Source organism: Anabrus simplex, chromosome 4 (genome assembly GCF_040414725.1).
Source record: "Anabrus simplex isolate iqAnaSimp1 chromosome 4, ASM4041472v1, whole genome shotgun sequence".
NCBI lineage: Eukaryota > Metazoa > Arthropoda > Insecta > Orthoptera > Tettigoniidae > Anabrus > Anabrus simplex.
In genome coordinates, this window is record NC_090268.1 from 324,922,280 (window position 1) to 326,075,712 (window position 1,153,433).

Below are 1,153,433 nucleotides of genomic sequence, written 5' to 3' on the forward strand. Positions count from 1 at the left end.
TGTGGGCCGAGACCCACTCCGCATCCGCCAACCTGTGGTATTATCTCATAGACTGACTGGCGTGTATCTTATCTACGGTTTCTGTACTACTACTAGATGATGTTCCACTCCATACCCGTCAGCACATGTTTTTCCAACATGACGGAGCACCCCGCACGTTACCAACGCCTTACGTCGTCATTTGGATGCTATCCATCCGCGCGCCGTATGGATGTTTGGGCCCTATCGTCTGGCCGGCAATGAGCCCCGATCTAAACCCCTGAGGTTACTCCTTTTGACGGTGCATAAAATTGAAGGTGTATCGCAGAGAAATGGAAACCGTGCAAGAGCTCCGGGGACGTGTCTCGGAAGCTGCTCAGGACATCAGTCAAAAGCACGATGTCAAGAGAATTTTCTCCAAAGGTGTCTTCTTTCTTTCTTTCTTTCTTTCTTTCTTTCTTTCTTTCTTTCTTTCTTAATCTGCTTACCATCCATGGTTGGTTTTTCCCTCGGACTCAGCGAGAGATCCCACCTCTACCGCCTCAAGGGTACAGTAGTGTCCTGGAGCGTGAGACAATGGGTCGGAGGATACAACTTGGGAGAATTACCAGTACCTCGCCCAGGCGGCCTCACTTGCTATGCCGAACAGGGACCTTTGTGGGGGATGGGAAGATTGGAAAGGATAGGCCTTATGTTAGATTCCATCCCGGCGTTTGCCTGGAGAGAAGTGGGGAAACCACGGAAAACCACTTCCAGGATGGCTGAGGTGGGAATTGAACCCGGGCCTCTGGGGGTGGCAGCTAATCACACTAACCTCTACACCACAGAGGCGGACTCCAAAGGTGCCGAGAATATATATTTCGAAGACCTGATGTAACAATGTGCACCAATTCCCTCGGCCAGTCTGGTCGAATGTCACTCTCTAAAATGTACACAAATGCTTTACCGTTGTGACTTCATGTTATCTATTAATAAGGTAATCTATGCTTGGAGTTTTACGCGACCATTATTTTTGTGATCATAAGCCACGGGACCTCAATTATTATGTGAAATCCGACCCATAGAACGTGACATTTCCTTTCGTAAAGCCCACATGCATTAGCTGGGAATCAAACTCTGATTCACTTGGGGAGAAGCGAGCTGCGATGCCACTGGGATTGTTTATATTACCAAATACCAAACCAAACCCCATGGCACTACAGCCCTTGAAGGGCCTTGGCCTACCAAGCGACCGCTGCTCAGCACGAAGGCCTGCAGATTAGGAAGTGTCGTGTGGTCAGCACGACGATTCCTCTCAGCCGTTATTCTTGGCCTTCTAGACTTTGGTCGCTATCTCATCGTCAGATAGCTTCTTAATTGTAATCACGTAGGCTGAGTGGACCTCGAACCAGCCCTCAGGTTCAGGTAAAAGTCCCTGACCTGGCCGAGAATCGAACCCGGGGCCTCCGGATAAGAGGGAGGCACGCTACCCCTACACCACGGGGCCGGCTGTTTATATTAGAGTCCTTTTTATCCCGTTTTTCCTGCGGGGTCAGGGGTTGTACTAGATTTGGCAGATTTCTATGGCCGTGTCTTATTGTGTGCTGCGTGCAAGTGTTGAAGACGACAGAAATACCCAGTCCTCAAGTCGTAGGAATGCACTTGATAATGTAATAATCCCTGGCCCGAACGGGAATCGAACCGGGGCCTCAAGGACGGAAGGCTAGTACTCTAATCATTCAGCTGTGCAGCTGGTCGCTGGACAGTTATGTTCTCATTATGGTACGATTTATTTACGGGCTGGTCAACCAGCACTAATGCTGTCCAACTCAAACTTCCTTGTTCGCAGCTGGCCTCCGTTTTATATCCCTGCTGATAAAGTACTGGAATCTTCGCTATGCGGCTAGAGAAGGAACATTCTCGTTTCGTCTTTCAGAAGATCCACGGGAAAACTAGACGAAAACAGAATGCAAGGAGAGGCTGGCCAAGCCCCCAGGCCGGCTGGGAAGTCTCTGGCCTGACTCACCCATCCCTTCCAGGAAATTCCGAAGGGGGCTACGGCTGGGCTTTACACTCTCACGAGCACGTCACATTATATGAAGACAAAGTGCCCTTTCCGACGTACTGACTCAATATTTTCTAAACATGTGGTTTTGCGCTCAGTACTGATCCCCGTTCGGTCTTTACTTCTCGAGAAACCATTGTATACTATACTCTTTCAGATAGCTGGCTGAAACATCTTAGGGATGCCCAGAATATGAAAACGGTTCTTAAATTCCTAATAATGGTATAGGTTTTAAGTCTTACTAACTACTTGCATGGTTTCCGGATACGCCGAGTTGTCGTAGTTTTCTCCCGCAGGAGTCGGTGAATATACCGACATGGAGTTGGCATATCTGAGTACTCTAATATATTCTGTTACAATTATCAGATTTATTTCTATAACTAGCAAACGGCCGTAGCCGTGTTGAAACACCGGATCCCGTGAGATCTCCGAAGTTAAGCAACATTGGGCGTGGTCAGGAGTTGGATGGTTGCCACGCTCTGTTGGTGGAGGGTAAGGGAATGGAGGAGCGGAAAGGAACTGGCCACCTATACCGCACGTAAACCCCGGCTCAGGGATACCTCTGCGGAGGTTCGGACCTGCCTTCGGGCAGAATAACCCTTAAAAAATTTCTAGAACTTACGATTGTAAACCATGTGATTATAATCAGCTACGTCACTACGTCAGGATTGGACGATGTGTACGTCATTGGGTCAAGTGGCCGTTCAAATAAAGCTTTCTCATTGGCTACTCCTCTCTCGCCTATCCACAGCCCTTGACCTCGAGCCTGTGCTGAGTCACATCCCTCCACCTCACTTAAGACGGAAGCAAGCTCTACTAAGGGAAGCTAAGAAAATATTTGTATCACCCTGTTTGCCACTGCACCAGGAATTCTGCCATCCGTCACAGCAGCGATTGCAATCAAGAAGACCAGTAAATGTCACTGCGAGGCAACTCATTGCGGATGGATTTGACCTAACTGAAAGCTGGAAGCATGAGTGGTCAACAAAAACATTGGGAACAAGTGCCCACCATCTTGATCCCACAAAGAAGCCAAACGGTTTTGACCTACCGAGGAACCTCTGGTGCCGTATCAACAGGTTAAGGACTGGACATGGCTGTTGCAATTATTTCAGGTACAAGTGGGGTTGAATCAGTTCACCAATGTGTTATTGTAACCTGGAAGAACAGACGATTGAGCACCTGGTCCAACGCTGTCTTCTTCATGCGTACCCTGGCACTCCTGATGATTTGTTCGCTCTCACACCTGGTTTATCTGAATGGCTGAGAAGGATGGACTTTAAAGTTTGATTTTGCCTTATATATATTGTATAAAATCACCGTACGATTAAATTAAATAAATAAGTACGAAGAGAGTTGGGAGTAATACAGAACCTAGATTATTTAATATGTGCAACTGATCCTAATTTAAGTAGTGACCTGGTAGCCACATTTGTGAAAATGAGGACATATGCTCGTATAAACATTTTAAACAAACTTGAGTAAAGATGCGGTCTAGGAAGCCAAGAATAACGGCGGAGAGAATTCGTCGTGCTGACCACACGACACCTCGTAATCTGTAGGCCTTCGGGCTGAGCAGCGGTCGCTTGGTAGGCTAAGGCCCTTCAAGGGCTGTAGTGCCATGGGGTTTGGTTTGGTTTGGTTTGAGTAAAGATGAAAAAATGGAAGCAAACGAGTCAACGTTATGGAGGTGAAACTTAAATAGATAAAGAAAATGAAGAAACTTACCATTAAGGTAAGATTCACTTTATCATAATAGAAGTGTTTATCCGTTCTTTCGTTCGCTTGCTTGTTTATCGGTCATATTTATTGCTCAGATTTGTTTACCTCAGATTACTTTATTGGATTTCAGTAGCGTAATGTGGCCACTCAAATCCTATTAGCAATAACCACGGTCTTGTGACACGGATTAGCTCTTGTATTGTACACTATTGTGTTCGTTATCTACTATTTACAAAGTCAGTTTGAGCAGGTATAGGGGACACACGAGCTAATATTTGTTTGGTTAAAACATATCCACAGCCACAGCCTGTTTCCAGTCATTCGAACGGGTCAGGAATAGAATGAATGAAGCCCCTATCTCGCGGCGAGGATGGGAAATGTGGCGGCTGCCGAAGCCTGTTGCACTCCTCGGGGGCAATAATTAATGAATGTCAGATGTAATGAAATGATATTGGAGAGAGTTGCTGGAATTAAAGATGACAGGGGAAAGCTGGATTACCTGGAGAAAAACCTGTCCCGCCTCCACTTTGTCCAGCACAAATCTCACATGGAGTGACCGGTATTTGAACCACGGAACCCAACGGTGAGAGGCCAGTGCGCTACCACCTGAGCAACGGAGGCGCTCGGTTAAAACATATCGCAATCACTAAATTCCTTTGGAAAGTGCTCCCGCGATAAGAGAGCAGGTATCTGTGTGACGTCACGCCCGAATAACCAATGACCGTAAGCCAGCCGTTTTGGGTAACCTTACATCCTTACTACAACCCACAAATACCATCGCGTGAAGGTGATGAAACGGTATTCGTAAACGAGTGCAGATCTGGAAACGAGAGAACGAAGTGAAGAATTAAGTACTTAATCAATATCTTCGTTATATAACAACGGAAATCAAGCAGGTGAGAGGCTGCACTCGTTTTCAGTACGAGTTCATTGAAAGCGTATCTTGGCATCAATTACATTTATTCTGTAAATAATGGACAATGAAAAAAATCTTGTACAGCGAACGGAGAGAGAGCCAGGGTTGACGTGCAAGTATTTTGAACAAGCGCCATCCTCTCTCCACAGCAGGTGTCTGCAAGATCCCGTGCAGCTGCGGCCAGGTATACATAGGCACTACCAAACGCAGCATCGCCACACGACTGAAGGAGCATAACAGACATAGCCGGCTGGGACAGACAGATAGATCATCAGTCGCCGAACACTCGCTGCTAGCAGGCCATGACATACAGTACAGCAACACCGAAGTACTGCCAACTACTGTGTCATATCAAGCCCGGTTACAGAAGGAAGCCATTGAAATCCTGAAGCACACCAACAGCTTCAACTGTAAGGAGGAATCTGAACGGCTAAACGAAGCCTGGTTTCCAGTCTTGAAAGCTCTAAATCCTGAAGGACACGATAGCCGCAGCAAACCAGAAGGAAGCAACGGGTGATCAGCTGCCTGTCTCCGCCAAGGCAGGTCAATGTACACCAGGCTCCCTAACGCTTCAACCATTGGCCGAAGAACAGCCAATCAGCGACCGCCCCCCACCATGGTGGCCATTAGGCGAGCACCGTACCGTATCAAATACTTTAATATGACAATACGGGACAGCTTGCTGTTTTCAGCGAGAAAGTCGATAGTACCGCCTCTGTGGTGTAGTGGTTAGCGTGATTAGCTGCCACCCCCAGAGGTCCGGGTTCGATTCCCGGCTCTACCACGAAATTTGAAAAGTGGTACGAGGGCTGGAACGGGGTCCACTCAGCCTCGCGAGGTCAACTGAGTAGAGGTGGGTTCGATTCCCACCTCAGCCATCCTGGAAGTGGTTTTCCGTGGTTTCCCACTTCTCCTCCAGGCGAATGCCGGGATGGTACCTAACTTAAGGCCACGGCCGCTTCCTTCCCTCTTCCTTGCCTATCCCCTCCAATCTTCCCATCCCTCCACTAGGCCCCTGTTCAGCATAGCAGGTGAGGCCGCCTGGGCGAAGTACTGGTCATACTCCCCAGTTGTATCCCCCGACCAAGAGTCTGAAGCTCCAGGACACTGCCCTTGAGGCGGTAGAGGTGGGATCCCTCGCTAAGTCCGAGGGATAAACCGACCCTGGAGGGTAAACAGATGATGATGATGATGATGAAGTCGATAGTGCTGCTACCTACACAGCTTGGTGTGTCCAACTCTTCAACAACATATTGCTATCTGTACGATTCTTGACGCACGGCCGTGTTGTTTATAATGTATCAGTGTTTGTCACTAAATAATCTTACATTGCAGTTATATTCCTAGAAAAGTGTTATGCGCTGAACAAATTACCCAGCAAGATAATGGGCAAGAGAACTGATAAGGACCGCAAGTATTAAAAAAAGTAATGACCTCGCATCTGTGTTGAGGTTACATTCTATGCTCCTTATATTAAGAAAATCAATCAAATACTCTACTGAAATGTTAGTGGGACCTAAAACCAATAATATTAAGAAATATGGAACTCTAGTATACTCAAACTTGAGGGTCCACATTGTTAAACAGTACCATAAATTTCACAATCGGAAACTTGTGGGCCTGTAGCGTAATGGTTATCGTGGTAGTCTTGAAATTGAAAATTGAAGGACATGAGTTTCAAATCCAGTCACCTTTTTTTACTGTAAGAAAATAATAATGATACATTTTTTACGTCCCACTAAGTACTTTTACGGACACGCAGAGGTGCCGGAATATAGTCCCGCAGGAATTCTGTGTTGGACCTCTTCCATTTCCCTTCTGATTAGTGTTAATAGATGATGGCTGGCCAGTTGTACTTCCTCTTAAAATAATCATCACCACGGAATGGTCAGCGTACTGGCCTTCGGTTCAGAGGGCGCTGGTACAATTCCCGGCTGAGTCGGATATTTTAATCGCGTCTGTTAATTCCTGTAGATCGAGGGCTACGGATTTTGTGTTTCGTATTCATACTCATCTTCAAGTATATACAACACATCATACAGAAAACCACAAAAAAACGCGATAGTGAGTACGGTATATATCCCTCCACATATGATTGCTGTTAGGAAAGGTATCCGGCCGGAAAACTAGGCTAAGTCCATACAAAATCCTGCGCTAGGTAATTGAGAAAAGGCTAAAAAGGAGAGAGTAGTTGTTAAATATTTCCCCCAGAGGCTGGGTGGATCCTCAAACAAATTCTGCTTTATAATTTTTAAGACAGCGAAAGGCACGGCTGACATAATGCTCGTTTGGAGGTTTATAAAGGAGGCATTTCATATATTATTATTATTATTATTATTATTATTATTATTATTATTATTATTATTATTATTATTATTATTATTATTACTAATATTATTCAATTATTTTAACAAAAACATTTCCAATGTGTGTAGTGCATTCCTCTCCCGTTGGTCTTGACTGTAGCATAGACAAGTATGCAGTTCACACCAACACGCTAGATGTCACCACCGTCGCTGTTCGCACTCCACTCAATGCTGTTGAGATAGAGCTGTCCGGTATTGCTGTATTAAAGTATTTGACCGTATCCTGCACTATATAAAGAGGTGGAAGCCCCACATCGCCTCTCCAAGTCGAGAATCGATCTACGCTGTTTTTACTACGTCTAGGGAACATAACATCTCTATCTTCGTACCCTAGCCGTGCCAATAAAACATAATCAGGCCAGACACCAAACTGGAAGTCGGCCTCCCTCCACCATGCCCAACTGTGTACTTCCAGGCGTAGATCGCTCCTTCACTGACGCTGCCTTATTCGGATATTTCAAAAACAAAGGCGTTCCAGTAACAAACCTAAGTAGAATACTGGTGGATTTCGCACCCACCGACCGAGTCCTGATCCAACTCGCCACAGAAGAAGCCGTCCAAAGAGCCATAAGATGGGGCATCTACATCAACGGAAAACCTCACTACGCAGAGCCATGCCCATCTTACATGGAAAATGACTTCGAACTGAACCCGGGAGCCAAGCCACCCCAACAAATCCAGCCACCATCACCACGACCCCCACCTCCATATACCCCTCCACGTCACCCGCTGACCTATCCACACACTACTACCACTACCACCATCACCACCACCATTGCTACCACCCCCATTCACCCCTCCATCAACATTCCCATAACCACCACAGTAATGACACACTCCTCACCTATAATGATGTCCCCTCAACCCTCCACACAGCCTAGTCCAGTAAACCCACAGACCGAAGAAGAAGACGCCACCAGCATTACCATGGAAACAAGAAGAGAGACACCACCACCAGCTCCCGAGTCCAACGAAGCAACTCCACCGCCGCCGCCACCACCACCACCACCAGCGCCTCAGCCCAACGCCAGCTGCGTCATTGGAGGAATCAACCCGGCCATCCCCTCGGAAATCATAACGCAGGAATTACGACGATCAGGACTCGACCTAAAGAAAGCAGCTAGGATCCACAACGCAGCCGGGCCCACCTACATGGTGCGGCTCCTTCTCCACCAACCCGAAGAAGCACAAAGGCTCATACAGCAGGGGATCCAGCTCTTCGAAAAACAACACCGGGTGGAACCATCTCGCTCCAATCCCCAACCACCCACCCGCCCTAAACCTAACCCATCACGGAACCCTCCCCGCCTCCCCCACCAACCCAACCCACCTAATAACTCTAACCTTCTCCTATTACTACTCACCTCCCTCGTCAGTATCACCTTCTTCTATCAACAAACCATCCACCTTCTCCTATCAAACAACCCCACGAGTTATTAAAATCTTTGTATCTTGTAATTAAAGTCAAAACTGTATTGTAATCAACTAAAATTTGGAAACCAATTGTAATAACCAACCTATGTAACAAGAACCAATAAAAAGCACAAGAGCAGATACTGCACTCTTAGCCAAGAAGCCAATCCGCCACATCACTAAATTAGAAAGCACCCCCTCTTTTCATCCAACCCATTAAATCCCCAAACCCCGCCAAATATCCTGGCCAGAGAGAAGGCGTTACCTTCTAGTTGGCCCTCCCCTTCCCTTCGGGAAGGGGAATGGAAACATCCCCCTTGGTCCTTGGTCCCTCCTAGTCCCTGCCCCTCCCTGGTAGTGCAATGTTTTAATTGTCTCCAACTGCACCACACCGCTGCGACACGCACCAATTCCACCAGGTGCAATAGGTGCGGCGGATCCCACCGCCACACCGACTGCAAGGAACCACGTGACCAGGCGAGGTGTGCAAACTGTGAGGGGAAGCACGCAGCATCGTTTCCTGGGTGCCCCTACATCAAGAGGGCCATAAGATCCCACTACAGGCACTCCAGGCACTTACATCAGCCAAGCCCTCCACCACCACATTTCAATCATTTCACTTCCCCGCCGCTCTTACCTTCTCCCCCTCAAACCAGCCAGAACTCTTCTGCCCTACTCCAACTTCTCCTCGACCTACTCTATCCTCATCTTTCACTACAAGTCCCAGCCATGCCTTCCCGACAAATACTGGTTCACTAACCCATCCCGCCAAGTAAACTCGTCTTGCTAATCCTTCCTCCTTAGTAAATCTGCCTCTCTCTCTTGTCTCCACGTAAACATAACACCATTACCATCAAACCTTGCCAACTAGCACTAGCTATTAGATTACTATCAGAAAAGCGAAGAGGGGATTTTCACTTCTGACATGGCGGACTTGTTCCGTCATAGACAGATCGATTTTTCCCCCGCTAGTGTACGTGCTGGTGCTGATGTGTGTTAACGCAAATCATTGATACAGATGAGTAGAGTGGCCTAGTGTCGCCACGGGACTCCCATCTACGAGAACACACACACACAAAAATAAAACAGCATTTCATTCCACTGAGAGCTTCGCTGCTATCGAAGTCAGTCGGAACCCTTGACAATGCCGAATGCAGTCTTCGGCGAAACGTCGGGACATTCATTCGCTCCTGGACCACGGCCTACAAGCCCGGAAAACGCTGATATGAAAGCCTCAGTATCTACATGAGAGGTTAACTGTCAACCCCACCACAAATTTTCTAGACCGAGAGGAAACAATACACCTGATGTCCAGCCACGGTAAAAAGGAGCGGTGTGACGGAAATGTCCTGTAAGATTTGCAAAAGAACGCAATTGAGCCAGGTGATAATTTCACAACAGATCTGAACTAACGTCAAAAATACAGAGTGGAGGTCAGGCAAACAAGGCAAAGCTCGAACAATAGTAGAAAGTATAACCCTAGCCCACATGAACAGGGGAACAATCGAATTCAGTACGACAGTTAAGTTTGTAGTTCAACAAGATGTATATTTTTGTAGGTACTGAGCTGTCATGTTCCTATAGTTCAGTATCGCGCAGAGCGATTGAATCCGTAATCTGAGACGTGCGAAGCGTGAGAGTTTACTAGTCTGTAGCTGACTTGTTGACGAATGACGCTGAGCCTTATGAGACTGTTGGTTTTATACTTTAGCTTTCAGGTTACAATCACGTGTCAGTCCATTGGAAAACAATCTTACATGTTTTGACAAGATGGGTTGGTGACGTATAGTTCAGCAATATTGCAACACACTTGTGAAATATTGAAGTAAGTCGTGAGTGCCACCAAATCTGAACAACACATATTTTCTCAGGAAAGGAGGGTAAGCTTGTTATTGTCAAAATTTGTTATTCTCAAGAATCCCATGTTTCTTGGAGAGTGCTTCCTAAGTGAAATAGTATGAAGCAATATAATTTTACTTCCTTGTGAAGCGACCAAGTATGGTCTTAGCTAGTGGCTTATAATATGTATATATTTAAAATTCCAAGTTCTGGACTGTGAAAGTCCTGAACTCGACACTAGTTGTCGGGATACATAACTCGAGGAATCACAACTGACCAGCCAATGAGGAGAAGCGTCATGTTATATACCCTGTGGGATTGGTTGAGGCCAAGAAAAACCAAAATGAAAAATATGCTGGAGGGAGAGAACCGAGTTGATAAATTTAGCCGCGCAGAACAGGAAAAGGCACTCCTTAATCCTTAGTCGTATCGTATTCGATATCCGTATGTTATTCGCATTCGTAGTCTTATCGACGTTAGAATTCTTAGTACTATCAGTATTAGCATCATTCTTCGGACAGTCTTGTTCTCAGATTTTCAGACTCTTGCACTTGTGAATCGGCAAGCGAGTTCGTGTTACGTTGGACTTTTCACTTGTACACTCTACTTATTTACTGGTGATGTTCGTATTTACAGAGAGATGCGTTGAGACGCTGTTACATTGTGTTAATATTTAGATATCACTTTACCTCGTGCCAGAGAGATGTTTAGGCACTCTGAACCTCACGTACGGGTAACGCAGTCGGCTGAACTTGTAATAAAATAATAATCAGAGAAACAGTCATTCTTAATCAGAGTTATCATTTCACAGTCGAGTCCATCAGAACATGTGCGACAATGGAAGGCTGTTATCCACCGCATAAAGTGACAAAACGTGTGCTTGACCGACGTCGAGGTCCAAATTGTGTCCCGGAAATACAGAACAGTGTTAATCGGCAGTGCGGGAATGTTCTGTCGGGCGACCGCGGCGCGAACGAACGGGTAGACCCATGAACCGTGAGCAGAGGGAGAGATAGACAATGTTATCACCTAAATTTAATACAGTACATATTCTAGGATGCTATAGTAGCCACACAAACTCAGGAGCTCAGTTACACATAGCTCATAAGGTGACCATAATTTTGTAGTGTCATTAAGCTACCGACGAGACATTATTGCACGAGGAAACCAGGAGACGCAGCCGACCCAGGACAAGGGCACGACAATGGAGAACAGCAACTGGACCAAAGGGAATACGGAACTGATATCTGGACATCCTACGCCCATTACAATGACGGCTTAAACAGGATGGGGCCGTCCGATCCAAAGCAAGGAGGGACCTGAAGACTGAGTAGCAAATATACTATTTTAATTATGTAGCACTTTACGTAGATATTTAGATGGATTTGTAAACAGTAGTTTTAGTTTGTGGAATTTTGTATTTCTAAGAGGCAATCGCCAGTAACGTAAGAGTAAAAGCTAGAATTGACCCATTTCATCTAATTTCATCTTGTTTTGTGTGTGAACTTAACGTAAGAATGCATGTCATTTAAAAATAAATGTAAATAAGGGTCAAATCAATGTGGATAATTACGTTTCATTCAGTGATCGTTTTTCCTTTCTTAATAAATTCGCAGAAAAGCCTCAAATATAATGTCAGGTCTAGTGCAACCTAGTAGAATGCATGCTTTGAAACGAATGAGGACATGCATGGATATGTGTGATTTTTCTCCGAATGCTAGAGAATAAAAGTGACTGTTACGTGCATGTTGTCAGTTCTTTTATCCTAATCAAGAGTATAATCATCGAGAAAAGTCAAAGTGTTAAATTAAGTCGGTGAGATATGTTCGGCCGTTAAATGTGTGTTGATAAGTGTTAAAATTCGTCATAAAGGACTGAACGAAGTATTTAGATGTAAATTCCGGGAATAGGTCCTGTTATCATAGGAAGAGTTCATAGTTACAGGGCATCGTATTAATAGAATGGTCTAACTAAACGTGGAAAGAGTCTTCATTGTAATGACACGATAGTCATGTGGAATCTGATTGTAAGGATGAAGGTACCAGAAGGCATAGGAATCTTCGAGATAAACAAATTAATGTGCCGACAGGCCTTGGGAGAGTAATAGTAAGATTGAGAAGTGTAATTCCTCAAGTTATAGAGATTAGGGAGCGTGTGTGATCTCCCAGTGTGTAAATGCCGCCAGGGCTAGTGTGGTCGGGCGAAGTGAATCTTATAATTATTGTACCGGGCGGTACACCTCTACGCCGCAAATTTAAATCTCCCGCCAATAAATCCTCCTCTACCGGAGAAAATGTGAACTTTTAGAACTGTATTAATTCATGAGTTTTCTCAGAAGAGGTCTCTACTATAAATTTTGGGATTACAAAGTTGTCTATACTGTGTGGATATCAACGTGTTTTGTTTTCTATGGATTAAGAAGTGTGGACATTCGCTAACAGAAGTCTCTATCCAAAAAACTATGATCATGCACCCTGGTGCGAAGTGAACGAACTTTGATTGAAGAAATTTTGTATTTATAAGTTTTGGCCTTTACTAAATTTTGTTCTTTCATTTGTGGGTTGGCAATATTAAGCTTTCTTTCCGCCCGTTTTGAACTTAGCCAATCAGTAATTTCCGTAATTAATTTTCCACCTATCAGAGGTTTCTTCATCGAATTTCCATGTGTAACTCTTAGCTACCCAATAAAGTTGAGTGGGTGTGTCTTTATTATTCATGAAAGGTCTCGAATCTTCCAACGAGGGTATAAAACTGCTGATTTTCTCGGCTCTTCGCCACTTCAACAACATCTAGCTTAGTGTATGGAAGTATAGCAGGGGGCGGGTTGCGCCTCTTCCTTCCAGCAGCAGCTCTTCAGCAAAGGTATTGGCCTTTTAACATCATTATTTCTTTCTTGCTCAGCAGTTTAACCCCGGGGAAGGTTCGAAACCTTTTCAAAGTATTTTACCTGTTCAAAAATGTAACTTAGTGCCGGCTTATGTAAACGTTTTCTTATTACTGTAACTGTAAATCGTGGATAGAGAGTGCCTTACCCTCTCGAGCTCCCCTTCAATTTGGATTTGAGGTGACTAGGTTTTCATAACCGATTTTCTTCTCTTCATTAATGTGTTAAATTATTTTTCTTATACGAGTCACCTCTATAGTATGGGAATAGCCCCATGTGTATCGGCTTAGCGCCACTTAGGTTTTAACAAGCTTTCATGTAGGAGTGCAAGTACTCGCCTCCATTCAGCTTTGTATTTTGGGCCATTAACTTAACCCGTTTTGTTTTCCTTCCTGCGAAGGCCCAGTAGATTGGGTACGAGGTACCCCTTTTCCATTATAAGTTGTGCCGTGATGGCAGTTTAGTGTAATAATCTGTTATTGCCTTTAATAGGCTTGGACAATTGAGAGCTGGTCTACTCTTTCTGGTATTTTGAAAGGTGCCTCTAGGAGGCTTGACATTACGAGGTTGGAGCAAGTGCTCCATGTAATTAGGGGTTTTCTGCCCTTTGGTAATTTGTGGTTGTGAGCTGAGAGCTCAGGAATTGTTAAACTTTGGGGCTCGTAGCCCAGAATTCGTTAAGACCCCTTAACTTGTACTTTCGTTTGTAAAGTTGCATTGTACCTGATTTTTCTTTGTTATTTCACCTAGTGAAAATTGTTAAATCTTGTCATCAGTTGAAAATATAACCTTTATTTAAATTTTAAGTTAATATTTCGGACTTGTAGTTAGACCCATTCCAGTCCGCACATTCTTTCACCTCTGCTGATCCACCAAAACACGGTCAGAAGTGGTAGCAGGGCGTGGTTGAATGGGTCTCAATTTAGCCCCTTTTGACGGCTAAACATCGCTTTTGTTTTGAACTCTAACAGTTTTCTCTGTCGCTGGAATTTTCTTCCTTATTTTCTAAATTTGTCAATCTTTTGTCATCATGTCCGGCCCTCGCGATGTCCTCCATCCCGGCTATTTGCGCAAGGAGGAATTAATTTAAGAATTAACTATTAGAAATGTTCAATCTGGAGGCACGGTTGCGGCCGATACCACCAAGCTTAAAGATTCGCTTGATCTGCCGATTAGTATACCCATCTTCGGGGAAAAAGATATTGATGACGCTCTCTCCACGATCACGGATAATGCTACTGAGCTAGCATCAGCAGTTAGTTTTTTTGAAGGGGGTGATCCATCACCTAATCAACTTAAACGTGTACAAGCAAGATTGTTCCACTTTTACAATAGGGTTACTGATCTATTGTCTCTGAAGTTAAATGACATTCAAGGGAAGGAGGCTACTGCTGTTCTCGAAAACCTTTCTAAATTGTCCAGTAAGGTTAGCCTATTGTTAACTGGGGCAGTACCCCGAAAACCGACCAACCCACTCTGGTAAACGTAGTTAGCCTGGAGCATTCTCGCACGGGGAAGAAAGTAGGAAATCTGTAGGAGTGCAACAAACATCTGCCCCATTAGAAACTGAGTCCGGTCGTCGCACATCCATTCCATCCTTTGTGTTGAATAATGCACCCTCTGAAACAGCTTCTACACCCCATAGGCCGTTACCTACTATGTCACCCGGGTTCAGTATTTTGCCTCATCCATTAGCAATGCTGCTCAGGGGTATTTCTAAGATTTCGGTTAACACCACCAGTGATGTTATTTCATTCCTAAGGTTTTTAGTTGAGTTCCAAGATCACGCTCTTGTATTTTCTCTTTCTCCGTGTCAAATTTTGCAGATTATTTATCCCTATTCCATTGGTGTTCTCTCTGACAAAATAGTAAGAGCCATTGCTGATCAATCCTCTACAGAAGACTTCCACGCGCATCTATTAGCAAACTTAATTCCAGCTAGTGCAAGGTCATCTCTAATTCAGAAGTTCTATTAGCGTGTACAGCGTCTGGATGAAAACCTTGCCGACATCATCCAAGACATTAAATTCTACACAAGGGTATTTGCTCTACATTTCCCTGAAGATCAAATTGTACAGGCTATTATGGAAGGCATTTCTCCATCTTACAGGTCATACTTGTGATTTGCGTAGCGTCCGCAATCTATTGCCGAATTAGAAGCTATGGCTGCTTCCGCCGAGGGAGTTAGATATGCTGACACACTACACGTGGCGAGGGAGCCCCCTCCTTCTTTAAGTAATCTTCGGCCTCCACCTCGCCGAACCCTCACTCCCCGCAAATGTTATGCTTGTGGGTCTGCAGACCATCTCCGCAACAAGTGCCCTTTGATCAAATCCAACGGGGCAAAGAATGAGCAGGGTCATCTCGAGGCTGCTTTAAATGCGGCGCCTTTTCCCATATTGCCAAGAATTGCCCAAATTCTAATAGCACGCCCTCCTGCTCAACTTCGGGCGCAACTTCCACCAATAATCAAAAGTGACTAGTGGCATCGGTTGAGTCGGCGTGCCCAACTTCCTCAGGCTCAGCCCCGGTTAAATCCGACCAAATCTCTGGAAAAACTCCGTCTTCTAATTTATCTTTTGAAGGTCTCAAAGAATGTCTTAGGATTGCGGAGGATACCCCTGCTCCGGTACCATTTCTCAAAATTGAATTGAATAATGAGCCGGTAGCAGTTCTATTAGATTCTGGCAGTGTGTGTTCCATTATTTCGGCTGAATGGTATTCCAAATTAAAATCTGTTTGTAAATTTTCTGATTTTTGTTCGTCTTCGGTTCAATGCATTTCGGCCAACACTTCCCCGTTAGAAATTTTAGGTTTTCTGTATGCCAAAATTAGAATTGCTGAATTTACTTGGAAAGTTATACTGTTTGTGGCTAAGCACTTGTCTTGCCCCATTATATTGGGAGCGGATTTCATGTCTCACACCGGTCTAGTGCTCGACATTCAGAGCAAGTCGTGCACCGTCAAATTTGATAGTAATTTCAAAATCCCCTTACTTAAATGTAATTCTGTATCATGTTCATCTGTGTCGCCTACCCAGGATGAGATGTTGTTAGACCTTAGACATCTACCTGAGGAGCAGGCTGAGAGTATTCGTAAGTTGTGTCAGTCGTTTCCAGAAGTTTTCTCCAATACTCTTGGTGTTACTGCACCGTATTGAATATAAGATTGAAGTTACGGATTCGATCCCTGTTCGATTTCCTCCTTATAGGTTATCTCCACCTAAAATGAAGGCTCTGAAAGAGATCATAGTTCAGATGTTGAAAGATGGTATAATTCGGCCCTCTAAGTCGGCGTATTCATCGCCTATTTTCCTTGTTCCGAAACCCCAAGGTGGCTTCAGACCTGTGATTGATTATAGGGCTCTCAATCAGAAGGTGGTGTTACAATCTGTGCCCCTTCCCGACCTTCACTCTTGCTTTTCATAGTTTCGGAAAGCTAAGTTCTTCACCATCTTAGATCTCAATCAGGCTTATAATCAGATACCTCTGGCTGAAGAATCTAAACATCTTACAGCGTTTGCCACGCATTGGAATTTGTATGAGTACAACCGCGTGCCTTTCGGTCTCCCTACGGGAGCAGCTGTGCTTACAAGACTGCTAGACAGGGTCTTCTCAGACATCAAATTCGATTACTTATACCATTATCTTGATGATGTTGTCGTATTTTCTGAGACCTTTGAAGAACATCTAGATCATCTGAAAGAGGTCCTGAGTCGCCTTCGTAAGGCAGGGCTAACGGTTAAGCTGTCCAAAGTTGCTTCCGCTAAGCCTTCCATATCATTTCTAGGGCATATTGTGTCGCCCGATGGTGTCGCTGTAGATCATTCTAGAACACAGGCCATTCATAATTTCAAACCTCCTAAGAACATCAAAGGAATTGCCAGATTCATTGGTATGGTGAATTTTTTCAGGAAATTTATTCCTAACTTCGCTAATAGAGCGGCACCCTTGAACTTACTTCGTCGGAAAGGTGTCAAATTTGAGTGGGGACCTTCTCAACAAGCCGCTTTCGAAGATCTCAAATTAGCTCTGTGTAATGCCCCTGTTTTTGCTATGCCTGATTTTTCGAAGAAATTCATTGTCCAAGCCGACGCGTCGTCGTCGGCGGTGGCTGCAGTCCTTCTTCAAGAGGCTGAACTAAGGAGGTGACCCATCACCTATGCGTCTAGAACTTTATCGGCTCAAGAAGCCAAGTATTTAATTTATGAACTTGAAGGTTTGGAAGTCTTATTTGCTCTAGAAAAATTCCGTCTCTATCTGAAACATGTCAAGTTCGACTTGGAGATAGATAACCAAGCCTTAAGTTGGGTCTTAGGTAGGCCGCATCGCACTGGTCGCATATCCCGCTGGGCCATCAGGTTTTCTGCCTTCCAATTTGATGTTAGGCATACTAGAGGAACTGAAAATGTTGTGGCAGATGGACTAAGCCGTATGTTTTTCAATGATGTAGAGACCTCTGAACAATTTTAATTTCGTGTGGCTATTTCTAGCCGAGTGCAGCCCTTGTAAGGCAGACCCTCCGATGAGGGTGGGCGGCATCTGCCATGTGTAGGTAACTGCGTGTTATTGTGATGGAGGATAGTGTTATGTGTGGTGTGTGAGTTGCAGGGATGTTGGGGACAGCACAAACACCCAGCCCCCGGGCCACTGGAATTAACCAATTACGGTTAAAATCCCCGACCCGGCCGGGAATCGAACCCGGGACCCTCTGAACCGAAGGCCAGTACGCTGACCATTCAGCCAACGAGTCGGACACCTCTGAACAGAAAGACAGGTCTTCACTTCCCGAGTCCATACATCCTGGTGTAAATGCCATTTTAACGGATGCTCCAATGTTATTTAGGGATATTGAAAAATATCAACGTGAAGATCCGACGCTGGCCCCTATCATGGAAACCCTTTCTTCTGGGGAACACGTCGTCCCTTATGTATTGAGGAATGGTGTTTTATGTTGCCCGTCGAGGCTTGATCAGAAGATGAAAGTTGTGGTTCCAGCTGTTCTTGTGCCTATGATCTTCAAGTACTACTTTGAAACCCCATTAGGGGGGCATTTGGCATCTTCAAAACTCGAGAAAAGATCAGAGAAATGTTCATTTTGAAAGGTATGGACGGTGAAATCCGTGAGTTGGTAAAGGCTTGTAAATCTTGCTTGCTTAGTAAACCCACCATGTCCACTAAGCTAGGTCTTCTCTCCTCCCATCAAGCGTCGCGCCCCATGGAACGCCTCTATATCGACTATGTAGGGCCCTTCCCCCAATCAAAGGGGAACGCCAACAAATTCATCCTTGTGTGTGTGATGGTTTCACAAGATTTTCCTAGTTGTGCCCGACTAAGCCTGCTACCGTTCAGCCCACCATTTCTTGTTTAAATTCCATCTTTGCTTCTTTTGGTCCGTGTCAATATATCGTTTCTGATAATACTAAAGCCTTTACCTCCAATCTCTTCCGTAAATTTTGTTTTGATCTATCCATCTCACATGTAACAACTTCTGCATACTATCCTCAATCATCTCTTACCGAACGGGTCAATCGTAATCTGAGGTCGGCTCTTATTGCCTACCATCATGATGATCATTCCAGGTGGGACACGTCCTTGCATTGGTTAGCTTTCGCTCTGAATTCGGCGGTTCACGAATCTCATAAGTTTTCTCCAGCTTCCTTGATGTTTAAGTTTGTTCCCAACACGCCGCTCTCTAACCTTTGGACTCTTAGTGATATTCTACCTGAGACAATAGATCCAGATAATATTGGAGATCTTTGGAAGAAGGCTAAGACCAACCTTGAATTTCTCATGAAAAGGTTAGGTAAAGATATGATCGTGGACGGACCAATTTAAAGGTAGGAGACCAAGTGATGGTCAAAAACTTTGCTCCCGCGGGCAAGCTTGCCCCCAGATTTCATGGGCCGTGCACCGTTTTGGATTTCTTAAACCCGGTGACATTATTAGTAAGCAATCCAGCCACTGAGAGGATCTTTAGGGTTCACCTGTCTCAGGTGAAACCTGTGTAATGCAATTGTTAACTTGCCATCTGTGTCTTGCAATGGTGTAAAGGTTATATTTTCTATTAATGTTAGGCCTTCTGCCCTTTGTTTTATCATATGCTCTGCATGAATATGTAAAACCTTCTCCTAGGGTCACTCTGCTGTCGCTTCCTTGCGGCCATTACCATGCTCCCGTCTCCTGCTAAACCATACCAGTATCTTTAACAAAAAATTCCACGCCGCTGGCCCCTCTGCCTCACCGACAAGATTGTACCCTAAAATCATCATTATAGACTGTTATGCCTTTCAGCGTTCAAATCATATGTCAACAAAAGTCTGCCGCCGAGATCTTATTGTTTCAGTGTCCCCGCGGCCGTGCGGCGCCGTACCGCCACCGACGTGGGGTACGGGCCCACTCCACTCCAGTGACGTCAATCTGTGTACGGCGCGCCGGAGTCCATCTCCCGGCAATGGCTGATGTGCGGCGCACCAACCGCCAGCTTATCCAGGGACTGTAAACAACTTCGCACCTGCGGCGTGCTTCACCACGACTACCCCTCTCATAGTGCGGGAGAGAGGTATCTCAGGGTACTTGAGGTGTCCGGGCGACCTCCACTGGACATCGACAGCGGCGGCTGGTCTGGCCGTCAGAATTATCAACATGTACCTTGCTGGTTACGGCAACGAAGAAACTCTAAAGCTGGTGTTTAAACAATTTCCACAAATCTACTTCAAAGAAAACTGTGAAAATTTTCCTTTTGGTAACGTCTTCAAAATTCTTCTGCAAATCAATTTCAACCATTAATACTTCTTCCATGAATCTTTAACAAATCTATTGACAAGGAATCAGAAATTTTTGATTAATTTTTGATACAACACAAAAAACTTCTTCTGTGTCACCCCTTGGAAGGACACTTGGGGGGGGGGGGAGGTCTGTACCGGGCGGTACACCTCTACGCCGCAAATTTAAATCTTCCGCCAATAAATCCTCCTCTACCGGAGAAACTGTGAACTTTTAGAACTGCATTAATTCATGAGTTTTCGTAGAAGAGGTCTCTACTATAAATTTTGGGATTACAAAGTTGTCTATACTGTGTGGATTTCAACGTGTTTTGTTTTCATGGATCAAGAAGTGTGGACATTCGCTAACAGATGTCTCTTCCCAAAAAACTATTATCATGCACCCTGGTGCGAAGTGAAGGAACTTTGGTTGAAGAAATTTTGTATTTATAAGTTTTGGCCTTAAATAAATTTTGTTTCTTCATTTGTGTGTTGGCAATATTAAGCTTTCTTTCCGCCCGTTTTGAACTTAGCCAATCAGTAATTTCCGTAATTAATTTTCCACCTATCAGAGATTTCTTCATCGAATTTCCATGTGTAACTCTTAGCTACCCAATAAAGTTGAGTGGGTGTGTCTTTATTATCCATGAAAGGTCTCGAATCTTCCAACGAGGGCATACAAACTGCTGATTTTCTCGGCTCTTCGCCACTTCAACAACATCTAGCTTAGTGTATGGAAGTATAGCAGGGGGCGGGTTGCGCCTCTTCCTTCCAGCAGCAGCTCTTCAGCAAAGATAATGGCCTTTTAACATAATTATTTCTTTCTTGCTCAGCAGTTTAACCCCCGGGGAAGGTTCGAAACCTTTTCAAAGTATCCTACCTGTTCAAAAATGTAACTTAGTGCCGGCTTATGTGCACATTTTCTTATTACTGTAACTGTAAATCGTGGATAGAGAGTGCCTTACCCTCTCGAGCTCCCCTTCAATTTGGATTTGAGGTGACTAGGTTTTCATAACCGATTTTCTTCTCTTCATTAATGTGTTAAATTATTTTTCTTATACGAGTCACCTCTATAGTATGGGAATAGCCCCATGTGTATCGGCTTAGCGCCACTTAGGTTTTAACAAGTTTTCATGTAGGAGTGCAAGTACTCGCCTCCATTCAGCTTTGTATTTTGGGCCATTAACTCAACCCGTTTTGTTTCCCTTCCTGCGAAGGCCCAGTAGATTGGGTACGAGGTACCCCTGTTCCATTATAAGTTGTGCCTTGATGGCAGTTTAGTGTAATAATCTGTTATTGCCTTTAAGAGGCTTGGACAATTGCGAGCGGGTCAGCTCTTTCTGGTATTTTGATAGGTGCCTCTAGGAGGCTTGACATTACGAGGTGGGAGCAAGTGCTCCATGTAATTAGGGGTTTTCTGCCCTTTGGTAATTTGTGGTTGTGAGCTGAGAGCTCAGAAATTGTTAAACTTTGGGGCTCGTAGCCCAGAATTTGTAAAGACCCCTTAACTTGTGCTTTCGTTTGTAAAGTTGCATTGTACCTGATTTTTCTTTGTTATTTCACCTAGTGAAAATTGTTAAATCTTGTTATCAGTTGAAAATATAACCTTTATTTAAATTTTAAATTAATCTTTCGGACTTGTAGTTAGACCCATTCCAGCCCGCACCTTCGTTCACCTCTGCTGATCCACCAAAACACGGTAACAATTATAAAATGAAGTGTTTGTCTGTCTGTGTGTCTGTGTGTCTGTGTGCGATGCGCAGCAAAATCTACAGCACGCAGAGATGTAAAATTTTGAACATAGGTAGATGGAAAGGGGCCCGAATGCACTTCGAAGCCGGAATTTTCATTCTCGCTTTCGTTGGTGAGTTATGAACGAAAACCCATCAGAAAACGTGCATTGGGAATATGACATTCCAACGTGCTGTCACCAAGATTAAATGCATAGAGTTACTGTCGCTACACAACACACATAAGATAGGTAGAGAACACAATATTCATGGACCCATTTTACGTCCAGGGCGTAGGAAACCGTTTTTAGTCTTATATGGTGTGAGGGCATGTGACGCTGTTGATGGTGATTTGTCCGTCGGATCGGGACGTAAAGTCTCGAGCTATTCGAGAGGAGATTGTTATGTGCCGGTGCCGTGTTTCATCCTCGTCGTTCTTACAATCATATATAATGTAATTCGTTTCATCTCATTAACACATCTGATTAGGTTGACGTCATGAAAGTCATCCGGTCGTAAAAATTCGCTACGAAGATTCATTTCACTTCATATCCAAACCCCGTAGAGAAAGGGGAACAGGGTTGGACACTTATACATTTAGAGGAAACATATATGACACAAGATAGACGATAATAATAAACAAGTAATAATACATATAACAGTCAGGATGCCATTGTAAGTCCGTGGAATAGGAAGCCATTTGAATTCAATCCATGATGTCTGTCTGTCTGTCTGTCTGTCTGTCTGTCTGTCTGTCTGTCTGTCTGTCTGTCTGTCTGTCTGTCTCTCTGTCTGTGTTCATGTGTGCGATGCCCAGCCAAATCCACGGCAAACAAAGATCTAAAATGTTTGTCACAGGTGGGCACAGATTTTCACCTAAGACGCATGGCTGTGTCTGAGAGCAATTTTTGCACCAAGACATGAAGCTGTCAACATCAACAAGCAACACTCACAAGAATTATCCGGTTTCCTATAAATTGAAAAGTCTATCGACACGACATGTCATGCAGATGAGGCTGTCAACTACACGACAGAGATTTTGAACAATTTGGAGTCACCTGGAGTACCCTCAAACATCTTGGGGTGGACGATTGTGGCACCGATTATCCTTCTCAGAAATATGAATCCTTCCTTCTGCAATGAACAAGGCTCTGAAACTGATGACGAATATTATTGAAGCCACCATCATGATTGAGCATGCCGCGGGCAAAGTAGTATTCCTCGGACTGTAAGTCCATTGACTAGGAAGCCATTTTCGGCCCGCGACACGCGGAGCCATCAGCCCGTAATATTCGGAAGTGTTTGTGTGTATGTATGCGAAGCCCAGTCAAATCTACGACACACAGAGATCTGAAATTTTGACATAGGACAATCGCTTAAAGTTGTAGGACTCCATCTTCGAAAACGGTGCTTTTGCCATTGTAAACTGTACGTGGATTGTCATGTATTTAATTTGTGTTGTAAATAATGTGTGTCTGTGGTAAATTGAAATCCACGTGAGGGATGATATAAGTGATTTGATAATGTTGTTTGTGCATAAGGAATTAATTAGTGCGATTCATTTTACCAAGCGTTAGTGTTAGTGTTAGTCATCCCCTAAATATTTATATAGAGGTCGGATAGGATTTCACCACAATGTTTTGTGGGCATGAAATTTAGCTACAAGCACAATTTTGGTTTCGCTTCAACATTAAGAAATTTAAATTCAAGATTGTAAACGGGAATCTTCGTGTTAATTATGTATAGGACTTTGGACGATCATGTAGCCTACGCAATGGGTTTTACAATTATTGAGTCAAGGAATGTTTAATTTGTTGTGGTTTATTTTGCCTTACTATTTGTTTGCTTATTTTGAATAAATTAGGATATGTTTTTAATCAACTGTTGCCCATTATTCAGTAGATAGATTCACCCATCATACAATGTCTGTTTATCGAAATATTTGTTCCCAAAATCTGTAACTCTACAAGTATACCTCGCTGTACGTGAACATATCTTCGCAGCAGCATCTCCAGTGTTTTTTGATCGGCCGCGTGGCTTCACATCTCTAATATAACAGCTACCGCCGACCTGAAACAGCATATAGGGCGACTCCTAGTTGAAAGTTAGCTTTCCCGATACTTAAACCATGACTATCACCACCACTACCACCGCAACGACTTCCGCCCTCACCCTTTCCTCCCACCCTATGACAACTATTACGTCTTCCCATCCTACACCACTTATGTCCACATCTGTATCCGTGCCACAAACTTTTCATCAGATCAGTCATTTTAGTAGCGACTTGAGATTCATTATCGAAGCAACGGATATGACACGATGGTGTGTTATGTTGGAACTAATCATTTTCAGGGATTGCAGAATTTGAGAAACGGTAGTGATGTTGTTGGTGTTGTTGAGGGGGGTCCAAAGTATAGCGATTATTTTATTTGAACGTCATGATAGCTGTCAGTCCATAGAGTTCGTGACGGACGATTGTGTTGTGTTGTTGTTGGCTTCCACGGCACAAATGTAGGTTCATGTGATATGGGGTCATGCTTGTGGAGCACTGGGGTGCAGTAGTCCATCCACCTTAGAGTTGGGTGAGGTGCATTACGACACTTGAGTCTCATACACCTAAAATCATATCGAAGGAGGTGCCTGAATTAGCCCGAGGGATAACCGTAGGCGTTATAAGCGATTTGCCAAGTGTTGTTTTATTTTGCGTTGTGTATAAAGTTATGCAGATTATGGGATTTAAGATTAGGATTATACAAGGTGGATAGAGAGATAGATACTGTAGATAGATAGATAGATAGATAAAAGCCTTTATTTTCTGTGGCGAAGTTAGGGCTCATGGCCCTTTCTTACACTTAATCACAGACATCTTATTACTTATTAATACAAAGACACTGATAAAATTAAAATACTATGAACTACAAATGACACTAATGTTTATTACAAAAATATGAATATATACACACAAAGAAAAAAGAAAGGATAAGGAACTGCCTGCATAATACAGATATGAAAAAATACTCATTTCAATACACAACGAAATACAAACATAAAAATACTAGTAAATAAAAATATTCAGTGAAATTTAACTAATTGTATCCTTGCAATACTAGATCTAAGTTAAATACTGTAGTTACTACTCGCTATGTTTACTTCTATTGGGTAAATACAGTACGGAAGTTTTTAATTTAATTAAATTATCATTTTATGCCAATATTTTATTTTACTGCACAATAATCTCATAACATCATTTTCACACGCAATCACTCGTTCCACTCATACAGGTACCTTGCTGGAAGCATATAACAAGGAACTGCTGGTAAGAGGTTTTAAATATACTTCTCGATGCAGCATCCTTCATGTCTTTGGGAAGAGCATTCCACCATCCCGAAGCGGTTATAGTAAATGATCGATGGTATGTGGTTGAATCTATTACAGAACTATTTAAAATAGTTGCCATTGATATTTTCAGGGTCCGCACTTATAGACATGATACTGTATAGGCTTTTGAACTTATGCCGTGTCAAGAAAATAAGGTGAAATTCTTTATGATTCGCAGAGAACTGTGCTCTGCGTCATCAGAAGAAAATCTTGACTGTCCACGAGAAAGGCTTGAGTCCGCCTTGTCAATACACCTTATGATAGAAAACTATTTATTTTACCATACATGTTTCGGGAAATCATCCATTCCCTTCATCAGTGATGTAATTTCAAAGAATGTCAGACAAGTCGATATGGGGATCAAACAACCATATTAACCTATTACGGTTAATTTTATCAACAGCGCTATGTGGTTGTTCGGTGGACAGGTATTGCTAGGAGGGATACTGAGCGCGTGTCATGGAGATGTAAAGAACCAAGGTGACGAACATTGCTGGAGGGATAAGCAGGGATGTCTTCCGAAAGTATTTGGTACACTTGAGTACTCGAATGTAGTTTACGCCTGTCGTCTAGTCGTAACCAAGATAATTGTTTATAGCAGGGAGAAATTCGTGCATCATACCGTAAATCCATAGCATACCTAAGACATGCATACTGAGTGCGGTATAGTTTCAAGCTTAATTCATAGTCAAGAAATAGGAAATAATAATGACTGACCAAGTAGTAATGTTTGTGATCGAGGGAATATATTTCTGAACCTTTTTAAGGGTTGCAAGCCACAATACACCTTTCTACAGATGTTCTTAATATGCACTGACCAGTTTAAGTTTCTGTTATAATAACTCCAAACTTATGGGAAGAATGCAATTTTGTTTTAAAATGTGAAGATTCTTTGATGTACCGATGATAATAGCTTCCATTTTATGGGGGGGTTTATTTTAAGGTTGTTTCTATTTGCATAGTCGTTAATTAGCTTAAGGTCAGCATTTATATTACATATTCCTTGTTGTATACTATTAGTTCTAGTGTGGTAATAAATTTGCAGATCATCGGCATAAAGATAGGTGCTTTGAGGCAGAAACAGGTTCCAAGAAGGACATTCCAGGAATATTTAATGAACAAGGGGAGTGTGTATGTGAGGATCTTCAAAAGGCAGAAGTATTCAGTCAGCAGTACGTAAAGACTGTTGGTTACAAGGAAAATGTCCAGATAGAGGAGGTGACTAATGCTAAAGAAGTATTACAATTTATATATGATAACAATGATATTTACAACAAGATACAAAAGTTAAAAAATTTGAAGGAACTATACCAAATGAATGGAGAGTTGCTATAGTAGCCCCTGTGTATAAAGGAAAGGGTGATAGACATAAAGCTGAAAATTACAGGCCAGTAAGTTTGACATGCATTGTATGTAAGCTTTGGGAAGGCATTCTTTCTGATTATATTAGACATGTTTGTGAAATTAATAACTGGTTCGATAGAAGGCAATTCGGTTTTAGGAAAGGTTATTCCACTGAAGCTCAACTTGTAGGATTCCAGCAAGATATAGCAGATATCTTGGATTCTGGAGGTCAAATGGACTGTATCGCGATTGACCTGTCTAAAGCATTTGATAGGGTGGATAATGGGAGACTACTGGCAAAAATGAATGCAATTGGACTAGACAAAAGAGTGACTGAATGGGTTGCTATATTTCTAGAAAACAGATCTCCGAGAATTAGAGTAGGCAAAGCTTTATCTGACCCTGTAATAATTAAGAGGGGAATTACTCAAGGCAGTATTATTGGACCTTTATGTTTTCTTATATATATAAATGATATGAGTAAAGGAGTGGAATCGGAGGTAAGGCTTTTTGCGGATGATGTTATTCTCTATAGAGTGATAAATAAGTTACAAGATTGTGAGCAAGTGCAACGTGACCTCGAAAATGTTGTGAGATGGACAGCAGGCAATGGTATGTTGATAAACGGGGTTAAAAGTCAGGTTGTGAGTTTCACAAATAGGAAAAGTCCTCTCAGTTTTAATTACTGCGTTGATGGAGTGAAAGTTCCTTTTGGGGATCATTGTAAGTATCTGGGTGTTAATATAAGGATAGATCTTCATAGGGGTAATCACATAAATTCGATTGTAAATAAAGGATACAGATCTCTGTCTCTGCACATGGTTATGAGGGTGTTTAGGGGTTGTAGTAAGGATGTAAAGGAGAGGGCATATAAGTCTCTGGTAAGACCCCAACTAGAGTATGGTTCCAGTGTATGGGACCCTCATCATGAAAAATTTATTCAAGAACTGGAAAGAATCCAAAGAAAAGCTGCTCGATTTGTTCTGTTTCTGACAAAAGAATAGCGTTACAAAAATGTTGCAAAGTTTAGGCTGGGAAGAACTGGGAGAAAGAAGACGAGCTGCTCGATTGAGTGGTATGTTCCGAGCTGTCAGCGGAGAAATGGCGTGGAATGACATTAGTAGACGAATACGTTTTAGGGGCGTCTTTAAAAGTAGGAGAGATCACAATATGAAGATAAAGTTGCAATTCAAGAGGACAAATTGGGGCAAATATTCATTTATAGGAAGGGGAGTTAGAGATTGAAATACCTTACCAAGGGGGATGTTCAATAAATTTCCAATTCATTGAAATCATTTAAGGAAAGACTAGGCAAACAACAGAGAGGAATCTGCTAGCTGGGCGACTGCCTAAATGCAGATCAGTATTGATTGATTGATTGATTGATTGATTGATTGATTGATTGAAAGCTGGTACTTGCAGTACTTAATTGACCTAGTGATATCATTTATATATAAAGTGAATAGGATAGGGCCCAGGACTAACCTTTGTGGGACACCAACATTTTTTGTTCACCACGTTGATTTATTATTATTTGCAACCGCATCATGCCGGCGGTTTGTGAGGTAAGAATAGAAAACTTCCAGCACTTTCTGGCTAATGTGTTTAGGACTTTAATTTGGGAATGACTGTATCAAACGCGCTATTGAAATCTAAAAGAGTAAGTATTATCACTCGTTTGTTGTCCATTGCCTATCTAATATCATCTGTCATTTTCAGCCGAGCTTTGTTTTTTCTTAAAGCCTGGTTGGTAAGAGTCGAGTAAAGCATATTTATGCAAGTACGGAGGGTTTTGCTCATGAACCAGGCGTTCCAGCACTTTGGACAGGGGTGGTAGGATAGAAACTGGTCGGTAATCTGAAGGAATACTGGGTCCATGCTTTTTTTCGGAATTGCGATGACGAGGTCATCTTTCCACGCCATAGAGAAAATTCATACGGTTAAACAGTAGTTAACAATGTGTGCTACGATCGGCAGAACGGCGCCGATGATATATTCGTAGAAAGACAGAGGTACGCCATAGTGTCCAGCAGCATTTGATCTGAGAGAATACATAATTCGTTTTATACCAACCTCTTTAAACACAAATATATTTTGAATTGCATAGAAGAAACATTATTATTATTATTATTATTATTATTATTATTATTATTATTATTATTATTATTATTATTATTATTATTATTATTATTATTATTATTATTATTATTATTTCTTAATTATGCCCATTTACAGAGCGCGCTGGAACTTGTTAGCTTGATGATGGTTTTCCTTTCTTCTTCTCCTCCCAAAATCTCTTCATGAACTCGCTGTGCAGTTTCTTGCGTTCTTCGGTCCATTGTTTCCCTGTGGTTCTTTTAGACTTTTCCGTGAACGTGTGCTTTGCAACCAGATTCCCAAAAGTCTTGCGCTCCCTGATGATATCTTCTGTGATATTCATTTCTTTAAGTCCTGCTTTATTTCTTCTAACCAGCTTATTTTGACCTTCTTTGAATTAATTATACCAAGCGGTTTTTGCATATCTAGTGTCGTCTATTCTACAGATGTGGCCATAGAATTTCAATACTCTCCTGCGTACGGTATTGGTGAACTTGTCGTTAGCTTTGTACAAATCTACAGTTTTCCTTTTGATCCATATAATATTTACATGAACGGGACCATATATTTTCCTAAGAATTTTTCGTTCTTGTTTTTCATTTTCATCAATTTTAGAGTGGCCTCCTAGAGATGTGGTTTCTGAGGCATACAAGGCTTCCGGAAGTACAACAGTCTTGTAATGCCGAAGTTTTGCATTTCGTGACATCACTCTTGTATCGTATTATTATTATTATTATTATTATTATTATTATTATTATTATTATTATTATTATTATTATTATTATTATTTGCTGTTACAGTGGATTCAGCTGATGTGAAGAGTAAATTTAAGTCATAAAGGGATACATTCGGCGCCTGCTTTAATAACTTATGACCTATACTCAACTTGGCACACTGGGGCGAAACGCTGGCAACCAGGAATGAGTTAGCTGGAAAATGTATAATGTCCAATAACGGACCATTTATATTGGTATTATAAATGTACTCATTCGGGATAAATATTTCAGGTTCCCTATGGGGATCAACATCAGTATCATCTATACACTTCGTTCGTAATTGTTTCTTGATTATTAGTATTATAATGTAAACCTGCTGAGTGACATCATGAAATAAATAAATGGTACTGGTAATTACGGTAATGTATTCTGCTTTCTAGCTGCGGTGAAGAAAACTTAGAGCTTAAACAATATTAGATCAATATTTTTCATCAAGGGAATGTATCTGGTAAACATGTACAAACATTAACAAAACTGTAATCAAACTGTTAGGGAGTTTAAAGAAAACATTTATCCGGGATAGATAAAATATTGTTGTTGATTAGGATTATGAGATTACTTCATTTATTAATTTATTAAATTCAGTGGAACTGTTATTTAGAGAATTAACTTAAAACCAAGCGACTAAGTTGAAAATGTGTTCTGGAAATCTTAGTTTTATTTGCTGGGAAATTTCAACTTATTAACGTAGCGATTAAGGAGACATGTCCGATTGCAAGAGATTTGTGAGCGTTTGTTGTTGTTGTTGTTGTTTTGATTTGTTGAGCATCAGATGTGCTGGGGATTTATTAATGTGGAAACCTTGGTCATCAACTATTGTAACGTAATTGTGTTTAGTCTTCAGCTTAGAAGTTTGGATGGTCTTGGGTCATCAACCTCTGTGACTTAGATTAGGGCTGTCTGCCAGTATAGTACCATTTTTCTTGCGGTCATCACCCACAAGGACTTTAACGTAAATCACGAAGCTAGATGTCGGTCCATGGCATAGTTGTACGTCACATCGATTCAATTAAGGGTCCATGAACTACAACCACTGTGTGGCACATACCGATTGGACAGCCTTAATTATACCAACAGTCCAGAGCTCGTATTACGAGGACTAGATCATCACGAATCGTTATGGTGGTACATGTAGTCTCACATGGAAACCAATTTTATGGATCTCCAGATTTCATTTATTTCATTGTTAAATTAAGACAGTGGTTTCTACCAAGAATACCCATCAGGCAATTGAGTTAAGGTCTCCAAATCCAGCGTTTCTCATCAACTAGAAAGCGGCTGGAATTGCTAAGATTTCTGGGGATATACTAAAGGCAATGGGTTGGGATATAGTACCATGTCTGAAGTACTTATTTGATTATTGTTTGCATGAAGGAACTATACCAAATAAATGGAGAGTTGTTATAGTAGCCCCTGTATGTAAAGGAAAGGGTGAAAGACATAAAGCTGAAAATTACAGGTCAATCAGTTTGACATGCATTGCATGTAAGCTTTGGGAAAGCATTTTTTCTGATTATATTACACATGTTTGCGAAATTAATAACAGGTTTGACAGAAGGCAGTTCGGGTTTAGGAAAGGTTATTCCACTGAATCTCATCTTGTAGGATTCCAGCAAGGTATAGCAGATATCCTGCATTCAGGTCAAATGGAAAGTATTGCGATTGACCTATCTAACGCATTTGATAAGGGTACATCATGGGAGACTACTGGCAAAAATGAGTGCTCTTGGACTAGAAAAGGGTGACTGAATGGGTGGCTATATTTCTGGAAAATAGAACTCAGAGAATTAGAGTAGGTGAAGCTTTATCTGACCCTGTAATAATTAAGAGGACATTTCTTTCTATCTCCTTTCTTATGATGCCTGTTTCCTAATCAACTGGTATGTCCCCTTCTTTTCAGATCTTACGAAAGAGTCTGTAGATCCAATGTTTTCCAGAAATGCTCATAACCTTGACCATTTCTCCATTAATTTCATCAGCATCAGCTGATTGTCCGATTTTGATGTATTTCCAGGCATATTTCACATCATTCCATATTAAATCTGAACCGTTGTCAGAGGCAGACTTATGTGAGATAATACATTATTAAAAAATTTCATCACTTCCAATTTGGCTAGTAAAACGTCTTTGTCTACGCAGTCAAAGGCATTTGTAAGGTCAAGAAGAATAAGAATAGCCTTTTGTCTGTTATCCATTGCTAGCTGAAATCATTAGTTATTTTTACTAATGCTGTGTGTGTACTGTAATTTGATATAAACTCTGATTGATATTTGTAGATTAAGTTATGTTGTAAAAGATAGTCTGTCATTTGTTTGTGTACCAGTATCTCTAGTACCTTTCCTAGTACAGTGAGGATACTAACAGGGCAGTAATCATAGAGGGTTATGGGGGTACTATTTTTCAGCAAGGGTTGGATGATGGCATTTTTCCAGTTCTCAGGAAAGATTCCCGTCATAAGAGATGTGTTAAAATTATGCCTTCTTGTAGGAAGAATGATGTCTAGAATTTTTCCTATAAGGGACAGGTTTATTCCGTCGTGTTCAGTAGACCCTGATTTTATGTCATTGATGGTGGTCTTTACATCACCTGGAGTCACATGAGAGAAGTAGAATGTTTCTCCGACATACATTCCCTTTGAAGTTATTCTGTCAATAGTGGATCTTTTGGAATTTCCGTTCATCTGGACGGTTCTTGAGCTGAAATAATCATTCAGATCATCCAAAGGTACATTACAATCACTATCCTTTGTCTTTGTTTTATTCAGACCCGTATCGGGGAGAGTTTTCCACACACCAGCAGAGTTATGTGTATTTAAAATTTTGTACGAGTAACGTACTTTAGCCTTTCTTATCATCTGCCTTATTTTATTTCGGAGTCTATTATTTTTTTAAATTGTCCTCTGCTGGAATTTTCACATAGTAATTATAGGCGAGTCTCTGTCTTTCATTTGATATTGCATTTCTTGATTGAGCCAAAGGTTAGAGGGTCGCTTTAGACGAGTTGTACATAATGGGGCATGTCTGTTGTATAAAGTTAAGAGTAGTTCGTTAAAATGAGATACTTTGTTATCAATGTCCTTTATAGACCGAATTATGTGCCATGGTGTGCTCAGAGCGTCCTCAATGCGGGCTTCTTTGTTCAAATGTTTGAAATCCCTGTATGTGATTACTGATTATCTTAGGCTTGTATTTTGGACACTTCAAAGAGTATGCAGCATAAATCATACCATGGTGGGAAAGGACTGGCACAGGCATCTGTCCATGAGACAATACAGGGTCATTATTGTTTACAATGATTAGGTCGAGGAGTATGTGTGAGGTTGCATCATGGTGTGTGGGTTGTAAGGCCAAATTGTCATATGAATGGATTCAAACATGCACATTAGTCGATCAGTTTCAGTAATTTCACTTGTCAGGTCAGTGTTGAAGTCTCCTATTGACATCACATGTTCATACCTGGATATTAAATCCTGTAGCGTTTCCTCTAGAACCGTGATGTTTCCAGTCTTCGGTGGGTGTTAAACTACACCAAGTAAACATTCGTACCAAAAACTTAAATTTCTACAAACAAGAACTCTGGTCTGTGACAGTATTCACTTGGCGATTTAAATATTGCCTTATATTTCAAATCCTCACAAATGAATATTCTGATTCCACCTCCAGGCTTTCTTGTTGTATCCACAAAAATGCACACAAAATGCTGTCAACTTGCGTACACGGATTTATTTACAATTATTTACAAATTAAATGCACACAACCTTAATCAGTACCACACACAAAACACTTCACTCCAAGAACATCAACAAGCCACCATTTTAACAATTGCCTATCACAGCACCTGAAGGTTGTAACCTAAAAACATAGTTGAAACAGTTGACTACCGACTGGCTAGATCGGCACGTCAGCCTATCCAAAACACGCGTTCACCAGTGAAACTCCTATTAAACAATAACTCGTCATTACCATCAAGACCACCTCCTTATATACGTTCCTGGCCAGGCTTCTAGTAAGATACATTACCAAAATACCTTCTCAAAAATTCTCGAGCGCCTAAACACATGGTTATAATGTACAGAATCGTCTACCATGATCTAATGCCATCCTGGAAGTTACAGTATGTTTCATAATTCTGCAGTGGATTATACAACATATACAGGTAATAATAAATTATATAAAAATATTTACAGGTATTTACATTAACTGAACTCATATAAATATTAATGTACAGCACATGTTTCATGATATAACCTCAAAAACAACGCGATCGTATCGTAATAATAACTAGATGTAACACTTCATAGCCATACATTACAAGTAATAATAATCAATAATCATAATCATATAATAATAATAATAATAATAATAATAATAATAATAACAATAATAATAATAATAATAATAATAATAATAATAATAATAATAATAATAATAATAATAATAATAATTCGAGCTCGATACTTGCATTATTTTTTTTGCTAGTTGCTTTACGTCGCACCGACACAGATAGGTCTTATGGCGACGATGGGATAGGAAAGGCCTACGAGTTGGAAGGAAGCGGCCGTGGCCTTAATTAAGGTACAGCCCCAGCATTTGCCTGGTGTGAAAATGGGAAACCACGGAAAACCATCTTCAGGGCTGCGGACAGTGGGGCTCGAACCCACGATCTCCCGGATGCAAGCGCCTCTACGCGCACAGCTAACTCGCCCGGTACATGCATTATTTACCCATGGGTGAGAGAATATCATTTTCAAGTTACATCTGTTTATCACACTTGCGTCAACTTGAAAACATTTCCACCATTTGTCACACGTCGACTTTGCCTGCTTCGTAGATGTATCTTTATTCTTCATCAATGTCGCTGGATGTGTTCTCCTCCTCTTGACCAGCTTGTGCCATGCCAGGAGTCGGGGTTGCCTCGCTGCCAGCCTCTTCCTTGATAGTCGATGCGTTCTCCTCACGATGACCAGATGGTGCTGTGTCATTAGTAGCCTCTCCTCCAGGCTTACTCTATATGCGCAGCGGTTGGGTGACTCGCCGCACCTCCAAGGTGTGGACCTTGACAGGAGGGTTGGTCTTTAGCAAGTAGACCCCATGACCCAGCTGTTTATCCACCTCGATGGGACGAACCCATTTAGGTGCGAGACCTGGATGAAACACTCCAATCATATTACTGACTGTGTGGTAACGTCAAAGTACTTGTTGGCCTGGTAGGGAAATCTGGGTCTCTTCGACATCTTGAGCTTTGGCCTGGGTAAGGGATCTCTTCTGGGCCAACGCTTGCTTCTCCTTGCTGTTCTGCTGCTGCCGCCACTCTGCCAGGGAAACAGCTGCATTATCTTGACTCGAAGTGGGTTTGGACGAATCTCCGAATCCCCGGTGCCATATAGCTGTCGACCAAGGAACAGTTCCGCTGGGGAATAGCCGGTGACACGGTTGATGTGTCATCGCAGGGCAAAGAGTGACTACGGTATCTGACGGTCCCACAGTCGATGTTCTTTGTCTATCAGGTGGAACCGTAGCATCCTTTTCAGCTCCTGGTTCCGTCGTTCTATTGGATTGGCCATTGGGTTGTAGATAGGGGTGGTCCAGTGCACCACGCCCCATCCTGTCATCATATGCTGCCACTTCTTTGACGTGAACTAACTCCCGTTGTCTGACAGAATGAACCGAGGATAACCGTAGCGGCTGAATACTTCGTCTTGTAACAGGCTGGTGATTCGTCCTGTCGTGGCTTCAGGTATCGGAAAAGCCTGAAATCATCTTGTGACGAGGTCGGTGATTACTAAAAGTCCTGTTTTACCCATGGTGTCCTAGGGAAAGGACCCATCAAGTCCAGGTCTCTGACCTCCCACAGACGTTATGGCCGTCTTCCTCGTTGGCTGGAATCTGCCTTGCTGTTGCTCGCCTTGGTGCAGGCACAGATATAGCACCCCTTCACGTAGTCCAGGATGTCTTTCCACATGTTGACCCAGAAAAATCTTCATCGGATAGACTAATATGTCTCTTCAACTGCTGGATGTATGGCTTCAGTGCTCTCAAGGAAATTCTCGAGGATGTCCGTCGTGTGGTATGTGGGAATTACCATTACTGCAGGCGTGTCGGAGAGGTGCGACCTTTACATCAAGAGTCCTCCGTCAACCCGGATGTTCTTGTAGCACATCTTGAATTTCCTCGGGATTAGTCAACTATCGGCGTTCTTTCTCCTAATCCACTGCATCATGGTCCAACAGGGCTTGTCTTGTTCCTGCCACTGTTTGATTACTCCCAGATCAAGTTCCTTCTTGATGGGCATAAGGACGGGTTCCTTAGGCCCACTCTGGTGTTTTTTGTGGGAACTCTCTCTCAACAATCGTGCTCCTAGATTCAGGTTCCATTACCGGGTGCCTAGATAAGCTGCCTGCTCCTATGTTCATCGGTTCTGGGACTGGACACACACCGGAATCAAATTCTGCGATTAACAAGGCCCATCGCATCAATTTAGATTTTGAGCCAGAGACGGAGTTCAACCATTTGAGAGCGGCGTTATTGGTGTAGAGCTGAAACTTCCTTCCCTCCAAGTCTGTTCTGTATGTTGGGTATTCAGCCTAAAGGCTGGTTTGATCCTCTACAGCTCCACCAACAGCATTTATAGATAGCCTAGGTGTCACAGAAGAGGCATACTAGGGAAATGAGGAATGAGGCAGTTTCCCGTTGCTTCCCTCACCGAGTCAGAAGTTGCTATTATCAGTCTGCCAAGCCCACTGATATGCATGCACAAATCGACCCTATGAGCAATATTTTCACACCATTCATAACAGGGACTGGCTGCATAAAGAACGGTGTTACTAGAATCGCTCATACCTCGGTCACTTTCATATTGTCAAAGCCAAGGATGAGACTGAGACAGGTCAATGTAAGTAACAAATTTATTCTAGCCCATACCAGAAGACATAGTGCACTGTAAACACTACATCCTGCCAGCAAAGGCATTTCCTCCAAGTAGCCTCTGAATTTGCCCATGGCCCACAGCAAGGCTAAGGCTTCCTTCTCGGCAGTGCAGTAGCGTTGTTCGGTGGGAGATAGCTTCCTGCTTGCATACTCGATGATGTCCCTTCCACCGTCACTCCTCTCCTGGAATAACACTGCTCCTAAGCCGGAGCCGCTGGGTCCGTCTGCAGGCACATCTTCCGTTGAGGGTCGGGATGGGCTAGACCGGGAGCATAGCATATCGCAGCCTTAATGCCTTGGAATGCTGCCTCTTCCTTGCTGGTCCATCAGAACGGGCGGTTGTTATGGAGTAAATCGGGTGCGTGGTATTACAATCTCTTCAAACTGTGGCACGAAGCTGCTATACCATCCACACAAGCCAAGAAACTGACGTAGTTGTCGCTTGGTCCGCAGGAGTTCAGTTTCTTCGATAGCTCGATTCTTGTCCGGTTGCCTTTCTAAGACTTCAAATCTTAGGACATGGCCAACATATTCTATGCGGGACTGAACGAAGTGGCACTTCTCCACTTGGCAAGTCAGTCCATGAATCTTCTGTTGTTCCTGCACCCTCCTCAGATGTACACGATGTTCTTGAATATTCTTGCTGTGAATTAAAATGTCGTCGAGATACACTTGGCAAAAATCTCCAACATATCCTGATAATTCCTTATCCATCAGTCGCATGGAGGTGACATGGGCATTCTTCAATCCAAAGGGTATTACTGCAAACTGGTACAATCCTCTCGGTGTCATGAAGGCGGTCAGTGGTCTAGAACTTTCCCTCGACCTCAACTTGCCAGTATCCGGAGTTGAGATCCAGCGTGCTGAAAATCCTAGACCCACTTACTTGTTTCAGCGAGCCTTTCAGGTCAGGAATGTGGTAGGCATCACTAACGGTCTTCTCACTCAACCTGGAGAAGTTCACACATAGTCGATACTCCCCATTCTTCTTCTTTGGTAGGAGGATAGGTGAAGCCCAACAGGAGGTAGAGGATTCGATGAGACCTTGCCCTTTCATCTCTTGAACCTTCTGGATGACGAAGTTCCGTTTATCCAGGTTGATTGGATGTGGACGTTGCTTGATGGGTGAGGAAGTGCTGCATTCAATGATGAGCATTACCGTGGTAGTCCGTACTATTTTATTGGTGATAACTTCCGGAAAGTCCTCTAAGGTGTGTCTCAGCACCTCTTCTTCAATCGGTCGAAGATGTGTTAACTGGATATCTCCCAGGTTTACGTAGACTTCTGTATCCTTGTAAGTCCGGAGATTTCCATCGTGCCAGGCGACCCTCAAACGTCTGTCTTTTCCCAAAAAGACCTCATGAGCTGAATAGTCTAGGATTACCTTGTATTTCACCAGCAAGTCATGACCTAATATGATGTCAGGTGTCAGGTTCTGAATCACTACACCGTCAATTACAATAGCCATACTCATACATTTAGTGGTTAGGCTAGTCTGTCCTTGGATGGAATAGGTTACCCCGTCCGCTGCTCCTACTACCCTTCCGAGATGGTGAGACTTCATAGGCGGTAGTAATCTGGCAACATTCCCGTATAATACCAATATAAATGGTCTGTTATTGGACATTATAAATTTTCTGTTAACTTAGCACACTGGGGTGAAACGCTGGCAACCAGGCATGAGTTAGCTGGAAAATTTATAATGTCCAATAACGGCACAACAACGAACTGTACCAACAATTGGAGAGTATTACAACGTCTATGAGGAAGAGGAGATTGAACTTCTACGGTCATGTCATGAGAATGGACAATCATAGGCTCACCTCCAGAATCTTCCACACCATCTCTAGAGGGAAAGCGACTAACGCCAAGTGGGCAAACACGTCAGAAAAGACCTTCAAGAATTGGACATTGCTCCCAGTGAAATTTATGACAGGAATAGGTACAGAACGTTGATCAGAACATCAAATTCTCTCCAGTCACTAACAGAAAAAAACCGCACGTCCGGGAGGAGGTGTGAAATGGATTCAGGAGCGGAAAGACATTCACAGTGCAAGAATGAAGGAGTACTGGTCAAAGAAGAAAGCTGCTAGAGATAAGAACCACGTGGTCCATAGCAGGCCCAAACGGAACCAAAAAAAACCGGACCATTTATATTGATATTATACATTTACTTATTCGGGACAAATATTTCAGGTTCCATATGGGAATCAACATCTATATCAACAATCCCGTTGACGAATGAATGGCTTGCTTGGCTGTCGAGTATGGCTGAAAAATTCTCATTGCCAATCGTTAAGACGATAGCTGGGCGGGGTTGGCCTGTTCTACTCACAATCTGACCAATCCCTCTCCTACTTGACCAGGGTTGCTCGTCTGTCAGGTCTTGAGGCGCATTCCTGATCCTGCTCCCATCCACCCTCAATCCAGAATGGGCCAGATCTAGTTTTCTGACCTCAGGGACTGCGCACTTATTCTTCAGGTGTCCTGCTCTTCCACATTGGTAGCACTTCCTAACTGCGCTGGGCTCTTCCGAAGCTTTGCCCTTGTTGTCCTACTCTAGCTGGGCGATGATTCTGCGTAGATTATCAAATGATCTGCATTGTAATATTATCACTAGGGGTCAAATCTTATCGTGGAGTAGCTCTGTGATATCTGGTAAGATCTCGTTTTTGCTTCCTTCTGGGTGCAGATGCTTGAAGAGTTGGTACTTCTGTAGGACGAAGGCGCTAGCTCTCATGCCAGTGAGTTGTGCCTCAGTCAGTAGCTTCCGTTTCATTCACCCCTTCGGTATTAAACCTCTTGAAGTTTGTCCAGTTTACATTTGAACCCTTCAAGTTGTTCCACCAAGTGGCGGCTTGCCCCTTTAATCGCGGTGTGATGAGTTGTTTAAAGTTAAAAACGTCATTATGTTCCGTATTGAATTTAGATCACAATGTTAAAGTTTGCGTAAAAGTTTCAACAGTGTGATGAGTTGCGCGATGATGTCCTCTGATAAATTAGTCTTTCCAAATAGGTTGACCGATCCATCAACGAAGCTAGTAGGGTTCTCCTCCAGTCACCCGTGGTAATCTGGAAGGCTCTCTATAATCACCTTCGGGTCTAGGTGTGCCTTATCGCAGGTCAGGTTTGAGGGGGTTAGAGGTGTGGTGTTATGTCCTGTTTGAGTTAACCTATTTTCTACTGCGTGAAGGATGTTTTCCCTTATATTACGCATATTTCCCTTGATTGCCGAAAACCAGTTTTCTAACTTTCCCTCCACAGCAGAAACACGGCTCCCAAGTTTTCCCTCGACAACAGATATACGGTTTTCAAAATTTCCCTCGATGTTAGAAATCCTCCTCTCAACCTGTTGCTTTATGCCGAAACCTGGATTTCCACCTCCTCCTTGAGGTTCAAGATATCCCCTTCCAGCTGGCTTACTCTACTGTTGATCTGGTTACCCTGTCCCAGTTTTGACCTGATGTCCGATATCTGCTGCGTTAATCGATTGGTGACGTCGCTAATTTGCGATGAAATTTTGTCATCTACGGTTGAAATATTCGATTCTAGGCCCTGTTCAATTTTGTAAACCTGCGTGTACCCTTGTGATATTTGTTCGGTTAAAACTGAGTTAGCTTGAGAAATTTCGCCTGAAAGTTTGTCGTTTATGTGTGAAATGTTTTCATTTACTTTTGAAATTTGATGAGCAAGTTTACCATTCTGTTCAGTTAAGGTGGAATTAACTCGTGAATCAACGTCTGAGATTTTATCATTCAGTGCCTGCATCATGGTCATTAAGTTAGAACATATTTAGGGAATATTTACCTCATCTTCCAATGTTTCGTCGGTATCTTCGTTGACTTTGATGAAAAACTTTTTGGGATTTTCTCCTTTTTTTCACGAGATCTTCCCGTAGCCGTACGTGCCCGGCTAGGCTTCTAGAAAGATACATTACCAAAATACTTTCTCGTAAATTCTCGAGGGCCTAACAACATCGTTATAATGTACAGAATCTTCTACCATCATCTAGTGCCATTCTGGAAGTTACAGTGTGTTTCACAATTCTGTAGCGGATTATACATCATATACAGGTAATAATAAATAATATAATATTAATTTACAGGTATTTATATTAACTGAACTCATATAAATATTTATGTACAGCACATGTTTCATAACATAACCTCACAGCCAACGTGATCGTATCATAATAATATTCATAATAATAATAATAATCATAATACAAATACTAACTGGATGTAACACTTCATAGCCATACATTACAAGTAATAATAATAATAATAATAACAATAATAATAATAATAATAATAATAATAATAATAATAATAATCGTAAAACAATAATAATAATTCAAGCTCGATACTTGCATTATTTACCCACGGGTGAGAGAGAATTGTTTTCAAGTTATAACTGTTTATCACACTTGCATCAAAGTGTATCCACTCATTTTAATTAATGCTGAACGGATAGGCTGATGCAGCCATGACTCTGAAATCATTATAGCATGCAGATTGCAGGTTGAAAATATTTTGGAGAATTCTGAAAAATGTGGGACAATGTTCTGTATATTGACATGTGCTATTTGTAGGGAAATATGGTAGGGCACAAGAATGTCTTTGAGATGGTTAGCGGTATTCTGCGAGGGGTTGGCATGACGGGATAATGACCTGCCTGGGGCAGTAGTGAAAGGAGGCTCAAATTAGAGACATTTGTTTCCTGGTTGCCTAATTCTGCCAACTTGAAAGTTAAATTATGACAAGTGATAGTAAAAAGTATCTACTACAACTATAAGATTAGTACCTAAATCAAAACTACAACTATGTGGAAAATTATAAAGTTAACTTAAGTGAACTAAAATAACTATGGCGGTCCTTATATCGCAGAGAGTCTATTCATGACTGGTGAATATTTTTCATATCTGAACGATTAGTTACGGCTATTTTAAGGTTCCCTTGTTCTAAATATATGATCCCATCTCTAGACGAAACGTTCTAGATGGCAAATTTTGTGACTGCGTCCTGAAGAAGCCGGAGTCTTGCTGGAGTTGAGTCCTTGTGTGTGGTTTTACTGGAGTCCTTAAGTCTCTTTCTTGTTTGTGAATATAACGTTTCTCTTGCGGTATGATACAAACTTGACAATTATAGATCACGGATGCCCGTCCTGGTTTTCCCTAACCCTGTGAGACCCATCAATGTTATCCACAGAAGAACTGACCCCGATTTCTTTCGCAATGTCAAGAACTATATTGTCAGTATTCTCGTCCGCAGTTTCAGGTATATCGAACACACGTAGTCGTTCCCTTCTTTGATACTGTTTCAAACAGTCAGTTTTCTCCTGCAGTTCAGTTTTTAAATCACTGATTGTTTTGTTCTGCTCCTCCATAGCCCTCCTACGTTGTTCAGTTACACTCATATTAAAATTAATATTTGCTCAAAAACGGACTTTGTTACCTGGTCCTGGATGAGGTTGGCAAGCGTGCCAAGATTCTCCTTGCTGATCAGTGCTTCCTGCACAGCCTGCTTAACTATGGCTTCTATTGGCACTTGCTTCACCTTGTGTGGCATTAATAAAATTTTGCTTTTTGCTTTCGCTAATCACTTCACTAACACTCACTTGGAACTACTGGACTAGTAGAGATGATGTAATACACTCTGAGCTGTGGATTGATACTGTCCCCGTTTTTAACCATCAAGGTAATTTGCCCCAGACTAGTCAGCCGATCCCAGGCGTGCTCAGTCCGAAATATGACAAAAATAATGCCCTAAATATACATACACCCTGGATCTTGATGGGAACATATAACTAAATACGGACACGGTGAGGTCAATTAAGAATTGCAAATAAAGCAAGGCGAAGCATGACGTCGGTTTTGGAGGAAAATCTGTTTATTAAAATAAACAACATAAATATTAAAAATATAGCACAGTATCAAATAATCAGATTTACATGACTCAGATTGTTTTGTTTTTTTCAGTTGGATAAAGTCCATTTCGAGAATCAGAACATATAACAAATTTACAGTGTATGCCGACACACATACTGAACATATCAAACAATATTTGAAGTTGACGCTTTTAACTGTAGATGAGTACGTTCCCCATTTCTGCACACTTGACATTGCAGTGGTGTCCCTAACCTTAAGAAAAAGACGTGATCTAATGCGAAAAAAGGGTGGGGAGAACTAACCTAACTGTACAATATATAACACGCCGAGTGGTAAAACATCTTACGCACAAAATATACCTCTCGAGCCATGAACAATCTCATGAGCATAACAAACAATGCGGATAGGAGCCACACAAACCAAAACATGTAAATGGCAATATATACATTCAAAGAAACAAAACATGATATCATATTTTCCAGGGTTCACCAAGGAAAGCATGCGGCATTCACGCAACTCGCATCCACTTAAAGCCTCAACGAAAATGAAAGGAAACATAATTAGACGTTAAGCAACCCTTCCTATTCAACACAGGTTCCTGAAAAATAATTACATGACACAAAAACAATAAAAAATGACAGAATAGGTTTTACCTTTCAACACCTATTTCAACGTTGTAGCCTGGAAGAGATGACATGACACAAACATTCCTCAGCGCGGTTATATCATAAAAGAAAATTCGAACAAACATCGCGATATAAAACTCTCGTCAACTACAACAACCGCAGATACATGGACAGAAACAATAAAATCAAGAAATATAGGCCGCTGAAATAAAACTCTCCTCGGTAGACAAACGTATCATCCTCACCAACACATGTCGGAATGACTCAAAGTGGAGATCGACGTCTCCCAAAATAAAGCAGCAATACCCAAACCACAGGGTCCAACCCTTTACACACGCTGCTCAACAGTCAACCCGAGGCAAGTCACACAATCAAGAAAATTCAGGCCCTTCAGATGAGGAACGCGTCCTCTTACTCAAAATCACACAAATAATATCTCGTGTCCTAAAGTTGCGTAAAACTGAAGAAATATGAAGGACGTTGTCTAACATTCGCTCGCATGAAAAGAAACAAGACCGCGCTGGTCATAAGTCAAAGGAGTCGCGCTCAAAGTAAACATGAATAATATAAGTGGCCAACTCTGTAATAAATATGTTAAACTGAAACTAAGAAATTCCCACATTGACAATCGATCATGTCTGAACATCGGAAAGTTGCTGAAATATCTCAATCCAACATCGCGAGAAACTCGTATAGATAATAATAATAATAATAATAATAATAATAATAATAATAATATTATTATTATTATTATTATTATTATTATTATTATTATTATTATTATTTATTTATTTATTTATTTAGCGTATGGCTAACACATCACATTATAGATACAATAATAATAAATAATACCTACAATTTGAAGTATTTACAGGTTCAAATTATTTACATATTCAACACACAAGGGTGAGAGCAGAAAAAAGTCTCTTGGGCTTCCCTGGTAGGCAGTGAGAGGACACTGCTCCACAATGTGCCGAACTGTTTGCTTCACAGCACCACAACTGCACGCTGCCGAATTACGTATTCCCCATTTATGGAGGGAGTCGCCACATCTGTACGCTGTTGTTTCACGTCCGTAGGTTTAACCTCAAAGTGCCCTACACGTGACCCCTGGGTGGTGCTAAGAAAGCAACAACATTGGCAGCCAGACAATCCTTGGGATCTCCTGGCTTAAAACATATCACAATGGCAAGACTTCAAGGAAACGGTCCTTATAAGGACCAACAACAATATAGGAACCTAGGTCGAAGTATTCAAATAATGCAGATCAACATAGAAGGGCTAAGCAGATCAAAGTGTCAGTTTTATCAAGATTATCTCTGGAAAACAATATTGATGTAATTGCTTTGCAGGAAACTCACGTAGCAAACGAAGACCAATTGCGTACCAGAGGTAAAATACCAGATTATGAACTTCTAGGTGCAACATTCCATCATGCATGTGGAAGTGTAACATATATACGAAATACAGTAGAGAATGCTTCCCTGATCTCTACAAGCACAAGAGATGTCCATTCCATTGTAATCAAGATAGGAGATGTTACAGTCATCAATATCTATAAACCTCCTGTTACCATCTGGCCAGCACATGTCATTCAACCACACCCTCACCCAACTGTCTATCTAGGTGATTTTAACAGTCACCATGAGCAATGGGGATATTCTGTGACTGATTCCAATGGAGACGCTTTGACTTCGTGGGCTGAGGAGCACAATTTCCATCTTCTTTATGACTCTAAAGATCGGCGTACTTTCAGATCAGCTGCTTGGAGGAGAGAGTATAATCCTGATTTATGCTATGTGTCTACCGACTGCAACACTATTCCTCTACCAACCATGCGAAGAGTTCTCCCTGATTTTCCCCATAGCCAACATCGACCAGTTGTAGTGAAAATTGGAATTAAAGTTCCAATAGTATCCTCAATTCCTCATCCACGCTGGAACTTTCAGAGAGCAAATTGGATTGGCTATGCTGAACACCTTGATAAGTGCCTAGGATGGATTCCACCTGTAAAAGACGACTATCAGAGATTTATTGGTGCTATGAAAAGCACAGCAAAGAAGTTTACACCTAGAGGCTACCGAAAGGAATATATCCCTGTTTGGAATGAAAACAGTGATGTTCTCTACCAAGAGTTCCTTACAACTGGTGACCCGTGCATAGCAGATGAATTACTCCACAGTCTGGATGCTGCCCGCAGGCAGAAATGGACAGAAACGGTTGAAATCCTTGACTTCAAACGCTCAAGTCGAAAAGCATGGTCCATTCTAAGAAAGCTAGGAGGGGGCTGTCGGATAGATCGAATTAGTTCTCCAGTAACTCCGGATATGGTTGCAGCACAGATTGTGAACAATTCACAAGCTCCAGAAGATCGGGATCATACTACACGGTTAAAACGTGAACTGAAAACATTGAGGGCAACCATTCCAGAAGAGAGTACTTATTCCAAGCCATTCACTCCACAATATATATCAAATGCCTTACTAGGTATGAAGTCAGGCAAAACCAGTGGGTTTGATGGCATTCACCCTGAATTTCTGTTACACTGTGGAAAATATTCTAGAATATGGCTTGCTAAATTCTGCTCTGACATCCTGCAGAGAGGGTCTATCCCTCGGCTTATGAAACGGACGAAGATCATTGCTATCCTAAAACCAGGAAAATCTAACGATCAACCCAAAAATTACCGTCCAATTGCTCTTCTGAGCATAGTATACAAACTTCTGGAAAGGCTAATCTATAACAGAATTAGTTCCATTTTTCAAAATTTGCCTGTTGATCAGGCAGGGTTCCAACCAAACCGCTGCTGTACAGATCAGGTTTTGTCACTAACAACATTTATTGAGCCAGGCTTTCAAAAACAACTGAAAACCTCTGTGGCATTTATTGATTTGACTGCAGCTTATGACACTGTGTGGAAACAAGGAATTATCTGCAAACTATTACGTGTTTTGACATGTAAGAAGATAATAATAATAATAAATTAATAATAATACATTTTTACAGAAATTTTATTCTAATATTTGGAACTCGAAATACGAAGCAGCGTTCGTGGAACACGTGAACAAATTACTAATTTACGACCTAGATATACAAAATAGTCGTGAAGATGAAGTTAACAACTTCGTGGATCCACACTCCACCGTCTTACACACTTTCATTCACACATCATGCAATAAATCCCAGAAAACGTGACGGCATGTTTCCGTACACTTTGAGCTCCCATTAATAATGCTTTACTCTAGTCCTTCCTGACTTTAATTTGAATCCTTATTTACAATTACAATTAAGGTCCAAGACGTACACTGCGTCTCAAACATCAAAGCAAACAAATCAAAATATTATATCAGGCTAAAATAAGAAACTGACTCGTAAAGAAATGACGCTAACCATTCAGCTAAAAAAAATCAGAATAAAATGTAAGAAAGCAAGCTGCGACCTCATGCAAACAATTTATATTTACATTAACAAGCTTCCTATCATTTACTTTAAATGGGACGTAGTCCTTCCAAGCAAAGCTACATCTACAGAAATTAAATATCAAACTAACCTATCCCCTTTTGCAACATTAAACACGTTCACACTCACATAATTACATTAAAACACTGTACTCATCTGTAATGTTGACTAATGGCCGTTCGTCCTCAGGAGATAGCCGACCCTACCTTGCTTTTAGCCCGCCATATCGATGATAATGCTGCCTTCAGAAAAGACTTGGATCAGTCCTTTTGTCTCCATCGAGGGGTAGAAAGGTGATGCCGTACTTTCCGTTCCTGCTTTTGCTTCAGGATGTCGTCTAAAACATCCCCTCGTTCACGATGTAGAAACTAGGTCAAGATCAACCGGCCGGTTACGAGAATACTACAGCCGAGGTAAATTCCACTGACCATGAAACCAGTTCCCATTCAGAAGCGGAACCGCTTCTCTTATCTACTCCCGTAACTAGCTCAAATATTTCCCATTTATAAAAGGCTGGACTGAAAATTTGTTAAAGTTTACGCCCTCGGAAAACTATTACACAGACAGGCTACTATGCGTCTTGAAATGATTAAATAGAACTGTTCTCTCCCTTTGGTAATCGTAAGTTAAATGCCATTCTCCCAGTATTAGAAAACATGAGTATATCAAATGCAGGCTGAGCGTCTTCCAACAAAATATTACAAGTCCCCAGACGATCACTCGCGTAAATAAAAAAACTTCTTCTTACGATGTTACCTGCACAGAATCTTGCCGAATTATAGGGTAACTAACTGACGCGGTCATCGTTTTTATTAACTCGTCCTCGAAGACGCCGTCGAATCCCCGATTGGGGCCACATCTCCCCTAGACCAATGCCTCGCCATATCGACGGTGGCTCTATCGTATCATTGGCTCGACGCATCGCGTACCCGACGCTCACTTCAAACATTTCTTATAAGCGACCCTAGCCTCTCACCCGGGCATCCGAAATGCTGTTCGTTGGAATTCTATTGTTCCCTTGTTCGGCTTTGTGTGCGTCATGTCGAAATTCCACCTTCCAAACTTAGCTGGGGAGCAAACAAATCCGAGCTCCAAGCTCCCTAGAGGAATTGCGACATATGCTGCTGAATGTAGATGTTTCCTGCCAGTTGCTAGCACTTAATAAAAATGGAATATTCTCTCTACATTCGAATAAATGACTGATTAATTAAATGAGCACTTCAATAAGTCTCAATACTAAGAACACGACGAAGATCCGGTGCGGTGGATTTGGTCAAAACTAGCAAAGACTGCCAGGAACTGGACCCGGGCCTCTTACACAGATAACACACAGGTAACAGATGCAGAGAAATAAAAATATAACAGGAATAAGGCCAAGAACATAAATTTATTACGAAGAGAAAATCAAGAAGTTCGCATAGGTGAAACAAGGGGGCCAATCAAATAGATAATACTAACCATATGTGGCCCATAATCAAAATACACAAGGTTCACTGTTTATCGCACCTTCCCACTCGCTTACCTTGATAAAAGACGTGATGAAAAGTTAGGTACAAGGGCTTGGCATCTGCCATCATTAAATGAAGAACATACATTCAAGTGGGAACAAAGTATTTCTTTTATGCACATCAGGTCTAAACAACCATAAGTTTAGGGAGAAGCAGCACATTATCGTAACATTCTCCCTTGCAATTCATAAGGTAAGGCATAACGCTCTCAACAATAAAAATCCACGTCCCCCGAGAATACAAGATCATTGAGTAAAAGAGCTTAAAACAAGACAAGAGGGAAGGGTGCACCGAGCCCATAAAATTAAAGCGAAGAGAAAATGGGAGGTTACCATGGTTTCACGTCAAATAAAATGAAATGGAAAGGCGACCCATAAAAATAAAACATATTAAACTAGAAAATAGGTAAGAAAGCCAATGACGGCAATGTGAAACGAACAATAAAGAAGTAAATTAGACACAAAAGGTATCACGGATCCACCACGGGTCAGAACCACCCACGCTCACACAGAGACCATAGAGGTTAGGTCACCGAATAAAGGGATGTATAGGAGCGTCAACACACAGCACATAACAAAATAAACAACCGCTCTCGAGCTCAAACAAACAATGCGAACCAGAAAGTGGTCCATCTTAGAGAGACGGAGTGTTTCCAACACCAATACACACAGAAACAGGCTAATAGCGTTGTTAGCTTGCATTCATACCACGCCAATATGGTAGATATGAAATATACAGAACACGCTATAAAATAATAGAACATGAGCTCAAGCGGTATGTTAAAGAAGCGACATGAGTGAAAGGTCTCGGACGGCACACAGCAAACAATCTCATATACACACATGAATCCGTGTCACCTTCTGTCCTCAAAACAAACTTAGCGGACCGATAAGGAAAATACCGAAAGAAGTGTGTAAAAGCAAACTTAACACACAAATAAATTCGAAACACATGTAATGAGAGAAACCTTTCTAACCCAACCATAGTGAGCACAGAACAAAGCAATAATAAAACCAAGAAAAGATTAAAGAAAAATAAATACCTCAGATTCTCAATAGGTCGAGATATGTACAAAGATATCTTGAATTTGTTAAAATATCTTTTATACGCTACAAAGGCATCTTGGAAATCTAATGCTTCCATCTTCTCAAGTCAAAACTCCCCACGCAACCAACCAGAAAGATAACCCAACAAGGCGGGGTATAAAATAAATGCTTTGGCCTATGCTAACGCATGAGTTGCCATCTACCGGAATAAGGAAAGATTACGTAGTGGTAACAACACGGGATGGGGAAGAGTAACAGTTCATAATAGATACAAGAGTTCGCTAGGAACGTGAAGTCTTCAGAACACGCAAACGTACCATAAAATGATATGGTCCGGTTGAGCTGGGACACTACAAAAATTCATCTGCTAAATTCACGTCCGCCACGAGCCTCGTATTCTGCATCTATGAAATGTCCGCCGTATCACCCGACCATTGTTATCTCGTTTCGGTGTTTTCCAAATACGTTTGTTCCTCATCCCCTGATGTTTCATTCCATGCTTGTCTCAGTGTCATACTATGTGTACACCTGTTATGTGACCCCCTCTCAGACTTATTCTGATAGTGCCACCAGCTTCCGATTTGAATGCTAGCGCTGTACCGTGTACGGTTAGCCATCAGTTGACGAACGAACATACCACTTACACATCTAGTAGTAAAGTCTAAATTCGAACTTTCATTCTTGGAGAAATCTTCCTTGTGAACAGTCCAGTTTTTCTTCTGAAGATGCAGAGCAAAGTTCTCTGTGAAAGTACAAAATTCCATCTTATTTTCTTGACACGGCATAGGCCCAAAAAGTCTATATATTATGTTTATAAGTACGGGCCGTGAGAGCATGAATGGTAATATTTCGATAATACCTCTAAAAACAATGTGTGTGTCAAAAACTTAACACTTAAAATTTATATTGCAGCTCCTTCTGTACTCTTCGTCTGTTGAAAATGCCTCCAAAATTGCTAACAACTTCCTAGCCGGGTTGCGATTAAGCTCTCCATTACATTTTGTGGCTGCTTGTTTACATACAAAACTTAAATACATGCAGCCGACCTTGATTAGTGAATGGATGTGATCTTGCCTTTCTTTCTCACAGAACATGTGAGCCAGTTTTGTTGCAAGTCACTCCTTTATTATCCTATAAACCAAAAAAACAAATCAGATCCACAACATAAGAAAATAACAATCAAAGTGATTCTGGTATTCAAGAAACCCCACGGTAAATCTGTTACTATTTCTAGTTTAAAGTCTTGTTAGTTTGGTCATGCTGAGAACAGCCTATGTAACAAAGACAAATGTGCAGCGATATTTTAATGGCTTAATTGGTCATTCTGCCAAATTCCATTGTAATCACTGCCTTTGCTACACTATGTTCCATTAAAAACTGAAAGAAGAAATAACTTTTTGAGTAGATGGATATTTTTTTATGACAGAATGACTATTGCCATTATTTTCTGATGTCTTAATTCCTTATACTACCAAGTTTAATTGCAGTCAGTCTAGTCAATCTCTAACAGTATCAATGAAAACTCAATCAACTTTTAATGTATGGGAAGATATTTATTTCACAAACTCAAGCAATATACCCACAAACATTTCTTGATAAATTAATGAATATTTCAGACATTTTGTTATCACTATTGGGAGTGCTATTTTTTACGCATATACATTTCAGAACCCAAATAAATTTATTCATACAAAATGTCTTCAGTATTTGGCTTATTGTGCGGAATGATATCCTGCCTAGTCTAAAATATAAATGCATCTTAACAGGTACTTAATAAATGGACAATATAAATATGCCCATTACATATTATATATAGATTAATCTTATCATAAGAAAATCAATGATGTAAGTTGTCTGAAAACATTTACGTTGCTATTCTTTGTGTAAGTAACGAAGTCTAAAAGGACCAACAACTTAATGAGTCACTTCTATATAACAGTGTCCCTAACGACCAATAACAAACACTTGCATATAATTAAAACTCCAACAAAACAGTTAACACATATTCCAGTCGAGGAATGTTCCTGAAAATTGTCACCATATCATAGTTACCAACACTTCATAGTAAAATTCTAACCACTTACACAATGTGTGAAGCACCTTTCAACAGTTGTGAACCTTATTTGGGTGCGCAAAAGTTATCGTGGTTGAAGTACAGAGTTGTGCATTCTAAAAACATTTATACACTGTTGCTGTCACGATCTACAAAAACAATATAATTTAAGGTGATATTCCGCAACACATGCACTTTGGTTGCCGTACGTGTTCAAACGGCTGACTATGCCTACCACACTTAGACTATCGTCCTTGGCCCGGTAACGGATAGTGGCTTCGAATATACCTCCTCCTGGTATAGTCCGTATTATCAGAAGGTAATCATGGATACCTTTATCCTTGGTAGCATTATGTAGATGTTGCAATGGTACTTGTAGTTGTGCATCTTGTATGGCTGCTAATGTTAGTGGTTCACACTGACGGAAGTTCTGAAGCATTTCATTCAAGTGCTTAACCAGAAAGTCAGCTGATCTGTAACAAGAGAACAAGAAAATGATCAATTCTCCCAATTGCAAGAGATTCACAGATGTCAACCAGTGTAATTATTATTATTTTTTCTGTAGAGGGTTAAAAGAAATTAAGCATTTGTAGAGGTAACCGAAAGCCGACCCCGTGGTCTAGAAGTAGCGAAACTACCTCTGACCCGGAAGCCCTGGGTCCGTTTTTAGTCAGGTCTTGGATTTTCACCTGGATTTGAAGGCTGGTTCGAGGTCCACTCACGCCGACAGGAGAACTATCGAGGACCAATGTGAAAGTGAGATAGTAACCCCAAACGAGAAAGCCGATAATAACAACAGAGAGGATTCATCACTCTGACCGCGCATCACTCTGTAATCCTCATTTCTTTGGGCACACCAGTGATCACTTGTGGTTACGTTTGTCTTTTCTTATTTTAGAAATAACAAGAAAAACAAAAATCAGGTCCTATATAGAAAGATCAGAACACGAATAGGATAAACACAAAGCCAGATCTTCAAATAAATGAGATCTCCTCTCATAAATCATCGACGAGCTCGACACAACTCAATGAGTGTTGATGCTCGTCCTTCTGATGACCTCCTCAGGGGCTGAGAAGAACTGAGACTGATTATGGGAAAGCTGATCTATGTGAAGATGGCATTGTATGAAGATGTGAGATTGTCCTTTTGTCTTTACTTGTTTGTCCTCACCTCCTCTTCCTGTCGCTCCCACTTCCCATACTACCCTTCCATTGTATTTATCCTGTTATGTGCTCCTTTTCATGCTAACATTTTCCATTATGATTTATATAGTACATCATAATTAAGAATATTTACTGCAAACTTCTCAGGTCAAGAAAATACTTTACCGAGCAAGTGGCTACATGATTTGCCTCACGTAGCTGTCAGCTTGTATTTGGGAGTTAGTGGGTTCGAGCCCTACTGTCGGCAGACCTGAGGATGGTTTTCCGTTGTTTTCTATTTTCACACCAGGCATATGCTGGAGCTGTACTCCAATTGCAGCCATGGTCGCATCTTTCTCACTCCTAGCCCTTCCTCTCCCTTCGCCGTCATAAGTACTATCTGTGTTGGTGCGTTGAAAGAAAAAGTAACCCAGTTGTGGCAATCTCTGCCTTGAAGACAAACTGTAAATTCTACAAGAAAATTTTTCAAAAGATAAAATAATACTTAGTGTAAATGGTAAAATACTGTCCGACTCACTGGCTGAATGGTCAGCGTTGAAGCCTTCAGTCCAGAGGTTTCTGGGTTCGATTCCCGGCCGGGTCAGGGATTTTAATCCCGCCTGATTAATTCTTCTGACCCAGGGACTGGGTTTTTGTGTTTGTACCAACACTTTCCTCTTCATATTCAGATAACACACTACACCACCAACCATCACAGAAACATGCAATAGTGATAACATCCTTCCATATAGGATTGGCGTCAAGAAGGGCAATCCGGCCTTAAAACAGGGCCAAATCCACGTGTGACACAGTTCGCACCCACAACCCTACAGATGTGGGAAAAGCGCTAGTATTAGAAGAAGAAGAAGTAAATGGTGGAATGGAATTTGTGATAAAATCTCCAAACACTGAAGACCTCTGGCATAGTAAGGTAAAAGGGGTCGCTGAAATTACATTTCTAAGTCCCAGTTTGAAATAACGTTCCTGTATATCCTTTGCTCTCAGCATTAGTGGGAATCACGTTTTGGGGTCCGCCGTGTTATGTTTTCTGATCATCACGCCAATCTATATCTATAAAATGAGAATTTTGTCTGTACATTGCTCAGAATTTAAAAAGGATGGCATTTTTGTATCAGTCGTGTCCACAGTAACAAGGACATGCACTTTTTACTTTTCCGTAATTTCTGTCTGTCTGTCTGTCTGTCTGTCTGTCTGTCTGTCTGTCTGTCTGTCTGTCTGTCTGTCTGTCTGTCTGTCTGTCTGTCTGTCTGTCTGTCTGTCTGTCTGTATTATGTAGGTATGTACACGCATCACGAGAAAACGGCTGAAGAGAATTTAATAAAAATCGGTATGCAATGTCGGGGAATAAGTCGCTATAATCTAGGCCATAAATAATTTGATTCACACTGAGTGAAATGGTAATTTATGGGAAGGCCTAACATTTAATTCTCAAATATTCATGTTATTAATGGTCGGAACTTAACGAAAATCGGTAGGTGAAGTTGGAGAATATGTCGCTACAATCTAGGCCATAAATAATTGTATTCACGCTGAGAAAAAACTAGTTTAGGGGAAGGCCTAAAATGGAATTCCCAAATATTTGTGTTATTAGTGGTCCTATCTTAATGAAAATCGGTATGCAAAGTCGGAGAATAAGTCGCTATAATTTCGGCCATAAATCATTTTATTCACACTGAGTGAAATGCTAGTTTAGGGGAAGGCCTGAAAATTAATTCCCAAATAATTATATTATTAGTGGTCGTATCGATAAATACTACATAACTAAAGTTATGTAAGTTAGTATTAAATTCCCGATCATTTACGTCTTATACATTGTTACCGTACTGGCTATGATCACAGAGATATTAATGAATTTGAATTTTTGCTACTAAGTCCATATCAGCCCTCAGTCACGAGAAAATGGGTAAACAGGATTTGATCGGTATGTGAAGTCGGAGAATAAGGAACTACAGTCTACGCTATAAATAATTTTATAAGACGCCCTAATATCACAGAGTCTAAAGAAAACTAAATGTGAAAGCCTACAATAGAGAAAGCTCATAAAATTTATCAACAATAACATTACATTGACCATTGTTTGTTGTGATGTGCTTTGTGCTTTCTGTTACCACTCATCTCCGATAGATAGGGTTCAGCTCCGTGGGTGAATGGTTAGCGTGCTGGCCGTTGGCCACAGGGGTCCCGGGTTCGATTACCGGCAGGGTCGGGAAATTTAACCATAATTGGTTAATTCCGCTGGCACTGGGGCTGGGTGTATGTGTTGTCTTCATCATCATTTCATCCTCATCACGACTCGCGGGTAGCCTACGGGCATCAAATCAAAAGACCTGCACCTGGCGAGCCAAACTTGTCCTTGGGCACTCCTGGCACTAAAAGCCATAAGCCATTTCATTTCATTTCATTTCCGATAGATAGGATTACTGCCTTATCTCGCACCGACACAGATAGGTCTTGTGGCAACGAGGGGATAGGAAAGGGCTAGGAGTGTGAAGGAAGCGGCCTTGGCCTTAATTAAGATACAGCCCCAGCATTTTCCTGGTGTGAAAATGGGAAAGCACGGAATACCATCTTCAGGGCTGCCGACATTGGGGTTCGAATCCACTATCTTTGGGATCCAAGCTGGGATCACAACTGCGCGCCCCTAACCACACGGTCAACTCGCTCGGTCGTATCGAGTGTAACAGTCTGCCTGAATATTGGTGGAAAGTAGCTGGGGACTTAGATAACTTTCTTCTTTAGTATGCCATTCCTCTGGTTCATAAATTTTCTGATACTACTGGTACATAACACACTGGTTCATCATAGCATTCGAGCTGTCCAATCCTCACTCTGAAGCACTGATTGGAATGAGCAGTGTGCATATTGAACGGAATAATGGCAGATGAGTGTTCACGGATGTCTGCGGCCTGGTCATTCCAGTTCTAGAACTTTGGACTGTTAGATCGGCATCGTAGTACTATTTGTTAAAAGTGAGATGTGCGGTTTCTCATTTGATTGAGTATTTTATATGATAACATTGCCTTTAATCGCCACTTTCCTACTGACGTTTCTGTAATGACCTATGTTGACTTCAGTTAGGAAAGCCACAAAGTCAGTCTTTCTGAGAATCCCGTAGCGAAGCACGGGTACGTCAGCTAGTTGGACATAAGGTTGATGGGCATGCGACCAAAAGAAAGGCCGACAGCGCTTCTACCTGGCTGAGAGACCTCCGCACGCTCGGCTTGCTGGTGTTCCCTACACTCTGCGGTCATTCAGCTCCACTCATACCGAACTTTTCCTGTATCGGTCTGGGTACACTTCCTCAATTTCGACTTGGGTGAATCGGTCACTGTGATGTGATGTTATGCTAATTTTTAATTAGTTGATTGTGCACCCGAAATTGTGCCCCCCCCCCCCACAGTCCGAAACGCCTGTACCAGCCAGCACACTTATTACCGTTGATACATCAGTAGTTTTTTTTATCGCATGAAGGCTCTTATTGAATTTCGTTACGCCAATTTATTTTGTCTGCATCTCTACCAGGAGATCATTTATAAGACGCAATTACGTCAAAAGTAAACAAACTCTCTCCCTCTCTATCTCTCTTTCTCTCCCTCCTCTCCTGTATACTATAAATATTTTCTTCCTGGACTAATTTATTACGGTCGTTACTTGATCCAGCCTTAGCCTAATTTTACGGCTATATGTCATTTCTGACGCCAACCCCATATAGAGGGATGAAAACTATCCGCTATTACGTGTTTCTGCGATAGTTGGTCGTCTAGTATTTTGTGTATAGATGGAGAGAATTGTATTAAGAGGAACACAAATTTCCAGTCCCCGAGCCATAATAATTTACTTTTTAGTTCTTATTTTCAATTTGCTTTATATCGCACCGACGCAGATAGGTTTTATAGAAAAGGGCTAGGAAGGAGAAGGAAGCAGCCATGGTTTTAATTTAAGGTACAGCTTACACATTTAGCTGGAGTAAAAAATGGGAAACCATCGGGCGAGTTGGCCATGCGGTTAGGGGCGCGCGGCTGTGAGCTTGCATACGGGATATAGTGGGTTCGAATCCCACTGTCGGCAGCCCTGAAGATAGTTTTCCGTGGTTTCCTATTTTCACACTAGGCAAATGCTGAGGCTGTACCTTCATTAAGGCCACGGCCGCTTCCTTCCAACTCCTGGGCCTTTCCTATCCCTTCGTCGCCATAAGACCTGTATGTGTCGATGCGACGCAAAACCACTAGCAAAAAAATAGGAAACCACAGAAAATCATTTTCAGGGCTGCTGACAGTGGGGTTCGAACTCACTATCTCCAGAATGCAAGCTCACAGCAACGTAACCGAAACCACGCGGCCATTTGCTCGGTCAGAAGAATTAACCACACGCAGCTAAAATCCCCAGCCCGACCGGAAATCGAATCCAGGGCCCCCAAGGCCAAAGGCCAGAACACTAAACATTCAGCCAAACAGCGGGTTTTCTATGTTGGTAATAGAAAAGCAACGCAAAACCATTTCCCTACAGACCACGAAGGCCTTTAGAAGAGTAGGATCCGTAACTTTGGTACTTTGTGAGATAGAGTGGTTAGCTCATTTTTGGTGTAGGCGGAGTGAATCTCAGGGCCAAGTGCCGCTCCAGAAGTGGAAATCTAGTTTCTTACATTTTTCGGCTTCCTAACGAGGAATCAAACCCACGTCCTTCTGGGTGCAGCGAAAACGCCTTTACCGTTTTGGCTAGGCAGCCCCTTATGTCAGTAATACAGGTATATATTAAATTACTCCTATATTATTATAATCGACTACACTTGAAAAAACTACACTGTACACAATATCACAAAATTATTGAAATGGTGGGACGCTATAATACACAGGACTGTCTTAAACTTAAACTTTTCAAAATAGATAACTTCTGAATTATCCTCATGAGGATAAATGAACCCGTTTTGGCAGAGCTGCAAGATGAGTATCACATCTTTCATGCCGAAACCAACATGGTAATGTATATAGCAGAAGCGATGTACCATAAAAATGCTACATTAAAACAAATTTCTGTCACTTTAAACTGCAAGGCCCCGAAATCGAAGCGAGAATCCTACAACAATAACTCATTATCCTACGCATTTGGATATCCCTGTTTCATGTGAAGCGGGGTTCAAATGCACTATATATGAAGATGTAACACGACGTAATATGCTCTGTCTCGCCACCACCTTATGGTTTCGACTAGCGATAAAAGAAAAATGACTAATGTTAACTGAGAAGTTAAAATACAAGTTCTTTTTGCACCATGCACAACATATAATCATTCTATTACTACAATACACTTTTCTCCACACTGATTTTGCTTTGCTTTCAGGCATTATTTCACAGGAACTACAATACAAACCCGGGAAGTCATATTGTTGTAGGCTATATTTGCTTACAAACCAGGAATATTTTATCACATTCTGGAACCTTCGGGATGAAAACTGATAGAAAGGTGGCATTTTCAGGATGCTGTCTCAGTGGGAAACCTCTCCATAAATGTTCTCATCTGATGGTAAAACATTTCCACTGTCGGAAAGTTAAAAAAATCTTATCCAGTGGTAGGAAGTTTTCGTGGTAGCAGGAGGAATCTACAGCAACTCTACGGTCTTATCTGGAGGAATATTTTCGTGCCACTGTATGAAATCCAGGAATCGAAAACTAGGGCACAATTGTCTTCAGAGAAGGGGAGGAAGTCTTCCGTAAATCTTTGTTTCAACTTCTCTTTCCATATTACCGGCGTGTGTGGCAGTAACAATAATGATATTGGTTTATAATAATCTTTTTAGAAAGTATAGGACCAACCTTTCCTTTTTCTGAAGCACAATCAATAGTTTAGGAAATACAGATCCGTCTAGGCTCTCACTGTGGGCATTATAGTGTAGCCTACGAATCTGTTAATGCAGTGACTATTTGGGCTACTTTAGAAGTATCTCTTTCCCCAACAAAAGAGAGTCCGTTTTGATCGCATTTCGCACTCAAATCCGTTGAGGTCTGAGCTGAAGCGGAGGGAGTGTAACGGATGAATTGCTCTCCAGAAGCTTCAAGAAATCTCCCTGTAGCCTTATCCTTTTCTACTTAATCATGACGACGGAAGCGAGATACGAAATTCGTAATTTTCCTGCTATTGATTTTATGTTCTTTTCCTTGGATCGACTTATCCGAGCATAATCATGATGCACAAAAAATGCGTTTTCGCTGCTGAGTTCTCATGAAAATGCCAAGACCTACTGTCATGTCTTCATAACCAATACTTTTGTTCTTTTAGAATCCTCAAAGCGAGAATAGAGTGCTTTTATAAATTTAATATTTTACATTATAGATGACTCAGCAGCATTAAATACACAAATAACGTTGTCACGTTTCTGCGGACGTGTGATAACGAAAGTAGCTTCTTGCGTGTTCATTCAACCGGAAATCCACAGCGTTCATCTGGTAATCACTACTATGCATTAATATATATATTTCTTTTTTTGCTAGTTGCCTTACGTCGCACCGACACAGATATGTCTTATGGCGACGATGGGACAGGAAGGGGCTAGGAGAGGGAAGGAAGCGGCCGTGACCTTAATTAAGGTACAGCCCCAGCATTTGCCTGGTGTGAAAATGGGAAACCACGGAAAACCATTTTCAGGGCTGCCGACAGTGGGGCTCGAACCTACTATCTCCCGAATACTGGATACTGGCCGCACTTAAGCGACTGCAGCTATCGAGCTCGGTGTATTAATATTTTAATGGACTCGCAACGTAATAAGAACTAGAGGATTTGCAGCGTGATTGACTTGTGTCACAAGGTTCTGGCCTGGAACTCACACACGAACCCGCAATATCAGCTGCGATCGCAGAATTGGCTTTATGGTCGCTATCAATGAACTCATTTTCATTGGCTTACTCATGTACATTGAAAAATGGCCCATCAATTATGTCAACTCCTGAGTAATTACTTACAAGCGGGTTCTGTCACATATTTAGCCTATTTCCTTCTCTTTCGAGATTATATTTCGGTAGAAGTAACACTTTTTCATGGAAATACCTCAACACAAACCCAACTATATTAACAGGATTTAGAACCTCTCGCTCACGAACAGGGGAACATATTCTGACTCCCCTGTCGATTTCTAAACTACCATCACAATTTGCGTTACAAATTCGTTCACAGTTAACTGACAGTCAATAAATAGCCGACCTTTATGTCAACACACTTAGATTCCTAACCGGCCTGGCTGATCTCTTACACTCTCCCTGTTCCCCGCCCGACCTTCAGGTAAGCAGACAGGGGCGTCCAGTAAAGCCAATAACTTGAAGTGTTATTTTTCTGTAATTTAAATTGGAGATTTCGCAAGGTATTTCGGGCCTTGGACTTTAAACTAGCAGGTTTTATTTTAATATGGTTTTATTATAGTGCATAGCTTCTGCCACTGGAATTTCTTACTAGGTTTCAGCACAACAGGTGTGATACTTCCCTCCTCTAGACTGAACTTGAGGTCTTTTAGATAGTGGCTTGCAACTGTCGATTTTACAAATATGGTACACTACGAGCGCCATTCTTTAAAACAGAGATGCACAAAACGTGGCGTTGAGCGCAAGAGCACCTGCCACTTCGAGCTCACGCCTCCACCAGTCCCCTCCGTTGTAGCTGTCCACTGCCCCCTCGGCTAGGTCACTAGCCCACACTCCCAAATTAACCCTTAAATGCACACCATTGCATACGTGCAAAGGAAGTTTACTTTCTTGCTATGCATCCTCTTAGATAGTGTGAACTCGTGTCCTCATCCCCATGTGGCGCAGCTCTTTCAAGGCACACCCCCAATGGAGGTGAGCTGCATGTACCATTTCAACCACATACCAGCTCTCCTGCCATTCTTAAATTTCTCACAATACCGAAAATCGAACCCGGGTCTCCGAGAACGACAGCTAATAGTGTTAACCGTTACGCTAGGGGGGCGTACCTCTTAGATAGTTGAACATTATTATTTTAATTCTCTTTGTAAATGTGTGCGTTACTCCTCCTTTGAAGATAAACTAGCTAGCCTATTGTAACATTAATAAACTTTTTGTTTCAAGACTTTTCACGGTAATCAACTAGAGTGAAGTGTAAAGGCAAATGTCAGCACTGAAATGTCGTTTATCTCAGCGCAGTCGTATTTGTTGGACATACCGCCATCTTGACCCACGACGACTTGGCTATTAACATGGACATTCTATGGTTTTCGATTTGGACAGTTATTAGTAGGATGTGTACCTGATCTTGTTATATTTTGTTATGTTTATTATATTTTATTATGAAAGTTTACGTTTGTTAAATAGTCTGTTGACAGTGCAAGTGAAATTTGCTCAGTGTAGCTGTATCTTGTGCTTCGTGAATAAATAAAATTTCCCAAGACTGAAGTGTGGTAGAAGCCCTATAGTTACTTGTATATGCAAAGCATTCGAAACTCATTATATTTTTAAACTTTAAACTGATAAATCTTGTTTATATAACATTTTAAAATAATCTACATTACTATTAGAATGGCAAAAAATTTGAAAGAAGTAATAAATTGCGCATTTAAGAGTTAAAAACCCCTGGTACCACATTCAGTCACCACTTACACAGACAGGGGATACCGTGGATGTATTTTACTGCCCCCACACACAGGGAGAATGCAGATGATGGAACATGAGTATAAATTGTCTACAGTTTTAAGGATAAGAAACCTGGGTGATTTTGTATGGAACAGTGTTAGTGGGTAACCATCAAAACGTAAACGTTTAGAAGACCTTGATATGAAGAGTTTCCTACAATATTTTAACTAAAAATAAAGAAGGCGAAAGAAGTTATCACCGAATCAATTAATACCGATGAAGTTATTCTGTACCTTTTTGTTGCATTGGATTATCTATACTTTTCTATTTTTCATGCATGCTCTGCCCTTCATTAGTTCGAATAATCGGGAATTTACTGTACCGTGTGGGTGTCGTCTAGTAGGTCTCCAATAATATCTCAAAAGAGGATACAACGCACTTTAAATAAATAAATAATTAAATAAATACATAAATTCATAAACAAATAAATTAAAACATCACCTTAGCACCAGTGGACTGTCTTTTTCCACAGGTTCACTCTGCTGACAGGTACACCAGTGAGCATCTATGCCAGCTAATGGACAAGTGCGGTCGACGGGTAGTTGAAGAAAGAGACTGATGCCCCGTGGAGGATTTTCAGCAGATAACACTTCGTTCGAACGACGGCGTATCGCTGCTTGATTGAGGAGTTCCTCTGGATGAAGAAGATCTGCTAGGGTTTCGTGCAGGTCAAACGGTGTGGTAAGACGCTCGGTATTGCGTTGAACGTTAGCCACAGCTGCCGTGTACCGTTCGCGGAACCAGGCAGGAAAAACAAAAAACAGAAGAGGTTGTCGCTCCTCCATGCGCCCTTGATATGTCTCACGAATACCACCCCATCGGATACCGTGATCACTCATCACTATCAGCACAGTATTTTCTAAAACTTCCCACTTTTTCATGTCCGTCAGGAACTTGACATATAGATCATCTCCTAAACCAGCATAGTTCAAAAAATCATGAGTTAGGCTTGCTCCCCAGAACAGAGCAAAAGACGGCACTGACGCTAAAGAATGAACGAACTTACGAATATATTCAAGAAGAACTTCAGCTGTCAATCTCGAACCAATGCACAGTTTCGCATTTAAATGCTTCGAATTACCAAGTTTATCTTCGGCATGTTTAATGTATGGTCTCACGTAGTAGTCTGTTGGTTGCTTTACAAAACCAACCTTTTGATAATGAAACATTCCCATCCAAGGAGAGTCTTCACCGAAACCAGTTCTGTATCCAGCCTCACTAAAATTTTTCCATATAAAAGAGCAGTAGTCAAACGAAGATTTGTCCTTGGGCCAACACGAGTCCCGTAGTTCCTTTTCACTGAGACCCGCTAGAACTGGGACTAGATTCGGGAAAGTATTGTCACCAACTTTATTGTAGCCTAACATCTCGATGGCTCCCAGCTGTCGTAGCTGATGGAGAGTATGTGGCATCTGTCGGTGGAAGTTGAGACGTGATACAGCGTCGATACCTAACATGAGCACGCTTGGTCGATCTTCTGTATCTACCTCATTTGTCGACACAGCTTCTTCACAACGTTTTTCCACCTCCGGCTTCGGAATGATAAAGGCATGATAATCCTTATATATTTCTTCATCATTCACTCTGCATTCTACTTTTATGAATTCCTCCTTTATCTCCATGTCACGATGAAAAGGGATACAGTAATTCGCCAGTCTGAAACAGAAAGATTCACAGAATTTTTGTTAGTAAGCGTCAGTCTAAATACGCAGAGGAAATAGATAGCAAAGTTTCTGAAAAAGGAAGGACAAAATTATAATGAATGTAAATTTATTCATGTTTTATTTTAGAAGACCTTACATCTATTAGAATGCATTTGAGCTCGTAAAGAACAGTTAAGATCTGCGTCAAGTCAAATATTTCTAGTTTTATAAAACTTTGTGATCTTGATATTGAACGGTGACAGCCCGAATGTACGTGTAATTGAAGCGTTGCCTAGGTAAACAGAGCTGTCATTGAAAGCAACCAATGAGCTTTTTGTTCCAACTTGCCCTCCCTTGCCCTCTGGTCTACCAATTCCAGTCGGCTCTGCTACACACATGCCTTCGCGCATCTGTCAAAACCACAAAGTTAGGCTACTGTAGTTGTCATATTCATAGATAAAATACTACAGTGGTATAGGGAGATAGAGAAATCATGCTTCCTACTACAGAGTCACTTTCTTTAAAGGTCACGTAGGAATAATACGCAACGAGAAAATTGACCTATTTACCAAAGAGGGAACCATGGAAGGAACCATCTATGGCTTCCTGTTATCACGCGTATATTTCTTTCCTATCTTAAAGCAATGACCTCACCAGACATTGAGAGATGAATGCGCTACCACGCAACAACAGATGAGGAAAACTATGCAGCAAATAAGCCTACAGGTGCGTCCACACCAATAAGTTTTCGTTAACTTTGTTAACAAACGTTGTTAATAAACAATGTTCATGGACATCTTTGAATGTTAATAACAAAAGTAGCGTGTTCATTAACTTTTCGAACATGTTGATAAACAAAATATCTTTAACTTTTGTGAATGAAACTTTTCATCAACTTTTCGTGTTTTCGTTGACATTTCGGTTCGCACATGCGCAAGGACGCAATTAGAGGACGCAAATTCGTAGCGTGGAATACGATGATTTCTTATTTCTTCTAAAAACTGACTATCACATCGCAAGCGAAGTTCTAATATACAGTATTTTTAGCTGTGTTCTAATGTAGTTTCATTTCCAGCTTCGCTCCTCGCTGAATAATCTAACCTTTCATAATCACCGAAATCATCGAAATATTATCCTAATTAGGTTAAATGCTATTTCCTTTACGTCGCACCGACACAGATAGGTATTGTGGCGACGATGGGACAGGAAAGGACTAGGAATAGAAAGGAAGCGGCCGTGGCCTTAATGAAGGTACAGCCCCAGCATTTGCCTGTTGTGATAATGGGAAACCACGGAAAACCATCTTCAGGGCTGCCGGCAGTGGGATTCGAACCCACTACCTCCCGGATGCGAGCTCACAGGTGCGCGCCACTAACCGCACGGCCAACTCGCCCAGTAACTAGGTTAAATGAAGGTTTTCTTTATGTCGTACCGTTACCAATTCCTTCAGATAGTTGTATAAATCTTCAAACTCCTCAGGCACAATAACTGAAATGCATTTGAAGCCACTATTCTAGTAAATTTTATTTTGCTATAAATCTGCTTCGAAGTGCTAACGAAGTAATGCAAGTGAATTTACAACTGGTGTGTTGGTATTTGTTAGATGATTTACTGTATTTTTTCTGAATAGATCAGCTGAATCCTCCCAATTCCAGGTTAAACACTCCTTCTACCACAGCTATCCAAATATCCTGATATTTGTTAAGACTCCAGATTTCCTTTGAAAAAACTGGAGTTATGACGCCTGAGCGCCGCAATACCACGACATTTCTTGATACCAAATAAGGAAAAAACCAAAACGTTCAATTCACTTTAAGTATCTTAGACAGATCGTTTCCTTTAATGCATCACAAGAAGAAGTCCTGAAATATCCGGCCAAACGCATGCCTACATCAAAATCCGCAGCTGCCGCATGGGAGTAATCAACACGTTGCAAAATGGGTACAATTGATTATATTGCAGTAAAAAATAACCGGGTATGATTATGTCAAGAAGCCTTCTATGAAGCTGAGTCTGGCAGTGTTTGCACTTACTAGTGTCAGGCTCTTCACTTTCATCTTTCCTTTCTGATCCCCTGGTATATTTTCAACAAGACTGGGCCACAGCCCCTACCGCTCTTAATATCATAGACACTTAACAAAGTTTTTAATGACTGGATAATTAGTAATGGCCCCCTTGTTCTGCCGACCTAACTACCGTGATTATTATATTTTGGGAACCCTAAAGGGAAATGATTTCAGAAATAATCCCCGTACTATAGAGCCGAAAGGAATGCAGCTGCTTTGATGCTTGTTGGGGGAGATGCTTTAAGTGTAAAAATATGTATGATGCCATGCAGTGAATCACAGATGTTCCATGCCTAGTCGTCGATCTAATTATGAATGTGCCAATACCAGAGCATTTGGAGTTTTAGAGGGAAAATCATTAACGAGAAAACAGGTTAGGAGTACTCACTATGATCATTCTGAAGTGATTGGTATTATTTCCGTGTGTATGATGTCTTTCGTAAGCTTATCTCAGTAATTATTGGGTCGCTGGAGCCACCTAAACTCGGTTTGATTTTCGCTGGAGGCTTAAATCTGGATGCCCTTTGTGACTTCACACGATTTTTAAGATGAAAATCTCAACCCAGAATCGACATGAATTCGAACCTTCGGGAAGCCAGTAACAAAGCTACTGAGTTAATACCGGCCGCCCCCCCCCCCGCCCCTTGTGTATTATTTCAGTAACAAATTTATTATAGGAGACAGAGGTTTCCCTTTGGATTATGCCAAGGGGATTTTCTGTATTTCATTCTGTTGGTCAAAAAGCGTCCATTATCAATATTCATGACCCTGTGTTGCAATGTTTTTCGGACTTTTCCGGGTGCTGATTAGTGACAACTATGAATCTGAATTTCTTCAGTTACAGAATTAAAGATGCGCACTGGTAGGTTTAGGAATTCATTGAGAAAAATATGTGTAATCCTGATGATGAGTGTCAATGTGGTCTTGTGTTGAAAACAGTCATTAAAACTCGGTCGAAGAAGGGAGCTTTGTCTTTTAATTTGTACTGTTTATGATCGACTGTAAGTGATGATAACGAAGATGATTCTCAACTTTGCTCGGTGAAGAGTTATGTTCGCAGGTCGAACATGTGGGTTTTTTCTAAAATACTTTTCGGTCGATACAGTAATACTATTCCGTGGATTATAACTTTGGAAACGTGGTTTATATCGAATGTAACCATTCTTCTTTACGGAAATTATGGACGTTATAATCGTAAGTTATATGTCTACGCTTGTGTGAATACTGTAATTCAAAAATATGTTGAGAAAAACATTTTCCGAAGTAACTTGCAAAGAACCTTCAGGCCAAATATGTGAATAGATATAACAGTAATGCTGCAAATAATGTGTTATGGTCTTCAACTTCTTCTACTATAACTGTATAACCATATTTCGTGTCCTTGTTACGCTTAGTCCCTGTGGTAGCCTTGATAATTTTCAGGAAGCTAATAAGAAAATGCATCTGAACACCCAGGGGTAAGGGCAGGGGAATGCGAAAAATTGGAACTTGGCAGCAAATCATCTGCTTTGGAAAGTAATGTCAGCTTTCTTGTATGTTTTTCCTTCGGATTTATGCGGTGCCCGTTACATTAGGCTGTTACTTTGTATAGCACATTTTATAATGCACATTTGAAATTGTCCATTGCGTAGCTTTTTCTTTACGTCGCGCCGACTCAGAGAGGTCTCTTGGCGACGATAGGAACCTACCTTTCCACTACAAATCAACATTTATGAACTAACTTCATCTATGTTATTGATGCTTTATGACACTGCCGTTTATTTATATTCTTTTCCACTTCCTGGTGTGAATATGAAAAACCACGCTTCGAACCGCGTAGCCAATTCGCTCAGTGTACTTCGTAATTATTCAGAATGACATTTCACGGTAGTGATGTTTTGTATTTTTCCTTTGGTTTACTTAACATGATTTACTGATACATTTTGGTAAAAATTGTTTTTAACTTAAGCTAGTTGTAGGTTTATGAAGGGGAAGGGGGGGCAAGATGGGGACGCTAAGGAAAAAGTAGTTCAGGTGCGTTATACATGTTGATAATATGTTCATAAATCGTTCCATTTTGTTGCGTCACTATCTGGTTCTCATTGTGCACTAAAATAGTTTTTGAAAAGTTAAACACAAAATCTCCGCACACAAAAAATCGTGCATACTACCAATACCCCGTCTTGCCCCATATGTGGGGTTTCTTTGTCTCCATGGTGCTGCCACTGGCCTGGAAACTTGCATTCTTCAGTAAAAATTATACTAAAATTTGAATCTATTCCTATAACCTTCAATTACTAATATCAACGTAAATATTACACCATAATAAACCATCATAAGGCTCGTAGTTGGCATAATGAGCAAGAATACAATTTAAATTCATTTTTATGGTAAAAATATATGGATTTTTAAATGACCGATTTTTTCGTGTGACCTCCTGAGAGGCCGTGTGCAGGTCTTTAAAGTCGACTCCCGTGGGCGACCTGCGCGTCAGGATGAGAGATGGAATGGATGAAGATGAATGAAACTGGGCAAGGGTGTCGAAGGAAGTAGCCGTGGACTGTCAGAAGGTACCGTCCCAGCATTTGACTGGTGTTGAAAATGGGAAGCCACGGAAAACAATTTCATTGACGCCCGATGGTGAGGCTCGAACCCACGCGTCTACCGAGTCAGCAGAGAGCTTGGCCCCATGACCTATCGCTGCGCTTTAGCCAGCATAGCCACTGCTGTCGGTAATGACTGATTTAGAACCCCACTACCCTTTGCACTCAGTATTTGGTCCCTTGGCCTATACCAGGGGGCATAATTTATAAAAATGAAATATGAATAGAAATTATATAAGTACCTATAGAGGAAATACTATTGATTCTAAAGGGCAAGATTAGGACTGGGGCAAGATGGGGACTACGACAAGATGGGGACTGGGGCAAGACGGGGACGTCCCCATCTTGCCCCAAATGTTATACTGAGACTAATGGAATAAAACTATCTTCATTTATTTATGAATTTCCTCCACAAGCTCAATATATATATACATTAAGGTACAGTCTAATGGATAGTGTTCAAGAACAAAATGTATTTCAATTCCCGCTTACCTCATCAAAGTCCAAAGGATACATATGTATAAGATCACAGGGGTTAGAAACAGTAAAAAGGCCACTCCAAGCATCCAGACAGCTCACACTGACTAGAAGTCGTACAAACTGTGTAACCTTCATCTGCCCTTCAAGATATTTCCATCTTCAGGCCAGTGGCAGCACCATGGAGACAAGGAAACCCCCACCCCGTCTTGCCCCGTGTCCCCATCTTGCCCCCCTTTCCCCTAAGTACGTCGAACACGTGTTCGTGTTTTTATTTTACTTCGACGATACATTATTATTTCGTGGTGTTTAACCTTGGAAACGCGGTTTATTTTGAATATCACTGTTTTTCCTTTCGGATATTATTAACGTTACCAGCGTTAATTATTTTTTTCTATAATTTACGCTCATCGCTCTCCGTTAATACCACAGTAGACAGCAAAATTACGCCATGTTGAATTCTACATTACGGTCTGATGCAATGTAGCTGGTCTTGGTTGTACTGTGCCGCATGGCAAAGAAACTGGAAGATCTACTACTGTATTTAATTTCGTCGGGTTAACACGAAATGTATCTCCAAAGACCTTTTTACCGAAGTGCCGAATTGACTTTCTTCTGCCAATCAAGAATCTGCTTTCTTCCAATTAGGAGGTACCATACTGGAATCCTTTATTAGTCCTATTACGGTATTAAGCCATTTTCCCCCTACTTTTTCACTATAAGTCAACATTTTGCGTGATGCTGTCACATTGGCTGATGGGATTAAACATCAACAAGACTTAAGACTTTTACAGATGAATTAGGCAAACAAAAAATTTTAATAGAAGGCCGTCAAGAAATGAGAAACACGATGGAAGAACCTTTTGAATCACAAGGTTATAGAATTGCTAATGGGATACCTGACCAAATAGTTAAGAATCAATGTCTCCAATTTGGAACAGAATTTATAGTGAATTTAAAAATAATAGATTCTACGTTTGATTTTCAAGCAATACCACCAATAATATTGCAACTCTCACCTATAAAACAACAAACAAAATTTATAAAAAGAATAAATGCCCATGTCCATACCAATGAAAAGCATTTTCTAACATGAACAAAGAAAGTAGTGGATACATATTGGGATCTCCTTGAACACATAATAAACAAATTAAATAAAAGTACATACATACATATATATATTATCATTATAGACCGTCATGCCTTTCAGTGTTCAGTCTGCAAGCCTCTGTGTATTTACTAAACGCTTCCACAATCCTCTATTTGCAACTTGTGCTGTAGCCTCATTTAGTTCTATACCTGTTATCTTTAAATCATTAGAAACTGAGTCTAACCATCATCTTCGTGATGTTAAAAAATTTATTAGGGGACTTTAATTCCCAATTAGGAAGGAAAAAAGTATAGAGATATAATTGGAAAATGGGCTCCACATAAATTTACAAACAAGAAAGGCCATCGACTTGTTGAGCTTTGCAGAAAGCATAACCTTATATCTAAATCTACATATTTCAAAAGGAAACCAAACAAGCTTAAAACTTGGAAGCATCCTGACTGGAGAAAAGGGGAATGGCAGCTAGACCCTGTTTGTATGGATGTATGAATGTTTGTATTGTACCGGGAAATGATTGTGGGGCTAGAGCATGGGAAGGATCTCAGGTAGTGTTCGGTTGATTTTGGAGCAGGTACAGAGACCGATAGTATCGCAGGGCGAATAATAGATTGTAAATTTTTTTGATAGAGTTTATTAACAATATCCACAGAAATATCACCCTGCAATTGGAATTGCAAACTCAAATTTCTAGCTAATATTTGTCAAAAAGTGCAAAATAAAAGATTTATGTTACGATCTTCTACAGTTCATCTGATTTAAATACAAACACAAAATAACACTTAGCACCCTAAATATTATCCAGTACATCACTTATGGTGCTGACCTACAGTCTTTCTAATTTTTAGAACATAAAATGAACACACACTGCCATGAAAAATTTGATAAATTAAATAAAATATTTGATCACTTGTTGTATGCCTCTGCAGTTCGTTTGAATTGAAAAATGATATTAATGGAGCACTTGTAAATCCTAAAGTTCATCTAGGTAAAATGAATTCAATTAATTAATGACTTTGAAAATACCTTTATAGTTTAAAAGCAAAATATGAATTTCTTTTAAATGATGATAAGTTACGAGTTGATATTCACACGAAGCACTTGTTAGAGCACTGTAATGAAATAAGTGCTTTGTAAAAAAGTCAGTCAGTTGTGATTACTCACTCAGAATACGAGAAGATCTGCTTACAAGTGTTGGAGTTGTGCTGTACGGCAACTTGGTGTCTGGAACATTCCGCATGCGGCCGAGGCTCGAACTCAGCACTGGCGGCGTTCAGTGAAGATACCACGTCAATCTCCCTCGTCGACGTCCTTCGATGGGTACCATAACTGAAGAAATCACTTCAATTCCTCGTTGGAAGCGACGTTCTATGTAGCAGGATCTCGTAGCACTTTGCCAAGATTTCCGTTGTTCTTGGAGGTAATGTCGGAACACGGAAAGTTCAATTGGCACTATTGAACTCACAACTATCACGGATATTAATACTACACACCGACATAAGATGTAATGCACAGTTCTATTCTTATATTAATTTTACGTTGTTGAATTGGAATTCACAGTCCATACTACGGAAAACACACAGTTCATGGGTTTGAGATTTAACACAGTTCATAATTGGCACTAATTACATCTGAGATTCGACTGTAAAGTAATTAGCACAGTCCATAAGCACTTGAAAAATGTGATTTATAAGAGTCTCTGCCACCGTCTCTGAAATAACATTATTCACAGATTAAGGCGATTTTATGGCTGGATTTACACCACACTAGTTTGTGCTACTTAATATAGTCATAAAAACTCCTTAATGTTCACTGGGTTTCTCACAGTGGTGATCGAAAGATCGAGAAAGTGCACAAGAAAAATAGTTACTTCTAGCCCTGTTATGGGACGAATATCGAGTGAAATAATGTCGTATACAGTTCACTGTTATATTATCGTAGGAGAAATAAGTCTTAGATTGGCTGAAATGGTCTTAAATTAGGGTTTCGGTTCACCACACGCAATGACTTAGAATATTATCACAGTTCAGAGTTACGTGAAACTGGTAAAGTTCGCGATGTCGTATACTGATCAGTAAAATATTGGACACTTCAATTCTCACTTCCAATTATAGCATCACTCGGTTAATAAATTTACAAGTATCATATTACGAAAATTCAGTCGGAGAAATATCTAGAATATTTCCGTCGTCGCGGTGCGGCAGATACTTTACGTACGACGTTGTTGTATTATTTTAACAGCGTTCTAGTGTTGCCACGACTATGTCCTCGCGAATCGCGACGGAGCATACTGTCCTTACGGCACACTTACTGCACACACTGTACACTGCACACTGTACTCTCTGCACACTCCGGTTAGGGCCTTGGCCCAGTGACTTATTTATACGAGTCTTGCGAGAAGCGCTCGGAATCAGGTGATGAAGGGGCGAGAATTCTTTCCCAAATTTAAATTATCATATTTCGAAAACGACTGGACGGATTGACTTCAAATTTGCAGGGTTTTACTTCCAGAATATTAGCTACAATTCAGCGTTGGTCTCGTGTGATCGGTCTAGGCGTTAAAAAGTTCATGAAAATAATCGAGAAAATTCCGAAGGGGAGGTAAGCTACAGGCAGCGGTGACGTCACTTGACCTTGCTCGACTTGCGTTCTCCCTCGTGCTGCGCAGTGAAACGAGAACATTCTCTCGCACAGATGTTCATGCATCGGAACTTCATCGTATGCTCATAAAATAAAATTTATAACTCGTATGTGCCAGGGCCTATGCCTTCCTGGTACAGTATGTATGCATCCATAAGAAAATTTATAATATAAAAGTATTAAGAGGAATAGATACTGGTACTGATCACTACATTGTCAAAATTAAACTTAAATTCACACCACTAAAGAAGAAGAATATCAAAACTAATAAAGTAATGAGGAATTATGACCCACACCAGTTAATAAAAAAGGACAAATAAAAGGAAGTCACGCACACCCTTGAAGAATTGATCGCAGTTCTCAAAAAAACAAGGTGAAAATTTAGCTCCATTGAACCCTCGTAAAAAAAAGCCTGGTGGACGACAGAATGTGATGAAATTCATAAAGGGAGACATCAGGCATGGTTAAAGTTCCAAGCCCGTAAATCAGAAGGAAATACTATAAACGTAAGAAATATCAGGAAGAAATTTTTGCAAAATATTAGAAAAATTACGAGAGAATTTTACAAGGATAGAATAAACTCCATTGAAGTTACTTAACACCAATTCTAGAGACTATTATAACATTTTTGGAAGACAACTATAGAAATTTGCTCCTCCCACATTAATGTTAAAAGATGAAAATAGAAAAATGACACATAACAGTAGTAAAAATGCTAAGATTATGGCAAAAGCATTCAGTAAGCTTTTGAACTGTGAAGAACCTAAGGAACTCTAAGATTATGGCAAAAGCATTCAGTAAGCTTTTGAACTGTGAAGAACCTAAGGAACTATTACAAAGTAACACAAATACTCCAATGAAAACCAAATTTAATAACACAGACCCTCCAACATTTCAAGAATTTTGAAAAAGCACTAAAAGAACTTAAAAATTATAAGCCATGCTGGGAAGACCAGGTTTTTGTATAGATGTGGAAATATTCAAGTAATACGGTTCAGATTTCCTTACACATGGCTTTAACAAGAATTTGGATCACTGAACATTTCCAGAACATTGGACAACAGACTTACTACACCCTCTTCATAAAAAAGTAATCCGGATAATCTTGGATGGCACATACAAGATTTTCCCAAGATCTTATATGGAAGATTAAATATCAACTAGAAAAAGAGTTAGAAGATTACCAAGGAGGCTATAGACACTGGAGAAGTTGTGCTGAACAGATCATCACTCCAAAATTAATAATGGTATACTACAGAAAACAAAACAAGCCTATACTTAGTAATAACATTTGTTGACTTTAAAAAGGCATATGATTGTATACATAGACCTTCAATGATAAAAATTTTATGGAATTTTGGATTCCATCCACAATTAATTAAACGTATAGAACTTACTTTAACTAATACCATATCAAAAGTAAAGTTCAGAGGAGAGATTTCTGAACCATTTTTGATAAAAACAGGTTTAAGACAATGATACTGTTTGTCTCCATTACTAATTAATTGTGTATTAGAATTTATAATAAGGGACTGGTACAAAGTCAACCCAAAGAATATAAGAAGCCCAAAACAAAATTTAAGTTTAAATTGTTTAGGATTTGCTGATCACCTTGCTCTATTGTCCAACAATATTCAGGAAACTCAAAACCAATTTAAATCTCTACAGGAAATAGTGCAACAAGTAGGTCTTACAATATCCTTTGAAAAAACTGAGATCATATTTTCACATCCCCCATTGGTAAATAAAATAACAATTGATGGGCAAGGAATCATAACTTATAATCTTAATGAGAAACCAGCTTGGCATAACATAATTAATAAATTAAACAAAGCAAATGATATCACCAAGACTACATACAATTAAAAAAGCTTATTGATAACAGCAATATTCAAGACATTATAAAACACTCTGACAGCCAGAAATAACTTATACTAGTGAAACCATTTTTAAAACTACTAACAGAGCTGAAACAAGCAAAATTCTTAAGACACAAAGAAGAATGATTAGGACATGCATAAATAAACAGTATCAAGTTAATGGACAATGAAGAATAGCATCAAATAAAACATTTTTAAGGAAACTGAACCAGTCATCACCATCACCATAAACCATCTCCCGTTTCCCTGTCCTGTCCTTGTACCATTCCTCTTCCATCAACTTGTCCCAATCATGACCGCTCAGTAGTATATCATAACTAAATCTATCCATTTCCTTTGTGACCTTCCCACAGGTCATCTTCCTTCTACTTTTTCTGTCAAATTCCTTCCTTGCAGTTCTGTTTACTGGTATCCTCTTCATGTGACCAAACCACTTCAGTCTTGATACCTGAATCTTATTGAGGAGAGAATCATCTATTCCTACTTCTTCTCTAATTTTCTCATTCATAATAATTTCTTTTCTGGTTTTCTTGATCATAGTGCATAGGAATTTCATTTCAGCTGCCTGAAGTTTGGAATTATCTCTATTGGTCAGTGTTGTGGTTTCGAGACTGTATGTAAGAATTGGTGTATAATAGGACTTGTACAATGTCATTTTTGTTTTCATGGGTATTTGCTTATCCCACAGCAGGTGTCTTACCTTGTGGTAAAATTGTGTTGCCTTATTGATTCGATTATTCACCTCATGTTTTGCTAGGTTGTCATTTGATAGAATGCTATCCAAGTATTTGAAAACTGGAACGCTGTCCAGTTGAGCTTCATTTAACATGAATATTGGTTCTGCTCCTTCCCCATACACTCTCATCACCACCGTCTTGGTCTTACTGATGTTTAAACCATATTTCTTAAACTCCTCATTCCAACTTTGCATTCTCTCTCCCAATTACTCTTCTGAGTCACTCCAGATCGCAACATCATCTGCAAATGTGAAGGCTTTGATATATCCATGTTCTTTCCTTTTAATAATTTCATTACTACATCCCTCACAATAATAAACAGAACAGATGACAATGAGCTGCCCTGCTGCACTCCTCTCTTTGTTTCAAACCAGTCTGACAAACCACATCCTACTTGAATACAACTTCTATTACCACTATATAAACATTTTCACTTTGTCTATGAGGCTGTCTCGCACTTGGAGTTCTTTCATGCATTGCCAAATTCTTTCCCTTGGTACACTGTCATATGCTTTCTCAATGTCCAAAAATATTATAAATAAAGGCTTGTTATTCTCCCAGTATTTTTCCATTAGCATCCTAATTGCAAATATAAGGTCTGTAGTTGACCTTGCTGGTCTGAAACCATACTGCTCTTCTTCCAAAATTGGTTCAGCAATATCTCTGATTCTGCTCTCTATTATTTTTCCAATATTTTCAGGACATGAGACAGTAGTGTGATACCACGATAATTAGTACATTTTCGTCGGCTTTCTTTCTTGAACAGAGGTACAATGATGCCCATTTTCCAGTCCTCAGGAATAGTATTTTCCTTCCATATCTTGTGAAGCAGTCTGTAGAGCCATTGGATTCCTGGAATTCCTGCTGCTTTCAGCATTTCTGCACTTAGTTCATCTATGCCCACTGCCTTTCCTTTCTTCATACTCTTGAGTGCATTTTCAACCTCAAGCCATGCAATTGGTGGTTCAGTTGTAGTTCCTCAACTTAGCTCTCCTCTATCCGTTGTTATGTTTCCTGTATCTCCATTCAGCAGCTTTTTGAAATAGATCTTGAGTTCTTGTTTAATTTCTCCCTCTTCTTGTGCCAGAGTTCCATCATCATGTTCTATTGCTTTTATGGTCTCTTGATCCCTTTGCTTGTTTTTCACCACTCTGTATAGCAATTTTCTCTATTGTCCTCTTCCAATTTGTCTGTAAACTCATTCTATTTCTTCTCTTTTTCTTCCCTTACAATGTTCTTTAAGGGGAGTACGTACTGCCTATGCTGACAATGGCTTTTTCTCCATTTTTAGGTACGCTCAGGTAAAAGGTCCTTTGTCCTACAGATTTGAAACTTTATAGAGTTATTGTATGAACTTCGTTCTTTACAGTACTGTCCTTAGTTTTAGCATTAGATGCGTGGTTATTTTTTGGGATTTTTTTTCCGAATTTAAAAAATGTTCATGGAAAATTTGAGTAATAATAATAATATTTTCTTGTCTCATATATTAACATATCTAAAATAAACTGGTATCTTTACAGAGAGACGGTATGGAAGTATCACTGATAATTATTTCAGATTTCAACCTTTTATAGTTTTTTGAGTGAACGTACCTATATAAAGAAAAAAACCAAAAACAGAGAAAATTAACAGTAAAATTTAGCTTATATAAATATTACTTGAGATTTAGTCTAGAATCCTCCTGCTGCATATTCCTCATTCTCCTTATCCTCCAGACTCTTTTTTATTGCTCTCCTAGATTTCCTTATCTTGGCTTCAGCTATAAACAGCTTTTTATCCTCCATTTTGATCTGACGAACATCAAAAGCTTGATACGCACTGAGCTGGCTGGATCCCCAGCTGTTCTAGTACCTTTATTCTGCCTACATTTCCCATATTAAATGATAAAACAGAATAATGTACTCCTAATTTTAAGGTTATATATCCAACAAAAATATTTTTACGTACACGGCTCCAAATAACACTGTTAAAAGACTCGTTAACATTTTGGGTTTTCCCATGCAAACATTTCTTCAATAAATCAGGATGGGCAAGATCTTTATAAATGGGCTTAATAAGAAGCATCACTTCTTCAGGAAGTCCATGGTGTTTGTAGGCTTCCTTGTCTTCATTATACGGGCACCAAAAACCACGCCAAGCAACTTAGTAACTCGAAATAATAAGCTAACATAAAAACCTTGAAGAAAAATCTAATATTGCTATAACTAGAAGTTGGATTAAAAAGATTATCTGTAAAAAATTTATGAAGTTGGATTAAACGTATTCAGATCCCAGATATTATCTGTACATCATACGGTATAATTATGTCTTGGAAAACTTCAAGTCAGTTTGTTCTCTTTTTCTGTTTAATCTTGGGCAAGTTTCGATACTGATGCCGTTTGTGCTATTTTGGATATTTCTGTTGCTGTGGGCAACTTTTCTTCATAAGATTTAAGCCCCAACACAGTCTATGCGGTTCACTAATGTACATGCATTTCCTAGAAAGTTATCAAAGTTATCAGCCTGCAGTCAGAGTAGGGCGTGGTATTTGTAAATGGGAGGGGCCATGGAATATCCAAATTATGGGCACTTTTAACGCGATTTCGCTGAAATAAAAACGAGTGCTCTATTGCACACATACCAAAGAATACTAAAATATATTAAGATGAAATTCGCAATTTTTTTTTGAAAAATTGAGGTACGTACTCCCCTTAAAGCAAGTTTCTTGTTCCTGCATACTCCTTGAAGTCTTTGTATTTCTTGTTCATTTCGTTCTTGTCCCTGTTTTTGTTTTTCCTTGTCCAGTGCCTTCTTTATTTGGTTTCTTTCACCGCTGTTTTCACTCTATCATTCCACCATGGTGTCTCCTTTTTTCTTTTGATAGAACTTGTAACTCCACATAGGTTTTGGCTTCTTCTTGCAAATAACCTCACTCCATGTGGGTGGGGTTAACTTCCAATTAGTAACCAGGGGAACCTGATGCCTAGAGAGCGCTTCCCCAGGTGGTGGATAGGGGGCCCCTACAGTATGTAGGGTTGGTGAAATAACCAATACAACCTGCAGACCAACAGGTAGCCCAATTCCTGGGGGTTTTGAAATACTGAGACACCCTCTCTCCAGGGGTCATAAATATGGAAGGTCCTTGCCCTGGGTTAAGGATGAAGACCTCAACGGCATCTCAACGGAGATGGCGGAAGAGGCAACCCATCATTCTGGGGTGTACAGATGGAACCTACTGCCTTTTAGAACGAGGAAGGCATCCTCAAAGGCTAAGCAAGTAAACCCTGAAAGAAAATCCTCTTATGCGTTAGGCCTAGCAAGTCAGCAGGAGAGTACTTAGTACAGTCGCTTTCAATAAAGAAAAAACTGAACCAGTATTGAGCACAAATGGACAAAAACGTGGATCATTCTCTGGACACCTTATCAGAACACTTGACACCAGAAATAGCAGAAGAATAATTGAAAAATTATGGAATAGCAATACCAAGTTTAAGTGGATCACAGATATTAAGGAGGACATTAACGAACTACAAATAACAATAGACGATCTCAAAAAAAAAACATAAAAATAAGATCCTTCAAGACACACACACACCAGGCTACACACCAAGATCAATACAAGGTGTAACGGGAGTGTATATTCAACAAAACAAAGGAAGGCAGCATCTGTCAGAATGAAACAATATTGGACTGATAGGAAATCAAGAAATCCTTTGTATAATTGACTAGAGTGGTACAATATAGGCCATAAAATGTAATAAATAAATAAATAAATAAATAAATAAATAAATAAATAAATAAATAAATAAATAAATAAATAAATAAATAAATAAATAAATAAATAAATAAATAAATAAATAAATATTATTATTATTATTATTATTATTATTATTATTATTATTATTATTATTATTATTATTATTATTATTATTATTATTATTATTATTATTATTATTATTATTATTATTATTATTGTACCGGAAGGTACACCTCTACGCCGCACATTTAAATCTTGCGCCTAAAAGAACTCCTGTACTGGAAGAACTGTGAACTTGAAACTAGACCTACTTAAACCTTTACTCAGAAGATGTCACTACAGAAATCTGATGAAATTTTGTTATTTTGAAGTTTCCTGAACTGACTGGATTTTTACTTGTTTTGTTTGCCCTTCATCAAGAACTTTGGACATTCTTCCATAGATGTCGCTACAAAGCTATGACCATGCACCCCGGTGTGAAGTGAATGAACTTTTGACTTAAAGAAGTTTTGTATTCATAAGTTTTTTTAACTAATTGATGTTCCTTTATTATTGGGTTGGCAATATTTATCTTTTCTTTCCACCAGTTTTAAATCCAGCCAATCCCAAATTTCTGTAATTAATTTTCAACCTATCACTGCCTTCTTCGATTTGGAGTGTAACCTTTCAAACTGACCAATAAATTGAGAGGGTGTGGCTGGTTTATTCGTGAAAGGTCTCGAACTTTCCCCAAGGGTTTATAAACTGCGTATTTTCTCGTCTCTTGGCCAATTGATCGTCACCTAAACTAGTGTGTGTGTCAAGCAGGAGGCGGGAGGCGCCTCTTTCAACAGGCAGCAGTACACCGTCAGGGTAATTGCCACTTTACATCTTTATTTCTTGCTAGCTCTGCAGTTTAACCCGAGGGAGAGGTCCACTTTAACTATGTAACCTACTTTTCTGGAAATGTAACTTCTCCCGGCTTATGTAATAACTTCAGAAAATCTTTAACTGTAAATCGGGGATAGAGAGTGATGTAGCCTCTCGAGCTCCTCTTCATATTGGTTTGAGGTGACTATGTTTCGTAACTGGTTTTCTTCCTTTCCTTAAAGTCTTAATTTATTCTTATACGAGTCACCTCCATAGTTTGGGACTATCCCCTATTTCATCGGCCTAGTGCCCTTTAGGTTTTAAGAATTCGTACCTAGAAGCACAAGTATTCGCCTCCTTTCATTTTGTGTTCGGGCCATTTATTTAACTGTTATTTCTTTTTTACACGAAGGCCCTAGAGGTTGGGTACGAGATACCCCTGTTTCAATTTGTAAGTTGGGCTATGGAAGGCCAAAAGGTGTAAGATATTTTTTGGTGTTGCCTTGAGTAGGCTTGAGAACTGAGAGCACGTTAGCTCTTTTTCAAGTGTTGTAAAAGTGCTTCTTGGAGGCCTGAGATTGTCATTGTTGGGGCAAGTGCGCCATGTATTGCGGGATTTCTGCCCTTTGAATAAATGTGTGCTCTTTGTAAATTTGAACTGGGAACTCAAAAATTGTAAACCTAGGGGCTTGTAGCCCAAGAGAGTTAATGTTCTGAAATCTTGGATTTTCCTAAGTCTTGTTTCTAAATTGCTTTATCATTGTTATCTCACTAAGTGAAAAGTTGTTAAATTTGTTGTTTTTCAAAAATACAACCTTCGGTTAAGTTTTTAAATTCTTTTCTTGACATTGTAGTTAGACCCATTCACCCCGGCACCTTCTTTCACCTCTGCGTTCCATGGGTAACCCCGGAACAATTATTATTAATAATAATCATCGTCTTATTGTACTGCAAACAAATCAACCAACCAATTCCATGGGGCTACAGTCTTGATAGGGCTTGGCTTACCAAGCGAGTGTTGCTTGCCATAACACCTGCAGATTACACGAATCCTCTCGGCTATTATTCTTGGCTTTCTAGACCGGGGCCGCTATCTCACTGTGTGATCAATCCCAAATTGTAATCACGTAGGCTGAGTAGACCTCGAACCAGCCATCAGATCCAGATAATGCACCCGACAGGGGCATGATCCAAGGACCTGTGGTTAATACTGGTCTTTGAAAGTACAGACGCAATGTTCTTTGAGGGAATAAAACCGAAACTAATTAATATCCATAACATTAAAACAGGTAAAATGAGTCTTTTAAATTTATTCTACAGGATTTCATTATTTGCGATCTATTGCGCAATACCTTCCTTTGTGTAGCGGGCGCCCGCAGCCGAAGTCAAGCCCATCTAGACCCGGATGGGGCTGCAATCGGCGGTTCACCATGACGTAACTCGAGAGAAGACATCCCTTCCTCACGACTAAGAGAATGAGGGGAAGTAAACTTTTTCGAAACGAAATATAGGAGCCATCTTTAATTAAGACTAGCCAACTTAACTATCTACGATATAAAAATTAATGAAATCCGAATTCTGGAGTCGTCTTCCGATTTAAAAGAGATAACTATAATTGGGACATTTATTTAGAGTGTCTAATATCCTCTTACTCGATAACGTTCAGATGGAGAAAGAATACTGTGTTGTTTCTGTGTGGAAAAGTACCAAGGACCATCTGTTTAGTGTCATCACGCCTCCTTGACACGAGAGTTCACACCAGCATGGAAGGGGAAGCAAGATAAACTTTAATTAATTGCAGGAGATCCTACGAAGAATAATCGTACGGAGATGTCTCAATCACATCAGGTGAATACTGGTCACCTGATGGTCGTACTATTTGACCTCTAGTGGGCCGTGGACAGGTCATATGCAGATCTGGAGTAGGAGAAACAGCCTCCTTGTAAAAAGCACTGCCGAGGGCGAAGCAGGTCATTCGGGACTCTCAGCTTACCAAGGGCGGAGCTATGTTTAGTTAAGCTTCCAATGATCCTTTGTTTATGTGACTTTAAACTTAAATTTCAAGTGAAATAGTGTAATTCATGTAAATATTGCATAGATTTGATGTGCATGACGCCAGCGATTAAACCCAAAAAACTGTGACGTGTCGCGAACACTCAATACGATTCGTATTATTATTATTATTATTATTATTATTATTATTATTATTATTATTATTATTATGACGGCACTACTGTGTCGGGTAGTAACAAAGGTAGAGTGGCTAATCTAATAGGTTTGCATGCGGTAGAAGATTTACTTAGTTTATTTTGGGAGACTTGTGGTCAGTTAATGCGTCAGGAGACTAGTATTTTAGTAAATCCAGGGTAATTCAAGCTAGGCTGTAGTTGATCCAGTATCAATAAATGCATGACTGGAAAGTAATATAGGTATGCTACGTGAGGTCCCAGAGTCACGAAATAATTAGCTAGGGAGTGTTACAATTTAAGCTGGATTATTTGATCAGGTTTATCATAATTTACTTACTATTTAATTGAGTTAATTACCGTGTGAATATTTAATTCAGCTAATTACCGTGTGAATATTTAATTGAGTTAATTACCGTGTGAATATTTAATTCAGTTAATTACCGTGTGGAAATTTAATTGAGTTAATTACCGTGTGGATATTTGATTGAGTTAATTACCGTATGAGTATTTAATGAGGTTAATCACTGTGTGAATATTTAAGTAGAAGTGAATTACAGTGTGAACATTTGATTGAGCTCATTAGCGTGTGAATACTTAATTCATTATTGTATTACCGTGTGACGATTTAATTAGAAATTAATTATGTGTTAATCACAAATTGATTAGGGTTTAATTATGAATTAATTGCCACTAGGTTATTTAATTACATCGTAATTACGAGGAAGTTCGGTGTGATCACTCAGTATGACCTAATTACCAGGTAAATCACGTAGGAAGGTAGCGTAATGATAAAACCAATAATAATAATAATAATAATAATAATAATAATTGTGATGATGGTAAACATGCAAATATTGGTATCATAAAAACCGGTGTCGTGTTGTAAGATAGGTGAGCTATTTGAAATCATGATTGGGCCATGAAAAATATATGTGTTGAATCGAGGTGATTTATTTGAAGCCGATGCAATTTGATTAATGAGGGATAAGCCTCAGTTTATTGTGAATGTACTTCGGGAAGAGGTAGTTTGTTTAAGGAAATGGCTTGTTATGCCTGTGAAGGGCAAGGCTATTGACCGACCTGTGTGGGGGCGGAAACGCTGGACCTTGCATCCAGACGTGTTTCTTGTGTGTGTCCACCTCTACAGGAGGGGGCTTGAGAGAAGAAACGAAGGCTTGTAGGAATCGGCTAGTAATGGGAAATATTCAACACGCCAGAATGAAGTACTCGCTAATAAATGACACGGTGATTGGTACTAGTATTTGTTAGATTCCTATTGTTACTCATTTGAATATAATTTAGCTAGGGATTTCAGTGTCATATTTTCATCCCAAGGGTCGTCAGTTCAGTTCCCTACGCCGGCATCGGTATTCCACAATGCTAAACTGAAGAATGGGGGGCCTCACGTGTTCATTGTATATAGTATGTGATTCTCAATGTTGTTTTATAACATGTTGTGACTAAAATTAGCGTCGGCGATGGTTCTACCCATCGGCGTGGCGAATTGTATTACAGTGAGGGTCGGTTCAAACCCGGTTGTTTGTTCCACACTTGTATAATTTCTTCCTTGGTATTTCGTAGGGAAATAATTGTGTGCTTTTAGAATAGGGATCGCTCAGACTTGTTGCATGAATGTCAATTTCATTTGTCAATAATGTCATATAGCCTCGGTGTTGATGGTAAATGTTTCTGTTCGTATCACGTCATGGCAAATCGCTTTGCGATAAACAATACTCGGATCTATCACACACGACTACAAGTCGATAATAAACCACAACAATTGTTAATAATTAATGTAATTCATTTGTGAATATAGATGCGTCATTCCCATCGTCATCAAGGTCTAATAAACCGCTTGTATTCATTTAAACTTTAATTTCATTGTGTTCTCATTGTAGTTAAGTATGTCCCGTTTCTCCTACCCTGTATGCCATTAAGGCAATGTTAGATAAGCGTCTATTTTATTATATTTTCAACCCGTTAACGCCCTGTAGATATTTTTCCGGAGCCTTTTCTGGGTAGGGGCGGGTACAATAAAATCCCTGACCTGACCGGAAATTGAATCCGAGGCCTATTGGTAATAGGCAGGAACGCTAGCTTTAAAGCGTGGTATTGCAGGAAGTGTGAATTTATACCTACCTTACGTGGTCATCGACGTCCCAAGAGTAGTGCTGCATGCTGCCCACCACCCGCCAGAATGGTGTGTAACAGCATTTCAACTCATCCACCGATGTTACATTGTAGTCTGGAAGAACATCCTCCACCACGTAAATGGAACTCAGGTTGGATGCTACAAGTTGACGTCCCTTGGCTTGACACTTTATAGGCTTTGGATGTTCTACGTATTTGCGGACTGCTGGGTCGAAAGGATCAAGAGCGGGAATTCTGCATCCCAGAGTATCCACCAGGAAGCCACGAGTTACATTTGGGATAATGTTTTCAGGAACTGTGGAGAAATAACACAATGAACTTGCATGACAACGCTCGGAGTTATATTATCTACATAATAATAATAATAATAATAATAATAATAATAATAATAATAATAATAATAATAATACATACATACATACATACATACATACATACATACATACATCAATACAAGTAATAAACCTGAGGAAATACTTTCATTGGCGGACAGATGACATTATTCTACATACAGATGTGGTTAAAGCAGATCTAATATACACCCCTTTGAATTTACATGAATGACACGTAAATACAAAAGACACGGATATCCTGCACAGGGAAAAGATAGAGAGATGGGCTAGTAAATAACTTCATGGAAGATACTACAACCAGATCAATGACGAGAGCATTGACAAACAACTTTAAAATTCATGGCTGTCTAGGGAAGAATTATTTCCAGAAACTGAGGGATTCGGTTCTACGACATTTCATACCACTTGACTGGCTGATTACCTGCAAACTGTCAACTAATGACTTTAAAATATTTAGGAGAGGACATTCCGCACCACTTGAAAGATTGGGAAGTAAAATCGATATCCTAATTAATGTATTCATTTGTACACTGACTGACAGTGACAATGCAACACCAAGGAGGAGTGGTTCGAAAGGGATGAAAGTTGGGGAAAAAACAGAGACGACACGGATGAATAATTGATGTTTATTTCAAACCGATATGCAGGTAACACAATGCGCACGGCATCGACTCAGTAGGATGTAGGACCACCGCGAGCGGCGATGCACGCAGAAACACGTCGAGGTACAGAGTCAATAAGAGTGCGGATGGTGTCCTGAGGGATGGTTCTCCATTCTCTGTCAACCATTTGCCACAGTTGGTCGTCCGTACGAGGCTGGGGCAGAGTTTGCAAACGGCGTCCAATGAGATCCCACACGTGTTCGATTGGTGAGAGATCCGGAGAGTACGCTGGCCACGGAAGCATCTGTACACCTCGTAGAGCCTGTTGGGAGATGCGAGCAGTGTGTGGGTGGGCATTATCCTGCTGAAACAGAGAAACAGAGCATTGGGCAGCCCCTGAAGGTACGGGAGTGCCACCGGCCGCAGCACATGCTGCACGTAGCGGTGGGCATTTAACGTGCCTTGAATACGCACTAGAGGTAACGTGGAATCATACGCAATAGCGCCCCAAACCATGATGCCGCGTTGTCTAGCGGTAGGGCGCTCCACAGTTACTGCCGGATTTGACCTTTCTCCACGCCGACGCCACACTCGTCTGCGGTGACTATCACTGACAGAACAGAAGCGTGACTCATCGGAGAACACGACGTTCCGCCATTCCCTCATCCTCATCCAAGTCGCTCTAGCCCGGCACCATGCCAGGCGTGCACGTCTATGCTGTGGAGTCAATGGTAGTCTTCTGAGCGGACGCCGAGAGTGCAGGCCTCCTTCAACCAATCGACGGGAAATTGTTCTGGTCGATATTGCACATGCTGAAGAATGGCGGTTGACGTGGCGTGCGGGGCTGCCACCGCTTGGCGGCGGATGCGCCGATCCTCGCGTGCTGACGTCACTCGGGCTGCGCCTGGACCCCTCGCACGTGCCACATGTCCCTGCGCCAACCATCTTCGCCACAGGCGCTGCACCGTGGACACATCCCTATGGGTATCGGCTGCGATTTGACGAAGCGACCAACCTGCCCTTCTCAGCCCGATCACCATACCCCTCGTAAAGTCGTCTGTCTGCTGGAAATGCCTCCGTTGACGGCGGCCTGGCATTCTTAGCTATACACGTGTCCTGTGGCACACGACAACACGTTCTACAATGACTGTCGGCTGAGAAATCACGGTACGAATTGGGCCATTCGCCAACGCCGTGTCCCATTTATCGTTCGCTACGTGCGCAGCACAGCGGCGCATTTCACATCATGAGCATACCTCAGTGACGTCAGTCTACCCTGCAATTGGCATAAAGTTCTGACCACTCCTTCTTGGTGTTGCATTTGCTCTGTCAGTCAGTGTATATCCATTGTCCACTAATGCCGCAGAAGCCTCCGCACGGTGTGACCACTACTGATGTTGACCTTCCGTCGGACAGAAGTGTTAATTCTTATCTCGTATTCGTCATTAGCTACGTCCACCTTTTAGTATATGTCTTTTTACGAGAGTTTAATCCTGATGTAAACAAATAGGCGGAGCACGTCGCCTTTGCACGTGGACATAGACGCAGTTGATTGGAGAAGCAACCGTCGCACTCACTCGACTGTATGCGAGCTCGAGGAAAAGTAGTACGTCGCATTAATTTTATTTTTAATTTATTACATTTAGAGAGTATGGAAGAGTACGTAATCAAATTAAAATATGGTTGTCATATGTACCGGTATACATATGTTTTTTTAAATATAAAATAGTTATTAAATAACGAGAAATGAAGGCACAAGGCGTGGTGTAATACAGGAAGTCTACGCGTAGCGGGGGAAAGTCTCAAGCTGTACAGCGTGGAGATAAGGTGTTGCATCTTGCAGCAGCAGTCGGTGTCAGTATTCATAGTGAGAGAAATGGAGCAAGAGGCAGGACCATCGCGTGTAGTGAATCACTAAAGAGGAAAAACGCTCAGAAGTGACCATAGGCAGTGCAGTGTGAATGTGTTCAATAAACTAAGTGAATAGAATCCAGGTTTAGTCGTTTATTCAGAAGTTCAGATCTTCGCATTGTTATTGTATGCGATGCGCAACCCTGTACGTCCGAACACGAGACGTTGACGGGGTGGAGGTCGGTACTACACGCTCAGCGAATCAAAACTCTTTCTTTGGCGGAGGCATGGACATACCATGTTTACATCAGGATTAAACTCTCGTGAAAGGGCATATAGTTTCCTGTTTCCGCGTGACCTTCAATCCCATAACGGCCAGTTCATCAAAATATATTATTTTACTTACTTGATACTGAAATAATGCAATAGTTTATAAATATTGCAGACGGCCATAGCCGTGTTGAAACACCGGATCCCGTGAGATCTCCGAAGTTAAGCAACATTGGGCGTGGTCGAGAAGTGGATGGGTAACCACGTGCTGTTGGTGGGGGTAAGGGAATGGAGGAGCGGAAAGGAACTGGCCACCCTACCGTACGTAAACTCCGGTTCAGGTACACCTCTGCGGAGGTTCGGACATGCCTTCGGGCAGAACACACCCTTACCTTTATAAATATTCACAAAAATAGTACTATTATCCATATTTATGCTCGCCAGGCACATTGCGCCCGAACAATGTATATTTCTATTGTATTGTTTTGTTTCAGGATTTATACAAAAAAGATGATTTTCTTATGATTATATTTTTACATAAACATAAATGATAAGGATAAGTAATGTTTAAAGGGCAATTATTAAAATAATATAGAAGTTTTCTTCAGCAAATGTTATAAATTACTTTTGTTTCTGATTTCTAAAGTGTGTCTGTAAGGCTCATTACGCCCACTGGCGTGGAAAGGAATTCCAATTTGACATCAAGTGGTACGAATTGTCCTGACGTAAATATTTGAGGATTACGGGAAAACCGTTGGCAGGTAAATAACGATCTAGATGGCACGAAATGTCCTCAAAAATCAAGTGGTACGACTGTTCGTGGTACGAAATGTCCGGACACCGAGGAATTCAATTAAGCGATCCGAGATAAAGTGCTCTCAATGAAGACTTGGTGTCCGGACATTTCGTACCACGGACAATCCGTACCACTTGATTTTTGAGGACATTTCGTACCACCTAGGTCGTTATCTACCTCCGAACGGTTTTCCTGTAGTCCCCAAATATTTACGCCAGGACAATCCGTACCATTTGATGTCAAATTGGAATTCCATTTCCACGCCAGCGGGTGTAATGAGCCCGACAGGTACACTTTAGAAATCAGAAACAAAAATAATTTACAACATTTACTAAAGAAAACTTTGTTATTGTTTCAATAATTTCCCTTTAAACTCTACTTATCACTTATGTTTACATAAATATTATCATAAAAAATTAATTCTAAGCATAAATCCTGAAAAAAATAATACAATAGAAATATACATAGTGATCAGGCGCAATGTGATTGACGAGCATAAGGATGGATAGTATTACTATTATTGTGAATATTTATAAACAATCACATTATTTCATTATCAAATAGGCCTTGTGTTGTTGTTGTTGTTGTTTGAGTCATCAGTCCATAGACTGGTTTGATGCAGCTCTCCATGCCACCCTATCCTGTGCTAACCTTTTCATTTCTATGTAACTATTGCATCCTACATCTGAGCTAATCTGATTGTTATATTCATACCTTGGTCTACCCCTACCGTTCTTACCACCTACACTTCCTTCAAAAGCCAACTGAACAAGTCCTCGGTGTCTTAAGATGTGTCCTATCATTCTATCTCTTCTTCTCGTCAAATTTAGCCAAATCGATCTCCTCTCGCCAATTCGATTCAGTATCTCTTCATTTGTGATTCAATCTATCCATCTCACCTTCAGCATTATTCTGTAACACCACATTTCAAAAGCTTCTATTCTCTTTCTTTCTGAGCTAGTTATCGTCCATGTTTCACTTCCATACAACGCCACGCTCCACACGAAAGTCTTCAAAACATCTTTCTAATTCCTATATCAATGTTTGAAGTGAGCAAATTTCTTTTCTTAAGAAAGCTCTTCCTTGCTTGTGCTAATCTGCCTTTCATGTCCTCCTTACTTCTGCCATCGTTAGTTATTTTACTACCCAAGTAAAAATATTCATCTACTTCCTTTAAGACTTCACTTCCTAATTTAATATTTCCTGCATCACCTGCCTTTGTTCGACTGCACTCCATTACTTTTGTTTTGGACTTATTTATTTTCATCTTGTACTCCGTACCCAAGACTTCATCCATACCATTTAGCAGCTTCTCGAGATCTTGTGCAGTCTCAGATAAAATAACAATATCATCGGCAAATCTCAAGGTTTTGATTTCCTCTCCTTGGATTGTGATTCCCTTTCCAAATTCCTCTCTGATTTCCTTTACTGCCTGTTCTATGTAAACGCTGAAAAGGAGGGGGGACAAACTGCAGCTTGCCTCACTCCTTTCTGGATTGCTGCTTCTTTTTCAAAGCCCTCGATTCTTATCACTGCAGACTGATTTTTATACAGATTGTAGATAATTCTTCGTTCTCGGTATCTAATCCCAATCATCTTCAGAATCTCAAATAGCTTGGGTACAATCAAGATTCTCGAATGTCTTTTCTGGATCTAAGAACTCCATGTACGTGGGTTTGCCCTTCTTAATTTCGATCCTCTTAAGATCAGACGTAAAGTCAGGATTGCTTCACGTGTTCCTACATTTCTTCTGAAGCCAAATTGATCTTCTCCCAAGTCAGCTTTAACATGTCTTTCCATTCTTCTGTAAATAATACATGTTAAAATTTTGCAGGCGTGAGATACTAAAGTAATGTTGCGGTAGTTTTCACACTTGTCAGCACCGGCTTTCTTGGAAATAGGTATAACAACATTCTACGGAAAATCGGATGGCACTTTTCCTGTCTCATACATCTTACACACTAGATGGAATAACCTTGCCATGCTGGTTTCTCCTAAGGCAGTCAGTAATTCAGAGGGAATGTCATCAATTCCTGGTGCCTTGTTCCTACTTAGGTCTCTCACAGCTCTGTCAAACTCTGACCTCAAAATTGGGATCTCCCATTTCATCAGCATCAACAGCCTCTTCTTGTTCCGGAACGAAATCATCTACGTCTTTGCCTTGATTCAACTGTTAGATACGTTCCTGCCATCTTTCTGCTTTGTCTTCTTTCCATAGAAGTGGCTTTCACCTGAGCTCTTAATATTCATACACCTATATTTCCTTTCTCCAGAGGTTTCCTTCATTTTCCTGTAACAGCATCTACCTTTCCTAGGACCATACAACTTTCAACATCCTTGCACTTCTCCTTCAGCCATTGTTTGTTAGCTATCTTGCACTTTCTATACACTTCATTCTTTAATCGCCTGTATTCTGTTCTGCTCTCTTCATTTCTTGCATTCTTGTATTTTCGTCGTTCATCAATTAGGCCTCGTATCTCCTGAGTTATCCACTGATTCTTAGTTGATCTTTCCTTCCTTCCTTTCTAACATTTCTTCAGTAGCCCTACTGACTTCATTTTTTATGACTCTCCACTCTTCCTCTATTGTGTTTCCTTCAGCCTTTTCATTTAGTCCTTGTGCAACATGTTCCTTGAAACAATCCCTCACACTCTTTTCTTTCAACTTGTCTAGATCCCATCTTTTTGCATTCTTTCCTTTCTTCAATTTCTTCAACTTCAGATGGCATTTCATGACCAACAATTTGTGGTCAGAGTCCACGTCTGCTCCTGGGAAAGTTTTGCAATCCAACACTTGGTTTCTGAATTTCTGCCTTATCATAATGAAGTCTATTTGATACCTTCCAGTGTCTCCGGTTCTCGTCCACGTATACAGCCGTCGTTTGTGGTGTTTGAACCAAGTATTGGCAAGGACTTAATTATGATCAGCGCAGAATTTAACCTGCCGACTTCCTCTTTCGTTCCTTTGTCCCAATCCAAATTCTCCTACTGTACTACCTTCTCTTCCTTGGCCTACCACTGCATTCCAGTCTCCCATCACAATTAGATTCTCGTCACCTTTTACATATTGTATTAAATCTTCTATCTCCTCGTATATTCTTTCGATTTCTTCATCATCCGCTGAACTAGTAGGCATATAGACCTGCACTATTGTGGTGGGCATTGGTTTGGTGTCTATTTTGACGACAATAATTCTACCACTATGCTGGTCGTAGTAGCTTACCCGCTGCCCTATTTTCTTATTCATTATTAAACCAACTCCTGCATTTCCCCTGTTTGATTTTGTGCTGATAATTCGGTAGTCGCCTGACCAAAAATCTTGTTCTTCCTGCCAACGTACTTCACTTATACCAACTACATCTAACTTCAGCCTATCCATCTCCCTTTTCAGATTCTCTAACCTACCACAACGATTCAAACTTCTAACATTCCACGCTCCGACTCGCAGAATGTCAGTATCCATCTTCCTGATGATCGCCCCCTCTCGTGTAGTCCCCACCCGGAGATCCGAATGGGGGACTAGTTTACCTCCGGAATATTTTACCCGGGAGGAAGCCATCATCAGTACATCATTCATACAGAGAGAGCTGCATATCCTCGGGAGTTAGTTACAGCTGTAGTTTCCCGTTGCTTTCAGCCGTGTAGCAATATCAACACAGCTAAGCCATGTTGAGTATTATTACAAGGCCGTATCAGTCAATCATCTAGACTGCCGCCCTTGCAACTATCGAAAGTCTACTACCCCCCTTTCGATGAACCATTCGTTAGTCTGGTCTTTCAACAGATACCCATCCGATATGGTTGCACCTGCGGCTCGGCTATCTGCATCATTGGGACACGCAAGCCTCCCCACCGCGGCAAGGTCACATGGTTCGCAGAGGAGGCAAGTAGGCCTAATAAGTGAAATAAAAGGTTCAGATGAACTGGCAGATGTGGGCTTGAAGGTCACGCGGAAACAAGAAACTACTAAAAGGTGGAAGTAGCTAGGTCCTCGCGAATGAAGAATACGAGATAAGAATTAATACGTATGCCAAGCAGATCAGTTGCGCCCGACGGAAGATTAACATCAGTAGTGGTCACACCGTGTGGAGGCTTCTGCGCCAGTAGTGGACAATGGATATACAAATGAATATATTCATTAGGATATCGCTTTTACTTTGCAATACCTCCCACTCTTTCGAGTGGTACGGAATGTCCCCTCCTAAATATTTTAAAGTCATTAGCTGACACTTCGCAGGTAATCAGCCGGCCATTTGGTACGAAATGTCCGGAGGTACGAGAAGTCCTAGAACCCGAAGACTTAGGCCGCTATTAGCCGAGGGCGACTAGTGACGCAACTAGGTGCGCCACTAGTTATCAGAGGATTTGTGGTGCAACTTGTGAATAATTGCTCAATTCACATCGGGGGAATAGTCACTAGAGAGAAAGAAAGAATGGTGTCCTATGATGAACTTCTTCTCCTTGCTCTTCTATTAAAAATGAAAAGCCGAAGGGTTAGGAAAATGCGAAAACATCCTATATCTGTTTCTCGACTGGCTAGAGGATTATATATACATTGTTTAACGATCTAACTGCGGGTTACAGTAAATTTTTCAATTGTCGCATGCCGAAATCGTCATTTACTAAATGATAGGCTACATAAAATAAGATACAACAGGAAACGACACAGGACTAAACAAGCATTTCCCAGCAGAAGAAAAATTGGTCCCCACACTGAGATAAGTCGTGCCGTAGTCGTTACTATGTTTCTCATAATAAATATTTTACAATTATCCGTAATTATGAAAAATCTTTTTATTCGAATTTATCACAAATTATTTCAGTTAATCATTACTAACTGACTCATTATCTCCTTTGATGAGGTTGACGTCAGGAAGGGCACCCGGTCGTAAAAACTAGCTGCGAATATTAATCTCACTTCATACCCGACCCGAAGAGCAACGAGACAACGGCTGGACGTACATGCGTTATTAAAGGTGACATAGTTGTTGCGCGCTAACTAATCCTTTCTAATGAAATATATTTAAAGTAATTCTACTTAGAAAAACATGAATGTTATTTAATATAAAATTATTTCTGTAAAAATATTGACTTTATGATGAAAATAATTTTAGTAACTAGTAGTAAATAAAGTAGATAAAAACAAACAACTTATGTCTACTGTAAAACTTTCATTCATGTTAAATATTGTCTCTTATAAAATACTGAGAAAGCCCTTGTGTCGATAGTCTTAAATATTGTTTAACTTCAGGTCTACAAAACGTTCTTCTCTCTTCAGTTTACCCAATCCATCTGATTTATAATTCAGCTATAAGTCACTAATATAGCAAGACAAAGAAACAGGGGTATAAATTTAAATGATATAGATTTTTTTATAAATATACACATTCCTATATTGAATAGTACAAGTAGTATAAAAATTACCTAGAACATTCTTCTCGCTCAGGGGTTTTTCTTCGAATTCCGGAATGATTTTCTTTCAAATGTTCTTCCAAGAATTCCGATTCTTCTACTTTGAGTAAGTTTCAATGCTGGAATCTCAAATGGCCAGTTTTCTTTCAACCTCAAAAATTAATTCTTCAGTATTTATTCGACTTTCTTTCTTATTCTTTATTTCTTCCTTTTTACTTTTTACAGTCTGCTTTACATCGCACCGGCACAGATAGGTCTTATGGCGACGATAGGATAGGAAAAGGTTAGGCGTGGGAAGGAAGCGTCAGGGCTGCCGACAGTGGGGTCGAACCAACTACCTCCCGAATGCAAGCAAATAGTGACGTGATACAAACCGCATAGCCGCTTGCTCGATCAGTATTCGACCTTCAAGTAGTTCTATCATCTCCTTCATTTGCTGTGCTAATTTATTTGATGTTTCCACGTTCATTAAAAGAACTATCATAATATGGTAATGCACATGAACGAGTAAAATATTCACTCTACCACCAACAAGCTAATGAAATATGTGGGTGGAGAACACAACCTCGAGTGATGTCCCATATGCGCGCGCAGGTACATCGGGCGACTAGTTGCACCACTAGTCGCCAACGGCTAAAATAGGTTACATTTGCTGCAATGCCTCATCACTAGAGCTCGGATTTCCATGCACTATCAAATCTCAAAATATGCATTCATTCATGCACTATCATATGGCAAAACATGCACAATAAACTGGAAAATATGCAGTATTAAAATTCAGTTCCTTTTGAAACATGAACAAAAACTACCCTAATTTCTCCAAATTGTCTTATTTAAGCTCATCCGTTTATCATTCAGCACATACTTCAGCACAGAAAATTATCTTTTTACGTCACGAGAAGTGATAGATGCATAATTCAATGAAGACATTTGGACAAAGTGAGGTCAAATTGTACGTCTTTTGCATTTTCACCACAATACGTCTTTTATAAGCTTGACGAATTCAAAATCAGAATTTGAACGAATTAGTTTGTTCAACTAATCTCTATCTGCGGCAGCTGCTTCTCCATGCGATGATTGCAGACACATTTGAATGTCATCAATAAGTGGTAACGATTGCTTGCTGCGATAACACAGACGTGTGACGATTGAGAGTTCCGGGTAGGACATTCCAGGATAACAACGGTGGAGGGTTCAATGAAAAACCAGAATTTGTAAGCTGCTATCCCAGTAACGCACCGCCACGGAAGTGCGATACAAGGTTTCTTTTGTTCGTCTAACAGACGAAAAATGAGCCGTCAATGATTAATGCACAATTTACGGTTCAATTTATAGCAATGTACAACTGTAAACCTGGGACACCTTATTCCTAAGAATTAGATTTCGACGTGGGGCCTTCCGACTTACTTCATTGTTTACTCAAGCAACAGATAAGAAAGTGTTTGGTTAATTGCATTATACTGTAGGACCTGTACCGTATGTAGGCTACTAACTATGGTTGTCACATAGGATGCCAGGAATACATTTTCTCCGTCTCTCAGTAATAGACATACTGTAGCCTACAACGTGAAAAGTTGTCCCAAATTCTGCAAACTTACATTCAGAAAATGCACTATGATGCAAGTTAACAATATATATGCGTCAAAGTCAGAATAAAAGTCATATTATGCAATATTAAACGTCCAAATATACGCTATTAAATCCCAAATCTTCCAAATATGTATTATGCATGAATTTTCTCCGAAAACTGCCAAAACATGCAATCATGCACGGAAAAAGAACGGTTATTTGGAATTGTTAAGCCGTAAAACGAATATTTGCAAAGTTTGAGAGGTGTAGCTAGCTTATTTAAAAACATACATTTGCATGGAAATCCGGGCTCTACTCATCACGCATTTGAGCAACTACGAGTCGCCAGAGCAGTTGCCAGTTCAGATAACGGCCGGCGACTAGTTGCTCAGCTGCGCTACTAGTCACCCGCGCCTAATAGCGGCCTATAGGAAACACATCCTTAAAAGATCCCACTTTTAAGAATGACGAGTGCAGGAAACGCAACAGCAGCCCGGAAACCATTGAGCACGTCATCAGTAACTGCAGATTACTAGCGCCGACACCATACACTGACAGACATAAAGATATAGCCAAAGTTATACATAAAGAAAGTGCCCTGACCCGATCTTTGATGCAGAAAAGAGTACCTTGCTAGAAATACTCTCCTCAAAGTGTACTGGAAAATGAGAATTTAAATACTACTGCGATCGAACGATACAAACAGATAAAACAGCTCCGCACAATAGACCAGCCATAAAGTTAATAAATAGAAAGAATCGACACACATATCCTATTGACATCGCTACCCCGAATGACCAGAATATGAAACACAAATACAGAGAGAAGGTCGACAAATATACTCCTTTGACTATGGAAGTAGCAAGTATCTGGACACGAGACAGAGTGACAATTTCTCCTTTTCTCCTTTCTCCTACTGGTCTCACAACAAAATCATTTACAGAAAACTTGAAGATTCTACAGCTCACCATCTAAACTCACAACGTGGTACAAAAGGCTGCAATTCTGAAGACCTGCAACATCGTCGGAACATTCCTGAATGCTCAATACGGACCATAAATAGAAAAAGCTGGAACCCCTGTAACGAAGAGAATAATGAAGGTATATTTTTCTTATATGCAAAATATCGAAATACGAGCTATATTACAACTATAAAGCTGAGAATAATAATAATAATAATAATAATAATAATAATAATTATTATTATTATTATTATTATTATTATTATTATTACATACATACATACATACATACATACATACATACATACATACTGAAACCGTATAGTGTCCTGTACAGCTCACTGACAGCGTCTGCATCTTTCTATCCCATTAAAATCACTTCATAAATCGTGTTATTTGTAGCATGTTGGGCAAAAGGAACATCCCCGGGACTCGATCGGCGTGTGGTCAGAACCGGACCCGCAAAAGATAGCAAAAGATAGCCCGGCAAACAATGGAAAGGTGTGGCTGAGACCGAGTCCCGCGAAAAAAGCGCTCTCAAGTGTAAGGCAAAGTAGGAGATAAGAGGTGACGCAACGAACAGTCTAATACTCCAAGAGGTATGGCCTATTTTACAGGGTTCCACACTAACAGAAGAAACTTCCTGTTTTTCCTGCATGTTTCACGTGTGCCAACGTCGAATTTTGGTGCGCAAAATTATGTGATATTTTGATCCAGACATAGGTAAAATATGTGAGGCACATCTATGAATAGAGCTGAATTTTCTGTGTATTTCAGACTGAAAATACGGAGTACTTTATTCAGGGACGAATTGAGGTCACCAGTTGTCCAGCTGAAATGTATTACTAACACGTGTGAATGTAGCGCGTCTCCATAATTAAAAGCGGGAGCTTGATTACTTAAGAACTGCCGATCGAATTGCGATCACACTTGGCTCGGATGAAAGAGGGAGTCGAGGTCTACAGTACTCATCCTTTATATGTCTTGAGCTCCAGTTATTAACGGTTACTACTTTTAAAGACGAAGTTAGTGCCCGTCGCGATCGCAAACTTTATAACCTTGTGAACTGTGTGTTAGGAGCTCGAACAATAGCCAAGCGAGCCTAGGCAAGTGTCTCAGTTCTGTGCATTTTTTTTTTTTTTGCTAGGGGCTTTACGTCGCACCGACACACGTAGGTCTTATGGCGACGATGCATAAATTATGTAGGCCGCTAGAAACATGTTTATAAATGAACAACAGGAGTCGGCTATGATCAATGCCGGCATAAATTAGTACGCGCTATCAGTAAATTAGTGGTATCCAATTCGGGGCAGTAACATTCGGCGGTAGAATAGCGTCGACAGGGACAATCCGCTGTTCGGAGTCACGGTTTCTGAAGCCTTGTAGGTCACACTACTCACTGTGTTAATGTGTGCCGCCCTTGATTAGAGTGACCTGCCTACGTAAGAGAAACTCCTACGTAAATTCTGTGTATGTGTCGTTGTAAACAAAGGGAACGTGTGACGAGTGCTGGAGCTGATACCAATTTGTAGCAGATTTGTAGCAGTTGAACGAGGCAATCAGGATGATGGACTGTCACAGACCAGGTTCGAATGCTGATACTCTCGTCTTCAGCGTTGAGAGGATGGACGAGTAGAACTCTGGCATTGGTTTCCCGTGGAAGGAAAAACGACCACCAAAAAGATGAGTTAATGCCATGTTATTTCTTAGCACTATAAAATATAACCGAAGTGATAGAATGTAGGACTTTCTTTGTTAATACATAAATGCTGTAAATAATGCATGTTCTAATATGGAATTTGAGTTTTCTTTTGTCATGTTAACGTAAAATTAAGAGAGCTTACTCTTCGGACAAACCTTTTCTTTCTTCCTGATAAGTTATTCGTGAGAAGTAGTTTATTGTTAGTAATTAGTAATATTCTCGCAAGCATGAGAAACAAGGATATAATAGTATTTTGAGTTCCCCTAAGGTGGGTTGGAAACAGTAATGAGTGATGAATGAGGGATACCATGTCCAGGAAGTTGCTATTAATGTACAATTTGGATGTAGAGAATAACCGGGGAGCCCACGGGTCATTTATATAATGCATGCTTAGCTCATACATACGGTACTATTAAGGCATGGACATCAAGAGTGAAGAGTTCTGACTAAGGAGATACAAAATTGTGTTATTTAGGTCAATTATGTTAGGCACAATGTTCAAATTTATCTTGATTGTTGATTTTTACCAGAATCTGCAGTGCAGTGATACCGGGTTCTTGGAGGAGTGGTCAGAATTTTTACGGTGAGTGAAGAGAAATATGGGTTAAGAAAGTAATAATGGTCGCCCTGTGCCCAAGGAACTAGGATACGCGATATGAGAAATAATGGGAAGGCCGGCCGCCCAAAAGAGTCTACGATGGTATGTGAAATGAGGAATTCGGATGTTATAACGTCTCAAGATATTCTACGTGACGAATGAGAGGATGGGAAGCAGGTGAGTATTACCAGGTGGCTCACGAACGCCGTACTTTCTACTTATAAATGTCCCGCATGCATAAGTGATGAGTGGGGTGTCTACCAACTGATTTTCACAGGCGTACTACTGCCAGAGGGCAGTTTACGTCAAATATGAAGAGATAAGAATTAGATTGTCGCTCGCAGCATGTTACTCAGCGCTACTGGTCAAATGCATCCCTTGCATTAGTAAACCTCGTTTTCCAACCGCATAGTTCTAGACTGGTGTGTGGTACAGCCGCACTATATTTACTGTCTGCATATCGAAAATGGCTAGTGTGTTCAGCAGCGACGAATGCACAGACATTATGTTAATCTGGACAACCCGATCGGAATGCAGCCGAAGCTCTAAACAGACGTATGCCTTCTACACAAGTATTTCACCGAACAGTATCGTTTTTGTTTCATACAAGCAAATCTTTTATCGAGTGGAATGTCTACACATGTATAAATTAACAAGTTATTAAATTTCCTTTTCTGCATCTTTGGCGTGTTTACAAACAGTAGCGGCGAGAAGGGACAGTCGCCCCCATCTCGCCACTTTGTGGAGTAAACATTACATATCCACTTTAGCCAGCTGGAACTAGGAATTATGTTTAAAAGAAACGATATCTGTACAAGCCTTTGTGTCTTATCTGCTAATTCTTTCCTTTATTTTCTTTAATTATTAACATAATTTTTGGCGGAAATAAGCACCAAATGCCGTTCGTCGCGGCTAATCGATTTGTATAATACTATGGCAAGTAGTGGAGACTTTGCATGTGCTGTAAGGAAGGGTAGTAGGGTAGATATTTGTTTGCCAAGGTCGTGGACACTGAGTTATAATTCACCCGCATGCCGCACGCATTCGTCAGTCTTGGCAGCCTCTTCAGTGTCTGTTAGTTCCTTAGTATGTATTAAAATACTAAATGACTTTTAACTGCATGATCATGCAGTACTTCTACTTAATTGTACCGGCTGAGCTAGTCGTGGAGTTAGGGGCGCGCAGCTGTGAGCTCGCACCCGGGAGTTAGTGGTTTCGAATCCCACTGTCGGCAGCCCTGAAGATGGTTTTCCGTGGTTTCCCATTTTTACACCAGGCAAATGCTGGGTGTGTACCTTAATTAATGACACGGCCGCTTCCTTCCCATTCCTAGGCCTTTCCCGTCCCATCGTCGCCATAAGACCTATCTGTGTCGGTGCGACGTAAAGCAAAATAGTAGTTTTTTTTTACAATTGGTTTTACGTCGCATCGACACTGATAGGAATTATGGCTAAGATGAGACAGGGAAGGGCTACGCGTGGAAAGGAAGCGTCCATGGCCTTAATTAAGGTACAGCCGCAGCACTTGGCTGGTGTGAAAATGGGAAACCACGTATAACCATCTTCAGGGCTGCCGACAGTGGGATTCGAAACCACTATCTCCCGGGTGCAAGCTCACAGCTGCGCGCCCCTAACCCCACGGCCAGCTAGTCCGGTACAATTAAATAGAAGTACGGCATGATTATGCAATTGAAAATAATTTAGTATTTGAATACGCACTAAGAAACTAACAGACACTGAAGAGACTGCCAGATTGACGAATGCGCGGGGCAAGCGGGTGAATTATACCCCAGTGTCCACGACCTTGGCAAACAAATATGTACCCTACTACCCTTCCTCACAGCACATGCAAAGCCTCCACTACTTGCCATAGTATTATACAAATCGATTGGCCACCCAAGATTGGCCGCCACGAACGGCATTTTGTGCGTAATTCCGTCAATGATTATGTTAATAATAATTGAAGAAAAGAATTAGCAGATAAGACAACAAGGCCTGTACAAATAGCTGTTTTTAAATAATTCCTAGTTCCAGCTGGCTAAAGTGGAATAAAAATGTAATGTTTACTCCACAAAGTGGGGAAGGGGGCAACTGTTCCTCCTCGCCCCACCGCTTGATCACCGCTACTCTGTGTGGATACTCCAAAGATTCAGAAAAGATCATTTAATAACTTATTAATGTATACAGGTGCAGACAATCTTCTCTATAAAAACATGTTTGTATGAAACAAAAACTAAACATATTATTATAGCTTCAAAGGTGAGAAAATTAAAGTCATACTTGGATCTACCAGAACGTTTCCTTCTATAACTACTCATAATAGATATGTTCAAAAACATAAAAACATGTTCCTTATGGTGCAGGCAGTGATGAACATGTCTCGCAGTGTCTGCATGGACACGTCTCAACATTTCAGGTGTCACTGCTGCACAGGCGTCACGAATTCGTTGCTTTAATTGTTCAGCATTTTCTGGCTCAGTTTCGTATACTTTCAATTTGATATATCCCCATAGAAAAAAGTCCAGAGGAGTGAGATCAGGCGACCGTGGTGGCCACTGCCCGGGTCCACCACAACCTATCGGCCGTTCAGGATATCGTGCATCCAGATGTTCCCTCACGGCTCGACAGTAGTGAGGTGGTGCACCATCATGCTGAAACCAATTTTGCAGTACTAGCTGCAGGTTTTCTAGAGACAATTTGGTCTCTAAAAGTTGCAGATAACGCCTACCAGTGAGCCTCCGGGCTATAAAAACAGGCCCAATGATGTAGTCTCCCAGAATACCGCACCACACATTAAGTTGCATATGCCGTGTTCGAACCCAGTGGGGGTTTGCTGGGGCCCAATAATGGAGATTGTGAGTGTTGACGATGGAATCATTCGAAAAGTAACATTCATCGCTCCACAGGATATTCCTGATAAAATGTGGATCTTGCTGTGATGCCGCCGCCATTCTTCTGCAATATGTTACCCTGCGATCAAAATCATCTCCATATAGTTGCTGATGTAGGTGCGCCTTGTATGGGTGCCATTTTCTCTCCTTCAGGATCCTTTGTATTGACGCTCGGGAAACTCCTAGCTCGTCCTCAGCAAGTCTTTGCCCTAAGTAACATTAAACATGTGCACGTTTGTAACAATGATAATTTGTATATTATTTTTTATTATTATTATTATTATTATTATTATTATTATTATTATTATTATTATTATTATTATTATTATTATTATTATTATTATTATTATTATTATTATTATTATTATTATTATATCACCAGAGTAAGGTGAAGTTCAACTTATCGTGTGAAGGATTGCGTTCAAAGTATTGTAGTACATTCTGCACAACGCCAGCATTATCGCAGACGGGTCTGTCGCTGCTCCTACGTACCTTGAACGATCCATGAGTTCTTAACTGCAACTCTGTTCGGCGAAATACGTGTATAGAAGGCAGACGTCTGTTTGGAAGCTGCTGTGCATACCGTCTGCGAGCTTCGGCTGCATTCCGACTAGATTCTCCGTAGATCAAAATGATGTCTATGTATTCCTCGTTGCTGAATACACTAGCCATTGTCGATATGCAGACAGTAAATATAGTGCGGCTGTACCACACACCAGTCTAGAACTATGCGGTTGGAAAACGCGGTTTACTAATGCAAGGGGTGCATTTGACCAGTAGCGCTGAGTGACATGCTGCGAGCGACAATCCAGTTCTTATCTCTTCATACTTTGACGTAAACTGCCCGCTGGCAGTAGTACGCTGTGAAAATCAGTTGGTAGACACCCCACTCATCACTTATGCATGCGGGACATTTATAAGTAGAAAGTACGGCGTACCTGGTATTTATTGAGATCTCTGCGGTGATATGAAACAAACGGGATAAATAAATGAGTTGGGGCGATAATAAGTGTATCTTTGGAGGAGAACTACCCGCTGTAATTATGAAGGGTTAGGGCCCTTGCAGCCATTGAATGGGAATGACCGTCCCACTGACCGAGTCACGCACAATAGAAGAGAAACTATTCCTTACGTCCTTTCTTCCCCATGTGGGGAACGGGTGCCGTATCATTGTCGTTTAAGACCGTGGACCCCCTGAATTTCACACTGTGTTTTTCTTTCCTTTTTCAATAGTTCGCTCTGAGAACACTTGTGTTAAATGATAATATAATGATAATTTAGATGGTAGTTAATAGATAATTATATATCCCCCACATACAGGTGTACAAGGCAACGGATAGCTAGGGATTTTCAGATATGTATCTCTCAGTCAAAAGGAGCCCGGTTCGAACCCAGACCAGGATGAGTTGGCCTGCACAAGCTTGCATTAAGCTTTCGCCGGGGGGAGAAGAAAGTGATATCCATGTTTTTCTTACGGCAATTGCCCCATTTATACATAAGTTGTACATATGATTTTATTCAGTGTATTGTTTTACTTCCTTGAGTTCAAACAGAACCGATGTTGATCGTTGTCTGTCTTAGTGTCAGGGTTACGGGGAGTTTTGCTCATTGTTGTGTGTTTTTCTATTGTAAATATTTCTCTCATGTGTTAATTATGCAGCGTAGGGACCGGTAAAATACGTGCTAAGAATAGAGTGTATTATTCAGGGGACATCTCAAATGATACGGTGGTGATCCACTCAAAGAAAGTAAATTGAGGATTGAAAGATAGATGATGTTAAATTGCCAGACTCAGTTATACTTCATTGCCAAATGAAGCTGTGCTGTGTGAAATAATTGAACGCCCTTCAGGCGAGTCAATTTAATATGCGTAGTTCTTTACTTCTTTCCTCCGTGCGTGGAGATATTATTGTGATAGAGTTCTTTATTTTCCTTATGTCAAAATTCAGGAATAAATTGTTATTCGTAACTCCAATACATGATACTTGTCATTTCTAGCAGTGATAAGCCAGTATCCATGTGAGTTTCACAAAAATAGGAAAAATCCTCTCTGTTTTAATTACTGCGTTGGTGGGATGAAAGTTCCTTTTGGGGATCACGGTAAGTATCTAGGTGTTATTATAAGGAAAGAACTTCATTGTGATGATCACATAATGCGATTGTAAATAAAGGGTACAGATCTCTGCACATGGTTATGAGGGTGTTTAGGGGTTGTAGTAAGGATGTAAAGGAGAGGGCATATAAGTCTCTGGTAAGACCCCAACTAGAGTATGGTTCCAGTGTGTGGGACCCTCACCAGGATTACTTGATTCATGAACTGGAAAACATCCTAAGAAAATCAGTTCGATTTGTTCTGGGTGATTTCCGACAAAAATGTAGCGTTACAAAAATGTTGCAACGTTTGGGCTGGGAAGACTTGGGAGAAAAAAGACGAGCTGCTCGACTAAGTGGTATGTTCCGAGCTGCCAGCGGAGAGATTGCATGGAATGACATTAGTAGACGAATAAGTTTGAGTGGTGTCTTTAAAAGTAGGAAAGATCACAATATGAAGATAAAGTAGGAATTCAAGAGGACAAATTGGGGCAAATATTCGTTTATAGGAAGGGGAATTATTTCCTATTTCTTTGAAATCATTTAAGAAAAGGCTAGGAAACAACAGATAGGGAATATGCCACCGGGGCGACTGCCCTAAATGCAGATCACTATTGATTGATTGATTGATTGATTGATTGATTGATTGATTGATTGAACCCAGAAATTCTAATTTCACATTAGGTAAGATTCCATATTAAGTTTTTCTCTCGAACGGTACCACCTCCAAATGCTCCAGTATGCCAAGGCTAGCACAGAAAGTGGTAGGAGGGCGGTTCGAAGCCCGTGTTGGCAATTTGGACCCCTCTTCGATATAGTCTCATCCGTGGTTGTTCGTCAGATTATGCTGACGCATTATTACGCTTGGGTCTCCCATAGAAGCCCCGTAAGGGTGTAGTACATACATACACTGACTGACAGAGCAAATGCAACACCAAGGAGGAGTGGTTCGAAAGGGATAAAAGTTGGGGAAAAAACAGAGACGGCACGGACGAATAATTGATGTTTATTTCAAACCGATATGCAGGTTACACAATGCGCACGGCATCGACTCAGTAGGATGTAGGACCACCGCGAGCGGCGATGCACGCAGAAACACGTCGAGGTACAGAGTCAATAAGAGTGCGGATGGTGTCCTGAGGGATGGTTCTCCATTCTCTGTCAACCATTTGCCACAGTTGGTCGTCCGTACGAGGCTGGGGCAGAGTTTGCAAACGGCGTCCAATGAGATCCCACACGTGTTCGATTGGTGACAGATCCGGAGAGTACGCTGGCCACGGAAGCATCTGTACACCTCGTAGAGCCTGTTGGGAGATGCGAGCAGTGTGTGGGCGGGCATTATCCTGCTGAAACAGAGCATTGGGCAGCCCCTGAAGGTACGGGAGTGCCACCGGCCGCAGCACATGCTGCACGTAGCGGTGGGCATTTAACGTGCCTTGAATACGCACTAGAGGTGACGTGGAATCATACGCAATAGCGCCCCAAACCATGATGCCGCGTTGTCTAGCGGTAGGGCGCTCCACAGTTACTGCCGGATTTGACCTTTCTCCACGCCGACGCCACACTCGTCTGCGGTGACTATCACTGACAGAACAGAAGCGTGACTCATCGGAGAACACGACGTTCCGCCATTCCCTCATCCTCATCCAAGTCGCTCTAGCCCGGCACCATGCCAGGCGTGCACGTCTATGCTGTGGAGTCAATGGTAGTCTTCTGAGCGGACGCCGGGAGTGCAGGCCTCCTTCAACCAATCGACGGGAAATTGTTCTGGTCGATATTGGAACGGCCAGGGTGTCTTGCACATGCTGAAGAATGGCGAATGACGTGGCGTGCGGGGCTGCCACCGCTTGGCGGCGGATGCGCCGATCCTCGCGTGCTGACGTCACTCGGGCTGCGCCTGGACCCCTCGCACGTGCCACATGTCCCTGCGCCAACCATCTTCGCCACAGGCGCTGCATCGTGGACACATCCCTATGGGTATCGGCTGCGATTTGACGAAGCGACCAACCTGCCCTTCTCAGCCCGATCACCATACCCCTCGTAAAGTCGTCTGTCTGCTGGAAATGCCTCCGTTGACGGCGGCCTGGCATTCTTAGCTATACACGTGTCCTGTGGCACACGACAACACGTTCTACAATGACTGTCGGCTGAGAAATCACGGTACGAAGTGGACCATTCGCCAACGCCGTGTCCCATTTATCGTTCGCTACGTGCGCAGCACAGCGGCGCATTTCACATCATGAGCATACCTCAGCGACGTCAGTCTACCCTGCAATTGGCATAAAGTTTTGACCACTCCTTCTTGGTGTTGCATTTGCTCTGTTAGTCAGTGTACATACATACATACATACATACATACATACATACATACATACATACATACATACACATGCATACAAACATCCGTACGTACGTACATACATACATACTTTTTTTTTTGCTTTACGTCGCACCGACACAGATATGTCTTATGGCGACGATGGGGTAGGGAAGGCCTAGGAATTGGAAAGAAGCGGCCGTGGCCTTAATTAAGGTACAGCCCCAGCATTTGCCTGGTGTGAAAATGGGAAACCACGGAAAACCCTCTTCAGGGCTGCCGACAGTGGGGCTCGAACCCACTATCTCCCGATTACTGGATACTGGCCGCACTTAGGCGACTGCAGCTATCGAGCTCATACATACATACATACATACATACATACATACATACATACATCTTCATTATATACTGCTATGCCTTTCTGTTCCCCTCATTTCGAAAACTATCCTCCCATTGTTCCAACCTGTTTTCACAGCAGTCATTCTGGCTACTTTCATGTCGGTTACTCCTAAATTAAGAATGGCATATCCTGAGACCAACCAGCTTTCACTCCCGTACTGCAATACAGAACCGACGCACAGAGCAGCGATCATATGGAAGTAGTGAACAAAAATCAAAACTCAGTTTTCTTCATGTGTTTATTGTCTGTGAAGGCGCTCACTGCCCAATTAGACCTGTTTGCAGTTATTGAACTTTACAACTGTAAATATATAGAAAATATGCTCTCTTCCGAGAGTCCTGTATCATACTTTACAAGACTCATGTAAACATAAGTAATAACACTGAAAATATGTTGAAAATTCATTTAAGTCATCAAGGTACAGATCACAAAGTTTCTTTATACGAGTCTTCAAGTCAGATTCTTCCCTTAAAACCAACTCCGGCGATTCTTTCTTTCTTTCTTTCTTTCTTTCTTTCTTTCTTTCTATCTTTCTTTCTTTCTTTCTAATAGTTCTACAGTACGATGTTGATCCTGGATGACCGTTGCACCACAGAACCGTTCCCGATATTACGTCAATCAATTGATTAGGGATGAAGGCAATCAAAACCATGTATTAATTCGTATATTCCTACTCCGAACCATTGAATTTCTGTTTGTAAATACTGTGACCTCCACTGCCGTCAAATCCCCATTTACAGATCAATCTGGCTATTACATCCTGTTCTACATTCAACTATTTGGAAATGCTTTCAGCAGTTTTATACAAAATTTCTTGTAGGTCTACCTGTGCAGACGTTTCGGTGACTGAAATATATTGGAGCAGAAGTTATTTCTTTGCTTGCCTTACACTGTATAGGCTAGGGAAACAGTCTGCATGAATGCTGTTGACGACCAACCTCAAAGTGGCATATTGCTTTTCGGAAGGATCGAGATATACAAATAAGAATAAGGCTTGCTTATCGGATAGGCATTTCGACTGTTCTGTATCTCTTGGTGTGTTTTCTTTCGCTGCTGTTTGTTTAGCAGTAATTTCTCGTAAGAAACTATGAAGGGGAAAATGGCTGTTGTTTTGAGGTGCAGGAATATGAGAAAGCGTTTCTGAACTTATTCTACGCTTATTAGAAATCCAAGGTTTCGGTAACATTCGCTAATGACTTTCTTCGTGGCGGGAATGAAGGTTAGCTCATGGTAAAACATTACTCCAAGTTATCTTTATTCCGTTATAGGCTGTAGTGATTCCACTCCTAATTTGTACGAATATCTAACATGATTTTTGTTACGAGTAAGACACATCGACACGCACTTGGGTATGTTTAAGGTCCATTGCATTACCTTGTCTAGATCAATTCTAAGTTGAGAACAGTCTGTAATCGAGTGAATTGGCTTAAATATTTTAAAATCATAGGCATACAGTACGTTATGAGAGTACCTAATCCTTTCAGTCAGGTCATTTAGAAAAGCTGAAACTAGCAATGGTCCGAGGTTTGAACCCTGTGGAGTTCCAGAACTAACAATATTCTCATGAGAGAATAATTGCTGATAAGTTGCATAATGTTTCCTGACCCTCAAGGTTGTGCTGAAAAAATTAAGCAATGGGGTGAGTAGTAAGGTCAATAGTGGTTCATACACAGCGAGAGCGATTTCAATTTTACTGAATTAAGCATTTTCCCCTGGGCTCAATGACAATATGATATGAAAACTCATATATACATAAAATTATAAAAGTCCAGTAATATTGAGCTTTGGCAAGTACCCCCCCCCCTCTTAATTATTACAGGATCAGATAATGCTTCGCCTACTCTAATTTTCTGAGTTCTATTTTCTAGAAATTTAGCCACCCATTTAACCACTCTTTTGTCTAGTTCAATAGCCCTCATTTTTGTCAATAGTCTCCCATGATCTACCCATTCAAAGGCCTTGTATATGTCAATAGCGATACAGACCATTCGACCTCCTAAGATATGTGCTACATCAGCGTCATTGCAGACCTAACAGGACACACTTTCTCATAGGTGTATGCGGGGAAATAGAAGAACACCAAAACCAGAACCAGGTATATGACCTCTTCAAAAACTGCACAGCATACCCGAGAATTTAAACCACACACATTGTTAATAAATGATGAAAATGGCTATCTCATCGGAGATAAAAAGGAAGCTGTAGAAAGGTGGAAACAATACTGCAAAAAAGTATATTCTAAAGAAAATAACACATTAAATCAGGAAATAATGAAACAACCCCAATCGGAACCTGATATTTTGTTCAGTGAAATAGAGAATGCAATGAAACATTTGAAGAATAACAAATCCCCAGTTATCGATGGTGTTTTTAGGCGAAATGCTTAAACAGATTGGAGAGGAAGGCATCCTCGTATTGAACGCATTATACAACAAGGTTTGGAGAACAGGGGAGCGGCCAAAAGACTGGTCAAGTTCTATCTTAATTCCCCTGGCCAAGAAAGGGTCCGTTAGGGATTGCTCTAACTACCGAACCATAGCAATTGTATCCCAAGCAAGCAAAGTCCTACTACACATACTGAATCAACGCTTGAACCCTGTCTTACAACTTCAGATATCCGTGGAACAAGCAGGTATTGTGGAAGGTAAAGGTACACGAGAATAAATTCTGAAAATGAGGCAAATAATTGAAGAATGTCGTGAGTTTTATGTTCCTGTTTTTATCTGCTTTGTAGATTACAAAAAGGCTTTTGACTGTGTTGAGTGGGGCAAACTATGGAAAGTATTAGATGGATTCGGTGTTCCAGCACATCTCATATCACTGCTATAAGGCCTTTATTACAGTAACTTGGCGACCGTAAAGGTGGATGTTGATACCTCGGACTTTTTCAGTGTATCCAAAGGCGTAAGACAAGGCTGCGTATTGTCTCCCCAGCTATACAATATCTATGCCGAGCACATCATGTGGAGAGCGCTTGATGGTTGATCTGGTGGTATTTCAATTGCTGGAGGAAAAATCAACAACTTGCGTTTTGCTGACGACACCACACTCATTGCCAGTAGTGAAAATGAGCTTGCAGATTTACTTGCAAGAGTAAAGGATGCAAGTCTCATTTACGGATTAGAAATCAATTTGAAGAAGACCAAACTCATGATCATTGATCGTGGAAATCAAGTGCACCTTACAGGTCGATTAATAATTTCGTGTGGCTATTTCTAGCCGAGTGCAGCCCTCGTAAGGCAGACCCTCCGATGAGGGTGGGCGGCATCTGCCATGTGTAGGTAACTGCTTGTTATTGTGGTGGAGGATAGTGTTATGTGTGGTGTGTGAGTTGCAGGGATGTTGGAAACTGCACAAACACCCAGCCCTCGGGCCATTGGAATTAACCAATGAAGGTTAAAATCCCCGACCCGGCCGGGAATCGAACCCGGAACCCTCTGAACCGAAGGCCAGTACGTTGACCATTCAGCCAACGAGTCGGACACAGGTCGATTAAAGGGACTGGAGTTGGTTAATGATCTTGTATACCTTGGGTCATTTAAAAGTGACACAGGAAATAGCGAGAAAGAGATAAAGAGTCGTATCATCCTGGGTCTTGCAGCCATGTGCAAACTACTTAAGACCTGGCAGAACAGGGCAATATTCAAAATCACGAAGATTCGATTGGTTGAAGCACTAGTATTTTTCCGTGTTCTTTTACGGTTGTGAGACATGGACCGTCAAGGCTAAGGACAAAGACCTACCGAGCTCGATAGCTGCAGTCGCTTAAGTGCGGCCAGTATCCAGTATTCGGGAGATAGTAGGTTCGAGCCCCACTGTCGACAGCCCTGAAGATGGTTTTCCGTGCTTTCCCATTTTCACACCAGGCAAATGCTGGGGCTGTACCTTAGTTAAGGCCACGGCCGCTTCCTTCCCACTCCTAGCCCTTTCCTGTCCCATCGTCGCCTTAAGACCTATCTGTGTCGGTGCGACGTAAAGCAACTAGCAAAAGAAAAAGGACAAAGACCACATCGATGCCTTTGATATGTGGTGTTGGATAAGAATGCTACGTGTAGCGTGGACAAAAGGAGAACGAGTGAGTCCATCATTAAAGAGTTAAAGATAGTTAAAAGTCTCTCTACACGTGTCAGTGAAAGAATACTTCAGTTACTTGGATATATATTAAGGAGAGATGGAGACAACCTGGAGAAGACTATCATAGAAGGCAGAAGACCATGTGGAAGGACAGCAAACAGGTGTCTAGACATGGCTAGGAAGATAACTGGCCTTCCTCTTCAGAACGTCCTAAGAAAAGCTGAAGATCGAGTTGGATGGCGACACTTTGTGAAGCATTAACTCTCTAGAGACAAAACAATGGGTCACGACACTCAGCAATGACTGATGATGATCTGCTGGAATCCTACAAGCGGAGCATCACTGGAAAAACATCTCCTAAACCCGAATTGCTTTCTATCTAACCAGTTAGTAATTTCGCAGAGGAGTTCAACATAATCAGAAAGAATGTTTTCCCAGAGCTAACAAATAACACATGTCAAGCTGTCTGGCCTGTAATTATCCGTCTAATGATTACCACCCTTTCCGTAGAACCCCGGGCCTACTATTGTAACTATCCATTCATTTAGTATCGTTCCTTCATGCAAACATTAATCAAACGAGTATTTCCGATATGACACTATATTCCAACTCATTGTCTTTAGTACATCCCCAGAAATAATGTCCGTCCCAGCTTCTTTTATAGCTTTTAACGTTTGTATTTTTTTGTAAATGCCTTGATTATCATAGATAAATTTCAGTAATTCTCCAGTATTAGTTGCCTCTTCTACCTGAACATTATACTTATACCCAAGTATTTTTAGCTTCTGCCTTCTGTATGTTCTCACATATATACTCACCTTGTTCATTAATGAACCCTGGATTGTCTTATCCGTAACCTGTTTTTGTCTTAATGTACCCATACATATCCTATCATTGTTCCCTAAAATGGATATGGCTGCCAATTACAGTAGGCTATGTATGCAATCATGTTATTCTTATCTGACATTTTTGCTAAATACGATTTCCTAGAGTCTGCCTCTGTGGTGTAGTGGTTAGCGTGATTAGCTGCCACCCCCGGAGGCCCGGGTTCGATTCCCGGCTCTGCCACGAAATTTGGAATGGTACGAGGGCTGGAACGGGGTCCACTCAGCCTCGGGAGGTCAACTGAGTAGAGTTGTGTTCGATTCCCACCTCAGCCATCCTGGAAGTGGTTTTCCGTGGTTTCCCACTTCTCCTCCAGGCAAATGCCGGGATGGTACCTAACTTAAGGCCACGGCCGCTTCCTTCCCTCTTCCTTGCCTATCCCTTCCAATCTTCCCATCCCTCCACAAGGCCCCTGTTCAGCATAGGAGGTGAGGCCGCCTGGGCGATGTACTGGCCATACTCCCCAGTTGTATCCCCCGACCAAGAGTCTGAAGCTCCAGGACACTGCCCTTGAGGCGGTAGAGGTGGGATCCCTTGCTCAGTCCGAGGGAAAAACCGAACCTGGAGGGTAAACAGATGATGATGATGATGATGATGACAATTTCCTAGAAATGCCTTCAATCTCTTCTTACTAACGCAACCATTCATAACTATTTCTTCTATCCTGCACTCCCTTCTTAACCGTTTCACAGGCTGTGGGAAGTATACTTATCGCCTAAGCATTTATTTCCCTGTGTCCATGGAAAGTTTTCTTACCTCCTCTAGTTTATTTTATTGTGTCCATGGGAAGTTTCCTTCCCACCTATGAAGCTGCCTGACATCTACTGGCATTATTGGAACTAGAAGCGGCAATGAAGGGGAAGTGACTGGCATCTACTGGTACTTATTTGAACTAGATAAGAAGTGATTTACTTTGAAATTGAATTTGTTGTGACGGTAGTGACATGTCATTGTTGTGGTAAAAGCTCTTGAAACAAAGTAAATACTGTTTGTTTTTTAAATAGAACTTACAGTGAAATAATGGGTGGAGTTGACCATTTCGATCAACTTGTTGGACGATCACTAAAGTGGTGGCATAGAATTTTGTTCTTTCTTATTGACTTAGTAATAGGCAATGCTTACATACTGTGGAAGACGAACAGACGGGAGAACACTTGAAAATGAAAATCCACGGCCTGTTTCCAGTCATTCGACCGGGTCAGGAATGGAATGAATGAAGCCCTCACCTAGCGGCGAGGATAGGAATTGTGCCGGCTGCCATAGCCTGTCGCACTCCTTTGGGGCGATGATAAATGACTGATGGATGAAATGAAATGATATTGGAAAGTGTTGTTGGAATGAAAGATGACATGGAAAACCGGAGTACCCGGAGAAAACCTGTTCCGCCTCCGGAGTGACGGGGATTTGCACCACGGAACCCAGCGGCGAGAGGCCGGCGCGCTGCCGCCTGAGCCACGGACGCTCCACGGGAGAACACTTATCAAGACCAAATCAATTTTCGCCTGAGTCTTGCTGGGTTTTCGTCACGTAAACCGAAAGGACGCCCTGTAAGTTTCCTAGGTAATAAGAAAAAAGTGCCTGATGACATGCGACTGCAACTTAGAGACGCTGTTATTTATGCTCCACTAAAGAGAAGAAGATATGTTACCTATGATATTTATTTCATTCTGTGTGGATCCATGTCTTAGGAAGCTTCATAGAAAGTTTTCAGTGTCGTAAGAGAATTGTAATTTTCTTCTTTTGTTTTTGTAACAGAATGTATTAGACCCTTACACAATCTGTGAAATATTTGCCTATTATACAATTTTCAATTTATTTTAGCAACCTTTGAATAAAATAAGCTATTACTTGTGTGTGATTCAAAATGGGCCATGGGAAGAATACTTCCCACTATATTATTGAGGTACCAAAAATAAAAAAGCGTGTTTGAAATTGTTACTCTCTACTTATTTTCCCATTCCAGGCCAGAAAATAAAAATAAATAAAAATATGTTGCACTCCACTTAAAAAGTCCTGTGAAAGGAACCATGTCTTTCTTATCAACCATGGTCTTATGGTGACGATGGGATAGGAAAGGGGTAGGAGCGGGGGGAAGGAAGTGTCCGTGGCCTTAATTAAGGTACATCCCCAGCATTTGCCTGGTGTGAAAATGTAAAACCACGGAAAACCATGTTTAGGGCTGCCGACAGTGGGGTTCGAATCCACTATTTCCCTAATGCAAGCTCACAGCTGCGCGCCGCTAACCGCACAGCCACTTGCCCGGAATTATTATTATTATTATGATTATTATTATTATTATTATTATTATTATTATTATTATTATTATTATTATTATTATTATTATTAGCGAGGGACTCCTTGGAAACAACTTGGCGAACGAAATGGAATTCGATGGGGAGCTATCAATATTAATGGGGCTTATGGAAGAAAGAAGGTAGAACTTGCTGAGTCAGCAAAGAGGATGCATCTGGATGTGCTAGGAGTAAGTGATATTCGGGTAAGGGGAGATAAGGAGGAAGAGATAGGAGATTATAAAGTGTACTTGACGGGTGTTAGAAAGGGAAGGGCAGAGTCTGGGGTAGGGCTCTTTATCAGGAATACCATTGCACGCAACATAGTTTCTGTTAGGCACGTAAGTGAGCGAATGATGTGGGTAGATTTGTCAGTGGGAGGAATTAGGACAAGAATTGTGTCCGTGTATTCACCATGTGAGGGTACAGATGACGATGAAGTTGACAAGTTTTATGAAGCATTGAGTGACATCGTGGTCAGGGTCAACAGCAAGGATAGAATAGTGCTAATGGGCGATTTCAATGCGAGAGTTGGGAATAGAACTGAAGGATACGAAAGGGTGATTGGTAAATGTGGGGAAGATATGGAAGCTAATGGGAATGGGAAGCGTTTGCTAGACTTCTGTGCTAGTATGGGTTTAGCTGTTACGAATACATTCTTCAAGCATAAGGCTATTCACCGCTACACATGGGAGGCTAGGGGTACCAGATCCATAATAGACTATATCTTAACAGACTTTGAATTCAGGAAATCTGTTAGGAATGTACGAGTTTTTCGGGGATTTTTCGATGATACAGACCATTATCTGATCTGTAGTGAACTAAGTATCTCTAGGCCTAGGGTAGAGAAAGTGAAATCTGTCTGCAAACGAATAAGGGTAGAAAATCTCCAGGACGAGGAAATTAGACAGAAGTACATGGATATGATTAGTGAGAAGTTTCGAACAGTAGACAGTAAGCAGGTTCAGGATATAGAAAGTGAATGGGTGGCATACAGGGATGCCGTAGTAGAAACAGCAAGGGAATGCCTAGGAACAACTGTGTGTAAAGATGGGAAAAGGCGAACATCTTGGTGGAATGATGAAGTGAGAGCAGCCTGTAAACGTAAAAAGAAGGCTTATCAGAAATGGCTCCAAACAAGGGCCGAGGCAGACAGGGATTTGTACGTAGATGAAAGAAACAGAGCGAAACAAATAGTTGTTGAATCCAAAAAGAAGTCATGGGAAGATTTTGGTAATAACCTGGAAAGGCTAGGTCAAGCAGCAGGGAAATCTTTCTGGACAGTAATAAAGAATCTTAGGAAGGGAGGGAAAAAGGAAATGAACAGTGTTTTGAGTAATTCAGGTGAACTCATAACAGATCCCAGGGAATCACTGGAGAGGTGGAGGGAATATTTTGAACATCCTCTCAATGTAAAAGGAAATCATCATGGTGGTGTTGCAAATAGTCAAGCTCATGGGGAGGAGGAAAATGATGTTGGTGAAATTATGCTTGAGGAAGTGGAAAGGATAGTAAATAAACTCCATTGTCATAAGGCAGCAGGAATAGATGAAATTAGACCTGAAATGGTTAAGTATAGTGGGAAGGCAGGGATGAAATGGCTTCATAGAGTAGTCAAATTAGCGTGGAGTGTTGGTAAGGTACCTTCAGATTGGACAAAAGCAGTAATTGCACCTATCTATAAGCAAGGGAACAGGAAGGATTGTAACAACTATCGAGGTATCTCATTGATTAGTATACCAGGCAAAGTATTCACAGGCATCTTGGAAGGGAGGGTGCGATCAGTCGTTGAGAGGAAGTTGGATGAAAACCAGTGTGGTTTCAGACCACAGAGAGGCTGTCAGGATCAGATTTTCAGTTTGCGCCAGGTAATTGAAAAATGCTACGAGAGGAATAGGCAGTTGTGTTTATGTTTCGTAGATCTAGAGAAAGCATATGACAGGGTACCGAGGGAAAAGATGTTCGCTATACTGGGGGACTATGGAATTAAAGGTAGATTATTAAAATCAATCAAAGGCATTTATGTTGACAATTGGGCTTCAGTGAGAATTGATGGTAGAATGAGTTCTTGGTTCAGGGTACTTACAGGAGTTAGACAAGGCTGTAATCTTTCACCTTTGCTGTTTGTAGTTTACATGGATCATATGCTGAAAGGTATAAAATGGCAGGGAGGGATTCAGTTAGGTGGAAATGTAGTAAGCAGCCTGGCCTATGCTGACGACTTGGTCTTAATGGCAGACTGTGCCGAAAGCCTGCAATCTAACATCTTGGAACTTGAAAATAGGTGCAATGAGTATGGTATGAAAATTAGCCTCTCGAAGACTAAATTGATGTCTGTAGGTAAGAAATCCAACAGAATTGAATGTCAGATTGGTGATACAAAGCTAGAACAGGTCGATAATTTCAAGTATTTAGGCTGTGTGTTTTCCCAGGATGGTAATATAGTAAGTGAGATTGAATCAAGGTGTAGTAAAGCTAATGCAGTGAGCTCGCAGTTGCGATCAGCAGTATTCTGTAAGAAGGAAGTCAGCTCCCAGACGAAACTATCTTTACATCAGTCTGTTTTCAGACCAACTTTGCTTTATGGGAGCGAAAGCTGGGTGGACTCAGGATATCTTATTCATAAGTTAGAAGTAACAGACATGAAAGTAGCAAGAATGATTGCTGGTACAAACAGGTGGGAACAATGGCAGGAGGGAACTCGGAATGAGGAGATAAAGGCTAATTTAGGAATGAACTCGATGGATGAAGCTGTACGCATAAACCGGCTTCGGTGGTGGGGTCATGTGAGGCGAATGGAGGAGGATAGGTTACCTAGGAGAATAATGGACTCTGTTATGGAGGGTAAGAGAAGTAGAGGGAGACCAAGACGACGATGGTTAGACTCTGTTTCTAACGATTTAAAGATAAGAGGTATAGAACTAAATGAAGCCACAACACTAGTTGCAAATCGAGGATTGTGGCGACGTTTAGTAAATTCCCAGAGGCTTGCAGACTGAACGCTGAAAGGCATAACAGTCTATAATGATAATGTATGTATGTATTATTATTATTATTATTATTATTATTATTATTATTATTATTATTATTATTATTATTATTATTTGTGCCAGTCCCGCAGTCTGGCGGTAGCGAGCCTGTCTCTAATCTGGAGTTCAGAGGTTCAATTCCCGGCTAGGTCAGAGATTTTTATCTGGATCTGAGGGCTCAGTCTACGTGATAACTACCGAGGAGCTGTCAACTGATAAGATAGTGGACCCGGTCTTGAAAGTCGAGAATAATTGCCGAAGGGATTCGTAATGCTGACCACGCCATCAAGCTGAGCATCAGGTTTGTAATGCCATGGGATGATGACGATGATGATGATGATGATTGTTATTACTATAATGCTCCTTGGCTGAATGGTCAGCATAATGCTCTTCGGTTCATAGGGTCCCGGGTACGATTCCCGTTCGGGTCGGAGATTTTATACTGTCCTCAATATCCCTGCAACTCACACACCACTGTCCTCCAATACAATAACATTCACTTTTCCATAAACGGCAGATGCAGCCCACACTCGTACGAGGGTCTGCCTTACAAGGCCTGCAACAGGCTAGAAATAGCCACATTAAATTATTGTAATGCCCATTATAATTATTCTTATTTCTTCGAATGAGCCAACTATTGACTACGAAAGTTAATCAAAATGGTTTTCAGCTAACAAGGGTTTCACTTTCTTAAGAGCCTTCTTCCTAGCCCATATCTCCTTCATTTTATGGCTTTGTAGTTGTTTAGCTGTTTCTGATCTCTTTGGTCTTTGCCCTTTCTTATTTTTAACGTGTGAGTCTTCCTTTAACATTTTCCGGAAAGTTTTTCTGTCCTGGATATGGGAATCAGAGATGTTGAAAGTTTGAACATCTTGTTTAACTTGCTTGTACCACAGTGATGTTTTCTTGCAGGAGCTGGCTCTGTGGATGACGTTGGTCAGTCTTGACTCATTCATTCTCTCAAGGTGTCGATAGAATTGGAGGCGTCTCTTGATGATGGTGTCCATTAGAGGTTCTTGCTTTAGGTATAGATCATCGTTGGGCCTGAGGTACCTTTCTCCATTTATGATCCTTGAGCCTAAGATCTATCTCAAGATAGTTATTTCCCTGATCTTTATTTTCTGTATTATTATTATTATTATTATTATTATTATTATACCGAGTGAGTTGGCCATGCGGTTAGGGTCGCGCAGCTGTGATAGTGGGTTCGAATCCCACTGAAGATTCTGCGGTTTCCCCATTTTCATACCAGGCAAATGCTGGGGCTCTACTTTAGTTAAGGCCACGGCCACTTCTTTCCACTCCTAGCCATTTCCTACCCCAACGTCGCCGTATGACTTATCTGTGACGGTGCGACGTAAACTAAACTTTATTATTATTATTATTATTATTATTATTATTATTATTATTATTATTATTATTATTATTATTATTATTATTATTATTATTATTATTATTATTATTATTGCGTTCCCGCCGTCTAAGGACCACGTTACAATTTCAATTCTTCCTCCTTAGTTGTTCTTTCCTTTTCTTCCAGTATTCTTTCATTGTTTCAATGTGCTTCTTTTTCCTGTCTTCAGTCCACTTTGTGTCTGTTTTCTTTTCCTTCCTCCCTTGGAATCCTTCCATTTCTAAGACTTTCTTCCTAAAAATCTTTCTTTCCAATAATTCCTCTTCTCGTATGTTGTTCCTTTCCTGATCTTACTTGATTTCTTGAATCCAGGTGGTGGTTCATTTCTTTTCTCACAGGTACTTGAAGATTCGTTTAGTTAGTCTATTGTCATACATCCTATGAATGTGTCCAAGAAATAGCAATCTCCTTTTTCTTATTCTTTCTGATATGTTTTCTATGTTCTGGTAAATTTCATTGTTACTTCTTAATTTCCAAAACTCCGCAATTCTTAGAGGACCTAATATTTCCCTTATAATTCTTCTTTCTAATATTTCTAATGTATCAAGCTTGTAGTTCAGTGCTAGACATTCGCTGGCATAAAGGCATTCTGGTTTCTATACTGTGTTGTAGTACTTTATTTTAAGTTTTGTTGACAAGCACTTTTTGTTGTAAGTATGCTTAGTCATACCTATTACTATTATTATTATTATTATTATTATTATTATTATTATTATTATTATTATTATTATTATTATTGTGATCAGTAAATCCTGCAATAACGTGTTCCTCTGTGCTGTTCTGGATTTATTTTTGTAGAGAATGACCAGCCACAAACTTAAGAACCACGGTACCATAAAAAGACCATTTTTCTTGAAACGTGTTTGAAATGCGGATGTTATTTCTTTTAAAGCAGTTTCCAAAATTCGTTCGAGTAAAGTTTCTGCTAGTAGAAAAGGGCATTGTATCTCTGAGGGCCACATGCAAAGTGCGGGTTATCCGATGTCCAGCAATATTCCACATTTCCTCGAAGACAAGTTAAAATGTATTTGCGGGTCGTCAGTTGGATCACATTGGCTTAATTTGATTACCCAGCTATTTCCACTGACTCGTGGACTAATTTGCTCAGTAAACAAAGCTCTAACTAGAATAATATACAAGAACTACATGTCGTTTGTCTTGGAGTGCTGACAAACAGACTTATTATTCCGAGAAGTCTCGGGGTCACAGAGGTTACGGACTGTTAAGGCGCGATGCACTTGCTACGGACTATTGATCAGGTCATTATCAAACGAAAGGGCAAAAGGAAAATTAGTAGATAAACTGTAAATATCTGCTCCACTTCTTCATCTTCTTGTAGATTCACCAGCAACAGCATTTTCTTTCATTTTATCAGGTAACGCAATTGTTTGTCCTCTTTATAGCTCCGTTATGGGTATGATTACCGCCAGGCCCAGCCCAAACTAATTTCTTACAACGACGAGCTGGCCGTGCGGTTAGGATCACGCATCTGTGAGCTTGCTTTCAGGAGATAGTATGTTCGAATACCACTGTCGGCAGCCCTGAAGATGGTGTTCCACGGTTTCCCATTTTCACACCAGGAAAATGCTGGGATCCGCCTTTGTGGTGTAGTGGTTAGTGTGATTAGCTACCACCCCCGGAGGCCCGGGTTCGATTACCGTCTCTGCCACGAAATTTGAAAAGTGGCACGAGGGCTAGAACGGGGTCCAATCAGCCTCGGGAGGTCAACTGAGTAGAGGTGGGTTCGATTCCCACCTCAGCCATCCTGGAAGTGGTTTTCCGTGGTTTCCCACTTCTCCTCCAGGCAAATGCCGGGATGGTACCTAACTTAAGACCACGGCCGCTTCCTTCCCTCTTCCTTGCCTATCCCTTCCTATCTTCCCATCCCCCTGCAAGGCCCCTGTTCAGCATAGCAGGTGAGGCCGCCTGGGTGAGATACTGGTCATCCTCCCCAGTTGTATCCCCGACCCAGAATCTGAAGCTCCAGGACACTGCCCTTGAGGCGGTAGAGGTGGGATCTCTCACTGAGTCCGAGGGAATCAGTCCACCAGCTAACGAGGGAACACGATAAGTTTCATTAAACATTCTGGCGTTTACTCAGTTTTCGATTGATCCAGTAGGTTTTCATTAGCTTGCTCTGTCGAGCGAGGCGTTCTTCCGACCACTTTGCTCCACTTGTCCAATTCACATCCCGGAAAGTCCCAAAAGTCACGATGTTTGTTCTGTAAAGGTCTCGTTAGTATGCGTCTTCTGGTCGTAGGCCCATTTCTTCGAGGCCTTTCTTGACGTTGTTATATGCGAATAATCCCATTAAGACTGAGGCGTCCATTTACCTTCCTTTGAGCCCATATTCCTTTTTACTGTGGGCTTCTTTTCTGTCTTCAGGCAAGTTTGTTCCGGTCTTCTTCTTTTATCCTTCCTCTTGGTAAACTTGCCATTTATGAATTTTGGATCTGAAGATTACCGTGTTTTGGACATCTACTGGTGTAATTCCTGCCTGTTTCAAATCGGTTTTTATTTCGCCAGTCCATTTCATTGTGTCTGTTGTAACCTTACTCCTATTTTCATAGAATTCCGCTATTTGTTTGGTAAGTGTGTTTGGATGCATTCGTTCAATATGACCATAGAATCTTAACCTGCGTTTTGTAATATCACTGAATATTTGCGCATTGTTTGATTTCCTGTCTGCCTCTAAGTTGGTATTACCCGTTGGTGAGTTTCGGGCCTAGAATTTTTCTTATGATTTTGAGTTCCTTTTTCTCAATGTTTTCAATGTCTGCTTTCCCGTTCGAAATTAGCGTCTCTGATCCATAAATACATTCTGGTTTAATGACTGTATTGTAATGTCTCAGTTTTGTATGCTTGGAGATACACTTTCGCCCGGAAGGATGTGGGTGCGAATCCCCATCAGGAAGTCGTAAAATGTAAGAAACGAGATTTCCACTTTCGGAGGTGCATATGGACCTGAGGTTCACTCAGCCTACACCAAAAATGAGTACCAGGTTAATTCCTGGGGGCAAAGGCGGCCGGGAGTAGAGCTAACCACTCTACCCCATCACGTGCCGAGGTTAATAATGGTGGAGGCCTTTACCTTCCACTCCTCCAAGAGCCTTCATGGCCTGTATGGAGGTGACTTTTCTTTGCTTTTTGCTTTTGGAGATACATTTTTGTTATAGATATTTTGGGTTAGTAGATGTGCAGTTCTCTGTGGTGTAGTGGTTAGCGTGATTAGCTGCCACACCCGGAGGCCCGGGTTCGATTCCCGGCTCTGCCACGAAATTTGAAAAGTGGTATGAGGGCTGGAACGGGGTCCACTCAGCCTCGGGCGGTCAACTGAGTAGAGGTGGGTTCGATTCCCACCTCAGCCATCCTGGAAGTGGTTTTCCGTGGTTTCCCACTTCTCCTCCAGGCGAATGCCGGGATGGTCCCTAACATAATGCCACGGCCGCTTCCTTCCCTCTTCCTTGCCTATCCCTTCCAATCTTCCCATCCCTCCACAAGGCCCCTGTTCAGCATAGCAGGTGAGGCCGCCTGGGCGAGGTACTGGTCATTCTCCCCAGTTGTATCCCAGACCAAGAGTCTGAAGCTCCAGGACACTGCCCTTGAGGCGGTAGAGGTGGGATCCCTCGCTGTGTCCGAGGGAATAGCCGACCCTGGAGGGTAAACAGATAATGATGATGAGATGTGCAGTTTCCATCTTTTGGCACCTAATTTCACTGGTTTTTGTTTCGAGTCCATTTTTCTGAACTGTTTCACCAAGGTACTCGTTTAATTTTTCCATATTTTGTTTCTATGAATTTCGGTGCATGTTTGTTGCAGGTCATGTGTTCTGTCTTTTCAAAAGATATCTGAAGGCCGACTTTTTCCGCAATTTCTTTCAGGAGTTCAATCTGATTTTGGGCTGTTGAAATGACTCGGGTTAGTATTGCTAGGTCATCCGCAAATGCTAAGCAATCTATCGCTAGTCTTCCTCTGCCTAAAGTGATTTTTTGGTGAATTTTGAGGACCAATTTCTGTTTGAGCCATTCTTGTATCACTTTTTTCAGGACGCAGTTGAAGAGTAAGGGCGAGGGTCCATCTCCTTGTCTTACTCCAGTTTTGATTTCGAATGGATCTGAGGTTTCCCCATGAATTTAATCTTGGACTTCGTGTCTGGCAGTGTCTGTTTTATGATTAAAAGATTGTTCATGTCTAAACCTTCTTCTTTCAATATTTGAAAGAGTGATTTGCGATCCACTGAATCATAGGCTTTTTTTGAAATGAATGAATGTGCAAAAGAATTTTTTGCTACAAATCATCTGATGTCTTAGGATTAGATTTAGATTCAAGAGTTGCTCTGGACAGGATCAGCCTAGTCTGAATCTTGCCGGATATTTATTTAATTATTTATTTATTTATTAAACGATGAACATAACAGGCTTTCGCCCAATTACAATGTTCACAATATACAGTACAGTACCATTAATAATTAGACTACGAAACAATAACTGAAAAAGCAAGACAATACAAAGAATACAATGAACTACCCAAACGGGACAAAGTTGGAAATACAATAAAAAATATCTAGTTACTACAATAATAATTATTTTACAGTGGTGCCTAACACAAAGTAACATATTCAGTTATACAGTTAAATTATACAGTCTTAGTCTTAAAACGAGCACGAAATAAACATGACATATTATGCAAAATAATATTCTAAAAAGAGAAATAAATTGTTAAATTTATAGCTCATTTAGAAACTGTGGATTCAAATAGAAGAAGAGAAATAAAAGAACAATTATAAGAATGAAATGAGAAATGTACAGAAAACGTAGATTGTATTCAACAGTATGTGCATTATAGGAAAGTATCACACGCCAGCTCAAAGTTGATTTGATTCATGAAAAAGATATACAAATTTTATGTATTTCATTTCTTATAAACTTTCAGAATTATATTAAGAGGAGAATTCTTATGGGCTTCTGTGTGGTATTTCTTAATGTAAAATAAATTCTTGAACCTACCAGACTTCCGATGAACGTAAAATGGTATACTTCCCAGTAACTATTCATCATTAATTTTACTAATCAATATTTTATATAAAAATAACATCATGCACTTTTTAGGTCTTTGTTCCAAAGTTTTAACACCAAAGTGTGATAACATTGTGGAGTAGGACAGAAATGTCGGGTACTCGTGTGACTCTTTCCAGTACACATACTTCAAGAACTGCTTTGATACTCTATCAATTAATTTGGTGTACTTAGTGTCTGAAGGACTCCAGATAATATAACTGCATTCTAGTTTCGGTCTTACTAATGAGTTGTATAAAATAAATAATGTTGTACGTTGAAAATTTAACGATTTTCGAAATATGAAACCCAAATTCCTATAAGCTTTATTAACTATATATTCAATATGACTTCCACATTTCAAGTAAAAAATGAAATGAATACCTATATCCATCTTTTGTTTGACTTCTTTCAAGACGGAACTGTTGATGTAATAAGTATACCCGATGTGCTGGCGACATCTTGCCAAAGATATTTTAACACATTTATTTACATTGAATGGTAATTTATTTTCTTTACTCCACAATGATATAGCATTTAGATCATTTTGTAAATTCTTACAGTCATCAGTGGTTTTAATTGAAGAAAATACTTTCAGAACATTGGCAAAGAGTAATAATACTTCATACTTAGACACGACATCTACAAATTCAATAACATAAATTAGAAACAGTAAAGGTCCTAGATTTGAGCCCTGAGGTACACCTGATTTGTCTATAAAATTGTGAGATGAACATCATTTATAACACACACATTGTTTCTGTTAACTAGGTAAGATCTTATCAAAGAGTAAAAGCCCTGAGAGAAATTCAAGTAATCGATTTTCTTCAAAAGTATATCAATCTTGAAAGTCAGTAAATACAACATAAACTTGGCCACTCTCATCCCAATGCTCTGAAGTATACTCTGAAAATTGGATTAAATTCGTGGTGGTAGTACGCATCGGTATGAAACCATGTTGACGAATAGAAATAATAGGTTTTACATGATTAATTATACATTCAAAAAGAATACTTTCAAATAGCTTTGCAGGAGTTGACAATATAGTTACTATCTATTACTGATTAAGCTAAGGTCACCAATTTTGGGAATAGGAGTAATTTTCGAATATTTCCAAGCATCAGCAAAAATCGAAGACCTAACAATCATATTGAACAGTATTGCCAATGGATACAGTAACTGTTCTTTTCATCCCTACAAAATAAACGGAGGAATACCATCTGGTTCTGATTCGTCGGCTTGAGTTTCGTTATTGCTTTCTCGATATCATAGTTAGTTATTCTACTCAAGACAAGCAAACCCAACTGTGCGTTTGAGTTACCTTATGAACAAAACGAATTGTATGATGCAGTATTTTCTGAGTACACTTTAGAAAAATATTTTGCATTAAACTTTAAAATACTTTCATTACTATTGAATTCTTCTTCTTCTTCTCAATATGTTTACATTCCAGGGTTGGTTTTCCCCTCGGACTCAGCGAGGGATCCCACCTGTACCGCCTCAAGGCCAATGTCCTGGAGCTTCAGACTCTGGGTAGGGGTACACCTGGGGGAGGACCAGTACCTCTACCAGGCCGCCTCGCCTGCTATCCTGAACGGGGGCCTTGTGAGGGGATGGGAAGACTGGAAGGGATGGACAAGGAAGAGGGAAGGAAACGGCCGTGGCCTTAAGTTAGGTACCATCCCGGTATTTGCCTGGAGGAGAAGTGGGAAATCACGGAAAACCACTTCGAGGATGGCTGAGGAGGGAATCGAACCCCCTCTACTCAGTTGACCTCCCCGTTCCAGCCCTCGTACCACTTTTCAAATTTCGTGGCAGAGCCGGGAATCGAACCCGAGCCTCCGGGGTGGCAGCTAATCACACTAACCACTACAACACAGAGGCGGGCATTATTATTATTATTATTATTATTATTATTATTATTATTATTATTATTATTATTATTATTATTATTATTATTATTATTATTATTATTATTGATCGTGTAGCCCATCACCTGGTATAGCAACCTTTTCGAGATCACCAAGTGCCTGAAGCACTCATCGACAGAGTCAAAAGTCTGTATTCATTAGCGATGTGCAGTAGGATTACCTGAGAGCTTTTACGTATGCGTGGTGTACGCCTAGCACAAAGTTAAACAGACCTGCGGCCTGCATGTCTGTGAGGATGGGGCCCTACCTAGCATGAACATTACTGATAAGGGCGGCACACATACCCAGGCCCCGAGACATCGGAATTAACCAATGGCCCGGCCGGGAATCAAACCCGGGACCCCCTACACCAAGGCCAGCACGCTAACCATTTACCCATGGAGCCGGACTGTACGCTGAGAACCAAGTACCTGGACAGTGCCCATCATCTGATTCTATCGAAATGAAAGGAACTGTTTTACCGAAGATAGACAACTCTGATATTTAAAGTCTCGTTCACTGGAAGAAGGCGAGGATAAACTCAGTATTGGTGAGATAGAAAGAGGTCCTGGAGTCTTTTGCGACAAACGAATGCCAACACACTTGAAGCGAAAAATATGTTCTTTCACTATTTGGTACTGTCCGGTTCCATGGCAAAATGGTAAGCATGCTGGCCTTTGGTTGAAGGGGCCCCGGGTTCGATTCCCGGTCGGTTCAGGGATTTTAATTTTCATTAGTTAATTCCTATGGCTTGAGGGCTGGGTGTTTGTGACGTTTTCAGCATTAGATTTCATCTTACGTAGGGCCCCATCCTCACAGACGCGCAAGTCACCTATACGGCGTCAAATAGAAAGACCTGCAGCAGGCCTCTCCGCAAGCCACACACCATTACAAATTACTTTTTGGTACTCAGTGCTGGGCTGTCACCATTTGTGCAGAACACTCCCTGTGCATCATAAAAATGAGGATACGTCGGTAGATGATGGAGAATGACTACATTAGGAACGACACTATAAATATCAGTCTATGTATTAGCGTGCCGGTAAACGTTCAGAAGGTTCGTGAAAACAGATTTCACTGGAAGGACATAATCACGGTTGCAAAGGCAGATGAGGAGGGAACAAGACTGTGTGAATGACCCAGAGATGTCTGTGAATCAAGATATGAAAACAGTCATTCTACGGCCCGATGATGCAGTTGACAGTGTTAAGTGGCGCAAGGAGATCAACAAAGTGGACCCTATACAAACGGGAAAACGCTAATCAGATTATTATTATTATTATTATTATTATTATTATTATTATTATTATTATTATTATTATTTTGCTAGCGGCTTTACGTCGCACCGACACAGACAGGTCTTATGGCGACGATGGGATAGGAAAGGCCTAGGAGTTGGAAGGAAGCGGCCGTGGCCTTAATTAAGGCACAGCCCCAGCATTTGCCTGGTGTGAAAATGGGAAACCACGGAAAACCATATTCAGGGCTGCCGACATTGGGATTCGAACCCATTATCTCTCGGATGCAAGCTCACAGCTACGTGCCCCTAACCGCACGGCCAACTCGCCCGATATTATTATTATTATTATTATTATTATTATTATTATTATTATTATTATTATTATTATTATTATTATTATTATTGTACCGGGCGGTACACCTCCACGCCGCTAATTTAAAATTTGCGCCAGTTGAAACTCCCCTGCTGGAGGAAGTCTGAACTTTATCTACGCTATTAATTCTCTACTTTCTCAGAAGATGTCACCACGTGGAAAATTTTGAGTTTTTGAACTGTGTCATTTTTGACGTGTTTTTGTTTCGCTTGAAGTAAGAAGTGTGAACTTTCTCTTCTAGAGGACACTACTGAAGATCAACAATAGTGCACCCTTGTGCGGAGTCAAAGAACTATTTTGTTGGAGAAATTTTTATTTCAAATGTTTGTTCCTTGCTAAATTTCTTTCAGTCATTGGTTAAGTTGGCAATATTAACCCCTTCTTTCCCCTTGTTTTAAATCTAGCCTATCCCGAATTTCTTAAATTAATTTTCCACCAATTATGCGTTTCTTCTTAGTATTGTGTAGGGGGTTTATGGATGAACCAATAAAATCCTCGTGGGAGGGTGTTCTCATTCCCCTAACGCCTAGAAACTTCCGCGAGAGTATATAAACTGCTGATTTTAGGGTCTCCGGGCCACTTCTGTTCCATCTTTCAGTGTATAAAGTACATGGCAGGAGGCGGGAAGCGCCTCTTTCCTCGGCAGCGGTCAACAACAAGGTAATGGCCAATTAATAACTTCTTTCTTGGCTAGCTCAGCAGTTTAACTCCCGGGGCGGGTTCTAAGCGTTCCACCATGTAACCTTTTCCTAAATGTAACTACTCATTTCATATATTCTCTTTTAAAGCTACATACTGGGATAGAGAGTGCTCACCCTCTCGAGCTCCCACTCATATGGTTTTGAGGTGAACTTATTTTTCTCAACCTATTCTTCGTTAACGTAAAACAAATTGTTCTCTTCTTAAGTCACCTCTTTAGTATGGGATTAGCCCTTGTATTAACGGCCTAGTGCCAAGTAGGTCTTAATCAAAGTGTATTAGGAGTGCAAGTTCGCCTCCTCTCAATTTGTTATTTTAGAGGTCATTTAATTAACCTTCTTTTCATTTAATAGACCTCAGTAGATTGGGTATTTTACCCCCTGGGTTTAGGTCCGTTGAGGACAACTTGAAGGTGGAGTTTGGTGTGGCCTGGGAGAGGCTTAAATTTGAGAGCAAGTGGCTCTTTTGAAAATTGAGTGTTGTACGCCTCGTGGAGGCTTTTCTGTGTAATTTGGAGCAAGGGCTCCTAGGCATGAATGGGGTTTTCTGCCCCTCTGTTGAAACTTGTGTTTGGGGTAAAATTGGGCTGATTGCCCTAGCATTGTGTAGTCAGGGCGCGAAGCCCAACTCCTGTAAATATTGTAACTACCCTTTGGACTTGCTACTTTGTACCTGCCATGCTTGTTATTTCTTTGTTTTAAAAAAGAAAATATAACCTTGTTAAATTTTAAATTAATTTTACTTTAGTAGCTTGAGACCCGTTCACCACCCCGCACCTTCTTTCACGCATAACTACCACAAAAACTCGGTAACAAGTGGTAGCAGAGCGTGGTTGAATGGGTCTCAATTTAGCCCCTTTTGACGGCTAAACATTGGTTTGTTCCGAAACCTAACCATTTTTTCAGTTGCTGGAATTTTTGAGTTTTTCAAAATTGTTCTGTCATCATGCCCGGCCCTCGCGATGTTCTCCATCTTAACTATTTGCGCAAGGAGGAGTTGATTTACGAATTGACTATTAGAAATGTGCAATCTGGAGGCACGGTTGCAGTAGACACAAATAAGCTTAGAGAGTCCCTTGATTTGCCCATTTCCATCCCCAATTTGGGAGAGAAAGAAATTGACGACTCTCTTTCCACGATCACGGAGAATATTACTGGGCTAGCATCTGTAGTTAGTTTTTTTGATGAAAATGACCCTTCTCCTAATCAAATTAAGCGTGTGCAAGCTAGGCTATATCACTTTTCAAATAGAGTTAACGATCTGTTGTCTCTAAAGTTGAATGACGTTCAGAAGAAGGAAGCTAGTACGCTGCTTGAAAATATGTCTGAATTATCTAGCAAGGTCACTCAATTGTTAACTGGGGAAGTTCCTCCCAAATCTGATCAACCCACCATAGTGAATGTAGGTAGTGAGGAAGAACCTCCTAAGGGAGAAGTAAATAGGAAAACCATCGCCGCTCAAACTATCTCTGCCCCATTGGACAACGAATCTGAACGCCGTGCATCGTTGAGTAACATCCGTTCTGAATTAACTTCCTTGCCATTGAAACCTTTACCTACTATGTCACCCGGGTTTAGCAGCTTGCCTCATCCATTGGCAATGCTGCTCAGAGGTATCTCTAAGTTTTCGGTTAATACCACCAGTGAAGTAATTTCATTTTTAAGATTTCTTGTTGAATTTCAAGATCATGCCCTTGTGTTTTCTCTTTCTCCATGTCAAATTTTGCAAATCATCTATCCTTATGCAATTGGTATTCTTTCTGACAAAATAGTAAGAGCCATAGCCGAACAGTCATCGATTGAAGATTTTCATGCACACTTGCTTGCAAATTTTATTCCCGCCCGCGCGAGGTCATCTCTGATTCAGAAGTACTATTATCGTGTACAGCGCTTGGATGAGAACTTGGCTGATTTCATACAAGACATTAAGTTTTATACTAGGGTGTTTGCCCTTCATTTTCCTGAAGATCAGATTGTACAGGCTATTGTAGAAGGCATTTCACCATCTTATAGGTCATATTTGTGTTTCGCGGCGTGCCCTCAAACTTTCTCTGAACTTGAAGCGTTGGCCGTCTCAGCGGAAGGAGTTAGGTATGCCGATTCTTTGCGTGTGGCAAAAGAACCCCCTCCTTCGTTTAGTAATACTCGGCCTCCACCTCGCCGACCAGTCACACCCCGTAAATGTTATGCTTGCGGGTCGCCTGACCATCTTCGCAATAAATGTCCATTGGTCAAAACTAGTAGGGCAAATAATGGAGCTGGTTCAGCACAAGGCTGTTTTAAATGTGGGGCTTTCTCACATATCGCCAAGAATTGCCCAAACTCGATTAGCACCCCCTCCTGCTCAACTTCTGGTGCAAATTCTACCTATGCCAATAATAAAAAGTGACTAGTGGCTTCGGCTGAGTCGACTAATCCATCTTCCCGAGACTCAGCCCCCAGTAAACAGGTTGTAAATTCAGGGAACGAGCAATTTTCAAATTCATCTTTTGAAGGTCCCAAAGAGTGTCTTAGGATTGCGGCGGATTCCCCCGCACCGGTTCCTTTTCTTAAGATTGAGTTAAATAACGAGCCTATAACAGCTCTCTTAGATTCAGGCAGTGTTTGTTCGATTATTTCGGCTGAATGGTATTCTAAATTGAAGTCTGTTTGTAAACTACCTGACTATGTCTCATCTCCTGTTCAATATGTTTCGGCTAATTCATCCCCATTAGAAATTCTAGGTTCCTTATTGGTCAAAATTCGTATTTTTAAATTCACATGGAAAGTTAAATTGTTTGTGGCCAAGCTCTTGTCTTGCCCCATTATATTGGGAGCGGACTTTATTTCTCACACTGGTCTTGTGCTCGATCTTCAGAGTAGGTCTTGCACTTTCAAATTTGCCTCTAATTGTAATATCCCTCTATTAAAGTGTAATTCTGCATCATGTTCTTCTATTTCGCCTACCCAGGATGAGATGTTGTTAGACCTTAGACATCTACCTGAGGAGCAGGCTGATAGTATTCGTAAGCTGTGTCAGTCGTTTCCAGAGGTGTTTTCTGATACTCTTGGTGTTACTGACCTGATCGAATACAAAATTGAGGTCACTGATTCGATTCCTGTCCGTTTTCCACCGTATAGGCTATCTCCACCTAAAATGAAGGCTCTGAAAGAAATTATCGATCAGATGTTGAAGGATGGTATTATTAGGCCCTCTAAGTCGGCGTATTCTTCGCCTATTTTTCTAGTTCCGAAACCCCAAGGAGGCTTCAGGCCTGTCATTGATTATAGGGCTCTCAATCGGAAGGTGGTGTTACAATCTGTGCCACTTCCCGACCTTCATTCTTGTTTTTCATGGTTTCGTAAGGCCAAGTTCTTTACTATCTTGGACTTGAATCAGGCCTACAATCAAATTCCCCTTGCCGAAGAGCCTAAACATCTTACAGCGTTTGCCACGGACTGGAACTTATACGAATACAACCGCGTGCCTTTCGGGCTCCCCACGGGAGCAGCTGTACTCACTAGGCTACTAGATAGGGTCTTCTCCGACATCAAATTTGAGTACTTATATCACTACTTGGACGATGTCGTCGTATTTTCAGAGACTTTTGAAGAACATCTAGATCATCTGCGAGAAGTTCTCGATCGCCTTCGTAAGGCTGGGTTAACTGTTAAGTTGTCCAAGGTTGCCTTCGCTAAGCCCTCTATGTCTTTCCTAGGGCATATTGTGTCACCTGATGGTGTAGCCGTCGATCATTCTAGAACACAGGCCAACCGTGATTTTAAACCTTCCAAGGACATTAAAGGTATCGCCAGGTTCATTGGTATGGTGAATTTCTTCAGGAAGTTTATTCCTAACTTCGCTAATAGAGCGGCGCCCTTAAACCTTCTTCGTAGGAAAGGCATCAAATTTGAGTGGGGACCTTCTCAACAAGCCGCTTTCGAAGACCTTAAATTAGCTCTTTTCAATGCCCCTGTACTTGCTATGCCTGATTTCTCGAAGAAATTCATTGTCCAAACCGACGCATCGTCGTCAGCAGTAGCTGCAGTCCTTCTTCAAGAGACTGAACTAGGGAGGCGACCCATCGCCTATGCGTCTAGGACATTGTCGGCTCAAGAAGCCAAGTATTCCATCTATGAGCACGAAGGTTTGGCAGTCTTATTCGCCTTAGAGAAGTTCCGTCTCTATCTAGAACATGTCAAATTCGACCTGGAGACAGATAATCAAGCCTTAAGCTGGGTCTTAGGTAGGCCGCGTCGTACTGGTCGTATAGCCCGCTGGGCCATTCGTATTTCTGCCTTCCAGTTTGATGTTAGACATATCAGAGGTACCGAAAATATTGTCGCTGATGGACTCAGCCGTATGTTTTCAAACGACGTTGAGAACCATGAACCGGTCGACAGTTCATCACCTCCCGAGTCCACACCATCTGATGTTAATGCCATCCTAACAGATGCTCCCATGCTCTTTAGGGATATCGAGAAATACCAACGTGAAGATCCGACGCTGGCTCCGATAATGGAAACCCTTTCTTCTGGGGAACATGTTGTCCCTTATGTTCTGAGGAATGGTGTTCTATGTTGCCCTTCGAGGCATGATAAGATGATGAAAGTTGTTGTTCCAGCGGTTCTTGTACCTATGTTCTTCAAGTATTATCATGAGACCCCATTAGGAGGGCATCTGGGTATCTTTAAAACTCGTGAAAAGATTCGTGAAATGTTCATCTGGAAAGGTATGGACGGTGAAATCCGTGAACTAGTAAAGGCTTGTAAATCCTGTTTGCTTAGTAAACCGACCATGTCCACCAAGGTAGGCCTCTTGTCTTCTCAGCAAGCGTCGCGCCCCATGGAACGCCTGTATATTGATTATGTAGGACCCTTCCCCCAGTCAAAGGGTAATGCCAACAAGTTCATCCTTGTGTGTGTAGATGGTTTTACCAGATTTTCTTGGTTATTTCCGACTAAGCTGGCTACCGCTCAGTCCACCATTACTTGCCTAAATTCTATTTTTGCTTCTTTTGGTCCGTGCCAATATATTGTATCTGATAATGCTAAGGCTTTTACATCTAATTTATTTCGTAAATTCTGTTTTGACTTATCCATCTCTCATGTAACTACTTCTGCTTATTACCCTCAACCATCTCTGGCTGAACGGGTTAATCGTAATCTCAGGTCCGCACTTATTGCCTATCATCATGAAGATCATTCCAGGTGGGACACGTCCCTGCATTGGTTAGCTTTTGCTTTGAATTCGGCGGTTCATGAATCACATAAATTTACTCCAGCTTCTTTGATGTTCAAATTTGTTCCCAACACGCCGCTCTCTAACCTCTGGTCTCTGAGTGACATTCTACCCGAGACAATAGATCCGGATAATATTAAAGATCTTTGGAAGAAGGCTAAAGCCAATCTTAAGGTATCTCATGAAAAGGTTAGGGAAAGGTATGATCGTGGACGGAGACCCACCACTTTGAAGGCAGGTGACCAGGTGATGGTCAAGGACTTTGTTCCCGCGTGCAAGCTTGCCCCCAGATTTCATGGGCCATGCATTATTCTTGATTTCCTTACGCCGGTTACGTTGTTAGTAAGCAATCCAGCCACCGAGAGGATATTTAGGGTTCACCTGTCTCAGGTGAAACCGGTGTAATTTCTGTGTTAACTTGCTTCATAATATTTTGAAAGGAATATGAAGGTTATATATTTTTTTTTTTTGAGTTTCACTTTTAAGGCTTTCTGCCCCTTCTATAATATTTTGTCTTATATGTAAGCTTTTGTAAAACCTTCCCCGATCCGTTAAACTGCCATTTTGTCCTTACCATGGCCATTACCACGCTCCCGTCTCCTGCTATACACACTGTGGCGTGATTATATTAAATGCCATGGATACCTGCACGCCGCTGACACCTCAACCTCTTCACCAAGCCTGTGCCCTCAAAAAGATGATGGTCCAACACAATTCTGCCGCCTAGCTTTAATGTTTCAGTGCCCCCGCAGCCGCGCGGCGCCGTGCAGCAACTGGGGCAGAGGACGGGCCCCCTCTTCTCCAGCGAGGACGTCAGGTGCACGGCGAGCCGGAGCTCTCCTCCCGGCCAAGGCTGATGCGCGGCGCACGACCTGCTACTTGCCCGCAGCCTGTATATGTTCACCGCGGGCGCGGCGTGTTTCAACACCTCTGCTCCCCTCATAGTGCGGGCGAGCGGTATCTCAGGGTACTTGAGGGGTCCGAGCGGCCTCCCTTTGGACGCAAGCTGCAACGGCCGGTCTGGCCATTCAACCTAATCAACATCAACTACATGGACAGTTACGATAAGCAATGACTACTCTTGGGAATTCTACAGCAATATTTGGCGGCAATTGCAAAATTTTCTTCACCTCTAAGTATTAAAAGTTTATCTTCAGAAATCCAGCTTCTACAAATATAAAGACTTTACTTCACCTGCAACAACAAAATTTTGAAACTGAATCAAACCAAATTAAGAAAATCTTATAAATGCTTCTGCAATCAATCTTAATATCCACAGCATAACTTGGACCTTGTTTCAAACAGATTTCATGTGACACCCCTGGAGGTACTTTTGGGGGGGGGGGGAGGTCTGTACCGGGCGGTACACCTCCACGCCGCTAATTTAAAATTTGCGCCAGTTGAAACTCCCCTGCTGGAGGAAGTCTGAACTTTATCTACGCTATTAATTCTCTACTTTCTCAGAAGATGTCACCACGTGGAAAATTTTGAGTTTTTGAACTGTGTCATTTTTGACGTGTTTTTGTTTCGCTTGAAGTAAGAAGTGTGAACTTTCTCTTCTAGAGGACACTACTGAAGATCAACAATAGTGCACCCTTGTGCGGAGTCAAAGAACTATTTTGTTGGAGAAATTTTTATTTCAAATGTTTGTTCCTTGCTAAATTTCTTTCAGTCATTGGTTAAGTTGGCAATATTAACCCCTTCTTTCCCCTTGTTTTAAATCTAGCCTATCCCGAATTTCTTAAATTAATTTTCCACCAATTATGCGTTTCTTCTTAGTATTGTGTAGGGGGTTTATGGATGAACCAATAAAATCCTCGTGGGAGGGTGTTCTCATTCCCCTAACGCCTAGAAACTTCCGCGAGAGTATATAAACTGCTGATTTTAGGGTCTCCGGGCCACTTCTGTTCCATCTTTCAGTGTATAAAGTACATGGCAGGAGGCGGGAAGCGCCTCTTTCCTCGGCAGCGGTCAACAACAAGGTAATGGCCAATTAATAACTTCTTTCTTGGCTAGCTCAGCAGTTTAACTCCCGGGGCGGGTTCTAAGCGTTCCACCATGTAACCTTTTCCTAAATGTAACTACTCATTTCATATATTCTCTTTTAAAGCTACATACTGGGATAGAGAGTGCTCACCCTCTCGAGCTCCCACTCATATTGTTTTGAGGTGAACTTATTTTTTTCAACCTATTCTTCGTTAACGTAAAACAAATTGTTCTCTTCTTAAGTCACCTCTTTAGTATGGGATTAGCCCTTGTATTAACGGCCTAGTGCCAAGTAGGTCTTAATCAAAGTGTATTAGGAGTGCAAGTTCGCCTCCTCTCAATTTGTTATTTTAGAGGTCATTTAATTAACCTTCTTTTCATTTAATAGACCTCAGTAGATTGGGTATTTTACCCCCTGGGTTTAGGTCCGTTGAGGACAACTTGAAGGTGGAGTTTGGTGTGGCCTGGGAGAGGCTTAAATTTGAGAGCAAGTGGCTCTTTTGAAAACTGAGTGTTGTACGCCTCGTGGAGGCTTTTCTGTGTAATTTGGAGCAAGGACTCCTAGGCATGAATGGGGTTTTCTGCCCCTCTGTTGAAACTTGTGTTTGGGGTAAAATTGGGCTGATTGCCCTAGCATTGTGTAGTCAGGGCGCGAAGCCCAACTCCTGTAAATATTGTAACTACCCTTTGGACTTGCTACTTTGTACCTGCCATGCTTGTTATTTCTTTGTTTTAAAAAAGAAAATATAACCTTGTTAAATTTTAAATTAATTTTACTTTAGTAGCTTGAGACCCGTTCACCACCCCGCACCTTCTTTCACGCATAACTACCACAAAAACTCGGTAACAATTATTATTATTATTATTATTATTATTATTATTATTATTATTATTATTATTATTATTATTATTATTATTAGAGCTGCGTCTGTTCATCAGTGGTAGAGTGTCGGCCTCCGGATCCCAAGATGACGGTTTCAAAACCGGCAGAGGTAGTCGGGTTTTGAAGGGCGGGAAAAAGTCCATTCGACACTCCATGTCGTACGATTCGGCATGTAAAAGATCTCTGGTTATTCATATGGTATTTACCCCACAACATTCATTAACACTCAGCCATACACGCCCAGGAGAGATTCGGTTTAATCTGCTGCACACGGTAGCTGGAACCATATTATTACTACTTCTAGATAAAGATTTACATTAAAATAAATAATAAAATAGTCCAGACATGTCGATACTGCTAAGTTCTGGAGTATTGCCACATCAAGTGGTTGTTATAATCATAGGAAAGACATTAAAAGGGTATTACAAGCTGTGCCTTCCGTAATAGCTACTTCTGACATCAGTCCATTTTACTGTACAGTATATTACAGCTTCAGTATGCCACTGTGCCGGCCTTCTCTTTTTTAATTCTCTTTTTTCTATAGCTTCCTGTGCAGCATTGATATTCCAGGAAGAGCTCTTAGTATGACCCAGTTACTGCATGTTATGGCTACTCGTGACTATCCGTCCACCTCCCATACTCTGGTAACACTCGATACTCCATTGTCCACCACAACTTAACCTCTTAATTTGAGGCGGATCTTACCCAATAAAGAATTGTTCATACTTAAGGAAAGGTTACGTCTTTCTTTTAACCAATTATATCATAGTAGTGAATTGGGTTATTTCAGGAAGTCGTTGGGTACAATTTATATCGTCTACCTGTAGCTACATATTTAATATTAACCTGATACTTGGTTTTTACATCGGGCAGGTCAAATAAGAGCCTGTAATGGGTTAGTTTAATTTGTGTCTGTTTGCCTATAACAGCATCGCAGGAGAATGCATTTCTGGATTTTCATGAAATTTCGTATTAAAGTTTAGGATAAGGGCGTCCGGTTCTTTGGCTGAATGGCCAGCTTTCGGTCCAGAGTGCCCCAGGTTCGATTCCTGACCGAGTCGGGAATTTTAGCTTTGGTTAATTTCTCTAATTCGAGGATTGTGTCTTTTTTGTGTGTGCGTTCGTCTCTATACCTATCTTCCATTACATATAACACATAGAAGTGCAAACCATCACGGAAACACGCAACAGTGAATACTTCCCCCTCCACCAGCGTTGGCGCCAGAAAAGGCATCCACCCGTAAAACTGGACTAAATACATTCAAAGTGCTGATGTCTGAGAAAAGGCCAGGAAGAAGTTTAGGATAACGGCAAGTAGGATCTTAGCTATAATTCGTTCAAAAATTTCCGCAGGGGGTTGGGCGGGAAATTTATTTCCAATATTGTCTGCGAACTTTTCGGTTCTGTATCTTTTACCGATTAAGTGTCCGCTTCCGTAGTATAACGGGTAGCTCGATTAACTGCTGCCCTCGAACTTCCTGGTACTGTCAGAAATTTAAGATCGTCAGGAAGGCTGGTATGTGATTAAATAGGTACAAGCTGCCCACCTCCATTAGGGGGTTTGGGGGGGGGGTGCCAGAAAAGAGCTGCACCACCTCAGGATGAGGACACGAATTTACCTTACTCATACATTGGGAAAGCTGGCCGCGTGGTGTAGGGGTAGCGTGCCTGCCTCATACTCGGAGGGCCCGGGTTCGATTCCCGGGCAGTTCGAGAATTTTTACCTGGATCTGAGGGCTGGATCGAGGTCCACTAAACCTACGTGATCAGAATTGAGGAGATATTTGACGGTGAGATAGCGGCCCCGGTCTAGAAAGCCAAGAATAACGGCCGAGAGGATTCGTCGTGCTGACCACATGACACCTCGTAATCTGCAGGCCTTCGGACTGAGCAGCGGTCGCTTGGCATGTCAAGGCCCTTCAGGGCTGTAGGTGCCATGGGATTCATTATAAAGTGGGAAATATCAGTGCCTGACGTGTGAAAGTTTCCGATGATCAACTTAATGGCGAGTGTCTACGGAAATCCTCCTGGCAGCGTTTAAATGCTTTGTGCATCGTTCTGCAGTCTACTTGTTGAATATTAACCTGATATTTGGCGTTTAAACTGAAAGTCAGAGAGGAAATCAAGAGCAGCAATAATGCAAACATAAGATGAAACTGCGAAGGACCGTAGAGAGCCAGCGAGTACGATACAACAAGCCTGTGATAACCACATGTCCACTTAAGTTTACGTGCTTTAGAATTTTAGGAACAGCTTGATGGGTCATTAAAAATGTAATCAAGCAGCTAGTAGTACGGTAAATAAAGAAGAGACAGCTATGACATGGGAGCAAACTCTACAATGCCAATTTCAATCAGTTGATTTTCTCCTCAGATTTGTATCCACCCATCCCCAGAGGTGGGATAGGTTTTCCGGACCTGGTACACACAGTGTTAAGTGTTAAGTGTGCAATTTTAGCGCTTAGTTATATACAGATACTCCCATAAATATTCGGTCACTCCGATTTTTCACACACTTTTATTGGGTAGTTATTCTTACAGTATAATTATAACCTGTGCCTTTACTGGCGGGACCTAGTGTTTACAGTGCACTATGTCTTCTTTTATGGGCTAGAGCAATCTTGTTACTTTCATTGATCTGTCTCAGCTTTATCCTTGGCTTTGACAAAATGAAAGTGACTGAGGTATCATGAAATACTCCTCAGACATCATCTGGGAACACCTATCGAAGGATAACCTAGCTACACTAGAAATAATGAATGCCATGTATGATGCTAGTAATGCCATTCCTTCTGCAGCCAGTCCCTGCTATGAATGGTGTGAAAATATTGCTCATAGGGTCGGTTGGTGCATGCATTTCAGTGGACATGGCAGACCGATATGTAATAGCAACTTCTGGCCCGGCGAGGAAAGCAACGGGAAACTACCTCACTCCTCATTTCCCTAGTGCGCCTCTTCAGTGATGCCTAGGCCATCTATGACAGCTGATGGCGGAGCTGTTGAGGATCCAACCAGCCTTCGGGCTGAGGACTAAACATACATACATACATAATTATAACGTATAAAACAACGCATCATGTAGGAAAACTAAGTTGAACCAACTTTGAGTTATCATAAAGTCAACCAGTAAATGATCACTCCAATAATTGCAGGCGAAGGCTGACTCTAACCCCGCAATACATTCTGTACTTAGCAGGTTGCTAAGCGACTATCACGTTCATTAATATTCTAATGTGTGTTACTTTCATCCTTAGTAATGTCACTGCATGCAGCCATGTTTGATTACTACCTGTCAAGCCAGAGAGTATACACTTCCTCTGATCATGGAAGAATACCATTCCCTGTTAGATACTCTGATTTCCTAACCTTTCCCAGCTTCCAAATATATTCAACAGATGGCAGAGCGTTACATGCTACTAAGAGGAAAAATGTCTACGTACAAACAGACCCCATCATGACATACTCCTCAGACACCATCTGGGAACACCTATCGAAGGATAACCTAGCTACACTAGAAATAATGAATGTCATGTCATAATTTATAAGCACACATCAAGTGTCAACATCTACAATACAATATACGTCCTACAACACAAAGTGCAGAAAGAAGCTTTCACGCTAAAAACACAAAAATATGTTGAAATCAAGTATTATAATACATATTGACATTTGACGAAATCAAATACAGTAACATAAAACTAAAGGAAGCACGTCGCTAAAACAACAACTTATCTACATTTATATACAAAATGAAAGTGACTGAGGTATTGCACCCATCGGATGAGTCTGATTGGCAACATTTTAATAATTGTATTTGTTAATAAATAGTAATAGCCAGCGTTCTTAAACAAAGGGACAGCATTGGAAATTTCTGGTAGCTAGCTCGTGAGAATGAAGCCTTGATAAGAAGCCACGCTTCACTCTCTGCTAAAAATAAATTATTGGGACACCTGTTATTACATCATCTTTTGGAACTGCGTAGTTAGAGTGGAAAAGTACTGGCAGGAGTGACTGAGATGGAGAATCATGGTTCTAAATACCCGAATCCCCTTATTTTGGAATGAACTCGTCCATATAGATGAACAGCGGAGTATGTGCTCCAATCAGATTGCTGCATTTAAATAATTTCAAAATTAGCGCGACCAAATGAGATGTGGCTTGTAATTAATCCCTGTCAGTATTTAAGGAAGATTATATCAAGAGGAGATGTCAGTAATTATTGTAGTAATTCTGAACTAACTTATTGGTTTGTGGCAAATGGATTGGAATATTGTGTATCCAGATGTTTGTTATCACCGGCAGTGGGAACCCCTTGCCAGCGTGGAGAGTGGTTTATCAGCGCGGCAGAAAATATAGTCCAACTAACGCCTACTGTATTGTAAAAGAAATTACGAACAATTTTAGAGTCACGATGCATCATGGCAGTAACAAGAATTGATGCAATTTGTGTGTACAAGGCATTTTATGTTTTTAGCAACTTTATTTTGGAGCTACCCAGCATTCCTTTGGTTGGGATTTTTAGTGGCAAGAATTAGTGTTCCTACGCCGATTAGTGCGCCAACATCCCCCTAGTAGTGGCTTCTCACGAGTCAGTCATCATCAAGAGTCTTGTGGGGGTCAGACGTGTCTTAACTTTGCTCCGTATTCAAGTACAAAGGTACAGAATTGTGTGTATTTATTACTACAGTGGAGGTGGAAATACGCTTTATAAACAGTAGTTGGGCTGTTAAGGTATTTAAAACCACCCAAGTGAGTGGAGTATTAAATTGACAGATTTTACGAATGTTCAGTCTATGCAGGGCGAAGACGAAACTTTGAATTATGCAGTAGTGCATCTTAGGTGACGCAGTTAGAGTGTGTAGCCCGCAGAGCAACCCAAACAGTTTAAAATATATGTGTAAGCCGTAAATGGTGGAGAACAATTAGCCTGCTACCGCGGAGCTGTTAGTATGTTTGAAACATTTGAGCGGAGGAAATACTCTCCCTCTCTATAAGTATTTAGGTCGTGTGGGGGTGGACACTTTCTCCCCCAGCTGGGGCTTTACAAAGGAAACCGTTAAGCCCGTGAATGACTTCGCTTCGTGAGAAGCAGCAGTGTGTTAAAGCAGACTATGTAAAATCCGGCCTAAGTTCCCAAATATCTGAGTACTGCGTATGTGTGTATATATGTGTTACAGTGTAATGTCTAGTTTTAAAACAAGTTATCGTGTTTAATATTATGAGTAGGAAATAAGCATTGTTAAGTGTGTCAAGCAAAAGTGGAAAGTAGTAATATAAGCCAATGCCGGATACAGCAAGAATGGTCAATGATGTTAACATGTTGGTCATGAATCTGTAAGACAACATGGCTGCCTTTAGTCCTGGCGATCCCGAAGTGCCCTCAATGTGAGTACACAATCTCATGTTTGATTTAAAATCTAAAGCTTTCCTTTGATAGTGGTATCTTTATTTAGATAGGTATGCGAGTGACGATGATGTAATTATAAACCCGAGTACACAGCCAGAAAATTAGGATAATTCTGTTTATGAGTAGTGTAAATATTATTGTTATTATTATTATTAGTCGTGCGTGTACTATTTTGATCTGTATTGACCAAGTTATATTTTCGAGGCAATTATAATGAGTGATTCGCCTATACCTGCACTTTTATTATTATTATTAGTAGCATTCTCAGTATTTTATTTAGGCGGAATTTTATTTGTTTCACGCAAGCACAGTTACCGTAATGGAGGAGTGATGAAGTCAATTAATGAAAAAAAAAACATATATATATATATATATATAATCAATAGTTACTGTCGAAAATTCTGTTGGGACGACAGTAACACTGATACATCAACATATTGGTTGCTATGGCAAGTAACGCGGTTAGACGGTTGAGTGAACAATGTTAAATAAAAGGATTTATTTTTGGCTCAGGTAAATCAAGGTGTTGTCAAATAATAAGAACGATATTGAGCAACGGTAATTTATTTGAGATGTTTGAAGGTCCGTAGTTGAGAGGATATGGTAACACATGAGGTTATTTACCTGAAGATAATTATGGAGAACAAAGAGTATGGCGAACATATTCTAAATAAAAATGGAAATATAAGTATCAGCGTGATAGCTGAGAGGTAATAAAATTCGTGCAAAATAAGAAATGATGATGACGTCGTAAATGAATAAATGTGAGGAAATAAATAAGCCAGTTAAAGAAGGTATACGAGTTAGAAGGACCAGAAGATACATGTAAATGGTTTAGCCGTGAGACAATATCGTTCTATTCAGAGAAAGTTATAGTACGCATTTAAATGATATTTTAAAGTTAGGTTGGTAACATGGATCACGCAACTGGACTGGTGTGGATGCTTGCCAGTAGGAACTATTTTATTGGTTTTAACAGATGATTATTATTATTATTAATATTAAATATATTTTATTACTTTATTTGCCTCGTATTAGCCATCAATTTAGGTACATTCTTTTATTGTCTGTGCATTGTCTATGCATTTTATTCTGAAGAAACCACAGTGACATTTGCAATGGGTCATGGCTATATTTCAGCGAATTATAATATGTTGAGACGCTGAAATAAGCCAAAAGTGTGGTGTGTGCTGATGGCAAGGTTCATATATGTATATATTAGTGGAACTTTAGGTATTAGGTTAGGATTTCTGGCTGCGTTATCTCGCTTGGTGTACATATTAGCATAAATTAGGGTATGTTTATTTAAATTAGGAGAGTCTGTCTTTTCTAGATTAATTTTACGATATCTAAGTAAGGGTCACTCGCATATATCGAAAGTAAAGCTTTAGATTTGTGTGCAACAACAACCAAGGTCCATTATGTGAGTTAAAGTTACTGAATTCTCAGGTTAAAGCTATTATTGTTTATTGCACCTGGAAGGAAGATATTGAAGTTATGGGAACTCAGTAACAGTTTTGATAAGAGAAATATTATTATTATTATTATTATTATTAATATTGGTGAACTCTATTATGAGAATTTCATGGTTATGCCTTTACACAGTGGATTAGGTATTTCATTGAATTATGGCAAATATGGTTTTATAGAAAAAGAAAAACAATAAGCACTGTTAAGTAAGATTATTTTCCAATGGTGTTATTCATGGCAAATGAATGTTCTAAGATAAATGACATAAACACATTATAACTTATCAGGATGGTGGATCAAGAATACTGTAATTACAGGTCATGTTAAGATATTATTATTTATTATTATTATTATTATTATTAATATTGGATATTATTATTTAACATTTTACCAATGAATTTCACAAGCAATTAGGGAGTCTTGATGAGTACCATGTTAATCACTTGTGTCAGTCAATTATGGATTTATTAATTAATTAAATATTAATATTTTATATTTTTTTATTTTATTCAATTTGTCTACGATTTGGTTAACAACAGTATTGGATTTTGGTAGGCGAATATTACTTCTTTAGGATTTTTTTATGATATCCAACATAGAAATAACATTCATTAAATGATATTATTATTATCGTTTCAATTATTATTATTATTATTATTATTATTATTATTATTATTACAATATTATTATTATTATCATCTCGATGCATTGTAAATTCATTAATATCACTAGATTGGAGGATTTGAGTCACAAGACAATGATTTCCAGTGGTTAGTTAAGCAGTTAATTATATGATTAATAAATTTGAGTGCAATAAAATTAGTAAATTAATTAATTATTATATTATGGTAACTTCTGGTATGTTTGTTTGCAAACTTATTTCACATATTTGAGAGATTAGTAGTGACAATTTCTAGATTTGATCTGCGCAGAATCGTCGTATTATTTCAATTATTATTATTATTATTATTATTATTATTATTATTATTACTATTGTATTACATTTTAGGTTGTTTTTCCAAACTACAGATATGCATTTGGGATACACTGTGGAGACTTTCCTGTATTCTTTTAATTGGTTTACAATGTAATTCAGTGATATCAAAACAATTTTATTAATTAGTTAATCGATACTTTATTTTTTTATATCTATATAAAACAATTTTATCTATTATAATTATTTTGACTGATGGCACGTAGTTTCTTTTTTGATGAATAACTTGAATTGTCTATACAAAAAATTTATTCATATCAATATTAATATTATTATATTATTATTCCAGGTAGCACATCTAAAAGTATTTTTCTTCTTCCAATCTTTGTCCATTTCACTGTCCTTTTCAATGCCAGGAGAGGTTATGCATTCCACATAAAGTTAATTTTAGATAATATACAGAAAGTCTCTTCAAAATTCGACATGATCATTTCACCACAAAAGAGCAAAATAATGGCCTTTAAGGGGAAGGACCCTATCCCGAGTAAAATCTGTTTAGATAATAAAATTTTGGAAAGAGTCAACGAATTCAATTATCTGGGATACAATTTATCTTACCAAGGAGAAATTGATATCTCTGCAAAAATAACCAAATTTACCAGAACAACAGGAATCATAAATCATATCATGAAGCCATCTCTTGTCCAGAAACACACTCGCTTACGTCTTTATAACACTTTAGCCAGACCAACCCTTTGCTACGGCAGTGAGGCATGGACAATAAGAACTCAAGACATTTCCAGAATTACAGCACGTGAAATGACATTCATGCGCAGAACAGCAGGCTATACGAAATGGGATCGTATAAGAAATGAAGATGTGCTTAAGGGACTGAATGTGAAATCAGTAATCAATTACATCTATGATTACCAAGAAAACTGGAAACGTCATGTTCAAAGGATGGAATCTGGAAGACTACCAAAGGAGATCCTACGCTATCAGCCAAGAGGACAGAGATCTATAGGACGTCCAATGAAGCGATGGAAAGAAAATGCAAGACCGTAACGGGCCACATGGCCCAGTACTTGGAAGGATGATGATGATGATTATGACATAACCTCTCCTGCCCAAAGGCCAACCTCACCTTCCCGAGATGAAAACCTGTTCCCAGCCCTGTTGACAAGAGTCACGGCGGTATAACCGTTACATCCATTATGGAGGAAATGCTGTGATTTCAGCTAGTCCATTAGCTGAGAGGTGGCAGCCCCACCAATGGTCTTACTTCCTTCAGGCTAGCAACCCGTCGGAAGGACATTTGACTGCTTTCAAGTCTTGCAAAAAGTAAAATGCAAGACCGTAACGGGTCACATGGCCCAATACTTGGAAGGAAGATGATGATGATTATTATTATTATTATTATGATTATTATTGTCATCACTAAATGTTCTCATGAGTATATTGTTATTAAATTGATCCACCTGGTTTATAAACAACATTATCCTAGTAAATAATGTATAGTTACACAGACATATAATTGGATGCACAAATATGGGAAACATCATTTAAAACAAAATTTTATGGAAAATTATAAATATTATTCTTTAGGGATTAATGAGGTAGTCATGTGTGTCATTATTGAGAATTCGTGTACAGTCTTATAAGGTAATAATGTAACAGTAACAAAACTTATTTTACATTTTAAAAAAAAATTTATTCACTTTTCTCTTTTGATTTATCAATAAAATTTTATATACATATTTAAACTCAAATCAGTCTGAGTCATAAGTCATTGTAGTCAATAGTTTTACCGAATGCACTATCCCTATGCATCCTGATTCGACGACAGGGACTGATCGCGCCTGAGAAGAGGACCTCACCATCTTCGGTAAGTATATTTTTTTTTTGGGCAGCCGAGGCAACGTTGACATCTAATCTACACCGAAGGAGCTCTGCAAGGGTGCAGTATCATGACATACTCCTCAGACATCATCTGGGAACACCTATCGAAGGATAACCTAGCTACACTAGAAATAATGAATGCCATGTATGATGCTAGTAATGCCATTCCTTCTGCAGCCAGTCCCTGCTATGAATGGTGTGAAAATATTGCTCATAGGGTCGGTTGGTGCATGCATTTCAGTGCATTTTTTATGGTCAATTCAGTCTTAGCGTAAACTATAAGCTTTGTGTCTATATCGACGAAGTCCCGCACTAAACACCGGACAACTACCTGATTTCAACATAAGTGTTCATATTACTTCAAGAAATTCATACTATTATACCACCAGTAGACGAACACAGCTGATCATATAACATAGTCGCATATACAACACGCCGCAAGAATTAATCTGTACTTCAAAATGTTTTATTCATCTAGCCATAAGTTTTAATGTGGAACAGTGGATACTTCACAATTCAAGAATATGGTATATTCAACATATATCACCTGTGCACATAATAGTAGTGCAAAGTTTTAACTCTCATACCGATTAACGTAGACGAAGATAAGACGAAAAACTTTTGATAACGTTTTTATCCATACTATGTGATACCTTCATAATTTAAGAAAACGTATTTTAACATACATCATTCATGTACATATAGTAATGTTAACTTTTTCATTATTATATCAGTTATTGTAGACGATTATTTAAACTAGAACAGTTGTAATGACTATGTTTTCACCCATACCATGTGACATTCTTATTGTGATGTTTTAATTGTATGTTATGATTGTCAGCTGAAGATGACCTTCACAAGGTCGAAACCGGTACTGTAGAACAATAATATATAAATATATGTATTGATTAGGTGGAAGCTTCAAACCTTCATATTTATGAATGCCATGTATCATAAAAAACGTCCACCAGATGGAAGCCGATGGTATCAACCAAATCGTGAGCTATATAAACACCAAGAAAATCTCATAGATGCCATCAGAAGAAGGCGACTGGCTTTTTACGGACACCTACCCAGAATGGACTCAAATAGGTTATCCCATAGGATCTTTAAGGCTGCTAACAAGGGTAAAGCTACTGGATTCGTGTGGATGAAGCAAGTGGAGAAGGACCTTTCGGAATTCCATATAAATCAAAACGACATAACTGATCGGAGTAACTATCATACAACTCTTAAAACTAAATCCTTTGTAACATCCCTCACAGAAGTTACCCACAGACCAAAAGACGAGACCAGGAAATGGTCTGAGGAGCGTAAGATTGAATTTAGCCGGAAAATGAAGGACTACTGGGCCATCAGGAAAGCTCGAGGTACCAACAAGGAAACAGCTGCCAAACCAACCGCTAAGAACACCAATTGTGGCAAACAACGACGATGACATCAAGAAACAGCTAAAACACAAGCACCGTGGTCCATAGATGGCTCTTACGAAATTTAAAAAAAAACGTCCTGACAAAAAAGGCTCCTTCGTGAATAGCCTATGATCTCGCAACACAAACGTTCTGTATAGAAGAGCCGCAATTACAAATGCCATTACTTTCTACGACAAAATACCAAGCTTTATATCAAGACCTCCAGGATAAAAAATGCGAATATATGGATAGATTTTTACCCAAGCAGACGGCATGATGACGTCAGAATCGATAAATTCTGAGTACGAACTGCGGGATACCATAACACGCTTCTTATTAAATGAAAACCATAAAACCATTGGAAAGGACAGTCGAAACAATGTGACTACGACAGGCATATCAAGACCAGTTATCTGACCTATTTTTAATGGCACGGGTCCTCTAGTACCTTATTTTAAAAAATAAGCACCATGTCTCTTTACAAATCCTAAAGGAATTAGTCATTCCTTTACCTGCATTGAATAGATGGATATCGTATGGTCTAAAGAAAGGTCTGTTGCATGTCTTTCTAGTTGACACCCAAGGGCGACCTACGCGCGCGCGCGCGCGTGTGTGTGTGTGTGTGTGTGATACTCAGGTAAGGAGAGGGAGTAAACTGGTGTCGGCACACAGCCTACTCCTGTCGAAAAACAGCAAGGGGTCTGTTCCAAGCTTCATTGAATTACCGCTTCTGGCACTGGATTTCGATCCAGGAACGTTGAGCACTGGAAGAAAGTGAAGTAAGCTACTCAGCCGATAGTCAGCTCAAATCGCGTTTGTTTGTCTTCAGTCGTATTTAATCCGTCCACTTCAGAATAGGCACAATGATAACAGATAACACTTATTTCAATAAACATTGTGTAACATTTTTTTAAACATCCGTGAATGCACGTTCTTAAATCTGACACTGTGATATGAGTGGCTTTAGGCTGTCGTGATCGAAGCGGCCATATTAAAGTGCAGGTTAGTAAGGTCAATCGATCCTTGCGACAGTAAACAACAGAGGAAGAGGAAAAAGTTCGACTTATGGAAGATCAAAATGATCGGCGCAAGAGATTGAAAGGACATGTCTTAATTCTAGAGGCAATAATACCAACTTTTTTCCCCGGTATCGAAAAATGAGGAAATTAAATCACCGATGTTAAAAATATGATCTTTTGCTACCATGTTTTTTCTTCATTCCCACCTAGATATACCTGTTCCCTTCAAAAAGCTGCAGGTTGTTCTTATTGGGTCTTCTTGGATTTTTGCTCTCTCTTCACCTGGCAATCCTAGAGTGGAGAGTCGGATTCTACCCAGCGCTTCGCATTCGAAAAGTATGTGTTCAGCTGATTGCTCTGCTTTGTTGCATTTCCTACATATGTTGTCTCTTATTACTCCAATTCTATGTAGGTGATATTTTTTTCAGATGGCAGTGTCCTGTCAACAGTCCTACTAACCATCTTATATTTTCTCGGCTGAGTTTCAACAGTTCTTTAGTATGCTTCTTGTTTGGTCCTTTTATCAGTTCCTTTGCAAGCCTGCACCCTGGAGTATTTTTCCAGATTTCCATTTGTTTCTTTTGTACCCATTTTCCTATGTAGTGTCGGGCTTGTCCATAGCAAATTCCAAATACAGGTTCTGGGCCTACAAAATGTGTTTCGGCCTCTTTCCTGGACAGTTTATCTGCCTTTTCATTTCCTTCTATACTGCACGCCCTGGTACTCATTTTAGTTTGAAAATATTGTACAATCAATGAGATACCTCGATATTTGTTGCAATCCTTCCTGTTCCCTTGCATATAGATAGGTGCAATTACTGCCTTTGTCCAATCTGAAAGTACACCTTACCAACACTCCGTGCTAATCTTATTATTCTATGAAGCCACTTCATCCCTGCCTTCCCAATATACTTCACCATTTCAGATCTAATTTCAACTGTTCCTGCTGCTGTATGACAATGGAGTTTATTTACCATCCTTTCCACTTCCCCAAGTGTAATTTCACCAACACATTTTCCTCCTCCCCATGAGCTTGGTTGTTCGCGACTCCACGATGAAGATTTCCTTTTACGTTGAGAAGATTTCCAAAATATTCCATCTAACTGTCCAGTGATTCCTTGGGATCTATTATGAGTTCACCCGAATTACCCAAAACACTGTTCAGTTCCTTTTTCCCTCCCTTCCTACGATTCTTTATTACTGTCCAGAAAGGTTTCCCTGCTACTTGACCTAGCATTTCCAGGTTATTACCAAAATCTTCTTTTTGGATTCAACAACTATTTGTTTCGCTCTGTTTCTTTCACCTATGTACAATTCTCTGCCTGCATCAGACCTTGTTTGGAGCCATTTCTGATAAGCCTTCTTTTTACGTTTACAAGCTGCTCTCACTTCATCATTCCACCAAGATGTTCGCTTTTTCCCATCTTTATACATAGTTGTTCCTGGGCATTCCCTTGCTGTTGCTACTACTGCACCTCTGTATAGTACCCATTCTCTTTCTGTATCCTGAACCTGCATACTGTTCACTATTCGGAACTTCTCACTAATCATATCCATGTACTTCTGTCTAATTTCCTCGTCTTGGAGATTTTCTATACCCTTGTTCGTTTGCAGATAGATTTCACGTTCTCTATCCTAGGCCTAGAGATACTTACAGTAGTTCACTACAGATCAGATAGTGGTCTGTTTAATCAAAAAATCTCCGAAAAACCCGTACATTCCTAACAGATTTCCTGATTTCGAAGTCGGTTGTGATATAGTCTATTATGGATCTGGTACCCCTAGCCTCCCATGTGTAGCAGTGAATAGCCTTATGCTTGAAGAATGTATTCGTAATTGCTAAACTCATATTAGCACGGAAATCCAGCAGACGCTTCCCATTCCTATCTTCCCCACGTTTGCCAATCACTCTTTCGTATCCTCCAGTTCTATTTCCAACTCTCACATTGAAATCGCCCATCAGCACTATCCTATACTTGCTTTTGACCCTGACTACGTTATCACTCAATGCTTCATAAAACTTATCAACTTCATCCTCATTTGCACCCTCATATGGTGAATATACTGAGACAATTCTCGTCCTAATTCCTCCACCTGCCAAATCTACCCACATCATTCGTTCGTTTATGTGCCTAACAGAAACTATGTTGCGTGCAATAGTATCCCTGATGAACATCCCTACCCCAAACTCTGCCCTTCCCTATTTAACACCCGTCCAGTACACTTTATAATCTCATATCTCTTCCTCGTTATCTCCCCTTACCAGCATATCACTTAATCCTAGCACATCCAGGTGCATCCTCTTTGCTGATTCACTCAGTTCTAAAATAAGACCAAATCATACGTGATGCACAGGTCGCATCCACGACCCGACAGGTGTGGGGAAAGCGGTAGAAGAATATCATGTAGCGTTTATGACAAGTCCGGCCCCTTGGCTGTTAGTAACGTTTAGAAGTAGGTACTTGGTGTCGCACAAATTGTATGAGTAGAAAGACATAAACTGTGGGAATCCTTTTCATTTCGAGAAGACTTTGCTCCGCGCCTCAGGAGATTACGACTGTTCTAACAATGATGACTGGAACTAAGAAAAACTTGACCGTTTCTCTGTTGATTAAGTAGCCTACTCCCCTTCGTCACTAGATGGGTCACTATGTATCATTGAATATTCTACAAGAAATGCCAACTGCGATTTTGAGATATTCACTCCAAATAGTTCAAAATCATCTGAATAACCGACAAGTTGTTTGAATAAATAGTATCCATCGGGAAGCGGGGGGGGGGGGGTTTGCTCAAAAATTAATAAATATTGCAACAACTTAAAAAATTCCAATGACAATTAAATGCATGTTTTATTGTCCTTATTGATTAATCAGTAGGCTATTTACCTATGGCCTCACCATCTGGGCAACCCCAACATTTATCACTCTCTCCTCTCCAATGAACTCCGTACCGTACGCCATGCCCTCCGAATCCCATTCCGTTTTCATACCTCGACTTATATACCTTTCCCTTCCCTAAACTCGTCTCCTGTGTCCTAACCCAATTCCAACGTGCCTTCTGTCGAGCCCTCAAACGAGATATCTCCCTTAACCAACTCCTAAGTGCTCCTAAGAGATCCACATCCCCCCTTCCCCACACTTTATGCAAATTCCTCTATAGCTTTACTGGTCCCTTCCCCCACCTAAGGTGATACTTAACTGTGATCTGTGACGGAACGCCCTGCACCCTATTATCCTCCCATGACACACACACACACACACAAATAAGAATGGAATTGGACAATATGATCCGCAATAACAATTGTTATGGAAAACCTTATATATAAATAATGTAAATAGACACTTAAAACCTAATATGCATTGTGTATGACATCTTGATAAAACTTAAATTGTAAATATCCCAAACTATGAATAAAAAATAAAAATACAGAATAAAAGAAAAAAGAACAAATACGATTAGCCTATAAGCCAAACCCCTTCTAATTTCTACATATACGTTACCCAACTCATGAATCCCTCGCTCCAGATTTAATCCACCTGAATCTTCTGGCGAGACAGGTGTTACCTTCTAGGTGGCCCACCTCCCCCTTCAGGGAAGGAATGAAAACTTACTTAAAAACTAAAACTGAATCTTTGTGGTTTCCCTAGTATTAGTATTTATTGAACAAAACAGGCCTTCGCCCCATACAGTGTTCAACATCTTAATAAGCATGAGCAAAATGTATAAATTCCCTCCTTTAAAAGCAATGACAGAGTAACCATATAGTATTAGAAACAAAAGACCTACGGTCAACTCACTGCCGGAGAGCCGTTGGCCTTTGGACAAAATCTACCTTTATAAACAATGATAAGTGTTTCCCTAGTATTAGGATAGCTATCCTAGGGGGATTATAATAAATTTCTGATTACGCCATCTTAGCTCTACGTTGAATTACAGAATAGATAAGCTCATCACAGGTGGGGGCAGAGGGGTTTAGTCGGAAGAAATGTAATAGAATAATAAAATCAAGTGCAGAGGAAGAAGTAAGCCGGAAACAGTGTTGTGGCGGAGGAGAGGGGGTAATATGGAGATAATTAAAGAAGGTTAAAGGAACGGAAAAGAATAAGAAGAAACATACAATTATTAAGTAACAGGCACACATAGATGATGGACATATGACACACTGAGTGTACCATCCCGTAATGAGGAGAGTGCTAATTTGGAAGAACCCGAATTGAAACAGGGACAGTGAAGGACAGGGAGGGAACTACGTACCCATATTAATATAGGCCATGGAAGCATCAATATATATCATATGTAGTAATGTGAATGTCGCATCAGGAGCGTGACAGTTTCCAGATATTATCAGAACGCCATGACGTCAGTCACACTGACCTAGAGAGCAGAATGAAAAAGAACGACACGCCAAGCATAATGGTTGTGAGCGAGCTTTATCATCATAAAATTGTCAGAATCAAAGTTCATCATCCATATGCCAATAGTCAATTGCTTTAAATGTGTGTGTAGTTAAGAAATAATCCCCTATTTTCCAAATTCCATTTAGTGAAATCATTGACGATCAGTTTCTCATTCCTTGTATAAGTGTGTACCAATGTACAATAAAAGAAAGCCAGGGGCAATCTACAGAATATAGAATACCTATATTTTACTATGTAAAAGGAAAACTATAGTCTACCATAAAACACGGGTAAAAAAGCTCTTCAAGGGATCGCGTATGAAGTAGAAGACAAGCCACTGTGCGTACAGTATAATAGATATAGTACAAAGTTTCAGGACTGATGATGCCATCAAACTAAAATCGTCTCCAAAAACTCACGTTTCCGTACATTACTCCGCTGCATCCTGATTAGCTCACTGCTTAGTGGTTGGCTTCCCACCCAGAAGGCCGAGGTTCGAATCTTGGTGGATCCTGGGTCGAGATTTTCATATCAAGTATCACGTGACGTGAGGAAGGTCTTAAACCCCGGCCGAAACCAAAATGAGCCTGAGAGGCTCCACAGACCCCATAAGTAACTGGAGCAAGCTGAAGAAAGTTTTTCCGATCCCGTATCAAGAAATGAGACTAAGGGGCATACATACATACATACATACATACATACATACATACATACATACATACATACATACATACATACATACATACATACATACTTTACTCCACTGTATCCTTTCACGATGTAGTTGTGGCGAGTGAATCACGATTCTTTATTATTGCTCTTAAAATGGTAATTACAGCTTAAGGCATTCAAACAGTCATTTTTTTTTTTCAATTTTGTATGCCCAGATAATTCAGTAATATGTTGGAAAAAATATTGCTGTTTTACCACAAATTATATTTTCAAGAACCTTTTTCCTTAAAACTCAGACACTATCTAATATAAATTCTCGAAATGTTTTGAGTGCGTTTGGGCATATTTTACCTACAATATGATGTGAAATCACTTCCTTGTATTGGAAAGTTCTTCAAATAAAAAACAAAATTTTTTCAAAAGATTCTGAAAAAATCAACACATTGTTTTTACACTACATTAAAAATATTTATTAAGCAATGTACTTGTCTGTTGTTGAAATGTTGTTGTACAGTAAAAGAAAGCCAGGGGTAATATGTAGAATATAGAATACCTACATTTTACTATGTAAAAAAACGCGTGTTAAGCTTACGACACTACCTGTAGACATGTGATTTCCTCCACACTACACCTGTGGTGATTTGCGATACTTTACCGATGTTTATTGAGAATTTCATGTCCCCCCGACTCTTTGGAGTCTTAGCAGAGAGCAGAGAATGTGATTTCTCAGTATTACGTTCAAGAAAGTTGAATACCTCAGGGATTTGTCATACTGTTCGCTATCGCCATCAACGGTATAGTTGCCGCTGCTGGGGCTGCAGTTGTAATATGAACGTTGCTCGAAGTGGACTTGCCACAATGTGCATAGCCGCACGGTAGAAGAGATTCTGAATCGAATTGATGAGAGAAGATCAATTTGATTAAATTCGACGAAATGAAGAGCTAGAATGATAGGACACATCTTAAGACGCCCAGGAGTTGTTCAGTTGGTGAGGGAAGTGTAGGCGATAAGAACGGAAGGGGTAGACCAAAGTATGAACATGACAAGCAGATTAGAGCAGATGTAGGATGTACTGTAGTAGCTGAGTAGAAATGAAAAGGTTAGCACAGGATAGGGTTGCATGGAGACGCTGTATCAAACCAGTCTATAGACTGATGGCTCAAAACAATAACAACATATCATTTTAATGTTTGTGTCCATTGAATTTGTTCAGAGAAGATGATCACCTAGTTGCACTTTTAAAAAATAATCACAACCACCACCACTGTGTTAAAGTATTGAATTATTGAATAAGATAACTGATTTAAAGTACGTAGACTAAGTTGTAATATATATAAGAAATGTATTGCAGCCAATGGCCAATTTAATACGTGCATAGAGATTTAACACTTATTTGCAAGTATACCTTCGCTCTTCACTGCAAAACCCAGAGAATGTGTCCTGTCTTTGCTTGTACCACATCGTGTGATGTCTACCACACTTTTCTCCACACAGCAAGCAGTTGCACTCTAGGTCCGGCTAATGGTATTTCTTTTTTGCTGTACACTATATGGTGAAAACCATGCACCGAATATCTCGTTACTACATATCGTAGATCGTACAGTGCTTTAGTCCAGTCAGAAGAGAGCATCGCATCAGTGGCACAAAATACAGCCCATATCTCTTCTCATTCAGTTTCCATTTTTGTCAGTAGTGTATCATATCCTGGCGTAACGGGCAGCAGTATATTTTGTCTCGGGTCTTCTAGAAATATGGTTCTCTAGCTAGGACATATACTAGACGGAATGGTGTGTACTTTGAAAGGCATAACGCTCTCTTGAGATAGATTTTATCCTTTCCAGATCTGCCAGTTGTTTTCTCTTGAGGTGTATCCATTCATTTTCTAATCCATAAGATGCGATTGATGTTTTTTACATGGAACAATTGGATTGCTATCTTTACGGACAATTAGTGAATTTATTTTATGTTACTCATCGCATCCACTGCAGCGTTCGGTGTCTTATCACCTAAGCTGTAAAAATGTTTTTCCGGCATCTGCAAAGTTATCCCGAGGTACTTGAAATCAATTACCGACGGAAAAAGTATGTCTTTGTAGTATATCTTTCCCCATTTCCCACTTTTCCTGAATGTCAGCATAATTGCCTTGTCCTCGTTCAAGCATAATTCATTATCTTCAGCCCAGTCTATATACCAACTTGCAGACTTTGATACCGTTTCTACTATATTCGCTGTGTCGACGTTTAACAGCAGGGCACTTAGAGCGTTTTCCTGGAGTGCGCCACGAGTTTATTATATCGGCTTGGACTTTGAGAGGATGTCACTAATCTCCACATAATTCCACTTGGAGAATATTCCGTATTATTCTGCTCTTCGCCTATCAATTTCTCCAGTTTTCAGTAGGACTGTTCTGTTTATTGTGTCAAAAAGCCTTGCTGTAGTCGATGAATACTGCGTAAAGTTTTCCACTTGGTGATGCTAAAGCTTTCTCTATTTCCGTCTCAAGACACTGGATAGCTAGTGTGGTGGATCTACCCCTCCGGAATCGAAATTCGTCATCGGGTATCTGCATTGCTACATCGTCTCTCAGCCGTTCAGCTTTGATAGAATTTTGAAGAGCGCACATTCAAACGGCTATTCCTCTGTAGGCGCTCGGGTCACTGGCGTCTCCTTTTTCCTTGTAAAGCATTTTCAATTGTAGATCTCTTCCAGCTGTCCGGTGCATCTCCACGTCGAATGCACTGATTTAAAAGAGAGACTATTATATTTTTAAAGACGGGAGCCATACTTTTAAAGTGTTTTTTATAGGTTAGATCAGGACCACATGCATTGTTACTCTTTGTATTGTTTATCATCGTCTCTTCTTCTGTGAACAATGTTGGATGTTCTATCCCTGATGGGCGGGTTTCCCTGTCTTGAAGAACATACGATACATGCTCCTTCAATATCTCCATTGGGATACTCCTTGGGAATCGGGATTGTCTCGGATTTAACGCCCTGCAGGGGTTCTGCTCTGCTTCTTCTACAAGTTTTCTTTCTTCATTCTCTTGGTAAGATGTCCTTGCTGCGTTTAAGATGCCCTTGTATTATCTCCTTTTCTAGTTGTAAGCTTGAAGGTTCTCTATTGAGGAATCTCTTTAGACCTGATGTAGAGTTGTTAGGGCCACATTGCGGGCTATGGTGCAGACTTCACTTTTGCCTGTCTTTTATCTCTTTTATGTTATTTATTTAATTTTACCCAGAATATTCTAGGTTTTCTAAATAACACAGAATAACACACAGTGGTTTGATTATGAAAGGTGATAAATCAGATTAGTCTTAAACGATAGTATAGGTAATAATTAATCATGTTAAATGACATGAACGCCATACAAATGATTTCGAAGAATCGAGACGGAGTATTTGATTATTGAAACAACTGTCTCATCTTGTAGATTTCTCGGCAGTTAATATTTTTGTCGTCATGTCACGAAAGATTTTGCAATTGTTCCCCTCGCGCCAAAGAATACTCCAGTTACAGTAATTTTTCGAAGGTTATATGACTCGAGGAAGAAAGGGATGGTTGGATTATAAATATTATTTTTCTCATTGTTCACGTCAGTCGACTGAGAGGCTGAAGATTCAAAGCATACCATTGGATCAATCATTTCTACTTCGTTCATCCGCCTATCAGTCACTATAATATCAATCCTGCGAGTGCTACATCAATCGGCCTTGTAGCGGACTTCTTCGTACACTTCCAGATTTTTGAGACGAAGAGCATTAGCGATCATGTTTCTGATTATATTATGAAGTTTGATTCTAAGTGGTTCTCCTTGAGGTAAGGTATATATTTTCTATATTGATCACAGCAACTTATTAAACTTAATCTTGTAATAAAGAAATGAAACTAAATAAACTATATATTGTCTGCTACTTCCAGACAAGTTAAATATTGGCCATGAATCCCCACAGCATCGCAGAAATTGAATCACTGATATAGAACTTCCCAAAATTTCATTACTAGTCAAGTTAACGACCAAGACAAACTTGAATCTTAGTCAATAATGTCGCTGCCCCAATTTATAACCACATCAGTAATTGCGGAACAAATTATGCTATTACCATTTTAAAGGACCCCTTTATGAGACCGACGAATAAAGTGTTTGCTCGCCACAAGTTTGCAACACGAATACAGCAATCGAATGAGTCATTTTACGAAATACATTGAGGTATTGAATCAACTAAGCAAAGAAACCTTTAAAGCAGTAACTGCTGAGAGAAACAGAGACGAGTCTGTCCGAGACGCTTTAATCAGTGGTTTACACGAGTCGTTTAAACGCCAAAGACTCGTTGAAAGTATAAATCTCTCGCTAAATTATGCCTTCAGTCAGGCACGGGCATTAGAACTAGCTCAGCAACAATAATATTTTTACCAGACTCATACACCAACAACATCAAATTCCATGTCAGAAGTTGAGGAACCTGAGGGCGTATGGGCAGCTATTACCGTGCGTTGCTACTTTACTGGTTTTAGCAAACACGCAAGAACCGTCTGTCCTGCTCGGGACGCTGTGTGCAGAGGATGCGGCAACAAATGGCCATTACCAAAAGGTATGTCGGCAGCGCTCTGCTAAGAAACGAACAGGTATTACTTCTTCTATTCGACCTGTTCTTCTATGCATAGCAAGTGCAACTACTGGCTTACTTAGGGCAATTGTATCGTTTTCTCTACGCGGAGACCTTATCTCGACCTTAACTGACACAGGGAGCACATCAAGTTCTGTCTGTGAAACTCTTGTACGTAATCTTCAATTCTCTGTTTTATGGAGCACCGGTATGGAAGTTTCTATGGCTTCCGGCAACCTACGATCACCTTGCAGTGGAATATGCCATGTAAATCTAATACTACAAGGACATACTTATGAAACTGTCATTCAAAATATCCTACCTAACATCTGTTCAGATATTATCAATCACAATATTCTAAACCAACATTCCAGCGCAGGGCCTCTCAGGGTGCATGTACTGTGCACGGTGCAAAAGACGACTTCGCTTGGTTGACCAGAGTGCAGACCCCCACTCCTCGATTTGGAGAAATAGCGTTGTATCTCTCTTTCCCCACGCCTGTCTCGCTCGCTACCCCTATCTCCCTCTTCCTCACTTGCTCCGTAGCGTTCCAAATCCGAGCCGAGTTGGGCCGAGCTTAGCCGAGTAGCCCAGACGAAGCGTTGGTCCGAGCCGAGCCGAGCCGAGCGGGACCGATGCACAGTGCACGGAGCTCTTGCCCCTCGATATGCACGTGTGAGATTTTGGGCGTTTGAGAGGCCCTGTTCTAGCGTTAGCATTCAATTTGGTGGTTACGACGACCTATTCGTTATTTGTATTTCAGCTCCTCCACTTAAGGAACCCGCTTTCCTATTTCAGAATAAAATACCAAATCAGAAACCCATTTCTATTAAACATCGACGTCATACTGATTCAGGTGCCAAGTTCTTTCTTTTCGTTCTGGCCATCTGAGGACCACGTTAATTCGTATCGGCTTCGTTTCTTCTGGTCTTTCTCCATGACCACTATTCTTTCATTGTCATACTTTGCAATCTGCGCTCTTCTGTCCATGATGATTTTGTTCTGGGGCTAGTTCTGTTGTGAAAATCTGTGCAAGCTTGAATTTTTTAAATTTAAAAATCACTCTCTTGTATATCTCTGGTTCCTGTATTCCCATTTCTTCGAGGTCCCTTTGTACCTTTTGGACGCAGTGTACTTTGGGTCTCTTGTCCACAAGAGACTGATTTGCAGTGTTAACCTCCCCTGGCCCATACTCAGGATGATTCCGAAGAATACGCTCCTTCTTTTCCGTATGACGTACGAGATTTTCTCCTTCTTGGTATACAGTTCTTGGTTCGCTCGCCTCCTAAATGCTGGGGCTGTACCTTAATTAAGGCCACGACCGCTTCCCTCCCATTCCTAGCCCTTCCCTTTCCCATCGTCGCTCTGCTTGTTCTATATTATGTGCATGTACTTCAACACAAGTTCTCAGCCAAGGCCAAATCTCAGCTCGCTGTTTTTTTTTTATCCATTCTGATAACCAAATACAATATAGACGATCCTTTAACCTCAAAAATGTCGCGCGCGGTCGCGCGATGTTCTTCGATAAACAAAACACAATAGATCATGCCACTATTCGGTAACCAGAACTACAGGATCCAGGAAGTATGGGCATAATATACAGCATTGCCACATCTCCAGTGAATACTTACTGTATCAATGAGTGTGCTCTATAAGTACTGCCTATGAAATGTAAACTCATATAAGTGAATACTTATTATAAGTGATCCGTTATTACTTGAGGGTTTCACTGTATAAGTCTGACTATGAATTCGGCCCTTTAAGATGCGATGGTGTAATGGAAATTGTCAGGGTTGAAGTAATTATCAATGTGTATGTATGTTGGGTATTCAGCCCATAGGCTGGTTTGATCCTCCACAGTTCCCCCAACAGCTGTCATAGATAGCCTAGGCGTCACTGAAGAGGCATACTAGGGAAATGAGGAGTGAGGTAATTTCCCGTTGCTTTCCTCACCAAGCCAGAAGTTGCTTTAGATATCAGTCTGCCAAGCCCACTGAAATGCATGCACCAACCGACCCTCGGAGAGACAGTTTCACACCATTCATACCACGGACTGGCTGCATACGGAATGGTATTACTAGCATCACACATACCTCGGTCACTTTCATATTGTCAAAGCCAAGGATGAGACTGAGACATGTCGATGAAAGTAACACATTTATTCTAGCCCATACCAGAAGACATAGCGCACTGTAAACATTAAATCTCGCCAGCAAAGGCATCAATACTTCAGAAAATAAGAATGACGTGTATTCCTCCGTAAACTCAAATCATACAGCAGTGAGTGAATTGTGATTGAAAATATTCCGTACAAAACGTCATAATTAGTACTTATAACGCAAATGAGGATTTATGAAAATATATTTTGTATAATCGATATGAGGAACGCTGTTACTGTTGGTTCCATTGGCGGTTGGTTGGCCACACTGCAGGAAGAGCAACCCACCGCTCCCCGCAGGCCCGCTGCAAGGACGCGAGGAAACGTGAGCAAGCAGCCCTTTATTCTTTCCTGAGCGAGCGTTAATGGGAGATCGTACCTTGTATTCTGACAATGTTAAAATTTTTCTCATTTAGGTACATTTATCTCAAGAACTATGCATGATAAGGAAGTAAAAAAATTAGTGGCTGATAGAGCATGATTGTCTCTTCCAAACGCCATTTTTGTAGCTAGATTGTTTTTATAAAGTGTTTTTAGAAATAATTTCGTAAGTTATTAACAAATCTATATTTTTGAAATTAATTAAGTGATAATTTCCAAACTATTTTACTGAAGTTCTTAAAAAAAATTAGTACATGATCTTGTGCTTATCCTTTGTAAAACGTATAATTTTCATTGTTCTAAGATAGTTCCTGAGAAATTGGTAATTATCAAATAATTAAATTGAAAAAATGGATTTTTTAATATCTTACGAAGTGATTTCTAAAAACCAAGCTATGCAAACTATTCAGGTACAATAATGGTATTTGAAAGAGACAATAATAATGTTATTTGCTTTACGTCCCACTAACTACTTTTTTAAGGTCTTCGGATACGCCTAGGTGCCGGAATTTAGTCCCGCAGGAGTTCTTTTACGTGCCAGTAAATCTACCGACACGGGGCTGTCGTATTTGAGCACCTTCAAATACCACCGGACTGAGCCAGGATCGAACCTGCCAAGTTGGGGTTAGAAGGCCAGCGCCTTAACCGTCTGAGCCACTCAGCCCGGCTGAAAGAGACAATCATGCTCTATCAGCCACTAAAAGTTTACTGTTTCATCATGCACAGTTCTTGAGATAAATGTACCTAAATGAGACAAATTTAACATTGTCAGTATACAAGGTACAATCTCCCCTTAAGAATGGATATTGGTGAGCACTTCTTTGAAGAGGGTGAAGTATCATCGTGAGTATCATGCTGAGAGGAAGAAATGACAAGGGATGTCTACAGGAACCTTAAAGAAAATTCCAGTCGATAGGGCGGTCAATTAGACTGGCAGGTTTCTGAATTCTAGTAGTATAAGTTTATAGTTTTGTTTTATTATTTGAACTTACTCATTCAACCATATTCCTCACTTCAGTTTTTTAGAGAGAGAGAAAAGGTCCTCGGTTCTTGATGCATGTTTAAAAATTGCATTGTACCTGTTCAGAATTCATTCAGATAAATTTATTTTAAAAGAAGTTTATCCCAGTCTCCCTATTATCTGATCAGTTATACCATTTGTTTGTATTACGTAAGATGAATCACAACAATAGCCCTCATCCAAAGCCATTTTAGGTAACTCTCCGAAGGAAACGTTATCTGACAAGTAGGTAGAAAACCAAGCGTCCCATTGGGGTACCTGTACCCTTACGATCCCAACCAAAACGTAAAAGAACGCAGCTTATGGTGCGCGTGGTTCTATCTGACGCAGGCAGTGTTTCCCAACACCCTACAAACTTAAAACATGGCATGTGGGTAGTTTTCGCTGTAGACAATGTAGAATGTTAAAAACTAATTATTAATCAGGGGAGGGGGTGAGGGCTAACCAAAGTAGAAAATGGCCCCCGAAATGACATCAGCCTGCAAGGCAGATCCTCGTCAGTAGCGGCGAGTGGGAACTAGAAATGAGGGGGGAAATATTCAAACAACAAAAAAAGTACCGGGAGTCCGTGATATAGTGGGTGGGGGGTGGGGGGGCAACAAAATTGAAAGGAAAGTTACAAAATGGTAAGATTTTGATGCTTTCTGAACGAATTTCGACAGAGTAATAAACGCTGACAGTTTACCTACAGTAGTTAACCGCAGTAATAATAGGTGTTGGGTTTTTGGTTGTTTTTTTTTCTTTCAGATTTTGATTCAATACTACAGTAACAGTTTCACCAAAGGGAACAATTGCACATGCATTAGGCATACTAATAAATAGAAGTATGGCGTGATTATACAATAAAAACATTTAGTATCTGACTACACACTAAGAAAGTAAGATGCTGGATAGAACCACACAGATAAACTGCCTGAGTGAGACTGCCAGACTGAAGAATGCGCGCGCCAAGCGGGTGAATCATACCTCATTGTCCATTGGCAAAAATATACTCCTGCTTCCCTTCCTCACAGCACATGCTAGAAGTGCGATTACCATCCGATGGCACGAACCTGCGCGAAGCCCCGAGCGTGGAGGGGAAAGTAGGGGGAGGAAGTTAGTAGAGGGGTTGACTACTGCTGAGCTATTGGGAGCGAATTGAAGCCTTATCACCCTACTCGTTCACATACGAAACTCATATTGTGCGCAAAGATTGTGCTGTGGCGCTGTACGAATTAGTTAACTGCGTTGAATGAATTTTGTGCATATTCTCGTTGAGTAATTTTTGTAAATAATTAAAGAAATTAAATAAGACAACAGCGCTTGTATACATTGTTTTCTCTCATTCCTAGTTTGAGGTGGCTAAAATGGAACAACATTTTTTCTCCACAAAGAGGGGGAGGGGGCAACTTAAAGAGGAGCTAGGGCTCTCAAATTCGCATTGTGGTTTGGCGACCACAGGTTCCCTAGTTGAGTCAGATATTGCTTCCACTTACATGTGCCAGGTACCTTGATTTTATTTTTCATATCTGGCGTCCCTTGGTGAACACTTTTTCTTTTCCGACCCCGACGGTATTAGGTTTGCAAGGCCAAGGGCATGTGTCCTGTTTGCACCCTTCGTGGATCTTTCCTTTCCCTCTGCGATGCCTTCATTTTTCGGAGTGTCAGACCTTTTCCATTTTCCTTCTGATTAGTATTAATAGAAGATGGTTGTCTAGATGTACTTCTTAAAGCAATAATCACCACCACAACCACCTCACATCCAGACGCAGAGGTTGCCTATAGGCGTCAAATAGAAATAGTCAGGTATTGTCTCGGACACTCTTGGCACTAGAATGCATACGCTTATTTGAATAAATAAATAAATAAATAAATACATACATAAATAAATAAATAAATAAATAAATAAATAAATAAATAAAGCTTACCTGGTACGAAGCGACTCGGTACTGGGCCGTGATAATCCATCTCGTTGGTCACATTGAGGGTGTAGAGGACCACTCCTGCTATCAGCAAGGGCAGCCACAGAAGCCAGCGACCTCCTTGAGGCTTCTTGTCGGCCACCGCCTCGGGCAGCAGCCCCATCTGAAGAAGAAAAAAAAAACATGCATGTTATATCATAATGTTTTATTCTGATTTAAAATTTTAAAATTTTTGCTGAAGGCACACTATCTGAAGAAATTGAGATCCATGGAGCAATCAGTTACGGCAATGTCCCATCTCTCCTTACGTTTAACAAAGAAGAGGCCATAATGAATGAGGCACTGGGGTTACTACGTACAGAAAGAGTCTGCATCAACGAGGAGCACATCATCAACATTTTGACCCTTCCAACTAAGAACATCGTATCTGCATAAAGTAAGTTGTTGAGGAGCGCAGTTTAAAGTTTTGAAAATTACCAACAAATCAGAGAGTTTTTCAATATTAACGTTATGGAATGCATTTACTGCCTAGTTTATTTTGCCCCATGAAGGGTGTTGTAATGTATTAAATAACTTTTTACATGTAGTTAGGATATTACTGAATTTAGAGTTATCCAACGAAAAACATCGCATGTGAAGTTACGATATTCTTCATTGGAGATGTGTGAAAAACTAACTGCATACGTCAAGTTACGATGTTTGGACATTTTAATCCAATAATGACCACCAACTTCAAATTATTATTTTTTAAGTTAAATTTTATTTTTACTCCTTAAAATGAGCTGAAAGGAAGAAGTGATTGAACTTTACTCTCTTGAGATTATTGCCTGTGAAAATGGAGTCAGATATGTATTTCAAAATACAATAATTTACAAGTTAGCGATTTGGAGGTATAAGGGTATTTTTAACAAATTATTACCGGTAGTTGTTATTTTTACCTTTCCAAATTTGTTATTGTTTGGAAAATACAAATATAAAAACCTAACCAATTGAACTGTGAGACCACTTCCTTTTATCAGCCTTTGTTAGTCACTTATTGTGCCGGATTCAGTTGGTTCGGCTACAACAGTTTTCAGATTTTTGCAGAAATGTTCGTACATATCTGGAGTGAGATTATGTGCACATAAAGACAGCAGGTTGTTGTTCTTTTCCGGAGCTACTGGCAACAGTTACTTATAAGAATTACCGACTTCCAAAGTGTGAATTGATTCCTGTCTTCCTCGTCGTTTTTGGCTAAACTTCCTCATTCCTACTCTAATAGGAGGCTTTTAGCTGTTGCTGGTAAAAACTACTTGCACGATCTCCTTCGAGTCTGGATTATTTTGCATATTCAATCAATACTGATCCGCAATTAGGGCAGTCGCCCAGGTGGCAGATTCCCTATCTGTTGTTTTCCTAGCCTCTTCTTAAATGATTTCAAAGAAATTGGAAATTTATTGAACATAAGTTATTCCAATCTCTAATTCCCCTTCCTATAAATGAATATTTGCCCCAATTTGTCCTCTTGAATTCCAACTTTATCTTCATATTGTGATCTTTCCTTTTAAAGACGTCACTCAAACTTACTCGTCTACTGATGTCATTCCTCGTCATCTCTCCGCTGACAGCTCGGAACATACCACTTTGCCACTCTTTTACTTACAGCCCTCGTAAATTCTTCGACTCCGTTAAAATGACCGAGCGATTTGGCAGTGCGTTTGGGGTCGCGCAGGTGTGAGTTTGCATTTGGGAGATAGTGGGTTCGAATCCCACTGTCGACAGCCCTGAAGATGGTTTTCCGTTGTTTTCCCATTTCACGCCACGCAAATGCTGGGGCTGTACCTCAGTTAAGGTAACGACCGCTATCTTCCCATTTCTAGGCCTTTCCTATCCCATTGTCGCCATAAGACCTATCTGTGTCGGTGGTGGTGGTGATTATTGTTTTAAGAGGAAGTACAACTAGGCAACCATCCTCTAATTAACACTAATCAAACGGAAAAATGGAAGGGACTCGACACTTCGAAAAATGAAGATATCGGCCAAAGGAAGACAAGGGGCGCGAAGGGCGTGAAAATGAAAGACTCCCTAGCCCTCGCAAACTTAATAGCGTCGGGGTCGGAAAAGAATAAGAGTTGACCAAGAGAGGTCGGATAGGATAGATGAAAGTGAGGAGCCTGGCACAAGTAAGTGGAAGCAATGCCAGGACTCACCTAAGGGCCACGTGGTCGCCGACCCACGCTCCAAAGTTCAGAGCCCCTGGGGCCCCTTTTAGTCGCCTCTTACGACAGGCAGGGAATGCCGTGGGTGTTATTCTACCACCCCCACCTACAGGGGACCTATTTGTGTCGGTGCGACGTAAAGCAAATAGCAAAAAAAAACTATACCATCGTCACCATAAGACCTAGATTATCAGTGATGGTGCGATATAAGGCGAATTGTAACATTTGTTACAATGCGGGAGTCATCGTTATAATGTTTGACGCTTGCCTTAGTGCGCGGCAACGTAGTAATCCTGCTAACTTGATTAAATAACTGAGGAATTCCAGCCGCACAAGCACACAAACACTAAACAACCTACTAAACCACTTATCAAACACAATAGTTGCATACTGTTGCAACAACTTCACACAGTGTGCTTTGATAGCGAATTCCATTGATCCATTCCCCATTTAATAGCTCGACCAGGCCAGGCAAACGTCTTGTTCAACACTTAGTGAAGTAAGATGCGATGCAGCATTCCAAATTAGATGCAGTTTATCCTACCATTTACCAATTTACCGCCAATGAGTACCAAAGCACTTTTCGCAAGTCTCTTTAATGGGAAAATTCGCAGTTTACTTAAGACTCCTTTCATTACATACGTTAGATGGTTGCAGTTAATCTTATACCAATGCACTGCCAGTAAATACCACAGAATGTAGCCTATCGCATTTCTTTTCAATGCAGAAATCGCAGTTTACTTCAAGTACCGGTACTTCTTTCATTACGTAAGATGATGACTGTAAATTACGACTGATACAGTGATATGGAAGCATGAAGGTAATTATTATACACAGTAAAACTTCGATAAATTGAAACTCGATAAAAGGAAAATCTCCGAAATCCGATTTTTTTTTCAATTTTGCTTCACGTCGCACCAACACAGATAGGTCTAATGGCCATAGAGTTAGTAAATAATACACTAGAGGTAGCTGTGGCGCTGCAGTCGCGTGCGAAGTTGAACGAGCGCCCTGTTTGACAAAAGCTGGATTGTTTGGCACTGTCACTACAGGCGTTTCTCGATTAATTGAGGTCTTAAACTTCTCTTAAGGAAAATGTCAGTCTCCTGGGCAGCTTATTGCTGCACAGGGAGGTTCATAAAGGGCAATGGCGTATCATTCCGCAGGTATGTTTATTTGAAATTCATTTTCGTGCGAATATGTGACACTTACGGTCATTTGGTTTGGCCTACTTGCGCTGACCTCGCGGTTTCTTTCCCTGTCAACGTGAATGAGATTCTTTGAACTTTACCATGAAGACGGAAATTAATGTTTTAGGAGCTATAAGGGAAGGCATTTTCTTTCACTGAATGGCCATGTCTTTGAAAGCAAATACAGGCCTATGTATACATCGTGCTGGCAGATCATACATGCATGATCCTAATAGGTTAACAAAGATAATTTTGTTTCGTAACCAGTAAGTTGATACACTATTACTCTTCGTTATAATCAGAAAGTAATGTTGATTTCGCAACATATTTCTTACAGCGCTGATTATATTGACAGGTATAATAATTGGCTCCTCATGGCCATGATTACTCAGTGTTTAGAGGTTAACCTGATATATTTCTTTTCATTTCTTGCAATGCTACTGATGTGCATGATGCCGAGCGAGTAGCTGTGAACTTGGATTCGGGAGATAGTGGTTCGAACTCCACTGTCAGAAGCCCTGTGGATGATCTTCCGTGGTTTCCCGTTTTCACAACAGGCAAATGCTGGGGCTGTACCTCCATTAAGGCCACGGCCACTTCCTTCCCACTCCTAGCCCTTTCCTATTGCATTTTCTCCATAAGACTTATCTGTGTCCGTGCGACGTAATGCAAATTGTAAACAAACAAAATATTATTGTGAAGATTTTTTTCAACCCTGTTCAATCATATCATTTACCACTCTCACTTTCATTAAAGGAAGTTATTTTACAACTTAAAATCTTAGAGCAAATCAAACATTTCACGAAAAGCCAAATAAAGAACTCCATAATAGACTGAATAAGGATGTAAAGGAGAGGGCATATTAGTCTCTGGTAAGACGCCAACTAGAGTATGGTTCCAGTGTATGGGACTCTCGCCAGGATTACCTGACTCAAGAATGGACAAAATCGAAAGAAAAGCAGCTCGATTTGTTCTGGGTGATTTCCGACAAAAGAGTAGCGTTACAGTAATGTTCCAAAGTTTGGGCTGGGAAGAATTGGGAGAAAGAAGACCAGCTGCTCGACTAAGTTGTATGTTCCGAGTTGTCAGCGGAGAGATGGCGTGGAATGGCATTAGTAGACGAATACATTTGAGTGGCGTCTTTGAAAGTAGGAAAGATCACAATATGAAGATAAAGTTGGAATTCAAGAGGATAAATTGGGGCAAATATTCATTTATAGGAAGGGAAGTTAGGGATTGAAATAACTTACCAAGGACCGAGCTCGATAGCTGCAGTCGCTTAACTGCGGCCAGTATCCAGTATTATTTCATGCCTTCATTTGTGGCGAAGTTAAGGCTCACGGCCCTCTCTTACACTTAACCACATATCTAATAAACTTTATAAAACAGAATATGAAATAATATAACAAAATATAAATCCTAACCTCATTCATTCTTCCATTCATACTGCCATTCATACAAGCTGGTTATACATTTAATAGGTAATTTCGGCAAGACCGCTTAAAAGAAGCTAAGGAAGTGCAATTCCTAACACTAACTGGAAGGGAATTCCATAGCCTTGCACCAGACACTTGAAAGGAGCGGTTAAATGAAGATGAGCGATGCACAGGAATTGAGAGTATCGTAGTCGATGGTGTGTCGTGTTCATGAGAGGAGGAGAGTAAATTAAACTTTGAGGATAAATACTGGGGTTTAGATTCATTCAGCAGACGAAATACGAGAGTAGCAACGTGAAGATGTCGTAGTTTATCGATTTTTAATAAGGAGAGAAGTTCATAATAGGAGGAGATATGAGTTGAAAATTTAATTGAAAATATAAACCTAATGCATGAGTTAATTGCCCTCTGTAATTTTAGTGTCTGTTCCATGGTGGTATCTATCATTACAATATCACAATAATTAATTATGGGAAATATGAGGGCCTGGATAAGTTTAATTTTCAAGCTTAGTGGAAGAAGTGATTGGCGAGTTTTGAGAGGGTGAAGTGACGAGTGAATTTTCCTACAGATGCTTGTTATGTGCTCACTCCAATCTAGTGTGTCACTTATGTTAATTCCAAGATTTTTTTACCGACTTCTGAAATGGTATAGCTACACCACAAAGCAAAAGTGAAGGCAATAATTTCTTATTAAGGATATTTAACTGCCTTTGTTGCCCTATTATAATAGCTTGTGTCTTTTTAGGATTAATTAATCAAATGTTTTTATTAGAATAGGAGCTAATCAGATTTAAAATGGAATTCATCTGATGAATTCCAAACTCAATATCAATAGCTTTACACTGAGAATATATTTGTAGATCATCTGCATATAAATGATACTTACAGTTACTGAACTGAGAAGATATATCATTGATATATAGAGTAAACAGAAGAGGTCCAAGCACGGATTCCTGTGGGGCACCTGTTTGCTTCGTCTACCAGTCTGTGGTAATGCCGTTTATGACAACACGTTGTCGCCGATTGGAGAGGTACGAAGCAAAGAGCTGAATAGCAGAGGGACTCAGATTAAATCTTTGAAGTTTTGCTAATAATATGTCAATATTTACTGTGTCAAACGCACTACTGAAGTCAAGTAAAATAAGTATAGTCACTTTCCGCTCATCTATAGCTCGTCTAATGTCGTCTGTAATTCTTAGTAGTGCCGTCCCTGTGCTGTGTCCTTTCTTGAAATCAGATTGGAAGGGGTCACGCAGAGAATATTTTTCCAGATATTGTTCAAGTTGGCTATAGATCAATTCTTCAAGAGCTTTAGACAGTGCTGAAAGAATGCATACAGGACGAAAGTCGGATGCTACATTAGCTGGCGACCTTTTTGGAACTGGGACAACTTGTGCATCTTTCCCCTTTGTCGGAAAATAACTACGAGAGAGGCATGCATTAAATAAGTCAGTAATAACCGGCAATATTATATCCATAATGTTAGTAATAAAGAAAATAGGGATTTCATCAGCCCCTGTTGCATGAGATTTAATTGAAATCAGTACTCGTCTCACTTCAGACTCTGAAACAGTTCGAAATTCGAAATATGGGCGATCAGATGATTGTTGTCGTATTATAGACTTGATGGTGGCCTGCACTATATCGTGTTCAGGAGTAAAAACATATGTTGAAAAGTATCTAATAATCTCGTCAACCGGTATTTCTGGTTTAGCATGGTTCGCAGGAGGCCTTCCAATACCTCATGAACGAAGTTGTCGCCAAGTACTACCAGCGTTTATATTATTGGATAGACGCCGGAAAGTAATCGAATTTCTTATTGCGGATAATTTGTTTAATTCGATTTCGCAGTACACGGTATTGTTCAAATGTGTCAGCTGATAAATTTCGTTTGTAACGTCTATATAACGAATCACGCTGAGCCATCAAAGATTTAATTTCAGTTGTCAGCCACGGACAGGGCGGCAGTGTTACTTTCACACAGCGCTTAGGAGCATGCTTATTGTAAAGTCCATGAATATGAGAATTAATATTTTCCAGTTTTTCATCTATGTCATTCATTAGTATTATGTCACCCCAAGGACATTGGCATGCATCTTCTTTTAGGTGATAGAAATCTATATTTTTAAAGTCCCTAAAAGTCACGTATTTCGACCTATATTTAGAAACTCTTAGCGAATACGCTAAGTATATAAGGTCATGAGTTGATATTTCAGGAACAGGTATTTGACTGTGTTTAAGAACCTTGTGTGGATTATTGGTTATCATGAGATCAATTAGTGTATCGGAAGAGACGGTGGAAGTATGAACGTGGTTAGTTGGTTCCGAGGGCAATATTGTCATGTCACAGGAGAGAAAAATATTTCGAAAAAGTATTGTTTCACTAGTCCGAGTTAACAAATTTGTATTAAAGTCGCCTAGTATAATCACGTGTTCATAAGATGGTAAATGTCTCATTAAATCGTCCTCTAACTCAACAATGCCCCCTGCATTTGGAGGCCTATATACAACCCCAATGAGTACTTTACCCAGCCTAACGTCAATCACAGAGCTAAGGAAAATTATTAAATCCCTTAAGGACCAAAAAGCACCCGGGCCAGATGGAGTTCAAAACAAAATTCTCAACGAACTCCCGATCTGTGTCATAGCACACCTTGTTGAAATACAGTATATAACGCTGCTTTGAGGCTAGGCTACTTCCCTGACAAATGGAAGATCGCAAAAATTATTACGCTACCAAAACCCAATAAAATCCCCTCAAATCTCAATAACTATAGGCCAATCAGCTTACTAGACAGCCTAGGCAAGATACTAGAGAAACTCATCCTACATCGACTACTTGCCACAGACACCATTAAGACCGCCATTCCTAACGAACAATTTGACATCAGGCAAAATCACTCCACGACACAACAACTCATCAGATTGGTCAATATGATTACAAAATCATTAAATCATCATCGTGCTAGACCAGTGGTCTATCTAGACATTGCAGAAGCCTTTGACCATGTATGGATTGATGGACTACTAATCAAGCTCAAAAACCTCCAAATAGATCCGATCTATTGGAAAATCATAGACAGTTATCTTACCAACTGAAGATTCTTATGTAAATGTCAACGGTCGACAATCAACATCTAGACCAATCCTGGCTGGAGTGCCACAAGGTAGCATACTAGGCCCGCTCCTATACTTGCTATTTATTCATGATATCCCGCAAACGGAGGGGACCGAAATCGCCATGTATGCAGATGACACACTTATCACGGCGGATTCGTTCAAAGTTCAAGTCGCTGTCAGCAAAATTCAAGTAGCGATTAACAACCTCGTAACCTGGCTAGAAAAATGGCGAATAAAAGTCAACCCTCAAAAGACCACTGCAGTTCTGCACAGTATCATCTGGCACCACAAGCCCACCAGTTTTGTTCACATTTACAACACCCAAGTCCCATGGTCCCCTGAAGCTAAATACCTGGGGGTCATCCTAGATGCAAGACTCAAATTTCGCTGCCACATCAATAACGTGCTGGTGAATGGCAGAAAAGCTACACATAGCATCTATAATCTTCTATCCCGTAGATCCAAACTATCAGTCTCCAATACGTTACTGCTATTCAAAGCTCTCATAAAAACCACCATGTTATATGCAGCCCCAGTTTGGGGTACAGCAAGGGACTGTTACATCAACAGGTTACAGATCCATCAGAACAAGCTCCTCCGCATAATCGATAACTCCCCTATGTACACAAAAAGCATAGATCTAATGAAGAAGTATAACATCTGCACGATAAAGGAAGAAATAATAAACATGGCCAAACGCTTCTACGGCGCAAAACCAAAGACAGATAACCCGCTAGTCAATGAGCTACATAACATGGACGAAAATGTTTTCTACAAGAAAAAAATCCCAAAACGCTAATCTATATATATAAAATAAGAGTTTTGTCTGTACATTGCTCGGAATTTGAAAAGAATAGTATTTCTGTATCGGCCATGTCCATAGTAACAAGAAAATGTACTTTTTACTTTTCCGTAATTTCTGTCTGTCTGTCTATTTGTTTGTATGTATGTACACGCATCACGAGAAAACGGCTGAAGAGAATTTTATGAAAATCGGTATGTAAAGTCGGGGGATGAGCCGCTACAATCTAGGCTATAAATAATTTTAATCACGCCGAGTGAAATGGTAGTTTAGGGGAAGGCCTTAAATTTAATTCTCGAATATTTATATTATTAGCGGTCCTATAGATAAAAACTATATAACTAAAGTTATATAGAATTAAATTTCCAATCAATTATGTCTTATACATTTTTACCGTACCGGCTCTGATAACACAGATATTAATGAATTTGTAGTTTTGTTGCTAAGTCCATATCAACGCCTAGCCACGAGAAAAGGGGTTAACAGAATTTAATGAAAACCGCTATATAGTGTCGGGAATAAGAAACTACAGTCTAGGCTGTAAATAATTTTATTCGCCCGAGATGAAATGGTAGTTTAGGGGAAGGCGCCTAAAATTAATTTTTTTAATACCGGTACTTATGTTATTGGTGCTATCGAAAAGTACTGCATAACAAAAGTTATAGACAATACAATTTCCGATCATTTATGTTTCATTCAGTTTTACTGTACCGACTATGAGTGGTGTTTCAGAAGGCTTACAATATCGAAAACGCATAACACTGATCAACAATAACTTTACATTGACCAATGTTTGTTACTAATCAACAATAACTTTACATTGACCATTGTTTGTTGTGATGTTCTTCGTTTCTTATGGTCCCGCTCAACTCCGATAGATGGGATTACTACTGCGTACCGAGTATAACAGCACCGACTGAACGTTGGCGGGAAATAGCTGGGGAGTTGGAAAACTTTCTTCTTTAGCATGTCATTCCTCTGGTTCATGTAGCCTCCGTGGCTCAGACGGCAGCGCATCGGCCTCTCACAGCTGGTAACCGTGGTTCAAATCCCGGTCACTCCATGTGAGATTTGTGCTGGACAAAGCGGAGGCGGGACATGTTTTTCTCCGAGTACTCCGGTTTTCCCTGTCATCTTTCATTCTAGCAACACTATCCATTCTCATTTCATAGCATCTATCAGTCATTAATGTATCACTGGGAGTGGCGACCCCATCGTACTAACAGCCTATATATCTGCTTCATTCAATACATCCCTGACCCGGTCAATTACTGGAAAACAGGTTGTAGGTTTTCATTTTCATTTTCCTCTGGTTCACACATTTTCTGATACTGCAGGTACGTAACACACTGGTTCATCATAGTATTCCAGTTATTCGATCCTTACTCTGACGCGCTGTTTTGAATGAGCTGTATGCACACTTGCGACAGAGGATCACTTAGTAGTAGTAGTAGTAGTAGTAGTAGTAGTAGTATGACCTGGTCTAGAATTACTATTTAACCCTGACAGTAACACGTCTATAAATATCGCTTTAGTTACACCACACGTTTCGAAGAGTCACTCAAAGCCTATTATTTAAAGCTACATTAAAGTTACCAGATGGAATGAACAAGGAATAGAGGTGATGGAGGGGATAACTCTCCCCTCCTTATGAGGAATAGATGGCATTCATTCGCACAACACGTCAGAAAAACGTATGGTGTTACTGTCAGGGTTAAGCCTATTTCAAATTATAGCACCACAATTCACTAAATAACTCAAAAGTCAACCCTGAAAAGAGCTGTTTCTCAAGAAAAGCTTCTTCCTCTTCACTTTTATTAAATTCTACATTCATTTAATTCCAAATTAGCAGTGAAGAGGGGGCTTCTCCTCTGGCTTGGAGGAAAAAATTGCCTCCAAATCAGATAGGTTTTTCCGTTGCCATTGTAGTGAATTGAGATTTTTCGACTCATCGGGTACTCTTCGGAAACAGATTAGTAAAAAGACATAGTTTTTGCCCTGGGACTCTCCACTAATCGCCTTCCCCCCACTCCCCCACCCCCCCACCCCCGCACCGCATAAAAAAGACGAAGAGTGTTCACAGATCAGAACTGTCTGCGACTTGGTAATTCCAGCATAGTACTGTTCGTTAAAAGTGAGAAAGTGTGTGGTCTTTCATATGATGGAGTATTTCATATGAAAGTATTGCTTTTAATCGCGCCATTCCTACTGACGTCATTGCAATGACCTATGTTCATTTCAGTTGGAAAAAACACTAAGGCAGTCTTTCTGAGGTTGTATAATGGCTGGTGGAGAGAGAGTGTCTGCCATTATAATGACAACTCCCCAACCTGGTGGTGACTGATGGTAGACAAGCGGGCCTGTCATTACAATGAAAATTCCCTAACACAGTCTTCATATGAGAAAAGACGTTTGGCGACTTCCCCGTCGCGTTTCTAGGGTAACATTAAGAGCTATGCAATTTAATACAATCTTGCTCACAACGTGTATACTACCTAGCCTTGAATTCCGTGTACAATGTAGAATTCCGTAGCGAAGCACGGGTACATCAGCTAGTACTACAATAAGAATAGCATAGTACACACTACCTCAGTACTAGACTGCCCTAAGCTTTACACCACCTCAAAATACTGACTCAATAACCAGGTACACACACTAACTTACTAAGGTACCCATATATTATCGCCTAACTAATTTTGTTAATAAATGAAACCCCCACCTGGCATTGCCAGACGCTAAGAGTATACTGTACATACTGTAAATACAACTTGTGTAAATACTGTACATACAAAATGTACATACTGCTATTTAGTGATTCAAGCTGGATATAAAGTTTTGTATAAACTACATCACCAACCATATCACAGATATGTATACATGTAGCACTGTCGTTACAAATACTGCATGCACCAAAAACAACGAACTTAACATAAGCACGTATTTGCACCCTCCAACGAGCCCTTCACTCTCACTACCATAATCAAAGGTCGGTCGCCCAAGTATCTCAGGAAACTACAAACAACAACAACAAAAAACACAACACTTACTCAAACAAACGTACATATAGCCCTAGATGTGCTTGCTACTAAATATTAATAATTAAACGTTATGTTAGCAAACTAGCACATAAAGCAAGCTGAACAATAAGCTGCAAAACACCAACTTGCACCAAGCAATCTTACCACCCCTTGGTCTGGGACATAGGACCTTGTAGGTCGGAGGTCCCACCTTTCAAATTCCACTGGCGCCGCCCGCTGGAGGGTAGCAACACGAGTTCAGTTCAGTTAACAGTGTCTATAATAATTTCAACAAACATAAATTCAGGAACAGGATTTGTAGTAGTGGTAGAAGTTTTTACCACTGTACTCCTGAGATTAAGCTTACAAAACAATGCAACACCACCTCCACGCCTGCTCATCCTATCACAGGGATGGCGAACCTATGCCACGCGTGTCACTAGGTGACACGCGAACACGATTTCGGTGGCACGCCACATGAACATAATTGTTTTATATACGTCTTGTACTGCAGACAATACATATCTTACAGTACAGTGTTTCACGAGTAAAAAATATCGAAAATCTAAATACTAGTTCCATTTGGACGTGCAATATAGCAACACTGCTACACTGATAGGTCCGAAAGTCAAGTGAGGTAGTGTTTTCTGGTGGTTTTGTATACGGATATCACAAACATGTTTTCGGTGCCGAAAAGAACAGAAACTTAACAAAGGTGGTGACCGTACTTTTCAAGACCTCTGACAAGGGAATTTGGACAGATAGAAAGATGTGTTTCCTGTGTTTGAAAACAATTGTATCCCCCACATTTAATGTAAAGCTCAATTTCGAGACTAATCATTCAAATGTTTGTTCCATTTCAAATGAAGAAAGAAGCCAGTTCGTTTCACAAAATATCAGACATTACACAAAACTAACTAGTTCTTTTGTATCATCTTTCCGGCCAAGGAATAATATCAGTGCGGCTGTTTCCATCTGTCTCACTGCATAGTACAGCATGCATGGGAAACCGATTTCTCAAGGTGAGTTGTTGAGAGAAACTTTCTTATTGACGTCCGACACATTTGAAAACTTCCCTAACAACTAATAATTAACAGAATTACAGGAATGTCAGCCAGCTGAACTTTTGTCGAGGGTAGAATAATTTAAAAAAAATGAGTGTAGAAGTTTCCGAGCAATTGAAAGCTAATTTGGATAACTCCCACAAGTATGTTTTGATGAAAGCATGAATGTGACCTTACCAGCAAGGATAGCTGTGATGAAGAAGAAATTAGTTTAATTGTTGAGTATACAAACTACAACATGGAAAGATAATGCTAATGGAGGAAGAAGTGAAGTCCATTCGCAATATTACTATTTTTGATTTTTATACCTAATAATTTTTTTTTAACAATTTGCTTTACGTAGCACCGACACAGATAGGTCTTACGGCGATGATGGGACTGGAAGGGACTAGGAGTGGGAAGGAAGCGGCCGTGGCCTTAATTGAGGTACAGCCCCACAGAACATGCAATCAAATGTATTTACAAGATATATCTGTAATAAATAAATGAATCAGTAAATAAATAAATTAATTAATTAACATATGAAACATAATGGGTAATTTAGAAAGGAAGTCGCCGGGGGGGGGGGGGGCGGGGGGGATGTTGTAGGTTGTAGACTTTCCTTAATGGAAAACAAGTGGCACAGTAGACATTTGAGAATAATAAACCAGACTTAAAATGGCACACTAGTTGGAAAAGGTTCGCCATCCCTGTCCTATCAGATCGATGAATACGATACCCTTGTATTTCAACCATACTGGAAGGAATTGAACTACATAGCCAACTCTCACTTACAGCAATTATATGAAATAAACTGTTTTCAAATATAGCTTTCAGTTCATCATGGTGAGCTACAATAGACTGACTGTTAACATAAGCACACAACAAAGCGCGTGGAAATGCTTTCACTTCCGTTTCTAAAATACTACGAACAGATAGAACTGAAGAGAGAATCTGGGAAGAGAGAGAGGTAAGAGGAGTAAAACTAGAAATCGGTGCCAAAGAGAAAGGAGGGTTGGTGGCTGTGTCCAAGTCTATGCTCGCAATAGAAGTGAATGACATTGTTATACTTAAATCCTCAGGCAGAAGTTGAGAATAAACAGATAGCGGCTTACCTCGACATAGCATAAAATATAACTTCCAGCTGATTCACACAAACACACACGCTTACTAACCATAACTAACTTCAAACATGGAATTGGCCTAGTATACATTAGCAATAACAAGAACACAATCATAATTATTTCCTAGTGCTAATTTCGCCTAACCGTCTAATCAAAGAATTTAATTCTGCAGGAGTGTTTAAATGCATCTTCTTTCCATCGGCTGTGAGGACGATAATCGTGCCATTTTGCGTATAGGTGTTACAAATTCCAAATATATCACGTGCCTTGCGGAACATCTCCTTCCTTGTAGCTGTCAGAGATTCAGTAATAAGAACTTTAGTGCCTTTTAGCAGCCGCTTAGCGCGCCACAATCTATCTCGTTGCTGATATCTAAGAAATTTTATGATAATTTCCCTGTTTCCTGATGTCACCACATCAGCAGTCGATCTCTGTTGTCGCCCTAATCTGTGACATCGATCAATGCACTCAATATTCAGGTCAATCTGCAGTTTATCTCTGATGGTATCCAAGGCCTTGCTGTACACATCTTCATCAGCAGTCTCATTAACACCATGCAACAGGAGACAATTGCGTCTGCTGTATTGGGCCGCTTCATCTGACAATGCTTCTTGTACCTCAAGACGCTGTTCAATTTCACTTATACTTCTCTTCAAAACGGATATTTCCGCTGAAATAGATTCTCGAAAGTCACGGAAGTCACGTTCAAGCACACGTAACAACTCTTTGGGATTAGTGGCATTGTTAGTAGTAGCAGTTAGAGCTTCCTCCAGGCGCCCTTGGAATTGAGACATACGTCTTTCAAATTCACTAATCTTCTCATTCACAGCTTTGAGGGTCATGTTTGATGCACTAAAAATGAAATATATATTTATAAATCTAGTGGATCCCACTCACGGTAAATATGTATGATATATTTTGATATTCGGTAGGCGAATTACGGAGCACTTTCACACACGTTCAACTACAGGCGCCATATTGAACACTGTATTCGGGAGATAGTAGGTTCGAACCCCACTGTCGGCAGCCCTGAAGGTGGTTTTCCGTGGTTTCGCATTTTCACACTAGGCAAATGCTGGGGCTGTACCTTAATTAAGGCCACGGCCGCTTCCTTCCCACTCCTAGCCCTTTCCTGTCCCATCGTCGCCACAAGACCTATCTGTGTCGGTGCGACGTAAAGCGACTTGCCAAAAAAAAAAAAAAAAAAAAAAAAAAACTTACCAAGGGAAACGTTCAATAAATTTGAAATTTCTTTGAAATCATTTAAGAAAATGCTAGGATTTAAACAACAGATAGGGAATCTGCCACCTGGGCGACTACCCTAAATGCAGATCAAGATTGATTGATTGATTGATTGATTGGTTGATTGATTGATTGATTGATTGATTGATTGATTGATTGATTGATTGATTGATTGATTGATTGATTGATTGATTGATTGATTGATTGATTGATTGATTGATTGATTGATTGATTGATTGATTGATTGATTGATTGATTGATTGATTGAAACCACAAACGAGTGTTATATTTCCATTTTAATCACGTTTAGGAAACAGTGATAATAATGATGATGGTAATAATAATAATAATAATAATAATAATAATAATAATAATAATATCAAGAAAGATCTTAAAGAACTGGGCCTACAAGCAGAAGATGCACAAGACCGAAATCTTTTCAGAGCAGCCATCAATACTTTTGGGACTTTCCGGGACGAAAAACGGGCAGCTGGTGCTAAACGGACAGAAGAACGTCGTGTTAAACACAGTGAGCTAATGAAGACGATGTGGAACAAGCGAAAAATGAACAAATGCCAGATTGTAAAGTGATGCTTATCGTGGTCCCTAGTTGGCCGGTTTGCGAAGTTGAATGAAGGAATGAATGAATGAATGAATGAATGAATGAATAATAATATTGACTTTACGTCTCACTAATTACTTTTACCATTTTCGGACCAAGCTCGATAGCTGCAGTCGCTTAATTGCGGACATTGTCCACTAATCGGGAGATACTGGGTTCGAACCCCACTGTTGGCAGCCCTGAAGATGGTTTTCCGTGGTTTCCCATTTTCACACCAGGCAAATGCTAGGGCTGTACCTTAATTAAGGCCATGGCCACTTCCTTCCCACTCCTAGCTCCTTCCTGTCCTATCGTCGCCATAAGACCTATCTGTGTCGGTGCGACATAAAGCAACTAGCAAAAAACAATTATTGGTTTCACCTCAGACGAAAGTCAGTCTACTGAAAAGGTGTGGAAATCTTTAGGAATAAATGGAAGAGAGGGGTAGGCCTAGGTCGTGTGCTCTATTTCTAATCGGTTTGATTCTAGTAGGAGACTTTGTGCCTTTTCAGATACTGTACAGGTACATATAACTAAGTGCATCAGAAATAATGTTCACGACAAAAGACAAGTCTATTACAATAACGAAGCTGTGGACTTTAAATTCTATCGACAGGTTTTTGAAATGGATAACTGCCATAAATTTGCAGGTTTGAAAGTTTGCCACAAGCTAACGTCTGGGCATACCATTTCATCGCATGAACGTGAGACTTGCTTTTCAGTTATTTAGTAATTCTGCTGCAAATGGCATAAAGTCTTTTAGACAGGTAAACTCGGAAGGATATGAAAACAGCGAACTTACAGAAACGTTCACTAGGGAATTAAACATCTTAATAGATGTATTAAATACTTCTACAGAAGCAGGCGCCCTTTATAAAGATTCAATAGGTCACCAAACCTTAATAAAATGGAGAGGTAACCTGAGCGGGAAGAATAATACTTTTGCTTCAGAAAGAACTCTTGAATCCCTAAGAGTAGCAATTGAGAGCACCATATGGGTGACCGTGTATTTATGGAGCAATGGATTCCGATATGTGCTCACGGCCAAATTTAATCAAGATCCTCTAGATCGGCACTTTGATATTCTACGCTTATTAAGTTGTGACGACCACCTTTCAACAATAGATTTTCTGAATTTACACACGTTGCAGTCTATTTATATCCCAACCAAACTTGCCCTATCATCGGGTATAGCTGAGACGGGCAACACGTACCCAACGGCATTCAAACAGTTCGGAAAACGTTTGATCTCCCTGGCCACTCACTGGCCTAGCAAGGGTCGATTTAAGGCGGCAGTGGGCTTTAAACCGGAAGTTTCTCGTTCCCCTTCAGAAATCCTTACAGCTCTGTTGCCAATGCACCTCTTGTTAAATAGACGCCAGTCTCTTTTTTTCAGCTCAGACAATTCGCACTTGCTTTGTTCGCTGTTTAAAAGTTTTGGATTATTTCTTTGCTTCGTTAATTCATATTTGTGAAGTGTATTGCTTTTCACTGACCTTCATGCAGTAATGTGGAGGCCGTGGGAACCACGCCTGGAAATTATCACATCAGAAAATCCTGAATTAAATCTGCCAGTGCACGCAAACGATCCTCAACCGAGCACCAGTAGCATTGATATTCCACCGAGTAGTACTGGTTCCGTGCCCGCGAGTGACACTCAGCCGGTTAGCAGTGGTTCCGTGCCCGCGAGTGATATTCAACCGAGTAGCAGTGGTTCCGCGCCCGCGAGTGATACTCAGCCGGGTATAGTCCTGACGCTGAACGTATAACCATGCGGCATCTTCTGATAACAAAACTTGGCCCACACTGGTAATAATGAGGGTTGTCAGTCTGCCCGCCCTAGTGATAATGAGGGACTTGTCAGTCGGTTTCTTTCCTCTGGACACAAAGGGCGCGTGTCGTTTAAAAGGCAAGTGAGTGCTGTCAAGAGCAAGGTTGTCATATTTTGCGTCCATTATTTAAACATGTTAACATTTAATTTATCCTAAAGTCAAAATATAAATTTAAAAAGCTGATCATGTACCACAGCACAAACCAATATCGCAGAATAATTTGTTTCGTGCTTAACCCGTGCGGTGGTCGCAGATGTTAGAAGAAAGAAAGAAAGAAAGAAAGAAAAAGAGGAAGAAGGAATTGGCAAATAAACTCGACAAAGAACTCTCAAATAGCCGCAAATGATCATACAAATAGGTCTCTAAAAATACTGTCCGGCTCCATGGCTAAATGGTTAGCCTGCTGGCCTTTGGTCACAGGGGTCCCGGGTTCGATTCCCGGCAGGGTCGGGAATTTTAACCTTAATTGATTAATTTCACTGGCACGGGGGCTGGGTGTATGTGTCAACTTCATCCTCATCACGACGCGCAGGTCGCATACGGGAGTCAAATCAAAAGACCTGCATCTGGCGTGCCAAGCTTGTCCTCGGACACTCCCAGCACTAAAAGCCATACATACGCCTTTCATTTTTTTCATTTCCTAAAATACTAAACTTAAATTGTTACCAAAGTAGGCCGATTAAAATATTAATTTAATGCTGCTAATATCAGTGTCTCGCTTTCAGTAAAGAAAGGAAAAGTACAATACTTTTTTACAATTTGTTTTACGTCGCACCGACACAGATAGGTGTTATGGCGACGATGGGCTAGTAAAGGCCTACGAGTGGGAAGGAAGTGCCCGTGGCCTTAATTAAGGTACTTCCCCAACATGGGCATGGTGTGAAAATGGGAAACCACGGAAAACCATCTTCACAGCTGCCGATAGTGGAGCTTGAACCCACTATCTGCCGGCTGCAAGCTCACAGCTGCGCGCCCCTAACCGCACGGCCAACTAGCCCGGCGAAGGAAAAGTAAAATCACGAATTAGGGACTTGGATTATAATAATAATAATAATAATAATAATAATAATAATAATAATAATAATAATAATATAATTATAATAATAATAATAATAATAATAATAATAATAATAATAATAATAATAATAATAATAATAATAATAAATATCGGAGTATATAGTTCGGACATAAAATAGCCAAGCAAACTTAGCTATATTTAAAAATAAATTGCAGTATTTATTTACCTTACCTCTATTCGTCGTCCTCGTCATTGTCTGCTAGGTGTATTACAAATCTATCTTGGTTGCTATCCGTGTTGTGTACTTCCCTTCTGTCTTAATGGTGCTTCGAACACAAGCAGACCACCTCTCAGGACCGATCGTTCCAGCTCCTTCACGAAGAAGTTGACACACACTAGCACTCAAAGTTGACGTAACATTATTTTTCCTAACATACGCCTTCAGTTGAGACCAGATAATTTCTATGGGGTTTAAAATACAGTGATATGGAGGGAGTCGCATAACTTCGTGCCCATATGAGGCTGCGATCTCTTCTACAGCGTACCTTTTACTGGTATTGGCTGATTTGATTTCCTGCAATATAACTGCCTTGATGGGTATAGGTTTTGGCACGGAAGAGTTATTGTACTCCATAAACTTAATAATGTCCTTAATATTAGTGTTCATGGAAGGAAACCTAATCAGCTGCCGCGAATGACAGCTTGCGTTGTCCATCACGATTACACATTTTCGGTCACGTAGTAGGTTCTCTAGAAGATGAGACCTAAACCAGTTTTCGAAAATTTGAGCTGTCATTTCGTCATGGCTATCAGCTTTGCAGTCTCCAATGTTTATAGTCGACAAATAAAGGCAATTCTCAACCCAGTCCTCACTGCCTCCGGCATGCAGTACCATAATACGCTTGCCTCGCGATGTTGATGCTTTCAATGTGCAATTACAAGTTCCACCATCCCACCCTTTCTTCACATGTCATGAGTATCGTACCAAGTTTCATCTAGATAGACAACTCTGCACCCTCGGAATGCAACTTCCGGAGACGGTCTATGAATTTATATCGCCAAGCTACTATTCTAGCAGATTCCATTACAATCTGTTTCTTCCTCAGAATACGGAAACAAAACCCAAGTTTTATCAACAGTTGTCGTAGAGTAGTTTTTCATAAGGAAAGCCACACCCATTTTCAAATGTTTTAACAGTTCCTGTACGATTGGTGGCTTACGTTTAGTAAAGAATGTATATACCTCGCGTCTCACCAAGTCACAGCAAAAAATCATCAATTTTATCAAAGATAACCCTATTATTACCACACTTTTTCGGAGTTGTAGGCCCCCTTTTTACTATTTTGCTTAAAATTTTCCTGTTAAGTTTCTATATTTTAGCTGTCTCCGAAATATAACGCTTGCGTACGTTGTTCTTCATTTAGGAATTAATGTTAGTCTGTAAATGAAGGGTATCATTGGATAAAGCCGGCTATAATTGCGAATACTGCTCCTATGGATAGAACACAATGGAAGTGAGCAACAACGTAATATGTGTCATGTAAAATAATGTCAATTGAGGAATTAGCTAATACAACTCCTGTTAATCCGCCAATAGTAAAGTGGAATACAAAACCTAACACCCAAAGTAAGGCCGGGCTATAAGTTAATTGAGTTCCATGTAGGGTGGCAAGTCAGCTATAAATTTTTATTCCTGTAGGAACAGCAATAATCATAGTGGCAGAAGTAAAATAGGCCTGTGTGTCTACGTCTATTCCTACAGTAAATATGTGATGTGCTCATACTACAAAACCTAAAAGACCAATTGCTATTATAGCATAAATTATACCTAAAGTACCGAAGGCCTCCTTTTTTCCTCTTTCCTGACTAATAATATGAGAGACCATCCCAAACCCAGGAAGAATTAAAATATACACTTCAGGGTGTCCGAAGAATCAAAAAAAGGTGTTGATAAAGAATAGGATCCCCAGCACCAGCGGGATCAAAACATGAGGTATTTAAGTTTCGATCAGTAAGTAGTATGGTGATAGCTCCTGCTACAGGTAGAGAAAGGAGGAGAAGTAAACCGGTAATTGCTACGGCTCATAAAATAAGGGTTTTTGATCTAGTGATATCCCAGGAGCTCGTATATTGATAGTTGTGTTAATATATAAAATGTATAAAAGATAGGAGTAATCACTTTATAGGAATTATCTGAGGAATAAAGAAATATTAACGTTTTTAATTATTTTAGTTTGACATACTGATGTTTTAAATTAACGAATTTCTTCATCAAAATTAGGTGTTAATTACTATAAAATGATTTAAGAGACTAGTACTTACTTTCAGTCATCTGATTATGAGTTTATTATATTATTAATTCATTTAATAAATGAGTTAATACTAATTCTTTCAATTACAATAGGCATGAATCTATGGTTCGCCCCACAGATTTCTGAGCATGGACCTTAAAATAGGCCGGGTCGGTTTTTAAAAAACTTGTTTGGTTTAATCGACCTGGGCTTGGATCAACTTTTACCACTAAAGCTGGGACGGTTCAAGAGTGAAGAACATCAGCGGCAGTAACTAATATTCGGATAGGTGTATTTATAGGGAGGATAGTTCGCTTATCTACATCTAATAATCGAAAACCGTTTGCAGGTATTTCGTTATAAGGGAGTATATATGAGTTAAATTCATATGGAGTGGTAAAGATAAGTCAAACATTGCAGTTCTCAGGGGAAGCATTTTTTAATAATTCACTCGTCCCAGGGAATAACAAGATAAGTCAAGAATTAAAGTTATCAGGATAAGCATTCTTTAATAATTCACTCATCCCAGGGAATAACAAGATAAGTCAAAAATTAAAGTTCTCAGGGGAAGCAATTTTTGTTTGTTTTTAAACAATACGAAATCACCGATTCATCAAATGTTTAACAATCAAGGAAATATTTAGACACCTAATCGATACCTTTATTTGCCTCTGACAAGTTTATAAAATCATTAAGTTTTTTTTTTTTTGCTATGGGCTTTACGTCGCACCGACACAGATAGGTCTTATGGCGACGATGGGATAGGAAAGGCCTAGGAGTTGGAAGGAAGCGGCCGTGGCCTTAATTAAGGTACAGCCCCAGCATTTGCCTGGAAAATCATTAATAGTAGGCCTACATGTTTCGATTGCTTTGCAGTCATCATCAGCTATATTCACGTAAGCTTAGGTGTAAATAAGATAAAAGTATGCACAATATATGTTCTCGTATTAGCCTTGATAACTTCAATCAATCAATCAATCAATCAATCAATCAATCAATCAATCAATCAATCAATCAATCAATCAATCAATCAACCAATCAATCAATCAATCAATCACTTTTGATCTGCATTTAGGGTAGTCGCCCAGGTGGCAGATTCCCTATCCGTTGTTTAAATCCTAGCCTTTTCTTAAATGATCGCAAAGAAATTGGAAAATTATTGAACATCTCCCTTGGTAAGTTATTCTAATTCCTAACTCCCCTTCCTAAAAACGAATATTTGCCCCAATTTGTCCTCTCGAATTCCAACTTTATCTTCATATTGTGATCTTTCCTACTTTTATATACGCCACTCAAACTTATTCGTCTACTAATGTTATTTCACGCCATCTCTCCACTGACAGCTCGGAACATACCACTTAATCGAGCAGCTCGTCTCCTTTCTCCCAAGTCTTCCCAGCCCAAACTTTGGAACATTTTTGTAACGCTACTCTTTTGTCGGAATCACCCAGAACAAATCGAGCTGCTTTTCTTTGGATTTTTTCCAACTTTTCCTATTTGTGAAACTCACAACCTGACTTTTAACCCCGTTTTTCATCATACCATTGCCCACCGTCCATCTCACAACACTATCGAGGTCACCCTGCAGCCGCTCACAATCTTGTAACTTATTTATTACTCTGTACATAATAACACCATCTGCGAAAATCCTTATCTCTGATTCCACTTTTTGTACATATCTTAGATATATAAAAGAAAACAGAAAGGTCCAATAATACTACCTTAAGGAATTCCCCTCTTAATTATTACAGAGACAGATAAAGCTTCACCTACTCTAATTCTCTGAGTTCTATTTTCTAGAAATATAGCCACCCATTCAGTCACTCTTTTGTCTAATCCAATTGCACTCATTTTTGCCAGTAGTCTCCCATGATCTACTCTATCAAATGCCTTAGATAGGTCAATCGCTATACATTCCATTTGACCTCCTAAATTCAGGATATCTGCTATATATCTTGCTGGAATCCTACAAGTTGAGCTTCAGTGGAATAACCTTTCCTAAACCCAAACTGCCTTCTATCAAACCAAGGTACCCAATTCCCCAGGTATATAGAATCGACTCTTCGCGATTCCAGTCGCAACGCATCACTACTTCTTTACATTTGTCTGTATACATGTTTTCCTTTATTTATATGTACACAAGTAAACCTGTAACTACGGGATAAATGCTGTTTAGGCTGAATTCGATTTACTACCTTTCCTCATTTGTTCCATTTTTTATCGGTTGGCAATACTGGGGAAGCGAAAGCCGAAGCGACTCACTTCTCCTTCCCCTGTCCCTGCTCCCTCAAGTCAGCGAGCAATAAAACTTCCGTGTACATTAAAATGAGCAGTAATTTGCTAAACTATCATATTTGATCACGACTAGCTTTATCACACGCCTTGAACAATTGTCAACAATAGGATGAGCAGAAGTGGCCTGTTGGCCGTGATCGTGAAGACATCAAGCCTTTAATGGCCTGTAACCGTGGTTCACTGATTCGAGACTCATTGGCGGAAAAAGCTTCATCATCAGAATGTTGGCCGGCTGGGCAGGACCCCCTGCGGGTGGGGAACGCACATGTAGAATACAACCGCGGTAACCCCTGCCTGTCGTAAGAGGCGACAAAAGGGGCCCAAGGGGCTCTAAACTTGGGAGTGTGGATTGGCGACCACGAGGCCCTTAGCTGAGTCCTGGCATTGCTTCCACTTACTTGTGCCAGGCTCCTCACTTTCGTCTATCCTGTCCGACCTCCCTTGGTCAACTCTTGTTCTTTTCCGACCCCGACGGTATTAGAGCATTCGAGGCCATGGAAGTCTTTCATTTTCACGCCCTTCGCGGCCCTTGCCTTTCTTCGTCCGTCATTTCATTTTTCGAAGTGACGGATCACTTCGTTTTTCTTCTTTTCTCTCTCTCTCTCTCTCTCTCTCTCTCTACCCCTCTGTGGGTGGGGTGCGCAGACGAATAATACACCTGTGGTATCCCCTGCCTGTCGTGAGAGGCGATTATAAGGGGCGACCAAGGGATGATTGTATTAGAACCAAGAATCTACCTTTGATTAGTACCATCACACGGGGAACACCATGGGTCTCTTTTACTTGCGAGTAGTACCACTCTGTTAGGTACTCAATAGTTTTGTGATTACCGAGCTCGATAGCTGCAGTCGCTTAAGTGCGGCCAGTATCCAGTATTCGGGAGATAGTAGGTTCGAACCCCACTGTCGGCAGCCCTGAAAATGGTTTTCCGTCGTTTCCCATTTTCACACCAGGCAAATGCTGGGGCTGTACCTTAATTAAGGCCACGGCCGCTTCCTTCCCACTCCTAGCCCTTTCCTGTCCCAACGTCGCCGTAAGACCTATCTGTGTCGGTGCGACGTAAAACAACTAGCGAAACGATAGTTTTGTGATTCGTAGCAGTCAAGCGGGGTTCACTGTGGGTTTCCAATACCCGTGAGTCGTATCCATGTGAGCAACACCGCAGGTCTGGGTGTAGCCTGTGAGTTGTACCCGTGCGAGCGACACCGTGGGTCTGCGTTACCTGTGATTAGTACCCACTATGTGAGGAACACCACGGGAATCCGGCGCCCGTGATTAGTACACCTAGGTGAGGAACCTCATCGGTTTGCGTTGGCTGTGAGTGGTGCCATTGTGTGAGAAACACCATAGGTCTGCGTTACCTTTACGACGTACAATACTTGTGAGTAGTACTTTAATGATTGGAACACCGTGAGTTTACGCTACCTTTGATTAGTACCGCAGCTTCAGAAATATCATGGTTCTCCTTTACTAGCGATAAGTGCCATTATGCGCGATCGTTGACATAGATATTGACCCATTCACACAAGCATCATCGATTCAGGATTGGGCTTTCGAAGCAGTCCCTTGGTCAGTGATATTGTTTCTGGGAATGTGAGGCATTGCGCCTCTTATCCACTGATTGTTTCAAATTCATATTCATCAATTCATTCCTCATCATCACGTTTTGAATTCGGGTCAGTGGATGAATTTTGCACTTTTAAAATGTAATCCCATTTCGTCTCATTTCGTACCATAGGGGCCGATGACTTACATGTTAGGCCCCTCTAAACAACAATCATCATCATCATCGGCTGGGTAGGAGAGGTGATGATATAGAATTTACAATCATTAGATTGCGTGCCATAAAGTTTGGGTTAAATTCCAAACCTCTCCGCGGAGTTCATATGGACTGAATACTTATGACGCTGCTGATGATTCGTTCGTCCAATGGTGACCTTAGTATTTGAACAAACACCTTAGTGTTATTCGACAGAAGTATACTACGTGCTGACATCGGAATTCTTTCTCTCCCTACATCATCATCGTCATAATCTCAGATGCGCAGGTAACCCACAGACGACAGATAGAAAGACCTGCACCAGGCGAACCGAACATGTCCTAAGACACTCCCGGTGATGATTATTGTTTTAAGAGGAAGTACAACTAGGCAACCATCCTCTATTAACACTAATCAGAGAGAACAAGTGGAAGGGATCCGACATTTCGAAAAATGAAGGTATCGTCCAAAGGAAGACTAGGGACACGAAGGGCGTGAAAATGAAAGACTCCCTAGGCCTCGAGCGTTCTAATACAGTCGCGCTCGGAAAAGAACAAGAGTTGAACAATTCACCCGAACAACATTGTATCCAACAAAAACGTAAATTCTACAGGGGGACAAAAACAGTTTAATGCTTAACTACTATTATTTTTGAACATAAACTGTATACATAAGTTAACACATCATTGAACAATGCAATGTGAAGTTGTCAACACAGTATGGTAAATTTATAACATGATTATTGGCAACATTAAAATTTTCCAGCAGGAATAACGTTGTATATGGCTAGTTACAACATTGTTATTCTGAAGTACACTCACAACATTATCTGAAATCCCCTCAACAAAACAGAACATAGCAGTTAAAATAAACAGAATATCTAGATACAGTAATATCAAATTTTCACAGAAATCTTGTGTATCATTATCATTGAAAAATTTGTTGCAATGCGCTATAACCTGTAAAGTCAGATAGTTATGATTAAATACCACCAAAAAAACTCTTACACACCGGGGTCTAAAACATTATTCATTTAGAAAGTTTTGGTAGTAACCTATCTTTTTAGCAGGAATATACTGACACATGTCCAACAGATTCTGGGGTTTTTTTTTTTTTTTGTTTTTTTTTTTTTTTTGTTTTTTTTTTTCCACTCTTGCTTGGTAAAGGTGTTCTGTATCAAACCAGAAAAGCTGAAATGTTCATTGGTGGCAAATGTACTTTTCTAATTCCTCTTGTCTTCTTTGCCAAGCATTGTTATACCCAAGGTTGTAAAATATTACCTTTTCTTCCTCTAAGTGTAGTGGGATCATCGGACGATATTTGAAGTCATGCATATTCTGTTATTTTGAATGACCCCTTGCTTAAGCTGGTATCCAGTATGGTAAGATCACTGAAATCTCCACTTTCTATCATGCAAACTAGAAAACCATATTTTTTGACATTTGCAATGACAGGTACCCAGTTGAATGGCTCAGACACAGGGAAGGAACTTTTGTTCCTCTCTATCATGGCAAGAAACTGTGCCCTGTGACAAGGAAATTTTGATCCACTGCAGTAAATTATTTGCAGACGATCAGATTCTGGTACAGAGCAATCATTCGCCTGTTATTATTCTGACCAATGCAACGATCAGATCAGACTATGAAATTACGAATTTCACCAGCTTTAAGTGGCTTGAAGTGTGTAGTAACATATTTCAGTATGCAAGAAGATATTTCTGCTGATCCCCTTCTGGCAATACTTTCATGCCAGAAATATTATGGATTGCTAAGTTGTAGCACGAGTACTGACGTTGATAGAACACAGAAGAATGGTGTAATTGTGGACAGAATAGCACTTGCTGAAGATCCACACACAAGGCCACAACATTTTTCTTGGTTTTTCTATTATCAGATCAGCTGCAAGTGTTTTGTATGCTACTTTAGTCCTAGTGTGGTGAATTGTAATTTCAGTTTCAGTTTGTTTACATTCTTCTTCAGATGAGGCTGCAGTCATCTCAACGAACAATCTGTCACAGTATGAACAGGAATTGGCCCTAGGAATTACAAATTTCAATTGAAATCACTTTTAAATGTGTCTCTATAAGTGCTTTCAGTGACATTAACATTAGGATATTCCTCCCGGAAAAGCTCGTACATTTTCCGCACATTCAGTTGTGGACCTAGGAAACAATTTAAACTCTTATGCCTGAAGCAGTGACTTTCCTATTTTGGAAATGATGCAATATGTCTTTTTTTAAGTTTTTGTCACAATCAGGCATTCTGTTTGGCCTGATGGAATGCTTTCCTCTTTTGTCCTGTAAAGCCAAGTTGGCTTTCACTTTTTCAATCAAGATTTGCACTCTACGAGGTGTAATACTATATAAATTGCACAAAGTCTTCTGACAAACCTGTACCCTACCATTTTTCAGAGGTAAGTAGGAAGTGGCAACGAGATACTTCTTCTGGTGTAGTCCGTATCTTTACTTCCCCTACTTCAATGCACTGGTGAGCCAAAAATGTCGTTTGGTTATCATAATCAAGCCCGTAGAACGTCTGGAACAACTTAATTTTACTATTCGTATGTACATTTCCGCACGAAAACTTACAGTGGCCAACTTTTTCCTGAAAATAAAAAACAAACTCCATTAAATCAGAATAAATTAGGCCTACATTTAGCATATTAAAACTCATTTGTTGTTTGTGTACTTGGGGCCAATTGTTTGGATCATGAATATGAAATCATACAATCCGTACTTTTTCAACAACAGCTACATAACCTAAACATGTTAATGTGCCTATATTTCAAAATAGAATTGCTCTATAGTCAAAATATTGTCCCAGAAATGCATCAGGTTTATATATGAAATGGGTTCGAAATATTTTACATAGGTAACTTCAATACTGACCGATCAGTTAATACACTTTTAGCATTATATGGATCGGTATCAGTTACAACGCTGTTCTACTTACCCCGCTTGGTGGTAGTTTCCGAAGAATAGATTGCTTATTTTTCGAAATATATGGGCATCCGCTGTCCTTCAGTGCCTTTCATCTGTTATCTTTCCAATTAACAAGATTAACTTTCCATCGTTTACCTTTATTTAGTCTTTTTTGATAACTGTTTGTTAGCGACACAACAACAGAGTCAGCCATATTGCTTGTAGTTACAACGTTGTTCTACTAAACGGTATTTGAAATATTCATCATGGTACAAACTGCTATTTCCTGCAAGAACAAAGTTTCCCATATAGAACGTTATTCCATCTTTAACTCACTTTCAACGAAACTGCTGGTTACAACGTCTTTTGGGAGAATGATTCAGTTGGCCAAGGGAGGTAGGATAAGATAGATGAAAGTGAGAAGCCTGGCACAAGTAAGTGGAAGCAATGCCAGGACACAGCTCAGGGCCCCGTGATCGCCAAACCACGCTCCCAAGTTAAGAGCCCCTGGGGCCCCTTTTAGTCGCCTATTACGACAGGCAGGAATCACCGTGGATGTTATTCTACCGCCCCCGCCCACAGTGGGAAGAGTACCATGGTAAAAGATGTTATCTGTGCTGAGGGATTATGGGATCAAGTGTAGATTATTAAAATCAATGCAAGACATTTATGTTGAAAATTTAATGGGCTGCAGTGAGAATTGATGGTAAAATGAGTTCTTGGTTTAAGCTACTTACAGGGGTTAGACATGGCTGTAACTTTCACCTTTGCTGTTTATAGATTACATAGATCGTCTACCGAAAAGTGTAAATTGGAAGGGAGGGATTCAGTTAGGTGGAAATGTAGTAAGCAGTTTGGCCTATGCTGACGACTTGGTCTTAATGACAGATTGGGCTGGAAGCTTGCAGTGTAATATCTTTGAACTTGAAAATAGCTGCAATGAGTATGATACGAAAATTACCCTTTCCAGGTCTTAACTAATGTAAGTAGGTAAGAAACCTAAGAGAACTGAATGTCACGTTGGGAATACAAAACTGGAACAAGTAGATCATTTCAGATATTTAGGACGTGTATTCTCCCAGGATAGTACTGTAAGTGAGATCTAATCTAGATGCAACAAAGGTAATGCAGTGAGCTGGCAGTAGCGATCAACAGTATTCTGTAAGAAAAACGTCATCTTCCAGACGAAACTATATTTATGCGGTCTGACTTCAGACCAGCTTTGCTGTACGGGATTGAAAACTGGGATGACTCAAGAAATCGTATTCATAAGTTACATGTAACAGACATGAAAGTAATGAGAAGGATCACTAATACAAACAAGTGGGAACAATGGCAGGAGGTTACTCTGAATGATGAAATAAAGGCTACGTTAGGAATGAGCTCCATTGTTGAAGCGATACGCATAAACCATCTACGGTAGAGGGTCATGCGGTGAGAATGGAGGAGGACAAGTTACCTAGGAGAGTTATGGAAGGTAAGAAAAGTAGAGGGAGACCACACGACGATGGTTATAGTCAGTTTCTGATGACTTAAAGACAAGAAGTACGGAACTACGAAGCTACAGAGATAGTTAAGAAGAGAAGATTGTGGAGGCGTGTAGTAAATTCACACAGGCTTGCAGACTGAACTCTCAAAGCTTTTAAATGTATGTATGTACCGGGGGAGTTGGCCGTGCAGTTAGGGGCGCGCAGGTGCGATCTTGCTTCAGGGAGATAGTGAGTTCGAACCCCACTGTCATCAGCCCTAAAGATGGTTTTCCGTGGTTTCCCATGTTCACATCAAGCAAATGCTGGGGCTGTATCTTAATTAAGACCAAGATAGCTTCATTCCCACTCGTAGACCTTTCCTATCCCACGTGTCGGTGTGACGTAAAGCCAATTGTAAAAAAAAATACATGTATGTATGTATTTATGTATTGAACCGTATCAAGCAGCGACCGCAGGACTGAATTTTTCATGCATTATGTGTATTAAAGATACTTCCCAAGGTGCGAACTGTTAGGCTTCAGCGGGGACAGCCTCGTTTTTTCTCTGCGTAGCAGACAAAGTCAGCGAGAGCTAATAGGGAAAGGCAGCGTGAACGAGAAAGAGAAGGTACAGGAGAGATGCGCTACAATTTCTAACCGGTGAAATACTCTAATCACCCGTTGAACAGAAAATTTGAGCAGATACGGGGCTGACAGTATCACGGAGAAATGTGATATATCGATTATTTTGCTGATTTATGCGAATATTATTTGATTGAAAGTTAAGAAGTAAATTATAGTGTACTATCGAACCATAAAATGCAGTAATCAAAGGTGTGAGAGCAATGTGCGAGCCATTTGAAAGACCGTGGGAAATAGCTATCTCGCTGCAGAATGGAAAATATTTGTATCTCTGGGGTTCCTCCGAGGCTGGTGGAGTGGGTGAGTCTTTATAAGCCCTGCGAGCCAAGCATACTTTGTCTGGCACATTCCATCGATTGCAAGGCGAACGCCTAACCTCATCCGCTACGCTGCACTGCTAGAAACGTGCTGGTAGTACGACGAGAGCAGAGAACATACGCCATCCGGTTCGGTGTTTAAGACATTAATTACCTCTCTGTTGCCTAGTTTTATGCACTGATTCCCCTCTTTGTTATACCTGGTCATGAGGGATGACACATTAACATAGTTACATGATAAAAGGACGTTGCTGCATGATTTCAAGGCGTCATGTTTGGCGAACGGATGATATAACATTTCGCTAGGGTTCAGAATCGTGTGCAAACTGTGCTCACTGAACATTAGTACCATACAGTACGTCTGCAAGGGAATAGCACCCCTATAACCATTTGCACGTTAGTTGGGCTGCAGCAAACGATATTGGAAGGGACTGCTAAATTACACTGTATATAGGTGAATGCCGGCCATTGGCGAAAGAACGAATCCAGTATCGACGCACTCGCCATGATTAGAGTTAATCGAATTAATTGCCGATAATCGGTTAAGGGAGTAAAGAAAAATATGCAGGACGATATACTGTTTACGACATGTTAAATGTGTGTTTTTCCTTGTGAGGTGCGTTTGGTTGAGGGGAGTCTCCAGCTGTGTTGAATGGTTTAAAGGGCCAACGGGAAGACTTTAGCGTGACATTGTCCTGCAAGTCGTCAGAAGGGAATCTGGGTTACTGAACCATACAGGTGCTTGTATAATTGAAAGATATGTCATAACTATAAGATTCATTGCTTGAACCGAAGACAAAGCCCAGTTAACCAGCCGCGAGATCGAGAGTGCAAGGGTTCGTGACCTGTGCATCTTTTCTCAAGATGATGCTATTTCCCATATGTGTATTTTTATTTCAGGTGTTGGTATGTATTTGATGTTGAGTTCGGTAATTTCCATGTCACTTATGTTTTGCTTTTGTGTTGTATTTGTATGGGAGCGACCATAACATTTAGAATCTGTGTCTTTTGGGGGGTTATAGGGACGGCCCCATAGCCAGAGTGTATTTATTTGTGTATGTAATTTGTCATGCCATATAAGCCGAGAGCATTTCTTTTGGTTGCGAAAAAAATATTCCTTTTTCTTCTCCCTCTCAAATTTCCCATACACCCTGTTCTCCCGACCGAAGTTGATAAGACTTATTTGTCATCCGCGTTCGTATGGCAACGTATCTCAGTTTCCAAGAAACAGGAATTAATATGTTAATGACCGAGTTGGTGTGATCCCTTGCTATTTCGACATGATTTGTACAGTATTTACAATTATTTTATTAATTGGGTTTGATTTGTCTTAGAATAAACCCTTACTTCGGAGCTTCCGCGTTACATTAAAAGCGGCACATCGATTTTTCGCCGCAGATCTCAAACCACAATTTTGAATTATGTTTCACGTGAAAACAAGTACTACCATCATTGCCGGCTAACTCATTACGGTGACGATTGAACAATATTTCCACGCTAGCGATGCATACCGTTGATGGACTTCAAGTTCAGTTTGTGAATATCTTCATTATTATAGCTCATGTCGTAAAATTCTTTCAGAAGTAACATATTGAAAATTGACATTTCTAAATTAATATTTACGGAAATACTTGTAAGATTGTGAGAAATGGAATAATTAGCCTATGAATATTTCAGTCACTATTCCTCGTACAGAAAAATGCATGAAATATTAAAGTTCGGAAATTATATTTTATTCATAATGTACCCGACAGGGACATGAACCAAGGACTAGGGATCAAGTGGATGCGCATTTCTTTGTCTAGGAGCGAGTTCGCGGAATCTCGAAGCGTGGAACACCAAGCGATAGGCTAGGAAGTATTTCCTCCAATCAGAGCTAGAGAATCCCTGGACGGAAAGAAGGGAGAATTTATCCCCACCACAAGTCGTTGGTGAGTGGGAGATGGAAACATTTTAGGATCGCAATCTAGGAACCATCTTTAAAACAGCTTGGCCAACTTCGTTTTCTGTATTAAAGGAATTACCGATTTTAATAATACTGCACTGTACAACGACTCAAAACAGCTGTTCGTGATTTGTGAATTTATTTAGAGTGCGTGACGTCTTTTATTGTGATAATCTTCTGTTAAAAGAAGGAATATATGATTACACAACACTGGAAAGTTACAGAGGCCATAAGTTAAATATCTTGGCACCCACTTGACAAGGGGAATCCCGTGAGAGCGCTAAAAATTGAGTAGAGCTTTTTATTCATTACTGTGAATTCTGCGGTCAGATTTCGTCCGGGCGAATCTTAACCATATTATAAAATCACTAGTTACTTGATTATCGCACTATTGCGCCTCTAATACACCGAGAATAGGGTGTATGGGAAATTTGAGAGAGGGAAACTTCACAGATGGTATGAGGTGTGGGAAGCGTCACCCCTGGGCAGTCTCCATTTTTTTTTCGTGAGAAACAGATGTGTGACCATCTCGAGTAACAGTTTCTTTTGTATGTGAACTTTTATTTTAAAGGATAGTGGCAATGTCTTAAACAATTGGTGTATGAGAAGTTATATCGGTGATATACGTGGATGCACATTCGGGTTATTTGGTCGTAATTCAGGGCAAGAACTTGAACTGAGATTATTATCATCATCATTCCGGTCAACACTTAAAACAAAGAAAGGACTATTAGAACCCTAATAATAACAAATACCGTGAGCGGAGACACAGACGTTACTACTAAACTAATGTGGGCGTTTAAGTAATAACCCCTTATTAGTATTTCTGATCCCGTGACCTGGGATCAAAAATCGGGCCGTAAAGTGCGCATTTGTAGCATACGTACGTAACGGCCCTAACTGTGTGTGTTGTGCATTGTAGACCATTTTGGAGTTTCACCCTAGGAGTTCCAGTACGGACCTGGTCATTAATGCAGTCTACATGGAAGCTATGAAGCAGTAAATCGTCCAATGGATGTCCCGTAATTATCCGAGGTGTCCGGAGGATGAGGCTGAGCAAATTTATTTTACTAGCATGACTCGTATTAGAACGGAATATCCGTTTAAATTTCATTAGTCTGTAAATAATAATTGATAGGGTTTCTATCCTTTAATATGTAAATATGCTGATTAAGGGCACAATGCTCAATTAATAACAAGTCTGAGTGAATTAGATTTTGTAAATATGGTAAATTTGATTTTTTTATTTATTTATTCTTCATTTTTCAATTGGGTATTTTTCTCGGGTTTGTTCTTACATAGTTTGACTTTATGTAGAATGGTTAGTGCTAGTAGTGTTATTTGGAATGGTTTTCTTATGTTTTCTTATGTTGATTGGTACTCAACCAGTTGTATCATATGCATGCGAGTAATATTCTGATGTAGTCTAGTCGTCGGATGGAAGGAGTGCCGGAGAGAACCGTCGTGAGATTCGAACCATGTCCTCCCATGGAGCTAGGCGAGAGGCGGAGATTTTAAAGTCGTTCATGAATTAGATAAATAGATGTGTGTTTGTTGAGAAGGTAGTAGTGTCATCCTAAGAGTTTAGTAGAATCTTTGATGGAAGTATTTTTAATTGCCAATTATCTGGTAGTGAAATTTTGTGTCAGTGCACAGGGAGAAATGTAACATAGCGATACAGCAGAGATTTGAAGCCGGGACTCTGAGTTGGGAAGATTGAACACCCGCTATGAAATGGAATGCGAGATGGAATGTCTCAGTGAACCAATTTAACGGGCTGAGTTTGTAAGCAACGATAATATGAAAGCCGTGTAGGCAGATTAAAAATATATTTGTGAATGAAGTATATGAGCCCCAGTTGGTAATGGAGAGATTTGAATATGTGTGTCGTCTGCCAGACTTCAGGAGCCCTACATTTGTGTGCCAGGGACACGCCCACAAGAGGGACCCCTGCAGAAGGGAGAGTGAGCAATGATTTTTTGTGAGGCGAAACATAGCCAGGGTTGTTAAGATTTGGGTCCCGTTTCCTCCAGACATGCGATTTATGTGTTTGTGTGATTCGTTAAGAAGGTTAGCCTTGATCAGAGAGAGACTCAATGAGTTAGTGTAATGAAGCCATTTTTGACTGAATATGATAGTTGGGGTTTTCAGTGCCCATCTGTGGAGTCCAGTGATCACTTTTTCGAACCTCGCACCGTGGAGATCCGTGTTCATTTGTATCTATAGTATTATGTTACGTTTAATTGTGGTGAGTGTATTTTATGTTGATTTGTCAACACAGGTTTCAATCCTGGGGTTAATTATATGCATGCTGGGTTCGATTCCGAGCCAGAGCATATCATGTTGAAATACTCTGTGTGTTTAGTACGTGTTACTTTAAATGGGTTTATTATTTTGTTTATCAGGTTAGATCTAGATTAGGCTTCACTCAGACTTGTAAGTTATGTAAATATACTCCAGTATTAATTGGGGGGGGGGGGGTAATTTGAGTGGATTTTATTTGCTTGTTATTCCGTATGTGCGATATCATGATAAAGGTTTTCTCCTGTGTGTACTTCGTCTCGTTCTCAAAGCAAATTGAAACAATCTTCAACATGTTAGCTGCAAAAATTGTCATTATTCATGTATATTCAACATGGTTATTTTGCATCAGATCTCACAATCGTCAGGAGGATAACAAACTCTTTGTTTTTAATATTTATAAATGTTTTTCTCATTCGATGTTACCGGGTGAGTTGACCGTGCGGTTAGGAGCGCGCAGCTGTGAACTTGCATCCGGGAGATAGCGGGTTCGAATCCCACTGTCGGCAGCCCTGAAAATGGTTTTCCGTGGTTTCCCATTTTCACATCAGGCAAATTCTGGGGCTGTACTTAATTAAGGCCACGACCTCTTCCTTCCCATTCCTAGACCTTTCCTATCCCATCGTCGCCATAAGACCTATCTGTGTCGGTGCAACATAAAGCAAAATAGCAAAAAAATAGCATTCCATGTTAGTTTTATGACACCCGTATTATCCTACCCTTCATGCCACTCATTCTTATATATTTATTATGCCCACTTAATTTTATAACCCAGTTAACGACCCTGTAGATTCATCGCCAGAGACCCAATGGGTAGGGGGCGGGTGCAATAATATTTCGAAATTCGTACGTTTACGTTTTTCAAAAATAATGTAGAAAGTGGAACTTTTTTTTTTTTTTTGCTATTTGCTTTACGTCGCACCGACACAGATATGTCTTACGGCGACGATGGGATAGGAAAGGGCTAGGAATTGGAAGGAAGCGGCCGTGGCCTTAATTAAGGTACAGCCCCGGCATTTGCCTGGTGTGAAAATGGGAAACCACGGAAAACCATCTTCAGGGCTGCCGACAGTGGGGCTCGAACCCACTATCTCCCGATTACTGGATACTGGCCGCACTTAAGCGACTGCAGCTATCGAGCTCGGTAAAGTGGAACTTATACGACACTGTATTTACTTACCAGACTCATCTTCCACCAACATAAAAAATATACCATCCAAAACACTTTTCAATGCACGTAAAACAGTTACACTGCGTCGAGTGGGCGAGTCAATACATCCAACAACTGATTCTTGAATTATGTTGATTTTTCATGTACGACAAATGAACGGTGAGTCTTGGATTCGGCATAATGCGCTCGTCATATTATTGTAATTAAAATTAAAGAATTCTTCGCAGAATGAAATAAAGTGTTTCACATTGTCGTTTCGAAATTCTGGCTTCATCGCAACTCACACCTAAAAACTAACTTTCGATCCTCTTAACGTAAATAACTAGCATTTGTTTTGTTCAGTTTCTCGAGACAGCTAATATCAACGGAGTATTTTATAATTCTTGCTCTGGTTACCTTTATTTTATTTCAAAATGTTCGTTTACAGGTTCATGACCAAGAGAACCGAATACAAGAAAACTTGATTATGAGGAAGTTAATAGTCTGAAAGACGTACATTACTATGTTACTAAGACGTGAAGGAACAGTGCATTTTTAAGGTCCATAACTATGGTTTCTAAATACGAGGGTTGTAAATAATGTAATGTCAATATTGACAGAACGCAATAGTTAATTAAAACTATCAAGTACAATTGTATTACGTTCCTTCAATGTAGTCGCCCGCAAAGTATTTTGCCAAATGTCGGGAAGCTGCTGGGGAACGTTGGCAAGGCGTTCTCTGTTATTGGAAGTAACGGAGCGCCCTACTACGCGGAGTACAGATGCCACCTCAGGAAGTCGGCGGCCTCGGAGCGATTCCTTCAACTTCGGAAACAGGTCGAAGTCACAAGAACTCATGTCTGGTGAGTACCTCCCAATGCCACCTTTGCAATAAGAGCTTGACTCCCTGACCCATCGTGCAACTGTCCTGTAGGATAATACATTCTCGCCACAGGCTTCACGTAATACTCGATAACATTCTGATGCATTTTTAACACGGGCAATCTCGATTTTAATCCACGAACGCTGATCAGCGTTTGAAAACATTCTTCAGAGCGGTGAAATCGACACTCTTCACTTCAACGCCACACAGCAACAACACTCCATGCCCGTCATATGCACACTGCACACCGACAACAGCGCTACCTGACAGCTCCCATGTCCTATTTGTGTATGTCTGATCTCCTGAGAGTGTCTGGTATAACCTCTTAGTGCAAATGAAACAACGGACATCATAAAGTTTTTGGTGAGGCCGAACCTTTCGGTGAAATCAGCAAAGAATTTGGGATAGTCCTTCTCGCTCCTATCATTAAACCTGTAAACGCATGTCCTCATAACGAGGTGATGGAGCTCGTTTTAGACACCCCTCTGACCCCCCCCCCCAAAAAAATATACCACTTTTAACCATACATCTCACCTGCCGGTTTTACATTTCTGGCAGTACCGGGAATTGAACTTGGGTATACGAGGATGACAGCTAACAGCGGCAACCGTTACGCTACAGACGTGGACATTAAACCAAAGACAGTCATGGATTCGACATATTTTTCTCGGAAATATTTAATACCAAATTCGTAGATAAGTCTCTTTTCTGAGTCAACTTCTTCAGGTTGACTCTAGCAGGTCTCATATCTGATGGTGGGGTCTGTAATATATCCATGTGGCTGAAGGCGATGCTGTCAGCCATCGGCAGAGAGGCCATGTACCTTTTCATACACTTTAAACCCTTTCTCCCTCAATGCGTTAGAGGTGGATGATCTAGCTGTATGATGACGAGAGTTCTGTAGAAGTTCACCATGTGGACAGGCTCCCTGAACTACGCCACTGTATTCTTCTTCTTCTCCACTTTAATCCAGAGGTTGATGTGTTTGCAGATTTCTTCTTTCTAATGCCAGTCTCCTCACTTCACTGTATTGTCTTCCTGCCTTGATCTCCGCCTCGCATCACATTCTTCCATGTTAATGATGAAAATATTTCTTAGCAAACAAAGGAGGGGTCCCCACACAACGAATAACGTAAATTTAAGCAACTTCCTCGATTGTGCCGAAAGGAGGGCCTAAGGCCCCGGAAAGGTTTCAAATTGCGAGTCTCGGATAGAACTATCAAACTTTAAAAAAATGAAATTTCGAAAATCACTTCCGGCCTATATCTGAGGTTAAGCAACATTGGGCGTGGTCAAGATTTGGATGGGTTGCCACGCGCTGTTGGTGGGGGGTAAGGGAATGGAGGAGCGAAAAGGAATTGGCCACCCTACCGTACGTATAAACTCCGGCTTAGGCACACCTCTGCGGAGGTTCGGACCTGCGTTCGGGCTGAATACACCTTTACCTTGCCTTACTTTCGACCTAAATGCATTTCCGGACAAACAACCTAAAACCGCTTGTTTCTTTACGCGTTTTCTTTTTTATTCAAATCCTAGCCAAATTTAACTTACATAATTCTTTCTGTAATGTGTTGCTTGGTGCAATGCCCTCAGGCGGTTGATTTTTTGAGAAAATGTCCACACCGAATTTAGTTATAAGGGCTTAAGTGAAACTCTGAAACTCTGCATTGACTTGCATTAGCCCTCGTAGTGATAGAGAGAAAGCAAACTGTTAATCTAATCGACCGGATAACGATGATTAAGAAAAGTATTGTAATTTTAGGAATAAATAAAGAGTATAATCTATTACGTCCGCCTCTGTGGTGTAGTGGTTAGCGTGATTAGCTGCCACCCCCGGAGGCCCGGGTTCGATTCCCGGCTCTGCCACGAAATTTGAAAAGTGGTACGAGGGCTGGAACGGGGTCCACTCAGCCTCGGGAGGTCAACTGAGTAGAGGTGGATTCGATTCCCACCTCAGCCATCCTGGAAGTGGTTTTCCGTGGTTTCCCACTTCTCCTCCAGGCGAATGCCGGGATGGTACCTAACTTAAGGCCACGGCCGCTTCCTTCCCTCTTCCTTGCCTATCCCTTCCAATCTTCCCATCCCTCCACAAGGCCCCTGTTCAGCATAGCAGGTGAGGCCGCCTGGGCGAGGTACTGGTCATACTCCCCAGTTGTATCCCCGACCAAGAGTCTGAAGCTCCAGGACACTGCCCTTGAGGCGGTAGAGGTGGGATCCCTCGCTAAGTCCGAGGGAAAAACCGAACCTGGAGGGTAAACAGATGATGATGATGATGATGATGATAATCTATTACACAATTATATTTTCCTAAAATTCGTAGCTCATATCCCTAGGATGTTTTCAACATTGAGTTGCTTGCCTGAAAGGCTAGAACTGTGGACTTTCTTCCTCCAGTAAGGTCGTGACCCATCTTGATCACTGCTGTAGTTGACCAACCATACCATTCCTCCTTTTCGGACACATAATAAAGTGTTCCATAGCGAAGTACACAACCAGTCTATCCCTGAACTCCAATACCGATTATGGAAAAAACAATTCAGCCGTCTTCCCATGATGTCGTAAAACAAACACACAGACAAAAAATGTACTGATCCCACGTACGTCCGACTTTTGAACACCTAATCATAGAAAAAAATAGGAAATAATAATAATAATAATAATAATAATAATAATAATAATAATAATAATAATAATAATAATAATAATAATAATAATAATAATAATAATAATAATAATAATCCTACAAATACGCAAAACCAGACAAACTGTCATTACTTTTGTAGATTTCAAGAAAGCATATGACTCTATAGACCGTCAAACACTTTTCAATACTCTAGAAGAATTTCAAGTTGATAAAAAAAACCCGGCATTAATCAGACAACATTAACTGGCACTAATTCAAAAGTTAAATTCCTACGAGATATATCTCAGCTTTTTACTATTAACACCGGGGTCCGTCAAGGAGACGAATTATCTCCGTTTCTGTTCTGTTCTGTTATTTGCTTTACGTTCCACTAACTACTTTTACGATTTTCAGAGACGCCGATGTGCCAGAATTTTGTCCCGCAGGAGTTCTTTTACGTGCCACTAAATCTACCGACACGATGCTGACGTATTTGAGCACCTTCAAATACCACCGGACTGAGCTAGGATCGGACCTGCCATGTTGGGGTCAGAAGGCCAGTGCCTCAACCGTCTGAGCCACTCAGCCCGGCACTTGGGAAAGTTATCAGGACCTGGGAAAAGAATAACACTTGGCAGACTACTCAAAGATAGAATTCACTTGCACTGTCTGGCCTCTGTGGATGACATAGCAATCCTTTCCAATAACAGGCAAGAAGCAATTCATTCCATTGAAAAATTACAAGAAATTGCCATCAAAACGGGACTTCAAATCTCGTATGAGAAAACTCAATACATGGAAGGAGCTTCACGATATGTAGATGGACAACCTATGATAACTAAATTCGGAAAATATTTCAGGTGAACCATTTCAGATATTTAGGAGAAATTATTCAGCCCTCTGGTTTAAACCGTGAAACAAATAAATAAAGAATTTCCAAGTTACAGAAAGCTTACAGGATCACTTGGAACAGGTACAACAAAAAATCAATATCTCGGAAAGCAAAACTTAGACACTATAATACATTAATCAAACCTGAAGCGTTATATGCTTCAGAAAATTTAATCATTGGTGGCGGGTCTGTAATCAAAGACACAGAAAAACAGGAAAGGAAAATTTTAAGAAAAATGTTTGGGCCAGTTTGTATAGAGAGAATATGGAGGAAGAAAACATCCCAGGAAATATATTGTCATTCTGAAGAAATATCTCACACTTTTCGGAAAAGATGACTGAAATTTTATATACACATTATCAGAATGAATAGTAACAGACTAACTAAAAGAATTCTCAACCTGGCCCTTTCATCTAAAATGAAGAAGAGCCCGGCTTCGTGAAATTGAAACAAATCTCCAGGAAATCATCATCTCGGAAGATATTATACAGGCCAGATATAAATTCAGAACCAAAATCGACAATCACCAGTTTGAAGACAAACTTGGACAGAAGAAGGAAGGAAGAAGCTCAGCGAGAGGATGAAGAGATTTTGGGAGGAGAAGAAGACCAACACATCAGCTAAACTGGTTCAATCGAGCTCCTAAGTAGGGCATAACTATGTAAATAATAATAAAAATACCTGGCGAGTTAGCCGTGCGGTTAGCGTAGCGCAGCTGTGAGTTCGCATCGTCGCCATAAGACCTATCTGTGTCGGTGTGATGTAAAGCAATTAGAAAATAATAATAATAATAATAATAATAATAATAATAATAATAATAATAATAATAATAATAATAATAATCGATATTGACCCGTTGGTAACTACAAGGACTACATACAAGCAGAAAATCAATACACATAACTTCATACTCAAGAACCGAACAGAAAGGAATCTGAAACTCAAGAACGCATGGACGCAAGAAAGAAGACAAGCCCAAAGTGAAAAGATGAGGAAGTTTTGGGAAGATAAGAAGGATAAGAAGAACAAGAAAATCAGTGCTAAGTAATGGTTTTACGTGCACCTTAGAGGGCGAAACGAAATACATATAGGCCTATTCATAACTTACTTCCCCATAACTACATTTCCGGTTTTCGCAGAAGGCGACGTGCCGGAACTTTGTCCCGCAGGAGTTCTCTTACGTGTCAGTAAATCTTCCGACACAAGGCTGACTCATTTGAGCCCTTCAAATTCTACCGGACCAAGCCAGAATCGAACCTGTCAAGTTCGGCTCAAAAGGCAACCGCTCTGCCGTCCGAGCTACACAGTTGGACATAAGAAAGGAAATATGAGGAAAAAGTTCGAAGGATATAGACTAAGGATGATGAACCTATTACACGCAAGTGGCACGCCGCACAACACACTAAAATATTTCAACGTTACATGTAATAAATAGGTCGAAAATCTCGCAACATAGCATATTTCAACATTACGCTTTAATAAAGTCACAATTAATTCTTTGGCCATATGTTTTTAGAAATGTTATTAAGTTAAAACAGAAACATATTTATTACTAAAATTTACCTGTTAAAAGAATCTAATGTCCGCCTCGGTGGTGTAGTGGTTAGTGTGATTAGCTTCCACCCCCGGAGGCCCAGGTTCGATTCCCGGCTCTGCTACAAAATTTGAAAAGTGGTACGAGGGCTGGAACGGGGTCCACTCAGCGTCGGGAGGTCAACTGAGTAGAGGTGGGTTCGATTCCCACCTCAGCCATCCTGGAAGTGGTTTTCCGTGGTTTCCCACTTCTCCTCCAGGTAAATGCCGGGATGGTACCTAACTTAAGGCGAAGGCCGCTTCTTCCCTCTTCCTTGCCTATCCTTTAATCTTCACATCCACCCGCAAGGCCCCTGTTCATCATAGCAGGCGAGGCTGCCTGGGCGAGGTACTGGTCTTCTCCCCACTTGTATCACCCACCCAATGTCTCACGCTCCGCGACACTGCCCTTGAGGCGGTAGAGGTGGGATCCCTCGCTGCGTCCGAGGGAAAAACCAAACCTGGAGGGTAAGCAGATTAAGAAAGAATGAAGGAAAGAAAGAAAAGAATGTAAGTTTTAGTGATGTTTGCAAAACAAAACCATGACACATTTAGTCGAATGAATTTACGTAATGCAATCTAATACTTAAACGAAGTCAAATGAGGGCGTTTCATGATGATGTGAAGACAATAGACAAAAAAATGTAATAAACAAGACCTTAACCGACACGCTAGTCTAGGTTTTGCTTTCCTGGTATAGACAATATAACAAATGTATTTGTATGGATTATTAGGAATTAGATATTTAAACTCACCGAATTTCTTGCACAGATTTGAAAACAATACGCTTCCAACAATGTAGCGTAGCGAGTGCCCGCCGTTCACTCTATGACTCTATTATAGCTTGGAGAGAATGCTACGTAGCCTACACTGCACTTGAAGTGCTCCCCCACTACGCTACAACTGCACAGCACTAAACTTTATCTACAATGCTATGAAAGCTATCCTCACGAGTTTGGTATTTTCCTTGACACCTGTAATTATCAGATTACTTAAGGACCAGCCAATGAAACATCCGCTTTATAAGTTTTCGGCTAAAAAGTCTGGCATACCAGAGGTTCTCAAACTAGGAGTGTAGTTTGGTGACCACAGGTCCTCTAGCTGAGTCTGAAACAACTTTAAACTTACTTGTCCTAGGCTCCATACTTTCATATTAACTGTATAAGTTGCCTTGATCTATTACGATCCGATTCCTTGGCTGAATGATCAGCGTAGTGGCCTAGGATTCCATTCCCGACCGCGCCGAAGATTTTATCCCCACTTCGTTTTCTACCTCGAGCGCTCGGTATTTTTGATCGTCTGAATACACCTTTTCAGTTATATACAACACATCACACTATCAATCACCACAGATAGTGAATAAAGTCTTCCACAAAGGATTGGTCAAGCCGTAAAAATTGGGTTCAATCCACACTAGCACCGAACCCTCAGATAATTGAGAAAAGGGCCAGAAAAGAAGGACTTATGTTCTTTCCCGACCCCGATGGTACAGTATTACGTTTGCGAGGCTAGAGTCTTTCTCTGGTGCTTTGTCGTCCTTCCTTTTACATCACCGATACCGACATCCCTAGAAAGGTGGGAGCTCACCCGTTTTTTTCTCTGGTTAGTGTTAAGAGATCTCCTCTGTGCATCAGTGGTGGAGTGTCGACCTCCGCGGGTTCATACTCGGCAATGGGTGTCGGTTTTTCAAGGATACAAGAAAAGTCAATTCAACACTCCATGTCGTACGATGCTGGCAAGTAAAAGGTCTCTAGCGACACATTTGGTGTTCACTTGGCAAAATTAATGTTAACTTAGCTATAGGTAGCCCAGCACAGATTCGGTTTCTCTCCCACCTTGTACAGTAAATTGGAACGTCGAGATTGACACACAGATCAAATCTAAATTTCTGACAAACGGTAACTGAGGCCATATCATTATTATTATTATTATTATTATTATTATTATTATTATTATTATTATTATTATTATTATTATTATTATTATTATTATTATTTCCCTTTATATGAATGAACACGAAGGCCATTGGCGCTTCCTGCTCAGTTTCAGCCATTTCCCATTCCATCGTCGTCAACAGAAATCTATCTGAGTTAGTGCGAGGTTAAACCACAATAATAATAATAATAATAATAATAATAATAATAATAATAATAATAATAATAATAATAATAATAATAATAATAATAATACTGATGATGATGATGCTTGTTTTAAGGGCCTAACATCGAAGGTCATCGGCCCGATAATAATAATAATAATAATAATAATAATAATAATAATAATAATAATAATAATAATGTAATTGCTTCTACGGTTTTTCGGAGACGTAGGGATGCCAGAAATCTGTCCCGCAGGAGTTATTTTACGAGCCGGTAAATCTTACGACAGGGGCTGGTGTTTTTGAGCACCTTAACATACCAACGGTCTGAGCCAGATCGAACCTGTCAATATGGAGTTAGAAGGCCAGCGCTCTATACTAAAGAGGTCGAAAATAAAGATTACAGATATCTTCATACTCCAAAAATCGTAAAAGTAGTTACTGGGACATAAAGCCAAAGACATTATCAATCTCTTCAAGAATATATAAGAGTATTTAGGGATTATAGTAGGATATAAAGGAGAGAGTATATAAGTCTCTTTTATGACCCCAATTAGAGTATGATTGCAGTTTATGGGACGCACACCAGGATTACTTGATACGAGAATCGGAAAAGATCGAAAGAAAAGCGGCACGTTTTGTTCGGGGTGACTTCCGACAAAAGAATACTGTTACGAACATGTTGCAAACTTTGGCCTGGGAAGACTTAGGAGTAAGGAGACGAGCTGCTCGACTAAGTGGGATGATCCGAGCTGTCAGTAAAGAAATATTGTGGAATGATATTAGTAGGCGTATAAGCTTGAGTGAAGTTTAGATGGGGAAGATCATAATATGAAGACAAAATTGGAATTCAAGAGGACATAATGGGGCAAATATTCATTTATAGGAAGAGGAATTTGGGAATGGAATAATTTATCAAAAGATATAATCTATCAATTTCTTTCTCCAAAATCATTTAAGAAAATACTAGAAAAACCGTTGATAGGTAATTTGCCTCATGGGCAATAGTCCTAAAAGCAGTTCAATGATAATTGATTGATTGAGTGATTAATTAATTAATTTATTTATTTATTTATTTATTTATTTATTTATTTATTTATTTATTTATTTATTTATTTATTTATTTATTTATAGAATCCGTGAAGATTTTCAGGGAGAGTGTGGATTACTTCGGGAGAAAACCACATGCATTATTCATTAACGATTAATACTCGCATTTCTGAGTGTCAAAAGTATTAGATGCACAGGTAAATAATGTAACAAGACTTAACGTGGTCCTAGATGGTCCCAACGAATAATAATAATAATAATAATAATAATAATAATAATAATAATAATAATAATAATAATAATAATAACAGACAAGCCAATTTCGACGTTTCGTTTTGCTCAATCCGATGGCAGAACACAGAAATGTGTTGGGCGACCTATGGCTGAGTGTTTAATTAATTTTGTCAGTTAAACACCACGTGTGTCAGCAGAGGTCTCATGCCGAAATGATACGGCATGGAGTACCGAGTGGACTTATTATCTGTACTTCAAGAACCCAATTACCTCTGTTGGGTTTCAGACCGAGATCTTGGAATCTGGATGCCGACCAATGATCCTCAGAGGGAGCTCTTCCTCAGTAGTGATTAGCCTAGCAGAAAATGATAATGTTACTTGCTTTACGTCTCACTAACTACTTTTACGGGTTTCGGATACGCCGAGGTGCCGGAATTTAGTCTTTTACATGCCTGTTAATCTGTCGACACGAGGCTGACGTATTTGAACACCTTCAAATACCACCGGGCTGAGCAAGGATCGAACCTGCCAAGTTCGAGGTCAGAAGGGCAGCGCCTCAACCGTCTGAGCCACTCAGACCGGCAACAAACCTCTAATTCGATTTTTCATTCACGATTTTTATAACAGTTCGTTATTCTGTCACGAATACAAAAAACATGCATTGTTTTAGGTGCCTCATTTGGTTCCGATTGTTTAGGTTTGACTACTTCCTAGATCTGAGGTATTCTTTCTTTTCATCTCTCGACATTTTTTCCGAATATTTTGTTTCTTCTTAGCCACGTTGCTTTCTATCCCAATTTGCGTGTTTTTGTAAAGGAGGATGACAAAATCACAAGCCTAGTGTCTTCCATTTCCTTCAACACGAAACGTTGGTACAAGGAAGCTTCCATACGAAAACATTCAGTTCACATAACCACTGCCCGCGGAAATTTCACTTTCCACATTTATATTACTTACAAAGTTGTTACGACCCCCGCTTATACTGTCTCACCAAATGTGATGTAAATCAGGCTAAAACTAACAGACAGAAACATTCAATTCGCAAGCATCAGATTCATCCATAATTCAATCAGTGAAGCTTCAAACCCTGTTAAGAGTAGATATAAGATCATCTGTCAACGCTTTATCTTCACATTGCGATCATCAAACTATTATCTGTAAATACATGTCGTACTGAATGATTATTTATCACCAATGTTTGCTCCTGGCAGATTATCAGAATGCATTCGGATTAAATTATGATAAGCTATAGTATGTCTCAATATCTTCTGATAAAAAGGTATTTCAATCCTTATCTTGTTCCAAGAAGTAAAAAGTGTCAAGCTTTTTCTGTAGGAATCTTATATCATTATAAGCAGGTGAAAATAAGTCTGTTATCACAAGGGTATGTTCTATCCTTGTATACGTCCCAAGCAAAGTGTACGCGGGGATCGTAGGTAGCATCCTATACTAGGTGGTAGTGATGATTATTGTTTTAGGAGGAGGTACAACTATTCACCCATTCTCTATTAACACTAAACAGAGGAAGGGGGGGGGGAATGAAGTGATCCGACACTTCAAAAAATCAAGGTATCGGCCAAAAAAAGACACGGAACAAAGGGCGTGAAAATAAAAGACTTCATAGTTCTCAAATGCTCTAATACCGTCGGGGTCTGAAAAGAACAAGAGTTGATCAAGGAAGGTCAGATAGGATAGATGAAAGTGAGAAGCCTGGAACAAGTAAGTAGTAGGGGCCGATGACCTTCGATGTTAGGCCCCTTTAAACAACAAGAATCAGCATCTCAGTAAGTAAAAGCAATGCTAGGACTCAGTTAAAAGCCCGGTGGTGGCCAACCCCTTCCTATGGTAAAAATAACCCTAAGTTGCGTCCTATGTTTACCTCCTGGATACATAGTCGTTCTCTAGAAATAAGAAGAAGAAGAAGAAGAAGAAGAAGAAGAATGTCATTGGCTTTACATCTCACTAACCACTTTTACGGTTTTCGGACACACCGAGTTGCCGGAATTTAGTCCCATATGAGATCTTTTACGTACCAGTAAATCTACCGACACGAGGCTTCAGGTACCACCGGACTGAGCCAAGATCGAAGCTGCCACGTTGGGGTCAGAAGCCCAGCGCCTCAACCGTCTGAACCACTCAGCGCGGTCTCTAGAATTAATTGTATTCATGTATTTGCTTCTTTCCCGTGGTGTAGGGGTAGCGTGCCTGCCTCTTACCCGGAGGACCCGGGTTCGATTCGCGGCCAGGTCAGGGATTTTTACCTAGACCTGAGGGCTGGTTAGAGTTGCACTCAGCCTACGTGATTAGAATTGAGGAGCTAACTGACGGTGAGATAGCGGCCCCGGTCTAGAAAGCCAAGAATAACGGCCGAGAGGGTTCGTCGTGCTGACCACACGACACCTCACAATCTGCAGGCCTTCGGGGACTGAGCAGCGGTCGCTTGGTAGGCCAAGGCCCTTTAAGGGCTGTAGTGCCAAGGGGGTGGAGGGGGCGGGAATTTGCTTCTTTAGATATTATTTAAAAGATATCGCGGACCACCGCATTTAGTTTCCATCCGGCTCGGTGATAGTGGGGCATCCGAGGTCACGGGAGTCTTTCATTTCCACCTCCCTTCATGGCACCCTTTCGTCATATTACATTTCATTGCGTTTTCCTCCTCATTTCTCTAACATAATATTTAACCTGATCCAGACACTACAAGACATCGAGTCAGATGCATACTATATATTATCATCGAGAAGTTTACAGAGCGGAGTGGCTGCGCGTTATGCGCTACGGCTATGGAGCCAAGCTCTGCATTTGGAAGACGAGTGGGTTCGAACCCCACCGACGGCTGTCCTGGGAATGGTTTCCCATTTTCACTTCCAAGCAAATGCCGAGACATTTCCAGTTCATAAGCCACAGCCACCTTCTTATCCAGTTTCATTCACCACCATTCATTTTACATTAGTGGCGTATACTGAGGGCTACCGAGGCTATCGGTGAAGCCCAAACCTCAAACGAAGACGATGGAAATCTAAAGCACATTATAATGTTAACATCTGACACATTGTTCCATTTGCAAAACTTCAAAGCAATGCGAAAACACGTCGCACGTATTTCTGACAGCAAGGCATCAGAGAAAGATATTGCAGCCCAGACTCTGCGTCCTTCTCCCCTCGACCCACCTCTCACGGCTGGCTGATGTATGCTCGATTGGTGCGGGGACCGGAGCGATCAGATCGCCACTGCTAACTATAACAGCCATGCGTTCCACATGGTACTTCATCACCTTATATACTCATAGATAACAGAGTGCTGACATTTCACTCCCGTTACTTCTACATCCTTGTAGGAAGACACTACAGGGCTGCTGTTATAAGAATAATATAGTTTTCTTTTTATAGGTAGATCTGCTAAAATGAAATGCAATCTCAAGTGTAGTGTTCTCTTTTGTTGGTTGGAATCGAACTCGTGATCATGGGTCGGACACCATCACTGATCTCCCGAGGAAGGTAATAAACCAGTGAACGATACGTACGACCTCTGGTAATGCTGTAATATTCAAAATTTGTATTTAATAATAATAATAATAATAATAATAATAATAATAATAATAATAATAATAATAATGGTACGTGGCATCTGTATATGTTTGGTGGTGACCTAATGAGGATGAAATGAACGGCGAAGACGTCAAACACCCAGTCCCCAACTCAGGGGAATTAACAGTACGAGGGGTTGATTCAGAGAACTGAACCTGGGCCATTGGACCAAAGGCCAGCATTCTATCCATTTAGCCACAAAGCATGACTTTAATTTGTTAAACCATAGGCTACCATGTCCACTGATCAGCTGTTGAGTATTGACAGTAGCAGAGGCCAGGACAGTAGCTTCTGAAACAGCCTTGACAACGCAGCAGGCTACTCCGTTGGCTATTGGCTGCAGCTCAAAACTCTTAAAAGGCTTGACATTCACTAAACCAACCATCGAAAAAGGGTAACCTAAGTCTAGTGGTAGCCCACATCTTGGACTCAGCATTCTACATAGAGCAGGCAGTAAAGTAAATCAAAGAGGAATTTGGAAAGGGAATCACAATCCAAGGAGAGGAAATCAAAACCCTGAAATTTGCCGATGATAGTGTTGTTTTGTCTGAGACTGCAGAAGATATCGAGAAGAAGTCCAAAATAAAAGTAGAGAAGGCATGTGATGCAGGTAATATTAGATTAGGAAAGTGTTCCGAAATGTCTTCCTAATTCCTGTATCAATGTTCGAAGTGAGCAAATTTCTTTTCTTAAGAAAGCGTTTCCTTGCTTATGCTAGTATGCATTTTATGTCTTCCTTACTTCTGCCATTGTTAGTTATTTTACTACCCAAGTAACAATATTCATCTATTTCCTTTAAGACTTAATTTCCTTAGGAGAAACAGTCGACGCCATCCATACATGAATCGATATCGTTCAAGAATTGAATACCATTTCTGGCGAGACGTAGTGCACTAATCTTCTAGTGCGAGCTAGAACAAACTTGTTACTTTCATTGGACTGTCTCAGTCTTACCCTTGCATTTCACGGTATGAAAGTGAGTGAGGTATGAGCGAAGCTAGTAATGCCATTCCTTATGCAGCCAGTCACTGTTTTGAATGGTGTGAAATGTTGCTTACACGGTCGGTTGGTGCGTGTATATCAGTGGGTTTGGCAGACTGATGTGTAATAGCAACTTCTGGCTCGACGAGAAAAGCAACGGGAAACTATCTCACTCCTTATCCGTGGATATTGTAAATATTAACTACAGTATATAACACCCAAGGTATTGAAACGGATAGATTTGTTAATATAATACAATAGTGGCCGGTTTCTGGTACACCACAGTTACCTGTGAGTTACCTAAAAGCGCTTGTAACTTAAACTGTGCTTTTAACTTTAATGAGTTTCCGGAAACTTAAATCCAGATTTATAAGCCCTGGTAATAAACAGTATAGTTATCGTCGGGTTTAGTATCTCTCGACATCCAATAGATGTCTCTACGCGAATGTTTTAGGGTTATTTTGGTGATATCTAGTTACTTTTACGAGCAGAAGTTTTCTACAAAAAAAAAAAAAAGGTTGGCAAATATGTACACAGTCATCTCAATCAGTCTGATTCGGCATGTCATAATCTCTCATAATATGAAAATATGTACAATCTAACGATGCAAAAATTAGGTATATATTATTTCTCCTTCTTACTTATTCACAGTATGCAGACATCGTCTTAAATTTCACCTTGATCGTTGTCGTCAGTAAAATTATAAAAATACACCGCAATAACCAAGAAGTTAACGTAAACTACAGCTCCCTGCAAGATTTTTAATTAAAGAAGTCCAGATGTTTTATGTTTATTAGGAGTCTGAGACCTCACGTCACTGGTTAAAGAATATAATAGCATTAAAATAATCAATGAAAAATCGATATTTATTATTCAGCAGGTTTATAATAAATACATACCGGTACCTATGATATTTATTATTTAGTACAAATGTAAATATTAATGGTAAATACTCCATAATTTCAGATTGGGTGTTCACTAACTGCTGGTGGGACTCATGATTCAAAGCCTGACGAAAGAGATCTTAACATTACGTCTACACTGAAGGATCAATTAGAGAGTGATGAAAATCCGTTTGACTCCAGTTCTATTTTATTTGACGATTCATTTCCCGTATTGGAAGATATATCTACAGTAGAGGCGTCATGCTTCGAGGAGATTGTAACCTCTAAACAGCTGGGCCAGATGACACCATACAAGTGGAATCAGTGACTAAAGCCAAGTGATAACATGGAAGTAAACGTACTAACGAAATATTGTCGAGTCCAGCACACCCAAGCACGTTAAAACTACAATGAATGACTGTAAATATATTATAACCAGTTCATTATCACTTTCGAATGTTTACGAAACTAATACAAGACCTTGTACGAAACGGTATGGAGTGGCGCCACATAGCACTATTTGTTGGAATCAGTTCTAACATAGAGGTAACTACAGCACTAGCTGCAGTTACCAGTCGTTGCGGAGATAACTGAAAAAGCCGATAACTGTTGTTTCGGAAACTCATTTTAAACGTATCACCATGTTAAGTCACTGATAACTACGCATCTACAGATAACTGTCATTCCAGAAACCGGCCATAGGCCTGATACCTGGCATCAGACCCCCACAGTCGCAGGTTTATGAGGGATTTTCTCTTACGACAGCTACCGACGTATTGAACTTTGTTCCTTCCATTAATTGCGGGCAGGAGTCATTTGGGCTTAGGTCATATTTACGGCTTCATGGTCACAAGGCTCTTTACATATATCACAATTTTCCCATACCACTGTCAAGAGTCACTTAACGGCAAGCAAAAATAAGAGTATACCTGAGTGAACATTAACAAACTTCATTATCCGCATCCGCGAATTGTTTATCCGCGGGTATTGTAAATATTATCAGCAAAATTATCCACACTGCCATACAGTTTGCATCAGGCAAGACAGTAACTTGGCGCATATCTGCGGATCCCGCATCCGTGCAGGGCTCTAACTACAGATCCGACTCGTTGGCCGAACGGTCAGCGTACTGGCCTTCGGTTCAGAGGGTCCCGGGTTCGATTCCCGGCCGGGTCGGGGATTTTAACCTTAATTGGTTAATTCCAATGGCACGGGGGCTGGGTGTATATGTTGTCTTCATCATCATTTCATCCTCATCACGACGCGCAGGTCGCCTACGGGAGTCACATAGAAAGACCTGCACTTGGCGAGCCGAACCCGTCCTGGGATATCCCGGCACTAAAAGCCATACGACATTTCATACCCTCACACAGTGTAGCCATCTGGCAAGTATCTATGTACTGTAACTGTTTTACACGCGTTGAAAAAGATTTTTGATGATAAGCTTCTTTCTTTCTTTCTTGTTGGTAAAGGTTAGTGGAGTAAATAACAGGAGTAGGCCCTATCGTGAAGATCTACTTTCCATATTATTTAAAGGTCATACACGTGATATTCGACATAGTAGACTATGAATTAAAAATATTTTCCGAAGCGTTATGAAGTGTCTTATTCTAATTCAAGGTAAATCACACAGTTTGTTGAATATGTTTCATATTTGCACTGAATAAAGTGTCAGTGACGTCTTAATGTTACTGTTAATCTTGGTGCCAGCTCCATGGTATAACGTGTTTCCCTCTTACCTAGAAACACCGGGTTCATTTCCAGGATCGAACAATGATTCCAATGTCGAACTAAGGATTGGAACGGGGTTCCCTGTTCCTCGTGATTTCAACTGAGGAGTTGTTGATATGAGAGGCAGTTGACACCCTAACGCAAGCAAAACTGCAGGGAAAGTCGTCACACCGAGTGACACTCCAATATCTGTACGCCGGCTGGACAGTATTCGTACTGGAAGCCAAGTCCTTTAATATTAATGATCAAAAATAAAGGATTAAGGTAAAATAACCATATAACCAACCCTTACATTTTCATTATCAGTCCTTACATGTGAAGTGAAGAGAGATATGTCGGCAATTCTATTCTACCCTGTCATCTTCGTTACCAATTAGCATTATAGCTAGCATGTAATGATGAACTGTAGAAAAGCAACGACACTGATTAATGATTCTGAGGATTCACGTATAAATAATTAAAGATCGTGAATTTCTTGAAGGTGACTGAGTTTCCTTAAGAGCCATTTAGAAAACTGTCCAATGCTGTCCCATTACAAAGCAAAATGATTGAGTCATAAGGGAGATATATGGGTAATTGTTTCTTCGGTATACCTGCTGTAAATAAATTACAAGTACAGGTATTTCCAGCATTTAAGCATGTTTTACCACAAACAATTCAATTTTGTCAGGCTTGGATCGGTTATATCGTGAGATAGTAGAATTTCTATCCCGGACGTGAGCGAATAATAATAATAATAATAATAATAATAATAATAATAATAATAATAATAATAATAATGTAACAGCACAGGTCTATCTCTGGTGTGATATGGTGTTTACAGTGCGCTGCATTTTCTCATTATGGCTAGAGAACAATAATTCCGAATAATAATTTCTTCCACTGTTTATTGCATCCCTTATTTCTGAATGCCGAGCTCAGTAGTGCAGACAGTTAATCGTGATGATGATGATGATGATTATGCTTGTTGTTTAAAGGGGCCTGAAACAGTAAATCGTTGCTCTTCTGTTCACAGGATAGTGGTTTCGATTCACTCAAGACGTAAGGTCTCCATCCGACGGACGAATCACTATCAACATTCCATATGAGCACTACCGAAAGGTTTGGAATTGAACCCAGGCTTTTGACACACAAATTGTATACTAGCACCTCTCCTTCCTACCCTGCCGGCCAACAGTCAGATGGTGAACATTTTTTTCGACCAGCGGGACTCGAACCTTGTAACCTTGGTACCAGACCATAAAGACTTAACGATCACGGCTACCAGGCGGGCTTTGGTACGGGGCACTGTTGATACGTTAGGGGCCGTGGGCTTAATTGATGTACAGCCCCAGCACTTTTCTGCTGTAATAATGAGAAATCACGGAAAACCATCTGCAAAGCCGTCAATGTTGGAATTCAAACCCACGATCTCCCGAATTTAAGCTCACAGCACAAGACTCGAATCACGTGACCAACTCGCTCGTTTATCATAATCATCTTTATCAAATGACTCTACATTTTCTGTTCTTCAGCGTATCTCCTCCTATATTTCTGTCTTCTCTGTTTTACATTCTGTAAACAATTTCTTCTTTGTCCCTCATCTCAGAACATTTTTTTTAAATATATAAACCCAAACACAGGCGTTTATAGCAAATGGAGGTACGTGTCTCCCCTAGTGCACTGTCACTGCATTGTGCTTCGAATTAGGCTTGCAGTGGCGTCTCAACGGTGCACTAGCATCCGGCGTCTTCAGCCCGCTGCCAAACTGCAGCGAAACACTGGTAAGTTTACGATTTAAAAGCCAAAAAATCTTGAATACTTATATCATTTCTTCATTACCTTCACTTTTTCTTACACTCTTGTTGCAAGGTGAAAACAATTCCGTTCTCAATGGTGTGATGGAGTTTTTGAGAACCGCGGATGTACTCTTGAAGAATGTGAACGATTTGGTTTTTTACGCTGACAATTTATATTGTTGTATATGTATGCTGTGAGTGTTCCTTGTACATGGAAGATGACCAAATGTTGTTCCAACAAAGGTCAATTAAATAAATTTAAAAAAGAATACGCTGGCCAATCGTCTTTAGTAGATGGAACACCTCTGGAACATACAGCTTCAAACTAATTCTGAATAGCTTTGGTATTTATGTATTTTCAACGCTTCGGTGTTGTTCTTCGGAAACAGTGTGGTTTGTGTGCGATAATTACTGCGTTAATAGGGCCGACGTCATGGCTGTATCTGAGCAGAACTCATTGACAAAGCTACAGCTCTATGTGCCTAAAGCATGTTCAATAAAACTGTGAAACACTCAAATGAATGGTTATACCTCACGTCATATTATGGTAAAATGACAAGAGCATAAGTAAAAGTAGAGAAGACATTATATTAGTATTCAAGCTCCTTTGTACACTTAAAATATGTGTCTCATACTTCGTATTTACTTCCCTCGTGGGTGGGGGCGGTAGAATAACACCCACGGTATCCCCTACCTGCAGTGAAGGCGACTCAGGGGCTCTGAACTTGGGAGCGTGGGTTGGCGACCACGGGGTCCTTAGCTGAGTTCTGGCATTGCTTGCACTTCCTTGTGCCAGGCTTCTCACTTTCATCTATCCTATCCGACCTCCCTTGGTCAACTCTTGTTCTTTTCCGACCCCGACGCTATAAGGTTTCCGATGGCTAGGGAGTCTTTCATTTTCACGCTCTTCGTGGCCTTTGGCCGATACTTTCATTTTTCAAAATGTCGGATCCCTTCCATTTTCTCTCTGATTAATGTTATATAGAGGATGGTTGCCTAGTTGTACTTCCTCTTAAAACAGTAATCACCACCACCACTTCGTATTTACTCTGAAGCCCGCCTGGTGGCCATGATTGTTAATCCGTCAAGTCTCTATGGCCTGGCACCATGGTTGGCCGGTTTGAGCCCCATTGGTGGGAAGAATTTTCACCATAAGAATGTTGGCAGCAGGGTTAGGAGAGGGTGCAATTTCTAATCACTAGATTGCGTGCCGAAAGCCTAGATTCAGTTCCAACCCTCTCTGCAGTGGCCAGATGAAGTGAAGACATATGGCACTGTTGATGAAGATTCGCTGGTCGGATGGAGACGTTAAGCCTTCAGCAGACCCTTTGGTGCTATTCGACAGAAGTAGGCTATGTGCCAGCAGCGGATTCCACCCTCTCCCTTCCTACTATCACATATGAGACTATCAGCGCAACAGTGTCCGGCTGCATGGCTAAATCGTTAGCGTGCTGGCCTTAGGTCCAAAGGGTCCCGGATTCGATTCCCGGCAGGGTGGAGAATTTTAACCTTCATTGGTTAATTCCGATGACACGAGGGCTGTGTGAGTGACGTCCTCATAATTAGAATAAACATAGGTAGGGCCCCATCCTCATAGACGCCGTAGGCCACCTATAGGGTGCCATCTCGAAAGACCTTCAACAGGCCTCTTAGGAGGCCACATACCATTAATTATTAGCGCAACAGTGGCCTAGCCTACATTTCTGGATAAAGTGTGATCGCAATCCGATGCACAAATATGTTGTTGGACTGCCACATCGTGAATGTTGGCAGCAGACAACTTTGGCCACTGTAGACACTGAGTTAGGCCATAATGGGCTGATATCGTATTTCAACCAAAACTCTTAGTTAGGCTACTATTGCACTGATAGCCTCATCTCATTTACTCCTCTGATGAGGTTGACGTCAGGAAGGGCATCCGGTCGTAAAAAACTAGCTACGAAGATTCATCTCACTTCATACCCCACCCCGTAGAGAAACTTTATGGAGAAAAAGAACATTTTATTCCATTTTAGCTACCTGACTTTTTTAAAAGTTTCGACAGACTGAAGAAACTGAGTTATTTAAACTGATAGAAGTTCCTGATATTCTTGCGCTGGTTTGTTCGTTGGAGCTCTGAACTAGTCATATAAATTTGTTGGTTAGTTTTAGTAACATTTTACCAATAAAATTGTGTATTTATGTGCTTTTAGAACAGGGTTAAATGATGGCATATTCTGCAAATGACCCTAAATGCTGCGTGCCACTTTCCTAACATTAATTCTAAATTATTATAAACATTAATTATAAATTATGTTAGGAAAGTGTCACGCAGCATTTAGGATCTGCCGTCATTTAAACCTGTTCTAAAAGCACAGAAACGCACCATTTTATTGGTAAAATGTTGCTAAAACTAACCAACAAATTTACATGACTAGCTCAGTGCTCCAACGACCAAACCGGCGTAAGAATATCAGGAACTCGTATCAATTAACAGCGGTCAATCACCACTTTTTTTTTTTTTTTTTGCTAGTTGCTTTACGTCGCATCCACACCAGGGGCGTATATAAGGGGGGGGGGCCCAGGGGGCCTGGGCCCCCCCCCCCGAAAAAATGTATAAGCCTTGAAGAACCGGGCCAAAATGATGGGAATTTTCGATCGTTGTTGAGATACCGAGCCAACAGTTAGCAGTTTATGTGCCATACCTGGACGATTTTTGTAACTAACTAAAGAACGCTTTGAATCTCACAAGGAAATAGTTGCATCCTTACAAAACATCCTTCCACAATTGTGTATCGTAACAGATTTCGGTTCACTGGAGGCTGCCTTTAGTTTCTACGAAGGAGATCTGTCACATAAAGAGATTGTGCAAAGTGAGTTTATGTTGTGGAAAGAAAAGTGGAGTCAGGAAAATCCTTCAAATCTTCCCAAAATGGCTGTAAGTTCTCTAGAAAAATGTGACAAGACTTTCTTCCCCAACATTTATACCCTTCTCAAATTACTCGCACTTCTTCCTGTTTCTGTCGCAACCGTAGAAAGAACTTTCTCTAGCCTAAAGAGACTGAAGACTTACTTAAGGAACAACACATCTGAAAGTAGGCTTAACGGGCTTGCTTTACTCTCTATCCACAGAGGCATTATAGTTAGTGATGAAGAAGTTCTTGATAAGTTTGCAAGTGTACCAAGAAACCTGGACTTCGTTTTGTAACCATTGGTGTACTGTGTGTGTGTGTGTGTGTGTGTGTGTGTGTGTGTGTGTGTGTGTGTGTGTGTGTGTATCAGCCCAAATCAATGTTTCCTTTTTCCTTTCTAAAGTGTTTGAAATCGTCTGACCTCTTAAAATTACCTAACCTAACCTTACATCAATCTTGGCCCCCCCCAAAAATATATTCTATATTCGCCACTGATCCACACAGATAGGTCTTATGGCTAGGAGTTGGAAGGAAGCGGCCGTGGCCTTAATTAAGGTACAGCCCCAGCATTTGCCTGGGGTGAAAATGGGAAACCACGGAAAACCAGAATTTTTTTTTGTGTTATCATTTTCATTTTATCGCACCTACGTGCACTCGTTTGTGTAAATTCATTAGAATAGCGCGCTGAGACATTTTCCGGAATATCTACATTTGACTGTTTAGGACTTGTTTAATATTTATGCCGGGCTGAGTGGCTCAGACGGTTAAGGCGCTGGCCTTCTAACCCCAACTTGGCAGGTTCGATCCTGGCTCAGTCCGGTGGTATTTGAAGGTGCTCAAATACGACAGCCCCGTGTCGGTAGATTTACTGGCACGTAAAAGAACTCCTGCTGGACTAAATTCCGGCACCTCGGCGTCTCCGAAGACCTTAAAAAGTAGTTAGTGGGACGTAAAGCAAATAACATTATTATTATTATTATTATTATTATTATTATTATTATTATTATTATTATTATTATTATTATTATTATTATTATTATTTATGCACGTTAGTTTTCATTCCGTGTTTCATACTCGCCCTTCCTACTATCATAACTTGTAATAAATTTCATCTCATTAACTCCTCTGATGAGGTTCACGTCAGATTTTCTCTAGACAAATTCTGGAGATCTTGTAATAATACTACAGATAAAGCGACCCTTCTTTCCGGTCGTATCTGTAGTCGGTGGCTTAAAATATTGTCAGCCAATGGCGTGGAATGTACCATTCCAGAATTTTGATTTAAAAACTATGGAAAACTATGACGAAGGCGACTGACAGTGCAATATGAACCCAGTTGTCTCCTGAATCCAGGTCTTTTCTGTTATCCCCCTGTGGGTGGGGGGGCAGTAAAATATATCCACGGTATCCCCTGGCTGTCATAAGAGGTAACTGAACGGGGCCCCAGGGGGTCTTAACTTGGGAGCGTGGGCTGGCGACACGGGGCCCTTAGCTGAGTGCTGGCATTGCTCCAACCTACTTGTCCCAGGTACCTCACTTTCATCTCCCCTGGTTAACTCTTGTTCTTTTCCAATCCCCACGGTATTAGAGCATTCAAGGCCAAGGGAGTCTTTCATTTTCGCGCCCTTCGCGTCCCTTGTCTTTCTTTAGCTGATATCTTCATTTTTCGAGGTGTCGGATCCCTTCAATTTTGTTCTCTCTGATGAGTGTTAATAGAGGAGGGCTACCAAGTTGTACATCCTCTTAAAACAATAAACACCACCACTACCTCTCTACTGTTAATAATTTCATGCATGGTACATCTTATGTCATCACAATCAGTCAGTGAGTGCTTGCAACGAAGCAAATTCTTCCCGTACTATTCACAAGAGCAAGCTGACGCAGCACCCAGGTGTAAACAATGCACAGCAGTTCTTGCTGCGACCGTCCACAATAAGGTCAGTTACATAATCAGAAGCTAGTAGATTATCCTACTATGGAGAGCAATAAGAGTCCTGCATTAATACGGTGATGAAATAGTTTATTAACCCTAAAGTTCATCTCATTTCTGGCATAAAATCAGTTTATCGTATTTTTAGCTTTCTCGTTCATATAACGTCGTAGTTTGGAAGTGATAGCGGCAAAATTGCCAGATTTACAACACACATAATTATATCTTCACCGAGCGAGATGAAGATGTGTGGCTGTTAGCTTGTATTCGGGAGACAGTGGGGATTCAACCCCAGCTCTGAAGATCATTTCCCCTTTTTACACCAGGCAAAAGCTGGGGATGTACCTTAATTAAGGCAACGGTCACTAACCATAAGGCCTCTCTGAGTCGGTACGACGTAAAACAAATAGCAGAATAACATGTATGTATGTTCAGTCATCAGCCCTAAGGCTGGTTGGATCCTCAACAGCTCCACCATCAGCTGTCATAGATGGCCTAGGCATCACTGAAAAGGCGTACTAGGGAAATGAGGAATGAGGTAGTTTCCCGTTGTTTTTCTCATCGAGCCAGAAGTTGCTAGTACATATCAATCTGCCAAGCCCACTGATATGCATACACCAACCGACCCTACGAGCAACACAACATTTTCACACCATTCATAGCAGGGACTGGCTGCATAAGGAATGGCATTACTAGCATCGCTCATACCTCAGTCACTTTCATTTTGTCAAGGCCAGGGGTAAGACAGAGACAGATCAATGAAAGTAACAAAATTGTTCTAGCCTATACCAAAAGACTCAGTGCACTGTAAACACTAGGTCCCGCCAGCAAAGGCATCAGAATAGCATACATCCTCATTATAGACAAGTATGTGTTCAGTCTGCAAGCCTCTGTGATGAACTAAGCGCTTCCACTATTGCCTATTTGCAGCTGGCTCCGTGGTCCCGTTTAGTTCTACGCCTCAAAACATTTACAACTGATCTGTATTTAGGGCTATCGACCAGGAGACAAGATTTCCTATCAATTGTTTACCAAGCCTTTTCTTAAAAAATGTCAAAGAAGTTGGATTTTATCAAATACCTCCCTTAGAATTTATTTTTATTTGATTTACGTCGCACCGACACAGAAAGGTCTTATGGCGACGATGGGACACGAAAGGCCTAGGAATGGGAAGGAAGCGGTACCATTTGCGTGGTGTGAAAATGAGAAACGACGGAAAACCATCTTCAGGGCAGCTGACAGTGGGGTTCGAATCCACAATCTCCCGGATGCAAACTCACAGCTGCGCGACCCTAACCTCACGGCCAAATACAAACTAAACCAAACCCCATGGCACTACAACCCCTGAAGGGCCTTGGCCTACCAAGCGACCGCTGCTCAGCCCGAAGGTCTGCAGATTTGCGAGGTGTCGTGTGGTCAGCACGACGAATCCTCTCGGCCGTTATTCTTGGCTTTCGAGACCGGGGCCGCTATCTCACCGTCAGCCCTCAGGTCAAGGTAAAAATCATTGACCTGGCCGGGAATCGAAACCGGGGCCTCCAGGTAAGAGGCAGGCACGCTACCCCTACACCACGGGGCCGGCGCACGGCCAACTCGCCCGGTGAAAATTATTCCAAACCCTAATTACTCTTCCTATGAACCTCTTACTTCTGTCTAACCAGGGTCGCCTTGGTCTCCCTCTGCTTTTCTTACCCTCCACGGTCAAGTCCATTATTCTCCTAGGTAACCCATTCTCCTACATTCGTCTCACATGGCCCCACTACCGAGATTTGTATGTACAGCTTCATCCACAGAGTTCATTCCTAACTCAGCTTTTATCCTCTCACTTCCTCTCTATCTGTTTTACTAGATTTACTAAATAGAAAAAAATTGAACACCCAAAATCCATCCCCCCTTGCACGCTGTGGTCCCTATTGTAGTCCACTACACTGAAAGGTGTCACTTAGTTCACGGAGTTCAGTGTTAAACACTTTTCTTTCCGGCGCTACAGCGGCAATGTTAAAAAACGAGTCATCTAAAGGAAAATGAATGTAAACTACACGGTCACAAAAGGCTAAATAACAGTGGATTGAATGTTTTATTCCTTGTCCTAAAATAAATATAGTCTATGTCCTCATCATCATCATCATCTGTTTACCCTCCAGGGTCGGCTTTTCCCTCGGACACAGCGAGGGATCCCACCTCTATCGCCTCAAGGGCAGTGTCCTGGAGCTTCAGACCCTTGGTCGTGGATACAACTGGGGAGAATGACCAGTACCTCGCTCAGGCGGCCTCACCTGCTATTCTGAACAGGGGCCTTGTGGAGGGATGGGAAGATTGGAAGGGATAGGGAAGGAAGAGGGAAGGAAGCGGCCGTGGCCTTAAGTTAGGTACCATCCCGGCATTCGCCTAGAGGAGAAGTGGGAAACCACGGAATACCACTTCCAGGATGGCTGAGGTGGGAATCGAACCCACTTCTACTCAGTTGACCTCCCGAGGCCGAGTGGACCCCGTTCCAGCCCTCGTACCACTTAACAAATTTTGTGGCAGAGCCGGGAATCGAACCCGGGCCTCCGGGGGTGGCAGCTAATCACGCTAACCACTACACCACAGAGGCGGACATATAGTCTATGTACGCCTTTTAAATAGGGTACATGTTTTAAAAAAAGAGGACAATTGGATACTTACACTACGTATTTCAGACAAAATTTAATGTTAGTCCATTTGAAACATGCTCAAAATCAAATATTATGACATTACAACAGTATGGCAATGTATCATAAGTTAATTAGCCCATTTGAGAAGCATCAGCGCAATAATTGATAAAGATTGTTGATCGTGAAAATCACAACAATCCACCAACATGATTTTGAAATTGTCGAAATTTGGAGCTCTGCACAGTTTTGAATGCACCCCATATGTCCACATGTTTTCAACACATGTCCATTGCTTCAGTCACGTATAGCCGCAGTGACAGCTGTGATTCGATCAACCATCCTCAGGATGCAATTTCGAATGTTCTCGTGTGGTATGAGTTCCCATTCTACCTGGAGCTCAACCCGAAGTTGAGCCAGTGTGTCAGGGGAACGGATGTCCGGCTCCATGGCTAAATGGTTAGCGTGCTGGCCTTTGGTCACAGAGGTCCCAGTTTCGATTCCCGGCAGGGTCGGGAATTTTAACCTTAATTGGTTAATTTCGCTGGCCCGGGGGCTGGGTGTATGTGTCGTCTTCATCATCATTTCACCCTCATCACGACGCGTAGGTCGCCTACGGGAGTCAAATCAAAGGACCTGCATCTGGCGAGCCGAACTTGTCCTCGGACACTGCCGGCACTAAAAGCCATACGCCATTTCATTTCAGGGGAACGGATTCTAGCATGTCTCCTAAGCATATCCCAGACATGTTCCATCGAGTTTAGGGCAGATTACGAGCTGGTTACACCATCCGCTCAATTCTGACTTCATCCAGGTACACACAGCGGTAACGTGTGGGCGAGCATTGTCATGCATAAGGATAACGTTCTCGCCGATGACACGTACAAAAGGCACCACGTGATCCACTAAATCCCCTCGATGTATCGGTAAGCTGTCAGATTTCCATCTTCGATCAACACAACCTCCGTGCGCGCATCAGTGGTAGATCCCAGTCGTGAGCATCACAGAGCCTCCATTGAACGGTGTCCTTGCAGACAAAGTACAGGGTGAGTAACATTCCCCGAACCTCCTCCATCCGGTGCCCTCAAACAGATTCTGAATTCATCTGTGAACAGCACCGAGCTCCACTGCACCACAATCCAGTTTCGATGGGCGTCGGCGAAGTACATCCAAGAGGTGCTGTGCTCACGTGTAAGCATAGGTCCTATGGCGTGCCACCCGAACTTTAAATCCTCCTTCTTACTGTCCTTTCGCAAATGTTCTCGTGCCCTGTACTTGTTGCAAACGATTTCTGGCTTCCACAGTTGTAGTGTGTGTCGATCGCGAAGAACTTGCATTACGATAAAGCGACCATCGCGCTCGGCAGTGCTTTTCCTATGACCAGAACCGGACCCCCTGGTGTAGATCTTGTCTTCTCTGTACCTTTTAAGAGTTCTGTACACGTTGGAACAAGACGAGCCTATAACGTCTGCTACATAGCGTATTCTAATCACACCCTCCACTAATGCTGGCCCTTGCTGCGTTTTCAGGTCAAAGAACCATTATGATTTGACTTAGAAGCGAGACTAACTGTTGTAGACAAGCCGTAATGACCACAAAAATGAGCGGCATGAGAACTGACAGCAATAGGCATGTATCACGCAAAACTTGTCCGCTAGGCAGCGTAATGGTATTACCCGGTATGCGCTTTCCGCTGCTCGATTGTTTTTCATGAGACTTATATGGAGTATTCCTACATTTGCGATCATCGAAACGAAACGTTTGCTTTAAATGCATTAAAATGGAGTTACCATATTCTGCTAATGTTTTCAACAAGACGGGAAATGGTATAGGTGCAATGACGATTGCGGATTTGGAAGCAGAATTGAAGAAAAGGGGCGAAAAAAATATCCGGAAAAATGCAAGAGTTGATTGAAAGGTACCAGTAAGGAATAAATGCAGCAACTCCTTATTTTAGCGTTTTGTTAAGATTGAATTTTTAAAGTACAAATAGCATTTTGAAAACATTCCTAATACGGTATTTTTTTCTTTTCTTTGCCGGTTATAGGCGTACATAAGGCACGACATTGGTGTGACAGCAGTGCCTGGGGCTACATCCAGTACGACTGAACTTCATTTCCGTGTAGCGCACGAGTTTCAGGATATTGTTTCGGATCATAAGACAAATACCGGTATAAAAATTTCAAATTTGGAAGTAATGTTCAGGAAGTCTGAAAATGATGGTGCTCCAATGTCAAATTATAGGTCACTGTGTGATTCAGGGAACCGTACCGCACACGGTGTTATGGCTGTTTTTCTACTGCTATATCTTCTTGCTCTCGGAGTTATTTTGCAAGGTACCGGTGCCATACCATGACAATATCGAAGGTACAGCGTTCTCCTTAAGTCTTTGTCTTTCTCCTAAAATTATTGAAATAGTTCATATTAACTTTTTAGAATGTACTACCTCATTATAAAATTATTTCTTAATTAGTACTAATTAGTTTACTTACCAGTTTCAGTAATGACATAATCTTCAACTGTAAAATGTTTCGTGCAGACTTTGATATAAGCACATTGCTGTCCGGCCCATCTGACGTATAACTGGCCCCTGTGGCCGGAAGGTTTTGGCAGAGACATGGAGTTATTGCAGGGTATCATAATTTAATAATTTTGGGTTCATTTACAGTTATATCTGTCGACTTTAATGTTTTTGGTGAGATTTTATATTTCGGTTCATTCTGGTAATGATATCTGTTTGATTCCTCCACCACATACACCAATAAATCATTACAAATGAACGACTTGACATCATAACCTAGCTATATTTTCAGGTTCACTCGGCGAAATTTTAACGCCAGGCGTCCACGAGAAAGACTACAAAAACAGTATAATATCCCGTTAGGCCACTCACTGCCAGAAATAGGGAGAATATTATCAATAGTATTTATATCTAGACCATCTTTGCAATCTGAAGGAACAGGTCATTGTTCACATGGTACAAGAAACGTGTCATTCACCGCATCACTTTCTCTGGCACTAGAATTATCATTAGACAATTCATATTCACTCTTCTCACAATCACGGGAAACATATGACAGATTATCAGGGTATAATTCATGTATAATATCACCAGGAGTCAGTCCATTGGTTTTGTTTACCGGCACTGCCATTTTTGTTTACTAGCATTGATGGATACACGGAAGATATTCGAAGGCAAATACAAATGCCACTGACGGACTAAAACGGGCAAAACCAGTACTAAAAGAAGCGGAGATTTTCTACCATTTAGGTACATCAACGATAATCTCGAAATAGTTCCTCAATAACCGTTAGATGGCACCAGAAGACAGACTTGCACCAACACGTATTCATACGTGATCGGCTGCAGAGCACCATGCTTGCAAACACGTATTGATACGTGAGCGGACAGCATTGTGTTAAGAGTCATATTTTTAATTCGTAGGTCCTGCCCACGAATCGCGTGCAACCACTTTTTACGGAAAGCATCTTGCTTAGGAAATTGGTGGTATGAATAGGGTCGACCTTGATTTTGGGACATTGGGACACAGCAATAGTCAGGCATCACAATTTTCTTGTCATCTTTGTTGTCGTAACGATATATTAAATCTTTAATTTCAGCATTTAACTAGGTAACTTCCATTAAAAACACATACAAACAAATGATGATCGACAAGCGCATACCGGGTACTACACGTGAGACATCTATTGGTAGTGTTTCAGTACATCCCTATTAACCTTTGTGGTTATTCTTGTCAAAAAAAAGCGGGAAACAGCAGTACTGGTCTTGTGATTGTCACGATCAGTATTGTTTATTAACTCACCATATGAAGGGGTTAAAGTCAAAGTGGTGTAAGTCAATTTTCGGTAGAAGTTGACTTAGGCACAGAAAGGCGATGTAGAAATAAAAAACTGTTCATAGAAAAAGTGGAGTAAGTCAGAGCTTCACTCATTTCGTCGTTAGATGGCAGCACAAGTTAGACTGGTAATGGATCATCTGTTTTGCTGATAACTGAAGTGGTGTGAGTCAGACTTACACCAGTGTGGTTGTAATTGTTCCGCGGTGTTCATCGAGTGTTGAATGCATGCGTGAATACTCAAAGAAACGATGGATTCTGAAATAAGTTTAAGTGATCCGTTGGATGAGCTGGAGTCCAGTGATGAATGGGAGCGTGAACAAGGAGAAAACACATCAGAAACAGATGATGGTAAGTACTATTCACCTTCTAACCTCTCAGTTACTCACCTACTAACCTATTTTGTTGCAACGTTTTTAGCAAGTACTTACATTAGATTATGCCTTAGGTCCTTTTGGTCTACTATTCCCTGAATAATACACCTTTGTAATCGGTTCGGAAAAAAAAGAAAGGAAAAATGGAGAAAAATGCATGAAGAGTGATGTTTTTAGTGAATTTTCTGTGATTATTGAAAATGGTCGTGTTGAGTATCGTTTTTCACGTAATTTTGAATGCTGAATCGAAGCTTCCCCTGCAGTTTTTATTTCGGTAGTAAGTGTAACAAGATGTTTGTTGTTTCAGAATCAGAAGGAGATGCAGAGGTAGACGGCGGACGCCAGCGCAACCATTCCAGCGAATTTCCTACTGCTGGAACTTCCGAGAATCGAGAAAACGCTCACCCGAGAACGAGGAGAAGACAAAAACACGAAAGTAAAGCTCAAAAGCGAAAGCGAGCACGAAATTCAGGGCTCCCGTACGTGTCCTCTAGAGGAAAAGAAGTGGCCGGTAAGCTGTATCAGAACTTTGATTGTAAATGTAAAAAAAAGTGTGTGGAGAACGTACCTGAAGTGGCGAGGCGAGAAATTTTCGACACCTTTTGGAAGCTAAGCAGTTTTTCTGAACAAAACGTATTTTTATGTGGTTTGATTGTGCAACAGAAACCTAATGTAAGACGCCCACGAAATTCAACGAGAAATGCAAAGTCTGTTTCAAACAGCTTCAGATTCCAAGTCAGAGGCAATAGCGTTACTGTGTGCAAGCGTTTTTTCTTACAAACACTCCAAGTTTCGGATGGGCGAATGACAAGGGCAATACAAAAAGTACGAGAGGGTCAACAACCAGGAAGTGATGGCCGAGGACGCCATCCCCCCAAAAATAAAACACCGGAGGCTGCCATGAATGGTGTGCGTGACCACATAGCATCTTTCCCATCGTATCAATCGCACTACAGTAGATCAGAGAACCCTAACAGGAAATACCTTCCTCCTGACATGAATGTACGTACAATGTATGAACTGTACAAAGAAAAGTGCACGGAAAAAGGTGATATTCCTGTTTCTGAAGCCATCTACCGTCGAACCTTTAGCAATGAGTTCAACTTGCATTTCCACCGGCCTCTTAAAGATACGTGCACCAGATGCGATGTGCTTGACAAGAAGATTGAAGTGTGTGAAGATGAAGACGAATCTACAAAGCTGAAGGCTGAAAAAGAATTACACCTCAGAAATGCCGAAAAGGTGAGAGAGGCTAGAGATCGGGACAAAGTGAAAGCACGGGAAGACGAATCTTTCTATGGTCTGACATTCGACCTCGAAAAGGCTTTGCCATTTCCTGTTTTGACGACGTCCGTGGCTTACTATAAGCGGAATATGTATTGTTATAACCTTGGCTGCCATGAACTTGGAACAGGTTTAGGCTTCATGTTCTGCTGGGATGAAACGATCGCTTCTCGTGGGTCTCAAGAGATTGGTTCCTGTATCGTCAAACATCTTGCAGCAAGAGCGTCATCTGCTAGGCACATAGTGTTGTACAGTGACGCATGCACGGGCCAAAACCGTAATATTAAGTTTTCCTTGTACCTCATGAAGTACATACAGGGCCCTCAAAGCAATGCAGAAATTATCGATCACAAATTTATGGTAAGTGGCCACTCTTTTCTACCCAACGACGCTGAATTTGGATCAATTGAATCGTACGCAAAGAACAAGTCCATTTATACTGCAGACGACTGGTACAGTATCATAATGAAGTGCCGAAGGAACAATCCATTCATGGTGACGAAAATGAGCCGAGAGGATTTCAAATCTGTTGCAAAGTTGGAAAGTTGTATCACGCGACGAAAGAAAAATGAGAACAACATTGCTGTTAATTGGTTGAAAATTCAATGGATACGAATTTTGAAAGATCAACCTTACACTCTCTTCTACAAAGAAACTGTGAATGAGGATATCCCATTTTCTAAACTAAATCTAAAGGCAGCAAAGCCCGGTAGGCGACATTCTCTGGCCAACGTTTCTCAAGATGTTTTGTACCCAAGGGGAAGGCCTGTTACCGAGGCTAAAAAGAAAGATATGCTTGATCTTCTGCCATACATTCCACCAGTGAAACATGAATTCTTCGTTTCCCTGCGAACCACTATTGAAGAAGGTGAGGAGCTTGTAGATGTTGGACCTCTGGAAATTGTGGAAACCACATATCCTGATGAAATAGACTGAATCCGTATTGCCATGTTAAAAACATTAAGACTCCATTCGTGATAAAAAATTAAATTGTTTGTATTATTCTTATACTTTGTGTAATGTTCAATAAAAATGTGTTTGAGAAGTGCAAGTCAACTTTACATCATTTTGTTGATGTCCATAGTGGTGTAAGTCTTTGGTTTTAGGTCATACAGTGGTGTATGTCACAGGCTTTGGTAAGGCACAGTGGTGCAAGTGACTTTGGTTAGTGCGTGAGGTACAACTTTTGAGCAAAAAAAATTTCAAATCAAGCCTAATCCCTAAGTTTGGACCTACGTAGTACCTCTAAAACAATACCATCACAAAAACTTGTCTACTGAATTAACTACAATACCTTTCGCATTATGCTCATTTCCTAAAAACGATGATAAAGTGACTTACACCACTATACCTTTAACCCCTTCATATGTTGCCATATTGTTCTAATGTCATAACATTTTATTTATACAAGGTTTCAAATGGACTAACATTAAATTTAGTCTGAAATAGTTAGTGTTTCGTTTTTCTGTCGGCAAGTGTATTAATAACCCAAAAAATTCAGAAAAAACATTATTCATTTTTTTACAATATGTTTTACATAGCACTGACACAGGTAGGTCTTATGGCGACTATGGATTAGGAAAGGGCTAGGAGTTGGAAGTGACCGTGGCCTCAATTAAGGTACAGACGCAGCATTTACCTGGTGTGAAAATGGGAAACCACGGAAAATCATATTGAGGACTGCCGACAGTAGAGTTCGAACCCGCTATCTCTTGAATGCAAGCTCACAGCTGCGCGCCCCTAAAAGTATGGCCAACTCGCTCGGTATTAAATGTTCCTAACACTGAGTCGAAAGTTTCATCCCTTGAGCTTTTTAAACCAAGTTCATGTTTCAAAAAACTACGGTTTGGGGACAGTTGAGAGGGGCTGCCTAGCCGAGGCGGTAAAGGCGTGCTCGGTTTATCCGAAAGGACGTGGGTTCGATTCTCCGTCTGAGAGTTGAAAAATGTTATATTCGAGATTTCCATCTCTGGACGACACACGGCCCTGGGGTTCACTCAACCTACACTAACAATGAATACGAGGTCAACTCCTGGGGACAAAGGCGGCTGGAAGTAGGGCGAACCACTACATCCCAGTTAGTGCCGAGGTTAAGAATAATAAAACCCATTTATCTTCCACTTCTCGTAAGAGACGAATGGCATCATTCTGAGCAAAATGCTCCTTGAGATTCTGAAGTCGATGGTAGTTTTGGCGACACGGATGGCTTAACTTCAGTTGATTAGGTGTAAAAGATCTTTCTAGGTCGACGCCCCGAACAAAAAAAAAAAAAAAAAAAAAAAAAACTACAGTGGGTAAAATAAGTACTTTTACACATAGAAAGAAATACTTCATGCCCTAGTACATGAATTACTTTTCTTAATGAAGCGTGAAGAACCACCGACGGATAGAAATTATGCAGTGTTTACAACAAAACAAAACGAATATAATTTTCTGTCGTAAAAGTAATATTCATCATCTTCTTCTTAATCTGCTTACCCTCCAGGGTTGGTTTTTCCCTCGGACTCAGCGAGGGATCCCACCTCTACCGCCTCAAGGGCAGTGTCCTGGAGCTTCAAACTCTGGGTCGGGGGATACAACTGGTGAGGATGACCAGTACCTCGCCCAGGCGGCCTCACTTGCTATGCTGAACAGGGGCCTTGCGGGGGGGATGTGAAAATTGGAAGGGATAGACAAGGAAGAGGGAAAGAAGCGGCCATGGCCTTGAGTTAGGTACAGCCCGGCATTTGCCTGGAGGAGAAGTGGGAAACCACGGAAATCCACTTCCAGGATGGCCGAGGTGGGAATCGAACCCACCTCTACTCAGTTGACCTCTCGAGGCTGAGTGGACCCCGTTCCAAACCTCGTACCACTTTTCAAATTTCGTGGCAGAGCCGGAAATCGAACCCGGGCTCTGGAGGTGGCAGCTAATCACACTAACCACTACACCACAGAGGCGGACATGTTGAAACACTGTCCTCAGTCACACACAGTTCGACAATCAGTACTTCGTACGCATTCTCTGGGCATTTATAACTGCTTGAAGCATTCGTGACATGGAGCTTACAAGGTCTGATGTGGTTTCGGCATCAATAATCGACCATTCCTCCTTCAGATGATCAATTAAATCTTTTAACGAGCATGTCCGTTTCCTTGCACTCCGCTCCAATAATGCCCACATTTTCTATGGGATTGAGGTCTGGGGATTGTGGAGGCGTTGGAAGTTGCTCTCAAACATTATACAGCAGCCATTCTTCAGTTATACGAGCCGTATGCTTGGGATCGTTGTCTTATTGAAAAACAAACGAGTCGTCAAGATTTAATTTCGCAGCACTGGCCGGCAAGTTATCACGGAGTATGTTCACATACGCTGTGGCAGTCACATTACCCTCAACAACAACCAGTTCTCCCACCCCACCGTAACAGTTGACAGTTGGTAGGCCTACAATTTTCTTAGGGTCAAATTCTTGATTAGATTTACGTCGACATACCTTCGCCCATCAGATCCAAAAAAGGTTAAACTTGCCCTTATCCGAGAATACAACCTTTTTTCTCCCAGTATTCCATGGGTTTGTAGAGATATGCGCGAGCAAACTCCAGTCTTTTCACCCTATTGCGCTGATTAATGAATGGTTTCTTTCTTGCCATTCTGCCTTTTAAGCCAGCTTCGTGAATGTAATTCCTTATGGTTTGAGGTGTTACTTCTTTGCCTGTTCCGACGTCTTCAGCAAGCATTCGGGTGCTCACGCCCGAGTTCTTGTACGCTTCTTGTACTACATATCGCGACTGTCGAACCGTTAGAGCTCTAGGACCGAGCTCGATAGCTGCAGTCGCTTAATTGCGGCCAGTATCCAGTATTCGGGAGATAGTAGGTTCGAATCCCACTGTCGGCAGCATAGTTTTCCGTGGTTTCCCATTTTTACACCAGGCAAATGCTGGGGCTGTACCTTAATTAAGGCCACGGCCGCTTCCTTCCCACTCCTAGCCCATTCCTGTCCCATCGTCACCATAAGACATATCTGTGTCGGTGCGACGTAAAGCCAATAGCAAAAAAAAAAAGAGCTCTAGGACGTCCACATCTTCGTACATTCGCCATAGATTTTGTTCGTTTGTATTTGTTCGCACGCAACATACTGGACAGTAATATGTGAGAGGTTTAGTTTTTTTAGCAATGTTTTGGTAACTAAATCTCTCTTGCCATAACTGTCTTCAGCTCACACGATCGACATCCCATTCCTGTACACCTGTAGTTCCAGGTACTAATACTCATTGTTAAACTGGATACTCGATTAATGACTTGTTTTCGAGTCGTCAATCGGCGACGTTTACAAAGCATACATGACTTCGATCTAACCTTTCTTGTGTGCCGTTAAACAATACTTCGTCATAAACCACTGTACGTCACAATTACGTCAAAATGTAGTGCATATGTAGTGATAGTATAAATCGCTTACCACTAATTCCCGTTTATGTATCCTTTGAAACTATGTACGATACTTATTTTACCCACTCTTTATAGGCACAGTGCAGATAGATCGAAATGCTATTTACTACTAGCGCTAGCTTGTGGCGCGTTCTGAAACAAGAGGTGAGGCGTAGTGCGTGAGTCTCGGTTCAACATGTGTGACATTCGAACAAGTTGCGGGTTTAAAGCGACTCAGTTCGGGGATCTAAATGAATCATCATGCAATAAAGGAAGAAACATTGTTGTCAGTGGCCACGTGAACGGCATTGAAGAGTTAATTTCGAATGGTTTCGGACATATCACAGGAAAAGTCACCCGACAAACGTCTGTCACTTTGCCGCCTTACATCGTGAAACTTGAGGTAGGCAAGGTGTAGTTTGGTGACAATTTATAAAGTTTATTTAGTAAGGATTACTTAATGCTTGTTTGCTAAGTTGTACGCACTTTTATTTTGTGTTCAGGTTGAACAGAATCGTAATGTCTCTACCAGCGAATGTTCCTGCCCTGCCAGTGCCAGAGGAACTTGCAAACACGTAGCTGCGGTGTGTATTATATAAATAATGAAAGTGTTGTCTCCAAAACAGATCGTCCACAACAATGGGGAAAACCGAGCCCGAAAACAACATCAACAGAAAAATACAGAAAAGGCAAACGCGTAAAAAGTCTTTGGAGACATCTCTTCCCCCCTTCGAATTAACTGAGGATATTTTAAAACACATCCCTTGCAGTCTTCGTAAAATGCTTCGAGCAGAAGCGAGTACTGAAATTGAACAATCGTGCAGGGCCGTAGTCACCTCATTGATAGACAGGCTAGTGAACGATGTGGAGAGAGAAGAATGTGAGGAAATTGTGACACAGCTATTACATTTACAAGTCTCTAACGACGTGCGCTTGCCAGACAAATACACCCTTCACACTGTGAGTGACGATTGTATTTTACCGGCAAAGTGCAGGGTGATACAGATCATAGGCTATAATTAAAATCTCCCTGGACACTATGATAATCGGGAAGCCCTCGATGGTTTCAAGAAAGAAAGATAAGAATATCTACTAGCACGAAAGCACATCGGATCAAAACTTGGTGACATAACTCTGATATTTTAGCTTTCGCATTTGTAACTGAATCTCCAACTGGGGGAGCTGCTTTAAACAATCTTTCTTACGGAAGTGAAATGAAAAATGAAGCAATAGAATGCTATGGAAGTTCATTTGGTGTTCGTGTTATTCGATCTGGGCTAATAATCCAAAAGAAACAACCTTGGATTTGTGGACCTCCAGATGGCATAGTTCTCAAAGGAAATGTAGCTGACAGAGTATTAGAAGTTAAGTGTCCATCTTCCTGTAAAGCTAAACCAATAGTAGATGAGTCAGGAAATGTACGGGTACGTTATCTTTACTTTGACGAGCAAAATTACACACAGTTAAAGACAAGTCATAATTATATCTATATAAATAAAATTGTAGGGGGTCCGCGGCTGGATAGATCTCAACCAAACTTCATATTTAGAGTATACTCATACCGGGGAAGGCTTTTATATGCATATCATTTTAAAATATTTGAACAGACGGGGGTTTTATAGGAAAACCAGAATGGTTTTTCCACCATCACGTCGAAACGGCTGGATAGATCTCAACCAAACTTCATATTTAGAGTATACTCATCCCGGGGAAGGTTTCGATATGCATATCATTTTAAAACCTTTGAATAGACGGGGGGTTTATAGGATAACCAGAATTGTTTTTCCACCATCACGTCGAAACGGCTGGCTAGATTTCAACCAAACTTCATATTTAGAGTATAATCATACCGGGGAAGGTTTCGATATGCATATCATTTTAAAATCTTTGAACAGACGTGGGGTTTATAGGAAAACCACAATGGTTTTTCCACCATCACGTCGAAACGGCTGGATAGATCTCAACCAAACTTCATATTTAGAGTATACTCATACCGGGGAAGGCTTCAATATGCATATTATTTTAAAATCCTTGAATAGACGGGGGTTTATAGGAAAACCAGAATGGTTTTCCTCCATTTTCTCTTATACTACTGAAACTTCGTTTACCGTACGTGAAACGTCTCTTCATTATAAACAACTTTCGTTATGTTCAAAATTTACCTTACTCTTCACATGACGGAGAAATTTACAACTTTCCGCTGGTATCATGCTCTGCATTGAGTGACCGGCAGACCGACAACGAACCTACAGGTTACCATGGCAACGTCTCTCACTGCATGCCAGCAGGGAAGTAACGTATTGCCATTGTCCTCATCATGCTTTTCAATTAGTGGTTGTTCCTTAGGTAGAAGGCAAGAGAGGCGTCAATCGGCCTATCTGCGGGATATTGGCGGAATATCGTTGGATGTTATAACCGCCCTCGAATAGATTAAGTAATAACACCATTAGTCATCTTCTTATTATTTGTTTACCTAGGAATCACTGGACCTAAATTTCTCCTCTGTTAACGCTTTATTATATCCATAACTCACACTAGCATAATTTATTGAGGGGCATTTAATTTTCCAATACATTAACTTGGCATTTACATATTTGTCGTTATCCGGCTGTCCTCAGTTATAATCCATTTTCTATTACTTTCAACTTTCTTAACTGTATTATTTTCTTCCTTAATTACGCCGTATGTACGCAAGTGCTACAAACTACTGGATGTATTTCCACCAAGACTCATATTTAGAATACACCTGTCCTTGATAGGTTTTAGGGCAAATATTGTTTCTAAATCCATGAACTGACTGGGGGTTTATACGAAACCGAAACTGTGATTTTGCACTTCCACAAAATATACACAACCAACGTTAATTTCAGTCTACCTGCCTTGGTAGAAATTAATTTCTAAACCTTTTTTCTCATGTGCATCATTTCGATACGAGGATTAATAAGGGAGATATCATTAACGGACCGTTTTTCTGTACAAGTCCCATCGGACTTAACTCACGAGCGGGTGCGTGTAAAGCGTATTCCTTACAACGTGAAAACTACTGAAGATATTCGAACCAAAATTTATATTTAGCATCCACCTGTCCAAAGGTAGGTTTTAAACGTAAATAACATTTCATGTTTCGGAATGGACTGGCGGTTTATAGGGAACCGAAATGGTGATTTTACTCTTCCACAATATATACAGAACAAGACCAACCTGACTGGAAATCGACCAAACGTGATGGAATTCCACCTCTAAACCTTTTTTTTTTTTCATGTGCATTTTTTCGTATGGAGGATTAATAAGGGAGATATCATGAATGGTCAGTTTTGCAGGTTAAGTCCAGCGGACATAGCCCATAAGGTGTTGTACGTGGAGCAGATTCCTTATCTATATAAATCAAATCGTAACGACTGTGTGCCTCTACACTGACTATTTTGGCGAAATTTTCGTACAGCTTTCCGTTTAAGGGGTAATAATGACCATCTGCATAATTTTTGGTTTAGTTTCCTGAAAGTCCTAATTTTTACCCGCCTCGCCCAAAATCCAGATTGCGGCATAATCTGCCAGAAGGAAAAGAAGATAATTGAAATTTGACAAAATTATACGTTTTAGCCTGTAACGAATGGAAAACATCCAAGATCATTAAATTTTTCACTTTTTATCCCCGAAGAATATCGAAATATGCAGGCAATTTTAATGATGGTGCAGACCTTCGGAAATTCCTATCACATAACAGATTGCACAATCTCCGTTCAATTTGGTCTTATGACTTTCTGCCGTATCTGCATCCCTTTTACGTTTGATTTTTCTCTATTAATCGATGTTAAGTCAATTTGGAATTTTCACGTGCATAATTCATACTTTCGATTACTTATATGAAATACAGAATCATCAAACTCTTCACGAAAATTGGCCCACCCAGTAGCCATATGTGAGCCAAATGCTATGTATGTAGCTGTCATATAATTATCCGAAAAGTAATGTAATGTGAGATAATATTACAAAAACGTTACCCTGTTCCACGTTTCTAACTCAATCTGACCCAAGAATAGATGACATATCATAGGACCAGCCATTTAGGCCACTAAATCCGGCGTGTCTTATGGTATAGTCCTTTGTCGATATGACGTACGTTTAGTAGCAGTTAATCTGTAAATGAAGGTCTTCAATATTGTCAACACGCATATACTTTCGTATGTCGATCTATATATATTCACTGATGTCGATTTGTAGCGATCGAGAAAGGGTGGGTCTGCTATTGTAATCAGTACTCCCCACACCGACTTTGACTGGCAGTATGAAAGGGTTCCTTCTCCAACTCTTGTGTAACTGTCATTAGTAAGGGAGGCCTACAATTGTAATGAATAGTTCACTTCTCGATTTGACTTGCAGAAGGCAAGTGAGCATGCAGTTTTGTTTAAAACTCCCCTACCCGATTGTGTTTGGCAGTAGGCAAGGGTGCCCGCCATTATAAAGAAATGTCCTCATCTAAAATGTGACTGGCATTAGGCATAGTGGCCTGCTATTTTGATGGAAACTCACCAACTTGGTGTGACTGGCAGTAAGCTGGCTGGAAGTAGGAAAATGGGCCTGGCATTATAATGATAACTGCACAACTCAATTTCGAGTGATAGTAGGGTAATTGCCTGCCATTATAATAAAAACACCTCAACTGTAATCTGTATTGAAGTAGGAAAGGGGGCCTGCCATTTTAACGAAAACTCCCCAAATCGATTCTATCCGCGTAGTAGGCAATGGGGCCTGCGATTATAATGTAAACTTCCCAACTCGATTGTGAATGGCAGTAGGCAAGTGAGCCTGCCGTTATATCACAAATCCATAACAAACACTTTACATTGGAAACAACGTACGGACACCTCCCCATGCTCGTTCTCGGATAACGCTAAGAGACATGCAATTTTAAAACAATCTTATTTACTGCATGTACAATATTTACTTCGATATTCGAATACAATGTAGAATACCGTAGCGAAGCACGGGTACATTCGCTAGTATTACATATAAATACAAATACTGATGTGATGTACGTAACTGGCTTGGGAAAATGTGATCTATATGTGTATAGTAAAGCACAACAGTTGACAATACCTATTAATCAGGACAATAAGTATGTCGAGGAATGCCTCACTAAAATGACAAAGTACTATTTCAATAATTACTTGCCAAAAATTAGCGGTATTCCTAATAATAATTAAGTATTTATTTGTCAATTCATTCTTGTTGAACATTGAACAGATGTAAACAAAAATATATAAAACAAGCTGATGGTAGAACAATTCTCAAACTATTCTTCAATTATTGGAGGTTGCGAATTCGTTAACTCGCAACACATTTGCACGTGTGGAAAAAGTTCTGTTGAAAATTTCTGTAATATATTGTATATGTTGATTCTTTGAATATACACCTTTCTACTTACACTCGCAATATTGTAAGTACTCTCAACTCCCTCAGCTGTTAATCTCCCGTCATGTAAGAACGGTGGTGTGACGATTACGACACCGCGGCCAGATATTTTAGTTTTGATGCCAGAAAATCCTTTATCAGCCATGACCTCATCGCCAGGTTGAAGGAAAGTTAATCAACCACTGTAAGTTGTTATGACTGAGTCGTTAGCTCTTCCACCGTAACACTTAGATTTAAAGGCGATCATACCACTAGGCGTGATTGCAATTAAAACTTGTGCAGGTAGTAACCCCTGTATTGAGAATAGAAATACACACTGATCTACTTGGGGAAGCTATTCAACCCTAAATTCCGTGCAGTCAATAATGACTCGACAATTACCGTAATTTGTCTTAAATGCTGGAGGCATTGTTTCTTGAACACTTTCCTTACTAGGTCAGAATAAGAAATATTTCGTACGTAGTGCCAGTTGAATAAACATGGTCGTAAAAGTACGTGAAATTGTTGTCCTGTGAACACCAACTAGCACTCCCAAAGCAGAATAGGACAGTCCAGTTTTCATTTTCACTAGGAAAATCAATAATCTGGTTTCTTTACATAATTTCGAAACGTTACAGTTCGGTAATAAAGCAAGCAGCAAGGCAAAGACGTTGAAGTTCACACCTGTTAAATCACGCATTTGTGTATTGTTCCATATGGAACTGTAGCCTTGGAAACCTGGACCCTTGATGTCTGCATGATCTTCTTCCGTTCCACACATTTTATCATGTTTCGTAATGTCCCCTCCCAGATCGAAATTAAGTGGAATACATTTACGTAGTTTTCATTTATTGAACAAGAATTGAAGTCTGAACAATGAAAATCAGATGCATCTCTTCCAACGGATGCATCCTTGGTTATGTTACTTGGGCAAACTGTACTTGAAAATTTTCCGTCTGATTCTTCCTTTCTTAATCGCTTAAGTCGTCCGTGAAAGCGCTGTAAGCTGGGTCCCGGCGACACATTCCTCTTCTTGTATTCATCCGGAAATATTGTCGGAACATAGGCTGGATTTAGTGGGTGTCCAGATCTTCTGTTTCCACTACATATTCTTGTGTAAGTCGTAGGTTGCCAAAGTGATCCATCAGTCCTAAAAATGAAAACCAAAATGTAATTAAATCGGATCAATTGAACTTATTGCAAACATGTGCAGTACGTATGTGTAGGCCTACTTACTTCGTTCGGTTAACCGGTTGTATCCATCGCCTCCTTCGGTCCACTTCTATCGCTCGTTTTGGAAAACAATAAAATTGTACTTCACTTCCCGTATTTGCGTTGTAAAGTGTTATTGATGAACCTAGGTGCAGTTCCTACCTAATTAGTCGTTTTCAGGAGGTTAGGTAACGCCTGCAGCAGATGTACCAGTACGCAGCATTATGTACACGCCCTGGGATATAAAGTTTATCATGCTCTTATCTAAATTCGAGGGATCCATTCTGGTGAACTCTGGCGCCCATACTACGGACATTTCGGTTAATTATGCTTATTAATTTTATTACGTTTTTGAGTAATTTTATTTATATATTTTTATTTATCAGTAGTCATCAACTTATTACAAAATATACAAATGAAATACTAATAATAATAATATTAATAATAATAAATCGAATACTGACAATAATATCTATAACTTCTACATATAATTCGGGGGTGTGATATATGTACTATCACATAACGCCCCCTTGGTGAATCGATGATATCACATATTATGATTCACCATAAAACAGAACTTCATACATAACCTTATAATGGCATAACTGAACACATAATTTACTGCAATAATGATATATACATTGCGTCTACTGCATTGTATTCGCACACACGAAATACAATTTGTCCAAACAATAATAATAATAATAATATGGCTATATACACACAACTCCGATTGTTTCATATACCATTGAACACAATCCCTTCTTGCTACTGTACACATACATTGAAATTGATAATATATACATCCAAGGTGCAGATCCTATCTCTTATATCTGCGAAGGCTATAGATATTAAATGTCCCAAGAACCTTATTTTCAGCGGTTAGGAGCCTATAAGCACACTTGCCTATTCTACTGTCCACAGTATACGGACCCTGATATAAATGAAAAAACTATACATAAACTTAACATTGGCATCGATAAGCGAGGAATGCGTACCGTAATAAAATCCGAACAAATCTCGAATACCATCTATCTCACACACAAACATTCATACCATCCAGTCACACAAGAATCATACAAGCTTTCATTCGGAACATTCATAACCAAGAAATCCCTCTTTCTGAAATGAGCGGGAATCTCACTACGTTTACTCTTCCACAAAACCATAATTAATGCAAGCAAACAGATCACATACTTATTCACACATTCCACATCGCTATCACTCAGCACGTCATTCAAATCATTCACACAACTCTCAGACTTAAATAAAACATTACACACACGCTTGAATAGACTTTCTTTCATCTCACGCACACTTCCATTCTCACACACGCTCACTCTATCACAGAAATTCTTACCATAATACACTTTGAAATTGCTGTCATTACTACTTAATGACCCAACAATTAATCCATCTTCACCACCTTCCATATCCGCTCCTACTTGCACCACTTTCATGCCAACAACACTGCTACTTTCGACTCTCTTATCAGAAGTTTCATTAATCTTAAAGTCACCATTTTCACACATAATGGACCTAACTTTACTCTCCTCACGTACACTTAAATCAACAAAAACATCCTCATGACGTATACTCCGTGAACACTCTTCACTTACTAAACAACCTTCATCAACTTCACAAAAAACTTCACTTTCAATTTCAGAAACTTCTACAAGATTATCGATCGCAACACCGCTATAACCATCACCACTAGCACAAAGTAAGTCATCCGACACATCTTTCTTACTTTCATCACGCCCCCTATTCTCAAAATCTCCCTGAACACAAAACACATGGTCATACAATAATTCCTCTTTCACGTCTACCTCGTAACTTACCTGTTTCATCGCGTGAATAGGAATTTCGGTATCGGACTGCCTATCTGACCCAACTAAGAAGTCCGATTCCGGTTTAAATTACTTGACGTGGACTGTTCACTATTATCATGTCTCTGCACTTGATCTGGAGGTATTTGATCCGTACGCCCCCTACTTTCTGATTCCCCTAGATTAGGTCTTCTGCTAAAATATTCCTGGTGATTAACTCCCTGATTAGACTGTCTGTTTCCCCTTCCGGAATTACCACCCTGATTCCCTTGCCTAGAATGACTGAAATTCTGATTATTCCTATCTCCCGCTACCTGATTACCTTGTCTCCCATTATCCCCGTAATTTCTACCTTCACTTTGCCTAGTCCTCCCCTGCCCTTCCAAAGCATCAAACCTCTCTAACAGCTGCTCTAGTTCATTGATCGTAACAATATTCTGCATACATGCAGCTAATCCGACCTTCTCAGGAAAATGCCTCAACATCTGGCGGACTGTATCTCTCTCCGATGCTAGACCTTCAATATTCTGGCTGATCAGAACATGCGCCAAGAAATATTCCGTCATAGATACACCTTCCTGAGGTTTATACTTGCCAAATAGCACGCGATCTCTTTCCCTTCCCTGAATAGCTTCACTCCAAAATTTAGAACTAAATTTCTCCCTAAATTCCTCTAAACTCGAAATACCCTGTCTATAAACTTGAAACCAGGATCTCGCTTCTCCAACAAATGCAATATCCAACATCTCATCAACCATACTCCACTCGATCAAACCATCGTCAAGATTCTTGGAAAACCGTTTCTCCACCGTTTTCAAGAATTCCATCGGATTAAACTGCCGACCATTAAACTTGGGTAATTCAGAGTCCTTCGTACAAGATACGTACCTATTACATATGCTGCTACCTAATTGGATTTGACTGATCTCCTGCCTTAATTTCACATGACATGATTTAATTCCTTCTTCCACTACCATTCTGGCATTTCCTTCTACTGACTTGAGGTCATCTTTTACCGACTTAAGGTCTTTCTCCAATTTCTCATTCTTCTCATCTATACGCTTCGCTAAAACGTTCTGATTGGATTTAATTCTATCTATTTCTTCTACTTTATCTTCCACTATTTTTATTCTCTTATCACATTCCTTGCTGTTTTCAACAAATTCTTTCCTAACTACATTAAATCGGCATTCAATTTTCTCAGTCAATTCCAAGCATTGAGCTTCTACCTTATTATTGACTTCCTGAATTTCCCTGCTTTGATGGTCAAATTTCTGGTTTAATTCATCTATTCTACCATTCACAGCACTGCTTAAACTATCAATTTTACTAGACAATTCAACACTCACTAAATTTAACTCCTTACTTTGATTCTCAATCTTACTGGACAATTCCGTACTAACTGAATTTAATTCACTATTAATACTGTATATTTCATTACTTAAAAAACTCAATTCACTCTTCAACTCTTTACTCTGACTATCAATCTTGCTAGACAATTCAACATTATTATTATCGATTTTACCGGACAATTCAACATTATTATTATCGATTTTACTGGTAACAGCATTTAATTCAACACTCACTGAATTTAACTCTTTACTCTGGCTATCAATCTTACTGGACAATTCATTAAATAGTGATTTAATCATACTAAAAGTTAAAGCCTCCCCTTGATCCCCTACATTCTGAATTTGAGACGGGTTACTCGGTTCCTCACCCATCGTTGCAAATTGATCTTTCCTACTATCAGCCATTTTGCTACTCTCACTTAAATTAGATAAACTCAATGTGGTGGAATTCTTTTGCCTTCTCTTCTCCTGATTCTTAGTACCAGCAACTTTCAAAACCTCTCTATTTCTCAATTTTATAATACTCGACTCACTACAACATTTCTTCATACTCCAACATACATATCACGTACATATAAAACACTTCACTGACATAGTTCGCAGAATTCCAACCACACCTGACAAGTGCACCTACGCTTATCAGCCTAACAGATGTACCAATCATTCAGCCACACGTTGGGAAGCCATTTGTAACTTTTTGATGATAATAATAAATAAAATCATGAATAAAAATATATGAATAAAATTACTCAAAAACTTAATAAAATTAATAAGCATAATTAACCGAAATGTCCGTAGTATGGGCGCCAGAGTTCACCAGAATGGATCCCTCGAATTTAGATAAGAGCATGGTAAACTTTATATCCCAGGGCGTGTACATAATGCTGCGTACTGGTACATCTGCTGCAGGCCTTACCTAACCTCCTGAAAACGACTAATTAGGTAGGAACTGCACCTAGGTTTATCAATAACACTGATTCTAAAATAGCTAACTATATTCTGAACAAATTCCGTGCATGAGCACCTCATCAACATACAACATTAGACATATAATACACACATAAAATATTGCTGGAAGACTCCATATTTACAACAACAACAACAATAATAATGAAAATCGTGGGAAAACGAAAGTGAGAACTAAGCTACCATTTGCAGATAGTCCGATGAACAATGTACATGTATGAAGATAAATACCCTTCACTGTCTCTATATCAATTCGACTTACCGATTCTCATAATCGGCAGTTATCACTTCACACAGATACTGTACCTTGTACTACTGTGTTCACATATTTTAACACTTGTAAAGATATATACACACGTCTGTCGATCCTCAACATATAAATTTATGGAAAGTTTGAGATAGCTTTCACCAACATATAATGCTAGGCCGCCACAAGTGCTGCAATACTTAATGCGCAAGCACTCTCCACAAACATAACACGACTACGCTCCACGAACGTTTGAAGTCCATTCCATTGCTGCCGTGTCAATCCAGTACCGTATATCAGCACCACTTCCTTCCCGTACAGTGCCTCAGTTGTAGTTGTAGTTGTAGTTATCTTCCTTCTCGTTCCTTTACAATCACCTCTACAATCACCCTTACAATGTCTCATACAATCTCTCTTACAATGTCCTAATACAATCCTCTGGTTGCCGCCGTATGATCAACCTTTATAGACATCAACATCCCCCTCCTTTCAGATGAGACGTCTGGATTGGTGCTTGCCAGCCAATCATGAGTGATCTCAAATCAAGACCAAGCCCTGAACTACTTCTTCCTCCCAAGACAATAACAAACTCTGGGGAGTTTTCATGAATCACCAAACTTTCCTGGTACAACAACAAGCTTATCTCATCAGGCTGGGATATATACACGAGTAATGGAATTTCCTGACACAAGTACATCACAACAGACACTGGGGTAGCCAGATGACTCATTCAAATTACCAGAGTTATTACAGCAATGTTTTCCCACTGGTGCAAAACAAATTACTCATACCTACATATGTGGATATCTTCCAGCTTACCAATAATAATGTCAAAATATACAAATGAAATACTAATAATAATAATATTAATAATAATAAATCGAATACTGACAATAATATCTATAACTTCTACATATAATTCGGGGGTGTGATATATGTACTATCACAGCGTAAGTATTGGAACATCCGACAACACAACAATTGCGTTTACTTGATCTCCTTTTTTCTTCCATTATCATCGGAGTTAACTACACGCTCAGTCATAACGGAACACCTACTGCGAGTCTGGAATCTGCCTCACGTGTTGTTCTCCGCCCGGCCGCTAGAGCGACACGCACGGTGAGGCCGGGCGGAGAGCAACACGTGAGGCAGATTCCAGACTCGCAGTAGCTGTTCTGTTATGACTGAGAGGCTAGATACTCCGATGATAATGGCAGAGGAAAGGAGATCAAGTAAACGCAATTGTTGTGTTGTCGGATGTTCCAGTACTTACGCAAATACGGGAAGTGAAGTACAATTTTATTGTTTTCCAAAACGAGCGAGAGAAGTGGACCGAAGGAGGCGATGGATACAAGCAGTTAACCGAACGAAGTAAGCGGCCTACACATACATACTGCACATGTTTGCAATAAGTTCAATTGATCCGATTTAATTTAATTTTGGTTTAAATTTTTAGCACTGATGGATCACTTTGGCAACCTACGACTTACAAAGAATATGTAGTGGAAACAGAAGATCTGGACACCCACTAAGTCCAGCCTATGTTCCGACAATATTTCCGGATGAATACAAGAAGAGGAATGTGTCGCCGGGACCCAGCTTACAGCGCTTTCACAGACGACTTAAGCGATTAAGAAAGGAAGAATCAGACGGAAAATTTTCAAGTACAGTTTGCCCAAGTAACATAACCAAGGTTGCATCCGTTGGAAGAGATGCATCTGATTTTCATTGTTCAGACTTCAATTCTTGTTCAATAAATGAAAACGACGTAAATGTATTCCACTTAATTTCGATCTGGGAGGGGACAGTACGAAACATGATAAAATGTGTGGAACGGAAGAAGATCATGCAGACATCAAGGGTCCAGGTTTCCAAGGCTACAGTTCCATAAGGAACAACACACAAATGCGTGATTTAACAGGTGTGAACTTCAACGTCTTTGCCTTGCTGCTTGCTTTATTACCGAACTGTAACGTTTCGAAATTATGTAAAGAAACCAGATTATTGATTTTCCTAATGAAAATGAAAACTGGACTGTCCTATTATGCTTTGGGAGTGCTAGTTGGTGTTCACAGGACAACAATTTCACGTATTTTTACGACCGTGCTAATGCAACTGGCACTGCGTACGAAACATTTCATATTCTGGCCTAGTAAGGAAAGTGTTCAAGAAAAAAACCTCCAGCATTTAAGAGAAATTACGGTAATTGGCGATTTAGGGTTAAACAGCCTCCCCAAGTAGATCAGAGAGTGTATTTCTATTCTCAATACAAGGGTTGCTACACTGCAAAAGTTTTAATTGCAATCACTTCAGTGGTATGATCGCCTTTAAGTCTTAATGTATCCGGGAGATAGTGGGTTCGAATCCCACTGTCGACAGCCCTGAATATGGTTTCCCGTGGTTTCCCATTTTCACACCAGGCAAATGCTGTGGCTGTACCTTAACCAAGGCCATGGCCGCTTCCTTCCAACTCCTAGGCCTTTCCTATCCCATCGTCGCCATAAGACCTATCTGTGTCGGTGCGACGCAAAGCCACTAGCAAAAAAAAAAAAAAAAAAAAACAACTTAATATTACGGTGAAAGAACTAGGGACTTATTCATAACAACCGACAGTGGTTTATTAACTTTCCTTTAACCTGGCGATGAGGTAATGGCTGATAAAGGATTTCCTGGCATCATACCTAACTTATCTGGCCGCGGTGTCGTAATCGTGACACCACCGTTCTTACATGACGCGAGATTAACAGCTGAGGAAGTTGAGAGTCCTTGCAATATTGTGAGTGTTAGAATTCACGTAGAATGGCGTATTCAAAGAATCAAAATATACAATACATTACAGAAATTGCCAACATAAATTTTTCAACACGTGGATGACATCGTGCAAGTGTTGCGTGTTTACGAATTTGCAACCTCCAATAATCAAAGAATAGTTTGAGAATTGTTCTACCATCAGTATACAATACATTACAGAAATTGCCAACATAAATTTTTCAACACGTGGATGACATCGTGCATGTGTTGCGTGTTAACGAATTTGCAACCTCCAATAATCAAAGAATAGTTTGAGAATTGTTCTACCATCAGTTTGTTTTATATATTCTTTGTTTATATTTTGATCTGTTCAACGTTCAACAAGCAAGAATTGACAAATAAATAATAATAATTATTATTAGGAATACCGCTAATTTTTGGCAAGTAATTATTGAAATAGAACTTTTGTTATCTTGGTGAGACATTCCTCGAGATACTTATTGTCCTGATAAATAGGTATCGTCAACTGTTGTGCTTTGCTATTATACCCAGTACATATAGATCACATTTTCCCAAGCCTGTTACGTACATCAGTATTTGTATTTGTGTGTAATACATATGACTTGTCTTTAACTGTATGTTATTTTGCTCGTCAAAGTAAAGATTACGAACTCGCACGTTTCCTGACTCATCTACTATTGGTTTATCTTTACAGGAAGATGGACACTTAACTTCTAACACTCTGTCAGCTACATTTCCTTTGAGAACTATGCCATCTCGAGATCCACAAATCCAAGGTTTTTTCTTGTGGATTATTAGCCCACATCGAATAACACGTACACCAAATAAACTTCCATAGCATTCTACTGCTTCACTTTCCATGTCACTGCTGTAAGAAAGATTGTTCAAAGCAGCTCCCCCAATTGGAGATTCAGTTATAAATGCGAGAGCTAAAATATCAAAGTTATGTCGCCTAGTTTTGATCCGATGCGCTTTAGTGCTAGCAGATATTCCTATGTTTCTTTCTTGAAACCATCGAGAGCTTCCTGTTTGAGATAGTGTCCAGGGAGTTTTAAATTATACTGTATGATCTGTATCAACCTGCACTTTGCTCGTAAAAAACATTTCATCACTCACAGTGCGAAAGGTGTATTTGTTTGGCAAGCGCACGTCTTTAGAGACTTGTAAATGTAATAGCTGTGTCACAATTTCCTCACATACTTCTCTCTCCACATCATTCTCTACCCTGTTTATCAATGAGGTGACTACGGCCCTGCACGATTGTTCGATTTCAGTACTTGCTTCTGCTCGAAGCATTGTACGAAGACTGCAAGGGATGTGTTTTAAAATATTCTCAGTTAATTCGAAGGGGGGAAGAGATGTTTCCAAAGTCTTTTTACCGAACAGTTCTTTTACGCGTTTCTGTTTTCTATATTTTTCTGATGACATTGTTTTCGGGCTCGGTTTTCCCCATTGTTGTGGACGGTCTGTTTTGGAGACAACACTTTCATTATTTATAATAATACACTACCGCAGCTACGTGTTACAAGTTCCTCTGGCGCCGGCAGGACAGGAACATTCGCTGATAGAGACATTACGATTCTGGTCAACCTGAAAACAAAATAAAAATGCGCACAACTTAGCAAACATGCATTAAGTAATCCTTACTAAATAAACTTTATAAATTGTTACCTAACTACACCTTGCCTACCTCAAGGCGGCAAGGTCACAGACGTTTGTCGGGTGACTTTTCCTGTGACGTATCCGAACCCTTCGAAATTAACTCTTCAACGCCGTTCACGTGGCCACCGATAACAAGGTTTCTTCCTTTATCGCATGATGATTCACTTAAATCCCCAAATTGAATCGCTCTAAACCCGCAAATTGTTCGAATGTCACACATGTTGTACCGAGACTCTCGCACTACACCCCACCTCTTGTTTCAGAACGGGCCACTATGTAGCGCTAGTAGTAGCATTTCGATCTATCTGCACGGGCCTATAGCCCGAGCATATGGGATCCGTACCGCTCTGTATCATTTAGTGATGAGCGATACCGTGATTTGTGAGTCACAGCGTGATTTGATATCGTGATTTTCTGATATCAGTGATTTTTAGTCGTGACGTGATCACAATCACCGCATCGTCCGTGCTGCTTGGTGCTTGTTATTTGTAGCTTGTGATCAAGAGAATGCCTTGTTATTGTGACTAGGCTATCTCTGTGTAAACATTTATAAGAAAATCAGCCACCTAAGGGTTTGCATTTAATAAACAGCCTACATCTTGGTTGCATTACAGACACGGTCGTTGCCAATTTACTTCTAGGCGTACAAACATAATAATTTTATTATTTACATTCGTTTTTTGTAGACATGCCGAAGTTCAACCAATATGTCAAGGAAAAAATAGGATCAACATTGGTAACAGTCGTGTTTTATACTGTAACCGATTATTTGGTATGTGCTAGGAAATGAAATTCTACACATTTATCTGGCACAAATGAAAAATATAATGATGAATGACTATTCCCAGCCACCTAATGTAAGGTTAACTATACCAGTGCACCTTTCCCTAGATACCAGTTGTTGTTGTTGTTTGAGTCATCAGTCCATAGACTGGTTTGATGCAGCCTTCCATGCCACCCTATCGTGTGCTAACCTTTTCATTTCTACGTAACTATTGCATCCTACATCTGCTCTAATCTGCTTGTCATATTCATACCTTGGTCTACCCCTACCGTTCTTACCACCTACACTTCCTTCCAAAACCAACTGAACAAGTCCTGGGTGTCTTAAGATGTGTCCTATCATTCTATCTCTTCTTCTCGTCAAATTTAGCCAAATCGATCTCCTCTCGCCAATTCGATTCAGTATCTCTTCATTCGTGATTCGATCTATCCATCTCACCTTCAGCATTCTTCTGTAACACCACATTTCAAAAGCTTCTATTCTCTTTCTTTCTGAGCTAGTTATTGTCCATGTTTCACTTCCATACAATGCCACGCTCCACACGAAAGTCTTCAAAAACATCTTTCTAATTCCTATATCAATGTTTGAAGTGAGCAAATTTCTTTTACCGGCAGTAATTTAGAAAAATATATGGTATGGAAAGGCGTTGACCCAGCTGCGTGAGGGCAATTGGGAAGCTACAATGAGGAGCGGTCTAAGAGGCACGGCAATACACTTGAGGGATGTGACGTGCTGACCACACGGCTATCTCATATCTGCAAGCCTAGAGCTGCGCAGCAGCTGTAAATGAAAGCCAAGACCTTTTGAGGCCTGGAGTGTTCTTGTTCTTAATTAACTTTAGAGTAGTAGTGGTTTAAATGAAATAATTCAAAATTACAAATTTTATTCATTAGCTATTCCCTATCTTAGTCTAATTTTCATCACATTATTGTGTTTTAGACTTCACAAGAGCATGCTGATAGTGCTAGTCACAAAGCAAAATCAACCATGAAAAGTAACACTGGACAGACTCTGCTCACACAAAGTATACCTCCCACAATCCACAGTAGTTTCTATGCTCATATGTTTAGAGCCCTAGTTGCTGAAAATATCCCCTGGAATTCTGTACCGTACATAGTCATGTTTTCAGAGATTTGTTTACAGAAATACACCAACAACACATACTTTCAACATCTACATTAAAGAAAAACTACTTAGATATAGGAGGTAATTTTGCCAGTCACAGAGGATATTTGGGAGTCCTTACATAGGGTTGTATGTGGACAAAAACAACAACTCTGTGGGCAGGTACATTGCTAATCTTATAGTAGGAAAACTGGAACCCAATTGGCATTTACTGCTCTCCTTTGTTCTAAGCAGCTTCAGAAAATAGAGCAAAGCATTGTGTACATCATCAACAAGGGGTTCCAGTTGTTGTATCCTGGGAGTGTTGATGATTATAAAGACCTTCTCCTTGTCTCCAATGCTGCTTCCTACATGATTGCTACTCTACCTCTCGTTAAAACTTTCTACCCTTCTTTAATGTCCATGTTACTTGCATGGCCCATGCCTTGCACAGACTCACAGACATAGTTAGGGCCAAGTTGCCTGCAGTAAATAATCTGATTTCAACAACGCAGAGAGTGTTCTGTAAGCTTCCATCAAGAATAGCCATCTCCTGAGAGAAATTCCACTCTGTTCTTTTCCACCACAGCCGTTGGGGTTCCTCAATGGAAGCTGCCCTGTATTATATCGAACATCTGTGATAGACAATATGCCTTTAACAGACAACTCTGCATGTGTGTCGTATGGGTAAAGATCTGCTAAAGGATTATTCCAGTGTTCAGAGAGACATTGCATATATTCAGGCAAATTTTTCATTTCTTCCAGTCAATCATTACAAAAATAGAAAAAAAAGTAGAGTCTCAAACAGATATATTTTGTAATTGAGGAAGCTGAGAATATTATACAAAGTACTAGGGGTAAAGTAAGGGATAAAATAAAAGACAGGTGGGCTAGTGTATTGCAGAAGAATCTAGGTAATTCAGTGCAGGAAAGGATATATCAGGTAATGGATGGGGAAAAGTAGACCTACCTAGTGAAATTGAACTGAAAAATGCAGGTAAATTTTGCTATGCCCCTCCAACATCTGTGAGTGTAGAGCACATTTTTTCTGCTTTAAAAATTGTTTTAACAGACAAAAGACGCAGCCTGACTGTGGAAAATTAGGAGAAGATTATTGTTATGTGCTGTAAAGCAAACTACGACTGAAAAGTGCAGTAGGAATGTTCCTCACAAATAAATACGCATACCAGTACTACGCATTTAATTTAATTTTAGTACAGTACTGATGAAAATTTTTTGTTTCCTAATCCATAGCTGTTTGTAATAAACGCTTTTTAATTATGCCTTCATTTTGCAACTATTCCTATTAAGAAAGGGTAGCCTATACCACATTACTGTACTTAACGTTAAAAAAAATATCACATTACAGTGTAGGTCTATATTGTCATATTTTAAAGTCGATTTTCTGCCTATTTTTAAAGCATATTTGAAGTGCCTATATTCTCTTTTAAAAACCTATTTTAGGTGCCTAAAACATTTTTTTAGAGTCTAAAATCCCTGGTCTGTATCATCAGATACATGCCGATTGTTGACTACTGCTTTCTGGCAAAGCAAGTGAGAGGTGCTCGCATTCCAAATGTTTATTCAGATTTGAAGTACTTCTTTTTAAGATAATTTCTGTTTGCTCATATTACATATTGTGAAATTTTCATCCACTTCTTTAAAGGACTGCTACAGGTCACTGTTCTTCCTTTTTCTAGAAAACGCCATTTCAGTCAACTTGCTCCTAATACTGAGCTTCAGTGACAATATGCCCCCGGGCATTCCAAAATACAGGAGAAATACATGTTTGTTACTATTCTAGGAGAGTCCCGTGTACCACGATTTTTTTGAACGCGCGCTTAAAAATAATACCACACTGCGAGTCAACTGACAATTTCCTGAAACTGATATTGCAAGCGATGCCGAGCATTATAAGTGTTTCAGTTGTTATCGGGAGGAATGTGCTCAATTCCTACAAATACATTATATACTGAACGATATGTTGACGTCCTTAAAAAATTAAATCAACAAATGTCCATACTGTTGGTGATCATGGCGATGCTGCTTCGTTGAACGCATCGCTTCGCATGGATACCGTTGCGGCAGCACATGTCGTGATATCACGACTGATCACAACATATATCACAGTCACAGTTTAGGTAGCAACATTCTAGTTCTGTATATGGAGTTAAGAGGGCGCACGATGATCACTTGAAGTGAAATCACGACTGATCACAGTGATAGCGTAGAAAGTAACAGTCGTTACTCGTGATTTCTTGATATCAGTGAAAAAATCACAGTTCGTGAAATATCGCCCATCACTAGTATCATTACGTTCCTGTCGGCGCGTGAGCTTATCGAAGTTATATGATCTCGCGGGGTTATAATTTGTGAAGTTCAAGTCTGAGAAGAGTAACGATGACACAGTTTCCTATACGAAATTCTTCTTTCTAAAAATACCAAACCCGGTATTGTTTCAAAACATTCGATAATTTTCGAAATTTAGCACACGTAACTTGTCGTAATCGTTCCAAATCTATAGCGGTGGTAACATTACGCACGGTGTAATGTTGTCTATTCCACATGTACATCACGGGTCGAATTTTCCTTCATTCTCACTTTTCGACCTCCACATACGTTTGTCCCTAAAGGTCATAGAGCAACCGTTTTGGTGCTATTATCTCGCATTCAGAGACAGATTTCTAGTGGTACCCCTAATGAGGGTCCGCATTGACATTTAGACGGTCAAACTGACAGTTTTCAAAAATCCAAATTCAAATTTTTGGGCCATTTTTTGGTGGGTTTTTTTTTTTTTTTTGAACTCGGGGCTGCTTTGTTATGTGAATATACGGTGTCAAATGCTCTATCCTTAGACATTTTAACGACCTTCGTATGTCTCTCGGTTCGGAGTAATTAATCGCAAACGGAATCAGATATCTCGAAATCATCACTTTTGTAAAGTCCCTTGCCGCCCCTTGTATTTAACTTAGGCCCACCGAGTGCCAAATGCTCTCTCATGTCCCATATTTATTTCCAATCAAACGGTAACCAAATCATTCGGATTCCGGAGCTACAAGACCGAACGCGAAAATATGACTTCGTTACACTAAGATTCGAATACAGCAACGGGCAGCCTGATTTTATAGAACTTGCCATTTCAAATGGGGCAACTGGAAAGCCTAAAAACATTCCAAAGAATTCAACAAAAATGTTCACAGTGGGGACTTCCGTTTGACCTAGCAGAAGTCCATTGCCCGCTATTTAAAACAGGGTATATTTTTTAAAATGTGGGCGCTTAGATAATATTTTCAGAGTCATTCTGACGTTTCCACGGAAAAAAAGAGGACGAAAGTGAGATAGACAATATAGCTGCCACGGTGGTATGAACTGCACGCGATAGATTTTTTTTTCACACAAATTTTTCGAACAATTTTTCTAAACACAATTTGTGTATCCCGTCCGAGCACATAATATTCTACTACTTCCAACGTTTCTGATTGTTTGCCATCTAATTTAATCCACGTACGAAAATTTGTGTTTATCTCTGATAGTGAATATAGCATTAAATGAACTCCACCGGTTCACGAATTACGTTCATATTTTGTTGGCAAATCGTTATACTATAAAATGTACCTGTTGTTCAGATAGAAATGGGCTTAAGGGGACCATAACCTTCTTCTTAATCTGTTTACCCTTCATGGTTGGCTTTTCCCTCAGACTCAGCGAGGGATCCCACTCCTACCGCCTCAAGGGCAGTGTCCTGGAGCGTGAGATATTGGGTAGAGGGGTACAACTGGGGAGAATGACCAGTACCTCACCCAGGCGGCCTCACTTGCTATGCTGAACAGGGGCCTTGTGGAGGATGAGAATATTGGAAGGGATAGACAAGGAAGAGGGAAGGGAGCGGCCGTGGCCTTAAGTTAGGTACCATTCCGGCATTTACCTAGAGGAGAAGTGGGAAACCACGGAAAACCACTTCCAGGATGGCTGAGGTGGGAATCGAACCCACCTCTACTCATTTGACCTCCCGAGACTGAGTGGACCCCGTTCCAGTCCTCGTACTACTTTTCAAATTATCTGGCAGAGCCGGAAATCGAACCCGGGCCTCCGGAGGTGGCAGATAATCACACTAACCACTAAAACACAGAAGCGGCCTTGGCCATAACCACGACCCTTTAACATCGTTGGATAAAACAATAACTCTGGCATCAAATATTGATTTTCATAAAAAAATTACCACATGTAGCCTACTTCATTTACGACTATAAACCAATTGGCAGGTTAATTTTCCGTTTCTTTCTTTCTTACTTACTTAATTTGTTTACTCTCCAGGGTTGGTTTTTTCCTCGGACTCAGTGAGGGATCCCACCTCTACCGCCTCAAGGGCAGTGTCCTGGAACGTAAGACATTGGGTCAGAGGATACAACTTGGGAGGATGACCAGTACCTCGCCCAGGCGGCCTCACCTGCTATGGTGAGCAGGGGCCTTATGGGAGGGGATGGGAAGATTGGAAGGGATAGACAAGGGGGAAGGAAGCCGCCGTGGCCTTAAGTTAGGTGCCATCTCGGCATTTGCCTGGAGAAGTGGAAAACCACGGAAAACCACTTCCAGGATGGCTGAGGTGGGAATCGAACCCACCTCTATTCCTTTGACCTCCCGAGGCTGAGTGGACCCCGTTCCAGCCCTCGTACCACTTTTTAAATTTCGTGGCAGAGCCGTGAATCGAACCCCGACCTCCGGGGGTGGCAGCTAATCACACTAACCACTACACCACAGAGGCGGACTAATTTTCAGTTACATTTTGAAAATGTATTTCCGATGGGGATGAAAAATGACTTATGGTGCTGTACAATATAAATGAAATCACCCATGACACTGAAACGAGTTTCTTTTTAGACATGTTATGGGCGAAATTGTTGACGTTCGTAGAGAACTTTGCTCCGCGTCTTCAGAAGAAAATCTCGACTGTTCACGAGGAAGTCTTCTACAATAATGAGAGTTTGAATTTTAGATTAAAGTGTTTCACCTTGTTTTATTGACACGGCATAAGCCCAAAAGCCCATATTGTCATGTCTACACGTACGGGCCGTGAAAGCATCAATGTTAACAACGCTATATTCTCAAGAGTCTGGGAAGCAATCTGATATAATAAACTTATTTACTTTTCAGCAAATATTGTTTTTAAGAATAACCTTCATTTTCGTTTAGATTTTACAATACTTTATTTTTTTGAGCAGAAACTTTTCATCCTACTAGTCGTATATCTTTTTTAGATTGATGCAAAACCTCGAAATATCCTATGCTGAAAATTTCATGTTAATTTTTTCCAAAAAAATTGCACCTTTCATACGAAAAATGTAAATATTGGGAAATAAGGGATATTGTAAAATATGCATATACCTGTACACTTCATTTATTTATTTTTTTATTTATTTCCTGGTCCTTTTCTCAAATATCTGGGGTTAGCATGTGTGTGTGTGTGGGGGGGGGGTTTAAATCCAGTTTTACGAACGGATGCCCTTCTCGACCGCAACTCTATCTATATACCGAGTGGTATACCTGCCCCTATTCACTCAGTTTTATGCAACCCTCAGATTATATCCTAAACTAAAAACATTGACTTTGGCTACTCACAACGCTGTCTCGTCTTACTACGCTTTCTATAATTCGATTATTCGTGTCAATGAAATCAGCGTTAAGGATAAAGTACCGAATGATGGACAATTTCTTTCTTTCTTTCTTTCTTTCTTTCTTTCTTTCTTTCTTTCTTAATCTGCTTACCCTCCAGGGTCGGCATTTCCCTCGGACTCAGCGAGGGATCCCACCTCTACCGCCTCAAGGGCAGTGTCCTGGAGCTTCGGACTCTGGGTCGGGGGATACAACTTGGGAGGATGACCAGTACCTCGCCCAGAAGGCCTCACCTGCTGTGCTGAACAGGAGCCTTGCGGGATGGTGGGAAGATTGGAAGGGATAGATAAAGAAGAGGGAAAGAAACGGCCGTGGTCTTAAGTTAGGTACCATCCCAGCATTTGCCTGGAGGAGAAGTGGGGAAACCACGGAAAACCACTTCCAGGATGGCTGAGGTAGGAATCGAACCCACCTCTACTCAGTTGACCTCCCGAGGCTGAGTGGATCCCGTTCCAGCCCTCGTACCACTTTTCAAATTCCGTGGCAGAGCCGGGAATCGAACTCAGGCCTCCGGGGGTGGCAGCTACTCACACTAATCACTACACCACAGAGGCGGACATGATGGTAAATAATCTTGAAAATTCTGTATCCCAGAAACTTCTTGTACAGAGAATATGATGGCTGAATGACTAGAAGTGATGTTGATATAACGCTAGCAAACGACAGCTCGTGATAGCCGAGAGAGCTTCAAGTTAGAGGAGGAAAGCGGTATTCGTTGGTCGGAGGTTAGAGTCCGATATAGGACGTTTATTTCATTTCGTTGTTAAATGTTCATGTGAGACGCGTTCTTGAAGATAAATCTAAATTATGATCAGTTCTCATATTGCAGGTACTGTGTTATGTTCATGTCTAAGTAGCTCTTAAAAGAGCTATTTGCAATAAAATAAGGTATTACCGACAGAGGTGCAATGGGCATGTGTATAGCCATTCGATTAATGAAGGAAATGTTCAAAATGACCACCTCCTTCATTAATTAATATCTGAGTACGGTAGATGTGAGTCATTTTTCCTTACTGCAACGTATGTGGTGGAACCTGTCTGCACGTTGCTGTAAACATTACTATGTGCTGTTTCTTGTGCCCTACGTATGAAGTCTAGTCGTTCTTCGAGTCGACCGTGCGCAGTTGCTTGGTTGAATGGGTGTGTCATAATGCTGACAATAAGTGCAGTGCGCTTCATTCGTTGTAGCCGTTTGCCATGTAAAAGTCGCATGTTATTATTCCTTTCTAATGTATGCTTTCTTTCTAAAGGTGAAAAGTTACTTTTGAGACTTGAGGACGTTCACCCTCAATAAGTTAAACCTTAACTACGAATGTCTTAACAGTATACAAATGAAAATGAGAATTGTAGCTAGATTCTAGCTATTGAATCCGTCGGAAAAATCACATGCTGGCTGTGATTAGTATCATCTAGCCATTCCAGGCGACGAAGAGTAGGTCTCGTATCGCAGTACTAATGGAATAATCTACACTATCGCTTAGACACTGATCTTGTATATTACAAGTTCTGAACTGGAATGTGCAGACAGGTTTACCTTGCTGCATACACCACAGTATACTAAAGAATTATGTCTCTGTTAAGCCCAGATAGTTGCAACCATTCCCTAGTACTTGGTTAAATGAGTCCAGCATTTTGTTTCAGGTAGTATTCACAATGAGTTTGTCCGTAGTCGGTGCTTACGTGGCGATAATTATTATGTCTGTTTATTATAACTTCCTTAGAAGAACATCTGAGACTTCATAAAAGTAAAGTCTTCGTAAAGGATGCCTAGAAGGGTACGAAATGAAAATTTAAAAGGCGAAACTCAATAAGGTTTCGAACCCTCACTGCTCCATGAAGCTTATCCACGAACATCAAATATGCCTAATTCCGCGCAGTTACTTCCTGGTTGAACGTATAGTTCTTACAACTCTGTATTCACGAGCAGAGCGAAAGTTCTCGCTTCGTAATGCTTCTTATGTGTTTCAGCCTTATGGTCCAGTTTTATGACTTTATTGAACGCTGTAACAGTAGTAATTACATGGCGTAAGATATCCATCTGCTGTACAGCATTTGCGTGCCATAGATTATAAAATACTGTGAAAAACGCGCTTCTATCAATTTCGATGTGATGAGACTATACAAAATGGCGGTGAATTGACATGTTTGTAATTGGTTCTAACCTATCACGTTTTCTACGAAACCGTGACCACCATTTTCTATCATAAAAGAAAATGACCTCTTGAACCAATCAGGTACGCAATTCTCTACCGACAGTTAAAGGAATGGCTATGGTTTGTACAGTACAGTAACATTTCGTCAAAACGACTGGAGTATTGGACTCCGCTCTACATAAAATGGTACAGTGTTTTTTGATATGGGCCTCACGTACTGGCTCTTGTACCATTTTTGCATTGTAATGGGAAGTATATATCGGGCTAACTGTACATAAAATTGCTGTACGATATTGCACAAGATAGGACAAAGAGACATTTAAATCCTAGCTGGTTGCATATGTTCGGGAAAAATAGGAGCAGCTGTACCACCCAGTATATATAGAGAGAGAGAGTTGTGTTCACTATTACGTATTACTGTGGTAGTTGGTAGTATGAAGTGGATAAAGATGTATATTAAGACATCATAAACATCCAGGCCCAGATTAAGAATAATTAACGAAATGCGGCTAAAATCCCTGTCCCTGCCGGGAAACGAACCCAGGGCCCTATGAACCGAAGGCCTGTACAATGACCATTCAGCCAATCAGCCGGATATGTACCTGTATAGCTATGATATTTAAATTCCACGTTCGCCATACAGCATCAGCTTCAAAAGCCCGCGACTTGAAAACTAATTAGAGTTCAAATAGATCGATGTTGGATCTTATAATAGTGACGATATTTTTTCCACTTCTTGGCCTGGAGCCTCTGTTAAGTGCCCCTTAAACGATAATTTGAAAACACCTGCTGATAATAATAATAATCTATGGTCTCAACTACCGTGTGCAGACATTTCAATTTGACGCCATCTGGCTGTCTACTCGTCAATTTCGACGTTCCGTTTTACTCTAGGCACCTGCTAGTGACGTCTGAATGCGATATAAAATATATGGCTTTTATCCATAATTTAGTCATACTGTAAAAATGCTTTCCTTTTTATTGTTGATTAAGTCACTGTGTTATCGGTCCTCAGGCGGTTCAGTGAAACAGGTGATTCTGTGTTTTATTCGACGTGATTCATACTAAATATATTAAATTTATGAAGGTATGTTTGGATTGATAACGAGCAGGAAATTCTAACTACACTCTCCACATCAGGATCTCAGTATGCATGAACACTGCATGACATTACAAACCAACTAAGTGGAACGGCATTTCATGCATGGTTTGTCAGATGTTAAAAATGTATATTGTTACTGATTCCCCGTAAATCAAAAACCCCAAGTAGCATTCAACTATTTTTTTCTTTTGATGCGTATACTTGGGCAAGCTTCTGCACCCTTAGTAAAACAAAATGGCGTATGGCTTTTAGTGCCGGAGTATCCGAGGACATGTTCGGTTCGCCAGATGCAGGTCTTTTGATCTGGCGCCAGTAGGCGACCCACGGGTCGTCATGAGGATGAAATGTTGAAGACAACACATACACCCAGCCCCGTGTCAGCGAAATTAACCAATCATGGTTAAAATTTCCGATTTTGCCGAGAATCGAACCCGGGACCACTGTGACCAAAGGCCAGCACACTAACCATTTAGCCATGGAGCCGGAGTGATTGACAACAGAAGAGGCAGAGAACAACAACAGTCAAGTCAGTCAAGCATAGCAATGTTACTGTAGTAGGACTTTCGTACCAAGAAGGCATGGGAAAATCACGTGAAACTATACCTGAAGAAGCAGAGGAGAGACCCTTCCTTTTCGCTTGCCAGAGACCCACTAACCCACAATAAGGAGCATACTTACTAATATAGAAGAATTAAAACCGAGAGACTATGTAAACGTGCGAAATGCTATCAATTTCTGTATAGCTATTGGCTGGCTGTGATGAAGACAAGCTTCCTATTGTCTCCGATAGAGTTCGCATCATGTCTGACCACACGGCTGCCACATACCATGAAAATGTTTGAAACTGTCCTGGCGCGTGAACATAAAATGCGCTGCTGTTCTGTGTCACTTTTTTTTTGTCACTTTGTGCGAGTGTGAAGTTACGGAAGTAATGGTCCCGCAAGCGGAGCCACACTCCATTCGAGAGGCTCCTTTCTATGGCTGTGGTACATAATATCTGCACGGTTATTGTCACCCCCCAGAACTCTGCTTACGCGGACGAAAAATTCTTTGAGGAATTTTTACTTGAAACAAGTATCATAAGAGGGAAATTTGATGAAGATGCAGTGTTGTTATTTGGGGACTGGAATGCTAGAATAGGAGGACTGTGCCATGTATACAGCAAAGAAGACGAGAAGGCTGGTAGGTATGCGAAGTGCAGATAAAGACAGGAATGGTTATGGATTAAAGCTGTTGGAACTATGTGCCGCAGGTAACTTTTATGTTTTGAATGGTTGGTGGGAAAGGGAGAGGGGTAAGCTGACGTTCATGACAGGACAGGGTAGGAGTGTTCTTGATTTAGTAATGAGTTCAGAAGACTTGTTAGACGAAATCAAAAAGATGGGAGGTGGGCGACTGGGAGAAATCCCATCATGCGCCGGTATAGGTAATGATAGAAAGATGTGAGAGAAAAATGGAGGGTGGGGAGGAAAGGAGGTGTATTGAGAAGGGCAAGAGCTGTACTAAATACAGATGGACAGAGAGGACTAAACACGAACTAGAAGCGCTTATAGGAAAACGAGCTGGGTTTAATTAGGTGTGGGTGGGAAGAGGTCTTAAAAGAAGGTAATATTGACAAGGCGTTAGAATTAATTGAATACCCGATTAAAAGGGTAGCTCAGGCGACTAGATTCGCGAGGAGGAAGAAGAGGGTCGAAGATGGTTGGTATAACAAGGAGTATAAAGAATTAAGAAAACTAGTGATGGAGGCATTAAAGGAATTCAGGAGGAATGGAAGGAGTGATGAAAGAATAGCGTTTTGTATCCTAAGAAAATAATACAAATTGAAAATTGCAGAAAGGAAGAAAATTTGGATGAAAGAACAAGCCGAGTTAATAAATAGAGAGTGTAAGATAAATAAAACGGAAAGGGTATGGTACGGAATAAATTAGCAAGGAAGGGAAAGGTCTGACAAACCGAATATAAATTACGACCAATGGCTAGAATACTTCAAAGAATTATTAGGGAGTGAAGATAAATCGAGTCAGGGGAAGAGGGAAATAGCCTTAGGGAGAAGCATAGAGGCTCGAATTCTTGAACTTGATAAAAGGATTTCAAGAGATGAAGTGATAAGGGTGATAGGTAACCTTAAGAGTAGGACAGCAGGAGGAAGTAATGGTATTAAAGTTTTTTGGAAGGAAATAGGCAAGTACGAACAGATGATAGGGGGTATAGTTAAACTTTTTAACAGGATCTTCGAAGGGGGAAAGTACCGAAATGAGTGGGAAGTTGGGGTAATATGCCCAATTTATAAAAAAGAAAGGTAGTATAAATTTACAAAAGAACTATAGAGGAATTACATTCTTGGACTCGTTGATTAAGGTGTATGCCGGAGTATTAGGAAATAGGTTGAGAGACTGGGCCGAGAGGCAGTCTATTTTGCATGGTGGATTTAGAAGGGGCCGAAGGGTAATAGAGAGTATAACGACCGTTAAGGTGATCCTGGAAAAATACTTGGATAGGGAAGGGGGTAAAGTGTACTTAGCCGCAATAGATTTCGAAAAAGCATTTGATACGGTGAGCAGAAGTGCGTTAATAGAAAAATTAGGCAAGGTGGGGGTGTCAAGGAAGATTATCCAAGCGATCCAAGGTTATATGAGAAGGTATATTGTTATATTAGATTGGAGGAAACTTTAGTGATCAGGCAAATAGAATGTAAGGTGGGGATTAAGCAGGGCTGTAAGCTATCGCCGATATTATTACTCCTGTTTATTAACGACATTCTACAAAGTCACGGAGGAAATAACTGGGCAGCACCGGCAGTAAACGGATTGGAGATAGCAGGTTTAATATTTGGCGATGATGTGATCCTTCCAGCCCTCACAGGGGGTGGCCTGCAGAAAATTATCAACATGGTAGAGGAATTCGCAAGGAAGTGGTCCCTAAAAATTAATGGAAGCAAATCGAAGGTGATGGTGGTGAGTAAGAATAAGAGGAGGAAGAATGAAATGGGTGGTCCAGGGAGAGAAGATTGAAGAATTAAGCAAATTAGAATATTTAGGAGTAATTATAAATAGTAGAGCAGGATGGGAGGACCAAATTAAGAAGGCAAATGGAAGGGGGCTGTAGCTCTTTCGGTGGTCAACAGTCTAGAATCAAAATTCCCCGGTATAAACTACAATTTACAAAGACTGGTGCTAAAGACGTTTGTGCTAAGCAGAGTACTGTATGGAGTGCAATTATGGGTTTAGAGGACAAAAGAGATATGTTAGAGAAGATTTAGTAAAACGGTATTGCAATTACCGCAGTGTACGGCAAATGCCGGTGCTTTACTAATGTGTGGGGAATATATTGAAGGGAACTGCGTTAAAAGGGTACTAAACTATTGTATGAGGCTAAAAGGAGGAGAGACGGGGGAGGGGGGGCTTGCAAGCAGTGTATCAGCAAGAGTTGAAACATATGTATCGGGGTGCTGGCTTACAAAAATTAAAATGTGTTTAGATATGATTGGTATGGGGTATATTTGGAAGATAGTCGGGAAGAGAAAGGGGAATAATAGACATAGAGATATTTTAGGGAGGGTATAGGACATCCAAAGACAGCTTTGGATGGAAGAGTGCAAAGAAAGAAGTTCTCTTAGTCTTTGCAATAGAGTTATACAAGTCACAAGAATAAGCCTTAATAACGTAAATAGATCAGAGAGAAGAGGTTTATTTTGGTGGTTTATGGGGCTGTATAGAAATAAGAGATGGAGACAAGACACGGTGTTTATTATGTGGGAATGCGAACACTGACCTACACTTGGCGTGTTCTCCGAATAGGAGCTTGAATATTGTTCCGTTTTGCCATTTCTTAATTGTAGCCTTGTTTATGTTGTTAGGCTATTTTGTGTCTAATAGTAATTTCAAGTTTGGCTTATTATGTTAGATTTGTACCAATAGCCATGGCGATCAGATCTCCAATAGGGGTTGACCGGGGGCCATTATGCCAATTATGCCGTGGTGACTATTATTACATTCTAATTTATCTTATTCTGCTTGTTAGCTTATATGGTTGTGTTTTATGTAATAATGCTTGGGTTGGAGTTTAATGTGTTCTCTGTAAGGATCGACTGGTTTAAATACTGTACGATCTGGAGGAAATAAATAAATATCCGCACGGTAAGAAGAAAATGACTTAGTCATAATGCACCGACGGTGGCCAGGCTTGTGTAGCGTCTTGTGACGTCATCAGAGCCGCGCCATGTTGGATTTATACCCTGTCTTTCACATTCTGGATAGAAAAGTTTCGATTGATTTTTCTCCGACTTTGCGAGCCGGACGGGTACAATACATACAGGAAAGTTGTATCGTTATTGTTGACTAGCTGCTTTACCTGTCGTTGACGGGTTAATTTGTGTACAATTGCAGTATTAATGCTTCTAGTGGAGGTGAATGGAAACAGAAGTGGCAGAGCTCGTATCAGTTGTAATCGTCGTACTCAAAACTTTACAATGCGCCAAGCTTGGAAAAATCCATCATTGTCGACGATGAGGCCTGTCGTACATCCCATCATAACTACTTAGGAATGATTTACACAATCGGTACGGACACGGTACGCTCACGCCACGGTCACGGTCCGATCACAGACAGTAGATATTCAGATTATAACGATGGTCCGGTCTTGACCACTCAATTGAGATCAGACCGTTGTTGCTGTAACAATGCCAGATGAGTTATCTACGAGAGTTGGCAATTATTGCGATTGCGCTGGATGATAAAGAAGAAGAAATAAATAAAAATGTAAAATGAGGACACGTTGGATACGTTCAAGTTTAATTAATAGGAAAAATGAAGGGGAATTTTATAATCTCTTTTCTCATATGATGGCCGATGAAAGTAAATTTTTACAGTACTTTATAACGAACATTGGTAGCCTACATTTCAAATGATCCTGTCAAAAATTGCTCCCGAACATTACAAAACAAAACAAAACGAACTCTAATGCAGAAACTGGTGTGTGTTTGAGGTAACAGAATATTTCACACTGGAATTAATCTTTAAGGATTATTATGTTTACATTTTCAATGTTTAATTGTTATCACGAACTAATTCAATAATGCAAGAAAAAATTGTTTCTATTTTTTAACAAACAATCCTTCTTCAGTATATTTCTTCATTACCACATTTCGACGTAAGAAACACGAGTGGGAGTTGCGATATTTTGAGGTGGAATTGCTTGTGGTTGCTAGGGTGAAACCTCTAGTTCAGGAGTTACCGGTTGATATAATGAAGTTGAGGTTTAAACCACAGAATACTGAGACAAAGTAGGTGATGGTGCAGGGGCAGTGTATCGTGGTGAGCGCTAATGGATGGATATGTTCTGATTCTGTATTAAATACTTCACGTCCACTTCACTCACTAGTGGAAAACTTTGCTTTTTATGAAATGTTGGTCCACTGGCTCGAAGGATTTTACAGTAGAGGCCATCAAAGAAAAATTATTGTCCATGGGATTAGGTACACTTTCATCTTTCTTTGTCTTCAGTAAATATTCCATTCAGTTTTCTGAAGCACTTCTTTTTTATGCATCCTGCGGTCTTGCTAGTAATTTCCGTTTGCTACTTTTCGTACCTGCTGAGTTGGTTGGGTTTCAGCCTTACTTCAGTTGGTTCAGGTGAATTATGACTGTGTCATCCTGAGTTTCTTCTCCGTCCTCTTTAAATCCCATCTGATTCAGTGCCGGAAACATCATCTTCTACAATAGATGTAACTCGTTCTCTATCTTTCATAAATTCCTGGCCGTCATATTTTCATTTGGGAATTTTTGAAGCAGCCTCGCCGCTTTTTGCTTGCTGTTCGTTAATGTACCATCGGTGTTGACTTCTCAAGGATTCCCATCGCTCCTTGCACTCGGCACCTAAGACAAAATAGAATTTAAAAGTAAACAACAATGTGGTAAAGCTGCACTCATATAATTCTTGTATTATAACTCCACCATTGCCGGCCTCAAGTCCGGGGCCTCATCTCGCAAGTGATGAGGAAGGAGAAGGGGGAGGAGTAACACCTCGATAAAAATTAACCTAGGTTCGTACGGCTCCAGATGGTAGTAAGGGACCCTGCCTAGAGTTACTAGATGAAACCTGGTCAACTGTCTCAAAGGCGGAAGATGAATTTAAGATTCCCAACGGCGAAGAATGTGGAAGATCTGCCTCCAGGACTCACAATCTTGGTTTAATTTTTGTGGTCTTCGGGCCACTACAGAAATTATTTTCTTCAGTCATGGATGTGTGTGATGTCAAACGATTTACCCCAGGTGGACGGGCCACCGTACGCCAGTACGTCAGCAGACATTCGGATTCCGGGGAGTCTGCAACGTTACGCAAAGACAAGTCGTAATGTCTTGGAATCTCATCCAAATTTCAACATAAGACAACCAACGTATTTAGCAACTTTTAATGTAAACTCATTGTTAAAAAATGGAAAACTCTAACGGATACACTAAGGAACCACAACATACTCATAACAGCCATTCAAGAAACAAGATACAATGCAAAGGGAAAGTGGGACCGAGAGTGATGAAAAATGTGCCACACCTTGGAACCTCCTTTATAACTGACAAAAAAATGAATTCACTTCTTGGTGATGATGATGTTGCTGGTTGTTTAAAGGGGCCTAACATCTAAGTCATCGGCCCCTAATGGTACGAAATGAAACGAAATGTAGGCCTACTGACAATTTAAAAGTCCATCAACTGACCAGAATTCAAAATGTGTTGATGGAGAATGAATGGATGAGTATAGATTTAAAATAATCAGCAGATCCAACTCAAAATATTGAAAGTTAAAAATAATTCCATAAACAATCCACTGACTAGAATTCAAAAAGACGACCACGAAACATTATTATGAACTTAATCAGTGGATTCGATCCGCAATGCCCCAATTTCCCAGAAACTATCTTAAAATAATATTATACACCGACAAAGGGCTGCTTCCAAAGCACAATCCTGGATCGATGATGCTTGTTGTCTACGGAGGTCCAAAATCCAGGTTACCGGCCGCTCATAATGGTACTTATCGCTAGTAAAGTACAACCATGGTATTTCTCATGTAACGGTACTAATCACAAGTAACGTAGACTCGCTGTGTTCCACATATTGTGGTACTACTCACAAGTAATGTACGTCATACAAGTAACGCAGACTTATGGTGTTTCTCACATAACGGCACCATTCATAGGCAACGCAAACGCATGGTGTTCCCCATACAGGTGTACTAATCACGGACTCCGGCATTCCCATGGTGTTCCTCACATAGTGGGTCTACTCATAGGCAACGCAGACCCAAGGTGTCAGTCATATAGTGATACTAATCACAGGCAACGCCCAGGTCCGTTGCGTTTCTCACACAATGGTACTAATCACAGGCAACCTAAGCCCGCGGTGTTCCAGATCACGGATACTTTAAACCCCTAGTGAACCATCCACTGTTGCTACTAATCACAAACCTATTGTGTATCTAGCATAGTGGTACTACTCGCAAGTAAAGGCGACCCATGGTGTTCCTCCGTTGACGGTACTAATCACAGGTAATCTAATGGTTCTAATACAATCATCCCTTGGTGGTCCCTTTTAGTCGCCTCATACGACAGGCAGGGGATACCGTCAGTGGATTCTCAATCTGCGTCCCCCACCCACAGGGGGTTGAGAGAGAAAGAGAGAGAAAAGAAGGGATCCGACACTTCGAAAAATGAAGTACCGGACAGAAAAAGACAAGGGCCACGAAGGGCGTGATTTTTCTTTTTTGCTAGTGGTTTTACATTGCACTGACACAGAGAGGTCTTATGGCGACGATGGGATAGGAAAGGCCTAGGAGTTGGAAGGAAGCGGCCGTGACCTTAATTAAGGTACATTTGCCTGGTGTGAAAATATGAAACCACGGAAAACCATATTCAGGGCTGCCGACAGCGGGATTCGAACCAACCATCTCCCGGATGCAAGCTCACAGCCGCGCGCCTCTAACCGCACGGCCAACTCACCCGGCGGGCGTGAAAATGAAAGACTCCTTAGGCCTCCATTGCTCTAATACCGTCGGGGTCGGAAAAGAACAAGTGTTGACTTAGGGAGGTCGGACAGGATAGATGAAATGAGGAGCCTGGCACAAGTAAGTGGAAGCAATTCCAGGACTCAGCTAAGGGCCCCGTGATCACCAACCCACGCTCCCAAGTTAGTTGCCTCTTACGACAGGCAAGGGATACCGTGGGTGTAGTCTTCGTCTGCGTCCCCCACCCATAGGGGGTGAGTTCAATAGATGATATTGATTCCCAATCTGAAAGATTCTCAAGTGTTACATTCAAAAGCATAAACAAAATCTACACTATTATCAATGCACATGCTTTTTTATAAATGAGGATAATAGGAAAACAAAGAAAAAGTGGAGATATTTTGGAATCAACTAGATGAACTTATTCAGGAATTTCCAGATAGAAATAATTTCATCCTTCGTAGAGACTTTAATACACAGATTGGTAAATTAAAAAAAAAAATTGTTGGAGATTATCCTGCCCACAATAGAACAAGTAGAAACGACATCAAGCTAATAGAACTTGGCAAGGCACACAATTTAATTCTTAAATCTACAGCTTTCAAAAAATTACCACGAAAGCAAAAGACATGGGTTTCCCCAAATCCGCATCTAGGGAAATTCCATCTTGATCATGTGGCAATCAAGAAAACCTTTCATAAAGACATCATGAATGTTAAGGTACTCAGGAGTGCCAGTTTGGATTCGGATCACCACCCCTCTAAAATTAAGTTCAAAGTCACCCCAGACGGGAAATGCGAAGTAAAGCAAATTAAGGGTCGGAAGTACAGCACGGAAAATATACTAAATTCGGATGACTTCACAAAAGGAACGGAAACAATTCAGACCCAAAGTTGGGGGAATATCAAGGAAAAGCTACTTACTAAAACTGAACAGATAGCACCTCGAATAAAAATTAGAAAACATGCCTGGTGGTTGCTATAATGTGACGCAATCATTGAAGCAAGAAAACAGGCTTGTCAAAATTGGCAATCACAGAAAACAGACGAAAGCAGACTAAATTTCATTACAATGAGGAAACTGGTAGATACAAATATAAAAGAAGGCACATGAAAACAAAACTCTCCCCCAAACTGATGAAGAATTTACCAAAAACAACAAAACAACTCGAGAAGCTTCTACAGGACTTTCAAGCAAAGTTTATCAAGACGCAAAGCACCCACCCTCCAATTTCGAGGTGTAAATGGGGCCATTCCTCTCAATAACACAGAAAATTGCAAGATACTAGAAGAATACGTTGAGAAACTGTTTAATTGTGAACCAATCCTCCAAAAATTTGAATCAATCCCAAATAAATTAGAAAAGCCAGATTCAGAACCACCGACAACTGAAGACTTACAAAAATCATTTCAGAACTAAGAAACAACAAAGCGTCTGGAGTAAACTAAATAGTGGCTGAATTGTGGAAAAAAATCTGACAAAACACAATTACACCCCTTCAATATGTTTTCGATAAAATCCGGAAAGGGGATGAAATACCCATAGGCATTCTTTACAGGTTTACTGAAATTAATGATATTAACGCCTTAAAATTATACTTTGTCTCGTATGTTCTCCCCATTATTGACTTTTGTTCCCCTATTTGGTCCTCATCTGCTATCACAAACATATCTCAACTAAATAGTATCTTTAACTTTTTCACTTTCATTGTTAAGACTCGCAATCCTGTTTTTAAGAACAAAACTAAATCTGACATTATGAACTACCTGGGTATACTTGACCTGAGAAGCCGTTTACAGTTCTCTGACCTATGTTACCTTCACAAAATAATCAATGGCTACACCAAATGTAATTCTCTTCCAGCGTACTTCCCTATACACGTTCCTCCCCGCCCTACACGCAACCGGCGCACCCATCATGTGTCCCATCCGCGCCTAACCTTACAACAACGCTCTATCTTCCACCGTCTCCCTACACTTGGTAATTCACTACCCGGTACCGACATATTCACACCTTTCTCATCCTTCAAACAAAAAATTAAAAGATTCCTTTGAAGTCCTCTCCAGGTTTTCACTTTCTTCCGTCCCACCAACCCTTGACCTTTCTTCTTCCTAATTTCTGCAACCGACACGTGCCAGTTACCGTTGTCATTGTTGTTACTTAATATTGTTGTTTATACCTTTGTTATCTTTTATACTTATTTAAACTTAATAATAATAATAATAATAATAATAATAATAATTATTATTATTATTATTATTATTATTATTATTATTAGTGTAAAATGGCCCTCCATAGGCTGTATCCAATAATTAAATAAATAAATAAATAAATAAATAAATAAATAAAGAGTGGAAAATTGCTATCATCCACCCTATTCACAAGAAAGCCTTCAAAACAGATCCATTCATTTATAGAGGAATGTCATTGCAGGATGTAGCATACACGATTCTTTCTAAAGTCCTTTTAAACATGGCAGAGCCGCAATTGGACCCACAACTTCGGGAATACCACGGGATTTTAGAAAACAGTACCTCAAAAACATTACGGCATACCGAAAATCAAGGACAGAGACGTACGCAATCTCCTTCATTGATTTCAAAAATGCACATGATTCGATTGATAGTTATCAGTCCTGGAGGAAATGGGTTTGGATAAGAAAACAACTAATATGATAAAAGCGTTATCACAAATACGTTTTCGAAATGATATGAACTTTCGAGCTTATGCCATGTCAAGAAAACAAAGTGAAACTCTTTACGTTTCGCAGAGAATTTTGCTCCGCGTCTTCAGAAGAAAATCTCGACTGTTCACGAGGAAGTCTTCTACAATAATGAAGGTTTAAATTTACGAATATGTTATCGTTGGAGAATCTCGTTCCTCATCAAGTGGCTCGCTAGGATGCTAGCACAGCGCTCCAAACGGGTGCAGATTGGAAAGAGATGGAGTTAGAAATGGCTCTGGAAGTAAGGATAAATTGAAGGAACTTACCAGGAAATTGAATCTAGCAAAGAAGTCACCTAAGGATAACATGATGGCAAGCATAATTGGCAGTCATACAAATGTTAGTGAAAAATGGACGGGTATGTATAGATACTGTGCCGTTTCATTGTTCTGAGAGCAATTACGCGGAGTTGAGCTGCACGTCTTTACCGCTAATGAAATTGAATAGTGCGCATAAGATGTTAAAACATCAAGGAAATATGGAATTGCACGGAACAGTTATGATCAGAATCCTAGTGGCCGTCAGCGAGACAATGTAATGGTCGAAATGTTAACGCCAACATTTATAAAATAAAATTGAATTGAATGCACATTGAAAGAAAAAAGCGCATGCAAGTTAGCTGCAAGAAGAGTGATTCGGAAGGAAATACAGCAAGGTTATAATATCAACTAAAGGAGAAAGAGATATTATACGCTTATACGTGTAAAATACGTATAATTTTAATATTAACAATAAAAGTTCATTGAATACGAAAAGCACGGCAAGTCTCACCTAGCCAAATCATAAGAAGAGGGCATTGAACAGGCCTTGGCTTATAAGAAGAAAGATTCGACTAGAATACATAATTTTAACAAATACAACTAGCAATTACAATTGAGATAAATACGTAAAGCTAAAGCAGACATATTGGTAGTCCCCATAGAATTTAAAAAAACGTAAATATCTATCTAAGCCGATACTTATGACCATTATCATACAAGAAGGCTTTGCATTTGTCAATATGTTTTCATTAATCTTTTCTATGAGTTCGTATTTCCCGATTGCACAAGACACCTACGTCATGGACCTGTAAAGAAGAATACGGGGGAGCTGTCCGGAGGGTGTCCGGACATTTGCGGTCATCACAAAATCACGGACATTTGCGGTCAATGAGATACACTTGTGCCCACTCACAGAAATTCCCCAGTTGTCACAAGACGTTTGCGGTCACTGCAGCAGGGGGTTGGCCTCATTAGTTTAATCTCGGAATATCCCTGCTAACCTGCCTGATCTCCTGCTCGCTCCTTGCAGATCAATATTTTTCTCTCGCGGCATTATTTAGAGGCTGATACCTTCCGACACAAACACAATTTTATATCTAAACTTCCTGGTGCAATTATTGACTGTTGTGTGCTGTAATGGATTTGACAGTAATTACTTATAAGGCAAATGGTAATATGTACAGAAAGTATAGGAAAAGTCAACATGAAATCGTCACCTGGGTGGGTCTGAAGGAGAAGAACAAGTCATGTCATGGTTTTGGTAACATACAAATCTGTATATGATAAATAAATATATTCTGTTTCCTATCCAGCCTCTCTTGGTCAACTCTCGTTCTCTTCCGACCCCCACGGTACGATGTTTGCCAAGCCCAGACAGTCTTACATTTTCACGTCCTTCGTGGCTTTTCCCCAAAAGAGAGTCGGATCTATTCGACTTGTTTTACTGGTTAGTTTTAAGTAGGATGGTGACAACGTTCTCTTTTCTCACAAAAACTGTAATCACCACCAAGAGAAGGTCCCGTGGCTACCACGATATAAACATTCCCGCAGATATACAAGCTCGAATATTTTATATTTAATCTCTGATACAACACAAAGTGAATTTTTATATACCAACATTAGAAGCTAATTTAAAAAATAAGTTTCCTATTTATTTATCGTGGAATAATTAAACGTAGGCCAGGGTAAATGACACTGTTTTATTCCGCACCAGTCCTTCGTTTTTAGAAAAACTAAAGTGAATCTATCGTTAATTAAAATTTATTTATTTATTTATTTATTTATTTATTTATTTATTTATTTATGTATTTATTTATTATTTATTTATTTATTTATTTATTTATTTATTTATTTATTTATTTATTTATTTATTTATTTATTTATTTATTTATTTATTTATTTATGGTAGTCTAACGCCACTTTAACATATTTTTCTGGGAAAATGGGATGGGAAAGAATTAGAAATGCCGGACTCAGTGTCTCACACGGTTGAGGCGCTGGCCTTCTGGCCCCAACTTGGCAGGTTCGATCCTGCCAACCCACGCCTCCAAGTTGTGAGCCCCCGGAGACCCATTTAGTCACATCTTACGACAGGCAGGGGATACCGTGGATGTATTCTTCGTCTGTGTCCCTCACCCACAGGGGGTCAAAACCTCCAAACTCGAGTGCATACAATAATTTGGTCGACAGTAAATGATATGTTTTAAAATGCTGATTAGCATCACACTTTATCCAGGCTTTGGACTGGTACAATGATTGTATTAAAATCATTTTGGCGGGTTTAAAATCAGCTGTAACTAAGCTTCGTCAATTATTTTTGTCAGCTTTAGGTAAGCGTCGTTATAATTTTGTTCCTTTGTACATAGCCTACATACCTATTTACATTAGGAATACCTGAAGCAGCAAGAAGATTATGCAAGATTTTCCATGTAAGAAATTGCTTTTAAGCAGGACTTGATGTCGCTAGTTTCTTTATATTTCTACAGAGTTCTTTCAATCCTGACATCTTTCTTCACATATTTCTTCTTCCTCCTCTTACCTTCAAGAGTGAGCTCCAGTTTCAGGTACATGCAGTTCGTCGCTTCTGCTTCATTCTTTAAACAAACCACCATATTGTCGCATCGAGGACATGGATTTCCAACTAAAGAGTTGACCTTGTGATGCCATCCCTCTACAGTATTTCTTGTTCAATGTCGCTTTTTGTAACAGCTCCACATAGTGATTGGTTTCTCGCTGTTTTCAAGTCATACGTGTGCAAAATAGTCGAAGAAGCCAGTAAGTTTTCTGTAGAAGGAGCACCAGAATGAATCAGCAACCATCCCTCACTGACGTCATCTGGTTTCAAAAATGCCAGAGCAGTGCACATTCGGATGTGGAGACGTATATCTTCGTTCTCCTTGTAGCCGCTCGTCAGGCCAAGTTCCTGTATTTTTCTCCACATACATTGCTTCATGTGAAGGAAAAAAAAAAAAAAACAGCTGCTTAACTCTGCTGACGGAAATACTTCTCGTAGGGCTGATATCGTAGCTGCTTCGAAGTCAGTAGTGATTTTCTTAGGATGTCATTGGGGAACCGCGGCCAAGATAAGGTGAAAGAAACGAATACAAGTTTCTTTCTTTTTGTCAGGCAGGAACGCAAAGACGACTGGATAAACGTTGCTTTCATCACTCCGGCCTTCAAGATCTACGTGAATGGTGTATATCTGGTCGAACTGTTTCCTGCAACTCTCGAACGTGCCATCCATAAAAAAAAAATGCGCATAATGCCTTTTTCTCTACGTTTTTGGCACTAAAAGTGATCTCCAATACCGTCGTCACCTAAAAGAAACGGGCTGCCATTATTCATCCTTAACGCCTCTTTATGCATTGCCGATGCATTGTTCTTTTTAAAGTTTCTTTAGCTGGCATGTCAGTGACAAAGTCGTAGACCCTGTTATGCAGATCACCCAACTCCTGCACGTAAATCTGTGATAGTGGAGCCACTTCTTCTCTTGCTCTCTTCTTTCCCCCTTGAACCTGATTTTTCACTGTGAAGGCTGCTTCTTCAGGTGGTCCACGCTGATGAAAGACAGTATGAAGCATTTCTTCGCCTCTTGTCCTTGGCCGTCCTTTACACTTGTTCTTCTCCTTCAGACACACCCAGGTGACGTTAACAGGTTGACTCTCGCTATACTTTTTTTACATATAACGTTTGTAAAGTGCACAAAGATTTGCCTGATTAGTTACTGTCAACTCCATTACAGCACACAATAGTAAATACAGTACTCACACCAGGAAGTTTCGGTATAGAATGGTGTTTGTGGCTGAAGGAATCAATCTCTAGATAATGCCCGCGAGAGAAAAATGTTTTGCATCCGGGAGATAGTAGGTTCGAATCCCACTATCGGCAGCCCTGAAAATGGTTTTCCGTGGTTTCCCATTTTCACACCAGGCAAATGCTGGGGCTGTACCTTAATTAAGGCCACGGCCGCTTCCTTCCAACTCCTAGGCCTTTCCTATCCCATCGTCGCCATAAGACCTATCTGTGTCGGTGCGACGTAAAGCCCATAGCAAAAAAAAAAAAAAAAAAAAAAAAAAGTTGATCTGCAAGGAGCGAGCAGGTGCTCAGGTAGGTTGGCGGGGATACGCCGAGATTAAGCTGATGAGGCCCATCCCCTGCTGCAGTGAAAGGCAAATGTCCTGTGACAACTGGGGAATTTCTGTGAGTGGGCACAAGTTTATCTCAGTGACCGCAAATGTCCGTGACCTCAATTGTCCGGCAACCGTACGAAGGAAACCCAGTCGATTTGACGGGCAAAGCACAGCTCAGTTCCCGAGGAAATCCCGATGGCTGACAGCGGAACAACGAGGCTGGCCAATGCAACTGATAGCTAAACAGAATTAACGCGATCGCAGCAGGCGGAGAATAAGATAAGTTTCAGAGTAATATCAATTGAATTCCATAGTTTTCATGCATTGTAGATTGTTTGTATTTTGATTAACAGCTAATCACACTAACCACTACATCACAGAGGCAGACGGTAGAATAATTAATTTAGTGCAATACTGACATTAATATGTCAGTAACGAGAGCGATGAATTCATTCTAATTAATTGATTAAACACAATTTGAGATTTAATAAAAACGTAATACTAGTGCAAGCGTTTTTTTTCATTACATGTCATAATACTTAATACTAATTAATTACAATATTATCAGGTCAAGTGGATCCGACTCTTTGGCTAAATGGTCAGCGTTCAGAGGATCCCGGGTTCGATTCCCGGCTGGGTGGGGAATTTTAATCGCGTGTGATTAATTCTTCTGGCTCGGGGACTGAGAATTTGTGTTTATCCCAACACTGTCCTCTTCATATTCAGACAACGCACCACACTACCAACCACCACAGAAATACGCAATAGTAATTATATCCCTCCACATAGGGTTGGCATCAGGAAGGGCATCCGGCCGTAAAACAGGATCACATCCATATGTGCTACACAGTTCGCACTCGCGAGCCACAAGTGTAGGGAAAAGCGGTAGAAGAAAAGTGGCTCAGACGATAGAAGTGCTGGCCTTCTGAGTCCAAGTTGGTGGGTTCGATCCAGGTTCAGTGCGGTGCTATTTGAAGGTGCTCGCTAATATTGCACTTTAATTTTCCTTATTCATTAAGGAATGAGAGGGGCTTCCAAAACAAATAAAAGGCGGCTAGAAGAGGAAACAATTCAAACAATTATAATATAACAAAAATCTTGGTTTGAAATTTACTAATTTCTGGAAGTAATCATGAAGGCTGATGTGTGACCTGGTACGATGGACTGAGTGTAACTGACGAGTATTAGAACATTTATTTTGCAGTATAATTTATCTGAGGTAGAGGCTATGTATGAGTTTTGGTTGAGGGCGTTATAACAATAGGCTATGATATTCCCCCCCCCCCCCCCTGATGGGCATGGTGGTTAAAGGCATCAGGTTGTCTGACACCATGGTTAGCCGGTTCGAGTCTCGTTGGTGGAAACAAAAATCACCATTAGAATGTTGTTCGATAGGAAAGGAGAGGTGGTGGCACTAGACTGAGCGCCAAAATCCTAGTTCTCCGCAATATTCATATGGATTGAGGGTCCGTCGGATAGGGATGTTAAGCCTTGAGCAAACTCCTTGGTGTTATTCGGCAGGAGTAGGCTATGTGCCGACACAAGAACTTCACTTTCTCCTTACCTCATATTCCTCTCTCTCTCTCTCTCTCTCTCTCGCACACACACACACACACACACACACACACACACACACAAAACAACCAACCAAACAAACAAACAAAAACAAATATTGTACAAACATACTGTATATATACTGTATATACAAACATAAACGCAGGTTGCCCTTGGGAGGCAACTAGAAAATCCTACAACAGGCTTCCCCGGAGGCCACACATCATAACAACATGAATGTATACATAACTATGTTATCAACGGAAATGGAAAGACCTTGAATATTGCCTTGTGGGAAGGCAAACAGATAGTTACACCACTTCATTTCCAGTAGGCCTACTCTGATTTATATTTTCAGGATATATACAGCTGAAGGATCGTCATTCGCTTAGGATGACAATTTACCATTACCTGATCTATGAGGTATTGTCTGGCTCCATAGTTAATCGGTTAGCATGCTGGCCTTTGATCCAAGGTGGTGGTAGTGGTAATAAAATGAAATGTCGTATGGCTTTTAGTGCCGGGATATCCCAGGATGGGTTCGGCTCTTCAAGTGCAGGTCTTTCTATTTGACTCCCGTAGGCGACCTGCGCGTCGTGATGAGGATGAAATGATGATGAAGACAAGACATACGCCCAGCCCCCGTGCCATTGGAATTAACCAATTAAGGTTAAAGTCCCCGACCCGGCTGGGAATCGAACCCAGGACCCTCTGAACCGAAGGCCAGTACGCTGACCGTTCAGCCAACGAGTCGGACGGTGGTAGTGGTGATGGTGGTGATCACTGTTTTAAGAGGAAGTACAACTAGGCAACCATCCTCTATTAACACTAATTAGAGGGAAAAAACTGGAGGGCGTCCGACACTTCGAAAAATGAAGGTATCGGTCTAAGAAAGACAAAGGCTACGAAGGGCGTGAAAATGAAAGGTCCCTAGGCCTCACAAACCTAATACAAGTAAGTGGAAGCAATGTGAGGACTCAGCTGAGGGCCCCGTGGTCGCCAACCCACTCTCCCAAGTCAAGAGCCCCTGGGGCCCCTTTTAGTCGCCTGTTACGCCTCTTCTACCGCCCCAACCCATAGAGGATTTTGATACAAGGAGTTTCGAGTTCGATTACTGGCGGGGTCGGGGTATTTAACCTTCATTAATTCCTCTGGCGTATTTGTATTTGTGGCGTCTTCAACATTAGAATGTATCCTCATGGATGCAGAGACCGACTAGAGGGTGTCAGCTCGGAAAACCTGCACCAGGCCTCTCCTGAAAGCTTCTAGCTGGTAGATCCTAAGAATTGGTGAATAGTAAATTCAATGGGAGTAGGCGGAAGGTGTTGGTCAAGTAATAAGGAATGCATCCTAGCATGTTGACAAGGTACCAAGTCAGCATTGATTTACAGTGCAAGGACAATCAAGGAAGAGAAAAATATACCTAGAACTACCGGGACTGCAGAGGTCTGAATTCGCAGCACGAACCGAAGTTCAACAACTTCAAGACGAGTTGTCCTGAGCTACGTTTCTCCAGTGCTCCTTTAGTGCGGGCTGAGTCGCTTAGACCACAGTGCGCTGGCCTTCTGATCCCAACTCAGTGCGGTGATCTCGTGTCGGTAGATATACCGGCACGTAAAAAGAACTCTCGCGAGGGCAAAATTCCGGCACCTCAGTATCTCCGAAAACTTTAAAAGTAGTAACATTAATATTGCTCCAGTCCTGGAAAGTCAATAAGGTCACTTCAAACCGACCCTGCGTACCTCAAGCATTGACACAGATAGGTCTTATGGCGAAGATGGGGTAGGAAGGGACTAGGAGTGGAAAGGAAGTGGCCGTGGCCTTAATAAGGTACAGCCCCGGCTTCTTCCTGGTGTGAAAATGGAAAACCACAGAAAACCATCTTCAGAGCTGCCACAGTACGTCTCAATGAGACTATTATGAGATCGGATGTTAGAACCCCGGCACATAAAGCAACATTTGACGACTTTTTATACGATAATATTTTTTTCAAGTCCCAGGCTGTATATTTTCCAATCCTACGTTCTGATACTAACAGTTCCACGCTCCATCACAACACTTGTTCTCTTCCGACCCAACGGTACTAACTTTACAAGGCCTCGGGCTGTCATTGATCATATCTCTGGTCCTTCACACCGAATTTCGCTGGTTGTCCAAAGGAAGTGTACTTTCCAAATTTTATGAACGTAGAAATGAGTTATTACAAATATTTGCCGCAGAAAAACTTGAGTTTGCTGACCTCATCAGCGATGAAACTTGGTGTTCGAAAGTTTCATGGCTAGCTGAAATTTTTGGACATTTGAATAATATCGATACCAGTATGCAGGGAAAGAAAGAGAACATTCTTAAATCATCTGTCAAACTGAATGGGTTCTTAAGAAGAATTCAACTGTGGAAGTCAAAAGCTGAAAAAGTGATCTTGAAATGCTTCCTCTCACAGCCGATACTGACACTTCTTCCAGTCTGATTTTAGAACATATTTCTGTTTTGGAGAATAAACTGCAAGAATATTTTTCCTCCCCTCAACGTGAACGAATACGACTGGGATCGCGATCACTTTGCCATTACTGCTGAGGATACAGAACATCTGCCATTAAAAGGCAGAAAAAATGGCTGAACTTCAAGCCGATCGAACTTTGAAGCTGAAATTTAGAGAAGAAACACTATTTCAGTTCTCAATTTCAGTGAAAAGAGAGTTCTCAGTGTTATCAGAGCATGCTATATCTATATTAAAGCAGTTTTCAACAACATAATATCTGTGCGAACAAGAATTTTCGGCACTGACCTGCATTAAAAATTAGAAACGCGAGCGACTTTAGACCAAGAATTACGGGTGTGCTTGTCTGACGTCGGAGGTAATTCTTTGCAGGATAGGAACTGTTCAGTAAGTGATTCTTCGTTTAAAAATCGTATGTAGGTTATTAATTGATTTTATATCTGTTGATTCGTACAGTTGAAGTGCAAATTTTTACCATCATGTAATTTTTCCACTAGTTGTTTTTAATATCAGCTGACATAAGCAATCGTATCGTTTGATAAAGGATCTTTGGATATCTCTCTCTCGGCAGCCTCTCCTAACATGGATTTAACTATTTCTTTACAAGCAGGTAAAATCAAAGTTTCTCTGCTGCTGTATGTGACTGCGTATTCCTGGCAATTATTACTGCTAATTTATAGCTACCTACTAACGCTTTTTCTGAAGTTGTAATTATTTTATTCATTGCCTTGACTTCTTTAATTAGAGAAGAGAGTAAACGACTGAAATAAGCTTCATCTTTATTCTCCAAGTAACTGTGTTTCGTTTCCCAGTGCCTCTTTAGTTTGCTTGGAACCATACATTCATTGCTTAATTTTTCGCCACATAAAATACACTCAGGAAATTCACGATTTCCAGATTCAGTAAATGTGAAGAATCCTGATACCTGAGCACAGCACCGGACGATGAACTGCTCAGTTGCGGAAGTAGCTTCTCATTGACACTGGATCCGGATGATTCACTAGTTATGTTTTCATTCTGATGTCCTCCAATGCTGTTTAATCGTTGGCGTTTAATTAAAAACTTATCCATGGGAGACTACTGGCAAAAATGAGTGGACTTGACAAAAGAGTGACTGAATGGGTTGCTCTGTTTCTAGAAAATAGAACTCAGAGAATTAGAGTTGGTGAAGCTTTATCTGTCCCTGTAAAAATTAAGAGGAGAATTCCTCACGGCAGTATTATTGGACCTTTGTGTTTTCTTATATATAACAATTATATGTGTAAAGAAGTTGAATCAGAGATAAGGCTTTTCGCAGATGATGTTATTCTGTACAGAGTAATAAATAAGTTACAAGATTGTGAGCAACTGCAAAATGACCTCGATAATGTTGTGAGATGGACAGTAGGCAATGGTATGATGATAAACGGGGATAAAAGTCAGGTTGTGAGTTTCACAAATAGGAAAAGTCCTCTCAGTTTTAATTACTGCGTTGATGGGGTGAAAGTTCCTCTTGGGGATCATTGTAAATACCTAGGTATTAATATAAGGAAAGATCTTCATTGGGGTAATCACATAAATGGAATTGTAAATAAAGGGTACAGATATCTGCACATGGTTATGAGAGTATTTAGGGGTTGTAGTAAGGATGTAAAGGAGAGAGCATATTTGTCTCTGGTGAGACCCCAACTAGAGTATGGTTCCAGTGTATGGGACCCTCACCAGGATTACTTGGTTCAGGAACTGGAAAAACTCCAAAGAAAAGCAGCTCGATTTGTTCTGGGCGATTTCCGACAAAAGAGTAGCGTTACAAAAATGTTGCAAAGTTTGGGCTGGGAAGACTTGGGAGAAAGGAGACAAGCTGCTCGATTAAGTGGTATGTTCCGAGCTGTCATTGGAGAGATGGCGTAGGAGGACATCAGTAGACGAATAAGTTTGGGTGGTGTCTTTAAAAGTAGGAAAGATCACAATATGAAGATAAAGTTGGAATTCAAGAAGACAAATTGGGGCAAATATTCATTTATAGGAAGGGGAGTTAGGGATTGGAATAACTTACCAAGGGAGATGTTCAATACATTTCCAATTTCTTTGCAATAATTTAAGAAAAGTCTAGGGAAACAACAGATACGGAATCTGCCACCTGGACGACTGCCCTAAATGCAGATCAGTAGTGAATGATTAATTGATTGAACACAATATCTGTACATTTCATTCATTTTCACAATAACGCCAAGCATTGCGACTTATTCAACAGTCAATTGCACTAAGTTGTGTACTACATTTAAACATCTCTCCGTTTCCAACTGAAGTTCTAAACTAACTGCAGTTGAGCGTTGACTGGTTTATTATGTTCCACTAAGGTTCGGGAGTGATCGAGATATTTTTCTACTAACGTTCCAGTGATCCGTGTACCCTCCGCGAGGGTTCTCATTCTTTCGGCACTGAATCCTCTAAAGCAGGCACAGTTACTTCTACGTTGGGGTGTGCCACTATATTCAGCATAAACAGTGCGCCGCGAACGAATAAAGTGTGAGAACCCCTGCACTAAAGTATACTTAAAACGCAAGACTTTATTTCTGGAATCCACCAGCAACTTTCCTCCGTACCGACTTTTGTGAAATGTGATTTAGATAAAAGTCACTTACATGTATGTATATGTGCCAAAACTATTTTTGTTTATTTCAACCATAGTTTGCTTTTTTAACGAAATTAGCATGTTCATATTGCTATTCGCCCATATTCAACCAGCACGCTATCTATCTACAATCCGTCAGCGACTCCTACTCGGCCAATTTTCATGTTGTTTGCTTTCAGTTAATAAGATAAGATAGACTGTTAGATAATCAGCTGTGTAGGAAACGATACGATTGTAGCGGATGGTCTCAATTTATCGAATGGCAACTGGGTAGGTAATGCGAATGACAGGAAGCATGACCAACAAATGGCAAATAAGTTAATCTGGGAAGGAGAGCTGAATCAGAAAGGGATGGAACCACTTAGAGGGAAGAATATTCTGGACGTGGTGTTGGTAAAACCACATGAGCTCTATAGAAAAACTGACGTAATAGATGGTATTAGTGATCACGAAGCAATTTTCATCGCAGTTAAAAATTAATATGAGAGAAAGGCAGGTCGTAAAAGCAGGACCACTAAGAAGTACTATAGGCTGATAAGACAGGCATGAGGGAGTTTCTAAAAGGTAATTATGTTTTCCGGACTCAAAGGGAGTTTCCTCTGGGCTCCACAATATTTTTCGCGCCACAGTCTGACACTAGTGTGCCACGGCACACCCTTTGAGAACCCCTGGTTTAGTGACATCAGTGTAGAGACGTTATTACAACTGAACAGAAATAAAGCATACAGTATACACTACAGTCACTACTCAGGAAGCCGGCTGCGGTTGATTTCAAAAATTATTAACCTGTCCTAAGATGAACCACCTTAGGGTTGTATGTATGTTTAGTCCTCAGTCCGATGGCTGGTTGGATCCTCAACAGTTCCGCCATCAGCTGTCATAGATGACGTAGGCATCACTGAAGAGGCGTACTAGGGAAATGAGGAGTGAGGTAGTTTCCCGTTGCTTTCCTCACCGAGCCAGAAGTTGCTATTACATATCAGTCTGCCAAGCCTACTGAAATGCGTGCACCAACTGACCCTATGAGAAATATTTTCACACCATTCATACCAGGGACTGACTGCAGAAGGAATGGCATTACTAGCATCACTCATACCTCAGTCACTTTCATTTTGTCAAAGCCAAGGATAAAGCTGAGACAGATCAATGAAAGTAACAAAATTGCTCTAGCCCATACCAGAAGACAGTGCACTGTAAACACTAGGTCCCGCCAGCAAAGGCACACCTAGGGTTACCGGTACTAGCTCTTTTTGGACATGTCTACTTTCATACTCTCCCCCTACAACGTACATTGTAGGTAAGGTAGGAACATCACCGAATCACAATATTCTAGCAAAGTCAGCATAGTTACCACCAGCGAGCTATTCTTATACTGCTCATCTCATTGGCTACTGATCATTTTCATTTAAATAGTGAGAAGTCTGTAGATTTAATACAGGAGAAAGGAGTTATTGTTCATAAATACATTCTAGTTGATAAATTTTCAGATCTGAAACATTTCCTAAAAGGAAAGGAGGGTATTAAAGAGTTCAGTGAAGCCGTGTCTAATGAAAAATGAGTGAACTATTACAGTGTTGTTGATATACTATTTTTTTTCCGAATTTCTGAAGAAGTGTGAAGTTCTGTTCTGCTATAACTGCTCACACTGCCTATGTGGTAAGGATTTTCAGTTTACTTAAAGCACAATGCCACCAGATTATCAGTGTATTCAGTGAATAAGTCACTGTTAACTCAGTTCGGTATCAAAGACCTACTCTCCAGTTTTATGAAATTTTCTGAGGGACAAAAAACTACTTAGTAACATTTCAAGTTCCTCAAAATACAACTAATACAAAATATGTAGTTAATATTTAGGATTTCTTTTCCTGTTATTATTATTATTATTATTATTATTATTATTATTATTATTATTATTATTATTATTATTATTATTATTATGGGGGACGCGAGAGAAACCTCCCAGTAGGGTGTATTTGCATGTAATATTGTTATACATCCGGGTGTCTCCTGGGCAACGGACTAGGACTCTTCCTAGACGGCTGATTCTCTTTTCAGAGCCATCCATGACAATAATATCCATAAATATTGAAGGCTTGTCAGCTGCTAAAGAAGAACTCTTGCAAAAACTATGCCAAGATCAGAAATGTGACGTCTTGTGCATTCAGGAAACGCATAGGGATGAATCAGAAACGTCCAAAGATTTTAGGAATGATTTTAGTTGCAGAAAGGCCACATGCGAAATATGGCAGTGCTGTATTTGTAAAGCCAGACCTCCAGATCAGCAGTACTCATCATACTGAAGATAACGACATCGAAATAATCACCGTGGAGCTAAGCAACATAACCATTACATCTGTGTACAAGCCTCCAAATGGAAAGTTCTCTTTCTCACCACCTGCAACTTTTTGGTAATCAAACAAAGTCAATAGTAATCGGTGACTTTAACAGCCGTGTCACGTCTGCGGATATGCTCAAGAAGATGAGAATGGAGAGATCGTCATTTCATGGGCTGAAACTCAGGAGCCTTTCCTTATTCACGACAGTAAGCTTGCCTCTTCCTTCAACAGTGGAAGATGACACCGAGGGTATAACCCAGATCTTCTCTTTGTGAGCAATTGCTTTGTACAGCAATGTTCTAAAGAAATGGGTGTACCAATCCCAAGAACACAACACCGGCCACTAATATGTCACCTCTCTTCATCCATAAAAGCACACGAAGTACGGTTCAGACGGAGATATAACTTTCGAAAGGCTGGCTGGAAAAGGTTTTCCAGTATGTTGGATGAGAGGATAAAAACTGTCTCTCCTATACCCCAAGATTATGACAAATTCATTGACTTCGTGAAATTCTGTTCACGGGCATCAATTCCCAGAGGCTGCAGGACACGCTACCTTCAAGGTATAACTCGTGAAAAAACTGCTCTGCTGCAGGATTACTACAGGCTTCACGAAGAAGACCCATTTAGTGAGCAAACGATTCAAGCAGCACAAAGTGTTCTTTCCTCTATCTCCCAGGCAAAGAAGGAGACATGGATGAAGTTGATGTCTGAAGTCGATATGGGTAGGAGCAGTCAAGAAGCTTGGAGACTTTTAAAACGCTTGAGCAATGATCCTACGCAAGCTAACACACATGCCAATGTGAGTGCAGATCAAATAGCACACCAACTTTTGCTTAATGGAAAACCAAAACTTTCCATGAAAGTAGGGAAGAATCCTATAGTCATAAAACCAGACGAGAGTAATGAATTATCTAAGCATTTCACACTAACTGAACTGGAATTAGCTCTCAGTAAGTGTAAGATTGGGAAGTCAGCAGGACTCGATGACCTTCGAACGGAACAAATATGGAGGAAGGCTAGGGTCATTGCTATTCTAAAACCAGGCAAAGATAAAAATGACCCTAGGAGCTATAGACCAATCTCCTTATTGTGCCATCTTTTCAAGGTTCTGGAGAGACTAATCCTCAATAGGTTGACTGATAAAATAGAACCACTTCTGATTCCACAGCAAGGGAAAAGCTGCACATCGCCGGTGTTGAAATTAAGTCAACACATAGAAGATGGTTTTGAAAGCCGGAAAATCACAGGAGCTGCATTTATAGATCTCTCGGCAGCATATGACACTGTTAATCACCGAATTCTCCTAGGAAAGGTATATAGCATAACCAAGGACTTTCATGTGACTTGTGCCATTAGAAACCTACTTCAAAATCGAAGTTTGTTCGTTGAGTTCCAGGGAGAAAGAAGCAGGTGGAGGATACAGAAGAACGGACTACCTCAGGGAAGTGTGTTGGCACCAATGCTTTTCAATATTTACACAAATGATCAGCCTCTTCCTGCCGGGACGAATAGTTTCATCTATGCTGATGATTGTGTCACCACTTCTCAGGGGGATAACTTCGAGGCGATTGAACAAACATTGTCCAAAGCTCTAGACACTCTCGCTGGCTATTACAAGAAGAATCAACTAACACCAAGCCCAACTAAGACGCAAACCTGTGTTTTCCATCTAAACAACAGAGAAGCTTTCCGAACTCTGAAGGTCACTTGGCAAGGCATAGCATTACAACACAATCCTACCCCGAAGAACCTCGGAGTCACTCTGGATCGTGCCTTAACCTACAGAAAACACTGTTTGAACATCAAGCAGAAAGTGGCTGCTAGAAACAATATTGTGCGGAAGCTAACTGGAACATCTTGCGGAGCACAACCAGACACAGTGAGGACATCTGCCCTTTGGCTCTGTTATTCCGCAGCTGAATACGCATGCCCGGTGTGGTACAAATCTTGCCATGCCAAAGCAGTTGATGAAGCACTCAATGAAACCTGCCGCATTATTACGGGATGTTCGAGACCTACACCTTTGGAAAAAGTGTATTGCCATGCAGGGATAGTACCTAGCGACATCCGCCGTGAAGTGGCAGCCAAGAAAGAAAATGTTGACATCGGTAGCCCACCCTTTGTTTGGATATCAGCCACCACACCAGCGACTAAAGTCTAGGAAAAGCTTCTTGAGAGTAACTGAAACACTTGCAGGAACAGCGCAACAAGCAAGAATTCAAGAATGGCGCGCCAGGAGTCAACATACGAGTATCAGTCAATGGATGACCTCAAAAGAGGAACTCCCTCCTGGCCATGTCACAGATTGGATGAATTGGAGAGCACTGAATAGACTGCGCTCTGGTGTTACGAGGTACAGGGCAAACCAGAAGAAATGGGGTTTCGAAGTGAACAGTACCTTGTGTGTATGTGGGGAAGAGCAGACCACAGCCCATTTGCTGCAATGTAGTTCATGCCCATTCAGCTGTACAACAGAAGACCTGGTTAAAGCGAAGCCAAATGCACTTGATGTTGCAAGGTTTGGGCTCACATTGCTTAATGTGGCTCTTCGTCATTGAAATATTTATTTTATGTTTTTTCCTTATATTTAATTTTAAAATTATGTATGCTTCTGACACGATATATAAATAAATTATTATTATTATTATTATTATTATTATTATTATTATTATTATTATTATTATTATACAAAGATCTATACTGCTAGCAATACCCTCGTCATCAGTAGTAAATCTAGTCATATACCCACCAGCAATGAAAAATGTACTTCTTTTAATTCACCAGTATGGTAATCCTGTGCCTTTGCTGGCGAGATGTAGTGCTTACAGTGCGCTAGGTCTTCTGGTATGGGCTAGATCAATTTGTTACTTTCATTGATGTGTCTCTGTCTTATCCTTGGCTTTGACAATATGAAAGTCACCGAGGTATGAGTGGTGCCAGTGTGCAGTCAGTCTCTGTTATGAATTGTATGAAAATATCGCTCATAAGAGTCGGTTTGTGCTTGCATTTCAGTGGGCTTGGCAGACTGATACTGTATGTAATAGGAACTTCTGGCTCGGTGAGGAAAGGAACGGGGAACTATCTCACTCCTCATTTCCCTAGTATGCCTCTTCAGTGACGCCTAGGCCATCTGTGACAGATGTTGGCGGAGCTGTGGAGGATCAAACCAACCTTCGGACTGAATACCCAACATACACACATACAACACATGGTAACCTACACATTACTACTGTACTTAAAAAAAAAAAGAAAAAGCAAAGTCATCTCCGTACAGGCCATGAACGCCCTTGAAGGGGTGGAAGGTAAAGGCTTTCACTATCCGTAACCTCGGCACTTGATGGGGTAGAGTGGTTAGCTCCTCGCTCGGCCGCCTTTGTCGCCAGGAATTAACCTGGTACTCATTTTTGGTGTAGGCTGAGTGAACCTCAGGGCCATGTGCATACTACTGTACTTGCCAACTTTAATACAGCACGCAACGTAACATATAACAGAGGTCTTCAAATGGCGACCTCTGGTCCGGATCCAGACTCCGATGCCTTTTTTTTCCCCGGATATACGATGACAAGAGTGCGAAAGGGAAAAGAATTGCAGTTAAAACAGTAAATATATTTTAGAGAATTATGCACGACTTATACATCCCCTGGCCTAAAATATTTTGCTCCACAGATGCAGCGAGTCTTATACTTGATTTTAATCTAGTCTGCGGCTTCTTGCTTGCTCCGCACACCAATTCAAAACTAATGGGTTGTTTATACATCGTTGTAAGTTGCAAATTATTTCACATCGTTGCCATAAGACCTGTTTATGTCGCTGAAACGTAAAAGAAATAGCAAAAATAGTTTGAAAATCGCTTTCTAAGGCGTAAAACTATACTTCAAAAGGAATAAAACAAGATATGTTGTAACTTTGCATGATACAGCAAATATATACTATGTAGTGGGGAGAGGGTATGAATTCTTTCCCACAACTCATGATAATCGAAATAAGATAGTTCTACAGCATATACCAAGAACTGTTCATCCAACCAAACAAGAATACAGACACAAGAAATGTTCACTCTAGAGGATCAGACCAACATTCGGGCCGAATTCTGCTCAACGCTCGAGATAGCTCTCAATGGGGATGTTTTAAAATAAACTCGCGCTGTAAACCATAAGTATGTGAACATACGATGGATAATGTGTTCGTAAAATTTTCCAATATTACTTTACTGAAATGAAATGACGTGTGGCCTCCGGAGAGTCCTAGTGTAGGTCTTTTGATTTGATACCCGAAGGCGACCTGCGCGTCGTGATGAGGATGAAATGATGATGATGAAGACACCACATACACCCAGCTCCCGTGCCAGAGAAATTAACCAATGATGGTTAAAATTCTTGACCCTGCCGGGAATCGAACCCGGGACCCCTGTGACCAAAGGCCAGTACGCGAACCATTTAGCCATAGAGTCGGACATTGGTTCTTAGTCCACCGAGCTTGATAGCTGCAGTCGCTTAAGTGCGGCCAGTATCCAGTATTCGGGAGATAATATGTTCGAACCCCACTGTCGGCAGCCCTGAAAATGGTTTTCCGTGGTTTCCCATTTTCACACCAGGCAAATGCTGGGGCTGTACTTTAATTAAGGCCACGGCCGCTTCCTTTCCATTCCTAGCCCTCCCTGTCCCATCGTCGCCATAAGACCTATCTGTGTCGGTGCTACGTAAAGCAACTAGCAGTTTCTTAGTCCCGCTAACTAATTTTCCAGTTTTCGGGGTAACCGACGTGCCAGAATTTAGGCCCGCGAGGAGTTTTTTAACGTACCGGTAAATCTACTGACACGAGGCTGACTTCAAATACCACCGAACTGAGCCGCAATCGAACCCGCAAACTTGAGCTCACGAGGCCAGCGCTCTACCGGCTGAGCTACTCAGCCCGGGAATATTACGTAAACAAAGTAGGCCTAAACACAAAAATTAGAGAGCTCATGATAGTGACAATGTTTTTACACTTGTTCCTTCACTATAACACTAATCTATACTAATATTAAAAAGAGAGAAAGGTTGTGAATCTACATGTGGAGGGTAATCTCCGGAATCGTTCAATGACTTCTGCTTTTACCATTAGGAAACGCGTTTCTTCTAGATTGTTGATACGTTATATTTCTAGCATTCCAGTGGAGCAGGCAGTTTAAAGAAGTAGAGCAGGTCGGAAGAAATGTGCGTCAGCATTCTCTAAAAGTGAATACGCTGCCTGAATTCTGAAAGTCCTGCTAAAAATGAAGCTGTCCAAGTGTACTCAGGCTTCAACTTAAAAGAATTCATATTCATATTATTCTTAACTCTAACAATTTTCCAAGGGAATATGCTGCTCGGTGTTTTGGCGCGTATAGTAAAGGATGAATTGTTAAGGAACAGACATTCAGGATTTAGAAATAAATCTTCTATAATCGTCTTTCTGTCCGTACTTAAATAATAATGTTATTCGTTTTTGCGTCCCAAAGATGTTTTTACGGTTTTCGAAGATGCCGAGATGCCGGAATTTTGTCCCGTAGGGAGTTTTTCACGTGGCATTAAATCTACCGACACGAGGCTGGCGTATTTGAGCACCGTCAAATACCAGCGGACTGAGCCAGGATCGAAACCGCCAAATCGGGGTTAGAGGGCCAGCGCCTCAACCGTCTGAGCTACTCAGCCCAGCTGTCTGTACTTTTTGAATATTAGCCTGATACTTGGTGTCTATACCGGAATTTCGAGTAATTGGTGGAAAGAATTTTGACCATCGGGATGTTGGCCGGTACGGTAGGAGAGGTGGTGGTATAAAATTGGTATAATCACTAAAGGCCGGATTAAATTCCAGACCTCTCCGCAGTGTTCATATGGAGTGAGGGCATATGACGCTGTTGATGGTGATCCATCCGTTGGATGGGGACGTTAAATCTTGAGTGGACCCCTTAGTGCTATTCAACAGAAGTTAGCTATGTGCCGGCACCGAGTTTCACCCTCTCCCTTCCTATTATATCACGTCATTCATTTCATCTCATTAACTCCTCTGAGTTTGACGTCAGGTCGTAAAAACTCGCAACAAAGTTTCATCCCGTCTCATAACCGACCCCGTAGAACACCGAGACAAGGGTTGAACATACATACTTGGACAGTTTAATTTTTGTCTGCTTGTTGCATCATGGGAAAACGGATAGAGATATTTTTATGAAACTTGTTTTACAAAAAAACCAGGATAAGGGTGATTGTGATCTTAGCTGCGAGTGATGATGATGATGATGATGATGATGATGATGATGATGATGATGATGATGATGATGATGCTTGGTGTTTAAAGGGACCGAACATCTAGGTCATTGGCCCCTGATGGTACGAAATGTAATGGCAAATTAAAAGTCCAAAATCCTCCACTGACAAGAATTCAAAACGTGAGGACGAAGAATGAATGGATGGATATGAATTTAAAACAATCAGTGGATCCGACCCGTAATGCGTCACATTCACAGAAACTGACGTAAAACAATAGTATTACTGACCAAGGGACTGCTTCTATAGCATAATACTGAATCGATGATGGTTGTAGTTTACAGGAGTCCAAAATCCAAGTCATCGGCCCCTCACAATGGTACTTATCGCTAGGAAAGTAGAACCATGGTATTTGTCATGTTGCGGTACTAATCAAAAGTAGCGTAGATTCGCGGTATGCCACACATTATGGTACTACTCACAGATAATGAAATGTAACACCTGTAATACAGACCTATGGTGTTTCGCACATTGCGGCGCCATTTAATGGCAACGCAAACCTTTGGTGTTCATCACATACGTGTACTAACCACAGGGACTCGCACTATCCCGTGGTGTTCCTCATATAGTGGGTCCTAATCATAGGCAAGCCAGAACCATGGTGTCGCTCCTAAAGTGGTACTAATCACAGGTACTGTAAAAGCCGGTAGCGCACTCTGTTGTTACTAATCACAAACTTATTTTGTACCTAACATAGTGGTACTACGCGCAAGTAAAAGCGACTCATGGTGTTCCCCGCGCGGTGGTACTTAATCACAAGTAGTTTCGTGGTTCTAATACAATCATCCCTTGGTCGCACCTTTTAGTAGCCTCTTAGGACAGGCAGGGGATACCGTGGGTGTATTCTTCGTCTGCGTCCCCCACCCACAGGGGGTTTAGCTGCAAGTTATTAAAAACAGAATTCAACAGGAAGGATGCTTTTGAAGGAGCGTAGAATATAAACCTCGATATATCGATCTTCCTGTGGGTTTTACAGCAAAACTGCTCATGACAAAATGTATTTAGTTTATGACATACAAACTTTCCTGTTCCATGCCGTTTTCTAGGTAAAACAAAGGAAATATCACTGCCGATCCCGTGAAAGTTGAAGAACCGATAACTAATTCTGTGGGGGTTGCTGTTGGAAATCATCCTGGCAACGTTTAAAGGATTTGTACAACTGCCAGTAGTCTACTTCTTGAATATAAACCTAATATAGAACTTAGCTTCTGTACGAGAAGAAAGAGATCAAATCAAGAGCAGCAATAATGCGAAGAAGATAACACTGCGAAGGGCTAGAGAGAGCCAGGAAGCGTGTACCTCATGACAAGCCGCTCGCATAGGTCTTATGGCGACGATGGGACAGGAAAGGCCTAGGAATGGGAAGGAAGCGGCCGTAGCCTTAATTAAGGTACAGCCCCCAGCATTTGCCTGGTGCGAAAATGGGAAACCACGGAAAACCATCTTTAGGGCTGCCGACAGTGGAGTTCGAACCCACTATCTGCCGGATGCAAGCTCACAGCTGCGCGCTCCTAACCGCACGGCCAAATCTCCCGGTAAAATAATTTTTTTAAAGGACCCCCCCCCCTCAAATAAAATGTAAAACATATAAATAAATAACATAATTTAATTACAGCAGGTAGAAGTAATGCAATAGTCCGCCTCTGTGGTGTAGTGGTTAGTGTGATTAGCTGCCACCCCCGGAGATCCGGGTTCGATTCCCGGCTCTGCTACGAAATTTAAAAGTGGTACGAGGGCTGGAACGGGGTCCACTCAGCCTCGGGAGGTCAACTGAGTAGAGGTGGGTTCGATTCCCACCTCAGCCATCCTGGAAGTGGTTTTCCGTGGTTTCCCACTTCCCCTCCAGGCAAATGCCGGGTTGGTACCTCATTTAAGGCCACGGCCGCTTCTTTCCTTCTTCCTTGTCTATCCCTTCCAATCTTCCCATCCCCCCGCAAGGCCCCTGTTCAGCATAGCAGATGAGGCCGCCTGGGCAAGGCGAGGTACTGGTCATCCTCCCCAGTTGTATCCCCAACCCAGAGTCTGAAGCTCCAGGACACTGCCCTTGAGGCGCTAGAGGTAGAATCCCTTGCTGAGGCGGAAGGAAAAACCCACCCTGGAGGGTAAGCAGATTAAGAAAGAAGAAAGAAAGAAAGAACTAATGCAATATATTGTTAAGTAATATAAACAAAGGGATTATTCGTTATCGCAAGGTTATTAAAAGACAATTTTTAATAGATTTTATTCGACTTCCTCTGCGGTTTAGCAGCTAAGCTGCTGCTGAACCGCCAACCAAGCACCACTTAGATGATTTAATTTAACTTTAATTGGTTTCACTTTTCAGTAATTACAGTACTATACTCTGTATCCGATACCGAAGTCCCGGTTATAAATATGTATTCGTTAGGACACAGAAAACTATAGGAACACAATTTAATTAAAAACTTCAAATAAAGCTTGAAAAACATCAAACCGCGCAAATGATAAACCTATTATTTATTACCTTACGCTAAGAGAGCTCGTTACTACACCAGCTGCTTATTGGCATTGTACATTGTTGTGGAATAAATGTGTTAAAAACTTCACATGTTCAGCAAAATTTGTGCATAATGTGATCTCAGGTGCACTACACATCAAAAAGTATAATTTTCTAACAAAAAATGTACTATTTTGGATTCAATTTTCATTGCTCTAATTGTTTCTTAAATAATTTATTGCAGGTAAGGGCAAGCATTGTTTACAGCTCTGCTGTGTTGCACCCAATCCCTACAATAAACTGCTGCTGCTATAAATGCAAGAAGCCTCCGTGGCTCAGGCGGCAGCACGCCGGCCTCTCACCGCCGAATTCCGTGGTGTGGTTCAAATCCCGGTCACTCCATGTGAGATTTGTGCTGGGCAAAGCGGAGGCGGGACAGGTTTTTCTCCGGGTACTCCGGTTTTCCCTGTCATCTTTCATTCCAAGAACTCTCTCCAATATCATTTCATTTCATTTCGCCTGTCATTCATTAATCTTTGCCCCAGAGGAGTGCGGCAGGCTTCGGCAGCCGGCACAATTGCTATCCTCGCTCCTAGATGGAGCTTATTCCATTCCTAACCCGGTCGAATGACTGGAAACAGGCTGTGGATTTTCATTATAGATGTAAATACGTAGCAATTCCTCTGCGCAAAAATTTTAAAAATACAAACTATTTCGAATGATTTTACAAAACCGTGCTGATTATTTTAGTGCAGTGACATATACTTTTTTAATTTTTTTCTGCGGTGAGACTGCGGGGCCCTTTAAAAAACTGCCCTTCCTCCCCTGCAGGGCCTAACGTTAAGCCCCTGCGCTGAAAGCCGAATGTGCATCTCCGAGTCTTAGAATCTCAAGAAGAACTCGAGGGGTCGACAAATATGTAATTATTTATATACTAAGTTATTATCCTGTAAATGACAGGTACAGCATCTATAACAATATGCACATGCTCTTTGTTCGTAACTAACAATTTGTCAGAACATTGAACTATTACCGCGTTAACAGAGCATTTCGCAAGTCGAGAGCAAAACAGCTGGCTGGTTTAGGAAGACAAGAATTATTTCTACGCAGTGATGGTGTGAAAGTTAAGGGAAGAAGGTAGGGACAATGAAAATAAAATATATATATGGACCAAGCCCAAGGAAATGAACGCCTACGATCCTGATCCGCCTAATCAGTTAGAAGTACAGATTCTAGAATATGTCACGTTGGTCGATGCAGAGGTCATTGAGAGTGCTGAAATTTTACAGAAAGAGTGGTAGGTTGCACGCTCATCTCCTATTCTTATGTTTTTATACTGTTAATTTACCCTTACGTTTGTATATCCCCTTACAGCAGTTTCTTTCATTTTTTAATATTTGGCGCATGGCTTATAGTAGAACCCGTAACAATTCTTAATGTAACAAAAATACACATTGTTTTGATTATTCTTCCTTTCTTAATCCATGTAACAGCCAGAGTTCTTTTTCCTCGGACTCAGCGAGGGATCACACCTCTACATCTTCAAGGAGAAGTGGGAAACCACGGAAAACCACTTCGAGGATGGCTGGAGAGGGAATCGAAACCCTCTACTCATCTGACTTCCCGAAGCTGAATGAACCCCGTTCTATCCCTCGCACCACTTTTCAAATGTCGTGGCAGAGCCGGGAATAGAACCCGGGCCTCTGGGAGTGGCAGCTAATCACACTAACCACTACACCATAGAGGCGGACGTTTTGATTATTATCTTTGTTGTTATTGCCTAGTTATGTAAGTTTGGATTGCGGCAATAAATTGATGTCATGTATATGTGCAGATTCAGAAACAGTTACAAAACTTTCCTGTGGCAAGACGAAGGCAGAAATATTAGTGAAAAACATATTAGCATCTAAAAGTATCAGCGATTTTGTTAATATCCTGAAAGTGTCAGGAATAGGTCTTCATCTGAACTAAAATATCGGAGCTTCAAATTGTAATCAATTTCGGCATGCCATGCAGAGAGTTTCAACCTACTAATGATTAACAGAAGATTGCTACAGTTTCAAAATACTACGAAGAAATAGGGTTTAAGACATAAATGTGCATGAATTTTGATTGAAAATGGCATTTAATAAAAATTATGAAGGCATGAGTTGATCAAAAAAATTGCAATGAAAATTCTTTCGTTTTTTAATTTAAAAATAGTGGCAACCCTAGGTCAGTGGTAATTTATTAACGGACTGTTCACTATTATTACTAACAGTGCATGAATCTAAGTAATTAACTCTGAATTCAACACGGGCGAAGCCGCGGGAACGGCTAGTATTACTGGTATAACAGTTAACACACTCTGGTATTCTCCAAACTTTTCCCCCTTCATCGCTATTAAAAATACTGAAAAACATAGTAATACAAGGAATTCTTGAAATATTATTGATGGGACGTAGTTATAGTAGAAGTGATTAATAATACGGAAGCTTTATCAAATCAATTACAGCATGATTAATAGTATAAAATATTTTATCACAAGAGCTGTGACTAATGCGTTACTTACATTGGTCATTTTCACTATCGGTTACATCTCATAATAGAGCACAATCCACAAATTATTCCATTTTTTTTAACCCGATAAATAAATGGTAATGCCATCACTTGGAGACTGGCGGGTTGGCACTCATTTAGCACTCGCTCTAGGTTATCATGACACGCGCACTCTAGTGAAGCAGTGAGGAACTACCGCCTCCTGCCACAAGCCTTGCTGTACTGATAGCGCTGTCATGATAACAGAGTGCACGCCCTACACTTTCCTACCAACATCCTGACATCTCTTTCGATCGACTAAGCTCTCATCTGTTGCTCAATGTAGCTGCAAACGTGGCGATATTTGGGGACGGCAGCAATGACAAAAGGTAGCGGCGATTACCCCCAACTTTATGGAGAAAACATTAAAATTTGTAGTAGCCGACTGAAAATAGGAATTTAAAAAAAAAGGCCATTTATACAAGCCCTGTTATCTTATCAGCTAATTTAATCCTTCATTTCCTTTAATTATTAACAAAATTATTAACGGAAATACGCACCAAAAGTCGTTCGTCCTGGCTAACCCATTTGTATAGCGCCACAGCAGTAGTGGAGACTTTGTGTGTGCTGTGAGGAAGGGTAGCAGGGGTATATTTCTTTTTTATGCCAAGGGCATGAACAATGAGGTATGTTTAACCCGCTTGCCACACACATTCATAAGTTTGGCAGTCTCTTCAGTGTATTAGTTTCTTGGTGTGTAGTTAAACAGTAAATATTTTTTTAATTGTATAAACACGCCATACTTCTATTTAATAGAAGTTTCTTTGCTGAAGGTAGTGAATCAAAATCTCAAAAAACTATTATTACCGCACTATTGGTAAACTCTCAACCTTTACCTCTCTGTCGAATTTCGCTCAGAGAGCTTCGAAAAACTTACCATATTGTAGCCTTTTTTCTTCCCAGTTTTGATGTGCCCCCCTCGCCCTAACCCGCGCATCCGCTATATCCCGCAATTCCGGGTAAATTTGCTGTCTACAATCTTTTGCCCCTCCTCCCCACTTCTAATTCCCAATCGCCGCTACTGAGAGGGCGTGTGATATTTATTGATCGCATTTAGAAATTTAGATGAGGGAAGAATGGTTTGATATTTTGGCAAATGATTGTAATATTATTTTATTATTAATAGCTGTTAGTCATTGACGAGTTAGGTATGTTTATTTATTTATTTATTTATTTATTTATTTATTTATTTATTTATTTATTTATTTATTTATTTATCATATCATAACGCACAGAAATAAATTGAATTGAACCTTCATTCGACTTTTGTATACCAAACCTGAAATAATAACGAGGTACGAGACGAAAATTTCAAATTTACAGACAGCATCAGTATTGTATTTATATACTGCAGGTGTATGATTATACCAGCTACCTGCCTTCACCCGTTCTAAAGCTTACCTCGTTTTCTTTAAAAGCAAGTAGTCTTTTAGTTTTAAGTGGCTGGTGACATGATCATAGCCACAAGACATCCAGTTTTATGTGGAATCCAAATCATGGGAAATCAAACAATATGAACATCCAAACCATAAGAATGCTATTTATTTATTTATTTATTTATTTTTTATTTATGTATTTATTTATTTATTTATTTATTTGTTTATTTATTTATTTATAGCAGTAAAGGGAAAAGAGGTACATTGCATAAGGTTTACGGATGACATAAAAAGGCATGAATCGGATGCTGAGGATATTGAAGGTGGGTCTGGGAAAAATGAAACAAAAAATCAACGCAAACAACTCTAATGCCATGGTAGATAGCAAAAGAACGACTCCCGAATAAAAAATAGGAAATACACAACTATTGGAAGTAAATAAATTCTGTTACCCTGGAAGCATATTTACCAGTGATGATAAATGTATGAAGGAAGTCAAAAAAAATAATTGCGTTAGCAAAAAAAGGCATTCCAATCCATTAAGTCCCTACTAACAAACAAGACTGAGTATTTTAGGGAGAAATTTGTAAAATGATATGTTTGGTGTGTGCTTATGTATGGAATTGAGACGGATTTATATGTACAAAGAGAGAACGTAGTTCTGGAGGAGAATGATCAAAACATGTTGGACTGATAGCAAAAGAAGTGAAGTGTTGAAGGAGATACACGAAAAAAGATGTCTCATAAGTAACCATTTATAATTAGTGTGGCTATTGATAGCCAGGTTCAGTCCTCCGACGAGGCTTTCATTAATAATAATTTCGTGTGGCTATTTCTAGCCGAGTGCAGCCTTTGTAAGGCAGACCCTCCGATGAGGGTGGGCGGCATATCTACCATGTGTAGGTAACTGCGTGTTATTGTGGTGGAGGATAGTGTTATGTGTAGTGTGTGAGTTGCAGGGATGTTGGGGACAGCACAAACACCCAGCCCCCGGGCCATTGGAATTAACCAATGAAGGTTAAAACCCCCGACCCGGCCGGGAATCGAACCCGGGACCCTCTGAACCGAAGGCCAGTACGCTGACCATTCAGCCAACGAGTCGGACAGAGGGTTTCATTAGAGGCGCCATAATTCAAGCGGTATGGCGCTCCCTCGCGGCCATGCACCAAATCTCAAAGTAGAATATGGACACACCAATTCTGTTGAAGATTTTAACCCTTCGACCGGAATTGGGTTTTGGGCGCTATTTATGAATCGTCTAAACTAGGAACTGCATTGATGTGGGAGGACGAGGACCTGTCGGAACGGAATCGAAACTGAACCCTGTTTAGGGGTGACTAATTTAAGATAACCTTGGGACGCTTATAGCGCAGGCCACGGGTATCGTAGTTAGCCAAAGTGGAGATGAGGGCGTTTGGCTTGTAGATTAGTCCAGAATAGAATTTCCGGAACGTCTTCTTTATTCTGGTGCTATTCTCATCAATCTTAAGGGATTGATGAATGTCCCGCGGATATAAACAAAGGCGTCATCCTGATATCCTGCGCCTTCCACACATCTGACAACAAGTATAACATGTTGCAGGGGATTACATTGAAGGCCTGTAGAGGTATGGTGATTCTCAGTATATATGCATACGATGCCACTGCTCTATTTTCAGCCCTCCCACATATCCCTAATCCGAGTTTCAAGAAATTCTGTTTAGCCGTTTTTCGGTGATATAACGAACAGAAATAAATTGAATTGAACCTTCATTCGATTTTTGTATACCAAACCTGAAATAATAACGAGGTACGAGACGAAAATTTCAAATTTACAGACATCATCAGTATTGTATTTTTACACTGCAGATGTATGATTTATACCAGCTACCTGCCTTCACCCGTTCTAAAGCTTACCTCGTTTTCTTTAAAAGCAAGTAGTCTTTTAGTTTTAAGTGACTGGTGACTTGATCATAGCCACAATACATCCAGTTTTATGTGGAATCCAAATAATGGGAAATCAAACAATATGGACATTCATTTCCAAAAATCTCACATGAATTACCGGGAATCGAACCTCAGCAGTCTTAGTGAGAAGCCAGTGTTAAGCTACTCGTCTATGAAGTATCACGCCTTTTCTGTGTAACTCAGTCGGTAGAGCGTTAGCCTTCTGAGCTCACGTTGACAGGTTCGATCCTTGTTCAGTCCAGTGATATTTAAAGGTGCCCAATTATATCAGCCTCGTGTCGGTAGATTTACTGGCACATAACTCCTGTGGGACAAAATTCCGGCACTTCGGCGTCTCCAAAAACTGTAAAAGTAGTTAATGGAACGAAATAATTTCAACCGCTGGCTTTACTTATCGTATGGCATTTAGTGCCGGGAGTATCCGAGGGCATGTTCGGAACGCCTGGTGTGGTTCTTTCTATTGGGCGACCTTGGGGTCTGAATTTTGAATGATGATGATTATAATGAGGTAGGGAGAGGATGAAACCCGGTGTCGGCACGTAGTCTGCTCCTGTCGAATAACACCGCGGGGACTGCTCAGAGCTTTACGTCCTTATCCGACGGACGAATCACCATCAAGAACGTCATATGCCCTCACTCCATATGAACATTGGAATTGAATCCAGGCTTTTGGCATGTAATCTAGTGATTAGAAATTGTTTACCACCACCTCTCCTACCCTGCCGGCCAATATTCTGATGCCCCCCCCCAACCACCAATGGCACTACAGCCCTTGAAGGGTCTTGGCCTACCAAGCGACTGCTGCTCAGCCCGAAGGCCTGCAAATTACGAGGTGTCGTGTGGTCGGCACTACGAATCCCCTCGGTAGTTATTCTTGGCTTTCTAGACCGGAAAAGGGAACTGAGCCAACGGCACGTGGTGTTCCCAAGCGGTCACCCATCCAAATACTGACCCCGCCCAATGTTGCTTAACTGCGGTGATCGGATGAGAACCGGTGTATTCAACATGGTATGTCCGTTGGCCCAATATTCTGATGGTGAATACTTTTCTCGACCAACGGGACTCGAACCCGTTAACCACGGTGTCAGACCATATAGAACTGACGCCTTAACGGTCATGGCCACCAGGCAGGTTTTCATCCTCTGACACTCTTCCAGTGAGATCCATAGTTTAGTTTTCAGAATTGTCTCTTAGTAACTCAAATGTCTATCTACAGTAAATACTAATGTGGTGAATTATATTACACTATCTTCCCTCAGATTTGTGTGCGCCTCATTCAGTCAGCAGTGATGAGGATTTTATTTTTCCAATCGGTTTAACACATATACGTTTTCGGCGACAATCGGGCAGGTAGAAGAAGCAGCAGTGGTCTTAATATTAAGGTACAAATCCAGCATTTGCCTGGCGTGAAATTGGGGGAAAATAATAGAAAACTACCTTCAGGGCTATCGATGGTGGAGTTCGAACCTGTCATCTCCCGAATGTAAGGTAACAGCTATAGTGCCATTAAACTAGGCCAGATTCACACCAAATGCCGACTCCAAATAACTGGAAAGAAGTCAATAATTCGTCGCTGTTCGGGCAAAAGGTTATATCTCACAATGTTCTTCCTATCCATTAATTTCCTTAAGACTGCTCACGCCTCCGAGCCACATATGAATACGCAATCCATCAGAACAATTTTCTTTGTGTTAATTTTCCTATGCTTACGTGTAAAGGAAAATGAACCTTACGTAACGCACTCTAGAAATGTATGTTTGCACGCGTTATTTACGCACTCTTACAGTATAATGCACTTAAGTTTCATTTTCCTTTACACAGTAGCATACGAAAATGAACACAACGAAAATTGTCAGATGGTAGCATACGAAAATGAACACAACGAAAATTGTCAGATGGATGCACATCCATACGTGGCTGGCGGGCGTGACCAGTCTCAAAGCAAATAATTGATAGGAAGAGCGTTGTGTGATATGACCTTTCGCCCGAACAGCGACGAATTGTCAGGGAACAGATCGAAGAGAGTAATGTATCAAAATACGCACATAAAATCAATCCCGAATTAACAAGAATGAACAAGCAGCACTCTTCAACGACACATTCGACAAGCCTTTGACCATCTAGATCGTCGGACTAAAAGAGAGGCAGGTTGGATATGTCGGGGCACTGCTCACCACTTGAGCCGTTCTGACTGCATGGTACGTCGGTGTTGGACGCAGTGTAAACATGAGGACACGCTAACGCGCCGAAAAGCCTTGGGTGACACCGGCAGACCACCAGGAGGGAGGATCGTTTTATCGTGCGACAGGCTCTAAGCACTCTACAGTCGCAACTGCACACCATCCAGAGACACGTCAAGGTAGTTGGGACACATCTCTGTCCACCAGTACAATATACAGAAGGCTAGCAAAGCAGAACAGGATCTTTTGTCGCGGCGTCTCTTACATCTACCATTATAACCAGAGCATCGCTGAATACGTTTGAACTTCTCCCAGGAACGGGCAGCATGGCTTCCTTGGCCAGGACGGTCTCCACACTCTCACCCATCGGGAATATTTGGGACTAAATTGGACGGCAAATTCGACCAGCGGCAATTACGGCGGATGTGGAGAGTGAGGTGTGCCAGATGTGACAGGACCTATCAGGACAACACTCGACGTTCGTATGGCACCATGACCGATCGTACCGTCGCCTGTCGCCGTGATACGAATGGTCCAACACCGCACTAAATGCACCCTACAAATGTTTGTTATCCTGCAATAAATGTTTGGTGTGGTACAATATTTAAAATTTTCTTTATACTACCATGCCCTGTAGCTGTATTCATTTCCGTATCCCTGCGATGGCTCCTTCATGGTGTGCAATTTGTTTTGTAAATGAGATTACATCGGTAAACGAAAAGTAGCATAGACTAAATACAGGGTATCCCAGGAGGAATGGTCAGTATTCAGGAATATCACAGGAAAGATCATATGAAGCAAAATTCTTCATGTGAATATATGCCCTATTCGGAACGGTTTCCAAGATGAACACGTTTAATATGCATTTGTTTCGGGCTAGTGGCGCACTCGTATGTGTTTTACCACCCAACCTCTTAGACGTTTTATTGTAGTCCAACCTACCTCGTTGCTTTCAACCTCTTTGCTGGGGATGTCTTTCTGCCATTAAACCAACCCGTGGAGCACGCAGTTGTCCGTGATGTGTTGCGAGTGAAGTAGTGCGAGGGACTGAGAGTGAATCAGAGAGAAGCATCGGTTAACTGTGTTTGTACACGCGCTGGATAAAATGCCACACATCTACACTAATGGAGAATTTTCTGATATGGTGTGTATGTTTACAGCTTCTGCGATGGTAGAGCTCCTGATGCTGTCGAAGAATACGTCGGTGCTTTCCGACACTTCAAATTCCTGATCGTAGAGTGTTTACCAGAGCTTTGAGTGAAACAGGTATTCTTCCAAGTTCCCACTTTCCCGCTGAACGTGTAGTTTGACAACCTGTGCAGTGTAGTCTGACTATCAGCACACGGTGACCTTTCTGCACGTATCAGTGTCCCACGAACACTGTGTATGGAGAACAATACATGCGAAAAACTTGTACCCATTTCAAAACGTCAGAGAAGTTAGGTGAATAAGACATACGTACGTGTCACTAATGCAAAAAACACATGAAATGTGTTTTCTCTCGGAAATCATTCGTAATAGGGTATATATCCATATGAAGTATTTTGCTTCAAATGATAATTCCTGTCATATCCCTGAATATTGACCATTCCTCCTGAGACACTCTGTATATATCAGTTATGCCTGATGAATCGACTCTGTTATCACACTAAAAGCGGCTTGCTATTGTGTTGAAATATGAATTACATGGAATTATGTATTAGCTTAGTCACTTGGGATAAGCGAAAGTTCATCTAAAAAAAGTGTGAGTTAAATTAGATTAGAAAATACTACAACTTTAAAAAATACTTCTTTGTGTCTTTTTTTTTGTTATAGGAAACGCATTTAATTCATCCGAATTCCAGGAGCAGGCAACTTCAGTGTAACCGAGTAACGTTTCGTTGAGAGCTACCATAATAGTATTTAATGAAGCTTTAACGTCTGTTGCTCATTGCTTAGGTATACAGTGCGATAAGGTCTATTGTTAGGACTGCGTGCCCTCTTTGAATGGTACCTCTATGAAAACAGAGGTGGGTCTGCCGTGTAGCCTCGTAATCGGCATTCATGACAGGGGTCTTAAGTGACCCACGGACCGGCACGGATAATCCATGGATTTTTATAATAAAAATTACCAGCTCCACGGAATTAACGCATTCGGCCTTAATATTTTTAGATATTTTTCGAAATGTTTTAGAAATGTTACGTGTAAATGTTATGTACTTTACCGATGTCGGAATTTAAACTTCCAAAAACCGGTTTAAACAAATTAATTTAATTTTTACTGATATACTCATTCCTATCCTTTTATTGTATTTACATTGTAAGAAAAGGTAGGAGGGTAGATCTCAGAGAATTAGAGTAGGTGAAGCTTTATCTGACCCTGTAATAATTAAGAAGGGAATTCCTCAAGGCAGTATTATCGGACCTTTATGTTTTCTTATATATATAAATGATATGAGTAAAGGAGTGGAATCGGAGGTAAGGCTTTTTGCGGATGATGTTATTCTCTATAGAGTAATAAATAATTTACAAGATTCTGAGCAACTGCAACGTGACCTCGATAATGTTGTGAGATGGACAGCAGGCAATGGTATATTGATAAACGGGGTTAAAAGTCAGGTTGTGAGTTTCACAAATAGAAAAAGTCCTCTCAGTTTTAATTACTGCGTTGATGGGGTGAAAGTTCCTGTTGGGGATCATTGTAAGTATCTAGGTGTTAATATAAGGAAAGACCATCATTGGGGTAATCACATAAATGGGATTGTAAATAAAGGGTACAGATCTCTGCACATGGTTATGAGGGTGTTTAGGGGTTGTAGTAAGGATGTAAAGGAGAGGGCATATAAGTCTCTGGTAAGACCCCAACTAGAGTATGGTTCCAGTGTATGGGACCCTCACCAGGATTACCTGATTCAAGAATTGGAAAAAATCCAAAGAAAAGCAGCTCGATTTGTTCTGGGCGATTTCCGACAAAAGAGTAGCGTTACAAAAATGTTGCAAAGTTTGGGTTGGGAAGAACTGAGAGAAAGAAGAAGAGCTGCTCGACTAAGTGGTATGTTCCGAGCTGTCAGTGGAGAGATGGCGTGGAATGACATTAGTAGACGTATAAATTTGAGTGGCGTGTATAAAAGTAGGAAAGATCACAATATGAAGATAAAATTGGAATTCAAGAGGACAAACTGGGGCAAATATTCATTTGTAGGAAGAGGAGTTAGGGATTAGATTAACTTACCAAGGGAGACGTTCAATCAATTTCCAATTTCTTTGAAATCATTTAGGAAAAGGCTAGGAAAACAACAGATAGGGATTCTGCCACCTGGGCGACTGCCCTAAATGCAGATCAGTATTGATTGATTGATTGATTGATTGATTGATTGATTGATTGATTGATTGATTGATTGATTGATTGATTGATTGTTTTGCTCAGCTACTACTACTAAAATGTTTTCATTCCTCCCCTGAAGGGGGAGGCAGGCCTCTTAGACGGTGACGCCATCTCTCAGGCCGGGAGATTTGTTACGGTGAAGGAGATGCTCGGAGAAGATGAGGGGATTGGCGGCCGTGGCCTATACTAGGAACTGTCCCGGCATTCGCCTTAGTGCAGAAGAATGGAAAACTACAGAAAACCATTCTCAGGACAGCCGACGGTTGGAGCCAGCCGTGAAGTCCAGCCCTGTCCCGTCACCCGAATGCAGAGGCGTAGAGCCACGGTAGAGCCGTGGCCACCCCTCCTCTGTTCGGTTGGCCGGTCAGAGTGCAGAGCTGTTGGACCACGGACCAGCCGTGGCCACTTGTGGGCCGAGACCCACTCTGCATCTACTGACGTTTTGCTCAAAATCTGCTATGAGTGTAAATGTCTACTCGGTGAAGTGATACAGCGAGGGTCTTGACCGAAAATATTCGTAAGAAATCGCCCGTGGTTTACATGTACAAGGTCATTCATGAAAATGAAGCGTATGCTTTAGATGAAAAAACAAAACTTTAGAATTCTAACAAAATGACAAAATACGTTGTGTGGGTACATACTGTAAGTAAAGGTCTGTACATTTGTAATTGGTATTTCATTTCCATTGAAACATTTTTATAAAAAATATTATTTATTCATTTATTTATATCGTATGGCTACATATTAAATTAGGATTATTCTTCCTAAGTCAGATGTAACCGTTAAAAGTATCAAATTATTTAAACAATATTTCGAGCGAACTGTCAATCTCCTATATGAAACTTACAAAGAAATATATTTCTACGTGTGAAATCGATGTGTCGATCTCCTCGCGAGCTCTCTTGGCCTGCGACATACTGTAGTTTTTTGCACACCAATACTAGCCAGATCAGGAACACACTCGTTCTTCTTTTTTAATCAATTCACTGTTGTTGGTAAGAATTTTTCCACCGCAAGATTGCGCAACTCAACACCACTTCACCAGACCTATTCTCCCCTTTCTTTGTGCACCGGTAACCATTACATAATATCAAACTCGATTACCCTCTGCTGGATGTTGTAAACTCCATCTTACGAATAGATGTGTTCTCCTTGAAAGCACTCATACAAATTTCAACAATGTCTTGCGCTCCCCCTCAAGAGTAAGGATCCACCTTTTTGTCAAAGTGTGACTCAGCATCAGGCTCCGACGAAACGCAACTCATTAGCATTTTACTAATCCGTAAAACAGTCGCGGAAGAACGCAGCATTTTTATACGAATTTCCCTTTCGGACGAACTGCATCTCCAACGAAACGCTTCCTAACCACGCATTTTAAGCATATTTTAATGAAGACTGTTTAATACTGAATACACACATACATACATTCTTCATGATCAAATTGTATGCCCTTTAATACAGGGGTCTTTTTTATGGCTTGCTCCGTGTGTCAGGTGAACACGCACGGAAGGCGATAGCCGGGTGACTAATTTGCCGAAAGATATATTGCTCTGAGTGGTGCTGCGGAGCCTGCTAAAAAAAGACCCTGTATTTTAGGATGGCAAATTTCTATGAAAGAACTAAGCGCCTTCTCAGCCTTATATCTGCTATAATGTGGCCCCTTGTTTCCCCTCGAAACACATCAACCGGGCTGAATGGCTCAGACAGTTACGGTTACGGCTTCCTGAGCCCAAGTTCGTAGGTTCGACTCCGGCTCAGTGCGGTTGCATTTGAAGGCGCTCAAATACAGTACGTCAACCCCGTGTCGACACCAATATATGACCGACAGAGGAGCACCAGGAGCGCACCGGTATCGGTACCCCTCACACCACCTATCTCTCCGGGGATATGTGATACATACAGATAACCAGGACAATAGACTTACCGGCACATAAAAGAACTCCTGCGGGATGGAATTCCGGCAACTTGGCGTCTCCAAAAACCGAAAAAGCAGTTAGTGGGACGTAAAACCAATAACATTATTATTATTATTATTATTATTATTATTATTATTATTATTATTATTATTATTATTAAAATTGAAAAAAATTCTTCCAATCGCCTCTCGTGACCTCGACACTTCAGCTAGTTTATGCGTATTACAGCAAGCACAGAGTTCCTTTTCCCAGCATTTATCTCTTAATTTCGAATGCGTTCCTGCCATTGTTTCCACCTCGCAGAACATCAATCATTCTAGCTACCTGCAGCGTACAAATAAGACATCCTGCGTCCACCCAACTTACACTATCGTACAGCAAAGTCTGTCTAAAAACCAAGCGATGTAAGGAAAGTGTCGTCAGCAAATTCACTCCATTTGACAAGATACCGTTGACTGCTATACTCGGAGTCCTAAGCGGTCCCTTTGATGTTATATATGTTATGAACGCCGCCTACATTACCTACAGGTTCAGGGCGAAAACCGAGATTGAGAGGGGGAAAGAGGACAAGTGTTCACACGGATAGTTTCCTCAGATCTTCGATTGATTTTATCGGAATAACATCAAAGAGGCTACTTACGACTTGAGTTGGGGCCGACTGAAATTCATCGTATTAGCTTTGATACACCTTGATGTTTTTACAGAGGTGGTAGTATGAATCAAAACAAGAAATATTCTGAGAAATGAGCAAATGCCATTGTATCCAAGCTCGATAGCTGCAGTCACTTAAGTGCGGCAAGTATCCACTATTCGGGAAATAGTGGGTTCAAACTCCACTATCGGCAGCCCTGAAGATGGTTTTCCGTCGTTTCCCATTTTCACACGATACAAATGCTGAGGCTGTACCCTAATAAAGGCCACGACCGCATCCTTACCACTCCTAGTTCTTTCCTGTCCCATCGTCGCCATGGAACCTATCTGTGTCTGTACGACGTAAAGAAACTTGTAAAATACTGTCTTTGTTGGAGCTTCATATTACACTATAGTGAGCGAAAGAGTTCTTCAATTGAAAAATGTAGACTTATGTCCAAAAACTTACACCAAACACTATCCATTGGAGGTATATACTACAGTACACCCAAACGACAGCCTACTGATGATAGCTGGAGAGAGTCGACGGATAATTACCCCCAAAGCAAACAAGTATTTCTATAGGCCTACCCTTTGCAGTAAAGGACAATGGTTGCTGGTTTCCACAGTATCAGGAATCACTTGGTTGGAGGTGAAACGCTTACTCCCCGGGCTTTCTTCAGCAAACCAAAGACGTGACTGCTCTAATGGGAGAATTCTTGGCTGTAAGACGGGTGATCCATAAGTCATCACTAAAAATAGAGCTTTCGCAGTGCATTATTTTGGAGCACAAGCGTACTTCGTGAGTTTTCCCGACCAAAACACCTTCTTTGCACAAGAATTGACTCATGTCACCTTGTACTCGTTTGGACGTAACCACTGAACAGGAACATTGCTCCAGTATTTAGGTCCATTTAGCGGACGCTTATTTTAGACTGATCACGTTCTGTCATCATGCAGTGCTGCCACCGATGGCGCATTTAGGTTAAGAGGCATTTTTTTCAGCTCTTGCTGATTTTTTAATTTTAATTTTAATTTTAAACATTTTATCCATAACTCTTGAAAAAAAATAACAGGAACGTAACTCACAAGTAAACGGATATGAATAACGTTAACAAAAATCAGCTCAAATTTAATTAATTTAATAACAACGTCACGTCGTCACAATGCGATCATTGGCACTTTTTCAATGTTGTGCCTTGTCATGTCCTAACCTGAAAAACTTATTGGTATTTTAGAGATCGGGCCAGCTAGGAAGACATCTGGGAGCGCATGCGCACTTTGGACTATCTCGCGTAGCGTATCCCCTCCTAACAGAGCTCCTGCTACAAGGACAGTTCAGTGCATAAGTTTACACTCAGCTGCCGCGCTCTGCTTTCTAATTTCCCGTTGAGTAGTAACTGTGGTTAGTGGTAGTGTGCGTTAGGCTTATCTGTAACAGTATGGAAGGCGTTAAAAGTAGCCTGCATCATAAGGTGCTAAAGAGTCAGACTCGTGCAGCAATCTTGAACATTATAGACTTTATGGAAAGGGAGGCAATGGAAGAAAAGTTCGTGATAGATTGTAAAAGAAAGTGCAGGAAAGAGTAGCAGCAGCTGTTGGAGTGTCAGAAAGTTCTTTGATACGGATTAAGAGCGAAAAACGAAAGAATTAGGAAAATCTATGGATAGTCTGTTTGAAACACCAAACAAAAACCGAATGCGCACAAATAATATTACTGGATAGGACGACTTTGACGAAGGTGCCGTACGTCTTATTGTTAGCAATTTTTATTTAGATGAAAAATGTTTACCTACAGTTTCAAAAATTCGTGCAAAGTTAGGTAAATACTTAAAGTTCAAAGGATCCAATACTAGTGTCAAGCGAATTCTTCGATCATTAGGCTATCATCAGAAAAAACTAACACTAACAAGCGTATCCTAATGGAAAACATGACGTTAAATACAGAAGGTTTGTTTATTAAAAAATGCCCAGTATCGGGTGGAGGGTAGTTCTACATGCTGGCGGTGAAATGGGTTTTAATCGAGAACTGTCTGCTAATCTGGAAGTCTGGCAACAAGAGTGGCGACTACCACGATGACCTGAATAGTGACTTTTTTAAAAAGAGAATGAAAGATATGAAAGATAACTTCCACCTCGCAGTGTTCTCGTAATTGACTACTCGTCATATCACAACAAGGAAGTAGATCGTGCTCCAACCTCCAGCTCACGTAAAGTGACGATGATCTCCTGGTTAGTGAATAGGAACATTCCACACCGTGAGACGATATACCAACGCGACCTTTATGAGCTTATCAAATTGCACAAGCCGGCACACAAAACCTACGTCCTAGATGAACAGTACGGACACTCGGTAATTCGACTACCCCCATATCACCCTGAATTCAAGAGTACTGAAATAATGTGGGCAAAAGTGAAGAACTGGGTAGCTTCTCACAACGTCACCTTCACTATTGACGACGTAGAGAAACTCACTAGACAGAAATTCGCGTCAATATCCGCCGAAGACTGGAACATAAGCGATGGGGAACATTTTGAAGACATTATGGAGTACTTTGCGATCCAGCTGGGAGCTGACGACACGTCATCCGGTGAGGACGACAGAAGTGATGACGGAGGACGCAGTGGAATTGAAGAGATGTAGTGGACATAATAAAACAAGAATGTGCTCATTTTGTGAATAATTAGTGTCATTATTTTATTACTTATTATTTCTAGTGCCATTTAAGTTATCTTCGTGTACATACGTTGTTACTCAGCATATGTAGACCCTTTACGGTGTTTCCTTTTATGAATTATATTTTGTTTCTGTACCTGAGAACAATTATTATATAATTATATATTTCATATCGTTTAGTCACATTTCTTATTTTACAAGAAAGCAACAAAATATTGGCATTAAGGAGCTAAGGACAAACGATCATATAGTCTAACACTGCTTTCTCGCCATAAAGCAAAAGTTATTATTATTATTATTATTATTATTATTATTATTATTATTATTATTATTATTATTATTATTATTTCTTAATCTTCTTACCCTCGAGGGTCGATTTTTCCCTCGGACTCAGCGAGGGATCCCACCTCTACCGCCTCAAGGGTAGTGTCCTGGAGCGTGAGACATTAGGTCGGGTGATACAATTGGGGAGAATGACCAGTACCTCGCCCAGGCGGCCTCACCTGCTATGCTGAACAGGAGCCTTGGTGGGGGATGGTAAGATTGGAAGGGATAGACAAGGAAGAGGGAAGGAAGCAGCCGTGGCCTTAAGTTAGCTAGCATCCCGGCATTTGCCTGGAGGAGAAGTGGGAAACCATGAAAAGCCACTTCCAGGATGGCTGAGATGGGAATCGAACCCACCTCTACTCAGTTGACCTCCCGAGGCTGAGTGGACCCCGTTCCAGCCCTCGTACCACTTTTCAAATTTCGTGGCCGAGCCGGGAATCGAACCCGAGCCTCCGGGGGTGGCAGCTCATCAAGCTAACCACTACACCACGGAGGCGGACATTATTATTATTATTATTATTATTATTATTATTATTATTATTATTATTATTTCGTTTCACCCTCTTTGGGGTATGTTGAATCAATTCTTTCTCTGTGTGTTGTTCTTTTCTTAGTGCCCAGTATTTCTGCATTCTTTCTTATCTTCGTTCCTTCTCGTCTTCCGAGACAAATAGATTTGGCTTTTAATGTACATTTGTTTTGGAACGTTATGTTTTCTTCTTTAGTTATTACTTTAGCTGTTCGATCGAATAGTGAATTTTCTGTAGTTTTTAATTCTACCATATCTTTTTCAGTTTCTATAAACCAGTTCGGTTTTGTTTTGGGTTACGGAAGAAGTCAAGATTTGTTAATTATAGAGTTCATTCTGAGGAGATGACCGTAAAAGTTTATCCTCCTTCTTCGCATAGTTTCTGGGAGTTTTTCAATTTTCTTGTAGCTTATTATTATTATTATTATTATTATTATTATTATTATTATTATTATTATCATCGAGTTGTTTTACTTGACGTGGCTAAGGTTATGAAGCCTGGTGTTATAGCAAACCATATTCTACACTGTACCTCTACAGCGTCGTAAAGTTAATTTTACATCAAATTATAATTTAAAAATAAGGACTACGCAAATTGATACATGGAAACGATTTTGACAGTTACTGTAATAAGAGGTTAAATTATGTTCTAACTCCTTCAATCTATCTGTCATCTGTAACACTTCTAAATGCATTCATTTCGGCTAGGTATGTCTGTAATTTACAGCCGGAAGGGAATTCCGCTAACTGAAAATCTGCGGAGTGTTACATGTCAGTTATAACAAATATTTCGGGTCAACTGTACGTCGCCACAACACTGAGCGAGAAGGGGAAGTCAGCGTTCTCGCTCCCACGGCTCTGCTTTCTCACTCGCACACTTCCTCTCACCGGATGTCTTCCTAGCTGGCCCGATCTCTACGAGGAAACTTGGAGTCCTTCTGCAGCTGGCCAACTTCTGGCTCTCTCAACTGCAGCGTAGGGAGCCAGGAAGGAAGGCACATCTCACTGCTCGCAATCATAAGCTTTGTGACGAGAGACGCCGATAACAGCCATTAGACTAGCCAGTATCAACACTCAGCAATGTCCACTCAGACTACACACAGTATGTAATTCAAATTTTTATTAAAATGAGTGGCAGTCGTAAACCAGCTACTGTCAAACTGAAAGCGGACTCTCCGCGCGGACTGGGGAAGTCACATAGAACGAGGACAAGTCAGGCCGAACCAGTGTGAAAGTCGTAGAAATCAAGTGCGTACCGACTCATTCTTTCTTGAGCCGGTGTTATCATTTTGTTGTTTTAATCAAATGTTCAGCACCCCCTGTGGATGGAGGACGCAGACGAATAATACACACACGGTATCTCCTGCCTGTCGTAAGAGGCGACTAAAAGGGAAGACCAAAGGATGAAATTAGAACCAGGAGACTACTTGTGATCTTTGTAATCGACGTGCCGTGTGTCGTACAGGTGCTCATGACCACGGACTAGATCAATGAATTTCTCACCGAGCTCAATATCCAGCATTCGGGATTTAGTAGGTTCGAACCCCACTGTCGGCAGGACTGAAGATGGCTTTCCGTGGTTTCCCATTTTCACACCAGGCTGTACCTTAATTAAGGCCACGACCTATTCCTACCCATTCCTGGCTCTTTCCTGTCCCATCGTCGCCATAAGACATATCTGTGTCGGTGCGACGTACAACAACTTGTGCAATTAATTTCTCCGTCTCTTCTGGAGACAATGTTCAGTGTTGGCCGCGCGAGCTCTGTGAAAATGTATTACTGTCCACCGGTCCGATGCGAACTAGTCTGGTCTGCTGCAGTAGGCCGTAGGCCGCCTTCTATTTGACCAGGATGATGTAATATCACAGTGTATAGAGTCCGCGCGGACGAAAACAGCCAGTCCGCGCGCACAGTCTGCTTCCTGCTTGACAGAGAAGTTGTTCTCAATACCGGAAACTCGTGAAGACAGATAAGGCAATAAAAGAAAGAAAAATTGTGAGAAAGAGTGTTAAGAATAGAAGTGTTTAAATACATAGCAGCCAGCTTGTACCAGGTCATGTTGCATAACCATGGACATTGTGATTTTAGAAATTCATGCAGGCAATTCATTCTGAGGTAATTAAATAAATGTTTATTTTTCAGAACGGCAGGAAACAACAAAGGCAATTTTTAGTATACTAACAAAGGAAGGGTGGTGCATTTTGTGTTCCATGCTTATTGTATAATGGAACATCGTAATTTGCAAAACCTCATGAGGGATTTAATTACTGAGAAACCGGCCAGTCTCGATTAACTGCGCCACGAAAATTCAGCTGAACATAGGAAAGGTCTGTTATTAAAATCTAGATGGCAAATCATGGAGAGAACATAAAACACTAACATCTCAGTTCGAGACAGAAATTAAAACGTGTTTAAACGAGTCATTGCTGTGGTCAAACAACTTTTCTTACAAGACATATTTTTCAGGGGTCACAACTATGGATTTTGTCAACACATACTGGAAATTGCGAGATGGCTCTAGAGCTAATAGCAGAATTCTATCCTTTTCTAGCTAAACATACAGTATAGAACCTTATGGAAATAAGGAAAAGGGAGAACATCATGTCTTTCTTTTCAAAACGCATAAAGACCATATTAGACTACCTCCATCACAAATATTACATCGATGGCCTAGATTGAATACCTCGTATCTCAAAAAGCTCTTCCTATCCAATATTTCCCTTAAGACTGGTCACGCCTCCCAGCCACATTTGGATATGCAGTCCATCAGAACAATGTTCGTTGGGTTTATTTTCCTATGCAGATGAGTAAAGGAAAATGAACCTTATAAAAATTATACTCTAGGAGTTAGTAAATACGTCACGCACGGTAAGGTTCATTTTCCTTCACACGTCGGCATAGGAATAAAGAACACAACGAACATTGTTCTGATAGACTGCATATCAATGTGTGGCTGGGAGGCGTGACCAGTCTTAAGGGAAATAATGGACAGGAAGAACTTTGTGAGATACGAGGTTTTCATTCTAGGCCATCGACATGGTAGATCAGCTGTCTTTTGTTATAAGGTACTTATCAAACCATAGATTTTTGGTTGAAAGATTTACAGTATCTGTTTCGTCTTAAATTCAGGACGTAAATAAGAGCTGATGGATTCATAAGTATGTTAAGTAAATTTGATTTGGACATTCATTTAAGCAGGAGTCAGTCACATGACAATGCAAGCAATATGGCTGGTACTTACTCTGGTCTCCGAGCTAGAATTAAACAAATCAACCCTGTTGTCGTGTATATTCCGTATTGAAACCGTACAGTGTCCTGTACAGCTCCATGGGAATGATTTGGGCCTTTATACTCCATTAAAATTACTCCTAAAGGTCGCGTCATAGGTAGCAGTATGGGCGAAGGGGATCGAGCGGCGTCCTGCCAGAACGGAACCCGCGAAAAGAGCGCCTGCGAACAAAGGGAGGACAAAGCAACAGCCAAGCCCCCGCGGAAATACGCTCTCAACTCGCAGAGAGAGATAGAAGGGGACGCGATGCTGGAGTAGTCAGATACGCCCCGAGGTGGAGCTTAGCTTCCCGGAGTTCCAAACGAACATAAGGAACTTCCGGTTTTTTATGCACGTGTCACGGGTGCCAACGTCGGACTTTGGCGCGTAAACAATGGAATGATATTTTAATCCAGACACAGGAAAATTATGTGAGACACACCATTGAATAGAGCGAAATTTTCTGCGTTCCCCAGACTAAAAATATGTAATAACTTATGCAGGGGAAGAAATGAGGTCACCAGCTGTCAAGATGTAACATATCGCTAACACATGTGGATACAGCGGCGTCACCCAAGCTAAGAGTCGCGCTCAAAATTGACTCCGCCTCCCGAGGGACGCTAATGAATTAATCAAAGGCGGGAAGCAAATTACATAAAAACTGCTGATCGTAGGTCCAGCACGCTTGGCTCAAATGAAAGAGGAGACAGAGGGCTACAAGATGCAATATTTAAATATCTTCAATTCTTGGTGTGAAAGGAGCTCTGGTTCTTAATGAACCGTGAAGGTTTACACCCCCAAGCTTCCGGCGGGCAAGATGATATAGGCCGAGCAGGCCCTTGCAGAGACAGTTGTTCTTTCACGGGTCGTGAGACGGACACTGCGTCCCGCGGTGCTCCAGTTACAGTCAGAAACCCCTGACCGCGTACAAAGAAGTGTTATTGTGTACAAAAGCTTTTGTGTAGTGAACGGGAGGCCAAACGAGCCTAGGTGTATTGTTTCTGTGCTGCGTGTCAAACTAGTAAAAACCGCGAGCATAATTTTCGAACGAGTATTAGAATTCGGCTGAGAAACTGCCGGTTTAATGAGTCAGTGAAATTCATAATTAGGTATCACCCAAAGTGTTACTTTGAATCAGGGGCTCGAGTCTCGTGAGCCACCCGATTCGTACTGTGAACGCGCTCGTCGTGGTTTGAAAGGCCGTCTTATTCGTGGGGGTAAACTCTGAAATAGAGGACGTGTGACGAGTGTAAAAGTGTTACCCACTTGGATTACTGTAAGATTTCAGCTGTGACGAGTTCCCCAGGATGTCGGACGTGTATGGACCAGGGATGAAGGACTGCACGCCCGCCACCTCCCGAGTGGTCATGGAGTACTAAGAACTTCACCATGGGTCTCCCGTGGGGGGAGAAACAACGGCCACCAAACAGATGAGTGATGTCCAAATTTAATTTCTAAGCATGACATAACCCGGGGATAGGATTAGCGTTCTCTTGTAAATATCAAAATGTTGTAAGTTAATGCATGTCCTATATGGAAATTTTATTGATTTTTATAATGTTGAAGTAAATTCAAGGGGGCTAAATTCCCGGACGACTCATATTTCTTTCTTAATGATTAGCTTATCGTGAGGGTTATATTTTTAGTAATATGTAGAATGTCCTAGCAAATATGGGAACAAGGTTAGGAGAATATTTGAGTTTCCCGTAGGGGAGGTTGGAAAAATGGTGTTGGCAAGCAGGGAAACATGTCGAAATATTGGTAGTCACTGTCCCACGAGGTTGTCAAATATGCCAGGGGAACTCATGGGTCAGTCAGACGATGCATGCCTAGCTTACAGATATAATCAGTGCATGGACTGCAAGAAGGAAGAAGAAATCCCGACCGGGAGAGGTACATATTGTGTGATTTAGATAGGTGTGTGGAACCATATGCAAGTTTCCCGTGATTTTGATTAATTGGCCATAATGGTTTGGAGTGTTTTTTTTTGTTATCTATAGCCGGGGCGAGACCCAGGGCAGGAGTCCCTTAATCTTTGGTCAGAAGGTTTAAATATAAGTGTATTTATATGGTATGAACGAGGAGCCATGAGAGCCATAGGCCCAAGGGAAGAAGATACGCGATATGAGACGTAGTGAGAAGGCCGAATAGGAATTTACGATGAGATGATTGAGAAGTGATCGTGCCCCAGTCTCAGTGATAATAATGAGAAGGGAGTGAATAAAAAGAGTATTTCATGGGAATTCCATAATGATATGAATAAGCAAACGAAGCGAGCCATGGATGTGTGTGTCCCCGAGATGAGAGGGTAGACGTGTGAGCGAGAGAAGAATCAGAACGGCCGTGCGAAGTGAATGACCGCCCTCCCTTCCTTGTTTTTTTTTGTTGTGAATGTCAGGCTCTCGCCCTCGTGACAGAGGGATCCCTTTAAACCATTGTGTTAAGACTAACTTGGAGCCCTGGGTCAACCTCGCGCTCCCCTCGGTTGGTTTAAATGGCCTAGCTAAGAATACTTGTATAATGATAATATCACGGTAACTTCTTTTAAAGGTATTTAATAAATGAGTAGGGATCCCCCAGATATCCGGCGAGATGAGATTGTAGCTATTCTCGGGATCTACAGAAACCCACAGTACCTCTCGGTCGGGAGTCTGCCAGTTCGACTCCGGATTATGGTGGCGCCCTTGGGCGAGCTGCTCCAAGCTTGCGCTGTGGGCCGGAGACAGTGATAACCATGCTGTTTCTTTTCTAGGAATGGTTCTCCTGTGTGCATGAATTGTATATATCCATATATTTTGTGTATGTTTCGTAATTATGTGCACATATTTTTGAGTTCAAACAGAACCTATGTGCACGTTGTGTGGTCTTGGTGATAGATGAGTAGTCCGGGGTTTAGCAAAAATGGTATTTGTGTTTGTTTGTGCATTATGCAAATGTGTCTTTTAATATGATATTATGTAGTGTAGGCCCCGGTTATGTTCGTGCTTAGAACAGCTAGTAATATTTGTGAATAAGGACATCAGGTCATCCCACGGTGTGATAGACAGAATAATGTACAAATTTCATGAACGGTATGAATTAATGAGGAAAAATGAACGATAGCAAGTCGCAAAACCTCAATCATGCCGTTATGCAGACGACGCCCATGGGCGATTCGTATTTTAAAGAGATTATTATTTTCTTTTCCTCCCATATGTGGAGAGTCATTGTATAGAGCGGTGTCAACTTTTTTTTTGTCATTTTGAATAAATTTGTATTCGTAACCCCTATTTTATGATTCTTGTCATTTGTAGCAGTGTTAAGCAGTATCCACTAGGCATTTGAACCCAGAGATCCTACTTTCATATTATAGACATAAGGCTCCATCTTAAGTATTTGTTGTTTTTGTTTTTCTTTGAACGTACCACTTCCCCAAGTGCTCAGGCTGCCGGGCCGGCACAGAAAGTAGGAAGGGGAGCGGTCCGAAGCTCGTTAAGCAATTCGACCCGCTCTTCAATCCAATCTCATCCGTGGGTGTTTACCCCGTTACGTGGAGGCATTCTTATGCGTGGGTCATCCATTCGAAGCCCGGTAGGGTGTATACTTGGCGCCCTTCGTGGCTGGGCATTGTTTATAGTGTACGCTGGAGCATTTTGAGTAAGAGATAGGCCGCCCACAGGAAGGATAGTGTGCTATGATGGAGTCAAATTGCCAGGTTCGTGCCACAATCTGATTACATTTGGTATCGAACGGGTTGGCAGTTATTTGGAATGGAGTACCCGCCACGTAACCGAACGGATGGAGACGTTAAGCACATGTCCGAAGTGCTAAGATTCATAATTATAAATTGGATACTGCAAGGGTTGTTCTGATTGTGTGATACTCAGCAGGACTGTCATGGTCATCGTACGGGTGTGCGTAAGTCACAACTCGTGATGATAACTCACACAAGATCAGCCATGAAAGGGAGCGACGTGAATAAGGAATAGGATAGGAAAATGACAAGGACAGAAAAATCATGTGTCCAGTTTAAGTGGAAATCCGCATGAGTGTCGCTCATTAATTCAAAATGGATACCCGGGACAGACTATGAAGCTGTCATTTCTTTGGGAGACAACGTTATGGTTCTCTCAGTGTGAGGTTAAAACGGCCGGCAAAATTCTTCAAATTTCGCCAGTTACGGGTATCGGCCAAAGATTGTGCGCTGAGGTAACAACATTTGGCAGATATAAGTATGTTTTTCGAGAGGGCTTTAGACGCCGCGGATAGAGCAGGGTACCTCAACCCATGCTCTAATTTTTGCGCAGTGACGGACGCGATGTTGCCAGTTTGAGACGGGTAATTGTCTGCTAACGTCATCTTACCAATCTCAAGGTGATAACATTCATTTGTGACTGGGGTATGCCATGTTTCCGGCATACGTAAAATCGAGCCCACGGTAGGCCGCGCGCGTGACCGGAAAACTTATTCCAGGATAAAAGGGCTAACGTAGAATCAGTATTATTATTGTTATTATTATTGTCAAATGATATGACGAAATTTCCTATACAATGAATTATGACATTAATATGGTAGGGGGCGTGACACAAGCCGTTTGTAGGCCCAGTTTGGATTGATTTGTTGGAATTTCGAGTAAAGTTAGGTCACGCTGAAATTTGTATTAAATATTTAAATGTATCTATGCTTTCTGTCGATCACCGGTGGTCAATTTTCTGCCCACGGGAGATCCGCTTTCTCCAAGATTGAATTTAATATGGACATGGAGGTCATGAGGGATATGATGCGCCAATTATTGGCAGAACGCGAAGAAAAGGCAAAGGAAGACAGGGAACTTTTAAGGGAACAATTAAATCAGCTAGGCAAGCAGGCAGCGGACTTTAAGGCGCAGTTCGAGAAGCAGGGAGAAATTTTAAAAGAACATTTCGAAGAACAATTAGGCAAGCAGGCAGCAGGCTTTAAGGCGCAGTTTGACACGCAGGCAGAGCTTTGCCAGGCTCAGGCGGCTACGAATAAGGCTTCGTTAAACGAGCTCGCAGAGGATATGAGACTAGGTCGTGAACGTAGCGACGAGAACGCCGCGAGGCTGGAGGCAAAGATGACCGAGGCGTTAGAGGGGAAGTTAGAAGACGTCATCCAGCAAATAAAGCAAGTGGAGATTAGGGTGACAAAGAAGATCGACCTGACGGACACCAGGGTAAGCGCGTGCGAGGAAGAGATGGAGAAGGTGAGCACCCGCGTAGAGGATGTTGCAAGAGACATGCATGAGGCCAAGGCGGAAGTCCGAGAACTAAGGACACAGACGACGGAGTCCCTCAACAAAGTGGCGAATGAACTCAGGAACGGCATAGCCCAAGTGCAGGATACCGCGACAACCAAATTTAAGGAGGTCCAGACGCAGATGTACGATGAGGTCGAGAAGCTACGGAAGGAGATGACCGAAGAAATGGGAGTAGGAAGAATCGGTAAAGTTTCTACCGAACATATAGTGAACGCAGATAAGAACAACGGAGCAGAGAAGGTGGCTACTAAAAGGGATACCGAAATAGACGCATCCGAAACCCAATGTGACGTCAAGATAGATGAAACTGACGTACGGCGACCACCAGGCTTGGAGATGAGTGACAAGGCTGGCGGAGTGTACTCAAGAGTGGAAGAGATAATGGAGATAATAGATGACGTCGCGATAAGCCATCTGGAGCCGAGAGAAGAAGTAGAAACTGAATTGGTAAGAGCCGGAACAGCGAGAACGGCTAATGACATAGGAGCGTCAGTTGAAGATACTGGGGAGTCGAACTCAGGACTAGAAGATATGGAGTCACGCGTACATCAGGCAGGGATCGAACCCAAACCAGAAAACTTAGTGGGAAGAGATGCGACCCCAGATGCCGAAAGGAAGTGCGAGATGGAAAGGTCAAAGAATGAAGCCAGGGAGTGTGGCTCGTTAATGGACGTAGCGGTAGCCGTGGAACAGAGTGACACGAACTGCTGGGAGCAGGTAGTGAACTCCGGAGAAGAAAGGAAGACATTGGGTCATCTGGGAGCAGAGCTGAAGGAAGGGGGCGAGCTATCTTTAAGTACCCAGGCCATTGTGAGTGGACAAGAGGCGACAGGCGTATCCCTAGCTTATAATGAAAGAAAGGTCGCTAATGTAAATGTAATGGGAGAAGTAAGTACGAGCGCTAATTCTCGTACGGAGCTAAGTGAACAGGTGATGGAGAACAAACAGTTTCAACCAGCTGGAGAATCGAACTGGGTATCTCAGCCCAGAAGAAGGAAGAAGAATGTATTAGGTCGACGTAAAAGACGATACCGCTACAAGTACGGATGGTTCACTAGACGGAGGAAATTGCTGTCAGGAAGAGAGGAGCGACGCTACGGAAGGACCATGAGATCGCGACCCGTGCAGCGTACCTTACGTAATAATAGATCTCGGAAGAAGGAGGACCGGTGCAGATACGGGAGCGTTAGCGCAGGAAAGAAGAAAGAAAGGAAGAGTTGTGAACCTCATCCTAAGAAATGCAGAGGCAGGGGCATCCAATTAGACCCCCACGTCTCAGATTACGATCCCGGAGGGCGAAGAGAGGATCTACAGGATTAATAGCGAATTGTGGTCGCATGAGAAACTGTATATTATGTAAATAAATTTCACCATAGATGAGGGCGAATTTTTTTTTTCGCCACATATTTTAAGGGGGCACGAATATATTATTGATTATGCATCAGATGAGACCAAGTTGGAATCAGCGGGAGCCCAGGAGGAGTAAAACTGAACATGTGTGAAGACAAAGGTGCAAGATGTCCAGGCATAGGCCGAGAAGAGTCTGACAGCGAGGAATTATTACCATAGTTTACGGAACCCTACGTTGGAACCTAGAGAATGACACTTACAAAGTACAGTCAATGGATGGGAGAACAGAGGCCACTTACAATGCTGCAAATCTCAAACTGTACCACGCACCAGGACAACACCCTGAAGAAGGTCCGGAGGAAGAAGAACCAGGAGAAGCCGAGGATGACGAGGACAACCCGGATCCAATGGAAGAAATGGAAGCCGATGAAGAAGATGATGCCGTGAATCACATTGTTTTGGAAGAAGGGAGCGAGTCCGAGGCATCGACCTGTGAAGATTGTCCAGAATGTTCTGAGAGGACCGGTCTCAGGAACGCTTTAATTAATCTATGCTACCAGATACAACTGGAGAACACAGAGTTGACCGAGAAGGTCCACCAGTTACGCGACCATCACCAATGACTACTTTCCGAGCCAGTTAAAAGGGGAAAGAAAAATCCCGAGTTCGTGATTTTTCTTTGATGAAGTAGGAGGAGAATGAAACCGTACAGTGTCCTGTACAGCTCCATGGGAATGATTTGGGCCTTTATACTCCATTAAAATTACTCCTAAAGGTCGCGTCATAGGTAGCAGTATGGGCGAAGGGGATCGAGCGGCGTCCTGCCAGAACGGAACCCGCGAAAAGAGCGCCTGCGAACAAAGGGAGGACAAAGCAACAGCCAAGCCCCCGCGGAAATACGCTCTCAACTCGCAGAGAGAGATAGAAGGGGACGCGATGCTGGAGTAGTCAGATACGCCCCGAGGTGGAGCTTAGCTTCCCGGAGTTCCAAACGAACATAAGGAACTTCCGGTTTTTTATGCACGTGTCACGGGTGCCAACGTCGGACTTTGGCGCGTAAACAATGGAATGATATTTTAATCCAGACATAGGAAAATTATGTGAGACACACCATTGAATAGAGCGAAATTTTCTGCGTTCCCCAGACTAAAAATATGTAATAACTTATGCAGGGGAAGAAATGAGGTCACCAGCTGTCAAGATGTAACATATCGCTAACACATGTGGATACAGCGGCGTCACCCAAGCTAAGAGTCGCGCTCAAAATTGACTCCGCCTCCCGAGGGACGCTAATGAATTAATCAAAGGCGGGAAGCAAATTACATAAAAACTGCTGATCGTAGGTCCAGCACGCTTGGCTCAAATGAAAGAGGAGACAGAGGGCTACAAGATGCAATATTTAAATATCTTCAATTCTTGGTGTGAAAGGAGCTCTGGTTCTTAATGAACCGTGAAGGTTTACACCCCCAAGCTTCCGGCGGGCAAGATGATATAGGCCGAGCAGGCCCTTGCAGAGACAGTTGTTCTTTCACGGGTCGTGAGACGGACACTGCGTCCCGCGGTGCTCCAGTTACAGTCAGAAACCCCTGACCGCGTACAAAGAAGTGTTATTGTGTACAAAAGCTTTTGTGTAGTGAACGGGAGGCCAAACGAGCCTAGGTGTATTGTTTCTGTGCTGCGTGTCAAACTAGTAAAAACCGCGAGCATAATTTTCGAACGAGTATTAGAATTCGGCTGAGAAACTGCCGGTTTAATGAGTCAGTGAAATTCATAATTAGGTATCACCCAAAGTGTTACTTTGAATCAGGGGCTCGAGTCTCGTGAGCCACCCGATTCTTACTGTGAACGCGCTCGTCGTGGTTTGAAAGGCCGTCTTATTCGTGGGGGTAAACTCTGAAATAGAGGACGTGTGACGAGTGTAAAAGTGTTACCCACTTGGATTACTGTAAGATTTCAGCTGTGACGAGTTCCCCAGGATGTCGGACGTGTATGGACCAGGGATGAAGGACTGCACGCCCGCCACCTCCCGAGTGGTCATGGAGTACTAAGAACTTCACCATGGGTCTCCCGTGGGGGGAGAAACAACGGCCACCAAACAGATGAGTGATGTCCAAATTTAATTTCTAAGCATGACATAACCCGGGGATAGGATTAGCGTTCTCTTGTAAATATCAAAATGTTGTAAGTTAATGCATGTCCTATATGGAAATTTTATTGATTTTTATAATGTTGAAGTAAATTCAAGGGGGCTAAATTCCCGGACGACTCATATTTCTTTCTTAATGATTAGCTTATCGTGAGGGTTATATTTTTAGTAATATGTAGAATGTCCTAGCAAATATGGGAACAAGGTTAGGAGAATATTTGAGTTTCCCGTAGGGGAGGTTGGAAAAATGGTGTTGGCAAGCAGGGAAACATGTCGAAATATTGGTAGTCACTGTCCCACGAGGTTGTCAAATATGCCAGGGGAACTCATGGGTCAGTCAGACGATGCATGCCTAGCTTACAGATATAATCAGTGCATGGACTGCAAGAAGGAAGAAGAAATCCCGACCGGGAGAGGTACATATTGTGTGATTTAGATAGGTGTGTGGAACCATATGCAAGTTTCCCGTGATTTTGATTAATTGGCCATAATGGTTTGGAGTGTTTTTTTTGTTATCTATAGCCGGGGCGAGACCCAGGGCAGGAGTCCCTTAATCTTTGGTCAGAAGGTTTAAATATAAGTGTATTTATATGGTATGAACGAGGAGCCATGAGAGCCATAGGCCCAAGGGAAGAAGATACGCGATATGAGACGTAGTGAGAAGGCCGAATAGGAATTTACGATGAGATGATTGAGAAGTGATCGTGCCCCAGTCTCAGTGATAATAATGAGAAGGGAGTGAATAAAAAGAGTATTTCATGGGAATTCCATAATGATATGAATAAGCAAACGAAGCGAGCCATGGATGTGTGTGTCCCCGAGATGAGAGGGTAGACGTGTGAGCGAGAGAAGAATCAGAACGGCCGTGCGAAGTGAATGACCGCCCTCCCTTCCTTGTTTTTTTTTTGTTGTGAATGTCAGGCTCTCGCCCTCGTGACAGAGGGATCCCTTTAAACCATTGTGTTAAGACTAACTTGGAGCCCTGGGTCAACCTCGCGCTCCCCTCGGTTGGTTTAAATGGCCTAGCTAAGAATACTTGTATAATGATAATATCACGGTAACTTCTTTTAAAGGTATTTAATAAATGAGTAGGGATCCCCCAGATATCCGGCGAGATGAGATTGTAGCTATTCTCGGGATCTACAGAAACCCACAGTACCTCTCGGTCGGGAGTCTGCCAGTTCGACTCCGGATTATGGTGGCGCCCTTGGGCGAGCTGCTCCAAGCTTGCGCTGTGGGCCGGAGACAGTGATAACCATGCTGTTTCTTTTCTAGGAATGGTTCTCCTGTGTGCATGAATTGTATATATCCATATATTTTGTGTATGTTTCGTAATTATGTGCACATATTTTTGAGTTCAAACAGAACCTATGTGCACGTTGTGTGGTCTTGGTGATAGATGAGTAGTCCGGGGTTTAGCAAAAATGGTATTTGTGTTTGTTTGTGCATTATGCAAATGTGTCTTTTAATATGATATTATGTAGTGTAGGCCCCGGTTATGTTCGTGCTTAGAACAGCTAGTAATATTTGTGAATAAGGACATCAGGTCATCCCACGGTGTGATAGACAGAATAATGTACAAATTTCATGAACGGTATGAATTAATGAGGAAAAATGAACGATAGCAAGTCGCAAAACCTCAATCATACCGTTATGCAGACGACGCCCATGGGCGATTCGTATTTTAAAGAGATTATTATTTTCTTTTCCTCCCATATGTGGAGAGTCATTGTATAGAGCGGTGTCAACTTTTTTTTTGTCATTTTGAATAAATTTGTATTCGTAACCCCTATTTTATGATTCTTGTCATTTGTAGCAGTGTTAAGCAGTATCCACTAGGCATTTGAACCCAGAGATCCTACTTTCATATTATAGACATAAGGCTCCATCTTAAGTATTTGTTGTTTTTGTTTTTCTTTGAACGTACCACTTCCCCAAGTGCTCAGGCTGCCGGGCCGGCACAGAAAGTAGGAAGGGGAGCGGTCCGAAGCTCGTTAAGCAATTCGACCCGCTCTTCAATCCAATCTCATCCGTGGGTGTTTACCCCGTTACGTGGAGGCATTCTTATGCGTGGGTCATCCATTCGAAGCCCGGTAGGGTGTAGTATGCAGCACACTTCCGTAACTTAATAGAATCATGTGCAACAAAGTGTTGTCCTCAAGCGATTTCATTCCTCTTTTGTTGCCACAAATCTGCAATTTTTTGTCTGGTTGACTAGGCGTTGAACTATTTTGCAGTCAAAATTAGATAGCTCAATCTCCGTGAAATGGCCTTCAGAAACATGCTAGTCAGGGCATCATTATAGTCTCAATGTTAACAGGACAAAAGTAATATCAGCTTTGGAAGTTATTAAAAATTACGAAATGCAAAAGACTTCACTAAGATGCGAGACAACTGGAATACTGTGCAGTCTACAGAGTACGGAAGTTGCGATAATGATAACTTTTTGATCAGCAAAATTGAAGAGTTTTAATGCTACAGATTAATTGTTGCAATGTATTGATATCGATATTGTTGCAAAGTGTTGATATCGATATTGGGACTGTAATAGACTTGTACAATAATTTACGTGAATATGTTCTGGAAAATCGAAAACGCTGACATCGGAATAAGATATACAAAAGAGCCACAAAAAGGAAAGAAGTCAAGAAAACTGAAAGTGGACGAAACAGACAAATCTGATAATACTTTTGAAGAAAAGATTGATGTTTCGAGTGAATACATTTCTGGTTATTATAGACAGATTGACATCTGAATTCGATAATAGAAAAAGAAATCGTTGAAAGAATTGTATAACAAATTTGAGCTCCTAAGTAATTTGCCTGCCTGCTGTCATTTCTTGATGGATACAGTATTTTTGCATCCATCTCTTGGCACAGGCCAGAGCAAAGTGTAGCTTCCACCGAAGTTCCAGTCTCATCCATGGTTGTGAAAATATGGAAGCTGCTAGGGTATGGGTGGTGCTGAGTAATGACATTCAGAGCACAACCAGTGCGTCTGAGTGTTATGAAAGGTGTTGCTCATAGGGTTAGTCGTGCTACAATAGCACTGCCTGGCCCAGTGAGGAAAGCAATGGCAAACTAACTCACTCCTCGTCTTGCCTACTGTGCCTCATTTTGGTACTATAATTGTTTTTTTGTTGTTTTCCTTTGGTAGTGCTATTTGAGGATCCAACCAGCCTCTGGGCTGATGACCTAACAGACAGACAAGTAATTTGCCTCGACGAGCCAACACTGAACTGTTAAATCGTGCTAGAAAACTGCAAGAGCGTAACAAAGACAACTTAGAAAGTTTTTTGAATGATGAGTTTATTTTAAAGCATAAAATAAAATCAAAGAAATAAAAACATCCACCTTAAGTACATCGTACGCATAGAGCGCTGCTTGAAAACCACCTTCAAGAACCTCTTTCCCAACTTAGAGATTGCATTACGTATATTTTTGTCACCGCTGCAACCATTCGTTCAGCAGAACACTCTTTCTCACTCCTCAAAAGACTTGAGAATTATTTACGATCATACATGTCAGAAAATCGAGTCAACAGTCTAGCCGTCATATCCAAGATTTCCGACGTAAGACAGCACCTAGACTATGCAGATGTAATCGACGAATTTGCAACAAAGAAAGTACGACGTAAAAATGGCGCCCGCTAGTAAATGTGCGTTTTACAAGGTGCGACTGTAGTCGCCACGGCGGCCATAGTCGGACGACTGGGGTCGCCATATAGGCTACGTTGGCGACAGCAGCCGCAAGCGACGGGCACGTGGGGTGTTTTCTTAGACACGACTCCAACCGCCAGAAATGGACGAGAGCACGGGCGATTTCGTTAGTGGCAAGGCTTTCCTTGACATTTTAATGGAAGTAGAAGAAGGAGGCGACCATACATTGTCATTTATGTACAAATCTCATCCCAAACACTGTCTCGTACAGACATATCCTTTTACTGCGGGTGCTTTAAATCGTACCACATTTATGATCGGAAACTAAGTGACAAAGAGCTATGTATATCATGCGAGTGACTGAACACTCCCTCGACTTTTCGTTGCTTCGACATCGTACTCAAAGTCAATAATTAACTGCTACACAACAGATACTTATATATGGCAACCGAGTAAGAGAGCATTAGTGGTTAGTCTGAAGATTTATTGTGTTCGTATGGATATTAGTGATTCTTGGTGACTAAGTTATATGTAACAACGACCGGTGTGTGTGAAAATTGTCACGGGTGAATAAGAAATATCATTTATTTTACGTGAACTAAGTGTGAAACAGTGTTTGAGATCGGAATTTTTGTTTGAGGTTATGTCCAAGAACAAACAAAAGAATCGCGGTAGCAAGGAGATGGCAAGCTTGGAGCAGCAACAGCCACAGCAGCGCAGTGCAGCGGATGGGAATGTGAGGACTCCACCTAACGTAAACAGTCGCTCAGAGGATCTGTCGGCCGCGGTGAATAAAATACTTCGTGAGTCAACATTTTTAGACTCAATTATGGATCGATTAGTAGACAGAGTTATTGACAGGCTGAAGGAAAGTATTGATTTCAATACTAAAGTAATTGAAGACTTAAAACTGGAAATTAATAAACGGGATGAAAGGATCAAGGAACTTCAACAGGAACTTCACAAGATGAAGGCCGATTCCCATGACGAAGTGGAGAATGTTAACCAATACCTAAGGAGAAACAATATTGAAATCCATGGCGCACCAGAACTTCCGAATGAAGACGTTTATAGTGTCGTGACAAATATTGGTAAAGCTATTGGATTTGAATTAAATAAGTGTGATGTAGACATTGCTCATAGAATTCCCTCGGCAAACAAGACACTACCCAGACCCATCATTGTCAAATTTGTGAACAGATGGAAAAACAGGAATTTATGGCAGCAAAGAAGAATGTCCGGCAGATATCATCTGTAGCAGTGGGCTTCAATGCTTCAGATCATATGATTTACATCAATGATCATCTTACACCCAGAGCAAAAGGTCTTCTTAAGAGGGCCAAGGATTTAAGAATGAAAGGTTATAAGTATGTGTGGACACGGGAAGGTAAGATTTTTGTTAGGAAGGATGATAACTCTAATGTGATAAGCATACGAAATATCGAAGATGTTCTTAATCTTGAATCAGCTTGAATTATGACATGGAAATTGTAGAGGCTCAGTTAACAAACTTAGGACAACTTAAGACCAGAGATTGCCATCTGAGAATTTTTTATGCTAACTCGCAAAGTATCCGTAATAAATGGCTAAACTTAACTAGTTTAATTGTAGATGTACAGATGCCAGAAATCATTATTATAGTAGAAACATGGTTATTCCCACAAGATGAGAAATATTATAATCTGAAAGGTTATGAATGTTATTTTTGTTCCAGAACAAAAGATAGAGGGGGAGGGATTGCTATATACATTAAAGAACCCTATAAAGCTAAAATATTAGTTTCGATTAACACTCCTGGTACTCCGTACAATTTTTTATTGGTTAAAGTCAGCGGTCTGGAGAGGGATATTCTTATTTTGGGATGTTATAATCCCCATTTGAAATTTTCCAAAGAGTTTCTTAATGTACTTGAGGATATATGGAATAAATATAGTAATTATATGTGTTTTACTGTAGGAGATTTCAATATTGACAAACTTCAGCCGAGTCTACTAGCGTCTGAACTTAAGAGGTTATGTGAGTGCTATAACCAAAATCCATGTAACAGCAGATTTCCCACCAGGATTACTAACAGTACAGCTAGTCTGTTAGATCATGTTTATGTCAATAAGCTGTACAGGTGCAAACTGTATAATATAATTAATGATTATAGTGATCATAATTTATTAGTCTGCGATATAAATTTGTTATCGAAAGTGAGAACAGAAATTTCATACTTGAAACCAAAAACATGTAATGTGAAGAACATGAATGCTTATATGTCTACCAATCCTCTGATCATCAGTGAAGGTGATAGTTGTGATGTGATAGTAAATAAACTTAACAATTATCTGCAGGAAGCCAATAGTAGCAGTAGGCCTATAAATCAGAATTATAAAGCAAATAATAAGACATTCAAAGGTAGGCAATATTGCCCATGGATGAATGATACACTTTCCAGCCTCATTGATCAAAAGAATAAACTTTACGGTAAAATAAAAAGACAACAACTTAGAGTAAAAATGGGCTGTGATTATGCATCACAGCAATTGATAAATGACTATAAACTATTATGTAATCAGGTAACAAAGCTTAAAAGACAGTTGGAAAATGCATATTTCATAAATAGATTAAGTAATGCCAAAAACAATCCTTGGAAAATTGTCAATGAAATCTTAACATCAAATTTTAACAAAAACAGGAATTTCCAACTCAAAGTTCAAGATAATATTGTGACTTGTCCAGTAGAAATATCAAAATTATTCAATGACCACTTTATTAATATAGGAAAAAAGTTAGCTACCAATACTCCTACCCACAAATCACCTAATATTGGAAATGGGCCAAGTAATTCATTGTTTTTGAAACCTACTAATGACCTTGAAGTTGCGGAAATAATAAAAAAATTAAAAAATAGCAGCTGTAGTGATGTGTATGGTGTTAGTAATAACCTACTTAAGAGTCTAGCTGTGCATTTAATTCCATGCATTACGAAGTTAATCAACAAATCGTTAAGTGAAGGTATTGTTCCATGTGAGTTAAAAATTGCCAAGGTCATTCCTGTGTATAAAGGGTCTGATAAATTCGATCTTAATAACTACAGACCTATATCAGTCCTTCCCATTGTGTCAAAAATCCTAGAGATAGTGGTCAAAGATAGGCTATTAAAATACCTACAATGTAATGACTATTTTTATCCATACCAGTACGGATTTTTGCCTAACTCTAGTACCTACAATGCTGTGGAAGACATTATTATTAAGTTACAGGAGTCCTTCGACTCAGGTATGGTAGCATCAGGCCTTTTTATAGATCTTCAGAAAGCATTTGACACAGTTGACCATAACATTTTATTACTGAAGTTGGAAGCAGCAGGGGTTAGAGGTTTAGCACTTAACTGGTTTACAGATTATCTCAGAGACAGGGTACAGTTCGTTAGTTGTATGGGAGCAGAAAGCACGTTACAGACTATAACAACTGGTGTGCCTCAAGGTTCTGTTCTAGCACCAATATTATTTCTTGTATTTGTCAATGATATTGGTAACTTGCCGCTGTTCGGCAAGTTGTCATTATTTGCTGATGACACAAATATTTTCTACACAGGGAATTGTACATATAATCTTGAAGAAAAGATGCAACATGACATATCTTTAATTCAGACCTGGCTTACTACCAACCGACTAAGAATTAATCATAATAAAACTAATTATATCATATTTCACAAACCATTATGTACATTTCCTCTGGACATCAACTTGAGTTTCTATGACCAAGTGGTACCTCGTGTTCAATCAACCAAATTTCTACGACTTAGCATAGATGAGTCGCTAACTTGGGAGAATCACATCACAATGCTGTGTGATAGAATAACTCCTGCTATTGGTGTACTCAGCCGATTAAAATACAAAGTTTCTCGTGGACTGTTGAAGAGTATTTATCATGCACTAATTGAAAGCCACCTGAATTATATGATTCATATCTGGGCATGTTGCAGTAAAGAACAATTTGAAAAGATCAGTATCTTACAGAAAAGAGCACTGAAAATACTCTTCAACTTACCCACCTTAACACCAACCATACAGGTCTACCAGTATTGTAATGTGCTGTCACTAGATGGTCTTCGTAAAAAAGCTTCAGCTATTATGTTGTATAAATTGAAAAATGGACAAACTCATTCGAACACACTTTGCAACTTGAATTCTGACATACATTCATACAGTACAAGAGGATCTACTAAAATTCACTGTAAATCATTGAAGTCTACTAAGTATGGCACTAATTCTTTATGGCATTTTTCTGTAAAGTTTTTCAATAGCCTTCCTGAGCATATTCGAGAAGCCGCTAACTTACCCATCTTTAAAACCAAGCTTGTTAATTTTCTAAAAGTAAAAATGCCAAGCCTATAGAGTACTGATTTAGTATACTATATCACTGCAGTTCATATTTGGTTTCTATCACTAGGATACCTTAATATTATTTTTATTATTCTTCATTGTACAGTATATTATACTTTTGTCCTAGAAGCTGATGTTCTAAAATCTCATCTTTGTTGCCAAATGTAATTAATATTATAATTATTAATTGTACAGTATATTATATTTTTGTCCTAGAAGCTGATGTTCTCAAATCTCATCTTTGTTGCCAAATGTAATTATTTGTACTGCACCATTATGAGCCTTGGCTCAGGTGCCTCTTTTGAAATAAATAAAATAAAAAAAATATCAACTGTCGCAGCGACTGCGGCCGCCAGCACCAGTGTGCCGCAATCGCCGCGAGTCGCAGACCAAACTCAAACTGAGCATGCGCGGAGGTGGAGACTGCTGTCGCCGTGCGTCTACAATCGGCGTTGCGGCTACAATCGACCCTTGGAAAACGCACCTTAAATTAAATCTCTTTTCCCTGTCTTTTCTCTGGGATATCCCAGTGTTCCCTGCATTAACTTTAGTCCGACATGGTACTTACGAGTGTCGCTCGAATATGTTCATCATACTTTGGAATCATCATCTTGAAAAATATTTTGCACGAACACTTACAATGGCATGTATGTAAGTTGAAAAGAACTTGAAATAAATATATCATAAGAAGTCAAACAAGCTACATCTGATCATAAAGTGCCCATCTGTGAAGTGGGTTAGCAGTAATCCCAGAAACACTACAAGCAACAAAAATGAACTACGTTAAACACAGGAAGCCATTAGTCAATCACTCTTCAAACTAACGCCTTTGTTCATCAGGGACCTTCTGAAACTGGCATGAGTAAGCGTGCCAGTTTCTAAACAGAAACATACGGGCTAGTGTTCTGAAGTTCAGGAATAAGATCCCAAGTCGTGTAGCAAAGAGAAGTGTTGTTCGAATACGTATGCAGGTCAACTATTGTGCATAGAAAGAAGCCCCATTGCGCATTCCTTTCTTTGTAGAAATTTTCTGTGAAAATTTCGCTTTCCTGTCATTATTTTTCCTTAATAGTGAGGTAAAATCCATTTTAATTATGGGCAATCCATAATAATTAGCGCCTCTACGTTGTGTAAATTACATAGGTAGATTTCAAAACGCCGGACATTTTAAAAGGAATATTAAGTTAAGAATATTTTATTGATATAGATTTAATAACTTTGAATTGTATAGACAAGGCGGACTTAGATTTTTAACACTGACTTTCAGTGTTGTATTATTCTACATATCAGTCTCACTCATCATTCTGCTGCGTCCAGTCTTAGACAGAAAGCTTAATTTTGACGTGACAAGCGATTTCCCCGTATACTTTTTGCACGTTTATTCCCCTGTGCTTTCCCTGTTTCTCCAGAAAATGGGTACCCTGGTAAAACACTCGTTGTCTGGCTTGAGTTTGGTGCATTCAATACGCATTTATTATTATTATTATTATTATTATTATTATTATTATTATTATTATTATTATCATTTATTTCGCAATCCGGTTTTTCCCTCGGACTCAGTGAGGGACCCCACCTCTACCGCCTCAAGGGCAGTGTTCTGGAGCGTGAGACTTTGGGTCGGGGGATAAAACTGGGGAGAATATACAGTACCTCACCCAGGAGGCCTCACCTGCTACTGTTGGGAGATCAGAAGAATGCAGATGCCCGGTGAGGCACGGGGCGAAGGGGATTTCACCAGCAGAGCCAGTGACCATAGCAACTCCGCTACTATCCAGGCGACTTTATATTATCTTCTACTGGCAGTTCTTCTCTCTTGTCAGTTGTAATCCAGCGAAATGCAAAGTGTGACTCAATGTCTTCGTATAGCAGATTCGAGCAGATAAGAGCCGATCTGTCTTGGCAGAACAGGAAGTTCGTGCTTGCAGGCCACATTCCTCATTCTTGCATTCTTCTCATCTCTACACAGTATACTGAACAGGGGCCTTGTGGGGGATCGGAAGATTGGAAGAGACAGGCACGGAAGAGGGAAGGAAGTGGCCGTAGCCTTATGTTGGGTACCATCCCGGCATTTGTCTGGAGGAGAAGTGGGAAACCACAGAAAATCACTTCGAGGATGGCTGAGGAGGGAATCGCCCCCCCCCCCTCTACTCAGCTGACCTGCCGAGGTTAAGTGGACCACGTTCCAGCCCTCGTACCACTTTTCAAATTTCGTGGCATAGCCGGGAAGCGAACCCGGGCCTCCGAGAGTGGCAGCTAACCACACTAACCACTACGTCACAAAGGCGGACATGATGATGATGATGATGACGATTATTATTATTATTATTATTATTATTATTATTATTATTATTATTATTATTATTATTATTATTATTATTATTCAGACACGTACGGATGTAAGTAATGTGGTGATACATTCTTTTTGAAATAAGGGACGGAAATATTCTTCTCTGTCTAGGGGCGCGAAGGAGCTAAATTCGCCTCCGACTTCCACCTATTGGCTGTATCGTGAGTTAATAGCAATGCTGCCACGGGTATGTTTGAAACAGCTCTTGTGATTGGGAAAAGGCCATAGAAGAAGCAGAAAAGAATGCTCAATTATTTACACAGTTCCAGTATTTCCAGATGACAGCTAGCTTCATTTACGAATAGATCTTAACTGTTTTTCAATCCCTAAATTTTGAGCAAATTTCTGGAAGTGACTTTCATAAAGATTACTTACGCGACGTTCGCTCGAACTGACGATTCTTAATCTGGACTTACCTACAAAAGAAAAAAGAAAGCATTTTTAGTATGTTTTTGTTGAATTAAGTTTCTATTGAATGAAACTATTTGCATGAATCACTTCACTCTACTGATAATGAGAATGAATATCGGTAGTTCTCCAGAATACAGGGTGTTCTGAAAAAACCAAAAGGGGATGTAGTATGCATCAAAACAAGAAATGAAAGTTCTACAAACAAGGTTCCCAAAATTAATATCCTTTGAAAAATGAGGAAATCCATATAAACATTTTTTCTGGAAAATCAAATTTCATGGACAATTGGTGCACTCACTTATTCACTAGGACTAACTGTTCTTTTTTTAAGGGTCTTAAGCGTACGTTATCCTCTCACTTTCTTCACATTTTGCTAGATAGTCCCATTAAAACAGCGTGGTAGTAAGCAGCCTGCGTGTTAACTAAATGTACCATCTATAAGAGAGCCAAATTTGAGCTCCATCAGTCAAATAGTTTTAAGGTGAAAAAACACAGACAGGCAAACATACAAACTTCGAGATTTATTATTGCACCCTTTTTTTCTTTAATCACGGTTCTCACGGGAACCCTTTGGAATTCCGTGATGATACATAGCCTATGTTATCCGGAATGATATCTTTCAAACGATGAAAATAATTCAAAAATCGGTGGGGTAGTTTCTAAGATAACCCGATACATAGCCACAAACTCACAGTCACTTTTCAGAGTAGATTTATGTCGTCTTTGCGCCTGCGAAAACCGCTATTTGATAATGTACCGGGCGGTACACCTCCACGCCGCTAATTCAAACTTTGCGCCTGTTGAAACTCCTCTGCTGGAGGAAGTCTGAACTGTATCTACTGTATTAATTTTCAAGTTTCTCAGAAGATGTCACTACTTGGAAATTTTGAAGTTTCTGAACTGGGTCGTTTTCGACGTATTTTTGTTTTACCTGTAGTAAGAAGTGTGAACTTTCTCTTCTAGAGGACACTACTGAAGAACTACAAAAGTGCACCCTAGTGCGAAGTGAAAGAACTGTTTTTTGGAGAAATTTTTATTTTAAAAGTTTGTTTCTTGTTAAATTTCTTTCGGTTATTGTTTAAGTTGGCTGTATAACCCTTCCTTTCCCCTTGTTTTGAATTTAGCCAATCCCGAATTTCTTTAATTAAGTTATAACCAATCAGGTGTATCTTCCTCAGAGGGGATATATTGCTTAACCCTAGCCAATAAAGTTTTTGTGGGAGGGTGTTCTCATTCCTCAAACGCCTCGAACTTTCCGCGAGAGTATATAAACTGCTGATTTTAGGGTCTCCGGGCCACTTCAGTACTATCTTTCAGTGTGTAAAGTACATAGCAGGGGGCGGGAAGCGCCTCTTTCTTTGGGCAGCAGTTCAACAACAAGGTAATGGCCGTTTAAGAACTTCTTTTCTCGCTAGCTCAGCAGTTTAACTCTCGGGGCGGGTCCGAAACCTTTCACCATGTAACTTTCCTCTAAAATGTAAAGACACTTAGTTTCAATTCTATCTTTTTAAACTAAAAATTTGGGATAGAGAGTGCTTAACCCTCTTGAACTCCCACGCATATTGTTTTGAGGTGAACTTATTTTTCACAACCGATTCTTCCTTAACGTAATGTAAATTGTTTCTTTCTAAAGTCACCTCTTTAGTATGGGATTAGCCCTTGCATTAGCGGCCTAGAGCCAGTTTAGGTTTTAAACAAATGTATTAGGAGTGCTGCTTGCCTCCTCTCAAATTGGTATTTTTGAGGCCATGTAATTAACCTTTTCTCTCTTAATAGGCCTCAGTAGGTTGGGTATTTTACCCCTGTTTTCGTGTCCGTGGAGGACAACTTGAAAGTGGAGTTTGGTGTGGACTTTGATAGGCTTAAGGTTTGAGAGCGAGTGGCTCTTTCTTGAAAATTGAGGGTTGTATGCCTCGAGGAGGCTTTACTGTGTAATTTTGGAGCAAGTGCTCCTGGGCATGAATGGGGTTTTCTGCCCCTCTGTGAAAACTTATTTTGGAGTAAAGTTGGGCTAATTGCCCAAGAATTGTGAGTTCGGGGCTCGAAGCCCAAATCCTGTAAATACTGTAATTACACTTTTGTTGCCTTGCTCCTCTGTACCTGCCATGCTTGTTATTTCTTAATTTTGAAAAGAAAATATAACCTTGTTAAATTTTATCTTAACTTTAATTTAGTATTTTGAGGCCCGTTCACCCCCGCACCTTCTTTCACCTCTGCAAGTCCACGAAACTCCGTAACAGATAATATTGTGAGATAAATACTGACCCACAGCACATACATTTTGAAGAGCGAGAATTCTTTCACAATACTCGCACAATATTGATCCTTAAATGACAGAACCTTGCCGAGCAAAGTTTCCAGCTGAAATATTTCATATAGCAGTTTTTGCAGGCGCAGCACCGACGATATACAGAGTGCGAAGTGCTATAACGTTGTAAGATTAAGGAATATTTTGTCATTTCCGTATCCTCGAATTTTGGGAAAATTATCTCCTTTCTCATATAATGGGAATATACATTTCTTTAACCACGTTGTTCAACTTGCTGAGAGAGAAAAGGTCGTGAATAATCAAGTTGATGAAATTCATGTAAAAGGAACTGCAAAGCAAAGCAGTCATCTCCGTACAGTCCTGGGACGGGGTGCAGTGGTTAGCTCTACGCCCGGCCGCCTTTGACCCCAGGAATTAAAATTGTACTCATTTTTGATGTAGGGTGAGTGAACCTCGGGGCCATGTTCACCACTGAAAGTGGAAATCTCGTTTTATATTTGATTTATTGACGGGAAATCGAACCCACGTCCTTCCGAGTGAACCGAGGACGCTTTTACCACCTCGAACAGGCAGCTCCTGTAAGAGGAACTGTAGCCTGTGAAAATGAACAACTGTTTGGAGTTGCCGGGAGTAAAACAACATTTTTAGTTCTTTCTATCTTCAGTCATTTCAAAGAGGTAGTAATACTTATTCCGGGTAAATAACTTACTGGGTTAGATTTAACATCCCCCTGTAGATGGGAGCGGTAGGATAACACTCACGGTATCACCTGCCTGTCGTAAGAGGCAACTAAAAGGGCCCCAGGGGCGCTCAACTTGGGAGCGTGGGTTGGCGACCACGGGGCCCTTAGCTGAGTCCTGTCATTGCTTCCACTTACTTGCGTCAGGCTCCTCGCTCTCATCTATCCTATCCGACCTTCCTTGGTTAACTCTTGTTCTTTTCCAACCCCGACGGTATTAGAGCACTCGAGGCCTAGGGATTTTTTCATTTTTACGCCCTTCGTGGCCCTTGTCTTTCATTGGCCGATACCTTCATTTTTGGAAGTGTCGGACCCCTTCTACTTTTTCTCTCTGATTAGTGTTACTGTATATAGGGGAGGTTCTAGCACAAACTGAGAAAATTATTAATGCTATGTTGGGAAAATTGAACAGATTCTGTAAGAAGTTTAGGCATGAAAATTAATAGGAAAAAGACCAAGGCAATGATCATGGGGTCAAAGAAGGACTCAACAGCTAAAATAATACTTTCAGGGGAGGAGATTGAACAAATGTCTAAATTCAAATATTTGGGAAGAATAATCAGAAATGATCTTTATTGCTTGGACGAAGTGAAGACTACAATTGCAATGGCCAAGGAAGCATTTATATATTTAAAAAAAAGGACACTGTTGAGTGGGCCTCTAAATAAGGACCTTAAGAAGAGGTTAGTGAAGTGCTTTGTGTGGAGTGTGGCGCTTTATGGGGCTGAGACTTCGACGTTGAGAAAAGAGAAAGAAAGAAGACTAGAAACGTTTGAAATGTAGATCTGGCGGAAGATGGAGACAATCAGCTGGCAGGAAAAAGTAAGGAATGAGGACGTATTAAAAAGAGTGGGTGAAGGAAGGAGAACGATATTGGAATGCATTCAAAGACGGAAGAAAGATTGGTTAGGCCAGTGTTTGCGACGAAATTGTTATAACCGAAGCATTGGAAGGGAAGATACAAGGAAAACTGAAGAGAGGAAGGAAGAGGTATCAGTTAGTAGACAGTGTAGTAGTGGGAGAATGCCGATTCTAGACCAAATTCAAGGTCATCGAGTCTCCCAGCGCGGGACGGCTGAGGACGGGGGCCGCCATCTTGGGCGTTGGCTGCGGTTTCCCGCGCCGGCGCTATCTTGGGTGTTGGCTGTCGTTTCCCGCGCAGATGTTAGTGCGTTGACGGGGGGCCTACACGGCAGGCGTTGGTTGACGAGTACGAGTTTTACGCCCGGATGACCTTCCTACGTCGTATCCGCTATGGCGGTGTGCTTTGGCGGTGGCTGACCCGGTAAGCTTTGGTAAGACAAGTACTAGTTTTACGCCCGGATGCCCTTCTCGACGTGTTAGACGGGTACTAGTTTTACGCCCGGATGCTCTTCCTACGTCGTGTCCGCTATGGCGGTGTGCGTTGGCGGTGGCTGACTCGGTAAGCTTTGGCAAGACGAGTACTAGTTTTACGCCTGGATGCCCTTCCTTACGTGTTAGACCAGTACTAGTTTTACGTTCGAATGCTCTTCCCACGTCAAGTCCGCTATGATGGTGTGTTGGCAGTGACCTACCTGTTTTATACATGGATAGGTATTTTTTTCTCTGTTATTGTGTTCGAAATTTATGGTAAAGGTATATTGTATTATATTTCATTTTATTTTATATTCTGTTGTCGTGGAAGAACATTGGAAGTGTATTCTTGAGTACCTATTATTACTGAGTTAGTGCAGAATGCAACGAGTAGCGTAAATTATGCAAATGTCTGATAACTGCTCGGCTATTACGCTAATGTTAGAGAAGCATTAACAGATAAAAGCTCAATTTTCTTATCACCTGCTGTCACCTACAGGAAAAGAAAATGACTAATGCCAAACAATACTTAGATTACTATTTGCTGTGTTCACGTTTCTACATTGTTTGGAATAGTAATGCTAAGATAAGAAACAGTACTTTGTGTCCTTGACGCAAGTTAACATGCTGAATATGAAATAGTACTGAGTGGGCAGAGAGAGTGGAAGAGACATGGTTGCTAAAATAAGGTAAGTCTTAAATTTAACATAAAATAAAGGATGTGAGACGTTTTAAATGCTAAGCAGCTTGGGATGTAACTGCTTATAGTAGAAGGAGTATAACAAAACATTAAGCCTGGTAGATCATTGAATGCAGTGGTTTATTGAAACATAACAATAGATATACATAACATGAACGGATGACATTATCGTAAAGTACATTCTGAACAGTCTTTAATCATAGGGTTTGAACTATCCCAGTCATCAGAGTTGTCTTTACCTCTCCAATTGTAGTGTTGATTACAGTACCGGCAAGCAGCAACTTCTGGTACCATTTTCAGGTGAAGTGGTAGCAGGTTCCATGAATATTCTACATCCTTAGAGGCATACGTTGCTACAAAACTAGATGGTAGATAGGGTATTAAATGCTTTGGCATATACCACAAAAACTTATGTTTATTATAGGCATCTATAGCCTCACTTACTAATGTGTTGTTTGCTTGTTGAAAGACGCAGGCCTCACACTGACATGTAGAAGACGGGTCGGAAGGTAGACTTGCGGTGTTACTAAAACTTTGACTGTCTTCTTCCATGGCCGTACAATCGGTGCAGTTCGTGTCTTTTTAAGGACTGATATCTGCATGGTGTATACGTATGTATTTACAGCCGTGTTACAATATTAGATAGAGGATAGTAGGTGATAGCCGTTTCGTGAATAATAAGACAGTAGGCGGTTGTATTTTCAGGAATGTTTTCAGCCGTTTCAAATTCAAGACGAATGTCGACTGGTGACTCTTTCATGGCTTCTTCTAAGTAGGAACAGTCTATGACAACTAAAGGCGCTTTGTTTTTAAACTCCTCTGGAGGAAACAGGGGACGATTTTCTTTCTGATAATACGAAAACTGAAAACTGCAGAACATGGTGTATAGTGGTCCAAATTTGTTTTTTTCAAAATTTAGTTCCATGTTTTCGTAAGGATAGATCATTCCATTCAGATAGAGCCGAAAGTTTCTTAATTGACAATGATCAAATTGTGAAGCATCAGCACTGTGTACAAATTTACGATTAGTCTGAAAACCGAACAGGACGTAAAGAGGTCTTTCTGTGAAGCGGGATGTTTTTACAGACCAACTGTGTTTATCTGTAGTTGGTAGTACCGGATACTCGTGCAGTTCCCAGCTTCGGAAGCGAATCGGTATTGCCATGTCAGTCTCTACTATTTTCAGAATACGTAGTTTTGCTCTATCGGATAAGGTAACATGGGGCACTCGCCATAGAATACGTTGTAGGATAATTTTTGAATCGATAGGTGTTGATGCTGCTTTGAGCACATTGTAATCACTGCGATCGCGAACAAGAATGAGCTCTTGCTTTGCATTGAGTATAATACGCTTATGATCTTCAGCAAATCCAAGAATGTGTTTTAATGGTAACATTCCGGTAAAGGTTCCGTCTGTATTAACCATCCACTCATTTGTAGCTCCCGGACACCATCCTGCCGTACGTAAGGGTTTACTTTCTTCACTTCCGTACGATGGATACTGTTTCATAGCACTTGAAATGCCTACATTTCTTGTACTGTCTACCTGTACTCCGTTAATTTCCAGGCGGGCCTCCGAAAAGAGGAAAGCGAGTGCATTATTGTTTAGAGTTGAGGTGCTTCCACTAGTCCCATCACTCTTTACTATCTGTCCTTCAATGTAAATGTAACTTTCATGGGGTAGGGTGTACACATCTTGTTGATGAATGACCGTGCGAATTTCATCGTTGTTGTTTAATCCAAACGTAAAGGGTTGATAGGAATGAAGCTCACTTCTTACTACGCCCTCTTGCGTTTCCACGGAGCTTACGACGTCTAGAATGTTTTCCATGGGGCTGTAAGGTATAACCTAAATCTTTTAACACTTGTTGATGAGCACGTGTTAGCCTTATGAGTCGTTGCGAACAAGTGAGACGTTTCTTCGGAGCACGCTTTGTTTTGTATCGAGACGTGTAAATACGTTTCATGTTGGCTTGAGATGAAGTTTGTACGTGACGTGCGTGTGAGGGTCTAAATGAACAAGCTGATTGTTTTTATTGACAAGCCGAAGGGTAATGTCACTGATGCGCGTCACAGTTACAGGGTGATAGAGCACTGCTGATGGTTTCTCACGTACGCTATAGCCACCTTCTTTCTCAATAATAAAGTCGTGCAGGGCGTGCGAAGGTTGTTGATTGCTGTACACGTCTGTAATAATATTACAGGTGATAGTCACGTGATGATCGTCTAAGAGTGTTGTAGGGCGGTCAGACTCGTGACGTACGTTCGGTGCTAGTTCTCTTGGAGAAAATCCGAGCAGCGGTCCAATCGAGTCAGGTTGTGTTTTAAAATCGATTTTAAATGATGATTCGATAATACACTTATGAGTTACGTTGCTTGCTGTGAGAGAGAACAGATGCTTTTTAGTAATAAAGCTCTCGAGACTAAACTGTTGAATTAATTTGTTTTCAATGTATTCATAAATATCATCTACTGAATACGTACCCTGCGGTAAGGTTAGTACGTATTCATCATAATAGAATTTGTTTGATCCTTCTCGCACGTTATAGATTTTATTATAACCTTCAAACGATACTAGTCCAAGACTGTAAGGTCGATGTCCAAGTTCAATCGGTGGGTTGAAGTAGATGGTGGTTTCAGGTCCTTGTCCGTGTATAGTAAACGTTCTTGCATTGCCGAACATCACGTAAACACTGATGCACTCGGTCCGATGTTTGAGTTTCATATAGGAACTTTAAACATAATCGACCGCACGTGCGTGTGTGAAATTTTTGTACACGGTTTTTATTGTAAACAATAACTGCACTGCTTCCGAAATAGCGTACGAGCTCTGCTGGAGGAGCTAAGTTTCCGTAACTGTCAAAATACCATACATGTTGACCACGTTTAACGTAAGCAACGTAATGCGTTCCTGGACCGTGACTGTTATCTAAGTTGATGACGGCACTCTCGTTGTAACGTGGATGTGCTGGTAGCAGATTTCGCATAAACACACCGCGGAAGTCACGAATTCCGAGTTGTTTGGCGTACGTAGTTACTTCTTCATGGGTCAGGGCTCGTCGTGGCAGTGCATTCAGTAGGCGTTTTTTGGTGACATGTATATGCCCAGTCCTTTTTTGTATGGCGCCAGCTTCATGTGTACTCCTTTACCACGCAATGCAATCGCCTCCATAGTTTTATTATGGCGTTCACTCTCTTTCAACTGTTGCTTCGCCTCTTCTACGGCTTTAACCGTTCTTGCTACAGCACTAGCTCCACCAAGGAGGGAGCCAAGGGCAGCTAGCCCGGCAAATAATGCCGGTAAAAATCCTCCACGTTTTGGTACGGGAATAATCCGCGCACGCTTGCGAAACAACACTTTACTTCTAGGACTAACTCGTGCTTTTGCTGCTCGCAGTGCCTTAGTAATGGCTATCCGATGATCTTTTTCTCCTCGAAAAGCCTGTCGTGCTGCTTTTACAGCTGCTTGCCATCCTACTGCTTTCGTTTTCTTCTTTTCAACGTCAGGATAACGTTTCTTCACCATCCTGCACACAACTTCTCTCGTCAACGCCTACTAACCAACTGATAGTTACTTCTTGATTTTATTCGTTTATCTATCCTGTTATTGCTAAATACTTAAGGGTTTTTTAGGTTTGAATTCAACGGGGTCAGAATCGCTAACATCTCTTTTTTCCTTGTATAAAGCAAGCCTGTTGTCTAAGTATTGTTTGGTAACAACATCAAAAGGATTTTTTGCATCAGCTGCATCTGTCAGCCTCAGCTTGTTCATGTAAACCATCCCATATTGAATGGTTCCGAGTTTACTCAATGCTAAAGCTAGGTACCGTTTTGTACAGACGTCTTGTTCATTAACAGGATCAGCAACTTGTATTAACCGGTTGTTGTTTGCTGAATAACCATTCTTAGTTAGGATTGGCACTATTCGCTGTAAACTGTTTACTCTATTATCTACATAATCTTTTCTTGCTGCGTCGGTGTCGTTTGTAGGGGAAGCTAATCGTATTACTCGACGTTCTTGCACATCATAGTCATTGTCTTTTGTTTTTACTACAGCATGTGCTACTAGATATGCTTTCGTACATACGTCTTGCGGATTTATACGATCAGCTACGTTCGTGATTCGTTTATTTTGTGCCTCATACTCTCCTTTTATTCGTCTTAAACGATAATAATCTACATATTTTTTAGAAGTGGCATCAGAAGGGTTTACTGGGTCTTGTATGTTCGTTAATCGTTTCTTCTTAAAGTCATAATGTCCGTCTGCTGTGCGCTGTATAGCCCATGTATCAACATAGCGTTTATTGACTGGATCGGTATCTTGACGTGGATCATCTACATGCTGAGATGGTATTACTCTTTTTCTAGAGCGTTGTGTTCGACCGAAAGAGTCCATGGTTTGACTGATGTGAAACGTATAGAGATAACATGCTATATAGTTAGACTATTTCTCTGTTAAAAAGTTTAAGCTACACAACATCGTTTGCATTGATCCAAGAATTGAAGGTATTATTAAAACCAAGCCATTTCACATAAAGTTTATGACCACGACGGCGAAGAACACGCTCCACTAAATAATGGTTAGGATACTTGGTTTTTTGCAGCTCTTCGGCGTAGAATCCTCCCTCGATAGGCTGTCCTGAAAGATCATGAAGTAAATAGGTCACTGGGTAAGTAAGCTTAACCTTGTCGATCTGAAAAATTTCGGTACTCCAGTTTGGCGTGTATCCTTTAGCGAAAACAGACTTGTGTTTGCTGATACGAACAAAATCACCTTTTCGAAAGCGATGACGTTGTGGATCGGCTGTTTTAATAACGTGATGAATAGCATCTAAGCGTGGTGTATTCTTGGTAATAAGACGAGGCTTTGTGCCGATCGTGCGATGAAATGTATCGTTGTACGAAGACACAAGTTGAGGTAAAAGTTCAATCCACCGATAAGAGCCTCGAGCTGTAAATTCTCGCCACATGAGTGTTTTGAGTGTGCGATTAAAGCGTTCTACTACACTTGCTTTAAGATTACTATAGGTAGAATAATGATGAATGCCAAGCGTCTTGAGATAGGAAGAAAACACCTGGTTGTAAAACTCCTTACCCCGATCGGTTTGAAGAAGACGGGGACGACGCTTTGCTAGCTGAATAATACGTTTAAATGCTTCTGTTACTAGAGAAGCGGTCTTTGCACGAACTGGTTCAGCAAAGGCATACTTAGAATATACATCAATAACGGTAAGCAAATACTTGTAGCCATGGTTACTGCCAGCGTAAGGAATCATTTCAACAAGATCCGCTTGCCAGAGTTCATCTTTCCCACGTGTAATGACTCGTCTACGAAGGTAAGTGCGCCGAGCAGGTTTATGCAATTCGTGGGCAATTGCTATTTTTACGCGTGAAGGGGTCTTGCTTTGAGGAGCCATTACACGATAATACCTGCATGACGCAATTCTTCTTCTATTTCTAGAATCTCTGCTTCATGTCCTGTATGACCAGCGTGTTGTGAGGCTTTTAACAATTGCAGACGGCTTACAAGTTCGTTAGGATCATTCCAATACGTTACATCTACATAGGGTAACAGAGACTTGTAAGTAACATCGTAACCACGTGCTGACATGTGACGTGTAGGAAACAGCTTGGAAATAATTTCACGATACTTGAAGCTCTTATTAGCATTTACAGCTTCTGAAGGCTCGTAATTACGCCGGAAGGCTTCTGTAGCAATAAGAATAGATTTATATTTCTGAAGATCTGCATTAGATATGTTCTCTAAGTCATGTATTCGTGAAAACAGGAGGTCGAGGAGACCCTTAGTGGGTTTGTAAGTAACATTTTTTACGACTAGACTGTGATCGTCAATTTTAATGTCTGCATTGCCCATGCGAAAACGATCTTCTTCGTAACGAATGCCATAGGTAGTATCAGTTTTTCTTGTAAAGAGCTTCTCCAAGTAGGGAGCGGTAAGTGGACCGTAGGTGCTTTTAAGAAATTGCTTTAACTGTGCATGATACTCTGGTGTAGACAAGACCTCGGACAAAGAGGGCTGTTGTTGTTGTTGTTGTGTAGGTGTTTCTGCAACAACATCTGTTGGCAAAGACTCCACCTGTTTTAGTCGTGTATCTTGTTGTTGTTTTGACGTAGTAGGTGTTTCTGTAATAGCATCTGTAGGCGAAAACTGAACCCGCTTTACTTGTTTTGGTGGCGTAAAGACATCATCCTCCCCGTCTTCGTCTTCTTCATCCTGCATAGTTTTAACGTAGGATGTTTGTGTAGTAACTGAACTTGTAGTGGGCTTAGACGATGATGTAGATTGAAGAAGCTCTTGCAGTGGTGCACCAAGTTGTGTTTTTAAAAAGAAATCTGTGTCTGCTTGGATACGTTTCAACTCTTTAAATTTACGCCGGATGTTGTTTTGTGCACGTATAATTTGCTGTGTCACCTGCTTGCTAGCTCTTTCCATGGTCACCGAGTAGTGGGAGAATGCCGATTCTAGACCAAATTCAAGGTCATCGAGTCTCCCAGCGCGGGACGGCTGAGGACGGGGGCCGCCATCTTGGGCGTTGGCTGCGGTTTCCCGCGCGGGCGCCATCTTGGGAGATTTAAAAATAGCACGAAAGGCTTCGGCAGGGTGGCTAACGGTTGAAAAATAAATAAATAAGAGGTACGGTAGAGTTCGCTCACGGTGACTAATACTTGATTAAAAATGTGTTGCTGAGCGTGCTTCTGTTCCAAGAGGTATATGTATGTAACGAATAAGTGACCGAGAGACAGTGTTTGAGAAGATATTGTGAGTGGTAGATGTGAGTGTGAAAGCGGCTAAGAATGTAAATAAAATATGGCGAGAACATTAATTGTAGATGTACAAGGGTTTAAGGTGAATGGGAACATGTTTGTACTGAAGGAAGTTGCTGTTATAGATTGTACAACGCTGTGGTGGCCAAGTGTAAGCGGCGTTTCTTTTGAGCCACCCTATCCACTACATATGCAGTCGGAAGAAGATAGAAAACAAACGGCATGGTTAAGGAAACATCTAGGATTGAAATGGGAAGACGGAGATATTCCCTATAAGTTTGTGTCGATGATTATGAAGGCCTACTTTGTTGGTGCTCATGTAATATTTGTGAAAGGAAGTGAGAAAAAGGAATGGCTACGTCCTTATGTACCAGCATCGTGTCAGCTAGTTGATTTACACGATGTGGGATGTCCTTCGCTACAAACGCTCAGTCATAACAGTGATGGTAATAAAAAACGGTCATTACTACATGTATGGAAGCTATTCGACTGGCTGTGTTACAATGCATGCCGGGAAGTAAGTGAAACGGTTAAAAGACAGTGCGGGAGCACAGAACAATGTATTGAGGAAGAACGTGTTGTTGTGTAAAGACGCTTGTTTGTGTGAGGAAAAAAGAATTGTGTGTGCTGCATTTTTGTCTGATGGTTTTGACGGCATAGAGGTTAGTGATACTGAGAAAGCTATCGTGAAATTTTTTGCTTGCAAGAAAAAGCTGCATACGTTTACAGAAAAAGAGTTAAAGTGTTTACCGAAAGCATTTCTTGTGTACGTAGCTGCAAATGCAGTAAAGGACATTTGGGACCGTGTACCGCACGAGTGGAAAGAGGATCCTATACTTTCGGAACTACAGCCCTGCACTCAACATCAACACCATCACGAAGTGACATCGGTGAGGCAGCCTTCTGTGAGACAGTGTCGTACTTGTCAGCTTATAAAACTTTACCACAGAAGCAATAAAAGCGAGTGTAAAGACTATGTAGCATCATACCATGGCTGCGAAGCGAAACAGGACAGCAAGGCAACGTGCAGCGAGGAGGACTTTTGCTGGTCGTGGAATCATTAATACAGTGATTGACAGACTTCCTTTTGAACTACATTTGCCAAATTACCAGTACTGTGGGCCTGGTACGAAGCTCGACCTCCGATTGGCACGGGGTGATCCAGGTATTAATGCTTTGGATGTAGCCTGCAAACAGCACGATTTAGCTTATCGTGCAAGTAAACGGGACAACAACCCAGAACTGCGTCGTGCTGCCGACCAAGAACTGTTGAGAAAAGCACTACAACGTGTGGCATCGAAGGACGCCTCTGCTTTGGAAAAAATAGCGGCTTTAGTGGTAGCGGGTGCAATGAAGGGAAAGTTGATGCTAGGAGCTGGAATAAAACATAGACGTAAGAAGAGAAAAAACCATAAACTTACTTGATGATGTGTTTATAATTTTTGTGGGACCTTGATAACATTGTAAAAAGTGAAAAATAAATGGACTTGTAATAAACTGTTGTGTTTTTATTTTAACTATGGGTTTTTTGGAAGGGAACGGATTAGGACAGTAGGAAATGTTGGTTAAAAGTAAACACAGTATAGATATATTCAGCATGTATTAATCAACAATAATTTCAATGTACAGTATACATAAAATTTTACATAAAGCATGTACAGTATGCATAAAATATTTTATAAAGAATGATTTACACCTGTTGTTAGATAGTTATAGGCTATAAAACGTGTACAGAGCATGTAGAAGCTACTTGTTATAGCCCCACGGTAAACTAGTGAGCCCATCAGCAGACCACTGACGTTTATCGTCTAACATACTAAGAGAATGTTTTACTTGTTCTACAAGAAACACTTCATGGGAACGGGAGAGTATTCGCATCTGAATATGCTGAGTAGCTGTACCTTTATGTAAAACATCGAGGTAGTCGTCAACGCGTAATGTCTTTACCACATTAGACCGCACACCTTTTGCTTTCGTGGTGTCGTTATGCTGTTTTGTTCGATAAGCATACATTTTTGGTGCCAAGCCAACAAACTCTATCATAATATCGACACCGCATTCATCCTTCATAAGTCCTATAACTTTCTTATTTAGTGGTTGAATTTGATAAACATTATCTGATGGATAAGAAGATGTATCAAATTGGTCTGAATGCTGACGCACGACATCATACATGTTGCATTGAGAAATGAAATAGATAAATGAATCCGTATCCGTGTAGAGCAAGGAAATGTTGCCAAAGTGTGGCTTAGCAAAACCATAGTGAAAGTCATACATGACTAATTTGGAAAAATCGAGAATTGTCATGCCTAAGTAGATGGGTTTATTGTACATTATTTCTATTTTGCTCATTTCTACGGTAACAAGATCATTTGATATGACCCGCAGTGATTTAAAATTTGGCTTTGAAATGTACTTCCGAATCCCCCATCCACCTTCCCATGTGTTAAGTAAATGTATGTTTCGATATTTTCGCACATTTTCCATCGATTTACCATAGATACAATTGTTCATAAGTTTAAAGAAATTAGTTTCAAAATTGCTAGTAGCACGTTGTCGGTTGTGAGTGTTTAAATCCATGTACGGTTTTAGCCAAGGGCGCTGTTTGAATGTTACTACCCGATGAATTTTAAGTAACAACAGACCGTACATGAGACATTGCACTAAATTCTGAATGTGTAACACATATCGTTCTTTTGGATATAGTGTTCCCAACAATTTACTCTGTTTTGATGTTTGAGAGGGGGGAATCCTTGGCTCTACACAAAACGGCAAGTCAGCATGTGCATCATGAAGAGTAGAAGGATAGTCCAGATCTACTTCTAAAATATAACCTTGTTCACAGTCATTAACTGCTTTGTGCACATCAAAGTGAGCGATGTCTTTTTCAGACAGCCAACGAAAATCTTTGTAAGGGAGGGGTTGACTCATTGCATGACCATATAAATTATTCACATCATAGTAGGCAAGAAAAGAAACGGGTTTTTCAGGATCATAACTTTCTAGATAGACGTTATTAGCCTTTGCATGTCTTTGATTGAGCGAAACAAATCCTCCTCTTATACCTCTTTCAAAAAACAAAAGCATGTCTACGTCAGTGAAGAGATCTAATTCAACTCCTGTCATCCGTAACATGGCATCCCACGATAATGCTGGGCTTGTAAAGTAATGGGCAGGATCAAGGTAGTAGATAGTCAAACACATGTTTCGAAATTTTTCGAAAACATCAGTAAGTAAGAGGACATCTATTTTGAGATATAAATCCGCATAGGCACCTAGCGACTTCAGGCCAAACGTTTGCCACACGCGACTAGCGTGCTGATAGTCCTCGTTCGATACCGTAGTCTGGTTCAAAATAGAATAGAATTTAGACTGATCGGGTAACTTTGTGTTTTCTAACACTTCCCAGTTATTGACATAATCATAGGGGAAAATCCCCTTTCGGATGCATAGCTGAAACTGTTCTGGATTAGGAAAATACTGCTTTGTATAGATCAGGTCATCGGCATGGAGACCGTTTACAAGTGCATCGAGTGACGAGGACATGAACTTGTAAGAATCTAGGAAACGAATGCATATTTTTCCTATCCAATACGAGAATGAAATAAATCGTTCATGGTTTTGTGGTAGAAGAGAGAATTTGCTCTTATCCAAGTTAGCAAACTCCTGAATAATAAAGTGACTGTCATAGCCTGAAAGATTATGGAAGAAGCAGGGAATGAAGTTGGGTGCACGAAACTGCAAGTTACACACTTGATGGGCTGCTCCTAAGTAACGTCCTGAGAAATGACAGTGATTTCTTACTTTAACATCTGTCGGTAGAAAGGGTTTTTCACAAATGTGACAGTTGGTGGCAAGGTTGAAGTTTTGCAAATCAACTTCGGTAAACACCATAGGTGTTGGTGTGTGTAAATAGGTTTCAATATGCCGAGCTAATGTTTCAAGCTCACTGAGTAGCCATGCTGTGCAATTCGGTCCACGAAATGTTCGAAAATAGGATTGCTTACTATCAAAAGAACAAACAACGTGATAGGCAACACAAAACGGAATGTGATGTTGTACTGCATCAGTATACGAACAAGATGGGTCTGGTGCACATCGCTGGATTGGAACAGTAAAGCATTCAAAATCAGCATAGACGACAAATGGAACGGGAATTTGCTTGTGAATGTTCACAAACTTCATAGTTGCCTTTTCAGCTTCCGGAAGAACAAGTTTCACCGCGGGATGAGTAGCACAATTATTAATGTGTTTGTCGAGTTGTGACTGACTGCTCATATAGTTTAAACACCGATCACACACAAACTTCTTATGTCCGTGTGCGGAAAGTTGTGAACTTACAAGTCGTGAAAGGTTCGTTATTAAACAATAGTGGTTCACGTCGTTGTTCGAGAGGTATAACAGATGAATATGATGGTGCTTCTTTTCTTTTGTTGCATACAGCGGACCTACAACAGTATTGCCTTCAATCCCGTAAACCATGAAAGAAAACTCGGGATTGTTTTTCTCAAAGTGAGAAATATCCGTTATGTTCATAGGAAACGTTGCACCAACAAAATTAAGTGTTTCTATTAGCCGGTTAAAGGTGACCTCATACTGTTTTGGACGGTTCTTATGTGCGCGAACTGGTTGCAAATAGGCTGCTATACACCAAAGGAAGCAAAAGATGTCTGTGTTTTGAATGTTGATTACAGCCTTACGTTTGCTAATGTTAGTAGGTAAAGGAATATAGCTTGAGCCGGAATTGAGTGGATCATACCTGCACATGTTAATAGATAAAAAGTTAATCTTTTCAAGAGCAAGTCCACTCGGGCCGTCTTGAAATTTATCAAATTTAGTAAGCAGTGCTTCTAGGATATGTGTGCAATACCATTGATATATGTTATCAGATTGATAAAGCGCTGTCATTTTAGTATTTAAGTAAAAGGTATTACGTACTTCAACATTCTCTTTGTAAAACACAAAGGTACATGCTAATTCACCATTTACTTTCAATGCAGTGTGGTGGGATAGGTATTCATTTAATTTTGAAAAAAACACAGGAAAACATGAAGTTAAAAAAATTCTCGGATCTAATAGACCGGTTGGATTCGTAATACGACCACTACACACCCGTGTGTTGAAACAGGTGCGAATAGTCTCCCAGGTAGGTGTTGACATGGTTAGTTATACTATCATCCTTAGATAAATTGTTAAAAAGTAACAGTTCTATGTATAGTTATAAACATTAATTTTTGTGGGAGAAAGAACGAAGGGCTTGTATAATATATGCTGAACAGATGTTTATTGTTAATAAGAAATGTTTTGCACAAAAAGACAAACGAACACAAGACTAAGTGCTTAAGGAGCAACTTCAACTAGCACAAAAATATATGTTGAACAGAGGTTTATAAATACAAAGGAAGTTTTGTTAATAAGAAGTTTAAATTAGTAAGATGTTAGGAGCAAATATGATGTTTAATGCAAAAACAATGTATGTTTTGCACAAAAAGACAAACCAACACAAGTCTAAGTGCCTACAGAGCAACTTCAACTAACACAAAAATATATGCTGAACAAGGTTTATAAATACAAATAAAATATTGTTAATAACAATCGTAAATTAGTAAGATGTTAGGAGCAAACATGATGCTTAATGTAACAACAATATATGTTTTGCATAAACACAAGACTAAGTGTCTATACATCAAATTTAGCTAATAGCTCCTTCCGTAAATCTCACAAGGTATGCACCGTTCTGAATACCTAAATATTCAAGAAACAGACTTCGACTGTTCAAGGATTCTATAACACCTTCAGACAGTGTATTGAAGCGCACAGGTAGAAACACAATAAATTCGTCACAGGTGCAGAGAATTCTCTTGCCATAACGTGTTGTTATCTTCTGCAAATGTGTGATAGGGAAGGGCTGATGGAGTGGTAAGTCACGAAGCCGCTTGGTTTCAAGACCAGCTGCTTGCCCTAGAGCATTAATTTCATCTAAAGGATCCATACTATACTATAAAACAAATAAAAAAGAAGTCAATAACTCATGCTTATAAGAAGCATAATTTCCTTAAATTTAAAAGTAAACTATAATCGTACCTGTTAAGGCACACTCGTGGAGATGTTGCTTTGTAGAGTGCAGTAGACACACTGTGAGTGAACACGAAGGCTACTCTGCTTTTATAGCGCTGGTCAAGGATTCCGGTCTATTTTTCATAACACCATTACCGATAATATGCAAAAACACATTATTGTAGTAACTAGGATAGATATGTCACAGCATGTAACTAGAAAATTGTCCCCGCTGTGCATACGTGTAGCGTAGCAGTTGCAACCTGTCAGAACTTACAGGTAACGATGATGACGCCGGGCTGAAAGAATAAAACATGATTTTTAAAATGTTCGAAGATCTAGAGCTGTTAGTCTGTAGTATATTATTTAGAGAGAGATAAAGTATTACCTTGAATTATGTTTTGTACAGGTTGAATAAAGGGACTGCACTCTACACTTGCTCTGTTGTGAAGAAAATAATCTTTGTCAGGAATAAGTGTTACAGACGGATTCTCAAATAATGATATTGTAAATGCAGGACACTGACAAAGTGAACACCAGAAATATGTAGGATGTTCGTAGATGTTGAATAGTGCAACATCGATGTTTGGAAATTTATAGTATTTAATTTGTACTCTGTCAGCATACACTAAATCATCCCATTCGGTGGAAGGTAAGTTTCTGCTAGGATCTGTAGAAGCAAATATTGTGAAATAGCATTTTCTGCAAGTATTTTTGACATTGTATAATTGCGACCATTCATATTCTTCTGAAATTCTTTCGATTTTAAATACTTCTGATTTTACTGATAGTTCTAGTGCTTTCAATGTACTTGGGAAGTAAATTTCACTATTTTGGATTGATGACATCAAGGAAGCCACGGCTCTCAATTTAGAAAGACTTCGGAAAATTGTATACGACAGGAAGAAATGGCGCACTTTGGTCTATGGGGTCACGGAGAGTCGAAAGCGACTAAACGACTAACAACAACAACAACAACAACAATGGAATTTGAATAGCCTGTAACTAGTACTTGGAGTTACAATTAAATATTGTGGTTTGTGCCTCCCTTGTTCATATAATTCGTGATATTTTCTGTTAACTTGAATTGTAACATTAGCGTAATAGCCGAGCAGTTATCAGACATTTGCATAATTTACGCTACTCGTTGCATTCTGCACTAACTCAGTAATAATAGGTACTCAAGAATACACTTCCAATGTTCTTCCACGACAACAGAATATAAAATAAAATGAAATATAATACAATATACCTTTACCATAAATTTCGAACACAATAACAGAGAAAAAAATACCTATCCATGTATAAAACAGGTAGGTCACTGCCAACACACCATCATAGCGGACTTGACGTGGGAAGAGCATTCGAACGTAAAACTAGTACTGGTCTAACACGTAAGGAAGGGCATCCAGGCGTAAAAGTAGTACTCGTCTTGCCAAAGCTTACCGAGTCAGCCACCGCCAACGCACACCGCCATAGCGGACACGACGTAGGAAGAGCATCCGGGCGTAAAACTAGTACCCGTCTAACACGTCGAGAAGGGCATCCGGGCGTAAAACTAGTACTTGTCTTACCAAAGCTTACCGGGTCAGCCACCGCCAAAGCACACCGCCATAGCGGACACGACGTAGGAAGGTCATCCGGGCGTAAAACTCGTACTCGTCAACCAACGCCTGCCGTGTAGGCCCCCCGTCAACGCACTAACATCTGCGCGGGAAACGACAGCCAACACCCAAGATAGCGCCGGCGCGGGAAACCGCAGCCAACGCCCAAGATGGCGGCCCCCGTCCTCAGCCGTCCCGCGCTGGGAGACTCGATGACCTTGAATTTGGTCTAGAATCGGCATTCTCCCACTACTGTAAAGATAAAAAGAAGCTACTGGAAGACAAAGAGAACGGCTGAAGACAGAACAGCGTGGAGAATTCATGCGAAGATCTGCCGATAGGCAGACCACCCATGATGATGATGATGATGATGATGATGATGACTTAGTTGTACTTCCTCTTAAAACAATAATCATCACCACCACCTTAGATTTAACAACAATGTGTAAAGATGTATTACGATAAATTATTTTATGCGGATTGAAAACATTGTGTGTCAGAACTGATGACAAAACAGCGAATCGGGTAATGAACTTCAATCACCATTCAAGTGGAATCATCAATCACCATTGATCTGCATTTAGGACTGCCACCCGGTGGCAAATTCCCTATCATTTGTTTACTTTCAAGATCCAGGAAGTAATTACACATTTCAAATTGAAAATTATTCCATAAAATATTTTGTTCTTTGCGACATTGTGCACGTATTTAAAAATAAACAAGCTCAAAATATCCATGGCTGAGCGTAAGAGAGCCTACATACGAGTTAAGAAAGCCGAGGCGGCCGAGCTCCAAAAACCGCAACCGAGTACATCTAGCTCCCGTCTAGCCTGTAGAAGTAGACACGCTCGAAAACATTCAAGATGTAATCAAAATGATGTAGAAAGTAAGAGATGCGATTTGACAACATTCGCAATAGAAAAGCCCAGGCGAAAGAAAAAAGAAGATACAACGTATTACTAATTGTGTCTGGCTCCGCGGTGTAGGGGGCAACGCGTCCGCCTGTCACCCGTCGGCCCCGGGTTCGATTCCCGGCCGGGTCAGGGGCTTTTAATTGTAAATGATTAATATACCTGGCCTGGGGACTGGGTGTTTGCGTCGTCCTCAACGTTCCTTTCCGCAAATTCAACACTCTACACTTCCGCAATTCCAATTACACGCAGGTGCAAGTAGGGGCAAAAGATCTTTATAGGTCGACGCCCCGAACAAATAGCATTTTTAAAAGGATACTGAAATAATTCAATAATTCAATTCAATAGAAATCCTTGGGACTAGTGTGAGGTGTTCGCTAACGTTGGCTGCGTGAAGCAAACTCCCTCCAATTGTGCCATAATCTGCTCCATCCATCTCTGGTTTGCTGGAACTCTTCCTACTTTCAAGATTATAGTTACTCTTTAAGGAGTCCACATTGGTATCCTACGTTGTATACGATTAATTTTACTGCTAGCGTGTAAATACGGACTAGTTCAACTTGTATTTCCTTCTGGCATTGTGATTGGCTCTCCTACAGAATTCCTAACTACTGGAGTTCACGTCATTTCAACCTTAGTTTTGTCGCCAACTGGTTCAGTTTGACTCGTACTATTCAATAAACTCTATTTCAACTTTTGTTTTTGCTCAATTTAAGAACTCCATCGTCAATAATTAATCCACGCTTCACGCATTGACATATATTTTAAGATCCACTATATCTATATTTTTTTAATTTAACAACCTCATGATTGTTTTAACTTTAGAGACTACCATCGTTCAATGTATTCCACTACAAATACTTGCTGTTAATCTGTACATATTGTTACAATTTCAAGTCTAATGTTATCATTTTACTTTTTATTATGGCATTGTCACTCTTTTAACATTTTTTATCATTTCAGCTCAGGGCCCTGACCTAATCTTTGTAAATTAACGGCTGATGATGTTCGCTATGTCGAACGAATATGTTCCATTATTTAAGACACCTCATGATTATTTTATAATTCAATGAGTAATGTGTTGTATTGAGTAGGTGGTTGTTAATAAAAAGATTTTATAATTTTAATTACAAAAATGTTGCAAAGTTTGGGCTGGGGAGACTTGGTAGAAAGGAGACGAGCTGCTCGACTAAGTGGTATGTTCCGAGCTTGCAGTGGAGAGATGGCGTGGAATGACATTAGTAGAAGAATAAGATTGAGCAGTGTCCTTAAAAAGTACGAAAGATCATGATATGAAGATAAAGTTGGAATTCAAGAGGAAACACTCGTTTTTAGGAAGAGGAGTTAGGGAATGGAATAACATACCAAGGGAGATGTTCAATAAATTTCCAATTTATTTGCAAACATTTAAGAAAAGGCTAGGAAAACAACAGATAGGGAATCTGCCACCTGGGCGACTGCCCTTAATACAGATCACTAGTGATTGATTGATTGATTGATTGATTGATTGATTGATTGATTGATTGATTGATTGATTGATTGATTGATTGATTGATTGATTGATTGATTGATTGATTGATTGATTGATTGATTGATTGATTGATTGATTGATTGATTGATTGATTGATTGAAATCAGTTTCCCCTGCTGGTGAATACTCCTTTCCCGTGTTACAACTGATTTTTCGTTGTAATTTCCTTTGTACAGTAAAAATACCTTTACTTTTTGAGGCTTTTTACAGTCTTTCCTGAATTAGTTTTCTCATTGGCTCACTTGGTAAATCACGTACCGCGATGATGTTATTTTTCGAAACATTACTTGCCTGATCGATTACATTAGCTTCATCGTTTAAAGTAATACCTGAGACAGGAATAACTATATCACTAATAACATTGTCAGCAGGTATGAACGTTCCCGAGATGTGAGGGCTATGAAATTCAGTGTATCTACACTTTCTTCGCAATCAGCGCATGATTTGGATTTACTTTGTCCAATTGGATATCTCCACTAACTGACCGATCGCTGTCCTGAATAAAATCACAGAATACGTTGTTATCAGAAAGTTCAATTACGCTTGCTCATAGTCCTGCAAAACACGCACAGTGTGTAATTGAGCGAAATTGCCTGTATCTAATTGTTCTCGTTATAATGTACCTGGATAAACATTTGGATTTAGGGAAACATCTTCTTCGTCATCACCGTGTAAACATTTGTCAACCAACCTATTTTTGCTAGTTGCTTTACGTCGCACCGGCACAGATACGTCTTATGGCGACGATGGGGCAGGAAAGGGCTAGGAGTAGGAAGAAAGCGGCCGTGGCCTTAATTAAGGTACAGCCCCAGCATTTGCCTGGTGTGAAAATGGGAAACCACGGAAAACCATCTTCAGGACTGCCGACAGTGGGGTTCGAACCTACTATTTCCCGAATACTGGACACTGGCCGCACTTAAGCGACTGCAGCTATCGAGCTCGGTGTCAACCAACCTAGTAAGGTCCAGTCTATCATTGTTGGAATTGGATGCTTTTACTGGCGCCATTCCAACAGCTGAAATAGGAATATTGTAATTACTGCATCTAGCAAATGTCTCCAAATATTTCACAATTAGAAAAAAAATCCTTAAGAAATCAAAGCACAACCATGCCGAGGATTATCCCATCTAAAACTATTCGCAGGCACTTATTATAGTTGCTTACCGTTATCTCTGTATATTTCACATTAGCTCCGTCCGTTTCACCATCTGTAAAATCTTCATAGTTCTTGAGGACATTATTGTCGTAATTATTTTGTCAACAGTGGCGTATACTGAGGGCTACCAAGGCTATCAGTGAAGCCCAAACCTCAACTGAGAATGATGGAAGTCTAAAACACATTATAATGTAGGCATCTGACACATTCTTCCATTTACAATACTTAAAAGCAGTGAGAAGAAACGTCGCGCGTATTTCTGAGAGCAAGGCATCGGAGACTGATTATTGCAGCCAAATACAGCAGAGACAATACGCGACACTTCCGGATTTAGCCTTGTTAAAATGGGAGTCAAGTCGCAAGTGGCGCCTCTAGTGGTGTGACCTGAAAATTCGCGCTAACTCAAATATCAATGGAAATGTATATACGGAAATGGATAAATAAATTACGTCTAGAAAGAAAGTGTTGCTAAAATATTAACTTCAAAGTTGCTAAAGCAATTCTGCATACATGAATAAAGAATTATTAAACAGGTTATTATTTAAAGACTGAAAATAGACATATAATCAAGATGTGAAATGGACTGCTGTGAAAGGGCTTCATCTTTCATTTATGCATTACTTTTTTAGCTTTAGCATACCTGTCTGAACTTTCACGGCTAGATTTGTCTTGTTTCTCATTTAAAAGCATTGTACATCAAATTAGTCAATAAAAATATCGGCACATTCCTTACACACATGATTCAATGAATTTACATTTAAGAGCTGGACAATTTTCCTTTCAACTTGAAGCCTACTAACAGAAAGAAAATCTATAAATTTAGCCGCAAAACATTCAAAATTTCCCTATAAGCAATACTTGTCATTATATTAGGGTAAAGCAAATTTGCATCATCATCACATTTCTTAAATCACCCATATTTTCTGCAGTACTTGACAACGCATTACGGCATTCCAAATGGGGTAACTTGGAACACAACCAGCCACACACATATGCATATGCATTTTTCTGAATTAAATCAAAACCCACAGGTCACACCTGCAACAACACATCGGTATTGAAGGTTAACTGCTGCACTCATACAATAAAATAAATTTATTATATTTTAAGCCAGTTAAAATATGGGTCGCGCATGTCAGAAGTTTAGGAAGTGGACTTCTATAAAAATATCTTTGTAACTATATATATGCAAACACAGTATTTACTTACATTTTCTTGTCACGAGGGAAACGGAAGAAAGGCCGCAAATCCTTCTGCACTTCATAGTTATTGCAGCACATATCGTTCCACTCATATTGATAGGAGGTTTAAAGGAATGACTCGCTACTATTTACTTATGTCAACCTAATGCAAACGCACAAATAACCCCAAAACTTCACAAACAAATACACGTGCTCTTATGACAGAACCAGTAACTCTCAGGTCACTCCGCTAGACAGATCTCTAATCGCTGTCCCTCGATATCTCGCAGAGTGTCGCGTATTGTCTCTACTGTATTTGTTGCAGCCCAGACTCTCGTCCCTCTCCCCTCGCGGCTTGCTGCTGTATATCGGATAGAAGCAGGGACCGGACGGGATAGGTGTGCTAGGCTTCGGTCTGTCAGATCGCCACTGCTATCAACCATGCGTTACTCATCGTATATACTTCCTCACCTCAAACTCTTATAGATAACAGAGTGCTTGTATTTCATTCCCGTTTACTTCTACATCCTTGTAGGAAGACACTGCAGGGATGCTGTTATAGGAGTAATATAGTTTTATTTTTACAGGTAGATATGCTAAAATGTAATGCGATCTTTCAGGTTTAGTGTTCTCTTTTGTTGGTTGGATTAGAACCCGCGATCATGGGTCGGACACAACCGCTGATTTCCCGAGGAAGCAAATTAACCAGTGAACGATGGGTACGACCGCTGTAAAATTGAACATTTTTATTTAATAATAGTAATAATAATAATAATAATAATAATAATAATAATAATAATAATAATAATGGTGCATGGCATCTGTATAGGCTTGTTGGTGTCCTAATGAGGATAAAATGAATGGCGAAGACGTCATAAACACCCGATCCTCAAGCAAGGAGAATTAACAGTATGAGAGGGTTGATTTCTGAAAATTGAACCGGGGCCATCGGACCAAAGGCAAGCATTCTGATCATTTAGCCACAAAGTCGGACTTTAATTTGCTAAACCTTAGGTTACCATTCCCGCTGATCAGGGGTTGAGCATTGGCAGTAGCAGAGGCCAGGGCTGTAGCTTGTGAAGCAGCCTTGACAACACAGCGGGCAGCTCCGTTGGCTGTTGGATGCAGCTCAAAACGCTGAAGGCTTGACGTTCATTAAACCAGCCATCGAAAAGGGGTAACCTAAGTCTAGTGGTAGCCCACGTCTTGATCCCAGCATATGCAGCTGTTTGTCAAGCACACTGATTGTAGCTCAGAACTGTAAACAAGATAAAAATACGTACAACCTCAAACACTGAATGAAGTTTCCTGTTTGGCTTCCGCAACCTTCTTGTAGGTTTGCGATAACAACATTTGGATAATCTTTCATTGGATGTTGTTTATACGGACTTCTCTAAAGCCTTTGATTCAGTTCAACATGATGCTCTACTCACCAAATTGTCAGCATATGGCATAGGAGGAAGTGCTTTGGAGTGGATTAGAAGCTATCTCACTAATAGAGTTTGCGTAGTAAAAGCTGATGGTATTATGTCAAAGCCGTACCATCCTACCTCAGGTGTCCCCCAAGGCTCTTTACTTGGCCCTCTTTTCTTTGTCATATTCATAAATGATATAACATCAGTTATACAACACAGTAATTGCCTTCTCTATGCTGACGATCTAAAGATCTTTAAGGTAATCAATAGTGAGTTGGACTGTAAGTTGTTACAGTCTGACTTAAACCTACTAAGTAACTGGTGTGAAAAGTGGCTGCTTGGTTTGAATACTTCAAAATGCAACGCAATTACATTTTCACGCAAGTTGGAACCAGTAAATTACCCCTACCATTTATGCAATAACCAAATAGCTCGTGTGAATGAAATAAATGATCTTGGTGCGACAGTTTCAAATTGCTACGGTCTTTCCTTCGAAAAACATTTAGACAAGATTTCTAGGAAAGGGTTTAAATTACTTGGCTTTCTGAAAAGGAATTGTGCCGAATTTGTTTCTCCTAGAACTCTAAAAACTTTGTTTTGCACTCTAATCAGGCCATCGTTAGAATACTGTTGCGAGGTGTGGCTGCCTTCTCAGCAGTATTTAATACAAAACTTGGAAAGAGTCCAAATAAGGTTCATGAAATGGATCAGCTACAAGGGTTTGGGTATTTCTCTCTCTTCGTCCGATTACGAGTCTTTTTGTGAGACTATGAGCATGAGGACATTGCACTCACGCCGCAGATGTGCCAATGCCCTCTTTCTTTATAAGTGTCTGACGAACAGAGTGGATTGCTCAACATTGCTGGAGCTGATTCCATTACATGTTCCTCGTCGCAATACTAGGCAAAGGTATATTTTTCATCTGCCTAAAGTGAGAACTGTGGCTCGGGCTAACTCATGGCTTGTGAGGGCACTAACATCACTGAATGAGGTGGGTGAATCAGTGGACCTTTTTCACTCACCCCCGTCTAAAATCAGATATGCCCTAATGACCTCACGAAAGTAAGGCCCTATATGTAAGATATGTAAATATGTAAATGTTACTAGATGTAGTTTAATAATGTCAATTATTTAAGGAGACTGAGTTTTATTTATTTATTTAATTTATTTAAGGTTTTGTAAATATGCATATAAAATGGTCTCTAGATTTAGTTTGAATTTGGTTTTTATTTTAGGAAATTAGTGTTATTTACTTAAGGTGTATTTGCTGTATATTATCTTTTATTGAATCATCTTTAATTGGGGAAATAACCTGTTGATGATAAATAAATCTATCTATCTATCTATCTATCTGTCTATCATTCCACTCCCTAATGTGAGAGTAATCAGAAAGCTAAATTAATTGTTGTAACAATGTGCTAGCAAGACTGCGTTGTGTGTTCATGTTGAGAAAGTTTGACTTATGCTGTTTTGAGTAGTCACGGGAAATTATGCTGTCTCATCACAACAGTATAACTTGAGTTATACTACTTTTCCTGAACAAAAATCAAAACTCCAAACTTGTACTCTTTGAATTAAACCTATTTCCATAGCCACTTTTAATTTTAGACTTATACTGATTTGACTTTTCGAAAGAGCGCATTTTCTTACATAATATAGGTGACATCTCATTTTAGTAATTTTTTGGCGTATACTCTTTTGCCTTAACACTCTAGAATTTTGTTTTACTGGGCGAGTTGGCTGAGCGTTTACGCGCAGCTTTAAGCTTGCATCCGGAAGATAGTGGGTTCGAGCACCACTGTCGGCAGCCCTGAAGATGGTTTTCTGTAGTTTCCCCATTTTCACTCCAGGCAAATGCTGGGGCTGTACCTTAATTACGGCGACGACCGATTCCTCCCCACTGCTAGGCCTTTCCTATCCCATCTCCCCCTGTGGGTGGGGGCGGTAGAATAACACCCACGGTATCCCCTACCTGTCGTAGGAGGCGACTAAAAGGGGCCCCAGGGCTCTGAATTTTGGAGCGTGGGTTGGCGACCACGGGGCCCTTAGCTGAGTCCTGGCATTGCTTCCACTTACTTGTGCCAGGCTCCTGACTTTCATCTATCCTTTCCGACCTCTCTTGGTCAACTCTTGTTCTTTTCCGACCCTGACTTTATTAGGTTTGCGAGGACTAGGGAGTCTTTCATTTTCACGCCCTGCGTGGCCCTTGTCTTTCTATGGCCGATATCTTCATTTTTCGAAGTGTCGATTCCCTTCCATTTTTCCCTCTGATTAGTGTTATATAGAGGATGGTTGCCTAGTTGTACTTCCTCTTAAAACAATAATCACCACCACCACCACCACTCCTATCCCATCGTCGCCATATGACCTCTCTGTATCGGCGCGACGTAAAGCAAGTTATTAAAAAAATGTTTGACAAAAACAGCTTTCCAATAACATATGAAGAAAGAGGCCACAGGTTCAACTTCTGTCCGTATGTGCTGTATACAGGACGAGTCTTTCCTCTAAGGGCACTAGAATAAAGGTGGTAAGGAAGATAAAAAAGTCAAGATGAATAATTACAGAACTAAGTTTTTGGGTTAGTATACCGTGTACGTGTGTGTGCAGCACTGGACATACGCACGGCTTAATAACCCAAAAAGCTTGGTTCGAGTGCTATGATTTTCCGATCTGCGGCCGTAAAAGCCTTAACTGACAAAGCCAAGATGTATAGCCAAGTTCACTTCCGTTTGTGTACAACAACTGAACGGTGCTTAAACAGTTGATCATCCAGGCCTACATCCGATAACGCTATATCAGCTATCAGTCTGTAGCAACACTCATAGCGTACGCACTTTAAAACGTAAACGGTGAACAGTCGCTCTGAACGAGACCATTTCGTACTACACTCACGTTCATAAAAACTAGAACACCTTGAAAGACTAGAGACAGGAAATTCATATTCACAAGACATGTGCAATAGTATGTTCTGAAGAAATAATTAGCATTTGAACCATGTCGGCCCTCAGGTTCAAGGTCCACGTCTCCGCGCACCACCACCGACTGGTAAAATGTGCCTGCGGCTCTCGTTGTCTCTATAAACCGAAGGTAATGGATCAGTGTGACTTTAACAGACGTGCAGGATGCCTCGCAGATGAATGCGAGAACCGTACTGTCAAATGAGTGAGTTTGAAAGAGGGCGCATTATTGGCATGAGAGAACGTGATGCATCCATTCGGGAAATTGCTGCTCGTGTGGGACGAAGTGTGTCGGCAGTGTAACGGGTGTGTACAGAATGGTTCACAGAAAGCCGTAGAATACGACGAGATGGGTCTGGGCGCACCACCCAGAGCACCCCCCGAGAAGATCGACACCTCATCCGACTGGCACTGCAGGACAGATATGCGCCCTCCTCGGCTCTGGCGCAACAGTGGAGCAATGTCACACATCGTACGCTATCAGGAGTGACAGTTCCGTCGCCGTTTATTACGATCTGGGTTACCGACGCGTCGTCGTCTTCTCCGTCTACCTTTGACTAATGTGCATAAACATGCTAGAATGCAATGGTGTATGGAACGACGTCACTGGGGACACGAATGGCAGCAGATAGTGTTTTCTAACGAATCCAGGTTCTGTTTGTTTGAAAATGATGGCCGCATTTTGGTTCGCCGCAGACAGGGGGAGAGGCATCACACTGACTGCATTCGCACAAGACATACAGCGCCAACTCAAGGCCTATGATGTGGGGTGCTATTGGGTACAACCACAAATCACAGTTGGTGAGTGACCAGGGCACTGTAACCAGTTTGACCTACGTGAATGACATCGTGCGACTCGTAGCCATACCCTTTCTGCGCGACACCCCAGACACCATATTTCAGGAGGACAATGCACGAACACATGTTACTGTACGAACACGTGCCTTCTTGTTCTCATAGGATGTCAGAATGTTGCTCTGGCCCGCGCGATCTCCGGACTTTTCGCCAATCGAAAATGTGTGGGATATGGTGAAACGACGGGTGAGGCGCTGTGACCCAATGCCAGCCACCAAAGATGAACTGTAGAACCAGAAGAATGCAGCATGGATGGCTATATCCCAGGACGCCATTCGCGCCGTATACGCATCGATGCCATCACGCATGGAACAAGTTATCAGTGCCAATGGAGGAGCCAGTGCCTACTAGGCAACAGGACACATGCTGAACCTAGGTGACTGAAATGCTAATCGTTTCTGCAGAACATACTAATGAACATGTCCTATGAATATGAACTTCCTCTCTCTAGTCTTTCAGGGTGTTCTGTATTTTATGAACATTACCGCAGACTGTTGTTGAATGCGCGTCGTGTAATAGGGCTGACGCTGGGCCGAGCGAGAAGCAGTGACTTTAATCGGCAGGCTAGAGGTAACGCAACGTGATACGCGTTCTCCTCTTTGATAAACTGTGATTTAAAATAGCTCCCAGTACCTCCCTGCGTTTTGCTACGGAGGAAAAACTCTGTATAACGCGTGAATTTGTGTATGTTCAAGAATCACGTGAAATTGGCAGGGCATACTTTAATAAACTCGGCATATATTTTACAATTGTGTTACTGTATAGGCTTTTGGGCTTATGCGGTGTCAAGAAAATAAGGTGATATTCTTTACGTTTTGCAGAGAACTGTGCTCTGCGTCATCAGAAGAAGAATCTCGACTGCCCACGAGAAAGGCTCCTTAAAGAATGATTTTATGAAATTTGGACGTTATAATAGAAGTGGAAATGGTACGTTAATTCGTCTGTGCCACGTCCGGGGAGCCATCTGGTGACGAATGAACGTACCATTTCCACTTGTATTATAACGTCTAAATTTCAAAAAGTCATTCCTTAAGAAGCCTTTCTCGTGGAAAGTCGAGATTTTTCTTTTGATGACGCAGAGCACGGTCCTCTGCGAAACGTAAAGAATTTCACCTTATTTTCTTGACACGGCATAAGTCCAAAATCCTATACAGTATCATGTCTATAAGTACGGGCCGTGAAAGCATCAATGGCAGCATTACAATTGTGTTACCTTATTAGATGCTAGGCCGATTGGCATTATGATATTGAAAGGAGAATAAGAGGCTAAAAACCGAGCTGAAATGATTCCTTACAGATGTTTTGAAAATGGTCAATTTTATTTCGAAATGTTTGAAACAAGACTTCCTTTACATTCAATTCTAAACATTTTAAGTAATGATAGTGTTTTGATAGACTGAACCCCAACGGAAATAGTTCATTTTTTTGCCTACTCCGTGAACGGCCAGCTTCGCTGACATGGAAATAAGGTTAGCTTGTCATGACGGTGGGGGGTGGGGGGGCAATGGGCATCCGGAAGGGTGGGAAGGAGAGTGCCATCGCTTCATACCCGCTCAAAATTTTCCTTGATACAGATATCTCAATGCCAAGTAATTATAAATAATTATCGTGAAGTGAGTCTTGCAGCTAGCGTTGTTTGGAGCGTAACAGTAAATAGATTTCGGTATTTCAGTCTCCTCCTCGTACTTGTCAGTAAACGGCATTCTTAGTTCAAAGAGATTTTAAAGGCAATACAACCATAACATGGGGAAGGATACTGTAACGGGCTTTCGGCGTAATTAAAACTACAGCACTGAAAATTGCAGTCTTCTTTTTCAACTATCGTTTTTCACCACACGTGTGGGGTCGCGTGTACGAACTGCACCGCACATGTAGATTTGACCCTGTTTTACGGCCGGATGCCCTTCCTGACGTCAACCCTATATGGAGGGATGTAATCACTATTGCATGTTTTTGTGGTGCTTGGTAGGGTGGTGTGTTGTCTGAATATGAAGAGGAGAGTGTTGGGTCAGACACGAATACCCAGTCCCCGAGTTAGGAATGTGCGAGTTTTTCGGGGATTTTTCGATGATACAGACAACTAACTAATCTCTAGGCCTAGGATAGAGAAAGTGAAATCTGTCTGGAAACGAATAAGGGTAGAAAATTCCCTGGACGAGGAAATTAGAGAGAAGTACATGGATAGGATTAGTAAGAAGTTCCGAAAAGTCGACAGTAAGCAGTTTCAAGATATGAAAAAGAGAATTGATGACATACAGGAATGCTGTAGAGGAAACAGCAAAGGAATGTCTAGGAACAACTGTGTGTAAAGATGGGGAAAAGCGAACATCGTGGTTGAATGATGAAGTGAGAGCAGCTTGTAAACGTAAAAAAAGGGCTTATCAGAAATGGCTACAAACAAGGGCTGATGCCGGAAAGGAATTGTGCGTAGATGAAAGAAACAGAGCGAAACAAATAGTTGTTAAATCCAAAAGAAGTCGTGGAAAGATTTTGGTAATAATTTGGAAAGGCTAGGTCAAGCAGCAGGGAAACATTTCTGGACAGTAGTAATGAATCTCAGGAAGGGAGGGAGAAAGGAAATGAACAGTGTTTTCGGTAATTCAGGTGAACTCACAATGAAATCCCATGGAATCACTGGACGAGTGGAGAGAATATTTTGAAAATCTTCTCAACGTAAAAGTAAGTCTTTATAGTGACATCGCGAACAGCCGAGCTCATGGGAAAAGGAAAATGATGTTGGTGAAATTACGCTTGATGAAGTGGAAATGTTTGTAAATAAACTCCATTGTAATACAGCTGCAGTAATAGATGAAATTAGACCTGAAATGGTGAAGTATAATGGGAAGGCAGGGATGAAATGGCTTCATAGATTACGCTAATAAGATTAGCATGGAGTGTTGATAAAATATCTTCAGATTGGATAAAACAGTAATTGCACAAATCTACAAGCAAGGGAACAGGGAGGATTGCAACAACTACTGAGGTATCTCATTGATTAGTATACCAGGCAAAGTATTCGCTGGCGTCTTGGAAGGGAGGGTGCGAACAGTGGTTGAGAGAATGTTGGATGAAAACCAGTGTGGTTGCAGACCACAGAGGGGCTGTCAGGATCAAATTTTCAGTATGCGCCAGGTAATTGAAAAAATTGTACGAGAGGAATAGACAGTTAAGTTTATGTTTCTTAGATTTAGAGAAAGCCTATGACAGGGTACCGCGGGAAGAGATGTTCGCGATTCTGGGGGACTATGGGATTAAGTGTAGATTATTAAAATCAATCAAAGGCATTTATGTTGACAATTGGGCTGCAGAGAGAATTGATGATAGTATGAGTTCTTGGTTGAGGGTTGTTACAGGGGTTAGACAAGGCTGCATCTTTCACCCTTGCTGTTCGTAGTTTACATCGATCATCTGCTGAAATGTATAAAGTGGCAGGGAGGGATTCAGGTAGGTCAGGGATGGCGAACCTATGCCACGCGTGTCATTAGGTGACACGCGAACACGATTTCGGTGGCACACCACATGGACATATTAAAATTTTTATGTACGTTTTGTACTATAGACTATACATATCTCGTGCATCGTATAGTCATAGTGTTTTAGGTTTAAGAAATAAATACCGAAAATCTAAATTCTAGTTCCATTCGAACGTGCATTATGGCAACACTACAACACTGATATGTCCGGAAGTCGCCGACGAGCCATTCGCTCACCCACATCAGTGAATTAGTGAAGTTTGGCTTGTGTGTGGTTGCCAGCATCGCGTAATTATTCTTAGTGAGTAACTGTTTATTGTGAACTTTGTAAGACAAATAGTTGCCACCAAGAAATTATCCCAATTTTGAAATTTGAAGAAACTATCGCACTTTATTTCAAAACCTCATACTGCACAAATGAGCTTTTTATTTTTTTGAGTGGTTAGATATTGATAGTTTAGAAATGGTGTTGACTGAATTTTAAGAAAGCATGTATGGGTGAAAAAGTTTGTACAACTTGATGAAGCATTAGTGAAAATCGAGTGTGCTGTTGATGGTGGATACTCTCTCCAGAAGCCGGAGAACAGTTGAACAGCATCCCACAAAAGTTTCGGCCATGAAGAAACTTGCTACAGCGCTACTTACTTTGTTTGGGTCATCATACGCCTGCAAGCACTGTTTTCTACAATGAACGTTGTGAAGACGTTATGAACCTAACATAAATGACATAGCTACTAAGTATTTTTGCGGTATTGGCAAAATACCACCATGAAACATGCAATCACATATATCTGGTATTTTACAATATAATATATTATGAAACATAATTTGGAATTAGGGATGGAAGTCGGTGGTAGCGGTGGCGAGTGGGGGCGGGGGTTGTACTCATTACAAATGAAAATAACAAGTGGCACAGTAGACAGTTGGGAATAATAATCCAGACCTATAATGGCACACTAGTTGAAAAAGGTTCGCCATCCCTGAGGTAGGTGGAGATGTAGTATGCAGTCTGGCCGATCGGTCGGCTCGTCCGGTTCGTTTGTCTTGGTAACTCTGAATAACTTTGGGCTGATCGCACGGTCCTCGTACCGGCGACGCATCTTTCAAATGTCTGCCTTATCAACTGTCGATGGTAGGTTCTGCGCCTACCATGGTTGTAACGGGTAACGGGGAATCAGGGTTCGATTCCGGAGAGGGAGCCTGAGAAACGGCTATCACATCCAAATAAGGCAGCAGGCGCGCAAATTACCCACTCCCGGCACGGGGAGGTAGTGACGAAAAATAACGATACGGGACTCATCCGAGGCCCCGTAATCGGAATGAGTACACTTTAAATCCTTTAACGAGTATCCATTGGAGGGCAAGTCTGGTGCGAGCAGCCGCGGTAATTCCAGCTCCAATAGCGTATATTAAAGTTGTTGCGGTTAAAAAGCTCGTAGTTGGATTTGTGTCCCACGCTGCCGGTGTCTAACTGGCATGGTTCGTGGGACGTCCTGCCGGTGGTGGCGAGTCGAAAGCGCGCGGCCGCCGTAGTTATCCGCGTGCGGTTCCTGCGCGCCGTAGGCGGACCCGGATGAAATTCTACCGCGGTGCTCTGCGGAAGTTCATTGATGCCCTATGCTCCACTTGGGAGATACAGGAAATAAGTCAAAGTCTATGCTGACGAATTGGTCTTAATGGCAGATTGTGCCGAAAGCTTGCAGTCTAATATCTTGGAACTTGAAAATAAGTGCAATGAATATGGTATGAAATTAGCTTTTCGGAGCAAGAGAACTGAATGTCAGATGGGTGATACAAAGCTGGAACATGTAGATAATTTCAAGTACAGTATTTAGGATGTGTGTTCTTCCAGGATGGTAATAAAGTAAGCAAGATTTAATTAAGGTGCAGTAAAGCTAATACAGTGAGCTCGCAGTTGCGGTCAACTGTATTCTGTAAGAAGGAAGTCAGCTCGCGGACGAAACTATCTTTACATCGGTCTCTTTTCAGACCAACTTTGCTTTACGAAGCGAAAGCTGAGTGGACTCAGGATATCTTATTCATAAGTTAGAATTAACATACATGATTGTAGCGAGGATGATTGTTGGTACAAACAGGTGGGAGCAATGGTAGGAGAGTACTCGGAATGAGGAAGATAAAGGCTAAGTTAGGAATGAACTTGATGGATGAAGCTGTGCACATAAACCGGCTTCGGTGGTGATGTAATGTGAGGCAAATGGAGGAAGATAGGTTACCTAGGAGTATAATGGACTTTGTTATGGAGGGTAAGAGAAGTAGAGGGTGACCAATACGACGACGGTTACAATCAGTTTCTAACGATTAAAAGATAAGAGGTATAGAACTATATGGGGCCACAACACTAGTTGCAAATTGAGGATTGTGGCGACGTTTATTAAAGTCACAGAGGCTTGCAGACTGAACGCTGAAAGGCACAACGGTCTATAATTATGATGTATGTACGTGTGTATGTATTTATAATTTTGTATTTCCTATTCTTGTACGAGTAATTCTATGCCTTTATTAGTTAATAAGTCAGGTACTGAAGATATCAAATAAGTTTATGAGTTTGAAATGCTGAAGGTTTTACATATTGACTATTATATTTTTCCATATCCCTAGGTCTATGACAGCTACAGTAAATCAAATGGCGTGTATAATTATTATTATTATTATTATTATTATTATTATTATTATTATTATTATTATTATTACGGTGATATCTGTGGTAGTTAGAGGTGAAAGAAGGTGCGGGCGGGAATAGGTCTCAACTACAAAATTAAAGTTAATTTAAAACTTTAACAAAGGTTATATTTTCTTTTCAAAATCAACAATTAACAGAGTATAACAGGTACCAAGTAGCAGATCAACAAATTAACAATTTACAGTTTGTTACAAGATTTGGGCTTCGAGCCCCAATTCTAATTCCTGAGTTCTCAGCTCACAACCGCAATTGCTGAAGGGCAGAAAACCCCAAAGTACGAGGAGCACTTGCTCCTAATTACAATGTTAAGAAAAAGAGCAGACCCGCTCTCAATTTTACAAGCCTATCAAAGGCTACAACAAACTTCATTTCTATCTGCCCTAAAGGCACACAAGGAAACAGGGGTAACTAATACCCAATCTACTGGGCCTTCGCAGGAAGGAAAACAAAACGGGTTAAGTAAATGGCCCAAAATACAAAATGAATGGAGGCGATAACTTGCACTCCTACACCAAGTTTGTCTAAAACCTATGTAGCGCTAGGCCGATCATACAGGGGCTAATCCCAAGCTAGGGAGGTGACACGCATGAGAAAACTTTACTACATTAAAGAAGAGAAGAACGGTTATGAAAACGTAGTCACCTCCTTTTTCAAAAATGAAGGGGAGTTCGAGAGGGTGAAGCACTCTCTATCCCCGCTTTACAGATTTGTAATTTATAGATAGACAGAAAGAATTTACATTTTAAAAAGGTAGGTTACATACTAAAGGTTTCGAACCCTCCCCGAGATTTAAACTGCTGAGCTAGCAAGAAATGAAGATGTTAACAGGCCATTACCTTGTAGAAGAACTGCTGCTTGAAGAAAGAGGCGCTTCCCGCCCCCTGCTACATACTCACACACTAAGAAAGATGTCACTGAAGTGGCACCGAGACAAGAAAATCAGCAGTTTATATACCCTCGTGGAACATTCGAGACCTTTCAGGAATGAGTAGACACATCCTTTCGCTTTTATTGGATAACAGCAAAAACTAATACACAAGACGAGGAAGAAACACTTTATTGGTGAAAAATTAATTACATAAATTCCTGATTGGTTACATTCAAAACGGGCGGAAAGAAAGGATTTATATTGCCAACCCATAAACCACAGAACAAAATTTAGTAAAAATAAAACTTAGGAATACAATATTTCTTCAAGAAAGTTCATTCCATTACACCAGAGTGTGTTACCATAGTTTTGGGTAGAGACATCTGTTAGAGATTGTCCACACCTCTTAATCGTTGAAAAACAAAAGGCAAGTAAAAAACACTCAGTGACATCTTCTGAATAACCGTGGAATTAGTTCAGCAGTTAAAGTTCCAAGTTTCTCCAGTAGAGAAGTTTCAATTGGCGCAATATTTGAATTAGCGGCGTGGAGGTGTACCGCCCGGTACAATTATTATTATTATTATTATTATTATTATTATTATTATTATTATTATTATTATTATTATTATTATTATTATTATAACAAACGTGTTTGTAGTAGTAGTCGTCACGTGTCATTCCCCACAGAGAGAATTAGGGGGAAGTTTTCATTCCCCTTCCCTTAGAAGGTTACGCCTTCTCTCTGGCCAGGAGATTTGGCGGATTTGGGGGATTGATGGAGTTGGAAGAAAGGGATGGAGATTTGTATTGCTGAAGGAGTTGGGAGGGGGTATCGACCTCTTGGCTAAGTGTTTTATTGATCTTTTGTGGGTGTAGTCCTGATTGTCTTTGCACGGTGCATAATACGGTCATAACCACTTGGTCATCTGTCCCTTTTACCCAGGACGATAACGAAGAAGATCACCGAAATGAGAATACACATGTAAAGGATCAAGCATTCGAAGAATGAGGTGTGAGGGGGATCATAAAGGAGTAGCGGAGGTGGGGGAGACACTCCTCGGACTCGGATGGTTTAACACTCCCAGGCCAGAAGTAAACAAAATGTGGCCTGCAATCTGCAAAATCCCTAACACTGATGAACAAGAATATAACAGTTAGTTGAGCTGTGTTCTGTCTCTTCTGCTGCTGCAATAATTCTTCAAGAACTAACCCGTCAACGAAAGCCCACGTGGTTGTGATGATCGTTAACACGTCAAGTTTCGCACCGTGATTAGATAAATAGATAGATAGATAGATAGATAGAGAATGGGTGAAACCTGCCTTCGCAGGGCTCCACACGTAGGTCTGTGAAGACCCTTTGTGTCCCTTAAACGGGTTTGCCTAGTCCAGCCCTAGTGCTCCTATAAAGGATACCAGTGCCCGGATGTTGGTATTCCTGATGTCTTCCAGGCTCTCGGTGGTTAGCCGGTTCGAGTCCCGTAGGTCGGAAAAAAAAGTCTCCATCAGAATGATGGCCGACAGGGTAGACGAGGTGGTGGTATACAATTTATAATCAGTAGATTGCGCGCCAAAAGCATGGATTAAATTCCAAACCAGAGAGTATATGGCGCTGCTGATAGTGACTCATCCGTCGGATGGAGACGTTAATCCTTGAGCAGATCCCTTGGTGTTACTCGGCACGACGCAACGTCTAGTAAATAAACCAAATAAGACGAATGTGTCCTATGGCTGGTGTAGGAACTGTCACTTTGGGATGTGTGTAATAGACATTGCCTCAACTATGGAGAAACTTAACCGATAACATTGCACATTATACAGCCAATGATGCAATAATGTTGGAAGATAAATAATTAGACCGAAGTATACGGCTTTTAATTTTAATTTAATGTGGCTATTTCTAGCCGAGTGCAGCCTTTGTTAGGCAGACCCTCCAGTGAGAGTGGACGGCATTCGCCATTTGTAGGTAACTGCGTGTTATTGTGGTGGAGGGTAGCGTTATGTGTGGTGTATGAGTTGCAGAGATGTTGGAGACAGCACAAACACCCAGCCCCCGTGCCACTGGGATTAACCAATGAAGGTTAAAATCCCCGAACCGGCCGGGAATCGAATTCGGGACCCTCTGAATCGAAGGCCAGTACGCTGATCATTCAGCTAACAAGTCGGACAGTATATAGTTATAGCCTGTAATGACACGACACGCTCCAGTTGTCATACTTACAGCACATAATGTATTTATAGTTAATTAATAACGTATCCGTAAGTCGTTGAAAGCGGCACATTAACAACAGTTCTAGTGAACTTCAGTGGGTGCGGGGTGGTAAAGTACATCCACGGTATCTCCTACCTGTCATAAGAAGCAACTGAAAGGAGATGGTGGTGGTAATTTTTGTTTTAAGAGGAAGTACAACTGTGCAACACTTGGAAAAAAGTTCTTCGGGAAGGAAAGGGAAGGGCTACGAAGAGGGTGAAAAGGAAGATTCCCTACGCCTCGCAATGTTAATACTGTCGGGGTCGGAAAATAACATGTATTGACCAAGGGAGGTCGGATAGAAGCCTGACACAAGTGGAAGCAAGAAGAACCGTGGTTAAAGCTCCTCTTGCAACAGGCTGGAGATGCTATGGATGTATTCTACCGCCCCCATCCACCCAAAAGTGTAAGCTTTAAGTGTGCTGTTTTAAGACTTCGGCATGAACGGAAACGTGTTGCGATAAGAAATGAACAGAAAATTAAATTAGGCAGGTGAAAAAATGGGAGGCTGTTATGAAACGTTGCAACAGATTTATGCTGTCAGTAGCTCGACAATATCTGGACTGGGTAAAAGGGAAGCCTTAATTTCAGAAACAGTTGTCCAACATTTCAAAACGCAAAACTATGAAAAGAAAAACGAAGCCAAATACGAGATATTAAACGAAGACCTATGCCTGTGGTTTACCCAGCAACGTGCTAAATAAATGCCGTTATCCGGACAAACTTACGGTTTGTTGAAACATTGCAGTCGAAAACAGTGAATGCATATCAGCCGATACAATGCTCATCAGACTGCGGCGTGTTGTAGCTACTCGCAAGCGTTGCGAAAAGAAAGTTCTCAACAAAATTTCAAATTTTATACATTTTATGAAATAGTACGTCTAGGAAGTTGGAATTCAAGAGGACAAATTGGGCCAAATATTCCTTTGTAACAAAAGGAATTACGGCTTGGAATCATTTATTAAGGGAAATGTTCGAGAAATTTCGAAGTTGTTTGAATTGCGGTGACTCACAACAGCGCTCGCTCACTCTCCCTTGAGGGCGCATTCTACAACCACAAGAGTAGGGCGCAGCACTAACCAAGGAAAGGCAACAAGCTGCCATGGCGGTCGCTAGGCGACTGACTACAACAGCACAACATTAAGTCCCTGCTGGGATTATGTTTAAAAAGTTATCGCGGTAAATATTCGGAACGTTCTTGTATGTACATTCATAGTTCGGAATCGTAAAGCAGTCAAGTTTGTCCACAAAGCATTGTAGTTCTTATCGTGTGTACTTGTCAGTGAGTGTATCATTTCCGACGTGATCCTGTTCGTGACCGGAAACTCAATAACCTCACCACAATAGCAGCCAATATTAGGCCTCCATGCAGCAGCTATGGATGACCTCCAAAAACAACTTGGCTAGTTTCAGGAGCAAAACCGACTCTTACAACAACAGGTACAACACCACCACCACCACCAACAACAACAACAACAACAACAACAACAACTACCTGTTACCTGTTTTCTGGCCATTCAAAACAGCGCTGTGATTCGCCTAGCTAGTCTGTAGCCCAATTTAATATTGCGGAAATTACGCAATATTCCCCAAGTACGCTTACGTAATTTCCCAGCTGGACAGTCGCTACGCAGCCGATAAAGAAGATATCATAAATCCACCCTCTTAAAACTCATACGCCCGCTTGCATAGTGAATTGATTCGGTGTTGCCGTTAAATATTAATGGAGCAAGAGTTCTGTGATCGGAAACCGTCCCAGGTTAAGGCATTTGCGATCTTTTGGAAGTGCTACCCGGGTACAGGACAACCTCCTCAGGCAATTATAGATTCAGCGCCTTGCGTCACACGTACAGGCTATACTGCAAAACCAAGCTGATATCACACGAGATAAATTAGCTGAGTTAGCTGTTAGAAGTATGGGAGTTTCTTCACCGCCCCTCCTAGATAAATTTTCCCTATTAGCTGATAAAAGTATGGAAGTTTCTCTACCGCCTCTCCACGACAATGACCATGCCGTCAATATACCGCCGAATAGTGAAGTAAACCAACTCTCGAAGCGTATAGATGAGCTCTCGCAACAGTTGGCAGCACTGCATGAATCTATTTTCGCTTATCCTCGCTCTCGGGGCCGTTCCAGCCACCCCCACAATAGCCGCGAGCTGTAACCGAGAACTGTCATCGCAGTTGTCTGCTGGTACCACCACCGGTTCAGTAACCAAACTCGTAAATGCGGTAAACCATGCAACGACCAGTCAAACTCCGACGGCAACCAGTAATGGTGGTATATGACTGCCCAACGTGTGGAAACCGTCTCTTCATTATCGACAGGAACAGTAAACATAAATTCCTTATCGGCACGGCCTGTTTTCCACAAAATTTACGGAAGGAACGTCGTCAACCTACTGAGCGAATCATTCGCACGTACGGAACTTTGTCTTTTAGGATGAACTTTGGTCTTCGACAAGATCCTTCCTGGAGGTTCATCGTAGCTGATGTCACAGTTCCGATAATAGAATCAAATTTTCTTGCGTATAATTCATGGTTTCACCAGATTAACTGTGCTTGTACAGGAGAAGAGGTGACTAATACTAAAGAAGTATTAAAATTTACCTATGACAGCAATGACATTTACAGTAAGATACAAAAGTTGAAAACTAGAAAAGCTGCTGGAATTGATAAGGTTTCGGGGGATATACTAAAGACAATGGGTTGGGATATAGTACCATATCTGAAGTACTTGTTTGATTATTGTTTGAATGAAGGAACTTTACCAAATGAATGGAGAGTTGCTATAGTAGCCCGTGTATATAAAGGAAAGTGTGATAGACATAAAGCTGAAAATTACAGGCCAGTCAGTTTGACATGCATTGCATGTAAGCTTTTGGAAAGCATTCTTTCTGATTATATAAGACATGTTTGCGAAATTAATAAATGGTTTGATAGAAGGCAGTTTGGGTTTAGGAAAGGTTCCACTGAAGCCCAACTTGTAGGATTCCAGCAAGATATAGCAGATATCCTGGATTCAGGAGGTAAATAGGACTGTATCGCGATTGACCTGTCTAAGGTATTTGATAGGGTAGACCATGGGAGACTACTGGCAAAAATGAGTGCAAGTGGACTTGCCAAAAGAGCGACTGAATGGGTGGCTCTGTTTCTAGAAAATAGAACTCAGAAAATTAGAGTAGGTGAAGCTTTATCTGTCCCTGTAAAAATTAAGAGGGGAATTCCTCAAGGCAGTATTATTGGACGTTTATGTTTTTATATATATTATATTGTACCAGGAAGGCCTAGGTCCTGGCACATATAAATTAAAAACTTCATTTCCAGCATACAATTCCATTCCGATACGTGAGCAGCGATGTGAAAGAATGTTCTAGTACCTACCACACTTCACGAGCAAGTCAAGCAAGGTCAAGTGACGTCACCGCCGCTTACTGCTTATTTCCCCTACAGATATTTCTAGACGTTTTTCATTAACTTTTTAACGCCTGGGCCGATTAAAATGAGACCAACACTAAACTATAGCTAACATTATAGAAGTAATACCCTGAACATTTCAAGTCAATCCATCCAGTAGTTTTCGAAATATAACGATTTAAAGTTTGGGAAGAATGAACACCCATCCGTCAGCTGATTCATAGCGCCGCCCACCTGGCGTGTATATATATGCCACTGGGCCAAGGCCAGGGAGAGAGCAGTCTGACCTGTGTGGCGAGGAGAGTCTGTCAATGCAGTCTCGTCAGTGAAGAAAGTATGCTCCGTCGCGATTCGCGAGGACGTGGTTATGGCCATGATCGAACGCCGTTGAACTAGTACCGTACGTGAAGTTCCAATACGCCACGATGACGGTAAAATTCTAGACGTTTCCGTAATATAACATTTGTGAAATTATTGACTGAATAAGACCATAATTCGGAGTGAGAATTCAAGTTACTGATATTTTACGGACTGGTACACTTTACTAATTTCGTGTAATTGTGGACTTTGACGATATCTTAAATTATCGTGTGTTGCAAAACGAAAATCATAATTTACGACAATTTTAACCATTCTAGGACATATTCTTTTAAGACAGTATAACAGTGAACTGTGTTTAACCTTATTTTTTAACATTTGCTCCATAACAGGACAAGACTTTGTTATTTTTCCCAGTGAACTTTCTCGATCTTTCGATCAACACTATAATAAACTCAGAGAACATTAAGAACTTTTTATAGTTATATTAAATAATTCAGACTAGTGTTATATAAACGTGACTATAAAATCACCTTAATCTGCCAACAACAATTGTTCAGAGACTGTGATAAAAACTATTGCAAACTACATTTTCAAGTGTTTGAACTGTGCTTATTACTTCGCAGTCATAGTTTCAGACGTAATCAGTGACGATTATGAACTGTGTTTTGTGTCACTAGGACTGTAAATATTAATTTAATATCGTAAAATTAGAGTTAAAACAGAACTGTGTATCACGACAGTGAGTGGTAATAATTTCCGTGATTACTGAATTAAATAGTGCCAATTAAACTTTCCGTGTGCTAATATCACCTCCAAGAGTGACGAAAACCTTGGCGAAGTATTACATCCTGCTACATCGAACATCATTCCTTCAACTATGGTACCCATCGAGGGACGTCGACGTGGTCTCTTCACGGTACATCGCCGAGTTCGAGTCTTCTTCCGCACTCCGCGGAATGTTCCAGACGCAGAGCCTCCAACTTATTTATTTCTGTTCTGAGTGAGTAATTACAAACTGACTGACTTTTACCAAACAGTTAATCTAGTACAGTGATATCAGTGCTTCGTGTGAAAAGAATTCCATAATTTTCTCGTCGTATCAAAGAAGTTCACATTCTGTGATAAATTTATTTCAAAGTTAATAATTTATTCAAATTCACGTTACCTAGATAAACTTTAAGGTTTTCAAGTGCTTTATTATCATTTCTTACAATCCAAACTGAGAGATACTCCACAAGAGTTTAAATATTTTACTCAATTTTTTGATAAATGTGTGTGTTCATTTTTGTGTGATTTAAACCTTAGAAAGACTCTAGGTGCAAAATTGATATCTTATGTTCTCACGAGATTTAGAAAGACTGTAGGATATTAATGTCCCATGAAGGAGTGATATTTATTTTCAAACTGACTTCATGAAGGTCACGATATAAATACTTGATTTTGACAAATATTGATGATAGATTTGAGTTCTACAGTAAGATTTTGATATTAATATCTTTTTATATTACTAATAAATTTTGTAGAAAAACATATAACCATCTATTTTTCGCCCTGCGATTCTATCCTTCTCTGTATCGGTTCCAAAAACACCGTACACTACCTGAGATCCTTCTCATGCCCAAAACCCACTATCATTTCCTGGTACAATATTGATATGTGTAAAGAAGTGGAATCAGAGATAGTGCTTTTTGCGGATGATGTTATTCTGTACAGAGTAATAAATAAGTTACAAGACTCTGAGCAACTGCAAATTGACCTCGATAATGTGAGATGGACAGTAGGCAATGGTATGATGATAAACGGGGTAAAAGTCAGGTCGTGAGTTTCAGGGTGAAACGTCCGTTTGGGGATCATTGTAAAAACCTAGGTATTAATATAAGGAAAGATCTACATTGGGGTAATCACATAAATATGATTGTTAAGAAAGGTTACATATCTCTGCACATGGTTATGAGGGTATTTAGGGCTTGTAGTAAGGATGTAAAGGAGAGAGCATATTTGTCTCCAGTGTATGGTTCCAGTGTATGGGACCCTCACCAGGATTACTTGATTCAGAAACTGGAAAAATCCAAAGAAAAGCAGCTCGATATGTTCTGGGCGATTTCCGACAAAAGAGTAGCGTTACAAAAATGTTGCAAAGTTTGGGCTGGGAAGACTTGGGAGAAAGGAGACGAGCTGCTCGACTAAGTGGTATGTTCCGAGCTGTCAGTTGAGAGATGGCGTGGGAGGACATCAGTAAACGAATAAGTTTGAGTGGCGTCTTTAAAGTAGGATAGATCACAATATGAAGATAAAGTTGGAATTCAAGAGGACAAATTGGGGCAAATATTCGTTTATAGGAAGGGGAGTTAGGGATTGGAATAACTTACCAAGGGAGATGTTCAATAATTTTCCAATTTCTTTGCAATCATTTAAGAAAATGTCAGGAAAACAACAGATAGGGAATCTGTCACCTGGGCGACTGCCATAATGCAGATCAGTAGTGGATGACTGATTGATTGATTGATTGATTGATTGATTGATTGATTGATTGATTGATTGATTGATTGATTGATTGATTGATTGATTGATTGATTGATTGATTGATTGATTGATTGATTGATTGATTGATTGATTGATTGATTGATTGATTGATTGATTGTAACTTGGAACAACCTAGCGTAAAATCACTCAAAGCCACCATCGCTTTTGGCGAGATCTTTCGAGAGTTCCCCGATTCCACGCGCCGATCTGGAAATTCGAGATAAAGTATTCCGCACTACATTTCATGATAACTACACCAGGACCATATCTCTCCTGTGTGTTCGTCACCTCGCTCGAACCAGTCTCCAGATTGCCAAGAAGCGATGCTCCTGGGAGGGATAGCGCTACGCTCAGAAGGGCCATGGGCCACCAAGGAAGCGTGGCGGCTGGCGTCGCTGCGGAGCTTATCGGGCTTTCAATTCACGGACGGTCATCTCCACGATTTCAGCGACCAACTACGCCGATGAAAGATATTTTCTGTTATTGACCTAGTCAGGTCTTAAACCCACATTTCCTTGAACCCGGACGACATCCCGAAGACAGCAACAATAACACCCTCCGGTCTCTTCAGGTTCCAGTTCATGCCATTTGAATTGTGGAATGCAGATCAACCCTTTATGAGATTCATTGATGAAGCACTGGACTAGAATTCACTTCCGCCTATGTAGATGACATACTTGGTTTTTTTTTCAAGAGGCCTGAAGAACACGTTTCTTGTTAGTGGCTTTTCGTCGCACCGACAAGGATAGGTCTTGGGCGACGATGGGATAGGAAAGGCCTAGGAGTTGGAAGGAAGTGGCCGTGGCCTTAATTAAGGTAGAATCCTAGCATTTTCCTGGTGTGAAAATGGGAAACCACGGAAAACCATCTTCAGGACTGCCGACAGTGAGATTCGAACCATCTACCGGATGTAACTTCACAGTCGCACACCCCTAACCACACGGAAAACACGCCCGGTGTGAAGAACACAAACGCTACCTATGTTGCCCTTTCCAACGACTGTGAAACTACAGTATTCTTGTCAACGTTAGTAAGAACGTCTCAGCCTCTAAATGTATTAACTTCTTGGGATACAAAATCCCTGCTGCAGGTTCTCGACAGCTACTACACCGGATCACCGACCTACAAAACTTCCCTATTTTATGAACAGACCGTAACCTCAGACGCTTCTTGGGAATGGTGGATTACTACCGTCGATTCCAATCTTCTGTATCATAATATCAGACGATTTTCAACGCAGCACCATCCAGTCTACACGAATCTCAACACATATCGTTACAAAACTAACCCGTACGCTGGACCGCGTGCGGGTTTTTTTAACTATGTGTTAACCTCAGTACATTTCTAACCAGTCTACTATACGCAAGAAGCGGCGTCTCTATGACGATTGTCTTGTGCGGTTAGATAACTGTTTCATTCCAGTAATTCAGGAACCGAGTTTCCAGACCGTGTGAACGTGAATTTCAAGCGGAGCCTCAAGCAGATGTCTGTGATGGACCGGCCTGGAGACAGCAGTACGAGAGTACCAGCAGCTATGAACGACGTCTGAACGTCTTCATCATGCTTGGCTAAATGTCATAGCCGAATCTGGATGGAGAGAGAAGAAGGTCGCCTAATACGAGCTAAGTGAACGAAAGTTGGAAGCATGTGGTAGGATTAGTGACAGTTACGCAGAAAATAAGCAATTAATTATGTATTAGTAGTTGAGCCCTTTAGCAATTAGAGTAAGACTTGATCATGACGTAGGAGCCCATCAGGCCATTTCTTAAGATAATTTTGAAGTCATTAATGTTTTTAATTTATATAACTTATCATTTAGGGATTCGCACCGTGTATTATATTATTTTAAGGGTGATAAGGGAGTTAGGAGTAACTTAAGGTTGTTTATTTTAGTGTTATATCAGAATATTTCCTATGTCTCGTGACTTAAACTTTTGTTGTAAATAAGGATCATCTAAAGAAAGTTGTTGCTCTTAGATATCGGGAAGGATAGAAAGATTAATGTAACGTAATATCTGCATGCTGCATGATTTATCTGCATGTTTTCACTGTGATTAAAGTCAGTTGAGTAAATTAAAACCATCTTGTAGGCAATGTCATCAACATTTCTGACCAAGTTTCGCACTGCCAAAGAACCTGGGTCTTGAGGGCGTGAAGTTGCACCATATGTGTAGAGCGCTGTGCTTTATGAGGAAATAGCATGGGACGGTACGGTGAATGAAATGAATTAGACCCAGAAGCGGGTCTGGTAACCGAGCCTGATATTTAGAAAGAGAATTGGTTCCTTACTTGTAAGAAGTTGTGTAGAGGCTCATATGTTTGTCGAGATAAGACGGAAGTGAAAATCCTTTGTGTGTTTTCAAAACCAGAAAGGCAGGCGAAGTAAGGTCAGTATTAGGACGTGTTTACGATTTTTTGTGAATCTGTCTTTCACACTCCCGTCGGCCAGGTCATTGGCATAGTTACCGCACCTTACGGGGTGACGGCCATTTTTGAAAACCGCATGCAGTAGCTCGTTCCTTTACTTTTCAGATGAGATTTATTTGTTTGACAGAGATTTTTTCCTTTCCTCTTGCTTGTCCATATTTCTGTGTACAGAATGTGTGATATCTTTGTATACTAGTTGATTTTATGTTTGATCATTAGATTGTCTGGTAACAGTAAAGATTACCCAGAGGATGTGAGTTCACACTCATCCAATTTTAAGTGGAATCGTGCCACAAGTAGCTTCAGTGATTTTTTTGTTTCGGTTGGGTTTCATAGCGTTCATTGTTTTCTGTGTATATGTAAATATGTCCCAGATGCAACGGAACTTTAATGATAAATTTATGTCTCGGTCCAATGGTGTTGTACACCGAAGGACCCATTTACCGGTTCATTAGTTCGTCCATCAGCACTTCGACATCATCTTTTAAAATTTTAAATGTACGCCGTCTTCGGCATTTTGTTTTCGCACCATGAGTGCATAAGATTGTAAGTAACCATTGTTATCATGTGAGATTGATGAATTGACTATGCTTTGGTCAATTAAATAGTTCAAATTTAATTAGTTCCTCATTTTAAAAAATGAACATATTAGTACACATGTCGTATCACACTCCTGCCACAAGGACCCGATACGAGTTCTCTCCAACTGCTGCTAGTTCGGTGTAGTTTCATTTTTGTGGACACGTAACCAGGTGAGTTGCTCAACCTACCATTTTTTCTGTGATTGATCCATTTACTTAAGCCCTAAGGGTATAATATATAAAATAAGAGTTTTGTCTGTACATTGCTCAGAATTGGAAAAGAATGGTATTTCTATATCGGTCATGTCCACAGTAATAAGGAAATGCACCTTTTACTTTTCCGTAATTTCTCTCTGTCTGTGTGTCTGTCTGTCTGTCTGTCTGTCTGTCTGTATGTATGTATGTATGTATGTATGTATGTATGTATGTATGTATGTATGTATGTATGTATGTATGTATGTATGCACACGCATCACGAGAACACAGCCGAGGAGAATTTAATGAAAATCGGTATGTGAAGTTGGGGGATGAGCCACTACAATCTAGGCTATAAATATTTTTATTCACACTGAGTGAAATGGCAGTTTAAGGGATGGCCTAAAATTGAATTCTCAAATACGTATATTATTAGTGGTCGCGTCGATAAATACTGCATAACTAAATTTATATAGAATTAAATGCCCGATTAGTTATGTCATACATTGTTACCGCACCGGCTATAACAACATAGATATTCATGAATTTGTATTTTTGTTGCCAAGTCCATATCAACGCCGAGCCACGAAAAATATCGGTTAACAGAATTTAATCAAAATCGGTATATAGAGTCGGGGGATAATAAACAACAGTCTAAGTTACACACAATTTTATTCGCTCTTGATGAAATTGTAGCTTAGGGGAAGGTGCCTAAAAATAAATGTTAAAATATCTATGTTATTGGTCTTATCGAAAAGTACTACATAACAAAAGTTATAGAGAATACAATTTTCGATCACTTATGTTTTATTCACTTTTACCGTACCGACCATGTTAAGAGTGTTATTTCAGAGTCTGAAGAAAACTAAATGTGAAAGCCTACAATATCAAAAGCGCTAAGCTAAGCTGACTTTACAGTTGTTAAATGTGTTTTCCAGTAGCGGTGTGAACACGCACGGAAATGTGTCGAGGCTTATTTGTTCATGATTTTGTAGCCTAATTTTGTCAAGCTAAACTGATTATTTTAACTCAACCACACATGTGCGTCCTTTTGAAACACAGAAATAATTTCCGTTCGCAGATTAAATCCTACTGCCGATCAACATCGTACTACGAGCTGACCGGTACTACTTCTATGAAGAAGTCTATATAGATAGCAAAGTTTCTGGTCGATCAATTATGAGTTCATGATTGCACCATGACAAAAAAATCTAATCTCGTGATAAAAAAGACTATTGTTCACATTTTACAGTTCTGAATGAAGTTAGCGCGAACGCTCCAAAAGTAATCATCATATAATTCCAGCTATTCGACCCCTACATAGATACGCAGTTTTGAATGAGTACTGTGAACACTAAGGCTGAGGCTCACTTAATAGTAGTAGTAGTAGTAGTAGTAGTAGTAGTAGTAGTAGTAGTAGTATGACCTGGTCTAGAATTACAATTTAGGAGTATTCAATCAATCAATACCGATCTGCATTTAGGGCAGTCGTCCAGGTGGCAGATTCCCTATCTGTTGTTTCTCTTTCTTTTCTTAAGTGATTTCAATGAGATTGGAAATTTATTGAATATCTCCCTTGGAAAGCTATTCCAGTCCCTAATTCCCCTTCCTATAAATGAATATTTGCCCAATTTGTCCCCTTGAAGTCCAACTTTAACTTCACATTGTGATCTTTCCTACTTTTAAAGACGCCATTCAAACTTATTCGTCTACTAATGTCATTCTACGCCATCTCTCCGCTGACAGCTCGGAACATACCACTTAGTCGTGCAGCTCGTCTTCTTTCTCCCATTTCTTCCCAGCCCAAACTTTGCAACATTTTTGTTACGCTACTCTTTTGTGGGAAACCACCCAGAACAAATCGAGCTGCTTTTCTTTGGATTATTTCCAGTTCTTGAATCAAGTAATCCTGGTGAGGGTCCCATACACTGGAACCATACTTTAGTTCGGGTCTTACCAGAGACTTTTATGCTCTCTTCTTTACATCCTTACTATAACCCCTAAATACACTCATAATCATGTGCAGAGATCTGTACCCTTTATTTACAGTCCCATTTACTGTATGTGCTTACCCCAATGAAGATCTTTCCTTATATTAAGACCCAGATACTTACAATGATCCCCAAAAGGAACTTTCACCCCATCAACACAGTAATTAAAACTGAGAGGACTTTCCCTATTTGTGAAACTCACAACCTGACTTTTAACCCCGTTTATCAACATACCAGTGACTGTTGTCCATTTCACAACATTATCGACGTCATGTTGCAATTGCTCACAATCTTGTAACTTATTTATTGCTCTATACAGAATAACATCATCCGCAAAAAGCCTTACATCTGATTTTACTCCTGTACTCGTATCATATATATATATATAAGAAAACAAAGGTCCAATAATACAGCCTTGAGGAATTCCCCTCTTAATCACTATAGGGACAGATACAGCTTCGCCTATTCTAATTCTCTGAGAACTGTTTTCTAGAAATATAGCAATCGATTCAGTCACTCTTTTGTCCAGTCCAATTGCACTCATTTTTGCCAGTAATCGCCCATGATACACTCTCTCAAATGCTTTAGACAGGTCAATCGCGATACAGTCCATTTGACCTCCTGAATTCAAGATACTGCTACATCTTGCTGGAATCCTACAAGTTGAGCTTCAGTGTAATAACCTTTCCTTAAACCGAATTGCCTTCTATCGAAACAATTATTAATTTCGCAAGCATGTCTAATATAGGCCTAATAAGAAAGAAAGCTGGCCTATAATTTTCAGCTATATGTCTATCACCCTTTTATTTATACACAGGGGCTACGATAGCAATTGTCCATTCATTTGGTATAGCTCCTTCAATCAAACAATAATCAAATAAGTAGTTCAGATATGGTACTATATCCCAAATCATTGTCTTTAGTATATCCCCAGAAATCTTTATCATTTCCAGCCGCTTTTCTAGTTTTCAACTTTTGTATCTTATTGTAAATATCATTGTTATCATATGTAAATTTTAATACTTCTTTAGCATTAGTCACCTCCTCTATCAGGACATTATCCTTGTAACCAACAATCTTTAAATACTGCTGTCTGAATACTTCTGTCTTTTGAAGATCCTCACATACACACTCCCCTTACTCATTAATGATTCTTGGAATGGTCTTTTTGGAACCTGTTTCTGATTTAAAGTACCTATACATATTCTTCCATTTTTCACTAAAATGTGTATGATTGCCCATTATGCTTGCCATCATGTTATCCTTAGCTGCCTTCTTTGCTAGATTCAATTTTCTATTAAGTTCCTTCAATTTCTCCTTACTTCCAGAGCCATTTATAAATCTATTGCTTTCCCATCTGCACCTCCTTCTTAGTCTCTTTATTTCTCTATTATAATAAGGTGGGTCTTAACCATTCCAAATGATAGCACCACAATTCACTAAATAACTCAAAATTCAACCCTGAAAATAGCCCTTCCTTAAGAAGAGCTTCTTCTTCTTCACTTTTATTAAATTCTGCATTCATTTTATTCCAAATTAGCAGTGAAGAGGGTTTCTCCGCCTGGTTGGCTGCCTCCAATTCAGATAGTTTTTCCTCCACCAGTGGAGTGAATTGAGATTTTCCGACTTATCGGGTACTCCTAGGAAACAGGTTAGTAAAAGGGCATAGTTTTTGCCCTAGGACTCTCCACTTTTCGACCTCCCCCCATCTCCACGAAAAAGGACGAAGAGTAATCACAGATCACGGCTGTCTGCGGCCTGGTCATTCCAGCTCTGCAACTTTGGACTGTTAGATCTGCAGCGTAGTACTGTTCGTTAAAAGTGATAAAATTTGTTTTTCATTTAATCGAGTGTTTAATATCGTACCGTACCCAGGGGTAGTAACCCTCTAGGACGAAGCCTCCATTCCTGCATAAACATCCGACTAACTCAGGTTTGGGCAGAGAAGTGGGTTGGTTGTCGATGGGCAAGTCTAAAACTCGAAGTTTCTCAATTAATTATAAGTAAATAACAGGAAAATGGAGGTATAATTCGAATGAGAAACAATAATATGGGGTAGGATGAGTTTATTCACAAAATAACCCCGAATCATACTAACATAAAAAGAAAATCAACTAATAAAAATGATAATAACATTATCTCAAAAATTGAAAAGAACTGGACATTAAAACGTTAATTATTCAAATAATTAAATGCAAAAGAAAAGTTCAAACACAACATTAAATACTTGTGAACTTCAAAAATATTCTTCACATGATTGTCCAAAGTTCATGTTCATAATAGTATACGTATGCGTATACAAATGCGTATTCGATTCGCATAGAGTAACACGATGTTAAGTATCACAATGATACCAATTTTAATTTTGGAGAGTTGTTGCAAAGTTAACATGAAAAGAAAATTAAGACGCAATGGGACATGATACGAATTATGAAACATACTAGTGGCATTTCCCTACGCTATATTTACAATGAACACAAATAAGCAAAGTATCTCAAATATATACATCGGATAAAGAAAGGGAAATCTTACACACTACACTGACTCGACGTGAAACGCGGTTCACCAAAAGATCTAGTGAAAACTAGATTGACCACCAACATTCAATCAGCACTCGGGCTGTTCCCCATTAAACCACAAGACAACATATCAAAACAACATTGAAATAGCACAAAACACCATCCTTTAAGAGAAAACATATTATTATCTTTATTAAACATGTGGAAAGCAATGGGAAACATTGCATTCTTCTGCTGCATTTGCGTACCCAAAAGCGCGTTTATCCGTCACATATTTCCTGCTGTACTGTGGGCTGAAAAGAAATGTTAGAACTCAATACTGCACTAAGGCTTAGTTACTGTTCGACACGATTGTATCACGGAAATAACATCTCATTCACGCTGTCTATGTAAACACGGCTGATAAGTAAACCTGTAAGTCGATCTCGTATTTCCTCGACTGCACGGAAACTCACATACAATCGTGCTTCTTACTAGCATGCTACAATAATTTATCACACACATCAGACTCACTGGCCTGGCACCAATTTCCCGTCAATTCTGATTCTCAATATTCTCTCAGAATACAACTGCAGGGCCATATCCACGGCACACCATTCTTCATCAGGCATGCAATCGGCCTGCATAATCAACTTCAAAAATCAGCATGCATTATAACCTCTTATATTTCTTACAATCTCATCAGCCTTTCCCATTAAAAATCCAGGTTCGATTCTCATACAAATCATTGTGCGAAACAGTTTCCAACCTACATTGGAAGACTCCTTTCTCATTCAACGTTGCGATACAGCTCCACACCTGTCAGCTCCTGAAACAACATGCGTCATGCAATCTAACTGTTACTAACTTTCTAAATGACCAAAACTAAATTGAATTTACTCTCAACGTAGCAAGTGTTTAACTCGGAAAGTGGATGATCTTGTCAATCTAACCCTCCTATCTCTAATATACAAGAATATCGAAATAATACTAAGCAAATTATCATGCATAATGACACAACAAAATAAATCCTAACAACTCCCTCATTATCCCATCTAACTAATCGTAAAGTAAAATAAAAATATAGAAATCATGCATTCCTCTTTTATCCGTATTTACAGCATTACAAATGTAAAATAAACACATGCCGTCAGGCAAAATTTACGTTAAAGAAAAATCCCAACACTAAACTTCACTAGTATTTAAACATAATTCATATAACATGCCATCTAATTTAAAAACTTGCGTCTTTTCTTGAACGACTCTCTGGGCATTGGCAACGGCTCATATCCTTGCCATGGTGGTGTCTTACTCCATGTTGATCACTGCTTTAACACATGGAAACAATCTTCTTGATGAAAGTTCATGTTCACTGCAACACAGAAGACTTTAGGTGAATGTCTCTTCACCGCTCGATTTGCACGTGCCGAACAAACCCTTGTTAGCTGTGAACTACCCAACATTACTGACAAGAAAAACACACTTAAAATTAATCAATTGGGTTTTTTTATACAGTTAGAGCGCCTCGCGGTTCGGTAAGTTCTTCGCAAAACGCGACCGACACGAAAATGCAATACAGCTGAGCGTTTCTTCTTCACTTTCCAGTCTGCGGCTATTATTACCGTCTATTTATTTGGGGTAAAACTTTGCGCCATAATGAAATCGGCAATTTAGCACTTCACCAGTTAATCCAGTAAACTTCACGGCTAAAAGCACTGTTTCTCGGTCGTAAGACCATACACTGTTATATATCCATCCACGTGGCAACATTCACGCACAAGTATCAGAGCAATACCGAGCAACGTTCACACCACGTCGGCTCCCACCATCAGAGTGATGCTCTCAAAGCTTGGGACGCTGGAGAAGCTTGGCTAACGCCGTTGTAGGTATGGGATTCCCGTATGTTTAAAAGAGCAACCAATCAGCGTGCTTGCCATTCACAATGACTTATATATTAATTAAGAACACCATAAAACACACTCCAGATGATGTACAAATGACTCAGATTATTCTATAGCCTATTCCTTATTATATTACACTTTCCGACCTGTGGAAAACCGTCAACTAACAGAACCGATTCCTTTATAGCGATATCTTCGACATGCGATTGTCCATGTTGGTCAACCTGGGATATTAATTCCGCGCGATCCAGACTCCATATTTGCCACACCCACGCATTCTAATTGACTGAATGTTCCTCTTGGCCAACATCTTCTACACGTGCCGAGATGTGCTAGCTTCTGGTAACGCTAAGCCTTTCTCACGGTCCCGAGGAAGCATCGCGCAATATCCAGCGACTTTATGTCTCCATGGACTTCCGGTCTCAGCTATCCTGCGATCCACTACTTTTACCATGCCTGACTGAAATTTATTTCAATAAAATGATATAATATGGCAAATAATAATTTGAGTGTCTCTTATGGGCCGTCAGGATACGGCTCAATATGGAAGCATTGCTTTTACTCGCGCCATTCCTACTGACGTCATGCTCATTTCAGTTGGAAAAACCACTACGACAGTCTTTCTGAGGATGTAAACGGGCAGGTGGAAAGGGAGTGTCTGCCATTATAATGAAATTCCCCAACCTGATTGTGGCTGATGTTAGACAAGCGGGCTTACCATTACAATGAAAATTCCCTAACCCAGTCTTCATATGAGAAAAGACGTTTGGTGATTTCCCCGTTGCGTTTCTAGGGTAACGTTTTAAGCTATGCAGTTTAATACAATCTTGCTCACAACGTGTACACTACCTAACCTAGAACTCTGAATACTACGTAGAATTCCGTAGCGAAGCACGGGTACATCACCTAGTTAAAATAATAAATTACAGGTCTGATCTGTTTCGGATTTTTACAGTTATACCACTTCGAATAGTCTTTCTTGGTATTCTTTCCCCCAAAGGTGTAGGTTATCCATAAACATCTTTTGGTTGGACTTTTACGTTCCTACCCAATCTGAGTGTCAATTATTTGTCTGCCTGGCAGCCCTTTGAAGGAAGATCTGCAGGGTTCAGGTGGCCAGAAACATACCTCTATATAAGATGAGGCGAAGTCAGCTCACCGATTTCTTCAATATGGTTGTTGACAAACACAGTACCTATTTTTCTCTTTCTGAATCCACGTCAAAACTGAGGTAGAGTCTGTCCAGGAATACAACTCGACATCTTTGTAGTGAAACCCTTATAGCATTGAAATGCCTAAGCTAGCTTCCACTGTTGTAGCAATTATCTCTAAACGAGGAATGGTGACGGTCTTTTAACGGAGCTGCACTTGATCTGGCGGCAAGGAAGAGCACCTTAATTCCACAGTTAACTTATAGTCATATGAACACTGGCATTGCAAAATATATGCTGGATGACATTCTTCTCATTCTAATGGAAATTAATGGAATTTTCATCTCGTGAATAAATAGACTTGAATATAACGTAACAAATTGATCCTTGATATCAGAACTGACCTCTTCATACCAAGATACACCACTTAACAACAACTCATTGCATAGAAGTACTTGACTAACTGTACCAATTGGATCAAGTATCTTTTGAGCAATAGGAAGAATGGATCTTTTCGTGACTTCAAGCAATACCAAGTTTTGTAACCATTCCAAATTTAACAACAAGGTGTCTGATTCCAAATCCCATTGTAAATCTAACACTGCTGTCTGGCCTACAAGAATGGAAGTGTCATTGTTAGCCTGCCAGCCTCTCAAATTTAATTTTGTTTCCTTCATTACGGTACATGGTGAAAGGGACATCAAAGGTGTAGTGATGTTTGTGGACAATGTCAGCTGTTTCTCTGTACAGCTAGAAAGAATTCCCACAACTAAAACAAAAATAGGGGTAATGTTATGTTGTAGTTGTCGGCTCGAAATTTCCCTCAAGATAGCAGCCTTACGGAAGTTGAACTACTGGGTCTTGTAAAGTCGATCCAACCATGGAGAAAACCAAAACCGAACCAAATCCCATGGCGCAACAGCCCCGAAGGGCCATGGCCTACCAAGCGACCGCTGTTTTTGGGGTCGGCAACCGTGGAAAAATGTAAATGAATTTTCCGAGGAAAGGGGTCATTCTGTAGTGCGCCTACGACCCTACCACTGCCATAGAGTTATTTTGGGTAAGGTTAAAAGCGCTGTGGGAAAGAGAAATCATACATTCAAACTGTCCGGCACCCTAAATTTAAAGGGGCCCATAGACGTGCAATATTATTGCACAACAATCGGGTTTGTGCAATAAATAGAATCGTGTGGAGATAATATTGTTGGTTGTGCAATATATTGTGCAAAGCGGCCACAGACGTTCAATATGCGTGGCAATATATAGTCAGTCCATGCCGGAATTTTGTTTGGTGAACACTCTTTTCTGTATCAGGAAACCGCTTCACTTCCTTTCGGAAGTTTGTAGGTACGTAGAGAACTGATTTTTAAAAATAACTTCTTGTTTGTCGGCGTTCGGATATTTTTCGCGATATTTCTCAATAAGCACCTCGTTCTGTTCACCTTTTTTAACGTGATTTACTGTAATCTTTGCTCTTAACGTCCCATAGAGCCGGAAGGCCATGGTACACTCCGATAAACTCCAAAATAAACTTTTTCAACACCTGTTTGTCTGCCATCACGATACGTTCTCCTCCACTTGTTGATAGCAACTGGCGGGAGGGCGGGATATTGCACAATATTTCCAACACACGGCACAGTATTTTGCGATTTGCGCAATATATTTCAAACTTTTTTGATTTCGTACAATATACTGCACAACCATTCAATATTAAATACACACTATCAATTGTATTGCACAAACCCCGATATTGCGCAATAATATTCCACGTCTATGGGCCCCTTAATGGCAGAGGAACTACAGTACATAAAATGACAAAGGAGGACTGGGATGGCTTGTATTTCACATGCTGAGAAACGTCAAAAGGAAGATTACGAAAGGGACGTCGTGTTGGAGACAGTCGTGGAAGTGAACGTCATGAATCTACAGGATGACAGCGACAGCGATGAATCAAGTGACGAGGATACTTGTAGTGACAGCTCTGATGAAAATTAAGAATACGAGAAGTTCCTGCGCAGTGTTGCCAATTCATCGGCTAGATCCCACTAGATCTGGAGGATTAGTTAGTGGGTGAAAATAAGCGATAGTGGTTAGCAGTTTATTTTTGGCGGGTTGTAACTTATGAACAGCTGGAATATAGTCGGAAATACCTTTGCTATTACATACGATTTTATTTATCAGTATATACTGAACCCGTAAGTTCAAGAGTTCAGTACTAACAACCCTAAATATATCTTAGTACGCGAGACTTTGTACTTTAATGGTAATAAAAGGGAAAGGTTTGCATAATGATGCATCATGGCTTTCTTCCTTATTTTTCTGGAAATAGGAAATACCAGTCTTTCCGATATAATCGTCTGTCTAGCTCATAGTCTCAGGACCATACTATATAGACCTGCAGTAGTCTGTATATACCGGCAGCCGGACCTAACTCTCCAGGCAGCGCAGCGCAGTCTACAGTGTGGAATGATTGCTGAATTTGCATGTTCAGTAACAATTCAGGTTCCATGAGAGCTGACAACTATCCAAATCCCTAACAGTTGCAGTGTGAGTACAATATTACATAGCATAGGTACGAGTTCTGAGAACATGCCAAAACCGAGTTACCTACAGCGTTTTTTAAAGGAACGACCAGAAGTTTAAGGACTGGCTGTTGGAGATACTTGGTGCATTTTTCTCTCTTGTGTTTTTTCTAAGCCTTCATTAATGACCACACTAGTTTCAAAGTTTAAGAGACCTTTGTGCTCTCATGCTGTTTCATCCTCTTAGAAAATTTATACAGAGCGCGCTCTTGGCCGTGTCTCTATTGAGTGACCAGAATGCATCTGGTTTCCGGCAACGAGAGAAGACATTAAAAAACGACAACATGTCGGCGAGACATGCATTCACGGCCACATGGCCTCCAACTTAATCAATAGCCATCCAGGCATTTCAGTTTATTGTTTAACGTGTAAATAGTTTCTATGCATTTTGTTAATCATGTACAATTGCAGTGGCGGCTCGTGAAAAAATCGTCCTACGTGCTACAAAAAACAAGCTAAATACGCTGTTTTAAATCCGCATATTGCCATGATGAACAACGCATACTTCAAACTTGGTAATAATAATAATAATAATAATAATAATAATAATAATAATAATAATAATAATAATAATAATAATAATAATAATAATAATAATAATACAACTTTTCTCACAATTTATAACTCAGAACAAACAAAAACAACTAATTTGGAAGCAGATGAATTCTTCGACAACTGTCTACTATATAAATAATTCATTGGAGAAATATTGTTTTTACTAACCTAATGGCGCAACTTACATCAGTGCAAATAGAATCGTGGGAATATAGATCCCCACTAAGAACACTAATTTAATTTCACTTTATATATACTGCAGTGGATAAATAATTTGATAAATCTTCGTATAAACTTTAGCACTAACACAATGACAGAAAAAACACGCACCAGTAATATAACCGCCAGATTAAAAACCGCACAAAGCAACTGAAAGAGCTGCCAACTGATTCATTGAGACCTCCCCTATTACCAGAGTAAATGCCTGGCTCCATGGCTAAATGGTTAGCGCGCTGGCCTTTGGTCACAGGGATCCCGGGTTCGATTCCCGGCAGGGTCTGGAATTTTAACCATCATTGGGTGTACGTGTTGTCTTCATCATCATTTCATCCTCATCACGACTCGCAGGTCGCCTACAGGCGTCAAATCAAAAGATCTGCATCTGGCGAGTCGAACATGTCCTCGGATACTTCCGGCACTAAAAGCCATACGCTATTTCATTTCACCAGAGTAAATTACATTGTAATGCGGGATAACATTTAGGGTCAGTCAAAGATTCTTTGACTCACCTACGAATTCCTTATTTTTGACACAAAAGGAAGATGGATATTTTAATAAGCATGTGTGAGATAGATTTCCTCCACTTACGCTTAAATTCGAGCCCAGACGATGCTACTCTCTAGTGGCAGATTCGCTTACCACGTTCAACATAAGCACGGCCGACTGGATCCCTCGCTGCGCTCCAAGGAGGTAGCTACAGCGACGCATAAAGTCGGCCGTGAACGCAAGGGTAGCAGGCTTAGAGCATTAATACTATAGAGTGCGCTTAGCGCCACCTCGTCCATGTTGCGGCTTGAAGCCAACATCTCGATCAGCTGACTGGGGGGTAGTTCGAAGCAGAGTCCGAGAGGATATAAGGAAATTGTCGAACAGTGACATTCGAAAAGGCGGCGAAATCGGAATATGATATGTACCCTGCTTAGCTGTTGTGGTTAAGCGTTAATTACAATAAAAACCGTGGACATAAATGCATAATTACGACGAAAATGTTTAAAACCAAAAGAGAGCTACGATAGGATACACCCTCATTATGATCGTTTTTTTTGCAAGTATTACATCCCCGTGAGTAACACTAATTGTTTAATGTTAATTATTTATTATAATGTAAGAGACAAGTAATTTTTTCCAATTACCGCATCATATTGGGATTAATAGCTGAAAGCTAACCTCTGAAAGTTGTCCGTAAGGAAGTGTAGCCTAATTTGAAATATTAATGCGACTGACATCTACAATAAACACTTCATAACTTCCAAAAACAACTTTAAAATACTGTATTTACCGTGCTCGGTATACTTTTGACTGAAATAGGCCTGCTTCAAACCAATGCCCAACAACACAAGATGCAAAGAGTGACACATAGCCTACAGGACCATTATGGAAAGAAAATAACACAAGTATCACACTTAAGTGAACCATACACCACCAACAGATGGCAACAAAAATGAACTCTCCAGGGTAAACGATAAACAGGTACCATAACAAGAAATATTCACTTATCATAAGTTATAAAAATTCACAATACAGTAGGGTCAACTGCATATCAATTGGCACTGGTTGTAGTACCTATTTATGCCTATGAAGCAGGGATCTGTTGTAATATGCTGCTTCAACAACAACATAATAATAATAATAATAATCATCATCATCATCATCATAATAATAATAATAAAAATAATAATAATAAAGGGATACATAAAATGCTACACAGTTAAAATTTCACTCCACTGCCACCTACTAAATTAAGCTTAGTTTAAAGCCCAACATAAACTAATGCACATGCCACATTTGAAGTAGGCCTATAAATAGGAGGTCACATCTGAAGAAAAGAAAACATCCTGCAGCATTCAGTAATGTTGTTCCAAAAATACAGAAACAAGACATGCCAATATAAAAGTAATTTAAGAATGAATTTCTATAAAAATCAACCTGACTCATAGACAGAATGATTAGAGGGAATATGCCTAAAAGTAGAACACTAATACAAATCAGTGAAACTAGCATACCACACCAGCATCCTCTTACATGAGCAACTTGAGTCTATATAAATATTCCAGTCATAGGAAGCATAGAAATCCTCATATAGGCCTACACACTCTAACACGTTTATATAACAAATGCAATAATTATATTATAAAGCAGCCTACCTTATATTACTGGTTCCTGAATAGAACAGTCTTTGTGTGAAAGCTTCGTACCCTCACACTGTGAAGTTTTTCTGTTTCAAGCCGTGCTTTATGGTGTAACCTCACTTTAAAGTATTCCATCAAAACTGCTCGCTTCAGCTGATGAATGTGGCTGTCAAGGGGCGGAGAAGCAAATGTATGCTCCTGAAGTTCATCAAACACTTCTCTCTTAGCATGGTTCAGTACTGTCATTACAAGTACATTTAAAGGGTCCTTCATCCTTGTCATTTTGTGCTGGAATTGTCGCATCATCTTTTCACCTTCCCTGCAGAGGTATATCACATCTGATGATGGGATTGAAAGGCCACCTCTGTTTTTCCTCTTCAGGAGTGCTGAATGTGAAACTGCTGTTTGGAGAACCGCCTTACAAACATCACATTTAACTGCTTTCTGTAATCTTTTCACAACAAAACCTGCTATATATTCCACTACATCCTCAACATACAATGTCAGGTTGGCTGGGTGTGGAATGTAGTCATGATCATGACTAACAAAAAGTACATCAGTACTGTTGGCAGGCAGATGAATAGGATCACCAGTTATTTGACTGCTGTCTCTACAATTCATAATAACAGTAGGGTCAACTGCAGAGCAATTGGCACTGGTTGTAGTACCTATCTGTATATGGAGCAGAAGTCTTTTATATGCTGCTTCAAACTGCCTAGCTGTGGGGTTGTTGTTATGACCACCATGACTCCTAATGGCACTAAAAAATACTTCCAGATGATCCTGACTAAGTTTGTAGGTGAGCAGAAAATGCATCTTCAGCTGTGGCATGTTCAAAATTGAGTCATACACTCCTAAGACAGACTTTAGACACACAATCAAACCTATGAAACCAGTTTTCCTAGAGCACTTCACTAGACAAACACCACCATCCATCTCTTGCAGTGATTGTATATATTCAATAGCCTCCTGAATGTAGGCCCTCGTACTGTGGATATTCTCTGCTTTCAATGGTTTCTGCCATCCCTTTGAACAAAGATTACGGCTGTTCAAGATATCAAATATATTGTTCATGAGCCTAACAAATTTTACAGTCTCCTCACACCCTTGAAACTGAGGAAGATTTAAGTCTCTGTCACAATATGTCATTGCACTTGCAACACTTTCACTGAATGTTTGTGTGGCGAGCTTTACTTTCATGGGTTCCTTCTCCCAGTGAATGTGCCTTTTGGAAAGTTTTGTTCCTAGATGAAGGCCCTCGATACTCTGAAGTTTCTCTAACTCTTCTAAGTACCTCCAATCTATGACATTATCACCCCTGGCAAAAGTTCTCTTAGCTCCTAAAGTATTCCTCACTAATTTTATAGCATGGCAAGCATCTAGAAGAATAAACACTTTAAAATCATTTGAGGGATTTTCAAACCAGTTCACCATATTATTTTCATCAAAAGAAGCTCCCAAACAACGGGCCATGGATAAATTAGAAGCAGCACCATCAAAAGTAAGTGACACTACAATTACATTTAGGTCATTTAAAAATTTAAGGCACTCAATCACTAGATTTGCTCTCTCCGAGCCACTTAAACCGTTAATCAAAAAATAACCCACTGGAATTTTCCAGTGTCCATTTAGTGAGACCACCATAAACACTAAAGCCTCCTTGGCTTCTGGTAAATCCTGATCCTCGATTTCAGTACCACAATTCACATAACCAAGAAATTGTTTTCCATCAAATTCAATGTGCTTCCGGATGCACATTTCATCCATCATCAGTGCACACACTAGGGGCTTTCCACTGATAGCCATCTCCTTCCCTTTTGAAATGAGAGCAGTTGCAGCCTCTGAACTGAATCCTGGCTTACCATCCACCGACTGATACCACTTCCGCAGTGTACTTGGATGGGGCAAACCATGAGGAAATACATCCCTCAAGTAGCTGTATGCACGACTTGAATAGAAATTCAATGTAAGTGCAAAGCAGCGTAGTTCAGGAGGATACTCTGCTCTTGTATCACCATCCTTTGTTCGCATCAGAAGTTGGGCAGCAGCAGGAGAAAGACATTTCTGGAACAATGGAAGTTAAAAGGTGCATTATACTTTTTCACAAGTTAATTTATGGTATTACATTATTTTTGAAATATTTGTTTAACAGAGATTGTGATACAATAAAAACAAATTACAGACTTCTAAAGGCTCCAAATTTTATGTATGTATGTCTGTCTGTTAGGTCATCAACCCAGAGACTGTTTGGATCCTCAAATAGCACCACCAAAGGCTAGCGGATATAGGGAAACCGAAAAAATATTTAAGCTGTTGTTTTCTTACCTCAAGCGTGCAAGCAGCATCTTCAGTTATCATCATTTTCTCCTTCAGATGGTTTACTAAGGCTTTCCCATTCTGCAACTGATTAATAGCTCGCCGATACTTCTGCCTTTCCAATTTCAGCTTCTTATGGGATTTATGAATAACTTCCCTGGCAACCTGCATGAAGGTCTGGGCTTTCCTTGGTGACTTTACCATTTCCTCAGTGTAATCACCAACATAAGATTTTCTGAACACCTTTGTTTTAGGAAGAGACTCATTCTCCTCTTCCTGAGGAACACTGAAAAAATATGAAAATTATAAGGGTCAACAACAAAAATGTATTACCTATGTGTAATATAGTAACCTAATATGCTGCAATAGATGTTGCAGTTGAACAGTATGTTAAATATCTTAAACACAAATATTTCACATAAGGATGACAGGCCACATTCCTGCATAAATCTATGGAAAATAATAAATTTAAAAAAATCTGCTCACACACAACTTGTTGATGCAACAGGATCCACTTGAAGTTTCCTCTTCACAGGAGGTTTTCTCCTCTTCTCAGCTGGTAAAAGGTGGGGTGGAAAATTAAAAATTGTTGGTACTGCATTTGGCTTCAGTTTAACTCCCACACCAAATGCTTCATTATCAAAACATTCCGGTGAAAAATGCTTAGAGCATAATCTTGAATGCTTTCCAGGTATGAAATTCTCTCTTCTTAATGCAACTACCCATTGCTTTTTCCTTGTCTCATCAGCAGGAAAACTGAAATCAATAAAAGCACAGTATTCAAAATTGCTGTAACCGGGAAACTGGAACTGTAACCAATACAATAAACGTACGTATTCTACAGACACCTGACAACAACTGTATGAAACCCCTTACATCATCATCATATTTACGTAAATATTTACTTACCCGTGAAAGGAAATGCCAGATCCTTTTTTGAAGGTCTCCTTGCATCCATACGCTACGCAATAGTGCACCATCGCTTCATTAACAGTAGCTAAAAGTCACTTTTAAGTACGCTGATCACTATTCTCGCCTATAACACAATGTTCAAAACTCTCGCACTACCCACCAGTCAGCTGATTGAGATCCTTGCTTCAAGAATGTGACGTCATCAGCCATCTATTGGATATATGATCGAAGGTAGCAGGAGACATCGAGTAATTCTACCCCCTTGCGGGAGAGGAAGTAACTATAAACGGGATCAGTGAAAGTTGATCCCGGTTTACGGTATACTCCGCCGGCTAGGGGGAGTGTTGCAAGCTTGGCTGCGCCTGCGTATTGCTTCCTTCAGGCTACAGGCAAGGGCTCACTTCACATGAGCACCAGCCTTGTTCCCCGGGAGAGCGGCGCTAGGTGTTCGACAGATCTCGTCCTGATTTTCACAAAACACAAATTCATATCGTACTCAAAACAAAGAAAAGGCACCAGGATAATGGTACTGTACATAAATAATATTCCTTACAGTTCCAAGCTACGTGCTGGAGCCCGGTAGCACGTACTGACCGGCCGCCACTGTACAATTGTAACTTAATAAAAGTTTTATTACGTGTAATATTGGTGAATGACTCGGCCCTATGGTCTTATCACGTGCTTAACCAAACTACAGCCCATTACCAGAGTAATCATCGCTGTTTAGTAATACAACATGTGTGCTACAGCATTCAATTCGTTATTCCAACACATGCAATGAGGCTGAGCAGTTAAGACAAAATCATGCTTCAATGGCATCTTGTTAAGTTTATATAATTCACACACCTGTAACTTGTATAATTTGGAAATGAATGTAAACTCTGATATATTGGCAGCGATATGATTCAATACGTACAGTTTATATTCAACCGTGCCCCATTTCCTATAAATATATAGTAAGTTAGTTTGAAATTCTAGCGGGATTTGGAGAAAATTTGCGAGTTTTTGAAAGCTGGCAACTCTGTTCCCGTGGCCGCGAGTACTTCGTTCTGGAGTAAGCCTAAGGTAAACAAGTAAGATTAGTACATTGTATCATGGAGCAATTCCCTAAACAGCAGCTTTCTGGTATATTTATAATGTAGTTTGTTATAATAGTTAATATCGTATATTAAATTAATCTACAGAACTCAAGTTAGGACGATACTGTATTCGCACTCATGATAAGGTAAGACTTCGACATGTGACATTCTGCGAGTCAGTGGAGGACGCGTTAATTCTGACTCGCCCCACTGTTAGAAGTCCTGAAGATGGTTTTCCTTGACTTCCCATTTTCACAGCAGGCAAATGTTGGGGCAACGGCCGCTTCCTTCCCATTCCTACGCCTTTCCGGTCCCATCGTCGCCATAAGACCTATCTGTGTCGGTGCGACGTAAAGCAAATAACAAAAAGAAAGAAAGAAATCTGACTCGTGACCCGTTATTGTGATGATTGCGTGCGTATTTTTAAATAAATGGAGACCAAGCAAGTGGCTACGTGGTCTCGGCCATGTCGCTGTCAATCATTCGGGAGATGATGAGTCCGAATCCAAACGTCGGCAGCCCTGAATATGGTTTCCCGTGGTTCACAAATTAATTCGAAGCTGTACCTTAATTAAGGTTACGGACGCTTCTTTCACAATTCTGGCCTTCTCTTTCTCCTTGGTCGCCAATAACCTTCAGATGTTTAAAAAATTAGGGCTTGGAATGGAAGAGAAGCAGTTTTGGCCTCAAAGAGACACCGCCCCAGCATTTGTCCGCAGTCAGGACTCGAAATGTACCAGATCACCGTTTCGGTTCGTGAATTTCTGGAAGCTATCCATTCCGTCTCGTAAACATTCTTCGGTGCGGACATTTATGAGATATTCTATTAGTTTCCATTCATTGTGAATTAAATTGATGGAATTACTTACTTCTGCCTTATACAAGGTTCAGAAGTTAATTTTATTCCTTGAATCGTACATACGTATTTCAATACTGACCTTTACTAGTTTTAACATTTCAGTAACGTGCAAAATCTCTCTAGTCATCAACGCAAGTCGCTCTGAATGCCACTCAAGAAAGTCATACGGAGTCCTGTTTCGTAAAAATTACCATTTCAAGGAGAGCAGGCAGTACGATTCAGATCGCGTCCATGAGTGTTTTCCACACTGACCAATTTCGGTTATAGTCATAATCTATGGATAACTTTACTTCAGTTGAAAAAAGAAAATAGCACCTCTACACCTTAATTTTAAGTCTTGGCAGCTTGGCGCGCGCTAATAGGCACAAACATAGCTTCATTAAGCTCTAAATATCTCGCCACAGAAGAGCATTCATCTTCCGGTTTTAACAAATATGAAAATTCAATCCCCAATGCGTATTTTCCCCGCAGCATATATGTTTTTATCTTTCTTTTTTTTTTTTTTTGCTACTTGTTTTACGTCGCACCGACACAGATAGGTCTTACGGCGACGATGGGACAGGGAAGGGCTTGGAGTTGGAAGGAAGCGGCCGTGGCCTTAATTAAGGTACAACCCCAGCATTTGCATGGTGTGAAAATGGGAAACCACGAAAAACCATCTTCAGGGCTGCCGACAGTGTGGTTCGAACCTACTATCTCCCGAATACTGGATACTGGCCGCACTTAAGCGACTGCAGCTGTCGAGCTCGGTTGTTTTTATCTTTAAAGCCAGAACGTATAGATAGTGATGGAAAATATCTGTTGTAAATCGTTCATCTATACACCGTTGTTTTAAAGCGCTTAATATCATCGCTACAGAAACCCTTATATGCCATTCATCTCAAGTAGCCATTCTAGTATCAAGATAACGTTGTATTTCTTTGATAATAGATCTAGTATAGGACATCACAGCGAGTTGGAAGAATTAGTGCATTTAAGTGCGCAAGGTCCAACGTTTAGTGGCAACCCTGTGAGTGGAATGGTCGTTTGCACTCGGAATATCACCCGCCATTAAGAGTAGAAAGTGTACAAGCGACGCCTTACGTAGAAATGAATGGTGCGAATGTGAAAAACATAAAGGAGGAATTTATACTACACAAATGACCAGACTTGGACAAGGCAAATATATCAAAGCCATTTCATACAAAATTCTGCCGTAAATGTTGAACTGTATGTCACACATATTTTATTATGGGAAGATGTAACCGAACATAAATCACTAGATTTTAAAACGCACAGAACACACAATTTGAGAACAGAAAACTGAAACTTTACACAGTTATCAATAAAAGCTTCGCATGTTACACGATAAAGTACAGTTACCTCAGCTGACAAAATGTTGGCAGTATAGTAGTAGGGTAATTGGCAAAGATTCATTGTATGACACGAAATGAAATGGGTATGGCTTTTAGTGCCGGGAGTGTCCAATGATACACTGAAGAAAATGGAAATTGCAACACCCAGAAGGAGTGGTGCTACATTGCTGCAATTGAACATGCAAGACGAGTGTTCGGTTGTTATTCGATAATTACACTTTCAGGTCCCTCTGACCGCAAGTTTGAACAACAATCAATACATAATGTGCCCACCTCGAGCTGCAATACATTGATGAATTCGTCGAGGCATGGAGTCAGTAAGGCCCTGGATCGCTTCCTGAGAAATTGTGGCCCATACTTGCTGCACTGCACGGGTCAGTTGTTCCAGAGTTGTGGGTGGCTGAGGACGGTTGGCCAGTTGTCGACCCATCATGTCCCATACATGCTCAATAGGACTGAGGTCCGGGGATCGGGCAAGCCATTCTAAGGTTGTGATGTCGTGGAGAGCTTCTCTGGAGATGCGTGCAGTGTGAACCCGGGCCTTGTCCTGTTGAAACATCCCATTAGCAATGTTCGCCATCATAGGGACAACCACTGGATTGAGTGCCCTATCAACGTACTGTCGAGCAGTCCTAGTGCCCTCAACAAGCACTAATTGTGATTTCACATTAAAGCCAATAGCTCCCCAGACCATAATGCTTGGCGTTGGCCCTGTGAGCCTCTCGACAATAAGATCTGGGTGGCCCCCCTCCCCGGTACGTCGGCGCACACGATTCCGGCGATCACTGCGGGTAAGACAGAAGCGCGATTCATCACTAAAGACGACCCTATGCCATTCGTCGACCCACGTCGATCTTTCTCGACACCAGGCCAGCCTTACACGTCGCTGTTGTGGGGTCAATGGAACACCTTCTGCAGGGACATAGGCTCATAAGCCAGCTGCACTCAGGCGATTACCAACTGTTTGTTGTGTAACGTGGGGTGTCACAGCTGCTCGAATTTGCGCTGCTGTTGCATGGGGCTCCGTACGGGCCAACCGAATGATGCGGCGATCCTCTCTCACAGTTGTCTGTCGCGCTGGGCCTGTGCCAGTTCTACGAGTGTGGGTACCTTCATTTGACCACTGCTGTCATACACGTTGTACCGTAGATGCCTGTCAGCCAACACGTGCAGCGATAGTCCTTAGCGATAGTCCAGCCTCACACAGCCCAATTATCCAAGCCCTCTCAAACGGCGACAGTTGTTGATAGCGTGCTCTTCTCTGTCGTCGAGGCATGTTTGACGGCGAACACTTCACTGCACAGACTGCAAGTCAACTGCGCTACACCACAGTCCGTATACTGGAGTTGATTCCTCCGCGACCAATCACGTGGGGAGACCTGTAGCAACAATCCAATGGGTCTGAAACTTTGATCGTTTATATACCTACATGGTATCGTTCCATATCTTGAAAATCAACACGAACGACCAATGCCTTCATGGTGTTGCAATTTCCATTTTCTTAAGTGTATGTTCGGCTTGCCAGATGCAGGTCTTTTGACTGGAAGCTCGTAGACGACCTGCACGTCGTGACGAGAATGAAATGATGATGAAGGCAACACATTCACCCAGCACCCGTGCCAGCGAAATTAACCAACGATGGTTAAAATTCCCGATCCTGGCTGGAATCGAACCCGGGACCCCTGAGACCAAAGGCTAGCGTGCTAACCATTTGGCCATGGAGCCGGACATTGTATGACCTAAAATAGGTACATATACAGTACTATCACTTAACGGTATCTCACTGATATTTTTCTGGCTCAAATAAAACATATTCATCTCAAACTTTATAGAGAATTATGAAAATACAGAAGAAACTAACATTTGTGTGGTGTCTATTAGGGAAACTATTTAAAATAGCTTTTCAATACACTTTTTGTGATTGAAAATTTCTTCATTCATACATGTTTCAGGAACAATATGCATTCCCTCCATCAGCGAAGCCAAATCAAAGAATAAAAACAATATAACACTATCTTTTGTTTAGCCCACAATTTAAAGTATTGCATCCTAATTCACTATATCAATGAATAAGCAAACATTGCTGAAATATTATGAAAATTATCATTACATAAAATGTTAATATGTTGATGATGTTGAATGAGAATACCTAAATAAAGTTAAGATCTTTAAGAAAATTTTCTCAAGTCGCTTATTGCAATCGAAGAACCATTCTTGTAGAAACGACTTGTAAGGATATGAAATCTGTCCTCGCCGGTGCGCCAATTCAGATTGCGAAAACGTATTCACTGAAACAAGATCTCGGGAGGTCAGCTGAGTAGAGGTGGGTCCGATTCCCACCTCAGCCATCCTCGAAGTAGTTTTCCGTGGTTTCCCACTTCTCCTCCAGGCAAATGCCGGGATGGTATCTAAGGCCACGGTCACTTCCTTCCCTCTTCCTTGTCTACGCCTTCCGATCTTTCCACCCCCGCCCCCACAAGGCCCCATTTCAGTATAGCAGGTGAGGCCGCCTGGGCGAGGTACGTGTCCTTCTCCCCAGCTGTATCTCCCGATCCAAAGTCTCACGCTCCAGGACACTGCCCTTGAGGCGGTAAAGGTGAGATCCCTCGCTGAGTCCGGGGGCAAAACAAACCCTGGAAGGCACAAGGATTAAGAAAGATAATAATAATAATTACACAGTTCAAAAAATTAGGGGAACATGTTTTTGAATGTATGGCATGCTCCACAAAACAATACCTCGCAACCCGGTATATTACCAACTAAACCTTTATTCTTTACCGTTGAAGTATACAAAAGAACATCGATGGATTCACGTTCATTTTCAGAACAGAAACGGAAATGTCCAAATAGGGGCGAAAACAAAGTGATAACATTCCTCCACAGTTTATCACAGTTGGAGAGCTTCAATGTGGTGTATGTCCTCCACGAGCATTTATCACAGCTTGACACCTACGTGACATGCTCGGTATAATTCGACGGAGGTCACGTTGCGGTATCATCAATGAGTGCCTGTTCGACGTCTTGGAGAGTCTGTGGTGGAACAGTGTTACGGTGAGTGTTGACACATTTAAACAGATATGCACTTTCGAGTGCTTGCAGCAATCACTAAGCATAAACCGACCAAGTTCGACGTAAAGTAAGCAAAGGGACTCAAGAAATACTTGCCGTTGCGCGGAGGAAGAGGACTCAGCAGGGCAATGCGCAGGGAAGGGCGTAAAGTGAGGCAACACCAATATTTAAATGTCGTGTCTAGAATAACCAGATAGCAGTGATCACATCCCAAATCAAGTGGTGATTTCAATTATGAGGCCTTTCCCCAGAGGAACTACCGCGGTAGGGACACGTGGAAAAAGGGGGGGAGGGAAGGAGAACACTCAAGAGAACTCCCACAAGCACAGGTTTCAAAAAATGAATACGTATATTAAAACAACTCTAAGAAATAACAATTGTTTACACCATAAGAATGAGAACTTCGACCATTTGATACACCATTAAAGTAGGAAATTGTACAAATTATCAACAGGTTTTCTCTCCTTTTTTTTAGTGTACGTATCTTAAAGGGGTAATCACCAAACCACAATAGAGCTTGGGGGGGGGGGCGCCAAGCACGAAACCAGAATAAAATTTTATACCAATGTACACGCGAATGCCACAAAGTAGCAAGGAATTATGGAAACAGGAACAAGAAAATTAACATTAGTTAAAAGGAATTTTTCCAGTGCTCACAAAGGCACGTGATAAAAGAACAGGCTATCCCCCTAAAACTAAGGCACACCTTTTTTCTTTTTAAAACAAGTAGACACCAGAATAATCGAAAGGCACACGCCAGATGAAGTGTAAAAATTTAGCAGAGCACCAAGCTACAAATTTATTAATATGTTACTAGAGGTACGAAAGGTAGACGAAAAGAAGGAAAAATCGGGAAAGAGATTCAAGCAGGGAAAGGGGATTGACCAGGATACGATGTCCGCTCCAAACGAGAGAAAAGGTTCCAGTACAACTGTTCAAAACTTGAAGCCCAGCACGCTTCCTCCTTCATATTTCCATCATAAAGTCAAAGTCAATAATTTGGCACCGTGAAATTTCGCAGTGTCCTGAAGGGACGATAGTTCAATATCGAAGCGTTATTCAAGCCCATATGATAAATGAGAGGGCGAAATTAAAATGAATGGTAAATGATTACAGTAAAAGTCTGCTCACCCAACACGTAACGGAGAACCAAGTAAAGTCCAAATGCACTCGGACCAGCCGGTGCAGGGCTTGAGCTCCCACTGCCGATTACAACACCAAGTCACACCTGATCGCCGGACAGGAGAAAGCGGCGAGTATATATACACGGAGCGAAGCGAGCTCGAGAACACACTAGAACTAGGTGACGTCACGGAGATTGCGCGTGGCGGTGTAGCAGATGAAGCAGTGGTGAGACAGCATAGCAAGCAGAAGGTTCATAGAGCAGCGCAATATAGTGTGCACTAAATCAAGACGGAGAAGCAGCCATAAGGTAGGCGAAGTTGAGCTCGTAACATACTCCCACCACCAGGAGAAATCCGAAGGATTGGTGTCCAAGGTTGACGAGACGGCAAATGAGAGCAGAAGATGGTGAAAGCAGTACCGGTGGTCCAAAGCGATACGGACGAAGATGAAGAGTGGCGGAGATCCAACTGCGGCGAAAACGATGACAGGCAAAAAGGCAGAACCGACGAAAACATGAAGATAGTAGAAGCACCAGGTCCCACGAAGTCTGAAGGAAGCGCGGTCTCAGGGCCAGACAGGAAGACGCAGCATCATAGGAAAGAAGAAATAAAGAGAATAAGTCACCAAAAAAATAAGAGGAGAATAAGGGGGAAAAGGACGGGGGGAAAGGAGAGAGCAAGAAAACAAACAGGATGATTTAAATGATCAAACCAAATTATCTAGTGCTCTGCATAACAATATGACAGTAAAAAAAAATTTTCCAATATTTATCAATAATATACCCCAAAGGGATAACAAGACAAAACTTAGTTAAAAGAGGGGGAGGATCAGGCATGAACTTTTCGGCAGTGGGAGAAGAGCTGGGTGAGCAGAGACAAGGGAAAAAAAATTGTTGTTAAGAAATATGAAAGAAGGAGAGTAATGGACAACAACCCAATATCGTAAAACCAAGAAAATACAAAAGAAATAAAAGAACCGATCAATACCCCTCTCCCGCCCCACAGAAAAAAAGGGGAACGTAGGGATTAGGTATGGAAGGGCTTTAGTCGAGAAAAATGAGCCTTTCGGAGATCAGTAGGGGATTCCACAGACTGAAGCTGAACAGTATTGGGCGAGGGAAAAGAAAGAATACGAAAGGGACCCAGCCAACGAGGGGAGAGTTTAGCCGAAATATTCTGAGGTGCAGAGCTAAATGGATGATTTTTAAGAAGAACTAAATCAAACAATTTAAATTTAGAAGGTAAGGCACGAGAATTACACAGATTTTTATGAACTTTACTGGCCTGAAGGAGCTTTTGATAAGCGGAATACAATTGGGAATGATTAAGACGATCGGAGGGTGTATCCAAAAGCGAGGGGAGATCCCACGTAAGGGCAAGGGGGGTATTCAACTCACGGCCAAGAAAGAGTTTAGCCGGTGTACAACCAGTAGAAGAATTGATGGTGGAGTTGAGGGCGAGCACAAAAGAAGGGAGTTCGGTATCCCATGATTTCTGGTTATGGGAGTGAAAAATAGATAGAAATGTTTTAAGGTTACGGTGGTAGCGTTCGACGGTATTTGCCTGAGGATGATAGGGGGAAGTACAAACCTTTTTTATGCCAAGAGAAAAACAAAAATTATAGAACTGTCTAGAGGTGAAAATCGAAGCATTATCAGAAATGAGAACTTTAGGGAGGCCAATGATAGGAAAAATGTAATTGAACAAAAGATTAATAACAATTTGTGAAGAGATATTTCTCAAAGGACGAACAATAAGAAATTTAGAAAACCCATCTAACAGAGTAAAGATGTATGAATTGGACTTAGAGGATTTAACAATAGGCCCAACAATGTCAATGTAATACTTTTCAGACGAGTAAGTGGCGGGAGAAGCGGCATAGGAGCCGTAAGGAAGGTGATTTAACGGTTTATGTTTCTGACAAGAAGGGCAAGATCGAACCCACGAAAAAATGTCTTTACGCATCTGCGGCCAAAAAAATTGGGAGGCAAGGCGAGCGTAGGTCTTAGCTCTCCCAAAGTGGCCGCCGATAGGCGAATCATGAAAATATTGAAATACCATAGACCGGAGAGTGGAAGGAAGAACCAGACGAGGAGTAGCCTTAGGAGTAGGTTTAAAAAGAAGGAGTTGGTGGTGGACCCGAAAAGGGCCAGAATAATCAGGAGAAGTAATTTCTTGGGAAATTTGTTGACAGTAAGGGTCATGCTGTTGATGGTGCAAGCAAGATTGAAAAGAGAGGGGAAAGTTAGTTAAGGAAGAGACGGAAATAACAGAGTTAATAGGAAGGGAATCAAGTTCGGAAGGTTGAAGCTGATGGTCATCAAAGAGACGAGAAAGAGCATCGGCGACAGAGTTATTATAACCGGAAACGAATTTTAAAGAGAACTTGAAACGAGACAGGCGGAGTAACCAACGACCAGTACGACCAATTTTGGGGGCATTATGTAAGAGCCAAGAAAGGGCCTGGTTATCAGTGCTGACAATAAACTCGCGATGGTCGAGATATTCAGAAAAGTGTTCTATTGAGAGAATAAGAGCCAAGGCTTCCTTTTCGTAAGTAGAATACTTTTGTTCAGCAGGGGATAACAGGCGACTAAAGTAGGCCACGGGGAGCGTACGGTCATTAATAGTTTGTTGAAGGACAGCACCAATGGCATTGTCTGAGGCATCGGTAGATAATTCAAAGGTAAAATTAAAATCAGGAATTTGTAAGAGGGGAGCATGAGATAGTTTCGATTTAAGAAGATCAAAGGCCATTTGTTGCTGAGGGGACCAGTGAAATTTGACCCCTTTTCTTTTGAGTTTATTCAATGGATCAGCAATAGATGAAAAATTAGGGATGTATTTGGCATAGAAGCCAACCATTCCCAAAAGGAACGTAAATGTTTCAAGTTCGTAGGAGGGGGTATCTTATTAATGGCAGAGACACGATCAGGATCAACAGCAATGCCATCAGAACTCAATATGTGGCCAAGAAATTTAATCGAAGTTTGGGCGATCAAAACTTTAGAAGGATTAACGGTGAGGCCGACATTGCGAAGACGAGTAAGGACTTCGCGTACATGAGACAAATGTGAATCAAAATCCGGAGAAAAAACTAAGATATCATCAACAAAAGGAAAAAGATACTTATACTTAATGTCAGCAAAAAGGGAGTCAACAAAGCGCTGCATTATTTGGGAGCCAAGATTAAGGCCGAAGGGAACTTTTTAAATTGATAGAGCCCAGTAGGAGTAATGAATGCCGTATACCGAGAACCGAGATCATCTAAGGGAAGTTGATTGTAAGCAGAATTGAGGTCGAAAATTGAAAAAAAATTGGAACCGGAAAAATGTTGGAATGCCGAATTTAATTTAGGCATCGGATAGGAGTCATAAACGATTTTCTCATTAAGCTTCCTATAATCCACAATGAATCTCGCAGAACCATCAGGCTTGGCGACCAAAAAGGCAGGTGAAACATAATCGGAAGATGATGGAATAATAGTATTATCTTTAAGCATTGTTTGAATCAATTGATTTAAAGTGTTCATCCGAGGAGGGCTAAGAAAATAGGGAGAAGAACGGACAGGGGTAGAATCCACTAGATCAATATGTGCAAAAAAATTCTTAACCGTGCCCAAATTAGGGGTAATAACGTCAGAGAACTCAGTGAGCAAAGCTTGAACCTGGTTAGAATGAATAGAGTTAATAGCAGGAAGTAGAGAATGTGAACGAGAGGGAAAATCAGAGATATTAATCAACGGAACAGGCTTGTGTGAAAAGGAAAAAGAAACTTTGGACTGGGCAGAGTCAAGAAGAAGACCAGTATGTGAAAAGAAATCATAACCTAAGATAACCGGGAAGGACAAGTCCTCCACAATCTGAAAAGTGAAAGGCCAAGAAAGGTGCTGGAGTTTAATATGTAACAAGATACTACCCAAAATTTTTAAGGGTTGATTAGAGACTGAAAGACATCGAAGGGGAGATGGAAGATATTGCAGATGAGGATTATTGTGAAGTAAATCGCTATAAAATCGGGAACTAATGAGTGACACTGTCGCCCCAGAATCGAGGAGCGCAACAGAAGGAAAGTTATTAACTGTGAGCATAACATGACAACTCGGGGGTGAGAGAGAAATAGAATTATGAAGGGATTGGGAAGATGGGGATACGGAGGTAAGCTGGGAGGAATGAGGCAGATTTTCCCTATGTGAACGCCTACTGCCTAAGGACGCGGGTGGAAGGCGTTTCCCGAAGGCAAATTAGTACATTGACGGGCAATATGGCCCGGTAATTTACAACGATAACAGGTTATAGGAGGACGGACACTAAGGGTAGGTACGGCAGACAAAGAAGAACGTAAAGGAGGAGCAGGGATCGGTGGGGGAGAGACGGAAGCATAGTAGGAACGATCCCCTAGAGAATGTATCATATGTTGTTGAGCAAGATTGTAGAGTTGAAAAAGGGAAACGGGGGGGGGGGTAAGAACATTAAAAAGCATGCGGAATGATGGAGCGGCATAAAACTGAATAATAGATATCAGTTCGGAAGTATTATATGAAACATTCAAAACGTCACTGTAAGTGATGATAGAGTCCAAATAGTCGTGCGCAGGTTCATTGGGTAGCTGGTGGCGTCTGATGAACTCTGTACTTAGTTTGTAACGGACTTCTAGGGGCAAGAAATAATTGTGTATCGCATGTCTCAATTCATACCAATTTGAAAAATTCGACATATTATCCAACCAAAAGGTGGAGAAAAAACCCGTAGTTTTGGTGGATAAGAGACCAATTAATTGGGGAAAGGAGGCAACTTTTATATTTAAGAACTTACGAACTGAAAACAGCCAAATGGTAAGATTTCGGGGATCTGTTGCGGATAATTGGGGAACTTGTAATAACGACTGCGTAATGATTTGTACATTAAGTGCATTATCAACAGAGGGGGTAGTAGGTACTGGGGGTTGAGAATAAGGAGGGGGCGACGGGGCCATGTGATGTAGTAAAACGGAAGGTTTAGTATCATCGGATTGCAAATGAGGTGTATGGGTTGAGGAAGACGGATATAGGGAAGGAGAAGATGGGGTAGACGAAAAAGAAATTAGATTCGGTACAGGTAATGATAAATTTGGTGTTAGCGGAGAAGATAATACGGAAGAGTCATCCCCTAAAGGGAAATTATCGGAAAAACAAGCCATGAATGAAAGCACACAAAGGAATGAAGCAGTCAAAATAGGAAATACTCTGCTACCATTTTTGTTACGGTGAGTGTTGACACATTTAAACAGATATGCACTTTCGAGTGCTTGCAGCAATCACTAAGCATAAACCGACCAAGTTCGACGTAAAGTAAGCAAAGGGACTCAAGAAATACTTGCCGGTGCGGGGAGGAAGAGGACTCAGCAGGGCAATGCGCAGGGAAGGGCGTAAAGTGAGGCAACACCAATATTTAAATGTCGTGTCTAGAATAACCAGATAGCAGTGATCACATCCCAAATCAAGTGGTGATTTCAATTATGAGGCCTTTCCCCAGAGGAACTACCGCGGTAGGGACACGTGGAAAAAGGGGGGGGGAAGGAGAACACTCAAGAAAACTCCCACAAGCACAGGTTTCAAAAATGAACACGTATATTAAAACAACTCCAAGAAATAACAATTGTTTACACCATAAGAATGAGAACTTCGACCATTGTACAAATTGTACAAATTATCAACAGGTTTTCTCTCCTTTTTTTTAGTGTACGTATCTTAAAGGGGTAATCACCAAACCACAATAGAGCTTGGGGGGGGGGGCGCCAAGCACGAAACCAGAATAAAATTTTATACCAATGTACACGCGAATGCCACAAAGTAGCAAGGAATTATGGAAACAGGAACAAGAAAATTAACATTAGTTAAAAGGAATTTTTCCAGTGCTCACAAAGGCACGTGATAAAAGAACAGGCTATCCCCCTAAAACTAAGGCACACCTTTTTTCTTTTTAAAACAAGTAGACACCAGAATAATCGAAAGGCACACGCCAGATGAAGTGTAAAAATTTAGCAGAGCACCAAGCTACAAATTTATTAATATGTTACTAGAGGTACAAAAGGTAGACGAAAAGAAGGAAAAATCGGGAAAGAGATTCAAGCAGGGAAAGGGGATTGACCAGGATACGATGTCCGCTCCAAACGAGAGAAAAGGTTCCAGTACAACTGTTCAAAACTTGAAGCCCAGCACGCTTCCTCCTTCATATTTCCATCATAAAGTCAAAGTCAATAATTTGGCACCGTGAAATTTCGCAGTGTCCTGAAGGGACGATAGTTCAATATCGAAGCGTTATTCAAGCCCATATGATAAATGAGAGGGCGAAATTAAAATGAATGGTAAATGATTACAGTAAAAGTCTGCTCACCCAACACGTAACGGAGAACCAAGTAAAGTCCAAATGCACTCGGACCAGCCGGTGCAGGGCTTGAGCTCCCACTGCCGATTACAACACCAAGTCACACCTGATCGCCGGACAGGAGAAAGCGGCGAGTATATATACACGGAGCGAAGCGAGCTCGAGAACACACTAGAACTAGGTGACGTCACGGAGATTGCGCGTGGCGGTGTAGCAGATGAAGCAGTGGTGAGACAGCATAGCAAGCAGAAGGTTCATAGAGCAGCGCAATATAGTGTGCACTAAATCAAGACGGAGAAGCAGCCATAAGGTAGGCGAAGTTGAGCTCGTAACAACAGGACGCCCACGAACACTTCTGTCAAGCCTATCCCACACATGCTCGATGAGATTAAGGTATTAAGGTCGGGACTCACTGCTGGCCATTCCATCTCTTGAATGTCCAGTTCTCGCAAGACAGCTCTGGTGATGTGCGCTGTAGCTGTATCTGCTCGATGTATCCCGCAGTGGTAAGGTTACCACGGACAGCGACAAGATCCGTACGGCCATCGATATTGATGCCACCCCATACGATCACAGAACCTTGTCGGAATCGGTCGCCTTCCTGGACAACATTTAGCATGTACTGCTCACCACGGCGTCTCCATACGCGTTGACGTCCATTACGCTGTGTTAGGGGGAATCTGGGCTCGTCTGTGAACAACACAGGTCTTCATTGGCGAAGTTGCCAGTTGACGTTGGTACGGGCAAACCGAAGGCGAGCTGCGCGATGTTGCTGCGGTAAACGGGGCACTCGGACAGGACGTCTGGGTCGTAAGGACACTTCTTTTAACCTGTTCCTTACTGTCTGGTCAGACACCGTGACTCCAGGGACCCTCCTGAGGTCTTGTTACAGTTCTCTGGCAGTTGCTGAACGACGCCGCAACGTACAGATGGTCAGCTATCGGTCATCCTGTGGGGTTGTCATGCGTCCACGACCTTGTCCAACCTCCTTGTAAACTGGGCTTTCTCACTGTAGCGATTCCACAAGCGTTGAATAACTGACGGAGAGACATTGAGATCCACAGCAACACGACGAAAAGTCCATCCTTCCTGGATTAAAGTGACAGCCCTTGCGACTTGAACCTCGTTAATATGTCTCATGGGATGTGCTGGTTTACGCACAACGTGCTCAAATGACCGCAGTAGTCTGTGTACCTCACAACGACACACGGACGCACCGCTATTCACTTTGTTTTGAGGGGTCACCTGACAGTTTAATGCATGGCTAAGCCTACAGATGGAGTATAACTTCGATTTGACATACACTGAGTAGCTAAGGCCTTAGGTATGCTGTACGACCATTTGAACCTCATCTACCAAATTAACGTTCATACACCAGACGTTACAAGACATGTTCCCCTAATTTTTTGAACTGTGCATTATTATTATTATTAGTGTACCGGAGGTACACCCGCCCCGCGCATTTAAATTAAGCGCCTTGGAGAATATCATCTGAAATATAAACCTTGCAACAACTAGTACAAGAAGTTTGAACATTTCTCAAACTTATGTTGTGCCCTCTGGTGTAAGGATGATCTATTAAAATTCTAGATAAATTTTGTGTGTAAAGTTTCCTAAACTGGAATGTTTAGTGTTTGTTTTCGATGTTCAAAAGTTATCAACACTTCTGTCTCTTCCTGTCAACTACAGGCGTTGGCCAATTAGAAATTTTGTACATTTATTCCTTCACCAATGACAAAATTTTGATATTTATTTGATTATCCAATGAGAATTGGGGGTTTATCGGGCCCTTGGCCCAGAGTTTTCTGGAACCTTCCCCTCTGCTATAAAAGCTGGCACTTTTCGGCCCACGTTGTCTTAGTAATCGCTCCAGTCTAGAGTGTGTCCTTAACGAAGGCGGGGGCCAACTCATCTATTTTCGGGAGGCCCACCAGCTCAAGGTAATGGCAGATCTGTAATAGTCTTTCAAGGCTAGCTCGAGGGGAAGGTTTCAAATCTTTAGTAATGTAACTTTAGTTTCTAAGATTTAAATTTCAAACTTTAAATGTCTTAACCGAAATCAGGGAACAGAGAGTGAGGTACCCTCTCGTATTCTCTCTCTGCTTGATTTTGAGATCACTATGATTTTCTAACATTTTCTATCATGTTAGTTCTGTAATTTAAATATTTTTCTCCATCTAGTCACCTCCGTAGTATAGGCTTAGCCTCTGTGACGTCGGGCCAGGAGCCCAAATAGGGTTTTATGCATTTAATGTAAATTTCAAGGCGCGCAAGTGTTCGCCTCCTCACCATTTTGGTTGTTGGGCCAGTAAATTTAACCTTTTGTTTTTTACCAATGGCTTGTAAAATGGGTACTTGTCACCCCTGTTAAACTCTATTTCATTCTTTTCATGTTAAATATACCAGACTGTTGAGCGTATAAGACAGTGAAGTGTAAAGTTATTGAGCAAAGACTCTCTTCCTATTAATGTAAAGGTTGAATGGTGCCTTTGGAAGGCTGTAATGGTATAATGTTTGGAGAGTAGTCTCCTAGATAAATTTGTAGAACAAAGATGTTCTTACTGGTGATGTAAAAGAAATTGATAGATCCGTCTCCTTGACTATTGATTGAAAGGAGCAGTAGTGCTCAGGTAAAAAATTGTAACTGGGAGCTCAGACTTTAAAATTGTTATCTGATTAATTTAGACCAGGGCCTCTCAGGCTGCATGCGCCTGGTGCATGCACTGTGTACGGTGCAAAAGACGACTTCGCTTGGTTGACCAGAGTGCAGACCCCCACTCCTCGATTTGGAGCAATAGCGCTGTCTCTCTCTTTCCCCACGCCTGTCTCGCTCGCTGCCCCTGTCTCCCTCTTCCTCACTTGCTCCTTAGCGCTCCAAATCCGAGCCGAGTTGAGCCGAGCTTAGCCGAGTAGCCCAGAGACGAAGCGTTGGTCCGAGCCGAGCCGAGCCGAGCCGAGTGGGACCGATGCACAGTGCACGGAACTCTTGCGCCTCGATTTGCACGCGTGAGATTTTGGGAGTTTGAGAGGCCCTGATTTAGATCATCTCTAAAAGTGTTATTCAAGCTTACGAGATAACTTTTGTAACTAATTGTTAATTACTTGGCAAAGTATTAAGATTTGAAAAGGAAAAAGTGGAAAGGTTAAGAAAAGAAATAAAATAGCCAATTTTAAAATTTTAATTCAATTTTTCGATTTTCGTATATCCACCCATTCATGCCCGCACCTGCTTTCACCTCCGTGATCCACAGCATCCTCGTAACAATTATTATTGTCTCTTGCGTAGCCGCTCACCTCCGCTAAATGGCATTCCTGCACCAATTGTGCAAGAGCTAATCCAGAAGAAGAGAGATAAGGGCCACGGAGGAGATGAAAATGAGAAATATTCTAGGCACCGGGGTCGGACCCCTGTGGGTGGGGGCGGTAGAATAACACCCACCGTTTCTCCTGCCTGTCATAAGAGGCAACTATAAGGGGCTTCAGGGGCTCTTAACTTGGAAACGTGGGTTGGTGACGACGGGGCCCTGGCATTCTTTCCACTTACTTGTGTCAGGCTCCTCAGTTTGATCTATCCTATCCGACCTCCCTTGGTCAACTCTAGTTCTTTTCAGACCCCGACAGTATTAGGTTTACGAAGCCTAAGGAGTCTTTCATTTTCACGTCTTTCGTGGCCGTTGTCTTTCCTTGGTTGATACCTTCTTTCTTTCGAAGTGTCAGACACTTCCATTCTTTTCCCTCTGATAGTTACCCAGGTGTACTCCCTCGTAGAAAAATAATCACCACAACCACCTCGGGGTTGGAAGAGAACAAGAGTTGACCAACCGGGATCGATTACGAAAGTTGAAAGTGTGCTGCTAGACACAAGTAAAAGTCTCCTTAATGGTAGTTGGAACTGTAGTTTTTAGGGACAAAACAATATGATTATCGGTGAAAAAAAGGAGAATTTCAATCCTTCTAAAATTAACGTGTCTGCAGAGGAAAGGAAAAAGCCATAAAAGGTGGGAGTATAAACGAAAGGTAGCTAGTCAGAAATTCAAGATGAAAGAGAGGATTCCGCCTCTTGTAACTAAAAGTGAGCTAGCCTCATCGACTGAAGAGCATGGTCTACTTTTTAAATCCTTGAATTCTGAGTGAATTCCTCTGGGAGGCTGTGAACAAGATCAAGACCAACGAGTGCCATGATGAAATGGGATTAACCCTGGATTTTGCGCAATTTCCCCTGAAAAGCTCTGGACAAGGTCGAGCCTTATTAATCGAAGAGCACGGTCAAGTGAACCTTTTCCGACTAGCTTGTCAGTTAAAGTTTTGTTTATTACTTTTTGCTGCCTAGTGTGCCACCGGTTATTTTCCTTTAAAATCATCATAACACCCCTCATTTGACTTAATTTAGATACTAGATTGCTTTACATTAAAAACATTCGATTGTATGTTTCATGATTTTATTAAAGAACAAGATATGTTTTACTTTAGCCTAATAAAATGTGTAAAATATATGACCACAGAATTAATTGTGATATAGTGCTTTATTAAAGCGTAATGTTAAAATATGCTACGTTGGTATATTTTCAATCTATTTATTACATGTTAAAAACATTAAGGTCCGCCTCTGTGGTGTAGTGGTTAGTGTGATTAGCTGCCACTTCCGGAGGCCCGGGTTCGATTCCTGGCTCTACCACAAATTTGAAAAGTGGTACGACGGCTGGAACGGGGTCCACTCTGCCTCGGGAGGTCAACGGAGTAGAGGTGGATTTAATTCCCACCTCAGCCATCCTGGAAGTGGTTCCCTGTGGTTTCCCACTTCTCCTCCAGGCAATTGCCGGGATGGTACCCAACTTAAGGCTACGGCCGCTTCCTTCCCTCTTCCTTGTCTATCCCTTCCAATCTTCACATCCCCCACCAAGGACCCTGTTCAGCATAGCAAGTGAGGACGCCTGGGCGAGGTACTGGTCATTCTCCCCAGTTGTATCCCCCAACCAAATGTCGCACGCTCCAGGACACTGCCCTTGAAGCGGTAGAGGTGGGATCCCTCGTTGAGTCCGAGGGAAAAACCAACCCTGGAGGGTAAGCAGATTAATAAAGAAAGAAAGAAAGAAAGAAAGAAAAACATTAAAATATGTTCTTTTTTGCTAGTTGCTTTACGTCACACCGACAAAGATAGGCCTTATGGCGACGATGGGATAGGAAAGGCCTAGGAGTTGGAAGGAAGCGACCATGGCCTTAATTAAGGTACAGTCCCAGCATTTGCCTGGTGTGAAAATAGGAAATCACGGAAAGCAATCTTCAGGGCTGCCGACAGTGGGATTCGAACCCACTATATCTCGGATGCAAGCTCACAGCCGCGTGCCCCTGACCGCATGGCCAACTCGCCCGGTTTAAAATATGTTAATATGTCGTGGGGCATGCCACAGAAGTCGTGTTCACGTGTCGCCTAGAGGCACACGTGTCATAGCTTCGCCATCTCTGGTCTAGTGCATTTAATCCTCGGATTGTGCATGACCTCCGCTGAGAAAATCCGGACTATAGTAGATTATCATTAATCAAAGAGTGTGGAATAGTGCAGAAGTTCCAAAAGAGGGGTCCGCAACAATGTTTTAGGGCAGGGCCTCTCAGGGTGCATACAACAGTGCATTGCGCGGTGCACGGTGCAAAAGACGACTTCGCTTGGTTGACCAGAGTGCAGACCCCCACTCATTGATTTGGAGCAATAGCGCTGTCTTTCTCTTTCCCCACGCCTGTCTCGCTCGCTCCGCCTCTCTCCCTCTTCCTCACTTGCTTCATAGCGCTCCAAATCCGAGCCGAGTTGAGCCGAGCTTAGCCGAGTCGCCCAGAGACGACGCGCTGGTCCGAGCTGAACCGAGTGGGACCGATGCACTGTGCACAGGAACTCTGCGCCTCTGTTTGCACGCGTGAGATTGTGGGCATTTGAGAGGCCATGTTTTAGGGGATCAGCACACATTTATTTTTAAAAATAGAATATACCGTAATTTGTCATTTTTTTAATGTTCAACATTAAACCAAGGGTATTGTACCGGTTACGACCTGTACATGCGTATTTTTTAATAGTTAATTGCATTTAATCATCACGCGTGATACTCCGAGCAAGCCTGGTTTGTTTACATTCAGTGGAACGAGCGAGCGAGTCGAGGACAGCTGTGTGTGTGACGTAGCTGCAGGGGCAAGATAGATCACCCGCCTGACACGCCAAGTGTAGCTAGTCTGACCTGGTATGTTCTGGATTCAAGCGTCACACCTTCACGAACATTAGATTAAGAAAATTTTAAAACTCCTCTAATAATTATGGTAGCGACTTGGGCGACATGTAATTTTGAAGGGAATCACATAAACGTTGCAAAGCGTGAATCTCAAGTAAATCCGTCGAGGGATTCATGAGATATCCAGCTTCAAGGGATCACGCTATATGATGACGTAGAAGCCCCCAAACCGATTATAAGGAGGGCTCACTTTAGCCTGATCAGTCAGTCACAGCCGAGTATTCAGCCTGGCTCTACACGCTGCCGTAGTCGTGAGAAGCTATCTTCGAGTAGTGACAGTCTTCATGCGGAACTTAAACCATCACGGCCATATGGGACTTATCAATTGTGCGCGCGTGAACTCTAAAATTATTCAAAGTCTTTCTAAACATAGACTTGTAATATTTGCGAGTGTTAAGGAACAAGTCTTTCTGAACATTGACTTGTAATTTTCGCCAGTGATGAACTCTAAAATTATTCAAAGTCTTTGTGGACATTGACGTGTAACTTTTGCCAGTGATGAATTCTAAAATCATTCAAAGTCTTTATGGACATTGACTCGTGATTCTCGCCAGTGATTATTCAAAGTCTTTACAGACATTTACTTGTAATTTTCGCCAGTGATGAACTCTAAAATTATTCAAAGTCTTTGTGGATATTGACTTGCAATTTCTGCCAGTGATGAACTCTAAAATTGTTCAAAGTCTTTATGAACATGGACTTGTCATTTTCGCGAGTGTTAAGGAACGAATTCTTTTAAGTCTTTATGGACAGTGACTTGTAATTTCGCCAGTGGTGAGAAACCAATTATTCAAGGTCTTTATGAACTTTGACTTGTAAATTCTGCGAGTGATGAAGAACACATTTTCGAAGTCTTTGTGGACATTGAGTCTATCAGCTACATTGGACTTAGGTGATGAGTGATTACCTGCAACATCGTCAGAGACCATCGGAGATCATCCAGAACATCGAAAGTTCGAGACTTACTCATACACGACCAACCTGGGTGTTCCGGCCTCATCTTAACGGAGTATTTGGCATCTTCCGGAACGTGTTCCAGCCTGTTCGGCCCGGTGAGCTGGAGACCCGGACCATTAAAAGGACGATGTTGAAGACAATCCCTACCTACAATGAGGTGATGTGCAATTTGATATGCATTTCGTGAATAAACTCTTTTTCAATCTGATTAAAATTTTTCTTGTAGATAGGACCCTGCCTCCTGTACCAAGCGCTAGCTAGTGTCCATCCAGTTTCCCCCTGAGAACTATTTCATGCTTACGCTAAAATTAAAATCTTTAAGTCGGGCTCTTTTACTGGTACAGTATTGAACAAACCTAATGACAAGGCAAATACTAGGGCTGTACCTTAATTAAGGCCACGGCCACTACCTTCCCAATCCTAGCTTGTTCCCATCCTTGCGTCACCGAAACCTTCGATGTGTTAGTGCAACGTTAAACCACAAGAAAAGAGAAACAATTGAGCTATTGATTCGGATATTAGATTCTGAAATCACTTTCTAAATCAGAATTACCGTAAACTTCCTGCCGTCCTAGTGAGGGAAACAAATCGCTTCAACAAAGCTACAATGGTTTCCGGACATTTCGTACCACGGACATTCCGCACCACTCGATTTTTAGGACATTTCGTAACCCCTAGGTCGTTATCTACCTGCGAACGATTTTCCCGTGATCCCCAAATATTTACGCCAGTAGAGTCGGGAGGATGCTGAGTTGGCTCACGGTCAGTGATGTCCATAAAGAGGACGGATGAGCTGGGCACATAGCTCGGAATGAGGATCGAATTTCCCCCATGGAACTGCTCCTAGTAGTCACAACTTTTGGAAATCAGTTAAAATATACCGTTAAAATAAGTTTTGGAAATCAGTTCAAATAAGTTTTAAATGTGGTGTAGAGTTCGTACTCAAAATTAGGTTAGGTTTAGTGATTAAGTAGCCTAATGATTTAATCATAAATGCACTTTTTTAGCAGTAGAATAACACCCACGGTATCCTCTGCATGTCGTAAAAGGCGACTAAAAGGGGCCCCCAGGGGCTCTGAACTAATCACCGTGGGTTGACGACCACGGGGCCCTTAGCTGAGTCCTGGCATTGCTTCCACTTACGTGTGCCAGGCTCCTCACGTTTTCTATCCTATCCGACCTACCTTGGTCAACTCTTGTTCTTTACCGACCCCGACGGTATTAGAGCATTCGAGGCCTGGGGAGTCTTTCATTTTCACGCCCTTCGTGGCCCTTGTCTTCCTTCGGCCGATACCTTCATTTTTCGAAATGTAGGTTCCCTTCCATTCTTTTTTCTCTGATTGGTGTTACATAGAGGATGGTTGCCTAGTTATACTTCCTCTTAAAACCATAATCACCACCACCACAACCTTATTCCATGTTTGTTAAAAATACGTTCTAATTAAGAAGTTAAATCATTAAATGGGGATGTAATAATTTCGATAACTGCCGTTAATTGATATTAACATGTAATTTTGATACTTGTTAATATTAAAAAGGACATTCAAATGAAAACGAGTGGCCGATCGTTAACAAATGGAGAAACCTACCCCACCGAACAGGGGCGCAACTAAACCTCGACCCTCTGAGGATCGACATTAATCCTCAGGGGAAAGTTTTGACCGTGGGCCCAACTCGAACATGTCTGAGAATCCGTACCTCTTGATGTCAGATGGGAATCCCAATTCCACGTTCATTACCACATTAACATCCGTAGTGATCTCACTGTGTGGCTTTTAAAATGTCGGAATTGTAACATGGAGTTCAGTACTACGACCAAGGGAGGTTTGTGTGCGCACTTCGAGAGATACGCATAAAGAAAGAAGCGTCAGCCGAAGAACGATACTGTTCCTTGGATTTGTGTGAATCAACAATCGTACAAGTGTTGTGTGTTCATAAAATTAATACGAGATTTGCCTGTCCAAAGCCTGCATAAAGTGTGATGGGAATCAGCAAACATCATATTTGATATTAACGTCGCGGTATTCATTACCGGGATTAAATGAGCAAAACATTTGATATGTTAATTAAAATTCTGTAAAAAGGTGGTTTCATCATGTTCAGCTTTTTTTCTTAGTAATCGATGTCAACCGTCTATATCACCCAACATTATTGCCATGCAAAATTTAACATCAGTGTCATCAGTCTGTTTCGCGAGAAAATATATTTACACTATTTATGCCGACAAAAAATTACAACAAACACCAAAGAGTTGAGCGTTACAGTATTTCTGTTCGGCCCCGGGAACTCGGCAATGGTAAATCGTAGGCCCTAACCGGTCGTGGTGGTGGTGGTGATTTTTGTTTTAAGAGGAAGTATAACTAGATAATCATCCTCTCTGAACAAATTAAGTGTAAAATAAATTTAGAAAAATGAAAATCTACAGCCTGTTATTCAGTCTTTGACCGGGTCAGGGATGTAATGAATGAAACAGATATAGACTATTAGTACAATGGGGTCGACACTCCCAAGGTGATTATTAATGTCTGATAAATGCTATGAAATGATAATGGAGAGTGTTGCTGGAATGAAAGATGACAGGAAAAAGCGGAGTACCCGGAGAAAAACCTGTCCCGCCTCCGCTTTGTCCAGCACAAATCTCACACATGGAGAGACCGGGATTTGAACCACGGTATCCAGCGGTGAGAGGTCGACGCGCTGCCGTCTGAGCCACGGAGGCTAAAAGAAATTTAGAATAAAACAAAAATTATTTATTCAACGAGTGAATTTCGAAATTAAGTACAAAATAAAACAAAAAAAGTATTGCATTAAGCCGAAAAGGTCACTAACGATTCAAAAGGGAACGTGGGTTCTCTGAGTAACAGAACACTTGAAATTTACATACCGTTGATTAATCCACTGCCACACACAAAGCGAATGACAAGATCAGCAGTAGTCAGCAGTAGTGAATTCGGCACCATAAGAACACACTGGAGGGTCTTCCCTGTTTAGTAGATAGGAGTGCGTAGATCGTCCGCGACCTATCCTCAGCCTACACAGTACTATGGCCCTCTTAATTGCTCTCAGCTTGTTGGGAATTCGGATAGCTAGCCCCAACCGCACTCACTATACCCCTATGGTATCTAGGACTTTCTCTCCTACAAATTACTAATATACTGTAAGCGCCTTCGGGACGGAATGCCCTCTCCTAAATATTTTAAAGTCTTTAATTGACACTTCCCCAGCCTCCGTGTCTCAGACGGCAGCACGCCGGCCTCTCACCGCTGGGTTCCGTGGTTCAAATTCCAGTCACTCCATGTGAGATTTGTACTGGACAAAGCGGAGGCGGAGCAGGTTTTTCTCCGGGTACTGCGGTTTCCCTGCCATCTTTTATTCCAGCAACACTCTCCAATATCATTTCATTTCATCTGTCAGTCGTCAATCATTGCCCCAGAGAAGTGTGACAGGCTTCAGCAGCCGGCACAATTCTTATCCTCGCCGCTAGATGGGGACTTCATTAATTCCATTTCTGACCCGGTCAGATGACTGGAAACGGGCTGTGGATTCTCATTTTCATTTCCAATTGACACTTCGCAGGTCAAGTGGCACGAAATATCCGGAATTCAGCTACAGTTACCAGGCATCGTCAAGTCGTTTGCTTGTCAACAAGGGCTGGCTCATTCTGGGATAAGAGTTCTGCTATGTGACGAGAACGAAGAGGCCGGCAGAGTGAAAAGTAAAACACAAGAAGCTGCATTCACAAGGGAGGGGATAATTTATAAAGTGACGAAGTCCATGGAAAAAAGAAGTAACTGCAGTCAGCTTTAACGAGAATTTCAGGAGCAACGGGAGTATCTAAGCGCCTTGTCAGTAAAATTAAAGCTATTAAAGTTGAAAGCATTAATGTTGAAAGAGTGTATAATATGTAGCCTATAAGATGTGAGTGTAAAAGATTAAAACTGGCAGACTTATTGTTCCTCAGTTTATCTATAAACTTCAAAACACTCCTTACGTTCGGAGTTTCAAATCATTTACGCCCAATGTTCTGTTGAAAGCGGCTATTCACATTAGCGTGAACTCTGAGAATCGCATCTTCAAGCTTGAGTGAGAACTGCAATTCTTTTCCGTCTTGTTTGAACGAAGTAGTAGCGATTGGGAATTAGAAGTTGGGGGGGGGGAGGCAGAAATATGCGGGTACAGGCAACAAAATGTACCCGGGTTTGTGGGATATAATGATTGGGGGGGGGGGGGTATGTACATCAAAACTGAAAAGAAAAAGCGACAAAATGGTAAGTTTTTTATGCTCTGAGCGAATTTCGACAGAGCTAAAGGTTGATAGTTTTCCAACTTACGTGCGGTAATAATAGATTTTGGAGATTTCGTTTCAATAATATACAATCAATCAATCAATCAATCAATCAATCAATCAATCAATCAATCAATCAATCAATAAATCAATCAATCAATCGATACTGATCTGCATTTAGGGCAGTCGCCCAGGTGGCAGATTTCCTATTTGTTGCTTTCCTAGCCTTTTCTTAAATGATTTCAAAGAAATTGGAAATTCATTGAACATCTCCCTTGGTAAGTTATTCCAATCCCTAACTCCCCTTCCTATAAATGAATATTTGCCCCAGTTTGTCCTCTTGAATTCCAACTTTAACTTCATATTGTGATCTTTCCTACTTTTATAAACGCCATTCAAACTTATTCGTCTACTAATATCATTCCAAGCCATCTCTCCGCTGACAGCTCGGAACATACCACTTAGTCGAGCAGCTCTTCTTCTTTCTCTCAATTCTTCCCAACCCAAACATTGCAACATTTTTGTAACGCTACTCTTTTGTCGGAAATCACTCAGAACAAATCGAGCTGCTTTTCTTTGGATTTTTTCCAGTTCTTGAATCAGGTAATCCTGGTGAGGGTCCCATACACTGAAACCATACTCTAGTTGGGGTCTTACCAGAGAAGTATATGCCCTCTCCTTTACATCCTTACTACAACCTCTAAACACCCTCATAACCATGTGCAGAGATCGGTACCCTTTATTTACAATCCCATTTATGTGATTACCCCAATGAAGATCTTTCCTTATATTAACACCTAGATACTTACAATGATCCCCAAAAGGAACTTTCACCCCCATCAACGCAGTAATTAAAACTGAGAGGACTTTTCCTATTTGTGAAACTCACAACCTGACTTTTAACCCCGTTTATCAACATACCATTGCCTGCTGTCCATCTCACAACATTTTCGAGGTCACGTTGCATTTGCTCACAATCTTGTAACTTATTTATCACTCTATAGAGAATAACATCATCCGCAAAAAGCCTTACCTCCGATTCCACTCCCTTACTCATATCATTTATATATATAAGAAAATATAAAGGTCCGATAACATTGCCCTGAGGAATTACAGGGTCAGACATAACTTCACCTACTCTAACTCTCTGAGATCTATTTTCTAGAAATATAGCAACCCATTCAGTCACTCTTTTGTCTTGTCCAATTGCACTCATTTTTGCCAGTAGTCTCCCATGATCCACCCTATCAAATGCTTTAGACAGGTCAATCGCGATACAGTCCATTTGACCTCCTGAATCCAAGATATCTGCTATATCTTGCTGGAATCCTACAAGTTGAGCTTCAGTGGAATAATCTTTCCTAAAACCGAATTGCCTTCTATCGAACCAGTTATTAATTTCACAAACATGTCTAATATAATCAGAAAGAATGCCTTCCCAAAGCTTACATACAATGCATGTCAAACTTACTGGCCTGCAATTTTCAGCTTTATGTCTATCACCCTTTCCTTTATACACATGGGCTACTATAGCAACTCTCCATTCATCTGGTATAGCTCCTCCGACCAAACAATAATCAAATAAGTACTTCAGATATGGTACTATATCCCAACCCATTGTCTTTAGTATATCCCCAGAAATCTGATCAATTCCGGCCGCTTTTCTAGTTTTCAACTTTTGTATCTTATTGTAAATGTCATTGTTATCATATGTAAATTTTATTACTTCTTTGGCCTTAGTCTCCTCCTCTATCTCGACATTATCTTTGAAACCAACAATCTTTACATACTGCTGACTGAATACTTCTGCCTTTTGAAGATCTTCACATACACACTCCCCTTGTTCATTAATTATTCCTGGAATGTCCTTCTTGGAACCTGTTTCTGCCTTAAAATACCTATACATACCCTTCCATTTTTCACTAAAATTTGTATGACTGCCAATTATGCTTGCCATCATGTTATCCTTAGCTGCCTTCTTTGCTAGATTCAATTTTCCGTCTTACTAATAAAATGTCCTTATACAGTTGTTTAACTCTTGTATAATTATACAGTGAATAAACCCTTTTACATTTTTCTTACTAATAAACGATGTAAGTTTATACACATTGTATTACTATACAGCACGTATACACTCGTTCCAAGGCGTAGGAATCTCTTCCTGTAGTTCACTGACGTATTTTGCTCGTTGACCGCCTTTATGATCGCTTCTGCTGGTTATCTACGAGCAAAACTTTCCGGAAAGTCGCACAGTGGCACGGCATATCGAAAAGGCAGTTGCAACACTAAGTGAGACAGCTGGAAATTGGCTTATACTGATATCAACATTTCTTCAGCTTGCTTGTGTAATGAACGCCAAAAAGAAATGGAAATGCTTAAGAAAAGATCAATAGCTCCTAACTGGGATAGTACGGAAAAGGTAAGCAATTGTAATTGAATCGGCGAGTTGAAAAGTGTACACATTCCAAAACCCTTACTTTTCAGGAGAAAGGAAAAACTGTTTTGTAGCTTAAAAGAAAGGTTTGATCAAAAAAGTTTCTATTAGGCATTTATACATCATATTTCTGCGTATTCAACTACAAAGTATGGAAATCATATTACGTATGGTTTTCAAGTTATGTCATTTTTTATCTCGAGGAATATGTCCCCTTTTATACGGTAGGTACTCAATTGAGAAAGATCTTTGTAGGGACAGATAGTGTATAATAAACTCGCAAAATCAAAGGTCTATTAAGCTGTAACACATTATTACACAAAAATACGCCCAACCATCATTTCTTTTATGGTTATTCATTGTCATTCCGTCTCTTTAAAGTGTGTTACTTTATGAAGATGTCTAGCTTCCACACTGAGCGAGCTTCCATAACCTCTGAATGGTGTATGTCTTCTATGTTTAAAATATCGTGAAGATCATCAACGTTATCGTCCATTCTTTCAACGTGTGTTCAATGTTAAATGGATAAGTCGAATATTTCACAACGATTATATTACTGTAGACAATAAATGCCACGAAAATAAACTGCTCACTCGTTTCTTTTTTCCGCTACACGCTGCTATACAACGCTTATACAAGGATCCTGGACTGTATAAGCAATTCAGTGAATAATTATAACAGATGTATACACAGGAGGCTTATGCACGGTTTATTAGTAACGAATTTCGCGTAAACGGTGTATAAACCTTGTATAAAAGTTATATACCGTTTATTAGTAAGACGGTAAAACTTTCGCCAAAGGAATCATATTACACATGGATTACCATTAAATAAAAGTACGTCGTGATTATATAATTAAAAACATTTAGTATTAGACTACACACTAAGAAACTAACACAGTATCCAGTATTCGGGAGATAGTAGGTTCGAACCCCACTGTCGGCAGCCCTGAACATTGTTTTCCGTGGTTTCCCATTTTCACACCAGCTGGGGCTGTACCTTAATTTAGGCCACGGCCGCTTCCTCCCTACTCCTAGCCCTTCCCTGTCCCATCGTTGTCATAAGACCTATCTGTGTCGGTGCGACACATAAAGCAAGTAGCAAAAAAAAAAAAAAAAAAGAAAGAAAGAAAGAAAGAAAGAAAGGAAAGAAACTAACAGACACTGACGAATGCGCGCGGCAAGCGGGTGAATCATACCAAGTGTCCATGACCTTGAAAAAAAAACCCTGCTACCCTTCCTCACAACACGTGCAAAGTGTGGCGCTATACAAATCGGTTAGCCGCGACGAACGATATTTTGTTCGTCTTTTTGCTAATCATTTTGTAAATAATTTTAAAAAGGACAGATTTAGCTGATAAGACAACAGGGTAGTAAAAATTGCATTTTTTTATAATTCCTAATTTCAGCCGGCTAAAATGAAATACAAATGTAGTGTTTTCTCCACAAAGTGCTTCCCCCCACCCACACTTCAGCCCCCTTAATCGTTGCAACTCTTTGAACGTACATTCGCAAAACCGACATGTTTAATATGCAATCAGAGAGTTGCTTTGATTAAGAGCGGGAATTTAACGCGTCATTTCAACAGAAAGCATTTCAGATACGATCAACAACTTCCACTTCGCAGCGATGCAAGAAACCGGAAGGTCAAGATAGCATGAGGCGAGTTAACACAGAAAAAAAGGCAACACAAAGCAAAGTCATCTCCGTACAGGGCCTGGGAGGTGTAGAAGGCCAAAACTCCCACCTTTGTAACCTCGACACTTGATTCGGTAGTGGTTACCTCTACGCCCGACCATCTTTGTCTCCTAGAATTAACCTGGTACTCATTTCTTATGTAGGCCGAGTGAAGCTCAGGGCCGTGTACACCCCCGGAAATGGAAACCACGTTTCTTAAATTTTTTGACTTCCTGACGGGGATTCAAACCCATGTTGTTTCGGGTGAGCTGAGGACAAGAATGCACACAGGCATCCTTAAAAGTATCCTGAAATTAAGGTAGGGCAGAAATGTCTTTTATCACCTCAGAAACCGTGAAAGAGTGTCTCGAAAAAATCGTGAAAATTATACAGCTGCCTGCTGCTATAAATGTGTGAAGAGTATATTGTTTTTTATCTTACTAAACTCTAGTAGGAAATGAGTGATGCCTCTGTGTACTCTATGGATCTGGACGAATCTTCAGATAGGACTGACTGCGCTCAGCTGTGGAATGCATTCGTTTATTTAATGGTGTTCGATTTGAAGAATTGTTTAGCTTCATGAAGGCTATTGAACGCAGTCGTGCGGAAGACACATCGGACACTATACGCCATTATGCCCGAGTAAATTAAGACATGGGGAAATATATTATCGGTGGCAACAGATGGTGCTCATAGGCTAGTAATGTTGTGTTTTGTCACTGCATATTTCACCAAACCGTTGAGTAAATCACTCGTATGGCTAATTTTTTACGTGAGAGATCATCATATACGAACTTTTCTGAACCTATATTGAAGAACTAGGTATTTCGGTGGATGTAGAGTAGGTCTCGGTCCACAAGTGGCCACGGCTGGTCCGTGGTCCGACAGCTCCGCACTCCAACCGGCCAACCGAACAGAGGAGGGGTGGCCACGGCTCCACCGTGTTTCTACGAATCTGTATTCGTGAGATGGAGAGGGACTGGTCCCCACCGTCTGCTGTCCTGAGAATGGTTTTCCGTAGTGTTCCATTCTCCTACACTACGGCGAATGCCGGAACAGTTCCATTATAATACAGGCCACGGCCGCCAACCTTCTTACCTTTACCGCACATCTCCTTCCGATACAAATATCCTGACCGGAGAGACGGCGTCACCGTCTAGGAGGCCCGCCTGCCCCTTCATGGGAGGAATGAAAATATTTGAGTAGTGGTATACACATATCTTTCGCAACACAGCAATGTTCGCTGGTTAAGCAGAGAAAACACTCTTTTTAGATGCTTTTTTTACAAGTTGCTTTACGTCGCACCAACTAAGATCTTACGGCGACGATGGGACAGGGCTAGGAGTGGGTAGGAAGCTAGTTGCTTTACGTCGCACCAACGCAGATAGGTCTTACGACGACGATGGGACAGGACAGGGCTAGGAGTGGGTAGGAACCGTCCGTGGCCATAATTAAGGTACAGGTCCAGCATTTGCCTGGTGTGGAAATGGGGAACCACGGAAAACCATCTTCAGAGCTGCTGACAGTGGGGTTCGAACCCACTATCTCCCGAATACTGGATAACGGTCGCACTTAAGCGACTGCAACTATCGAGCTCGGTTTTAGATCCTTTGAAGTGAAAGATGAAATCAGAGGTTTTCTGAACGGCAATTCGTCATCTTTCTCGACAACGAAGAAAACAGTCAGGACATATTTTACTACTTAAGCAATCATACTACAATTTTACAGGAAATTCAGTACATGAACTGCATGATGCTGTATGGTTCTTTCGAGTTAACTTAGATCTCTTTATTCAACACCTGAAGGAAAAAATTAATGTTCCCAAACTTCGTTCGGTATTTCGGTCTGTTGCAAAAATTGCCATATATTTTGTACCATATGAAGGGAGAATTAGATGGACGATTCGTACTGTGACCTTATCGGTCATGTACATATTTATTTATTAATTATTTGGCAGTGAAGGACCTTGGTAAAGCTCCCTCGTACTTGTTACAAAAAGTTGCATTAGGTTGCACATGCTTACACAACCTTTGTAACCTGCTAAACACCACTCCGTCTTAACTAAAAGGATACACAGATAGAGAGAGAGGGAAGAAAATCTCAAGCCAGAAAAATCGATAATGATACCGTCACCCGTTGAAAAAATGGCCGAACACGATGTTGCCAGCTCGCGAATTGCATTATTATGATGAGATTTCGAGACATGCATAATATTTAATATGGGAAACCTCGGGATGTCATATGATTTAATTATAGACATCTGCCAAAATTCCAATTCTTTATAATATATTAACGTGTGGAAGAATACGCAATCGTTGCATTATATAACACGCTAAGCGTCCCTTGTACGCAGCACCTTCATGGAAGACATTGTTGGGGCATTATTTTGATAATTAATTTTGAATAAATGGCCGAACATTTCAGGTTCCGCACATAACCAGACTACTTAAGAATCTGAGTCACGCGTTTGAGTGTATTACCGATGTCATACGACACGTGGAACTATTAATTAAAAAAAGTAGTGGGGACTATCCATTGTCTCTTGCATGGAAGGGGGAAAGTTTATAAAAGGAATCAGATGATGACAACAGTATCCACTTCACGCGAAGGATCCAAAGCAGAACCACGGTTTGATGGTGTTCTGTTCTATTTAGTGTTTCAGACTGTAAATGTACAGTTTATATCTTCGAGAATATTGTAATTGTCTACAAACAATAGTATTTAAAAACAGGTTGAAGTTATGTGATCGCAAGAACGGTATAATTGTAACTTTTTAAGTGATGCAACAAGTATTAATTTCATTATAGTGCTATTAATTGTATTTTTTGTGTTAAAGTGACGCAACAAGTCTTAATCTCATAAAAACTGTTATAAGTGTAGAAGATAACCATTGGAATATGAACGTACTCAGCGGGAGTAGCAACGGACATGAACCCGTGACCAACGTCAACACCATGGAAGCTTAAAAGGAAAGAATGAGGGTCTTACCCGGGACCCGAATCTTGGATTGTTACGACATGATGATAAGTACTAAAATGAAATATTTTTTTAATAAATGCGCGGTTATTCATTATGCAGATCACGTAAATTAGGTTAGACATGTAAATTGCATGTATTTTTTTTTATTAGAAAGAGAACTTGTGAGTGGTCTTCATATTCATTTATGTTCATTTCATGGAATTTATAGTCTACTCCATGGGCTTAAATATATATATAATTAACGTAATGCATGTATTTGACGTGAAAAAAAATATTAGTTAGTTTGAGAGTGCTTAGATAAGGTAAATGAAATAGAAAGTAGATTTGTTTTGGCACTGAGCCAAGCCGTAATTTTGTATATTTATTTACGTGATATCCAAGCTTATTATGATAATGCATGTGATTATGCTTGTAAAAATGGATTATCGATTGTTAACATTAGGATAGCAAGGCACTCTTATTTTCACGTAATTTGCATGATTATATTTGTAGATGGCTGTATTAATTATATGCGTAACTTGTGACATGCCTAGACATCGAACAGACGCCCTCCTATTGAGATTAGCGTTTTCCTTTTATGTGAAATATTTTCCCTTTCTATATATGCGATAAACGTTATGGATATGTTTAAAATCCATATTTGATTTTATTGATTTGATTTTAAAACGTAGGAAAAACCTAGGCTGTATTCTGTAATCGGATGGAATCGAAGCCGGTCATTCTGAGTTGATGGATGTGAATATAAGAAAATGAACACTGGATTGATATTGTATTATAGAATTATGGCAGGACAGTGAATTTATAAGCCAGTGGAGCTTTGGAAATATGATATGAGAATATATAATGAAATAAGATTATTTAACAAATATGTGTTCCAAGGGAAACGATTTGCTTTCACCTTGAGATGTTGAAAGGATATTTCTGCCACACTGGGCCATTATTTGCCCGGGCTTTGACGTCCAGAGATTTACGATGAGGGGAGAGTGAAGAAGGCTTGCCCCTTTTAAAGGATTACTGTATGCTGTATTGTTCGAGCTATTCCACTTAGAATGAAGGCCGTGCGACACCGATTATTGTTTAAAGAGTTCTTTGACTTTTTCATGTATGATCTTATAATAATATTTAACTAACTGGAACGTCAGTATTATCATTTATTTGTCGACCATATGATTAATTAAGAAAGGCAGTTTTATTAGTCCCGTTTGTCGATGCCATCTTGGATATCATCGGTTCGAGTTCTGAGGCAACCATGGATTTTTGTTGTCACATTTTTTTATATACAGCCAATTGCATGTGTATATTGTTATTGTTTATTTTCATACTGTGTACATATTTTCTTTTTTTAAATACATTCTTTTAGTCGTGTTTCACTCTTTATGTGGATATAAAATCGAGTTTTATTTTCGTAATTTTTGTCATTGGATTCATTGGGATGTGAGTTCGATTTCTGGACCCGACATCAGTCATTTTATTTTGATTAGGATTATATCGACTAGCATTCATTTATTCTTTGTTTATTTTTGTAATATAATTAATTTAGCTAGGTGACCACTTCAAGTTATCTTCAATTTATTTTGTTGTATAAGTAATTGCTTCTTCTGATAGTGAAGAAAGTTCGTAATGATAACCGTCGCATTTATAAAGATATTTCTTATTTTTTTTTTGAAAAGTATGTTATACAAATTATGATGTAATATTTATCATCATGTCGGGAAGAAGAAAGAAGTAAAGGAGAAATAAATTTTTTTTGACACTTTACAATTTGTATTTAGTCCGTTGGACATTGCATATTCAACATTGATATACTATAAATATTCAGGATCAACCTTTAATTAATTTGATTTATCAAGGCTCAATAAATAGGTATTTAAATTTTTGTCTGCCTGTCATTTTGCCGAATAACATTGTATCCCAGGTTTCCTTCCGTTCATTTATGCCTTTAAGCTAGTTATGTGTTATTTTCTTTGATCTTCTGCCGCGAACGCACCATGGCCTTGGGAGGTCGGTGGTTTGATTCTATGGAACGGAAGGGTGCAGTAGACCCTTGCACGGTCGGAAGAGCATTTGCTCACCCATCATTCTGATTTTTTTTTGTTCCTTCCTGATGAGGTGGCATTTGACTCTAGACTAAAAAGGTCCCTTTTCATCAGGCGCTTTGGCATATGGTGCTATATGGCGGTATCCCGATTTTTTTTTAGGGATTATCATGCAGTCATTTGGTTCTATGCGGCAAATGGCGTGGGGTGGAAAGGTTGCAGTACAGTGTAACATATTTATCAGGATTTAATGAAACCTTTTTCTATTGGTCCTCTAGGAGAACGGTGTACCGACTCAACTGAACTTCAAGGCAAAATTACGAAAATGGAAATGCTGTAGCTGCAAATGACAGAAGAAAGTTTAATGTCGTTTTGGCTCTCTCTCCTCTGATAGAGGTTCATACTCTAACTTGCATAAATTGACAATGTTGGGGTCTATATGTATGTATGTATGTATGTATGTATGTATGTATGTATGTTCAGTCCACAGCCCGAAGGCTGGTTGGATCATCCATAGCTCCACCATTAGCTGTCATAGATGGCCTAGGCATCAGTGAAGAGGTGTGCTAGGGAAATGACGAGTGAGGTAGCTTCCCGCTGCTTTCTTCACTGAGCCAGACTTTGCTGTTACATATCAGTCTGCCAAACCCGCTGAAACGCATACAGCAACCGACCCTATGAGCAATATTTTCACACTATTCATAGCAGGGACTGGCTGCATAAACAATGGCATTACTAGCATTGCTCATTCCTCAGTCACTTTCATATTGTCAAAGCCAAAGATAAGACTGAGACAAATCAATGAAAGTAACAAAATTGTTCTAGCCTATACCAGAAAACACTAGGTCTCGTCAGCAAAGACACGGGGTCTATATATGTATGTCGTGGAGAACATTTTCAGATCCAGGTTAACTCATGAATACTTAAGGGATTGCTTAACCACTGTTAGAACTTTGTACACTCCAGACTTTGAAAAGATTTCACAAAACGAGAATTGCCATTTTCTCACTGATGAGGTAGGGTGTGTGAATTATATTTTTCAAACGTGCATATTGTAACTTAATTTAAAAGAGTGGAAATACAGTGCTATTTGATACTAATATATACTATACTAGCAAGATACCCGTGCTTCGCTACGGTATTATACTGAAATTTATAATTGAATGTTTATTGTTTTAGATATATAATCCGACGAATTTCGCGATCTGACTCGTTTTCTGCAAGAATCCACCAAAATTCCCGATCTGACTGGTTTTCTATTATTTTACGGCACGTTTCCTCCCATTTTTCAATCTTCCTTTCCAGCAATCGATTTCGTACTTCCCGGGCTAGGCTCAGGTATTCCTCCCGGTCAGATGGGTCCGTAAATCTTTGCCATCTTTTCCTATAATCATTTTTAATACGGATAAAATCCTTCAGGAGATCTGGCATGGTGTCATATTGGGTGCCTTGGCGGCACTGAACCCGCGGCCGGACTGCATTCTTAGTCATTACCCGTCCAGGAGCCGTTTCCAGCGCGGTCCGCACATTTGACGACGGTCCGGAATATTATTATTATTATTATTATTACTATTATGTGTTGCTGGAATGGCTGATGACAGGGAAAACCGGAGTATCCGGACAAAAATCTGTCCCGCCACCGTTTTGTCCAGCACGAATGTCACATGGAGTGACCGGGATTTGAACCACGGAACCCAGCTGTGAGAGGCCGGCGCGCTGCCGCCTGAGCAACGGAGGATCCTTATAAGTACATTAATAACAGCTAAAATCAATTGGTCTCACCTACTTCTACACCCCACCGCCGCTAAGTTTATTTACCGCCACCCCCCAAAAAAAATTTTAATAATAATAATAATAATAATAATAATAATAATAATAATAATAATAATAATAATAATAATAATAATAATAATGTTATTTGCTTTATGTCCCACTAACTACTTTTACGGTCTTCGGAGACGCCGAGGTGCCGGAATTTTTGTCCCGCAGGAGTTCTTTTACGTGCCAGTAAATCTACCGACACGGGGCTGTCGTATTTGAGCACCTTCAAATACCACCGGACTGATCCAGGATCGAACCTGCCAAGTTGGGGTTAGAAGGCCAGAGCCTTAACCGTCTGAGTCACTCAGCCCGGCCCAAAAATTTAAAGAATGCTTGTTTCTTTATGTTTAAGGGAGATTCCAAACACCAATGTTCACGTCTATTACCTTCAGTTTTGAGATATAAGTATCCCAATAAAAATAATTTACTTTCTGCACTTCATATCACAATACTCCCCCCCCCCACCTGAAATTCCCCGCAAAAAATACTTGTTCTTTAATAGTAAAGGATCTTCTTAAATACCAATGATCACGACTCTAACTTCTTCAGTTTTTGATTTATGTGTCCTCATGAAAGGAATTCAACTCCTTTACACTCCCGCCCTCCAAGATGGTTTCCCCACCAAAACGCGCTTTTGTTTGTTTTTAAAGGAGATCCAAATACGAATTTTCACGTCTGTAACAACTTTAGTTTTTATTAGATGTATGTATTCTCATACAATTAAGCCAATTAATTTTTCAATTCTTTCCCCCCCCCCCCCCCTTCATTGGATTTTCCGAGAATACGTGTTTCTTTACTTTTAAAGCAGATTGCAAATATCAAATTTCACGTCTGTAACGTCTTCATTTTTGTGATATCAGTAGCCTAATTAAAAGAATTCAACACCATTTTCAGTCACTTTTACCACCCCCCTCCACCCAAGTGGTATTTCCGAAAACTAAAAACACACCTTTATTTATGTTTAATAGAGATAAAAAATAACTTCACTTCTTTTTTAGATATACTGTAAAAATTCTCATTTTAAAATTTCACCCCTTTTGAGTACCCCTTAAGTGGAGTTTCCAAAAACAAATCACCTATGTTTATTTACATTTACAGGAGATTCCAAATCCCACTTTTTACGTCTGTAACATTTTACGTTTCCAAGATATTCTGTAGATATAGTCTTTCAAAAAATTCACCCCAATTTGTCACTCCTGTTTAATCGCCATTAATTGGATTTCCCAAAAACTAAGAATTACGTGTTTCTTTATTTTTAAAGGAGATCCTATATAAAAATTTTCAGTTCTGTAATATCTTTGGTTTCTGAGATATATGTATCCCCATTAAAGGCATTCAACCCATTTTTCACCCCTTTTACACTCCTCCTATTAGGATTTACAGGAAACAAAAGAAAAACGTGTTCCTTTATTTGTAGAGGAGATTCTAACTACCAAATTTTACATGTGTAAATTTTAAAGTTTTAAGATGTAGACGCACTCATTTTAAAAAAATTCACCCCCCCTTTTCACCCCCCAATATTTGGATTTTCCAAAAACGAAAAAAGTACGTGTTTCTTTACTTTTAAAGTAGATCCAAAATACCAATTTTCAGGTCTGTAATATCTTCAGGTTCTGAAATATAAGTAGCCTCATTAAAGGCATTCAACCCATTTTTCACCCTTTTACACCCTTCCTATTGGGAATTTCCGAAAACAAAAGAATACGTGTTTCTTTATTTTTAAAGGATTCTAAATACCAATTTTTACATCTATAAACTTTAAAAGTTTTGAGATATAGATGCACTCATTTTAAAAAATCACCCCCTTTTTCACCCCCCATTAATTGGATTTTCCACAAACAAAAAATACGTGTTTCTTTATTTTTAAAGGAGATCCCAAACACCAATTTTCAGGTCTGTAATATCTTCAGGTTCTGAAATATAACTGCCTCATTAAAGGCATTCAACCCATTTTTCACCCCTTTTCACTCCTCCTATTGAGATTTTCCGAAAACAAAAAATACGTGTTTCTTTATTCTTAAAGGAGATTCTAAATACCAATTTTTACATCTATAACCTTTAAAAGTTTTGAGATATAGATACACTCATTTTAAAATATTACCCCCCTTTTCACCCCCCCTTAATTGGGTTTTCCAGAAACAAAAAAATAAGTGGTCCTTTATTTTTAAAGGAGATCCCAAACGCCAATTTTCAGGTCTGTAATATCTTCAGTTTCTGAGATATAAGTAGCCTCATTAAAGGCATTCAACCCCTTTTTAACCCCTTTTCACTCCTTCTATTGCGATTTTCCGAAAACAATAAAATACGTGTTTCTTTATTTTTAATGAAGATTCTAAATACCAATTTTTACATCAGCAAACTTTAAAAGTTTCGAGATATAGATTCACTCATTTAAAAAATTCACCCCCTTTTCACCCTCCCATTAATTGGATTTTCCAAAAACAAAAAAATACGTGTTTCTTTATTTTTAAAAGAGATCAAAAGTACCAATTTCGAGGTCTATAATATCTTCATTTTCTGATATATAAGTACCGGTATCCTGATTAAAGGCATTCAACCTATTTTCCCCCATTTTCAACCTTTTTCACTCCTCCTATTGGGATTTTCTGAAAACAAAAAAATACGTGTTTTCTTATTTTTAAAGAAGATTCTAAATACCAATTTTCACATCTATAAACGTTTAAAGTTTTGAGATATAGATACACTCATTTTAAAATTTCACCCCCCCTTTTCACCCCCTTACCGAAGGAATATCCAAAAATCCTTTCTTAGCGAGCACCTACATCATAATGTGAATATATCCCCAAAATTTCATTTCTTTATGTGCAGTAGTTTTGGCTAGGCGATGATGAATCAGTCAGTCAGTCAGTCAGTCAGTCAGGACAAGCTATTTTATATATATAGATTTACTTCTTTTCTGTAATTATTACGCGGAGATGGCTTTGCTGGCGAGATGTAGTGTTTACAGTGCACTATGTCTTCTGGTATGGGCTATATCAAATTTGTTACTTTCATTGACCTGTCTCAGTCTCATCCTTCGCTTTGACAATATGAAAGTGACTGAGGTATGAGTGATGCTAGTAATACCATTGCTTATACAGCCAGTCCCTGTTATGAATGGTGTGAAGATATCGCTCATAGGGTCGGTTGGTGCATGCATTTCAGTGGGCTTGGCAGACTGATATGTAATAGCAGCGGCTGGCTCGGTGAGGAAAGCAACGGGATACTACCTCACTACGCATTTCCCTAGTACGCCTCTTCAGTGACGCCTAGGCTATTTATGACAGCTGTTGGCGGAGCTGCAGAGGATCAAACCAGCCTTCGGGCTGAATACCCAACATACATTATGCGGAGTAACTAGTCGCTGTAAGCAAGAGCAGCACGTCTCATTCAAAATATTTGAACTTCAGAGCCTCCTTTTTCGCATTATTACCGCCTTTACAGTTTTTGTTGTGTTCAGTAGGAATTATGTTTTAATTGTTCGGCATGAAAAAATTATCAAGCTACTTCATATTATTGCTTCTTTTCTTCTATTTCTTTATTTCTCTCTTTATTAATCCGTTTACAGTCCGGGGTTGGTTTTCCTGGAGCGTGAGACTTTTTTTTACAACGTGCTTTACGTCGCACCGACACAGATAGATCTTATGACGACGATGAGATAGGAAAGGCCTAGGAGTGGGGAGGAATCGGCCTTGGCCTTAATTAAGGTACAGCCCCAGCATTTGCCTGGTGTGACAATGAGAAATCACGGAAAACCATCTTCAGGGTTGCCGACAGTGGGGCTCGAACCCACTATCTCCCGGATGTAAACTCACAGCTGCGCGTCCTTAACCGTAAGACTTTGGATCGGAGATAAAACTGGGGCGGAGGACCAGTCATATTGTTGCTAAAATGTAAATAATGAAAAAATTACGTCCTTCAGAATGTAAAAGATTTAAAAGACTCAATCGTTCCACGTTAACTGAGATAATACAATAGTTCATTAAAATGAATACATGTTACGGGTAAAATTAAATTATCACATGTAATCTTGACTGATCGTCGGATGGTAACTAATTTTGTCATTACTGTATTAACTGAATGCAATTCAATGAATGAATGAATGAATGAATCAATCAATCAATCAATCAATTCAATAAATAAATACATAAATACATAAATAAATACATAATAATTAATCAATTCCTTGCTTGGGTCATTGTGCTGATCACAAATTACAACGAAAAATTCCCGCCTTCAATACTTCAAGTAGAAGTTACTATGCAATTGTTTCTTGTCTATTGTTTAAAGTCATTCGAACAATATTGGTACCAACGGCTATCTCATATCGTTCAGATGTAGTTTATCGCTCAGCAAGGGCGCCCATAGGATATTTTGTAGTGGGGGGGGGGGGGCTAGACCTAGGGGTATGTAGTAATTTTAATATTTTGGAAGATGAATGGCGACTTGTATTCCACGGTATCCCGTACCACTTCTACGTAATACCGACTTTTAAATCATATTCTTGAAAGAAAAACACCTGACTACATTAGATTTTTTTCCTTTCCCTGAGAGCTAGGGGTGGGGGGCGTCTCCCCTTTCCCCCGGGTATGGGCGCTCTTGTCGCTCAGTACCATTAGCTACCGTCCTCGGATGCCTGGGTTCGATTCCCGGTACTGCCAGAAATGTAAGAATTGCAAAAGGGCCGGTTTATGGTTAAAATGGTACATGCATCAAACCACCAATGCAGGTGTTCCTTACCACCTCGATATGAGTACATGAGTTTTCTCAAGGTCGACTTGATGCGTCGCTCTAGCTAGCTCCTTATTCAGCTATACGTAGTTCTCCATTGCTCTCACAGATAGCGGCATATGTATACATGGAACAGGGAGTAGCCGTTCTCAGGTTATTGGAACTAGTTCACGAAACAGCAGTTTCGGGTAACAGTGGCTACGGCTTCACCGTGGCTTTACACTCTCCATTCGGGAGGTGGTAGGCTGGTCGCACCGACGGCAGTTCTAACAATGGTTTTCCGTGGTTTTCCATTCTCCTGCACTAAGGCGAATGCGGGGACAGTTCCTTTTATATGCCATGGCCGCTCCCCTTTCACCTCCTCCACACCACAAATTTCCTGGTCTGAGAAAGGGTGTTACCCTCTACTGTAAGAGACCCGCCGTACCCCTTCAGGGCATGGAACTAAACGTTTCGTAGTTACAGAAGTCTGAAAATCATGATTCAACACTAATACTGGAATATTTCCATTGTCGCATTACCTATTACTTACCTGCCTATAAAAATCTTTTTTTGCTGCAGTGGAGCTCTTTTACACGTTATTTGTTGTCAGTTTAAAGTAAATTATAGAACACAAATTATATTTTCTTTCAATTACATCAGTGACGGTGTTATACTTAATAGACTCCTCTATCAATATTAAATTCCCATGTTGAGGATTTTTTAAATTTCTCTTTTGTGTGTATATATATATATATATATACATATATGGAATGTGCCCTCCGGAGAGGAGTGGTGCAGGTCTTTTGATTTGAGGGCCGTAGGCGACCTGCGCGTCGCGATGAGGATGAAATGATGATGAAGACGACACATACACCCAGTCCTCGTGCCAGGGTAATTAATCAATTATGGTTTAAATTCCCGACGCTGCCGGGAATCGAACCCGGGACCTCTGTGACCAAAGGCCAGCACGCTAAGAGCCGGTCTCTCTTTTGAGTGAACAAAAATAAAATAAACCGAGCTCGATAGCTGCAGTTGCTTAAGTGCGGCCAGTATCCAGTATTCGGGAGATAGTGGATTCGAACCCCACTGTCGGCAAACCTGAAGATGGATTTCCGTGATTTCAAAATTTTCACGCCACGCAAATTCTGGGACTGTACCTTAAGTAAGGTCACGTCCGCTTCCTTCCCACTCCTACACCTTTCCGATTCCTTCGTCGCCATGCGACCTATCTGTGTCGGTGCGATGTAAAGCAACTTGTATATTAAAAAAAAAAAAAATACATGAAGTGGTTCTGTGATATTTTCCTTTACTTGAGCGCTGGTATAATTTGCTGTGCTTTGTACTATTTACTATCCAAACTATTGGAAACTGATGTAGGATTAGCAACAGACCAAACATATATTTAATCTCAACTCAATATTTATAAATTAAGAATAACACACTTTTTCACGAAATTTTGTAAGTAGGATGAATATTTGATTGGAAGGTAGGAAGTTCCATGGAACAAATTAGAAAGACAAGTGAGGGCAAACACAAAAGTAAGGCAATTTAATTTGTGTCTTCTCCTTTGAGTCCTAATACTTTTCACACCTCTGTAGTTAATGTTGTCTTCCCACCTCCCACCTTCACCGCACCTCGAATCATCGCAACACATCTCCTAGCCTGAGAGTAGAAGTCATCCTCTAGGAGGCCTGTCGTACGGAAAAATAGACATTAGCAGTAGTACCAGGTTTCGTCGCTGGCTTATCCCTATTGATACGAGCTCACTGCACATGGCAGATGTATCAGCTACCAAATGTGGCCTTATCAACAAATTAGGTAACAGTAAGTTGCAGATTTTTAGCAAAGCTAGCAGAATGCTTTCCACTTTTTTAAATTATATCTGGGATTGTTATCTGTTAACAGATTAGAGGTCAGTTCCATCTCAGCAAGTCTGCCATCGTTAGTTAAAGCATACTCTGCAGTGTTCAGTAAAATCAGCTAGCCTACACGTTCGTGATAACCAGATGAACTATGGCAGGCTAGAGTCGTAGTGGTTATGTTGTTTTAAAAAGCACGGTAACTGTATTCATCAACTGAATTTATCAGTTTCTTTAAAGGAGAAAGCGGACGATATCCAACTCTTGGTGGAATAAAGGTATCTAGTAAACAAACAGAAATACCATGAAAGGTGGGAAAATACGATACTCTGGTGGGGTGATTACTGATTATCGTTTTAAGAGGAGAAACAGGAATAAGGATCCTGGCATAAGTGGGAGCATTACAAGACTCAGCTAGAGGCCCCATAGTCGACAAGCCACGTTCCCAAATTTAGAGACCTGGAAGTGGAAGTTCCACTAAAAAAGCAGTTAGTAAGATCGGAGAAAAAATATTATAAATACGATTTTTCATTTACACATTTGTGCCTTTTTCTGTGAAAGGCTAATAAGAGCGTATTCTACGCATGCATAAATGATGGATATTCAGCCCGAAGGCTGGTTTGATCCTCCACAGATCCGCCAACAGCTACCATAAATAGCCGAGGCGTCACTGAAGAGGCATACTTCGGAAATAAGGAGTGAGGTAGTTTCCCGTTGCTTTCCTAACCGAGCCAGAAGTTGCTGTTAAGTACCAGTCTTCCAATCCCACTGAAATGCATGCACCAAACGACCCTTTGAACGATATTTTCACACCACTTGTAACACGGACTGGCTGCATAAGGAATTGTACCTCATACCTCAGTCACTTTCATATTGTCAAAGCCAAGGATGAGACTGAGACAGGTAAATGAAAGTGACAAATTTATTCTAGCCCATACCAGAAGACACAGTGCACTGTAAATACTACATCTCGCCAGCAAAGGCATTTTCTATGCATATACACTGACTGACAGAGCAAATGCAACACCAAGAAGGAGTGGTCAGAACTTTATGCCAATTGCAGGGTCGACTGACGTCACTGAGGTATGCTCATGATGTGAAATGCGCCGCTGTGCTGCGCACGTAGCGAACGATAAATGGGACACGGCGTTGGCGAATGGCCCACTTCGTACCGTGATTTCTCAGCCGACAGTCATTGTAGAACGTGTTGTCGTGTGCCACAGGACACGTGTATAGCTAAGAATGCCAGGCCGCCGTCAACGGAGGCATTTCCAGCAGACAGACGACTTTACGAGGGGTATGGTGATCGGGATGAGAAGGGCAGGTTGGTCGCTTCGTCAAATCGCAGGCGATACCCATAGGGATGTGTCCACGGTGCAGCACCTGTGGCGAAGATTGTTGGCGCAGGGACATGTGGCACGTGCGAGGGGTCCAGGCGCAGCCCGAGTGACGTCAGCACGCGAGGATCGGCGCATCTGCCGCCAAGCGGTGGCAGTCCCGCACGCCACGTCAACCGCCATTCTTCAGCATGTGCAAGACACCCTGGCTGTTCCAATATCGACCAGAACAATTTCCCGTCGATTGGTTGAAGGAGGCCTGCACTCCCGGCGTCCGCTCAGAACACTACCATTGACTCCACAGCATAGACGTGCACACCTGGCATGGTGCCGGGCTAGAGCGACTTGGATGAGGGAATGGCGGAACGTCGTGTTCTCCGATGAGTCACGCTTCTGTTCTGTCAGTGATAGTCACCGCAGACGAGTGTGGCGTCGGCGTGGAGAAAGGTCAAATCCGGCAGTAACTGTGGAGCGCCCTACCGCTAGACAACGCGGCATCATGGTTTGGAGCGCTATTGCGTATGATTCCACGTCACCTCTAGTGCGTATTCAAGGCACGTTAAATGCCCACCGCTACGTGCAGCATGTGCTGCGGCCGGTGGCACTCCCGTACCTTCAGGGGCTGCCCAATGCTCTGTTTCAGCAGGATAATGCCCGCCCACACACTGCTCGCATCTCCCAACAGGCTCTACGAGGTGTACAGATGCTTCCGTGGCCAGCGTACTCTCCGGATCTCTCACCAATCGAACACGTGTGGGATCTCATTGGACGCCGTTTGCAAACTCTGCCTCAGCCTCGTACGGACGACCAACTGTGGCAAATGGTTGACAGAGAATGGAGAACCATCCCTCAGGACACCATCCGCACTCTTATTGACTCTGTACCTCGACGTGTTTCTGCGTGCATCGCCGCTCGCCGTGGTCCTACATCCTACTGAGTCGATGCCGTGCGCATTGTGTAACCTGCATATCGGTTTGAAATAAACATCAATTATTCGTCCGTGCCGTCTCTGTTTTTTCCCCAACTTTCATCCCTTTCGAACCACTCCTTCTTGGTGTTGCATTTGCTCAGTCAGTGTATTCATAAAAATGTTTACATTTTCGAATTTATTTTTTGATTTACCTGCTGACAGTGCTGCCATCTAACAGCTAAGCGGAACTCTACTGGACGGTTTCTACGGCTGAGGTAATTTTGTTGGGTGGACGTAGAGCAGGGATTTCCATCTGTCCCGAATTTCTCGGGACTTTCCTAAATCTAAGCAATATTTCCCGTGTCCTGCGTGGAAGTCTCTCGGGACGCAGGATGTCCCGAATTCAGTTTGTTGTCCGCGAATTATTTTAAATGTTATACCAAGTATTGGATGTTAATAGATTAACGAGTTCCGTCATTTGTCTAGAGTATTCCGCCATCCAACACCTATATGAAAAAGGTTTCTTCGATTATGAACTTGAAATAGGCAAGTGCTAGAAACTGTACGTAGAATTTATCAGAAATTCAAATTTATTTAAATTTTGATTTAGGCTGTTCTGAATGTGAAAATATTGTTTAAAGAAAATACAAGAAAATAATGTATGTTGGATGCAGCTTACAGAAATAAAAGAATAGAAATAGAAGAGAATGTAAATTATGAACGGAGGAGGATGTAAAATAATAACATCACTGTTAAATGAGAAAAAACTTATTTCATTTATGCGATTGCAGGTACTTTGTAAACTGTAACAATTATAATAAAATAGAATTTTATTTTTGATCATATGAGGGTATTTATAACGTAAAAAGCTGAAACGTCGATGTTTGTGCCTGAAATGTATTGTTATTGATGATGATGATGCTGATGATGATGATGATGCTTCTTGTTTAAAGGGGCCTAGCATCTAGGGCATCGGCCTCGATCTTTGTGCCTGAAATATATTGTTGTTAATGACGATGATGATTGTTGTTTAAAGGGACAGAACATCTAGGTCATCGGTCCCTAATAGTAAGAGGTGAAACGAAATATGGTAATAATTAACATTTTAAATTTACTCACTGACTAGAATTTAAAAGATGATGAAGAAGAAAATTATCATGAATGTAAAACTAATCAGTGGATATAATTCACAATACCTTATGTTCTTATAAAATGATTTCAAAAAGTTTAAAATGTATTAAACTGGAATATATTGAACCCATGACCTTTGTGTCATAAGGAATCAGAGCACTAAAGTCATTACATGAGACCCCATATCAATTACGAGTGAGGATCTTTAACTACATTTTTATCTCTGACCAGGGACGGCACGTGGCGGTACAGGTAGTAGTTTCCATTCTCACGCTAGAGAAATTACGTCACCCACACGTAGAAAGAGAGCCTGGATACAGCGGAATTATTGGATTAATAAAGTACATTTTAAAAAGAATTGTCACGAATCTAGTAAAATAAATGACAGGGAACCGTAAGTGGAAAAATATGGCCCTTAATGATGTAAAAGGTGTACAACTTTGCTTCCGCCGTTTGCCGATGGATGGCGACAACGGTACGTAGCGGTCGAACGAAAAAGATCGCAGACTTCAGGCAGTTAGCTTGGACCTCCGTCAACATAACCCCATTCAAACTTAGTCGATGTGTGTCTGCATCATGACGTTGTTCTCGATTGAGCATGGCAGTGTACGAGCCAAATTCTCGGCATTTGCAGGAGGTGTTACTGTTTTATTTCATTATGAAGAAAACAGCGGCTGAGTCCCATCGAATGTTCTCACGTATATATGGTGAGGACGCTATTGGTGGCAGAACGTGTCGTGAGTGGTTTCAACGCTTCAAGAACGGTGATTTTAACGTCGAAGACCGGTATAGTGGTGGAAGAGAGAAAGTTTTCGAAGATGCAGAATTGGAGACATTGCTGAGTAAAGACTCGCGTCAAACTCAAGAAGAATTGACACGATCAGTGGGAGTGACACAGCAAGCCATTTCAAAACGTCTCAAGACCATGGGCATGATTCAGAAAGAAGGAACTTGGGTCCCGTATGAGTTGAAACCAAGAGACGTTAAACGGGGACAAAAAATGGGTTCATTACGATAACCCTAAACGCAAAAATTCGTGGGGATATCCCGGCCATGCTTCAACGTCGAGGGAAAAACCGAATATTCACGGCTCCAAGATCATGCTCTGCATTTGGTGGGGCCAGCTCGGCGTCGTGTACTATGAGGTGTTAAAACCCGGTGAAACAATCACAGGTGCTCGTTATCGAACGGAATTCACGCGTTTGAGCAGAGCATTGAAAGACAAACGGCCGCAATACAGCGAGAGGCACGATAAAGTGATATTGCAACACGACAACGCTCTACCCCACGTTGCAAAAGAGGTCAAAACATACCTGGGAGTGTTAAAATACGACGTCCTACCCCACCCGCTGTATTCTCCAGACATTGCTACCTTTGATTATCACCTGTTTCGATCAATGGAGCATGGCCTGGCTGACCGACACTTCCGATCTCATGAAGAAGTCACAAATTGGATCGATTCGTGGATCGCTTCAAAAGATGAACAATTTTTTCGACACGGGATTCGAACACTGCCTGAAAGATGGGAGAAAGTCGTGGCCAGCGATGGACACTACTTTTAATGATACATGTGTAACTAATCTGTTTCACTAAAGCCTCCAATTTTGGGGACATAACGGCGGAAGCAAAGTTACACCTTGTAGATTTTAGATCGCGAAATAGCTTCAGAAGGAAATTTGTCAAAAGACGCGCCTGTTCGTTCAACCTCTGTTACATCAACGAAAATATAGTGCCTATCTTATGAGGTAATTTAACAAGTAAATTTGTTAAGAGAATTTCTTAAATGCTTATAAATAATATTAATACTAAATCAGCAATTATGTGTTACAGTGAAACCTGCCTTCAATACATGTTCATGTGATAGGAAAATGTATGTAAAATTCGTGGCGGCAAAGGAAAATGGCATCAGAGTGGGGAGATATATAAAAGAATGGTGCGCCATCTTGAAATTAACCACTATGTCAATTGAATTCAAGGAGGGACCACGCACTTCCAGCGTTCAAAGATTAAGTCCAATAGGGAAGATAGATTTGGCCGAGGTGGCTGTTGTATCATCTCCAAGTGGAGATAGTTTTTTTTTTAGTATCACATCATTTTTATGATGCCGCGATCCTGTAATTGAAGTATAAATAAAATATATATCGTGTTGTAAATTATTGCGTGTGCGGTCGGTCGGTTCGTGAAACGCGTGTGAAGGGTATTCTTTTTTGTTTATGCCATTATTTTCAGGTGAATAGAAAATAAAGGAAAATGTTTGTAAAGCCCTTAGCTGTTGAGATGGCTAAATAAAACGATTGAGAGGCATTGGTGAATCTGTCCGATGGCCGAGGACGTACATCTTAAGGTAGGTGAATTATCACCGTTATAACATGATTCTATTTGTTTCATGATGTCACCGTTCTTTTTTATTGTGTGTGTGTATTTATGACGCAATTTGGTCACCCACTTATTTTTCGTGAAATTTCAGAGAAATATGAAGAAAGGTCATTTGTTTTAGTTCTTGGATAAATCAGGGAAAGTCGCGAAATATCGTGTGAAGTGTTGTAGAATAGTAGATTTGATGGTTGAGAAACGAATATAATGTCTAAAAGTAGAGTGTCATTTCCGTGCGTTTATTTTATGTATTGGTGGTTTGTCAAGTTAAGATATTAATTCATCGTAAAATTCTGTTTGGTGTAATGACAAATATTCATGTAAGAAAAATCCGTGATTATTCATTTCGATAAATTTTTGTTTACAGGGATTATTTCAATGTCCGTTTAAACTGCATAGAATTGTCGAAAAAAATAATAGTAAAAATTTTGTAAGTCAAGTTGTTAAGTCCGGATTGGAAATATTAGGTAAGATATGCGGGGAAAGATGGTTAATTGTCACAGAGTGTTTGAGTAACAGCGATGTGGGTCACCCGAGAGAGCTATTCCATTTTAATGTCGTCGAGATTTATTGCGTTTGAGCAAGTGGTCAAGTATTACGAAATGAGAATTAATGTAGGATTGTGAATCAGGTTGGTGAAAGCCTGTAGTGTTGATGCCGGGGTGTTCAGTGTAGAACCCGAGGAAATATTTTGTGTAATTTTAGTGAAATGGGAATAGGGTCAGACCGTAACTAGGATCCCACGTGAAATCGCAAGACCGTGATGTATAACGAATATTTGAGTGACGTCTTAAATTAATTCTCTTCGCATAACCTATGTGGGTCAAGAATTACATTTTTGCGAATTGCTGGCGAGATCGAGTTTCGTTGTTTCATTTTAATGCCAGTTAAATGACTAGCAGCCATGTGCTTCCTTTCAAGATAAGCGAGGGGAGAGAATTTTGAGTCCCGCTATTTCAACCAGCTGTTATTCAGTCGAGCCAGCTCGCTGTTATAATAAACTAACGGTACATTGTATTTTGTCATCGATGGTAACGTGTTGGAAATCTGATAGCATTCTTTAGAATAGACTCGTTTAATCGAGATTTGAATTTATTATTGAAGCGACGGAAATGAGACAATAATGTTCGGATTTAACCTTTTCCAGGGATGTTAAAATTAGTGAATTGGTAGTAACATTGTTTGACACTGTTCGAGGGATCCACAAAGACTCATTTTAAATGTCACGAAGCGATGTGACATGGAGCTGGTTATTTTTGGCGTTGCGTGTTGTTTGTGCAGATTGTAGTTATTTAATGTTAGGATTATCCAAGCTTATTAATAAATATTAGGTTAACGTAAGCTTATTGTGTGACGTCATGAAATAAATAAACAGTACTGGAAACGAATGTATTCGTGATTCCAGCCTCAACGAAGAAAGTAAACAATAAATAAACAAAATCAAATTATATAATTGAAGTAATTAGGGACCTTTAAAGAAACCATTCGTCCGGGCAGATAGAATTTGTTGTTAGTTAGGATTATGAGATTATTTCAATTTATTAAATTATTAAATTCAGTGAAATCGTATTTGAGAATTAACTTAAAACCAAGTGACTAACTTGAAAATGTATTCTAGAAATCTTCGTTTATTTTGCTGGGAAAATTTAAACTTGTTAACGTGACGATTAAGGGGATATGTCCGATAGCAAAGGACTTCACTGCTCAAGTGTTGTGAAGCGTTGTTGTTGTTGTTATCATTTTGACTTTGATTGGTTGAGCATCAAATGTGCTGGCGATTATTAAAGTGGAAACCTTGGTCATCAACTACTATAACTTAATTGTGTTTAGCCTTCAGCTTAGAAATTTTGATGGGCATAGGGTCATTAACATCAGTGACTTAGATTAGGGCCATCTGGCATTATAGCATCATTTTCCTTGCGGTCATCGTCCACAATTACTTTAACGTAAATTACAAAGTTAGTTGTCGGTCCATGACATAGTTGCAAGTCACATCGATTCAATTAAGGGTCCATGCCGTACAACCACTGTGTAGCACATACCGATTGGACTGCCTTAATTATACCAAGAGTCCAGAGTTCGTGCTACGGGGGCTGGATCATCACGAATCATTATGATTGTACATGCAGTCTCACATGAAAGCCGATTTTAAGGATTTCCAGACTTTCTTTATTTCACTCTTAACTTAAGATAGTGGTTTCTAGTAAGGATGCCCATCAGGCAGTTGAGTTAAGGCCTCGAAAGCCAGTACCTCTCATCACCGTTATAATTGTCATTGTTTATTTGGTTTAAGGAACAAAATGGAGTTCGGTCTGAAATAATATGTGTCCTTTCAACTTCATTTAAAATTTATTTGAATAAACATCAGTTTCTTAGACTTGATTCCTCTCATTTAGTAGACAGATCAAGTTACTGAAACCCGCCTCTTACCTAAGCAAGTGACGAAGAACCCGTAAACGACCCAAGAGACAGATCTCATGCCGATCGCTAATAGGTAAGGAAGGTAGGTATCTTTTATGGACCATAAAGGGTTCAATGTTAAACATTGAAATTAATCATATAACTAATTCAAATTAAAAGTTTAAAAACACATTACAAATATACAAAACCAGACTAAAACAGAACTAATAGAATAAAAAGGCAGTTAACAATGAAAAACATTAAGAATAAATACAAATACAAAAATATGCCACAAAACTTCATGAAACGGATGACGAGGTCTACTGACTGATCGACATCTCATAAAATGAGGGAGATGGTACTCGGAAATTTATTGTTAGCACTATTAACTCGCTATAACATTCCTATGAATAGCGCACGCACGCGCGTGTTTAATAATAATAATAATAATAATAATAATAATAATAATAATAATAATAATAATAATAATAATAATAATAATAATAATAATAATAATAATGTTTGTCCAACCCTTGTCTCGTTTCCCTACGGGGTCGAATATGATGTGAGATGAATCCGTCGTGCCGGGTTTTTATGACCAGATGCCCTTCCTGACGTCAACCTCATCAGAGGAGTTAATAAGATGAAATGAATAACGTGATATATATGATAGTTGGGAGAGAGTTAAACCCGGTACCGGCACATAGCCTACTCCTGTCGAGTAGCACCAAGGGGTCTCCTCAAGGCTTAACGTCCCCATCCGATGGACGAATCACCATCAACAGCGTCATATGCCCTCACTCCATATGAGCAGTGCGGAGAGGTTTGGAATTTAATCCTGGCTTTTGGCACGCAATCTAGTGATTAAAAATTGTATACCACCACCTCCCCTACCCTGCCGGCCAACATTCTGACGGTGAAAATGTTTTCGACCAACGGGACTCGAACCGGCTAACCACGGTGTCAGGCCGTTTAGACTTCAGCGCCTTAACGATCATGGCCACCAGGAGGGCATATACTAATAATAATAATAATAATAATAATAATAATAATAATAATAATAATAATAATAATAATAATAATAATAATAATAATAATGGCTTTACGTCCCACTTTTACGGTTTTCGGAGACGCCGAGGTGCCGAAATTTAGTCCCGCAGGAGTTCTTTAACGTGCCAGTAAAACTACCATCACGAGGCTGTCGTATTTGAGCATCTCCAAATACCATCGGACTGAGCTAGGATCGCACCTGCCAAAGTTGGGGTCGGAAGGCCAGTGCCTCAACCGTCTGACCCACTCAGCCAGGGTGTGGTATTAAGTAAAAATAATGGTGTGTGATTCAAAGTCCCGAATTTTCAGGGTGAAATGTGGTAAGCGTGACGTAGCATGAGCAAAATACCAACGTTTATGATATTTTCTGCTAGTGTTGATGCCTATCGTTCAAGGATCGGCTGGCTATCTTGGGAAACGTGAATCGCGGTGAATCGAACATTCTACCTCTGAACCAGTGAGACATCAAGAAGACCAATGCCTGATACTGAGGAAATCCACCATCAACTATCATTATATAAAGTCTAAGTGTCGCTGAAGAGCCGCACTGTGAGGGCATGAGAAGTTAGGTAGTGTCCCGTTGCTTTCCTCACTGATCCAAAATGCACCGTTGCTTATGAGTCTGCCTAGTCCAGTGAAATTCATACACTAACCTACCGTATGAGCGTCAGTTAAAACACTAATTGACACACGGATTGACTGCAGAGGAAATATAGTGGACGCCAAGCCTTTAGCGGTTTGAACAGCAGCCAATAGCCACCAGTGTTGTCAAGGCTGTTTCACATGCGATTGACCTCTTTGCCACTGATAATATTCAACACCCGATCAGTGGAGATAGTTGCCTAGGGTTTAACAAATTAAAGTACGGCTTTGTGGCTAAAGGGATAGAACGCTTGCCTTTGGTCCGAAGACCACGGTTCGATTCTCGGGATCTTAGCCTCCTCGTATTCTTAATTCCCCTGGTTCAAGGACTGGGTATTTGTGAGGAAACGCCAATGACTTCATTCATTTCCCCCTCATTAGGTCACTGCCAAACCTTTCCAGAGATCATGCGTCAATATTATTACTATTATTATAATAATATTCTTATTAAATTAAAATGTATAATTTTACAACATTACCGGCAGCCGTATCCGTCGTTCACTGGTTTATTAGCTTCCTCGTTAGATCAGCGGTAGAGTGTCTGACGCATAATCAAGGGTTCGATTCCAAACAACAAAAGAAAACACTAAACCTGAAATATTCCATTTCATTTTAGCTGATGTACTAAGGGCCTGTACTACGACTGTCAGATAAACAGCCAGATACGTAGGCTGCAGTTTTGCAAACTAGAAGTTAAATATTTTCTTGCGTACTACCAACGGATTTTAACTACGGTATTGTAATGCGGAAGATGTAGTAACATTTTTATTGGGTTGGTAATAAGGTTACTGAAAATATAGTGAAATTTAGCGCGGTGGTACACGTGTTCCCTTGTGTTTTCGCTTGTTTAGCTCTATTCCTTTTGAAATTGTATTACTATAGTCCAATATCAGACTTTTATTAAGCTATAATGTGGAAGTCCAGGTCAAAAACAGAATTAGGACTGAAATATACACATACGAAGAAATGTTAAAATTAATTAACTGTATAACGAAACTGAAACTGTTATAGAAAATAAATGTAACCTGGACGCAAAAGTTAAGATTCAGGTTATGTATCTTTTTTGTCTAGTACTATTTACGAGGTTGCGCGTTACGTCGAAAGTAAAGTTTATATTCGCAATTAATGCCATTGATGCAGCGTGGGATCATTAATTTTATTATTAATTCAAAAATTGTTTGCTCATTGAATTAGTTAGTTTCTTTCTTTTCAATACAACGTGGGAATAGTAACTGGCAAGCATTTATCTCACTTTAGCGTAAATACTTTTGTAGCAAGTTGTTATGAAGTAAAAGAAATATAACCTCCTTAACATCTTCATTCGACGGACGAATCGCCATGAACAACGTCGTATACCTTTACTCCATATGTGCGTCGCGGATAGATTTGGAATAGAACCCACACTTTTTGACACGCATTTTAATGACTAGGAAATGTGTGCTATCGCCTCTAGTACCCAACCGACTACAATTTACAAGGTAAAAAAATGTTAAACTATTGGGACTCGAACCCACGAAAAAATGCTTATCAGCAAACTTTGCTGCCCTAACGACCACGGCTACCCATGAAGCTTGCGATGAGCTGCGTGTGTACTACTGATATACTCAGTAGCAACAACTTTCTAGCTTGGGAAATCTTTTAGAATTCTGTGATAGCTGGACAGGAAGCATGACATACTTCATAAATATATACATAAATTACATTGTAGCAACTTAATTTCGCACAGCATCATGCAGATGTAGATTAATCTTCATGAGTAGCCATCTTGATTCTTTACGGTAGCGTCCCCGATGAGAGCTAAGTCCCAGATAAGAGCGTTAACAGCCTCTCCAACTTCGGCATAGCTATACTCGAGAATATTTTCCCAGATTGCACATAAACGAAAGTCGTAGTACGCGGTTTCACCCGAACTTCCAGATAAATGTCCAAACTGGCAAATAAATTTATACCGCACTTTTATCTGGCTGTCGTAGTACAGGCCCTTATAAAAATAAAAACCTTAACTTCGCAGTGTCTTTCTACACGGATGTAGAAATATCAGCCCACTGTCATCAATACAATTGCCAGTCAGAGGTGAGGAAGTATATACGATGTTCTATTAACAGATTTCATAACATTGACTGGAAAAACATGCCACTTGCCCGGTCAGTTACCTTACGATTTAATACGATGTAACTCGAGATTTCTCCAGTTCCCACGTAAAACTATTCTCCAAGTAGACAGCTCAGCTCACCATCCTTCTGGTATTTTCATTAATCTGTCTGAGCGGTGATGTTAATCCAATTTATGCTTCACTGCAACAGCGAGGAGCCTTTCTAACTGGGCAACACTGCAAACGCCCGATTGGTCAGCGCTCGGAGGAGTGTCAAGAACAAAACGCTTAAGGATTGAGGTCTACTTATAGCATCGCTCGTACATCTGTCACTTTCGTACTAACAAAGATGGGACTGAGATAGTCACATGAAAGCATGATGAAAGTAACAAATAATATGATCTACGTCATAATAGATTAGTAATAATAATAATAATAATAATAATAATAATAATAATAACAACAACGTGTCCGCCTCTACGGTGTAGTGGTTAGTGTGATTAACTGCCACCCCCTTCCCCGGAGGCCCGGGTTCGATTCCCGGCTCTACCACGAAAATTGGAAAGTGGTACGAACGCTGGAACGGGGTCCACTCAGCCTCGGGAAGTCAACTGAGTAGAGCTGGGTTCGATTACCACCTCAACCATCCTCGAAGTGGTTTTCCGTGATTTCCCACTTCTCCTCCACGACCGCTTCCCTCCCTCTTCCTTGTATATCCCTTCCAATCTTCCCATTCCCCCACAAAGCCCCTGTTCAGCATAGTAGATGAACTCGCCTGGGAGAGGTACTGGTCCTCGTTTCCAGTTGTATCCCCGACCCAAAATCTCACGCTCCAAGACACTGCCCTTGAGGCGGTAGACGTGGGACGAGAGAAAGAAAGAAAGAAAGAAAGAAAGAAAGAAAGAAAGAAAGAAAGAAAGAAAGTATTAGGAATTTAGGAATAATAGTATACTGAGCAAGCTGGCTGTGCGTTTCAGGTCGCGAAGTTGTGAACTCCCACTCAGGAGAATCCCACAGTCGGGAGCTCTGAAGATGGTCTTCCGTGTTTTCCCCATTGTCACACTATGTGCATGCTAGGAATGTGCCTTAATTAAGACCAGGCCGCCATCTCCCCAACTCTAATCCTTTCCCATCCGTGTGTTTCCGAAGGGCCTTCCATGTGTCAGTGCGACGTGACAGCTATTAGAGCTCTCTCTAGCGGATTGACCTGAGAACTGCTGATTCTGTCATAAGAACACGTGTATTTATGTGTGAAGTTTTTGGTGTTATGCGTTTTCAGTGAGATGACATAATTAAATAGTAGCGTGTATCATTCCTTGATATCTCCTCTCAACATGAGGGGAACGGTATGTGCTGTGTTTGGCTGCAGTAACTATGAAGTAGAGAAGAATGCGCAATCTTTCTTCCGTTTCCCTCGTGACAAGAAAATGTAAGTAATAATGTGATTGCATATATATTCTTCTGGTGACAAAAAGATATTTTATAGTCTTTCATAATCTTCTGACCTGCTCGACCCGTATTTTAACGTATATTTACGCATATTTTATTGTATAGTGCAGCATTTAACCTTCAATACCGATGTGTTGTTGTAGGTGTGATCTATGGGTTTAATTTAATTCAGGAAAATACATATGCATATGAGTGTGGCTGGTTGTGTTCCAAGTTACCCCATTCGGAATGCCGTAATGCGTTGTCAAGCACTGAAGAAAATATGGGTGTTTTAAGAAATGTACATATTTTGTTGAAACAATATGATGATGCAAATTTGCTTTACCCTAATGTAATGGCATTATGGCAAGTATTGCTTATAGGGAAAGTTTGAATGTTTTTGAGGCTAAATTTATAGATTTTCTTTCTGTTAGTAGGCTTCAAGTTAAAAGGAAAAATTGTCCAGCTCTTAAATGTAAATTCATTGAATTATGTGTGTAAGGAATGTGCCGATATTTTTGTTGACAAGTGTTTTAATATGATGATACAATGCTTTTAAATGAGAAAAAAGAAAAATCTAGTCGTGAACGTTCAGGCAGGAATTCTAAAGCTAAGAAAGTACTGCATAAATGAAAGATAAAGCCCTTTCACAGCAGTCCATTTCACATCTTGATTATATGTCTAATATCAGTCTTTAAATAACCTGTTAAATAATTCTTCATCAATTTATTCAGAATTGCTTTAGCAACTTTGAAGTATATATCTTAATAACACTTCCTTTCTAGAAGTAATTTATTTATCCATTTCCGTATTGTGACCGTATCGTCACAGTGAATAATTATTTTGAATTATATATTTGGGAAAGAAGTAGGTTGGAAGCTTCCTTTGTGAGGATGCTAGCGGTTGCATCATGTTGCGCAACACGTTTCTCGCCAGAGCGGCGCCTTACACACCCAGATGATGGCTTATAAAATCCCCGAACTGAGCGCATGTGGGGGGAAGCAGGCGAAGAAGAATACAATTTTTGTTGACTCTGCCTCGAAAACAAATGCCGACTCACGGTAGTGCCAACTTGAGGAGGTAATTTTGAAGGTGTTTTCGGTATAATAACGCTGAAAGTAAGCTCAAAGCATACGGCGAAGAAACAGCCGGAATTTTGGATCATCAACAAAATTATAAAACATAGTAAAACGATATCAGTTCCGAAATTACGTTTTAATAATGTTACATAAGAGGCTTTAGCGTCCTGATCCGGGCGGAGAAACAGGGATCCCCTACCCCACTCCTGATTTGATGGGAAAAGTATGATAAAACTACTGATCATTTCGCACTCCGTTTTACATCTTGTATTTCGGAGTAGATGGCCACACAATCTGCAGCATCGCTGAGATTCGTAAGTCTTGTGGATCTGGAAATCTGAAAATTGTGTGTAGGGAGAAGTCTTCCAAGCAACCCCCACTCTAGGGTAGCCCTCATATGCTTGCACTTGTGAGGGTTGACATCAGTCTGCGAGGAGTCTATGGCGTGACCACACGGCCCGTTGGTGGTCTGATTTTCCCTCTCTTTGTACTATAAACTTTCCGTAAACGGGACTGTGAGAAGTATCCTTTCTGTGCGAATCGTCCGTGAAAATCGGAACTGTGTGAGATCGATGTGCGCGTTGATAGTTTGATCGCGACGCAACACGAAAGTACGTGAGTGACGTTGTAATTTCTTACCGCCAACTGTGAAGCTATGAATTGCCGTATATCGGACGTAGAATGCTACTTTTCGATTAGTATCCCGTAGTGGAGACAGAGAGCCAATTAATTGTAGTATATGTTTGAAACTGTGTGAAGGTAGACGCATGAATAGAGGTAGCACGAATAAACAGTGTCCTATCACATAAACAAATTCCAGAAAGGTTTATCGTGCTTCATAACGGCGTAATTTTAGAAGCGCGCAGAACAAAGCGCACAAGACAGAGCGTTATAACAAGTACAAGTAACCTATACCAGGGTAATGCGGAATATTAAACTATTCCGGTAATGAAACTGTGAGCTCGTAATCGCATATGTCAGATTAGGATAGGCTAGCTGAGTCCTGTTCCAGGGTATCAAATACATAACTTTCGTTCTGGTGAGAGGAAAGGAAAACTTGCTTGTGAAGTACGCAGTGGATATATTTGTAAAAACAGTGTAAACAGTGTCATTTCAGTGTTCAAACCCCAACGCCATGAATTATTCCAGAATCATCACGGGACGTCTTGAACCAGTGTCCTCACACTCCGGCATAATGGAGTAAGACCTTCAAGGGAGCCCTTCCATGGGCTCGAATGGCGGACGATGGACGACGGACCAGCACTGTTGAGTACAAAGCTATGATTTTATGATATTAATATTCCCTGTAGATAAATCATATCAGGATGTAGGAATAGCGTAGGATGATTTTATATTGAAAAATTAAAGTAGTACGCGTAGAGTGGTCTGTAGTTTCCTTTTAATTTTAATCATTTGAAGTTGTCTGGGAAGGAAGCAAGTTAGGAATAGAGGATGAATTTCTCTCCCTGTTATGTCAACTGCATGTGCATGGACGTATCTTTGTTTGCTGAGTACTATCGAAGGAAAGGGGTGGGAAAAAGGTAGTGAATTTTGTTCAGGTAAGGAAGGAGCTCTTTCATCTGGAAAAACTATACAAAGGGGAGTCAGGTTGAGATGACGCTAGGATCTTTGCTAAAAGCCTGCGAATAAGAATGATATGGGATAGACGAAGTACTCAATTTTAATGTAAAGTAATAATATTTGCTGCATGATAGTTTTAAGGTTTGGCTGCACCCTCATGTGTGTGAAGAATCAATTCATCGTGCCGAGATGCGAATGTCCCCCAACCAACACTAGCTAGGGCCCTGTTAAAGAAAACTCTATTTGTTCGTGATTGTTTAAATACCTTTTTGTTAGTTCATTTTATATTATTTAAATTAATTAAATTGGTCGGATAATTTTATGCCTATTTTGTGAAGGTAGTATAAATTCATGTAAGGTACACAGTTGTTATTATTATTATTATTATTATTATTATTATTATTATTATTATTATTATTATTATTATTATTATTATCTGAGATTGTAGTAAATTCTAGCTTGCTAGCTTACGGAATTGTGGTAATCCTGCGATGAGGGAAAATATGTTTTGAACCCCGGACCTCCGTTGAGTCGATGAATTATGAAGTGATATAATGGCAGAAATGTTGAGAGAATTTATTTGATATGAATAAGGCCTGGGCTAATTTGAGCATGGTATAAATGCATCAGTTGATTCTGCGTGAATAAAATGACCCATTGAATAGGCATTGTGAACGCCTCAATGTTGGTTTTAAATAGATGAGTGCCCCAGTGTGAGGGAGCAACTGACAGGCAGTATTTTATTACCGTGGACTCGAGAAGGTCGGGCTTGTTTTTCTTTTCTGTTTGTGTAACAGCAGGCCAGCTGAACGAAGGATAAATGCCGCTGCACCGAGGAAGTAAAAATTCTCTAAAACCTTCCGCTCTTATGCTATTAAAATGTTTTATTTTATTTGATTACCACATTCTAAAAAGGCTAGGTTGAATGAATGTAGGGACCTTTAATTCATACACCTGTAGAAGCGATAGATAGGGTGAATTTTCTTTCAGGATACCCAATGTGGGAGAACGGATGGTCTCTTGTTCGTATCTCGGGCACGGTGCGGGAGTAAGACACATAGACGGCGGATGATGGTAAACAAAATGCAGCTACTATTAGTGTAAAATGTGATGATATGTGTTTTTAGGTGTTATAAGAGTGTATATAAGATGGTTTTGATAATTAGTGATTTCTTTAATTTAGACTTCCTGAAAAATCCTTTGATAGTTCGTTTGAGTGGAGGGTTACGACCCTATGATGTACACAGTTAGTCCTCAAATGAGGTGATTTGTAGTAACTAGAATCGTGTTCATTTGATATATCTGGGATAGGTTGTAACTCCGCAGGGTTTGCATATCATTTTATGATTTTTTTGTTAAATTATTTAGATATCGTATGTTTCGTGTTATGTTCGATCTAGGTGGGCACTCAAATGCTAATCTCAGGGTAAATTAGTGTAACTTATTATATTTTAAATATGTAATTTGGGAATTAATCCCGGGAATATTTATATCCGTAAGGTCATAGTTTCTTATTACCTGTAAATAAGTTAGGTTCATTATAATACTGTTTACCGTACTCAACAGGTAAAGTAATCGTGTCCTTAAATTCGAAACCAAGGTTAACAATGAAGATTGTAGGAAATGCAACTCAATTTTCCCCGAGTTGTTTGAAACTATATGTGAACACCCAAGTGATTGATTTGATTATGTGATTGTTCTTGTAGTCTAATATTCAACAGCGTAATTTCAGTAGACCACATAAAGACTCTAATGAAGATGTGGATCTAAAGTTCAGTTGAGTGACAGCACGGACCTGATTGCCCGCCGCTGTAATCTGAATAAAATGTATTTCACTTAAAAGTTGAAAACCAAGGTTGTAGGTTGTAAATATGTTCAACGAGAATTAATTATATGTTTAAGAAAACAAAATCTGTGCCTATTTTTTCCCGACCATCCATAACCTCTTCCGTTCATTTTATGCCTTTAAGTTAGTTGTAAGATAGTTTATATTTATCGCCGCGAACGCTCTGTGCCCTCGAGAAGCCTGGGTTCAGATCTTAGGAACGGGAGAGTAGCAGTGACCTTGCTGGCCGTAAGGGGATTTGTCGGCCCACGTGAGTGGATTAATTATATAAAATCCCGGTGCGGCGATATTGTCATTAGGCCGAAAAGGTCCCTTGACTGTCGTCTTCTATGGAGCATGGTCCCATGTGTTCATGACCCGAGAGGGTTACATTTTTGCCGTTCACATGGTCCCATGAGCTATGGGAGGTGATGGGACAGGTCCCAGTATATACATTTCCATTTATATTTGAACTTAGCGCGAATTTTCGTCTCAACCAGTCAGATAAATCAGCAATAGCTGAGCACGCACTACCGTCGGGTAATGATGTCGTGTTCCTAGATGCTCGAGCTCTTACTCACACTAGACACGAGAGGTCCAGGATTATACGGGAAGCTGTGGAAATACAGAACGTAGAAATCCTAACAATTTCAACAGGGACACTATTTTTATTTCGTCTCGATGTTTCCTAAATTCGTACTTTCCTCATCACCAGATGTTTCATTCCAAGCTTGAGTCAGTGTCATACTTTCATAATGTGTGTACATCTGTTACGTGACCCTCTCTCAGACTGTTTCTGATGGTGCCGTCATCTTCCACTTCGAATGCTAGCGCTGTACCGCGTACGGTGAGCCATCTGGTGACGAATTAACGTAACACTTACACTTCTATTAGTAACGTCTAAATTCAAACTTTCATCCTTGGAGAAGTCTTCCTCGTGAACGGTCGAGATTTCCTTTTGAAACGTTATTTTCTTGACACGGCATAAACCCCAAAAGCCTATATCATGTCTACGAGTACGGGCCGTGAATGTATCAATGGTAAAACTACTTTTATGGTTTTTAGAGATGTTGAAATCCCACAAGAGTTATTTTGTGCGAGAAGGGGTGTGATAATCACATGTTTCTCGCCAAGGCAGCCTTGATCTAAGCCACAGGTGCTCACACTGGCATTCCGTTCCGCAGGTGCCCAGCACTGTAAGTGGGCGGGCAGGCAGGCGATGAGCGTATGCTATTCAACCACAATCACGTTGTGATTACGTCACAAGCCATAAAGGTTGTGTTTCCGCCGTCACTCTCGATCACTGCGGCGATACGCGAGTTCGAAATGGAGGCATAAAATAATTAAAGAAATAGGGTAGAAATCTACGTCATTTTCAATTTACATTGTAAGAAATAAGTTATTTATGTTCATTGCAATTTACGTATTTTGACCGGATGCAATAAAGAGGTCTACTACCTCAAATATTTTTGTAATGTACCTAATGAATTGCAATTTTCACCATTACATTTTAAGAGGTGCTCTAGAAGCATTTCTAATATAATACAAAGTTAAGTTGAATAAGCTGTGGCTTGTGGTTGCTTGGGTTTAAATTATCTGATAAAATCGTCAACAATCCAATCTTATCGGGAATAACATCAGTTAGGTTATTTGACTTGCCTGCCAGCTATCGAGCTGGTCAGACGTGTTTGCTTGCACTCCGCTGTGATATCAAATCTTGTATGTGTTCAAGTTAAATCGGACTGCTCGCCAGTAAACTAGTGTCTGATTAAACTTGCGCTTTAGTGTTCATGTGCATTTGTGTTTAGTGTCATTCGTGTGCATTATTATCACCAGCAATGAATAACCAGTTGCCCGATACAAGCCAGTTAATACACAGTTTTATCAACCTTATTTATGACACCGATTGCAACCAACCAGTACATCAACAGCCGAAATTATCATCACCGATTTTACCTCATGATTTCTCGAAGCATCTACCACAGCAACATTGCTATTCAGAATAATTACATCAAACTACCGAACTCCGTCAGTCCACCGCCAACGTGCACCCTACTTAAGATTCACAGACTGCAAGTAAGCAAATACTCCAGCCACCTAGATTTTATTATGTCCCTCGTGAAACAGTGACTGATGATAGTATACAACAGTGTAATGAAGACATGGAAACTGCTCAGTCAGTTAACACACACGATCAAATAGAACTATTAGCTCATCGAAGTACTCTTTCCCCAATTAATGAGACACCCACCAAACGGCATCGCGTGTCAACATCACCACAGAATAGCACTCGTTATGTTCTCAGTGTTCCTACTCACAATCGCTTTCAACCACGTAGTGATCTTACCAACATAGATGATCAACTCACGATCAAGTAACTCCAACAATTACCGTAAAGATCCCACTAATCTGCTTACGTGGAAATAATAATCATCAGCTACTTGTTGAAGACATACAAAAGATCACCCAGTCCGACCTCCAACAATTACCGAAAAGATCCCACTAATCTGCTTACGTGAAAAGAATAATCATCAGCTACTTGTTCAAGACATACAAAAAATCACCCAATCCGACTTCCATACACAGTTAACCGGCAATGTTGTGAAAGTGTTCACTACCACAACAGACTTTCGAGTGCTGACTGCATATTTCGATACAATTCATACTTATAGAAACTATGCAGATAAAAATAATTTCAGTAATAATAAGAAATGTACCATATTTGTTCATTGATCAAGAGATCTTTGCTGAATTACAAGAGTTCAGATTCCCAGTTCACAAGGTCACTCACTTTTCAAATAAAGATAAGCAACCTGCCCCCCAACTCTACGCAGTTGAACTCTCTGACACTGATGAAGGAAAGGCCATACTTAACCTCACGATGTTGTCTCGCATGTACAATTAAAGTTCAATTACACCATCATAGCAGCGATATTCTTCAATGTACACGTTGCTAAGTTTATGGCCAGTTATCACTACGATGCTTTCGCCGCATCGGTTCTCATCATTACTCCCAATGCGCAGTTCCCAAATCGCTTCACATCACGCCGCTAACTTTAAAGGCTTCTCTGACTATTTAAAATTTAAAGAACGCACTCTTAACAGGCATCGATCAACATCAGCCTCCTGGCGAGTCTCGTACGCCCAACAACAACAACAACAACAACCCCAGCATTACCGGTAACCAAGACATCCTCACTCGCAGCAAAGACTTACGAGGGACGTTCCACCACCCAATAATAATGTACATTTTCCACCTCTCACGTCCACCTGCTTAACAACTAAGTTGCAGCCATGAGATCCTCAACTCCCCCTCAACGACAACGACAGCCTCAACAAGAAATCACAACCGCACCTCCTAACCAATCACCTTCCAGTGACTTCTTCTCTCAGCTTCACAGTCTGCTAAATCAATTATTGTTTCTTATCTCCCACAAATCCGTGAATTTATCCTCTCTTGCATGCCATCTACTCTTCAACACGGAGGAACGTAACTTACAGATAGTTCGTCAATTAAAACTTGCAAACTGGAACGCAAATGGCATTCGTCAAAAGCGCTCAATATTTATTGCTTTCCTTGCAAGATATAATGTTGACGTCGCTTGTTTTACTGAAACTTACCTTCATCCAAATGACAAAACAGCATTAGTTGCCTCAGGTGGAGTTGCCATCTTGATGAGAAAGAGAATTGCTCACTGTAGTATTTATTTACTAGTCTTGCCCGCTCTGGAAACAGTGGGGATTAAACTGAAATGCCATGACATCAATGACCTCCTGTTGATATGTGCCTATAAGCCAACCGGTTAGGAACGCGCAGCTGTGAGCTTGCATCCGGGAGATAGTAGATTCGAACCCCACTTTGAGCAGCCCTGAAGATGGTTTTCGTGGTTTCCCATTATCACGCTAGTCAAATGCTGGGGCTGCACCTTAATGAAGGCCACGGCTACTTCCTTCCCACTCCTAGGCCATTCCTATCCCATCGCCATATTCTGTGTCGGTGCGACGTAAATCACTTTTTTTTAAATTAAATGATAAGCATATTGAACTTCTTCTCAGCCTTATTACTTGGAGATATTAATGCTAAACATATAACATGGGGCTGCAGTGCCAAAAAACCCAAACGGATGCCACCTTCTTGACGCAAGTAGTTCCTATGGAATACAAATCTTAGCACCACCTAAGTATTATTCACATAGTCCACGAGGACAACCAGGTATACTTGACATTGTGTTGGCAAAGAACCTCAACTTTCCCATCCATATGCAAACACAGACTGAACTAACCTCTGATCATTGTTCAGTATTGGTCACATTTCACGCGACCCCATCTACCTCAGTCAAAAATCCACGATTGATCACTGGTCGTATGGATTGGCATAAATTTCAAACGTCACTAGATATCACAATGACTCAGCCTCGTACATTGAAAAACTGTGAAGATATTGACAACGCCGTTCAGGATTTCACGGAGACTAAAATAACCTGCGTGAAATCTTCAATGTTACACAACTCCAAAACTATCACGAAACTCCAGTGATCTCCCACAAAATAGCTTGCGTCTGATAAAAGAGAAACATCGAAATCTACGTCTTTTGCAAAAAGAACGCTGTCTCTGGCAACATAGCAGATTGAGTGCCCTAATACATACCGCCAGAACGGAACTGGACCAATATCGAATTTCTTCATACCAACGATGTTTAGCAAACATTTACCCAGACGACCACACTCTCTGGACAGCAACTAAACAAATCCTCCGAAATCCAACAATCAGGTGATGGTGGTGATTTTTGTTTTAAGAGGAAGTACAACTAGGTAATCATTCCCTCTGAACAAATCAAGTGGAAAAGAAATCTATATATATATATCTTAAGAGTTTTGTCTGTAAATTGCTCAGAATTTGAAAACGATGGTATTTCTATATCGGTCATGTCCATAGTAACAAGGAAATGCACTTTTTACTTTTGCGTAATGTCCGTCTGTCGGTCTGTCTGCATATATGTATGTATGTATGTATGCATGTATGTATGTATGTATGTATGTATGTATGTATGTATGTATGTATGTATGTAGCCTATGTATGTACACCCATCACGAGAAAATGGTTGAATGAAAATCGGTAATGTCGGGGATGAGCCACTACAATCTAGGCTATAAATCATTTTATTTACGCTAAGCAAAATGGTAGTATGGGTGAAGGCCTAAACTTTACTTCTCAAATAGTTATATTATTATTATTATTATTATTAGTGGTCCTATCGACAATACTGCATAACTATCTATCAATCAATCAATCAGTCAATCAATCAATCAATCAATCAATCAATCAATCAATCAATCAATCAATCAATCAATACTGATCTGCAATTAGGGCAGTCGTCCAGGTGGCAGATTCCCTATCTGTTGTTTTCCTAGCCTTTTCTTAAATGATTTCAATAACATTGGAAAATTTTGAACATCTCCCTTGATAAGTTATTCCAATCCCTAAACTTCCCTTCCTATAAACGAATATTTGCCCCAATTTGTCCTCTTGAACTCCAACTTTATCTTCATATTGTGATCTTTCCTACTTTCAAACACACCACTCAAACTTATTCGTCTACTGATGCCCTCCCGCCGGCCCCGTGGTGTAGGGGTAGCGTGCCTGCCTCTTACCTGGAGGCCCCGTGTTCGATTCCCGGCCAGGTCAGGGATTTTTACCTGGACCTGAGGGCTGGTTCGAGGTCCACTCAGCCTAGGTGATTATAATTGAGAAGCTATCTGACAGTGAGATAGCGGCCCCGGTCTAGAAAGCCAAGAATAACGGCCGAGAGGATTCGTTGTGCTGACCACATGACACCTCGTAATCTGCAGGCCTTCGAGCTGAGCAGCGCTCGCCCTTCAAGGGATGTAGTGCCATGGGATTTGGGGTGGTGTGGTTGGGGATGTCCTCCCACGCCATCTCTCCACTGACAGCTCGGAACATACCACTTAGTCGAGCAGCTCGCCTCCTTTCTCCCAACATTTTTGTAACGCTACTCTTTTGTCGGAAATCGCCCAGAACAAATCGAGCTGCTTTTCTTCGGATGTTTTCCAGTTCCTGAATCAAGTAATCCTGGTGAGGGTCCCATAAACTGGAACCATACTCTAGTTGAGGTCTCACCAGAGACAAATATGCTCTCTCCTTTACATTCTTACCAAAACCCCTAAATACCCTCATAATCATGTGCAGAGATCTGTACCCTTTATTTACAATCATATTTATGTGATTACCCCAATGAAGATCTTTCCTTATATTAATACCTAGGTACTTACAATGATGAACTTTCAACCCATCAACGCAGTAATGAAAACTGAGAGGACTTTTCCTGTTTGTGAAACTCACAACCTGACTTTTATCCCGGTTAATCATCATACCATTGCCTACTGTCCATCTCACAATATTATCGAGGTCATTTTGCAGTTGTTCACAACTAAAGTTATACAGAATTATATTTTCGATCATTTATATCTTGTACCTTTTTACAGTACTGGCTATGGTAACAGAGATATTCATGAATTTGTATTTTTGTTGCTAAGTCCTTATAAATGCCGAGCCACGAGAAAATGGATAAACAGAATTTAATAAAAAGTTGTATAAAGTGTCGGAGAATAAGAAACTATAGTCTAAGCCATAAACAATTTTATTCACCCTGGATGAAGTGGTAGTTTAGGGGAAGGCGGCAAAAATTTAATTTTTAAATGCCTATGCTATTGGTCCTATCGAAAAGTACTACATAACAAAAGTTATAGAAAATACAATTTCCGATCATTTATGTTTTATTCAGTTTTACCGTACCGACTATGATAAAAGTGGTATTTCAGAGTCGGCAGGAAACAATGTGAAGGCTCACAAAAAACGAAAGCTGATATAATTGATCAACAATAACATTGCATTGACTATTGTTTGTTGTGATATTCTTTGTCTCATATGCTGCTACTCATCTCCGATAGATGGTATTACTGCTGCGTACCGAGAATAACAGCCTGCCTGAATATTGACGGGAAATAGCTGGGCAGTTAGAAAATTTTCTTCTCAAAACCAGTTTAAAGCCTACGATAATTGCATGTTCAGATAGCGAATACAATAGAAGATTGGAGGACGTGGAAAATGCTTTGTTACGCGTACTCCCGCAATATGAACATGTAATTGTCATGTGCGACTTTAACACAGACACCGGAAACAACAATGCCGAATGTCGGCAGCTTTTAAACATGACTACATCTTGCGATATGAGCATTTTGCAAACACTCCCTACTCACCACACCGCCACGTCACACACGACAATCGATTTAATGATTGTCAAGAATACAGACAAAGTACTACAACACGGACAGACATCTGTACCAGGAATTTCAGCTCATGACCTAATATACATATCCTACTCCTTAAAGACCCGAAAGACAAAACCAAGGACTATTACATTCAGAGATCTCTCTAAAATTGACTACAGTATGTTCACTGAAGACGCACTAGATGTTCCATGGCACCATATACTAACAGTTGACGACATTGACGTTAAAGTAAACATATTTAACGAATATCTGACAGCGCTCTATGATCGACACGCCCCGCCGAAAACAGTACGGGTAACACGAGCCCCAGCACCGTGGCTAAACTTAGAGCTAAAGGAGTTAATGGCAAGACGAGATGCCGCACATAGAAAGTTTAAGCGACAACCGACACAAGACAATTTTGACGCATTTAAACGGCTACGAAATAAAACATCGCAGTCAGTACGCAACGCTAGAATTAGACATGTACATACCCTGCTAAATAAAAATACTAGACCTGCTATGGCTTGGAAAGAACTAAGACACATGGGAATAGGTAAACAAAGAGACGACCATCCTATTGACGTATCCCTCGACTCCCTCAATACATATTTTACCACTCCCGGACATACCACTGACAGAGAAAGGAAACATAGAACACTATACAGCAATTACAACTCCCCTGCACCTGACAGAGAAAAATTCTACTTTTCACATGTGACACCCTCGCAAGTTAAACAAGCCATATCTAGAATAAAATCGAAGTCCAAAGGGATAGACAACATAGAAATAGAACTTATTAAGACAATAATTGACATAATTTTACCTACTATAACTCACATATTTAACCACTCACTAATGACTGGCACGTATCCCTCCTTATGGAAATCTGCCGTTGTCGTCCCGCTCGCTAAAAAATCACCGCCTGAAGACGTAACTGACTATAGACCTGTGAGCATATTATCGGTCCTTTCAAAAGCCCTAGAATTCATTGTACACCAACAAGTCTCCAACTACTTGCAAATACACGATATTCTTGACGAACACCAGTCTGGTTTTCGACGTAACCACAGCACTACTACTGCACTACTTAAGGTTACAGACGACATTCGTAATGCGATGGACAAAAGACAAGTTACCATACTAGCTCTTCTTGATTTCTCTAAAGCTTTCGACTCTGTTGACATAGACATACTACTTTCCAAACTATTTAAACTCCAGTTCTCGACAAACAGTCTTCAGTGGATGAATTCATACCTCCGTGGTCGTCTGCAGTGTGTAAGAAACAACAACAATGAATATTCATCCTGGCGATCCGTAGAGGTTGGTGTTCCACAGGGGTCTGTCCTAGGACCGCTTCTATTTTCTGTCTATATAAATGATATTACGTCGTCGGTAAACAGCTGCAGACACCACATGTACGCTGACGATATACAATTATACTTGCACTGTGAACCGGAAAGACTAACCGACGAAATTAAAAATTTCAATAGAGACTTACAAGAAATCTGTAACTGGACTGACATGCATGGACTTAGATTAAATAACGTAAAATCTCAAGCTATAATAATTTCACATCCTCGGCTTTGTTCAAAAACTATAAGCAAATTCACTTTACCAAAACTTTACCTACAAAATTCACCCATTAATTTCAGTGAATCTGTCAAAGATCTCGGCGTTATGATAGACGAACATCTTTCTTGGAAGCAGCAGGTTACCAGCATCTCCAGGAAAGTATTTGCGACACTCAACTCACTTAGAAGATTCCGCAACATATTTTCTCGAATATTAAAAGAACGCCTTATTTGCACTCTGGTATTGCCTCACTTCGACTACTGTGACGCCGTGTACAACGACCTGACTACTACTCTTAACGACAAACTACAACGCGCGCAAAACGCCTGTGTTCGCTATATATGTGACCTACGTTACTTTGACCATGTTACACCTGCCTACGATGAACTCGGTTGGCTAAAACTCAAACAGCGCCGTAATCTTCATGCTTTATGCCTTCTTCGTCGAATACTCTCCTCATGCTCACCTCCCTACTTGTACAGTCAATTTCACCACCTCTCATCCAATCACAGTTTTGGAACACGGTCAAAATCTGATACACTCTTATCTATTCCACCTCACCGCACCACACGATACACAAACTCATTTGTTATTTCTTCGGCACGACAATGGAATGCACTGCCCGTCTCTGTCAGAGGAGCTTCGCCTGCTAGTTTTAGGCAACTTTGTCACCGCTACCTACTAAGTAATGCTATGGAGATATTGTAGATTTAGCCTCCCTCAAACTAGAGACTTTATATAATCCCACTGTTATTACCAAGGATAATAGAAATTAGCTAATCATGTCATAATTGTGTAAATAATCATCATCATCATCATCTTCATCATTTTCCTATTTTTTCCTTTTTTAATCATAATATTGTATTGTTTAGTAGTTGCAAGATGTTTCAATTGTAAGTGTACTTATTTCAATTTTGCACATGTAAAAACTGTCTTTTCTGGTTAGATGGAAGAGAGGGCCTAATGGCCTTAATCTTGCCAGACAAAATAAATCTATTGTATTGTATTGTATTCGTCTGGTTCATACATTTTCTGATACTGCTGGTATGTAACACACTGGTTCATCATAGTATTCCAACTATTCGATCCCTACACTGGCACGCTGATTGCAATGATCAGTGTGCACACCCTAACGGAATAATGGTAGGGGCTCACTTATGACTTGGTCTAGAATTATAATTTCGGCCTATTCCGAATTATAGTACCATAATTTACAAAATAACTGGAAATTTAATCCTGAAAAGAGCCGTTTTTTAAAAAGAGCTTCACCTTCTTCACTTTTGTTAAATTCTACATTCATTCCAAATACATATTAGCAGCAAAGAAGGGGTTTCTCCACTGCCTTGGAGGAAAAATTTGCCTCCATGTCAGATAGTCTATTTTCCCTCGCCATTGTAGTGAATTGAGACTTTCCGACAAACTGGGTACTCCTTTAAACAGATGAGGAAGAGTGCATAGTTTTTGCCCTGAGACTCTACATTATTCCTCCCCCACCCCCCACCCCCACCGAAATTAAAGAGTTTTACGGCTCACTGCTGTCTACGGCATAGTCATTCCAGCTCTGGAACGTTGGACTGTTAGATCATTTGTTCGAGTATTTCATATGATAGCATTGCTTTTAACTGCGACATTCCTACTGGCGTCACTGTACTGCTCTATGTTGATTTTAGTTGGGAAAACCACTAAGACAGCGTTTCTGATTGTGACTCATGGTAGGCAAGAGGCCCTATCATTACAATGAAAATTCCCTAACCCAGTCTTCACATAGGGAAAGACGTTTGGCGACTTCCCCGTCGCGTTTCTAGGGTGTAACGGTCCAAATTCCGTTACAAATGTTCCTGTGTATTATTATTATTATTATTATTATTATTATTATTATTATTATTATTATTATTATTATTGGGACAGTGACTTTCTTATATGTTTATTTGTACAATTGTTCGTATTGCATTTGTTGTGGTATTTGTATTAATGTAGTGATTTTTGTGTGTTCCCCTTGGCTTCTCTGTTGAACGCACTTTACAGTGGGCTGGAGAGACTGTTGGACTTGTCTTGGCAACTATGGTCGATTGCAGATTTGAACTTGAGCTACTATGTTTCGCTTATCGCGAGTTAGCAATGATCGCCACGCGCTATTGAGTGTCTGAACTTCTTAAGTATTTGATGTAAATATGGCTATTAAATTAGTATTAATTGTCTTCCGTATATGGTTTACAAAATGAGCTACCAGAGAGATGTTGTTTTACCAGCAAACAAACAATTATTATTATTATTATTATTATTATTATTATTATTATTATTATTATTATTATTATTATTATTATTATACCTGTATTATTATTGTTGTTGTTTTATTCAATTCCATAATCTGATTTCGCTATTTATTGATGAATTATCGCTTGTTTCATTTTATTGCATTTATTATATATTATATGTGGATATGTTAGCATTAAGAAAATGTAGTGTGAGAGATTTGCTGCTTTATATAACATATGTATTTATTTTGTGAAACACTTTTAAGACATTGCATTACGTGGTGCAATAATATTGTCTTTTCTGTCGAGTCAAGCTTTATACCCCGCGCGTCATCACCTGCATTTAGTATCATGAGGTAATTTAGGGAGTTCCTAGTCTGCCTAAGGATACTTCAACACAATCTGTAACACTTTGGAGCTAGGCTAGAGTGATGTCATGGACTGTTTTAACAACGACGTGGGTGTAATACCATATGACAATTAGTGTCTATATAAGGAGCAGTCTCCTATAACAGCTAGTCAGTTGGAGGGAGTCTTGGTCGATGGATAGTCATATGGAGAGTGAGGCCACAATTGGTCAGTGAGTCAGTTGGATACAGAGCCGTGCCATCAGGAGTTCTACTGAGATGGTAGTGACATGGATACGTAGTCGACAATGATCAAATGGATTAAATGTGCAGAGTGTGTTCCGTGTATCTGTTTGACCGAGTTCTTGTGTCAGTTCGGTGACAGCCGAATACTGAGTCTTCGTAATGCAGACTAATAATTCAGTGAATTAAGTGCAAAGTGACTGTGCACTGTGATTATATTTTCAAGCCATGCTATAGCTCGTTTGTGAAACTAAAGGGATACGTTATCAAATCAGGTTTGAGATACCTACACCTGATACCAATTCCAAGGAATACGTCAGAATAACTCTCAAAGTGTTCAAGATATTAAGTGAAACAGTGAGGGATGCATTTCTGGTAGAGCTTGTAAATGTCCGGTCAAGAGGATTTCAAATTTAATGCCTAAGAATTTCTGTAAGTTGTAATTTCAGAGTTTCATATTATCATTTAAATTATCGCAGAAAATCTCACCATTTAAATTCAAAATTTAAAGGATAAATTTTGTTTAGTAACAAATAAATTGTTTTATTTTGGTAGATCAGATAATCTCAAATTTTAGTTGGGAAACCAAACGTCGATGTCCTTTTCCCAGGACCTATATGTTATGCTGTCAAAGTAAGCTTATTACCCTACACCCTAGATAAATGCAAGATTCTCATTCTATTATCGTTACATCTGTTTGTAACTGGCGCTCATCACCAATTGTATGTGTAAGTAATCAGGTAAGTACAAGAGAGACCACATAGTCCGACGATTGAGTATTTTATTTTATGTAAATGAAATGTGATTAGAGTAGGTAAAAAGCACAAGGGTAACGTTAAGAGCTATGCAATTTAACCCAATCGTACTCACAACGTGTACACAACCTAACATAGAATTCTGTATACAATGTAGAATTCCGTAACGAAGCACGGGTACATCAGCTAGCAAAATGAAAACTAGAGCTGCAATTGGTGATAACACACTTGGTTTCACGTTTCTAAACCTCGTACGTTCCGAAATACGTGGCTGTTAGAGGATGGCAATGGCGCCACCGCTTCTGACGTAATGCAACTCATGTACTTCTGTGCTCAGAGCAGGGATTGCTTGCACTGGCCTGTAGCCTGCTGTAAACAAACCGATATCAGCTCGGCACGTTCTAGCTTCAGTGCACTAGTGTCTGCTGATCTGGCCTGCTGTCATACTGTACCGTAATTCACGTACGTTTCGGATATTGCTTTCCATATTGACACATTAAACCGTGTTTTCGTGTGGCGTGTAATAATTGCCGTCATCTAGTCGATATGCCGGCCTTCAGTAACGAAGAATACCTGGATATTATTTTAATTTACGGCGAATGTCGCAGAAATGCAACCGCAGCTGTGGCATTGTACGGTGTCCTTCGCCTCGTACCATTGCCAACATCTGCACGAAACTCAGGTAAACAGGAAGCTGGGCTCCCACAAAGCGACAACGTACGAAGTCAGCGACTGGCACTGGAAAGGAAATTGCTGTTCTGGCTGCTGTAGCGCACAATCCTCAGGAGAGTGTCCGACAGATTTCACGAGGTTCTGGAATAAGCCGCAGTAGTGCGAGCAGAATTTTGCAAAGGCATCGGTTTCATCCGTTCCATATCTCACTGCACCAGAAACTGCACGGGACGGACTTTGAATCCTGCATTGTATTCTGTCGTTTTGCACTTCAGCAGTTGCAAGGTAATACAGCATTCCTACGTAACACGTTGTTTATGGACGAAGCTTCATTTACAAATCATGGTCATGTGAATATGCGGAACATGCACTACTGGTCCGAGCAAAATCCCCACTGGATTCGCCAAGTTGCTCATCAACGAAAGTGGAGTGTCAATGTTTGGTGCGGTATCATTGGTAACCGTATTTTAGGTCCCTATTTTTATCAGGGAACATTAAACGGACAGCGATATTCATCATTTCTGCAACACACTCTACCCCTCCTCATGGAGGATGTGGGATTGGAAAAGTCTATCAATGTGGTTCCAGCATGATAGATGATCCGCACATTCTGCACGAGTTTCCAGAGACGTTTTGGATGCGACGTTTTCAAATAGGTGTATAGGACGGGGAGGTCCTGTGCGATGGCCACCTCGGTCCCCAGACTTGACACCATTAGACTTCTTTCTCTGAGGCACAATGAAAGGTACAGTGTATCAAGAACCGCCAACGACAGTAGAGGATATGCAACATCGTATTACTGCGGCGTGTGCGGCAATATCTGTAGAAACACTGCAATCCGTGCAACACTCTCTTGTTACCAGATTCCAAAAGTGTATTGATGCAAACGGAGGACACTTCGAACATCTGTTGAAGTGACACGGTTTCATCGGACAAGATGCTACTGGTGATTTGTGGGTGCATTTTCCATGCCAGATGTACTGCTCAATAATGAAGTTTCTGAGGGCTATAGGCCATTAGTAAATGTGTTTAGAAAAGCGGAACCAAGTGTGTTATTTTGCTAGAATAAACATACACGTTCCATTTAAAAAAGCGCAACTTGGTGTTGGAGGTGTTATTCGTTTTCCTTTGTGGATTGTGCGTGCCTTCTCTTTGTGTGAGCCCCTGGCATGGGTACGTTCCTCGCCAATTCGAATTTTCATATTTAGTTTCATTTCGAAGATATTTGGGGTCGCAGAGTTGGGTGGGACAACCTGTATAGAGATTCTAAATAGGAAAACCTCGCTTGGAATTGAATGCTCATTATTGTTGTACAGAACGCTTCTCCGACCAATAATCATCTATGCTGCTCCAGTTTGGGGAGGAGCTTTCCAACAATCAACTCAACAAACTGCAAATTTTTCAAAATAGAGTGCTCCGCATGATCAGTAACGCTCCTGGTACCTGCGCAACAAGCGACTTCACAACGAAATGGCAATTCTATCTCTTCGAAAATTTATAAAATCGGTAGCCAGAAAATTCTTCAGTTGAACTGATGCAGTCGCAGGCGCTGTGCACTACAACATCGGCGTCAAGTCACGTCGGCCAACCCGCTTAAAACGAATGTTACCACAAGATCTACTTTTCAGTGACTCATCAGACACAGGCGATTCAAATTTAACCTATCAATACATAATTCAAATATGAAGTAATAGCTCTATCCTGTGTGAACTCACGTTCTGCTTTCTTCTCAATGATCAGTGAGTCAAAGGACCCAACATGGCCAACCTCAGAGTGCTTGCCAGTGTCAATTACTTCCGTTCATTTTTTCTTGTTTAATGTGTGTGTGTGATTATTAAGTATCATTTACACTCTGATCTGTGCAGCACAAATGCTGATCGATCAATAAATAAATTAAAAAGAACTTAGGTTATATATTCAGAGACACACCGTACATGAAGACCTACATCTATTTAGTAGATGCTTTTACATTGTTGTTGTACTTTTATCTTGGATAGTAAATATCTATGCCCCAACTCGACACGAAGCTTCCTCGCCATTTAGAGGCTAGCTGTTAAAATCAGACACTTGGTAAGTTTTAAATACTATTTTCAAATTCAGTGAACAGGGAAATTCAAACAACATAACAACACTGTGTCCGCATCTGTGGTGTAGTGGTTAGTGTGATTAGCTGCCACCCCCGAAGGCCCGGGTTCGATTCCCGGCTCTGCCACGAAATTTCAAAAGTGGTACGATGGCTGGAACGGGGTCCACTCAGCCTCCGAAGGTGAACTGAGTAGAGGGGGGGCTCGATTCCCTCCTCAGCCATCCTGAAAGTGGTTTTCCGTGGTTTCCCACTTTTCCTACAGGCAAATACCGGGATCCCTCGCTGAGCAGGTGAGGCCGCCTGGGTGAGGTACTGGTCATCCTCCCACGTTGTATCCCGACCCCAAGTCTCAAGCTAAAGGAGACTGACCTTGAGGCGGTAGAGGTGGGATCCCTCGCTGAGTCCGAGGGGAAAACCAACCCTGGAGAGTAAACATAATAAGAAGAAGAACGACAACACTGTGCAAAATCAAGCAGTAAACTTATTGCATTTTGTAAATACTAGCTGATGTACCCGTGCTTCGCTACGGGATTCTCAGAAAGGTTGTCTTTGTGGTTTTCCTACCTGAAGTTGTCAGCAGGAATGTAGCAATGAAAAGCAATGTTATGGTATAAAATACTTGATCAAATGAAAAACCGCACATTTTCTCACTTTTAACGAACAGTACCACAGTGCCGATCTAACAGTCCAAAATTCCAGTGCTGGAATGACCAGACCGTAGACAGCAGTGAACACTCCTCTGCCATTATTCCGTTAAATATGCACACTGCTCATTTCAATCAGTGCTTCAGAGTAGGGATTGAATAACTCGAATCCTATGATGAACCAGTTTGTTACGTAACAGTAGTATCAGAAAATGTATGAACCAGAGGAACGGCATGCTAAAGAAGAAAGTTATCTAACTCCACAGCTACTTCCCGCCAATATCCTGGCAGGCTGTTATACTCAGTATGACCGGGCGAGTTGGCCGCGCGGTTAGGGGCGCGCAGCTGTGAGCTTGTATCCGGTAGGTAGTGAGTTCGAACCCCACTGTCAACAGCTCTGATGTGATTTTCCGTGGGCTCCCATTTTTACACCAGGCAAATGCTGGGGCTGTAACGTAATTCATGCCAGGCCCGCTTCCTTCCCACTTTTAGCGCTTTCCTATCCCATCGTCGCCATGTGTCCTATCTATGTCGGCTAGACGTAAAGCATTTTTAAATAAACTCTGTATACAGCAGTAATCCCATATATCTGAGATGAGCGGCAACAGAGACACAAAGCACATCACAACAAGATGGCGCCGAATGAGACGGTAGAGTAAAGTTGCTCTTGCCATACCCTGTTTAAATTGTATGTTAATCAGCTGAAAGTGCTAATCCGTGTTAAAAAAGTGATATATTTAAGTGCCTTCTTCTTTAATAAATAATCATCATGTCGGTAAAGGAAGTAGCTAAGAAGATATCGGCTTTCGAAGATAGCATGAAAGACTTTCAAGCTCGCCTAGACTCAGCAGTCAGTGCCGCTAACCGACCGAACGTGCTTCAAGCGCTTGGTGCCGAGTTCCAGGAATTCAAGAAACAGGCCAGCGAAGACATCTCCATGCTTAAAGGGGAGTTGAAGGCTCTTGAAGATCGGCTCCAGAAACAAGACGACGCGTTGGACGAGGCCGAACAGTACAGTCGCCGGAACTGCCTATTATTGCATGGTGTCCCGGAACAGCCGTCCGAGGACGTCTACATTAAAATGCTGGACACACTGAAAAATAAACTTTCGGTTGAACTTTCAATTCTTGATGTGGATCGCTGCCACAGGCTGGGCCGCCGAAATAGAACGTCTGCTGAAGTGGTCTCACAGGGAAATCGGCCTATCATTATAAAGTTCCTACGATACCATGATCGTGATCGAGTGTGGCGTGCAAAGCGAGCTTTGAAGGGCAGTGGGCTCATGCTAACTGAGTCCCTCACAAGTGCGAGAAAACATATACTTAATCAGGCAAGGGATTTATGGGGACTGCAGAAATGCTGGACTCAAGATGGACGCATTTGTGTATTAAGAGAAGATGGAACCAAATCTCAGATATCTACGATGGCACAGTTAAAAAACATTGCAGGGAGTAGGATGAACTCGTGAAATTAAGAGAAAGAAATTATGTGTGTAGTACCGATAATTAATTTATATTTGTGTGTGTGTATGTGTGCTTGTGAAAGTCAGTGAATCTACTCACCAGGTTGCTGGGGTAAGCTTATTTTACATCTTACTTAAGTTTTGTTTTTCATACTGCTTACTTTCATATGATTGTTGACCAATATAACGGTAATACTATTGACCTGCATTCCTCTCCACAGCCCTCACCCTCCCCTTCTCTTTCGTCCCTACCACCTTCAACAGGACTTGTGTTGCAAGAGCAGCTCAGTAGCCACCCGCGATCGTTACATTGTTGTCACCTAAATGGCCAGTCATTATTAGCTCATATAGAAGAGGTTCAGGCTATTTTTGAAGTGAACAATGTACATATTATTGGAATCAGTGAAAGCTGGATGCGTACAGACATGCCGTCCTCGACAGCTAACCTTGACAGATACTCAATATTACGCCATGACCGCATTGACAAAATAGGCGGTGGACTTCTACTTTATTACAGAAATGACCTGAAATGTAAGATAATTTCCACTTCTGACCCACGACTTACACTGCGACCGGAATTTATGTTTGTAGAATTAGACTGCCATAAAAAGATATTGATAGGGATTGTATACAAGCCGCCTAAAATAAGACAGACTGATGATTTTGAAGAGGCATTAGCAAATCTTATCTCGGCATACGATGACATTATAATCATGGGCGACTTTAACACTGACCTTTTGAAGCAGACTAGTGACGCGAACAATCTACTGAATTTATTTATCGCTACAAACATGACAATTTTACCCCTCAACGCTACTAATCATGTTCATTACTCTGACCGCACAAGTCATACCTTAATTGATCTTCTTGTGACAAATCAACCTCAAAAAGTAATTAAGCACGGACAGATCCCTGCTCCTGGCATCTCTTCACATGACCTACTGTACGTGTGTTATTCTACTCGAATACCTAAGTACAAACCACGCTACATTACAATACGGGACTTACGACATATGGACCGGAATAAACTACGCTACGATGCATATAACTTGCCTTGGGATAGTATACGTAATTTTCAGAACATTAACTCTAAAGTAAACAAATTCAATTCACTGGTACTGGAAATATTTGACAAGCACGCACCAAAGAAACAGGTAAGAATCACCCGCCATTCTTCCGCTTGGCTAACGGCCGAGATAAGATCTGCTATGACCAGTCGTGACAAACTGTACAGACAATACAGACAGACGCATGACACAGATGATTTCCAGCAATACAAGATTCTGAGAAACAGAACAAAGCAGTTAATTAGGAATGCTAAATATAAATACTTTCAGGAACTGATGAACAATAACAGCCCGAGACAAAAATGGAATAAATTACGCACGTTAGGTATAGGTAAAGCCGTAGAGCAACATGTGCCAAGCATATCGCTAGATGTTTTAAATGATCATTTCGCACGGCCAAGAATAGCCTCTACCTCCTTCCCAGAAAATTCACTACCCTTGTTACAAGAGCAGCCTGTGTATGAGCAATTCTCTTTTAGAAATTTCAGCTCGAATGAAGTTAAACGTGTGATATACGCTATAACATCTAATGCCACAGGTAATGATGACATTCCTATATCGCTTATTAAGGATATTTTAGGAGCTGTTCTGCCAATACTAACTCATATATTTAACTACTGCCTGACAAACGGAGTTTTCCCAGATGTTTGGAAAGATGCACTAATTAGACCCATCCCGAAGAACTCCAAGTTGGATTCTCCTTCAGATTATCGTCCAGTATCCAAGGTGCTTGAACGTCTAGTTCATACACAAGTTACTGAATACCTTACCAAGCATTCCCTCTTGAATCCCTTTCAATCCGGCTTCAGGAAAGGACATAGCACTGCGACAGCTTTACTACGAGTGACAGATGATATCAGACGTGCAATGGACCAACGGGACGTGACTGTATTGACATTATTAGATCTCAGTAGTGCCTTCGACACTGTTAATCCTCAGTTACTACTGCAGAAACTTCGAGAGCTAAATTTTAACAGTGTATCACTTCGTTTATTTTTATCTTATCTTGAAAATCGCCGGCAACGTGTAACAGTTGGAAATTTGAGTTCAGGATGGCAAAGGAAGACCCTCGGCGTCCCTCAGGGGTCGGTTCTTGGACCACTGTTATTTATCATCCAAATTAATGATATATCAAAAGCTCTTAAATTCTGCAAATTGCAAGTGTACGCGGATGATATACAGATTTACTATCATTCAAAACCGAGTGATATTGATACTGCAATTACTAAAATAAATTCTGACCTTCAACATCTTAGTGACTATGCAAATAAAAACAGTTTATTAATGAATCCAAATAAGACTCAAGTTATTATTATCGGTACCAGTAAAAACCTTTATTCCCTCAAGCGACAGAACATCCCCCCAATAATTTTAAACAATAAAATCATACCCTACTCTACTTCAGTGACCAACTTAGGAATTATCATGACTGAGACTCTAAACTGGACTCAACAGGTGATAAGCACATGCAATAAAGTACATAAAAGCTTATATCCCCTGAAACGGTTCGCTAATATATTCTCTGTTCGACTTAAAGTACAAATAATTCGCTCTCTTATACTACCTATATTTGACTACTGTGACACTGTGTTGACTGGAATAACCTGGGACAGTAACAAGAAACTGGACCGGAGCCTGAACAGCTGCATAAGATATATCTTTAATCTGCGATATGATGCTCATATATCACCTTATTATAAGGAGCTGTCGTGGCTTCGAGTGCACCAGCGCCGTGAACTTCACATGCTATCGCTTCTGCACAAAGTTCTTTCCACTAATACTCCCGACTATCTGTCTTCATCTTTTTCTTACCTCTCGTCCTATCATGAACACAATACAAGATCTGGTTCCTCTCTTGCCATACCTATAAACCGTACTGCTGTGTACAACCGCTCCTTCATAATCTCTGGGTCTAGGTCATGGAATTCGCTACCTGCGAACATTAGAGAAAATCCTTCTCATCGCAAGTTTAAAGTGGCTTGCCGGGAGCATTTGCTGGGTAGATCCCGCTGACTTGCTGGATAATTGTTGAGTGAATGAAGGAATGAATGGGTTGAATGAATGGATTACTGCAGTTACATAATTTAAGTGTACGTTATTTTGTGTATTTTAAAATTAAGGATTCTTTCATTATTATTATTATTATTATTATTATTATTATTATTATTATTATTATTATTATTATTATTATTATTGCTATTAGTATTATTTGTTTTATTTGTATTCGAAATTATAAGTTATGTATATGTGTACTCATCTAGTGGTTAAGTGTAAGAGAGGGCCTTGAGCCCTAACTTCGCCACCAATAAAGGCATTATCTATCTATCTATCTATCTATCTAACAAACAATGGTCAATGTAATGTTATTGTTGATCAATATTATGAGCTTTTTCTATTGTAGGCCTTCACATTCAGTTTTCTTTCGACTCTGTAATATCAGACCGTCTTATAAAATTAATTATAGAGTAGACTGTAGTTCCTTATTCCTCGACTTTACATACCGATTTTCATTAAATTCTGTTTACCCATTAACTCGCAGCGGCGCTGATATGGACTTAGCAACAAAAATCCAAATTCATGAATGTCTCCGTTATCAGCCGGTACAGTAAAAATGTATAAGATATAAATAATCGGAAATATAATAATATATGATTTAGTTAGATACTATTTGTCTAGATGTGGAGCCACTCTCTTCAAATGGGGATGGAAGACATCACCGCAATGTGACTGCGGACAAGGGGAACAGACAGTGGAACACCTTGCATTTGAGTGTCCTTTGCGTAGTTACAGAGGCTCTATTGAGGACTTAAACTGTGTCTCAAACGAAGCTCTTCTCTGGCTATTAAATTTTGATATGGAACTCTAGTTATGAACTTGAGATGGTAGTTGTATATATTGTAAATAATATTGTATTCATCATACGCTAAATAATAAATAATACTATTTGTCAATAGAACCACTACTAACATAAATATTTGAGAATTACATTTTAGGCCTTCCCCTAAACTACCATTTCTCTCAGCGTGAAAAAGAGTATTTATAGCCTAGATTTTAGCGACTTATTTCCGGACTTTACATCATCATCATCATCATCATCTGTTTACCCTCCACGTTCGGTTTTTCCCTCGGACTTAGCGAGGGATCCCACCTCTACCGCCTCAAGGGAAGTGTCCTGGAGCTTCAGACTCTTGGTCGGGGGATACAACTGGGGAGTACGACCAGTACCTCGCCCAGGCGGCCTCACCTGCTATGCTGAACAGGGGCCTTGTGGAGGGATGGGAAGATTGGAAGGGATAGGCAAGGAAGAGGGAAGGAAGCGGCCGTGGCCTTAAGTTAGGAACCATCCCGGCATTCGCCTGGAGGAGAAGTGGGAAACCACGGAAGACCTTTTCCAGGATGGCTGAGGTGGGAATCGAACCCATCTCTACTCAGTTGACCTCCCGAGGCTGAGTGGACCCCGTTCCAGCCCTCGTACCACTTTTCAAATTTCGTGGCAGAGCCGGGAATCGAACTCGGGCCTCCGGGGTTGGCAGCTAATTACGCTAACCACACCACAGAGGCGGACTCCGGACTTTACATACCGATTTAAATTCTCTTCAGCTGTTTTTCCGTGATGCGTGTACATACATATTATATGCATACATATTATATGCATACAGACAGGCAGACAGACAGAAATTACGGAAAATTAAAAAGTGCATTTCCTTGTTACTATAGATACGACCGATACAGAAATACCACCCTTTTTAAATTTTGAGCAATGTACAGACAAGACTCCTATTTTATATGTATATCTAATACTTTTTACGAATGAATAACAGGAATTTTACTTTTTAAGAAGTGGAAATACTGTCTTTGAAATCCAAGGAATTGTAAATCGTAGTTTGTACGCTTAAACCATGTACCTTTGTAAATTGTAAAACAAAAACTATAACGTGTTAATTATCTTTGAGTCCGCCTCTGTGGTGTAGTGATTAGTGAGATTAGCTGCCACCCCCGGAGGCCCGGGTTCAATTCCCGGCTCTGCCACGAAATTTGAAAAGTGGTACGAGGGCTGGAACAGGGTCCACTCAGCCTCGGGAGGTCAACTGAGTAGAGGTGGATTCGATTCCCACCTCAACCATCCTGGAAGTGGTTTTCCGAGGTTTGCCACTTCTCCTCCAGGCAAATGCCGGGATGGTACCTAACTTAAGACCACGGCCGCTTCCTTCCCTCTTCCTTGTCTATCCCTTCCAATCTTCCCATCCCCCACAAGGCCCCTATTCTGCATACCAGGTGAGGCCGCCTAGACGAGGTACTAGTCGTCCTCCCAAGTTGTATCCCCCGACACTGCCCTTGAAGCGGTAGAGGTGGGATCCCTCTCTGAGTCCGAGGGAATCCCCGAACCTGGAGGGTAAACAGATTAAGTAAGTTAGTTATCTTTGAATGTATAGATATAAATACAAATATAAATCAAACAGGAATATCTTACGATTATAGCCTTTCTTTCTTAGATTTCGCTTAGTAGTGGAAGAGAGCTTTGTAATGACATTCCACTATCACCGTTCCCTTCCTACAAAGTGCGTTCGCTCTCTCGCTTCACTGTGACGTACGCTTACTACGTAACCTGCGCGCATTTACGTCACGCCAGCCCGGCCACACTGGGCTAGCCTCAACGGGCGCCCAGCTGAACACCTCTGTTCTAAGCCAATGCATGTGGGAATTTTAAACGAAAAGTCAAATGTCTGTGGTTCGAATTCCACGTAAAACTAAAGATCCCGTGGCTATGTACACTACATCCACAACTGCATTCAGAAGTTGACAGGTTTGAATTCCACAGTCGGAAACTCGATAAATGATTTTCCGTGTTTTCCCAATTTCATACTATGTACATGCTGGGAATGTAACTTAATTGAGACTATGGTCGCTCTCTCCCCAGACCTAATCATTTCCCATTCGTGTGTTGCCGAAACCCTACACGTAAAAGTACAAAGAAAGAAACGGCGTATGACCTTTAGTGCCGGGAGTGTCCGAGGACAAGTTCGGCTCGCCAGGTGCAGGTCTTTTGATTTGACTCTCGTAGGTGATCTGTGCGTCCAGATGGAGATGAAATTATGATGAATAGAATGGCGTATGGCTTTTAGTGCCAGGAGTGTCCGAGGACAAGTTCGGCTCGCCATATGCAGGTCTTTTGATTTGACTCTCGTAGGTGATCTGCGCGTCCAGATGGAGATGAAATTGTGATGAATAGAATGGAGTATGGCTTTTAGTGCCAGGAGTGTCCGAGGACAAGTTCGGCTCGCCAGGTGGAGGTCTTTTGATTTGACTCTCGTACGTGATCTGCGCGTCCAGATGGAGATGAAATTATGAATAGAATGGCGTATGGCTTTTAGTGCCAGGAGTGTCCGAGGACAAGTTTGGCTCGCCATATGCAGGTCTTTTGATTTGACTCCCGTAGGCGACCAGCGCGTCGTGATGAGGATGAAATGATGATGAAGACCACACATACACCCACCCCCGGTCAGCAAAATGATGGTTAAAATTCCCCACCCTGCCGGGAATCGAACCTGGGATCTCCGTAACCGATGGCCAGCACGCTAACCATTTAGCCACGGAGCCGAACTGTAAACCTACAAACATGAATGCTTATCTGCTTGTAACCAATTATTACTGATAAGGATTCGACCAGACAGATTTCAATGAAACATGGGTGAATTATCAATTTAAAACATCCTAATTATAACTTAATAATCATATGGCCTCAGATATATGCCTTCTGAAGTGGTCATTCTACGCGACCTGCCTACAAATTTTGACATTCCAATTGAATCGGTTATTTGAGAAACCACGCATGTCCACTATTACTAGTTTTTGGAAACGTGGAAAAACTGCCTTTCTTCTTTCTTTCTTAATCTGTTTACCCTCCAGGGTTGGTTTTTCCCTCGGACTCAGCGAGGGATCCCACCTCTACCGCCTCAAGGGCAGTGTCCTGGAGCGGGAGGCACTGGGTTGGGGATACAACTGGGGAGGAGGACCAGTGCCTCGCCCAGGCTGTCTCACCTGCTATGCTGAACAGGGGCTTTGTGAGGGGATGAGAAGATTGGAAGGGATAGAATTGGAAGGGATAGACAAGGAAGAGGGAAGGAAGTGGCCGTGGCCTTAAGTTAGGCACTATTCCGGTATTTGCCTGGAGGAGAAGTGGGAAACCACGGAAAACCACTTCCAGGATGGCTGAGGTGGGAATCGAACCCACCTCTACTCATTTGATCTCCACAGGCTGAGTGCACCCCGTTCCAGCCCTCGTACTACGTTTCAAATTTTGTGGTAGAGCCGGGAATCGAACCCGGGCCTCCGGGGTTGGCAGCTAATCACAGTAACCACTACACCACAGAGGCGGACCTTAACAATATCACTTATTACAATTACTCAGAGACATCCTCCCTGTTAACAATATCGAAAAGAGAATGTCTTTTCATGCTTGTCATTCAAGTTCCTAAGATATGTCCTGCCTATTAAAAGTAAACCAGAAGAAAATTTTCAGTGTCCCTCTAAAACTCTTATAATGAGGTGATCATGCATTATTTCCCTATGAAAGATGGGAATAAGTACAATCTTAACATACCGAATGGTACAGCTGCCCCTATTCACTCAGCTTTATGCAACCCGCAGATTATATGCTAAACTAAAAACATTGACCTTGGCTCCTCACAGCGGTATCTAGTCTTACTACGCTTTCTATAATTCGTTTATTCGTGTCAAGAAATCAGTATTAACGAGAAAATACCGAATGATTGTAAATAACCGTGATAATTCTCTATCACAAAAATTTCATGTACAGAGAATATGATGGCTAAATGACTAGAAGTAGTGTTGATATAACACTGGCAAACGACAGCTAGTTATAGCCGAGCGTGCTGGAAGTTAGAGGTGGTGGTGATTATTGTTTTAAGAGGAAGTACAACTTGGCAAACATCCTCTGGAAGTTAGAGGAGGAAAGTGGTGCTCGTTAGTCGGAGGTTTGAGTCCGATAAAGGACGATAATTTTCATTTCGTTGTTAATGTTCCTGTGAGTCGTGGTGTGTGGTGTTTCCTTTTTTGCTTTACATCGCACCGACACAGATAGGTCTCATGGCGATGATGAGATAAGAACGGCCTAGGAGTTGGAAGGAAGCGGCCGTGGCCTTAATTAAGGTTCAACCCCAGCATTTACCTGGCAGTGAAAATGGTAAACCATGGAAAACCATCTTCAGGGCTGTCGACAGTGGGATTCGAACCCACTATCTCCCGGATGCAAGCTCACAGCTGCGTGCGTCTGACCGTACGGCCAACTCGCCCGGTGTATCGTATTGTTGAAGACATTTTTTTACAATTTGTTTTACGTCTCACCGACACAGATAGGTCTTATGGCGACGATAGGATAGGAAAGGTCTAGGAGTGGAATGAAAGCGGCCGTGGCCTTAATTAAAGTACAGCCCCAGTATTTGCTTGGTGTGAAAATGGGAAACCACGGAAAACCATCTTCAGAGCTGCTGACAGCGAGGTTCGAACCCACTATCTCCCGGATGCAAGCTCATAGCTGCGCGCCCCTAACCCCACGGCCAACTCGCCCGGTTGTTGAAGATAAATCTAAATCCTGAACATACTCTGTTATGTGCATTTCTAAGTAGGTCTTAAAAGAGTTATTTGCAGTAAAATAAGCTATTACCGACAGAGGTGCAATAGACTTAGGCATGGCCATTCGAATAATGAAGGAAATGTTCAAAATGACCACTTCCTTCGTTAATGCATATTTGAGTGCGGCAGAGGGGAGTCATTCTTGCTTGCTGCAACGTATGTGGTGGAACCTGCCTGCACCTTACTGTAAAGTGCTGTTTCATGTGGCCTACGTATGAAGTCCATGAACGTGCGCAGTTGGTTGGCAGAATGGCTGTGTAATAATGCTGACAATAAGTGCAGTTCGCTTCATTTGTTGTAGCCGTTCGCCATATAAAAGTCACATATTATTATTCCTTTATGATGTATGCTTTCTTTCTTCTTCTCTAGCTTAATCTGTTTACATTTTTGGGTCGGATATACAACTGGAGAGGAGGACCAGTACCTCGCCCAGACTGCCTCACCTGCTATGCTGAACAGGGACTTTTTGGGCGATGGGAAGATTGGAAGGGATAGACAGGGAAAAGGGAAGGAAGCGGCCGTGGCCTTAAGTTAGGTACCATCCCGGCATTTGCCTGGAGGAGAAGTGGGAAATCCCGGAAAAACACTTCCAGGATGCCTGAGGTGGTAATCGAACCCACGGCTACTCAGTTGACATCCCGAAGCTGAGTGGACCACTTCCAGCCCTCGTACCACTTTTCAAATGTTGTAGCAGAGCCGAGAATCGAACCTGGGCTTCCGGGGGTGGCAGCTAATCACACTAACCACGACAACACAGAGAAGGACACGCTTTCTTTCTAAAGGTGAAAAATGGCTTTTGAGACTTAAAGTTAAACCTTCATAAGTTACATCTGAACTACCAATCCCTTGAAAGTACAAAAATAAAAAGATCGTAGCTAGGTTCGAATTCTCAATCCTTCGGAAAAGTCACATGCTGGCTGCGATTAGCACCATGTAGCCACTCCACACCACGAACAGTACGTATCGAATCTCTGTACTAATGGAATAATCTACGCTATCGCTTTTAGACTGGTCTTGCATGTTACAAGTTCTGAACTCGAATGTGCAGACACGTTTACCTTGTTGCAAACATCACAATGTGCTAAGGAATCATGTCTCCCTTAAGCCCACATTGTTGCAACCATTCCCTACGTGTACAGTATGGACCTATTTTTTCTTTCTTTCTTAATCTGTTTACTCTCCAGGGTTGTTTTTTCCCTCGGACTCTGCCTCAAGTGCAGTGTCCTGGAGCGTGAGACATTGGGTCGGGGGATACAACTGGGTACTATGACCAGTAACTCGCCCAGGTGGTCTCACCTGCTGTGCTGAACAGGGGCCTTGCGGGGGGATGGGAAAATTGGAAGGAATAGACAAGGAAGAGGGAAGGAAGTGGCCGTGGCCTTAAGTTAGGTACCATCCCGGCATTTGCCTGGAGGAGAAGTGGGAAATCCCGGAAAAACACTTCCAGGATGCCTGAGGTGGGAATCGAACCCACCTCTAATCATTTCACCTCCCGAGGCTGAGTGGAGCCCGTTCCAGCCCTCGTGCCACTTTTCAAATTTCGCGGCAGAACCGGGAATCGACCCCGGGCCTCCGGGGTTGGTAGCTAAAAACCCTAACTACTACACCACAGAGGCGGACGTATGTACCTATTACTTGGTTAAATAAGCCCAGCATTATGTTTCAATTGGTATTCACAATGAATTTGTCCGTAGTCAGTGCTTACGCGGCGATAATTATTATGTCTGTTTATTATAACTTCCTTAGAAGAATATCTGAGACTTCAGAAAAATCGAGTCTTCGTAAAGGATGCCTAGAAGGGTCTTCTTATTCTACTTATGCTACTTAATCTGTTTACCCTCCAGGTTCGGTTTTTCCCTCGGACTCAACTAGGGATCCCACCCCTATCGCCTCAAGAGCTCGAGACTTTGGGTCGAGGGATATAACTGGGGAGGAGGACCAGTACCTCGCCCAGCCAACTTCACCTGCTATTTTGAACAGGGGCCTTGTGGAAGGATGTGGAGATTAGAAGGGACAGGCAAGGAACAGGGAAGGAAGCGGCAGTGGCCTTAAGTTAGGTACCATCCCGGCATTTGTTTGGAGGACAAGTGGGAAACCACGGAAGGCCACTTCTAGGATGGCTGAGGTGGGAATTTAACCCAACCCCACTCAGTTGACCTCCCGAGGCTGAGTGGACCCCGTTCCAGCCCTCGTACCACTTTTCAAATTCCGTGGCAGAGCCGGGAATCGAACCCGAGCCTCCGGGGGGTGGCAGCTAATCACGCTAACCACTACACCACAGAGGCGGACGCCTAGAAGAGTACGAAATGAAAATTAAAAAAGGTATGACTCAATATAGTTTCAAACCCTCATTCCTCCATGTAGCTTATCCAGGTACATCTAACATCCCTAATTCCGTACAGCTACTTCCTGCTTGAGCGTCCGGATCTTAAAACTCTGTATTCACTGGGAAAGCGAAAGTTCTCGCTTCGTATAGTTACTGATGTGTTACAGCCTTATGGTCCAGTTTTATGACGTTACTGATCGCTGTAACAGTAGTAATTACATGGCGCGAATTATCACATCTGCTGTACAGCATTTGCGTGCCATAGATTATAACATACTGTGAAAAATGCGTTTCTTTCAATTTCGAAGTGATGAGATTATACAAAATGGCGGTGAATTGACATGTCTGTAATTCGTACTAACCTATCACGTTTTCTATGATACCGTACCACCGTTTTCTATCAAAAGAAAATGGCCTCTTGAACCAACAGGTGCGCAATTCTCTACCGACAGCTAAAGGAGCGGCTATGCTTTGTAAAGTACAGTAACATTTCGTAAAAATGACTGGAGTATTGGACTCCGCTCTACATAAAATGGTACAGTGTTTTTGAGATGGGCCACACTTACTGCCCCTTGTATCGTTTATGCATTGTGCGGGGAAATCTTTATCGGACTAACTGAACATAAAATTGCTGTACGATGTTGCGCAAGATAGGGCTAAGAGGCTTTTAATTTCTAGCTGGGTGCATATGTTTGGGGGAAAAAAACCACCCAGTATTTTCATTAAACCTGTTTTTTTTTTCTTTTCGAAAATGGACATGTGTGCTTTCTCAAATAACCCAAGGTCACTCTAGGAAGGTCTGGACATGCTCCCACAATTCTTTGCGATGGCGGCCGTATGGAGTCTTAAGCATCGTTGTGACGTGGGCCAGCCCGATGTGATAATGTGAAATATATTTCCATTTTTAAAGAAAATGGGGTACTGCGCTACACCAAATTGTCAGAATAAGTCAACTGGCGGGATTAGGGTGTTTTGCTTTCCAGTGATAAGAAATGATGAGCTTCGTGGGTACGGTATAAAATTACAGGCGTGATAAATGGCAACCCGCTTATAATTCCGTCTTGATCAAGGTTAAGTTATTACAATGACATTATTCCTGAAGAATCATATGTTTATATGAACAACAAGTTGTTATACGCGGCTTCGCTCGCGTGAATTTCGTAATTTGATAAAAGTAATCATTTCCTCGTACTGCACTAAGACATTATCTGAAAACCTCTGAAGTATAAAAACTCACTGAAAACTTGAGTTCCTTTTACCCCAGAACCTCTTTGCAAACCACGTTTGTGTTATTGCCCTCTGGGGCTAAGATGACCAGGCTACTGGTAGAGCTAACTCTGGAACATGCGACATAGAACGGTGCACGTGAGAAACAGGTCGAAAACATAAAAATATGTGTTTGTTTATTTTTAAAGAAGATTCCAAATACTTATTTCCACGTCCGTAACATCTTCAGTTTTTTAGATATAAGTATCCCAAAAATAGAATTCAAACCCTTAATCTGTCCTCCCGCAACCCCCACTCCAACCGAAGTGGACTTTTCGAAAACAAAAAATACGTGTTTCTTTATTTTTAAAGGAGATTCCAAATACCAATGTTTACGTCTTTAAACTGTTAAGTTTTTGAGATACAGATATACTCATTTTAAAAATTCATCCCCCTTTTCACCCCTCTTAGCGATGGAATATCCAAACATCCTTCCTTAGTGAGCACCTACACTGTGATACGAATGTATCCCCAAAAACTCATTTCTTTATGTCCAGTAGTTTTGGCTCGGCTATGATGAATCAGTCAGTCAAGTCAGTCAGTCAGTCAGTCAGTCAGTCAGTCAGTCAGTCAGTCAGTCAGTCAGTCAGTCAGGACATGTTATTTTATATATAGAGATTTTTGTATTTGTGGGTTCCATATTTATTTTCTTCTGATATCATTTTGATGAATCACAGTTTGAACGGAAGAGGATAGATGGACAGAAACACTCATGTGGAATTTCATCGCAAAAGCGGTTTTTTTTTTTTTTTTTTTTTTGCCAGTGGCTTTACGTCGCACCGACACCGATAGGTCTTATGGCGACGATGGGATGGGAAAGGCCTAGGAGTTGGAAGGAAGCGGCCGTGGCCTTAATTGAGGTACAGCCCCAGCATGCAAAAGTGTTCCTAATCCACCTAAGTATTTAAAATGTTCTAGGAAAGCTTGCAAATAAATATATATATATTAAAAAAGTAACAAAGTTAATATGGAACTATATAATAATACTATTCACATTTTTTTTTTTGAGTTAACAAAGCAAGGCAGGTCGTTTTGGAACAATTAAAGTAAGGAGCCTGGCACAAGTAGGCTAAGTGAAGAAAGCCCTGGGGTCCATTTTAGTCACCTTTTACGTGACCCAAACATCACAGCCACTTGATCAGTCTTCTTATTCTTCTTTATCATCATCTTCTTCTTCTTCTGATGATGATGATGATGATGATGATGATGATGATTATGGTGATGATATTACCTTGATTGTTTTTCTTGGCAAAAGACAGCTGAAGACTGTAGCCCTACAAATTATAATACCAGTTTTCAAATGATGTTGACAGAAACACAGTGCAGATGTTGGCTTTGTACCATTTTGTAGGGGTGGTAGAATACATCAACGGTATCCCCTACCTGTCGTAAGAGGCGACTAAAAGGGCCCCCAGGGATTTGGAAGCGTGTGTTGGCGAACACGGTGTCCTTAGCTGAGACCTGGTAGCTTGTGCCAGGCTCCTCACTTTTCCTATCCTATCCGATCTCCCTTGGTCAACTCTTGTTCTTTTCCGACCGCGCCGGTATTAAAGCAGTCGAAGCCAAAGGAGTCTTTAATTTTCACGAACTTCATGGTCTTTGTCTTTCTTTGGCCGATACATTCATTTTTCGAATTGTCGGATCACTTCATTTTTTTCTCTCTGATTAGTGTTATATAGAGGATGGTTGCTCAGCTGCACTTCCTATTAAAACAATTATCACCACCACCAGCACTTTGCACTATTTAGCTCCATGGGTTATCCATAAACTAGTTAGAGTAGCTAAGAACATCACTCTTGTTGTGTAGGTTGGTGAAGAGTACTTTTGACTCAGAACCCTAAGAATTTACCATATGAATGGATAACAACAGTCAGCTATCAAGATTTAATGCACTCAACTAAAGGGGCATTCGATATTTGTCAACATGCTGAAGTAACCTTTTAGAGACACAGTACCAGTAACTACTTTCTAAATACAGGAAATACTGAAGGTAATTTACTACAACTGTCGTTAAGTACTTAAGTACTTTAAAGTCCATTATGCGCCTTTGTTAGCGGGACTTGGTGTTTACAGTGCACTATGGCTTCTGGTATGGGCTAGAGCAATTTTGTTACTTTCATTCATCTGTCTCAGCTTTATCCTTGGCTTTGACAAAATGAAAGTGACTGAGGTATGAGTGATGCTAGTAATGCCATTCCTTATGCAGCCAGTCCCTGCCATGAATGGTGTGAAAATGTTGCTCATAGGGTCGGTTTGTGTATGCATTTCAGTGGGCTTGGCAGACTGATATGTGATAGCAACTTCTGGCTCGGTGAGGAAAACAACGGAAAACTACCTCACACCTCATTTCCGTAGAACGCCTCTTCAGTGATGCCTAGACCATCTATGACAGCTGATGGTGGAGCTGTTGAGGATCCAACCAGTCTTCGGGATGAGGGCTAAACACGCAACATACACACAAGTTCAATATTTCATGTACCGGTAATCATAATAAATGGAGGTACCGTACAGATTTCTGTTTCTGTCAATGACGTTAAGTACAGTATTTTGACACATGATATTAATAAGAAACAGAGTAAGACCATTTTTTATAGAATTACAAGAGTATACATGAGCACTTGTGCTGATTCTTGCTTCTCAAAAAATAAAAGGAATGTAGATTCTATTAATTGTCTTCTTATTCAAATAGCTGTGAATGTATTCATGCCATTTACGAGTTATACAGTTATACATGAACAATAGTTACCCAATTAAAAATAGTTATTTATTTGTTTTTATTTCAATTTTTGCTACCTAAATCCTCTAAATTCGAATACACTTGCCTTACGTTCAGTTCACTTAAAGACTCTACATGGCGGCTCCGTAAGTAACATTGGTGTCTTGACCTCCCTAGACTGACCTTGAAATAATCGATTCAACTGTGCTGCTATCTCGCAATGAAAGCAGAATTCTACTGGAATTAGTAAAATCGCTGTTAGTTATTTTGTCGGGTGACTCTGAGTGAGCCACATGCCAACAACAACGCAGATTTGGTGATTTTCTGTTTGCTGATTACCATGAATTTATTCGTACTGAAATAAAGAATGCTGTTACCAGTTACGATTTTTTTAAAATGAGTTGTATTCCGTAATGCGTTTCAGGGCTGATAATTTATCGTCAGGTGGTGAAATGGAGACATTCACCTGTTGCTCTATTTGATGCACAATCGGTCTAAAATAATATGATTTCATTGAAGAGTAGGAGCTATGCGCATTAAGAACTGGTTACATCTATGTTGGTTCAACGATAGGTGTGTGCCGTCTCAGAAATATACAGTTGCTGCTTATCTTCAATAAACCGAGACATTGCCATATCTCTCCCTGTCACAGTCACTTATCTTGGCTATATTTAGAGGAGAGATGAACTGTGCACTCTGTGTAAAGTTATTCATAGTGTTCTACGGAGTGAAACACCGGTTTACTTGAGAGATGACCTTCAGTACCTATCATCCAGAAAAAAATGGGGAATGAACGTTGCTCACGTCCGCAGGATTTACCTCCACATTGCCCTGCACGTGTTCCCCAGGTGGTGCTAAGCGAGCAACAACAAATCGGCAGCCAAACTATCAACAGACGTTGATCTCCTGGCCAAATGGACTCAGAGAGAAGTTGTGCAAATGGTCCTTCTCAGGACCAACCTGCAAAGATACTAGGACCTTCTTTACGAATATGCCAAATAAACATCGAAGGCATATCCAGATCGAAGAGTGAACATCTTTCTAGAATCCTTCTTGAAAACAACATCGATTTAGTGACCATTCAATTAACTCATACTGCGACTGAGGAACAGCTAAGATCGAGAGGAAAAATTCCTGGTTATATCGCCATTGGGGCAACCTACCACCAAACGTATGGGGCAGCAACCTATGCTCGTTCAAATCTACAAGATGTTCGGCTCATTTCAGCAACGGTAACTGACGATGTTCACGTGGTAACTGTCGACATATCGGGCATCAAAGTGGTAAATGTATATAAACCACCATCTGTGGCTTGGTCAAATGAAGTGCTCCTCGCCCAGAATCATCCAGCAATATATGTCGGAGATTTCAATAGTCACCATCCGAACTGGAAATATGATGGTGCAGATGAATGTGGCTCTCAACTAGTCACCTGGGCTGAAGCTAATAATCTACACCTGGTTTTCGATGTGAAAGATAGAGGAACCTTTAAGTCAGCCCGCTGGAAGAGAGAATACAATCCTGATCTTTGCTTTGTCACTGAAAATGTAAACGGTATTGTCCTGCCTACTGCAAGGAAAGTAATGGAAAACTTTCCCCACAGTCAACACAGACCTGTCATGATAACTACAGGAATACAAATACCTTTGGTTAAAAGCACACCTCGACCACGCTGGAATTTCAATAAAGCCAAGTGGGATTGCTTTTCAGAAGATCTCGACAAATGTGTCCGATTCATACCGCCTATTCAGTCTAACTACGAACGTTTTGCTGGACTTATTATCTCAATTGCCAAGAAATATATTCCAAGAGGGCTGCAGAAAGAGTATATCCCTGGATGGAATGAAACTTGTTAGACACTCTATGAGGAGTATTTACAGGGTGGAGATCCTGAAATAGCAAGTGCTCTGTTACAGAGTTTAGATGAATCTCGACAGCAGAAGTGGAACAATACGGTTGAGACTATGGACTTCAAACAGTTCAGCAGAAAAGCCTGGAGTCTTCTCAGGAAACTTACCGGAAGCAGAACCTGCCACAAGAGAAATGGTTGCATCACCCCCAACCTAGTAGCTGAACATATTGTTAAAATGTCACGAGCGCCCTCTGGTAAGAAACATACCGTCCAAGTAAAGAACTTGCTCAAACAACAGAAAAGCAACTTGCAGGACAACTCCATATACTCGGAACCATTTTTACATCTGGAAGTAGATACTGCTATTAAAAGCCTCAAACCTGGTAAAGCTGCTGGCTTTGATGGGATATTTCCTGAGTTTCTGATACATAGTGGTCCAAACACAAGGCTCTGGTTGCCTAAATTCTACTCTAATATCTTATCGTCTGGGCATCTGCCAAATGAATTCCGGGTAAGCAAGATCATTGCAATTCTGAAACCCGGTAAACCGGAAGACCAAGTCGATAGCTACCGACCAATAGCATTGCTGAGTGTTTGCTATAAACTCCTTGAGAGACTTGTGTACAACAGAATTAGTTCGGCCATTAATGAAGTGATCCCAGTAGAGCAAGCTGGATTCAGGCAGAACCGAAGCTGTGTTGACCAGGTGCTAGCACTAACAACTCACAATGAGGCTGGTTTTCAAAGGGGCTCTAAAACATCTGCAGTCTTTGTAGATCTAAAGGCTGCATATGATACTGTGTGGAGGCAAGGGTTGATGTTGAAGCTGCAACGAGTTATCCCTTGCAAAACTGTAACCACACTGATCAACAATATGCTAACCGAAAGGCTCTTCCGTGTTGTCATGTATGATGACATTAGTCGTCTTAGGAAACTAAAAAATGGCCTTCCCCAGGGATCAGTATTGGCACCTCTTCTATTCAATCTCTACATATCAGATATTCCTGAGACAAAATCAGTAAAATTCTCTTATGCAGACACCTAGCCATTGCCATTCAACATCCAGATCTCAGCCATGCCGAGGCCATCCTGATGTCTGACCTGGATACACTTAGCTCTTACTTCCGAAACTGGAGACTACAACCCAGTATAAGACAGAATCTGCTTGCTTCCATCTCCACAACAAGTTGGCTAATACAAAACTCCAAGTACGCTTCAATGGCTCAGTGCTAAAGCACAATCCTAACCCAAAGTATCTCGGGGTAACGCTTGACCGAACCCTATCTTATAGAAAGCATCTTGAAAACCTCGGATCTAAGTTGAGATCACGTAATAATATTCTGTTTAAATTGTGTGGAACTTCATGGGATGCTTCAGCGGACACATTACGACGTACTGCGCTTGGCCTCGTGTATTCTGCAGCTGAATACTGCTCTTCAGTATGGCTTAACAGTTGCCACGTGAAGAAAGTCGATGTACAACTTAACACCACCATGCGTATCATCTCTGGTACTCTGAAGCCTACTGCAACGCACTGGCTGCCAGTCCTGTCCCACATTGCTCCACCAAGCCTGCGACGTTCAAGAGCCCTTGTTCAAGAATATAATAAGATCATGTCCAATCCAACTCTACCTATCCATAGAGATGTTGCAGATCTCTGGAGACAAAGGCTGAAATCCCATAAGCCACCGTTGAAAACAACTAAGAATCTAATGGATGCTGGTTTCAATTTAAAAGAGGAATGGAAAGAGCAATGGATTCGTACAGCTCCGGAGTGGCCAAGCCTCTTTAATCCAAACCACGCCCCAGCTGGTTTCAGCTTGCCAAGAAGAACGTGGACATCACTAAACAGGTTCCGCACAAACTGTGGAAGATCTGCATTCTCCCTTCACCAGTGGGGCTTCAGGGACTCTCCAGCGTGTGATTGTGGTGCTTTAGTCCAGACCATGCATCATATAATGGACGAATGCCCTCTGCGTGCTTATGGTGGAGACCGAAAAGACTTTGCTGATGTCTCAGTATCCCTAGTGCAGTGGATAAACAATTTAGATATTCATGTGTAATTGTTCCCTACTTACCTTGTATTCTTTGCAGGTTTTTATTTTGTATAATATTGTATATACTTGTCCATTCTGTAAATTCCATACGCTTAATAATAATAATCCAGAAAAATCACTAAACATCGCCATTAACTAACTCCCTGCAAAGTTTCTCCACCCATCACACCACTAGTTACAGTGATTCATCCACCTCCGCTACTATCCGCCTATGGAATTCCCTGTCGGCTGAAATTAGAGACATTCCTAGTACACATCTGTTCAAAAGAAGGTGTTGCAAACATTACTTACATATAAGAACACACTGTAATCTATAGAATACATCTAAGATAATATACTTTCATGTAAATATCAACCGAGGAACTAGACGATAAGCTTTTCCAATTAGTCTGTAAGTTACACAATTTTAGTATGTTGTAGCTTTTAACATAAATTAAACAGTGTATTATGGTTGGACATAATAGCAGGTTATATAGCCTGAACCACGCCATATAAAACAAGACGATAATAAATAAATAAATAAATAAATAAATAAATAAATAAATAAATAAATAAATAAATAAATATTTATTTACCGGTAAATAAATACATAAATAAATATTCATTTTTCAATTTTATCATTGAGTATGTGTTGAGGATCTGTTAATTGGTGTCTATACATTTCCAGAGTTTCTAAAATGTTCAATGATCCCTTTTGAATGTGTGTGTAAAACGGTGAGAGAATGTTGTATATTTCACTTCATGACCTGTGCCATGTATATGATTTTCCATGCTTACGTAGCCGAAGTGTCGCCAGATGTTTTTGAAATCTGATGTCAAATCCTTTTCCAGTTTGTCCAATGTAAAAGCATTCACAGTTTTCACATGTGATTTTATATACATCAGTCTGTTTAGGTTTATGAATAGGTATATATTTTAAGGTCATTAATCAGCGAAAGGAAAAAGGAAAATATGACCCTATCGGCAAAAGAAAGTTAAAGACTGCATAAGGCATGAAAAGGAAAGACACTTGAAGTCTTGCAAGCCTTAAAGAGAACAAGAGCTGATCGAGGTAGGTCGGATACCCAAACAAAAGTAAGTGGAAGCAACGTCTGGCTAGCCTAGGGGCACCCACACTGCGAAGATTAGAGACCCTGGATGTTCACCTTTCTTACGAGAGACAGGGGTGCTGTCGGGTGTGTTCTATCATCCCTACCCATTGTCTGTCTACGACAGAAATGGTAACAGTCCAAAAAAATTGTATACTCATTTTCAACGAGTTTAGTGGAATTCGTCACAATTTTTTCGTCATCGTTACAATTGATCACATTCAATTTGTAAAAGAATCATGCCTGCCCCAGGTGATTTACTGATCACAATTTGAATTGGTCCCAATGAATTCCAGACAGAATTAATTAACAATAATTTACTTAGACATGTAGTAAATGTGTTATTTTGTTTTAAGGTTCCTGCCATATTGTGAAACAATGTCCGAAGATTGTCCGCAATGCTTCCTTCCTCCTTATCTCAGGATGTGGACCTAGCAAAACAAGCTATTTAAAAACTATGCCTCCTTACACGCCAGCAAAGTGCAAAATATCTCTCGATCGATGGATTATAGGAGGCATGCTATTCGGAGCAAGAGGCACCCTTCCTGGTCAGATATCAATCTTACTTCAAAATTTGAAAGTTCCATTCTGCGAAATAAAAAAGAAATAAAAAATAAAAACACAGATTTTGAGGGAATCCCTACAGATCATATAAGGCGTGACCAAAACGTTTCCGTTTGAGGACGTTGCTGCAGCGGACATGCAACGCAGCGCGACTCTGATGTGGGTATATTAGCATGGCCATGTAGGCAAAGTGATTAATGTGGCAGTCGTGCCGTGCCGAGGTGCTTGCGTTAAATGCGGCCACGTGAACTATGGCGATGTTATTACCAAATGCGTCCAAACAGAACCAACATGCTGTTCTTCTGTTCTTGGCTTCAAAAGAACAAAAACCGGTGGACATCCATCGGAGAATGAATATTTTGTATGGGGCAACATACCTGTCAAAAACCACCATTGTGGAATGGTGCACCAAGTTCCGTGCGGGTCACGTTTCGACATAAGACGCCGGTCGATCTGGGAGGCCAGCCTCATCCATTACGGACAACAACAAGCGGGAGGTGAATGAGGCGATTAGGGCGATTATTGCATTACTATTTTCTCCCCATGCGATTATCACGCTATCCGTCCGCTCAAAAAGGCCTTGAAAGGTTGATGCTTCCTGTCGGACGAGGATCTGCAGCAGGCGGTTACGGACTTCTTCACGCAGCAGTACATGGTGTTTTACCACAGGTGGATCTTCAGGCTGGTGCGTCGGTGGGATGAGAGTGCCTCAATGCTTACGGCGATTTTGCCTGATTGGCATCCCGATTCAGGACTCTACGGCAGTTGAACGGAAACTTTTTGATCGCCCCTTATACATTTCCATCTGTACCTTAGAACATGATTAACACTCGTCCCCCAGAACGAAAAGACAATAACAGAATTAACCATTATATATTTCCACTTTTTGATGTTTGTCAATTCTATTGAAATTGTAACCTGATACTATTCCGAATTCGAATGGTCATCCTTATTGGACAACGGACGATTTATTTTTCTTTCTTTCTTTCTTTCTTTCTTTCTTTCTTTCTTTCTTTCTTTCTTTCTTTAATCTCTCTCTCTCTCTCTCTCTCTCTCTCTCTCTCTCTCGCTCAGTAATATTGTAGACTGTGCGATAAATATGTATTTCGGAGTCAGCATAGTATTCTCCTTTCTCCTCAGTGAGTGAGTGCCCTGCTTGCAACCATTCGGTATTTCTATCATGGGTTTAGCCAGTGGGGGTGGGTGGGTACTGGGGGTTAGATACCTCCCCCTTCCATGGAATTTTTACAAAATAATAAATAGAAACTGACAATAAACAAATGAAAGTCGACTCAATGGATTGACTCTTTCGAGCATTCAGAGAGTCATAGTGTGAAACGAACAGATCTCTTGGAGTGTATTTTCACAGTAAGCCTCGAAAATTGGATTTTAGATTGTAATCTGAACGTACTATTCGCTGTAACACTGTTGACCTTGATCATATGGTCCTTGTTCTGTATTTTAATGTAAGATTTTGTAGGGTACCGGTACTGTAATCTGAATATCAACATAATTCACTTGTATCAATGTCCTTATAATGACACTCATGCATGCGTGCGACGCACACGCACAAGCACCTTCATTATGTTTTATATGGTCTACTATCATCAGCTTGTAACTGTAACACCCCCACCCAGCCATCGGTTGATCCTGGCTCCGCTACTGATTTCTAGCGACTTCTGTTTACGGCGTCCTCATTAGGTTTGTATGTATCCAATCTCATTACTCCTAGGCCCCTATCCAACAACGCAAGTTAAAGCATTTAAGCTAAGAAAACCGAGATAACAGTTACAGTATTCACCAACAACATTATCTCGGATAACGGTTATTATCTCGGTTTAAAATTTACCGGAGAGGGGTTGGCTGGAAAAACAGGAAATCTAACATGGTAGCTCGTAGACGGCTGGATTATTTAACTTAAAAAGAAAATCACAGCAACGAGAAATATGACCAAGATTACGCAAAACAAACATCCTAGATGGATAGAAAGAACCCACGACATACTTTGTGAGGACTACGATGACACTGATTCTGAAACATGTTCTAGGTTATCTAAAGCATTTTTTTTTTCTATTCGCTTTACGTCGTACCGACACAGGTAGGTCTTATGGCGACGATGGGATAGGAAAGGCCTAGGAGTTGGAAGGAAGCGGCCGTGGCCTTCATTAAAATACAGCCCCATCATTTTCCTAGTGTGAAAATGGAAAACTACGGAAAACCAGCAAAAAGGTGCCGACAGTGGGGTTCGAATCCACTATCTCCCGAATGCATACTACCTTAATTTTTGTGTGAAATATACTTGCACAATGTGTAGGATATTATTTGTTTTCGTACTATATATTATGGTAATGCTTCCTGCCATCGAATTAAATAACAATTCATTCTCTTGGAAAGTCATATTAGGCTACTCTCTTCGTTTCTGGTCAATTGCGGACGTAATTTGTGATAAATTATTTGCAAACCCCGAATGGAATCAACAACTTGTTTACATTTGGATAGTGCCGGCAACACGTAGTCATTTCTTTTCCTCGTCTCAATATGAAAAATTTAAGGTTCAAATTCAGATTGAAACATAAACTTAGTTTTGGTAAGCCGAGATAATACATTCAGGCCCGGTTTCACAGTTTGAGTTTAAGCCGAAGCTTTAGTAAACCACGCACGCCGCTAAAGCAAGGCTTACTCTTTGGCTTAAACACTACGAGTTTCAAAGTAGGGGGACCATGTGCAGCTTTACTAAGCTGAACATCTCCGAAGTAGGTAATGCTTGCGCATGCGCAATGATTCAATTCTCATCTTTGTTTACATCTGTAGCCTATGATTGATTGACTTGTAGGTTATTCATCGTTTATCAGCCAAGATAATTTAGGAAAATGAACGGAAAATGTGATTCAAATAATAGTAATAAAAATAAAGTCTAAAAAAGGTCACTCGCCCGTCCTGCTGACACGTATTACCACTACAGTCTAAAATGGCCATAACTTCTGAACCATTCATGCAAATAATATCCTGACAAGGTCAATGTAATCCTTACAAAATACTGGAGGAGTTCAAACAATTTATTTCGATGAGGAATTCGAGGATAATATCGAAATATTTAATGTTAAGGAGTTATACTTTTTACCGCTGAGTATAGCATAAAATCGCTTCTAGAGGGCAAACGGTTGGAAATAGGTATATACCATCGCGGACTTTTTTGTAGAGGTTTCTATGCTCTACATTTCGTACGCTCACACTTGGGGTTTATCGTTGATGGTTCACGCAGCGTAAGCCAAGAAAGCAAGTGACCGACCGACATTTTTGTCTCTTTTACTGTATATCGGAACACGGAAACTGTATTATTTCACGAGCCTCGAAATATATTCAGAAATATAAGTTATTTAAATGTTCATGTTATTGGTTTTACGTCTCACTAACTATGAATTTGAGCACCTTCACCACAGGACTGAGACAGGATAGAACCTGCCAATTTGGGCCATAAGAAGGCCAACGCTCTACCATCTGAACTGAATACTTAGCTTAAACCTCAGTTTCATACAGCTTAAGCCAGTCACAGATAAGCTCGGCTTATCACTTGCACTCCCCACTGTGAAACTCGTCCAGAGTTTAAGCTCCCGCTTAAGCCCGATCCAAGGCTTAAGGGTATACTGTGAAACCGGGCCTCAGTGGTGAATACAGAAGTGAGCGTTATCCGAGATAATGAAATTATCCGAGTTTTGAAAATCTAAGATAACAGCAAAAGTAACCGACGTTGGTGGACACGGGCTTTAATGATGAACATACTGCGAAAGTACAGTGGAAGTTGTGAAAATACTTCGGGTTTTTAAAGTTGCTAATGCCTGCAGAAATTATGAAAACACCATACGTCATCGTGGAAACGAAGAAGTTAATATTACATCATGAAAGATACAATTTCTGAGCTGATACACAGTGGTATAGGCTATGACGAAATTTCGACGAATTCTGGTAACCCTTTATAACTGTGTCAAAGGAGCTATACCAGATGAATGGAGAGTAGCCCCTGTGTATAAAGGAAAGGGTGATAGACATAAAGCTGAAAATTACAGGCCAGTAAGTTTGACATGCATTGTATGTAAGCTTTGGGAAGGCATTCTTTCTGATTATATTAGACATGTTTGTGAAATTACTAACTGGTTCGATAGAAGGCAATTCGGTTTTAGGAAAGGTTATTCCACTGAAGCTCAACTTGTAGGATTCCAGCAAGATATAGCAGATATCTTGGATTCTGGAGGTCAAATGGACTGTATCGCGATTGACCTGTCTAAAGCATTTGATAGGGTGGATCATGGGAGACTACTGGCAAAAATGAGTGCAATTGGACTAGACAAAAGAGTGACTGAATGGGTTGCTATATTTCTAGAAAATAGATCTCAGAGAGTTAGAGTAGGTGAAGCTTTGTCTGACCCTGTAATAGTTGAGAGGGGAGTTCCTCAGGGCAGTGTTATCGGACCTTTATGTTTTCTTATATATATAAATGATATGAGTAAAGGAGTGGAATCGGAGGTAAGGCTTTTTGCGGATGATGTTATTCTCTATAGAGTGATAAATAAGTTACAAGATTGTGAGCAACTGCAACGTGACCTCGAAAATGTTGTGAGATGGACAGCAGGCAATGGTATGTTGATAAACGGGGCTAAAAGTCAGGTTGTGAGTTTCACAAATAGGAAAAGTCCTCTCAGTTTTAATTACTGCGTTGATGGGGTGAAAGTTCCTTTTGGGGATCATTGTAAGTATCTAGGTGTTAATATAAGGAAAGATCTTCACTGGGGTAATCACATAAATGGGATTGTAAATAAAGGGTACCGATCTCTACACATGGTTATGAGGGTGTTTAGGGGTTGTAGTAAGGATGTAAAGGAGAGTGCATATAAGTCTCTGGTAAGACCCCAACTAGAGTATGGTTCCAGTGTATGGGACCCTCACCAGGATTACCTGATTCAAGAACTGGAAAAAATCCAAAGAAAAGCAGCTCGATTTGTTCTGGGTGATTTCCGACAAAAGAGTAGCGTTACAAAAATTTTGCAATGTTTGGGTTGGGAAGAATTGAGAGAAAGAAGAAGAGCTGCTCGACTAAGTGGTATGTTCCGAGCTGTCAGCGGAGAGATGGCGTGGAATGACATTAGTGGACGAATAGGTTTGAATGGCGTATATAAAAGTAGGAAAGATCACGATATGAAGATAAAGTTGGAATTCAAGAGGACAAACTGGGGCAAATATTAATTTATAGGAAGGGGAGTTAGGGATTGGAATAACTTACCAAGGGAGATGTTCAATAAATTTCCAATTTCTTTGAAATCATTTCGTAAAAGGCTAGGAAAGCAACAGATAGGGAATCTGCCACCTGGGCGACTGCCCTAAATGCAGATCAGTATTGATTGATTGATTGATTGATTGATTGATTGATTGATTGATTGATTGATTGATTGATTGATTGATTGATTGATTGATTGATTGATTGATTGATTGATTGATTGATTGATGAATTGTAAATGTGTGACGAAACGTAACTATTACGAGTTGTATTTCTGTGGAAAAAACGTAATTGTTACCAAATTGCAATTCTGTGCCAAACTGTAGGGAAAGGAAATTGTGGCGAGTTTCCTGTATCCATTTTCAACGTGATGTGTTTATATCAAACTTTCAGTTAGATAAAATGTTTCAAAGCCGATAACGTTGCCCTTCATTCATTTATTTTACCGCTCGATGTCTGATTGACATAAATAGATATAAAGAACTAGCTTATCTTTTGATATCCTCTGCATACCATAGGTCAATGTCACTAAACTATCTGGCAGAAGACAAACACATCTGGGAATCAGCTTAGCAATAATGTATTCTAGTCGCTGAAGCCATCTTATGTACAGTCTCCTCCAAAAGCTTAGTCTAGTCTATACTTAAACTAGGATACCCTATCTTTATATCTTTTTGAGTGAGTGTTGAAGACCAGACATCATTCCTGAAGCTACGTGAATTTTCAAGTGAAAATTTCGGCCAGATTCGACCGAGAATCGAACTTCAACACTTCGGATAGAAAATCAGCAGCTAAGCCGCTACGTTAATCACGCCCACCTCCCCGCCCCGAATCCACGTGGACGAAATTTATTATTTAAAAATGCGTGGTAGAAGCCTCCGTGGCTCAGGCGGCAGCGCGCTGGCCTCACACAGCTGGGTTCCGTAGTTCAAATCCCGGTCACTGCATGTGAGATTTGTGCTGGACAAAGCGGAGGTGTAACAGGGTATTTTTTCAATCAATCAATCAATCAATCAATCAATCAATCAATCAATCAATACTGATCTGCATTTAGGGCAGTCGCCCAGGTGGCAGATTCCCTATCTGTTGTTTTCCTAGCCTTTTCCTAAATGATTTCAAAGAAACTGGAAATTTATTGAACATCTCCCTTGGTACTCCGGGTACTCCGGTTTTCCCTGTCATATTTCATTCCAGCAACACTCTCCAATATCATTTCATTTCATATGTCATGCATTAATCATTGCCCCAGAGGAGTGCGACAGGATTCGGCAGCCGGTTACGTGCCAGATGCGACCGTGACGGATGCGACCCGGCCATTATCGTGCCAATAGCGACCGAGCGGATAAGCATCGTGCCGCGTGCGACCCATCAATCGCTTACAACTGATCTACATTGAGGACTGTCACCAAGTGGCAGATTGCTTATCAGTAGCTAACTTGGTCTTTTTTAAAATAAAGGGTTGACACCGTGGTTAGCAGGTTCGAGTGCCGTTGGTCGAAAGAAAAATATAATAATGTTGCTGGCTTTACGTCCCAGTAACTACTTTTATGGTTTAAGGAGACGCCGAAGTGCCGGAATTTAGTCCCGCAGGACTTATTTTACGTGCCAGTAAATCCACCAACACAAAGCTGACGTATTTGAACACGTTCAAATACCATCGGACTGAGCCAGGATCGAACCTGCCAAGTTCGAGTCGGAAGACTAGCATCTCAACCGTCTGAACCGTCTGAGCCACTTAGCCTGGATTTTTAAAAAATCACCATCAGAATGTTGGCCGGCAATGTAGGAAATTTGGTGGTAGACAGTTTCTAATCACTACATTGCTTGCCAAAAGCCTGGATTCAAATCCAAACCTTTCCGCAGTGTTCAAATGGAGTGAGGGGATATGATGCTGTTGATGGTGATTCGACCGTCGGATGGCGACGTAAAGCATTGAGCAGACCCCTTGGTATTATTCGAGAGAAGTAGGCTACGTGCCGAAACCGGGTTTCATCTCTCCCTACTTCATTATCATAATCCCACATCCAGACGCGCAGGCCGCCTGAGGGCGTCAGGTAGAAAGACCTGCACCAGGCAAGCCGAACACGTCCTCGGACACTCTTGGTATTAATAGGACACGCATGACGTCACACCGACACAGGCAGGTCTTAAGGCGACGATGGGATAGGAAAGGGATAGGAATGGGAAGGAAGCGGCCCTGGTCTTAATTAAAGCACAGCCCCAGCATTTGCCTGGTGTGAAAATTGGAAACCACGGAAAACCATCTTCAGGGCTGCCGACAGTGGGATTCGAACCCACTATCTCCCGGATGCAAGCTCAGGGCCGCGCGCCTCTAACCGCATGGCCAACTCGCCCGGTGGGAAAAGACGTAAACGCATCACCATGTTTCGTATTGTAAAACGAGTTTTCTCCAGAAGTGTTATGTAGAGTAGGGGCAGTAGCTGCTTATACGACTTATTGAAATGGCATTGCACTTCGTTTAGCTTACCTTATCTTGGGTGATGACACAACTTATCAAATGACAATTTGCTTGTCAACGCCGGTCGCATCCGGCACGGTTACAGATTATGCGGTCGCTAGTGGCACGGGTCGCATGCGGCACGGTCGCATCTGGCACGCCACCTCGGCAGCCGGAACAATTCCTATCGTCGCCGCTAGATGAAGGTTTCATTCATTCCATTCCTGACCCAGTTAATGACTGGAAACAGGCTGTGGATTTTCATTTTCAAAAAAACATGGTGTTGGGATGTAAGGCAATTGTGCACTTCTTTCGATGCCTTTTCTTGTATTACACAAACACAGACGGCGGGCGAAATGTTTCGCTGTACAACATTCCTCTATTTCTAGAGAATGTCTAGTCGAGGAGGTAACACCTTTGCAACGGACTTCAGTATTACCTATCCCCCTTCCTGCCGTAAGTGAAATTTTACCGTATTGTGCTAGGTACTGGAAAGTTACAACCTTTTCAGCAGCGCAGACAGTGAATTGTTGGTACTTTTCCGCCAAATTCTTCGTGTACAACCAGTGGAACTAGACGGCGATCTAGATTACGCCTGGATTACATCTCTCCTTTACTGGTGGCGAAATTAGGACTCTTTCTTACATTTAACCCCTATTGCATTATATGACTAAAAACTACAAATATTAAACAATACCACTACAACAACAACAAATACTACTACTACTGAAGAAAATGAAAATCCACAGCCTGTTTCCAGTCATTCGATCGGGTCAAGAATAGATTGAATGGAGATCACATTTAGCGGCGGAGATAGGAATTGTGCCGTCTAACAAAGCCGCTCGCACTCCTCTGAGGCAATGGTTAATGACCTACAGGTGAAATGAAATGATATTGGAGAGTGTTGGTAGAATGAAAGATGACAGGGAAAACCGGAGTACCCGGAGAAAAAAACTGTCTCGCCTCTGCTTTGTCCAGCACAAAAGAATCTCACATGGAGTGACCGGGGTTTGAACCACGGAACCCAGCGGTGAGAGGCCGGCGCGTGCCGCCTGAGACAAGGGAGCTCATAATAATAATAATAATAATAATAATAATAATAATAATAATAATAATAATAATAATAATAATAATAATAATAATAATAATAATAATGCCCGGCTCTGTTTCTAACTGTTCCATGGTATCCCACGGTCGAACCCGACCTGGATGGAGATCAGTCATCACTGATTTGCATTTAGGGCACTCACTCAAGTGACAGACTCACTATGTGCTGTTTACCTAGTCTTTTCTTTTAACCTTCACTGGTTAATTTCGCTGGCTCGAGGTCTTCAGAATTAGATTCATTCTTAACAGGGACTCATCCTCACAGATGCGGAGATTGCTTATGGGAGTCAACTCGAAAGACCTGCACCAGGCCTCTTCGGAGACCATACACCAGTATGTCAGAAACACAGTAATTCTGAAAGTAACCCTAGTACATATTGAGTACAACAATATTTGAACATTCACTCTCGGATTCATACCTCGGCCAACAAGAATCTTCGGCAGTCCAGGTTAAATTTTATAAGGGAAGTCATGTCCCCAAAGTTGTCAGGTGATGGTGATTATTATTTTAAGAGGAAGTACAACTAGACAACCATCCTCTATATAACACTAATTAGAGAGGAAAAAATGGAAGGGATCCGACACTTCTAAAAATGAAGGTACCGGCCATAGAAAGGCAAGGGCCCCGAAGGGCGTGAAAATGAATAACTCCCTAGGCCTCGAATGCTCTAATACCGTCGGGGTCGGAAAAGAGCAAGAGTTGACCAAGGGAGGTCGGATAGGATAGATAAAAGTGAGGAGCCTGGCACAAGTAAGCATAAGCAAAGCCAGGACTCAGCTAATTGTCCCGTGGTTGCCAATCCACGCTCCCAAGTTCAGAGTCCATGTGGCCCCTTTCAGTCGCCTCTTACGACAGGCAGGCGATAACGTGGGTGTTATTCTACCACCCCCACCCACAGGGTGATGGAGCTTGTCATCCGCGACTTCGGGGGTTGCTTTCGTACGTGACCGGTAATTAATTCACATCCGAGAAACAGCGTGGCTTCGAAGATTTTCCGATCATTAGAAGTTTTAGGTCCGCCTCTGTGGTGTACTGGTTAGTGTGATTAGCTGCCACCCCCGGAGGCCCGGGGTCGATTCTCGGCTCGGACACGAAATTTGAAAAGTGGTATGAGGGCTGGAACGGGGTCCACTCAGTCTCGGGAGGTCAAATGAGTAGAGGTGAGTTCGATTCCCACCTCAGCCATCCTCGAAGTGGTTTTCCGTGGTGTCCCACTTCTTCTCCAGAAAATACCGGGATGGTACCTAACTTAAGGCCACGGACGCTTCTTTCCCTCTTCCTTGTCTACCTCTTCCAATCTTCTCATCCCCCCACAAGGCCCCTGTCCAGCATAGCAGGTACTGGGCAAGGTATTGGTCATTCTCCGCAGTTGTATCCTCCGACCCAATGTATCACGCTCCAGGACACTGCCCTTGCGGCGGTAGAGGTAGGATCCCTCTCTGAGTCCGAGGGGAAAAACAACCCTGGAGTGTAAACAGATTAAGAAAGAAGATAGAAGTTTTAGTTTTTCGGTTCTCGTCATATTAGCTCCCAGCATCACTGCAAACCTTTCTTTACTTGTTAACTGTTCCTCAGAAACCGCAAATGCCGTATTGCATAGTAAATGTTGCACAAAATTCGAGTAAAATATTTTTTGGTTCAAGGGAGGAAATGTTTGCTTCGAGAAATCGAAAAATTCGTGTAACCGAATTTCGAGTAATAGAGAAATAAATACACGTGAAGAATTGGACAAATGACCGGGAAATTACAGTTACTTCGAGATACTGAAAGTTGGAGTAATGGAGGTTGGTGGTGATTATTGTTTAAAGAGGAAGTACAACAGCCCAGCCATTCTCTATTAATACTAATCAGAGGGAAAATGGAAGAGGGCTCGTACCTTCGAAGAATGAAGGTATCGGCAAGAGAAGGAGAAGGACAACGAAAGGTGTTTAAATGAAACAATAGCCAGGCCTCGCGAACCTAATACCGTCTGGGTAGGACGAGAACAAGAGTCAACCAAGAGAAGTCGGATAGGAGAGATGAAAGTGAAAAGCATCACACAAGTAAGCGGAAGCACTGCCAGACTCAGCTAGGGTAACCGTGGTCGTCAACCCACGCTCACAAGTTGAGAGCCTAGCCACAACGTTCAGTCGTCTCTTAAGATAGGCAGATTCTACCGCCACCTCCCGCAGGCTGAATATTTAATTCCGTGTGGCCATTTCTAGCGGGGTGCAGTCCTTGTAAGGCAGACCCTCCGATCTGCCATGTGTAGGTAACTGCGTGTTATTGTGGTGGGGGATAGTGTTGTGTATGGTGTGTGAGTTGCAGGGATGTTGGGGACAGCACAAACACCCAGTCCCCGAGCCAAGGGAATTAACCATTTAAGATTAAAATCTCTGACCCGACCGGGAATCGAACCTGATACCCTCTGGACCACAGGCCAGCACGCTAACCATTTAGGCATGGAGTGGGACAGGAACTGTACTGTGGTGATGATTTAATGAGAGGAATTTAAAATTTGAAGGAATGTACTGTAATTTGATTTATCTAAACTGAGAAGAGTTAATGAGTGTAGTTTACGACGGTCTTGCACTTGAAGTGATGCAGACATGGAGCATAAGGTATGCTATTATTTTGCATGTTTACTGCTTTCAGCAATCGTATGTACATCGTATTACCTTACATAATACTGTACGTGGCTAAAGATGTTAGTACTGTTAATTTTAAGAAATAATTAGTTGACACAAGCCATTTGAACCTCATGTTACCAAATGGTAACGCCAGTGGTGGTGAGTTAATTTTTATTTACTGCATGCTTTTATTTATTTTCAGTTGTGTGTTAAAGACATAATTTATATCTTAGAAAATTGTGAGTTGGAAAGGATACCAATAGAGTCTCCTGAAGTGCATAATGGATTTTTTGAGGATTCAGAGGATAAGGTTGGTGGCGGCAGGGACGTAACGAATGTGATACGGCCCCGCCTGCCAAAATTAAAATTCGGGCCCCCTCAAATGAAATGTAAAACCTATGAATAACTAATATGAACGTAATTACAGCAAGTAGATATAACGCAGTCCGCCTCTGTGATGTAGTGGTTAACATAGCTGCCACTCCCGGAGATCAGGGTTCGATTCCCGACTGTGCCACGAAATTTAAAAAAGTGGTACGAGAGCTGGAACGAGGTCCACTCAGCCTCGGGAAGTCAACTGCTTAGAGGGGGGTTCGATTCCCACTTCAGCCATCCTCAAAGTGGTTTTCCGTGGTTTCCCACTTCTCCTCCATGCAAATGTCGGGATGGTAGATAACTTAAAGCCACGGCTGCTTTTTTGCCTCTTCCTTGTCTATCCCTTCCTATCTTCCCATCCCCCCATAAAACCCCTGTTAAGCATAGCAGGTGAGGCCACCTGGGCGAGGTACTGGCCCTGCTCCCCAGTTGTATCCTCTGAACCAATGTCTCTCGCCCCAGGACACTGCCCTTAAGGCGGTAGAGGTGGGATCCCTCGCTGAGTCCGGGGGAGAAACCCAACCCTGGATGGTAAACAGATTACGAAATACAGTAACTGTTTATTAAGAGTATTCAGCCCAAAGGCTGGTTTGATCCTCCACAGTTCCGCCAACAGCTGTCATAGATAGCCTAGGCGACACTGAAGAGGCATACTAGGGAAATAAGCCGTTAGGTAGTTTTGCGCTGCTTTCCTCACCGAGCCAGAAGTTGCTATTACATACAAGTCTGACAAGCCCACTGAAATGCATGCACTAGCCGACCCTATAAACGATATTTTCACGCCACTTATAACAGGGATTGGCTGCGTAAGGAATGGTATTACTAGCATCGCTCATTCCACGGTCACTTTTACATTGTCAAATTCAAGGATGAGACTGAGACAGGTCAATGAAAGTAACACATTTATTCTAGCCCGTACCAGAAGACAAAGCGCACTGTAAACAACACATCTCACCAGCAAAGGCATCAAGAAAGAACTAACGCAATATATTGTTAAATTATATGAACAAACGGATTATTCATTATTGTAAGATTATTTTTAAAACAATGTTTTTATAGGTTTTACTTGTCTGCCTCCGTGGCTTAACGGGTAAGCTGCTGAACTGCCGACTGTACACAACTTACGTATTCGAATTAAACTTACTTACAGAACTATACTCTGTAATCTTTACTGCCTCCTGTAATCTTTACTACCTCCTCTGCGAACCATGTGACCTTGCCGTGGTGGGGAGGCTTGCGTGTCCCAATGATGCAGATAGCCGAGCCGCAGGTGCAACCATATCGGATGGGTATCTGTTGAGAGACCAGACTAACGAATGGTTCATCGAAAGGGGGGTAGCAGCCTTTCGGTAGTTGCAAGGGCGGCAGTCTAGATGATTGACTGATACGGCCTTGTAATAATACTCAACATGGCTTAGCTGTGTTGATACTGCTACACGGCTGAAAGCAACGGGAAACTACAGCCGTAACTAACTCCCGAGGACATGCAGCTCTCTCTGTATGAATGATGTACTCATGATGGCTTCCTCCCGGGTAAAATATTCCGGAGGTAAACTAGTCCCCCATTCGGATCTCCGGGTGGGGACTACACGAGAGGGGGCGATCATCAGGAAGATGGATACTGACATTCTGCGAGTCGGAGCGTGGAATGTTAGAAGTTTGAATCGTTGTGGTAGGTTAGAGAATCTGAAAAGGGAGATGGATAGGCTAAAGTTAGATGTAGTTGGCATAAGTGAAGTACGTTGGCAGGAAGAACAAGATTTTTGGTCAGGCGACTACCGAATTATCAACACAAAATCAAACAGAGGAAATGCAGGAGTTGGTTTAATAATGAATAAGAAAATAGGACAGCGGGTAAGCTACTACGACCAGCATAGTGAAAGAATTATTGTCGTCAAGATAGACACCAAACCAATGCCCACCACAATAGTGCAGGTCTATATGCCTACTAGTTCAGCGGATGATGAAGAAATCGAAAGAATATATGAGGAGATAGAAGATTTAATACAATATGTAAAAGGTGACGAGAATCTAATTGTGATGGGAGACTGGAATGCAGTGGTAGGCCAAGGAAGAGAAGGTAGTACAGTAGGAGAATTTGGATTGGGACAAAGGAACGAAAGAGGAAGTCGGCTGGTTGAATTCTGCACTGATCATAATTTAGTCCTTGCCAATACTTGGTTCAAACACCACAAACGACGGCTGTATACGTGGACGAGACCTGGAGACACTGGAAGGTATCAAATAGACTTCATTATGATTAGGCAGAGATTCAGAAACCAGGTGTTGGATTGCAAAACTTTCCCAGGAGCAGACGTGGACTCTGACCACAACTTGTTGGTCATGAAATGCCATCTGAAGTTGAAGAAATTGAAGAAAGGAAAGAATGCAAAAAGATGGGATCTAGACAAGTTGAAAGAAAAGAGTGTGAGGGATTGTTTCAAGGAACATGTTGCACAAGGACTAAATGAAAAGGCTGAAGGAAAGACTATAGAGGAAGAGTGGAGAGTCATGAAAAATGAAGTCAGTAGGGCTGCTGAAGAAATGTTAGGAAGGAAGAAAAGATCAACTAAGAATCAGTGGATAACTCAGGAGATACTAGACCTGATTGATGAACGACGAAAATACAAGAATGCTAGAAATGAAGAGGGCAGAAAAGAATACAGGCGATTAAAGAATCAAGTGGATAGAAAGTGCAAGATAGCTAAGGAAGAATGGCTGAAGGAGAAGTGCAAGGATGTCGAAGGCTGTATGGTCCTGGGAAAGGTAGATGCTGCATACAGGAAAATCAAGGAAACCTTTGGAGAAAGGAAATCTAGGTGTATGAATATTAAGAGCTCAGATGGAAAACCACTTCTAGGGAAAGAAGGCAGAGCAGAAAGATGGCAGGAGCATATCCAACAGTTGTATCAAGGTAAAGATGTAGATAATTTGGTTCTGGAACATGAAGAGGCTGTTGATGCTGATGAAATGGGAGACCCAATTTTGAGGTCAGAGTTTGACAGAGCTGTGAGTGACCTAAATAGGAACAAGGCACCTGGAATTGATGACATTCCCTCTGAATTACTGACTGCCTTAGGAGAAACCAGCATGGCAAGGTTATTTCATTTAGTGTGCAAGATGTATGAGACAGGAGAAGTCCCATCCGATTTTCAGAAGAATGTTGTTATACCTATTCCCAAGAAAGCCGGTGCTGACAGGTGTGAAAACTACCGCACCATTAGTTTAGTATCTCATGCCTGCAAAATTTTAACACGTATTATTTACAGAAGAATGGAAAAACAAGTTGAAGCTGAGTTGGAAGAAGATCAATTTGGCTTCAGAAGAAATGTAGGAACACGTGAAGCAATCCTGACTTTACGTCTGATCTTAGAGGATCGAATCAAGAAGGACAAGCCCACGTACATGGCATTCGTAGATCTAGAAAAGGCATTCGATAATGTTGATTGGACCAAGCTATTTATGATTCTGAAGATGATGGGGATCAGATACCGAGAACGAAGAATTATCTACAATCTGTATAAAAATCAGTCTGCAGTGATAAGAATCGAGGGATTTGAAAAAGAAGCAGCAATCCAGAAAGGAGTGAGGCAAGGCTGCAGTTTGTCCCCTCTCCTTTTCAATGTTTACATAGAACAGGCAGTAAGGGAAATCAAAGAGAAATTTGGAAAGGGAATCACAGTCCAAGGAGAAGAAATCAAAACCTTGAGATTTGCCGATGATATTGTTATTTTATCTGAGACTGCAGAAGATCTCGAGAAGTTGCTGAATGGTATGGATGAAGTCTTGGGTAAGGAGTACAAGATGAAAATAAATTAGTCCAAAACAAAAGTAATGGAGTGCAGTCGAACGAAGGCAGGTGATGCGGGAAATATTAGATTAGGAAATGAAGTCTTAAAGGAAGTAGATGAATATTGTTACTTGGGTAGTAAAATAACTAACGATGGCAGAAGTAAGGAGGACATAAAATGCAGACTAGCACAAGCAAGGAAGAGCTTTCTTAAGAAAAGAAATTTGCTCACTTCAAACATTGATATCGGAATTAGAAAGATGTTTTTGAAGACGTTCGTGTGGAGCGTGGCATTGTATGGAAGTGAAACATGGACAATAACTGGCTCAGAAAGAAAGAGAATAGAAGCTTTTGAAATGTGGTGTTACAGAAGAATGCTGAAGGTGAGATGGATAGATCGAATCACGAATGAAGAGATACTGAATCGAATTGGTGAGAGGAGATCTATTTGGCTAAATTTGACGAGAAGAAGAGTTAGAATGATAGGACACATCTTAAGACACCCAGGACTTGTTCAGTTGGTTTTTGAAGGAAGTGTAGGGGGTAAGAACGGTAGGGGTAGGCCAAGGTATGAATATGACAAGCAGATTAGAGCAGACGTAGGATGCAATAGTTACGTAGAAATGAAAAGGTTAGCACAGGATAGGGTGGCATGGAGAGCTGCATCAAACCAGTCTATGGACTGATGACTCAAACAACAACATCTTTACTGAAGCCACAGTTACAACAATGTATTAGATTGCAATCCTGAAAAATATACGAACAAAATTTTTAAAAAAAATTCTATTCAAATAAAGTATATAAAATATAGCCATAATATCAAGAAACGTAAAGCATGGGAAGAAATGTGCGAGAAGTTCATATCGGAGTTCTCTAGTAGAACAACATATGAGTAAAACAATGCACGTAAGATTTATTTAACTTATGTATACTACACAACAAAACGTGTATATTTATCATTTCATTACAGCTAGGCATTGCATTTCAATGCAGTACACATGCGACAAGACGTGAATACACAAGGATTTCTCACTAGATTTTGAAGATATTTAGAGTCCTGTATGAGAACAGTTTCAGAGACAGTATTCTAGGTTGCCATTTAAATCTTGTTCATTTGCCAAGATACTGATCCTTTTGTACTGTACCAGGAATGCCTACGGCCTGGTACATTGCATTTTTAATTCGTAATTTATTTACGAGCTGATAGCTCTAGCATTTGGAGGCAGCATGTCGAGCGAACATTCGAGACTCAGCTGCTCGCTGTGAGAGCGAGAGAGACAGTGGTACGTCACAGGCAGAGAACCGGCTGGGTGACGTAATCGCCACGTGCTGCAGACTCACCCGTCTAGAATGTACTAGAACAATTTTGATATATACTAAACGCCGTTAACTATGAAAATATGAAGTACACCAGCGTGAAGCTCATATTTTAAAAGTAAAGTGGCCAAAATTAGAAGGAAATCCACCTACTAGTTTCCGAGATATTAAGGTGGAAAAGAAACACTTTTTTTTTTCGCTTGAAGCAGAGAGCCAGCCAGCTTTCAGTATAAAAGAGCCTCGCCTCGAGGGAAGAAGACATCTTCGGAAATAGCTTCAAAGCCCAAAACGAGGCTGATGAGCTAAAAAGCTCACGGTACTGGTCCCGCCGGTACCAATGAGAGGGTCCTGCTGCAGGCAGTTGCAATCCACAGCTCGACGATGTCAGATTCTACTGTCGCCGTGTCGCGTTACGCGAAGTTGTTCGTCGAAATTATGAGATTTCTGCCGTGCTAAAAGACTTAGAAAAATTCGCCGTGTACTAAGACGATACTTACAAATTTTCTGCTGTGTTGCGGACTTGTAAAAATTCGGTGTACATTAAGTTGAACTCTGTTATTCTCAAATACAGTGTTACGGACTTGGAAAAAGACTTCGTGTGATGATTTGAACTCTATTATTATCGGTGCATCTCCGAACTTGATACAATTTCTGCATGTGTTTAACATTGAACTGTGGCTTCTCATAACTCATAATTTTGATAATCAGAAACTCAGTAATTATCATAGCCGAAAGGGAACATTTTCTCACATATGACTAGTGTTTGAACAGTGATAGCAAACAAGTCAGTAAACCTTAAGGACTTTTATGTCATTTTCAGGAAATACCTACTTAAGTGAAGTTAAATAACATTGAAAACTTCCTTTTATGTTGGTGATAGCTAGAGACATTTAAACACATCATGTGTATACAGGACATGGACTGGACTTACACTCACCATTTCCATAAACTTTGAACTTTAAGTTTCGCTCCGAACTCGATACAACGAGTTCTGAATGTCAAGAATATTGTGTTCTAGTGTAAATATCCTGCATTATATGAACCTTGTCTTTAAAAACTCACGTTATTTAAGGTGAATATTTAAAAACTGTGGATACTTCGAACTGTGACATGTGTTTCAAACGCTTCAGACTGTGCTTTAATTCATTTTAAAAGCCATAACTATTTCTAATAATGAGCATTGCTTTGAAAGATAACGGACTGTGTTTCAAAGTGCACATTACAAATTGTGATTCAAAATTCACGTGATTCTAAGTGTAATTATGAATGCTATGTATTCTTGACCTGCGAATATTCAATTAACCACACAGTGCTATATTTTTACACTCACGATCCAGTGTCGTGATTCTAAGTGCAATTATGAATGCTATTTATTCTTGACCTGCGAATATTCAATTAACCAGACAGTGCTATATTTTTACACTCACGATCCAGTGTCAATTGAACTTTCTCGTGTGTCCACAACATTATACGACACCAGAAATCTTGACCGAGTGTTAAGCCTCATATCAACTCAACACCTGACTCGACGCGGGACATAGTGCGACGTTGGAGGCGGTACGTGGTTCGACGAGAGATGTAATACATGGTACAGCGAGGGAAATGGAACGTGGTACGACGTTGGAGATGGTACTTGGTTCGACGTGGTGCTGACAACATCGTTGGAGTTCCAGTTCCAGCCTACAAAAACTCTCAGGTGATATGCGAGCATTTGGCATTTTAAACTGGTAAAAGCAAGTGATTACTTTAAAAACTATTGCACTAGACAATCATTGACTTAATGAAGAGGCACTTTTTCAAATCATTCTTTTAAAGTGCTACGTTAACCACAAGTTACAAGTGCAAATTGATGAAAATTCATTTTCGTGTAATAATTAATTTAATAATTTAAACAGACTTTAGGCTTCATATGAGAATGATTTATGAAAACAAGTGTTTATTTCTGAACATTCTAAAGACTTATGAAACCACGTTCAACGTATGCAATTCATGATGAAATAAGTTTAATTTTCAACTTCCTTTATAGCAGAGAATTTTCTGAATTTCAATTTTGAGTTGACTACACATGAAATAATACATTTTCAAGTAATTTCTCAGTTTAATGCGATATAAGAAGAAGGTTATTTTTGCGCCTACATTTATAAATAAATTTTCATTAGCAAAATAGCATCTATTATTTCGCCCTGTGAACTCCTTTCTCTGTACCGGCTCCTAAGAATCGTTTACTACCTGAGACCTTTCCCATGCTCAATAGCCCAACAACTTTTCCTGGTACAGTACTTGAAAAGTAGTCAGCAAGTTTTGAAGACTATTTTACACACTATCATAACATGCTATGGACATCCTGAAGTACTGTAGTTTAAAAATGTTGTTTCATTGTAAAGAGTAGAAAACTGTCCACAATTTTACACGAGTCTGAATCGTTGGATGTTTCCAGTATCTACGTTTATGCCTACGTCGTCTTCGTCTTCTCCTAATTAGCAAAGCAACTGGGATTCATCCGAATCCATCTTGCAAGACACTGAGAAGTGTTCAGGCGCGCTACAACATGCGTAGGCAGCGCGACTACAAGAAGCGCTCTGCCGCGCCGGAGAAATGAGTCGAAGCGCTAAAAACGTCAGTGTGAAAGAATCCTATGGTGTGCAATTCAATGAGCAGGGATAGGTTTATTCAAGAATGCGTTATTTACATTACGCGGATAATATTGCACTCGATGAGCTGCATAAAATCGGGAAGGTGAGACCAGTTATTAGTTCGCTGAAGACCGCTTATGTCACTCATTTCAAGTGAGAACAGCACTTATTTTGACGAATGATGATTCGAGTACTTTGGACACCACGGGTGCAAGCAGTGCATCAGAAACACATTTGATTCCGTAAAGTATGATGTTTGAACACGAAATATGGGTGTTTTGTGGACTTCGAAATTTATATGGGTAAAATTCCAATGTAGATGATGAGGCAAAGTGTAAAAAAGGCAGTTGCTCCTATGTTACATATGATAAATAACCCCACACCCCGCCCAAAGTTTAATTTAGCCATGACGGTTTTAGTTTTGACAAACTTTGTACTGTATTACCTCCTCTATAACAGACTTTAAGGAGTAGGACTGTGGTGGCACAGGCACAATCAGGCAACACTGCATTTCAAAAGACTGTCCTGAAAAGAATGCAGAGGCTATAAGAAATGATTTCACTTTCTACAATAACAATGAAGTGTTGGTAGATAATTGGGTGGACAATGCTATCTCAACAGTAGCCTCATCGGTGCATGACGTGAAACGAGTAACATCAGCCAACTGCTATTCTCGATCTGAGAAAAAAGTAATCAAAGTCAACCACCCTAATATCATCACAAAGTTTAACAAATAGATGGGGGAACCAACCAGATGGATGCTAATGTTGGAACTATCGTGTTGGAATTAGGGGCAGGAAGTGGTGGTGTCCAATATTCAACTGAATGATAGACATGGGAGTACAGAATGCTTGGACCTTCGTGAAAGCGACTGGATCTGACATTCCACATCTGGACTTTGAATGAAGGTTATATGGAGATGTGATAAAGAATTCTCCACCAGCGTGAGACGCACTCTGTACAGAAAAAGCGATGTTGGGTTATGTGTGACGTGCTTTGCGGCTTATCATACCGGTTAAAGTGTAAAGAAACATAGGAAGGACAATAAAAAGGCAAATGTTTGAAAACAGACAGAAGAATGTACATTTTGGTCAATTATAGTACGCGAAACTCTTAGTGTTACTTAGGCTCCCTAGTGTTGAATCGGTAGATCTCGCTTATCTTCGAGATTCGTATTGGCAACCGTTGACACACAAACTATGAATCGCCGTGAGACATCTGGTGTACACTTTACGGTGGTGATTATTGTTTTAAGAGGAAGTACAACTAGGCAACCATCCTCTATATAACACTAATCAGAGGGAAAATTGGAAGGAATCCGACACTTCGAAAAATGAAGACATCGACCAAAGGAAGACAAGGGCCACGAAGGGCGTGAAAATGAAAGACTCCCTAGCCCTCGCAAAACTAATAGCATCGGGGTCGGAAAAGAACAAGAGTTGACCAAGAGAGGTCGGATACGATAGATGAAAGTGTGGAGACTGGCACAAGTAAGTGGAAGCAATGCCAGGACTCAGCTAAGGGCCCCGTGGCCGCCAACCCACGCTCCAAAGTTCAGAGCCCCTGGGGCCCCTTTTAGTCGCCTCTTACGACAGGCAGGGGATACCGTGGGTGTTATTCTACCGCCCCCACCCACAGGGGGAGTACACTTTACGTACTATTACTGTTGTTGTTTACAGAGCAAAGCAAAAATATAGAATTCATGCTAGGAACAAGATTCGCATCGGGTAATGTTATATAATGTTGTATAATGTGTGTGTGACACAGTTGTTGGCTTAAGATAATAAAGGTTTAGAAAATTCATATCGATCGATCATACTACCGATTCAATTCAGATTTCATTTCCATTCACTTGGCAGTATTACCGGAACCGGGGTAGCTGCCCCGTTACTCCTCACCCCGTGAAACCAAGTATCACTGAAAGTTTCGCGGATTATACCTTGAAGATCGGAGATTTGTACTCGTTCAGGACTAGCGTGACCACATTGTCGCTGCACCGGCGAAACCTCGTATTCCACAATGGTCTTCCTATCCATCATTCTCCTTAGGACTGGTCAAGCCTCCCAGCCGCATATAGATATTAAGTCCATCAGAACAATTCTTCGTTGTGTTCGTTTTCCTATGCTGATGAGTAAACGAAAATGAACCTTAAATGCAGTATACAGAACTGTAGGAGTGCGTAAACACGTCGTGGGAACATACAACAGTACGGTACAGTAAGGTTCATTTTCCTTCACACACTGGCGTACGAAAATGAACACAACAAAATTTGTTCTGATGGACTGTATATCCATACGTGGCTGGGAGGCGTGGCCAGTCTTAAGGGAAATAATGAACAGGAAGAACATTGTGGGATACAAGGTTTTTCCGGTGCACTGGTCACTGGTCATATCTAAGCAACTAATGAGTGTTCAGTTGTTAGTGCGATTAAGTAGCAAGAAGAAAGTTTACAATTATTTAACCTTAAATAAACTAGAAAAAATATTTCTTGAAAGAAAAATAATTCCGTCCCTAATCAGTTAATACCTATGGGCAACGGTAGCCAAGTATAAGGTTGGCCACTCTGTCTTAATTATCAGTTATACCCGTAGTATTGTAATAAGCATGGTTGGTAGATGCAGAGTGAGTCTCGGCCCTCAAGTGGCCACGCTTGGTCCGTGGCCCAACAGCTCTGCACTCTGACCGACCAACCGAGCAGAGGAGGGGTGGCCATGGCTCTACCGTGGCTCTACGCCTCTCCATTCGGGAGATGGGACAGGGCTGGACCTCATGGCTGGCCCCAACCGTCGGCTGTCCTGAGCATGGTTTTCCGTGCTTTTCCATTCTCCTGCATTAAGGCGAATGACGGGACAGTTCCTAGTATAGGCCACGGCCGCTAACTCCCTCACCTTCTCCGTGCATCTTCACCGTAACAAATCTCCCGGCCTGAGAGACGGCGTCATCGTCTAAGAGGCCCGCTTCCCCCTTCAGGGGAGGAATGGAAACATTTTAGGAGTAGTAGCAGTAATAGTAGTAGTAAGAAGCATTCTGACAGTTAGGGCTGCAGAGAGGAGCATTGCACGCTGTTGCCACATTCCTGCATTCCGTTCCGTAATACTGAGAATACGGAAAGGTGAAGCCTTTGCCTTCCACACCTCCAGGGTGCTTCATTGACTGAACGGAGATAGATTTCCTTTTGTCACTATTTCTAAGGTATTGCAACCAGGCGAATTGGCCGTGCGTTTAGAGGCGCGCAGCTGTGTACTGTGAGATAGTGTGTTCGAAACCCCCTTTCGGCAGCCCTGAAGATAGTTTTCCGTGTTTTCTCATTTTCACGCCAGGAAAATGCTGGGGTTGTACCTTAATTAATGCCACAGCCCCTTCCTACCCACTCCTAGCCCTTTCCTATCCCATCGTCGCCATAAGACCAGTCTCCACCGGTGCGACGTAAAGCAACTTGTAGAAAAAGTGGTATTACAGAGAGTTTCCTAGCCGGTGTGTAATGAAGCGACTGATTCACTTTGAAGGACGTGGATTCGAATCTCCGTCAAGGAGTCGATAAATCTAGAAAATGGAGTTTCCCTTCAGTACAGGCACATGTTCTTGGGACTCACTCAGCCTGTAATTTACCGGAAAATAAGTTTATTTTGGTCATTCATTTAAGAGATTTGTTTGATGGATCCCTCCATTTCATCCTTTCCACCAGCGTTAATCCCTTCATTTCTACGACTCTAATCTGTTTGGCATATTCATGTCTTGGCCTCCCTCTACCGATCTTGCTCCCTAAACGTTCCTGAAAAAATAACTGAACAACTCCTGGATGTCTCAAGAAATGCCCAATCAATCTATATCTTCTTCCGAACAAACTTTCGCCAAATCGTTTTAACTTTATTGCATCCATTTCTGATTCGATTTTCCCATCTCACCTTTAGCGTTCTTCTGCGACACCACATTTCCAAAATTTCCTTATGAGCCAGTTATTGTCCGTACAGACAGTACTACGCTCCACGCGAAAGTCTTCTGAAACATCTTTCTGAAACGCGTATCTTACGTTGGAAGTGAGCAAATTTATTTTATTGTTTGAGATAATTTAGAATTATGTCTTCTTTCCGTCTGTCATCGGAGCGTATTCTACGACCCAGGTAACAATATGCTCTTTTTCCTTCAGGACTGATATTTGCATATTTACACGCTGATTCCTGAGGGCTGGGGGTAGAAGTAACCGCTCTAGTCTCATTTGGTGCACGAATGTAGTGGAAGTCTTTACGTTACACTCCTCCATGGACATACATTGCCAATAACGGAAATGGTTTAATTTCTTTCTACATAGATCGGTGCATATAGGAAAGGAAGGCGTCATGCAACCGAGAAAGACATCAGCGCGAGTGGCTTATGAGAAATCCTCTCTCTGTAAATTTTTTGAAGATATTTGTTAATAATAATGTAATTGACTTTACGTCCTATTAACTACTTATTCGGTTTTCGGAGATGCCAAGGTGCCGGAAGTTTATCCCACAGGAGTTCTTTTACGTGCCAGTAAATCTACCGACACGAGGCTGATGTATTTGAGCACCTTCAAATACCACCGGACTGAGCCAGGATCAAACCTGCCAAGTTGGGGTCAGAAGGCCAGCGCCTCAACCGTCTGAGTCACTCAGCCCGGCAAAGAAGAAGAAGAAGAAGAAGACATTTGTTAGAAACCCCAGGCTCTTAGGATGCTGGTAGCAGAATGCCCGAGTTGGCAGCAGACGAAGCTAAGATACACCAGGAATCCGACGTATAACCATAGTAACGCCTGGAAACATCAGACAGGCAACCCTGTCAGCCAGTAAGCTGTACGAAGAATCCTAGGAACTATGAAGTCCTAGACGACGGATGCATCCCTAGCTGGGCGGTAGAGGTTTCCGGTATGCTTCTGTTACCGCGTGAAAATATTGTATATTCATGCGGTATCTTGCTATTGAAAGCAGCTCAGTTGATTAAATAAAGAACTCTTCTATTAACGCTTATCACAAGGAAACTGTAAGAGATCCGATAATTCATATTCATATTTTCTTCTTGTTGGTATTTCTGTGTTGTTTGTGTCAAATAATTTGTAAAAGCCACCTATAATTGGAGTGTGTCTGTTGGTGGCACATTGAATAAATAAATAAATAAATAAATAAATAAATAAATAAATAAATAAAGGTATCGGCAAGAGAAAGAGAAGGGTTACTAAGGGCGTGAACATGAAAGACTCCTTAGGCTTAGCTGAGGGAGGTCGGAAGAGAACAAGAGTTGACCAAGGGAGGCCAGACAGGAAGGATGAAAGTGAAGAGTCTGAAAGAAATAAGTGGAAGCAATGCCGGACTCAGCTTGGGGAACTGCGGTCACCAGCCTACGATCCTTAGTTCAGAGTCCCTGGTCACCTTTTACGACAGACAGGGATTACCGAGGATATATTCTACCACTCCATCCACAGGGGGCGGGGGGGCTAGTACTTGGCATAGTGAATCATCCTTAGGACCCCCATAGGCCTACACGTGCAGCTTCACCTTCCGATCGACCTGAGCAGCTGTTGAAGACTAAAGTAAACTCGTGTCCTCATCCTGAGGTGGTGCAGCTCTTTTCAGGCACACCCGCATTGGAGGTGAGCTGCATGTACCATTTCAAGCACATACCAGCCCTTCTGCCAGTTTTAAATTCCTGGCAGTACCGGGAATCGAACCCGGGCCCCGAGGACGGCAGCTAATAACACTAACCGTTACGCTACGGAGGCGGACTGTTGAAGACTGAGGCACAAGACTGTGACTGAGGTGTATGGAGTGGCCGGTCTGCCAATCGTTTGGACTGTTGGACTGTGAGAATTCCGTCAGTTCAAACTGCAGAATGTGGCGCCTGACAGGCGGAACGGACGTGTATGGGGAAATCACGACCGACTGACAGATGAAGTGCTCAGTCAGTCTGTCTAGTCTCCCCGTGGATAGTGAAACATTATCTCTGCCCCGCATTGCAGTATGACCACTTGATCAAAACTCTTTTTATCTGAATTTACTGAAGGTTTAAATATCCTCTTTCGTTGAGGAAAATACAAAGTAAAGAATAGTTTCATCGTAGTTTCATCCATACATCAATAATTGAGTAGGTAGTTTGATCCATATGTCGATAATTGTGGTTGCGACTGTGGGTACACTTGTACCTCTTACAATCAATTTAAATAGGTGTAGTTATTCCGCTTCAACCACCCTTTCCTCCACACTCTGCGTCGTTTCCGTGCTCTCTTCTTTACGATGCTTGCAAATCACTGCATATGCAATCAACTCATCCACTAATGACATTTTCCCCATGAAAAATTTGTATACAAATACTCAACCAGATTGCAGGACGGACGGATCTGTTGTTTGTGTGTGTGGCGAGGAACTGGGGCAAGAAAAACTCTCTGTTCGGCCTGTCAATTCAGACTAAAGATGGAACTGTACGCCCTTGCGAGTGACGAAAACGCGTTTCTTTGCGTAGATGATTCAGTTCATTCATTCATTCATTCATTCCTTTTTTGCTAGGGGCTTTACGTCGCACCGACACTGATAGGTCTTATGGCGACGATGGGATAGGAAAGGCCTAGGAGTTGGAAGGAAGCGGCCGTGTCCTTAATTAAGGTACAGCCCCAGCATTTGCCTGGTGTGAAAATGGGAAACTACGGAAAACCATTTTCAGGGCTGCCGATAGTGGGATTCGAACCTACTATCTCCCGGATGCAAGCTCACAGCCGCGCGCCTCTACGCGCACGGCCAACTCGCCCGGCAGTTCATTCTTTATTGATAGCCATTATCTGAGTTATTTACATACAGTAGCTAGTGTAATCTTATTTTCATTATTTTAGGTACAAAGTAATATGTAGTCTTTATTTTTATTGAACTTCCCATACAGAAAAGAACCCTATTTTACATGGTATGTTAGGGTTATAGATGAACAAATCAAAATACCGTATTTACGCGAATAATCCCCGCGCCCTAACTTTAGGCAGGCTTATTTTGAAAAAAAGAAATGCCAAATTTGACGCGAAAAACCGCATCCCAATTTCGTGCCTCATTTTTTTAAATGTGCGGGTATTATTCGCGTAAATATTTACGCGAATAATACCCGCCAGCGAATAATCCCGCACCCTGAATTTAGGAAGGCTGATTTTGAAAAAAAATGCCAACATTGACGCAAATAAAACCCGCACCCCAATTTCGTGCCTCTTTTTTTTTAATGTGCGGGTATTATTCGCGTAAATACGGGTATTTACGCGAATAATACCCGCCACCGAATAATCTCGCACCCTAAATTTAGGGAGGCTGATTTTGAAAAAAAAATGCCAACATTGACGCAAATAAAACCCGCACCCCAATTTCGTGCCCATTTTTTTTTTTTATGTGCGGGTATTATTCGCGTAAATACGGTATACATTATTTGCACAGTATTATCATGAAAGCTTACTGAAATTGTGATGAATGAACGTGTGAAAATGTGAATAACAACACTGTCTTTTTTACATGCCGACATCATAGAGTACCGGATGGACTTTTCCTCACCCTTCAAAATTCCGACTACCTCCCCCGGGTTCGAACCCACGATTTTGGGATCCGGAGGCCGACACTCTACCACTGATACATATAGGGAACTATAATGGCATATACGAAAAATGTGGTCTAGTGAATAACTTACTTGTTGTAGGATTACTTCTTAAATTTCATGAATACTGTATTCAGTTAAGTGAAAAAAAACAAACAAACCCGTGAGGCAACAGCTCATTAGGGCCTTGGTCAGCTAAGACAACTGCTGCCCAGCCAGATAGCCTGTGGACATGAGACTGCGCGTGATCAGCGTAACTACAGTTCCTTCGTTGGTCTCATGAGGATCCAGAATTAAAATCTCTGGACACCCTAATATCGTCAGATTCAGAAGAGGATGGGAGTTGAGGAAGGGAGGTCATGTACGAATCTAATTAATGGTGTGTGGCCAATTGATGACGTATGGCGGTGCAGCTCTTTACACCTGCGAGTCTGTGAGGATGGGGCCCTACCTGTGATGAATTCTAATGATGGAGACGGCACATACACCGAAACATCAGAATTAACAAATGAAGGTTAAAGTCCCCGACCCGGCCGGGAATCGAACCAGAGACCCTCTGGACCAAAAGTCAGCACGCTGACAATTTAGTCATGGAACCGGACATGATACGAACGATGAAAGTGGGAAGTCTGGTACGAGTAAGTGGATGCATTCCACCTACATGGTAAGCCCCCTTGTACGACAGTCAGGGGATGCCGTGGATGCATTCTACAGCCCCTATTCACAGACGGGAGGAGAGAAAAGAAACGCTCTGCTAAAATGAAGTTGTCTTTTTCTGTTTTCTTATAGGCTACCTTTCGCTGGCGAGATGTAACGTTTACATTCCACTATGTCTTCTGGTATGGGCTAGAGCAATTTTGTTACTTTCATTGATCTGTCACAGTCTTATCCTTGATTTTGACAATGTGAAAGTGACTGAGGTATGAGCGATGCTAGTAATGCCATTCTTTAATCAGCCAGTCCCTGTTATGAATGGTATGAAAATGTTGCTCATAGGGTCCGTTGGTGTATGCATTCCATTGGGCTTGACGGACTGATATGTAATAGCAACTTCTGACTCAGTGAGAAAAGCAACGGGAAACTACCTCACTCCTCATTTCCCTAGTACGCTTCTTCAGTGACGCCTAGGGTAGCTACGACAGCTAATGGTGGATCTGTTGAGGATCAAACCAGCCTTCGGGCTGAGAATTGAACATACATATACATGTGTTTCCTTAGTGGCTCTTCGCTCACTTCCGTTGCAGAATGAGAGACTCATACTGTCACTTAAATCTATTTCTTATCAACTTCTTAGAGAAAACAGAAACATTTTTAAAGGAATTCAAGACGATGGATTATCTACAGTACAGGTTTCTTATATCCTAGTCTCCTGACCCTGGATGGTCTCTGCCAGATCAGTTGCATTATTTATTGGAGAGCGAAGATTTTTATCTTATGACGCAATGGACGGATGACAGATCGCTAGTCTACTTTGTTGATAGAGCTGGTAGCTAGCCGCTCTGGTTAGTCTTGTGTGTATTTCTGCATCAGTAACATCTCAGCTGTTTCTCGCTACGCAGCGCCTACATCGACGTCAAACTGTAAGTCACCATATCCGTATCTACACTAATATTATACGGAAAGTTTCTGAGTTTGTTTCTATGTGGAAGGTAATCTCGCGAACCGATTTTATCTCGGCAATTCTTTCACCACTGGAAAATGTTTTTTTTGCAGATTGTTGTAGATCAGAAAGTTAGTCGGTCCGGCTGCTTGACTGAATGGTCAGCGCAGTGGCGGGTTCGATTCCCGGCCGGGTCGAGGATTTTAACCTCGTTTAGTTCATTCCTTCTGCCGGAGGGGTGGTTGTTTATGTCCGTGTTATCATACATCTTCATTTACACACAGTTCATCACACTACAAACCACCTCACCAGTGGCGTATACTAAGGGCTACCAAGGCTCTCGGCGAAGCCCAAACATCAAATGAGACAATGGAAATCTTAAAGCATCTGACAAATTGTTCCATTTACAAAATTTGAAAGCAATGAGAGAAAAAACGTTGCTCGTAATTCTGAGTGCAAGGCATCGGAGACCGACATTGCAGTCCTGGCGGTACGTCCCTCTCCCCTCGACTCACCTCGAGCGGCTTGCTGCTGTATGTCAGATAGGGGAAGGGACCGAGGGGATAGGTGTGTACAGCTTCGGTCCGTCAGATCGCCACTGGCAACCACGCTGGGAGAGCAACCATACGTTCCTTATCACTAGAAATGAGAATTATAGGCACTAAAAACAGTTAAAATAGGCAGGTATGTAGGCTCTTAAATTAGCCAAAATAGGCATGTAAATAAACACTAATGTGTAAAACAGGCAACAAAATAGACGTGAAAAAATTACTTATAATTTAATAACACACTCAATTACTATAAAAGGAATTTACAACAAGCAACTTTTTAAATGTTTTACGGTAATAGTCTTGTTTTTCTGTCATGCAGAATATTTTTGTACTCAGAGAAAGATCTCTTAACATCATATGAAGTGACTGGACAAAATTCCAATGAAGCCACTTCATCTGGTTTTAGTTTGATTGTTTCATCTACCTCACATCGTAGCACCCTGGCAACTTTTACCATCGCTTTATATTTTGGATTGCGCTGCAGGACCCTATCGAACTTCTCGCTGACAACGGCTACCTTCCCAGAGGTCCAGCGAAAATTCTCCTGACTTCTTCCATAATCCTAACTGACTCCACCAGGGGCACGCCCCTCTTCTCCAACTCGGTTATTGTTCCCGGCAGCTTGTTGAAGTTTAAAAGATGCTCCAGTTTATTAGCTCCGAACATGTCCGACTCGTTGGCTGAACGGTCAGCGTACTGGCCTTCGGTTCAGAGGGTCCCGGGTTCGATTCCCGGCCGGGTCGGGGATTTTAACCTTAATTGGTTAATTCCAATGGCACGGGGGCTGGGTGTACGTGCTGTCTTCATTATCATTTCATCCTCATCACGACGCGCAGGTCACCTACGGGTGTCGAATAGAAAGACCTGCACCTGGCGAGCCGAACTTGTCTTTGGACACTCCCGGCACTAAAAGCCATACGCCATTTCATTTCATTTCATTTCAGCTCCGAACATTGCAGTGCATAGGTCTGAAAAAAATGGCTGTTGGTCGTTGTTCACAGTGGAGTGGCAGAAAGGCTGTGTTGATACGGCTCTCTGTACTCGTGTCAGATGCATCGCAGTATTTCTATGTTGATCTATATACCATACTTTTTCACATTTGATCTGAAAAATAATAAAATTGACTTAAAATACAATGTTCCTACACCTTAATTTTTTGAGCTAATTCGAAATAATTCTTAGTATAAATACATCATGCATTTGTTTCATAATAAGAAGTAGAAGACTATTAGAGATGATGTTTCGGGACTACAAAACTTTAAAGTAGGAACAAGAGAATTCGAAATTTACATGGAAATATGTCCTTAAAGATTTTTCAGTTATAATTTGGCAGTATCGTGTCGAGTTCACCGGGTGAAAAAAATAAATAAAAATGACGTGAAACCATACCTGAGTAGCGTAGAGGAGAGATCCTTGCTTTATGCTTATCAGGGACCTACCGAGCTGCCCCTAGCTGTATTCTTACTTATATAGAAGAATTAAAACGGAGGCACTATAAAACTCAGATTTATGAACATTTTATTTGTTTCTATTCGCCGTCTTTGGTCAGCCGGGTCAGCTGTCATGAAGACCGTTTTCTCTTGCCTGCAATAGATCCTGCATCATGTGTGCTCACAAGACTGCCACCCTCGTTGAAAATTAGAAAACTGCATAGTTTGAATTGTCGTGGCATTCGCTCATAACCTTACTTCTTGTCTTAATTTGGTAAGACTGTAGGGGACGCTAGAGGCTTGTTCGCCACCTCGCGACCCTAACCTGAGGCTTACAACCCCCCTCCCCCCCCCAAAAAAAAACTCTCTTTGCTTGCTCCCCAGTACGACGGTTACTAACCGGGCCTCACCAATCTCGACCAACGGTGTTTTCACTGGCCTAGTCTTGTAAGGGTAGCCTTGGCGGCCCTGTAAAACACGCTGTGACATCGTCCGAGCCGTGCCATGTTGTATGTGTAGCCTCCTAGCCGCACCGCATTGCTATGTTTCACGAAGGCTTAGCGGAAGCGTAACAGAGTTCACTAGAGCATACACATAGTGGTGGCGAAAGTTACTCTCGATTTTTAAAAAAGGCATTTCAGTTGTAAATCTCTATTTTCACAGGAAATGAATCACAGTTCAAAGTGCCGGTATCGATGTATCGATTTATAATTTTCATCCACTCTGTGACAAGAGACCATCGGCGATCAATAATAAATGATTATTTACATTTTAGCAATATAATTTATTTAAAGTTCACGACTAATACAGCATTGCAACAGAACAACTTGGCACAATACATAAATTAATAGGCATATATCTGCTACAATGAAATGCGATTGTAGTTGTCAGTCACAAAAATGACAAAAGGAATAAACGAACTTACCTCCTTACAGCAAGCTTGGCAGAAGACTACCCTTCCATCCGTAGTGAAATTGGGATCCTCTGTGATTCACTGCTTCAGCCAGTAGGATTTCGACAATTTTTCTCTGGGCATTGTCGCAGACATACTTCTTCTTCATAATAAATCACGACATGTTCTGAAGATAAAGCGTACGCGTACAACAGTTCGCATCGAGAAGGAGGTATAGGGCATATGGGTTGTGCAACATAGTTCGACGTTGATTCGTTCTTGCATATGTCTTAGGAGGTTGGAGGGGTTGAAGTCTTCGAGGTCAAATTGTTCCTTGTTTCTCCTGATGGAAATTTCCCAAGAACTATTTCTGGTGACTTCCGAGAATTCCCATTTTTGTTCATGGGGTAAACAGACATTGAGAAATGAGAAGACAATTCTGTCGAGCACACTAGCTGCAATGTAATGCACTGGAAGGAAATAGGCTTCTTATAAATACAGTCAAAAGGCATCAAATAGACAATTATACTCCAAATAGGCACAAACCCCTGAAATAGGCATTTATAGGCACAATAATACCAATGAAATCTACAGTCACTCCCATAAATATTCGGCCACTGATAAAATCGGCGAAAAAGTGATGACAATAACGCGCCCATAAGCCGAATGTGAAACCAGATGTGTCCAAGTTATGAAAATGCATTAGGTTGCTTAGGCCGAAGAGGAATCACGGAACATTGATGTACAGTTTGCTGTAAAAGAAAGGACATTGCGCACATGGGTGAAATAAGACGCCTCAAATATATTCGGTCACCCGGAAAGGCCGGGATTGCCGTTGTGTTCATTTACAGAGACAGGGCAGATAGCGTTGCAAAACGTTCAGTTCAGGAGTGCGGTGCCACGAGATACGTCGTGCAGAAATCATTTGCTGCAGTGTTGCGGAATGGTATTAAACGGGATGCAAAAGACAACACAGTACCACTTTTGAAGAACGCCAGCTCGTGATATTCCATCGTGCTCGAGGTAAATCGCATAGAAAGATATCGCAGATGCTTAACATAACTAGAACAACAATTGGAGATATAATAAGAGGATGCAAAAATTAAGACAATTGATTCAATTCCCCAGACAGGCAGACCAAGAAGGCTGACACAACGAGAGGAGCGGTTGTGCTTCAGAATGGAAAACGAAATCCGAAAATTAGTGCTCTGAAACTGGCAGCAGCTGTTTTAGAGGAGTGTGGAAAGAAAGTGGGTACTGATACCGTGCGAAGAGCACCGCGAAGGAATGAGTTCGTTCGGAGAAGAGCAAGGAGGAAACCATACATTAGTGCAGTAAATAAAAACAAGCGGCTAGAGTTCGCAAAAACCTTCGTACGCAAACCCAGTGCTTGGTGGGAGGATGCGTTATTTGTTGATGAGTCAAAGTTCAACGTCTTCGGGTCCGATGGAAAGCAATTTGTGTGGCGGAAACGTCACGTGGAACTGAGAACAAGCAATTTACAAGCAACGGTAAAAAAAATTGTGGAGGAAGAGCAATCGTGTAGGGATGTGTAGCATCGAACGGGGTTGGTGCACTGAGTTTCATTGAAGATACTTTGACAAAACAGGGGGTATTTGGCTATCCTCAAAAACAATTTGCGACAATTTGCGGAACAACTTGGTATACAGTGTACTTTCAAGTTCTACCAAGATATCGTACTCAAGCACAAGTCGTAACTTGTCAGGGAGTGGCTGTTATACAACTGCCCGAAGGTCTTGAAACTCCACCACAATCACCCGACCTGAACCCCATCGAGAAGGTATGGAGTCGAATGAAGGCAGCTCTGCAATTGCGGTGGCCAAGTTCCTTCAGAGACTTGAAGAGGAGACTGCTACAAGAATGGGCGTCATTAAGCTCTGATTATATCAAGAAAGTTATCGCCAGTATGCCGAATCGACTGGAATAGGTCCTAAAACATCAAGGTGGACCTACAAAGTACTGAATGTGTAACAATGTTGTGAATTATGCAAGTTTATGTTGCTTTTTGTATAGTGGCCGAATATTTTTGAGGTGGCACTGGAATTATTGCTTTTATTTAATGTACGACAGAGGGCGTACTAATGACTGTCAGAAGATTTTGAATTACATCACAATGTTTGTAGAACGTGTAACTATGTTTTCCTACATGTTTCGCTGTATTAAACGTTATCTTTATTGTGTAAGAATAACTACCCAATAAAAGTGTGTGAAAAATCAGACTGACCGAATATTTATGGGAGTAACTGTAGCTAAAAAGACCCTAAAACGGATTTATAACTCAAAAGCCTACATTTCTGAACAAAGGAATAAACTAGGCAAATAGGCAAGTTCGCATCTCTACTTATCACATATACTTCCTCACCCCATACTTCTGACTTAATAATATGGATAACAGAGTGCTAGTATTTCATTTCTACTCCCGTCTACTTCTACATCCTTGTAAGAAGACACTGCAGTGTCTGCTGTTATAGGAGTAGTATAATTTTCTTTATATACGTAGATCTGCTAGAATGAAATGTAATCTTTCAGGTTCAGTATTCTCTTTTGTTCTTTGGAATCGAACCCGTGATCATTGGTCGGACACCACTATGATTTACCGAGAAAGCTAATAAACTAGTGAACGACGTGTAGGTCTGCTTGTAACGCTGTAAAATTCCACATATTCATTTAATAATAATAATAATAATAATAATAATAATAATAATAATAATAATAATAATACCGAGCTCGATAGCTGCAGTCGCCAAGTGCGGCCAGTATCCAGTATTCGGGAGATTGTGGGTTCGAACCATACTGTCGACAGCCCTGAAGGTGGTTTTCCGTGGTTCCCCATTTTCACACCAGTCAAATGCTGGGGCTGTACCTTAATTAAGGCCTCGGCCGCTTCCTTCCCAGTCCTAGCACTTTCCTGTCCCATCGTCGCAATAAGACCTATCTGTGTCGGTGCGACGTTAAGCCAATAATAATAATAATAATAATAATAATAATAATAATAATAATAATAATAATAATAATAATAATAATAATAATAATAATGTGGTGCATAGCCTCTGGAAAGGCTTGGTGGTGACCCAATGAAGATGTCATAAACCCCAGTTCCGAAGCGATGGGAATTAAAGGTACGAGGAGGTTGATTCCGAGAATTGAACCGGGGCCATCGGGCCAAAGGCAAAAATTCTATTCATTTAGCCATAAAGAAGGACTTTGATTCGTTAAACCCGCAGCTACCATTTCCGCTGATCAGGTGTTGAGTATTGGCAGTGACAGAAGCCAGTGCAGTAAGTTTTGAAACAGTATCGACAGCACAGCAAGCCACTTCGGTGGCTCAAAACACTTGCGGCTTGAAGTTCACTAAACCAACTATCGGAAAGGAGTAACCTAAGTCTAGTGGTATCCCACGTCTTGACGCAGCATGCGCAACTGCACCTCAGAAACCTGCAATAGTGATTGCATCTCTCCACAGAGGGTTGGCGTCAGGAAAGGAAATCGGCCGTAAAACTGAACTAAATCCGGAAGTGCTGACCCCAGGTACATCGGAAAAGACCAGGAAGAAGAAGATAGACAGTATGTCAGCTGAGAAGTTCACTTCAAGGACATCGCGAACCTTTTAAAACCTTGAAAAGATCCAAAGGAAAGCAGTACGATTTGTTCAGGATGATTTCAGTGCTGGCAACCGTAAGGACGTGCCCCCAGGGGCATTCCTCCGTCTTTATTTTATTTTTTACAAGTTGCTTTACGTCGCGCCGACACAGATAGGTCTTATGGCGACAATAGATTAGGAAAGGTCTAGGAATGGAAAGGAAGCGGCCGAGGCCTTAATTAATGTACAGACCCAGCATTTTCCTAGGGTGAAAATGGTAAACCATAGAAAACAATATTCAGGGCTACCGACAGTGGGTTCGAACCCACTATCTACCGAATGCAAGCTCACAGCCGCGCGCCCCTAATCGCACGACCTCTTCCGTCTTTGATAACTGTAAGAACGAAGGGACGGATATTATATTGGCAGGAAATGTAGCCTCTAATGTGGCTTTTAAGACTAAATGAATGGTAAATAAGTTAATGTAATTCATGGCCAGCACTGGCAATAGCCTATTTGAGCAACAAAATGTACAACATACTGCCTGCAAAGTTCAGCAAACAATGTGTACAATGCACCTGTTCGTCTATTTCTGCCGCTGCCACGTCTAGCTTATGCACTCTTGTCTATTTCATTACGGGCGCTTCCTCCTGCACCCAGAGTTCCCTTTCTTTGGCTTGACCTAAGCAACAATAATTTCTGCACAAACATGTATTTACATTCATTTCCTTTTAATGATGTTCTTCAACTGTGTCAGAATTTATTTGGCTCATGGTCAGCCGTAGATCCAGAATATTTCGGGTTCAATTACCGGTCAGACTGGAAATTATAGCAGCGTCTGATTATTTCTCTGAATCGGGGACTAGGCGTGTGTGTTTGTTCCGTAGAATCCTCAGACGCTCAAAACATCACCAATTACCACAGAAACTCAAAATAGAAGTTCTGCTGATTTGTCGTCATAGTGACATTATGCGAAATAAACGTTTGTATCCTCATTTTTTACGACCTCTAACCCACTTATGTACAGTGATTAGTCTGATTTCGCATTAATTATTTTTGTTTCGTTTTGTTTGTTTGTTTGTTTGTTTGTTGGTGTGTTATAGCCTACTGGGTTCGAATACCACGGTCCGCAGCCCTGAAGATGGTATTCCGTGGTTTCCCATTTTCACACCAGTCAAATGCTGGGGCTGTACCTTAATGAAAGCCACGGCCGCTTCCTTCCCACTCCTAGGCCATTCCTATCCCATCGTCGCCATAAGACCTATCTGTGTCGGTGCGACGTAAAGCAAATAGCAAAAAAAAAAAAAAAAAAAAAAAGAAAGAAAGAAAGAAAAAGAAAAAATTAAATGCTAGAAACTAAAAAAATTGTTCAATTTTTTATACATGTATGTTTGGGCTATTTTACTATTCGCTCTGTGCAAATGCGGTTTTAATTTCACATCAGTATTATCCAAATACGTTATCTATTTATCAGAACTAACTCAAATAAATTTTCTAAATATGCAAATCACAATGCGAAACTTCTGATTTTAAAATGCTACAAATCACCACCCTGCACATAGGGTTGGCGTCGGGAAGGGCATTCGGCCGTAAAACATGTGTGTCGCTCCTCACACCCGCGACTCCAGCAGTGTGGCGACGGCTCCCTGAGCGATGATCGCTCGGCTCGTGGGTCGATGAAGAACATACTGTAGCAAATAGTGAACTGCAGGATACATGAACACCGACATTTCGAACGCGTATGTCCAGCAGCAGCAGAAAACACATTTTACTACATCATTGATTATTTTATCAGACATATTTCGACATGCTCAAGTGCACGGGCGGGGTGATGATGATGTCGAGTGGCCTCCGGAGAGGCCTGGTACAAGTCATACTACAGTATTAAAATATTCTATTACAATGAATTAAGTCCCTAATAATAATAATAATAATAATCAACAATAACATTAGAATGGGCAGCAATGATCGACTGGTGTTGATTGAGTGTGCTCACTCCACGGCCGACTTGATTATGAAAGAGAAGTAGCCATGTAAGCTACAACTCACCAAAACAGCTGCAACCAGTTAATATAAAAATGTATATACAGTGCAGGAAACAAATATTTACACGTAAGTCATAACCATTCTTCTCCATGATAAAGATCAATAATGTTATGAAAACCTGAGAACTGCATGTCTGGTAAATATTGTCCTAAATCACTGATGACAGAAAAATATATACTTGTTCAATACACTTCTCTTTCTCCCCTTCCGTAGAATGAAAATGAAAACCTACAACCTGTTTTCCAGTCATTGACCGGGTCAGGAATGTAATGAATGAAACATATATAGGCTGTTATTACAATGGGGTCGCCACTCCCAAGGTGATTTATTAATGAGTGATAAATGCTATGAAATGATAAAGGAGAGTGTTACTGGAATGAAAGATGACAGGGAAAACCGGAGTACCCGTAGAAAAACCTGTCCCGCCTCCGCTTTGTCCAGCACAAATCTCACATGGAGTCACCGGGATTTGAACCACGGTATCCAGCGGTGAGAGGCCGACGCGCTGCCGTCTGAGCTACGGAGGCTCCCCTTCCGTAGAATATTCATGTCAAATTCTGGAACTGGCGTAACACTTCACAATTAACTTCACTAAGTCCATTTCATGGCTCTGTGCAAATTCTTGATCAAGTAAATGGTCCTTTATGCTATAAAACAAGGTTCCATTCACTGATCTCAACATCCTACAGAGGGACTTCCGATAAACTTCTTTGCCCCTTGGTACAAATTTCTGAGTGCACTTTTAGTTATTAACCAATAAACACGCGTCGTCGATAAGCTCTTATTTTAAATTTAAAATACAGTGTTAACATCCAACAATGAATTAAGTCTTTTAGTGTATAACTCAGCTCAGTTCTTGTCGAGTTGCTAGTGGTAGCAGTCGCGTTATTTTTGAATTAACATGTCAGTGTCGTAATGGACAGCGTAAATGCATTTTTGATAATAAGTTGTAAGCAGAATATAATGTTTTAAAGTCCACCGAAAGTTAAAACCGTGTGCGGTTCACCTTATGCTATAATAACCTTTCTTTGGTCCACAACGGGAAAGGGAATATAGAAAAAAACATAACCAGAGAAAAGCATAAAAGGGCAGTAAGTATCTCCTCGAGTCCGCCTCTGTGGTGTAGTGGTTAGCGTGATTAGCTGCCACCCCCGGAGGTCCGGGTTCGATTCCCGGCTCTGCCACGAAATTTGAAAAGTGGTACGAGGGCTGGAACGGGGTCCACTCAGCCTCGGGAGGTCAACTGAGTAGAGATGGGTTCGATTCCCACCTCAGCCATCCTGGAAGTGGTTTTCCGTGGTTTCCCACTTCTCCTCCAGGCGAATGCCGGGATGGTACCTAACTTAAGGCCACGGCCGCTTCCTTCCCTCTTCCTTGCCTATCCCTTCCAATCTTCCCATCCCTCCACAAGGCCCCTGTTCAGCATAGCAGGTGAGGCCGCCTGGGCGATGTACTGGTCATACTCCCCAGTTGTATCCCCCGACCAAGAGTCTGAAGCTCCAGGACACTGCCCTTGAGGCGGTAGAGGTGGGATCCCTCGCTAAGTCCGAGGGAAAAACCGAACCTGGAGGGTAAACAGATGATGATGATGATGAAGTATCTCCTCGTCCAACACTATCAACTCATGTTTCAAATGTACAAAGGCAAATGACAGTCACCAAACTTGTGCTACAAAAGAAGTAATATTTGTTTATCATTCTGTAATACATGACTTGAAAAGTGCACATCATGATTAGTTATGTTATTTGAACCCAATTTTTCTGCTGCTCGCACGAATACTGAAGCAATGGTAACTAACGTAATCTCTCCCTTAACTTTTCTGAAAAATTGGTAGGCCTAGCTATGCCAACTATTAAATGTTTTACCAGATCTCATAACATCGACATAAAAGTTCTTCCAATTACCATAATATATTTTAATCTGAATGATGGAGTGCGAGTTAAACTTTTATATACCAGGCGAGTTGGCCGTGCGCGTAGAGGCGCGTGGCTGTGAGCTTACATCCGGGAGATAGTAGGTTCGAATCCCACTATCGGCAGCCCTGAAGATGGTTTTCCGTGGTTTCCTATTTTCACACCAGGCAAATGCTGGGGCTGTACCTTAATTAAGGCCACGGCCACTTCCTTCCAATTCCTAGGCCTTTCCTATCCCATCGTCGCCATAAGACCTATCTGTGTCGGTGCGACGTAAAGCCCCTAGCAAAAAAAATAAAAAAATATATATATTTTGAAGAAGTGACAGCTGAAACTTTAGACATTCTTAGTCATTTTCTTTTGATTATTGTTTTACAATTTTCCTTACGTCGTACCGACAATGGGATAGAAAAGGAATAGGAGTGGGAAGAAAGCGACCGTGGTGAATGATGGTTAAAATTCCCGACCCCGCCAGGAATCGAACCCGGGATTCCTGTGACCAAAGGCCAGCACACTAACCATTTAGGCATGGAGTGTCTTTGGGAGTAATGAGTAAAGGTCTTTTCACGACTTACAAGTAACATTTCTCATTGTACGGGTATGTATTGGAGCATTGCTCCGGACGCCACACATTAATCTATTGTCGTGGAAATTACACATGTGAGAACGATGAGAAAAGAAACAATAAGCTTTTCAGTACATGCGATTCATTCTATTTTAAAGATTTATTTTATACAGACAGCAAGGCTAGATGAAGGTCTCTTTCGTAGAGGATGAATTGTAGGCATCCATTTACAAGCAGCCATCCTGTCATTATAATGAAAATAATAAAGAAAATGAACAACGAAATGTACAATACTATATTTTAATAGGAAGTAGATAGGGAGCAGCGGCTTACTGTGTCATCACGCGTGGGTGAAGTACACAGAGAAAACTGCAACATTTTCAGGCTGCAGCTTTCGTGAGTGGAGAATAGAATAAGAATGGTGGAGACCATTGTTGAAAAGAAGCCGCGCGTGTTAAGTCAAATACAGTAGAGACAATACACGACACTGAGCGAGATATCGAGGGACAGCTATTGGAGCTCTCTCTAGCGAGTAGACCTGAAAACTACTGATTCTGTCATAAGAGAACGTGTACTTTTGTGTGAAGATTTTGGTGTTATTTATGCGTTTTCAGTGAGTTGACATAATTAAATAGTAGCGTGTGTCATTTCTTGATATCTCCTCTGAACATGAGGGGAAAGGTATATGTTGTGTTTGGCTGCAGTAACTATGAAGTAGAGAAGAACGCGCGGTCGTTCTTCAGGTTCCCTCGTGACAAGAAAATGTAAGTAATATTGTGTTGGCATATATATTCTTCCAGTGACAGAGATCTTTATAGTACTTCATGATCTTCTGACCTGCTCGACCCAACCTTTAACTGGCTTAAAATGTAATACGCATATTTTATTGTATAGTGCAGCAGTTAACCTTCAATACCGATGTGTTGTTGTAGGTGTGATCTGTGGGTTTTGAAATGTCACATAAGTGATTTGGATAAGGTGTACAAGAAAGAAGGGACGTTACGCTTATAATTATAAGAATTATAAGATCTGTTCAGATCATTTCCAGGCCAGCGACTTTAAAAATCCTCGACTATACAGCCAAGGGTATATTACATTTTTACTCTAATTGTACGTAAATATTCCGCAAAGCATCACTATCGGCAACATTTTCATACTTTTCTTTCTTTTATCCCTCTTCTCAGATTAGTAAACTCGTTTCCTCATCCCGAGGTGGTGCAGCTCTTTTCAGGCACACCCCCATTGGAGGTGAGCTGCATGTACCATTTGAACCACATACCAGCCCTCCTGTCATTCTCAAAATTCTGGCAGTACCGAGAATCGAACCCGGGTCCCCGAGGACGGCACCTAATAACACTAACCGTTACGCTACGGAGATTAAAGCCGGGACTTTATAGATTTTCTTTCTGTTAGTATGCTTCATGTTATGAGGAAAATTGTCCAGCTATTAAATGTTAATTCATTGCATCATATGTGTAAGGAATGTGTCGATATTTTTATTGACAAGTGTCTTAATGTGATGATACAATGTTTTTAAATGAGAAAAAAGACAAACCCAACCGTAAGAGTTCAGGCAGGAATGCTAAAGCTAAAAAAGTAATGCATAAATGAAAGATCAAGCCATTTCACATCTTGTTTATATGTCTAATTGCAGTCTTTGAATAATAACCTTTTAAATAATTCTTCATTCATTTATCCAGAATTGCTTTAGCAACTTCGAAGTTAATATCTCAATAACAGTTTCTTTCTATACGTAATTTATTTATCCATTTCCGTATATACATTTCCATTGATATTTGAATTTAGCGCGATTTTTTCAGGTCAAGTCACTAGGAGCGCCACCGACGAATTGTCTCCCATTTTAGCAAGGCTAAATCCGTAAGTGTCGCGTATTGTCTCTCCTGTATTTGGTTAAGTAAAGATAGGAGGGAGAGTGGGGGTAGATAGGCGAGACAAGAAAATATAAAAATGACCGGTCGTCTTGCCGCCGGGTACCTTCCGTATACCTAAGCACCAGCTGATACCCAACTTCGGAATCTCTAAGCGCAAGAATCTGAGAAGAAGAGGATAATTGAAGTAATTTTAACTGTGAAACAATTATCGAGTATGGTTTTGTGGAGCCGGGTATGAATACGGATGGCGAAACAAATATTTCTTGACAAGAAAGAAAATAATTTGCAGCAACAACCACACCACTCAAAACGAGACGAATGGAATGCTAGGACACGACACGAGTAACGGTTCACGACGAAGAAGTAATAGAATTTCCATCTACTTAAACATTAATTCCATATTTTTATTGTTTTAACAAATAAACTAACACTAACATTGTAACTACAGAGCGACTATCGTGATAAAAGCTGCTCGCACTGGCAAATCTGCACTCCGACCGGCCAAGCGAGCGGAGGACAGCCACGGCTCTACCGTGGCTCTACACTGCATTCGTGGGACGAAGAGGGACTGGTGCATACTGTCGGCTGTCCAGAGAATGGTTTTCCGTGGTTTTCCATTCTCCTGCTCTAAAGCCGCGTATACACTTGAGCATTCGCCCCGAATGAGCATGTGTTTGCCCAGTTTTGCTCAGATGAGTACAGGGCGAACCGAATGGATCCGCATGCCTCAGCCCGATCCCGATCTGAATGTTGTCGGTACCTCAAAGTGAGCACGTGCTCTGTTCGTGCTCAGTGTGGACGAGTGGGGTAGCCCGAACAGTATGAGCCGACTGCTTCCGCCTATGCATATACGATCTCGCTCGTGCAAGTGAAATGAAGCAAGAGTGTGAAAGTAATTTCAAGTTGAAATGGAATTGTCCCAGGATAATTCTCTTATCCCCCTGGGGCACTACCACCAGTATCCCGTTTTGTGGAACCCCAAGGACGAGTTTTATTACAAAACCTTAAAGTCATCTCTCTTCATACAGTTTCCTTTGCTACCACCGCTTTCTCCTTTTTGTTTTCAAGGAATGCAATAAATACATATAACAATAACTGGCGACGATCAATTTTCGATTCACCATTGTAGCCTCAGGTCAGGCAAAACACTATACTAAACCTAAACACAGGCGGTGTTCTCGGTCCGAACACAGTGGAAACTTGCTCAACAGATTGGCATGCGGGTCGTGCTTGTGCGCTCCCGCATCGGCAACGCATGCTCATTCGGGGCGAATGCTCAAGTGTATACGCGGCTTAACAGCGAATAAGAACCAAGTGACCGATCATTTTATTCACTCCCATCAGATCCATCATCGTCGTTGCGCGTGTAAAGACCGCTATGTGACGATGTTGTCGGACCCGCATATGATAGTATCCATATCATTTTGAACCTTAGACCATAGCGTATAGAAGAGGAAGTGTGCTCACTTCACCAGTTTCAATAGATCTACCGCAAAGCGGAGTAGACTACATCACAGACACAGATTTTTATCTTGAGTCTGATTAATAGGTAAAGTTCTGTACTAACTTATTCGAGTAAATTTTAATATGTTTTGAACGTTTTCTGCTGAAATCATAAGCCGATAGGCAGTATTCCTTAGATTTCTGCAGTGTACTTGAGTTTCAAAATCACAAAATGTGTACATTTTAATCCAATAATTTAATGTTTTCTAAATTGTAGTATTTCAATTTAAAATAATTTAAACATGACCTGTAGTTAGCTGCTATAAATGATGATGTTTCTGCTAGTGGATGCGGTAATATTTTAACACTGCCTAAGAGAGCACGATCAGTGCGTCTGATTATGAAAAGTGTTCCTCATAGGGCTAGTCATGATGCAATAGCACTCTCTGGCCCATTGAGGAAAGTAATGGCAAAGTAACTCACTCCTGTTGCCATTGATGCTTTCACGGCCCGTACTTATAGACATGATACTGTATAGGCTTTTGGGCTTATGCCGTGTAAAGAAAATAAGGTGAAATTCTTTACGTTTCGCAGAGAATCCATACAGTATCATGTCTATCTCACTTCTCATCTTGCCTAGTATGTCTCATTTTGGCGCCGCCATCGGTTGTTGCGGTTTTCCTATAACTACATAACCATTGGTGGTGTTATTTGAGGATCCAGCTGGCTTTTGGGCTGATGACCGGACAGACAGACAGACAGACAGACAGACAGACAGACAGACAGACAGACAGACAGACAGACAGACAGACAGACAGACAGACAGACAGACAGACAGACAGACAGACAGACGGACTGTGTCGAAGTTATATAGTGAAAACCTTAGAATTTCACTTCTTCAGGGGTCATGATGATGGCTTTGTTTACCTTGCCAATTTTATGATGTTGTAAACTTTATTGCACAGTAATTTGATTCATTTGGAAATGCAGTGCTCGAAGTAGAGGTGGGCACTATCGACTGAAAACCGCTATCGACTAGTCGGGCGATAGTCCCTTCGAACTATCGACTAAATAGGCGAATGTTTTCAGTCGAACAAAAGTATTCATTACTTCCTGTCGAGAAGACTGAACAGTCGAATGATTTCAGTCGAATGAAAGTATTCATATAACGCAAGTAGTCAGTCCATGAAAAATATTCGAATGTTTCCAGTTGAAAATCTCCGTATCAAAAGTGGAGAGTCGTACTTTTACGAATTCGACTCATTTTAACGCAATTTACATATAATTAGAAATCACTTGTACAGACACCCATTAAAATCCGTTTTACGCACTCGTTCGTACACGGGGTTAATAGACAGAGAGATGCCCTTAATACGAACCAACATCATACGAATGGCCTTTCTTGGTGCTAAATGGACAGTGAAACGTAGAAAGACGACGATGAGGCTCTATTCCCGAACAATGCTAACAATAATAATATGTAAAATGCGTTGCTGTAGTACACAATCAAGATATACTGTATATGAGAACAGTCAAACACAACACTACCGTATTTTCTAGATTATTATTATAGTTATTCAGATTATTATTATTATTATTATTATTATTATAGTTATGCCTTATGTATGAATAGGGTTTAACGTAATTAACATAAACAAATATGCAACGAAATAAAGAGCATATAAACGACAAGAGAAAATCGCTATATATCGTAGGTACATATGAAGTTAACATAATTATATATTACATATCCGAAGTGACCATAAACCGATAGTTCCATTCGCTTCCATGTCGCTGTGACTTGAGCGCGACTGAATTCAGTCGACTTGTTTTTTAAAGTAGTTGACTATTACGATAGTTTAAACTATCGACTAGTTCGATAGTTATCAGTCGATAGTGCCCATCTCTAGCTCGAAGTTTTCCATTCAACGATTTCAGACGTTAAGTTATATGTCACGCGTGATTACACGTTAAGTCACTGCTCTTCATCTAATTCCTATAAACGTATGCACTGTACGCCAATGTCCGAGACACAGTGACACTAAACTCAGATCAGGTTCGATATTTGTCCTATAGGAGGCATTTGTCCTGTCGGTCAGTTTGACAACATCGCTTGTAAGGTCGATGAAGTATAAACAGCAGGTGTAAACATGGCAGAATTACTCATTCCTGTCTCTAACAGCATTCGAATTTCGAATCGTGACATTGCTGCAAGATGGATGGCGACAAGCGGATGTCGCCGTTCATTACAGTTCAGAGTTTCCTTGTTCTCTTCCCTTGAGGAAAATGTTACGCATATGAGGCTGTATGTACTTCATGCAGATAGTATAGGCCTACTGGAATAATATGGAAATATACCGAAATAAAAACTGTTTAGTTTTACGCACTCATAATATTTACTGGACTTAAACGAATAATTCCAAGAAAAAGAGGCAGCTCGTTTATTTATTTATTTCCCTAATCGGGCTGTTTATTTGTGATTTGATTACCTGTTCTTTACTAAAAATTACTTTCTGGTATCAAAGCAGAACCAGACCGAAAGACAATCGAATCCTAGGCTTCTTGCTGGGCAATACCTCGTTGGGTTATTTCCTCACCACACAGCATTATAAAATTCGGTTGTACACTTATAATCAGTTTCACGCGAGGAATAGCCTTCATTTTTTTCCAAGAGAATGGTCACTGTCTTTCCTTATTCCTTTCTTTGGACCAGGTCTTTTGCGCTGGATAGCATCTTCCCTGACAGATAAGTTTAGATGAAGAACTGATTTGTTCTTCAACATATTATCATGAATTGATACCATACTGGTAAATTGCAAATCGCATGTTGTGACATTAAGTGGAGTGAATCTGAATTATAGAAATGTTTTGTATCCTCGGCTGGTTAAATTCAGGCTCCTAAGCTTAGATGGCTGGAAATGTTTTGCACAAAACCTATTGTTTTTCAGTTTCTCAGGGATATATTTTTAGAAAAAAATGTCTAAATCCGCCCTTTGGCTTAAGCGAACTCACTGAACACAACTGTAATACTGGAATACAAAGTAATAGAACACTAGATAATCAAAGCTTATGGATTAATATAAAAGTGAAGCTAAAATTATTTCTAATAGGAATAATTTAAGTCTAAAGGACATCATCACGTGCGTTTCTTTATCTCGCGGAAACGTGAAAAATGACACACTTCCATGCTGCCATTGACACTCCTTACAAAAATATACCGAACAAAGTTTTACAGCTTTACGACTCATCATAAACATTTAAAACACCTGCTAGTAATCACACGGACAGCAATAATTCTTCTGAGCACCAAACTGTTGTTTCAGCTTAGATCGCTTGGTCCGGTAGCAGCTGTCGCCTGTTTTAGTGAGGAGTGTCTGGTATCGGTGTTTATCGCATTTGGTCAGAGTGATGTCTCCAGAGTTTGGAAACGTTCAGGGAGACACAGGCAGTTTCTGATCGATACCGGACGGATGCCCACGCAAAACAACTCGCTGGGAGGATCAATATTTATTTTCAGCATGTCGTAGGCACACTGCTACTGTCATCTCGCTCTGCCAGGATCTTCGGAGGGCCTTCGGAGTGAATGTGGCAGATCAAGCATTGTGAAATCGGCTGCGCGACGGAAGACATATAAGAACACCAGTGCGAAAAGCTCCTCTTAAAACCCCCACAGAATAGCTCGTGTGAGACAGGCAACAAACCCATAGCCCATGGTATCAGGAAGAGTGGAAGCGTATGCTCTTCTCTGATGGGGTCACCGCAAGCTTGCACCCATATAACAGGAGCGTTAAGGCCACCACACACAGAAAGCTAGGCTAAGCTAAGCTAAGCTACGCGGTGTTGTGAAAAATATCGCTCCCAATGCATTTAAGTGCGGTGACACACACAGGCCATTATGCTAAGCTAAGCTAAGCTAAGCTAAGCTAGACAGATCGCTAGGCAGGTGATTTTCTTGGCTGTAGCTGGCCTGGCGCATGCGCTTTTCATTTCTGAGCAGTTGGTCTGGCGGGCTGTCGTGTGTATTTAGTCGTGTCGTGTGAGTCTCTTCTGGTATAGTACTTCGATATTTTAATGTAATGGGTAACAGGCCAAAAGAAGAACGACTAATTGAGGAAGTGAAAAGGTATCCCTGCCTTTATGACACGTCATCAAATTACTACAGAGACTTGATAAGAAAGGAAAACTGTTGGCAGGAAATAAGTACAGTACTTCTAATTGATTGTAAGTATGCTATCATTTATAAATTAACTATATAATCACAATGTTGTCAGTTCTAGTTGTTCTAGTTTTTTTCACATGGCTTTACGCACATTATTTACATTTTAGCAGATACAGTTGAAGCGCTGTTCTGCATTTCTATGCCATATTCTTATATATATCAACAGTTACCGAGAACGTGAAAGGTAAAATAATAGCATATATTGTTTTAGGTAAACAACTTAAAAACTTATGAAAAAGACTGAGAGGCTGTTTTAGCGAGGAACTAAAGAGACGAAAAGAGAGTAAAAGTGGACAGGAAGGGAAAAATGAAGAGATTCCACAAACAAATGGAATTCCTTCTGCCTTATATTTCTACAAGAAGGTGAGCTGTCATTTTAACGCAGTATGGGTACAGTACTTTTGCATCCATCTCTTGGCACAGGCCAGAGCAAAGTGTAGCTTCCACCGAAGTCCCAGTCTCACTCATGGCTGTGACAATATGGAAGCTGCTGGAGTATGGGTGGTTCTGATTAATGACATTCAGAGCACAACCAGTGTGTCTGTTGTGTTATGAAAGGTGTTGCTCATAGGGTTAGCTGTGCTGCAATAGCACTGTCTGGCCCAGTGAGGAAAGCAATGGCAAACTACCTCACTCCTCATCTTGCCTAGTACGCCTCATTTTGGTACTGCCATTGGTTTTTGTGGTTTCCCAATAACTGCATAGCCTTTGGTGGTGCTGTTTGAGGATCCAACCAGCCTCTGGGCTGTTGACCTAACAGACAGACAGACATGACTAACATATTTTTTAAAATGTTAAAAATCGATGAAGTTATAAGTGAATTTACATGTTGAGTATATTATAATTTAAAACGCATGTCATTCATTCTACGCTATAAGACAATAAGAACGTCTGGATTTCTTATGTTTTGCAGCTAAGACAACATTTCACTAATGAAATGAACAACATGAATAATTGCATTTGAAGCACAAGGACCAGGAGAGTTCAATATGTTCACTTTCCATAAACAGATCCCCATGTGTAATTTCTTAATATACATTTGGATGTGTATAAAGTGGAGTGGTACATGGCAGTTTGTCACTCAAGCCACGTGATTCAATCGTTCCTGTGTCATCAACTAGATCAGAGATAAGATGGACGGGCCATCAACAACGTGTAAAACTTGTTAATGACGTTATTCGCTGCGTGTTAGATAACATTTTAGAGGAAGTTGAGGATGAGGTGACCAAAGTTAGGAGAAAAAGAGAATGGGATCGAAAATGGATTACCAGAAGGAATAATCTCGGGGCAAGTACAATTATCTTTAAAGAATTAGTCGAGGAGGATCGACAGGAATATATATTATCCTTGCGAATGTCAGAAGTAACATTTAATGAGTTACTGCATAAAGTTGAACCAATGATACAAAAGACAGATACCATCATGCGTAGTGCTTTATAAGCAGAGCTGAAACTGCATATCGTGCTGTACATGCTCGCGACTGGAAATAATGTCCGAAGCCTTCATCATTTCTTCAGAGTTTCCAAAGCCAGTATATCTTTAATGATTCCGGAAGTATATGAAGCTATATATATACTGCTCTGAAAACTTTCATATTAGTAAGGAATATAATATAATATAATATAATATAATATAATATAATATAATATAATATAATATAATATAATATAATATAATATAATATAATATAATATAATATAATATAATATAATATAATATAATATAATATAATATAATATAATATAATATAATATAATATAATATTGAGCCGTATCCTACCGGCCCATAATAATAATTGGAATATTATTTGACCAAATATGTGAAATATTATTTAGAAAAGTTACAGTCTAACATGTTAAAGCATCGTACCCTAAGATAGTTGATACCGGATGTTGAGCAAGACAGTGGTTCGCTGGATGTTGCTTCATATTTCCGTATGACCGTGAGAAAGATAGCGTACCCAAGCGTTGGCAAGGATCGACACGTGTATTAGATGCTGACCAAGCAAGATATTTCAGCCAATGGGAACTTAAGGATTTGGCAAACCTGGAGGCCACACCGCGCCAAATATTAATTCCAGGATGACCAACGTGCTCTGTGGATAAAGTCAGTTTCTGTAAGAGATCGGTTTTCCACAGTTTCTGAAGTCAGATATATTTGGAAATGTATTATAAAAATTGGTGGAAGAAATTTGCTAGTGTTTGAACTGTGTTTTGTAAATATATTACAATAAGTATTATGTCATCATACATGACGAACTCTCTGATTGGTGGTAGGTTCAGACACACGGGAACCCCAGCATTATTGGCGTCACCGAAGCCTCCTCAGTAACCCTAGCTCTGGAGAGCGTCATTCGGTAGTAAAAATTTGAGCAGTACGGATGTACCAACTCTGTATTCCGTGGTAAAGATTTGCACAGTGCGGATGTATTAACTCTGTGGCTGGTGATCGTGATTAACGTGGTATCATTCCTGTAATAGTAACTGGTTATCATTGATACTGTAAATTGTGCAGTCGCAATATTTACTGTATTTGAGTAAATGAAATAGTACAATTTTGGCAGAGTTTACTTTCAATTGATAAAGACGGTGTTCAGTGACCGCTGAGTAACAAGTGTAGTGGAAACGTGCTATTGTTTCACTATTTCGCGACGGGCGCGTATTCGCGTGGAACTTCCGTACCGTACCGTGGGCTGCTTTAAAAACTGTATTTTTACCCTTTTAGTGAAGTGTGTTATATATATGTGAATCAGTGTGTTAGCTGATCTGGTAAAAGAAAGGGTATTGCGGCTCGCAGCATTAAGCAGCGAAGAGATTATCAATAATAGTCTTCTGTGTTCCAGTGAATTATTTTCCAGCAAGATAATGGATACGCCTGTAGAGGAAGGAAGTGCATTCCCACATGTTAATGCTGTGATTAACATGGAGTAGACCCATAAAGTAGTGGCGATGTAAGCTGCTATCCTGGTTTCCCGAGAGTCATGTAAAGTAAGACGCATGTATTATTTACGGCATGTTATGTAAGTTATGTTAAGGTACTAGGGCAGTGTAGATAGAATTTTAATTTTCATTTAAAGTAAGCCTGACGGCATGTGTTTGTTTAATTTTGTTACTATGATAGATTTGGATACGAGATTAATGCATGTTTATTTTATTTTCATTTTGCTTTATGAGTAGATGTTTGGGAAAATGAGGGATTGATAGGATCAGTTATTGTTGTAAATATAGTACTTAGCGTAGGATATTCCGAGTTTTCCTTAAATATATGCTAGAAGGGCTAGATCGACAGGTTCATTTTTATATTACGTCAAACACGTATCAATTCATTTTATTTCGGTTATTCAGAGAGACAGGTATAGCTATTTTGCATGAGGCATGGTTTTACAGAAGCTGCCAGAAGGAGCTGCAGAACGTCGTTGTTGAAATAAGATCTTTGAAGTTAAGTTGGATTCTGTTTGCCTGATGGTCTGCCAAGGACTCGAACTGCGTCTCATTATGTGGAAAGGCCAGTGGGATTCATGAGGAATAATGAGATAATAATTGCATGCTGAATTATAATGTATTGGTGCAGGCTGATGGTATGCCTGACAAGATAAAGAGTATTGTGCAGATGTGTGTGCCTGCCTAGTGTCTTCTGAGTATATTGTGATCAGAATGGACAGTGTTAATTCCAGACTATTGAGTCTGATGTTGTTAAATGGCCCAAGCATGCCAAGAAGCAATGGATATACGTGAGTTTCCGTATAGTTGATGATGGGCGTTATCTCATGGCAAGCTGATCCCTGGCCTGTGTTATCGGTATGTGTGAAAGAGACAGTATTTCCTTGTGGCGGCCTCGGGAGACAAAATCCAATCTTTAGCATAGTGGAGTTCCACATTTCTTTACAGCTCGTAATCTACCCGGAAGTACATGACGGATGACCGCGTTGTTGAGCGCTCAAACGCAGCAGAAGGAGGCAATGTTGCCCATTGCTTTCTTCATGATATCAAGGATTATTTATATGTTTTTCCCTTACAGGATGGTTTTACATTATTATTTATGATTGTATACCTTGTCTCGTTGTTTTTAAAGGGAACAGCCCGAGTGCTGAAGTATCGTTGGTTTATCTAGTTCTGTCTAGATCTTTTGTAGTGAACCGGGATTCACATTAGAAGCAGTGTAGCATTTAAGACTTTACTCGATATCCGATGTATATATATGTTTAGTTTGATTATTTGAATTGTTGTATATAGTGTAGGATTTGCCCCTAGTATTTTGCATACTTACATAGCGTCCGGTGCGTCTTAATTATTTTTATTTCCGTCGTAATTTTTCTTATAATGTAACTTTTATTTTACGGAAATAGTTTGACGACTCTCGGGATTAACTTAACTTTGAAACCGTATCGTTGGGATGCGATAGTGTGAAACTCCATACGGAAATACCACATGGCAGTGTTTGCGTACACTTGTTGCCGTACAACATAAACATTGGACTATAAGAAGAAACTCAGTCTTGATTTATATAAATGTTCTTTGTTGAACTTGTTTCTTTAATGTCAAATTTGTACAATCATTCAATTAACGTTTTTAATTTCAACTTATTTCTATACTTTGAGTTTATTTTTTCTGCAAATTATTATTATTTTTCTTGATTCAATTATTTTCTTGTGATATGATCGGGGATATTTATTAATAAATCCATCTTACCCCCTATGATTGTTTCTCGTTCGTGTTATACCTCCATTTCCTGTTATTGATTGCTATTTTAGTGTAGAACTTCGACTTTTATCCTGACCCAATCGACAACCAACCCACACTCTGCCCAACCCTGAGTTAGTCGGATGTTCATACAGGAATGGAGGCATCGTCCTAGAGGGTATTTACCCCTGGGTACGGTACAATATAATATAATATAATATAATATAATATAATATAATATAATATAATATAATATAATATAATATAATATAATATAATATAATATAATATATAAGCAATTGTTTAGCAAAACGACTATTATCAAAGGTTTATTGCTTTTAAATTTCAGTGAATACACATCAAAAACCTATCACCATAATTAGTATTGTTTCAATTCTGCAGTGACTTAAATGCTTCTGTCCATCTAGCCATTGTTCTCAGCAATTAGAATGAATGATCAAAAGAAAAAAGGAACTCTCAACGATGATCAGCTCCGTAGCTTTACCCACAACTTATGAACTTGACTAAATTGCGCCTGTTCGCACGTGGTAAGTTGCAAGTACAGTGCTCCCCCACTACTCCGATGGGTGCGCGCGCAGCTGGTGAGAAGTCTATTTGAAAGGAAAAATAGACTGGATTCTATTCCACCTGACTAAATTGTTACTTAATCGTTTACTTACCACTTACCACTAAAAGTAACAGTTCACACGCTGCAAGTCACTTAAAATTAAGTTAAAAATTTAGTTACCACTAAATTACTGTCCGCGTGTATACAGGCCATTACACTTAACCAGTGGAATACGTACATTACATAATAAAGGCATTAAAATATTGAATAAATGAAAAAATAGACCGAGACAAATTACTAGCTTACTTGCTATCCTACTGCGCATAAAATATTATAATACACAATTTAAATGAATATTTTGCTTCCTAAGTACAATAATATAATACCTACGAAGAGATTAAAATACAATGAATTACAATAATAATAATAATAATAATAATAATAATAATAATAAACCTACTATTTACAATAAATTTGTCTAATTCCAAAAATGTCTTACACTGACGAATGTTACATTTTTATGTTATTACTATGGCGAAAAATATTACAAAATGGGGATCGGGATAAGGATATAACTATGCAGGAAACCTCAGCTGAGCACTCTGTAACACTAGAGAAGAAGAAGTAAACTGTCGCAGTAGGAACTCGTCTCATGGAGATATTTTGAGCGCCTACTTTTAAATCTTCCGTGGTTTGATATCACTTTGACCTCCTGCGGAAGGAAGTTCCATTCACTGCAAGATAGAGCTAATCAATCGATTAAGAAGAAAAGACTGCTATTCCACGGACACATTTTCAGGATGTCAGGTGACTGACTAACAAAGATAATATGAAATTTCTTTAAACCAAAGTTAACAAGGTCGAGGTGGTTCCAGAATTGTGAAAAGGAACTGAGGTGGATCGGTATCCCAGAAGGTAAAATTAATAGCAGGGTCAGATTTAGACAGATGGTAAAGAGGTACCAAGAAAAGCACAAGAAGGCGGTGGCTGATCGGCTCAAAAAATACTGGGAGGATGTTAAAACCCAGGAGAAAGTGCGTAAAGATCTGTATTGCATCATTTTTAATACTTATAAAAGGAGCACAGTTAATATTAATTGATTAAACACGAAAGCCATAAAAATAAGAATTTAAATTTAAGTCACAGAGTAAGAGTTTGACCGTTTTCATACCAGTCACAGCGGATTGAGTGACAAGGCCAAAGCCAGAAAAAAAAAATGCACAAAGTAGAACTTGCTTTCCATATTTTATAGAAATACTGTAACAGAACCCAACTTTGAATTAAATTTTAAATTATATTTGTACACCTCTACGACGCAAGTTCAAATCTTGCGCCAATTGAAACTCCTCTACAGGAGAAGCTCTGAACTTTAAAAACGGAATCAACTCTACTGATTATCAGAAGATGTCACTGTGTGTTTTTGATTTGCTTTTGTTTTTCATTGATCAATAAGTGTGGACATTCTCTAACAGATGTCTCTACCAAAAACTATGATAACGCACTCTGGTGTAAAGGAATGAACCTTCTTGGAGCAATGTTGTATTCACAAGTTTTGTCTTTACTAATTTTGTTCTGTGGTTTGTGGGTTGGCAATATTAATCCTTTTCTTCCGCCTGTTTTGAATTTAGCCAATCAGTAATTTCTGTAATTAATTTTCCTCCAATCATAGCTTTCTTCTTCGAATTTCCATGTGTAACTCTTAGTCAACCAATAAAAATTGAGTGGGTGTGTCTACTCATTCCTGATAGGTCTCGAATTTTCCACGAGGGTATAAAACTGCTGATTTTCTTGTCTCCGGACCACTCTTATAACATCTTGCTCAGTGTGTGAATATGTAGCAGGGGGCGGGAAGCGCCTCGTTCTTCAGGCAGCCGTTCTTCAACAAGGTAATGGCCTTTTAACATCTGTTTTCTTGCTAGCTCAGTAGTTTAACTCTCGGGGAAGGTTCGAAATCTTTAATATGTAACCTATATCTTTAAATATGTGAGCCTTTTCTACCCTTGTAAAAACTTCACATAACTTGAACTGTAATTCGGGGATAGAGAGTGCTTTACCCTCTCGAGCTCCCCTTCATTTTCGGAATTCGAGGTGACTAAGTTTTCGTAACCGTTTTTCTCTTCCTTCTTAAAGTGTTAAATTTATTTTGCAGACTAGTCACCTCCATTGCTTGGGATTAGCCCCTGTGTATCGGCCTAGCGCCACTTAGGTTTTAAAATGTGTATTTAGGAGTGCAAGTTCACGCCTCCAGTCCACTTAACCTGGTTTTTTTTTCTTTCTTCATGCGAAGGCCCTGTAGGTTGGGTACAAATACCCCTGTTTCTTTGTAAGTGTGCCTTGAGGGCAGTTAGAAGTAAAGTTTGTTGTGGCCTTTGATAGGCTTGTAAAATTGAGAGTAGGTCAGCTCTTTCTGGTATTTTGGAAGGTGCCTCGAGGAGGCTTGACATTACTAAGCGGGAGCAAGAGCTCCATGCAATTAAGGGTTTTTTGCCCTTTGGTATTTTGTGGTTGTGAGCTGAGAGCTCAAGGATTGATGAATGTGGGCCCGTAGCCCAGAATTTGTAAAGACCCCTTAACTGGTGCTTTGTTTGTAAAGTTGCATTGTACCTGATTTTCTTTGTTTCACCTAGTGGAAATTGTTAATTGTTAAAATTGTTATCAGTTGAAAATATAACCTTTATTTAAATTTTAAATTCATCTTTCGGACTTATACTTAGACCCATTCCCGCCCGCACCTTCTTTCACCTCTGACTTCCACGGATAACTCCGTAACAATATTAATTTTAATTTTATTTTATTGAAATTTTTAAATTCTGAGAACAATAACTTTGAAACCGTAACATATGGAGGATATTTAAAATAAAACTTTAACCCTCTACTGCCCAGTGTAACATTGATGTCACATACCATATTTTTCTTATTTTCATATTATGTATGCTGTTATTCCATCTTGGATCAACGTGACTTTGAAGTCACATTATGGCTACGCTTATTTCAAGTTCCTAAGTAACAGGAGAGTAAATATTTCCCACTAAATGTCAGCTATTTTGGGAGCCCGCACATGTGTTTATTCTAGTACGGTGTTCTCCTAGTTTGATGTTTGATTGTTCGATATTTTTATCACTAATGTGAGAAATAACATTTTATAAAGCAAAGATAAGTTTTATAAAGTATGTTTGTGAATTTTATAACTTGAAAGTTAGTTTTGCCCAATTTAACGATTAAGTTTGCTTTGTGACCTGAAAGTCACATTGGACAATGGTGAACTATAACCTCTATTTTCCTGCAGACTGATGGATCCCAATCGTTTCTACGATAAAAGGCACAGACACTGCCGTCAATATGAGGGAAATTAATGGATATAGTTTCGAAGATTCTCTTATCCGACTCCGATGATGAATTCGATTTTTGAACACTAACTGAAAATATAATTATTCCCGAAAGAGAAGGTGAAGATGGAGACAATGACAGCGTGTAAGCAGAGACCAGTGTTGAAGCAGAAACTGAGAATTCAATCAATATTGATTAAAAAAGCTGAACCAAGTTGTGTCAGTGCACTGCCATCACATACGGCGAGTGGAGGAAAGAATACTGTTTGGAAGAAGGTTAGCATACGCAGGGCAAATTCTGTATTGGCATGGAAAGATTAGTTACAACCTGGACCTAAAATACTTGATGTCCCAATAAATTATTTAAGAAAATTAATGGACAATAATATTCTCGAATCAAGAGTGGGACAAACAAGTTTATATTCTGCTGAACAGAATCCAGCGAAACCAATGAGTGCGAAAAAAATGAAATCAAATAAGTTTTTTGGGTGTTGTCTACACAGGTCAATTTAGGGGTTGCCAAGTTCCCATACGTATTGGAAAACAAACTAGATTCACAGTTGTTGCTGACACAATGAATAGGAACAGGTGGGAAACCATAAAATCAAGACTTCACTTCAATGATAACACAAAGCTTTGCAGCCTTATTTTACTGAACAAATATTGCCGTTTGTCATACATATAAAAATTTGTCTCAACAGTAACATTTGAAACAATGAAAAAAAAAAAAAAAAAAAAAGAAACTATATTTTCATGTGATGTGAATGTAGTTGTCATAATTTTAAGAGAATGCTGGCAACTCTGAACTTGTCATTACATTAGAGGCAAGCTTTCTGGCAATACAGAGCATATTCTCCTATCGAACGGTAAACAATGAAGCTGTGGTTTTATTTGACGATAGCCACACCCTAGATCGGCTTCCGGTAATTGAGAACCTCCTCGTCGCCGGAAATCGTCTGTCAGAGATAGGTTACATTAATTTCGCGATCAGAATGTATAACTGAGTAGAGATTGCGTGCGAACAGCCTGGATTCAATATTCCAAAACTCTCCAAAGTTTTCATATGGAGTAAAATGAAATGGCGTATGGGTTTTAGTTCCGGGAGTGTCCGAGGATAAGTTCGGCTCGCCAGATGCAGGTCTTTTGATTTGACTCCCGTAGGCGACCTGCGCGTTGTGATGAGGATGAAATGATGATGAAGACGACACATACACCCAGCCCCCGTGCCAGTGAAATTAACCAATAAAGGTTAAAATTCCCGACCTTGCCGGGAATCGAATCCGGGACCCCTGTGACCAAAGTCCAGCACGCTAACCATTTAGCCATCGAACCGGACACCACCACTTGAGTGAATGGAGAACAACATAAATTTATGTTCTAAGGCAGGGATGGCGAACCTTTTCCAACTAGTGTGCCATGTTAAGTCTGGTTTATTATTCTCAACTATTGCCTGTGCCACTTGTTTTCCAATAAGGAATGTCTACAACCTACAACCCCCCCCCCCCGCGCGCGTGATTTCCTTTCTAAATTCCCGATTGTTTCATAATATGTTATTTATTTATTTATTTATTTATTTATTTATTTATTTATTTATTTATTTATTTATTTATTTATTCATTTATTTATTTAGTTATTATACATATATCTTGTATGTACATTTGATTGCATGTTCCGTTGGGCTGTACCTCAGTTATGGCCACGGCGGTTTCCTTCCCACACGTAAGCCTTTCCTATCCCATCGTCGCCACAAGACCTATGTGTCGTTGCGACGTAAAACAAATTGTAAACAATAATTATTAGATATAAAAATCAAAAGTACTAATGTTGCGAATGGACTTCACTTTCTCCATTAGCTTCATTATCTTTCCATGTTACCGTAGTTTGTATGCTCATCAATTAAACTAATTTCTCCCTCATCACATTTCCATAAGGAAATCTGAAAAAATCAGTTAACCTTGCTTGTAAGGTCACATTCATGCTTTCATCAAAACATACTGCATACATGTGGGAGTTATCCAAATTAGCTTTCAACTGGTCTGAAACTTCTTCACTCATTTTTATTATTCTATCCTTGACAGCAGTTGAGCTGGCTGGCATTCCTTTAATTCTGTTAATTATTAGTTGTTTGTTAGGGAAGTTTTCAAATAATGTGTCGGACGTCAATAAGAAAGTTTCTTTCAACAATTCACCGTCAGAAATCGTTTTCCCATGCATGCTGTACTATGCAGTGAGACAGATGGAAACAGCCGCACTGATATTATTCCTTGGCCGGAAAGATGACACAAAAGAACTAGTTTGTTTTGTGTAATGTTCGATATTTTGTGAAACGAACTCTCGTCTTTCTTCTTTTGAAATGGAACAAACATTTGAATGACCAGTCTCGAAATTGCGCTTTACATTAAATGTGGGGGATACAATAATTGTTTTCCAACACAGGCAACACATCTTTCTATCAGTCCGAATTCCCTTGTCCAGAGTTCTTGAAAAATACGGTCACCACCTTTGCTAAGTGTCTGTTCTTTTCGGCACCGAAAATATGTTTGCGATATTCGTATACAAAACCACCATAAAACGACACTATCTCACTTGACTTTCGGACCTATCAGTGTAGCAGCGTCGCCATATTGCACGTATTTAGATTTTCGATATGTATTTCTTACACGTGAAACACTGTAAGATATGTATTGTCTGTAGTACAAGACGTATATATAAAATATTATGTTCTTGTGGCGAGCCACCGAAATCGTGTTCGCGTGTCACCTCGTGGCATAGTTTCGCCATCTCTGTTCTAAGGCATGATTTAATTGACACATTTCACTTTTGTCTGTTTTATAACTATGTCAGTAAGTTATCATAACGTGCACAAAAAGTACAAATAGTGTACACCTTTTCCTCTCTCAGAATCCTCGCGTTTCTGCATTTCAATTACACCGACAGTAGTTATCCACAGCTGTTACCGTCTTATAAAGTAACCAAGGAGCAAGCACTATAGTTGCCCGAATGTAGTGAAATATAATGGTCATTGTAGGACAAGGAAGGCTGGGCTTTGCCAAAGCTGAATTTTGGCCCAAGGGTACATCATCATCATACACACATGGGTAGGGATTTTGACTGTATAAATGTAATTGTCCGTCACCAAAGCCCAGCAGTGAAGGATTCACCCTGTCTGCAGCTGGAGGATATATGATCGAGTGCATCAACTTTGATTATTGTAATCAGTGTTTAAAATTGCCATTAATAACTGTTTGTGGTCACTTACAGTGCATCCATACCGATTACGGCCTTAATGTCTGATAATCGGTCAACTTCGTGAGTTCGAATGCTAAACAATGATTAGGACTGAAACTTCAAAATGGCGGCAAGGTTTGTAAACGACGATTTTGAAGACGAGTTACTGTATCCACAATATCCCGAATATACTGATAATCGGGGATACAATATGGTGATATTCGAAAGAGGTAATCCTTTTGAAGAAATGAGTGAGAATAAATTCATGGGAAGGCTCCGTTTCTCGAAACTAAACCCCGCATAGCCTTACTTCTAAATTGAAGTTTCGCAAAACAAATGAGCATTGCCTTTCCTCTGTTGCCAGCGCGCTACGCCCGCGAGAACAGCTGATGCAATACGACCGCGGTAAACAGCCCTTGCAAAATGTAATACCGTACTCAGAAAAACTAATGAATATGGATTGAAAACAAATTCACAAAAACTACACTTACTAACAACATCTGACACTAAAAGAGAATACATTATTAAGAATAAAAGAGAATGAGGAAATAACACATCACTCACTGCTAATGGCTGGCATAGGAAGGAGGTTACGGTCTATAAAGGGAACACACTACTGATCTTACAGTCACTGGAACCCTCCAACAATATGAAAAAACACACTAATTACTGAAGGAAAATGCAAAAGATCGCGAACCGTACCGAATAGCATACACGCTGAGCGAGATAGGTTAACCACGTGGTGAATGTAAATATTAGAGTTGGCAACTGAGTTTCGAGATCGTGCTCTGCCGATATAAATCGATATGAATGACAGCTTGGGATTGGTTGGATGTCTATGCTTCAGCGCATAACCACCAGACAGAGCCAAAATCTGCCAAAACGTCAATTTAGAAGTAGAGCCGTACGAAGTGTAACTGTGTTATGTTTCCTGCAACAAATTCGCTATCAACTGGATGGTGGCGTGCCAGATGCGACCCGTGCCACTAGCGACCGCATAATCTGTAACCGTGCCGGATGCGACCGGCGTTGACAGGATGCGACCGGCGTTGACAAGCAAATTGTCATTTGATAAGTTGTGTCATCACCCAAGATAAGGTAAGCTAAACGAAGTGCAATGTAATTTCAAAAAGTCTTATAAGCAGCTACTGCCCCTACTTTACATGGTGGCGTGCCAGATGCGACCGTGCCGCATGCGATCCGTGCCACTAGCGACCGCATAATCTGTAACCGTGCCGGATGCGACCGGCGTTGACAGACAAATTGTCATTTGATAAGTTGTGTCATCACCCAAGATAAGGTAAGCTAAACGAAGTGCAATGCCATTTCAATAAGTCCTATAAGCAGCTACTGCCCCTACTCTACCTAACACTTCTGGAGAAAACTCGTTTTACAATACGAAACATGGTGATGCGTTTACGTCTTTTCCCACCGGGCGAGTTGGCCATGCGGTTAGAGGCGCGCGGCCCTGAGCTTGCATCCGGGAGATAGTGGGTTCGAATCCCACTGTCGGCAGCCCTGAAGATGGTTTTCCGTGGTTTCCAATTTTCACACCAGGCAAATGCTGGGGCTGTACTTTAATTAAGACCAGGGCCGCTTCCTTCCCATTCCTATCACTTTCCTATCCCATCGTCGCCTTAAGACCTGCCTGTGTCGGTGTGACGTCATGCGTGTCCTATTAATACCAAGAGTGTCCGAGGACGTGTTCGGCTTGCCTGGTGCAGGTCTTTCTACCTGACGCCCTCAGGCGGCCTGCGCGTCTGGATGTGGGATTATGATAATGAAGTAGGGTGAGATGAAACCCGATTTCGGCACGTAGCCTACTCCTCCCGAATAATACCAAGGGGTCTGCTCAATGCTTTACGTCGCCATCCGACGGTCGAATCACCATCAACAGCATCATATCCCCTCACTCCATTTGAACACTGAGAAAAGGTTTGAATTTGAATCCCGGCTTTTGGCATGCAATCTAGTGATTAGAAACTGTCTACCACCAACTTTCCTACCCTGCCGGCCAACATTCTGATGGTGAAATTTTTTTTCATCCAGGCTAAGTGGCTCAGACGGTTGAGATGCTGGTCTTCCGACTCCAGCTTGGCAGGTTCGATCCTGGCTCAGTCCGGTAGTATTTGAACATGCTGAAATACGCCAGCTTTCTGTCGGTGGATTTACTGGCACGTAAAATAAGTCCTGCGGGACTAAATTCCGGCACCTCGGCGTCTCCTTAAACCATAAAAGTAGTTACTGGGACGTAAAGCCAGCAACATTATTATATTTTTCTTTCGAACAATGGCACTCGAACCTGCTAACAACGGTGTCAGACCTTTATTTTAGAAAATACCAAGTTAGCTACTTATAAGCAACCTGCCACTTGGTGACAGCCCTTAATGCTGATCAATTGTAAGTGATTGATGGGTCGCATGCGGCACGGTGCTTATCCGCTCGGTCGCAATTGGCACGATAATGACCGGATCGCATCCGGCACGGTCGCATCTGGCACGTAACCCTTTACATAGCACTTCTGGGGGAAACTCGTTTTACAACACGAAATATGGTGATGCATTTACGTCTTTTCCCACCGGGCGAGTTGGCCATGCGGTTAGATGCGCGCGGCTGTGAGCTTGCATCCGGGAGATAGTGGGTTCGAATCCCACTGTCGGCAGCCCTGATGATGGTTTTCCGTGGTTTCCCATTTTCACACCAGGAAAATGCTGGGGCTGTACCTTAATTAATGCCACGGCCGCTTCCCTCCAATTCCTAGGCCTTTCCTATCCCATCGTCGCCATAAGACCTATCTGTGTCGGTGAGACGTAAAGCCATTAGCAAAATAAATGGTATTTTCCTCAAATATCTCCATATATGGAGCTGCGCCTCCATGTCTGGGAGAAGGTACCAAGCAGGTTAGGTCAGTGCGTTGCCGGACGACTAGTTACAGCTACTTCGGTAGGCTGCTGGGTTCGAATATCCCGTCGGCCATCCTCGAAAATTATTTCTCGTGGTTTCCCATTTTTCATCTCCAGGAAAATGGGCGTGGTATTTCATTTCGTAAATTCCACAAATATTGGCCGGGAATCAAACCCGGACTGCATTGATTAGAAGCGAGCAGTGATGCCACTGGGCTCGTTTCTATTACTCCCCACTCTATCCGGTTCTTACTGCGGGTCAGGGTGTGAAGCAGATTTGGCATTCTTTTACGGCTGGATGCTTTTCTTGACGCCAACCATTAGAGGAGAAATGCTACGTGTTAATGTGGTGGTGGTGGTGGTGGTGGTGGTGGTGGTGGTGGTGGTGGTGGTGGTGGTGGTGATTATTGTTTTAAGAGGAAGTGCAACTAGGTGACCATCCTTTATTTAACACTAATCAGGGAGAAAAATGGAAGGAATCCGACACTGCGAAAAAGGAAGATATCAGCGAAAGAAAGACAAGAGCCACGAAGGGCGTGAAAACGAACGACTCTCTAGGCCTAGAAAGTTCTAATCCCGTCGGGGTTGGAATAGAACAAGATTTGACCAAGGAAAGTCGGATAGGATAGATGAAAATGAGGAGCCAGGCACAAGTAAGTGGAAGCAGTGCTAGGACTCAACTCAGTGCCCCGTGGTCACTAACCCACGCTCCCAAGTTGAGAGTCCCTTACGACACGCAGGGAATACCATGGGTGTAATTCTACCGCCCCCCTCCACAGGGGAATGTGGAGTTAGATAACTTTCTTCTTTAGCATGACCTTCCTCTGGTTCATCGATTTTCTGGTACTACTGGTACGTAACATACTGGTTTATCATAGTACTCCACGCATTTGATTCCTTCTCTGTGGCACTGATGGAATGAGCAGTGTACACACTTAAAGGAATAATAGCAGAGGATTGTTCACGGCTGTCTGCGGCCTGGTCATTCCAGGTCGGGAACTTTGGACTGTTAGATCGGCAGCATAGTACTGTTAAAAATGAGAAAATGTGCGGTTTTCTATTTTATCGAGTATTTCATAATTATGATAGCATTGCTTGTAACTGAGACATTTCTGTTGACTTCATTGTAATGACCTATGATGATTTCAGTTGGCAAAACGACAAAGACAGTCTTTCTGATGATGTAAAAAGACAGTTAGAGAGTGAGTGCCTGCCATTATCATCAACTGCCCAACTCCACTGATTGGCAGTAGGCAAGTGGGCCTACCATCATAATGAAAACTTACCAAGAGGACCTGCCATTATAATTTCCTAACCAAGTCTTCACATGCGAAAATACGTATGGTGACTTGCCCGTCGCTTTTCTGAGTAACTTTAAGAGCTATGCAGTTTAATATAATCTTATTCACAACGTGTAGAGTATTTAACCTAGAATTCTGAATACAATGTAGAATTCCGTAGCAAAGCACGGGTACATTAGCTAGTCATATCTAAATTTGTATCAGAATCTAATTACGCTGTACCGGGGACTCCGAAATTAAGTTTGAATCCCTTTCAGAAAACAATCGATAATGTTTGGTAACAAAACACACGAGTAGCGTTGCGAAAATATTGCAGATCTTGGGCTAGGAAGACTTAGAAGTAAGAAGACGAGCTGCTCGACTAAGCGGGATGTTCCGAGCTGTCAGTGGTGAGATGGCGTAGAATGACATTAGTAGACTAATAAGTTTGAGTGGTGTTTTTAAAAGTAGGAGAGATCACAATATGAAGATAAAGTTAGAACTCAAGACGACATATTGCGGCAAATATTCGTTTATAGGACGAGGAGTTAGGGACTGGAATAATTTACCAAGGGAGATGTTCAATAAATTTCCTACGGGCGAGTTGGTCGTGCGGTTAGGAGCGCGCAGCTGTGAGCTGGCATGCGGGAGAAAGTGGGTTCGAATCCCACTGTCGGCAGCCCTGAAGATGGTTTTCCGTGGTTTCCCATTTTCACATCGATGTGTACTTTAATTACGGACAAGGCCGCTTCCTTCCCACTCTTAGCCCTCCTATCCCATCGTCGCCTATAATATATATAATTTGGTGTGGCTATTTCTAGCCGAGTGCAGCCCTTGTGAGGCAGACCCTCCGATGAGGGTGGGCGGCATCTGCCATATGTAGGGAACTGCGTGTTATTGTGGTGGAGGATAGTGTAATGTGTGGTGTGTGAGTTGCAGGGATGTTGGGGACAGCACAAACACCCAGCCCCCGGGCCATTGGAATTAACCAATGAAGGTTAAAATCCCCGACCCGGCCGGGAATCGACCCGGGACCCTCTGAACAGAAGGCCAGTATGCTGACCATTCAGCCAACGAGTCGGACATCGTCGCCTTAAGACCTGTCTGTGTCGGTGCGACGTTATACCACAAGCAAAAAAAGAAGATCCTAATTCTCTGAAATTATTTACGACTTAGTCCTACTTACTTATCGTGTCCTATTAGTGCCGGGAGTGTCCGAGGACGTTTTCGGCTTGCCTGGTGCAGGTCTTTCTACCTGACGCACATGGGAGGCCTGCGCGTCTGGATGTGAGATTATGATAATGAGGTAGGGAAAGATGAAACCCGGTGTCGGCACGTACCCTACTCCTCTCGAATAATACCAAGGGGTCTGCTCAATGCTTTACGTCCCTATCCGACGGCCGAATCACCATCAACAGCATCATATTCCCTCACTTCATTTGAACACTGCGAAGAGGTTTAGATTTGAATCCAGGCTTTTGGTACGCAATCTAGTGATTACAAATTGTATACACCAACTTTCCTACCCTGCCGGCCTACTGTCGGATTTTTTATTAGGGACACTCGAGTTTAGGCTTTAATTACAAACGAACCAATAGGCCTATTGCAATGCGAGTTATACCAATATTTTCCTTGTTTAATTCTACATTGGCGTATATAAGACACATTGTTTTCGACTTTCATTAAATATTTTTTATTTGTGGTTGTAATAAATATTGCCCGGGTTTTTGGCTTCTTCTCTAGGAAGCGCTCACTTAGGAATATATACAAGGAAAACTACTTGTCTGATGGTAATGAAATTTTTATATGTTATAACCACATGTATTTGTAGTGTAATACTCAAGTTACAATTTTTTCAATCATCCCGAAAAAAGTTCTTATCATTTTTCTAAAGCAACTCTTTCTCAGCCCAGGATAAACGTACAACAGCAAAGTTGGGCTTGTTTTGAAGCACTCAGTCATGGTTATCAGAAACTACAACAACTGTAACCGTACAGTTTGGTACCGAATTTATGAAGAGTAATATTGAAAGGAGGTTTTGTGTACGCCGGACCGTGCGATTAACAGCAGGCCGGGTGGTGAAAACGGGCGCAGTGTTGCCGCGTTCAGTAGTAATCACGCGCGCAACGAACACAGTACACTCGCCCCGGGCAATTGTGGAACAGAATGCCCATGACCTTGGTTTATCCGCAAGCTATTTTCAGTTGTCCTATGTTCTGCATGTTGGCCACGTCACTTCAAGATGCCTCCAAGACCACCGTTATCAGAGGGTGAACTTGCAATGATTTTGAGTGCTATTTGTTTCTTTCAATGTGAGGGGGAAAAAGTAGGGGACAAGAGGTTCCCTGTGTACAAGAAGGTGGCAGATTGTCTTGGATTATCGCTGTCGTCAGTGAAGAGAGTAGGAGCCTCTTCAAAGGAGAATGATGGAAATACGTCATCCAGGTCAAGAAAGAAGCAGTGTGTGAGACCGGGGCGTCCGAAAATCCATCTAGATGATTTTACTTTGGGCACAATACGAAGAAATATGCACGATTTTTATATGAATAAGATATTTCCCACAATTAAAAGCCTCCGCATGAAACTGTTAGAAAATATGCCGGATTTTCCCGATATGTCAATTTCTACGCTTTTGAAAGTAGTTCGAAGCTTGGGATTCCGATTCAAAAAACTAAACAGGAAACCAGTGCTAATGGAACCTGTGACAGTTGCTGCATCCCGACACACCTACCTTAGACGAATTAGAGACTTAAGAGCACAGGGCTACAAGATCTTCTTTACAGACGAGACGTGGTGCGGACAGAACCATACTATGAAATATGGGTGGCAAGAAAACGTGATTGAAGCTTTAGAAAACAACTTTGACAACTATAATCTGTACAGAGGGTACATTCAGCAAATTTATGGATGGCGTGGAGGGTTCAAAACACCGTCTGGGGCTGGGAAACGCATCATAATTTTACACATCGGAAGTGAAGAAGGATTTCTTGACGGTGCAGAACTTTGTTTTATTGGCAAGAAAGGCAGTGGTGATTACCACAATGAGATGAACTCGACTCATTATGAAGAATGGTTCACGAAAGTCCTGAGTTTATTGCCTCAAAAGTCGGCTGCCGTTATAAATCAAGCTCCATATCATACGATGGTCGATCCTTCATCTAAAAACCCGAACATGTCATGGCTGAAACCTGAAATTATATCCTGGATAACATCAAAGAATATTTCACTACCACCTGGAGTTGACGATTATAACAAATTAACGAAATCAGAGCTGATTGTCCTTGCCAGGCCTTATTTTCAAACACCGGTAAAGAAGCTGGAACAACTGACTAAACGACTTCGACCAGATGTACAGCTTGTTTGGTTACCAGTGGCCCATTGCGAGCTTAATACAATCGAGCTCATTTGGGCTTACGTAAAAGGGAAAGTAGCAAAAACAAATATGGCTAACACATTAGAAAATGGTAGAGGTATGGAAGCAATTAACGCTTTATGCCGAGAAGCCTTACGTACCGTCACCCCTGAACTCTGGAAACAATGCATTAAACACGCTAAGAAAATTGAAGACCACTACTGGGAAAAAGATGGACTGTCTGAAAACGTCCCTTATTTCGAGCCAGTCATAATCAACATGAATGACAGCAGCACCGATTCATCGGAATACAGTGATTTTTCAGACGAAGAAAATTGATAGAATTAAATATTGTAAATATATGTAAATAATAATGCAAATAACTCTTGTAAAAATTGTACAGTGTGATATTTCTAAATAAGTCAACCATTTTTAGACCTGCCTTTGAAGGTCCAAAGCCCTTATGAGAAAAGGTGATGGGAAGTGGAATTTATAAGAGGAAAAATTAAAGGTTGAAAGTAAACGAAAAGCTGTGTTCGTTGCGCGCGTGATTACTACTGAACGCGGCAACACTGCGCCCGATTTCCCCACCCGGCCTGCTGTTAATCACACGGTTCGGCGTACACAAAACCTCCTTTCAATATTACTCTTCATAAATTCTGTACCAAACTGTACGGTTACAGTTGTTGTAGTTTCTGATAACCATGACTGAGTGCTTCAAAACAAGCCCATGTTTGCTGTTGTACGTTTATCCTGGGCTGAGAAAGAGTTGCTTTAGAAAAATGATAAGAACTTTTTTCGGGGTGGTTGAAAAAAATTGCAACTGGAGTATTACACTACAAATACATGTGGTTATAACATATAAAAATTTCATTACCATCAGACAATTAGTTTTCCTTGTATATATTCCTAAGTGAGCGCTTCCTAGAGAAGAAGCCGAAAACCCGGGCAATATTTATTATAACCACAAATAAAAAATATTTAATGCACATCGAAAACAATGTGTCTTATATACGCTAATGTAGAATTAAACAAGGAAAACATCGGTATAACTCGCATTGCAATAGGCCTATTGGTTCGTTTGTAATTAAAGCCTAAACTCGAGTGTCCATAATAAAAAATCCGACAGTACATTCTCATGGTGAATTTTTTTTTTCATCCGGGCTAAGTGGCTCGACGGCTCAGACGGTTGAGATGCTGGTCTTCCGACTCCAACTTGGCATGTTCGATTATGACTCAGTCTGGTGGTATTTGAAGGCGCTCAAATACGTTAGCTTTGTGTCGGTGGATTTACTGGCACGTAAAATAAGTCCTGCGGGACTAAGCTCCGGCACCTCGGCGTCTCCTTTAACCATAAAAGGAATTACATTATCATATTTATCTTTCGACCAACGGCACTCGAACCTGCTAACAACGGTGTCAGACCTTTATTTTAGAAAAGACCAAGTTAGCTACTGATAAGCAATCTGCCACTTGGTGACAGCCCTTAATGCAGATCAATTGTAAGTGATTGATGGGTCGCATGCGGCACGGTGCATATCCGCTCGGTCGCTATTGGCACGATAATGGCCGGGTCGCATTCGGCACGGTCGCATCTGGCACGTAACCAACTGGATATTCCAACGCAAAGAAATGATCCTGCTTCTCCAGTAAATAGACTACTGGCTGCTTTGAGATATTAGGCAACAGGTGCATTTAATATTATAATAGGAGACACTGCTGGAATATATAGATCAACTGCAGCCAGAATTATTTATGACGTAAGTAACTTTGTAGCCTTTTTCAGCAACAAATAGCCTATGTCTTACATAGTGGTCATTGGTCGCTTTCAAATGAAATACCGACGTTTGTTAAAAAGAGAAATGCGCGCGAATGTGCGATGTTTATTGACAGCTGTATATTGATTGTAAATCTCTCGTTCTCGCGTGCTATGTTCGTGTTCGTTCACATCAGTGTAGACGATTCTGGAGACTACTGTCGGCTTTTTTATTATGGACACTCGAGTTTAGGCTTTAATTACAAACGAACCATTAGGCATATTGCAATGCGAGTTATACCAATATTTTCCTTGTTTAATTCTACATTATCGTATATAAGACAGATGGTTTTCGACATTCATTAAATATTTGTTATTTATGGTTGTAATAAATATTGCCCGGGTTTTTTGGCTTCTTCTCTAGGAAGCGCTCACTTAGGAATATATACTAGGAAAACTACTTGTTTGATGGTAATTACATTTTTATATGTTATAACCACATGTATTTGTAGTGTAATACTCAAGTTACAATTTTCTTCAACCACCCCGAAAAGAGTTGTTATCATTTTTCTAAAGCAACTCTTTCTCAGCCCAGGATAAACGTACAGCAACAAACTTGGGCTTGTTTTGAAGCACTCAGTCATGGTTATCAGAAACTACAACAACTGTAACCGTACAGTGTGGTACCGAATTTATGAAGAGTAATATTCAAGGGAGGTTTTATGCACGCCGGACCGCGCGATTTACTGCAGGCCGGGTGGTGAGATCGGGCGCAGTGTTGCCGCGTTCAGTAGTAATCACGCGCGCAACGAACACAGCTCTTCGTTTACTTTCAACTTTTACTTTCAACTTGCAATGATATTGAGTGCTATTTGTTTCTTTCAATGTGAGGGGGAAAAAGCAGGGGACAAGAGGTTCCCTGTGTACTAGAAGGTGGCAGATTGCCTTGGATTATCGCTGTCGTCAGTGAAGAGAGTAGGAGCCGCTCCGAAGGAGAATGATGGAAATACGTCATCCAGGTCAAGAAAGGAGTAGTGTGTGAGACCGGTGCGTCCGAAAATCCATCTCGATGATTTTACTTTGGGCACAATACGAAGAAATATGCACGATTTTTATATGAATAAGATATTTCCCACAATTAAAAGCCTCCGCATGAAACTGTTAGAAAATATGGCGGATTTTCCTGATATGTCAATGTCTACGCTAGTAGTCGCTAGGTTTGGAGTCTATTTTAGTAATTTAATGACAGAATTTCCAAGATAGCGACTAGTGACTTCATTTGGAGACAATTCCGGCGAATTTTAATTTATTACTTGTAAACATTGCATTGCGCTTCGCAAAATCGCACGGCGCGTGATGCGAAATATTAATCTGCTAAGTAATGGTATCTAACAAAGGGGGCATTCCGTACTCGTCATCACCAATTTCGCGCAAATTTGTAGAACATGCAGGGCTTGGCTAGAAGTGAAAGTACCTGAAGTGGGAACACCAGATGGCCAAGCGTATAGAAAATAAAAATAAAAATGTTGACGCGGCTCTCGCACTGTATAGGCCCCTTACTTTAGTGCACACGTCGAGCGGTAGTTAACGTAGCGATAAGAGCTCGGACTAGTAATTCGATGGTTGTGGGTTCAACTCCCCGTGTGGAGTAACATGTTACGTTACGCGTGGTTCGCTTCTAAACTTTGCGATGAGAGAGAATGCTTTATGAATATCATTCAAGTATGTTTTGATATGGAGACGTTGGGACAACGATGTGGTTGTAAAAATGCGGCATTTATAACTTGTGCTAGATGCAGAAATAATTATTGTTTCCCCTGCTTCTACGATAAATATCATCCTGACACATGTAACTTAAATAATCGAATGTCAATGAATAAAGTTTTGAATTTTCATGTACAAAGTCTTTTCGCACGCGCTTTAATTACAATCGCTTGTTGAAAGGTCTGACAATGAATACCCAATGTTTTTACCTTTCCTATGCCTTTTGCGGATAAATAAATAAAATTAATTATTCACCTCTTTGCTTAATTGGAAAATGAATGATATCAAAGTTGGGAGGAAAAAAGTCTCCACACTGGGAGTCAAACTCACGACCATCGAATTACTAGTACGAGCTCTTACCGCTACGCCAACTACTGCTCGACGTGCGCACTAACGTAAGTGGCTTATACAGTGCGAGAGCCGCGTCAACATTTTTATTTTTATTTTCTATACGCTTGGCCATCTGGAGTTCCCACTTCGGGTACTTTCATTTCTAGACAAGCCCTGCATGTTCTATAAATTTGAGCGAAATCGGTGGTGACGAGTAGGGAATGCTCCCTTGTAAGTGCATGACTGATTCACACATGCGGAGCATGAATTCATACTATTTTCAGAAGGCTTATCAGAGGCCGATCAACTCACACACATACTTCCTGTGAGGGAATAGAGATGTGTAGTTTTTAGCCTTGTAGCCTCGTATAAGCAAGTCGGGCTTTGAGACAATAAGTGTTATAATATACCATAGTACTCCTGTATTGCACAAGACATGTAGAATAAACCGTTTTGACCAATTTTATCTCCTGATTTTTCTGATTTTCATATCAAAATCTCCTGATTTTTGGTTCTGTGAAATTGGCAGGTATGTAGGTGACAATAATGCAGATATAATTTAGGAACAGAAAAGGTTGCTTTTTCATTAATGTTCAGACTATAAATGTGACAGCAATTTACTTGGAAGGAACGCTGTAGGCAGTTGGTTCGGTTCTGTGCACGATAGCACTAATTTTTTAGAACTTCAGCAAGTGAGCGAATTTATTAAATACGCCGCTAACTCAACACTATTAAGTAATCAGTAATTACGATTGGTGTACCGCAGTCTTTTTAAACAAAGGTTACAATTTAAACTGATATTAAGTAATCAACAATTAGCAGTTCATTAATTGAGATAGATGCACTCGGCCAATAACGTAACTAGATGAGGAAAATGTTACTTCTTCCGTTATTTTGTAAATAAGTAAATTCTTTCACTGTCATGCACTGAGTCTTGACTGAAGCTTTTCTCTAAGGTGAAAACTGCTTCACCGTATTGATGAACCTAAGGAACATCAAACCAATTCCGTCCTGTTCTTGTGAACTTCGAATTTGTAGGAAATAAATTAATTTATCTGCGTTGGAAGATCTGGTTGCAGTAGTGGGATCTTTCCTTCTCGTATGTTGATTTCCACTTGAAGGGTGCAGATCTTGAGGTCCAATTTCGGGTGACCTTTCGGAAGCGTCATCCTGATCCTGTGCTGTCACTGACGGGCTTCCCGTTGGATTTTTTCTCCCTACAGCAAATCGATTACGTTAACCGGATTCAAAAACCGTGATGCTGGAAATACGAGACCACCTTACACAACGCTGGTGGAAAAAGTAAGTCTATATTATAATAATATTATGAAGAGGAAAAATTTGTATGTTTGTTTGTAACGGGTAAACTCAAAAACTACTGAACCGATTTTAAAAATTTCTTCTCCTATAGAAAGCTACATTGCCAATGAGTAACATGGGCTGTATTTTATTTACAAAACAATTCGAGGTGGGGGGCACGGGGGGGGGGCAGATATAAAAATAATAGGCTAATATAGGCAAAATATCGAATTTGTCGTATAAGGACGAGACAAAGTTCAATTTAACCCTCTTGACGCAAAGAACAAAACTAGGTAAGCCATACGGGCCCGAAAACCATGTTTTAAGGCCCTAAAACCAACCGTTACGGAGATAATTGGCACCACACTACCCCTGCTCTAGGAATCGAATAGAAGAAATGAACTGTCGTAACCATGGCAACGTCAGATCCAGGATTCTAGAGCAGCGAGATTATGTATGTACGTTTGGGCATAGCTGCCAACCAAAATTGATACAAATAAGACTTAATATCTGGAAAAAATATCCTGTTGTGTAAGGCACTCATAGGACTCCTTTGGGCGGGGATGGAAAGGGGGTGAAGTATAAAAATCTTACTACATATAAAAATGGATGTATGTGTGTTTGTGTGTAAATGACACATCTCCTCCTAAATTACTGGAGCAATGTCAACCAAACTTGGTACACGTATTATTTACTATCGAGAGACGAGCACTGTGGGGGTAAGCCATCCCTAACGCCCTTAAGGGAGGGGGGTCAGGGGGATAGTTATAAAAATAATCGAGAATACTGTCGAATTCATAGTTTTCGGGGTCGCTGAGTTGATAAGTAATACTCCAGAATTTTTTAAAGTCCAAGTTCAGCCCCCTTTTAGGTGGGGAGCGAAGGTGGGGGGTGAGATATATAAATAATTAAAAATAGTTTCGAATCCATAGATTTCAGGGTCTCTGAGATGAATAGTAATACTCCGGATTTTATGCAAGTCCAAGTGGGGGGCGAAGGGGGTGAGATATAAAAATAATCGAAAAACTATATATAAAAATCTTATCTTCTTCTTCTTGCTATATAAAAATGGATGTATGTGTGTGCATGGGTGTGTGTGGGTGCGTAAATGACACATCTCCTCCCAAACCACTGGAGCAATTTCACCAAACTTGGTACACTTATCAATTAGTATCAGGAGACAAACCACGTGGGGGTAAGACACCCCTAGCACCTTTATGGGTAGGGGGCGAGGGGGGGTGGTATAAAAAATCTAGAGTATTATCGAATCCATAGTTTTCGTGGTCGCTGAAATGAATAGTGACACTCCTAAGTTTTTAAAGTTCATGTTCAACCCTCTTTGGGGTGTGGGTGAGGGGGGAGTGAGTTATAAAAATAATCGAAAACAGTGTCGAATCTACAGTTTTCGGGGTCACTGAGGTGAATGGTGACAATCCTGATTTTTTATCTCTTAGGGGTAGGGGGGCGAGAGGGGGACAGTCTCATTGACAGTTGAAATCCTGTACATCGTATCTATAGTGCGACGGCTAAATACATACAGTTATCACTTATTAATTTTTGACAGGATCAAATACTTCCCAGTCGATTCGAGCTTCCATAAGGACGAAGTTTTACTCGAAAATTAAATAATCTAAAACTTGAAATCAAAGACATCTAAATAATTCTAAAACTACATAACAGACGGTAACATATCAATCTACAACTCAAAAATGAATTCTATAAAAATTCACATCACACATAACTAACTGGTAATGCAAATCTTAAAGGTAAATATTCAGAAACTATCCGGGCAACGCCGGGTATTACAGCTAGTCATTTATAAAGTGAAAAATGCAACCATATCATTACAAATATTCAACTTATTTTGGCTTTCCTTAATTGTGAAATGGCTAGTTTTTTCCCCTGCGAGGAAGTGCACAATATATACTAAATGACTTGAACTTCCAGCGGTCCTGTAACTCTTTATTAGTAGTACCATTATCTCCATATAAACGTATCTTAACAGGTAGAACAAGACGGTGTTTCACGGGAGCTCAATTAGTAGGACACTTGCACAATATTGGTAATCGGTGAAATTAAATTACAATTCCCTTCTGAGAACTTAAAGAAATGTTATATGAATGCCAAAGTTGTGACTAAAGGGGGTACTTATTTCCCCTCGTACATTATCATTGTATGTGCTACAAAGGGGACTTAACCTAAGGATGATAACTCACAATCTTAATATATCTCGGCAATATTCCGCAACCCAATCTCAAACAATGAAGACGAAACTCTGGTAATTTCACTATTGAAAAAGTCTACTAAAGAGCTTGAATACTTATGTTTATAGGCTAATCGCAATCGGTGAAGCTCTTCCTGGGACTTAATCTTTGAAGCCATATACAATATATAGAGTAAAGTTATGATCATATTAAGAATAACTCACTGCGATTCATTTGGAGCATTTTCCCTAATTTATAAACGCTGACACATAGATGGCATGGATTGCTGGACTCCCATCTTTCCAGTCCGATCACATTTACTAATACCAACAGGTCTCCTTTCCTTAACTTCCATGATTCTACAGTTTCCTCACCACTCGTGACAATTTTATTCCTCGAAGACTCAGAATTCAAATTTTCTCTCCCTTGGTTGATGATCTACTTCTTAAGTCACTTAAACATCCTCTTAATACAGTCTAATTCTACAACTTGCAGTTTCGAAGTTAAACTGAGAAAACAATAACTCCCGATATGATAGACGCACACACACCTCTGTTGACTAAAGCAATGATTTAATTTAGTACCTGAATACGTTTATCTTCTGTAACAACTAGATTAGGTTTACGTAATTAGATAATGATTCAATTTTCTTGAAAGAGATCTGTGGAGGCTAGAATCAATTATACTTAAAGATAAATATTTACATCATCACTAATGAAGAAGATGGCACGATTCCTGGTAATGCAAGGGCAATAAACCAGCTGGTGATGAGATAACCAACGCCTTTAGCAAAGTTAATAACAAACTCTTGAATTAATTCCTTCAGTAGTAATATCCTGCATAACGACGGCTACTATATCCTCATGAATTACAACATTATATGCATTACTAAGCTACTATGAGCTATTTGTGTTGAGTAACTTGAGTAATTAAACTGACCTTGAAAAACAACAAGGGGCAATTTTAATAAACAAGGTAAGATTGGCGATGGTGACAAATAGACTATGATATAATAATAATAATAATAATAATAATAATAATAATAATAATAATAATAATAATAATAATAATAATAATAATAATAAATAACACCGGGCGAGTTGGCCGTGCGGTTAGGGGCGCGCAGCTGTGAGTTTGCATCCGGGAGATAGTGGGTTCGAACCCCACTGTCGGCAGCTCTGAAGATGGTTTTCCGCGGTTTCCTATTTTCACACCAGGCAAATGCTGGGGCTGTACCTTAATTAAGGCCACGGCCGCTTCCTTTCCATTCCTAGACCTTTCCTATCCCATCGTCGCCATACGATCTAACTGTGTCAGTGCGACGTAAAGCAATAGCAAATAATAATAATAATAATAATAATAATAATAATAATAATAATAATAATAATAATAATAATAATAATAATCCCTCTCCTACTGGTACAGTGCTGGCCTGCTGACTCCAGGTTGGCGCGTTCGATCGTGGCTCATTTCGATGATACGTGAAGGTACACAAATACACCAGGCTCGTGTTAGTAAATTAGCGGACACGTAAAGGAACTCCTATTGAGCAAAATTCCGGTACCTCGGCGCCTCAGAAAACCGCAAAAGTAGTTACTGGAACGTAAAACGAATAACACTAATAATCCCTGCTCAGTGAACTGCATACGTGGGGTCGCAGTGGGAAGGCTTATGTGTCCCATTGAAGCAGGCAGCCCAACCGTAGATGCAACCATACCGGATGGGTGGGTATCTGGCGAGATATCTATGTTTCTTAGGAAGCGGGTAGCAGCCTTTCGGAAGTTGTAAGCGTAGAAGTCTTGTCTGAAATGACCTTCAATATTATTCTGTTACAGGGACTTAAAACCCCTAACAGAGACTACCACAAAAACAACCCACCTTCGATCCTTTGAGATGTGGTGTTTCTGACGCCTCCTCAGAACATCATGGGTTGACAGAATACGTAACACTGAAGTACTCCAGCGCCTGAACAAAGAGCCAGAGGTCATGCACAACATCAGAAAGAAGACATTTGAATACTTTAGCCTTATCATTCCAAATGATAAATATAGACCCCTTCAGCTTATCTTACAAGGTAAAATCTAAGGAAGCAGAAATGGGGAAGAAGGAGAATAAGTTGGCTACGGAACCTACGAGAATGGTATGGGCTCAGTACTCGAGTTACTGAGAACGAGATCGCCCTGATGACAGCCGACATCCGATGAAGATATGGTACAAGAAGAAGAAGAAGAAGAACGCTTAACAAAGTTGATACTGTTGCACACTGAAAACAACGGGTAACTACAGTCGTAACTCCCAAGAAGATGCAGCTCCCTCTATATTATGCTGGTAGTTGCCTCTCGCGTAAAATATTTCGAATGTACAATAGTTCGCCATTGATCTTCGGCCAGAGACTACACACATGAAGGGGCTATCATTAAGAATAATAATCTTTCTTTTCTTTCTTTCTTTCTTTCTTATTCTCTTTACCCTCCAGGATTGGCTTTTTCCCTCGGACTCAGCAAGGGATCCAGCCCCTACCGCCTCAAGGGCAGTGTCCTGGAGCGTGGGACTTTGGGTCGGGGAGATACAGCTAGGGAGGAGAACCAGTACCTCTCCCAGGTGGCCTCGCCTGATATGTTGAACAGGGGCTTTGTGGGGGGATGGGAAGATTGGAAGTGGTAGACACGGAAAAGGGAAGGAAGTGGCAGTGGACCATCTCGGCATTTGCCTGGAGGAGAAGTGGGAAGCCATGGAAAACCACTTCCAGGATGCTGACGTGGGAATAGAACCCCCTCTACTAATTTGATCTCCCGAGGCTGAGTGGACTCCGTTCCAGCCCTCGTACAATTTTTCAAATTTCGTGGCAGAGCCGGGAATCGAACCTGGGCCTCCGTAGCTAATCAGGCTAACCACTACATCACAGAGACATCCATCTCTTGGCACAGGCCAGAGCAAAATGTAACTTCCACTGAAATCCCAGTCTCGTCCATGGCTGTGACAATATGGAAGCTGCTGGGGTATGGGTGGTGCTGAGCAATGGCATTCAGACTACAACCAAAGTGTCTGAGTATCATGAAAGGTATTGCTCATAGGGTTAATTGTGCTACCCAGTGAGAAAAGCAATGGCAAACTATCTCACTCTTCGTCTTGCCTATTACGTCTCATTTTGGTACTGCCATTGATTTTTTTTGTTTTCCTATACCTTTCGTCCGAGAGCTGACTTCCTTCCTACATCAATACTGTTGATAGCAACTGCGAGCTCAATGCATTAGCTTTACTGCTATTTGAGGATCCAACCAGCCTCTGGGCTGATGACCTAACAGACAAACATACCAACGAAAGCGGAATTCTACTGGAACGTATACTGTGACTCAGTAACTGGCCTATGCAGTCGGCCATGGCGGAGATAACTTAATACTGTCGGGTGATAATAAGTGCGCCACAGAGATCTTTGACGTGCCAACAAGGACAACATCGGCTACCTCAGCCAGGATCAAACCTGCAAACTTGAGATCACGTTGGAAATTCTAACACTGATCCGAGACAGCTTTCATTAGAAAGATGAGTACTGACATTCTGCGCGTCTGAGCGTGGGTGGGTTACTACGGAATTATTAACACAAACATCAAACAGAGGAAATGCACGAGTTGGTAATGCAGGGACGGATGACATACAATGACCAGAATAGTGAACGGAGAGTCGTCAAGATAGAGCTTTGATAAAATGCCCGATATCTCGAAAACAGTTGGTCTTAGCTGAAATTGCTTAAGTGGTGGTTCGATCAGCTTTTAGTATCGGGAATACATGTGCGAAATTTTGGGAACGTAGGAACAAGTATGCATCGAGGGTGGGCCAAATTGCCGAAATTTAGATAGAAAAGCAAATATCTCGAAAACGGTGGAGCTTAAAGTAAAACTGACAAATATCGACCCCCCCCCCCTCCTACGACGATCAGCCTCATTTCCTTTCGCAGTTATATTCTCACACCCCGAAGGTTAAGTCGCTAGGACCAAAGGTGAGTCAAGTTGCCAAATTTGGATAAAAATGCAAATATCTCGAAAACGGTTGGTGTTAAAGCAAAAAAGGAGAGATCTTTCTCCAACTTGTTAATACCCCCACATGAGTATTGACGAACACAATAAGTCAGGTTAAAAACCGGAAGGGTCAACGGTTCGATTCGTTATTTAGGCCTTTTGACATTTCCACTGTTTTCAGCCTCAGAATGTATCGATAAGTTATAAAGTGATTGATATATTGTGTTCCAATTTGGATTTGTCAAAATTCGGGGTTTAAATGGGCAATAAATCGAGAAAAAAAAGGAGTACATGTTTTACCCTACCCGAGTACTGTAGGCAGCCATCTTGGAAATCAAAATAGCGGCTGGTCACGTGATCCTCCTCCTGACTTACATCTGACCTACTAAGCCGAGCCAATTCGTATCACAACAGAACAGATGTACAAAAATATTCGGACACTCGTTATTTAATACTGTCATTGTCATGGACTCAGACGAGCCCGCGTGGTGGCCATGATAGCGTGTGGAGTGTATATGGTGCGACACCGAGGTTAGCCGGTTCGATTCCCGTTGGTGGTATCAGAGTAATGGTCGGCAGGGTAGGAGTGGTGGTGGTATACAATTTCTAATCACCAGACTGCAAGCTAAAAGCTTGGATTAAATTCCAAACCTCTCATCAGTGTGCATATGGATGGACGGCGTATGACGCTGACCGTCAGATGGTGACATAAAGCCCTGAGCAGAACCCTTGGTGCTATTCAAAAGGAGTAGGTTATGTGCCGGCACCGAATTTCACCCTCTCCCTTCATACTATCATATATCACGTCATTCACTTCATGTAATTAACTCCTCTAGTGAGGTTGACTTCAGGAAGGGCATCCGGTCGTACAACTCGCTACGCCCCAATAGAGAAACGGGGCAAGGACTGGACGTTCATACATTGTCATATACTCAAATAAATTTTGTAAATACAATAAACATTTAATATATTGACTAGTACTCATGATGAATGTAAATTACTGAACATTTGCTGCAATCATCGACATCTGAAAATTATAACCGTAATTTCCAGACGACATTATTTTCATCGATACGTGTCCAAATAAAGTTCACTTTAACACTTCCAAATTTTATAACTCGTTGCGGTTACGGTACACATTCACGCTATCTCCAGTTCACTTGTAGGCGCCGTGATATACACTGACTGACAGTGACAATGCAACACCAAGGAGGAGTGGTTCGAAAGGGATGAAAGTTGGGGAAAAAACAGAGAGGGCACGGACGAATAATTGATGTTTATTTCAAACCGATATGCAGGTTACACAATGCGCACGGCATCGACTCAGTAGGATGTAGGACCACCGCGAGCGGCGATGCACGCAGAAACACGTCGAGGTACAGAGTCAATAAGAGTGCGGATGGTGTCCTGAGGGATGGTTCTCCATTCTCTGTCAACCATTTGCCACAGTTGGTCGTCCGTACGAGGCTGGGGCAGAGTTTGCAAACGGCGTCCAATGAGATCCCACACGTGTTCGATTGGTGAGAGATCCGGAGAGTACGCTGGCCACGGAAGCATCTGTACACCTCGTAGAGCCTGTTGGGAGATGCGAGCAGTGTGTGGGCGGGCATTATCCTGCTGAACCAGAGCATTGGGCAGCCCCTGAAGGTACGGGAGTGCCACCGGCCGCAGCACATGCTGCACGTAGCGGTGGGCATTTAACGTGCCTTGAATACGCACTAGAGGTGACGTGGAATCATACGCAATAGCGCCCCAAACCATGATGCCGCGTTGTCTAGCGGTAGGGCGCTCCACAGTTACTGCCGGATTTGACCTTTCTCCACGCCGACGCCACACTCGCCTGCGGTGACTATCACTGACAGAACAGAAGCGTGACTCATCGGAGAACACGACGTTCCGCCATTCCCACATCCAAGTCGCTCTAGCCCGGCACCATGCCAGGCGTGCACGTCTATGCTGTGGAGTCAATGGTAGTCTTCTGAGCGAACGCCGGGAGTGCAGGCCTCCTTCAACCAATCGACGGGAAATTGTTCTGGTCGATATTGGAACAGCCAGGGTGTCTTGCACATGCTGAAGAATGGCGGTTGACGTGGCGTGCGGGCTGCCACCGCTTGGCGGCGGATGCGCCGATCCTCGCGTGCTGACGTCACTCGGGCTGCGCCTGGACCCCTCACACGTGCCACATGTCCCTGCGCCAACCATCTTCGCCACAGGCGCTGCACCGTGGACACATCCCTATGGGTATCGGCTGCGATTTGACGAAGCGACCAACCTGCCCTTCTCAGCCCGATCGCCATACCCCTCGTAAAGTCGTCTGTCTGCTGGAAATGCCTCCGTGGACGGCGGCCTGGCATTCTTAGCTATACACGTGTCCTGTGGCACACGACAACACGTTCTACAATGACTGTCGGCTGAGAAATCACGGTACGAAGTGGGCCATTCGCCAACGCCGTGTCCCATTTATCGTTCGCTACGTGCGCAGCACAGCGGCGCATTTCACATCATGAGCATACCTCAGTGACGTCAGTCTACCCTGCAATTGGCATAAAGTTCTGACCACTCCTTCTTGGTGTTGCATTTGCTCTGTCAGTCAGTGTATTAGTAGACCTGGGATTTTAAGGCAAATGCCTATTTCGTTCCTTACGAAATAACATGATTTTTAAAAATATGTTGACGTTTTATTATAAATCTCTTACATTAATAGAGTTTTATAGTGCCCTAAAATGCCTATTTGGACCTTTAAAGCCTATTTTACTATTTCGGTGCCTAAAATTGCCTATTTTCTACATTTAAAATAAAATTACATTTCTGTAATTTTATTTTCTACCTTTAAAATAAAATTACATTTCTGTAATTTTTACAATCACACAATGGACATCCCTGGAACGAGCAGAACAGCAGAGGGTGGGTTTTTCACAGAAACGTGCTCTTCCCAGACAACTGTCACCAAAGGAATGCTGAGTGAAGGGTGGAGGCGGAGGATTAGCTCAGAAGAACAACGAGCAGGTAGTAAAGGACGTACTGTGTCGAGTGACGGGGTGAGGGGGAGGATTATCTAGGAAGAACAAGAAGCGGGTAGTAAGAAGGGACATACTGTGTCAAGTCGCCAGTGAAAGAACATCTGTTTAAGTGAATATAGTTCATCATGCCTAAAACGAAATCATCTAAGAGTGCGCTTATACAACAATGGCTTGTACAATTTCCAGGGATGATTTTCTGCCAGTACTGCAATAAACAGGCATGTGCATATATCTTAAATTTCATATTAATCTAAAACTAAGGCTTTGATATTGGCTCCTCTAATTGTAGAGACCTAGTCCAGGCGACCTGGGTTTGATTTCCAGTACCGGTGTTGTCCCAGCATCGTGAGGACAACTGAAAAGCTACAGTGGGCAGGGGTCACGGAGGCAAGGCAATACGGCTGAGGGATGTATCTTGCTGACCACACGCCACCCAATATCTCCAGGCCATGAGCTGGGCAGCAACCGTTATTGAAAGCCAAGGCCCTTCGGGGGCTGTAGTGTTCTTGTTCTTAATTAACTTTAGAGTAATAATGGCTTAATTTAAATAGTTTAAAATTACAAATTATGTTCAATAGCTCACCTTTTCTATTCCTCATCTTAGTCTCTAACTGACATCACTTTATTGTGTTTTAGATTTCACATGAGAAAAAATGCCACCTTCAGCAGCATGCAGATACTGCCAGTCACAAAGCGAAAGCAGCCATGAAAAGTAACATTAGACAGACTCTGCTCACACAAACTATATCTCCTACAACCCATAATGGTTTCTATGCTGATATGTGTAGAGTCCTAGTTGCAGCAAATATCCCCTGGAATGCTGTGCATCATCCGGTTTTCAGAGATTTTTTTACAGAAATACACCAAGCAGCACATCCCATCAGCATCTACATTATAGAAAAACTACCTACTTGGATATTTGTTACAATGAGGTAATTTTGTCAATCAGGGAGGATATTGGGGAGTCTTGCATATGATTGTGTGTGGACGAAACCACCGACTCTGTGGGCAGGTACATTGCTAACCATATAGTAGGAAAACTGGAACCCAATCAGGCATCTACCGTTCACCTTCTTTGCTCTAAACAGCTTGAGAAAGTCAATAGTCAAAGCATTGCATACTTCATCAACAAGGGGTTGCAATTGTTGTATCCTGGGAGTGTCGATTCTAAAGTCCTTCTCCTTGTCTCCAATGCTGCTTTTTACATGATTGCCACTGCGCCTCTCCTCAAAACTTTCTATCCTTCTTTAATTCATGTTACTTGCATGGCCCATGCCTTGCATTGACGCGCAGAAACAGTTAGGGCCGAGTTTCTTGCAGTAAATACTCTCATTTCAACAATGAAGAAAGTGTTCTGTAAGGCTCCATCAAGAATAGCCATCTTTCGAGAGAAACTACCCTCTATTCCCCCTCCATCACAGCCAATCATCACCCGTTGGGGTTCCTGGATGGAAGCTGCCATGTATTATGCAGAACATCTTGAGGAAATTATGACTGTGATAGACACTTGCCTTTAACGGACAACTCTGCGTGGTGTCGTCTGTCAAGGAGCTGTTAAATGATTGTTCCAGTGTTCAGAGAGACATTGCGTATATTCAGGCAAATTTTTCATTTCTTCCAGTCACCATTACAAAAATGGAGGAAAACGGAAACAGTCTCAAACAGCAATTTTACGTAATTGAGGAAGCTGAGAATAACATACAAAGTGCTAGGGGCAAGGTAGGAGATAAAATGAGACAAGTGGTCTAGTGTACTGCAGAAGAACCCAGGTTATTCAGTGCTGAAAAGGGTTCATCAGGTAATGGATGGGGAAAAGGTAGACTTATCAAGTGAAATTGAACTGAAAAATGTAGGTAAATTTTCCTATGCCTCTCTAACATCTGGGAGTGTGGAGCGCTCTTTTTCTGCTTTCAAAATGATTTTAACAGACAAAAGACACAGCCTGACTGTGGAAAATTTGGAGAAGATTATTGTTATGTACTTTAAAGCAAACTACGAATGAAAGTACTGTAGGAATGTTCCTCAAAAATGTTCGGCTCCATGGCTAAGTGGTTAGCGTGCTGGCCTTTTGGCCACAGGGGTCCCGGGTTCGATTCCCGGCAGGGTCGGGAATTTTAACCTTAATTGGTTAATTTCGCTGGAACTGGGGCTGGGTGTATGTGCCGTCTTCATCATCATTTCATCCTCATCACGCCTACGGGCGTCAAATCAAAAGACCTGCCCCTGGCTAGCTGAACTTCTCCTCGGACACTCCCGGCACTAAAAGCCATACGCCATTTCATTTAATTTCCTCACAAATAATAAACACGTACTCCATTCGCGTTTACACCGCTATTGGACGCCTACAGTGCTGTAATTGTGTACAGTGATTTTAGTATTAAGGTTTTAGATCAGTACTGATAATGATATATCATATAATCCATAACTTTTTTGACACATGACTCTTTTAGTATATATTGTTTTTGATAAATGTCTTTTTTATTCTGTCTTAATTTTGCAGTTATTTCGGTTAATAATAGGGATACCACGTTTGTTAAAATAAAAAAAGTATCACGTTACAGTTTAAGTGTATATTGTAATATTTTAAAGTCTATTTCGTGCCTATCCAAACATTTTTAAAACATATTTTATTTGCCTATTTCCTCTTTTAAAAGCCTATTTACTTGTTTTAAAAGCCTATTTTAGGCGCCTAAAACTAATTTTTTAGAGTAGGTCCAGATATAAGATATGTTCATTAGGGTACAAGGAAGGAGTAGAGGTGCGAAAATACTAGGTTTTTGTACTATTACCTGCCATATAGAACCCTGAAAAGGACGCTGTATAGGACTGGAAGAGCACATGGCGACCATGTTCACTTGGTGACGGACGGGTGATGACGTCATAGGGTGTTAGAGACAGGGAATTAATATCCGAAAACTAGGTCCGAATTTTCGCTACTGCGCATGCGCACCTGATTTAATTATGTAACATTTCTTTGTGAACAAGAAAAATGATCGTGACGTCATATGACGTCACCCCCTGTACCCCGTACAGCACATGTGGAGCCGCCAACCCTTCCTCGTGGCAGGCAGGGGGCGTAACTCCCGCGGTTCTTATGAGCTTGGGCTCATCTAAATATACACATACGCGTGGCTCGTAAGGGATTATTGAAAGAAATGCCTAACAATGGTGAATAAACATTGTGCAATTTGGAAGTACAAAATAATGTAATCCTATGATTTACTTTCGTCGTCAATAAACAGGTAGTCTAAGTATTGGCGTTAGGGGTTGAAGGCAGTCGCCAAGTGGTTCGTTCGTTAGGTTGGTACTTCTCATGCGCATGTGTAAATCGACGATGGCGGAGCGGTTAGCTGCAGCAATTACCACGTGGTCGTGATAGTTGTGTCATTACTGTCATTTCCAGTTATCATATTTATTTAATTAATGGCTCGTATAAGCACATTGCGCGCTATTATCTAGTTAACTAAGTACTGAATGATTTGTACATTCAAGGTGGTTTTATGTGCTTTTTACGTGTTTAATTGCATATCACAGTGAGACGAATCTAACCTCGAGTGCTTTCAACTTAATGCTGGCTTGTTTCGTGGACGAAGCCGGCAGTAGCCTACGTGCAATGGATACCTAAATAACCTTCTGTGAGTACCATTTGAACACACTACTTCCTATTCTTGCTACTGTGTGAACTTGCAATGTAATGTAGCCTCCGTTTTCTGTGTGGGTAATAACACTTTTTTGGGTGGGCGGTGGGTCACTGGCAAAGCATAAGGGAAGGATTTCTCCTCATCTCCGCATCACGTATCGTTTCATACCGTTCGTACACGCGTTTCGGATTCCTAAAAATGCACCCGCGTTAGTAAATTGGGAATCGTAAATTGCCCCCTACTGATCGGGCGCTCAAGCGGTATCGAAGCGATCTCGGATGTTTTCTTCCTTTGTTATTAAATTCCAGTATTTTAATCGTTCGTTGTGATTTATATGGTGACTTTATATCATCAGTATGCATTATGTGATGTGAAGTGCTCATTTTCTGCTGTAACCCGTGGGATGCTTAGTTGGTGTTTGTATGCCCATTTAAATGTCAGATGTTGCTTCGTGACGTCATAGTTTCATCATGGCTGACCTGCCACAGATTGCAGGGATGAACTATGACGTCATCAACATGGCTACCGTGGCATGAGAGTCGCAGCTCTAGCCACATATTGGCATTTAATAATTACGTACAATTTGCAAAAAAAAAAAATCGTAATTTTCGCATCTAAGTTCCTTCTTTGGACATGGTAGAATTCGCCCTTTGGGTTAAAACATTTCTGGGACCCGAATTGGAGATAGCGTGAATGTGTCCCGGACCCAAGATTCTTTCCCATTCTTTGAGAAGTCCCTTTTTCAGTTCTTTTGATTTTGAAGGTCTAGATTGAACCTCGCCGTAAAGTTCAGCCCACACATGTTCGATAGGGTTCATATCAGGACTTTGTGGTGGAGGAGCACTTTACGGCTATTGTAGAGCAGATACATCTAAACAATATGAGAGTTATGCTTGGCGTCCTTGTCGTGATAGAACATGAACTTCTTAGCAATTCCAAAATTTTCTGAACGTGTTCGAAAATGTTGGTAAGCTCGTGATCTCAGCCTGAAGTGGTGGAGCTTTCTTCAGGCACATCCCAAATGGAGATGAGCTTCATCTACCATTTCAACCATATAGGCGTACCAGTCCTTCTGCCACTCTTAAGTTTCTGGCAGTACCAGGAACCGAACCCGGGCCATCGAGGACGGTAGGTAATAGTGCTAACAGTTACGTTACGGAGGCGGACGTAAATTTTGATGAAGAATGTTTAGGTATCCTTTCATTTTCGATACTTCTTCAATAAACACGAGCTCATTCACACCCGAAGCTTTCACAGTCCCGATCAAATTGTTGGTTTCCCAGCAAAATCTTTTGTTTACCTTCGAAGCGAAGCGAAAACAAGTTATTTCATTCCTCTCCTCAAACGAGGAGGGGCGGGCCATCAGCTCAACTAAGGAGCTCTTAGGCCTTATAGAGGAAAGAAGTGGTGGAGAAGTTATAATCTAGGGGGTGTGTGTCGTATACACCAGTGGAGGAAAAGAGTGAATGAATCTGGCGTAAGGGCACCATCATAACAAGCCGGGACCCAGGGCGAAGCCCCCGAAGCACCCCGCGCAGGCAAACCCCTACGAACAGCAGGGGACGAGGCGATAATTGGTTTTATTTAAGACAGATGTAGCTCGGGCGCGCATTACAGAAAGTGAGATATATTTACAGAGATGTACATAAGCGTATTACATAAATGGTGCTGGTAGAAATTGGGTGTAAGGTGGAGGGTAGTATTGTGAGAGATGGTAGGAAATGGTGGCGGTAATGTTGGTAATGGAAGTGGCAAGAAGGCGGAGAAGGTCTAGGGTCGGGAGGGGCGGTATGAAGAAGTTAGGTTGTGGAGCGGGTAGGGGAACCGCTTGTGGTGGTGGCGAGGGTGGCGGGGCGGGCGGCGGACTACGAGAAGAGGTAAGAGGAGGGGAACGTGCGGGGCGGGGTGGGGAGCGAGAAGGTTCCACGCGATATTTTCGCCCGCGAAAACGGACGCCGGTGGTGATTAGATGGTCGACGTCGGCTGCAGAGGAGAGTTGGAGACGAACCATGAAGGTCGGGCCGCTGGAGTTGAAGATGCGATGCGTAGCGCTCGACGGGCGGGGACGCCTGCTAAGTTCAGTTCAGCCAGGATGTCTTGCTCGGTGAAGGCGGGGTCCAGGCCACGGACAACACAGCTCGGTGACGAAAGCCGGTGGTGAGCTGGTACGGAGGAGTCTTCAGTGTTGGGAGAGAGTGGCGGAGCTGCGACGGTGGCATCGGTGAAGTGAGCAGGGGGCGGCTGTGAATGAGCAGGTAGGGAGATAACGGGTGCAGACATGATAGAAAAGGGGTGACTGGACGTAACAGTGCAGGTGGAAGTAGACGGAGCAGAATGTACAGAAGTGGTGATGGTGGTGGTAGTAGTAAACGTGGAGGTGGAGTGAATAACGATGGGAGGGATGGTAGGAGAGATGGGGAAGTCAGGAAGGGAAATCATTTGCCGTAGTAGATGCTCCGGAGTAGGGACTGCAGTATAGTCAGCATATAGAGACGTATACCGTTTTCGATGATGCCGAGCGGTGGGCCTGGAAAGCGGAAGAAGGCGACGACGTCTGGAGAAGGTTGTCCTGATAGGCCATCCTGGAGGCGAAGAACCGCTTCAACAAAGGTTCCGCTGCGGCGAATTTCATCACGGATGGAGGTGGGAGAATAAGAGGTGTCCACGCCCTTGATTAGGCACGAGTACATAGTGGAGAGGGGAGGCGACAGCCAACTAGGCGTCTGCCGGTTTGATTTTCCTTGGGCCGACTGGGTAACAGCAGAGATGAGCGCCACCCAGCCGAAAAAAGCGTGGACATGCGATGTTCGAAGAGGGATGTTTACCTTCGAAATGTTTTGCGACATCAATTGTCCACGCCTGTTCCTCTCGCAAATGTAGGGCTTCTTTCGTGCGATTCTAGCCGGCTTTTTTTCAGTGGCGAATTTCCCATACATGCGATTGATGTGTTACATCCCTTGTATTTTCAACGAAAAATAAACATTCACTTTTCAAATTCTAATGGAAGTTATTTGTTATCGACACTCAGAGAGGGATGACACGAGCTTGGCTGGGTAGTGACTGCTACTAATTATCAAACTACTCCAGAGATGGCAGCACGAGCATTGGACCCTTGTTGTTTGTTGTCTTTCGTGGGGTTGGGATGCAGAACGAACAACCACATCCGTAAGAGGGCGGTGCAAGGTAGAATCCTGTAACTTATCACGTGTGGCTGGGATTTATTTGCTATTTCGTGAAATACTGGAGTTCTTGCTTCTGACTGGTTCTTTTCTTGTGCTATAAATGATGATATAGGACATATGTATGTTGTAATATAAATGATTCAGTTTCGTGTGCTTATAGTGTAAATATCAAACAAATAAAATGCGATTTTAAAATTACATCACACCGATTGGAGAGTAGTTCAGCAGGCAGGGATGTAGGAACGCCAGGGTCAAGTGTTTCTACCGCGCAATCCGATTCTCCATTTACTCGTAGTAGACTTTTGGAGAAAAGCATAATTATAAATGAAGGACAACCGCGTCCAACTTTGAATGTAACTACATAACTTAAGTAGTGTGTTCGTCATTTCAACAGAAATATTTAAAAAACAGACCATTGGATTAGTGGATCTAAGATCTTAAGTAAACTTTTCTGTTAGCCTTGTTCGTTGTTTTCTCTTGAAAAGTGTGTTTGGAATGACGGTCTGTTTGCGTTGGTGTTTGCAATTTTTTCCCCCGTTACATCCCTTAAACCAGAAGTCAGGAGTCGCCACTGCTTTTTTCATTGTCCTCCGAATTGTTTGGGCAGGAATTCTCTTACCAGTGGCTGACTGAATTTCGAAAGCTACCGTTATTCTTTATTTATCTCGCAGTCATCGATTCCCCTCTGTCTATGAGGACTTTGGGATGGTCAGTGTGTTGTTTCAGCTCTGTCCTGTATTCATATTGCTGTTTCAATAAAAGCTTTGTCAATACTAAGCTCACTGACATGTTACTGGAACTCTGTACTTCAAGGGCACTACACTCCAGGGCTGCACAAAGCAGGATGAAAAACAATGTCCAAATAATTCTGTTGTGTTAAGAAACTGTCATTTTTCATATATGTTTATATACTATGCATCATACATACATACATACATACATACATACATCAACATTATAGAACGTTATGCCTTTCAGCGTTCAGCCTGAAAGCCTCCGTGAATTAACTAAATGTCGCCACAATCCTTTATTCGCAACTAGTGCCTGTGGCCTCATTTAGTTATATACCTCTTATCTTTCAATCGCTAGAAACTGAGTCTAACCATCGTCGTCTTGGTCTCTACTTCTCTTACCCTCCATAACAGAGTCCATTATTCTCCTAGGTAACCTACCCTCCTCCATTCGCCTCACATGACCCCACCACCGAAGCCGGTTTATGCGTACAGCTTCATCCATCGAGTTCATTCCTAAATTAGCCTTTACCGCATCATTTCAATTACTCTCTGCCATTGTTCCCACCTGTTTGTACCAGCAATCATTTCTCGCTATTTCCATGCCTGTTACTTCTAACTTATAAATAAGATATCCTGACTCCACCAAGCTTTCGCTCCTGTAAAGGAAATGTAGTCTGAAAACAGACCGATATAAAGATAGCTTCGTCCGGGAGCTGACTTCCTTCTTACAGAATACTGTTGATCGCAACTGCGAGCTCACTGCATTAGCTTTACTGCACCTTGATTCAATCTCACTTAGTATATTACCATCCTAGATACTTTAAATTATCAACCTGTTCCAGCTTTGTATAACCCATCTGACATTTTTGGTTTTCTTGCCTACTGACATCAATTTAGTCTTCGAAAGGCTAATTTTCATACCATACTCATCGCACCTATTTTCAGGTTGAAAGATATTAGACTGCAGGCTTTCGGCACAATCTGCCATTAAGAGCAAGTCGTGAGCATAGGCCAGACTGCTTACTGCATTTCAACCTAACTGAATCCCTCCCTGCCACTTTATACCTTTCAGCAGATGATCCTTGTAAACTACGAACAACAAAGGTGGAAGATTACATACTTGTCTAACCCCTGTAAGTACTCTGAACTAAGAACTCATTCTACCATCAATTCTCACCGCAGCCTAATTGTCTACATAAATGCCTTTGATTGATTTTAATAATCTAACCTAGATCCCATAGTCCCCAGTATGGTAAAAATCTTTTCCCTCGGTACACTGTCATATGCTTGCTCTACATCTACGAAACATAAACACAACTGTCTATTCCTCTCGTTGCATTTTTCAATTACCTGGCGCATACTGACAATCTGATCCTGACAGCCCCTCTGTGATCTGAAATCACACTCGTTTTCATCCAACTTTCTCTCAACCACTGATCGCACCCTCCCTTCCAACAACATGCCAGTGAATACTTTGCCTGGTACACTAATCAATGAGAAACCTCAATAGTTGTTGCAATTACTTCCTGTTTCCTTGCTTATAGATAGGTGCAATTACTGCTTTTGTTCAATCTGAAGGTATTTTAACAGCACTCCATGCTAATCTTATTACCGTAACCTATGAAGCCACTTTATCTCTGCCTCCCACTATACTTCACCATTTCTGGTCTAATTTAATCTATTCCTGCTGCATTTGACAATGGAGTTTATTTACCATCCTTTCCACTTCCTCAAGCGTAATTTCACCAACATCATTTTCCTCCTCCCCATGAGCTCCGTTGTTCACGACACCACCATGATGATTTCCTTTTACGTTGAGAAGAGTTTTAAAATATTCCCTCCACCTGTCCAGTGATTCCCTGGAATCTATTTTGAGTTCACCTGAATTACCCAAAACACTGTTCATTTACTTTTTCCCCTCCCTTCCTTTTTTTTATTACTGTCCCGAAAGTTTTCCCTGCTGGTGACCTAGCCTTTCCAGGTTATTACCAAAATCTTCCCACGACTTCTTTTTGAACCAACAACTATTTGTTTCGTTCTGTTTTTTTTTTCATTCTGTCTGCATCAGCCCTTGTTTGGAGCTATTTCTGATAAGCCTTCTTTTTACGTTTGCAAGCTGCTCTCATTTCATATTCCCCAAGGTGTTCTCTTTTTCCTATCTTGACACACAGTTATTCCTAGGCATTCCCTTGCTGTTGCTACTACAGCATCCCTGTATGCCACCTATTCTCTTTCTATATCTATATCCTGAATCTGCTTAGTGTTCACTGTTCGGAACTTCTCACTAATTATATCGTTGTGTTTCTGTCTAATTTTCTCGTCCTGGAGATTTTCTACTCTTATTCGTTTGCAGACAGATTTCACTTTCTCTATCCTAGGCTTAGAGATACTTACTTCACTGCAGATCAGATAGTGGTCTGTTTCATCAAAAAATCCCCGAAAAACCCGTACATTCCTAACAGATTTCCTGAATTCGTTGTCGGTTAAGATATAGTCTATTTATGGATCTGGTACCCCCAGCCTCCCATGTGTGAACGATGGGACAGGGAAGGGCTAGGAGTGGGAAGCGGCCGTGGCCTTAATTAAGGTACAGCCCCAGCATTTGCCTGGTGTGAAAATGGGAAACCACAGAAAACCATTTTCAGGGCTGCCGACAGTGGGGCTCGAACCTACTATCTCCCAAATACTGGATACAGTGAACAGCCTAATGCTTGAAGAATGTAATCGTAACTGCTAAACCCATACTAGCAGCTTCACATTCCTACTAGTTAGTTTCCATATCTTCCCTACATTTACCAATCACTCTTTCGTATCCTTCAGTTCGATTTCCAACTCTTGCATTGAAATCGCCCATTAGCACTATCCTATCTTTGATGTGTTTATTTTTTTGCTAGTTGCTTAACGTCGCACCGACACAGATAAGGCTTATGGCGACGATGGGACAGGGAAGGGCTAGGAGTGGGAAGGAAGCGGCCGTGGCCTTAATTAAGGTACAGCCCCAGCATTTGCCTGGTGTGAAAATGGGAAACCACAGAAAACCATTTTCAGGGCTGCCGACAGTGGGGCTCGAACCTACTATCTCCCAAATACTGGATACAGGCCGCACTTAAGCGATTGCAGCTATCGAGCTCTGTATATCTTTGATGTTGACCCTGACTGCGATGTCACTCAATTCTTCTTAAAACTTGTCAATTTCATCCTCATCTGCATCCTCTTCCAACTGCCAAATCTACCCATGTCATTCACTCGTTTACGTGCGTAACAGAAACGGTGTTGCGTGCAATAGTATTCCTTATGAACTGCCCTAACCCAGACTGCCCTTGCCTTTTATCACCCGTCAAGTAGACTTTATAATCTTCTATCTTTTCGTCATAATCTATCCTTACCTGAATATCCGGATGCATCCTCTTTGCTGACTCAGCCAGTCCTATTTTCTTTCTTCCATAAGCCCCATTAATATTGATAGCTCCCCATCGAATTCCATTTCGTTCGCCAAGTTGTTTCCAAAGAGTCCCTCGCCTGTCAAGTGGGAGTGGGACTCCGTTACTCCCATAGGTCCGAGGCTTTTAAAATGTTCTGAGCTCGGTAAATTACTGAAGCAGGATACTACCCCACTTACACATAGTCCAAATGAGGATCTCTCCTCTAACGGGTTAGGGACCACCGGCGGATTGTATAGCCCTAGCCGCCTGAGCACAAGGAGGGCCATGACTCAGAATATGTCCGAGATACCCACTCCCATTCCGTAGCAACTGGTATCCCGAGTCTCAGAACCACTTTCTAGGCCACTCAGCCGTTGTCCCTCGTTCACGAACTAGGACGTGACTATAGTAACCCACACCATGAGCCATGTTTGTATATTATATTTAAAATAATAAAACCGAGTGAGTTGTACGTGCGGTTAGGGTCGTATAGCTGTGAGCTTGCATTCGGAATGTAGTGGGTTCGAACCCTACTGTTGGCCTCCTTGAAGATGGTTTTCCGTGGTTTCTCATTTTCAGACCAGGCTGTGCCTTAACGCATGGCCGCTTCCTTTCCACTCCTGGCCCATTCCTATCTCATCGTTGCCATACGACCTATCGGTGTCGGTACGACGTAAAGCGAAGAAATGTAAAATAACGAGAAGTTTTACCTGAATTAAGGTACATACAGTCCCAGCATTTGCCTGGTGTGAAAATGGGGAAACCATGGGAAACCATATTTAGGGCTGCCGGCAGTGGGGTTTGAACCCTCTATCTCCCAAATGCAAGCTCACAGCTGCGCGCCCCTAGCCGACGGCCAACTCGCTCGATAATAATAATAATAATAATAATAATAATAATAATAATAATAATAATAATAATAATAATAATAATAAAGTAAACTCGTGTCCTCGTCCTGAGATGGTGCAGCTCTTTTTCAGTCACACTCCCAATGGAAGTGAGTAGCACGTACCATTTTAACCACATACCAGCCCTTCTCCCATTCTTTCTGACTACTGGGAATCGGAGCCGGGCCCCCAAGAACGGCAGATAATAATGCTAACCGTTACGCTACCGAATAATAATAATAATAATAATAATAATAATAATAATAATAATAATAATAATAATAATAATAATAATAATAATAATCGTATGGCGTCAGCAACCGTGTTCAGGCATTTTAATATCAAGCCGTGTAGATTGCCTGTGCGTCAATTTGGGCGTTCTATTTTATTGTTTCAGATTGTATATTAAACTAGATCTCTGTTTGGCGATCTATAGTTGAGTTTTAATACTGTCAGGTAAACACCAAATCTGTTGCCGGACATCCCTTACATGTCGATATCTCACTATATGGTGTGTCGAATGAACTTTTTCCGCCCTTCCAAGCTCCGAGTACCTCTGTCGGAATGGAACCCGTAACCTTGGGCTCCAGGAGGCCGACACTTTACCATAGATCTATAGAGGAAGCTGGTATGAAAATGCGAAACCACGTAAAACTATTTTCAGGGCTGGTGATGGTGGGGTTCAAACCCAGTATCCCCCGTATGCAAGTTTACAACTGGACGATTCATATCTTAGCTAACAAGCTCAATCTGCCAGGTGTAGTTTAGACAGAATATACCTACTGAAGCCGTGCAGCTACCAATGGAGCCTTTATCCGTGAGACCGGAAGAGGTGAACGTCATCATCTCTTGCGAAGGGAGATTATTTTACCGATAAAGAAATCAGCATCCTACTGTGTCATAGATAAGCGCGTTACGTCCTTCATTTCATCAATAGCAGCGATTCAGTTTTCAGTTTTCTTTACAAAGTTCTTGTATAACTTTAGGATCATCTTTATGGTGAAAAGTAAATCGTCAGTCGGCAGTTTGAAGGGAAGATGATCGTAAAGGTGCTGGGGTGAGTCTCCTACGGCTGTGTGTTTGCTTATTCCCACTACTGAGGTGCTTACAGTTCTATAAATATGCTTAATATTATTTCATCGGTTCTGCGTTTCTTATCCCTTTCACGTACAATTATTTTGATTGAAAATACGCCAGGGTAAGCGATTACCGTAATTATTTGCAAGTTAAGTTATTAACTTGGCAACTAACAATATTTGATTTATATTTTATGTTCCTATCTTTTCCATAAGTCATTTTTTAAATACCTGTTCAAATTCCGAGAGACCGGAATCGCTGTCGCTTTATTTATGTCTTTCTTTCTTTCTTTCTTTTCTTTCTTTCCTCGTTATGTCCAATTTAAAGAGCGCGTTTGAACTTGTTAGCTCCTTCTTCTTCTTATTCTTCTTCTTCTTCCTAAAATCTCTTCATAAATTCGCTGCGGTGTTTTCTCCATTCATTCATCACACTCTACTATGACTGCGCTACGCGATGGTTCATTTGACCACTGATTTCAGGGGGCTTTTTAGCTTTTTCTACGAATCTTCAATTTGCCACCATAATTCCAGACTTTAAATTTTTTATGGCATCGTCTGTAGCGTTTATTTCCTGTAAATCCTGCTTAATTTCTTCCAACCATTTTAGCTTGACCTTCGTTGAATTAATTTTTAGTTAATGGTTTTTAGCCCATGTATTACTGTCCATTCTACAGATGTGACCATAGAATTTCCAGTGTCTCCTACATACAGCATCAGTAAATTTATATGTTGCTATGTACAGGTCTAGTCCACCTCTGCGGTGTAGTGGTTAGTGTGATTAGCTGCCAGCCCCGGAGGCGCGGGTTCGATTCCCGGTTCTGTCACGAAATTTGAAAAGTGGTACGAGGGCTGGAACGGGGTTCCCTCAGCCTCGGGAGGTCAACTGAGTGGAGGACGGTTCGATTCCGTCCTCAGCCATCCTGGAAGTGGTTTTCCATGCTTTCCCACTTCTCCAGGCAAATGTCGGGATAGTACCTAACTTAAGGCCACGGCCCCTTCTTTCCCTCTTCCTTGTCTATCTCTTCCATCCTTCTCATCGCCCACAAGGCCCCTGTTCAGCATAACAGGTGAGGCCGCCTGGGCGAGGTACTGGTCATTCTCCTCCGTTGTATCCCCGACCCAGAGTCTGAAGCTCCAGGACACTGCCCTTGAGGCGGTAGAGGTGGGATCCCTCTCTGAGTCCGAGGGAAAAATCGACCCCGGAGAGTAAACAGATGAAGAAGAAGATGAAGTGTACAGGTCTGTAGTTTTTATTTTAATCCATATGCCATTTACATGAATGGGACCATATGTTTTACAAAGGATTTTTCATTCTTGCTTCGCAATTTCATCAATTTTAGAGTTGCCTCCTAGAGATGTAGTTTCTGAGGCATAAATGCTTCCGGTAAAATAACTGTCCTGTAATTTATTTATTTATATTTATTTATTTTATACCTTTGTATGTGGTAAAGTTACGTTTCACGGCTCTCTCTTACACTTCACCAAAATAATTGGAATAATTTGAAACATAATTTGAAAGTTAATAAGACTGGATACCGTATCTATAAATTACCTAAATTAATGAAATAAAATAGTATTATAATAGTTATTTTGTGTTAATGATTAATATTATCTATCAACATTACCTAACAATAGCTCTAAATCATACTTGCTCTCATTCACTGTAACATTCAAACAAGCTGTTCACGTATTTAAGAGGAAATCTCAAACAAGACCGTTTAAATGTGACCAGTGAAGTGCTATTATAGAGACAGGGAGAGTGTTCCATAGCCTTGCCCTACACACCAAGAAGGAGCGGCTGTGTACAGATGAGTATCATAAGGGTAGAAATATTATGTCTATAGATAGAGGAGAGGAAGTTAAAATTTGTGGGTAGGTATTCTGGTGTAAATTCGTTCAGAAGTCCAAATATTTGTGTCGCAGTATGTGGGCTTCTTAGTTTATCGATTTTCAGCCAGGATAGCTTCTCATAATAAGGGGAGATATGTGTCCTATAGTCCAAGGAAAATATAAATCTTATGCAAGAGTTTAAAAATAATGTTATTGACTTTACGTCCCACTCACTACTTGTTCGGTTTCCGGAGACGCCGAGGTGGTGGAATTTAGTCCCGCAGGAGTTCTTTTACGTGCCTGTAAATCTACCGACACGAGGCTGACCTATTTGAGTACCTTCAAATACCACCGGACTGAGCCATGATCGAACCTGCCAAGTTGGGGTCAGAAGGTTAGCGCCTCAACCGTCTGAGCCACTCAGCCCGGCTTGTGCAAGAGTTTATACAACGTGTTCTAAAAAATTCGGGCATTAATCGGAATGTGGATAATAGCTATTTGTTTTACGTCGCACCGACATAGATAGATTTTATGGCGACGATGGGACAGGAAAGGCCTAGGACTGGAAAGGAAGCGGCCTTAATTAAGGTACAGCCCCAGTATTTGCCTGGTTTGAAAGTGGGGAACCACGGAAAACCATTTTCAGGACTGCCGACAGTGGGTTTCGAGCTCACTATCTCCCGGATGCAAGGTCACAGCTGTGCGACCCTAACCGCACGGCCAACTCGCCCGGTGTGGATAATAGCCTACACCCCAAGACAATACAAAATGTCACTGTGAGCGCACGTTCTATGGGCAATCGATTACGAGCTATAGACATTCCAAAGTTGCAAGCTACATGAATTATTATTTAGCCATGGACAATATGTAGCTTTCTCAAGTGGTCGAAGATCCATAGACGTTAACGTTCTCATTTACAACTACACTGAATGTGGTTCAAAGGGAATTTCATATAGCTGTTATAGCTAGCCGAGGCGATAAAGGCGTGCTCGGTTTCCCCGGAAGGACGTGGGTTAGATTCCCCGTCAGAAAGTCGAAAAATTTAAGAAACGAGATTTCTACTTCCGGAGGTGCGCATGGCCCTGAGGTTCACTTAGCCTACACCAAAAATGAGTACCAGGTTAATTCCTGGGGGCAAACGCGGCCGAACATAGAGCTAACCATTCCACCCCATCAAGTGCCGATGGTACAGATAGTGGATTGCCTTTACGGAGTCTTTGCGGAAATAACTTTGTGAGGCATGCAAGCATGCAGAAGATATAGGAACGAGGTACTTTGCCACCGCTTTCTTCACAGGACCAGAAAGCGCTGTTGCAGCAAAAGTAGCTCTATGAGTAGCGCCTCTGCCTTCGTGATATACAGGCCGTACTGTAGCTCTAATGACGTCACGTTTTGGGTGGGACTTGGAGGCGATACACATCCGCTCCGCTTGAATAACACACTCGTTTGAATTACTTAAGAAACTGTTAACACCTTATAAAACCAAAAAACTGTTCATAAATATTTGTTAGTTCTGACATACAATGCATATCCTTCCCCGTAACGTTCTATTTCTCCCGTATATCCGTTCGTTTCCGTGAGTACAGGCTAACATTTTCAGACATATTCTTGCGATTTCTATCAATTTTCTAGTCAACTGGAACATTCACGTCATACACACAGATAGAAAACAAGCAATTACCAATACAATATACTACAAATGTAAATTATTTCTGTACCACCAATTTATTACCTACAAGAAAGATTACGAGTAAGCTAACCTCCAACAATAACAAAACATTTACTGCCACTGTCATGAAATTAAGTTATTGTTTAAAAAATGTAGATTTTTAAACAGCAAATAGTGCCTATACAATTATTTTTATCTTCAATTTTCATGGAATAACCCTGTTCTATTGCCTATGATATGAAAATTGATGGGGAAAATCTCAGCAGTGTTATTTCATAATACATGTCTACCTAAAATGGTACAATGCATAAATTGAACTTGAATTTTCAAATACACCGAATTCAAATAAGCCGTAAGTATGATTACATAAAAATATATCCAATGTTACCCATGTTTTTGACATAATAAGCAATTTTAACTCACCATCTGTACGAGACACTCTTATTTCCCTCAGAATTTAGTCTTCAGGAAAGTGGTTGATACATACAACTGTGTGGTGATTAACTCTTAATTTTCCCGAGGAATAGCCTTCTTCGATAGCCTCTTTCTTCATCAGAAGGAAACACAAATACTGGAGTGTTCTCTCATCGTTTATAATTTGGCTGTGCAGCCAGGCACACAGCAACCCTTAGCATGGTGATTTCTCTCACTGATAACCTTAATTTAATTATATATACATTGTGGTTGATAATAAAACGCTGAATGCACTAACTCAATTCATTTTACACTATGGATATAATATCACACAAATAAACTACAAAATTAAAACACTGCAGAGCGATAATCTTATCCTATAGCCTCACATGAATATATGCTCGAGGACTTTTCAGTTAATTATGCAGTCGATAATGACTCAGTCTGATATATATCTGAGTAAACATGCGGCCAACGTTAAACATTTCAATAAAACAGCGAAGAATTCGCATGTAACTCAACTAACTCACGTGCTAAACTTTCCCCCTAACGATCAGTTGTTCGCTTTCCCGCGCTTGCTACAATACGGCCTGTACTGCACGAAGGCAGTGGTAGCGTCTTTTAAAACAGTCAGAGGCACAGTCGCTCTCGGAACACCACCCATTCCTCAGCAGCTTCACCCCCGGTATTCCCTGCCTGTCATAAGAGGCGACTTAAAGGAATCCGGGTAAGAGGCAGGCACGCTACCCCTACACCACGGGGCCGACTCGCTGATAAAATAAAAGCTGATATAATAATAACGATGCGAGATATCGATTTATTTTTTCAAATGATTTATCAGTAGTCTATTGTCAACCGTCTTATGCTCTATATCCTACCCGATTCACGTTGTTTCTGAACACCCTGTCACTGCCTTCTGATGTCCAGGCCGTACTATAACGAGCGCGGGAAAGCAATCAGCTGATCGTTAGGGGGGAAGTTTAGCACATGAGTTAGTAGAGTTAAACATAGATTTTCGCAGTTTTATTGAATTTTTTAACGATAGCCGCGTGTTCACTCAGATATATGTGAGAATGAGTCGTCATCGACTGCATTATTAAGTGGAAAGTCGTTAATTAGTGAAGAAAACTTAGTATGTGCGTGTATTTATGTGAATCTATAGGTTAAGAAGATCGTTCTTCAGTGTTTTAATTTTTTAGTTTATTTATGCACAGTTATATTTATAGTGTAAAATTAATTCTGTGTTTTATTATTAACCACGAATTGTATATACTTGAATTAAGATGATCAGTGAGGGAAATCACCATGCCTAAGAGTTGCTGTGTGCCTGGCTGCAAAGCCAATTATAAACAAGGAGAGTACACTCCGGTATTAGTGTTTCCTTCTGATGAAGAACGAGTTAAGTTATGGAAGAAGGCTATTCCCAGGGGGAATTTAATAGTTAATCACAACACAGTTGTGTGTATTAAACAATTTCCTAAAAATCACATCCTGAGAGAAATAAGAGTGTCCCGTCCAGATGGTGAGTTAATTTTTTTTATTATGCCATAAACATGGGTAACATTAAGTAGGCCCTATATTTTTATATAATCAGACCTACGGCTTATCTGAATTCGGTGTATTTGAAAATGCAAGTCTTATTTATGAGTATCACCGAGCTCGATAGCTGCAGTCGCTTAACTGCGGCCAGTATCCAGTATTCGGGGGACAGTGGGTTCGAACCCCACTGTTGGCAGCCCTGAAGATGGTTTTCCGTGGTTTCCCATTTTCACGCCAGGCAAATGCTGGGGCTCTACCTTAATTAAGGCCACGGCCGCTTCCTTCCCATTCCTATACCTTTCCTCTCCCATCGTCACCGTAAGACCTATCTGTGTCGGTGCGACGAAAAGCAAATAACAAAAAATAATTTTAAAAAATAAATGAATTATGAGTATCAAACAGCAGTGTGATTACATTACATTACGAAGGCAGTGACCCTGTATTAGTGTATTGATTTTTTAAATTTTAATTGTAATCATAAAAGGATAACACATTTTGGTTAGTTCAGGGCCTACTATTTAAACATTCGATGCCATCGATGAGAGAAACAATACCATAAAAGAATTAGAATCCTTTTTCTACTACTTTACCCACATTTGTGATGTCGCGAGTGCGAACTGTGTAGCACATATAGATCTGGCCTTGTTTTACGGCCGGATGCCCTTCCTCTATGTTGAAGGATATACTGTATTTATACTGCGTGTTTCTGTGATAGTTGCTAGTATGATCTGCGGTGAGAATATGAAGAGGAATCTGTTGGGACAATTACAAACCCTCAGTCCCTGAGCCATAGAAATTAATCATACACAGTTAAAATCTCCGGCTTGGCCTGGAATTGAACCCGGGACCTTCTGAACCAAACACTAGTTCTCTGACCATTCAGCCAAGGAGCCAGACATCCAAGATTCTATTCAGAGCTGTACTGACTCGTCCACATAACGCAGGACTCTCAACTAGGGAGCGTGGGTTGGCGACCACGGTACCCTTAGCTGAGTCCTGACATTTTTTCCACGTATTTGTACCAGGCTCCTCACTTTTACCTATCCAATCTGACCTTCATCGGTTAACTCTTGTTCTTTTCCGACCCCGACGGTATTAGGTATCGAGGCCTAGGGATTCTTTTATTTTCACGCCCTTCTTGGCACTTTTGGCCGATACCCTCACTTGTAGAAATATCAGATACCTTCCATTTTTTCCTCTCTGATTAGTGTCATACATAGGACGGTTGCCGAGTTGTACCTTGCGTTAAAACAATAATCACCGAGCTCGATAGCTGCAGTCGCTTAAGTGCGGCCAGTATCCAGTATTCGGGAGATAGTAGGTTCGAACCCTACTGTCGGCACCCCTGAAGATGGTTTTCCGTGGTTTCCCATTCTCACACCAGGCAAGTGCTGGGGCTGTACCTTAATTAAGGCCACGGTCACTTCCTTCCAAGTCCTAGCCCTTTCCTGTCCTATCGTCGCCATAAGAACTATCTGTGTCGGTGCGACGTAAAGCCATAGCAAAAAAAAAAAAACAATAATCACGTAACGGGTGTGTATAAAGTGTATTTGCTATAAAAAGTTACATATTTTAACGTTCTGTTATTGTCCAGTCAATGTTTTCCGTTTTACTTTACGTCGCAAGTGTGGCGAGTCTTTGTAAACACATACCGTAGTACGCACCGCAGAAGGTTTATATAAAATGGCATATGGCCTCCAGAGAGGAATGTTACAAGTCGTTCGAAGTTACGTCTACAGGCGACCTGTGTTCCTATGAGGATGCGACCCTACTTATGATTAATTTTAATGATGAAGGCGGCACACACACCCAGTCCCGAGTCAGAGGAATTAAGGTTAAAATCCCCGACCCGGCCGGGTATCGAATCTGGGAACCGTCGGACTAAAGACCAGCAGCTAACCATTTAGCCATGGAGCCGGACACTGTACACGGGTGATCGTTAAACAACCATGGCACTAGCGTTAAATAACCTTTTCGAATGCTTGTTATGATTTACCTACTACTCTGACCTTCGTCAAGTTGTGTGGTGTTTTTCACAACAGATCGCTTGCCCTTGCGACTGGAGTGACTCACAGCATACAGAAGCAAGCCGCTGCGCTGCTACGTACTATTTCATACCTTTACAACGCCCCCCCCCCCCACAGTACCTACTACAGTACATTATATCAGAAAAATAAAAAAGATGTTTACACGCATACATCTATATAAATAAAATTGTAGGGGGTCCGCTGTCTGTAATATCTTTTGTTTTGCCAACTTTCCAGATATTTATCCGTTTTAGGTCAACTCAAGACCGAATCGGTGGTTTTTACGTTTCGTGTCTGTTTGTCTGTTTGTCTGTTCCACCATCACGTCGAAACGGCTGGATAGATCTCAACCAAACTTCATATTTAGAGTATACTCATCCCGGGGAAGGTTTCGATATGCATATCATTTTAAAATCTTTGAATACACGGGGGGTTTATAGGAAAACCATAATGGTTTTCCTCCATTTTCTCTTATACTATTGATTTTCTGTAAACTTCGTTTACCGTACGTGAAACGTCTCTTCATTATAAACAACTTTCGTTATGTTCATAATTTACCTTACTCTTCACATGACGGAGAAATTTACAATTTTCCGCTGGTATCATGCTCTGCATTGAGTGACCGACAGACCGACAACGAACCTACAGGTTACCATGAAACGTCTCTGACTGCATGCCAGCAGGGAAGTAACTTATTACCATTTTCCTCATCATGCTTTTAAATTCGTGGTTGTTCCTTGGGTAGGAGGCAAGAGAGGCATCAATCGGCCTATCTGCGGGATATTGGCGGAATATCGTTGGATGTTATAACCGCCCTCGAATAGATTAAGTAATAACACCATTAGTCATCTTCTTATTATTTGTTTACCTAGGAATCACTGGACCTAAATTTCTTCTCTGTTACCGCTTTATTATATCCATAACTCACACTAGCATAATTTATTGAGGGGCATTTGATTTTCCAATACATTAACTTGGCATTTACATATTTGTCGTTATCCGGCTGTCCTCAGTTATAATCCATTTTCTATTACTTTCAACTTTCTTAACTGTATTATTTTCTTCCTTAATTACGCCGTATGTACGCGAGTGCTACAAACTACTGGATGTATTTCCACCAAGACTCATATTTAGAATACACCTGTCCTTGATAGGTTTTAGGGCAAATATTGTTTCTAAATCCCTGAAATGACTGGGGGTTTATACGAAACCGAAACAGTGATTTTGCACTTCCACAAAATATACACAACCAACGTTAATTTAAATCTACCTGCCTTGGTAGAAATTAATTTCTAAACCTTTTTTCTCATGTGCATCATTTCGATACGAGGATTAATAAGGGAGATATCATTAACGGACCGTATTTCTGTACAAGTCCCATCGGACTTAACTCACGAGCGGGCGCGTGTAAAGCGTATTCCTTACAACTTGAGAACTACTGAAGACATTCGAACAAAATTTTATATTTAGCATCCACCTGTCCAAAGGTAGGTTTTAAACGTAAATAACATTTCATGTTCCGGAATGGACTGGCGGTTTATAGGGAACCGAAATGGTGATTTTACTCTTCCACAATATATACAGAACAAGGCCAACCTGACTGGAAATCGACCAAACGTGATGGAATTCCACCTCTAAACCTTTTTTTTCATGTGCATTGTTTCGTCAGGAGGATTAATAAGGGAGATATCATGAATGGTCAGTTTTGCAGGTTAAGTCCAGCGGACATAGCCCAAAAGGTGTTTTACATGGAGCAGATTCCTTATCTATATAAATCAAATCGTAACGACTGTGTGCCTCTACACTGACTATTTTGGCGAAATTTTCGTACAGCTTTCCGTTTAAGGGGTAATAATGACCATCTGCATAATTTTTGGTTTAGTTTCCTGAAAGTCCTAATTTTTACCCGCCTCGCCCAAAATCCAGATTGCGGCATAATCTGCCAGAAGGAAAAGAAGATAATTGAAATTTGACAAAATTATACGTTTTAGCCTGTAACGAACGGAAAACATCCAAGATCATTAAATTTTTCACTTTTTATCCCCGAAGAATATCGAAATATGCAGGCAATTTTAATTATGGTGCAGACCTTCGGAAATTCCTATCACATAACAGATTGCACAATCTCCGTTCAATTTGGAATGATCTACAACCTTGGTCTTATGACTTTTTGCCGTATCTGTATCCCTTTTACGTTTGATTTTTCTCTATTAATCGATATTAAGTCAATTTGGAATTTTCACGTGCATAATTCATACTTTCGATTACTTATATGAAATACAGAATCATCAAACTCTTCACGAAAATTGGCCCACCCAGTAGCCATATGTGAGCCAAATGCTATGTATATAGCTGTCACATAATTATCCGAAAAGTAATGTAATGTGAGATAATCTTACACAACCTTTACCCTGTTCCACGTTTCTAACTCAATCTGACCCAAGAATAGATGACATATCAGAGGACCAGCCATTTAGGCCACTAAATCCGGCGTGTCTTATGGTATAATCCTTTGTCGATATGACGTACGTTTAGTAGCAGTTAATCTGTAAATGAAGGTCTTCAATATTGTAAACACGCATATACTTTCGTATGTCGATCTATATATATTTACTGATGTCGATTTGTAGCGATCGAGAAAGGGTGGGTCTGCTATTGTAATCAGTACTCCCCACACCGACTTTGACTGGCAGTATGAAAGGGTTCCTTCTCCAACTCCTGTGTAACTGTCATTAGTAAGGAAGGCCTGCAAATGTAATGAATAGTTCACTTCTCGATTTGACTTGCAGAAGGCAAGTGAGCATGCCGTTTTGTTTAAAACTCCCCTACCCGATTGTGTTTGGCAGTAGGCAAGGGTGCCCGCCATTATAAAGAAATGTCCTCATCTAAAATGTGACTGGCATTAGGCATAGTGGCCTGCTATTTTGATGGAAACTAACCAACTTGGTGTGACTGGCAGTAAGCTGGCTGGAAGTAGGAAAATGGGCCTGGCATTATAATGATAACTGCACAACTCAATTTCGAGTGATAGTAAGGTAATTGCCTGCCATTATAATAACAACTCCTCAACTGTAATCTGTCTGGAAGTAGGAAAGGGGGGGCTGCCATTTTAACGAAAACTCCCCAAATCGATTCTGTCCGCGTAGTAGGCAATGGGGCCTGCAATTATAATGTAAACTTCCCAACTCGATTGTAAATGGCAGTAGGCAAGTGAGCCTGCCGTTATATCACAAATCCATAACAAACACTTTACATTGGAAACGACGTACGGGGACCTCCCCATGCTCTTTCTCGGATAACGCTAAGAGACATGCAATTTTAAAACAATCTTATTTACTGCATGTACACTATTTACTTCGATATTCGAATACAATGTAGAATACCGTAGCGAAGCACGCGTACATTCGCTAGTTGTAAATACAGTAAGTATCATTCTCTCCTATCCCGTTTAATCGTAGTACATCATTCCCTTTCATTCTCTGTTACAAATGTGACTTAATGCAATCCATATTTTCATCTTCCTGGCATTTTTCCCATTTTATTGGGGTCAGGGACTTGGCACAGTTTTATGAAGGTATGCCCTTCCTGACGCAAACCTTATATGGAAAGATGTATTCACTATTGAGTGTTCCTGTGGTGGTTAATAGTTTGACTTTAATATTCTTATTCTTCTACCGCTCTTCCCACATCTGTGAGGTCACGGGTGGGAACTGTGTCACACTTGTGATTAGGCCCTGTTTTACGACCGGATGCCCTTCCTGATGCCTACCCTACATGAAGAGATATAATCACTATTGCGTGTTTCTATGGTGGTTGGTAGTGTAGTGTGTTGTCTGAATATGAAGAGGCAAGTGTTGGGACGGATACAAACACGCAGGTCAAAAGAATTAATCAGAAGCGATAAAAATCCCCGATCCAGCCGGAAATCGAATTCGGGACCCTCTGAACCGAAGGTCTCAACGCTGACCATTCAGCCAATGAGCCGGACAGCAGTTTGATTTTAATAATAATATAGACGAAACAGTTTATTGCGTCATAGCTTTTAACGACGTGTAGGATATAATGGCTAAATCTAACGGTCCCTTCTAAATCCAGTATAAACACTGTATTCAAAAGATCGCTTAGTACGACGTCGCTTATTACGACACCGTATAAAACGACGTATTTTGATCAAATTTTCGAAGAAATGTATCGGCTATAACATCCAATGTTGATTTTTGTTTGTTAAGTCAAATACAGTAGAGACAATACGCGATACTCTGCGAGATATCGAGGGATAGCTATTACAGCTCTGTCTAGCGGATTGACCTGAGAACTACTGATTCTGTCATAAAAGCACGTGTATTTGTGTGTGAAGTTTTTGGGGGTCATTTATGCGTTTTCAGTGAGTTGACATAATTAAATAGTAGCGTGTGCCATTCCTTGATATCTCCTCTCAACATGAGGGGAAAGGTATGTGCTGTGTTGGCTGCAGTAACTATGAAGTAGAGAAGAATGCGCGGTCTTTCTTCCGTTTCCCTCATGACAAGAAAATGTAAGTAATATTGTGTTTGCATATACAGTATATTCTTCCAGTGACAAAGATATTTTTATAGTACTTCATAATCTTCTGACCTGCTCGACCCATATTTTAACTGGCTTAAAATATAATACCCCATTTGGAACGCCGTAATACGTTGTCAAGCACTGAAGAAAATGTGGGTGATTTAAGAAATGTACATATTTTGCTGAAACAATATGATGATGCAAATTTGCTTTAACCTAATGTAATGGCATTATGGCAAGTATTGCTTATAGAAAAAGTTTGAATGTTTTTGAGGCTAAATTTATAGATTGTCTTTCTGTTAGTAGGCTTCAAGTTAAAAGGAAAAATTGCCCAGCTGTTACATATATATTCATTGAATCATGTGTGTGTAAGGAATGTGCCGATATTTTTGTTGACAAGTGTTTATGATGATACAATGCTTTTAAATGAGGGAAAAAAAAGAGAAATCTATCTGTGAACGTTCAGACAGGAATTCTGAAAAAAAAAAGCAAAGCAAAATGAAAGATCAAGCCCTTTCACAGCAGTCCATTTCACATCTTTATTATTTCTCTAATTTTAGTCTTGAAATAATACCCTGTTAAATAATTCTTCATTCATTTATCCAGAATTGCTTTAGCAACTTTGAAGTTAATATCTTAGTAACACTTTCTTTCGAGACGTAATTTATTTATCCATTTCCATATATACATTTCCATTGATATTTGAATTTAGCGCGAATTTTCAGGTCAAGCCACTAGGAGCGCCACTTGCGACTTGTCTCCCATTTTAACAAGGCTAAATTTCAAACCAGTCTGCCTGTTAAATGCTCAAGGCAAGATCGCTGTGGAGATGTCGCGAAATAAAAGAAAAGTGTTTAATATTGAAGACAAGTCACACTATATGGCGATTAGAAAATTGGGAAACAAATGTCAGGAACTGTCACACTGTCACAATTTACAAGGACAGAGAGAAAATACAGCCTCTTTTTGAAGAAAATTCATTCAAATTCAAGCGTGTCAGAATATCTGAGCACAAAGATACCGGTATTGAAGAATATTTACTTACAAGGTTTAAGCAGAAGAAAAAAACATCAATCAAGGTCTCCAGTTACGGCAGTCGCTCGGGTGGCAGATACCCTATCTGTGGTTTACTTAGTCTTTCCTTAAGTAAATATTGTGCTATCAATGGACATATTCTTTAAGCCAAAGGCAATGAAATTTCCTCGCAGTCATATTCCACAAATACTACACTGCACATACAGTACTTATTGCAGTTACGTTTTTTCGAAGTTTTAACTTAAATCTGTTAATTTACCAGTGTGCAGTCTAAAACTTACAGATATGACATTTTTAGCGCCAAAACAAAAAAACAAAAAAAAACCGGTTCTTGTGACTATCGGCCGTTGATTGGCGGTCCCTCCGGAGTCGTTATAACCGATGTCGACAGTAATAATAATAATAATAATAATAATAATAATAATAATAATAATAATAATAATAATAATTTCGTGTGGCTATTTCTAGCCGAGTGCAGCCCTTGTAAGGCAGACCCTCCGATGAGGGTGGGCGGCATCTGCCATGTGAGGTAACTGCGTGTAATTGTGGTGGAGGATAGTGTTATGTGTGGTGTGTGAGTTGCAGGGATGTTGGGGACAGCACAAACACCCAGCCCCCGGGCCATTGGAATTAACCAATGAAGGTTAAAATCCCCGACCCGGCCGGGAATCGAACCTGGGACCCTCTGAACCGAGGGCTAGTACGCTGACCATTCAGCCAACGAGTCGGACATAATAATAATAATAATAATAATAATAATAATAATAATAATAATAATAATAATAATAATAATTACCGAGCTCGATAGCTGCAGTCGCTTAAGTGCGGCCAGTATCCAGTATTCGGGAGATAGTAGGTTCGAACCCCACTGTCGGCAGCACTGAAACTGGTTTTCCGTGGTTTCCCATTTTCACACCAGGCAAATGCTGGGGCTGTACCTTAATCAAGGCCGCGGCCGCTTCCTTCCCACTCCTAGCCCTTTCCTGTCCCATCGTCGCCGTAAGACGTATCTGTGTCGGTGCGACGTAAAACAACTAGCATAATAATAATAATAATAATAATAATAATAATAATAATAATAATAATAATAATAATAATAATAACTGTTACGGGGATACTGTGGTTTACAGGGGTGAAAGAAGGTGCGGGCATGAATGGGTCTATATACGAATATCGAAAGATTGATTTAAAACTTTAAAATAGGTAGTTGTAATTCTTTCCTTTGCATTTCCTTTTTTTTTTCCTTTTCAGATCTTAAAAATTTACACTCTGCTGAGCAAATAACAGGAACGAAGCTAGCTCGTAATCTTGCGTGACAAAATTGGAAAAAACAACTATTTACAACATGAGTGTGAAGCTCCCAATTTACGAACTTCACATGAGTACAACTGCTCCCTTTTAACCAACAGTCAAGGAGACAGATCTCCAAATTCCTTTTACACCACTAGGAGACAGAGTATCCAAAATATGCAATATTACAAGAGCACCTTTGCTGCACCAAATTATCTAGGAGACTACTCTCCAAACATTATACAATTCCAGCCTTCCAAAGGCACCATTCAATATTTACATTAATAAGGAGAGCGTCTTTGCTCTGTAAATTTACACTTAGGAATCTATTTCCAGGCCTATCAAAGGCACAACCTATAATTAACAAAATTTCACCGTCTTAACTGCTCAACAGTCTGATGTCTTTAGCATGAAAAGAATGACATAGATTTTAACAGGGGTAACACTTGCCATTCTACCATGTCATTTAAAAAAAAGAGGTTAAATTTCTGGCCGAAAAACCAAAATGGTAAGGAGGTGAACTCTTGCACCCCTAGAAATTTGCATTAAATACATAAAACCCTATTTGGGCTCATGGCCCGACGTTACAGAGGCTAAGCCTATACTACAGAGGTGACTAGATGGAGAAAAATAGGTAAGTTACAGAAATTACAAGATAGAAAAAGGTTACAAAATCATTGTCACCTCACAATCAAGTTGAGAGGGTAGCTCACTCTCTATTCCCTGATTTCGGCTAAGTTCTTTCGGGTAGTTTCAAATTTACATTTAGAGTTTAAATTTACATCTTAGAAAAATAAAGTTACATTACTAAAGATTTGAAAGCTTCCCCTCGAGCTAGCTTTGAAAGACTATCAGATTTTAACTGGATCTGCCATTACCTTGAGCTGGCGGACCTCCCGCAGATGGACGAGGCGCCCCCACCTCGCTTATGAACACACACTAGACGTAGACGGGAGCGATCACAAAGACATCCTTGTTCGAAAATGTGCCAGCTTTTATAGTAGAGGGAAAAGTTCCAGAAAACGCTGGGCTAAGGCCCGACACACCCCCAATTCTTATTGGATAATCAAATAAATACCAGAAAATTTTGATTGGTAAAAAATAAATGTACAAAATTTTTCATTCTCTAACATCTTAAGTTGGCGGGAAGAGATAGAAGGGTTGTAAGTCTTAGCACACCGAAAACAAAGAATAAACAATTCAGTTTAGGAAACCTTAACATACCAAATTAGTCTAGAATGTTAATAGTTCATCTTCACACCAGAGGGCACAACCTAAGTTTATAGGAGCGACATCTGTTGTGAAATGTTCAAACTTCTTGTAATAGACGTTCCAAACTTTACTTTAGAGCGGGCCTTATCTAAGGCGCTTAATTTAAATGAACGGGGCGGGTGTACCTCCGGTACAATAACAATAACAATAATAATAATAATAATAATAATAATAATAATAATAATAATAATAATAATAATAATAATAATAATAATAATGTATGGCCCTCGGAAAGACCTGAGACTGGTCTTTCGAGTAGATGCCCTATAGGCGACCTGCGTATCTGTGAGGATGGGACCTACCTAAGACGATTTGAAAATGGTGCTAACACCCAGCCCCCGAGCCAGAAGAATTAACTCGTGGAAACTGAAATCCCCAACCCAAGCGGGAAATGAACCTGGGAATACTTTGACCAAAGACCAACATGCGAACCATTTAGCCATGGAACCGGTCGTGTGAAGCGTTGTGTGTATATGAAGGTAAGTGTATTCAGACGAACACAAAATCCCAGTCCCCGAACCAGAGGAATTAACTATACGCAATGAAAATCCTCGGGCTGGCCGAGAATCGAACATGGAGCCCCCTGAACTGAAGACCAGTACGCTGACCATTCACACAAGAGGGGACTAGTACTATTTATATTATGGCATAAATTCGAGCTCCATTGTGTTGGCGTCTTACTGGGAGGCGTTAGCTTCGATTCCCGGTCCGTCCACGGCGTTTAATCCTGAACTTGAGAGCTGGAACGAAGTTCGAACAGCTTCGTGAGTTCAAATGAGAAGCTGTTTCATACGAGAGGTAGCGGACCCAGTATTGAAAATTAAATAATAGGCTGAATATTTCGTAACACTGACCACGTAACACTTAAATACCTACAGGATTTAAGGCTGCTAGTGGCTTTACGTCGCATAGGTCTTATGGCGACGATGGGATATGGGAAGGCGTAGGAATGAGAAGGAAGCGGCCGTGACCTTAATTAAGATACAGCCCCAGAATTTGCCTGGTGTAAAAATGGGAAACCACGGAAAACCATCTTCAGGGCTGCCGACAGTGGGGTTCGAACCCACTATCTCCCGGATGCGAGCGTACATCAGTGCAAACCATCAAGCATATCGTACAGAAATGCCCTCTACATATCTATCCTGGGTCCTTGGAAGATCTTCATGCAGCCAATGCAGAAGCAATTGAACGGATTAAATATCTACCAATCTATATTTAAAGTTATTTTTCTTTTGGTCCCAGTACTGTAAATTGAATATATTGCACACACTCTTTCATTCTTATTGTCTTGTATGCATCAATATGCAGCCAATATTGGCCCAATTTCTTACAATGACGGTGCGGTAACGATCGCGCAGCTGTGAGCTTGCATGCGGGAGGTAGTAGGTTCGAACCCCACTGTCGGCAGCCGTGAAGATGGTTTCCCATTGTATTCCATTTTCACACCAGGAAAATGCTGCGGATGTACCTTAATTAAGACCACGGCCGATTCCTTCCCACGTCCAGGCCTTTCCTATCACATCGTCGCCGTAAGACCTATCTGTGTCGGTGTGACGTAAAACAAATACCAATAATAAAAGAAGTTCGGCGTGATTATACAATTAAAAAGTCATTTATTATTTGACTACACACTAACATTTTTTTTTCATGTTGCTTTACGTCGCACCGATACAGATAGGTCTTATGGCGACGATGGGACAGGAAAGGGCTGGGAATGGGAAAGAAGCGGCCGTGGCCTTAATTAAAGTACAGCTTGGTGTGAGAATGGGAAACCACGGAAAATCATTTTCAGGGCTGCCGACAGTGGGGTTCGAACCAACTATCTCACGAATACTGGGTAGTGGCCGCACTTAAGCGACTGCAGCTATCGATCTTTGTCACTAACAACAAAGTAACAGACACATTTACAGGGTGAGACTGCCAGAATGACGAATGCGCGCGGCAAGAGGGTGTCCTGCCTGCGTAACACGTGTAGGAAGGAATTAGCTGAAAAACAATAGGGATTGAACAAATTGATATTTTTTTAAAAAGAATCTTGTTTCATGCAATTTTTTTATATAACTCAAGATCTTCAGTCTGTGGAAACTTAAAATAAGTCAGATGGCTAAAATGGAATAACATTTTTTTCTTTTTTTCGCCACAAAGTTAGAGAGGGTGCGACTCCCCCCACTTCGCTACTGATTTTAACTGTCTATAGCCTGATACATGTTCATCTCCGTGAGAATGGACTCATTGGTACGAAGTGCTGTCGAAGGGATGTGACGCATTTCCAGTACCACGTGCTAAGTTAATTGAGCAAGTAAGTTTACTACCACAGCAGGAGTAAGAATAGCAATAATAAGTGGCTTCTTTATTTGCCTTTTTTTTTTGATCCCCGGGTATCAGATTATGTCCTTAAAGAGCTGAAGCCTGTTTTATACCCCAACAGATGATTGCTAATAATAATTAACTATACTCACTCACCGTAAAAGTTATCTGAAATGTTTCTCGTAAGCATGCCTCTTCAATGCATGTGTCATGAAATTAGCATCTAGTAGCACTCAGGGAGAGATGAAATGTGCAGTAAAACAGGAAATACCGATATCGCAAACAATGTTAACCCCCTAAAGCGTACATGTAACGCCAAAACAAGTGATATAAAAGCCATATCAGTAGTGATATTTGCATTCCTAGCTTAGGTTACTTCATGGTTTATTGACAATATCGGCTTCATTTCATACCGAGGGCTGTACTTCATGTATTGTCGATAATTTCAAGCCCATTACAGGAATTTTAGAGTCATGTTGAGCAGTTCGGATGGTAGAACGCTGGCCTTCTGAACTCAAATGGTGGCTTCGATCTCAGCTCAGTCCGGTGGTATCTGAAGGTACTCAGATACGCCAGCTGCATGTCGGTAGATTCACCGGCACGTCAAAGAACTCTTGCGGGAGAAAACTGCGGCAACTCGACGTATCCGAAAACCATATAAGTAGTTAGTGAGACTTAAAACCTATAACATTATTAGGAATTTAAGAACAGTTTTCACATTCTGGGCATCCATAAGATGTTTCAGCCAGCTATCTGAAAGTGTATACACTGGCTTAGCAAATGTCATGGAATAGTCACCTAATAGCGTGTGGGGCCTCCTCTGGCCCTGCGAACTGCAGAGAGACGCCGTGCAAGTGAGTCAACAAGTCCCTGGTAGTACTCTAGACGCAGCTGACACCGAATCGTTTGCAGAGCTGGTCTGTTCGTGGGTGCAGGATCCATGGCACGCAGCCTGCGTTCCAGGACGTCTCAGATATGCTCGATAGTGTTCATATCGGGGCTCCTGGGTTGGCATGACAGTCGTTGGACCTCCGCTGCATGTTCCTCGAACCATTCCCGGGCGACGTGGGAGCGTTGTGGCGGCGCGTTATCTTCTTAAAACACCGCAGAACCGTCTGGGCGGTGGAAGGCCAAAAATGGGTGGAAATGGTCTCCGAGGAGATCAACATACCGCGTACCATTCAAAGTCTCTTCCAGAACAACTAGGAGGCCCATTCCATACCAGGAAAATGCACCCCAGACTGTAACAGAGACACCAGCGCCCTGGACCACACCTTCGAGGCAGGCGGGATCCATCGCTTCATGTGGTCTGCGCCATACACGGTGCCTCCCATCGGCATGGTGCAGTTGAAATCGTGATTCGTCCGACCATATCACGTTACGCCATTGTTCCAGTGTCCATCCCTGGTGACTGGCGACAAATGCGCGTCGTTGTACCAGATGACGTTGGGTTAACAGTGGCACCCGGGTGTGGCGCCGGCTCCCATACCCCATAGAACCCATGTTCTTACGGATTGTCCACTGGGAGACGTGTCTAGCACGTCCTGTGTTGAATTGAGCCGTGATTTGTTGCACGGTTGCCCGTCTGTCACTATTGACAATCCGTCTCAGATGTTGCCGGTCACGGTCATCGAGGATGGCTGGACGGCCGGTCGTTCGTCTGTTGTGGACCGTGACACTGTAACTTTGATGATAATAAATAAATAAAATCATGAATAAATATATATAAATAAAATTACTCAAAAACTTAATAAAATTAATAAGCATAATTAACCGAAATGTCCGTAGTTTGGGCGCCAGAGTTCACCAGAATGGATCCCTCGAATTTAGATAAGAGCATGATAAACTTTATATCCCAGGGCGTGTACATAATGCTGCGTACTGGTACATCTGCTGCAGGCCTTACCTAACCTCCTGAAAACGACTAATTAGGTAGGAACTGCACCTAGGTTTATCAATAACACTGATTCTAAAATAGCTAACTATATTCTGAACAAATTCCGTGCATGAGCACTTCATCAACATACAACATTATACATATAATACACACATAAAATATTGCTGGAAGATTACATATTTACAACAACAATAATGAAAATCGTGGGAAAACGAAAGCGAGAACTAAGCTACCATTTGTAGATAGTCCGATGAACAACGTATATGTATGAAGATAAATACCCTTCACTGTCTCTATATCAATTCGACTTACCGATTCTCATAATCGGCAGTTATCACATCACACAGATACTGTACCTTGTACTACTGTGTTCACATATTTTAACACTTGTTGTAAAGATATATACACACGTCTGTCGATCCTCAACATATAAATATGTAAACTCTGAGATAGCTTTCACCAACATATAATGCTAGGCCGCCACAAGTGCTACAATACTTAATGCGCAAGCACTCTCCACAATCAGCCACTTACCACGAACATAACAAGACTACGCTCCCCGAACGTTTGAAGTCCAGTCTATTGCAGCCTTGTCACTCCAGTATCGTGTATCAGCACCACTTCCTTCCCGTACAGTCCGTCAGTTGTAGTTCTCTTAGGCAGTGTCACTTGTTGTAGTTATCTTCCTTCTCGTTCCTTTACAATCACTTTTCCAATTACCCTTACAATGTCCTCGGTTGCCGCCGTATGATCAACCTTTATAGACATCAACATCCCCCTCCTCTCAGATGATACGTCTGGATTGGTGCTTGCCAGCCAATCATGGGTGGTCCTCAAGTCAAGACCAAGCCCTGAACTACTTCTTCCTCCCAAGACAATAACAAACTCTGGGGTATATTCCATGAGTCACCAAATTTTCCTAATACAACAACAAGCTCATCTCATTAGGCTGGGATATATACATGACTCATGAATTTCCCGACACAAGTACATCACAACAAACACTGGGGTAGCCATATAGCTAATTCAAATTACCAGAGTTATTAAAGCAATGTTTTCCCACTCGTGCAAAACAAATTATACCTACATATGTGGATATCTTCCAGCTTACCAGTATAAATGGCAAAATATACAAATGAAATAATAATAATAAAAATCGAATACTGACAATAATATCTCTAACTTCTACATATAATTCTGGGGTGTGATATATGTACTATCACAACACCCGCATTCAACCATTCACGATACACCCTGGACACGGTTGATCCTGTGAAGCCTTAATCCCGCACCACTTCCGAAATCGCACTTCCCATCCGTCGGGCACCGACCACCATACCCCGTTCGAACGGTGTCAGCTCACGACGACGTCCCATGTTACACCTGTCACATGCACAGACACTGCTCACAAGGTCTCCTATACAACTGCCGTTGGCACAGGAGGCGTGTGGTGCGCAGACAACACAGCTGCGCATCAGTGCTCCGCTATTCCGTGACATTTGCTCAGTCAGTATAGTATACAATGGTTTTTCGAGAAATAAAGACCGATCGAGGTTCAGTACTGAGCGCAAAACCACATGCTTAAAAAATATTGAGTCAGTACGTCGGAAAGGGCACTTTGTCCTTATATAATGTGACGTGCTCGAGAGAGCATAAAGCGCAACCGTAGCCCCCTTCGGAATTTCCTGGAAGGGGTGAGTGAGTCAGGCCGGAGACTTCCCAGCCAGCCTGAGGGCTTGGCCAGCCTCTCCTTGTATTCCTGTCGTCTCAAACCTCACGAGTCCCAAAACTCACGAATTTCAGGAACAGGATTGGTAAGAACGGGTTTCTCTACCTGGGTCAGCGATAGGATAATGGAATGCTTTCAAGAATCGAATAACTTCCATCCGATTGTTTAAATAATCGAATGAGTTTCAAATATCATTCAGTTATATCGCACATAATAATCGGATGCGTCATGATTACTTTTTTACGGTTTAAGTGTGTCGGATAGACAGTCAACTGAAATAAGCGAGTAGATGAACTCTTACGAAAAATTGAAACACGCCATTTTTTCCAAATGAAACTCAAAATGTTGAAACTAAATGAGTAAATTAACTGACTTGATCTTTAATATATCTAACTAAAATTCCTTATTCGAGTAAATACCGCCTTCTGGCCGCATAATGGAACTACGTTGCAGTACTACCAACTGGCACTTTCTTTGTAGAGTAGAACGCAGCCGGGAAGGCGGTTTGAAAAGGGTTGAGCAGTAACATTCGCGCTCTTTGTAGTATGACGTGTTTTCCGCTGAGCCAATACAATCATTTCAGTAAGAGGTGCCTGTTTATGCGGGTCACGAGTGAATGTTTCGAGTTTTATTTGTGAATATCATAATCAACGAATTTAGGGAACTATTTGCGTGTGTACGATAGATCCAGGAAGAGCAAACAGACAAGTATTCCGTCGACAGGCGAGGGAAATAATATTTAGAGTGTATTTGTATTTTGTAAGCATGTAGCAGCAGGCGTTCATAAGTGGAGAAGGTGAGGAACGCCACGTTGCCACGCTTCATAAGAAGACAGCACTTGCGTGTGGTATCGGACTGCGAACAGTACAGAGGATAAAACAAGCTACGGAAATTTAAATAAAGCAGTGTTCAGGTCGCCAGGGAAGAACCCTAAGAGGAAAAAGCCAGTGACGGACCTCGATGATTTCAATAAAAATGTTCTGCGTACAACAATATTTGATAAAAACGGCGAATATCCTACGGCACTGAAACTGGTCCGTCCATTACCTTCCTTAATATCTCGAAAATTTTCCTCAACACTTTCTTGGGGTTTGATGTTAAATAATTTTGACTTTCAGAAAATATTTAAGCGCACGAAAAATATAGGTCATCGATTTGGAATTCAAGATATAACTGGATGAAGAAAGGTTTACACATTCATGCTGTTATGCTCTCTGCACTTCGCCTTCATTTCTCTCAACTTCCATTTACCTTCTTTAATATCTCGAAAATTTCCCTCAACACTTTCTCGGGATTTAATGTTAAAAATTAATTTGGACTTTTAGGAAACTTTTAAGCCCACGAAAAATATAGGTAATCGCTTTGGAATTAAAGATATAACTGGATGAAAAAATGCTTACACATTCATGCTGTTATGCTCTCTGCAATTCGCCTTCATTTCTCTTAACTTCCATTTACCTTCTTTAATATCTAGAAAATTTCCCTCAACACTTTCTCGGAGTTTGATATTAAAAGTTAATTTGGACTTTCAGGAAACTTTTAAGCCCACAAAAAATACAGGTCATCACTTTGGAATTCAAGATATAACTGGATGAAAAAATGTTTACACATTCATGCTGTTATGAGTAGCCAAACTGGCATCACCGCGCCTCAAAATTCTGTCTCTCTCTGCGCAACGAAACCGCCTTCCGGGCTGCGGGCAATATACCTACTTTTATTTTATGTCGTCCGGTTGCATGCATAAATTGTTAACATGCTGGCCTTAGGTCCAAGGGGTCCAGGAAGTCCTGGGTTCGATTTCCAGTCGGGTCGGGGATTTTAACTTTTATTAGTTAATTCCTACGGCTCGGGGACTGGGTTTCGTGCCGTCTTCAGCATTAGACTTCATCTTAGTTAGGGCCATATCCTTACGGACGTGCAGGTCGCCAATACAGCGTCAACTCTAAAGACCTGCACCAGACCTCCCCGGAGGCCACACGTCATTATTATAAATTTATGTGAAATGTAAAGAATGCATAATATTAGCTTTAAGACAACAGCAAAATATTGCAATAATAGCAATAATAATACACTGACTGACAGAGCAAATGCAACACCAAGAAGGTGTGGTCAGAACTTTATGCCAATTGCAGGGTAGACTGACGTCACTGAGGTATGCTCATGATGTGAAATGCGCCGCTGTGCTGCGCACGTAGCGAACGATAAATTCGCGTTGGCGAATGGCCCACTTCGTACCGTGATTTCTCAGCCGACAGTCATTGTAGAACGTGTTGTCGTGTGCCACAGGACACGTGTATAGCTAAGAATGCCAGGCCGCCGTCAACGGAGGCATTTCCAGCAGACAGACGACTTTACGAGAGGTATGGTGATCGGGCTGAGAAGGGCAGGTTGGTCGCTTCGTCAAATCGCAGCCGATACCCATAGGGATGTGTCCACGGTGCAGCGCCTGTGGCGAAGATGGTTGGCGCAGGGACATGTGGCACGTGCGAGGGGTCCAGGCGCGGCCCGAGTGACGTCAGCACGCGAGGATCGGCGCATCCGCCGCCAAGCGGTGGCAGCCCCGCACGCCACGTCAGCCGCCATTCTTCAGCATGTGCAAGACACCCTGGCTGTTCCAATATCGACCAGAACAATTTCCCGTCGATTGGTTGAAGGAGGCCTGCACTCCCGGCGCCCGCTCAGAAGACTACCATTGACTCCACAGCATAGACGTGCACGCCTGGCATGGTGCCGGGCTAGAGCTACTTGGATGAGGGAATGGCGGAACGTCGTGTTCTCCGATGTGTCACGCTTCTGTTCTGTCAGTGATAGTCACCGCAGACGAGTGTGGTGTCGGCGTGGAGAAAGGTCAAATCCGGCAGTAACTGTGGAGCGCCCTACCGCTAGACAACGCGGCATCATGGTTTGGGGCGCTATTGCGTATGATTCCACGTCACCTCTAGTGCGTATTCAAGGCACGTTAAATGCCCACCGCTACGTGTAGCATGTGCTGCGGCCGGTGGCACTCCCGTACCTTCAGGGGCTGCCCAATGCTCTGTTTCAGCAGGATAATGCCCGCCCACACACTGCTCGGATCTCCCAACAGGCTCTACGGGGTGTACAGATGCTTCCGTGGCCAGCGTACTCTCCGGATCTCTCACCAATCGAACACGTGTGGGATCTCATTGGACGCCGTTTGCAAACTCTGCCCCAGCCTCGTACGGACGACCAACTGTGGCAAATGGTTGACAGAGAATGGAGAACCATCCCTCAGGACACCATCCGCACTCTTATTGACTCTGTACCTCGACGTGTTTCTGCGTGCATCGCCGCTCGCGGTGGTCCTACATCCTACTGAGTCGATGCCGTGCGCATTGTGTAACCTGCATATCGGTTTGAAATAAACATCAATTATTCGTCCGTGCCGTCTCTGTTTTTTCCCCAACTTTCATCCCTTTCGAACCACTCCTTCTTGGTGTTGCATTTGCTCTGTCTGTCAGTCAGTGTAATAATAATAATAATAATAATAATAATAATAATAATAATAATAATGCAACTCGGTCTCTTTCTTTAACCAGCCATTATTTTTCCCTTGGGGTGGCAGAATGACATCCGCAGTATCCCCTGTCTGTCGTAAAGGGAAACGTGAGTCACCGCGCACCTCATCCCTCCTGGGGTCACCTCAAGCACCTGCTGTCAGGAGTCGTGAATTTTGAGACTCATTAGAATGCTTACTTTAGCTACCCGTTTGTAATCGTGAGTTTTGATACTATTTGTAACTAATTTTATCCCGTGAGTTTTGAAACTCGTGAGTTTGAGACGTAACCCTTGTATTGTGTTTTCGTCTAGTTTTCCCGTGGATCTTCTGAAAGACGAAACGAGAATGTTCCTTCTCAAGCCGCAAAACGAAGATTCCAGTACTTTATCAGCAGGGATATAAAAAGGAGGCCACCTGCGAACAAGGGAGTTGGAGTTGGACAGCATTCGTGCTGGTTGACCAGCCCGTAAATAAATCGTACCATAATGAGAACATAACTGTCCAGCTGCACAGCTGAATGGTTAGAGTAGTGGCCTTCCGTCCTTGAGGCCCCGGGTACGATTCCCGTTCGGGCCAGGGATTATTACATTAACACGTGCATTCCTACGACTTGAGGACTGGGTATTTCTCCCGTCTTCAATACTTGCACGCAGCACACAATAAGACACGGCCATAAAAATCTGCCAAATCTCGCAAAACCCCTGACCCCGCAGGAAAAACGGGATAACAATGGAGTGTAATATAAACAGCCGGCCCCGTGGTGTAGGGGTAGCGTGCCTGCCTCTTACCCGGAGGCCCCAGGTTCGATTCCCATCCAGGTCAGGGATTTTTTACCTGGACTTGAGGGCTGGTTCGAGGTCCACTCAGCCTACGTAATTACAATTAAGGAGCTATCTGACGGTGAGATAGCGGCCCCGGTCTAGAAAGCCAAGAGTAACGGCTGAGAGGAATCGTCGTGCTGACCACACGACACTTCGTAATCTGCAGCCCTTCGTGCTGAGCAGCGGTCGCTTGGTAGGCCAAGGCCCTTCAAGGGCTGTAGTGCCATGGGGTTTGGTTTGGTTTTTTGTAATATAAACAATCCCAGTGGCATCGCAGCTCGCTTCTCCCCAAGTGAATCAGAGTTTGATTCCCAGCTAATGCATGTGGGCTTTACGAAAGGAAATGTCACGTCCTATGGGTTGGATTCCACATAAAAATTGAGGTCCCGTGGCTTATGATCACAAAAATAAGGGTCACGTAAAATTCCAAGCATAGATTACCTTATTAATAGATAACATGAAATCACAACGGTAAAGCTTTTGTGTCCATTTTAGGAAGTAACATTCGACCAGACTGGTCGTGGAAATTGGTGCACATTGTTACAGCAAGTCTTCGAAATATACATTCTCGACACCTTTGGAGAAAATTCTCTTGAACATCGTGCTTTTGACTGATGTCCTGAGCAGCATTCGAGGCACGTTCCCGGAGCTCGTGCACGGTTTCCATTTCTCTGCGATACACCTTAAATTTTATGCACCCACAAAAGAAGTAACCTCAGGGGTTTAGATCGGGGCTCATTGCCGGCCAGACGATAGAGCCCAAACGTCCATACGGCGCGCGGATAGATAGCATCCAAGTGACGACGTAAGGCGTTGCTAATGTGCGGGGTGCTCCGTCATGTTGGAAGAACATGTGCCGACGGGTATGGAGTGGAACATCATAGTAGTTGTTACAGAAACCGTAGATAAGGTACACGCCAGTCAGTCTATAAGATAATACCACAGGTCGGCGGATGCGGAGTGGGTCTCAGCCCACAAGTGGCCACGGCTGGTCTGTGGTCCGAGAGCTCTGCTCTTCACCGGCCAACCGAGCTGAGGACGAGGAGGGGTGCCACGGCTCTGCCGTGGCTCTAGGCTTCTGTATTCGGGAGACGGAAAGGAGCTGGTCCCCACTGTCAGCTGTCCTGAGAATGATTTTCCGTGGTTTTCCATTCTCCTGCACTAAAGCGATTGCCGGGGCAGTTCCTACTATAGGCCACGGCTGCTAACCCTCTTCTCACCTTCTCCGATACAAATCTCCTGGCCTGAGAGACGGCGTCATCGTCTAGGAGACCCGCCTACCGCCCCCCTCCCTTTCGGGGAGGATTGGATACATTTATTAGTAGCCTATGACAATGCTTCCCAACATACCGAACCAAACTTCAAGGGAAGTCATAACTGAAATATTGTGAGTTTTGCCAAAAAAAAAAAAAAAAAAAAAAAAGTATAGAATGTTTAGTTTTAAAAACTCCCTCACTTCTTCCCCTTTCAAATCAGTTTTTCTCTAACCCCATTTTTAAAGCTCGCAATTCCGGATTTAAAGTGTAGTGGTGTGGTGTTTATAGATAAAGTCCCCGCTCCTTTCTCTGACGTTTTCAAACATTACCTAAAACATTTTCAGCTCTCTGCCTTTTATAAAATGTCCCTTGTGGCAGCAGAGTTCCTATCAGATTCACCTGAAATTTTCAGAGAATATTTCAATATGTACAGGAATTAAGAACATTTCTGTGTTTTACTAACAGTTGATTTTTACCTAAAATAGATTTTTAAAATACTTCATGAATAAAAAAAAAATTGAAAAATTATACCTCCAATAGTTTACATCTGACTGCAAAACCCAGAGTTGTTAATAAATATATGGCTATTTTTGACAAGTTTGCCAAATTATAGGCCAAAGAAATGAAAACTGCCGCAAATAGAATTTTCCACTCAACGTATAAAAATTATTTGTTAATAACTTTGAACAAATTGATCAATCAATTCCAATTTTTTTGTGATGGTATGTCTGTATCTTATTAATATGTGCTTGTGCTTTAAATTTGGTTGCGATAAGTGGTAGATTGTTGAAGTTCCAAATTTCATTTATGACCCCTTAATGAAAAACCCGACGGTGGGAACGCCTCACAGCATGGGGAGTGTTCTCCAACCACATTCGTGTAGTGAAAATTGAAGCTGCCACTCTTCCTAAAAGAGGCCTCATCTGTTAACAAAATATGATTCACGAAGTCTTCGGGTTGGCGATCGAACCATTCACAGAAGGTCATGCGCGGTGCATAATCTCTTTCCGATGGTTCTAGGACATTTCGTACCAGTTAATGCCCTTAAAATATTTAGAAGAGGACATTCCGTACCACATAGAGTGGAAAATATTGCAGAGTAAAAACGATATCCTACAGTATGTATTCTTTTGTATATCCATTGTCCACTACTGGCGTAGAAGTCTCCGCACGGTGTGACCACTACTGAATACCGATGCATACCTGACAACCCTTCCGATTTACCCGGAAACTTTTCGGTTTTTAACTCGTCTTCCGATTTTCCGATTTATTTTTTACTTCTTCCGAGTTTTGACTAATATAACCTCTAGTACCGCCAATACTCTTCACCTTCGATAAAGGATAAATTCTTACGTACTTGTGTAATTTACGAAACCTTATTTTCAAGCGTATTTATTTGTTGCTTTATTTCGTGAGTGTTTCGTCCGTCGCCTCCGTGTATCGTGTTTCCCGCACACCACAACAGCGTGCGCGCTTTATGCAGCTGGGGTTTCGGGGCGGCAATCGTCCTGCAAGCAAGAGGCTAGCGCGCGCTAGCGACTCAGTTAATCGGGACGAAAGAACGAGTTTATTGTGCTGTTCGCGCGCTGTTGACATCTTTTCTGTGCGCAGTTTCGTCGGAGTGGTAGGCCACGTGTTTTTCCCCCTCTCTGCCAAAGTCGTTTGTTAATAATGTATGGGACATATTGAATTGTTTTGCATGTGGTAGTTTCGCGTATTTAAGTGCATAATTTTAATGAATTGAATGCTTTTAAGGGGGTTCTTCTCGGTACAGTTTCTGGCATTTTCTTTTCTCGTTATGGCCAAAAATATAACAAACGTTATCTCCAAGTGTTCAGAGATACCTATAAATTTCCGTTCATTTTACCGTCTAAGGCAGGGATGGCGAACGTATGCCACGCGTGTCATTAGGTGACACGCGAACACGATTTCGGTGGCACACCACATGACCATCTTAACATTTTTATGTACGTTTTGTACTCTAGACTATACATATCTCATCCATCGTATAGTCATAGTGTTTCAGGTTTAAGAAATAAATACCGAATATCTAAATTCTAGTTCCGTTCGAACGTGCATTATGGCAACACTACAACACCCAGAGGTCCTGAAGTCAAGTGAAATAAATGTCAGATGCAGCCGACGAGCCATTCGTTCACCCATATCAAGTAAATTAGTGAAATTTGGCTTGTGTGTGGTTGCCAGCATCGCGTAGTTTTTCGTAGTGAGTAACTGTTTATTGTTGTGAATTTTGTAAGACAAATAGTTGCCAAGAAATGATCCCAATATTGAGATATGGAGAAAGAATCGCACTTTATTTCCAAACCTCATATTGCACAAATGACTTTTTTTTTGAATGGTTAGATATTGGCAGTTTAGAAATGGAGTTGACTGAATTTTAAGAAAGCATGTATGGGTGAAAATTTCGTACAATTTGATGAAGCATTAGTGAAAATCGGGTGTGCTGTGGATGGTGAATACTCTCTCCAGAAGCCGGAGAACTTAATACTTGAACAGTGGAACAGTCTCCCACAAAAGTTTTTGGCCATGAAGAAACTTGCTACAGCTCTACTTACTTTGTTTGGGTCATCATACTCCTGCAAGCAGATATTTTCTACAATGAACGTTGTGAACACAAGTTATGAACCTAACATAAATGACAAAGCTACTAACTATTTTTGCGGTATTCGCAAAATACGACCATGAAACATGCAATCACATGTATTTGGTATTTTACAATATATATATATGTAATATATTATGAAACACAATTTGGAATTAGGGATGGAAGTCGGTGGTAGCGGTGGTTAGTAGGGGTAGAGGTTGTATCCATTACAAACGAAAATAACAAGTGGCACAGTAAACAGTTGAGAATAATAATCCAGACCTAAAATGGCACACTAGTTGGAAAAGGTTCGCCATCCCTGGTCTAAGGGAAACTACCGTATTTTTCGCGTAATTAACGCCCTTGCATAATTTACGCATCCCAATAATTTTGGGTCCAAAGTAGAGAAAAAGAAATGTTCACGTATTTGAAGCACCCACAACTTGGAACATCCATCAATCAGCTCCGGTTGCGTTTCGAAATAAAGGTGTCAACTACTCAAGTAGCAGGCTTCCTATCGCGAAGCAGGCATTCCACACACAGGGCAACTTGCTGTTATTAGCCGTCAGGAAATTCCACTGCACTATACTAGACTTAACTAGAGTTGGCGTCTGACAGGTAAGGTTGGAGGGAGGAGCACTGCACGTGCCATTTCACGATGTTGCCACATTCCAGCATCCCTTTCGACATGCTCTTACCTCTCGCTTCCGGCTCACTTGTTCCCTCCTTCATTCTGACCGCTGTGATCTGTTGTAGACTATCTGGCCAGGCGGTGTCGTCCCATTTGCGATCACTCTTATACAAACAATCAGGTTCTTATCAGTGACAGTGAGAGGTTTGGCAACTCCCAGAAACTCCCTGAAGTTTTATCTCCATGGCAATCGCAGTCGCCCCACCCTCGTTTCCATGGCAACCACACAGCCACTCCCTTTATCCCGCCTCGGCAGGCAGTAAACGGACCTCCCTCTAAGAAATGTCAGACACCAACTCTTATTATTAGCAGTATAGTTTTAGGAGTGTTTCGGGTACGGGACATTCCAGTAATACTGCATCATACAAACTCGCGGTGATCATTTACGTCGAAACATACGGGAATAGAGCAGCGGGCAGCAAGTATTCAGTGTCCAAATGAAACGTGCGCTGCCGCGGTAACAGAAGTGCACTTTAAGCGGCCAACAAGTCTCCCAAAGCATTTCGCGGACCAAAAAGCGGCAAGTTTCTGCAAGTAGAGGATTATCTGCTTAAATATATGATTTTGTTGCGCAATGTTGGATAAGCCGTTTCTCACGAAATGCTGTGTTTTAAAGAATCAGAAATAGCCGCGGCACGTGGAATCAGTGTCTCGGATATGAAGGTTAGCCGAGGCTTGATTAATTTTCTGAAGAGAAATGAACTTTCTCTTCGACGAAGAACAACATTATGCCAAAAAATGATTATTGATTTCAACCATTGTCATCGCTTTGTGATTGAGAAGCGTGAAATGAAGGAATATTTGATCTCCCTTTATAGGAACCGCACTTCAGGCGCCAATCAGTTTCCGTACGCCACAAAGTCGAACAATCGATAAGAAAGGAACATATAGTGTTATCGTACGCGCTATCGGAAGCCAAAAACAACGATGTACTGCAATGCTTGCTGATGGCAGAAAGCTTACACCTTACATTGTTCTAAAACGAAAAAGAATGCCTAAAGCAACATTTCCGCGAGTGATCCACGTTCGTATTCAACAGAAAGGGTGGATGTACACGTCACTCGTACAAGATTGGATACGAACGGTTTGGGGCAATGTTGCAGGGTCCCTTCTTCGATGCCCGGCTCCTCTCGTGTTGGATAATTTTCTTTTTTTTTTTTTCGGTATGCCATTTAGGTCGTATTTTCAGCTCGTAATGAGAAGAATATTTTCTAGTGTCGGTACTTCAAACCCACGTGTCTAACTTACCTGATGTACCCTATTTGACTTTTCAGAAAAAATCTCACGCCGAAATTTTACGCTGTGTGACGATAATCGCAAATGAGTTGAACCAATTGTCTTTATATTATATTTCATGTATCTTTTAAACGTATATGAATTATAAATCATTTGTAAAGATATGAATTTATTGAATAATTTATGCATCCGCAGTTTTCGCCTGTATTTTTCGTCAAAAAACTGCGTTAATTACGCGAGAAAATATGGTATTATGGATTTTGTTGTGTGTGTCGGTGTGACATAAATATTAGTATTCGTATGTAAGTGTCATAAATGAGAGTGATTAGGTACATTTTCTTGTGACCATTTTTATGTTTTCTTAGTTTAAGATTTTAAATTTAATGATAAATTCGCATTGTAACTGTAGATATGTATGCCTTTTATCCTGACCTATTTTCACGTAGACTGTGGTGAAATATACGTGATGAAATCCAAGAATTAAAAAATCTTCCTATTTTTGGGTTCCAAAAGTTGGCAGGTATGCTGATGCAGGGTTGCCACCGGGCAGAAAATCTTCGTACTAAATTTTCCCGTGAAAAGGTACTAGATACTGAAAAAGAGTACTAAATCATTTTTTTACAATGGAGTAGGATTTATTCATAAAGGCAGTATAGAAAAAAGTATACTTATCAAAATACACTGTTATTAAATGAGAAAATCGTAATTATCAGAACTTATCGGATTTGATATCTATGATGGGAAGCAGCAATGTTGCAGTTTCAATACCCACTATCCTAACACTTCTAGTTCCAAGCTGACTACCAGATGAGAGTCATTTATTTATGTTTAGAATATGAACACTATGAATAGAGCACACACACACACACACACACACACACACACACACATACATATATATCATGTTGTCTTCATACACTACCCAAAAGTTGGCTATCTTTTAGAATATATTAACATGTATTTCACACTTTGCTCTTCTCTTAATCTTTGAAAATATTGCCAAAGCAATAAACTGTTTTGAAATGTGAACATTTTGGGCAGACGAGTGCTTTAGAAGGAGCCCATTCGCATACGCTACAGAATAGTAGTTTATTTCTCAATCTGGTCTTATTAACAGAAAAGGCAGGAAAAAATACTGTTCTATTTCAGCAAAAGAATGTGGTAAACAGAGCAATGCCTTCAAAAAAATTGTCAAATTTGAAAAGATGTAGTCGGCTACAGGATTTTTCAGTTCGATTAAAGAGTTCTAAAATTCCATAAATTCTTAGTTCTCTTTCAGCGATTCTGTGGACTTGTGTTAAGAAGGAAACCATACTTTCCAGTATCGACTCAGTTAAATGTAACTTAAAAGCCGTTCCAGTCTGTCGAACACACAAGTTCAATATAAATAGGGCCTATTGTTTAATAGCGTGTTGTTTTGCAGGTATGTTATAGTGTAATATTTATATTGAGCCTGTGTGTTCGAGAGACTGAACAGCTTTTTTAGTTTCTGTGGACTTTGCCACCCACCATTTCCTATCTAACTTCATAACCACTTTCTGTAATTACATTAGGGAAATATATAGCTAATGGGATTATATTGATGAAACTGCCATCTCTTTTGCAGTTTTCTATTTCGACATGTAGAGATTTCTTAAAATAGGATCACTAAAAACTACCCTCTAAAAAAACTTTTTCACAGAATTCAACATGGAAAGATAGACACTTGGCTCTGAAACTTCTTATCAGTTTCTTTCTTGTTCTTCTGCTGCAATGGAAGAACTTTTACTCTACCTCCATAAAAAGTACTAGATTTCCATAAAAAGAACTAACGTACTAAAAATAGCCACGAAGTACTAGATCTAGTACTAACGTACTAATCCTCTCCCCGCCGAAAAAAGACGAAGAGTGTTCACGAATCACGGCTGTCTGCGGCTTGGTCATTCCAGCTCTGGAACTGTGGTCTGTTAGATAGGCAGTGTAGTCCTGTTCGTTAAAAGTGAGAAAATGCGTGGTGTTTCATTTGATCGAGTATTTCATATGAAAGCATTGCTGTTAATCGCGTCATTCCTACTGACGTCATTGTAATGTATGTCCATTGCAGTTGGGAAAACCACTAAGACAGTCTTTCTGAGGATGTAAAACGTCAGGTGGGAGAGCGAGTGTCTACCATTATAATTAAAACTCCCCAACCTGATTGTGGCTGATGGTAGGCATGCGGGTCTACCATTACAGTGAAAATTCCCTAACTCAGTCTTCATATGAGAAAAGATGTTTGGAGACTTCCCCGTCGCGTTTCTAGGGTAACGTTAAGAGCTATGCTATTTAATACAATCCTGCTCACAACGTGTACAGTAGAATTCCGTATGCAATGTAGAATTCCGTAGCGAAGCACGGGTGCATCAGCTAGTAATAATATAAGTCCGTAACTCAAAATTTTGATTTCCGATATTTTACTTTTGAATAGGTCCGACTCATTGGCTGAATGGTCAACGTTGAGGCCTTCGGATCAAGGGTCCCGGGTTCGATTCTCGGCCAGGTCAGAGGTTTTAATCGCGTAGCATTAATTCTTCTGACCCGGGGACTGGGTGTTTTTGTTTGTTCCAACACTTTCCTCTCCATATTCAGACAACACACTATACTACCAACCACCACAGAAACAGGCAATAGTGATTACATCCCTCCATGTAGGGTTGGCGTCAGGAAAGGCATGCGGCCGTAAAACAGGGCCAAATCCATATGTGCGACACAGTTCGCGTCCGCGACCCCACAGGTGTGGGACAAGCTATAGCAGAAGAAGAAGATTTAACTCTTGAATAGCTTGCTGCATTGTGTCAATACTGTCTTGACAAACAGTGCCCCAGGACAAAACTCGTGCAGCAATCTCCACAGGACTCTGCGAGACAACCAACAGCATTGGAAGAGGAGCAATTAATGCATCGAGTCCGGAAAACAACTCCCTTCTTCAGGGCGGCGGATAACAAACCATTTGACCACCGTCTCCGCCTATCCGAGATCCTAAATTAAACTAATTTCTCAAAACTTTCCGTCGGGCGTAACTGGTCTGATTGGCACACGTGTTTCATTCTTATCTCATATTCATCATTCACGGGGGCCTAGCTACTTCCACCTTTTGGTAGTTTCCTGTTTCCGCGTGACCTTCAAACACATATCGGCCATTTCATCAGAATATTTTATTTTACTTGATAATAGAATAATGTAGTACATAGTTTATAAATATTCAAAATAATAGTAATATTATTCATCCTTGTGCTCGTCAGGCACTTTGCGCCCGAACACGATGTGTATTTCTATTTTATTGTTTTGTTTCAGGTTTTATACCTCAAAAATCTGCTTTCTTAGGAAAATATTTACGTAATCATAAGTCATAAGTATAGTTTAAAGGGCAATAATATTAAAATAATATACAGTAGAATATTTTCTTCAGCAAATGTAAATTATTTTAGTTTCTGATTTCTAAAGTGTGTCTGCAAGGCTCATTACGCCCTCTGGCGTGGCAATGGAATTCCAGTTTGATATCAAGTGGTACTGAATGTCCTGTGGTAAATATCTGAAGATTACAGGGAAACCGTTGGCAGGTAGATAACGATATAGGTGGTTCGAACTGTCCTCAAAAATTAAGTTGTACGGAATGTCTGTGGTACGAAATGTCCGGATACCCTCTCAGATAGGTGCTGAACAAACTGCAGATAGTACGGATGCTGCTGGTCATCCCGTTATTTTCGTAGGACGGTCAACTCACTAGAACGGATGAAATGAAGTGCTGAAAATTCGAGGGCCGGACTGCTGATGTGATGATGAGGTTCGAACTTTCCTTCTCCTGAATGCAAGCTTACAGCTCCGCGGCCCATACCACGCGACCTACTCGCTCAGTTGTCAGCCTATGTAGATCAAATATTAAATATAATAACCTTCGTAAAGAAACCAATCACCCCGGATTTATGATGATAGGCCTTGTAAGATTGCCTTGACCGAGCTGAGGTTTGGGTTACATAACTATCAACTTTCATTCGGGAGATAGTTCGTTCGAACCCCACTGTCGGCAGTCCTGAGAAATTTTTCCCGTGGTTTCCCATTTTCACAACAGACAGATGCTGGGTTTGTACCCTAATTAAGGTCAAGGTCGCTTCCTTCCAACTTCTAGCCCTTTCCTATCCCTTCTTCGCTATAAGTCCTATCTGTATCGCTGCGACGTAAAGCAAATTGTGAAAATAAGATTTGCCTTGAAGATGACATTAGTTGCTTTTTCTCGTGATGTAGGCCTATGTGGCGTTTAACCTAGGCCCTTCCGGCCGCCTCCCTGCTAGCTCGCTCGCAAATTATATACTGTAAAGGGTATTTTTTATCTTAATACTACTATTTATTTTAATAAGGATCACGTGGTTAATCTCAAAAAAGGTTTATAATGTTAAGGTAGATTTTTTTACTGGAAACTATAACAAAGACGTCTATTTACGGCTACATTTTACTGACAGGTTTATACCGTTACGGGCCTTTTCGTAGATGTTTTTACTCAACAATTTCCCCCTCTCCACCCCCTACGCACTTGGTGTCTAGTTTATTCAGCGTAAGGCAATGAAGGAGCTCAGATGGCCGCTTCTCTTTGCCTCTTTGACTTCCTTCACTATAATTGCCCTTGCTCAGCTCCCTTTTATCACAGATTATTGTTCATACAGCTAATCTTCCTCGGCAAATGCTCTATACAGCGGTGAAAACCATCAAAATCCGTTCCATGGTTCTCGTATTAGCCTGTATAAACACACACATTTTTGTGATAATATTAATGGCGTGTGGTCTCCGAAGGGACCTGGAGCAGGTCCTTCGAGTTAACACGGTATAGGTGACCTACGTGTCTGTGAGGTGGGGCCCTACCTAAGATGAAATTTAATGTTGAAGACGTTACAAACACCCAGCCCTAGAACCATAGGAATTAACTAATGAAAGTTAAAATGCCCAACCAGACCGGGAATCGAACCTGGGACCCCTTGAAATAAACGTCAGCACGCTAACCATTTAGCCATGGAGCCGGACATTTTTGTGACAAGTATAGATATAATCAACTCTTATTATTAAACAATTCTTCAATTTTAATTATTTTACTCATGCAACTGAATTTGATTGAAGGTTCGGATTCCAGGTAAAATTGAATATTCCTAGATTTACGGCGTATAATTAACAATCGCGTAAAATCTCCTTAATACTGGTTGTTTCTTTTCCTTATCTATAGAAGATTCCAAGACCTCAGTAAAACAGATATTTCCGTTACTTTCGCCTGTTTTACTGTTCTGTTTGTCAACTAATTACGTAGAGCAGGTGTCATTTGACGGTTAATTTCTCTCCTATTGTCAACTGGATATCTGGTGACGTGAAGGAAACAACTCTAAGAGGTTCGTCATTGTGTGCAAGCGCGGCGTGATGTCAGGTCATTTTAGTCGCCGCTGCAATCTGTGTCGTAAAGGGAATATTTTATCGAATTTATACTGAACCACAACTCGTAAAGGAAGTCGTAAAAGTAAATTACCTTAAGATGATCACCTATCAAATCAAAGCAGGTTGTTAGTCATTATTTTCAAGCTCGGGCAGTGTACATCAGTATAGCGACAATTTGGTGAGTTAATTTGTGTAATCTACTGTACTTTATAAGCATGAAAATAGTATTTAGATCAAATAATGCTTACACAGCTCGGTATTTAGGAAACTCTGTCGTATCACAAAGTTTACACAAGGAATAATTTATAATACCGCCTACTCAATACAATTTATTCCACTAGTTTATGGTCAAATACACATAGAAAATACCAGAATTTTAAAGGTACTTGTTTCGCCCACTTTTTATTGGGAATCATCAGCCTCGTTCAATCTTAAAGCACACACTGGTCTGAGGAATCTTAACAAATAACATAAAACGTATTGATGAACACTTAATGGTATTGATACTGTGGTTGCGTAATAATACATACATACATACATACATACATTATCATTATAGACTGTTATGCCTTTCAGCGTTCAGTCTGCAAGCCTCTGTGAATTTACTAAACGTCGCCACAATCCTCGATTTGTAACCCGTGTTGTGGCCTCATTTAGTTCTATACCTCTTATCTTTAAATCGTTAGAAACCGGGTCAAACCATCGTCGTCTTGGTCTACCTCTACTTCTCTGCTTCATGAATCGACCGAGCTCAGAACAGTTTAAGCAAGCCTCGGACCTATGGGAGTAACGGAGTCCCACTCCCATTTGACAGGCGAGGGACTCCTTGAGTAATAATTACAGCACAAAAATATTGAATAAAATAAGTACACATACTAAAATCACTTTGAAAAATTAAAACGTTCGTCTAAAAGTAATTGTGTCACATTGTATTATAAAAATAATCCATGTCTGACACTGAAATGGATCTTCTTGATAAAAAGCTTGAACAATATACTGTATATCACGCCTGGGGAACAGATTATCAAAACCAAGGCTTCACAGGATAAGAACAGTACAGTTAAAAGATACGGTATATGATGAGGTTGAAGACTATTATTTAAAATTAGTATGAAAATACGTAGTCGAATTGGAGGCGGTATGGATTAAGACGTCTTGGAATGTTGGATAAAATTCGTAGTATGATGAGAAGCGCTAGTAAACATTGAAGCATTGATCGAAACGAACGAACTCCAAACAGACTAAAGCTGCAGATACATTAGGACATACGTTACATCTGGCGAATGAAATGACTACATTGTTTACTACGGACATCCACATCTACATGGGGCATTTCTGGTTAAACGAAATTGTCATTTACACCTACCATCCTCTCTTATTGAATAATTTTAGCAGCATTTTCGACCAAAACTTTAATGTGATACATATTGTTCAAGCTTTTTATCAAGAAGATCCATTTCGGTGTCAGACATGGATTATTTTTACAATACAATGTGACGCAATTACTTTTAGACGAACGTTTTAATTTTTCAAAGTGATTTTAGTATGTGTAGTTATTTTATTCAATATTTTTGTGCTGTAATTACTACGCAACCACAGTATCAATACCATTAAGTGTTCATCAATACGTTTTATGTAATTTCTTACGATTCCTCAGACCAGTGTGTGTGTTTTAAGAGTGAACGAGGCTGATGATTCCCAATAAAAAGTAAGAGAAACATGTACCTTTACAATTCTGGTAATTTCTATGTGTATTTGACCACACAATAGTGGAATAAATTGTATTGAATAGGTGGTATTATAAATTACTCCTTGTGTAAACTTTGTGATTAGCTATTTTTAATACGGAATAATGACGAGAATAACGGTTTGTAATAATCAGAGTATACTAGATATGAAAGTTTTGAGAAATTAGTTTAATTTAGGATCTCGGATAGGCGGATACGGTGGTCAAATGGTTTGTTATCCGCCGCGCTGAAGAAGGGAGTTGGTATCCGGGCTCGATGCATTAATTGCTCCTCTTCCAATACTGTTGGTTGTCTCGTAGAGTCCTGTGGAGATTGCTGCACGAGTTTTGTCCTGGGGCACTGTTTGTCAAGACAGTATTGACACAATGCAGCAAGCTATTCAAGAGTTAAATCTTCTTCTTCTGCTATAGCTTGTCCCACACCTGTGGGGTCGCAGACGCGAACTGTGTCGCACATATGGATTTGGCCCTGTTTTACGGCCGCATGCCTTTCCTGACGCCGACCCTATATGGAGGGATGTAATCACTATTGCCTGTTTCTGTGGTGGTTGGTAGTGTAGTGTGTTGTCTGAATATGGAGAGGAAAGTGTTGGAACAAACATAAACACCCAGTCCCCGGGTCAGAAGAATTAATCCTACGCGATTAAAACCTCTGACCCGGCCGGGAATCGAACCCGGGACCCTCTGAACCGAAGGCCTCAACGTTGACCATTCAGCCAATGAGTCGGACGTATTCAAAAGTAAAATATCGGAAATCAAAATTTTGAGTTACGGACTTATATTATTACTAGCTGATGCACCCGTGCTTCGCTACGGAATTCTACATTGCATACGGAATTCTACTGTACACGTTGTGAGCAAGATTGTATTAAATAGCATAGCTCTTAACGTTACCCTAGAAACGCGACGGGGAAGTCTCCAAACATCTTTTCTCATATGAAGACTGAGTTAGGGAATTTTCACTGTAATGGTAGACCCGCATGCCTACCATCAGTCACAATCAGGTTGTGGAGTTTTCATTATAATGGTGACATTCACTCTCCCACCTGACTTTTTACATCCTCAGAAAGACTGTCTTAGTGGTTTTCCCAACTGCAATGGACATACATTACAATGACGTCAGTAGGAATGACGCGATTAACAGCAATGCTTTCATATGAAATACTCGGTCAAATGAAACACCACGCATTTTGTCACTTTTAACGAACAGGACTACACTGCCGATCTAACAGACCACAGTTCCAGAGCTGGAATGACCAAGCCGCAGACAGCCGTGATTCGTGAACACTTCGTCTTTTTTCGGCGGGGAGAGGTTCGAATAGTTGAGATTCCCAGGGCAAATCTATGCCCTTTTACTAATCTGTTTCCTAGGAGTACCCGATGAGTCGGAAAATATCAATTCACTACACTGACGGAGGAAAAATCTATCTGACTTGGAGGCAAATTTTTCCTCCAAGCCAGAGGAGAAATCCCCTCTTCACTGATAATCTGGAATAAAATGAAGGTAGATTTTAATAAAAGTGAAGTGGAAGAAGCTTTTCTTAAGAAACGGCTCTTTTCAGGGTTGAATGTTATGTTATTTAGTGAATTGTGGTGCTAAAATTTGGAATAGGTCTAAATTGTTATTCTAGACCAGGTCATACTACTACTACTACTACTACTACTAATACTAAGTCAGCCTCTGCCTTAAGTATGCACACTGCTCATTCAAAACAGCGCGTCAGAGTAGGGATCGAATAACTGACATACCGTACTATGAAGAAACGGTGTGTTACGTACCAGCTGTATCAGAAAATATATGAACCAGAGGAATGGCATACTAAAGAAGAAAGTGTTCTAACTCCCCGTTTATTTACCGCCAATATTCAGTCAGGCTTTATACTCGGTACGCAGCAGTAATCCCGTCTTTCGGAGGTGAGGGGCAGCATAAGAGACAAATAACACCACAACAAACAATGGTCAATGTATTGTTATTATTGATCAATGTTATGCGCCTTCGGTATTGTAGGCCTTCACATTTAGTTTTCTTCCGACTCTGAAATACCACTCATCATAGTCGGTACAGTAAAACTGAATGAAACAAAAATGATCGGAAATTGTATTCTCTGTAACTTTTGTTATCTAGTAATTTGCGATAGGACCAAAAACACGGGTATTTAAAAATTAAATTTTTGGCGCCTTCCCTATAACTACAATTTCATCCAGGGTGAATAAAATTGTTTATAACTTAGATTGTTGTTTCTTATTCCCCGACTCTATATACCGATTTTCATTAAATTCTGTTAACCCATTTTCTCGTGGCTTGGCGTCAATAAGGACTTAGCAACAAAAATACAAATTCATGAATATCTGTGTTATCATAGCCGGTACGGTAAAAATGTATACGACATAAATGGTCGGAAATTCAATTCTATACAACTTTGGTTATGTAGTATTTATCGATACGACCACTGATAATATAAATATTTGAGAACTAAATTTTAGGCCTTCCCCTAAACTACCATTTCATTCAGCGTTATTAAAATTATTCATAGCCTAGATTGTAGTGGCTCATTCTCCGACTTTGTACACCAGTTTTCAATGAGATAGGACCACTAATGACGTAAACATTTAATAATTAAATTTTAGGCCTTCCCCTAAACTACCATTTCATTCAGCGTAAATACAATTTTAATTAAGATAGTACCACTAATAACATAAGTATTTGAAAATAAACTTTTAGGCCTTCCCCTAAATTACCATTCCCATGAGCGTGAATAAAATTATTTATGGCTTAGATTGTAGCGACTTATTTTCCGACTTTTCATACCGATTTTCATTAAATTACCTTTAGCCGTTTTCTAGTGATGCGTGTACAGACAGACAGACAGACAGACAGACAGACAGACAGACAGACAGACATTACGGAAAAGTAAAAAGTGCATTTTCTTGTTACTGTAGACATGACCGATACAGAAATACAATTCTTTTTAAATTCTGAGCAATGCACAGATAAAACATTTTTATATACAGGGTTATTCACCTAACATGTTACATGGAAATAACTTCTAAACCATTAACGATATCGGCATTCTGTTTTCATATTCGTAAATGGTACCCATGATCTTGTGAAGTAACGTGCTACTTAGTCTCATGTGGTGATTAATAACCGAGATATCAATACTAACTCCATATTTTTAAATAGAATGGCACAAAGTCATATAGCTGTCCTAAAAGTTCAACTGCGTGCAAGTTCAAATATGTAAGTATTTTCAAAATCGGACAAGTACTTTTTGAGATATAAATAAGAACAGCATGCGCGCTTTTGCATGCCGCATCAAATGGCGTGAAGTCGGGCAAGGACATATTGACGCGCAAGCAGATTCCTGGGAGTGAGTTCAGCCACAGAATGGATACCAGGCGTGCAAGCACCTCGTACACATGTGATGGGTTTGCAAAGTGTGTATATGTCAAGCGAACTCATGACAGGACAGGGAGGGTTGCTGTGTTTAAAAGGAATAATATAAGTACTTTGCCTTGAAAGGAACATAACGAAAGCTATAATTGCCACTGGTTTTAGTGTACAGTACATATTACTCTATGAGTTGAGAAATAAACATAACACAAAACACCTGAAGAGCTCCTTCTAGAAAAGCAAATTAATAATGTCCGAGGTAGACTTCATTGGAAATGATCCAAAGGGCGTAGGCACGGGAACAAAACAACGTCTCGTCAGAATATATATATTTGCTAGTTGCTTTACGTCGCACCGACACAGATAGGTTTCATGGCGACGATGTGACAAGGAAGGGCTATGAGTGGGAAGGAAGCGGCCGTGGCCTTGATTTAGGTACAGCCCCACATTTGCCTGGTGTGAAATTGGGAAACCACGGAAAACCATTTTCAGGGCTGCCGACAGTGGGGGTCGAACCTGCTATCTCTCGAATACTGGATACTGGCCGCACTTAAGCGACTGCAGCTATCGAGCTCGGTAGTGTAATTGTTATGAGGCGGACATATTGTATGCAGAGACCGTGTTGGCAACGAGTTCAGTACTTTATGTGGCAAAGCCACTCGTGGCCAATCGTTCATTGACTGTAGACTGAATTATCACAACAATAAAGATACGAGGTAGGTGATGTTTGAAAACGTGCGTCTCAGTGATCCGCATACACAATGTGTCTATTTAATTTTGTGCTCGAAATGTTAACCATCAACATACACGGTCGCACTTCCAGTAATGCATCTTATTGTTTGGGTTCCTCTCCAGACGTACGTGATTAAAACACTCGAAGGGGTACAGAGAATAGTTGTTGTTATTTCATTTCCGGGGCTTGGACATCGTGGTAGAGTAGCTCCATGTGTTTGGGTGTGTGTGTGTGTGTACTGTATGTCTGTTAGAATGTGTCTGATAACATGTGTTATTGTAGTGTCTGTAGTAGTGTACTGTACTTCAAATTCAGATGAGGAACTGGGACGGAGGCGGCCGTCGTCGTAAGTTAGGAACCATCCCGACATTTGCCTGGAGTAGCGGTGGGAAACCACGGAAACACTTCCAGAATAGCTGAGATGGGTACCGAACCCACCTCTTCTCTGTTTTGCCTCACGAGGCTCAATGTACCCCGTTCCAGCCCTCCAACCAGAATTAAATTGTTTATCAGAGCCGGGAATTGAACCCGAACCACTGCGGCGACAGCTACGAATGCTAGCCGCTACACGTGATTAAGAAACTCGACAGGCTGCGGAGAAGAGTGGCTGAAATTGTTATTTCATTTCCGGGGCTTTGACAGCGTGGTCATGTAGCCCCGTTTGCTTGGGTGTGTGTGTGTGTGTGTGTGTGTGTGTGTGTGTGTGTGTGTGTGTGTGTGTGTGTGTGTGTGTGTGTGTGTGTGTGTGTGTGTAGTACAAAGCGCACCTCGTTTTGTGCTGGGTTATTTCAGGCGAAGGAGCAGTGTTACCAATGTCGGATTATTTGGGTTGGGACAGGTTATTAGACATTAACAGACAAACAGCTCGACTTATTATGTGGGATGTTCAGAGCTGATCGTGGTAAGATGGCAGCAACACTATTATTTATTTTACACGCATTAATCTCCGCGGAGCTCAAGTGTGACTGTAGTAGCGTGCATTCGGGAGAGCGCAGTCGAACCCTGTCTCGCCCAACCTGAAAGTGATTTTCATGGTAGCCCACGTTCAGCACCAGGCAAATGCCGCATAGGTACCTTTGGGATAGGCCACGGAGGACGTCCTTTCCAAATCCTTCCCATTCCCATCCGTGGGAAAAGACGCTAAACTGAGCGCAACCTATTGCACATGGATAACGAAACGAAACGAAACGAAACGAAACGAAACGAAACGAAACGAAACGAAACGAAACGAAACGAAACGAAACGAAACAACTTTAATCTCCCTTCGCCGTTGTGTGTTTGCCAGTCATACAATAACGTTGCACACCCAGGGTATGTTATGGTACGTCACATTATGTTTACAGTACATGCATGGTATCCGTTCTGTGGCTGAACTCACTCCCAAGAAACTTCTTGAGCGTCAATTCCAGTTTCAATTGCTGCTTGTTCTTCTTTATCTGTTTACCCTCCCGGTTCGGTTTTACCCTCGGACTCAGCGAGGGATCCCACCCCTACCGCCTCAAGGGAAGTGTCCTGGAGCTTCAGACTCTGGGTCGAGGGTTACAACTGGGGAGATGACCAGTACCTCGCCCAGGCGGCCTCACCTGCTATGCTGAACAGGGGCCTTGCGTGGGGATGGGAAGATTGGAAGGGAGAAGTGGGAACCACGGAAAACCACTTCGAGGATGGCTGAGGTGGGAATCGAACCCACCTTTACTCAGTTGACCCCCCGAGGCTGAGTGGACCCCGTTCCAGCCCTCGAACCACTTTTCAAATTTCGTGGCAGAGCTAGGAATCGAACCCGGGCCTCCGGGGTAGGCAGTTAATCACACTAACCACTACACCACAGAGGCGGACCAGTTTAAAAGTTACTTATAATTGATTCTTCAAAAGAAGGAAGTATTGAGTATTACGGTGGCATTGTGCTCATCCCATACAGTAAAGCTGTGTGTGCCATATCGGGCTGTAAGTCAGCAGTAATCTTGATCTTTCAGTTTTTGTAATTTGACCTCATGATTACAAGGTCTCATGACCTCTTTATCTCTAATCGTATTTGGATACAAGATGACCTTGACTCTGACACGTGAACGGACTTCCAAGAGGAAAGTTCTCTTTAAATAACAAATTCGAAATTGTTGTTTATGAATTAGGCAGTGGTGGTGATTTTGGTTTAGTGAGGAATAAAACGAGATCACCATTCCCTCTCAACTCCAGTTACAGGAGGAGGAGGTCAGACACTAAAGAAGTACTAGAAGATACTAAAAATTCCCCTTATACTACACAAATGTTGTATTGTCGAAATCGGAAGAGAACAACAGTTGATCAAGTGAGATCAGATATAGAGTGACTCTCCTCACTTTGGGCACCCCTATTACCTGGACACCGTTTCTGATTGGACACATATTGAATGCACCGTTTAATTCCCTATACATTTGCATGTTTAAAATCCTCCGTACATTGGACACCCCTCAAATCTGGAAATTGGACGGCCATTAAATGAGAGTTTGCAGAGTTTCAAAGCTATTTTGTTTTGTAATGGTTTAGTGAAAGCAATTTTAACATTATCATTGGAAATGATGCGTGTCCAAGAGCATTTAAAAAGACCGGGCCAGTTGGCCGTGCGGTTAGGAGCGCGCAGCTGTCAGCTCGCATCCGGGAGATAGTGGGTTCCAACCCCACTGTCGGCAGCCCTGAAAATGGTTTTCCGTGGTTTCCCATTTTCACACCAGACTGTGCCTTCATTAAGGCCACGGCCGCTTCCTTCCCATTCCTAGGCCTTTTCTGCCCCATCGTCGCCGTAAGACCTATCTGTGTGTCGGTGCGACGTAAAGCAGCTAGTTTCCTGTGATGTGGCTGATAAGTATAAGAATACAATCGAATTTATACGGAGTGTGACGGTCCTCAACACAGTTTGCTGGATCCATAGTGCTTGGATGAACGTATCTAAAGGAACAATGTGTTAACTGAAGAATTTAGATGTCTCCCCGAAGTCCTCCGCAGTGAATTGAGGCTTTGGTGTTTTTAGTGATTTCGATAATGTGTTGGAAGTCCATGATAATATCCCTGGAGTGATTGATGAATTGTTACAAAAAGTGATTTCTTCAGAAGAATGGTTGTCTTGAGAAGAAGAAGAACTTTTTCTGTCCCCAAGGAGCCACCTACTCATCAAAAAGCTGTGCAGTGTATTAATGAGTTGGAACGTCATGCGTTTGTGTACAATCAACCAAAAATGATTGAAACTCTATTTGGATTACGTAGGAAAACTGAATCAGAATGAACACGTACAAAGGTCGGAAAATAAAACAGTCTTGTGACTAATTTCTCGCCAAGCAATAAAGGATACTGAACGATACAATATGCAAAATAAAACATAAGACAATACGTGGGCTTTTAAAAAACTTTTAGTAGGTATGAAATTTAGTACATTGTAGTGTATATACACTCAAGGAGCTACTGTTTTTGTTATGTATATATACAGTACATACTAGCTCAGAGTTTTTCCCTTTCTGCACTGACAATGTATTTTTGAAATATTGTACACCCACTCGTAGATTGGGCACTCCACTTCATTGGATACATTTTTAAGCAACCGTAGGTGTCCATCTTTGAAGGGTTTCATTGTAAAAGATGAAAGTGAGACGCCTGGCCTGACACAACAATGTAAGAAATATAAGACTACTACACGTTCCCATGTTTTGAATGTGAGAGGTTGTTAGTTAGTTAGTTACACCTTAAGGTGTATAATAATAATAATAATAATAATAATAATAATAATAATAATAATAATAATAATAATAATAATAATAACATACATACATTACATACATTATCATTATAGACTGTTATGCCTTTCAGCGTTCAGTCTGCAAGCCTCTGAGAATGTAATAAACGTCCCCACAATCCTCGATTTGCAACTAGTGTTGTGGCCTCATTTAGTTCTATACCTCTTATCTTTAAATCGTTAGAAACCGTTAGCCGTTAGCCAATTAGCACTATTCTATCCTTGCTGTTGACCCTGACCACGATGTCATTCAATGCTTCATAAAACTTCTCAACTTCATCCTCATCTGCACCGTCACATGGTGAATACACGGACAAAATTCTTGTCCTAATTCCTCCCACTGACAAATCTACCCACATCATTCGCTCATTTACGTGCCTAACAGAAACAATGTTGCGTGCAATGGTATTCCTGATAAAGAGCCCTACCCCAGACTCTGCCCTTCCCTTTCTAACACCCGTCAAGTACACTTTCTAATCTCCTATCTCTTCCTCATTATCTCCCCTTACCCGAATATCACTTACTCCTAGCACATCCAGGTGCATCCTCTTTGCTGACTCAGCCAGTTCTACCTTCTTTCTTCCATAATCCCCATTAATATTGATAGCTCCCCATCGAATTCCATTTCGTTCGCCAAGTTGTTTCCAAGGAGTCCCTCGCCTGTCAAATGGGAGTGGGACTCCATTACTCCCATAGGTCCGAGGCTTGCTTAAAGTGTTCTGAGCTCGATAAATTCATGAAGCAGGATGCTGCCCTACTTGCACATAGTCCAAGTGAGGATCTCTCCTCTAACGGGTTATGGACCACCGGTGAATTGTATAGTCCTAGCCGCCTGAGCACAAGGAGGGCCACGACTCAGAATATGTCCGAGATGCCCACTCCCATTCCATAGCAACTGGTATCCCGACTCTCAGGACCACTTACTAGGCCACTCAGCCGTTGCCCATGGTTCACGAACTAGGACGTGACTACAGTAACCCACAAACATGAACCATTAATAATAATAATAATAATAATAATAATAATAATAATAATTGTTACGGAGTTATCCGTGGTAGTTAGAGGTGAAAGAAGGTGCGGGCGGGAATAGGTCTCAACTACAAAATTAAAGTTAATTTAAAACTTTAACAGAGGTTATATTTTCAAAACTTAACAATGATGACATAGAATTTGTAAACTTAACAAGTAAACAACAAGCCAAAATTAGATACAAAGAAATCACAAGATTTAGGGGGTTATAACAAGATCTGGGCTTCGAGCCCCAAAAATAATTTCTGAGCTCTCAGCTCACAATAACAAGGTACCAAAGGGCAGAACACCCTTAATTACATGGAGCATTAGTTCCCAATTTTACAACTCAAGCCTCTCTAAGGCACTTTTACCACAATACTATAAAGAGCTGTCCCGCTCTCAATTTTATAAGCCTATCAAAGGCTACAACAAACTTCATTTCTATCTGCCCTTAAGGCACACAAGGAAACAGGGGTAATTAATACCCAACCTACGGGGCCTTCGCATGAAGAAACAAACAGGTTAAGAAAAATGGCCCAAAATATACAAAATGAATGGAGGCGATAACTTGCACTCCTACACCAAGTTTTTGTCTAAAAACCTATGTGGTACTAGGCCGATGATACAGGTGCTAATCCCAATCAAGGGAGGTGACACGTATGAGAAAACTTTAATGCATAAGGAAGAGAAGAAACGGTTATGAAAACGTAGTCACCTCAATTTCAAAATGAAGGAGAGTTCGAGAGGGTGAAGCACTCTCTAACCCCGCTTTACAGTAAAAGAGATATGAAGTTTTTACACAGAAAAGTTAACTTACATTTTAAAGGAATTGGTTACATATTAAAGGTTTCGAACCCTCCCCGTGAGTAGACTGCTGAGCTAGCAAGAAATGAAGATGTTAACAGGCCATTACCTTGTAGATGAGCTGCTGCTTGAAGAAAGAGGCGCTTCCCGCCCCCTGCTATATATTCACACACTGAGAAAGTTGTGACTGAAGTGGCCCCGAGACAAGAAAATCAGCAGTTTATATACCCTCGTGGAACATTCGAGACCTTTCATGAATGATAACAACCCGCCCACAAACTTTTATTGGCTACCAGCAAAAACTAATACACAAGACGATGAAGAAACGCCTTATTGGTGGGAAATTAATTACATAAATTTATGATTGGCTAATTTCAAAACTGGCGGAAGGAAAGGATTTATATTGCCAACCCACAAACCACAGAACAAAATTTAGTAAAAATAAAACTTAGGAATACAATATTTCTTCAAGAAAGTTCATTCCATTGCACCGGAGTGTGTTACCATAGTTTTCGGTAGCGACATCTGTTAGAGAATGTTCAAACTTCTTGATACGGAGCAAACAAACACAAATCAAAATAGACACAGTTCAGAACACTTCAAAATTACCAAATTTACAGTAGTGACATCTTCTGAGAAAACGTTGAGTAAATACAGTTTGTTAAAGTTCAGGCTTTCTCCTATAGAGAGGTTTCAACTGGCGCAATATTTGAATTCGCGGCGTGGAGGTGTACCGCCCGGTACAATAATAATAATAATAATAATAATAATAATAATAATAATAATAATAATAATAATAATAATAATAATAATAATATTCATAATAATAATAATAATGGAAATTGCTTTTCAACATACAACCAATATTTATAACAGCAAATGTTTGTCTTGTAACAGTAAAATTCGTAAATACTTAACACTGATCAAACCTGAAGCTCATTATGTTTCAGAAACGCTCACTTTACATCATAACAACTTAAAGGAACAATTAGAGATTAAATAAAGAAAAATAATGAGAAACATCTTAGGGCTCAGAATTAAAAATGGAATACACTTCTCCAAACCCAACTCGGAAATATATTTAAACGTTTCTAAACTAATGAGAATGCGACGAATTCATTTCTTAAGAAGATTTCTGCAAATCAAACGCACGAGATCAAAATGGTATAAGCAAGTAGAGAAAGACCTCACTGAATTAGGATCACCAAATCTTCAGGACACAAATGTAATCAGGAAAATGGTTCACACAAGGGGATTTCAGGAAAACGAGAAGAAACCAACACGACGTACCTGGTCGGAGGAACAGGAGTTACAACAATCGATGAAAATGAAGAATTCTTGGGCAAGGAGGAAAGCTCAACAAATATTGATTCCGTGTAGCTCTAAGTGACCCTTTCGCGGATAATAATAATAATAATAATAATAATAATAATAATAATAATAATAATAATAATAATAATAATAATAATAATAATAATAATAATAATAATAACATCATCTTGGTGGTGATTTTTTGTTTATGCAGCCCTTGTATGGCATCCAACCTATGCCCCAAAGGCTCTCAACTTGGGAGCGTGAGTTGGCGACCACGGGGCCCTCAACTGAGTCCTGGCATTGCTTCCACTTACTTGTGCCAGGCTACCTCACTTTCATCTATCTTGTATGAACTCTCTTGGTCAACTCTTGTTCTTTTCGACCCCGGCGGTATTAGATTTTGAATCCTAGAGAGTCTTTCATTTTCACGGCCTTTGTGGCCCTTACCTTTCTTTGGACTAAACGTTCATTTTTCGAAGTGTCGGATCCCTTTCATTTTTCCATCCGATTAGTGTTGCCTAGTTGTACTTCTCTTAAAACAATAATCGCCAATCTTGTATGGCAGACCTTTCGATAAGGGTGTGGCTTCTACCGTGTGTGGGAACTGATCGTTAGGATGGCGTTTAAAGAGGTGCGTGAGTTGCGGGGATGTTGGTAAAAGGACGCACCCTGTCCCGGAGACAAGAAATTACCCGTTCACGATTAATATCCCAAAGCCCATTTAGCCAAATTGATCTCCTCTCACCAATTTGATTCAGTATCCCTTCATTCGTGATTCGATCTATCCATCTCACCTTCAGCATTATTCTGTAACACCACATTTCAAATGCTCCTATTCTCTTTCCTTCTGAACTAGTTATCGTCCATGTTTCACTTCCATACAATGCCACGCTCCAGATGAAAGTCTTCAGAAACTTCTTTCTAATTCCTATATCAATGTTTGAAGTGAGCAAATTTGTTTTCTTAAGAAAGCTCTTCCTTGCTTGTGCTAGTCTGCATTTTGTGACCTCCTTACTTCTGCCATCGTTAGTTATTTTAATACCCAAGTAACAATATTAATCTACTACCTTTAAGACTAATCTAATATTACCTGCATCATCTGCATTCGTTCGACTGCACTCCATTACTTTTGTTTTGGACGTATTTATTTTCATCTTGTACTCTTTACCCAAGTCTTCGTCCATACCATTCAGCAACTTCTCGATATCTTCTGCAGTCTCAGATGAAACAACAACAACATCATCGGCAAATCTCAAGGTTTGGTTTCCTCTCCTTGGATTGTGATTCCCTTTGCAAATTACTCTTTAATTTCCTTGACCGTCTGTTCTATGTAAACATTGAAAAGGAGGGGGGACAAACTGCAGCCCTGCCTCACTCCTTTCTGGATTTCTCCTCCTTTTTCAAAGCCCTCAATTCTTATCACTGCAAACTCAATTTTATACAGATTGTAGATAATTCTTCGTTCTCGGTATCTGATCCCAATCATCTTCAGAATCTCAAATAGCTTGGGTCCAATCAAGATTATCGAATGTCTTTTCTGGATCTAAGAACGCCATGTACGTGGGTTTGCCCTTCTTAATTTCGATCCTCTTAAGATCAGACGTAAAGTCAGGATTGCTTCACGTGTTCGTACATTTCTTCTGAAGCCAAATTGATCTTCTCCCAACTCAGCTTCAAAATGTCTTTCCATTCTTCTGTAAATAATACGTGTTAAAATTTTGCAGGCGTGAGATACTAAACTAATGTTGCGGTAGTTTTCACACTTGTCAGCACCGGGTTTCTTGGAAATAGGTATAACAACATTCTACCGAAAATCGGATGGCACTTTTCCTGTCTCATACATCTTACACACTAGATGGAATAACCTTGGCATGCTGGTTTCTCTTAAGGTAGTGAGTAATTCAGAGGGAATATCATCAATTCCAGGTGCCTTGTTCCTACTTACGTCTCTCACAGCTCTGTCAAATTCTGACCTCAAAATTGGGATATCCCATTTCATCAGCATCAACAGCCTCTTCTTGTTCCGGAACGAAATCATCTACGTCTTTGCCTTGATTCAACTGTTAGATATGTTCCTGCCATCTTTCGGCTTTGTATTCTTTCCCTAGAAGTGGCTTTCACCTGAGCTCTTAATATTCATACACCTATATTTCCTTTCTCCAAATGTTTCCTTCATTTTCCTGTAGCAGCATCTACCTTTCCTAGGACCATACAACCTTCGACATCCTTGCACTTCTCCTTCAGTCATTCAGTGCACTTCATTCTTTAATCGCCTGTATTCTGTTCTGCCCTCTTCATTTCTAGCATTCTTGTATTTTCGTCGTTCATCAGTCGGGTCTCATATATCCTGAGTTATCCACTGATTCTGAGTTGATCTTTCCTTCCTTCCTTTCTAACATTTCTTCAGCAGCCCTACTGACTTAATTTTTTACGACCGTCCATTAGTCATCTATTGTGTTTCCTTCAGCCTTTCATTTAATCTTTGTGCAACATGTTCCCTGAAACAATCCCCCACTCTCTTTTCTTTCAAATTGTCTAGATCCCATCTCCTTGCATTCCTTCCTTTCTTCAATTTCTTCAACTTCAGATGGCATTTCATGACCAACCGGTTGTGATCAGAGTACACGTCTGCACCTGGGAAAGTTTTGCAATCCAACACCTGGTTTCTGAATCTCTACCTAATCATAATGAAGTCTATTTGATACTTTCCAGGGTCTCCAGGTCTCTTCCAGGTATACAGCCGTCGTTTGTGGTGTTTGAACCAAGTATTGTCAAGGACTAAATTATGATCAGTGCAGGATTCAACCAGCCGAATTGCTTTTACATTCCTTTGTCCCAGTCCGAATTCTCCTACTGTTTTACCTTCTCTTCCTTGGCCTACCACTGCATTCCGGTCTCCCATCACAATTATTAGATTCTCGTCACCTTTTACATATTGTATTAAATCTCTTCATATATTCTTTCGATTTCCTTATCATCCGCCATATAGACCTTCACTATTGTGGTGGGCATTGTTTTGGTGTCTATCTTGACAACAATAATAATTCTTTCACTATGCTGGTCGTAGTAACTTAACCCTTGCCCTATTTTCTTATTCATTATTAAACCAACTTCTGCATTTCCCCTGTTTGTTTTTGTTTTGATAATTCTGTAGTCGCCTGACCAAACACCCTGTTCTTCCTGTTAACGTATTTCACTTACATCAAGTAAATCTAACGTTAGTCTATCCATCTCCCTTTTCAGATTCTAACCTACCTCAACGATTCAAACTTATAACATTCCCCGCTCCGACTCGCAGAATGTCAGTATCCATCTTCCTGATGATTACCCCTTCTCGTGTAGTCCCCATCAGGAGATCCGAATGGGGGACTATTTTACCTCCGAAATATTTTACCCAGGAGGAATCCGTCATCAGTACATCATTCATACAGATAGATCTGCATGCCCTCGGGAGTTACAGTAGTTACGGCTTTAGTTTTCTGTTGCTTTCAGCCGTGTAGAAGTGTCAACACTACTAAGCCATGTTGAGTATTATTACAAGGCCATACCAGCCGATCATCTAGACTGCCCCCTTGTAACTTACGAAAGGCGTGCTCCCCTTTCGATGAACCATTCGTTAGTCTGGTCTCTCAACAGATATCCATCCGATATGGTTGCACAAGATGGCGGCAAGTGAGATGTTCGAGTAAAGTTGCTCTTGCTACACCCTGCGTAAATAGAAAGTTAAGTTGCAGAAAGTGCTAATCCGTGTGAACTAAGATATATTTTCAAGTGCCATCTTCCTTAAAAAGTAAACACCATGTCTCTGAAGGAAGTAGCCAAGAAGATATCGGCTTTTGAAGATTCCATGAAAGACTTTCAAGATAGCCTAGACTCAGCAGTCAGTGCCGCCAACCCACCGAACGTGCTCCAAGCGCTTGGCGGCGAGTTCCAGGCATTCAAGAAACAGGCCAACGAAGACATCTCTAAACTTAAAGGGGAGTTGAAGGCTCTGGAAAATCGGCTTCAGAAACAAGATGACGTTTTGGATGAGGCCGAACAGTACAGTCGCCGGAACTGCCTTTTATTGCATGGTGTGTCGGAACAGCCGTCCGAGGACGTTTACATCAAAATGCTAGAGACACTAAAAAATAAACTCTCAATAGAACTTTCAATTCTGGATGTGGATCGCTGCCACAGGCTGGGCCGCCGTAATCGAACGTCTGCTGAGGTGGTCTCACATGGTAATCGACCGATCATTATCAAGTTCCTTCGATACCATGATCGTGATCGAGTGTGGCGCGCGAAGCGAGCTTTGAAGGGCAGTGGACTCATGCTAACTGAGTCTCTCACAAGTGTGAGAAAAACCATCCTTAATAAGGCAAGGGATCTATGGGGAATGCAGAAATGCTGGACTCAAGATGGGCGCATTTGTGTTTTACGGGAAGATGGAAGTAAAATTCAAATATGCACGATGGCTCAATTAAAAAACATTGCAGGGAGTAGGTTGAACATGTGAACTTAGTGAAAGAAATTATGTGTATACTAATTAGTTTTTATTTGTGTGTGTTGTGTGTAAGTGTGATTGTGAAAGTCAGTGGATCTACTCGCCAAGCTGCTCAGGTAAGCTTATTTTACTTCTTGTTTAATTGTATGTCCTACTGTTTAGTTTCAAATGTTCGTTGACCAGTACAACGGTAATACCATTGACCTGCATTCCTCTCCACAGCCCTCATCCACCCCTTCTCTTTTGTCCCTACCACCTTCAACAGGACTTGTGTTGCAAGAGCAGCTCAGTAGCCAGCCGCGATCGTTACATTGTTGCCACCTAAATGGCCAGTCATTATTAGCTCAAATGGAGGAGGTACAGGCTATTTTTGAACTGAACAATGTACATATTATTGGAATCAGTGAAAGCTGGATGCGTACAGACATGCCGTCATCGGCAGCTAACCTTGAGAGATACTCAATATTACGCCATGACCGCACTGACAAAATAGGTGGTGGGCTTCTACTTTATTACAGAAATGACCTGAAATGTAAGATAATTTCCACTTCTGACTCAAGACTTACACTACGACCAGAATTTATGTTTGTAGAATTAGACTGCCATAAAAAGATGTTAATAGGGATTGTATACATGCCACCTAAAATAAGACAGACTGATGATTTTGAAGAGGCATTAGCAAATCTTATCTCGGCATATGATGACATTATAATCATGGGTGATTTTAACACTGACCTTTTAAAGCAGACTAGTGAAGCGAATAACCTACTGAATTTATTTCTCGCCACAAACATGACTGTTCTACCCCTCAACGCTACTAATCACGTTCATTACTCTGACCGCACAAGTCATACCTTAATTGACCTTCTTGTGACAAATCAACCTCAGAATGTAATTAAACACGGACAGATCCCTGCTCCTGGCATCTCTTCACATGACCTATTGTACATGTGTTACTCTACGCGAATACCTAATTACAAACCACGCTACATTACAATACGAGACTTACGACATATGGACCGGAATAAACTGCGCCACGATGCATATAACTTGCCTTGGGACAGTATACGTAATTTTCAGAACATAAACTCTAAAGTAAACAAATTCAATTCAATGGTACTGGAAATATTTGATAAGCACGCACCAAAGAAACAGGTAAGAATCACTCGCCATTCATCCGGGTGGCTAACGGCCGAGATAAGATCTGCTATGACCAGTCGTGACAAACTGTACAGACAATACAAACTGACGCATGACACAGATGATTTTGAGCGGTACAGGATTCTGAGAAACAGAACAAAGCAACTAATTAGAAACTCTAAATATAAATACTTTCAGGAACTGATGAACACTAACAGCCCGAGACAAAAATGGAGTAAATTACGTACGTTAGGTATAGGTAAAACCGTAGAACAACATGTACCAAGCATATCACTAGAGGCTTTAAATGATTATTTCGCACGGCCAAGAATAGCCTCTACCTCCTTCCATAAAAGTTCACTACCCTTGTTTCAACAGCATTCTGTGCATGAGCAATTCTCTTTTAGAAATATCGCTTCGAATGAAGTTAAAGGTGTGATATACTCTATTACATTTAATGCCACAAGTAATGATGACATTCCTATATCGCTGATTAAAGATATCTTGGGAGCTGTTCTGCCAATACTAACACATATTTTTAACTACTGCCTGACAAACGGAGTGTTCCCAGATGTTTGGAAAGATGCACTAATTAGACCCATCCCGAAGAGCTCTAAGTTAGATTCTCCTTCAGATTATCGTCCAGTGTCCATCCTACCACCCCTATCCAAGGTACTTGAACGCCTAGTTCACACACAAGTTACTGAATACCTTACCAAGCATTCCCTCCTCAATCCCTTCCAATCCGGCTCCAGGAAAGGACATAGCACTGCGACAGCTTTATTACGAGTGACAGATGATATTAGACGTGCAATGGACCAACGGGACGTGACTGTACTGACATTATTAGACCTCAGTAGTGCCTTTGACACTGTCAACCCTCAGTTACTACTGCACAAACTTCGAGAACTAAATTTTAATAGTGTATCGCTACGGTTCTTTTCCTCTTACCTTGAAAATCGCCGGCAACGTGTGACAGTGGGAAATATGACTTCAGGGTGGCAAAGTAAGACCCTCGGTGTCCCTCAGGGGTTGGACCTGGGACCACTGTTATTTATCATCCAAATTAATGATATATCGAAAGCTCTTAAATTCTGCAAAGTGCAAGTGTACGCAGATGATGTGCAAATTTACTGTCATTCAAAACCGAGTGATATTGATACTGCAATTACTAAAATAAATTCCGACCTAAAACATCTTAGTGACTATGCAAATGAAAACAGTTTACTAATAAACCCGAATAAAACTCAAGTTATTATTATTGGTATATTATTATTATTATTATTATTATTATTATTATTATTATTATTATTATTATTATATTCCCTTAAACAACGGGACATCTCTCCAATAATTTTAAACAATGAAATCATACCCTACTCTACTTCAGTGACTAACTTAGGAATTATTATGACTGAGTCCCTAAATTGGACTCAACAGGTAATAAGCACATGTAATAAAGTACACAAATGCTTATATCCTCTGAAGCGATTCTGCAATGCATTCTCGGTTCGACTTAAAGTACAACTAATTCACTCTCTTATACTACCTATACTTGACTATTGTGACACTGTGTTGACTGAAATTACCTCCGTCAGTAACAAGAAACTCGACCGGAGCCTCAATAGCTGCGTAAGATATATATTTAATCTGCGATATGATGCTCACATATCACCATATTATAAGGAATTGTCGTGGCTTCGAGTGCACCAGTGCCGTGAATTTCACTTGTTATCACTTCTGCACAAAATACTTTCCACTAATACTCCCAACTATCTTTCTTCACCTTTTTCTTACCTCTCTTCATATCATGACCACAATACGAGATCTGGATCCTCTCTTACCATACCTGTAAACCGCACTGCTGCTTACAACCGCTCCTTTATAATCTCTGCGTCCAGGGCATGGAATTTGCTACCTGCCAACATTAGTGGCGTGCCGCGAGTATTTGTTGAGTAGATCCTGCTGACTTGCTGGATAATTGTTGAATGAATGAAATAATGAACGGATTATTGCAGTGTATTTTACTTTGTGTATTTTAAAATTAAGGATTCTTTTGTTGTCATTTTTAATATTATTACTATTGTTTTTGCTATTAATATTATTTGTGTTATTTGTATTTGTACGTACTGTATAAGTTATGTACATGTATACTCGTCTAGTGGTTAAGTGTAAGAGAGGGCCTTGAGCCCTAACTTCGCCACCAATAAAGGCATTATCTATCTATCTATCTATCTATCTATCTATCTATCTATCTATCTATCTATCTATCTATCTATCTGGGGCTCGGCTATCTGCTTCATTGGAACAAGCAAGCCTCCCCACCGGCGCAAGGTCATGTGGTTCGGAGTGGAGGAATAATATTAATATGATACCGTATGCTGAGAGGTCGAACTTATGTATTGACATTTGTAGAATTCAGGAAAACATATGACTCCATCGACCGTGACGTGCTGCTTAACGTACTTGCAGAAATGGGAGTCGATGAGAAACTGCTGGCGATAATAAGGGCAACGCTAACTAATACCAAGTCCAAAGTAAAATTCCAAGGATGTCTCTCTGAACCATTTGAGATCAAGACAGGCGTTCGACAGGGAGATGGGCTGTCACCTCTTTCGTTCAACTGTGTACTTGAGAAGGTAATACAGGAGTGGCGAAGGCGTTAAAAGAAAGAAACCTTTACAAACCTTTAAGGACTGGGACAAAGAAAAACGGAGTGGAATTAGATTGCTTAGCGTTCGCTGATGATATAGCCCTGATGACAGAAAATTTCGAAAGTGCAACAGAACAGATCACTGTGTTGAAGGAAGTAACAGAACAAACAGGTTTACAAACTTTCTCTCAAACGTCAGAGGTAATGTCGAACATCGAAGATAATACGGCACAACTAAACACCAAATATGGAATGATAAACCATGTTAATAAATGTACATACCTTAGGGAATGGATCTAGCAAAATGGACTTTATGAAGAGGCCATAGCAGCAATAATCAAGAAAATGGAAGTTACTTTCCAAACCACCCGCAACACATACAACAAAAAGTGCTTTTCTCTGAACACAAAAAATCGTCACTTCAATACTGTCAACAAACCAGTATCGCTGTATGCATCTGAATGCTTTATCCTGTCCGAGAAATGTTTGCTCGCGGATTTAGAGAGGGAAAAAATAAAGATCCTACACACCATACTTGGCACAAACTACAAAACTGGCATCTACATTTAAAAATCCAGGCAAGAAAATATCACGGACACAATGCGTAAAGGCAGAGTTCGCTTCTACGGTCATATACGACGGATGATCGACTCTTGATGGACGAAACGTATCTTCAGTATATTTGACTCAAAACCTAAAACGGCAATGCCATGATACGTTAATGTCAAGAAAGGTCTTAAGGAACTGTGCATACAAGCAGAAAATGCACAAGACCGAAATCTTTTCAGAGCAACCTTCAAGTCTTTTGGGACTTTCCGGGACGAAAAACGGGCAACTGGTGCCAAATGGACAGAAGAACGTCGTGCTAAACTCAGTGAGCTAATGAAGACGATGTGGATCAAACGAAAAATGAACGCCACTCGGCGTCTCTACGGCTTTTTGCAGACGCCGAGTGGCAGGAATGTAGTCCCGTAGGAATTATTTTACGTGCCAGTAAATCTACAGACACGAGGATGGCGAATTTGAGCACCGGGCTGAGTGGCTCAGACGGTTGATGCGCTGGCCTTCTGAACCCACTTGGCACCACCCCTACCATTACCAACACAAAAGATGTCGGAACAGGAACAGCACAGATACCGAACCCGGTCCCCAACCCGGATTCACAAAACATAGCCACACAGACAAGGAACAGACACACCCAACACCGAAATGGGAATTCCACTTTGTTGTGTGGTTGTAAGTACTGTATGTCTGATATTTGTTAAGAAATCATATTTTCGGCACTCCATATCATACGACATTGGTATATAAAGTATATCTGATGGCACACTTCTTGTTTGCCCGAAGAAATGTATTAAACTTCAGCTATAGGTTGCCCAACAGAATTCCGTTTTCTGTACCTTCCGGTAGACTAAAATGGAACGTCGAAATTGACACGCAGTCGCGTAAATAGCAAGAGATCATAATGTCTACACACGGTAGTTGAGATTATACGATTATTACACAGGTCAAAAACAAATTGACCGTTTACTTAATACAAATAGTCAGTTCCAAGTAAATATGGGCCAAGGACCATGAATATGACATCAGAACACTTTATTAGCTCTTAGTTTTAAGATATTTGTATGTGTTGAACTCAACCCCACGCATTCTTATCCATTTACCTATTCACTAGAGCGTTTTAGTTTCTTTGATTTTCGTTTTAGTTTACTTCGGAGCCATCTCTCATCACATTCCAACAATAGTCAGCAAGCACCACCCACTCAGTCCAGGAAGCCCAAACTAATCCACCACCCCTACCATTACCAACACAAACAGATGCCGGAACAGGAACTGCACAGGTACCGAACCCGGTCCCCAATCCGGATACACAAAACATAGCCACACAGACTAGGAACAGGCGCAAAAATCCTGTTTCCAAGTCTCAGACACACCCAACATCTAAAACAACTACAGAGACTCGAACTCACACACGCATCCTTAATTACACGGCGCTTTAATTGCCCGAATCTAAAATATCATCCTGCAGCAGCTTGCTCAGAACCACCCGCTGCAACAGGTGTAGTGGTTCTCACCGTCGCACTGATTGTAAGGTGCCTAGGGACCAGGCGAGGTGTGCCAACTGCCAACCAGCCACGCCGCTTCGTTTCTTGGCTGCCCATTCATTAAAAGGGCAATTAAAGCACATTATAGAGAAGCACACCACCTAAACTACACCAGCACACAACCACGCCCACTGCTATAAGCCTCCTGTTCACACCGCTATCCAACCCAGGACCCACCATCATCCCCTCCCCCTCGCCCAACCAAGACGCAAATACCCTCATCCAAATACTTCTACTAAGCCTACACTCGTCCCAAAACAGACCGCCTCTACCACCCCCACCTACACATTACATCAACCAATAAACATAACCAGACCCTCCTCCCTCACCAAGCCAAGTAAGTCAACCCTAAAGTTCTCACTTTCTCATTTCAGAAGCACTGGAACCTCAGGCATAGCCGAGGCGGGACAAATAAACAATGCTAAACCACAACGCTGCTATTCAAAATTCCCGACAGTGTCAGCAACACAAACATATATATGAAGTAACAAATATTCTTGCCAGAAAAGCCAGTGACAAGGCCCAAAACCGCAAGCAACACTGGGCATGGTCCATACGTGGATGGGTATACCAATTGTCGCTGGAGCATATACATTAATAGTTGATATAACACCTCAGCCATGCAAACATATCGTGTGCGAAAGACCGGCTCATTTGCCAAGCATCTAACCAGTGACGACCAGTTTTTTTAAACAAAATTTCTATAATAATAATAATAATAATAATAATAATAATAATAATAATAATAATATACCGGGCGAGTTGGCCATGCGTGTAGAGGCGCGCGGCTGTGAGCTTGCATCCGGGGGATAGTAGGTTCGAATCCCACTATCGGCAGCCCTGAAAATGGTTTTCCGTGGTTTCCCATTTTCACACCAGGCAAATGCTGGGGCTGTACCTTAATTAAGGCCACGGCCGCTTCCTTCCAACTCCTAGGCCTTTCCTATCCCATCGTCGCCGTAAGACCTATCTGTGTCGGTGCGACGTAAAGCCCCTAGCAAAATAATAATAATAATAATAATAATAATAATAATAATAATAATAATAATAATTTATTATTACTTCACCTATATTTATTATTCTTATATATATTTCCCAAATAGACCAGGTGAAGAGCGCAATAGCGCATCGGCACTGGTAATTAAGGTAATTAAGGGGGGGGGGTGAGGATGTCCTCAGTATTACATTTGGCATAGAGGAATTCAATTGCCCTGGTACCTTCATTCAGTCGCTAGAATGTCTTTCTTGATTGAAATGTTCTCCATGCTAATCACTCAAACTGCCACAATTGCTTGGAAAGAAGTCATGATCAGAGTGAAACAAGTAGATCTTCAGTGACATATTTCAACCTAATTCTTGGGATGTCCTCAACAAACCACGGAGGTTTACTGCACAGCAATGGTCTGGTAACGAAGGTTTATCCTCATTTATTTTACAGTCGAAGTAATGGTAAGATGATGTCTTTAATAATAGAGTCAATTCACACGTATCTGAAATGAAAAAGTCACTTCGCCCCCTACAAAACAAAAGTTATCCACACTATTTACACATTTACGCGGCATCTTGAAGTGTAAAAGGTTTGGATTAAAAGCCAAATAACAAATTAGCTTAAGATAATGTAGCTTATGCCTATATCTTACGCACTCCTGAAAGTAAATCAAGGTTCATACTAGGTTTTTTTCATTTATTATTTACCCCCCAAAATTAGGGGCTTCTTAGAACTCCGAACGCAGAAAATTATATTATTAAAAAGGTAACAGCAGATAGGTTTTCCTAAGCACAACAAACGACATTTCTCTATGAATGAAATAAAATTGTTTACTCATAGTGTTGAAATGAAATGTCGTATGGCTTTTAGTGCCGGGATATCCCAGGACGGGTTCGGCTCGCCAGGTGCAGGTGTTTCTATTTGACTCCCGTAGGCGACCTGCGCGTCGTGAGGAGGATGAAATGATGATGAAGACAACACACACACCCAGCCCCCGTGCCATTGGAATTAACCAATTAAGGTTAAAATCCCCGACCCGGCCGGGAATCGAACACGAGACCCTCTGAACCGAAGGCCAGTACGCTGACCGTTCAGCCAACGAGTTGGACACTCAGTGCTGAGAACCTGTATTTGTAACAAAAGCTACCAAAATTAGATATTGTCCGCCCATCATGAAACAAATTCCTACATGTTTCAAACATCATATTTGCTGATTTCTCGTCAAAATGAATAGCAACTGACTTCTTTTAATTCGAAAACATTTTTACTGTTGATCATTGTTATTTGTAATAAATAAACAACGTGACAAATTAGACTGCAGTGATTTAATTGGCTCCTTCGTTGGGCTTTGATATTTGCCCAGTACTTCCGCATTATTATTATTATTATTATTATTATTATTATTATTATTATTATTATTATTATTATTATTATTATTGTTGTTGTTGTTGTTACGGGAATTTTGTAGGTTGCAGAGGGGTAAGAAGGTGCGAGCATGAATGGGTAAACAGAGAAAAGATGATAGCATAATTTAAAAATACTAAAATTCGAAATTTTATTTCTTTCCTTTCTCTTTTACTTTCTCTGAATTTAAACGCTGATAAGCAACAACAATTCAGGAGTTCATCGGCTCAAATGACAGGAATTATCAAAATTCAAGTATACAATAATTTGCAGAATGAGCTTGTTGGTCCAAAATTACACTATTCAAAAGAGCACACCTTTGCTCCACTCAGTTAACAATCTAGGAGACTGCGCTCCGAAACTTATTACAATCTAGTCCCTCCAAGGCACAATTTTCTTATCCAAACACTAGATAAACCTAGAAAACAGAGTTCACTCTCTTTTCTGCTCGACAGTCTGATCCATAATAGACTATGAGTAAGTAGACATTAAGCAGAGGAAATACGTGCCAATTCTAAATGGCCTTAGTGGTCAAAAGAAAAGGTTTAAGAAATCGGCCATAAACAAAATGCTTGGACTCCTTCTGAAATATACTCTGAAACACTTACGATCCTATATGGGCTTATGGCGCTAAGTTATAGAGGCTAAGTCTGTACTACAACGGATGATTAGATGGAGAAAAACATTAAGTTCCAAAAGTAGAGATAAAATTTAAAGTTTCATTAAATCATAAGTCGGGGCCGATGACCTTCGATGTTAGGCCCCTTAAAACAACAAGCATCATCATCATCAAACCATAAGTCACCCCAATACCAAGCTGAATGTGAATTAAAAGTGGGTAAACACTCTTTATTCCCTAAGTTACATCTTTCCCAGCAGGGATTTGAATAATGTCCTTAGATTTGTTTGAAAATTTACAATAAAAAGATGATATAAACTTTAGAAATTTACATTAAGAATGAATTTTTGAAACCTTCCCCTCAAGTCAGCTATCTGGAGCTATCACATATTTAAAAGATGCCTGCCATTACCTGGAGCTGGTGGGCCTTCCGACGGAGGGCAAGGCTTTCCCCTGCCTCGACTACGAATAAAATCTAGACCTCAAGACTGAAGTGATGAATAAGACAACATGGCCCAAAAGCTCTCAGATGTTATAACGGAGGGGAAAGTTCCAGAACTCTCTAGGCCGATGGCCTGCACACACCCTCAATTTTGATTGGTTACAAAATGAATTACCAAAATTTCTTATTGGCTTATACTTTCATGACGAACGAGGTTATGTAGTGCTGAGAACTTCAGCACATAAAGAAACAATTTTACAAACTCTTCAGGTTATTCAACTTATAAAATACAAATTTCCTTGAATGTTAATTGTCCGTCCTCCCACCAGAGGGGGCACATAAGTCGACAGTAGAGACATCTGAAGATTAAAGTTCAAAACTTCTTCCTATACACGGAAATACAAGGAAAAGATGTACCTCCGGTACAATTATCGTTATTATTATTATTACTGCCTTAGTATATCTTGGAAAGGGAACAGTGACAGGAAAAATGTATATAAAGTAACTATTCACTCATAAAGCCAGTAGGACGTTATTGTTGTTGGATCGAAGAAGTAATATTTTTTCTAATTAACTACTGAAGGGAATAAAAAGGAACGAAAACTAGGCAGTCGAACTCTTATATCAGTCAGTCATCTGTTATTGCAAAAAAACTTCTCATCAATTTATCTTGTCTTACAAGTTTCTGACAAATCCGTTGCAATTTTCACAAACTGATGCAAAAATGTACTGTATTACATTAGAGACGTTGTTGACTCATTCATTACTTTTCTACGGTACTGGCTGTTGTCAGCGGCTTCGTTTGCGTGAATTTCGTAATTTGATAAAAATAATAATTCCTCGGTACTGCACTGAGACATTATCTGAAAATCCCTAAAATAAAAAAAATCACCGAAAAATTGAGTAATTTACCCCAGAACCTCTTTGTAAACCACGTTTATGGCATTGCCTTTTGGGACTAAAGACGGCCAGGCTACTGGTAGAGCTAACTTTGGAACATGCGACATAGAACTGTACTGTGAGGAACAGTCCTATCTCAACTCTCAAGTCGAAAACAAAAAAAAAACGTGTTTCTTTATTTTTAAAGGAGATTCCAAATACCTATTCCCACATCTGTAACATCTTCAGTTTTTGAGATATAAGTATACCTAAACGAATAATTAAATCCATTTTTCAGTCCTTCCCTCCCCTCACGTAAGTGGATCTTCCTAAGAAAATCATGTCTTTATTTTTAAAGGAGATTCCAAATACTAATTTTCAAGTCTGGTACACGTTAAATTTTTGAGGGCTATGCCGAAATATTTTAGCAGAATGTGATAAAAAAACATAATTATTTGCGAAAAAACAATTAGAACTTTTCAAAATACTCTCCATTAGCACGTATACATTTTTCCATTCTCTGAAACCACTTAGAAAACGTTTCAGCCCAAACTTCTTTCGGGATGTCACTTAGTGCACTTTCGTACGCTGCAATGGTCTCTTCATCTGACGAAAACCGCTGCCCACGTATTTTTTCCTTCTTCTTAGGGAACAGAAAGAAGTCACATGGGGCCAGGTCAGGTAAATAGGGGGGGATGAGGTAACACTCGCACTTTTTCCCTTTCCAAAAAGTCCATTTGTTCTGGTAGCCCTGTGTGCAGATGCATTGTCGTGATGCAGCAGAAGGTGCCCACTCTTGGACTTTGGGTGCTGTGACCTTCAAGTGGCTAGGACTTTGGGAAGACAGTCATTCACATACCATTCAGCATTGACTGTACGACGTGTGTCCAAGGTCACAGAGGTGAGATGCCCCATTTTCGTAAAAGAAAAGTTGCCACTATCTTCTTTCCAGAGCTCCGACTTCGTCGAACGTTTTGGATGGTTCCTCCCCTGCAAAGCACCACACAGAAGACTGTCTCTTCGTTTCAGGCTCGTAATGATAGACCCATGTTTCATCACCTGTGACGTTACTGTAGGTGTTTTCGGAACTGCCCTCCATTGAATTTTTCTAGCATGAAATGACACCAGTCCACTCTCTCCTCCTTTTGGCTTTCTGTCAGGGAATGTGGCACCCAACAGGCACATCTCTTGGTAAGGCCTAAATAATCGTGAACGATGGTCTGCGCTGCTCTTGACCCAATATTTAAGGTCCCTTCAATGTCACAAAATGTAAGATGTGCATCTGCTTTGATCATTTCCCTCAGAGCATCAATGTTTTCTTGAGTCACAGCTGTTGCTGGGAGACCGCGACGAGGTTCATCTTCAAATAACTGCCAACCCCTTGAAAACTCGCGAAGCCAATTTCCAACTATGGCTCTAGAAGGCACAGCCTCACCAAAAACGCGCAGCAAAGAAGAATGGCATTCTTCGGCACTTAATTTCTTTTTATAGTCATAAAAATCCATTGCTCAAAAATCGTGGCCTGACAGATCCATCTTGCACCGTGTCTGACTCAGCACTGCCTGTGCTTTCTTCCCTCGCTGTGGAGGAACTACCGCTAGGAGGGGTTGCGCGCGCATGTTCCAAGGTCGAAAAACATTGCTCTTTCAAATGAAAATAATCCCATTGTCCTCAGAATTACGGTTTATGCGCTGCTAAAAACTTTCGGCATAACCTTCGTAGGTGGATATGCTCATTTTAAATATTTACCCAATTTTTCAACTCTTTTCACCCCATTAAGTGGATTTACCAGAAACAAAAAATACGTACTTTTTTTAAGGACACGTCTGTAACATCTTCAGTTTTTGAGATATAAGTATCCTCATAAAAAGGGTTCAACCCATTTTCATGGCCTATTTCCACCTTAAGCGGATCTTCTGCAAACAAACAAAAAAAAGTACACGTTTCTTTATTATTGAAGGAGAATCCAGACACGTATTTTCACGTCTGCAACATATTCAGTTTTTCGAGATATAAGTATCCCCATTAAAGGATTCAACCGCTTTCGGTCCTTTTCACCCCTTTTAAATGGATTTTTCGAAGACAAAGGATATTTGTTTCTTTATTTTTAAAGGAGGTTCCAAGCACCAGCTTTTTACGTCTGTAACATGTTTAAAAAATTCATCTCATTTGTCACTTCTCTTCACCCCTTACCCCCCTTGTAGATTTTCCGAAAACAAAGAAATCTGTTCCCTTTACTTTTAAAGGAGTTCCATGTACGCTTTTTCACGTTTGTAACATCTTCAGTTTTTTGATACAAGTATCCTCATAAAAGTATTCAACCTCTTTTTCACTTATTTTTACCCCCTTAAGTGGATTTTCCGAAAACAAAAATATATGTGTTTCTTTACTTTTAAAGGAGATTCTCAGTACCAATTTTCACGTCTTTAAACGGTTAAGTTTTTGAGATACAAATATATTAATTTTAAAAGTTCACCCCCCCCCCTTTTACATCACTCCGGTGGCATTAAAAAAAACACTTTTGCTTTACGTCGCACCGACGTAGATAAATCATATGGCGACGCTGGGATATGCAAGCGCTAGGAGTGGGAAGAAAACGTCCATGACATTAATTAAGGAAAATACCGAGCTCGATAGCTGCAGTCGCTTAAGTGTGGCCAGTATCCAGTAATCGGGAGATAGTGGGTTCGAGCCCACTGTCGGCAGCCCTGAAGATGGTTTCCCATTTTCACACCAGGCAAATGCCGGGGCTGTACCTTAATTAAGGCCACGTCCGCTTTCTTCCATTTCTTAGGCCTTTCCTATCTTCCTATCCCATCGTCGCCATAAGATGTATCTGTGTCGGTGCGACGTAAAGCAACTAGCAAAATTAAGGAAAATGGGAAACCATGGAAAACCATCCCCAGGGCTGCTGACAGAGAGGTTCGAACCCACTATCTTCCAATGGCATTTGGAGGTGCTCAAATACGCTGGCCTCATGTTCACAGAATTACCAGCACGTAATAGAACTCATGCGGGGCAACAATTTCGGCACCTCGGCGTTTGAAAACCGTAGCCTAATAGCAGTTAATGGGACGTAGAAGTAGCATAATAATAATAATAATAATAATAATAATAATAATAATAATAATAATAATAATAATAATAATAATAATAATAATCCAGTCTGTAGAAAAAGTTCATGAAATAGCCAAAACAGGACTCCAAATTTCTTATGAAAAGACAAAGTATATGGAAGGAACTAGATCAGGTTTCAACAGTCAACCTTTAATCACCAAACGTAGAGATATCGCTCAAGTAAACAAATTTAAGTATCTAGGTGAAATTATTGAACCAGCAGGGTTAAATCAGCAAACTAACAAAGAAAGAATTGCAAAACTTCAAAGAGCATACAAAATTACTTGGAACAGATACAATAAAATAACTACCGGTATATCAAAACGGCAAAATTACGGCATTATAATACAGCAGTTAAATCAGAATCACTTTATGAATCTAAAACTATTATAACTGGTAGCAGATTTCGAATAAAGATGATCAAAAAACAAGAAAGAAAAATTCTCAGGAAAATCTTAGAACCAAAATGCGATAAATGGAATTTGGATGAAAAAGTAATCTACCGAGCTTGATAGCTGCAGTCGCTTAAGTGCGGCCAGTATCAAGTAATCGGGAGATAGTGGGTTCGAGCCCCACTGTCGGCAGCCCTGAAGGTGGTTTTCCGTGGTTTCCCATTTTCACACCTTAATTAAGGCCACGGCCGCTTCCTTCCCATTCCTGTGCCTTTCCTATCCCATCGTCGCCATAAGACCTAACTGTGTCGGTGCGACGTAAAGCAAATAGCAAAAAAAAAAAAAAAACCCACAAAACAAGTAATCTCATGAAATCTATCAAATTACAGAACAATCGCAGATGCAATCAAGAAATGGCGATAACAATATTATGGTCACTCGTATAGAATGGATAATAACTGGCTCACAAAGAAAATTTTACATTTAGCCTTGTTGTATGTTCAGTCTTCAGCCCTAAGGCTGGTTGGATTCTTAACAGCAACGCCATCAGCTGTCATAGATGGCCTAGGCATCACTGAAGAGGCGTACTAGGGAAACGAGGAGTGAGGTAGTTTCCCGATGCTTTCCTCACCGGGCCAGAAGTTGCTATTACATATCAGTCTGCCAAGCCCACTGAAATGCATGCACCAACCAGCCATATGAGCAACATTTTCACACCATTCATAGCAAGGACTGGCAGCAGAAAGAATGGCATTACTAGTATCGCTCATACCTTATTCACTTTCGTATTGTCAAAGCCAAGGATAAGACAGAGACAGATCAATGAAAGTAACAAAATTGCTCTAGCCCATACCAGAAGACATTTTTTTTTTTGCTATGGGCTTTACGTCGCACCGACACAGATAGGTCTTATGGCGACGATGGGATAGGGAAGGCCTAGGAGTTGGATGGAAGCGGCCGTGGCCTTAATTAAGGTACAGCCCCAGCATTTGCCTGGTGTGAAAATGGGAAACCACGGAAAACCATTTTCAGGGCTGCCGATAGTGGGATTCGAACCTACTATCTCCCGGATGCAATACCAGAAGACATAGTGCAGCGTAAACACTAGGTCCTGCCAGCAAAGGCATCATTTAGCCTTATCAACGAAAAATCACAATAATTAGCCGAAAGAAATCAGTGAAGACCTAAAATTTTGGGGTTGAAGATTAATGAAGAAACCATTCAAGATAGAATAAAATTCAGAATCTTAATTCACAAACACAAGCTTTCTGTAGCCCGGCTCCATGGCTAAATGGTTAGCGTGCTCCCCTTTTGGTCACAGGAGTCCCGAGTTCGATTCCCGGCAGCGTCAGGAATTTTATCCATAATTGGTTAATCTCGCTGGCACGAGGGCTGGGTGTATGTGTCGTTTTCGTCGTCATTTCATCTTTATTACGACGCGCAGGTCGCTTACGGGAGTCAAATCAAAAGATCTGCACCTGGCGAGCCGAACTTGTCCCCGGACACTCCCGGCACTAAAAGCCATACGCCATGTCATTTCATTTTTCCGTAAAGCCCACCCGACTAAATACAGGATGGACTGAACCACGTAAAAAGGAACACAGGGAGAGGAGAAAGAGAAGAAGATATACCTATAAAGCGCTAATGTTTTCAAACGAGCTCCTTAGTTGGGAACAATATATCAAATAATAATAATAATAATAATAATAATAATAATAATAATAATAATAATAATAATAATAATAATAATAATGCCCCGCAGAGTGGCTCAGATGGTAGATTTAGCTTTCTGAACTCAAGGTGACCGTTTCGATCTTAGTTCAGTCCGATGATATTTGAAGGTGCTCAAAAATACGCCAGCCTCGTGTTGGTAGATATATTACGTGTTCAAAATATGATTGCACCAGGCCATGTCAGGAACTTCTGCTTGATCACGACCGATCTTCTATCATCCAGCTCTCTCGCCGCGAACAGTAGTGCGTTAAATCTATGACTTCTCCGTTAGTTGGTCAGTCCTGGGTGATAACAGTAATTACTTTCCCTCTAACGTCGCAAGCCAATGAATGATCAGCACACATTCCATTCTGAATTCGTCTTCTTGTTTTTGCATATGAAGCACTCACAAATTCTTCTCTAAAATGCCTCTTGCCCTATCCGTAAGGTGAGATTCATGTGATAACTGCACTCGGTCAACTGACATGACCGCTGCTCGCCCGCTGTCATCGACACACAACCACTATAGCAATCGTATTTTGAATATGTAGTACACGCATGCATATAAATGGTATCCCGGTATAAACAAAATCATGGGATCCCCCATCTCCTCGCTGAACGCATTGCTACAGGTAGAGAGCCCGTTACAAGACTGTTGCGACTGAAATGGGCACAATGGCGTATGTATAGCAGGGCGTCTCAAGGTGTATGCACCGGTGCATAAGACGACATCGCTAGGTTGACCAGAGTGCAGATGCCCCCACTCCTCGATTTTGAGCAATAGCTTTGTCTCTCTATTTCCCTACGCCTGTCTCTCTCGCTCCGCTGCGCTCCATCATCCGATCCGAGCTGAGTCTAGCTTAGCCGAGTCGTCCTGAGAGAAAACGTTGTCCGAACCGAGCCGAGTCGGACCGCTGCACGGTGCATAGAACCTCTGCCCCTCGTAATGCACGCGTGAAATGTTGGGCGTTTGAGAGGTCCTGATGTACTGTACAGCAATACAAACACAGTGCCTTCAGCACTACCACTTTACTCCCTTCCCCTTCTTACCGGTACTGGAGTAGTCTTCAACACCACCCCTTCGGTCCTTCCCCTCATTTTCAGCATTGGAGTGGGACAGTGTTGATTGTTTGTCGATACACCATTTATGTGCATGGGTGTAGCAGTACACGAAGAAACTCCTGCGGGGAAGGATTCCCGGCGTCACAGCTGAGAAGTATAACAATTTCTCTTATGTCATTGTTTTTTTTTTTTGCTAGTTGTTTTACGTCGCACCGACACAGATAGGTCTTATGGCGACGATGGGCCAGGGAAGGGCTAGGAGTGGGAAGGAAGCGGCCGTGGCCTTAATTAAGGTACAGCCCCAGCATTTGCCTCGTGTGAAAATGGGAAACCACGGAAAACCATTTTCAGGGCTGCCGACAGTGGGGTTCGAACCTACTATCTCCCGAATACTAGACACTGGCCGCACTTAAGCGACTGCAGCTATCGAGCTCGGTTATGTCATGTTTGGTCGGTGAAATACCAAGGCTCAAGTTGAGATTTAGGTAGGAGTTTAAAATGTTATGATGTTGCCACATGTTAGCGCGTGCGAAAATATTCCATCAGACATCTCGAACCTGGAACATGGAGGTAAGGAATGAAGATTACAGAGTAACTTTATAATTATTCCTATGTACATAGTGCCACAAAAGCCTTCTTCTTAATGTAAGAAATATCGATCTAATATACCGTCCGATGTAGTGTGTTTATCGATCCAGCTGGCCTAATTACATCGTGACCATAGCAACATAGTTCGTTATCGCTGAATAGTACTGTCGCTGCTACGTCTTATGAATGTTCCTTAGATTAGGTCACTTTTCAGATATTGTTCAAGAACGTTATCTTTTTCCATAGTTACATAACCAGCAGGACATCGAAATCAACAATTCCATGTAGTTCTTACGTGTGGAGATTAAAATGGTGACTACTATGGCTGTGGTGTTTTGTGCTGTGGAATTATAATGAACTAGCCTGTCTGCGAAAGGGAAATAATGTTTACAATGTAGGCTAAATGTCTACCTACTGCCACAACTAACAGTACGCGTTTTCTAAACAGATTTGCGTTTGAAAAAAAGGCCATTTCTAGATACTAAGATAGTCATTTTACCCATACATACAGGGTATCTCATATAAACTAAGACCGTCCAAGCAGCGTTTTACTCTCCGATACGTAAGCGCGTTGGAGGCGCGCGCACAGCTCTTGACCTTGCAAGCAGCGTGCACGTGTTCGACCGTGCAAGCATCAGTCGCCAGTCTGAGTCTCAGCTGTTAACATGGTGAGGCAGTTATCATTGCAACACCGTATTTTCGTATGTTAAAGTTATTTTAAGTGCGAGTCGGCTGGAAGGGTACGCGATGTATTTGTTCAGCAATTTCCTGGTGAAGTCCCACCTTCACGAGCACAGATTCATGTAACTTGATTGTAAACAAATTTGAAACTACTGACTCAGTTCTCAATGAAAAAAACATGCGCGCACGCGAACAGTTTTAACAGAAGGAAAGCTAGACGACATTGGTGCGAATCTGGAACGGTCACCGAATTAATCATTCACAAAATTAGCACAAGTAGGGGTTTCTATTGAAGGGCCCGTGCTGCTCTGCAGAATTCATTATAAATACATCAAATAACGTGCCTTGATATGAAATTGCTTATGCGTTGCCCAGGTGCATTTTTGAAAAAAAGTATTTTAGGATTTAGATTACCTATTAACGTGTCAAGTGAATTTTTGTATGTGTTTTTACTGTGACATTGATTTATATTTTACGAACGTTTTTTACTTTAGAATTATTGTTGTGTGCTTCATTTACATTTTTATTTATTTCTTAAGTGATTAAAGTTTTAGAGTCCTTCGGATCGAAGTTTGTCCTTGTTGCAGCCCATATCGTCTGCGAATTAGACGATCCTTTCAGACAAATAATAAAAATAATTCAAGTGGTGGTTGTATGTGTTTACGCGTCGCGCTATAAATATGATGTACACGATTCCAACTGTCATTGGGACTAACACCAATTAGCCTAGTGAACCCGAGAACAAATCTTCACACATTTGGAGGAATTGAAAGAAAACGTAACGAATGAAATCAGAAACTTTAAAGTGGCAGAACCCACTCGCGTCAGCCAGAATGTGGTTACCAGATGCAATGCCTGTATAACTCAGGAAGGACAACACTTCCAGCATCTTTCATGAGGTAAGATTTCACATAAGATTGTGTATATACGCTTAAAGCAGGGCGGCCGCGCGCGACGTAAGTTCGGCTGACGCAACTGCCGTGGCGCAGAATACAGACACCGTGCGTTCGGTCTTAGTTTATATACGAGACATTGTACACATCATGACTACTGAATTATATAATTGCCTTCGCAACATACGTATTTCTCTAAGTTAATTATCATTTCCTGTTCAAATACAAAGAGAAGATAACATATTATAATGTTACTTTGCTGAAATGTACGTACGTTAATCCAGGTTACTTTAAAGATTGAAGAAAGAATGCACAATTCGATGTAGTGATGTGACCGTTCACCATCATGCCATGGAGATGTTAGGAGGTCTGGCTAATTATATATGCCGTTTTCCGCAACATCCTGTGACATATAACGCAGTAGTTAGCATTCTGTATGCTTAACCGGGGTATGATCCGCGACGCGCCAGTCCGGAGGGAGCAGTTTCCCTACGCTGTGACGAGAAGAAGACAGCGCAGTATTGTTAACCTTGAAATCGCGCTCTCTTTCCGAGCGAGAGAGAAGAGATGATGACGCTACGCACGGAGATGGAGGTTTTTTGAGACCGGGCCGAATTAAGGTGTGTTAACCGTTGAAAAATAAATGCGCACTATAAATTCAACACCGCATTCATTAGTACCACTTCACCATAATTTACGAAAAAGAGGAAGAAGAAGAATACTTCTACATGAAATAATTTTTCTAAATTTATACATCAGGTCCTATTCGAACCAGTGTATTTTATGCTGACTGTCAATGCATATAAACACAATACTTTAAATATGGATCAGTAATGACGCCTATTATACAGTAGTACGCAGATCAAGGGCGACTACTGAAATCTGGCAACATGTGGAAAAGAGTGGTAGATATTGCATGATGAAACATGACGCATGATTTTCCAAAAGGACGCTTTGGAAATTATGAATAACCTACTGATCGCTTTGGTTTCACAGATGTTCAGTAAAAAGTAGAGGTCATGAGCTTTAATTCGATTATTATCACGTCGTTCAAAAACTTCGATTACCGGACCGTCATGTTCAGCAGCGGCATATTTCACCTCCCTCCTGACCATTTTTCCGAAGGTTATAAATATAGCCTGGACCGAGACACTGTATCTCATTCTCATCCGAGTAGCTGCAGTGGTAACACGTTACTTAATTGTCGTCTGTATAGTGGCAGCTCAACATATCAGAAGCGGACTTGGATATCAGTTACTTGGATATCAGTGTATCAAGTGTTGTGCCATTGAAGAAACACATCAATGTGATTTAATATTTTTACGGAATAAGCCGTGTGGTACAAGTTAATGTACATAATCGCCGAATAGAAGCCTTAATTTGGCATTTCCAACATCACAATCGTCGAAGTTAGTTAATTATGACTTATGGTGCAATCACCAACGGACGGGCAAACACTTCAGGTTATTTAGCGTGGTGAGACAGTTAATTAATATATGCAGGGGCTAATTATCACCGCTCTTGAGCATTTAAGAACGAGTGACATCTAGCAAAAATTAAATAACCGCTCTTGACAAAATTAACATTCACATCCTCCAGGGACATTCGTTGTGATAGTCTGTGTGACGGTCAGGGAATGAACAGTGATTTTTACAAACGTATCATTACTTATGTTAATCTGTTTGAACTTAAGAGTGGATCTTGTTACAAGTAGGCCCCCTTTGAAAGTGCATAAAACAGTATTTGATAACTTATCTCTATTTTCCTGTGTGTTCGTGAGTGGTCGTCGAACCCAAGACTCGGAGCCTACAAGAGTCGCGCCTCAGTGCCTGCAATCAGCTTTACAAGGATCGTCCCGAAATTCAACTGAGAAAACAGCAGTTCGAATCATGGATCGTCGTATGGAGAAGAACCAAGCAGTACTAGGAACAATAATATTTATCATGTTCGAGTAAAGATCTAAGATATACCCTAGATGACAGCAAGCCTTACTCACCAAATGTTAAGTACATACTTCAATATACCCTAAACACGAGATATGCATGCCATTGAATAATATTTGTAAATATTATAATGTTATAATTAAATATTAAATATGTAGGGAACATTATGCGCGTATGATTGGGAAAGATTTATTACTATTAGTTAGGATCATCAAATGATTTTAAGATAATCATTGATATTTAACAAAATTCATTTGCATGAATTATTATATAGATTTCAAAGTTCTTAGCTTATATGAACTATCTTTGGGAAGAACGGCAAGTTAGCTAGATTTATATTTCTTCGCCTGGTAAAGATCTTCAGAGTAGTTTGGATATAAATGATACTTGGAGATTCGGGTATTTGTAATCCCGGATAATATTAAATAATCATTGGAGTTGATCCAAATCGAGGCGTAATTAATTTATAATCATATATGAAATGTGAGAATAATTAACCTGAAATAATGGGTTTTCTCTGTGAATTAAATGAACGGATCGAGATACGATGCCAAGACATGAGAGGGCGAAGCTGTAACATGTTTGTTGTTAGAGTGATAAGGAAGAATAAATAATTATAGCTGTTGAGAGATATAAAATTGGGCTGAATATATAGCCAGATAATGAGTAATAAGAAATAATGGCCTTCAAGTGAATGCATACTTGACAATGAGCCGAGAGGATATGTAAGAGAATTGAAAGGGAGAGTGACGGGTGATTTATTATGGTATCCGCAACCCAGGACTAGTCACAGCTGTTATTGTGAGGAACAGGTAAAAGGCTGGCCGACCGTAAGCCGAGCAAACTTTGCAGTCTCTAGCAGACGATGTTAATGGGCCAAGCTCTTCTCATTTACCATAGTAATCTCGATCCCATTCTAATTATACGTTGCAAGTAACACGGATAATTTCCGGATTTTGTGAAGGATAGATCCCTTCTCGTGCTAAGCATTAATTTAGCCTCTGATTGGAGCCCAAAAATTTTTACCTTGGAAGCCGAAGTCTGTTGGTTCGAATGATGCTGGAGCGAAGATTTAACCAGATATTATGGCTTGGTTAAGCCATATCTTCAAGATGTGTTGTGTAAATATATTTGATATTTTTATATATATATGTCTGTGTGTTTTATTATTTCCCAATTGATATGGTGATGGGTTTGATTCCAGCTTTGACTGATTTCCTTTAAATGTTAACTTGTTAGATAAACTCAGGATACGCACATATATGTTCAAAGTGTATGTTCATCGTAAGTGTTCAATGTAAATATACATTTGTCGTGGTCAAATGGATCACATGTTCGATACTCGGCAATGCAATCTCGTGTGTATATCAGATGTGCTTATATTGTGTTATAATTTTTTTTCTCCAAATCATGACCGGTAGACAAAGGACACTATTTAATATCCAGTTATGACTAACATATGAAGGATATCTGGTTCTTGCCCAGAGGTCTCGAGTTCGATCCTCGGTACCGGAACCATATTTAATATTCATTTGTGACGAAGAGTTTAACAAATAAATTCAATATCCATTTTTTTTCGAATATCATGTACTAGTGTATGTTGATCGAATGGTGAACATCAAGAATTAATTATGCCAAGACAATTTCAACAAAAGAAGGCATACAGTGTATATAATGTTATCAGTATAATTGTTTCTTTTACTCATATGTTGAGATACAACATTATTGTGTGTGGTTCGTATCATTATAATAAATATGTTTAGAATATATACTTGAACGGAGATTCTTCTCATTTAACAAATATTAGCATATTCCTCTCATATTATAAAATCCTACTTTCATTATTTAGATAGTGCCTATTTTATTTCTTTATCGGACATTCCATTACCCATATTGCTCTACGAATTCAGCCGGTGATCTTATGAAAGTAGGGAGGATGAGACTTCAAGCCTGGTAAGTGACTTCTGGCGGTTCTCATCGAAATGTTCCATCTGTACGTTTGTTTGTGAAACCAAATTAAGTAATATTGCCTTGATATACCTAATGTAAACCTTATTTTTGTTGCCCAATTTTTGGGGCCAGTTTCATTTTGTTGCCCGATGTGTTCAGAGCTGGTTCATACTCAATTTGGTGCGACGACTAATGCCCAGGGCATGGTCGCATTTGTCGCCCAACATGTTTGGGCACGGTTGCATATTTTTAACGCCCTAACGGTTGCAGTACATCATAATATCCTCTAGACAATCCATGGTTTATTATATGTAGTTTACATATTAGCCACAGCTCTATTTTGTACGTGCTTCAGAAAGTCCACAATTTGATCTAGTATCTAGGTGTTAATATAAGGAAAGATCTTCATTGGGATAATCACATAAATGGGATTGTAAATAAAGGGTACAGATCTCTGCACATGGTTATGAGGGTGTTTAGGGGTTGTAGTAAGGATGTGTATGGGACCCTCACCAGAATTACTTGATTCAAGAACTGGAAAAAATCCAAAGAAAAGCAGCTGGATTTGTTCTGGGTGATTTCCGACAAAAGAGTAGCGTTACAAAAATGTTGCAAAGTTTGGGCTGGGGAGACTTGGGAGAAAGAAGACGAGCTGCTCGTCTAAGTGGTATGTTCCGAGCTGTCAGTGGAGAGATGGCGTGGATTGACATCAGTAGACGAATAAGTTTGAGTGGCGTTTATAAAAGTAGGAAAGATCACGATATGAAGATAAAGTTGGAATTCATGAGGACAAATTGGGGCAAATATTCGTTTATAGGAAGGGGAGTTAGGGATTGGAATAACTTACCAATAATTTTCCAATTTCTTTGCGATCATTTAAGAAAGGCTAGGAAAATAACAGATAGGGAATCTGCCACCTGGGCTACTGCCCTAAATGCAGATCAGTATTGATTGATTATTAATAATAATAATAATGATAATAATAATAGATAATAGACAACCCCTTATAATTATCCTGATTACTCTTATCTCCTTTTTTATGAAGAGGGTGTATTAAGTCTGTTGTCCAATGTTCTGGAAATGTTCAGTGATCCAAATTTTTTTTAAAGCCATGTGTAAGGAAATCCGAACTGTATTACTTGAATATTTATTATTAATTTATTCATTTTACATTTTATGGCCTACATTGGACCACTCTAGTCAATTATACAAAGAATTTCTTGATTTCCTATCAGCTCAATATTTTTTTCATTCTGACATATGCTGCCTTCCTTTGTTCTGTTGAAAATACCCTCCCGTTAGACCTTACTGTATATTGATCTTAGTGTTTAGCCTGGTGTGTGTGTGTCTTGAAGTATCTTATTTTTATGTTTTGTTTTTGAGATCGTCTATTGTTATTTGTAGTTCTTTAATATCCTCCTTAATTCCCGTGATCCATTTAATCTTGGTCTTTCTATTCCATAAATTTTCAATTATTCTTCTGCTAATTCTGACGTCAAGTGTTCTGATAAGATGTCCAGAGAATGATCTACGTTTTTTACCTAATTGGGTTCAATACTGGTTCAATTTCCTTATAATTTTTTTTATTTGATGCTATTCTTCATTGTCCATTAACTTGATACTGTTTATTTAAGCATGTCCTAATCATTCTTCTTTCTGTCTTAAGGATTTTGCCTGTTTTAGCTGTATTAGTAGTGTTAAAAATGGTTTCACTAGCATAAGTTATTTCTGGTTGTGGGAATGTTTTAAAATGTCTTAATGTTGCTGCTATTGATAAGCTTTTTTAATTGTATGTAGTCTTGGTGATATAATTTGCTTTGTTTAATTTATTAATTATGTTATGCCAAGCTGGTTTCTCATTAAGATTATAAGTTATGATTCCTTGCCCTTCAAACGTTATTTTATTTACCAGTGGGGGATGTGAAAACATGGTCTCAGTGTTTTCAAAGGACCTATTTTTTGTGTTATTTTCTGTAGAGATTTAAAGTGGTGTCGAGTTTCCTGAATATTGTTGGACAATAGAGCAAGGTCATCAGCAAATCCTAAACAATTTAAACTTAAATTTTGTTTGGGGCTTCCAACTTTTATATTCTTTGGGTTGACCTTGTACCATTCCCTTATTATAAATTCTAACATACAATTAAATAGTAATGGAGAAAAACAGTCTCCTTGTCTTAAACCTGTTTTAATCAAAAATGGTTCAGAAACCTCTCCTCTAAACTTTACTTTTGATATGGTATTAGTTAAAGTAAGTTCTATCAGTTTAATTAATTTAGGATGGAATCCAAAATTTAAAAAAAATGTAACATTGAAGGTCAATGTATACAATCATATGCCTTTTTAAAGTCACAAATGTTATTACTAAGTATAGGGTTGTTTTGTTTTCTGTAGTATGCCAGTATTAATTTTAGAGTGATGATCTGTTCAGCACAACTTCTCCAGGGTCTAAAGCCTTCTAACTCTTTTTCTAGTTGATCTTTAATCCTTCCGAATAAGATCTTGGGAAAAATCTTGTATGTGCAGTCCAAAATAGACAACCCCCTATAATTATCCGGATTACTCTTATCTCCTTTTTTATGAAGAGGGTGTATTAAGTCTGTTGTCCAATGTTCTGGAAGTGTTCAGTGATCCAAATTTTTGTTAAAGCCATGTGTAAGGAAATCTGAACCGTATTACTTGAATATTTCCACATCTCTACAAAAACCTGGTCTTCTCAGCATGCCTTATAATTTTGAAGTTCTTTTAGTGCTTTTTCTAATTCTTGAAATGTTGGAGGGTCTGTGTTATTAAATTTGGTTTTCATTGGAGTATTTGTATTACTTTGTAATAGTTCCTTAGCTTCTTCACAGTTCAAAAGCTTACTGAATGCTTTTGCCATAATCTTAGCTTTTTTACTACTGATATTCGGCATTTTTCCATTTTCATCTTTCAACATTAATGTAGGAGGAGCAAATTTCTGTAGTTGTCTTCCAAAAATGTTATAATAGTCTCTAGAATTGGTGTTAAGTAACTTCAATGGAGTTTATTCTATCCTTATAAAATCCTCTCGTAATTTTTCTAATATTTTTCAAAAATTTCTTCCTGATATTTCTTAGGCTGGTAGCATTTCCTTCTGATTTATGGGCTTGGAACTTTAACCATGCCTGATGTCTCCCTTTATGAATGTCATCACATTATGTCGTCCACCAGGCATGTTTTTTTACGAGGGTTCAATGGAGCTAAATTTTCAGCTTGTTTTTTTGTAAACTGGGATCAATTCTTCAAGGGTGTGCGTGACTTCTTCTTATTTGTCATTTTTTATTAACTGGTGTGGGTCATAATACCTCTTTACTTTATTAGTTTTGATATTCTTCTTCTTTAGTGGTGTGAATTTAAGTTTAATTTTGACAATGTAGTGATCAGTACCAGTATCTATTCCTCTTAATACTTTTATATTATAAATTTCCTTATGAAAACATACATACATACAAACATTCATACATCCATACAAACATGGTCTAGCTGCCATTCCCCTTTTCTATAGTCAGGATGCTTCCAAGTTTTAAGCTTGTTTGGTTTCCTTTTGAAATATGTTGATTTAGATATAAGGTTATGGTTTCTGCAAAGCTCAACAAGTCGATGGCCATTCTTGTTTGTAAATTTATGTGGAGCCCATTTTCCAATTATATCTCTATACTTTTTTCCTTCCTAACTGGGCATTAAGGTCCCCTAATAAAATTTTAACATCAAGAAGATGATGGTTATACTCAGTTTCTAATGATTTAAAGATAAGAGGTATAGAACTAAATGAGGCTACAGCACAAGTTGCAAATAGAGGATTGTGGCAACATTTAGTAAATACATAGAGGCTTGCAGACTGAACGCTGAAAGGCATGACGGTCTATAATGATAATATATATATATGTATGTACTTTTATTTCATTTGTTTATTATGTGTTCAAGGAGATCCCAATATGTATCCACTACTTTTTTTGTTCATGTTAGAAAATGCTTTCCATTGGTATGGGCATTTATTATTGTATACATTTTGTTTGATGTTTTAAAGGTGAGAGTTGCAATTCTTGGTGATATTGCTTGAAAATCAAACACAGAATCTATTATTTTTAAACTCGCTATAAATTCTGTTCCAAATTGGAGACATTGATTCTTCAAGGGTCTTTGGTCAATTAGCAATTCTATAACCTTGTGATTCGAAAGGTTCTTCCATCGTGTTTCTCATTTCTTCAAGGCCCTCTATTAAACATTTTTGTTTACCTAATTCATCTGTAAAGGTCTTAAGTCTTGTTGATGTTTAATCCTCTTAAGTTTAGTTGGCTGCGGATGCTCCGACTCACTGCTGTCTCTCAGTAGGTTACCCACTGAATCCGAAGTAGCCTTCTCCTGAAGGCTGATTGGACAGGACGGTGGAATTATTTTCCTAAAAGACTTTGCCATATTGACTATCGAAGGTACTGAACCTGTACTGGCCGGTACCACTTATGAGCCAGTACAAGTCGAAACAGATAAGGAAGCACAAAAACACCCTCAAAATCGCAACATTAAATAAAAACAAACAAGAAACTTTCCTCAAGTAGAACAGGGTGTTTCCAAAAAAAAAAAGTGAAAGAAAGTAAATCCTGGCATGGTATCAAAGAAAAAGAAAATTCTTTATGAAGATAAAATCATTTTACTTCAAGAAAACTTCTCAAATCAGGTTAAAAACTAAAAATTATTCTCCGCGTTACCAAAATAAATAAATAAACCTTTTAAGGTTTATGTTCAATTAAAAGTTAAAGCTAATCACCACCGGCCAACCAGAAAAAAGAAAGAAACAACAAGCTAAAATAATCATAATACGTCTCTTAGTTTTCAGTAGCCTTACTTCTTACTCAATTCGGGCTATCTTCAATCAATCAATATCAATCAATACTGATCTGCATTTAGGGCAGTCGCCCAGGTGGCAGATTCCCTATCGGTTGCTTTCCTAGCCTTTTCCTAAATGATTTCAAAGAAATTGGAAGTTTATTGAACGTCTCTCTTGGTAAGTTATTCCAATCGCTAACCCCTTCCTATAAATGAATATTTGCCCCAGTTTGTCCTCTTGAATTCCAACTTTATCTTCATATTGTGATCTTTCCTACTTTTAAAGACACCACTCAAACTTATTGTTCTACTAATGTCATTCCCCACCATCTCTCCACTGAGAGCTCGGAACATACCACTTAGACGAGCAGCTTGTCTCCTTTCTTTCAGTTCTTCCCAGCCCAAACTTTGCAACATTTTTGAAACGCTACTCTTTTGTCGGAAATCACCCAGAAAAAGTCGAGCTGCTTTTCTTTGGATTTTTTCCAGTTCTTGAATCAAGTAATCCTGGTGAGGGTCCCATACACTGGAACCATACTCTAGTTGGGATCTTACCAGAGGCTTATATGCCCTCTCTTTTACATCCTTACTACAACTTCTAAACACCCTCATAACTATGTGCAGAGATCTGTACCCTTTATTTACAATCCCATTTATGTGATTATTCCAATGAAGATCTTTCCTTATATTAACACCTAGATACTTACAATGATCCCCAAAAGGAACTTTCGCCCCAACAACGCAGTAATTAAAACTGAGAGAACTTTTCCTATTTGTGAAACTCGCAACCTGATTTTTAACCCCGTTTATCAACATACCATTGCCTGCTATCCATCTCACAACATTTTCGAGGTCACGTTGCAGTTGCTCACAATCTTGTAACTTATTTATCACTCTATAGAAAATAACATCATCCGCAAAAAGCCTTACCTCCGATTCCACTCCTTTACTCATATCATTTATATATATAAGAAAACATAAAGGTCCGATAATACTGCCTTGAGGAATTCCCATCTTAATTATTACAGGGTCGGATAAAGCTTCACCTACTCTAATTATCTGAGATCTATTTTCTAGAAATATAGCAACCCATTCAGTCACTCTTTTGTCTAGTCCAATTGCACTCATTTTTGCCAGTAGTCTCCCATGATCCACCCTATCAAATGCTTTAGACAGGTCAATCGCGATACAGTCCATTTGACCTCTAGAATCCAAGATATCTGCTATATCTTGCTGGAATCCTACAAGTTGAGCTTCAGTGGAATAACCTTTCCTAAAACCGAACTGCCTTCTATCGAACCAGTTATTAATTTCACAAACATGTCTAATATAATCAGAAAGAATACCTTCCCAAAGCTTACATACAATGCATGTCAAACTTACTGGCCTGTAATTTTCAACTTTATGTCTATCACTCTTTCCTTTATACACAGGGGCTACTATAGCAACTCTCCATTCATTGGTATAGCTCCTCCGACCAAACAATAATCAAATAAGTACTTCAGATATGATACTATATCCCAACCCATTGTCTTTAGTATATCCCCAGAAATCTGATCAATTCCAGCCGCTTTTCTTTTCATTTCTTTTCTTAATTTAGTTATTTTTCTTTGGGGTTAGGTGTCGACCAAGGAGTTTCCGCAAGGAAACATACGGTATAATCTCAACCGCCGGATTTTAAAAATTCATATGTCAAAGGCAAAATCAAAGGGAAAGAAGGTCAACACATATGAGGGAAGAGAATTCTCCAGAAATAATCAAAGGGGAAAATAAACATGTAATTACGCCACCAAAACTCAAATGTTATCAGGGAAAATCAATTACACCAAACTTGTCAATCAACAATCACTAACATTACCATGGTAGCGTATACACGCTAGTAAGAAAAGAAACTATCAATCCCAAGGCCGAGACCCAACAAAAATGGTTTTCATGGACGAACAAAAGAGGATCAGGTAGGCAAAAAACGCAAAATAGTAAGATAAATTTAAATTTAAAGGAAAATGGAAGGCTGATACGAGAAAAAATCAAGCCCCGATATTTAAATCCTTGCAGAAACTCACGTGGTCGTTAAACCATCCATTAACACAATTTCTTTAAGTTACATCATGGTATAATAGTATTACCTCCCCCAATAATGAATAATAATAATACAATTTCATCCATACTACACATGTCTGTAATCTGATTGTATGACGCATTACCTTTCATGAGTTCAGGATACGTAATTTAAACATAAAATCCGACTACACATTCGAAAATAGAGGAGAAAAGAAGATATTAAAGTTCCAAAAAGAAACGGGCGTGATTTCTAAGATTCCTACAAAACACACGAGGTATTACGATGATTTGTAGAAGTATCCTTAGAAGCCGAATTCACCATCGATGAAGTAAGTCGAAAATGAAGAAAATAAAATGCATAAATCTTACAGTTCCAGGTTTCCATGATATGTTAAAACGCGTTGTTATACACTTGTTAGGATACTCAATTCACCAAAGAGATCAAGGACGATAATGAAGAAAGAGTTAAATGAAATCTTCTGAGGATGATAACATCCTCACCCAAGAACACCTAGTCCGGATCCATTATCCCGGCCGAAGCCAAGACGCACCGTCTTCTTAGAACACGTATTTCTCTCATCGTTGTCGAACACCCAGTCATGGCGTCGACAAACTTGCAAGAAGGAGAAGCCAGCTCAATAATGGACCTGTGCTCTGATTGGCCGGAGAGCACCTACAAAGTTACACCAACTGCCGCAGAGAGCAGCACAAAGCAAAAACGGAATAGCGCTTAATTATGCCGAGAAGACGAAATAGAACACGACGTATTTAAAACATAACAGTTTAGCGCTCCAGACGAAGAAGATTTTTAAATTAACAATGTGACACCGAGACACGTAGAAAATATTTAGAATACAAGGAAGAAATAAATCTAAGGGACACAGATTTCTACGGCGAATTACCAGGTCTTAAGTATAAATGGAGAGGGCTTCAAAACGTTACCTCGTTTACAAACCTTTGGAGCAAGTTCCGATTTACAGCTATGGTTGTTAACCACAGAGGTTGTTGTGTGTTTGGTCCGCGAGAACTATTTTATTTCGCTCAAGTCCGCCGGCAAGCCAGTGAGAACACCCCTACCCGTCACCTGGGACGCGCCACGTCGGATGGGGGCGGTAGAATAACACCCACGGTATCCCCAGTCTGTCGTAAGAGGCGACTAAAAGGGCCCCAAGGGCTCTGAACTTTGGAGCGTAGGTTGGCGACCACGGGGCCCTCAGCTGAGTCCTGGCATTGCTTTCACTTACTTGTGCCAGGCTCCTCACTTTCATCTATCATGCCTGACCTCTCTTGGTAAACTCTTGTTCTTTTCCGACCCCGACGCTATTAGGTTTACGAGAACTTCTTTCATTTTCACGCCCTTCGTGGCTCTTGTTTTTCTTTGGCCGATATCTTCATTTCTCGAAGTGTCGGACCCCTTCCATTTTTCTCTCTGATTAGTGTTATATAGAGTATGGTTGCCCAGTTGTACTTCCTCTTAAAACAATAATCACCACCACCACCATCTCAGCGGAGTCCTGGCATTGCTTCCACTTACTTGTGCCAGGCTCCTCACTGTGATTTGTCCTCTCTGACCCCTCTTGGTCAACTCTTGTTCTTTCCCGACCCCCCAGGCAAATGCTGGGGCTGTACCTTACTTAAGGCCACGGCCGCTTCCTTCCAACTCCTAGGCCTTTCCCATCCCATCGTCGCCATAAGACCTACCTGTGTCGGTGCGACGTAAAGCCCGTAGCAAAAGAATTTTCCGACCCCGACGCTAGTAGGTTTGCGAGGGCTAGGGAGTCCTTCATTTAAACGCCCTTCGTGGCTCTTGCCTTTCTTTGACCGATATCTTCATTTTTCGAAGTGTCGGATCCCTTCCATTTTTCCCTCTGAATAATGTTATATGGAGGATGGTTGCCTAGTTTTACTTCCTCTTAAAACAATAATCACCACCACCACCACGTCGGAGTATCAACTCTCCGCCTGCTACGACACCGTAGTAGTTTCGTGGGATAATAATAATAATAATAATAATAATAATAATAATAATAATAATAATAATAATAATAATAATAATAATAATAATAATGTTGTTGTTGTTGTTTGGGTTATCAGTCCAGAAACTGGTTCGAAGCAGCTCTCCATGGCACCCTATCTTCTGCTCAACTGTCGGGCTACATGGCTAAATGGTTAGCGTGCTGGCCTTTGGTCCAGAGAGTCCCGGACTCGATTCCCGGCCGGGTCGGAGATTTTGACCTTAAATGGTTAATTCCCTTGACTGTTTGTGCTGTCCCCAACATCCCTGGAAGTTACACACCACACATAACGCTATCTTCTACCACAATAACACGCAGTTACCCACACATGGCAAATGCCGCCCATCCTCATCAGAGGGTCTGCCCTACAAGGGCTGCACTCGGCTAGAAATAGCCACACGAAATTATTATAACTACTAGTTGATGTACCCGCGCTTCGCTACGGGATTCTCAGAAAGACTGACTTTGTGGTTTTCCTAAATGAAGTCGACGTAGGTCATAACAAAAACGTCAGTAGGAATGCAGCGATTAAAAGCAATGTTATGATACCAGGCGAGTTGGCCATGTGGTTAGGGGTGCATAGCTCTGAGCTTGCAAGCTCGGTTTGGCTTGGATTCGAAACCCACTGTCAGCTGCGCTGAAGATGGTATTCCATGGTTTCCCACTTTCACACCAGGCAAATGCTGGGGCTGTACCTTAATTAAGGCTAAGGCCACTTCCTTCACACTCCTAGCCCTTTGCTATCCCATCGTCGCCGTAAGATCTATCTGTGTCGGTGCGACGTAAAGCAAATAAATAAAAAATACTCGTTACGCAGCAGTAATCTTATCTACCGGAGATGAGTGGCAACAGAAGACACAAAGCACATCACAACAAACAATGCTCAATGTAATGTTATTGTTGATCAATGTTATGAGCTTTCTATACCGAACTTCTTCACATTTAGTTTTCTATCGACTCTGTGATTCATAAAATTAGTTATAGCATCCACTATAGTCCCTTATTCTGCGACTTTCATACCGAATTTCATTAAATTCTTTTTACCCATTTTCTCGTGACTTGGCGCTGATATGAACTTTGTAACAAAAATCGAAATTCATGAACATCTTTGTGATCATAGTCGGTTTGGTAACAATGTATAAGACATAAATGATAGGAAATTTAATACTATATAACTTTAGCTATGTAGTATTTATCGATACGACCTCAAATAACAAATATTTGTGAATTAAATTTTAGGCCTTCTCCTAAACTAAGATTTCACTCGGCGTGAATAAAACTATTGATAGCTTAGATTATAGCGGCTTATTCTCCGACTTTGCATGCCGACTTTCATTAAGATAGAACCACTAATAACATAAATATTTGAGAATTAAATCGTATGCCTTCCCCTAAACTACCAGTTTTCTCAGCGTGAATACAATTATTTACAGCCTAGATTGTAGCAACTTATTCTCCGACTTTGCATACCGATTTTCACTAAAATACGACCACTAATAACATAAATATTTGAGAATTAAATTTTAGGCCTTCCCCTAAACTACCATTTCACTCAGTGTAAATACAATTATTTATGGCCTAGATTGTAGCGACTAATTACCGGAGTTTGTATACCAATTTTCATTAAATTATCTTCAGCTGTTTTCTCGTGATGCGTGTACATACATACAGATAGATAGACAGAAATTACAGAAAATTAAAAAGTGCATTTCCTTGTTACTGTGGACATGACTGATACAGAAATACCATTCTTTTTCAGTTCTGAGGAAGGTACAGACAAAACTCGTATTTTATATGTATAGGTTATTCTGCTAAACTTTTCATTTCTACGTAACCACTTGTGCATCCTCCATCTGCTCTAATCTTCTTGTCATATTCATTCCTTGGTCTACCCCTACCGTTATTATCCCCTACAGTTCCCTCAAAAACCAACGGAATAAGTCTTGAATTCTTAAGATGCACCCTATCATTCTAAATCGTTCTGCTCTCACCAATTCGATTCAGTATCTCTTTATTCATGATTTGATCTTCCCAGCCCACCTTCAAAATTTTTCTGTAACACCACATTTCAAAATCTTCTATTGTCTTTCTTTCTGAGCTAGTTATCGTCCATGTTTAACTTAGTGTCACGCTCGAGAGGAGTCTTCAGAAATATATAATTTGTATATCAATGTTTGAAGGCAGCAAATTTATTTTCTTAAGAAAGGCCTTCCTTACTTGTGCTAGCACGCATGTTATGTTCCTCACTTGTGCTAGCACGCATGTTATGACTTCCTTACTTGTGCTCACGCATGTTATGTCTTCCTTACTTGTGCTAGCACGCATGTTATGTCTTCCTTACTTGTGCTAGCACGCAGGTTATGTCTTCCTTACTTGTGCTAGCACGCATGTTGTGTCTTCCTTACTTGTGCTAGCACGCATGTTATGTCTTCCTTACTTGTGCTAGCACGCATGTTATGTCTTCCTTACTTGTGCTAGCACGCAGGTTATGTCTTCCTTACTTGTGCTAGCACGCATGTTATGTCTTCCTTACTTGTGCTAGCACGCATCTTATGACTTCATTACTTCTGCCATCATTGGTTAATCTACTACGCAAGTAACAATTACTTCCTTTAAGACTTCATTTCCAAATGTAATATTTCCTGCATCAACTGACTTCATTCGACTACACGCCATTTCTTATGCTTTGGATTTATTTGTTTTCACCTGATACTCTTCTTCAAGACTGTGTCCGTACTAATCAACAGCTCCTCCAGATATTCTGGTGACTCAAGTAGTATAATTGGATGGTTCGGCCGCCACCGCCACCTCCGGCTCTCGGGAGAGGCCTCCACCTCCCGCGGGAAATTTGAATTTTGGCGGGAAATTTGAATTTTGGCGGGAGATTTGAATTTGTAAACAAAGCCACGTGCTTTTTGACAGCTGTCATCGACAACAACGCAACGCTAACCTCACTGCTGCCATCTTGACGGGCCTAAACCTCACTAGTGCCAACTTAACCTAACTAGCGTGAGGTAAACAAACCCACGTGTTTTTTGACAGCCACGTGCTTTTTGACAGACAACAACGCATCGCAAACCTCAGTACTGCCATCTTGACGGACCTAAACCTTAGTGGTACCAACTTAACCTCACTAGCGCGAGGTAAACAAAGCCACGTGCTTTTTGACAGCCACGTGCTTTTTGACAGATTGGTAAACAAAGCCACGTGCTTTTTGACAGACAACAACGCATCGCTAATCTCAGTACTGCCATCTTGACGGGCCTAAACCTTAGTGGTACCAACTTAACCTAACTAGCGCGAGGTAAACAAAGCCACGTGCTTTTTGACAGCCACGTGCTTTTTTGACAGCTGTCATCCGCCATCTTTGAGCACTGTGCTGCCCTCTATATCGCAGTAGCTGCAAAATTCGTCACCTGTCATCGACAGTGCTGCCATCTTGACGGGTCTAAACCTTAGTGCTACCAACTTAACCTAACTAGCACGAGGTAAACAAAGCCATGTGCAGCTGTCATCCGCCATCTTTGAGCACAGTGCTGCCCTCTTTAGCTACTTACCTTTGAAATGTGGTGGCGGATAATTTGAAAAATGCTTTTTTGACAGCAGCCATCTTGCATCGCAAACCTCAGTGCTGCCCTCTTTAGCTAGTTACCTTTGAAATGTGGTGGCAGGCAATTCCACGTGACAGCAGCCATCTTTAATCAAGAGAGCACCGTGCTGCCCTCTATGTGGTGGCGGCAAATTGAAAAATTCCACGTGCTCTTGTTTGAAAACAAACTCACGTGCTTTTTTTTGACAGCTGTCATCTGCCATCTTTAATCAACAGAGCACAGTGCTGCCCTCTTTAGCGATTCCACATGACAGCAGCCATCTTTAATCAAGAGAGCACTGTGCTGCCATCTTTAGCTAGATACCTTTGAAATGTGGTGGCGGCAAATTGAAAAATTCCACGTGCTCTTGTTTGAAAACAAACTCACGTGCTTTTTTGACAGCTGTCGTGCAGCTGTCATCCGCCATCTTTGAGCATAGTGCTGCCCTCTTTAGCTACTTACCTTTGAAATGTGGTACGTCATCCGCCATCTTGCATCGCAAACCTCAGTGCCGCCCTCTATGTGGTGGCAGACAATTCCACGTGACAGCAGCCATCTTTGAGCACAGCGCTACCCCTCTTTGTGGCGGCGGGAAATTCCACGTGCTTTACAAACCTATATGCTTTTCTGACAGCTGTCATCCGCCATCTTTAATCCAGAGAGAACAGTGCTGCCCTCTATGTGGTGGCGGTAAATTCCACGTGCTTTACAAACCTATATGCTTTTCTGACAGCTGTCATCCACCATCTTTAATCCAGAGAGAAGAGTGCTGCCCTCTATGTGGTGACGGTAAATTCCACGTGCTCTTGTTTGGAAACAAAGCTATGTGCAGCTGTCATCCGCCATCTTTAATCACCGCGCTGCCCTCTATGTGGTGACGGCAAATTCCACGTGCTCTTGTTTGGAAACAAAGCTATGTGCTTTTTTGACAGCTGTCATCCGCCATCTTTAATCACCGCGCTGCCCTCTATGTGGTGACGGCAAATTCCACGTGCTTTACAAACCCATGTGCTTTTTTGACAGCTGTCATCCGCCATCTTTAATCCAGAGAGAACAGTGCTGCCCTCTATGTGGTGACGGCAAATTCCACGTGCTTTACAAACCTATGTGCTTTTCTGACAGCTGTCATCCGCCATCTTTAATCACCGTGCTGCCCTCTATGTGGTGACGGCAAATTCCACGTGCTCTTGTTTGGAAACAAAGCTATGTGCTTTTTTGACAGCTGTCATCCGCCATCTTTAATCACCGTGCTGCCCTCTATGTAGTGACGGCAAATTACACGTGCTTTACAAACCTATGTGCTTTTTGACAGGTGACATCTGCCATCTTTAACCAACAGAGCACTATGCTGCTATCATGCAGGCAATTTCGTTAGCTGTCATCTGCTATCTTTTAATGAACAGAGCACCGTGCTGCCCTATGCGGGACAATTTCGTCAGCTGTTATCCGCTCACATACCCGCAGTGACACATGTTTAGACTTGAACACACACATACTACTGTTCAAAACTTATTACAACTTGAACTGCATACTAGTGCTCGATGTTGCAGAACACAGCATTGCGAGACTAGAATCAAGCACTGTTTAGAAAAACAAAAAATTCTCTTCTCAACATACTTACTGAGCTGCTCTTCCTGCTCAGTGAAGGTACATCTCTATCGAACGTGCATTGCAAAAGCAAGATTGTAAAACATAACAAGACTAGAATCGAACACTGCACTTGATGTTAACTTCAACACGTGATTAGAACATTAAATCAGGTTCAAACATAGCAGGACTAGAATCGAACTCTTCCTACTCTTTCAAGGTACACCTCTATCGAACATGCATTGCAAAAAAAGAAACAAGATTGTAAAACATAACAAGACTAGAATCAAACACTGCACTCGATGTTGTTAACTTCAACATGTGATTAGAATATGAAATGAGATTAAAACATAGCAAGACTAGAATCGAACATTGCACTCGATGTTGTTAACCTTAACATGTAATCAGAACATTAATTGATGTGCTCAAAACACTAGATAAGTGATCAAGACTAGAATCGAACACTGCACTCGATGTCGTTAACCTTAACATGTGATCAGAACATTAATTGATGTGTATAACTTCCTTTACCTTTACTTACTCTGTCAAGGTACATCTTTATCGAACATGCATCGCAAAGCGAGAGTGTGCAAGTTTAGACTTGAATACATACCACTGTTCAAAAAAACATATATACACATACTATAGTGCGATGTTGTAGTACACTATATTACAAGACTAGAATCAAGCACAGTTTAGGAAAAAAATCTCTTCTCAACATACTTACTGTGCTAGACGATAACATACTTACGAATTTAATCAACATCTTCTTTCTTGCTCTTATTCTTCTTCGAGAGGAAGGAGTAGGAGGAGAAGGTAATACCTAATCTAAAATAAAAGAATATGCCAATTCTACAGTATTTATTCACATCTTGTATGTACTAGTTTTATCATGAATGATTTTACTTGTAGTGATGTTTGCATACTTTTGCTTTCTCGATGTAATTCTTGTATGCACATGCTTTTACGCATCAGTAAAACTAATAACACAAGATTTGTTCTCTATGCCGTGATATATAATGAAAATAGAACGTTGATTTAGTTCTTCTATTTCTAAATCAGTTAGCATGCTAAATCTATTAGGTAAAAAAACTTGAAAGTCTTCGCAGACACATAAAATCCTTTCTCCAAATTTCGTTTTTAATCTTCGTAGTGAAATTACTTTAAATTGCTCATTTAGCGGTAGACTTGTTAACGGCTTGGTAGTTGGAGTTGAAATATGACCTAGCTGGTTAATCTTCTCCATGGTTTTTCTAAAAAGAATAAATGTAGCGTTAGCACTTGCATCACACATAGTAATAATAGGATATAAAAGGGTAAGTGTGCTAGCCTAGAGTTACGATGTTCGGAAGAAAGCAAGTTTCAACCTATAGAGGTCAGACATGGCTGAGTTTGAAATTATAAGATTAACCTCTTCTACAGCATGAAAGATTGAAGAGAATAACTATTTATCTATAGACTAAAGTTGCTATGTTCGGAAGAAAGCAAGTTTCAACCTATAGAGGTCAGACATGGCTGTGAGTTTGAAATTATAAGATTAACCTCTTCTACAGCGTGAAAGATTGAAGAGAATAACTATTTATCTATAGACTAAAGTTGCTATGTTCGGAAGAAACCAAGTTTGAACCTGTACAGGTCAGACATTGCTGTGAGTTTGAAATTATAAGATTAACCTCATCTACAGCATGAAAGATTGAAAGAGAACAACTATTTATCAATACTCTAAAGTTACGATGTTCGGAAGAAACCAAGTTTCAACCTGTTGAGGATAGACATAGCTACGTGTGCGTGTTTGAAATTATACCCCGTCTATAGTATGTGGATTAAAGAGAACAACTATTTATGATTAGCTTAAAGTTACGATGTTTTAGATGAAACCAAGTTTCAGCCTGTTGAGGACAGACATAGCTATGTGCGCGTGTTTGAAATTATACCTCGTCTATAGTATGTGGATTAAAGAGAACAACTATTTATCAATTGCTTAAAGTTACGATGTTCGGAAGAAACCAAGTTTAAGCCTGTTGAGGATAGACATAGCTACGTGTGCGTGTTTGAAATTATACCACGTCTATAGTATGTGGATTAAAGAGAAAAATTATTTATGATTTGCTTAAAGTTACGATGTTTTAGAAGAAACCAAGTTTCAGCCTGTTGAGGGTAGACATAGCTATGTGCATGTGTTTGAAGTTATACCACGTCTATAGCGCGAGGATTAAAGAGAACAACTATTTATCAATAGACTAAAGTTACGATGTTCGGAAGAAACCAACTTTCAACCTGTTGAGGGCAGACATAGCTATGTGTGCGTGTTTGAAATTATACTACGTCTATAGTATGTAGATTAAAGAGAACAACTATTTATCAATAGACTAAAGTTACGATGTTCGGAAGAAACCAAGTTTCAACCTGTTGAGGGCAGGCATAGCTATGTGCGCGTGTTTGAAATTATACCACGTCTATAGTATGTAGATTAAAGAGAACAACTATTTATGATTAGCTTAAAGTTACAGAAGAAACCAAGTTTCAGCCCGTTGAGGATAGACATAGCTATGTGTACGTGTTTGAAATTATACCCCGTCTATAGTATGTTGATTAAAGAGAACAACTATTTATCAATTGCTTAAAGTTATGATGTTCGGAAGAAACCAAGTTTCAACCCGTTGAGGGTAGACACAGCTATGTGCATGTGTTTGAAATTATACCACGTCTATAGTATGTGGATTAAAGAGAACAACTATTTATCAATTGCTTAAAGTTACGATGTTTTAGAAGAAACCAAGTTTCAGCCTGTTGAGGGCAGACATAGCTATGTGCATGTGTTTGAAATTATACTACGTCTATAGCGCGAGGATTAAAGAGAACAACTATTTATCAATAGACTAAAGTTACGATGTTCGGAAGAAACCAAGTTTAAGCCTGTTGAGGATAGACATAGCTACGTGTGCGTGTTTGAAATTATACCACGTCTATAGTATGAGGATTGAAGAGAACAACTATTTATGATTAGCTTAAAGTTACGATGTTCGGAAGAAACCAACTTTCAACCTGTTGAGGGCAGACATAGCTATGTGTGCGTGTTTGAAATTATACTACGTCTATAGTATGTAGATTAAAGAGAACAACTATTTATGATTAGCTTAAAGTTACAGAAGAAACCAAGTTTAAGCCTGTTGAGGACGGACATAGCTATGTGTACGTGTTTGAAATTATACCACGTCTATAGTATGTAGATTAAAGAGAACAACTATTTATGATTAGCTTAAAGTTACAGAAGAAACCAAGTTTCAGCCTGTTGAGGACGGACATAGCTATGTGCACGTGTTTGAAATTATACCACGTCTATAGTATGTAGATTAAAGAGAACAACTATTTATGATTAGCTTAAAGTTACAGAAGAAACCAAGTTTAAGCCTGTTGAGGACGGACATAGCTATGTGTGTGTGTTTGAAATTATACCACGTCTATAGTATGTAGATTAAAGAGAACAACTATTTATCAATAGACTAAAGTTACGATGTTCGGAAGAAACCAAGTTTAAGCCTGTTGAGGACGGACATAGCTATGTACGCACCTCGTCTATAGTATGTAGATTAAAGAGAACAACTATTTATGATTAGCTTAAAGTTACAGAAGAAACCAACTTTCAGCCCGTTGAGGGCAGACATAGCTATGTGTACGTGTTTGAAATCATACCACGTCTATAGTATGTTGATTAAAGAGAACAACTATTTATGATTAGCTTAAAGTTACGATGTTCGGAAGAAACCAACTTTCAACCTGTTGAGGGCAGACATAGCTATGTGTACGTGTTTGAAATTATACCACGTCTATAGTATGTAGATTAAAGAGAACAACTATTTATCAATAGACTAAAGTTACGATGTTCGGAAGAAACCAAGTTTAAGCCTGTTGAGGACGGACATAGCTATGTACGCACCTCGTCTATAGTATGTAGGTTGAAGAGAACAATTATTTATGAATAGCTTAAAGTTATAGAAGAAACCAAGTTTAAGCCTGTTGAGGACGGACATAGCTATGTGTGCGTGTTTGAAATTATACTACGTCTATAGTATGTAGATTAAAGAGAACAACTATTTATGATTAGCTTAAAGTTACAGAAGAAACCAAGTTTAAGCCCGTTGAGGACGGACATAGCTATGTGTACGTGTTTGAAATTATACCACGTCTATAGTATGTAGATTAAAGAGAACAACTATTTATGATTAGCTTAAAGTTAGAGAAGAAACCAACTTTCAGCCCGTTGAGGGCAGACATAGCTATGTGTACGTGTTTGAAATCATACCACGTCTATAGTATGTTGATTAAAGAGAACAACTATTTATGATTAGCTTAAAGTTACGATGTTCGGAAGAAACCAAGTTTAAGCCTGTTGAGGACGGACATAGCTATGTGTGCGTGTTTGAAATTATACCACGTCTATAGTATGTAGGTTGAAGAGAACAATTATTTATGAATAGCTTAAAGTTACGGAAGAAACCAAGTTTCAGCCTGTTGAGGGCAGACATAGCTATGTGTACGTGTTTGAAATCATACCACGTCTACAGTATGTTGATTAAAGAGAACAACTATTTATGATTAGCTTAAAGTTACGATGTTCGGAAGAAACCAACTTTCAACCTGTTGAGGGCAGACATAGCTATGTGTGCGTGTTTGAAATTATACTACGTCTATAGTATGTAGATTAAAGAGAACAACTATTTATCAATAGACTAAAGTTACGATGTTCGGAAGAAACCAAGTTTAAGCCTGTTGAGGACGGACATAGCTATGTACGCACCTCGTCAATAGTATGTAGGTTGAAGAGAACAATTATTTATGAATAGCTTAAAGTTACGGAAGAAACCAAGTTTAAGCCTGTTGAGGACGGACATAGCTATGTGTGCGTGTTTGAAATTATACCACGTCTATAGTATGTAGGTTGAAGAGAACAATTATTTATGAATAGCTTAAAGTTACAGAAGAAACCTACTTTCAACCTGTTGAGGGCAGACATAGCTATGTGTACGTGTTTGAAATTATACCACGTCTATAGTATGTAGATTAAAGAGAACAACTATTTATCAATAGACTAAAGTTACGATGTTCGGAAGAAACCAAGTTTAAGCCTGTTGAGGACGGACATAGCTATGTACGCACCTCGTCTATAGTATGTAGGTTGAAGAGAACAATTATTTATGAATAGCTTAAAGTTATAGAAGAAACCAAGTTTAAGCCTGTTGAGGACGGACATAGCTATGTGTGCGTGTTTGAAATTATACTACGTCTATAGTATGTAGATTAAAGAGAACAACTATTTATGATTAGCTTAAAGTTACAGAAGAAACCAAGTTTAAGCCTGTTGAGGACGGACATAGCTATGTGTACGTGTTTGAAATTATACCACGTCTATAGTATGTAGATTAAAGAGAACAACTATTTATGATTAGCTTAAAGTTACAGAAGAAACCAACTTTCAGCCCGTTGAGGGCAGACATAGCTATGTGTACGTGTTTGAAATTATACCACGTCTATAGTATGTAGATTAAAGAGAACAACTATTTATCAATAGACTAAAGTTACGATGTTCGGAAGAAACCAAGTTTAAGCCTGTTGAGGACGGACATAGCTATGTGTGCGTGTTTGAAATTATACCACGTCTATAGTATGTAGGTTGAAGAGAACAATTATTTATGAATAGCTTAAAGTTATAGAAGAAACCAAGTTTAAGCCTGTTGAGGGCAGACATAGCTATGTACGCACCTCGTCTATAGTATGTAGATTAAAGAGAACAACTATTTATCAATAGACTAAAGTTACGATGTTTTAGAAGAAACCAAGTTTCAACGAATAGAGGTCAGACATACCTTAAAATCTTCGCGCTGCAAACTGTTACTCGGATGTATAAAATGCGTGCGTTCAAGCCTGAAACTCGAATGATAATATTCTGGTCGTACCTAAAAAAAAAGAAGAAACATATATGAATGTAGTGTAGGGTGCATCATCTAACCTAATTATCTTTACAACTCAAAGTTCGAAAACATACCTTAAAAATGCACGTGCTGCAGACTGTTACTCGGATGAATAAAATTGCGTACTTTCGAACGGTACCTAAAAAAGAACAAACATATATGAATGTAGATGTCTAGCGTAGAAGTTGCTTTGCAAATAAAAAAAAGTAACTAACAGTTCTAGCTTACCTTAAGATAAAGGCTGAAGAATAATATTCACAGCAGACGGGAGATGTGTGTGTACGTAATAAACGCATACAGAGAACTGTGAGCACTTCGCGCAGACTGCAGCGGCTAAATATTCTGCTTGTTACCAACCGGATGTGAAAAAATCGCTGACAAACTGCGGGTACAGTCGGGACGAATGCAAACAAGAGCTCCTACCTGCAGGCTGACGTATTCGAACCTCCTGTTGATGCCGAGGTGTCAGAATTTAAGAGTTCGAGCCTTGGAAAGTTAGCGTGTGATCCTCGACTTCTCGAGGGTACATACGCGGTATTCCTTACCTGTAGGTATTGAGCTAAAGTTAGATCATGTAATGACGATCGCGCAGACCCCTCGCCTAGCATTTACGGCTTCTAGTTCGAACCCGCTATCTTCTGAAGTAGCGAGAATGATTGGAGAGTGTTGAGGGTGATTCATTCGTCGGATGGAGGCGTTAAGCTATGCGCAGGCTTCTTCTAGTCGGGGTACGCGATTCAAATCCTGGTAACTTATGCCGTCGGGAAGGGCATCTAGCTAGATCATGTTATGACGATCGCGCAGGTCCCTCACCTAGCATTTACGGCTTCCAGTTCGAACCCGCTATCTTCCGAAGTAGCGAGAATGATTGAAGAGTGTTTGAGTGTGATTCATTTGTTGGATGGAGGCGTTAAGCTGCCTTCTTCGGTAGGAGTAGGCTATGTCGGGATATCGATTTAAAATCCTAGTCAGGAAGGGCAGCCGGTCGTATAAAACTATGGTGTGAGGCGGGGCGTGCAAAAAAGCCAGCATTAAGTAAGGGCTGTTGATAGGAGGCGTTAAACCATGTGCAGACTCCTTCGAAAATGATTTTTCGAGTACAAGAGTGTTGATGCTGATTCATTTGTCGGATGGAGGCAATAAGCCTTGTGCAGGCTTCTTCAGTGGAGTAGGCTATGTATCGGTACCGGGATATCTAGTTATAAAACCCACTACAACAAATTTATCACGTATACTGTGATTTAAAATCCTAGTCAGGAAGGGCAGCCGGTCGTAAAACTATGGTGTGGGGCGGGGTGTGCAAAAAAGCCAGCATTAAGTAAGGGCTGTTGATAGGAGGCGTTAAACCATGTGCAAGCTCCTTCACCAGGAGAAGCCTACATGCCGGTACCGTGCAGGTTCTTTCGATAGGAGTAGGCACTGTGTGTGTTTTAACCTCTCCGTACAATCATGATATTTTACGTTAGGAACTTACATAGGCTAAATGCTACACATTCCGTGGCAGAGCCAGGAATCGAACTCGGACCTCCGAGGGTAGCAGCTAACTACTGCACTACAGAGGAGGACTATTTCAGAATATTTTACAACCTTAATTAGTACTGTGTTTTAAGAGCTTGAATGGTACTCAGCTAAGAAGACGTTCGCGAGTTACAAGCCGCTTGTCAGCATGTAGTGTCCTCGCTCAAGGTCGAGCCGGAAGATACGTGTAGAATTTCAGCTAACACGCGCATTCCACACAACTCGCTCAGAATGACTGTGCCGATACTTCGAGGACTGTAGAACAAATCTATAGCCTACAGTATGCATGCCTCTCACCCGGTAGTCTCGGGTTCGATTCTCTTGGGAATAAAAATGTGTTTAAATCACATGAATGTGTTGAGTTGTCCTTCCTGATGCAAAACTAGCAGTATCTAACCTCATACACTATAGTTTTACGACCGGTTGCCCTTCCTGACAACTCGGATTAAGAATCTGTTTTACAACGTCTAACACGGGAATCGGGGATTTACAGCTAGATCCACTTCTTAGATTTTAAATCACGAACTATTGTTTTACGGCCGGATGCCCTTCCTGACGCAAGTTCCCAACAAGAGCACGTGGAATTTGCCGTCACCCGGCAGCACGGTGATTAAAGATGGCGGATGACAGCTGTCAGAAAAGCGCATAGGTTTGTAAAGCACGTGGAATTTACCACCACCACATAGAGGGCAGCACTGTTCTCAAAGATGGCGGATGACGGCTGTCAGAAAAGCGCATAGGTTTGTAAAGCACGTGGAATTTGCCGTCACCACATAGAGGGCAGCACGGTGATTAAAGATGGCGGATGACAGCTGTCAAAAAAGCACATAGGTTTGTAAAGCACGTGGAATTTGCCGTCACCACATAGAGGGCAGCACTGTTCTCTCTGGATTAAAGATGGCGGATGACAGCTGTCAAAAAAGCACATGGGTTTGTAAAGCACGTGGAATTTGCCGTCACCACATAGAGGGCAGCGCGGTGATTAAAGATGGCGGATGACAGCTGTCAAAAAAGCACATAGCTTTGTTTCCAAACAAGAGCACGTGGAATTTGCCGTCACCACATAGAGGGCAGCGCGGTGATTAAAGATGGCGGATGACAGCTGCACATAGCTTTGTTTCCAAACAAGAGCACGTGGAATTTACCGTCACCACATAGAGGGCAGCACTCTTCTCTCTGGATTAAAGATGGTGGATGACAGCTGTCAGAAAAGCATATAGGTTTGTAAAGCACGTGGAATTTACCGCCACCACATAGAGGGCAGCACTGTTCTCTCTGGATTAAAGATGGCGGATGACAGCTGTCAGAAAAGCATATAGGTTTGTAAAGCACGTGGAATTTCCCGCCGCCACAAAGAGGGGTAGCGCTGTGCTCAAAGATGGCTGCTGTCACGTGGAATTGTCTGCCACCACATAGAGGGCGGCACTGAGGTTTGCGATGCAAGATGGCGGATGACGTACCACATTTCAAAGGTAAGTAGCTAAAGAGGGCAGCACTATGCTCAAAGATGGCGGATGACAGCTGCACGACAGCTGTCAAAAAAGCACGTGAGTTTGTTTTCAAACAAGAGCACGTGGAATTTTTCAATTTGCCGCCACCACATTTCAAAGGTATCTAGCTAAAGATGGCAGCACAGTGCTCTCTTGATTAAAGATGGCTGCTGTCATGTGGAATCGCTAAAGAGGGCAGCACTGTGCTCTGTTGATTAAAGATGGCAGATGACAGCTGTCAAAAAAAAAAGCACGTGAGTTTGTTTTCAAACAAGAGCACGTGGAATTTTTCAATTTGCCGCCACCACATAGAGGGCAGCACGGTGCTCTCTTGATTAAAGATGGCTGCTGTCACGTGGAATTGCCTGCCACCACATTTCAAAGGTAACTAGCTAAAGAGGGCAGCACTGAGGTTTGCGATGCAAGATGGCTGCTGTCAAAAAAGCATTTTTCAAATTATCCGCCACCACATTTCAAAGGTAAGTAGCTAAAGAGGGCAGCACTGTGCTCAAAGATGGCGGATGACAGCTGCACGTGGCTTTGTTTACCTCGCGCTAGTTAGGTTAAGTTGGTAGCACTAAGGTTTAGACCCGTCAAGATGGCAGCACTGTCGATGACAGGTGACGAATTTTGCAGCTACTGCGATATAGAGGGCAGCACAGTGCTCAAAGATGGCGGATGACAGCTGTCAAAAAAGCACGTGGCTGTCAAAAAGCACGTGGCTTTGTTTACCTCGCGCTAGTTAGGTTAAGTTGGTACCACTAAGGTTTAGGCCCGTCAAGATGGCAGTACTGAGATTAGCGATGCGTTGTTGTCTGTCAAAAAGCACGTGGCTTTGTTTACCAATCTGTCAAAAAGCACGTGGCTGTCAAAAAGCACGTGGCTTTGTTTACCTCGCGCTAGTGAGGTTAAGTTGGTACCACTAAGGTTTAGGTCCGTCAAGATGGCAGTACTGAGGTTTGCGATGCGTTGTTGTCTGTCAAAAAGCACGTGGCTGTCAAAAAACACGTGGGTTTGTTTACCTCACGCTAGTTAGGTTAAGTTGGCACTAGTGAGGTTTAGGCCCGTCAAGATGGCAGCAGTGAGGTTAGCGTTGCGTTGTTGTCGATGACAGCTGTCAAAAAGCACGTGGCTTTGTTTACAAATTCAAATCTCCCGCCAAAATTCAAATTTCCCGCCAAAATTTAAATTTCCCGCGGGAGGTGGAGGCCTCTCCCGAGAGCCGGAGGTGGCGGTGGCGGCCGAACCATCCAATTATACTACTGACTCAGATAAAATAACACAATTATCGGCAAATCTGATCCCGATAGCCGTCAGAATCTCAAATAGCTTGGTCTAATCAACATTATCGAATGCCTTTTCTATTTCTACGAATGCCATGTACGCGGGTTTGTCCTTCTTAATTCGATCATCTAAGATCAGACGTAAAGTGCTTCACGTGTTCCTACATTTCTTCTGAAGCCGAACTGATCTTCTACCAACTCAACTTGTTTTTCCATTCTGTAAATAATACGTGTTAAAATTTTGCAAGCGTGAAATACTAATCTAATGATGCAGTAGTTTTCACACTTGTGATCACATGATTTCTTGGGAATAGGTATGACAACATTGTCTAAAATCGGATGGCACTTCTTCTGTATCATACATACCAAATGGAATAACCTTGCCATGCTAGTTCTTCCTACGACAATCAGTAATTCGGAAAGTACGTCATCAATTCCAGGTGCCTTGTTCCTATTTACGGCTCTCTTAGCTCTGTCGAAGTCTGAGCTCAAAATTGGGTCTGCCATTTCATCAGCATCAACAGCCTCTTCTTGTTCAAGAAGCTTGATACAGTGGCCGAATATGTTCCTGCTACCTTTCTGCCTTGTCTTCTTTCCCTAGAAGTGATTTTCCATCTGAGCTCTTAATATTCATACACCTTTTTCTCCAAAGGTTTCCTTGATTTTCTTGTATGCACCATCCACCTTTCCTACAACAACAACAACTATACAACATTCAGCATCCTTGCATTTCTCCTTCAGCCATTCTTCCTTAGCTGTCCTGCACTTTCTATCTACTTTACTCCATTCTTTAACCGCACGTATTCTTTTCTGCCCTCCTCATTGTTTGCATTCTTGCACTTTTGCCCTTCGTCAATCAGGTCTAGTATCTCCCGGTATCCACTGACTCTTACTTGACCTTACCTTCCTTCCGAACCTTTCTTCAGCAGCCCTACTGATTCCTTCTTCACGGCTGTCTACTGTTCATCCGTTGTGTTTCTTTCAAGCCTTTCATTTAGTCCTTGTACAACACGTTCCTTGAAACAGTCATTCACACTCTTTTCTTTCAAGTTGTCTTGATCCCATCTCCTTGCATTCGTCAACTTCAGGTAGTATTTAGAAAGTATTTCATGCCCAACGAGTTGTGATCAGAGTCCACTTCTGCTCCTGAAAAAGTCTTGCAATCTAGTTTCCAAATCTCTGCCTAATCATAACAAAGTCTATTTGAATCTTCCAGTGTCTTCAGGTCCCGTTCACGTATACAGCTGCCGTTTGTGGTATTTGAATTGAGTATTAGCGAGGACTAAATTATGATCGGTGTAGAATTCAACCATACGACTTCCTCTTTCATTCCTTTATCCCAGTCCGAACTCTCCTACTTCACTGCCTTCTCTTCCTTGGCCTACCAGCTAATTCCATTTTCCCATTAGAATTAATTACAATTCTTTACAATTAATTAATTACATGTAACTTAGCAGCCTACCAGGCTACAAAAAGAACTAGATATCTTATTCCCATTACAATTACATTCTCGCCCTTGTTACACATTGTATTAAATCTTCCATCCCTTCATATATTCTTTCGATTACTTCATCATCCGCCAAAATAGTAGACATATAAACCTGCACTATTGTGGTGGGCATTGGCTTGGTATTTATCTTGACAACAATAATCCTTTCACTATGCTAGTCGTAGTAGCTCAACCGCTGCCCTATTTTCTTATTCATTATTAAACCTTTTCCTGTTTCATTTTGTGTTGTTGATATCTCTATAGTCGCATGACCAATAATCCTGCTTTTCCTGCCAACGTACCCTTCATTTATACCAACTGCGTCTAACTTCAGTCTATCCATTTGCCTTTTCAGATTCTGTAATCTGCCACAACGATTCAAACCTTTAACATTCCACGCTGCTGCTCGCAAAATGTCAGTTTTCATCTTCCTGATTACTGCCTCCTCTCGTGTAGTCTCCGCCCGAAGATCCGAATGGGGGACAATTTTATCTCCGGAATATTTTACCCGACAGGAAGCAATCGTCAGCACATCATTCATTAATACAGAGAGAGGTGCATATCCTCGGGAGTTAGTTACGGCTGTAGTTTCCTGTTGCTTTCAGCCGTGCAACAGTATCAACATGGTTAAGCCATGTTAAATATTATTACAAGACCATTTCAGTCAATTATACAGACTGCCGCCCATGCAGTTTCTGAAAAGCTGCTACCCCACTTTCGATGAACCATTCGTTAGTCTGATCTCTCGACTGATATCTATCTGATATGGTAGCACGTACAGGTCGGCTACCTGCTTCTTTGGGAAGCACCAGCCTCACACCGCGGCAAGGTCACATGATTCACAGGCTAGTATATTAATAATAATAATAATAATAATAATAATAATAATAATAATAATAATAATAATAATAATAAATGTAAACTGGGAATACTATGCAGAGGGAAGTGTTATAGAGTAAATAAAATTATTGTATAGTCCAAAAAGAGATTATGGGAAGATTTTGAAAATTACCCGGAAATGCTTGGTCAGGCGGCAAGGAAACCTTGAGTGCCTGCAAACATAGTCAAATCTTTAGAATTGCCCGCCATCATCGTATTCGGATCTTGATAGCTGATGCCTTAAGGAATCATCTATATTAGGTACACGAGAAAGTTCATAGACTTGCGCTCGATAGATCCTGCAAGTGGATAGATTTGGTAGCCATTCCGTCTGGCTCGACTCATATTTTCATAAATGACCCTTCAGTAGAACTGAGACCTCCGAAACTCAACCAGCGGATGTTCATAAAGAGAAATGCGATGCCCTCGAACCCACAGTTCCATACTACAAAACAAAATATAAGTTAACATCTATAGAAGTAGTGAGTGTTATGGTTGGAACAAGAGGTACAATAGAATCCAAATTTACACAGTTCTGTAAGCTGCTGTTCACGCTAGACAATCAGCTTATACTCGGTGGCCGTAGTACATATGAAGGGTTCTGTTGCTTCTTTTTTTTTTTTTGTTAGAAACCATTTGTATAACTGTTATGCATGATATATGTATGTATGTATGTATGTATGTATGTATGTATGTATGTATGTATGTATGTATGTATGTATGTATGTATGTATGTATGTATGTATGTATGTATGTATGTTCAGTCCGTCAGCGATGCCGCTGGTGGGATCCTCACAGCTCTGCCATCAGCTGTCATAGATGGCTTAGGCATCACTGAAGAGGCGTACTAGGGAAATGAGGAGCGAGGTAGTTTTCCGTTGCTTTCCTCGCCGAGCCAGATTTGCTATTACATATCAGTCTGCCAAGCCCACTGAAATGCATACACAAACCGACCCTATGAGCAACATTTTCACACCATTCATAACAGGGACTGGCTGCATAAGGATTGGCATTACTAGCATCGCTCATACCTCAATCACTTTCATATTGTCAAAGCCAAGGATAAGACAGAGACAGATCAATGAAAGTAACAAAATTGCTCTAGCCTATACCAGAAGACATAGTGCATTGTAAACACTAGGTCCTGCCAGCAAAGGCATGCATGATATATAGAAATAGCATTTACCATCAGATTTTAAGCTATATTATAATTGACGTTCGGAATGCTTTTTCTACTGGGCAACTTCTATTTAGGGGAAGCTGAATAGCATTTGCTGTTAATAGTAATAAGAATATTCGAAAGGGAAATGAATAACGTTTTGGGTAAATCTGGTGAACTCATTGTACATCCAACAGAATCACTCGACTGATCCGACTCATTGGCTGAACGGTCAGCTTACTGGCCTTCGGTTCAGAGGGTCCCGCGTTCGATTCCCGGCCGGGTCGGGGATTTTATCTTTAATTGGTTAATTCTAATGACACGGGGGCTGGGTGTATGTGTTGTCTTCATCATCATTTCATCCTCATCATGACGCGCAGGTCGCCTACGGGAGTCAAATAGAAAGACCTGACGAGCCGAACCCGTTCTGGGATATCCCGGCACTAAAAAGTCATACGACATTTCATTTCATTTCATTTCACTGGACTGATGGAAGGAATATTTTGATATAATCTGTTTATGTCAGGAACAGCAAAGTTCATCGGGAGGAGGGCGTAATTATGGCAAAGAAATTTCATTCTAGGAAATGGAGAAGAAGATAGATAAACGTCAGTGCCATAAAACATCAATAACATAGATGAAATTAGTTCTTAAAAGTTTACATAATAATAATAATAATAATAATAATAATAATAATAATAATAATAATAATAATAATAATAATAATAATAATAATAATGGCTCTTTACGTCCCACTATTTCCATGATTTTCGGAGACGCCGAGGTGTCGGAAGTTTTGGCATACCGACGTAGTACGACATGGAATGTCGAATAGACTTTTCTCCGCCCATCAAATATCCGATTTCTGTCGGGTATGAACCCGCGATATTGCGATCCGGAGGCCGACACTTCAAAAATCCCACACGCATTGGTCGATATTCGAACCGCATCCGACTTGCTTGTTTATTCTTTTTTAAATAATATTGATATTTCTTATGTACGAGTAGTTTTGCGGCAGTTGAATTCTTTGCTGTACGAAAGACAACTAAACAGCTAATGACCGTCATTTATCATTAAAACTAAAACACACCGGGCGAGTTGGCCGTGCGGTGAGGGGCGCGTGGCTGTGAGCTTGCATCCGGGAGATAGTGGGTTCGAATTCCGCTGTCGGCAGCCCTGAAGATGGTTTTCCATGGTTTCCCATTTTCACACCAGGCAAATGCTGGGGTTTTACCTTATTTAAGGCCACGGCCGCTTCCTTCCAACTCCTAGGCCTTTCCTATCCCATCGTCGCCGTAAGACATATCTGTGTCGGTGTGACGTAAAGCCAATAGCAAAACAAAAAAAAAAAACTAAAACACTCGATATATTATCCTCGTCAATCAGACTAATGAACGGATGAAGAAAAAGTTTGTTGCTAGTTAAAATAAAAAATATAACCAATGAATTCAATCAATCTGCCTTATACGCCAATAATCCGTATTGAAATGCATTCGTAAAATCGAAGAATGCAAACAAAACATTAATGATGCATTGAATCAATAACTAACCCATTAATATTATCGAATGTGACATCAATTTGACTGTGTGCCAGAGAACAAGCGATACGATTTGTGCGTAATGATGGCAATCTCGTTGTCAACAGGCGAGTGTAGCAAACCACAACCAACCTAGAATTACAGGCATGGCCATTTAGAACATAAAAGTCTTTTAGCTTTGCTCACAAGTGTTTACCATTTTCTCCTGTGCCACAGTCATTCATCTTCTCCATCATTGACATCCAGAAAATTATATCTCTAGTGAAGGTTCGGTGAAGCAGGTCATCGTGTGGCAGAATATGCCAGATCTCAGACATCTGCTCCGGATTATGCAGTTACATCACACTCGTTATAGGTCGTTGGTATGTCCTCACTGCTGTGTACAGTAGTTTGCAGGTGGTGTTTTCCTTTATACTGTAGATCACTAGCTGTAACCCGTGGCTTTGCTCGCGTGCATTTCAAGGAAACATGCAAGGAAATGACCGCGCTTCCTGGGTTGCCCTTTTCACATCTTTTCACGCCCCCCCCCCCCCCTTTCCACCCTAAAGTGACTTTCTGAAAAAATTACCAAAATCACGCCTGTAACATCTTCAGTTTTTGTGATACTAACAATTCATGTCCTTTTCAGTTCTCTTTAACCCCCAGCCTAAGTGGATTTTCCGAAAATACCAATTTTCACTTCTGTAACATTTTAAAGTTTTTAGATAATGATATCCTCATAAGAAGAATTCAATCTTATTATCTTCACTTCCGATCCCTTAAGTGGATTTTCCGAAAACAAAAAAATGCTTGTTTCTTTACTTTTAAAGGAGATTTCCCAATACCAATTTTCACATCTGTCAGTTTATTAAAAGAAATCAGCTACTTTTATACCTACTTTCAACCCCCTCCCAAGCGGATTTTCCGAAAAAAAAAAAGAATACTGGTTTCCTTATTGGTAAAGGAGATTCCAAATACCAATTTTCACGTCTATAGCATGTTACGTATTTTAGATATACTGTATTTATACTTATTTAAAAACTCCACCCCCCTTCTCAACTTGTGTTCACCCCGCCCCTTGATTGGATTTTCCTAAAAAAATTACGTGTTTCTTTATTTCCTACAAAGAAGATTCAAAATACCAATTTTCACGTCTGTAACATAAGATTTAAGTATCCTCATAAAAAGATTCACCCCATTTTCCACTTCTTCCCCTCCCCCCTTACGTGGATTTTCCGAAAACAAGAAAGATACGTGTTGCTTTTTTAAAGGAAATTCCAAATACCAATTTTAACGTCTCTAACCTATTAAATTTTTGAGATATAGATATATCCATTTAAACAATTCACTCCCCTCCCCCACCCCTTAGCGCTGGTATATCCAAAAATCCTCCCTTAGTGATCACCTACGCCTAATAAAAATGCATTCTCAAAATTTCAGTTTTTGTCTCCAGTAGTTTTCGCTCGGCGATGAATTTTTCAGTCAGAACATGTTATCTTTTTTTTTTTTACTAGTTGCTTTACGTCGCACCGACACAGATAGGTCTTAAGGCGACGATGGGATAGGAAAGTTTTGGAGTTGGAAGGAAGCGGCCGTGGCCATTGTACCGGGCGGTACACCCTTATGCCGCAATTTTAAAACTTGCGCCAATAAATCCTCTACAGGAGAAACCGTGAACTTTAAAACCTGGATCAACTCATAAGTATATCAGAAGATGTCACTACCGTAAATTTTGTGATTACGAAGTTGTCAATACTGTGTGGATTTCAACTTGTTTTGTTTTCTATTGATCAAAAAGTGTGGACATTCTCTTGTAGATGCCTCTACTAAAAAACTATGACCATGCACCCTGGTGCGAAGTGGAAGAACTTTATCTGAAGAAATTTTGTGTTCATAAGTTTGTTCTTTACTAAATTTCGTTCTTTCATTCGTGGGTTGGCAACATTTATCATTTCCCCCAGTTTTGAACGTAACCAATCAATAATTTCTGTAATTAATTTTCAGCCAATCCTGTGTTTCTTCTTCGATGTTGTGTGTAACTGTGAACATTAACCAATAAAATCCTGTGGGTGTGTCTTCATTATTCATGAAAGGTCTCGAAACTTCCCCGAGGGAATAAAAACTGCTGATTTTCTTGCCTCTCGGCCACTCGAACAACATCTAGCCTAGTGTATGGAAGTGTAGCAGGAGGCAGGAAGCGCCTCTTTCATCCGGCAGCAGCTCTTCAATAAGGTTATGGCCGCTTAACATCTTTACTTCTTGCTAGCTCAGCAGTTTAACCCGCGGGGAAGGTCCGAAATCTTTACTATGTAACCTATCTCTTAAACATGTAGAATTCTGTAAAAACTTCATCTATCTTTAACTGCAAATCGGGGATAGAGAGTGCTTTACCCTCTCGAACTCCCCTTCATGTTGGATTTGAGGTGACTACGTTTTCGTAACCGTTTTTCTACTCTTCCTTAATGTGTTAAATTTATTCTGTATACGAGTCACCTCCATAGCTTGGGAATAGCCCCTGTTTCATCGGCCTAGTGCCGTTTAGGTTTTAAAATGTGTATTTAGGAGTGCAAGTTCTCGCCTTCATTCATTTTGTATTTTGGGCCATTAAATTAACCTATTCTTTTTCTGCTAAGGCCCAGTAAATTGGGTACAAGATACCCCTGTTTCTTTGTAAGTGTGCCTTGATGGCTGTTAATGGTAAAGTCAGTTGTGGCCTATGGTAGGCTCAGAATATCGAGAGCGGGTCAGCTCTTTTATTTGTGGTAAATGTGCCTCTAGGGCTGTCGACAGTGGGGTTCGAACCCACTATCTCCCGAATACTGGATACTGGCCGCACTTAAGCGACTGCAGCTATCGAGCTCGGTGAATTAAATTTTAGGCCGTCCCCTAAGCAACCATTTCACGCAGCGTGAATAAAATTATTTATGGCATAGATTGTAGCGACTTATTCCCCGACTTTGCATACCGATTTTCATTAAGTTCTTTTCAGCCGTTTTCTCGTGATGCTTGTACAGACAGACAGACAGACAGACAGACAGACAGACAGACAGACAGACAGACAGACAGACAGACAGACAGACAGACAGACAGACAGACAGACAGACAGACATCATGGAAAATTAAAAAGTGCATATCCTTGTTACTGTGGGCACGACTGATACAGAAATACCATCCTTTTTAAATTCTGAGCTATGTACAGACAAAACTCTTTATTAATATAGCTTACGGAAGAAAAAAAGGGGTGAGGTCTTTTTTGCCTGTTCATTATTAAAATAACTGCGGAAGCTTTGCTGTTTCATAAATACATGCGCAGGAAGGAAGCTCAATGGCGGGAACAGCCAACGCTTTGTTGTCTTCCTTCATTTACCTTCTGTGATGCTCTGGAACATGTAACGTGTAAAACATTAGTCTATGAATCCTAGTAGCTTATTATTGTTGTAGAGAGGTCGTCTATTTATACCATGCGTATGTTTTTGGTCCTTATATCAGTGCGTACTTGTCTTATGTTGAGTGAGTGTTATGTGATTAATTAAATAAATAAATAAAAGTAAACTGTGCTTTTTTTTGCAGCTTCTTTCTTCCCCCCTTTTTTCCTAAACTTAAAAACCGAGATTTACAAATTTTATTTTGCGCCGTTTTCCCGTTATGCTGTGAGCATTAAAATGAGCCCCTGTAAGCCCTCCCCCCCCCCCAATACCCTAGAGTTCATGAATATAATTTGCAGCTCTTATTTTCTCGCCGCTATTATCTTGAACACAAAAACTGAGATTTACAAATTTATTTTGCGCCGTTTTCCTGTTATGCTGTGAATACCAAAATGAGCCCTCTCTAAAGTCCCATTCCCCTTGAGTTCATAGTAATAATAATAATAATAATAATAATAATAATAATAATAATAATAATAATAATAATAATAATAATAAATATAATAATTTTCAACTTATTTGCCCCCCCCCCCAGCCCCTTTTATCTTGAGAACCTAAAAACCGAGGTGCCACCGTTTCCCATGATGCTGTTAAGCAGTGCCGTTCGATATGACAACCCTGTTATCATAAGACTAATACTGTTTTCTTAACATGGAATGATCTGTAGATGTCCTAAGATTATCCTGGGAATTTTATTTTCAAACGTAATGAGTAATCGGAAGCTTTTCTTGATGCTTGTTGTTTAAAAGGGCCTAACACCTAGGTCATCGGCCCGGAAACTTTTCTTAGTTAAGACCGAATTTTCAGAGCCATGGATAGCGTTGGTTGGATAACTGTTCTATATACCATATAGCAAGCAAACTCCACTGTCGGCAGCCCAGAGAATGGTTTTCCGTGGTTTCCCATTTTCACACCAGGCAAATGCTGTGGCTATAACTTAATTAAGGCCACGGTGGCTTCCTTGCCAAGTTAAGAGCCCCTGGGGCCTCTTTTAGTCGCTTCTTATAACAGGCATGGGATGCAATGGGTGTTATCCACCACTCCCACCCATATGCGTTAAGGATGGGAAGGTAGCGGCCTTAGCTTCAATTTGCCTGGTGTGAAAATGGGAAACTACGAAAAACCATCTTCAAATCTGCCGAGGGTGGGATTCGAAGCCACAACCGCCTGAATGCAAGCTCACAGCTATGCGACCCTAACCGCACGGCCAACTCGCTCGGTTTTTGTGAAAAAAATCCTGCTAGTTAGAGAAAAATTGTGGTCATGTTTACAATCAGCACACTAATTACGTAAAAATCAGTGACTTCAGTTTTGTAGGCCTACTTGTATGTAGGTTTGTAAACAATTTATTTTATTTTGAGTCGCTGGCCTTCTGACCTCAATTTGTCCGGTGATATTTGAAGGTGCTCAACTACGTCAGCCTCGTGTCGGCAGATTTACTGGCGCGTGAATGAACTCCTGCGGGACTAAATTCCGGCAACTCCGCGTCTCTGAAAACAGTAAAAGTAGTTACTGGGATGTAAAGTCAATAACATTATTATTTATTTTAAATAATTTGCCGTTAGCCCTCCCAACCGTCCCTCCTCTGCGCGCCACAAATCGAGAGACTTCGAAAACTAGACTACATGAAATTTTCCGCTCTGTCACGTACTGTTTGAATAAGTTGGTAACGTTACGAAGAAATATTTTTCTAATGAATGTTGCTCAGCTTGCATAGGTCTTACATGAAAATTCTACATCCATTCCTTGTGAATATTAATAGCGATGATTCATAAGCTTGCTTTTCCGTGAAACGCTGTGAATCAGTGCTCCGGTTCAAATACGAACTTGTGAAATCAGTAGACTCTTTTCAAGTTTCTTGAATGCAGTGCCCAAGAAGGACAAAACGAATTATATCTCTTGTACGCAAGATCGATACGTTCGCGCTTTGTGTTGTCTTATCAATCATACAATCAGTTACGTAAGTAAATTTAATTTCTAGCTATTTTTAATGGACGAAAGCTGTTACGTCTATCAGCCTTATGTTCCTATGAAACATGCAGATGGATTCTATTCGATAATGTGTGTATTAGATGTCTGTAGTAGAAAGCATAACTTCATACAGAAAAACGTTAACCTAGACAAATTATTTAAATATTTGGAACTATTTTGTTTCTTGTCATATGAAAACTTAATCCATGTAGAATGTGAATACGTACGGTGTATCAAGCAACATTCTTCACTTACGATAAGTAAGGCAGCACGATTTGTTCTGGGTGACTTCCGGCTAAATAATAGTGTTACGAAATTGTTGCAACTATAGCATGGAAAGGCTTGTGAGTAAAGAGACAAGCTCCTCCACTAAGCGTTATATTCCGAGCTGCCAGTGGAGAGACGGTGCGGAATGACATTAGTAGACGAATAAGCATGAACGGAGTTTTAAAAAGTAAAACCAAACTCCATGCACAAGAGCCCCGAAGGGCCATGGCCTACCAAGCGACCGCTGCTCAGCACGAAGGCCTGCAGATTAGAAGGTGTCATGTGGTCAGCACGACGAATCCTCTCGGCCGTTATTCTTGGCTTTCGAGACCGGGGCCGCTATCTCACAGTCAGATAGCTCCTCAATTCTAATCACGTAGGCTGAGTGGACCTCGAACCAGCCCTCAGATCCAGGTAAAAATCCCTGACCTGGCCGGGAATCGAACCCGGGGCCTCCGGATAAGAGGCAGGCACGTTACCCCTACACCACGGAGCCGGCGTATAAAAGACCATATTGTATAAAAAACAAACTATTTCTCCTTATACAGTTTCCGGATAGACTATATTGGGTGTTCTTCCATTTGTAGCCAGTATGTATGAAGTGTTTGCCTTTCCAGCTCTTGAACAACAAGATCGAATCCTACAACTTTAAGCGATTGTCCTCGTGCCTTGTTGATGCACATAATGAAACTCGAACGGGGAACTACAGGAGTCTAAATTGAAACTGTATATTCGAAGGGATGATTTGAATCCCAGAAGTGAATACTACTTCATGATAGTGGCTTCAATAATATTCGGCAGAAACGATGAAAATAATCAAATAATCAATGGAGACAGGTCTTTACCTGTATCAAGACTCATCCTAGAATAAGACTCTGTAAACAATTTCAGATCTCTGCTTGTCGTAGATTCGACTGGGCATCGCACACATACACAGGTACAAGCTGCGTGTTGACGTTTACAACTTTACTTCTCGGACCTGGAATTGCTCTTTGACACAGTCATGCGTGAACATTTTAAATGAATGAAGTGAATATTGGGTAACTATGAAATAAATTACTTCTTCTACCGCTTTTCCCACACCTGTGGGGTCGGTGGTGCGAACTGTGTCGTACATGTGGGTTTGGTCCTGTTTTATGGCCGGATGCCCTTCCTGACGCCAACCTTATATGGAAGGATGTAATCACTATTACGTGTTTCTGTGGTGGTTGGAAGTGTAGTTGTCTGAATACGAAGAGAAAAGTGTTGGAACAAACATAACCCCCCAGTCCCCGAGCCATAAGAATTAATCAAACACGATTAAAATCCCCGACTCAGCCGGGAATCGAACCCGGGGTGGTGGTGGTGGTGATTATTGTTTTAAGAGGAAGTACAACTAGGCAACCATCCTCTATATAACACTAATCAGAGAGAAAAAATGGAAGGGGTCCGACACTTCGAAAAATGAAGGTATCGGCCAAAGATGACAAGGGTCACGCAAGCCCTCGCAAACCTAATAGCGTCGGGGTCGGAAAAGAACAAGAGTTGACCAAGGGAGGTCGGATAGGATAGATGAAAGGGAGAAGCCTGGCACTAGTAAGTGGAAACAATGCCAGGACTCAGCTAAGGGCCGCGTGGTCGCCAACCCACGCTCCAAAGTTCAGAGCCCCTGAGGCCCCTTTTAGTCGCCTCTTACGACAGGCAGGGAATACCGTGGGCGTTATTCTACCGCCCCCACCCACAGGGGGATCGCACCCGGGGCCCTCTGAACCGAATGCCTCAACGCTGAGCATTCAGCCAATGAGTCGGATTATGAAATAAATAACGGAAACGATAAAATATATTAAAATAATGAAGGCAGGTCTTTTACCTTTATAAAAATTCATCTAAGAATACGGATCTGTTAACAATTTCACATCTCTGCTTGCTGTAGATGTGGCTGCTGATCGTACAGACGAACAGGTTGCTTAACCTTTGATACGTCGTTTCATTTTTCTGTTTCTCCTGATGAAGAAAGTCACGGGTCCTCTTGAAACACATTGAGTGTTTATATAGTTCATTACACGACATAAACCCAAAACATACATCATGAATAACAACAATGTCCTTAATTTTTAAATCGTTATTATTATTATTATTATTATTATTATTATTATTATTATTATTATTATTATTATTATTATATGGCATTTACAAGCATAATGTGTAAAAATATACAATGAACATATAAATTATAATATAGAGGTAATTAAACTAGAATGTCCAGCTTCGACAACCAGTCCACTGCACTTGTTGTCAATTCATGCAGAGCCCATAAACCGTCCTTAAATGCTGACAGTGGACAGCTCTCAACAACATGAAGCAATGTCTGCTTCTCAGCACCACACTCACACGCAGCACTTTCACAATATCCCCACTTTTTCATCATATATCGGCACCTGCCGTGGCCTCTTCTGAAACAGTTGAGTTTTGACCACTCGTGTCGAGGAAGATCGAAACCTGGCACTTTCTTCGTTGGGTCTTTAATCAGAAAATCGTTGGTGGGTGGATATTGTTCCCATTGCTGTCTCCATTCTGCTGTTACACTGAATTTTTCATAGGAGTGTAGATCAGTCCAGAGTGGACTAGGGGATTTTAACCTCATCACAGATGGAACTCGTAAGGCATTGAACAAGAGTGAGTTCCTATGTACAAAGGTCTTCTTGAGCAACTGTGCTTTCGCTGCTTTTCTCCTCAGATCTGGAGGAGCAATGTTTGCTAAAACAGGCAGCCACTGAGTAGGAAAATCCGATCCTGACAGCCCCTCTGTGGTTTGAAACCACACTGGTTTTCATCCAACTTTCTCTCAACCACTGATCGCACCCTCCCTTCCAAGTTGCCAGTGAATACTTTGCCTGGTATGCAAGTCAATGAGGTACCTCAATAGTTGTTGCAATTCTTCCTGTTCCCTTGCTTATAGATATGTGCAATTACTGTTTTTTGTCAATCTGAAGGTACATTACATACACTCCATGCTAATCCTATCACCGTATTCTATGAAGCCATTTCATCCCTACCTTCCCACTATACTTCACCATTTCAGGTCTAATTTAATCTATTCCTGGTGCTTAATGACAATGGAGTTTATTTGCCATCTTTTCACTTCCTCAAGCGTAATTTCACCAACATCATTTTCCTCCTCCCCACAAGCCTGGTTGTTCGCGACACCACCGCGAAGATTTCCTTTCACGTTGAGAAGATTTTGAAAATAATCTCTCCACCTGTCCATTGATTCCCTGGGATCTATTATGAGTTCACCTGAATTGTCCAAAATACTGTTCATTTCCTTTTTCCCCTCCCTTCCTGAGATTTGTTATTGCTGTCCAGAAAGGTTTCCCTGCTGCTTGATTAGCCTTTCCCAGGTTATTACCAAAATCTACCCACGACTTATTTTTGGATTCAACAACTATGTGTTTGGCTCTGTTTCTTTTATCTACGTACAATTCCCTGTCTGCATCAGCTCTTGTCTGGAACCTTTTCTGATACGCCTTTTTACGTTAAGCTGCCCTCACTTCATCATTCCACCAAGATGTACGCAATTTTTCCATCTTTACACACAGTTGTTCCTAGACATTCCCTTGCTATATCTACTACAGCACCCCTGTATGCCACCCATTCTCCTTCTATATCCTTAACCTGCTTACTGTCTACTGTTCGAAACTTCTCACTAATCATATCCATGTACTTCTGTCTAATTTCCTTGTCCTGGAGATTTTCTATCCTTATTCGTTTGCGGACAGATTTCACATTCTCTACCCTAGTTCTAGAGATACTTAGTTCACTATAGATCAGAGAGTGGTCTGTATCATCGAGAAATCCCCGGAAAACCCGTACATTTCTCACATAATTCCTGAATTCGAAGTCGGTTAAGATATAGTCTATTATGGATCTGGTACCGCTAGCCTCCCATGTGTAGCTGAGAAGCCCAGCAAACGCTTACCATTCCCATTAGCTTCCACATCTTCCCCACATTTACCAATCACCCTTTCGTATCCCTCAGTTCTATTTCCAACTCTCGCATTGAAATAGCCCATTAGCACTATCCTGTCCTTGCTGTTGACCCTGACCACGATGTCACTCAATGCTTCATAAAAATTGTCAACTTCATCCTTCATCTGCACCTTCACATGGTGAATACACTGAGACAATTTTCGTCCTAATTCCTCCAACTGCCAAATCTACCCAAATCATTCGCTCATTTACGTGCCTGACAGAAACTATGTAGCGTGCAATGGTATTCCTGATGAACAGCCCAAGCCCGCACTCTGCCTTTCCCTTTTTTCACCCGTCAAGTACACCTTATAGTCTCCTCTCTCTTTCTCAATATCTCCCCTTACCTGAATAGCATAGTTCTAGCACATCCAGATACATTCTCTTTGCTGACTCAGCCAGTTCTACTTTCTTTCTTCCACAATTCCCATTAATATTGATAGCTGCCCAATCGAATTCCATTTCGTTCGGCAAGTTGATTCCAAGGAGTCTCTCGCCTGTCAAATGGGAATGGGACTCCGTTACTCTCATATGTCCGATGCTTGCTTAAAATGTTTGTGCTCATGAAGCAGGATGCTACCTTACTTATACATAGTGTAACGGTTCAAATCCCGTTACAGGATGATATCTGCATTATTATTATTATCATTATTATTATTATTATTATTATCGTATCCGTATTATTATCATTTTATCTGTGATATTATCATTATTGTATATGTATTATTATCGTTCAATTCAATTCTTAATGATTATCGCTTGTGTGATTGTAGTTGATTTGCTATGTATGTATGTATGTGCAGATTAACATTCAAGACATGTACAGTGAGAGTTGCTGTATATCAGCTGTGGAGGTATTGTGTGAAATAACTTTTTGCATTGCAACATTGTGCAATACTGCTAGCGTAACTGTCGAGTCATTGCTCTGTCATTGTGTGCATTTAGCGATGAGCTCATTTTTTGGGATGTTCGTAGAGTGCCCCAGGCAATTTCACTATTGTATGTAACATTTGTCGCCGGGTGGGAGTAATATTATAGTTATTTTTGGAGATTGCGTAGGTGTGTCAACTAATATCTATATAAGCTGGCTGTATATTGTAGCGTCAGTCAATTGGAAGGTGAAACCTCAGTCGGTCAGTTCAGTTGGAGGGATAGGCTTACCATGAAGTCATATATGAACTGAGAGACTTGCCATGAAGTCATATAGAAGGAGAGATTTGTCACGAAGTCATATGGATGGAGACACTTGCCAAGGAGTGTTGTACTGAGATGATAGTCGTCAGTCGTATGGATGGAGAAGCAGCAGTCACATGGATACTTAGTCGCCAGTCACCATATGGATTAAATGTTCGGAGTGTGAATCTAATTTCAAGCTACGCTGTATCTCGTCAGTGAAATAAAAAGGACACGTCACCAAATTAGGCTTGAGACACCTACAGCAAACACCAACTCAAAGGAAGACGTCGTAATTACACTCAAAGTGTTGAAGTTACAGCCAAGTGAACCAGTGAGGGATATATTTCTTGTATAATTTTTAAATGTCCGGTCAAGAGGAATTCAAATTAATGCTTAGTTTCTTTCAGTTGTTATGTTATACTTTTATATTCTCGTTTGTTTTACGGCAGCCAGTCTTACTATTTTTATTGAAATAATTTAAAGCATATATTTTGTTCTATCAAATTAATTTATCTTTTTATTTCAATGGTAGAATTAGATAACCTCAAATTTAATGGGGAAACAAACCGACAATCTCCTTTTCCCAGAATCTATATCGTATGTTGTAAAAAGTAAGCTTATTACCCCACACCCTAGAGATATTCAAGATTCTCATTCTATTATTGCTGCATTGAGTTGTAACTGGCGCCCATCAAATATTGTATGTGTTAGTAATCAGGTAAGAACTAAGTGTGAGTACACGGTCCGACGATTTATTATTTTATTTAATGAATATTAATTTTCATATTTTTTATTTTAATGCTATTTGATATAATTTTATAATTAGTGAGTATAGTCGAAATGCCACAATAGTCCAAGTGAGGATCTATCCTCTAACGTGTTAGCAACCACCGGTGGATTGTACCTAGGTATAGTTCTAGCCGTCCGAACACAAGAAGAGCCATGAGTCAGAATATGTCCGAAATGCCCACTCCCATTTCATAGCAACTGGTATCCCGTCTCTCAGGACCACTTACTAGGTCACTCAGCCGTTGCCCATGGTTTACGAACTAGGACGTGACTACAGTAACCCACATCATGAACCATAAAAGTCAAACCCAAATCAAATCACATGACCGAGAGCGTGGTCGCGTTGTTTGGAGCACGTAGCTGTCAGCTTGCATTCGGGAGATAGAGGGTTGGAATCCCACTGGCGGCATCCCTGAAGATGCATTTCCGTGGTTTCCCAATTTTTTTTACACATGGCAAACGCTGGGGCTGTACCTTCATTAAGGCCAAGTCCACTTCCTTCCCTTTCCTAGCCCTTTGCTATCCAGTCCTCATAAGACCTGTGTGTCGGGGCGTGTAAACAAATTCTAAAATTAAAATAAATCAAATCCCATGATGCAACAGTCCCGAAGGGCCATGGCCTACCAAGTGACCGCTGCTCAGCCCGAAGGCCTGCAGATTACGATGTGTCCTGTGGTCGACATAACGAATCCTCTCGGCCGTCATTTTTGGCTTACCAGACCGGGGCCGCTATCTCACCGTCAGATAGTTCCTCAATTGTAATCAGGTAGGCTGTGTGGACCTTGCATCAGCGCTCAGATTCAAGCGGTGGTGGTGGTAGTGATTATTGTTTTAAGAGGAAGTACAACTAGGCAACCATCCTCATTTAACACTAATCAGAGGGAAAAGTGGAAGGGATCCGACACTTCGAAAAATGAAGATATCGGTCAAAGAAAGGCAAGGGCCACGAAGGGCGTGAAAATGAAAGACTCCCCAGCCCTCGCAAACCTAATAGCGTCGGGATCGGAAAAGAACAAGAGTTGACCAAGAGAGGTCGGATAGGATAGATGAAAGTGAGGAGCCTGGCGCAAGTAAGTGGAAGCAATGTCAGGACTCAGCTAAGGACCCCGTGGCCGTCATCCCACGCTCCAAACTTCAGAGTCCCTGGGCCCCTTTTAGTCGCCTCTTACGACAGGCAAGAAATACCGTGGGTGTTATTCTGCCGCCCCCACCCACAGGGGGAAACAGATCTAGGCGTGCAGCAGTGTTCTGTTGTCTAAATTGATCATCGTATCAAATCGATGCCTTCAATACTCCACGTTCCTTTTAAAACTGCAGCAACTATATACTATTTTTAAGTACGTAAATATTCCTTGGTCGCGCTTCCGTAGACCATACGCATGTTTAGGAAAGAGAAAAAAGCATAGAAATGTGAAATGAAGCGATACTTGAAGTAGCAGAAAAGAGTGCTTCTTCCTTTATGCTTGACAGAGAATCACCAACTCGCTCCAGAAGTATGTATACTTTCGAAATCGGTCATGACGATTCCGAAGGGTGCGCCAATTAACGGACGTAATAGGCGATAGTCGAACTAACCAGGTTTCTTTTGTTGCTAAAATTATAATTTCTACTTTTAGTCTTACATGGTTAATTAACAGAATAAATTTAAAACTTGAATATTTCTTCTAATGTTTACACAATAAGTATAGCAATAATTAAAAAACAAACATGGTACAACAGCCCCTTAAGAGCCTTGGCCTACCAAGCGACCGCTGCACAGCCAATAGTCCTGCAGATCACGAGGTGTCATGTGGTCAGCTCGACGAATCCTCTTGGCCGTTATTCTTGGGTTTCTTTACTGTACCACCATCTCACCATCAGGTAGCTCCTCAATTGTGATCACGTAGATTAAGTGGACCTCGAACCAGCAGTCAGATTCAGGTAAAAATCCCTGACCTGGCCGGGGATCGAACCCAGGACCTCCGGGTAAGATGCAAGCGCGCTACCCCTACACCGCGAGGCCGGCATACACCAGTAATATGTCAGCAAAATATAAAATAATAAGTGAGGAAAAATGCAGTAACAATTTAAACTGATCAATAATGTCGCACACGGTCCTAATCCACCACTGATCTGCATTTACGGCAGTCGCCCAGGTGGGAAATTCCCTATCTGCTTTTTAACTTGTCTCTTCTTAAATAATTGTAAAGAATTTGGAAATTTGTTGAACGTCTCCGTTGGTAAATAACTCCAATTCGTAACTCGTCTCCCTATAAACGAATATTTGCCCCAATTTGTCCTCTGGAATTCCAAATTTATCTTCATATTGTGATCTTTCCTACTCTTAAAAACACCACTAAAACTTATTCGTCTACTAATGTCATTCCACTCCACCTCTTCACTGACACCTCGGAACATACCACTTAGCCGAACAGCTCGTCTCCTTTCTTCCAAGTCTTCACCAAGTTGGGTTCAGAAGGCCAGCGCCTCGACTGTCTGAACCGATTAGCCCAATTCCAGAGGACAAATTGGGGCAAGTATTCGTTTATAGGGAGACGAGTTAAGGATTGGAATTCTTTACCAACGGAGATGTTTCAAAATGAAATCATAACTTTCCCTAATATTTTTCGCAGTAAATAATTCGGATTTGAAAGAATTCGGATTTATTTGGAGAGAGAAATTTGGAACCAACACAAACTTAATTATCGGGTTATATTAATTTAGCGTTGTAATAAATAGGGACAAGGAACTTAATGCAACGTTATTAATGGATGCTTTAATAATTACTTACCCCACTGTCATCCTCAAGGTGTCAAGTTCATTTGAATTATAATTGAATGGGTGCTCGCAAAAACGGACTAACCAACAAATTTGGAAAAAATGAGTTATGTGCTGCCATCAGTTGCGGAAGGTTCAAAGTATCTTCTGTGAGTTGGGCTAACATGAGGCAATCCTGTGTGATGAGATACAACGCTTTGAATTTTATGCCATTTTATTTAGGCCAATTTTGTTCTTGCAAAATCGGGCTAACAGACGTTTACGGAGCAGCCCGTAAAGATGGCGTTGCTGTATATGTAGGTTAGCAAACCTTATCCCCATGTATACTAGAGGCTGTGGGTTTTTCTTGTGTTTTTGTGCCAGATGAATGGAAGGAGTTAGTAAAAATAGCTAGAGTAAGAAAGCCATTTTAAGTAGTAAAAATGACAAGTGATAAGTTTGTGAGCACTCAACCTTTGCTAGAAAAATTAACCAAGAGAATGGTATCTGTAAATAAGCAAAGAGTACTAATTAGTAAAGTTTCAGGCATACTATTTATGAAAGATGTACCATTTAAGTATTTTTAAAATATTTATATGGTATTGTTGAGGAATATGATTGTGTTGACCTTCACAAAAGGAACAGTAATGGTGGTCGGCCATCACTTGCTAGTGTTCAGCTGTCACCAAAGTACAGTGTTACAAGGCCAATAAAGCCAGCAAAGCTTAAGGACTTGGTTGAGCTACTTGAATATGTTCCTGCAATATATCACCAGTATTACAGAGAACTGACAGCTGGCAATGGCCAAGAGGTGACTGAGGAATCATTTTCCAATGCATTAGAATATGATCCATGTGACTGATGATTGCCCCATGAGGGAAAGTTATGTCATATTTCAAAATAAGTCTGAAGCATCTTTATGTCTAAAAAACCCACAGCACTTATGCCCTTGGAAGGGCTCTGGCCTTCCCAGCGACCGCTACGCAGCCCGAAATCCTGCAGATTACGAGGAGTCGTGTGGTCAGCACGACGCATCCTCTCGGCCGTTATTCTGGGTTTTCGAGACCGGGGCCGCCATCTCACCGTCAGATAGCTCCTCAATTCTAATCACGTAGGCTGAGTGGACCTCGAATCAGCCCACAGGTCGAGAGAAAAATCGCTGACCTGGCCTGAAATCGAACCCGGGGCCTCCGGGCGAGAGGCAGGTACGCTACCTCTATACCACGGGGGCCGGCATCTTTGTGTCTAGTTTACTGGGTAAAACACCTTTTTTGTATTGTATGATCATAAGTTTGGTTACGAATCTATGGTAAACTATTAACTATAGCTAGGTCAACGCAGAAGTCAATTTTCGTCCATTTTTTATATTCCTATTTTTCCAAGCACTTTTCATTTTTAATAGTTCCAATATATGGTATTATAATTTAAAGGTACTACGTCAAAATAAAATAATGTAACAAATATTATTTTTATGGTATAATTTTTGTTTTTTGACATTTGCAAAAGTTGATTTATCTCTGTTCTGACAAAATGTTGGTTTTGCGAGCACCCATTCAATTCTGGTATTTTCTCTTCTTGTTTATCTGTTTACTATCCAGGGTCGGTTTAACCCTCGGACTCAGCGAGGGATCCAACCTCTACCACCTCAAGGGCGGTGTCCTGGAGCTTCAGACTCTAGGCCGGGGGATACAACCGGGGAGGATGACCAGTACCTCGCCCTCGCTATGCTGAACAGGGGCCTTGCGGGGGAAATTACAAGATTGGAAGGGATAGACAAGGAAGAGAGAAGGAAGCGGTCGTGGCCTTAGGTTAGATACCAACCACGGAAAACTACTTCCAGGATGGCTGAGGTGGGAATCGAACCCACCTCTACTCATTTAACCTCCCGAGGTTGAGTGGACCCGTTCCAGCCCTCGTACCACTTTTCAAATTTCGTGGCAGAGCCGGGAATCGAACCCGGGCCTCCGGGGGTGCCAGCTAATCACACTAACCACTACACCACAGAGGCGGACTGGTATTTTCTCACGATACTTATTTCATTCGGTTCACTGCCAATATCCATCTTTTTTATTATTATATTTTTCGTATTGTACGCGAAAAACTTTACGTTAGGGTCGCTAAAACGTTCTGAATTATAGCACTTCATGACACAACAGTGTTATTAAGCACGACGAGGACGTTCCATATTGCCTCCATCTTTCCGTACCGAGCTCGATAGCTACAGTCGCTTGAGTGCGGCCAGTATCCACTTATCGGGAGATAGTGAGTTCGAACCCCACTGTCGGCAGAACTAAAGATGGTTTTCCGTGGTTTCCCATTTTCACACCAGGCAAATGCTGGGGCTGTACCTTAATTAAGGCCACGGCCGCTTTCTTCCCATTCCTAGGCCTTTCCTATCCCATCGTCGCCATAAGACATATCCGTGTCGGCGCGACGTAAAGCAAATAGTAAAAAAAAAAAAAAAAAAATCTTTCCGTGAAACAACATCACAGTCATGGCCTGCTTGCTACCTCACTGTTTCGCCAGCTTTAGCGCTACAAGGCACTTGCACGGTCCCATTGCAGTCATTTTCGCCAGTAGTTACCCATGATCTACCCGGTAAATAACTTGGATAGGAGAATCACAACACAGTCCATTTGACTTCCCGAATCTAGGATATCTGCTATATCTTGCTGGAATACTACAAGTTGAGCTTCAGAGGAATAACATTTCCTAAACACGAACTGCCTTCTATCAAACCAGTTATTAATTTCGCAAACACCTTTATTTTTTTACAATGTGCTTTACGTCGCACCGACACAGATAGGTCTTATGGCGATGATGGGATAGGAAAGACCTAGGAGTGGGAAGGAAGCGGCCGTGGCCTTTAATAAGGTACAGTTCCAGTATTTGGTATGAAAATGGGAAACCATTTTCCGGACTGCCGACAGTGGGGTTCGAACCCACTATATTTCGGATGCAAGCTCACAGTTGCGCGGCCCTAACCGCACGGCCAACTCGCCCGGTAATTTCGCAAACATGCCTAATATAATCAGAAATATTGCTTTCCCAAAGCTTACATATAACACACGTCAAATTGACTGGCCTGTAATTTTCAGCTTTATGTTAATCACCCTTTCCTTTATACACAACGGCTGCTATAGTAAATCCCTTTCATTTGGTATAGTTCCTTCATGCAAACAGCAATTAAATAAGTATTTCATGTATGGTACTATATCCCAACCCTTTGTCTTTAGAATATCCCCAGAAATCTTACCAATTTCACCTGCTTTTCTAGTTCCAAACTTTTGTATCTTATTGTAAATGCCTTTGTTATCATAGCTAATTTCAATAATTCGTTAGTATTAGTTACAGTACCTCTTCTACCTCGATATTTTTTCCTGTAACAAACAATCTTTGCATACTGCTGACTGAATACTTTTGCCTTATCTTGATCCTCGCGTACACACTCACCTTGAATATCTTTCTTGGATCCTGTTTCTATACATACCCTTCCATTTTACACTAAAATTTGTATGACCCCCAATTATGCTTGTCACCATGTTATCCTTAGTAAGTTCCTTCATTTTCTCCTACCGGGCGAGTTGGCCGTGCGGTTAGGAGCGCGCAGTTGTGAGCTCGCATCCGGGAGATAGTGGGTTCGAACCCCACTGTCGGCAGCACTGAAGATGGTTTTCCGCGGTTTCCTATTTTCACACCAGGCAAATGCTGGGGCTGTACCTTTCTTAAGGCCATGGCCGCTTCCTTCTCATTCCTAGGCCTTTCCTGTCCCATCGTCGCCATAAGCCCTAGCTGTGTCGGTGCGACCTAAAACAAATAGCAATTTCTCCTTACTTGCACAACCATTTCTGACTCTATTTCTTTCCAACCTGCACCTCCTGCTTAGTCTCTTTACTTCTCTGTTATTATATAGCGGGTCTTTACCAGTCCTTACTGCCTTCAAATGTACACACCTATTTTCACATACCTCGACAATTGCTTAAAACCCATCCCACAGTTTGTTTACATTTTTATTTACCGTTTTCTACTGATAATAATTACTTTTTAAAAACACCCTCATGCCTGTCTTATCAGCCATATGGTACTGTCTAATAGTACTACTTCTACGACCTTCCTTTCTATCACATTTTTTAACTACTACAAATACAGTTTCGTTATCACCAGTACCATCTATTAATTCAGTTTCTGTATGGAGCTCATCTGGTTTTACCAGCACCATGTCCAGAATATTCTTCCCTCTAGTTGGTTCCATCACTTTCTGATTCAGCTGTCCTTCCTAGATTAACCTATTTGCCATTTGTTGGTCATGCTTCCTGTCATTTGCCACACCTTCCCAACTGACATTTTAAACTGAGAGGATCACAGGCTGCAATCACGTTCCTTCCCGTATCGTTTCCCACATAGCTGATTATCTTATCAAATAATTCTGTATCAGCGCATGCGTCACCCTTTCTAGGTCTATAAACTCCTAAAACATCAAGTTGCCTATTTTTAGAGATGAGCCTTACACCTAGAGTTACATGTTTGTCGTCTTTAACTTTTTCGTAGCTTACAAATTCTTCTTTCGCCAGAATGAATACTCCCCCTCCTACCATTCCTATCCTGTCTCTACGATAAACACTCCAGTTCCATGAAAAAATTCTTGCATCCATTATATCATTTCCCAGCCATGTTTCAACTCCCATTACAATATCTGGTAACTTCAGTATATATCTATTAAATTACTTAGTTCTATCCTTTCTATACAATACTTACTACAGTTCAACACTAACATTTGTATGTCATCCCTACTTGACGTCCAGATCCCTGTACCCTTATTACCGCTCCCTAGACCACCCCGTTTCCCTGATATCCCTTCTAAACAAACTTCCTAACTTGTACGTACCACTGAGGTTCAAGTGAATGGCATCTGAGCGTAGATCCCTATCTGCTACCCACCCATTAGGATCTATAAATCTCACTCCCAATTTCCCACATACCCATTCTATAGTCTCATTTAAATCCCCAATTACCCTCCAGTCACTATCCCTCCTACAGTGTCCCACTAATAAGAATCTCTACTTCCTGAAACTTATTCCGTGCTACTTTAACCAGATCCCACATATCCCCAACTATGATGGTACTTATGTTGTTGGTGCCAACATGGAAGATTGCCACGTCCTCCTTACCCTCGTCCCTCCCTTCTATTTTTCTCAACATCTACCTTAACCTGATTCCTGGATAACACTACTCTGGTTCCCCTTCCTCTACACACTTTTCTAACATGCCTAACAATTGAGTCACCCATGACCAGAGTCTCAACCCCACCCTTCTCATTTGATACCCCTGTTCTCTCGGTCTCCATTTAACTTCCCCGATGCCTGCAGAAAAACCAACTCCCTCCTCCCTCGCACTACCCTCTTCATATTCTCTACTCTATATTTCCCTTTCCTAATCGTCTCTTTCCTCTTGCTCCCCCGCCATCTCTAACACTTCCCTGAACACCACCTTCCCTACACTTATCTACGTGCAGTGATTCATACCGATTCCTCACTGATACCTCTCCTGGGCCTACTGCCTGAAGAAAACCATTAGCCCTCGTTTTCCTTGACCTTAAAAATTAGTCCACCTGTCTTCCACAACTTCTCTCCTTCCTCCTCCTTCGTCTTGCTTAAATACCATATCCATTGATTGAGAGAGATCTATCTTCATTGCCTTCCATTACAAGTCTAATTATCTTCCTCAAACTCGCCATCTCTTCCCTCATCTACCTCAGTTCCTACTCACACCCACAGTCCTTACACCTGCCTCGCTCAGCCATCCCTTTATTTCTTCAAAGAAACGAAAAATAAACAGCGTATTGTATGAATATAAATTTGTATTATATGTCTGCGAGAAGAAATAATGTATACTACACTTGAGAAGGATTTCACAACAATAGTGCAATCAGGAAACCAACTGATAAAATTACTACACTACAGTTATCCCATTTAAACATATCTTGAGTTATAAAATACTTAGAATAAGAGGCTAACTATAGAAATGTGTAGCTACACTAAATACGTACAGTTATAGACAGATAATTATTACAACTACTAGCAGACAGAGTAAGCGAGCAAGATATTGTGTAATAAGAAAAGCTATGCTACAATTCTAAACTGCAGTTAAGCCTATTCTAATTATAACAATAGAGTTCTAGTAAGAACTGTCTGCAGAAATATCTCCCCCTACCGTACTACACAAATAATTCACAGTAATAAATTATGCACGCTAATTTATAATTTAAAAAAATGGTGTATGGCTTTTAGTGCCGGGAGTGTCCGAGGACAAGTTCGGCTCGCCAGGTGCAGGTCTTTTGATTTGACTCCCGTAGGCGACCTGCGCGTCGTGATGAGGATGAAATGATGATGAAGACGACACATACACCCAGTGCCAGCGAAATGAACCAATTAAGGTTATAATTCCCGACCCTGCCGGGAATCGAACCCGGGATACCTGTGACCAAAGGCCAGCACTCTAACCATTTAGCCATGGAGCCGGACAATACAAATAACTTCGCTACAATCGTTCTAAATTGCGTTCAGACGTATCCGAGTTACACAGGGTTATTACTACGCCCAAACAGAAATGAAAATTGCCATTAAAAGTTGTAATTAGGAAGAATAACACAACAAAGGTAAATATGTAGACTATTATTGTTGTTATATCCATTTAGGAGGCTTAGCTTGTGCCGGTAACATAATGGGCTGACTCGGCCTATGCAAGGAGTCATCCTATTGATTATGAAACTATACAGATATGTACAAATATTTACAACAGAAATAATTACAACATACATATACCGGTATGTAGTACAATAAAAGTGCACAGATAATGTCCCTAAACAACTTTTTATCTCTATGTTTTGGGAATCTGTTCTTCAGTATTACTGGTACTGCGGTATGGAACTTCATGCTGTTTGGTGTAACCCAGAGGAAAAGTCGTTCGTAGAAACTTCCTCACAATGTGGTAGGTGCTCAGGAGGGTGGCTTTCCGTAGTTCAACGTAGGTGTGATGATGCAGGTTTAATACGGCCAGAGAGCTGTGCAAGCTTTTCGGAATAACACCAGTACATGATATTACTATGGGAACTGTGATGACTGATTCTAGTTTCCACAGGCGTTGTATTTCTATCGCCAGTTCTGTGTATTTTGATATCTTTGTGGCTATTGCTGTGTGAAGACTGGAGGTGAAATTAAGCACTTTTTTCCTCAATTGTGCCGAAAGTTTAAAGGCTAAAAGGCCCGGAAAGGTTTCAAATTGTGAGTCTTGGATTGCTCTATCAAACTATAAAAACAAAATAGAAAATCACTTCTGGCCTAAATGCAGTTCCAGAAAAACAGTCTAAAATCCCTTGTTTCTTTACTCGTTTCCTTTTTGATTCAAATCCTGGCCAAATTAACTTATTTACATCATTATTGGTTCAATACCCACAGGCGTATTTTTTATTTTTTGAAAAAGTCCACTCCGAATGTAGTTACAAGAGCTTAAGTGAAACTCTGCATTGACTCACATTACCGCTCAAAGTGGTGCTTAAGTGAAACAATTCATTAACTCACATTAGCGCTCGTAGTGGCGCTTAAGTGAAACTCTGCATTGACTCACATTAGCGCTCGTAGTGGTGCTTAAGTGAAACAATGCATTGACTCACATTAGCACTCCTTGTGTTAGAAAAAGGCAAACTGCTGATTCAATAGACCGGATAACGATGATTAAGAAAAGGATTGTAATTTTCAGGAATAAATAAAGAATATATTTTCATATTTTATTTACCTAAAATTCGTAGCTCATATCCCTAAGATGGCTTCAACATTGAGTTGTTTGCCTGAAGGTCTAGAACTGTGGACTTTTTCTCTCACCGAGCAAGTGGCTGTGCGGTTTGGGTCACGTAGCTATCAGCTTGCATTCGGAAGACAGTGGGTTCGGCAGCCCTGACAATGGTTTTCCGTGGTTTCCCATTTTCACACCAGGCATATGCTGGGGCAGTAACTTAATTAAGGTCGCAGTCTCTTCCTTCCACTCCCCGCCCTTTCCTAACCCATCGTCGCCATAAGACCTAATCTGTGTCGGTGCGACGTAAAGCCAGTTGTAAAAAAAAAATCTCTCTCAACAAAAATCAAGTACGGAATCGAAACCGTGAACTTGGGATCATTAGTCATACTCACTAACCTTGAATCAACAAGGCAGTCTTTGTGAAAACAACAAACCTATCGTTCCACGATAAAATATGTCTTATTTCGTCTTAAACTTTGATAGTCTCCACTTAAATTCTTTGAATTGGAATGTTTTAGGACAAACGAGGAATGGAGGTATTACTGGGGTTTAGAGAGGTAATCGTGATTTGTAATGTAGAGGAAGTAGGGATGCAATGAAACTCATTAATGTAGTACTACGGCTTCGTAAGGTGAACCGAATGCTAGTAATACTCTCAGTACTAGCAGATTTATGCCCGTTATTATGTCTCGTAAAATGTTAATACTCTGCTGTCTTATGCTGAATTATCTACCAAACATGCATTTACAAAACATTCATAGCGTCTTCGGAGTAGGAGGCTCAGTATTACTGTCAACAGTAATACTTAGAACGAGACATACCATGGAGAGTTACAAACATCCTTCCACAAGAATATCGTTTTAAAACGTTAATCAGGTAAGATGCAATCTATATATCTAAAATAAGAGTTTTGTCCGTACATTGCTCAGAATTTGAAAAGAATGGTATTTCTGTATCGGTCATGTCCATAGTAACAAGGAATTGCACTTTTTACTTTTCTGTAATTTCTGTCTGTCTGTCTGTCTGTCTGTCTGTCTGTCTGTCTGTCTGTCTGTCTGTCTGTCTGTCTGTCTGTCTGTCTGTATGTATGTATGTATGTATGTATGTATGTATGTATGTATGTATGTATGTACACGCATCACGAGAAAACGGCTGAAGAGAATTTAATGAAAATCGGTATGTGAAGTCGGGAGATGAGCCACTACAATCTAGGCCATAAATCATTTTACTCACGCTGATTGAAATGGTAGTTTAGGGGAAGGCATAAAATTATTTTTTCAAATATTTATATTATTAGTGGTCCTATCGATAAATACTACATAACGAAAGTTATACAGAATTAAATTTCCGATCATTTGTGTCATACATTGTTACCGTACCGGCTTTGATAACACAGATATTCATGAATTTGTATTTTTGTTGCCAACTCAAATATAGCATTTTAAATATATAATTTGTATCTTTTTAGCGCTCTTATTTTACCAGACATTTATATTGATTTTAGTCATGTTTAAAAAAAATGTAAATTTCAGAACATCCAGGAGTTTGTGAAGTGAAAGAGACTTTCAGGCGATTTTTCTGTCTGCCATTTATGTCATTTCATTCCTGTGTCTGTCATATTTAGGCTATATATATTACTGTGTGACTTGTGAATTTGTAATGTTTTTGCTGGCTGTATGGTCGATGGACCAAAAGCCAAATAAATGTAAAAAAAGATTAAGTCCATATCAACGCCGAGCCACGAGAAAATGGGTTAACAGAATATAATGAAAGTCGGTAGATAGAGTCGGGGAATAAGAAACTACTGTCCAAGTTATAAAAAAATTTATTCGCCGTGTATAAAATTGTAGTTTAGGGGAAGACGCCTAAAATTTAATTTTTAAATACCTATGTTATTGGTCCTATCTAAAATTACTACATAACAAAAGTTAACTTATAGAGAATACAATTTCCGACCATTTATGTTTTATTTAATTTTACCGTACCGACTATGATAAGAGTGGTACTTCAGAGTCGGAAGAAAACTAAATGTGAAGGCCTACAATATTGAAAGCTCATAACATCGATCAACAATAACAATAACAATATATTAACCATTGTTTGTTGTGATGTTCTATGTCTCTCATTCTGCCACTTATCTCCGACAGATAGGATTACTGCTGCGTACAAGTATAATGGCCTCACTGAACATTGGCGGAAAATAGCTGGGGTGTTAGAAAACTTTCTTTAGCATGTCATTCTTCTGGTTCATACATTGTCTGATACTGCTGGTACGTAACAGACTGGCTCATCATAGTAATAATGTTATTTGCTTTACGTCCCACTAACTACTTTTAGGGTCTTCGGAGACGCCGAGGTGCCGGAATTTAGTCCCGCAGGAATTCTTTTACGTGCCAGTAAATCTACCGACACGAGGCTGTCGTATTTGAGCACCTTCAAATACAACCGGACTGAGCCAGGATCGAACCTGCCAAGTTGGGGTTAGACGGCCAGCGCCTTTAACCGACTGAGCCACTCAGCCCGGCGGTTCATCATAGTATTCCAGCTATTCGATCCCTACCCTGACGCGCTGTTTTCAATGAGCGGTGTGCACAGTTAAGGCAGATGCTCACTAAGTAGTAGTAGTATGACCTGATCTAGAATTACAATTTAGGCATATTCCAAATTATAGCACTACAATTCACTAAATAACTCAATATTCAACCCTGAAAAGAGCCGTTTCTTCAAAAGAGCTTCTTCCTCTTCACTTTTATTAAATTCTATGTTCATTTTATTCAAAATTAGCGTGAAGAGTTAGATAGAGTCAGATATATTTTTCCGCCGCCAGTGAAGTGAATTGAGATTTTCCGACTCATTGGGTACTCCTAGGAAACAGATTAGTAAAAGAGCATAGTTTTTTTTTGTTTTTGTTTTTTTTTGCCCTGGGACTCTCCACTATTCGATCCCCCTTCCGAAAAAGGACGAATTGTGTTCACGGATCACGGCTGTCTGTGGCCTGGTCATTCCAGCTCTGGAACTTTGGACTGTTAGATCGGCAGCGTAGTACTGTTCGTTAAAAGTGAGAAAATGTGTGGTTTTTCATTTGATCAAGTATTTCGTGTGAAATCATTGCTTTCATTCGCGCCATTCATACTGACGTCATTGTAATGACCTATGTTCATTTCAGTTGGGAAAACCACTAAGACAGTCTTTCCGAGGATATAAAAAGGCAGGTAGAGAGTGAGTGCATGCCATTGTGACTGATGGTAGGCAAGCGGGCCTACCATTACAATGAAAATTCCCTAACGCAATCTTCATATGAGAAAAGACGTTTGGTGAATTCTCCGTCGCGTTTCCAGGGTGACGTTAAGAGCTATGCAATTTAATACAGTCTTGCTCACAACGTGTACACAACCTAACCTAGAATTCTGTAGCGAAGCACGGGTACATCGGCTAGTGTTATACTATATTCCGAACAGTAGCGGCTCGTCAAATAGAAAAGTAGGTGTTCAAAAAATTGAACAGTAATAATAATGTATTAAGTAAAATACTTGTCACTCGCCTAATTGCGCCATTGGCATGTAAAGGTGTTTTAATATTGAACCTATCAATTTCATGATGGCCTTGCCTGATCAAAGTATGTACATGTATATGAAAACTCTATTGACAGACACGATTGTGGTTCTCATCACGCAAAGATATACACTAAGAAGCAAATATCGCCGCCCTATTCTCTTTTTTTTATGGCTCATCACTGCTGCCAACTTCACTAGTCACGAGACATAACCATCAACAAACTAACCTCAATGTAAATATAATCAATGGAGGTTCCCTTGTCCAAGTAAATGATCAATCAAGATACTCATAATTAAGTCGGTTTTCAAGCTCAATGAGGAATTAAGGAAATACACTCTTTCTTTCTCTCTGTATCCCTCACTCAGTTTAATGTTATATATCTCTGCCTTTATTTTGGTATACGCATTCTTATAACCGCATTCTTCGGTGTTCGCCTAGTGTAAACAATTCAGCTCCCTTCTAGAAATTTGCTATTACTTGTCAGATCACGCTGTAATAATACACACAAGCAAATATGTTTCATGTGCATATGCCGTAAGTGAATAAGAATACACAAAGGCTGTCTGCAAACCGTACCAAAGTCGTCACAAGACAAGGTTAGGTTAAGTTAGGTTGATAACGAAATTTCCTTCCATTTCAATTGAACTGATCTTTATAGTGGAGGTAATGTTGCTTTCCTTTTCGGAGGAGTTCTTGCAGATTTTTCTTGCTTCTTGTACATCCTAATTGCCTTCTATGCATACGAAATAAGACCAGATTATTAAAATACTGAGCCTCCGTGGCTCAGACGGCAGCGCGTCGGCCTCTCACCGCTGGATACCGTGGTTCAAATCCCGGTCACTCCATGTGAGATTTGTGCTGGACAAAGCGGAGGCGGGACAGGTTTTTCTCCGGGTACTCCGGTTTTCCCTGTCATCTTTCATTCCAGCAACACTCTCCATTCTCATTTCATAGCATCTATCACTCATTAATGTAAATCACTTTGGGAGTGGCGACCCCATCGTAATAATAGCCTATATATGATTCATTTCATTACATCCCTGACCTGTTCAATGACTGGAAAGCAGGTTGTAGATTTTCATTTTCATATTAAAATACTGCGTTCGTCGTTTAATAATACCAACCACGATATTAAATGCATTATTCGAGCATGCCACAATTCTACTTACCTGGTATTACCCAAACATATTTATACTCCTACAGAAAAGAAAACATGCTTTACCTATACCCGAAAATGTAACACTAGTATTTTGACAATATGGCAGTGACAATACGTAAATGTCGCAAGTCACGAAAAAAAAAAAAAAAAGGGAAAAAAAAAACATGACTATATAGTGCCAACGTGTAAGGTTAACAGTAACTGTAAGACGCCGTCTCGGAAAGTAGGGTCCCTAAACTGTATGGTTAGCACACTCAATCGAACCCAACGGTTAGGAAATAACTATAAATTCCTACCTTCAGTATTAACAGTCAAGAAAGAGTAATGTTGTACCCTTAGCTTACATGGCAGGGAGCCGAGCTCGATAGCTGCAGTCGCTTAAGTGCGAGCAGTATCCAGTATTCGGGAGATAGTAGGTTCGAACCCCGCTATCGGCAGCCCTGAAGATGGTTTTCAGTAGTTTCCCATTTTCACACTAGGCAAATGCTGGGGCTGTACCTTAATTAAGGCCACGGCCGCTTCCTTCCCACTCCTAGCCCTTTCCTGTCCCATCGTCGCCATAAGACCTATCTGTGTCAGTGCGACGTAAAGCAACTAGCATGGCAGGGAGTATACTCTTTATTTTTTCGAAGCCAGTACATACACAATTATATACTGCACAATAATCAGCTTAAAGACCACGGGATAACAAAGAGTATGTTATTGTGGGATATTGAAGTCTAAAATAAAAACTATTCAAAGAAGCATGAGTTGACACAAAATCTGTAGAGATGGCAGAATCATCCAGTATGATTTGGTTACTGGAGTTCTGAAGAAAGAGCACATTGGACGTGTGCACTTCCTATGTGATAAACTTATGGCTAGCGCCTGACAATGTGCAGCCACTCGGAGCAACTCGGCTAAGTTCGGTCCCTTACCTACGAAGTACAAAGTACAATGGACGGCAGATAAGCAGCTGATGATAATCGGCAAGCTAATTGTCCGACAATCACTCACCAGGTTCGCAGTTAAGCTCCCTACTTCCTCAACTTTCAAATGCACACAGTTCGTAGAAATGAAGTATTTTCATCTTAAATCCCCCCCTATACCTCACACCGATATTTACAAATGTTAATTTCTACACTACCTTATTAAATCAAACATGCAACTCCGATATGCCAAGGTTTTTGAAAGTAGGTAAATAAATAAATAAATAAATAAATAAATAAATGAATAAATAAATAGTTGCTACATTAAGGCTGCATATGTTTCATAGATAGAAATTAAGCCGCTTCCTTCGTTTTGTCGTTAACATTTCACTGAAATTTTAAAACCTTCCTGTTGAGAGGTTTCTTATTGAGTTTTATAAAACGCTCGCACTTCTGTAAATGATTTGTGACAATATTGCATAAAAGTCGCTATAGAAATATTTCTAAAATGTACTGTGGAAGCCCATCATTAGAAGTGTCATATTTTATTTCTCTTGTGAATTTGTCTTTCATGAGATTGAAGAAGTTTAGTAATTCATTTCGAGAAAGGTAATGCACAGCTCCAATAAGAAAATCAGAGACAATCATTGTTAGAAGCGATACAAAAGATGACTAGGGTCATTACAAAGAAATAGTGACCTTTCATTATCATATGAATGTATTGCACCTGTCCAGGGTTCCAGTGCATAATGATTTATATTAACTTGTTATGAGGTGGGTGAAAGGATTACACTGATGAGACCCTCGAACAGACCCTGGAGTCGAAGTCCATCACCCCTACTTGAGTCTTTACTCGACTAGCTCAAGAGCTTTATGGGTCTGTGGTATGTCCGGAAAGGGGCTTAAACTTCTTAATTCTAAGTAAGGGAAGGGGTTTCCGATATCATAGGAATACGAACATACTACTAAATGAGAAGGAAGATTATCTACTTTCGTAAACAGATTTTTAATTAGCTAAGGAAACACTTGTATAATACGCTACATAAAGATATGCCGTGACATTTACATATTATGCAACAACATTAATTCATAAATTAGGTTTGAGCTTTGAATGTCTTTTTCTGTCCATCTCTGATTAGCATGTATCACTTCATAACCTTTAAAATTATTGAAAATACATCGAAAGGGCCCTTTCAGAGCTATTTAACATAACGGAAGACTTTATCATATAACATATTAAAACACTTTAGACATATCTTTAATATAGGCATGTCTCCTTTACGGCATGAATTTTTTCATGGATTTATCATTCAATTTATATATCACGGTGCCCTGATATCATGTTAGCTGAGGGTTACTACGAATATTCCTGAGCGCATTTTAAACACATAAAAGTTATGTCACATTGTCTACGTTAATGACCTCATCTATTTTATCGTACGGAGTAATAACTCCCTCATAACGCCTGCTTCATTGGGATTACCTATGCACTAACATAATAACACACGACATTTCAATTCAACGGTGTCCCTATAAACGATACACATAGCAACTCAACAACCAATATATTACATTATATGGCACATAATAAACACTCACTGGAAGAAATAACATAACACCCTACACTCCATCTCCATGGGATGAACAGTATATGGCATGATCCATATCACTTGCCAATGGTGGGCGTCAATCCTCGCCAGAGTCTGGGAATTGAACCCAGATACTTCGACGTGTGAGAGTGTAACAACCTGAAAATCCTATAGCGGTATTTACGTTAATAAAAGAAAGATGGGAGGACTTCACTCATCTATAAGATCTGGAACCTATACGATGGTGTTGGTTTTTCGATTTATGCATGTCTTCGTTATACTACAGGAAGAAAAGAACGAACTAAGTATATCTCCTTTCACAAAGTGGTGAACAAACTTCGCTCGAGATTTAGCCTCATCATCCCCTCATAAAACTGTCCGGCGAGTCGGCCAAGGCCGCACGCTCGTTTCTTCTCCCATGCAAAGCAAAGCTTCCGGCTTTACCGGCTATATTCATATCATCAATTCATTAAACGCTCTCAGCGTAATAACATATACCGGCCTATATTTGGCCTCAATTATCTTATTCACGAGGCGGCATTCTACATCGCCCTACATATATATTCAACAGGGGAACTCACATATTTAAATACCACTGTACTTTCAAAATACGAGCCTACAAGTCAAGTTCCGTCTTTTCATCTCTCATATCCCGAGAGCATGCATATTTAAAGAGAAGATCCTAACCTTCAGGATTAAAAAGAAATCACGGTTACTCACGATCTACATAATTCAATTACACCCCACAATTGACTCTGTGTTGTCTTGAAGTTCTGTAGTCCTAAAGTCTATACAGGAGGAGTTTACTACCATAGGTGAAGTGCAAACAAGAATGAATAATCGGAAACTCTTGTGATGAATTACAGCATTAAATTGTAACTTTAGGACGGCTGGATCATACTATGAAAATTTACCATCGTCGTCATAAAACCTTGTAAAAACTTGAAAATCATATTCTTCGACTGCTTCAATGGCATCTAATGTAAAGTTTGTCACCTGATTTCCATTTAGCGAATAAGTGAAATATAATGAAACCGGACTATTCTATAAAATGTTGGTAAATCCTTAAATAGAATACACAGTAGTTTGTTAGCCAGCTTGACTTCAACGCCCAGTGCATCTCTGTCGACATCTCTCATGCCGAAACATGTCTCAAGTTTCTATCATATTGTAGTAATATTTGAATACTGGGGTCCAATTGCTATAGGAAAGTTCAATATTACAAAAGCCATAACAAATGTACTACTTAGTAATTGTAATGACGGTACTGCCTAATATTTGAACAATGATATTCCATTACTATTTTAAGGCGCGTCAATAGAACATAGCCGATAAATGTCACCCGAGCCGACAGATCTCATCCGAGCGCAGCCGAGTGGCTTCACATTGTCAGGCGCTATGATGCCACCATCACTCGCGCATGGGCGAAACCCGCCACAGCGAGAGCACAAGACCGATGTCCACATGCAAGCAACGCTAGAAGTTTGAAGCGTAAATTATAATTCTAATTAATAAGTTATTTATCGAATAATTAAAGGGTAACATGGGTCCCAGTTCCAGATTCTGGGTGTCCACGTGCACTTGTGCTCTTGTAGACGAGCCGCCGCTGACTTCGATATTCTTAAGAAAGAACATGACAGTTAGCATGTCAATGCAGTTGATTCGACACTTATCGAGCAGCATTTGCTATATTTGTTTGAACGCTAGGTATAAGTTCGTACCCGAGAGGGCAGCACCCATCGGGACAATATTTATGCTGCACCTTCTTTGGAAAGATGATGATGATGATGATGATGATTGTTGTTTAAAGGGGCCTAACATTTATGTCATCGTATGAGGTGGAGCGAAATGAAATACCTTTAGAAATGCAGGTCTACTTCTTCCAACAATGGGAAAAGTTTGACAAAATCAAATCAAACCAATACTGATCTGCATTCAGGGCGGTCGCTCAGGTGGCAGATTCCCTATCTGTTGTTTTCCTAGCCTTTTCTAAAATGATTAAAAAAAATGAAATTTGTTAAACATCTCCCTTGGTAAGTTATTCCAATCACTAGCTCCCCTTCCTATAAACGAATATTTGTCCCAAATCGTCCTCTTGAATTCCAACTTTTTCTTCATATTGTGATCTTTCCTACTTATAAAGACACCACTCAAACTCATTCGTCTACTAATGTCATTCCACGCCATCTCTCTACTGACAGATCGGAACATACCACTTAGTTGAGCAGCTCGTCTCCTTTCTCCCAAGTCTTCCCAGCCCAAACTTTGCAACATTTTTGTAACGCTACTCTTTTGTCGGAAATCACCCTGAACAAACAGAGCTGCTTTTCTTTGGATTTTTTTTTTTTTTTTTTTTTTTTTTTACTTCTTGGATCAAGTAATCCTGGTGAGGGTCCCGTACACTGGAACCATACTCTAGTTGAAGTCTTACCAGACACTTATATGCCCACTCCGTTACATCCCTGCTACAACCCCTAAACACCCTCATAACCATGTGCAGAGATTTGTACCTTTATTTACAACCCCATTTAAGTGAATACCCCAATAAAGATCTTTCATTATATTAACACCCAAGTACTTACAGTGATCCCCATAAGGAACGTTCACCCCATCAACTCAGTAATTAAAACTGAGAGGACTTTTCCTATTTGTGAAACTCTCAACCTGACTCTTAACCCAGTTTATCATCATACCATTGCCTGCTGTCCATCTCACATTATCGAGGTCATTTCCTAGTTGCTCACAATCTTGTAACTTATTTGTTACTCTATACAGAATAACATCATCTGCAAAAAGCCTTATCCCTGACTCCACTTCTTTACTCATATCATTTATATGCATATGAAAACATAAAGTTCCAATAATATTGCCTTGAGGAATTCCCCTCTAATTATAACAGAACCGGGCGAATTGGCCGTGCGGTTAGGGGCGCGCGGCTGTGAGCTTGCATCCGGGAGATAGAGGGTTCGAATCGCACTGTCGGAAGCCCCGAAGATGGTTTTCCGTGGTTTCCCATTTTCACACCAAGCAAATGCTGGGGCTGTACCTTAATTAAGGCCACGGCCGCTTCCTTCCTACTCCTAGGCCTTTCCTATCCCATCGTCGTCATAAGACCTATCTGTGTCGGTGCGAAGTAAAGCCACTAGAAAAAAATATAACAGGGTCAGATAAGGCTTCGCCTACTCTAATTCTCTGAGATCTATTTTCTGGAACTATAGCAACCCATTCAGTCACTATTTTGCCTAGTCCAATTGCACTTAATTTTGCCAGTAATCTCCCATAATCCACCCTATCAAATACTTTAGACAGGTCAATCGCGATACAGTCCATTTGACCTCCTAAATCCAAGATATCTGCTACATCTTGCCGGAATCCTACAAGTTGAGCTTCAGTGGAATAACCTTTCTTGCGAGGGAGTTTGCTCGACAACATCGACATCGACCTCCCAAGCCGTAACGCCATCGACAACTTTCATGAGCTTATCAACAATTAGTTCTGCGTACCAATATTCAATTACGTAATTAAACATAACTAAAATAAAACTAAATGGCAAGTTGACGTGGGTTTCTTTAAAGTTCTTGACAACATTCTCTGCAAGTCTAAAGGTTCGAGCTGCGTAACTTACAACTGTCTGGTCCGCTATAAAAGCTTTCATTACATTGCACGAAACGGCTATACACGACAACTTTAAATCGGAGAAGATGCAGAATGTTGCAGGGGCTAAAGACCAACCAGGAATTCAATTTACCAAAATACTGCATGAGGGCTCTGTTCATTACTTGAGGTACAGAAGCGTATAAGCATCCAGTTTATTCAAATACATTGAAGTGGAACGATGACGTTATGTGAAGGACAAACTAGTGGATGTGATATTTATATTATTTGGAGAGTGTCATCGCAATGAAGTACAGTAGCTTCACTTTATGCATACTAATATCCAGAACGACAAACTCAAGATCACAATAGATTTCAGAATGTGGAGAAGAGACTACGTCCTTGTAGTGCGCATGGCAAACTCGTCCACTGAAGAAACAGTATTGGGACCCGGAGGAACTGAGTATGGTAAAGAAGCTGTTGCCACAGAACCTCATACGAGTACTGGAGCAGTGGCACACACATCGGGAATACAGTACATCCTGTTAAAGTACAAAGAATTATTAACCATATTCTACACTGGATCTGTCCGAATATTTTTTTTTAGGCGTACGTATACGTGTCACATGTTTCACCACTTCCGTTCCGTAATGTATTTAATTCTGGTCAGCATTTTTTTATATAGTGGCAGGAGGGGACCGAGCGGATAGGCGTGCAAAGCTTCGGTTCATCAGATCGCCACAGCTAACCAGCGAGAGAGAGAGCAATCATGCGTTCTTTATTTTTTTATCACAATTCGTAAACATATGGCAATTTTTTTACTGCAATTAATGGAAAAACAAATAATTTTACATAGAAATCTCAACCCCGTTGATAGCCAGTCTATTGTCGACTCAGTTCGTGACTTATACAATAGAGCGGCCTGCCAAGTGGAGGAATAGCGATAAAAACATAAAAGCAATGTTATTTCCCTGACTGCAATATACTAAAAACTACCTCAGTTTTCTTATCTCTCTTCGGCGGTCAGGATCGGTCGTGCAATACAAGTATAGTGCATTCGTGCAGGGATTTCACGAGGACGTGAACAGTATGGTGGTACCAAAAAAATTGAAATTTACACGATATTGTATGATGAGAACAACATTTTGTACGTCGAGAACGCATTTGCGAAATTGTTAGTACCGATTCACTTTCTGTTTTCATTTGAAGCACGTGCGACGTCAGCCGATTTCTTTTTTAGAAGTGGAATTTTTTTTGAAAAAATATTTTTTCTATGGCAAAGAAAAGGATACATAATGAATTACAGTGCTGCGTAAATTAGACATACTGTTACAGATAAACATCAGACACAAAAGCAACAAACAACAAATCTTCAGAGTTGCAAGACTTCTTGCTTTGATAACACACGTGATCCATCACTTCAAAATGAAGAACAGAAAGGCGATTAACTTTCGTCTGTGATCTATAAATACTATACCATTACATCGTTAAGTTAAATTATTAAATGGAGAAACAAATAAAGGCATACAGAAACAAAATAGTATTTACACAAGCTCTAACATCTCAAAGTAAGAACATAAAGTCCATTGACTTTCTCTTGCGCTCCAGAACTACTATACACTGTCAGTTTTTGTCTTGCTGTCTTGAGAAACTGCCTAAAACATTGCACAGAGCATCTCTTGTTGGTCTGCGCATAATGAAAAAGCCCATTGCTAGCCATATTAGGGCAAACTTGTTGTTCCTGTTGGGTATGTCCAAAGTTAACAAGACACGATTCAGTGTCCATTGCTAAACGTCCATCATACCACCACGTTGTGTTAGTCTGTGAAGTTGTGTGTCAATAGTTGGAGTCTCACATTTTTTACACAAGGATAACTGGACCAAGTTGTGGCGAAATTTTTCTCCTCAGTTGGTATGGCATCTTGGATGGCTATGTATGCTGAACTTTTCCAGTCTGTTGGGATCTCTTGAGTTGTGAACTGCTTCCAGATATTTTTCCAGTTGCTATTGGGGAATTTTTCCATGATCTGTGGTGTGACAAGATGACGGTTTAAAAGACGACTGTAGATGATTTTCGTGGGTTGAATACACTGTTGAGTCACATGAGGATAGAAGGAATCAACAGTATGCAGTACTCGTCTAAAGCTTGAGGTCTGAGGTGATGTGTAAAAGTATATATCATTTACTGTATATCTCCGAGTCCGTTCTTTGCCATTAGATTTGATTTCAGAAGCAGAACCTGACATTTAGCGGAGACGGCGATGAGGCCTAGGCTTCCTTGGTCAACTGGTCTTCTGAGCTGATTTCTTGATATGCGATAGATGTATCCTCGCCATAGATAATAACTCATTCCAAGTTTTACTCTTTGCGCCTGTTTCTCTGAAATGGGAAGGATCTGAGCCGCGTACCATAACTTAGACAGAGCGAGTAAATTAATGTGCCATACTTTCTGTATTAGATTTTTTTTTTTTTTTGCTAGGGGCTTTACGTCGCACCGACACAGATAGGTCTTATAGCGACGATGGGGTAGGAAAGGACTAGGAGTTGGAAGGAAGCGGCCGTGGCCTTAATTAAGGTACAGCCCCAGCATTTGCCTGGTGTGAAAATGGGAAACCACGGAAAACCATCTTCAAGGCTGCCGATAGTGGGATTCGAACCTACTATCTCCCGGATGCAAGCTCACAGCCGCGCCCCTCTACGCGCACGGCCAACTCGCCCGGTCTGTATTAGATTAAGATTCCTGCTGAGATGCGTCGTCATTGTGTCCCGGACAGTGTTGATGACTGCAGGTCAATTCTTTTCGCCTGTCACCTGAAAATTATCTGTAAATTTCAAACCGAGAATTTGTATTTGTTCTTTGACAGGAATTCCAGCTATTGTTATGTGGTTTGGCCGCGGCCTTAAGTTAGGTACCATCCCGGCATTTGCCTGGAGGAGAAGTGGGAAACCACGGAAAACCACTTCCAGGATGGCTGAAGAGGGAATCGAACCACCCTCTACGCAGTTGACCTCCCGAGTCTGAGTGGACCCCGTTCCAGCCCTCGTACCACTTTTCAAATTTCGTGGCAGAGCCGGGAATCGAATCCGGGCCTCTGGGGGTGGCAACTAATCACACTAACCACTACACCACAGAGGCGGACATAGATTTAAGTTAGGCTAGGCAATATTAAGTAATAATTATTTGTAAGTTCTCTGTGTATCACAAAGAATGCTGCTGTAATTGGGATGGAAATCCTATAGCAAGCAATAAGTTAAATTAAATTATTCTACCGCCCCTACCCACAAGGGGGCCATAATTAAGGCCACAGCCGTCTCCTTCCCGCTCCCAGGCCTTTCCTATCTCATCGTCGCCATAAGACCTATCTGTGTCGGCGCAATGTAAAGCAAATTGAAAAAAAGAAAGACTTTATCTTCTCATTTCGAGTACCTTTCTGCCATTGTTCCTGTTTGCAGCAGTTAGCATTTTCGCTATTTTCCTATCTGTTACTTCTAACTAATGAGTAGCATTTCCTGAATCCACCGTGTCGGAGGATGCAGAGTGGGTCTCGGCCCACAAGTGGCCACGGCTGGTGCGTGGTAGGACAGCTCAGCAATCCGTCCGGCCAACCGGGCAGAGGAGAGATAGTCACGGCTCTACCGTGGCTCTACACCTCTCTATTCGGGAGACGAACAGGGCTGGTCCCCACCGTCAGTTGTCATGAGAATGGTTTTCCATTCTCTTGCACTAAGGCGAATGCTGAGACAGTTCCTAGTATAGACCATGGCCGCCAAACTCCTCACCTTCTCCGTTCATCTCCTTCTCCGACACACATCTCCCGGCCTGAGGGACGGCGTTACCGTCCAGGACACCCACCTTCCCCTTTTGGGGAGGAATGAGAACATTTAGTAGTAGTAGTACAGGGAGAATAATTTAAGAGTTCAGACTTCTGCTGGCATGCCGTGGGAATTCCCGAGCGAGCGCCATATGGCTTGTATCAACACTAGCGAGATAAGAAGTGTTCACTGCCAGCGCGCAGCTGTTTACCACCATCGAGCAAAGAATATTTTTGGTCGAGTGTTATTTGCACAAGAAGAAGAAACCAGTTAAAAGGTGCCTTTGAAAATTCCGTAGACAATTTCCTGGTGTGACAGTACCATCAAAACGTTACGTGCATCACCTCGTTTACAAGTGGCGTAGTACTGGTTCCGTAATCAATAAGAAAAAAGAAGCGAAGGAGAACAGCTCTCACACGGGAGAGGTTAGAAGATATACAGGCAAGTCCACATACGTCGCTTCGGAGAGTAGCTCAGGAAAGTGGTATTTCACATTCTTCAGCACGTAATGCAACAAAATGGTTACATTTACGATCTTATCGGACTCATTCAGTCCATAACATACTGCATACAGATTTCAATGCAAGAATACGATTTTGCAATTGGCTAATGAATAGTGTCCATGACGGTATTGTGGACCCGAACTTTCTTTTTATGAGCGACGAAGCCTGGTTTGATTTGAGTGGATATGTCAATTCGCAGAATAATAGAATCTGGGATACAGACAACCCGCACATTTTACAGCCAAGACCTCTGCACGATGTGAAGGTGGATGTGTGGTACGCTATCAGTGCCCGACGAATTATTGGTCCAATATTTTTTCAGGAGACGAATACTTCTGACCGTTATATTCACAATATTCTGGAACCATTTTTTTGCTGAACTGACTGAAGAAGAGAAAAGGTACGGCTATTTCCAGCAGGATAGTGCAACGGCCCATACGGCGCGTAGCTCTATGCGACGGTTACGGGAAGTGTTCGATAATGATCAGATCATCAGTAAAGGCTTATGGCCCCCTCGTTCGCCTGATTTAAGCACATGTGATTTTTATCTATGGGGAAATCTTAAAGGTAACGTTTACAGGAATAATCCTCGAACTGCAGAAGAATTAAAAATTGAAATTAGGAACATCGTGCGTTCTATCGGTGTCCATGAACTACAAAGTGTGTTTCGAAATCTCATAAGATGTGAAGCTTGTATTGCAGCTGAAGGAGATTACTTTCAGCTCGTCTGTAAATACTGGTGAGTTCAGTTTAATTTCCTAGTTGATTTATTTATTTGTTTATTTATTTATTACTGGTGAGTTCAGTTTAATTTCCTAGTTGATTTATTTATTTGTTTATTCATTTACTTATTTGTCCAGAGCATCTATGTAGCCAGTGAGTTCAGTTTCGTTTAGTTTCTATAGGCGTAATCATGCTGCTTCTTTGAGCCGACTATGGCTGCTTGTCATTAGGGGCACTGCGCTCGCTTTCTCCGCTTCCCAGCGCGTCTAATCCTTGGCACTCCACTCTGAACTTTTAAATTAATCACCCCGTAGTAGTAGTAGTAGTAGTAGTAGTAGTAGTAGTAAATCCACCCGAGTCGGCCCGGTACGGCAAAGTCGGTCTGAAAATAATTTTTTTCTGCTATTTGCTTTACGTCGCACCGACACAGATAGGTCTTATAGCGACGATGGTAGAGGAAAGGCCTAGGAATAGGAAGAAAGTGGCCGTGACCTTAAGTAAGGTACAGCCCCAGCATTTGCCTGGTGTAAAAATGGGAAACCACGGAAAACCATCTTCAGGGCTGCCGACAGTGTGATTCGAACCCACTGTCTTCCGGATGCGAGCTCACATATGCGCGCCCCTAACCGCACGTCTATAAACAGACCGATTTAATGATCAGTTTCGTCCGAGAACTAATTTCTTTCTTACCTAATTTATTTAAATACTTGACATGATCCATATGCTGCCGGCCTAACATTCAATCCTCTTAGGTTTCCGACAAAAGAGTAGTAGACTATTATGGAAATTTTGCAAACTGTGGTCTGTGAAGATTTGGAAATAAGGAGACGAACTGCTCGACTAAGCGGTAAATTACGAGAAGGTACGGGGCCCCTGGTCCTCAGAAGGCCCAAACGACCAGTGTTGCCAACTCAGCGGATTTTCCGCTAAATTTGGCGGAATTTTAAATGGAACAGCGGATAAAATTTAGCGGAAACTGTGGTAGATTACAAAACTCAAATCAGAAAATGAACAAAATGTAAATATGGAAGAACTCAATATCTTTTAAAGACTATTTGGGAAATGCAAAAATATAAATATATACATTATTTACACAAATTGACCTCACTTCTTGCAAAAATATTTTGTCGCCAGTGTTAGAAATGAAATTAGTTTTAAATTGACAAGCCTGCCATAACGTCTCGTACGGAATCAGTGTCCATTGTTGCTGTCCGTATTTGAAACGTAAGTTCCATTTTTAAACTGTTGAGAAAACATGGGAGAGCAAATTACATATACTAAAGAGGTAGCTTGAAACTCTTGCAAACAATCTTACAGCCTACTTGAAAAACGTTGCAAGCATTGTTAGAATCTGGTAGTTCAGGTGTGTTGACTGGGGAGATCGAAATGCTGGCCTCGGAAATGGATTGGTTCTAAATCCATGTCAGAACAATTAAAAGCATAGACTTGTAGAAAATTCATTCAAAATTTAGCTAATCTATCAAGTGATTTTATGGCTGATGAAGTCTCAAACAGAGACGAAACATGTTCCTAAATGAATATAGAATGTTCACGACCGCGTTGTAAACGAAACCGACTTTCAACCTATTGGGTCGTGTTACGTACATTTAGTACTTGTTGAAGAGATGTTAAGTACAGAATAAAAATGGCCACCCGGCCACTAGTGGGATCCGAACTCACAACCTCCCGATTTCGCATCGATTGCTCTACCAATTGAGCTATGGTGGCCTAGGTCATCTTTATTCTGTTGGAAAGGATCTAAGCTACAGGTTTGGCACTACTACCATCACTCTGTAGAGTGCGTTTAAGTCGCCCGTTGAGGGCCAAGTCAATGAATATTGCATTTTCACGACCGCATTGTAGTCCCTAAATGTCTTTAATATGTTTCCAATTAAACAGTTCTCCTGTAAAGCGACGAGCATTTATTGGGTGGAGCAAACCCCAACATTGTTTCTTTTTTTTTTTTTGCTAGGGGCTTTACGTCGCACCGACACAGATAGGTCTTATGGCGACGATGGGATAGGAAAGGCCTAGGAGTTGGAAGGAAGCGGCCGTGGCCTTAATTAAGGTACAGCCCCAGCATTTGCCTGGTGTGAAAATGGGAAACCACGGAAAACCATCTTCAGGGCTGCCGATAGTGGGATTCGAACCTACTATCTCCCGGATGCAAGCTCACAGCCGCGCGCCTCTACGCGCACAGCCAACTCGCCCGGTAACATTGTTTCTTAGTTTTAACTGTATCAATACGGATCCATACGATGAAGTTCGTAAATTGTATTAATGACTTGTCAAAATTGTAGTAGAGGGGTTGCATCTACAAGTACGTTTCCGAAACTATAGACTTGTTCTACATCAAAACTGTCTGTGAAATTATTTCTTTACATTTTTATACAAGTTTATGGATGCTAGAGGTATCATTTGAAAACACATTGCAATCAACAAACATATTTTAGCTTCGTAGTTAACTGGAGTGTTTTAGAGTATGATACACTTTCGTACGAGGGCCATGCTAGACTTGACAGGACCGTGTTCGGATCCAAAAGGTAGTCACATTTTCAAATATTTTTACTTAGATAACATAACAGTCACCATGACTGCCCAATATATTATCAGGTGCCTCGTGAAGCATTTTAAGAAGACACATGCGCCTTCCTTCACAATCCTTGCGATGTTTATACACGTTTCACCTACTGTCATTCATCACATGAGCACGACTCGACGTTAAAAGCAAAAAATACACTGAAGAAGTGGTCTTTAGTTAATAATAAACCGTGAATGTCTCGTGATGACCAGGAAAGGTCCTCTCAGGAAACTAGACATCAAGGAAAGGCCGGTAAGAGAATACCTACAGAATTCGGCACAACGATGAGGTATGAGCATCAGGAAGACACCGTCACGTGTAATAGAAAAAGGCGCCTGGTCTTCTATGGTCACAAATCCATATGAACCCCTGCAGACTTACCAGCAGGTACCGGACAGGCATCCAGGAACAAGCAGATCTAAGTCGAATCTAGAACAACTGAGAATACCGCATTAGTCCATACATGACGACAAGACATCCAGCGGGAGTTTCTCCAACAACACTTACTAGCAGGATGAATACAGGGACCAGCAGACTTACGTGGACGGGGGAAAGAAAGCTGGCTCACAGCCAGAAAATGAAGGAGTACTGGAAGAGAAGAAAACAGAAGGCCCAAATTACGAGAAGGTACGGGGCCCCTGGTCCTCAGAAGGCCCAAACGACCAGTGTTGCCAACTCAGCGGATTTTCCGCTAAATTGGGCGGAATTTTAAATGGAACAGCGGATACAATTTCCTTTTAGCGGACAGTGGAATTTTTTAGACGGATTTTCAGACTTCTGTTAACGGTTCTCAGCGGTAACATTATCATATTTTATCGTGAGGTAAGGAGAAACAATAATATAGAACTTACTATAACATTTGCTATACCTGCTGAATTAGAACTTACCATCATTGTTTGTTGCTACAATCGTCACTGAAATCATGGTGAGCTGGGTGTGTTGTGGTTGATACCGTGTTTCTATGCCGGAAGGAAGGGTGCAGCAAAGTAACACGAGATGGCTGTCTATTCAAGTCGCAAGAAATCGTGTCCTTTCCAAATGGCTTGAGTTAATGACCCATTTTCAAGTAACAAAGTCAAATGAAGAGTGTTTCACTGCCAAAAAGTGATATCATTAACAAGCTTTATGTTGTTTTTCTGAAACCCTCTTTGTCAAAATGTTGGAAAATCAATAAATCATTCCAGTCGAACTCTGAAGACCATATCGCCAGAAGAATTGTTCCGAGATACTACGGTGATATTTTGACAGTAGATATTAGTAACTATAAATTTCCTTAAATATATCTTGGCTATGAAAACAATGAAATCTGTGATGAAAGTGAAAAATCTTTCGAAATAGATCTGAAAATGTAAAATGTTCTTTCTAGTGAGCTGCAAAGTCGATGGGAAGTTCCTTTGGCTGCTCTGAAAGAGTGCTCAAGAGTTAGGATATTGGTCTAATGCCGTTATATAAAGAGCTCTCAGCCAATGAAGTTAGGTAAAAAAAATATTGTATGTTTACCGCTATTGTTTACCATTTCAGCGTCCGACTCGTTGGCTGAATGGTCAGCGTACTGGCCTTCGGTACAGAGGATCCCGGGTTCGATTCCCGGCCGGGTCGGGGATTTTAACCTTAATTGGTTAATTCCAATGGCCCGGGGGCTGGGTGTTTGTGCTGTGTCCAACATCCCTGCAACTCACACACCACACATAATACTATCCTCTAACACGCAGTTACCTACACATGGCAGATGCCGCCCACCCTCATCGGAGGGTCTGCTTTACAAGGGCTGCACTCAGCTAAAAATAGCCACACGAAATTAAATTACCATTTCAGCAGGACTGAAACGAGTGAACAAGTGATGTATTATGATTTAATTCGAAATTTAGCGGAATTTAGCGGGTTTTAAACTAAAATTTAGCGGATAAAATATTTCTCGACAAAGAAGAAGAAAAATGAATATGTTATTAAGGTCTTGGTGGTGATTACTGACTAGGCAACCATCCTCTATTAACACCAATAAGAGGGGAAACGGAAGAGGTCCGACACTTCGAAGAATGAAGGTATCGACAAGAGAAAGACAACGGTCACGAAAGGCATGAAAATGAAAGACTCTGTAGGTCGCGAATGCTCTAATACTGTTGAGGTCGGATATGAACAAGAGTTGACCAAGGTAGTTCAGATAGGACAGATGAGTCTGTCACAAGTAAGTGGAAGCCATGCTAGGACTCAGCTGAGGCCCCGTGGTCGCCAACCCACGCTCCTAAGTTAAGAGCCTCTGGGGCACTTCTAAGTCGCCTCCTCCTACAGGTGGTTATTATCCTACCACCCCCATCCACAGGAGATGAACATGTTATTACGCTAAAAAATAAGAATTTACTGTACATAAATGACATTAAGAGATATGCATTTTTTTGTTTGATTACAGGATGATGGCTCCCGTACATTTGATTGTAAGCATCAATGTAGGGGAATGGGTTAATCACCCGACACTCGCACTGCTGTACAAAGTACAACAGTAGCTTGTTCCATGGAATAAAAATAAAATTAGGGCACTGATATCGCCACTCATCACAGCAGTACGTATAATAACTCATATGTACCGGGGACGATATGTTCCTGGAATTCTATCCCGGCTGAAATTATAGACATGAGTAACCTAAAGCTATTCAGAAGAAAGTGTTGAAAGTTGTATCTATATTGAGGTTAATGACACGAAAAAGCACGCTCAAAAGTTAGATTACCAAATAAATATCAATATTATGTAAATGTAAGGTTAGTAACATTATAACTTAAATTTTTCACGGTTTAGTTTCTAATCATAGGAGAGAGAAAATCCACAAGAGATAGCTGCCCTAGAACAAGGGCTACCGTACGGTAACAGCATCAAATAAATAGTAATTTTCAAACTAATTATCTTAGGATAAAAAAGATTACAAATTTGTTTAAAATTTTGAAATTCCCCTGTTGTACAGCTATCGCGATCAGGAAGACTACTTTTCTTTATATATGCCGTATAAATGATGACTTACCACTGACAATGAATTACGTAAAACATCTAAATAAATATCTGAACATTCATTTAATCATATTTAAATTGGATTTTACGATAAGGTAAATTTCAGTTAAATTACATTTTACGTTAACTCTAAATTATATTAAATTTACTTTTAATTTTATGTAGTTATAATGTTCAATACATTACGTCTATCTTCTCCTTCTTAATCTGGTTGTCCACAGATATTAGGCCACAATCGAGAAATTACCAGCGTTTCGCCACAGTGTAGCAGCGGACACATCAGTTGGGTTGCTACACCTCCCCAAACCGGGCGAGCTGGCCGTGCGGATAGCGGCGCGCAGCTGTGAGCTTGCATCCGGAAGATAGAGGGTTCGAGCCCCACTGTCGGCAGCGTTGCTTACATTATTATACAAGTCTGGGAAGTACAAGGAATCGCGGGTCGGGTGAAACTGGTTCCCGCTCAGGCTCGTGAAACGCATCGTTTTGCAGCTAGGTGCGCTCTTCTTAGTCATAAAATTGCGCAGGTGAAGTACTCATTCAAACATTCACGAGCGTGTCAAAACGAATTTCTGTACTTTATGAGCTTTCTTGTGCTAGTGCGGGTGATCTGAAATTAATGACCGTATTTACGCAACATTCACCTCTATGGTGTAGTGGTTAGTGTGATTAGCTGCCACCCCAGGAGTCCCGGGTTCGATTCCCGGCACTGTCACGAAATTTGAAAAGTGGTATGAGGACTGTAACGGGGTCCACTCAGCCTCGGGAGGTCAACTGAGCAGAGGTGATTTCGATCCCCACCTCAGCCATCCTGGTAGTGGTTTTCCGTGGTTTTCCACTTCTCCTCTAGGCAAATGCCGGGATGGTACCTAACTTAAGGCCACGGCCGCTTCCTTCCCTCCTTCTTGTCTATCCCTTCCAATCTTCCCATCCCCCCCCCACACAAGGCCCCTGTTCAGCATAGCAGGTGAGGCCGCCTGGGCGAGGTACTGGTCCTCCCCCGAGTTGTATCCCTTGACCCAGAGTCTGAAGCTCCAGGTCACTGCCCTTGAGGCGGTAGAGGTGGGATCCCTCACTGAGTCCGAGGAAAAAACCGACCCTGGAGGGTAAAACAGATAAAGAAGAAGAAGATTTACGCAATGCGAACATCGGATAATTCTTAAGAAACATGGTGTACTATAGTATTCCTTACCGTAAATCAAAGATCTCAAAAAGATGTGGTATTACATTTCACAGATTTCCGAACGACGGAGAACTTAAAAAGCTAAATAGTGTTTGGCAATTTCTCGCCAAGGAAATAGACAGGGATCTCTGCGGAAATCTAGTGTGCATTCCACTGTTTGAAGTAAGCATTTTAAGGACTCAGATTAATGTTAATACAGCACTATAAATCCTACTTTCGAATGTCATTCAATCTGTGTTTCACGTTTTCCCCGGATACAAACACAATCACATACAGGAAGACCGCATAAGAGGAAGGCTACACAAGTGGGAAATGAAGCTAAACTCTACAACAAAATTCAACCTCATGTATAACCAACCACATCTACAGCCAGTGAAGAGGACCGTCCACCTGTAATTATCAGCGAACCATTATATAAAACCACGACTTATTAAAGTAAGATTGAAACTAAAGTAAGATTGAAACTGGAAATAATAGTTAGAAAATGTAGGAAACAAATAGCACTTAAAGTGAAGCAGACAATATTATCACCACTTTAAAAGAAAGGATGCATCAACTCAAAAATGAAAAATCAACATGGACGTGAGAATCAACTAAATATAATTACAGAACTAGCTGAACAAGGTGATTTTAAAGAAAATCATTTGATTGGGCAGATTCAAGCTTTTTGTAAAGAGAATTCAGAGAGAATACTATAAAGATCTGCATATTACTGTCCAACAGGTCATCCACAGGCTATAGGTTCCTATGATATCTTATATTTTGCACCTACTACACCAAAATTCTTTTAAAACCCACATTGACCATTCGAGAGGAGATATGGAAGTTACTTCTTTGGTACGAGCTCGTCTGATTGCAGAAAATAAATTTTTATAGCACGATCATGAAAAGGTAACTTCTCTCATCATAGATGAGATGGCAATTAAATCAGGAATTTTGACAAGCTTCTTGGAATAACTGATGAACAGCAGATGGAGATCCTTTCGGTATTGAAGACAAGCTTTCTAATAAATTGCTGTGCATTCTGTTCAAAGGTCTTTCCACACATTACAGGATTCCTGTGTCATTATTTTTACACACAACAAACTTTTGAACAGATTTTTAAAGCTAAATTAGGCTGGGCAGTGATATGAGATTCAAATGGTGACTCTGATTCTGAGACCAATTACAAAGACTATTTTTTAAGTATTAGATTTTACTTGTATATAAACTGACTATAAATTCTCAAAAACACTTTAAAACACCTTTGCAAATATGTATAAATTCGTATTGACTGGGGGTCCATACTACGACGACTCATAACCTCAAGATAATGATGTAAACAAGTTTCCAACAAGACATGTTAACATCATATTGACGGATTATTTGCACTAAACAAAAATGGACCATAAGAACCATTCAGAATACGTGGTTTCCCCGTAAATATCATAATTACCTATACATTAGCAAATTTTCACGAGCACTTGTCACCAAGGGCGCCCATGCCCGCGGGCAAGGTGGGGGGGGGGGGGCGGACGTGCACCCCCCCCAGCTCTCAGGGAAAGGAAAAATCTAATGTAGTCAGGTGTTTTTCTTTCAAGAAAATGATTTAAAAGTCGGTATTACGTAGAAGTGGTAGGAGATACCGTGGGTGGCATTCTACCGTGGAATACAATTCGCCATTCATCTTCCAAAATATTAAGAATACTACATACCCCCAGGTCTAGCCCCCTCCCCCCTTCCCGTCCAATAAACTATCCTATGGGCGCCCATGCTTGTCACAAGATCCATGCTGAACATAAGAAGACATTCAAAATTTGTGTCTTAGAAAGGCGATCCTAGCGGGAGAACTAAACACTAAATTCAGTGACCCCACTTCTAATTGCTCATTTCCCAGCCTTGCATAATAACGTAAGCAACGGTCGGCAGCCTGAAGATGGTTTTCCGTGGTTTCCCATTTTCACATCAGGACTGTACCTTAATTAAGGCCACGGCCGCTTCCTTCCAACTCTTAGCCCTTTCCTATCCCATCGTTGCTATTAGACCTATCTGTGTCGGTACGACATATAACCAATTGTAAAAAAAAAGACACCTTTCCAAGACGCTGGCGGCTAGTGTTCCGAAACCACTGCTACATTGGGGCGAAACGCTTGTAATTTTACGATTGAAAAGGCTTAAGAGATTAAATGTTTTTAAAACACTTCCTGTGCCTAAATCATGCTCCCGAGGCATTTCCTATTCTATTTAGAAACCATTCTTCTCTGTAAGTAGGTAAACTTTAATGTTACATGCCATATTTTTTGTGGTTAATTACAGTATTACAAATGATGACTCAAGCTGCAATACAAACTACCTGTACCATATTTATTGGCTTGCGTTGTAATTAATGGTGCAAAATTTGAAAAAAAAACCGGTTAATACAATGGAAAATGAACAACTAATAGGTTAGGCGAAAGATACCCAACAAGCGCGAGTGGTGGATGGTTAGTAATAGAGATGTGTCGTTCCTGACTGAACTGCTCCTCGGGATGCGTAAGTCTTCAAGGAAGGACTAGCTATGGAGTTGTAGTTCTTTAAGTCCCAACCGACCAATGAGACACTTGCATGTGATGTGAGCGGGACATGGTGGAACTAAGAGTAGGAGTAAGACTAATCAGAACAGAAGGTTGGGCAGTGATCAGCGAAAGGGAAGTTTACTTGTGTTGATTGATTGTATTATGTGATGCCAGTTGCGAAACCATAAAACTTGGCGTACATTTATGTAGCTCCTAAATATCGACATGATCTTTTACATTTTCGTGTCAGGAGACTAGCTATGTAGCTGTAGTTCTGTTAGTCCCAACCGACCGATGAGAGGCTTGTATGCGAATTGAGCGGGACGTGATGGGACTAGGAGTAGGAGTTGGAGTAAGACTAACCAGAAGGTTGGTCCGAAACCCTTCTACAGGAGTGCGCTGAGGAAACTTTCTAGTGAAATGAAAATTTACTAGTGTCGGTAGATGGATTGCAATACGAAACATCAATAGGGAAACAATAAAACTTGGCCTAAATTTATCGACACAATTTTTTACATTTTTGTGTTCGTGATGTAAAGTACTCAAAGCTAAAGTAGGCCTAATTCAAACGCACGTAATGTGATATTTAGAGAGTTTGAAATCATAGCTCAAGTTTCTTAATCAAAATATTAATAATATGGAATCAATGAACTCATAGTTTATCGCCGACCGGTGTAGCATGACGGTAAGCACTGCTTGCTTGTAACCCGGACTCGAGAAGCGCTGTGGGTTTGAATCTCTCCATCGGCTGTTCTCTAACGGTTTTCTGTAGTTTTCCCCTTTCCCTCGAGGAGCATGCTAGAATAGTACCTTCTTCAAAAACCATGGCTGATTCCTTCCAAATCCTTTTTCAAACCCCCACTTGCAAGTGAAATTAATACCACGGTTCGTGATCTTATTTTGTGACTGATGGCCAAATTTCAGAGGTATTGTAACATTGTTTCTGTAGATATTTAAAGGAAATACACTGAAAATCCAACTATTAATAATTTTGTTGTCAGTAACCTAATTGCTATGCCCTTTAAAACAATCATGATCGCTAATTTTTAAAGGTATATTCGGCTGCTGTGGTGCGAAGCACGTGCTGGTCACGGACCATGTTTTGGCAGCCCAGCCGCCTGGGACTCTAGCGGGCGAAGTTACTGAGGGAGAAGAGTAGGAACTAAAAGAACTGCTCCCAAAGAACTGTTCATTTCAGGGACTGAGCAGTTCTGACACCAGTCCTTCTGGGTAACTACTCTTACTCTAGTTAGTAAAGAACACCGCCGTCTCGATCCTCTTATACTGCCTGCTCTATGCCACTAGTTTAACACAGGAAGGCGCGACTACCAATATTTCTCCAAGTCGCCGTAAGAGTGCAGCAGTAGACGCACAATCTTCGCTGTCAGTGGGGGTGTAGCACTGTGTTAATGGAGCATGAATGTGTGTGAAAACCTGAGTTATTTCGTACAATGAGTAAACGTGTCTGGTCACTTCCGTTCGTACAAGATACATTTTGTATAGAACTGTGAAATAAATTAATCATGTTATGCTTATAGATATTTCAAAATTGATTTTAAGTTGTTGGTACTTGTTTCTTTCCGTTCGTGCAAGGTATATTTATCGTAGAACTGAAACTTCAGATCTTTCCCCGAAATATTCAGCTGTTGTGTACCATTTTGCCAATCTCGGCAAGGTGGTTCACAGCCAGATACGACTCCATGAAATACCGTCTAGAAGGGAATTAAGAGAAAAGCTGCTGTCGGCTTTATCTAGGCAAGGACCTAATAAAGGAAGTAGGCCTAATTGGATATCCTCAGATTACTTTCGCATCTGTGCCTTTACACCTTATTTCAGAATGTGATGGAGCCTCCGCGGCTCAGGCGGCAGCGCGCCGCCTCTCACCGCTGGGTTCTGTACTTCAAATCCCGGTCACTCCATGTGAGATTTGTGCTGGACAAAGCGGAGGCGGGACAGGTTTTTCTTCGGATACTCCGGTTTTCCATGTCATATTTCATTCCAGCAACACTCTCGAATATCATTTCATTTCATCTGTCATTCATTAATCATTGCCCCGGAGGAGTGCGACAGGCTTCGGCAGCCGGCACAATTCCTATCCTCGCTGCTAGATGGGGGCCTCATTTATTTCATTCCTGATCCGGTCGAATGACTGGAAACAGGCTGCAGAATTTTTCCAGAAGGATATTAAAGCCGTGGAGGGTAGTGGATTCCTTGTGATAAGAACTGTGATGGACAATCACAAAACAAACGTCTTCATGTTTAGACATTTTGGACAACCTCAGATATCCAGACAATAATATTCCAATCAAACTATAAACAGGAAATCATATCCTAATTTGCGGGTACTAGGTTCATGTTGTTGAAGGGAGGATGGAGTGTGACATTTGCGTCAGCAACATCTCACTGCCTAGAGCTTCGACACCGCTAAATGGAACTGAATATGCATCAGGACAGAGCAGGAGTTCGATACCTAAAACCTTGTTTTGTTGCTCTGGTGAAGCATCTGCAGGAGTTCGTTTAAGCTGCTGTGCCCTATTGTCGAAGTCTTTCAAACGTACGAGCGTAATGCGAGGAGTTGCGACGTCTTCCCTTTCAGAATACCGGGCGAGTTGGCTGTGCGGTTAGGAGCGCGCAGCTGTGAGCTTGCATCCGGGAGATAGTAGGTTCGAACCGCACTGTCGGCAGCCCTGAAGATGGTTTTCCGCGGTTTCTCATTTTCACATCTTAATTAAGGCCACGGCCGCTTCCTTCCCATTCCTAGGCCTTTTCCATCCCATCGTCGCCATAAGACCTATCTGTGTCGGTGCGACGTAAAACAAATAGCAAAAAAAAAAAAAAAAAAAAAAAAAACTTTCAGAAAGTGTTTTGTTACAGTTTGAGGTCAAAGAAGATCAGCAAACTGTCAGTGATATTATCCTAACCAACTTCGTAAGATCTCTATTATTTGATATTGCGTTAGCAAGAACACAAAAAGTACGGTGCCACTCCAAGCCTTCCTCCAGGAAAATCTTTAAATTGTGCATTAAGAGGCCAACCGCGACTTCATACAGGTAATATTGCCGATATTTAATATTACTGATGTAATTTACGAGTTTCGGTGAACATATGACCATACTGCATAGTGTTTTGTAGGCTGTCGTCGTTAGAAGAAGTTTAGAACATTGTGCGTCTATGTCTGCCATCTAGCGGAGAAAATTGTCGCAGCGTAGTCGCAAAAGAGGCTCGCATAGAACAGGCAGTATAGGAGGATCGAGACGGCGGTGGTAAAGAATAAAACAACACATTTTGCACGATATTGTTTACCTGTATGTTCACTATTGCTCTCAACAATACGAGCACTATATCAAGAACTTCTCCGCAGTTACGAGCATTCACCGCAAGAGCACATCTATGGTTTTAAGTATAGGAAATGAAAATCGTATTCGTAAACCAATTATGCTGACAAAATCCGTACAGTATGATGAAAGGAATCAACCTGTTGGAAAGTTCTTTATATCAAGCGAGGCTGCAGTGTACCTGGATGATGTAAGTCTTTCTTACTAAATGCCTGCAGAAGTAGATACAGATTGCAAATTCTTTTTTTAAAACAGGAGAAGTATATATCACGCCAAACGATGACGCAGACTATCCTAGATAACAGATATTTCTATCAGTACGAAAAATGAAAAACTTTACAAATGCATTGAACTCAGGTCCTTAGTCGCCTTGTGTATGAATAGAGCTTAACGTAATTAACATAAACAAATATGCAACGAAATAAAGAGCATATAAACGACAAGAGAAAATCGCCATATATCGAAGGTACATATGAAGTTAACATAATTATATATTACGTATCCGAAGTGACCATAAACCGATAGTTCCATTCGCTTCCATGTCGCTGTGACTTGAGTACGACTGAATTCAGTCGACTTGTTTTGTGCTCACTGGACAGTGAAACGTGGAGAGATGCGTGACGGGAATGCGACTGAATTCAGTCGACTTATTTTTTTTAAGTAGTCGACTATTACGATAGTTTAAACTATCGACTAGTTCGATAGTTATCAGTCGATAGTGCCCTTCTCTAAACAAATGCATTGAACTCAGGTTAGTAGTGGAAACGAAGGTTGATTTCCTGCAGTAATTATGTAAGTTTACTACAGAAAAACGGCAGTACACTAAAATATTTGGAGAATACGCGTGTTCATAGTAGCCTATGCATCAATATTTCATAGCTAGAAGTGTTTTTACATTATTAACATAATCAAATATTTCTTAATTTGCCAGGGATTTTTCACTTGATATGTGTAAAAGCAATTATTATGTTCCATTTGTGACAAATTTTATAGTGATATTTGGGTGATACCAATGCGCACTATACCCGAGTAGTTCCTTCTGTACACTACTTACAATTACTACTCGTAATTCTCGTATAATACTTTATATTTTAATCATATTTTTACTGTCTTACCACAATTCCCTTGCATGTTCTTTTTACAGTAACGTGGAGTCGAAATATCGATGACAACATACGATGAGGAAGAAATCCTTCGTCCTGCTGTGGACGTTAGCTGTGCTGTCACTTCTTCTCATCAGTATACTTCTAAGTTTGGAAGGTAACTTAGTTTATTCACTACTCTGTACTTCTAACACACATTATAACCTTGTTTTAGAAACCACAAAGAGGTGGGGGAAAAAAAACGATGAGCATCTTAGTACTTTCATTATCTGCGTTGGCGCTGACATCTGAGAACCATCGCCATCTCGATCTTCGTACTGCCTGCTCTATGCGAAGCCTTTTACGAATAAGATGAAACAAAAATTCTCCGCTAGAGGCAGGCATAGACGCACAATGTTCTTAAGGCATTCAAAACAGTATGCAGTATAGCCGTATGTTCATTGAAGCTCGTTAATTACATCATTAATATTAAATATCGGTAATAGTACCTGTATAAATTGGTAGTTGGTCTCTTCATCTCGCAATTTAAAGATCTTCCTGGACAAAAGCTGGGAGTGTTAGCGGCTTCTTGTGTTCTATCCAACGTATCGGTGGAAAACGGTAAATAAAAATGTAAACAGACTCTGGGACGGGTTTAAAGAAATTGTTGAGGAATGCGAAAACAGGTTTGCACCTTTAAGGGTAGTAAGAAATGGTAAAGACCCATCTTATTATAACAGAGAAATAAAGAGACTAAGAAGGAGGTGCAGACTGAAAAGAAATAGAGTTAGAAATGGCTGTGGAAGTAAGGAGAAATTGAAGGAACTTACTAGAAAATTGAATCTAGCAAAGAAGGCAGCTAAGGATAATATGATGGCAAGCATAATTGGCAGTCATACAAATTTTAGTGAAAAATGGAAGGGTATGTATAGGTATTTTAAGGCAGAAACAGGTTCCAAGAAGGACATTCCAGGAATAATTAATGAACAAGGGGAGTGTGTATGTGAGGATCTTCAAAAGGCAGAAGTATTCAGTCAGCAGTATGTAAAGATTGTTGGTTACAAGGATAATGTCGAGATAGAGGAGCAGACTAAGGCCAAATAAGTATTAAAATTTACGTGTGATAACAATGACATTTACAATAAGATACAAAAGTTGAAAACTAGAAAAGCGGCTGGAATTGATCAGATTTCTGGGGATATACTAACGACAATGGGTCGGGATATAGTACCATATCTGAAGTACTTATCTGATTATTGTTTGGTCGGAGGAGCTATACCAGATGAATGGAGAGTTGCTATAGTAAGCCCTGTGTATAAAGGAAAGGGTGATAGACATAACGCTGAAAATTACAGACCAGTAAGTTTGACGTGCATTGTATGTAAGCTTTGGGAAAGCATTCTTTCTGATTATATTAGACATGTAATCACATAAATGGGATTGTAAATAAAGGGTAGGCTACAGATCTCTGCACATGGTTATGAGGGTGTTTAGGGGTTGTAGTAAGGATGTAAAGGAGAGGGCATATAAGTCTCTGGTAAGACCCCAACTAGAGTATGGTTCCTGTGTATGGGACCACCACCAGGATTACCTGATTCAAGAACTGGAAAAAATCCAAAGAAAAGCAGCTCGATTTGTTCTGGGTGATTTCCGACAAAAGAGTAGCATTACAAAAATGTTGCAATGTTTGGGTTGGGAAGAATTGAGAGAAAGAAGAAGAGCTGCTCGACTAAGTGGTATGTTCCGAGCTGTCAGCGGAGAGATGGCGTGGAATGACATTAGTAGACGAATAAGTTTGAGTGGACTTTATAAAAGTAGGAAAGATCACAATATGAAGATAAAGTTGGAATTCAAGAGGGCAAACTGGGGCAAATATTCATTTATTGGAAGGGGAGTTAGGGATTTGAATATCTTACCAAGGGAGACGTTCAATAAATTTCCAGTTTCTTTGAAATCATTTAGGAAAAGGCTAGGAAAACAACAGATAGGAAATCTGCCACCTGGGCGACTGCCCTAAATGCAGATCAGTATTGATTGATTGATTGATTGATTGATTCTAATATCAAAATAGAGGTTTTACGAGCTTGGTTAGAATAATATCGCTAACAGTTTGCTGATGTTCTTTGACGTCACACTGTAACAGAACACATTCTGAAAGGGAAGTAATAGCAAGTCGTATTACGCTCGTATATTTGGAGGAATTCCGGACTTCCGACAAAAGAGACAGCAACTTCAACAAACTTCCGCAACAAACGCTTAATTAGAGCAACAAAACAAGCTTTTGGGTATCGAGGTCCTCTTCTGTCCTGATGTGTGTGTTTTTAACAATTTGTTTTACATCGCACCGACACAGATAATTTAGATCTTACTACCTGATGTACCCGTGTTTCGCTACGGGATTCTCAAAAAGACTGACTTTGTGGTTTTCTTAACTGAAGTCAATATGGGTCATTACAAACACGTCAGTAGGAATGCAGCGATTAAAAGCAATATTATCATATAAAATACTCGATCAAATGAAAAACTGCACATTTTCTCATTTTTAACGAACAGTAAGTACTACGGTGTCGTTCTAACAGTCCAAATTTCCAGAACTGGAATGACCAGGCCGCAGACAGCCGTGAATACTTCTCTACCATTATTCCGTTAAATATGCACACTTCTCATTCCAATCAGTGCCTCAGAGTAGGGATTGAATAGCTCGAACGCTACGATGAACCGGTGTGTTACGTACCAGTAGTATCAGAAAATTTATGAAACAGAGGAATGGCATGCTAAGGAAGAAAGTTACCCAACTACCCAGCTACTTCCCGCCAATATTTAGGCAGATTGTTACACTCGTACGACTGGGCAAGTTGGCCGTGTGGTTAGGGGCGTGCAGCTGTGAGCTTGCATGCGGGAGGTAGTGGATTCGAACCCCACTGTCGATAGCTTTGAAGATGTTATTCCGTGGATTCCCATTTTCACACCAGGCAAATGCTGGGGCTACACCTAAATTAAGGCCACCCGGCCCCGCTGTGTAGGGGCAACGTGTCCGCCTGTCGTCCGGCAGCCCCGGATTCGATTCCCGGCCGGGTCAGGGGTTTTAAATTGTAAATGATTAATATCCCTGGCCTCGGGACTGGGTGTTTGTGCCGTCCTTAACGTTACTTTTCTCACATTCAACACTCTGCACTTCCACAATTCCAATTACACACAGGTTCAAAACATATGGTGCAAGTAGGGGCAAAATATCTCTATAGGTTGACGTCCCGAACAAATAGTATTTTAAAAAATCCAAGGCCACTTCCTTCACAGGCATAGCCCTTTCCTATCCCATTGTAGTCATAAGATATAACTGTGTCGGTGCGACGTAAGGCAAATTTTAAAAAATACTCGAGAGCAGCAGTAATCCAATCTATCGGAGATGAGTGGCAACAGAAAACAAAGCACATCACAACAAACAATGGTCAATGTAATGTTATTGTTGATCAGTTTTATGAGCTTTCTATATTGTAGGCCTTCACATTTAGTTTTCTTTCGACTCTGTGATCTTAGGGCAGCTTATAAAATTATAAATAAATACGCTATAAATAGCGTAGATTGTAGTTCCTTATTCTCCGACTTTACATACTGATTTTCATTACATCCTGCCTACCCATTTTCTCGTGACTCGGCGCTGATAAGGACTTAGGAAGAATCATCCAAATTCATGAATATCTCTGATCATATCCGTTATGGTAACAATGTGTAAGACATAAATGATCGGAAATATAATACTATACAACTTTAGTTATGCAGTATTTATCTATACGACCACTAATAACATAATTATTTGGGAATTAAATTTTGGGCCTACCCCTAAACTACCATTTCATTCGCGTGAATAAAATTATTTATGGCCTAGATTGTAGCGACGTATTCCCCGACTTTGCACAGCCATTTTCATTATGATAGGACCAGTAATAACGTACATATTTGAGAATTCCATTTTAGGCATTCCCCTAAACTACCATTTTTCTCAGCGTGAATACAATTATTTATAGCCCAGATTGTAGCGACTTATTCCTTGACTTCCCCTGCCGATTTTCATTAAGATACGACCATTAATAACAAAGATTTGAGAATTAAATTTCAGGCCTTCCCCATAACTACCATTTCACTCAGCGTGAGTAAAATTAATTATGGCCTAGATTATAACGACTTATTCTATGACCTTGTGTACCGATTTTCATTAAGATATGGTCACTAATAACATAAATATTTGAGAGTAAAATTTTAGGCCTTCCCCTAAACTACCATTTCAATCAGCGTGAATAAAATTATTTATGGCCTAGATTGTAGCGACTTATTACCCGACTTTGTATACCGATTTTTATTAAATTCTCTTCAGCCGTTTTCTCGTGATGCGTGTACAGACAGACAGACAGACAGACAGACAGACAGACAGACAGACAGACAGACAGACAGACAGACAGACAGACAGACAGACAGACAGACAGACAGACAGACAGACAGACATTACAGAAAAGTAAAAAGTGCGTTTCCTTGTTACTGTGGGCACGACTGATACAGAAATACCATCCTTTTAAAATTCTGAGCAATGTACAGACAAAACTCTTATTTTATATAACTTATATAGATATGGCGACGATGGGATAGTAAAGCGCTAGGAGTGGGAAAGAAGCGGCCGTGGCCTTAATAAACACACCCTCTGTACTTGCCTGGTGTAACCGTTCGAAAAGACGGAAAAACCATTTTCGGGGCTGCTGACAGTAGGGTTCGAACCCAAACCGCGCAGCCACTCTTTCGATTGCCCTAATGCATAATCAGTTCCACTAGTGGTGTCAAAGACAGTGAGATGTTGCTGACGAAAATGTCACACTCCATCCTCTACGAACCACGTACCCGGAAGCTAGGGCGATCGACTGGGACATTATCTTTTGGACATATGAGGTTGTCCAAAAGAATCAAGGCGTGATCTGGGAGAACCATTTCGTCACTTTCAAATCTCTGTGTAGGTTTTCGCACTTTCGGTTGGCAAGATTTCGCTGCAAAATTCAGTATGGTCATTTACATAGGATGCTTTAGAATGAAGCATGAGTACCGACTTTACTGTCCGTTGGATATCATTTATGCTGATGTTCTTGCGTCAGTAATGTTACTGCTTCCTCCTGCCATTCTCACACAGCTGACAAGAGCTTGAACGGAATCTCCAGAAAATCTTCTGTTTGAGGACGTGGAAAACTTCATTTTGAAGGAGGTGAATGTATAGTCAAAGGCAGAGGTCATAGTGAAAAGAGTGCTCCAGCTGTCTTCCTAGAAAAGCTCGGACCTTGGCAAATTCCACACTAGAAAGTAGGTTGCAACGACAGTGAAGTTTTTTGAGAGTCCATTCACGACAAAATAGAGTACTGTACCTAACTTAACCGCTAATGTGAAGCATTTACCTATGCACTAATCATATACCCTCTCTCACCGACTACTACATAAAATGTATCACTAGTTCTGTCATATTTTATCTTTCTTCAAGAGCCATTTCATCAGGCACAACAGACAAGTTTCTCCATTGGTTGTACGTTTTCAGTTTTGTTGTAAGCCTAGTTCTTGTTAAAAGGGGTACCAGTATTCCGATATCACATTCCATATTTCTTATACACCAATCTAAAATGCTGTGCGAAGGGGCTGACAATAATTTTGAAAGTCCTTGATGCTCGTATCCTTCAGGAGACACTAATCCCCACGCCACGAAATACCTAATACTCAGCTCTGACCATTCTAGTTTAATCTTCCCAAAATTATTTATCTGATAAATAAAAAAAACAGCCTTTTGATTTCTTTTATCAGCGGCATTTTATATAGCATTGATTTTGTCAAATTCAGGATTTTTATCTAGTCTTTCGTGCAAAGTTTTCAGTTCATTTCTCATGTTTGCCACCCTATGAAGTCTAAATATTTGACATCAAAGCTTTATTATTATTTTTTTAACAATTTACAAATTGCTTTATGTCGCACCGACACAGATAGGTCTTATGGCATCGATGGGACAGGAAAGGGCTAGGCGTGGGAAGGAAGCGGCCGTGGCCTTAATTAAGGTGCATCCCCATCATTTGCCTGGTGTGAAAATGGGAAACCATGGGGAAACCTTGTCAGGGCTGCCGACAGTGGGGTTCGAACCCTCTATCTCCCGAATACTGGATATGGCCACACTTAAGCGACTGCAGATATCGAGCTCGGTTCGAAGCTTGTTAATTTGTCCTCTGTGGTGAGTGGAACTACAGTATTTGCATTAAGGATATCCACTTGAATTCCAATTTCACTTTGTGAAGTTCACGGACAAAGCCCTCATTCCACAGAGTAGTCGCCTGGTTTTCATACTTACCGCCATCTGGGGAACTAGTACTAAATTATTTTCATTCCTCATCTGAAGTGGAAACCGGGCCTCTTAGATGCCGTCGCCGTCTCTCAAGCCAGGATATTTGTAGTGGTGATGGAGATGCGTGGAGAAAGTGAGGGTGTTGGCGGCCGTGGCCTATACCAGGAACAGTACCGTTATTTGTCTTAGTGCAGGAGAATGGAAAACCATGCAAAACCATTCTCAGGACACCCGACGGTGTGGAACAGCCCCTCCCCGTCTCCCGAATGCAGAGATATAGAGCCACGGTGGAGCCATGACCAGCCCTCCTTTGCTCGGTTGGTCGGTCGGAGTGCAGAGCTGTCGTACTACGGACCAGCCGTGGCCACTTGTGGGCCGAAGCCTATTCTGCAATCATCGACGCCGACCTGGGAAAGTAAAAGTCTTAACTGTATTTGGTTCTTTGATTTCCAAGTAAGAGTCTTGACTTAGATGCCCAGTTGAAGCTATTATTAGTATAATGCGAAAAATGCTTATGAATGCTGTCATCACGGACAATCAAATCGATGCTTGTTACACAGATTGCACATTCCTTACGAGCTTTAACCTGCTGGGACTGTAGATAACTCGTATATTGAGGGGAAATAAGTTGCATGACGCTTGGCTTTAATATATATATATATATATATATTTTTAAATTGCTAAAGTCGCATGAACTCGTAGAAGGTTTGTGGCGACGAAAGGATGAGAAAGATTGGGGAGCAAGTGGCCGTGACCTTAATTAAGGCACAGCCCCAGCATTTGGTGTGAAAATGAGAAACCATGGAAAACCATCTTCAGGGCTGCCGACAGTGAGATTCGAACAAAATCTTTAATTTTGCTTTCTGAGAATTTGTATTGCGAAAATGAATGCTATATACGCGAGAGTAATGTGAGGGCATCCATCTGCGTTTTTATTCTTTTTTTTTATTAGGAACTTGCTTAGATATAGTCGACAGTCACTTTTCTCTTAATTCCTTCCTAGAGAGTATTCCATGGAATCATATCTCTTCTGGCTACACGAACTACCACCTTGCAGAGATCTGCAAATTTGTACATAACAATTGAATATTTCGGTGGGGGTGGGGGATATGCCGTCTCAGTTCAACACAAAAATATTACTTGCACAACTTTAAAAATACAATATCTATAAGCGTAACATGATTAATTCATTTCACAGTTCTGTACAAAATAGCACTTGTACAAAGGGAAGTGAGTAGGCACGTTTACTTATACGAAATAACTCAGCTCTTCACACACATACAGTAAAGGCATCAAGAACCCAATGCAACACCCACACTGACAGCGAAGATTGTGCTTCTATGACTGCATTCTCACGGCAACTTGAAAAAACATTGGTATTCGTGCCTTGCTGTGTTAAACTAGTGGCATAGAGCAGCCAGTATAAGAGGATCGAGACGGTGTTGCTTAGAACACATTTAATTTAACGTTATTAACTGAGTAAAAGCAGCTCTATCATTGATTGTAAAGTAATTCATAAACAGCCTCAGTTTATATCATATGCTCGATATGCACTGACATGTATAGTATCATAGTTGGACGGCTTCTTCCATGTTAAGGAGCAATTAAAATATATGCATAAATATGATTAACTCGATTAAAGACATTTATTTATTGCAAAAACAAATCCGAGCTTTCCAACAAATAAATAAGTGGCTTTAATCCAGTTAATCATATTTATTTATACAATCTTTACGTTCATTAAAAAGAGCCATTGTTTGCTTTTACCCGCCATTTTGTTGGACGTGTTTCCGGGAATTGCATAAGTAAATAGATTTTTTAGTTTATTCAATGGCTTTAGGAGTCTACTTGGTGGCCATGATCATTAAGGCATCAACTCTATATGGTCTGACACGGTGGTTAGCAGGTTCGAGTCCCGTTGGACGAAAAAATATTTATCAACAGAATGTTGGCCGGCAAGGTAGGACAGATGGTAATATACAATGTCTAATCACTAGGTTGCGTGCCAAAAGCTTGAATTCAGTTCCAAATCTCCCCGCATTGTTCACATGGAGAGAGGGCATTTGACGCTGTTAGTGACTCGTTCTTCGGATGGGGCAGACCCCTTGGTGCTATTCGACAGGAGTAGGCTATGTGCCGGCACCAGGTTTCATCGTCTCACTTCTATCATAGGTCTATATCATGTCATTCATTTCATCTCCTTAACTTCTCTGATGAGGTTGACAGGGTATCCAGTCGTAAAAAATGTCTCGCTACAGTGGTGGTGGTGGTGGTGGTGGTGATTATTGTTTTAAGAGGAAGTACAACTAGGCAACCATCCTCTATATAACACTAATCAGAGAGAAAATATGGAAGGGTTCTTACACTTCGAAAAATGAAGGTATCGGCCAAAGAAAGACAAGGGCCACGAAGGGCGTGAAAATGAAAGACTCCGTAGCCCTCGCAAACCTAATAGCGTCGGGGTCGGAAAAGAACAAGAGTTGACCAACGGAGGTCGGATAGGATAGATGAAAGTGAGGAACCTGGCACAAGTAAGTGGAAGCAATGACAGGACTCAGCTAAAGGCACCGTGGTTCCAAGTTGAGAGCCCCTGGGGCCTCTTTTAGTCGCCTCTTACGACAGGCTGGGGATACCGTTGGTGTATTCTACCACCCCCACCCACAGGGGGATCTCGCTACGAAGATTAATCTCGTTTCGTACTCTACACTGTAGAGAACGGGACAAGGACTAGACATACATACACATACATACATCTTTTTTTTTTTTTTTTTTTTTTTTGCTATTTGCTGTACGTCGCACCGACACAGATAGGTCTTATGGCGACGATGGGACAGGAAAGGCCTAGGAATGGGAAGATGGGAAGGAAGCGGCCGTGGCTTTAATTGAGGTACAGCCCCAGCATTTGCCTGGTGTGAAAATGGGAAACCACGGAAAACCATCCTCAGGGCTGCCGACAGTGGGGTTTGAACCCACTATCTCCCGGATGCGAGCTCACGCTGCGTGCCCCTAACCGCACGGCTAACTCACCCTGTTACTTACATACATACATACATACATACATACATAAGCCTTGTTGGCCTTACAATCAGCTACACACTAGATTTGACAAGATTTATTAATGCACTTAACTTATATAATTTATTGAAATTGTCGGAATGAGTACCACCCAGTGCAGCTTCGTTTCGGAAGTTGGAACAACTGGCACTATCTTCGCAGAGACATCGAGAGAAATTAGTATATTACCTTCCTCGATTTCGTGTTCCGCATCAGTTGATCTGGTTTGCATTTCGCGACCCTGGCTTACCTGGTGGTAGTGGTGGTGGTGATTATTGTTTTAAGAGGAAGTACAACTAGGCAACTATCCTCTATTACACTAATCAGAGAGACAAAATGGAAGGGATCCGACACTTCGAAAAATGAAGATGAAAATGAAGATATCGGTCAAAAGAAGAGAAGGGCCACGAAGGGCGTGAAAATAAAGGACTCCCTAGGCCTCGCAACCTAATTCCGTCCGGATCGGAAAAGAATAAGAGTTGACCAAGGGAGGCCAGTTAGGATGGATGAAAGTGAGGAGCCTGGCACAAATAAGTGGAACCAATTGCAGAACTCACCTAAGGGCCCCGTGGTCACCAACCCTCGCTTCTTACGACAGGCAGGGGATACCGTGGGTGTTATTCTACTGCCCCCACCGACAGGGGATTGCGTACCTGGAGCAGCTACAGGTATATGATCTGGTTCAGAATATTATATTCGAACACTTCCTATCGGGTACGCTATGCCACCGGCACCTGGGACAGCTTCCCTGTGAAATTCGGTGTCGACCAAGGCTCACTATTGTCGCCACAGGTACATCATCACTCGGGGCTGCAACGGAGTGTTTCTTGGACCCTAATATACGCCGACGATGTCGCGCTCGTAGACACCACTCGAACACAAATGCACTCCCAAGTTGAAGAATGGAACAACCGCCTGTCCCTATATGGTCTCCGCTTGAGCACCAGAAAGACAGAATACCTGGAAACTAATCCAAGTGATGACAGGAGAGAGCTTAGCAAAGACAGATAAGCTTCAGGTACCTTGGGTCTCGCCTTCAGAGTGACTGCGACATAAAAAACGAAGTGCATGCTAGTATAAATGCGACTCGGATGCGGTGAAGGGAAGTCACTGGCGTAATTTGTGACAAAAGAATGCATCTTCAGCTAAAGTCAAAGATATATCGAGCAATAGGACGTCCAGTTGCGCTGTATGGAGCTGAATGGCAGCCGGCCAACAAAAGCCCTCAATGCTAACGTCCCGCCATGGAGATGGAAAGCTGGTCGGTGGAAATTTTTTTAACCACACCAGGAATGACACAGTTCGGCAGCAAATGGGCATCGCGCCAATTACGGAGAAAAGGCGGCTCCGATGGTATGGCCATGTTCTACTACGTGTAGCATCAGGCACAGTCGCCAACCTCGCCTTCCACTTGGACCTAAACAGTGACCGCCCATCTGGACGACCAAATCGTGCTGGAGAGATACAGTAAAAAGCGTACATGAGAGACGTTGGATTGTGGCTAACTAACGCCCACGACCGCGCAAAAATGGCGTTTAAGAACTCGAAGAGCGGATCCTGCACCTGCTATGCGACGCGAAGAAGAAAAATAAAAAGAACAATACAGGGAATTCGCGACGCCAATCTTGAATAGGTGGCTCGTGAAAGATCCGTGAGTGAACGGCGCACGTATAAGCGAAGTGATTAGACTTCTGTTTGTATGCCAGTTAGAGAATTATGGTGCTACCGGCGGGCGTGGCAGGATGACTTCATACTGATGTCCTCTGTGTTGATTTGTGCTGATCCATATCTCGTTCCATAGAATTTTACGCTATTGACCAGGGATGACCGGGTTGAAACAATGACGTCGCGTAGCGCATCGTTTACTTGTCTATATTCCGTTGTGTGTTCTAATGTTAGCAATACACGCTTCGTTAAATATCGCCCGAATCCTTTTCAGGTCTTATTACGGAACGACAGTGTCAGAGTTTGATCGTGCCATGGTGCAAGTTGACTTTAGTACGTTCCAGTGGCGTATCCTGGAATCTCCACTGAGGCATGCAACTAGTAACCATGCAGTTAACACAATGTATTAAGTAAATTTCAATTCTACTCACCCTAATTACATGTAAGTGAACTCGAGCCAAACAGTTTTACTGTAAGTTCTTGGATTGAACGTGCGTACACAATTCTTGTTTTCTATTTTTAAATTTACGAGAGTCCGCCTCTGTGGTGTAGTGGTTAGTGTGATTAGCTGCCACCCCCGGAGGCCCGGGTTCGATTCCCGGCTCTGCCACGAAATTTGAAAAGTGGTACGAGGGCTGGAACGGGGTTCACTCAGCCTCGGGAGGTCAAATGAGTAGAGGTGGGTTCGATTCCCACCTCAGCCATTCTGGAAGTGGTTTTCCGTGGTTTCCCACTTCTCCAGGCAAATTCCGGGATGGTACCTAACTTCCTTCCCTCTTCCTTGTCTATCCCTTCCAATATTCCCATCCCCCGCAAGGCCCCTGTTCAGCATAGCAGGTGAGGCCGCCTGGGCGAGGTACTGGTCATCCTCCCCAGTTTTGTCCCCGACGCAGAGTCTGAAGCTCCATGACACTGCCCTTGAGGCGATACAGGTGGGATCCCTCGCTGAGTCCGAAAAGCCGAGGGAAAAGCCAACCCTGGAGCGTAAGCAGATTAAGAAGAAGGAGAAGAAGATTTTTTTTGCTACGGGCTTTACGTCGCACCGACACAGATAGGCCTTATGGCGACGATGGGATAGGAAAGGCCTAGGCCATGGCCTTAATTAAGGTACAGCCCCAGCATTTGCCTGGTGTGAAAATGGGAAACCACGGAAAACCATCTTCAGGGCTGCCGATAGTGGGATTCGAACCTACTATCTCCCGGATGCAAGCTCACAGCCGCGCGTCTCTACACGCACGGCCAACTCGCCCGGTAAAGAAGAAATATACGAGGGAAGGTAGAGGTCTCCCGGCTTGAACTATTTGAATCTTTTCATCAAACGAACGGCCAGTAAACTGATTTACAATTATATCCGTTTTAGACTCATCCATCGTTAATACCACAATAAGCGCAAAATATAATGAAAGGCCGAAAACGACGAATAGCACAGGAACAGCACACACAGAATGAACTCACTAATCAGCAAAACACACAATGAATTAACTCACTAGTTAGCCACAACTGTAGCACTGGAGGAAAGTCACCTCAGTTGCATTGGTCAGTTTCGTCACGTTGGGTTCTCGCTGGGGGATAACCTGTGGGTCCCGTTCGCTGTAACATGTCGACTTTCTCCAAGTTGCTAACAGATGGCAGAGGGTAGCACGGGTATGGGGTGACAAATTCTGACCAAGTTTCAATTGCAGCGACATCGTTCGGAGGGTTTCAGAACTACGTCTGCCACCGAATGCAATTTTAAGATTGAATGCCTTGCATCATTAACTCCGCCATGCTGTCTCTTTCTTCCTAGAGAGGAGTAGACGGTGAGACTACACCAGCACCACACGTAGTCAAGCAAGGGAACTAGTACAGTTGCGCGGACCTTTTGAATTTCTGAGAGATGAAATCGTTAATATTTGACTTAAAACAACCTAAAATCGTACATCAGACAGTTCTTTGTGTTATCATAACGCATGCAGTGAATGCCTTGCATTCAAGGAGAATACGCCCCTGGTACGTTCCGACGCTGAGGTGAAGAAAGTGTATTGTTGACATTAGGACACAAAGACATGCAGACAGGTACTCTTGCATGCTACACGACGGTCGCTTCACTTCATATTTTCAGAATCGTGAATCCAACAAGGTCATCCCTGTTATAGAGACAGGTTATGGACAGATGACAATTAAGAATAATGGCATTTCATTAAAACTTTGGTGGCAGGTAGAGACCACCACAGAGTGTGTCTAATGATGATTTTTCACACTCCAGACCCAAACTGAGCCTGAGTGAACTTACGAGACATTCCATATTAACAAATGCAAAGAGTGAAAGAAATCAGAATTTTACAGAAAGATATTAACTCTCATCCTCGCAAAACTTGTGCACTAGAATAATATTTAAAGTAGAAATAGCAGGCCCCGGAGATTGGATGAAGCCAGTACCGTGAACATGGAGGCAATGATGATCAGACATCAACTCTGATGGGTCTACCACATTACCCATATGCCCAACACACACCTTCCAAAGCAAATGACGTGTTTTCAAACTGAAAGATGGACTACGCAATCAAAAAGGACAGCATAAACGATACAAGAACGTTCAAAATTCTTAGTCTATATGAAAAAATGCCCAATTGAATTCTGTACTAAATTTTTAAGCACGCTCAGCAATTCACGACAATTTAGTAGCTTCACAGAACTTGACACATAACATAGCATTGCTTTGTTAATATCAGGCTGCTCAATCCACGACGTTGTGGTAGTAAACACAAATTAGGCTACAACAAAAAGGATAATTTTACTGATGACTTTTCGTAATATTATCCTTTGAAAACACCAACTAACACCTTCAATACTGTTGAAATAACAACATGCAACTATCATGGAGGCAAGACTTATGCTTACCTGAAAATGCACTAAAACTGTGACGTCATCCCCGTAGGAATGTCAAGTGTACAAGGCTGGAACTACCTATCCAGTTGGTCATGTATCCGTCAATGAGTGCGTGTTCTGAATTGTCGAGTTACTTCGATGTGAAGATGTTTATTTAAAAAAAAATGTGTGCTGTATGTGCCTACCGTGACGGTGAAGCGGATACTGCAGTGCGAAGGAAAGGTGTGATAGGAGACGTGGTAAGCTGTATAATTTGGCGAGTCATCTTTCGAATTGCAATAAACATATTTCCTCTTCCGATAGGATGTATATCCTAATGAATGTTTTACGATGCCTTGACTTTTAATAGTGATATCGATGTAGCAAGATTAATTGGAAAAATAAAATTTGCTTTGGAATAATATAGGATTTATTATCAGTTTCATCTTAAGTACAGTATTCGCCAGAGATTTTGATACGAGCGGCTATTATTTTTTACTCATATTCAGTAGTCTATCAGTTAATACAAATCGCCTTATCGTGTGCCGATATATTTTAGGTAGTTATTATGTAGAATAGGATCTTAATGTTGTGGTACTGGATCTTCTAAAAAAAATTAAGAATTCTAAACTTCAGGTTTTGAATGTTGAGGACAAGTTTGTTACAATAATCATGAATTACATTTACGCTAATATAAAACTGATGTATTAAGCGGGAAAGAGAAAAGGGATTGCCGAAAATGGATTGCCGGACTGTATGGCTCAGGTGGTTGAGGGTCTGGTCTTCTGATCCCAACTTGGCAGGTGCGATTCTGGCTCAGTCCGGTGGTATTTGAAGGCCCTCAAACACGTCATCCTCGTGTCGGTAGATTTACTGGCACGTTAAAGAACTCCTACGGGACTAAATTTCGGCACCCGGGCGTCTCCGAAAACTGTAAAAAGGAGTTAGTGGAAACTAAAACTATTATTATTATTATTATTATTATTATTATTATTATTATTATTATTATTATTATTATTATTCAAATACCACCCGACTGAGCCAGGATCAAACCTGCCAAGTTGAGGTCAGAAGGCCAGTGCCTCAACTATCTGAGCCACTCAGCCCGGCGATTATTATTATTATTACTAGCAGTTTCCCTCTGGCTCCGCCCGCAATACACAAAGTATGGTGTTGTTCGTTACTATCCTCACGGATCTATTTGCAAAGTTTCGAGTTAATGAAATAAAGCACATGATCTGATGTGGTAATAGAATGTAATATTATGTCAACAAAACACTTGAAAATACATCACACAAAGAAATTGAGTGAAACGTTCCTTGGAACAACACTACGCGCCGAACTGTTAAAAAGTCCTTCAAAGATCTTCGTCATGGAGACAAATGTACTCATGACTTTTCTCAGAATCTACCAATTTAAGTAGTTATTACCTCAAAAGAACGCGCTTGATCCAATGAGTGTTTTTAGACCAAAACGAACTTCGTACCTCAATTAGAACGAAAGATATGATTGCTTCAATGAGAAAAAATGTTGAAGAAATGAGACGTCAAATTGAATGTGCACTCATAACTTTCCTCAGAATCAATCAATTTGAATAGTTTAGAGCTGAAATGAAAGAGCTTGATCCACTGAGTGTTCTTAGGTCAAAACGAACTGCATACCTCAGTTAGAACCAAAGGTATGATTGCTTCAAAGATACAAAAAATTGAAAAATGAAATAATTTGAGGAAGGCGGAAGTTAAGTGATTTATAGTACCGGTATCTGATGACAAATCTGTGCATGAATACCTCTAAGTGTTAAAATAATGAAGGAAATTGACCGGTTAGAATGGCCGGACTAACTGACTTTAGATTTCATAAATTCTTTTAATATATAGATTATTATTATTATTATTATTATTATTATTATTATTATTATTATTATTATTATTATTATTATTATTATTATTATTATTATTATTATTATTATTATAAAAAATGAATCGGGGTCCGAAGCAGGTCTCCATATTTTCACCCTTACATTCAAATTACAAGGCTGCCATAGGTCCCTTCCCAGTAAAAAGCATGAATTCTGAGTCACTACTGAAGCTAACAGTAGTTGTTCTCGAACTAATAAATGAACCTCGCTTTCAGTGAACCAGTAGGAAAATGTCTAAGCTTGTAAGCGGCGGCATTTTAAATACTGGGTTCCTAATCCAGCCTATCCTTCGAAGGCTCTCTTTTCTTCTGTTTGACAATGTGCATTTATTGAATTATATTTGAAATAATTGGTTATCCGATCTTCATAAAATTATTGTGACAGTAGAGATGTTAAATAATAAGGTTACTGTTATTTCTCCAATATCTAAATTTAATCTCTAAATAGAGATGTGCCTATATACTCACATTACTTTTTATTTTCTAACAATTTTCTTTTAATACTTTTATAAGTGCTCATTTAGGCAAAGCTGTTTGTTAGGCATGATTTAGTCGTATTTATTGCATGTAGTATTTATTTATTCACTTACATGTTTCGTTATGTCAGTCTTGTGATATTCACACTTTTTCTTGGCCTCCACCTGAACCGAAATGGTAAGAATTATAGGGAGATGCGTTCAGGGAAACGGGATGGACTAGGGAACGGTGATGAGAGTGTAGGGAGCTGGTAGTCAAATAAGATTAAAAGATTGTTAGTGGTAAAATGTAGAAGTATTGTACCGAAAGGAATAGAATTAAGTAATTTAATGGATATTTACAAGATATTGTAATAGGAGTTGAATCGTAGCTCAGAAGTAATATTATGGATGCGGAAATTTTCAAAAATAACTGAAGGGCTTATCGTAGAGACAGGATGGGAACGGTAGGTGGGGTAGGATCCATACTGGTGAAAGAGGAATTTGTAAGCTACGAAAAAGTTAAGGATGATAAATATGAAACTCTAGGTGTAAGGCTCATCTCTAGAGAAAATAGGGGTGTACAGACCTGGAAAGGGTGGTGCTGACGCTGGTGCGGAGTTATTTGATAAGACAATCAGCTACGTGGGGAGCGACAAGAATGGCAGCGTTATTGTCGCAGGCAATCTGATTTTTCCAAATGTTAACTGGGAAGGTAATGCGAATGACAGAAAACATGACCAACAAATGATTTTAAAAAGTTAATGAGAAGGATTGGAATCAAAGGTGATGTAACCCATTAGAGGGAAACGTATTTTAGGCGTGGTTAAAACTCTATACAGAAACTGAAGTGATAGATGGCATAAAGAGAGGCATTGTGGAATTTAAAGAAAAAGTATAAGTGGAAAATGGTAAATATATATTTTTTACAATTGGCTTTACGTCGGCACCGACACAGATAGGTCTTATGGCAACGATGGGATATGAAAGGCAAGGAGTTGGAAGGAAGCGGCCGTGGCCTTAATTAAGGTACAGTCCCAGCATTTGCCTGGTGTGAAAATTGGAAACCACGGAAAACTATCTTCAGGGTGCCGACAGTGAGGTTCGAACCCACTATCTCCCGAACGCAAACTTCCAGCTGCACGCCCCTAACTGCATGGTCAACTCGCTCGGTGAAAATAAAAATATAAACAGCATATAGAATGATTTTTTAAGAAATGAAAACAGGTATCTATTTACCTTTAAAGTTAGTAAGGAATGAGTAAGATCCACTATTTATAGTAGAGAAATAGAGATTAATTGAAGGTTAGAAAGAAATAGAGTTAGGAATGGTTGTGGAATTAAGGAGAGATTGAAAGAAATTATTGGGGAATTGAATTTAGGAAGTAAGTCAGCGAAGGATAACATGATGGCAGATATAATTTGGCAGTCATATGAATTTTAGGGGAAAAGTATGTATAGGTAGTTTAAGGTTGAAATTGGTTCCAGGAAGGACATTCCAGATATTATTAATGGACAAGGGGAGTACATATGTGAGCACTTAGAGAAGGAAAAAGTATTCAATCTGCAGTATTTAAAAATGGTTGAATATAAAGACAATGTGCAGACAGAAGATGTGACTAATACTGGAGAAGTGCTGAAATTCACCTATGATAATAAATATACAATGGTTTTAAGCTAGAAAAGCAGCTGGGATTGATAAGATTTCTGGGGTATACTAAAGGCAATGGGTTGGAATATACTGCCGTATCTGAAATGTTAATGATGATAATGATGCTTGTTTAAAGGGGCCTAACATCTAAGATCATCGGCTTGGCTTTTGATAGGATAGATCATGGGATACTGCCGACAAAAATGAAGGCTATTAGTCTAGACGAAAGAGTGGTTAAATGGTTGACTAAATTTATAGAAAAGAGAACTCAGAAAATTAGAGTAAGTGAAGCATGAACTGATCCTGAAATGATAAAAAAGCGGGGGTTGTAATTTTCACAAAGAGGAACAGACCTCTTAGTTTTAATTACTGTGTTTATGGGGTGAGAGTACCTCACGAGGATCACTGTAACTACTATGGGTAGAAGCACCAGTCATTGACACTCTTAAGGGGAAGTTATACTTTATTTAATTCTACTTCCATTTATTCTATTCGTTTGAACTTTCTTTGATGCTGTGAATATAATGTACAGTCCTTTCCTTATCTAGGATATATTTGTTTTAACTATACCGTTAGCAGTTAACTGGATATTTTTCTTTGTTTCAAATGTGAAAACTTACCCAGTCAATGACATGCTAAAAATTTAAAATTACCAAGAGTTAACAGTTAAGAAAATTATAACTACGTGCAACAGCATCATCCTTATTAGCAAATTCGGCGTAGGAATATAATTAAGAACATGAAATAAACAACATTCCGTTAATAATAAAATAAAATAAAAATTATTCAGTTGTATCATAATAACGTAATGATATCTGAGAGTTGGGCTTAACTCTTAAATTTGCAAGAGTTACTGTTTTGAAAACAATCTTACATAACACACAACAGCATCCTCTGTACCACACCTTACTTCGGAATTTTATTCATCACATCACGAGCAGATTAACTAAATCAAGCACAGAGGTAAATATTAAGTTATTACTGAATAAATAAATCGCTTAAGAAAACAATTTTGTGAAGTTAAAAAAAATAAACCATTCCTAACTGGAGAACAGTTGGTGGTAAAACACATAAACAAATTCTTTGCCTAGAAATATCCTTTCTACTGTTACATATTTCAGCGAATATATGATCTACCAATCCACTTCCACTGAACGAGGAGAATGGTAATGAATTGTTGAGCCTGTCTTGCCAAAGGTTAATGGTTTAGGTAGAATTTGAAGGTAATCATTTTCGGAAATATTTTTAATGAATACATTCCTCAAACGATTGAGGGGATTGAGAATAATTGCTGTAGCACAATCTTCATCTATAACCTCTGTTATTTGGAGAATGTATTTTAAATATTTCTTAATTTTTTACTTAGGTATATAAGAAAAATACCTTCTTGGATTATGATATCATCATCTGGGCGAGGCGAAGTCTTAATGAACTTGTTGTCACTTAGGCCTAACCGACGTTTCTCCTAAATCTTCAGTTTCTGACTCGTTAGTGAGATGGAAGCTTACATCGTGAATATTGCTTTCTCAAGGAATTCATTCTTCTTATTCTTCCTACGCAGAAATTATTTCACGCTGCTTCTTCCGTTTGCTGTCTTCTTAGCCATACTTTTTAATTCCATTGCTTCTTCTTTCTGTTCCTTCTTTTGTCTTTCCATGGCCTTCAGCGTCTTGCTTTCTTCTAAATCTAACCTCTTCCTTAATTTACTCTTACGATATTTCTGCCACGATTTCGAAGTGACAGCAAAGAGTAACGATTCTCTTTTTCTCTTAAGCCGCGTATACACTTGAGCATTCGCCCTGAATGAGCATGCATTTGGCCAGTTTTGCTCAGTTGAGTACAGGGCGAACCGAATGGAGCCGCATGCCTCAGACCGATCCGAATGTTGTCGGTACCTCAAAGTGAGCACGTGCTCTGTTCGTGCTCAGTGTGGACGAGTGGGGTAGCCAGAACAGTATGAGCCGACTGCTTGCGCTATCGCTATGCATATGAGATCTTGGTCGTGCAGTGAAGTGAAGTGAAGTGAAGTGAAGGAGTAGAAATGGTGATAAGACAGGCGCTGCCGGAACAGACAGGTCCATCTAGTATTAATTGAACAAATATTCTTAAGATCCCTCCCAAAGACCAAGCAACACATCAACGGGAACAATTTTTCACACAAGACTGTATCAAGTATCTAGGATGTTCCTTCTCAATTAAGCAGCAGCCTAAAACTATGAAACAGCTTAATATTGTACTCTTGTCAATTCCTTGACGTTACATGAGACCCAAAGTCAAGACGCTAACAGTTTCATTCACAACGTTCTTGACCAGTCTACCTACAACAATCGGCTTTTTTAAATCTCCACTTGTGCATGACAACACATTGAAATATTAGTTACGTCAAGAAGATGAAAATGAAAATCGTGGGTCAAATAAGCCCCAGTTCTAATATCACCCTTTCTCAAGACTTATGATAAAAAAAGAAGATCCGTTTCATTTTATTTTTATTTTGAACATTTTAAGTTAACCGGAATAGAACTGCCAAGTTAAAACACATTTAATTTAAATTTATATTTTCAATCTTGACCAACCTACAAGCAACAATCAGTTCAAATCTCCACTTATTGTTGACGACACATCCTGTCACCAGACACGGTACGTCAAGAACTTAATATCATATAGGGGTCACATAAACCCCGATATGTAATCCTCTTTACCAAAAAGAAGATCCATTTTAGTTTTTGACATTTTTCATATTAGATAGATTAGGACCAAAAAACTTAACTGTATTCTTATGTTACCCATCTTAAGAGTTAATTAATGTTTGTATATATTGTATATAATGTATACATTGTATATAGTGTATATATTGGTATGTTTATATTGGTTAAATAAGGTCCCAAACCTTGACCTAAAGGTTGTTTACAGGCTGAAGATGCCCAAAATAATGGGTGAAACATGTACCTGACCAAATAAGTCTACATAAAATCATGTAGATAATAACCACATTAAACGTGGAAAGTATTGAATAGGTGGTTTTTTATTAAATTATCCTTGATATCTTTGCCGGAACAATAATGAGAATTGTTATTTGTAAGAAGGAAGAGTGTGAAAGATAATTTCAAGTTGAAATGGAAACGTCCCAGTAGGCTATAATTCTCTTATCCTCCTGGGGTACTACCACCAGTATCCCGTTCTGTGGAACCACAAGGTCGAGGTCTATTACAATACCTTCGCATAATCCTTTAAGCAGGCTGCGATGGCTTGGCACACTTCAGGTATCATTCTGCCAATGGCTTGTTTCGGAATTTTGAAGAGGTACTGCAAACTCGTGTAAGAGTCTCCTGTAGCCAGAAATCGCAGCGCCACAGCTAGCCGTTCCTCGGCAGATATGGCTTTCCTAAATGTTGTGTCTCTCTCAATCGTAGCCCTGATACTATGCAATATCCATTCAAAATTCTCGAATGACATTCTCGTAAAATGTTTAACCAATTGTCATCTGTTTCATGTCCGATTGTTCTTAACAATTGAGCATTTCATCTCTCTTCATACAGTTTTCTATTCCACCACCGCTTTCTCCTTTTTGTTTTCAAGGAATGCAATAAATACATATAACAAGAACTGGCAACGATCAATTTTCGATTCACCATTGTAGCCTCAGGTCAGGCAAGACACTACACTACACCTAAACACAGACGGTGTTCTCGGTCCGCACGAGGTCCGAACACAGTGGAAACTTGCTCAACAGATTGATATACGGGTCGTGCTTGTGCGTTCCCGCATCGGCAACGCATGCTCATTCGGGGCGAATGCTCAAGTGTATATGCGGCTTTAGTCTGCACAGTAGAAACATCTGGCAGGAAAAATATACAGGGTGATCCACTATTATATCCCTATTTTTATTTCACTATTATTCTGTCATTAACAATGTTACATGGTTGTTTTCAGTTCTGTTATGTACTATGGTACTTGCCATTTCATATTTCAACGTAGGCACCAGCATTAGCAGCACACTGTTGCAGTTGGGACCCAACGTTCCTGACAGACCGTTGCAACATGTCGTTTGGTACCCGCGCACACTCTTCCCTAATGACTGCTTCCAAAGTGTCCAAGTCACGGGGTTTTCTGGCATACACCTTCTCTTTCAAACACCCCCAGAGGAAAAAATCCAATGGGGTCAAGTCTGGACCTCTCGGTGGCCACTCAACATTTCTGCGACGTCCAATAACGCGGCTCGGAAAAGCATTGTCAAGCCATTCTCGCGAAACCAATGCAAGATGGGGAGGTGCCCCATCGTGCATAAAGTGCACATTGTCCACTCCGTCCCAGATTGAAACAATGCGATAAACAAAAGTTTGTAGCATGTTGCAACGGTCTGTCAGGAACATTGGGCCCCGACTGCAACGGTGTGCTGCTAATGCTGGTGCCTGCGTTGAAATATGAAATGGCAAGGACCATAGTACATAACAGAACTGAAAACAACCATGTAACATTGTTAATGACAGAATAATAGTGAAATAAAAATAGGGATATAATAGTGGATCACTCTGTGGTCTGGAGACATTACTTGGGATTCTTTTTTATGTTGTTTCAGCAGATTTGCTGGTTGATGGCACTGGGATGTCTTCATTCTTGGGGACATTATTTCTGCTAATTTATTATTATTTTATTTATTAATAAGTTCGCTGTGAGCTTGCATCCGGGAGATAGTGGGTTCGAGCCAAACTGTCGGTAGCCTTGAAGATGGTATTTCATGGTTTCCCATGAAATGCAAATGCTGGGGCTGTACCTTAATGAAAGCCACGGCCACTTCCCACTCCTAGACCTTTCCTATCCCATCGTCGCCATAAGAACTATGTGTATCGGTGCGACGTAAAGTTCATTGTAAAACTAAAAATGTCAATACGTTCTGCTGGTATTGTGGCATCTTCGAAGATTTTTGGTCCTGGTGGCTCTTGATGCTCAGTCAAATGCTCTCCAGTAGTGGAATCACATCATGACCAGCACAACTGGTTTAGATTTTATCTCCATGCATAATATATCGTTGTGTCCTTTATCTCCCTATTCTTCGGCTCCATGGAATTCTGATAATTTTCCTTTCCCAATTGAATCTTTCTAAATTGTAAGTGCTGTCTTGTTCTCATCCGTATCAAATTTTGAAACAGTAGGCCTATTCACATTTTAATTTCCAGGATGTATTTCATGGTCTAACACAGCGGATGGATTCCAAGCCACCAAACCCCACTCCCTAAAGCCGTTCTGGATGGCAAAATCTTTATTTTCTTAAGATCAGTGAATTCATCTTTACTGTTCTCCATTAATTAACTTTCTCCTTCCAGCGGCCTTTCAATAACCTGAAAACAGTAACATCCTTCGGTTGGAGGAGATGTGTTGCGTTGGAATAAAGGGCTATGAGAATGATACCCTTTTCTGCGCAAAATTCACTAGTGTGAAGTGTCATGTGTGAGGAATGCTTATCGAGGTAAATAATCACAGGAACTTCGATGATCTTGTTGATCAGCCATGGGTAAAATAAGTTGGTGACAAATTCATTTTTCTTTTTAAGTGCCCCGGTCACCCACCCACTTTCTGAACCCGATCTGACTGAATGCCGGTTGCAATTTCTGACGGGACCCTTTCATTTGTAAACACAAATAATGGGAGGGAGGGGGCGCATGACACCCGCTGCACTGGCTGTTATGAGTATCACAGTTAAACATTCCTTTTCTTTTGGATTTAACTTTTGGTATATCTTTTTATCTCCTTTCTTTGTTAAAATTTTTCCTCTTTCGGATTCAAGAAATCCCAGTCTCGTCTGCATTAAAAATCTAACTGCATTATCTAGTACGTCCAAAACATTTTCATCACGCAGGTAGTTACGTATTTCTTTGTACCAGTTTTGCATGTCTTCGCCTGACACCGATGCTCTTGGTGTTCTTAGGGTTTCTGGCGTTCGTAAAGAGATCATGGGGTGCCTATTCAAGAAATATTTAAACCTCTTAGGTCAGACTTGAATTGGGGTTTCCTATTTAATTGTATTAAAAGTTGTTGAACCCTGTTTATTAATTTGACGTTCATAATTGAAAAAACAGTCTTTGCCAAAGATTTGATCCATTTCACAAGTGCAAATTCCTCCTCTACTGACAGAATCGGGTTTGGGGTCATTGGTGATCTTTAAATTTACCTTATAAAGGCAAAGTTATCTCCGTACAGGCAATGAAGGCCCTTGGAGATGTGGAAGGTAAAGGCTTCCACAATCCGTAACCTCGGCACTTGATGGGGTAGAGTGGTTAGCTCTACGCTCTGCCACCTTTGCCCCAAGGAATTAACCTGGCACTCATTTATGGTGTAGGCTGAGTGAGCCTCAGTGCCATATGCACCTCCAGAAGTGGGAATCTCGTTTCTCAATTTTTTCGACTTCCTGATGGGGATTTGAACCCACGTCCTTCCGGGTGAACCGAGCATGCCTTTACCGCCCCGGCCAGACAGCCCCTAATTTACCTTATACATGAAGGTAATTCTTGGTACTCCATGATTTAATTGCTTTGTTCACCAAAGACCCATTTCTAACATCCCCATCGATTGATCCATTTACTCCGCTGCATAATTAAGATTTTTTCTCCCTTTTTCTTTTACTCATTTCGTGGCCTAAAACGAAAGATAGCACTACATTAGATTAAATACCAAAACCCTACTAGCCTAAAACATTGATAACCTAGGTTAATAAATAACTGGATTTTGGAATCAATCAATCAATCAATCAATCAATCAATCAATCAATCAATCAATCAATCAATCAATCAATCAATCAATCAATCAATCAATCAATCAATCAATCAATCAATCAATCAATCAATCAACTATGTATTTTTGACACCTGAAAACCTGAAGTTGACATCACTAAAAATCTACTAAAATTATCATAATTTAAAGCATATTCTGCCAGTAACAAAACGATCGAGAATTGAAGTTAAGTAAGAAACACCCATTAATGACGGAGGGCGGGGGGGGGGGTCAATTAAGGGCAACAGGTGTGTTTCAGTAAATCAATAACTGACACTAATTCTTCCCGCTGTTTTACACAATGATTATGAAAAAAAGAAAATCACTTATTCATACTACATGAAAGGATTTACTTAAATAAGTGAATAAGAGCAAATATAATCAGTGAAACAAACTCAACTCCTTAACAAATATGAGAAGAAAACCATGTGCTGTTAAATGTTGCAACAGACGCCATCACTTACCTACGTCACACTCCGACCCAAAACACCTCATCTGATTAGTTCTGGAGAGATGGCTGCAGAGTAGTTACTACCCAAATTTGAACTCTCCATTCTTGTCGTACTTCTCATGTTTACTCATTATTCCCTACGGTGTCAATGATAGGTGCCACTGTCAATGACTGGTGCTTTTACCCTAAGTGTTAATATAAGAAACTAGCAAGATACTCGTGCTTCGCTACGGTATTATAACGAAATTTGTAATTGAATGCTTAACGTTTTATATATAACCCGCCGAAATTCGCGATCTAACTCGTTTTCTGAGAGAATCCGCCAAAATTCGCGATCTGACTCGTTTTCTGAGAGATAACGGCAAGGTTCCTCCCATTTTCAATCTTTCTTTCCAGCAATCGATTTCGTACTTCCCGGGCTAGATCCAGGTATTCCACCCGACCAGTTGGGTCCCTAAATCTTTGCCATCTTTTCCTATAAGCATTTTAATATGGATCAAATCCTTGAGGAGATCCGGCGTGGTGTCATCTTAGGTGCCTTGGCGGTACTGAACCCGTGGCCGGACGGCAATCGTAATTATTACCCGGCCAGGACCTGTTTGCAGCGCGGTCCGCACATTTTGACGACGGTCCAGAACATTATTATTATTATTATTATTATTATTATTATTATTATTATTATTATTATTATTGATGGTCTGGAACCCACAGCAAGATGCAAGACCGCTACTTGGCGGTAAATTACATCCTCTGCCATTGTCATTGCTGGCAATGTGACCAGCACCATCGTCGCGCGTAGGCAAGTGTGCGAGATTTCTGGCGACACGAATGATATACTTCCGTGAATTATTGACCTTATTATAGAGGCGAATAATTGCACGGTCAATATCATTCATATCGTTTATTTTAAATGTGTTTAAATTTGTATTTATATGTCAGGAGAAACTCCTGTAATCTAACTTTATGGACTCCAAAGTTAAGATGGTTCTCAAAAACGAACCCAGGAAAGATTAAAAATGATCAGTTTATGATCAGAATAAGTACATTATGAAGAGTAAAATCAATTGGTCTCAACTCCTTTTTCACCCCACTGCCGTTAAGTTGCTTTACCCCCGCCCCCCCTCCCAAAAAAAGAAGGCGAGTTTCCTTATGTTTAATTAAAGGAGATTCCAAATACCAATGTTCACGTCTGTTACCTTCAGTTCTGAGATATAAGTATCCCCGTAAAAGGAATTCATTTTTTCACTTCCTTTCACACTCCCCCCCCTTAAGTGAATTTCCCGTTAAAAATACTCGTCTCTTTAATAATAAAGTATCTTCTAAATACCAATTATCACGACTCTAACATCTTCAGTTTTTGAGATATGTGTCCACATAAAAGGAATTAAACTCTTTTTCACCCCCGCCCCTCAAAACGCTTTTTCGTTTGTTTTTAAGGGAGATCGAAATACTAATTTTTACTCCTGTAACAACTTTAGATTTTATTAGATGTAAGTATCCTCATACAATTAATTCAATTAATTTTTCACCTCCCCTCCACCTTCATTGGACTTTTCCGAGAATACGTGTTTGTTTAATTTTAAAGCAGATTCCAAATACCAATTTTCAAGTCTGCAAAATCCTTCTTTTTTGAGATAATTATATCCTCATACAAATAATTCAACTAATTTCTCAATTTCTCTCCTCCCTTTAGGCGGATTTCCGAAAACAAAAAATACGTATTCCTTTATTTTTAAAGGAAATTCCAAATACCAAATTTAACGTCTGTAACATCTTCAGCTTTTGAGATATCAGTATCCTAATTAAAAGAATTCAACCCCACTTTCAGTCACTTTTACCACTCCACCCAAGTGTTTTTTCAGAAAACAAAAAATACATGTTTCTTTATTGTCAATAGAGATAAAAATACTATTGTTCACTTCAGTAACATTTTAAGTTTTTGAGATATACTGTAGAAATTTTCATTTTAAAATTTCACCACTTTTTAGTTCCCCTTAATTGGAGTTTCAAAAAACAAATCACCTGTGTTTCCTTACATTTACAGGATATTCCAAATACCAATTTTTACGTCTGTAACATTTTACGTTTCTGAGATATACTGTAGATATAGTCTTTCTAAAAATTCACCCGGGTTTGTCACTCCTGTTTAACCTCCATTAATTAGATTTTCCAAAAATGAAATACGTGTTTCTTTATTTTCAAAGGAGATCCCAAATACCAATTTTCAGGTCTGTAATATCTTCATTTTCTGAGATATAAGTATCCTCATTTAAGGCATTCAACCCCTTTTTCACCCCTTTTCACCCCTCCTATTTGGATTTTCCGAAAACAAAAAATTTGTGTTTCTTTATTTTTAAAGGGGATTCTAAATACCAATTTTTACATCTATACACTTTAAAAGTTTTGAGATATATATACTCGTTTAAAAAATTCACCCCCTTTTCAAACACCTCCCAAATAATTGGATTTTCCAAAAACAAAAAATGTATTTCTTTATTTTTAAAGGAGATCCCAAATACCAATTTTCAGGTCCGTAATATCTTCAGTTTCTGAGATATAAGTATCCTCATTAAAGGCATTCAACCACTTTTTCGCCCTTTTCCACCCTTACTACATACGTGTTTCTTTATTTTTAAAGGAGATTCTAAATACCAATTTTTACATCTATAAACTTTAAAAGTTTTGAGATACAGAAACACTCATTTTAAAAATTGACCCCTTTTCACCCCCCATTAATTGGATCTCCCAAAAACAAAAAATACCTGTTTTTTATTTTTAAAGGCGATCCCAGACACCAATTTTCAGGTCTGTAATATCTTCAGTTTTTTAGATATAGTATCCTCATTAAAGGCATTCAACCACTTTTTCACCCCTTTTCGCCCCTCCTATTGGGATTTTCCGAAAACAAATATACGTGTTTCTTTATTTTTAATGAAGATTCTAAATACCAATTTTTAGATCTATAAACTTCCAAAGTTTCGAGATATAGACACACTCATTTCAAAAATTCACCCCCTTTTCACCCTCCCATTAATTGGATTTTCCAAAAACAAAAAATACGCGTTTCTTTATTTTTAAAAGATCAAAAGTATCAATTTTCAGGTCTGCAATATCTTCAGTTTCTGAGATATAATTACCGATATCTTGATTAAAGGCATTCAACCCCTTTTTCACCCCTCCCACTGGGATTTTCCGGAAACAAAAAATACGTGTTTCCTTATTTTTAAAGAAGATTTTAAGTACCAATTTTTACATCTGTAAACTTTTAAAGTTTTGAGATATAGATACACTCATTTTAAAATTTCACCTCCCTTTTCACCCCCTTAGCGACGGAATATCCAAAAGTCCTCTCTTAGCGAGCACCTACATCTTAACATGAATTTATCCCCAAAATTTCATTTCTTTACGTCCAGTAGTTTTGGCACGACGATGATGAGTCAGTCAGTCAGTCAGTCAGTCAGTCAGTCAGTCAGTCAGTCAGTCAGTCAGTCAGTCAGGACATGTTATTTTATATATATATAGATTATTTTCATTGGGATACTCACATTAACGAGGTTGTAAAGAAAGGTTACAGATCTCTTCACATGGTTATGAGAATGTTTAGGGGTCGTAGTAAGGATGTAAAAGAGAGGGCATAAAAGTTACTGGTAAAACCGCAACGAGAGTATGGTTTTAGTGTATGGGACGCTCACCAGGATTACGTGATACGAGAACTGGAAAAGGTTCAAAGGAAAGCAGCGCGATTTGTTCTGGGTGATTTCCGACAAAATATTAGTGTTACGAAAATGTTGCAAAGTTTGGCTGGGAAGACTTGAGAGAAAGGAGACGATCTGCTCGACTAAGTGGCATGTTCCGAGCTGTCAGTGGAGAGATAGCGTGGGCGAATAAGTTTGAATGGTGTTTCTAAAAGTAGGAAAGATCATAATACGAAGATAAATTTGGAAATTCAGAGGAAAAATTGGGGCAAATATTCGTTTATAGAAAGGGGAGTTAGGGATTGGAATAATTTACTAAGGGAGATGTTCAATAAATTTCCAAATTCTTTGCAATCGTTTAAGGAAAGACTAGAAAAACAACAGACAGGGAATCTGCCATTAGGGCGACTTTCCTAAATGCAGATTAGTGGCCATTGATTGATTGATTGATTGATTGATTGATTGTGGGTAGGAAGACATAGGTGTAAGGAGACGAAATACTCGACTACGCGGTTACTGAGTTGTCAGTTAAGAGATGGCTTGGAATGACATTAGTAGACGAATAATGTTGAGTGGAGCTTTGAAAGGTAGGAAGGGTAGGAAGGTAAGTTTGGAATTCAAGGGGGCAAATTAAGGCAAATATCCATTTATAGGAAGAGAAATCAGGGATTGGAATGGTTTATCAAGTTCTTTGACATTATTTAAGGAAAGACTAGGTCATACTGGTTAACTACTTCCTCTCAAAACAATAATCACCACCATCCTGGATAACGCCACATTGCGAAGACGCAGTATCAAATCTGGATTCTGAATTCATGCACAGACCAATAGCCTATTCGTTCAACAAAAATGCAGTATTACATCTAAAAGGAACTATATTTTATGAATAAGTAATATTGATATTGCTGGGAGAACAATAGAGGTGCTGAAAGAAGCTTCCATTTACCTGGGAACGCCTGCGAAGATGATACAACTTCAAATTAATCAAGTTGAAATAACATATATGGAAATAACTGTAGAAGATGGGTTGCAGGTAAACACAGCCGGGTATAGACGTCATCACTCTATCCTACTTAATGCCGAGGTTACGAATAGTGGAAGCAACTGCCTTTATGGTCTGTGCGAAGGTGGTTGTTTATACGGTAACGAGCACTGTTTCGTATCCATAATGTTTTAATAAAATTCACCTATCCTGTCGTCTAGCTTGTTGGTTGTATGGTCAACACTGCGGCCGTGGGTTCACAGGGTGGTGGGTTCTCTTCACAGCTTGGCCGCATCAGGTTAATTTCCCTAGGCTGGCTACTGGGTGTTTATTCTCGCCTCAAAGCACACCTGTTTATTAACACACCACACTATCAATCACCATAGAAACATGCAATAGTGACCTCATCTCTCCATAAAGAGTTGCTTGGCGTCAGGAAAGGCATCCGGCCACAACAACTGAGCTCACGTAGGTTCATTTCATAAAGGCTACTTACGTGAATTTTCCCTCGAATCAGCCAAAGTTCTTTGACAAGCACTTACCTAGAAAAAGAAACCAAACGAAGAAAATCATATTAGATATATCTTCTAACTACTCGTATTTGCATTAATAATAATAATAATAATAATAATAATAATAATAATAATAATAATAATAATAATAATAATAATAATAATAATAATAATAATAATAATAATAATAATAATAATAATAATTGTTCCGGCGTTTTGGTGGATCACAGAAGGGAAAGAAGGTGCCGGGATGAATGGGTCTAACTACAATGTCAAGAAAATAATTTAAAACTTAAACTGAAGGTTATATTTTCCTAAATTCAACCTTAGCAAATTTTTGATAACAATGAAACGTCAGGTGAAATGACAAATTTTAGGCAAGACAGGAAAATTAAAAATTTAGTGACAATTTAACAATCTGGGCTTCAAGCCCCTCGCTTTACAATTCTTGAGCTACTAGCTCAAATTTACAAAAGAGTACACATTTACTCAAGGGCAGAAATCCCTCAATACATGGAGCACTTGCTCCCAACTTACAATATCAAGCCTCCCAGAAGGCACTTTTACAACACTTGAAAAGAGCTGACGTGCTCTCGGTTTTCCAAGTCTATTCAAGGCAATATCCGAAAATTACAATCACTCGCCATCAAGGCACAACTTACAAATTTGAAACAGGGGTATCTAGTACCCAACCTATTGGGCCCTTGCGAAAAAGAACAGGTTAAGTAAATGGCCCGAAACACAACCTGAATGAAGGTATGTACTTGCACTCCTAGATATGAACACTTAAAACCTAAAAGGCACTAGGCCGATGAAACAGGGGCTATTCCCAAACTATGGAGGTGACTCGTATAAGAATAAATAAAGACATTACGGAAAGGAAGAAAACCAGTTACAAAATGTAGTCACCTCAAACCAATATTAAGGGGAGCTCGAGAGACTACATCACTCTCTATCCCCGATTTACAGTTAAAGATTTTATGACGTTTTTACGTTAGCCGGCAGAAAGTTACATTTTTAGAAAAGTGGGTTACATAGTTAATGAGTCGTACCTTTCCCTCGGGTTAAACTGCGGAGCTAGCAAGAAAGTAAGATGTTATGTGGCCATTACCTTGCTGAAGAACTGCTGCCTGATGAAAGAGGCGCCGCCCGCCTCCTGCTTGACACACACACTTAGTTAGTTGACAATCAAATGGCCAAGAGACGAGAAAAGCCGCAGTTTATAAACCCTCGGGGAAAGTTCGAGATCATTCATGAATAATCAAGACACACCCACAGAATTTTATAGGTTAAATTCAAAAGTGACACTCAGAATCGAGGAAGAAGCCTATAGTAGGCGGAAAATTTATTACAGAAATTAGGGATTGGCTAGATTCAAAACTGGCTGAAAGGAAAGATAAATATTGCCAACCCAAAATTAAATGAACATCAATCAATAAAAAAAAATCTTATGAATACAAAACTTCTTTAAATCAAAAGTTCTTTCACTTCGCACCAGGGTGCATGATCATAGTTTTTTGGTAGTGTCATCTATGAGAAAAAGTCCAAACTTCTTGATGAATGTCAAACAAACCAAGTAGAACTACAGTCTGTTCAGGAAACTTCTCAATAACAAAATTATATCATATTTTAGTGGTGGCATCTTCTGAGTAGATTTATAAGTTGGTCCAGTTTCAATTTCACAGTATCTCCAGTAGAGGAGTTCTTTTAGGCGCTCATTTTGAACGCGCGGCGTAGAGGTGTACCTCCTGGTACAACAACAACAATAATAATAATAATAATAATAATAATAATAATAATAATAATAATAATAATAATAATAATAATAACTGTGTATGTCCAATCGTCGTCCCGTTTCTCTAGGGGCTCGCGTATGAAGCGAGATGAATCTTCGTAGCAAGTTTTTACGACCTGACGTCAACCTCATCAGAGGAATTAATGAGATGAAATGAACGACGTGATATATGATAGTAGGAAGGGAGAGGATGGAACCCCGTGCCGGCACATAGCCCACTCCTCTTGAATAACACCAAGAGGTCTGCTGAAAACTTTATATTCCCATCCGACGGATAGCGTCGTATGTCCTCTCTCCATATGAACAGTGCGGACAGGTTTGGAATTGAATCGGAATTGGAATTGAGGCTTTTGGAAAGCAATGTAGTGATTATAAATTGTATACCACATGTGATTCCATGTGAGTCTAAATGCCATCTGACGTTTTGAGGCCAACATTCTGATTTTTTCGAGAAACGGAACTCGAACCGGCTAACCACGGTGTTAGATCATACAGACTTAACGCCTTAACGATTATGGCTGCATAATAATAATAATAATAATAATAATAATAATAATAATAATAATAATAATAATAATAATAATAATAATAATAATGTATGACCTCACCTACCGAGTGCATGCATTTTAATCTGATCCCATCTAGGCTGCCTGCGTAACAGTTTTACTCTACCAGATGCAAAAGAAATGGATCTCTCTTGGGCGATCTAAGTTATGGCTGAGATTTAAATAATTTTGTCAGATAAACACCGAATATGTCACCATTTTTGGCATTTATTTATTTATTTATTTATTTATTTATTTATTTATTTATTTATTTATTTATTTATTTATTTATTTATTTATTTATTTATTAGATACAGCCAGGAGAGGCCATTTTACACTACATACCGCCATCGTACGACATGGAGTGCCGAATGGACTTTTTCCGCCCTTCAAAAATCCGGCTACCTCTGCCGAGTTTCAAGCTGCGATCTTGGAGGTACAGAAGGCGGTATCCTACCACAGAGGTAGCTACTATTTGCATTAATCACTTAACTCTACTAAAAATGAGTCTGAACAGTTCTCCGAAGTCAGTGCAGGAATTTATTGTCCTACAATCCTTCGTTCTTGGACAAACTATGTTTGGATGTTTCGAATGGCCGATTGTCCTAGTGTCTCCATAGGTCCAGTCAGATATGCTGTATTCGAGTTCTCTGAAAAGATTCTGGACATATTTGTCTTCAGATAGACCACGCTGAGGGGCTCAGAGCCCAAGCTAGGGAGTTCTACTCCGGTTCAGTCGAGGGTGTTAAAAACGCCATCCTTGTGTAGGTAGATTTACCAAAACATAAAAGAATTCGAGGCGAAATTCTGGCATCTCCATGTCTCTGAAAACTGTAAAGATAGTAAACCCAGTAACACCATTATTATTAATATCATTCTTGTTTCGTTATGTCCATTCATAGAGCGCGTTGGAACTTGTTCATTGGCTTGATGACTTTTGCTTTTATCTTCTTCCAAAATCTCTTCGCCCTCACTGTGTTGCCTCCTCCATTCTTCTGACCATTTTGTACCAGTCCTGCGAATGGTTTTCACCATAAATGTGTGTTTATTTACTAGGTCCTGAAGACTTCGCGATTTCTCATGTCTTTCCCGATGTTCAATTCATTCAGGTTTCCTCTTGTTTACTCTATCCTATTGTGAGAAGTTATTACAGTGACTAATAAGTTGTTGTAAGTTTATTGTTATCTATCCTAAGAATGTGTCCAAAAAATTTTAAACGTCTCCTCCGGGCAGTATTGATGAAACTATCTGTGTGATTATAGAGTTTTGTAGTTCGCCTTTTGATGCAAATTGAAGTATCTTGTGTGGGGCCGAAAATGTTCCTAAGAATTTAACGTTCTTGTTATTCAATATCTGCAATTTTACAACCTGTGTCTGAAAAGTTCGGTGAATGGTCTCATGAAATAAAGACAACGTAAGTTACGCACAAAACTCCTTTACTGGCCTTCAAAGTAATCTCCGTTAGCTACAACACACTTTCGATATCGACTGTAAAGCTGCTGGAAGCTGGCAGAAAATGCTTCTTTTGGAATCTCCCGGAGAACCCTTGTCACGCTTTGTTGGGTACCAGCTACACTGTCGAACCGGTGGCCTTTCAGAGCTAATTTAAGATGGGGGAACAAACAAAAAATCTGCCGGCGCCAAATCCGGAGAATACGGAGGGTGTGGAAGAACAGTCACCTGGCATTCAACGAGAAACTGGGGCACGCGGATCGCGGTAACGGACGGGCATTGTCGTGGAGGAGCTTCCACTGTCCACTCCGGTACAGTTCAGGTCGAAGCCGTCTGATGCGTTGCAATAGCCGTTTCAAAACTCCCTTGTAGAATTCCGCGTTGACAGATGTACCCTGGGGTACAAATTCATGATGAATGACACCATTGCTGTCAAAGAAGGCGATCAGCATTGTCTTAATCTTGGACTTTGTGCGCCGACTTTTCTTCGGAGGTGGAGAAGACGCTGAACACCACGCTATTGACTGTTTGTTGGTCTCTGGATCATACTGGTAGCACCACGACTCGTCTCCTGTAATGATGGTTTTCAACACCTCCGGATTTTGGTCACAAACGTCAATGAAATCTCCTGACATTTCCATTCGAGTTCGCTTCTGCTCGTCTGTCAGGTTGTGCGGTATAAACCGGGCACAAATCTTCCGCTTTTTCAAATGTTTGTGAACAATTCAAATCCTCACCACCTGTGGTTAACCATCGACTCATGCAGGGCTTCAACTTGCCAAGAAAGGAATGGGCATCCTTGAATAGAATCCAACCAAATTATGGAAGATGCTCATTCTGGCTGCACAAATGGTAAAGACGGAAAGCTCATTCTGTGACCAACAATGTGCCTCAGACCAAGCAGCACGTCGCCATGGAGTATCTAAAGAAGAGATTTGTAGGATCGATCCAAGATATGCACAGCTACATTGCAGACACTATCACTGGACATTACACTTTAATGTACCGAATTGTTCCACACAATTTACTTCGTGAATATTATACATAAGCTCATTTACATTTCCAATACTGATTATTATGATGTATCATCACTTTTTTCATACGAAATAACTAAAATCAAGATAAGTATATCATTCACAGTATGCAGTTTGCTGGTATGGTTTCGGAGTTATCGTTGTTTCAGTGAATGATTAAGTATCTCATGTGGAGGAAGATGTGTGAGCTAATTGGCAGGAAGCTGGAAGATCTTGGAAAAACACCGCGTTGAGCTAAGTACAGTAAATACATCTATTATAATATCGTCTACAAGGAAATATGTATTAAACTGCCTATCACCTTAAATTCAGATTTACTCCCCCGAGAAGCTAGAACGGGTTGCTAATGCTAAATACTTTAACTGTGACAAATAACACTGTAACTTTATCTATACTTGTGTCTCTCGCAAGTTACTTTCTCTGTTGCTAGGGGAGTTCCTGTAGATTGGATTGAATCTTGAGCAAGGCATCTTAGTGTGTGTATTATCATTTTGTTTCAGATGAAAGTGATCGCATTACTTTCTCCGTGATACCAAAATTCGCCCATAAGCTGGCGGATACACCGGCATGTGTCATCCCAGTACTGGACCCGATGGATCCGTCCATTGCGAAATTCGTACAGCCCCCAAAACCTTTGGATTGTGGCAACGGGTCACAACCTCTGATACATTCAGATCAAAGAAGACTGTGGGTGAGCTCCCAAAACATCACCGACTGTTGCTACCAGAAACTCGGGTTTGAACACCATGACAGCTACAGGTAATACTGGGAAATTCTTGCCCTTCTTTCAAGCTTTGTGGTGAACCGGAATGGATAATGTGAAGGCAATGAAAGTGAGAATTCTAAAAGATATTATTACTCATAAACCAGGGACGAGCTCGCTGTTTGGATCAGTGGTAGTTAGACGGTGTCCAGATCCCAAGACGGTGGGTTAAAACTCGGTAGTCGTAGTAGGATTTTTGAAGGATGAAGAAAGTCTATTCGACACACCATGTCCTGCGATTTTGTCATGTAAAATATCTCAGGTGACATATTTTGTCTTAACCCAACAAAATTAAAGCTGATTGATAGGTCACCCAACAGTTATCTGGTTTACCATGCCTCTGGTAGAGAGAAACGGAACGTCGAAATGGACGTGCGCGCAGCCTAAATGGCATCAAACTAAAATGCCTGCACGCGTTAGCTGAGGCCATACAATTGTAGAGACAAACACGACAGTTGGTAACGTTTCACAACTATCGTCACTTACAGAATGAAATTGCAGGACCTACATTCAGTCATTTTCAACTATCATGCAATCATGCATATCTTGCTGCGTTACACCTCTCCCAGCCTTACCACGTGGGAATCGCTCGCGAGTAATGACAGTTGACAATCTAGGACATTGCGCTGACCATACAATCTGCCTCCAGGTACTGCAATTTTGTGCTGCTTGGATCTAGTTCTCACTCACCGCAAGCTGCCGAAGGTCCTTCAGTAGTTCATATTCCCGTTGCTTTCTGGGTTCGTCGTGTGAACGGCTTCTTTCAGGTCTTCCTAGTATCACTATTTTGGTCTCGGATATGCAGAGCAGATGTCTTGCCCATCGCAGTTTTCTAGGTTTCATTCTTTATACACTGACTGACAGAGCAAATGCAACACCAAGAAGGAGTGGTCAGAACTTTATGCCAATTGCAGGGTAGACTGACGTCACTGAGGTATGCTCATGATGTGAAATGCGCCGCTGTGCTGCGCACGTAGCGAACGATAAATGGGACACGGCGTTGGCGAATGGCCCACTTCGTACCGTGATTTCTCAGCCGACAGTCATTGTAGAACGTGTTGTCGTGTGCCACAGGACACGTGTATAGCTAAGAATGCCAGGCCGCCGTCAACGGAGGCATTTCCAGCAGATAGACGACTTTACGAGGGGTATGGTGATCGGGCTGAGAAGGGCAGGTTGGTCGCTTCGTCAAATCGCAGCCGATACCCATAGGGATGTGTCCACGGTGCAGCGCCTGTGGCGAAGATGGTTGGCGCAGGGACATGTGGCACGTGCGAGGGGTCCAGGCGCAGCCCGAGTGACGTCAGCACGCGAGGATCGGCGCATCCGCCGCCAAGCGGTGGCAGCCCCGCACGCCACGTCAACCGCCATTCTTCAGCATGTGCAAGACACCCTGGCTGTTCCAATATCGACCAGAACAATTTCCCGTCGACTGGTTGAAGGAGGCCTGCACTCCCGGCGTCCGCTCAGAAGACTACCATTGACTCCACAGCATAGACGTGCACGCCTGGCATGGTGCCGGGCTAGAGCGACTTGGATGAGGGAATGGCGGAACGTCGTGTTCTCCGATGAGTCACGCTTCTGTTCTGTCAGTGATAGTCACCGCAGACGAGTGTGGCGTCGGCGTGGAGAAAGGTCAAATCCGGCAGTAACTGTGGAGCGCCCTACCGCTAGACAACCCGGCATCATGGTTTGGGGCGCTATTGCGTATGATTCCACGTCACCTCTGGTGCGTATTCAAGGCACGTTAAATGCCCACCGCTACGTGCAGCATGTGCTGCGGCCGGTGGCACTCCCGTACCTTCAGGGGCTGCCCAATGCTCTGTTTCAGCAGGATAATGCCCGCCCACACACTGCTCGCATCTCCCAACAGGCTCTACGAGGTGTACAGATGCTTCCGTGGCCAGCGTACTCTCCGGATCTCTCACCAATCGAACACGTGTGGGATCTCATTGGACGCCGTTTGCAAACTCTGCCCCAGCCTCGTACGGACGACCAACTGTGGCAAATGGTTGACAGAGAATGGAGAACCATCCCTCAGAACACCATCCGCACTCTTATTGACTCTGTACCTCGACGTGTGTCTGCGTGCATCGCCGCTCGCGGTGGTCCTACATCCTACTGAGTCGATGCCGTGCGCATTGTGTAATCTGCATATCGGTTTGAAATAAACATCAATTATTCGTCCGTGCCGTCTCTGTTTTTTCCCCAACTTTCATCCCTTTCGAACCACTCCTCCTTGGTGTTGCATTGTCACTGTCAGTCAGTGTACAATGTTTTGTTGATTTAACAGATTATACAACTCTCTGTTTTCTTACGCCTCAGACTACATCCCACATATGTCCAAATACCCTCCCCAAGATTCTCCACTCGAAGATTGTCCGTTTTGTCGTTTTTTGCACTCAGGTTCTCTACTCCATATAGTATTACAGTACGTACTAGGCATTGTACTCTTTGAATTTGGTCTTGGTCGAAAATGTGCTCGATGTCACGATATGCTTCAAGGTGTAGTATATTTTGGGCACATTATTAATTTGCTGAGTGATCTCCCGTTTCAGGTTTTTGTGATTGTTGAACTATGTACCCAAGTACTCGAAGTCCCCTATCCTAGGCAAGCACCATTCACAAATTTGTAGCAGCATACTGGTTGTCCGGAAAGTCCGCAACATGAATTTGTAGAGTACATTTATTTCGGTTAAATTGTTGCCAGGCGTTTCGATGCATCAAAATTGGCTGTTAAATTTGAGCATCAGGCAAGATTGCATGGGAAGCCTGGTATTCTTGCTACGGAAGGAAGTCTGCTGTGTTAGCTCAGCGGTAAACCACTGTTACTTTTCGTATGTTCAAGTCCCCCAACTGTGTAACTTCTTTACTAGCTTACAATCGTTCATGTACTTCACATATACGACATATAATGAACATTCTTCACACTCGGTGTACCTGGTGGTGAAGCAGCAATGATACCCGTTCTGTAGCACGTTGGACTATAGTTAGTACTGGCCTATTTGTCTCAGATGGGATGAGCATGCAGATATGTAGGCCTATATTATATTTGGGGAGTGGCTATTTGTCGCCATCATTCTGCTGATTGTGCAGACGGGATTGATTCGACGCCTTGAGATGTGTATTGCTTCTAATGGTGGTGGTGGGAGAGGGGGACAACTTCGAACAATTACTGAAGATCAGCCAATCGCGTGTGTGTTACTTTACTGTAAATCAATCAATCAATCAATCAAACAATCAATCAATCAATCAACCAATCAATCAATCAATCAATACTGATCTGCATTTAGGGCAGTCGCCCAGGTGGCAGATTCCCTATCTGTTGTTTTACTAGCCTTTTCCTAAATTATTTCAAAGAAATTGGAAATTGATTGAACATCTCCCTTGGTAAGTTATTCCAATCCCTAACTCCCCTTCCTATAAATGAATATTTGCCCCAGTTTGTCTTCTTGAATTCCAACTTCATCTTCATATTGTGATCTTTTCTACTTTTATAAACGCCACTCAAACTTATTCGTCTACTGATGTCATTCCACGCCATCTCTCCGCTGACAGCTCGGAACATACCACTTAGTCGAGCAGCACTTCTTCTTTCTCCCAATTCTTCCCAGCCCAAACTTCGCAACATTTTTGTAACGCTATTTTGTCGGAAATCACCCAGAACAAATCGAGCTGCTTTTCTTTGGATATTTTCCAGTTCTTCAATCAGGTAATCCTGGTGAGGGTCCCATACACAGGAACCATGCTCTAGTTGGGGTCTTACCAGAGATTCATATGCCCTCTCCTTTACATCCTTACTACAACCCCTAAACACCCTCATAACCATGTGCAGAGATCTGTACCCTTTATTTACAATCCCATTTATGTGATTACCCCAATGAAGATTTTCCTTATATTAACACCTAGATACTTACAATGATCCACAAAATGAACTTTCACCCCATCAACGCAGTAATTAAAACTGAGAGGACTTTTCTTATTTGTAAAACTCACAACCTGACTTTTAACCCCGTTTATCAACATACCATTGCCTGCTGTCCATCTCACAACATTATCGAGGTCACGTTGCAGTTGCTCACAATCTTGTAACTTATTTATCACTCTATAGAGAATAACATCATCCGCAAAAAGCCTTACCTCTGATTCCACTCCTTTACTCATCTCATTTATATATATAAGAAAACATGAAGGTCCAATAATACTGCATTGAGGAATTCCCCTCGTAATTATCACAGGGTCAGATAAAGCTTCGCCTACTCTAATTCTCTGAGATATATTTTCTAGAAATATAGCAACTCATTCAGTCACTCTTTTGTCTAGTCCAATTGCACTCATTTTTGCCAGTAGTCTCCCATGATCTACCCTGTCAAATGCTTTAGACAGGTCTATCGTGATACAGTCCATTTGACCTGAATCCAGGTTATCTGCTATATCTTGCTGGAATCCTACAAGTTGAGGTTCAATGGAATAACCTTTCCTAAAACCGAACTGCCTTCTATCGAACCAGTTATTAATTTCACAAACATGTCTAATCTGTGATGCATGATACATTGATTTATTATTATTATTATTATTATTATTATTATTATTATTATTATTATTATTATTATTATTATCATCTACAGTGCTGATTTCTGTGTCAAATTTCATTATCCCCACATTACTAAATGTATCGGTACTCATTAGAGAAAGTAATTATACCAGTTTCAGTTGGTACCAGTGTCCAAACATACAATAATAATAATATAATCAAACAATCCCAGCTGAAGGACGAAAGTCCAGTACTGCATCCAACGTGCCATAGCACAGGTAACAGGTACTTCACCCCCAGGCACGCTGAATGTGAAGACAGACCATCAAGATTCGTACGAATGAATTTGTTTACAAAAAAAGGAACAAACATAATTTCAAAGGAAATTAGCAACAAATAATAAGTAAATTGACAATTGTAAAATTGACGATTGTAAACTAATTAAAATGTTACGCTGTAGGGCGGTTTGAATTGTAAACCACACGCTCGTGACACAGACGAAAAGTAGATATAGATGGCACAAAACTTTAGCTGCACACAAAATGAGTTTCGTACGCCGGAGAGTCCATGCGTTGCAGCGTACTGTAAGAGAGAGGAAAGGAAGGTTCACTTAGCTAGTTGCTACGGAGGTGTTCACATCGTCTCGTCGTAACTGTATTGTGGGTTAAGATCTCATGTGAGCAGCACAGCAGTAGTTACTCCCTCCACTTCCTTTCTTCCCCTCTTTACCTTCCAAGCTTATGGCTCCGCACAGGTTTGTGCCATCGGGTAGTAATCTTCTTCTAACAGCTCTTTGCTGCTGAGATAACACAGCAGACATCAGCTGCAGTCCTCCGATGCGATGTTGCCAGATGCTCAAATTTAACAGCCAATTCCGACACATCGAAATACTTGGCAAAATTTTAGGACTTTGAATGCGCAATAAACTCGCATACTCTTATACTTCAGTTTCTGGGTGCGGTTCGCAAAACTATTTCTATTTCAAAAATGTTAAAAATACTTTGAGTTGCTGTCCTTCAGAACCGTTTTGAAGTGTCAATAATGTAGTCAATTTTCGGCATTGGCCGATGGTGATATTATCAAGTGGTTTCATAGTACTCCAGTCCTTCCTCAACAGATATATCCAAAAGCTGTCATTTCGACATCAAAGAGAACAAAATTTTCAGATCTTACGTTTTAGAATATAAGTCATACCACTCACTGACTAATTACTGTATCTCGGAAACCCCCTGAGTGTATAAATTTCATACGAATGTTGCCTTTACAGGTTACGTGCTTTCTAAGAAGAGGTTTTGTAGAAAGACCTATACTGAAGGGGCGAAATAGATGTTCAATCCATAAAGTCGGAAGGTTCATTCCCTCTTAATCGTTTGACGCAATAAGTTGAACTTGCAGATAATAGTTGCTATTTTATATCCTAGACGGTAACTAACATAGGGTTTCCAAATCTTGTATCCGTCGGAGGAGTTCAATGAGGTCTAAAACCAGAAAACAAAAATATTCATTCCTCCATAACAATTTCGTTTCACTTACGAAGTTCAAGTTTCGTATTAGGCCTATAGTTTCTGTTTTGTCCTACGTGCTAAATAAGATTTCATTTAAAATATACCACCCCATGTGGTTGAAATGGGTGTTAGCTCCAAAATTATAATTCTTCCAAATCGGTTTAACGTACTAAGTTAACATTTCACAATCATGGTTGTTCTTTTGTGCTTTAAACATTAAACAACAATGGTTTAAGGCATTCCATCAGTAATGAGTTAAATGACGGTTAGACCCGATAACAAAAATATTCATTTGTTGAAACCATTTGGCGTACGAAGTTAAAATTTCTCTAATAATAATGTTTATTGGCTTTACGAGTTAAAGTTTCACTTGATAGTCGCTATAAGTTCTATATGTTAAATAAGAGAATGTTTTAAGACATTTCCGACCTATGTAATATACAGAGTGTTAGGGGTATACATGCACATATTTTCCTAGTCGGCAAAAAAAATACATCTCATAATATATGATATGTATTTTTACCTTGTCCTATTATTTTTCGTATAACTGAGTCAAATATTTCGGGACCTAATGTGTTTTGAATGGCCGTAGCAGGATACGCAGGTTATGTCATTCTGTCCTCGTGTAGTGGAGGTACAGTAGTAGAGTATACAGGTTGTGGAATCTGTTTCTTATCACAGACCAACACATGTTGTTGTGCTTTTCTCCTAACCGCTTGGCAAGTAGGGGAGGCTGACTCACGTGTCAGGCCACTTGCTGTACTCGAAAACCGGTCTAGGGCACTCTATGTGAAAAGTACACATAATCCTCACAGAAGTATCCACTCTTGTGCCTTCTCATGTTGCCGCCGAGTGTTATTTTGTACTCGTTTACGTACAGTACGTGACGTCGAAGATCCGTACCAGCACATACATGAGAATCAAGTGTTGTGCAGTTGTGTGTGATGTATAATACGTCAATGGCATTACTCAGTGATCCAAGCTGACAACAGTTAAGGGGAATAGTTAATGAGTTAATGAAAAATGGAAGGAAAATTTCTATGGTGTGATTGGGACAGTCTGCGGTGAATTTCTGACAATAGACAATGCGAGTTGTCTATGCTATGTTCATAATATTTTCAGGTCAATGAAAGGACGGTTGACACTGAAAAAAGGCTATACGTATTAAGTGTAATTGTTATTAATGAGAAATTTCAAAAACCGTTGTTGCATCTATGTGTGAACATTGCTTGAAGGATAAAGAGCTCCTATGGAAGTGCCGCCGGGTATTTGTAATAGAAGACTTATTACTAGACAGTAAGTGCCGATAGGTTAAATGATGACTGTAAATGGCCCGTTTAATTGGAGCTTTCGTAATAATAATGTTACTACTACTACTATAATAATAATAATATTATTAATAATAATAATAATAATAATAATAATAATAATAATAATAATAATAATGCCTTTAAGTTCCACTAACTAATTTCCATGGTTTTCGGAGACGCCGAGGAGCCAGAATTTTGTACCGCAGGGTTCTTTAATGCAAGTAAATCTACAGACACCAGACTGACGTATTTGAGGACTTTCAAATACCATCGGACTAAGCCAAGATCGAATCTGCCAAGTTGGGGTCTGAAGGACAGCGCCTCAACCGTCTGAGACAGTCAGACCAGTATCAGTCATCTTACATGCATATTTGATCGGTGTAGCTTTCCTTATGACGACAATGGGACAGGAAAGGGCTAGGATCTGGACTGAAGCGACCGTGGCCTTCATGAAGGTACAGCCCCAGCATTTGCTTGGTGTGACAAGGCAACTTTCAGCACCGGTTCTGAATATCTGGATGGGTGTACTAGGAGGTCGGTTACTTGGACTAATCATCTTTTTATTAATGTTATCACCGGGCGAGTTGGCCGTGTGCGTAGAGGCGAGCGGCTGTGAGCTTGCATCCGGGAGATAGTAGGTTCGAATCCCACTATCGGCAGCCCTGAAGATGGTTTTCCGTGGTTTCCCATTTTCACACCAGGCAAATGCTGGGGCTGTACCTTAATTAAGGCCACGGCCGCTTCCTTCCAACTCCTAGGCCTTTCCTATCCCATCGTCGCCATAAGACCTATCTGTGTCGGTGTGACGTAAAGCCCCTAGAAAAAAAAATTAATGTTATCTTACTCAGAGGACGTGTCGCTTCGACTACGCAGAACCACGTGGATTTTACACGATGGTGCAGATATTTCCTCAACGGTGGACAGGACGATGTGGAATCATCAATTGGCTAGCCAGATCTCCAGACCTAATTCCAGTGTAATTTTATGTCTGAGGGAACATGAAAAACAAAGTATATCGAACTGATGTAACCACTTCTGATGACATCGGTGAACGTATTTTTTGAGCAGCAGAGGATACTCTGAACAAACCTGGTGTCTTGGGTCGAATGCGTCGCAACTGGATTCGGAGAAGTGAAGCCTGCAGAGAAGCCCAGAGTGGTCACTTTGAGCATTTGCTACGAGTTTCACTTCGCTATGTCAGATGTTACGCCATTTCTGTAGCGTATTGACCTGGGAGTACAGTACAGAATCGATGTAGTGTTTTGAGTCTCGATAGCTCGATATTCTAATAAATCCGAGCAGGAAAAACGAAGTATCGCTAACAAAAATTTTAAATCGAGAGTTTCAGTGCGCGACTACCTTGTACGTGGCGAAAGCTGAACACAGCACAACACACGGATGACGTGCTTGTTAAAACGCTAGACATTGACATTGAACGCAGTGCGGTAGTTTCTCAGTTCTGCCCTACATGTCGTTTGGCTTCATTACGTGTGTTCGAGCAGTTTATTTTTTGTCTCTTATTCACTATGAGTTAAAACATAAGACACTTTACGTTTTTAAGGGCCGTTGACCTTAAAGCAGCAATCATCATCATCACCATCATCATTATCACATTTAAAACATCAATAAAATGCGTATTTTATATTCATCACTACTGACATAGGAACTATAAGTTAACGTTTAACTTAAGAACGTTGCCTAGAGCGTATTTTTTAATTTTCAAAAGAGTAAGGCAATCAGTATATTTCTGTTTTTTAAACTGTTGTGCTGTAATGTTCAACGTAAGTACATTTTTCGTGTACACAGGCTTTTTCGTGTACGTTCGTAAATCCGCGTTTTCTTATTCGAGATAGTCTTGTTACCGTCCACCTGGAATTATGGGGCCCCTACCGTATGTTAGTTCATTCTTTTCCACAAGAGAGTGTTACTACTACGACTTTAGTACATGTAGTTCCTACGACCATGCCACTCTTATGTCTGTGTCACTAATGTGAGCCTTGTTCGGCTATGTCCTGCTTGAATATGTGGCTCCCGTTACCCTCTTCTTCTTCTTCTTCTTCTTCTTCTTCTTCTTCTTCTACTGGAGCCTTGTGTCTTATTCAGATGTATTCTACCGGCATCGTCTTAATACACGGTAGCGTAACCTGCTGCGATTTGTTATTAGCACCATCATAGTAAAACGTAGGATGTAGTTGTGGCGAAATCCTCTTAGATACGTTCGACATCTGTGAATTGTGTATAATTTGGTAACTCATCTGATACTCATGAAAGCGAGCGTCGGCCTGGCGTCAGGTTGAGTAGCCTTGTTTATGTTTCTGAGATTTGTTGATGTGTATGTTTGATGTTTATACACAAAACCTGTTTGTCACACTTCGTCCTCTCGTGCTAACCACAATACGACGTCACAGCTGAATCATCCCCAAGACCTGGTTCGGGTCTTACGAATAGTAATCTGTAGTTAACTACTGAGACCGATGTTACCCCGTGTGACGTACATTTCATCTTATTTCCTCCTAAACCACGCATATTGTAAAAAAAATTCCATGTCCTTCGGCTCTTAATGACCTGATAATAATAATAATAATAATAATGATAATGTTATTTGCTTTACATCCCACTAAGTACTTTTACGGCTCTCGGAGACGCTGAGGTGCCGTAATTTAGTCCCGCACGAGTTCTTTTTACGTGCCAGTAAATCTGCCGACACGAGGCTGACGTATTTGAGCACCTTCAAATACCACCGGACTGGATCTGGTTCGAAACTGTGAAGATGGAGTCAAAAAGGCCAGCACCTCAACCGTCTGAACCACTCAGCCCGACAGGAAGAACAAAATGTAGGTACGTTTAATGTATTTAGTTGTATAACATGTCCATTATTCGTTTGAAACAGAACGTTCGATGTGCTTCGATAATTCAATGCCAATACTACTCATTTGGACATCCATCACATGCATGATTTTGTTGACGTAAAGAACTTTGTTTACATACACGTCAACACGATTTTTCCTTCTTTCTTCTACCTTTACTCAATGCACAATGGGGATCGTACCGTATTTCACGTCCCGGCGTGCCTATCCCAACCTTATGCTCCAATACTTATATCACACGCTCGTACAGATCCCGCAGAGACACAGGTTTTCAGGTCATTTCCATACTCACTAGACTTTGAGGCTGATGACCACAGATATCTCTATCATCTAGAGAACGTAACAGCAAAAGAACCAGTATTAACGATGACAATTCGATACATCTCCCGGGTCCAAAACCGATTATCAGGGTTGTCTGAAGCCCCTAAGACGGAAACAAAATATTAACAATCACAAAACCAGTCTGACGAGAATGTTACGTAACATAGCATACCCTAGTAGCAGCCTTCAGCTGTTATTGTAGTTCAATTGCAGTAGTATAATGGGAGAGTTCTGGCGCCTCCTCCGCCGCACGCCTCCGCCCGCCTCCTCCTCCGCCGCCGCCGCCGCCCGCGGGAAATTTGAATTTTGGCGGGAAATTTGAATTTTGGCGCGAGATTTGAATTTGTAAACAAAGCCACGTGCTTTTTGACAGCTGTCATCGACAACAACGCATCGCTAACCTCACTGCTGCCATCTTGACGGGCCTAAACCTCACTAGTGCCAACTTAACCTAACTAACATGAGGTAAACAAAGCCACGTGTTTTTTGACAGCCACGTGCTTTTTGACAGACAACAACGCATCGCTAACTTCAGTACTGCCATCTTGACGGGCCTAAACCTCAGTAGTGCCAACTTAACCTAACTAGTGCGAGATAAACAAATCCACGTGCTTTTTGACAGCCACGTGCTTTTTGACAGATTTGTAAACAAAGCCACGTGCTTTTTGACAGCTGTCATCGACAACAACGCATCGCTAACCTCAGTACTGCCATCTTGACGGGCCTAAACCTCAGTAGTACCAACTTAACCTAACTAGCGTGTGGTAAACAAAGCCACGTGCTTTTTGACAGCCACGTGCTTTTTTGACAGCTGTCATCCGCCATCTTTAAACTACAGAGCACCGTGCTGCCCTCTTTCATCACCTATCATCGGCAGTGCTGCCATCTTGACAGACCTAAACCTTAGTGCTACCAACTTAACCTCACTAGCTCGAGATAAACAAATCCACGTGCTTTTTGACAGCCACGTGCTTTTTTGATAGCTGTCATCCGCCATCTTTGAGCACAGTGCTGCCCTCTTTAGCTACTTACCTTTGAAATGTGGTGGCGGATAATTTGAAAAATGCTTTTCGACAAGCAGCCATCTTTAATCCAGAGAGAACAGTGCTACCCTCTATGTGGTGGCGGCAAATTGAAAAATTCCACGTGCTCTTGTTTGGAAACAAACTCACGTGCTTTTTCGACAGCTACCATCTGCCATCTTTAATCTATAGAGCACAGTGCTGCCCTCTTTAGCTACTTACCTTTGAAATGTGGTGGCGACAAATTCCACGTGCTCTTGTTTAGTAAACAAACTCACGTGCTTTTTTGTCAGCTGTCATCCGCCATCTTTAATCTATAGAGCACAGTGCTGCCCTCTTTATCGTAGTAGATGTAAATTCGTCACAGCTGTCATCCGCAGTGCTGCCATCTTAACGGGCTTAAACCTTAGTGCTACCAACTTAACCTTACTAGCGCGAGATAAACAAATCCACGTGCTTTTTGACAGCTGTCATCCACCATCTTTAATCTATAGAGCACAGTGGTGCCCTCTTTAGCTACTTACCTTTGAAATGTGGTGGCGGATAATTTGAAAAATGCTTTTTGATAGCAGCCATCCTTGAGCACCGTGCTACCCTCTTTTGTGGTGGCAGGCAATTCCACGTGACAGCAGCCATCTTTAATCATGAGAGCACCGTGCTGCCCTCTATGTGGTGGCGGCAAATTCTACATGCTCTTGTTTGGAAACAAACTCACGTGCTTTTTTCTGACAGCTGTCATCCGCCATCTTGCAACACAAACCTCAGTGCTGCGCTCTTTAGCTAGATACCTTTGAAATGTGGTGGCGGCAATTTGAAAAAATCTATGTGCTCTTGTTTAGTAAACAAAGCCACGTGCTTTTTATGATAGCTATCATCCACCATCTTTAATCAATAGAGCACGGTGCTGCTATCATGCAGGCAATTTCATCACCTGTCATCCGCCATATTTTAATGAACAGAGCACCGTGCTGCTCTCTGTAGTAGCGGGCAATTTGAAAAGTTCTGTTAGCTGTCATCCACCATCTTTAATCAAGAGAGCACCGTGCTGCCATCTATGTGGTGGCGGCAAATTCTACGTGCTACGCGCAGCTGTCATCCACCATCTTACATCGCAAACCTCAGTGCTACACTCTATGTGGTGGCGGATAATTTAAAAAGAAAAATTCTACATCAGTCCTCTCTCGACGCTAATTGCACAAGATGGTGACTATACATGACTCCTTAAAGGTGCTTATGCAAGATGATCGCTATACATAGACGCCCTTGGGATGCTTGCGCAAGATGGCGGTTATACAAGGCTCCTTATGAGGGATGCTTGCGCGAGATGGTGGTTGCTCTTATGAGGCGGCTTAAGGATCCATGACTAGAGACGCCCTAAGGATGCTTGCGCAAGATGGCGGATGCAAGATGGCGGCTATACATAGCTCCTTATGAGACAGCCAGTACTCGATACAACATGTGATCAGAACATTGATTGATGTGTTCAGAACACTGTACTCGATACAACATGTGATTAAAACATTGTGTGGTGTGTTCAGAACACTACATAAGTAGAATCGAACGCTGTATTAGGGGATACCTTTGTTTAGATTGAAACATAACAAGACTAGAATTGAACACTGCACATTGATTGATTGATGTGTTCAGAACACAAAATAAGTAGAATCGAACACTGTACTCGATGTCGTTAACTTCAACATGTGATTAAAACATTGTCTGGTGTGTTCAGAACACTACATAAGTAGAATCGAACGCTGTACAACATGTTAGGGGATACCTTTGTTTAGATTGAAACATAACAAGACTAGAATTGAACACTGCACTCGATGTCGTTACATGCGATCAGAACAATGATTGATGTGTTCAGATCACGAAACAAGTAGAACCGAACACTGTACAACATGTTAGGGGATACCTTTGTTCTAAGAAGATCAGCTTGAAACATAACAAGACTAGAAATGAACACTGCACTCGATACAACATGTAATCAGAACATTGATTGATGCGTTCAGATCACGAAACAAGTAGAACCGAACACTGTACAACATGTTAAGTGATACCTTTGTTTAGATTGAAACTAACAAGACTAACACTTCAAATGATTTGCTTAGTACGAAAATAAAAAAATATATACCGCGTAGCTAACTCGTTCATCACACTGCTAAGACGCTTAGTAATTGTGAATACACTCATACGAAAATCAAGAAAGCACACTGCGTAGCCAACTCGCTCGGCTCACTCGCTTAGTATTTGCAACACACACGGATAAGAATGTTCCGAGATACTTACATGTTTTTTAAGGGAGGGTGAAAGATCATAAATTATATGTACACATGTTGTCTCCTCCAAGTTGTAAGATGAAATAGACGCAGTACTGCGAGTTTCCGCTCTAGCTGGCGAACGGAAGTAGCATGATATCTCAGCAAAAAATAATACGCGTGAGCTTGCAAGTCAGACACAATGATGGATACCGCGATTCAAGTCCTGGTAACTTATGCCGTCGGGAAGGGTATCCGGCGAGCATCTAGCTGTAAATCCTCGATTCTCGACAGATTCTTAATCCCAGTTCTTTGACGTCAGGAAGGGCAACCGGTTGAAAACAATTATCGAACACGCATCGCGAAGGCAAGAGTGTGCAGCGATATGCTTGTTTAGACTTGCAGATTACGAAAGAAACATAACAAGACTTGAGTCTTAAAACAAATTCTTGCGATTTAAAATCTTAGTCAGGAAGGGCATCCAGCAGTAAAACAATAGTTCGTGATACTGCGATTTAAAATCTAGCTGTATATCCCCCGATTCTCGACAGATTCTTAATCCGAGTTCTTTGACGTCAGGAAGGGCAACTAGTTGAAAACAATTATCGAACACGCATCGTGAAGGCAAGAGTGTGCAGCGATATGCTTGTTTAGACTTGCAGATTACGAAAAGAAACATAACAAGACTTGAGTCTTAAAACAAATTCTTGCGATTTAAAATCTTAGTCAGGAAGGGCATCCAGCAGTAAAACAATAGTTCGTGATACTACGATTTAAAATCTAGCAGTAAAACCCCCGATTCTCGACAGATTCTTAATCCGAGTTCTTTGACGTCAGGAAGGGCAACCGGTTGAAAACAATTATCGAACACGCATCGCGAAGGCAAGAGTGTGCAGCGATATGCTTGTTTAGACTTGCAGATTACGAAAAGAAACATAACAAGACTTGAGTCTTAAAACAAATTCTTGCGATTTAAAATCTTAGTCAGGAAGGGCATCCGGTAGTAAAACAATAGTTCGTGATACTGCGATTTAAAATCTAGCAGTAAAACCCCCGATTCTCGACAGATTCTTAATCCGAGTTCTTTGACGTCAGGAAGGGCAACTAGTTGAAAACAATTATCGAACACGCATCGTGAAGGCAAGAGTGTGCAGCGATATGCTTGTTTAGACTTGCAGATTACGAAAAGAAACATAACAAGACTTGAGTCTTAAAACAAATTCTTGCGATTTAAAATCTTAGTCAGGAAGGGCATCCAGCAGTAAAACAATAGTTCGTGATACTGCGATTTAAAATCTAGCTGTATATCCCCCGATTCTCGACAGATTCTTAATCCGAGTTCTTTGACGTCAGGAAGGGCAACTAGTTGAAAACAATTATCGAACACGCATCGTGAAGGCAAGAGTGTGCAGCGATATGCTTGTTTAGACTTGCAGATTACGAAAAGAAACATAACAAGACTTGAGTCTTAAAACAAATTCTTGCGATTTAAAATCTTAGTCAGGAAGGGCATCCAGCAGTAAAACAATAGTTCGTGATACTGCGATTTAAAATCTAGCAGTAAAACCCCCGATTCTCGACAGATTCTTAATCCGAGTTCTTTGACGTCAGGAAGGGCAACCGGTTGAAAACAATTATCGAACACGCATCGTGAAGGCAAGAGTGTGCAGCGATATGCTTGTTTAGACTTGCAGATTACGAAAAGAAACATAACAAGACTTGAGTCTTAAAACAAATTCTTGCGATTTAAAATCTTAGTCAGGAAGGGCATCCAGCAGTAAAACAATAGTTCGTGATACTGCGATTTAAAATCTAGCAGTAAAACCCCCGATTCTCGACAGATTCTTAATCCGAGTTCTTTGACGTCAGGAAGGGCAACTAGTTGAAAACAATTATCGAACACGCATCGTGAAGGCAAGAGTGTGCAGCGATATGCTTGTTTAGACTTGCAGATTACGAAAAGAAACATAACAAGACTTGAGTCTTAAAACAAATTCTTGCGATTTAAAATCTTAGTCAGGAAGGGCATCCGGTACAAGACTTGAGTCTTAAAACAAATTCTTGCGATTTAAAATCTTAGTCAGGAAGGGCATCCAGCAGTAAAACAATAGTTCGTGATACTGCGATTTAAAATCTAGCTGTATATCCCCCGATTCTCGACAGATTCTTAATCCGAGTTCTTTGACGTCAGGAAGGGCAACTAGTTGAAAACAATTATCGAACACGCATCGTGAAGGCAAGAGTGTGCAGCGATATGCTTGTTTAGACTTGCAGATTACGAAAAGAAACATAACAAGACTTAAGTCTTAAAACAAATTCTTGCGATTTAAAATCTTAGTCAGGAAGGGCATCCAGCAGTAAAACAATAGTTCGTGATACTGCGATTTAAAATCTAGCAGTAAAACCCCCGATTCTCGACAGATTCTTAATCCGAGTTCTTTGACGTCAGGAAGGACAACCGGTTGAAAACAATTATCGAACACGCATCGTGAAGCAAGAGTGTGCAGCGATATGCTTGTTTAGACTTGCAGATTACGAAAAGAAACATAACAAGACTTGAGTCTTAAAACAAATTCTTGCGATTTAAAATCTTAGTCAGGAAGGGCATCCAGCAGTAAAACAATAGTTCGTGATACTGCGATTTAAAATCTAGCTGTATATCCCCCGATTCTCGACAGATTCTTAATCCGAGTTCTTTGACGTCAGGAAGGGCAACTAGTTGAAAACAATTATCGAACACGCATCGTGAAGGCAAGAGTGTGCAGCGATATGCTTGTTTAGACTTGCAGATTACGAAAAGAAACATAACAAGACTTGAGTCTTAAAACAAATTCTTGCGATTTAAAATCTTAGTCAGGAAGGGCATCCAGCAGTAAAACAATAGTTCGTGATACTGCGATTTAAAATCTAGCAGTAAAACCCCCGATTCTCGACAGATTCTTAATCCGAGTTCTTTGACGTCAGGAAGGGCAACCGGTTGAAAACAATTATCGAACACGCATCGTGAAGGCAAGAGTGTGCAGCGATATGCTTGTTTAGACTTGCAGATTACGAAAAGAAACATAACAAGACTTGAGTCTTAAAACAAATTCTTGCGATTTAAAATCTTAGTCAGGAAGGGCATCCAGCAGTAAAACAATAGTTCGTGATACTGCGATTTAAAATCTAGCAGTAAAACCCCCGATTCTCGACAGATTCTTAATCCGAGTTCTTTGACGTCAGGAAGGGCAACTAGTTGAAAACAATTATCGAACACGCATCGTGAAGGCAAGAGTGTGCAGCGATATGCTTGTTTAGACTTGCAGATTACGAAAAGAAACATAACAAGACTTGAGTCTTAAAACAAATTCTTGCGATTTAAAATCTTAGTCAGGAAGGGCATCCGGTACAAGACTTGAGTCTTAAAACAAATTCTTGCGATTTAAAATCTTAGTCAGGAAGGGCATCCAGCAGTAAAACAATAGTTCGTGATACTGCGATTTAAAATCTAGCTGTATATCCCCCGATTCTCGACAGATTCTTAATCCGAGTTCTTTGACGTCAGGAAGGGCAACTAGTTGAAAACAATTATCGAACACGCATCGTGAAGGCAAGAGTGTGCAGCGATATGCTTGTTTAGACTTGCAGATTACGAAAAGAAACATAACAAGACTTAAGTCTTAAAACAAATTCTTGCGATTTAAAATCTTAGTCAGGAAGGGCATCCAGCAGTAAAACAATAGTTCGTGATACTGCGATTTAAAATCTAGCAGTAAAACCCCCGATTCTCGACAGATTCTTAATCCGAGTTCTTTGACGTCAGGAAGGACAACCGGTTGAAAACAATTATCGAACACGCATCGTGAAGGCAAGAGTGTGCAGCGATATGCTTGTTTAGACTTGCAGATTACGAAAAGAAACATAACAAGACTTGAGTCTTAAAACAAATTCTTGCGATTTAAAATCTTAGTCAGGAAGGGCATCCAGCAGTAAAACAATAGTTCGTGATACTGCGATTTAAAATCTAGCAGTAAAACCCCCGATTCTCGACAGATTCTTAATCCGAGTTCTTTGACGTCAGGAAGGGCAACCGGTTGAAAACAATTATCGAACACGCATCGCGAAGGCAAGAGTGTGCAGCGATATGCTTGTTTAGACTTGCAGATTACGAAAAGAAACATAACAAGACTTGAGTCTTAATACAAATTCTTGCGATTTAAAATCTTAGTCAGGAAGGGCATCCAGCAGTAAAACAATAGTTCGTGATTTAAAATCTAAGAAGTGCATCTAGCTGTAAAACCCCCGATTCTCGACAGATTCTTAATCCGAGTTCTTTGACGTCAGGAAGGGCAACCGGTTGAAAACAATTATCGAACACGCATCGCGAAGGCAAGAGTGTGCAAAGGACAACTCAACAAATTCTTGCGATTTAAACACATTTTGATTCCCAAGAGAATCGAACCCGAGACTACCGGGTGAGAGGCATGCATACTGTAGGCTATAGGTTTGTTCTACTGTCCATGAAGTCGTATCAGCGCAGAGCGAGCAGCGGAATGCGTGTGTTAGCTGAAATTGTACACGTATCTTCCGGCTCGGCCTTGAACGAGGACACTGCATGCTGATAAGCGGCTTGTAACTCGCGAACGTCTTCTTAGCTGAGTAGCATGTAAGCTCTTAAAACACAGTACCAATTAATGTTGTAAAATATTCTGAAATAGTCCTCCTCTGTAGTGCAGTAGTTAGTGTGATTAGCTGCTACCCTCGGAGGTCCGAGTTCGATTCCCGGCTCTGCCACGGAATGTGTAGCATTTAGCCTATGTAAGTTCCTAACGTAAAATATCATGATTGTACGGAGAGGTTAAAACACACACAGTGCCTACTCCTATCGAAAGAACCTGCACGGTACCGGCATGTAGGCTTCTCCTGGTGAAGGAGCATGCACATGGTTTAACGCCTCCTATCAACAGCCCTTACTTAATGCTGGCTTTTTTGCACACCCCGCCTCACACCATAGTTTTACGACCGGCTGCCCTTCCTGACTAGGATTTTAAATCGCAAGAATTTGTTGAGTTGCCCTTCCTGACGCAAAACTGGCAGTATCTAACCTCTTACACGGAATGTGCAGCATTTAGCCTATGTAAGTTCCTAACGTAAAATATCATGATTGTACGGAGAGGTTAAAACACACACAGTGCCTACTCCTATCGAAAGAACCTGCACGGTACCGGCATGTAGGCTTCTCCTGGTGAAGGAGCATGCACATGGTTTAACGCCTCCTATCAACAGCCCTTACTTAATGCTGGCTTTTTTGCACACCCCGCCTCACACCATAGTTTTACGACGGGCTGCCCTTCCTGACTAGGATTTTAAATCGCAAGAATTTGTTGAGTTGCCCTTCCTGACGCAAAACTGGCAGTATCTAACCTCTTACACGGAATGTGCAGCATTTAGCCTATGTAAGTTCCTAACGTAAAATATCATGATTGTACGGAGAGGTTAAAACACACACAGTGCCTACTCCTATCGAAAGAACCTGCACGGTACCGGCATGTAGGCTTCTCCTGGTGAAGGAGCATGCACATGGTTTAACGCCTCCTATCAACAGCCCTTACTTAATGCTGGCTTTTTTGCACACCCCGCCTCACACCATAGTTTTACGACCGGCTGCCCTTCCTGACTAGGATTTTAAATCGCAAGAATTTGTTGAGTTGCCCTTCCTGACGCAAAACTGGCAGTATCTAACCTCTTACACGGAATGTGTAGCATTTAGCCTATGTAAGTTCCTAACGTAAAATATCATGATTGTACGGAGAGGTTAAAACACACACAGTGCCTACTCCTATCGAAAGAACCTGCACGGTACCGGCATGTAGGCTTCTCCTGGTGAAGGAGCATGCACATGGTTTAACGCCTCCTATCAACAGCCCTTACTTAATGCTGGCTTTTTTGCACACCCCGCCTCACACCATAGTTTTACGACCGGCTGCCCTTCCTGACTAGGATTTTAAATCGCAAGAATTTGTTGAGTTGCCCTTCCTGACGCAAAACTGGCAGTATCTAACCTCTTACATCATACACTATAGTTTTCGACCAGTTGCCCTTCCTGACGTCAAAGAACTCGGATTAAGAATCTGTTTTGTTTTAAGACTAGTTGCCCTTCCTGACGCAAAACTGGTAGTATCTAACCTCTTACATCATACACTGTTGTTTTCGACCGGTTGCCCTTCCTGACGTCAAAGAGCTCGGATTAAGAATCTGTCGAGAATCGGGGGTTTTACTGCTAGATTTTAAATCGCAGTATCACGAACTATTGTTTTACTGCTGGATGCCCTTCCTGACTAAGATTTTAAATCGCAAGAATTTGTTTTAAGACTCAAGTCTTGTTATGTTTCTTTTCGTAATCTGCAAGTCTAAACAAGCATATCGCTGCACACTCTTGCCTTCGCGATGCGTGTTCGATAATTGTTTTCAACTAGTTGCCCTTCCTGACGTCAAAGAACTCGGATTAAGAATCTGTCGAGAATCGGGGGATATACAGCTAGATTTTAAATCGCAGTATCACGAACTATTGTTTTACTGCTGGATGCCCTTCCTGACTAAGATTTTAAATCGCAAGAATTTGTTTTAAGACTCAAGTCTTGTACCGGATGCCCTTCCTGACTAAGATTTTAAATCGCAAGAATTTGTCTTAAGACTCAAGTCTTGTTATGTTTCTTTTCGTAATCTGCAAGTCTAAACAGGCTTATCGCTGCACACTCTTGCCTTCACGATGCGTGTTCGATAATTGTTTTCAACTAGTTGCCCTTCCTGACGTCAAAGAACTCGGATTAAGAATCTGTCAAGAATCGGGGGTTTTACTGCTAGATTTTAAATCGCAGTATCACGAACTATTGTTTTACTACCGGATGCCCTTCCTGACTAAGATTTTAAATCGCAAGAATTTGTTTTAAGACTCAAGTCTTGTTATGTTTCTTTTCGTAATCTGCAAGTCTAAACAAGCATATCGCTGCACACTCTTGCCTTCGCGATGCGTGTTCGATAATTGTTTTCAACCGGTTGCCCTTCCTGACGTCAAAGAACTCGGATTAAGAATCTGTCGAGAATCGGGGGTTTTACTGCTAGATTTTAAATCGTAGTATCACGAACTATTGTTTTACTGCTGGATGCCCTTCCTGACTAAGATTTTAAATCGCAAGAATTTGTTTTAAGACTCAAGTCTTGTTATGTTTCTTTCGTAATCTGCAAGTCTAAACAAGCATATCGCTGCACACTCTTGCCTTCGCGATGCGTGTTCGATAATTGTTTTCAACCGGTTGCCCTTCCTGACGTCAAAGAACTGGGATTAAGAATCTGTCGAGAATCGAGGATTTACAGCTAGATGCTCGCCGGATACCCTTCCCGACGGCATAAGTTACCAGGATTTGAATCGCGGTATCCATCATTGTGTCTGACTTGCAAGCTCACGCGTATTATTTTTTGCTGAGATATCATGCTACTTCCGTTCGCCAGCTAGAGCGGAAACTCGCAGTACTGCGTCTATTTCATCTTACAACTTGGAGGAGACAACATGTGTACATATAATTTATGATCTTTCACCCTCCCTTAAAAAACATGTAAGTATCTCGGAACATTCTTATCCGTGTGTGTTGCAAATACTAAGCGAGTGAGCCGAGCGAGTTGGCTACGCAGTGTGCTTTCTTGATTTTCGTATGAGTGTATTCACAATTACTAAGCGTCTTAGCAGTGTGATGAACGAGTTAGCTACGCGGTATATATTTTTTTATTTTCGTACTAAGCAAATCATTTGAAGTGTTAGTCTTGTTAGTTTCAATCTAAACAAAGGTATCCCTTAACATGTTGTACAGCGTTCGATTCTACTTATGTAGTGTTCTGAACACACCAGACAATGTTTTAATCACATGTTGAAGTTAACGACATCGAGTACAGTGTTCGATTCTACTTATTTTGTGTTCTGAACACATCAATCAATGTTCTGATTACATGTTGTATCGAGTGCAGTGTTCAATTCTAGTCTTGTTATGTTTCAAGCTGATCTTCTTAGAACAAAGGTATCCCCTAACATGTTGTACAGTGTTCGGTTCTACTTGTTTCGTGATCTGAACACATCAATCATTGTTCTGATCGCATGTAACGACATCGAGTGCAGTGTTCAATTCTAGTCTTGTTATGTTTCAATCTAAACAAAGGTATCCCCTAACATGTTGTACAGCGTTCGATTCTACTTATGTAGTGTTCTGAACACACCAGACAATGTTTTAATCACATGTTGAAGTTAACGACATCGAGTACAGTGTTCGATTCTACTTATTTTGTGTTCTGAACACATCAATCAATCAATGTGCAGTGTTCAATTCTAGTCTTGTTATGTTTCAATCTAAACAAAGGTATCCCCTAATACAGCGTTCGATTCTACTTATGTAGTGTTCTGAACACACCACACAATGTTTTAATCACATGTTGTATCGAGTACAGTGTTCTGAACACATCAATCAATGTTCTGATCACATGTTGTATCGAGTACTGGCTGTCTCATAAGGAGCTATGTATAGCCGCCATCTTGCATCCGCCATCTTGCGCAAGCATCCTTAGGGCGTCTCTAGTCATGGATCCTTAAGCCGCCTCATAAGAGCAACCACCATCTCGCGCAAGCATCCCTCATAAGGAGCCTTGTATAACCGCCATCTTGCGCAAGCATCCCAAGGGCGTCTATGTATAGCGATCATCTTGCATAAGCACCTTTAAGGAGTCATGTATAGTCACCATCTTGTGCAATTAGCGTCGAGAGAGGACTGATGTAGAATTTTTCTTTTTAAATTATCCGCCACCACATAGAGTGTAGCACTGAGGTTTGCGATGTAAGATGGTGGATGACAGCTGCGCGTAGCACGTAGAATTTGCCGCCACCACATAGATGGCAGCACGGTGCTCTCTTGATTAAAGATGGCGGATGACAGCTAACAGAACTTTTCAAATTGCCCGCTACTACAGAGAGCAGCACGGTGCTCTGTTCATTAAAAGATGGCGGATGACAGGTGATGAAATTGCCTGCATGATAGCAGCACCGTGCTCTATTGATTAAAGATGGTGGATGATAGCTGTCATAAAAAGCACGTGGCTTTGTTTACTAAACAAGAGCACATAGATTTTTTTCAAATTGCCGCCACCACATTTCAAAGGTATCTAGCTAAAGGGCGCAGCACTGAGGTTTGTGTTGCAAGATGGCGGATGACAGCTGTCAGAAAAAAGCACGTGAGTTTGTTTCCAAACAAGAGCATGTAGAATTTGCCGCCACCACATAGAGGGCAGCACGGTGCTCTCATGATTAAAGATGGCTGCTGTCACGTGGAATTGCCTGCCACCACAAAAGAGGGTAGCACGGTGCTCAAAGATGGCTGCTATCAAAAAGCATTTTTCAAATTATCCGCCACCACATTTCAAAGGTAAGTAGCTAAAGAGGGCACCACTGTGCTCTATAGATTAAAGATGGTGGATGACAGCTGTCAAAAAGCACGTGGATTTGTTTATCTCGCGCTAGTAAGGTTAAGTTGGTAGCACTAAGGTTTAAGCCCGTTAAGATGGCAGCACTGCGGATGACAGCTGTGACGAATTTACATCTACTACGATAAAGAGGGCAGCACTGTGCTCTATAGATTAAAGATGGCGGATGACAGCTGACAAAAAAGCACGTGAGTTTGTTTACTAAACAAGAGCACGTGGAATTTGTCGCCACCACATTTCAAAGGTAAGTAGCTAAAGAGGGCAGCACTGTGCTCTATAGATTAAAGATGGCAGATGGTAGCTGTCGAAAAAGCACGTGAGTTTGTTTCCAAACAAGAGCACGTGGAATTTTTCAATTTGCCGCCACCACATAGAGGTTAGCACTGTTCTCTCTGGATTAAAGATGGCTGCTTGTCGAAAAGCATTTTTCAAATTATCCGCCACCACATTTCAAAGGTAAGTAGCTAAAGAGGGCAGCACTGTGCTCAAAGATGGCGGATGACAGCTATCAAAAAAGCACGTGGCTGTCAAAAAGCACGTGGATTTGTTTATCTCGAGCTAGTGAGGTTAAGTTGGTAGCACTAAGGTTTAGGTCTGTCAAGATGGCAGCACTGCCGATGATAGGTGATGAAAGAGGGCAGCACGGTGCTCTGTAGTTTAAAGATGGCGGATGATAGCTGTCAAAAAAGCACGTGGCTGTCAAAAGCACGTGGCTTTGTTTACCACACGCTAGTTAGGTTAAGTTGGTACTACTGAGGTTTAGGCCCGTCAAGATGGCAGTACTGAGGTTAGCGATGCGTTGTTGTCGATGACAGCTGTCAAAAAGCACGTGGCTTTGTTTACAAATCTGTCAAAAAGCACGTGGCTGTCAAAAAGCACGTGGATTTGTTTATCTCGCACCAGTTAGGTTAAGTTGGCACTACTGAGGTTTAGGCCCGTCAAGATGGCAGTACTGAGGTTAGCGATGCGTTGTTGTCTGTCAAAAAGCACGTGGCTGTCAAAAAACACGTGGCTTTGTTTACCTCATGCTAGTTAGGTTAAGTTGGCACTAGTGAGGTTTAGGCCCGTCAAGATGGCAGCAGTGAGGTTAGCGATGCGTTGTTGTCGATGACAGCTGTCAAAAAGCACGTGGCTTTGTTTACAAATTCAAATCTCGCGCCAAAATTCAAATTTCCCGCCAAAATTCAAATTTCCCGCGGGCGGCGGCGGCGGAGGAGGAGGCGGGCGGAGGCGTGCGGCGGAGGAGGCGCCAGAACTCTCCCATTATACTACTAATTGCTCTTAAACATTAAACAAGTTTGGCAAGTATGTTATGTAACATCTCGTGATTTTGCATCGGTAGCGTTCAGCCGTTATAGTACATTTGCTCTTAAACATAAACAGTATTCGGGAGATAGCAGGTTCGAACCCCACTATCGGCAGCCCTGAAGATGGTTTTCCGTGGTTTCCCATTTTCACGCCAGGCAAATGCTGGGGCTGTACCTTAATTAAGGCCACGGCCACTTCCTTCCCACTCCTAGCCCTTTCCTGTCCCATCGTCGCCATAAGACCTACCTGTGTCGGTGCGACGTAAAGCAACTAGCAAAAAAAAAAAAAAAAAAACCACAGAAACCAGTTTGGCACGCATGGCGCGTAACTTGCCTGTTATCGAAGGAAAGCTATTCATTCATAAGAAAAAGGCATATTACCTATTCAAAAAACATCGTATCCATTTGCTCTCTAAAATAACTTCTGAGGATTACTAAAAATTTGATATATAGTGGTTCGTCACATCATTCTCTGTTGCTACAAGACATATCTGCACGTATACCCCTAATACCTGCTTACGTAAAAAGTATTATTCCAACCGTTCGACAGACGAAGTACAAATATCGCATGATGACTGCTCCTTAGATGCTAAATAAGAATGGAATTAAAAAATTCGCATCTAAGGTGGTTCCACCCCTAAGTAGTTGAAACGGGGGTTAGCTTCGAAAGCACAACGATTAATTCTTGCCAAACCATTTGACAAACGAAGGAGAAATTTCACATTATGATTTCTATTTTATGTTTCAGACTAGCTGATGTACCCGTGCTTCGCTACGGAATTCTACATTGTATACAGAATTGTAGGTTAGGTAGAGTACAGTACACGTTGTGAGAAAGACTATATTAAATTGCATAGCTCTTAACGTTAGCCTAGAAACGCGACGGAGAAATCACCAAATGTGTTTTCAAGTATGAAGACTCCGTTAGGGAACTTTCATTGTAATGGTAGGCCCGTTTGCCTACCATCAGTCACAATCAGGTTGGGGAATTGCATTATAATGGTAGATACCCACTCTCCAACTGCCTTTTTGCATCCTCAGAAAGACTGTCTTAGTGGTGTTCCCAACTGAAATGAACATAGGTCATTACAATGACGTCAGTGGGAATGGCGCGAGTAAAAGCAATGCTTTCACATGAAATACTCGATCAAATGAAAAACTGCATTTTTCTCACTTTTAACGAACAGTGCTAAGCTGCCCATCTAACAGTCCAAAGTTCCAGAGCTGGAATGACCAGGCCACAGGCAGCCGTGATCCGTGAACACTCTTAGTTTTTTCGGGGGGGGGGGGGGGGGAGGGGGTCGAAGAGTGGAGAGTCCCAGGGCAAAAGCTATGCCCTTTTACTAATCTGTTTTCTAGGAGTACCCGATGAGTCAGAAAATCTCAATTCACTACACTGGCGGCGGAAAAATCTCTCTGGCTTCCAAGCCAGAGGAGAAACCCTCTCTTCACCGCTAATTTTAAATCAAATGAATGTAGAATTAAATGAAAGTGAAGAGAAAGAAGCTCTTTTTAAGAAACAGCTCTTTTCAGGGTTGAACTTTGAGTTATTTAGTGAACTGTGGTGCTATAATTTGGAATATGCCTAAATTGTAGTTCTAGAGCATGTCATACTACTACCACTAAGTGAGCCTCTGCCTTAAGAGCGCACACTGCTCATTCAAAACAGCACGTCAGAGTAGGGATCGAATAGCTGGAATACTATGATGAACTAGTGCGTTACGTACCAGCAGTACGGTATCAGAAAATGTATGAACCAGAGGAATGACATGTCAAAGAAGACAGTTTTCTAACTCCCCAGCTATTTCCCGCCAATATTTATTCAGGCTGTTATACTCGGTACGCAGCAGTAATCCCATCTATCGGAGTTGAGCGGCAGCATAAGAGACAAAGAACATCACAGCAAACAATGGTCAATGTAATGTTATTGTGGGTCAATGTAATGCGCTTTCAATATTGTAGGCCTTCACATTTAGTTTCCGTCCTACTCTGAAATACCACTCTTATCATAGTCGGTACGGTAAAATTGAATAAAACATAAATGGTCGGAAATTGTATTCGCTATAACTTTTGTTATGTAGTACCTTTCGATAGGACCATTAACATAGGTATTTAAACATTACATTTTAGGCGCCTTCCCCTAAGCTACAGTTTCATACAGGGCAAATAAAATTGTTTATAACTTAGACTGTAGTTTCATATTCCGTGACTGTATATACCGACTTTCATTAAATTACGTTAACCCATTTTCTCGTGGCTCGGCGTTGATATGGACTTGGCAACAAAAATACAAATTCATGAATATCTGTGTTATCAAAGCCGGTACGGTAACAGTGTATGACAGAAATGATCGGAAATTTCATTCTATATAACTTTAGTTATGTAGTATTTATCGATATGACCCCCCCCCCCCTCACGGCACTTAACGCCCATGAAAGGGCTCTGGCCTGCGCAGCGACCACTGCTCAGCCCAAGGGGCCGTGTGGTCAGCACGACTCATCGTCTCGGCCGTTATTCTGGGGTTTCGAGACCGGGGCCGCCATCTCACCGTCAGATAGTTCCTCAATTCTAATCACGTTGGCTGAGTGGACCTCGAACCAGCCCTCAGGTCGAGAGAAAAATCCATCACCTGGCCGGGAATCGAATCCGGGGCCTCTGCTCGAGAAGCAGGCACTCTACCACTACACCACGAGGCCGGCTATCGATAGGACCATTAATAGTATACATATTTGAGAATTAAATCTTAGGCCTTCCCCTAAACTACCATTTCACTCAGTGTGAATAAAATGATGTAGGCCTATAGCCTAGATTGTAGTGGCTCACCCCCGACTTCATATACCGATTTTCATTAAATTCTCTTCAGCCGTTTTCTCGTGATGCGTGTATATATATATATATATATATATATATATATATATATATATAGAGAGAGAGAGAGAGAGAGAGAGAGAGAGACAGACAGACAGACATTACGGAAATGTAAAAAGTGCATTTCCTTGTTATTTTGGGCATGGCCGATACAGAAATACCATGCTTTTTAAATTCTGAGCAATGTGCAGACAAAACTTATATATATAGTAGATAGTAACGTTTTGAATACGTTTTACCCCTGATGGTTTGAATGGGAGTTAGACCTGATAACAAAAATATTCATTTCTCTGAAACCACTTGGCGTACTGAGTTAAAATTTCACTGTCCTAGATGTTAATAAGAATGTGTTTTGAGACATTCCAGACCTTTGGGGGTTTGAATGAGGACTATATCCGGAAACGAATATATTATTTCTCGAAAACCGTTAGAAGTACGCAGTTGAAATTACGTATCATTCGACTTGCGAAGTTGAAATTTCACATGTTGGTTGCTCATTTATGTCCTAGCGCCCTGTTGCGTGCAACTAGCTGACGAAAATGTTTAAATCAAAGCTGTTACACAAGGCAACTGCAGTTGCATGCCCGGCAATTCGTTTTAGTCGTTTTCGAGGCCGGGAAACAGCACGCTCAAGTTTTTGTTGCTTGCACTTCATCTGGAGTATTGTTTAACAAAACCATATTGTACTATGCAACCCAGAAGAGATGGCTCGACGACATAAAGCTGTTGGCTGGAACACGCTGGTTCCAAGTGGCTCAAGACCGAAGACGATGGAAGCATATGGAAGAGGCCTATATCCAGCAGTGGATTGAAATAGGCTAGAAAAGAAGAAGAAGAATAAGAAGAAGAAAAAAATCAGTTGCATCGCGCTCAATCTAGATGTCTCACGTCTCATCGAAACTAAATGAAATCTCAACCTAGTGAAGACTAACTATGTAAAAGGAAGAGAAAATGATGTTAAAAAGAACATGAAGGATGAGACGATAAATGTTAATTGATGCAGAGGTAAATGCATTCGTGTCCTCGTCCCGAGGTGGTGCAACTCTTTTCAGGAACACCCCACTAATGAAGGTGAGTTGAATGTACCATTTAAACCATACACCAGCCCTCCTGCCATTCTTAAATCTCTGGAAATTCTGGGAATCGAACCCTGGTGTCCGAGGATGGCAGCTAATAGTGCTAACGTTTATGATACGGAAATGCAGAGGTGAATACAGTAGATCTGATATGTGAACCAGAGAAAATTTACAACTAACTTCTCTTCTGGTGGGATACTCATTCTCATGTAAGTGTTGATGCCAGTTAGGTTTTATTTTATGCAAGCCAACATTTCACAAAAAATGATGATTTTGACATACGAAAGCATTCGACGAGGAAATGCAGTAAGTTCATTCCGCGCAACAACGAATATTCGCCTGATGAGGCTGTGTTCCTGCTACAGCCGCGTCAGAGATGTTGCCGAGATCACCATAGGTGGTTGTGATTGCTCTCTATTAACACTAATTAGAAGGAAAAAATGTGGAAGGGGTCCACCACTTGGAAAAATGAAGATATTGGCTAAAGCAATACAAGTACCACGAATGGTGTGAAAATTAGACTCCGTAGGTCTCGCAAACCTAATACCGTCGGGGTCGGAAAAAATACAAGAGTTGATAATCAAGGGAGGCCGGATAGGATAGATGAAAGTGAGGAGTCTGGCACAATTAGGTAGAAGCAATGCCAGGACTCAGTTAAAGGTCCTATGGTCGCCAACTCACGCTTCCAAGTTAAGGGCCCCTTTTAGTCACCTCTCACGACAGGCAGGAAATCACCGTAACCAAGGGTACAACATGGTCAGCTCTTCATTCACACTGTGTGTGAACCGTGAGATCTCGAGCATCTGGTTTAGTGCATGTCAACATGGAAAGTTCAAGGGGGCATTTTAGGTAACATTCTTTTACTACCGCTAAAATAAAACCGGAAGAAGATACGTGCTGTTTATAGTTAAGGTGCTGTCACTGACGGGACATACCGAAAGTGGTTTTTAAGATTTCGGGTTGACTAAACATTTTTCTTTAAAAGATAAAGCTCGTACCGACAGACCTATGTAGAAAGACTTTAGGAGTTACCTGAAAACAACTCGAGGATAACAACGAAGGAATTAGCACAAGAAGTGAATAATATATAGGCCTATTATACCATCCTGTAATGTGGGGAAACATATGAAGAGCCATGGTTACGTTTTCGCAGTAATATATGTGTACCGCATCATGAACTGAGGGACCATGAGTGGTGGTGGTGGTTGTTGTTTTAAGAGGAAGTACAACTAGGCAACCATCCAACACTAATCACAGAGAAAAATGGAAGGGATCCGACACTTCGAAAAACGAAGGTATTGGCCATAGAAAGACAAGGGCCACGACGGGCATGAAAACTAAAGACTCCCTAGCCCTCTGAAACCTTATAGCGTCGGGGTCGGAAAAGAACAAGAGCTGACCAAGGAAGGTGGGACAGGATAGATGAAAGTGAGGAGCCTGGCACAAGTAAGTGGGAGCAATGCTAGGACTCAGCTAAAGGACCCTTGGACGCCAACCCACGCGCCAAAGTTCAGAGCCCGTGGGGTCCCTTTTAATCGTATCTTACGACAGGCAGGGGATACCGTTGGTGTTATTCTACCGCCCCCACCCACAAGGGGATGAGGGAACATGACTGCGCATGCCTATTTGTGATTATTTGTTGAGATGCAATCAACATGATCCTTTCCTGAAAACCTGGTGACTGGTGATGAGAAATGATAGCATTTTGCTTCTTTTTCCTTCTTCTCCCTGACCTTTTCCCAACCACCTAGGATAGATACTTTGTATAGATCGAACCCAGTTTTACGGACGGATGCCTTTCCTGATGCCAACACTATGTAGAGGGTTGTATTTAGTATTTCTGTAGTGTTATGTATTATATCTTGTATACCGAACTCGATAGCTGCAGTCGCTTAAGTGCGGGCAGTATCCAGTATTCGGGAGATACTAGGTTCGAACCCCACTGTCGGCAGCCCTGAAGATGGTTTTCCGTGGTTTCCCATTTTCACACCAGGCAAATGCTGGGGCTGTACCTTAATTAAGGCCACGGCCGCTTCCTTTGCACTCCTAGCCGTTTCCTGTCCCATCGTCGCCATAAGACCTATCTGTGTCGGTATTACGTAAAACAATTTGCAAAATATATCTTGTATGTAAATAAAGAGGTCTATAAAGATGAACACAAACACCCAGTCTCCGAGCTAGAGGAATAAACTATACGCAATTAAAATCCCTGACCCATCCGAGAATCGAACCCGGGCCCCTCTAACCGAAGACCACTAACGCTGACCACTCAGACAAGGAGCCGAACTTAACGTATGATAGCATGTCTTTGCTCGTTGGTTCGGGCTGAGCAGCTCAGACGGTAGAGAACTGGCCTAATGATTGCAAATTGGTAGGTTCGATCCTGGCTCAGTCCGGTGATATTTGAAAGTGCTCAAATATGCCATCCTCCTGTCAGTAGATTTAAAGGTACACAAAAGGACTCGTGCTGGACAAAACTCCGGCACCTCGTTGTCAAAAACCATAAAACCAATAACATTATTGTGCTCGTTGGGGGTCTACATCTTCAACAGGTGAATGTTAACGGTTTCGCGGAGTAATATTTCCCTACCCAGTAATTACAAAATAATTCTTCTCGTCCGCACAAAGAACATCGAATAACGTATAGTACATAAGTACATATCTTCTTCAAATTTTTTTATTTTTTTTATTTTTTTTAGATAACGTGGGATGTACATTCATTTTTCTTGTTCTGGATATTCTCACTTTGATCATCAAAGAAGAAGCAGTTCCTCATTTATGAACGCCATTTTCTTGACTGAATTCCGATGACTTTTAGCATCGACGGCAAGTAGTTGCATGAAATAACATCGCGCCGTCAACTGGATGACAACTAGTTGGTATGTCTATGCATCACCGACTGAAGAAGATACTATGGAAATAAGGAGCGAGGTCGTTGAGCGCTGTTTTCCTCATTTATGTCGAAAGACTCGTATATCCCTGCAGATTAAGTCTCTACACGAACATCGGCTAGAAGCGACCATCTTTACAGGTTTTTATACTCAGTCGCGGCGATTGGGAAAGAGAAGTGGAAGGGGGGGGGGAAATTATTATTATTATTATTATTATTATTATTATTATTATTATTATTATTATTATTATTATTTCCTATTTGCTTAGGACACAGGTAGGTCTTATGGCGACGATGGAATAGAAAAGGCTTAGGAATGGGGAGGAAGTGGCCGTGGCCTTAATTAATTGCCTGGTGTGAAAATGGGAAACCACGGAAAACTATCTTCAGGACTGCTGACAGTGGGGTTCGAACCCACTATCTCCCGGATGCAACCTCACAGCTGCGCGCCCCTAACCGCACGGCCAACTCCCTCGGTAAAGACAAATTTATGAACAACAAAAGGTACCTGGGTTTGAGAGATATATTGGTGGAGGTTGGGGGGTTATACACCAAAGTTTTTTTGATGCTCTCTGAGGGAATTTCGACAGAGAGGTAAAGGTTGACGATGGTCTACCAAATTAAGTGGGATAAAAATAGTTTTTAGAATTTGATTCAATGCTATTCAATAAAACTTTCACCGAAGGAAGAATATTACACATGTATTACAATTAAATAGAAGTACGGTGTGATTGTATAATTAAAAATAATTTAGTATTTAACTATAAACCAATAAAGTAAGAGACACAAGATAGAACTGCACAGACACGTTGAATAATAATAATAATAATAATAATAATATAGGCTTTACGTCCAGCCGGCCCCTTGCTGTAGGAATAGCGTGCCTGCCTCATCCGGAGGCCCCGGGTTCGATTCCAGGCCATGACAGGGATTTTTACCTGGATCTGAGGGCTGGTTCGATGTCCACTCAGCCTACATGATTAGAATCGAGGAGGTATCTGACGGTGAGATAGCGGCCCCGGTCTAGAAAACCAAGAATAACAACCGAGAGGATTCGTAGTGCTGACCACACGACACCTCGTAATCTGCAGGCCTTCGGGCTGAGCAGCGATCGCTTGGTAGGCCAAGGCCCATCAGGCCTGTGGTGTTATGGGGTTGGTTGGCTTTACGTCCCACAAACTACTTTAAAACGGTTTCCGGAGACCCCGAGGTGCTGGAATTTAGTCTCGCAGTTCTTTTGCATACCAGTAAATCTACCGACATGAGGCTGACATATTCTGAGCAGGATCGAACCCGGCCAAGTTGGAGTTAGAAGGCACAGACACATTGACTGAATGCGCGCCTTATCAGGCATATTTGGGGCTGGACGTCTTTGACAAGTGTACAATATCGAGACAGTCCTCCAGCCCGTTATTCCGTCTTACCGACAACGTCATATCTGAGTTAGGTTGTCCTGCAAGACGGCAAGGCGCGTGTAATCAGCTGCCGTCATTTTCACATCTTCCTGGGAAAGATCCAAATTTTGAAACTTTTGAGCGAATTACAGTACCGTATGTTACGCTATATGTGAGTGGGATTTTTTAAAAGTTATTTTCCGCAAATTTCCCACTATATCTTCATGATTGCTTTTACTCGTACGCCATTTTTAATTTTCACGTTTTTTGTTATACTGTACTTCCTTTTTCTTCTTCTTTCTTATCGAGAAATTGCTTGTCTGGATACGATTTGTTGAAAAATGTGGTTTTTACCGAATTGTTTGTTGTAGTTTTGTTGTTATATATTTTTTGTTTGAGTTTTACTTCGTTGTCATACTATTGTAAGTAAGCAGTGCATTTGTTAATTCGATAATAATAATAATAATAATAATAATAATAATAATAATAATAATAATAATAATAATAATAATAATAATAATAATAATAAATCGAATGGAATGGTCTGTCCGCCTCTGTGGTGTAGTGGTTAGTGTGATTAGCTGCCACCCCTGAAGATACGCATTCGATTCCCGGTTCTGCCACTTTGAAAACTGGAACAGGGTTCACTTAGCCTCGGGAGGTCAACTGAGTAGGGGATTCGGTTCCCACCACAGCCATCCTCGAAGTGGTTTCTCGTGGTTTCCCACTTCTCCAGGCAAATGCCGAGATGGTACTGTACTTAAACTTTTTGTTGTTGTTGTTGTTGATAGTATTTAAAGCCACGGCCGCTTCCTTCCCTCTTCCTTATCTATCCTTTCTGCTCTTCCCATCCTCCCACAGGGCCCCTGTTCAGCATAACAGGTGAGGCCGCCTGGGCGAGGTGCTGGTTCTTCTGCGCAGTTGTATCCCCCGACCCCAAAGTCTCACACTCCAGGACACTGCACTTGAGGCTGTAGAGGTGGGATCCCTCACTGAGTCCGACGGAAAAACCAACCCTGGTGGGTGAATAGACTAAGAAAGAAGAAGATGGAATGGTGTGCGGTGTCTGCTGGTACGAATCCGATTGAGCAATGCTGGCACATGAGTGTGAAAACGTAGGGACCGAACTCTCACCTGGACGACTTCCGGAGCGCTCCTTTAGAAGAGTTGGGACAAACTTAATAGTCAGTTGGGCGGCATGCCACAAATGATCAAAGCATGCCTCAGAACACGAGGTGAGGTAACACCAAATTAAGAAGTCGATTGTGACTTTCAGGTTTGATAGACGAATACACTTTGTCAAATAATGAGTCATATGTTTCGTAGGTTTTTTATGTATTTTTCAAAGCAGTCATGTTATTCGTTACAGAAAGAGTGAATGATCCTCCCATACTTTCTGCTGGATCGTCAAGAACCTAGTACTATCTGCGTCTGACGAGAAGTCGCGGCTGCTTGTAGATACGGCACGAGTAACAGATACTACACTCTAAGCTACAAACATCAGTCGTGGCAGACAATGAATCAATGCATATTCATGATCAAACTGTTCATTATTCAGTACTTACAGCAAATGTGTAACTAAGGCAAAACTGCACTTTGAAACTTCACGACAGCACTTCAGTTCGCAAGGAAGACCTTGGACGGAACAGATGTTTATTGTCAGGTCTTGAGACTTGAGATAGGCGCATGCGCGGCAGCCTTGCTTACCCCCACATCCACGCGACTTCTCGTGAGACGACCATAGTACCTCAGCAATTCAGGTGCTGCAAAACTTACTTGAGGTGTGTGGTTGGTACTGAAAGTGTCACTTTGCAAGAATTCTTGGATGCCCATTGGGATAGCTGATTTAATGTAACAAATAGTATATACAGTAGCGTGTAAATTAATCCGAACACAATCATTTCTAAGACTATAACTAATGTTGGCAGCATCGTGCGTTCCCGCGCTGTTCTCTCTTTCAAACTAATTATACAGGATGTTTCAAAAATAGGGGGCATAATTTCAGATATGTATTTGTTACACGTAAACAATCAAAATAGTGCATTACAACATGTGTCCGGAAATGCTTCATTTCCGAGTTATGGAGTTCACAACACTGAACTTCACCGGAACGTTTTTCTTCCGCAAGTCATTGTCATTACAGAAGATGTTCAAAATGCCCACCTCTTGCTTGAATATAGACGTCACATCGATGTCTCATTGACCTGCGAACAAGATCCCAAACTCCGGGAGTATTGCGTATGTCCTCACACGATGCCACAATTCGATTCCGATGGGTTTCCACAGCAGACACCGGAGACGAATACACCGATTATTTTAAATGGCCCCACGAGTAGAAAACGAGAGGGTTCAGATTAGGTGAGCCTGGAGACCAAGCAATCGGGCCACCTCTACCTATCCATCGATCAGGAAACATTCGATCCATGTCAATGAAACATCGATATGAGGTCTGTATTCAATCAGGAGGTGGACATTTTGAACATCTTCTGTAATGACAATGACCTGCGGAAGAAAAACGTTCCGGTGAAGTTCAATGTTGTGAAGGCCATAACTCGGAAATGAAGCATTTCCGGACACATGTTGTAATGAACTATTTTGATTGTCTACATATAACAAATACATACCTGAAATTATGCCCCCCATTTTTTAAACATCCTGTATTGTGAGCGTATGGCGGCATTATTGTTAACATTATTGAGCATTACTGGATGTTCTTTATAACACAGTACTTAGTTCATTGTCTCCGGGTAAGGTCGTATATGTTTTCAGTATTGTGCCGTGTTATTGTACCGCAGACTGATAATGGATACCACACAGAAACGTTAAACAGTTGTGACATTAGCCGAGAACACCTCTCTGACAGACAAATCTATTTACTATGTAGTGTTTGTGCGGCTGTGGTAAATTCAATTTTGAAGTGACACTGAAGAGGGGAAGGAAACTGTGGCCAGCAACACAAGACCACACCAAAAGAAGACTGTTTACTCATTGTATGTATGTATGTTTAGTCCTCAGCCCGAAGGCTGGTTGGATCCTCAACAGCTCCACCATCAGCTGTCATAAATGGCCTAGGCATCACTGAAGAGGCGTACTAGGGAAATGAGGAGTGAGGTAGTTTCCCGTTGCTTTCCTCACCGAGCCAGAAGCCGCTATTACATATCAGTCTGCCAAGCCCACTGAAATGCATCCACCAACTGACCCTATGAGCAACATTTTTACACCATTCATAGCAGGGACTGGCTGCATGTTTACTCATTAGGAAGCAGAAAATAAACCCCAGGCTCTCAGCTGTTCCTAAACCTAGTTTAAGTCTGAGTGGGTGAAAAGTTCACATTATAACTCTTTGCTGCAGACTGTTGGAGGCAGGAAGAAGAGCGCGCACACCAGCAAAGGAAGAGCTTCTGACAGACGCTATATGCAAAAAGCGAATGTTTTTTTTGTTTTTTGTTTTTTTTTGCTAGGGGCTTTACGTCGCACCGACACAGATAGGTCTTATGGCGACGATGGGATAGGAAAGGCCTAGGAGTTGGAAGGAAGCGGCTGTGGCCTTATTTAAGGTACAGCCCCAGCATTTGCCTGGTGTGAAAATGGGAAACCACGGAAATCCATCTTCAGGGCTGCCGATAGTGGGATTCGAACCTACTATCTCCCGGATGCAAGCTCACAGCCGCGCGCCTCTACGCGCAAGGCCAACTCGCCCGGTAAGAAAAAAAGCGAATGATATGGGCCAAACTACATAAAGACTGGACTGTGGAAGATTGGAAGAAAGTCTTATTTTCAGATGAAAGCCATTTCGTTAGTGCCTGAGTTACGAAATCTCTCTCCAGAATTTTTAAAGATCTTGCACCGTGCCACACATCCAAAAAGTTCAACAAATTCTTTGAAGACAAAAACATTGAAGTTCTCCCTTGGCCCGCCAACTCGACGATACCAACCCCACTGAAATTGTATGGTACCGAGCTCGATAGCTGCAGTCGCTTAATTACGACCAGTATCCAGTATTCGGGAGATAGTAGGTTCGAACCCCACTATCGGCAGCCCTGAAAATGCTTTTCCGTGGTTTCCCATTTTCACACCAGGCAAATGCTGGGGCTGTACCTTAATTAAGGCCACGACCGCTTCCTTCCCATTCCTAGCCATTTCCTATCCCATCGTCGCCATACGACCTATCTGTGTCGGTGCGACGTAAAGCAACTAGCAAAAAAAGCGAAATTGTGTGGGCATTTGCAAGAAGAGAATGTAAAAACTAGATAGGTTTACAAAAGTGAGCGTGATATGTTCACTTACCGAAGTGTCGTTTCATGATGAAGAGATCAAGAATATTTGCAAAAACACGTGTGAAATACATGCCAAAATGAGTCGATGCTGTTTTGAAGAACAAATGTCACAAAGTATTAAGGTATGACTTTCTGTAAATACGGAACTGATATTCAGTAGTTTTTATGACTTTTGTTATCTTGTTTGGATTAATTTGCACGCTGCTGTAACATCTAAACAGCCAGCTAAAATATTCATCTCAAGTAACCCGTAAACCGTTTAAACACCGAAGAGCTTTCTTTCACTTTCAGTAATGTTGTGAAGGGGTTCATACTCGAACTTTCAGCACTCTTCCAAAGAGTTAATACCTGCTGAGCTAAAGATACGATGCGAATTTTGTTTTCTTGAATGGCACTGTGCAGCCGGCCCCGCGGTGTAGGGGTAGCGGGCCTGCCTCTTACCCGGAGGCCCCGGGTTCGATTCCCGGCCAGGTCAGGGACTTTTACCTACATCTGAGGGCTGGTTCAAGGTACACTCAGCCTACGTGATTACAATTGAAGAGCTATCTGACGGTGAGATGGCGACCCCGATCTAGAAAGCCAAGAATAACGGCCGAGAGGATCCTTCGTGCTGATTACACGATACCTCGTAATCTGCAGGTCTTCAGACTGAGCAGCGGTCGCTTGGTAGGCCATGGCCCTTCTGGGCTGATGCGCCATTGGGGGGGGGGGGGATGGCACTGTACTGTTTTGTACAACCTAGCATTAGAGCCATGAACGTTGCGAATTTAGGGTTGTAGTTATTTTCAAAATTCGAAAGAAACTTCTCGAGAAAGCGGGATGTTTTCAAACGTACTCCATTCACAAGCCATGGGCTACTCCAGCGGTGCTCACGCTTAGCATTTCGACCCTTAGGGGGTGGCCACACTTGCGGTTTGTTCACGCTGGATTTTTGCGTGTTTTTCACCAACTTGACGACAACACGTGGCCACACTTGCGTGTTTGTACGGCGTGATTATATTAGTGTGTTGTATATTGTGATGCCGGCCCCGTGGTGTAGGAGTAGCGTGCCTGCCTCTTACCTGGAGGCCCCGGGTTCGATTCCCGGCCAGGCTCCCCTGTGGGTGGGGGCGGTAGAATAATACCCACGGTATCCCCTGCCTGTCGTAAGAGGTGACTAAAAGGGGATCCAGGGGGTTTGAACTTCAGAGCGTGGGTTGGCGACCACGGGGCCCTTAGCTGAGTCCTGGCATTGCTTCCATTTACTTGTGCCAGGCTCCTGACTTTCTTCTATCCTGTCCGACCTCTCTTCGTCAACTCTTGTTCTTTTCCGACCCCGACGCTATTAGATTTGCGAGGGCTAGGGAGTCTTTCATTTTCACGTCCTTCGTGGACCTTGTCTTTCTTTGGCCGATATCTTCATTTTTCGAAGTGTTGGATCCCTTCCATTTTTCTGTCTAATTAGTGTTATATAGAGGATGGTTGCCTAGTAGTACTTCCTCTTAAAACAATAATCATCACCACCACAATCCCAGCCAAGTCAGGGATTTTTACCTGGACCTGAGGGCTGGTTCGAGGTCCACTCAGCCTACGTGATTAGAATTGAGGAGCTATCTGACTGTGAGATAGCGGCCCCGGTCTAGAAAGCGCAGAATAACGGCCGAGAGGAGTCGTCGTACTGACCACACGACACCTCGTAATCTGCAGGCCTTCGGGCTGAGCAGCGGTTGCTTGGTAGGCCAAGGCACTTCAAGGGCTGTAGTGCAATGGGGTTTGGTTTTGGTTGTATATTGTGAGTAGCAAAACATCGTCATTGCTCTTCATATAGAAGGCATTTCATTTTTAATTAATAATTCCGTTGTTGTGTTATGTGCTTGGTTGTTCTTCGCCGTCGTCAGCGTCAAAGAAAACATTGGATCCATCCTGTATTAAGTGACAGGTCATCAAATGGACAACTTGTGCTCCTGCACAATAAACTAAAAGACAACCAGATAATTTTTTTGAGTATTACAGAATGTCCGTGACCTTATTTGAACTGCTTTTCTGTATGTTGAAAAATGCTATTAGCGAAAGAAACACAAGGCTGCGGGAGTGTATTCCTGAGGAAGAAAAACTCGCATTGACATTAAGGTGTCGTTAAGGCATGGGTACCTTTGTACCTCCAAAATTATCAGTTCACTGTCTAACATTCTCCTAAGTTTTAACACAAACAAGAGCACAATAAAACCGCAGCGTCTTCTTCCCGCAAGTGTGGCCAGTCCCATTAAAGTCAGTGTTGTGCATTTTTAGCGCGTGTTTTCCCGCAGTCACGCTGCGGGAAAACACGCAAGTGTGGCCGAACACTTAGGCACACAGCACTGTTAGCAGGCGGGCAGGCGATTAGCGTATGCTATTCAGCCACAGTGACGTTGTGGCTACGTCACAGGCCGTGGAGGTTGGGAGAAGTTTTCCCAGCCACTCTCGATCACTGCTGCGATACCCAAGTTTGGAATAGAGGCAGAAAATAATGAAAGAAAGAGGGCAGAAATCCACGTAATTTTCAATTTACATTGTAAGAAATAAGTTATTTATATTCAATGCAGTTTATATATTTTGACCGGATGCAATAAAAAGTTAGGCCTACAACCTCAAATAGTTTTGTTCCGTACGTAATGAATTACAGTTTTTACTACTATATTTTAAGAGGTGCTTTAGAAACATGTCTAATATACACTGACTGAGCAAATATCATGGGATAGCGGAGCACTGATGCGCAGGTGTGTTGTCTCGCACCACACGCCTCCTGTGCCAGCGGCAGTTGTATAGGAGACCTTGTGAGCAGTGGCTGTGCATGTGACAGGTGTAACATGGAACGTCGTCGTGAGCTGACACCGTTCGAACGGGGTATGGTGGTCGGTGCCCGACGGATGGGAAGTGCGATTTCGGAAGTGGTGCGGGAATTCGGCTTCACACGATCAACCGTGTCCAGGGTGTAACGTGAATAGTTGAATGCGGGTGTCACCGTCCATAACAGACGAACGACCGGCCGTCCAGTCACCCTCGATGACCGTGACCGGCGACATCTGAGACTGATTGTCATTAGTGACAGACGGGCAACCGTGCAACAAATCACGGCTCAATTCAACACAGGCCGTGCTGGACACGTCTCCCAGTGAACAATCCGTAGGAACATGGGTTCTATGGGGTATGGGAGCCGGCGCCGCACGGGGTGCCGCTGTTAACTCAACGTCATAGGGAACAACGACGCGCATTTGTCGCCAGTCACCAGGGATGGCCACTGGAACAATTACTGTAACGTGATATGGTCAGACGAATCATGATTTCAACTGCACCATGCAGATGGGAGGCACCGTGTATGGCGCAGACCACATGAAGTGATGGATCCCGCCTGTCTCGAAGGTGTGGTCCAGGGCGCTGGCGTCTCTGCTATGGTCTGAGGTGCATTTTCCTGGTATGGAATGTGCCCCTAGTTGTTCTGGAAGAGACTTTGAATGGTACGCGGTATGTTGAGCTGCTCGGAGACCATCTCCACCCATTTTTGGCCTTCCAGCGCCCGGACGGATCTGCGATGTTTCAAGATGATAACGCGCCGCCACATCGCTCCCACGTCGCTCGGGAATGGTTCCAGGAACATGCAGCGGGGGTCCAACGACTGCCATGGCCACTCAGGAGCCCCGATATGAACCCTATCGAGCATATCGGGGATGATTTGGAACGCAGGCTCCGTGCCTGCACCCACGAACAGACCACCATTGACGGCCGCTCTGCAAACGATTTGGTGTTAGCTGCGTCCAGAGGACTACCAGGGACTTGTCGACTCACTTCCACGGCGTCTCACTGCAGTTCGCAGGGCCAGAGGAGGCCCCACACGCTATTAGGTGACTATCCCATGACATTTGCTAAGTCAGTGTAATATGGAGTTAGAGTGAATAAGCTGTGACTTGTGGTTGCGTGGGTTTAAATTATCTGATAAATTCACCAACCATTCAATCATGCTTACCGGGAATAACATCAGTTAGATCAGTTAGGTTATTTATTTGCAGGCATACTGTATATTTGGTAGATATATTTACGTTGTTTTACTTTAATCTTGGATAGTAAATAACTATGTTCGCACTAGTAATGAAACTTCCTCGCCACTTAGACGCTAGGTATTATCATGGGATGCCAGATACGTTTTTAATATTATTTTCAGAAATTCAGTGAACAGGGAAAGTCACATAACACTACAACGCTGTGCAAAATCAAGCAGTAAACTTGTACAATTATGTAAATTCGTAGGTCGAGTCATAAGCCATGGCAATTTTTTTTTTCCCTCACGAACAGTAGACAACGCGGAAAATCTAAGATATGCATTTGGAAACGTACGGCATGTACTTGCGTATCATACCACCAGATGGTGTATGTAAACAGCAGTGTGGGTCTAAGCATGCCCCCAATTTCAGTGTGTGAGTGAGAGCGTCACCGAATGGAAGTCAACAAGCCGGAGTAACGATCGTATATTAGAATAGCAGTTCTCCGCGGCAGAAATGCACGTCAATGCAATGCAGAGCTGCGGGAAGCATTAGGTGTATATGCCATTACATCGACAACGGTTTGCTAATAAAGAGGACATCGTAACAGCATTTCGGAGAGAGGTGTCACTGTTAGCGATACATATGCAGCGAATGGTATTCAGTGCCTGCCTCACCGCTGGCAACGCACAATGGAAACCTTGGGTGATTATGTCGAAGGTCTGTAACCAGTGGAGATCTGTCCTTTGTACGTAGTCTTGTGTATTTGCTGTCTATACCATAATAAAACAGTGTTTACCAATGGCCTGTGTTCTGTCACTTTCCTACGAGAATCTCCTTCAGTCAGAATTTGTCTTCAGGCACTATGCATAAGTACATGCCCTAAATTTCCAAATGTATATCTTAGATTTTCCGTGTTGTCTCCTGTTCTCGAGAAAAAAAAATAGTTGCCATGACTTATGACTCGACCCTCGTATATTACATGTTGCTGTAGGAATAACAGAAATTTCACTTTCTTTAAATGGAAATACTGTACTCTTAATCCCGTACAAAGAATTGTGAATCGTAACTTGCACACTTAAAGCTGTAACACAAAAAATATGTGTCAGGTTTTTTTTGAATGTATAAATATAAGAAAATAAAAGTGACAGTTTATATCGAGCGCAGTATAAGTATCCCAATCAGCATTTCGCTGAGTAGTCACAGTCGAACGTCACTGCTCCACTTCCCTGCAAAGTGCGTTCGCTCTCTCGCTTCACTGTGACGTATGCTTGCTACGTAAACTGCCCCAATTTACGTCACGCCAGACCGGCCGCACTGGGCTAGCCTCAACGGGCGCCCAGCTGAGCACCTCTAAGCTACCCAATTAATTCGAATTAATTACTAAGCAGACAGCCGGCCAGCCAAGGCACGCACTGTAATATATGGATCGTCAACTGCTGAAATGCAGAGATCTTCCACCTTCTTCTGACAGCTATGTATTCACTCTAGTGTGAACGTAGACCAAATACTGTACGATAAAATTGTGAAAATGAAAATCCACAGCCTGTTTGCAGTCAATCGACCGGGTCAGGAATGGAATGGATGAAGTCCCAATCTAGCGGCGAGGATAGGAACTGTGCCGGCTGCCGAAGCCTGTCGCACTCCTCTGGGGCAATGATTAATGAATGACATATGAAATGAAATGGCATTGGAGAGTGTTGCTAGAATGAAAGATGAAAGGGAAAACCGGAGTACCTGGAGAAAAACCTGTCCCACCTCCGCTTTGTCCAGCACAAATCTCACATGGAGTGACGGGGATGTATGATAACATTGTATTATTTAAAATACTCAATATCGTCGTGGGTAATAGGTAAAGACAAAAGGGATGTGCCACGTTTTGTAAGGGGCGACTTATTATCTTGACATTTAACCAGTTTTACTGAACGTTTGAAATTAAACCATATTTGTATTTATCAAGTAATAACCTGTCCTGTCTGTCTGTCTGTCTGTCTGTCTGTCTGTCTCTCTGTCTGTCTGTCTGTCTGTCTGTCTGTCTGTCTGTCTGTTAGGTCATCAGCCCAGAGGCTGGTTGGATCCTCAAATAGCACCATCAAAGGTTATGCAGTTATAAGGAAACCCCAAAAACCAATGGCAGCACCAAAATGAGGCGTACTAGGCAAGATGAGGAGTTAGGTAGTTTGCCATTGCTTTCCTCACTGGGTCAGAAAGTACTATTGCAGCACGACTGACCCTATGAGCAGCACCTTTCATAACACTCAGATGCACTAGTCGTGCTCTGAATGTCATTACTCGGCACTACCCATACCCCAGCAGCTTCCATATTGTCACAGCCATGGATGTTGACTGGGACTTCGGTGGAAGCTACACTTTACTCTGACCTGTGCCAAGAGATGGATGCAAAAGTACTGTATCAAGAAATGACAGCAGGCAGAGTAATAACCTAACACAAATAAAAATAAGAAGGCCAAAATTACGTGCTAATGGAGACGATAGTTATCATTCCATAGCAGGATGATGATGATGATGATGATATTTCTCTTTTACAATTGGCTTTACGTCGCACCGGCACAGACAAGTTTTATGGCGACGATGGGATAGATAAGGACTAAGAGTGGGAAGGAATCGGCCGTGGACTTAATTAAGGAAACCACGGAAAATCATATTCAGGGCTGCCGACAGTGGAATTCGAACCCACTAACTCCCCCTGTGGATGGGGGACAAAGATGAAGAATAAATCCACGGTATTCCCTGCCTGTCGCAAAAGCGACCAAAAGGGGTACCAGGGGCTCTCAACTTGAGAGTGTGGGTTGGCGAACACGGGGTCCTTAGTGGTGTCCTGGCATTGCTTCCACTCACTTGTGCCAGGCTCCTCATTTTCATGTATCCTGTCTGACCTCCCTTGGTCAACTCTTGTTCTTTTCCGACCCCGATGGTATTAGAGCATTCGAGGCCTTGGGAGTCTTTCATTTTCACGCCCTTCGTGGCCCTTGCCTTTCTTCGCCCGTTACTTCATTTTTCGAAGTGACGGATTCCTTCTTTTTTTTCTCTCTATCTCTCTACCCTTGTGGGTGGGGGACGTAGAAGAAAAATACACCCACGGTATCCCCTGCCTGTCTTAAGAGGTGACTAAAAGGGGCGACCAAGGGATGATTGTATTATAACCTTGAAACTACTTGTGATCAGTATCATCACGCGGGGAACACTATGGGTCGCCTTATTTGCGAGTAGTACCACTATGTTAGGTACACAATAGGTTTGTGATTAGTAGCGACAGAGGGTGAATCAGTAGGGGTTTTACAGTACCTGTGATTAGTACCGCTATATGAGCGACACCGTGGGTCTGCGTTGCCTGTGATTAGTACCCACTATGTGAGGAACACCACGGGAATATCGGTGCCCGTGATTAGGCCTAGTACATGTAGGTGAGGAACACCATGGGTTTGCGTTGCCTATGAGTGGCGCCATTATGTGAGAAACACCATAGGTCTTCGTTACCTTTACAATACTTGTGATTAGTACCGTAATGTGTTGAGCACCGTGAGTGTACGCTACTTTTGATTAGTGCCGCAACATGACAAATAACATGGTTCTACTTTACTAGCGATAAGTACCATTATGAGGGGCCGGTGATGTATTTTGGACCTCTTTAGACAACAAGCATCCGCGATTCAGGATTGTGCTTTAGAAGCAGTCCATTGGTCAGTAATACTGTTGTTTATGATAGTAGTTTCTGGGTAGGATCCACTGATTGTTTTAAATGCATATCCATCCATTCATTCTTCAACATACGTGTTTTATTCTGGTCAGTGGATGATTTTTAACTTTTAAATTGTTATTACATTTCGTCTCATTTCTTACCATTAGAGGCCGATGACCTAGATGTTCGGCCCCTTTAAACAACAAGCATTATCATCGAACCCACTATCTCCCGAATGCAAGCTCACAGCTGCGTGCCCCTAACCGCACGCCTAACTCGGTCGGTAAATAATAATAATAATAATAATAATAATAATAATAATAATAATAATAATAATAATAATAATAATAATAATAATAATAATAATAATCCTTGGAAACCATCGCATATACGTCTTTTCCCTTACATATTTAAATCATACAATCTTATTTAACCTTATCGTGAATATTTAGCTGTAAGGATCTCATTATTCATATGTAGCACGTGCCCTGACCGCCTGGCTTGTAAAAAAATGGCGCGTGGCCTCCAAAGAGGCCTGGAGCAGGTCTTTCGAGCTGACGCCGTATAGGCGACCTGCGCATCTATGAGGATGGGACCCTACTGGTGAGAAATTCTAATGATGAAGACGACACAAACATACCCAGCCCCCAAGCCATCGGAATTAACCAATGAAGGTTCAAATCACCGACCCGGCTGCGAATCGAACCCGGGACCTTCTTAACCAAAGGCCAGCACGTTGACTATTTATCCATGAAGCCGGACACCTGGCTAGTGATTCATATGAATAGGGTGGGAAAGTGGGGGGGGGGGGGGCGTAGGGAGAACACGGCTAGTGAGAGAAGTACGTTTTAAGACATTCCATTTTCTTAGGAAGAATTTGTCAGATGATGAAAGTGAAATGTGCACTGTTTTTTTTTTTTTTTTTTTTTTTATAACTTGATTTACGTCGCATCGACACAGATAGGTCTTACGACGACGATTGGATAAGAATGAGCTAGGATTGGAGAGGAAGTCACCGTGGTCTTAATTAAGGTTGATGGTGATGATGGTTATGCTTGTTGTTTAAAGGGGCCTAACATCTAGATCATCTGCCCCTAATGGTACGAAATGAGACGAAATTTAATGACAATTTAGAAGTCCAAAACTCTTTCACTGACCAGAATTCAAACTGCGATGATGAAGAATGACGGGATCAATATGAATTTAAAATAATCAGCGGATCCAGCTTGCAACATTGAAAGTTGAAAATAATTCCAATAATAAATAGAATTAAAAAACAGAGACGATGGACAATGATTATTATCTGAAAACATTCAGTGAATTCGACCCGCAATGCCCCACCTTCCCAGAAACTCTGGTATCTGTATTTTTTTTTTTTTATGTTTCATGTTTAGTTTAATACTTTAATATTATAAAAATGTAGTTACTGTGATCATAAATCTGTATTGTATTATAAGAAGACGCTACATAAAGGGGCTTTTCAGCCTCAGTGGCATGTAAATCATGATCAATAAATTCAATTCAATTCAAATTCAATTCAAAAAACAATAGTATATACTGATCAAGGGACTGCTTCCAAACCAAAATCCTGAATCGATGATGCTTGTTGTCTAAAGGGGTCGAAAATCCAGGTCAACGGCCCCTCACAATGGTAACTATCGCTAGGAAAATAAGAACCATGGTATTTCCCATGTAGCGGTACTAATCATGAGTAACGTACACTTACGGTGTTCCACACACAGTGGTATTACTCCCAGGTAATGTAATACGCGCGTTTCTTTCCTCACGTTCAACACTTTACACATCCGCCAAGCAGGTTCCTCACATATAGTGCAAGTAGGGGCAAAAGAACTTCATAGGTCGACGCCCCGAACAATTAAAAAAAAAAGTAATACGCACAGGTAACACAGACCTGTGGTGCTTCTCACATTACGGCGCCACTCATAGGCAACGCAAACGCAAACATACGTGTACTAATTACAGGGACACGTTCTATCCCGTGGTATTCTTCACATAGTGGGTACTAATCACAGACAACGCAATCCCACGGCGTCGCTCATATAGTGGCAATAATCACAGCCAACACCCAGACCCGTGTTGTTTCTCACAGTGGTACTAATCACAGACAACGCAGACCCACGGCGTCGCTCATATAGTGGCAATAATCACAGCCAACACCCAGACCCGTGTTGTTTCTCACAGTGGTACTAATCACAGACAACGCAATCCCACGGCGTCGCCCATATAGTGGCAATAATCACAGCCAACACCCAGACCCGTGTTGTTTCTCACAGTGGTACTAATCACAGACAACGCAATCCCACGGCGTCGCTCATATAGTGGCAATAATCACAGCCAACACCCAGACCCGTGTTGTTTCTCACAGTGGTACTAATCACAGGCAACGTAAACCCATGGTGTTCCGCATACAGTGGGTACTGTAAAACCCATAGTGAACCATCCACTGTTGCTACCAATCACAAACCTATTGTGTACCTAACATAGCGGTACTACTGGCATGTAAAGGCGACCCGTGGTGTTCCTCGCGTGATGGTACTATTTACAAGTAGTCTCATTGTTCTAATTCAATCATCCCTTGGTCGCCCATTTTAGTGACCTCTTACGACAGGCAGGGGATACCGCGGGTGTATTCTTCGTCTGCATCCCCCATCCACAGGGGGTTTAATTAAGGTACAACCCACGTATTTGCCTGGTGTGAAGTTAGCACTATTATCTCGGCATATAAAGACACTCTGGAAAAGTACTACTACTTCGATTACAAGCCCGTTGGTAGCATTACTGAAAGTGAAAGCAGATTTCAGATATATTTAATGGTTTGCGAGTTATTTGAGGTCGACATTTTAGCTGGTTCACCCTGTATAAAAGAGTGATTATTTATAGTAAAATATAACTTCTTGTGGTTTACTTTTCAGTTACAGGGAAGACTGTAAACTACTTCCTCCAGATGGACTGTCTGTTGACTCAGACATCGAGTTTGTACGCGTCCGTTGTAACTCTTCCAAAGACTCGCGAATTGGTTCGCCGTTGTATGACTTCCACGCCTTCGTTCCAGCGAAGAGGGATGTTGAGAGGCACTGCAAGAATAATTCCGAGTCTGAAGTGAGTGTGCTGATTCTAGGCTTGGATTCTATGTCGCGGGTCAACTTTCACCGACAGATGCCACTCACTCTCAACCTCCTGCGTCAGTTGGAAGCAGTCGAGATGCTCGGATACAACAAGGTGGCGGACAACACCTTCCCAAACCTGGTTCCCGTACTAGCGGGACTAAGCGAATCGGAGCTCAAGGAAACGTGTTGGCCAAAATCTAATTCCCATTTCGACGACTGTCCTTTTATGTGGAAAGACTACGCTCGATCAGGGTACAGAACTTTATTCATGGAAGACATTCCTTACATTGGAATGTTTAACTATATGAAGAAAGGTTTCCTTCATCCTCCCACAGACTACTATTTAAGACCATTTATGAAGGCATTAGACGAAGAAATAGGGCATAGTGGCTTAGAGACAAGTAACAGATGTGCAGGGTCTCGACTTCAGATAGAGATTACGCTGGATTATGTTGAGAAATTTGTGTCAACTTTTACTAATGGTCTGTACTGGGGTTTAGTCTGGACCTCCTCTCTGTCTCACGACGATTTGAATGCTGCAAACCTTATTGATCCTCACATGCGAAACACTTTGGAAAGACTGAGCAGTACAAACTTGTTGAACAATACTGTTTTAGTGCTGCTAAGTGATCATGGGAGTAGGCTCGGGAAAATTCGTGCGACTTATCAAGGACGTTTTGAAGATCGTTTACCGTTCCTATTTTTCGTGTTTCCCGAATGGTTTAAGAAACGTTATTCGTCAGCAATCGATGTACTGCAAGCAAACAGAAGACGATTAACTTCTCCGTACGACTTGCATGAGACCCTGATGGATTTATTACACTTACCAACACTCGGATTTCGTCGTGTAGGAATAAGAGGAAGAAGTCTATTTGGGCCTATTCCTGTGCCACTGGAGCGCACATGTGAACAAGCAGGCATTTCTGACCATTGGTGTGCGTGTTACAAATCATCCTTCGTCAACCCTTCTACCGATCAATCTGAGAAAGTAGCTGAGACAGTCGTCAGTTACATTAACGAGATACTGCAACCGTATCCTCTGTGCGCAAAACTACAACTGGCAGGCATCTTAGAAGTGCGGGCCTGGCAGCATCCTATGAAATCACAGAAGTTCGGCACCCCTAGTGTGGATTATATGATAACCCTGGAAACCACCCCAGGTGGTGCGCTGTTTGAGGCGACGGTGGTAAAACATGGCGAGAAACTTGAAATCCAAAGTGATGATATAAGTCGCATCAATCGATATGGAGAGCAAAGCGCTTGTATCAGTGACTTCCATATGAAATTGTTCTGCTACTGTGTAGACAGTACAAACTTACTCTAGTCTTTAACCGTGAGCAGTTTTTTGTTCAATACAAAACAAATTACAAGAAAAACTTCAGGTACACTTTGTAAAATGTATGTTTGACAGTCTGTCTTTTCCGCACGTGAAGTGTACTGAAGCCTACTTTCTTTTGACACGACACCGTAGATATGGATCATTCGATGTTTTGGTCCGAAGTGTCAAGTCCTGGGCAAGACAGCTGATAGAGATGTACGGTGTGGATTGGAAGGAGAAGGACAACGAATTCAAGTATGTCGGCGGAGAGTTGCTTAACCAGTGTAGCCAAGAAGCAAAAATTGTGTGATAGGAAACATTTCCGGTTTTGAAATGGGATGTGAAAAGACCAATACCTGATTAGAAACTTATGACTGCAGTGCGGCTCTAATGCTACATGGAAAATAAAATCATTGTAAATATCTGTACAAATAATATTTAATGTTTCAGGAAGGGACACAGAATGTTACACTAACTGAAATTGCAATTCAAACTAAATAAATAGTTCATTTTATACAGTATAATGGAAATGTGTCCAATACCGCACCCATTTCTAAGAATATTTGTTATTCCAGGGACATACGAGAGTTAAAGATAACCAGGAATTCTTAATGTGCTACTATTCTCGGAGAATAATCACCAGCATCACGGTAAAATAGCTCCTCAGGTTAAAAGCATGACGTAAAATGCCCCCATTTACATGAGCTCATGTATGTAAATTGCCTCTTTACACGAAATACAGTGTGTAAATTGCCCCTGATTTAGCATACATGATCTACGGTGTGTAAATTGTCTCCCCTTTACGTGAGTTACGGTGTGTAAATTGCCCCTATATACATGAGCTACGGTGTGAAAATTGCCTCCTCTTTACATGAGCTCAGTGTGTAAATTGCCATATTTACATCAGCTGCACTGTGTAATTGCCTCCTCTTTACATGAGCTACGGTGTGTAAATTGACCCTATTTACATCAGCTGCGGTGTGTAAATTGCCTCCTCTTTACATGAGCTACGGTGTGTAAATTACCCCTATTTACATCAGCTACAGTGTGAAAATTGCCTCCTCTTTACATGATGTAAATTTCCCCTATTTAGATCAGCTGCGGTGTGTAAACTGCCCCTATTTTCCTGAACTACGGTATGTAAATTGCCTCCTCTTTGAATGAGCTACGGTGTGTAAATTTCCCCTATTTACAGGAGGTACGGTACGTAAATTGCCCCTATTACATGAGCTACGTTATGAAAATTGCCTCCTCTTTACATGAGCTACGGTTTGTAAATTTCCTCTATTTATACGAGCTATGGTGTGTAAATTGCCTCTATTTACACGAACTACGGTATGTAAATTGCTTCTTTACCTGAGAGAGCGAACATGCTTCTCGTTTATAAATTTGTCACTGTAACCACATTATCCTTTCCATTTGCAAACTCCCAATAATATAGACTTACCTGTATAATTTGCACTAATTACTGGTATGGTTAAAATGTGTTTAAAATATTGATCAGCTTCTGGTAGAAAAATGTCGTTCTAAAACTTGAAATGCATTTAAAACATTAAAAACTGACTTCTTTGAACAAGCTTAAATTTAAAACAAACGGCCTTCATCTTCTGTCTGTTTAAAGTTAGGCCTCTCATGTGTGTGTTCGGTCCTTTCTCCACAATTAAACCGTGTGAGATTCCCTCAGTGGCTGATTTGAAAATAAGACGTCTTACATAAAATGGGATGCAATCTACATTCAGCATTTCTTGTAAACACTTACAATATTCATGTAATCATTGCCTCTTTGGAGTCTATTTGCTGTACATCAGCCCTGTATTCCAGTTGAATGCGTAAAGTCAGATTTTAAAAATATATTTTCAAAGCTGATTTTACAAGAAAATCTTAAAACATTGCATGTGCGATATTGTAACAATTAACATCCTAATTCTGCTAGTATCGAACTATTTCCTTCATGCTGCCAAGCAGGAGGAAAACCTTTACATTTCTTGGATAGCGGCCCAGTACTCACCGAAAAGAAATACATGGAATACCACCGCATACACTTGTATTATTTTCAACCAAAACATTTTTGTATTTTAATAAAAACATTGATACTTGTTACGGGGGTACCCGTGGAATGCAGAGGTGAAAGAAGGTGCGGGCTGGAATGGGTCGAACTACAAGGCTGAGATATGATTTAAAATTTCATTAAAGGTTATATTTTTGAAAATAGCAAAACTTAACAATTTTCACATAGAATTTTGAAAATTTAACAAGTAACAACAAGTCAACAAATAACAGACAATCAGGTACAAGACCAGTAAAGCCAAGATTTAGGGACCAATTAACAATCTGGGCTTCAAGCCCCACTTTTTACAATTTCTGAGCTCTCCGCTCAATTTTACCAAGGCACATTTTTATCCAAAGGGCAGAAAACCCCTTCATTCAAGGAGCCTTTGCTCCAAAAACCATATCAGGCCTCCTAGAGGCACTTTTACCACAAATAAAAGAGCTGACCCGCTCTCAATTTAGTGAGCCTATTAAAGGCCAAAACAGATTTTACCAATAATTGCCCTCAAGGCACAACTTACACCAAATGAAAAGGGGGTATCTTGCACCCAGCCTACTGGGCCTTAGTAGAAAAATAATAGGTTAAGTAAATGGCCCAAAACACCAAGTAGAATGGAGGCGTGTACTTGCACTCCTACATGAAAGCTTTTTAAAACCTAAGAGGCACTAGGCGATAAACCAGGGGCTATTCCCAAACTATGGAGGCGACTCGTATAAGAAAATTTAATACATTAAGGAAGAGAAAAAAATCAGTTACCAAAACGTAGCCACCTCAAGGCAAAATGAAGGGGAGCTCGAGAGGGTAAAGCACTCTCTATCCCCGAATTACAGTTACAGATTTAAGTTTTACATACGCCGGCAGAATTTACATTTTGCAAAGATAGGTTACATTTGTAAAAGGTTTCGAACCTTCCCCGAGGGTTAAACTGCTGAGCTAGCAAGAAATAAAGATGTTAAACGGCCATTACCTTGTTGAAGAGCTGCTGCCCGAAGGAAGAGGCGCTACCCGCCCCCTGCTACACGTCCATACACTAAGCTAGATGTTGAAGAAGTGGCCGAGAGACGAGAAAATCAGCAGTTTTTATACCCTCGAGGAAAATTCGAGACCTTTCATGAATAAAACAGCCACACCCACAGGCTTTTATTGGCCGGTTAAGGTTACACATCAAAATCGAAGAAGAAGAAGAAGAAGAAGAAGAATAAAGACACGATTACAGAAATTCTGGATTGGCTAAGTTCAAAACTGGCGGAAAGGAAAGATTAATATTGCCAACCCACAAATGAAAGAACGAAAATTAGTAAGGAGAAAACTTATGAATACAAAATTTCTTCAAAAAGGTTCCTTAACTTCGCATCAGGGTGCAGATCATAGTTTTTTAGTAGAGACATCTATAAGAGAATGTCCACCCTTCTTGATCAATGGAAAACAAAAACAAATCGAAATTCACACAATGACATCTTCTGAGAAACTTATGAATTGATCCAGTTTTTAAAGTTCAGAGTTTCTCCTGTAGAGGAGGTTTATTGGCGCAAGATTTAAATTTGCGGCGTAGGGGTGTACCGCCCGGTACAATACTTTCAAAAGTTTTGCTCAGATTTTAGCTTATTCGTTTGTTTACATCCTTCTCTTGCAGTTTACTTTATCTTTCAAACTTGACTTTCGCAAGTTGAAAGACTTTGGCGCTTTCTGCAATCTCATGTATTGAATTATAGTTTCGAAGATTTAGCCCGCCATCTGTAAGAACAAACAATTGAAATGTTACAAAATACATTTCATTTTGTTGTGATAATACGTTACAGAATTATCGTCACCGGGTGAGTTGGCTACGCGATGCAGCTGTTAGCTTATATTCTGGAGTTGGTTGAACTCGTACCCCATCGCCGGTAGCCCAGAAGATGGTTCTCCGCGGTTTTCTAATTTCACATCATTTACACGCGTGGCTCTGTCTTAATTAAGGTCATGGCCGTACCTTCCCAGTCCTAGCCCGGTCCAATCCCATCGTCACCTTAAGACCTGTCTGATGGTGCGATGTAAAACGAATAAATAATAATAATAATAATAATAATAATAATAATAATAATAATAATAAGTTGCAAGACAAATAATTTTGAGAGAGTTTGGGACAAGATTAATAAAATTATTAAGGGTGGAAGGAATATAGAGAAAACGAGTATTGAGGAAGTGCAATGGGTCAGACACTTTGATGAATTACAAGGGAAAAAGGGGGATGAAAGATGGAGAGGTTCGGGAGAAGAAGTAATTTGGAGGAATAGGAGAGTGGCAATTTATGACCTGGATAAAGAAATCACAAGGGAGGAAATCCTGAGAGTGATAAGCAGAGCCAGAGCGAAGTCGGCTGGGGGGTGTAATGGTATAAATAACAAGTTTTGGAAGGAAATTAGCAAAAATGACATAATAATAGAGGGCATGGTTAAACTATTCAATAAGATATTTGAGGGAGGTAATTACCCTAAGGAATGGGAAACAGGAATTATATGCCCTATATACAAGGGGAAGGGTAGTAGGAACAATGTGAACAGTTATAGAGGTATATCTCTGTTGGATTCTTTCAGTAAAATATATACTGGGGTGTTAGCGAACAGAATAAGCGGGTGGGCGGAAGAAAATGAAATTTTGACAGATTACCAGGGGGGATTTAGGAAAAAGAAAAGAACAGTGGATAATATAATGATAGTAAAGACTAAAGTATAAGAATATGGCTAGAAGTGCGGTTTATGTAGCAGCAATAGATTTTGAGAAAGCTTTTGACAAGGTGAATAGAGAGGCCCTATTAGAGAAATTAGGCAGGCTAGGGATTTCGGAGAAGATGTTGAGAGCAGTGGAAGGAATATATAGGGTTGTCAGGTTTTGTGTAAAATTGGGAGAAGAGAGACTGAGTGGACCCTTAGAGTCCAAGGTGGGTTTAAAACAAGGATGCAAGTTATCGCCAATACTGTTTATTTTATTTATCAACGATATTTTAGAGCGGTTTGGGGCAGAAAATTGGGCTGTGCCGGTGATTAATGGTTTAGAGGTACCAGGACTGATATTTTCGGATGATGTGTTATTGATGACGATAACTTCAGGGGCGATGAATAGGGCCTTAAAGTCAGTGACGCTATTTGCGAGGAAATGGGGATTGAGAATTAATGGAAATAAGTCTAAAATATTAGTAGTCCAGGTGGACAAAAGAAGAAAGATAGAAGGTAATTGGGTAATTCAGGGAGAAAGACTGGAACAGGTAAGGAAGTTGGAATATCTAGGAGTTATTTTTAATGATAAAGGAACGTGGAATGACCAGGTCAAAAGGGTGAAATATAGAGGATTGGCAGCCTTAGCGTCAGTCAGAAATTTGCTAGCCAAATACCCGGGGATCAGTTATAAAACACTGAGGCTAGTGTTGAGGTCGGTAATTTTTGGGAGGGTATTATACGGCGCAGAAGTTTGGGGGCTGGATGAGAAAAGAGAGGAACTAAGAAGGATTGTTAGTAGTTTTGCTAAGTTAGTAATGGGCTTACCGAGGTGTACAGCAAATGTAGGGGCGGAATTAATGTGTGGGGAGGATTTGGAATCAGAGGGTGTGAAAAGAATAGTTAGATACTGGATGAATTTAAAAAGACAGGAAGGTGGGAGGGTATTACAAGCAGCGTATGAACAGCAATGTAAGAGCATGTATAGGGGTGAATGGTTAGAAAAAATAAAGGGATATTTGGAGAGGATAGGATGAGGACACCTGTGGGGGGAGGTTTGGTCGAAGACAGAAGTGAGAGGGATGAAGATACTGGAAAGGAGAATTAGAGATATCCATTGGCATAAATTATTGGGGGAAAGCAGACTAAGAAACTCGCTGACTGTTTTGACGAAAATAGAGGAGATATCAGGGTTGAATATTAGATACGTTGATAGGTCAAAACGGTATGGGATGATGTGGTGGCTTTTAGGTTTGCAAAGGAATACAGGGTGGCTACAGGCGAGGGATAAGACAAGATGTGTACTTTGCAGAGATGTGAATGATGATTTTCACTTGCTAAGAGACTGTGAGGTAACGAGGGAGATAAGACATGGATTATTGAGTGCCGAGCATCGGGAAATATTGGGGAGAGGGGATGAGAACTCAATCCTGAGATGGATTATTAAACAATGGGAAAAAGGGGGTGAATTGAACAGGTATTTATGTGCGACAAAAAAGGCCTGCGAGAGTAAAATGAAGGAGAGTGAGTTAGTGGGTGGGCAGGGGAATAGGGGGGGGGGGAATAGTTATGTATATAAAGGAAAGTATGATAAAATTCTAATGGATTAGAGAATATAGGGGTCAAGTACTTAGTTATGTGGAGTTGGATAATGATACGGGATTGCATGGTCTGTTTGTTTTAAAGTTGGCTGGAAAGCAAGTGCTGAAATGCTGAGTGTTGTTGTTTGATTTATTGATTAGGTGTAGGTCAGGAACAATAATGTGACGCAAGTACAGAGCATAATAAGGACACTGGATGAGCATGTTTGAACATTGAGTGAGTGACTGCTACAGCTAATGACTGCTAGAAGAATACTATATTATTCTTATTCGTATTATCATTATTATTATTATTATTATTATTATTATTATTATTATTATTATTATTATTATTATTCTTTATTATTTATTTTACCCTGCATGTGAACATGTATAGGGGCGAAGTCGCCTGTTATGTTCAATAAATGTATGTATGTATGTATGTAATAATAAGGCCGACTTAGAACAGCTGGGTATTTCAGAACAAACCATACAGGATCGTGTATTATTCCAGCAGTTAACCTTTCAAGGTGTCTTTCCAGAGTCTCTCACCAGCAGACAGAGTACAGGCACCACCCGACCGAAGTGGACCGGGAAAGGAAACAAGCACACAGCCAGAAGATGAAAGCTTTCTGGGCAAAGAAAAAACAGAATTTCCATACAAGGAGTCGAAACGAGCCCGGTGGTCCTCAGTAGGCCCAAACGACAACAACAATAATAATAATAATAATAATAATAATAATAATAATAGAAAATGAAACCTACACTAAATTCAACGCGTGTTGTGGTCAGTAAAACAAAAATGCAATTTCTTTATGGGTTTTTTTTTTTTTTTTTTTTTTTGCAAGTTGCTTCCCGTTGCACCGTCATGGCGACGATGGACTAGGAAAAGACTAGGAGTGAGTAGGAAGCAACCGTGGTCTTAATTAAAGTACAGACCCAGCATTTGCGTGGTGTAAAAATAGTAATCCACGGAAAACCATCTTCAGGCCTGCCGACAGTGGGGGTTCGAAGCCACTATCTCCCGAATGTTACCTCACAGTTGCACGCCCCTAACCGCACGGCCAACTCGCTGGATATTTATTCAATTCAGATAGTACATATCTGAAGAAAGTAAAAGAAAGCAGTGACAATAAAAGTATTGCCACTCACTTTCAGTTGTACATTTGTTCCATAAATTGTACATGTTTTGACAACTAAAAGTTCGTTGCAGGTGATAAATATCATTGTTGATCCGTATTGAAGATACCGAATGTAGGATGCTAAAGAGTTTAATGTGTCACCTACTCAATACAATATACATTTTTAAACACTTAGGAATTTATTATTAAAACCATTTGAGACATGTTTCGCCCTAAAAGTAGTAGTAGTAGTATTTATTCATTCATCATGTCGTTTACATATTTACAGGACTCTGTTTTATATATACATAACTCTTCTAATAACATTATTACTTGAGAAATATTAATCTTATAATTAAACCACATATATTACAGAAGTAGTAGTATTATTATCAACATATTAATACTTAAAATAAATTGAACTTCTAACTATCTCTTGCACACATTAAATATATTATTATTATTATTATTATTATTATTATTATTATTATTATTATTATTATACAAAATCACACCAACCTCAACAGAGTCGAGTAGATATCAGTAAAATACCACGTAAGGTGAAACCTTGTGTGTGGTAATTCTTTAGTAAAGATGAAAACTATATTTTAAGTTCTCTGCCGTTCGCTTGCGTGTGTTAGCGCGTTTGCTGAAGCTGCAGAATTCGTTACCGTACGAACCATGCCTCGTTTATTACCGCAGATACATTAAGGCGCGATATTAGGGGGGGGTGTATCTTCGTCGCTAGATGGGGCTTCATTCATTCCATTCCTGACTCGGATGAAACTGGAAACATGGTGTGGATTCTTATTTTCATTCGGAGGGTGTACGATATTAGGCACATTTCTCTTAACAGTTAACTCAAAGTGACAAAATGTGAGACTTCTGACGACATTCAACGTAACACCTGAGAAATATATGCTTTAGTACAGGTGTTGCTAATTAAAGCTTTTCATACACAGATCTCTTGTGGTTTGTAAAACACATTTTTTACTACTTTGTATAGCTATCCTGAACTATTTCATACTTCTCTTATTCTTCCATTCAATTGCCCTTCGCTTTGCAGTCTGCCTTTTAGCGAACTGAGCTACGTAGTAATTACCTGTCATGAAAACATTTGAGAGATTACACTGGTCCTGATTCTACTATGCTTACTGAATAGATAGATTAGATAGATAGTTAGATAGATAGATAGATAGATAGATAGATAGATAGATAGATAGATAGATAGATAGATAGATAGAAGCCTTCATTGTCTATAGCGAAGTTAGGTCTCCTGGCCCCCTCTTGCACTTATACATAATTATACCATAAAAGTGATTTAAGACTTAAAATAGTAAGAACTAAAAAATAACAGTAACGTTTAAGGCTCATATAACAATATACAGTATATATAGCCTTTACCGAAAATAAAATACCTATATTATACTGATTTAAAAAATATTAACTCTGTTACAATAACCCAAAGAAGCGTGAAATAAGCAAAAAATACTACTAATAAAAATATTAAATTGAACTACTTTTTGTAGTACTAGATAAAAATTAACTACAGTGATTTGTGATGTGTTTACTTCTAATTGGTAAATACTGATTTTAAAAATTAATTACATTGTTGATACACATTGCTAAATAAAATCAAAAACACACATTAAGAGAGAAAAGAGCGTAATCAACCAAAGTATAGTATGAAAGTTATGGATTTCAATTAATTTACTACTACCAGACATTTCGAATTTCGAATGAATTTCTGTTAGTGGCTCTTAGGAAATCTGGAAAATGATGCAGCATTCTTGTCTAAAATCTGTTCTCGGACGATTCACAACTCCACAATGATTGTACCGTCAACCGCCGTTCCCGCGGTGTAGGGGTAGCGTGCCTGCCTCTTACTCGGAGGCCCCGGGTTCGATTCCCGGCCAGATCAGGGATTTTTACCTGGACCTGAGGGCTGGTTCGAGGTCCACTCAGCCTACGTGATTAGAATTGAGGAGCTATTTGACGGTGAGATAGGGATCCCGGTCTAGAAAGCCACGAATAACGGCCGAGAGCATTTGTCGTGCTGACCAGATGACACCTCGTAATCTGCAGGCCTTCGGGCTGAGCAGCGGTCGCTTGGTAGGCCAAGGCCCTTTAAGGGCTGTAGTGCCATGGGGTTTGTATCATCAACAGCCTTAACATTCACTGTTCGGGTGCTGACTATCTCTACTGGGTGCGACAGGTAGTCTATGAAGTTCAATGGGGGTGAGGGGTGGGGGTGATAATCTTGGGTGACCGTCTTATTGAACCGCATTTCTTTGAGGGCCGTTTGACAGGAGCACGCTGCCTGCAGTTTCTACGCCATGAACTTCCACTTCTGCTGGAGAATGTACCTCTTGGAGAAAACTTAACGATTGTGGTTTCAACAGGATGGAGCTTCACCACATTGAACGTTATCAGTTCGTAACTATCTTAATGAGATACATCCAGGAAAATGGGTAGGAAGAGACCTGTCTCTAGGCCTGCCAGGTTACCAGATTTAATGCCATTAGTCTTGCATTTGATATAAACAATTTACACAAAGGATCCAGAAAATTCCGAGTGTCATCGACTATTCATCGCCGAACCCTGCATATCAATAACACTGGCTCTGCTACAGAGCACTAAACTATCCATTCAGTGTCGTGCCCAGATGTGCATAAACCAAGCAGGTCATCACTTCGAGCATTTGTCAACGTAACTAACCATTATTAGTGCAGTGTGGTTTCCTCCGATTACTTATCCCTCCTTCATACGGCCCTGACGACATATTATCAGCCCTTCTTAGGATCACATACACTTTCATTAACCGAAAATGTGTATAAAAGAGGATATTTCACGTACATTAAGAAACGGTAAAAACTAACATAGAAAATAAGAGAGCAGCAGTCGGGTTTAGGTTGCTCTTACCACCTTATTTTATTTTATTTTATTTTATGAAATACTTCCTCTCATGCAGAGGCTGCCTTGAGACAAAGTATACTTTTACATTTATTTTTAGAAGATTAATAGATATACTGTACTTGATAAATGTTGAAGGTTCGGTAACCTAATTGTAACAGTGATTTCTTAGAATTATCAGTGAGCCCCTTAAGGCTATGATGGCAATCTCCCGTAACGCTGTAACTGGCAGAGACATCTGTTTCCAGAAATTAGCGGCAAAAGCGGGAATCGTTCCCCTTGCTCCAATCATCAGACCTACTATGTCGATTTCCTGTATCTGGTATTTATCCCTGTAGTAAGGAATTGTTGGTAAGTAAATATTCCTTTTCTCTAGGTTAACATCTGAGGGTTGCGATTTATGGCTTTCAAAGCGAATTGTGGGGTCGATGATGTAACCTCTCTTCTTATTCTTGAAAGCAATGATGTCAATCCTTCTGTGGCTTCCGTTGTCCGCTAAGCCATGAACCTCTTCAAATACCTGGAAACCATGGTCTTTTAGCGTTGCCGCAATTAACGAGCGAATGTTATGATGACGCGTGTTCCTTAAAAGTTCACCATGAGGACAAGATCCCAGAACATGCGCAAGAGTTTCAATCTCCTTGAGGCAGCGCCTACAAAGGGAATCGTTGTGAGATCTTCCTGGCCCCGATCTAACTGCTGAAATGTTTGCTGTCATCTTAATTGCTTCATGCCATTCACTACATGATAATGCTTGAAGATACAGCTTATGCGATAGTTTTAATAGGGTAGCAACGTGTTCATTTACATACCAGATCATTTAGAGAGCGCACCCGTGGTTTCTATTATTCAATAATATTATCACAATAATTTCCTATTTTGTGTAGGGCGTAAATGTAAAGATATCAGTAGAGGGGCTCGGCGAGTTCTAAACCACCTCGTCAGCATTTTTTGTGCTGAGTCAGCACCCGAGGTCATTGACCCTGGCCAAGGTCACTGACTCCGACCACATGACCGTGACGTCACGGCCACGTGCAATTGTTTGTAAACAAAAGCACGTGCTCTTGACAGACCCTAACCTCACTTTTTGGAGAAGAGAACGTCACTAACCTGACTGCTGCCATCTTGACAGGTCCGAACCTTACTTTTTGTGAACGAGTGAACGTGGCAAACCTTGTTTACAAACATTAGAACGTGGCCGTGACGTCACGGTCACGTGGTCAGGGTCAATGACCTCGGGTGCTGACTCAGCACAAAAATGCTGACGGGGTGGTTTAGAACCAGCCCAGCCCTACTACTGATATCCGTTTTACTGCGTTTACTGTGCGTACTGCGAAGACAGGTTTATACAAGGTGTATCAGAACAATACCGACAAAAGAAAAATCAGGGATGCTCTTTGTGTTATGTTAAGAACGATGCAATCGGATTGGCGGAGAAACCCCTTTTTTCGAGAATATGAGGTTACTTTGTTACTTCCGGGCGCGCGATTCAAATTGATGAACTCACCGTATTTGCTATGCCAGAGCACAAGCCGCTGCCGTGCTTCAGGGAAGAGAAGGGGAGGGAGAGGAAGTGGGGTGTATGATGGAGACGGAGATAATGCTGCACGCGCATGCGCAAACTTCCTTGTTCGACTCGTACAGGATTGTCCTGGTATCTAACATGCAATATCCACAGTTCACCTATTAAACAGACGCAACTGCACACTCAGTACAAAAACACACTTGTCAGTCGAGGAATGCACAAGGCTCGTCTGCTGGACGCAGTAACGTTGTTTAACATGCTCGAAGATGCAACGCTGCAGCCGCACGATTGTGTATTCCTTCATTCACAACATTGTAAATGGAATGGAATACTGAACGTAGGAAACAATACGCCCGATGTTTTGATAACAGTAGATGTTCAAATGTCCTCCTGCTACATCGATGCACTGTTCATAACGGTATATTAATGAGATTTGGACTCTGTTCAGGATGTGTGATGGTTCGCGAACGACCTGGAAAGCTGCCTGTATTCTTGGTACAAGTTCATCTTCTCTTTCTACGGTGTTCGCATAGTCGTCAGAAGAAACTTTACACTGCTACTGGGGCTGGAAAGCGACTATGCGAAACGAACGAGAAACTTATGCTCCCACTTTCCCTCCCTTCCGTTCCCTCCTCTGACGCATAGCAATAGGCAGCTGCTGGCTCTCTGGCATAGCAAATGGGGAAAGTTCGTCAGTTTTAACCGCGCGCCCGGAAGTTTCTCGAAAATAAAAATGTTCTACGCCAATCCGATTGCACCATCGTTCTTAATGTAACAGTAAGAGCATCCTTGATATTTTGTCGGTATAGTTCTGATACATCGTGTATAAAACTACGGTTTGCATAAAACACCTGTTATAATTGCAACTGTTCTAAGAAATAAAATGTGACATCAAGTTTCACACCCTTTCTCTGACTGCAAAGCACAAATATTGACTGGTAACCGAACAAATACCTACTGTAAGTCGTTGACTATTCTACCAGGTGAACAGATTTTGAGTTTCCGCGAGCGTGACGGTGCTACATGGGCCGTGGAGTCTGTACTCAGGGCCGGACGACAATTCGAGACCGTGTTCCTGTATACTAAAATACTACTTCAATATTACTTTACAAACATTAAACGAGATAGGCAACTCACTCGCGTCAAGTAAGATGTTGAAACGGTTGCCCGATATTTGCGGTCTCTGAGATACACTTGTGCCAACTACAGTAATTCCCCAGCAGTCACAGGAGATTAACAGCCAGTCCAGCAGAGGGTGGGCCAGACTCCTTACTTTGGCATTATATGGTAATCTTTTGACCTAACTAGTGTCTTGTTAAAAAGTTAAAATCTCAGATTTGTTTCGACTTTTTTTGACTGAATGTTCAGTGCAGTGGTCCTGGTTTCGATTCCCAACCGGGCCGGTGATTTTAGTTCTATCTGGTTAATTCTTGTTAAATATTTACTCACAAAACATCACACTGACAACCACCACAGAAGCACAAAATAATAAAGTACATCTCTCCACTTAACGTTGGCGTCAGGAAGTAAAACTGAGAGAGACTCAGATGTGGGAACGATGCATCCATGACTCAACCAGAGTGTGAGAAGAAGCGGTGGAAGAAGAAGATTAAGAGAATCTCTGATACTAAGGATACAAGTTAACTAAGGTAAGTGATCAGAAAGGTAAGTCCTCTAAATAATCTATTGCAGTGGTATTCAAACTTCTTGGTTGACGTACCTCCAAAATCCAATTGTCTCACCTTCGTACACCTGAAGTCAAGTAGGGATGACATAAAATGTTAGTATTGAACTGTAGAAGTATTGTAAAGAAAGGTATAGAATTAAGTAATTTAACAGATATTTACTTAATAGATATTGTATTAGATGTTGAATCATGGCTGAGAAATGACATAATTGATGCAGAAATATCCTCACGGATCTGGAGTGAGTATCGCAGAGATAGAGCAAGAATGGTAGGAGGGGGGGGAGTAAGAAGAATTTGTAAGCTAATAAAAAGTTAATAATAACAAACATCAAATTCTAGATGTAAAGCTCATCTCTAAAGATAATATGCAACTTGATGTTTTTTCAGTGTACAGACCGGGAAAGGGCAGCGTTGGCGCTGATTCGGAATTATTTGGTAAGATAATCAGCTATGTGGGAAACGATATAGAAAGGAGTGTGATTGTAGCGGGTGATCTCAATTCGCCAAATGGCAATAGGAAAGGTGATGCGAACGACAGGAAAAATGACAAACAAATGGCAAATAAATTAATCTGGGAAGGACAGCTGAATCAGAGAGTGTTGAAATCAACTAGAAGGAAGAATATTCTGGAAGTGGTGCTGGTAAAATCAGATGAGCTCTATAGAGAAACCGAAGTAATAAATCCTATTAGTGATCACGAAGCTGTTTTCGTCGTAGTTAAAATTAAATGTGATAGAAACGAAGTTATTAAAAATAGAATTATCTGATAAAAGAGACATGAGCGAGTTTAGAAAAGTAACTATGTTCGGTGGATACGGTAAATAAAAATGTAAACAGACTGTGGTATAGGTTTAAAGCAATTGTCTAGGAATGTGAAAACAATTTTTTATCTTTAAAGGTGGTAAGGATCCAGTGTATTAGGCTATAACAGAGAAGTAAAGAGACTGAGAAGGAGGTGCAGGCTGGAAACAAATATAGTTAGAAATGGCTGTTGTAAGTAAGGAGAAATTGAAGGAACTTACCAGGAAATTGAACCTAGCAAAGAAGTCAGCCAAGGATAACATGATGGCAAGCATAATTGGCAGTCATACACATTTTAGTGAAAAATGGAAGGGTAGGTATAGGTACTTTGAGACAGAAACAAGTTCCAAGAAAAACATTCCAGGAATCATTAATGAACAACGGGAGTGTGTATGTGAGGATCTAAAAAGGCAGAAGTATTCAGTCAGCAGTATGTAAAGATTGTTGGTTACAAGGATAATGCCCAGATAGAGGAGGTGACTAGTACTAAAGAAGTATTAAAATTTACCTATGATAACAACATTTACGATAAGATTCAAAAGTTTAAAACCAGAAAAGCATCTCGAAATGATAATATTTCTTGGTATATACTAAAGACAAAGGGTTGGGAGCAATACCAAATGAATGGAGAGTTGCTATAGTAGCCCCTGTGTATAAAGGAAAGGATGATAGATATAAAGCTGGAAATTACAGGCCAGTCAGTTTCACATGCATTGCATGTAAGCTTTGGGAAAACATTCCTTCTGACTATACCAGACAAGATTGCGAAATTAATAACAGTTTCATTAGAAGGCAGTTCGGGTTTAGGAAAGGTTATTCCACTGAGGCTCAACTTGTAGGATTCCAGCAAGATATAGCAGATTCTTGGATTCAGGAGGTAAAATGGACTGTCTCGCGGTTGATCTGTCTAAGTCATTTGATAGGTTGTATTGTGCGAGACTACTGGCAAAAATGCGTGCAGTAGGACTAGACAAAGGAGTGACTGAATGGGTGGCTATATTTCTAGAAAATAGATCTCAGAGAACTAGAGTAGAAGAAGCTTTATCTGACCCTGTAATAATTAAAGGGAAAATGCCTAAAGGCAGTATTATTGGACCTTTATGTTTTCTAATATATATATATTTATATATATTAGCAAATGTACCCGTGCTTCGCTACGGTATTCTACATTGTATAAGGATGTCGACGTAAATACTGTGCGTGCAGTAAATGAGATTGTTTTAAAATTGCATGTCTTTTAGCCTTATCCGAGAAACAGCATGGGGAGGTTCCCATACGTTATTTCCAATGTAAAGTGAGGGTTGCAGAGTTGTGATGATAACGGCAGGCTCACTTGCCTACTGCCATTCACAATCGAGTTGGCAAGTTTACATTATAATTGTAGGCCCTATTGCCTACTGCGCGGTCACAATCGATTTGGGGAGTTTTAGTTACAATGGCAGACCCATTTCCTACTTTCAGACAGATTACAGTTGAGGAGTTTTTATTATAATAGCAGGCAACTTCCCTACCACCAGTCAAAATTGAGTTGTGCAGTTATCATTATAATGACAGCCCTTTTTACTGCTGCCAGCCAGCTTACTGCCAGTCACACAGAATTAGTGAGTTTCCATGAAAATAGCAGGCCACTATGCCTAATGCTAGTCAAATTTTAGATTGGAACATTTGTTTATAATGGCGGGCACCCTGGTCTAGAGCCAAACACAATAGGGTAGGGGACTTTCGAACAAAACTGCATGATCCCTTGCTTTCTGAAAGACAAATTGAGAAGTGAATTATTAATTAAAATGGTAGGCCCTCCTTACTAATGCCAGTTACACAGGAGTTGGAGAAGGACCCCATTCCTACTGCCAGCAGTCAAAGTCGGTGTAGGGAGTACTGATTACAATAGCAGACACACCCTTTCTCGATCGCTACAAATCGACATCAATGAATATATACAGATGGACATACGAAAGTATATGCATGTTTACAATATTGCAGACCTTCATTTACAGATTAACTGCTGCTAAACTGTACGTCATATTGACAAAGTATGATACCGTAAGGCGCAGTATTTAGCGATCTAAATGGCTGGTCCTATGATATTTTCTCGCATCTCATCTTTTCATGGGTCAGATTGAGTCAGAAACGTTGAATAGGTTGAAATTTGTTTTAGATTATCTTACATTGCATTACTTTTCGGATAATTATGTGACATAGCATTTGACTCACATATGGGTACTGGGTGGGCCAATGTTCGTGTAGAGTGTGATCATACTATCTTTCCTGTAAGTGATTGAAAGTATGAATTATATAGGTAGAGTCAAAATTTACTTAAAATCGAGAAATAGAGACGAATCTAACGTATAAGCGATACATATACGACAAAAAGTCATAAGACCAAGGTTGAAGATCACTCCTAATTCAACGAAGATTGTGCCATCCGTTATGTGATAGGACACGAAATACCTCGAAACGAAGGTCTGCACCATCATTAAAATTGCTTTCATATTTCGATATTCTTCGGGGATAAAAAATGAAAAATTAAAGATCTGGGAAGTTTTTCGTTCGTTACAGGCTAAAACGTATAATTTTGCCAAATTTCAATTTTTTGCTTGTCTGGCAGATTATGCTGCAATGTGGATTTTGGGTGAGGGGGTAAAAATTATGACTTTCAGGAAATTAAACAAAAAATATGCAGACGATCATTATTAACCCTCAAACGGGTATCTGTACGAAAATTTCATCAAAATAGTCAATGTACAGGCACACACAGTCGTTACGATTTTATTTATATAGATAGATAAGGAATCTGCTCCACGTACAACACATTTTGGCTGCGTCCGCTGGACTTAACCTGCAAAACCAACCGTTCATGATATCTCACTTATTAATCCTCCTGTCGACAAATTCACATGAGAACAAAAGTTTTAGAAATGGATTTCCATTAAGGATTGTAGATTTCGATTAATTTCGGATGTGCATATTTTGAGGAAGTGCAAAATCATGGTTCCGGTTTCGGATAAACCCCCAGTAAATTTATGTATTCAGAAATAATATTCGCCCTAAAACCTATACAAGGACAGGTGGATTCTAAATATTAAGTTTGGTAGGAATATATTCGGTAGTTTTCAAGTTATAAAAACTCATACAATCAAACCGACAAACAGACACAAAAATTAGGAAATATGCAGATGGTCATTATTACAACTGAAACGGATAACTGTACGGAAATTCTGCCAAAATAGCCAATGTATAGACAGACGGTTGTTGCGATTATATTTATATAGATGACAGATAAGCATGGGCAGTGGGCACGTTTGAAAGTGCACACCTTCATTTCGAGATTTACTGCTCCTAAACGGTACATCATACCAACAAACGGTTTGCACCCTCAGACGTCCCTTTTATCGCTCTACATGTTTGGTGTTAAAACATTTTCTCTTATCTCACATATTTATGGGTTCGATTGAGTTACAGTATTTGAATGGGGTGAAATTTGGGTACATTTTCATCATTTTACATTATTTTTCACATACTTATGTGGAAGCTAGAATCATGAAATTGGGTTCGCATATAGCCATTGGTCGTGTCAATGTGCGTGCCAAATTTGATAACTCTACCTTTCCTATAAGTGTGTCAAACTAAGTAATACACGTGTAAAAAGCACAACATTTACGAACCATCGAAATATATAGCCAAATCTACCCTATAAGGGAGAGAGAGAGAGAGAGACGACAAAATATCACAGGACCAAAGTTGTAGATCACTCGAAATTGAATGGAGATCGTGCCATCCGTTTTGTGATAGGACTTACCGTTTAGCCGCGAAATACCTCGAAACGAAGGTCTCCACCGTCATTAAATTGCCTATATTTCGATATTATTCGGCATAAAAAGTGAAATATTTAAAGATCCTGGAAGTTTTCCGTAGGTTACCGGCTAAAACGTATAAATTTGCTTAATTTCAATTATTCAGCTCGTGTGGCAGATTGTGAGGCAATCTTGATTTTGGGCGAGGGGGGAGGTAAAATTTAGGACTTCCAGGAAACTATAGCTAAAAAATATGCAGGTGGTAATTATTACCCCTTAAACGGAAAGCTGTACGAAAATTTCGCCAAAATAGTCAATGCACAGACACACGGTCGTTACGTTATAATTTATCTAGATAGATAAGGAATGTGCTCCACGTATAACACCTTTTGGGCTATGTCCGCTAGACTTAGCCTGAAAACCGTCCTTTCATGTTATCTCCCTTATTAATCCTCCCGTTGAAAAATGCAGATGAGAAAAAGAAATTAGAATTGGATTTCCAAACAGTTTGATCGATTTCCAGTCAGCTTAGTCTTGTACACTATATATTGTGGGAGTGTAAAAATCACTATTTCGGTCCCCTATAAAACCCCAGTCCATTCCAGAAATTTGAAATGGTATAAACCTTAAAGCCTAACTTTGGAGTGGTGGATGCTAAATATAAAGTTTGGTTCAAATATCTCAGTAGTTTTCAGGTTGTAAGAAATACGCTTTACGCCCACCCGCTCTTGCGTTAAGTCCAATGGGACTTGTACCGAAAAACGGTCCGTTAATGATATCTCCGTTATTAATCCTGGTATCGAAATGATGCGCATGAGGAAAAAAAGGTTTAGAAATAAATTTCCTTTAAAGCAGGTAGATTTCCATTAAGTTTGGTTGTGTATATTTTGAGGGAGTGCAAAATCACGGTTTCGGTTTCGTATAAACCCCCATTAGTTCAGGGATTTAGAAACATTATTTACACTAAAACCTACGCAAGGACAGGTGGATTCTAAATATGAAGTTTGGTGGAAATATATCCAGTAGTTTTCAAGTTATAGAAAGACAAACAGACAAATAAACAAACTAACTAACTAATTAACTAACAAACTAACTGACACCAAGGAAACCTACCCTTGGACATATGGTTGCTATATATAAAATTTGGTTCAAATATCTTCAGTAGTTTTCAAGTTGTAAGATATACGCTGTACACGCACCCGCTCTTGCGTTATGTCCGTTGGGATTTGTACCGAAAAACGGTCCGTTAATGATATCTTCCTTGTTAAATCCTGTTGTCAAAATGATGCACATGAGAAAAAAAGGTTTAGAATTTAATTTTCATTAAGGCAGGTAGATTTCCATTAAGTTCGGTTGTGTACACCTTGAGGGAGTGCAAAATCACGCTTTCGGTTTCGTAAAAATCCCCACTCAGTTCAGGGATTTAGAAACGATATTTGCGCTAAAACCTACCCAAGGACAGGTGGATTCTAAATATGAAGTTTTCTGGAAATCTATCCAGTAGTTTTCAAGTTATAGAAGGACAGACAAACAGACACCAAAGCTAAAAATTATACAGATGGTCATTATTACACCTGAAACGGATAACTGTACGGAAATTTCTCCAAAATAATCAATGTACAGACACACGGTCGTTACGATTTTATTTATATAGATAGATAAATGATATGAGTAAAGCAGTGGAATCAGAGATAAGGCTTTTTGCGGATGATGTTATTCTGTATACAGTAAAGAAATGGCGTATGGCTTTTAGTGCCGGGAGTGTCCGAGGACATGTTCGGCTCGCCAGATGCAGGTCTTATGAGTTGACCCCCGTAGGCGACCTGCGCGTCATGATGAGGATGAAATGAAGAAGACGACACATATATCCAGTCCCCGTGCTAACGAAATTAACCAGTGATGGTTAAGATTACCGACCCTGCCGGGAATCGAACCCGGGACCCCTGTGACCAAAGGCCAGCACGATAACCATTTAGCCATGGGGCCGGTGTATAGAGTAATAAATAAGTTACAAGACTGTGAGCAACTGCAAAATGACCTCGATACTGCTGTGAGTTGGACAGCAGGCAAATGTAAGATGATAAACGAGGTTAAAAGTCTGGTTGCGAGTTCCACAAATAGGAAAAGTCCTCTCAGTATTAATTACTGCTTTGATGGGATGAAAGTTCCTTATGGGGATCATTGAAAGTACCTAGGTGTTAATATAAGGAAAGATTTTCGTTGGGGTAATCACATAAATGGGATTGTAAATAAAGGGGACAGATCTCCGCACATGGATATGAAGGTGTTTAGGGGTTGTAGTAAGGATGTAAAGGAGAGGGCATATAAGCGTACGTCTCTGGTAACACCCCAGCTAGAGTATGGTTCCAGTGTATGGGACCCTGTCCAGGATTACTTGATTCAAGAACTAGAAAAATTCCAACAAAAAGCAGTTCGACTTATTTGGGTGATTTCCGACAAAAGTGTAGCGTTACAAAAATGTTGCAAAGTTTGGGCTGGGAAGACTTGGGAAAAAAGGAGACGAGCTGCTCGACTATGTGGTAAGTTCTGAGCTCTCAGTGGAGAGATGGCGTTGAATGACATTAGTAGACGGGTAAGTTTGAGTGGTGTCTTTAAAAGTAGGAAAGATCGCAATATTAAAGTTGGAATTCAAGAGGACAAATTGGGGCAAATATTCGTTTATAGAAAGGGGTTAAGTATTAGGTTAACTTACCAAGGGAGATATTCAATAAATTTCCGAGTGCGTTGCAGTTATTTAAGAAAAGACTAGGAAAACAACAGAAAGGGAATCTGCCACCCGAATGACTGCCCTAAATGCAGGTTAGTAGTGATTGATTGATTGATTGATTGATTGATTGATTGATTGATTGATTGATTGATTGATATTGCGATTATATCAGAAATAACAACTGATTGTTGCTGCATGCCAAATAATATTAACTGTAATAATCATCATCTTCAGGAGCTGACACCACGGGATTTTAAACTAGAAGTCCCACCCCAGCAACACCAGGAATCAAACCACGGTCTCCGACATGATAGGCAAGCAGCTAAAATGCTAAACCATCCTATTGCCCAGTAGCAATAATAATAATAATAATAATAATAATAATAATAATAATAATAATAATAATAATAATAATAATATATCGTCGCCGGACAAGCAAATCCCGTAACTCCTTCGGAATAAAATTTACAGGAGAAACCCAAAACTGAGTGGTCAGCAACGGCCGGAAAATTGTTCTTGGCATTTTTATTGTTAAACGATAGTCCAATTATTCGAGCGTTGGAGTCTTCTGTTCTCATCTCAGACAACGCAGCAATCCTTCGCAAGATAGATGGAGAAACGTGGTTAACGCTTGAGTGGAATTACGAGGTTTTCATCCCCTAGGAACGCTATGTAAACGATTATAATTATTAATAAAACAATTACTGTTGTACTACATGCACTGCTACTGAAAAAAATCAAGGGAATGAGTAGATTTCGAAAAAAAGTTAAAAATTGGTATGCGGTATAAGTAAGCATTTTTTCATAGCGCCTATTTAATCAATGGAATGACTGTGTGCAGTGGTAGACAAAAGCAATCAATCAAAACAAGATATTATTGAAAATGAGCAGAGTCAACTCTTTCTTGAACAGCTCTCTGCAAACAGAAGCTACGATATATTTGCGTTCCCCATGAGACGACCCAGCGTACCTCTAGTGGTACGCGTACCACACTTTGAAAACCACTGATCTATGGTATATGTAACTGACTGATAATATTACACTTCTTCATACGTCTGATTTGACATAAAACACACTTTGATACTAATGATGCACAGTACTAGAAATAAGTAATGCCATGCATGGATTATCGAAGTTCCAGATAATAGACATTAGGCTTGCTCAAGGAAAAAAAAATGGCGTATGGCTTTTTAGTGCCAGGATTGTCCGAGAACAAGTTCGGCTCGCCAGGTGCAGGTCCACTGATTTGACTCCGGTAGGCGACCTGCGCGTCGTGATGAGGATGAAACTATGATGAAGACGACACATACACCCAGTCCCCGTGCCAGCGAAATTAACCAGTGACGGTTAAAATTCCCGATTCTGCCGGGAATCGAAGCCGGAACCCCTGCGACCAAAGGCCAGCACGCTAACCATTTAGCCATGGAGCCGGACTTGTTCAAGGAAGTAAAGCTTTACACACGTTGACGGGGAACGAGAGACTGTTGTTGATGGAGTAGAAGTAGTGTCTCAAGGGGATCAACTTTAAGTACCTAGTGTGATCTTCATTGCAGCAAACACATTAACGGGATTGTAAATAGATCTCTTCATATAGTTAAGAGTAGAGCCGGGAATTTTATGTAATATCAAAGGCCAAAATATGTACATAAAATGTAGTAAATATCGGTGAAATATGTAATATCCACAAAATAAGTTATGTAGTTAAATATGAAATATCCACAAAATATGTAATTAAATATGTAATATTCACGAAATATGTAGTTAAATATGTAATATTCCTAAAATAAGTTATGTAGTTAAATATTAAATATCCACAAAATATGTAATTAAATATGTAATATTCACAAAATATGTAGTTAAATACGTAATATTCCTAAAATAAGTTATGTAGTTAAATATTAAATATCCACAAAATATGCACTAAATTTACAAAAAAAGTCCGCATAGTTCTATATGAGACAATGAATTTGTTTTAGATACCTCCACTCTGAAAAGTGGTGGCAAAAGGGGCTCTTGTTAAGACGCAGCAGGTCGTTATGCTACTTAGGTTCCAGAATGGGCAAAAAAATAAATAAGTAAATAAATGCAATGTAAATTTTAATCTTATACCAGTTGTATAGTATCATTTGAAGTAATTCCACATACTGTATATCAGTTGACTATATTTGTAAGTAGTACAGGAGATTTTATAAGTAGAATTTGGTAAACAATATACATTTATTAAGGATGAGTTGTGTGTTTAATAGTAAAAATTGTTAGCGTAAATTGTATAATATTGTATTTTGGGAAAATTTTTCTTCTCTTGTTAATTTAATATTTAGTGCTTGACAATAATGTATTTTAGTGTACCATTTGCCACCGAGGTAGACACCTCATTTGCAAATAAAGAGATTTTGATTTGATTTTGATTTTATAACAAAGTCATCACTGTTGCTTTAGATAACTTATATTGTCTACTGCTTTCTAATTTTGACAGTATTAAATAATCAAATTACAGACAGTCCGCCTCTGTGGTGTAGTGGTTATTGTGATTAGCTGCCACCCCCGGAGGTCCGGGTTTGATTCCCGGCTCTGCCACGAAATTTGAAAAGTGGGTTCGATTCCCACCTCGGGCATCTTGGAAGTGGTTTTCCGTGGTTTCCCACTTCTCCTCCAGGCAAATGCTGGGATGGTACCTAACTTAAGGCCACGGCCGCTTCCTTCCCTCTTCCTTGTCTATCCCTTCCAATCTTCAGCATAGCAGGTGAGGCCGCCTGGGTGAGGTACTGGTCATCCTCCCCAGTTGTATCCTCCGATCCAGGGTCTGAAGCTCCAGGACACTGACCTTGAGGTGGTAGAGGTGGGATTCCTCGCTGAGTCCGAGGGAAAAGCCAACCCTGGACGGTAAGCAGATTAAGAAAGAAGAAATTACAGACATAATCAAAATACTTCAAATATATTTTTGAAAGATCAACTAGCTGAGTGAAATATCTTCCGGGGGATTTTCTTTTCGGCTATAATGATCTTGTAAACGGAGAGCTTCAATAACCTAGATTTCAAAAACATTTAAGCTCTTTAGGCCCTTTCAAACGTGAAATTATCAGCGTTTTGCCCCAGTGTAGCAGTTCGCTCATCAATTGGATTACTGCACCTTTCCAAAATTGTTGATAATCTAGATTTCGTTTCAAGACTGCATGGAGTTCGTTAGAAACTCCTCATTTTTAGACTATTGTCCGGGGTCCGGTGGATTATTTAAAAACCAGAAATGTCCTTTTATTAGTGAATCTGCTTATTTTGGGATAATGTTTTACTACTTCGTTCTTACAAGTATTCTTCAATACGCGACAGCATCATCGATATCTTATCTAGAGTCAGTCAGAAATGTGCAAAGTATTTCATTTCGTGTAAGCCAGTTGACTGTAGTTAAAGAGTTATTAAAATTTGCAGAATATTTTTTTCTATACCAGGGCACAATGCAGATGTAGAAAGACTATTTTCATGGACTGATAATACGAACCGTTTCAAAGTAGAATCTGTGAAAATACTCTTAAATATTCAATATAATCTAAAGCAATTTACATGTGTATCTTTTTATATATGGTATACACACCAAAAATTTCTGAAGGCAACAGAATATTCAGATAAGTACCAGTAAGGCGTGTAAATTAGTTTTATTGTTTAAATTCTGTAAGAATTTACTTTACAGTATGGAAATGCATACATTTTATTTATGTGGAACTTAGAATATATGTCTAAATGAAGACTTTCAAGGGAGAATTTTTGTGTCCTCTCTTTTTTCCGTCATTGTCCTCCTTTTTAAATAATTTTGTCCTCTTTTTCTTATCTATTTGCATCTGGTCACCCTAGGTATAACCATATCAGAACCACAATTCGCCGACATTTTCAGTGGTCAACAAGTAAAGAATGGAATATCTAATTATATAAGAATCGGACCTTAATTTTGAGAGTACTTAGGGGCTGTAGTAATGGTGTGAAGGAGATGGCCTGCAAGTCATTGGTAAGACCCAAAATAGTATGGTTCTAGTGTACGGGACCCTCACCAGGATTACTTGATTCGAGAACTGGATAATATTAAGGAGATACTCCGTCATGTCGGGAGATCATGTGAAGTTTTAACCCTTGTAAAACACAGGAATGCAACCTTCTTTGATAATATCTTCAGAAATGACAAATGCAGTCTGATGCAACTCATCAATTGTGATAAAAAGGAAACGTGGCCGTGGGAGGAGAAGAGTTAGCCTATCCTGGACTATGAACCTCCGACATTCACGATACCGCAGCTCTGATACGGGAAACACAAAATAGGTGTAATGTGGCACCACGAAAAGGAAAACGAATCATCTTTTATTCTCTCTCTCAGATGCCATGGGAAGCCCAGGATGCCCGTTTTCCCTCCATTCGCAGATTTTTAAAAATGTAGTTTGCTCATAACCTCATTCTTGCAAGTGTCAGAGCTCATCTTCCTTTAATATTGTTACAAAAGACTGATCATTTTGTTGTTTTCACCCTTTGAATAACTATCACCACCACTCTCGGTACGTGGTGAGGAGACACACCTTGAGACTTGTCAAATAACTAGAGCACTTGGCTAAGACGGCAGCGCTACGACTTCTCACCGCTGGGTTCCGTGGTTCAAATCTCGGTCACTCAATGTGAGATTTGTGCTGTACAAAGCAGAGGCGGGGCAGGTTTTTCTCCAGGTACTCCGGTTTTCCCTTTCATATTTTATTCCAGTAACGCTCTCCACTATCATTTCATTTCATCTGTCAGTCATTAACCATTGCCCAAGAGGAGTGCGACAGGCTTCGGCAGCCGGCAAAATTCTTATCCTCGCCGCTAGATGGGAGCTTTTTTCATTTCATTGCTGACCCGGTCGAATGACTGGAAACAGGCTGTGGATTTTCTTTTCTTTCAACTTTCCTAAGGCAAGGTTTGTACTGACTGACTGTGGCGTTTATAAAAGTAGGAAAGATCACAATATGAAGATAAAGTTGGAATTCAAGAGGACAAATTAGGGCAAATATTCGTTTATAGGAAGGGGAGTTAGGGATTGGAATAACTTACCAAGGGAGATGTTCAATAAATTTCCAATTTCTTTTTAATCATTTAGGGAAGAGCTAGGGAAACAACAGATAGGGAACCTGCCACCTCGGCGACTGCCCTAAATGCAGATCAGGATTGATTGATTGATTGATTGATTGATTGATTGATTGATTGATTGATTGATTGATTGATTGATTGACTAACACATGACAAATAAGAGAGTTTTGAAAGGTTATTTGTAATTATACAATCTTGAAAAAGGACATTTTTGTGTATGTAGTATGACCATCAGTAGCTCAGCAGTTCTCTCTGTTAGGAAAGTCGTAGAGTATTCGAATCATGATCCCATGCTAATCGATTTTTGACGACCGAGATCGATTAGCTGCAGTTGGAGATAATGAGTTCGAACCCTGCTGTCGGCAGCCCTGAAGGTGGTTTTCCGTGGTTTCCCATTCTCACATCAGGCAAATGCTGGGGCTGTACCTTAATCAAGGCCACGGCCGCTTCCTTCCCAATCCTAGCCCTTCCTGTCCCATCGTCGCCATAAGACCTATCTCGTCAGTGCGACGTAAAACAACTTGCAAAAAAAATTGTTGACGGGCAGTTAAAAACCTTGGTATTCCATGGCATTACTGTTGGCATGTTAAGGATCTCTGGTGACATAAGCGAGGTCAGTCGACAAAATTAACTCAGCCACAGTATTCGTCCAGCTAGACAGCAGCAAAGACAATGTCAAAATTGGTAGGCAGGTCATGGTATCATTTCAGAAGATCTGCAACTCGGTAGTGGAGGCCATACGATCATTATTATACTAGCTGATGTACCCGTGCTTCGCTACTAAATTCTACATTGTATACAGAATTCTAGGTTAGGTAGTGTACACATTGTCAATAAGATAGTAATAAATTACACAGTTCTTAACGCTACCCTAGAAACGCGACGGAGAAGTGACAAAACGTCTTTTTTTGTGTGTGTGTGAAGACTGGGAAGTAAACCTCTGCCATTATTCCGTTAACTGTTCACACCGATCAATCTAATCACCGCGTCAGAGTAGGGATCGAATAGCTGGAATACTACGACGAACCAGCTTGTTAGGTACCAGCAGTAGAAAATGTATGACCCAGAAGAATGGTATGCTAGAGAAGAAAGTTATCTAACTACCTTGTTGTTTCTCTTCAATATTCAGGCGGGCTGTTGTACTCGGTACGCAGAAGTAATCCCATCTATCGGAGATGAGTTGCAATATTAGAGACAAAGACAATCAAAAATTCACAACAATCAATGGTGAACGTAATATTATTGTTGATCAATTTTATGAGCTTTCCATACTGTAGGCCTTCACATTTAGTTTTCTTCTGACTATCACATACCACTCTTATCATAGTCGGTACGGCAAAACTGTATAAAACATAAATGATCGGAAATTGTATTCTCTATAAACTATGTTACGTAGTACTTTTCGATAGGACTGATACTTAGGTATTCGAGAATTACATTTTAGGCGCCTCCCCCTCAACTACCATTTCATCCAGGGTGAATACAATTTCTTACAGCTTAGACTGTAGTTTCTATATACCGATTTTCATTAAATTCTGTTCACCCATTTTCTCGTGGCTCGGCGTTGATATGGACTTAGCAACAAAAATACAAATTCATGAATATCTCTATTATCATAGCCGGAACGATAAAAATGTAGAAGACATAAGTGATCGGACATTTATTCTACATATAACTTTAGTTATGCAGTATTTATCGATAGGACCACTAATAACAAAAATATTTGAGAATGTCATTTCACGCCTTGCCCTAAACTACCATTTCCCTCAGCGTGAATAAAATTATTTATAACCTAGATTGTAGTGGCTCATTAAATTCTCTTCAGCCGTTTTCTCGTGATGCATGTACATACATACATACATTCATACATACATACAGAGAGAAATTACGGAAAAGGAAAAGTGCGTTTCCTTGTTAGTGTGGAAACGACCGATACAGATATACCATTCTTTTTTTAATTCTGAGCAATGTACAGATTAGAGTAGATTATTCCACCGTTTTTCGTACACCCTGGCAGGGTCGCAGGTGCAAACAGTGTCACACATGTCCTGCAGCCGAATGCCCTTCCCGAAGCTGTTTGCTTACATTCGGATGGTGGTTTACATGTTTACAGCGTACACTAGTCCACCTCTGTGGTGTAGTGGTTATCGTGATTAGCTGCCACCCTCGGAGGCCCGGGTTCGATTCCCGATTCTGCCACGAAATTTGAAAAGTAGTACGAGGGCTAGAACGGGGTCCACTCAGCCACGGAAGGTCAACCGAGTAGAGGTGGGTTCGATTCCCACCTCAGCCATCCTCGAAGTGGTTTCCGTGGTTTCCCACTTCTCTTCCAGGCAAATTCCGGGATGGTACTTAACGTAGGCCACGGCCGCTTCCTTCCTTCTCCCTTGTCTATCCCTTCCAATCTTTCCATCCTCCCACAAGGCCCCTGTTCGACATTGCACGTGAGGCCACCTGGGCGAGGTACTTGTCCTCCTGTCTAGTTGTATCCCCGACCCAAAGTCTCACGCTCCAGGACACTGCCCTTGAGGCGGTTGGATCCCTCGCTGAGTCCGAGGGAAAACCAACCCTGGAAGGTAAACAGATTAAGAAAGAAGGAAAGAAAGAACAGCGTGCACTGTAGGCCAGTGTCTGACACATGATGACGCTAAACCCAGACTAGGTTCGATATTTGTCCAATAGGAATTATTTGTCTTATCGGACAGTTTAACATCACTTGCAATGCCGGTGGTGTCTAGACAGCACCTGCAGAGCTGAGGTAAACATGGCAAGAGTACCCATTTCTGCTAATGCGAAATTGAATGCACGACGTAGGACTGGTATCAAACAAAGCCTGTGTCAAAAAATTCCTCTTAAACGATTGTACAGGTCAGATTGTGTGGGGTGGTCAACAACCCATAGCCCCTGGCATCAGGAATAGTGGAAGCGTACTCTATTTTTTTTACAAGTTGCTTTACGTTCCACCAACACAGATAGGTCTTATGGCGACGATGGAACAGGAAAGGACTAGGAGTGGGATGGAAGCGTCTTTGGCCTTAATTAAGGTACAGCCGCGGCATTTGCATGGTGTGAAATGGGAAACCACGGAAAACCATCTTCAGTGCTGCCAACAGTGGGGTCCGAACCTACTATCTCCCGCATACTGGATACTGGCGGCACTTAAGCGACTGCAGCTATCGAGCTCGGTCTGCTATAATAAGCTTGCACTCATACAAAGGAGCATTAGAGTCTGGAGACGATCCGGTGAGAGGTGGAACGAGCCCTTCATTCCGGAGCACCATCAACAACGAAGGGTTGTGTATCAGTCATTCTTTTTAGGCGGGAACATGTTTGGTCGACGTACACTTCTAATTCCTATCCAGGGTAACACGACTGGTCTGGGGTACTGTAACCGTTCAACACTATGCCAATAGGCATGTTTTGAGGTCCAGCAAGTCAGATATGACCTTTACCGCGTCGTTCTACGACATATTTGGTCGTAATGAGCATTTTATGCTCGGTCCGGGATACGAGCGGCGCTGCGCTAGCTCGAAGGGTGAAGATCTAATTGCGCGTACAGAGGGAGAGAGCTCCCAATACAGCGAAACCTTGAAATTACGCTCTCTATCCAGAGAGCAAGAAAGATATGGCACGCCACGCGCAGGGACTGCCTAGGTTAGGAGGCGGAGTTAACTCTCAGCGATTTCCCTGTAGATTCATGGATACCAACTCACAAATTCCGCGCGTTAAGTAATAATAATAATAAGAAGAAAATGTTGGTACAAGCCTTAGAAATTTCCAAGTAAAGACTCATTGAAATCAGCATAATTTACAATATCTAACGATGTAAGAATATGTACTACTTAACGAACGTATTAGTGATGACGCACATTAGACACATGTTCATAATGGGAACCAGATGTCGGGAACGTTTATCTTGACATAAATAAGGGAGTCCTCATCTCATACTACTTGGCACGCAAATATCCAAGAGAAAGCTTGTGAGATTACTAGAGATTTAGCGATGCGATTTACATGAAAATGGATCAGTGAAAAGAGAAAGTCAAGATCTATAAAATGAATATTCATACGATCCTGAGGGATCAGTATTAGCGGACTGATTTGTGCTCTGCTCTCCATCGTCGGCGACCCGCATTTCCTATAAAAGGAGAACAGGACATCCCTTATTCCTCATTCGTATTCATTCGTTACTCAGACTCAGTCAATCATTGTTTCAAACGGTGTTATTCATTGCTAACTAGTGCTATTTATTACTATCCGGTTAACCAGTGTTGTTCGATATCGTGTTGGGCAGAAGTCTACTCTTCAATTAGGCCGATACACGTTCCTAATATAATTCTATTTTTCTGGTGTGAATAGAAATTTTGGTGTGTGGATTTATGTGATTCTAATCCCAATATATATCTTGAGGGAACGCAGAGAGGATATATCAGTGACGGCTCATATGGACAGATTTCAAGGAACAGGTAATATTCTAATAATCGTCATGACGTAATGGGTTATTGATAGTAGAATACAAATAATTATTTTGCCGGAATTAAGGCATGCGCAGTGTAGAAGACGATAATTATAACAAGTAAAAGCTGTTAGACTAGCCGGGAAGTGCTATATAAGTGAACAAGTGACGCTCACGTAGGAATAAATAAAGCCAGTAATTGTGTCGCTTTATTACAAAGGGGAATCGAGTAGTGCTCTCCAGGGACTGCAACCGGTACTCGGGTAGTCCATTCGAGTCTATGAGACATACCGACAGTGCTTCAATAACCTGTTCATCCCTTGTTCACATGTGTGTGTGTTCGTCGAATCAAGGATTCCATTCTATCAGAACGCGCCGGTGTCCCAGAGACCACATAGAATTTCCAACAGTACGAGATTGCAGATCAAGACACCATGGATTCAGTCCCGAAGAAGATGAACCTAGGAGTATCTGCTAACAAGGCGTCGGTGATGGAGACCTAAATCTATACCGGTACCTCCTGATGATAGCATGGTTACACACAACAAATGATAAGTACATACCATGATAACTCCTAAGTATGAAAATCATTAGTGTCGCCGTAAACTGTAAAACTTAATTTTGTGAATATAATTATTCAGCATGCATTTCGATATGTGTGATAACGTATAGATAACGCAATATACGTGTTTCAATGATGTAACGTTTTTTATTAATTTGATTTTCGTTTTGATCTTCTGTGATTATGGTTTGATCACACATTTTATTCCGTGGATTTTTGCATGAATTACAGTGTAAGGCCCCGTAGTGTATCGTGTTTGAGTGAAGTATGCGTAAAGGTGGAACTGATAATTCAGAGGACTTCATAATCCGTTCCAAGTCAATTACCTGAGAGGGTCTTCTCAATTTTAAAACATATATTATTTAAATGGTTCACGACTTTAATGCATGTATAGCGCCATCTCCCTTTTAAATTTAAGGATGCTGACAAATAAGAAGAGATGATTTCGAAGTGCGAACACGTGATCTACATAGTTGCGCGAGTGATCGTTATGTTAAGTAACTACATGTCGATTTAGGATCTTCTCAATGTGTAAATAACATGGATTTGAGGTACACGTGTGTGAAATGAAAGAGGGAAAACAGATATGTGAAAATGTTTAAGATGACAGATTGAAATATGAGAATAATAATAATAAATGTGATGAGTTGAACCAAGACTGAATATGGTCGAAGCATTGAGAAAATGATATTTGAAGGTAGCCATGAATGATTATTTGCCTGGAGAAATACGAGAGAACTGAACTGAGAAATACGTATTTATGCCTGGGGATTAGTGAAAGTGTTTCCCTCAGCTGGCGTCAGGCTGGTTTAGAGAGAGAGAGAGAGATTTATGGCTTTCAGAATATAGGACAGAGGGTGAAGCGACCGGTCATTCGAGGCTGGCCCGTTGTATCTGTCGCGATGCTCACAAAAATCACATAAAATGTTTCCTCGTTCCACACTGCATTAAATATTCACGTGTTAATAATTCGTCACCAGCGACGTTGTATGTTTATGATCCGATAGGTGAAGTACACCCCTCCAACTTTTCTAGCTAAATGAGATCATAATAAGGTTTCCAGGTAGCTCCTCGAAATCAAACCAACATGGTTCGATACCCGGTTGGTATCGACACCAGACGACGTAAAAGAGATCACAACTTCAGAGATCATTAAAGTATGTGAATTATATATTGTGCTGGTGTATTTACAGATAATTGCTTTATTCTTCATGTGTTTATATTTATGTATTCTATCAGTATATGGTGATTTACAGGATACCAACTTTGTTGTGTCCGCTTTGTAAGATATTAGAATAAGATAGTGCCCCGGAGAATGCGTATGTGCGATAGTGTGATGTGTAATTAATGTAGAAAGTAGACTTTATTAGCGGCAAGCGACGACATGACTTTCATGATTCGTAAATATGCGAAATTGTATTTTATAAAATATCTTAATAGTGCGACATTGTACGTTGTAAACAATATTGTTTTCTCACGGGAATGCCATCTGTCCATATGATCTTTGTGTTGTGGTATCGTAATAAAGCGGATACCAGCGGGTATCGATATTAGACAGAGAGACAGATCCCTAGTGATTAAGAAATATAATTTACATATGTGCAATGTAATAAACTGATGTGGGAATGCCAAAATGATATTCAGAAGTGATATGGACTGATACAAAAACATTTAACGGCATTTCCCATATAATTAATTTCTGTGTTTAATAATATGGCATTTTCTCGTGTGTACATGTATTTCATGTGACTTTATCAATTATTAAAGTTTATGTTTTGAATTGGGAACAATCCATTTTCTTATTCAATAGTATAGTGTATTCCTCGTATATTATAGGGCACCCTACTTTCAATATATTTAGATTAAGTGCCCAAATTCTTAAGAAGAGACCTTCGACCCGTATGCTCTTGAGCTTAGCCGTTGTACCAGTTGAAAGTAGGGAGGATGGGACTTCGATGCCCGGGTTTGATTTCCAAAGTTCCTCATCCAGAAGATTTCCATCCAAACATTTATTTGTGAAATTAAATTTTAAATTCAGCACTCTGCCTACCCCGGGACAGGTGCAATACAGAGACAGCATCCTCCAATCTGAAGTACAGGATTTGCTAACACTATGAGCGAGGGCTTACACTAGTGGACGATAGAGGTGTAATGCTCGTGTCTATCGAACCAGAGATATCAATCATTTCCTTAAGGGACATGGCGTACAGCGAATGGTGCGGTAGACATGAACTGTGTTCGACCGAAGAGAGCAATTGCCCACTATCCTAATCTTCCTGCTAACATTCAGCAACTGACTGAAGCTGCTATTCAGGAGTGGGATAATCTGTCCCCAAAATAAGTTGGATTCTTTGGTGCTGAGTAAGCCTCGTCTTATTTAAGTGTGCCTCAGGTTGGTGCTGGTGGTGATTATTGTTTTAAGAGGAAGTACAACTTGTCAGCCATCCTCTATTAATACTAATCACAGGGAAAATAATGAAAGGGATCCTATACTTCGAAAAATGAAAATATCGGCCAAAGAAAGACAAGGATCTCGAAGGGCGTGAAAATTAAAGATTTCCGTGACCTCGAGACCTAACACAATCGGGGCCGGAAAAGAACATGTTTTGACCAAGGGAGGTCGGATGGGATAGATGAAAGTGAAGAGCCTGGCGCAAGTAAATGGAAGCAATGTCAGAATTCAACTAAGGGTCTTGTGGTCACCAACCCACGCTCCTAAGTTAAGAGCCCCTTGGGCCCCTTTTAATGACGTCTTACGACAGTGGGCCTCGGGGCTGAGGTGGCTAAATACGGTATTAATATGCCACAAAATGAAGGATAATTTTGTGTTCAAAACCACACGTTACCAACTTTGTGTTTTAGTTGTGTTTCTAATCCTTTTGGAATGTTGCTTTTCTTTGTAAATACCTTCGTAATGTATTAGGTACGTACTGTACATATATAGCAAGATAAAATGGGTGTACTAAACCAGAATATTTAAAAAGTTCTTTGAGCACTATATTTTATAGCACACTCTGTGAATCACTGTCAGAGGGGGTCAGATTTTTTAAGAACAGAAGAAAGTTCATTGGCACGCTATGTTGTACAATGCTGGCATGTAAAAGATCTCTGGTGTCACATTTGGTATTCCCCGACAAAAATAATTAACATTCCGCTATAGATCGCTCAGGCATCTGGTAGAGTAAATACATGGAACGTCGAAACTGACACGCAGGCAGCTTGGATGACGTCAAATCTAAATTCCTGCACACGACAGCAGAGGCATTATTATTATTATTATTATTATTATTATTATTATTATTATTATTATTATTAATGTCCGCCTCTGTTGTGTAGTGGTTAGTATGATTAGCTGCCCCCCTCGGAGGCCGGGCTTCGATTCCAGTCTTTGCCACAAACTTTGAAAAGTGGTACGAGGGCTGCAACCGGATCCACTCTGTCCCCGGGAGGTCGAATGAGTACAGGCGGGTTCGCTTCCCACCTCAACAGTGGTTTTCCGTGGTTTCTCACTTCTCCTCGAGGAAATGCCGGGATGATACTTAACTTACGGCCATGGCCGTTTCATTATCTCCTCCTTGTTTCTCCCTGTCAGTCTTCCTATCCCCCCACAAAGGTCCCTGTTCAGCATAGTAGGTGAGGCCATCTGGGCGAGCTACTGGTCCTTCTTCCCTGTTGTATCTCCCCGATCCATAGTCCCACGCTCCAGAGCAGTGCCCTTGAGGCGCCAGAGGTGTGATCCCTCGCTGAGTCTGAGGGCAAAACCAACCCTGGATGGTGAATGGATTAAGAAAGAAAGAAAGAAAGAGATCATCATTATTACTGTTCGACTCGTTGGCTGAATGGTCAGCGTACTGGCCTTCGGTTCAGAGTGTCCCGGGTTCGATTCACGGCCGGGCCGGGGATTTTAACCTTCATTGGTTAATTCCAATGACCCGGGGACTGGATGTTTGTGCTATCCCCAACAACCCTGCAATTCACAAACCACGCATAACACTATTCTCCACAAACAATAGCTTGCAGTTACCTACACATGACCGATGCCGCTCACCCTCATATGAGAGTCTGTCTTACAAGGGCTGCACTCGGCTAGAAACAGACATACGACATTTATTTGTCATTATTATTATTATTGCTATTATAGTAGGGATTCAATTCTTTGGTCGCCAAAGCGTGCTGTTTTAGCAGTCACAACGTGGAATGTATAAAAACGCGGTCGCGTACGAATTTAGAAGTTGACGTTCAGGAGTTGAATAGTGTGTACGGGATCGATCTGACCCGCCGCCTTGCACGGGCTGGAAAAGCGTGATGGAAGGGAGAAGCGGTAATACGATCGATGTGTGAGCGAAGGGGAGCCACGGTTCAAGTGTCAGGGGTGACAGTCGTACCAAAATGCCAAGGTCAGTAACAAGGTTCGTAAAAAGAAATCATTGGCATTTACTGGATGAAAACGCCCACTCCAAAGTATCGATTTCTAACCCATAATAAATTAAAACTCTGCGATTGCCCATTAATCTCAACTAAAATTAGTACGGTACGTTAAATTCGTAATACAACGTTCATCCTAGACAGGTGTGTTGTTTTTGTTTTCATTCTGGTCATTATTATTATTATTATTATTATTATTATTATTGTTATTATTATTATTATTATTATTATTATTATTATTATTATTATTATTATTATTATTATTATTATTATTATTATTATTATTATTATTATTATTGTGCCAGCAGAGGTGGGGTTAAGGTAACAGCAGGGCCTCAGGGTTGGATGAGGTAATTACGAGAAGAACACAATTCTTTAAGTTGTTACCATGTATTTAGCAACCTTGACTGCACGCCTGGTAGCCATGATCGCCAAGGCGTCAAGTACACTATATGGTCCGACACGGTGGTTAGCCAGCTGCCGAAGCCTGTCGCACTCCTCTGGGGCAATGATTAATGATTAACAGTTGAAGTGAAATGATACTGGAGAGTCTAGCTGAAATTAATGATGACAGGGAAAACCGGAGTACTTACATAAAAACCTTGAAACTTAACCTGGAAGACGTAGTTGTTGTTGGTGGTGGTGGTTAACTTTTAATTTAATCATTTTGAATTTTGTGAGGGTATTTTATGGTATTCAGAATTTAATTAAAGTTACTTTAGTAAGATCATCACACACGCTGGCCATGAGTCACGTTTATTTAATTTTATTTCAGTGCATATTTGGTCACTGTGGTCATCGACCACATAAACACAATATAACCTCACTGAAAGATCATTTGGGTCATCAACCACTTTTTAATTCAACTTCGGTGAAGGAACATCATCGTCATCAACCATGGAGTCCGACTCGTTGGCTGAATGGTCAGCGTACTGGCCTTCGGTTCAGAGGGTCTCGGGTTCGATTCACGGCCGGGCCGGGGATTTTAACCTTCATTGGTTAATTCCAGTGGCCTGGGGGCTGGGTGTTTGTGCTGTCCCCAACATCCCTGCAACTCACACACCACACATAACACTATCCTCCACCACAATAACACGCAGTTACCTACACATGGCAGATGCCGCCCACCCTCATCGGAGGGTCTGCCTTACAAGGGCTGCACTCGGCTAGAAATAGCCACACGAAATTATAATTATTATCAACCATGGACGTTTATTTTAATTGCACATTAAGGGGTGTCGATGATCGGTTCATGACGGTAACTGAAAGTTACTCAGTTCAATGAAGGCTCCATGTCGCTCGTCCTTACGTGATCGTCAGCTAGTGGACAGCCTTAATTTAAGAGAATGTCTGGAAATCAGCTCGTGATGTTTAGGCATTCCCGAAATTGCAGCTTAACCCTCAGTTGTTTACCGAACAGAATGTTTGTGCTTCCAGGTTGTTGTTGTTGTTGATGATGTTGTGTTTGTTGAGGTTGTTGATGTACCGTTTGTGGTTTCGTTAAGTGACAGCCCTTCAGGTAGATTTTAAGACGTAACACATCCTAAAATCGTCCAGTTTTTCACCATTAAGGTCATTGACCAAATATTTTCTGTCCTGGCCTATTTGTTTCTTCGAAATAATTCTTGCTCATATTCTTCAATAAATAGAGTTAGTTTGTATATGCCTTTGATTTACCGTAGATAGTTTATCTTGACACCGTAAAGTCATATCACCAAGTGACGTAGAGCCGTCAACACACCCTGAGACAATAGGACCTACTAACATGCTCGAAACCTAGGACAGGTAATTTCTATCATTTGGGGTTCACAAAAGGTTCAGTATGTATGTATTGTGACCGTTCACCATTATGCCATGGAGGTGTTAGGAGGTCTGGCTAGTTATATATGCCGTTTTCCGCAACATCCTATGACATATAACGCAGTAGTTAGCATTCTGTATGCTTAACCGGGGTATGATCCGCGACGCGCCAGTCCGGAGGGAGCAGTTTCCCTACGCTGTGACGAGAAGAAGACAGCGCAGTATGGTTAACCTTGAAACCGCGCTCTCTTTCTGAGCGAGTGAGGAGAGATGATGACGCTACGCACGGAGATGGAGGTTTGTTGAGACCGGGCCGAATTAAGGTGTGTTAACCGTTGAAAAATAAATGCCCCCTATAAATTCAACACCGCATTCATTAGTACCACTTCACCATAATTTATGAAAAAGAGGAAGAAGAAGAATACTTCTACATGAAATAATTTTCCTAAATTTATAAATCAGGTCCTATTCGAACCAGTGTATTTTATGCTGACTGTCAATGCATATAAACACAATACTTTAAATATGGATCAGTAATGACGCCTATTATACAGTAGTACGCAGATCAGAGGCGACTACTGAAATCCGGCAACATGTGGAAAAAAGTGGGAGATATTGCATGATGAAACATGACGCATGATTTTCCAAAAGGACGCTTTGGAAATTATGAATAACCTACTGATCGCTTTGGTTTCACAGATGTTCAGTAGAAAGTAGAGGTCATGAGCTTTAATTCGATTATTATCACGTCGCTCAAAAGCTTCGATTACCGGACCCATATTTTCAGCAGCGACATATTTCACTTCCCCCCTGACCATTTTTCCGAAGGTTATAAATATAGCCTGGACCGAGACACTGTATCTCATTCTCATCCGAGTAGCTGCAGTGGTAACACGTTACTTAATTGTCGTCTGTATAGTGGCAGCTCAACATATCAGAAGCGGACTTGGATATCAGTTACTTGGATATCAGTGTATCAAGTGTTGTGCCATTGAAGAAACACATCAATGTGATTTAATATTTTTACGGAATAAGCCGTGTGGTACAAGTTAATGTACATAATTGCCGAATAGAAGCCTTAATTTGGCATTTTCAACTTCATAATCGTCGAAGTTAGTTAATTATGACTTATGGTGCAATCACCAACGGAAGACAAACACTTCAGGTTATTTAGCGTGGTGAGACAGTTAACTAATATATGCAAGGGCTAATTATTATACCTCCTGAGCATTTAAGAACGAGTGACATTTAGCAAAAATTAAATAACTGTTCTTGACAACATTAATATTCGCATCCTCCAGGGACATTCGTTGTGATAGTCTGTCTGACGGTCAGGGAATGAATAGTGATTTTTACAAACGTATCACTACTTATGTTAATCTGTTTGAACTTAAGAGTGGATCTTGTTACAAGTAGACCCCCTTTGAAAGTGCATAAAACAGTATTTGATAACTTATTCTCCATTTTCTGTATGTTCGTGAGTGGTCGTCGAACCCAAGACTCGGAGCCTACAAGAGTCGCGCCTCAGTGCCTGCAATCAGCTTTACAAGGATCATCCCGAAATTCAACTGAGAAAACAGCAGTTCGAATCATGGATCGTCGTATGGAGAAGAACCAAGCAGTACTAGGAACAATAATATTCATCATGTTCGTATAAAGATCTAAGATGTACCCCAGATGACAGCAAGCCTTACTCACCAAATGTTAAGTACATACTTCAATATACCCTAAACACGAGATATGCATGCCAACAAATATAATATTTGTAAATATTATAATGTTATAATTAAATATTAAATATGTAGGGAACATTATGCGCGTATAATTGGGAAAGATTTATTACTATTAGTTAGGATCATCAAATGATTTTTAAGATAATCATTGATATTTAACAAAATTCATTTGCATGAATTATTATATAGATTTCAAAGTTCTTAGCTTATATGAATTATCTTTGGGAAGAACGGCAAGTTAGCTAGATTTATATTTCTTCGTCTGGTAAAGATCTTCAGAGTAGTTTGGATATAAATGATACTTGGAGATTCGGGTAGTTGTAATCCCGGATAATATTAGATAATGATTGGAGTTGATCCAAATCGAGGCGTAATTAATTTATAATCATATATGAATTGTGAGAATAATTAACCTGAAATAATGGGTTTTCTCTGTGAATTAATTGAACGGATTGAGATACGATGCCAAGACATGAGAGGGCGAAGCTATAACATGTTTTGTTGTTGGAGTGATAAGGAAGAATAAATAATTATAGCTGTTGAGAGATATAAAATTGGGCTGAATATATAGCCAGATAACGAGTAATAAGAAATAATGGCCTTCAAGTGAATGCATACTTGACAATGAGCCGAGAGGATATGTAAGAGAATTGAAAGGGAGAGTGATGGGTGATTGATTTATGGTATCTTACCCAGGACTAGTCACAGCTGTTATTGTGATGAAAAGGTAAATGCTGGCCGACCGTACGCCAAGCGAAATCTGCAGTCTCTAGCAAACGATGTTAATGTGCCAAGCTCTTTTCATTTACCAGAGTAATCTCAATCCCATTCTAATTATACGTTGCAAGTGACACGGATAACTTCCGGATTTTGTGAAGGATAGATCCCTTCTCGTACTAAGTATTAATTTAGCCTCTGATTGGAGTCCAAAAAGTTGTACCTTGGAATCCGAAGCCCGTCGGTTCGAATGATGCTGGAGCGAAGATTTAACCAGATATTATGGCTTGGTTAAGCCATATCTTCAAGATGTGTTGTGTAAATATATTTGATATTTATATATATATATGTTTCTGTGTGTTTTATTATTTCCCAGTGATATGGTGATGGGTTTGATTCCAGCTTTGACTGATTTTCTTTAAATGTTAACTTGTTAGGTAAACCCAGGATACGCACATATATGTTCAGAGTGTATGTTCATCGTAGTGTTCAATGTAAATATACATTTGTCGTGGTCAAATGGATCACATGTTCGATACACGGCAATGCAATCTCGTGTGTATATCAGATGTGCTTATATTGTGTTATAACTTCTTTTCTCCAAATCATGACGGTAGACAAAGGACACTATTTAATATCCAGTTATGATTAACATATGAAGGATATCTGGTTCTCACCCAGGAATCTCGAGTTCGATCCTCGGTACCGGAACCATATTTAATATCCATTTGTGACGAGAGCTTAACAAATGAATTCAGTATCCATTCTTTTTAATATCATGTATCAGTGTATGTTGATCGAATGGTGTACATCAAGAATTAAGTATGCCAAGACAATTTCAAGAAAAGAAGGCATACAGTGTATATAATGTTATCAGTTTATTTGTTTCTTTTATTCATATGTTGAGATACAACATTATTGTGTGTGGTTCGTATCATTATAATAAATATGTTTAGAATATAAACTTGAACGGAGATTCTTCTCATTTAACAAATATTAGCATATTCCTCTCATATTATAGAATCCTACTTTGATTATTTTAGATAGTGCCTATTTTATTTCTTTATCGGACATTCCATTACCCATATTGCTCTACGAATTCAGCCGGTGATCTTATGAAAGTAGGGAGGATGAGACTTCAAGCCTGGTAAGTGACTTCTGGCGGTTCTCATCGGAATGTTCCATCTGTACGTCTGTTTGTGAAACCAAATTAAGTAATATTGCCTTGATATACCTAATGTAAGCCTTATTTTTGTTGCCCAATTTTTGGGGCCAGTTTCATTTTGTCGCCCAATGTGTTCAGAGCTGGTTCATACTTAATTTGGTGCGACGACTAATACCCATGGCACGGTTGCATTTTTTTTAACGCCCTAACGGTTGCAGTATGTATGTATGTATGTATGTATGTATGTATGTATGTATGTATGTATGTATGTATGTATGTATAGCGTGCTGGCCCTTGGTCACAGGGGTCCCGGGTTCGATTCCCGGCAGGGTCGGAAATTTTAACCTTAATTGGTTAATTTCGCTGACACTTTCGTCTTTTCACTTTTGAAGTATACGCTAGCTCAGCATCAGCATGGAAACTTTGAGCGGAATTTGAGTGTAATAACTGGAAGACTTACCTTATAAGTGAGAATGTTCAAAACTGGCATCTAGCGTGGCACAAAGTTGTTGGTGCATCAGAGTGATGTAAGCGATATTTATATCATAACACATGTTATCCGTCTAAGAAAACATATCGTGTTTCTGCTCGATCACTTGGCGATGTTCGTGACTAAACACACTTACCTGCCATCTTCGTTGATTTATAGGCTTTACAAACACATGTGCTCTTAGCTAATATTTCTGAGTCGTTCCGTGACATGTTTCTCCACTGAACCATGTTCATAATGTTGAATTATTTTCAAGACAAATTAATCGATGGAATTTTAACATGCTTATCTCTCTATTTTCCATTCTTTTCTGAATATCCCAAATACATCAAGAAATATTTCTATAAATGAATATTTTTCACGACCACATTGTACTTGGAAGAGACTTTCAGATCATTAGTTCGTGTGAAGTGCATACCTACAGTGCTTACCTATAGTGCATGTTAAAGGTACGTGAAGTACAGAAAAAGTGGCCGGACGGACACCAGTGAGATCCGAACTACGATCTTCCGATTTCACGTCAGATGTTTTACCTATCGAGCTATGGTGGTCTGTGTGATATTCTTTTTGTATTAGCAGTGATCTAAGCTAAGTTTTGGCAACAATGCCAACACAACGATAGCATGTGCTTTTATGTCGCCCGCTGTGGACCAGACCAATTGGACTTTTTAGTAGGGCCAAACTTGTAGCTCAGATCCCTTCTAACAGAAGAAACGTTATCTAGGCTACCATAGCTCAAGTCATGTAGCACTCGAAGCGAAATCCGAAGATCGTGAGTTTGGATCCCATTGGTGTACAGTTGGCCATTTTTGTAGACCACTTAACATCTCTTTGGCATGTACTACAAGTACAATCCGCGAAACTTTTAGTTATACTTCGTTTTATAGGGATCAGTGACAAGGAGGGAGTTCCAACGGTTCCAGTAGTACTGCCAACCGAATGGAACTGAAATCTGAATTGAGTCGATAGTATAATCGACCTGAATTTTCCAAACCTTTATTATCTTAATCCCCAAACTGCGTCACATCATGTCTCATGACTTTTTCCTTATTTTCATATAGCAATCATAATAAAATATCCTGGCCCATATATTTTTACCAGAGGTCCCTGGAGATTTTTTAGAGTGAGAGGCAGAAAATGTTTTAACAAGATTCCATCAGACCGTAACCCCCCTTCCCAAATAAAAACAAACATGGCGGACATCGGTGGGCGACATGAGACATTAAGGGGAAGATTACATACATACATTATCATTATAGACTGTTATGCCTTTCAGCGTTTAGTCTGCAAGCTTCTGAGAATTTACTAAACGTCGCCACAATCCTCGATTTGCAACTAGTGTTGTGGCCTCATTTAGTTCTATACCTCTTATCTTTAAATCGTTAGAAACCGAGACTAACCATCGTCGTCTTGGTCTCCCCCTACTTCTCTTACCCTCCATAGCAGAGTCCATTAGTCTCCTAGGTAACCTATCCTCCTCCATTCGCCTCACATGACCACACCATCGAAGCCGGTTTATGCGTACAGCTTCATCCATCGAGTTCATTCCTAAATTAGCCTTTATCTCCTCATTCCGAGTACCCTCCTGCCATTGTTCCCACCTGTTTGTACCAGCAATCATTCTTGCTACATTCAAGTCTGTTACTTCTAACTTATGAATAAGATATCCTGAGTCCACCCAGCTTTCGCTCCCGTAAAGCAAAGTTGATCTGAAAACAGACCGATGTAAAGAGTTTCGTCTGGGAGCTGGCTTCCTTCTTACAGAATACTGCTGATCGCAACTGCGAGCTCACTGCGTTAGCTTTACTACACCTTGATTCAATCTCACTTACTATATCACCATCCTGGGAGAACATACAACCTAAATACTTGAAATTATCGACCTGTTCTAGCTTTGTATCACCAATCTGACATTCAATTCTGTTGAATTTCTTACCTACTGACATCAATTTAGTCTTCGAGATGCTAATTTTCATACCATACTCATTGCACCTATTTTCAAGTTCCAAGATATTAGACTGCAGGCTTTCGGCACAATCTGCCATTAAGACCAAGTCGTCAGCATAGGCCAAACTGCTTACTACATTTCCACCTAAGTGAATCCCTCCCTGCCATTTTATACCTTTCAGCAGATGATCCATGTAAACTACGAACAGCAAAGGTGAAAGATTACAGCCTGTCTAACCCCTGTAAGTACCCTGAACCAACAACTCATTCTACCATCAATTCTCACTGAAGCCCTATTGTCAACATAAATGCCTTTGATTGATTTTAATAATCTACCTTTAATTCCATAGTCCCCCAGTATTGTGAACATGTTTTCCCTCGGTACCCTGTCTCTAGATCTACGAAACATAAACACAACTGCCTATTCTTCTCGTAGCATTTTTCAATTACCTGGCGCATACTGAAAATCTGATCCTGACAGCCCCTCTGTGGTCTGAAACCACATTGGTTTTCATCCAACTTCCTCTCAACGACTGATCGCACCCTGATCATCATCATCATCATCATCATCACCATCATCATCATCAAAGAAAACATCACAAGTCAAACGTCATTAAATGCAACTGATTAACTCAAAATATGACTAATTATGCATCGAAAGCAACGTTATCGCGTAATTCTAACTGTAAATTCAGAGGGAAAACAACTAAAGGAAAATAATTTTATCAACGTCAGGTTGAAACAGACACATACACACTATAAAAAATTTTCACGTATGAAACTCCGGGCAGCAAATAAGATAAATAAATGTCAACGAATAGCATTATTAACCTCACATGAAATACGATAAAACTTCATTAACCACAGCTCATTCCATAAAACTTGAAATAAAGTATATTTCTTGAACACAATTTTAACTTTCCACAATCCACTTGAATTTTTTAGTAGGTACAGTGATATCAAACATAAATTTTGTATGATACTCTTTAACATCTAAAGCACTACTCATCTTAAAACTCATCGGAATTGATGGCACATCATTCTCTTGTAATCTATACAAAAATGATTCAATTAAATCATTCTTGTGCCCGTTTAAAAAATTCATACCGGGCGAGTTGGCCGTGCGCGTAGAGGCGCGCGGCTGTGAGCTTGCATCCGGGAAATAGTAGGTTCGAATCCCACTATCGGCAGCCCTGAAAATGGTTTTCCGTGGTTTCCCATTTTCACACCAGGCAAATGCTGGGGCTGTACCTTAATTAAGGCCACGGCCGCTTCCTTCCCACTCCTAGCCCTTTCCTGTCCCATCGTCGCCATAAGACCTATCCGTGTCGGTGCGACGTAAAGCAACTAGAAAAATAAAATTTATATCTCAGTCGTAACTCTAAGTCGCAATTTTTCGTATCTTTCCGGGACTGATTTAGTTTTGTAGTTAGGTACGTTGGCTCGTTAGGGAAATGCTAGGATAGGCATCGTTAGGTAACTTCAGAAGTTTGCGTGGCACCCGCATTGGATCACCGCCTAATATGGCTATAATATCTTCCCTAACAATAAATTTGATATCAAAATGATTAATGCACACAACACTAGTATCACTTGGTTCGAAGATTTTTTGGGAATGCACCTAACCAATTTACCTTACTAGGTCTTCTGGAAATCTGAACATTGAAGCTTTTGCTCTGCCCATATGATTGGACGGACTTACATCCAGGCATACAGAACATACGACCCATCTGATTAAACTATAAACACACAGCACAGGCAAGTGAAAATGTAAAGAAAACAGGTTCTGAGAAGAACATGGAGACAATAATCCTATTGCCACCGGAATTTTTCGAATACATACGCTTTTTAACAACAAACAGCTACTTACGTCACTTAATGAGGCTCTAAAGCCTTTTTTAAGGTTATAAATAGGTATAATTTTCAATGAATAATATTCAAATTTCCGTAAATATTTGGTAACAACACGAATTACACAAATCAAAACAATCACATTAGGTAACTTCAGAAGTTTGCGTGGCATCCTAATTGGATCGCCGCCTCTTACGACTATAATAGCCATCATAGTGTTCCATCAGTAATGCTTATGTTCCCAGTTAAACTGCGCACACGATAAACAAACACACATACGTAATAATCTATGGCACGATTCAAATCAATGGGCTCATGACTTCAATGATGACAATCATCAATACCAAATACCAATGTAATATTACGAACTAATTTAGTAATGAAATCGATTTCGTATCCACGCGATGCACGATTGATCACTCTTCCTTTCTTTCTTCTATAGCCAAGATGGAACGTTCACTAGGGTATTGCCCCTATGTCCATGCCTTGTCCCGTTTCTCTGCGGGGTTGGGTACGAAGTGAAGAAATATTCGTAGCGAGTTTTCTACAACCGGGTGTCCTTCTTGACGTCAACCTCATCAGAAGAGTTAAAGAGATGTGATTAGCTGCCACCCCCCAGAGGTCCGGTTTCGATTCCCGGCTCTGCCACGAAAAATTTGAAAAGTGGTACGACGACTGGAACGGGGTCCACTCAGCCTCGGGAGGTCAACTGAGTAAAGGTGGATTCGATTCCCACCTCAGCCATCTTGGAAGTGGTTTTTCGTGGTTTCCTACTTCTCCTCCAGGCAAATGCCGGGATAGTACCTAACTTAAGGCTACGGGCTACTTCCTTCCCTATTCCTTCTCTATCCCTTCCTATCTCCCCATCCCCCCACTAGGCCCCTGTTCAGCATAACAGGTGAGGTCGCCTGGGCGAGGTACTGCTCATCCTACCCAGTTGTATACCCCGACCTGAAGCTCCATGACACTACCCTTGAGAGGGTAGAGGTGGGATCCCTCGCTAAGTCCGAGGGAAAAACCGACCCTGGAGGGTAAACAGATAAAGAAGAAGAAGAAGAAGAAGAAGAAATCAGGCCAAATATGTACAGTTCATGTAATTAATTTGCTTCTGTCAGCTGCGACCGCTAATGCCAACAGATACTGGAACTGTAATCAAGTGAAGATTGAGAGCATTAGTTTTCTAATTCAATACACCTCCCTTATTTTTCGGCAGCATTATTTCTTCCACTTTCTCGATCGATTTTGAAGGCAAACTGGCATTAACCTAAATATCTCATCATTACAGTTGACTTAGCTTGTGGGAGGGGTTGTTCTTGTGTCTGGTTAATATTTGGGAGTTCAGACGTCTAATGAATAATTTAGCTATTTCCAAGCTCCAGTGTCTCCAATGTTAAATTGGTCAATTTCCGAAACGCTCAGTTCCTAAACCACTTACTGATTATTTTCTGTTCCTTGTATGACTCATGGGTTGCATGTTACATGCAATATTGAACTAATAGTGATTATGGAATTCTGTCCGACTCCTTGGCTGTGTGTTCAGCATACTGGCCTTTGATTCAGAGGGCCCCGGGTACGATTCCCGACTGGGCCGAGAATTTTACCTGCTTACGGTTAATTTTTCTAGTTGAGGAACTGGGTGGTGGTGGGGGTGATTATCGTTTTAAGAGGAAGTACAACTAGACAACCATCCTCTTTATAACTGTAATGAGAGAGGAAAAAGGGAAGGGATCCGAGACTTCAAAAAATGAAGGTTCAAAGAAAGACAAGGGTCACGAAGGGCGTGAAAATGAGAAACTCCCTAGGTCTCGCAGTCTAATACCATCGGGGTCGGAAAAGAAGAAGTGTTGACCAAGGGAAGTCGCCTGGCACGAGTACGTGGAAGCAATCCCAGGACTCAGCTAAGGGTCCCGTGGTTGCCAGCCCACGCTTTCACGTTAAGAGCTCCTGGAGCGGAGAATTGGGGATTTCTGTTCTTCTTAATACAATTATCTTCAGCTTCATACAACCGCCATAGAAACACGCAGGAGTGGATACATCCCTCCACAGGGAATCGGCGTTAGGAAGAGCTTTCAGTCGAAAACCTGGTACATATCCACATCCAGCGTCGAACAAAACAAATTGGGATAACAGCCGAGAAGAAGGGATGGTAGGATTTTATAGAAATTTCCTGTTTGCAGCATACTTTTTGGTAAATTGTCAGTACCTTTTTCTTGTTTACAACCAACATATAAAGTAAAAGTTTCCGGGCGAGTTGGCCGTGCGGTTAGGGGTGCGCAGCTGTGAGCTTGCATCCGGGAGATAGTGGGTTCGAACCTCACTGTTGGCAGGTTTTCCGTGGTTTCCCATTTTTACACCAGGCAAATGCTGGGGCTGTACCTTAATTTTTTTGCTAGGGGCTTTACGTCGCACCGACACAGATAGGTCTTATGGCGACGATGGGATTGGAAAGGCCTAGGAGTTGGAAGGAAGCGGCCGTGGCCTTAATTAAGGTACAGCCCCCGCATTTGCCTGATGTGAAAATGGGAAACCACGGAAAACCATTTTCAGGGCTGCCGATAGTGGGATAAGAACCTACTATCTCCCGGATGCAAGCTCACAGCCGCGCGCCTCTACGCGCACGGCCAACTCGCCCGGTGTACCTTAATTAAGGCCACGGCCGCTTCCTTCCAATTCCTAAGCCTTTCCTATCCTATCGTCGCCATAAGACCTGTCTGTGTCGGTGCGACGTAAAACAAATAGCAAAAAAATAAATAAAAAAGGAAAAGTTTATAAATTTATACTTAACATGAACAACAGAGACTGCAATATACTTGCTGAAAATTTTAAGGAGCTGAGCGTACCAGACATCCGGAAAAAAACTGAGAAAAAATAGGATAAAGTTAAGCCAAATAAAATACAACAATTTGGTGACTTAGAACTTTCCAGCTCCATATTCAGCATACTTAATGGGATTTTTGAGTACTTAAAGGGATTTTGCTAGCCCTTCCGACGTCTCCCTTATCGTTGGCAGCCTGTTGAGGGACTGGACTAATGGACTACTTTGAGAGTTTACAGTAAAGTTTACTGTACTCTCTGAGCATAAACATTATGTAGCGCAAGGATTTCATAGCTGACAGTTACCCGCTTTATATCCCAAACATTTCACAGCACCCTACGTTCCCCAGTCCCAACTTTATATTTCCATTTATTTCGTAGATCCCGCATTCAAGCAAAACAATATAGTTACCATGACTTATGCCCTAACCCTCGTATATATAATTATAAACTAAATTTAATAATTGGCTCGGTTCCTTGGCTGAATGATAAGCGTTTAGGCCTCCTATTCAGAGGGTCTCGCGTTCGGGGATTTTAATCGCATCTAGTTAATTTTTCTGACTCGGGAACGGGGTGTTTGTGTTGGCCCCAATACTCTCCTCTTCATATTGAAAAGTAGACCAAACTACCAACCATCACAGGTGGTGGTAATGGTTATTGTTTTAAGAGAAAGTACAACTAGGCAACTATATTATTATTATTATTATTATTCTACCGTTTTGCCCCACACCTGTGCGGTCACGGGTCCGAACTGTGTTGCACATGTGGATATGGTCCTGTTTTACGGCCGGATGCCCTTCCTGTCGCCAACCCTTTATGGAGGGATATAATCACTATTGCGTGTTTCTGTGGTGGTTGGTAGTGTAGTGTGTTGTGTGAATATGAAGAGGAAAGTGTCGGGACAAACACAAACAAGAATTAATCAGAGGCGATTAAAATCCCCGACCCGGCCAGGGATCGAACTCGGGACCCTCTGAACCGAAGGACTCACTGCTGACCATTCAGCCAATAAGTCGGACTAGGCAACTATCCTCTATGTAACACTATCAGAGAGAAAAAATTGAAGAAATCCGACACTCCATAAAAGAAGATATCGGACAAAGAAGACAGGGGCCACGAAGGGCGAAATGAAAGACACCCTAGGCCTCGAGTGGTCTAATACCGTCGGGGTCGGAAAATAACAAGAGTTGACCAAGGGAGACCGGATAGCATAGATGAAAGTGACGAGCTTGTCACAAGTAAATGGAAGCAATGTCAGGACTCAGCTGAGGGCCCCGTGGTCGCCAACCCACTCTCCCAAGTTAAGAGCCGCTGGGGCCCCTTTTAGTCGCCTCTGATGACAGGCAGGGGATACCATGGGTATTATTCTCCCGCCTCCACCCACAGGAGGACCAACCATCACATAAAGAGGCGATAAAGAATCCATCCCTCCACTTAAGGTTCGCTGTAAGAAGAGCACCCGGCTGTAAAAAGGAGGCCAAACCCACATGCGTGACACAGTTCGCACCCGCGAAACTATCAAGATGTGGGAAAAGACGGATAAATTTAATTAATGAATTCGAGATTGCATTGAGCCGTGTATTTTTCCTTTAATTCGAGTTAAACAGCTACAGTATACGTTCAGCTTTCCCTTGCGAGATGCCTTAGTGTGGGGGCCCAAGCACGTGGCGACCAATGTGCGCTCAATTAGACACATCCTAACCTAGAACACTAGGCTCTGACCACCGATATTACACAGATCAGTGGGTTCGATACAGCTCAATGGTGCTCAGGTTCCTAGAGAAAATGGTAAGGGAGCGGAGAGACGAATGGGAATATTGATCAAGTGAAGGGTAGCCGAGCGAATAGGGAGCGTGCGTAACGACACGAACTTTCAGCATCAATGGATAATCACTGACCTGCATATAGGGCAGTCGCTCAGGTGGCAGACTCCCTATCAGTTGTTTTCTTAGTCTTTTCTTCAATGATTTCAAAGAGCTTGGAAATTTATCAAAGACTTCCCTTGATAGGTTATTCATTCCCCAATTCCTCTCCCTATAATTGAATATTAGCCTCAATTTATACTCTTTAATTCCAACTTTACATTATTATCTTCCTATCTTTAAAAGCTCCACTATGCGCATTAAGCTACTAATGTAATTCCACTCCATCTCTCCACTGACAGCTCGGAACATACCGCTTAGTCGAGCAGCTCATTTCCTCACTGCCAAGTCTTAACCAGCCCAAAGCTTGCAACGTTTTCATAGCACCACTCCTTTGTAGAAAATCACCCATAAGAAATCGTGCTGCTTTTCTCTGGTTATTTTCCACCTCCAGTATCAAGTAAACACTGGAAACGTACTGTAATTGGCGTCTTACCAGAGACTTCTACGCCCTCTCCTTTACATCCTTCCCAAGGTTAATATATAACAGGTTACACAGAATAGGGGTTTCTGTGTTCGGAGGGCTTCGGCTACGCTCGGTTATGACGTCAGCAAGTCTGGGTAAAAGTCTGTGCAGTAATACTGTATGTGAGTAGTGTGTGAGTTGCTTTCATATGTGCAAGTGATTTTATTTTTTATAGTTTTTTGTCTTTGACTTGAATTGATTTGTCTCGGGTTGCATATAAATATGCCTGGTACGAGGTATACGGTTGCTGTATGCAATAACAGCTGGATGAAAACCAGGAAAGCTCCCTCCAAAAGTCATATCAAATATTAGTTTCTTGAAAAAATGAGGAACTAAGGAAGAAGTGGAACCAAAGTTGTAGGCGTGGTGGAAAGTGGAACGCAGATTCGTGCCGGGTGTGTTCCGAACATTTTTCTGATAGCGATTTTTAAAGCCATCTAAAAGTCAAGAGCAGTACTTTACCTGAGATTTCAGTTCCAGGTAAATCTACTTTTGAGTGTCTTACGTTCATTATTCACCGTAGAAACTGCATATTTATTGTGTCTTGTATCATTTGCACACAAACTTGTGAAATAATGTGTTCCTATGGTAACAAGTGGCAGTTCCTTTGATTACTTCCGTGCCGGATAACATGTGATTTGTTTATACTTTGATGTGAGATTGTTGTGTTTTGCTAAGAGAAGTTTTTGTTGTATATTTTGTTTAGTTGATCAGTTGTGTTCTATTTTTTTAAAAATATAATGCAAGTGTCTAGTCGGTCACGTAAACCTAAACATCGTAAGAGTAAGAAATCGAGAAGTGCAGTTTGCAATGTATTAGGGGAAAAACTCAAAATCCAAATGAGAGTTTACACTCTGTTATTTGGCATAAGTGCCCTGAACAGACCTTTGTTTCCAAATCAAAGGTAGACATGGCTGTTGTAAATACTGTGGGGGAGTTCAATATGGGTTCCCTAGCCTGTCAAAAGGTCAAAATGGCAGTTGATGGCAGACAATTAAAGGCGGCCATACACGAGCGGGATTTCCTCAAGGTTCGGCCTGAACAGTCCAATCCGTGAGGAATTCCTCAACGTGTGTGGTGGCGTCCTTGAGGCCGCGCTGGGTGCGAGAGATCCAAAATCCCGAACAAAATTCAATTCTTTTCCGCCTTGAGGCCAAGCAGGCCAGATTTTCCCAGTCTCTTGCTGTGTGTATGTATTGACAGCAGTAGGCCTTGAGGATTTGTGAAGTGAAGTGATTGTCGGGAGTGTCCTATTTCGTCATGTCTCGAGAACTTTTAACAGAATATAATAAAATATACCAGAATGAACCTTTATTGTGGCAAGTGAGTTCAAAAAATTGCCATGATGAAAATTATTTGCAACACACGTGAACAACCAACCACCACCAGTCAACTTGGAGTTGAACCTTGAGAAAATCCCCAAGGCCTTTTCTTTCAGGATTTCCTTGAGGATATCCTCTCCGTGTGTGGGCGAGGGTTCGGTTGAGGAAGTCCCCAAGGAAACCCCGGAGGCTTTTTCTTTGAGGATTTCCTGTACGTGTATGGCTAGCTTAAGTGAAACCACTTACAAAGTGGGTCATGAACGTGACAGAGACAGGAAGCGGAAAAGTGCCATGAATAGTATAGAAGACAAAAAAACTGTTAGGAAGAAGCAGAAGCTGTGAAAAGCAGTTGCTGAAGAGAGAAAAAGGGCTAAAGAAGGAGAAACATATGGTGCTGGGGAGTTCTGATGAAGGTATTATTTGATAGTTGTTTATTTATAAAACTAGCTTTTTCTCAGAACTAACAATTTCAGATGTTTAAAACGTTCTTTGCGCAACAGTTTTTGTATGATTACCTTCAAATTTTGTCCATACACTCTACATTATAAGGTTCATGAAACTTGGTATCCGTTTTAAAATGTAATTATACTTTTCAGAGATATTGGGTGTGAAATCCAAAATTTTCTTAAGTTTTAACATGGTTATGAGGTGTAGCGAAAAAATGGAAATAATAGGATAACCAATGGATTGTTTTTGAGATCAATACCAATTTTCATTAAAATATGTGTTGCGACTATTTTAAGAAAGTTTCAAGAAAATATTTCAAAAAATATTGTGTAAGGAACATTTTGAAAATGATGTACTTTTTCAAAATTTGTTATAAATTGAAAATTATCATTCAAATTCATTCAAATTTTATAATTAGCCTAAATTTACTTATCTCAATGTACTACTAAAATTTTGTGAAAATCAGATAAGAATTGTAGAAAAATTAAAACTCAGTAGGGTCTCCCACACCGAATGTAGTTATAAGGGCTTAAGTGAAACTCTGCACTGACTCACATTAGCGCCCGTAGTGGTGGTTAAGTGAAACAATGCATTGACTCACATTAGCGCTCGAAGGCAAACAGATAATCCAATCGACCAGATAACGACGGTTAAGAAAACGATTGCAGTTTTTAGAAATGAATAAAGAATATATTCTCAAACTTCATTATAATTTATTTACCTGAAATCCATAGCTCATATCCCTAGGATGTTTTCATCATTGAGTTGCTTGTCTGAATGGCTAGAACTGTGGATTTTTCAATTGCTGCAGTAATGCCATCTAGCGGAGGTGAGTGGGAACAGAAGAGACATTGCACGCGTCATCGTGTTTGTGCAATCAAAGCAGCATTCATGGTTTAAAATGATGAAATTAAATTTCAAATTGTTGTTCATTTCATTATTTTATTCATGTATTTATTTACTCTTTTGCTGGTGGTTTAACGTCGCGCTAACACACTGAACGTTTTCAGTGACGCGAGGGTAGGAAAGGGCTAGGATTGTGAAGGAAGCGGCCGTGGACGTAATTAAGGTACAGCCCCAGCCTTTGTCTGGTGCGAAAATAGAAAACAACGGAAATCCATCTTGAGGGCTGCCGACGGTGGAATTCAAACCCACTATCTCCCGAACGCTAGTTCACAGCTACGCAACCCTAACCACTCGGCCTACTTGTTCGGTTAAGTTTTATTTAAAACATTCCTAAATAAAGCCGAAAGCTTTCAAAACATCAAAAAACCGGGAGATGGCGGGTTCAAATCCCACTGGCGGCAGCGCTGAAGATGGTTTTCCGAGGTTTCCCATTTTCACACCGGGCAAATGTTGGCTGGGCTGTACTTTAGTTAAGGTCACGGTCGATTCCCTCCCACTCCTAGCCCTTTCCAGTCCCATCGTCGGTGCGACGTAAAGCAAATTAACAAAACATCAACAAAAACCATTTCAAAAGCCTTTTCCCCTGTGAATATGGTAATGTAAACAATCACAGGATCAGCGTTAACACAATTGAGGCATTCGGTCGTAAAACATGGTAATTAACAAAAAGTATATTTGCGGGAAACATGATTTTAATATTAGGTAATAATATTTTTGTATATCACTTTCAGAATATTAGGTAGTGTTTTTCTGAATATATTTTCTGTTATGTTTTAGAACACATGTAATATGATTAATAAGAGTACTACTTTTTTCCAGAATGTGAAGGTGATTTTCAAAAGAGTCTCACAGTAGATACCATGTTTTACTTGCAGAAATAGGTCACAACTTACCTAGTTATGTGCCACATACCATGTTTTACATTATTACAAATAGAATGGTGGAAAGGTAAATGGCACATACCATTTACACAAATAAACCGTGACAAGTTGAGGGGCTAGTGTTATGTTTTACTTTATGTGCTGAATGATCTAACTTTGTAAATAAAGGAATACGAATGCTTCCCACTGGGAATAGAATCAGTTTAATATAATGTAATAAATACAAATATATTTAAGCAGAACTTGCGACACGAACAAAAGGAAACTCTCTTAATTTACTTAGAAAACTACACTTAAAGAACAAAATAATGAACTAAAAACAGTTTGAGATTTGTGTGCTTTGTTGAAAGAGACCATGTATTGCTGGCTGCAATGGACTTCTGTCGAGGCTAGTATGTGTTACTGGGAACAAAGACCTCTGTAGTAGCTATGATAGACCAGAGGTATGTATTGCAACAAGCTGAGAACATCATCCAATTTTTCCTTGTTTGCTGGTTGAGGCCTGTTGTTAAGTGGTATCAGTTCACAATTAATGGAATTTGGATTGCCATAGGAGATGTACAGTTTGACAGCTGAAGCTATGACATTTTTGGTGGCCTAAAAAATTGCTTAAGTGAAGAAATTTAAAAGAAATCCTTCCTCTGCGTACGATACACATGAAAGAGATGAGACTTTTGAGCATTCTTCAGTAACTCTCCCCATTCCTTTGGAGAGTATACAAATTGTTTGTGGTCCCTTATATACTGCTCCACTCTTCCGAAGTCCCTGTCTGATGGTAACATAGTATGCCCAACAGTGGGGAAGACATGTTGAACACTTTTCTATTTGCTAATAACTTTAGCCAAAGTGTGACAATACCCCAGTTCTTGTTTTGGCCGCAGCAGTTGTCAGATACTACTATTAGTTTGTCACAAGATATGTTCTGCTGATCGAAGTGTTTCAAAATGCAGCTGGCGATATCATCACTTCCTCTACTAGCCGTAGCTTCATCCCAGTAATAGAAATATCCTTTGTTGGATGAGTAGTCGTGAGAGGGTGTTTAGGGGTTGTAGTAAGGATGTAAAGGAGAGTGCATATAAGTCTCTGGTAAGACCCCAACTAGAGTATGGTTCCAGAGTATGGGACCCTCACCAGGATTACCTGATTCAATAACTGGAAAAAATCCAAAGAAAAGCAGCTCGATTTGTTCTGGGTGATTTCCGACAAAAGAGTAGCGTTACAAAAATGTTGCAATGTTTGGGTTGGGAAGAAATGAGAGAAAGAAGAAGAGCTGCTCGACAAGTGGTATGTTCCGAGCTATCAGCGGAGAGATGGCGTGGAATGACATTAGTAGACGAATAAGTTTGAATGGCATTTATAAAAGTAGGAAAGATCACAATATGAAGATAAAGTTGGAATTCAAGAGGACAAACTGGGGCAAGTATTCATTTATAGGAAGGGGAGTTAGAGATTGGAATAACTTACCAAGGGAGATGTTGAATAAATTTCCAGTTTCTTTGAAATCATTTAGGAAAAGGCTAGGAAAGCAACAGATAGGGAATCTGCCACCTGGTCGACTGCCCTACATGCAGATCAGTATTGATTGATTGATTATATATTTATATAGCAGAAACACTTCCTTTTATAAAATGCAGGACCTGTGGAGAGCTTTGGAAGTGAAAGAGCTTGCTGTAAAGCATCTTTGTCGTTGGGTGCATCTTGAATGAACTTAAACCCAGCCTTCAAGTGGTGTTTCTATATGCTTTTACTGATTTCTTTTATTTTTGTTTCGTCTTTGTCCTTTTTCGCTTGTTCAAGATCGATGCTCATAGAGTCACAATCCTTACATGTATCTGTTTTTGGTTTCTTGAATCCGATATTAAATTCTTTGGTAAATATTCTTCTAAATTTATCAGAAGACTAGCAAGATACCCGTGCTTCGCTACGGTATTATACTGAAATTTATAATTGAATGCTTATTGTTTTAGATATATAATCCTCTGAAATTCGTGATCTGACTCGTTTTCTGCGAGAATTCACCAAAATTCCCGATCTGACTCGTTTTCTATTATTTTACGGCACGTTTCCTCCCATTTTTCAATCTTCCTTTTCAGCAATCGATTTCGTACTTCCCGGGTTAGGCTCAGGTATTCCTCCCGGTCAGTTGGGTCCGTAAATCTGTGCCATCTTTTCCTATAATCATTTTTAATATGGATAAAATCCTTCAGGAGATCCGGCGTGGTGTCATATTGGGTGCCTTGGCGGCACTGAACCCGCGGCCGGGCTGCATTTTTAGTCATTACCCGTCCAGGAGCCGTTTCCAGCGCGGTCCGCACATTTGACGACGGTCCGGAATATTATTATTATTATTATTATTATTATTATTATTATTATTATTATTATTATTATTATTATTATGTATTGCTGGAATGGCTGATGACAGGGAAAACCGGAGTATCCGGAGAAAAACCTGTCCCGCCTCCGTTTTGTCCAGCACGAATGACACATGGAGTGACCGGGATTTGAACCATGGAACCCAGCTGTGAGAGGCCGGCGCGCTGCTGCCTGAGCAACGGAGGATCCTTATAAGTACATTAATAACAGTAAAATCAATTGGTCTCACCTCCTTCTACACCCCACCACCGTTAAGTTTATTTACCACCACCTCCCCCCCCCCCCAAGAAAAATTAAAAGAAGGCTTGTTTCTTTATGTTTAAGGGAGATTCCAAACACCAATGTTCACGCCTATTACCTTCAGTTTTGAGATATAAGTATCCCCATAAAAATAATTTACTTTTGCACTTCATTTCACACTACTCCCCCCATAAGCAAGTGAATTTTCCCGCAAAAATACTTGTTTCTTTAATAGTAAAGAATCTTCTAAATACCAATTGTCACGACACAAAATTCTTCAGTTTTTGATTTGTGTGTCCTCATGAAAGGAATTCAACTCCTTTACACTCCCGCCCTCCAAGATGGTCCCCCCCCCCAAAGAAACGCGTTTTTCTTTGTTTTTAAACGAGATCCAAATACGAATTATCACGTCTGTAACAACTTTAGTTTTTATTAGATGTATGTATTCTCATACAATTAAGTCAATTAATTTTTCAATTCTTTCACCCCCCCCCCCCTTTCATTGGATTTTCCGACAATACATGTTTCTTTACTTTTAAAGTAGATTCCAAATATCAAATTTCACGTCTGTAACATCTTCATTTATGAGATATCAGTAGCCTAATTAAAATAATTCAACACCATTTTCAGTCACTTTTACCCTACCCCCACCCCCCGCTCCACCCAAGTGGTATTTCCGAAAACTAAAAATACACGTTTCTTTATGTTTAATAGAGATAAAAATACAATTTTTCACTTCTGTAACATGTTAAGTTTTTTGAGATATACTGTAAAAATTTTCATTTTAAAATTTCACCCCTTTTGAGTTCCCCTTAAGTGGCGTTTCCCAAAACAAATCACCTATGTTTCTTTACATTTACAGGAGATTCCAAACACCTACTTTTTACGTCTGTAACATTATACGTTTCCAAGATATTCTGTAGATATAGTCTTTCAAAAAATTCACCCCATTTTGTCACTCCTGTTTAACCGCCATTAATTGGATTTTCCAAAAACTAAAAAAATATGTGTTTCTTTATTTTTAAAGGAGATCCCATATACAAAATTTCAGTTCTGTAATATCTTTCGTTTCTGAGATATATGTATCCTCATTAAAGACATTCAACCCATTTCTCACCCTTTTAAACCCCTCCTATTGGGATTTAAGGAAACAAAAAGTACGTGTTCCTTTATTTTTAGATGAGATTCTAAGTACCAATTTTACATCTGTAAATTTTAAAGTGTTAAGATGTAGACACACTCATTTTAAAAAATTCACCCCCCTTTTCACCCCCCCCCCAATATTTGGATTTTCCAAAAACGAAAAAATACGTGTTTCTTTACTTTTAAAGTAGATCCCAAATACCAATTTTCAGGTCTGTAATATCTTCAGGTTCTGAAATATAAGTAGCCTCATTAAAGGCATTCAACCCATTACTCACCCTTTTACACCCTTCCTATTGGAATTTTCCGAAAACAAAAGAATACGTGTTTCTTTATTTTTAAAGAAGATTCTAAATACCAATTTTTACGTCTATAAACTTTAAAAGTTTTGAGATATAGATACACTCATTTTAAAAAATCACCCCCTTTTCACCCCCCTTTAATTGGATTTTCCAAAAACAAAAAATACGTGTTTCTTTATTTTTAAAAGAGATCCCAAACACCAATTTTCAGGTCTGTAATATCTTCAGGTTTTGAAATATAAGTAGACTCATGAAAGGCATTCGACACTTTTTTCAACCTTTTACACCCTTCCTATTAGGATTTTTCGAAAACAAAATATACGTGTTTCTTTATTTTTAAAGGAAATTCTAAATACCAATTTTTACATCTATAACCTTTAAAAGTTTTGAGATATGGATACACTCATTTTAAAATATTACCCCCTTTTCACCCCCTCTTAATTGGATTTTCCAGAAACAAAAAAATACGTGTTTCTTTACTTTTAAAGGAGATCCCAAACACCAATTTTCAGGTCTGTAATATCTTCAGTTTCTGAGATATAAGTAGCCTCATTAAAGGCATTCAACCGCTTTTTCACCCCTTTTCACTCCTCCTATTGCGATTTTCCGAAAACAAAAAATACGTGTTTCTTTATTTTTAATGAAGATTCTAAATACCAATTTTTACATCTGCAAACTTTAAAAGTTTGGGGATATAGATTCACTCATTTTAAAAATTCACCCCCTTTTCACCCTCCGATTAATTGAATTTTCCAAAAACAAAAAATACGTGTTTCTTTATTTTTAAAGGACATTCTAAATACCAATGTTTACATCTATAAACTTTAAAAGTTTTGAGGTATAGATACACTCATATTAAAAAATCATCCCCCCTTTACCCCCTCACCATTAATTGGATTTTCTAAAAACAAAAAAATACGCGTTTCTTTATTTTTAAAGGAGATCCCAAACACCAATTTTCAGGTCTGTAATATCTTCAGTTTCTAAGATATAAGTATTTTTAAAGGCATTCTACCCCTTTTTCACCCCTTTTCTCCCCTCTTATTGGGATTTTCCGAAAACAAAAAAATACGTGTTCCTTTATTATTAATGAAGATTCTAAATACCAATTTTTACATCTCTAAACTTTAAAACTTTTGAGGTATAGATGCAAGCATTTTAAAAATTCACACCCCTTTTCACCCTCGCATTAATTGGATTTTCCAAAAACAAAAAAATATGTGTTTCTTTATTTTTGAAAGAGATCAAAAGTACCAATTTTGAGGTCTGTAATGTCTTCAGTTTCTGAGATATAAGTACCGGTATCCTGATTAAAGGCATTCAACCCCTTTTTCACCCTTTTTCCCCCCTCCTATTAGGATTTTCTGCAAACAAAAAAATACGTGTTTCCTTATTTTTAAGGAAGATTCTAAATACCAATTTTCACATCTGTAAACTTTTAAAGTTTTGAGATATAGACACACTCATTTTAAAATTTCACCCCCCTTTTCATCCCCTTAGCGACGGAATATCCAAAAATCCTCTCTTAACGGGCACCTACATCTTAATATGAATATATCCCCAAAATTTCATTTTTTTATGTCTAGTAGTTTTGGCTCGGCGATGATGAATCAGTCAGTCAGTCAGTCAGTCAGGACAAGCTACTTTATATGTATAGATACAGGAATGTAACCAGCTTCGGAACAGAAAGTGGTGTATTCTTTAAAACATCGTTCAACAGTGTACTCCATGGACATGAACGTTTTATAAGGGTTCTTGTAACGGGTATAATGACTTTCGTATTTTGGGAGTCTATCTGTGAAGATACGAACGTTATTTATATCAGTTTCAGAGTATTTTTTCTTGTGGTGACCATGGCTACCCCTTTTATCCACAGGAGGAGTAGAGGATCCCTTGCATTTTTTAGAAAGTAAAATTTCAATTCTTCCTCGGAATTTTTTGTAAAACCATGGATACTTAAGAAGGCCTTTTTACAAACTTCTACTTTCTGTAGAACCACCACAATATGGTATATTGCAGTAAAAGTTCTTCGGGAAGGACTCTCGCTCCTTTTAGTTTTTCGTGCAGGTTTTTGGACATCTATCAGACCAAACAAGTTAGCATTCTGTGCATTACAATTACCAATAGCATTAAACTCTTCAAAAATAGAATTACGGGCTTCTTCGTCAATTTTATCAAAATATTGTTGTTTACAATTACAGTCATGTCCGATTTCTTGTTTCCCCTTACCCCGATATGACAAATAACTCTTGCCCAGATTTCTGGCAGTTTTATGTTTGACGTGTTTGTTGACTCCTCTTTTTCTTTTTCTTCCAACTTTTCTTGACACTTTCTGTTTTACCAAATCATCCATTGAATTCTCAGCTGTTAAAGTGGGATCACTAACGCAGGCTGTTTGCACACAGACGGTGATGTTTCTGGTAGACGGTCTTCTCCAATCGTTGTACTAGTAGAAGGTCCAGGTTGGCATCTTTCACCAGTTTCAAGTTGATTTGATGTTTGAAACAAATTTTGTTACATGTAACTAATCTCATTATTAGACCCGTATTGAACTATGCTATGATATACTAACAATTTGTTGGTTGTTTTGATCCACCTTTTCAATACAAATTACAGTTTGTGTTGCTAAGTTGTTATGTTACAACACTAATTTACCGGGACATGTTTCGCTTTTATTCACAAGCATCATCAGCCTATACAATTGCCTCAAGGTTTGTCATATTTGGATTGTTGTTACAAATTTCATTACATTGAATGTAAATCTAATTTCTGTGATAACAATATTTAAAACATAAGAATAATGTACACATTAAAAATTATGACAATATGATTTTCAATGTTAAAATGGAGTAACTCTTAATTCTAAACCACATTGACGTCCAAAACACAGTTTTTACAATTTGAAAATTTGGCTAAAATTGTTTGCAATGTTAAAATAAAATTGATTCAACTATAATTTGGCATTTTTAATGTCAGATACCATGTTTTACGACCTAACGCCTCAATCAGTGAAAAGCCATAATTCAATTGAGTTGTGGAGCACCTAGCTACTTGGATGTAAAACATGGTAACTGCAGTAGATACCATGTTTTACATCTGCATGTTTTCATATTTTTGCAACAGATTAAAGAAATAATTGCTTGAAAGTAAGTGTTTCATTTTAAATAAAAGCTCACAAATTAAATTAGGTAAAATATCTAGTACTGAAGTTCGAGAATTAATTAAAAACTCATGTCATGTTGGGAGCTATAGAGATGGGGCAAGGTGAAGAACATGTTATGTACTGTACTACACATACCAAATTTTACACCCAAAGAGGGTAGAAAAATAAGGCATTAGTTTATTACCTTTCTAAGAACCACCTTCATCCCTAATCGGCTGAAATCATATTTAGGATCAAAATCTGGACCTTGATCTATATCATTGCATGAAGAACTGTCAACGGTGTCACTGCTTAGCTGTAATAAACTCCTTTCTATGTCACAATCATCAACAGTTTTCTTCACCCGCCATCTTTGCTAGTTCACATGTTTTACATGTATTCAGCTGCTACATACCATATGTTGTTACCAACATTATTGTATTTAAAACAATTCCCTCCAAAACTCTTCACTGATGCATGATTGATTAAAAGGAATACATTGTTACAAAACAACTCATTTTACTGAAACATGTCAGATACCATGTTTTACGACCGAACGCCTCAATCAGTGAAAAATATATGCCTAGTTTCATAAAAGTACGGTCTGGCGATACAATGTGATACATACCCGACTCAAAAACATACGGTAATACGAGCTCTCGCGGGCGACACATTCCCCCTTGTGCTCCATTTTTCTGTCAGAACCGAGGCTGAAGACCATAGCTTTATCATGCAGTCGCTAGAAGGTGAATATTTGCTTCAGACCCCCGCAATATCAGTTCAAAGATGGTTGCAGGCACGGATCACGGTAAAACGTAGAAGTGAAATGTAACTCGGTTCTTGCGTCTGAAGGTCATCTCATCAGCGGAAATCCATTGGCAACTTATTGAGGTGTAAGGTGCCAATATCATGCCACGGCGTTTTGGAGTTAGGGATTGGAGTAACTTACTAAGGGAGATGATTAATACATTTCCAATTGCTTTGCAATCATTTAAGAAAAGAGTAGGAAAACAACAGATAGGGAACCTGCCACCTGGCCGACTGCCCTAAATGCAGATCAGGATTGATTGATTGATTGATTGATTGATTGATTGATTGATTGATTGATTGATTGATTGATTGATTGATTGATTGCTCAGCATTAGTGTACTGAATTCGATAACGGCAGGAAGGATGTGCAAGATGAGCAGGGATCTGGTCGGTCAAGCTTATCCGTCAGCGATGACAATGTGTGCCGTACTGAAGGTCTGTGTTCCAGGACGATCATTTTAATGATGCCAGACTACACGCAGCCAACAGCAGCTCGCATGGATTCTTACATCTCTTCCGGAGGAAGGTGCTGGACCATCATCCTCCCTACAGACCCTACCTGGCCCCTAGCGATTTCTATCCATTCAGATCAATGAAAAAGCACCGAGTGGTAAGCGATCCATACGCCTGTTCAGCGTTCTGTCGGATGTGGCTTTAGGGACTGGACGCAGATTGTCCTGGAGAATGCGGCGGCCTTTCCTCAAGACATCGCGCACTCGTGGAGTCTGTAACACTGGTCCTAGAGACAAGTCTTGTGGCCAGCCTTTCTGGTGTACCTTTGGAAAGGGACTTGAACAGTGTTGACTAAATAGTAATATTCTTATCAGTTTCCTATTACTGCGTATCCTTATATCACCCTGTAGAATAAAGTTGCCTCGTGTGAGCACTTGTTATCTCATTTTTTGAAATGACAGTACAGATACATACACGCTGTACGCTGTACAAACATACTGTATGCTTACATATGAGACGGGAATATCGCCAGTACCAACTGATGTATTTTGAGTTCTCAGCCCGGAGGCTGGTTTGGACCCAACAGCTCCTCCATCAGCCGTCATAGGTGGCCTAGGTATCACTGAAGAGGCGTACTAGGGAAATGAGTGAGGTAGTTTACCGTTGCTTTCCCCACTGAGCCAGAAGTTGCTATTACATATCAGTCTGCCAAGCCCACTGAAATGACCGCACCAACTGACCCTATGAGCAACATTTTTACACCATTCATAACAGGGACTGGTTGCATAAAAAATAGCATTACTAGCATCGCTCATACCTCGGTCACTTTCATGTGGTCAAAGCCAAGGATGAAACCGAGACAGGTGAATGAAGGTAACAAATTTGTTCTAGCCCACACCAGAAGTCATAGTGCAGTGTAAATACTAGGTCTTGACAGCAAAAGCACAACCAATAAATACCAGATCAAAAGAACGCAAGGTTCCCAGGCATCGAAAGCGGAGAAACCGGAGGAAGATGGCTTCATCAGTTCTGTTCCAGGTGGCACCGCAGTAGGAAATTCAGGAGATCATAACATCAGAGCAGATAAATGTTAATGTCACAAACTAGAAATAAAATGAATCCGAAAGTGGTCCTTGAACTCCCAGTGTGAAACTGGACAGTTAGGAGAAGCGTTGAGGGAGTGGTGTAGTGTACTACAGTAGACTCCCTGATTCTAGGCAGTTTCATGAAATAGGCCGAGTTAACGAGCTCAGTGTAAGTTAGCAGACGCGTTTTATGGACGGCAGTAACAACTTGAGCGGTACTGCACCCTGGGGAAAGTGGCCCTTTCTCAAGACATCGTGTGCACTTGTGGAGCCTGAAACATTGATCCCTCAGACAAGTCAGTGTGGCCAACCTTATTGAATGTACGAACAGTAACCTGCACATACTTACTAATAGAGAAATATGTCTTTCATTCACGTAAAATCTACTTGACCGATCGAGCTCATATTTGGCAAGCATATAGCTGGTACTTTCGATTAACAAACAAACCTGTTTTTATTTCGGTATCTAGGCCCAATTCAAGAGATAAGCCATTTATGTGTAGGTAGTACTAAGCTGGTGCATTTTTATCTGTTAAAATCAAAATAATGGGTAAATATTTAGTCCTATCACAAAATGAAACGTGTATTCGGAAGATAGTGTATTCGAACACCGCCGTCGGCAGCCCTGAAAATGGTTTTCCTTAGTTTTCCATTTTCACACGAGGCAAGGCTGTGTCATAATAAAGCCACGGCCGATTTCTCCCCAGTCCTAGTCTTTTCCTGTCCCAGCTTCGCCACAAGACCTATCTGTGTCGGTGTGACGTAAAGCAAATTCCAAAAGAAAAGAACATTAAAAAATAAAGAAACGCACAGTGTGTACTTATAATTCAACTTCCTACCAAGAAATGGTTAGGCCTATATATATTTCCTTGGTAACTAGTTTTGTTCCAAGAAATTATGCTTTGATATGTTAAAAACCGCGTTGCAGGTGGGTATTCATCAGTTGCGCCCGAACCCCATTTAATTCCTTCAAAAGCTACAACATATGCCTTGGTACATATAAAATATTCATTAATAATAATTTAATACAGAAAGCAGCTCAAGATGTCCGTCTCCTATGGATTAAAGGCCACGCCGGTATAACTGTGACGTTTTGAACATCACAGCATGTACATAAAATTATCATACTGTGTATTGGAAAGATGTATATATTTAATTTATGGTAGGCCATTCTAGATTAGTATGCGTATATATAAGGTTTTAGTCATCTATTTCATATCATCATCTCATTTCTTTGTATCACGGCAATAACGAAATCTGAACGAGTTAAGTCTTGAGTAAGGTATAGCTTGCAGTAATTTCCAGTAGCCCGAGGTCAGTCTAGCCGACACGCCATGCTAAGTTTAGGACCTCTTCGATATTATAGATTTACCTGCACCACCAATTTCGAATGAAGCAGTTGGATTCGTCAACTCCCACTTTTTGAAGCTGGCTACCTGACGCTTACGAAACCCGCGAACTTTCAACCTATGTGAATGAACGTTACGAAACAAGATGATGGATATGAAGCGATGGAAAGAAGAAGGGATTGAACATCAGATATGACGACCATGTGACATGGAAGATAGAGGGAGATTTGAGAGCCTATATATTTCAACGACAAGAGATCGAGAGGTCTTAACATCTTGGCGTCTGAATATCTTAACGTCTGATGGTCATGATAATAGAGGAAGAAGGTCTTTCTTGTCGTTCTTAATATACGAGAGGAGACAGCGCAGATGACAAGAGGAGGTTCTCCGCTTAGTTTACAAGTTCATTTCACATCTGAGTTGAGCACTACTCAAAGATACTCCCATTGAGAACTGGCTATCTCAATGACGAAAGTTAGCGAGAGATCATTTTTGACTTGTCTAGAACAGGGTATATTTTTGTTATATATTTCGTTACGCTACATTTTTGTAATACGGAAGAATACAAGTGTATTCTCTCCATGAACGCAACCCAACGTGATTTTGATATTGAAATTCTCATTACCACATTATGTAATGAGTACTATAGGAAGAGTGAAGGTCAGGAAAGTCGTTGTCCAAATAGTGGGCAATGCATGAATCGGAAATAGGACTGATACCTACTACGAGAGATGTCAACGGCAGTGCGAGAGGACCAGGAAACAGCAGCTCCTACATCGAACCTGTCCAAATACCAAAATCTACAAATGGTGAGCTAATGGCAAAAATTACTGCAAATCTCCGCCTAACAGTCCATTTTATTAAATTTTGTTTCATTCAGTTTTTCTTTTGTTTCCGTAAGTTCAGTTTTGGTTAATTGGTACTTTCACAAATTCTTATTAATAATCCTTAGTTCCTAGTTAGCGTGTACTTAATGGTTAGTATTCTGTCACCCCGCCTCCGGGAGTATCTAGAGTCTAATTGCTTATTACTATTAATTATCAACTATTGTCTTCAAGCCATAAGTTTGAAGGCTGGCGCCCAAGATATATTGGTTACGGAGAGGGAAATGAGCTACTATTTATTTATATTGAAATTACGGTGACCTGGCACGTCACATAACGATGAACGGGATTGTAGACCAATAGCAGAAAGAAACCACAGCACGTAAACTCCGTCTCTACATTCATATACCACATTCAGACTTCCTGTCCACAATCAAACAACATGCTTACAGGGAATGGCCTGACTATTGGATCACGACACAGCTCACGAAAGGAAGGCGCTACGTCTGGTTCAAGAATGTCAAATTAATACGATGGCGCCTGTGATATTTAAATATTATTAGAATGTGTCTTTGTTATAGGTGCTATTCAAGCCACCTCCACAGGATCAAGATCTACGACACCCCTCACTGTACAGAAGGAATGGCTGGCATGTAAGAAGTAATCTCAACAGCATGATCATCTCCACTCATTGCTAGTAAATTTAAATACACCAATTCCAAACTCAGCTGGCATACCCTTGTCGAACCTATCACACAATATTAATCAAACTCTAATATTTGTACATGAAGAAACTATCTCAGCCACTAAATAAAGTGTAGTGCGTAATGTAGTATGTATTTTCAATTTACAGGTAATTTAAGTTCAACATAGACAACAACCCTCATCACAAGATCATTCCTACAACGGAGATATGTACATGTACATATTTTCTATGTAATTGATGGCCACATAGCCTTCCGAGGCCGAATGCCTAATGTAAATGAAATGTAAAAAAACATAATTAAACACATCAGTTGCCAGTAAACAGCAACACTAACTACTGGGAATATGATATATACAGATTATCGTCCTTGTCCTGCAGAAGTTGAAGCTCTCTTTATTTTCTTTTGAATATTAACACATGTTCATGTTTGTGGGTTACTGTAGTCACGTCCTAGTTCGTGAACCATGGGCAACGGCTGAGTGGCCTAGTAAGTGGCCCTGAGAGTCGGGATACCAGTTGCTATGGAATGGGAGTGGGCATCTCAGACATATTCTGAGTCGTGGCCCTCCTTGTGCTCAGGCGGCTAGGACTATACAATTCACCGGTGGTCCATAACCCGTTAGAGGAGAGATCCTCACTTGGACTATGTGCAAGTAGGGCAGCATCCTGCTTCATGAATTTACCGAGCTCAGAACACTTTAAGCAAGCCTAGGACCTATGGGAGTAATGGAGTCCCACTCCCATTTGACAGGCGAGGGACTCCTTGGAAACAACTTGGCGAACGAAATGGAATTCGATGGGGAGCTATCAATATTAATGGGGCTTATGGAAGAAAGAAGGTAGAACTGGCTGAGTCAGCAAAGAGGATGCATCTGGATGTGCTAGGAGTAAGTGATATTCGGGTAAGGGGAGATAAGGAGGAAGAGATAGGAGATTATAAAGTGTACTTGACGGGTGTTAGAAAGGGAAGGGCAGAGTCTGGGGTAGGGCTCTTTATCAGGAATACCATTGCACGCAACATAGTTTCTGTTAGGCACGTAAATGAGTGAATGATGTGGGTAGATTTGTCAGTGGGAGGAATTAGGACAAGAATTGTGTCCGTGTATTCACCATGTGAGGGTGCAGATGAGGATGAAGTTGACAAGTTTTATGAAGCATTGAGTGACATCGTGGTCAGGGTCAACAGCAAGGATAGAATAGTGCTAATGGGCGATTTCAATGCGAGAGTTGGGAATAGAACTGAAGGATACGAAAGGGTGATTGGTAAATGTGGGGAAGATATGGAAGCTAATGGGAATGGGAAGCGTTTGCTGGACTTCTGGGCTAGTATGGGTTTAGCTGTTACGAATACATTCTTCAAGCATAAGGCTATTCACCGCTACACATGGGAGGCTAGGGGTACCAGATCCATAATAGACTATATCTTAACAGACTTTGAATTCAGGAAATCTGTTAGGAATGTACGAGCTTTTCGCGGATTTTTCGATGATACAGACCACTATCTGATCTGTAGTGAACTAAGTATCTCTAGGCCTAGGGTAGAGAAAGTGAAATCTGTCTGCAAACGAATAAGGGTAGAATGTCTCCAGGGCGAGGAAATTAGACAGAAGTACATGGATATGATTAGTGAGAAGTTTCGAACAGTAGACAGTAAGCAGGTTCAGGATATAGAAAGTGAATGGGTGGCATACAGGGATGCTGTAATAGAAACAGCAAGGGAATGCCTAGGAACAACTGTGTGTAAAGATAGGAAAAGGCGAACATCTTGGTGGAATGATGAAGTGAGAGCAGCCTGTAAACGTAAAAAGAAGGCTTATCAGAAATGGCTCCAAACAAGGGCCAAGGCAGACAGGGATTGGTACGTAGATGAAAGAAACAGAGCGAAACAAATAGTTCTTGAATCAAAAAAGAAGTCGTGGGAAGATTTTGGTAATAACCTGGAAAGGCTAGGTCAAGCAGCAGGGAAACCTTTCTGGACAGTAATAAAGAATCTTAGGAAGGGAGGGAAAAAGGAAATGAACAGTGTTTTGAGTAATTCAGGTGAACTCATAATAGATCCCAGGGAATCACTGGAGAGGTGGAGGGAATATTTTGAACATCTTCTCAATGTAAAAGGAAATCATCATGGTGGTGATGCAAACAGCCAAGCTCATGGGGAGGAGGAAAATGATTTTGGTGAAATTATGCTTGAGGAAGTGGAAAGGATAGTAAATAAACTCCATTGTCATAAGGCAGCAGGAATAGATGAAATTAGACCTGAAATGGTGAAGTACAGTGGGAAGGCAGGGATGAAATGGCTTCATAGAGTAGTAAAATTAGCGTGGAGTGTTGGTAAGGTACCTTCAGATTGGACAAAAGCAGTAATTGCACCTATCTATAAGGAAGGGAACAGGAAGGATTGCAACAACTATCGAGGTATCTCATTGATTAGTATACCAGGCAAAGTATTCACTGGCATCCTGGAAGGGAGGGTGCGATCAGTCGTTGATAGGAAGTTGGATGAAAACCAGTGTGGTTTCAGACCACAGAGAGGCTGTCAGGATCAGATTTTCAGTATGCGCCAGGTAATTGAAAAATGCTACGAGAGGAATAGGCAGTTGTGTTTATGTTTCGTAGATCTAGAGAAAGCATATGACAGGGTACCGAGGGAAAAGGTGTTCGCCATACTGGGGGACTAGGGAATTAAAGGTAGATTATTAAAATCAATCAAAAGCATTTATGTTGACAATTGGGCTTCAGTGAGAATTGATAGTAGAATGAGTTCCTGGTTCAGGGTACTTACAGGAGTTAGACAAGGCTGTAATCTTTCACCTTTGCTGTTTGTAGTTTACATGGATCATCTGCTGAAAGGTATAAAATGGCAGGGAGGGATTCAGTTATGTAGAAATGTAGTAAGCAGTTTGGCCTATGCTGACGACTTGGTCTTAATGGCAGACTGTGCCGAAAGCCTGCAGTCTAATATCTTGGAACTTGAAAATAGGTGCAATGAGTATGGTATGAAAATTAGCCTGTCGAAGACTAAATTGATGTCAGTAGGTAAGAAATTCAACAGAATTGAATGTCAGATTGGTGATACAAAGCTAGAACAGGTCGATAATTTCAGGTATTTAGGTTGTGTGTTCTCCCAGGATGGTAATATAGTAAGAGAGATTGAATCAAGGTGTAGTAAAGCAAATGCAGTGAGCTCGCAGTTGCGATCAGCAGTATTCTGTAAGAAGGAAGTCAGCTCCCAGACGAAACTATCTTTACATAGGTCTGTTTTCAGACCAACTTTGCTTTACGGGAGCGAAAGCTGGGTGGACTCAGGATATCTTATTCATAAGTTAGAAGTAACAGACATGAAAGTAGCGAGAATGATTGCTGGTACAAACAGGTGGGAACAATGGCAGGAGGGTACTCGGAATGAGGAGATAAAGGCTAATTTAGGAATGAACTCGATGGATGAAGCTGTACGCATAAACCGGCTTCGGTGGTGGGGTCATGTGAGGCGAATGGAGGAGGATAGGTTACCTAGGAGAATAATGGACTCTGGAGGGTAAGAGAAGTAGAGGGAGGCCAAGACGACGATGGTTAGACTCGGTTTCTAACGATTTAAAGATAAGAGGTATAGAACTAAATGAGGCCACAACACTAGTTGCAAATCGAGGATTGTGGCGACGTTTAGTAAATACTCAGAGGCTTGCAGACTGAACGCTGAAAGGCATAACAGTCTATAATGATAATGTATGTATGTATGTATATTAGCACAACCGAGCTCGATAGCTGCAGTCGCTTAAGTGCGGCCAGTATCCAGTATTCAGGAGATAGTAGGTTCGAACCCCACTGTCGGCAGCCCTGAAGATTGTTTTCCGTGGTTTCCCATTTTTACACCAAGCAAATGCTGGGGCTGTACCTTAATTAAGGCCACGGCCGCTTCCTTTCCATTCCTAGCCCTTTCCTGTCCCTTCGTCGCCACAAGACCTTTCTGTGTCGGTGCGACGTAAAACAAGTAGTAATATATATATAAGCATTCAATCAGACTATCCTAAACTGTAGTTACACACTTTAAGCATCGGATGTATTATTTCCTCCTGAAAAATGGATTGCAAATACAATTACTGCACTTCTGAATAAACTACAAATACATGTGAGTCGTTTCATAGAGCTTTCTCACATCATTTTATCAGTGCACATCCACAAATTTACAATTTTGTAGATGCTGTCATTCAAACACAAATGAGTATATTTTATTAAATTGAGTAACATATAAAAAGCGAATAAAGTCGATCCAAAATATTTTTAAAAAACGCACACAATACATTGAAGAGCTGCTTTCTCAACATAGTCAAGGAAATATTAGTACATTTTCTCAAACGCATTAGTTACTATACAGGGTCTCTCTTATAAAATCAGACCGAACGCAGGGTGTTTGTACTCTGCGCTACGGTAGCTGCCTCGGCCGAACTTATGTCGCGCACGACCGCCTTGCTTTATAAAACAATCTTACCTTACAAAAGATACTGGAAGTGTCGTCCTGTCTGGGTTATACAGGCATTGTATCTGCGCGAGTGAGTTCTGCTACTGTAATGTTTCTGATTTCATTCGTGATGTTTTCTTTCAGTTCCTCCAATGTTTGAGGATTTGTTTGATACACTTCTTTTTTTCAATTTACCCCTCAAGTAAACATCACACACTGTTATATCTGGAGAATGAGGGAGAAACAGACAAGCACTGATTACTCCGTCTGCAAACACTTCCAAGATTGCAAAAAGGGAATCTTTTGCTGTATGAGAAGGGGCTGAATCTTGTTGAAACCTCCCACGCGATATTTCTTCTTCCGTTAACTGATGGAAGAATGGAGTCAAACTGTCGCCGTGGTACCTCTATGCATTTACTGTCGTCTTGAAAAAAGAAAGGCTCACTTATTCGTCTTGCACTAACAGCACAGCACACCAAACACCAATCTTCCTCTCATAATGAGGGACTTCATATACACCATTAGGATTTTCTGCACACCAATAGCGAGATTTATGACTGTTCACACGACCATTAAGATGAAACCAGAACTTTTACGTACGAAAATACGGTGTTGCAATGATAACTGTCTCACCATGTTAACAGCTGAGATTCAGACTGGCGACTCATGCTTGCCAGGTCGAACATGTGCAGGCTGCTTGCAGGTCAAGAACTATGCGCGCGCCTCCTATACTGCAGCTGCCTTAGCGGAGAGTACAAACACCATGCGTTCGGTCTGTATGGCGAGTGCTCAACCCGGATGCTGGTGTGATCCTCCACAGCTCCGCTAACAGCTGTCATAGATAGCCTAGGTGTCACTAAAGAGGCATGGTAGAGAAAATGAGCCAGAAGTTGTATTACACCTCCGTCTGCCAAGCCCACTGAAATGTATGCACCAACCGACTCTATGAGCGATATATTTGCACCATTCATAACAGGGACTGGATGCATAAGGAATGGTATTACTAGCATCGCTCATACCTCGGTCACTTTCATATTGCCAAAGCCTAGGACGAAACTGAGACAGGTCAATGAAAGTAACAACTTTATTCTAGTACATACCAGAAGACATAGTGCACTGTAAACACTACATCGCTTCAGCAAAAGGCATAGTCACTATTATAAAAATAAATTCTGTTTCAGTTATATAAACGTTGATGGGTAACAAGTTCTTGGTACGATTACTTTAAATATAATTTTTAATCTTTCCCTTGATAGTAAACTTCTCCACGTAAAGTCGTAAGGCTCTATAAAATAGGAAGGTAAAGAAAGTGACCACCGGGCGTAAATAATCCGTTTCGATCTGGTATAATTTTATCTTCAGCATAACTGATGAACTCCCTTCCCCGACACCCCCATGCTGAGTCTTGTGCGACGGGGGTGCATTGCAACGAACATCTGTATTTGTATCCATTAGGCTACTGATCCAAGTACAATCACAGCTATACTTTGTCACTCTATGAGGGAAACTTTGTGGATTTGTTTGCATCTTACAATGGCAGCCAAAGTCACCGTGATCTAATTACAATGGCTTGGGGTTGTAGGATTGTACCCTGGCCTACTCCACTGATATTTAAGAGCACTTAGATGCGAGGGATATCGTAGTAGGTTTAATACAACGTTAATACACATATTTTCAGGGCAAAATTCCGGCACACCAGTGTCTTTTAAAATCTACCGTAGCAATTGAAGCAACATTAAACATATAGGATTGTTATTATTATTACATAGAATAATCCATTACATGCAGCGTAACATATTAAATGCAACACAATTAAACAGGAACTAACGGAATCGTCTGCTTCAAAATGGTTCTCTTGGCAATTACACGCCGACTGCAGCGTTGTAGGCAAGATTACACGCATCTCTCGAAATCTGCGGAGTAGTCTAATTTGACAATTTACACACCAATTTCACACATTTTTTTTAAATCTTCGAAGGAGTCCCTTGGAAGCCTACACAGCTACCGATTCCGCGCAACATTGCAAATCCTCAAAGTAGACTTCTTGACAATCTACACACCAATTTCAAGCATTTTTTGAGATCTTCAAACGCTACACGCTAATTCACAATTCTGGAAATATTCAAAGTAGACCTCTTGACAACCTATACACCGATTTCGCGCATTTCTGGAAACCTTCAGAGTAATCTCCTTGGCAACCTACACGCAGATTCTAGGTTGTTCCATGATCCCACGCATCTCTGGAAATCCCTAAAACAGTCCCATTGTGATAATGCATATATCACACCCTCGCACTGTATTAAAAAATAAGAGATATTATTATTGTCATTATTCGTATTATTATTATTATTCCATTTGTATATTTATTTTAATATTTTAAGCTGGAAGGTCTTCATATGTCATATGAGTAATCTGCTTTGTACAAGCGGATGGGAAAACAGTGCTATTTACAACTCGGAAAGTTTCCGTGAGTCACGTGGAACAGCCCAGAGTCCGATGACATGGCTTTGCTATTGTCTTAGGACTCAGAAGCATTCGGGGCGTAGTCTTGGAGTGGCAATAGGATCTTCCACTTGTGATTGGATGACAACGAGGACCAATCTAGACGTGCCTTAACAGAGTAGGAGGAAGCTGAGGTCTATATAGGCATGGGAGAAAACATTGTGGTTGACTTAAAACTTTTGAGGAACGGGCTTGCCTTGAAAGTTTTGTGGAACGTGAAGTGTAGTACTGGCCTACAGACTGAGGAGTGCCAAGGCACTTGGTATTATATCACTTGTGGCGGCTTGGTGTCTTATGTGTTGGTGAAAGCTATGGTGGTACTGTATTTCAGACTTTCCATAATTTACGGTCTGGAACAACAAGCATGTGTTGGTCAAGTGAAAGTATCTTTAAACAAAGTGTTAGAAATAGTGAACACAGAATTTTTTTATTTTTTTTTTGCTAGGGGCTTTACGTCGCACCGACACAGATAGGTCTTATGGCGACGATGGGACAGGAAAGGCCTAGGAGTTGGAAGGAAGCGGCCGTGGCCTTAATTAAGGTACAGCCCCAGCATTTGCCTGGTGTGAAAATGGGAAACCACGGAAAACCATCTTCAGGGCTGCCGATAGTGGGATTCGAACCTACTATCTCCCGGATGCAAGCTCACAGCCGCGCGCCTCTACGCGCACGGCCAACTCGCCCGGTACACAGAATTATAAAGGCACAGTATCAGTGCAACATAACTAGTGCCGATGGTGAGAATCTGTAAGTTGTGCTGATACACGAAGACAGGGTATTTATCTATACCATATATATACTCGTATATGTTTTGTAAATAATGTTCATCGGGCTAACTACAAAAGATAGCTTGGCCCTAGCTTTTGGTTTCCCACTGTTTTTGTTTTTGTTGGATAATTTTGTAAATATGTAGTCTTCCAGCAGCATTTTCTGAGTGTATTCCATGTATATTTTGGTGTGTTGAGGCGCTCATGCACGAATATTATTCGGAATACAGTTAATTATTTTAGAATCAGTGGAGTTATTGATCAATCTAGCTGCAGTTCCTACTTATTGAGTCGTTTTCAGAAGGTCAGGTAAGGCCTGAAGCAGATGTACCAGTACGCATCGTTATGTGCACGCCCTGGAAGAGAGAATTATAATGCTCTATTAAAATTCGAGTGATCCATTTAGGTGAACTCTTGCGCCCATATTATGGACATTTCATTTAATTATTTTCTTGAGTTCTTTGAGTTCTTTTATTTATTCAGATGTCTTATTTATATATATTGCAAAGGATGCTCAAGCGTGAGTCGATTAGTATTTTATTTTATTCATATTTAATTGTTATTTTAATCATATTTCAATTAGCACCCAACAGTGGGCCAATGGTTATTTATGATCATATAAGAAGATTTCACTCTTGGCAATCTACTCCCTGTTCTAGTGCTGTTTCCATTATTCCTCGCATCTCTGGAAGTCATTAAGTGTAAGTGTGTTGAGTAGATTCTGTGAATCTCATTAACTGTATCGAAACACCACCTATTTGAGTGGAATATCTTCTTGGGGAACAGGGAAATGTTGCAGGAGGCAGGTAATTTGAGTGGGGAACGACTGTTTTATCTCTGAAACCCATAAACTGCTGAGGTATCAGCGTTGTATAAGCTGGTACTTAGTGATGAGCCCGCTGTTTTCTACTACTTGTTTGGACGTTCGCGATTACTTTCCATTTCCTGTCTTACCATCACACTGTGCCTCTCTAGTTGCACTTTGCAGAAAAGGGAGGAATATTATTTGTAGACAATGTCTTGGATATAAGGAATAGAAGTACATTAACATAAACTTCACATGTCTGCAAACTCCACCCACTCTTTTCCTTTTCTGCTTGTTTAACATCGCACTAACACATTGAAGGGTTTCCGGCGACGGAAGAATGGGAAAGGGCTAGGATTGGTAGGGTAGCGGCTGTAAGGTACAGCCTGGTGTGAAAATGGGAAACTTCGGAAAATCCTTTCCAGGGCTGCCGACAGTGGGATCCATGCACTCTTTATGGGCAGATATTGTTAAAAAGAAAACAGGATGTTCAGCTCTGAGCAATACTTATTCAACTACCTTTAGCTGCTCATAGCAGAAATAATTATGTACATTAGTCTTGATTTTCTTACACTTTGTTTTACGTCGCACCGACACAGATAGATCGTTTGGCCACGATGGGATAGGAAAGGCCTAGGAATGCGAATAAAGCTGCCATGGCCTTAATTAAGGTACAAATCCAGCATTTTCCTTTTGGGAAAATGGAAAACCACGGAAAACCTACTAGTCTTGATAAAGGCATTTTGTAGTTATAAACATCGGGATAATAAAAGACACCGAACGAGTTGGCCGTGCGGTTAGGGGCGCGCGGCTGTGAGCTTGCGTCGGCAACCCTGAAGATGGTTTTCCGTGGTTTCCCATTTTCACGCTAGGCAAATGCTAGGGATGAACCTTAATTAAGGCCTCGTCCGCTTCTTTCCAAATCCTAGGCCTTTCCTATCCCATCGTCGCCATAAGATCTATCTGTGTCTGTGCGATGTAAAACAAATTGTAAAAAAATCAAGACTAATAAACATAATTATTTCCGCTATGAGCAGCTAATGATGGTCGAGTAATTGGGGTGTCATTAAGAAACTAAAATGTCAAGAACAATTCTCTGACATTGCTGACCGCTCAGGTTTGGGCTTCTTTTCTAAACTTTATTCCGAACGAGTTACGGGGTTTCCTTTGCATAGCGTCGATTATATACTATAAGCTAGCAAATGTACTCGTGGTTCGCTACGGTATTATACATTGTATAAGGATATCGAAGTAATTAAGGTTTCTTAAAATGCATGTTCCTTAGCGTTTTCCAAGAGGCAGCATGGGGAGGTCCCCATACCTTGTTTCCATTGTAAAGTGCGTGTTGCGGAGTTATGAAGATAGCGGAACGCTCACTTGCCTACTGCCATTCACAGTCGAGTTGGGAAGTTTCCATTACCATAGAAGGGCCCTTGTCTACTGTTCGGTACAATCTATGAAGGGCGTACTATATTGTTTTACATTTTATTTTTTTCTACCGAAATGAATTATATTACACATCAGTTGTTACGTCCACCGGGCGAGTTAGCCGTGCGGTTAGGGGCGCGCAGCTCTGAGCTCGCATCCGGGAGATAGTGGGTTCGAATCCCACTGTCGGTAGCCCTGAATATGGTTTTCCGTGGTTTCCCATTTTCACACCAGGCAAATGCTGGGGCTGTACCTTAATTAAGGCCACGGCCGCTTCCTTCCCATTCCTAGGCCCTTCCTGTCCCATCGTCGCCGTAAGACCTATCTGTGTCGGTGCGACGTAAAGCAAATAGCATAACATAATAAGTTGTTACGTCCACCTTCTCAACATAATCTCCTTGTAACTCTATGCACTTTTGTCATCGATGTGTCAGTATCTCCAGAACTTCCTGAAACCATTCTTTCGGAGTGCTGCGTAACCATGCCTTGACAGCTGTGTTCACTTCTGCAAAATCCGCAAAACGGCGACCACGCAAAGGTTTCTTCAGTTCCCGAACAGGTGATTATCACTTGGTGCACTGTTCGACAATTCTTTGGTGGTGGACTGCCCCTATGCTTCCATTGCATCGATTGTTGTATGGTTTGCGGGTCATAGTAATGGAGTCATATCTCATCACCAGTCACAAGCCTAGCCATGAAAAAGTTCTCTGCACACGTCCACATGCCTCTGCTTTTCGTCTGCAGACAAGGGTCTAGGCATCCACGTTGATGACACTTTCCCCAACTGTCAGTGGCCGTGCACGATCCGCTGCAGCGTGTTTCGACTAATTCCCGTGGATGCCTTCATTTCCGTAAGTGCGATGCATTTGTTTCCTTGGATGACCTGTTCGACCCGGGCACTGTTGGCTGGTGTTGACACTGTCACATTCCTTCCAGAACTGGTTCCCTTGTCCATCGATGTGCGCCCTGTTTTCCAACTTTCCACCCAGTTGTAAACTGTTTTCCGTGACAGCGCATGTTCTCCACAGACTGCCACCAAGCGCCGATGAATTTCTGCAGTAGTCACGCCTTCTTTCCATAGGCACCAAGTCGTATGGCGCTGTCCCTCACGGTTGCTTTCCATGTTGCCTGCTCCTACGCTGACAGTGTTGTTATGAAATGGCTATGCTGAGTGCATTCGTTGGCCCCTGTGCGTGTGCTGCTACCAAACAGTGGAACAAGATACTAGTTATACGTCACCACCTTAAAAAGTGAAATGTGAACCATAATCGCACGTACAAAAAATAAAGTGTAAAACGATATAGTACGCCCCTCGTATCTGGGGAGTTTTCGTTACAATAGTAGGCCCCCTTTCCTACTTCCAGACACAATTGGCTAGGGGAGTTTTGAAGAAAATTGCACGTTCCCATGCCTCTGCCAGTCAAATCGAGAAGGGAATTATTCATTATAATGGTAGGCCCTCCTTACTAATGCTAGTAACACAGGAGTTGAAGGACCCCATCCCTACTGACAATCAAAGTCGATGTGGGGAGTATAGATTACAATAGATACCCTAGTACTGACAGTCACTATCGATTTGTAAAGTATAAATTATAATGGCATGCACACCCCTTGTAGATCGCTTCATATTGACTTCACTGAATATACATAGATCGACATACGAAAGTATTTGCAGGATTACAACATTGCAGACCCTCATTTACAGATTAACAGCTGCTAAACGGTACATTATATCGACACACGGATTGCACCATAGGTCGCCTCTTTTAAAGGCTGAATGGTTGATTTTAAAACATTTCCCCGTATCTCTTCCATATCTGAGTTAGATTGAGTCAGAATCTTAGAATAGTAGAACAGGGAGGAATTTGGGTAAGGTTTCCACACACTACATTACTTTTCGGATACATATGTGACAGCTGGAAGCATAGCATTTGGCTCACATATGGCTACCAGGAGGGCCAATGTTCGTGCCAAATTTTATGATTCCGTCTTTCATATAAGTGTGTTAAAATATGAATGATACGTATAAAAGCGTCAAAATTTACGCACAGTCGAGAAGAAATCCGAATCTAACGCATAAGAGATAGAGATACGAGAAAGAGTCATAGGACCAAAGTTGTAGATTACCCCAAATTGAACCTAAATTGTACAATCCGTTTTGTGATACGACTTGCTGTTTAGCTACGAAACATATCGAAACGAAGGTCTGCACCGTCATTAAAATTAAGTCCTTATTTCGATATTTTCTGGAGGTAAAAAGTGAAAAATGTAAAGATCTAGGAAGTTCTCCGTTGTTTATAAGCTAAAACCTATAATTTTGCAAAATTTCAATTTTCTACCTCGCCTGGCAGATTGTGCCGCCATCGTGATTTTGGGGAGAGGGGGTAAAATGAGGACTTTCAGGAAACGAAGCTAAAATATATGCAAATGGTCATTGTTACGCCTGAAACGGATAACTGTACGATTATTTCGCCAAAAGAGTCGATGTACAGACACACGGTTGTTACGGCTTTCTTTGTATTGATAAGTATCATAATATAAATTCTTCAACCCCTATTTCACTTCTTTTCAAGCCCCCTTAACTGGATTTTCCGGAAACAAAAAATACGTATTTCTTTATTTGTAATGAAGATTTAAAATACCAGTTTTCACGTCTGTAACATCTTCAGGTTTTGAGATATAAGTATCCTCATAAAAGGTATTGAACCAATTTTTCTCCATTTTTCACCCCCCCCCCCCGACTTAAGGGAATTTTCTGAAAACAAAAATACGAGTTTCTTTATTTTTAAAGTAGATTCTAAATACCAATTTTTACGTCTGTAAACTGTCAAGTTTTTTTTAGCTATAGATGTACTCATTTAAGCAGTTCAACGCCCTTTTCACCCCCTTAGCGACGGAATATCCAAAAATCCTCCCTTAGTAAGCACCTACACTCTAATATAAATGTATACCCATTTTTGTATGTCGCGTAGTTTTGGCTGGGCGTTGATAACAGCCAGTCGGAGTTAGCCTTTTATATACTGTAGATTATTGTTATTATTGGGGAACAGGCTTAGCTGCTTGCCTGTCATCCCGGCGACAGTGATTTGATTCCTGGTGTTGCTGGGGTGAAATTTTCAGCGGCCACAACTCTTTCATGCCTAAGCGCGTGCAGCGACCCTGAGCAAGCCGAATAAGCAGCGGAAGATGATGATTATAGTTAATATTGTTTGGCATCCAGCAACAGTCATTAGTTATTTCTGGTATAATAGCAATATATTCGTACTTTGGGGACCTTGTGGGCGGGGGCGGTAGAATAACACCCACGGTATTCCCTGCCTGCCATAATAGGTGACTAAAAAGGCCACAAGGGCTCTGAACTTTGGAGCGTGTTTTGGCGACCACGGGGCACTTTGCTGAATCCTCGCATTGCTTCCACTTACTTGTGCCAGGCTCCTCACCTTCATCTATCCTATCCGACCTTGTTCTTTTCCGACCCCGACGCTATTAGGTTTCCGAGGGCTAGTGAGTCATTTTCACGCCCTTCTTGGCCCTTGTCTGTCTTTGGCCGGTAAATTCATTTTTCTAAGTGTCGGATCCCTTCCATTTTTTCTTTCTGATTGGTGTATATAGAGAATGGTTGCCTGGTTGTACTTCCACTTAAAACAGTAATCACCACCACCCCAACCAAAAATGTTAATACCACTGGCCTATATCCGTATGTTCGGACGTCATATCAGGTTCTGTTGCACAAGAACAAATGCTCGCGTTGGGTAATAATAAATTGCTGACACAGGGTGTAGAGTTTACATCGGAATTAAGTGCCTCATACGTGTATAATCACTTCCATGGAGGGCGAAAATTCGCAAGTCAAATCAAGTTTATAGCTGGACTTATTCAATGTTCTTCTTCTTCTTCTTTCTCAACGTTTCAAATGTCTTGTTATTTTTTACTTTTATGGGGATTTGTCCAGTTTTTCAGCCACATTCCCTTACTAAAAAATAACCTGGACGATGAAGAAAGAGGATGAGAGAAGAATTGAAGCATTTGAGATAACGAAAAAGATCAACGATCAATTGAACCGACAGAGTGAGGAATGAAGATGTGTCAACTAGAGTTAGAGAGGAATGATGCATGCTAAATAAAGACCATGAAGAGTAGGAAAAGAAACTGGATAGCACACAAATTAAGAAGAGGATGCTTGCTAGTCAAGGTACTTAAAGGATTGGTAGTGGGAAGGAGAATCATCATAGGATATAAGCAGAATAAAAGGCGGCTGTGAATGAGTGAAAAGGAAGGCAGAAGTCAGAGAAGAATGGAAGGGGAATAAGTGGAAATCTGCCGCTAGGGAGAACGCAAAATGGTGACGTTGGAGGAAGTTTTCACTGTGGTAAATTGTATTCAGGTTTGTTCCGTCCAACTGACAATTTTTTAAAAAAATTTTGTGTGAAGAAATGGGGAGTCAACACAAACAACTACATTCACATGCAGTAATTAGATGGCCGTCAAGCAGGAAATCTTGAATAGTGTTTTTTCACTGCGGGATTAAGTAGGACCATTTTTAAGATTGCTCGTTGATTTTTCCAGGCTTGAAAATGCTGCATATTTAACAAATATTTTTCATGTTCATAATGAACTGAATTTAAGCTTGGAATGAACACCAGTCGACATTTTGTCAAAGTTCAAGACAAAGTAGAAGCGCTAATAAATAAATAAATCTGATTTTTTAGCAAATCTGTCTGAGAGTAATGAAATAATGAGTCGTTCCCCGCAGTGTTCGAAATCTTAGTCACATCTGGGAAAACAATGCCCCCTGGTAAAATTCGTAATGTTTTTAATCCCGAAACGTCTGAAAGAAAATTTCAGACGTTACTTTCCTATTCCAGAAGTCACAAAGTGACTCGTTTAAGGGACCCATTTCATTATCAAGAAATTTATGAAATGAAAAAGTATACTTTTTTCAGAACAGGAACAACTTACGGAATTATCATGTGATGGTTCCAAGAAAATTATTTTCCTGCAGAATAGACTTCCTGTTTTTTGGTTGTTTATGAGGATTACATGCAGAGGACATATGAAAATGTTAATGAGCAATTACTTCGCTTCACCATCACATATTTTGTACAAGATACTTTATCTAGCCTTGTATACATAAAAAAGCAAGTACGGTACGCAAATCGATTGGATGTCGAACCAGATTTTTAGATTCACATTTGTGACAATGAACCAGCTGTTGCACGTCTAGTGGCAAAGAAACACCATTATCCTTTCCATGGGAAACAGTAACAAAAATATGTACTTTTCATAAAATTGTCGTAATTATACTGTATTAGTGTAACATTTTTAGGTCCGACTCCTTGGCTGAATGGTAAGTGTTTTAGTTCGATTCCTGGCAGGGCTAGGGATTTTAATCTTGTCTGATTAATTCTTCTGGCTAGGGGACTGGGTATTTGTATTTGACCCAACACTCTTATCTTCATATTCAGAGAACACTACCAACCAACACAAAAACACACAATTGTGATTGCATCCCTCAACGTATGGTTGGCGTCAGGAATGTCATCCGGCCATAAAACAAGTCCGAATCCAAAAGGGCTACACAGCTCGCACCCGCGACTCCACACGTGTGGGAAAAATGGAAGAGGAAGAAGAAGTGTAACATTTTTATATATAAGAAGCTGTTTTTGCAAAATTTGTTAACTAAAATCAATCAACATAAATCAACATTGATCTACATTTAGGATAGTCGCCCAGGTGGCAGATTCCCTGTCTGATGTTTTCATAGCATTTTCTTAAATGATTGTAAAGAATTTGGCAAATAATTGACCATCATCCTTGGTAAATTATACCAATCCTCAACTCCTCTACATACACTGACTGACAGAGCAAATGCAATACCAAGAAGGAGTGGTTCGAAAAGGATGAAAGTTGGGAAGAAAACAGAGACGGCACGGACGAATAACTGATGTTTATTTCAAACCGATATGCAGGTTACACAATGCGCACGGCATCGACTCAGTAGGATGTAGGACCACCGCGAGCGGCGATGCACGCAGAAACACGTCGAGGTTCAGAGTCAATAAGAGTGCGGATGGTGTCCTGAGGGATGGTTCTCCATTCTCTGTCAACCATTTGCCACAGTTGGTCGTCCGTACGAGGCTGGGGCAGAGTTTGCAAACGGCGTCCAATGAGATCCCACACGTGTTCGATTGGTGAGAGATCCGGAGAGTACGCTGGCCACGGAAGCATCTGTACACCTCGTAGAGCCTGTTGGGAGATGCGAGCAGTGTGTGGGCGGGCATTATCCTGCTGAAACAGAGCATTGGGCAGCCCCTGAAGGTACGGGAGTGCCACCGGCCGCAGCACATGCTGCACGTAGCGGTGGGCATTTAACGTGCCTTGAATACGCACTAGAGGTGACGTGGAATCATACGCAATAGCGCCCCAAACCATGATGCCGCGTTGTCTAGCGGTAGGGCGCTCCACAGTTACTGCCGGATTTGACCTTTCTCCACGCCGACGCCACACTCGTCTGCGGTGACTATCACTGACAGAACAGAAGCGTGACTCATCGGAGAACACGACGTTCCGCCATTCCCTCATCCAAGTCGCTCTAGCCCGGCACCATGCCAGGCGTGCACGTCTATGCTGTGGAGTCAATGGTAGTCTTCTGAGCGGACGCCGGGAGTGCAGGCCTCCTTCAACCAATCGACGGGAAATTGTTCTGGTCGATATTGGAACAGCCAGGGTGTCTTGCACATGCTGAAGAATGGCGGTTGACGTAGCGTGCGGGGCTGCCACCGCTTGGCGGCGGATGCGCCGATCCTCGCGTGCTGACGTCACTCGGGCTGCGCCTGGACCCCTCGCACGTGCCACATGTCCCTGCGCCAACCATCTTCGCCACAGGCGCTGCACCGTGGACACATCCCTATGGGTATCGGCTGCGATTTGACGAAGCGACCAACCTGCCCTTCTCAGCCCGATCACCATACCCCTCGTAAAGTCGTCTGTCTGCTGGAAATGCCTCCGTTGACGGCGGCCTGGCATCCTTAGCTATACACGTGTCCTGTGGCACACGACAACACGTTCTACAATGACTGTCGGCTGAGAAATCACGGTACGAAGTGGGCCATTCGCCAATGCCGTGTCCCATTTATCGTTCGCTACGTGCGCAGCACAGCGGCGCATTTCACATCATGAGCATACCTCAGTGACGTCAGTCGACCCTGCAATTGGCATAAAGTTCTGACCACTCCTTCTTGGTGTTGCATTTGCTCTGTCAGTCAGTGTATAAACGAATACTTACCCCGATTTGTTCTCATGAATTTCAACTTTTTTTTCATATTGTGATCTTTTCTACTTTTAAAAACACCACTCGAACTTATTCGTCTACCAATGTCATTCTACGCCATCCCTCCATTGAAAGCTCGGAATATACCACTTAGTCGAGCAACTCGTCTCCTTTCTCCCAAGTTTTCCGAGCCGAAACTTTGCAACATTTTCGTAACCCAGAACAGATCGAGTTGCTTTTCTTTGGATTTTTCCCAATTCTCGAATCAAGTAATCCTAGTGAGGGCCCCATATATTGGAACCATACTCTAGTTGGAGTCTTATCAGAGACTTACTTGCCCTCTCCCTTACATCCCTACTACAACCCCTAAATACCCTCATATGCATGTGCAGAGATCTGTACCCTTTATTTACAATCGCATTTATGTGATTTCCCCAATGAAGATATTTCCCTGTATTAACACCTAGGTACTTACAGTAATCCCCAGAAGGAACTTTAACACCATCTACGCAGTAAATAAAAGTGAGAGGATTTTACCTGTTAGTGAAACTCACAACCGGACTTTTAACTCCGTTTATCATCATACCATTGCCTGATGTCCACCTTACGACATTGTCGAGGTCACGTTGCAGTTGCTCACAATCTTGTAACTTATTTCTCTATACAGAATAACATCATCCGCAAAAAGTGTTATCTCTGATTCCACTCTTTACTTATATCATTTATATACTCTATATAAAAAAATACAAAGGTCCAATAATACTGCCTTGAGGAATTCCCACCTTAATTATTACAGGATCAGATAATGCGTCACCTACTCTAATTCTCTGAGTTCTATTTTCTAGAAATCTAGCCACCTATTCAGTCACTCTTTTGTTTAGTCCAATAGCCCTCATTTTTGCCAGTAGTCTCCCACGGTCACCCTATCAAATGTTTTAGACAGGTCAATCGCGATACAGTCCATTTGACCTCCGGAATCCAACATGCCCGCTGTATCTTGCTGGAATCCTACAAGCTGAGGTTCAGTGGAACACGAACTGCCTTTTATCGAACGAGTTATTAATTTCGCAAACATGTGTAGTATAATCACAAAGAACGCTTTCCCAAAGCTTACACGCTGGCCTATAAGTTCAGCTTTATGTAGATCACCCTTTCCTTTATATTTCCCATATTTTCAGTTTGGACACCCCTTAAGGGAGTGCCGATTTGCGGTGCCAGTACCGGTGCGCTATGCCGCGCTCCTCACCTGGCCTGTTGTAGAAAATAAGTATAAGAAGAATAAGATATATTTGGGTGATAATAATAATAATAATAATAATAATAATAATAAAATGGTGGAAGTTTAACTGTATAGTGGGTGCGGTTTTGTGGTATTATGGTGAAATTCAACCTTATTCTTTGCGTGCCATGGCTGGATGTTAAATAGAATGTCTAAATTTGTCTTTGAGCCCGCGGCAAGGGTAAAATCTGGATGGTCTCCCATCCACATTTTGACCACGCCCGGTGTTGCTTTGGTTGACCGGGCCTTGCCGCTGGATTGTTCGCAGGAATATATTTATATTCCTGTGTATCCGTTGTTTTTGATACTTCGAATTTAGAAAAATACAGCATTTGTGGTTGCAGCTTTAATGAATACCCGCCTCGGCGTCGGTAATGTTTCCAGTGCTTTTGAGGTTGTGCGTACTAAATGTTGGTTTTGATATTTGTTGGCTGAGGATGTGCTGTGATAGTCCTATGAGGAAGTGAGAACATTTCGGGATTCTTGCTCTGGGCTTGGTGGGGGTGGTTGCTTGCTGGGGGTGGTTACTTGGGGGTGGGATGGTTTTGCGGCGTTGGTATTGGTGGTGGTCTGGGTTGGGTTGCCATTAAGTTGAGTAGAAGGAGCTGTATTAGTGTGGCTGTGTCTGGGATTTGTGTGATGTGGTAGGGAGTCGAAGGTCCTGGGTTCGGTTGCGTGGGTGGTTGGATAGGTAGGCTGAGCAGTGGTGGTGGTTGTGTGCGTGTCTGTAGGTGTCTGGATTGTCTTTAGTGTGCTTTAATTGCGCTCTTGATGAACGGGCAGCCAGGGAATGAGGCGGCATGACTACCTTGGCAGTTGGCACACCTCGCCTGGGTTTTTGGCACCTTACAATCTGTGTGGCGGTGAGAACCGCCACACCTATTGCAGCGGGTAGCTTTAGAGCAGGAACTGGCTACGTGGTTTAGTTCCAGGCAATTAAAGCACTGTGTGATGAGGGTTGTGCGTGAAGGGGTCTGGGTTCTGTGCTGGGGTGGTGTAGGGTGAGCAGGTTTTTTACGCCTGCTCTTTGTTTGCGTTTGAGTGTCTGTGAGTGTTGGCAGTGGGTTGGTCTGAGTGTCAGTGGATTGGGTAGGTGGTGGGACGGGTGGTGATGGTTCGGAATCAGTGTGTACGGTTGGTATGGGATCTGTAAGTGTGCTGGTGTCTTGTGTTTCTGGGTATGGTGGAGGCTTGTAGGTGGGGTCTGAGGTGAGGTGGAGGGGGTTGATCAGGATAGGTTTTGGGAGGCCTGCTTGCTGGATGACTTCAATGATGGCTGGTGTGAATTTGTTCTTGATTGGGGTGATTAGGAGTAGGCTATTATGGGTTTCTTCTGCAACGGCGATGAGGTTTTCCAGGATGGGTCTGATGGACTGAATAACGGTTTTTCTGGTAAGTGGGATAGGGCCGGATGTCTGTAGAGGGATGATGAGGACGTCACATTTCTCTGATGTAGGGAAAGGTGAGTCGAAACGGACATAATGGAAGGGGGTTTCATAGTCTTCTTCTTCTTCTTCGGAGATGGGTGTGGGTGACTTCCAGGACCAGTTACTGTAGTCAAAGGAATCGGTACTCATGATGGAAACGGGAAGGGCCGGGGTTCTGGCTACTCAATCCACCAGAATTATCCCGGCGCGGGTTAGGTACTGTGGCTTGGTGGTCAGGGGTGCGGTAAAGCACTGGAAACGGTCAAACTCTATTCGAGGACCGGCGTCTTACTTGGCGTACTCAGTGGGCACCAGTCGTGTCAGGTTTAGTTTTAGATTGGATTACGCCAAGACAGGACACGAACTAATGACCACACTGAGTACTAGACAAATTGCTCGTGGACCCGCACAAGATTTGGCAGGCTGGTGGCTGGTATTGGCTGGCAGTCGTGGTGCTGCTCTCTGATTGGCTGGCAGTCAGTGCGGGAGCTTGGCGAGAGGTTTGGCGGTGGCGAGCTCGCTAGTACAGGGTGCTGGCTCGTTTGGTCCTTGGCTCTCTTGCGGTGTGCTCGCTCAGAGCGCTTGGCTGGGAATGTGTGTTGTGTTGTGTTGTGTGTTGCCTTTCCTTTATACTAAATTTTAACTAGATTTGTAACAGCGTGTACAATGAAAAATAAGTAAGTGATGGTGTAACAATTTGTATAGTGAATAATGGGAACGGTTGTCTCGTAGATCACTTCTTGAGATCTTAATGGGCATTATTCACCTCGGAGAACAACATGAGATACGCTACCGGTTTTGAATTTCAGGGAAAGTATTTATTACGGTCTCCACTTGAACGAACTTAGCGACACCTGTAGTCCTCAACATAATCCGTCAGCAACAAGTCCACATATAAACACGATTATATAAGTAGATGGAGTCTGCTCCTTAATTCTTGTTGCACATCACGGTACCATCGTTCCACGGAGAATAATAACAGAAACAAATCATCATCATCATCATCTGTTTACCCTCTAGGTTCGGCTTTTCCCTCGGACTCAGCGAGGGATCACACCTCTACCGCCTCAAGGGCAGTGTCCTAGAGCTTCAGACTCTTGGTCGGGGATACAGCTGGGGAGAATGACCAGTACCTCGCCCAGGCGGCCTCACCTGCTATGCTGAACAGGGGCCTTGTGGAGGGATGGGAAGATTGGAAGGGATAGGCAAGGAAGAGGGAAGGAAGCGGCCGTGGCCTTAAGTTAGGTACCATCCCGGCATTCGCCTGGAGGAGAAGTGGGAAACCACGGAAAACCACTTCCAGGATGGCTGAGGTGGGAATCGAACCCACCTCTACTCAGTTGACCTCCCGAGGCGAGTGGACCCCGTTCCAGCCCTCGTACCACTTTTCAAATTTCGTGGCTGAGCCGGGAATCGAACCCGGACCTCCGGGGGTGGCAGCTAATCACACTAACCACTACACCACAGAGGCGGACGCAGAAACAAATAATATATTAAATAGGAATATTAAATTATAACGTGAAGTTTCATCCAGTAATTTCTGTCTAGGGACAATTGTGGAGAAGTTTTCCATGCCTAGCCCATATAAATCTTGGGAGCTCCTTGTTAAGCTATGCAATTTATGCGCCTTGCTACTAAATGGTTCTCTTAAAAAGTACATTTCTATGCAAAACAGATCTCCGTCCGTAGGAATTTCCAATTCTGGAACAATAATATTTGATTCAAACCTGGAATTACCGCAGCTGTTGTGACAGGCGGAGACAACAGCTAAATCGATAGCTCGACGGCACGTGTCGACTACAGTACACAGAATGTAGCTAAAGAATACCGTGAGAAAAATTACATGTAACAGTTTCTTCAACAATAAGATCTGATTTAAATCTGCTTGGTCATTCAAGAGAGAATGTTGAATTTCTGCAGAATGACCTCGTACCCATGCTGGACGACACACTTCTTTACTAAAACTACGTATCCATCACTAAAGGCTGATTAACGTGGATCGAATAAGCGTCAGGTAACTCGAAAAAGTAACTGGAAGCAGGCAACTTGATTAGTAGTATACAGTTGTTCGAGCACTTGATCAGATATTTGAAGCATTAGCCAAGCCAGTCAAATTATTTGAATGGCACCCAAGTTCTTGTCCAAGCAAGGTTCTCCTTACCTCGCAAATTCTTACAAGAATGCAGAGAGGACGCCACACGTGCCTCGTATAAACACGTCATGGGAGTGTTGTTACTTTTTTATATTTTTTAATTTACATATTGGCGTTAGGCCTCGTAAGACCATGCGGTCAGCACTTACAGAGTGAGCATACAGTTATAGTACCTACATTTCGTGCCACTGAAGTTGGCAGTGGGGTATTTAACTTTACCAAGGAAGAGTACAGATGGTTCTGTTGTTGGGAGTACTTCTTACAGGACAGTATGATGTGGTTCAAGTTGGCTATTTCTCCAGGGTCTTCTGGGAAGTGAGGGTTATCGAAGACCTTGATCCTGTGAAGATAGCATCCATGCCCCAGATGCATTATAATTAAAGATGAAAAGTGACTGCGAGTTAATTTCAATTTCTTGAACCGTATTCGCGTTGGTATGGTGGGCTGAATTTTATTATAGTGCTTTCCTCTTGAAAGCTGTGACATTTTCCAGTAATCAGACCATTCCCTGTAGACCTGTTGTTTGATTATGGGCATGAAATCAGAATATTGTGACTGTTTGTAAAGGCGGAGTTCACAAGTTGTGGCTCCTTTCGCTAGCTGGTATATTATCTCGTTCATCATTATACCAGCGTGGCCTTTAATCCACAGGAGATGCACTTCCTGGGCTTCTTTCTGTACGGTATAGATTATGTTCAAAATGCCTAACATAAACTGGTGCGAAGACAGGTCCCAACGAGAATTTTGTAGCTGTTGAAGAGCACATTGTGAGTCAGAAAGTACCTATTAGAATTTTGCGGAAGTGACGAAGTCTATAGCTAATGGCTCAGTGGAGTGTTGTTACTTGTGTGTCTAGGTCTTCTTTATGGTTGAGGTTTCTTTACTAAAATGTAGATGGCGGAGATAATTTTTGCATTGGTTGAGTTATGTCAATAAAATAAGTGCCTGTTAAATGTGACAAGTAGGTCTATTAGTTTTTTTGCTAGTGGTTTAACGTAGCACTAATTAATCGAAGGGCCGGGTTGAGTGGCTCAGACGGTTAAGGCGCTGGCCTTCTAACCCCAACTTGGCAGGTTCGATCCTGACTCAGTCCGGTTGTATTTGAAGGTGCTCAAATACGACAGCCCCGTGTCGGTAGATTTACTGGCACGTAAAAGAACTCCTGCAGGACTAAATTCCGGCACCTCGACGTCTCCGAAGACCTTAAAAAGTAGTTAGTGGGACGTAAAGCAAATAACATTATTATTATTATTATTATTATTATTATTATTATTATTTATTAATCGAAGGATTTCGGCGACGAAAAGATGGGGAAAGGCTTGGATTAGGAAAGGAGTATCCATGGCCTGAATAAGGATACAAGTGTGAAATCATGGAAAACCATCTTCAGAGCTACCGATGGTGAATTCGAACCCACCATCTGCCGAAAGGAAGTTCATAGATACGCAACAACCGTACGGGTAACTCGCTCGGTATAACAAGTGTTCAGTACAGGGAAATGAAAGTAAAACTTTCTTCTCTCCCTTGAATAACCTGACTACATGGAGTTAAAATCATTGTGATCTCCGTGGTTAGAGTTGTTTACAACATGCCGGGTGAACCAGCTACGCGTAATTTTTCTTGAACATATGCGATTTGCTAGGAATTGAATGTCTCATTTTACGCAAAATGTTACAGCCCTTTTATGTACACATAGCCTGATTTTAGCGTTCATGTACAAGAGGCAGTAATTGAGGCCCGTCTTAAACACACTGTACTTTTTCGTATAGTACGAAGTCTATTTCTGTAATATTTTTTATGAAATGTTACTGTACTGAACAAACTACATCCATCCCTATAGCTGCCACTAGAGAACTGCGTATCTGATTGGTCCAAGTAGCCATTTATTTTTTAGAAAGAATAGTGGAGTATTATAACTGAAGGTGTGATTTGCAAGCAATTACTGTACATACTATTCACCACCATTTCGTACAGTGTCGTCACATCAGTTGATACAAAAATATGTATTACTTTCAAACTATGATGTAAACAATGGTACGTAAATGGTATACGCTAGACGTGATATCTTACACAATGACATTACTGCTGTTAGACCTTTCAATAAAGTATAAAAGCTAACAAACAAGCATGTTTTCGAAATGAGAACATAGATCTCCGAATGACTACGGAGCTATAAGGCACAAAGCTTCAAACAACTGCGTGGAATTATTCATGGTAGATAGGTGGCTTCTCAGAGCAGTACAAACTAGAGTCTTTCATAAACTAGTTCAGACTCCATCCGAATTGGGACGGCCAGCGAACATAATACGACGGTTGTACTCGGCCAAACATTTCATAGTGGACCAATCTTTCCCCAGAGTGTATCATTACTTAACAAACAACACCGCGTATCTCAGAATGCAGTCAAATGCGGCCGTTCAATATCGCGTAACTAACAAGGACAAATACGTAATTAAAAAACAATCAGTCACTACTGATCTGCACTTAGGGCAGTCGCCCGGATGGCAGATACCCTATATGATGTTTTCCTAGTCTTTTCTTAAATGATTGAAAAAAATTGGAAATTTATCGAACATCTCCTTTGGTAAGTTGTTCCAATCCCTAACTCCTCGTCCTATAAACGAATATTTGCCCCAACTTTTTCTCTTGAGTTCCAACTTTATCTTCATGTTGTGATCTTTCCTGCTGTTAAAGACACCACTCAAACTTATTCGTCTATTAATGTCATTCCACGTAATCTCTCCACTGACAGCTCAGGACATATCACTTAGTCGAGCACCTCGTCTCCTTTTTCCCAAGTCTTACCAGCCCAAACTTTGCAACATTTTTGTAACGCTACTATTACTTACGGTACTTACAGGGGTTAGACAAGGCTGTAATCTTTCACCTTTGCTGTTCGTAGTTTACATGGATCATCTGCTCAAAGGTATAAAATGGCAGGGAGGGATTCAGTTAGGTGGAAATGTAGCAAACAGTTTGGCCTATGCTGACGACTTGGTCTTAATGGCAGACTGTGCCGAAAGCCTGCAGTCTAATATCTTGGAACTTGAAAATAGATGCAATGAATATGGTATGAAAATGAGCCTCTCGAAGACTAAATTGATGTCAGTAGGTAAGATATGCAACAGAATTGAATGTCAGATTGGTGATACAAAGCTAGAACAGGTCGATAATTTCAAGTATTTAGGTTGTGTGTTTTCCCAGGTTGGTAATATAGTAAGTGAGATTGAATCAAGGTGTAGTAAAGCTAATGCAGTGAGCTCGCAGTTGCGATTAGCAGTATTCTGTAAGAAGGAAATCAGCTCCCAGACGAAACTATATTTACATCGGTCTGTTTTCAGACCAACTTTGCTTTACGGGAGCGAAAGCTGGGTGGACTCAGGATATCTTATTCATAAGTTAGAAGTAACAGACATGAAAGTAGCAAGAATGATTGCTGGTACAAACAGGTGGGAAGAATGGCAGGAGGATACTCGGATTGAGGAGATAAAGGCTAATTTAGGAATGAACTCGATGGATGAAGCTGTACGCATAAACCGGCTTCGGTGGTGGGGTCATGTGAGGCGAATGGAGGAGGATAGGTTACCTAGGAGAATAATGGACTCTGCTATGTAGGGTAAGATAAGTAGAGGTAGACCAAGACGACGATGGTTAGACTCGGTTTCTAACGATTTAAAGATGAGAGGTATAGAACTAAATGAGGCCACAACACTAGTTGCAAATCGAGGATTGTGGCGACGTTTAGTAAATTCTCAGAGGTTTGCAGACTGAACGCTGAAAGGCATAACAGTCTATAATGATAATGTATGTATGTATGCATTGTACCAGGAAAAGTTCGGGGCGTAAGGCATGAGAAGGATCTCAGGTAGTGGAAGTTGGTTTTTGGAGCCGGTACAGAGCAGGATAGACTCGCAGGGCGAATAATAGATGGTTATATCTTTTTCAAACAATTTATTAACAATATTAATTAATTCACCACCCTGCAATGTTGATATAGGATTCAAATAATATGTCGAAATCAAAAAGGTTAACGTAAATCTTCTTGAGTGCAATTTGTGAAAATAAATAAATCTCACAGATCCTATAGTCTTTTGCGAAAACACAAAGTGTCAGTTTTTCACCTAAAGTCTTTCTAAGTATTATGACATGACATGAACACATTTATAATTGAAAATAAGAATTTGAACTTCTGTTGGGAGTTTCTCAGTTTGTTAGCCTTGAAACATAGAACACTTGAGACTCCTAAAGTCTTTATCATTAAAAGATGAATTTTGAGTAATGATGGAGAACTACGAAGTATCGTCACACGCAGCACTGGGTAAATCACTGTTCAAGATTGGTAAGAAAAAGAAAAGTCAGTCAGTTTGTGACTACTCACTTATTAAAGAAAATTTGGCTTACAAATACTGATGAGAATCTGGAACATTCCGCGGGTGCGGATGATGACTCGAACTTGAAGTTCCACGAAGAAACCACGTTGACGTCATAGATGAAATGATGTTGAAGGTAGTGAAGGTAGTATTGACAGATGCTATCGTTCACTGTTAAACACAGTCCAATTCGTATGTTAATTTTAGGACGTCAATTGAATGATCACAGTCCTTGTTGCAAAAAAAAAACAACACTATTTTAAATCGTCACTGTGAACGTCCAACACAATGCAAATACGTAATATTTCTCATTACCGTCTCTGACCACAGTCTTTGAATCGTTATCCTGACTGATAACACTGATTCTCTAATGTTGATAGAACTATATTATGTTAGAAAAGGTTCTTAACTTTCACTAAGTTTATCACTGTAACACGTCATGTCCTAATATGGCACATAAATAAAGAGACACAGTCCAAGGATGTGCTATGTTAGAAAATAAGTTCTAGAGTAGTTAGGGTTACTGTACACGACAGTTTCTGTTGGTAATTTAATATTGTGTGAAATTAATTAAGTCCACACGTCGAAATGTCTGTAAAGTATATCGTCGTCGCGGCACAATAGACTACTTACGGTGCGACGTCCTTTTTCAAGTACGATGGCGATTTACTATCCCGTAATTTCGTCTCCGCGAAACACGACGGAAAGTACTGTTTTCGAGACTGCACGAAGATACTATGCGAGGGCCAGTCTCCCCTCTCTCTTACTCATACACATACTACACTGCTAAACTGGACTGCTTGCAATGAACTGAACTCAACTCAACACCACCACCTGTTAACCTTGACCCAGTGGCATATATAGCTGGCGCTGGGAGGGGTAGTTTCTCTCGGCCATGTGACCGTGAGTGCGTAATTTCTGTTAGATTTTAAATCATTATAACTCAGCAACCATGGGATGGATTAATTTGAAATTCACAGGGATTAATTTTTATGACGTCCGCTACAATTTAGCGTTTGTTCCATTAAAATTGATACAGGCGTTGAAAACTTGCGAAAAGAAAGATATTTTCGAGAAATATCTCTAGGGGAGGTGAGCTTTGAACGGTAGGTGACGTCACTTGACTCCGCCTAGCGCACTCGTGGAGTCTGGTACATACTGGAACATTCTTTTACTTAGATGTTCATACGTCGGACGGATCTTATATGCTGGAACAACATTTCTTTTGCTATGGACCAGGACCTAGGCTTTCCTGGTACATCATGTATGTATGTATGTATGTATGTATGTATGTATGTACTATTTTATTGGAAATCACCGAACAAAGAGAGCTTTTCTTTGGATTTTTCCAGTTCTTGAATCAAGTAACCCTGGTGAGAGTCGCATACATTGGAACCATACTCTAGATGGGGTCTTACCAGAGACTTATATGCCCTCTCCTTTACATCCTTACTACAACTCCTAAATACCTGCATAATCATGTGCAGATATCTGTAACCTTTATTTACAATCCCATTTATGCGATTACCCCAGTGAAAACCTTTCCTTGTATTAACACCTAGGTACCTACAATGATCCCCAAAATGAACTTTCACCCTAACACAGTTAAGCTATTTCATGAGGAGAGACTAATTCTTAAGACTTCTGGAGTATTTTTACAGTTTTATAATGTTTCTTTCCCTCTGGATGAAATTAGAATGTTGTACTTAGGTGGTACTGGTTCTTAAATTACGATATAGATTATGTCCACAGGAATTTGTACTTCCTAACCCGTTACTCTAAAATCAATGTAACCTGGGTCTCTTTTCTTGTTCTAAAGCATTTATAGTGCACTTCTTGTATTCTTACTGTGATAATAAAATTAATTAATGACTAGCGTATAATAAATTAAAGAAAATCTCATTAATACTTAATAGGAATTAACACAGAAATGAACACTACATCGTATGACTATTTGTTGTTGTTGTTGTTGTTGTTGTTGTTGGTGTGGTGGTGGTGGTGGTATGATTTACGGTAAACAAAGGACGGAACATAAACAGACTCGGCCCGATTTTACATACTCTGTCTTAGTATACAATACTGCTTTACAGGTACGTTTGGCGGCTTGCATATACAGCCGGGCGTCAGCCTGTGGTTTTCACATACGGCCATCCAGATCTCTAATAGTACAAACTCTTCTTTACTCATGCATTTTTATTCTATATTCGGGAAGGTTATACTAGTTTCCACTAGGGTACAGCAAATGGAAAACCAGGGATCACTAGAGGATAAATTAAAAGAGTTTGTGCAATGCAGTTTGTGATAACTATCTCGGTTTAAGAGAGGTACGATTCTTCAATACACTCGGTGTTTGCAGCAAGACGAAAGCTTTGGATGGGACAACTCAGGAAGTTAAATTAGTCAAACAAAAACGCGAGGCAAGAATAGGAACCTGGAACTTAAGGACCTTGTTACAGAGTTGAAAATTAAAAACAGAAATGTACAGACTGAGTATGCATGCTCTGGGTTTATTAGAAATGAGATGCGTCAAGGCAGGGGACTTCTGGAGTTTCCACTAGGGTACAGAAGATGGAAAACCAGGGATCACCAGAGGATAAAGTAAAAGAGTTTGCGCAATGCAGTGAAAGAAAAATACTAGTTAGAATTGACACTAGACCAGGGACATCTATGATTATCCAAGTGTGTAAATGCTTACAACTACAATTGAAAGTACTGACAAGATAGAGAAGACGTGCGAAGAACTCAATAACAACACTGAAAAATAAATAGTAGAAATATGCCATTATTCTGGGAGAAGAGGATGCAATCGATGATGATAAAATGGAAGGCAGTATTGTAAGAAGACTTGGACTGGGGAAAAGAAATTTTAGAAGTGACGGATTAGTCGAAATTTGTACTAGAAATAAATCAGTTATAACGAACACGCTGTTTGAATATCATACCAGAAGATGTTACTCATGAGAAGCCCTAGTGACATTCGCGGAGCACCAATAGATTATGTCCTTATAAGACAGAGGTTTCTTTCATTCCAGCAACACTCTCCAATATCATTTCATTTCATCTGTCATTCATTAATCATTGCCCCAGAGGAGTGCGACAGGCTTCGTCAGCCGACACAATTCCTATCTTCGCCGCTAGACGGGACTTCAATCACTCTATTCCTGACCCGGTCGAATGACTGGAAACAGGCTGTGAATTTTCATTCATTTTCAAAACAGAGGTTTAGAAACCAAGTGGTTACAGAAATGGTATGGGAACGAGAGAAGCAATTGTAGCATTAAAATAGATAACAGAGAAGCGTCTGCGGGAAGTTCCAACAACATGTATTGCTCTTGTTGATCTAGAAAATACTTTCGACAACGCTAATACTGGAAAAAGATTTTTAGTATTCTACACAAAAATCTAAAAAGATACTCGCGGCAGTGGACCAAGTAATAAACAGCGAATATAACATAAAGATAACGAACATAATTTCTAGGTATCTATTGTGTAGTCGAAATGAAGAGGATCCAATCAGAATAATATTTGAAAATAATGTCCTCCAGAAATTAAAATAATACAGATATTTGGGAAGCAAAATTATTAGCGATGGGCGATGTTGTAAGGAAATTAGAAATAAACTGTCCAAATAGATGTTAACAAAAAGAAAAACCTCTTCACTTCAGTCAATATCAGTTTTACGATAAGAAATAATTTGATGAAGATATATGCAGTACGTGGAGCATTGGTGTCCACGAGACGAATCATGGACAATAGACGAAAAATGAAGAAAACGCTCCTAGCATTTAGGACATGGTGCTGAAGAATAATACTTAAGATAAGTTGGAGAAACAAGGTAACTAACGTGGACGTTCTTAGAAGATCTCAGGAGGCCAGAAGTTTAACTTAAATTGTAGCAGAGCTAAATTAATAGGGCATATATTCAGACATGATAGCTTGTTGAAGAGATTAACGGAAGGAAAAATAGAAGCAAGGAATCACATAGGAAGACCTCGTTTAGACTCCTTCAGGTAGATCATCGATGATATGGAAGCACAGGGAAGCGAAAAGAGTATAGAATTACTGCCAGCCCCTCTCTGGTCTGTTAACCATCAGTGAGTGTGTGAGTGTGTGTATGTGTGTGTGTGTGAGAGAGAGAGAGAGAGAGAGAGAGAGAGAGAGAGAGAGAGACGAACATAATGGTGGATATTTCTATAGTTATTCCTTTCCTTTTTTAAGCATCTTTCTTTACCCTCACCGCGTCCATAACACTCCCAAATCTCCTGGCCAGAGAGAAGGTATTGTGTTTTACGTGGCTCATCCCAACTCCTCAGAGTGGGGTTTAAGTACTTTCAGTAGGGTAGGACGTCCCAAACCTAACTACTTCAGACATGTTTTAGTCCATATCAGAAAATGTAGTATATTGGAAATACTGTATCACTGGAGATGGATAAGTAATGACACACATGAATTGTCGAAATCCCAAATAGTAAACACTGCGCATGCGAAAGGACGCAAAACACTGTTTAACGTTGGCGCAGACCGAGGGATTGGTATTCGATGTAAGTCGACCGTTATCGTTTCTCATTATTACATCCGTAATCCGGCGTGTAAAATGCGAACATCTATCGTCACAGCGAATGCTAAATAGTTGGCATATATTCGAAAATAGTCAAAGTAACGGTTGTTTCCATAGGAAGACAATGACACAAGTAATACACATATGAGGTGTCCGTAGCTCCAGCGGCAGCGCGCCGGCCTCTCACCACTGGGTTCCGTGGTTCAAATCCCGGTCACTCCATGTGAGATTTGTGTTCGACAAAGCGGAGGCAGGACAGGTATTTTCCGGGTACTCCGGTTTTACCTGTCATCTTTCATTCCAGCAACACTCTCCAGTATCATTTCATTTCATCTGTCATTCATTAATAATTGCCTCAGAGGAGAGCGACAGGCTTCGGCAGCCGACACATTTTCTATCCTTGCCGCTAGATGGGGCTTCATTTATTTCATTCCGGACCCGGTCGAATGACTGGAAACAGGCTGTGGATTTTCATTTCAATACACATATGGCTTCACGCCAAGTGTCCAGCTCCTGAAGCCCGAGGTCGAAGGTTCGAACCTCACCGCGACAGTTCACGTAACATTTCACCTACAATCATTCGATTCTACTATTACTGACATGAACTCACTTTTTTTTTCCTCTTTCCACGTGCATTTGGATACGAGTTACGATGCTGCTCCTGCTGTTGCTGCTGCTGCTGCTGCTGCTGCTGCTGACGACGACGACAACGACGATGTTGATGATAATCGTATGGTCACACCTACCATTAGCAGGTATTTTGACTTGACGCCATCTAGGTTGCTTGCACGTCAATTTCGACCATATGGCAGAGTAAACCGGATCTTTCTTGGGTGATTAGGTATGACAGAGTATACAGTATGATTAATTCTGTCGGGCAAACACCAATGTATAATTGGAGATCTTTTACATGCCAACGTCCTACGACATGCTTTTCCTGCCATTCAGGCATCCAACTACGTTTGAACCCACAGTCTTAGAATATCGAGGCCAAAAGTCTACCCTGATCCACAGAGAGATCACCGGTTTGAGGAGTAGTCGGTAGTCGGAGGGTCATTGGGAAGGAGGCCATGACAAAGGACCACGAAACTTCTGTCGTCAGTTGAGAAAATGCATCTCGACCGACGTGAGCTTGGTATAAGCTATGGCAAATTCTATGTAAACCTGTGTCAAAGGTCTAGACTCTTTAGATTTTCATGCTGAGGCTTGATCAATCGCGATGCCGCTGGTTTCTTGAAGTGCATCCGCGGCCGGTTAATTGCTCATTAATATATTGGTAGTTTGGAGAATTCGTTGCTTCCTTTCACTCCAGAAAGTTACCCCCAAGAATTCGTTTTCCAGTAGGATAACCATCCGACGCACCAAGCCGAATTCGTTCAGGCATTCCCCTTAACTTCCCGATTAGATGTGGAAAACGTAAATATGAAAATAGCACATGAAACAAGTGTACAAAGGACGATGATTGAACAACGATGCCAATAAGCTTTGAAGAATTCACGTCCGAGTTCTCGTTACTCGTTGTAATTAGTGCAATAGTGATTGTTTACAAAAAAGTGTACAAGGCACAGATACTGTGTGCACCATGCACATCTTACAGCGCTGTCGCTTTCACAAGTATTACATTGATTATAGGAAGGCTCTTCTTTGAAACAATAATCGACTGGATTAACAAAATGTGAAGGTTTCTTGTTAACATAGCCACATTTGTACCAACTGTACTGCCACATGCTACGAAAAGGCGGAGAGGAGAACTGGTTGTGCGTCAAAGATTGCACTTTTAAAAGGTATGTATCTTGATGTCTAACGAGTTTAACAAAATTAAATCGTACAAAATACGTATAAATTGCTTCCAAATGCGGAAGCCCAAAACATCTAGCGGCTGGATAAGTCCAGTGGCTCCTTTCGGAATTGTTTGAACATTAATGATTTTCTTACTCCCAATTTTAGCATTTAAAATATTTTCTTCTTTCTGTCCGGTCCAGGAATCGAGAACTAAAACACTGTACTCTGGTACTAGCTCACAATAAACATTCCGTAACCATTTCTGTACAAGTTCTTTGGTCAGTTTTCCAGACTTTGAAGGCAAAGTGTACACATTTGGTGCGGTAAATAGTTTTTTTTTCTATATTAGGACCAAATTTGCCATTTTCTTCTTTCAACACCACTAGCAACTTCAGCAGGAGTTCTCCATCTACCGAAATTATTGGCTGTATTGTGTAGCTATGAGTAGTGAATTCATAGATTGTGCTTCCGCTAATACGACTTTTTCTCCTCGTTCATTATGGGTCCTGGCAGAATGGAACTCTTCATGAAAACCAGACTGATCAGTATTAAACACGCACTCTGGGCCGTGACTTTCTATTAATTGCGACACTTCTTCAACAAACAGTGTCTTCTTGTTCAAATTGGTACTTTTAGATACGAATTTGCAAATTTTTCTTGATCCAATTTTGAATTTCTTTTTAAAACTCGTTACCCAGGAAACGTGTCGTAGTTAACTAGACAAGCGTACTTTAAGGCCCATATTATAATATTTATATCGTGAACAATTTTGTTTCGTTGTCTACTTTCTTTGAACTTTTGATAAGTCTTCTTCGTAACAATTTTTTTTTTTTCTCCCAATGTGCCACCGTTTTCCAGTTGTTGCTCCCACCTGTAAAGCTCTTGCCGGAACTTTAATTTACAAAACGTGTGTTTCACTGATGCGAAGCTCCTCTGTTTCCCACCTTTGTTTCGCCAATATTCGACGACCTTCTTCTTATAAGTTATTGGGATTAGGCATCGTTCGGCCGTTGTTGTGGATGCAGGGTTAGGAGCAACATTTTTGGAGACGAGGTCAAATAACGGTGTTTCAATATAGTCTTCCTCGAAATCAAAGTCATCATCTGACATATCCAATGTGCCATCCAGTTCCACTGCCATATCGGTATCCAAAACCCTGTCGGCAATTAGACCTGTAAAACGGAGACAAGTACGCAATTCCTGTGAACGCTTGTTTTTCTCGTAAAAGTAAATATATATAAATACATTGATCTACTTACGATATAATTCCAATCCCAAATTCCTTTCATCTTCAGAAAATAGGGTGTCTTTTTTGTCACACTCTGCAAAACAATTCTGAAGGCACACTACTACATTCCACGGATTGAATGACTTCTGTAGTGCGCGTTTTTTGTATCTAGGTGTAAAACATCAGTTATTACCATACATGGTTAAAGTAAATATACAGTCACCATTCATAAAAATGACTATAAGAACGTCAGATTTTACCTGTCATTGTAAGAACGTTGTCTCATCGGACGACTAATCAATGTGCACATCTTGATCTGCTTTGACGTTTCTAATCGGGAAGATACGAGGTATGTGCGAAGTGCGGTGTAGTAAAGAAGAGTGGCCGGGAGGGTGGGGGGTGGGTGGTCATTCATTCGACTCGAGCGAGCAGCCCGACTATACGCTGCTCACGTCCGCTGCTTCGCTCCTCCCTCCCTCTCCGCCGCACCCAGATACTCCCGCGGCACTTCTAATTTTACGACTATTTATTTGTTCTATTTTGGCGTTTAATCTTGCTCTGGGGACATGCAGTTTTCACCTTAGCATTCTACTGCCTCCCACGAATATTCCTACCAAATTTCAACCGAATCCGAGTGAAACACATGTATGTGTTCCCTCGTTAGATTTGTCTTAACCGTTTTCAAACAACTTTGAAATTTGTCGAATATTTTCCTTGATAATTTATTCCATTTTACTCCTCATCCTATAAATGAATATTGAATTCCACCGTTATCTTCACGGTATGAATATTATTATCTTCCCTACTTTTCAAAGCTCTGCCCAAGCTTATTCGTCTACTAATGCCATTCCACGCCATCTCTCTACAGATTATTATTATTATTATTATTATTATTATTATTATTATTATTATTATTATTATTATTATTATTATTATTATTCAGCCGCTTTACCCACAGTTGTGGGGTCGCTGGTGCGAACTGTGCCGCACATGTGGACTTAGCCCTGTTTTATGGCTGGATGCCCTTCCTGACGCCAACCCTATGTGGAAGGATGCAATAACCATTGCGTGCTTTTGTGGTGGTTCATAGTGTAGTGTGCTGTCTGAATATGAAGAGGTAAGTGTTGGGACAAAGACAAACACCCAGTCCCCGAGCCAGAAGGATTAATCAAACGCGATTAAAATCCCTGACCGGGACCTTCTGAAACGAAGGCCTCAACGCCGATCATTCAGCCAAGGAGTCGGACTACGCCATCTCTCCACTGATGGCTCGAAACATACCACATAGTCGAGCATTTCGTCTCCTTACTCCCAAGTCTTCCCAGTCCAAAGTTTTGCAATATTTTCATTCCACTAGTCTACTCAGACGATATTTAACAACTTTAAGTCGCTGTTGGCAGTATATCTTAGGCTACTGGACAATGAATGCTCTTGCTTACAGCTCCGTAATCAACCATTAACCATTAACTAACGTCGTAATGGTACACCTATTATACTTGGTTGACTGAAAGAGCAACGACTATTTTCCGACATTATTGACCTGTCCTCTTCTACAGGTAATTGCCTTGCCATTAAGATAACAATACAATGGAGATGACTGGTTCGGAGATCATTGTCGAACCGCAGATCACAACTGCCGCCAAATAGCCCATATTTTCTACGTAGGAATCTTTGAAGTCTCCGATAAGGCATGTTGTATTCATATTTTGCAACTACGCTTCCGGTTAATTCAGTGTATAGCCAAGATAGGAACACATAACAGGATAATCACAATAACAAGTCGCTGTGGGAAAAGGAAAAAAGTGAAATAGCGTATGACTTTTAGGGCCGGGAGTGTCCGAGGACATGCTAGCCCGCCTGGTGGCCATGATCGTTAAGACGCTGAAGTCTAAAACGGTCTAACACCGAGGTTAGCCGGTTCGAGTCCCGTTGGTCGAAAAAAAATTCACCATCAGAATGTTGGCCGGCAGGGTAGGGGAGGTGGTGGTATACAATTCCTAATCACTAGATTGCGTGCCAAAAGCCTGGATTAAATTCCAAACCTCTCCGCAGTGCTCATATGGAGTGAGGGCATATGACGCTGTTGATGGTGATTCGTCCGTCGGATGGGGACGTTAAGCCTTGAGCAGACCCCTTGGTGCTATTCGGCCGGCACCGGGTTTCACCCTCTCCCTACTATCATATATCACGTCATTCATTTCATCTCTCATTAACTCCTCTGATGAGGTTGACGTCAGGAAGGGCATCCGGTCATAAAAAAAACCGCCACGACAAATTCATCTCACCTCATACCCGACCCCGTAGGGAAACAGGACAAGGGTTGGACAAAAAAAAAAAAAGTGTCCGAGGACACGCTCAGCTCTCCAGGTGCAGGTCTTTTGATTTGACTCCCGTAGGCAACCTGCGCGTCGTGAGGAGGATGAAATGACGAAGAAGGCGACACATAAATCTAGTCCCCGTACAAGCGGAATTAACCAATGATGGTTAAAATTACCGACCCTATCGGGAATCGAACCCCGGACTCCTGTGACAAAAGGCCAGCACGCTCACCATTTAGCTATGGAGTCGAACTGGAAAGAGGAAGAAACCTTAATATGAAACAAGGACAAACACACAAACACACACAAAGAAAGGGAAACGACAGTCTCCATGAGTTCATTTGCTTCGAAGGTCTCAACGTTGTCCGTTCAGCCAAGGAGTCAGACAATAATAATAATAATAATAATAATAATAATAATAATAATAATAATAATAATAATAATAATAATAGTCCGCCTCTGTGGTGTAGTGGTTAGCGTGATTAGCTGCCACCCCCGGAGGTCCGGGTTCGATTCCCGGCTCTGCCACGAAATTTGAAAAGTGGTACGAGGGCTGGAACGGGGTACACTCAGCCTCGGGAGGTCAACTGAGTAGAGGTGGGTTCGATTCCCACCTCAGCCATCCTGGAAGTGGTTTTCCGTGGTTTCCCACTTCTCCTCCAGGCGAATGCCGGGATGGTACCTAGCATAAGGCCACGGCCGCTTCCTTCCCTCTTCCTTGCCTATCCCTTCCCATCTTCCCATCCCTCCACAAGGCCCCTGTTCAGCATAGCAGGTGAGGCCGCCTGGGCGAGGTACTGGTCATTCTCCCCAGTTGTATCCCCGACCAAGAGTCTGAAACTCCAGGACACTGCCCTTGAGGCGGTAGAGGTGGGATCCCTCGCTGTGTCCGAGGGAAAAACCGACCCTGGAGGGTAAACAGATGATGATGATGATGATGATGATAATAATAATAATAATAATAATAATAATAATAATAATAATCTATTTATATAAAATAAGAGTTTTGTCTGTACATTGCTTAGAATTTCGAAAGAATGGTGTTTCTGTATCGGTCATGTCCATAGTAACAAGGAAATGCACATTTTACTTTTCTGTAATTTTTCTGTCTGTCTGTCAGTCTATCTGTATGTCTGTCTGTACACGCATCACGAGAAAACGGCCGAAGAGACTGTAATGAAAATCGGTATGTGAAGTCGGGGGGTGAACCTCTACAATTGAGGCTATAAATAACTTTACTCACGCTGAGGGAAATGGTAGTTTAGGGGAAGACCTAAAATTTAATTCTCAAATATTGACATTATTAGTGGTCCTATCGATAAGTAGGCCTACTATATAACTAAAGTTATATAGAATGAAATTTCCGATCATTTATGTCATACATTGTTACCGTATTGGCTTTGATAACACAGTTATTCATGAATTTGTATTTTTGTTACCAAGTCCATATCAACGCTGAGCCACGAGAAAATGGGTTAACAGAAGTTAATGAAAGTCGGTATATAGAGTCGGGGAATAAGAAACTACAGTCAAGTTATAAACAATTGTAATCGCCCTGTATGAAACTGTAGTTTAGGGAAAGGCGTCTAAATTTTAATTTATAAATACCGGTACCTATGTTATTGGTCCTATCGAAAAGAACTACATAATAAAAGTTACAGGGAATACAATTTCCAACCATTTATGTTTTATTCAATTTTACCGTACCGACTATGATAAGAGTGGTACTTCAGAGTCGGAAGAAAACTAAATGTGAAGGCCTACAATATTGAAAGCGCATAATATCGATCAACAATAACATTACATTGATCATTGTGGTTATGTTCTTTGTCTTTTATGCTGCTGCTCAACTCCGATAGATGGGATTAGTCTACTGATGCGTACCGAATATAACAGCTTGACTTAATATTGGCGGGAAATAGCTGGGGAGTTAGAAAATTTTCTTCTTTAGCATGTCATTCTTCTGGTTCATACATTTTCTGGTACCGTACTGCTGGTATGTAACTCACTGGTTCATCGTAGTATTTTTCAGCTATTCGATCCCTACTCTGACGGGCTGTTTTGAATGAGCAGTGTGCACTGTTAAGGAAGAGGCTTACTTAGTAGTAGTAGTAATAGTAGTAGTAGTAGTATGACCTGGTCTAGAATTACAATTTAGACATATTCCAAATTATAGCACCAAAATTCACTAAATAACTCAAAATTCAACCCTGAAAAGAGCCGTTTCTTAAAAAGAGCTTCTTCCGCTTCACTTTTATTAAATTATACATTCATTTTATTCAAAATTATCAGTGAAGAGGGCGTTTCTCCTCTGGCTTGGAGGAAAAAATTGCCTCCTAGTCAGATAGATTTTTCCGCCGCCAGTGTAGTGAATCGATATTTTGCGACTCATTAAATACTCCTAGGAAACAGATTAGTAAAAGGGCATAGATTTTGCCCTGGGACTCTCCACTATTCGACCCTTCCGCCCCCCCCCACCCCCGAAAGAAGACTAAGAGTGTTCACGGGTCATGGCTGTCTGCGGCCTGGTCATTCCAGCTCTGGAACTTTGGACTATAGATCGGCAGCGTAGTACTGTTCGTTAAAAGTGAGAAAATGTGTGGTTTTTCATTTGATCAAGTATTTCATGTGAAATCATTGCTTTTAAGGGAACCAGGGACACATTTTCTAATTTTCCACAATTTTTGAGCAATCACAATGAAATTGATATGGAATATGTAGGACTATTATGAAAAGAATATATCTTAATTTCAACTTAATATCCTTATTAGTTCATGAGATATGATGTACTTTGTGTTTATGACACTCGCGAAACAGGCAACTTTCAGAAAGTTCCCTGCGGGATGGACTTTTACCTGAGAGTTTGAAAACTTGTGAAATGATTCTTCCTTATAATACAAAACAACTCTAGGATGGAATTTTTGATTCACCCTATGTTTCTCAATTAACTCCTGTTTCAATTTTTAAATTTTATTTCATGTAATTTTCCAGTAATTTTCTGTACATTTTGCCTTATAAAATGAGTATGTTGAAGAAGAATGCAAAATCCATCCTACAATTTCTTTGTTAGGTCACATAGAAGCTACATACCGACTTTGGTAAATATAGGTTTAGATTTGACCCGCATGGAACACTGCAGGTTACAAAAAATGGTGTTTTGAGTTAAATGAATTTTAGTTCTAAAACCATTAAAAATTTTCATAATGGCCTTTCCAAATCTCTTAAAATTCACCAACACTATAACTCCTACCCTCCCGTTTCTTCTTGGCTTCCTCCCTGTGTACCTTGAGGATTGTCAGTTCTTTCCTGGCTGTTTTCTTTTGTTGTGTGACTGACTGCTAACTGTAAAATTTTCTTCTTCCATCTCCTTGTGTGGCAAGTTTGTTGGATACTGGTGAAAGTTTATAATTCCTTATAACCATTTTCATTTCTTGTGTTGCACTACATCACATGTATTCTGCAACTGCATTAGAAACAGCTATTCCAAGTCTTTTTGAGGACAAAGAGGTCTCTTTTGGGCACATTTTCCATTTACATGCATGAAGACTTTCATTGCATTTTGAGTAGCCCCTCTACAACATCTAGACAGAAGTTCTGTTGATGCCAGCCTTTGGTATACAGGCACAATTTTCAGCAGCATTGCAGTTGTGAACTTAACTGACATTTTTTGTGGGTTTTGAGGGGTTTGTCCAGTTGCGATACTCTTGTTGTAGAAGCACCATGATTCAGATCCTAAAAGGCATTTCTTATGCTTAGGATCTTCATCTGTGGAGGAGTAATGGTATAGTGAGGCATATATTGCAGATTTCATATTATCTGTTGAAGGAATATTTGGACATATTGCCTGCCTATAATAATTTGTGAGCTTCACAATAGTTGCTTCTTTCAAACTTCCAGGCCCCCTTCCACCAAGTGTAGTTCCTTTTACTTTCCACTCTTTCACCAAATTCCTCAAACCAGTCCCCATCCTTTTTGCAACATGGTTAATGCACTCTTCTTTCTTCAATTGTACATCTGGTCAATATACTGCTTTATTTAAAAGATGGAGAAATGTTTTGGCATCCTTATCAGAAAGCGCAGTTGTGTAGCGCATGCCACATTCTTCCACTGATCTTTTTCATAAAATATCAGCTGCAAATACTTCCATTGCTACAAATGATCCCTCATAATTCCTCGAGCATTCCCCACATGCTTTATGACCTTCCAGCCATATATTATATTCTGGAGAATCATCACCCAGTTCCTGAGCAGTTACAACACAGATGTGACAATATTTAGATAACACATGGTAATCTATAACTAATCCACTCAGAATGTGAATCACTATGCCAATGCCATAGAGAGATGTATGGCCACGCTTGTGCCATGTTCCATCAACTGATACAGCAATGTCAAGCACTTGTTTACCTACATTGGATGGATCTACTTCCTCATGATTTGATATAATATTCACTAAAAATTTCCCACAACCTTGCTTGCAATTCACGAAACTGACCAAAACAAACCCGATAGTAAACAAGGAAGTGTATAGGCTGATGTCAGGCTGTCCACTAACTTATTAAATATATCATTTGATTACAACTCTCAAACATATTAAAATACTACTTCTAAAAACACATAGAATTTTTTCAAGTCACACATGTCACTAGAATGGATAACATGTTTTGAAATATAAAGTTTTATGTTGACTAAATTATAGGTTGAAGAAGTTCATAACATAGCCAACAGACGGCAGTATATATTCCAATATTCAAAAATTGTTTCATCTCAATGCTACTGTAAATAGGGAATTAATGGTAACAGAAGGGGCACGGATAGCCGAGCATACAGAGGAATGGGGGCGTGGTGGAGAATTAAATGACCGTGCAGAGCCATTTAAAACGGCCGTAACTACGCCAAAAATAGTCACAGCGACACAAAACCACTTTTGTTACGTAGAGGAAGGTTAATACAATTTATTTATGCCAGAATTCAAATTTCGACAATTTCATCCATTTACCGAAAAAAAATGTGTCCCCGGTCCCCTTAATGGCGCCATTCCTACTGACGTCATTGTAATGACCTATGTTCATTTCTTCAGTTGGGAAAACCACAAAGACAATCTTTCTGAGGATGTAAAAAGGCAGGTGAGCGTGTCTCCCATTATAACGCATTTCTCCAACCTGATTGCGACTGATGGTAGGCAAGCGAGCCTACCATTATAATGAAAATTCCCTAACGCAGTCTTCATATGAGAAAAGACATTTGGTGATTTCTCCGTCGCGTTTCTAGGGTAACGTTAAGAGCTGCCCAATTTAATACAGTCTTTCTCACAACGTGTACCTTACCTAACTTACAATTCTGCATACAGTGTAGAATTCCGTAGCGAAGCACGGGTACATCAGCTAGTCTATATAAATAAAGATGTAGGGAGTCCGCTGTCTGTAATTTCGTTTGTTTTGCCTTTTGTCAGATATTTATCCGTTTTAGGTCAACTCAAGACCGAATCGGTGGTTTTTATTTTTCCTGTCTGTTTGTCTGTTTGTTTGTTCCACCATCACGGCGAAACCGCTGGATAGATCTCAACCAAACTTCGTATTTAGGGTATACTCGTCCCCAGGAAGGTCTCGATATGCATATCGTTTTAAAATATTTGATTAGACGGGGGGTTTATAGGAAAACTAGAAAGGTTTTCCTCCATTTTCTCTTATACTATTTTATATAAACTCCGTGGACTGTATGTGAAACGTCTCTTCATTTTAAACAACTTTCGTTATGCTCATAATTCAGCTTACTATTCAAACGACGGAGAAATTTACTATTTTCTGCGGGTATCATGCTCTGCATTGAGTGACCGACACACCGCCAACGAATCTACAGGTTACCATGGCAACGTCTCTAACTGCTTGCCAGCAGGGAAGTAACGTATTGCCATTTTCCTCATCGTGCTTTTAAATTCGTGGTGTTCCTTGGGTAGAAGGCAAGAGAGGCATCAATCGACCATTCTGCGGGATATTGGCGGAATATCGTTGGAGGTTATAACCGTCCTCGAATGGTTTAAGTAATAACACCATTAGTCGTCTTCTTATCTGTTTAGCTAAGAATCCCTGCGCCTAAATTTCTCCTCTGTTATCGCTTTCTTATATCCCTAACTCACACCAGCATAATTTATTGAGGGGCATTTGATTTTCCAATTCATTCGCTTGATATTTACATATTTGTCGCCATCCGGCTCTCCTCAGTTATAATCCATTTTCTATTAATTTCAACTTTCTTAACTGTATTATTTTATTCCTTAATTACTCCGTATGTATGCGAGTCTAATCCCGAAAGTTGGACTTTGAGAAAATATTCTAAGCTATGCAAATGTATAACTTTTGGCCCCGAAAAATAGAATATAGAAATATGGATGCATTTTTAACGACGGTGCAGACCTTCATTTCGGGATAATTGATGGCTAATCGGTAAGTCGTATCACAAATCAGAAAGCACAATCGCCTTTCATTTTGGAGAGATCTATCTACAACTTTGGTCCTATAAATTTTCGTCGTATTTCTATCCCTTATACGTTAAATAGTAAAGATAGTATCATGACGTTCGGCACGCACGTTGACATGACCAGTGGCCAGGTGATAGCCAAATTTTATGATACTAGCTGTTATATGAGTATCATAAATTTAAAGTAGTATGTGAAAACAGTACAAAATTTCACCCCATTCAATGAATCTAACTCAATCTAACACATAAATCTAGGAGATACGAGAAGATGTCATGGGACCAACTATGTAGAACACTGAAAGAGGCGTCTGAAGGTGAAGTCCGTTTGTAGATATGTCGTAGAGTTTCAAAGCAGTAACTCTCGAAATAAAGGTCTGCACTTCTAGAGTGTGTCTGTACATTGACTATTTTCGCGAAATTTCCGTACAGTCATCCGTTTCAGGCGTAATAATGATCATCTGCATATGTTTAGCTTTGGTGTCTGTCTGTCTGTCTGTCTGTCTGTCTGTCTGTCTGTCTGTCTGTCTGTCTGTCTGCCTATCTGTCTGCCTGTCTGCCTGTCTGTCTGTCTGTCTGTCTGTCTGTCTGTCTGTCTGTATAACTTGGAAACTACTGGATATACATTTCCACCAAACTTGATATTTAGAATCCACCTGTCCTTGGGTAGGTTTTAGAGCAAATATTGTTTCTAAATCCCTGAACTGACCGGGGGTTTATACGAAACCGAAACCTTGATTTTGCATTCCCACAAAATATATACAACCAAACTTAATGGAAATCTACCTGCCTTAATGGAAATTAATTTCTAAACCCTTTTTCTCATGTGCATCATTTCGATACGACGATTAATAATGGAGATACCATTAATGGACCGTTTTTCGGTACAAGTCCCACCGGACTTAACTCAAGAGCGGGTTCGTGTAAAGCGTATTTCTTACAACTTGAAAACTACTTAAGATATTTGAACCAAACTTCATATTTAGCATCCACCTGTCCAAAGGTAGGTTCTAAAGCACAATAAGACTTTTTGTTCCCGGAATGGACTGGCGGTTTATAGGGAACCGAAATGGTGATTTTACTCTTCCACAATATATACAGTACAAGATCAGCCTGACTAGAAATCCACCAAACTTTATGGAAATCCATTTCTAAAACTTTTTTTTCATATGCATCTTTTCGACAGGAGGATTTATAACGGAGATATCATGAACGGTCTGTTTTGCAGGTCAAGTCCAGCGGACATAGCCCAAAATTTGTTGTACGTGGAGCGGATTCCTTATATCTACTGTATCTATATAAACAAAATCGTAACGACTGTGTGCCTGTACATTGACTACTTTGGCGAAATTTTCGTACAACTACCCGTTTAAGGGGTAATAATGACCATCTGCACATTTTTTTGGTTTAGTTTCCTGAAAGTCCTAATTTTTCCCCTCCTCGCCCAAAATCCAGATTGCGGAATAATCTGCCAGACGAACAAGAAAATTGAAATTTGGCAAACTTATACATTTTAGCCTGTAACGGGCGGAAAACTTCCAACATCTTTAAATTTTTCACTTTTTTCTCCCGAAGAATATCGAAATATGGAGGCAATTTTAATGATGGTACAGACCTTCTGGAAGTCCTATCACATAACGGATGGCACAATCTCCGTTCAATTTGGAGTGATCTGCAACCTCGGTCTTATGATTTTTGGTCGTATCTGTATCCCTTTTACGTTTGATTTTTCTCTATTTCTCGATGTTAAGTAAATTTGGAGTTTTCACACGCATAATTCATACTTTCAATCACTTATAGGAAAGATAGAATAATCATACTCTACACGAAAATTGGCCCACCCAGTAGCTATATGTGAGCCAAATGCTATGTATGTAGCTGTCACATAATTATCCGAAAAGTAATGCAATATGAGATAATCTTACAAAAATGTTACCCTATTCAACGTTTCTAACTCAGTCTGACCCATGAATAGATGAGATATCATAGGGCCAGCCATTTAGGGCGCTAAATCCGGCGTCTTATGGTACAATCCTTTGTCGATATGACGTACCATTTGGCAGCAGTTAATTTGTAATTGAAGGTCTGCAGTATAGTAAACATGCATATACTATCGTATGTCGAACTATATATATTCATTGAAGTCGATTTGTGGCGATCGAGAAAGGGTGTGTCTGCTATTGTAATCAGTACTCCCCACACCGACTTTGACTGGTAGTAGGAATGGGGTCCTTCTCCAACTCCTGTGTAACTGGCATTAGTAAGGAAGGCCTACCATTGTAATGAAAAATTCACTTCTCGATTTGACTTGCAGAAGGCAAGGGAGCATGCAGTTTTGTTTAAAACCCCCCTACCCGATTGTGTTTGGCTGTAGGCAAGGGTGCCCGTCATTATAAACAAATGTACCTATTTAAGATGTGACTGTCATTAGGCACAGGGGATTTCGATGGAAACTCACCAGCTTGATGTGACTGGAAGTAAGCTGGCTGGCAGTAGGAAAATGTGTCTGTCATTCTAATGATAACTACACAAGTCAATTTCGACTGGTAGTAGGGAAGTTGCCTGCTATTATAATAAAAACTCCTCAACTGTATTCTGTCTGGAAGTAGGAAAGTGGGCCTGCCATTGTAACGAAAACTCCCCAAATCGATTGCGACCGCGCAGTAGGCAATGAGGCCTGCAATTATATTGAAAACTTCCCAACTCGATTGTGAATGGCAGGAGGCAAGTGAGCCTGCCGTTATCATCATAAAAAAAACACTTTACATTGGAAACAACGAATGGGGACCTCTCCATGCTGTTTCTCGCATTACGCTAAGAGACATGCAATTCTAAAGCAATCTTATTTACTGCACGTACAGTATTTGCCTCGATACTCGAATACAATGTAGAATACCATAGCGAAGCACGGGTACATTTGCTAGTAATAATAATAATATTTTGTTTTTATGGTTTTCGGACAGACAGAGGTGCCGAAATGTTGTCTCGCAGGAGTTCTTTTACGTGTCAGTAAATCTACCGACACCAGGCTGACATATTTGAGTACCTTCAAATACAGCGGACTGAGCCGGGATCGGAACCGCCGACTTCATTTCAGAAAGCAATCGTTTGAGCTACTCAGCCCGGCAAAGCAGAATGACACATCAGTGTGGGAAAGAGAGAGCATGACGAGATCAAACATGGGAAGACAATAAACAAGGACATTTCTTTATCCACTGTCGTCTTCACATAGACGGGCTCCCTCCTCATCAATTCCAGTTTTTATATATCCATTTTACCGGGCTGAGTGTCTCAGATGGTAGATCACTGGCCTTCTGAGCCCAGCTCGACACGTTCGGTACTGACCCAGCCCGGTGGTAACTGAAAGTGCTAAAATACGCCAGCCTCGTATCGGTAGATTTACTGGCACGTAAACAAATACTCCTGTGGGACAAAATTCTGTCACGTCGGCGTCTCCGAAAACCATACAAATGTAGTTAGTGGGTCGTAAAACAAATAACATGTTAAATAATATTCACGTCGCAAGTGGCTGCGTGCTTTGGAACACGTACGTAACAGCTTGCATTCGGGAGATAGTGAGTTCGAACCCCACTGTCGGCAGCCCCGAAGATGGTTTCCGTGGTTTTCCATTTTCACACCAGGCAAATGCTGCGGCTCCCTTCCCTTCCCTTTCCAATCCTACAGTCGCCATAATACCTATCTGTGTCAGTGAGAAGTAAAGCAAATAGTATTGAAATACATAGGCCTATATACAGGTTGTCCCAGGAGGAATGATCACTACTCAGGGATATTACAGGAACGATCAGTTGAAACAAAAAAAAAATGCATACATGTGTCCTATTCCGAATGATTTTCGAGATAGAACACATTTAATGTAAAGTTATTGTTTGGGCTAGTGGCGCACTCGTATATGTTTTACCACTCAGCCTCTTTGAAGTTTAATTCTGGCCCAACCTAACTAGTTGCGTTCAACCTCTTTGCTCGGGACGTCTTTTTGCCATTAAACCAGCCCGTTGAACGCGCAGTTGTCCATGCCAAAGGTTTCTGTTTGGGCACCCCCAAGGGGGGTCTGATGTGATACCAGTACCGGTGCGCTATTGCGCTCCTCACCTGGTCTGTTCAGAAAAGTAAGTATAAGAAATAAGCAGTATATAAGAATAATAACTTTATAATTCGGTAATAATAATAATAATAATAATAATAATGATGATAATAATAATAATAATAATGAAATGAAATGGCGTATGGCTTTTAGTGCCGGGAGTGTCCGAGGATAGATGCAGATCTTTTGATTTGACTCCCGTAGGCGACCTGCGCGTCATGATGAGGATGAAATGATGATGAAGACGACACATACACCCAGCCCCCGTGCCGGCGAAATTAACCAATTAAGGTTAAAATTCCCGACCCTGCCGGGAATCGAACCCGGGACCCCTGTGGCCAAAGGCCAGCACGCTAACCATTTAGCCATGGAGCTGGACATAATAATAATAATAATAATAATAATAATAATAATAATAATAATAATAATAATAATAATAATAATAATAATAAATAGTGAAATTCACAACTGTATTATATATTACGGTCATATGATAATTGGCTTAATTTCAACCCTCGCGTGCGTGTTTGACCATGGTAGGCGTGAGTATTTCTAAATTGTTTCGTACCAGGTCTGGATGGTCGCCCATCCAAACCTTGACCACGCCCGGTGTTGCTTAACTATAACCGGGCCATGCCGCTGGGTTGTTCGCATGCATATCATCGTATATTCATGTGTGTCGGTTGATTAAGACACGATTTGAATTTAGAAAAACGGCATGTGTAATTAGCAGCTTTTGGGAGTGCGACTCGTCTCGGCGTCTGGTTAGTTTCCAGTATTTCGGTTATGATTTTTATTGTGGGAGTTGTTTTGGTTTGAGGTGGTTTGATCTGGCAAGGTGGTTGAAAAACTGGTTCTGAGGTTAGAAAGCAGCTTGAGTATGACTGGGAGATAGGAAGTGAGAATTTTCATGTTGACTTGGTGGGTAAGTGATTTCTTGATGGGGGATATTTTGGTTCTAGGCTCAGGGTCTCGACTACTCGATCCACCGAGGTGGCCCTGAGAAGGGAGATGGGATTTCTGTTTAGGTACTTGATTGAAGGGAGGGTGTTTGGGGTCGGGAGTGGGAGGGCATGGTCCTTCGGGGGGGAGGCGCCCGAATCAGGAACGATCCGCCTACCACATGCTCCGGATCGCAACGCATAGGTCGTAACACGGGCAAGGCGCAGTTGTCCATGGTGTGTTGTGAGTGAAGTAGTGCGAGGGATTGAGAGTGAATCAGAGAGGAGCATCGGTTAACTCTGTTTGTACACGCACTATCTAAAATGCCACACATCTACACTAATGGAGAATATCGTCGCTGCCGGGACAAAACCTCCTATGTGAAATAATTTTAGCTTAGAACTTCGGCTGGTAAGGTTCTGTCATCTAAGGTGCAATATCGTGTGCACATTGTCAAGGCATTCTCGCTCTTCACAATGTTTGTGCTGCGGGTCAGGATATCTCCAAAACATATTATCACATAGGAGGTTTTGTCCCGGCAACGACGATATGCCGAAATGACGTGTGTTTACGGCCTCTGCGATGGTAATGGTCCTGCTGCTGTCGAGGAATACCGTAGATGCTTTCAGACTCGTCGAATTCCTGATCGTTGAGAGTTTACCAGAGTTTCAAAGCACATTACATGAAACGGGTATACTTCCAAGTTCCCACTTTTCTTATGAACCTGTAGTTCGACAACCTGTGCTGGAATGTTGTTGAAATGGTACAGCGTAGTGTTACTACCAGCACACGGCGAGTTTCTGCACGTATCAATGTCCCATGAACACGTGTATGGCGAACATTACGTGCGGAAAACTTGTACCCATTTCAAAACGTCAGAGAGGTTGGGCGGATAAAACACATACGTGTGCACAAGCCCAAAAACAAATGTACACTAGATGTGTTATATCTCGGAAACTATTCGGAATAGGGCATTGAAGCTTCCAATGATCGTTCCTGTCATATCCCTGAATAGTGACCATTCCTCCTGAGACGTCCTGTATATTCTACAGCCATTTCTTCTCTGAGCCCCAGAAAGCTCGTTTCTGTTCGCCAGTTTGATCAGGAGGCTACGCATTGAGGGGTCATGCTGACAGATCCACAGATCTTCAGTTTTGATGCGGGGGGTCATATGATATTAAGGAAAGAGTGGGATAAAGAAATGGATACGAAAGAATTAACAATTACATAATGTATAATCACTTGTTGTAAAGGACGTGGAACACAAGACAAATACAGAAACATGCAAAGGAACTCATAAGCACAATGATACATAACTGTGCGAAGAGGGAGCAACAGATAGATAACACCAGGACGCACATGAAAACACAAAAGGACAAAGACAGTCTCCCTATCGTCATATAGCCTACTGGTTAATTGATAATTACTGCGGTGAGTGGTCAGGGTCCTTAAAACTAACAGTCACTACTCAGAGGTAGCGTGTTTTACTATCTACTAAATTTATTGAACTGCTATTTACAGTCAGTTACAAATAATAAATTCACTCGCATATGAGTTTTCCAACGCTTCATTCATTACTCAGCCGATCACACAGTATTCCAGCGCGTCGAACTCCTGCTCTTCAACAGGGCTCTCACAGTGCAGCCTCATTCCAGAAAAGTTCACCTCCCAGCTCACACACGTTTTGATTCACTGCTGTATTAGCTGACTCACGGGACTCGCGACGGTCTCGTAACTCACTTGCGATTGACGCAACACTGACTCCACATTCCTTTCTTTTAGGGGGGAGGGGCGAAGCCCGCACCCTCGCTTGACCATCGACTCAATCCACATGGCCTCCGAAATGCTATTAATATCTAAGAAGAAAAGAGATAGAAGAGAAGAGTGGGAAGTGATACAAGGAGTATCTGCCGGTTTCCGAGTTAGACTCGTTACCACGGCTAGAGTTTGTGTTGGTGAGGTGGTGTTAAGGGTCAGAGAAAAACCACATAGGCAGAAAAGAGAAAGAGCCTACATGTAAAACCTGACATCTTTTGATAGCACATGCAATGATGTGGGCTGGAAAAGTCCGCAACAGCGCTCTTTATATAGTCCGCGGAAGATTTCCGTCGTACCCATTTCCAGATCACTGTGGGTGCCTGCTTCCTCCACAATCAGCTTCCACCTTCTTCTAGTGAGCTTCTACCATATATTGCGATCCTCAACAATTCCCCGGCGGAATTGTTTTGAATGCTGCTGGTCTACATATCTTGTCCCCGCTACTCCACCATTGTCGCCTCTCACCGGTCCCCGTACTTGCCACCTTCAGTGCTATACTAATATGTCATGCAAAACTAGTGGTAATTCAAGCAAGATATACTATTATTAAATCCGTTTACCCTCCCGGTTGGTTTATTCGTTTGAATCAGCGAGGGATCCGACCCATACCGCCTCAAGGCATGAGATACAACTGGGAGAAGGATCAATACCTCGTCCAAGTGGCCTCACCTACTGTGCTGAACAGTGGTCTTGTGGAGGCTTGAGAAGATTGGAAAGGACAGATCAGGAAGGGGGAAAGAAGCGGCCGTTCCGTTAAGTAAGGTACCATCACGGCATTTGCCTGGAAGAGAACTGGAAAACCATGGAAGACCACTTCGAAGATGGCTGAGGTGGAAATCATACCCCGCTGTATTGTCAGTTGACCTCCCGAGGCTGAGTGGACCCCGTTCCTGTCTTCGTACTACTTTCCAAACTTTGTAGCATAGCTGGGAATCGAACCCGGGCCTCCGGGAGTGCCAGCTAATCAAACTAACCACTACACCACAGAGGCGGACTAACCACGATATAACTCAGTTAAAATACATTAAAACATGTCTTACAAGATGCGTTGTAAACGCGATCATCCTCCTGTTATTCACATTTATTTTTGTACCAAGAACTCATTATATCAACAATTTTCAGTCTAATTCGGTTATAAATATCAAATTCTTTCATTGTCTATAATAACTTACCCCTCTTCCAATAATCTCTCAATATAGCCAACATTTTTTTCCCTTGTTACTCTGTCACATGCCTTCTCTAGTTTTACGAATTGTAAGCAAACTCTCTATTTCTCTCGTTTCATTTTTCCATTACTTGACGCATACAGAAAATCGGGCCTTGACAGAGCCTCTCTGTAGTCTGTAATCGCACTAGTATTCATCCAGCTTACCCTCTATCACTGATCACACCCTATTTTCTAAAAAATCTGAGTAGCCTTTGACATAGTGATCAACGAAATAACTTGATTGTTGTTGCATGTTTATAATGAACTACGAATTTCGTCTCGTATGAATCCAAGTTGAAATAAAACGTACATTCCATCATATCAAAACTTGAAATTAAACATAGGCTCATCCTCATGAAATTATCCCACACCCCCTGCGGGTGGGGGACGCACATGTAGAATACACCCGCGGTATCCCCTGCCTGTCGTAAGAGGCGACTAAAAGGGGCGACCAAGGGCTGACTGAATTAGAACCATGAAACTAATTTTGAATCGTACCATCACGCGGGGAACACCATAGGTTGCCTGTACTTGCGAGTAGTACCACTAAATTCGGTACGAAATAGGTTTGTGATTAGTAGCAATAAAAGCCTGGCCTGGTGGATTCCAGTACCCGTGCGTCGTACCCATGTGTGCAACACCGCGGGTCTGGGCGTAGCCTGTGAGTTGTACCACTATATGAGCAGCACCGTGGGTCTGCGTTGCCTGTGATTAGTACCCACTATGTGAGGAACACCACGGGAATACCGGCGCCCGTGTTTAGTACACCTAGGTGGGGAACCTTCTCGGTTTGCGTTGGCTCTGAGTTGGGCCAGTGTGTGACACACCATAGGTCTGCGTTACTTGTACGTATTGCAATACTTGTGAGTAGTACCATCTTTTGTGGAACACCGTGAGTCTTCGCTACTTCTGATTAATACCCCAACATGACACATACCATGGTTCTATTTTACTCGCGACATGTACCATTCTGTGGGGCCTTAGACGTGGATTTTGCACCCCTTTTAGACACCAAGCATCATTGTGCTTTATAAGTGGTTCCTTGGTCGGTAATAATGTTATTTTCGATCTGTATTGAGTCCGATCCACTGGTTTTTGTTTGTTTGTTTTGTGTTTTGTTGAGTTCCTGTCAATCCATTCATTCTTCATGCCATATTTTATTTTTATTTTGGTCAGTGTATGCCTTTGCAATTTTTGTTCTTTCATTTCGTACCATTAGGGGCCGATGACCTTCGATGTTAGGCCCCTTAAAACAACAAGCATCATCATCATCATCAAATTATCCCACAAGGAAAGAAGCTGGGGTACCGTCTGGCAGTTTCACTGAACTAAACTTTGTAAGTTGGATATTTAAGTCTTGTAAAAGGTGTTCAGAATTAGCACATTTTGGAGAATGATAAGTCCACTTTGGTCTACGGTTAATGACAGGCTACCATGGAAGTAAATGCACTAATCATAAATTGCAAACTATTTACTGTTTGGATCAACTTACCACAATTGAATCTTTGTCTACATCTTCGGACTGTCACGATGCTTTCCTGAAACAAAGACATCAGTTATAGTCTATTTACATACTAGAGCACTGTATCAGCAGCATACGTTTAATGAATTTAAGGAATACACTATCTGATCAAAAGTATGCGGACATCCTACTCGAAGCTGTCCTCTAAGTATTCTTTGGATATACTGTCCTGTAGTGGAAATTATTACGGGGTAAACCCCCACGTCTCCAGTCTTGCCGGAACCTGTGGTGGTGCTCTTTGCACTTCCGAATATGGCTCTTCAGCGTTCATGGACGAAATGTGTGGTTTATGGAGGGCGGAGGGATATGCCTGAGCCTTGAACCCCAGTCTTACGATGTACAGTCATGGTGATAGCCGCAGAATTAGAAGCACGGTGAGTGTTTGTATCAGACGATGTAATGCGATGTTCCTGTACCACCTTCTTAAAATATGTTCGACGGTCCCTGTCGGTCAATGGACGTGCACCCAGCCGTCGTTTTCTTGTCTTCCCGTTTCTACTTCACGATCACGTCCCCTACAAACTAAGAAGGGCTTATATTCCCCTGACGGATTACTTACTGATGCGGCAATCACTAACCATAAATTTCACGTTCGAAGTCAGTAAGGGGCAAGTTTTCACGGGCAACTTAAACGCACTCTACAGTGTGATGGTAGTAGTACCAGACCTGTTCCAACAGAACGAAGATGGCCTAGGCCACCATAGCTCAATTGGTAGAGCAACCGACGCGAAATCGGAAGGTTGTGGATTCGGATCCCTCTGGTGTCTGGTTGGCCATTTTTGTTCTGTACGTAACATCTCTTCAACACGTACTGAATGTACGTAACACGACCTAATAGGTTGAAAGTCGGTTTCGATCAATACTAGTGATCAGCACTTGCACCGCAGACATCTACTACGGTGACCAACTGTTGAAAGAGTGAATGAAGGTCAAGACAGTCAAAAAAAGGGAGACCTTCAAATTTTGGGGGACAGCTATATTTTTATCTCTAATTTAAACCGACAAAAATTGTAATATTTTGAAAACCATTGTGTTGCCAGTTTTCCCTCTTTTCAGCGAGAGTATACTTACTGAAGTAAATGAAATGGCGTATTGCTTTTAGTGCCGGGAGTGTCCGAGGACACGTTTGGCTCGCCAGGTGCAGGTCTTTTGATTTGACGCCCGTAGGCAACCTGAGCGTCGTGATGAGGCTGAAATGATGATGAAGATGACACATACAACCAGCTCCCGTGCCAGCGAAATTAATCAATGATAGTTAAAGATCCAGACCCTGCCGGGAATAGAACCAGGGACCCCTGTGGCCAAAGGCCAGCACGCTAATCACTTAGCCATGGAGCCGGATTCTTATTGAAGTAATAACATAGAAAAGCACATTTCATTCATCTTTATTGTACAATTTCTTTTCCAGTCTGTGGGTTGAAGACCCTTCATCAATGAGAAACACTCCTTGCAAAGTTTGCAAAACGCCTTGCCGATGTTACTTCGATCAGGAGATAAGTATGGTGTGTTGGTGTCCCACTGCGCATACGCGTTTATTTTCCCTTTTGCCTTCTCGGGTTAAATGATGGCTTTCCTTTTTGCGATGAACTAGAAGTACGGTCATCGCTATCCGACGTCGAATCCATTTCAAAAACTTAAAGAACTCCACTTAATACAACGCGTTTATGCTGATGCGCTTCGTGGTACAGAATGGCCACGGACTAACGGTAACTCGGAAGTCGGAAGGTACATCCGGAATACTTCTACAAATATGCTATGAACATGCATCTTCGCACTTCCAAAGATCATACTGTTGGCAACGGTTACGCTATGTTTGGTTGAAGCTAGATGGCAGGACAGTTGCGTATTGTGAAAATTCGTACCGATGACAATAACACGAAAATTCGTTCAGATAGAAAACGAAACAATTGTGGGATAAATTACTGTACGTCCCACGCAGGACATTTACACAAAATACCTTAAAAGCGGGATGGTTGGTGACCCTAGGTATGACAGTGCTATGTTTGTGTGCCTTGCAGACGACGTGACAGCACGCTGCACAAGGCTGCCAACTTAGGTTCCTTATGATATTATTAAGAGCGATCAGCACAGAGTAAAATAGTGACATTCTACCTTAGCAAGTGATGTTATACGTTTGGTGTGACTTTCAAATGGAGACCCATTTCCTTATGGAGACATTTTTTAAAATTACCCACGAATATTTTTTTACGACTGCATAAGTAGACTACCTACTCTCATGAATAATTCTAATAACACCTTTGCATTGAACCCATGACCTTTGTGTCATAAGAAATCAGGGTCCTAAAGTTATCACATGAGGCCCCATATTAATTAGTCAATCAATCAATCAATCAATCAATCAATCAATCAATCAATCAATACTGACCTGCATTTAGGGCAGTCGCCCAGGTGGCAGATTCCCTATCTGTTGTTTTCCTAGCTTTTTCTTAAATGATTTCAAAGAATTTGGAAATTTATTGAACATCTCCCTTGGTGAGTTATTCCAATCCCTAACTCCCCTTTTTATAAATGAATATTTGCTCCAATTTGTCCTCTTGAATTCCAACTTTATCTTCATATTGTGATATTTCCTACTTTTAAAGACGCCACTCGTGTTCGGTCCGCAAAAGTATCGAGTGAAGTGTATTTCTTTTTTTTTTTGGTGCCTTTATTTCAGGAAAAGCAATATAAAATGCGTGAATCCAAAAGTGTTAAAATGGCCAAATGAAATACCAGAGAGTTTCTGGTGAAGTAACGACATGGAAGCTGGTAGGTGAATTTTCACCATCACAACCTATGTAGCCTATTTGTTTCATGATGACACAACTTATATTTTGTAATGGATATTTGTGACGCAGTTTGGTCACCCATTTACATCGTGAAATGTCAGAAATATGACGAAAGGTCATTTGTTTTTAACGCTTGGATAAAATTAGGAGATTTTACGAAGTACCGTGTGAAGTGTTTTAAATTAGTCAATTTAATGGTTATGAAACGATATAATGTCTGAAGTAGATTGACATTTCCATGCGTTTATTTTTTCACTATTTTGTGGTGTCAAGTTAAGATCTTTAATCTGATGTAGAAATTTTCAGTTTGAAATTATGACGAAAGTTGTGTAAGAAATCCGTGGTTACTCATTTTAAATCGAATGTAGGGTTGCTGTCGTGTTGAGAGCAATGTAGATCGGTAGATGCTTGTGACGAAGGGGTTGTTATTTCTATGTCCGTTTAAACTGTGTATAACTGACAATAAATAACAGTAAATTTTGTCAGACATTTTGTGTAATCCAGTTCAGAAATACGAGGTCATGTTATGGGAAGATGTTTCAAAGTAGAGTATTTTGTGTGGGTACAACGTCGTGGATCCTAAGAATCATATTCCATTTTTATGTCGTCGAGATTTTTGTCGTGTTAAGCAAGTGATTAAGCCTTGTTAAATGAGAGTTGAGGTAGGAGTTTTGTGAATCAGGTGATTGGTAGCCTGTAAATGATCACAGGATATTCTGTGTGAACCCGAGGAATTTATTTGTCTAATGTTTTGGGATGGAAATTGTGATGGATTCCAAATAAAAGTGTAGGTTTGTAATGTGTATAAATATTGAATGACATCTTAAAGTAAAATCTCTGCATATAATCTGTTTGGGCCAGGAATGTCGTATTTGTAATTTTATCAGCGAGATCGATTATATCATTCTTTTAAGACCAGTTAAAACGTGAATAGAACATATGGAACGTATCAATGTGAAGACATGGAGGGGTAGCTCACTTCGCTGGGAAGCTGATCAGACAGAGACCGCTGCTCGGAAGATTACATTAAATTGCCGTTTTATATTCAACGTGTTGAAAATCAGATTGTATTATTTAGAATGGAGTCCGTAACTTTGCAAGAAACTAATTGAAATTCTTATCATTGAGTAATGCATATGTTATTAGATCGCATTCTTTAATATCAACTCGTTTAACCGAGATTTGGACGTATATTTGAAGCGACGGAAGTTAGACTATAATGAGCGGCTTGTAACCATTTACAGGGATGTCCAAAATAGAGTATTGGTGGTAGTTATTGGTTTTATTTTTGAGAGATGCACAAAGCCTTATTTTAAATGTCTTTTTGGGATGTGACAAAGTGTTGGCTTATTTGATGTTGAGTTCACGTGTGCCGATTTCAGTACTTAATAATTAGGGGTATCCAAGCGAGTGTTAATAACTGTTAGTGTGAAATTAAACTTATGGTGTGACGTCATGAAATAAATATAATACTGGAAATAAATGAAATGTACATTTTTTTTCCAGCTTTCACGATATTAAGCGACGATGAAACGTTGTAATATAACTACGTGAAAATTTGAGTAGGGACTTGTTAAAGAAACCATTCGTCCGCGGAGATAGAATTTATTAATTAGGATTTATAAACATTATTTCAATTTATTAAATTATTAAACTCAGTTGAAACCCTATTTGAGAAATAACTTAAAGCCAAGTGATTAACTTGAAAATGTATTCTGGAAATCTTGGTTTATTTTGCTGGGAAAGTTCAATTGTTAACGTAACGATTAAGGGGACATGTCCGCATACAAAGGATTTTACTGCCACAAAGTGTTGTGAGGGTTGCTGTCGTTGTATCGTTTCACTTTGATTGATTGAACATTAGATGTGCTGGGATTATTAAAGTGGAAACCTTGGTCAACAACTACTTTAACTTAATTGTGTTTAACCTTCAGCTTAGAAACTTGGATGGTCATGGGGTTATCAACCTCAGTGACTTAGATTAAGGCCATATGCCACCATAGCATCATTTTCCTTGCGGTCATTATCCACAATGACTTTAAAGTAAATTGCAAAGTTAGATGTCGGTCCATGACGTAGTCGTAGGTCACATCGATTCAATGCCGTACAACCACTGTGTGGCACATACCGATTGGACTGCCTTAATTATGCCAAGAATCCAGAGTTCGTGTTACGAGGGTTGGATCATCACGAATCATTATGATGGTACATGTAGTCTCACATGGAAGCCGAATTTAAAGATCTCCAGACTTGATTTACTTCATTCTTAACTTATGACAGTGGTTTCTAGTAAGGATGCCCATCAGGCAGTTAAATCCTCTCAAACCAGTATATCTCTCCTCTGCGTTGCAAGTATTGTTGATTATGTTGATCGAACAAGATAAGTTCGAGTTATAATGTCTTTTTTTCATTTTCAACTTAAATAATTTCTTAAATAAACCACGATATTTTTATAGATTTGACTTTCATTTCGTAGATAGATTAAAGTTACTGAAACCCACCTTTTGCCTCGGCAAGTGACGAAGAACCCGTTAATGACGCAAGAGGCAGATCTCATGCCAATTGCTGATAGGTAAGGAAGGTAGGTATCCTTTATGGACCACCAAGGGTTCAGTATATACGTATAAAACTGATTCGGCACTGGGTCCTTCAATCACAACCTTACTGATCTAAATAAGTTGACAGCAAGATATTTTAACGTGATATTACTACTTTATGGTTGTGAGAGCTTGACTATTGGATAAAAAGAAAGAGATTCATTGGAAGCAATTGAAATGTGGATTCAGAGGAAAATGAAGACGAATCGAGATGCTCTATAGGAAGTCAGTGAGCAAGGGAGACTGATAAAAGATATGGAAGGAAGGTAATTAAAACCTGTAGGTCATATCCTGAGACATAATGACTTCCTAGTAAACCTCTTTGAAGAAAAAATACTAGGAAATATAAGGGAGAGGAAGAGCAAGGGAGACACACTTCGAGAATATGAGAAACTTGATCAGATATGATGACTACGAGGAAGTGAAGAGAACAGTAGGATTGTGCGGAGAAAGGTTGCAGTGACAAGGCTTAGCCTTTAGTGTATGATCAGGACGAATAGAAATGTATAGTTGTGACGACTTGTGCTGGTCGATACGTTCCTTAACAGAGCGGCGCTTGTGTAGATAGATAGGGATCAGCTGTCTCTGAATATGTGTTTCTAAATGGGAATTGATGTGATTTAATTCGGAATGTATAGTTTAAATAAATGATTTGAAGCCGTGTATTCATTACTTTGGTGCTTCATGATTGTGTATTGTGTTTATTGACTGATGACTGTGTCTCTGTGCTATAAATGTTTGATGCAAATTAAGATATAGTGTTTCATGTTTTGAAAGTTGTCCGTAAAAAAGTACTGTACAAGACATAAGGATATTACTTCACAAATTGGTTCGTCAATAACATAATCAATACGTTTCTGCTTAGTTGTTCTACATGTTCTTTCAGTAATTCGCTACGAAAATGACTGCAATTATCAGTTATAACCTTAAAAATAAATATGTCAATTGTTTAGTGTACATGCTGCGAAATATATCGTAGTAAACTTATTGAACCTCGGCAGGCTTGCCACATTATTCTTATAAATACGCATGTCATACACATGTAATTATTATATAACAACTTAATGTATATGTTAACATGCTCAGCTTAATCACGAATCGTAGTAGTAACTTCCTCTGGAGATACCTGATTCTCTCTTCCTTTTTTTTTTTTTTTTTTTTGAGATGAATTCCCGCTGATTATCAGCACTAAATTTGTGTCATCACCAGCACTAAATCATACAGAGCTAATACTCGAGGAGTCCAGTATGGAATAATCATGAGTGGTAGGAACACCTGATTCAATAGATTGGCGTTGATAAGGGCATCTTTTTGCTATGATGTTTCAGAATAAATATAATTGAAGATTTGGAAAAATGTGTGGGACTGCTATGGAATCCAGTTTAGTCTCTGTACCAATTTTCACCATTAATAATGAAACTGCCACAGTTTCGGCTAAATTCAGCGGTAAAATGCAGATCATAGATATTGTTATTTTAACTGAGACTGCAGAAGATCTCGAGAAGCTGCTGAATGGTATGGACGAAGTCTTGGGTAAGGAGTACAAGATGAAAATAAATAAGTCCAAAACAAAAGTAATGGAGTGCAGTCGAACGAAGGCAGGTGATTCAGGAAATATTAAATTAGGAAATGAAGTCTTAAAGGAAGTAGATGAATATTGTTACTTGGGTAGTAAAATAATTAACGATGGCAGAAGTAAGGAGGACATAAAATGCAGGTTAGCACAAGGAAGGAAGGACTTTCTTAAGGAAAGAAATTTGCTCACTTCAAACATTGATATAGGAATTAGAAAGATGTTTTTGAAGACTTTCGTGTGGAGCGTGGTATTGTATGGAAGTGAAACATGGACGATAACTAGCTTAGAACGAAAGAGAATAGAAGCTTTTGAAATGTGGTTTTACAGAAGAATGCTGAAGGTGAGATGGATAGATCGAATCCTAAATGAAGAGATACTGAATCGAATTGGCGAGAGGAGATCGATTTGGCTAAATTTGACGAGAAGAAGAGATAGAATGGTCGGACACATCTTAAGACACCCAGGACTTGTTCAGTTGGTTTTAGAAGGACGTGTAGGTGGTAAGAACAGTAGGGGTAGACCAAGGTATGAAAATGACAAGCAGATTAGAGCAGATGTAGGATGCAGTAGTTATGTAGAAATGAAAAGGTTAGCACAGGATAGGGTGGCATGGAGGGCTGCATCAAACCAGTCTGTGGACTGATGACTCAAAAAACAACAGATACGACTTTTATCACTCAAAGGCAGATCTTGTCGTGCAGTAGCCTTCGACCACTTAGAGAAGAGATTGCGATCCTTTGGGGGTAAAAGAAAAAATATTTGACTGTTTATCGCAACCCGACTTGTAACCCGGAGCATAGCAAGTTGTTGGCATATTTTCATACGGTAGGTACCAAATTAAAGCATATGCCGAAGTATACGTCCTACTTCTCAAATAATATTTTTCACTTTTCAGTTCACGAGAAGTTAACACCAGATATTTTGCGCGTATAAAACTACCGAAAGAGACCAGAAACTGTTTAGACACTTCCGCTTTAAGCCGACAAAAAGCGCGCCTACTTGGCCTTTAAATCGACAGCAGCGCTGCAGGCGGCGGAGAACATGTGCACCGTGTCTGTTAACATGTGATTCAGAGGGAGTCGTCACACTATTAATTTCTATTCGTCATGGAATGATGATGGTGATGATCTACGAATTATTTGCACCACATAAAATAGGATCATAAAACATTCAGAACATGGTTTCTTCTTCGTAAGTATCCGAATGGAATAAATGAAATGGCAAATGGTTTTTAGTGCCGGGAATGTCCGAGGACAAGTTTGGCTCGCCAGATTAAGGTCTTTTGATTCGACACCCGTAGGCGACCTGCGCGTCGTGATAAGAATGAAATGATGATGAAGACGACACATACACCCAGCCCCCGTATCAGCGAAGTTAACCAATTATGATTAAAATTCCCGACCCTGGCGGGAATCGAACCCCGCACCCCTGTGACCAAAGGCCATTTAGCCATGGAGCCGGACTTCGTAAGTATCATATTTAGCACTATATCAGTTCCGAACTCCATGGGTGATAGCTGAAAATGAAAATCAATGGTTATTGATTGATTGATTGATTGATTGATTGATTGATTGATTGATTGATTGATTGCTCGATTGATCGATTGATTGATTGATTGATTGATTGATTGATTGATTGATTGATTGATTGATTGATTGATTGATTGATTGATTGATTGATTGATTGATTGATTGATTGATTGATTGATTGAAAACTTATGTCAGATAGCCGGACCTAGTGGGAGAACTGATAAGTGATAACTAAAAACAGCGCACACGCATGTTAATAAACAAACTCCATGACGCTACAGACCTGATGTGTTGTGGCCGGCCAAGCAAACGCTGTTCAGCCCGAAGACCTGCAGACCACTAGGTAACGCGTGGTCAGCGCGACGAATATTCTGAGTTCAAATTCTTGGCTTTTTGGACCAGGGCCGTTATTTCACCGCCAGATATAGCTTTTCAACTGTGTTCACGTAGGCTGAGTGGACCTCAAACCAGCCCTCAGATCCAGCTATAAATTCCATCTACCTGGGAATCGAAACCGGTGCCTCCGGGTGAGAGGCAGACTCGCTAATCCTATGCCTTCGGGCTGGCAACAATAATAAGAAAATAATAATTTCTACAAATTTATTTTACCTGCCTTTTAGGTCACAACAGTAGTTTATTTTCTCGACAAAGTGTGTAATTCAGTTAAGCTACAGCACATCTGCACACCTCCACAGTGACTAACGGCATGTAAACATGCCACCAGGCGCCTTTATGAAGAGTGAACAGCTGCTAAAGCAAACTCGCAGTACAATTACGAGGCGACGACGAACACGGGTGAAAAATAAACGGTCGTAAACAGAAAGAATTCCACCAACATCAACTTGAGCATTTATTCTGTGTAGTTAGTAGTAAGTGAAGGAGATTTCGAGAGCGTCACTGAATGACTAAATAGTACTCCTTCAAGCTTTCTTACCCTTGTAAATTTACCAGAACACAAAAGTTAATACACACTTGGTGATAAAATTACGCAAAATAACATACCCAGTGCACCAGGATGTGACTGGACTGCTGAGATTCATTTCTCGAACATTTTTCTTCTTTAATCTAAACTAGTGTAAGCTTAGCTGGCTCCACGATATGGGGATAGCGTGCCTGCCTCTTACCCGAAGGTCCCGGGTTTGATTCGCGGCCAGGTCAGGGATTTTTACCTAGATCTGAGGGCTAGTTCTAGATCCACTTAGCCTATGTGAGGAGCTATCTGACGGTGCGATAGCGGCGCCGGTCGAGAAAGCTAAGAATAACGACCTGGAGCAAACAAAATGTAAATTTTACTTACAGAGATAGTTCTCTTCGGCTCATATTTGTTTGGCAGAGTTCCAAAAGCAACTGGTACGAATGAGAAAGCTCTCCAACATAGAGTTTTAATAGTTCGTATTGGTATTGCTTCAGGTAAAGGCTTCGGAAGCAACAACATGATGAAGAAACTGGCTGTCTCCTCTGCGAGATGATTCAACTACCCTCCTCACCATAGCCCTTACCCTAGTATACCCTGCTGCTGAATATTGTGCTCCTGTGTGGAAACGCAGTATATACACTAACAAGATCGATGGCCATCCTAATGAATGCTACGCTGTTAATGGTTTATTTCGTTCTCCTAAACCTGTATCCTTCTTTTCCCTGCATGTCCCAACTCGCAAAACCAGGATAAATCCACTTCTTCATATTACTTCTCTCATTTTCAAAGAACTTAATGTATCCGCATTCTAACCCTCCTTAACTCTTCATCTCCTGACAGGAACTTGGACGTTTCTTCTTCGTATACCTCCTTTAATCGAATCTCCCTTAACTTAACCGAGCTCCTGTTCTCCATATTCCTTTTTCCCTCTTCTCATTGCTGTCCCCTCTATTGTACATAACGTAATATTTATTTATTTTTTACCGACCTCGATAGCTGCAGTCGCTTAAGTGCGGCCAGTATCCAGTAATCGGGAGATAGTGGGTTCGAGCCGCAATGTCGGCAGCCCTGAAGATGGTTTTCCGTGGTTTCCCATTTTCACACCAGGCGAATGCCGGGGCTGTACCTTAATTAAGGCTACGGCCGCTTCCTTCCAATTCCTAGGCCTCTCCTATCCTATCGTCGCCATAAGACATATCTTTGTCGGTGCGACGTAAAGCAAATAGCAAAAAAATAGCATTTATTTATTACTGTACTATACCATTACTTATGTGTCATATCTACACTTATCTTACTGTGCCTAGCTTAAGTTCTTCTCTTCGTTTTACTTTCAATCTTTAATTTCCCTCGTTTTCATTTGCTTTTGTGTTTTATTGTTAATTGTTGTTTTCCTATAGTTATCTAGTTAGATTTTAATTTTCCTCCGCTACTTTTGTTATTAGTTGCTCCTTGACTTTTTAAATGTTTGCATTGTGCTACTGTACTGTAAACACATTTTTCACAGCGGAACTCTGTAGTTCGACATCTCGCTGGTTTGGTTTCCCAAATAAATAAATAAATAAATAAATAAATAAATAAATAAATAAATAAATAAATAAATAAATAAATAAATAAATAAATAAATAAATAAATAAATAAATAAATAAATAAATAAATAAATATCAATCAATAAATAAATAAGTCCGCCTCTGTGGTGTAGTGGTTAGTGTGATTAGCTGCCATCCCCAGAGGCCCGGGTTCGATTCCCGACTCTGCCACGAAATTTGAAAAGTTGTACGAGGGCTAGAACGAGGTCCACTCAGCCTCGGGAGGTCAACTGAGTAGAGGTGGGTTCGTTTCCCACTTCAGAAATCCTGGAAGTGGTTTTCCGTGGTTTCCCACTTCTCCTCCAGGCAAATGCCGGAATGGTATCTAACTTCAGGCCGCGGCCCTTCCTTCCCTCTTCCTTGTCTATCCCTTCCAATCTTCCCATCCCCCCCGCAATGTCCCTGTTCAGCATAGCAGGTGAGGCAGCCTGGGAGAGGTACTGGTCATCCTCCCCAGTTGTATCCCAACCCAGAGTCTGAATCTCCAGAACACTGCCCTTGAGGCGGTAGAGGTGGGATCCCTCGCTGAGTCCGAGGGAAGAACCGACCCTGGAGGGTAAACAGATAAAGTAGAAGAAGAAGAATAAATCTATAAATACATTTTTTTACAATCTACTTTACGTCACACTGATTTAGGTACGTCGTACAGGGACGATGGGATTGGAGTGGGAAGGAAGCGACCGTGGCCTTAAATAAAGTACAAGCCCAGCCTTTGCGTGGTGTGAAAATGGGGAAACTACGGAAAACCATATTCACACTGCCGACAGTGGGGTTCGAACCCACTATCTCCCAAGTTCAAACTGATAGCTACGTGACCCAAACCTCACAGCCACTTGCTCGATAAAATAATTATCACGAATACACTTTACTCCTATTCCCTGGCTGCATGCCATCAGCAATATCCCGCCACCACAATTCACTGTCAGACGACAGGAAGCGACGGAGGGAGAATGGAAGAAATATTGTACCGTCCCAACCATCCGCAAGGTTACTAAATAATATTCCCTCAAGGCGGACGAATTCTAGGAAGATATTATGGTTTAAAAGATAACTTCAACATCAGAGAAGAATGGCGCCAGATTTAGAACTCGGCAACAATTAATCATCAAGATGTTACAGATCCTGCCAGCCAATTACAGGGGTTCAATCTAGAGAGGAATGTGTGGAATTGACTGAGCCGACTGACGACAGGCCTCACCAGATGCAAAGCTTACGGGGACTCTGCAAGTCACCAGCTCAGGAACAGATTGTGGAACAACTTGTAAAGGACTGCCCACTGAGGAAGTACCATAGATCGTTCGAAGACTACATCGTTGCAACCCCCTCAGCTCAAACCTGACTGCAGACGCTAGATGTCAATCTATGATAAAAGACTTCGAAGCCCAAACAGAATACATCTCTTCAAAGTACTTTCTTTGTAAAATATGTTTGTGCTTACAGTATGTCTGTGCATTTCTGTACCGTATTATTTGTATACTTACGAGCTGTTATTCTGCTATACAATAAAGAATATGAATACAAACATACATCTTCAGTGTCCAGTCTGCAAGCCTCTGAATTAAGTGCCTCCACAAACCTCTGTTTGCAACGAGATCTGTGGCTTCGTCGAATTCAACATCCTTCATCATTAAATGATTCAAAATAGAGTCTAACCATCAGTAACTTGGTCTCCCTCTGCTTTCTTTACTCTTCGAAATTAATTAACTAAGTATGTAAGTAAGTAAAGGCTAGGGCCGTCCAGGTCAACAGCCCTATACACTTAGCAGGTATGTCTGATAGCATGTAAATATGAAAAGTTGCTAATGTCTAGATCGGTAAAATCAAATTATGGTTCGGGATTGGGAACGAAGCTATCTATAATGTCGAAATTATTTTATGTCTTATGTTTCTTCTCAAACGAGGTAGAGTGTACCCCGTCCCAAACCTTATATCAGTCTCAGCACTTTTTTATCTTACCATTTATATATAATAGATTCCTCGGATATTTTATACCAAGGGGAAATCTATTTTTCCCAACCTCTTGTGAACCTCACGAACCGCTGCTGATAAACATCCACGCCCAGACTTGGTTATCCAAAGGATGGAAACGCTTTAGTTCTGGATATTTCAAATCCCTTCTTCGAGAACAGAAAGGTGAACTGTCTTAGAGCCACAGTTAGGTACAGTATGACTTTAGACCCAATACGTCCGTATGTTCATGGAGAAATACTTGTTCGTGATTTTCCTGGGTATTGAGAAACCGTATGATAGCATTTCAAGAGAAAAGACATGGAAACGCCTGAGAAAAGCTGAAATTGCCGGATGGGCTGGTGAGGAAAGTTCAGATGCTGTATGAGCATTGTACCCGTTATTTGCGATTCCATTACGGACATTCATTTTGATTCCGGACCAAAAGTGGAGTCCAGAAAAGCAGTGCACTATCGCCATTATTGTTCATCCTAGCGAAACTATGTAACCTACGCCAGACGTCATCATATAGTTGCTCTAGGGAGCCGGTGTTACTTGCTCCGCTCGGGACGGCTGTTTGTCACGTGACAAGAGAGCAGCGGACAGGCGGGTTGCATACCGTGGCCGTACTGTACTTGCCGCTCGGAAATGTTACCATAATTATGAATAACAGCTTTTATAATAATAATAATAATAATAATAATAATAATAATAATAATAATAATAATAATAATAATAATAATAATAATAATAATAATAATTTGCAGCGTGAATCATATGAGACTAACAGGGCACAGATTACAGAGTATAACAGGGCAAGAATATTATTCATTGAGAAAGGAAATATACAGCAGTGTGCAATATTTCCTGAATAAATACATTTTCACGATTAACTGAAGCTTTGGGACACGTACATTTACCGAAAGAAAATACAATGTATATGATTTTTACGTACTCTTTGCACTCTCATTAACATACATTTCAATATTTGTATGGCATTTATGACTATGACAACACATTAAACACACGAACTGAAACATATCAGTGGTGTACTCCACCTTTACGGGATCTTTGGGTTCGTTTCGTTTAGATAGTTGTGTGTCAATGTTTGGAACTATCGTTTGCGTACTGGCAAGTCGCAAAACACATTTCAAGTTTTCATCGGTAAGCCTACTTCTGTGTCTAGATTTACAAATCTTAATTAATGAAAACATATGTTCTCATAAATAAGTTGATCCAATATACTTAAAATATGAGCATTAAATGTGTACGCTCTATGAAATCTTTCCCGTGGAAAACGAACATAAAATCCAGTCAAACTGTTTGTGTTTGCAAACCTATCTTTCATTTGAGTATCGCACTGTAAGTCAATCAGTTCTAGCTGCAGTTCTGGTCTAACAGTTTGCACATCCACTGAGAAGGGAATACCGAGCACCTGCAGATCCTTTTGTAACGCCTGAATATCGTGAAACCTACTCTCATAGTGACATTAAAACCTCTTTATATTCTTCTAATGTTTCTTTTTAATGTGATTCCATATTTTATTACATATTGCACATTTTGCTGAATTATTTTTGTTACGGGGTTTCCCACGGAACGCAGAGGTGAAAGAAGGTGCCGGGCTGAATGGGTCTAACTACAATGTCAAGAATTGAATTTAAAACTTAAACTGAAGGTTATATTTTCAGAATTTCAAACTTAACAATTTTTTCATAAAAATATTACAGGTACAAGTAGCAATCATTCAACAAGATTGGGAAAAATCCAAGATTCAGAATCTTAACACTTTGGGATTTAAGCATCTAGCTTTACATTTCCTGAGCTAAAAGCTCAAATTTACAACCGAGCACAACTTATTCAGGGGCAGAAATCCCCTAATTCAATAGCACTTGCTCTCCAAAATCTAAATATCCAGCCTTCCAGAGGCACTCGTTACAATCACAAAATTTGAAAAAGAGCTAACAGGCTCCCAGTTTCTTACTGCCTACTCAAGGCAACATTACACCACTCTCTGGTCTCTCGAACCACCATTTACAAAACTGAACTTGCTTTTACAGGGGTATTAAATACCCAACCTACTGGGCCGTCGGGGAATAAGAATAACAGGTTAAATTAATGGCCCGAACACAAAATGAATGGAGGCGTATACTTGTACTCCTAGATATGAAACAAAAAACTAAGGGGCTCTAGGCCGATGAAACAGGGGCTATTCCCAAACTACTGAGATGACTCGTATAGAAATTACATTAACACATTACAATAGGAAAAACAGTTAGAGAAAAACGTAGTCACCTCAAACCAAGATGAAGGGGAGCTCGAGAGGGCAATTCACTCTCTATCACCGATTTACAGTTAAAGATTTTATGAAGTTTTTACATTAGCCGGCTGAAAGTTACATTTTTAGAAAAGTAGGTTACATAGTTAACGATTCGGACCTTCCCTCGGGTTAAGCTGCGAAGTTAGCAAGAAAGAAAGATGTTATGTGGCCATTACCTTGTAGATGTACTGCTGACCGATGAAAGAGGCCGCCCGCCTCCTGCTTTGACACACACACTTAGTTGGATGACGATCAATTGGCCAAAAAAACGTGAAAAGCCGCAGGGAAGGCTCGAGATCATTCAAGATGAATCAGGACACGCCCTCTTGATTTTATTGGTTAAGCACAAGGTGAATAAGAACTACGGGATTGGTTGGAAATTAATTACATAAATTAGGGATTGGCTAGATTCAAAACTGGCGGAAATAAAAGGAAGAATTGCCAACCCAAAAATAAATGAGCATCAATCAGTTACCAAAAACCTAGAAATACAAAATGTCTTTAAATCATAAGTTCTTTCACTTCTCACCAGGGTGAATGGTCATAGTTTTTGTAGTGCCATCTGTGGAAAAATGTCCAAACTTCTTGATGAATGTCAAACAAAACAAGTAGAAATTCACTCAGGTTAGGAAACTGCACAATAACAAAATTACATCATATTTCTGTGGTGACATCTTCTGAGTAAAGTTCTAAGTTGGCGTAGTTTCAGTTTCACTGTTTTACCAATAGAGGAGTTCATTTGGGCGCTGAATTTGAATTCGCGGCGTTGGGGTGTACCTCCCGGTACAATTTTCTTGAATTATTAAATACTCTTCTTCCCAAGAAAGTTTGAAACATTTTGGCGTCGATGGTCTACGCTGTGCTGAAATCTCTTCCATAGTAAATGCAATATTAACCGACTAGAGTTAAACGTCGTGTGGGTATGAGGATAAAGACGGAAACGCACTAGTGTCACCTCTCATGAGTCCACGCGTATCGTGTCGCAATCTAACCTGACCAGAAAGATGTGCTATACCTTTGCGCCACTGGCCTGCAGTACGTACTACGTCATGCACTTCCCCTACTTGCTCGCTAAGCTGCTGTCTTTCCTCGAGAGCGGGGAGCAAACTGGCTCCGAACGCATTTCGCTCTCGATTGACGATGCCTGACCTACGCTACCGGAAAGTAAAAGACGACAGCAGTTTCATCTACTAAGATACATATAGGGTACCGGTTTATATTAATGTACACTTAATCGCGTACTGAATGAAGGAGTGAATATTACAAAACGTGAAAATGTAGCAAAAATAAGATAGCCTATGTATTTCAGGTGGTGATCGCACTTCGTTTATTCTTCTTACGCCTGCTAGTGGTTTTTTTTACAGACATGAACATTGTTAATACAATGATCAATGCATAATTTTGTACCGCTATACTACCTTCTTTTAATTCCGGGTTTCGTTGTTAAATCAGTCTCCCTAGAAAGCCTAATAGACAGCACGTGAGCTTACCGCTCGCTGAGTTTTGTTGTAGCCGTAGTGGTTAGCGGCCAGACCAATAAACCCTGGATATTTATGTCAACGATTGGTAACACTGTGAGACCAATTGAGCAAGGCGCTAGCAATAAGAGAGCATCCTCCTCCATACCTGCCATAGCGCGCTTCAGACCCTTATTTAATTTATACCGACGTTCTCCATAGCATTAAATGAAACATGTTCCAAGACCATGAAACATTGTTCTTAGAATCAACTCGTGTCGGAACAGAGACGAGTAAAACAGGCAGGGGCGGCGTTAGGGGAAGCTAGGGGAAACTTGCGCCCCCCCCCCCAAAAAAAATAATTCAGCGCCCACTTCATTTGTACTGTTAAGATATTTGCCTTTTAATTCTCCCAATTGACCCTGCACTACAATGTATTATTTTATTCTTTAACTTTAAACGTGGGGCGCTTGAAAAGTTATTTACGAAATTCAATAACCTGCACTCCATTAAGCAATCTGGCAGTAGTAGCAGTGGACCGGGTGATCGCCAAGGGGCTAGACTTCCAGGACAACATTGACGCATTCGACACTAACAGAAAATTATATTTTCCCGTTCACTAAAATGTGAAAATAATGTTATTTAACGTTCTCTGTTATATTTCAGATGTGCTTTTCACCCGCCAAGAAGTTGAACGAATAATACTCTCACAAAATGACAAGAAAGCACCAGGTTGGGATGGACTATCAGCAAACATTATCAAAAATATCCACTTGTGTTTTCCTTCCCTGTTTGTCACCCTTTTTAATAAGTGCTTGGTGTTCAGCCTCTTCCCTACATCTTGGAAAATTGCAATTGTTAAAATAATCCCTAAAGGCATTATTTCAAGAATGTTCACTGCCAAATCTTTCAGGCCTATTTGCCTCCTTCCAGTTCTGGGGAAGATTTTTGAGAAGTTAATAATCGATCGGGTCATGTACCACTTACATAGCAACAATCATTTAAGTCAATGCCAGTACGGATTTACTCCACAAAAATCGACAGAAGATGCTGTTCTTAGTGTAGTAGAATGGGCTGAGACTGTTTTCTCCTTGCATGAAGTAGCTACCCTAATATCACTGGATATCTCCAGTGCATTCGATAATGCCTGGTGGCCAAAAGTTCTGACTCAATTGAAAAAGAAGCTCTGTCCCAAAATTTTATATAAATTAATACAATCTTATTTCCAAAATCGGAAAGTTAACCTTCAAGTCGGATCAGCAGTCTCTTCAAAGATCCTGAATAGGGGTTGCCCACAAGGATCTAGTTGTAGTCCTGGTTATTGGAACATTTTATACGATGACCTTCTAACTTTACGTCTTCCTGTTGGTTGTAAAGTTGTGGCCTACGCTGATGACGCCCTTCTTTTAATTAAAGCAGATAATGTGCGGGATCTGAGAGTAAGAGCAAATTTGTCTCTTGACATTTTATTTACTTGGGCTTGTGATAATAAATTACAATTTAATCCCCAGAAAACGAAGGCCATGCTTGTTACAAGGAGAAGGAAACTAAGAAAGCCTAAAATTAAAATGAATGGACAAAATATCACTATGGAAAATCATATTCTTTATCTAGGAGTTGTACTTGACAAGAAGTTAACCATCAGGGCCCATTTCAACAAACTACAACAGAAAGGCAGTAAGTTTATGCAAGGTTTAGCTATTGTTTGCAGACCTTCTTGGGGACTAAATTCAGAGGTACTAAGAATTATTTATGATACGGCGTTTGTACCTCTGATATTTTATTGTGTTTCCTCTTTTCGAATGACACTTGAGAAGAAATGGGCTCAGCATAAATTGATGCAAATTCAGAGAGGATTTGCCCTTCGTATTTCCCGTGCTTACCGCACCACCTCTACTGCTGCAACTCTTCTTATTGCAGGCATTGAGCCACTATTTCTGACGGCGATAGCAAAAGCTGAACTCACTTTTTTGAAGAAAAACAAAGTGTCACCTATGCCCATTCTGAATACCACTCTAGAACAACCTTGTCATTTTCTACAGTCTGATCACCCAAGTCTCTTCAAAAACTTTATTTATGAAAATTGTTCAATTACCCATGACTGCTTTATTTACACAGACGGATCTCGCATACCAAGCACAGATGAACAGGGCAGAGTTGGATGTGCCTTCGTTGTTCATGAAAACGATTCTGAGGTGTTCTCATCACAGTACAAACTCTCTTCCACATGCTCTATTTTCCAGGCTGAACTGTGGGCGATCAAGTCTGCGATCGAATGGTGCAAATCTAACAATAAGAAATCTCGGTTATTAAGTGATTCGCAAGCTGCGCTGAATGCGATAAATAATAAATATAATCTGAATCCAATAGCTGTAGCTTTTAGAACCACAGCTCAACAAAGTCCACACATCTGTTTTGACTGGATTCACGGCCATTGTGGAATATCTGGAAACGAGAAAGCTGATCTATTGGCGAAAGCAGCGGCTACATCTAATTTGGAAATTTGTTATGACGAAACGTCACCTAACTACGCTAAAAAAAAAATCATAAAGAAGCACGTAATCCATCAATGGAACAACATTTGGACTTCTTCCACTAGAGGCCAAGTCACCAGAGAAATATTCTTCCCTGAGGTTTTCAACCGCCTGCAAAGTAACGTGTTGGTGCCAAGCTTTGAAATTACTCAATTTTTGACTGGTCATGGCAAATTTGGTTATTATTTTCATCGATTCAGAATCAATCGTCCTGATGGCTACGTGTGTGTTTGTGGATCCTCACAAACAGTGGACCACCTACTGTTTGAACGTGCTGCATTTGAAAGAAGAAGGCATGACTTGAACTCTCATTTGAATTATTGCAACATTGCATTATCAAAACCCCAGTATCATTTGTTTAAGAAGCCATGCTGTTACAAATATTTTATTAACTTCATCCACTTCATTTTCCGTCGATTAGACACATGAATTCATTTTCATTGTAAAACTGAATATGTATTTTAACTACAACCCTAGTATACTATGTAAAATAGGGTTCCAAACTGCTTTGGATATTCAATAATAATAATAATAATAATAATAATAATAATAATAATAATAATAATAATAATAATAATAATAATAATAATAATAATAATAATATATTTCAGAAAATATAACAACCGAAAATCTAAAAGTATTATAAATTCATCTCTTAATAATGTATTAACATTTGAAATTCGCGTACGGTACTAAAATTTAAAATTTCACTTCTGTCCAATGTATGTTTAGCATTTCAAGCAATAGTGAACCAATATACTTTTTTCTTAGTGCCGGGAGTGTCCGAGGACAAGTTCGGCTCGCCAGATGCAGGTCTTTTGATTTGACTCCCATAAGCGACCTGCGCATCATGATGGGGATGAAATGATGATGATGGCGACACATACACCCAGGCCAGCACGCTAACCATTTAGCCATGGAGCCGGACACCAATATACTCAATGCCCTGTATCTTCTGATCTTGATACACAATCATGTTTCCTCAATCTACTGTCGGAAGTTGCCAGCTGTAACTTCCCCTCCTTCATCCTTGGCCTTCCCTCAGCTTCCCCTTCATTCAAACTCTTTCGACGCCACTGATATCGCGAGACCGTAATGCCGGAATATATCCTACGTACCGAGCAAGTAGGCCGCATGGTTAGGGGCGCGCAGCTGTGAGCTTGTATTCGGGAGAGAGTGGGTTCGAACCCAACTGTCGGCAGCCCTGAAGATGGTTTTCCGTGGTTTCCCATTTTCACACGAAGCCACGGCGCCTTGCTTCTCACTTCTAGCCATTTCCTGTCTCACCATCGCTACAAGACATATCTGTGTCGGTGCGATGTAAAACAAATGTGGAACGTACAAGCACAAAGGATTAGTTTTTATTTTTATTTTACACTGTTTCGTGGCATGCAGCGAAACTAAAATTTTACATTCTATTTCCAAAATATTTGTATTCTCGTCAGCCTGGCCGTCAGTGGCGAGTCGGAGTGTGGTTAAGGTTGGTTCCAATCTGTATCTTGTTTTCTCTCACAAACAGTGAAACAGCACACTTTTTGTAACATTCCAGACATTTTATAAGATTTTATTGCTCTTGTTTCGAGGTTTGCATGAAACTTAGTAACAACTCTTTTTGTTCCACGATTGTTTTATGATGTATTTTATGATGTAATAGACTAATAATAGTGAGAGTAGCAGGTGATTAACCGAGCTAAGTCCGATCGATAGCCCGGGTTCGAAAGAGCTTAGTTGCAGTTATTCCATCTATACTGCCGAGATTCAAAATCCGTTGGATCTTGGAGGGATTGATTAATAAAAGTCGCATAGTGCCAAAAAGGGCATCTGTATTTAAATTCCCGACTAAAACCCAACATAAGCATGAACTATAGTTTCTTTCATCATTTTGACATGCAATTTGTTTCACGTACCAGACGTCGTCCACTTCCATGGAGATTCGGCTTTACAAGGACTGTGCCAGGATGTAATAGCTGCAAATAATAATAATAATAATAATAATAATAATAATAATAATAATAATAATTTAATTAATTTCGTGTGGCTATTTCTAGCCGAGTGCAGCCCTTGTAAGACAGACCCTCCGATGAGTGTGGGCGGCATCTGCCACATGTAGGTAAGTGCGTGTTATTGTGGTAGAGGATAATGTTATGTGTGGTTTGTGAGTTGCAAGGAAGTTTGGGACAGCACAAACACCCAGCTCCTGGAACACTGGAATTAACCAATAAAGGTTAAAATCCCCGACCCGGCCGGGAATCGAACCCAGGACCCTCTGAACCGAAGGCCAGTACGCTGACCATTGAGCCAACGAGTCGGACATATAATAATAATACTCTAATAATGCCAACGGCCGTAGCCGTGTTTAAACACCGGATCCCGTGAGATCTCCGAAGTTAAGCAACATTGGGCGTGGTCAGGAGTTGGATGGGTTGCCACGCGCTGTTGGTGGTGGGTAAGGGAATGGAGGAGCGGAAAGGAACTGGCCACCCTACCGCACGTAAACTCCGGCTCAGGAACACATCTGCGGAGGTTCGGACCTGCCTTCGGGCAGAATAACCCTTACCTTACCTACTCTAATAATAACACTCTAATAATAATAATAATAATAATAGTTGTTCCGGGGATTTTGTGGAACGCAGAGGTGTAAGAAGGTGCGGGCGTGAATGGGTGGACAGAGAAAAGATGAGAGCATAATTTAAAACACTAAACTTTGGAATGTTATTTCTTTCGGTTTTTTTCTGACTTTAAACTTTGATAAATAATCTGAATGAACAACAACAAAAACCAGTTAAATGGAATAACGTTGAGCTCGTCAGCTTCGACCACAACAATGACTTAAAGTCAAAAATCAGGTACAATGGAGAAGGTTTTAGCTACAATAGTTTACAAATGAATGAGCATGCTAAAGGTACATTACATCAGAGAGCATATTTGCTCCACTCACATCGTACAGTAATTTCAGCTTTAAACGCTAACACAATGCAGCCTATTTGAGGCACCAATTGCTCTGTGAAATTTTACACTAGATAAACTTAAAAACAGTGTTTATTGTCATTTCAGCTCAACAGTCTATTACACACTCGTAAATGACACTGTAAACAGAGGCAATAAGTGCCCATTCTAAATCGCCATATTGTAAAAGAAAAGGTTTAAGTAATCGGCCATGAACAAAATGGTAGGAGGCGAAACACATGCACTCCTTTTGAAATACACTTAAAATCCTATATAGGCGTATGGCCCGAAGAGGCTACTACAGAGGGTGACTAAATGCGAAAAGTTATGTTCCAAAATGGTAAGAAGAATTTAGAGTTTTAGAAAATCGTCGTCACCCCCACACCAAGTTGAAGCTGAAATAATAGAGGGAGAACACTATTTATTCCCTAAGTTACATATTTCCCAGCAGGAATTTGAAAAGTGTCCTTAGACTTATCTGACAATGATATTAATCTTTAGAAATTTACATTAAGAAATAAGTTTGAAACCTTCCCCTCAAGTTATCTGCCTGGAACTATCACATATTAAAAGATGTCTGCCATTACATTGAGCTGTTGGGCCTTCCGACGATGAGCAATGCTGCCCTCGACTTACACAGTATGCACCCTAAGACCGGAGCAACGAAGATGACAAAATGGCCCAAAAGCGCCCAGCCTATACAACTCAGGGAGAAGGTTCCCGAACGATCTTGACCTACTCAGAATGCCCGTACACAACCCCTCAGTTTTAATTGGCTACAAAAATATATACAAAAATTTCTGATTAGTCCATAACATAAGGGAGAAGGAACCGTACAAGTGCTGACAACCTCATCACATAAAGAACAATTAACAAACAATTTATGTTTACCAGCTTGGACAATATTAAATCCCCTTTAAAATGTTAGGGGCTGCCTGGCCGCGGCGGTAAAGGCGTGCTCGGTTCGCCCGGAAGGACGTGGGTTCGAATCTCAGCCAGGAAGTCGTAAAGTTTAAGAAACGAGAGTTCCACTTCCGGAGGTGCATATAGTCCTGAGGTTTACTCAGCCTACACCAAAAATGAGTACCAGGTTAATTCCTGGGGGCAAAGGCGGCCGGGCGTAGAGCTAACCACTCTACCCCATCTCGTGCCGTGGTTAACAATGGTGGAAGCCTTTACCTTCCACTCCTCCAAGGGCCTTCATGGCCTGTACGGAGGTGACTTTGTTAATTGGCCGTCCTCCGCCAGAGGATGCACATAAGTCGATAGTAGAGACATCTCAAGATTAAAAGTCCAAACTTCTTCAGATACACAGTCTCAGATTCATACCACAGATGGCCTTCTATAAGGCGCGCCGTTCAAATGCACGGAGATGTGTATCTCCGGTATAATAATAATAATAATAATAATAATAATAATAATAATAACAATAATAATAATAATAATAATAATAATAATAATAATAATAATAATAATAATAATAACATTTTCAACTTCATCTTCCCATGTGTATGTGGGGATAATGAAGAGCACTTAAGACTCTCTTGGCCACACCCAGCCTGACAAAGATCGTCAAACGCTGGAACCACCGATTTTTTGAAATTTCGTTTATCAACAGAAGACTATGGGTTTCACTGTTTTAAAATAATAAAATGTACCTCTCGACCATTCGTCAGAGAATAGCAATTCAAATTCAAATAATACATGGAACTGAATCTATTTTATGATTTTAAGATTAAGGTCGCGTAGCTGTGAGGTTGCATTCGAGAAATTGTAGTTTCGCGTCCCACCGTCGGCAGCCCCCAAGATGTTTTTACGTGGTTTCTCATTTTCACACGACTGCTATCTTCCCATCCTAGTCCTTTCCCATCCTTCCATCGCCGCAAACCTTTGATGTGTTAGTGTGATGTTAAAGTACTAGCTAATACGAGTAATAATAATAATAATAATAATAATAATAATAATAATAATAATAATAATAATAATAATAATAATAATAATAATAATAATTTGCCGGACATATTTTACGCATGGTCAACGACAGACTTTCCAAAATCACGCTGTTGTGGATGCTATCGGATGGACACCGTGTAGAGGAAGATCACGTAACACCTGGAATCGAAGGTTTTGCGAGAAATCTTGAAAGTAGGGACGTGAACTGGGATGAAGCCGAAAATCTGGCGGCTGATGGGATTCGCTGGAGGAAACCCTTTGCTCGATGTGCTACATTGCATAGAGGCAAGTTTAAGTAAGTTCATTGCAAGTGCATGCTACCGTAACGGTTGAGTGGCTGGTTCGAAACACAGTCTTTGATGTATTTTTGGTCTATACTTCTTCAACGTTTTATTTGTGTAAACAAATGTTTATTATGTTATCAATGTGTAAAAAGTAAAATTCGGCTCCTTGGCTGAATGACCTTCGGTTCAGAGGGTCCCGGCTTCGATTCCTGGCCGGATCGGGGATTATAGCTTTGTATTGTTAATTCCTCTAGCTCGGAGAGTGGGTGTTAGCTGTATGTTCCTCTTAATGCACATCTGCATAAAACACATCACATGACTAGTCACCACTACTCCCCACAAGAGCACGCAATAAATGAATGCATCCCTTCACATACGGCTTGCGTAAGGAAAGGTATCCGGGCGTAAGCACCAAACCAAATCCCACGGCGCAACAGCCCTAAAGGGCCTTGGTCTACTTGGCGATCGCTGCTCAGTCCGAAGGTCAGCGCAACGAATCCTCTCGGCTGTTATTCTTGGCATTCTAGACCGGGGCCGCTATCTCACCGTCTGGTAACTCCTCAGCATTGTAATCGCGTAGACTGAGTGGATGTCCTTCCAGCCCACAGATCCGGTTAAACATTCCTGACCTGGTCGGGAATCGAACCCGGTGCCCGTGGGTAAGAAGCAGGCCCGTGCGAGGGTCTACTTCTGAGTGGTTAGACTTTAAAACGCTGGTCTTTTAAAACCAAGTTGGCGGATTCGATACCGGTGATATTTCAAGGTGCTCAAATAGGCCAGCATCGAGTCAGCGGATTTACCGGCACTTAAAAAACAAGAAATCCTGTGGGACAAAATTCTGGCACAATGATATCTCCTAAAACTGTTGAAGAAGTTATTCAGATGTAAACCCAGAAGCATTATTACATCCTGACCATAGGTTTAAGGTTGGAAGCTATTCACGTCGGCACGGGTTGGGTCTCATGAAATACCACACGAAGCCTATTAGATCCCAAATTGCTACTGGTTTGACCAATAAATAATAATAATAATAATAATAATAATAATAATAATAATAATAATAATAATAATAATAATAATAATATTTTCCTGGTGGTTTCAATGTCGCGTTAACACATACCCTGTAGGCTTATAAAATATCCAGCGAAGCAAGAATGGGAAAAAGGTAGAAACATTAACCTGGAGTGAAAATGGGAAACTACGGAATACCATCTTTAGGGCTGGCGACGGTGACGTTCGGACCAACTATCTCGCGAATATAATAACATCAACATTTATTTATTTATTTATTTATTTATTTATTTATTTATTTATTTATTTATTTATTTATTTATTTATTTATTTATTTATTTATTTATTTATTTTATCGTGTGGCTTTCAATACCGGGAATGTCTGAAGACGTGTTCGGCTCGCCAGGTGCAGTCTTTTCATTCGACGGCCATGGCTGGCCTGCGAGGGTCGAAAGAGTTGAATGTGGTCCTGTGGATGCACTTCTTGCTGATGGGAGTGTACTAGAAAACACAGGAAATGCCATTTATTCCTGCCAAGTCGGATACATGCACGTTCACGTCGTGGCCTCTGGGCAACGGGTACATTCTTTAAGGTACACGGCTAAGTCATGTAAGGGCAGAAAGCGAGTTCCCGACGCTAAGGGAGACAACCCTAAGAGAAAACATCGGTCCTCCAGGTTTGCTGGGGGTTGGAGCAAGGCTAACAACCTCGCTCCGGAAAACCAACTGTTGCGAAGCCCCAGAATATGCCTCGGAATGGTGGATTTAAGAGGCGACAAGCTAAGCTAAAGGAAATGGACTACGCAGTTGGTACATGGAATGTACGCACCCTTCTACGAGCTTGAGGATTGAAAGTATTGACGCAGAAACTAGAAGTCTACAAAGTGGACATAGCAGCCATCCAAGATGGTCAGGAAGAGATGAGATCTGGGACACCAAAATCCGCACAATATTTAGTCGTGGGAAGCCAAGGAATGCACAAGAAGGAGGAGTAGCAACTATAGTACGGACACAAGCCAAAGGTGGCGTATTACAATTTTTGGCAGTAAATGAAAGATTGGCAACACTGCGTGTTAAAATGCGATTCTATAATTTAACAATCGTAAATGTATATGCACCAACGAAAGACGAGGAACAGATAGTCAAGGATCAGTTCTATGCTGAACTGGAACGAGTGCTAGATTCAATCCCATCAAACGATGCTAAGATGATAATAGGAGGCCTAAATGCACAAATTGGGAAGGAGGAGATGTATCAAGGAATAATAATGGGGGCCACAGTTTACACAACAATACTAATGATAATGAACAGAGATTGCTTGACCTTGCTACCAGCAGAAACATGAAAGTGATGTCAACTTGTTTCCCTCATAAAGAGGTACACAAGCAAACATGATATCGCCGGATGGAAAGACCTGTAATCAAATAGACCATGTAGTGATGGAGAAAAGATGGGCATCCAATATTATGGATGTCAGATCATACATAGGAACCAGTTGTGACTCCGACCACTTTCTAGTTAAAGCAATCTTAAGATGCCGCATTATGAAAGGAAGGAAGGAGTGAGTAGGATAGAAAAGTACAATACTAGTGAACTGAAGAATAAGGAAGTATCAGAAGGATACGGGGAAATAATGGCAGAAGTTCTGGTAGAGAAATATAATAAAGATCAAACAGCAACGGTCGAAACCAAATGGATTGCTCTGAAGGAAAGCGTTAAGGCCGTGGCAAAGGGCACACTACACATTGAACCCAAAAGGAACACAAAGGAACGGTTTGATGAGGAATGTCAAAAGCCATAGAAGAAAGAGATAAGGCATATAAAGCATACCTAGAGAGACAAATAAGGGTGAAGAAACAAGAGGTTGAAAACCAGAATAAAGAAGTACGGTAAGGAATGTATGTCGAAGAAAGAAGGGAAGAAAATTAAATGAGAAAATGGATAGAATAGTGGAGGAATTTAAAGATAATAGCTACATGGCTTAGAGAGAAATTAAGGAAGTGAAAGAAGGATTCAAGGCAAGAACAAACGTTTGTAAGGACAGAGATGGACAGCTTTTGGGAGATGGAAGGAATATTTCCAACACCTCCTGAACCCAGTAGAAATGGAAGGAAATACAACTACCTCAAGGAAAAACAATGAGACAAATGAATCGGAAGTCACAGCACCATCCATGCAAGAAGTGATAGAAGCCACACAGCAATTGAAAAACAATAAAACACCAGGTATCGATGGAATCCCTGCAGAGTTGTGGAAATACGGAGGAACCACACTACAAGAAGCTATATAAGATCTAATTGTGAGTGTGGAATACAGAAGAAATGCCCGAAGACTGGCGCAAAGGCGTCATATGGCCAATATACAAGAAAGGGAATAAGCTGGTATGTAGCAAATAGAGAGGGATTACACGGCCGTGTACAGTATATAAGCTGTTAGTCATGTAGGAACAACATCGCAGTCGTCACCTTGTAAACAGTTTTTGTTTATTATTCACGCACTATGGCATTGATTATCTTATTTAGTCGGAGATATTTTCTAAGCCAGTATAGACTCAGATTTCTGTACCAAGTTAAACATATATTTCATGGAGGAGAATTTACTTATGCCTATTAGATTCAACTACAGTAAGCTCAGTGAATTTTCATCCTCATGGAGTACTGATGATAATAATGATGATAATAATATATTATTTCGCGCAGAGAGATGTTTATGATGTTGTGACAGTTTCATGGTTAGCTATCCCGCTAGTTGGGATGGTTATGTTCGTGTTTGCATATTTGACGGGATCCAGTGTAAGTTTTGGAAACCAGTTGAGATTGTTTTCGATGTCCTTTGAATAAACGTAAAGAAGCCATTGTTGAAGTTGATGAATTGGTTGTGTGAGGTTGTTGAACGTTGATTGGTCCGTTATGATGGAGAATTATGAGTTTTATTGAGAACTTATCCTGATAATAATAAAAGAGATATTTCTGTGTCAGCGGATTAGCTCTGAGACAAGTGATATAAATGAGGGTAAAGAAGGAAATAACTTATATGCCAGCGGAAAAGCTGAAAGATTAATTACATGAATATTAAAGATAGTCTGCTCAGCAACATGAATGCCATTTGAGGTCTATGATGAGATACATATGGATAAATAAAGATAAGTAGAGAAATAAGGATGCAAGAAAATGCTCACTACAGTGATGAAAAGGTACTAGTTAAAAATAAAGGACCTGTATGACCAATCATCGAAGATTTACGTATGTAACGGTTATATAAGACACGCTAACTCTTGCAGTGGAGCTGAGATCATTTTTACGAAAATAACATCAAATGGTTTTCATCCAGAAATTTTGTAAGGAATAGGATGTAGCAGATATAGCTGTATTTTGAGTTTTATGTTAATGTCATCCGAGAGATTTCCTTGGGCCATGTTTTGAATTGATAATTATATTTCACTCCGCCATGAGATATTATTTGAGTTGTATGTCAGCAGACAACCATGACCCATGAATAGCACATATCTAGGTCATGGCCGATGCTGATTTCAACTATAATATCCATGGGCATTAAAATAAACATGCGTCGAGAAATCTGTATATTTAACTGTTCACTATTTTTGCATTGCGGTATGTACATAAATTAGTGTAGGATATTCGCATAGATGTCTTTTATTTCAGTAATGTTTACCCTTTTTACTTAGTATTCTATTTTAATATAGGCGGTGATTGACTGTGATTATAAATGTAGAGAGATTTATTTCATTAAGACGGAAGATTTTTCGCTGTGTTCGGTATAATGTTAGGTTCACGAGAGCTCGCATCAGTCTAAAGTTTCACTTCTTGTTTACATAATAACGGCAAACATAATTAGAAACGTAACTGAACAGGGCACCGTACACTTATAAATTTATGTGTAAATTCAGACAAGATTGATCTAGAAATTATAAATATGTGTTGTGTGTTTTTGTCCTGATCGGAGAGTTTGGGTCCCTGTGAGACCAAATATGATCAACGCTTGTCGTGCAAATGAAAACAATAGCTGTTCAGTTGACTAGATACTCAATTTAACTTGAGGTGATTGACCTCCTACTTCATAGTTTTTCACAGCGATGCCATCATTAAATTTGTATACTCGTGATAAAGATACAAAATCAATCAGTGACAATTAACTTTATGAATATATTTATGAAGTGTCAGATGGAGACATTCAGCCATCAGAGGCCACTGAAGCAATGTAAAAGTACTGTAATTAAATTTAGAAGAAATTTGTGAAGGGCAGCAGTGAATCCCAAAAATTATTGAATGTTCTGAGTCATATAAATTGCATGTGTGAGCACTACTAATCGTTAACTGGTAAAGAATAATGTTGATTTTTAAATTACCCAGTTTCTGTCAATAAGTTATATTCAAGATTCATGTTAATAAATAGTCATGCAATTATTGAATTAACAGAGAATATTGTAGTGTCACTGTTGTCTAGAGACGACATAGTCAATTAGAGAAAAAATGTGTTTAATTAATTGTGTTCAGTGAATTAATTGGTGAGGACACTAAATTTTAGGCCTGCATTATTAAATCAGTTAGTTGATCTGCAGGATGAACAGTTATCTTTTGTATGTTTTCCTTGAGTTTACTCTCGGTTACGCTTGGTACAAACATGCTTGAATCAAATTCATAATTTATTTTAATTCAATTCTTTTACGATTTTTCATTTTTATTAGTCATTTTTTTATTTATAAATAAACGCATTTAAACCTCTGTCTGGGCCAGTATTTCCTTTATTTCAGTAGATTCAATATCAATCAATACTGATCTGCATTTAGGGCAGTCGCCCAGGTGGCAGATTCCCTATCTGTTGCTTTCCTAGTCTTTTCCGAAATGATTTCAAAGAAATTGGAAATTTATTGAACATCTCCCTTGGTAAGTTATTCCAATCCCTAACTCCCCTTCCTATAAATGAATATTTGTCCCAGTTTGTCCTCTTGAATTCCAACTTTATCTTCATATCGTGATCTTTCCTACTTTTATAAACGCCATTCAAACCTATTCGTCTACTAATGTCATTCCACGCCATCTCTCCGCTGACAGCTCGGAACATACCACTTAGTCGAGCAGCTCTTCTTCTTTCTCTCAATTCTTCCCAACCCAAACATTGCAACATTTTTGTAACGCTACTCTTTTGTCGGAAATCACCCAGAACAAATCGAGCTGCTTTTCTTTGGATTTTTTCCAGTTCTTGAATCAGGTAATCCTGGTGAGGGTCCCATACACTGGAACCATACTCTAGTTGGGGTCTTACCAGAGACTTATATTCACTCTCCTTTACATCCTTACTACAACCCCTAAACACCCTCATAACCATGTGTAGAGATCGGTACCCTTTATTTACAATCCCATTTATGTGATTACCCCAGTGAAGATCTTAAGATTAGCATATAGCAGCCTCATATCCTCCTATGGTAATGCACCTCGACAGTCTAGTGAATATGACCAGCCCTGGACAGAAGATACATCTGCAGTGAATATAATTTAGCACAGGGCAGCCGAGACATAATCCAGAACGATCACCGCAGAGGACGCCGTGCAAGGGTGCAGTATACTAGGTGTTATTCTTAGGGTATCTATTTCTATGTTCCGGTTCCCTTTTGGAGTCCTTGTACAATTACCTTTAGGCGCTATTTCGACTTTAAAACAACGCTCTCTGGACATTGTAACATTAACTGGCCATGACTGAAAACTGGCTGAGGTAAATAGAGACCTACACGTGCCTTGAGGTTCATTGATCGTGATACAAACTGCCAAGCGAATTGGAAATTGATGCCTCTTAAAGAAAAATGGAAGTGTTTTATCGGATGTTGTTAATCAATTCGAGGGATTAGAGCTCTCTGGCCAGCTTTATCTCCACTTAATAGTTCCAAATCTAAATAATGTTCGTACATACTTCTTGGAATTAGGCCCTAATCTAGCTCTGTTTAGGAGCCGTTGGGAAACATTCCGATTTCTAAGGACCACCATTAATAAAGGCAAACCATTCATTCGATGGAATTCAAGAATTACGCAGGAAAATGGAGTAGCTAGCTCCCATCTTTAGTATTGATCTCTTGACGCTAGTGTATGGTTTTGAAGTACAGGGTATAAGCCCAATGACTTTCAAATTAATTAAGAACGGCAACTTTCGAGAAAGAACGATTTGCTATAAATTTCAATCGCGATATCATCATGTGTTAAAATTCTGGCTTGTAGTTCAATAACATTTGATCTGTCACCATCCACAGAGGGGCAGTCTCCGTTACAGATTTCTTGCAAAAAATCAACGAATTACATTTTATGTGGTTTTGCGTGCATATTTTTATGTAAGCAGCGTGTTTTGAAGAAGAGTCAAAGAGGAGACTTTTTAATACAATTATAACTAAATAATTGTTTGGCGATTCCCACCAGAATGAATGTCGTTACGTGTGATACATTTGAGAAGACGATTCACACACTTTAATGAATGCCTATTTGTCACTGGGGCTCTATCCCATACGGAGCCGTGCTAATCCAATATCCTCAGCTGCTTTGAAATTTAATTTTAATCCAAACAGCGAACTCTCATTTAAATTTAGAGGAATTGTGAATGTAATGTGCACTGTTCAAGTGCTGGGAAGCAAACCAGCGACTGTTCCTATCCACGAAGTAGCTGACCAGTAAGAATGCGCATGCGTGCCTACCCCCTTCCACTCCCCTATTTTTTAATTTTTTTTTTTTACAAGTTGCTTTACGTCGCACCGATACAGATAGGTCTTATAGCGATATGGGAGAGGAAAGGGCTAGGAGTGGGAAGGAAGCAGCCATGGCCTTAATTAAGATGAAATGGGAAACCACGGAAAACCATCGTCAGGGCTACAGACAGTGGGGTTTGAACCCACTATCTCCCGAATACTGGATACTGGCCGCACTTGAGCGACTGCAGCTATCGAGCTCGGTACCTCCCCTGTCGTGCTACCTACTCAGCGCTGTCACGGTTCAGGGGGTCTTGAAGTATTGGTGAGCGTATTGACCAACGAGAATGCCACATTTTTCTTTAATAATTTAAAAATATAAGTCAATAAATGTTTATGCTTTTTAAGACGCTTTGCAAATCTACAGCTCAAAAGCTTTCATCAGAATGCTTTACGATGTCAGTCGGTTCAGCCCTTATCCCAATATCGATGTTACAAAAATCAGCCTAGTATTTTAAACATATAGATAATAATCACAGGACTACCTGAATGTCGAAATTTTGCCTAGAAAAATTGTTCACCAGTTTCTCGTAATAAATCACTCTAAGTCTGTCAGACAGTACCAAGAATCGATCCTGTAACCTTGGAAAAAAGTGAGCGCCAAATCCTTTGCACTAACCAGCCAAGCATTACCAGATGTTTAATAATGCTTTTACTATTTCACAGAAATCTGAAGGGAAATCAGTTCGTACCGTTTCAGAAGGTAGTTCCACTTGGAGTTGCAGTGTCTGTTGGCGTCAACTGCGATATATCACAAAAAAAGAAGCACACGCACTTGCCGCTATCGAGCTGTCGCGCCATGTGAATTCCCCCTAGAGTCATTAATGTGATGTAGAGGACAGGCCACTGCAGTGAGTGCGAACGAATCAGCAGTCGGATTGGCCAATTAAACTGGGTACGCTACAATCATATTTCAAACCCTCCGTGAATGTAGCACGTCGAGTTAAAACACAATAGATAGGGGGATTTTTGATTCAGAGTTTCGTGGATGGTAACGAAACCATTTCGTAAATGTAGAATCAACTATGAGACGTTCCACCTGTAACTGTAGCCGACTCCAGTGCAAAATATCTTTCTCACTCAGTTTCTCTCCTGCTATGAAAAGTTGAAGTGCTACTTTGAACGCTTCAAAATTAACTTTGCAGGCTATTACGTGTGCTTTTGTGGATCTTCACAAACGGTGCACCATTTACTGTTCGACTGTGCCATGTTTGGAAGGACAAGATTCGAACTTGAGCGTCACTTAAACAGTTGTTAATGTGGAACTTTCAAAGCCATTATACCAACTGCTTAGGAAATCCTGCTGCTATAAACAGTTCCTTAAGTTCATTCACCACATATTCAATCATTCTTCTTTTTAATCTGCTTACCCTCAAGGGCTGGATTTTCCCTCGGACTCAGCTAGGGATCCCACCTCTACCGCCTGCCGGGCGGAGTCCTGGAGCGTGAGATATTGGATCGGGGGATACAACTAAGGAGGATGACCAGTACATCGCCCAGGCGGCCTCACCTACTATGCTGAACAGGGGCCTTGGTGGGAGATGGGAAGATTGGAATGGATAGACAAGGAAGAGGGAAGGAAGCGGCTGTGGCCTTAAGTAAGGTACCATCCCGTTATTTGCCTGGAGGAGAAGTGGGAAACCACGAAAAACCTCTTCCAGGATAGCCGAAGTGGGAATCGAACCCACCTCTACTCAGCTGACCTCCCGAGGCTGAGTGGACCCTGTTCCATTCCTCGTACCACTTTTCAAATTTTCGTGGCAGAGCCGGGAATCGAACCCGGGCCTCCGGGGGTGGCAGCTAATCACACTAACCACTACACCACAGAGGCGGACTATTCAATAATTTAGTTTCCTAATTTTGTGTCAAGGACCAATAATTTTAAAAATGATCAAAAGTATAACCCTAATATACTCACGTACAATATGGTTCAAACTGTTAGGATATTTAATAAATAAATAAATAAATAAATAAATAAATAAATAAATAAATAAATAAATAAATAAATAAATAAATAAATAAATAAATAAATAAATAAATACATAAATAAATAAATAAAATAAATAAATAAATAAATAAATAAATAAATAAATAAATAAATAAATAAATAAAATGATTGACGGAAGTGTTGGGGTGGGGTGGGGTGGGGTAGAATATATCCACGGTGTCCCCTGCCTGTTGTGAAAGCAAACTAACATAGTATTTCATTTGGAAGCGTCGGGTAGCGGCCACGGTCCCTTAGCCGAATATAATATGGTGTGACCTGCTCCACACTCTTCACTTTGGTTTTTCCTATCTGAATTCTTTGGTCAATTGTTGTCGTCTTCCGAACCCGACGGTGTTAGGTTTCCGAGGCCTAGGGAGTCTTTCATTTTCACAATCTGTGAGACCGAACCCCTGCTTTTGTCGAATCTTCATTCTTCGTAACGTCGGACCTCTTCCATTTTTCTTCTGATTAGCTTTAACCTTTGCACTCCCAAGTATCTTTCCTGCTTATGCAGGTCCCATCCCAGGTTATTTTGGATATTTTGACGCTAGCTGAAATAGGCTCATATTTATTTTATATTCACAATTATTTCCAAAGTTTTAGGATAAACTTGAAATTAAAACATTATCTCTTCACATTTATGTTTTGTTAAGAAGCACCTGTAGGGCAAGTACAGCATATCATTGACCTGAATCGAGGGGGGGGGGGGGGGGTGAAGCGATTTGCGTCCTCGAGCACAGGTATTTCTAGCACGAGCACTGCGCTTCCGGCCGGCAAGCATTGACACCCGTGTCTCGTGATCCTCAATCCGTCCATATGTTGAGTGTTCAGCCCGGAGACTAGTTTCGACTCCAATAGCTCCGCCATCAGCCGTCACAGATGGCCCAGGCGTCACTGAAGAGGCGTACTGGGTAGCGCTGTGAAGAGGAGGCGGACCTCCTGTTGATTGAATCGGATAATACGATTACAGCGCTCCTCCGGAGACCTCCGGTAGTCCTCCGATTGAATTCACTGGCGGAAAATTCAAATGCTTTGATGTGGGTAATGTTGCAACGGTGATCTTAGGAGGAACTACAATTTAGATTTCAGTACTAATTCCACAGATGCATGTGTTGCCCTACGTTTGTCATTCAAATGATGTAGTCGTTTCAAGATCGCCGCATTATTTGTTACGTTATGAATAACAGATTTTGATCTGCTGACGTTCAGTTTGCAATAGGTGCAGGTGGATAGAATACTGTAGATTGAATATTGGCATATATTATACTGTTGCAAATGCGTTAACAATATTATTAATACTGGTAGTAAAATAGTTTAAGTGGTAATTATATTCCATTGCATGTAAACATGTATTATATACGATGTTCTTACATTAATTATACTCGTAGCTTATTTATTACGGTACAGTACATCCGGCTCCATGGCTAAATGGTTAGCGTGCTGGCCTTTGGTCACAGGGGTCCCGGGTTCGATTCCCGGCAGGTTCGGGAATTTTGACCTTAATTGGCTAATTTCGCTGGCGCTGGAACTGGGTGTATGTGTCGTCTTCATCATCATTTCATCCACATCACAACGCGCAGATCGCCTAAAGACGTCAAATCAATTGACTTGCATCTAGTGAGCCGAACTTGTCCTCAGACACTCTCGGCACTAAAAGTCATACGCCATTTCAATTTTTACTGAAGAGTACGAACTGATTGAAACTGGTTATATGCTGTACTGGGCTGAGTAGTTCAGACGGTAGAGCGCTGGCCTTCTGAGCTCAAGCTTGCGGTTTCAATTCCGACTTTGCTCGGCGGTACCTGAAGGTGGTCAGGTGTACCGGCAGTAGCGGCAATTGGGAATTAGAAGTAGGGGGGAAAAATGTAAAGACAACAAAGTACCCCAGTTTGTGGGATATAGCGGGGGGGGGGGGGTATATACGTTATACATTAAAACTGAAAAAAAAAAGCTGCTAAATGGAATTTCGACAGAGAGGTAAAGATTCTCAGCCTACCAACTTACCTGTGTTGATAATATTTATTTGAGATTTTGATTCAATACTATACAATAAAACTTTCACGAGAGGAACAATATTACACATGTATTACAATTAAATAGACGTACGGCGTGATTATATAATTAAAATCATTTAGTATTTGACTACAAACTAAAAAAAAACCTAACTGATACTAAATAGACTGCCAGACTAACGAATGCACGCGTACCCTTCCTCACAGCACATGCAAAGTCTCCACTACAGTACTCGCTGTGGCGCTATACAAATCGGTTAACCGCGTGAACGACTTTGTTGCGTATTTCCGCTAATAATTTCGTTATTAGTTAAAGCAAATAATTAGCTGATAAGACAACAGGGCTTGTACAAATTGCTTGTTTTAATAATTCCTATAATACCTTGTTTCATCCAGTTAAAATGTAATACAAATGCAAAGTTTTCTCCACAAAGTAGGGGGGCGACTGTCCCCTCTCGCCCCCCCTAATCGCCGCTACTGTACCGGCACATGAAAGAACTCCTGTGGGACAAAATGTCGGCACCTTAAAGTCACAGAAAACCACATAAGTGGTTATGGGAGTACAATAATAATAATAATAATAATAATAATAATAATAATAATAATAATAATAATAATAATAATCCTTCCATCAATTTACCCTCCAGGGTTGGGTGTTCCCTCGGACACAGAGAGGGATCCCACCTATACAGCCTCAAGGACAGTCTCCTGGAGCGTGAGACTTTGGGTTTTGTTTTATGTCGCACCGACACAGATAAGTCTTATGGCGACGATGGGATAGGGAAGGTTTGGGAGTGGGAACGAAGCGGCCGTGGCCTTCAGTTAGGTAGCATCCCGGCATTTTCCTGGAGGAGAGGTGGGAAACCACGGAAAACCATCTTCAAGGCTGCCGACAGTGGGATTCGATCCCACTATCTTCCGGATGAAAGTGGGTTCGAACCCCACTGTCGGCAGCTCTGAAGATGGTTTTACGTCGTTTTCCATTTTCACGCCTAGAAATTACTCTCCTTAGCCGTTCCTATCACATCGTCGTCATAAGACGGCATGACGTAAAGCAAATTTTTACAAAAGTAATCGACAAATGAAACACGAACGATAAATGAGAATGTATATATTTCCTATATTCTCCTTCGTCATACTTATAAAGCAGTATTTACTATGTCGCTAGCACATCTGTTGTGCACCACGGATGGAACGGCAAGCGAGGCACACATTCAGTAGGCTACTGTTGCTCCGTCCTCCGCTCGCCCTCCGCTCGCGTGCCGAAGCACCGATTGGTTTCCCAGCAACAGTTTATTACCGGGAATACCGGAGGGAGCGCTCACTCGCACTACCGATTGCAATCATAGGAGCAACTGCTCCGTTCCCAGCTCTATTCGCAACAGTAGCTCCGAGTGTAAGGACTTAGTAGGCTGTAATTTCAAACTTACGTCCATGAATGTAGGCGCCCTATAAAAATCGTTACCTACATAAACAAAAATTGATCTATATCACCGATATTCCATACAATACCCCTTAACAAAGAACGTATAGTCATTCAGAATAATTAATGCATCCTCTCATTTTTTATGAAGAAAATGCAATTATATCGACATATAATACATACCCCATATACCTGTAGGTATAAACCCTGTAGATACAACAAACAATATATCTTAATAGGTTCAGTTGTTCCTCAGAAAAGTACAGGCCCTACCTGTGCAGAACTTACACAGTGGTTCGTTCATTATTATTATCATTATTATGGAAATATTCTCATTATATTGGCGCTAGAATACAGTAATTTCAAGTTAAATTTGAATTCGTTTTTAATTTCTGGACATATGTAAAACACGTGAAAGACGTGGCAGAAGTAAGGGATGATTATTTACGAGCGGAGGGAGGAGTTCAAGCGGTTCAAATCTGTAAATGCTGCTCTGTAAAACATGGCACAAATGTCTCCTAACCACTGGTCTTGCGGTGTAGGTGGCAACGCGTCCGCCTGTCACCCGGCGGCCCCGGGTTCGATTCCCGGCCAGGTCAGTTTTTAATTGTAAATTATTAATATCCCTGGCCTGGGGACTGGGTATTTGTGTCGTCCTTAACGTTCCTTTCCTCGCATTCAACACTTTACCCTACCGCCATTTACATAATACACGCAGGTTTCCTCATATATGGTGCAAATAGGGGCAAAGGATCTTCATAGGTCGACGCCCCGAACAAATAGCATTAAAAAAAGTTAAAGAAGGAGTGTAGTTTCGCGCAAAAACAGCGACGTCATAAATTCCTGTGAAAATGCTCGTTCATTCCTCCCGTATGAAGTTCACACTACGCGCTTGTCATTCAATGTTTTTTTTTCTTTGCTAGTTGTTTTACGTCGCACCGACACAGATAGGTCTTATGCGACGATGGGATAGGGAAGGTCTAGGAAGTGGAAGGAAGCGGCCGTGGCTTTAATTAAGGTACAGTCCCGGCATTTGCCTGGAGTGAAAATGGGAAACCACGGAGAACCATCGTCAGGGCTGCCGACAGTGGGGCTCGAACCCATCATCTCCCGAATACCATCTTCAGGGTTGCCGGCAATGGGGTTCGAATCCACTATCTCCCGGATGCAATCTCACAGCTGCGCGCCCCTAACCACACGGCCAACTCGCTTGGTCGTACCGACTGTAACGGCCTGCCTGTATATTGGTGGGAAGTAGCTGGGGTGTAAGATAACTTTCTTCTTTAGCATGCCATTCCTCTGGTTCATACATTTTCTGATATATCTGGTACGTAACACACTGGTTCATCATTGTATTCGAGCTATAAAATCCCTACTCTGAGCCACTGATTGGAATGAGTAGTGTGCATATTTAACGAAATAATGACAAAGGAGTGGTCACGGCAGTCTGCGACCTGGTTATTCCAGTTCTGGAACTTAGGACTCTTAGATCGGCACCGTAGTACTGTTCGTTGAAAGTGAGAAAGTGTGCGGTTTTTCATTTGATCGAGTATTTTATATGATAACATTGCTTTCAATCGCTACATTCCTACTGACGTTTTTGTAATGACCTATGTTGAATTCAGTTAGGAAAACCACCAAGTCAGTCTTTCTGAGAATCCCGTAGCGAAGCACGGGTACATCAGCTAGTAATAATAATAATAATAATAATATTGGCTTTACGTCCCACTAAATACTTATAAGGTTTTCGGGAACGCCGTGATGCCAGAATTTGGTAACGCAGGAGTTCTTTTACGTGTAATTAAATCTACCAACACGAGGCAGACGAATTTGAGCATCTTCAAATATCACCGGACTGAGCCAGAATCGAACCTGCGAAGTTGGGGTCAGAAAGCCAATGCCTCAAACGTCCGAGCCACTCAGCCCGGCATGCAATGATAATAGTATTAATTATTTCATAACGAAGTAATTTACAGTCACGGACAAGGCCTAAATTATAACATGTTTATATTTAAGAAAATACATAATTATGTTTGTACGTAAGAATGCTATGTGTAATATCGATAAATAGTTAAGGTATTAACTGAGGGGCCTAGTTTCGCACAATAGTAGCGACAAGTTTTAAATTCCTGAGAAAATGTTCTTCCATTTCTCCCGTACCAAGTTCACACTACGCGCTTGTCATTCAATCGGAGATTCTGTTACATAATTATTATGTCTGTACGTAAGAATGCTAGGCCTATTTGTAATATCGCCAAATAACTGAAGTATTAACGGAGGGGCGTAGTTTTTCACATTAATAGCGACAAGTTATAAATTCCTGTACAAATGCTCGTTCATTTCTCCCGCGCCAAGTTCAAACTACGCGCTTGCAATTCAATCGGAGGTTCTCCGGAGGCAAACGATTGAAAGGGCCCGGAGCCTCCGCTCCGTAAACAACCGCTCCGTTAACAGCGCTAGTACTGGGGAAATGAGGAGTGAGGTAGTTTCCTGCTGCTTCCCTCACTGAGCCAGAAGTTGCTATTACATATCAGTCTGTCAAGCCCACTGAAATGCATGCACTAACCGACCCTATGAGTAACATTTTCACTCCATTCATAGCAGGCTGTATAAGGAATGGCATAACTAGCATCACATATACCTCGGTCAAGTTCATGTTGTCAGAGCCAAGGATGAGACAGACAGGTGCATGAAAGTAACAAATGTGTTCTAGCCCACACCAGAAGATGTGTAAGCACTATGTCTTGCCAGCAAAGGCATCCTGAATCCATATCGACAAGGAGAATTGTCAACATGATAATCAAAATATTTTTTTAATCGTGAGGAAACGATTGCTTGAAGAAGAACAACAACAAGAAGACAAGAGCCATGAAAGGTGGAAGAAGAACTCCCTTTATATTGGATGCCCTAATATCACAGAGTCGGAAGAAAACTAAATGTGAAGGTCTGTAATATTGAAAACCCATACAAACGGCCAACAGTAACAATTGTTTGTCGTGATGTGCTTTGTGTCTTTTGCTGTCACTCATCTCCGTTAGGTAGCATCGCTGCTGCGTGCCGCGTGAGCTAAGGTGAGCTAGAATCCACGGTATTCTTGCCTCTCGTAAGAGGCGACTAAAATGTGCCCCAGAAGCTCTTAACTAGGGAGCGTGGACTGATGACCACGGGGACCTCAGCTGATTCCTCACATTGTTTCTACTTACTTGTGCCAGTCTCCTCATTTTAATCTATCCTATCCGGCCTCCCTTGGTCAACTCTTGTTCTCTTCAGACCCCGACGGTATTAGAGCACTCGAGGCCTAGAGAGTCTTTCAATTTCACGCCCTTCGTGGCCCTTGCCAATCAATTAATCAATCAATCGATCTCCTGGGTGGGGGCAGTAGAAAAACACCTACGATATATCCTGCCTGTCAATCAATCAATCAATCAATCAATCAATCAATCAATCAATCAATCAATCAATCAATCAATCAATCAATCAATCAATCAATCAATCAATCAATCAATCAATCTCCTGGGTGGGAGCAGTAGAATAACACCCACGATATCTCCTGCCTGTCAATCAATCAATCAATCAATCAATCAATCAATCAATCAATCAATCAATCAATCAATCAATCAATCACCACTGATCTAGATTTAGGGTAATCGTCCAGGTGGCACATACCCTAGTCTTTTCTTAAATAACTGCAAATAATTTGGAAATTTATTGAACATCAATCTTGGTAAATTATTCCAATTCCTAAATCCTCTTGCTATAAGCGAATATTTGCCCCAATTTTTCTGCTTGAATTCCAACTTTATTTTCATACTTCTTTTCTACTTTTTTTAAAAAAATAAGCTTATTCGTCTGCTTATATAATTCCACGGCATCTCTCTGACAGCTCGAAACATACCACATAGTCGAGCATCTCGTCTCCTTACTCCCAAGTCTTCCCAGCCCAAAGTTCGTGACATTTTCGTAACACTATACATTCGTCGGAAAACACCCAGAACAAATCGTGCTGCTTTCCAGTTCTCGTATCAAGTAGTCCTGGTGAGGATCCCATACACTGGGGTCTTGCCCTCTCCTTACCTCCTTACTACACCCCCTTAACACTCTCATAACCATGTGGAGAGATCTGTAACCTTTCGTGACAACCTCCTTAATATGATTTCCGCAATATACCTTGCCCTGTACTATTCCTTAGTATCTAGTCAAACAATCAGCAGTAACAACGTTAATATTACGGGGAATTACTTCCAGAAGACCAGAGATGAATGCTAGTCCAAATGTGATGCTCGCCATGTCAGTTATTTCTCTTCTACCAGACGTCAAGTTTGTGGGAGAGCTTTAATATACTTTAACTTGCATTGTGGGTGAGGGCAGTAGAATAACACCCACGATATCTCCTGCCTGTCGCAAGTGGCGACAAAAAGGAGCTCCAGGGACTCCTAACTTGGGAGCGTGAGTTCGAGACCACGGAGTCTTTAGCTGAGCCCTGGCATTGCTTGTGCCAGGCTCCTCACCTTCATCTGTCCTACCCGACCTCAGTTGATCCCGACGGTATTAGGTCACGAGGTCTAGGGAGTCTTTCATTTTAAATGCCCGTAGTGGACTTTGTCTTCCTTTGGCCGACACCTTCATTTTTTAATTGTCGGATCCCTTCTACTCCCCTCCCCCCCCCCCCTCCTCTGATTAGTGTTATCGAAGGATGATTGCCCAGTTGTACGTCCTCTTAAAACAATATTCACCACCCCCGCTGTGACAACAATGGTGCGGCACCACATTCTCTAGGCGGTCCGTTCTTTATGTTATAAGTGGCGGCTGCAATAATATCCTACTTTGAAGGGGGTATGTGAAGTAGCTCCTTTGGGAAGAGCTTTCGCATTACTGGCCATCCACATGGGCGTTTGCAAGACTACTTTTCATTTCTTTATTCTCTCTCGACCGCGCGTCAAATTTTTAAATTATTTTATTATCTTCTCCATTTTCTACCTTGAAAGTCTTGCAGGCGGCCATGGACCGGGGGTGACAGTGGCTCTTGAGCGGCAGTGGTCTAGTGCCGGGGATGTCTTGGTACGACCGCGACAGAGTAACCAGTGCCGAAAGGAGATATGGGATTGCCTGGTGGGTTTAGGGAGGTTTCTCATAACTTCTCCTTTACGGAGGGGTGGAAGTAGCTGGCAGAAGACTAGCCTTTGCACCTCAAAGTTATTCTGTACTCTTGTACTAGGCTATGTTCCTGCGTTAGTACTCGCTTGTCGGTCATTTGTCCAAACAGGTAGGTCACCACGGGCTGTGAGGCGGGGCGGAGCCTCACGGCACCCCCCCCCCTTTCCCCAAAATAGACAGATACTAACACAGCTCTAGTCTCTTTATCTCACCTAGGAAAAGGCAAACCTTGTCGAGCTGGGCTGAGCGATGGCCGTCCGACCAGGTTTCCAGTGATTTCCATCTCTTCGGACCATTGATGAAGCACGAGAATGAACGTCATGACGTGGCTTCCGAAACTGGAAGCAGATTTCTGTCTTGCCAACATCGATGTCTTGATGTAGAGGAACAAGAGCTCGGATAAGGATAGTGAGTATGTTGAATAGCAATGCGTACTACTATGTATTCTTTTATCTGCCTGTAAATAAAGTTTCTCCGTGCAAGATCTTGTTTCCTTATTTTTTAAAGGTACATTTTACTTATAACACATGGTGCCCGTCATCCTTGAAGAGTCTACCTTACAAAGGCTGCACCACTCGTAGTAATAAGCCACACAAAATACACCCTGGGGTGTACAAACTTCCCTGTACTTGCGGTAAGGTATACATTGGCCAAACATTCCGGTTCCATTGGTACTCGTATCAAGGAACACCAACGTAATATCCGTTTCAGCCAGACAGGCAAATCAACAATAGCTGAGCGCGCCCTATCAATGGGTCATGAAGTCGCGTTCAAAGATGTTCGACTACTACTTACATGTTTTCATTCCTTCCCAAACTACCTCACTCCTCATCTTGCCTAGTACGCCTCATTTGGGCTCTGCCATTGGTTTTTGCAGTTTCTCTATAACTGCATAGCCTTTGGTGGTGCTATTTGAGGATCAAACCAGCCTCTGGGCTGATGACCTAACAGACAACATTCCTTCCTTGAAGAAGGAGGTGAGCCTCTTAGACGGTCACGCCGTCTCTCAGACCAGGAGATGCTTGGGGAAAGTGAGGGAGTAGGTGTTCGTTGCCTATACTAGGAACTCTCTCGGCATTCACCTTAGTGCAGGAGAATGGAAAACCACGGAAAACAATTTTCAAGACAGCCGAAGGTGGGGACCAGCCCCTCTTCGTCTCCCGAATCCATAGGCGTAGAGCCGTGGCCATTCCTCCTCTGCTAAGTTGGCCGGTCGGAGTGCAGAGCTGTCGGACCACGGACCAGCCATGGCCTCTTGTGGGCCCAGACTCACCCTGCATCCGCCGACTAGATGTTCGAGCTCTTACCCACACTAAACACTACAGGTCTGGGATTATACGGGAAACTGTGGAAATACTTTAAAATCCTGACAATTTCAACAGGGATACTCTCTGTCACTTAAGTAATACGTGCTTGCCAGCCATTAAGGATTTTTATAGGTAGTTCTCTTCCCTGTCCTTTCACTATTATTACTTTCCGATTTTTTCCAAATTCGTATTCCCCTCATCACGAGATGGTTCACACTGCGCACAGGGAGCCATCTATTGGCGAACAAGAGTACCACTTACTGTAGACAACGGTAAAGCATCCTTAAGTTCAAGTGATTCAAACCTTCATTCATTTTTAGAGAAGTCTTGCTCGTAAACAGACGAGATTATCTTTTGAAGGCGCAGAGCAAAGTTCTCTGTGAAAGAAAAAAAAAAGAAAAAAAAGCTTATTTTCTTATCTACATACAAACTATTATTATCTATGTCATGTCATCATCATTCATTGTGCGAAATTGAATCACCAGTATACTGTATTCCAAGGAAAGTGTGTGTTTGGTGGATACTTATACTAATGCCTGTATTTCATGTCATATCATCCTTTAATTGGTCAGTTTAATTTGTAAATGGTCTGAAGTAATGCAGTTTATCAAGTTTATATTGACTCAAGGGGAAGTACAACTGGGCAACCACCCTAGGCAAAATTTGAAAAGTTCCAACAATGCTTAGAATGAATGTATTGTCCAAAGAAATACAAGCACTATAAAGGGCTTGACAATGAAAGACTCCCCAGGCCTCGGAAACCTAATACCGTCGGGACAGAAAAAGAACAACAGTTGAGCAAGGGAGGTCGGATAAGAAATATGAAAGCGAGTAGCCTGACAAAAATAACTGGAAGCAATGTCAGGCTCAAAAATGCTACAAAAATGAAAGCCTCTGGGACCCCTTTTAGTCGCCTTTTACGGCAGGCTAGAGATACCGTGAGAGTATTCTACCGGCCCACCCACAGGGGGAAAGTAACATTATTATTGCTATTATTATTCCTGTCCTATTACTAAATTCATTAGTCAGCCCGTACCGTAGTTAGGTCTAGTTTTACGGCTGAATATTCTTCCTAACGCCAACGCTGTGTGGTAGGACGTCATCAGTATTACGTTTTTCCGTGGTGGACGGTAGTGTGATGTGTTTAGTGCATATGAAGATAATAATAATAATAATAATAATAATAATAATAATAATAATAATAATAATAATAATAATAATAATAATAATAATAATCCCAGGGGTTCCGCGGCTATTTAAACTACGCGTCTTCTCTAAAGCCATCTATGCCAACGGATTTGCATTTGTAAACTCCCAAAGAATTTCGTCTTCTACAGTTAGACGGCTCTAACATCGATTTGCTAGCTCACTCTCACGCACTAAAAACGAACCTAGAACTTAGGAAATTTCATTTTTGTTATCAGTAAATATTTTTCTGAAGACTGTTTTTTTTTTTAAATGTACCGAACTTGTCAACACTTCAGCTGGTTCCTCCTCTACTGTAATCTAACTATCAGATGCTTGCAAATATGTTCTCTAGCCAATCAAAACCGGAGTTGTGTACAGGAATCCAGCCTATCAGCAAAGTGTGGTTCAATTTATTAGGGAAGCTTCCCGTTACAGAACTACATAAGCAGGGCACTTTAGAGCCGTCTTGTCTGAATTGCTCCAGTGCTTGGGAGTGTGACTTGACGGAGGCCTAGGAGGCAGGGGCGCGGTCTGCGTGAAGAATATCCAGCGATACTAGGTAATGGCAGAATTTTCCTAAACACGTGATAGTGTCTGTGGGTAGTTTGAGAGGAAGGTTTTAGCCGTTTTCTTTTAATGTAATTTTGTGAACTGGTGGTTTAAATGTAGAATTTTCGGCGAAGTCTGAGAACTCTGTTTCTATTCCCTACCGGGAAATATGTAACGTAAGGGAAAGAAGAGTGGTGACCCTCTGCCGTCTCCAATTCGGCTTTGCAATTGGGTGACTAAAGTTTTCAAAATCTAAATTTTGTAAATCTCGTCTTGGCTTTAAAGCTTCTTCCTTTAGTCACCCTCCTGCAGTATGGGATTAGCCTCTGTATCTTTGGGTCGTAAGCCAACTTAGGTTTTTAATAATTTCTATAAGGAGTGTTGGAGTTTCGCCTCCTTGCCTTTTGGTAATGGCCAGTTATGTGCAACCTTTCCTCTTTTATTCTTAAGGCCATGTAGTATGGGTAGTTATACCCCCTGTTTATCCTGTATTATCCATAAGGCAACTGTTCTTCGTTGCAGCTCAAAACGCTTAAAAGGCCTGACATTTACTAAACCAACCATCGCAAAAGGACCAGTGGCGTATGCTGAGTCCAAGCCTAGTGGTAGCCCACGTCTTGGACTCAGCATACGCCACTGGTCCTTACCTTTCTACGCAAGTAGAACAGCCTTTCTGAATACCGGCAGATGTAGCTGGTGAGTCAGATAACTATTTCTTTAGCATGCCATTTCTCTTGTTCATACATGTTCTAAGCTACTGGTACGTGACACACTGGTTCATCATAGTATTCCATCTATTCGATCCCTGCTATGAGGCGCTGATAGGAATGGGGAGTGTGCACACTTAACAGAAATCGACAGAGCCCTCTTCACTTCCGTCTGTAGCCTGGCCATTCCAGTTATGGAACTTATATTAACGCCAGCGTAGTACTTGTTCTTGAAAAGTGAGAAACTGTGCCGTTTTTCATTTCATCGAGCATTTCATATGATAGCATTGCTCTTAACCACGACCTTCTAATCGGTTAACATTGTTTTCTGACAAGAATACTCACGTCATTGTATTGACCTATGTTGAGTTCGGCTTGATATTTGTCTGTACCTGATACGGGCATCACGGGAAAGTAGATGGTTGGATTTTAATAAAAGTATGTCAATTTAGAATAAGATCGACTAGGATCTTAGCTATAAGTTGTTCAAAAAATTTCAACAGGACAGGGTGTTTCAGAAGGGACCTAAAGCGTAAAACTTGATGCATCCCTGTTGTGTAAAACAAAAATAGTCATCATCATCATCATCTGTTTACCCTCCAGGTTCGGCTTTTCCCTCGGACTCAGCGAGGGATCCCACCTCTACCGCCTCAAGGGCAGTGTCCTGGAGCTTCAGACTCTTGGTCGGGGGATACAACTGGGGAGTATGACCAGTACCTCGCCCAGGCGGCCTCACCTGCTATGGTGAACAGGGGCCTTGTAGGGGAATGGGAAGATTGGAAGGGATAGGCAAGGATGAGGGAAGGAAGCGGCCGTGGCCTTAACTTAGGTACCATCCCGGCATTCGCCTGGAGGTGAAGTGGGAAACCACGGAAAACCACTTCGAGGATGGCTGAGGTGGGAATCGAACCCACCTCTACTCAGTTGACCTCCCGAGGCTGAGTGGACCCCGTTCCAGCCCTCGTACCACTTTTCACATTTCGTGGCAGAGCCGGGAATCGAACCCGGACCTCCGGGGGTGGCAGCTAATCACGCTAACCACTACACCACAGAGGCGGACTAAAACAAAAATAGTTCGTGGCAATATTTGTTTAGAATTTTTCTATAACATTTTTCCGATACAGTGAAAACTGAGGGAAATATCGGTGACAGTCTTATGAAAGTTTAAATCCAAGAGCTGGTAAATAAGTCTGTTCACTGTACAGAGAACTGCTATGAGGATCTTTCCGGCAACGTTTTAAAGGCGTTGTACATTTGTCAGTATTTTTAACAATTCCACCGATACTTGGCTTTCTTTTGTAATGGAAGGAAGACATCAAATCAGGATCAGCAATAATGCAAAAAATATGTGAAGATACAAAAAGCCACAGAGCAAGGTAGTGAGTACGTCAGGACGAGCCACTGACAGGGAGAGATTGCCCATTTACGTTCCTCAGAATCTGGGGATCAATGTGGGGGGTGGACAAAAATGCAATCATGCACATGCTTAGTGATTGACCCCTCAACGACGCGTACTACAGCTAGTAAAGGTACAAAAATGATACCTGAATTAATAAGGCACCCTAGGAACTTAAAACTTGGTACAAAAGAAGCTAACGCTCTCAGAATCCCTACCAAAATCGAACATTTCCAAAATTCCTAAAATTTCCCGAGGGACCAAAGTGTGTTCTTTTTCAAAACTTGAGCTCAGAAGACAAACAGCATAAGCACGCAAATATAAGCATTTTAAAACCCAATTTCATCTTCTAATGAAACGGAAATACGGGAAGGTGAAAAACACCACCACTCTTTCTGAGGAACTGTAGGATATACCGGTACTATTGTAATGCATTATTCAAATTATGAAATAGCTTTGTGTTCTACTTCTTTGCCTGGAGGAGAAGTGGGAAACCACTACGAGGAGACTGAGGAGGGAATCAACACCCCACCCCCACCCTCCAAACTCAGCTGACCTCCCGAGGCTGAGTGGATCCCGTTCCAGCCCTCGTACCACTTTTCAAATTTCGTGGCAGAGCTGGGAATCGAACCCGACCCTCTGAGGGTGGCACCTAATCACACTAACCACTACACCACAGAGGCGTACTTTTAATACAATTTAATGCTTTAACGTTTGAGAACTATTCCATTCGCATTTAGCTACATAAGACAGCTGGTTTAAACATTTTTGTGCTTTGTATAGCCCTGATATTATTATAAATTTTGAACATTATTTGTAAGAGTATAAACAAAAACATTGATGAGCGTTGCCCAAATACAAATGGCTCACGAAGATGCCGACTTCCAGGAAACGGTGTCTTTTTATTCCAGCGAAGTCTGGGTAAGTGGTGATATGAGGCTGCGACCCATTAAGCTGAGAGTGCAAGGAGCCTGCTAGATTGAACAACCCCGCTGGGAAGTACTAGTGGGAAAGTAGAGGGGCGGGGAGCGGGAGGTTTCTGGCGTGCTGGAGTAGTGTGACGTCAGTGGGAAACCAAACGCCGCTCGATATTCTGGACTTGAAAGTAGGTGAGGCAGTGCTGAAGGAATAAAGATAAATCGTTCTATAACTAGCAATTATATCAACAATGTACGTTAAGAGCCACGTACGGAGCAGGGTCAGGGTGATCAGATCTCTCCGCAAATCTGTCACGTAACTCTTAACACAGCTAACTAACAGATTACCTCCTGTGGGCTGTTAAAATGGACAGATGAAGGTCAATCTGCGCACCGATTTAAAGAGCCATTAGCACGCTCTGCTAGTTCTGTAGCAACCGTCACTGGTGGGCAATGGTTTTATATATCTGAGCCCTGATACTGAACACAACGAATCTGTCCGACTCGTTGGCTGAACGGTCAGCGTACTGACCTTCGGTTCAGAGGGTCCCGGGTTCGATTCCCGGCCGGTTCGGGGATTTTAACCTTAATTGGTTAATTCCAATGGCACGGGGGCTGGGTGTATGTGTTGTCTTTATAATCATTTTCATCCTCGACACGACGCGCAGGTCACCTACGGGTGTCAAATAGAAAGACCTGCACCTGGCGAGCCGAACCCGTCCTGGGATATCCCGGCACTAAAAGCTATACGATATTTCATTTTTTTACCACTGATCTGCATTTAGGGCAGTCGCCCAGGTGGCAGATTCCCTACTAGTTGTTTACCTACTCTTTAATTTTAAAGGATTTGGAAATTTATCGAACATCTCTCTTGGTAAATTATTCCAATCCCTAACTCCTCTTCATATAAACGAATATTTGCCCTAATTTGTCCTCTTGAATTCCAACTTTATCTTCATACTGTGATCATTCCTATTTTTAAACCATCACTCAAACTTATTCATTTACAAATGTCAACCTACTCCATCTCTCCACCGACAACTCAGAACATACCGTTTAGTCGAGCAGCTCGTCTCCTTTCTCCCAAGTCTTCTCAGCCCAAAGTTTACAACATTTGTGTAGCGCTACTCTTTTGTCGGAAATCGTGAAGAACAAATGAAACTGTTCTCTTTTTATTTGTTCCAGATTTCTAATCGAATAATCCTGGTGAGAGTCCCATACACAGGAACCAGTGTCGGATTAAGGTGTTTGGGGACCCTGTGCTATTTAAAAATGTGGGGCCCCTTCTTCGTAACATCACGTAAGACTGACATACTGGAATCGTTAAAGAACTATTTCCACTTAAATTGATGAATAGGGAAGTGTTGAAATAGACTACAATTTTTCTCTATTCTCCATGTTAATATTTAAATTTGCAATGGTAACAAAACACTTTTCCAGTAGATGGCCAAATCCTTTCAATAGAGTCTCCATTTCTGAGTTTGCGCATAAACAAACTATCTGACAAATAACGATTATGTGATTTTTACACTAATTCCGATTCAAGGTACTTTCCGTAACTGAACGGTTTTGGCAGTATTGAGGCCGAAGCTGAATACATTACTCTCTAAACTCGTCCATCATGCACTCAGGCCAATAACCAGAATCAGCAGAAGGAAGATCTGAAGCAGGACTATCATTAGCGATGGCAGAGCTGCAACCAGGCTTGATGACACACACAGCCTCATTCTTGAGTACTAAATCTGAATCCGCAACATAAGAACACGTGGTGTAGGGGTAATGTGTTTGCCTCTCACCGGGAGGACCCGAGTTCCATTCCCGGCCAGGTCAGCGATTTTCAGCTGTACCTGAGGGCTGGTAAGCAGTGGCGGCCCGTGGCCAAATTATCCGGCGGGGCACAACTTATAAAATAATATGGACAGTCAAGTAGATATTTAAGGTATCGGTTGCAAAATATAACACTAACGCGCATGTGAATAAATACACTAACAACTGACTTGTAAATCAGCTTATCCCGTTTACAGTTGGTGCCAGTTAGATATTAACACCAAGGAAAAAGACAGTGAAAGGTGGGGTCAAAGGAAACGGGACACGAACCCGTGACCTCTCCATTTCCGGTCAAGTGTTATTTCACTGAGCTAAATGGCAAGAGATAAGCTGATCCACATTTCGTTTATAACCTGTTCCCCTACAAGTCAAGTAATAATGAATATACTAACCTTCATTTTTAGATGAAGTCTATTCTTCGATCCTTTGCTTGAGCAAATACTTCGATAACTCGCTGGTTGAAGTCGGGAATCGAACGTACCATTTTACTTTCAACTGAAAGCATCGCCAGAGCCGTTAGTCTGTCTTGGCTCATCGTATTCCTCAAGAAGGTCTTTATTCGATTTAGAGTAGAGAAAAAAAATTTCCTTCCCACTGTCGACATCGGGTTTGTAACAATGATGCTCAGTAACCCAACGCATTCATTAAATGTGTCTTGCATATTGTTGCGCAGGAAAAGTTGCAAAAGCGCCGCAGCACCATCTGCCGTACGCACGTCTACCCTGGAATATAACACTTCAAGTTCGGTCCTGAGCCTGGCTTTGTTCACTTTCGGGTACTTGTTTACGGTTGACGCGAAATTTTTTCCGGAAAGAGTACAAAATTCTCCAAAACTTGATACCCGAATAAGGTTGGCAGCTGCTAAATGGCCTATTAGAAACACGGTAACCTCATTTAAGATAACTTATTTTAATAATGAAAACATCTGAAAGCAACTAAATCCCTGCATGAGCGATATGAACGCATTTTTAAATAAACAAGACTAAAATATTATTGGATTTACTTTAGTTACAGAATTGGTGAATTGGCTACACTGATGTTTGTAAAGCGCGGATATTTCTCGTGATCTGTTATTTGCTCTATGCGCATGCGCTGCAGAAGGCCTCAAGGATCTGAGTGCCCAACCAGAAGTACTCCCCGTCGCCCGCTCACCCACACAAGCCCACAGCTGTCATGGACTTTCACCATCTTCAAATACTGTGTTCTAATGCGCAGGCGCGTCGTTTGGGCACAAGACGGTCTAGTGCCCAGAGCTGCACATTTCGCCTGCCACTCGCTTCGCAAGACTCCTGCAGTCATTATTGTCGCACTGACAGCAACAGCTTGTCTCTTTAAATACAAAAGGTATCCTCTCTTCGTGCTTAAAGACATGGTGGGTTTAAATACCTACCAAAATCCGTAATCCAGTTAAGAATATAACATTTTGTCGTGATAATATTTGTAGAAATAATTATGTTGTTCGGCTGTAACCCAATTAAATTATAAATTATTTCCTGAAATTCTGAGTGCAAAAACTTGACAGGGCACGTGCCCCTGTGCCCCTAAGGGCCCACCGCCACTGCTGGTAAGTGGCCCACTCAGCCTGCGTGATTACAAACGAGGAGTCATCTGACAGTGAGATGGCAGCCCCGGGCAAAAAAACGAAGAATACGACTGAGATGATGCGTCATGCTGACCACACAACACCTCGGAATCGGGAGGTTCTAGAGGTTTGGCAGCGGTCACTTGGTAAGGCAAGGTCCTCCACGGCTGTAGACCATTGTTTTTTTTTTAATTCGTGCATTTATTAAATAATTTATTACTAAGTAAACGTGTGACCGCACCGTGTTGGGTCTGGGTTTAATTCGGAGTGCCCTGAACAAGCTAATGAGACCCCATACCACGCCCCCGCCCCCCCCCCCCCCACCAAAGCAGCGCCGGTGAAGGTACCTGGATCTTCGGGGGTGGCGGTCATTATTTCTACCATTACACCAACGAGATCGCAATTTATTATTTACGACTCCGAGTATTCCATACAATGTGACTGACGTTTAAAATGACCGAGCTCGATAGCTGCAGTCGCTTAAGTGCGGTCAGTATCTAGTAATCGGGAGATAGTGGGTTCGAGCCCCACTGTCGGCAGCCCTGAAGATGGTTTTCCGTGGTTTCCCATTTTCACACCAGGCAAATGCCGCGGCTGTACCTTAATTAAGGCCACGGCCGCTTCCTTCCACTTCCAAGGTCTTTCCTATTCCATCGTCGCCATAAGACATATCTGTGTCGGTGCGACGTAAAACAAATAGCAAAAAAAAAAAGTTTAAAATGCACGTTCGGATTCCTTTTCATTGTTCCTAAAACTATCTTCCTAATGCTCATGCTTTTCAATTCCGTAAAGACCTGATCTCTCTTAAAACAACAGACTTAGATATTACACTATTCGCTTACCTGTAGAAAATTCCAATTCTTTTTTTCTAGTTGCTTTACGTCGCATCGACACAGATAGGTCTTATGGCGACGATGGGACAGGGAAGGGCTAGGAGTGGGAAGGAAGCGGCCGTGGCCTTAATGAAGGTACAGCCCCAGCATTTGCCTGGTGTGAAAATAGGAAACCACGGAAAACCACATTGACTTGTATTGCTGCTTTTGTCAGGTTTTCTTTTTTTTTTTTGCTAGGGGCTTTACGTCGCACCGACACAGATAGGTCTTATGGCGACGATGGGATAGGAAAGGCCTAGGAGTTGGAAGGAAGCGGCCGTGGCCTTAATTAAGGTACAGCCCCAGCATTTGCCTGGTGTGAAAATGGGAAACCACGGAAAACCATTTTCAGGGCTGCCGATAGTGGGGTTCGAACCTACTATCTCCCGAGTACTGAACACTGGCCGCACTTAAGCGACTGCAGCTATCGAGCTCGGTAGGTTCCAATTCACCAGTAACAGTCTCTTCAGTCGTCGGTGCACTTGTAGACTTCCTGTCAGAAAATGTTGATATTTTCGGAAATTTTTCAAATGTTGTTCTTTTAATTTACGTTTTTTGTCACCACTAATGTGTTTTCTATCCATTTTACAAGAACATTACAGTTGTAACTTACGAATGGTTCAATAATCAGAGGTGAACTGGAAGTTCTCTTCCTGATGCAAAAATACAGTATTGCATGCGCATTCCACCGGGCTTCTCCTGTCCCCTCCCGCTCACTTCATAGTCCTCTTCCCCCTTCCCAGTCTGCCCGTACTCGCAAGCTGCCAGATTTAAATTTTCCACAACAATAATCTTTAAAATAATTACAGTGTGTAAGTAGCGAGGATTCGTGTCTCCGGACGGTAATTGATTTTAGCAGTGATGAAATACTAACGCGGACAGCTGATAAGAAGGAAGGAAGAGTGCGTGTTCGATATTTTGCGAGCGTAAATATTCATGTACACGCACTGAAGGTGGAGCAGCAGGCCTTTTTATACAATGTTAGGTTCGGCCAAGGGCCGGGGCTCAGGGCTGCAGCCTCTTTAGCATCCCCCCCCCCCCCCACTCAATCCGGCCCTGACTCGAACCATACTCTAATTGTGGTCTTACCAGATACTTGAGTATATGCCCTCTCCTTTACATCCTTACTACAAGCCCTAAATACATTTAAAATCATATGAAGAGAACAGTAACCTTCTTTTCTTTTTCTTTTTCTTGCTGTTTGCTTTACGTCGCACCGGCACATATTATGGCGACGATGGGACAGGAAAGGCCTAGGAATAGGAAGGAAGCGGCCGTGGCCTTAAATAAGGTACAGCCCCAGCATTTGCCCGGTGTGGAAATGAGAAACCACGGAAAACCATCTTCAGAGCTGCCGACAGTCGTGTCGTCCCAAAACTCACGAATCTCAAAACTCACGAATCCCAAAACTCACGAATTGCAGGAAGAGGATTAGTAAGAACAGGTTTCTCTACCTGGGTCAGTCCCAACACTCACGAGCAGGGCTAGTTTTTCTTTGAATGGATAAATCTCCACCCTATTAGTTATGGGATAATGGAATACTTTTAATAATCGAATAACTTCCATCCAAATGAATTTCAAATATCATTCAGTTATATCGCACAGAATAAACGGATGCGTAATGAGTAATTTTTTCGTCGGGTAGACAATCGATTGAAATAAGCGAATAGATGAACTCTTACGAAAAATAGAAAAAACGCCTTTTTTTTTCCAAATGAATCTCCAAGTGTTGAAACTAAATGAGTGAATTAACTGTCTTGATCTTTAATACATATAAATAAAATTCCCTATTCAAGTAAATGCCGCCTTCTGGCTGCATAAAGCAACTAAGCTCCAGTACCACCAATGACAGTTTCTTTTAACTAGCAGCGGGCAATATATCTACTTTAATTTGATGTCGTTCGGCTGCATGCATAAATTGTTAGATTTTAACTTTCATTAGTTAAATCCTACGGATCGCGAACTGGGTGTTCGTGCCGTCTTCAGCATTAGACTTCATCTTAGGTAGGGCCTCATCATTACAGACGTACAGGTCACCTATAAGGCGTCACCTCTAAAGACCTGCACCAGACCTCCCCGAAGGCCACACGTCATTATTACAAATTTATGTGAAAGGTAAAATAATGCATTATATTAGCTTTAACAAAACAGCAAAATATTTTAATAATAATAATAACAATATTAATAATACACCTCGGTCTCTTTCATTCACCAACCGTTATTTTTTCCCCTGTGGGTTGGGGGCAGAAAAACATCCACAGTGTCTTCTGCCTGTCGCAAGGGAAGCGTGAGTCACCGCGCACCTCATCCCTCCTGCGGTAATCGCAAGCACCTTCTGTTCAGAATCGTGAGTTTTGAGACTCATTAGAATGTTTACTTTAGCTACCAGTTTGTAGTCGTGAGTTTTGATACTATTTGTAACTAATTTTAGTCCGTGAGTTTTGAAACTCGTCAGTTTTGAGACGTAACCCCGACAGTGGGATTCGAACTCACTATCTCCCGGTTGCCAGCTCACAGCTGCGCGCTCCTAACCGCACGGCCAACTCGCCCGGTCTCTGTAACCTTTATTTACAATTCCGTTCATGTAATTACCCAAATGAACACTTTTCCGTATATCAATCCTTAGATACTCAAAATGATCCTCTTGAGAAACTTTTACTCTATTAACGCAGCAATTAAAAATGAGAGAACTTCTCTTTGTGAAACTCACAACCTGACTTTTCACTCAGTTTACCATCATACTAGTGCCTGCTGTCCATTTCACAACATTGTAGATGATTTTTTGCAGTCGCAAGGCGGCAGACATTTGATCTCAGTCAGTGTCAATATAGCCAACATTATCTTTCTTTTTTTTTTTTTTTACAGTTCGGGCCCCCTTTTTTCTTTTTGTAATTGGTTTTAAAGCGCACCGGCACAGATAGATCCTAAGGCGACAATGGGATAGGATAGAGCTAGGAGTCGGAAGGAAGCGGCCGTGTACTTAATTACGGTACAGTCTCAGCATTTGCCCCGTGTGAAAATGGGAAACAACGGGGAAAAAATCTTCAAGGCTGCTAACAGTGGGGTTTGAACCCACTTTGTCCTGAATGCAAGCTCACCGCACTGCCAACTCGCTCGGTGTATACATTATCTGAGGCATTGCGAATACGCAGGGTGAACTCAACAAATGCATGTTTTGATGTAACAGTATATGAGGTTATTTCACCGGGTAAACTCAACAGAAAATAATAATAATAATAATAATAATAATAATAATAATAATAATAATAATAATAATAATAATAATAATAATAATAATAATAATAATAATAAAAATAATAATAATGCTACTTGCTTTACGTCCCACTAACTACTCTTTTACGGTTTTCGGAGAGGCCGAGGTGCCGGAATTTAGTCCCGCAGCAGTTCGTGCCAGTAAATCTACCGACATGAGGCTGACGTATTTGAGCACCTTCAAATACCACCGGACTGAGCCAGGATCGAACCTGCCATGTTGGGGTCAGAAGGCCAGCGCCTCTACCGTCTGAGCCACTCAGCCCGGCTCAACAAAGGAGAACTTACATATGAAGGGTACACAGGAAAAACGAACAATGTCCAAAAATTCAAAAAATGAGTTATTAGTCCCATTCGTTAGCTTAGTAGTGAAGCTATCAACACGAGAAATATCAAAGAGAAACAATGAACGATGTCTGAGATATGCAGTAAAATAGAAATGGTACACAGAGGAAGAACGAACAATGTATGCGTGGAACTACATTAAAACGAACAGAGTCCACCAACAGCTTGAATGCGCATGCGCGTGTCACCACCATTGCAGTTTAAGGTGATTTATGGCTATGTCAGTTGATTTGTTCTGTCTCTGTATTGTGTAGGTTTGTTACACTAATATTGTATGTAGTACGATGGATGCTGTGATGGACACTCATGTCTACAATTCAAGTGATGAAGAGACCCAAGTAGCGAGCATGGGGAATTCTACAAAGAAGAAACGTAAATTCGGTAGTGTGAAAAGTGTTATGAAGAGGTTACGAGATACTACGTATGAATCCGGTGAAGACTGGGACTGCAAACGATTACAATGTTTTAAGCGGGTCACTGCAAGTGAACGGAATAAGCTAATACATGATTTTAATAAGTTAGGTGACAGAAATGCCCAGAACTCGTATTTGGCGGGATTAATTACCGTAATTCCTGTTAACCGAAGGCGACCACGGCAGCCAGCACAAGAGGCCCGTCTGTATGATTTTTCTTATGTGTATAAAGTTCGTGTCGTGCGTGAAGGGACACTCGCTGAAATTAATGTTTGTTTTAAAGCAATCTTATCTTTTTTTGGTGTAACTGCCTGCCGTTTACACACAATTAAATCGTCCCTGGCTACAACAGGACACTCCCCAATTGACAAAAGGGGAAAACATGAGAACAGAGGCAAAAGTAAACTTCCTGAAGAAACATATGAAGCAATGACTACATTTCTCAGTTCTCTTAAGGGACGCAAAGCTCATTATAGTTTACAAGATACAGGAAAAGTTTACCTACCTGAAGAACTGAATGTGAAAAAGCTACTTTTCATGTTTCTGGAACGCTATCCGCATGTTCAAATTTCTTATGAGACATTCAGAGTAACATTTGTCACAAAATTTAACATCTCTTTTGGGTATCCCCGGACTGACACGTGTAGCATCAGCTAGTAACTTAGAAAAGGCTAAAGAAACGTCATCTAATCTGGAGGAAATAAAGAAGATTGAAGAATATTTGAAGAAATTGCATAATGAAATGAAATTGCACAAAGTTAGAGCTGACTGGTTCTACAAAGGGAAGAGAAACGCAAGAAGAGAAGCTAGAAAAGATGCAACATACGAGAGAATAGCTATAGATTTTGGTAGAAATCTTCCGTTACCAAACATATCGACCAGTGAGGCCTATTATCGTAGACAACTTTCATTTTATGTGTTCAATATACATGTTTTAGCAACTGGTATGTCGGTGTTTTACACTTACGATCAGACAGTGGGAAAAAAGGGAGCAGACGATGTAGTTTCAATGCTACATCATTTCATAACAACCTACCTAGATCATTCTGTCCGTAAACTCCACATTTTCTGTGATTCATGCAGTGGACAAAACAAAAACTTCACCATGATTAGATTTCTCCACTATGTAGCAATAACTTTGAATCGCTTTGACCAAGTAGTTGTCACATTCCCAATAAGAGGACATTCGTACATGGAGTGTGACAAAAACATGGGCCTAATCCAAAAAAAATCTCCAGCAGAAACTCCAGATGACTGGCGGGAAGTAATTAGAAATGCTCGAGTGAAACCTTCTCCTTTTGAGGTAGTCGATTGTAAAACAGATATGTTCAAGTCCTGGGGTAACTTCCTAACACCGATGTATAAGAAAACTTTCCCTGTTGCAACCCGGCCCATCTTGGAACTTCGAATTACACCCAGATATCCACAGACTGTTGAACACTGTGAAACATACAATGGTCTCTTCAATTCCACCGTTATTACAGCAACAGGGCGTAAGAACGTGTTACACGGCCAACATGAAGTTGCGCAAGCATATTCAGGACCAATTCCTTTGCCGGAAGAGAAGTACAAGGACCTTCAAATACTGAAGAAGTTTTGCCGAGATGATGCACAGGAGTTCTTTAGTCGTCTACCTGTCGTAAAAGGGTCGACTAAGAACCAACCGAACGATGACGATAGTGATGTTTGATAAAGTACTGTGGTAAGGTGATTAAATTAAATCGATCAATACATAAGAGGACAGAGAAGTATTAAAATGTGTATTACGTTTCATATGTGTACGGCCATATTTAGTTATAAAAATGTTCAAATTATTTTAATTTTTGAAGTCGAAAGCCAAACTTTTACAAATTGAACCATTTTTAGAAAGACATTGATACAGACATTTTAATGTGAGCTATTATGTGCATATTTAAAGTAACATAACACATTAAATTCATAATTGACTGTAATGCTTTTATTTCAATTTTTGTTAATTTGAGTTTATTATTATTATTAATATTCTAAAACATTGTAAAATACCCTCAAAACTATTTTTTAACATATTGAGGTATTGTTAATGCTATATTGGAGGAATAATCAGTGTAATATCGTGCAAGTGCCCATTCTTTCAGGAGAATCCAGAGGAAAAACGCACATAGTCCTTGCACTAATGAACTAAAAAATTTATTACTAGAGTACTTGTTAACTTAGAAACATCATATTGATGGATGAGATACACATATATGTGACAATAATTTAGACACCTACATACAAAAAATTATCTCCTTAGTATTTTGTGTAGAAGTGTTCAAACTTTAAAATGTCTCTCCTGTAAAATTTGCTTTTTGTGACAATGTTCGTTTTTCCTGTGTACCCTTCATATGTTATTAATCTTATTTCACATAAGAAAACTTAAAAACTGAATCATTTTATGTTTTTTTACGTCTTCCAATAATTTTAAGGATTGAATATTTCCAGCGAAAAAATTAGGAATTTAAAGCGCAGGTTTTCTCCTGTGTCCTTCCATTACAAAACAAATACAAAATATAAGAAAATCAAATCACGTCATCTTATTCTTAGTCATCCGCCTGTTCCTTATTTCTTGATGGATGCAATATTTTTTTCTCCTGTCTCATGGCACAGGTATGAGCAAAATGTAGCTCCCACCGAAGACTCAGTCTCATTTATGGTTGAGACTGAATGGGTGTGCTGAGAAATGATATTCAGAGCACGAGTGCGGTTGTTTTGAAAGGTGCTAATCACAGGGTCAGTCGTACCGCAATAGCACTTTCTTGCACAGTGAGGACAGCAAAGGAAAAACTACCCCACTCCTCATCAAGCCTTGTACGCCTCATTATGGCGCTGCCATCGGTTGTTGCTCTCTCGTAGTTCTATATCATTTGATCGTCCTGTTTGACATCCAGACATTCAAGTCGTTGTCACTATTGTCACTTTTTTGTTCCTGTATCGTTCCCCTGTGGGTGGCTGAGGTAGAATAACGTCCACAGTCTCCCTTCGTAAGAGGCGACTAAAAGTGGTCCCAGGGGCTCGTAACTTGGGAGTGTAGGTTGGTGACCAGGGGGCCCTTAGCTGAGTCCTGGCATTGCTTTCACTTACCTATACCAGGCTCCTCACTTTCATCTATCCTACCCGGCCTCCCTTGGTCAACTCTTGTTCCTTTTCAGACCCCGACGGTATTAGGTGTCGAGGCCTACGGAGCCGTTCATTTTCACGCCCTGCGTGGCCCTTGTCTTCCTTTAGCCGATATCTTTATTTTTAGAAGTGTCAGATCCCCTGATTTTTTCTTCCTTGGATTAATGTTTACAGAGGATGGTTGTCCAATTCTACTTTCTCTTAAAACATTAATCATCACCACCGCCATCAATCAAGGGCATATCAATTTCAAGTGTTTTGCTATTTAGGGAACATATGTTCCGTGTTGATTGATGTGTTTTTGTCCTTTTCGTCTCATTAAAATTATGCTCGTTTTATTTAAGTCGACCGGCCCCGCGGTGTAGGGATAGCGTGCCTGCCTCTTAGCCGGAGATCCCGGGTTCGATTCCCGACCAGGTCAGGGACTTTTACCTGGATCTGAGGGCTGGTTCGAGGTCCACTCAGCCTACGTGATTACAACTGAGGAGCTATCCGACGGTTAGATGCAGGGCCCGGTCTAGAATTTCTAGAATAACGGCCGAGAGGATTCGTCGTGCTGACCACACGACACCTCATAATCTGCAGCCTTTCAGGCAGAGCAGCGGTCTCTTGGTAGGCCATGGCCCTTCGGGGCTGTTGTGCCTTGGGGTTTTGTTTTCCTTTCTTCTTCTTCTTCTTCTTCTTCTTCTTTCGAATGGGCCACCAGAGGACCACGTGCCAATTTCAATTCCTTCTTCTTTGTTCTTTCCTTTTCTTCCAGTACGCTTTCATCTGTTCACTATGTTTCTTCTTTCTGTCTTCAGACCACTTTGAACCAGTGTTTTTTATTTTCCTACCTTGGAATCCTTCTATTTTCAATACTTTTTCCCGAAAGCCTTCTCTATTATTTATTTCTTCTGTTGTTATATTGTTTTTCTTATCTACATCCTTTCTTACTTCATTGACCCAGCTTGTCGTTGATTTCTTACCCCACAGATATCTGAAAATCTTACTGGTTAATCTACTATCTTGCATTCGATATAAATGTCCAAAAAACATAAGTCTCCTTTTCCTCATTACATCTGATATATTTTCCATTTTTTGATATATTTCAGCATTACTTCGTAATTTTCAACCTTCTGCTGTGTGTTGCTTTATTTTATTCAGTTTCAAACTTCCACGCTGTTCTTTTTTCATTTAATTTGTTCAGAGAAGAGGGTTACCTAGTTATTATTATTATTATTATTATTATTATTATTATTATTATTATTTTGCTAGTTGCTTTACGTCGCACCGACTCAGATAGGTCTTATGGCGACGATGGGACAGGAAATGGCTAGGAGTGGGAAGGAAACGGCCGTGGCCTTAATTAAGGTACAGCCCCAGCATTTGCCTGGTGTGAAAATGGGAAACCACGGAAAACCATTTTCAGGGCTGCCGATAGTGGGGTTCGAACCTACTATCTCCCGAATACTGGACACTGGCCGCAATTAAGCGACTGCAGCTATCGAGCTCGGTCTTATTATTATTATTATTATTATTATTATTATTATTATTATTATTATTATTATTATTATTATTATTACAGGATAAATGACATATCATTCCCAGGAGGGGGAGGGGGAATTTCTAGAGGGACTTTCGTTTTGAGGAAACAAATTCAGGAAGTCTTTCGTCATTTACTAGAGTCGAAAGTTGGGACAATCCTGGCCGTGGTTGCATCACAAGTATAATTTCCGGTCTATCAAGCCTCCGACAATGAGATCCTCGTCCGTAAATCACAGCTACTGGTGACGAGCCAGAAAGTGATTTCCCGTGCTTCACTGCACATGTGTCACATTCCAGTTTACAACGTGCTTTGGTGGCAAATAGGTAATATATTGTCAATGCAGAACAGTGCACTAAAATCCTGAAGAATCAGGATCACAATCCGCTTTCTCTCCCTCGATGGGGGAGTAAGGGGACAAATCATTGGGGTGAAGCCTATACATTTCGGTAAAAACAAATACATTATTTTGAGGAGTCTTCTGCTAGTCACTTGGGCGAGTATTAAGAAACAAAGAAAACAGGATTTAAGGCAGATAGCATGAATTTTCAAATTATATATTTTGGCTACTTATATACGGCAAGCCTTGTAGGTTACCCTGTAAACTTTGGATGCACCAACCACTTCAGAGTGTCCTCTCATGACTAATAACTGGATCGATAGAAGGCAGTTAGGGTTTAGGAAAGGTTGTTCCACTGAAGCTCAACTTGTAGGACTCCAGCAAGGTATAGTAGATATCTTGGATTCAGGAGGTCAAAAGGACTGTATCGCGATTGACTTATCCAAGGGTAGATCATGGGAAACTACTGGCAAAAATTAGCGCATTTGGATTAGACAAAAGAGTGGCTGAATGGGTAGATATATTTATAGAAAATAGAATTCAGAGAATTAAGAGTAGGCGAAGCTTTATCTGGGCCTGTAATAATCAAGAGGGGAATTCCTCAAGTCAGTATTATTGGACACGTATGTTTTCTTATATATATAAAAAAGTGGAATCAGGGAGGATAAGGCTTTTTACGCATGATGTCATTCTGTATAGAGTAATAAATAGGTTACACGACTGTGAGCCACTGCAAAATGACCTCGATAATGTTGTGAGATGGACAGTACGCAATGGTATGATGACAAACGGGGTTAAAAGTCAGGTTGTGAGTTGCAAAAATAGAAGTCCTCTCAGTTTTAATTACTGCGTTGTTGGGGTGAAAGTTCCTCTTGGGGATCATTGTAGGTACTTGGGTGTTAATATAAGGAAAGATCTTCATTGGGGTAATCACATAAATAGGATTGTAAATAAAGGGTACAGATCTCTGCATATGGTTATGAGTATATTTATGGGTTGGAGTAAGGATGTAAAGGAGAGGACAAATTGTTCGAATTGTTCAGTGGAACATTCTCTATGTCCTATTACATTTTTACACGCTTTTACCGAAACACACTGTATAAGTCTCTGGTAAGACTCCAGCTAGAGTATGGCTTCAGTGTATGGAACCCTCATCAGGATTACTTAATTCACGAACTGGAAACAAATCCAAAGAACAGTAGCTCGCTTTGTTCTGGGTGATTTCCGACAAAAGAGTAGTGACACTGCAGTCCTGAAGGGCCTTGGCCTACCAAGCGACCATTGCTCAGCCCGACAGCCTGCAGATTACGACGTGTCGTGTGGTCAGCACGGCGAATCCTCTTGGCCGTTATTCTTGGCTTTCTAGACCGGGGCCGCTATCTCACCGTCAGATAGCGCCTCAATTGTAATCACGTAGGCTGACTGGACCTTGAACCAGCCCTCAGATCGAGGAAAAAATCCCTGACCTGGCCGGGAATCGAACCCAGGGCCTCCGGCTACACCTACACCACGGGGCCGGCTACGTACGATTTCTGCAACTACTAAAATGTCAACTAAATGATTTTTCGTCCTCACTTAAATGAAACTCCCCGGAGAATAAACATGAAAAGTCTCGCATTCTGTCCATCATTAGGATGGTGTTATCTTAATAGGTCATTTTTACAATGTCTTATATGAAGTACCATACTAGCTGTAGTAGGCCTGCACGTCAATGATGGGACTATCACTTAGCATGTGCATTATTACATGTTTGTCCACCCCTTAAATTGTTCCTCCAGATTCTGTGATGCATTAGCGGCTTGTTGTGACGCACCCGCTTCCTTGCTCTCTGTGGCCCTTTGCACTTCCATATTCTTTTCCATTATTGCTGATCTTTATTTCATCGTTCCCTTGCCATATGAAATAAAGTCATGTATAATAATAATAATAATAATAATAATAATAATAATAATAATAATAATAATAATAATAATAATAATAATAATAATAATAATAATAATCCAGAAATTAATGACTGGTTTGATAGAAGGCAGTTTGTGTTGAGGAAAGGTTATTCCACTGAAGCTCATCTTGTAGGATTCCAGCAAGATATAGCAGATATCCTTGGATTCAGGAGGTCAATTGGACTGTATCGCGATTGACCTATCTAAGGCATTTGCTCGGGTAGATCATGGGAGACTACTGGCAAAAATGAGTGCAGTTGGACTTGACAAAACAGTGACTGAATGGGTGGCTATGTTTGTAGAAAATAGAACTCAGAGAATTAGAGTAGGCGAAGCTTTATCTGTCCCTGTAAAGATTAAGAGCGGAATTCCTCAAGGCAGTATTATTGGACCTTTATGTTATGTTTTCTTATATATATATATATATCAATGATATGTGTAAAGAAGTGGAATCAGAGATAAGTGTTTTTGCAGATCCAGAGTAATAAATAAGTTACAACATTGTGAGCAACTGCAAAATGACCTGGATAATGTTGTGAGATGGACAGTAGGGAACGGTATGATGATAAACAGGGTTAAAAGTCAGGTTGTGGGTTTCACAAATAGGAAAATTTCTCTCAGTTTTAATTACTGCGTTAATGGGGCTTAAGTTCCCTTAGGGGATCATTGTAAGTACCTAGGTCTTAATATAAGCAAATTTTTTTTTTTTTTTTTTTTTTTTTTTTTTTTTTTTTTTTTTTTGCTAGTTGCTTCACATCGCACCGACACAGATAGGTCTGATGGCGACGATGGGACAGGAAAGAGCTAGGAGTGGGAAGGAAGTGGCCGTGGCCTTAATTAAGGTACAGCGCCAGCATTTGCCTGGTGTGAAAATGAGAAACCACGGGAAACAATATTCAGGGCTGCCGATAGTGGGGTTCGAACCTACTTTCTCCCGAATACTGGATACCGGCCGCACTTAAGCGACTGCAGCTATCGAGCTCGGTAGGAAAGATCTTGTTGATCTAGTTGGGGTAGTCACATAAATATGATTGTAAATAAAGGGGAGAAATTTCTGCCCATGGTTATAAAGGTATTTAGGGGTTGAAGTAAGGGTGTAAAGGATAGGGCATTTAAGTCTCTGGTAAGACCCCAACTAGAGTATGGTTCCAGTGTATGGGACCCTCACCAGGATTACTTGATTAAAAAACTGGAAACATCCAAAGAAAAGCAGCTTAATTTGTTCTGCGTGATTTTCGACAAAAGAGTAGCGTTACAAAAATGTTGCAAAATTTGGGCTGGGAAGAGTTGGGAGAAAGGAGGCGAGCTGCTCGACTAAGTGGTATGTTCCGAGCTGTAAGTGGAGAGATGGCGTGGAATGACATCAGTAGACGAATAAGTTTGAGTGGTGTTTTTAAAAGTAGGAAAGATCACAATATGAAGTTGGAATTCAAGAGGACAAATTGGGGCAAATATTCGTTTATAGGTAGGGGAGTTAGGGATTGGAATAACTTACCAAGGGAGATGTTCAATAAATTTCCAATTTCTTTGCAATAATTTAAGAAAAGGCTAGGAAAACAACAGATAGGGAATCTGCCACGTGGGCGACTGCCCTAAATGCAGATCAGTAATGACTGATTGATAATAATAATAATAATAATAATAATAATAATAATAATAATAATAATAATAATAATAATAATAATAATAATAATAATAATAGGATGTGGATTCCGGAGAGGCCCTAGTTCAGGTCCTTCAAGTTCACGTCCATGGTGATCTGCGGCATCTGTGAGAATGGGGTTCTACGTAGGATGAAATGTAATATTGAAGACGGCAGGAAAATAAGTCCTCGAGCCAGAGGAAATAAGCAATGAAGGTTAAAATCGCCGACCCGGTCTGGAATTGAAACCGGGATACCTTGGACCAGCAGCTACCATACCAACCAGTTTGTCATGGAGCCGGATATACTTCAAATAATGTGAAATGACCTGGAGTCCAATCGAGTAACTCCTCAGCTATACAGCGTGTCGAACCCTTGTCCCGCTTGTCTACGAGGTAGGGTATGAAGTTAGGTGAATCTTTGTAGCGAGATTTTACGACCGGGTGCCCTTGCCGACGTCTACCTCTTCAGAGAAGTTAATGAGACGAAATGAATGACGTAATACATGATATCTCCCTGTATCCCCTGCCTGTCGTAAGAGGTGACTAATGGAAGCCGCACCAGCCGAGTTGGCCGTGAGGTTAGGGGCGCGCAGCTGTGAGCCTGCATCCGGGAGATAATGGGTTCGAATCCCACTGTCGGCAGCCCTGGGGATGGTTTCCCGTGGTTTCCCATTTTCTCACCAGGCAAATACTGGGGCTATGCCTTAATTAATGCAACGGCCACTTCCTTCCCACTCCTAGCCCCGACGGTATTAGAACTCTCGAGGCCTAGGGAGTCATTCATTTTCACGCCATTCGTGGCCCTTGTCCTTTTTATTTTGGGCCGATATCTTAATTTTCGAATTGACGGATCCTTTCCATTTGTTTTCTCTCTGATTAGTGTTAGAGGATGATTGCCTGATTGTACTTCCTCTTAAAACAATAACCACCACCACTAATACATGCTAGTAGGAAGGGAGAGGGTGAAACTCGGTCCCGGCACATAGTCAACAATAAAAGGGTTTGCTGAAGGCTTTACGTTCCTTTCGACAGACGAATCACCATTGACAGCGTTATATGCCCTCACTCCATATCCCCGGCCAACGGCCGTAGCCGTGTTGAAACACCGGATCCCGTGAAATCTCCGAAATTAAGCAACATTGGGCGTGGTCAGAAGTTGGATGGGTTGCCACGCGCTGTTGGTGGGGGTAAGGGAATGGAGGAGCGGAAAGGAACTGGCCACCCTACCGCACGTAAACTCCGGCTCAGGAACACCTCTGCGGAGGTTCGGACCTGCCTTCGGGCAGAATAACCCTTACCTTACCATATCCCCGTGTGGGTGGGCGGTAGAATAATACCCATGGTATCCCCTACCTGTCGTAAGAGGTGACTAAGAGGGGCTTCAGGGGTTATTAACTTGGTAACATGGGTTGGCGTTCACGAGGCCCTTAGCTGAGCCCTGGCTTTGCTTCCGCTTACTTGTGCTAGGCTCCTCACTTTCAACTAAACTATCCGGCCTCTCCTGGTCAACTCTTGTTCTTTTCCGACCCCGATGGTATTAGAGCACTCGCGGCCTAGGGAGTCTTTCCTTTTCACGCCCTTCGTGGCCCTTGCCTTTCTTTGGCCGATACGTTCATTTTTCGAAGAGTCGGATCCCTCCAATTTTTTTCCTCTGATTAGTGCTATATAGAGGATGGTTGCCTAGTTGTACTTCCTCTTAAAAGAATAATCACCGAGCTCGATAGCTGCAGTCGCTTAAATGCGACCAGTATCCAATAATCGGGAGATAGTGGGCTCGAGCCCCACTGTCGGCAGCCCTGAAGATGGTTTTCCGTGATTTCCCATTTTCACACCAGGCAAATGCCGGGGCTGTACCTTAATTAAGGCCACGGCCGCTTCCTTCCAGTTCCTAGGCCTTTCCTATCCCACCGTCGCCAAAGACCTATCTGTGTCGGTGCGACGTAAAACAAATAGAAAAAAAAGAATAATCACCACCACCACCACCTCACTCCATATGAAGTCCGGCTCCATGGCTAAATTGTTAGCGTGCTGGCCTTTGGTCACAGAGTTCCCGGGTTAGATTCCCGGCAGGGTCGGGAATTTTAACCAAAATTGGCTAATTCCTCTGGCACGGGGGCTAGGTGTGTGTGTGTCGTCTTCATCATCATTTCATCCTCATTACGACGGGCAGATTGCCTACGGACCTCAAATCAAACGACCTGCATCTGGCGAGCCGAACTTGACCTCGGACACTCGGACACTCCCGGAACTAAAACCCATACGCCATTTCATTTTACTCCATATGAAAAGTTTGACGACGTTTGGAATTTGAAGCCAGGCTGTTCGCACGCCATCTCTACTCAGTTATACATTCTGATAGCGAAATTAATGTAACCTATCTTAATGTGGCATCCTAGTCTCTGTCAGACGAATTTCCGACGACGAGAAGGTTCTCAATTACCGGAAGCCGATCTAGGGTGTGGCTATGATCAAATAAAACCACAGCTTCATTGTTTACCGTTCGATAGGAGAATTATGCTCTGTATTGCCAGAAAGCTTGCCTCTAATGTAATGATAAGTTCAGAGCTGCCAGGTCCCAGGAAGTGAAAATTCCTTAAAATTCCTTTAAGGATCACAAAATCAAAATATCCCTCGCCTATGCTACTCAGTAATAATAATAATAATAATAATAATAATAATAATAATAATAATAATAATATTTGACCAGGTCAGAAGTGGAATGAATGAAGCCCCATCTAGAGAAACGATATTGGAGAGTGTTGCTGGAATGAAAGATGAGAGAGAAAACCGAAGTACCCAGAGAAAAACATGTCCCACCTCCACTTTGTCTAGGACAAATCTCACATGGATTGACCGGGATTTGAACCACGTAACCCAGCGGTGAGAGGCCGGCCTGTTGCCGCTTGAGCCACGGATGATCTAATAATAATAATAATAATAATAATAATAATAATAATAATAATAATAATAATAATAATAATAATAATAATAATAATAATAATAATAAATATGTATGTACTTTTTTTTACAGTTTATTCACAGCATGCCCCATTACATGACAGTAATACTACACGCTTTGAGTAATCATATTACAAAAGTAACTTAATTTTCTAATTACATGCGGGATCCATTCTTAATTCGATGCCTATTATGATGTGCATTAGTAATAAAAATAATAATGTAAACAAAACTATGTCCTTATTTCACAGTTGTTCAAATACAATAAATTGAGTTCGTAAAACCTACGAACTGTTTAAAATAAATTTTGATTAACCTACTTTTGCTTACTGGCCATGAATCTTTACTTAAAATATGTATTTATATATGTACGTAATTTATTTAGGTGGCTCCCTAAACGAGAATACGGGAATGATGGCAAAGAGCCTCCGCTGGAGACGGAAAACCAAGTGTAAGAAAATGGATAGGACTTGGACTCTCCGGCACCTTTCCCCCAGCTCCGCCCTAACTTGAATGGGTTCTCCATGTTGGCACCCCTAATTTACTCTATCAAAAATATACCTATACATCTCCTCACATGTAATGGAGAGCATGGCTCTGGTTTCTCCAGACCCCTCGATTGATTGTTTTATTGAATGATTGAATGAATTATTATTAATATTTGAATAAGGGGCTTAATGTCTAGGTCAGCTGAAGTCAATTGCACTTGGTAACAAGCAAGAACAGCAAGATGTCAGAAATAGAACATTCCCCGTATATCCAACGTCTCGGGTAACTGGATCACTCACTCGTCCTCTGGAACATACAGTAGTTATCTCAACTCTGAAGCCCTTAAGAATGGCAGATGAATTCACACGTAAGAATTAATTATTTCATTGAATTCCCTAAGTGTTCTATCAACCATTCTGCTCAATGACAGGCCCATTCTGAGTTTTCGATAAACAGCTTCAAATGACTGTCATTAATATGTAGATATTTATTGAACTTGGGCATATTGTAAAAATAAAAATTCGACCAGGTCAGGAATGTAATGAATGAAGCCTCCATCTAGCGGCGAGGATAGGAATTGTGCCGGCTGCCGAAACCTGTCGCACTCCTCTGGGGCAATGATTAATTAAATTAAATTATATTGGAGAGTGTTGCTGGAATGAAAGATAACAAGAAAAACCGGAGTACCCGGAGAAAAACCTGTCCCGCCCGAGCTTTGTCGAGCACAAATCTCACATGGTGTGGCCGGAATTTGAACCACGGAACCCAGCGGCGAGACACCGGCGCGCTGCCGCCTGAGCCACGGAGGCTTGGGCATATTGTATCCACTAAAAAATAGAACACAGAACATAATCGACAATATTCTAGCACACAGTGTAGCTCAGCGTGTATACTTAAAATTCCGTTTTCTACGAAAAAGGTATTATGCGTTTTCCTTCTGATACTATTCTCCTGGAAATCCAGGAAAAGGTAAGAGCCCGGAAGGAAGCTGATAAACTGAGCAAAAGCTAAAGATTACGGAAGATCAGACCAGATATTGTAATATGAGTTGAATCATGGCTGAGAAATGATATAATGGATGCAAAAACGTTCTCACGGAACTGGAGTGTGTATCGTAGAGATAGGATAGGAATGGTAAGAGGGGGAGTATTCATTCTGGTGAAAGAAGAATCTGTAAGCTACGAAAAAGTTAAAGATGACAAACATGAAATTCTATGTGTAAGTCTCATCTCTAAAGATAATAGGCAACTTGATGTTTTTGTAGTGTACAGACCGGGAAGTTGTAGCGCTGACGGTGATTCGGAATTATTTGCTAAGATAATCAGTTATGTGGGAAACGATAAAGAAAGGAACGTGATTGTAACGGGTGATCTCAATTTACCATGTGTCAATTGGGAAGATAATGCGAACGACAGGAAGCATGACCAACAAATGGCAAATAAGTTAATATGGGAAGGGAATCTGATTCAGAAAGTGATGGAACCAAATAGAGGGAAGAATATTCTGGATGTGGTGTTGGTAAAACCAGATGAGCTCTATAGAGAAACCGAAGTAATAGATGGTATTGGTGATCACGAAGCTGTTTTTGTGGTAGTTAAAAATAAATTTGAAAAAAGGAAGGTCTTAAAAGTAGGACTATTAGGCAGTACCATATGGCTGATAAAACAGGCATGAGGGAATTTTTATAAAGTAATGATGATCGGTGGAAAACGGTAATTAAAAATGTAAACAGACTCTGGGATGGATTTAAAGCAATTGTTGAGGAATGTGAAAACAGGTTTGTACCCTTAAATGTGGTAAGGAATGGTAAAGATCCACTATATTTTAACAGAGAAGTAAAGAGACGAAGGAGGAGGTGCAGGTTGGGAGGAAACAGAGTTAGAAATGGCTGTGGAAGTAAGGAGAAATTGAAGGAACTTACTAGGAAATTGAATCTAGCAAAGAAGTCAGCTAAGTATTACATGATGGCAAGCATAATTGGCGATCATACAAATTTTGGTGAAAAATGGAAGAGTATGGATAGGTACTTTAAGGCAGAAACAGGTTCCAAGAGGGACATTCCAGGAATCATTAATGAACCTATCCCGCCTCCGCTTTGTCCACATAGAGTGACTGGGATTTGAACCACGGAACCCAGAGGTGCGAGGCCGGCGCGCTGCCACCTCAGCCACGGAGGCTCTTTTGGCAATAACATGTCCTGTTTAAATAGCAGCGGGTTCCGCAGTCATCCGGAATTGGACGTTACGGATGCCGTTATTTCACCTTATCATGCTAGAAGTCCTATGACCGTCTCAGCGACACAGCCTGTTTCTTCTTCTTTTCTTCTCCTTCTTCTTTTCCTTCGTCGTCTTCTTCCTCTTCTTCTTCTTCTTCTTCTTCTTCTTAATCTGTTTACCCTGCAGGGTTGGTTTTTCCCTCGGGCTGACCGAGTGATCCCACCTCTACCGCCTCAAGGACAGTGTCCTGGAGCGTGAGACATTGGGTCGGGGGATCCATCTGGGAAGAATGACCAGTACCTCGCCCAGGCGGCCTCACCTGCTATGCTGAACACGGGCCTTGTGGGGAGATGGGAAGATCGGAAGGGGTAGACAAGGAAGAGGGAAGGAAGCGGCCGTGGCCTTAAGTTAGGTACCATCCCGGCATTTGCCTGGAGGAGAAGTTGGAAACCACGGAAAACAACTTCCAGGATGGCTGAGGTGGGAATCGAACCCACCTCTACTCAGTTGACCTCCCGAGGCTGATTGGAACTCGTTCCACCCCTCGTACCACTTTTCAAATTTCGTGGAAGAGCCGGGAATCGAACCCGGGCCTCCGGGGGTGGCAGCTAATCACACTAACCACTACACCACAGAGGGGGACACAACGTGTTTTATAACTGAAAAACTCATCATCATAGGAAGGAAGCAAACGGGCCAGCATTAGAAGATTGCATATTGGTGTAACTGTTTGGAAATTAACTACGCAGATAATATCTGAGTGTAAACTTACCGTGACAGCTACGCACCTCTCTGGTCGAACGATCCGCATGAACTTACGAATATCTTCTCAAGGTATCGGTTATCGTTCCACTAGACAGAGCCGAAAGAAGTGCACTTGAACATTTAGCATGCAGCTCATTAGCCTACTCGGTGTGAAAGAGGAAGAAACAATTGGAGGTGAAATTCTAATTTCATATTCGTTAAACGATCAAGAGGACGCTCCATAAATCTTTATATTTTATTCCACTTCGAGTCATTTGCATCAGTAATAAGGATACAATAGCCCCGAGGCAGTTACACCAAGATATATGATCATTGGACCATAGGCGACCGCAGCGGTGGGATATGGACACATCGCGGTGCGAGTTAATGACCTCATAAGAACGATCGGAAATAAGAGTCTTCAATTATTGTTCGTTCTTATTACCTCAGGGCACTAAAACAGAGGATGCGAAATGCACGTACGTGTAGAAGACCAATTAAGTACATTCCAAGACACCAATCTGTCATTAAAGTAATCCTATTGAGCGCATTTTACGTCATGTCGGCGTTATATGATCAACAGAAAATATAAACTCGGGGGTGGGGGTTGAGGGTGGATTAGTGATATAAAACTTGGGTGTGATTTCTGGTAAATGTCGTGCGTGAATACCAAGGTTTAAGAAAAACGAATTATAGAAGCCCGCCTCTGTGGTGTAGTGGTTAGTGTGATTAGCTGCCACCCCCGGAAGCCCGAGTTCAATTCCCGGCTCCGCCACGAAATTTGAAGAGTGGTACGAGGGCTGAAACGGGGTCCACTCAGCCTAGGGAGGTCAACTGAGTAGAGGTGGGTTCGATTCCACCTCAACCATCCTCGAAATATTTTTTCTTGACTATCCCATCCCTCCACAACAAAGCGGAGGCGGGACAGGTTTTTCTCCGGGTACTCCGGTTTTCCCTGTCATCTTTCATTCCAGAAATACTCTCCACTATCATTTCATTTCATCTGTCGGTCATTAATGATTGTCTCAGAGGGGTGAGACAGGCTTCGGCAGCCGGCACGATTCCTATCCTCGCCGCTAGATGGGGGCGTCATTCATTCCATCCCTGACCCGCTCACTGACTGGAAAACAGGTTGTAGGTTTTCATCCCATCCCTCCATAAGGCCCCTGTTCAGCATATCAGGTGAGGCCGCCTGGGGGAGATACTGATCCTCCTCCCCGATTTCATCCCCGACCGAATGTCTCGCGCTCCAGGACACTACTCTTGATGCGGTAGAGGTGGGATCCCTCGCTGAGTCCGAGGGAAAAAAAACGACCCTGGAGGATCAACAAATTAAGAAAGAAAGAATTCTAGAAATTCAAAAACATACACTATCTGATCAAAAGGCGGGAGGTGAGGATAGATTAGTGATATGAATCTTGGGAGTGATTTCTGGTAAATGTCGTGTGAAAATGCCAAGGTTTAAGAAAAATGAATTCTAGACATTCAAAAACATATACTATCTGATCAAAATATTCGGACACGTAAACTAAATATTACTACGACCAACGACCCGAGCTCGATAGCTGCACTCGCTTAAGTGCGGCCAATATCCAGTATTCGGGAGATAGTGAGTTCGAACCCCACTGTCGGCAGCCCTAAAAATGGTTTTCCGTGGTTTCCCATTTTCACACCAGGCGAATGCTGACGCCGAACCTTAATTAAGACCACGGCCGCATCCTTCCCACTCCTAGCTCATTTCAGTCCCAACGTCACCGTAAGACCTTTCTGTGTCGGTGCGACGTAAAACAAATAGTAAAAAAAGACATCTTGCAAGTGATGGGGAAGGAGGAGGGGGAGGAGTAACAACCTCGTAAAGAAACCTAGGTCCATCTGGCTCCAGATGGTAGCACCCTGTAAGGGCCCTTGCCTAGGGTTACAGGTGAAAGAGGGTCAACAGTCTCGAAGTCGAATGAGGAATTTAATGTCCCAACGGCGGAGAGAGCGTAAGAACCTAGTGGAGTAAAGCACGAATAAAAAATCATTTCGGACTAACAATCCGATCTTATCTTGGAATTAATTTCCTACCTTGTACAATGTACAATTTCAATTGCAGAATGGAAAGTCCGCTGAATGAAAGCACTACCCCAGGTGGTAGTTCGGAAGAGAAATCACCATTGCGTTATACAATGCATCGGGACCTAGGGTTCTGGGGAGTTCCAACATCTGCAGTAAGGGTGAGTCGGAAACATCCTTGGAATCCTTTCAGGCTTAAATTTAACAGGAATTTCTTTGCAGGCACTCTTAATGTAAACTCCTTGCTAAAAACCGGACCGAGCTCGATAGCTGTAGTCGCTTAAGTGCGGCTAGTATCCAGTATTCGGGAGATAGTAGGTTCGAACCCCACTGTCGGCAGCCCTGAAAATGGTTTTCCGTGGTTTCCCATTTTCATACCAGGCAAATGCTGGGGCTGTACCTTAATTAAGGCCACGGCCGCTTCCTTCCCACTCCTAGCCCTTCCCTGTCCCATCGTCGCCATAAGACCTATCTGTGTCGGCGCGACGTAAAGCAACTAGCAAAAAAAAAAAAAAAAAAAAAAAAAAAAAAAAAAAAAAAAAAAAAGCTAAAAACCGGCAAACACAAAGAACTGGAAATTTTCTTAGATAGACATGAAGTCCAGATCTTAGCAGCTCAAGAGACACGGTTTATGGATGAGAATGTAACAGAAACCAAAGATTATAGAATCTTTAAAGGTAAACCAGCAATCAAAATGAAAGGAATGCCACTACTAGGTACCGCCTTTATGTCCATAAAGCAATAGTTGATAATGTTATGGAATTCATATCAAGTTCAGAAAAGTTATCTCTTCTCACACTTAAATGCAAGAACAAAAAGTATACATTTGTTATCTGTCATGCGCCAATAAATGAAGATAATAGGAAGAACCCAAGTAAAACTTAAGAATTCTGGAGTCTTCTAGATGATGAAATATCAAAAGTTCCAAAATCAAATGTTATTATTCTACTAGGTGATTTTAATGCACAGATAGGCAAAGAAAAATTTTTCAGCAAAACAGTCGGGGCATATCCGGCACACAAAAAGAACAAACAAATGTGGCATGAGACTAATTAATATCTGTAAATCCTTTCACCTAAAATTAATGTCGACCTTCTTTAAGAAGCTTCCAAGAAAGGCTAAAACATGGGTGTCCCCAAACCCGATGTTAGGTGAGTTTCAACTGTACCATGTAGCTATTTCTCAAAAACGTATTAAGGAAATTATGAATGTTAAAGTAATAAGAAGTGGGGAGTTTGACTCCGATCACTACCTCTCTAAAATTAAGGTAAAGCTTCTACCTCGCAGGAATCAAAGAAGGCCGAGAAAATTAATGAAATAAAACATAGATAGGCTCAACATTACACAAGCAACTATAGGAAACTTTCAGGAAGAAATTAACTCAGCATGGCAAATGGCCAGAATTATCTAAACAGATCAATAGTGCAGCAAAGAAAGTATTTGGATCAGTTAAAACTAAAAAGAAAGTATGGTGGAATAACGTATGTGAGGAAGCACTAATCGAAAGAACGAAAAAGTGGAAAAAATGGAAATGTTCCGGGAAGAATGAACACTATGAGCTATTTAAACTACAAAGAAAAGAAACAACAAGAATAATAAGGCAGGTTAAAAGATCTTTTGAAAAATCGCAGCTAGTAGAAATTGAAAATATTGTAAGAAATAACTCCCGAAATTTCTATCAGACCTTTAAGAATAACCTGAAAGGTTATCAATCCCCGAGTATTTGCTTCAGAGATGCAAATGTTAAAATTGGCCTTAACAATGCCGAGAATTGTGAGATTCTGGCCAAACATTTCGAACACCTACTGAATTACCCTGAGCCAAATCATAAATTAAAATTTTCAGAAATTCATGAAAATCTAGAAGCTGATTCACCTCTAACAGCGGAAGAAAATAAGGAAGCATTACAAAATCTTATAAATAACAAAGATAGTGGGGAAGACTCCATACTGCTGAACATTTAAAATGGGCTGAACCAAAAATTATAGAAGATCTACAAATAATCTTTGAAGAAATTTTGGAAACAGAAAAGATCCCAGAGGATTGGAAAGTGGCTCTAATACACCCATTACACAAGAAAGGTAACAAGCAAGATGTCAACAATTACAGAGATATATCTCTCTTGCTAGTTACTTACAAGATATTCTCAACAATACTACTAAACAGAGTAAAATCGACGCTGGACAGTCAATTGGGTGAATATCAAGGCGGATTTAGAGAGGGAAGATCTTGCTCCAAACAGATTTTCAACCTGAAATCTATAATTCGACACAGATTAATAAACTCAAAAGACATAGTTGTAACATTTATTGACTTTAAAGAAGCTTTTGATTATGTTGATAGGGAAATCCTAGATAAAGTAATCCGTGCATTTGGAGTTAAAACTAATTTAGCAAACCTAATTCGTGAAACCCTTACAGACAGTATCTCAAAAGTAAAATTTATGAGTGAAATATCTCGACCTTTAAAAATAAATACAGGTGTCAGGCAGGGCGATGGTTTATCTCCACTCTTTTTCAATTGTGTCATGGAAAAAATTGTAAGAATTTGGAATGCAAAACTGAAAGAATCCAAAATATTGCCACTCGTGCTGGAGAAAAAGAACAAAGGTGTTGCAATAAATTGCCTAGCATTTGCAGATGACTTTGCCATACTTTAAGAAAGCCTTACATATGCAGCAAAGCCAGTCAATCTCCTTGAAAAGACAGCCGACATGACAGGCTTAAGAATGTCTGCCGAGATTTTTTTTTTTTTTGACGAATATAAAAAGTGCCCCGAAGTTTTTGGTAACGGATATTGGTCAAATAGAAAAGGTAAAGAAATTCAAATATTTGGGTGAGACACTTCAAGAAAATGGTTTAGAAAAATCTGCTATAGAGGTGTGGATACAAAAGATGGGAAGAGCTTACGGTATAACTAAGCATACTTACAACAAAAAGTGCTTATCAACAAAACTTAAAATAAAGCACTACAACACAATAGTGAAACCAGAATGCCTGTATGCCAGCGAATGTCGAGCACTGAACTATAAGCTTGATAAATTAGACATATTAGAAAGAAGAATTATAAGGAAAATATTAGGCCCTCTAAAAATTGCAGAGTTTCGGAAATTAAAAAGTAACAATGAAAATGACCAGAACATAGAAAACATATCAGAAACAATAACAAAATGAGATTGCTATTTCTTGGACACATTTATAGACTGGATGACAATAGATTAACTAAACGAATCTTCAAGTACTTTTGGGGGGTGGGGGGGGAATCAACCACCACCTGGATTCAAGAAGTCAAGAAAGGCCTGGAAAGGAACAACATACGAGAAGAAGAATTATTGGAAAGAAAGATTTTTAGGAAGAAAGTCTTTCAAATGGAAAGATTCCAAGGGAGGAAGGAAAAGAAAACAGGCACAAAGTGGACTGAAGACAGGAAAAAGAAGCACAGTGAAACAATGAAAGAATACTGGAAGAAAAGGAAAGAACAACTAAGGTGGAAGAATTGAAATTGTAATGTGGTCCTTAGATGGCCGGAGCGCAAGAAGAAGAAGAACTCCCAACGATGCTGCTATAAAAGGGGGCTAAAGGTTCGATGTTGAGGTTGGCGGTTAGAGAGTAGGTTTTGGCCTACAAGTGGCCACGGGTGGTCCAAGGTCCGACAGACCAAACGAGCAGAGAACCAGTGGCCACGGCTCTACCGTGACTGCGTCACCCGAAAACAGAGGGGCTGGTCCTCACCGTCGGGACAGTTCCAATTATAGGCCACGGCCTCATCTTCTCCGAGGATCCCCTTCCCCGTAACGAATCTCCTCACTTGAGAGAGAAGAACCTTGTGCAGTTAGTTACAGTAGCAGCGATTTGTGGAGATAACATATTTTTATTCCATTTTAGCCAGTTGAAACAAGAAATTTCTTTCTTTCTTTCTTTCTTAATCTGTTTACTCTCCAGGGTTGGTTTTTCCCTCGGACTCAGTGAGGGATCCCACCTCTACCGTCTCAGGGCAGTGTCCTGGAGCGTGAGACATTGGGTCGGGGGATACAACTGGAGAGGATGACCAGTAACTCATCCAGGCGGCCTCACCTGCGATGTTGAACAGGGTCCTTGGTGGGGGATGGGAAGATTGCAAGGGATAGACAAGGAAGAGGGAAGGAGGCGGCCGTGGCCTTAAGTTAGGTACCATCCTGGCATTTGCCTGGAGGAGAAGTGGGAAACCACGGAAAACCACTTCCAGGATGGCTCAGGTGGGAATCGAACCCACCTCTACTTAGTTGACGTCCCGAGGCTGAGCAGACCCCGTTCCAGCCCTCGTACTACTTTTCAAATTTCGTAGCAGAGCCGGGAATTGAACCCGGGCCTCCGGGGGTGGCAGCTAATCACACTAACCACTATACCACAGAGGCTGACCGCTGTTATCTTATCAGCTAACTCTTTCCCTTATTTTCTGTAATTAACAAAATCATTAGCTGAAATACGCTCAAAATGTCGTTCGTCGCGGCTAATCGATTTGTATAGCGCCACAGCAAGCAGCGGAGAATTTGCATGTGCTGTGTCTGTGAGGAAGGGTAGTAGGGGTATATATATATTTTTTTGGCCGAGGTCACGGACACTGAGAAGTTATTTACCCGCTTGCCGCGCGCATTCGTTATTCTGGCAGTCAAGTGTCCGTTAGTTTTTTAGTCTGCAATCAAATATTAAATGATGTGTAATTGTAACATCACTCTGTACTTATATTTAATACAGGTGTAATATTGTCCGACTCAATGGCTGAATGTTCAGCGTACTGGCCTGCGGTTCAGAGGGTCCCGGGATCGATTCTCGGCCGGGTCGGGGATTTTAATCACTTCTGATTAATTCTTCTGGCTCGGGGATTGGGTGTTTGTGTCCGTCCCAACACTCTCCTCTTCATATTCACACAACACACTACAGTACGAACCACCACAGAAACACGCAATAGTGATTACATCCCTCCATATAGGGTTGGCGTCAGGAAGGGCATCCGACAGTAAAACAGGGCCAAATCCACATGTGCGACGCAGTTCGCACCCGCGACCCCACAGGTGTCGGAAAAGCGGTAGGAAAAGAAGAAGACAGGTGTAATATTGATCTTTTGGTGAAAGTTTAATTGTATAGTAGGCATTGAATCAAAATCTCAAAAAACTATTATTACTGCACTTAAGTTGGTATACTATCAACCTTTACCTCCTGTCGAAATTCGCTCAGGGAGCATTAAAAAACTTGCCACTTTGTAGCTTTTGTTTTTTTCCCTTTTCAATTTTGATGTACAGTATAAACTAGAGGTGTGACAAACGGTTATTTTTGTATAACTGCTACATCTGTCACTGATACAATAAAGTAACTGTGAAAAGTAACAGTTAAAAATAACGTCCAACGTTACTTACCTTTAATTGGTCACAGCTTCAAGCTTGTCTCTTTACAGCTGTGTTGCGGAGTCCCATTCATTCACTCGCACATGTGCGCACGCATCACTACACTGTTGAAAGTCGGTGCAGCAAAACACGCATTCCTATTTGCTATAAAGTTAACGAGAGGCAGACAACGGATGAAATAAGAAGATAAGATACCGTCTTTTCTGAAATCTAGAGAAGCGAGTTTGACAATGCCCCGATCAAGGATAAAAGACAAGAAAACACGATGATCTGTCTGCCAAATCTCGACACAAATCGGTACAAGAGGGTCGTTTAAGTACAATGAACTAATGTTATGTTATCTATAATATCAATATGGAAAGTTAGCATACTAATTTATTTACGGTACAAGAAAAATTGTACGGGTGAAACTTATAATAATATTATTATATAGGTAGCCCTGCTCGATGTCTATCAACGACTACCCCCGAGCAGTTGAATATGTCATAACACTTTAGTTACCAGATGACAGCAGCAACTTAAACAAGTACACTATAGAGTATATTATACACTATAGTGTATTTGACTTAAAACAATCTCCTACGAAAGCGCTCGCACTTGGAACACATGCGTAGGCCTACTATCTGAATTCTGAACGTCACATTCTGTGTCTGTAAGCTGCTACTAGTGACAGTTCCCACTTCCCAGTTACTGTTTTCACTAGTACGTTATTCTGTTGTCGTTACTCGGTAACCTGTTATTTTTTTGTCCTCGTTACATTTGTAACAGTGACAGGCATGTAACTGTGACAAAGTAACTGCTACGTTATTTTTCAGCCATCTCTAGTATAAAACCTCTCCACCACCCCACCCCGCTATTTCCAACAAACCCTGGTACTTGTTGTCTGTACACATTTTTGCCCCCCACTCCCACTTCTAATTCTCAATCGCCGCTACTGGTTGGTTAGTTATTTAGTCGATGTTCATCAGTGTTACACGAGATATCTGCAGAATAGATGGAGCAAAGGGGCTTAGTGACTTCGAGCGTGAAATGTATGGTGGTTGCCACATCAACAATCAATCAGGCAGGCCCATTTCTGTCCTTCTCAAGTTGCCCGGTCCGACTTTCTGGGACGTGATTGGACAGTGGAAAAGAGAGGAGACATAACCACAACAAAACCACGGCCGAATAAACCACGTTTCTAAACATGAAGTTTTCTATTTCTATTATAGCTAGAATTTCTCAATTATGATTATAAGAACAAAAAAATACTTGTTTGAGATTTACGATTTGTCCGCCTCTGTGATGTAGTGGTTAGTGTGATTAGCTGCCACCCCCGGAGGACCGGGTTCGATTCCCGGCTCTGCCACGAAATTTGAAAAGTGGTACGAGGGCTGGAACGGGGCCCACTCAGCTTCGGAAGGTCAACTGAGTAGAGGCGGGTTCGATTCCCACCTCAGCCATCCTGGAAGTGGTTTTCCGTGGTTTCCTGCTTCTCCTCCAGGCAAATGCTGGGATGGTACCTAACTCAAGGCCGCGGCCACATCCTTCCCTCTTCCTTGTCTATCCCTTCCAATCTTCCCATCCGCCACAAGGCCCCTGTTCAGCATAGCAGATGAGGCCGCCTGGGCGAGGTATTGTATCCCCCGACCCAGAGTCTGAAGCTCTAGGACACTGCCCTTGAGGCGGTAGAGGTGTGATCCCTCGCTGAGTCCGAGGAAAAAACCAACCCTGGAGGGTAAACAGATTAAGAAAGAAAGAAGAAAGAAGACATTTCAACGCTTACCGCTAAGAGTGCGTTCGGTGATGTAAAGAGCGCCACCGCTAGTCCGTGGACGACTGGAAACGCGTAGTCCGAAGTGATGAATCACAGTATACGTTATGCCGCTCACAAGGAGAGGCTAGACCTTGCGTCCAGCCGATTTCAACGAGCTTCAATGTACCTGTTGGGGGACATTCAACAGTAAATTGTGTATGAGGGTTTAGGTCATTTTTTACGTTTTCGTTTTCGAAAAAAATGAGGTCCAGTGTCAGGACGCAGGGTCCGCTTCGGACCAAGTGGAGGTGACAGAACACTAAAAGGCGAACACGTTTTACTTTTGCATGTCAGGTCCGCAACGTATTAATTTCCGAAAAATGAATGGATCCCCGATTCCAGTGCAACACATACAGTATACAGCGTGATTCAGCCGCCCCTTCCAATGTAGTTTTATGCAACCCACAATTTTAATTCCGTCCTGAAAACAGCCTGCCGGTATGCTCAGACAACACAACCGGATATCTTGGTATTTACCGCTTCACCATGATAGGACGCCGTAATGTTATACTCGAATTAAACACTGGAAGACATGCGTGTGCCTTCTATGTAGAGCATATGAACCCGACACTTCGGCGATACACCAAATTGATATTGTGACCGAAGTAAACCTAACACTTGCTATAAGCTACGCAGTATACCGTACGGAACCGTAGTGTAGTTGGTAAAGGCGTGGCGGAGCGGGCTTGCATGTCAGGTGGGAGATTTGAGTCCGGGGCGAAAATTACAAATTTTTGAAATATTTGTTTAATACGTACCGCACGAAATGTTAAGTTCAATACCCGCTTTCATGCAGATTGTGTGTGAATGAATGTGTTTGTGGCCCTAAGAAGGGCCGATTAGTTAGTAGGCCGGACACATACAAACCGGAAATAGTAGGAACACAACTGCCCTGACAATGCTTTATCGTAGCAAATGCTCGATCTGTCCACCTCTGTGGTGTAGTGGTTAGTGTGATTAGCTGCCACCCCCGGAGGCCCGGGTTCGATTCCCGGCTCTGCCACAAAATTAGAAAAGTGGTACGAGAGCTGGAACGGGGTCCACTCCGCCTCGGGAGGCCAAATGAGTAGAGGTGGGTTTGATTCCCACCTCAGCCATCCTGAAAGTGGTTTTCAGCGGTTTCCCACTTCTCCTCCAGGCAAATGCCAGGATGGTACCTAACTTAAGGCCATCCTTAGTAATGTCATCACATACAGCCATGTTTGATTACTACCTGTCAAGCCAGAGAGTATACACTTAATCTGATCACGGAAGAATACTATTCCCTGCTAAATACTCTTTGGTTCTCTAACTCTTCCAAACTTCCAAATACATCCAACAGATGGCAGAGCGTTCCTAATAACTTACATGCTGCTGAGAGAAAAGGGCCTACGTACAAACAGACCCCATCATGGCATACGCCTTAGACATTATCTGGGAACACCTTTTTTTTTTTTTTTTTTTTTGCTATTTGCTTTACGTCGCAACGACACAGATATGTCCTATGGCGACGATGGGATAGGAAAGGTCTAGGAAGTGGAAGGAGGCGGCCGTGGCCTTAATTCAGGTACAGCCCCAGCATTTGACTGGTGTGAAAATGGGAAACCATCTTCAGGGCTGCCGACCCACTATCTCCCGATTACTGGTTACTGGCCGCACTTAATGGGAGTATGAATAACCTATCTCGCTAATGTTAAATTTGCTACTTTCATGACCCATTTTCTCAAGAACTACTTGATGAAAGATAATGAAACTTTCAAATATTATTTCTCCATGCGTTATGTACATACTCCTCTAGTTTAATCGAAGTAAATATTTTAGAAGTTGGGATTAACATTTTTACACTTTTTTCGTCAAATGTTCGTGAATTTTTCTTCAAATATACAAGTTATCTCTACGATTCTAGAGGTGTGGTATTACAAGAGTATTATACATGAACAGTGAAAACATCAAAAGTCTATCTTCTATAGATCCGGAGATAACGGGTCATTTGTCTGAAAAAATTTGTTTTTCAGGAATTGCTATTAAAAATTAATTTAGATTGTATTTTTCAACGGAAACAACAGTAAAAAATCGCCGACTGTATAGTTTTCATCATCTCCTACATTGCCCGAGTGTATCCTCTTCTTCCCCTTCAAATATCTTGCCTCCTTGGTCATTTTTAGGTCTGTAGCTCTGCCTTATCCAGTTCCTTCAGTATGGCTCGTGTTAGTGACGGGCTAGCGACGGAATCGAGTAGAATCGAGTAATGTGCTCTCAGAATCGGTATACTCGACTCCAGACTCGAGTCCAATCATACTAGTGTCGCTATCTGTGGACATGCCTTAGGACTATAATCTATTGTACTGGATTGCACGGCATCCAGGGTCACCCACAGAATATTTTTGTGATGTGGATTGCAATATGTTTGCTGCTGATGATTGGTTTTATTGAGTCATCGGTCGTCAATAATTTTATTGTTACGATAATTATTATCATCAAAGGCAAAATATTTATGACTTACTAACAAACCGTCAACTTGAAAGATAGACACGTAGGACTGAAGATGAGCGTGGGATGGGGACAATTTCCACACTGTAGTGGGGACCTTTTCTAATGTCGATAACGGCAGCGTTCTATTATTATTATTATTATTATTATTATTATTATTATTATTATTATTATTATTATTATTATTATTATTATTATTATTATTATTATTATTATTATTACTGAGCAGCCTGGAAGTAGCCACCAGGGATTTGATGATAGCTATGAAATATTATTCCCGCGACGTCCTTGTAGGAAAACGTGTAATAATATTGTGCGAAATAATGACAATATTACTGCCAGAGAATTTATTGCAAAGATACATGTGTGGGGCGTTCAGAAACATATATGTGCTGTAGTATCACTTATTGTTATTGTCCAACTCGTTGGCTGAATGGTCAGAGTACTGGCCTTCGGATCAGAGGGTCCCGGGTTCGATTCCCGGCCGGTTCGGGGATTTTAATCGCTTCTGATTAATTCTCCTGGCTCGGGGACTGGGTATTTGTGTCCGTCCCAACACTCTCCTCTTCATATTCACACAACACACTACACTACAAATCACCACAGAAACACGCAGTTCGGTTAGGGGCGCGCGGCTGTGAGCTTGCATCCGGGAGCTTTTATCACACCTGTGGGGTCGCGAGTGCCAATTGTGTCATGTGGATTTGACCCTGTTTCACGGCCGGATGCCCTTCCTGACGCAACCCTATATGAAGGGATGCAATCACTATTGCGTATATCTGTGATCGTTGGTAGTATAGTGTGCTGAATAGGAAAGTGTTGGGACAAACACAAAATCCCAGTCCTCGAGCCAGAAGAATTAATCAGACGAGATAAACATCCCCGACTCGGTCGGGAATCGAACCCGGGACCCTCTGAACCGATGACCTCAACGCTGACAATTCAGCCAAGGGAAATAAACACTAGTAGTTTAACTCTATGACCCTTCTTCCCCTGCCTCCCCGTCCCCCGCCATTTATTTCTGATTTCTCACCCTGATTGATGCACGTGTAAATGACTTGGAAGAAAGTGTGAAACTTGCTTTATAGCAATTGCTGCGAGACTGGCCCACAGAACCCGGCGATGTACTATTTTGTGTTCTGAAAACGATAGAGCGCATACTGAAACTTTTGACGTTCATGCATTAACACGTACAGGAAGATATGTCCATCAGGCATGAAAACTAGGTTGTATGTTCAATATTTTGTAGTTAAGAGGAGGGGATGGTACTTCGTGCCCACCCTGTACTTGGTCTTCATGAGTTTAGCGAAGTGTAAGCAAGAGACTCAAAGAGAGAGCGAAAGTTTTCGGCTCATAGTCAACTGAAAGTAGTGCAGATCAAACGAATTTCATGGAACATTTAAGTGTCATGGTGGCGAAATCTAATAGCTGTTACGAGCAAGCTATAGTGTATGTAGGTGTCGTGCGGCTGTAACTTTACATTCGGGACAAAATGTTTCGAACTCCACCAATGGCAGCCCTGAAGATGGTGTTCTGTAATTTTCCTTCTTCTTCTTCTTCTTCTTCTTCTTATTATTATTATTATTATTCTACCATATCCTCATTTGATTTTGGCTGTCATCAGAGCGATCTGGTTCTTGTTCTCAGCAACTCGGAAAAGAGTGGGGGGGGGGGGTACGGAGCCCATACCATTCTCGTAGACTCCGTAGCCAAGATATTCTCCTTCTTCCCCTACTTTTCCTATTTTAATTGCATATCTTCATTACGACCGACCCGGAGAATCTTAGTACCCCCTGGCCACTGAAGGCCTGCCGGGAATTGGGGGCCGAGGTATTTGTTTGTTCAGTCATACTGATGATATCCTTGGGGGAATGAATTGAGGTAGTTTTCCGTTGCCTTCCTCAATGCAATTTTAGTCAATTTAATCAGCCGCCCTTAACATAGGGAACAGTCGCTGTTGCAGCCACCTCTCTGAGAAACAGACACTACGGCTGATATCTGCTTCCAGCTTGGATACAGATACATTTTACTCAATTAACCCGAGCACTGGGCTGCTTCTTCCGCCACCGACATCGTACCGAAGCCCTTCTCCTCCGCTGTAGGTACCGTTGAGGTCTTCACTCGTAACCCTGAGATGGGGACCCTTACCAGTTGTTACACACCGGGTCAGAGTGCTCTGAGACTCGCATGGGCCGGGTCGCCATTCCCTGAGTAGAGCTGCCTCAAAAGAGTGTCTCTACCTGCTACCTCCTTTCCATTTTCACATCATGCAAATGCCAGAACTGTGTGTTAACCCACACATACCCATCGTACATTTCGCATCATTTGTAGGGGTTTCTCACTCAAATGTCAATCTCGGTTTACGACTTAAGTGGCTTGTACCTGTTCATGATGCCATAATATAATAATGTTATTGGCTTTATGTTTCACTTACTATTTTTCGGAGGCGCCGAGGTGCCGGAATTTAATCCTGCAGGATTTCTTTTACTTGCCAGTAAATCTACACACTAGTGATGGGCAAAACTTTGTTGATGTATAGAAAAGTGGTTTTTGTGCTGTATGTACAATGGTGTCCACCTCTGTGGTGTAGTGGTTAGTGTGATTAGCTGCCACCCCCGGAGGTCCGGGTTCGATTCCCGGCTCTGCCACGAAATTTGAAAAGTGGTACGAGGGCTGGAACGGGGTCCACTCAGCCTCGGGAGGTCAACTGAGTAGAGGTGGGTTCGATTCCCACCTCAGCCATCCTGGAAGTGGTTTTCCGTGGTTTCCCACTTCTCCTGCAGGCAAATGCCGGGATGGTACCTAACTTAAGGCCACGGCCACTTCCTTCCCTCTTCCTTGTCTATCCCTTCCAATCTTCAAATCCCTCCACAAGGCCCCTGTTCAGCATAGCAGGTGAGGCCGCCTGGGCGAGGTACTGGTCATTCTCCCCAGTTGTATCCCCGACCCAAAGTCTGAAACTCCAGGACACTGCCCTTGAGGCGGTAGAGGTGGGATCCCTCGCCGAGTCCGAGGAAAAAGCCAACCCTGGAGGGTAAACAGATTAAGATAGAAGATGTATAATGGTTGGAACTGAGATTTGATTTGCCCTGAAGTTGTTAGGCGGGCATAGCTTCTCAGTTCAATGCAACCCTCTACGGCTGTGTACTTCGCGTGACGACTGCAGCACTACGAGCTTAGAAGACGGCGCAGTTTAACAATTTTTTTGTACAAAACGAGTTTTTATCTACAAATGGCTAACAATGTATATAGGAAATGAACATTTTAACATTAAAGGACTGTATTCAACTTTAACTCCTCAATTTTAAGATCGTATTTGAATCCGACATTACGAGTGTACAGAATTATAGCCATTACGGAATTTTAAGACAACTCATCACCCAGATGAGATTTTATATTTACGACATCACAAGAGTTTTCTTGTTGTAAATCAGAGTTTTTCAAACCAGCATAATTTAGATTTTAAGGAGTTAAGTTTAGCAATATATTGTTTTTCATTGTTTATATCGCAAAGTTTTTTTCACTTACTATACAGCTGATTATGGTGTCAAAATGAAACACCGAAACATGTTCTGTAATAAAATAATGTCGTAAATACCATTCAACAACATTGTATTTTGTATTGAAAAGGTGGAACTAGCTAGATTTTAATTCAATTGTGATCTCAGTTCAATACGGATAAGAAATATGAAGTTCCTTACGTTTAATACTCGAGCCTGACGTCACTACTCTCGATGCATCTTCGAGGTCCACGTAGGGATGGGCATAACTCTCGTTCGAGATACTCGAGACTGACGTCACTACTCTCGATGCATCTTCGAGGTCCACGTAGGGATGGGCATAACTCTCGTTCGAGATACTCGAGCCTGACGTCACTACTCTCGATGCATCTTCGAGGTCCACGTAGGGATGGGCATAACTCTCGTTCGAGATACTCGAGCCTGACGTCACTATTTCGATGCATCTCGAGGCTCGCTTCAATTGGACCTCAGCCGAAATTAGTAAACAGTGAACACGAACTGTCAGCGTGGCTCAGTTGGGCATTATCCTCCGCTATGTTTGGTGGTGGTTTGAATCTTCTCTTCAAATATTTTTGTTTGTTTTTGTTTTGCAATCGGAGTTTCGACCACCAAACACACGCCTGTTCGTGCAGAAAAAAACAAATCTTTCTTCTTCTTTCTTAATCTGTTTACCCTCCAGGGTTGGTTTTTCCCTCGGACTCAGCAAGGGATCCCACCTCTACCGCCTCAAGGGCAGTGTCCTGGAGCTTCAGTCTCTGGGTCGGGGGATACAACTGGGGAGGATGACCAGTACCTCGCCCAGGCGGCTTCACCTGCTATGCTGAACAGGGGCCATGCGGGGGGAATGGGAATATTAGAAGGGATAGAAAAGGAAGAGCGAAAGAAGCGGCCGTGGCCTTAAGTTAGGTACCATCCCGGCATTTGCCTGACGGAGAAGTGCGAAACCACGGAAAACCACTTCCAGGATGGCTGAGGTGGTAATCGAACCCACCTCTACTCAGTTGACCTTCCGAGGCTGAGCGGACCCCGTTCCAGCCCCCGTACCACTTTTCAAATTTCGTAGCAGAGCCGGGAATCGAACCCGGTCCTCCGGGGCTGGCAGATAACCACACTAACCACTACACCACAGAGGCGGACGACCAAATCTCTAATAGAAATTGTTGCATTTGATCCATACAACACCTCTCTGGTAGCTCACGAAATAATTCAAATTGCACTGAATGAAAACACATGTTTATTGTACACATGGATCACTTAAAACTAACAAATACATTAAGCCAAAACGCGCATGTCTACTCGAGCTCATCCATTTTTACACTCACTCCCATCATGCCACTCTCCTCTTACTCAGAGTCCTTGACCAGTGCTGCCACTGTCCACATGTCAGGTGAAATAAAAAGAGCTAAGCAACCAAACATGCCGCCCACCTAATTTGGACTACAAATTACAAAAAATGAATAAACTGACACAGAAAGGAGCATGTACATTGCAAGTCACCAAAACGAAGAACAAAAGAAAACAAAAAAGGAAAACAATTGCACTGTAAACTCAGCATAGTTCAGTCATCTGATGCTGCAGTATAACAAGATACATGGACATGTGAATCAATAGCAGAAAAAACACACAACTACACATCCACAGATAATGGGTGCCTCATGCGTCAGTAGGTAGGAAACAGGCATATCTTGGTCACTGGTCGTTGGTAGGTTCCCTTGGCAGTGCGCACAGATACCACACGAACATGACCGTCAGCTCCAGGATGAACCTCCTCTATGATGCCAGTCTGCCACATAAGGGGTGGAAGATTGTCCTCCTTGATAAGGACAAGTGTTCCTGTCTGGACGTTGGTCTTGGGGTTGTGCCATTTGGTTCGCTGCTGTAATTGAGAGAGATAGTCACATGACCATCGCTTCCATATTTGCTGTCGACACCGCTGAACTAGCTGCCATCTAGATACATATGAAATTGAAGTAGTAAGACAGTCTGGTTCAGGGAAGGATGAGAGTGATTCACCAATCAAAAAATGTCCAGGAGTGAGGAAGGAAAATTCATCAGGATTGTTGGGTAAGGGGGTTATTGGTCGGGAGTTTAAGCACGCTTCAATCTGAGTTAAAAGGGTGTACATTTCTTCAAAGGTGAGAAGTGTGTCTCCGGCGACCCTCTTGAGGTGATTCTTCACTGACTTGATTCCTGCTTCCCAAAGACCTCCAAAATGGGGAGCATGAGGTGGAATGAAGTGCCAGTCAATACCTTCGTTGGACGCAAACTCCTTAACAGCAGACTGATGACTGCGGGACCTCATCAGGTGCTGCAACTTCTTCAGCTTTCTCATTGCTCCAACGAAGCAGGTTTCGTTATCACTGAAGATCTTGCTGCATCGTCCACGTCGTGAGATGAACCTCCGTAGAGCTGCAATGAATGCCTCAGTAGATAGACTGCTAACAAGTTCGAGATGAACTGCTTTCGTGGCCATACACACGAAGAGGGCAATGTAACATTTGGTTCGTGTCCTGCTCCTAGGGGTGCCATGCTTGACATACAATGGACCTCCATAGTCAACTCCACAGTTGGAAAATGGTTTACTGGAGTTAACCCTTGCTGGGGGTAGCTGACCCATGAGTTGGTTTGTCGTGGTTGCCTTTAACTTGAAACAAGTGAGACAGTTGTGAATGACCTGTCTAACGATAGATTTCCCATTAGTGAACCAGAATCTCTGACGTAGAGAAGCTAACACCAACTGACTTCCCGCATGTAAAAGCCTATGGTGTTCATGCAGGATGATGAGTTTGGTGATATGGTGTTTAGGATGCAATATGAAGGGATGTTTCTGGTCGTAGGGGGCTGAAGAATTTTCAAGTCTACCGCCCACCCTAATCAAATTGGCGCTGTCAAGAAAAGGATGGAGCGCCATAAGTTTGCCTTCAGATGGGATCATCTTCCCCTGTTGCAGGTTATGTAGTTCTTGCGCAAAGGTGGAACGTTGCGACATGCCAACGATAACTTTCAAGGAATGACGTAACTCAGCTGTGGTCAATGGCCCATGACGCCTCTCAGTAACATTACTTCGAAGATTTTGAAGAAATCTAAGCAAATAGGCTGTCACTCGTCGTAGTCTAGACCAACTGGAAAAGCGTCTAAGGTAGTCGTCCAGGTCATGGTTAACTGTCACGAGGCACATAGTTGGCGCTCGCTCTTCTGGTATGTCAGAGATGGTTTCCTTTAAGACTGGCCAAGTTGATGGATGATTCTGAAGCCAACTAGGTCCCGCCCACCATAGCAGCATTGTCTCAAGTTCCTGTGGTTCAAGTCCTCTTGAAATACAGTCTGCGGGATTGTCTTGTGAGGGAATGTGTTTCCAGTCCTCTACTCTTGACAAGTCCTGTATTTCTGACACCCTGTTAGCCACAAAAGTATTCCAAGAATTGGGTGAACCTGCTATCCAAGCTAGAACTATCGTAGAGTCCGTCCAGTAATATCGAGCATCAATTCTCATGTTGATAGCTACAAACACCTTATCCATCAATCGGCTCAATAGTACAGCACCACATAGCTCCAGCCGAGGTAACGAGATTTGCTTTAGAGGTGCCACTCTCGACTTAGCAGTCAACAGGGAGACGGTAACATCACCATTGATACTGATGCACCGCAGGTAAATACAGGCGCCATACGCTTTCTCCGATGCGTCCGAGAAACCATGTAGCTCCAGGCGCACCATTGCTCCGTTACGTGTGACTCTCCTTGGTATGACGATGTTACTCAGTGCAGATAGGTGTTTATGGGTGTTTATCCATGAAATTTCAATTTGATTGGGGAGGAACTCATCCCAGTCTACTTGTTGTTGCCAAAGTGTTTGGATGAAGAGTTTGCATAGTACAATAACTGGACCAAGTAGTCCCAGAGGATCAAATATTGCTGCTACAGTAGCCAGAATGGTGCGTTTAGTCCACTGTGGAGGAGCATCCTTAGTTGATGTAACTCCGAACTTGAATATATCTTCAACAGGGTGCCAGAGAATACCAAGTGTTTTCACTACATCTCCAAAATTTAAATTACAAGGGACCTGATTTTCTTGTAGTTCTAAAGGAATGGATGCCAATATGTCAGGGTGATTAGCACGCCATTTCCTAAGTCTAAATCCTGCTGTGTTTAGAAGGGAAGTCAGTTCCGCCTGTAACTGATGGGCATCTTGAATGGAGTTAGTTCCAGTCAGCAGGTCATCAACATAGAAATCACGTGTCACAACTCCACAGGCTCGTGGAAATCTTCGTTGCTCTTCCCTTGCCAACTGAATCAGACATCTGGTTGCTAAGAATGGAGCTGCTGCTGTTCCATAGGTCACCGATGTAAGCCTATAGGTCTTCAGCGGTTGATGGGGTGAACTGCGCCATACAATTCTCTGTAAATCGCGGTCTTCAGGATGGACATTGATCTGGCGATACATTTTCTCGATATCTGCAGTTATGACGTACTTGTGGGTACGAAACCGAAGGACAATGGAGAACAGATCTTGTTGCACTGTGGGTCCGACCATCATGATGTCATTAAGAGATACTGACGTTGTAGTTTTACACGACGCATCAAAGACTACCCTAACCTTCGTCGTAGTGCTACCTTTCTTTACAACAGCATGATGAGGCAAGTAGTAGGATCCTTGACTTTGAATAGGGGCTTCGATTTCCTCCATGTGTTCTAGTTGGTGATATTCTTGCATGAAGTTAGTATATTCCTCCTTCATTGCAAGCTGTCTTTCCAGTCTTCTCTCCAAGTAATGGAAACGTTTCTTAGCAGTGTCCAGTGAGTCTCCTAGGTTGCTCCGATTGTAACGAAGGGGCAGTTTAACCACGAAACGTCCCGTTTCTTCTCGAGTGGTGTGCCTCTGAAGTCTTCTTCACATTCCCTTTCTTCCTTTGTGAGTGGATTGGTCCTCACTTCTTCCTGTGCCCAGAAGCACTCAACCTGTGCGCGCAGCATGTCACCCTTTAAAAATAAAGCCTTAGTTGTAGCACTTCCATGTTGTATAGAGTGGTTGGGTATACAGCCAGCAAGTACCCAGCCAAGAGTAGTGTTTTGAAGAGTGGGATAGCCTTCCCTTGTGCGCTGCCCAGGTAGTAAGATATCATAGAACACACTTGCTCCCAGGAGAAGATCAATATCGTGTGGTTGGTTAAACCGTGAGTCTGCTAATACTATGTCCGCAGGCAGTTCCAGTCATCACAGTTAATTCTAGTAGTAGGAAGTTGACCAGTTATTTGTCCTAACACAGAGCAAACAATGGATTTCCCATAATCACTAACTCTGGAAGAGATGGAAACTTGGCAAATATGTGAAGATTCCACTGTTTTCATATTGCTGATGCCACTGATTGGCATAGAATGGCGACTCAGTTTGAGTCCTAGTCGGTTCGCAAGGCCATGCGACATGAAATTCATCTGAGAACCACTGTCCAGTAAGGCTCGACATTCATGAACTCTACCACTACTGTCCCTAATATGAACCACAGCAGTTGAGAGGAGAACTTCATGTTGTTGAAATGCTCCCTTCAAAGAGCAATATGACTGCTGTTGTTGGGGATAGCCTGTCGAATTTGATGACCTCTGGTTGTCTTGCTGATAATGTAGCAGGGTGTGATGCCTTTGGTTACACATTCTACAACTGCCTGAAGTGCAACTGTTTGCAATGTGGTCACCTTTCAAACAATTGAGACAGAGCCTGTGGTCTCTAATTAACTTGATACGGTCATTAACAGACATATCCTTAAATTTAGAGCACCGATAGAGAAAATGAGAAGCACCACAAAGTTCACATGATGAGGGAACGGAGGTGTATGTACTGGTGGAAGGCTTGGAAGATCCGCTGACCTTGCCTATTTCTTGCTTCTCTGCTCCGGTCTTATGGGAGGAGACGATTTCTAGTGTCTGGCAGTTACTTTCAAGAAAGAGGATTAAGTCTTGTAAACTAGGGCATTTGTCACCTGAGGTCGAATTCTCCCACTGTTTACGTAGACTTAGGCTTATCCGTTGGAGTACTAAATGTGATAGGACGACCTCATGCAAGGGGGTCTTAATTTTCAAGGCTCCTATCGCATTGAGATTGCTACACAGCTGATTTATAAGCATTCTTAGGTCTTTGGGCGATTCACCCTTAACAACTGGAAGTGACAGAAGCTCTTTGACGTGAAGATCTAAGATGAGCCTTGGGTTATGATAACGATTACATATTAAGTCCCATGCTACTTTGAAGTTTTCTTGCGTTACTGGAAGGTTTTCAATTAATTTATGAGCTTCATCTGATACACATGACAGCAAGTAATAACAGCGTTGTATGTCAGTCAAAGAGTCATTACTGATGATTAGTGACTCAAAGGTGTCATGAAAGTGCATGAATTCTGCGATAGAACCCTTAAATTTAGGCAAAGAAATAGTAGGTAATTTGTGTAAGTGACCATTGGTTGTGGTTGAACTGTCTATAGGAGAGGAAGGCAAGGCAGTGTTAGTTAACAAAAGAGTTTGAATTTTTGACTGAATGTCTAAACAAATTTCTTCAAATGCTTCCCTATCAGAATCGTGACTAACGTCGTCGTCATTTATTTCGAGTTGACTCTGAACATCGTTGTATTCTTCGATACTTCTTTGTAAAAGATCCTGCCTCACTTTGATATCATTTAAATTTTCTCCTTGAAAGTTACTGATAAAGTTTCCTAAGCGAGTAACTCGAGATTTCACAACAGCCCTTTTCTTCGTCAATGTGCGCTTTAGATTTTCTTCCATTATGGGAAGGACAAGCAAGGAATAACAAGGAATGACAATTGAACCAGACTGCACTCACCCTTCGAGGACGCGATGATGCTGCTCCTGGTGGCTGACTCGTGAGTTGAAATTCCCGTTGGCTGCACTGCTCCTTGCTCTGACGGTGTACTGTCACTGTTGGCTCCACTGGCTGAAAGTGTGGTGGCAGCCCTGTTGTATGATGGCGCGGCTTAATTTGCTCTACAACATGGCGCTTCCCGCCGAAATCCACTCGTTTTCTTCTTGCACCTTAACACTGGCATGAACTGCTTTGATGCATATGATTTCACATTGAAAATGATTCTGACACTATAACCTCCTTACTTGTTCGCATCGCCCACTACGGCAACGTAATTATTTCCTTGATGTTCTACGCATGGACTGACCTCGTGGTTCAAGCGTGCTGTTACAGCATATCTCGGTTTAATAATGCACAATGAAAATCGTAAAGTCACACTGAAATGAATTCGGTCCACCTGTACTCCCATGAGGAGGAATATTTAATGAAACAATGATGCCGATGCGGTGAAGTGAAGCACGCTACGCTAAGGTACCGTATCACTTTGAACATTAGGCCTACGGTTTGCACACTGCGTATCCGGCCCGGAGGACCAAAGAAATGTTGCATTTGATCCACACAACACCTCTCTGGTAGCTCACGAAATAATTCAAATTGCACTGAATGAAAACACATGTTTATTGTACACATGGATCACTTAAAACTAACAAATACATTAAGCCGAAACGCGCATGTCTACTCGAGCTCCTCCATTTTTACACTCACTCCCATCATGCCACTCTCCTTTTACTCAGAGTCCTTGACCAGTGCTGCCACTGTCCACATGTCAGGTGAAATAAAAAGAGCTAAGCAATCAAACAGAAATAATTGTAACATTAAGGCTAGTACACACCATGCGACAAAGTCGCGGAACATGTGTATCGCGACAAGTCCCGGGGATGTCCTGCGATATTTTTTTCCGTGTTTGGGACTGTCGCGATACAAAAGTTGCATGTCGCAGGTCTCCTATTCGAAATGGGATACATGATACAAATCTTGCGTAACATGATGTAGTCTGGACGTGTTGCGAGACAAAGTCCCGGGAAACGTCGATGCCAGTGTGCAGATAGTCGCCACGTGTTGGTGTTGTGTTGTGTTTCGTGTTCTGTTGTTTTTCGATGGAAACTACTATAAAAATTATTAAGGATTTACACACCCTCTCTTGTCTTTGGGATGTTATGTCTACCGAGTATAAAAGCAGAGACAAAAGTGGGGGAAGAAATGGAGTCTCTTGCTAAAAAGTTCACTATGTCCATTCACGAGATGGAGAAAATGATTCACAACATTAAATCACAATTTAGGCGAGAGTACAAAAAACTTGCGGAATCCAAAAGAAAGTGACTTTTCCCGCAAGAAGTCAAACTGGTTTGATTACCAGCCTTTAATGTTTTTACTGCAAGGGATGAAATCGAGAGGAAACAGAAGCACTGACGGCGAAGGCGGGGAATGTCAGACAAGTAATGAAGTAAGTATATTTTATTTCTCAAACAATTACATATTACACAACCCAGCATTTTCACACTTTTTCTTGCGGCAAGAGGTGTGATAGGTGATCATAACTAATTTTGGGTCGCTGAACACGAATCCGTTGTCCGTTTCTACGTATCACGTCACGTTTTCTCGCAATAGGTATATCAAAATAAGAGATCGACCTGAATATTGCATTTAAAAAGTACTGAAAAATGTTGATAATTTTGGAAATATCTATATTTCTTTGTATTATTATATATATTTTGAAATAGTTGAATATTGTCTTGAGTTATTATATACAATGAATAATTATTGAGTATAAAATTACAATGAAATATTTAGCATTTATTGTAATATAATACTGATTTACACATAAACAACTCTGAGGCAATGAAAGCATTTTATTTTTACAATTAAACGTGGTTTACAAGCAAACAAAGTAACTTTTATTCAGTATCTTTATGAATTCATAAATGTGAACAAAATAAACTTTAACAGTCCTAGATGACCGTTTGGAATGAACGCTTGGCTCCCCAGCGTCTGACTGCATCAAAGTTTGTCTTTTCTTTTCAAACACCAACAGTAGTCGGCCATCATTGGTTCATCCCACCTCCGCTGGTATCTTCTTTCTGCCTCCTTGATTTCTTGTTGGAACCTCTCTCCCATCTCTTCCTTAACAGCCCCAAGATTTTTCGGAAATTGATCGAGATGAGAATGTGCAGTTTCAGACTCATTCTACGCAACTCTTTCATATCACCTATATCACTATTGTTTCGTATTGTTCATCCTTTACATTTCCTAGGAACTTCATTATGGTGTCTCTTATTGAATTCCATGCATCAAGTTCCACGGCATTCATCTTCTGTTCAAAGTTTCTGTCTTTCATAAGCTTTATAACTTGTGGTCCATTAAAAATGCCTTCCTTGACTTTTGCATCAGATAAATGTGGAAATTTGCTTGCAATGTACTTGAAACAGAGGCTACTTTTTTCCAAGGCCTTAACGAACTGCTTCATGATTCCCAGTTTGATGTGTAGCGGTGGCAAAACCATTTTTTGTGGGTCAACTAATGAAGCATTTGTAACATTTGTAACATTTTTCACACCAAGTGTCAAAACTTGTCTCTTGGGCCAGGAAGGTGTAGACCAGTGTTTGCCCCTAGCTCTGCTATCCCATTCACATAAATAACAAGGGAATTTAGTGTAGCCTGGTTGTTGTCCTAATACAATACCACACACCTTCAAGTCACTACACCGGGCGAGTTGGCCGTGCGCGTAGAGGCGCGCGGCTGTGAACTTGCATCCGGGAGATAGTAGGTTCGAATCCCACTATCGGCAGCCCTGAAGATGGTTTTCCGTGGTTTCCCATTTTCACACCAGGCAAATGCTGGGGCTGTACCTTAATTAAGGCCACGGCCGCTTCCTTCCAACTCCTAGGCCTTTCCTATCCCATCGTCGCCATAAGACCTATCTGTGTCGGTGCGACGTAAAGCCCCTAGCAAAAAAAAAAAGTCACTACACACATCCCACCGGTGCTCATGATACTTGATTTTATCTAAAACAGTTTGCATTGTGATATATTGTAATTTTCTTTTAGTGAAACCGAATGTGCCACAGGAATCGAAGCTAGAATGTTTCCGTTATGAAGTAGTACAGCCTTTAAGATCCTCTTGTAGGAATCCACAAACACCCGATTCGCCGTTATAACAATGCAGCACTGTGCCGCAATGACACATTTTCAGACAGTGAATGGCAAATATCATGAAAACTAGATGTGATACAATAGAACCAATGACATTTCTGAAATCAGGAGACCTTATTTAGTTAAAATCATGTATCAGATGCCTTGCCGCAAAAATCATGCTGGGTAGTGTTATTACTTACTACACGTTCACATTTAGTAACATTTATTACAAAATAGGTAATGTTCGAAATTCCCCAGTATGGTACAAGTCAAGTCACGCCAGGAAGGTAGGTAGGTAAGGTAAGGTAAGGGTTATTCTGCCCGAAGGCAGGTCCGAACCTCCGCAGAGGTGTTCCTGAGCCGGAGTTTACGTGCGGTAGGGTGGCCAGTTCCTTTCCGCTCCTCCATTCCCTTACCCCCCACCAACAGTGCGTGGCAACCCATCCAACTCCTGACCACGCCCAATGTTGCTTAACTTCGGAGATCTCACGGGACCCGGTGTTTCAACACGGCTACGGCCGTTGATGTTGCTCTAAACGATACCTGTCGCATCATTACCGGCTGTCTAAAACCTATTCTGTTGGACAAATTGTACAGTCTTGCTGGTATTGCCCCTCCTGATATCCGTCGAGAGGTTGCAGCAAAACACGGGAGGAAGAAGACGGAAACATCTGAAGCTCGCCCTCTGTATGGATACAGGCCAGTTACTCCAAGACTCAAATCAAGGAAAAGCTTCCTCAGAACAACAGAGGCTCTTAATGGGTCACCTCAGCAATCCCGAATTGATATGTGGCGCGCAAGCTGCACTCGCTCCGAAGAATGGTTGACACCATGTGAAGAACTACCACCTGGTCACATGGAGAAATGGAGTACTTGGAGATCACTGAACAGATTACGGGTAGGCATGACAAGATGTAAAAGCAACCTGCAGAAGTGGGGTTTCAACATCGAGTCCTCATTGTGTGAGTGTGGTGCAGTCCAGACGACGTCTCATTTGTTGCAGTGTGGTAGGTGCCCTAAAACATGCACAGTACAAGATCTACTTCAGGCAACAGAAAAGGCACTGGATGTCGCCAATTTCTGGGCAAAAGTAGTATAGACCTTTTTTCTGATAACTGTGACTTTGTCTATAATGTATATAATTCAGTTAGAGTATATATGTATTTATAGTATTAATGCTTCTGATACGAATAAATAAAATGTTCGAAAAATTGAAATACAAATTTAATCATCCTCATCATCATCTGTTTATCCTCCAGGGTCGGCTTTTCCCTCGGACACAGCGAGGGATCGCACCTCTACCGCCTCAAGGGCAGTGTCCTGGAGCATCAGACTCTTGGTCGGGGATACAACTGGGGAGAATGACCAGTACCTCGCCCAGGCGGTCTCACCTGCTATGCTGAACAGGGGCCTTGTGGAGGGATGGGAAGATTGGAAGGGATAGGCAAGAAAGAGGGAAGGAAGCGGCCGTGGCCTTATGTTAGGTACCATCCCGGCATTCGCCTGGAGGAGAAGTGGGAAACCACGGAAAACCACTTCCAGGATGGTTGAGGTGGGAATCGAACCCACCTCTACTCAGTTGACCTCCCGAGGCTGAGTGGACCCCGTTCCAGCCCACGTACCACTTTTCAAATTTCGTGGCAGAGCCGGGAATCGAACCCGGGCCTCCGGGGGTGGCAGCTAATCACGCTAACCACTACACCATAGAGGCGGACTACAAATTTAATAAGAATAAAAATTAGTTCGTATTCCTATACAAATGTAATGTAATTTTTTATTTATTTTTTTGCTAGTTGTTTTACGTCACACCGATACAGATAGGTCTTATGGCGACGATGGGACAGGAAAGAGCTAGGAGTGGGAAGGAAGCGGCCGTGGCCTTAATTAAGGTGCAGCCCCAGCATTTGCCTGGTGTGAAAATGGGAAACCACGGAAAACCATTTTCAGGGCTGCCGACAGTGGGGTTCGAACCTACTATCTCCCGAATATTGGCCGCACTTAAGCGACTGCAGCTATCGAGCTCGGTAATGTAAATATCATAACGGCGCTTTCATATATTGTTTTGCCAAGGTAACGCTCCTTTTGGGAACATAAAATAATCTCTAAATTCATCTCTAATGTTATGCACTTGGGTGAGTCCACGTACAGGCATGTTTTGTAAAGTTTTTAAACCACTTTCTAATGCAGATCTCCATTGTCCCTGTGTCAAATTACCATCTGCATCTTCCAGATCAAATGATCCTGGAGGAGTATAAAAGCTTCTTGATTCAGAATGTCTTCTTAAAAAGCCGTGTATGTAAATGATAGTTACAACCACTGCTTCCACTGGATCAGGTTGAAGAGCAAGAAGTTTCAAGAGTACTCTAAATTTGCAACATATACTACCAAATATAATTTCAATAATTCGTCGTGCTCTAGATAACCTGTAATTAAAAATCCTTTCTGCTGGTGACGCACACAATCGACCTGGATAAGGTTTAATTACATGGGTGGTTAATGCAAAAGCATCATCTGCGACTTGACAAAGCTCTTACTGGGGGGATATTTAACTTATTTTCCACCATTTTGTTATAGAGATGTAGATTTAAAAACACCGCCATCCGATATTCGGCCTTCACACCCTACATCTGCAAATATGAAGTTGTAATTGGCACCACAAACTCCAAAAAAACACTACACTAAAATTTCCTTTTTTTAATGATAATACATGCTGTCACTATTTTCTGGGGCCACAATCTGAACGTGTTTGCCATCCATGCTACCTAAATAATGAGGAAAATTCCATCTTGCTGAGAATTGCCCCGCTACTTCTGTCCATTCTGATTCAGATTTTGGGATCTAAAAATCAAGAAAGACATTGCAATACAATAACATAAAAGAAAAGAAAATTAACAAGAAGTTATTCTTCTTCTTCTTCTTCTTCTTCTTCTTCTTCTTCTTCTTCTTCTTAATCTGTTTACCCTCCAGGGTTGGCTTTTCCCTCGGACTTAGCGAGGGATCCCACCTCTGCCGCCTCAAGGGCAGTGTCCTGGAGCTTCAGACATCGGGTTGGGGATACAACTGGGGAGAATGACCAGTACCTCGTCCAGGCGGCCTCACCTGCTATGCTGAACAGGGGCCTTGGTGGGGGATGGGAAGATTGGAAGGGATAGACAAGGAAGAGGGAAGGAAGCGGCCGTGGCCTTAAGTTAGGTACCATCCCGGCATTTTCCTGGAGGAGAAGTGGGAAACCACGGAAAACCACTTCCAGGATGGCTGAGATGGGAATCGAACCCACCTCTACTCAGTTGACACTAACCAGCACACCACAGAGGCGGACATTACAATAAGTTATTACAAAATAAAATAAATACATTGAAATAATTTGTTTGTCCCCAGGAGGTCAACAACGACGAGGAAGAACAAGGAGATCAAGCAGCAGAAGAAACTGTTCTACCTCAAGAATTTAGAAATCCACCGATACCCAGGAGGTTAACAACGACGAGGAAGAACAAGGAGATCAAGCAGCAGAAGAAACTGTTCTACCTCAAGAATTTAGAAGTCCACCGATACCCAAAAGAAAGAAGAACAGCGTTGATCAAAATTACATCGCGAAGGAAACTTAACTGCATGAAAACATAAACAGGAGGTGGTTACTCGAAGAGATGAATTTTCGGTTTACGGTAAGCATATTGCTTATAAACTAAAAAGCTGCGGAAAGACTCAAGTGGAAATTTCATTAGCTCAGCGTGAAATTGATGATATAGAGGAGAGTCGTATAATATGGAATACCATTTACTTTTGGCAGTATAACTTCTTACCGAAATCAGTTATGAAATATAAATAAATATGGTTTGAAAATTCAAATAATTAGCCAAGATTCTCTATATTTTTAAATTGTAAATTGTTCATGTCTTCACGTCAAAATTATTTCTTTCAAAAATTTGCACTTGGTGGGTAATACGGAATAGTCGGCTAATATGGAATAGTAGGGTAAATAATATGTAAATTAAAATACAACTTCAATAAATTCTTTCAGTTATATTTAAGAAATGTTCTTACAGGTGGACGTACAGAAATTTTAAAAAATCGAAAGAATAAAATTGGTAATCATCTTAAATGATAATCTGTATACACTAATTATTCAGAGTTTTCTTTTTACAGTCACTATTGTTCATTCAGTGACAAAAGTCACAGATGCAGAAACTGAGATCTTTGGGTAGTTAAATGTTATAATATACCAGGATTAATGCAATTAATTTTAATTAATTTTAAACGTCATTTTACTTTGAAACTAAAACAGTATTCCATATATCCCGACACACCATGTTTGAATTAAAGGATTCGTCATGCCATAAACTTTGCACAACAAGGAAGTTACACTGGTGTAGCAATATAAGCAACTCTTGTACAATATATGACACTAGCAAATGTACCCGTGCTTCGCTACGGTACTCTACATTGTATACGGATATCGAAGTAAATTAGTGCACATTAAGTGAATAAGATTTTTAAATTGGGTTTGTCTTGGCTTTATCCGAGAATCAGTATTGTGAAAACCACAGACGTTGTTTCGAATGAAAGTGTGATTTGCGGAATTGCGATGATAACGGAAAGTCCACTTGTTTACTGCAATTCACAACGAAGAAAGTAATTTTCATTTAACGGCAGACCCCATTGCCTAGTGCGCGGCCAAAATCGATTTGGGGAGATTTCATTACAATGGCAGACCCCACTTCCTACTTTCAGATAGATTACAGTTGAGGAACTTTTATTTTATTTGCAAGGACCTTCCTTACTGCCAGTCAAAAGTGAGTTGCGTTCTTATCTTTATAATGGCAGACGCATTTTCTAATGCCAGTCAGCTTCCTGCCAGTCACACCGAGTGGGTGAGATTCCATTATAATTAGCAGGCCACTATGCCTATCGTCAGTCACATTTTAGATGGGTCAATTTATTTATAATGGAAGACACGCTCCCTAGAGTTCTGCTAGTCGAATCGAGAAGGGATTTATGCATTAAAATAGTGCACAAGAGATGGAGGACGACCCCATTCTTATTGCCTGTCAAAGTCGATGTGGGGGAGGACTGAAGACAATACCAGAAGTCCTCCTTCTGACAGCCACTATCGATTAGCAATGTATTTAATACCAATGGCAGACAAACCCTTTCTAGATCGCTACAAATCGACGTCAATGAAAGAATACAGTCGTCATACGGAAGTATAAGGATGTTAACCATCATTTACAGAATAACTGCTGCAAAGCGGTACATCAAATCGAAAAACAGATTGTACGATAAGACGAACTTTCTGGCCATATCCTGGGGTCATCAGCTTCTCCCGTACCAAGTTTCACATTTCCGAGATTTCTGGAAGTGCCTCATTAATTCACGTCTTTTTTCATTTTTAAATATTTATTTATACATCGCTCCAGCCCGACTTGCTTTTATATATATAGATGACGGATAAGCATGAGCACGTTGAAAAGTGCAGACTTCCACTTCGAGATTCATATCTCCTAAACGGTTTATGATATTAATAAACGGTTTGCGCCATCAGACGCCTCATTTATCGCTCTACATGTTTGTTTCTAAACCATATCCTCGTATCTCCCATATTAAGGGGGTAAATTGAGTTCACATTTTGAATAGGGTGATATTTGGGTGCATTTTTAACATTTTACATTACTTTTTGCCTACTTATGTATAAGCTAGAATCATGAAATTTAGTACACACATGTCCCTTAATCGTGCCAATGTGCGCACCCAACGTGATAATCCTATCATTCTTATAAGTGTGTCAAACAATGAAATATACTTGTAAAAATCACCAAATTTACGAACAATCCCGAAATACGGCCAAATTTAACGTATAAGGGAGAGAGATACGACAAAATTTCACAGGACCAAAGTTGTAGATCACTCCGAATTGAAGCGACATTGTGCCATCCGTTTTGTGATACGACTTACCGTTTAGCCAAAAAATAGCTCAAAAGGAATGTCTGCACAGTCATTAAAATTGCCTCCATATTTCGATATCTCTGGGGGTAAAAAGTGAAAAATTTGAACATCTTGGAATTTTCCCGTCGGTTAGGGACCAAAAGGTATAATTTCACCAAATTTTAATTGTCTACCTCGTCTGAAAACTTGTGCCGCCATCTTGATTTGGGGGGATGGGGGATAAAAATGAGGAAATTCCCGAAAATTTTTAAGCCCACGAAACCTATAGGTTATCGTTTTGGATATACTATACGACTGTGTTCTTATGCTGAGCCCAAAATTTGAGCCCCCCTGGCGTGCCCCCTTCAGGGAATTTTGAGAATTTCCGATTTTTCTAGGGATCCTGGGGTCATCAGCTTCTCCCGTACCAAGTTTCAAATTTCGGAGATTTCTGGAAGTGCCTCATTAATTCACGTCTTTTTTCATTTTTAAATTTTTATATATACATCGCTCCAGCTTTTATATATAGATGAGGGATAAGGATGAGCACGTTGAAAAGTGCAGACTTCCACTTCGAGATTCATATCTCCTAAACGGTTTATGATATTAAGAAACAGTTTGCGCCATCAGACGCCTCATTTATCGATCTACATATTTGTTTCTAAACCATAACCTCGTATCTCCCATATTAAGGGGGTAAATTGAGTTCACATTTTGAATAGGGTGATATTTGGGTGCATTTTTAACATTTTACATTACTTTCTGCCTACTTATGTATAAGCTAGAATCATGAAATTTAGTACACACATGTCCCTTAATCGTGCCAATGTGCGCACCCAACGTGATGATCCTATCATTCTTATAAGTGTGTCAAACGATGAAATATACTTGTAAAAATAACCAAATTTACGCACAATCCCGAAATACGGCCAAATTTAACGCATAAGGGAGAGAGATACGAAAAAATGTCACAGGACCAAAGTTGTAGATCACTCCGAATTGAAGCGACATTGTGCCATCCGTTTTGTGATACGACTTACCGTTTAGCCAAAAAAATAGCTCAAAAGGAATGTCTGCACATTCATAAAAATTGCCTTCATATTTCGATATCTTTGGGGGTAAAAAGTGAAAAATTTGAACATCTTGGAATTTTTCCGTCGGTTAGGGACCAAAAGCTATAATTTCACCAAATTTCAATTGTCTACCTCGTCTGGCAGGTTGTGCCGCCATCTTGAATTGGGGGGATGGGGATAAAAATGAGGAAATTCCCGAAAATTTTTAAGCCCACGAAACCTATAGGTTATCGTTTTGCATATACTATACGACTGTGTTCTTATTGAGCCCAAAATTTGAGACCCCCAGCGTGCCCCCTTCAGGGAATTTTGAGAATTTCCGATTTTTCTACGGATCCTGGGGTCATCAGTTTCCCTCGTACCAAGTTTCAAATTTCTGAGATTTCTGGAAGTGCCTCATTAATTCACGTCTTTTTTCATTTTTAAATATTTATATATACATCGCTCCAGCCCGACTTGCTTTTATATATATAGATGACGGATAAGCATGAGCACGTTGAAAAGTGCAGACTTCCACTTCGAGATTCATATCTCCTAAACGGTTTATGATATTAATAAATGGTTTGCGCCATCAGACGCCTCATTTATCGCTCTACATGTTTGTTTCTAAACCATGTCCACGTATCTCCCATATTAAGGGGGTAAATTGAGTTCAAATTTTGAATAGGGTGATATTTGGGTGCATTTTTAACATTTTACATTACTTTTTGCCTACTTATGTATAAGCTAGAATCATGAAATTTAGTACACACATGTCCCTTAATCGTGCCAATGTGCGCACCCAACGTGATGATCCTATCATTCTTATAAGTGTGTCAAACAATGCAATATACTTGTACAAATTTACGAACAATCCAGAAATACGGCCAAATTTAACGTATAAGGGAGAGAGATACGACAAAATGTCACCGGACCAAAGTTGTAGATCACTCCGAATTGAAGGGACATTGTGCCATCCGTTTTGTGATACGACTTACCGTTTAGCCAAAAAATAGCTCAAAAGGAATGTCTGCACAGTCATTAAAATTGCCTCCATATTTCGATATCTTTGGGGGTAAAAAGTGAAAAATTTGAACAGCTTGGAATTTTGAAATCGGTTAGGGACCAGAAGCTATAATTTCACCAAATTTCAATTGTCTACCTCGTCTGGCAACTTGCGCCGCCATCTTGATTTGGGGGATGGGGGATAAAAATGAGGAAATTCCCGAAAATTTTTAGGCCCACGAAACCTATACGTTATCGTTTTGCATATACTATACGACTGTGTTCTTATGCTGAGCCCAAAATTTGAGCCCCCCTAGCGTGCCCCCTTCAGGGAATTTTGAGAATTTCCGATTTTTCTGGAGATCCTGGGGTCATCAGTTTCTCCCGTACCAAGTTTCAAATTTCTGAGATTTCTGGAAGTGCCTCATTAATTCACGTCTTTTTTCATTTTTAAATATTTATATATACATCGCTCCAGCCCGACTTGCTTTTATATATATAGATTGGATTTCCCAGGACTAAACTCAGTGTTGGTAATTAATACAAGCTTTAAAATAATTACCTGCAAAAGCTTTTCAAATATGAAAAACAAATATTCTTGCTCCACGCACTAACCTCACTCACGAGCACGTCGAAACTGAATACAAAGCATCATGAGAACATTTACCGTAATTCGACGAGTTTCCACCTGAGAGAAGTACCTTACAGGCAAGATATTGTGGTATTCCATATTGCCCGACTATTCCATATTACCCGATTCTCCTCTAATAATTAAATTGCAAATGAGAAAGTACAGCACAGACCAGTCAACTTGGCCAACGCTGGACTTATTAACCTATCCAATCAATAGTTCATCATCAACAACCTGTAACATTAAAAGCACTCGTTCAGTCTATTCGGGTTCCTTTTCACTAGCGCTGTTAACGGAGCGGTTGTTTACGGAGCGGTGGCTCCGGGCGCTTTCAATCGTTTGCCTCCGGAGAACCTCCGATTGAATTGCAAGCGCGTAGTTTGAACTTGGCACGGGAGAAATGAACGAGCATTTGTACAGGAATTTATAACTTGTCGCTATTAATGTGAAAAACTACGCCCCTCCGTTAATACTTCAGTTATTTGGCGATATTATAAATAGGCCTAGCATTCTTACGTACAGACATAATAATTATGTAACAGAACCTCCGATTGAATGACAAGCGCGTAGTGTGAACTTGGTACGGGAGAAATGGAAGAGCATTTTCTCAGGAATTTAAAACTTGTCGCTACTATTGTGCGAAACTAGGCCCCTCAGTTAATACCTTAACTATTTATCGATATTACACATAGCATTCTTACGTACAAACATAATTATGTATTTTCTTAAATATAAACATGTTATAATTTAGGCCTTGTCCGTGACTGTAAATTACTTCGTTATGAAATAATTAATACTATTATCATTGCATGCCGGGCTGAGTGGCTCGGACGTTTGAGGCATTGGCTTTCTGACCCCAACTTCGCAGGTTCGATTCTGGCTCAGTCCGGTGATATTTGAAGATGCTCAAATTCGTCTGCCTCGTGTTGGTAGATTTAATTACACGTAAAAGAACTCCTGCGTAACCAAATTCTGGCATCACGGCGTCCCCGAAAACCTTATAAGTAGTTAGTGGGACGTAAAGCCATTATTATTATTATTATTATTATTATTATTATTATTATTATTATTATTATTATTATTATTATTATTATTATTATTATTATTATTATTATTATTATTATTATTATTATTAGCTGATGTACCCGTGCTTCGCTACGGGATTCTCAGAAAGACTGACTTGGTGGTTTTCCTAACTGAATTCAACATAGGTCATTACAAAAACGTCAGTAGGAATGTAGCGATTGAAAGCAATGTTATCATATAAAATACTCGATCAAATGAAAAACCGCACACTTTCTCACTTTCAACGAACAGTACTACGGTGCCGATCTAAGAGTCCAAAGTTCCAGAACTGGAATAACCAGGTCGCAGACTGCCGTGACCACTCCTCTGTCATTATTTCGTTAAATATGCACACTACTCATTCCAATCAGTGGCTCAGAGTAGGGATTTTATAGCTCGAATACAATGATGAACCAGTGTGTTACGTACCAGATATATCAGAAAATGTATGAACCAGAGGAATGGCATGCTAAAGAAGAAAGTTATCTTACACCCCAGCTACTTCCCACCAATATACAGGCAGGCTGTTACAGTCGGTACGACCAAGCGAGTTGGCCGTGTGGTTAGGGGCGCGCAGCTGTGAGATTGCATCCGGGAGATAGTGGATTCGAATCCCACTGCCGGCAACCCTGAAGATGGTATTCGGGAGATGATGGGTTCGAGCCCCACTGTCGGCAGCCCTGACGATGGTTCTCCGTGGTTTCCCATTTTCACTCCAGGCAAATGCCGCGACTGTACCTTAATTAAAGCCACGGCCGCTTCCTTCCACTTCCTAGACCTTTCCCATCCCATCGTCGCATAAGACCTATCTGTGTCGGTGCGACGTAAAACAACTAGCAAAGAAAAAAAAAAAACATTGAATGACAAGCGCGTAGTGTTAACTTCATACGGGAGGAATGAACGAGCATTTTCACAGGAATTCATGACGTCGCTGTTTTTGCGCGAAACTACACTAATTCTTTAACTTTTTTTTAATGCTATTTGTTCGGGGCGTCGACCTATGAAGATCCTTTGCCCCTATTTGCACCATGTATGAGGAAACCTGCGTGTATTATGTAAATGGCGGTAGGGTAAAGTGTTGAATGCGAGGAAAGGAACGTTAAGGATGACACAAACACCCAGTCCCCAGGCCAGGGATATTAATAATTTACAATTAAAAAACTGACCTGGCCGGGAATCGAAATTACTGTATTCTAGCGCCAATATAATGGGAATATTTCCATAATAATGATAATAATAATGAACGAACCACTGTGTAAGTTCTGCACAGGTAGGGCCTGTACTTTTCTGAGGAACAACTGAACCTATTAAGATATATTGTTTGTTGCATCTACAGGGTTTATACCTACAGGTATATGGGGTATGTATTATATGTCGATATAATTGCATTTTCTTGATAACAAATGAGAGGATGCATTAATTATTCTGAATGACTATACGTTCTTTGTTAAGGAGTATTGTATGGAATATCGGTGATATAGATCAATTTTTGTTTATGTAGGTAACGATTTTTATAGGGCGCCTACATTCATGGACGTAAGTTTGAAATTACAGCCCACTAAGTCCTTACACTCGGAGCTACTGTTGCGAATAGAGCTGGGAACGGAGCAGTTGCTCCTATGATTGCAATCGGTAGTGCGAGTGAGCGCTCCCTCCGGTATTCTCCGGTAGTAAACTGTTGCTGGGAAACCAATCGGTGCTTCGGCACGCGAGCGGAGGGCGAGCGGAGGACGGAGCAACAGTACTGAATGTGTGCCTCGCTTGCCGTTCCATCCGTGGTGCGCAACGGATGTGCTAGCGACATAGTAAATACTGCTTAAAAGTATGACGAAGGAGAATATAGGAAATATATACATTCTCATTTATCGTTCGTGTTTCATTTGTCGATTACTTTTGTAAAAATTTGCTTTACGTCATGCCGTCTTATGACGACGATGTGATAGGAACGGCTAAGGAGAGTAATTTCTAGGCGTGAAAATGGAAAACGACGTAAAACCATCTTCAGAGCTGCCGACAGTGGGGTTCGAACCCATTTTCATCCGGAAGATAGTGGGATCGAATCCCACTGTCGGCAGCCTTGAAGATGGTTTTCCGTGGTTTCCCACTTCCCCTCCAGGAAAATGCCGGGATGGTACCTAACTGAAGGCCACGGCCGCTTCGTTCCCACTCCCAAACCTTCCCTATCCCATCGTCGCCATAAGACTTATCTGTGTCAGTGCGACATAAAACAAAACCCAAAGTCTCACGCTCCAGGACACTGTCCTTGAGGCGGTATAGGTCCGAGGGAACACCCAACCCGGGAGGGTAAATTGTTGGAAGGATTATTATTATTATTATTATTATTATTATTATTATTATTATTATTATTATTATTATTATTATTATTATTATTGTACTCCCATAACCACTTCTGTGGTTTTCTGTGACGTTAAGGTGCCGACATTTTGTCCCACAGGAGTTCTTTCATGTGCCGGTACAGTAGCGGCAATTAGGGGGGGGGGCGAGAGGGGACAGTCGCCCCCCTACTTTGTGGAGAAAACTTTGCATTTGTATTCCATTTTAGCTGGATGAAACAAGGTATTATAGGAATTATTAAAACAAGCAATTTGTACAAGCCCTGTTGTCTTATCAGCTAATTATTTGCTTTAATTAATAACGAAATTATTAGCGGAAATACGCAACAAAGTCGTTCATGCGGTTAACCGATTTGTATAGCGCCACAGCGAGTACTGTAGTGGAGACTTTGTATGTGCTGTGAGGAAGGGTACGCGTGCATTCGTTAGTCTGGCAGTCTATTTAGTCTCAGTTAGTTTTTTTTTTAGTTTGTAGTCAAATACTAAATTATTTTAATTATATAATCACGCCGTACGTCTATTTAATTGTAATACATGTGTAATATTGTTCCTCTCGTGAAAGTTTTATTGTATAGTATTGAATCAAAATCTCAAATAAATATTATCAACACAGGTAAGTTGGTAGGCTGAGAATCTTTACCTCTCTGTCGAAAATCCATTTAGTAGCTTTTTTTTTCCAGTTTTTATGTATAACGTATATACCTCCCCCCCCCCCCCCGCTATATCCCACAAACTGGGGTACTTTGTTGTCTTTACATTTTTTCCCCCTACTTCTAATTCCCAATCGCCGCTACTGCCGGTACACCTGACCACCTTCAGGTACCGCCGAGCAAAGTCGGAATTGAAACCGCAAGGTTGAGCTCAGAAGGCCAGCGCTTTACCGTCTGAACTACTCAGCCCGGTACAGCATATAACCAGTTTCAATCAGTTCGTACTCTTCAGTAAAAGCTGAAATGGCGTATGGCTTTTAGTGCCGAGAGTGTCTGAGGACAAGTTCGGCTCACTAGATGCAGGTCCTTTGATTTGACGTCTTTAGGCGATCTGCGCGTTGTGATGTGGATGAAATGATGATGAAGACGACACATACACCCAGTTCCAGCGCCAGCGAAATTAGCCAATTAAGGTCAAAATTCCCGAACCTGCCGGGAATCGAACCCGGGACCCCTGTGACCAAAGGCCAGCACGCTAACCATTTAGCCATGGAGCCGGATGTACTGTTCCGCAATAAATGAGCTACGAGTATAATTAATGTAAGAACATCGTATATAATACATGTTTACATGCAATGGAATATAATTACCACTTAAACTATTTTACTACCAGTATTAATAATATTGGTTTTTTTTTTTTTTTTTTTTTTTTTTTTTTTTTTTTTTTTTTTTTTTTTGCTATGGGCTTTACGTCGCACCGACACAGATAGGTCTTACGGCGACGAAATAATATTGTTAACGCATTTGCAACAGTATAATATATGCCAATATTCAATCTACAGTATTCTATCCACCTGCACCTATTGCAAACTGAACCTCAGCAGATCAAAATCTGTTATTCATAACGTAACAAATAATGCGGCGATCTTGAAACGACTACATCATTTGAATGACAAACGTAGGGGAACACATGCATCTGTGGAATTAGTACTAAAATCTAAATTGTAATTCCTCCTAAGATCACCGTTGCAACATTGCCCACATCTAAGCATTTGAATTTTCCGCCAGTGAATTCAATCGGAGGACTATCGGAGGTCTCCGGAGGAGCGCTGTAATCGTATTATCCGATTCAATCAACAGGAGGTCCGCCTCCTCTTCACAGCGCTACTTTTCACCATCTTCCGAAAGTGTCCCTACTCAAGATTCAGATGCGATGGGACAAGACTAAACACTACAGACTTTTTAACCGCATAATGCGTAAGTTGGGAGAAATACTTCATTCATTATCATGATAATTAGTTATTAATATTTTCAACGTTGTTTTTTCATTAGCGCGGACAGAAATGAGTCAGTTTATTGTTACCAATATTGTGTTATTTTGGATACATATTTGTTTCATTATTAATATAAATAAATTACATATATAGTAGGTAAATAAAAGTTTTATTATGTATTACCTTTATAAATCCATTTAGAGAAGTAATTAGGGTCTCACAGACTTCTGGAAGGATACGTGATATAGCTTCTTTTGAAATTCGAAAGGTATGCATTAAGCTGGTAAAAGATTCACCAGACCGAGCTCGATAGCTGCAGTCGCTTAAGTGCGGCCAGTATCCAGTAATCGGGAGATCGTGGGTTTGAGCCCCACTGTCGGCAGCCCTGAAAATGGTTTTCCGTGGTTTCCCATTTTCACACCAGGCAAATGCCAGGGCTGTACCTTAATTAAGGCTTTTCCCATCCCATCGTCGCCATAAGACATATCTGTGTCGGTGCGACGTAAAGCAAAAAAAAAAATAATAATAATAATAATTCACCACCAGCAAGGAACCGCAGAGTGACAGCTAGCCTCACAGAAGCTGGAATGGTATCCCGAAATACAGTGTGATTCTTTGAACTTTTCCTCCGACCATTTGCAAAAGGATTTCAAAATCGGTTGAGCTCATCCTTAAAAATTTACGATATCCCATGCCATCTTCTAATTTCAGTCTTTCAAGAAGATTAATGCCGACGGCAATGCCTGCCGAAAAAAGGTTTCTCCCTAGTACCGCTTATTTTTCGTCTTTTTTTTTCTTTGTACGGACAATAAGTAGTTTAAGCACAAATTAAAAGCACATTAAGCAATTTCTTGCGCCATTTCGCGCCAATTCCTGTGCTGCAACTGACTCTATAGATGTGGACGCGGGACATTGTATCGCAACAATCTAGGGACAGTGTCTCGCAACTGTCCCCATACAATGTCCCACGACTTTCTTGCTGGTGTGTACTAGCCTTTACTGAATAGGGTACGTATACAAAATAACCAATAGATAATAAAATCGCTTCCACTTGAACACGCGCAATATAAACCAATGAAAAGAATGAAATGAAATGGCGTATGGCTTTTAGTGCCGGGAGTGCCCAAGGACAAGTTCGGCTCGCCAGATGCAGGTCTTTTGATCTGACGCCCGTAGGCGACCCGCGCGTCGTGATGAGGATGAAATGATGATGAAGACAACACATACACCCAGTCCCAGTGCCAGCAGAATTAACCAATTATGGTTAAAATTCCCGACCTTGCCGGGAATCGAACCCGGGACCCCTGTAGCCAAAGGCCAGCACGCTAACCATTTAGCCATGGAACCGGACAATATAAACCAATCATAATGTTAAAAAAACCTGATTACCTCGAGGCCATCTCATCAGATCAGTTAGCTTTGTATCTGTATTGCACTGAAAATAATCATAATGTTATTTGTTTTACGTCCGTCCTAAATGCTAGTTCTTGACAGACGCCGAGGTGTGGGAATTATGTCCCGCAGGAGTTCTTTAACGTGCTGGAAGCCAACGACATGGAATTGTTAGCTTTAAAACAGTACACTGACAGAACATATTGGACACACTGTGATAAAAATGTACGTGTTTCTACAGAGGGTTATCGCATTACTCTGTGTTTCGTGTTGTACGTTTTGGTTATTGTTATTACATATTACAGGCTTTGTTACTCTGGGTTTAGTGTTGTACGTCTTGGTTATTGAATATTGCAGGCTTTATCTCTCTTGTGAAGGCATTTTCACATAAATAATGTTCTTTGCGGTAATAAAACAGAATAAATCATAATTTAATTACCGATTCTACTCTACCCATACTCTAGGTATAACGAGCCACCGGAGACCACGGGTACCTTGTACCAATATACACAGATTTCCCTGAAGTCCGCCTCTGTTGTGTAGTGGTTAGTGTGATTAGTTGCCACCACCGGAGGCCCGGGTTCGATTCCCGGCTCTGCCACGAAATTTGAAAAGTGGTACGAGGGCTGGAACGGGGTCCACTCAGCCTCGGGAGGTCAACTGAGTAGAGGTGGGTTCGATTCCCACCTCAGCCATCCTGGAAGTTGTTTTCCGTGGTTTCCCACTTCTCCTCCAGGCAAATGCCGGGATGGTACCTAACTTAAGGCCACGACCGCTTCCTTCCCTCTTCCTTGCCTACCCCTTCCAATCATCCCATCCTCCACCAAGGCCCCTGTTCAGCATAGCAGGTAAGGCCGCCTGGGCGAGGTACTGGTTATCCTCCCCAGTTGTATCCCCCGACCCAATGTCTCACGCTCCAGGACACTTCCCTTGAGGTGGTAGAGGTGGGATCCCTCGCTTAGTCCAAGGGAAAAACCAACCCTGGAGGGTAAGCAGAGTAAGAAAGAAAGGTTTCCCTGAACATTTTCCGAAAGTTTGTCGATGGAGTTCGGCTTCATCCTGTATATATGCCTTCAGGTCTGATAATATTGTAGCTGGTCTTGAATGATCCTTTTAATGGAAACGACCCATTTATTACCACACTTATATAAAAGAATCGATAGTCCAGAACGAGACTTAACCCGAGAACGAGTCCCTTTTCAGATACATGCACACATATACCAGTACCTTTATGCCATTACCGGTATATTTTCGTTTCTGTTCAAATTACTTTACTACTCTATGCGTCGTAAAAGAAATGGTTTCAATAACATTTTAAAAATACGCCACACTCTTCATTACTATTCATTTCACAAACCCTGTCCCCGATCCATAGGAACTAATCAATGAAGGATGAAATATTCCACCTAGCCGAGAATCGAACCCGAAGGCCCTTGGACCAAACGCCAGCACACTAACCATTTACCCATGGAAGCGGACAGTGCATAAGTAAAATGCAGAAGTATAGTTGGGGACAAATCATGACGACCTCGCCTCACACCACTACTTTCCAGCGGCAGCTGGTGTCTATTAGCGACTTATAGGATTTACTACCTCTACTCCAGCCAGAGTTGCCAAATCGGCTACTGCACTCTACACGAAGAAAGGGTAAATACTACAGAGTGTGAGGAAGAAAATGGTTTGGCAGCCTTTCCAAAACAAACAAGGATCACTTAGAACTCGACTACTAGCTTCCAGCTCGCTTCTAGAATCTGAGGCCGTCATGTTATGTCCCCAACTATATTGGTATGTTCTGTAAGTTGACTGCGAGTAGATTATACAGAAGTGAGCGTATCATCATTAGTTGATCAACAGGAGAAGTATAGTCGAGAGATAACACACCGCATGCGCATGATGTACCGATTCAAATTTCGAGATAGAATATTATGCGTCATGGACTGCATCAGTTGCTCGAAAACCTTTTTTTTTTTTTGGGTTAGTTGCTTTACGTCGCACCGACACAGATAGGTCTTATGGCGACGATAGGACAGGAAAGGGCTAGGAGTAGGAAGGAAGCGGCCGTGGCCTTAATTAAGGTACAGCATTTGCCTGGTGTGAAAATGGGAAACCACGGAAAACCATTTTCAGGGCTGCCGACAGTGGGGTTCGAACCTACTATCTCCCGAATACTGGATACTGGCCGCACTTAAGCGACTACAGCTATCGAGCTCGGTAAATAGCTCGAAATGCATCGAGGCCATCGAGAGCTCTCGATACGTTTCCCAGCACTGCCTCGAGACAAAAGAGCTCATGCGCCTGACGTCACTATATGTCATCGAGATAGCATGATGAGGCACGTACTGCATCGCTTGCTCCGAATCCATCGAGAGGTTTGCATCATGCGACCCATCACTACTACACACACGAGTCTGACGTATTTGAGTACGTTCAAATACCACCGGACTGGGACAGGATAGAACCTGCCAAGTTCGTGTCAAAAGGTCAGCGCCTCAACCGTCTAATAAGCCGCTCAAGCCAGCTGCTCGTGATGCCTCCGCTTCGCTTTTTCTTAGTGCCAACTATCAAGGCTAAATGAAAAGAGAATAATAACTGCATTCGTGGCCGAACTTTTACCAGTTATACCTCGGGACTACTGCTGTGAATAGCTCGAATGAAAATCTGCTGTACAAGTACACAACGACTTGCTGTGATAATAAGGTGAAGATATTGCCCAAAATGTAGAAGTATTTCAATTGGACATCACAGGACAGTGTAGCGGATTGTCAAAGGAACTTGATGGCGACTATACAAACAACATTATTTTGATAAGCCGTTCCCGGGAATGGAAATTGTGAGAAAACAGTTGAACAGATTTTAACAACTGTCCTCATTTTAAAGCGTACAACCGGAAAGAGTCTCATTTATAGAATCGTTGATTTTCTTTTATAGGCCTAATTATATAATTTTCGAATGTTCTTATTTTCTTCTCCGCCGAGCGAGTTGGCCGTGCGGTTAGGAGCGCACAGCTGTGAGCTTGCATGCAGGATATAGTGGATTTGAGCCCCACTGTCGGCAGCCCTGAAGATGGTTTTCCGTGGTTTCCCATTTTCACACCAGGCTGTGCCTTAACTGAGGCCACAGCCGCTTCTTCCCCACTCCTAGGCCTTTCCTATCACATCGTCGCCGTAAGACCTATCTGTATCGGTGTGACGTAAATCAAATTGTAAAAAACAAAAACAACATTTTCTTCTCCAAGGACTTTCGCTAGGTACCGTGTGAGTTTCAACGCTCTCCGATACGTACCGTACCCAGTGAGAACTGCTCCCCATCACCACCAGCGCTGTAGGGGGAGAATCGCTACTTTCAAGTAGTAGCGAGTTAACGGCATACGCTAAATAAACGTACTGTTAAGACGGTAGCGTGAGGTTACTACGAATTGTGGCTTGAAGCTTTCTTTTACGAGCTTATGTAGTCACCTTCATTCTAAAAATTTGTATGAGTACAAATAAATATACTGCCTTGTCTGCTACGGGACGTCCCCGTAGGCAAGACGAGACTGGTCTCACATAGTCTCATCTAACAAGGGAACTGTTTGGGTTGGACCTGAAGGAAATTCAATGAAACATTGGTGAATGACCAGCTAGCATATCCCAGATGTAATGGTAATAATTATTTTGCTGTAAGATCAGCGGATTCCTGTTCAGAATCACTAATTTTATCATGCTGTGGACAGCTTTTGTAGCAAGAGTAGTCGTGCAGAGATGATCTGATTTCTTAATTGATAATCCAACCGAGATTCATTGCAATGATGCCTTCGATACACAACATTCTATTTAAAATGCAGCAACAGTAGTGGCAACATAGTCCAGACACTTGCATGAGATCGGGCATTCGCAAATAGGATATAGGACCGGTCAGGTGGCGCTGTTGTCGATGTGCAGTGTGCATTTGACGGGCATCCATTCGGGAGTGTTGTTACTGCCCATGGCAAAAATGACCAGAATGTTATCGAGGATTACGTGAATCCTGTGGCAAGAATGCAATACCGTATAGGACGGTTGCACGATGGGTCGGAATGAGGCTGCGAATTTGCACCGCACATTTCGGTCATCCATTCCTCAAGAACAGATTGGCATCGTGAGTGGTCTCGTTTCCATAGACCATACATGGACTATCCGGGAATCATCCGTAGAGGTTGGTCTCAGTCATGAAACGGTGTGGCACAGATTGACAACATGTCTTAACATGAAGTAAATTGCGTCTCGTTGGGTTCCACATCAACTCAACGATGTACAGAAATGGCACCGGTATGCACTGGCTGGCATTCAGCTGGACAGATACCGGAACGAAGGAGACGCATTTCTTCAGCGTTCTCGTATTATCACCATCGATGGGAGGAGCCTGAATTAAAGCGTCAATCGAATGAATGGCGTCGCCCAGGTTCGCCACGTCCACAGAAATTTCGACAGGATCTCAGTCGGGTGAAGCTTATGCTGGTTGTGGCATACGACTACGAGGGCGTTATTATTACGCATGCTGAGCCTAAGGGGCAAACCGTCAACAGTGACTACTATTGTCGATTTCTGGAACGACATCTGCGACCGGTTATGCGGTGTCAACGTCCACGTATATTGCGAGACGATCGGCCTATCCTATCCCGTTGCATGGCAACGCACGTTAGAACACCCTCCGTACTCACCAGACATGAGACCTTGTGACTTTGACCTGTTTCAGAAGTTGAAAGGAACCCCTCCGAGGCCGCCGATTTCCTGACGTGGCATCTGTACGCGGCGCAGTAGGGCGCTCCGTCGCTGTCATCAAGAGAGAACGTCTTTTCAACGGTTCCCTGCTGCTTTCCGACATTTGGAAGAAGATTTGAGGGTGACTACAATGAAGGAATTTAGTGCAAATGTACTTTTTGGTTAATTAAATATTGTCTTCTATCAATATTGTCACTACTTTATGTACACCCCTCGTATTATTTTACAGCAAAATGACTATGACCATGACGAATATAAGACCAAGGGTGAGGACTCCGTCATTATAGCATGGTAGTTAGTGGTCCCGCCACTGCAAGCACTGCAAGCGATTATATCCAACACGTGCTTCAGTAGTTCCGGCAAGAAAAGTGCGGGAGACGTTACTGTGCGAGATATTTCAGTGAGTATGTTGAATTTTATTTGTTTTAAACGCAGTTCATTCTGTGTTGTGTACTTCAAGTATGTATCCTGTGTGACTTGATTCATTTAATAGTTTAGCATGTCGCATTGGTTTGTGCCTGGCTGCAAGTCATTCTCGCAAAATCGAGAATTAATTTTCTGGAGAATCAGGTTAGAAGTACACGTGTATTTAATTATAGAGATAACAAACACCTTAGCAAGAAGGAAAATATGATAATCGACACTATTCTTAAGAAACAGCAGGCGAAATTTTCTAATGGAATGAAGTACGGCAATGATTTCAATTTAGAGAGTTTGTTGTTGAGAATAAAACCACCGAAACGATTTCGTCATTGTCGACGACATAACATCTTGACTTTGCCTTCAGAAAGTCATTTGAGAACAATTTTAAAGAGTTTAAGTGCTCTTATGAAGTTAATACGCATGGCATAAATGCTATTTCAGATTTTCTTAAGGATGAAAAGAGTGATAATTCACGTTATGGTCTTGTTATTTTTGATGAAGTTAAGCTAAGAGAAGGAATACAGTTCAATAGTTTTTCCAATAAAGTAGATGGATTAGTTGTTTTAGATGAACACACACCAGACCTCCAGAAGAACTTGCCTTCAAATTACGCGCTAGTGTTCATGTTCGCACCTTTTAAGCATAATTGGATGCGAACAGTTGCTGTTTATGCAAGCAGAAATGCTACTCCAGCAGACATTCTCACAAAAATTCGAATACAGGTAATTTTGGAATTAGAAGAGGCAGAGGCGAGGGTGGCTGGCTTTACTTATGATGGTAGTCAGACAAATAAACAGGCCTGGAAATCGTTAGTCAGTGGCAAGACAAGTTCTCGATAACCTCACATCCTTAATCCTGCAGATGTTAAGAGAAAGATCTGGTCTTTTTCCAACTTCGTGCATGTACTGAAATGCGTAAGAAATCACTTTTCTGATAAAGTAGAACTTCACTATAACGACAAAATAGTTCATTTAAATTTTTATATGGAACTGTTCAAAGGAGATCTCTCAGGATATGCTGGGCTTAGAGCCAGCCCAAGCTGACAGTTGCTCATTTAAACCCATCATCGTTACAGAGAATGAATGCTACGCTTGCCTTCTAACTTTTTAGTGACAGTGTTGCCAAAGGTATGAAATTTTATCGAGAAATGGGACTGGTAGGATTACAATGTAGTAAGGACACTGAAACATTTACTAGTGATGCAAATATTGTTGCTCATGCACTAAATTCATTTATCCCTTCTCAGGCTCTTCGTAGAGGGTCACTTTCTCATACAGCTCTTGTTAATCTTCTTTAAACTGTGAAATATACTAACAACACCTTTGCCTCCAACAAAACCTTGGAATCACTGATGATAGGTAACCCTACATAATACTTTGGAAATGTGTTGTGAGTGGCTTTGGGAAAGAGGTTATAAGTATGTGTTACCAGGAAAGCTCACCCAGGATCCCTTGCAACGGCAATTATGCGTTCTTTCAGTTCGGATGATCATCCATCGACAATAGATCTCCTCCATTTGCATCTACTTCAGTGTGTCTATGTCCCTACAAAGCTGGCTTTAAACGTTGGAGGAAATAGCGAACCTAAACGGGAGCTGATCTTGACCTTGTGTGTTAATCAGATGCGTATGTTAGCCCGGAAAGTGGAAATACATAACGAGACAGTGAAACAGTGGAAACTTCCATAAAGCAAAAAAATTTTGGTTCAAGATGAAGTAAGTTAATATCGACTGGGAAAGCTCTGTACCTGATTTTGATAGCGCAGTTCTACAACTAGTGTAACATCGCCAGCGGCCGTAGCCGTGTTGAAACACCGGATTGTGAGATCTCCAAAGTTAAGCAACATGGTACGTGGTCAAGATTTGGATGGGTTAGCACGCGCTATTATTATTATTATTATTATTATTATTATTATTATTATTATTATTATTATTATTATTAGCGTATGGTAACGTACACAAAACAATACAAAGATTAAATATACATGAACAAAACTATTAAATACAAAATTACAAGATATACACATTATAACATTGAAAACAATCATGCAAGCAAAAGGGTTCAAAGAGTTAGATCTAAATTCTCAAGCCAATAAATGGCCTCAGCAGAAGCCACCACAAAGTCATGGCTGGATCCAGCAAATGCCCTTCCATTGCATTCGGTGACAATATGGTCGATAGTCTGCTTAACTGCACCACAGTCACAGGCTGGAGAAGATCTCATACCCCATTTAAACATCATTGATCCACATCTCCCGTGGTTAGTACGGACTCTGTTGAGGGCTACCCATGTCTTACGGGGAAAATCAAAGCCAGCTGGAAGATTCTTATAATTGAAAAGTGTCTGCCATTGAGTCGGAGCTACGCTGTTCCACTCTTGTTGCCAATCAGCTTTTGGATTGAAATCCCTACTAACAAGTTCCTGTGCTGTTTGAATAGGAGGAGATCTTGATTTGAGGCGGCTGAATCTGACGTTAACATCTTCATGGATGGGGAGATCAGGATTGGTTAATATCTTGTTGTATTCTTTGACCTATTCAATCTAATTCTAGGAGGTTCTATGTGGCTGAGCACTGGCAACCAGAAAAGAGGAGTAGATTTTACTGTGCCACTTATGACACGCATTGTTTCATTCAGGACCGTGTCCACCTTTTTAGCATGAGAGCTGTTGGTCCAAACTGAAGAACAGTACTCAGCTGTGGAAAGCACCAACGCCAAAGCTGAAGTACGTAAAGTAGATGCAGAAGCTCCCCATGTGGAGCCAGCTAGTTTGTGGATGATGTTGTTGCGTGACCTTAATTTGGCTGCTAGGTTAGTTAGATGTTTCCTGTGTGATAGCGTTCGGTCAAGAGCAACTTCAAGATATTTGGGGTTGGCATTGTGAGGGAGAAGACTTCCATTAAGTGACACTTTCAAGGTGATATTCGCTTGCCGGTTATTTAGATGGAAGAAGCAGGTTTCTGTTTTAATAGGGCTTGGTTTCAAGCACCACGTTTTGTAGTATGTGCACAGAACATCCAGGTCTGCAATTAAAGTTCTCTCTATCACGTTAGCATCCACATGCTGAATAATTATTGCCTGATCGTCGGCATAAGCAAATTGACGAGAGCTCGTGACAGGTATGTCTGCAATATACAGGTTAAACAGTAACTTAGAGAGAACAGATCCTTGAGGTAGACCATTGTTAAGTACCTTTATTTTGCTGTAATGTGTATGCATGACTACCTGGATAATTCTATTGGAGAGCATATTGTTAATCAGACGCGACATTTGACTACACTTTGTCAGCTTAAATTACTTATACACAATACCTTCTATCCACATGTACCGTATGCAGCTGTTAGATCAATAAACACTGCTCCACTCTTTAATTGCTTTTCAAAACCTGTCTCAATTTGTGTTGTCAGTGCAAGCACCTGATATTCACAACTACGTTGAGGTCTAAAACCAACCTGTTCGATTGGAATGATTTGAAAAATTAGAGGACTTATTCTATTGTAGATAAGCCGTTCCAAGAGCTTAAAGCAGACACGCATTAAGGCAATTGGTCTATAGCTTTCAACAGAATCCGTAGGTTTAACAGGTTTTAAGATAGCTAGTATCTTAGTTCGTTAACCCTAAAGGGAATTGACTTGTTCGTAGTATGTTTGAGAAAAACTGCACTAGCCAGTTCCTTGCATTTTTTTCCACAGTGCTTCAAAAATTCAGGGTGTATACCATCAAAACCCGGGGATTTTCCATTTTTCAATTCATTTAGGGAAAGCATAAGCTCTTGCTCAGTAAAAGGAGCAGAAATGTTGGAAGAAGTACTGTACCGCTTTCTCAAATGAAACAGTTCGTTATTTATAAACCTTTTGTGTAATTTGTCTGGCTTGGATTTGGACAAACTGGCAATGCGACTGGCAGTATGATCAGGTGAAACCTCTGGTTTCAGCTGGAGACTGTGAGGTATTCTTCCTAGCTTCTTTAGAAGGCTCCAAGCTTTTCTACTTGATTGTCTGAAGTCCAGTGTATCCATGGTTTCCTTCCATCTGCTTCGTCTAGCTTCATCTAGTTTATGAAGGAGCTAGTCAGCTACATCTTTTTCACCACTCGTCTGGAAATCCTCATAAAGTACTTCACAAGCCTCATCCCACCCCGGAATAAAGTCCTTTCTCACTCCACGGGTAATATGTCTTTTAGCACACGTTAGAATAACTTTCACAAACCTAGAGTAGTTACTAACCTCAGGAGGATCCATCGTATGGTACTGTCAAGATCAGCTGAATATCTCTCCCAACTAGCTTTACTAAAGTTCCAACAGGGGAGTGGAGAAGATCTTATAATAGGAATCTGCATTCCAATTTCCAGAAGGACAAGTCGATGTTGACTATGTGGAAAGTTCATAAGAACTTTACGAAACAGAGGTAAGCTGGATCTCTGATGATCACATGAAGCAAAGCACAAGTCAGGATTGGTTTCTGAGTCCCATCTTCCTGATTTGAATGTACGTTTGTCTTTTGGATTGAAAATCAGTTGCATGTTACAAAGCTCTGCCCACTCTATAAGTTTTCTCCACACTGATCACTATATCTATAACCCCAAAGAGTATGATGACTATTGAAATCATCCACATAAATAAATGCGTGAGAGATTGTTTGAAGAACACGGTTAGGCCACTAAATTCCTGGAGGTTTATAAATATTTATGATTGATACATCATTAACTTTTGTAGTGATGTTGAAAATGCCTGCATCAGAATTAGCTGGGACTAAATAAGAGCAGGCGATGGAATTTCGAACAAAGGTTACAGTTCCATGAGACTGATGATAAGTAGCTCCCAGTAACTTGTATCCAGGAATGTTTCCTCTTGAACGAAGCTGAGATTGATTAGAGGCATGAGTTTCCTGAATGCATTTTACATCAACATTATTTCCCAATGCCAGTTTGGAAGGGTAGTCACTTTTAGATCTACTGATTCCTTCAATGTTGATTTGAAGGACTCTCAGAACAGTTCCCAAGGGCTTTGTAGATTGGCTCTGAAAAGAGCTAGTATCGTTAGTTTCGTGTACCATTAGCCAGGAGATCACAAGCTGACGTTCAGTTCAGTACTGGCAACACAGTTACCTGTACCTATCCAGGGGCACCACGGGGAGGAATCAGCATCACGCGCTGTTGATAGGGGTAAGGAAATGGAGAAGCGGAAAGGAACTGGCCACCCTACCGTACGTAAACTCCGGCTCAGACACACCTCTGCGGAGGTTCGGACCTGCGTTCGGGCAGAATACACCCTCACCCGTAGTGTACCATTTGGCTGGGTACGTTGTTAACCACTCTTCTAAATGTATTAAGTGTTCACCCTGTGCCAATCCTGTACGTGGGAATAACCAAAGTAAATTTTCAGTTCTCACCGAAATAAAAGACTATGGTTCAAGCAACAATGAAGTGTTTTAACACGTTCTTCGAAAAGTGTGTATGACATTCTTTCTTCAGGCCGAGAAAGTAATTAATGGCAAACTGAACGCAAAATATTTTCTTTTTTTGCTAGTTGCTTTACGTCGCACCGACACAGATAGATCTTATGGCGACGATGTGATAGAAAAGGCCTAGGTGTTGGAAGGAAGCGCCCGTGGCCTTAATTAAGGTACAGCCCCAGCATTTGCCTGGTGTGAAAATAGGAAACCACGCAAAACCATCTTCAGGGCTGCCGACAGTGGGATTCGAACCCACTATCTCCGGATGCAAGCTCACAGCCGCGCACCCCTAACCGCACGGGAACTCAAAATCGATGTGGGGCGAAATAATTTTTGATTGTATCCATTCCATAGCAAAAATTTCAGTTGATCCTTCAAGAGCTGGCTGTTATCTTCAACATGTTATGGATATAATCCCCAGACTTGTTTATCATAATCTGAAGTGACGATTTTTCTTCGGAACGAAGGAAATCCGACGAGGTTTACAATCTCGAACATCTGCCAAATCTTCACGCAAGCTTTCGAAAGTCCAGCAACCGACAAATTGAGGTGATAAGTAGAATATTATCTTTAAATGGTTCATGGGTGTTTGTGTATTATGCTGGGAGTTATGTGCTATTTATCTGAATATGCACACTTCAGTAACCTGTGCTTTCCGCAACATATGATAAGGCCGTAGCTTTTATTTCCATGTATGATTTTTTTTCCATTCTACCCTCTCATTGTAATCTCTCATTTTTTAAAAGAGTGTATATACTTATCAGTTACGGAGTTATACGTTTCCTCTGGTCCCATTCCTAAGGCCAGCTGATCGGTACTGTGGAGCTTACCCACTCTAGCGCTGCCTGGCGGGGCGCGCTTGAACTCGAGGAGTCCTCACACTAACTTGTTCTTATATTCGTCTTGCTATGACCATTAAGTTTAGGATGTTTTAATTTATCATCCTACCATTTTTAACTGCAATCTGTCTAGTCTAACCCAAACAGTTCGCTTGTGTGGGAAATAGAGCCTAGACCAGTGGTCCACCAAGTAGGGGGGCGGGGGAGGGGGAGGGGCGCGTCTAACATCGGAAGTTCATATGATGATACAATTTTTATCAATTTTTGAACAATGGTTGCTATCCTCAGATTCTCAGTACAATGAGCCAGGCAAAAAGCTCTTCCATTCCTATTCAAAACTAATATATTTTCATGGAAACACACTCGCTACGCTACGAGGATAGATTCTTCTTTCTCAGGCTGAAACTCGTAGCCAGTCAGAGCAAAGACTTTGAGTGATGAACAGTACACTGTGCTGTACATATGGATTTCTGCGCGCTATGAGTAGGGGTGGATAATCAGTTCCTCTTCTTATTCAGATAACAAACCACACTACCAACCACCACAGAAACACGCAATAGTGATTACATCCTTCCACATAGGATTGACGTCAGGAAGGGCATCCGTCGTAAAACAGGGCCAAAACCACATGTTCTACACTATTCGCACCTGCGACCCCACAGATGAGGGAAAAGCGGAATAAGAAGAAGAACTATAAAAACCTGTAAAACTTACAAGACACTTCCAGATAGAATATCCAGAGCATGTGAGTAAATCTATCAACTCTTGTGAGAGTCACGAGCAACAATGGAAGGTATGTCAAATTCCTTCCCGCTGTGCGTAAGAGCGGTAGAATAACATCCACGGTAACCCCTGCCTATCGTAAGAGGTGACTAAAAGGAGCCCGAGGAGCTCTTAACTTGGAAGCGTGGGCTGGCGACCACGGAGCCCTTAGCTGAGTTCTGGAATTGCTTTTACTTAATGTACTTGTGCCAGGCACCTCACTTGCATCTTTTCTATCCGACTTAATTTGGTCAACTCTTGTTCTATTCCGACCCCGACGGCATTAGAGCATTCGAGGCCTAGGAAATATTTCAACTTTACGCCCTTCGTAGCCCTTGTCTTTCTTTGGCCAACATTTCATTTTTCGAAGTCCAGACCCCTTCTATTTTTTTCTCTAATCAGTGTTAATAAAGGATTGTGTCCAGTTGTATTTCCTCTTAAAATAATAATAACCATCACCACAACTGCCAAATTCCTAGAAAAGCATGCTACCGACAATTCCTAAGAGAGAACATTTTTAGAGGTTTTAACCGGCATCATTTGCTGTCAAAGGATTATTATTATTATTATTATTATTATTATTATTATTATTATTATTATTATTAAATATAAGTTTTCGTAAGCCGTATTGTTGTACAATCTAATACTTAGTGAGAGGGAAGGAAGGAAGAGTAAAGGGGGGCGCGATATAAACAGTTTGCGGAGGGCGGGACTAGAGAGTTTCAACGACAACAAATAGAACACAAAGACCGACTGTAGTTTCTCCCAGGTACCTTGGAATCATGAAACTGGCTACACCAGCCACCATTTAACTTGACATAATGAAACCTTCTGTTAAACAACTACGAAGTCCAGGACGTAAGTACACGAGAAAATTCGGGCATCGGGACATTGCAGAGAATATTGTCAAAGATACGCACCACTCTTCTGTCTGGCAGTCTTTGTAATGGTCGAATAAGGCGCTAGTAAACTCAACTGATTTTGCAAAGCACGATTTATGCACTTAAGTGCATTTCCATCATTAATTCTAAATAATACATGCCCTAATAATATGGTTCCAAGGATTGTTCTTCGACCTAAAAACAATGTTTTGTTGGAGTTCCATATAAAATATCCATTCTCACAGCAGGCATGTGAGTGCACGACAGGGTAGAATAATTATTGTGTCAAGGGGTAAGGTACGCAGTTCACTAACTTTCATGAAGTAAAGTACACATTTTTGTACCACAAATGCTACTTAAACAACATTTTAGATTTATAACATGCTTTTATTCTATTCTTGAAAATAATGTTCAGCTTTTAATGAACCATATCGTTCATGGTGAGAGAAAACTAATATTTAACGCATCAGAAATGTGGTATCAGTGAGTCAAACTGAGAAAGGCGCGAAGAAGTAGCTTGAAGCGCAAGGGGGGCAGAACAAGCCAGGACGGGCGTGGCCCGCTGTGAGAGGGAGCAAGGAAATCGCATGTAAAGGATGAAGAGACTCGTATGCTGTTAGAGGAACCACAGTAGTGGAGCTGTGAGAGTTCAACACCCGAGCCAATCAGAGGCCGCGGAGCGTTTCACGTGACTGCTGAGGTCAGCAGCGCGAGAAATTTGAATTCTACGGGAGGTCATTGACCCCTAGTAGTGTACCTAGGCTGATTCTAACTCCGCGGTCATTGACCCGAGGTCATTGACCCCTGAAATAGTAGAAGGGATAGGCCGCTTTGCGGATTTTACGTAAGAGAACGAGCCTAACCTCACAATCGCCATCTTGAAGGGCGTACCTTAGTTTAATGGCTAGTTGCCCTTCCCGACGCCTAAGAGAGTGAGCTTAACATCGCATCCGCCATATTAAAGGGGATATCCTTAGTTTTACGGCAAGATGCCATTCCCGACGCCAATTGCACAAGATGGCGGCTATACGCAGCTCCTTATGAGATGGCCTAGGGGCGCTTGCTCAAGATGGCTGCTATACATAGGCTCTTATGAGACGGCCTAGGGACGCTTGTGCAAGATGGCGGCTATACACAGCTCTTTATGAGGCGGACAAGGGGCGCTTGCGCAACTCATCTTGACGGACCTTAACCTCACTTTTAAGGATAATAGAGCATCGATAACCTTACTGCTGCCATCTTCACGGTGCTAAACCTCATTGCTGCCACCTGATGAACGTCGTGGCGCGGAATTTAAAATCCACATGCTTTTTGACACCTGTCAAAATAACAGCTGCAATCTTTAACCATGTGGGCGCGGAATTTCAAACAACAGAACATCGCTAACATCACTGCTGCCATCTTGACGGGGTTAAACCACACTGTTGCCATCTTAGTTATACGCTTTTGTGTTAGTTTACTGTTAATCGTTAAGCTGTTCGCATCATCGAAGTAGAGAGTAACAAGTGACTAGTAGATTTAAAGAAGAATCTGTTAGCAGAAGATAAAGTCCGCCATGGAAAAACCTATATCTAGCTATATTTTCAAAGAGTGTGGGAAAGAACTTTCCCGAGGCTATCACAAGAGACTCATGAGATATCATGTAGGACAATTTTTCAATGCAAACATTGTAGAAGAGAGTTCAAGAACGCATACAACTATGAACGTCACGAAGCCGCGTGTAATGTAGCTTCATCGAGAAGAAAATACAAAGAGCTCAACCGGAGTCAAGAAAACACTGATCTATTCTTAAGAAGTACACCTCTGTGAGAGATTTTTAATTCTCCCTTGTTGTCTAGGTCTGCTACAAGTTCTATTACTAAGCACGCGCTTCAAGATAAAGAGAGGAAAGATCATGATTATGATATTAAGGATAACGATGTTGATAACAACAGTAATAAAGGAAAAGTAGAAGATGAAGAAAAAGATCTTAATGTTTCATTGCCATTAGAGCTTGATGATTTTACTTAATATTCTAAGCCTACTACACGTTCTGTCGCCGTGCAAACATCTCAAGAAGAGACGCAAGATGAAGTAGAAGAAAATGTCAACGCTTCATTGCTATCGAAACAAGTTAAGTTTGTACCTGGAAACGCTACTGCTCAAGCACGTATACATCAAGATAAGTACCTACACATCAACTGTCTGCATATATGCTCAAAGCTCACAACAAGCCTCTGTTACCCTATGTAGACGTAAGATACTGTAAAGATCCCAGCGTATTCGTAAAACGTTTGCAACTGCTAAGAGGCTATCAAGATGCTGGTTACACAGAGTATAAAGCAGATACTTTTGAAACAGAGCAAGGGTTACGTCGTGTAGGTATTATAGAGTAATAGCTGTCTCTCGACAGTACAACAGCCTACACAACTTCCTACATTCCCAGCGCTTACCGTCACCTAAGTCATCCTTCTGTAATATATAGTCGATCGAGTAGATATATTAGTATAGATTATTTTCCAACATTCTCCCTTCTTTAGGGTGTTAACTCTGCCTCTAGATGTAGAGCCAGTCTCAAGCCCGGATAAAGGGAGGAGAGGCACCCCAGCCCATTAGCCCTTTATCCCTAGGAGGAGGGCGCAGTGAGGATGAGGAGGAAGAGTTATTTTTTTCTAGTCCTGTAAACATGACAGTAGTCCATGAAATAACTCTAGTGTTTAAATCTATATTCATAAAAGGTTTCAATCAGACAATTAGTACCAAGCTCGATAGCTGGAGTCGCTTAAGTGCGGTCAGTATCCAGTATTCGGGAGATAGTAGGTTCGATCCCCACTGTCGGCAGCCCTGAAAATGGTTTTCCGTGGTTTCCCATTTTCACACCAGGCAAATGCTGGGGCTGTACCTTAATTAAGGCCACGGCCGCTTCCTTCCCACTTCTAGCCCTTTCCTGTCCCATCGTCGCCGTAAGACCTATCTGTGTCGGTGCGACGTAAAACAACTAGCAAAAAAAGACAATTAGTGTTCTAAACACAAAAACACCTGTTGTGTCAGCATTCCGTCCTACTATGTCGTAGTTTATGAGGCTGAGGGTTCGATTCGTAGAAGTCAATCCTTCGAGGTTACATCAATTCAAAACACCTGTCAACTTAAAAAGAGTGTCGTGTAAATAGTCGTCCCTTAAATCAAGGTAAGTTAACAATATATATTTCCGTCCCTCATACAGCTCATTTTATCTGCATAATAGTAGTGATTACTGATTTAAGGAAGTACACTTCTATTTCTCTTCCTTGTAAACAAAGTTTCAATCCTATGATTTTATTGTGTTAAAATAGGGTTTGAATCCATAATTTTTCTCCCACAATATGATGTAGGACAAAGGTATCCCCTTCTAAGTAGTAAAATTATTTTTTTCTGCACAGTAGTATGATTTTTTATTCTGTTGCGGTAACTACACAGATTTTTTCTGTTTCATGTGTTCGAATCCCGCAAAAACCACCTCCTTAGGACAAAGGTATACTCTGCTATGTAGTAATCATTTTATCTGCAGTGATTAAGAAGAAGTATGTCGGATAGGGATATACAACATTTGCAATTATATCTTAGCGTGTTGATTGCATAGGAGTGCGATTGCATCAACAGAGAGATTAATCTTCTAATGTTTTGCGTTATAAGTTCTTCTGTTCTAAACCCTAATAGCCAACATGTTTTGTCTTGTTATACAATCAATTTTAGTGCGTACTAATTGTAACTTGTCTTGACGAATAGAAACATACAGCACAGTAGCGATAAAATGTTTCTGTTTAATAGTCAACATGTTTTGGCTTATCAGATAAAGACATACAGCATGTCAGTTCTATATTTTTGCAATTGCATTCTGTAACTAGATTGAACCTGTTTTGTCTTGTCGGATACAGCATTTGCTTATCCTACAATATTTTTGCATGCCTAAAATGTATTACCTTCTCCTTATCGCCTCCTCCTCCTACCGCTTCCCCCTCAATAGAAAAACATATGCGACGAGGACAACGCAACACAACGTACGTATATTTGATTGTAATGTGACGTTCAATTCAGGAAAGCGTCTGTCTGTAAGAGGATGGATTGAGCTAACGTCAGTAACTGTAAGAAGGAGTCCTTGTGCCACGATCAGCCCTTTTTCCAGGAGGAGGAGGAGCCCTTTTGCCCTTTTCCCAGGAGGAAGAGCTCCTTTGCCATACAGATAAGGTAGAATCCTTTTCCGCTTTGGCCCTTTTGCCCGGAAGAGAATCACTTTTGCCCTTTAGCTAGGAGGAGGTGCCCTTTTGCCAAACGGATAACGAAGAGCCTTTTTGCCCTTTTGGCCTTTTGCCCTTTTGCTCTACATATGAGGAGGAGGTGTCCTTTTTGTCCATTTGCCCTTTTGCTAGGAAGGTGAGAGCTTTTGTCCTCCTGCCCTACAGATGAGATGGTGCCCTTTTTGCGCTTTGCCCTTTTGCTTGGAGGAGGAGCCCTTTTGCCCTTTTGTTATACGGATGAGAAGGAGGAGGAGGGCGGATGTGTCCCTTCGGAGGAGGAAGAGGCCAAAAGAGCCTATGTATAGCCGCCATCTTGTGCAGTAGCCCCTGGGGTAGCTTTCTCCATAAGAGCCAGTGTATACCTGCTCTCTCGCGCAAGCGCCCTTAAGCCGTCTCCTAAGAGCTTACGTATATCCTCCATCTTGCACATTAACCTCTGACCAAGGTTCTAGGAGTTAGTCTCATATGAACCTGTGTATAGCCGCCATCTTGCGCAAGCACCCTTAAGCCGTCTCATAAGAGCCCATGTATTGCCGCCATCTTGCACAAGTGCCCATGGCCGTCATCTTTCTCCATAAGAGCCTATGTATAGCCGTCATCTTTCTCCATAAGAGATTATGTATAGCCGCCATCTTGTGCAATCGCACATGGCCGGCATCTTTCTCCATAAGAGCCAATGTATGGCCGCCATCTTACGCAATCGAACATAGCCGTCATCTTTCTCCATAAGAGCCTATGAATAGCTGCCATCTTGCGCAAGCGCCCCTAGGCCGTCTTTGTATAGCCGCCATCTTGCGCAAGCGTCCCTAGGCCATCTCATAAGAGCCTATGTATAGCACCCATATTGCGCAAGCGCCCCTAGACCTAAGGATAGCCCCTTCAAGATGGTGGATGTGAGGTTAGGCTCACTCTCTTAGGCGTTGGAAAGGGCAACTGGCCGCTGTTAAAGTAAGGTTACGCCCCTCAAGTTGGCAACTGTGAGGTTAGGCTCGCTCTCTTACGTAAAATCCGCAAAGCGGCCGAGCCCTTCTAGTATACTAGAGATCTATGACCTCGGGTCAATGACCGCGGAGTTAGAATCGGCCTAGGTACACTACTAGGGGTCAATGACCTCCCGTAGAATTTAAATTTCCCTCGCTGCTGATATCAGCAGTCACGTGACCCGCTCCGCCCTCTCTGAGTGGCTCGGGTGTTGAACTCTCACAGCTCCACTACTATCCACATTTGCCACCCCGATAAGAAGAAAGGCGACGGAAAGCAGGTCTGGAAAGTTATGAAACGAGGAGAATATCTTTGCTTATGGTCGACATACAGGGAAACGAAAACTACAGAAAAATTTGTCATAATTTTCTGAGTGCTAAGAATTGATTTATGGTATTAATAGTCATTGCCTTCCATTATACAACTTGTGCGGGATAAGTGTGGGAACCAAACTCTTCTCTGCACAAAGAAGTGAAGTGTGTATTTTGGTTAGTCCGCTGGCATGGCGTCTCTGTCTGGACCAATAAATAGCGCGTGCTAAGTGGAGAGGACATCATTCTTCTCTTCAATCTTGCGTTGCGGAAGTTAGCCACGTGGGAGGCTGCGTCGTGAATTTGCACACTACACAAAGTCTCCGTTTTAGAAGAAGTTAAGTCAAACATTTAATAATTATGTTCTGTGACAATAGCTAGTACCCGAACTAGGAAGGGAACAATTAATAGTCCTCAACTCAGAGTTCGTGTGCGGTTGAGCACATAGAATTTTGGTTAAATAACATAAATGGTTAGGCAGTGCTAGCCCTAACGTGGACGAGAAAGAAATATAGTGATTGGAGTGCGCCAGCAGACGTTTAACTGTACGTCTTATTGCAGTTAGTGCGGTACGGAGCTACGACAAGAGCTGCTAATAGCACGAGAACGCCCAACACTCATTAGTCAAGTAGGCGGCATCGCGTCGAGCAGACGGCGTCGCGTCAAGTAGACGGCATCGCTTCAAGCAGACGGAATCGCAATGAATCAACCCTAGGAGCTGAACCGAGGACCAGCGACCCAGGATGTCGATAGAATGATGTTGGGCTAAGTCCAATAACTCAGTCCGGCATGGGGGAGCCGTGAGGTCACCATGACAAGATAACTTTGAACAGATGTTATCAGTATGAGATACGGACAGTTGGCTTCGCATATATTTTTTGTGTAAATTATCTTTTATTAAGCCAATATGGCAATCATGTAATTTTATTCAGGACTTTGCATGTGTAGGAAATACAGCAGCTTCGTATCTTTGTTGGTAATGAGGGAGTTTTGTTGTATTTAGGTTTGATTTAGTGTCAGTAAGGTTATGTTATTTCTTTGGGTTATATTGTGTAGTGCTTTTGCGGAGCTAAGATCTTTCAAATATATTTTTTTCTAATTACTTTACGTCGCACCGACACAGATAGGTCTTATGGAGACGATGGGACAGGAAATGCCTAGGAGTGGGAAGGAAACGGCTGTGGCCTTAATTAAGGTACAGCCCCAGCATCTGATGTGAAAATGGGAAACCGCGGATAACCATCTTCTGGGCTACCGACAGTGGGGTTCGAACCCATTATCTCCCGGATGCAAGCTCACAGCTGCGCGATTCTAACCGCGTGGCCAACTCGCCCGGTTCTTTCAAATATAAAGGACATAGATGCATTGTAACGTCGAGTGGGAGACCCTTAATGGAAGTCCGAGCAACGTAAGAGTAGGGTCTGCATGCTCTAAGTTTGTGCATGAATTTCACTGGTGCAGAAGAAGCTGAGGGTCATGTATCCTCAACGTTGTATTAAAGAGAGTCATCCATATGTTTCCGGTGAGTTTTTATGACTGTGCGTTGGCTTGAACAGGAGGCTATTGTATAAGAGATGTAATGTACGGATGATATCCCGTTTGATTTGAATGGCCTGAAATGAGGTCCAGCATATAAGCCTAATAATGAGTTTGAGGAAAGTGACTCTCATATAAAAGTAACGATTTGCTATATTATCGGAAGGCCGAGAGCGCTTGCAGTATGCCCATACTTTGAAGGGATGAATGTTTACCCAGCTGACAGCTCAGTGAAATGAGACGAGAGGTCCGCCAGCCACGTGACATATCTAAAGGGCCCTTTACACGTTCAGACTTGTCTGCACAGACCACGTTTGCAACGACCGTCTGCACATCTGGTCTGCACTGTTCACGCTGCGTTTACACGTTCCGACCATTTGTACAGCTTTCGCACAGTCCTGTATTTCTAATCGATACGAGCGCAGGTAATATTTCCTGACCATGGCCACATTAAGTCAATTAACTTACAAAGTGTACTTCTGTCTAGTGTTGTTATTTCGGAAGTTAAAAATAGGAAGAAATCACAACATAGAAGGTGGACAAAAGACTGACTTCTACAACACGTTTCGCTTTCCAACGTTGATCTTTTGAAGGAGTTAAAATTGGAAAAAGATGAGTGGTTTAACTACTTGAGAATGGACGAAGAGAAATTCTTAGTGCTGTTACAGTATGTCACACCGTATATAAGGAGAGAAGACAGTGTAATGAGAGAATCGATAAGCACTTTAGAAAGACTTGTAGTAACATTGAGGTTTCTGGCAACGGGAAAAAGCTATGCGGACCTTAAATTTTCTGCTATAGTGTCTCCTTCATCTTTAAGCCACATCATTCCGGAAACATGCCGTGCTATATATGACGTTCTAAGAGAGGAATATTTAAAGGTGAGAATTCAAAGGCATTATTTTGCTTAGGTAAAATAGATTGCGTGTTCCTTCCTCAGCTGCTGGAGTTCCATAGCTGTAAGTTGAGTGCATTCATTCATTCATTCATTCATTCATTCATCAATAATAAGGGCTCTCTTTTCATCTGGTGGTTATCCGTGACAGGGAGAGAACAGTAGCGGTATTTATTAGGTCATGCAAATATGTATGAATACAATTCAATCGTGCAATCATTCATTCATTTATCTATTCATGCAGTCATTCACAATGTGTGTTGTAATTGTAGTATAACTGGATCAGGTACAGGATTGTGACATGAAGCACTAGTTGAACTCACGAAGTGTTAAGATAGGCCTGCATGTTGTCCTAGATCATATAACACTGTTAACATCTAGGACAAAATGAATGAATGAATGAATGAATGAATGAATGAATGAATGAATGAATTAAAATACAAGGGTGTAAATAGTTAGTAGGCTTAATTTTAATGTTTAATATCGTGATAGATGGACAAGTTGTGATAAGGAAATGTTAGTTTAGAAACTAATACATCATATGCCGCGTTTTCTTCATTGCGGACACTGTATTCTTTGCTCTTGATCTTCCAAACACTTCGCAATGATTTACAGAGTTCTATGAATTTAATCATAAATGTACGGGTACAATTACGCGAATCTTGAGTAAACTCACTCATAGCTGTTTCTGTATTGGGAGCAAACACTACGCTACAGTACAACACTACATACACGCTCCCAGACGAAGGACTGTGCTATCTGTCTGCAGCGTTGTCTGCATAAGCTTTACACGCTCAGACTTGTCTGTGCGTGGTCTGTGTTAATTCAAACTCCGCCAGACTTTGCACAGGCTGAACACAGACCGCAGTACAGACCAAAATTACGGTCGGCGATTCATTTACACGCAACGACTTGTCTGCACAAACACGGTCTGTACAGACAGATCTGTGTAAATGTCTGAGCGTGTAAAGGGCCCTTAAGATGTGTGAAAGACTCGACCGTGTAGCAGAGACGTCAGATGACGTAATATTTTGTTTGTATCCGAGGGACAGGCGATCTTGCCACCCCTCTCTCACCAAGGAAGGTCAATGCTCTCACCATATAAGACGACGGAGGAAGACCTATTTTACCAAACCCGGAAGATAAATGTATGTAATTGTAAATTTAGTTTCAGGTGCGGTGGCATTTGTGATTTGCGCCGTGTTATTTTTGTTGTGTCTTGGTTCTTTCAGTGTTTGTCATTTTTTGATTGTGTTTTGTTAGAAGTGTAGCACGCATGCTTGCCAGAGGTCGCGAGTTCAATTCTCGTCCATGAAAATGAGCGTGGGCTCATCTTAACTTCAGTCCTTTTTGGGGGTTATAGGTAGTCCGTATTTTTATTCGTTTGTATTTGTATCCCAATTTAATGGAATAATGTTTAATTTCTTTATGTGCGAAGAATTTCTGTTCCTAATCTCGTGCAATAGGACGTTTAATTACGAAGACCACTGTGTAAAATCTGTTCGAACTTATCAAGATATAAATGAGTGTTTATGTAATATTTACACGATTCCCGAAGCGATTATTTGATCACGTTGCCACTTCTTGGCTACTGATGTGAACTTGTTTATTATGTGTAAAAAATCATGAAGATTATTAATGTTATTTTATCCGATTCTTATGTTTTCGATCATTAAAGTTTCGTTTGTGAAAATCTTATCCTCATTCACTCACACAATCGCGATTCCTGTCCTATTGTATCTTTAAGATTTATTTTAGTTTATTTGATCGCATCATCGAACGTCCGCGGGCTTGCCGCTGACTAGCCAGGTAAGAAGAGGACAGGAATAATTTGGTAAGATGTCCTTCTCACTCTGTGACCCACGTTTTTAATTTATTATTTACCCAGTAAGGTACAGTAGGAAGCTTAATAAAAGCGTGTAAAATATTTGTCATTTATGAATAATAATATTTCTCAGCTAAATGGATTTACACAATACCTATAAATACTAAAAATACATTGAAAATTCACATGACTCTTTTGCTGAAATTAGTTAAAGATATCAACCAACTCCAGAATTTCTAACATATTCCTTTATAAAATATTACATTTTTAATCGTCGTCTTCCATACCAATTCTTATCATTTTCAATTTATTAATCATTTTTATAAATTTCTTAGTGGATGCAGTATCTTTGGATCTGTCACCTGGCAAAATATAGCTTCCATCGAAGTCCCAGTCATGTTTAAGGCTGTGAAAGTACGGACGCTGCTGAGGTATGGGTGGTGCTAAGTTGTGACATCAAGAATACGATTAGCGCAACTGGATGTTATGAAAGGTCGCCAGTCGTCTTGTAATAGAACTTTCTGGCCAAGTGTGGAAAGCAACCACTCCTCATCCTGCCCAGTATACCTCATTATGGCACTACCATTCGTTTTTGACGTTTTCTTTTAAATAAATGAACTTTGGTAGTGTTTTTTGACAATCCAGACAACCTCTGGCTTGAAGATTTAATAATCATTCTTTCACCGTTTAATTACCTGAGTGAAAGAGAGGAGTTTTCTAAAGTTTGCTTCACGTCGCACAAACATAGATAGGTCTTATGGGGACGATATGATAGGAAATGGCTAGGGGTGGGATGGAAGCGACCGTGGCCTTAATTAAGGTACATCCCCAGGATTTGCCTGTTGTGGAAATGGGAAACCACGCAAAACCATTTTCAGGGCTGCCGACAGTGGGGTTCGAACCCACTATCTCCCGAATGCAAGCTGACAGTTACGTGACCCAAACAACGGTGCCACCCGTTCGGTAAGATGCATGTATGTATAGTACTATGATTATACTATTTTTACACTAGGCAAATGCTGGAGCTGTGCCTTTTACGGCCATAGATGCTTTCTTCCCAGTCCTAGACCTGCCCTATCCCGTCGTCGCTAGAGGATCTTTCTGTGTCGATGTGACGAAATAACAAATAAAAAAAAATAAAAAAGAAAGAAAGAAATGAAGAAAGAAAGAAACTATACTTATTATGGGGAAATTTGGCTCATCTACGATAAGTCTTGTAGGACAGACCGTGCGCTTTGCACGGCTTAACTAAGAAACTCGTGGGAAACATTGCATGAATCTGTTATACACATCGCTCGCGGAGAGAACGATGAAACCAGCTGAACTAGAACGATATGAGAAGAGGACTAAGAAGTGAACAGTAAGGCTACGAGTACCACAGAATAAATATATTCACTGCTCTTCTATAGTCAAGACTGGATGAAATTAAGTTCAGCAAAGAAATGGTGTTAAAAGATTACCTTCTTTGAATTATAGCAAGTTTAAAAATGTCAAATCTGTCGGTTATTAGTTGAACCGGAATTTTGATGAATTTCCATACGTTTAAAAAGGACACATTTTTTTCATTTTGCAGAGTTTGTCGAATTTTACATTTTTTGTGTTTTATAAAATAGAAGACGTTTAGTCATTTTACGTATTATTTTGCATGTCGTCCGCCTCTGTGGTGTAGTGGTTAGCGTGATTAGCTGCCACCCCCGCAGGCCGGGTTCGATTCCCGGCTCTACGACGAAAAAGTGGTAAGAGGACTGCAACGGGGTTCACTCAGCCTCGGGAGGTCAACTAAGTAGAGGAGGTTTCGATTCCCACCTCAGCCATCCTCGAAGTGGTTTTCTGGGGTTTTCCATTTCTCCTCCAGGCAAATGCCGGGATGGTACCTAACTTTTGGCCACGGCCGCTTACTTCCCTTTTCCTTGTCTACCCCTTCCCACACTCCCCCCCCCCGCACAAGGCCCCTGTTCAGCATAGAAGGTGAGGCCACCTGGGGGAGGTACTGGTCCTCATCCCCAGTTGTATACCCGACCCAAAGTCTCACGCTCCAGGACACTGCACTTGAGGCGGTAGAGGTGGGATCCCTCGTTGAGTCCGAGATGAAAACCCAACCCTAGAGGGTAAGCAGATAAAGAAAGAAAGAAAGAAAGAAAGAAAGAAAGAAAGAAAGAAACTTGCAGTGCCGGATTAAGTGGCTCAGACGGTTGAGGCGCTGGCCTTCTGACCCCAACTTGGCAGGTTCGATCCTGGCTCAGTCCGGCGGTATTTGAAGGTGCTCAAGTACGACAGCCTCGCGTCGGTAGATTTACTGGCACATAATAGAACTCCTGCGGGCCAAAAATTCGACACCTCAACGTCTCCTTAAACCGTAAAAGTAGATAGTGTGACATAAAGCCAATAACATTATTAAGATACTTGCAGAAAAGATCATAATATTATGACATCCGACATGTAATTAATTCATATATCATTCAATTAATTTTGAAATATCAATAATACTTCAACTTGCTATTTTAGTGGCTTAAGGCGGGGGCCGTATTGCCGTATTAGGCGGTGCAAAGTGGATCCATGTTCGTGGAATTGGGTTTTACCTCAGTAATTTCACGCAGTGAATGAGGATAGCCTCTGCTAATGCCGGGATTCGAAACTAAGATCTTTTAACTCTCGTCGTGGAATTTGAGTTACAAAAGTTTCTTAAAGATTTAATACATAAAATTAGAAGCATATAATAAGTTATGTATTTAGATCTCAGAGAGAACAAATGCCATTTAAGAGAAATACAGGACTTAAAGTGGCACTAATGTACCAACAGATCATATTGCTTCTCTTCTGAAAAGTATACTGTGAAAAACTACTGCATCAATCAAGTTGAAAGTATTAGATTATGTTTATAAATTGTTGTTCATGAATCTGACGAACAATAATAATTGTACTTTTCAGATAAATTAGATTATTTACTTAGAATTTTTCATGATGTAGACATTTTTGGAAAAGAAATTGAGAGAAACTTGAAACGCAAGGCCAAGAATGCTTCATTGGGTTGAAATTGGGTTGGTTAAGTATGAGAGAGGGTCAAGGGCCTTAACTTCGCCACTTATAAATAAATAAATAAATAAATAAATAAATAAATAAATAAATAAATAAATAAATAAATAGTGTATTTTCTTCTCTACGTGTGGCTAATTGGAAATCTTTCACCTCAACAATTAGCTCATAGGTGTCTACTTAAAGTTTAATAATTATGAATTCGTTTATTTATAATTTAGAAATGTTTTCTTCAAGGATTTTAACCACCGTATCTTGCAAAGTGGGCTTAATTGTTATACATGCACATACCTTTTCATTACAATGAATTTATTAAATTTTACATATTTTACTATTTTTTCGTTAAAATTTTCTTTCTTGCTTAATTCGAATTTTGGATAATTCGAATTGTTTCTGATTCCCATTGGAGTTCGAATTAATTAATACGAACTCTATTTTGAAAAATCTTTTCACTAGACCCTTGTGGTAGTAGAAACATAATACTGGAAGAGCACCATTCTGATATCTTGGTGAGGTAGAGCTACGTTAATATTGGACACAACCTATTATTACTGTCAGCTGGATCGAGCAGTCAAATCAAATGTTTAATATTTTCTTATGTCTTGATGTATATTCAATTTAAACTAAAATGATACCCTTTTTACCTCCCTTCGCGATTAATTTTAAATAAGTGTTAACGTCGACATGTACGTTCACCATGATAGTAAGTCAGTGGCAAAGATACTGTTTATTTGTCAAATGACACAACGTGCGGCATCAGCTGAGTTCGCGATCGATGTAAGAGTGTGGTGTAGCATATGCCTTGAAGAAAAATCTAATGCTGTATTCCGCATTCCTCTGGGGAAACTTACTAATCTGCTTCTACCGATCACTTACCTTCCACGTTAGGGCTCATCTAACCATGTATGCGGTCAGCAATAATCCACATGGAAGTCTCTCATTAGTACACCACTACCGGTTCGCGCATGCCAGAGGCTAATGACTACGACCGCCAAATGCCATTGTTGTGCTCGGGCCGGTGCAGCGTGCCCCACTGCCTGCCTAGTCGTGGCCCTGCGGTCTCCGCCGTACATCAATACTAGTCCAGTGCGCAGCTCCTCACAGCTTACCGTTACCATGACAACCAAGAGCTCGTTCACCGGGCTCACAGGTGAGAACAACGTAGCGTAGGTCTTGCTCACAATCCAATGTACTTACCGACGATATTAATTTTTTACCACAGATATTTTAACCAGTTATAAAGCTCAGCTCAATAATAATAATAATAATAATAATAATAATAATAATAATAATAATAATAATAATAATAATGTGAACACCATGCATACTGTATATCATCATCATCATCACCATCATCATCTGTTTACCCTCCAGGTTCGGTTTTTCCCTCGGACTCAGCGAGGGATCCCACCTCTACCGCCTCAAGGGCAGTGTCCTGGAGCTTCTGACTCTTGGTCGGGGGATACAACTGGGGAGTATGACCAGTACCTCGCCCAGGCGGCCTCACCTGCTATGCTGAACAGGGGCCTTGTGGAGGGATGGGAAGATTGGAAGGGATAGGCAAGGAAGAGGGAAGGAAGCGGCCGTGGCCTTAAGTTAGATACCATCCCGGCATTCGCCTGGAGGTGAAGTGGGAAACCACGGAAAACCACTTCTAGGATGGCTGAGGTGGGAATCGAACCCACCTCTACTCAGTTGACCTCCCGAGGCTGAGTGGACCCCGTTCCAGCCCTCGTGCCACTTTTCAAATTTCGTGGCAGAGCCGGGAATCGAACCCGGGCCTCCGGGGGTGGCAGCTAATTACGCTAACCACTACACCACAGAGGCGGACAATACTGTATATGGATCCGTCAAAAGAGTCGAAAAAATTAAATATTTTGGGGGAATGCATACAAATAGGAGGATCAAACAAGGCGTCTATTATAGAAAGAACGGACAACTCCAGAAAGCACACAAACTCACATGGTCACATTATAATAAGAAAAGCACATCAAGACAGGCCAAACTCAGACACTACAACACAGTCGTATTACCGGAAGCATTGTATGCGTCAGAAACGACCACAATTGGAGCATTCAGGCATCATAGAAACGGAAAAAATAGAACGTAAAATTCTCAGAAAAATATTTGGATCAGTACACAGAGATGGCATATGGATGAAACGACCTACCGAAGAGCTGTACCAGCACACTGACAGACTCACAGACATGATCAGCAAACTTTCCATGGGCACATACAGAGAGTGGACAACAACAGACTTACAAAGAAAATCTTTGATGTAGTAAATAGTTCAAGCGAGAAAACAAATTGGTATCATGAAATAGAGGAAGACTTAAGGCAGGTGGAGATCAACAGGCAAACGATAGGAGATGGAAAAGAATTCAGAAACAAAGTTTATAGTAAATGAAAAGAAGAAGATAGGAACATTGTGGACAGAACAAAGGAAATAGGAGCACAGCCAAAGGATGAAGAGATTTTGAGAAGAGAAGAGAAGAGAAGAGAAGAGAAGAGAAGAGAAGAGAAGAGAAGAGAAGAGAAGAGAAGAGAAGAGAAGAGAAGAGAAGAGAAGAGGACTGAAATCGATAGCTGCAGTCGCTTAAGTGCGGCCAGTATCCAGTATTCGGGAGATAGTGGGTTCGAACCCCAGTGTCGGCAGCCCTGAAGATGGTTTTCCGTGGTTTCCCATTTTCACATCAGGCAATGCTGGGGCTGTACCTTAATTAAGGCCATGGTCGCTTCCTTCCCAGTCCTAGCCCTTTCCTGTCCCATCGTCGCCGTAAGACGTATCTATCTCGGTGCGACGTAAAGCCATTAGCAAGAAAAAAAAGAAAGAAGAGAAGAAGAAAAAGGGAAAGAAGTGAAAATTGTTGTCATCATAAGATATTCGAGTTCAAACACTGTCCATAAAGGCAAAAATGATATTAGTGAAAATAATAATAATAATAATAATAATAATAATAATAATAATAATAGTAATAATAATAATAGGCTGAATGTTGTGTGTTGTGGTTTCTGTTTCAGAGGGTTCCGTGTTGGATTCCCGGTCGAGTCGGGGATTTTAACTGCGTATGGTTAATTATTCTGTCTCGGGAACTGGATGTTAGTGTTCACACAGCATACCACACTACCTACCACCACAAAAACACGCAACATTGAATACTTCCCTCCTCACTGGGTTGGTTTAAGGGCATCAGAACGTAAAAAAATTGGATCAAATCCACAAGAAGTGCCGACCCCATGAAATTGAGAAAAGGCCAATAATAATAATAATAATAATAATAATAATAATAATAATAATAATAATAATAATAATATTTTTACGAGGGACTGTGGAAAATCTTCAAAAGATACTTGTGAAGGGTCCGAACTCCACAAGTGTGTGGGATTCTTACCTATTAAAAACCACACACCCTTTTCCCACGATGTGTATTATCACCCCGAAACCGCTCTCGCATTACTGCAGGGTGATGTCGTGCTTAGTTTTTCAGACTTCTTCTTTCTGTATTTCTCCCTTACGGGCGTTCGTACGCTTCCAAATCCCTCTTCTTCTGATGAAGGACATCCTCCACATACACTGCCACCCGATCCCAGGAGCTACCGGGCGAGATGGCCGTGCGGTTAGGGTCGCGCAGCTGTGAGATTGCATCCGGGAGATAGTGGGTTCGAACCCCACTGTCGGTAGCCCTGAAGATGGTTTTCCGTGGTTTCCCATTTTTACACCAGGAAAATGCTGGGGCTGTACCTTAATTAAGGTCACGGCCGTTTCCTTCCCACTCCTAAGCCTTTCCTATCCCATGGTTGCCATAAGACCTATCTGTGTCGGTGCGACGTAAAGCAAATAACAACGATCCCAGGATTCCTGGTTTCGTAGCATCACAGAAATAATATTATCTGGTGTCAGTTCTCCCAATTCAGTTTCCACACATCTTCTCTTTATCATCCAATGGCCGCACACAAAGGTGTGTACATAATCGATGTAGTCACAGTATATGCATGTTGCATCACTCGCTCCACCCACTCTATGCAGGAATTTCCGAAAATATCCATGTCCTATGCCTTTGCTGGCAAGATGTAGTGTTTACAGTGCGCTATATCTTTTGGTATGGGCTAGAATAAAATTGTTACTTTCATTGACCTGTCTCGGTCTTATTCTTGGCTTTGACAATATGAAAGTGGCTGAGGTATGAGTGACGCTAGTAATGCCATTCCTTATGCAGCCAGTCCCTGCTATGAATGGTGTGAAAATGTCGCTCATAGGGTCAGTTGGTGCACGCAGTTCAGTGGACTTGGCAGACTGATGTGCAATGGCAACTTCTGGCTCAGCGAGGAAAGCAACAGGAAACTACCTCACTCCTCATTTCCCTAGTACGCCTCTTCAGTGACACCTAGGCCATCTATGACAGCTAAGGGTGAGCCTGTTGAGGATCCAACCAGTCTTCGGGCTGAATACCTGACATACATACATACCTACATACATACATACATACATACATACATACATACACATCCATGTCCTGTCAGAAGCTGCGTGAGGTAATAGTTGACTTCGCCATGAACCCTTTCAACCCAGATATTCAACCGTGGTGTCAGTCGCTTGGTCCATTTACCACGAGGGTCACTTTCCTATCTGAGTTGCCATCGCCTCATCCGTTGACTGAAGGCACACTTCTTTGCACATTTCTTTCTCTGCTCTCCTTAGGTACTTCAGATTTCTTGTCGCTCCGATGCAAGTAGATCTATTGAGGCTATTGCTGCCGTCGTGAGGATTGCAGGTTCAGAAACCGTGCGCTATGCACATGCAGTACGTAAAGCTACTCTCCGTTGTACGGCAGCTATCTTTCTCCGATACGGTACCCAGCAAATCTCAAGGATTCAGCCCAGATTTCAGAGCCATACAGGAGCACTGACTGAACCGTCAATATGAGAAGGCGTCGCTTACCTGATTTCGGACCTTTAATATTTCCCATCAGTCTACTAAGTGCATCATGTATTTTATACTGCTGTATCTGTCGCTCTCTGAATATGATTCCAGAATGTGAGCTTGGAGTCAAGTGTCACTCCTAGATATTTTGTGCTCGCAGACGTTTCGGTCACTAACTCTCCAACAGTCATTGGCACATGAGTCTCGATTCCTTTTCCTCGTCAGAAGAACTATCTCCCTTTTGTGTTCTGCTAGTGTTAGCCTGTGACTCATCATGCGCCGCATCACCTGGTTCAGTTTGATTTGAGCCATCTCAACATTACAAGCCACTATCAAGGCGGCCACATCATCAGCGTAGCCCACAAGCTTCGTTTCCTCTGGCATCTCCAAACGTAACAAGCCATCATACATATTGTTCCAAAGATCTGGGCCAAGGATCGATCCCTGCACTGCACCAGCCGTCAGTCGTTTTGTCCGTCTTCCGTATCATACAGCAGATTGCGATCCTTGAAGTAATCTCTCATTATGCGCATAAGATACTGTGGTAGCTTGAAAGTTTCTTCAAGAGCTTCCAACATGTCGCTCCACCTTGCCGAATTGAAAGCATTCTTCACATCAATAATAATAATAATAATAATAATAATAATAATAATAATAATAATAATAATAATAATAATAATAATATGGTGGTGAGTATTGTTTTCAACAGGAATACATTTGCCGGGCTGAGTGGTTCGGACGGTTGAGGCGCTGGCCTTCTGACTCCAACTTGGCAGGTTCGATCGTGACGCAGTCCGGTGGTATTTGAAGGTGCTGAACTACGTCAGCCTCGTGTCGGTAAATTTACTGGCACGTAAAAGAACTCTTGCGGGACAAAATTTCGGTATCTCCGTGTCTCCGAAAACCGTCAAAAGTAGTTAATGGGACGTAAAAACGTTATTATTATTATTATTATTATTATTATTATTATTATTATTATTATTATTATTATTATTATTATTATTATTATTATTATTATTAGAAATACAACGAGACTAGTGACTCTTAGGGGGTAATGGCTCCAGTTTATTGAGAATTTCTAAGCATATTTCAATGAAGCGAGAAACCAATGCGTTAGCCCCTAATAGTTGTTTTCCAACAAGGTCAGCAAAACAGCCGAGGTGACTGCGCCGTTCTATGACAGTATTTCTGTGTATATGACATTCTTTGCATCGCCGTGTCATCAACTTAGCCTTGCTCACTGCGTTTGTTGGAGGCTCAAGTATTAATTCTTAATAATTTATTTATCTGCCGTTCTGGAAGGAAAATTAGGGCTTTATGGAAACAGGAATTGAAATGACTATTAGCTGCCTCGTTAACGTATGCAAAGCATGGATATTCATAGCACCCGAGCAATGCTCAGATATGGTAGATTATTCCAATAAAGGATGTCTAAGAGAGTTCGCCGTACGGTGTACCCGCCCTGCGACAACTTTCGACATGTTTTCTTCTTCCTAGAGTTCTTCCGCTGGTGCAGGGCTCGCTGTTTTAATTTTGGCTCACCATTGTGCACGATCTTGGATATCATATGGATTTAAGTTCAGAGTCTTGATATCATCATTTACTGCGGCATGCCAACGCTGTTTTGGAGGTCCACTTAGACGTTGCCCAGTAATTTCAAGGGAGTGGGTGAAATTGGCAACTGTTACAAATACAGCACCCAGGACGTGACTATTCATCGGAGAAGTTTTTCCCGTGCATTCTCTGTGATGGGTGCAATGCCTATTTGCTGGTGAACGGTGTCGTTTTTACGATACAAGTGTGTGATTCCCATCAACCAACGGACCTTACTCATTTCCATGGTTTGTAATTGGCGCTCTGTGGCTTTGTCTGCTGGTCGATATTCAACACCGTACAAAGCAACAGGACGTATCATGCGGTATATTTTGGACTTCAGATGTAGTAGCATCCTTCTGTCGCAGAGAACGCCTATGACTTCCTTCCATCTCATCAATGCCGCCTTTATCCTACTTCCTACCACCTATCCCACCATCAGTCAGTAGGCGATATCCTAGATACCTGAAGCTTACGGCCTTCGTTAAGATCTCTCCATCAACTTGGATGAAGCCGTTGCTTGAGATGGTTTCCAGATATTCGGCCTTCTTTTTGTTCAGTCTAAAATCGTATTGTGAGAGACGACTTTTCCAATCTTCAACTTGACGCTACAATCCTCTTCTGGTGGTTCAGCAAGTGCGACGTCATCTGCATATAAGAGAGTCCAAGGGACACTCCTTTGCAGGTCCCGTGTGATTGTGACCATGACAGTGCGGCTCATTGGTGTACAACGACTTTCACTAGGAAGCTCTCCGAGATGCCAAGGGTGCAATGACTTGTGGTGTTCGTGTATAGCATCTTGATGATAAGCATTTCTGGTACACCATAGTCACGAAGTGCATACCAATGTGGAACACCGTCGAAGGAATTTTCAAGATCAAGGAAGCCAATATTCAGATGCTGTTGTTTCTCCCTCAGTGCTTTTCAATGAGCATTCTAGCAGCGAAGATTGTATCCTTGACGAAGCCGAACTGGTTGGTACTAATGCTGACGATGACACGTAGTCGGTGATCGAGGATTCTCTCAAAATTATTCATTGTGTGTGACAGGAGGCGAATTGGATGGTAATTTGCACATTCTGGTGAATCACCTTTTCGTACGACATTCCTACGCTCAGATTCGTTATGAAAAACACGGATGCGTTTTGCTGTCTTTCTCGTGTAACGGTACTCATCACAGTTAATCCAGGCGCAAGTCAACTGGATTACAGAGACCAGCGGACTAAGTAGCGGAGTGTGTGAGGAATATGGTATGAAAAATCGATGCAAACAAAATAAAATGATTAAACATACTACTCTCACACCAAGAACAAATCTCAGCCAGATAGTACTTCAGCCTGTTTTAGTTATTAGCTAGAATGGGGAGAGTGTTTGTTTTTCGGATTAGGTCTGAAAAAGTTACCATCGAATACGTGCAATGCCTGCAGTGTCCGAACTTCTCCGACAATCAGCGAGCATACTTTCAGGCCCATGGTGGACATTTTGAGCACTTCTTGCATTAGAATGCAATGTCCCTGCTGGTACACCAACATGGTCACAGCTACTAGACGTGGGATGCACCGTATAAAGATGGAAAATCTGTAACTCGTAAATTATCGACGGTAGGGCATATGTTCATAACGAATTTAGTGTTGTTTAGGGGTGGTATTACAAAGTAATCAGAGGTAGTGGTACATATAAGTTAGGAAATTTGTTTAGAAGGGTTATACGGAGATACATTCAGCGAAACAGGGTGGCCTAGGGAGCGGTATTAAGGGAACAGGGAACTGGAAATCAAGTAGGGATGACATCAAAATGTTAGTGCTCAACAGTAGAAGTATCGTAAACAAAGGAATTGAATAAAGTAATTTAATAGATATATACATACCAGATATTGTAATAGGAGATGAATCATGGCTGAGAAATTATATAATGAATGCAGAAATGTTCTCACGGAACTGGAGGGTGTATCGTCGAGATAGGATAGGAATGGTAGGAGGGGGAGTATTCATTTTGGTGAAAAAAGAATAATTTGTAAGCTACGAAAAAGTTAAAAATGACAAACACGAAATTCTAGGGTTAAGGCACATCTCTAAAGATAATAGGCAACTTGATGTCTTTGGAGCGTACAAACCAGGAAAGGGTAGCGCAGATGCTGATTCAGAATTATTTGATAAGATAATCAGCTATGTGGGAAACAATAAGAAAAGGAACGTGATTGTAGCGGGTGATCTCAATTTACCAAATGTCAATTGGGAAAGTAATGCGAACGACAGGAAGCATGACCAACAAATGGCAAATAAGTTAATATGGAAGGGCAGCTGATTCAGAAAGTGATGGAACCGACTAGATGGAAGAATATTCTGGATGTGGTGCTGGTAAAACCAGATGAGCTCTATAGAGAAACCGAAGTAATAGATGGTATTAGTGATCACGAAGCTATTTTTGTGGTGATTTAAAAAATGAAAGAAAGGAAGATATTAAAATTAGGACTACTAGGCAGTACCATATGGCTGATAAAACAGGCATGAGGAAGTTTTTAATAAGTAATTATGATCGGTGGAAAACGGTAAATAAAAATGTTAACAGACTCTGCGATGGGTTTAAAGCGATTGTTGAGGAATATGAAAATAGGTTTGTACCTTTAAAGGTGGTAAGGAATGATAAAGCTCCACTATATTATAACAGAGATGTAAAGAGACTAAGAAGGAGATGCAGGATGGAAATAATAGAGTTAGAAATGGCTGTGGATGTAAGGAGAAATTGAAGGAACTTACTAGGGAATTGAATCTAACAAAGAAGTCAGCTAAGGATAACATGATGCCAAGCACAATTGGCGGCCATACAAATTTTAGTGAAAAATGGAAGAGTATGTATAGGTTACTTTAAGGCAGAAACAGGTTCCAAGAAGGACGTTCCAGGAATCATTAATGAACAAGGGGAGTGTGTATGCGAAGATCTTCAAAAGGCAGAAGTATTCAGTCAGCAGAATGTAAAGATTGTTGGTTACAAGGATAATGTCCAGATATAGGAGGTGACTAATACTAAAGAAGTATTAAAATTTACCTATGACAGCAGTGACATTTACAGTAAGATACAAAAGTTGAAAATTAGAAAAGCAACTGGAATTGATAAGGTTTCCGGGGATATACTAAAGACAATGGGTTGGGATATAGTACCATATCTGAGAGTACTTGTTTGATTATTGTTTGCATGAAGGAACTTTACCAAATGAATGGAGAGTTGCTATAGTAACCCCGGTATATAAAGGAAAGGGTGATAGACATAAAGCTGAAAATTACAGGCCAGTCAGTTTGACATGCATTGCATCTACGCTTTGGGAAAGCATACTTTCTGATTATATAAGACATGTTTGGGAAATTAATAACTGGTTTGATAGAAGGCAGTTTGGGTTTAGGAAAGGTTATTCCACTGAAGCACAACTTGTAGGATTCCAGCAAGGTATAGCAGATATCCTGGATTCAGGAGGTCAATTGGAATGTATCGCGATTGACCTGTCTAAGGCATTTGATAGGGTAGATCATGGGAGACTACTGGTAAAAATGAGTGCAATTGGACTTTACAAAAGAGTGACTGAATGGGTGGCTCTGTTTCTAGAAAACAGAACTCAGAAAATTAGAGTAGGCGAAGCTTGATCTGTCCCCGTAATAATTAAGAGGGCAATTCCTCAAGGCAATATTACTGGCCCTTTATGTTTTCTTGTGTATATCAATGATATGTGTAAATAAGTTGAATCAGACATATGGTTTTTTGCAGATGATGTTATTCTGTACAGAGTAATAAATAAGTTACAAGATTGTGAGCAGCTGCAAAATGTCTTCGATAATGTTGTGAGATGGACAGTAGGCAATGGTATGATGATAAACGGGGATAAAAGTCAGGTTGTGAGTTTCACAAATAGGAAAAGTCCTCTCAGTTTTAATTACTGTGTTGATGGGGTGAAAGTTCCGTTTGGCGATCATTGTAAATACCTAGGTATTAATACAAGGAAAGATCTTCATTGGGGTAATCACATAAATATGATTGTAAATAAAGTGTACAGATTTCTGCACATGGTTATGAAGGTATTTAGGGGTTGTAGTAAGGATGTAAAGGAGAGAGCATATTTGTCTTTTGTGAGACCCCAACTAGAGTTTGGTTCCAGTGTATGAGACCCTCACCAGGATTACTTGAATCAGGAACTGGAAAAAATCCAAAGAAAAACAGCTCGATCTTTTCTGGGCGATTTCCGACAAAAGAGTAGCGTTACAAAAATGTTGCAAAGTTTGGGCTGGGAGGACTTGGGAGAAAGGAGACGAGCTGCTCGACTAAGTGGTATGTTCCAAGCTGTCAGTTGAGAGATGGCGTGGGAGGACATCAGTAGACGAATACGTTTGAGTGGTGTCTTTAAAAGTAGGAAAGATCACAATATGAAGGTAAAGTTGGAAGTTAAGAGGACAAATTGGGTCACATACTCGTTTATAGGAAGGGGAGTTAGGGACTGGAATAACTTACCAAGGGAGATATTGAATAAATTTCCAAATTCTCTGCAAACATTTAAGAAAAGGCTAGGAAAACAACAGATAGGGAATCTGCCACCTGGGCGACTGCCCTGAATGCAGATCAGTAGTGATTGATTGATAAATAGTCCACCTCCTCAAACTGATTATTGAAGGGAAAATAGAACATAAAATATGACCTGGAAGAGGATGAACTTTATAGCTGAAAAACATACGTCAGTGGTCCGATTGAATATCATTTGATTTAATTAGATGTAGCACGAACAAAGTGTTATGGAACAAGATGACCGCCAATGTCCTTCGAAGACAAGGCATTCGAAGAAGAAGAAGGAGAAGAAGAAGAAGAAGAGGGAAAGAAGAAGAGTATTACACAATTTTTATTTATTTATTTATTTATTTATTTATTTATTTATTTATTTATTTATTTATTTATTTATTTATTTATTTATTTATTTATTTATTTATTTATTTATTTATTTATTTATTTATTTATTCAATAACACATGGTATATAGAGGAATTATTTTTACGGAAGACGTGTCATTGAGCCATATCCACACATTGTACGACGTACAAAATTCTCACGATTATACGTTTCTTATGGAATTATAATATAAGGATAATCACTCTCTCTTCGTTTACAAATAAAATGAATTTATTGAACAGAACGCACATGAATATCGAGCTGAGTTAAAATGCATAAACCTTTGTGTACAGCACTTGGTTACATGGAAGTGAGAGATGTTGGGCGAAAAGAACGAAAGGTGAATGGAAGCAGTTGAGATGTGGGTATGAAGAAAAATAACCCACACAAGCTCAGCACAGAGAAATAATGCAGAGGTGCCTCAGAGAGGCCAGTGAAGACCGTGCGTAATGAATGAAAGAAAAAGTCATTGGCCATGTTACGGGGATACTGTGGTTTTACAGAGGTGAAAGAAGGTGCGGGAATGAATGGGTCGATACAAGACAATCAGAAGATTAATTTAAAACTTTAAAATGAGAGCTAAATTTATTTCTCTGTTATTTTCTTTTCGTTTCAAATTTTAAATTTTACACTTTGCTAAGAAAGTAACAATTCAGGTAGAGAACTACCTCGTTAGCTTAGGTACAATGTTGGAAAAATCAGAATAATCAACAAATTGCCAGTTAACAATCTGAGCTTGAAGCTCCCAATTTATAAATGTTACTTGAGCGCTACTGCTCCATTCAATCAATAATCAAGGAGACGGATGTTCCAATTTCTTTTTGCCCCATTTTAAGAGCATCTTTGCTCTACAAGTTTTTCTAAGAGAGTACTCTCCGAACCTTAGACCATTACAGCCTTCCAAAGGCACCATTAAACCTCTACATTAATGGAAAGAGCGTCCTTGCTCTATAAAATTTACACTTAAGAACCTATTTCGAGAAAAGTCCAGGCCTATCAAAGGCACAACCTACATTTTACAAATTCAATCAATATGCTCAACAGTCTAACATCTTTACATAAAATGAATGGCATTGATTGTAACAGGGGTAGCACGTACCCATTCTACAAGGCCTTTGTGAAAAACAACAGGTTCAAGTTACTGGCCCAAAAATCAAAATGTTGAAGAGGCGGACACTTGCTCTCCTTGAAAATTGAAATGAAAAGCTTAAAACCCTATTTGGGCTTGTGGCCCGAAGTTAAGGAGGCTAAGCCTATACTACTGAGGTGACTAGATGGAGAAAAATATTTAAGTGACAAAGGTTACAAAATCATAGTCACCTCAAAATCAAGTTAATATGGGACACGAGAGGGTAACACACTCTCTATGCCCTGATTTCGGTTAAGTTCCTTCGGCTTGCTTGAAGTTTACATCTTAGAAAATTAAAGTTACATTATTAAAGACTAGCTGATGTACGCGTGCTTCGCTACGGAATTCTACATTGTATGCAGAATTCTAGGTTAGGTAGAGTAGTACACTTTGTGATCAAGGCTGTATTAAATTGCATAGCTCATAACGTTACCCTAGAAACGCGACGGAGAAATCACTAAACGTCTTTTCTCATATGAAGACTGCGTTAGGGAATTTTCATTGTAATGGTAGGTCCGCTTGGCCTACCATCAGTCACCATCAGCTTGGGGAATTGCATTATAATGGCAGACACTCACTCTCCACCTGCCTTTTTACATCCTCAGAAAGACTGTCTTAGTGGTTTTCCCAACTGAAATGAACATAGGTCATTACAATGGTGTCAGTAGGAATGGCTCGAGTAAAAGCAATGATTTCACATGAAATACTTGATCAAATGAAAAACCACACATTTTCTCATTTTCAACGAACAGTACTACACTGCCGATCTAACAGTCCAAAGTTCCAGAGCTGGAATGACCTGGCCGCAGAAAGCCGTGATCCGTGAACACAGGGGGGGGGGGGGGGTCGAATAGTGGAGAGTCCCAGGGCAATCACTATGTCCTTTTCTTAATCTGTTTCCTAGGAGTACCCGATGAGTCGGAAAATCTCAATTCACTGCACTGGCGGTGGAAGAATCTATCTGACTTGGAGGAAATTATTTCCTCCAAGCCAGAGGAGAAACCCCCTCTACACTGCTAATTTTGAATAAAACGAATGTAGAACTTAATAAAAGTCAAGAGGAAGAAGCTCTTTTTAAGAAACGGCTCTTTTCAGGGTTGACTTTTGAATTATTTCGTGAATTGTGGTGCTATAATTTGGAATATGCCTCAGTTGTAATTCTTGACCAAGTCATACTACTACTACTACTACTACTACTACTACTACTACTACTACTACTACTATTAAGTGAGCTTCTGCCTTAAGAGTGCGCAAACCGAGCTCGATAGCTGCAGTCGCTTAAGTGCGGCCAGTATCCAATATTCGGGAGATAGTAGGTTCGAATCCCACTGTCGGCAGCCCTGAAAATGGTTTTCCGTGGTTTCCCATTTTCACACCAGGCAAATGCTGGGGCTGTACCTTAATTAAGGCCACGGCCGCTTCCTTCCCACTCCTAGCCCTTCCCTGTCCCATCGTCGCCATAAGAGCTATCTGTGTCGGTGCGACGTAAAAGCAACTAGCAAAAAAAAACAAAAGTGCGCACTGCTCATTCAAAACAGCGTGCCAGTGTAGGGATCGAAAAGCTGGAATACAAGTGTGTTACATGCCAGCAGTATCAGAAAATGCATGAACCAGAGGAATGACATGCTACAGAAGAAAGTTTTCTAACTCCCCAGGTATTTCCCACTAGTATTCAGTCAGGCTGTTATACTCGGTACGCATCATTAATCCCATCTATCGGAGTTGACCGGCAGCATAAGAGACAAAGAACATAATCACAAACAATGGTCAATGTATTGTTGATCAATGTTATGCGCTTTCAGTGTTGTAGACCTTCACATTTAGTTTTCTTCCGACTCTGAACTACCACTCTTATCATAGTCGATACGGTAAAATTGAATAAAACATAAATGGTCGGAGAACTTTTGTTATGTAGTACTTTTCGATAGAACCGATAACATAGGTACCAGTATTTAAAAATTAAATTTTAGGCGCCTTCCTTTAAACTACAATTCCATACGGGAAGAATACAATTGTTTATAACTTAGACTGTAGTTTCTTATTCCCCGACTCTGTATACCGACTTTCATTAAATTCTGTTAACCCATTTTCTCGTGGCTCGGCGTTGATAAGGACTTGGCAACAAAAATACAAATTTATTAATATCTGTGTTATCAAAGCCGGTACGGCAACAAAGTATGACATAAATGATCGGAAATTGAATTCTGTATGAATTTAGTTATGTAGTATTTATCGATAGGACCACTAATAATATAAATATTTCAGAATTAAATGTCAGTCCTTCCCCTAAACTACTATTTCACTCAGCGTGAGTAAAATGATTTATAGCCTAGGTTGTAGAGGCTTACCCACCGATTTCACTTACCGATTTTCATTAAATTCTCTTCATCCGTTTTCTCGTGATGCGTGTACATACATACATACAGACAGACAGACAGAAATTACGGAAAAGTAAAAAGTGCATTTCCTTGTTACTATGGACATGACCGATACAGAAATGCCATGCTTTTCGAATTCTAAGCAATGTACAGACAAAACTCTTATTTTATATATATATTGAAAACCTTCCTCTCGAGCTAGCTTTCAAAGACTATCACTTAGTTAAACCAGAACCGCCATTACCTTGAGCTGATGGACTTCTCGACGATGGACGAGGCGTTTCCCCCTCCTTTATAAGCACACACTCTGTAGACTGGAACGATCAATAAGACAACCTGATCCTAAAATGTGCCAACGTTTATACCCGAGAGGAAAGCTCCAGAAAACTCTGGGTTAAGGCCCGACACATCCCCAAGTCTTATTGGATAATTAAATAAATGCTAGACACTGTTGTGAACCGTTCCCATCCAACAAATATAAATATGCCAGAGGGCATAACATAAGTTTATAGAAGAGTCATCTGTACAGAAATGTTCAAACTTCTTGTATTAGTTGTTGCGAGTTTTAGATTTTAGATGGCATTTTCCAAGGCGTTTCCTTTAAATGAACGGGGCGAATGAACCTTCCGGTACAGGCTACACGACACGACATAAAAATTCTTCTAAACTTAATGGAGGGGAAAATTATCGCTGAGATTGGTAAAAGAACTGAATCCTTAGCTGAACGGTCAGTATACTGGCCTTCGGTTCACAGGGCCCCACATTCGATTCACGCCGGGTCGGGGATTTTAACTTTGGTAATTCCTCTAGCTCGGGGGCTGAGTGTTCGTGTTAGAACACATCTTCATTTACATACAACACAACAAACCACCACAGAAACACGCAATAGTGAACACATTTCTCCTCATAGCGAACAAGAAAGAGAACTGACGAGAAGGAAATATATGGACGAAGTGAAGAGCACGATGAGGTTCACAAAATATGAACAGTCAAAAAGAGTGGTGAGAAATAGAAGAGGCAGGTGCTAAAAAAATGAAAGCATTGCTCGGCTCAGTCAGGGGTCCCGTGGTCGCCATTATAGTCTCACTGGTTGTAAGTCCTTGAGGAAGAATATACATATATACAGATGGGGAAGGGTTATTTACAATGGGCTTTACGTCGCACCGACACATATAGGTCTTATGGTAACGATGGAACAGGAAAGGGCTAGGCGTGGGAAGGAAGCGGCCGCGGCCATAATTAAGGTACAGCCCCAGCATTTGCCTGGTGTGAAAATGGAAGACCACAGAAAACCATCTTCAGGGCTGCCGACAGTGGGGTTCGAACCCACTATCTCCTGTATTCAAGCTCACAGCTGCGCGTCCCTAACCGCACGGCAAACTCGCCCGGTGGTAAAGATTATTAAGAGGCGAAGAAATAGAGAGAGACTTTCATGCCTCCCATCATTTTCCGGATTTCTATGTTGGTGACATGATCTAGCCGGGTCAGGCCAAGTGACCAACGAAGTATGCCCATCTCCATGACATGAAGTGCTTATTCGTGCCTAATTGTTGCTGGCCAGCATTCAGAGCCATGCAGAGCGACTGAGCGAATAACAGTCCTGTAAACTTTGGACTTCAAGTGGAGTGATATCCGTCGATCGCAGAGAACACCAGTAGTTTTCCCCGTACTTCATTCAGGCCGCATATATTCGTGCGCGGGCGTGTGGAATAGTGTCACACTCAACTTTGACTAAAGAAACAAGATACTGAGACTGTTCTACTTTATTGAGACCTTGGCCATCTATCTGAATGGTTCCATAAGTCTGCGGACCGCACTCAATGTTCTCAATTTTCTTGGTATTCAGTCGAAGTTCATGAGCTGTTAGTCTTTCATTCCGCTTTTGTACCTGCTCTTGAATCTGTTGACGCCCTTCAGCTGCCAGTAGGACATCGTCAGCGTACGGGAGTGACCATGGGGGTGATGACTGGATATCGGAGATGACTTTGTCAATGGACAATATGAAGAGACGCGGTGAAAGGGCCGATCCATGGTTGACACCAACCCGAACGGGAAATGGCGGTGAAATTTTAGCGGGCAATCGGACGGCGCTCGTAGAGCAAATTTATCCAAGGGACGCCGTGTGATCTACGTGCATGTCAAATCAGTTCATGAGGAACACGGTCAAATGCCTTTTCCAGATCCAGGAAGGCAGTAGTAATAGAACCATGTGACCTTGCCGCGGTGGGGAGGCTTGCGTGTCCCAATGAAGCAGATAGCCGAGCCGCAGGTGCAACCATATCGGATGGGTATCTATCGTGAGACCAAACTAAGGAATGGTTCATCGAAAGGGGGGTTGCAGCCTTCCGGAAGTTGCAAGGGCGGCAGTCTAGATGATTGACTGATATGGCCTTGTAATAATACTCAACATGGCTCAGGTGTGTTGATACTGCTACACGGCTGAAAGCAAAGGGAAACTACAGCCGTAAAGAACTCCCGAGGACATGCAGCTCTCTCTGTATGAATGATGTACCGATGATGGCTTCCTTCCGGGTAAAATATTCCAGAGATAAACTAGCCCCCCATGCGGATCTCTGGCGATCATCAGGAAGATGGATACTGACATTCTGCGAGTCGGAGCGTGGAATGTTAGAAGTTTGAATCGTTGTGGTAGGTTAGAGAATCTGAAAAGGGAGATAGATAGACTAAAGTTAGATGTAGTTGGTATAAGTGAAGTACGTTAGCTGGAAGAACAGGATTTTTGGTCAGGCGACTACCGAATTATCAACACAAAATCAAACAGGAGAAATTCAGGAGTTGGTTTAATAATCAATCAGAAAATAGGGCAGCGGGTAAGCTACTACGACCAGCATAGTGAAAGAATTATTGTCGTCAAGATAGACACCAAATCAGTGCCCAACACAATAGTGCAGGTCTATATGCCTACTAGTTCAGCAGATGATGAGGAAATCGAAAGAATATATGAAGAGGGAAGATTTAATACAATATGTAAAATGTGACGAGAATCTAATTGTGATGGGAGACTAGAATGCGTTGGTAGGCCAAGGAATTCGGATTGGGACAAAGGTACGAAAGAGGAAGTCAACTGGTTGAATTCTGCACTGATCATAATTTAGTCCTTGCCAATACTTGGTTAAACCACCACAAAAGACGGCTGTATACCTGGAAGAGACCTGGAGACACTGGAAGGTATCAAATAGACTTCATTATGATTAGGCTGAGATTCAGAAACCAGGTGTTGGATTGCAAAACTTTCCCAGGAGAAGACGTGGAATCTGACTACAACTTGTTGGTCATGAAATGCCATTGAAGTTGAATAAATTGAAGAAAGGAAAGAATGCAAAAAGATGGGATCTAGACAATTTGAAAGAAAAGAGCGTGAGGGATTGTTTCAAGGAACATGTTGCACAAGGGCTAAATAAAAAGGCTGAAGAAAACACAATAGAGGAAGAGTGGATAGTCATGAAAAATGAAGTCAGTAGGGCTGCTGAAGAAATGTTAGGAAGGAAGAAAGATCAACTAAGAATCAGTGGATAACTCAGGAGATACTAGACCTGATTGATGAACGGCGAAGAAACACGATTGCTAGAAATGAAGAGGGTAGAAAAGAATACAGGCGATTAAAGAATCAAGTGGACAGAAAGTGCAAGGTAGCTAAGGAAGAATGGCTGAAGGAGAAGTGCAAGCATTTCGAAGATTGTATGGTTCTGGGAAAGGTAGATGCCGCATACAGGAAATTCAAGGAAACCTTTGAAGAAAGGAAATCTAGGTGTTTGAATACTAAGAGCTCAGATGGAAAGCCATTTCTAGGAAAAAAAGACAAAGCAGAAAGATGGCAAGAACATATCCAACAGTTGTATCAAGATGATGAAATGTGAGACCCGATTTCGAGATCAGAGTTTGACAGAGCTGTGAGCGACCTAAATAGGAAGAAGGCACCTGGAATTGATGACATTCCCTCTGAATTATTGACTGCCTTAGGAGAAACTAGCATGGCAAGGTTATTCCAGTTAGTGTGTAAGATGTATGAGATAGGAGAAGTCCCATTAGATTTTTGGCAGAATGTTGTTATACCTATTCCCAAGAAAGCCGGTGCTGACAGGTGTGAAAACTACCGCACCATTAGTTTACTATCTCATGTCTGCAAAATTTTAACACGTATTATTTACAGAAGAATGGAAAAACAAGATGAAGCTGAGTTGGGAGAAGATCGATTTGGCTTCAGAAGAAATGTAGGAACACGTGAAGCAATCCTGACTTTACGTCTGATCTTAGAGGATCGAATCAAGAAGGACAAGCTCACGTACATGGCATTCGTAGATCTAGAAAAGGCGTTCGATAATGTTGATTGGACCTAGCTATTTAAGATTCTGAAGGTGATTAGGATCAGATACCGAGAACGAAGAATTATCTACAATCTGTATAAAAAGCAGTCTGCAGTGATAAGAATAGAGGGCTTTGAAAAAGAAGCACCAATCCAGAAAGGAGTGAGGCAAGGCTGCAATTTGTCCCCCCTCCTTTTCAATGTTTACATAGAACAGGCAGTAAAGGAAATCAAAGAGGAATTTGGAAAGGGAATCACAATCCAAGGAGAGGAAATCAAAACCTTGAGATTTGCCGATGACATTGTTCTTTTATCTGAGACTGGAGAAAATCTCGAGAAGCTGCTGAATGGTATGGACAAAGTCTTAGGTAAGGAGTAGAAGATGAAAATAAATAAGTCCAAAACAAAAGTAATGGAGTGCAGTCGAACGAAGGCAGGTGATGCAGGAAATATTAGGTTAGGAAATTAAGTCTTAAAGGAAGTAGATGAATATTGTTACTTGGGTAGTAAAATAACTAACGATGGCAGAAGTAAGGAGGACATAAAATGCAGACTAGCACAAGCAAGGAAGAGCTTTCTTAAGAAAAGAAATTTGCTCACTTCAAACATTGATATAGGAATTATAAAGATGTTTTTGTAGACTTTCGTTTGGAGCGCGGCATTGTATGGAAGTGAAACATGGACGATAACTAGCTCAGAAAGAAAGAGAATAGAAGCCTTTGGAATGTGGTGTTATAAAAGAATGCTGAAGGTGAGATGGATAGATCGAATCACGAATGAAGAGATACTAAATTGAATTGGTGAGAGGAGATCGATTTGGCTAAATTTGACGAGAAGAAGAGATAGAATTATAGGACACATCTTAAGACACCCAGGACTTGTTTAGTTGGTTTTTGAAGGAAGTGTAGGTGGTAAGAACGGTAAGGGTAGACCATGGTATGAATATGACAAGCAGATTAGAGCAGATGTAGGATTCAATAGTTACGTAGAAATGAAAAGGATAGCACAGGATGGCATGGAGAGCTGAATCAAACCAGTCTATGGACTGATGACTCAAACAATAATAATAATAATAATAATAATAATAATAATAATAATAATAATAATAATACGGTTCATTTTTCCAGAAAAAAGTATATCACAGATTAGAAAGCCTTGGAAGTTTACAAGCAGGTAGCCCTTAATCTGGTGCAGTCATATTTGGTGACCGAAAATTCCTACAAGGATCACAATAATTGAAGACCTCCACGGAATATGGATGTAACCAACAAATCAGTATTTTTTCAGGAGGGAACAAAATTATTTTTGTGGTTTATTTCATACAGTAGTATACACTACCTGAACAAATTGCTTATGCAAGTGTACAAATGAGTTTATCATTATGCAACAAGCCTATAATGACAATAATTTAAGACACAAGTATGTTTATAAAACTAGTGTCTTAATCACCATTATAGGCGAGTTGCATGCGACTGTTTATGCTCGACGATAATTATAACTATTTTTTTAAATATTCATAAATTTCTGTCGAGATGTCGCTTGACAGTTGAGTTTACTGAACAGAGGGCAGAGCGCATGCGCTGGGTTACTGATTTTCCGTGAGTGGATCAGAGACCTTGACAATGTCATATGTTTTCAAAACTTTCATAGACGGTTATCATAACCCAGCTTTACTTCAAATAAAAATTGTTTATTGTACAGTTGGTGAAGTGAATTTGCGGGAATGTGGCCGTGTGGTTGTGGAATATTGGAAGTAGTAAGTGTATTGATGTTAATATGTGTGTCCGACATGTTTGATTTTAGAAACAAGTTGAGCGCAGGTGCGTTGGTATCCTTACCTAATTGGTCAAATAGTTGTATCGTAATGAGAATCTGTACTCTGATTGGTGGAGAACCTGTATCATAATGAAAATCTGAAATCTGATTGATGGAGAATCTGTACCATAATGAAACTTGAACTATGAGCCTCATTAAGATTCAGTTTTTCTGGCATATAATATTTATATTTCGGCATCGTCGAGCATAAACAATATTTATTTATTTATTCAGTATCAGCAACAGCATAACGCTGAATTACAAAGATTCGAGCTATGTACAATAGATATGAATCTAAAATGAAAGATATATAAATATTTACAAAGGCTACAAATATACATAATAAAAACTGTACAATAATATATAATGCATATTTACATAAACAGCGGCATTAACAAAGAAAAATACATTTACAGTAAATACAGGAGCAGAACAGAAAAGAACAAGAAGGAAAATTAAGTTATATGAGAAATATCATGACGGAAGGAAGGGAACGTTACGAAGATGTCTAGGTTCCTGTTGATAGATAATGTATTAAAGATTGCTGGAATACATACAGAAAGGGACCTTTGGGTGAGGGAATGCCGAAAGTAAGGAATATGGAATAGGGTCTTCATTCTGTTATTACGGGATGGGACGTGGAGGGGGAATAAGGAAAATAAATCTGCAGACCTACTTTGTACAGCAGCTTTAGGTCGGCTACTTTCCTCCGAGTAGAAAGTCTTCAGTTTCAGTTTCCCAAGCACTTGGATAGTGCTTAAGTTGCGACATCGAGGGACCCTGGCTCTGACGATAGCACAGAAAAAAGATTGTACACGGTCAAGGTGGCTGAGATTTGAAGAAGCAGAAATGGACCAGACTAGAGAGGCGTATTCAACAATAGGTAAGATACAGGAAACGTAGAATGCTCTGAGGGCATTTACATCTGTGATGTCAGAAAACCTGTAGAGTAAACCAATGAGTGACATAACACGTTCGGTAACCCTGTTTATGTGCGAGACAAACAACAATTTACTGTCAAACTGCACTCCTCTTTTTGATTATCAACAAGTGCAATCGGTTGGTTCAGTAGGTGATATTCTTGTAGAACAGGGGATTTATGAAGTGTGAACGAAATGGTGGAACACTTGGAGGGATGAGGTTTAAGACGCCATGTAGTACACCCGAGTGAATCAATCAATCAATCAATCAATCAATCAATCAATCAATCAATCAATCAATACTGATCTGCATTTAGGGCAGTCGCCCAGGTGGCAGATTCCCTATCTGTTGTTTTCCTAGCCTTTTCCTAAATGATTTCAAAGAAATTGGAAATTTATTGAACATCTCCCTTGGTAAGTTATTCCAATCCCTAACTCCCCTTCCTATAAATGAATATGTGCCCCAGTTTGTCCTCTTGAATCCCAACTTTATCTTCATATTGTGATCTTTCCTACTTTTATAAACGCCATTCAGCTTATTTTTATGCATTTTGCAATTGGATTGCATCTGTGGGAGAATCGATCTGCTTGAAGATTTTACAATCATCTGCAAAGAGAAGGATTTCACATGAATGGTGGGAAACAGTATCGATCAGGTCATCAATAAACAGGGCAAAAAGAACTGGACCTAGGACACCGCCCTACGGGACACCAGAGAGGGTGGTGGTGGGAGAAGATCTGCATCCATCAAGGACCACGCGCTGTAGTATTTCGCTCAGAAAGCTGTTAATTAGAGCTAGGAGCCTCTCAAGCACGTTAAACCGTTCAGAAAGTTTGTGTGCAAGAGGCGTGTGATCCACGGTATCGAAGGCTTTCGCGATGTCGATATAGCATACATCAAATTGAGAGCCCACGTGGATGGCAGACGTGGCATGATGGAGGAGGATAGCCAAGTTAGTTCCGCAGGAGCTTCCAGGAAGGAAACCATGTTGCTGGAGAGATATGTATGGAAATGTAAGTGAAAGCAAATGCTGGTGGATGATCCTTTCACAAATGATTGATAAAGCAGGTAATACAGAGACCGGGCGATAATTTGTGATATCCGACCTCTGTCCACCTTTAAGAACGGGTGTGATATACGTAAGTTTCCAGGAGCTCGGAAAGTAGCCGACGGAGAAGCACCGATTGAATATCACGCTAATAGGGTATGAAAGAGTTACTGCTGTATTCTTAAGAAAGATAGGACTAAGACCACCAGGACCAGTGGGTTTATTTTCTGACAGAAACGAAAGTAGGAAGTACACTTCAGATTTAGTGGTAGAAATATTACTGAGGCTATGGGAAGTAACAGGTTTGATTTTAGGAAAATCAGCATATTGCACACATATAACAAAATTAGAGGTCAAATATTCATTGAATAATTCAGGTTTATCTGCTCCACTGGCTACAGAATGGTCCCAGGTTACTACTTCCGGTATTCGTTTGTTGTCTCTTCTGTTGCTACTACTACTACTGCTACTGCTACTACCTATATTTTATTGCTATAACTTCAGGTTTTAAAAATAATGTATGAAGTGATACAATGGAAAATAATGTGGAAGTATGTCTTATCTATATACCGGTATATATAAAATAACATGTCCTGACTGACTGACTGACTGACTGACTGACTGACTGACTGACTGACTGACTGATTCATCATCGCGAGCCAAAACTACTGGACATAAAGAATTGAAATTTTGGGGATATATTTATATTAGGGTGTAGGTGCACACTAAGGGGGGATTTTTTGGATATCCCGTCGCTAAGGGGTGAAAAGGGGGTGAATTTTTAAAATGAGGATATCTATATCTCAAAAACTTAAAAGTTTACAGACGTAAAAAATGGTATTTGGAATCTTCTCTAAAAATAAAGAAACGCGTATTTTTTGGTTTCGGAAGATCCCATTAAGGGGGGGGGGGTGAAAAAATGGGGGAAATGGTTGAACACCTTTTACGAGGAGACTTAACTGAAGACTTAACTGAAGATTTTACAGTCATGAAAACAGGTATTTGGAATCTCCTTTGAAAATAAAGAAACACGTATTTTTATGTTTTTCGATAATCCGACGAATACGGGGTGAACAGGGGTGACAAACGGGGTGAACTAAAAAAACTATATCTGCAAATTATCTGAGACACGTAACATATTACATATTTGAAAACTGGTATTTGGAATTTCCTGTAAAAGTAAAGAAACATAAATATTTTTTCGGAAAATCCACTTCAGGGGAACTGAAAAAGGGGGTGATTTTTTAAAATGTAAAATTTGGTATTTGGGATCTCCTTCAAAAATAAGGAAACACGTATTCTTTTGTTTTCAGAAAAAGAACCTTAACGCCAGGAGGGGTGAAAAAATTGAAAAATTAGTTGAATTATTTGTATGAGAATATACTGTACCAAGAAAAGAACGTGGGTTTAGGGCATGAGAAGGATCTCAGGTAGTGGAAGTATTTTTTGGAGCCGATACAGAGCAGGATAGAATCGCAGGGCAAATAATATATGGTTATACTTTTTCCAAATAATTTATTAATAATGTTGAATGATTCACCACCCTGCAATATCAATATAGGACTCAGATTTTTCATTGAAATCAAAAGTTTAAACGTAAATCTTTTTGAATTCAGTTCGTGAAAATAAATAAATATCACTGATCCTATAGTCTTTCTAACTTTTGTGAAAACACGAAGTGTCAGTCCTTCACCTAAAGTCTTTCTAAGTATAAATTCATGAAATGAACACACACTTATAATTGAAATAAGGATTTAAATTTCTGTTGAAAGTTTCTTAGTTTGTTAGCCTTGAAATGTAGAACACTTGAAAATCCTAGAGTTCTTCTATGTAATATGAATATTAAATTTTGAAAATTAAATTTATCATTAAAGATGAACTTTTGAGAAATGATGAAAAACTACGAAATATCGTTCACACGCAGCACTGAGTAAACCACTGTTCAAGATTGATAAGATAAAGTCAGTCAGTTTGTGACTACTCACTTAATAAAGAAAATTTGGCTTACAAATGTTGATGTGGAGAATGGGAGTCTGGAACATTCCGCGGAGTGCGGACGAAGACTTGAACTCGATGTTCCACGAAGAAACCACGTTGACGTCCCTCGATGGGTACCATAGATGAGATGATGTTGGAGGTAGCTGGATCTTGTAGAATTTCACCAAGAGTTCCGCTGCTCGTGGAGGTGATTTTAGCACACAGAAAGTAGTAATTACAGATGCTATCATTCACTGTCAAACACAGTTCAGTTCGTATTTTAATTTTATGACGTTAAATAAATGATTACAATCCTTGCTGCATAAAACACTATTTAAAATCGTCACTGAGAATGTCCATAAATACACAGTTCAAATATTTGAAAAAGCAACGTGTAATAATTCTCATCACGGTCTCTGATCACAGTCCCTGTATCACTATCCTAGCAGATAACACTGATTTTCTGGTAGTGATAATATTATATAACCTTAGAAAAAGTTCTTAATATTTACCAAGTTTATCACTGGAGTATGTCGTGTCCTAATATGGCACGAACACTACGTAAATAAAGAGACACAGTTCAAGGATGTAATGTATTAGAAGAAATGAGTCCTAGAGTAGTTAGAGTTATTGAACACCACAGTTTCTCTTTATTGTAGAAGTTCAATATTATGTGAAATTAACTAAGTCCACACGTCATGTTCTAGTCTGTGAATACCAAATATTTGACTTCGTACTTCAATGATTTCACACGTGTTATATTTCGAAATGTCTGTGAATTATGTCGTAGTCGCGGCACGATAAACTAAGTACGGTGCGACGTCTTTTACAAGTGCGACGGCGATTGATTATCCCATAATTTCGTCTCCGCGAAACGCGACAGAAAGTACTGTCTTCGAGACTGCACTGACATACTGTACGAGGGTCAGTCTCCCCTCTGTCTCACTCACACACACATACTGCACTGCTCTGCACTGCGCTGCCAGACTGTACTGCTTGTCAGCCTTGACATAGTGGCCTATATATCTGCGTCGGGAGGGGTTGTGTTCTGAATCATGTGACCGAGAGCGCTCAATCTTCTAAAATTTTATATTGTTATAACTCAGAAACTACTAGACAGATTGCTTTGAAATTTACAAGATTTTACTTTTACGATGTCTGCTACAATCTAGCGTTGGTACTGTTCAAATCGGTTAAGGCGTTAAAAAGTTCACGAAAGAAAAATTCTTTCGAGAAATATCTCTAGGGGAGGCAAGTTTCAAGCGGTAGGTGACGTCACTTGACCTCGCCTGGTGGCTCGTGGAGTCTGGTACGTACTGGAATGTTCCTTCGCTCAGCTGTTCGCATGTCGGACAGAAATTGTATGCTGAAATAAAGTTTTTTTCAATTGATATGTGCCAGGACCTAGACCTTCCTGGTACATCTTCCCCCTGGTCTGACGAAAAGAAAATTCGCAGGATTTCCTTTTCCAGGCTTTACTCTTCCTGTGGTACATACTGCTTTAAATTGACTGAGTTATAAATACCCTCAAAAGTGCCATCCAATCTTACAATTTCATAGGCTCCGTTTCTCAAACAAGAAGCCTGTAAAAAGTCTACTTTCAGCATCCAATCTTATATGATAATATGAAGAAGTTCCGTCAAGGCAGCTAAAGAAATTCATGCCGTGGAATTTTCTGATGATATCCTTAAGTAATGGAGGACGGTCATATTCTAAGGTCGTTTAGGACCCTAGCATCGAGGCAAATCCTGATATTGCCGTTAGGGTTACGCACTATGGCCAGTGGATTCAAGTACTTGGTTACGCAAGGCGAAATTATCCCATCAACTGTCATTTTGTGAATTAAATCACGAACTTCTCGATATTTATCTGGAATGGGATATGGCTTTTTCTGGTAAGGGGACAAGTCATTTACATTAAGATGATACTCGTAGCCAGCTATCTCTCCAGGTTTGTCATCGAACACACATGCAAATGTTTGTACAACTTCATTTTTAGCCTCCTCCAATTTTAATCTAATTTCCGGGTCTTCAACCACACTGGCTATTGACATTACATAATCCGGACCTATCATGGAGTTCTCATTGAGTAGGGACTCTGCATCGTTCTCACTTTGGTCACCCCTTCTACTTTCTGCTTCGGCTGGCGCTACCTGGCTCGCAGCGGGCTCAATAATGTCACCACCGGCTTCTTCGAAACGGGCTCCATTCTCTTGAACTTCCAAGTCGCTTCGTCCTACCAGCTGTAGTCCTACGGAATTATTCTTTAATTTTACGATGTTTGCATCATAGTCAATGGTTCCTTTATATTTGATCATAAAATCTGATCCAAGTATTAAGTTGAAGTTAAGACGTGAAACTACCAAAAATATGTGTTCGAATGACTGGTTATTTATTTCAAATTCCAAAAATGTCTGGGATTTACACTTAATTACTTTATCAGGAACTATCCCTCCTACTTTAATCTGAGCTGCAGGTAATAATAAAATATTGTTCTGATTTTTTAGTGAGTCCACAAGCCTATCAGAAATTAAAGAAGCTTGCGCTCCAGAGTCGATGAGCGTAGTCACCTGTAAATTGCCTGTGCGTACTGTTATAACAGGTAATGAACGAGTAATTATTGGCCTTGGTGTTTGTGCGTCTTCGAACAGTAATTCAGAATCGTCAATGTGCCAGTAATTGATGACAGCAATACAATAATCTGACATCCCGTCCTCATCGTGTTTTGTAGTCAATCTCCCTACTGTGTGATCGGCGTTTCTTATAGCACCTGTTGATTCAGGATCAGGCGATCGTTGTTCTCTTGGTCCGAATTGACGTTAGTATTCCAGGGACGTGGCTCAAGGTTCATCAGGATTGCGGTTTCTTTCCCTGACGTACTCCTGTGTATCCCTCCATCTTCTTTCGAGTTCCTGTCGTCTGGACTCGCGATTTCCTTCAGGAGTGCTTTCACGCTGTCTCCATGAATTCTTTGGACGGTAAGGATGTCTGTCCTGATTGCTCTGACGTCTGAAATCTCGGAATCTTGTTGGGTTGGTAGGGCTAATTCTGCCAACTTCACGTGTCCTGGATTCCTCTCTCTCCGGCGGTTTTATCTCCGTGGAGTTCGTATTTATTTCTCGATTCCTGTTAGTTTTCGGATTAGATTGGATATTAGCCGTGTCTACCCTGCGCAAAGTAGCGTCGAAATGCTCCAATGTTTTAATGTTGGCAGCGACATGTTGGACATGAGGCGGATATTGAAGTGTCAAGATCTGAATGAGTACAATATCTGGCAAAGGTGGATCTAAAAATTATAACTTTTTCAATTGCGTTAAGCAATAATCGGAATATCGAGAAGTATTGACTGAAGTGTTGTATTTTCTAGAGTATAGTTGCACCTTGTCGAGGTGTTGCGTCTCAGCATCCCAAAAACGTTAAGAAGTGCCTGTTTAAAGTCGTCATAGTTTTTAAAGTTGCTCTTAAAAGCTATGAACCATGATAAGGCTCGTCCTTCTAGAAGCTTGGATACGACTCTAAGTTTTCTGTCGTCTTCTACCCTATTCTCTTGCAGGTAATCGTCGACATTTAACAAAAATTCTCGGGCAGTATACTCGTCACGTCCTGAAAATTTGACTGGCTTAACATCCGGTACTTTAATGAGGGTTGTTGTGCTATGTACTTCCCTCGATGAACCAGGAATTGTGACGTCAGTCGTACGATCTCTGAGTCTAATTTGATTAACCTCTTCGGATAAGTTCTCAATTTTGGAATTAATTGAGGCGTCTAAATATTTTATTTCGATTCTCAAGTCAGTTTTAATGGCTTGTATGTCTTTACAGAAAGCAGCTATCTGGGTATGAGTGCTGTCTAGCTGTCCTGTAATACGCTTGTCGAGTTCTCCTTGCGTGCTTTTAATTAATCCTATCTCGCTTCGTAATTTGCCCACGTCATTCTTTAATGCATCTCGAAGGTTTTCCTGAACCTGAGCTAGCTTTACTTGAGCTTGCGAGATGTTACCATGGGATTCTTGAAATTCAGTTCGTAAAACTTTGAGTTCGGTGGAAAATGCTTGAACAGAAGGAAGAACATTTCTAAGATCTTTGTCTAAAGACTTAACGACCTCTGTCTTCATTTCTTCATGATAGACTCTAAGTTTTCAACGAACTGGTCCCGCATGTTTTTCAATGTGGCTTCGACTTGTGCGCTACAGTCTGTAAGTTTCTTTTCGAGGCGAGTTCCAGCTTCACGGAACCGTTGCTTGATAAGGGCACTGGATTCAGTGAGCCTTTTATTAATGACTTTATCGGCCTCTGCAAACTTAGTGTCCAAGGTCCTGTCACTTTTAGAAGTTAAGTCTTCGACCTTGCTATTTGACTCAGTTAACTGCGGTTTCAGTTGAGTATTAGAATCACTTATTTCAGCCTGCAATTGTGACTGCAGTTGAGAATTAGAGTCAACTATCTGTGCTTGAAATTGATTATTAGACTCGATCATTTGAGCTTGTATTTGTGCTATCTGGCTGTTAGACCGATCGATCTTACCATTTTGATAGTTAATACTAAGCCTGAGAGCTTTGATTGCTGCAAGTAAATTATCCATGTTTCCAGAATATTCGACCAAGTCAAATACAACAATCTCTTCGTGTTCGTAGTAGTTGCAGTCGAACCCTGTACTTAAATTGAAATTTATTATGACTCAAATCGAACCCTGAGTGTTGCGGCAGTCTGTTATATCTGGTATCGTGGCTCCAATCGAGGCCTAATCATGTGCGGCGCTTTCTATTATTTTTGGCGTGGCTCCAAATGGAGCCCTGAACGTTGGCGCGCCAACTATTATATATTCTATCCTCTCTATACCAGTAAAAGTTCGTGGGTTTAGGGCATGAGAAGGATCTCAGGTAGTGGAAGTAGATTTTGGAGCCGATACAGAGCAGGATAGAATCGCAGGGCGAATAATAGATGGTTATACATTTCCAAACAATTTATTAATAATGTTGAATGATTCATCACCCTGCAATATCAATATAGGACTCAGATTTTTCATTGAAATCAAAAGTTTAAACGTAAATCTTTTTGAATTCAGTTCGTGAAAATAAATAAATATCACTGATCCTATAGTCTTTCTAACTTTTGTGAAAACACGAAGTGTCAGTCCTTCACCTAAAGTCTTTCTAAGTATAAATTCATGAAATGACCACACACTTATAATTGAAATAAGGATTTAAATTTCTGTTGAAAGTTTCTTAGTTTGTTAGCCTTGAAATGTAGAACACTTGAAAATCCTAGAGTTCTTCTATGTAATATGAATATTAAATTTTGAAAATTAAATTTATCATTAAAGATGAACTTTTGAGAAATGATGAAAAACTACGAAATATCGTTCACACGCAGCACTGAGTAAACCACTGTTCAAGATTGATAAGATAAAGTCAGTCAGTTTGTGACTACTCACTTAATAAAGAAAATTTGGCTTACAAATGTTGATGTGGAGAATGGGAGTCTGGAACATTCCGCGGAGTGCGGACGAAGACTTGAACTCGATGTTCCACGAAGAAACCACGTTGACGTCCCTCGATGGGTACCATAGATGAGATGATGTTGTAGGTAGCTGGATCTTGTAGAATTTCACCAAGAGTTCCGCTGCTCGTGGAGGTGATTTTAGCACACAGAAAGTAGTAATTACAGATACTATCATTCACTGTCAAACACAGTTCAGTTCGTATTTTAATTTTATGACGTTAAATAAATGATTACAATCCTTGCTGCATAAAACACTATTTAAAATCGTCACTGAGAACGTCCATAAATACACAGTTCAAATATTTGAAAAAGCAACGTGTAATAATTCTCATCACGGTCTCTGATCACAGTCTCTGTATCACTATCCTAGCAGATAACACTGATTTTCTGGTAGTGATAATATTATATAACCTTAGAAAAAGTTCTTAATATTCACCAAGTTTATCACTGGAGTATGTCGTGTCCTAATATGGCACGAACACTACGTAAATAAAGAGACACAGTTCAAGGATGTAATGTATTAGAAGAAATGAGTCCTAGAGTAGTTAGAGTTATTGAACACCACAGTTTCTCTTTATTGTAGAAGTTCAATATTATGTGAAATTAACTAAGTCCACACGTCATGTTTTAGTCTGTGAATACCAAATATTTGACTTCGTACTTCAATGATTACACACGTGTTATATTTCGAAATGTCTGTGAATTATGTCGTAGTCGCGGCACGATAAACTAAGTACGGTGCGACGTCTTTTACAAGTGCGACGGCGATTGATTATCCTATAATTTCGTCTCCGCGAAACGCGACAGAAAGTACTGTCTTCGAGACTGCACTGACATACTGTACGAGGGTCAGTCTCCCCTCTGTCTCACTCACACACACATACTGCACTGCTCTGCACTGCTCTGCACTGCTCTGCACTGCACTGCCAGACTGTACTGCTTGTCAGCCTTGACATAGTGGCCTATATATCTGCGTCGGGAGGGGTGATGTTCTGAATCATGTGACCGAGAGCGCTCAATCTTCTTAAATTTTATATTGTTATAACTCAGAAACTACTAGACAGATTGCTTTGAAATTTACAGAATTTTACTTTTACGATGTCTGCTACAATTTAGCGTTGGTACTGTTCAAATCGGTTAAGTCGTTAAAAAGTTCACGAAAGAAAAATTCTTTCGAGAAATATCTCTAGGGGAGGCAAGTTTCAAGCGGTAGGTGACGTCATTTGACCTCGCCTGGTCGCTCGTGGAGTCTGGTACGTACTGGAATGTTCCTTCGCTCAGCTGTTCGCATGTCGGACGGAAATTGTATGCTGAAATAAAGTTTTTTCAATTGATATGTGCCAGGACCTAGGCCTTCCTGGTACAATACATACATACCAAAAAATCTAAAGATGTTACAAACGTGAAAACTGGTATTTGGAATCTCCCTTAAAAATAAAGAAACACGCATTTGGTGTTGGTGGTGGTGGTGGTGGGGGTTCAATTTGGTAGTGCCCCCATTATTGCCTAGCTAAGCCCAGCCAGTGAGCGAGAGATCCCAAGGAGGACCGTTTGTTCATTGGCTATTGTTTTCTAGAGGCATTTAAGGGAAAGAAGGGTTTATGACCAAGCCAGAAAATAAATTTTAAAACAACACTCTGACATTTATTAACACAAGCAGATCACAAATAAAAATATTCTTGCTGATATTACTTTCTTTTACATTGAACTTTCATAACATCCATTTCTTCCTCAGTCTTTGAGAAGCGCGTATTTCTTAATGGAGAGCCTTACTGGTCTGTAACGAAAATCAAAGAAAAATTAGGCCTACCGCCTTTTAAAAGTCAAAATATTCGACTGAAAGAAATAAAAAACTTAACAAAGATGTTCACAAAATAAACTCGATAACTGTCTTGCTGATATTTTACAATAAAGTAGTTAAAGGCTTCATGACCTTAAAGTAGCCTCAACACGTGGTTTAAATTGGATTCTACTAAGTTTTATCATTTTAAGTATTTACCATTTGTCAATAACACCAGTATAAGCTTTAATAGAAAATCGAAATTAATTTCAAAAACTTCAAAATTAATGAATTCTTCTTCTTCTTATTATTATCAATCGCTCTCCTTATTTAATTAACACGTCCTTCACATCACACGATCGTGTTCCTAATTAATTTCTCACTGCATCATTCACTTAGCAATTGTCATTAACATTCCAAATAATTATTTTTCAATTAATTATTGTGATTCATTATCACCAAAATTCAAAGTAATTATGCAGCTAGTGAACATCTACTTCTGATCTTTGAATGGCATTTATGTTTCAAATTAATTTTAAAATATTTCAAAATTCAAATATAAATGTGTTAGAAAACTTGGTTATCCACGTGTGGGCTAGTTAATTAATAGTTTACTTTACAAATCGATTGCTTTCGTGAAAATAACGAGATGATTTTTCCTTTTAAATCACGTTCATCAACAAAAATAAATCCTTTCCTAGTCTTCCTCGACTTAAACTTACCAAATTTTCCCTTAGGGGCACGAAAATTACTTCTTAAGGTAGCACACAACGGTGAATGTAATCTGCGTCGTCACAAACGCGCGACCAGATCAAGTTAAATAGAATAAACATGATACAAGAAAAATACACATCTTTACACACACACACTCATTCATACTGGGAAACACGTATTTTATATACATCATTTACATCTAATCCTGTTCCTGCAATTTTACTTTTGACTTTTAAGAATGGTCGGGTCACGTCATATCCAGTAGGAGATAATTTGTGTACAGAAATTATTTTTAGCATTAATAGTGACTAGTGATTGAAGTTAGGGATATCACTTGGATAAGAATATGCTTCTCATACAGATGGAAATATCTAACTTTGAAATTATAATCGAAGATTTCAATAAAATCCGTAATCACTAACAGCACATGGGTGATAAGTTGAAACTATCGCGTCCGTGAGCCTCAATCGCATTATTATTATTCCCTGTCCGTGAAATACACACGCAATACGTGCTCCAATAATTATAATTTATCTTGCGCTCCCAATAACACAAGAACACGTCAATCATTATAAATAACTCAATTACATAACAAATATCCCGCAGGATTGGTCATATTCCAGACACTTCATAAACAGAGCACATTCAATCTCACATATAAGGAATCTACTGTAAAGTTATGGCTCACAAGCGTTTAATTCTCTTTTACCCGATCTTTAGTCATTTTTATTATTAATCAAGTGATTATTACATCTACTGATCCTCGTGAAATGTCATAAAATCAGATGACTCGATCCTAAGGAATGCAAGTGATGTTGAAAAGACACTAGGTTCGACCCTATCTCACAAAATGTACACGTAAATTCAAGTCCGATAAACTTCAACATTACACAAAAGTAGATTTATCGCGTGGTCAGTGATTTTTAAATATTTAGCTCATAAGCACGGGAAATCATCCAAAGACAAACTACATGTCTCCTCTAACAGGTTCAAAATTTCATTCACACATGTGACTCGTCTACCATGACACCTTAAGAATTGGAAAAATGAAATGCTTCTAACTACAACAAAACTAATAGCTCTACGATTTAAAGAAGAAAGACCTCTAGTTTTACAAAAGATGAGACAGTAATTGAATTAAGTGGTACTCAAGTTTAGATGAGGTTCGATCCCAGGCAGCAGTCAATCATTCCAGCATTTCCCCGGTCAGTTTCCTTCCCATGACCAGAGACGCCTCACATTTTAGAGATCCATGGAGACTTGGTCGTCGATATTCCTCGATGAAGTTGAGTTGCAAATGATTGTAGAATTATCCATGTTGGTGTACTGCAGCTTTCAAGACGACTTCTATTAAGTTCCGGACGTAAGCTGTGAGATGGCAAGAATAAATATGGGCACAAACACACGCAGAATTTTTATTATTCTTCTAGATAGTCACACTTAACTTGGATTTTAAGGTGATTTTTACTCCGTAGGAGTTGGCTAATTAGTTCACTAAATTGTTGGCAGAACGGGCGTCTGCTTGCGCTGAAAATTACTCCTCCACGTGGTCGTAGCAAGTACCGAATCTTCAGAATGCAGCGTAGAATAGAACATTCAAAGCAGAGTAGAACAGAGTAGAACAGTCAGAGAGTGATTTGCTCGGAACGAGGCTTTTTATATTCTCGGCTTGGGAGGCGTGTATTCCAACGAGAACTGTAATTGGTCATCAGGTCTCCTTTAATTGGCTCAGACTATTCTGGAACCAAGCTGTCTGTCGTTCGCGCGTGTCAGGCAATGCATGGACACGTCACGTGATTTGCTTTGACCTTGGTCGAAGCTCGATCAATACGTCGCCCATCTGAATGACGAAAAAAACTTGTTTTCAGCTCGCCACACTACTTCCCAAATGACAAGTTACAGTTCCAGGCAGAAAATAAAATTTTTAATATCCGCTTGTTGGAATATACTAAATATCGCCGAATTTGACGGGGACAGTAGGGGGGATGAAAACGGAGATGAATTCCTTTTACGAGGATACATATAACCAAAAAAAATGACGATGTTACAGATATGGGAATCGGTATTTGGAATCTCCTTTAAAAATAAATAAACATGTACTTATTTTTTCGATTTGGTACAAGACTGTTTCTCACATGTACAGTTCTATGTCACATGGTCGTCTTAGTCGCAAAAGTGAACATGGTTTACAAAGAATTTCTGGGGTAAATGAAACTCAATTTTTGAGTGAGTTTTTATACTTTAGGAATTTTTAGATAATGTCTTAGTACAATGCCGAGTAACGATTACTTTGATCAAATTACGAAATTCATGCGAGCGAAGCCGCGCGTAATTGCTAGTGTTTGTATATAACAGAAGATAAATCCTGTACATGCACTTGCAATACAAATTATAGCAAATAATATTAGTGTAATGATAAAAATAATAGTCAATAAAGCATTTCAAAATATAGATGTGATTTCGTCTATGGTCTTTATTTAAATGATCTGTTACACCTGGTGATGAAATAAAACAAGCGCTGTTCATTATTTTGACTGATATTCCATCCTTAAACCCGAGAGGACTAAGTTCTGCTGGTTGTAAACCATCCTGAAGTTCAAATGTAAGACGTAAGACGATGCCACGTCCGCCTCGGTGGTGTAGTGGTTAGTGTGATAGCTGCCACCCCCGGAGGCCCGGGTTCGATTCCCGGCTCTGCCACGAAATTTGAAAAGTGGTACGAGGGCTAGAACGGGGTCCACTCAACCTCGGGAGGTCAACTGAGTAGATGTGGGTTCGATTCCCACCTCAGCCAATCTGGAAGTGGTTTTCTGTGGTATCCCACTTCTCCTTCAGGCAAATGCCGGGATGGTACCTAACTTAAGGCCACGGCCGCTTCCTTCCAACTTCCTTGTCTATCCCTTCCAACCGTCCCAGCCCCACCAAGGCCCATCCTCCGAAGTTGTATCCCCGACCCAATGTCTCACGCTCCAGGACACTGCCCTTGAGGCGGTAGAGGTGGGATCTCTCACTGAGTCCGAGGGAAAAACGAACCCTGGAGGGTAAACAGATTAAGAAAGAAGAAGAGAAGATGATACCACAGCATAGAGACGTGATGATACACCATATTTCCATTAAAATTACCGTTTTTTTAAAAAACTTTGGTTACTCCCTTATTCCTGGGAGGTCTTCAATTATTGTTTTTCAAAAATTTGAAGTTGCAAAGGAAGTCCTTTTTAGTCTTAAAGAATTCATATTTTGTTTGAGGAGCCTGACATATGAAAGAGGATGTAACCGGGGAGTTAGTGCCTCGACTCACATTCTATACATTCTACATATAAGACAGGTAATTTCTTGAATCTGCCTGCAAGTTTCATTCGACTTCTTCGCGCAAGGCGAACGCATCGAGTGCTCTTCTTCATTTCACCCCACTGAAGGGGGAAATTACACCTTCCGTTGGCTTTAATTTAACAAAACTCATTTTTAATAGCTCACGAACTACAAACTCTTTAGCAAAATTTCACATGCTTAACATACATTCATTATCATTCATGAAGTAATGTTCAACGCCCAGTGATTTTCCGTACAGGATCATCAAAGTTCCACATTAATTACTTGAATCTAAGTAATGTTTGGACTATAAATATTCTAATTCACTGAATATTCCCTCCCATAGTTCTTTTGCTAAAATGAATCAAAGACTTAAGAACAGATTCTAAACCTTCTTAATTCAATGACTTACAATTGACCGCCTCCGTAGCGTAACGGTTAGTATTATAGCTGCCGTCCTCGAGGGCCCGGGTTCGATTCCTGGTACTGCCAGAGATTTAATAACGGCAGGAGGGCTGTTACGAGGTTAAAATGGTACATGCAGCTCACCTCCATTGAGGGTGTGCCTGAAAAGAGCTACATTACCTCGGGGTGAAAGCATGAGTTTACTTAAAATTATTATTTCCCTTAAAAATCACACCGTTGAAAGCGATTACTTCTTTACATGGACTTGCATTCAACTTTTCCTTCGTGATCATTTTACGGGTGGGTGCCCTTCCTGACGTCAACCCTATGTGGGGTTGAGGGGTGGGGGTGGGATCTATTCACTATTGCGTATTTCTGTAGTGTTTTATAGTTTTCTTTAGGTCGCACCAACACAGACAGATCTTATGGCGACGATGGGATACGAAAGGGCTAGGGCTGGCTTTAATTAAGGCATTTACCTGAAGTGAACGTATGAAACCATGATAAAGCCATGTTTTGGGCTACTGACATTTAGAACACGACCCACTATCTCCCGAATGCAAGCTCAAAGATACGCAACCCAACTCGCTCTATGAATTCTAGTGTGATGTGTTGTATGTAAATGAAGACATGTACTAAGACGAACACCAACACCCAGCTCCCGAGCAAGAGGTATCAACCAGACAAAGTTAAAATTCCCGAACTCGGGGCCCTCTGAACCAAAGGCCACTACGCTGACTATACAGTCAAGGAGATGAAATACATTGCAATCAACAACATTGGATTTAAATTTTATACTTCTACCTTAAACTGAATTCTTAGTTTACGATGCACTTCTATCCGTTGATGATCCCAAGGTGGTGGTGGTGAATATTATTTTAAAAGGAAGTATAACTGGGCAACCATTCTCTATTAATACTAATCAGAGGGATAAATGGAAGGATCCAACAATTCGAAAAATGAAGGTATCGGCGAAAGAAAGACAAGGGTCACGAAGGAAGGAAAAATGAAAGACTCCCTATGTCTCGAATGTTCTAATACCGTTGGGGTTGGAAAGAAACAAGAGTTGACCAATAGAGGTCGGATAGGAGCTTGGCACAAATAAGTGGAAGCAATGCCTGGACTCAGCTAAGAGCCCCGTGGTCACCAACCCATCTTCCCAAGTTAAGAGCTCCTGGGGCCCCTTTCAGTCACCTCTTACGACAGGCAGGGGGATACCGTGGATGTATTCTAGCGCCGCTATCCACCTGGCAAGGTGATCTGTGAACCTAAGGGAATACAATTCGTATTCTAATCCCGAGTGTAGCCATGACTCTATACCCTTCGTCCTATAAATAGAGTCACCACGATTGCTCAACCCGTTATCACATGTTCCTGAGATACCATCTTCCCCATCATCCACGAAAATTTGGAAAATTCTCTCCTCTTCCTCACGATTTTAAAGCCATTCGCTTACTGGCATTTATTATTATTACTTTCTTTTTTTTTTTTTACAATTAGCTTTACGTCGCACCGACATAGAGAGCTCTTATGGCAAGGATGGGATAGGAAAGGCCTAGGATTGGAAAGGAAGCGACCGTGGCTTAGCCCCAGCATTTGCCTGGTGTGGAAATGGGAAACCACGGAAAAACATATTCAGGGTTGCCGACAGTGGGGTTCAAAACCACTATCTCCCGGAGGCAAGTTCACAACTGCGTGGCTCTAACCGCACGACCAAACTCGCATAACAACGCTGTTGTGCGAACTAATCGACTATCGAAAACAAATTCGAGATTACCAACTCTCTGTCCGACTCGTTGGCTGAATGGTCAGCGTACTGGCCTTCGGTTCAGAGGGTCCCGGGTTCGATTCCCGGCCGGGTCGGGGATTTTAACCTTAATTGGTTAATTCCAATGGCTCGGAGGCTGGGTGTGTATGGCGTATTCAACATTTGAAATCATCCTAGGTAGGGCCCTCATCTTCACAGACATGCAGGTTGCCTAATAGGCCGTCTACTAGATAAAGACCTGCACCAGGCCTCTCCGGAGTCCATACGCCACAAATAAATAACCATCTCTCTCAACAGAATGCGCTGGTAACCATACGGACAGCTGCGCTACTCTAACCGCACGGCGCACGCGCATAACAGCGCTGTTGCGTGAACTATTCGACTATCGAAAAAATAATCTACTATCGTAGATTTTCGAGATAACTTTACAATCTCTTCTACCAAAAAGCGCAACTATCGGTAGTCGATGCGCGCGCATTACCCTCTCTACTGCTCTCCGATCTGCGCATCCCACCCACCTGCTCAACGATGCAATAAATAGAGATGCTCAAGACAGAAAACACTTAGTCGCATCGAGAGAGATGACCATGCTCTAGCATCTTAGCCGGAGCGATATTTTTGGTAGAGGAATCATCGCCAAGACGGTGGACCCCTAGGGAGAGAGAGAGAGAGAGCATCTCTCAATCATCCACCTCCTATTTTTGGTAAGGGGGCTGGGAAGAGAGGACTACCTTTCTACCCCCCCCCCCCCCCGAAATCAACAAAGCAAAACATTCTGTTCCCTAACCTCCGTGGTTAGCATTGCACTCTTGCACGCCTCAGCACGCGGTCGTGTTCACAGCTGCCAATCAAAAAAGCACGTGGTGTGAGGTTAGGACCTGTCAAGATGACAGCTGTGAGGTTAGGGCGTTCTCTTATTCAAATTTCGCGTCTCACATCTGTTAAAACAAAAAGCACGTGGTGTGAGGTTAAGTCCCGTCAAGGTGACAGCTGTGAGGTTAGGGTCGTTCTCTTATTCAAATTGCGCGCCTCACACTTGTCAAACAAGTGCACGTGGTCTTATTTGTAAACAATAGCACGTGGTCGTGACGTCATGGGGTCAATGACCTCGTGGGAAAATGCTGATTCAGCTCCCATTGTGTTAGAACATAATTTGGTCTACTACTCCTGCTAAAGGCCAGAGACAAAGTTGCCCAAAGTTATGGTATGGATCACGTCAGCGGAAAGCTATTCCAAGAATGGTCTGAACCTAAGAAGATCGTTAAATTTATGGGGCCTGAGATGTTCAAACTATAAGACGTCGCCACCCATATTTGGTCCAAGGCTCATGTGTCGTTGTTGAAACCGTACCATTCAAGGAGCCCGTAATATTTAATTAGTCTATTTTTTCCTGAATTGTTATACCATTTTGATTCAATTGACTGAAATTAGAATAACCCTGTAGTAGAGAACAATACGCCCAGACTTTTCCTGTTACAGGTGTGGAAACACTTTTCCTTTCCTTCAAAGAAAAGTTAAGACAGGAGGGGACATTATATGAGTCCAATTCCAAATTGGCAAAATGACAATGGGAAAGGGAAAAAGAAAATCAGAGTAAGACCGATTTCGACTGGAATACCCTTCCGGCTGTAATTAGAGACATACATAGTAGAAATGTATTTAAAGCATATGTTATAAATGGTATATAGACTTAAGAAATTAGTATTTAATGTTTTTTTAATAGTGACTCTAAGAAATTTACCTTTTGTTTATAACTATTATTTAAATTTAATTTTATAATTAATTATATGTAATTAGAAATCTTAATACTCTGTAGTTTGTACAATGTAGTACATATGAGATGGTTTGGCATAACAGCAGGCTTCATAGCCTGAGCCACGCCATATAAAACAAGTCAATAATAAATAAGTCTATGTACCATGTAAAACCTACAGATTACTGACGAATACCGAGGCAAGAGAAGCAAGGTTTATTTTTATTTCATAATGCAATTTGTTTGAGGCACGTGGAGACTTACAGCATAAGTATACGATTCCGCTCTCGTGTAACGACTGTCAGTGGCAGTTTCTCACAGTTCAAAAAGCTGAAAAACCCACCCGTGAGTGGGATTGCAAAATACAATGTTTCCAGGAGTTGTAAATAATGTAGTCTCCTCATTCGGAAGGTAAAAACGAACTCATGATCCCCTCATGATAACATTTCTGCAGGTAGAGGGCGGTTACGAATATAAAGTAAAGTACAAATTATTATTATTATTATTATTATTATTATTATTATTATTATTATTATCATTATTATTATCGAATACGCCAAGGATCCTATTCCCATACCGTGTTAAGGCCCTTCCTGTTTTATTTACGGCGAGTGCTGAGCTGACACATCGACCTTTCGCTGGAGACTTGGATTTTCCGTGGAGTTTAAATTCCAAGCGAGCGGCGTAAACACTGTACACAGAAACGCCGGTCAGCTGCGCGGTCTTTTTCACGTCTTCCACAGTCCACAGCGGATTCTAATCACGCAGGCTACTGTAAACGTTTAAAACAATTTAGTTTTGATTTCCTACTTAATTTTTCTCCACTTGTGTTAGCTTTAAAGTATTTCACAGGGGACTCAAGCGTCACAGCATCACATACACCTTGCTCACAGCTGGCAGCCATTTTGAATACTGAACATTCTGTTCAGCCAGTATTGCCAACAGTTTTCTTGGATCCATCTTCAACGTCGCACATATTATGGGAACTTATCAGCAGTGGAATGAACTCGAACAAAGCTTACTAAGTACACAGTGCAATAAGATATCAAAATCATTATGAAATTATTATTATTTTGCTACATACACCAATGAGAACAATAACTATTTATAGCAATCTACGTATGAAACATAGAGTTGGTAACGAGCCCGAATAACATACAACCTGTGATATATTTTTCATATTTATACAAGGCAAAAATGTTTAATTCGTCAAGTCAGTTCACCAGAATATCTAACCAAACTGAAGAAAGCTCCTGACTTCAGGAACAAGTAACAAACCTAGGGAACTATTTGGCCCTGCGGAAGCCTTTTCACCGACCCGAAGCCTGACTAACATCAAAGGGACCGCTAAGGTCTTGAGTTGACTCTCGGTATAGTTTGTTTTCTGAGAGATTCCTGTTTAGAGTATTATTCATTTTTATTTTGCTGCAGACTTATTTCACTGTCCTTCCTTTCTCTTCACGTCTGCTTGTTATGTAATCGTTCCTATATAGAGCGAAAGGTAGTACCGATCCGACTATACGTGTGTGTGTGATGAGTTTGTTTGTGGTTTTTGATTGGAGACCTTTCGTTTCTCTATGACTTCGACATTTGGCTCTAGCTTATGCTCTACATTATGGTTTAACGCCGATTTGTACTTCATGGTCACCTTGGTGTGCGATATGAATACGTGTCATGCGGCGTGTAAGTTATTTACGTTATGTGTTTTGACTGGGTGAGCCAGGCCTCTTTTCAGTGACCCAAGTATCCGGTCTGTGCTCTCAGATCAAGCTCATGAGCCGTTGACTGATACATGTCATGCTGTTACGATTCTTATCGTAACGTGTCCTATTATTATTATTATTATTATTATTATTATTATTATTATTATTATTATTATTATTATTATTATTTTTATTTTTTTATTTTTTTACACTCTGCTTCGCATGTTTGGTCTCTGAGTGTATGTGGTTGTGGAATGGTTATCGGACTTTTGTCACTTTTCAGTGTCTTATGGATGTTTGCTATGTCATTATTCTTATTTTATCGTGTTATTGTTTCCGGCTTTCTCAGCCGATTAATATGTTTCTTTCAGGATTTTGCTCTCATTTTACTTACTTTATTGACTCAAGTTTATTTGTTTCTGTAACTATGGCAACACCTTTCCTCCCTCCTTGTGTTCCATATTTGCTTATTTTTCTGCCACTCTTGGTTCACTGGCGTCTTTGATTTCTGGGGATGCAGTCTGTATGGAGATTGTTGGGGGCCATGTTTCTTTTTGACAAAAAGCCTTGACTTTGTCTGGGGAGCCGTGATTATTTTATTATGTGAAAGCTTTATTTTCACCTCATGATTGCAAACGGTCCTTAAGAAAGAAATACTTTGGATCGCGTTTTAATTGCCACTGTCTGGTAATAAATACAAATAATTGTATAACAGTTCATGATACCTCTGTTGAGACGGTGTAAGATTCTATAAGTTTCAGACTGATAAGTCAAGCGATTTGATTGTGATTGGAGTATCTTTACAAATCATGTATGTGAGTATTTGACTCACTGTATTCTCCATTTTTTTAATGTCTATATTCAAACCTTTTCTCTCCAATTTTATGTTAATAAACTCAATTCGTTGAAATTGACCTCTGCTCTACGTTATTGTCTCTCTGCTTTGGGGACATGCCTTTTACAATTTGTTCTCTGGTCTAAGAGGCCCGGATTTAGCTCCTGGCAGTTTTTAGCCAGTTACGATCGATCCAGAATAAGTAGGTAGTCTAGAGGGAACTACAAGATGTGGGAATCGCACACGAAGGTATTCAGCGGTAGAATCCTTTGAAGAAGCTCAATCGCATGACGATTTCTAAGAAAAACCGAAAATACGTACGTACAGGAGAGGCGTGGACTGGGGGAGAGAGTCCATAATCAAATTTCAGCCTCCCCCCTCCGCTGGGGGGGGGGAGTTTGTTGTTCATTACCGGTACCGGTGCATTAGAATGCTCCTTACCCGGTCAAATTAGAGATAGAAAATTTAATTTTAATGTTATAGTAGTGAAAATAGAAAATATTATTGCGGCATTTAGTGTTTAAAAATTAACGTTGAGGAAGTTGTAATTTAAGGTATTGAAAAGGTGAGATAGAGAAAGAAGTGAAAATTTATTTTAGCTCTGTGGCTTAGTGATTTTGATACTATTTACGTAGCGTTTTATGGATTGTCGAATTTAATTGAGTGCGGCCGAGTGACTGACACAATTTTATAGATATTTTGGCCGGTGGTATGTGGTAGACCTGTCAGGTCACCCATCCAGGTACTGACCGCGCCCGTAATTGCTTTAATTAAAGCAGGGTCCATACCACCGATTTTTTGCAATTTACTCTAGTGTAAATTATGTGCGGGTGTTATAGTAAGATACAGCATGATGCATTGGCAGTAAGGGGTGTTTTGTGCCTCCGATGGGTGGTCATGCCCAGCGTTGGTTGTCTGTGTAGTTGGATTTCAGAGCAGGCGGCTGATATTGGAGCAGAGGAAAAACGTTTGTAGTAGTGTTATTTTGAGTATTCGTGTTAGTGGTTTATTTAAGGTGTTGTATGTTGATGTTATTAGTTATGTAGTATGTCTTTTAGAATGAGTATATATTTAGGTCGGCGTTTACATTTTATCATTTGGGCCAAGGCCATAGTTGCCTAGTTGTTTAATGAGTGGGTTGTTATGGTTTTGTGTTTGAGAGTAGAATTTGTTTGTGAGTTTTTCAGTATAGTCTAGTAGGTAAGGTACCTTGGTTCGATCATGTATTTCAGTAGTACGTGTTGTTTGGTATTTAACTGCAAGACGTAGGATCCAGTTTTGTATTGCCTGGAGTTTCTGGAAATCTGTTTTAGTAATGATTCCAATTGCTGGTATGGCGTATGTTAATATTGGTCTGATGAAATGAAATGGCGTATGGCTTTTAGTGCCGGGATATCCCAGGACGGGTTCGGCTCCCGTAGACGACCTGCGCGTCGTGATGAGGATGAAATGATGGTGAAGACAACACATACACCCAGCCCCCGTGCCACTGGAATTAACCAATTAAGGTTAAAATCCCCGACCCGGCCGGGAATCGAACCCGGGACCCTCTAAACCGAAGGCCAGTACGCTGACCGTTCAGCCAACGAGTCGGACGTTGGTCTGTTGAATGTAGTGTACTGTATATGATTTGTATGTTTTTCTGTGATAAAGTACTGTTTCTGTGAATGAGTGGATATAATGTAAGTGTGATACCTTTGGCATTGTGTAGTACATTCTGAAAGTGTGATTTGAGTGTGAGTCGGGCATCGAGTGTGATCCCTAAGTACTTATGTGTTGGTGTCCATTGTATATGTTGGTTATGTAGTGTTAATGGCTGTGTGGGTCTTATGAAACGACTGGTAAAGAGTATGGCTTTGGTTTTGTTTGTGTTGACTGCAATTTTCCATTTGGTGAGCCAGGTTTCCAGTAGTGTTAGGTGTTGTTGTATGTGTTGCGTTGCTAGTTCTGGGTTACGGCTTTTGGCAAGAATTGCTGTGTCGTCGGCGAATATGGCAGTAATGGTGTTGTTAGTGAGAGGGATATCATTGATATAAACTAGAAATAAAATCGGACCCAGTATACTACCCTGGGCTACGCCCGCGTGTATGTCCACTAGATCGGATTTTACTCCGATAACTGAAACATAAAAATGACGATTGGTTAAGTACTGATTTATGATTTTGATATAATTTGGATGGATTTTAAGTTTAATTAATGTGTATATTAGGCTGGGATGATGGACTCTGTCGAAGGCCTGTTTGTAATCTAGAAATATAGCTGTAGTGCTTTGGTTATGTTGGAAGCCGTGTGTAATGTATTCAGTTACTCTAAGAAGTTGATGTGTGGTAGAGTGTCCTTGCCGGAAGCCGTGTTGTTCGTGAATTAGTTTATTGTTAATTATATTTACAATCCTGAGATACAGCAATCTCTCAAAAACTTTTGAGATCATGCTGAGTAGACTAATGGGTCTGTAGTTTTCAGGGAGAGTGGGATTTTTGCCAGGTTTAGGGACACATATGATTTTAGCTACTTTCCACTGCTGTGGAAAGTATTCTAGTTTAAGCATACTGTTGGATATGATTGTCAATAGATTAATCATTTCTGGATTTAAATGTTTAAGTAGGACATTGGGGATTAAGTCGTCTCCTGGTGTTTTATTGTTAGAGAGTTTAAGTATATTTTTAGTTTATTGAGTATTAAATAGAGTAATTGGTGAGTGAGTGGGTGTTCTTAAGAAGTTTTGTGTTATAATATTAATTTAGCGGTCGTGTTGGTGATTTATTAAATGATCATTAGGTTTAAACTGTTCTTTTAGGGTAGAGGTTAGTGTTTGTGCTTTATCCTTGTTTGAGGTGGCTGTGTTGCCAATAGGTTTGTTTAGTGGGGCTATATCTCTTTCTGTATTAGTGAAGATTTTAGCTAATCGCCAAAGGTTAATGGGGTTGTCATTTTTAGTATTTATTTTAGATAATTTTGTGTTCCATTGTTCGTTCCGGTACTTTATGATTTCTCTTTTACTTTTTGCGTGGAGACGATTATATTCTCGTTTACCTTGTAGGGATTTGGTGTATTGATATTTTGATCTGGCTTTATTTTTATCTTGTATAATTTTAATGATGTGGTCTGGGAGTGTATATGGCTTGGGTGGTTTGTATTGTGTGCTGGCTCTGGCTGCTGTAAGAATTATATTAGTGAAGGTGGTGATGGCTGTGTCTATCTGTTGGGTGGTCGTAGGTTCTGGGAAGGTATTGACTTCATAGAGTGCATCTAGTTGATAATTGTACTCTTCCCAGTCTATCAAGGTAGTGTTAATAAATTTTTGATTGTATCTGTGTTGAATATGGCCGCCAAGCTGCAATAGTACTGGTCTGTGATCGGATCTGAGGGCTGGCATGGTGTGTGGTATGTTTTGTAGTAATGCTATGTCGTTTGTGTCTGCATGTAGCGTGTTGTTATGAGTATAGTAAAATGTGGGTTCCAGGGGGGCAGTGACGAAGTAGTGTTGGTTGAGATTATGGTTGCGCAGTATATTTCCATTAGTGTTAATTGTTTTACTGTTCCAGTCCGTGTGTTTTGAGTTTAGGTCGTCGGCGATGAGTACTTGTGGGTATGAGAGTAGTAAATCAAGGTCTTGTGTAGGGAGTCGTTTCTTGGGTGGAAGGTAGGCTAAAATGATTGTTGTAGTGGTGATATTATTGTCGTCAATTTGTATGGCTGTGGCTTCAATGTTTTTCAGGGCTGGAAGATAGATATGGTGATGTGAAATTGTACGTTTAATTGCAATAAGTGTTCCTCCTCCATGCTCATCACGGTCTGTTCTGTAAATATTATATTTAGGGAGGCTGAACTTTTTCCGGGGATTTAGTTTCGTCTCTTGGAGGAGTATTATGTCAATGTCATTGTCTGTGATGTATTGTTTGAGTTCTGTGCAAGGCGATGTCGTTAATGCCATTAGTGTTCCATGTTGTTATGCTCAATTTGTTCTTAGCCGTGTTTCACTGTGGGTGGCAATGGCTATGTCTGAGAAGTGCTTGTTAAGGCTGTTAAGTGTGTTAATAAAGAGATTAGTTATTGCGGCTAGTGTTTGTTGTAAATTACAGAGTGCCATTTGCAATATTTGTGGTAGAGATGGGTTTAGAGGCGCTTTAATGAATGGTAATGTGTGTGTGTTGGTTGAGGGTGTAGTGGAGTTTTTGAGATGTGGTGCTGGAGTGAATGGGTTGGTGGGTGGATGCGCTGGTGTAGGGGTTGTTGTTTGTTGGTTGGTGTTATTTACTATGTCATTTAATGTTTGTGTGTGTCGCTTGGGTTTAGGGGTAGAGGGGGGGGGCTAGTAGATTGTTGTTGCTGTTGTACTGGAGATTTGCTGCGTCTTGCGGAGTGTGATTGGGCTGTTGATGGGAATTGTTCTTGGTTGGTAATGTCAAGGTGATCCGTGTCGTTGTCTGGTTCAGCTAGGTCTGAAAATCTGTTGGTGATTGAGACATTAGGTAGCCTACTATTTTTTGTATATTGTTGTGCTGACCTTGTTGGGCAGAGTTGGATTGCTTAGTGGTAGTTGTTGCCTGAGTGTTATGAAGTTTTTTGGAGAGTTGTTTAAGATATACAGGGCATTTCCTGTAGGAAGCAACATGCTTGTCATTGCAGTTGGCACATTTAAGATCTTCTGGGAATTTTGCTTTGCAGTTAAATGACTTATGGGGTCCTGCGCATTTAACGCATTTTGGATTCATAGAGCAATATTTGTGTGAATGGTGGAAAGCTTGGCAGTTGGAACATTGTATGATGCGGTCCTGTGTGTTTTGGTGTTGCTTTGAATCTTCAATGGTTACGGGCATGTTACACAGTTTTTTGATGTCTCGGATGCCTTGATTATATGGAAAGTCTTCATAGGTAACTGTGAACAGGGGTAGCTTCTTGCGACGTGGTATAGTATTAGCTCCATTATCTGTTGAGGTTTGATCAATTTTTGTGATCTGATGAACAAATAAGGGTCTATATGATCGTTCTCTGATTTCTTCGAGGATTTCATCAGGGGTGATGTCTATCGGCAGTCCCTTAATTACAAAGTGCTTATGAGTGGATTTAGTGAGGGGATGTGTGAAGTAGTTGATTTTGTCTTCTGTTAGTTTAGATGTTAGTGCGTTATGGTCTGAGACAGTACTTGTACTATTCCTCCTTCGTTAGTTGGCTGTATAGTGTAGTTAGAGCTTTTGATGGTTTCTTGGATGTAAACTCGAAGGTTTTTCCAGGTTTTATCTGTTCTGATATTTACAGATGGTGGGAGTTTTTGTGTGTTACCTTGATCCGATGTTTTGGTCATGATGAAACTTAGTGTTTAATAGGCGTATTAGTTACTGAAATCAGCAGCGGCAGTTCAATTAAGGACTCTTAAGTCATGTACTGAGTGCTGTGTCGGGCCAGGTAAAGTTTTTAAAGTGGTTACATCTCGACAAGACCCGAGACAGCAGCTCGCATGAGTGGAATATTTGTTATTATTATTAGTTAATAGCCGCGAACGAGGTGGATCTGCTTCTGTTGGCTTGTAGTTAATAGCCGCGAACGAGGTGGATCTGCTTCTGTTGGCTTGTAGTTAATAGCCGCGAACGAGGTGGATCTGCTTCTGTTGGCTTGTAGTTAATAGCCGCGAACGAGGTGGATCTGCTTCTGTTGGCCTGTAGTTAATAGCCGCGAACGAGGTGGATCTGCTTCTGTTGGCCTGTAGTTAATAGCCGCGAACGAGGTAGATCTGCTTCTGTTGGCTTGTAGTTAATAGCCGCGAACGAGGTAGATCTGCTTCTGTTGCCTTGTAGTTAATAGCCGCGAACGAGGTGGATCTGCTTCTGTTGGCTTGTAGTTAATAGCCGCGAACGAGGTAGATCTGCTTCTGTTGGCCTGTAGTTAATAGCCGCGAACGAGGTAGATCTGCTTCTGTTGGCTTGTAGTTAATAGCCGCGAACGAGGTGGATCTGCTTCTGTTGGCTTGTAGTTAATAGCCGCGAACGAGGTAGATCTGCTTCTGTTGGCCTGTAGTTAATAGCCGCGAACGAGGTGGATCTGCTTCTGTTGGCCTGTAGTTAATAGCCGCGAACGAGGTGGATCTGCTTCTGTTGGCCTGTAGTTAATAGCCGCGAACGAGGTAGATCTGCTTCTGTTGGCTTGTAGTTAATAGCCGCGAACGAGGTGGATCTGCTTCTGTTGGCTTGTAGTTAATAGCCGCGAACGAGGTAGGTCTGCTTCTGTTGGCCTGTAGTTAATAGCCGCGAACGAGGTAGATCTGCTTCTGTTGGCCTGTAGTTAATAGCCGCGAATGAGGTAGATCTGCTTCTGTTGGCTTGTAGTTAATAGCCGCGAACGAGGTAGATCTGCTTCTGTTGGCCTGTAGTTAATAGCCGCGAACGAGGTAGATCTGCTTCTGTTGGCTTGTAGTTAATAGCCGCGAACGAGGTGGATCTGCTTCTGTTGGCCTGTAGTTAATAGCCGCGAACGAGGTAGATCTGCTTCTGTTGGCCTGTAGTGCTATCGTTGGCGATGGCAGATTTAATTTCAGCAGACATATGCTGTCGAGCGGGCGGCAGCGCACAGGGGCAACCAAGTTACCACGCTAGAGAGATAGAAGACGGCGACCACTCAGGATCTAAGGCTACCTCCCCCAACACCACAGGCAAGGTTGTGATCTTTGATCTATAACCAATAATATCGTTATGAGGTGCAGAGCACAACCGTCATCAACGTAGGCTCGAAAATGCTTCCAAAGCAGCAGCGAGTTAGGGACACGTGTGTCTCCTTCCTTCCACATGCAGTGAATGTGTGTTCTTGGGGGAGAGGGAACAACACCGAATAAGTATGTGGGAATGTTGGGTAAGAGTTAAATATACGGATGAAGACTATTACAGTTGAAATGATGAGGTCCTTAGTTGGCAAATCGAGATGATGATGATGATAATAATAATAATAATAATGGAAATCTTCAGCCTGTTTCCAGTCATTCGACCGGTTCAGGAATGTAATGAATGAAGCCACCATCTAGCGGCGAGGATAGGAATTGTACCTGCTGCCGAAGCCTGTCGTATTCCTCTGGGGCAATGATTAATGACTGACAGATGAAATGAAATGATAGTGGAGAGTGTTGCTGGAATGAAAGAGGACAGGGAAAACCGGAGTACCCGGAGAAAAACATATCTCGCCTCCGCTTTGTCCAGCACAAATCTCACATGGAGTAACCTGGATTTGAAGCACAGAACCCAGCAGTGAGAGACTGGAGCGCTGCCGCCTAAGCCAAGAAAGCTCTAATAATAATAATAATAATAATAATAATAATAATAATAATAATAATAATAATAATAATAATAATAATAATAATAATAATAATTCATACGTACAGTACTTGAAGGAATCCTAAATCTTCAGGTATTATGTATTACAGTACATTTTAAGCACATCCCGTTCGTTTCGCACCTCTATCTCCGTGGGGAAACACCAACTCCATGGCTAAATGGTTAGCGTGCTGGCCTTTGGTCACAGGGGTCCTGGGTTCGATTCCCGGCAGGGTCGGGAATTTTAGCCATAATTGGTTAATTTCGCTGGCACGGGGGCTGGGTGTATGTGTCGTCTTCATCATCATTTCATTCTCATCACGACGCGCAGGTCACCTACGGGAGTCAAAACAAAAACCTGCATCTGGCGAGCCGAACTTATCCCCCGACACTCCCGGCACTAAAAGCCATACGCCATTTCATTTCATCAGGTATACCAATTTATCAAGCATAATCCTCAGGATTTTAGATTGTTTTTTTCGTTCAACATTGAGGTCGAGTCAACATAGTTGTTCTATTTACCCACTACATACAAGTTTTCTTTGTCCGAACTCGAAACTTACATTGTCCGCTATTGTAAAATCATATTAGAGATGTACAAAGATGCAACTGTACCTACTGCTCGGAGGAATCAGGAACAGCTTTGCCAAGGTCTCTCAGTAAATCACCAGAGAACGCAGTTCTAAGTGAACCTTCACAGCGATCTCTGACATTTGGCCTTGGTCAATAAAGAGTTATACAAGTCTAAATTACTGCAGTCCCCACGATGGTGCTACAATTGGCACCAAGCTCATGCGCATAGAATCCACATGCACAGCAGCAAAGAAGTCATTACATTTATGTACTGTCCATAAACTATGCCACAATATAGAGACTATATCTAGATGTAGGTATCATTATGTGGTTTATCTATTATCACCAAAAGTGAAATCTTACAAGGTACTCTTTAAATCTCTACTACGCATGTATTTCTCCAAAGCTATTACCAAGTATTCCAGCATACGGCAGGACAATTAACGTCAGTCAAGAGAACGCTACCATGTCCCCACAAAACAAAATAACTGTCCTCCCTCCCCCCCCCCCTCATCCTTCACAGAGAAGTAGGTTAATAAACCACAAATAGAAACACCTAAAGCTGAATTCAGTCCAACCCTTAGCACCGCAGACGCTGATCAGGTAAGTACAGGAAACTTCCTCAAAATTTCGAAATGCTAACAGAGGACTTCTATTCATAATTCATACAGCTTGTTGATAATATTACCAAATCACAATCATTTACAATATTGTATAGCCTATACGCATAGTTAAATATATAATCTGAGGATGTTCTTGTAGAACGAAACATGTCATTCTAAACTTGGGGACAAAAAATGACGGTGTCAGTTCCTGGAAGCCAGCAATCTATCACACCTGCACCCTCCTGAGTTAACGAGTTTTAAGTGATTCTTGTTTGGTATGGAGAGGTTGCCAAACCACTTTCTTTCATATTTTATTCAGTTTTTACCCTTTGTTCGTGTCGAGTGCAGGAGACGATTTGGCAACTCCGTCTACAGTAGACGTAGTAAACCCTGTAAGCCGCTAATAGACACTGGGCTGCCGCTGGTGAGAAGTGGTATGAGATGAGGTCGTCATGTATTGTCCCATTGTATTTGCCAATTTTTTTACAGGTATATTACAGTGTTGCGTTATATTTCGTGTTCAGACAGAATGAAAAGAGTAACCAATCCAGGAAAGTCGTTGATTCCCATCTAGAGATATGTTACGTCATCACTGAATAATCTTGCGGCAAAGGTCTTATTCAGAAGAGGACTTGTCTTCTTAGAGTCTCTTATGTCATCTCCCAATAACAGCTCAATAACAGCAACAGGTTCTTTTGCGCTTGTGTTGGAACAAGGTGGCCTAGTAGTTTGCAGTATGGTAACGATTGGCATCAACAACGAATCCAGGTTTTACGATCTTCCTCAGGACTAATTCTCTGTGCCTGCGTCTAATTGCATGCTATTTCGAACGTTCCTTTGGATGCGTTCCACAATTTTTCCTTTGTCCACTTCTTTTAAAAATAACCATAATATATTATATTGAGTCTTCTAGTTTTTATAAGTGGTCGAGATGAGGCACACAAATAGGAAAGCCTTTGTATTCTGTTACAAAGTAATAAATGACATGCGTATGCTCTCTCGGCGTCTAGGGCGATTGTAAATTATTCAGGGGGAGTATTAGGCTACGACACATTTGCGTGATTTCACGCTGGGTTACTGCGTGAAATCTCGCGTCAAAAATGCACAGCGCAAACTTACAGCGTCTCTCATATAAACTCAGACCGAACACACGGTGTTTATACTCTGCACTACGGCAGCTACCTCAGCTGAACTTACCTTGTGCGCGGCCACCCTGCTTTAAGCGTGCACATGATCTTAAATGAAATGTTACCTTATGAAAGATACTGGAATTGTCGTCCTTCCTGGGTTATACAAGCATTGCATCTGGTAATCAAATTCTAGATGATGCGAGTGAGTTCTGCTACTGTAAAGTTTCTAATTTCATTCGTAATGTTTTCTTTCAGTTCCTCCAATGTGTGAGGATTTGTTCGTTACAGTTTTTTTTGTTTTTTTTTCAGTTTACCTCACAAGTGAAAATCACACATGGTTAGATCTGGAGAACGAGGGGGAAATAGATGTAAGAAGGGAATCTTCTGCTGTATGTGCAGGTGCTGAATCTTGTTGAAACCACCCACACGATTTTTCTTCTTCCGTTAAATACCTGGGATGTCACATCAATGATGACTGGGACCTTACTCACGAGATCCGATGCAGAATTGAGCAGGCCAGAACTTTTTTTCAGAGACTGAGAAAACTTTTGACAAGCCGTGACCTTTCCATTTCACTACGGACACGACTACTCCGGTGCTACGTTTTCAGCATTCTGTTATACGGCGTTGAGGCATGGACACTAACTGAGACCATGTGCAAGAGATTGCAAGCATTTGAAATGTGGACGTACCGAAGGATACTGAAGATACCTTGGACAGCTAAAATGACCAATATAGACGTTTTGCACCGTATGAACAAAGAACCAGAAATTCTCACTACCATCAAGAGAAAGAAACTAGAATACTTTGGTCATATGATGCGGAACTCTAAATACCACCTTGTGCAAGTAATACTCCAAGGGAAAATTAATGGAAAACGTGGTCCGGGGAGAAGTAGGACATCATGGCTCGGCAACTTGAGCCAGTGGTTTGGGGTGACAAAGCTTACTCTGTTCAGAACAGCTATGAACAAACAACAGATCATGCTACTGATCGCCAATGTTCTGCGAGGACATGGCACATGATGAACGGCGTCAAAATGTCATCTTGGTACCTCTCTTCATTTACTGTCGTCTTGAAAAAAGAGGCCCAATTATTCACCTTGCACTAACAGCACAGCACACCAAACTTTATCATAATGAGGGACTTCATATACACCATTAGGATTTTCTGCACACCAATAGCGAGAGTTATGACTATTCACACGACCATTAAGATGAAATCAGAACTTTTGCATACGAAAATACGGTGTTGCAGTGATAACTGTCTCACCATGTTAACAGCTGAGATTCAGACTGGCGACTCATGCTTACCAGGTCGAAAACGTGCAGGCTGCTTGCACGGTCAAGAACTATGCGCGCGCCTCCCATACTGCCGCTGCCGCAGTGCAGAATACAAACACCGTGCGTTCGGTCTGGGTTTATATGGGAGACCCTGTAGACGAGACTGGCCACATACAGCAGGATTTCCCACCGCGGGGCAAGAGACAAGACGCGCCTTCAATGTCGCCCGCTCAAGGTCCGTTTTGTTTGCGTGTTTTCCAATCCAGTGCCTGGTCACGCTTGTAGGAAGAAGACGCTGCGGTATTGTGCTCTTGTTTGAATATTGCGCGTGGTCCTTCTGCGTTTGTTTTGTACTTTCACTTTGCAGAATGTGAATTAGACTGCGAATTAAACATTTTGGAGGCACAAAAGTACCTGTGCCTTTATTATACAAAGGATCAAGACTTCAAAAAGAGACATGAACATAGATGCGTGGTTATCGGTAACGGGCGCTGTGTTGGGGGAGACGTTGGATTTCTTTTGCAGACAGCACTTTTCAACAAATAGAAAAGCATTTCAAATGAGGTCACGCATATTCCGTAATGCTTAAAAAAAATTCTCTTGGTTGTCTTTTAGTTTATTGTATACGAGCACGAATTGTCCACTCGATGACCTGTCATTTATTATAGGACGAATCCAATACTTTACAATATACAATACACTAATAAAATCACGTCGTGGAAACACGCAAGTCAAGTGTTGCCACGCGCCTTGTCGTCCGGCTGCGTAAAAAAAAACACGCAGAAATCCAGCGTGAAATCACGCAAGAATGGCCGTAGTCTTAGTGGTGCTTCATGCCAGCGGGAGATGGATGCAGTTATCAGATTTTTGCCAGCAACAGGAGTGAATCGGAAAGACATTCATAGGTGGTTAGTGACTATTGATGACCAGGAAGTTTAAGACTAGAAGAGAAAGAAAGAAAGAAAGTAAGTAAGAAAGATGGGGGCGGGGGCAAATTCTGAGACGGACGAACGGGATTAAAAATCAGTGATCTATAGCAAAACAAAGGAGACCAACATTGTCAAAAATTGAACGAGGAAGGATCAAAGAATCATAGTGAAAAGATTCAAATGGCCAATGTTTGAAAGTTTGTTAAGATGGAAATCTTTCTTTTCAACGTCGTGTTTGCTAAAATAACCTTAAAGTTTCTCACAAAACATAAAATACACCTGGAAAAGGGAAAATTGTATTAATAACAGAAGTACATGTTTCTTTCTACCATAACATAATCAAATTCAATCAAATCATTTTTGTAGCATAGCAGCTCGAAGGAGCGGACGTACAAATGCCGGGTACACTAAGATAGATTCAGAAAATATTTTCTAATTTATTAAGGTATTGAACACAGAATTTTATTCATATTTTGCACTTGTTCATAATATTTTCCATTCATAATCATTGACAAGTTTATGCAATGAAATAACCATATATATTTTTTCCACGATATACTGTAAAAGTGATTTGTAGAATCTGTGTGTGTTCTTGTAGAAATAAACACATTATTCTGCTAGTAATAAAATGTTCTTTCAGGTATGATATACAGTAGTGTTTTCATAAATCGTAAAGGACGTGGTCGATTTACTGGGAAGGACATGCTTTCGATTTCCCTTATGGAAGTCGACATATTTAGAAACAAGACACCGACTGCTAGTTAGTTACAGGACCTTGGAGTTCAATCAACCTACACTACTCCCTAACGGAGAATCACTTCGTTGCCCTTCACAACATTTGAAAATTACGCTATTTAGAGTTATCTGTTATGTTCCTCACAGGCAAGAATCCAGAAAACATGCCAGCCGGATATCTTGAAGTACCGGTATTATATTTTTACATTAAATTATTCTCTAACCCAATAATGTTTTTCAATGAGAAATTTATGTGCGATATGAAAATTTAAAATTTCACTATTGAAATATATGCGATGTCTGTTGAGCAATTCAAGCTATAGGTGACCAATACAGTATACTCGATGTTCTATATATACCAGATCTGTATAAAGAGTGCTCATTGAATCAGAACCTTTCGTAGGACTGGACGAGCCCGCTCACGGAAAGAAGGGAAAGGCAGCATGTCCCAGAATGTGTCGCTGGAGGGGTGACGTATTGTACCGTACCCAGGGGTAAATACCCTCTAGCACGATGTCTCCATTCCTTCTAAACAACCGACTAAATCAGGGTTGGGCAGAGAGTGGGTTGGTCGTCAATTGGGTCAGGCTAAAAGTCGAAGTTCTACACTTAAATATAAGTAAATGACAGGAAAATGGAGGTATAACTCGAATGAGAGACAATAATATGGGGTAGGATGAGTTTATTCATAAGTATCCCCGAATCATACTACTCGAAAATCAAATAAATCAAATAATAAAATATCATTACAAAAATCTCAAAATAAAAGAAATAACTGAGCATTAACAACGTTAATTGTTCAAAGAAACAAAAGTGAAATAAAGTATCAAGCACAACATTGAATACTTGTATACTTTCAGAAATAATCTTCTTCTGATTGTCCATAGTTCATGATAAATGGTAACATATGTACACATACACTGATGCGTAGTTATTTCGAATGGAGTCACCCTTGAAATCATCACAACGATACGGGTTACGAATTTAATTTAGATTGAGAGCCGTCACAAAATTAAACTTAAAAGGAAACGTTACAATATAAAGAAAAGTTACGATGAAAAGAAAACTAAGACGCAGTGGGACATGATATGAATTATGAAAAATACTAGTGGCAATTCCCTACGCATATTTACAATGAACATAATAAGCAAAATATCACATCTATTTACATCGGATAAAGAGAAAAAGCCTTACATACTACACAGATTCTACGTGAATCGCGGTTCACCACAAAAGATCTAGTGAGAACTAGACTGACCATCAATATAACTCAGCACTCGGGCTGTTCCCCATTAAACAACGAGACAACATATTCAAACAACATGAAACATCATAAAACATCATCCTGTAAGGGAAAAATATAATTATCCAATCAATATTCATGTAGAAAGCAATGGGCAACATTGCCTCCTTCTGCTGCATTTGCGCACTCAACAGCGCAATCATCCGTCTTGTATTTCCGGGTGGGTTGTGAGCTGAAAGGAAATGTTGAACTCAACAGTGTACTAACGTTTGGATTCTGTCTCCCAAGATTGTAACACGGAAATACCATCTCATTCGCGCCGTCTATAAAAAACACGGCCAATATATCAGCTTGCAATGAGATACCATCTTTCGTCGGCTATACGGAAACTCACGTATAATCGTATTCCTTCCTAGCATGCGTTTACAATTTAATACACATCAGACTCATTGGTCTGGAATCAATTCCGTCAATTCTGATAATTAACTTACTCTCAGAAGACAATAGCATGTACATATCCACTGCACATTATTCTCTCACATATCAGGCATGCAATCGGCCTGCATAATCACTTTATAACTCCGCATGCATTATATCTTCTCATATCTCTCACAAATGACATCAGCCTGTTACGTTATGAGACCCGGTTCGTTTCCTGTGTAAATCATTGGGCAAAAACAGATTCCAACCTAAATTCGGAGATCCTATTCTTTCAACGATGTTATGCAGCTCTTTACGTACAGCTTCTGAAATACCATGCGTCATGCAATTAACTATTACTGTCCCTCTAACTGACCAAAATAAAATAACGTAGCAAGTATTTAACTTTGAACTTGGATGAACTTGTCAATCTAATCCTACTAGCACTAATATACAAGGAAAAATCGGAATGATCTAAACTAAATTATCATGCATAAATGAACAACAAAATAATCCTAACAAATCCCTCATTATCCCAACTATCTAGTCATAAATAAAAATATAGAGAACATGCATTACTCTCTTATCCGTATATACACCAATATCAAAGTGAAATAAACACATGCCGTCAGGCTTACTTTGCGTTAAATAAAATCCCTACTCTAAACTGCACTAGTATTTTAACATAACCCATATAACATTCCATAATTAACACATGCGTCTTATCTTAACTTGGACGACTCTCTGGATACATGGCAGCAGCTCACAACTCTGCCTTATTGGGTTACTACTCCATGTCGATCACTGCTTCAACACGTAGAAATACACTTCCTTCTTCCATAGGCGAAGCCATCTTCTTGCTGAAAATTATTTAACGCTGCAACACAGAAGGCTTTGGATGAATATCTCTTCACCGCTCAGTTCTGCACGTGCCGAACAACCCTTGCTTGGCTACACACTCAGCCAACACACTGAAATAAAATAAATATACTACAAATTTTACACTAAAGGGTTTATGAACACAGTTATTGAGAGCGGCACGCGGTACGGATCGAGAGTTCCTCGCGAAACGCGACTGACATGAAAATATGAGACAATGGCACGTCTCTGCTGCACTTTATACACTGCGGCTAATTATCACCGTCTATATTATTGGTAGTGAACTTTGCTATAATATATTCTGCAATTAACTCTGCATCAGTTACTTTGTCCAACTGCACGACTGAAACACTGTTTAAAACCATATACTGCTACTGATACAACACGTCAGTATCCGCGATCAGATTTACACTTCTGCACTCTCCAAACTACCCGATCAGAGTCGCACTTCTACTCCCTCCAAACTACCAGATCAGAGTGATGCTCTCCAGAGCTTGGGGTGCTCATGACGCTTAGGTAACGCCGTTTCAATTATGGGATTCCCGCTTGTCTAGACAAACCACCAATCAGAATGTTTGTCATTTATAATGACACAATATTAATTATAACACATTAATAAAACACAGTTCAAATAATATCAAATTTCTTCCTATAATTTTTATATCGAATTCCTGATTATATTTCACTTATAGACCTGTGGAAATCCGACAAATGACAGAATTTAACTTAAGCAACTCTACACGTTGGTCAACCTGGGATTATGACTTCCCGCGATGTAGACTCCATGTTTGCCATATCCTCACATTCTCATTGGTTGAATATTTAGCTTGGTCAGCACTTTGTACACGTGCCGATCTGTGCCAACGCTTGGTAACGCTAAGCTATTCTCACGGTCACCAGGAAGTGTTGGGCAATATCCAGCGACTTGATGGCTCCATCGACTTCCTGTCTCAGCTATCTTGGGATTCATTACTTTAACATATCCGACTAACATTTATATGAATAAAATTTATATATTGTGCCAAATAATAATCTGAATATCTCATATGGGCCGGCAGGATACGCCTCAGTATACAGACCTGCATGGATGCGGATATCCGCGAAGTTAGTCTTGGCGGATATAAACTCTATGGCACTGCGGATAAATTTGCTGATAATTTCTAAATAATGAAGTTCATTGATTTTCACTCAGGCGTACTCTTGATTTTGCTTGTGGTTAGGTGACCCTTGACTTTATTATAGGATAATGGTGATATATAAAGAGCCTTGAAACCATAAAGCCGTAAATATGACCTAAGCCCAATTGGCTCCTGCCCGCAATCAGTGGAAGGAAGGAACAAATGCCAATACGTCAGTAGTTGTCCCAAGAGAATATCCTTCATAAAACTGTGACTATAGCTGTTCTGGCGCCAGGTATCAGCCCTATTGCTTTATGTTAACAGATCTATCCGTTTCAATACCTTGGATGTAATATTATTTAAATACTTACAATATCCACGGATAATTCGCGGATGCGGATAACCATTCGCGGATGCGGATGAAGGAAGTGCTGATGCGGATAATATTTTGTTTATCCGCGTAGGGCTCTAGTGACGTAAACCGGTGCGTCAGTTTCAGTTACCGGTACTCAACGTTTCAATTGTTAATTTTAATGTATGAATACTTTGTGGTGTGGGGTTATGGTTGAGGTTATGTAAACCTTTCAACAAAATGAGGAGTATCAGATCATTATTTATGCCATAATTACTACCTACCTGAAAATAAAAAGCCGGGGACATTGCTAGGTGGTTCATCTGACCGGAAGCATCTGGGGGCGTGAAATCCGGGGTGTGGGAAGGGAACGGCAAATTAAGCGATCTCCCAAATGTTGTTGTGAAGGAGGACAAATGACTCGATCGTGGTGTGAGATGTAGTTACATATTGCTGCATCAATTTTCGTGGCAGGTTTCTGGCGACATTCAGTACCGTACTCTTTGATGTGCAGAGGTGTTCGTAATTTCAATACAGTACCATCCTGTTTGTTCAATCAATCAATCAATCAATCAATCAATCAATCAATCAATCAATCAATCAATCAATCAATCAATCAATCAATCAATCAATCAATCAATCAATCAATCAATCAATCAATCAATCAATCAATCAATCAATCAATCAATCAATCAATCAATCAATCAATCAATCAATCAATCAATCAATCAATCAATCAATCAATCAATCAATCAATCAATCAATCAATCAATCAATCAATCAATCAATCAATCAATCAATCAATCAATCAATCAATCAATCAATCAATCAATCAATCAATCAATCAATCAATCAATCACTACTGATCTGCGTTTAGGGCAGTCGCCCAGGTGGCAGATTCCCTACTGTTGTTTTCCTAGCCTTTTCTTAAATGATCCCTATATATCCCCTCAGCAGCATGGTTTCCTTCCTGGAAGCTCCTGCGTAACTAACTTGGCTATCCTCCTCCATCATGCCACGTCTGCCATCCACGCGGGCTCTCAACTTGATGTATGCTATATCGACATCGCGAAGGCCTTTGATACCGTGGATCACACCCTTCTTGTGCACAAACTTTCTGAACGGTTTAACGTGCATGGGAGACTCCTAGCTCTAATTAATAGCTTTCTGAGCGAAAGACTACAGCGCGTTGTTCTTGATGGATGCAGTTCTTCTCTCACCACCACCCTCTCTGGTGTCCCGCAGGGTAGTGTCCTTGGTCCACTTCTTTTTGCCCTGTTTATTGATGACCTTATCGATACTGTTTCCCACCATTCATGTGAAATACTGCTCTTTGCTGATGATTGTAAAATCTTCAAGCAGATCGATTCTCCTACAGATACGATCCAATTGCAAAATGCACTTGATTCACTATCAGGTTGGTGTACTACATGGCGTCTTAAACCTCATCCCTCCAAGTGTTCCACCATTTCGTTCACACTTCGTAAATCCCCCGTTCTACAACAATATCACCTACTGAACCAACCGATTGCTCTTGTTGACAATCAAAAAGACTTAGGAGTGCATTTTGACAGTAAATTGTTGTTTGTCTCGCACATAAACAGGGTTACCTCACGTGCTATGTCACTCCTTGGTTTACTGTATAGGTTTTCTGACATCACAGATGTGAATGCCCTCCGAGCATTCTACGTTTCCTGTATCTTACCTATTGTTGAATACGCCTCTCCAGTCTGGTCCATTTCTGCTTCTTCTAACCTCTGCCACCTTGACCGTGTACAATCATTTTTCTGTGCTATCGTCAGAGCCAGGGTCCCTGCATGTCGCAATCTAAGCACTATCCAAGTGCTTGGGAAACTGAACCTCAAGACTCTTTCTGCTCGGAGGAAAGTAGCCGACCTAAAGTTGCTATACAAAGCAGTTAATGGTCTGTTTAGGTCTCCAGATTTAGCTTCCTTATTTCCCCTCCACGTCCCATCCCGTAATACCAGAATGAAGACCCTATTCCATACTCCTTACTCCCGGCTTTCTCTCACCCAAAGGTCCCTTTCGGTACGTATTCCAGCAATGTTTAATACATTATCTATCAACAACAACCTAGATCTCTTCGTAACGTTTCCTTCCTTCTGTCATGATATTTATCATATAACTTAATTTTCCTTCTTGTTCTTTCCCGTTCTGCTCCTGTATTTACTGTAAATGTATTTTTCTTTGTTAATAACGTTGTTTATGTAAATATGTATTATATATGATTGTGCAGTTTTTATTGTGTATATTTGTGTCCTTTGTAAGTATTTATATATCTTTCATTTTAGATTCATATCTGTTGTACATAGCTCAGATCGTTGTAATTCGGCGTTATGCTGTTGCTGATCCTGAATAAATAAATAAATAAATAAATAAAGAAAATGGAAATTTATTGAACATCTCCCTTAGTAAGTTATTCCAATCCCTAACTCCCCTCCCTATAAACGAATATTTGCCCCAATTTGTCCTCTTGAATTCCAACTTTATCTTCATATTGTGATCTTTCCTACTTTTAAAGACACCATCCAAATTTATTCGTCTACTGATATCCTCCCACGCCATCTCTCCACTGATAGCTTGGAACATACCACTTAGTCGAGCAGCTCGTCTCTTTACTCCCAAGTCTTCCCAGCTCAAACATTGCAACATTTTTGTAACGCTACACTTTTGTCGGAAATCGCCCAGAACAAATCGAGCTAGTTTTCTTTGGATTTTTTCCAGTTTCTGAATCAAGTAATCCTGGTAAGGGTCCCATACACTGGAACCATACTCTAGGTGGGGTCTCACCAGAGAAAAATAAGCTCTCTCCTTTACATCCTTACTACAACCCCTAAATACTCTCATAACCATGTGCAGAGATCTGTACCCTTTATTTACAATCATATTTATGTGATCACCCCAATGAAGATCTTTCCTTATATTAATACCTAGGTATTTACAATGATCCCCAAAGGGAACTTTCACCCCATCAACGCAGTAATTAAAACTGAGAGGGCTTTTCCTATTTGTGAAACTCACAACCTGACTTTTATCCCCGTTTATCATCATACCATTGCCTACTGTCCATCTCACAACATTATCGAGGTCATTTTGCAGTTGTTCACAACTTTCTATCTTATTTATTACTCTGTACAGAATAACATCATTTGCGAAAAGCCTTATCTCTGATTCCACTTCTTTACACATATCATTGATATATATAAGAAAACGTAAAGGTCCAATAATACTGCCTTGAGGAATTCCCCTCTTAATTTTTACAGGGACAGATAAAGCTTCACCTACTCTAATTCTCTGAGTTCTATTTTTTAGAAACAGAGCCACCCATTCAGTCAATTTTTTGTCAAGTCCAATTGCACTCATTTTTGCCAGTAGTTTCCCATGATCTACCCTATCAAATGCCTTAGACAGGTCAATCGCGATACAGTCCAATTGACCTCCTGAATCCAGGATATCTGCTATACCTGGCTGGAATCCTACAAGTTGGGCTTCAGTGGAATAACCTTTCCTAAACCCAAACTGCCTTCTATCAAACCATTATTAATTTTGCAAACCTGTCTTATATAATCAGAAAGAATGCTTTCCCAAAGCTTACATACAATGCATGTCAAACTGACTGACTGGACTTTACATACAGGGGCTACTATAGCAACTCTTTTGCCACATACTGTATTATGCCTTCCATGTCCTTACCTAATTGGATATGTTGTCTGTGTTCTACATGTGAATATCATTTTCAGTAAAGAATAGTAATGCTAAGGTGTAAAATTGTATATAATATGTAATATGCCGGGGGCGTAGTAAATGTGGCACGGGCCCGCCTGCAGAAATAAGCATTTGGGCCCCTTAAAATAAAATGCAAAACCTATGAATAACTAATATAAATAAATTACAGCTGGTAGCAGTAATGCAACCCATCAAGTTTTATAAACAAAGGAATATTGTTCATTGTTGTAACAATATCACAAATAATGTTTAGTAGGTTTTAGTTGACTGCCTCCGTGTGGGACTGAACGTGTTAACACAGGATTCCAGCAAATAAAGCAGATACCTTGGATTCAGGAGGCCAAATGGACTATATCGTGATTGACCTGTCTAAAGCATTTGATAGAGTGGAACATGGGAGACTACTGGAAAAAATGAGTGCAATTGGTCTTGACAAAAGAGTGACTGAATGGGTTGCTATATTTCTAGAAAACAGATCTCAGAGAATTACTGAGTAGGTGAAGCTTTATCTGACCCTGTAATAATTAAGAGGGGAATTCTTCAAGGCAGTATTATTGGACCTTTATGTTTTCTTACATAAATGATATGAGTAAAAAGAGGAATCAGAGATAAGGCTTTCTGTGCATGATGTCATTCTGTATAGAGTAATAAATAAGTTACAAGATTGTGAGCATTTGCAAAATGATCTCGATAATGTTGTGAGATGGACAGTAGGCAATGGTATGATGATAAACGGGGTTAATATCAGGTTGTGAGTTTCACAAATAGGAAAATTCCTCTCAGTTTTAATTACTGCAATGATGGGGGTGAAAACTGCTTTTGGGGATCATTACAAGTAACCTAGGTGTTCATTTCATTGGGGTAATCACATAAATGGGAATGTAAATAAAGAGTAGGCTACAGATCTCTGCACATGGTTATGAGGGTGTTTAGGAGTTGTAGTAAGGATGTAAAGGAGAGTGCATATAAGTCTCTGGTAAGACCCCAAATAGAGTATGGTTCCAGATCACCAGGATTACTTGATTCAAGAACTGTAATAAATCCAAA

The 1,153,433-nt window shown here is 40.9% G+C and overlaps 2 protein-coding genes and 1 non-coding gene across 19 annotated transcripts; 1 reads left to right on the forward strand and 2 right to left on the reverse strand.

The window, feature by feature from the left end:
- Positions 1–50,250: 50,250 nt before the first annotated feature.
- Positions 50,251–569,271, reverse strand: LOC136871946 (uncharacterized). Of its 7 annotated transcripts, none has more exons than XM_068227261.1 (6): positions 568,934–569,271; positions 160,763–160,919; positions 94,429–94,538; positions 82,597–82,903; positions 60,992–62,206; positions 50,251–51,229 (listed from the first exon to the last, which is right to left on the reverse strand). In XM_068227261.1, exons 1-6 carry the CDS (start codon positions 568,950–568,952, stop codon positions 50,899–50,901), a joined length of 2,139 nt encoding a protein of 712 aa, XP_068083362.1. In that variant the 5' UTR covers positions 568,953–569,271; the 3' UTR covers positions 50,251–50,898. The 7 variants fall into 7 exon arrangements, with proteins under 7 accessions (XP_068083362.1, XP_067001793.2, XP_067001797.2 ...); XM_067145692.2 differs by lacking the exon at positions 94,429–94,538 and adding an exon at positions 331,551–331,591 and having other exon boundaries at positions 568,934–569,269; XM_067145696.2 differs by lacking the exons at positions 94,429–94,538; positions 568,934–569,271 and adding exons at positions 202,431–202,900; positions 203,195–203,305.
- Positions 298,057–298,175, reverse strand: LOC136872837 (5S ribosomal RNA). Its single transcript, XR_010860002.2, has one exon. It is a non-coding gene; the product is annotated as a 5S ribosomal RNA (ribosomal RNA).
- Positions 336,575–898,269, forward strand: LOC136871947 (uncharacterized). 11 transcript variants are annotated; one of them, XM_068227263.1, is made up of 6 exons: positions 523,388–523,448; positions 544,863–545,007; positions 746,794–746,909; positions 779,732–779,884; positions 782,407–782,665; positions 830,422–832,458. In XM_068227263.1, exons 3-6 carry the CDS (start codon positions 746,828–746,830, stop codon positions 831,938–831,940), a joined length of 2,013 nt encoding a protein of 670 aa, XP_068083364.1. In that variant the 5' UTR covers positions 523,388–523,448; positions 544,863–545,007; positions 746,794–746,827; the 3' UTR covers positions 831,941–832,458. The 11 variants fall into 11 exon arrangements, 9 of the variants coding, with proteins under 9 accessions (XP_068083366.1, XP_068083371.1, XP_068083363.1 ...); XM_068227265.1 differs by lacking the exons at positions 523,388–523,448; positions 544,863–545,007 and adding an exon at positions 336,575–336,618; XM_068227262.1 differs by lacking the exon at positions 544,863–545,007 and having other exon boundaries at positions 523,361–523,448.
- Positions 898,270–1,153,433: the final 255,164 nt, after the last annotated feature.

What these genes read in the sequence shown, in the direction of transcription:
- LOC136871946 (XM_068227260.1), bottom strand. Translation starts at nt 179,634, where the DNA reads ATGACGAGGACGACGAATAGAG. An exon ending in GACGAGGACGACGAATAGAG is followed by an intron (nt 160,920 to 179,612) that starts GTAAGGTAAATA and finishes TTTCTTCTTCAG; the next exon opens with ATGGGGCTGCTGCCCGAGGC. An exon ending in ACCGAGTCGCTTCGTACCAG is followed by an intron (nt 94,539 to 160,762) that starts GTAAGCTTTATT and finishes TCTTCGTTACAG; the next exon opens with GGGTTCCAGCTTTTTCTATT.
- LOC136871947 (XM_068227265.1), top strand. Translation starts at nt 746,828, where the DNA reads ATGAGGAAGAAATCCTTCGTCCTGCTGTGGACGTTAGCTGTGCTGTCA. An exon ending in GGCGGTATCCTACCACAGAG is followed by an intron (nt 779,885 to 782,406) that starts GTAGCTACTATT and finishes ATTTTGTTTCAG; the next exon opens with ATGAAAGTGATCGCATTACT. An exon ending in GAACACCATGACAGCTACAG is followed by an intron (nt 782,666 to 830,421) that starts GTAATACTGGGA and finishes TTTACTTTTCAG; the next exon opens with TTACAGGGAAGACTGTAAAC.